At 40.3% G+C, this 1109540-nt stretch overlaps 4 protein-coding genes, 1 long non-coding RNA gene, 1 other non-coding gene and 3 pseudogenes across 13 annotated transcripts; 5 read left to right on the top strand and 4 right to left on the bottom strand.

Moving 5' to 3' along the window:
- Positions 1 to 22541: 22541 nt before the first annotated feature.
- Positions 22542 to 41847, bottom strand: LOC115895163. Its single transcript, XR_004055327.1, has 3 exons — positions 41753 to 41847; positions 30415 to 30540; positions 22542 to 22761 (listed from the first exon to the last, which is right to left on the bottom strand). It is a non-coding gene; the product is annotated as an uncharacterized LOC115895163 (long non-coding RNA).
- Positions 41848 to 143665: 101818 nt separating this feature from the next.
- On the bottom strand, positions 143666 to 144701 carry LOC104655454 (annotated as a pseudogene).
- A 182064-nt stretch (positions 144702 to 326765) lies between these two features.
- Positions 326766 to 582562, bottom strand: PHKB (phosphorylase kinase regulatory subunit beta). 5 transcript variants are annotated; one of them, XM_010354865.2, is made up of 32 exons: positions 582437 to 582561; positions 579835 to 579946; positions 546037 to 546126; positions 543134 to 543272; positions 539643 to 539742; positions 530378 to 530485; positions 526255 to 526335; positions 486455 to 486570; positions 452249 to 452312; positions 445131 to 445226; positions 437606 to 437803; positions 433331 to 433388; positions 432708 to 432785; positions 430309 to 430467; positions 415465 to 415559; positions 387057 to 387112; positions 386459 to 386552; positions 381045 to 381128; positions 380461 to 380565; positions 379037 to 379119; positions 378742 to 378832; positions 363682 to 363743; positions 363431 to 363593; positions 362193 to 362274; positions 359952 to 360009; positions 357639 to 357729; positions 354221 to 354423; positions 339544 to 339678; positions 334776 to 334905; positions 331793 to 331900; positions 329694 to 329834; positions 327927 to 329050 (listed from the first exon to the last, which is right to left on the bottom strand). In XM_010354865.2, the coding sequence occupies exons 2-32, from the start codon at positions 579887 to 579889 to the stop codon at positions 328913 to 328915; spliced, it is 3261 nt and encodes a 1086-aa protein (XP_010353167.2). In that variant the 5' UTR covers positions 579890 to 579946; positions 582437 to 582561; the 3' UTR covers positions 327927 to 328912. The 5 variants fall into 5 exon arrangements, with proteins under 5 accessions (XP_030781556.1, XP_010353167.2, XP_010353166.2 ...); XM_010354866.2 differs by having other exon boundaries at positions 328913 to 329050; positions 579835 to 579929; positions 582437 to 582550; XM_030925696.1 differs by lacking the exon at positions 579835 to 579946 and having other exon boundaries at positions 326766 to 329050; positions 329694 to 329850; positions 582437 to 582544.
- On the top strand, positions 466636 to 468485 carry LOC104655449 (annotated as a pseudogene).
- An 84-nt stretch (positions 582563 to 582646) lies between the features above and the next one.
- ITFG1 (integrin alpha FG-GAP repeat containing 1) lies at positions 582647 to 883772 on the top strand. Of its 2 annotated transcripts, none has more exons than XM_030925697.1 (18): positions 582647 to 582762; positions 584695 to 584767; positions 589870 to 590015; positions 591211 to 591268; positions 592512 to 592586; positions 609286 to 609380; positions 668647 to 668711; positions 678612 to 678693; positions 726117 to 726211; positions 728513 to 728685; positions 783826 to 783976; positions 785482 to 785590; positions 806911 to 806954; positions 825374 to 825452; positions 874854 to 874978; positions 875689 to 875771; positions 879174 to 879291; positions 882378 to 883772. In XM_030925697.1, exons 3-18 carry the CDS (start codon positions 589928 to 589930, stop codon positions 882435 to 882437), a joined length of 1500 nt encoding a protein of 499 aa, XP_030781557.1. In that variant the 5' UTR covers positions 582647 to 582762; positions 584695 to 584767; positions 589870 to 589927; the 3' UTR covers positions 882438 to 883772. The 2 variants fall into 2 exon arrangements, with proteins under 2 accessions (XP_030781557.1, XP_010353164.1); XM_010354862.2 differs by having other exon boundaries at positions 582670 to 583031.
- LOC104655436 lies at positions 780707 to 781516 on the bottom strand (annotated as a pseudogene).
- Positions 883773 to 895290: 11518 nt separating the features above from the next.
- Positions 895291 to 957456, top strand: NETO2 (neuropilin and tolloid like 2). Of its 3 annotated transcripts, XM_030925698.1 has the most exons (10): positions 895446 to 895705; positions 907055 to 907111; positions 909728 to 909868; positions 910521 to 910769; positions 916194 to 916217; positions 916323 to 916450; positions 929615 to 929843; positions 952814 to 952903; positions 953401 to 953514; positions 955443 to 957456. In XM_030925698.1, exons 1-10 carry the CDS (start codon positions 895672 to 895674, stop codon positions 956021 to 956023), a joined length of 1647 nt encoding a protein of 548 aa, XP_030781558.1. In that variant the 5' UTR covers positions 895446 to 895671; the 3' UTR covers positions 956024 to 957456. The 3 variants fall into 3 exon arrangements, with proteins under 3 accessions (XP_030781559.1, XP_030781560.1, XP_030781558.1); XM_030925699.1 differs by lacking the exon at positions 952814 to 952903 and having other exon boundaries at positions 895291 to 895705; positions 916194 to 916238; positions 955443 to 957455; XM_030925700.1 differs by lacking the exon at positions 952814 to 952903 and having other exon boundaries at positions 895356 to 895705.
- On the top strand, positions 918089 to 918195 carry LOC115895372. Its single transcript, XR_004055574.1, has one exon. It is a non-coding gene; the product is annotated as a small nucleolar RNA U13 (small nucleolar RNA).
- Positions 957457 to 1064169: 106713 nt separating the features above from the next.
- On the top strand, positions 1064170 to 1082927 carry DNAJA2 (DnaJ heat shock protein family (Hsp40) member A2). The gene is made up of 9 exons (XM_010354860.2): positions 1064170 to 1064446; positions 1065994 to 1066053; positions 1066372 to 1066595; positions 1069791 to 1069871; positions 1070328 to 1070461; positions 1073165 to 1073361; positions 1078458 to 1078602; positions 1078733 to 1078860; positions 1081101 to 1082927. Exons 1-9 carry the CDS (start codon positions 1064369 to 1064371, stop codon positions 1081290 to 1081292), a joined length of 1239 nt encoding a protein of 412 aa, XP_010353162.1. The 5' UTR covers positions 1064170 to 1064368; the 3' UTR covers positions 1081293 to 1082927.
- Positions 1082928 to 1109540: the final 26613 nt, after the last annotated feature.

The following is a 1109540-nucleotide window of genomic DNA, read 5'->3' on the forward strand; positions in this document are numbered from 1 at the left end:
GTGGTACAATCGACTGAGCACTGGATAAAGTGCCGAGAACATGGTTCTGGTGCTGACTCTGCCACCATCCCTCTGAAATGTCGGCTAAGTTACTTCAACTCTCTGAGCTTCCTTTTTCTCATCAGTAAAACAGAGTTGATAATAACCTGCCCCACAGAGGCAGGAAGGGATTTATGAAAGAACAGTCCTCCAGTGCTCATGACAGTGTCTGGCTCAAGCGTTGCCTCTGGGGAGAGGCAGATATCTCTTCCTTTCACAGCCTCCTGTAGCAGAAAAGGTTACATATTCTCCCCCTTTGCAAGATAAAAATGTGCAGAGCCAGCAGATCCTAGCATCTTCCTGTCAAGAAAACTGGCATGTAGCCACCTTCCTGGCTGAGCAAAACAGGTCACCAGGGTCCTGCACTTCTTCTCTGAGTCCTGTGTTCTTCTAAAGACTCTTGAGCAGGTTATTGGTATTAGAAAAGTAGCACCATTTATTTTCCAAGTCTGGCACTTTGACTTCCCTACCTGTATCCCACATCAGGCCCTGCTAGGTTTTATTTCTGGAGCCTCAGTGAGGCTTCAGCCTCCCAAATGACTTTCTTTCAGCAAAAGTGTACCCTACACAACTCTCACTCTATGCTTAGCCTGTGGAAGAGACAGAAGGGTCTCTGCCTTGTCCTCCAAGAACTCATGATCTTCCTGGGGAAAAGACTCCCAGTAGGAAATGCTCCTTTATTCAACAGGTATTTATGGAGCATCTACTACATGCCAGGCTCAGTGCCAGTTCTGGGGCTTCTATAGCAAATGAAATGGATGGTTTTGGAGACATTTTGTCTGCAGCAGAGCTGTCCAATAGAAATACAATGTGAGTCGCATATGTCATTTTAAGTTTTCGAGTAGCTATCTTTAAAAAGTAAAATCAAACAGGGCAAATTAATTTTAATGATATATTTTGTCTAACCCAATACATCCCAAATGTTATCATTTAATACTAAAATTATAATCAAGTGATCAAGATTTTTATATTCCTTTTTCCTACTAACTCTTTGAAATTAGGTGTGTACTTTGCACTCACAGCACATCTCAATTCGACTGGCCACAGTGCAAGTGCTTAGCAGCCACATGTAGCCAGTGGCTACTACATTGGACAGTATAGGTCTAGAGAAATAGGTAAGCCCTGGGAGTCAAGGGGCACCTGCCTGCAGAGAGGAATGACAAGAGTAGGAAGGGCGGCTGACGCCAGAGAGGCACCAGGGACAGCAGGTGGGGCCGGATACTGAAGATGGGAGCCTGAGAAAGATGGCAGAAGCACCAGCAGGTGAACCCCATGCAGTTCCAGGAGTCAGCTCAGCCAGGCTGATGGGGAGCATGAGGAGGAGTGGTGCTGGGTGAACCAGAGGTGCTGACCAGAGGCTGACATGAGGAATTCTCACTCTAGAATGGCACAAATTATCCCAGCCACAGAAGTGTTCTGAAGGGAGAAAAAACAGCTGTGGGTTTCATGAGCTCAACACTGGGTTTGGCCTCTAAATATTGATTGATTCATTTTTTATTCATGTACAAATATTTATTGAACAGCTACTATGTCTACTGTGTGAACAGGGACTATGAATACAGTGGTGAATGGGATGGTCCAGGTCTCTTTGCCACGGAAATCCCATTATACTAGGGGAAGGTAAACAATAAACGAGCAACAAATAAACAAGACCATATCAGATCATGGTAAATGTATGATGTGGCAGAGGAGAAAAGGCAAAATGACAGGCTTGGGAGGGCAGTGCACACAGTTTAGTTTGGACGGTAAGCCAGGCTATATCCACTTACCCCTGCGAACTGACTCCTTGTTTTTTTCTGCCCTGCCCTGCGTCCTAAAAGGTTGGCCTATGTGAAGTGCACATTAGAGATTAAGGAGCCATGAGGACTGCGTGCTGAATGGTATCCTACACTGGATCCTGGAATAGGAAAAGAAAATCCAAAAAAAGTCTGTAATTTAGTTACTAATATTGCATCAATGTTGATTTCTTAGATTTGATCATTGCAATGTGGTTATGCAAGATGTTAATGTTAGGGGAGGTTGGAAGAAGGGTAGGTAGAAACTCTGCTATCTTTGTAACTCATTAAGTCTAAAATTATTTCAAAATAAAAAGTTTTTAAAAGTGCATAAAATACATGTAAATTCATGTAACAGCAAGAAATTTTCATTTAAGCACATCCACAGGACAGTATTACTAAATCACAGGAAAATTTTAATAGCATCATTATTACACTACAGGATATGGTGTTTAAAATCCATCTGTCCCAGCAAGATTGCTTTGGTGTAGAAATCAAACTAAGTACATGCTCAGAGCTCCCCTTTCTACCAACACACCTTTCAACGCAGACGCAGAGGGATGAGTTCACCCACATACACCTTCACCACTATATTCACAGTGAGTTTCAGGAGCTCAAGTTTGGCCTCTCTGGGCCTCAGTGGTTGCATCTGTAAAGTGGGAGATTGGACTGTGGGATCTCTAAGGCCCTCTGGATCTGAGATGCCCAATGCAGAGGGCAGATTTACTGGATGCTAACGATATCCCAAAGCCACTGGGGCCCAGTGGAAACAGCTAGAAACCTTGTTCTACTTATGGCATTGGAGGATAGTTCTGGTGGGAGGCAATACTAACAGCAGCTCTGAGGATGCCAAACACTTCTTGAACTTTTGCTGTGTGCTGGGCACTCCTCTAAGGCCTTACCATGTTTTAACTCACTGAATCTTCACCACAACTATCATCATCAGCCTCTTCATTTTATAGATGAGAATGCTGAGTCCCAGAGAGGTGAAGGGAGTTGCCTGGGGTTCCATTGCTAGCTCTTGACCTCTGTGTCTTGCAAGGGGCACGGGTTGTTCTGTGCCTGGAAGGAGCAGGGATGGGGCCAGGACAAGATGATGGAGTCCAGGTGAGGGTTTCCCTCTCAGATTTGGGCAGAACCTGCCTCCTATTGCAAAATGGGCACAGGGTATGCCAGCTGGTGTCTGCCTCCTCTGTATGCAGGGCCCCAGGGGCTTGAGTCCCAGCACTTAGAGGAAGGAGCACTTCAGCAACTTGCTCCCTCCAGGAGCAATTCCCTTCCAGCTGCCGGTCGTGGGGAATCGGTCTCTCACGTGGGTGCTCTCCTGCCCTTTCCTGGTCTTCTCCCAGTCTGGCTCTTTATGGATGGTGTGTGCTCACATATGTACACAGTTCATTTATTTTGTTTCCTCTATTGGTTTTATAAAAATTACAAACTGACAAATGCACATTGTAAAAATAATTCAAACAGCATAGAAATGTATCATGGACGAAGTGAAAACTCCACGCTCCTCCTTCTCCCGTGCTTCTATGCTCTTCCTTGAATCTCTCTCTGCGGTAGTCACTGCAAGCAGGCATTTTCTGAGAACGTGGCACCAAGAGTTTTTTACACCAAATATAGGCCCCTTGAGAACAAGGACTGTGTCTATGTTGTTCGCTGTTGCATTCTTGGGAGAGGGCTTGGCATTAGTAGGTGGACAACCACGTTTATTGATGTTGAATGAATAAATGAATGGTTTCTTATGAAACCTATTTTTTCCATGAAACAAAATAACGTTGTATGGCCCTGCTGCATACCAGATCTTAGAACTAAGCTTCATTCTTTTTTGGGGACTGCCAAGCATTTCATAATTCAGACGTACCTTAACATATTTAACCCTCTCCTTCTTAATAAATGCTTAATGTATTTAACACTCTCCTACATTATAAATGCTTAATAAATGCATTGTGTGGTGTTTTTATTACATATGTGATGCAATGAGCCCTTTTACTTGTGTCTCAGAATGCACAAATGAGTACTTTAGTAAGGGGGATTTTCTGAGTCGGAGGGTACATACAGTTTAAATTTTGTCCTGGATGTGTTAAAGGGCCTTGTAGGAGCTGGACAGAGGCTATGGGGAGTGACAGGATTTTTGAGGCCACAACCCTCCCCCCACCCTGACCCCGACAGAGTTAAATGAACATCTTTCTGCTCAAGTTTGGGTTGGGGCTTATAAGGAGAGCAAGTTTCTCCTTCAGCAAGTTTCTCTTCAGGGCCATAGCCAACAAAACCCACCTTGGCAGCCTGCAGGGGGCTAAGGTTCAAGATGAGGGTCTTTCTGTCTGTACATTTGGAATTCCTTCTTGTAACTCTTACTCCAAGGACTTGTGATTTTCAAAATATCTTCACTTGCATTAGCTTCTCTGGATCTTACGATCCCATGAGGCAGGCTGGAAAGATAAAGTCTTCCCCTTTTTAGAGAAATTAATGACAGCCTGAGGTCACACACTTGTCACACTCATCAGGAGTAGTGAAAGCAACTATACCCAGTGAGCAGGGGGAAGACAATCAGAATTGAACCTAGAGAGACTTTTTAAGGGTGAAAATATCTTTAGGGTATGCAATATGTATCTTGTCTTAGGAGGAAAAGAGAGTAAAACTTATCTGGTGTCAAAACTGCAATAAGTTATTTTGGCCCCCAAATGAGGGTCTCCAAACAACTGAAGGTAGTGCATGACTGGAGAAGAGACATCGGGACAGAGAAACGAGGCAGCAGAGACACCAATAAGAAACGAGTGTCCTTTGAGTCTTAGCTTGGAGCTTAGGACAGTTCAAGTATTGCCTCACCTAAAAAGACCACTGATGATTTGAAATTTATTCAATTTTGTTCGGGTTCGTTCTCAATTACAGTTCAATCCATTCATTTACTTGTACTGGTTGGAGGGTTTGATAACAAGATCGGCAGCCACAACAATAAAAATACCTCCTGAAACGACACCATTTTTGACTGATGGCTCTTTAGAAAACCCTTCTCTCGTTCTCCATCCAAGAGGACTCATCAATCAACCCTAGAGTTTTACAAAAGCACCCTGCAAAGAGGCCCCCACTCTTGTGCTGACCTGCTGGTTGGTAAGTCCACAGCCACAATAGCCCTCTGGCCACTATGCTGAGGAAAGCTCCCCGAGGATGAGGACAATGTGACGGAAAGCAGGTTGGGAGATGGAGGGAGCCTCTGAATCCAGTTGTTCCTGAAGCCAAACTATCCCTGGACTTTCCAACTAAGAGAGTCAATGCATACCTCTTGATGTTTAATCTAGCTTGGTGTCCATGACTGAAGGATTCCTCATTAGGAAATTGGATTTTCTTTAACAGCAAAATAGATAAGAAGAGGATTTTTGAAACTAATTGAGGATGCCTTTAAAAAGGAACGACTGAGACAGGAGGATCATTTGAGGCCAGGAGTTTGGGACCAGCCTGGACAACATAGTGAGACCCTGTCTCTAAAAAAAAAAAAATTTTTTTTAATTAACCGGGTGTGGTGGCACACTTCTCTAGTCCCAGTTACTTGTGAGCAAAGAATGAATGAGCTCATTTATTCATGTATTAGATATGAGCTTTGGACTGATTTCCGCCTCAGGGAAATGTGGGGTTAGGAGATGCTCTCCAATATTCCACCAGAAATAAAACATATACCTATTCTGGGGGAATTTAAGTAGAATTTGTGTACATGTGTAGAGTAGGTTCCCACTAAAGGCTAGACACTATTGGTCTTTTTGGGATCAGGCAGTTCTGTGCATAGACCCAGACTTGGTCTGTAACATACCTCTAGGCCACCTTACTCTTCAGATGTGTCTCTTATCTATGCTTCCTGGTGCATGTGTGCATGACATACATTCACTCACCCATTCACTGGTTCATGCTCATTCAACAACACATTTGTGAGTATGGGCCATGCTTCAGGTCTCCCTTTTAGGATCTGGGAGTCCAGTGTAGGAAGTCTGAGAATTCAAGCTGCACTCTGTTCTGGTCATGTGAGTGTGAGTTAGATTAAATAGGTGCCAGGGATGTGCCCAGGTGATCAGAGGGGGTCTGTGTTGGCCGCATGGGAAGTGAGGAAAACACTCTGTCCAGGCCATCACCATCTTTTCCCTGGACTGTTACACACCCCAGTCTTTCCCTTTCCAATCAATCCTCTGTGCTCCTACATTAGTTTTCTGAGATGCAACTCTGAGCATTATTTATCCACATACCTTGTAAAGTGCCACATTGCCTCCAGGACAACACAGTCCTGCTAGCCTCTCCCTCCATGTTCTCTACTCTCTGAGCACACTGTTTACTATGGCTTGAATGTGTCCCCTCCAAAAACTGAATTGCCATGTAAAGATATGAAGAAGTAGAGCCCTTAAGAGGTGATTAGGTCACGATGGTCTCCTCATGAATGAGATTAAGCCCCCTACAAAAGAGGCTTCATACAGCCCTGGCTCTCTTGCCCTTCTGCCTTCTGCCACAAGAGAGCATAGCACTCCTTCCCTCTGGATCACACAGCAAGAAGGCCCTCACCAGAAGCCAAATGCTGGTACCCTGATCTTGGACTTCCCAACCTCTAGAACCGTGAGAAATAAATTTGTTTTCTTTATTTCTTTTTTTTTCTCTGTTGTTTATTTAAAGCAAAAAAAGGATGTTATACTGGGACACAAAATGTTAAGCATAAATAGAATAATAATTGTGGTTTTTTTCTGATAATTTTTAATGGGAGTATAATTTATGTATAGTAACATTTACAGATCTTAAGCATGCAGTTCAATGCATGCACACCTCTATCAAGACAGAACAGTACCATCACCCCAGGGAGATCCTTTGTACCCCTTCCTAGTCAACCCCTCCCCATCTCCCACCTCGGTGATAACCACTGTTGTGATTTCTTTTACCATAGACTAGTTTTGCCTCTTCTAGAACTTGAAACCAATGCCCTGCTTTGTGTCTGGCTTCTTTCACTCAGCATGATGTTCTGAATCTCATCCACATATGTGCAAATAACACCTAACATTTTTTAATACTCCTGGTGGACCAGGCACCATGTTCAAGTTACATATCTTTGTAATAATCTCATGGTGTGTTTTTAATATCCGCATTTTGTAGCTGAGAGAATGGAGACCTAGAGAAGCTAAGTCACTTGCTCAGAGTAGCATGGCTAGTAAGTTAATCATCATGATTTTAGCTCAATTGTCTGTCTCCAGAGCTTGAGGCCCGAAGGAACGTTTTGCTTCTGTCTCCTGCACTGGGCAAGTCAAACACTGAGGTAGGTGAGACATCATTAAACACCTCTTTCAGGTCCATCTTCAGCCTCCACACACTACTTCTTGTTCTGTTTTTGCTCTCCTTGTACCTGGGCCAAAATCTCATCTCCTATTCCCCTCTTGAAGGTGTCACCTTCACCTACCCTCCACTCCATGAGCTCTGGGGAGAAAAAATTGAGCCCACGGGGGTGCCATGCCCACTCCATGAGTTACTGCTCTGTCTCTGCCTTCTGAGCGATGACTGTGTGCAAAGCCTGACTCATAAATGCGGTTACATTTCTGGGCCTATCTACAGAAAGAAAGATTATCTACAGCTATAAAAAAGGGTAGGGTGAAGTTAAAAAAATACGACTGCCACCCAGATAACCCAAGTTAAACAAAAGCCTTTTCCATCTCAGGTGACACCAGATTCAAAATGGAACACTGGGTGGTCAGCATTACACAGCGTGATGAGGAATGGGGACAACTGCTTCTGTTTAGAGTCTTCTGGGCTTCCTTCTACACCCAGTCCACACCTTCAACCCAAACTTCTTGAGATCAGGCCAGGAGAGAACCATGTGGTTTCTCCAGGAAGCAGGTAGGGGTAGGGAGAGACCAGGCAGCTGTGGACAAACGAGATGGGAGGGTAACAGGGTAGGACAACAGCTCCTATTTTGGCCTTGAAGGACATAGCACATTTCCTGGCTGTGCCATCTCGAGAAAGTTGCTTAACCTCTCTGTGCTATCGTTTCCCCCTCTGTAAAATAGGGATCATAATAGGACACATCAGATTGTTTTGAGAAATAACTGAGTTAATACCACATACTTAGCACAGCTTCTTGTGGATAATATGTACTTAATCCATGTTTGTTATGCTGCCGGGAACATTCTAGGCTGGGAGTCTAGAATGACTGGGAGTCTAGAATGACTGGGAGTCAACGTAGATTCTCATCTTGGCTCAGCCACTTCCTTGCTGTGTGCCCCTGAACAAGTGACTTTTCCTTTCTGGGTCTCAATTTTGTCCCTGTCTGAGAAGCCAAAGAGCCATTCCTGATTCAAAATGGAACACTGTTATTGGAACACAATAACAGCTCAGTTATTGTCCTGTTTGTGTGTATTGGAAGAACAGCATTCTAGCAAGCTCTGTTGGCTCTCCTCCCTGCCTGCCCCACCGCTGGAACCTGCCTGAAGGTGTCAACAACCTCTTTGCATCTCAAGATGGAACCGGGGGCCGGGCACGGTGGCTCAAGCCTGTAATCCCAGCACTTTGGGAGGCCGAGACGGGCAGATTACGAGGTCAGGAGATCGAGACCATCCTGGCTAACGCGGTGAAACCCCGTCTCTACTAAAATACAAAAAAAAAAAAAAAAAAAAAAACTAGCCAGGTGAGATGGCAGGCGCCTGTAGTCCCAGCTACTCGGGAGGCTGAGGCAGGAGAATGGCGTGAACCCGGGAGGCAGAGCTTGCAGTGAGCTGAGATACGGCCACTGCACTCCAGCCTGGGTGACAGAGCGAGACACCGTCTCGGAAAAAAAAAAAAAAAAAAAAAAAAAAAAAAAAAAATGGAACCGGGAACAGCTCTGAGCCCAGTTCAGAAAAACCAACTTCTCCCAGATGGAAAATGCATCTGTTGGCTGTCTCCCTGAAGACAATGCTTTCAGTCAAATTGTCCAAATCCTTGCTTGGCCACTGACCAGGTGCTTGACCTTGGGCTGGTTGCTCAACTTCTCTGAGCCCCAGATTCCTCTTCTGTAAAGTGGGAGTGATAGTAGCAGCTGTCTCATACAGTTGTTGGAAAGAGTAAATGCGTTTTTCAATTAAAGAGTTTAGCACCGTGCCTGGCTCCAAATAATTACTCAACAAATGCTGGTCCTTTTTATATTAGTATGATGACGATGATCATTGGGATTTTCGGTTCTTCCTTCCCAGTCCTGTGCCTCAGGTACAAGCAGCAAACACGTCACTCAGTGAAAAACAACCTCCTCCTTCACTGCTCCTGGGAGCCATTTGTTTTTGCTGTTCTTTTCTCGTGGGCGTGTGAGAGCACATGTACACACATGCATTCACACATGCACACCCATGCATGCACACTCGCACTCTCTGTCCCTGACAGCCTGGCTCCTAGGAGCACCTGGGCTGTCTGTCCTGTGGGGTGAGGGCAGAGGCAAGGGCCTGGCATGCAGCTTCTGGCCTGAATGCAGTGATTTGCAGGTCAAACTGGGCTATTTTTGCGGGTTTACCAACAATTTCGGCTGCTCAGTAAACACAGCCTGTGAGTCAGGGGTCAGGCAAGCTGTGTGCCCAGAACCGTATTTAAGATCATCTTTGGACAGGAGTTGGCGGTCAGAAAACGAAGTGTATAATTTTTGATTAGTGCATTACGAGCGTCCAGCTTTGCCTGGGCCATAGCAGTCTCTTCTGGAATTTGTTTTGCAACTTGCTGCCATCTACAAACAAACAGGCCCGGGACTCCTGCAACAAAAGAAAAATATTTTGTATGTGAGGGATTTCTGAGGCCAAATATTTCCCTCAGTCACACACTCACCTGTCTCTCTGCTCTCTCTCCTCTCTCTTTCTCTGTCTTTCTTACACACACACACACACACACACACACACACACACGCACACACACAGCCTTGTGGTGGGGATAACAACCCCTTCCATTCATCCACCCTGGGGCTCCTCATCATGTCTCTCTTCATCTAGATGCTTTCCTTGTTCTTGCTTTTTACTGGGGCACACCTTCCTCTCTCTTTGGGCTTGGCTTTATTTCTACCTCCACTTTATCCAGGCTTGAGCTCCCAAATGACCACAATTTGGTGCACATGCCACCTTTTATATTCTTTAAAGGCAACACAACCACAATAGCAGCAGTAATAGTGATGACAATAACCATGCAGTGGCTGCTTTCTGTATGTCAAGCATGTGCTAAGTGCCTCATAGGCATTATTTCACTGCACGTTCAAAGCAGTCTTTGGGGGCTGGGCCCTACACATATTATTCTCATCTAGCTAGTAAGGAACATCTGGATTGGAGAAGTGAAGAGCTTGGCTGAAATCTCCATAGCAGTGACTGTTAATGTTGGAGCTTGGACCACGGAGGTCTGACCACAGAATGCAGATTCTTTCCTCCTGGGTCTCACTGTCTTAGGGAGTAACTGGTGTTCTTTGACAGTGTGGTTTGAATCTAGACTTGTGACCCATGAAATCATTTTAGTGGATCATGAGCACCTTAAAAATAGTCTACCCTCAACTATCATAGAAAACATCGAAGCGCATGGTTCACATGAAGGACAAGTATTATTTCAGAATACTTTTATTTGGTTTGACATATACACATGTGCGTGTACCTGTTTACAACATAAAATGTATCTTCAAGTTTAGTCGCAACCAAAAACAGTTTGAAAGTCTCTATTCTACAGGGTCCCTCTGGAGAAAAACCCCTAGCTGTTTTGAGCTGAGGTTCTGCCGTCCCTCTTCCCTGACTTTTCTAATTATAATAATATTGATGGCAATGATGTCTCACGGCTATGATGGATATAAAATGGCTGAGCATATTGTAAAATGTTGCCTGTGAGTAAGTTCCTGGTTGATTTTTACTTTTGCTGGATGGTTTTGTTCACATATATGGGGGTGGGGTGGCAGGAGTTAGTCATTCTGGGATCATCATTGCAGCTCCAGTGGAGTTTCCCATTTTATGGCTGCAGCCTGCCAGCCCTCAGAGTACCCCTTCCTCCAATTAGAAGCTCAATGCCCAGAGGTTAGCAGCTAAGGGGACAGGGATGGAAAAGCTTTCAGTCCTTTGGAAAGTGTTTCCAGGAGGATTTAGCCCTGTCAGCCTTTCCCCAGACATCTGAAGGCTAACCAAAACCTCAACTTGCCTGTGCCGTTAGCAGTCTCTCAGCTTCTCACAGAGAGCAGGGTAGGCATCTATAGGCTCTGTCCCCCAGGTCTGTGCTCCCCTGTTCTTTCACAGGCCAAAGAAGAGCTTGGGACTTGATTCCCAGGACAATCTGGGACTGCACCATCGGTGTCAAGAATAACAACCACCCTCTGGGTCTGCATGGAGCCTTTCTTCTAAGTTCAAAGTAATTTCCTAGATGTTGGGCTCATTTCTTCCAAGGTCACCATGGAAGGTATGGTTCTCCCTGCCAGTTCTTGATCTTGGGGTGGGGTGAAAGGATGCTAGTTTAGAAGTTCTAGCCTTGATTACCTGCATGGGGTATGGGCTGGGGATGGATCTGCCTGCAATTTGGCTTCCCAAACCTTCCATCTGATTTCCAATTTCTCAACTGTGTTTTCATCATCACCTTCCTAAAGAGGCTTTGCAGACATTTTTCCCCTATTGCCTTCCACCTCCCCCTGCTCATGAGATATTAATAGCGCAACTCCACTGTACAGTCATTTATGGACTATATGTCTCTCTGTGCTTTATCCATAAAAAGAGTGATTTTCTTGCATTTACCACCCCCCAACCAGGAGCCAATTTTTGCTCCCTTAGGGGTGCTTTTACCCAGTTCCTCATCTGCACACTAGTGCAGAACAACGGCACCTCCTCTTGGGGGTGACTGCAAGAACTAAAGCCCACACTTCAAGTGAAGTGCTTAGCACAGTGCTTGGCATAAATTAGCACTCATTCGTTCTCACTATTGTTAGTGATCGTCATAACAGTTAGCATCTACTGGGCGGGGGGTAACTGTAGGATGGATTTAGAGCTTTTCATTAATTTGGTGACTTGGTTCTCACAATAACCCTGTAAGGCAGGGATGATTATGATTATCATCATTTTACAGATAAGAAAAGTGAGGCACAAAGTTGACTTATCCAAAGTGACTGATGTGGTTTGGATCTGCGTCCCTGCCCAAATGTCATGTCAAATTGTAATCCCCAGTGTTGGAGGTTGGCCCTGATGGGAGGTGATTGGCTCATGGGGGTGGAATTCTCATGAATGGGTTAGCACCTTCCCCTCACTGCTGTTCTCATGATAGTGAGAGAGTGAGTTATCACAAGATCTGGTTGTTTTAAAAGTGAGTGGCACCCTCCTCCCGCCCCTTGCTCCTGCTCCACCAAGTAAAACGCCTGGATCCCCATTGCCTGCTGCCATGATTGTAAGTTTCCTGAGGGCTCCCCAGAAGATGCTGCCATGCTTCCTGTACAACCTGTGGAACTGTGAGCCAACTTATAAAGAAACCTCACTTCTTTGTAAATCACCCAGTCTCAGGTATGTCTTTATAGCAATGTGAAGATGGACTCATACAGTGACACAGCCAGTTAGTGGCAAAGCCAGAATTCCAATCCAGGGAGTCAGGTTTCTGGGCTTATGCTCTTAACTGCAATGCTGTGTGTATTAGTCACGTGAGCACAATGTTAGCATAAACATCAGTATGAACACCTGAACCCTTTCAACAATGACAGGCAGCCTTGCTGGTCTTATGGCTTCCAATGCATTCTGGCCTATATGGTCATCTTAACATTTGAAAATGAACTTTCTGATTATTCCATCCCAGACAGAGCTGCCAGAATTACTGGCAAGGGTCAAGTTATTGAGCTGTCTCTTCCCAGACTGGGGAAAGTATTCGGGTATCCCCAAGAACCATTCCTCTTCTTTGGAGACACAATGGCACGTAGCGTGGGCTGCTGCTGTGGAGGTGCATGTTGCTATGACGGCGGCTCATGCCTCCTTCCTACCCTCTCTGAGGTGCTGACACAGGTAGTAGTTTCTATGGTAACAGGGTGAGTGGAGGGTCCATAAAGAAAGGACTCATGCGTGTTCAGACATGAGGGGAATTGAAATGAATCCAGGGCATTTGGAGGGCTACTCTGCCATATGTCAAAGAGAAATGGTCTCATCACTGCAGGAATAGTCCCAGCAAATAGAGTATTTGAGACGACAGAGTTTCTTACCTTATCCTCCCCAAAAGTTTGCCTTTTCTCTTTTTTTTTTTTTTTGGAATAGGGCCTTGCTCTATCACCCAGGTTGGAGTGCATTGGCATGATCTTGGCTCACTGTAGCCTCGACCTCCTAGGCTCAGGTGATCCTCTCGCCTCAGCCTCATGAGTAACTGGGACTACAGGAGTGCATCACCATGCCCAGCTAGTTGTTTTCATATTTTTAGTAGAGATGGGGTTTCACCATGTTGCCCAAGCTGGTCTTGAACTCCTGGGCTCAAGCAATCTACTCACCTTGGCCTCCCAAGTGCTGGGATTACAGCCATGAGCCACCATGCCCAGGCTGTCTTTTTTTTTTTTTTTTTTTTTTTTTATTTTTTATTTTTTTTTAATAAGGACAATTTAAGACTTCAAAAGTTAAGATAAAGAGGTGGAAAACCATAGTGAGACTGAATTCTCAGGGGTGCATAAGTCAATTACTATGCAAGCAATAGACCCACAAATAACTTTCAAATATGGCTCCAGGCATCTCAGAGAAGTTTCAGAGAATAAAGGGCTTGATGTTCTGCCCTCTTTGAAGCTTCTCAATGCCCAGCCTCGGAAAACTCTTCCCACTGACTGACAGCCTCTGCCCTGCAGGCTGTGGTGCCCATTCAGAGCCCACGCCTTTCCTGCTGCCAGAAAGGCAAGGTGGATCCCCCTACTTCCCTGGGGCCATGGCTGGTTGCACCCCGGGATCCTGGCCCACATGTCAACACTCACTCACTTTGCACTTTGCATGCTTTAAAAGTAGCAGGAGGTGTGGGAGGAAAGCCAAGTTTGTATCAGCCCAGCATTCTAAGTGCAGGCTCAGTGGGAGAGACCGTTTGGCAGTGGCAACTGTTTTGCATCTCCTCCTGGGTCAGCATACAGGATAAGACATGGCACCAGCTAGCTAACGGTTATTGAGTGCTTACTATGTGCTAGACACATTTCTAAGCAATTGACATCAATGGACTCACTTAGTTTTCCCCACAACCTGATGAGATAATGTTGTCCCCATTTTACAGACAAGGAATCAGACACAGAGAGTTTGAGTAACTTACTCAAAGCCTTACATTTAGGAAATAGAAGAGCTAGAATTCAACCACACATCAGGACCCTGGATTTGGGCTGTGGCCACCGGAAGAAATCAAACTAGTATTCTCAAAGAAAGCTGGGTAGAGAGTGAGCTTGCCACCGGAAGAGGTGGAAACCATTAAGATGCTTTCAGTGACAGAAATGCAGCTCAGGCGTTCTTCAGGAACAACAGGAATGTGGGGACCCATAATTCGGAGATGCCCAAGGATATGTCCAGCCTCCAGCACAGCTAATCCAGGCCCTCAACCCCCCAAGCTAAGCCCAGCCCAGGTTCCTCCTGTTGCATTCTCACACTCTCCCCAAGCAGTAGGAGCTTCAGAATGACATCCTATTTAGCTTAGCCCCAGGAGAAAAAGAGGACCTGTTTCCCGTCATTCTAGCCAAATCTTGGAGCTGATAATGTTGGCATGATTGGTCCCGTTTGGGTCCCATGTCAACTCCCAAACCAACCATTTAGTTGATCCTGTATCTCATGGACAAAACCTGGGTCATGTGCCCATCTTTGGAGTAATGGTGGGAGGAAGCAAAGCATTGGTAAGAGGGGCTCCCAGATGGAAATCAGGGTGCTGTGAGCAGAGGAGGAAGAAATGGATCCTGTGTAGGCAAAATAAAGCAGCTCCCCTTAACTCTTGCTCTCCAGAATATACAGAGAAATGGTGAAGACCAGACAGTCATTAGCCAAATCCTGCACCTATCCCTTCTGCCCACTCGGAGGCCTGAGCCATACAAGACACAGAGATGAGCCAATCTCTCCTCTCTCGAAGGAGGGAGCAGCCAGCCAGTGGGAGCCATGCCTAGCTGGTCTCTGGCACGTACTTCCCCACCTTTGCATTTCACAGGACACTCTCCTCTTTTGATGCCTGCTGTCTTCCCCACCTGCAATGGCACTGCCTCATTACCTTCACTTTCTGTGTCTCTCATCCACCTCTTTTCACATGCACCTCACTCAGGCTCTTTCATTAGAGATGCTTAAAATCTTTCATCTTTCCTTTTCTGCTTTTCCTTCTCTTGGCGTTTTCCCACCGTCATTAAAAATCAAAGTCCTGATTTCTCGATTGCCTTCTGAGGGTTTTTTGTGTCCCCAGTCTGGGTACACAGGAGCCTGGAAGATTTTCTTGATAGGTCTCTGAGCATTTTCAGGCATGTGCTTTGGGGAACTGAGATTCGGGGAGATTAAGCATCTCTCTTTTGTGGTTTTATTGCTGAGGGAGCACAGCAGCTGCGTGATCTGGAATACTAAGTTTGTCTCTCTCCGCTCATCCTCCCAATGCTTCCTCCAGGCTCAGGACAAGCCATCCCTCAGTGTGAATTTACTTCATCCCTCATTGATCCTTTGTTTCTTTGAACTTCCAGACAATTTTGTGGTTACTTTGGCTCCCGGGACCTGTCTCCTGCTGTGGCTCCTACGGTCCTAAAGTAATGGAAATTAAGGCACATTTATTTGGTTGGCAGAATCTTTGGAGATCTTATTGTCTATAGTTCTTTTACTGCAGGGTGATTAGAGAGTGTTCAGAAATAAAACTGGCTCTGAAAGGCCACATGATAGGAAGGACTATTAGAGACTGAATGTTTGTGCCTCACCCCTAAATTCATAAGTTGGAGCAGAAACCCCAGGGTAATGGTGTTTGGAGGTAGGGCCTTTGGGAGGTTATTAGGTATTGGTAAGTCCGTGAGGGTGGTGCCCTCATAATGAGATTAGTTTATCTTGTAAGAAGAGGAAGACACAAGAGCTCTCACTTCACAAGCACACAGCAAGAAGGCTGTCATCTACAAGCCAGGAAGCAGGCCCTTGCCAAGCATGGGATGTGCCAGAACCTTGATCTTGGACTTCCCAGCCTCCAGAACTGTAAGAAATAAATTCCTGTCCTTCCAGCCACTGTCTATGCTATTTTGTTATAGAAGCCTGATATGGTTTGGCTCTGTATCCCCACCCAAACCTCGTGTTGAATTATAATCCCCACGTGTTGGGGAAGTGGCCTGGTGGGAGGTGATTGAGTTATGGAGGAGGATTTCCCCCTTGCTGCTCTCCTGATAGAGTTCTCATGAGATCTGGTTGTTGGATAAGTGTGCAACGCAGCCCCCCTTCTCTCTCCATCTCTCCTACCTCCATGCAAGACTTGCCTTGCTTCCCCTTTGACTTCTGCCATGATTGTAAGTTTCCTGAGACCTCCCAGCCATGCAGAACTGTGAGTCCATTAAATCTCTTTTGCTTATAAGTTACTCAGTTGCAGGTAGTTCTTTATAGCAATGTGAAAACAAACTAATACAAAGCCCCAACAGACCAAGACACATACATTATCAACAGGAGCCAACTTTCTTCATTTGTGTAGAGAGCTCAGGCTGTGACCAAACTTCGAAATCTGAAATTCTTGATTTCATGTACCAGCTAAGTGAGAATCAAATTCTTTACCTTTCCCATGTGAGCTAGTCATTAGTGCTGCTCACTAAAATTTTCCATTCTACTGGTACGATGCAGGATTGTACTCCACTCTCCCCTTTCAGTTAGGAGTGCACAGGTAGCGCTCGTCAGCCAAGGGAATGTGTATGATCTCTTCTAGATGGAAGTTGTAAGAGCTGGTGTGTGTGGCTGATCATGTTTTCTCTTCCTTTTTTTCCCTCTGCCACAAGATCCAGCTGCTCCATCCGCCTGGGTTCTGGGGTGAGAACACCTGAAGCAGAGCCCACCCCCACACGCACCTCACCTCTGCTCTTCCATGAGCCATGAATGCAATGCAAACCCCCCTCATTAATAAACCACTGAGATTTGGAGTTGCTATTATTGTATCATAACCCGGCCTGTCCAGACCAATGGTCAAATCCTTTTAACAAACGGGCCATAAGTGGATTGAGGCCTGGAGGAACATTTGTTCAATGGAGACTTCTCAACTCCATCAGCCTAGAAGATTCTCTTCTCCTCTACCCACCAACTCATCATATGGCTCAGTCTTTATCTTTTAGGTCTCTACCCAGATGTCACCTTTTCCAGGGGAGTCCCCTGATCAGAATGTGTTAAGAAGCTCCTCCCAATCACTTTATGCCTTCACCAGGTATACATTTTAGGAATCTGGTATAATCTTATTTATTTGCTTCCGTACCGTAATGAAAGCTCCTTGAGGCCAGGTGCAGTGGCTCTCCCCTGTAATCCTAACACTTTGGGAGGCCAAGGCAGGAGGATCACTTGAGTTTGAAACCAGCCTGGGCAACATAATGATACCCTGCCCCTGGTAAAAAATAAATAAATAAATAAATAAATAAATAAATAAATAAATAATTAGCTGAGTGTGATGGCACATGCCCATAATCACAGCTATTCAGGAGGCTAAGGTGGGAGGATGGCTTGAGCCCAGGAGTTCAAGGCTGCAGTGAGCTATGATTATGCTACTGCACTCCAGTTTGGGTGACAGAACAACACCTTGTCTCAACAAATAAAATAAAATAAAATTTTAATTAATCTCCTTGAAAGCAGTGATGCCATCTTGTGCACCTCTATTTCCTCAGTATTTAGAATCCTGCCTGGAAATTAGGACTTCAAAACACTTTGTTGAATGAATAAGTGAATAGGAAAGAAGACAACAAAGAAAATCCTTTATGTTGCTATGTTTCCATTCAGAGCCATTTTGGTTTGAGATGTATCATAGAAATGAATGGGAGTGGTAAAGCTTCACACTCCTCCCTCTTTCCAACTTGCTATTAATTCTATTTATTTTGATGTCAGACTTCAATTAGACTGTTATGTGTCAAAAGCAGTTAATTGCCCCAGTTCCTCCCATCATCCCTTCCGAAAGGCTGCCCTGTCCTCCAGTGGGCTCAGGATTTGTTTTACTGGGCAACCCCTAAACGCCATGGCCACAACCTATTGCACTCTTTGGTGGTGAGTTATGTGTATATGGCCCTTAGAACTTGAGCCCTTTGAGGACAGGGACTGAACCTTTTAATCTACATTTTCAGGGGCTCCCCCAGCCCCGATCCTATAGAGGGAGTTTTGGAGATGCTTGAGAGGGAATGAGCTGTCTTCTATTGTTTGTACCTATCTCCCTCTAGTCAGGGTAGAGTCAGGTTGCTGGAGGACAATATTCTGCTTTCTTCTCGTCATCCTTGTATCAAGTATGTAACAAACACTCAGTAACTGTTGCCTGCTTCCTTTTTCTTTGTCAGAGCCCACCACATTTTTCCTTTCTCACTGCATGGAGAGGACAGAGCTTGCAGCTTGCTGGTCACTCCATGAGTGGAGTCCCAGGGCTTCTTGGAGGAAAAATTAAGCTGGGAGCAAGGGTTACCACATATGGTTAATATAGTGACCTTATTTCCAAAATTTCTAAATCCCACATTGCAACACGTCTGATTAAAGATTTTGGTGTCATGTTCAGGTGCATGAAATAATTTAGGAGCTGAAGTTCAGATGCCCAATAAACATTAGCCAGACGAGTAAATTGAGGTATAGCAAGAACCAAGATGAGCTGCAAAATTAAAATTTTCTGTCTCATAAGCAAATAGCATCAAGAAAATCAATCATACCTGGACTGGGATCTTTCATTTTCAAAAAAAACCTTCTGAAACATCAGTGTATCCTTCAAATGAAACTGGATTCTCTCCCTTGTTTTGAGATTTTGCTGTGAAGCCCTCAGAAATTCTCCTAAGAAGGCCAGAAACATCGTGGTTATATTACAGTCAAATGCTCAATGCACACAAACGGCATTCCATAGATGGGTGCCTGGGGGGCAGGAGCCATCCTGCATTAATGTTTTCCCCACAGCTGAGTGCCTTCATGCCCCACACAGTGCAGGCTTATGGCCACAGGAGACTCTTGTCTGGCATACTCTCTGCTCTCACTGACCCAGCAAAAGAGAGAAAACAATAAATAAATACTGGTTACAAAGGTTGACATTCTATCAGAGAAGGATACAAGGTACAGTGAACGCCGAGAAGGACATGGTTAACTGCCTGATACAGTCAGGGACAGCTTGAAAGGGATGCCTGAGCTGAGCCTTGAATGATGAACAGGAGAGGACATTCCAGGTAGTGCAGACATGCATGGTGCCTTTTGGAGAACGATCGGTGACTCAGCATTGCCGGGGAAGAGGACATCTCCATGCTGCCGTCAATCTGCTTTGCATCAGGTTTTTTGTTGTTGTTGCTGGTTGTTACTATTATTACTATTATTATTATTATTATTTTGACAGGATCTTGCTCTGTTGCCCAAGCTGGAGTGCAGTGGCACAAATATGACTCATTACAGCCTTGACCTCTTGGGCTCAAGTGGTCCTTCGGCCTCAGCTTCATGTGTAGCTGAGACCACAGGCATGTGCCACTATGACCAGTTAATTTTAGTTTTTTGTAGAGATGGGGTCTCACTTTGTTGTCAAAGCTTGTTTCGAACTTCTGGGCTCAAGCAATCTTCCCACCTCTGCCTCCCAAACTGCTGGGATTATAGGCGTGAGCCACTGTGCCTGGTCTTCATCAGTTTTTATAGTCTTCCCAACATATAACCACACATATACACACACAAACACACTTGATGGCATTGACCTAAAATGCACTTTATGTGCTTCTAGTAGCCCATGAAGTCTGTTCAGAAGGCTTAGGACTATGTATAATGCACACACACAAGCCCGGCATGTGACCCTTGCTCAGGGCCTAAGTTAGCACATCCATTCTGCCTGTTTAAACAAAGGAAGTAGACCTGGATTTTGATTCAGAGAAATACTGGGAAAGTATCTTATATACAGATATGTAATTCCTGAATAACTTCTTTGGTTGGTTTTTGTTTGTTTGTTAAATTTAACAATCTGCTCTCTCCAAATCTTTTTGTTATACCAAATACTGTAGCAATAGCAGCTGCCAATTGCGTCGATCCCTTTGCATCGATCCCATTCAAGTGTGTTTGTGTGTCCATGCTTATGTGTGTGCATATGTGGGTGAGTATGTGTCCTTGGTGTAATCCTGGATCTTCCTAGCTACCTGAAAACCAAACAAGAGCTGACTCCTTCTTGGGACTAGTGATTGAAAGAACCACCACTGCACATGCTTAACCTGACCAATGAATGAATGATCAGGGCTCATTCTGGATGACAGCTTTACAGTTTGTCATATAAAACCAAACTCCCTAAAAAGGTTAGAATTGTCAGGGCTTGTGATACAGATCTGTATGTCTCTTTGGAATCAAAATGACAGGGCCAGAATGCCTTTTCCCCAGCTGTGTTCCAGTAGGCTGGCTCCACACAAACATGAGCCACACGGGTAACATTAGGAAATGTAAAGTGGGAAGACGGCAGTGAGACCCCCACAAGCTGGGCACCATCTTGGTTGGTGGGCACACTATTTTTGTTGCAGTACTGTCATTTTGGTTAAAGTTAGTTGACTTGGTTTGGAACTGTGTCCCCACCAAATCTCATGTCAATTTGTAATCTCCAATGTTTGGAGGTGAGGCCTAACGGGAAGTGATTGGATCATGGGGGTGGATTTCTCATGAATGGTTTAGCACCTTGACTTTGATGTTGTTCTCATGATAGCGTGTGAGCTCTCCTGAGATCTGGTTGTTTAAAAGTGTGTGGCACCTCCTCCTTCTCTTCTTGCTCCTGCTCCTGCCATGTAACATGTACTTGCTCCCCCTTTGCCTTCCATCATGACTGTAAGCTTCCTGAGGTCTCCTCAGAAGCCGAGCAGATGCCAGCATCATGCTTCTTGTACAGCCTATAGAACTGTAAGTCAATCAAACCATTTTTCTATACATTACCCAGTTTTAGGTATTTCTTTATAGCAATGCAGTAACAGACTAACATAGTAATAATGATTGCCTTATTTAAATATCAAGTGGTAACTTTTGTTTTCAGCAAACCCATGAGCAAAAAAGTACACTGGTATATTCTGGAGAAAAAGAAGTTAGTCAAATACCAAGATTGAAACCAGCAGCAGCCCACAGACAGAAACGGTGCCATGACACCCAACTGCCTCCAACTCCCTCTCTCACAGGATTCCTCTGTGTTTTAAATACTTACCAATATGGCCAACTGGACTGCAAGAACTTTCAAAAAATGTGTGTTCTAACTAAATTAGAGATTTCTTCCTTAGAAAGGCAACCAAGTGAGGTTTGTTATCTGGTGACTAAACCATTATCTCCTCTTATTCCTTAGAAAGGAGAGGGATCTGCAGAATGAAAAAGAGGTTTAAGAAGTCCATAGCTCACAGGGTGCCAGAGTGAGCTACAGGAAAGTACACCAAAGTGATCATGGCAGGGTGATGCCAACGGGATTTGACCTTGTCTATTCCATAACTTTGTCCAAGTCCATTTCTAAAGAGTTTGTAAATATAGAATATATATTTCTGTCCATTTTTCTGAGCCTTAAACAACTTCTTTCAGAGCTATTGGCCATCTTGCAAAGGTGAATCACATTTTCTTGGAGTTAGTTACAGATAAACTCCAGTGCCTGTGTGTGTCTTCTGAAATAGAAGAAATAGATACAAAAAGCAAGAGTAGAGTAGGGGCTCATCTAGACCCAAGCAGCACCAAGTGGCAAGCACAGTTGACACCCAGCAGATAGTTGACTCCAGCAGAGAGAGATGGTGGTTTTACCACAGCCTCCCAATCAGGATGTTCAGAAAGGAACTATTGTAATTTTTTTTTTTTTTTTTTTGAGACAGAATTCTGCTCTATCACCCAGGCTAGAGTGCAGTGGCGTGATCTCAGCTCACTGCAACCTCCACCTCCCGGGTTCAAGCAATTGTTCTGTCTCAGCCTCCTGAGTAGCTGGGATTACAGGCTCATGCTGCCACACCCAGATAATATTTTGTATTTTAGTAGAGATGGGGTTGCACCGTGTTGCCCAGGCTGGTCTCAAACTCCTGAGCTCAGGCAAGCCACCTGCCTCGACCTCCCAAAGTACTAAGATTACAGGCGTGAGCAACCGCGCCCGGCGTGTAATTTTTTTTTTTTTTTTTTCATGCTGCACAGTTTCATGAATCTTGCCTTCCCTCAAAGTCCAGCAGCCAGCGTTCTCATGCTGGTGATTTATTTCAATTCTGTTTTTATTAGTAGCTTCTCGTATTGGGTATAATCAAGTCATTTTGCTGCTGCCCAGAATGCGAATGTGAGGCACAGGCAGAGGAGCTGGCTTGTCAGGGCATTCTCACAGATACCCACATGCATATATTTAAAGCCAAAGGACTTTTAAAAATTTACACTTTGCACTTTAAAACGCCTTCTACATTTAGCTTAGAAAAAGAAATATGTTTCCGCAGGCTGGTCTCATGCCCTCCTCCCCATTGCTTCTTCCATGTCTTTTAAAACTCAAACTCCCTTCCCCACAATATGTTATAAAAATCTCTTTCTATTCACTTCTTTTGGGGGATTTTCACCTCTACAAGTCAATGCCCTTTGAATGAATTTTGAAGATTGGTATATTTTTAATAGCATATTTGGAAAAGCAAAGGATTTGTCAGTTTGTGGATAAGAATATTACACACACAAATTCAAAATATTTTGAGGTCTGGAGGACAAAGCTAGGCATTTGGTTTTGCGAGGTCTTTTCAACATAATTCAGCTCTTGAGTTTTCCTTATTGAAATCCTGTCTTTGTTCATTGCTTTGCCTCTGGCTCGGCTCATGGTGAAAAGCTCCCCAAAGCAGGAAGATGTGCTGTCCTATCGCCCTCATCGTCTTCATGCAGCCAACTTGCTGAGGAGTCTGCTGCTGGGAGAGAATGCATTGTATGGATCAGGACCAGACTGTGTCCATTAGAAGCCACTCCCCTCAATTTCAGCTACACAAAAGGATGTTAAAATTGAGCTGTGATCAAAGCCTTTCTCTTGCTCTAAGTGGGACTCATATCCAGACCGAAGACCTCCCTCCCACACATGTGCATCTGCTCAGGCACCTGCTAGTTATCTGAGCTGGCTGGCAGCAGAGCTGAGGACCCCACATTATTTATACATGACTTTGGAGGGAACTGAATGAGTCTGATTCTGATGGAGCCAATTTATTTTCTGGGTTACTTGTTACAGCTTGGCCTAAGAGACTCTACGTTATTAAAATGAGGTCACACAAGGCAGGGACAACTAACAACGGAATCTACAAGGGCAGGGGAGAGTCAGACTGGGGTTAGACAAAAAGCTGATGTCAGGCTCAGACACAGAGCTGATGTCAAGAAAATTATTGGCGGTGAACTCTCAGCAAAGCTGACCCTTGATTCAGAGATTTGGGAGAGAGGTGTTTTTGTTTTGTTCTTCTCAGGAGCATTTTTAAAGTATTGGGGTAAAATACACACAACATAAAATGTACCATCTTAACCATTTGTAAGTGTCCAGTTCTGTGGTGTTAGGTGCATTCACACTGATGTGCAACCAATCTCCAGAGCTCTTCTTGCAAAACTGAAATTCTGTCCCCATTAAACAGCAATTCCCCATTCCCCCTTCTACAACCCCTGGCAACCACCCTCTACTTTCTGTCTTAGGATCATCATGTTAAGTGCCTGTGCTGTTAGGGCTCTTTGAGTCATAAGTAACAGAAGCACTGGAAACTGCAAAAGCAATAAAGGTTTAAGAGAATCCAAGGAGGGGTTCAGTGGTCAGCCACAAGAAAGGCAGTGACACGCCTCAGGAACTAATGGAGCACAGGCCTTAAATGCCGTCAAACTCCTGCCCCATCCTGTGCCCCTGCTTCTTTCCACACATCAGCTCCACCTCCCTCCTTCTGCAGACAGACTTTCTCTACAAGGCAGAGAATATGGCTGCCAGCAGTTTCATATTAACTTCATCCACCAGAGAGACACTGGGTTGACAAGCTCTTTGGTTCCAACATAAATTCCTAGGGAAGGGGCTTACTGAATCAAGTAGATCAGACGTGCATGCCTGGACCAATTAGCCATGACCAGGATGGTAGGGATGCTATCACTGGCCCAGCTTAAGTCAGGTGCCCACCTCTGACCAATCAACTATGGCTAGGAGAGGGGCATGGAAGATAATGACAGATCCCATGGGAACAATCTAGGTAAAGGGAGGAGCTGAAGAAGTTTCCAGCAGAAACATCAATGGTGCTGGGAGGATGTAACAGAAGGCATTCATTATCATGCTGCTGGGACTCAAAAAACAATATCCCAAAATGAAGGCCTCAGAAGCAAAAGTTTTTCTCATTCTCCTGCCTTCCTTTCTCCCAGTCTCATTCTCCTCCATGGCTACCCATAGAAACTAGAATTCCTCTTCCCCAAGGCAAGTCATAGAAACCAGAGCCCCCTTTCCCCAAAGCCAGCCAAAAAATATTAAAATAATGTTAAAATATTACTCTAACTTTCCTTTGGCCTTTTCTGTGGGGGGAAAAAAAAAGCTGGCTGGCACGGTGGCTCATGCCTGTAATCCCAGCACTTTGAGAGGCTGAGGTGGGCAGATCATCTGAGGTCAGGAGTTAGAGACCAGCCTGGCCAACATGGAGAAACCCCATCTCTACTAAAAATACAAAAGCTAGCTGGGTGTGGTGGTGCACATCTGTACTCCCAACTACTTTGGAGGCTGAAGTAGGAGAATCACTTGAACCTGGGAGGCAGAGGTTGCAGTGAGCCGAGATTGCGCCACTACATTCCAGCCTGGGCAACAGAGCGAGAATCTGTCTCAAAAAAAAAAAAAAAAAAAAAAAAAAAAAAACTGGCCATAATGAAATGATTTGACCTCCAGTCAAAACAAAGTAGGACCATGCCCAGAAGGATGGAATGCTGCTCAGAGAGGCCAAGAAGAATCCAAACAGACAGGCCTTGCTGGGCCGCCCTACTCAGTCTATCAGTGTTAGATCAGACCATCTTTGTCCAATTGTATTTTTACATGGCTCTTAGAACTTTGTAGAACCTAATCATAAAAATGGACAGTTTCCCCTGTATCTTTGGGTCATCATTCTGAAGGCTTCTCTGTATCACATAAAAGTATGATCAAGTAAATTCGTGTGCCTTTTCTCCTATTGACCTGCCTCTTATCAGTGATTTTTCACCAAAACTTTAGAGGATGAAGGGGAAGTTTTTCCTTGGCCCTAACAGTTTCCTTCACTTCCTCTTCCTCCACCAGCTGTCCCTGTATTTCAAAGCCATTTATGCACTTATTAGCTCCCACTCCCTCATGGTGACAAGACTTCTCCAGGAAGTACCGCCTTCCCAGATCTTCCTTTCTTACTAGCAACAGGAGATGATGAGGTTGTCATCTGTATAGTGCCAGGCACAGTACACATATTTTCTCTGTCTCTCTCTCTTTCTCCCTCTCTCCTTTCCCTTTTCCTTCCCTTCCTCTCTCTCTCTCTCTTTATTCCGACAAAAGAAGAACTGCTAGGATTTTAAAATGTGATTATTTTTCCCCAATGGTATTCTTGTACTTTACAAAAGAGACCAAAACCTTCTAAAGGGTGGTTACCCCAAATTCACTGCTCACAGTGGGATGGGAGTCATCTGGTCGCCTAATCCTCCTTCTTGAGCCTGCCCAGCAGCACTTCCCCGTTGGAACGGCCTCTGAGCTGCTGGCAAGAATACAAAGGGAGGTTTTCTCCTCTTTCTTGTTATTATCCTAATTCCCTTGTTTTGTGACATTTAACAAGGCAGGCTCCATCTGCGTTTTTATATTGGTCAGATTATCCTTCCCTTTAAAGAACTGTCTCAGCATTTGGGCTGAGCAGATTTACAGGCCGGCAAACATTTTATCCCCCAGCATATTAGCTGAGGAGAAACACCAATTGCATCCTGGGAGGCCTCCATCCAAGACCAGCCAAGGCCATAAATCTGCTGCAGCAGGGTCCCCACAAACATCCCCAGAGATACTTAGCACTCACCAGACTCCAGAGGCAGGTCAGAGGTCTCCATGGTGTCCATGTGAGAGTGCATTTAAAATAACACCACTGGGCCTGGATGGTCCCTCATATGTTTTAAAGACCCTTATCCCCAACTGAGAGTTTCCAAAGACATTTTTGAGGTCTGCTGCACCGTCTGAGGCTATTGAAATGCCATTTGCAACTTTGAGCAAAGTCAGAAAAGGGATGTTTAAAGTCTGTATATTTCTGGCCACAAGTATTGCTCCAGACTTTTCTGCCTAAAATGTAAGTTGGAATCATAGCATTTATAGTCAAGAAGTTTTCAATATGAGCTAGGTTTGGGACCAGCCAGGGTGAAGCAAAAGTCATTTACTGAGTGCTTACTGCAGACTCACAAAGCCTAAGGCTGTGCTCAGAAAAGCTGAAGATGTGGTCTCCACCCTCAGGAGGCTCACAGTCCACCACAGCAGAGCCATTAGTAAATAACCACTGTTTGTGTCTGCCCAATGTCCATTTTCCTTGATGCTGCTCACAGATGCCTGATTTCCTTTGGAGAACAATTCCTGCTACATTTTCAAATTATGCAGCTTATAATGAGAGGGCTACAAATGCCATAGATGATCACATGACTCAGAGCTAACCAATCAGACTGCCCCATCCATCTGATTGGCTCATAAATGGGCACATGACCCACGACTGGCCAATCAAACTAATTTGTGGGTCTTTTACTGGACTATTGGGAAAGAGCCTTGGTCTTTCTGTCTGCTGTTTAGCTGGCAAGAGGGCAATCTGGGATATCTGATGGTTCCATACGTCCCTATTTTGCAGATGGGAGAACTAAAGCACAGAGAAGTTAAGTAACTCATCTAAGATTACAAAGTAAGCTGGGGGAAGAGCTGGGATTCAAATCCAAACAGCCTAGTTCCAGAATCCATGCTCTAGTGATTCCCAGTGTTCCCAGAAGACCTTAAAAATTGACTTTCCAGTCATAATGGGACTGGAGGTCAGATGTGTCTTGTTGTACCCCCTCTCTTTTGCAGACAGAACAACTGACCAGCACTAATATTAACACAGAGATCATAATACTGGCAGAACAGACTATTTGTGGTAATGAGAACCTTTCATACAATCCATCCACCCTCATTGCCAGCCAACAGGGACCTCTTCACACTCCTCAAAGCTCATTTTTCCAGGAAAAGACCCATTCCAGACCAGTCTCTAAGATCCACCAGAGATGATGATCTCTGGATTTGGTGCATACCATAGGTTAGTAGTGTTAATTAAAAAAAAAAAAGAAGGCCGGGCGCGGTGGCTCAAGCCTGTAATCCCAGCACTTTGGGAGGCCGAGACGGGCGGATCACGAGGTCAGGAGATCGAGACCATCCTGGCTAACACGGTGAAACCCCGTCTCTACTAAAAAAAATACAAAAAGCTAGCCGGGCGAGGTGGCGGGCGCCTGTAGTCCCAGCTACTCGGGAGGCTGAGGCAGGAGAATGGCGTGAACCCGGAAGGCGGAGCGTGCAGTGAGCTGAGATCCGGCCACTGCACTCCAGCCCGGGCGACAGAGCGAGACTCCGTCTCAAAAAAAAAAAAAAAAAAAAAAAAAAAAAAAAAAAAAAAAAAGAAGAAGAAGGAGAAAGAAGGAAAAAGAAAACATGCACACACCACAATTCGGTGTATCATGCCTGTAATTCCAGCATTTTGGGAGGCCGAGGCAGGTAGATCACCTGAGGTCAGAAGTTGGAGACCAGACTGGCCAATATGGCGAAACCCTGTCTCTCCTAAAAATACAAAAAGTTAGCCAGGCGTGGTGACGAGCGCCTGTAATTCCCGCTACTCAGTAGGCTGAGGCAGGAGAATAGCTTGAACTCGAGAGGCAGAGGTTGCAGTGAGCCGAGATCGCGCCATTGCACTCCAGCCTGGGCAATAAGAATGAAATTCCGGTAGAAAAGGAGAGAAATAGACTTTATTTCTTATAAAGGGTTACAGCCTACAAGGTGGCCATCCCACAGGCTGGGAAGCGAGCCTTTGGCAATGAGCCCCCAATCTGGCACTTCCAAGGAGGAGGGATTGGGGTGGGATCTTTGTGCTGAAAAGGTTGGTTAAACATACATAGTCAACAGATTATGGGAGGAGCTATGAGTATTCATGAATATTCATAGCCCTGACACATGCATATTGAACAAGCACGCATGTAACATAGGGCCCATGTTTGCTTTAGAGCGGAGACTTAACATTTAAATGTATTACAATTAGGCCCTGTATGTCAAAAGGTCTTTTCAGGACATGAAGGCACGCAAGTGCGCAATCTCTGTAAACCGGCCAGAACCAGTCAATGGTCAGTGGTCTTCTCATCTGGAGAAAGTGATGGAAATCAGCCTCTTGTCCAATGAAAGCTATAGTTATGGCTGGTGGAGCAGGGGCTGGGGGTCAATCAGCATCTGATGGAGCTGCAAATTGTTTCAATATGGCTTATCTCAGGGCCAGCACTTATTTAGCTTTTAGAGAAAAAGGAAAACCTTGTGTCAGTTAGAAAATAGTTTATTCTTTAAGTTTAGGGGTGCATGACTTAACCGTTGCTTGCCGTGGCCTTAGGTCACATTTGTAATTTGCTACCTCATTACCATAGAGAGTCTGTTCTGTCAGTCTTACGATCTCCGCGTTCAAATTAATACTGGTCAGTTGCTCTGTCTGCAAAAGAGAGGGGGTATAACAAGACGCATCTGACCTCCAGTCCCATTATGGGCAGAAAGTTGATTTTTAATGTTCTTCTGGGGTCTCCTTGGCAAAAAGAGGGGTTCGTTCAATCAGTGGGGACTTAGGATTTTATTTTATGTTTACAGTAGGCTGATCTCTGGATGAAGAGCTTAAGGACCACAAAAAAAGCTAACAGCCCACCAGAGTGTCTAGAAGAAAAAATCTTAACTTGCCTTGGGTCCCTGGCCCCCTATGAGAATTTGATGAAAGCTATGGACCCACTATCCCCAAAAGTTTGTATATACTTACAGGGTTATATATGACAAGGTTCTTATGATTTCAAGTGACAGAAGCCCAATTCAAATCATCTTGCTCAAAAAGGGGAAAGTATTGGTTTACGTAACTGTGGTAAGAGCAGAGATGCAGCCAGGTCTTACCGACAACTGGAACCAGGGACAAGGCCTTTCGTTTTTGTTTTTTCCTCTGCCTCTTTTAACACGTGAGTTTCATTCTCACTGATTCATGGTAAACAACATGGGTGAAATTGAGTCTCATTTCACACAGAGAAACCACATCTTCACCCCAGCTCCAGCTCAAAAATATCTGAGGAAGGGACTGTAATTGCTGTGGGTGTGGGCTCACATATGTGGCCATAGGAGCAGAGAACTGAGACCACAAACAGTTATCACCCAAGAAAGAAGGTGGGATCCTCAAAAGAAGACAGTGTGTGAGGCAGACAAAACAAAGATGACCTCAGTAAAGAAACCCGGGTAGGACCCTGGGTCTGGAAGCCAGAACTGTTTCTTACAAAATAAAGTGAAAAGTTGAAGATATTTTATGACTAATTCAGAAAAACACTGACCTCACACTAAATTATTGGAATAGTTCAAGGGAATGTTTTGACCATGATTATCCAGAATGTAGCCTCCCAACTTTTTTTTTCTTTGCTATGAATTAGTAGCACAGCCCATATTCCTGTGACCTATCAAAGAAAAATTACTTTAGAAAAATAAAAAGAAAATATGGATTTCTTTTTGGGAAATATAATGCTCTGTGAGCATGAAGTTTCTTCTGCTTCCAAATTTTAAAAGAGAAATAAAACACATTAGATCAGATTGATTTTGTTCAGGCTTTCTATATCCAATATTAATTGGGTACAATTGTTCGGAAGTGCTCAATTGTTAGGAAGTGCGTTTCTAAAGACATCCCCAACTCCAATTTTAGTCCCTTTCAACCTGTCCTCTGCACAGATGCCTGGCTAGTTAGCCTAAAACACTACTACTTCACTATGATTTTCCATAAATTCGTGGTTTTCAAAACCACACTCGATGCAGATCCCCCTTCCTAAACCAATCTCATCTCCAACTACTCCATCTGGGATTGCTTCCTCAACCCTTAAAGCTTCATGCTTCTCTTCATTTCTGGCATCCTCGTCTCCCTTTAACTTACTCTAAACATCCTCCGCTTTTATATATATTTGGGTTTTGTTGTTGTTTTTTGGTTTTTGTTTTTTTCTTTTTAAGATGGAGCCTCACTCTGTTGCCCAGCCTGGAGTGCGGTGGCACGATCTCGGCTCACTACAATCTCCGCCTCCTAGCTTCAAGCAGTTCTCTGCCTCAGTCTCCCAAGTAGCTGAGGTTACAGGCGTGTGCCACCATGCTTGGCTAATTTTTGTACTTTTAGTAGAGATGGGGTTTTACCATCTTGGCCAGGCTGATCTTGAATTCCTAACCTCAAGATCCACCTGCCTCGGCCTCCCAAAGTGCTGGGATTACAGGCATGAGCCACAGCACCTGGCCTACATCCTCCACTGTTGAAAGCTCCCTTCCATTTTCACCTTTGTAGACGACTACCAAGTGTCACAGAACATACCAGTCATTTACGTTTTGCTCTCGATTCATTGCCATCTTTCTTCTGTTCCGCTCCATATGCAGGGAGCTCGTGCCTGGAAACTCCATTCCCAGGCACTCTTGTTAACTGGCTTCCAGATAGGTTCATCTGTTAAGAGGTGAGATCCAGAAGACATCTCTGAAGAGTAGCATCTCTGAGGAGTGACTTCCCTCCTTCGTGGTCAACTCTAGCTTCTGGGCTCTGGTAATAGCTTTTGCTGTCACTGATCTCTGGGCTGCTTCACTAACCCTGTTTGGTTTCCCAGGCCTTCCAACATGGCTATATCTTTGTAATGAGTCCCCCAAAATAAATTATCTTTATTTGGCTACCTGGTATGGCTTTATTTTCCCTTCATGGACTCTGTTTGAAACTCTAATCACTCTTTTCTCTGATCTCCCATAATAGACATTGTATAAATTCCCTTGTTTCAATAATATTTATTTGCTTTAAAAAAGAAGTACAGTTTCTACTACTTCAAATAATATAAAATAATGAACAATGGAAAGAGTTTTCTTCTCATTCTAAATACCCAGTTCTGTTTAGAGTAAACTAGAGTTAATAATATCTTATATATTCTTCTAGAGATTTTTATATGCATGTCCATTTGTACACGTTTTAACAATGGAAGCATACCATACCCATAGTTCTGCAACTTTCTATTTTCATTTAATAATATATTTTGCAGAGCATTTCTTAACTGTACATATAGATCTATTTCAGCCTTTTTAATGGCCACTTGAAATCTCCTTGTATTGGGTACCATAGTTTATCTAACCAGTCCCCTATGCATGTCATTATAAACCATCCCTGTACATGATTTTGTATACACCAACAAGTTCAGTAAATTTCTAGAATTGTTAAGAAAAAGATATGTACATTTTTATTTGCCAGACATGGCCAAATTGTCTTTAAAATAAATTGTACTTTTTACATTCCACCAAGATTATTTGTAAGCACTGTTTACCTACAACCTTTACAAAAATGGGTATTATCAAAAGGTTTTATATTTGCCAGTCTTGTAGGTGAAAAATTCTACCTCATCTCCAACCACTCAACTGGTGTTATCTGCTCAGTCCTCCGAAACTTTATGCTTATTTTAATATGCATTTTCACTATCTACTATTGTGGCTATACTAATAAATTAACTTGTAGCTCTTATTAGTACAACCACAATAGTAGATAGTGTATCAGAGCCTGTGCTAAGAGATATGCTTTTCCTCCAAATTCAACAATCCTACAAGGAAGATATTTTCCTTGTTTTGTAGAGAAATAAAGTAGAGGCTTAGAAAGGCCAAACTCCAGAAATTTGTTCAAGGCCTCACAACTGGGAGGTGGAGGAGCTGGAATCTATCACAGCAGTTTATCCCCTGAGGTTATGATCTTTCCACCACACTACATGATCTATTGAATTACAGTTAGAATGTTAATCTTCTATTTTCAATAAGGCTATTAGCTTCTTCAGCTTATCAAAATAGGGACAATGTCTTATATTGTTTGGTAAATGAATAAAGTACCAAATATTCAATTATAATCTGTTAATTGAATAGAATACTTGTCCTAAGATACTACTTACCCACAACAGTGTTTTTGTAAATGGTGAAATACTTTATAAATTACCACTATTCTTCCCATGCCAGCAACTAGCACAGCACCTAGAACAATGCAGGAACTTAAAAAGTATTTGCTGAATGAATGAGTGAGTGACTTTTGGCCTGTGTTTAGAGAAGCTTTCCTGTTCTAAAGATGACCCATGAACTAGAAGAAAATTAAAAGATGCTCAGATCCCATTAAGTTTGAAATAGTTTATCCTGGATTCCCCAAAGCCATCCTTTATGGAAGTTCTTTGATGTTTCCCAATAACCAGGCAGAATTCACATTTAGAGTATAAGCTCAGCTCCTGCTAGGTAGTGTGGACAAGTGAAGGGCTAAAGGACATAGCCATGTCACACAGATGGGAACCACAATCCCCCAGCCCAGAGATCTGGATCCCTTCTGACAGGGCATCTATAGATAGCTGGAGAAGCATGGCCTGTGCCATGATGGTAGGAGAGCCTCACAAGGACCCTAGAAGCCCATGTAAACAAACCAGGAGCAATCCATCCACAGATTGACCTAAGTTAAAACAATATTTTCAGCCTCTGCCTCCACTCAAGATCAAGAATGTCATGAATTTCTACTATTCTACTGTATATTACTATACCACATATATATTAATTGACTACTATGCCACCTGTATATTAATTGACTAATGGTCTTATTGATTCTCTTCTCATTTTTTTTTTTTTTTTTTTTTTTTTGGTGGAGGGAGGGACTTACTTTGTTCTTCTTCCTCTGGTTTCTTAAGTTGAATACTGAGTAGTTTATTCTACTCAAGTTTTCTAATTATAAAAACATTTAAAGTTTGAATTTTTCTATGAATTAACTTTATCCCACGGGTCAATTATTCAGCCAATGCTTAATTATTGAGCATCTATTACTTACCTTTAAAATACAATTATGAGAAAGACAAGTTTCTTACTCTGAAAGAGCTTCCATTCCAGAGGAAATGAGAGGAAGAAAATAAACAGGTCCAATAAGTGCAATGAAAAAAACAAAATAGGTAATGGGATTGAGAGTGACTTGGGAAACTGCTTTAGGCAGGTGATTCAACAAAGCTTTTTAAAGTAGACAACATTTATGTTGAATTATAAATGAAAGGAAACAGCCAGGCAAAGGTTTATAGCTGCACTATCCAAAGAGGTAGCAACTAGATAACCAAATTGAATTGATTAAAATTTATACATTCAAATTAAAATTAAATTTAAAACTTAGTTCCTCAGTTGTCAGAGTCACATTTCAGGAGCTCTGCAGTCTCGTGTGGTGAGGAGCTACTGCATGGGATGTCCTGCGCATGGAACATTTCCATCCTCACAGGAAGTTCTGTTATACAGCACTGATCCGAAGCCATGATGTATAGGCAGAGGAAAGGGTAAGACAGGAAATACCTTGGCATTCTGCCGGATTAAAAAAAGGCGGTGTGGCTGAAGGGGACTGAGTGAGGGGAGAGAGATAAGTGAGGAGGTTGGAGAGCTAGGCGGGAACAGGCCATAGAGGTCCTTGACCACCGTGGCTCTTTATACCGATTGCTGTGGAAATCCACCAAGGTGTTTTACACAGGCTGGCAATGATTCTGATTCTGCCTCCAAAAGATCATTCTGAAGCTGTTGAAACTAAGAGCTGATAAGTCATTAATACCAAACAAGTTTTGATTTGTTATGATTTTCTCTTTGAACAAAAAAAGTTATTTTAAATACAGTATTTAAAAAAAAATTCCAAGTGGGAATTTTTTGGGGGGGGGGGCAGCAGGGGAAGGTTGTAATTTCATTAATTTATGTTTTTACTGCATTGTGGTCTGAAAATGTGGCCTAAAAAGTTTATGATTTGAATAACTAATTAAGGCTTTTGTTTAATTTTTCTTTGTAATTGAGTAAAGGGCCAATTTTTATAAAAAGTTTGTGGGTATAAGCAGAAAAGAAAAGCAAGAATGAGTAGTCCCTGTTTATAGGGTATCAGATATATTTCAAGGTTGTTAATTGTGTTACTCTTTTCATTTATATCTTTTTAATGTTTTGTTTAATTGATCTGTCAAATTTCAAAGGAGATGTATCAAAGTCTTCCAATACTAATATGGTTCTGTCAAATTCTTCAGATATTCCTAAACACTTCTGCTATACATATCTTCTTGATTAGTTGTTTGTTGCATAAAGATTCATATCTATTATTTTCTTCTCTACATATTATATTTTTTGCTAACAAAAATTCTTCTGTTCCTGAAAGAAAACTATTCTTCTAGTCACAACACTTCTGATACCAAAATAGGCACCCACAACACTTTTAACACCAAAGGGGTGGATTTTCTCCACACCAAGCAACTCTTTAACTCTCTGCAGACACCAAGTGGGTGTCCTACAATTTAATTCAATTCTGACACTAACCACCTGGAGTTAGTGTAGACCCCAAAGTTTAAGGGCTCAGTCCCACAAAACTGCCTCCATTCAGATACCAGTCGCAAGTCTGGGCCTCCTGTACTTATGACCAACCAGTTATAAATCAGGAGGGCCCACAACCACTCCTCAGGTTTGATCATTTGCTACAATGGCCCCCAGAACTCACTTTGCTTATGTTTTCCAGTTTATTATAACAGATACGACTCAGGAACAGCCAAATGGAAGAAATGCATGGGCAAGGTGTCGGGGGAGGAGGACGTGGACACCTTCTAGCACCTCCGTGTGTTCACTAACATGGAAGCTCATCCAATTTAATTGTTCAATAACCTTTTTAGAGTTTACTCTCCTGCACTTCTGTCCCCTTCCTGGAGGTGGGGGTGCCCATCCTGAGGCTACATATGGGCCCCATCCTAAGTCATCTCATTAGCGTAAATTCTATGGTAATCAAAAGAGGTTCCGGCCAGGCACAGTGGCTCATGCTTGTAATCCTAGCATTTTGGGAGGTCAAGGTGGGTGGATCTCCTGAGGTCAGGAGTTTGAGACCAGCCTGGCCAATATGGTGAAACTCCGCCTCTACTAAAAATATAAAATATTAGCTGGACGTGGTGGCATGTGCCTGTAATCCCAGTTACTTTGGAGGCTGAGGCAGGAGAATACCTTGCAACTTGGAGGAGGAGGTTTCAGTGAGCTGAGATTGTGCCACTGCACTACAGCACGGGCCAAAGAGTGAGACTCCATCTCAAAAGAAAAAGATGTTCCTTATGAATAACAAAAGACACTGATATCACTTAGGAAGTTCTAAGGGTTTTAGGAGCTCTGTGCCAGGAACTGGCAACAAAGACTACATATATTTCTTATTATATCACTGTATATGTTTCACCTTTCTTCTATAGATAGATATTGGAACTGTTTTTAATTTTTGCTGTCTTCAACAATGCTCTTTATCCTAAACCTCTTTAGGCATATTACTTCCAACTCTGTTGTGTTGACGAAGAAAAAAAGAAAACATGAACCAATGTGTTTTAGGACACTATGAGATGTTTTTATTAGTCAGGACCCTAAGAAATACGTGTGATGCTTTTTTAAGTTAAACTTTCTCCCTTGTTGACTCACCTTTATAGCTCTTGACACTTGGGAATCGATTTTATTACCATACTGTCAAAACTGGAGGTAACAAAATAAATTATGTTGAACAGTCTCCTTTAAGTTAGAAAGTTAATACTAGTGATAAATGTTCAGAATGATTCACTAGATCACTGAGTGCAAAGTAAGAGTATTTGGAATAGAAGAAATCTTGCAGATGGTACAAAGACAACTTTGACATTTAATCCAACAACATTAAACTGAATGAGATCAGAGGGACTTTGAAACTACAGTCCCATATGGCTGCTGTTATAGAAAATCACCAGGGACTGTTATTGAGTTTGTTGAACATTACTTACAATACAAAATTATTATCATCTAAGGAAGGAAGAAAAATCATTGATTGCAAAGGTAGACGCTCCATTGCTGTAATTCAAATGAAATCACTTGCACATTTGTCACGCCACAGAGAATACCATCTCCAGCCTTTTCCCAACGAATTATTAATGGGGGGTTGGAGATTATTTGATGAAAGACTGACAGGGAACTACTTTGAGCAAAACAAGTGTCGCTGACACTCAGAGAAGCAGGTGCTGATGAATAAACATTGTGGCGGTAGAGTACAATGAGGCGTGGAGATGATTTGGACATGCAGTGTGTGTGGACTGATTTGAGTGACACGGCCTATTCTGGGTGAAGAAAAATAAAACAATTAGAGCCTTCAAAGAGGATATTTCCTGCCAGGGAATCTATAAATATGATTTGTTTTTGTGGTGATTCTTCTATTGAGCTACAACTCAGGCCAACAAAATATTCAAGGTGAGGAATTGAACTGACTGTGAAGGTATCTTCCACTCTTACATTCTGGGATGAAATTCAATTAGATTCTCCCCTTGGATCAGAAATCTCCATGAGTCTCCATGCTGAAAGCCTAGCATGCCTGTAGCACACCTATCAGGTAGGGGGAACAGTCCCAAAGAACTAATAGACAAACACGCACTGAAATTTAGAACTACCTTTGCAAAAATTGAGACAAAAATCTGACATAGGAAAATCATGACAGTGAAAGAAATCTGACCTAGCTAACCCCATCTTGTTTCTAACCTCTAAACTGCTTTTGTTCATTCTTGAGTGTAGGTTGAGCTAACTATGGGAAGAATTTAGTTTATAGTTTAACTTTGAAACAAAGATAACAACCTCTTCCCAAAACAAACCCTCTCCTTGCTTGGGATTCAGACCGCCTTTCTAAACCCAACAAATTAGCCACAAGATTAGAAATTATGACTCAGGAGTCAGCCAGAGATCACAAGATTACTAACCTTCCCAGTTGCTCCTGTAGAAAACATCACTATTGTAAAACCTGAGATTGGTGTTTGAGGTGTTTTTCACACACTGCATATGGATGGACCAATTGGTGCCACCCAGGCTGGTAAACTGACTTATCTGGTCCTGTGGTCTCCTCACCCAGGAACTGACTGAGCACAAGAAGATAAGCTTTGACTCCCTGTGACTTCATGCCCAACTCAATCGCTCTCCATTCCCTAACTCCCTGTCCACCAAACTATCTTAAAAGACCTTAGCCCCTGAATCTTCAAGGAGGCTAATTTGAGTCACAATAAACTCCTGTCCTTCCACTTAGTTGGCTCTGTGTTTATTAAATTCTTTGTCTATTGCAAAAACCTGCTGTTCTCAGTGTATCGGCTCTTTTAGGCAGCAGACAAGATGAACCCACCAGGTGATTACAAATCCGGCCAACAACTTGTTCAATGTCCAGTGCCTTAGGTGAGATTTCTCTGACTTAGTGATATCCATGTCATTTCCTCCTTAGCAGATGTAAATTGCCTCTTTTTCTTGCAGAGCTGGGTCACTTACTGGCAAGGCTTATGTGGTCGCGATACACCTTTAAACTGTGAACTATCACAGTGCATGTACAACTCCAGCACTAAGGCAGCCCCATCATCTTCCAGAGCTACAGATCCCCAGGTGTCGAGGATGGACAAGCTGGATAGACTGAAAGTTCTTGTAGCTTTTATACTCAACAATAATAAAAGGCTTCACATTGTATAAATTCATTTCCTCCTGAACTCTGAACATATGAGTAACAAGCTCTTTTTCCTCTATCTACTCTTAATGTTGAAAAAGCTTGAGCTGCTTTGGTCGAAAAGCCTTAGATTTTGTACCAAATGCACAGTTAACTGGTTCTTTTCAGCAATGTTAACGTTGTTACATTTCTAAACAAATAACAAACACAGCGTCAAAAGTAGCTGACCACCCACTTTCTCATATCTCATTTGATCCTTATCAAACTCCCTTTGCCCTCATTTAATAAAGAAACCTATGTTCCAAAATGTATGTAATTTGTCTAAGATCATACAGCCAACAAGTGGAGAAGCCAGAGTTTGAACCTATATTGGACTCCAAAGCCCAGTATTCCAATAATACCTTACTACTTATAAAGGGAGGTGGACTGTTGTAAAAACACTAAAGGCTAACTTTTTAGTTGACAAATCATAGTTGTATACATTTACAGGATACAATGTGATGTTTTGATACATGCACATAATGTGGTATGATTACGTCAAGTAAATTAACATACCCATCACTTTACTTACCTATCTTTTTTATGGTGAGACATTTGAGATGTACTGTCTTAGTTATTTTGAAATACATAATACATTATTCTTGACTATAGTTACCCTGGTGTACAATAAATTTCAAAAGCTATTCCTCCTGTCTGTCTGAAACATTGTACTCTTTGATAAGCAAATCCCCACTCCCTCCCTCCCCTCAGCCTCTGGTAACCATCATTCTACTCTCCACTTCTATGAGTTCAACTTTATCAGATTCCTCATACAATTGAGATCATGCAGTATTTGTCTTTCAGTGCCTTGCTTATTCCACTTAGCATAATGTCCTCCAGATTCACCCATGTTGTTGCAAATGACAAGATTTTCACATTTTTAAAGGCTGAATAGTATTCCATGTGTATATACCACATTTTCTTTATCTAGTTATCCATTGATGGGCACCTATATTGTTTCTATATCTTGGCTCTTGTGTATAATGCTGCAATAAACATAGAAGTGCAGGTAACTCATTGACATACTGACTTCTTTCCTGTGGATATATACTTAGTAGTAGGATTAGTGAATTATATGGTAGTTTTACCTTCAGGCTTTAAGGAACATCCATACCATTTTCTATAATGCTTTACATTTCTACAAACAACATACAAGAATTCCCTTTTCTCTACATCTTTTCCAACACTTATCTTTCATCTTTTTTATAAAAGTCATTCTAATAGGTGTCAGATTATATCTCATTGTGGTTATACTTTGCATATTTCTGATGATTAGTGTTGTGAGCATTTTTTTTCAGGTACCTATTGGTCATTTATATGTCTTCTTTTGAAAAAGATCTGTTCAAGTACTTTGCCCATTTTTTAATCTGTTTGTTTTCTTGCTATTGAGTTATTTGAGTTCCTTACATATTTTGCATATTAATCCCTTGTCAGATGTGTGGCTTTTTTTCATCTCTATGAAAAATGATGAGTTTTTTTAATCTGAGTTTTTTTCAGATGCGTTTTTTTCATCTCTGTGAAAAATGACATTAGTATTTTGATAGGGATTGCATTGAATCTGTAGATCACTTTGGGTAGTTTGGACATTTTCACAATATGAATTCTTCTAATCCATGAACACAGGTATCTTTTTATTTATTTGTGTCTTCTTCCATTTTTTAAGCAGTGTTTTATAGTTTCAGTATCCAGATATTTTACCTCTTTGGTTGTATTTACACCTAAGTATTTAAATATTTTTATTGTTATTATAAAGGGAATTGTGTTCTTAATTTTCTTTTCTGATAGTTCATTATTATATATAATAGAAACACTACTGATTTGTATATGTTGTATCCTGCAACTCTGCTAGATTTATCAGTTTGAGTAGTTTTTTTGGTGGAGTCTTTAGGGTTTTCTATGTATAAGATCATGTCATCAGCAAATATAGATAAGTTCCTTCTTTCCTATGCATATTCCTTTTGCTTCTTTCTCTTGTAATGGCTAACTTTTATTAAGGAGTTTCTGTGTCCCAGAAATTATGCTGAATCATAGTGCATCTATTTCTTGCCAAAAACTAGTTAGAAAAGTATTATTATTTCACAGAGGGAGAAGACACACTTGGAGAGCTAGAATGTCAGAGCTGGGGATGAAATGAGGCACATCAGCTCTGAAAGTCCAATCACTGAGCCACTGAGTCACGCTGCCTCCCTCCCAAGGTGAAGAGAAAGGAGGTAGTGTTACCTACTCTCCAAAGGACCAGAAGGCATAGTGTTTTACATCAAATTATTCCCCAAAGAAAACTGGGTTTGCTCTCTCTCTGACAGTTTCCTAAAGCAATGCTGCTTTGGCACTGATGTTGAGAACAAGGCTTCAGTCTGAGAATCCAAGGATCAACACAAGCCTTGAGAACACAAGGTTCCAGCTTCTCTGACCCTGAAAACACAAGGCTGAAATGTCCCACTTGGAACCACAGCCCTGTGACTTTCTTTTGTATACAACACACAGCTGAGTTCACCATACATCAAGGGAAAAACAGAAAACATGATAGGAGTTTGAGCAGTTCTAGAGAACACTAGAAATGGAAATACAAATTATTAAAGCTTATTGAAGAAGCCTGGTATGTAAGAGACCTATTCAGTCTGGAATAAGGAAGCCTGTGAGGAGAAATGATTGAGCTGGATGGGAAAGTTGCCCTGCTGACCAAATTCTGCTATAAGATTTAGGGGATCCCCCAACACCTTGAAAAGTAGTCTCCTACAGTCTTGCAACTTTGGAGGCATGTGCCCTATGCCTGCAATGCCCTACACATCTCTTTCACTATTTCTCAGTCATTTGCAGCCTCATTCATCAATGACTCAGGTATTTGGCTCAGGTCAGCCGTCCTTTCCCAGGGCCAACCCTATCAGATCAATGGCGCAAAGCACTCTCTATCTGCCTATGAAATTCTATCTTCTGAGCTGGTTTTACTCAACAACCCCCCAGCACACTACTCTCCAACCTCATGGAGACCTCTGGCCATTGACCCCTTTTTTTCCCTCCGTCTCCAACATTCTACCCCCTTCTCATTTTTCTCCCTATTTTAGCTAGACCCAAAGGACCACAACTCGTGCCTACACGTCCCTTCTCTTCTGTCCTTTCAACCACCTACCCTGACTTCAATCCTGAATGACTCTGATTACCTGCCCCCTCCATGGCTGTATGTGGATTGCTAAGCACCACTGGAGAAAATTACACAAGTGGACTCATTGGTATCACTAGAAATTCATGATCACCAGCCTTGACTGTCCAGGAAGCCTACCATTTCCCGGTCAATCCACATTTTTATTATTTTCCAATTTTTCTCATCTCCTTAGTACTTAGGTTCCCTTACCTTCTCATTTATTGTTTATCCTCAAGCCCAAATGTGCAAATGTTCCTGAACTAGCACTATAGCATCTGCTGCTTGGGCCCCACCCAGATCTTCTTTTCAGGTAGGGTCACTCTTTCCCCAGCTGCTGCAGGAGTTGTCACCCTTCTCTGGAGGATTGTCCTTAGGTTATAAAAGCTGCCTTACCCAGAGATTGCAGGGAGGCTGTGCACCCCACTCCACTTCCAGAAGGGCAGTCAATGGCCAATTACAGACTGATGCAGAAAAACAGGAATCAAGCCTGCTAGCTGGAAGGACAAACTCTGTGGAAACAATTCACACTCCAGAACCCCTGAGGGATCAGGCTGAACTTTGGTTTCTGAAGCTACACCTTGGCCTAGCTTTTGCTCTACGACATCCTCCTTCCCCACCCTTTCTTACACATTTTTCTTGAGAACACTTCTCAACAAATCACTTGCACAAAAATCCCCATATCAGGCCTCTGCTTAGGGAATTTAACCTCAGATAACCACCTTTTTTGCTCCTCCTTTCCTCCTGTGTTGGAGCTGAGTGATCTTATTCAAGGCCAGTGCGTCCTCCTGTGCTCTGGGCCCCATGCTGTTCTGTCTTCCCAGGAACCTTGCACAATCAATAATCCTTATGTGTTTCCCCCCTTGGCTCCATCCCATCAGGATTAAAATATGCTCAAGCTTCTTCCATCTTAAAAAAACAAATCTTCCCTTAACCCTCTCCCCTTTCCAGCTACTGCCCTCTCTCTCTTCTCTTCCATAACCAAACTTCAGCATAAGGTTGTTGAAGCTTTAAAATAATTTCTTTTATGCTTACCTTTCCCTGTCATATGCAGAACATAAAGAGTCCACGTTGTGGAAGGATTAGAGATTTTGGAAGCCCTCAAGATGTGGTGAGAAGGGAGCCCTTTGAGGACGTGCCTGCCATTCTTACTGTTATTTTAAGCATTTCTGGCACCTACACTGGTGAATGTTGCCCGACGTGGCACTGTTTACATGCAACTCCTCCACTTCCTCACCCTCTGCTCTTTCCTTAACCCACTCCAATCTGGTCTCCTCTTCTGCCACTTCACCTCTGACCTCCGTGTTGCTAAATCCACTGGACATCTTTCAGTGCACGCCCCACTTGATTTTTTTCCTCCACTCTTTGCTGTGTTTGCTCTTTTTGGCTTCTCTGTCTTTGCACCCCTTGTGCCTGCCTCGCTGCCCCTTTTTGGCTCCCCTTTCAGTTCCTCTACCTTTAACCACCCATTCAATGTTGTGTCTCTCATAGTTCTGTCTGGAAGCTGATTTTTTTTTCACTCTGCACCTGCCCTAAGCAACCTTATGCATTTCCAAGGCTTTAATCACCACGTCGGTGAAATGGATCCCTAAATATCTAGCCCAAGTCTTTCTTCTGAACTCCAGACTCATATATTCAACAGTCTTTGTCACATCTCCATGGGGATACTTCAAATATTCCTTAAACAGAATATGTCTAGAATTAAATGCATATTTTTTCTACCAAAACTGCAGCTTCAATCTTGATAGCCTTAAGAAATTTCATCACCACCCACATAATTTCTCAAGTCAATAATTTATGAGTCAGTTGTTATTTCTCTCCAACCTTGTATTCAATCAATCACCAAGTCCTAATAATTCAATGTCTTAAATAGCTCTCAAATATATCTCCTTCCATTCATTCCCCAATGACAGTATGCTAGTTTAAGCCATCATTATTTCTTGTCTCAGTATTTTAAAAATGTTTGTATCTATTGGGGGTTAGTTGTAGGAAATCGATATCACTTTACCTTTTAAGTGTAAACGGATTTAATATGGGAAATAAGGAGATTGTTTGCACGATCCTTGAAGGACTGGAAGGCTCTGGGCTAAGCTTCCTGGAATAACATCCAGAACAGCATCACAGAAAAGGCCCAGCAGGGGAACTGCTACCCTAGCAGAACAAGGCTTTTAAAAGCACAAGACAGATTATGAAATCCTCCTGAAAAGTCATTGGTGGTTTCCCATTGCTTGTTTTTTTTTTCTTTTTTCCTTTGTTTGTTTGTTTGTTTGAGACAGTATCTTGATCTGTTGCCCAGGCTGGTGTGCAGTGGCATGATTATAACAAACTGTAGCCTCAAACTCCTGACCTCAAGCAATCCTCCTGCCTTGGCCTCCCAAAGCACTGGGATTACAAGAGTGAGCCACTGCCCAGCCTTCTCATTACATTTCAAATATAATCCAAACTCCTCATCATGGCCTGCAAGTAGTGTTTATCATGTGCTTATGATGTGCCAGGCACTGTGCTAAGTGATTTTTGTGGATTCACTCATTCAATCCTCAGAATAACCTATGAGGCAGATAAATTATCCTAGTTTTTAGAGATGAGTCAGTTACGATTTAGGAAGGTTAAGTAACATTCCCAAGGCCACCCACCCAGGAGGCAAGGCCATCAGACTGCCTGACTCATAGCCCATGTGTATTTAGCACACTGCTCTCCCACTGTCTCCATCAAGACAGACCCTGGGAATATCTCCAGCCTCGCTTCTCATCAATGCCTCCCTCACTCCCTATTCTCTGCCAATGCCGGCCACCCTTAGTCATAGATATGCTCTGTCTTACCTCCAAGCTTTTGCACTTGGCTTCTTCTTCTTCTTCTCTGGAACATTCTTCCTCCTTTTTTTTCCCTAGCTCATGTCTGCTCATCCTTCAGGACAACTCAATCAAATTCCCCCTCCTCCAGGAAGCCTTTCTCCTGACCCCTTGGAAGTTGTAGAGTCTCCCAATTACCCCATCTAGGGGTAATTACCCCCACATCTACTCTCCCGCAGCACTTCACACACATGGAATTATCCCCTAAATCATCTAGTAATTCTTTAATGTGTGCCCTCCCCATAAAGCTGCATGGTGGTAGCCACTGTGCCTGCTGGGTCCATCTCTCTCCTGGGGACCCAGAATTCTGCCTGCCACAAAATGGGCATCCAATAAATATTTGCCAAGTAACTCACTGATAAGGGGAGAGAAATTTAAATAACTCATTATCTAAAAGAAGGATAATAAAAATAAAAACATCTTAACAAAAAGTGTGGGCAAACTCCCTTTGAAGAAAGAAAAGAGGAGTGATTAAGGGAAGGAAGGAAGGCCCACAAGACCTCAACCTCCTGAGTCCCTCCTGAGTGGGACTTCAGTGTGACCAGCTCCCTGTGCGTAACTTGGTTCTCACCCCATGCCCAGCCTGAAGCAGGGCTCAGATGTTCCACACACTCAAGAATTAGTCCCAGATCCACAATGGTATGTCATTAGATCCAAATATGCAGTGCTATATTTCCAGGAGGTTGGAAGTTTGTGTTTCATACCGTGTGGCCAAACTTGTGGTAAATACATCTTTAAACCTCACTGCTCTGTCCCCAAAGTCCTCTCTTGATGCCAGCCAACCCATCTCCTCTTCCTCCTCCAGAGTAGCCCTTCCACTCTGCAACCAAGACAGACCCAGCCTCCCTCCCACAGAGGCTGCCCATGTCTGTGTGTCCACCTTTCTCTCTTTGGATAAGGAGTATGGTTCACTCTTTCCTTCTCCAGGGCACATCCTCACACTCAGTCCCTGATCCACAACAAAGGCTCCTCCTTGGGATCCACATCCCTTTGTCGTCCAAAAGACCAAGATGGCTGAACAGAAAGGAGTGCTTTATTGGCAATATTGATTTGCAAGCACAGAAGACAAAGTCTCCAGTGTGGACCAAAGGTGCTCTCTCTTTGAAGAGGGCAATGTTGGGTTAGGTTTTATGCCTCACAGGGCTGGTATCATATATATTCAGCAGGTTTAAAGGAAAAGCTATGCATATTTATGAGGGGAGCTGAGCGCATGTGGATTGGGTAAACATGTATGTAACATACATCTCATGTTCACTTTGGAGCAGGGTTTTAGCATTAAAAGGAGCTGGAATTTGACTCTTTACGTCAAAAGGTGAACTATAGGATGCAAAGACAGTTTGTGTGCAGTCTCTATAAGCTGCCAAAACTGGCCTAAAATCTGCAGTAGCTTCTCAAAAGAGAATGTTTGGAAGGCTGGTCCTCTGTTCAGAGTTGTAATGGCCTGATAGCTCCCATTTGTAAGTTTTGTAAGGCTGTAGTATTTCTTACAGTAGGAATTTAAAAATGTACCATGGCAGGTGGGCCCTGAATTCTCAACCCGTAGGCACCTTTGCTTCCTTAACCTTAGGGCCCATCTTAGTTGACAAAGGGGTGTCTGTTTTGGTCTCTCAGATCACATCCAAGGAGGCATATTAAACCTGTGTAACTTTTGGTTTTAATAATCTTTTGTTCCCAGCCATTGCAGACTCCCACATCAAGAACCATGCCTGACAGACTCAGATCACAGTTTCTTCTAGGATGTAGGCATAATATGCCCCCTTCTGCTCTTCAGTGCTGAGTTATAATTCTCAGTGCCCTGGGAAATAGACTAAGAGGCTTCCAGAGAAAAAGTATGAGATGAAACAGCCTTTCCACCATAGTGAAGCATGGGAAAAAGTCAGGTGACAATGTCAGGCACGCATTGCCACATTCTCCCTCATCTGGTAGACACTTTCCTGAGATTGGCAGAAATATCCCAGCAGGTAAAGGAGAGTCAAGATCATTGTGAATCAGGGGGTTGGGCAGTAGCATGCTTCAGTGGGCATAGCCTGGGTAAAAACTATATTTACCTGGCCATATGCAAGGTGGCCCAGGGTGATGATGTGGCATCTCAGAGCAAAGTCAGATAGGAGACCTCATGGCGCCATTTCCGACTCCGTCAGGCCTGTATGTGGACTCCTAGGGGCCCAGAAGTTCCTACATGCTCCTGTGAAGATGACAGGTACAGAGAGGACAACTGGTGCAGCGGAGGCCTGGGTCAGGAGGAGGGGCCATCAGGGGTAGGACCTTGGCTGGGCATGGTGGCTCATGCCTATAATCCCAACACTTTGGGAGGCCGACATGGGCGAATCACCTGAGGTCAGGAATTCGAGACCAGCTTGGCCAACATGGTGAAACCCCATCTCTACTAAAAATACAAACATTATCTGGGCATGGTGGCGAGCACCTGTAACCCCAGCTATTCAGGAGACTGAGGCAAGAGAATCACTTGAACCCGGGAGGCAGAGGTTGCAGTGAGTCAAGATCTCACCACTGCACTCTAGCCTGGGCAACAAGAGCAAAACTCCGTCTCAAAATAAAAGGTGGGACCTTGACTGACCAGAGGCCAGTGACAGTGGTACCCAAGCAAATGGCAGTTCAGCCATTGGACCAGCTGAGCCAGCCAACAGCAAAGATGGGAGGAGGAGGACAGCATATGGACCAGGTGTCATGAGCCCCATGCCAGGAGGACTCAAAACTTTCCCCATATCCAGAAGTAAGGCAGAAGGAGGAGGAAAGAATCAATGGCTTTGAACTGACCAAATATTTACTCTATAGAGACTTGCTGTTTAAATGCTAGAGTTGGTGAAACTATGATTTGGCAAGTTTAACGTGCATTGCCTGCCCCCTATCTCATGCTCAGCAGAGACAGCTGAAGGCCTGTGAGGGTCTGGCAGACGCAGAGCAACTGGAGATGCTCAGAGAGACCCAGCCCTTCAGGAGCAAGGCACAAGTCATGGGGCTAAATCCCAACATCTACATAGCCTCAACCAGGATTCTGAGGGAGGCCATGATGGAGCACAGCTCCTACCTTGACCTGAATGATCTGGTTGTTAATGAAATGTCATGCCCCTTCAGATCTCCCAAGATTGTGGCTCGCTGTAGCTGGAAGGCTATTAAAAAGAAAAATCCCAACTCTATTTTGAAATCCGTATGATTATTTCTAGCAGTGAGGCCCCTATCCCAGGGGATCATGAGGAGGGAGTCAGCTGCTATTTTTCATGGAGAACAAAGCCCGCCGAAGACACCCAGCGGGCTGGGAGAAGAAGTATTTCACAAGGCCACCAGGCTACAGCCTGTCTGCACACAAATTAGAAGTGGCATTGAGTGAACGCAAAGACAGGATGAAGATCCCAGATATAGGCTTCGTTTCAACATGGTTGCAGTGGTCTCTGGTTGTGGTCTTCAAAAGATTGTGGGTGGTGGTAGGCAAGACAGAGAAAGACAGGAGCACTGTTAGGAAGGGCTGAGTTGTTTAAATGCTATGGTTGGTCTTGCAAAGTGATTGTTATCTCGAGGCCTAAATTCTGCTGATTCAATTGCTCTTATTTGGATTTTCAAATTATTCCTGACAAGATAATAAGTCTCTTTCAAAACATTAAATCGGATAAATCTCCCGGCTGGAGATCTCTTGTTCGATTTAATTTTCTGCAGATATTCTAAGAATCTAATGAGAAATCAAAATGAAAGGGCTTAATTGGAATCCTCTAATTCCCCAACACGAGGTCTCGTGTTAAAGAATGTGGAAGTAGACATGCAGTAAGATGTTGTTTTTTTTTTTTCTCTCTCTCTCTCTCTTTTTCTCTCTCTGGGTTTAGCTGAGTCCCCTCCTGACCTTTAGATGATCTTGTTAAATTTTCCAGTCTATAGAAGGCTGAGCATTAATTATAGAGCTTGATTTCTGCTTGTTTCTGTGGCCAATTTTAATACACTCCTCAGTTTTCTTTAGGTCTATTTAAGGCTGCATGTTGTGTCTTCAGCTGAGCTGTGTGGACATAGCAAATCAGATATCAGTTTTCAGAGCTGCTGTTCTGCAGAATGTGGAGGGTTGATAACTGAGCTTGTAAAGTCCCCTGGGAATTGGTTTGCCAAAATTGACTGCTTCTATTCTTAGGTGCTTTCCCAGATTAGTGACTTGGGCATCGTTTCCATCCATGCTAGGTAATAACCACTACCCTTTATTGAGCACTTACTATGTGCCAGCCACTTTGCCGAGCCTTTTACATGCCTGCTTTATTTAATCCATCTCCATGCAGCATCCCTGAGAGCCAGATGCTGTGATTATCCCCATTGTATAGAAGAGCAAGTGGGCTCACAGAGTCCATGTCATTTGTTCTAGGCTGCACCCTTAGTAAACAGTTATGTACTGGGGGAGGATGGGATTTCACTCTAGATCTATCTCCCTTCAAAACTCTCATTCTCATTACTCCAAGAAAAAAACATCTAAGTTAACATGAAAAGCACTTTTAATGAGGTCCCAGGATTATGATATACCTTTAGTTAACAGAGCACAATCCTTGTCATACATCCACTAACATCCATCCATAGGAACGAACTCTTAATTGCTTTTCAGGACTTTGTAAAAAAGGCAGGAGGAGGGAGGGGTGCTCGTGTTTCCTCACCAAAGAAGCTGCTGTCACCCAGATTGGGAGAGAAATTGATGTGACAGTAAGCAGTTTCATGTGCCCAGTATTGCAAGAGAAGGCAGAAGTATCACATTCGCTGTTCTTGGCAAAGATCCCACCTCATTAAAGAGGATATTGGTCACTTTAAAGGTTCTGAGACAAATATGGAGAGAGTGCCTCACTAGAGAATCAAGTCAACAGAGAAAAGAACACCTACCCCAAGCTTTACTTTCTCTCCTGCTTGTACCTAGACTGACAGCTCCACCTCCCAGAAGACAGATGCTCCTGTCAGCTGCTATTAATGGTCATTCCAGATTAATGGAACCAAGAGGGTAAAGACCAGCCAGCAACTGCTTTGAATGGGGATTTGAAGTGTGGAGTTTGCTCTTGCCCCATCACTTCTTGACTTTTATTACCGGCCATGATGACACTGAAAAAAATAATAAGAAGAAGAAAACAAGAAAAATTCTGGTCAGGAGCCTTTCCTAGACTGGGTTTGCTCACAAAACTTTACTATAAATATAAGATGGTCTGTGCCCTTGCTTCTAAATTCACAAGGAAGAAGTTCAGTGAGGAAGGGTAGAGGAAGCTTATTTGGCTTAATCAGCACAAAAACTTTCCAAATGAGAAATACTGTCATTATTCTAGGAGGCGGTGTCCTCCTTATAAATGGGTAACTATGACCTGACAGGGCTCAGCCCCGGCGTCTGGAGCTGTAAGAACAGAGCTCTCCCCAACACCTGTCTTCTATCTGCAGCTCTTTTCCTCTCCCGGGCCGCCCCACACCCTCATTTTTGTCCTCCACTGGCATGGAAGGCATTTGTGCAGATGAGTTAAGGGAAATCCCCTTTGAAAAGCTTGACTGCAGGGGCTAGAATTTTAACTCTTCAGTGGAGAGAATAGTTTCTTCCAGTTTCCTGTATTATCCAAGAAGCAAACAGAGAGCAAATAATTCAAATAGCCACATTACAGCAAGCAAGGACAGAGCTCAGAGGGAAGGTGCTGACACTCATGCCTGTGCTGTGATGCTGTGGGCTGGGGCTTGCTATCTCTGGGATCTAGACCATGGCTGAGTCAAACTCATTATGAACGATTTACTATTTATACCTCCGACTGATTTCCAAGAGACTTGAGGTGGCTTATACCAAAAACCAAGCCTACACTAAGCCCATAAAAACAAGATTCAAATGAAAAGAAATAGGCATCAAAAAAAAGCAAAACTGAAAATATTATCGCAGAAACCTGGACTACAATTAAGTAACAATTTTATTTTGAGCTTCCTGACATGCAAAGCAAAAAGAGGAACCATGACAAAGTACCTGCTTTCAACATCTGATTTTAAAAACACACCACATTTGTCAAGACATAGGGACTACTTTGCTTTTCACTCTGTTCCACAGCTGCACACTGCACCGCATGCAAAGGTCAGACAAAATGAGACCTTCCGGGATTTGTTAAGTAAACTCTTCAAAGCGCAAGGGAATCACAAATTCTTTCTCAAACAATGACATTCTTTGGTCATTTCTCTTATGGGGAAAGATGGAGTATTTATTTGTTCATTTCTTGATAAACTCACAGTAGAACTCTGAACGGAAGTTAATTTCATCAAAATGCCCCCTACAGGAGCAGACAAACAGTTGTCTGTTAGCACAAGCTGAAGTTCACTTCTTCTGAGCTCCATGAAAAGAAGCTAATTCCTGTTTCCAAAGGGCCGGTTACAGTGGGACAGGACAGTATTCCAGAGAACTGAGCTGGGAGCCAGAATTGCTGGGTTCTTGTTCCAACTGAACAGCTAACACAACTGAGTGATACTGCGCAAGTCCCTTCTCTCTGAGCTGGAGTTTTCATTTGTATCATGACAGGGTTGAAATAGTTCAGTGGTTCTCAACTCTGGCGGCATTTTAGAATCAGTCGGGGGAGGTTTTTTTCTGTTTTTTTGTTTTGTTTTTTTTTGTTTTTTTTAAAACCGGTTACCTAGGCTGGAGTGCAGTGATGAAATCACAGCTCACTGCAGCCTCAGCCTCCTGGCCTCAAGCCATCCTCCTGCTTCAGTCTCCCAAGTAGCGAGAGCTATAGGCACACACCAACGTGCCTGGCTAATTCTTGTATTTTTAGTAGAGACAGAGTCTTACCATGTTCCCCAGGCTGATCTCGAACTCCTGGACTCAAGCAATCCTCCCTTTTCAGCCTCCCAAAGTGCTGGGATTACAGGCATGAGACACTGTGCCCAGCCTAGGGGGAGTTTTTAAACATACACATGCCTTGTCTCTTCTACGGAGAAACTAATAACATGTAATTTCCTAGGGGTAGAGCCCATGCATCGGTATTGTTAAAAACATCTCAAGAAATTGTCAAGCGCAGCCAGCACTGAGACCACCAGATGCAATGATCTCTCAGACGCCTCTCCAGATGCCTGTGTCCACGGAGACATCCTTATTGTGAGGGACACCTGGGTTATGATTCCCATGGGCATGGGGCTCTTTCCCACAGAGTCAGCTAGGTTAAAAAGAGCAAAGCAGAAAGGTCCTATAAATCATGCAAAATGAGCTGTCTGCTTATGCAGCTGCAAGGCAAAAACGCCTCAGTGTACAGCATGTATTTTGCCTTCTTGACGAGAAGCAGCAGCCTTGAAGCCTAATGCAGAGCTCCATTATCAGTGACCTCAACCCACCTCTCTGGCTGCCTCCTCTCCCCACACGGGCACTCTTACCTCACTTCACATGCCAGGTCCTCCCCACGGACATGCTGATGAAGAGCTGATACAGCTTGAGCTAAACCTCAAGGGTTGGCTGGCGAAATGTTGCTGAAACATCAAATGGCTACTTCTGCCTTCATTTCTAGTAGACATAATTTAGCACCTACGTGGCAGAGGCTGGATTAGGCTTGTTGCTTCATTTTTTAATATTTTACTGCATTCGTGGAAAAGAGGGAAGATCTCCCTTCCCCACTGACCACCACCCTGAAAAGAATAGCAGCATCATGGAAGGAAGAGGTTTAGACGTAAACTTGATCCCATGCTGCAGGGGCCCCTGTGGCTAGCCTTGAAGGATGGCCAAGGGGCTTGGTGGAGCAGGTTGAGGACGAAGTCAACAAGGCAGTCCTCTCCAGGATATGTGGTGGCAACGGCTTATCCTAGGACCTGGGGCCCAACTTGCATGGTTGACCAGTAGGCCATTGCTCCAGCCCTTTACCATATCGCTCAAGTAATTTGATTGGACTCCATCTTAACATCTCAGTTAGGATGGAAGTCTTGGCCCAAGACTTTTTTTCCTTTATTCTTTTGCTTTTCTTTTAAAGACATGGCCTCACTCTGTCACCCAGGCTGGAGCGCAGTAGCACAATCACGGCTCACTGCAGCCTCAAACTCCTGGGCTCAAGTGATCCTCCTGCCTCAGCATCCCAAGTAGCTGGGACTGCAGGCGTGTGCCACCATGCCTGGCTAATTATCATTTTATTTTTTGTAGAGATGCATTCTCACTGTGTTGCCAGGCTGGTCTCAAACTCCTGGACTCAAGCAACCCTCCTGCCTTGGCTTCCCAAAGTGCTGGGATTACAGGCGTGAGCCACCGTGCCCAGCCAAGAATTCTACATTAACTTTTAATTCCCTAGACCATTTGAAAAGAAGATAATTGGTGTCCATATCATGATACTCTCACCTACTATACCTACCTCTTCCTGCAAAAAACCGACTTTCTAGAAAACAGAACAAGTGTTATACCCAAAGTATCTGACAAGAGTTCACCAACATAGAATAAACACTAAATTATTGAGAGGCTTCTGGTTCCACTATGGAATATAAAGATGCAACACCTTGACAAACTGAAAATAATATAACCAACAAAATTCAGGAGGCAAGAGGAGGGACACAAAAACAAAAGCAGGATAAAGGACTCATCCACCATAGTAAGAGTCAAAATCCACTTCAGAACCTGAAATAAGGGTTAACAACAGAAACAGAAAATAGAGTTAACGACAGCTTTAGAGTTAACAATTCAAAAGCTTTTCCAATATATTTTCTTGATCATAGAGAAATCCTTCTGGGATTTAATAATATTTGGGGTTTTTGTTTGTTTGTTTGTTTGTTTGTTTTCTGAGACGGAGTCTCACTCTTTCATCCAGGCTGAAGTGCAGTGGCGCGATCTCGGCTCACTTGCTCCCTCCATCTCCCAGGTTCAACGATTCTCCTGACTCAGTCTCCCGGGTAGGTGGGACTACAGGCTGCACCACTATGCTCGGTTAATTTTTGTATTTTTAGTAGAGACAGGGTTTCACCATGTTGGCTATGCTGGGCTTGAACTCCTGACCTCAGGTGATCCTCCAGCCTTGGACTCACAAAGTGCTGGAATTAAGGCGTGAGCCACAGCGCCCAGCCGGAATTTAATAATACTTGTAATAAGAAGTGTTTGATAGACATTTGGAAATTTCTTCAGTTTCTCATCAGTTCTTTCCCATCTGTTGAATTCATACAGTTAAATTTAAATATTTTTACTTTTTTAAAAAGTATATATAGTGCAATTCCTTTTTTTTTTTTTGAGACTGGGTCTCATTCTGTCACCCAGACTGGAGTGCAGTGGCACAATCACAGCTCACTGCAGCCTTGACCACTCTGGCTCAGGCAATCCTCACACCTCAGGCTCCCAAGTAGTTGGGACTACAGGCATGCACCACCACACCTGGATAATTATTTTTATATTTTTTTGTAGAGATGGAGCCTTGCTATGCTGTCCAGGCTGGTCTCAAACTCCTGGACTCAATCGATCCTCCTGCCTCAGCCTCCCAAAGTGCTGGGATTACAGGTGTGAGCCACCGTGCCTGTCCTAATTCAATTCTTAAAAGGGTATTTCTGTCTTTTGCTCCATGTATACATTCATTCCAGATGTCTGGAAACATGTTTACCAAGTGTTAATACTAGACAGTGGAAGTTTAACTTGTTTCAAAATTTGTGTTTTTCTGCCTTGTTTGCATTTTTGCCATGAGCATGTACTGTATTTATATAAAAAAATGAAATTATGACTCAAAACAAGTCCATGACTAGGGGTCCATGGATAGCTTCAAGATGAACTCTAAAGTGATATGCAGTATTTTATATATACACCTATGTGCACATTTTTTTCTGGAAAATGTGTCTTGTTTTCATCAAGTTATCAAAAGTGTTCATGACTCTTGAGTGTAGTTCTCTGTCGTCTACATTTCTTTCTCTTTTTTCTTGAGACGGAGTCTTGCTCTGTCGCCCAGGCTGGAATGCAGTGGCATGATCTTGGCTCACTGCAAGCTCCGCCTCCCGGGTTCAAGCAATTCTCCTGCCTCAGCCTCCCGAGTAGCTGAGACTACAGGCACGTGCCACCACGCCTGGCTAATTTTATTTTGTATTTTTAGTAGAGATGGGGTGTCACCGTGTTAGCCAGGATGGTTTCGATCTCCTGATCTCATGATCCGCCCGCCTCGGCCTCCCAAAGTGCTGGGATTACACGTGTGAGCCACCGTGCCCCACCTCTGCATTTCTTATACCTTCAGATTTTAGGCTTCTGGCTAATAATACAGTTGCTCTTGACTATCACCTAAGTGCCTGGCACTGTACCAGGAACTTTACATGTATTGTCTTTTGGTCCTCAAGCAACCTTATAAGGTAGACATGATCATTCCCATGTTACAGAGAAATGAGGGTCACTAATGCTCAGTCACTTGCCCAAGGTCACACAGAAATCCGAGGTAGGGCTTGTAATCTAAACCCAGCTCTGCTTGCATCTGAAGTGCACATTCACCCTCCTACATTCTGCTTCTGCATCAGACAAGTCACTGGAAGTCATTCATCTGTCATTATTTGAGGACCTGCAGTGTGCTGGCAGGGTCCCAGGAGCTGGGAACACATCCATGAACATCAGACAACAATTTTGCTCTTCTGGAACTGCTATTTGATCATTATAATTTTCTGAGGCAGGCAGGTATCAGTACCCCTACTTCACAGACCATCCACCTAAACCTGAGAGAAGTTAAAGATTTACCCAAGTTATGCAGCTATTGGGTTATGGAGTCAGAATATCACACCTGATAAGACTCATCCTTAAGTTTAAAATATGCATTTATTTTTAAATCATGTTACACCTTAATAAAAACAGTGGAAGCGATAGAATATAAAGTTAAAGTTAAGTTCTGTCCTCCATTGTCCCTAGCCTCACCTGATGAAGGCTGTTGGACATCCTGAAACAGGCTATGTTTTTCCCCACCTCTTTCTCATTTTTCCTTTTGGGGCCCTTCTCTCCATTCAAATTGCCCTATTTTGTCACCCAGGATCCTCAATTTGCTTCCAATTGTTTAAACACAGCTGTCTGTCCTACTCCCTCTTCTCCTACTCCCCAAAATACTACTTGCACATTTTTTCTATGTAGTCATTGATCACTGAATACCTAGAGGATGTTGGACACGGTGGTAAGTGTGGGGAGGCACATTCAGAAAGAATAAGACACAAGCTCTCTCCCTCCAGGGGCCTGTATTTGCACTTTAAATTGGAATTTGTTCAACCCCAAAAAGGCTCTAAGATATAAAAATGCATCTCAAATGGTAGACTTTTCAGATACTTTAAAAGATGTTTCATTAGATCATTTATTAGTTATCCAGAAGCTTGCCAAAAATGCACATTCCCAGTCTCCCTCCTCAGATATTCTATATTCCATATTCTGGAGTGGGGGGCAGGAATATGCACATTGGGCAAATTTCCCAGGGTCCATGTACAACATTTTTTGAAAAGCATTCGTGTACTGGGGGAGATTGTATTGTGCACCTCCTCTAGGAATCCCAGTGTGATGGCCACACCCGTGATACTTCTGTCGAAGAACTTATCACACTCGATTGCAGCTATCTGTGTCTACTACCAGACAGTGGAACCCTCTCCTATTCATCTTTGTAGCTCATGTCTCTGGCACATAGTGCCACACCAGAGACATGAGGTAAACATGTATCAGGTATAGGAAGATGTGCACAACTCCACATTAGTCACACACACACATCATTGTCATCATCACCATCATCATCATCGTCATTGTCATCTACTGTATTCACATGGAAAAAGCTGGTCCTAGCTCTGTCCCACTACATGGTGCCTGGGATGAATATCTGCTTTTGCAATATGCTAAGAAGGAAGGCTTTATAAAGCCATAGTTGACTTGGCAGCTGGAGAAAAGTACAAAGGCATATTGCAAGAAGAGAGTTAAACTCTTGATTTATTCCCATGTCCATCTAGCATAAAACCTGCAATAATAAAATTGAGTGTTTTGGTGAAGATCACAGAGCAAGTTGCTCAGATCTAGGAATAGAACTACAGATTTTTTTACTTTCTATCAAGTCCTTATTGCTCTGATCAAACCTAGGAAATCCAAACCCAAACATCTTTGCTCTCATACCACTATCTTGTAGCACCTGTGGCACTAGTAAAAATAGAATTATGTATTTGTAAAATCTTATTTTTCATATTGTAGACACAATAAATATAACTAGAATTTCTAATTCTTGATAGTAATGGATCATCTTGCAATCACTCCACTTTGGGAAGCCCTACATTATATCAGGGGTTAATAAATGCTCTTCTAGTTTGGGAACCTCAGGGAAGGAAGCCCAGCATCATATGCAGAAATAAAAATGGAAAGATTTAAAAAGGAGAGAGAGATGAGGGAGGAAAAGCAAGAAGGCAGGGAGGGAGAGAGTGGAAGAAGGGGAAAGAAAGAAGGAGCAAGAAGAAAAGAAAAGAAGAAAGGGAGAAGCAAAGAAGCAAAGAAGGAAGAGAGGTCTGAAGCTACAGATTTTTATTTGAAGCTAACTGCATTATATGCACAGGAGATCATTTCACAATAGTAACTCACAAACAACACGGTTGGATTAGTCAAAGGGACATTAAGATCAGATTTGCTGTTGCCCACACTTTCCTCATTGCAATGAACAATTAAGTGAATTTGGTAGGACACAAAGTAAAAATGTCCCTCCTTCATGGCATCCCTGATGCTTCTTGAGAGCCCACGAATGCATTTATGGTCAATATCTCTATAATCCTGGCAGCACTGTTTTTCACATTCAGCTTCCAGGAACTTGATTGAGACTCCAGCACAATGCATCCCTGATAATAGAACAGATAAGGTAGTTACTATGTTTAAATGGAGACAGCCCATTTGTGAATATGCCAGAATTTGCTGTAATAGAATTAAATAAGAACAATACTATTGTGAATCCAGAAAATCTCTACAAGTGCTAAAACTGTTTATAACACATTGCTCTGTACTTCACATATTTTGAAAAGATTTTAAAGGTCAACTAGTTCAATCTCCAAGCTATAAATTAAATATTGAAAAACAAAGCCACATTATCTTCTGAGAGGCCTCAGTTTCTTCATCTGCAAAATGAGAGGACTGAACAAGGTTTATTCCAGTTTCAACATCTCATATGTCAGCAAGAATACCTAGGAGCAGTAATCAGTCATGGTCCCTCTGGTGCATGGTCAAGCATATTGAGTAAGGAATGAAAACTGTGTCTCTCTTATTTGCTTCAAATATTAACTTACAAATGCTAACTTTAACTTGAACTGTGTAATGGCAATCTGATTTAGTCTGGAAATCACACCTAGATACATCTAGAAATAGAAACACTTCCACTTCCTTCAGGATGGTGAAGGGTTAATTATAGGCATTTGTAGATAACCTTTCATTTCTATGATTTTACCTGACCCCTTACCAAATGTGCAAACTCAGTGGAAGTGTCAAAAGGGTAGTAAAGTTTCTAAAGCTAAAAAAAAAAAAAAAAAAAAAAAGAGGCAGGTTTTCTCAGACTTCCACAAATGCTAATTACTCATAATGACAAGTCATTACCCAAATCCATTTCTGGAAAGTCACAAGGACTTGACAGGTCAAAGCAGAAATGTTATCAATGTCATCTTGGCCTCCAGTAAGAGAATCTGCCAAATTAACCTTCAGTATACCCACACACCCTTTTTCCAAAGAGGGTAAGTACAAATAGAAAGGAAATGTCAGCACCTTGGAGAGAGGAAACTGACTCAATCAAGGTACACACATGGGAAGATGAGAGAGGCCACTGAGCACCAGGAGCTAAGTAAGGGCTAGTATAAGGGTGTCCTCCACACGACTTAAGCTATGTGACATAATTATGGCTTTTTGTGGGGACAGGACTCATGCAACAGACACAAATACAACTCTCTTAAATTCAGAAGTGGGGACATGGGAACATCTGAGCCCTTTGGGACAGGAAGAGGTTGAGACGCTTGGCTGCCGATAGCACTGGATCTCATTAAAAAAATGCTGGTTCTATACAGATTCCTATTAACAAATTTATTCATTATTTAATTTATGCATTCAAGCATGTATTTAGTCAACAAATGTTTTCTGAGTATCTGCTTTTTGCCAACTACTATTGTAAGTTCTAGGAGTACAGTGGTGAATGACTTGGGTAGTACTTGACCTCATCAGATTTCCAAAAGGAAAACAAATAGTAACTAAATAATCATTCAAATAAGAAAATATAATTAAGTTACACACTTTATTGAATACACTAAAGAGAATGAATAGGGGAGAATGAGAGATTTGAACAGACTACTTGACCTAGTCAAGAGAGAGGACGTAGATAAGAAGGCAGGATCTCCTAGTAGAGGGGCAGTAACAGGACTGAAAGTAAGGGACAGCAGCATTCCAGGTGGAAGGTACATTTTGTGCAAAATCCTGAGGTGGGAATATAAGAGGAACAAGAAAGCGAGGTCAGTGTGGTCAGAACAGAAAGCAAGTGTAAGGAGTAAGGAGTGCAGAGCCTGGAGTGGCAGGCAGCAGCCTCTGAATTACCAAGGCCAGGTAGGAACAGGAGAGAGGCAGTGGGAGAGGGTGGGAGGCAGGACACTCTGAAATTTACAGGCGGAAGTTGCCACAGAGAACCAGATCCCTTGAATAAAGGAGGCTGCTTGAGGGCTGTAAGTACCTGAATAAATCATGGAGAGCCTTGTAAGTGGAGGTAAGGAGTTTGGAATTTACCCCACATGCAATGGAAGGTGACCAAAGTATTTCAGTTGGAGGGCGATATGATCTGATTATTTTCTAAAGATCACACTGGATATACATGGTAGAAATGGAAGTACAAACCCACACAGCATGAAGCATCTCAGAAAGATGATGAATTTAAAAAGCAGCCCCACAAGTCTACATACTGTGAGATACCATCTTTATACAGCTCAAAAACAAGAAAACTAAGCAATACATTATTTGGGATAATAATGTATTTCATCCCATAGATGGGATGAAAGAGTATTTGTAAAAGGGAACTGTAAAGATGACATTCAGGATAGTGATTACCTCTGGGAAGAGAAAAGAGGGTGGGGTAGGGGATACAGAAGTACTTAAGGTAGTTACTAGGTGCATGCTCTAGTCCTTAAGTTGGATGATGGGTTTTGGAGCATTCATTATATAAATTCAATAGGAGGCAACTGAAGTATTTCACTTGAAGACCAATATGATCTGATTATAAGATCACACTGGGTATAGATGGGAGAAATTTTTAAAAAACCAAGAAATATACAACATTTCTATGTATCAATTATTATATTTAAGAAAAAATGACTCGTTCTGCCTACTATGTGGAGAGTGCATGAGTGGAATCAGTGAGACTAGTTAGGGGGTTGTTTCAGTTTCCTAGATGGAAGCGTCCATTTTACAGACTCCAGAAGGTCTGAGATCAGGCCCATAGCCCACCACCATACTGGCACCATTCTGTGAAAACTAATGGGATCGGTACATTTTTATTCAATAAGATCATGAATTTTCAAGTAGAAAGAGTGACTAGATATATTGAAACTCAATACATAGGCTCATAATGGTTATTGAATTACCAACTCTACAGCAACTGTATGTTTACAAATCACCCTCACATTCATTATCTGTTTTTCTCCAACTATAGGATATTCATTCATCATGCAGGTGAGAAAGTGTCTACTCCAAGTTCACACAGCAAGGTGAGGACTGAGCTGCAACTGGAAAGCTCCAAGTTGATGTAGTCTTTCCAGGATATTTGGATGCCTTTCAGGCACCAAACATAAATGATTACCTTTAGTACTACCCCACCTTACCTTCCAAACCACTCTGTTTCAGCTCTGTCATATTTTGGCAATTATCTTTCAAACTCTGTTGTCTTTATAGGTTGCTACACATGCACACACACATACACAAGCACACACATATATGCACACATATATACATATATATATTTAGCATACATATTCTCTATAAAATTATCTAATTCTATACGCCCAGCCTCAACAATTTCATTCATTCATTGAGGGTGATATTTCACCTTTCTTTTTCTTTTTTTTTTTGCAACCCATAGTGTTGCAACCGTAGTGGACATGTTGAGGTACTACCACCTATCACCCCAGGGGATCCCCAAAATTGATTCAGTTACTCTAGTGGCTAGGTAGGTTCTCCTTTTCCTCATTGCTCCAGACTGCATACTCTGTTACAGATAAAGGCTTTCTCATATATGAGGGGACTGTTATTCAACAAAACTATTCAAAACAAACTTACAATCCTGCTAGAACTTTCTAAATTACAATCCCTACACCAGACACAGTATAGTTGATGAGCAAATCTTCCTCTGCATTCTGGGGCAGCAGTTTCCAATTTGCAGGATCTTAGCAGACATCTGATTTCTTTTTACAAAGGCCCTAGGTTCCTTCCCTACTCTTTTTATGTACAATCCTGGATCCACCATCACACTGAAGTCCACCATCGAGAATATAAGAAATTTATTCCTGAGCAAGGGAGTAACTAAGATCAGGGTCTATCCTAGGTCTAGAAGCAGAGCCACAGAAATCAAGATGTAGGATGCTGAGTAGGTAGATGCAAGGATGAAGCAAGGTAAAAAAACTGGAGACATCAGGGTCTCAATGACCAAATCCAGGTAGGAGCTTAAGAGAGCAGTAGCAGGATGTGTTAGGAAATCCTGTATTCCAAAGTTCACAAACTGAGACAGGAAAAAAGCACAGAAGGCCAGTCTCTAAGAGAGATGAGTCTTTCTGAGGACTTTAAACATCTAGTGGATTTGTTTTTCTAAGAATAAAAATGTTAATATCTATTAAGCATTACATTCCAGGTACCACTATAATCTCTTTCATGCATAGTCTCATTTAATCTGCACAAAAATATGACTTTCCTTTTTTTCCATTTTGCAGATGAGGAGGAAGCTGAGACGTGAAATGACTTACCCCATGTTACACAGCTACTGGGAAAGAGAAGAAACAGAGACAGAGAGAAGTTGGACTGGATTTGAATCTAGACAGTCTCACGTGCAAGCTACCATCTTAGTCAACAATTAATATTACTGTCAGGTGGACTGTGGCCTTCAACTCCCTCTAAGATTTGCTGACAACATACATCTGTATTATAAACATTTTAAACCAATATATATCGATTTGGCATTGACAATTGCATATGTTTGTTCTTGGAGATGACTAGAACAAGCTCAGGATTTAAAACCACGGCTTTGGGCTTGAAAAGACCCTGCAGATAAAGATATCAAGATGCTTCGCCCTCGAGTCCCCTTCGGAGGAGTCACTGTCTCCATCGTAACTCTGCACAGTCCCTCCAGCAGCTGTTGGATGACTTCCATGCCCTGGATTGTTAAATGAGGAGAATGGGGGCAGAATTAGAAGATACAGAAGGACAAGTTGAAGCATCATAATTCTGATTTTAAAAAAATCAAGACACCATAAAAATTCTATTTCTGAAGATTTATACTCCACTTAATGCCATGAGGACTTGAGGTAGCTAAAAAAAAATCTACTTGTAAAGCAAATAGGATTATTGGATTGTGAAATTGAGAGCCATAAAATTTAAAACAATTTCATATGAAACTTCAACTTTTTTTAAATTTCAAAGTAAAAGAGTCAGGCACTATCAAGAAAATTTGAATCTCAAACAAAGAAGAGAGGAGCCAAACTTTCCCTTTGCTGAGCAACTGAAAACCCACCATCAGTCCGGAGTGACTGAGGTTAAACACCTGCTCTGGGGCTGATGCCTGAACTTGCCCCTGATTCTTGCTGTATCAGGTTTGAGACTAAAAATCAGGCATCTCCTATCTCCTAGATTCCTCTCAGTGTCTGCAGGAGGCCTCTTTCTTTTTTCCTGTGGAAAGGCCGTTATAACGTCCTCTGCCCACTTTCGCCTCTTTGTGAACATGGCACCAGAACTTTGCACTTCATATGGTCTATAAGGTATCATCTTCTCATTTTCCCCTTTTGTGTTAAATGTCTTTTTCCAGTAGAAAAGTAAGCTCTTTTAGTGTAAGGACACTCTCTGATGCCACCTTTGCTTGCTCCATTCTCAAGTGAGCAGTAGCCTAGTGCAGTGACTACGATTTGAGCTTGAATTCTGAACCTCTGTGACACTGAACAGGTTCCTTATCCATTTCTTCTGTAAAACAGGGATTAAATAGGCAAAAAGTACTTAACCCAGTATCCAGCATATATTCATTCCTCAATAAGCCTTACTTAGCATTACCTTTTATTGACTGGAAGAAATGGCTTTAGGGCCTCATACACAGCTGAAGCACTCTAATGGATGATTTCCTCATTTTTGCCTCTCGAAGTTCCCAGTCCTCCCTTTTCAAGATTAGAAGCTGAACCCTTCTTGTACCCCCTTCCGCCCCCAACAGTACAGCTCCTCTCCATCTGATTCAAGTATCTATTACCATCTCATTGAGATGCCACTTAGACAAGGCCTTCAAATGTGGAGCTGCAGAAGGGGCTGGGTGTAGGCTGGGGGAGAGGACTGCCCATTCACATTCAATCCATAACAGAGACCATTAGCTAGGCAGAAAATACCCCAGCAGTAGTGATGTGAGGAAATGGGGGTGGGTTACCAAAGCAACAGGGAAACTGGAGCTGCACTGTTTCTATGGCAACAGAGAGCAAGTGCGAGCATTCTCCTAGTTGGAATGACGATTACTTAGGTTCTTGCCAACAGCATCAGTGACTCATCAGGTGGATTGTATTGCAAAGGGTGGATTAGTAAAGGATTTCTCTTCAAATCCTGGCAAGAATGAAGCCCACAATAGAGATCCTGACTCTTCAGGCTGGAGCCTGGACTCCTTTATTAGGAATGAAGGGTCTCTCTTTGGCTACTGGCCAATTAATTACCTCCCTAATATCAGCAATTCTTATTTATGATCTGCAATCTCCACGAGTAGCCTGCTTGGACAAAACCCATTTACGAAAATCCAATTCATAAGGTACATAAATTAAGTAATAGAGAAGCGCCCACGCAATTTTCCCTTTTCCCTCAACTTTAATTTTATCAAAGAAACACACTCGCATCATTAAAAAGTCAATTAGTGCTTAAAAGCTTTAACAAGAAACATCAATCCCCACACATATAACAACCCTCCCTCTCCCTGGTTCCTAGAGGCAACCACTTTCAGCAGCTTTCGCTTTATATCTTCTGTTTACCTTCATATTTTCAAATATCTCCACATTGCCTACAATTTTCTATTAAAGTGGGTAGATAAAGCTCTTCACACCTTGCCTCTCTTAAACTCAACCTCCTAATATGATTATGCAACATTTAGTCATGCACCACTAAATGACAAGGATACATTCTGAGAAATATGTTGTTAGGTGATTTTGTCCTTGTGCAAACATCACAGAGTGCACTTACATAAACCCAGATGGTAGAGCCTACTACACACCTAGGCTGTTTGGCATGGCCTATGGCTCTGAGGCTACAGACATGTATAGTATGTGACTATACTGAATACTGTGTGTAGGCAATTGTAACACAATGGTGTTTGTGTATCTAAGCATAACCATAGAAAAGTTACAGTAAAATGGTACAGCTCGGTAGAATATGTAGTATGAATGGAGCTTACAGGACTGGAAGTTGCTCTGGATGAGTCACGAGCTAGTGGTGAGTGAATGGGAAGGTCTAGAACATTACACTACTGTAGATTTCATAAACACTGTACACTCGGGCTACACTAAATTTATAAAAACCATTTCTCTTTCTTCAACAATAAGTTAACCTTGACTTGACTATAACTTTTACACTTTATAAACATTAAAACCATTTAAAACTTTTTGAGTCTTGCAATAACACTTAGCTTAAGACAAACACATCATACAGCTGTACAAAAATTTCTTTTCTTTATATCCTTATTCTATAATGTTTTTCCTATTTAAATATTTTTTAACTTTTTGTTAAAAACTAAGACATAGACACACACGCTAGCCTAGGCCTTCACAGGGTCAGAATCACCAAGACATCACTAGGCTATAGGAATTTTTCAGCTTCAATATAACCATATGGGACCACTGTCATGTATGCGCGTGGCCCATTGTTGAGCAAGACGTCATTATGTGACACATGACTGTGTATCACAACTTTTGAATGAATCCTATTTATGGATTATGATGTTTTCATCATTAAGGACATGGAAATATTGGCTCACTGCTGAACCAATTAGGGAAACTCAATAACATGATTTTACACAGGCTGGGGCTGGAGGCTTCCCCATTCAAGAGGCAGACCTGCACCCAGTCCCCTGGGTCTGGTTTGGTACACAGGCCTCCTCTGCACCTGGCGTCTGCATATCCGGAGGCTTTCTGTTCAGTTTCTCTAAAGAATTCCCTCCCACTTCTTGGCAATCAGATGGGGGAACTCTGCCCCTTACGCAGACCCACAACCCTCCCTTGCTTGCAGCCTGCATTTCTGGCTCACCTTCAGCCGTCGTTGGGGCCGTGGGTTCCTGAGCCTTTAATCGGGCACTTGGTTTGACCTTTCCTGCCACTGCCCTCTCATACAAGCAGATTCTGAGTTACAGGTATCTTCTGGTGTTGTCCAAAAGGGAGTTGTGGTTCTGGTTCTCATGCTCTTGTTGTTTGGGGGTGACTTCCATAGAAGAGGGCAGAAACTTCTTTGCCTTCATAGAAACCTGGAAACCTTCTTGAAGAACTTGGCTGCCTGGAAGGTAATTTCCACTGGAGTGATTTTTGCAATGGAACTAAATTATATAAAAATACCATCATAATTTTTAAATTACAGTACCTTACTTTCAATGTGTGACTATCTAAACCTATCCAGAGAATGATTTGGTTTGGGAAAAAGTGGATGAAATTTTTTTTTAAGCTTTTTGTTCTAGTATGTTATAAATCAAAGCTAGGCAATTTCACCTTTTGACTGAGGAAGATCACTTTTGAGACTCTATTCTAAGAAAAATAATTCAAGACAAGCACTAAATGAAATTGATCATTGCTCTGTTAAATATGATTGTGGAAAATGGAAATGATCTAAATATCTAATGAGAAGAAAACTGATATGTGAATACAATGAAATGGTCTATTCAACATGGAAAATATGTCATTGTACTAAGTGAAAGAAGTTGAATGCAACGTGGACTTTATGCTCTGGTTACAAGTGTGTAAAATAGCCATTATAATCTTTGTGTTACAAATTCTCCATCAGTAAAATGGGATAGTAAATTAATTACCTCATAGAGTTGCTGTGAGAATTAAAGGAAAGAATGCCCCTAAAGTTTTCAGCTTGAGCCTGAAACAAACGTACCATAAATGCTAGCTACTGTTACTACTGTGATTACACAGTGCAACGGTATATATGTAAAGGCTGTGGGCTTATGTGTGTTCCAGTCCCATTGTTCTTTTTTTAGTATTACTTGTTCAATAAATAAAAATCAAGACACACACACACAAAAACTCCATAATAATAAAGAAACATGTATATTATAATGGCATGTTTGCAAGCATTTACGTTCCGTGGTCCACTTGTTGGTTTAGAGCAATGGCTGTCAACACGGAGCTCCAGGACTGGCAGCAACAGTGTCACCTGCAAAGTTGTTAGAAATGCAGATTCTCAGGCCGCACCCAAACGTCTGGATCAGAAACTCTGGGGTGGGATCCAGCAATCTGTGGTTTAACAAGCTCTCCAGGGAATTCTGTTTAGCCTGGGCTGCACTTTGGAATCATTTTAGGACCCTAAAAATTAATAATGCCTAGCCCCATTCATATCAGTTAAATCAGACTCACCATGGATAGGGCTCAGGCATTGGTTATTTTATTTTATTTTATTTATTTTTTCTTGAGATGGGGGTCTTGCTGTGTTGCCCAGGCTGGAGTGCAGCAATGCAATCTCAGCTCACCATGGCCTCGACCTGCTGAGCACAAGGGATCCTCCCCCTCAGCCTCCTGAGTAGCTGGGACTGTAGATATGTTCCACTATACCTGCTAATATTCACATTTTTTGCAGAGACAGGGTTTCACCATGGTGCCCAGGTCGGTCGCAAACCCCTGGGCTCAAGTGATCCACCAACTTAGCCTCCCAAAGCACTGGGATTACAGGTGCGAGCCACCGTGCCAGGCCCAGGCATTGGTAATTTTAAAAAGCTACTGGGTGGTTCTAATGCATAGCCAGAACTGAGAACCATTGATATAGAGATCACTATATAGAGAGGCCAAGTCAGATGGGAGGGGCAGATAGCCTTACACACAACCTTTTAACCCTGTTCCACCATCCTTGGTTTCTGCAGGACTCTCTTGTTCCTATTCTTAATTGATACCAAGTCCAGGAGAGAAGACGGGTGATTAGTAAGGCTCTTCCAAGCCTCCCAGACATGTGTTGATAGATCTTAAAGATCAAGTAGAAATAAAAATGAGGGAGGTTTGATGTGGTAATATGAGCCTGTAGAACATGATTCTCTCTATATTTGAGAAAACTATCTTTTTCTCGAAAAAGATATTGGTGCATTGGCCTGGGTGCAGAGGTCTGGGTGCATTGGCCCCCAAAAAACATGGTATTTTCTCAGCAGCCAGACCAGAGACACTATCCAATTCCCTCCATTTTCTGCTCATGACTCCCTTTCCCTTTGAGATTTGAGCTGTGTCCCATCAAAGAGTTTAAGGAACACCCTACAGGAGTAAGTTTTAGTTCTTGGCAAATTTTGTGCTTTCATCTTGGAGATTTGCCGACAAATTTCTATCAAGAAATGACAAAGAAATAAACATCCTGGTTTTATTTTCCCTTCACTCCAATTTTCTCACTTGTTTGCTTTTATCCTGTTGAATCTTACATGTTTGTATAATCCTCCTCAAATCCTGTTTTAGAATTCAGTGAGGTAAAATAAATAAGAAGCTATAAAAGCCAATCAGTCATATTCTACATTCGCTTCTTTTACGGAATCCTTCATTTATTCAATCAGTAAGCATTTATTCAGTTCATTTTAAGACATTTCTATTAAGAACTTCTAGGTGCACTGGGAACGCTACAAAAGAAATCAAGCTATAATGCCTTTCCTTTCTTTAAGCAATTTATTTACCATTGTTGGTAGATAAGAGAGAAACACCTGAAACAAACAAAGAACAGTATGTAATAAATTACTGAGCTAAATACTATCAACTGTGACAGGAAACTGAGGTCTATGGAGTGCTTACTACAAATCAGGCAGTGGGCTAGATGTTGTCCATACCTGGTCCCTCACGTTTTGGGTGCAACCCTATAAGGTGGTAATTAGGGCAATCCAGTTTTACAAGCTGAGCTCTGGATTCCGCCTGGGCAATTTACTTAACCTCTCTGTGCCTCAAGAGTAAAATGAGGATAATAACCATCCTATTTCAATGAGCAGCCTGAGTCGCAAGTTCCCATAAAGCACATAGCACAGTGTTCAGTTTATCTCAATTACTTAACACGCTTTGGTGCCTGGCACATACAGGCTATTTATCATTGTCAGATGGCATTTTAATTCCACTTTAAAGATGAGAAAACTGAGATTGAAAGAGAATGTTATCATGCTCTCATGGAGCAGTTACACTCCAAAACCTGTGTGTCTTCTTTTCTTCGTTTCTAAAATCAAGTGCTGAAACATTCAGCAGAGGTCCCAAGTGATTCACTATTTTGTTTGCATTATACAAACACTTAACAAACCCAAGGTTGAGCTCCACAAGGTCAGTTTGACTTGTCTCTTGATGTTTAATAAAGAGATACGTTGTAAGAAATAAGTTCCTCCCAGGCTAACAACCCTACCCAAGGCTCACACAAGGCATGAAAGCTAAGCCTCTGCAGGTCTCTTCACTGGGTCTTTGATGTTTTTCTCCTCTGGCTCAAGGCAAGCTCTCTTTCTGCCTTTGTGCCTTTTTCTCACTGAAACCTACCTGCCTCTCTCCTCTTCCTCCCATTTCTCCTCTTCCCCATCCTATACTCCCCCATATTCCAAGGCCTAGCCCAAGCTCTCCTGTGGCTCCATCTCCTCCCTGCTGTCTCCTTTCTGCCTTCTCAGAGCCCACGCAGCCATGCTAAGTGCCTGGAACAAGAACCAGCCTTTGCTTACTGTGCATAGCACCTACTGGTATTATCTATTGAAGCCTCAAAACCACCTTGATAATTGTGGTTTTAGCATCCTTACTTCACAGCTGAAGAAACTTAGGCTCAAAGGGGTTAAGGAATGTGTTAAAAGTTCCACATCTTTTACAGAAGCTGGAAGAACTGACTATAAACCTAGTTCTCTAGCCTCATGCTACAATCCATGCTGTTCATGCCCGGTAGTCTTGGCCCTCCCACTAGACTACAAGTTCCTTGAATTCGGTGAGCAGAGGAATGGGACTGTGTATAGAACTAAGCATTTAAAAAGTAACAGAGCAGTCCTCAGACAGAACTCTATGCCCTGGTAGAACTTTCCTTCCTATCACAGACCCAGATTGTGCAATTGAAGGAACCCCATTGGGCAGCAGACTGACAGAGTAGGTGTTGCAAAGACACTCATGATAAAGAGCACAGACCTCAGTGACCCTCTTCAAATCAGACTTTCTGAGTAACTCGTCCCTTTTTCATCTGTTTCTATCCAAAATCCGAGGTCTTGTGGAGGCTTATCGTGTTCAATACTTGAATGGCATCAGTTCGTTCTGGACTTCTATCTATTATTTATGCATTTAAAATACCTATTGAGCACCTACTATGTGTATGGTCACTCTGCTAGGTGCTGCAACATGAGGAGAAAAAGAGATGCAGTCCCCACTGTCATGAAATACAGCCACGTAATCAAAGAATCCCACAATTCTACCACGAGAAGTACTGTGGTCGAGAGGTACACAATGCCAAGAGCACTTACAAGAGGACGTGACCTGTCCAGGAGGTAAGGGAAAGCCTGCCTTGAGGAAGTGATCATTGAGCAGAGACGTGAATGAAAGTAAACACTATCTTAGAAAGGGAAATGGTGGGCTGCACACCACAACTCGCACCTGTAATCTCAAGACTTCAGGAGGCTGAGGTGGGAGGAACCCTTGAGCCTAGGGTCTTGAGACCACCTTGGGCAACACGGGGAGGCTCTGTCTCTACAAAAATAATAATAATTAACCAGGCACGGTGGCACACGCCTGTGGTTCCAGCTACTTGAGAGACTGAAGTAAGAGGGTTGCTTGGGCTCAGGAGGTGGAGGCTGCAGTGAGCTGTGACTGAGCCATTGCACTCTATCCTGGACGACAGAGTGAGGTCCTGTCTGGAAAAAAAAATGGAAGTAGAGGAGAGAGCAGAGCAAAAGTCTTTCCATGAAGGCCACAGAAACAGACACAGACCAAGGGAAAGTGATGGGAGGTGTGGCCGGAGAGGCAGGAGGGGTCATACCGTGAATGGCCTTGTGGACATGTGAAGGATTTGGGTTCTTATCTTAAAATCAATTGGAAAACCTTCAAGCATTTTAGGCAGAAGGTAACATCATAAGTTATAAGTTTCAGAAAGCTTACATCACGGGAAACAGATGGGAGCCATGAACAAAGTAGACCAGGAGACTCAGCAAGAAAGGTGATGTGGGCCAGGGTGCTGATGGGAGAGTTCAAACAAGTAGGCCAATGGGAGACATTCAAGACATACAGTTGCCGCGATTCGTGATGAAGTGGATGGAAGAGGATGGGAGAAAGACATGTCAGGGGAGATACCTCACTGTGTCATTTGCACCTTGGTGGAAAGGGCTTCCATTCACAGAGATGAGAATATCCTGAAAGAGGATGGCTTCTGAGGGAAACTCTTGAGTTCAGCTTTAAACAGGCTGAGTTTGAGGAAACTTTGATACATCCTTAAAGAAATGTCAGGAAGGCAGATGGGTGTATGGGTTTGGGATTCAAAGGACAAGCTTGGGCTTTTCTAACTTGAGGCTTATGAGGCATCTGCCTTTAGGGGGTAATTAAAGGAATGCTAATAGGGACTAGGACTAAGTCTTGAGCTTCCTCAATTTTTTTTTTTTTTTTTTTTTGAGATGGAGTTTCGCTCTTGTTGCCCAGGCTAGAGTGCAATGGTGCAATCTCCGGCTCACTGCAATCTCCTTCTCCTGGGTTCAAGCGATTATCCTGCCTCAGCCTCCCAAGTAGCTGGGATTACAGGCATGTGCCACTACACCTGGCTAATTTTGTATTTTTAGTAGAGACAGGGTTTCTCCATGTTGGTCAGGCTGATCTCAAACTCCCACCCTCAGCTGATCCGCCTGCCTCGTCCTCCCAAAGTTCTGGGATTACAGGCGTGAGCCGCCATGCCCTGCCACAGCTTCCTCAATATTTAATGGCCAGGATGAGCCTATAAATAGACAGACATCATGGTCAGAGTGGTAAGAGGAAAGTCAGGACAGGACAGGGAGTGTTTTAAGCAGGATTTACAACATGGGGTCATCTGGGCCCTAAGCTGAGCTTTGCCATGTAGTAATGCTAATAAAGCAATAGAAACATAATCTGTTGTCATCAGTGAATTTCATGGACATAAATGCCAGAAACCTCACATTGCAGCCCTCACCACTCAAAACCTTGGTCTTGTTATTTGAGTTCAAGTCAAGTTGTTTGAAAAAAAAAGCTGGTCACTCATCCAACCTATTCCAGCATTCCAATTCAGCAGAAGAAAAAAGACAAAAGAATCTGAATTTGTTGATAATCTTTGATCTATGAATCAAGATAAGAAAGACACTAATTATCTGCAGCAAAATCAAATCTCTGTCTCATCCAAAGGTGGTGAATTCCCAGGTGGGTGCAATGTGCACCTAATGAAGAGTCCATCTGTTACAAGATGAATTGTGGCAAAGCTCCGAGAACATCGCAGCAGCCTCTGACAAGACCACTTTGTCCTTTCAAGCATGTTATAAAGACTTGGGAAAGGCTTCGTTTTGCACCTGACATTAAAGCACCATTAAAGGATTCTGAATACACACTCAAAGCCAGGCAATTCTGAGGATGGCAGGAGTCATGAACTCATCCCATTACTCTTAGTGAGACAGAAAACATTAAAAAAAATGAAGAAGAACAAAGGTCTGTTTCAAGAACAGAAAAACCCAGGAATGAAAGAGGAGGATTGTAACTGCATGTGGAATCTCAGCTTAAAATAGCACACAGTGTGCCTGGCATCCTGTGAAGTAGCAATAGCTATGAGAGCATCTGTGCTCAAACACATTGTCACATGGATGTGAGGCTTGAGCCCTTTCTTCCAAAACTCTGGGTGCAGGCAATTACCACCATGCTGGGGTGGGCAGGGGCCTCTCTGTCGGCCACGTTTCCTTTCTGGTATGTGCTGGGGATCTGTAATGCACACCAAATTCACACAATGATTGGACCTAAGCATGCCTCTCACCTTTGGATAGCTAGTAAGTTCAACACCCATTGGAGAGGAAAAAGACAGAGGTTCCATGGTGGTGGAAGGGAGGGGTAGGGAGGAGCAGGTCTGTTGTTTCTCCATCATAAAGAATGATGCAATGGCTGCCACTTACTAAAGGTCTACTGTGGGCCACAGACTGCAAAACTCTTTATATAGGTTATCTCAAATCCTCACAAGAACTCTGAAAATTGGGTATTATTATCTCCATTTTACAGATAAGGAAACTGAGTCTGGGAGAAATTGTGAGTGCCCATGTCACCCAACAGATAACTGACCCAGCTAGGTATGTCTGGCTCCGAAGTGCATCCTTCTTGGACCTTACCCTGGGTTCATACTTGGTTGTGGATGCAGAGTGTGAGATAGGGAGGAGGTGTTAGAAACTCAGTGGAGGAGGCCCGACACAGTGGCTCACACCTGTAATCCCAGCACTTTGGGAGGCCAAAGTGGGTGGATCATGAGGTCAAGAGATCGAGACCATTCTGGCCAACATGGTGAAGCCCCATCTCTACTAAAAATACAAAAATTAGGCCAGGCATGGTGACTCACGCCTGTAATCCCAGCTACTCGGGAGGCTGAGGCAGGAGAATCACTTGAACCCGGGTGGCAGAGGTTGCAGTGGGCCGACATTGTGCCACTGCACTCCAGCCTGGGAGACAGAGCAAGACTCTTTCTCAAAAGTAATAATAATAATAATAATAGTACAAAAATTAGCTGGGCGTGGTGGTGCACACCTGTAGTCCCAGCTACTCGGGAGGCTGAGACAGGAGAATCGCTTGAACCCAGGAGGCAGAAGTTGCAGTGAGCCGAGATCACGCCACTGCACTTCAGCTTGGTGACAGAGAGAGACTCAGTCTCCAAAAACAAAAACAAAAACAAAAAAACTCAGTGGAGGGGACATCCAGCGTCCATTGTCCCTTTCAGGAGATTGCCCCTCACCCACGGGGTTAAATCGTGCTGGGATGGAAATCTGGGCACCTGCTCTCCCACTGGGGAAACTATCAGAGTCCCCAGAAACTCCTTCTGCCAGATCTTTCCTCTGCTCCTTACAGAGAGGGCTTTGGCTCCTAATCTAAGCTCAACCAACCAGGATCTCTCTCCTGAGATACTGACCCCTGAGCAGAGAAACAAGGACAAAATAAATCACCGAGTTCATTCATTCCCACAGCAGAACCCACAAGACAGTGCTGAGCACTTCCTGCCTTTTCCAAGCTCCATTCCTCAACCACTCCCCATCCAGTGAATTCTGCACCGCTTGTGACCAGTTTCTCTTGCCTACAGTTGAAGAACCCTAACTAAAATAACTCAGTATATAAAAGAGTTCTGATACTTAATAAAACAAGGAGAAGGAATTTGGGGAAACATTTCAAAGATCATATAATGGGAGTAGGGGCCTTGGTGGAACCCACTGATGGCTGTGACCAACAGAATGGGGCAGACGGGACAATTGACCGGTTCTGGGAATTGCCCTTAGCTGATCTGGAATCTTCTTCCAGTTTTTGCTTTTTGGAACACTTATTGAGGAGACACCGCCCCTAGGAACCCAGCCACCAAGCTATGAAAACTCTAAGTCCCATGAAGAGGCCATGGAAGGGTGACCCAGCCAGTAGCCCCCACTGAGCCCAGCTGCCAGCCAGCACCCACTGCCAGCCTCGGAAGTGAGCCACCTTGGATGGCCGGTCCAGCCGAGGCTTCATCTGGCTATGACCATGTAAGACCCTAAGCAAGAATCTCCGGTTCTACATGCAGAATTGTGAGCCATAATAATAAATTGCTATTTTAAGATACTAAGTTTTGAAGTGGTTTGTTATGCAGTCATAGATAACCAGAATAGACTGCCTCGAATGAGGATTGCTGGATAGCAGGAAAGGTGCTCCTACAATCTGACAGATACTGACAAATTCTCCTCCTTGAAGGCTATACCAATTCACATATCCACCAAGGGTAGATGACAATAAAGATGGGATTTTTTAAAGCCAAGCTCCTTATATTTTTCATAGCTATAAGAAATCAAAGGCACTCATATATCACCTACTTGCACTCATGATTTCAAAACTCTTGTCAAGGAAAAAGAATAGAAGAAAAGGTATTTGAAAAGAAGGGCAGGCCATTCAGAATTCTTTTTAACACCTTACAATATATCTTTGGCCTGTCACTCAATTTACTGGGCATCCTGGTGATAAATCATGCTAACATTTGTGATAAAGGTAACTAAGCAGTGGTTTCTAATTAAATTTCACTTCTACAACAAATATTTTCTGAGACACAACTCTGTGCAAAGCACGGAGGGGCCATGGAGAAGGCTGTGGCACAAATGGAGTAGAGTTTACATTGTCTCATAAATAAGTCAAGCCTGCTCCCTCTTTTCTGCAAAATTGGAGCAGCCAGCATTGCCTCTGCACCTTGATCCTGATGCCGAGCTACCACCTTGACCCTTGCTCTTGCTGCAGGTGGGTTTCTTTATTCACCAGCCTTTGTCTGTCTGAGAGGACTGACTGCCTCCAGTCCTGCCCACTTTGGTTCCTAACTCCCTAATAATATGACTTTACATAAAGTAGGTATTTTTGCTTTATTTGTTTTGGTTTTGTCTTTTTAGGGACAAGGTCTTACTCTGTCACTCAGGCTGCAGTGCAGTGGCACAATCACGGCTCACTTCAGCCTTGAATTCCTGGACTCAAGCAATCCCCCCACCTCAACCTCCTGAGTAGCTGGGACTACAGGTATATACCATCACACCTAGCTTTTTCTTTTTTAAATTTTTTTCCTTTTCTTTTCTTTTCTCTTTCTTTTTTTTTTTTTTTTGGAAATGGGATGACACTATGTTCCTTACCATTTTAACAAGCTGGTCTTGAACTTCTGGCTTCAAGCAAGGCTCCCACCTCAACCTTCAAAGCGCTGTGATTACAGATGTGAGCCACTGCAGCCGACTGGGAAGTGGGGTTTTTACCCCTTCCTTCTTTACATCTGAATAGACTTCCAGGATGGTCTCATTATCATTGTGTGTGTGTGTGTGTGTGTGTGTGTGTGTGAGTGTGTGTGTGTGTGTGTGTGTGTGTGAGAGAGAGAGAGAGAGAGAGAGATTTCCAGATGCTGAGACTTCTAGATCTCTGGAAATTAAAGTAGTTGGGGAAAGAAAGAGGGTGAAGTCAGGGAGAGAAGAAAGTGAGTGAAGAGAAGAGAGATGCCTCCTGGATTAGAGAGTGGACAGTTCTTTCACTCCAGGCCAGGGACAGTGAAGGAGAGAAGTCCTTTTTGCACATAATAATAAGAATCTGGACTACAACAAAGATTCTCTCCTTAAGCAAACACTAATCAGGCTCTTCTGAGCTCTTTTTTCAACCAGTCCTCAACCCCAAGGTCTTGTCTTGTACCTGCCCCACCTAGTCTTAGCAAAGAGTCCTGCTACTGATCCTCTACTGATCACCCTTGATATCTGATCAAGTTCTTCATCCCTCACCTTCGGTGTCTAAATCCTTGGCCTGCCTTCAACGAGAATCCTATCAGGCCAGTGTTAGAGATCAAATGTGTGTGTCCTCTTGCCCCAAGTCATATGTGTCAGTCCTCACCCCCAGTGTGAAGATATTTGGAGAAGAGCCTTTTGGGAGGTAATTAAGGTTAGATTAGGTAGTGAGGATATAGCCATCATGATGTAATTAATGGCCTTAAAAAAGAGAAAGAACTGACAAGATCTCTCTCTCACTCACTCTCTCTCTTCATATGGACAAGAAAGGCCATATGAGGACACAGAAAGACAGCCACAAGCCAGGAGAGGAGCCCTCACCAGAACCTGCCCTTGCTGGCTTCCTGATGTCAGACTTCCAGCCTCCATAACTGTGAGAAAATCAATGTCTGTTGTTTCAGCCACCCAGTCTATGGCATTTGTTATGGCAGTCCAAGCTAAGGCAGTCAGTTTAGCAAGAAATTCTTTGCCTTTGATGTCTCTCCTCAGTAATTTTCTATTCCCTGACCCCCTCACCCTGCTCCTTGGCTGTAAATCCCCACTTATCCTTGCTGTACTTGGAGCTGAGCTCAATCTGTCTCTCCTATTACAATACTTCTATTGCAACAATCTTAAATAAAGTCTTCCTTACTGTTTTAACAAGCATCTGAATATATTTTTCTTTAGCAAGCAAACATGAAAAGTGGAAGGGCCTTTGTCTCTTTGCACCTGGCAAAGTTTCATCCATCCTTAAATTCCAACTTTACCTTGTTTTCCATCTTTCCTTGAGGACCCTGGCCTCCCCCAACAGTAGGAAAGGGTCTCATTTAACACCTGTCTCACTTCATTGTTGTTGGGGTTTTTACATGGCTGTCTCCTCTGTGGCAAGCCCCTGGAGGCCGGACTGTGTCTGTCTTTGTGTCTCCAGCATGCAGTCCAGACCTGGCATAAGCAGCTCACTTCAGCCTGTTTAATTACACTGCCTTACTGTAGAGTCAAGGCCTGTGCTCAAAGTGTAGGCAGAACTTTCTGGGCTGGGGAAGTCAATGAGGGTTTCATGGTGGATGGGAAGGGCTCAAGAAAGCAAAGAACAAGAGGGAGAGCACCACTGGCTTGGGAGGAGCATAGTAAACAAATGGAGGACTGTTGCACAGTCATCACGTGAGGAAGTGGCTCATCAGGCATCATCTGGTGTCCAGAAACAGCTCAAGATTGGAGCAATTTATTGTATACAAATCATACCTCAATTAAAAATTAGGCTTCTTATAAATTTATCTCCCACAATGTAAGACATATGAAACTTGGCAGGTTGTCAAGACAGACAGGACGAAGTACCTGGAATGTTAGCAATATCCTGGACGGATGGCCTCTTAACTCTTGCTCTCTCCAAGCTAAACTTCTCTCAGACCAGCTGCATTTGTTCCACACACACAAAGCCCAGTTCGGATACCCCCAACTCATCCCCACAGCCACGCAGTTCATAATACCTTCCAGCCTAACTGCAGAGTGGACTCTGCCGCATCTCACAGAGACACTAGTTAGTAGCAGAGTTAGTCTGGAAGGTATTATGGTGCCATCAGCTATGCTATGGCAAGGGAGATGCTAAGAGGCTGTGGGGATCGACTTCCATGGTGGTGAAGAGGAGGTCGCCTAGGCTGACACATTCATGGATGTATCAACGACAGCACATGCTGTGGAATTGGTGATTGAGACCCTACATTGGATCAGGACTGCAAATTTGAGCGCCAACTAGGCTAGGCAGGTAATTTAAATGAGTTAAGAGCATAACAAACTGGCGAGTTCATGCTCTGCCCCAAAGGGGAAGCACCAGCACCAGAATAGAGGGTTTGCATTAAAAAGAATTAAAAAGTAAGAGTGAAATCGTGTCCAGAACTGGTTCCTTCAGGAACGAAGCCGCGTACCCTCGCGGTGAGCGTTTACAGGTCTTAAAGATGGTGTGTCCGGAGTTTGTTCCTTCAGCTGTTCATATGCGTCCGGAGTTTCCTCCTTCTGGTGGATTCGTGGTCCCGTTTGACCTAAGGAGTGAAGCCCCAGACCTTTGCAGTGAGTGTTACAGCTCTTGAAGGTGAGGGAGTCTGGAGTTGTTTCTCCTGGTGGGTTTGCGGTCTCGCTGACATCAGGAGTAAAACTGCAGACCTTCCCGGTGAGCGTTACAGCTTATAAAGGTAGTGCAAATCCAAAGAATGAGCAGCAGCAAGATTCATTGTAACCGCTTCCATGCGGAAGTGGACCCAATCCCGTTGTCACTTCTGGGTCAAGTGGACAGCTTTTATTCCCTTATTTGGCCCCGCCCACATCCGGCTGATTGGTCCATTTTACAGGGGGTGAGTGGTCCATTTTACAGAGCCCTGATTGGTCCATTTTTACAGAGTGCTGATTGGTGCGTTTACAAACTTTTAGCTAGACACAGAGCACTGATTGGTGTGTTTACAATCCTTTAGCTAGACAGAAAAATTCTCCAAGTCCCCACGTGACCCAGAAGCCCAGCCTGCTTCACCTCGCAAAATCATGTCCTTTGCAGCAACATGGATGGAGTTAGAGGTCATTATGCTAAGCAAATTAATGCAGGAACAGAAAACCAAATACTGTATGTTCTCACTTGTAAGTGGGAACTAAACATTGAGCACATATGGACCCAAAGAGGGGAACAATAGACACTGGGACCGACTTGAGGGTGGAGGGTGGAGGAGGGTGAGGGTCGAAAAACGACCTCTTAGGTACTATGCTCATTACTTGGATGATGAAATAATCTACACCCCAAACCCCCATGACACACAATTTACCCATGTAACAAACCTGCACGTGTACCCCTGAACCTAAAAGTTTGCAAAAAATGAAATTAAATAAAAACTAAAAATAAAATTAATTTGATTCCGAAAAAAGGAATTGGACCAACTGAAAGCCCCGCAGGGTCATGCACAGTATCTTTTAGGCAAAAAAGAGCCTCTGCTCTAGAAATATTTTAATATTGGGCTCCACGTTCCCCAGGGCGGGTATCCTGTATCCTTCTTAGAAATGCCTTTCCAAGCATGAGGACCACAGAGAGCAAACACAAAGCAATCCAGGGCTCAGCTGCAGAACGGCTCTCCATGCACAGAAATGCAGTTGTGAGCAGCGTAATAGCCTGCCTCCTCTCATTACAGAGGCTACCCTTCCTCACAACCCACAGGGGCAGAGGCCTTCACATCTCCTGACAGCACTGGCAGGTACATGTTGAGATTTCCGGGCCTCCAGATGGGGCTGCATCAACCGGTCCTAATTGCCATTTTGAAAAGCGGAGCAAACCTGTCTCATCTGGAAGGGCCCATGCTGGAAGCGGGAGCTTCTGTGTGTGCCCCAGCTGTCTCTCCTGGTGATTGAGCATTACAACAGCACCCAGGAGAGGGCAGGAAGGTGCCGGGGTGAGCTGGCAAGGGCGAGCGTTCAGCAGTGAAGCTCATCCAGGTTGCCTTTATGTAGGTTACACTCCGAACAGATCTTCTCTGGAGTTGGCTCTGGCAAGAAGCCAAGGAGTGAAGCGCCGTAGGGAGCTCAGGGCCCTGTTTGTCTGCACTTCATCTCTGAGTCCTCAGCACGCCTACTTCATTCTTTTTCCACCCAACAGAGCAGCCAGCACTACTTTCCTATCTACAAGGTAGCAGGACGGGCCACCAGCTCCCGGTTCCTGTGGCGCCTCTCTTCCATCTCTTAGCTCTGTCTGTCTCTAACAGGATGTGACTAATCAACCAAGCTGGCATTGGCCACCATGGACTGGCAACCAACTGGTCTATGGGGCATGGCCGCACCAGACGAACATGGCCCTTCTCACTGCACAGAAGAAGCTGGGGGCGGGGAGGGGCAGTTCTCAGAGAGGAGGTAATGACACAGTGACTGGGAGACAACCACCAGGCTGCCCTGCACGCCGCCCTGGTGTGGGTACTGAGTACATGAAATCCTGCTCTCTAATGTCATCGGTGACTCCTCCATGCTCCGTGCTCCCCAAGGTTAGTCATCACAAACCATCTTATTTATTTATTTATTTATTTATTTATTGAGATGGAGGCTCACTCTATTGCCCAGGCTGGAGTGCAGTGGCGTGATCTTGGCTCGCTGCAACCTCCACCATCAGGGTTTAAGCGATTCCCCTGCCTCAGCCTCCTGAGTAGCAGGGATTACAGGTGCGTGCCACCACACCTGGCTAATTTTTTTGTGTTTTCAGTAGAGATGGGGTTTCACCGTGCTAGCCAGGCTGGTCTCAAATTCCTGACCTCAAATGAGCACCTGCCTTGGCATCCCAAAGTGCTGGGACTACAGATGTAAGCCACCATGCCCGGCCCCACAAACCATCGTGACAATTCTTGCCATCTTTGAGTCCTCTCCAGTTATCTACATAACTTTAAAAAATCAACACACGTTTTATTTTAGTAAAATTTGGCCTTGGCCTAAGCAATAATAGTCATAAAGTATTTTTTTCTACCCAAGATTATAATAAGGGCATGCCATTACATGAGAAAAGAGTTTGTCCATGATTTCCTGAAATGATTTCACATCCCCCAGTGATGTGAGGCCTGCACTTTGGGACCATTGCCCTCAGGAGGCCTCAGTAAAGAGGATATCAAAGGACAGTGGTCCTTGGAGTCAGAGAGGACTCAGTTACAATTTCCTTTCTGGGCTATTCAATCTTTGGGAAGTCACAAAACTCTGTGAGCCTCAGTTTTTGCATCTGTAAAGTGGGGATAAACAACGTTTACTTCAAAGGAGTGTTATGAGGACTAAATGGAATGGAGTTTGCAAAGTGCTGGGCACAGTGTAAAGGTTGCAGGGACGCAAAACCACAGATGCTTTCAAGGGTATGTAGAGTCTTCAAAGGATTGCCATTGCTACACACACATCTCAGAAATCATCCTGTATTCTTCAACGTGAACCAGGCTTCTGGATGAAATCCACCCCCGCCCGCAACAACAACAACAACAAAAAAAACCACACAGGGATGGCAGCCCAGTGTGGTGGTTAAAGTGTTGGGAACTGGCAGAGCCAAGTTTAAGTACTAGTTCTTCCATTTACTGGCTGGGTGACCTTGGGAAAGTGGCTCAGCTTCTCTGTGCTTCTGCTTCTTCATCTGTAAAAATAATGACCATAATGCCTGCTTCCAAGAGGTTGTTGTGAGGATGAATGGAGGGGAGCTGGCCTTCCACGGCCTTTCATCCACCTTTGTTCTATGCCAGCAGAGTCACGACAGCAGTCACCTGCCATTAGCCACCTGCGACACTCTCGTGCATACCTTGACAAGAGCTGCTATTTCAGGGACGTGACGAGCTGAGCCTGCTGCTGGAGAGGGGCTCCGTGGGAAAATGGGCTGGGCCATCAGCTTCATGAGCTCTGACAGTAATGTGTCTAGCAATGAAAACAGTCATCATTTTCCACAGCGAGAAGGGAAGGGGGGAAAAAGCATCTCCCAAACCTTTGTAATGAGAAATAATTCATGCATGCAGAAAGTCATTCTAGAGAGATACTATTAAAATTCTGCCCTTTCCTGCTATTAGAAGAACAAAATAGATAGAAGGAACAGGGGAGGAGGAGGGGGATTCTACAGCTTCAAAACAAATAGGAAATGGCTTCTCTTTAAATGTTGACCCTAAGTTCCATCTCACTCAGGAGCAGACAGGAAGGAAAATAGGAGGGGGAAGCAGTCACTGGGGAGCAGATGGGGAGAGCTGAATGGGAGCCCCTTTAAAGAACTTGTGATTGGGACCCTGCATTGAATCAGGACTGCAAATTTGAGTGCCAACTGGTCGAGGCAGGTAATTTAAATGAGTGAAGAACATAACAAACTGGCGAGTTCATGGTCTGCCCAAAAGGGGGCAACTACTTCTCAATGCAGACAATGCCTCATGTTGGAACACCGGCCCCGAATTGCCAGATCCTCCAATCTTTCCAGAAAAGGCAAATATCTGGATTTTTATTTTCAGTTTCTTTTGAGCACACAATTTAAATATTTTCTTTTTCTTTCGTAGACAGGGTCTTGGTCTATCACCCAGGCTGGAGTGCAATGGTGCAATCATAGTTCACTGCAGCCTCAACTTCCCAGGCTCAAGTGATCCTCCTGTCTGAGCCTCGTGAGTAACTGGGACTACAGACATGGGCCACCATACCTGGATAATAATAATAATAATTTTTTTTTTTTTTTTGAGACGGATCTTCACTCTGAGGCCCAGGCTGGAGTGCAGTGGTGTGATCTCAGCTCACTGCAACCTCCACCTCCTGGTTTCAAGTGATTCTTCTGCCTCAGCCTCCCAAGTATCTGGGAGCACAGGCACACACTACCACCCCTGGCTAATTTTTGTATTTTTAGTAAAGGCAGGGTTTCACCATATTGGCCAGACTGGTCTCAAACTCCTGATTTTGTGATTGGCCTCCCAAAGTGCTGCGATTATAGGTGTGAGCCACTGTGCCTGGCTATAAATATTTTTTGAACACTAAGCCCGCCAAACATCCAAACAAGCCCCCATACACCTGTGGGCCCCATTTGATCCAGCAGAAACCATTTACCACCTCTGTTTTAACCTTTCTGTCCTTGACCCACTGTCCACTCACTGAGATGGTTCCAGGCTGTCCTGCTGGTGTGGAGTCACAGCGGGTGTCCCTATCTTGGGGCCAACACACCCAGTACTGAAGGACACCTGCCCCTGTGTCATTAACAGAGGGAAAATTTACATCCACACCTGCCTACCAACCCTCTGGAACATTTTTTTCCCTCAAAACCACTCAATGTTTTGAGGAGGAACATTTTTCAGCCTCAGATGTGTTTTCAGCCAGAATGTTCTCTTCGACACCAGGATAATCTGCTGTGACATAGCCTGTTTGCTTGACAAACGACGACACAGGGACTTGACAATTGGGACAGATTCCTGCCGCAGGCTCGGCCCACTGCTCCTGGAAGGGTCCTCCCGGGAGCGTGGGGAGCACTGGCCGCCTCTCCCACCCCTGGCTGGTTGCCTGACACACAGCTCTCCCCAAGATGAAACCTTCAGCTTTTGGTTGTAAATCCAAGAGCTGTGTTTTTTGCTTGAGTCATTTACACATGCGATCCTGAGACGGGAGCAGTCTCCCTGGAGGGTGATGTGTTTTGATGTCCGTATTTAGGGCTGGCATTAGAAGGCTTCTGGAGACACAAGCCTTGATATGAAATCCCTTCTGAGTAGATGACACACAGTACACAAACTGCTGGCTGGCTCAGCCGTTTTTTAATTGATAAAAATGGTATATATTTATGATCTACAACATGATGTTTTGAGAGAGAGAGATATATATATAGTGGAAAGGCTAAATAAAGCTAATAACATATGTATTACCTCACATACTTCTTTCTGTGGTGAGAACACTTAAATCTACTCTCTTGGTAATTTTGAAGTACGTAACACATTACCATTAACTGTGGTCACTATGTTGTATGAACAATCTCCTGCACTTATTCCTCCTGTTTAACTGAGATTTCGGCTCACCTTTTATGACTGAGTGGAGACTCAGGCATCTTATAGAATATAAATCATTCTTACCATTATCATTTTAGAGATGGAAGTCTCACTATGTTGCCCAGGCTGGTCTTGAATTCTTGGCCTCAAACAATCCTCCCACTTCAGTCTCCCAAGCAGCTGGGATTAGAGACATGAGACACTGCACCTGGCTTGTTATAGAATATAAACTATCTGAGGGCCAAAATTGCCTCAGTAACTTAGCTGTAAAATAGGGATAATAACATGTATTCTTGGGTCCTTCCTGGGATTAACTGAGAAAAGGTGCATATCACATGTAGTCTTACAGGAGGAGATGAAACACTAGTTTCATTCTGTTTTTTGTTGTTGTTTGTTTGTTTTGTTTTTGTTTTGTTTTTGTTTTTGGTTTTTTTTTTTTTTTTTTTTTTTTTTTGAGACAGAGTCTCACTCTGTTTCCCAGGCTGGAGTGCAGTGGCACAATCTTGGCTCACTGCAACCTCTACCTCCCTGGTTCAAGCCATTATCCTGCCTCAGTCTCCCAAGTAGCTGGGATCACAGGCGTGTGCCACCACACCCAGCTAATTTTTGTATTTTTTAGTAGAGATGGGTTTCACCATGTTGACCAGAGGCTGGTCTTGAACTCCTGACCTCCTGACCTTTGGTAGCCTAGGCCTACCAAAGTGCTGGGATTACAGGCGTGAGCCACCACGGCCAGCCCTGTTTCTTATCTAGAAAATTTTAGCCCCAAATCAAGAGATCACTGGGGAGATAAGAATTATATTGATTTAAACATTTTAAACTTTATTACTAGATTTTACAAAAATCTTTTCCTACCATCAGAAAATCTTGGATTTCTCTAACACCTGTTCTCACTAGGGTCCCAAAGTGTGCATGTTGTTATTTCACTCACCTTCATGAGTAACATAGCAATGAGTAACGACTGAGCATCTGCTTTTGAACGTGTGGTTTATCTCGTGGTTTCAGTTTGCTTTTCTGGGAAGGAGATAACTTATGCTCTGTCTAATGCATGGGGCTGGTGTAGAGAGAAGAGTGTGGTAACCTATGTGGGAGCCCCTTGAAGAACAGGAAAACCAATAAACAAACCCAAGATATCAGTCTGCTTGACTCTCCCAGCACATTCGAGAGTGCCTGGGAGCCTCCTGTCCTGATGTGACTTAGGCCATGCTCCTCAGAAGTGGAAGCAATGAAGCCCTATGAGCCTGCTCAGTAAGGAAGCAGACAGGGTGCTGAGCGGAGGGAGCACTGGCTCTAGAATGACACAGGCTGACAGGGCAAGCACTTTCACTCTCTTATCCCTTCACCCACCCCTCAGCCCCTCTCCCTCACCAATGTCTCCACCTGGTCTCTCACAGACCCTGTTGGCTTCCCCTTCAAAATGGACCCCGCCTTGACTATCCTCCCCCGCACTAGTCCAAGCCACCACCATGATCACAACAGCCTCTTCCCTGGCCCCACTTTCCCCTTGCCCCGCTGCAGTTCACCGTCCACAAAACAACCAGAGTCATTTTTCACAGTCTATGTCAGCTCAGGGCCCCCTGTCACTCCACAAGCCCCCAGTGGCCTCCTTCTCCTTGAGGGTAACAGCCAAGACCTGCCATGGACCTGAAGGACCTGCCCACGCTGACCCCTGACCCCCAGCTGCCACCCCATACCCACTCACCCCAGCCACATAGGCCACCCAAGAACTTTATATTCAGCCCTTAGCAGCCCTATGGGGAGGAGACTCCTCATCCCACAGGCAGGAAACATGGCTTAGAGAAGTCATTTATATGAAGCCACACAATGAGGAGGTGATGGAGTCAGGATCTGAATCCAAGCATCCCTGCACACACTGATCATATTTACTTTTATCCTACTATCCATATTTTAATAAGCCATTTCAAATCCACTTTGGAGTACGTGAGGAAAAGAGGAAGAAAGGCAGGGGGCAGGCACACTTTTGGGCTCGGGACCAGCTACATCTCTAGACCAAGATTCACTGGAGGCCAAACTATTAAGTTGGTAAAAACCAGTCCAAATATTGTAGGCTGGGTTTGTCTGATGCTGCAAGATTTTGCAGACACAAAGGAAGAAGGCATATTTCTACCAGCAGAGAAATCCCGCCTAACCAGGCTAGCATTTGAGTTAACGGCACAGAAAATTTAGCTGAACCATCAGAAAATTGTTCTAATGTCCAGAGTTTGTGCTATTGTGCTGCTATTAACATGATGCTAATGAAATGTAATAAAATGTGACTTGAAAAGGAAACCCATCTGCTCTGAAACTTCAATTAATATGATTAAGATATAGCTTTTACACAATCAACTTGCAACTGATACACATTCCGTGCTTTATGGATTATTACAGCAGAGATAATCTAGTCGAACAGAGTTAAGTTGTGCCCAATTAACATTTGCAGCCAGCTCTATAGCCCAGAGCTCTGCTGAGGAAGACGAGCACAAGGGCCTGGGACCTGACTCCATCCCTTAGGGGCACATCATCTCTGCTCTGCCTTCCACAGGACAGAGCAGCACCCAGCCTCCTCTGTCCTCTGCTTCTCTCCACTCCACAGCACCCAGCAACATGGGTCAGGTGGGGAAGGGGCCGTGACAATGGTCTTGTCCAAGAAAATGCAGTGTTCCAGGACTGAAAGAGGAGTGTCCACTCTGCTTTGAATAGAAGAGGCTGTAAGTCAGTTGGCAGACACTGCCTTCTTTTCCTTTCTTCCCTCAATATTCTATCATCAAATTCAACAGCTCTTGCTGAGCATCTACTATGTGCAAGTCACCAGGGAAGAGGGCAAGAGATACAAAGAGAAAAAAAAGACAGCTCTCAGAAAACACGGGGAGGCTTCAAGAGCACAGATGAGGCCGGGTGTGGTGGCTCATGTCTGTAGTCTCAACATTGTCGGAGGCCAAGGCAGGAGGATCACTCGAGACCAGGAGTTTGAGGTCACCCTGAGCAACACAACAAGACCCCCACCTCTACAAAAAAATAAATAAATAAATTGGCGAGCGTGGTGACATGTGCCTGTAGTCCCAGCTACCTGGGAGACTGAGGCAGGAGGTTCTCCTGAGCCCAGGAGTCAGAGCTTGCAGTGAGTAAGGATTGTGCCACTGTACTCCAGCCTGGGTGACAGAGTGACACCCTGTTTCAGAAGAAGAAGGAAGAAGGAAGAAGGGAGAAGGAAGAGGAAGAGGGAGGAGGAGGAGGAGGAGGAGGAGGAGAAGAGAAGAGAAGAGAAGAGAAGAGAAGAGAAGAGAAGAGAAGAGAAGAGAAGAGAGAGAAGAGAAGAGAAGAGAAGAGAAGAGAAGAGAAGAGAAGAGAAGAGAAGAGAAGAGAAGAGAGAAGAGAAGAGAAGAGAAGAGAAGAGAAGAAGAAACAATAATGGGCCACTATGCAAAAATCTAATGTTGGTCTTCTGCCCTCAGAACAAAGCCCCTTCTGCCTTTCTCTGAATTGGACCAGAGTTCAGCTGGGCATGGGCAAGGTAGCTGATGGAAGAAGCAGAGTGGGAAGGCCAGTCTTCTCTTCCTTCAGTGGTACAGAAATCCAGAAGACTGTTGGATTCTGCTCCAGGCTTAGTCCTCACGGTGTGAGTTGACCTCATCCCACCCTCTCCCTTTCACAGGCATGGCCAACAGGGCAGTTTATACCTCTGACCACAGCAACTGGCTCAGAGACATGCACACAATCAGGTTGGACCAATAAGAATCAGGCCTTGGACTTGCTGTGGGAACTACTAGAAAAGAGGTGCTCTCTTTTTCCTCTGATTGCTCTGCTGGAGGGAGTTGGCCAGGAGCTGCTGGGGGCGTTTTCCATCATGAGGGATCCTGCTGAGAAAGAAGCCCACAGAGGAAAGCCAGACCAAGCCTTGGGAAAAGAGTGTTCTGAAGGCACGATCTGAGCACCTGGATCCAGTTGTGCCTGAAGGCGGTCCATCCCTCAGTTGCCCGCTGGCTAGGCTTATAAATTCTCCTTTTGAAAGCTGGTTGTAAGTCGGCTCATTGCAGTTCTGGCTGATACCAAGGCAGATGCCACAAGTACCAGAATTTTGAGGGCCCTGGAGCTGCTGGAGGGGTTTCTGCAGACTCCAGGGATGTTGCAGAACTGAGCTGAGGACTCTTGGTGGCCAGTTTTCTGTTCTGGTCAGTGGAAACTGAGTAGAGGCTGCAAACTCACACAGCCCACCCTCCTCCTCCTCACTCCCCCTCCCCCTACTCCTTCTTCTTCCCCAACTCTGTCCCACGGAAATTTCCCAAAAATCTTCAAAACCATTGCAGGGATCTTTCTCTAGTTGCCCCACACTTTGTGTTTCCATTTGTGCCTAGCCTCCACCCAAGTCACATTTTCAGGAAGCTCATAGCCTGTGAGCCCCAAAGCAACATTGGCTGCCCTCCTTGGCTGAGTTTTGTCCCAGCTCATGGCCTCATGTTCAGGAGACATCTCAGGGTAGCAGAATGAGGCAAACAAGCTCCTACTCTACATATCAGAGGTGTTACCATCAGAGTTACTAGAGGTGGTGCCTAAGGACCTTACCAGAGGCTGCATTCTGGGTTTCTAGCCCCTACCACTGTTTTTGATTTCACTTCCAAATCTGCATTGATAGTTCTCAAAGCTGAGTTGAGCAGGAAGACACAGAAATGAAGAAGGAGGAGAGTTGATCAAGATTTTTAATATTGGGTAGGCCTGGAAACAAAGCCCAATCCTGTCTTACAACAGAATGGCCTTCACCAGTTACCTAACTTCCCCATGCGTCAGTTTCCATCTTGGCAAAATGGTAATACTTTCTCTATAGGTTCATTGTGAGGACTCCATGAGCTAAGGTTATGTATTGCTTATCTCAGGGCCTGACACATCCTAAGCTTTCTATAAATCAGTTTGCATATTCCAGGCACCAAACTAGGAGTGTTGGCATGCTCTCATGCTTTCTCATTTAATAATCACAAAATCCCTGTGAGGTAGATATGATTATTCTTGTCTTACAGGCAAAGGCTATGTCAATCAGACTCTTGGTTGCAAAAAAAAAAAAGCAGAAATATTTGGTCTCTTTGGAAAAAAGGGAATGTAATGAAAGTATATTGGATGTTCAAAGAATCACCGAGAGGTCAGAGAAACGGGCTTGGGGGGGTCAGGCCACAGGACCTCTCTGGCCTATGCTTCCTTTCGCCACGGGCAGGGAGCCAACTGCCAGATGGTCTCTCAGCTTTTCCCAATCACCAAGGTCATAGAAGACAGAAACTGATGGACTGAACTTACAGCATATTTTTGTTCCCTGACTGGGATAGAGGATGGAGGGAAAGTGGAGGAAGGATTTGAGAGCCTCTGCTTCCATGGTAGAGGGTGGACATAAACACTGTCCTTCTTCAGAAGTGTACAATGAGGTGTTTCCTGAATGGATATCAAAGTGATAATAGGATAAAGGACATTTGATTCAGGACAGCCTAGAAGTCTAGAGGATCTCACTCAAAGGAATTAGATTTGGGGATGTTTAGTGACTTGCTCATTTAACAACAGCTCCCACTGACACACACCCATACACATTTGTAGCAGTCAAGGACAACTTGAAGTCTTGATTTCTGATCATCTTTTTTCCTACCCTTCTAGGACAAACTCATGCAAAGTGAGGGGAGGTGTGGTGAAAAGAGGCACCAAAAGGGAAGTGAATAGTGTGCCCAGGTAAGCCTCACGGTTGTGCAGAGGGAAACCTGAGGCCTGTCAAATTGGCCTGGCCTGAAAATGGAGACTATCTGGGATGGGATGGGAGCAGAGGGCGTCTCCTCCAAACTGAGGAGGAGAAAGGAGAGAAATGCTGGGGGTGAAATGGGCATGTAGTGAGAAGCAAAGCACTCCTGAGGTTCCAGGTCTGGACAGGGAGTACATAGACATGCGTTTCCCAGGAGGGGCTAGAACGTTAGAAAAGGCTGCCCTCAGGTGCTGAGTCAGTGTGGCCTGCAGCAGTGGCTCCTCCAAACACAAGAGCTCATAAATCAAAGCTGACAAGGGGCTCTCTGCTGTGTACACCTTTTGTTTCATGCACAGATGGTCACTGGAATATGCACGTGGACTTGGTGTGGTTAGCGAACTACATATGCACAGTGGAGTGGTTACTGGGCCAGAGAGCTGAAGTTAACAAAGGAAGAGATCGTTTCTGCCCCAATCCCCCTTGGGCAGCAGCACAGTTTCCCAAACTTAAACTATTAGAGTATGAATTGTACTATTGTTTCATAAAATTGTTCTTTTATTGAGATTCACTTTTTAATTCAAATACATATATATTTTTAAATTTTAGATTCAGGAGTCCATGTGCAGATGTGTTGCATGGGTGTATGGTATAATGCTAAGTCTTGGGCGTTTATTGAACCCATCCCCCAAATAGTGAACACAGTACCCAATGGATAGTTTTTCAGCCCTTGCCCCACTTCCTCTCTCCCACCTTTTGGAATTTCCAGTGTCTATTGTCATCTTTATGTCCACATGTATTCAATGTTTAGCTCCCACTTATTAGTGAGAACATGCATTATTTGATTTTCTGTTTTCACATTAATTCACTTAGGATAATGGCCTCCAGATGCATCCATGTTGCTGCAAAGAACATGATTTTGTTCTTTTTTCATAATTCCGTACTATTCCATGGTGATTAGGTACCATATTTCCTTCATCCAATCTACGATTGATGGGTTCCTGGGTTGATTCCATGACTTTGCTACTGCAAATAGTGCTGCAATAAACATATAAGTGCAGCAGTCTTTTGGGTAGAAATATTTCTTTTCATTTGGGTATATAGACAGTAATGGGACTGCTGGGTTTAATGGTAGTTCTATCTTTAGCTCTTTGAGGAATCTCCAAACTGCTTTCTACAAGGGCTACACTAATTTACAATCCCAAAAATATATGAGTTCCCTTTTCTCAGTATCCTCACCAGCATCTGTTGTTTTTCGACTTTTTAATAATGGTCATTCTGACTGGTGTGAGATGGTTTCTCACTGTGGTTTGGTTTTGCATTTCTCTAATGATTACTGATGTTAAGCATTTTTCATATGCTTATTGGTTGTATAAATGTCTTCTTTTGAGAAGTGTCTGTTCATGTCCTTTGCCCACTTTGTAATGGGGTTATTTATTTTTTTCTTGTTGATTTAAGTTCCTTGTGGATTCTGGATATTAGTCCTTTGTCAGATGCATAGCTTGCAAGCATTTTTTCTCATTCTGTAGCTTGTCTGTTTACTCTAATAGTTTCTTCTGCTGTGCAGAAGATTTAGAAAATTTAGTTTAATTAGGTCCCAATTGTCAGTTTTTGTTTTTGTTGCATTTGCTTTCGAGGTCTTCCTCACAAGTTATTTGCCTAGGCCTATGTCCACAAGAGTTTTTCCTACACTTTCTTCCAGGACTTTTAGAGTATGAAGTCTTACATTTAAGTATTTAATCCATCTTGAGTTAATTTTTGTATATGGTGAGAGGTAGTGGTCTAGTTTCACTCTTCTGCACATGTCTAGACAGTTTTCTCCTTTACTCATTGTTTATTTTTGTCGACTTTGTCAAAGATCTGTTGGTTGTAGGTGTGTTGCTTAAATTCTGGGTTCTCTATTCTGTTCTGTTGGTCTATGTGTCTATTTTTGTACTAGTACCTTGCTGTTTTGCATACTGCAGCTTTGTAGTATAGTTTGAACTCAGGTAATGTGATGCCTCCAGCTTTGTTCTTTTTACTGAAGATTGCTTTGGCTATTCAGGCTCTTTTGGATTCCATATGAATTTTAGAATTGTTGGCCAGGTGCAGTGACTCACACCTGTAATCCCAGTACCTTGGGAAGCCAAGGTAGGAGGATCACTTGAGTTCAGAAGTTCAAGACCAGCCTGGCCAACATGGTGAAACCTCGTATCTACCAAAAAATACCAAAAATTAGCTGGGCATGGTGGCGCATGCCTGTAATCTCAGCTACTCGGGAAGCTGAGATGGGAGAATGGCTTGAACCCAGGAGGCAGGGGCTGCGGTGAGCCAAGATTGCACCACTGCACTCCAGCCTGGGCAACAGAGCAAGACTCCGTCTCAAAAAACCAGAATTTTAGAATTGCTTTTTCTAATTCTGTGAAAAGTGACATTGGTAATTTGATAGGAATTGCTTTGAATCTGTAGATTGCTTTTGACAGTATGGACATTTTAATGGTACTGATTCAAAACATGAACATGGAATTTCTGTTGTCTGTGATTTCTTTCATCAGTGTTTTGTAGTTATCCTTGTAGAGGTCATTCATCTCTTTGATTAGATGAATTCCTAGGTACTTTTTGTATGTGGCTACTGTAAATGGGATCACATTTTTGACTTGACTCTCAGCTCGAATGTTATTAGTGAATAGAGATGCTACTGATTTTTGTACATTGATTTTGTATCCTGAAATGTAGCTGAAGTTGTTTTTCAGGTCTAGGAGTCTTTTGGAGGAATCTTTAGAGTTTCTAGGTAAAAAATAATATCATCAGCAAACAGATAATTTGACTTCCTCTTTTCTTGTTTGGATGCCCTTTATTCCTTTCTCTTGCTTGATTGCTCTGGTGAGGACTTCCAGGGCTATGTGGAATATGAGTGGGGAGAGTGGGCATCCTTGTTTTGTTCTGGTTCTGAAGGAGAATAGCTTCAGCTTTTGCTTGTTCAGTATGATGTTGGCTGTGGGTTTGTCATAGATGGTTCTTATTATTTTGAAGTATGTTCCTTTGATGCCTAGTTTATTGAGACTTTTTATAATGAATGGATGTTGAATTCTATTGAATACTTTTTCTGCATCTATGAGATGATCATACTCTTTTTGTTTTTAATTCTGTTAATGTGGGAATCCCATTTATTGATTTGCATATGTTGAACCATGCAAATAAATACATTTAAAAAAATATTTTAGACTTTCCACTACTGATCTGGCATGTAAGAAATTTGGAAATTGACACTCTGTCCCAACAAGTCAAAATCTGAGCAAGCTGAAAAATCAACAGCTCTTCTTAGATCCGTAAAAGAAGTAAGGCCAGAGGGCAGACTGTTGCCCTCCACATTTGGAGAGACAGACAGGTGAATACAAACAATCAAAACTTCCCGGAGCAGAAACCCATGACCCGAAACCTATGCAGAATCCAGTACTTGGATAGAAAAACCTGAACTGTAACTGAAAAATTGCTAGAGGCTCCTTGCGGACAAGTCTGAAAGTTAAACCTCCAGGTGGACCTAGTCGTGTGGGACCCCACACTTGTATGTTTTATACATCCAGCAGCAGTATCAGTTTCTCACAGTGAATATTGGAGAAAAAATCCTCTTGTGCTTCCAACAGAGGAAGGAGAAAACGAATCATTCTGAAATATGCCAGAGCATTCTTCTTAACAAGACCTGTCCTTAGGAGAAACTAGTTTATCAGAATTCACACTTCTGGAGTTTTATCTGAGCCTAACTGACCTGGGGAAAGAAAAATATCCAACTCCAGCCTACTCTGGCCAGTGTGTCCTACCTAAGGGTGGAGTTAAGGGGGCCTGAGAAGCACTTGTGAAGCTTACCACCCAGGGGTACGAGCTCACCAACAGACTAATCATAGGACTCAACAGTCCTAATCATAAGAGTAGAGCATGCTTCCTATCCCCTACACCTTAACCATTACATTACTAAAGGCTTAATTACTACAGTTCCTTTTACCCAGTACATCATGTCTGGCTCTCAAAAAAAAAAAAAAAAAAAAAAAAAAAAATTACAGGCTGAGTGCAGTGGCTCATGCCTGTAATCCCAGCACTTTGGGAGGTTGAGGCAGGAGGGTCACTTGAGCTCAGGAGTTCAATACCAGCCTAAGCAACACAGTGAGACCCTGTCCCTACAAAAATTTAAAAGATTAGCCAGTCATTTTGGCACATGCCTATAGTCACAGCCACTCAGGAGGCTAAAGTAGGAGGATTGCTTGAACCAGTGATCATACCACTGCATTCCAGCCTGGGCAACAGAGCAAGAGCCTATTTCTAAAAACAAATTACATAGCATACAAAAGGGCAAACAACGTAGTTTAAAGAGACAGAGCAAGCATCAGAACCAGATTCACATATGGCAGAAATGTTAGAATGAGCAGAATGGGAATTTAAAACAATTATGATTAATATGCTAAAGGCTCTAATGGACAAAGTAGACAGCATGCAAGAACAGATGGGCAATGTAAGCAGAGAGATGGAAATCCTAGGAAAGAATGAAAAAGTAATGCTAGAGATCAATCAACTGGATATAATAGACACCTATAGACTACTTAATCCAACAACAGCAGAATAGACAGTCTTCTGGAAAGAAAGCTCTCATGGAAAATGTACCAAGTTAGACCACATTTTGAACCATAAAACACACCTGTGCACATTTAAAATAATAGAAATCATACAATGTCTACTTTCAAACCACAATGGAATTAAGCTAGTAATCAACAGAAAGATAGCTGGAAAATCCCAAAATATTTGGAAATGAAAAAATGCATTTCTAACACATTTGTAAAAGAAGAAATCTCAAGAGATATTTTTAAACATTTTGAATAAGATAAAAACAAAAATACAACTTATCAAAATGTGTAGGATGCAGCAAAAGCAGTGCTTCAAGGGAAATTCATAGCACTAAATGCATATATTATTAGAAAAGAAGAAAGATCCAAAAGTAATAATCTAAGCTTCCATGTGAGAAAATTAGAAAAAGAAGAGCAAATTAATTTCAAGTAAGCAGAATAAAAGAATTAATAAAAATTGTCTTTTGCAGCAACATGGATAGAACTGGAGTCCATTATCCTAAGTGAACTAACTCAGAAGCAGAAAATCAAATAGCACATGCTCTCACTTATAAATGGGAGCTAAACAACGGGTACACATGGATATAAGAATGAAAATAATAGACACTGGGGACTACAGGAGGGGATAAGGTGAGGGAGAGTGAGGGCTGAGAAACTGCTTATTGAAGACAGTGTTCAATATTTGGGTGATGGGTATGCTGGAGGCCCAATCCCCACCATTGTGCAATATACCCATGTAAGGCATATGCACGTGTCTCCCCTTAATCTAAATTTTTTTAATTGATAACGCATTTTTTTAAAAAAAGACCAAAATATAATCTACCATTAATTCCATCAACTTCTAACACATGCCATAATAAACTGCCATTGAATTTCTACTGCTAAGTTACATTTTTAAAGATCTTGCTCATAAATCAGATTTTCCTTACTCAAATTCTATTCAGTCTCCACGTTACAATATATGAATACCTCTTCTTTTCTTCTAAAAAAATTAAAAAATATAGTCATACTTAAAAAAAAGTAATGGATATGTTCACTCACTTCCATGATATATTTATTTCAATTTAATAATGTAAAATATAATTTATAATGAAAAACTAGTTCTGTAACAGTCTCAGATAACTGACAACGTGCTATTGAATTGAGACTCTCACACTCTGGAAAATGGACTGAATTAGAGCATTGATACCTCACATTAGGATCAGAATGGAAGAAATCCACTTTTCTGTGTCACAATATTTCAAAATTCAGATTTATATAAAATAAATGCACACAGATAGATTTCTGCTTTAAGTTATGTCAGCACAGTCACTGAGGAGCAGTATCTAGAATTCTACCACCAAAGAGGTTTGTGGGATGTGGTTAGGTTTGAAAACTCCTGATGCAGCCTATGTTGATAAGTGTGACTTCTTGCTGCAAGATCCAATTATATGTGGTATATAGTGAAAGTGTCTCTGATCCATTCTTCCAAATTTCTTTCTTTTTTCCTATCCCCACTTTTTTGGATGGCCTTTACTATTCATTACTTTATTGCCCATTTAGCAGTTGTCATCACATGTAAATAAACAATCTTCAAATAATTCACAGTACTCCTGGTCAACTCCCTCAACTTAAACCTCAACTTCATTTTCATGCCAATAATCTTGTGGGTGCAAAGAACTGTTGTGTCAAATATTCAGTCTTTTCGGTGTCACAGAAAAATCATCTGAGGAATTTTCCAATGATTAGATAAACAAGCAATATATTCTTTCCAAGTTTTAAGCCATGTTTGTATATCAGCAATATAATTTGACCAATAATATAAATATGAATTGACATATAATATTAACAATAATATTGAAGAAGATTCAAGTGTTTTTTATCTTTTAAAGTTTGTTTGTTATTGCATTGCTTCTAGCAAAGATGTCTCTATTGTAAAAACAAAAAATTAATGGTTATTTTCTTTCAAATATGCATGGCGTATTTTTCAACAATAGTGCAACAGTTTCATATATCCACTGTTAACAAAAAAGATACTGGAGTTTAGGATGTTTTGCATCTCAATGACAATAAAACATATTCAAAATAAGAATATAAAAAATTAAAGTAGAAATCAATAAAATTGAGAACAGGAAATCTAATAGAGAAAATTAAGAAAAAACAAAAGTTGGTTCTTTGAAAAGATTAATTAAGTCCATAAGCCTCTAGCTAGGCTAAGAAAAATGGAGATTACATAAATCACTACTATCGGAAGTGAAAGAGGAGACATCACTACAGATCCTGTGACCATTACATGGATAATAAAGAAATATTATGAATTACTCTATGCCCACAAATTTTATATCTTACATGAATGGACAAATTCCTTGAAATATATAATCTTCAAAAACTTACAAAAGAAGAAATAGACATTCGGAATAGGCCTATATCTACTGAAGAAATTAAACCACTAATTAATAACCTGCCAACTCTGAAAGCACCAGGCCCACATGAGTTCACTGGTGAGCTCTACCAAACATTGAAGAAACAAATTATACCAATTCTCCACAATCTGTTGCCACAACTTAGATGCAATAAAGATGTCCTTCAGTAGGTGAATGGATAAACTGTGATACATTCACACAATGGATTATTATTAAGATCTAAAAAGAAATGAACTATCAAGCTATGAAAAGACATGAAGGAGATTTAAATGCATATTACTAAGTGAAAGAAGCCAATCTTATAAAGCTACATACTGTATGATTCTAACTATATGACATTCTGGAAAAGGCGGAACTACAGAAATATAAAAGGATCAGTTGCCAGGGGTTAAGAGTAGGGAGGGATAAATAGACAGAGACAGGGAATTTTGAGAGCAATGAACTGACTCCACAAGAACTATAATGGTGAATACATGTTATTATACACTTTTTCAAACCCATGGAATGTACATGATAAGGAGAAAACCCTAATGTAAACCATGGATTTTGGGTGATAATGATGAATTAATGAAGGTTCATCAATTATAACAAACGTACCACTCTAGTGTAGGATGTTGTTAATGGGGAGACTCTACATGTACGGAGGCAGTGGGTATATTGAATATCTCCATACCTTCCTCTCAATTTTGCTGTGTACCTAAAACTGCTCTTAAAAAATAAAGTATATATTTTTAAAAAGTACAGCATATATTCTGCAAGTGATAAGTGAATGTTAGCTATTCATTTTTAGAACAGAAAGTCGCTATAGCTTTCTTCCTCCCTTCTTTCCTCCCTCCCTCCCTTCCTGCCCTCTTTTCTTCCTCTCTCCTTCCTTTCTTTCTGAAAAATTCAGTCCAAAAGCCATCAGTTGGACCCAAGCAAGGTAGGTCTGTGTGGGTTGTGAGGCAGCCCTATGTGAGGTGTCACAAGTGAAAGAAGAAGGGCATCCCTGCAGCATGGGATGAGATGTCAGAGTCAGTGCATGGGGGTGGCAGGCAGTGGTGGTAATGCCCCAGTGCAAGGTATTGAAGCTTGAGAAGAATGAAACACAGCCATGTATTGAGGAGGGGCAGTAACAACAGGGACCATGGGGTACCCTAAGAGGGCAACCGTGTAATCCAGTGTGGAGTGCTGGAGTCCCAGCTTGGTAAAGAGAACATCCAAGGGAGAGATGGCAGCAGCCAGCACAGGGTGTCAGGTCCAAGATGGGAGGGCAGCTGTGTGTGTTGAGGGGTGAGGGCAGCAGCAGCTGACAAGAAGTGTTGGAGCCTGAGCAGGGTGAGAAGCAAAAACATATGGGAATAGAGGAGTGATGGCCCAGTGTCAGGTGTCAGAGTCCAAGTACAGTGAGAAGGGCATCTGCGATTGAGGCCGCTATGGGGATTGGCCATGTATAATAGATAATGCTCCCAAAAGTAAATGTATTGAAGTTTGTGATACTGTGAAATATATATTTGGTCTTCATTCCCACTTCGTGTCATACAACTCCTAAACTCTCCAAAGTGCTGTTTTTTGTTTTTTGTTTTGTTTTTTGTATGTTGATGTTAACTGATAGCTTCAAGTGGGGCTGGTCACTGGAATGACCAAGGCAGGATCAGAGGGTTGGGACTTTCAGCCCCAGCCACCAATTTCTCAGGAGGGAAGAGGGGAGAGGGGCTGAAGGTCAAGTTGATCACCAATGGCCAACGGTTTAATCAATCATGCCTACGTCATGACGCCTCCATAGAAACCCAAGAGGACAGGGTTGGAGAGCTTCCAGAGAGCTGAACATGGGGAGGTTTCTGGAGGGTGGTGAACCCAGGAGGACATGGAATCTCTACATCTCTTCCTTCATACCCCACTCTATACATCTCTTCATTAAATCCTTTTAATACACCAGTCAACGTAATTTGTTCCCCAGAGTTCTGTGAGCCACTCCAGCAAATTAATGGAACCCACAGAGGGGTTCATGGGAACTTCAACTTGAAGCTGATTGGTCAGAAGTTCTGTAGGCCCAGACTTGTGATTGGTGTCTGAAGGAAGAGGGGCAGTCTTGGGGACTGAGCCCTCAGCCTGTGGTGTCTGACACATTGCCAGGTAGATAGGGTCAAAATTGAATTGGAAGACATCCAGTTGGTGTCTACTGCAGAATTTGCTTTCTTGCTGGTGGTGAGAAATCCCCACATATTCAGGAGTCATAAAAGTTTTCTATGTTGATTGTTGTTATGCTGGTGTGAGAGCAGAGGAGAAATACAGCATGAGAGTTTTTCCAAAACAATGCTCATGGAAGCCAGGTTTCTCGTGGTTGGAGGAGTTAAGAATATGGAAAGAGAGAAATGAGAATGAAACTTGTGGCATTAGGTTGGAATCAGTATGAATTCATGATAGGTAGAGAGATAACTAGAATTAAAAATAAATATAGATGTTTATATTTGTATGTATTTATAAGAGTCTGTGTGTGTGTGCCTGTGTGTGTGTGTGTGGAGAGGGAGAGAGAGAGAGAGCGAGCCAACAACCATGAGCACATTTAACTCCCAGCTCTTACAATTTCTAAATACCATTCTCCACCAAAAGTAACCAGGATTCTTTGGAGAAGTGGCAGGTATCAAGGCTGGAGCTGAAGAGCCTGGAGAACCTCGCGCCAGAAAGCAAGGAGTGCTCAGAGAATGATGGAAACCTGAGAGAAGGAGAAAAGACAGACCAGAAAGGCTCTCATTGGTCAAACCTGGGGCAGTTTGAACATCAAAATAAATAATGACAGTAATAGATTATAATTAGTTGAATGAAATAGGAATCTATGAGTCCATATGGATATAAATAAATAAATGGAAAAAAGAGAAAGCTTTTTCTCCCAGCAGAAGGAATGATAGAATTAGAAATTCACTGCTTGGCAACTATCAGAGTAATGATTAATTCATCAAAAAAAATCAATGGATGCTAAAAGCAGTCCTTAAAATTTGAGGAGAAACAGGATATTTACATAGTATCAAAGTATCTCCCTATAAAATGTTTATAAATTACAAAGAATAAAAGAGTAGCTTTTTTATGGTGTAGAGACTTGACAGACACCACCTTAATCAAGTAATCAAAGTTAACATTAAAGTAATGGGACACATCAATATCATATGCCATTCCATATGATGCAATGGGAGGAACACAGTGTAACTTCTATGACATTTTGCCAAAGATGCATTATCTTGGTCTAATCATGAAGAAATATCAGACAAATGCAAATTGTGGGACATTCTAAAAATAACTGTCCTGTGATCTTGGCAAGTGTCAAGGTCATAAAAGTCAAAGAAAGAGAAACTTCCAAATCGAAGAGGACCAAAGAGATCTAACTAAATCTAGTGGTCCTAGGTTGGATTATTTTGCTATAAAGGACATGTGGTATAACTGGTAAAACTTGAATGGGGTCTGTGGCTTGAATGGTAACTCCCTTATTTTGATGATTGATTGTGGTTATGAAGAGAATGTTCATGTTTGTAGGAATTACACACTCAACCATTCAGGGGTGATGGGCATCATATCAGCAACTTACCCGCCAATGGTCAAGGAAAAATATTTTGTAAATTGCTTAAACTTTTCTGTAAACTTGAAGTTGTTTCAAAATAAAAAATAATTATCTTTAGTATATAAAAACAAATTCACTATAAAATAAATACAATAAAAAATAACGTTATGGCCGGGTGCAGTGGCTCATGCCTGTAATCCCAGCATGTTGGGAGGCCAAGGCTGGCAGATCACCTGAGATCAGGAGTTCAAGACCAGCTTGGCAAACATGGTGAAACCTCGTCTCTATTAAAAATACAACAATTAGCCAGGCATAGTGGTGGGTGCCTGCAATTCCAGCTACTTGGGAGGCTGAGGCAGGAGAATTGCTTGAATCCAGGAGGTGGAGGTTGCAGTGAGCTGAGATCATACCATTGCACTCCAGCTTGGGCAATAGAGCTAGACTCTGTCTCAAAAAATAAAATAAATAAATAAATAAATAAATAAACAACTTTATTTAACTAGCTAGATTCTGTTGCCTACCAAGGGAAGGGCTGGGAGCTTGAGACCTACTTTCCCCTTGTTTGAAATAGAGATTAACAAGTGTTCAGTGTTCAGGACATTGTTTTTTTTTTTTTGAGGCGGAGTCTTGCTGTGTCACCCAGGCTGGAGTGCAGTGGCGCAATCTCGGCTCACTGCAAGCTCCGCCTCCTGGGTTCACGCCATTCTCCTGCCTCAGCCTCCCAAGCAGCTGGGACTACAGGCGCCCGCCACCACGCCCAACTAATTTTGTTTTTGAGAGACGGGGTTTCACCATGTTAGCCAGTATGGTCTTGATCTCCTGACCTCGTGATCTGCCCGCCTCGGCCTCCCAAAGTGCTGGGATTACAGGTGTGAGCCACTGCGCCTGGCCTCCGGACATTCTTACAACAACTTCTGTCATTGGAAGGGGGAAATAAATTTTTTAAAAAGAATAACTTTCTTACGATATGTCTTCATGTTATTTAATACTGTTTGTGTTTACCTAAAATCATTTCCTGTACCACTCATAGTGTTTGGTCCACGCTTTAGAAAACACTGGAAAACAATTACCCAACTATATATTTAATAAACGGTTATGTGTGAGTAGATATGTCAGGATAAACTGTTTCTCTAATATACCATTAATTGCTTGTAAGAAAAATGCAGGCAATGAGAACATTGTTAATTGAAAACCTCAATTTATCTCCATGCTTGACCCCATTTATCTCAAATTCTTTCACACTTGACCAATGTAATGTTCAGCCTCCTTCTCTTGATACTCAGTCTTTGAGGCCTAGAGGGTCCATGAAATGTGTTCTGAGCTCCAGACTCCAACATTCAGCTGCCTAGTGGCACCTCAGTATGTACACCACACCAGCAACAAGGCTAAACATTTCCTCTCTTCCATCCCAACTCTCAGATATGCTCCTTTCCTGCCCATCCTGCCATGGTGAGTGGTGGAACCCTCATCTACCTGTTTCTCAAGCCAAGATCCTGGGCATCATTCCAGACCCCACCTGATCTCCCTTCTCTTCTCCTTTCTTCTAGATTCTCTCCATAACTGAGGCCTGTGGTGCATCCACATTTCCCCACATCCACTACCCCCATTCTAGGCCAAGCTCCTAACTGGTCACTCCACTCCCACCCCTGCCCCTGCCCCCTCCAATTCACTCTCCAAGCTGCAGCCAGAGTGATTTTTTCAAAAATAAAATACAATTTTTTAGCTCTCTTCCATAAAACCTTTCAAAGCTGTGCTGCCTAATGCAGTAGTCATTAGCCACGTGTGACTATTTAGATTTAAATTAATTAAAATGAGATAAAATTAAACATTCACTTCCTCCATTGCACTAGCCACATTTCAAATGTTCAATAGTCATGCAGCTAATATAGGACAGCCTATATGACAGAACACAAAAACTTTTCATTGGATAGTGCTGCCTCAAAAGCTTCCCATTGCATTTGAATAAAGCCAAAATTCTTTCCGAGGTCTACAAGGCCATCTTGTTTAAATCTGAGCTTCTTTTCCAACCTTCTTGCCTGCCTCTTCTTCCACCATCACCAACTCCAGGCACACTGGGCTTCTTCTCATTTCCTCAAACAAACTAAGCTCTTTGCTATCTCAGGGACTGACTTAAGGTGCTCCCTCTGCCTTGAACATTTCCCCCATTCCCTGTCTCACTAACTCCCACTCACCTTTCAGACTTCAACTTAAACATCACTTCCTCCAAAAGGCCTTTCTTACCTCCCCAAACCAAATAATTAGCCTATTATTATACTCTGTTTTTGCATCCTCTTTTTCTTCTTTTGTGTTATTTATCGTACCCAGAATGGTGATATATTTATTTGGTGATGTTTAATATATATCTCTCTAACACTGTTAGGAGACAGTTTTTTGTTCACCACTGTATCTCTGTTACCAAACCAAACTTGGATCCACTCACTCAGCATGCAGAAAAAGGAAAACACCAATACCAGGGTTTGTAATGAGAGAAATTGAGATGTTTATTGCAGGGTGCTAAGCAAGGAGAATTGGGCAACTAACACCATCTGAATTCCTCAATGGATTATAAGGGAGGATTTTTAAAGGCAGTTACATTTTAGGAAAATAGATGTTACAGGCAAAATCATGAATCAATACAGGGAGATTATATATTGCTTTGGCCTAGAAAGGCAGGATATCTTGAAGCAGGGGCTTACAAGTCAGAGTGAGAGGTGAAGCCAGCTGGCCTTCTGGGCCCCATGGAGACTCGAAGAACTTTTCTGTAGAGCTAAAGGATTGTAAACGCACCAATCAGCACTCTGTAAAAACGGACCAGTCAGCACTCTGTAAAATGGACCAATCAGGACTCTGTAAAATGGACCAATCAGCACTCTGTAAAGTGGACCAATCAGCGCTCTGTAAAATGGACCAATCAGCAGGATACAGGCAGGGCGCACTAAGGCAATAAAAGCTGGCCACCCGAGCAAGCAGCCCAATCTGATGGGCTGCGCTTCCACCCTGTGAAAGTCTGGTTCCTTCGCTCTTGCAGTAACTCTGGCTGTTGCTGATTACCTTTCTGACTACCTTTACAAGCTCACCGCTCATATATATAGAATACTCACCGCGAAGGTTTGCGGACCACAAACCCACCCCGAGGAGCGAAGCACACCTCCTTTAAGAGCTGTAACACTCATCTGGGAAGGTCTGAGACTTCGCTCCAGAGGTCAGTGAGACCAGGAACCCACTGGGAGGAATGAATAACTCCGGATACGCCATCTTTGAGAACTGTAACACTCGCTGCAAAGGTCTGCGGCTTCACTCCTGGAGTCGGTGAGACCAAGAACTCACCGGAAGGAACTCGGGACACATCTGAACAGCTCAAGAACTGTTAACACTCGTTGCGAGGATCCTTGGCGTCTTTCTTGAAGTCAGTGAAACCAAGAACCCGCGGAAGGAACCAATTCCGGACACAAAAGGTAGATTTGGAGATGTTTTTTTGCAATTGGTTAAGGAAATAAGGCTTTGTGTAAAACCGTGAGGTAAGCAGAAAGCAATGTTAAGGTTTGGCTTGTGGGCATGACTCTCCAGGCCTCTTATAAAGAAATTAGAACAAGACAGTAGCCAGAATTTAGTCCTCAGTTTTTGCTTTTCTGTGGTCTTTGTGTCAGTGGTCAGAATTTTTCATCTGGTGGGGATGTGGGGGTCCTGGTTTCTGAAAAACAACGCAGGGACATATGTCTAGATGTTATCTTTAGTTTTTATAGGGAACCAAACATCTTGTGAATCTGGCTTTCTTGGGTGGTTATTTACATTATTATTTTTGTTTAGTGGGTTCTTTATTTGCTTTTTAAATTTCTAGTTGGCCGCCTATCCAGGTGCTTAGAATTTGTGTTGAGGGGACCAAAAAAATTTCTTTTATTTCTATGCTTTCAGAAAGGAGCCGGACAGGCCCATAAGAGGGGTCCCTGCTCCATCTCATCTGTAGTGCCTAGCATAGTACCTGGCACATGAAATCCACTCAAACATTATTGAATGAAAAAAAATGACTTTATAGCAATGTAATACTATAATCTACAGGCTTTTGCAGGGATTCGGCTGTGTGTGATGTGAGTAGCAAAAATCAGGAAAGAGTTTTTAATGCATCTTTCTACTTTACCACTTCTTATAGAACTGAGTCCCTGTCTTCAAGGCAAATATTTCTATTGAGGCAGTCCAAGAAAAGGCATTTTCTCTATTCTCTTGACTTCATAATCCAATATCAGTTCCTCATCTGTGAAATGGGAATACATTCTCACTGCCTAATGTTTGGGGCTGTACTAGCAGATCTCCTGAGAGCCATTCCTGTTCCAATATATAATAGTATGACCCTGTCTAGTGGAGACTGGTTCCCTCCACTGGCAAATTTGAAACTAAGTAGCCTATTACAGAGGCCACTTGCACAGGAAATGTAATTCCTAGATCTTCAAATTCCTCCCGTCCCATGTTTCTGCTGTTAGGCTGCCGTTAACACTTAGCTTAAAATGGCCTAAAAGTATCAAGAAAGAAAAGAGAACAAGAAGAAACCGAGTACCTGAAACACCCATAATCTGGATCATGTGCTATGAAAAAGGGAGAGTTGATGTTGCTCACCACAGAGCAGGCATGGAGTCATTGCCACCCAGCCTGATGGGTAAAATTAACCATCTCTCTTGCCACAAATCCCTCTCCACAGGAGAGAGACAGAAGACTCGTAAGTCTCCTACTTAAGACTCATAAAACAGTAGAGCTGGAAGAGGGTATTAGCAATTCTCGTGTCCAAGCATGAATGTTTGCATTTGTAGAAGTGAGCCAGGCTCTCAGGACTCCATTCCCGGTCTGCGCACTTGCAGCTCAGAGCATTGCCACAGCACCAGGTAACAGGTGGTGAGAGCTGAGTTCATATTGTGTTTTTTTATTGCATCTCAGACCCAAGGTTGTCCCATCAAGAGTGACAGGCTATGTGTATGCGATCACAATGCTGTCATCCAGGTGTCAGAAGGAAGCTTCCATCCACATCCACCCTGAGTGCCTGACATTTGAGTCTTGCTTTAGATCAGATCAGAGAGTCACAGGTGCTCCATTTTTAAACCACACACTTACATTAGGCCATGAGTCGGTAAGACCTCTTATACTCTAGGACTGATTCTTTCATTCCAGATGAGTGAGGGCACAGGGTCCCCATTCAGTCACAAATTTCATCCATCTTGACATATTTAATGCAGAGACCAAGTCCTTTCCTCTATACTCTCAAGAGTCTGTCTTGATCAGGTCCCAGGGCAGGAAAGTGGCTCTCTTGTATCACCATATTCAACAGGAACTGGACAATTGCAATTCACCCGATCTCCCATTTGCAGAAAGAATGGCTGACAAAAAGACATTTCCTTATTTTTCTGCCTCTCCTGGGTGAATTGAGTTACGCACTGGGGCTGGAGAAAGGAATAGCTGGAGTATGGGGAAACAAAAATTGGAATAACTTCCCTACTGAGATCTCATTCAGACTGTAAACAATACTGATACAGCACAGAAAGTTATTAAAGTTCCAGAGAGTACACAAAGTGTGATTTGGAAAACATGAAAGAAGGACCACAGGTCAGAGTTTCTAGAGGTGAAAAGTCACCGATGAACCTTCTCTGTCTCCCCACACCCCTTTCTCATACACCTGAAGTTACTTTCACAGTATACTAAAAACCTAGAAAATGGCTGTTCCAATGAAGAAATCTGAGCATTTTCTCAAAAGAAATACATTGGGATTCATTAGTTACTAAGGAGTAAGAAGATTAATGTGGCCAGAACAAATTCTGTTCTACCTGCCAAGGTCATGAGTTATAAACAGACAACTTGCTTCCTTTATTCTGCTACATAAACAGTGGCTTCTCTTCGGATTTCCTACTGCTGGCTTCTGAGAACCATTACCTGGGCCACCAGCAGGGCTGCTGATTGGAGAGCTGAGCAGGTTTTTTCCTAAAAGTCAGGACAACATGGTGAAACTGGGCACATTGCCGCGGCTCCTCTAGCATCCTTTTGGAAAGCTTGCTCTTCTTCACATAAATGAAACTTGCAAGGCACAGCAGACAGAAGGCTGAAGGTCAAATGATAAATTCTGAATGCGAAGACATGCTTTACTAACTCAACTTCCATGTCCTGCTGTGCCTTTGCTTATACAAGGCAAAACTCCGGGGGTAAAGAGCAAAGATTCACAGACAGATGCAGATGGCGGTCAAGATTGAGGGAAAGATGGTCACTGACTGGGGACTAGTTACTGTTGAACGTCTACAATGTGCCAGGTATAGATAGATTAAAGGTAGATGGAAATAGATGGATAAATACAGAGACAGATAGATAGAAGATACATATAGACAGCTAAATATAGCTAGCTAGATACAGATAGATGAGGAATGGTTGGATAGATAATAGGGATAGCTAGCTAGCTAGCTAGAGATAGATAAATGATAGGGGTAATAGATATTGTTTCATGTGTGTATAGATATGCGTGTATAGGCACTTAAGCTTGTATATGCATATGTATCTTAAAGATGTGTTTGTGTATATATATATACACACACATACATTTATATATATGTGTGATGAGAAAATCAAAGCTGAGAAAAGTTGAGTAAGTGTATTGGTTTGTCCCCAAAAGAGAACTTGAGACAAAGACTTGAGTGCAGGTAGTTTAGTTGGAGGTGACCCCAATAAGAGAGAAGGGGTGGGAAGAGTGATACAAAAGAAGGAAGAGTCAACACTAATGCTTATTTCTGTAGTATAACCCCTAGAAATGGAATTGCTGAGTTAGGGAAATAGGTATGCTAAGTTTCAATAGATTTTTTAAATTGTGTTTCAAAAAGGCTGCATAAATCATGTTTTGTGTTCAATGCAGACCAGATGGGGTTTGGAAAGCCCTGGAGTCACTCAGATAGAGTTCATATTCAGTCTCCACCACTTCCTAAGTGATGACGTGGGAAGTTATTCAAGCTATTTATGCCTCAATTTCCCCACTGAAAACATAGGACTAATGCATATCTTTAAAGAGTCTGGAGAATTTTTAATGATAGTTTAAATGGAAGTGCCTGGTCTACGATGGGTTTTCCCAAAAGTAATAATCTAATTTTCAGACATTCATATGAATTAAAATCCCCTCTTTGCAGCACAGATTCTAAGGCACCATCCCCAGAGATGTGACTGGAGTGGTCAGAAATACGGGCCTGAATGTCACACTTTTTAACAAGTTTGCCAGAATATTCTTCAAGAATCATCTCCTTACTAGGTAAGTCCCAATTCCACTGATGACTCCTTCGTCCTGAATGGAATCCTACTTAATTTAGACAAACATACAACGTCCTGCCCTTATTTAGAACTGTCTCTGTCATTTCCGGTATAAGAGTTAGAGTGAATGAGAGAGGAGCAGGGATGGACATAGCTATGTATATAATTTGTTAACCAGCCCTTTGAACTCCATGGACTTTGAGTTATTTTTTGCTTTCAGGCAGGGAAAATTTTACATAATAAGTTTATAACAATCATAACTGCTCTTGGAGAGAAACAGCCCTGTATTCAGCTGGAGGAAATGCCATATGCAATCAAACCTAAAATGCTAAGAAATAAAAATGTTGTCACTTATAATTATAAGATGTCTTTTATTGTAAGTTGCATTCTAATTTCAGAGAAGTTAAAATGTGAGAAAATCTGTCTTAGAATTGATGAAATACCAAAATTTTTTATAAGTTATTCAACATGCAAGGGGAAAACAAAATCATGTCCAACTACAAAAAGATGATCACCAAGCAATCTTCTAAATGAGGGAGTCTTGCTGGCTGGAGGTCATTTGGTTTGCTGAGCTCCCAGATGAGTTTGGGTATACAAGATGGGGTGAAGCGTAGGCAGAATTGCTGTGCTTGATAGAGGATAGAGAATTATGAAGTCCTGGGTGGAATACCAGGAGGTAAGAGAGAAGTGAGGATTCTGAGTACTAGAGGAAAGGAGCAAGAACCTTAAACACATGCACTGTCATGAATGTGCACACACACACAAATTCACCACGTACTTGCTCGAACACAGTCCCTGTGGAATATTCCTTAAATGTGGGAAGTGCAATGAAACCCCTTTCTCCTTTTTCTTACCGGATTTTCAGTAAAGTTGCCATTGCTCATGTAAACCAAAAATAAAATCCTGAGCTCCCCAACTAACTGAAAGGACACCCCTCTTGGCCAAAGGGCTCCCAGAGAAACCTGAAAAACTAAATTCCTGCCCAAGACAGAAAGGGAGGTCAGACACATCTCATTATACTCCTGCCACCTTTTTTGGAGTTTAGGCACAATTGACCAGCATCAGCGTTAAAATAGAGATCATAAGGCTCACAGAACAGACTCTTCGTGGCAGTTAGATACAAAATTCCAATCTGGCTCTGGTATAGCATCACGTGATGGATAGCAGACCATGAAGGGAATCAAAATATTTTGTAACAAAATATATTTAATTGACATGTTTTTAAATGGCTGTGCAAAGCCATCATTTGTGGGGGAGAGATTAACTAGTAGTCTGACACCTTTTAAGGTCCAAAAGGAGACATTTACCATCTATTCTCTCTGAAGCTTGTTACCTGGAGGCTTCATCTACATAACAAGAACCTTGACTTCCACAACCTCCTTTATCTTAATTCAAGCATTTATTTTCCTTGACTTCATCTTTAGACAAAGCTTAACCAATTGCTGATCAGTAAACCCTTGATTTCACCTATGTCCTATAAGTCATGACACCCACCCACCCTATCCACTCCCCTACTTTACCCCCACCCCCACTCCCACTTCAAAATGATCTGCCTTTCCCAGCCAAATCAATCTATACCTTACAAGTATTGTTTTATTGTTTTGCCTGTATGTTTTGTGTCCCTAAAGCATGTAAAACCAAACTGTAACCCAACTGCCTCAGGCACACTTTCTCAAAACCTCTTCAGATTGTTCCCCAGGCCATGGTCACTCATACTGTCTCAGAACAAACCCTTTAAATACTTGACAGAGTTTGGTTTTTTTCCATCAACACTCACTACACTCTATGTGAGTGAGTTCTTTGGGGGTATTTAGGTTTTATTTCCACCTTGGCGGTAAGCAAAGGCAGAAATCTCAAGCTGGGGGAGCTGAAGGATGAGGAAATGGCTGCCAACTGGTTTGCAGTGTCAGATTTTAACCTAATTCATAAGGAAGGAAACTGCATCAGAAGAACTAAGAGGCAGCTCATCTGACATCATTCAATACGTCCAAACCCCAGCTACAGTGCAGATCCCCTTGAGTTATCTCTGTTTCCAGGTCTTGCACTCCTAAAATCAAAGAGTTGACCCTTCAGTAGTCAATATCTAATATTTTGCTCTTTAAACTTAGCTTTGGATGAAAATTTTAGACTCCAAGAGACCCGGCACTCCTAGTGAGTCATTCTGTTGTTCATTTCTCTGCTCAGGCAGTATTATACAACTTCCAGTCACTGACACTGTGACTGCACTCCTCTGTGAGATTTGTCTCCCTTTTCCTGGCATGTCCAAAGAGCTATGCTACCCCTGACCCTGGCAAAAAGGCATGGGTAGCCAGGGAAACAGAGTTTTGTTCACAGTGGAGTATCTGCTACAAAGAGGGGTAGCCATGTTGAGCTCTCTTCTAACCTCTCTTGGAGGAGTTATGACTGGGTATCTTTGAGTGGATGCAGCACTATAATTTGAATGTGCCACAACTCTTGGCACTCTGGATGCCCCCAATTTGAAACTCAAGCTGTCTTTAATAGAAAGGACCAGATCCATAGGCACTATTAAACTTGATTCTCAGCAATCATCCCAAAGGAACAAAGCTATCAAGAAAACCTGTTCTGCCTTTGCAAATTAAATGGAATGCTTAATAGTTCACATGAGGAAAATACAAAACCTGTAAACAGCTCTTTCAGGTTTAACAAGCTAGGACTTAGCTGAATGTTTTCTGCGACTTGACGATCAGAAGTGGCATCCACACAATGGGGGTGTCACTCTTCTTAGTAGATCCATTCTTCCTCTGCTAATAAATGCAGGTGTCTCATGGAATCCACTTATTTAATTTTCTGCAGCGTAATGCAGAACTAAATCACCAGCACCCCAGCAAGTTTCTAACATGCTCCCACGGGATGAATAGAATCTCCAGAAGGACACATGCCTGTGCTGATTCCATTTTCTCACTGGGGAAACAGTAGAAGGAAAGAGAGGAGTTGTGCGTAGACAGTCATCTCTGGTGAGTCCATGCCAGTTTGGGGGTGTTTTGTTCAACTTTATGGAGGCATAATGCACATTCAAAAGATTGCATACATTTTAAGTGCTCAGATCAGTAACTTTGACAAAGGTGTACACCCACATAACCAATGCAATCAAAATATAGAACCTTAAGATCACCGCAGAAATTTTCCTTCTGACTTTTTGCAATTAACTCCTCCCCAACCCACAGCCCTGGAAAATCAGTGATCTGTTTCTGTCAATGTATGTTAGAGTTCCCTTTTTTATAGTTTCATATAAGTGAAACCATGTCACATATTCTTTCATGTCTGCATTTTTCACTAAGCAAATGTCTGTGAGGTTCATCCATGTTGTGTGTATCAGTTTTTGTCCCTTTTTATGGCTCTGTGTGTTCCATAACATGGATGAATTACACTTTGTTTATTCATTCATTGCGTGAGAGAATTTGGATTGTTTCCAGTTTGGTCTATTATAGATAAAGCCGCTATGAACATTTGTATACAATTGTTCGTGAGGAAGTATGTTTTCCTTTCTCTTGGGTGATAGTCTGAGACTGGAATTTCTGGGTCGTATTGTAAGTGCATGTTTAACTTTACAAAATTTGTCCATTTGCCAATGTGGTTGCACTACTTTGTTGTTCTTCAGTTTCACCAACCCTTGGGATTTTTGTTATTTGTAGCATGTTCTGATGGATGTAAGAGGTATCTCACTGGAGTTTTAATTTGCGTTTCCCTGAAGGCTAATGATATTGAGCATCTTTTCATGTGCTTTTTGGTCATTCCTATATAGTGTTTGTTCAAATAATTTGCCCAGTTTTTACACTTTGTATTGTATCTGTATCTCCTTATTGAGTGTGTGTGGGTGTATATATTTCTTACATATTCTGGATGGAACTCCTTTGCCAAATATGCTTTATATGTTTTCCATATGTTTTCTTCCAGTCTGTGACTTCACCTTTTAAATTCTTAATGGTTTTGTTGTTGTTGTTGTTGTTGTTGTTGTTGCTGTTGCTGTTGTTGTTGAGGGGCAGATACTTTTAATTGTATTGAAATCCAATTTGTCAAGTTTTTGAAAACTTATTTTGTGTAAAAGCAGAGCATCTCCAAAAAAACCTTTGTCTACCTCAGTGTCATGAAGCTTTTTCTTATGTTTTCATAAAAAATCTTTATGATTTTATCTCTTCTGTTGAAGTCTCTGATACATTCGTAATTCATTTTTGGTGATAGTGCAAAATACTGTTTTTTCCAGTTGTCCCAAATTTCAGCACAATTTGTTGAAAAGACTATACTTTTCTCATTGAATTTCCTTGACTTCTTTGTCAAAAAACTCAACTGACCATATATGTGTAAGGTTTTTTCTGTTTTTTTCCTAGACTATTCGGTTTCAGACGTGTATGTTTATAATAATGTCACATTATCTTAATCATTGCAACTTTATAGTAAGTATTCAAGTCATGTAGTTGAGTCTTCCAACCTTGTTATTTAAAGAACGGAATTGAAAATTGATATTAATGAAACAACTAACAGTAGCATAGCAAATGTGAAACACCTAGGGATAAATTTGAGAAAATATGCACAAGACCTGTACAATAAAAACTATAAAACGTTTCTTAAAGAAATCTGAGATCTAAAAATGAAGAGATACATAATGTTAATAAGATTTGAAGACTGAATATTTTAAAAATATAAGTTATCCCCAAGGTTGATGAGAGTTTTCTAAATCATAAATTGATGTTGAGTTTTATCAAATGCTTTTTATGCATCTATGAAAATAATCTTGTAGTTGCCTTCCTTTGTTTAATTAACATAGTGAATCACAGTGATGGATTGTGGAATATAAAACCAGCCTTGCATTCTTGGGATAGCCACACCTTGTCATGAGGCATTATGTTTTAAAAATATTGCTGGGTTGGGCTGGGTGCGGTGGCTCATGCCTGTAATCCCAGCACTTTGGGAGGCCGAAGGGGGCAGATCACGAGGTCAGGAGATCTTGGCCATCCTGGCTAACATGGTGAAACCCTGTCTCTACTAAAAATACAAAAAATTAGCCAGGCGTGTGGCAGGCACCTGTGGTCCCAGCTACTCAGGAGGCTGAGGCAGGAGAATGGCGTGAACCTGGGAGGTGGAGCTTGCAGTGAGCCAAGATTGCATCACTGCACTCCAGCCTGGGCAACAGAGTGAGACTCCATCTCAAAAAATATATATATATATAAATTAAATGCAAATTTAAGCCACAATGAAGTAATTTTTTCACATCCATTGGAATGACTAATGAAGAATAAAAATATTAAACATTGGCAAGGACATAGAGCAACTGGAATTTTTAAGTGATGCTAGTAGGAGTATAAAAATGCTGGAAACCTTAAGAAACCCCAACAGTTTAAACATGTACTTTCTGTATAACCTGGCCATTCCATTCCTAAGTATGTTTTCAATAAAAATACAAATATATGGCACAAAAAGACTTGAACCCAAATGTATACAGAAGCTTTATTAACAATTGACAAGAGTTGTAAACACCCGAATGTCCATCAACAGGTAAATTGATAAATTGTGGTACATCCTTATGTACATACTCAGCCATATAAAGGAACAGGTCATGCTACACACAGCAACATGGAGGAATCTCAGAGACATTAGGCTGAGGGAACGAAAACATACACAAAACAATGTATGCTGTATTCCATTTATATGAAATTCTAAAGTAGGCAAAAATAATCAGAGGTGATAAGCGGGGAGTAGGATTTAGATAGGGGGAGACTGACTGGAAAGGTGTATAAGGAAGCTTTTGGAGAGATGGAAATGTACATAAATGGTGGCATTTGTCAAAAGTCATTGACCTATAGATTTCAAATGTGTGAATTTTATTGTATGTAATTATATTTCAATAATGACAAATTTGATATATTAAATTTTGCAATTATTTATTTGGGTGGATGTCTTCCTCATTTGCCCTCAAGCTCCATGAGGTCAAGGACCATGTCTGCTTTGCTCATCATTGAGTTCCCAGTGCCTTCAAAGCATGGTATTTAGCAAATGGAAGGTACTCAACAAATACCTGTTAAAGAAAGGAAAGAGGAAGAACTTACAATCATATTAAAAAATAAAAACATACACACACAGAAGGTGAAGAAACAAAGAAAGGAATTAAATAATGCTCGAACGGTTGAATTCACCAAGTAACAAAGCAACAGTTCCGGGAGAAGAGGAATAAATCTGTGTGTTCCAACGCCGTTGAAGAAGGCACTTGAAAATCAAGTGAGTTTTAAAAACTATACAATTTAGGGAGGAGGAGTATAGGAGAGATGGAATTTCTGGTAGAGAAATCTTCATGAATAAAAGCATAAAGGTATAAATGAGTGGTGAATGAGGTGCGAGGAGCTTTTCATCTTACTCCCAAAGTATGCAAATGAAGAGAGTCATCCTGCAGCCCTAGCCCCATCCCTTAAATCCAGACCACTCTCTTTCTCCACTGCCCTGTGCCTTGCAGCCCCCAGGCAGCTGCCATGATGGAGCATCCCACCCAGGCTGAGAGCCCTATGATTCCGACGTTCTCACCGTTCTCACTGGTGCTTGGCGAGGTCCTGGTACTTAATGGAGGTCCCAGGCCTGGGGCACGCCTCAAATGGACTTCAAAGAGAGCATCACGGGTCTTCTCAGCACCACGCTCACCGGAAATGGCAAATTACAAGCTGAAAATTCACTACATTTGTGAAAACCCTGAATTTATTTAGACAAAAGCAGATAGATAGATAATCTCATTACATTTCAGCATGCCACACTTGATTCAGAAGAAATGAAACAACGCATTACGCGTTCCTGTCTTTCCATCTGCTCTCCCTTCCCTAAGTTCAGGTTTATTATTAATATAATGAACTCATCCTGCTTCCCTCTCCATTCCATTAGCCCGTACTCCTAATTAAGTTTTGTTCACGTTGTCCTTTTCAGTGTCTCAGCAACTCTTTTTTCAGTATAGCTGTTTTCCCCCACACTTCAAATCATTTCTACAGATGAACTGCTGTCACCAGGAATATAAAATGTCTTCATCAAATTATAATTTTTCTCAAATGTTAAGAAACTATGTAGGCCTTTCTGTTCCCCCAAAAGCAGGTCTGACTTGAAGGACAGATTCTGCAGAGGATTAGAATCAACTCTTGACTTGGGTTTTGGGAGGAGGAGGCAGGAGTTATCTTCCTCTGATTCCAAGCAGCTTGACCTTGGTTAGTTCACTATTAGCCAGATTATTCATTTTCCCACTGCCCTCCATCCGTCACTGGTTTATTTCCTTTCCCAAAACAAATGTAATGAATGGGTACAGAAAGTGCCTTGAGAAAAACCCACTCTAAAATTAGCTAGGCGTGGTGGTGGGCGCCTTTAATCCCAGCTACTCGAAGCTGAAGCAGGAAAATCACTTGAACCTGGGAGTTGGAGGTTGCAGTGTGCCAAAATTGTGCCACTGCACTCCAGCCTGGGTGACAGAGCTAGACTCTGAAAAAAAAAAAAAAAAGGAAAAAAAAACCAACTCTAAAATAAAGAAGGCCAGGTGTGGTGGTGGCTCACACCTGTAATCCCAGGTGTCAGGCTGAGGCAGGAAGATCACTTGAGCCTAGGAGTTCAAGGCCAGCCTGGGCAATACAGTGAGACCCCATCTCTAGAAATAAATAAAAGAAATAAACGAAAAGCCCAAGCCTCAGAGACAGTAAAGACAGAAAATACGATTGTCAAAAAGTGCTGAGAGGGATTCAGTGAGTCGAAGACAAGTCACCAGCTCTCCCTAAACTCCACTCGACATTCAAACAGGTTAGGATTTTGTAGCATTTCTGTTCATAACCATGGCAGCTGGGAAAGCAGATTGTGCATGTGGTATTGTTGTCAACTTCTCTAGCCTGAGGAGTCTGAGTGTAGCTACTGCAGTCTCTACCTGAGGCATTTTCCACACCCCTCGGCACTCTGGTCATTTTCCAGACCCCAAGCAGGCATGACTCAATGCTAGTGTTCCTCAGGCAAACATTCCTTTAGGTCATGTATGTGCCTGCCTTGGAGAGGGAATTCTTCCTGGAGTTTGAAAGAGCGTGTTTTGGAATCTTGACTCTTGCAGTCAACTCCCAGCTCTGCCTCCACCTACCAGGGCAGACTCGATCCAGTGAATTTGTGCCTCAGTTTCCTCACCTGTAAAACAGGGCTAAAGATCCAAACCTACTTCATGGAATGACTGCAAAGATTGATGCGAGAAAGTCTGACAAGTGCTCAGCACAAGGCCTGGCACACGAGTGTGCAGAAAATATTGACTGTCGTTACTAATGGCAACTGCCGAGACTCTGTTACTATTCAGGGAAAACTTCAAGTGTCCTGAATTTGACCCCAGCTCATGCTGGCGTGTGTACTTCTGCACTCTAAGATCTAGGAAAGCCACATACAACTCAAGCCACAGTAGTTTACACCAGATATTAAGGAGATCGAAATTTCTCTCTTGGGTCAGTTCCATAGTCCACTCAACTGAGGAACTGTCATGCTGATGGAAGTTTTACGGTAAATTTGAGTGTTACCATGATTCTTCTCCTGGACACCAAACCACAAAGGAAGTTACTCTCGACTACCTTATTTCAGCCCTCCTGGAGGTTATTCATGTTTTCAGTTAGAATTTGCTTCCTGTGGCATTGCATTGCTAATAACGCCAGGTGAGGCTGGTGTTAGCATGGGTCAAGGAAGTCTGCTATTGGTGTTTCGAAAATCGGCGAGTAAAATCTATCCACTTCTCTCCACAATGCTAGGACCCAGATCACAGGGAAGTTGACCTGGCCTCTGGCCTTTCACTCTAATTGACTCTGGTCCTCTCCATGGCTGACCTCTGAAATTACCAAGCCATGGTAAGTCGGACATTGAAGCCCTGATTAACGAGCTGCTTTTCTGGAGTGCTTTACCCATTACCTGTTTTGTACCTTGAGCAAGACACCTCTCTGACCAGGTGCTGTCCTTCCTCAAAGCAGGGGCGCAGAGCAAGCTGCTCAGGTCAGCCCCTGAGGCTGATCCTGCACTGCAAGTGAATAGCAGAGTCACTCCTGCCTTTATCACAGCCTTTGAAAGGGTCTGGAATGAACTCACATAAACCACTACTTGCAGAACGGACGGGCGAGTTCTTTATGACTCTGCTCCTGGGCTCTTAGTAAGCGCACATTTTCCCAAACTTAAATCTTCTAAATTGGAGTTGCCATGTTTAAAGGGTAAGCTGACCCAATGTCCTTGACGGTCAAAGAAATTTCTTCCAAATGCAGAAAAATACTTAACACTTTCCTTTTCAGACACGGGATGAAAGAGGCCACAAATAGGTCAGAATATTGGCTTAAATCAAATCAAATTGTGGGAGCTGTTTGAATTTACTTTTATAGATAGAAAAACTGGAAAACGTCAGTCCGTCCTACTTCCTCCTGTCTATGTCTCTCACTCAGCCATTACGTGGATGTGCTCTGAGGCTTCAGAATCTTCCAGGCTGACTGCCCTCCCCACTAAGCAGGCATGATCTGGACACACTGATGCAAAAAGGGATGCTCCTTCACAAATGTCTGTTCCAGTGCAGTGATTAAGGCAGGACAAAATGTCACCGCAGTGTTCCACCAGCACCTGTGCGTCTCTGTCCCCAGGCTGTGCACCCACCCAGGTCAGCTCCATCACTCAGGTAACAGCAAATGTGAGCGTCACTGGTTGCTGAGGGAGGTAGAAAGACTGTAAAAGAATACCTCTGACCTGGAAGACTGTGCTGTCTTGGAGGGATCCAGGGTATAGTCCTAGAGAAACAACTTCAGGGCACTAAAGACAAATAACTTAAAATCTAGGGCCCTGGAGCCAGAGTCCCTGAGTTAGAATCCTGTCTGCATGATAATTGTATGATCTTAGAGAAACTGCATTCCTTCCCTATCCTTAAAACCTCATAGGGTAGTTATAAGGAAAAATCTGAATATGAAGAGTATTCAGTGCAGTCTTGATTTTTGAAACTCTTATTTAAAAACTCAACCATCTCACATTACTGCCTACTAACCGCTTTCAGTCTCAGAGGGAAGAAGACCCAACCTCCCTTCATAGGACTGCGCAACCTCCCCCTGCCATCTCTGTGGTCGTGGTTCCCCCACTCTCACCCTTGCTCACTCAGCCTCAGTCACGCTGGATGACTTCTGCTCAAACACAGAGTCCTTCCTCCCACCGCGGCACCACCACTCTGTCTGCCTCTCCATCCTGAGTGCTCTCACCGCCTCCCCAGGCCCCTCACCACTACCGCTGTTCTCTCAGCTTATTCCCTAAGTCTATTCAATGTCGTCTTTCCCTTGACCACTTTTTCTAGAATAAAAATGTACCGTGGTTGCAGGTTTGGATGTGGAGAAAGGGAAACCCTTGCCCACTGTTGGTGAGAATGTAAATTAATATAGCCACTACAGGAAACAGTATGGAGATTTCTCAAAAAAACTAAAAATAGAACTACTGTACAATCCTGCAGTCTTACCACTGGGTATCTATCCAAAGGAAAAAGAACTCAGCATATCAAAGGGATACCTGCACTCATATATTTATCTATCTATTTTTTTAAATTTTTATTTATTTTATACTTTAAGTTCTAGGGTACATATGTATAACGTGTGGGTTTGATACATGGGTATACATGTGTCATGTTGGTTTGCTGCACCCATCAACTCATTTACATTAGGTATTTCTCCTAATGCTATCCCTCCTCCAACCGCCACCCCCCAACAGGCCCCAGTGTGTAATGTACCCTGCCCTGTGTCCAAGTGATCTCATTGTTCAATTCCCACCTGTGAGTGAGAACATGTTGTCCTTAAGATAGGTTGCTGTCCTTGTGATAGTTTGCTGAGAAGGATAGTTTCCAGCTTCATCCATGTTCCTGCAAAGGACATGAACTCATCTTTTTATGGCTGCATAGTATTCCATAGGGTATATGTGCCACGTTTTCTGAACCCAGTCTATTATTGATGGACATTTGGGTTGGTTCCAAATCTTTGCTATTGTGAATAGTACCTAGTCTGTTGAGAGTTTTTAACATGAAGGGCTGTTGAATTTTGTTGAAGGCCTTCTCTGCATATATTGAGATAATCACATGGCTTGTGTCATTGGTTCTGTTTATGTGATGCATTACGTTTATTGATTTGAGTATGTTGAACAAACCTTGCATCCCAGGGATGCAGCCAACTTGATGGTGGTGAACAAGATTTTTGATGTGCTGCTGGATTCGGTTTGCCAGTATTCTATTGAGGATTTTTGCTCAATATTCAACAGGGATATTGGTCTAAAATTCTCCTTTTGTTGTGTCTCTGCCAGCTTTGGTATTAGGATGAAGCTGGCCTCATAAAATGAGTTAGGGAGGATTCTCTCTTTCCCTATTAGTCGGAATAATTTCAGAAGGAATGGTACCAGCTCCTCTTTGTACCTCTGGTGGAATTCAGCTGTGAATCCATCTGCTCCCGGACATTTTTTGCTTGGTAGGCTATTAATTTTTGTCTCATTTTCAGAGCTTGTTATTGGTCTATTCAGATATTCAACTTCTTCCTGGTTTAGTCTTGGGAGGGTGTATGTGTCCAGGAATTTATCCATTTCTTCTAGGTTTTCTAGTTGATTTGTGTAGAGGTGTTTATAGTATTCTCTGATGGTAGTTTGTATTTCTGTGGGAACAGTGGTGATATCCACTTTATCATTTTTTATTGTGTCTATTTGATTCTTCCCTCTTTTCTTCTTTATTAGTATTGCTAGCAGTCTATCAATTTTGTTGATCTTTTCAAAAAACCAGCCTCTGGATTCAGTGATTTTTTTGAAGAGTTTTTGTGTCTCTCTTTCATTTCCTCTCTGATCTTAGTTATTTCTTGCCTTCTGCTGGCTTTTGAATGTGTTTGCCCTTGCTTCTCTAGTTTTTAATTGTGATGTTATGGTGTCGATTTTAGATCTTTCCTGCTTTCTTCTGTGGGCATTTATTGCTACAAATTTTCCTCTACACACTGCTTTAAATGTGTCCCAGAGATTCTGGTGCATTGTGTCTTTGTTCTCATCGGCTTCCAAGAACATCTTTATTTCTGCCTTCTTTTCGTTATTTACCTAGTAGTCATTCAGGAGCAGGTTCTTTGGTTTCCATGTAGTTGTGCAGTTTTGAGTGAGTTTCTTAATCCTGAGTTCTAATTTGATTGCACTGTGGTCTGAGAGACAGTTTGTTGTGATTTCTGTTCTTTTACATTTGCTGGGGAGTGATTTACTGCCTACTATGTGGTCAATTTTAGAATAAGTGCGATGCAGTGCTGAGAATAATGTATATACTGTTGATTTGGGGTGGAGAGTTCTGTAGATGTCTATTAGGTCTGCTTGTTGCAGAGGTGAGTTCAGGTCCTGGATATCCTTGGTAACCTTCTGTCTCATTGATCTGTCTGATACTGACATGGGGTGTTAAAGTCTTCCATTATTATTGTGTGGTCATCTAAGTCTCTTTGTAGGTCTCTAAGGACTTGCTTTATGAATCTGGGTGCTCCTGTATTGGTGCATATATATTTAGGATAGTTAATTTTCTTGTTGAATTGATCCCTTTACCATTATGTAATGGCCTTCTTTGTCTCTTTTGATCTTTGTTGGTTTAAAGTGTGTTTGATCAGACACTAGGATTGCAACCCTTGCTTTTTTATGCTTTCCATTTCCTTGGTAGATTTGCCCCCATCCCTTTATTTTGAGCCTATGTGTGTCTTTGCACATGAGATGGGTCTCCTGAACACAGTACACTGATAGGTCTTGACTCTCTATCCAATTTGCCAGTCTGTGTCTTTTAATTGGGGCATTTAGCCCATTTACATTTAAGGTTAATATTGTTATGTTTAAATTTGATCCTGTCATTATGATGTTAGCTGTTTATTTTGCCCCGTTAATTGATGTAGCTTCTTCATAGCGTCGATGTTCTGTACCATTTGGCATGTTTTTGCAGTGGCTGGTGCCAGTTGTTTCCATGTTTAGTGCTTCCTTCAGGAGCTCTTTTGTAAGGCAGGCCCGATGGTGACAAAATCTCTCAGCATTTGCTTGTCTGTAAAGGGATTTTATTTCTCCTTCACTTATGAAGCTTAGTTTGGCTGGATATGAAATTCTGGGTTGAAAATTCTTTTCTTTAAGAATGTTGAATATTGGTCCCCAGTCTCTTCTGACTTGTATCATTTCTGCCGAGAGATCTACTTTTAGTCTGATGGGCTTCCCTTTATGGGTAACTCGACCTTTCTCTCTGGCTGCCCTTAACACTTTTCCTTCATTTCAACCTTGGTGAATCTGACAATTATGTGTCTTGGGGTTGCTCTTCTTGAGGAGTATTTTTGTGGTGTTCTCTATATTTCCTGAATTTGAATGTTGGCCTGACTTACTAGGTTGGGGAAGTTTTCCAGGATAATATCCTGAAGAGTGTTTTCCAACTTGGTTCCATTCTCCCTGTCACTTTCAGGTACACCAATCAAACATATATTTTGTCTTTTCACATAGTCCCATATTTCTTGGAGGCTTTGTTCGTTTCTTTTTACTCTTTTTTCTGCAACCTTGTCTGCTTGCTTTATTTCATTAATTTGATCTTCAGTCACTCATACCCTTTGTTCCACTTGATCAAATTGGCTATTGAAGCTTGTGCATGCATCACAAAGTTCTCGTGCCATGGTTTTCAGCTCCATCAGGTCATTTAAGTTCTTCTCTACACTGTTTATTCTAGTTAGCTATTCATCTAATCTTTGTTCAAGGTTTACAGCTTCCTTGCGATGGGTTCAAACATGCTCCTTTAGCTCGGAGAAATTTGTTATTACCGACCTTCTGAAGCCTACTTCTGTCAACTCGTGAAAGTTGTTGTCCATCCAGCTTTGTTCCATTGCTGGCAAGGAGCTGCGATCCTTTGGAGGAGAAGAGGCACTCTGATTTTTGGAATTTTCAGCTTTTCTGCTCTGGTTTCTCCCCAGCTTTGTGGTTTTATCTACCTTTGGTCTTTGATGTTGGTGATTACAGATGGGGTTTTGGTATAGATGACCTTTTTGTTGATGTTGATGTTACTCATTTCTGTTTGTTAGTTTTCCTTGTAACAGTTAGGTCCCTCAGCTGCAGGTCTGTTGGAGTTTGCTGGAGTTCCACTCCAGACCCTGTTTTCCTAGGTATCACCAGCAGAGGCTGCAGAACAGCAAATATCTCAGAACAGCAAATATTGCTGCCTGATCCTTCCTCTGGAAGCTTTGTCCCAGAGGGGCAGCCACCTATATGAGGTATCTGTTGGCCCCTAATGGGAGGTGTCTCCCATTTAGGCTACACAGGGGTCAGGGACTCACTTGAGGAAGCAGTCTGTCTGTTCTCAGAGCTTAAACGCCATTCTGGGAGAACCACTGCTCTCTTCAGAGCTGTCAGACAGAGATGTTTAAGTCTGCAGAAGTTGTCTGCTGCCTTTTGTTCAGCTGTGCCCTGCCCAGAGAGGTGGGGCCTAGAGGCAGTAGGCCTTGTTGAACTGCAGTGGGCTCCACCCAGTTCGAGTGTCCTAGCCACTTTGTTTACATACTCAAGCCTCTGCAATGGTGGACGCCCCTTCCCCAGCCAGGCTGCCGCCTCACAGATCAATCTCAGACTGCTGCACTAGCAGTGAACAAGGCTCCGTGGGCGTGGGAGCCACCAAGCCAGGCGTGGGAGAGAATCACCTTGTCTGCCAGTTGCTAAGACCTTGGGAGAAGTGCAGTATTTGGGCAGAAGTGCCCCATTTTTTCCAGGTAGTCTGTCACAGCTTCCCTTCGGTAGGAAAGGGAAGTCCCCCGACGTCTTGTGCTTCCCCAGTGAGGCAACGCTCCGCCCTGCTTCAGCTCACCCCTCCATGGGCTGCACCCACTGTCCAACCAGTCTCAATGAGATGAACCAGCTACCTCAGTTGGAAATGCAGAAATCGCCCGTCTTCTGCATCAGTCACACTGGGAGCTGCAGACCGGAGCTGTTCTTATTTGGCCATCTTCCATTTTAGTGTCTGCACTCACATTTTACAGCGCTGTTCACAATAGTGAAGCTGTGGAATCAATCTAAACATCCATCAGCAGAGAAGTGAAAAAGAAAACCTGGCATACCTACACAATTAAATACAATTCATCCATAAAACAGAAGAAAATCGTGTCATTTGCAATAACATGGATGGAACTGGAGGCCATTAGTATATTAAGTAACATAAGCCAGACACAGAATGACAAATTTTTCATGTTCTCACTCACATGTGGGAGCTAAAAATGTTGATCTCATGGAGGTGAAAAGTAGAATAATAGATACCAGAGGCTGGGAAAAATGGGGTGGGGGGGTGGAGGATATGAAGAGAGACTGGCCAATCATTACAAACATGCAGTTAGGCAGAAGTGCTAAGGTTCAATAGCAGAGTAGGGTGACTACAGTTAATAACAATGTGTGGTGTATTTCAAAGTAGCTAGAAGAGAGGACTTCAAAGGTTCCCAACACATACAAATGATAAATATTCAAGGTGATGGATACCAGCCCAAATGCCCTGACTTGATCGTTACACGTTCTGTGCATGCAACAGAATCACATGTGCCCCATAAATATCAATAAAAATGTGTAATCCTTGCTACTCTCCCTCACCTTTTTCTTTTTTTGTAAAATACCCTACCTTAAATTATATGATTTCTTTGTTTTGTAATGAATGATCTCTAATGATAATGAATGATATGTAACATCAACAAATGTTAATTTCCTGTGTTATGTGAAATGTGATATACAAAATGGTGTCCCTCGGGTTCAGAGCTCTAAAGTGAAGTCAGGAAGCCATTCTAAGCATGACCTGCAACCCTATAAGCAACAACAACCAAAAATAAGACCCAGAAACTTGCCTTGAATTTTTGGGCTGGGCCAAACAACCTCGACAGCGGCATTCTGGAAAGCAGCTGAATTTCCCTGGTGCTGCAGCTTCTGAACAGAAACCACCAATGAACTCGTGTACTGAGCCAACTGCCTCTACCAGTGATATCTCTTTAAAAACATTACTTGTGTAATCATCAGCTTCCTTTAAAAAAAACTTTTTTTTAGGCACAGGGTCTTGTTCTGTCAAGTTGGGTGGAGTAAAGTGGCACAGTCCCAGCTCACTGCAGCCTCCACCTCCGGGGCTCCTGTGATTCTCCTGTCTTGGTCTCCCAAAGTGCTGGGATTACAGCACCACCATGCCCAGCCCTCAGCTTCCTTTTAAAAATCCATACACCAGTTGGATGTGGTGTTTCATGCCTGGTAATCCCAGCACTCTGGGAGGCTGAGACGGGTGGATCACCTGAGGTCAGCAGTTCAAGACCAGTCTGGGCATCATGGTGAAACCCTATCTCTACTAAAAATACAAAAATTAGCCAGGAGTGGTGGCACACGCTTGTAATCTCAGCTGCTTGGGAGGCTGAGGCATGAGATTTGCTTGATACAGGGAGGCAGAGGTTGCAGTGAGCTGAGATCACACCTCTGCACTCCAGCCTGGACAACACAGTGAGACTTCGTTAAAACAACAAAAAAAAACTCCCCTCTCTTCAGAACACAAATTGTTGCTGGCCGTATCTATTTTCCAAATTGCAGTTCTTAAGACTCCAATAAACACCTTCTCATATTGGATTGCACTCTGGTCTTCTACCACTTTTGAGTTGACAATTACTATGTGGCAGGTGGCTCAGGTGCCCCTCTTCTTATTGCCCAGCCCACCTCTGGTTTTAGCCACAGCTGGGTGGACAGTCCCATGGCAGCCCCAATTATTCAGCTCTTGCTGGCTGGCTCTCATCTCAAGCACTCATAGACTTTTCTTTCTGTCCTAGGGTCATCTTTAATGTCCTAGGATTCCACTACCTCTCAACCCACGTGCCGCCCTTGAGTGTGAGGTTAATGTTCCCAGAGGAAACGTACAACCAGTGGAGGTATTGCAAAAGCCATTGCTTTTTCCCTCCATGCTTCAGGCAGACAGCCCTTCGAGGCCTTCTGCAGGCTTCCCTGGAGCAGTGGGATCCAGGCCCCAGGGCCCACAGCAGTAGCCTCAGTGTCGCATCCTTACAGTGGCTTCTTATTCCTGCCTCCCTATCCCCAGCCTCTCACATCTGCTCCCTGGGATCACTTCCCAGATGAAGCCCTTCCCCCACCAAGTCTTGCTTTAGGTTCTGCTTCTGGGGAAACACTGGATGTTGAGTTCCAAAGTGGCCTGAGGAAGTGGGCTCACAGAGCTGTGACCAGGGTGGATAAAGCAAGAGGCTTCCTGGAGGAAGTGAGCTCTCAATTGTGTTTCAGAGGAGAGGGATATGATTGGCCACTCAGAAGTCCTTCCGGGCTGTGATTCCTAAAGAGCAAAAAAGCTGAGTCTGCAGTGCCACAGTCTCACTGTGGGAAGGTAGTGACGGGGGCCAGAGGTTTCTGGCTTCTTCATCCTCAGCTCATCAGAGAGACAGGATTTATAAGAATGCTTTTGCCTTCCTAATGAAAATCTAGGCTTTCAAGTCTTATTAACTCTAATGGGGAAAAAATACCTCAATTTTGTTTTTTCTGGAGGTAAGAGCAACGATATTAAATGATCTAATTTAACCATTTTGAATACCACTTTGGTCGCTAATGAAGATGCATCTGCGACATAATGTGTGGTTCACACACAGGGCGATGCTGCTCAGATGAACACTATGCAGATAGTTTCATGCAGTAGGAAAACATTGCACGTAAATTTAACTTTTGTGAATAAAATGCTGCTTTCCTCTGGACTCACAAGATTGTTAGAGAGTCATAGTTTCTGTCTGTCAGGGCCTCAGCAGACAGTTCCCCCATACTCCCCTCCCCACTGCCAGGTGGCTAATGGCCCATAGGTACATAGATGGACAAGGGAGGGCTCCTTGTGCTGGAGCCATGCAGAGCAAGCTCTGGGCAAGCGCAAGTTTTTAGTAGTGTGTGCTAAATTTATTAATAATCACAAATAGGCTACCTGCTTTGATGGTAGTATGTCATCACAACTGTTCTATGAGGTAGGCATATTATTTTCATTTTCATAACTGGGAAACCTAAGGCTGAAAGGCTAAGTGAATTGCCCAGGGTCACACAACTACCACAGCCACCCTCTTTGCCTTAACTCTACACTCCCTTCCAGGAGGAGGAATTAAAATCCAAACCTGAGTCCTATGATTCCAAAACCTGTGTTTTTGCTATTATGTCATAGAGTTACACAAGCTTCACAAATGATACACACTTTTATCTGCTTATACTGATAGACAGTAGTGCCCCTTTATCCGTGGTTTTGCTTTCCACAGTAACCCATGTTCAGCTACAGTCCGAAAATATTAAATGGCAAATTTCAGAGATAACAATTCCTCGGTTTCAAATTGCTCACTGTTCTGAGTAGCATGATAAAATCTAGCACCATGCCACTCAGCCCTGCCTGGGATATGTACCATCCCTTTGTCCAGCATATTCACACCATATAAGCTACCCACCTTATACAATGTGATTGTATGGGAAAAACACAGGATATGTAGGGTTCAGTACTATCCTGTGCCTCAGATAATGATTGAAATTGACAGATGATTACGTTAATTGTAATCTTCAAATTGAGGTTTTCAGGAACAGCATTCAAGAAGACAGTATGTTAAAGATTTATTGTGCTTATGAACTATTTTTGTGAAATTATTATTATTCAAGATGGAGTCTCACTCTGTCACCCAGGCTGGAATGCAGTGGCATGATCTCAGCTCACAGTGACCTCCACCTCCCAGGTTCAAGCTATTCTCCAGCCTCAGCCTTCCGATTAGCTGGGATTACGGGCGTGTGCCACCACACCCAGCTAATTTTTGTATTTAGAGGCAGGGTTTCATCATGTTGGCCAGGCTGGTCTCGAACTCCTGACCTCAGGTGATCCACCCACATAGGCCTCCCAGAGGTCTGGGATTACAGGCGTGAGCCCCCACACCCGGCCTGTGCAATTATTTATCAGCTACCTTGGTAGTTCTAGCTGCAGTTTCAGGCATCCACTACTGAGGGTCTTGGGTCATCCCCAAGAAGAAGAGGGCGCACTAACACAGGTAGTGGTTGTGTTAGTTGATGCTGAGGGCATTTTAAAATGGTAGAAAATGTTCTTCACTGAATTCTATCTGACGTAGTGTCCATCACAAGTGAGATTTATGACCTATGTTCTCTATGCTCCTTCCACTCATCCTGGAGACATGGTAGATTAAGATGGAAATAATGATAGAGGCAGAATTTTGAGAGGAAAAACTCATTCCACAAGAGCCGGGGAGTTATACCAAAAAGTTCACCCACTGGGGACAGTACTTTCTCAGAGAAAATCCATTATTCCAAGAGTAAGGCCCGAGGAATGATGTGGCATCTTGAACTCAGGCCCTGTGCATTTGGCCTTGCTTTGGACAAACTTGTCCTCATGAGCCATCAGCTGCCTTGGTGGTTCCAGCTTCCATGGCAGCTTGTCGCGTATTCCTCTCAAATTCATCATTTATGTAATAAATACCAAATGAACTCTATTTCAAGTGTGAATACATGAAGTGAACAAATTAACGATGAAAAATTCGTCTCTGAATGTATTTATTTGTAATGATACATGAAGTCTGGTGTTTAAGAGAGACAATTCTCTAAGCAGAAAGGTACCGTTTACAATGTGAATTGTCAGAAGGCTAACTCCAAAGCAGAAGCAGCACAGGATTTTCCTGCATATTAAATGCACAATCAAAGAACCATCTGCCCCAGATGATAATGGTTGAAATTGACAGACAATTCCATTAAGCATAATCTTCAAATTGAGACTTTGAAGAACAGCATGCAAAAAGATGGTGTGGAAAGATTGATTATGCTTATGAACTATTTTTGTACAATTATTCAGAACAGACTTGGAGTACATTATTTTGTAAAATGTGCTTGAAAATGAGTGTGTACATTTAGACCTTTAAAGTGTAATCATTTACTGAAGAGCTTCTAACAACCTGGCCTTGTATTTGGCATACAGTTTGTGTTTTAAAATGTCAGCTAAGTATTTCTTTGTTTAGGGATTTTTTTCAAGCATTTCTATAAGAAATAGAAAACAAAATGTGACTGCGAATTCAGTAAAATTACATCCGGAGGGACAGTGAACTCTCTGGGTGTGCTGTCCCCATTTTGTAAATGGTGCTTGATGAAACAATGGAGGAGGTTGGTGTATTTTAAATATGGATGAGAAATAAGTAAGATAGGCACTAATGTCTTTATAGATTATTTATGCTGCCCTACGCTGTCAGAAACTTTTAGCCACAGTCTTACACCATAATTCAAGCTAAACTTCAATCTCTTTCATATCTGTTCTCCTAGCGATCTTTCTTACACCTTTGTTTCTTCAAGCAATTCAGACACTTCCCATTACCTCCTTCACTTTGATCTTGTAGGACTTCAGGGTAATGCAGCGTATTTCTCCTTCCTCTGAGAAGCCAGCCCCAGAATATTTGGATCTTATATGCATAATTATACTCTCAAATCTGGTCCACCTTCCTGTCTTCTCTTTTTGATAGCATGTTATCATGGATTGGATTGGAAGTAACAATCCAAAGATATAGTTAGGCCTTTTCATGGGGGAAAACCAAGGCAAAGGGGAAAGAAGGGCTACATGCAATTTCTGCTGTTATGGCCAAGAAGTATTTCAGAGTCTCTTGTTCTCTCCCCCATCCACCACTCCTGAATTCTCAAGGAAAGGAGGAAGAGTTGTTACAAGTCTAGTTTTTGGCATACCTTTTGGAGGCTTACCACTGGCTACAAAATAAATTCTGCTAGAATGAAATATCAACCTAACTAAGAGAGAATGCAGAGGTAAAGTGAATTAGGAGTTGTACCACCAGAGGCAGACATGAAGAAGGAGCCAGATTATTATTTTTTGTTTAACAAACCAAGGCTCTACCCCTACCAAAATTACTCCCCAAGTGTAAATCTGGCCCAGTTGGAATGGGAGGTTTCTTTTCCCCACTGCACCATCTGATTTTTATTATTCTCTTTGCCACTCTAGAAATTGCAGTGCACTCCAAATTTACTCTCTTCTCTCTCCCAGTATACCAAAACTCAACCTGTCCTTTACTTTGCCCTTGAGTTAAAGATATTTCCAGTCCTTGAATGAATGAGTTCAAAGTATTTCCCACGGAGCTCACAAGTCTTCTGTTTTCTTCTCCTTTGTCTCATGGTAACTTCAGATGCAGGGAAAGAACAGGGGTTTGTGACCAAATCAGAAAGCGCTGATGAAAGCAGTGCAGAGATCAGTTGGGGAAACTGAGGCCCAGAGAAAATGCAGCTGAGCCAAGGTCACATAGTCAGCATGCAGCAGATCTGGGGTCAGCCAATGTGAGGTGGAGATGCATGAACTCTGAGGGCTGGCTACCAGGAATCCCAGCCTGGTTCTGCTACTTGCTAGCTGAGTATCCTCTTAGAGCCTCAGTTTTCCCACCTACAAATATGGGTTATTAATTGATATCTGTTGTGAGAATTCTGTGAGTAATATAGGAATAGTTCAACCAGTTAGGCTCAATAACTCAACCAGTTAGGCTCAGGCTCAATAACTCAGACCATGCACACTAAACTAACAAAAGACAGATTAGCAAGAGAAAAGGTATGTGGATTATATTGATATTAACATTTTTATGTTTATAGGTACCTCTCATAGAAAAGGAAGTGATAATCCAAAGATGTAGTTAGGCCTGAGAGCTTACATACCATTTTAACAAAGAGGGATAAATGTGTGGAGAAGTGACCGGACAAAGGAAAAGAGTTTGGGTTTTTAGGGGTGGTATATTTTGGAAAGGTCAATATACAGGGAAAACTAATGGAAAATAAGGATTATTTCAGTAAGGTTTGTTTGTGCAGATTCAAGTCAGTGCCACCTCCCATGATAAGAATCTTCTATTTTTGGTATGGGAGAAATGAGTGGGACACCTTCACAAATGGAAATTTATGCCCTGCGTGTAGGCAGAAAGGAGGAGGATAGAGAGCTTTGTTTGCACCTGCTGTTTTTGAATTGCCTTCAGCTCAAAATAATCTTCATGCTCAAGTGGCATATATGGGGGTTGCATACTGAACCCCTTTGCAGTGTTAATGATTATACTAACAGACTGATTAATTACAGAATGATTATTCACCCAATAAAAGAATCACTTCTTTACCCAAATGTTGCTACTATAGAAGTCAATTTTCCTTTTTACTACCCTAAGATTTAGTGTGCCCACTTACTATTCTGTGTCTAAAATTTTTATTCTCCCTATTCAAATTTGAGAATAAATGTTAATGAAGCAATCTGCCACTCCTTCTGCCCAAAGTGTTCTCAAATACATGAAATAATATTCCCTGCTGCCCTTGGTGACTGGCCACATAACTAAGAATAAAAGGGAGGGGGCAGAGAAGGGTCAAAGAAGGAAGGAAAGGGAAAATGCACATAGTAGGAGAGGAAGGACACCAGAAGGTAGAGGAAAAGGAAAATAGTGCCCTGTATGATCAAACAGAATTCCCATCTAGATAGAACTTTTCAAAAACCATTTAATCCAGCCCTTCTTACTACATTTGGAGACACTGAGGCATGGAGAGGGATGGGTCTCCACAGTGGCAGAGACAGGTTATGAACCCAGGACCAACTTTCTCAAATTTTCCTCTGCCTAGAATGCCTTTCATTCTGAACCACCATCCCAGTACCACCCTCTGCCGAGTTAATGTCTATTAATTTTGAAATCGCAGCTCAAACATACTTTCTGGCAAGTCTTCCCTGACCTATCCCCTTCCTATCTAATTCAGGTTCCCCTAGCACTCTCAGAGCACCTGCCAGGTGATTCTTCCCCATTTCCCCATTCTCCACCCACCACCCCGGGCACATAATCGGCACTCCATAAACTCATGAGTCAATTAGCGAGGTGCAGACACGAAGCATGTGCTCTATGTGGGATGCCTTTCACTACAGCAAAGAAGCAACTCCATACAATTCATTCATAAAGCAAGGGACAGAAATAGCTTCCATTCGTGGATCTTTCAATAGGGAGGTTCACACAGGATTCATTAAAGGAAACTTTTAATTGTGACATTTACTCTCCTGCAGAGTCAGTGTAGTAGCTGTTTCTCTCTAGTCAGCTCCTCCTTTCAAGGCAAGCCCTGCTAGAGAGGACAAGAACTAATAAGCAAATCCCATGAATTGTTCTAGTGCTTTTTTTTTCTAACTCTTGCTCTTATCACCCCAGACATACTTTATATGGAACAAATTGATTAAAACATAAAATGAGAATTCACTTTCTCTTAGGCTCTGCCGTGTGTCGTTATTAGGATATAAAAAGATCCAAGTGGCTTAACTAAATCCAAAAAAATCCATCTCACACTGTCTTATCTTCAGCTCTAAAGTTTAAGCTTCTTGCTGAGAAAGGCAAAGAAAGAGAACTGACATTGAGTTCCTACTATACTCCAAGCATTGGGCAAGTAGATCTTCATCTTTTATTTACTCAGGAAATACTTGGGTACCAGGCACTGTTCTAGGAACTGGGGAGACAGCAATGGAAAAGTAACTCACTCCTGTTATCATGGAGTTCTGTTGTTGTCGTTGTTGTCATTGGTTTGTTTTTCAGACAGGGTCACGCAGACTGGAGTGCAGTAGAGCAATCATGGCTCACTGCAGCCTCAAACTCCTAGGCTCAAATGATCCTCCTATCTCAGCCTCCCGAGTAGCTGGGACTACAGGTACAACTACATGTCTTGTCTTTTTTTTTTTTTCTTTTTTTTCATAGAGATGAGGTTTCTCTATGGTGTCCAGACTGGTCTCAATACCTGTCCTCAAGTGATCCTCCCTCCTTGACCTCTCAAAGTGCTGGGATTACAGGTATAAGCCACTGTGCCCAGCCTTCATCAGAGTTTTCAGACAGACAGGAAGCAAATAGACATACCACATAATATCAGATTGGAATTACGGCTATGAAGAGAAAGAAAGTAGGTTAAAGAATTCGGAGTGATGGGAGATATTTCAGGCTGGAGGGCAGGAAAGACACTTGCGGAGATGACCTTGGAGCAGAGACTTGATTAATGTGAGCGAAAGGCTTGTGATTATTGGAAGCAAAAGTGTTCCAGCCAGAGGAAACACCCAGCACAAAGGTCCTGAGGCAGGAAGATGCTTGGGAGGCTGGAGACGCAGGGAGAAGGCCAGCACACTGGGAGCACACAGAGCAAGGCAGCAACAAACTGGAGTGGTGAACAGAGGGACAGACAAGGTCAGATCATGTAGCAGCACAAAGAACTTCGAACTCTATTCCCAATTTCATAACAACCCTTTGGAGGGTTTTGAGTGAGGGCATGCGGCAATCTGACTTTCTTTATACATGGTTGTGTCTTACTTAGTCTTCAAAACTATCTAATGAGATAAGCAGCATTAACCTCACTTTACAGATGTAGGAATTGGGAGTGAGGGAGTTCAAACATCTTGTCCAAGTTTATGCTGCTTGTAAATGGTAGATTTGTAATTCCAATTTAGTGTGGTGTGATTCCAAACCCCTGACTCTTTACATCACCCCACGCCATCAGGGTCTTGAGTGACCCTGAAACATGGTCACAGTACCCAGCACGTGGCCACTGCCTGGTAAGTATTTTCTAAATTAATACATAAGACTCAACTCAAACTCTGCCACATTCCTGCAATGCCTGGGCGTTTGGGTCATTGACATGGCAAATACGGAGAGTACAGGGATTTTTATAATCAAAAAGAGAATGACAAAGAATTAAGATGTTTTGATCTGTGCTCTATTTTGGGCAATACCCTTCCATGGAAAAACATGATTTTTTTTTTCAGTGATTCCATTTTTTTACCCCACTTGATACTTTATATCTTCTACATCAAGAGTTCCGTGTACACACACACATCAGTGCTGAAACAATCATCTTGCCCTTTCTAATAGTCCAAGGGTCTGTTGGAAATGACATGCACTGTAATTTAGCTGAGTGTTGAGTTTGCTCCTAAAGGCTATTCACATGCATATGTCAACTCAAGAAGAGTAAACGTGAATGGATCCTATGCCTATTCTCCTTCCTACACTCAAGTAACCCACCACGTAGCAGCTCCTTTTTTTCACTCTTTTCCCAGGGGTGAACTGAAAGACAAAAGACCATTTTCAGATGAGTACCTATTATATACCCCTCTACTGACTCATAGTTCCCCACTGAATACCCCAAGGCTGCTCCCAGGCAGTCATGCATGCAATAAAGATGACTAAAGAAAGGAACTTTCATGTGCCAGCCTCTCCCCCCTGCTGACTGCACTAGTGAGCAGAGCCTCAAGCCTGCCGTGGCTCACAGGAGCCTCTCAGGTTCCTCAGGTGGAAGAGGCCAGGCACATTCTCATGCAAATATGAAACAGAAGAAAGGCACTGAAGGAAGCAAACCAGAGGTTCTAAGAGTTTCCAGCCTGACCTCTTCTGGGGTGGAGGCACAGAAGCTTCTCTTCTGACTAGTGACAGAGGATGGGTGGACACTGAGGAGATGAAGAGGGGGAAAGGAGCACATTCTAGGCTCGGAGCTTTCTCGGGGATCTGAAAAGCGCAGAATCGAAGGGTGCGGAAGGCTAGCATGATGGGTCACAGGGTCAGGAAGGGGGCTGCGGGTGGGAGGCAGGGACTTTTAGGGTATGATCTTAACATCTCCTTTATGCCCCCAATACTCACAATACTGGGTGTTGACTCAGCCTCCATAGGAGATATCACAATGAACGAGTGAAAACAGGCTCAGGAAATCCTCAGAGCTCCCAGGGTGTCTAAACACAGGGATTCTATAATCCTGCCAGGAGAGGGAGTGGGAGAGGAATTTGCAAAGAAAACCATTAACATCACTTCCCCAGGGTGAGCAATTCCAGGTGAGGCTCTAGGGGAACCTGGCTATGCACAGTCCTTTACAGCCTGCGTCTCCTGGAGCCTATGAAATGAGAAGCAGTCATTAGCACAGCAAGCAGCCCTCATCCTTCCTTTTCGATAACAACACTGTCACCAGAGGACGGAAAATTACCCTGACGTCTCTATATCTCCAAATTGCACTTCAGAGACAGACTGCGTAAGGCAAACAGACCCTGAATGAAAACCTCCTGGCTAGACTTCAAGCCAAGGCCTAATAAATAACCCTGAAATATACAAACTGATGGCAGCTTTGCTCTTGTGGCTCGTGGCTTCTGCCCTGGGAAGGACCATGAATTTCAGGGCCTGACAGATGGGGTCAGAAAGTGGAATCTGCCTGGTGGGTTGAGGACCTTTGAATTAACCCCATAGCGGTGGTTTCAGAACAAGTGTGCTTGCTCAGGCAAAGACTAACCTCTTAAGAAAGCGGGCCCGGAGGTGAGGCCTTCTGGGCATGAAAGAATCAACGCCAGTCCACAAAGTCCAGAGATGAGCCATCCTGCCTGGAAGAGGGAGCCCTGTGCATCACAGGATCAAAGAAGCCAAACAGGATGTTTAGTGGTGACTGAAAATGCTCATTAGGAGAAAGGCTGCATGGCATTAAGTGAACCCCATTGAAAGTTGCAAAATTTTCATAGTCTGTATTTTTCTTTCTCTGTCAAAAACACCATGATTTGCTAAAGCACTTTAGCAATCATTTGTAAATTGGTCTGCCAGGGTCTCCATGAGAATGTTAAATGACAAGAAGAAATCAGTTCTCATGGCTGATGCGGGGGTGGGCATTCAAGTCAAAAACAAGATTCAAAGTACTGATAGAAGGATGCAAAGATGTTGATCTCCTGGGATGAAAAATAGTTAAAAGGTGACAAATGCCAAGCTAGAGAGACTCATCTAAATAGCTAATATGAATACAACATAGACAGCTATAGATGTTGAAGCTTTTTTCTTAAAATTAGATTTCTTCAGGAGCTACTGATAAGCAATTACATCAAAAAAGATGATCAAGAATAAGTTGGTTCTCACTTAAGCAATGGCTGCAAAAAAAAAATTGTGATGTGAAAATAAAATATTCCTAATGTGAATAATTAAAAAATATAAACAATTTTGGAAATAGGAAATGTACAGAGTTTACTACAAAATCTGTATCCTAGAAGAGGTATTACATTTAGAGGTAGGAGGCTGCATTTAGGAAACCAATAATTGTTAGCATTTATCAAGTATTAGTTATGTGCCAGGTACATAACTAATGAGTGCCTTTTTGTAAACAGGTGGGGTTTTTTGTGAACAAGTAGTTTTTGTGAACGCTCATTGAGCTCTGCGGAGTATGTAGATTTATAATCCTTATTTTGTAGATGAGGAAATTATGGCAGAGAGGTTAACTATCTTACCCAAGATGACACAGCAAATCAGATCTGGGATTCCTGTCTGAGTTCCAGAGTTGTTGCTGTTTGACTCTACTCTTTATAGGGGTCTATCCATTTGGCTTAGGAGAAAGGGAGTTTAAGGAGGACTAGCTAAAGATTCTCACTAGAACAAGAAGGAGCTTGAGAGCTTTATCCAAATTTTTTTTTCTGGGAGGAGAGAAGGTAGGCATCATTTCAGGTATGGCTGTCACCAAGGCTGAGTTTTGGTTTTTTTGTTTGTTTTGTTTTTTCCCTTGATGCCTTTTCAGAGGCTTTAAGGTTCTGGCTGGAACTTCAAAGAGAATCCTGGGTTTTCTCTAAATACAGTTATATTTAGCAAAATAAATAAGTAAACATGAATTGAGGAACAAGAGTCAGAACAATCATATCTCAAGCTGCTATAGGAAAAGAAAATTTAGCAAAGTAGTCATTTGAAATATTTTAAAATAATTACACAGCAACAAGCCAGAAAGTCAAAACATTTCCTTGTTCTTCAAGATATTCTGACTTTTTTTTTGCATTTCTACCTCTTGGAATAACAAACCATCCTCTCTTTTTATTTCTTTTCTGTTTTGGAAAGCTGCAAAAACACCTCTCAAACTCATGCAAATTATCAGTGTGTCCTGAAATATTTTCCTGAAACATTGCAAAGGCTGGTAATTAGATCTTTCAAGAATAAAACTGGGCTTTTTTTTCTTTTTGGCTTCTGGTCTTAAACCACCAACATCTTCTTTTTCCTCCCAAATAAATATATGAATAGAATTCTCTTCCCAAACAACAAATGGATCATTTTCTTATTTCATTTTAGAAGGAAGATTTGGAGTCATTGTTGATGCAATTCAAGCCAACAGCTTCTACCAGTAGATGCCAATGGTCCTATTTTCTGTGCATTTGATAGCCACATTGCTTATTTATGGCTCTTTTATTATCCAGACCTGCTTGGCCATGGATGAGGGCATTAAGTCAGTTAATTGTGTTTGGATGCTGCAGGACTTGTGTTTTGTGAGGCAGCAGAGGATTGCAAGCTTGATTCCGAGGAAAGAGTCTCAGAGAGGGAGAAAGAGGATTAGATGGTTTTATGGGGAAGGCAGTGAAAGAGAGCCCACCGGCCAAGAGGCCCAGGTGTGAATTGAATGATGATGCAAAGAAGGCAAGGTGGCCAAAAGGAGCTAGCTCAGCTCAGTGAGTTTCTTCCTCCCAGCCAGCAGATCAGGTCTCCCTCCTGAGGTCACAGCACTCTCTCTTCTCCTCAGAGGTTTCTTTCTCTTTGTCTTCTTTTCTGTTTCCTTCACCATTTAGAAAGCCTTCTCCTTCACTCCTTCCCCTTTCTGTCACCTTCCCACCTCCTCTGTCTCTGTCTCCTTCTCTCCCATCTTCCTTTTATCATGAATGCTTTACAGGACTCACTCCGTTTGGCTGGCAGGGAATTGATATGCAAGCTTTTGTTCTTTCACGCTGTTTTTGTTTCCGAGAGACAAAATACTTACCTTGTGTCATGTTCTCTTGTGTGTAACTAATGGTAACAGAACAGTTATGAGCTGTACATTTCTCTTCTTGGAAAGCTGAAAGTAGTACCATTTTTAATATAACAATTAGCACAAATTGTTTGCTTCTCAAACATCACACGTGAAAGCAAATTAAATGGCTTAAATTGTATATGTCCATTGACTACTAAGCCATTAGAAAGTAGAGACTAGTAATTCTTAGTTCCAAAGGCTGCATGATTTCTGTTGCCCGAAAGCTTCTAAGATGACTGTGTTTGGCTTCTAAGAACAAAAGGGCATCTGGGTGGGAGGAAATGGCAGATACCAAGGCCAATCATGTGCATCTGTTTCCATTTCTAACCCTCACTTTCTGTGCTGATTCCCTCTTGACATTTTGGATATAGCAATTAATATCATTCATAAAATAAAAGGATTTAAAAACTAGGTTTTCCCACAATTGAACTTTTACTGGGTGAATGAAGGAACGAATGGATGGTAGAGGGATAGATGAATGGGTGATAGATGGCTGGCTGGATGGTGAACAGAGGGATGAACGGTGGGTGAATGAAGAAATGGATAAGATAAATGGTGGATAGATGGATGAATGGACGGTGGATGTGAATAGTCTCTTGGAGTCAAACCAAATCATCTGAGGAATATCAGCAATAAGTTTGCTCATTTCCAATTAAACTGGCACCTGTTCTATGCAAGAGATCAAGGAAGTAGATGGATTTTTGTTTTTAAAAATTTTTTTATTTCCATAGGTTATTGGGGAACAGGTGGTGTTTGGTTACGTAAGTAAGTTCTTCAGTGGTGATTTGTGAGATTTTGGTGCACCTATCCCCCGAGCAGTATATACTGCACCCTATTTGTAGTCTTTTATCCCTCATCCCCTTCCCACCCTTTCTCCCTGAGTCCCCAAAGTCCATTGTGTCACTCTTATGCCTTTGCATCCTCATGGCTTAGCTCCTACTTATTAGTGAGAACATATGATGTTTGGTTTTCCATTCCTGAGTTACTTCACTTAGAATAATAGTCTCCAATCTCATCCAGGTTGCTGCGAATGCCATTAATTCATTCCTTTTTATGGCTGAGTAGTATTCCATCATATATATATAAATCAGTTTTTTTCTCATTGATTGATGAGCATTTGGGTTGGTTCCACGTTTTTGCAATTGCAAATTTTGCTGCTATAAACATGCATGTGCAAGTATCTTTTTCATGTAATGGATTCTTTTAAACAAGGTAGATGTTTTGAGGCAAAGGAGAAGATGTTGTCCATGTCCTCAGAAAAGTTGCAGTTTTATTTGGAAATAAGACAAAATAGAAATAACAATACACATTTGATTAAAAATGATATGGTACAGATTGTTCAAAGGAAACTCAGTTGGAAAAATATGGGGGTGGGGAATTCCAAGAAATGGAGTATTCAGGGAAGGCCTCATGGAGGAGACCTCAACCAAGCAAGAGTTTAAAGCACAGATTACTTTTGAACAAGTGGGAAAGAGGGGCCATTCCTAGGGAGAAACAAACAAAATTTGGTGGCATCAAGTCATTTCTTTTTAACAGTCTCCCGTTGTTTATTCAAGGGCTTTGAGGAAGAAACATCAAAATTTTGTCTTTTCTTTAATTGTATGCTCTGCTAACACAGTATCTTGCACAAGCGAGGAGCTGAATTAATTCATAGTGAATGAGTGGGTTGAATCAATAAATGGACAGCTATAGCCAAAGTCCCTACCCAGACTATAGTCCCTCCTTGGGATTCTCGGCATGAAATGAAGCTCAACCACACTCTGGCATGGGTTGTATTGGATTATATTTTTCTTGCACAAAGAGCCCTGGTAGCAACTTAAAATATGGATTGGGAGTAAGTTAACGAAATACAACTTGTATTTTGGCAATAATGGAGACAAACTAGTTTCTTCACATTTTTCTAAGAGGAACGCTTTCATAGTTGAAATGAAAAGAAAAGGGCGAAAGGGGAAACCAGAGCCACGCTTTGACACAATCTTAATTAAATAACTTTACTCCCAGCTTTTTAGAAAAATGAAATCTAATAATATTTTGCCCATCAATTGTTCTTCAAGAGGATAATAACAAATCACTCTACTGACTTTAGCCTTGCAACGAGCAACGTGCAGTAATTTAATTAGCTGATGTGCCGTATCAGTAGTTTAGAGACTGCAGTTGTCTACTCTCTGAACTACATGGGAAGCTTGACTGGGAAGTATTATGGCCTCTAAAGGTGAATGTCCTGGCCAACGGGTGGCTTGGGGAGTTTACTAATGAGTTTTCTTTTCTTTTTTTTTTTTTTTGAGACAAGGTCTTGCTGTGTGTCCCAGGGTGGAGTGCAATGGTGCAATCATGGCTCACTTGCAACCTCCACCTCTTGGGCTCAAGCAATTCTCCCACTTCTATCTCCTGAGTAGTTGGGACTACACAAGCACATGTCACCATCCTTGGCTATTTTTTTAAAAAAAAATTTGTAGAGATGGAGGTCTCACTATGTTGCCCAGGCTGGTCTCGAACTTCTAGACTCAAGCAGTCCTCCCATCTCGGCCTCCCAAAGTGTTGGGATTATAAGCATGAGCCACCATGCCCATTCTATCTATTTTAACAATCCCATCTCGTATTCCGACTCTCTTTATTCTCTATTCCCTTGCCATGCTTTATTTTTTCCATTAGTATTTATTATTATACAACATAGCTATAGTAGTTGTCAGTCATCTTCCATAACAGTAAATGGGGTGAGAACCTTGTCACTTGTTAGTTGCATTTACTATGACTACTTTATCTTTGCCTGAGGCTAGAACAGTACCAGGCACACAGAAGGCACTCAATATTTCTTTAAGAGTGAGAAAATAAATTTATTGGGTTTTTGCTTTGCATATTAGCCCTCAAAGAGCTAAGCTGAAAGCAAGAACTTCAACAAGAGTTATTGTTCATTGAATACCCATTATGTGTGAGGGACTGTGTTAATCACCCTACATTTATTAACTTGTCTAATCCTCACGACATTGTGAAGTAAATACTATTATTACCCCTTTTATAGGTGAGCAGACTAATGAAGTCAGCCTGCTGGGCCTTGGGTTGTCAGAAAGAGATTCTATATGAGGGCACTTATATTTAGGGCTATCCCCTTGGCAGCCTGTGTATGTTGAAAGTAAAGAAACCGCTTGCATGATGATGATGACCTTGATGATGATGACCTTGATGATTATGACAACGATGATGAGAATGGTGATGAGGATGATGAGCTGATAAATGAAGTACTAACTGTGTGCTGGGCAGTACAGTGCAGCGTCCAGCACACAGTAGTGCTGTGATATTTATTTAGTCTGTACTGAAGCCTTAAAAAGTAGATGCTGATATTATCTTCAGATTATAGATAAGGAAAATGAACATGAGATAAGTTAAATAACTTATTTAAGGTCACACAGCTACCAAGTGTCACAATCTGACTCCAGGGCCATATAGAAATGCAAATGCCATCAAATCAAAAACAGAAAAAATGAAAAAGGAAGTCCAAACAGAAGATTCCAGAACTAGAGTCCACATCAGCCTCTCAAATCCACAAGCTGGAACTCAGCAGATGCCCCCATCAGAGTGGAGTTATAAAGAATCCAGCGGCGAGGGCATTCTTTTTCCCTGAATAGACTTATGCAATATTTACAGAAAACTGCTCACTGAAGAGACCATTAAAAGTGGAACCTCTTACCAAAAAGGATTTTTATACCTAATAATCACTAGGTAAGTGAAAAAAATTCATGCTCCATGGAGCTAAAAACACTCTCCCTAGGGGATGGAAGAAGCAGTCTCTAAAATAATAAAGGATATGTTGGATCATCAGTATATTAAATAATTTACACACAAAAAAACAAAAGGGCCCAGTTCCTTACACTTAGCTGAAGGATTTTTGTTGTTGTTGAATAAGGTGGTTTTACTTGCTTCTAGGTTATTTCTTTTTCCACTTGAACTGCCTCAAAAAGAGAACTTCAAAAGGAAAAGTTACTGGGAATGAAATTCAGTAATATTTAGGAAGAAATGAAATTAAATATTATTTGATGCCACAATTCCTGGCTGGCCACACAGAATTTCCTGGCAGGGAGCTCACTTAAGCTTCAGGAAGCATTTTCAATGGGTTTGTGAATTCTACAAACACACCATCGTCACTCACTCACTCATTCAGTCTTTCAGTGTGGGTAGGACTCAGGGACAGGAGAGAAATAACCAAAGTCTTAGTTCTCTAGAAGCTCCCCGAGTAAAGGCTGTAGCTTTCCTATCACTTTTCTTCAGCCAACTAGAGTCTTAATAATTTAAACATTAATAGTTATTATTTGTTGAGCACTTTAACGAGCCAAGAACTATACTAAGTGCTTTCTAATTGTTGTATCTTTTAAATTCTCACAATAAGCTCATGAGAGAGAGAAAGGAATTAAGCTAGAAAAGTGAGCGGCATTTACCCCAGCCTCATAGCTAGTATGAGTTGTGGCTGAGATTTGAACTGTAGTATGAAGTATTGCTGAGATTTGAGTTGTGGCAAGTCTCACTCTAGAGCCTGTACTGTCAACCACCCATAGTAGTTAAGAACACTTTTGGAGTAGCTTTGGCTCTAGACAGAGCTGAGTTCAATTCGTACCTCTAAACCTCACAGAATGAAGCCAGTTGAGAAATGTTTCCTCCAAATGAAAAGGTGGGCTCTTTGACCAGAAGAGGAAATGGAGGAGAAGAAACAGATTCAAACCAGCAGCTGTCATTTAAACGTGCATGGATTTGTTTAGGAGGTCACTTTCTTCCTCACAGCCAGCAACAACATGATGGGAGATTGACGGGTAGTCAAGGAACACTGTCCAGATGTGACTGCCTTCTGAGAACCTGGGAATTAAGATAGGTCATTTCAAGGTACAAGGACCCCAAAGACAAGCCACATGTTGTTCAGTGATGCCCAAGGCCACTTTTGCACTGGAAAGAGTGGTTTGTCACCTGTCGTCTCGAGTATTAGCTGAAATGTCATCTCACAGGGCACTGGAATAGAAAATGCTAGGCAGGGCAAGGTCAGATGCAAGGGTTTTTTTTAATTTTCTTTTTTGAAAGGAGTCCAGCGTACTGTCTTAGGTTGGGATCCCCAGAAGCAAACCCTGAGGCAACTATTTAAGTGCAAGTTGCTTACTTGGTAGGTGATCCCAGGAAACCAGGAGGAAAGGGAAGCCAAGACAGCATGTTCGTGGGGAGGCTCTTGCTGGAGGCATTTAGGGTTCAACCCTGCTCAGGACCTCCAGGGGACAATGTAGAGTGTGCCTCAGAGCCCAGGTACTTCTTCACCACCTCCCATCCACCTCTTGAGACCTGCTCCCAGGGGCAGCTCCCTGATGTTTCTGGTCCATCCTGTGGGTAGACTGAGAATACTCAGGTGGCCAAAGAAACCCCCCAGGGAAAGAAGTAGAGGGAACTGCAGTCAGAAGCCACCTGGCTGGTGTGCAAGGGGATTGGAGGTACCAGGGGAGGAGGGCTAGGCACCAACAGTGCCTGCCATGGGTACAGAAAACTGTTTCTCTACTGGGGAAGAGGTGATAGCCTCTGTGTCAGTGAGAAGCTAAAGAAGCTACTAGGCTTCAACCAATTGTTGGCCATGCAAGAATGTGGAGCCATTATTCAAGAGAAACTACGAATCTAAATTGTATTAGAAATCCCTAGATTTTCAGATGTCTTGGTAGCAAATTGAAAAATTTTAAAACACTGGAGGCTATACAAGCTCATGTGCTGGTCCCAGTTTGTAGCTTCTGATATAAGAGATCCTGATGCCTTTGCTCAGTGTTGGTAATGCACCTGTTCCTTTCTTGAAAGCCTTCCAGCTGCCACCTCACAAGCCCTTCATAACATCCCAGGCAAGAACTCATTTTCTGAGCGAGGTTACTGCATAGAACACATCTCAGAGTTGTCCCACCCGAGAGGTAGAATTCAAGGTGAAGGACTTTGTTGAAGGCATCACAGCTAGTTTGTGACACTAGGGTCTCCCAGCTGTCATCTTTTCTGACGATCCACCTGATAGTTTTATGATGGTGCCACCTCTTTCAGGTGAGCCTTACCAGAGGTGGCTGCCTTAGATCAGGGCTTCTAGAGAGACAGTGTTTTCCCCCTCTTTTCCCACCTACCATACAGAGATAGAAATTTCTCAAGGGTAAATAGCAGCCATTTGATCCTATTTCTCTAATAACTTTCACACTAGGAAATTCTGTTCTCAACAGCCTTTCAACAGCATCCTAAAATGTAGTTTAACGGTAGACATGAGAACAATAAAAATGATGGTAGCAATAAAAGTGATTCTCTAAACAGTCACAGACCACCTTGCACCTCTTTAAACTTCCTGAGAGGTCATAACCAGGGAATGAGGACCAGACTCATTCATTCATTCAGAAGGTAATGACTAGTGCTGAATGCCAGGCACAGTTCTAGGTGCTGAGGGTGAACCAACAAGCTCCCTTTTCTCACTCACAAACACCTTCTTCAGGGGAACACCCACCCACATTGGAGAAGTTGAGAATGCAGCTCCAGCTTGACTTGACCAGATGAGGGTAACGCCCCCGACCTGCCCACCTTACAGATGTGTGTTGAAGTTGGATGAGACCACAGGTGTGGAAGGAGTTGGGAAACTGAAGGACTCTTTAAGTAAAGGCATGTTTATTACTTGCCTTGTCTGTCTATTTGGCCTCTTCCATGTGGAGGGGAACAATTGCGTCTTGGGATCACACAGGATGAAGTGGTTAGGTAATGTCTTCAGTGTTTACCCAGAATGAGGAGATGCCTGCTTTATTAATCATTAGACAAAAAGGACTCCCGTTCACAAAGATTCACTGTTTCACAGCAAATTAAGGGGTTTTGCCTTAAACATTAGTGCTGGGAGATCCAAATCAAAGCCTGCAGGCCTGTGTTTGGATGTTTCTTATAAAGGTGCACTCAATAAATATGCTATTCAAAGGCGTGAGAGCCAGAAAGGGTCTCAGCCATTCTTCATTTTACCACTGGGAAAATTGAGGTCCAGAGAGAGAAAGTGACTTGCCAGAGACTGCTCAGCGGATGAGGGCAGAGCAGAAGGGGAAGCCAGGTCTTAGTCCAAAGCACTTTCCACAACAAATTCAAAAGTGACCTTCCATATGAATGGTGTAGTTTATTCAGTACATTTGTGCTGAGCACCTTTGGATGAATGGTCCTTGGGTTAGTGCCTTAGACAAGTGCTTTATTCATATAAAGGTCCCGGGTGCTTCTGGGGTTTTTCTGACTCAGGAGCTCTGAAGTGGAGCCTAGGAATCTATGTATTATGTATTATAGCAAATGCCTCTGGGTTATTCTGGGAGCCAGGCAAGTTTGTGGAATGCCAGCCTGCTTGGCTTGGGGTGTGGTCTTAACCAAAGCTGGGCAGGACCATCTCAGAGCACACACTCCCAGGCTCCGCCACCAGCGACACCTCATCATTATTTCACTGTACAGCAAATCCTAACTTCACTTCGCCAGTATGTTCTTGGATGCTGCAACTTTAAGCAAAACAACGTATAACAAAACCCATTTTACCATAGGCTAATTGATAGAAGTAAGAGTTAAGCTCCTATGTTTCTGGTCACAGAAACATCACCAAAACTCTAGAAAACACACACACACACACACACACACTTCTGATAGTAAGCGCTGAAATAAACGTGAACTGTCCATACATTAAGAAAGATTAATTGAAAACAGGTAAGATAATTATTTACCCAATTATTCCAGTTAAGGATTTTAGGAGCCCATCCCAGCAGCTCAGAGCACAAGGAAGGAACTGACCTGGCTAAGATGCCATCCCATGGCAAAGCACACACACCTACGCTCACTCCAAATGGGACTAGGAGACCCTCTAGTGAGCCTCCCGTGCACAACTGGGATGTGGAAGGAAACCAGAGTATCTGGAAAAAGTCACACAGGTGTTGGAAGAACTTGCAGACTCCACACAAGTGGTGGCCCTTGACGGGAATCAATTTCTTTTCCTCATCAACATTATAACAAAATGGCATTGAACAAAATGACATTATTTAAGGACCTGCTGTATTTCCAAAACCTTTCCTGGGTGAGCCTGATCCACACCATATGCTCAGGAAGTCCTGGCCTCATTGTTAATTAGATCACTGCCATAGAGCGGGGGACACACCTGGGCTCAAGTCCCAGCTCCCCAATCACCAGCTGTGTCACCTGGAGTGAAGTTATTTACCCTCTTGAAAACACGGGAGATAATAGCAATAGAGCCCAGATCAGAGGGATGTTTTGAGGATTAAACAGCGCGATATGTGTTGGGCCTTTAACACAGTGTCTGGCATATGGACACCCAAAGAATGCTAGCTATTATTTTTATTTTATGTAGTCTGGCAAACCTATACTTCTCTGATAGCCGAAAACTCCACATAAAGCTACAGCCTTATGAAGGTAAATAAGTTGAAAGGGAGCATGTAACCAAATGTTTTGTACTAGGCAGAAAAAAAAAATACAAAAACCTTATAAATCTGAGACTGGGCATGGTGGCTCATGCCTGTCATCTCAGCACATTGGGAGGCTAAGGCAGGAGGATCACTTGAACCTAGGAGTTTAACAAGCATGGTCAACACAGTGAGATCCTGTGTCTACAAGAAAGTTTTTTAATGAGCTGGGTATGGTGGCACATCCCTGTAGTCCCAGCTACTTGGGAGGCTGAGGTGGGAGGATCACTTGAGCCCAGAAGATTGAGGCTACAGTGAGCCATGTTCGTGCCACTGCACTCCAACCTGAAAAAATTCTATAGATACGGACTTTCAATATTAAACTTTGACCAAAAAAAGAACCTATTCCACTAGGTGAAAACTTCACTCTTTTCCTCCATATCTGAATTCTATCTTCCTGTATATTTTCCCTAGCTGAGGGACAAATCCTAGCATGAGCATTTCAGTAAAGGAAGAGCTTGGAATGACCTTGGCATTCAAGCCAAAGCACACATTGTGGATTTCTCAGAAAATCTCCAAATCTTCCAAGGTTACCCAAGCACACACTGTTGAACTGATGGAGATGTTCTGAATCAGGCCACTTTTTTTTTAAAGCACCTTCCCTGATGAGGGGTTACCATGAACCATCCATTTTGTTGTTCTGCAAGGAAATTACCCCATTCCAGGGGATAAAACTGTTTCAAAGGAGCTAAGAAAATAAATACATTTTCTCTGCATTAAAGGCTCTGCCTTCTTTGAACTTCTCATTTTTAGAATATCTCCACTTATAAGGACAAATGTAATTTTCACCACCAGTGGATCCAAACAGACAATTACATTAAGGCAAATAAGACAGGGTGAGGCCAGTGATGTGAATCACATTGTATGCATCTCATGTGCAAACAAAACTCTCAGATAACAATGGACACTCTCCAAAGCAGTCAACATTTTTTTTTACAGTAATACCAATATTTATCAAATGACAGTTACAACATCTAATTGAAAAAAAAAAACAGCATGTCTCTTTACAGAGGGGGGAAATTTCTCAAATTTTTGGAAATTAAAATTGTCAACAAGGCATGCCAATTTCAAAATGTTCACAAAATGAAAAATCCCACAATCAAGTGTAATGACCTCTTTGGTAACTTGGCATTCTCTCTCCCCAGGTGACTAGAAAGCATTATGAGGCCCTGTGCCTCCTCACCCTCTGTCCATTCCACCCATGGAGAAACTCAAGAGTTTCCATGCTGCCAGAGGGACAAAGAGCATTACCAATGACCACCAAGTTGAGGAGCTGCTTCCCTCCTTGCCACTTCTCCAGTTCTGCCTTCACATCTAATTGCTGCCTCAGCTTGCCAGAGTTTTTCACCAGTGCTGGGGTTGAACTCTGCTCTTCTGATGCTTGAATCGTGTGGGGTGGATTAGCAGATTTAGAAGCAGTCTCAAGAACATCAGAAGAAGCAATGGCATCTTCAGTGGGCCGTTCTTTTTGAGGTGTGTGGAAACTATGACCATTTTCTTCAGAAGATACTCCAGGCACTTCAAATCCCATAGTTTGCTTCTTTCCAGATACAGTCATTTTAGCAACTTTTGGCACAATTTCAGATTCACTTCGCGATGTCTGGGAATCTACTGGTTTTCCTTTCGCTATCTTTCTTGTAGATACTGTTCCCTTATTCTTGTCCTTCAAATTCTGCACTCTAGTTCCAGAACCCCTGACAAAGCCTTCTGCACATCAAACTTGTTCTTCAGAACTGCTTCAATTAATATTTCATCTGGCACAGCATCTCCAAGTACCTCTCTCATGTGAACAAGGCACGAATAAAGATGAGCTTGATCAAATCCACTGAGCTGATGGTTCGAAACAGAATTGGAAGATTCTTTCAGATCTTCATAATCATATCCTTCTACAGGCTCAACGGAAGGTTTGTCACGCCGTGAATAAATAAACTGAGCAGCTGTTGATGGTGAAATACAATAATCATCCTCTACAGACTGGCCATAGAGATCATCTTCAAAATCTTCATCGTAGTTATAGCCTCGAACATTCCAATGCCGGGCCATGACGGCGGAGAGGGCGTTTGCCACAGCCCCTTAACTCCTTCCAAGACACTCGGCTTAGATACTGATAAAGTGCCAACTGTGCCCTGGAGAACCCCTATGCGCCATCTTGGCTTCCCGCAGGCCTCTGCGCCGAGCGCCTGCGCAAGCGCGACGTCTTATTTGTGCCTTTTTTTTTTTTTTTTTTTTACATCTAATCAGGGCCCAATTTGCATAAACATTTATTTACCTACCACCACCACAAAATCAGTTACTGATTTTGGTCTGGGGAGAGGGGAGAATTCAGTCAACATTTAAGACATTTTTCCCTAAGGGAACTGCTCAACTCCCTCAGAAAGGGCTTACAGGTGCTTAGCGGAAGCCATGCCTTCATTGCTGCAGCAGGGCAGGTTTACAAGGCACTCTCATGCATGTTGCCTGATTGGTCCTCACCACAATACTATGAGCTTGGAGATTCAGATCATTTCTTATCTTTATAACGAAGAGAAACCCAAGATTACAAGTGGTTTCATAGAAAATGGCAGGACTGGGATTGAAGTCTTACTTTCCTCTGGAGAAGCCTAGGTTTGCCTCTGAAATCTCCATCCAGTCAATGAGTATCAGCCAATCCAGTAGATTTTCAATGGTCTGATGCTGCTCTTATGCCCAAGCACAGAGGAAGACACTGGTTTAGAACTCTGCAACAAAACAAAAACTTGGAAAGGGGTAGCAGGAGCTGAGCTCAGCCCCGCTGAGATTTACATTTTTGCAAGTGGCATTTGAGTCAGCCAAGTGCGGGAAGCAAAAGGTTAGGCTCACAGAATGAACTCCGTGTTGAGCTTTTGTGTGCAGGAGAAAGGGAAAGAAATGATATTCAGGAAAGGAGTATGAGGGAGACCATGGGGAAGGTAAGACAGGTCTGAAGGCACATGTAGAGAAAGGCAACGGCCTGCTCTTTAAAGCCTGCCTAGTGCCTTGGTACCAAAGAGAACAGAAGTCCAGGCAGATGTGCCTGGGAAAGGAAGTTGGTGGCTCATGGGGTATTATTTGCAGCCAACAAGCATGGCACTCAACGTTTGTGAGGGCCTTGGGTGCTATCCAATATGGGGGTGCACTGGTGTCACAAAGCTAAGCCAGCTCTCAGCCCACCCTCCACTCCTCGGCCATTGATGTGTTTCTGCCTCCCCCTAGCTGCTGAGGTGGGTGGTGGAGGGCACTGATGCTACTTTTCTGTGTACGGGGGCAAGCGTGGCACAAGAGGGAGGAAGGGATGAAGGTTGAGGTTTGCAGAATGGGTTTCTTTGGGTTTCTCCAGAGAAACAGCCCATGAAAGGGTTCAGTCCTGTGTTTTGCTACTTTATGCATCATTTCCAGGGAAACAAGAGAGAAAGAGAGAGGATGACAAAGGGCATTATTGGTGGGGAAAAACAGCTTGCAATCCATGACCTAGATATTTACTGGGGCTCCATCCAGCTCTGAGGCTCTAAGATTTTCCCCTTTCTACCAAAAATGGGCCTGCTTCATTTCTCTAGCCTAGTGTTTTCTTGCAGTGAGATAAAGTATCAGCAGGTATTTTATATGGTACTTGGAAAGCATTATTTTAACAGTTATGCATTTATTTTAAAGTATTGTCTCGTTTACGGCAACTGATGCTGGATTTACATTTATGATAGTAATATGAAGTGTTTTTTTAAAGTCAATTTATACCTTTAAACAATGAGTTGCTTTCATTATTGAGTAATTATTAAGTAGTATATGTCGAACATGGCAATGGCAAAAAGCAGGGCATTTGATTTCACAACAGTTTGGGACCTGCTGTGCCAACCCAATTGGTAGAGTCAGCCAAGCACTGGCATAGAAGCCAGTGGAGTACCCAGCAGGACACCCAGACCCACCCAGTCTCATAGCAAGTCAATGGGAAACTATGGCTGCTGCACAGTAATTCACAACTGGCCACGCATGGCTCCCATCCCAGGGGGCAAGGACAGGCTAAAGACACGAGATATAAGAGGTAGTGGCAACGCAAAGGCACTGCCCACAAAGGGTAGAGTTGGGGAGGACCCATGGTGGGGGGGAACAGATAGGACCCTTTCTGAGCTTGTATCCAACCTCTGCCCTCTAGCCTAGCTGGTCTATACCATCCTATATCCCCGCTGTTTACTTTCACCTCCTTATTTTTATGTTTCCCATGACTGAAATGGCCTCTGCTCTCCTGTGTATATTTCAGAACTCAAGCCCCACCTTCTCCATAAAACCTTCCCTGAAACTCCAATAGCATAAATGTTCTGGTGCCTCCCTTTGGCAGTTTCCATGCTCTGTCCCATATTGCTGCACCCTGCCTAGCAATGGCAGGAAATGCGCCCCATTGACGTGTGAGATGATTTAAGGGTGAGCTGACGTAGTCTTAAATAACATTCAATCGCAAAGTGAGAAAGTCACTCCCTTCTGCTTCTGCTTCAGTGTGTCTGATTAAATCAAGAAGAAAGTCTCAGCTTGGGAGTAACATGTCTTTAACAACCACACCGTTTGCTAATCTCCCCTTTTAACAAAGAGTTTTGGATGAGAACCCTCGTCATGTAATAATATTCATCCAGAACTTAACATTATTTTGTTTTATATATATATATGTATATATATATATTAAATTAAAGCAAATTATTCTGGTTTTTCATTTGAAATGGTGATTTTTTAAAATCAGTGTCTTTAAATCAAAATCTAGTCAACTGGAAGAAAATATTAGGCAGTAGCGCATAATGCAGCTCCATGTAAGGTGCTGTTGTGTGGACATGGAAAACATTAGGAAGGTGCTACGGGAATGACTAACATTCAGAAGACATGGGTCAAACTTTTCTGTGGGTACAGTTAATCCGTTCCTCTCCACCTGTCACAGATTGACTGGGATACCAGGAATGAGAGTCTGGCATCATCCTGTCCCGGCTTGTTGACCCCATCTTCCATCAGCTAGACTCTCATCCATAAAATAACAAAAAACAAGCAATAAACAAAAACACGACACAGCAACAACAACAACAGAAAAGAGAAACAAAACACACTTACTGGAAGGGGACTGAAGACTCATAGAACCAAGAGGAACTGTGAAACTAGGGCAACGCAGCGACCTCTGGAGACCAAAAAGAGGAAGCATAGGAATTTTCAGTGGGATGCACCCACCACTACCATCAAAGAGCCCTGACTGACTATCCATTGGTGTGTTCAAAGTCTCTTGAGAGTGTTTGGCTGAGCCCAAGTCACAAGCTGGTATGTTGCTGCCAGAGGACAAAAAAGGAAACAGCTCCCACAGCTAGTAGCCAGGCCCTGCCTCCTCACAAGACCAAACTCAGTAGGGATTTCCTCTAACAAGGAGGGTTGGGTGGATGCTTAACAGCCTAAACATGTCAAATGTTCACAAACACACACACACACGCACACAGCACACATGCACATACACCTGCCTATGCTGCATTTCATCCCTGCTGCACTTCCTAATGCATCTCCCTCTCAGTTACCCTTTCTCTCTTGCAGGTATATTCAATGTCTCCCTCTGATATAGTTTGAACGTTTGTCCTCTCCAAATTTCATGTTGAAATGTGACTCCCAGTGTTGGAGATGAGGCCTGGCAGGAGGTGTTGGGGTCATTGGGGTGGATCCCTTATGAATGACTTTGTGCTACCCTTGTGGTAATGAGTGAGTTCTTGCTCTATTAATTTGTGTGAAGGTTGTTTAAAAGAGCCTGGCTTCTCTCTTGCTCCCTCTCTCACCATGTGACACGCCTACTCTCCCTGTGCCTTCCACCATGAGTAAAAGCTTCCTGAAGCATCACCAGAAGCTGAGCAGATACTGGTGTTACGCTTGTACAGGCTGCAGAGCTGTGAGCCACATAAACCTCTTTATAAATTACCCAGTCTCAGGTATTCCTTCATAGCAACACAAAACAGACTAATGTACCCTCTCTACTTGCCTTTTCCGTTGAGCCTGTAAACACTTTGAACCTCTCTTACCTTTAAAATCTCTCCTTTACTATACATTGCTTATAACCTATTCCCTAAGAGTTGGAAAAGTGGTCTTCGCTCACCGCCTGTACTTCCTCACCACTCATTCACTGCCCATCCCACTGTAGTCTGACTTCTAACTCCCCAGCCCTGGCACTTCCCTGAAGCTGTATTTTCCAAGGTTAGCAATGAACGTCAAGTTACTCAATCTAAACAGCACTCTCCAGTCTTGAGGTCCTTCGGAAGTTGATCACTTCCTGTTTTTCTGCGACACTCTTCCACCTTGGCTGAGACCCCTCACATCTAATTTTTCATTCAGTAGATGTGTATGGATCACCATGACTCAGTAGAGCAGACACTGTGGTCATAACTGGAGATACAATAATAAGTAAGATGGCCAGGGTCCTGTCCTGAAGGCACTGAGAACCTAGTGGGAAGACAAGCAACTAGGCCAAGGCCATAAAGCCTGACACTCAGAGGTGGTACTCAGAGGTGGAGTGGGTTGTTGTCCCTAATTCTTCACTTCTTTCCTATGATGAAATTGCATGCCTATGACCTCTGCCTTGTGAATCTGTACTATGGAGTCTGCTTTCCTGCCCCTCTGACTTTGAGCTTGGCCAGGTTCCTTGCTTTGACCAACAGAATGTAAGCAGATGTGACAAAGCAGAGGCTTTTTGTGTGCTTACAGCTAGGCTTGGCCTCTTGCACTTCCACCACCTGCAAAAATAAGAGCATGTCCTAGAATGAAAGCATGTCCTAGAATGAGAGACATGAGGAACAGACATCATGAGCTGCAGCCTGCAGCAGAGCTGCCCCAGCTGGTGCCCCATAATGGGCAAAAAAATGAAGTATTTTTCGTTGTGAGACACTGAGATTTGTCAGTTGTCTGTTATATTAACATAGCAGAACCCTGACTGTTTGTGTGGGACTGCTGACCCTCTGGGAGCACAGAGAGTGGGATCTAGCCTTACAGGGGTTGATCTGAGAAGGAGGTGTTGATAACTAAACTGAGTCATGAAGGATGAATAAGAGTTGGCTGAGAGCGTGGGGGGCAGAGGATTGTGGGGGGCTCCAATGGAAGAAGTAAATGCACTGAGATGAGAGAGGAGCCAGTAGACTTGGAACAGACTCTCTGTTCACTCTAGCTGGAGTGTGGAGTGCAGTACCTTGTTCCTCTGTTTCTCTGGGCCATCTCAGCACCTTCTATGGCTGTCTTTATCATCTTTGTGCTGACTTCTCCTGATTTTACAGCTCCAACTCAGACTTCTCTCAAGTTCCAGGATGCCATCTCAATGGGGCTCTCAAAGTCAATGGGGCTCTCAAAGTGAACATGTCAGCATTTCCATTGTTGACCTTCTTAGACCCCTTAGACCTGTTCTTACTGTGCTCCTGATCTCAGTAACAACGCCTGCTCCTACCCTTGCCAGTGCCAAGGCCAGGAAGCTTGGCCTCCTCCTGGAGTTACTTAGCTCCCCGCTTAGCTCTACATCCAATAGGTTCTATGTAGTCTACCTCCTTACCTCCCACACCTGCTCCTCACTTTCCATGCCTCCTTCCACTGTGACTAGCCACAGTGTTAGTGGACATCTTGACTTTGTTCCTAATTTTATTGGAAATCCTCTGATATCACCAATAGTAGGATGCATGTTAGAGACTTCTAATGTATACACTTCTCAAGCTGAGAATTTCCCTTCTATTCATAGCTAAGAGTTTTTTTTAAATAAGGAACAGGTGTTAATTTTGTAAATCATTGTTTTCCCAAATTGATTGAAATAGTCACATAGTGTTTATTTTTTTATGAGTTACATATCCTGAGTCGTCATAAACCATACTTGGTGGTGATATAATGTTCCTTTAATTCAATTCTTAATTTTGGAGAGGGATGAATTCTATTATCATTCTTGTGTTGATTTCTCCTAGTCAACATCTCCAACTCAGACTTTCTGCATTTACGTTCATGAGGGATATTGACATATCTCTTTCTTTATAATATTATGTAATATTACATGACATACTTTAGTAATATTATTAAAAACTCATACGATAGGTTAGAGCCTTTTAATAATTTTCTGCAATCCAGAAATTGCGTGTGTATCTGTAAGTAGGTAGGGAGATAATGTTTACAATATGGAAATTATCCATTCCTTAATGGTTTTATAGAACTCACTTAGTAAATTACTGGATCTAGGATTAATTTACTGAGTTCTATAAAACCATTAAGGAATGAATAATTTCTAGGATTATATCTTTGATTGCCTCTTCAATTGCTTGCATGATTATTGGTCTTCTCAAGTATTTTCCTAAAGTCTAGTCAATTGGATTTTATCAATCAAATTTAATTAATTTTCTACTTTATTAATATAAATTTTTATTAATTTTATTTAGCCTTTTTACTTTCTTTGGTTTATTTTGTTACCTTTTCCAGTTTTCTGTGTTGAAGATGAGCTCATAATTTTCAATATGTCTTGCTTTCCATTGTATCCACTTAAAGCTATATATTTTCCTCTGAGTACCACTTTGGCCACCTCCCATTGGTTTTGATTTGTGGTGCCTCTATGGCATTTATTTAAAATGGCTTGTAATATCAATTTAGCTATGTTATATGGCAAGACACTTCAGACTGTTTTTTGGCTCCATTTGGACATTTAGTCTTCCACATATACAGGTTGAGTATACCTTGTCCAAAATGCTTGGGACCAGAGTGTTGCAAAATTTTTATTTTTTCAGATTTTGGAATATTTGCATATACATAATGGCATATCTTGGGAATGGGACCCAAGTCTCAACATAAAATTCATTTATGTTTGATACACCTTACACACATAGCCTGAAGGCAATTTTATATAATATTTTTAATAATTTTGTGCATGAAACCAAGTTGTGACTGTGTTTTGACTGTGACTCATCACATGAGGTCAGGTGTGGGATTTTCCACTTCTAGTATCATGTCAGTGCTAAAAATGTTTTAGATTTTGGGGCATTTTGGATTTCAGATTTTTTGATTAGGGATGCTCAACTTGTACAATAAACAAAATAGTTTAAGTTTCCTACTGTGGTTTTAATTGAGATTTTATAACAGTTTATAGTTTAATTGGCAAGAATTAATAAGATTTACTAAGAATAAGGTATATGTCTCTACTTGTTTAGATCTTCTTTTATGTCCATCAGTAAATTTTATGTTGCTTTTACATAGGTCTTTTGCATCTTAATAAGTTTGTTCTTGCTATTGTGAATGGAGCCTTTCCCCTTTATGTCTTCTAATTGGTTATTAATGATGCATAGGATAACTAACAATTTTTACTTGTGACTTTCATATTTCACTACATTATTAAACTCATCAGAATTAATAGTTATTTGGTTTATTCTCTTGGATTTTCTAGGTAAGCAATCAAATCACCTGCAAATTATTACACAAAATAGGTGCTCAGTAAATACTTGTTGAATGTCTGTGCTTACAGGAAGTGGAGACAATCTTGTACAATTTAGAGGATATTTAGATATCCTCTAAGAGCCTTGCCCTACAGAAATCTCTAAACACTCTAAATTTTTTCAACGAAATCTTTGTACTTTGGTGATTTATTTTACATCGTATTAGCTATCTTCTAGCCTTAAGTAATTTAGAAGAATCAGAACACAAACAATTCACACACAGCATTCTCACAAATATTAGGGCCTCAACAGCAGATACTTTCGTATTTCTGAAAGGTCTTCCACATCAAACCTACGCATCAAGAGTGAGAGTGGCCTTCTCCTTCCACTTTGCAAAAGGGCATTGAGGGAAAATGCCCTGTCTTCCTCTCTAAAAGCACAGACTGACTTCTTGGCTCTACCAGCCCTTGCACACCCAGACTCTTCCTACAGAGAATGAGCAGAGAAAAGAAATGCTGAAGCTTTCCTTGGTGGCAACACCCATCCAGAAGGACTTGAAAGATTCGAGAAAGGCAAACTATCTTCCCAGAAACAAATTTGCTTTTTCTATATTTGCTTTAAGCAATCCAAACTTAAAAAAAAAAAATCAATGCTGTCTAGGGAGAAGAAAGGAGGCAGGAAAATGAGGCCTTTGAAAATTCCTCTAGAGAGCCAACTATAGCCTATTAATATTAACACAGGGTACCTCTACCCTTGGATGCTTTTGGAAAGCCATGGCTGACTCTCGGGAGCCCCGCTGTGCGCAGTTCTTTTGAATGTTAGGAATAAAACCCACAGCCTCTGAGTCAGGCAGAAAAATGCCCATTTTCCTTTGTGCTCACACTTTCAGAGGAAGCTGCCTCAGGCAGAGAAAGGAAGAAGGAAAATGATGAGAATTCTTAACAACAGACTGTTCTTGGCAAGGAAAATCCGTATTTAAGAATCTTGCAAAGTGAAGGATGAACAGAAGACAATGAGGTGAAGCTCAAATCCATCTTGAGAAAGTATATCTTTCTGAGATAGACTCAATTACTGATCCTGCGCGGATGGTGACTTGCAACTGTTGGTACCTAAAGCAGCACAGTGAAAACAACAAAGAACCTCGGGTCTAAACAGAAAATGACTAGAGGGAAGGAAGACTTCACAAAATTAGAAGAAAGGGAAATAAGTGCCTCAGCTATTCTCAGGTACATGAGGCTGCTTACTGGAAATTCAGACTTGGCCTTGGACTTGAAACACTCACCAATAGGCATCTCGAATGGGACTGGACTTACCAAGCAATGCCACGCTCGGTCCTACTGCTCCATATTGAATCCCCTGAGCTGTGCTCCTTGTTTGCACATCCTTGTATGCCATGATCTCCCATTCCCCCTTAACTTGCTAACTTCTGCGAGTCTTCACAGTGAGCTGAGATGCCAATTCCTCCAAGGACCCTAATTTCCCCACTCCTGTGTCGGCCTCTAGCGCAGCACCTATTGCAGCAGATTCTAATTGTCCATTCAGTGGTCTATCTTTTCCCGGTAGACTTCATGTCAGCTGGCATTGAATACTGCTCACCTGACACAGTGCCTGGTATGACAAGAACTCAATAAATATTCATTGAATGAATGAATGAGTAAGGTATATAGATCAGCACAGCATTCCCAGGGGCATTAAGTTACCCTCTTGCCCTAGGGCTGCATTTCTGTTTGAAATGAAAACATTTTCAAGGTTAAATATATTCTTGGAGCCACACTTAATTGGCTGGCTTCCCGAACACTAAATCATTTAGTTTCAGGAGGAAGAATTTTTTTCCCTTGGCAAACATTTCCTAAAGAAAAGTGGATGAGGCAACTGTCAGAAGAAAATGAAGCATTGCTGTGAAGCTGCAGAGGTGTCTAAATACTGCCAAAGATATCCCACGGGCTTGCCCACTTAGGGAATATCTATAAATATTTTCTGCAGTTAGCCTATTAAGACAAAATTATCTTGAAAACACTTTCTAAACATTAAGTCACAAGTGTTTGCTAATAATTTGTTGCCCTTCCTTCCTCTCCTTTCCAATACAATTGGATATGAAGGGTGTCCTTCATTTCACGAGTCCATTTGAAATCTTTGCCCTTTTCATCTCTGATAAGGAAAGGCAAAATAGTTAAACTTCAGAGTTTGGTTAAAAGAATTTTTCACTCAAGTCAGGGGCTGCCATAATAAACTACCACAGACTGAGTGACTTAAACAACAGAAACTTATTTTTTCTCAGTTCTGGAGGCTGGAAGCCTGAGATCAAGGTGTGGGCAGTGTTGGCTTCTGAGACCTCTGTCCTTGGCTCTGTAGATAGCCACCTTCTCCCTGGGTCTTCACATAGTCCTGTCTCATGTATGTCTGTGTCCAAATTTCCTTTTCTTATGAGGAACCAGTCGTGTTGGATTAGGAGCCACTTTAATGACTTTATTTTAACTTAACTACCTCTTTAAAGACCCTGTCTTTAAATAACAGTCACATTCTGAGATACCTGGGGTTAGGAATTCAACAGATGAATTTGGGGGGACGGCCCATAACAGCAGGGTACCGTTTATTTCCTTGGACATTTCTGGGTAGGAATGGAAGACACAGGATCACAGACTCATGGACAACTTTTTTCCAGAGTAAAAAGCTATCATTTCTTGAAAACCCAAGAAAAACGAAACCTGTCTATTCAACATTGAATGATCTCTAGTGGGAAGTGCCAAGATGGGAAAAGCAATGATTTGATTCTTCTGTGGCTTAAATGATCTCCTCCCTATCTGTGTAAAAATGAGATCACTACAGACTTTCTTGGACTTCTACTCTAGTTTCCCCACCTATCTTTTCATTTCCAAAGTACCTGGAGACCGAGGACAAGGGTGGGAGTCATCAGGGACTAATGAGGGTGGGTCCTTCCTGCCCTTCCCCAGGACTGGGATGCCCTTGTTATGAATGCATCACCTTCCTTGGGATTCAGGGCGAGGGTAGGAGGTTGATCTTCTCTAAGGAAGAGAGAACAGGATGAAAAATGACTTTTGGATGTTGCAAACCACATCTGCCCTGACTTTGATTAAACATGCTGCTCACTGCTTTTAGTAGATAAGCAGTGTTTAATAAGATAGGCTAAATGTGCTATCACTCTTCACCTAGCCATAGAGATTTTTCTAGGCAGATGGGAATGCAGGCTGTCAGGAACATCACTTACCCTCATTTTGGCAACAGCAGGAAGACCTGGAAAGAAGTGTCAGAAGCGCCCGGGACAGGACCCTGCAGCGGACGCCTCTGGTTATTTCTTGTGCCCTGTCTCATTTCCCCCTTACTTTGCTCAGAACATTCTGATTTTCCTTTGGAGAAAATCCCTGATGATCTTCCTACCGAGAGATTCCCGTGATTCCTGTCCTTTCCAAAATCATTGGGGTTATTTATTTCCTCCTAGTTACCTTGGGTTCTGTGAACTAATCATAGCTCCCACCCAGGCTTCTGTCTCCAACTTGCCTCATATATCCAAAGACCTGTTTGACATCTCCACTTAAATATTTAGCAGGCACCCAAACTCCTAATCTAACCCCTGGTCTCTCTTGAAAACTTGTTCTAGCCACAGCCATCCCCATCAGCAGATGGCAACTCTGTTCTTGCAGTTACTCGGACAGAAACCTTGGAATCACCTGACTCTGGCTTTCACCTTCTACATGCAACCTGCCAGGAAATTCTATAGACTCTCCCTTCAAAATTGATTCAGGACCCAACTTCTCCCACCTCCCAGCCACCATCACCTCCTGCAGGATTTGTCTCCTGGTTCTTCCATCACTTCCCACTGTCTGCTCCCCCTAGAAACCAGAGTGTGTCTTCCAAAATGAAAATGAGAGCATGCTTGCCGGGCGTGGTGGCTCACGCCTGTAATCCCAGCACTTTGGGAGGCCAGGGTAGGTGGATCACTTGAGGTCAGGAGTTGGGGACCAGCATGGGCAATATGGTGAAACCCCATCTCTACTAAAAATACAAAAATTAGCCAGGCATGGTGGCATGCATCTGTAATGCCAGCTACTCAGGAGGCTGAAGCAGGAGAATCACTTGAGCCTGGGAGGCAGAAGGTGCAGTGAGCCGAGATCATGCCACTGAACTCCAGCGAGCCAAGATTGCGCCACTGCACTCCAGTCTAGGTGACAGAGTGAGACTCGGTCTCAAAAAAGGAAATGAGAGTGTGTCAGTCCTCTGTTCAGACCCTGCAGGTGCCTCGTTCGATTCAGAGTAAGACTGAAAGTGCCTGCCACAGCTCTCAGGGGCCCACGTGATATCGGGCCCCTTTCTGCCTCTCTGACCTGTTCTGTTGCCACTCCTCCAGTTCAGTCTGCACCAGCACATTGGCCTTCTTGCTGCTTCTGGAACACCCCAGCGTGTGTCTGCCTTCGGGAGCTCTGGCTGACAGCTCTTCACCCAGAGACCCCACAGCTAACCCCTCACCAACTCAGGTCTCCCCTTCCCTGGGTGGCTGTCCAACCACTCGGGCACTCCTAATACCTTTGCCTTGCTCAGCTTTTGTTTTTCTCACATATCCTATAGCTTACAGTAATTCCCCACTTAACACCTTCCATAGGTTCATGGAAACTGCATCTTTTAGGCGAAGCGACGTATAATGAAACCATTTTTACCATAGGCTAATTGATACAAACAAGAGTGACGTTCCTACAGCATATTTCTGGTCACAAAAACATCACCAGTCTCCTAAATAAGGACCTAAAACTCTTCTGATGTTAAACGTTGAAATAAATGTGATCTATACATCCATTTAAGAATGATTAAGAAAAACAAATAAGATCATTATTTACCCAATTTTTAATTTGTTGATTATGGCTGCTTGTGAGTTGTACATATTTATGGGGTGCATGTGATGCTTTGCTGCAGGCGTACAATGCATACTGGTCGGATCTGAGGGACTGGGGCATCCATCACCTCAGACATTCACCATTTCTTGCTGTTAGGAACATCCCAAGTCCACTCTTTTAGTTATTTTTAAATATACAATTAATTATTATTAACTACTGTTGTCCTTTTGTACTACCAAATACTAGATCCTATTCATTCTGTTTACCCAATTTTTGGTGAATCAGTGAGTCCCAGTGGTGGTAGTTATAATGGATTAAACCAGGGAATAAACGTTTGCAAAGCAAATGTCTCAGGAGCACCTCCAGCCACCACAGAGTTCACAAACAATCACAAATATGGCAGGTTCACCAAACACGTTCATGCCACATCATTTAGTGTCATGTGTTTGTGGGATTATCGTTGACCTTAGACAATTTTTATTTTACAATAATTGGTATTCATTCATTCGTTTCCCATCTCACTTATTCCAGTTCAGAGTTGCAGGTGGCCAGAGCTCATCCCAGCAACTGAGGGCACAAGACAGGCACCCACTGTGGACAGAACACCATCCCATTACAGGGCACACTCACCCACCCACACACTTCGACTGGGGCCATTTAGACACGCCAGTGAACCTCATGTGCACAGCTTTTGAATGTCACAGGAAACAGAGTGCCCAGAGAAAACCCATGCAGACATGGAAAGAATATGGAAGACTCCACAAAGACAGGGGCCCCAGCCTGGAATTGATTTTTTTTTTCTTATCAATGTTATAATAAAACTACATTATTTGAGGACTTGCTGTATTTGCCTTTTCTTTATTGTTTACTGTCTGTCCACCCACACTTTCCCTTCCCCTCCCCCTTGCTGAACAAGAAGCCAATTTCTACATGCACAAGGATCTCTGTTTTGTTCTCCGAAGTATCTCAGCACCTGGAATTGTGCCTGGCATATATTAGGTGCTCAATAAATGATTGTCAAATGAAAAAAATTATAAAGCCCATATCCTTCCAATGAATCCCTCTTACTTGGTTGAGCTCAAGTGTGCTACCATTGCTTGAAAGCAAAGCCCCCGACTGAGAGAGTGCCCTTCTTAGCACACCATGACTCCAAAAGAGCCTGCTATATATACTTTTCTGCGCTAAGAAAAGGATCAAAATCAGACAGAAAAAGAAAAAATACGGACTGCCTGATTGCTCTATATGAATTCGGCTGGTACTTTTGGCCGCCTGTGTAGTCAGGGTTCCTAGAGGGACAGAACTAATAGGATATATATAGAGAGATATATGGATCTATATATAGGAGAGATATATATATATATCTCCTATATATATAAGGGAGTTTGTCAAGTATTAACTTACATGATCGCAAGGTCCCACAATAGGCCATCTGCAGGCTTGAAGAGCAAGGAGAGCCAGTCAAAGTCCCAAAACTGAAGAACTTGGAGTCTGACGTTCGAGGGCAGGAAGCATCCAGCACGGAAGAAAGATATGGGCTGGGAGGCTAAGCCAGTCTCGCCTTTTCACATTCTTCTGCCTGCTTTATATTGGCTGGCAGCTGATTGGATCGTGCCCACCAGATTAACGGTAGGTCTGCATTCCGTAGCCCACTGACTCAAATGTTAATCTCCTTTGGCAACACCCTCACAGACACACCCAGGAACTTCAGTCTGATGAGGTTAATACTCAGTATTAACCATCATGCAGCCCTTGTGAGTAGAAATGAGTAGGAAAGTCACTTGACTCAGGGCCAGGACACCCAGCTGTGCCTGCAGATCCTGCTGCTTCTGGAGGTGTGGCTTTGGCATCACTAAGCCTCCCTGGACCTCAGTTTCTTCATCTGTAAAGCAGATCTAAAAACCCCTATGCCTCAGGGTTGTTGTGAAGATTAAATGAGATCCTGAGTATCTGGGACTCTGAGGAGAGACCCGCCGACTCCTTACAGTCAGAGCAGCTCTGTGTTGCAAGGAAGGATTTGGGCACTGGGACAGGCAAACCAGTTCGAATCCCACCTTCGCCACTTATTGCCAGGCAGCCTCGGGCACATCACCTGGTCCCTCTGCGCCTCCATTGGCTGGTCTTTAAAAGGGGGATAATTAGTGTAGCCTGCATCCAAGGACAGTCATGGGGATTGCTGAGTCCATGCCTGTGTTTTATCCCAGTGCCTGGCACATGCAAAGTGCCCAAGAATAATAATTTGTTGTTGCTATTGCAGGGGCTCAATAAATGTCGTTTCCCTCCTCATGACAAGAGCTTTGGCACCTGAGCCAGATCATTTACTTCTTTTTCTCTTTTGATGCCAATGATGACACATAACTTGCCCCAACAATGTAGCTCCCCGGGAAGATTTTGATGGGATAACAAAAATGTGTTTCTTGGGCTTTCTACAACTACAGCCTTATGACTCCTGGCACGGAACTATCAAAACAAGGCGAAACATGCATGGGCTTCCTTTCTCCCTGCACTGTCCCTACTTCCACCCAACCCAACCCTTCTGCAGAAACACATTGTGTCAGCCATGCTTGAGTGGTTTGGCAAACTAGGGCTCATTTTAGCTCCCGTTGGCAGAACACAGGGTGGTGTGGAGAAGGCCTGAGGGTAGAGGCACGTGAAAAATGGTTCAGAAATGCCTGGGAGATGCCATCAGTTTGCACCAGGCGCTAGACGCTAGGGTTATGGCTGCTGTGCCCTCGTGGCTGACTTTGAGTCATGGCTTGTGAAACTCTGCATGCTAATCAGGAATCAGAGCAACTAAGGGCAGACAAGGACACCCATCTACCTTGAATCAGGTCCTTCAGAGTGATCTGAGATGCCATGGGGCAGCAGGCGGCTGCCAAACCTTATTGCCAAATTATCATAGCTCCTTTGTCATTTCTGGTTTTGATATGAATCTTGTAAAACAGACGCTTCTGCTTCCTAAGGTCTTGGAGTCAGGAATTTGTGAAAAACAATTTCACTTCAAGTTTCCACAAACACACCATTTCCCCTGCCTCTGCTTCCCTGCTGTGGCCAGGAAGGCAGTACTATCATATGGTTAAGCCTCACATGAGATAAATAGGACTCTTGAAAGCCACTGTATTCCATCCATAAATTATCAGCTGTACAGATGCAGACCTCTGGCTGACACAGAAATCACTCCTACAAATCCCCACCATGTATAGGCATTTAGAAACAACTGATTATACTTCACTGGTCCCCTGTTTCCCTTTAGAGAGGTTTATAGTGGTCAAAACTCTTGGGTACAGATGACAGAAACCCACCTGAAATTGACCTAAGCACAAAAGAAGACATACTATTCCCATGATAGAGACACTTGGGGGTAGTTCAGCTTCGGGCACAGCAGGATCCACATGTCAAAAAAATATTTCCAGCCAACTGCAGGGGCTCATGCCTATAATCCTAGCACTTTGGGAGGCCAAGGTGGAAGGACGGCTTGAGCCATGAGTTTGAGACCAGCCTGGGCAAGATGGCCAGACTAAAAAATAGCCAGTCATGGGTGATGTGCGTCTGTAATGCCAGCTACTCAGGAGGCACAGGTGGGAGAATGCCTTGAGCCCAGGCATTCCAGGTTGCAGTGAGCTATGATCGTACCACTATACTCCAGTCTGGGCAACAAAGGGAGACCCCATCTCACTCTGTTGAGCTCATGTTGTCCAGCTATATATATACACACATATATATACACACACACATATATATATACACACATATATACAGACATACCTATACATATATATATAAAACCATTTTACCTACATCTTATATCTTATGTAAATCTTACCAGTTTAGCCTTCCCAGGAGAGTGAGGTTTGCTTTGCCAGTATTTCCAGCAAAAATCTTAGCAAAGGATGGCCATGTCTCTGAGTGGCCCTGCCTGTGTCTCATGCCTACCCAGGACCCAACCTCTGTGGCTAGGGGTATATAATAATACCCTTACATGATCCCCATGTTAATAGCTGTTATTGTCTACTATGTGCCAAGTCTTCAACTATATTATCGCTCATCTCACAACAAAATGAAAGATACCTATTTACTATCCCCATTTTTCAAGTGATAGAGCAGGATTAGAGAGGTTAAATAACTTGCCCAAGTTCATATCCCCCAAATGGAGAAACTAAAATTTTGGCCCAGTTCTCCAGGAGTGCCAAAATGGCCCATCTCCCTGTAGCTGCAGAGTAAGTGAGCTGTCTCATAAAATGTGCATTCATTCCATAGACATATAATTAGGCACTGCTCTGTGCAGTGACAGGTTATGACTGGAAGATTCCTGGGGCATTTCAGCACTCTAGACACTAACTTCCTCAAGCCCCACACGGACCCCTTCTGGAAACTCACCTGGTAATAGTAGGACCCTGGTCTCTTGAGAGACACATGGCTCATCTGGTAATTCTGGGTAGTAGAACCTTTCCAAAGAGGAATAAGTCACCATTTGCAACTTCTGCCCTACCCATTTGACTCACTCTCAAAAAGTCTACCATCTAGGTAAGATAAAAATAAAAAGGGGGTCACAGACCAAGTTTGCTTGGTCCCTGTAATATTTTTTCTGAATTGGATTTGTTGCCAATACTGAAAAGTTTGGACTTTTATTTCACAATCAAAGCCATGTTTCTGGTTTCTTCTAAATACATCAAATGTGGCAGTACAGAGCCCGGATTCTTACATGGCAAAGGTCTCGTAACTGACAAGAGGACAGGCTGCTGCTTTGGGGTGGGGCGTGTGCTCTCCAGTTTGCCTTAGTCCCTTTCATTCCTTATTGCCTTATACCAAGGCTGCCTTACTCATTGACATTACCTGCTGAGTGAGCAGCACAAATGAAGTTTGAAAGAGCACAAAGAAGAGGCAATGAGCACGCAGAGAGAGGAGCAATGAGTTCCCCTGGGTGGAGAAGGGGAAATGAGAAAGAGGCTCCCGCCTTAAAGGAGGAGTAGGGTTTTAAATATCAAAGTCTCTTCACATGTAGAGTGGATTATTATTGGTAGAGTGGAGAAATGTGGGGAAGGGATTTGCCAAGGTGAGCGATGAGCATGGGGAAAGCTACAGGCAGAACATCCACCTGGTGTTTGGGGAGCCCTGCCCGCAGAGGCAGTATGTCAGGAGGTCACATCATGGAGAACGAACAGCAAGATAAAAGACCAGCTGGACTGGATGCTGCAGCAGCCTTACCAGCCCACTGGGGCCTCCGAACACGCACACACATACGCACACACACAACCCCAACACACACAGGAGCTCATGGGTCCAGAGTGCACTAGAGCCCACCGGTCCCTAGGGACCTCCAAGTGGGCCTGGGACTGGGAAGCTGTGCTCCAGACTCAGGCACACCTTGTGCTCCCCATGAATGTGATTGTATCTTCCACCAGCCTGGTGAGTATCTTGACCCATCCTGCAGGGGTCAGGGCCTCTCACTGCTCCTTCCAGCATCTTTAACACCTGCCACCCTGGCTGCTCTGAGCCAGCCTCCTCTCAGAACAGGGGTGTGTCCCCAGCTGATTCTGGGTCCCAGGGTTATGTGTTGCCCTCCTTGGGCTAGGGCCAGTGAGGTGCATGAAGGGAGGTCAGGGAAGAAACAACCATGTGCTCAGCACATCGGGTGCTTCCTCCAGCCCCACTTTGAAGGTTGACATCTTTATCCTGACTTTCCAAGGAAGAGCCTGAAGCTCACCGAGGTTGGTGACTGACTGCAGACAAGGCCTCTCAGCATCCATCTTATCCTCTGTAGAATGAGGATCATGTACAGGTCTCCCCAGTTTTTTGTGAAATTTAGAAACTGAGTAAAGTGCTGGCCTGGTGCCTTGTATGCGTTCATTACTTAAAAATAATTAGTGATCATCTATTATATTCCAGGCATAGTGCTTGGTACTAAGTTAGAACACTCAGCAAGGCAGACTGTAGAGAGTTACAGTCAGGGGTGTGTGTGTGTTGAAATTCTGTGTGTCTGTATATGTTGGGGTTGTGTGTGTGTTGGATGTGTGTGGTTGGGTATGTGTGTGCTGGGTGTGTGTGTGTGTGTTGGAATTCTGTGTGTTGGGTGTGTGTGTGTTGGGGGTGTGCATGTGTGTTTGTGTGCTGGGTGTGTGTGTGTTGGGTGTGTGTGTGTTGAGATTGTGTGTGTTGGGCTTGTTGGGATTCTGTGTGGTGTGTTTGGTTTGTGTTGGGATGTGCATGTGTGTTGGGATTGTGTGGTGTGTGTTGAGTGTATGTTGGGGTTGTGTGTGTTTTTGTGTGTGTGTTGAGATTGTGTGTGGTGGGTTGTGTGTTTTGCGGCTGTGTGTGTTGAGATTGTGTGTGTTGGTGTGTGTGTGCTGGGTGCATGTGTGCTGGAGGTGTCTGTTGTGGTGTGTGTTGAAATTCTGTGTGTATGTTGGGACTGTGCATGTGTGTACATTGGAGGCATGTGTATGTTAAGGTGGTGTGTGTGTGCTGAATGTGTGTTGGGATTCTGTGGGTGTGTTGGGTGCATGTGTGCTTTGGGGTTGTGTGTGTGCATTGGAGGTGTGTGTGTTAGGGTTGTGTATGTGCGTTGGAGGTGTGTGTGTTGGGGTTGTGTGTGCATTGGTGCGTGGGTTGTGTGTGTTGGGGTTGTGTGTGCACGTTGGAAGTGTGTGTGTTGGGGTTGTGTGTGCATTGGAGGTGCGTGGGTTGTGTGTGTGAGTTGGAGGTGTGTGTGTGTTGGGGTTATGTGTGTGCGTTGGAGGTGTGTGTGTGTTGAGGTTTGTGTGCGTTGGAGGTGTGTGTGTGTGTTGGGGTTGTGTGTGTGATGGAAGTGCGTGGGTTGTGTGTTGGGGTTGTGTGTGTGTGTGTTGGAGGTGTGTGTGTTGGGGTTGTGTGTATGTGTGTTGGAGGTGTGTGTGTTTGTGTGCTGGGGTTTGGGAAATAAAGAGAATAAGCGACCACATACCACACAATGGAAAAAAGGTGAACGCTTGTGGGGATGGCAGCACCTCCCAGGGATAATACTGGATTTGGGAGTTCCAGGAGGATGTGCCATCTCCATGTGAAAACAAAGAAATTCCGTGTGGCTGCACCAACAACATGCCTTGGGGAGAGGAGAGAAAAGATAACAAAGAAGAGCATGGGCTTAGATGGGGCCAGGTCAGGCGGGACCTCACCCACCATGTGAAGGGGGTTGCTTTTCATTCTGAGGGCCCTGGGCAACTGTGTGGGGGAGAGGAGATGAAGAGAGATGGGGTTCCATGCGGTAACCTCCCAGCTGGTCCTTTGGCCCGCTACAGTTTGTTTCAACTCTGTAGGCAAAGTAATCCTGTTAAAATGTCCATCGGATCCCACCGCGCCTCTGCTCAGCACCCTTCAGAGGCTCCCTGTTTACCTCTGCGTAAAAGCCGAAGTCCTCACAAAGCCCTGAGTGACCTGGTCGTTACCTCCCTGCTCATTTCAGGCAACCCCACTCACCAGCCCGCTAAATGAGATGACCCCAGCCACAGTGGCCTGGCTGTTCCTGGAATGACAGGCTTCCCGCTTAGGACTGAGATGGAACAGGGACCCCTCTTCCCACCCCCACCCCCACCGCCCAAGTATGAAAATAAAGGAAAACTGTTTAGTTCCTTCACAGGAAAGTCCAGGCACCCAGCCCCTTCCTGAAAAGTAAAAGAGCCACCTGAGAAGTGAGGAGAAATGCAGATAGATCCCCACCAAATGGATCCACTGGCACACAGACCTCAGACCAGGGGAAACCAAGACAAAGCTGTGACCGCCTGTCCTTTGTTCTCAATTTCTTCCTGAGGGGCCTGGAGGAAGTCGTGCCCATGGGCCAGATCTTATCATTCCTTTCTGCTGACCCCAAGATTTTAGACAAAACTTCTCTTCCTTAACCAATCACAAATTAGAGAGTCTGAACCCACCTATGACCTTTTAGCCCCATGACTTCAGATATCCCACCTTTTTAGGCCATACCAATGTGTAACTCCCATGTGCTGATTTATGATTTTACTTGTAACTTCTGCTTTCCTGAAATTTTTCCCTGCCTGAAAAAAAAACCCTTGCATGCAAGCCATCAGGGAGGTGAGGTCTTAAGTGTGAGCTGCCTGATTCTCCTTGCTTGGCGTCCTGCAAATGAATGCCACTCTTTCTCTCACTGCAGACCCTCAGTGTGGATGTTTGGCTTTACTGCACCAGGTAGGAAGCCTCCATTCAGCTCCACCCTGGCTGAGCTTCTAGAGGGAATGCTGTCTCTTCTTCCCTCGTCACCTTTCCGTCTTTGCCCAGATTTTAGCTTCCCAGGGAGACTTACGATGACCACCTACTTTTTACTCAAAATTGCTCCCCATGGTACTCCTAATCCCCCTCTTTTTTGTATCTTGCTTTGCTTTTTCTATAACCCTTATCTCCTAACATATTGTACATGCCCTCTGGCCAAAGCCCACCAGGAACACACACGCAGCTGGACATGTTCAGTTTCTCACTGTTGCAGTGAAGGAGATCACATACCAGGGGACTTGAGGGTGCCTCCCTCATTGCAGTCATTGCAGCATACAATGGCACCTGTGTTCCTGGTGGTCCTTGCTTGGAGAACATTGACGATCCTATGTACGTTACTTGTTTCCTATGTTTTTCTTGTCTTCCCCTTCTAGCTTCAGGGAGGTAAGGATGTTTTGACTGTTCTGTTAACTCATCCAAGTGCCTAGAACTAAAATCACCGTAGAAGCCCAATTTATATCATTTGCTGAGATGGGGAAGCCTGGAAGATGAGCGGGTTTGCAGGCTGGGGCAGAATTAGGGAGGAATTGATAAGCTTGAGCTACTTCCAGTCCCAGAATCATTGGTTCATCTTCCTGTGTCAACCTCACCCACCACTCAGCAGTGATCATAGCCCTGCCTCTGCCACACCAACACACACACAGGCCTGCCTCAGCCCTCAGTGAGCCCCTTAGCAGCAGCATTGGCAGCACCATTAAAACACACCCCAGGTGGTGTTCTAAACACAGATTGTCTTACCAGGTTGGCATTCCTGTGATTTTTAGAGATAAGGAAACTGTGCACTGCATAATGGTTCACTCCTATAATCCTAGCATTTGAGGAGGCCCAGGAGGGAGGATCACTTGAGGCCAGGAGTTTGAGACCAGCCTGGGCAACATAGCAAGACCCTATCACTCCAAAAAAATTTTTTTCATGAAAGAAAAAATGTATTTTCAGAAGTGAGGAAACTGAGCACAAGAAGAATAAATAAGTTTTGAGTAGCCGAGCTGAAATTTGAATATAGATCGTCCACCCCCAGAGCCTAAACCTCTCAGAGCATTTCATGGCCATCAACTTAGATGCCAAGAAAGGAAGGTGGGTGAGGAGGTGCAGCAAGACCAAGGCAAACTTGACTTGAGGTGTAGCAAGAGGAGATAGTTTTCTTTCTGTTAGGAGGAGGCTGTCTGCAGCAAACACTGCTCTGTGTCTTGTGGGAAACCCCACAGGCAGCCCAAAGCCCTCACAGAGGCCCAGTCCCATTCAGGCCTGACTAGTCCCATTGAGTCAGAAGGGTCTGGTGTCTCTGACACGATGCATTAATTGGGGCATTCATAAAAATGAAAAAGGAGCCAAGCCCGGCCCTTTTCCCCCACCAAAGGAGAGCAGTAGAGATCCGAAAAACAGGGTGATTAACTCCACCAGGCACTCAAGTTGCCATGGATACTACTGACCAGCATGACGCCTCTTCTGCCCCTTGGTTCTGAGGCTGCCTGTGCTCTTCAGCCCTGGCAGAGAGGGTTTTCCTCCTCACTTCCCAAAACTGGTTCCAAAAGCACAATAGACATTTGAGGACTCAGAGCTGGGGAGAGCTCACTCCATCCCATGTCTTTTTTTTCAAAACTACATTTTTCCATCTCTGTTGCACATCATGTTAGCTGTATTTGTGTTAATGGGAGCTTGTGTGTGTGAGTACAGCTGTACCTAGAATGTATGTAGCTACACTACTACTTATGATTAAATACCTTGGAGGTCTGAAGAAAGGTAACTAAGAAGCAAATTAAAGAGATTTTTTTGGGGGGGACGGGGCAGGGGGACAGGATCTCACTTTGTCACCCCGGGTGGAGTGCAGTAGCATGGTCATAGCTCCCTGCAGCCTCCAACTCCTGAGCTCAAGTGATTTTCCCACAGGCAGGAACAACTGTGCCCAGGTCCACAAACCCTTGTGTCTGTGAATATGTCTATTATAATGAATGTCACTGGTGATCTTGACAGCTATATTGAAATTACAGTTATCGGTACAGTAAAATGAAACCTAAACTTTGCCACTAAAGTGAAGTATCCATATACCTCCAATCCAAGGACAGTGATTGATCTTTGTGTCCAGACTCAAGCTCTCACAAAAAACTGTGCCAGTCACTAACATTCTCAATAAACACTGATCAGATAATCATATTTGCGAACTGCTTTTAACTTTTCAAATAGTCATCTCATTTGAGCTTTACAACTACATGAAATCAACAGTAACAATTGTCCAACCCAGGCCAAAATCAGTAATATGAATTTTAAGCATTTTTAAATGCTACAGTGGAAACATATATGAAATGCACAATCCAAGGTAGATTAATGGAAGGACAGAGGGATGACAGGTGGAGACGTATGCGAACAAGAAAATACAGTAGAATGTCAATAGTAGAGTGCCTGGGTTGGAAAAATTTCAAAGGTCCTTTCATTCCCCTGAATTCTATGTTTTTATATTGATTTTCTAAGTATGTTTCAGATACTCTAAAATGAAGATAAGTTAACATTGGTCAGCTAAGATCAATTTAAGGTTAAGCTCTGCAGCAACTCAGAACTGAGCTGAAGTATATCAGTCAGGGGCTAGTGTATGCTGTCATAGCAAACATCATTAAAATCTCGGAGCTTAAAACTACAGAGGTTTATCTCTTGCTTACACGATACAGGCACCACAGATGAGCTGGGGGCTTTGTGCCTGCATTGCCATAGACACTGTCCTCTTTGTTCTATTTCAGGGCCCAGTGAACAGAGACCCCCTGGATATTGCCGGAGGGAAAGGAGAGAGCCCAGCAAAGCACACAACATATCAGTCTTTTCACGTGTAGTTGGGTGAAAGGAAGTCACATGGGCCAAGGAGGGGAAGCAGGTGTCGTCAAAGCAGTTCCACAGTCCTCCAGGCATAGTAACAGGCATGCTCTTTTGTCCTTCTCTCCTTTTAGATTGTAAGCTACCCAAAGTCAATCTCCATGGGTTTTTTTTTCCTTATATGCAAACTACCGTATGACAGGTGTGCCGGGCAGCAATAACCCAGGTATACCTAAGAATTACCCTATAGTCCAAGAATGTTGGTTTTGAGCTCCGAACTAAGGAATCCAGGAGCTGCCAACCCGAAATTTACTCCTTATCTGTGGAGCATAGCTGAACCCCTGGCCCATTTCTTGGAACAGGATGTGTGAGGAACCAGGGCCCTTTGTTTTGAGCTAGGTGGAGGTGGCCAGGTGGAGGTGGCCAGGCAGAGGTGGCCAGGCAGAGGTGGCCAGGTGGTGGTTGCTAAGCGAGGACTGCTATACTAACTGGGTGCTTTTTACAAACCATAGTGGCTACCCCATTCATCCAGCCACTCCTGGACTCCCTGCATGTTCAAGTTCCCCAATAAAACTTACGACTTGCTCACGGTCTCTGAGTCTTTTCTTCAGCTTGTCAGACATGGTGCCCTCCCTGGGCTTGGACTCAGTGGGGGTACTACTCCACAACTACAATGCCCAAAAAATGCCCACCTCTTTCTGACACTCAGTAAACATCTGCCATTGGCAATGATTGAGCTTCTAACATCTTTACCCTCTAAGGAAAAGCAACTCTTTTCTATGTGTGATACCCTTACTTTGCTGGTTCAAGGATGGTGTTCAGGGTGGGACTTAGAACCTGTGGCACCAAAGACTGTTGTTGTTTTCTTTGCCTGGTGGATATTTGAGGCTCAGCGGTAGGAGGGTCTCTCTTTCTGGAGGCTGTCAACCTGACGCTTTGTTATTGTGTCTCTGCAGCGGGGAGCAGGGAAATAGGGAATCACTTAAGGACCCTGGGGCTCCTGTGGAAATTCTGCAAGAGAGAGGTGATAATAAAGACTCAATGGAGTGGGACAATTGGGAGGGAGATAGCTATTAGCAGTCTGAATAAAAGGGAAAAGGGGGCTTTAAAGAAACCCTAAGGCTTGTTTTCGAGACAAGGATCTCATCTTCTCATTCCTGTGGCTCCCTAACCCGCTGTGTGCCTCCCCTCCACAGATTTCTTTGAGTCTCTGTCTTGCAGTGATACACGAGGCCAAGCCCCCTCCCCAGAGGCCATCGAGCCAGATGATTCATGCTGAACAATCTAGTACATTCTAACATAGCATTCTGTGAAAGGCAGCTTGGCTCCAAAGCTGCAAAATACAAAGCCTTTCACAGCAACAGCCAAACAGGTACATAAATGAATCAATACTCGAGCACTCAGCACATTCACGCATATTTACTACGGGAACATGCTGGACCAGGCCCAGTACCTGGGCTCCTAACTGTGCTAGTCAATATCACTTGTCAATTAAAACCTAAAGGAGTTTTATCACTCCCCCTGACACCCTAGACTCCTGGCTCATAAAATGGATTTCAAGTCAGTGTAAATAGCTTGCTTTGCCCAGCAGCTGTGTTCCTGAAAAGTTTCTTGTAAATCAAATCCTCTTTTAAAATGCATGAAACTTTCTGTTTAAAAGGAACCCTGTGATTAATCCTTTTGTAAGGCAAAACATCTTCCTGTAATATAAAAAATACCACCTGCCCCCATCTGGCTCTTCCTCCCCTTGCCATCTCCTGGTTGCCACCTGCCCACCTCCACTCCATTCCATAGGTCAGCTTTAGGTATTTTTTAAGAGGATTCACATTTTTGTGACTTGGAAGCAAACCAAAGACCCATCTTTTTATCATGTATCTTACAAATATCCTGGTTGAAAAGCCTGCAGAATATACATCACTCATTTGCAGATACCACAATACACAATCACCAAAAATGCTGATGAGCTTGACTATGAAAGGAATGAGCTGATGCTTTCTGAGAGGATGGCTCATCATCCCTTACTCAAAACAAAATCGAAGGCAGCATCTTGGAAGGCAGGTGGAGACACGATTAAGGACGCCTTTACTTCCCCTCCGCAGCTCACGCCACCGCTTCCTGCTAGTGAAGATTGAAACGTAGAATGAATCATGGAAAATACCATTCTCCAAATGTCATTGGGAACATCAGTCTATATTTTTGCCTAAAAGTGAGACTAAAGACTAGCCCCGTGTTTCTCCTCCTTCCAACATTTCAGATTTTCGCCACGCCTGTGAGCCACCTGTAGCATTACTTACTCGGTTTTAGTTAAATTGACTTCTTTTTACTTAGCCTTATGAGAACTGAGGGCCAAGGAAGAGCTTTCCCCTTGACCCTCTGAAGGTCTACTAAAAAGTCAACTCACAAAAGACAGACAAAAGTGTGTAATGGGTATACACAGGAGCCTTGAGAATGATGATGCAATTCCCTGGTGAGGTTCCAAAGCTTACATACCATCTCGAGGTTACAGAAAGAATGCATGCTCAGAGCATGGCCCAAAACAGGTTAGGTTGGTAGATCAAATTTAGTGCCAAGGCAGGTTATGAGATGGGTAGAGGAAGGGGCCTGGCTACCAAAGGGAGTCTCATTATGTAGAGTAAGCCTCTTGGGTGGCAGCCCTCGAGAATATATGGTAAATGTCCCTTTTCTGACCTTTAAAGGGTCAGACTCTAAATCTCCCCTAGATCCAGGGAAGGCCTAGAAAAGGAAGGCCTGTCTGCATCCATGGCGTTCTCTGCAGATGCAAGTTTCCCCCACAAAAGACAGCTCTGCAAGCCACTTCTGTCTGTTGACTCTGTGGTAGCCATTTCAAAATATGTCAAAGAAATAGATTTGGAGTAAAAAACATCTTTATTTCCTTCAAGAAGCAATGAGATCCATGAAATCGTGGGTTTGAGATGTAGTTATATCTTTTCTAGAACACGTTAATGTAAGCTTACAACTGAAACCACCTTTGGAAAAATTATAATAGTGAGAAAATTACGACAGTGAATGAGATCTGATCTAACTCACTTTCATCTTGCCTTTACCTCCAAACTGCCCTTAATTATTCCTGGGCCTGGTCCAAGGTAACTTTGGGAGACATTTAGTTTATACTTCACATGGTGATAGCCCTTCCCCGAAACTCTACTGCTTTTGTAAAGCTAATGAAAGACCACCAGGTCAGGAGGATGACAGGAGCCTGAGTTCTGCTAACATGTAAAGGATTACCAGCCATTATGCTGGGGTTCACAAGATCTGCCACTTCCCAATTATTCCTGCAGATAACATCACTCTTGTAGAACCTAAGATTGGCCTCTTAAGATGTCTTTTCAGGTTTTTTCATTTCTGATGACAGATGGCTCCAAGGTCCAAGGGGTCCTGTGGTCCCACCCAGAAGCAGACTGAGCCAATACAGGAGGATCACTTTCCATACCCCTATGATGGCATCCCCAACCAATCAACAGCACCCATTCCCTGGTCTGCCAAAGTATCCTTGAAAAACCCTAGTCTCCACATTTTCAGGGAGACTGATTTGAGTAATGAAATTCCAGTCTCCCATTCAGCTGGCTCTTCTTGAATTAAACTCTTACTCTAATGCATTTCCCCCATCTTGATAAGTTAGCTCTACCTGGCCAGCAGGCAAAATTAACCCATTGGGCAGTTACATAACTATTTAAAAATGGATTCTTCCAGGTGCTACCTAAAGTCATTCTGTGGGCCACTGTTGATACACATACCACACTTTGCCACCACACTTTGAATGGACAAGGTAACCAAATATGATTGAGCCACGCTGGTCTTAATTCCCTTACCGTTGTTTGCCTACCTGTGCCTGCATTCGTTCAACAAACATTGTTATCTACTATGCATGGGCATTGTACAAGGCATGAATGAGAAGAGAGGAGAGACTGTGCCTTTGAGAGCTTACAGTTTGGTGGAGGAAGCTGAAAGAGAGAGAGTTGTGATGTAGCATGTGATCTAGCATGTACAAAGAACTGGAGGAGCACAGAAGAGACATGAACTCTACTTCAGGAATAGGAACTTCAAACACAGCACATTGGCTGGGCTTAGAAGGGTGAGCGAGATTCACTCTGAATAGGGGAGCAAAGAGAAGACGTTCCAGGAGAGAAAGCAGCAATGTACAAAGGCTCAGAGGTATGTGACAGGAAGATGCAGGCAGAAGGGGTGGGTGCTCTGGGTGGTAGGAGAGAGGACAGTTTTTAAAAAGCAAATTATGGGGGCGTTTGGTGTAGACTTGGTAATAATATCCTCAAGGTTAATCCATAGTGTTGCATGTAACAGACTTCCTTCCTTCTTAAGGCTGAATGATACTCTATTACAAGCTGTTATAGATTGAATTGTGCCCTCATCCAAGTGTAGAAGCCTTAATTAACCCCCAATATAACTACATTTGGAGACAGGCCCTTTAAAGAGGTAATTAGGTTTACATGAAGTCGTAAGTGTAGAGCCCTAATCTAATCAGACTACTGTCTCTACAGGAAGAGGAAGAGACACCAGGGAGGCACTTACACAGAGAAGGCATGAATGGGAGGACATGACAGGAAGGCAGTCCCCTGCCAGCCATGGAGAGAGGCCTCAGATAACCCAACCCTGCCACACCTTGATCTTGGTCTTGCAGCCTCCGCAGCTGTAAGAGAATAAATTTCTGTTGTTTAAGCTACTCAGTTTGTGATATTGGTTATGGTAGCACTAACAAATTAATAAATATGTCTATATGACATTTTGTGTATCCATTCATCTGTCAATGGACATTGGGGTTGCTTTCACCTTGGGGATATTGGGAATCATGCTGCTGTAAACATGGGTGTGCAAAGATCTCTTCAAGACCCTGCTTTCAATTCTTTTGGATAAATATCCAGAAGTGGAATTGCTGAATCATATGGTAATTCTATTTTTAATTTTCTTGAGGAAGTTTGATACTGTTTTCCATAGCAGCTGTGCCATTTTACATTCCCAGCAGCAGTGCACAAGGGTTCCTATTTCTCCACATCCTCATTAACACTTGTTTTCTGTGTTTTTTTATTTTTATTTTTATTTGTTTTTTTGTTTTTGTTGTTGTTGTTGTTGTTGTTTTTGATAGCAGCCATTCTAATCTGTGTGAGGTGGTATCGCATTGTAGTTTTTCTTTGCGTTTCCCTAATGATCAGTGATAGTGGGCATCTTTTCATGTGCTTATTGGCCATCTGTAAGTCTTCTTTGGAGATTCAGTGTCTATTCAAGTCCTTTGCACATTACTGAATTGTGTTGTTTCCTTTTTTGTTGTTGAGTTTTAGGAGTTTTCTATATATAATGGATATTAATCTATTATCAGGTATATCATTTGGAAATATTTTCTCCCATTCTATTGGTTGATTTTTTACTCTGTTTATATTGTATTTTGATGCACAATTTTTAAAGACTTTCATGAAGCCTAATTTGTCTGTTTCTTTCTTTTGTTACCTGTGCCTTTGAGGTCATTTCCAAGAAATCATGACCAGATCAAATGTCGTAAAGATTTTGCCCTTTGTTTTCTTCTAAGAGTCTTATAGTTCTAGGTCTTATATTTAGATCTTTTATCCATTTTGAGCTAATGTTTGTATATGGTGTTAGGTAAAGGTCCAACTTGATTCTTTCGCATGAAGATACCCAGTTTTCTCAGCAAAATTTGTTGAAAAGACTATTTCCCATTGAATGGTCTTAGCACCCTGACCATCATCTGGCCAGCTTATTTCTGGGCTTTCTGTTTTATTATAGTGGTTTATATATCTGTCTTTATGCCAGTAGCACACTGTTTTGATTATTATTGTTTTTTTGAAACACAGTCTCACTTTGTCACCCAGGCTGGAGTGAGGTGGTACAATCATGGCTCACTGCATCCTCTACATCCCTGGGCTCAGGTGATACTCCTACCTCAGCCACCTGAGTAGCAGGGACAGAGGCACACACCACCATGCCCAGCTAATTCTTGTATTTTTTTCTTGTTTCTTTTTTTCTTTTCTTTTTTTTTTTTCTTTTTTTTTCTTGTAGAGACAGGGTTTCACCATGTTGCCTAGCTAATAATCTGGAACTCTTGAGTTCAAGCGATCCTCACACCTCAGCCTCCCTGCTGGGCTTATAGGCATGAAGCGCCATACCTGGCCAATTACTATAATTTTTTGGTAAGTTTTGAAGCTAGGAAATACGAATCCTGTAACTGTATTCTTTTTTTTTTTTTTTTTAGGATTGTTATGGCTGTCCAGAATCCCTTGAAATTTCATGCAAATTTTAGAATATACTTTTCTATTTCTGAAAAAAAAAATCATTGAGATTTTGATAGGGATTTCATTGAATCTGTAGATCATCTGGAGTAATGTCTTAAAAATATTAAGTCTTCCAATCCTTGAACATATGATATAGTTCCCTTTATTTATGCCTTCTTCCATTTCTTTCAACCATGTTTTGTAGTTTATAATGTGCAAATCTTTCACCTCCCTGGTTAATTCCCAATTGTTTTTATGCTATTGTAAATAGAATTATTCTTGTAATTTCCTTTTCATATTGTTCATTGTTCACACATAGAAATGCAATGATTTTTGTGTATTGACTTTGTATCCTACTACTTTACTGAATTTGTTTATTAGTTCTAACAGGTTCTTTTTTTGTGGAATCTTTAAGGTTTTCTACATGTAAGATATCATCTGTCAACAGAGATAATTTTACTTCTTCTTTTCCAGTTTGGATGGCTTTTGTTTTTTTTTCTTGCCAATTGCTCTGGATAGAACTTCCAGAACTACATTGAACACAAGTGGCAAAAGTGGGTATCCTGGCCTTGATCCTGAACTTAGAGGAAAAGCTTTCACTCTTTTACAAAACATTGAGTATCATATTCACTGTGAATTTTTCATAAATGGCTTTTATTAGGTTGAGGTAGTTTTCTTCTAATCTTAGTTTATTTCATGTATTTTATAGCTATTTTATGCTTTTGTCTTTAAATGCTATACAATAGTTTAATTTCTCTGCAAGAATTTAAGGTAGATTTATGCACCAAAATTACAATGATACAGGTTTCTATGTTTGTCCATATATTTGCCTCTACTAGATAACTTTATGCTTTCACATGTCTTCACATTGCTGTCTAGTGTCCTTTCATTTCACCTTAGAAGACTCATTAGCATTTCTTGAAGGGCAGGTTTAGTGGTAATACACTTCCTCAGCTTTTGTTTATTGGGGAAAATCTTAATTTCTCCTTCATTTTTGAAGGACAGTTTGCAATATTGATTATTCTTAGTCAACAAGTTTTTTCTCCCAGCAGTTTGAATCTCATTGCCTTCTGATCTGTAAGGTTTCTGCTAAGAAATAAATTGATAATACTATAGAGGCTCCTTTGTACATTGTGAGCCACTTTTCTCTTGCTGCTGCTTTCAAGATTCTCTTTGTGATTCACCTGTGGCAATTTGATTAGAATGTGTCTCAGTGTGGGTCTCTCTCAGCTTATCCTAGTTGGAATTTGTTGAGTTCCTGAATTTGTTCTTTTCTTTTTTGAGCTTCTTAGTCCACCATCTTGCTGATGTCACCCTGGGGCTGCTTGAGGGACTGGTTTCTGTTTCTCCTAACTTGGAGTGCTAATGGCAACAGTTTAGATACCAAGGATAGTGTAGATACCAGGTTGGAGGCCACAGTGAAAATAGAGGCAAACACTGCAGCATGTTAGCAGCAGGGAGTCTGCAGTTCCACTGACAGGCATTAGGGAAGCAAGAGATTATGATCACAGGAATATAATAAAGAACAGAGTGAGACCCAGTGAGATAGGGTCTCATTCTGTTACCTAGGGTGGAGTACAGGGATGAAATCGTAGCTCACTGCAGCCTCAACCCCCTGGGCTCAAATGATCTTCCCAACTCAGTTTCCTAAGTAACTGGGACAACAGACATGCACCACCATGCCTGGCTAATTTTTGTATTTTTTTTTTTTTTTTTGAGACGGAGTCTCACTCTGTTGCCCAGGCTGGAGTGCAATGGCGTGATCTCCGCTCACTGCAAGCTCTGTCGCCTCCCGGGTTCATGCCATTCTCCTGCCTTGGCCTCCCTAGAAGCTGGGACTACAGGTGCCCACCACCATGCCCGGCTAATTTTTTTGTATTTTCAGTAGAGACGGGGTTTCACTGTGTTTGCCAGGATAGTCTCGATCTCCTGACCTTATGATCCGCCCACCTCAGCCTCCCAAAGTGCTGGGATTACAGGCGTGAGCCACTGCGCCTGGCCTAATTTTTGTATTTTTTTTTTGTAGAGATAGGAGTCTCACAGTGTTCCCCAGGCTGGTCACAAACTCCTGGGCTCAAGCAATCCACCAACCTCAACCTCCCAAAGTGCTGGGATAACAAGGAATTGCTTCCTATTCATTTATTTCCTCAAATTTGGGAAGTTTTCAGCCATAATTTTTTTCAAATAAGTTTCTCCCCTTTTTCTCTCTTCTCCTTCTGGAACTCTCATAATGCCTGTGTTGGTCCACTTGGTGGCGTCCCATAACTCCCTTAGGCTCTCTTCACTTTTCTCCATTCTGTTTTGTTTTTTTTGTGATTTTTTTTTTTGTTTTTGGTCTTATGACTTGAAAATATCAAATGACCTGTCCTCAAGGTCATTGATTCTTTTTTCTGCTTGACTAAGTCCACTATTGAGCCCTTCTAGTGAACTTTTCAATTCAATTATTGTATTTTTCCACACCAGAATTTGTTTAGTTCTTCTTCATAGTTTCTACCTCTCTGTTGATATTCCTAATCTATTCATGCATCCTTTTCCTGATTTCATCTCTTTGTCTGCCTATGTTCTCTTTTATATGGCTGAGCACCTTTAAAACCACTGACAGTTATTTTAAATGCTTTGTCAGGTGATTCAGGTATCCGAATGTCTTTAGCATTCATTTCCAAATATTTATTTCATTCCTTTGATTGAGTCATATTTCCCTGTTTCTTTATACATCTTGTGATCTTTTGTTGATATTTGGGGATTTGAATAAAAACATACCTCTCCCAGTGTATATAGGCTGGCTTTGTGCAGAAAAAGTCCTTCACCAATGAGTCTGGCTAGAGGCTCTGAGACCTCTCAAACATTTTCTGGTCATATGTCTTCTTTGTACTTGTGAGTGTGTTTTTTATTCCAGTATATATGGCTGCTTTTAACTGTCTTAATTTCCCTAATAAGCTTGACCCTGCTTCTTCTCAGGAGCTTTTGGTTTCCATTTCTATTACATTCCTGTGACCATAATCTCTTGCTTCCCTAATGCCTGTCAGTGGAACTGCAGACTCCCTGCTGCTAATAACATGCTGCAGTGTTTGCCTGTATTTTCACTGTGGCCTCCAACCTGGTATCTAAACTATCCTTGGTATCTAAACTGTTGCCATTAGCACTCCAAGTTAGGAGAAACAGAAACCAGTCGCTCAAGCAGCCCCTGATAAGCCGATAAGCCGGAATGTTGAGTGCAAGTTCCACTCTTTTCTTCCTGTCCCAAGGGAGGAGACAGTAATGGGAGGTTTCCTCCCAGTGGTGCTACACTGCACCGGGTAGGAAGAGAAGCTAGGGTGAGCAAACTGCCTTCAACTTTCCTTCGCTTTTCAGCATTTTTTTTTTCTTGGTTGTGCATTTCCCTGGGTCCTGTAGCTTCCCAAATGGTTTCCAGAATACTCAGAAACATATTTTCATCCATATATTGCTATAGGATCTCTGTAAGGGAATAAGGATGTTGAGCTTCTTAGTCCACCATCTTGCTGACGTCACCCCATCAATTGATTTTTGACAGAGGTTAAAAAGGTAACTCAATGAATAAATCATAGTTATTTGATTGAATTATAGGCCAAACTGTAAAACCTAAAATTATGAAACTTCTAGAAGAAATCCTAGAAGAAAATTTTTGTGACCTTGATTATACAAAGATTTTTTGCATGTGATATACCGAAAGCATGATCCATAAAAATTGTTTTGATAAACTGGGCTTCATCAAATTTAAAACTTCTGCTCTTCAAATGATTCTATTAAAAGGAAAAGATGTCTAAGATAGTAAATTTTATGTTGTATGTATTTTACCTTAAAAGAAAAATTGGGTAACAGAAAAAGTCAAGCCATGTACTGGGAGAGCATAGATTAGATTAAAGTAATGTATCAATTTAAATTTCCTGAATTTTATGGTTGTATTGTGGTTACTGTGGTTACTAAATTATTTGAAGGTAACGGAGCTTAATATTAGCAACCTATTCTCAAATGGTTCAAGAGAAAATAAGTTTTTGTATTGTTTTACAGCTTCATGTAAGTTTCAGGCTCTTTCAAAAATTAAGGCTACTCTAACAATTGTAACACTTGTTTGGATAAGTCTCAATGAAATTACAAATGTGAAATTATCAGAGCCCTTATCAAAGTAAACGCAAGATGATGAGCATGAAATTGGCAAGACTTGGAGACTGTTTGGATGAGGGAGCAGTGATAGCAGGTGGTGTCTAAGATTACACTAAATTTTCAGGCCTGGAAGATTGAGAAGATGTTGGTGCTTTATTAGAAAAAGAAGGGAAATATAAATGCATAAGTCAGGAAGAAGATTAGGGTTGAGGAAGAAAAATAATGAGTTTGTTATTGTGGAAATATTGAGTTGATAGAGTAGTTCACAGTATGTTCAGATTCCAGGTCCCCATTAGCATTTGGATAATAAGAGATGCTAGACACAGTGTGTGTTTGTATGTACATGTGTGTTTGTGTATGTGTGTACATGTGTGTTCGTGTTTGTGTGTACAATGCTTGGTTTGGCTTGCTCTGGGTCCACCCCAATAACTGTCTGAATGTGCCGCATCCCTACCATGAATTAGCCCTCTTACCGGTATTCTGGTTGTCCACACTAGTGAGGGGAATGAGCCTAAATATATAATTGATTATTCTTGGAAGACTGCCAAAAACAAAAGCCAGAAACCTCCCAAGCTGTCTCCGGATCATAATGTATTTTCAGCGCACACAAAACTCCATTGCCAAATGGTCTATCAATGGCCGGGATTGTTAAAGAGACTGAATGCATTTTGGTTGCACAGATGTGTCCTCTGATTACTTTATTATTTAATGCCCTCTATAAAAGTAACTTATGGCCCGAATACCTTATCTTGGCATTTGAGGTGCTCTCCAAACATAATTTTGTAGACCCCTTTCCTCTTGTCTCCCAACTAAGTCCTTACTCCATCCAGCTCGGTCTCCTTCTCATTGTCAAAGCTCGTCTTGCTGTCTGTCACTTTTGAGACCTTACTCACCCTGTTCTGCCACTTGGAATCCCGACTGTGTGCTGAGAGAGCATCATGCTAGGCACTGTGGAGGCACTGAGCTGATTAAGACACAACTTCCATGCTCAAGGAACTTGCATTCACAATAGAAATACGAGGTGTTTATATGAGGGAAAGGAAGATCTTTATGAAGGTAGACGCAGCAGAGGAATGGGCATGTGCACCTCTAGATTGGGTAGATGCTTGCTTTTCCAATTATGACTTGCAGTGAAGCTAACCTGTCCCCAAATCGTCCATTTACCACTGGCTTCTCCCACTTCCTGGAACATACACATCATGTTTTGCCATGCTCACTGTATCTCATTCTTCAGGCCTAAATAAAACATCTTATCTTCAGAGTGGCCTTTCCTGATGCGTTCCTACCACAGTCTACAATACGGTGAGAAAGTCCAAACTCACACTTCCTTTTTTTGTTCTCATCAGGTAAAACACTAGGTGCACTATAAAGAAATGAGGGCAAACATAAAAAAGGATGAGTTCGTGTCCTTTGTAGGGACATGGATGCAGCTGGAAACCATCATTCTCAGCAAACTATCGCAAGAACAGAAAACCAAACACCGCATGTTCTCACTCATAGGTGGGAATTGAACAATGAGATCACTTGGACTCTGGAAGGGGAACATCACACACTGGGGCCTATTATGGGGACGGGGGAGGGGGGAGGAATGGCATTGGGAGTTATACCTGATGTAAATGACGAGTTGATGGGTGCTGACGAGTTAATGGGTGCAGCACACCAACATGGCACATGTATACATATGTAACAAACCTGCACGTTGTGCACATGTACCCTAGAACTTAAAGTATAATAATAAATTTTAAAAAAGAAAAAAAAAAGAAAAAAAGAAAAAAAAGAAATGGGGGCAAAAAAACCCAAAGAGTTTCAGAATCTCAGATCTGGAAAGGACCTTAGCCAGCCCAGCCCCTTGTGCAGCAGGTGAGGAAACTGAGGTTCAGATAAGGAAAGTAGCTTACCATACACCACACAGCTCAGATGCTTTGGATTGCAAGAAATTAAAATCTCAATCCAAAAAGGCTTACACCAAAAGGAATTGGTTAGTTCATATAATTGAACAGTCTAGAGGTATATCTAGCTTTAGATCAGACTTGATCTGGGACCTCAATAATGAGATTTGGATTAAGTCAGTCTCTCTCTCTCCCGCCAACCTCTCTTCTCTTCTTGTCACTTCCTCCTCCTCCTCCTTCTTCCTCTCTCTTTCTCTCTGTCTGTCTCTCTTTCTCCCTCTCTCTGTCTTTCTCTCTCTCTCTCCCTCTGGATCTCCCATTGTAGAACCAAAATGGGCACTAAGGCATCCTACATGCTTCCTTCCTAGGACTCCATTTTCCCCAACAACTCAACTGAAGCTCCAGAAGTTATCCTCATTGGCCTGATTCACCTGCCCTGGGACATAGTACATCTCTGAACCCAACACTGTACCCATTGGAATGGGATGTGAAGATTGGCTTGAGCAAAACAGGGCTTTGCCTTAGAACAGGAGGTAGGATCAGTTCACCAAAATCTCATGGCTGATAAATGTTGGATGCTATTGTGAAGGGGAGAAGATAATCGATGCTAAGGGTATAATACACGGAAGTCCACCCAAGAAAGTTACTGGCAGAGTCAGGGCTGAAGGTCAGGTCTCTTGGCTCTAGGTCAATGGTTTCATCACATTCTTGGAAAGGTTCAGTGCCAGCTAAGGCTCTGTGATAGTAAGATGTAGCCAATAGAGCTTTGCATTAAACCAATTCTGTGATGACTCCAAAGTGGGAATGCTAAATTCATCATTACTCAGGCAGGGAGAGAGAAATAACTCCAGGATCTGTGTCCAGATAGAGACAGGGTACAAGAAGAAAAGGGATGATTACTGGAACAAGCTGTAGATCCAAATCAGGAATTAGAAGTAGAGAACCTGAATAATAATTGTCCTCCATATGCTGTCAATGGAATAGAATCTGCATAATTGATTTAATCTATACAAAGTGAGACAGGCCTTCTGGAATGCTGCCCATGAACAGATCAGCAAGACCCATAATTGGTGTATTAGATGAAAATAAAGTGAAGACTAAAGATGGAATCCTTCCAACCTACAGTACTCAGAGTGAGGCAAACAGAATCTGACTGGTTGGAGTACAGCAGGAAGAAGGATGGCAGCTGTTTGTGATTCTGAAGCAGCCATAGTTCAGAGCTGGCTTCTTCAGGATTCCTTATCTGTGTATTGTGTATAAAATGAAGCTCACACGCAATACACTCTATTCCCAATAATGTGTCATGTAATATGTGCTTGTTTCTTGGTTTAACCACACAAAAATATTTCATCTGCTAATCCTCTTAGAGTCCTCCCAGTCCTATAATGATAACCCCCCTCGGCACATAATACTGTCACCAAATAAGCAGGAATGACTCATGCGTATTTTGACAATTTCACCTCCATCCTTCTTCAGTGTTCTCCTGGAGAGACGGGCTAGAGAGACACAGGACAGTTCTATCCCACAAGAATCCCATTATGGCACATATTCAATAAAAAGAAAATTCACATTTCTTGGCAAGTTGCTCCATAATCTAGTCCTGGCCTGTCTTCTAAATTCAACCGCTCATGTGTCCTGTTCAGTTCCCATCACAATAAACATCTAGCAAAGAGTTTTCCCATATAACCCCCATGCTTGTTTGATGTGTTACCTTACACAAGTGCTATCCTTTGCTTTATCACATATCTATGGGCTAGACTCAGATGGTGGCCTCCAGTTTGACTGCCATATTAAAATACCACCTTCTTGGTTAACCCTTCTTTGATTCTCAACAAGAAAAAATGACTGCTCTCTCCTTTAGACACCACATCATTTTGCTTATTTCCCCCCTAGACCATTCATTGCATGCCTTGTGTTGCCATGATTTGTGCATTCATCTTATCTTTCACATGGATCTCTGGATTTCCAAGGCAGACACAACAGGTGATTTATGTCTTCAGTCCTAGCTTCCATGGATTTATCAAAGAAAATGCATAGGGCAGGAACTGCGTGTATTTTGATAATGGTGGCATCTGGAGCAAGTGTAGTCAGATATCTCATGGAGGTTTTGAGGGTAAGAAAATGGGGAGAGCCCCTGGGTTCATTTGCTGATGAGACTCCCTGAAACTTTCCTTTCATTGCCTCAGCCCTAAGTCCTTTACTGTGGAGCTATTTGTTATCCTCAGCCCAGAGGAACCTTCACTCATTGAGTTACTGTGACCCTGGGCAGGTACTAACCCATGAAGCAACTTCAGGCCAACATTCTTGGTGGTACTGATTATCTGTAAAACCATTTGTGAGATGACATCCAGCTAGTAACATGCCCTGGGGTGGGCTGTTTCCAGCAAAGTTGTCTAGATTACAAAAATAGACTCTTAGGCCACCAGTCACAGAATTGGATTCTGGTACCAAAGAACATTTTATTTTTATTTTGGATTATTTTCCCCCTATGCTGCCACTACCATCTTACGCTTGGACTCCTGGCTACCCAAACTGCCCTATCCCTGTGCAAGATGACAGTGAATATTCCACTAAGAATATGGGTTCTGGAGTTAAGATGCAAGGTTTGGAACTGGCCCATTTCGTTGAGAGAGCTTGAGCAAGTCATTTGACCTCTCTGAGTCTCCATCAATTTATCTACAAAGCAATGAAAGCAATACTGTCTATCAATAGGGTTGTTTTGAAAATTAAGTTAACATGCAAAGAAAGCTCCTAGCATAGTGCCTGGCATATAATAGCACTAAAAAATGTTAGCTACTATTTTATTGACTTCAATATCATTATTAGCAGAATTTCTAGTGATAAAATTCCCAGGTTAACATCTAAAGGGAGCCATAAAACAGACTTTCGACCACCTTCTTTCCTGGAGCTAAAACTCTCAAGATACCAAGATCCCTCTTCTACCTGCAGAAATATCTGTTTTCATAGATCTTTGATAGAATGCACCTCATCCTTTTGTCAATCTGCAAGAACAAGAGCTAGAACCACTAGGTAGAAAATATGAGGATGCTGGTGTCAGCTCAATGCAACAGAACTTTCTCACAGACAGGGCTGTCCAATCATGAGATAGACTGCTCTGGAGGTAGTGAATACCTAAGCACAGGAGATATCCAGGTAAAAGCTGGACAACGGCTTGCTGGAAATATTGTGAAATAACCCAGATATCATATGCAGGGATTGAACTAGAAGAACTTTGAGGACTTGACCAACCACAGAATTCAATACTATAGTTTTCTTTTTTATTCCTAGCATTTCCTTACAGAAAAATAATTTGATAACATCAAAAATTAGCCAAAACAGCCACTACAGCTGGAAGTCTGCTTTGTGGAGCATGATATTTGCAAAGCAAAGATCCTGAAACTATGTTTTTTGAATCATGGAAAAGAATTTCTAGTACACATGCTACCAATCCCTACAAAACTCATACTTAAGAAGTCAAAGAAAGCTCTACTTGGTAAGCTATTATTTTAAAAAGGCATTCACTGAATTGCTTAGCTATGTGCACGTTGAATTAAATTGAGTTCTGGAACAAAATGTATCAAAATATGTCTGCCTTCTAGGTTTTAATCTGTTATACCTCTGGCATTGAACTACGTCCTTCATCTTCTGGGAAGAATAAAATCTCTCATCCTAATCAAAGAGTACTTATTAGATGTCATAAGTTTAATACAGAATTTAGTTTTTGTCATAGGAGATTCTAACACCCTTGGAATTTCTTGAGCCATAGGTGTCGTTGTTATGCTAATAAGGGGACTCATAGTGAGCCCTTAAATAGCTTCAGGATGGGGACTGGTCACCAGAAAGACCAACAAGGTGATTAAAGTGTTGGGATTTTTGGCCAGATAAACCTCCAGGAAGAGAATGGGGGCTGGAAATTGAGTTCAATCACATGGTCAATGATTTAATCAAGTGTGCCTGTGTAATGAGACTCCAATAAAAACTCTGGATAACAAAGCTCAGTGTAGCTTCTTGGTTGGTAAACACACTGATGTGCCAGAAAAGTCACATGCCTTACTTCCTAGAAATAGAGCATGGAAGCTCTGTGTTCAAGACCTTCCCTTCCCTTATGTGTGTCCTTTAAAATAAAGTCATATTTATAAGTATATTGCTTTCCTAAGTTCTGTGAGTCATTCTAGTGAACTATCAAAACTTAGAGGGTCATGGGGACGCCTAAAGTTATAGCCAGTTCATCAGAAGTGCAGCCTGGAAACCCCCAGGGAGTGGTTGGTATCTGAAGTCAGCACAGTCTTGTGGAGGACTGAGCCCTTAAATCTCTAGAGTTGAACATTAATTCTGGGTGGCAAGTTGTGGTTGAAATAGAATGGATACCATAACACAAAGTTATTAAATGGGATAGGTTGTGTCTTGGCTCTCCCTTCTATGAAAGTTTGGACCACAAAATATTGACAAGGATGAGGGGGAACCAGGGTTACAGACTAAGAACATAGTCTTTTTTTTTTTTTTTTTTTTGAGACGGAGTCTCGCTCTGTCGCCCAGGCTGGAGTGCAGTGGCCAGATCTCAGCTCACTGCAAGCTCCACGTCCTGGGTTTACGCCATTCTCCTTCCTCAGCCTCCCGAGTAGCTGGGACTACAGGCGCCCGCCACCTCGCCCGGCTATTTTTTTGTATTCTTTTAGTAGAGATGAGGTTTCACCGTGTTAGCCAGGCTGGTCTCGATCTCCTGACCTCGTGATCCGCCCGTCTCGGCCTCCCAAGTCTTAGGAGGTAACATAAGGAACCAGATGGGAAGGAACTGGGCTAGTGGGAGACATTGGGGAGCATGAAAGTTCTTTACTCCACAGGCAGCACAAGTAGGTCTGGTGTTGGAAATTTAGGAAAGGGTGGGAATATGGGCCAAAAGGAGTGCTTGTTACAAGAGTTTTCATTTAATTGTCCTACAAATTTATGATAGTCATCATCCCTTTCTCTTTACAGATGAGAAAAATGAGACCCAAAGAGGTTGAGTAATAGGAAAAAGCCTATACATGTCAGAGTCAAGATTCCTAATCCACATCTATTTGATTTTAAGCCCCTTGCAATATTCCATGCTGCCCTTCCCTGTAAGGGGGACTGGCAATGTCTCAGCACCATGGTCTGCGATGGGAAGCCTCTGAACAGGAGATGGGAACACAGTCACTCAGCCAAGACTAGGGAACAATCTTTCAGTGGTAGGAGAGGGAAGAGGACAGGGGAGGAGAGGGGAAGGTTTTTGTGAGAAACTGAAGCATATGGCAAAGCTATAATGGCTGAGATTCACATATGAAAGCATAAATACCATAAACGGAGTAGAGGGAGGAACCAGTAACAGAATCAAAGTAGAAAAGAGACAGAGTCACGCCAGCAGCATCTCAGTAGCCTGGGTGTTGAGCAACCTGGATTTCCCCTCTTAGAGGTCAGAATCAATCCCAAAACCCCAGCTCTCTGGCTAGAACTCTGTAGCGACAGGGATTGGTGAAATAATGGAGTCATTGTTCTAAAAGGAGCAGCTAACGTAAGTACAACAGGAAGTAAGTGCTTGCATTGTGATGAAGCCTAAATCCAGCTTGATTTATAAAGAATCAAAACTCTTTTTAAAACTGAGCGTAGGCCCCCCAAAAATGTATTCATCGTGTACTAGCGTGTCAACCCAGGACAAGTGGAAAGTATAATATTCATTTAGGGAAAATAGGAAAAATGGGTGAGCTGGTTTCTTCCATGAGAAGGTGTTGCAAGGCAGATACAGACAAGTTTTTTCCTTAATTCACATAAGAATGAAATGTACTGACATCAAAATAGGAAGAATTGTTTGAGTGTCAAGGAAATTAAGAGGAATAAAAGACGAATGAAAGCTATGTCAAGAAGACATAGATGGGTCTACGTTTCTTTTGATTGTTAACCTTCTAGGAGTTTTATCAAGTTCTAACATCATGTTATCCAGTTTTTCAAGCACTATCATACTGAAAGAGCTATAAATTGACTTTTTATTTATCTAAATTGAAATTAAAGCTAAGTAGCCCCTATCCTTTTAAATGATGTTGCATATTTAGGGTTTGACAAAATTTGAATCCACATATTCATCTGCCTCAAAGCAGTTAATAAAGCAACTGACTTACTAGATGACCCTCCAGCCCTGTGATTCTTAACTTCATTTTCAAACTTGTAAGCTTTTTTAGTGTGACATATATCACATATACAGAACAGTACACTATTCAGATTTTCTATCTCTTCTTGTGTCATTTTTAGTAAGTTGCATTTTAAAGAAAATTTCCTATTTTATCTATTAATGTTTTATGTCTGTAGAATTTGAAGTGATGCCTGCTTTGTTCAATCTGACATTGGTTATTTGGGTATTCCCTTCTTTTTTTAATCAGCCTCATCAGATATATCAAATATTATTAGTCTCCTTAATAATTTAATATTTCATCAATTCTTCTCTTATAGAGTTATTATTTCCTTTCTTCTAATTTCTTCACATTTGACTTCACATTCTTGTTCCAACTTCATAAAATGGATGCTTAGCTCATTGATAACAGCCCTTCTTTTAAATATGCATTTAGAGTTATAATTTTTCCTCTAGGCATAGCTTTAGTTACATTCCACAAGAAAGTTTTGAATGTAGAATTTTTTTCTTTTTTCTGAGACAGTCTCACTCTGTTGCCCAGGCTGGAGTGCAGTGGCACGATCTTGGTTCACTGCAGCCTCCACATCCCAGGTTCAACCAATTCTTGTGCCTCAGTAGCTGGGGTTATAGGCATGTGCCACCGCACCTGGCTAATTTTTCTATTTTTAGTAGAGATGGGGTTTTGCCATGTTGGCCAGGCTTGTCTCAAACTCCTGGCCTCAAACGATCTGCCCACCTCGGCCTCCCAAAGTGCTGGAATAACAGGCATGAGCCACCGCACTTTTTAAAGGGTCATTAATGCAAATGAATAACTGAAAATGGTAAATTATTACAAATGATTTGTGTATGATTGAAAAGAATAAATATTTTGCATTTTTGAGTGTAGTCTTTTAATCTTTAGAAAACACCGGTTATTTAAATATTGTTTATTCTTACTGATTTTTTGCCTGCCTTTTCAAGCAGTTGCAGAAGGAAAGATACTTTTAAATCCCCCATTATGATTATAGATTTTCATTTATTATTCTAGCTTTGTCATAATTTACTTTATACATTTTGAGGCTATGTTTTTAGGAACATACAAATTTGGAACTGTGGTATTTTTCTGGTGATTTGAAAATATTATTGTTTTGAGATATAACTACTGCTTTCACTGTGTCTTATTATATAATTTTAAGTGTCTGCTCTAGGGATTATAATAAACATACATCTGATCCTCATTATTTATGAATTTTGTATTTGTGAATTCCCCTACTAACTAAAATTTGTTAACCACAGAGTCAGTATTTGTGGCAGGCTCTTTTGCAGTCCTTTGCAGACATGCATAGAATGGTGACAAGTTTGAGTCACTCAATGAGGACATTCTCAGCTGAAGTTGAACCAGGTGACAGTCACTTCCTTGTTTCAGCTTTCATAATGTAGCCAACTATCCTTTTCATAGTCTACTTAGTGTCACGTTTTTCACACTTTTATGCTTTCTTTTTTGTAAATTCAATATTTAAAATGGCCTCCAATCCTGAAGTGCTGTCTTGTGTCCTTAAGCACAAGAAGATTGTGCTGTGTCTTACAAAGAAAAGATGTGTGTTAGTTCAGCTTTATTCAGGAACAAGCTGAAGTGCTGCTGGCTGTGAGTTCAATGTCAGTGAATCAACAAAATATATTAAATAAAGCACCTTTAAACAGAAACATACATAAAGCAAGGTTATGTATTAATCAGTTGCTAAAAATTTTGTGACCAAAGGCTTACAGGAACCTAACCCTAGGAGTAATCATTTAATATTTGCTAATTCAATGTTCATGGAGATTTTATAGAACAAAACTACTAAGTAACAAGAATCAACTGAACTTAAATTTTCACAGTCTACTTAGAATTAGTATTTATCACTTCATTTGGAATGTCAAAACTTTACCACCCTACAGATCCCTTTACCCTTCCCTCTTTATCCTGCAATTATATGTAGTGTATCGATGTATATTGAAAATTCTACTGGACAACGTTACAATTTTTTTTTGAGATAGAGTTTCACTCTTGTTGCCCAGGCTGGAGAGCAATGGGCTGGGCCTCGGCTCACTGCAATCTCCACCTCCTGAGTTCAAGCAATTCTCCTGTCTCAGCCTCCCAATTAGCTGAGATTACAGGCACCCACCACCATATCTGGCTAATTTTTGTATTTTTAGTAAGAGACGAGGTTTCACCATATTCGCCAGGCTGGTCTCAAACTCCTGACCTTGGGCGATCTGCCTGCCTCAGCTTCCCAAAGTGCTGGGATTACAGGCATGAGCCACTGTGTCCGGCCTTACAATTTTTACTTTCAACCATCATTCATATCTTGACTTAAAAACTTAAAGGGAGAAAACAGTCTATTACATTTGCCAACAAAGCTTTTCTGTTGTTCTTACTTTAACCTTGAATTTCTTTCTAGTATCATTTTTCTTCCACTTGACAAACATAAACTTATTTTTACATATCTTTTAGAGCAGGTACGCTGGCAATGAATTATCTTAATTTTCCTTCACCCAAGGGTGTCCTTTTTAAATCTTTATTCAAGAAAGATATTTTCACTGGATACAGAATTCTGGATCTTTGAGCACTTAAAAAATATTGTTCCACTGCTTTATGGTCTCCATGGTTTCCAATGAGAAATCTAAAGTTATTCAACTTACTTATGTCTGTCTTTCTCTGGCTGCTTTCACAATTTTTTCATCTTTAGATTTTATCAGTCTAATTATGATGTGTTTGTGTGTATATTTCTTTGAGTTTGTCCTGTCTGAGGTTTGCTGAGGTTCTTGAATCTGTAAAGTTATATCTTTTGCCAAATTTGGGAAGTTGTCAACATAAAATACGTTTCCTCAAACATTTTATTCACATTTCTTCTTCTGCTTTTTAGAAACTCCAATGATGTAAGTGTTAGACCTTTTGATATTATCTCATGGGGAATTTTATTTTTTAATCTTTTTCTCCTCTGTCTTTCAGACTGGGTCTTCCCTATCTATCTTCAAGATCACATACTCTTTCCTTTGTAATCTCCATTCTGCTACCAAGGATATTAAGTTAATGTTTTATTTCAGTATATACGTTTATATTCTAAATAGTTCTAAAACTTCCATTTGGCTCTTTTTTGTTTTATAGCTGTGTTTCTTTGCTGAAACTTTTCATTTGTTTCAAGATCATTCAACCTTACTTCTTGGAGCATGGTTTTAATAGCCACTTTAAAGATTATGTCGGGTATGTTTTGGGGGGTGGAGCAAGATGGCCGAATAGGAACAGCTCCAGTCTCCAACTCCCGGCGCAAGCGACACAGAAGACCAGTGATTTCTGCATTTTCAACTGAGGTACTGGGGTCATCTCACTGGGGAGTGCCGGACAATTGGTGCTGGTCAGCTGCTGCAGCCCGATCAGCGAGAGCTGAAGCAGGGCGAGGCATTGCCTCACCTGGGAAGTGCAAGGGGGAAGGGAATCCCTTTTCCTAGCCAGGCGAACTGAGACACACAACACCTGGAAAATGGGGTAATTCCCACCCCAATACTGCGCTTTAAGCAAACGGGCACACCAAGAGATTATACCCACACCTGGCCGGGAGAGTCCCACGGCCACGGAGCCGCCCTCATTGCTAGCACAGCAGTCTGCGATCTAACCGCAAGGCAGCAGCGAGGCTGGGGGAGGGGCGCCCACCATTGCTGAGGCTTAAGTAGGTAAACAAAGCCACTGGGAGGCTCGAACTGGGTGGAGCTCACAGCAGTTCAAGGAAACCTGCCTGTCTCTATAGACTCCACCTCTGGGGACAGGGCACAGCTAAAAAACAACAGGGGAAGCAGCAGAGGCCTGTACAGACCCGAACGACTCTGTCTGACAGCTTTGAAGAGAGCAGTGGATCTCCCAACACAGAGGTTGAGATCTGAGAACCGACAGACTGCCTGCTCAAGTGGGTCCCTGACCCCTGAGTAGCCTAACTGGGAGACATCCTCCACTAGGGGCAGTCTGACACCCCACACCTCACAGGGTGGAGTACACCCCTGAGAGGAAGCTTCCAAAGTAAGAATCAGACAGGTACACTCGCTGTTCAGCAATATTCCATCTTCTGCAACCTCTGCTGCTGATACCCAGGCAAACAGGGTCTTGAGTGGACCTCAAGCAATCTCCAACAGACCTACAGCTGAGGGTCCTGACTATTAGAAGGAAAACTACCAAACAGGAGGAACACCTATACCAAAACCCCATCAGTACGTCACCATCATCAAAGACCAGAGGCAGATAAAACCACAAAGATGGGGAAGAAGCAGGGCAGAAAAGCTGGAAATTCACAAAATAAGAGCGCATCTCCCCCTGCAAAGGAGCGCAGCTCATCGCCAGCAACAGATCAAAGCTGGTCAGAGAATGACTTTGACGAGATGAGAGAAGAAGGCTTCAGTCCATCAAACTTCTCAGAGCTAAAGGAGGAATTACGTACCCAGCACAAAGAAACTAAAAATCTTGAAAAAAGAGTGGAAGAATTGATAGCTAGAATAATTAATGCAGAGAAGGTCATAAATGAAATGACAGAGATGAAAACCATGACACGAGAAATACACGACAAATCCACAAGCTTCAGTAACTGACTCGATCAACTGGAAGAAAGAGTATCAGCGATTGAGGATCAAATGAATGAAATGAAGCAAGAAGAGAAACCAAAAGAAAAAAGAAGAAAAAGAAATGAACAAAGCCTGCAAGAAGTATGGGATTATGTAAAAAGACCAAATTTACGTCTGATTGGGGTGCCTGAAAGTGAGGGGGAAAATGGAACCAAGTTGGAAAACACTCTTCAAGATATCATCCAGGAGAACTTCCCCAACCTAGTAGGGCAGGCCAACATTCAAAGTCAGGAAATACAGAGAACACCACAAAGATACTCCTCGAGAAGAGCAACTCCAAGACACATAATTGCCAGATTCACCAAAGTTGAAATGAAGGAAAAAATCTTAAGGGCAGCCAGAGAGAAAGGTCGGGTTACCCACAAAGGGAAGCCCATCAGACTAACAGCAGATCTCTCGGCAGAAACTCTACAAGCCAGAAGAGAGTGGGGGCCAATATTCAACATTCTTAAAGAAAAGAATTTTAAACCCAGAGTTTCATATCCAGCCAAACTAAGTTTCATCAGTGAAGGAGAAATAAAATCCTTTACAGATAAGCAAATGCTTAGAGATTTTGTCACCACCAGGCCTGCCTTACAAGAGACCCTGAAGGAAGCCCTAAACATGGAAAGGAACAACCGGTACCAGCCATTGCAAAAACATGCCAAAATGTAAAGACCATCGAGGCTAGGAAGAAACTGCATCAACTAACGAGCAAAATAACCAGTTAATATCATAATGGCAGGATCAAGTTCACACATAACAATATTAACCTTAAATGTTAATGGACTAAATGCTCCAATTAAAAGACACAGACTGGCAAACTGGATAAAGAGTCAAGACCCATCAGTCTGCTGTATTCAGGAGACCCATCTCACATGCAGAGACATACATAGGCTCAAAATAAAGGGATGGAGGAAGATCTACCAAGCAAATGGAGAACAAAAAAAAGCAGGGGTTGCAATCCTAGTCTCTGATAAAACAGACTTTAAACCATCAAAGATCAAAAGAGACAAAGAAGGCCATTACATAATGGTAAAGGGATCAATTCAACAGGAAGAGCGAACTATCCTAAATATATATGCACCCAATACAGGAGCACCCAGATTCATAAAGCAAGTCCTTAGAGACTTACAAAGAGACTTAGACTCCCACACAATAATAATGGGAGACTTCAACACTCCACTGTCAACATTAGACAGATCAACAAGACAGAAAGTTAACAAGGATATCCAGGAATTGAACTCATCTCTGCACCAAGCGGACCTAATAGACATCTATAGAACTCTCCACCCCAAATCAACAGAATATACATTCTTCTCAGCACCACATCGCACTTATTCCAAAATTGACCACATAATTGGAAGTAAAGCACTCCTCAGCAAATGTAAAAGAACAGAAATTATAACAAACTGTCTCTCAGACCACAGTGCAATCAAACTACAACTCAGGACTAAGAAACTCAATCAAAACCGCTCAACTACATGGAAACTGAACAACCTGCTCCTGAATGACTACTGGGTACATAACGAAAAGAAAGCAGAAATAAAGATGCTCTTTGAAACCAATGAGAACAAAGATACAACATACCAGAATCTCTGGGACACATTTAAAGCAGTGTGTAGAGGGAAATTTATAGCACTAAATGCCCACAAGAGAAAGCAGGAAAGATCTAAAATTGACACTCTAACATCACAATTAAAAGAACTGGAGAAGCAAGAGCAAACACATTCAAAAGCTAGCAGAAGGCAAGAAATAACTAAGATCAGAGCAGAACTGAAGGAGATTGAGACACAAGAAACCCTCCAAAAAATCAATGAATCCAGGAGTTGGTTTTTTGAAAAAAATCAACAAAATTGGCAGACCGCTAGCAAGACTAATAAAGAAGAAAAGAGAGAACCAAATAGACGCAATAAAAAATGATAAAGGGGATATCACCACGGACCCCACAGAAATACAAACTACCATCAGAGAATACTATAAACACCTCTACGCAAATCAACTAGAAAATCTAGAAGAAATGGATAATTTCCTGGACACTTACACTCTTCCAAGACTAAACCAGGAAGAAGTTGAATCCCTGAATAGACCAATAGCAGGCTCTGAAATTGAGGCAATAATTAACAGCCTACCAACCAAAAAAAGTCCAGGACCAGATGGATTCACAGCTGAATTCTACCAGGAGTACAAAGAGGAGCTGGTACCATTCCTTCTGAAACTATTCCAATCAATAGAAAAAGAGGGAATCCTCCCTAACTCATTTTATGAGGCCAACATCATCCTGATACCAAAGCCTGGCAGAGACACAACAAAAAAAGAAAATTTTAGACCAATATCCCTGATGAACATCGATGCAAAAATCCTCAATAAAATACTGGCAAACCGGATTCAGCAGCACATCAAAAAGCTTATCCACCATGATCAAGTGGGCTTCATCCCTGGGATGCAAGGCTGGTTCAACATTCGCAAATCAATAAACGTAATCCAGCATATAAACAGAACCAAAGACAAGAACCACATGATTATCTCAATAGATGCAGAAAAGGCTTTTGACAAAATTCAACAGCCCTTCATGCTAAAAACACTCAATAAATTCGGTATTGATGGAACGTACCTCAAAATAATAAGAGCTATTTATTACAAACCCACAGCCAATATCATACTGAATGGGCAAAAACTGGAAAAATTCCCTTTGAAAACTGGCACAAGACAGGGATGCCCTCTCTCACCACTCCTATTCAACATAGTGTTGGAAGTTCTGGCTAGGGCAATCAGGCAAGAGAAAGAAATCAAGGGTATTCAGTTAGGAAAAGAAGAAGTCAAATTGTCCCTATTTGCAGATGACATGATTGTATATTTAGAAAACCCCATTGTCTCAGCCCAAAATCTCCTTAAGCAACTTCAGCAAAGTCTCAGGATACAAAATCAATGTGCAAAAATCACAAGCATTCTTATACACCAGTAACAGACAAACAGAGAGCCAAATCATGAATGAACTTCCATTCACAATTGCTTCAAAGAGAATCAAATACCTAGGAATCCAACTTACAAGGGATGTAAAGGACCTCTTCAAGGAGAACTACAAACCACTGCTCAGTGAAATCAAAGAGGACACAAACAAATGGAAGAACATACCATGCTCATGGATAGGAATCAATGTCGTGAAAATGGCCATACTGCCCAAGGTTATTTATAGATTCAATGCCATCCCCATCAAGCTACCAATGAGTTTCTTCACAGAACTGGAAAAAACGGCTTTAGAGTTCATATGGAACCAAAAAAGAGCCCGCATTGCCAAGACAATCCTAAGTCAAAAGAACAAAGCTGAAGGCATCACGCTACCTGACTTCAAACTATACCACAAGGCTACAGTAACCAAAACAGCATGGTACTGGTACCAAAACAGAGATATAGACCAATGGAACACAACAGAGTCCTCAGAAATAATACCACACATCTACAGCCATCTGATCTTTGACAAACCTGAGAGAAACAAGAAATGGGGAAAGGACTCCCTATTTAATAAATGGTGCTGGGAAAATTGGCTAGCCATAAGTAGAAAGCTGAAACTGGATCCTTTCCTTACTCCTTATACGAAAATTAATTCAAGATGGATTAGAGACTTAAATGTTAGACCTAATACCATAAAAACCCTAGAAGAAAATCTAGGTAGTACCATTCAGGACATAGGCATGGGCAAGGACTTCATGTCTAAAACACCAAAAGCAATGGCAGCAAAAGCCAAAATTGACAAATGGGATATGATTAAACTAAAGAGCTTCTGCACAGCAAAAGAAACTACCATCAGAGTGAACAGGCAACCTACAGAATGGGAGAAAATTTTTGCAATCTACTCATCTGACAAAGGGCTAATATCCAGAATCTGCAAAGAACTCAAACAAATTTACAAGAAAAAAACAAACAACCCCATCAAAAAGTGGGCAACGGATGTGAACAGACATTTCTCAAAAGAAGACATTCATACAGCCAACGGACACATGAAAAAATTCTCATCATCACTGGCCATCAGAGAAATGCAAATCATAACCACAATGAGATACCATCTCACACCAGTTAGAATGGCAATCATTAAAAAGTCAGGAAACAACAGGTGCTGGAGAGGATGTGGAGAAATAGGAACACTTTTTCACTGTTGGTGGGATTGTAAACTAGTTCAACCATTATGGAAAACAGTATGGCGATTCCTCAAGGATCTAGATCTAGATGTACCATATGACCCAGCCATCCCACTACTGGGTATATACCCAAAGGATTATAAATCATGCTGCTATAAAGACACATGCACACGTATGTTTATTGCGGCACTATTCACAATAGCAAAGACTTGGAATCAACCCAAATGTCCATCTGTGACAGACTGGATTAAGAAAATGTGGCACATATACACCATGGAATATTATGCAGCCATAAAAAAGGATGAGTTTGCGTCCTTTGTAGGGACATGGATGCAGCTGGAAACCATCATTCTTAGCAAACTATCACAAGAACAGAAAACCAAACACCGTATGTTCTCACTCATAGGCGGGAACTGAACAATGACATCACTTGGACTCGGGAAGGGGAACATCACACATCGGGGCCTATCATGGGGAGGGGGGAGGGATTGCATTGGGAGTTATACCTGATATAAATGACGAATTGATGGGTGCTGACGAGTTGATGGGTGCAGCACACCAACATGGCACAAGTATACATATGTAACAAACCTGCACATTATGCACATGTACCCTAGAACTTAAAGTATAATAAAAAAAATTTTTTTTTAAATTAAAAAAAAATAAAAAAAATAAAGATTTTGTCTAATAATTCTGACATTGGAATCATCTTGGAGAAGGCATTTGTGGTCTTTCTTGCATAGTGTTTTATTTTTTCTGGTATTTTGTATATTGAATAATTTCAAATTGTATACTGAACATTTTGAATATTGTGTTGAGACTCCCAGTCCTATTTAAATCCTATGGAGGATACTTATTTGTTTGTTTATTTATGTTTAGGAGGCAATAGACCCAATTAGGATCAGCCACAAGCTTTGATCAACTGTAGTTCCAACGTCAGTTCTGTTTTTAAATTATTTGCAATGCTATTCAGACATATGCTGTGTGTGTGTCACCCACACATAGGCCCACTGGAGACTAGGGTGGTGGTCTACCCCTATAGTTCAGTTCTCAAAATCATTAGCATGCTGTTTACAATCAGCATGTGCAGCTTAGGGACTGAACCCATGGGTTCATCCACAACCTCATGGGATCCTTTTCTCAAGCTTTCCCCTCTCCACAATCTGATCTCTACACTCTCTCCTGGGAGCTCCTTTCCTGTCCTCTGGCTAGAAACCCTGGGCTTTAGTCTCCCTAAATTGCTGTGCACTTCCCACCATTGGGTCCACCTCAGAGGTCAAGTGGATTGAGTCTAGAGAGAGAAAAAAACAATGAGGATGTCCCCAATTCTTCAGACAGCAGTTATAGCCAGAGAGAAGGATTTATGTTCCTTAGAATTTTAGGTGCTGGCCTGGCCACTGCTGCCATCATTGCCACTGGGAACTTTCAGGAATAAGGAGAGAAATAAAAAACACACAAAAATTTCCCACATCTTCTCTGCTCTTTCTGTCTGCTAAGGGCTCCTCTGCCTACTTCTCTAACTAGAAAGGGGTTCCCTCGAAGCTAGCTAGCTTGCTTGCTTGCTTGTGTTTGGGATAGGATCCTCCTCTGTCCACCCAGGCTGGAGTGCAGTAGCATGAGCTTGGCTCACTGCAACCTCCACCTTCTGGGCTCAAGAAATCCTCCTACCTCAGCCTCTTGAGTAGCTGGGACAACAGGTGTGTACCACCATGCCTGGCTGTTTTTTAAATTTTATTGGGTAGAGACGGAGTCCCACTATGTTACCTGGGCTGGTCTTGAACTCCTGAACTAAAGTGATCCGCCCACCTCGGCCTCCCAAAGTGCTGGGATTATAGACATGAGCAACTGCGCCCAGCCTGACTTCCCGCCCTGCCCCGCCCCCCCCACCCCGCCCACATTTAGTGAGCTGTTCCAGGATTCTCTTGACTTTGAGTTAACGCCAGAATATATAGAGGGGGAAATGGCAGGGACTTCACAGCTACATCAGCCATATTTCAAGTTCAGATTTTCTCCCCAGTCTGCCTGATCCACATTTACTTTTCAGTACTCAGATAGTTGCCCCACATATTCTTTTCAAGACTTTTAGTTGCATTCCGTGGGAAAAACAGAATAGAATAGAATGTGCTTACTCCACCTTAATAGGAATTGAAAGTGGTTTGTGTATTTCTAAATTTTACAGAAATTGTATCAGACTATATTATTAACAATGTAATATTTCATCTAATTCTATATTATCACATAGCTCTAAATAATACAAATATAGCAACTGCTATATCTAGTCCCCTATTGATGAATATTTAGTTTACTTCTGGATTTTTACTGTTGCAAGTAATGTTGTAATGAACATCCCTGTACATGTTTCCTTGTCCACGTGTGAGAGTTTCTCCAGGACATATACTTAAAGGTGTCATTGTTGAGTAGAAAGATATATCCTGTGTTTTACCAAATTGCTTTCTAAAGTAGTTGTATCAATTAACAGTTGTTCTGGAAATGGTTTAGCATTCCTCACTCCTTTCCTACATCCTTGCAAGCAAATAGTGTCATCAGATTTTTAAAAACAAATTTTTCACTTTGATGGGTGTGAAATGACATCATATGATTGTTTTATTTTTCACTTTTCTTTGAAATTATCTTCTGACCTCATAAATATATATACACTCTAAAAGTAACATATGCTATTATAGAAATATAGAAAAATTGGGGAAAATATAAAAGTATAAAGAAGATTGTTTTAAAAATCCAATAACCAAACAAACACCAGGTGTTATCTTAGAATGGAAGGACAGGTAGGTAGAACTGGGCATGGTTGTTGAAAGGGATTGAGCGTTAGTGTAATATTTTAATTTTTTTAAATAAAAATGTACTCATACATTTTATATAATTAAACATTAACTTTAAAATAAATGAGCCTCTTGTTGGGCTATTTCTTTCCGTTGTATACATTGTATATTTATATGTTATGTCATTACATAGATATGAGTAGACTATATTTGCAACTTAAAATCTTGGTTTTCAAATTAATTATGATGTAAAGATTTATTTATATAAGAAAACTTTATGAACATCTTTAATGATTGCACAAAGTCCCATCTACTATAATTCACTAAATTTTTCGCCCCTTATGGGCATTGGAGTTAGTTTCAGTTTTTCCTCTTTGGATGGAAAAGTAAGACTTCAAGGAACATCCATGCCAACATTCTGGATTGTTTTTTCAGGATAAATTCCTGGAAGAGTAATCAGCGAATTGAAAGGTACAAACGTTGTTGAGACTCTTGATATGTTTTACGTTATTGTTCTTCAGAAATATTGGGTCATTTCCAGCAATCCCATTATTAAGTATATATTCAGAAGAAAATCGTTCGACCAAAAAAGACACACGCACTCATGTGTTCACCGCAACACTGTTCACAATAGCAAAGTCATGGAATCAACCTAGATGCCCATCAATGGTGGACTGGATAAAGAAAATGTGGTACATATACACCATGGAATACTATGCAGCCATAAAAAGAATGAAATCATGTCCTTTGCAGCAACATAGATGGATCTGGGGGCCATTATCCCATGTGATTTAATGTAGCAACAGAAAATCAAATACCACATGTTCTCACTTATCAGTGGAAGCTAAACATTTGGTACTCATGGACATAAAAATGGCAAAAACAGACACTGGAGACTAGTAAAGGGAGGAGAGAGTGGGGGCAAGTGATGAATTGGCTACTAGGCTCAGTACCTGGGTGATAGGATCAATTGCACTTCTAACCCCAATATTAAGCAATTTACCCATGTAACAAACCTGCACATGTATCTCCTGAATCTAAAAGTTGAATGTATATTTTTTTTGTAAAAAAAGAAGTATTAGGTCATTTCAACCAACAATACATGAGAGCACTTTGTCAGTATTTGAAAGTTTTGTATTTTAACAGTTCTCTAATTTCTATTTCACGTTGTTCAGAGAGGAACTCTAAAAAATGTCATTTAATTTGTCTAAAATATAGTACGCTAGAGAGGGAGAGAGAGAGAGTATGGTAGGGGGAAGGGGAAGAAAAAGAGGACGCATTGTACTCCCAACTAAAATATCACAGTGGGCAATCACTGAGTGAATCAGATTTCAGGAAAGACAAAGAGAACAAAATTAATTTCCTCCTTAATAGAAAACATTTTCCAACTACTTTTTGTAGCAGCAGTCATGTCACTTCTCTTACTTTTAGGACCACCTTCTAAGCCCAGCCACAAGTAGGTAAGACAACAAATTCCACTGGTAATACCACTGGGACTTAGTCCACTTGCTGCATCCTGCAGGTGGAGGAAACTGGGAACCCCAGTCTTGCCCAGCAGAATTCATCCCTGCCCAAAACAACACAGAATGCTCATTTCATTTTACTTTAAGGCATTTTAGATCCCGTGGGAAATGCTATTAAGTGATTGAATTCAAAACAGCATTTTATACTGTATATACAAAAAACAGCTTTTTGCTCATAGTAAACACACTTACAGGTTCTCTTTGCAACATTCAAATCATACAAAAATCAACCACTCACAAAATGTAGTCACATAAACCAATTCATAATGCTAGAAGCTAGTATTAAACGTTGAACATAGACTTACTTTGCAAAGATGAAAATAATTTGAGTTTACTAATGAGATTCCCATTTACAGCATTATTTCTAATTTTTCTCTGTGCATATTTTTGTTATTGAGAAAAGAGCATAGGATTATTTTTATCGTTTTTCTTTTGCTTAATATTTTTAAGAGACAGGGTCTTGCTCTGTCACCCAGGCTGGAGTGCAGTGGCATGATCATACTTCACTGCAGCCTCAAACTCCTGGGCTCAGCATCCCTCCCACTTCAGCCTCCAGAGTAACTGGAACTACAGGTGCATACCACCACACTTGGCTAATTTTTTTTTTTTTTTTTTTTTTTTTTGAGATGGAGTTTCGCTTTTGTTGCCCAGGCTGGAGTGCAGTGGCATGATCTCGGCTCACCACAACCTCTGCCTCCCAGGTTCAAGCGATTCTCCTGCCTCAGCCTCCCAAGTAGCTGGGATTACAGGCATGCACCATCATTTGTATTTTTATTTTTATTTATGTACTAATTTTGTATTTTTAGTAGAGACATGGTTTCTCCATGTTGGTCGGGTTGATCTCAAACTCCTGACTTCATGTGATATGCCCACCTCGGCCTCCCAAAGTGCTGGGATTACAGTCATGAGCCACTGCACTTCACCCACACTTGGCTAATTTTTATCTTTTGTGTAGAGATGTGGTCTTGGGTTCGAGGCCCAAGCTGGTTTCTAACTCCTGGCCTCAAGCAATCTTTCTGCCTCAGCCTCCCAAAGGACTAGCATGACAGGCATGAGCCTCTGTGCCTGGCCTGATTTTTCACTTAACTTTTTAATGTAAGAAGTTTACCTGTGGCCGGGTGCGGTGGCTCAAGCCTGTAACCCCAGCACTTTGGGAGGCCGAGATGGGTGGATCACGAGGTCAGGAGATCGAGACCATCCTGGCTAACACGTTGAAACCCCGTCTCTACTAAAAAAAATACAAAAAACTAGCCAGGCCACGTGGCGGGCGCCTGTAGTCCCAGCTACTCTGGAGGCTGAGGCAGGAGAATGGGGTAAGCCCAGGAGGCGGAGCTTGCAGTGAGCTGAGATCCGGCCACTGCACTCCAGCCTGGGCGACAGAGCCAGACTCCGTCTCAATTAAAAAAAAAAAAAGAAGTTTACCTGCTATTCATCACACTCCATAATACTATTTTTAATAGCTATGGAATAAACCATAATTTATCACTTGTCTTTAGTCATCTGGAGAGTTATCAAATGTCAGACCCTGTGCTAACCTCATTTAACCCACGTGATGTTCTTATAAGGCAGGTTCTATTATCATCCCCATTTGACAGACAAAACTGTTGCACGAAGTCTGGTATCTCATCTCGGAGATGAAAAAAGAAATCACGATCTAAACAGTGATCGATTGCTAACTGTGATTTTCATAGAAACTGAGAGTCCAAATAATCTCTGTTTTAAAACTTCAGTTACCTTGTTTTAGCTGAGCTGGTGTCCATTTCTGTGGAAACAGATGTAGCAGCAGAGGAGTGAAAATTGGCTTTGGTGAGCGTCAGAAACAATTGCTGCCCAAAAGCAGGACTGTCGCTTCCTAAATCACACCTGCCCAGCCTGAGACATAAGGTACATGGCTGGAGTTTGTAGATTATTGGCTTTGGAAAGTAAAAAGGAGAGTTCTGCCAAATTTGATGCTTAACTCCTCAGCTAAGTCTCACTAGTCAGTCTAAATAATTCAGGCAAAATTAGGGTGCTTTTTTTTTAACCCAGAGTTTGCAGAAACACTGTCTAGTTGTCTCCAACATTTTTTAGATAATTGCCAAATATTCTATCTCGTTCACAAGGAAAAAGCTTGCTTTTACCAAAAAGTAATTACTGTCGTTGAGTGACTATTCACACTATGCATAGCAATATAGGATAATAATTTTATAATTACAATCTCACTCCTTAAGAAATTGTCACATATAACTTCAAGCACAAATAGTTTAAAGTTTTAGCATGGAAATTTTGAAGCATCTACTAATCTAGACAGAATAAGGCAGAGTCGGAAAATTTTGTCCCATGGGCTACATCTGGCCTGCCACCTGTTTTTGTAAATAAAGTTTTAGTGGAATGCAATCACGTTTATCCATTTACATATTGTCTATGGCTGCTTTCATGCTGCAGTGGCAGAGCTGAATAGTTGTGACAAGAGACCATATGGCCTGCAAAGCCTAAAATATTTACTATCAGGCCCTTTAACAAATAGTATACTGACCACTGATCTAATGAACACCTATAGACCCATCAGTCAGCTTCGGCTCATGAGAAGCATACATTTGCAGGTGAACTTGACTGTTTGAAGTCTTTCTTAGTGCCCCTTGAAAGCCATTCAATTGTTTATACAACATAAATATCAACAGTTAAAAATTGTTGCAAGTACAGGTACAATAACCAAATCAAGAAAATGTTTAGATAACAACATGGGATTGCTGTGATTTCTTCTTCCCTCTCTCGATGTGTGTCACTCTGGAGTTGGGTACTGTAGAAAAAGAGAGGAGAACAAAACCCAAGGCTGAGAAAGTGGAAAAGGTGCTTCAGAGAGGTGGATGGCAGCATAGGAGTGAAAAAAGAGCCGACAAGGAAATCTACAGAATCCTCTCCCCTTTGCCCCAAGCCCTAGGAACCTGCCCAGCACACACCACCAGCACTGATGCCAAGATTTGCTTACACCGTAATTTATTTGGGGCACAACCAGACTGTGTGATATGTACAAAAGGACATGGGCCGATGGGGAGCTCAGCTCAGCCCCTTGCTTGCTCTGCAGTATAGAGCAGTTCATTCACCGGCTCTGGGCAATAAGTCTGCAGAAGATTGAAGTTTGCCCTGAAATAAAAGGGCATCATCCTTGTCTTTTCACAGGGTTCCTCAGATCAAATGCATATATGCGTATGTGTGTTTCTTCAGAACACTGTAGTTCACACTCACAGTAGATCTGTAGTTCACACTGTAGTTCATAGTGTGGTAGATCTGAGAAATCATGTGGTGCGACCACCCAACTAACACTCAAGAATTTGGAGTGATGACATCCCTATCATCACAAAAATGCAAATTAAAACCACAGTGAGGTACCATCTCACACCAGTCAGGGTGGCTATTATTAAAAAGTGAAAAATAACAAATGTTGGCAAGGCCATGGAGAAAAGGGAATGTTTATACACTTTTGGTGGGAATGTAAATTCATTCAACCCCATGAAAAACAGTACGGAGGATTTCTCAAAGAACAAAAAATGGAACTATCATTAAACTCGGCAGTCAAACTACTTGATATCTACCCAAAGGAAAGGAAATCACTCTATTAAAAAGACATCCACATTCATATGTTTATCATCACACTGTTCACAATAGAAAAGTCATGGAATCAACCTATGTACCCATCAACAGTGTATTGAATAAAGAAAAAGTGGTCCAGCTACACCATGGAATAGTATGCAGCCGTGAAAAAGAAGAAAATCATGTCCTCTACAGCAACATGGATGCAGCTGGAGGCCATTATTCTGAGTGAATTAATGTGGAAACAGAAAATCAAAATACCACATGTTCTCACTCGTAAGTGGGAGCTCAACAATGGGTACACATGGACATAAAGATGGAAACAATAGACACTGAGGACTCCGAAATGAGGGAGAGTGGGAAGGAGTCAAGGTTTAAAAAACTGTCTATTGGGTACTATGTTCACTGTCTTTGAGTGGTGGGTTCAATAGAAGCCCAAACCCTAGCATTATACCATACACATCTGCACGTGGACTCCTGGATCTAAAATTAAAAATAGTCCGGGCACAGTGGCTCATGTCTGTGATCCCAGAACTTCAAGAGGCTGAGGTGAGTGGATCATTTGAGGTCAGGAGTTCAAGACCAGCCTGGCCAACATGTCAAAACCCCGTCTCTATTAAAAAAAAAAAAAAATTAGCCAGGCGTGGTGGTGCTTACTTGTAGCGCCAGCTACTTGGGAGGCTGAAGCAGAAGAATCACTTGAACCAGGGAGGCAGAGATTGCAGTGAGCCGAGATCATGCCATAGCACTCCAGCCTGGGCAACAGAGACTCTGTCTAAAAAGAAATAATAAAAATTAAATAAATGACATTGAAAAAAATGAATTTGGAGCAAAACAAATCAACAGCAATAACAACAAAGGGGGGAAGTTCTTCCTTTGTCTTCCTCACATCTTGTAACATTTTTCAATGTGCTTTCAGATTTACAACCATTTATTTTATCCTCAGAGCCCGCCTTTAAGGTATGTAGGCAATTTATCTGAATCTGCCTTTTATAGATGAGGAGTACAAAGCACTGAGAGGGAAACACCATTTCGCAAGGTCATGTGGGGGCAGGATAGTGCTGAAAGCCAGACGGGGAATCCAAGCAATCCGACTTCGACTTCAGATTCTAACGCGTGCCACCTTTGTCTCCTTAAGCAAATTTCTTAACCCCATTTTACGTCTTTTTCCTCCTTTGTAAAAAATGGATAACACCTAACAGGTATTTAACACGTTTTTTCCATAATGTAGTATACTAGGAAGAAAAAAGAAGCTGAATAAGATTTTTTAAAACTTGTCTGGGGCTTTTATAGGCGAGGTATGTAGGGTTAAGAGGAAAGCAGTGTCCTGCCCCGATTCTGGGTAAGCATTAAACATAGACAATCGTTCCAAATGGCAGAGAAGGACAGATGCCTGTCGCCGGAGAGAATGCCCGCCATTTACTGGCTCTCATCTCAGACACACTTTCCAAAGCAGCAGCTCTAAATGATCAAACAGCATAGCCACAGCTTTTAGCCTTGACGTTCAGAAACTTAATCTTCACCAAAAACTTGAGTGAGATGATTTTGGGGCTTAGTGAACAAACTGACATCTCCATCCAAAGTCCACAAGTCACTAAGGCATCAGGAATACAAGGGTGTTCATGCTTACAGGCTGCTGAAAACTGCACCTCCCCAGCTGTAGGGCTGTCCTTTGGGGAAGGGGAGATTCTGCAGGTTCTGTTGTGAAGACACGCAATGCAAGCAGAATCTGTGGCACAAAACTACAGGGCTGGCACAGAAACGGCTAAGTGCGCGAACCATCACATTCTCTTCCTTCCGCCTGCTCAGAGTCACACCTCTACATTCCGTTTGCCAAAGTGAGATTTTCTCCCCTTCAGCCTATTCTCCTAGCATTCATCTGTCCTGTCAACACACCATAAATTGTTTATAATGCATCACTCCAGAACAGCACTGAAGTAATGAGAATAAATAGATCCTGATAGACATATTGCTACCCACTGAGACTGAACCGTTAAACAGCTCATGCATATTTAGGAGGTGTTGACTTGCTTCTCACCTCATCAGGCATTTGGGAAATTTTGCCATAAATGTTCGCAAGTTGGGGGTCTGATGTTGGGGGAGCCATGAAGAAGCAACGAAATGAAAGAGTTGGGAGCGGGGCACTTTCTAAGCTCTATCACTAACTGGAGTGATTGGCTGTGAGTTTCTTAGCAAGTTTCTTACAGTCTCTGGGTTTTAATTTGCTTACCTGAAAAGTATCTCAAAGGTCTCTCTTAGGTTTGAAATTCTGATTCTGAAGGAAACAGGTGTTTTCCACATATCCCTTCTGTCCTCTTGCTCTCACCTGTGTCGGAGCCTTTGTCTTGGGGCCTTGGGTCACTTGTTCCAGCCCCAGCCAGCACTGTGATGAGCAGCTCAGCCCAACTCAACCTCAGCCTCACAGGCACATGACCCGACAGTGGTTTGTCTTGGGCCTGTAGCACCCACCGCTAGCTTCATTATCCTGGGACACCCTCATTTGACACTGAGGCATGAACACCCAGGCTACAAAGTACAAGGCCATTCATGCCCTGTAGGTCAAAGGTTAGGCCAGTGAGAGATGGAATCTGGTAGAAACTCTCTTCCCTTACTCAATCAGATGGACGACGCTAAGGATTATCTTTTTATTTGGTCTTGAAGAAGATGGCCCCATGCAATAGAGCAACCAGTTACCTTTACCAAGTAGTGGCCAACTTACCACAGCTCTCCCTCCTTCTCTGGCTCGCTCCCCTTGTCCCTGTGATTTTACTCCCTAATAAAGAGGTAACACGTGAGCTTTGCCTCAGGCCTTGCTTTCTGCGGATACTAAGCTAAGACACTGGGAATAGCCATGGAACAAATCAGACAATGTGACAATTAATTTATAGTCCAATAGAAACACCCAGAGTCCTCTGTTGGGTTTGTGATGATTGTTGGACATTTATTTGGGGCACTATCATTGAGCATTCACTTTTGCCTGTCTGTCTGTCTAGCTATCTATTTATCTAGAGAAAGAGATAAAATTCCTCTTCACAAATGATCTTAGTGGCCAGGCACAGTGGGTCACACCTGTAATCCCAATCCTTTGGGAGGCCAAGGGAGCAGGATCACTTGAAGCTTGTTCAAGATTAGCCTGGGCAACACAGCAAAACCCCTGTCTCTGCGATGTCTTTTTTATAAATTAGACGAGTACATTTGTGTGCACCTGTAATCCTAACTACTCAGGACACTGAGGTGGGAGGATCACTTGAGCCCAGGAGTTCAAGGCTGCAGTGAGCTTTCATCCTGCCACTGCACTCCGCTCTGGACGGCAGGGCAAGACTCTGTCTCTAAAAACAAAACAAAACAAAACAAACAATCTTCAATCTTTAAGTGAAACGAGAGGAAGATAAGACATGGACCTTCTTATGACTGAGATATCTAAGATAACCAACGTTCTTTCTTCCACAGCTGTCTTGCTTGACTTGAAGCCAAGAAGGCGTCAGCACTCACCCCTGTCCCCCGAGGCTTTGACTATCCTCACCATCACCACTCCCTGCCACATATCTGGGATTTTGATACTGGGTTTCTTCAGAAAATAATTTGACAAGAAATTTTTATGCATTTCCACATAGCCTCACTGGAGAATAAAGGGTCCTGGTCATGAGAGAAAACACAAGTTCCAGGAATGGAAAACAAAAATCTAAGGTTTTATACAGAATAGTCTCGCTTCTGTATACTTTGGGTTATTCTCTCAGGTCCTGGAGATGCTCCTCAAATGTGCATCCCATCATGTATGGATTCTCCGGAGCTACCGCTGCCATCTATGCAGCATGCTTCCCCTGTCCCTACTGTCACCTTCTTCTGGTCACAAACCTTGTTCCCTGCACAGGGCAGAGTATATGATCCAAGATGGACCAGTCGAGTACCTTTCCCTGCTCCTCAAGCCAGCAACAGGTCTGGGGTGATAGGGGTACTTGACCCAATCTAGGTCACTCACAGAATTTCACTGTTGTTTTTCTTAACAGAACTAACATGGAAGACACTCCTTTTCCTTTGACAAAAGCTACAGAAATGAGATCCCAGTAGTGATCACAGCCACACAGAGAAGACGTGCCTGCTCTACAAGAGAATGAAGCCAAGACAGGGAGAAAACCAAGGACGAGAGATGAATAGAGATATACAGATCCTTGGTGTCATCAAGTTGCCAGTTCCAGTCTCTGAGCTTCACACAGTCTTGCAGCTCATTTTTATTCTCTGAGATACCCCAGTAACTTACCAATAAATTCCCATCTTTGCTTAAGCTGCCTGGAATTGGGTTTCTGTCACTTGCAATCAAAAGTATCCTGGTTAATATAGATGTGTATAAAATGCAAAGCTCTCACTCGAGTATGCCTTGCTAGTTTTTTCCTCTGGGCACAAGAATAAATTTGATGTAGAGAAAAAGCAGGACCTTGCAGCTACCTTGTGTACTGGTTAGTTAAGTTGGATTTTAGGATCATCCTTGGACACTGATCCATCCATCACTTCTTTTTTCATGCCATAGAGAGGTTTTATTTAGATGTCTGCACAAACCAGAATTAAAAAACTATAGCTTAAAATGACAAAGAAAAGCCAACAAAGACAGTTTGCTCTGCTTGCTAATGCTGAATTTCATTCATGTGTATCGCAGATGGAGACGGAACCAAGATGTTTAAATTTGGTTTTTGCCTGATTCAGACACACTGTCAGGTAGGTAGAAAGCCTGGGTTTATTCTTTGGATGGAGGCTTTTCAGCATAGACTTTTGTGATCATTTATTTTAATATATTTCAGAGGCACAGATAGTTAATTATGCAAGACGGAATACCTAATTGCAATCAATAATTACATGGGAAGCCACAGTGTGGAAAATAAAGTTACCAAAATAACACATTGTTTCTGACAAAATAAGAGGAAAGTATGGTTCTGGCTCCAGCAGGAACATCTGCCTGCCGTGCCATGCCCACTCACCTGGGCAGCTCTAACCCCTGTGCCCATGAATGTGAAATATCCCAAGACACCCAGAGGAGCTGACTCTTGCAGCTAGGACATGTCTTTCTCTGAAACAAATTATGTAGGCTCCTTTCTTGCTTGAAAAGAGCTGTGTTTTAAAAATCGATTCTCAGGCACCTGTCATTCTAGCTTTTGAAATGTCTTCTTCAAAGGTGTAGGTGCTTCAGGATGGGGCCTTACAGCTCTACACCTGATGTGTCAGTTTTCCAGCTCCAGCAGACCTGCTAACCATGTGCTCTGGATCCCTGTAGGAGCCCATTCACTCCAATATACAGCAGGAAAAAAAGCCCTTTGCATTTGTATAGCATTATCTGCTTTTCAAAGTCCTTCCATGTTAAACTTAACTTTCACCTATTACGTTTATAAGGCAGGAATTATTATCACCGTTTGATGGAGAAAAAAAACCTGTGGATCATGAAGAGCTGCAAGATGAGTCAGCTAACTTATACAGATAGTACGACCTCCCTGTTACTCTGTACACACACACACACACACACGAGAGGTGTCAATTAGTAGTTATTATCTGCCATCTGATTGTTTATCCTGGAGATGTGAGATTGCTCCTAGTCCTTCCTTACCTTGACCATGGTTACTCCATCACTGGATAAAAAAGTTAACTGTATTAATAATCAAAGTATGGATCAGTGACCCCCTTCCTTCCTGCAATCATCAGCCAATTTTGAGTAACTGTGTGTCAATCCTCATGACTTCACAAGAAGAAAAAACTCATAATGTTATCAGTCTACCTCAAGGCTCAGGATTCTTTTTGTTTTAATTTATTTCCAACGTTTAAGTTCAGGGGAACATGTGCAAGATGTGCAGGTTTGTTACATAAGTAAATGTGTGCTGTGGTGGTTTGCTGCACAGATCATCCCATCACCTAGGTATTAAGCCCAGTGTCCACTAGTTATTCTTCCTGATCCTCTCCCTTTTCTTACCCTCCCAAAGCCTCTGACAGGCCCCAATGTGTGTTGTTCCACACCCACCCCCACAATCTGTCCATGTGTTCTCATCATTCAGCTTCCACTTATAAGTGAGAACATGCAGTATTTAGTTTTCTATTCTTGTGTTAGTTTGCTAAGGATAATGGCCTCCAGTTCCATCCGTGTCCCTGCAAAGGACATGATCTCATTCCTTTCTATGGCTGCATAGCATTCCATGGTGTATATGTACCACATTTTCTTTATCCAGCCTATCATTGATGGGCATTTAGGTTGATTCCATATCTTTGCTATTGTGAATAGTCCTGCAATAAATGTACACATGCATATGTCTTTATAATAGAAAGCTTTATATTCCTTTGGGTATATACACAGTAAAAGGATTGCTGGGTCTAGTGGTATTTCTGCCTCTAGGTCTTTGAGGAATTGCCACACTGCCTTCCACAGTGGTTGAACTAATTTACATTGCCACAAACAGTGTAAAAGCATGCCTTTTTCTCCACAACCTCTCCAGCATCTGTTGTTTTTTGACTTTTTAATAGTAGCCATTCTGACTGGTGTGAGATGATATCTCACTGTGGTTTGGATTTGCATTTTTCTAATGATCAGTAACGTTGAACTTTTTTCCATGTTTCTTGGCCACGTAAATGTCTTCTTCTGAGAAGTGTCTGTTCATGTCCTTTGCCCACTTTGTAATGGGGTTTGTTTGTTTCTTGTAAATTTGTTTATGTTTCTTATAGACGCTGGATATTAGACCTTTGTCAGATGCATAGATTGCAGAAATTTTATCCCATTCTGTAGGTTGTCTGTTTATTCTGTTGATAGTTTCTTTTGCTGTCCAGAAGCTCTTTAGTTTAATTAGATCCTATTTGTCTATTTTTGCTCTTGTTGCAATTGCTTTTGGCATCTTTGTCACAAAATCTTTACCTGTGCCTATGTCCTGAATGGCATTGCTTAGTTTTCTTCTAGGGTTTTTATAGTTTTGGGTTTTACATTTAAGTCTTTAATCCATCTTTAGTTGATTTTTGTACAAGGTGTAAGGAAGGAGTCCAGTTTCAATTTTCTGCATATGGCTAGGCAGTTTTCCCAGCACCATTTATTAAATAGGGAATCCTTTCCCACATTGCTTGTTCTTGTAAGGTTTGTCAAAGATCAGATGGCTGTACGTGTGCAATCTTATTTCTGGGTTCTGAATTTTGTTCCATTGGTCTATATGCCTGTTCTTGTAACAGTACCATGTTGTTTTGGTTCCCGTAGCCCTGTAATATAATTTGAAGTTGGGTAGCATGATGCCTCCAGTTTTATTTTGGTTGTGTGCGCGCAGCGTGTGTGTGTGTGTTTCTCTTAGAATTGCCTTTGGCTGGCCAGGTGCGTGGTGGTGCACACCTGTAGTCCCAGCTAACTGGGGAGGCTGAGGCAGGAGAATTGCTTGAACCCAGGAGGTGGAGATTGCAGTGAGCCAAGATCAGGCCACTGCACTCCAGTCTGGGTGACAGAGGGAGACTCCATCTCAAAAACAAATAAATAAATAAAAATAAAGAATTGCCTTTGGCTATTCAGGCGTTTTTGGTCCCATATGAATTTTAAAATAGCTTTTTCTAGTTCTGTGAAGAATGTCAATGGTAGTTTAATGGGAATAGTATGGAATCTATAAAATGCATTGGGCAGTATGGCCATTTTCATGATATTGATTCTTCCTATCCATGAGCATGGAATGTTTTTCCATTTGTTTGTGTCCTCTCTCATTTCCTTGAGCAGTGGTTTGTAGTTCTCCTTGAAGAGGTCCTTCACTTCCCTTGTTAGCTGTATTCCTAGGTATTTTATTCTTTTTATGGCAATTGTGAATGGGAGTTCATTTGTGATTTGGCTTGGGGCTTGCCTGTTGTTGATGTATAGGAATGCTAGCAATTTTTGCACATTGATTTTGTATCCAAGTCTCAGGATTCTTTTTTTTTTTTTTTTTTTTTTTGAGACGGAGTCTCGCTCTGCCGCCCAGGCTGGAGTGCAGTGGCCGGATCTCAGCTCACTGCAAGCTCCGCCTCCCAGGTTCACGCCATTCTCCTGCCTCAGCCTCCCAAGTAGCTGGGACTACAGGCGCCCGCCAGGTCGCCCGGCTAGTTTTTTGTATTTTTAGTAGAGACGGGGTTTCACCATGTTAGCCAGGATGGTCTCGATCTCCTGACCTCGTGATCCGCCCGTCTCGGCCTCCCAAAGTGCTGGGATTACAGGCTTGAGCCACCGCGCCCGGCCAAGTCTCAGGATTCTTAACATGGGTGTGTGTCAATTGACAAAACATTAAAGTACCAACAAAGAGCTTTAGAAAATCCCTCAAAAAAGTGGTACAGAAATAGAGGGAATATGGGCAGGGCACTATATGGTCATTGAAATAAGCAATTATCTTCAATCATTATTAAAAGAACATGAGCACAATATTACAAAAAGATTCTATACAAATATCACCAAAAATTGCAAAGATGTCTCTTTCATAAAACATTTGAAGTCACTGCAGGTGAATTTCCCCAAGGAGAAACCTAAGGCAGTGATGTCAGTGGAAGGCCAGCATCTAAGGTGAGGGAGGAACGTGCGCTGATAATGTCTTGGTGCATCTTTCTGATTTTGTGCAATGTGAAACGTCACCATGCAGAAAGAGCACCAGAGAGGTGGTAATCAGGTCATCCTCACCTGCTGTGGTGAGGAGGCCTGGTGTCCACTGTGAGTCTATAGTAGATCTTCCACATAAGGTCATTGGAGAGCTGCGACAAACTGAAGCCTGAATTCATCAGACAGTGAGTCGGTGAGAGGAGCTATCCCTGCTCAGGGTTCTATGACTTTTAAGCCAGCTGCTTATTGTTCCAGGTGCATAGAGATCATCTCTGAGAGGTGCTTCCTAACTTGCTAACCTCAGAGAAAAGAGAAGAGTGGTTCTGAATAATTTGTGAAGAAAATGAATAAACAGTTTTCTGAACATAGAAGACTGTTTAAAAATGAGAGAGAGAGAGAGAGAAGGAGAGAGAGAGAGAGAAAAAGAGAGGAAGAGAGAGAGGTGCCTCTTATTTTCTTTCTGTTTTTGGCCTTACATTGTGTATATTCAGATCATCAAAGTCAGTGTTTCAAGCAACTCATGTTGAGAAGTGTGAGGGCCAGGCATAGATGAAGTAGGTGGGCACCCACACTGTGATTTAAGGGGTGGGCAGACTTCAGATCCTAATATAGCTCCTCCCCGGCTTGATGGAGCACATTAAATAGAGATTGCCTCAGATTCCTCTATTTAAATGCAAATAACTCTGGAAAAGATAATACATTATGAGAGTCATTAAACAGAAGTGTGATTAGCTTATCAGATAATTTTCCCACTAGACCCCTGAGAGAACCTGGTTCAAGGCTTACCTTGGCTTATGCAATAGTTTGTGATCTTGGCCAAATCCATTAGCCTCAATGTGCCTCTGTTCCCTGTTGTACAGACACCATGGTTTACCCCATCTGCCTCTCAAAACACTTGTAAGAATTGAATGAGGTGATATGTCTGTAACAAAGCGACACAGACATTATGGCAGCGTCTGAGGGAGAAGGGTCCTGAAAGGTGAGAACCACGCTACACCCTACGGACCAGTCTTGGACACCTATTTATTTTCATATCAGATGTCCCTTGGGAGTTCAAGGAAACAGCATTGAATTTAGAGTTAGAAGATCTGGATCTAAAACCTCTCAAACAGGAAAATAGGAGATTATGAGAAGGAAGTTAAAAATATTTAAATGACAAAAAATGCTTGAAAAATTCCAATCTCACTATTAATATAAGAAAGGCAAATTAAAACAGCAAGATGCCTTTTCACCCATAAAATGATGAGAAGTATGTTTTTAAATAATAATACTCAGTGTGTATGAGTGTAGAGAAAAATGGACTGCTGATGGGAGTGCGAATTGGGCTATTTAGCAACTTGGATCAAAAGCCTTACATTGTGTGACCCAGTTGTTCTAATTCTAAGAGTTATCTTGAAGAAATAAAGAAGAACATGCATAAACATTTAGCTACAAGAGTTTTCATTACAGTATGGCTTATTGCAAAGACAATAGAAATGATCTAAATGTCCAACAAAAAAATTGGCCATAAATCATGGTATAAACCCACAATTATATACTCTTCCTATTTTGAAGTGCTGAAGAACTATGTTTATTAATACAGGGAAAAGTACCTAATAACTTTCTCAGTGAGAAACTGGCTGTAAATAATATAAACAAAGAGTGATGTCAGCAAGATGGCCCTTTGCACTCATCCACCTACAAGATATCCAAAGTGATGAATAAACAACTTTATTTTGATGAAAATAACTAAAGGAGAGTGCCAAAGTACAGCAAAGGAGTAGCAGAAATCTTGTAGCACATGCACACCCAGGAAGGCAGTATAGCAAAGGGAAGGTAACACTTACTCTGCCATCCTATTCCCCAGTCAGGATGAGTTGGAACCTGAGGGGAAAAGGTAAGCAAAAGGAACCCAGCATCCCCCATCACCACCCTGGTCACAGTCTTCACCATTGACGACTCCTATAGTCCTCACAGGTGCCAAGCCCAGCTAAAGGAGCTTCCTGGAGTCCACACAGTTGTGCTCCTCCCAGAGATGTAGCCAGTGGTATTCTCCTCCCCTCCTGGCCTGCGTGGCTACTGCGCTGCGCCATCCTGGAACCGGAACCATTGCTGGAGTGTACTCTGCTCCAGGGGCAAGTAGCTATTGCACCTTTCCATTTGAGAGGGTTTGTCACCACTGAACACCCCTGTCTGATGGCTTACCATATACAAACCAAGCCAGACAGCTGTGCCCTTCCCCTCCCAGTCACTGCTGCACCCTGCCCTCTTGACACCTATGCTGAAACAGCACCCACCCCCTAGGGAAACAGTGCCTTTGCCTCCCATGGCAGTCACACCCCTTGGTATCGGAGCTGAAATAGTGCCCTGCTTCATGAGGTTATCAGTGTCTTGGCTGAGCTGAGTAGCTGCACCTCTCAGAGCTGGGCCAGTGTGGCACTCTGTCCCAGGGAAACAGAGCACTAACTGAGCTGGGACACCTCACCTTCCAGGCCAAACAGCGATAGTACCCTGCTTCCCCGGAACTGGACTAGTCCCCAGGGCCTGAGCTGTTGAGGCACCCCACCTCCCTGGGTAGTGGAGTCATTGCTGTACTGTCCCCTGCCCCTCAAGACCCAAGCTACAACCATGCCACACCATTCTTGGATTCTTACTGCCACTGCACTTAGCCTCACAGAGCCTGAGGTACTGCTGTGTCCCACCATCCCAGGGTCCAGAGTCACCACTACGTGGTGCCTCATCCCCCAAGGCCTGAGTTGCCACTGTGCCCTACTGACTCTGATTCTTGAATTGTTGCTGTGCTTTTTTCCCTGGAGCCTGAACCTCTGGAGCACCTCTTCTTCCCCAGAACTGGATTAGAGTCATAGCTACAACCTAGCTCCTTATGCCCAAGTGGCTGGAGTGTGCCTCAGAGTCACAGACTCTAGTTCTGTGGTCAGTCTGCATCTACTCATGCCTGAGACAGTGACCTTACACTTGAAGTGCCAGATACTATAGCAGAGTGGTGAGACCCTGAGTCTAGAACCTCCACTCTATAGCTGATCCGGGCACCTGCACCCTGGACACCAGAACCACTGTGGCTGCCTATGTGCCCTAATTGAACTGACACCATAGGGGATCCCTTCAGCCATAAACTCCTGCAATCTAGGCCACTGAGACACCCACACTCAGCACCAAAATTGATCTCAGCTGAAGAACCTGTACAGAAGCTATGCCATGGCATTCGCTTAGAAACAGATCCACTATGCCCTTCCCAACTGGTACCCTAGACCCATCTGCAGGTGAAATTATTTCCTCATGAGAGTTTTCTTTAGAAGATGTAACAGCTCCACCAGATGTGCAGACATTAATGCAGGGACATAGAAAACATGAAAAAGCAAGGAAATATGATACCACCCAAGGAACACAATTATTATCCAATAATTGACCCACCCTCCAAAAAATGAAAATTTACAAATTGCTTGAAAAGGACCTCGTGACCTTGATCACGAGGTCACGAGATCAAGACCATTCTGGCTAACATGGTGAAACCCTGTATCTACTAAAAATACAAAAAATTAGCCAGGCGTGGTGGCGAGCGCCTGTAGTCCCAGCTACTTGGGAGGCTGAGGCAGGAGAATGTCATGAACCTGGGAGGTGGAGCTTGCAGTGAGCCGAGATTGTGCCACTGAACTCTAGCCTGGGCGACAGAGTGAGACTCCATCTCAAAAAAAAAAAAAAAAAAAAAAAAAAAACTCAACATAATGATCTTAAGGAAATGCACCAAGATACAAAAGAATACAGACAGAGAATTCAATAAAATCAGAAAAACAATTCATGACCTAAGCAAGAAATTCAACAGAGAGATTGACATCATAAAAAAAACCAAGTATAAATCTTGGAGCAGAAGAATTCAATGAGTGAAATAAAAATACAGTTGGCAACTTCAACAACAGGTAGATTAAGAACAAGATACAATCTCTGAACTTGAAGACACATCTTTTGAAATAACCCAGTCAGAGGAAAATAAAAGAATGAAAAAGAGTGAAGAAAACCTACAGGATCTATGCAACAGCATAAAGCAAATAAATATTCATATTATGGAAGAGAGAAGAGATGGAGAAAGGCACAGAAAGCTTATTTAATGAAATAGTTGCTGAAAACTACGAAGTCTTGGGAGAGATATGGACATTCATATGCATAAAGCTCAAATGTTGAGAACAGATTCAACCCAAAGAGGTCCTCACTGAGTTACATTATAATCAAAATGTCAAAAGTCAAAGACAAAGAATTTTAAAAGCAACAAGAGAAAAGTGTCAAGTGGCACAAGGTAATCCCATTTAGACTATCAATGAGAAATTCTTAAGGGAAGGAATTCTTCAACTAGAAATGAAAGAACAGTACTATCATGAAAACATATAAAACTATAAAACTCATTGGTAGAGGTAAATTCATTGTCAAATTCAGAATATTTCATTATTTTAATGGTGGTGTGTAAATCTTTCAAATCTATAGTACAAAAGTTAAAAATCAAAATGGTAAAAGAATAACTATGGCTACAATAAGTTGCTAAGAAATACACAATATAAAAAGATGTGAATTGTGACAATAAAAATATAAATTTTTCGGGCAGAGGTAAAAGTCTAGAGTATTTTTATGTGACTGAATTAAGTTGTTTTCAGTGTAAATAGTCTGTTACAACTATAAGAAGTTGTATGGAGGCCCCATGGTCACCACAAAGCATAAACTACAGCAGATACACAAACAAGAAAGAGAAAGGAATTAAAACTTAGCACTAGAAGAAAATCACCAAATCACAAAAGTAGACAACAAGAGAGGAAGAAAGGAACAAAGGAGCTACAAAACAATCATAAGACAACAAAATAGCAGGTATAAGTTCTTACCTATCAATAATAACCTTAAATGTAAATTGTGTAAACTCTTAAGACGTAAAGGGGCTGCATAGAATTTTTTAAAGCTCCAATCATATGCTGCATACAAGAGACCCATTTTAGCTTTAAAGACAAACATAGGCTAAAAGTGAAGGGATGGAAAAGGATATTCCATGCAAATAATAACTAAAAGACAGCAAGGGTAGCTATATTTAATATCTGATAAAATAGATTGCAAGTCAAAACTACTACTAGAAATAAAGAAGGTCATTATTCAGTGATAGAGGAGTCAATTATTCAGAAGCACAGAAAAACTAGAAATACATATGCACCCAGTATGAAAGCACCCAAATAAATAAAGAAAAATTAATGACATGAAGGAATAAATAGAATGCAATAATAGTAGAAATTTTAATATCCCACTTTCAACAATGAATAGATCAATAAACAGAAAATTAATGAAAAAATACTGGACTTGAACTGCACTTTAGACCAAATGGACCTAACAGAAATATATATCATTTTCTACCTAATACCAGCAAAATATATATTCTGTAGTGCACATGGAATGTTTTCCAGGATAGAACATATATAGGAAACGTAACAAGTCTAAACATGTTCACGAAGATTAACATTATATCTACCATTGTTTCTGATCAAAATGGTATGAAACTAGAAATTAATAACAGGAGAAATCTTGGAAATTTCGCAAATATGTATAAATTAAACAATATCCTTCTGAACAACAAATGAGTCAAAGAATAAATCAAAATGAAAAATAAAAAAATCTTGAGACAAATGAAAATAGAAATACAATACACCAAAAACCTGTAAGATTCAGCAAAATCATTTTTTTCTCTTGGAGGGGGTCTCACTCTGTAACTCGGGCTGGAGTGTGGTGATGTGATCGTGATTCACTGATGGATCACTGTAGCCTCAACTTCTGGGTTCAAGTGATCCTCCTGCCTCAGCCTCCTGAGTAGCTAGGACTACAGGAATGTGTCACCACACCCAGCTAATTTTTCAATTTTTTTAGAGAGGGGATCTTACAATGTTGTCCAGGCTAGTCTCACATTCCTGGCCTTAAGTGAGCTACTACCTTAGGGTCTGAAAGTGTTGGGTTTACAGGCATGAGCCACTGTGCCTGGCCAGCAAAAGTATTTTAATTGGGAAGTTTAGAAAAATAAATACCTCCACTAAAAAGGAAGATTTCAAATGAATAGCCTAACACTGTATCACAAGGAAAAAAAAAAAAAAAGACAAACAAAATAAACTAGCTAATAGATGGAAGGAAATAATAAAGATCAGAAGAGAATAAATCAAAGAGAGTACAGAAAAACCATAGGAAAAAAATAATAAAACCAGGAGTTGATTTTTTGAAAAAATAAACAAAATTGGGCCAGGTGCAGTAGCTCATGCCTGTAATCCCAACATTTTGGAGGCCGAGGTGGGCAGACCATGGGGTCAGGAGATCGAGACCAGCCTGGCTAACACAGTGAACCCCATCTCTACTTAAAATACAAAAAATTAGCCAGGTGTGGTGGCACACGCCTGTAATCCTAGCTACTTCGGAGGCTGAGGAAGGAGAATCGCTTGAACCTGGGAGACAGAGGTTGCGGTGAGCCAAGATTGCACCACTGCACTCCAGCCTGGGTGACAGAGTGAGACTCCATCTCTAAATAAATAAATACATACATAAATGGAAAACTTCTAGAAGCTAGACTAACTAAAAGAAAGAGAAGACTCAAACAAGAAATGAAAGTGGAGACATTACAACACTCACCTAATAAATAAAAAGGATCATAAGTGACTATTATGAACAATTATATGCCAATAAATTGGATAACCTAGAGAAATGGATAAATGCCTGGGAAATTATAATTTACTGAGATTGAGTCAGGAAGAAATAGAAAACCAGAACAGACTAGTAACAATAAAGAAAAGCCCAGGACCAGATAGCTTCTGATATGGTTTGGCTCTGTGTCCTCACCCAAATCTCATGTTGAATTGTAATCCTCAATGTTGGAAGAGAAACCTCGTGGGAGGTGATTTAATCATGGGAGATAACCTCCCCCTTGCTGTTCTTCTGATAGAGTTCTCCCCAGATCTGCTTGTTTAAAAGTGTGTATCATCCCCCCTCCCCCGCCCTCCTTTCATCATGTGAAGATGTGCTTGCTTTCCTTTCACCTTCTGCCTGATTTTATGTTTCCTGAGGCTTTCCCAGAAGTGGAAAACTGTACAGCCCACAGAACCATGAGCCAATTAAACCTCTTTTTTAAAAAAAATAAATTACCCAGTTTCAGGTAGTTCTTTATACTGGTGTGAGTATAAACTAACACACAAAAGAACGGTACCAAGAGTAGGGTATTGCTGTAAAGATACCTAAAAATGTGGAAACAACTTTGGAACTGGGTAATGGGCAGAGGTTGTAACAGTTTGGAGGGCTCAAAAGAAGACAGGAAGATGAGGGAAAGTTTGGAGCTTCCTAGAGAATTGTTAAATAGTTGTGTCCAAAATGCTGATAGTGATGTGGACATGCTGAGGTCTCATATTGAGATGAGAAACTTTTTGGGAACTGGGGTAAAGGTCACTCTTGCTATGCCTTAGTGAAGAGACGAGCAGCTTTAGGCCCCTGCTCTAGAGATCTGTGGAACTTTAAACATGAAAGTGATGATTTAGGGTATCTGGCAGAAGAAATCTCTAAGCAGAAAAGCATTTGAGATGTGACCTGGCTGCTTCTAAAAGCCTACATTCATCTGCATAAACAAAGAAATGACCTGAAATTGGAATTTATATTTAAAAGGGAAGCAGAGCATAAAAGTTTGGAAAATTTGCAGCCTGACCATGTGGTAGAAAAGAAAAACTCATTTTCTAGGGAGGAAATGAAGAAGGTTGCAGAAATTTGCATAACAGGAGCTGAAAGTTAATAGCCAAGATAATGGGAAAAGTGTCTTCAGAGACCTTAGCTGCAGCCCCTCCCACCACAGGCCTGAAGGCCTAGGAGGGAAAAATGATTTTGTGGGTAAGGCCTAGGATCCTGCTGCTCTGTGCAGCCTCAGAACATGACATCCTGAATCCCAGCCACTCCAGCTGCAGCCATGGCTAAGAGGGCCCAGATACACCTCAGGCCACTGCGCCAAAAGGTGCAAGAAGCAAACCTTGGTGGCTTCCACATGGTGTTAAGCCTGTGGGTGCACAGAGGGCAGGAGTTGAGTCTTGGGAGCCTCCACTTACATTTCAGAGGATGTATAGAAATGCTTGGATGTCCAGGCAGAAGTGTGCTGTAGGGGCGGAGCCCTCCTGGAGAACCTCTGCTAGGGCAGTGCAGAGGGGAAATGTGGGGTTGGAGCCCCCACGCAGAGTCCCATTGGAACACTGCCTAGTGGATCTGTTGGAAGAGGGCCACCATCCTCCAGACCCTAGAATGGTAGATCCACTGACAGCTTCTACCGTGTGCCTGAAAAAGCCATGGGCACTCATCACTAACCTGTAAAAGCAGCCACGGGGGCTATACCCTGTAGAGCCATAGAGGCAGAGCTTCCCAAGGCCTTGAGAGCCTATCCCTTGTGTCAGTGGGGCCTGGATGTTTTGACATGGAATCAAAAGAAGATTATTTTGTGGCTTTAAGATGTAATGACTCCTGGGTATTGGACTTGCATGGAGCCTGTAGCCCCTGTGTTTTGGCCAATTTCTCCCTTTTGGAATGGGAGCATTTACCAAATGTCTGTAGCCCCATTGTATCTTGGAAGTAACTAGCTTGTTTTTCTTTTTACAGGCTCATAGGAAGAAGAAATTTGCCTAGTCTCAGATGAGACTTTGGACTTTGGACTTCTGAGTTAATGTTGGAATCAGTCAAGACTTTAGGAAACTGTTCGGGAGGCTTGACTGTGTTTTGACCTGTGAGAAGGACATGAGATTTGGGAAAAGCCAGGAGAGAATGATACAGTTTGCCTCTGTGTCCCCACCCAAATCTCATGTCGAATTGTAATCCTCAATGTTAGAGGAGGGGCCTTGTAGGAGGTGACCGAATCATGGGGGGAGACTTTCCCCTTGCTGCTCTTGTGATAGAATTCTCCTGAAATCTCTTTGTTTAATAGTGTGTCACACCTCCCCTTCTCTCTCCTGGTGCCATATGAAGATGTGCCTGCTTCCCCTTCACCTTCCACCATGATTGTATGTTTCTTGAGGCCTCCCCAGTACCAGAAGCCTGTAGAGCCCACAGAACCATGAGCTAATTAAACCTTCTTTTTAAAAATAAATTACACTAGTTTTAGGTAGTTCTTTATAGCAGTATGAGAATGAACTAGTACAGCTTCACAGCTGAATCTACCAAACATCTAAAGAAAAATTATTACCAATACTAATTAAAGTCTTGCAAAAAAGAAATAGAGCTAGATAGAATACTTCCAAACACATTTTACAAGGCAAGTATCATCTTGATACCTAAGCCAGACAAAGGTATTACAAGAAAATAAAACTATAAGCCAATATATCTGAGATAACTACAGGCCAATATCTGTGATGAATATTGATGCAAAAATCCTCAGTAAAATATTAGCAAACTGAATTCAACAACACATCAATAAGATTTTACATAACAACCAAGTGGGGTAAATCTCTAGCATGCAAGGCTGGTTTAACATATGCAAATCAATCAATGTAATACATCACATTAACAGAATGAAAAATAAAAACTTGATCATCTCAACTGATGCAGAAAAAGCCTTTGACAAAGTCCAGCATCCTTTCTTGACAAAAACTTATAACAGCTTAGGTATAGAAGGAAAGTCCTTCAACAGAATAGAGACATTTTATTAAAGACCTACAGCTAACATCATAATCAACAGGGAACAACTGAAAGTGTTTTCACTAAGATTCATTACAAGGCAGAGATGCCCACTCTCACCATTTCTTTTCAACATAGAACTGGAAGCACTAGCAAGAGCAATCAGACAAGAAAAAAAATAAGACACCCAAATCAGAATGAAAGAAGTAAAATTATCTCTATTTGCAGATGACATGGTCTTATACATAGAAAGCCCCAAATATTTTACAAAACAACTGTTAGAACTAATAAGTTAATTCAGTAAAGTTGCAGCGTACAAAATCAACATGCATACATCAGTAACATTTCTATACACAAATAATAACCTAGCTAAAAAGAAATCAAGAAAATAATCCCATTTATGATAGCATCAAAAAAGGATAAGAATAAATTTAATCGAGGTGAAAGATATGTACACTGAAAACTCTAAAATCTTGATTAAAATGGAGGGTATCCCACGCTCATGGATTGAAAGAATTAATGTTGTTAAAGTGTCCATACTACCCGAAGCAATATACAGTCTTAATGCAAACCTTATTAAAATTCCAATGGCATTCTTTATAGAAATAGACAAAAACATTCTAAAAATCAAAGAATAACAGAAAAACATGAATAGCCAAAGCAATGCTGAGAAAGAAAAACAAAGCTGGAGACATCACACTTCATGAAATAAAATTATATTACAAAGCTATAGCAACTTAAACAGTATGGTACTGGCACCAAAACAGAAACATAGACTAATGGAACAGAATAGAGTACCCAGAAATAAATCCAAACATATATGGTCCACTAATTTTTGACAAGGGCACCAAAAGGACACAGTGGGGTAAGGATAGTCTCTTCAATAAATGGTGCTGGGAGAACTGGATTTCCACATGCAAAATAACAAAATTGGGCCCTTTTCACACACCACTAACAAAAATTAACTCAAAATGGATAAAAGACCTAAATGCAACACCTGAAACCATAAAACTCCTAAAAGAGAACATAAGGAGAAAGCTCTTTGATGTTGTTCTTGGAAATGCTTTTTGGGATATCACACCAAAGCTCAGGCTACAAAAGGAAAAATAAGTGAATGAGACTATATCAAACTAAAAAGATTCTCCACAGTGAAGGAAGCAATCAACAAAATGAAAATGCAACCTATGAACTGGAAATAAAATTGCCAACCACATATCTGATAAGAGGTTAATATCGAAAATTTAGTAAGAATTCTTACAACTCAATAGCAGTAAAAGAAATAACCAAATTAAAAAATAAGTAAAGGACCTAAACAGACATTTCTCCAAAGGAGACATAAAAATGGCCAACAGGTATATGAAAAGGTGCTCGGCATCACTAATCATCAGGTAAATGCAAATTAAAAGCACCATGAGATATCACCTCACACCTATTAGGATGGTTATTCTCAAAAAGGCAAGAAACCAAAAATATTGGTGAGAGTGTGAGGAAAAGGGGACCCTAGTACACTGTTAATAGAACTGTAGATTTGCACTGCCATTACAGAAAAAAGTATAGAAGTTCCTAAGGAAATTAAAATTAGAGCTACCATATGGCTCAGCAATTTATCTTCTGGCCATATACCCAAATGAAATGAAATCACACCTCATTAAGATATCTGCAGTCTCATGTTCATTAAAGTGTTATTCACAGTAGCCACGATATGAAAAAAACCTAAGTGTTCATCAATGAATGAATGGATAAACAAAATGTGAGATATAAGTAAAAATAAACATGCACACATAAACACACACAGTGCATATAGACAAACAATACAATATTATTCAGCCTCATAAAAAGAGATCCTGCCATTCGCCACAACATGAATGGACCTGGAAGATACCATGCTAAGTAAAATAAGCCAGACACAGAGAAAAAATATTGCATGATCTCAGTTATGTGGTGAATCTTTTTAAAAGTCAAATATATAAAGATTGAGAATAAAACTGTGGTTTCCAAGAGCTGGTAGCCAGGAGGAAATGGGAAAATGTAAATTGAAGGATACAAAGTAGCAGACATGTAGGATGAGCAAGACTAGAGAGCTAATGTACAACATGAAGACTATGGTTAATAAAATTGTACTGTATTTAGAAAAAATAAAAGGCTGATATAACAACTGGAAAGAACAATATATGCAGTATTATATCATGTATCGTCTATTTATCTATCTATCTATCTATCTATCTATCTATCTATCTATCTATCTATCTATCTATATCAAGGAATGTTTACCAAAATGTTAGTAGTTCTTTATGGGTATGGAGCCATATTTTCATTTTATTTTTTGTTTATCTGAATTTCTGAAAAATTCTCACAATTAACTTTGTTTACACATATTAAAATATTTGTTTTACAAGACATCCATGGAAATGAGAGACATTCTGATAAGAGTAGAGATTTTTAGATTCAAGCCAAGGATTTTTAATCCGTAATATGAGGGGAAAGGATAATACCTTCCCTACATAGTCTAGAGAGCTCTCAGGAAAAAAGCATAAGAAATGTGTGAAAAGAGTCTGAAACCCATAAATTTCCCTGTAATGTGAAAGAAGTGGAAAACCACAGAAATGTTATTTCCATTCAGGCACTCGTGGAAAGTAAAATTGTTTCAGCACCACGGACAGCAAGACAGCCTCGTTGCTATGACCAGGTAATGGGGGTGGGGAGGGTGGGTTGTCATGGGAGTGGGGAATGGTTAATGGGTAAAAAAAATAGAAAGAATGAATAAGATCTATTATTTGATAGTACAACAATGTGACTATAGTCACTAGAAATTATATAGTTTAAAATATCTAAAATAGTATAATTGTATTGTTTATAACACAAAGGATAAATGCTTAAGGTAGATACCCCACTTACCCTGATATGATTATTATGCATTTTATGCCTGTGTCAAAATAGTTCATGTATCCTGTAAATATATATACCTACTATGTATCCACAAAAATTTTAAAATGTTTTAAAGGAAGAAAGGCAAACGACGTTTTAAACTAGCTTTTAAGTGTGTCAGTTAACTCAAGAACTTATTTTGTTAAAATGGCTACAGAGTGATTAGTCAATCCAATTAATTACTAAAATTCTCCTTTCCCCCCTCCATAAATATCTGCTCCTTTTACCTCTGGTGAAAATAGGGGACAGCCGGTACTGTTCTGCTATTGTCCAGTGCTCTCCATGCACATGGTTCACTGGAAGCTTCACAATCAGAGAGGAGGGGACACATGCAAGGAACTTTATCCTCTCAACAGCAGCAGAACTACCCATCCTGCATCCCCAAACTCTAAATCCTCACCAAAATGTAGTTCCTTGCTTCACATGTACCCTACATAATAAAGGGCTCTAAAGCACAATGCAGCCATTGGCATTGTACAACCTCCCACCCACTGATCCTCCCTCTGTAGTTGCCAAAGTGTTGCCAAGCACTTTGCAGGCAACAGCCACCCACACAGATCAGCTCCCATACTCCAATCACAGCTCTGGGTCAGCAGTAAGGTTCAGAACCAGTGGCAAGAGGGGGCAAGCCCATCTAGAGATGGGGAGAGGGAACTGGCTGCCTCCAGAGATGTTTTCTGACCTCTAAAGCCCCTTTCTCCTCCATTCTGCTCCTACAAAACCCCAAATTTCACCTTCGAAGACATTCTTTCATTTTTCAGAAATATAATAAAGCAAATAGTGCCTGGAACTATTCTGGGCATGCAGGATACAGGCAGTGAACAAGGCAGATGAGGTCCCTGCAATCAGGGAATTTACATCCTGATGGAAGAGACAGACAACGCACAAATAAATGAGAAAGCGATAAGTACCATAAAGAAATTAGAAGAGGACCATAGGAGAAAGAGTGACTGGGAATTGGGTGGAAGCAGGCATCTTTGGATTGAGTGGGAAAGGAAAGCTTATCTAAGGAGACTTGAAAAATTAGAAGAAGGCAGACATGAAAAATATCTGAGGGAGGAGTATTCCAGGCAGAAGGATCAGTGAGTTGTAGAGAGTTTGAGTTGTGAATGAGCTCAGAGTCTTCAGGGAACCAGAAAGTTTAGAAACAAGGTGCAAGTGGGATGATACAGGACCGAGCAGGTGGGCAGAGTCCAGATCATGTGGGGTCTTGCAGGCCATGGTACAGAACTTGGTACACACTTCTGTATACAATGGGAGGCCAACTGGGGGATTTTAAGACGGGAAATGACATGACTTTATGTATATTTCTAAAAGATCCCTCAGGCTGTTGAGTGTACATTTTTTAGTAACTTAAAAGTCTACTTTTCCAGATTCCCATTTAAAATGCAAGCACCCTCATGAAGGTAGCATTTTAATAAAAGTCTATCGATCATACCCTCTTTTCCCATTCTTACTACAGTCCAGGAAGAGTGAAATCACTGGATGTCTGACTAGGGCCTCTGAATACAGGCATATGTGTTTCAAACAGTAAGAATATACATATACCTAAGACCAAACAAAACTGACAAGAGCAGGTCTTGAAAACAGATTCTCCAGCAGGACGAGGAGAGATTGCAAACTGTGGAATCCACTAGTGCTAAATTCAAAATCTGGTCCTCTAGCTCCCCTGCCTTCTAACAGTGGGGCCTTAGGTAAGTTCCATTCTTAGAGAGTTTGTTACAAAGCACATGGCATAAACATTACTTGGAAATGTACTGAAATTCATCTGTTATCCCCGTGAATTCCTGAATTGACTACCACGCTATAGAAGCACATTAGGATTTAATTCAATATCATAACAACTGAATGTTTACAATATGCCCAGAACTATGCTAGGTGCTGGTGTTTCAAAGATGAATCAGTCAGCAATAATACCCATATGCTTTTATGCACACTATTTTTCTCAGAAAGTGATAAAATTTTGGAAACAGACTTTGGCAAAGAAATCTTCTCAAGCTAAAAATAACAGGCAGGATAGATATTCCACCCACCCCAGCTTTCAAGCATTTTTAAATGTCTGTGTGACTCTCCACCAGTATAAAAGAATGTTGCTTTTTGGAATATCTTCTCATTCTGAAATAATTAGCAAGGTGAGTTGGAATCCACATCTAATTCTTAGGCGATTTGGCAAGATGGCAGTAGCTCTGCAATGTAAACAGTTTACCAATGAAGCTAATGCCTGTTCATTTGATTTGATGTGTGGCATGCTATTCAATTGCTCCAAGGGAGGGGAGGAGAGAGGATTTCTCCTAATAGTCAGTCTTACCCATGATTGCAATGTCTGCATGCCAAATGAATTCACAAATACTAAAGAACAATTCTATGAAACAATCAGTTGTGGAACACACAGAAAATCTGCCATGACATGAATAGGATATGTGTGAAGGAGCAGAACTGTAGAGACTGCTGGAGAGAAGGGACCTTGTTGGATTCGGGCTCAAAAATGAGGACCCAGTCCCAGGGAGGACTGGAAAAACATGGACTAAAGTTCATTCTAAAGAGAAAAAGGAGGAAGGAGGGTCCATTTTCTAACAGCTTTCCAAAGTTTCCTCCCACAGATTCTATCTGCTTTCCAATGCAACACCATAGCCATACACATCCTCAAAGCAAGGAAGGAGGTTGTTGAAAGGGGCCATTCAAGGGCACATACCACAGTGTTTGGATGTTTAACCATCTCAGCCTCTGCTGTTCCAAATAAACAATTGGCATTCCAATCCATGAATTAAAAATCTCAAACATACTTTATAGCCAGCTCCCTCAAGCCACAGCCTATCACTGAGCTGATATAGACAGGCCTTCATCCCTCAAAGTCAACTCACTGGTAATAAAAATATGCCTGGTCAAAGTTATTTTTCCTTTAAAATTGGAGTATTCCTAAGAAGTTTTAAAAGGTTTTTTCCTTAACAATTTAGCTAATAGAGAGGGGGACCAAAGTGTCAAAGTTGTCTATACCTTCCGAGTTCAATGCCAATTTGTTTTAATTTCAAACCTCTATATGATGAAATATAATGTAACTCAAGTAAGTAAATAAGTGACACCTTAGCAATCATTGCAAAAGCAAAAACAAGAAAACATTTACTCAGGTCTTAAGATGAGGAGGTGGGATCACTGGTCAGTAACCTTGGCACCAATAACAAAATGACAAAAAAAAAAAAAAATACTTCAAAAACCTGGGGAGCAAATGTTGGTAGCTGTGTATAAGGAAGTATTTTCCAATGTAGTAAAAAGATTGGAGTAGAAACATAAACGCTTGCGACATCATTTGTCTTAGGTCAGTTCTCTGGGAAACAGACTGAGATGCAGATTTGCATGCCAGAAGTTTATTGAAGAGTGACTTAGGAATTAGCACCTGTTTGGGAGTGAAGAAAGTAGAAATGGGTAAGGTGAAAAGGTGAACTTCGTTGCAGAAACAAAAAAGCCTCAGCTGATCCCATGTGGAACTCTGGTGCTAGAGTGACCCTTAGTTGCCATCCCTCATTGGCCAGGACTGTCATTGACCTCAGGAAGGGGAATGAACTTAGATGAGGTGGGTTTCTTGGGCTGAGGGTAAGTCCTACAAAGCTACTCAACCAAGAGCCGTTGGTTGCCACCCTCCCTGCAGCTAAGGGAACAGATGCCTCAAACCTAAAGCATATCTGAGCATCAAGCCACCAGATTTGCTGTATCACTGAAGGCCAGCAGTGTGCCTGGTTGGTCCAGGATGCAGGTCTGCCCTCACGGAATGCCCTCAAACCTTTTACATTTCCATCCTGCCTTCTGCCATTGGAATAGGTTCTCTTCCAACGGTACTCTCTGTTCACTGGCTTGACTTTACCAGTTATCCAAATTGAGTCTACCACACTTTGGTCTGCACTCTCATTTCCACTGAGGAGGGAAAAACCTGTTCTGGTGCACATGGACTCTCTGCTTCTCCTCTTTCCTCCATTCTAATGGCACTCATGGGGCTCCCGATGTTCTTGGCACTGCAGTCAGCCTGGGACTTGCAAGATGAATAGGACACCAGCCCTGTCCTTGCAGAACTCACAATCTGTTATTACAGGAAAGAGTGAAGACAAATTTCAAAGCAATGTGGTAAGAGCAATTATAAATGTCATGAACAAAATATTTTTGAGAAGCTAAAGGAAGGAATGACCAATCTCTGCTTTGAGAACATCAGAGAAAGCTTTCTTCTGGAAGAGATGCTTGATCTTGACTTTGAAAAGCAGGTTGAGAGCTGCAGGTTGGGGAGGTGGAGAGTGGAAGTGCTAGGCAGGGTATGTGCAGAGGTGCAGGGCAGGGGCTAGAGTCGCTTAGGTTAGGGTTTGGGGAACTATAGAGTGTGTCATGGCTTGGATATAGGGTATGAAGAACCCATTGTGTCAAGCTAATGAGTTTGGATTTTATTCTGTAAGAAACAGAAAACTAACCTAATGGAGATTTTCAAGTCAAGGGTGACATAATCAGATTTATTTATTATTAAAATATTTAATGGAATTGTGAAAGAAGAAAGAGAGTGAAGGGGAACTTCCAAATAGGAGGTCAGACAAGAGACATGAAACATTTTGTCATTAAATATTCCAAATTTAGAGAATGTAATGAATATCTGGTTCATATAATAGATTCAATAAATTCTACCCTTTTGGGATATTTGCTTCAGATAGTCTAAAAATAAGAAATAACAGCATACAGACACTGTTGAAGGCCTTATTGTGTCTCTTCCTTGATACCTCCCTTTCCTTCTCACTCGTTACTCCCTGCGACAGGAGACAGGAGATACAGCCTGTGAGAGTAGGCTCTGGAAATAACTGAGGAGTGAAAAAATAAAGGATGGTTTAAAGCAATGGCAATTAGAAAGAAGGTGAGAGAACAGATTCAAAGGGGTTTCTGGGGTATAACTGATAAAATTTGAGGGGAATAGATTAAATGAAGGAAAAGAGGAGGAGAGAAATGGATTGCAATTCAGCCTGTGATACTGTTAAGGAAACATAAGAATGGGTGTGGTCTTCGGAATACTACACAGCCACAAAAAAAAAAAAAGAATAAAATCATGTCCTTTGCAGGAACATGGATGGAGCTGGAAGCCATTATCTGTTTTTTTTTTTTTTTAGACGGAGTCTCGCTTTGTCACCCAGCCTGGAGTGCAGTGACGCGATCTCGGCTCACTGCAAGTTCCGCCTCCCGGGTTCACGCCATTCTCCTGCCTCAGCCTCCCGAGTAGCTGGGACTACAGGCACCCGCCACCTCGCCCGGCTAGTTTTTCGTATTTTTTAGTAGAGACGGGGTTTCACCGTATTAGCCAGGATGATGTCGATCTCCTGACCTCGTGATCCGCCCGTCTAGGCCTCCCAAAGTGCTGGGATTACAGGCTTGAGCCACCGCGCCCGGCCTGGAAGCCATTATCTTAAGTGAATTAATGCAGGAAGAGAAATCCAAATAGCACATGCTCTCACTTAAAAGTGGAGGTAAACACTGAGTATCCATGGACACTAAGAAGGAGCAACAGATTCCAGGGCCTATGTGGGAGTGGAGGATGGGAGGAGGGTGAGGACAGAAAAACTACCTATCAGGTATTATGCTGAGTATCTGGGTAATAAAGTGATTTGTATACCAAATCCCCACTCCATGCAATTTACCCATGTAACAAACCTGCACATCTACCCCTTGAACCCAAACTAAAAGTTGGAAAGAAAGAAAGTATCAGTGTGGCAAAGCAAGTTTGGAGTAAACAATAAAGTTTGACTTGCATAGTTCTGGAGCTCCTTGAGATATCAGGGCTAGAGCGACCCCACTGACGTTCACATGTAGATGATGCTCTGAACTTTGATCTCCTACAACCTCTGCCTTCTTGTTTCTAATTTTTGTCTTTATTGTAAACAGTATATAGATGGAGCTTCTGAGGGAACTGCCAGATCAGAATTACAGAGCTATGAGAAAGGGAGCATTTGGCATCCAGGATTTGAACATACCAAGGATGTGCAGGAATTCCTGTCTTATAGCTCACTTTTGCCAGAATCGACTATTATCATTTTGACAAACATTTGCCAATCTGATAGGCAAAGAATTGCTTCCCTTACTGTTGTTTAAATTTGCATATCTTTGATTATACTGGAAGTTGAACATGTTTCCATATGCTTGTTTACTGCTTTGCATTTCTTATGTTGTGAATCATCTGTTTGTGTCCTTTGCCCATTTATCTAGTTAGGTTTAAATGTTTTCATCATTAGTTTTAAGAGTCCTTTATATAACAAAGCTATTAACCCAATGTCATGTGGCTGCAAATATTTTTTCCCCTGTGTTTCCGTTTTTCATATGAGGCTGGATTTCATTTTTCTTTTACATGCATATATTTTTCATACTTACTCTTTGCTTAAAATCTTTCTGCATTCAATTCCTGAGCATGGTATGCAAGGCCCTTCGAGGAACAGCGCCTTCAACCTCTGTTCTGTCAGTTCATCCCACTAAATGCATGCTCTAGTTATTCTCCTCCCACATAAATGCAAAAAGTCCTCCCATACTTCTAGGATGTAACACTTTCTCCCAGGAGTCCTTCCTGCTCTCATTCACCAAAATAACTTCCAGCCCTTCCGGATGCAGGGCAAGTCAGTGTGATGGAGGAGTTCCGTGCATGGGGTCCGGGTAAGAGCTGCTGACCTGGACTCGCAGCTCTTTGGCTTACTAGCTGCATTTGCCAGTTGACCTAAACCTTCCAAGCCTCCATTTCCTTACATGCTTAATGAGAAAAAAAAAAAAAAAAGCAGTGGTTCCTCAAAACATGAACCACAGAGTTACCATACAACCCAGAAATTCCACTCTTCAGCACAGTCTCAAGGGAACTGAAAACCGACTGCCATGGTCTAATCGTTTGTGCCCCCCACTCAAAATTCATATGTTGAAACCTAACTCCCAAAGTGATTGTATTAGCAGCCTTTAGGAGGTGATCAGGTCATAACTGGGATTAGTGCTCTTTAAAAAGAGACCCTAGAGAGCCTATCTAGCCCCTTCTGTCATGTGAAGACATAGTAAGAAGGAGCCATCTAGGAACCAGCAAACAGACCCTCACCAGGCACTGAATCAGCTTGCACCTTGCTCTTGGACTTCAGCCTCCGGAACCGTAACAAATAAATTTTCCTTCACTGAAGCCCCCAGTCTGTCGTGCTTTGTTATAGCCACTCAGGAGACTCATACAATCACCAAAAGGCTGTCGAATGCCTGCTCAGAATTGAACACTCAGGAGAGAAGCAGCCCTAAGCAATGGATCAAGGAGAAGATTAATGTGGAGAGAGCCCAGCCTATGGGCCTCCCCATCTATTCCTCTCCTCTCACCTCCTGTCCTTCTTTGCCACACCTGCGATCTCTCCAGCTGCAGAAAGAATTATCAGGTATTGTTTAAACAAAAAGGAGAGCTGGTTCTAGGAAGAGCAGGGAAGAATAAGATGGAACCAATCCGAAGGCCAGAACCAGTGTCCTGGCTTATAATTCAGAGCAGCCTCCTCCCTCTCCCACCCCCAGGGTGACCTTATCCTGTAAATTAATCCCATGAATGGTTTAAGACACAGGCAATGAATTAAATGTGACTCATTTTCTATTGCAAATTCTCCTTACTGACTTAGTTACTTTATATGACTGAAATTATTTTATTTTTAGTTAACACATTTTTTAAAAACCAGAATGAAATGCAAATCCTTTCAGAGCTTGTCCGACTCCTGTAAAGCTTAACTACATAAAATTTTCAATGTATTATTTATATCCAGATATGCTACAGCTGAATTTCACATGTAAATGTTCAGAATTCCAAGTTCCTTAACTGAAAACTTAAAAAAAAAATCTCTCTTCATCACCACTGGCTTTCTCCCCTCTTTTATGAAAGAGTCTGTCAATATGTTGCAACATGGCCCTCTTGCACACCTTGGAAGGAGATCCAAGTCTTGTTCCCTTCTTGGTCCAGCCCTGTGACCTTGTGATGTCACATGATTTCAACAACATGAAATGAAAGCAGGTGACTGTTCCATGCTCCGTGGAACTCTGGATTCTAAGAATTTACATGGGGGTTGTAGAACATTCTGGTACCCCTGCACCATCGGGGGTATCCCAGCAGGCCCCAGGAATTCCAGTCTCTGAAGGCAGTTTCCTCCCCAGCGCAGGAAGATGAGATAAGTGAGCTGGGTTCACAAGTGGGCTGCCTCTCTGGGGAGCTTGTCACTGTGCTGGCAATGACTCAGGGAACATTTCCTGGAGGAGGTGGGTTGCAGGAGCAAGAAGCCACCAGAGAACTTGACAGAAGAATGAATGAAGAAAGCCAAGGAGCCCCAAACGCTCAGGTCCTAAGGAGAGGGGACTTTGTCCCTGGAAAATAGAGAGGCCAAGGGGATAGATGCCAGGTGCAGAGGGAGCCCCCGAGGTCACTGTAGCCTCTGACAAGTGCAGGGCACTCCGAGGGGCATGTTCAACTGCATGTGTGTGGCTAGCTGGGCGCACAGGGGGTACCTATGCACTGAGAACCACACCAGGAGACCGTTCCCAACAAAAGGGCGAAGTCCTAGGCATCTCCCCGAGGACTGCAGGGTGGGTGGGAGAGGGCTGGAAAGAGATCTTCCTGATTCCTCAAAGATCATGGGTAAGGAGGGTGTGAAAAGACTCCCTAAGTACAAACACTACTGTAATAATGATAACACTAAGATAACAACTAGTGTTTCTTAAGCACTTAATATGTGAAGCAACAAAGTGAGCAGCTCACGTTTATCTCAGTAATCTTCACCTGATTCCCAGAATGTAGATAAGATTACCCCATATTTCAGATGAGAACCCAGAGGCACAGAAGAATTAAATAATGTACCCAAGACAATACAGCTAGGAAATTTCCCAACAGGGAGCTGTTCCTACTGGATCAGAGAGAACTTGAGTTTTCAGGCTTTTGGAAATCCATGGAGCTTCTTGCTGTTGGTACCTCCTGCCTGAGCCCTCCTAAATAAGTGTTTGGGGGTCTGTCTTGGGAAACCAGAAGGAGGGAGCTAGGGTGGTGCTACCTCCAGGCAGGTGTTGGGGAGAGAGGAACACCGGAAGGCACAGTGAGGGTGGGGAAGTGCTGGAGATAAGCGGCACGCTGACCTGGAGGAAGGGGTCCACTGAGAAGCCTCAGCCACAACACCTCCTACCCTTCCATAAAATACCAGGACACATTGCTTGGGAATTTGGGGATTGGATCAGTCCAGGTTCTTGGTGGCGACCAACAAAAACACAGGGAGTCTGTTGACTGCATCAGGACCCTGGAATCTGGGGAAAAGGTAGGAAACGAGGACATCTTGATGTCGAGCAAGGCCTGGGGAAGCGCTGCCCCTCTGCGTGCTTGAGCAACCACTCAGGACACCTGACCAGGGACTTCCAAGTGTCCCCTCTGTGTGTGCAGCCACCGCTCAGAGCCTAACCTCCAAGAAATCCTGTTCCACCACCGGTTCCCAACAAACCAGAGATGGGGAGAGGAAAGAGGGCTCTGTCTGCCCCAGTTGCTGCAGTGGGAGTAGGACTGGAATAGTCCTCTCTCACCTAAGGTGACAAACACTGGGAGACAGAAAACTGCCTGAAGGAATCTGGGTGCTGCTGGGCAGGGAGATGAATTCTGGGCAGGCAAAGGTGAGAGATGCACACTTTGATGTCAGTGCAAATGAGCCCAAGACAGGAGTCTGAAGAGAAGAAGCCCATCCTCCTTGGCCACCTCTGCAGAGGAAGCCCGCGTCCAAGTGCCCAGAGCATTCAGCTGGTGCCCAGAGCCTCTGGGGTGCAGCAAGTCCCTCTACCCAAGGCACTATTGTCAGTCCAGGCACTAAAGGTTGGAGGGAAGGGGGTAAATGATGAGTGAAACTGTAGTCTGAGGAAGCAACTGGCAGGTCAGAAAGGACCCAAGGGTCTGGAGTGGACTTCCAGCAAACTCCAACAGACCTGCAGCTGAGGGACCTGACTGGTAGAAAGGAAACTAACACAGAGAAAGGAATAACATCAGCATCAACAAAAAGGACATCCAATCCAAAACCCCATCTACAGGTCACCAACATCAAAGACCAAAGGTACATAAAACCACAAAGATAGGGAGAAACCAGAGCAGAAAAGCCAAAAATCAGAGTGCATCTTCTCCTCCAGAGGATCACAACTCCTCACCAGGAATGAAACAAAGCTAGATGGAGAATGACTTTGACAAGTTGACAGAAGTAGGCTTCAGAAGGTTGGTAATAGCAAACTTCTCTGAGCTAAAGGAGCACGTTTGAACCCATTGCAAGGAAGCTAAAAACCTTGAAAAAAGGTTAGATGAATGGCTAGCTAGAATAAACAGTGTAGAGAAGACCTTAAATGACCTGATGGAGCTGAAAACCGTGGCATGAGAACTTCATGATGCGTGCACAACCTACAATAGCTGATTTGATCAAGTGGAACAAAGGGTATCAGTGATTGAAGATCAAATTAATGAAATGAAGGAAGAAGAGAAGTTTAGAGAAAAAAGAGTAAAAACAAACAAACAAAGCCTCCAAGAAATATGGAACTATGTGAAAAGACCAAAACTATGTTTGATTGATGTACCTGAAATTGACGGGGAGAATGGAACCAAGCTGGAAAACACTCTTCAGGATATTATCAAGGAGAACTTCCCCAACCTAGCAAGGCAGGCCAATATTCAAATTCAGGAAATACAGAGAACACCACAAAGATACCCCTCCAGAAGAGCAATCCCAAGACATAATTGTCAGATTCACCAAGGTTGAAATGAAGGAAAAAGTGTTAAGGGCAGCCAGAGAGAAATGTCGGGTTACTCACAAAGGGAAGCCCATCAGAATAAAAGCAGATCTCTCAGCAGAAATGATACAAGCCACAAGAGACTGGGGACCAATATTCAACATTCTTAAAGAAAAGAATTTTAAACCCAGAATTTCATATCCAGCAAAACTAAGCTTCATGAATGAAGGAGAAATAAAATCCTTTAACAGACATGCAAATGCGGAGAGATGTTATCACCACCAGGCCTGCCTTACAAGAGCTCCTGAAGGATGCACTAAACATGGAAAGAAACAACTGGTACCAGCCACTGCAAAAAGATGCCAAGTGGTAAAGAACATCGATGCTATGAAGAAACTGCATCAATTAATGGTCAAAATAACCAGCTAACATCATAATGACAGGATCAAATTCAAATATAACAACAACACCTTAAATGTAAATGGACTAAATGCCCCAATTAAAAGACAGACTGGCAAATTGGATAAAGAGTCAAGACCCATCAGTGTGCTGTGTTCAGGAGACCCATCTCATGTGCAAAGATGCACATAGGCTCAAAATAAAGAGATGGAGGAAGATCTACCAAGCAAATGGCAAGTGAAAAAAAAAAGCGAGAGTTGCAATCCTAGTCTCTGAAAACATAGACTTTAAACAAACACAGATCAAAAGAGATAAAGAAGGCCATTACATAATGGTAAAGGGATCAATTCAACAAGAAGAGCTAACAATCCTACATATATATGCACCAATACTGGAGCATCCAGATTCATAAAGCAAGACCTTAGAGACCTACAAAGAGACTTAGACTCCCACACAATAATAATGGGAGACTTTAACAGCCTGCTGCCAAATTAGACAGATCAACAAGACAGAAGGTTAACAAGGATATCCAGGACGTGAACTCAGCTCTGCACCAAGCAGGCCTAATAGACATCTACAGAGCTCTACATCCCAAATCAACAGAATATACATTCTTCTCAGCACCATATCACACATTCCAAAATTGACTACATAGTTGGAAGTAAAACATTCCTCAGCAAATGTAAAAGAACAGAAACACAACAAACTGTCTCTCAGACCACAGTGCAATCAAATTAGAATTCAGGATTAAGAAACTGACTCAAAACCACAAAACTACATGGAAACTGAACAACCTGCTCCTGAGTGACTACTGGGTAAATAACGAAATGAAGGCAGAAATAAAGATGTTCTTTGAAACCAATGAGAACAAAGACACCATGCACAAGAATCTCCAGGGCACATTTAAAGCGGTGTGTAGAGGGAAATTTATAGCACTAAATGCCCACAAGAGAAAGTGGGAAAGATCTAAAATCAACACTCTAACATCACAATTAAAAGAACTAGAGAAGCAAGAGCAAACACATTCAAAAGCTAGCAGAAGGCAAGAAAATGACTAAGATCAAAGCAGAACTGAAGGAGATAGAGACACAAAAAAAAAACCTTCAAAAAATCACTGAATCCAGGAGCTGGTTTTTTGAAAAGACCAACAAAATTGATAGACTGCTAGCAAGACTAATAAAGAAGAAAAGAGAGAAGAACCAAATAGGCACAACAAAAAATGATAAAGGGGATATCATCACTGATCCCACAGAAATACAAACTACCATCACAGAATACTATAAACACTTGCATGCAAATAAACTAGAAAATCTAGAAGAAATGGGTAAATTCCTGGACACATACACCCTCCCAAGACTAAACCAGGAAGAAGTTAAATCTCTGAATAGACCAAAAACAGGCTCTGAAATTGAGGCAATAATTAATAACCTACCAACCAAAAAAAGTCCAGGACCAGATGGATTCACAGTCAAATTCTACCAGAGGTACAAAGAGGAGCTGGTACCATTCATTCTGAAACTGTTCCAATCAATAGAAAAAGAGGCAATCCTCCCGAACTCATTTTATAAGCCAACATCATCCTGATACCAAAGCCTGGCAGAGACACACACACAAAAAAAAGTATTTCAGACCAATATCCCTGATGAACATCGATGCTAAAATCCTCAATAAAATACTGGCAAATGGACTCCAGCAGCATATCAAAAATCTTATCCGCCATGATCAAGTCACCTTCATCCTTGGGATGCAAGGCTGGTTCCACATATGCAAATCAATAAATGTAATTTATCACATAAACAGAACCAAGGACAAAAACTACATGATTATCTCAATAGATGCAGAAAAGGCCTTTGACAAAATTCAACAACCTTCAAGCTAAAAACTCTCAATAAACTAGGTATTGATGTAATGTATCTCAAAATAATAAGAGCTATTTATGACAAACCCACATCCAATACCATACTAAATGGGCAAAAACTGGAAGCATTCCCTTTGAAAACCAGCACAAGGATGCCCTCTGTTACCACTCCTATTTAACATAGTGTTGGAAGTTCCAGCCAGGGCAATCAAGCAAGAGAAAGAAAGAAAGGGTATTCAATTAGGAAAAGAGGAAGTCAAATTGTCCCTGTTTGCAGATGATGTGATTGTATATTTAGAAAACCCCATCATCTCAGCCCAAAATCTCCTTAAGCTGATAATCAACTTCAGCAAAGTCTCAGGATACAAAATCAATGTGCAAAAATCACAAGCATTCCTATACACCAATAACAGACAAACAGAAAGCCAAATCATGAGTGAGCTCCCATTCACAAATGCTAAAAAGAGAACAAAATACCTGGGAATCCAACTTACAAGGGATGTGAAGGACCTCTTCAAGGAGACCTACAAACCACTGCTCAGTGAAATAAAAGAGGACACAAACAAAGGGAAGAACATTCCATGCTCATGGACATGAAGAACCAATATTGTGAAAATGGCCATACTGCCAAAGATAATTTATTGATTCAACGCCATCCTCATCAAGCTACCAATGACTTTCTTCATAGAGTTGGAAAAAACTACTTTAAAGTTCATATGGAACCAAAAAAGAGCCTGCATTGCCAAGACAATCTTAAGCAAAAAGAACAAAGCTGGAGGCATCACATTACCTGACTTCAACCTATACTACAAGGCTACAGTAACCAAAACAGCATGGTACTGGTACCAAAACAGAGATATAGACCAATGGAACAGAATAGAAGCCTCAGCAATAACACCATACATCTACAGCTATCTAATCTTTGACTAACCTAACAAAAACAAGCAATACGGAAAGGATTCCCTATTTAATAAATGGTGCTGGGAAAACTGGCTAGCCATATGTAGAAAGCTGAAACTGGAACCCTTCCTTACACCTTATACAAAAATTAATTCAAGATGGATTAAAGACTTAAATGTTAGACCTAAAACCATAAAAAGCCTAGAAGAAAACCTAGGCAATATCAGTCAGGACATAGGCATGGGCAAGGACTTCATGACTAAAATGCCAAAAGCAACGGCAACAGAAACCAAAATTGACGAATGGGATCTAATTAAACTAAAGAGCTTCTGCATGGCAAAAGAAACTACCATCAGAGTGAACAGGCAACCTACAGAATGGGAGAAAATTTTTGCAATCTACCCATCTGACAAAGGGCTAATATCCAGAATCTACAAAGAACTCAAAGAAATTTACAAGAAAAAAACAAACAACCCCATCAAAAACCGGGCAAAGGATATGAACAGACACTTCTCAAAAGAAGACATCTATGCAGCCAACAGACACACGAAAAAATACTCATCAGCACTGGTCATCAGAGAAATGCAAATCAAAACCACAATGAGATACCATCTCATACCAGTTAGAATGGTGATCATTAAAAAGTCAGGAAACATCAGATGTTGGAGAGGATGTGGAGAAATAGGAACGCTTTTACACTTTTGGTGGGAGTGCAAATTAATTCAACCGTTGTGGAAGACAGTGTGGTGATTCTTCAAGGATCTAGAACCAGAAATAGCATTTGACCCAGCAATCCCATTACTGGGCATATACTCAAAGGATTATAAATCATGCTACTATAAAGACACATGTACATGTATGTTTATTGTGGCACTACTCACAATAGCAAAGATTTGGAACCAACCCAAATGTCCATCAATGATAGACTGGATTACGAAAATGTGGCATATATACACCATGGAATACTATGCAGCCATAAAAAAATATGAGTTCACGTCCTCTGCAGGGACATGGATGAAGCTGGAAACCATCATTCTCAGCAGACTATCACAAGGACAGAAAACCAAACACTGCAAGTTCTCACTTATAGGTGGGAATTGAACAATGAGATCATTTGGACACAGGTTGGGGAACATCACACACTGGGGCCTGTCAGGGTGTAGGGGACTGGGGGGGGGGGGGTGGGAATAGCATTTGGAGAAATACCTAATGTAAATGACAAGTTGATGGGTGCAGCAAACCAACATGGCACATGTATACCTATGTAACAAACCCGCATGTTGTGTTCATGTACCCTAGAACTTAAAGCATAATAAAAAAAATAATAAAAAATAAAAAAAGAAAGGACCCAAGGAAGGTTCACCATGGTGAAGTGAATGCACCTACTCCCGGGGAACAAGGAGGTAAAAAGAAACCAGCAAACTACTCATTAAACAGAAGCCTTTCAGCTGCACCAGGCAGGGTGCCAGGTGCAGAGAGGCATCAGCAGAGAGGAGAAGCAGCTCTTCCCCAGGAGCCACAGGGAGAGTCCCTCCCCACTTCCTCTATTTGCACATCTTTCTGTTCCACCTGGGGAAGCTGCTGATGGTTTTCTAAAGCTCGTTGCATGGCTGTTTTCACTTCCATTTGACTGCCCTTTGCCTAAGGTTTTCTTTCTCTCTCCAAGGCTGTTGGATTTAGAAGGAGGGGGAGGACAGTTCTAGATGGTCAGACACTGAGGGTGGTTGGAGGTAGACAGAGACAGAGGGAATGGACAGTGTGTGGGACAGAAGGGCTGCCAGAGTCTGGAGACCTGGCCTCTCTTCCCAGTCATACTGCCTCTCCACCTCCCATCCCTGGGCACCCGACTGCCTCTAGCCCTAAAGGTGGCTTTGTGCAAAACAGAAAAAGCCACCCCTTCCTCCAGGCAGATGCAAGCTGTGGACTGCTTGGAAAATCTAGCACTAGCTGTATTTCAGCTCAAGTCATGCTCCTCCTGGGTTCCTCATACAGTGAAAAACCTGTACAACTTCCTGTGGCAATTCTGTTCAAATTACATAACCTCTGTGCCTCTGTTTCCCCATCTGCAAAAATAGGGACTAATACCAGCTGTCCAGCTTGAATTGCATGTTTTCTTTAACTGTTTTATTGTGAAATATATCATACAAACAGAAAAGTGGATGAAACGATGTACAGTGTCCCAGGGATGTTTGAGGGGAATAAAATAATGTCAGAGAAGGGACCGTGGGAGTTAACAGTGCTGAGTTAACCTAACTGGTCATCGAGTTGGAGCCTATGGTCTTCCCACCTTCAGAGGGAGGTCTAGGCTGTCTGCTCCTGTTCTGAATTGAGTCCCTTCTGGGGACTCAAAGTCAGGGGACTCCAGTAGCTACTGGCTAGGCCACAGTAGGGGCTCAAAGCTGAGCTACGGCACTGGTCCAAACAAGTGGGAGTTGGGGAGGAGAGGAGGGGGGTGTCTGGGAGGGTGAGGGCAGCAGTGAGGAGACAGACCCCTTCCTCCTGCCAGCACTGGTTCCTGTTGTATGGTGTTGGGTTAAGAGCAGCAGCAGAGACACTGTAGGGGTTGACTGGCAGCTTACCCTGTCCTCCTCCCTGCTTCACAACCAAGAATGACTCACCTGAGGAGGTGGAGCCTGAATCACTCACCCATTCAAACATCCAGCGTCTCTCAGTACCACAGATGAGAACTTCCTGACAGAGTCGGATTGACCTGACCCACTGCCTTGAAGCTATGTGACCTGGAGCATATCACCTTACCCCTCTGAGCCCCAGTGTCTGTATCTGCAAACAGGAGTAATAGGACCTGTCTCAGGATTGTGTCAGTTTTACCTGAGATAAGCAGCCAAAAGACTCCAGCTATGGTTGTGATTGCAAAGGACTAGAACTCAGATCACCCGGCGACTGGGCTCACTGCTTTCCCTAACCCCACGATGGTTCCTGATGGAAGCTCACCACCCTGCCCCTTTGAGAGGAAGCCACTCAAAGAACTTTTTCCTCCAGGTCACAAGGATGATTTTTAATGAGAATCTTCAACAGCTTGAGAAGTTACGTAGGCATGTGCTGAGCAAAGTCACTTGATCCTGGCCTCTTGGAAGAACCCCTTGCCCTACTGACACTGAATGTGGTTGGGAAGAGCCTTATTTCTTAGGAATTGTTTTTGTTTGTTTGTTCATTTGTTTGTTTGTTTGTTTTTACAGAAGTCAGTCTCTTTCCAGGTCCTTGGGAAAAATGTGTCAAAGACCATAAGGCTGCTGCCCCCAATATTCAACTCAGCTGGCCTCTTGCCTGCTCTGCGTGGGCTGTGTCAGCCCCTCCTTTTAAGCATAGAGGCACAAGGCCTTGGGTATGACATCTACAAGGTGCTATTCATGGACAGCCATGACTGAGTGGGCTCCACTCCAGAGAAGTGGTGCATTGAAAATAATCCCCCACTTCCAGCCTGCTATGTGGGAATAGAGATCATTTAGATGAAGGGGTTCGTATACCTCTTGACAGGGGCACATCTATGGGTGGACCCAGAGCATTTCTAAAATCCCTGAAATTACTCACAAAATTTTACCTATGTGTCATATGTGAGTGACTTTAGGAAGAGAGTAGAGAGTGTGCATTGGTTTTTAAGAGGGTAGAAGTTATGTGGTCACTTGGAATCAACTTTGAAACAACCAACCCACTTTTTGTTATGTTTCTGCTTTCCTCAGCCCTTTTCTGTCTATAAAACCAACCTCCTTTGCTTGGCTCAATGGAACACTCATTGTGTTTTATGAGTTGTTGCCTTATTCTAGAATTGCAGATAAAAACCAATTAAGATCTTTAAACTGAATTTGTTGTAATTTTGTCTTTTGACAATCATGTGTGACCTGCTCACCCAACCCTTAACAATATGTTTCCAGAGGGCTCCAGAGACACTTCCTTCACTGGGGCATTAAGAGTTACATTATATTTCCACATGCCCAATTCCTTGGATCAGACTCAATTCCTCTTTCCCTCCCATCCCAGATGGAACTATAAGCAAATCACAGTGATTTTCCCTTCAAAATATATCCATAATCCAAGTGAGGTAGGAGGAGGGCTCAGACACTGGACCAAATTGAGGACTAGTTAAGACAGGGTCAAGATGAAAGCAGCTTTCTGTAAGACACCTCACCAGTGTTCCATGTCAGTTTACCATTGCCATGGCAACACCTAAGATTTATTGCCCCTTTCCAGGGCAACACCAGAAGTTACTGCCCCTTTTCTAGAAATTTCTGAATAGCCCACCCCTTAATTTGAATATAATTAAAACTGGTTATAAATGTGACTGCAGAACTGCCCTTGAGCTGCGCTGCTCGCTCTGGGCACACTGCATTATGGGGTAGCCCTGCCCTGCAAGGAGCAAGACCTCTGCTGCGGCCATACACTGCCACTTCAATAACAGCTGCTACCACCCCAGCTCACCATTGAATTCTTTCCTGGGTGAAGCTAAGAACTCTCCCTGGCTAAGCCCCAAATTTGGGGCTTGACCACCCTGCATCACAAGTATGTCTTATCAAAACTGCTGCTGTCCTCTCCCGGTTACTTACATTAGGTGGCTGGTTTATCTCCCTGACTCTTCTGCTGTTGGTCCCCTTCCTACTACCCTCCACACAATAGTCAGAGTGATTCTGTGTTGTGTTTCTTTTCCAATAACCAATTCTCTAGTTCTCTGGTACCAACTGAGTTTCCTATAACTCAACTCATTATTGACAATAACTACCCAGAGTTAGGACAGACCTCCACAAGTTAAGGGTTCTACAAGTTCCACAAGACTGCCTCTACTTCAGGACCCAGAAACAAGGGCCCAGCAACATATGGGGTCCCCAGACTACCTGCACTTCTTCCTGGTCAACTACAAATTCAAGAGTTCCCACTACTGCTCTCTCTCTCCTTCAGTTTGATAATTCGCTATAGTGATTCACAGAAGTAAGGAAAACAAAGGCTATTACACAGGAACAGCCAAAGGGAAGAGATGCATAGATGAAGGCATTGGAAGATTAAGGGTGGGGTGTGGAGAACTTCCGTGCCTTCTCCGGGCAGTTGAACTTCCCAGCACATCAATATGTTCATCCACCTGGAAGCTCCCCTACCCTAGTAGTTCCAGAGTTTTAATGGAGCTTTTATTCCATAGGCATGTTTAGTTAATCATTGGCCACTGATGAATGAAGTCCATCTCCAGTCCCACTCCTCTCCCTACAGCTAGGGAGTAAGGCTGGAAATTCTAACCCTCTAAGCATGGGTTGGTTCTTCTGGTGACCAGCCCCATCCTGAAACTCTCTAGGGCTTTTCCACCCCTTGAATCATCTTGTTTACATACAAAAGACACTCCTATCACTCAGCAAATTCCAAAGGTTTTAGGAATTCTGTGCCAGAAACTGGAGATGAAGACCACATGTATTTTTTATATCACCTTCGGCTAAACCACAAACCATAGTATGTCACTACTCTGTACAAAACCACATTTCCTTCAGAGTAAAAGCCAAGATTCCCACAATGGCCCATAAAACAATACATTCTGGTCCCCCTGCCCTTCCCCTAACTAACTCCCTTCCAGCCACAAAGGCCTCAAATAATATAGACAGGTTCCCACTACAGGCTCTGCACAGTTGCTATTTCCTCTAACCAGGCGCTCTGCCCCCAGAAATCAACATGGCTCCATCCCTCTCTCCTTTTCTCAGAGATCATCTGAGTTGTAAGGCCTTATCTGACCTCCCTATTTAAACTGTGACTCTCTTCTAAGACTCCATTGTTTTATTTTCCTCCAAATCACATATCACCACCTTGCATAGTATGTGTTTTGTTTTATTATCTGATTCCCTCTACTAAAATGGATCTTCTTCTTCTTCTTGTAGATTTTTTTAAATATTTTGTTGATATGTTATAGTAGTACATATTTTAGGGGTACGTGTGATTTTTTATACCATTATACAATGTGTAATAATCAAATTCATATCATTGGGATATATATCACCTCAAACATTTATCTTTTCTTTGTGTTGGAAATGTTAGAATTCTTCTCAATGAATTATTGTTAACTATAATTTCCCTACTATACTAGTGAATACTAGAACTTATTTCTTCTATCTAACTGTATATTTTTATGCCTTAATACATTTATGTTCATACCTCCCTTTCCTTTTCCCTTCCCAGCCTTTGGTGACCACCATTCTATCCTTTCCTTCCATGACATCCACCTTCTAACCTCTCCCACATGAGTAAAACACATGATGTTTATCTTTCTGTGCCTGGCTTATTTCACTTAGCATAATGACCTCCAGTTCCATCTATGTTGCTTCAGATGATAAGATTTTTCATGGTCAAATAATATTCCATTCTGCATATGTACATATTCTTTATCCATTTATTCATTAAGGGACACTTAGATTGATTCCTTGTCTTGGGTATTGTGAATAATGAGGCAATAAATATGGGAGTAAAGATACCGCTTTCAGATACTGATTACCTTTCTTTTGGATATATACTCAGCAGTGGAATTGCTGGATCATATAGTAGTTTTATTTTTAGTTTTTGTATGAACTTCCCTGCTTTTCCCATAATTGTGTACTATTTTCCTCCCCAACAGTGTATGCATGTTCCCTTTCTCCACGTCCCCACAAGTATTTGTTAGTTTTTTTCTTTTTGATAATAGCCATTCTAACTGAGATGATATCTCATTGTGGTTTCAATTTGCTTTCCCTGATGATTAGGGATGTTGGCCATTTTTTATGTATCTACTGGCCATTTGTATTTGAAAGAGATAGAGACACAAAAATCCCTTCAAAACAATCACTGAATCTGGGAGCTGGTTTTTTTAAAAGATCAACAAAATTGATAAACTGCTAGCAAGACTAATGAAGAAGAAAAAGAGAGAAGAATCAAGCAGATGCAATAAAATGATAAAGGGGATATCACTACTGATCCTACAGAAATACAAACTACCATCAGAGAATACCCTGAACACCTCTACATAAATAAACTAGAAAATCTAGAAGAAATGGATAAATTCCTGGACACATACACCCTCCCAAGACTAAACCAGGAAGAAGTTGAATCTCTGAATAGACCAAAAACAGATTCTGAAATTGAGGCAATAATTAATAGCCTACCAACCAAAAAAAGTCCAGGACCAGTCAGATTCACAGCCGAATTCTACCAGAGGTACAAAGAGGAGCTGGTAACATTCCTTCTGAAACTATTTCAATCAATAGAAAAAGAGGGAATCCTCCCTAACTCTTTTTATGAGGCCATCATCATCCTGATACCAAAGCCTGGAGGAGATGCAATGAAAAAAAGAGAATTGTAGACCAATATCCCTGATGAATATCAATGCGAAAATCCTCAGTAAAATACTGGCAAACCGAATCCAGCAGCACATCAAAAAGCTTATCCACCACAATCAAGTCACCTTCATCCTTGAGATGCAAGACTGGTTCAACGTACACAAATCAATAAACGTAATCCATCACATAAACAGAACCAATGGTAAAAACCACATGATTATCTCAATAGATGCAGAAAAGGCCTTCAACAAAATTCAGCAGCTCTTCATGCTAAAAAATCTCAATAAACTAGGTATTGATGGGATGTATCTCAAAATAATAAGAGCTATTTATGACAAACCCACAGCCAATATCATACTAAATGGGCAAAAACTGGAAGCATTCCCTTTGAAAACCAGCACAAAACAAGGATACCCTCTGTCACCACTTCTGTTCAACATAGTGTTGGTAGTTTAGGCCAGGGCAATCAAGGAAGAGAAAGAAGTAAAGGATATTCAATTAGGAAACAAGGAAGTCAAATTGTCCCTGTTTGCAAATGACATGATTATATATTTAGAAAACCCCATCGTCTCAACCCAAAATCTCCTTAAGCTGATAAGCAAATTCAGCAAAGTCTCAGGATACAAAATCAATGTGCAAAAATCACAAGCATTCCTATACACCAATAATAGATACACAGAGAGCCAAATCATGAGTGACCTCTCATTCACAATTACTTCAAAGAGAAAAAAAAAACCTAAGAATCCAACTTACAAGGGATGTGAAGGACCCCTTCAAGGAGAACTACAAACCACTGTTCAACAAAATAAAAGAGGGCACAAACAAATGGAAGAACATTCCATGCTCATGGATAGGAAGAGTCAATATTGTGAAAATGGCCATACTGCCCAAAGTAATTTATAGATTCAGTGCTATCCCCATCAAGCTACCACTGACTTTCTTCACAGAATTGGAAAAAACTACTTTAAAGTGCATGTGGAACCAAAAAAGAGCCCTCATAGCCAAGACAATCGTAAGCAAAAAGAACAAAGCTGGAGGCATCACATTACCTGACTTCAAACTATACTACAAGATTACAGTAACCAAAACAGCATGATGCTGGTACAAAAACAGAGATATAGACCAATGGAACTGAACAGAGGCCTCAGAAATAGCACCGCACATTTACAACCATCTGGTCTTTGACAAACCTGACAAAAACAAGAAATGGGGAAAGGATTCCCTATTTATAAATGGTGCTGGGAAAACTGGCTAGCTATATGTAGAAAGCTGAAACTGGATCCCTTCCTTACACCTTATACAAAAATTAACTCAAGCTGTATTAAAAACTTAACTGTAAGTCCTAACACCATAAAAACCCCAGAAAAAACCTAGGCAATACCATTCAGGGCATAGGCATGGGCAAAGACTTCATGACTAAGACACCAAAAGCAATGGCAACAAAAGCCAAAATAGACAAATGGGATCTAATTAAAGTAAAGAGCTTCTGCATGGCAAAAGAAACTACCATCAGAGTGAACAGGCAACCTACAGAATCGGAGAAAATTTTTGCAATCTACCCATCTGACAAAGAGCTAATATCCAGAATCTACAAAGAACTTAAACAAATTTACAAGAAAAAAACAACCCCATAAAAAAGTGGGGAAAGGATATGAACAGACACTTCTCAAAAGAAGACATTTATGCAGCCAATAGACATATGCAAAAATGCTCATCATCACTGGTCATCAGAGAAATGCAAATCAAAACCACAATGAAATACCATCCCACACCAGTGAGAATGGCAATCATTAAAAAGTCAGGAAACAATAGATGTTGGAGAGGATGTGGAAAATAGGAATGCTTTTACTCTGTTGGTGGGAGTGTAAATTAGTTCAACCATTGTGGAAGACAGTGTGGTGATTCCTCAAGGATCTAGAACTAGAAATACCATTTGACCCAGTGATCTCATTACTGGGCATATACCCAAAGGATTATAAATCATTCTATGATAAAGACACATGCACATGTATGTTTATTGTGGCACTATTCACAATAGCAAAGATTTGGAACCAACCCAAATGTCCATCAATGATAGACTGGATTAAGAAAATGTGGCACATATACACCATGAAATACTATGCAGCCATAAAAAGGATGAGTTCCTGTCCTTTGCAGGGACATGGATGAAGCTGGAAACCATCATTCTCAGCAAATTATCACAAGGACAGAAAACCAAACACCACATGTTCTCACCCATAAGTGGGAGTTGAACAATGAGAACACATGGACACAGGTTGGGGAACATCACACACCAGGGGTGCGGGGCTGGGGGAAGGATAGCATTAAGAGAAATACCTAATGTAAATGATGAGTTGATGGGTGCAGCACACCAACATGGCACACGTATACCTATGTTACAAACCTGCACACTGTGGACATGTACCCTAGAACTTAAAGTATAACAAAAAAAATCTGTTGCAATGATCATATGGTTTTTGTCCTTGATTCTGTTGTTGTGATGTATCATGCTTATTAATTTGCATATTTTGAACCATTCTTGCACCCTTGGAATGAATCCCACTTGATTATGGTGAATGATCATTTCATATGTGTTGTTGAATTTGGTTTTCTAGTATTTTGTGGAGGTTTTTTTGTATGTATTCACTGCAGATATTCCTTTTTTGTCGTGTCCTTGTCTGATTTTGGTACTTGCTAATGCCAAGCTCATAAGATGAATTTGTAAAGATTCCCTCTTCTTCAATGTTTTTGAAGAGTTTGAGTAGAATTGGCATTAGTTCCTAAATGTTTGGTAGAATTCAGCAGTAAAGCTATCAGGTCCTTGGCTTTTCTTTGATGGGAAATATTTTATTATAGCTTTGATCTTATTACTCATTATTAGTTTGTTTGGGTTCTCTATCTCTTCGTAGTTCAATATTGGTAGGTTGTATGTGTCCAGGAATTTATCCATTTCTTCTAGGTTTTCCAATTTTGTGGCATATAGTTGTTCAAAATAGTCTCTAATGATTCTTTGTATTTCTGTGGTCTCAGTTGTAATGTCTCCTTTTTCAGTTATGATTTTGTTTATCTGGGTCTTTTTCTTTTTTTCTTAGTCTAGCTAAAGTTTTGTCAATTTTGTTTATCATTTTAATAAAATGGATCTTTCAAGATCCTCTCATTGTCTTGGATCTTTGAGAATTTGTTTATAGTATATCTTACAGTAGTTTATTTGGGCAAACTTGCACTGGTGACCTTTGAAACCCTGATGTATCTGGATATTTATACTTTTCTCAGGTTTGGAAAGTTTTCTTTTATTATTTCTTTGAGTAAGACTTCCACCCTTTTGTCTTTCTCAGTTTCCTCCCTAACTCCAATAATCTGAATGTTTAATGTCCCGTAGCTCCTGTAGGCTTCCTTCATTCCTTTATATTCTTTTTTTTTTTCTCTCCTCTGAGAAAACTATTTTCGAATAGTTTGTCTCCAAGGTCACTGATTCTTTCTTCTGTTTGATCAGTTCTGCTGTTGATGTTCTCTGTTTCTTTTTTTTATTATTATTTCATTCATTTCATTTTTCAGCTCTAGTATTTCCATTCCATTTTTTAAAATTATTTCGATATCTCTGTTCAATGTCTCTAATAAATTTTTAATTGATTCTATGTGTTTTCTTGAAGTTTATTGAGCTTCTTAAAATAGTTATTTTCAATTATTTCTCTGAGAGATCACACATGTCTGTCACTTTAGGGTCAGCCCTTGGTACCTCATTTTGTATGTTTGGTGATGTCATTTTTTGCTGAATGTTCTTGATGCTTATGGATATGGGATAATATCTGCACACTGAGGGATTAATATTTATTTTAGTCTTTGCAGTCTGGCTTAGCTTGTGGCTGTCCTTCTTCAGAGGGTTTTCCAGGGATTCTAAGCAGACTGACTATTGAATTCCCTGAGCTTTCGATTGCTACAGTCATCTTAGCAATGGAGGATTCTCCAAGCCCAAGGCTTGTCATGAGTTCTGCAGGGACTGCAAGTTAATGTGGCTTTCCAGCCTAGATAGGCCTACATTCTGAGTCTTGCAGGAGACTTTTTACTGTGGATGGGCACAGAATCTTTGTTGTTGTGGGGGAATATAAGTGGGTTACCTTCTTTCTGCCATCTTACTTACATCACTCTCTCTTTCCAGTTATATCTTTTTTTTTTTTTTTTTTTTTTTGCCTCAGGTATTATGATACCTTGTTAGGAAAATGTACATTAAGGATTGTTATATCATCATTAAGAAATGTCCCCTTTATCATTCTGTAATACATCTTTTTATCTCTGATATTTTCCCTTACTCTGAAGTCTGTCTGAAATTGATATAGCTACTCCAGCTTTCTTTTGATTGGCATAATATATTTTCCTCCATTCTTTTATTCTCTTTTAATTGTGGTTAAAAAACACAACATAAAATTTACCATCTTAACTATTTTTAACTGTACAGTTCTGAGCGCTAGGTATATTCACAGCCTTGTAAAACAGATCTCCCAAGCTTTTTCATCTCTATGCCACATTAAAAAACAACTCCCATTTCCCCCTCCCTCAAACTCCTAGTAACCACCACTATCTTTTCTACGTCTATGAACTGACTACTTTAGATACCTCATGTAAATGGCATCACACAGTATTTGCCTTTTTGTGACTGGCTTATTTCACTTAGCATAGTGTCTTCAAGGGTCATCCAGGTTGTAGCATGATAGGACTTCCTTCCTTTTTAAAGCTAATATTCTATTGCGTATATATTCCACCTTTTGTTTATTCATTCATCTATCAGTGGACATTTAGATTGCTTCCACTTCCTGGTTACTGTGAATGACACCACTGTAAACAAGGGTGTGCAAATATCTCTTTGAGACACTGCTTGCAATTCTGCTACATATATAACTAGAAGTGGAATAACTGGATCATATAGTGGTTCTATTTTTAATGTTTTTAGGAGCAGTCATACTTCTTTCTATAGTAGCTGCACCATTTTATAGTCCCAACAATGTACAAGAGTTCCAGTTTCTCCACATCCTCAACAACACTTGTTATTTTCTGTTTGGTTTTGTTTGATAATAGCCATCTTAGTAGATGTGATGTCACATTGTGCTTTTGATTTGCATTACCCTAATAATTAGTGGTGTCAAGCATCTTTTCATATGCTTCTTGGTCATTTGCATATCATCTTTGGGGGAATGTCTATTCAAATCCTTTGCCCATTTTTTTTTTTTTTTTTTTTTTGAGATGGAGTCTCGCTCTGTCACCCAGGGTGGAGTGCAGTGGCGCAATCTCAGCTCACTGCACCTCGCCTCTTGGATTCAAACAATTCTCCCTGCCTCAGCCTCCTGAGTAGCTGGGATTACAGGCCCCCACCACCACACCCAGCTAATTTTTGTATTTTTTAGTAGAGACAGGGTTTCGCCATGTGTTGGCCAGGCTGGTTTTGAATGCCTGACCTCAGGTGATCTGCCCAACTCAGCCACCCAAAGTGCTGGGATTACAGGCGTGAGCCACCATGCCTGGCCCTATTTTTTTTTTTTTTTTTTTGCTTTTATTTTTTTTTATTATATGTTAAGTTCTAAGGTACATGTGCACAACGCGCAGGTTTCTTACATATATATACATGTGCCATGTTGGTGTGCTGCACCCATTAATTCCTCATTTACATTAGGTACATCTCCTAAGACTATCCCTCCCCGCTCCCTCCACCCCACGACAGGCCCCAGTGTGTGATGTTCCCCTTCCTGTGTCCAAGTGTTCTCATTGTTCAATTCCCACCTATGAGTGAGAACATGCGATGTTTGGTTTTTTGTCCTTGCAATGGTTTGCTGAGAATGATGGTTTCCAACTTCATCCACGTCCCTACAAAGGACATGAACTCATCCTTTTTTATGGCTGCATGGTATTCCATGGTGTATATATGCCACATTTTCTTAATCCAGTCTATCACTGATGGACATTTGGGTTGGTTCCAAGCCTTTGCTGTTGTGAATAGTACCACAATAAACATACGTGTGCATGTGTCTTTATAGCAGCATGACTTATAATCCTTTGAGTATATACCCAGTAATGGGATGGCTGGGTCAAATGGTGTTTCTAGTTGTAGATCCTTGAAGAATCACCACACTGTCTTCCACAATGGTTGAACTAGTTTACAGTCCCACCAACAGTGTAAAAGTATTCCTATTTCTCCACATCCTCTCCAGCACCTGTTGTTTCCTGACTTTTTAATGATCACCATTCTAACTGGTGTGAGATGGTATTTCATTGTGGTTTTGATTTGCATTTCTCTGATGGCAAGTGATGATGACCATTTATTCATGTGTCTGTTGGCTACATAAATGTCTTCTTTTGAGAAGTGTCTGTTCATATCCTTTGTCCACTTTTTGATGGGGTTGTTTGTTTTTTTTCTTGTAAATCTGTTTGAGTTCTTTGTAGATTCTGGATATTAGCCCTGTGTCAGGCGAGTAGATTACAAAAATTTTCTCCCATTCTGTAGGTTGCCTGTTCACTCTGATGGTAGTTTCTTTTGCTGTACAGAAGCTCTTTAGTTTAATTGATCCCATTTGTCAATTTTGGCTTTCGTTTCCATTGCTTTTGGTGTTTTATACATGAAGTCCTTGCCTGTGCCTATGTCTTGAATGGTATTGCCTAGGTTTTCTTCTAGGGTTTTTATGGTTTTAGGTCTAACATTTCAGTCTTTAATCCATCTTGAATTAATTTTTGTATAAGGTGTAAGGAAGGGATCCAGTTTCAGCTTTCTGAAACATATGGCTAGCCAGTTTTCCCAGCACCATTTATTAAATAGGGAATCCTTTCCCCATTTCTTGATTTTGTCAGGTTTGTCAAAGATCAGATGGTTGTAGATGTGTGGTATTACTGCTGAGGCCTCTGTTCTGTTCCATTGGTCTATATCTCTGTTTTGGAACCAGTACCATGCTGTTTTGGTTACTGTAGCCTTGTAGTATAGTTTGAAGTTACATAGCGTGATGCCTCCAGCTTTGTTCCTTTTTGTTTAGGGCTGTCTTGGCAATGCAGGTTCTTTTTTGGTTTCATAGGAACTTTAAAGTAGTTTTTTCCAATTCTGTGAAGAAAGTCATTGGTAGCTTTATGGGGATGGCATTGAATCTATAAATTACCTCTGGTAGTATGGCCATTTTCACGATATTGATTCTTCCTATCCATGAGCAGGGAATGTTGCTTATCAGTTGCTTCCTATCCATGAGCAGCTGAAGTTGCTTATCAGTTAAGGAGATTTTGGGCTGAGATGATGGGGTTTTCTAAGTATAGAATCATGTCATCTGCAAAGAGGGACAATTTGACCTCCTATTTTCCTAACTGAATGCCTTTATTTATTTTTCCTGCCTAATTGTCCTGGCCAGAACTTCCAACACTATATTGAATAGAAGTGGTGAGAGAGGGCATCTCTGTCTTGTGCCAGTTTTCAAAGGGAATGCTTCCAGTTTTTGGTTGTGGGTTTGCCATAAATAACTTATTATTTTGAGATACGCCCCATCAATACCTAGTTTATTGAGAGTTTTTAACATGAAGGGCTGTTGAATTTTGTCAAAGACCTTTCCTGCATCTATTGAGATAATCATGTGGTTTTTGTCTTTGGTTCTGTTTATATGGTAGATTACACTTATTGATTTGTGTATGTTAAACCAGCCTTGCAACGCCAGGGATGAAGCCCACTTGATCACGGTAGATAAGCTTTTTGATGTGCTGCTGGATTCAGTTTGCCAGTATTTTATTGAGGATTTTTGCATCAATGTTCATTAGGGATATTGGCCTAAAATTCTCTTTTTTTGTGTGTGTCTCTGGCAGGCTTTGGTATCAGGATGATGCTGGCCTCATAAAATGAGAGGGAGGATTCCCTCTTTTTCTATTGATTGAAATAGTTTCAGAAGGAATGGTATCAACTCTTCTTTGTACCTCTGGTAGAACTCAGCTCTGAATCCATCTGGTCCTGGACTTTTTTTGGTTGGTAGGCTATTAGTTATTGCCTCAATTTCAGAGCCTGCTATTGGTCTATTCAGGGATTCAACTTCTTCCTGGTTTAGTCTTGGGAGGGTGTATGTGTCCAGGATTTTATCAATTTCTTCTATATTTTCTACTTTATTTGCCTAGAAGTATTTATAATATTCTCTGAGGGTAGTTTGTATTTCTGTGGGATTGGTGGTGATATCCCCTTTATCATTTTTTATTGCATCTATTTGATTCTTCTCTCTTTTCTTCTTTATTAGTCTTGCTAGCAGTCTATCAATTTTGTTGACCTTTTCGAAAAACCAGCTCCTGGATTCCTTGATTGATTGAAGAGTTTTTTGTGTCTCTATCTCCTTCAGTTCTGCTCTGATCTTAGTTATTTCTTGCCTTATGCTAGCTTTTGAATGTGTTTGCTCTTGCTTCTCTAGTTCTTTTAATTGTGATGTTAGGGTGTTGATTTTAGATCTTTCCCACTTTCTCTTGTGGGCATTTAGTGCTATAAATTTCCCTCTACACACTGCATTAAATGTGCCCTGGAGATTCTTGTGCACGGTGTCTTTGTTCTCATTGGTTTCAAAGAACATCTTTATTTCTGCCTTCATTTCGTTATTTACCCAGTAGTCACTCAGGAGCAGGTTGTTCAGTTTCCATGTAGTTTTGTGGTTTTGAGTCAGTTTCTTAATCCTGAGTTCTAATTTGATGGCACTGTAGTCTGAGAGATGGTTTGTTGTGATTTCTGTTCTTTTACATTTGCTGAGGAGTGCTTTACTTCCAACTCTGTGTTCAGTTTTGGAATAAGTGTGATGTGGTGCTGAGAAGAATGTATATTCTGTTGATTTGGGGTGTAGAGTTCTGTAGATGTCTATTAGGCCTGCTTGGTCCAGAGCAGAGTTGAAGTCCTGGATATCCTTGTTAACTTTCTGTCTCGTTGATCTTTCTAATATTGAAGTGGGGTGTTAAAATCTCCCATTATTATTGTGTGGGAGTCTAAGTCCCTTTATAGACCTCTAAGGACTTTCTTTAGGAATCTGGGTGCTCCTGTATGGGGTGCATATATTTAGAACAGTTCACTCTTCTTGTTGAACTGATCACTTTACCGTCATGTAAATTAAAATTGTCCCTTTTGATCTTTGTTGGTTTAAAGCCTGTTTTTTCAGATACTAGGATTGCAACCCCTGCTTTTTTTTTTTTTTTTTTTTTTTTCTGCTTTCCATTTGCTTGGTAGATCTTCCTCCATCCCTTTATTTTGAGCCTAGGTGTGTCTCTGCACATGAGATGGTTCTCCTGAAACAGCACACTGATGGGTTTTGACTCTTTATCCAATTTGCCAGTCTATGTCTTTTATTTGGGGCATTTAGTCCATTACATTTAAGGTTAATATTGTTATATGTGAATTTGACCCTGTCATTATGATGTTCACTGGTTATTTTGCCCGTTAGTTGATGCAGTTTCTTCATAGCATTGATGTTCTTTACAATTTGGCATGTTTTTGCAGCGGCTGGTAGTGGTTGTTCCTTCCATGTTTAGTGCTTACTTCAGGAGCTCTTGTAAGGCAGGCCTGGTGGTGATAAAATCTCTCAGCATTTGCTTGTCTGTAAAGGATTTTATTTCTCCTTCACTCATGAAGCTTAGTTTAGTTGGATATGAAATTCTGGGTTGAAAATTCTTTTCTTTAAAAATGTTGAATTTTGGTTCCCGCTCTCTTCTGGCTTGTAGGGTTTTTGCTGAGAGGTCTGCTGTTAGTCTGATGGGCTTCCCTTTGTGGGTAACCTGACCTTTCTCTCTGGCTGCCCTTAACATTTTTTCCTTCATTTCAACCTTGGTGAATATGACAATTTATGTGTCTTGGGGTTTCTCTTCTCAAGGAGTATATTTGTGTTGGTCTTTGTATTTCCTGAATTTGAATGTTGGCATGCCTTGCTAGGTTGAGGAAGTTCTCCTGGATAATATTCTCCAGAGTGTTTTCCAACTTGGTTCCATTCTCCCTGTCACTTTCAGGTACACCAATCAAATGCAGATTTGGTCTTTTCACGTAGTCCCATATTTCTTGGAGGCTTTGTTAGTTTCTTTTTACTCTTTTGTCTCTAACCTTGTCTTCTCGCTTTATTTCGTTAATTTGATCTTCAGTCACTGATACCCTTTGTTCCACCTGATCAAATCAGCTATTGAAGGTTGTGCATGCATCACGAAGTTCTCATGCCATGGTTTTCAGCTCCATCTGATCATTTAAGGTCTTCTCTACACTGTTTATTCTAGTTAGCCATTCATCTAACCTTTTTTCAGGGATTTTAGCTTCCTTGCAATGGGTTCAAATATCCGCCCTTAGCGCAGAGAAGTTTGTTATTACCCACCTTCTGAAGCCTACTTCGGTCAATTTCAAAGTCATTCTCTGTCCAGCTTTGTTCCATTACTGATGAGAAGCTGTGATCCTTTGGAGGAGAAGGGGCACTCTGGTTTTTAGAATTTTCAGCTTTTCTGCTCTGGTTTCTCCACATCTTTGTGTTTTTATCTACCTTTGCTCTTTGATATTGGTGACCTACAAATGGGGTTTTGGTGTGGATGTCCTTATTGTTGATGCTGATGCTATTCCTTTCTGTTCGTTAGTTTTGCTTCTAACAGTCAGGTCCCTCAGCTGCAGGTCTGATGGAGTTTGCTGAAGGTCTCCTCCAGACCCTGTTTGCCTGAGTATCACCAGCGGAGGTTCAGTCGGAAATGCAGAAGTCACCGGTCTTCTGTGTGGATCACGCTGGGAGCTGCAGACCGGAGCTGCTTGTATTCGGCCATCTTGGAACGTAACCTGTTTGTTTTTCCAGTTTAAATGTGATATCCCTTCCCACTTTTGATCTGGGCCCTGCCTGAGCTTCCTGAATCTGTGGTTTTACATATCTGTCATTAATTTTTGAAAATTCTCAACCATTATTGCTTCAAATGATTCTGTTGTTTTCTCCTCATTCTAGAATTCACATTACATATATGTTATGCCTTTTGTAATTGCCCTGTGGTTCTTCGATATTCTGCTTCGTTTTTTATTCTTTATTTCCTTTGTATTTCAGTTTGAGGAGTTTTCTAGTGATGTATCCTTTTTTCCCGTACTTCTGCATGTTTTGGATTTATTTTGCTCTTTTTAAAATTTAGGCTACTGAAGTGAGAGCTTAGATTATTTGTGTTAGACTTTTCCTCTTTTCTAATGGCATTTTGTACTATAAATTTAACTTTCAGCACCTTTTTAGCTTTGTTACATATAGTTTTATATGTTATATTTTCTCCATTTAGTTTGGTGTATTTTTTTATTTATCTAAGAACTTCCTCTTTGATGTGTGAGTTATTTAGAAATATATTGTTTAGTTTTCAAACTCCTGGCAATTTTTCTGTTATATTTATCTTATTGATTTCTAGTTTGATTCTATTGTGGTTAGAAAATATGTTCTTTGGCTATTACTTAAAAATCAAAAAATAACAGATGCTGGAAAAGTTGTGGAGAAAAGGGAACCCTTATACACTGTTGGTGGGAGTATAAGTTAGTTCAACCATTGTGGAAAGAAGTATGGCGATTCCTTAAAGAGCTAAAAGCAGAACTACCATTCAACCTAGCAATCCTATTACTGGGCATATACCCAGAGGAATGTAAACCATTCTACCCTAAAGATACATGCACAAATGTTCATTGCAGCACTGCTCACAATAGTAAAGACATGGAATCAATCAAAATGCCTATCAATGACAGACTGGATAAAGAAAATGTGACACCATGAAATATTACGCAGCCATAAAAAGACAAGATCATGTCTTTTGCAGGAACATGGATGGAGCTACAGGCCATTATCCTAAGCAAACTGACAAATCAAATATCACATATTCTCACTTATATGTGGGAGCTAAATGATAAGAACCTATAAACACAAAGAAGGAAACAGTGGACACTGGGGTCTACTTGAGTGGGGATGGAAGGAGGGAGAAGACCAGAAAAGATAACTATTAGGTATTGAGCTTAATACCTGGGTGATGTAATAATATGTACACCAAACCCCTGTGACACATGTTTATCTATGTAACAAGCCTTCACATGTACCCTGAAACATAAAATAAAAAATAAGAAAATACACGTTCTGTATGATTTTAATTTTAAAATTTTGCCGGCATTTGTTTTATGGTTCAGGGCATGAACTGTCTTGGAATATGTTCCACAGGCACTTGAAAAGAATCTGTATTCTGCTGTTATAGGTAGAATATGCTATAAATTTGATCCTGTTGGTTGATGGTTTTGTTCAGTTCTTTTATAACTTGCTGCTTTTCTGTCTAGTTGTTCTATTGTGGATTTGTGTATTTCTCCTCTCAGTTCTATCAGTTTCTGCTACATATCTTTTTCAGCTGTGTTGTTTTATGCATATGGTTTTAGAATTTCTTTCTTTTTTTTTTTTTTTTTGAGACGGAGTCTCGCTCTGTCGCCCAGGCTGGAGTGCTGTGGCCAGATCTCAGCTCACTGCAAGCTCCGCCTCCCGGGTTTACGCCATTCTCCTGCCTCAGCCTCCCGAGTAGCTGGGACTACAGGCGCCGCCACTTCGCCCGGCTAGTTTTTTGTATTTTTTTAGTAGAGACGGGGTTTCACCGTGTTAGCCAGGATGATCTTGATCTCCTGACCTCGTGATCCGCCCGTCTTGGCCTCCCAAAGTGCTGGGATTACAGGCTTGAGCCACCGCGCCCAGCCGAATTCCTATGTTTTGTTGGTGGATTGGCCCTTTTCTCATTGTATAATGCCTCTCTGTCACTGATAATTTTATTTGCTCTGAATTCTACTTTGTATGATATTAATACAGCCACATCAGCTTTCTTTTGATTAATGCTTACATGGTGTATTTTTCCACCATTTTACTTTTAATTTGCCTATTTTGTTACATTTGAAATGAGTTTCTAATAGATTTTGTATACTTAGGTCATGTTTTTTATTCACTCTGCAAATTTATCTTTTACTTGGAGTAGATATACACCATTTACATTCAACATAATTGCTTGTATGTTAGGGCTTAGGTCTGTGTATTTACTTTTCTTTTGGTTTTTGTTTGTTTGTTTGTTTTTTGTTCGTTCTCTCCATTGTTTTCCTTTGCATGTTCTCTTATGGGTTACAGGAACTTTTTTTAGAATTCCATTTTGATTTATCTGTGGTGATCTTCAGTGTATCTCTTACTATAGCTTCTTTAATGATTATTCTAGGTATTATGTGTGTGTGCATATGTGTACACATATATATGTATGTGTGTATATATATACACTAGAGTCATTGTTTTACTAGCTTGTGTGGCATCAAAAATCTTACCTTCCTTTACTTTCTTTTACCCTCCTCTATTTATAATATAATTGTCTTAAGTATTTTCTCTCTATGTATTTAGAATTCAAGAGGATAACAAAGTGTATTGTCTTAGCCATATTTTTCCTTATCATGTCCCTTCTTCTTTCCTGATGTTTCTAGATTTCTGCTTTATCATTTCCTTTCTGTTTAGAGAATTTGCTTTAGCCATTCTTTGAGGATAGGTCTACAGGCAACAAATTTACTTAGGTTTACCTTGTATGAGAATATCATGTTTTCCCCTTAATTTTTGAAAAATATTTTCACTGGGTATAGGATTCTTGGTTAACAGTTTTGTTTTCTCTCAGCACCTGAAAAATATTGTGCCACTTCCTTTTGACATTCATTATTTCTTTCAGAAAAATGCTGTCGTTCTAATTTTTTCCTAATAGTGAAAATGTCATTTTTCCTTTGGATTTCAAGACTTTTTTTCTTTAGTTCTCAGAAGTTTAATCATGGTGCATCTTGGAATGAATTGTAAAGGTCTATCTTATTTGGGATCTGTAGGTTTATATCTCTTGACAAATTTGGGGGCATTTTCAGTCATTATTCTTTAAGGACTTTTTCAGCCATAATCTTCTTTTTCCTCCTTCTGAGACTCCAGTGCCACAAATATTAGATCTTTTGTGATAGTCTTTTATGTCCTGAAATTCTATTCAGTTTTTTAATTCTGTTTTCTCTCTGTTGTTTAGATTAATTTCTATTGTTCCCTTTTCACTTATTTTCTCCTCTATTCTCTTCATCTGATGTTGATCTCATCCACTGGGGGTTTTTCTAGTCATTGTGTTTTTCAGTTCTAAAATTGCATTTGGTTGGTTTTTATGTTTTCTATTTATTTGTTTAGACTTTTTATTTATTTTTTTTATTTATCACAAGCATATTCATAATTGCCCATGGAAGTATTTTTATCATGACTGCTTCAAAATCTTTGTCAGATAATTCTAAAATTTCTATCATCTGTTATTAATATGTATTAATTATCTTGTTTATTCTGTTTGAGCTCTTTCTGGTTTTTCTTATTTTGATAAGTAATTTTCAATTGAAAATTTGACATTTTCACATTATGTAATGAAACTCAAGATATCATTTAAAACTTCTTTAAGCTGTATTTTTCTGACACTACTCTGAAAGGGGAAGTAGGGGTGCTGCCCCGTTACTACTGGATGAGAGTAGAAGTTTGGGTTTCTCACTCAGCCTCCACTGACACCCATGTGTTGAGGGCTCTTTGTTATTGCTCAGCAGGATTGTGATTTTCAGCTCCTCACATGATCTCCACTGACACTAGTGGGGGTGGCCGCATTATCACTAAGCTATAGTAAAGGTCTTGACTCCTCTAGTTTTGATTTAACACCTAACCAATGCGGAGAGGATGACTACCTCATAACTGCTGAATGTGATGTAAGCTCAGGTATTCTACATAATCTTTGCTGATACACAAAGTATACGGTCCCAGCTCCCTGCTTGTCTTCCTCTGACACCACCTTTTTGGGGTGGTATGGGGTTTCTTTCTACAGCCACACAAGGGTGAAAGTCTAAGTTTCCATTTGCCCCGTGATGGCATGGCAGGGCGGGGCAGGGGTGGTGCAGGGAAGGACAGAGACCATAGATGTTTTTCGTGGTGTTTGGCTGAAGTGAAGAGATCATTGCCTGAATATTTTTTTCTTTTGAAAGACTTGCTGGTTCTGATAATTTAATAAACAAATTAAATGTTTTAAATTTCTTTTTCTTTTCAGATTCAAGGATGGGTTTGTTACATAGATATATTGCATAATGCTAAGGTTTGGGCTTCAACTGAACCCATCACTTGAATAGTGGCCACAGTACCAAATAGGTAGTTTTTCAACCCTTGCCCTACTTCCTCCCTCTTTTGGAGTTCCAAGTGTCTATTGTTCCCATCTTTGTGTCTGTGTATACCCAACATTTACCTCCTACTTATAAGTGCAAACATGTGATACCTGGCTTTTTGTTTCTGTGTTTTGTTTTTTGTTCATCCAATCTTGAATAAAGAAAATGTGGCACACGTACACCATGGAATACTATGCAGTCATAAAAAAGACTGAAATCATGCCCTTTGTAGCACATGAATGCAGCTGGAGGCCATTATCTTAAGCGAATTAACACATAAACAAAAAACCAAATACCACATGTTTTGGGGCATCTAAGTTGATTTGACGTCTTTGCCATTGTGAATAGTGCTGTGATGAACATACAAGTTCAGATGTCTTTTTGACTGAACAATGTATTTTCTTTAGGTTATGTGGGGAAAACAAAGAGAGATCAGCCTGTTACTGTGTCTATATAGAAAGAAGTAGACATAAGAGACTCCATTTGGTTCTGTATTTGAGATGCTGTTAAACTGTGACCCTACCCCCAACTTTGTCCTTGCAAGAGACGTGTGCTGTGGTGACTTAAGGTTTAAAGGATTTTGGGCTGTGCAGGATGTGCTTTGTTAAACAAGTGCCTAAAGGCTGCTTGCTGGTTAAAGGTCATCACCATTCTCTTAATCTCAAGTAAGAGAAAAGCATTTGTCTCCTGCCCATCCCTGGGCAATGGAACATCTCCGTGTAAAACCCGATTGTATGCTTTGTTTACTAAGCAAGGAGAAAATCGCCTTTAGGAATAAGGTGGGACTTGCTGGAGCAATGCTGCTAAAAGGTTTATGGAGATGTTTGCATATGCATCTCAAGGCACAGCATTTTCCTTTAAACTTATTCATGTCACAGAGATATTTATCTATATGTCTTACTGCTGATTTTCTCCCTAAAATGATCCTATTGCCCTGCCACTTGCTTATCTTTTTGATGGTAAAGATAATTATCAATAAATACTAAGGGAACTCAGAGACCGGTGCCGGCATGGGTCCTCTGTAAGCTGAGCGCCAGTCCCCTGGGCCCCGCTTTTCTTTCTCTATACTTTGTCTCTGTGTCTTATTTCTTTTCTAAAGTCTCTCGTTCCACCTAACGAGAAACACCCACAAGTGTGGAGGGGCAGGCCACCCCTTCAAGGTTATATACCCGGTAATGAGATTGCTGAGTCTAATGGTAATTCTATTTTTAGTTCTTTGAGAAATCTCCAAATTGCTTCCCACAGGAACTGAACTAATTTATAGTCCTACCAAAAATGTCTGAGTATTCCCTTTTCTCCATAATTTTGCCAACATCTGTTCTTTTTGACTTTTCAATAATAGCCATTCTGACTGGTGTGAGATGGTCTCTCAATGTGGTTTTGATTTGCATTTCTCTGATGATTAGTAATATTGAGCAGTTTTTTTTATATATGTGTTGGTCACTTGTACATCTTCTTTTGAGAAGTGTTTGTTGAGGTCCTTTGCCCTCTTTTAATGGGGTTATTTGTTTTTTCTTATCAATTTGTTTAAATTCCTTATAGATTCTGGACTGTTCCCTTGTCAGATGCATAGTGTGCAAATATTTTCTCCCGTTTTGTAAATTTTGTTTTTTTTTGTTGTTGTTGTTGTTGTTGTTGTTTTTTGAGACAGAGTCTCAGTCTGTCACCAGGCTGGAGTACAGTGGTGCAATCTCAGCTCACTGCAACCACCGCCTCCCAGGTTCAAGCGATTCTCCTGCCTCAGCCTCCCAAGTAGCTGGGGACTACAGGCACACCCCACCATGCTGTGCAGAAGCTCTTTAGTTTAATTAATTCCCAATTGTCAATATTTGTTTTTGTTGCATTTGCTTTTCAGGACTGAGCTATAAATTCTTTGCTTGGTTGTCTAAATATTTTCTATCTTCATAAGCTACTCCTTTCCTAGACCTTCACTGAGGCTTTTGTTTGTTTGTTTGTTTGTTTGTTTGCACTTATTATTATTTATAGGTTGCCAGTTTCTTCAGCTCCAAGTCTAGGATGTATCAGGCCAAAAGAAAGCCCAGAGTGCTCATCATCATATTGTTCATCAGTCCCAGAGTTCCCTAGCAGGCCTCCCTGCTTCTCTTCATGTTTCTTTGTCTTCTTGTACTTATTTTGTATATAATGTCCAGGGATTTTAATTGTACTTAGAAAGAGGAAGAGAGGGCCAGGAGCGGTGGCTCATGCCTGTCATCCCAGCAGTTTGGGAGACTAAGGCAGGTGGATCACCTGAGGTCAGGGATTGGAGACAAGCCTGACCAACATGGAGAAATCCCATCTCTACTAAAAAAATACAAAATTAGCCGGCCATGGTGGCACATGCCTGTAATCCCAGCTACTCAGGAGGCTGAGGCAGGAAAATCACTTGAACCCAGGAGGCAGAGGTTGCGGTTAGACAAGATCATGCCATTGCACTCCAGTTGGGGTAAAAAGAGCGAAACTCTGCCAAAGAAAGAAAGAGAGAGAGAGAGAGAAAGAAGGAAAGAAAGAAAAGAAAGAGGAATAGAGAAAAGTACACTTACTCCATCTTCCCAGACATGGAAGAACCACTTTTACATTTGTCTTATTGAGTTGTATGTATAAAAAGCATTTGACAGAATCTAACATCTAGTTATATTTAACTAGATGTTTTATGACTTTTATGACTACAAGTCCTTTTTTAATATTTTTATTACAGTTTTTTCTTTCAGTCTGGGGTTTTTTTCTAAGAGTGTCTTTTGAAAAGTAAATGAATGGGTTTAATTGTGATGAAGTACAATTTATAATTTGGTGTGCTTTTTGTGTCATATTTAAGAAATCTTCTCAAATCCAAGGTAACTAAAATTTGTGTCAATGTTTTCAAGGTTTTAACATTGTAGGTTTTACATGTAGATCTATGATCTTTCTTGTATTACAATCCGTTGCTGTGTATTTGTATATGCCATGAAGTGAGGGTCAAGGGTCTCCCCCACCCATGAAAGTATTCCATTCTTCAAGAACCATTTGTCAAATATTAAATGGCCATATGTCTGTGGGTCTATTTCTGGACTCTTTTCTGTTCTACTATTCTATACATCTGTCTTTAGACATGTGTCACATTATTTGATTCTTGCAGCTTTATAATAGTTCTGGAAATAGGTAGGAAAGTCTTCTTGCTGTGTTCTTTTTCTTCAAAATAATTTTGGTTATTTTAGGTCCTTTGTATTTTAACATAAATTTAAAATCAGTTTGTCAATTTCAACAAAAAATGCCTGTAGATTTTGATTGCATTGACTATATACATCAATTTGGGAGGAAATAATGTCCAAATAATATTGAGTTTTCCAGTGCATGGGTATGGACCCCATTTCTTTCTGTTGGCAATGTTTTGTAGTTTTCAGAGCACAGGTCTTCATATCCTTTGTCAATTTTGTCCCTAAGTGTTTTCATATATTTTGGAGTTATGGTAAGTGGTATCTTTTTTGTTTGTTTGTTTGTTTGTTTTTGAGATGGAGTCTTGCTCTGTCACCCAGGCTGGAGTGCAGTGGCATGATCTCGGCTCACTGCAACCTCCACCTCCTGGGTTCAAGTGATTCTCCTGCCGCAGCCTCTGGAGTAGCTGAGATTACAGGCATGCACCACCATGCCTGGCTAATTTTTGTATTTTCAGTATAGACGGGGTTTCACCACGTTGATCAGACTGGCCTCAAACTCCTGAACTCAAGTGATCCGCCCACCACAGCCTCCCAAAATGCTGGGATTACCAGCGTGAATCACCACTCCGGGCTGGTATTTGTTTTTAAATTTAAATTGTGATAGTTTATTATAAGCATATAAAAACAAAGTTTTTTTCCATATTGATCTTGTACTCTACAACTTTGCTAAACTCATTTATTTGTTCTAACAGATTTTTGTAAATTTCTGCATATATGGTTATATCATCTGCCAATAAAAACAGTTTACTTATTCCTTTTCAATCTTTTATTTCTTTTTCTTTCTTCTTGTGCTGGTTTAGACCTCCAACAAAATGTTCAACTGAAGTGGTGAGGATGGACATTCTTGCTTTGTTCCATATTGCATGGAGAACGTATTCAGTTTTTCACCATTAAATATGTTATTAGTTGTATGTGGGATTTTTTCGTAGTTGTTCTTTATCAGGTTAAGTTCCTTTTATTGCAAGTTTGCTGAGAGGTTATTATTTTTATTATAACTAGATGTTAGATTTTGTCAAATGCTTTTTATATATTTACTGAAATGATCATGTCATGTGTTTTCTTTTTTCTGTTAATAAGTGTTTATAAGGTGAATTACAGTTCGATTTTCAAATATTTAATGAGCTTTTCATTTCTTACACAAGAATTTTTTTTCTGTATCTATTGAGATATTTTCACTTCTTTTTTTTAATATAGTGAATTGCATTGATTTTGTTTTTTAAAATTGTGTATATTCATGGGGTACTAGTGCCATTTTGTTACATTCATATAGGATTGTGGTGAGGTCAGCGCCTTCAATGTGTCCATCACTGGAGCAATGCACATTGTGCCCACCAAGTAACTCCATCATTGCCTGCCGCCCACTTACTCCCATCCCTCCGAGTCCCCACTGCTCATCATTCCACACTCAATTTCCATGTGTACATGTTACTTAGCCCCTACTTAGGAGTGAGAACATGTGGTATTTGTGTGTCTGAGTTGTTTCACTTAATATAATGGCCTCCAGGCCGAGGGTGGCGGATCACCTGAGGTCGGGAGCTCGAGACCATCCTGACCAACATGGTGAAACCCTGTCTCTACTAAAAGTACAAAAATTAGCTGGGTGTGGTGATGGGCTCCTATAATCCCAGCTACTTGGGAGGCTGAGGCAGGAGAATCCCTTGAACCCAGGAGGCGGAGGTTGCAGTGAGCCAGGATTGTGCCACTACACTCCAGCCTGGGAGACAGAGTGAGACTCCATCTCAAAAAAAAAAAAGTAAAAAGAAAGAAAACAGATAATGGCCTTCAGTTCCATCTTTGTTGCTTCAAAAGATGTTATTTCAGAATGCATTTATTTTTGAAAAGAGACTTAGAAGTTATCCTTTGTGGACAGGGGATTAAGATAACGGCCACTCATAAAATGAGATCTTCCTTTTTCAATTAGAATGATGCCATCCAGGAGTCACAGAAGACAAGTGGCAGCACTTAAAGACCTGAAGCAAGCTGGGCACAGTTTCTGAAATTGGCAGCAGAGCCCAAGTGGTAATTAGAAATATGTGAAATAACATTGGATGGGAGTTATTTAATCATTGGACTCTCTAAGATCAAAACAATGAGTAACTCTATGGTCCCACTTGCTCTGTGTGATTGATCATGCTGTGGATCTAGCGAATAGGACTCTTTTGAGTCATTACTAAAAAAAAAAAATTCACAGTCCCTTACTCAATTCCAAGGCCTGAGTCAATTCATAGACCCAGAACCCTTGGAACAAAGGGAAAACCAGGTAAACGTTGAGTAAGAATAGTAAGATAACACAAATGTATACTGAGAATCTTCTTCCTTGCCATGGCCAAGAGGACTAGAGACCAGAGTAACTGATGATTAAGAAAGTGAAAACGCCAGAACCATTTAGAAATAATTAGACTCTGACTGTGAGTAAGCACTAGTTCTTGAGAAATTCTAGAGGGCACTATGATCCACTTGTCAAAGTGTGGACTTAGAAAATTTTCTTCCCATCTCTGTAACTTTGGAGTTGGTTAATTTAGAGGTTTTAGAATTCAAGAGGAAAATATTTCTAGCAGGGGGTTACAGCAACACTTCCATTAAGCTGAAAATAGAAAATTCCAGCTGATCATTTTGACTTCTTCATGCTGCTGGATAAACAACCAAAAAAATTATTGTGTTGGTCGAGGTAATTGGTTCTAATGCTCAAGAGGAAATAGGGGTGCTGCTACAATAACAAGAACAAGAAGGAATATTTCTGGAACCAGAAGGTCCTTGAGAGAAACTCCTGCCAATATTGCACTGGGAACAGTCTCAATGGGATTGTAAATCCAGATGTAAAGAGAGATTTCATGATCCTTTTCCTACCTCCCCAACAGCTACTAACGAGTGTGTACATGCCCTAAGCCTGATTGGAAAATCTCTTCTTTTTTTCTTTCCTCCCTTCCTTCCTTCCTTCCTTTCTTTCTTTTTTTTCTTCTTTCTTTCTTTCCATTCTCTTTCTCTTTCTTTCTTTCTCCTTCCCTCTTTTCTCTTTCTTTCTTTCCATCCTTCTTTCTTTTGTTCTTTTTCTTTCTCTCTTTCTTCTTTCTTTCTTGTTTTTGTTTCTTTCTTATTTCTCTTTCTCTCTCTGTCTCTCTCATCTTTTAGTCAAAGGTGATAGGATGAAAGAAATGGTTGGAGCTCGGTCACTCTAGCTGGCTATACTGCAGAGAAAACCACTAGCTGCCCACTAATATCCATGCTCCCATCTCCCATAGTAAGCAAGCCTTCATCAACATTGGACAATACATCTCAGATAATTAGGAGAAAAAGAAATAGACTTATTTGTTCTTACAGCCACTAACTTGAAGGGTTTCTCTCACAAGCCTAATACATACCCTAACGGTCAATTAACTTCCATCTTGATCTTAGGCCTGGTGTCCAATCTTTATGCCAATTCAGTGATTTCTATAACCAATATGATAATCACAATTGTAATTACCCTTGGGTAAATGAATACTACAATCAGTCTTCAGCCATTGCATTAGCTGAAAGGAAATCAGTTGACAGTCCTCTGGAAACAATGCTCTGTCATAGGGGATGCAAGTGTGGCAGAGATTACTGGTTGTTGCCAAATCTGTTTTCTCCTTCTCTTGTAATAATAGATCCCCCACATTTACAGAATACATGGCTATTCAGCATTCCTTGAAACAAGGTATATGACTAAGTCCTGGCCAATGGAATGTAAGCAGAAGTGATTTGTGCAGCCGTCCAGTTGTGCTCTTAAAAGAGAGGAGAACATCCTCTCCTTACTCTGTCTGGAAAATAAATACAGTATGTGATGTGCTGTACTAGTGTATCGGGTGGCACAGCAGAGACAGCAAAAAACAAAAAATATATGTATATATATACACACACACACACATACACACACACTGCCTGACACCATTGACTGCTATAAGAGAGAGAAAAACTTCTATCTTATGTAAAACACTTTTTGGGGTGGCGGGCAGGGGGGTCTCATTAGAACCAGTATCCCAATTGATGCACATGTGTTCTAATCATAAAACTGAGATGTTGAAAGGGACACTCAAATATGTGGATTAGGTGTCAGGAGAAGGGCTCTGCCTTCCCCAGGGCCACTTACTTGCTAGGTGAGTTGGGCAAGTCCATTCCCTTCTCTGGATCTCAACTTCTCCATTGGTAAATGCAGCCCCTGACAGCTTGAACAGCCAAGACTAAGATGAGAACGTGCCATACCAAACATGACAATGAAAAAGAAAGTATAGGCCGGGCGCGGTGGCTCAAGCCTGTAATCCCAGCACTTTGGGAGGCCGAGGCGGGTGGATCACGAGGTCAGGAGACCGAGACCCTCCTGGCTAACACGTCTCTATTAAAAATACAAAAAACTAGCCAGGAGCGGTGGCGGGCGCCTGTAGTCCCAGCTACTCGGAAGCTGAGGCGGGAGAATGGCGGGAACCTGGGAGGCGGAGCTTGCAGTGAGCCAAGATCGCGCCACTGCGCTCCAGCCTGGGCGACACAGTGAGACTCCGTCTCAAAAAAAAAAAAAAAAAGAAAGAAAAAGAAAGTATAGGCACAAGCAAGTCCTGCCAAAGGTGAACAAATTCTCGGAAAACATCTTTTGAAATGCATGTAGTAGGGGCAACTCCGTGCCCATTTATTTATTTATTTATTTATTTATTTATTTATTTATTATGCTTGGTGTTATTCTCCAAGACATTTGTGTTTTTGAATAAATCTTGCACATTCAGTGCCAAACTTGCATCTGCCTCCTCCTGCTGAGAAGTCATAATGCCATGTTTATGACACCAGCCTCTGTTTCCATGGGGATGATTGTATCAGTGTAATTCCAGCATTATGACTTCTGGGTACGTTTGAGAAGATGGGTGAAAGCAATGAAAAATATTTAAGTGTACACATTTATTATGATCCCAATAACTCACAGGAATGATACTGCTGAGAATAGAGACTAGGAATCAGACAGATGTCCACTAAAGGCTGAGGTCATTTTTTTCTGATGGCTAAAAAGGATGTTTAACCCCTAAGTCCTTCCTTCTTGAAGTCTTTGATCTGCTTTATTTTAGATGTTTTGTTTTAGTTTTTAATATGACATAATTGCCATTAGGCATCTGTGAGGCTTTTATCTGCTCATTGCCTAAATCTTTCATCTGGATGGGGACTGCATTAAGCTCATCCTGAGTAATGGCCTCTATTATTTAAATCCATTATTCAAATTCAATTTTTCTAAGAAGTTATCACTCCTACTCCATCTGCAAATATGAAAATTTAAATGTAAAGGTTCCTCTTCAAATTTTCCACAGGAAAAAAAAACATGTCATCCATTTAAGTGCATGCTTCATACACTGCATATTCTGTAAGAAGGCGATTTTAACCTATTTCTTTTTAAGATCAAAATTGAGATTTCAAAAAATTTTGCTAATTACAAAAGTAATTCATGTTTACTGTGAAAAAGAAAATCAAACACTGAAGAATTTGAAGTAGAAAGTAGCTACCCAAAATTCTATCCAAAATTGCTATAACCCACAGAAACATTGTTTTATCTCTACATTTTTCTAAGTGTTTAAATGTTAAAAACATGAATATTTACATAAATTGAATCATATGATTCTGTGGCAGACAATTTTCCAAAGATGGTCACAACAATATACCTCATCCTGCATGTTTTTCTGCAAGTTCCTTGCCACTCTCCCATCAAGAAATGTTATTTCGCCACCTCCCTGAATCTCAGCAGGACTTTGGATTGCTTCAATCAATAGAATAGAGCTGATACAATGTTATACTAATTCTGTGTATAGCCTTTAACTGGCCTGCCAACTTCCACTTCCTGCTTTTCGGAAGGTAGACATGTTAAGAAGTAGAATTATCCTGAGACCACCATGCTAAGAAGAACTGAAAGATGAGATTCCTTTTTGAGAAGTAATGAAATCAAAGTGCGCCAAGGCAGTAGACATGCTTTTCAAATGCAGATTTGTCTGTTGTTTGGTTGATTTGTTGCTTGACTCTACTCTTACCTACATACGTATCAACACACATAACATGTAAGACTTGTAAGTGAAGAAGCCATCTTGGAAGTAGATCCTTCTCTCCCACCTGACCCGGCTGACTGTAACACAAACCACCCAACCGAGCCCTTCTTGAGTACTGATCTATTAAACCAGAAGCAGAATAAAAGAGTTACTTTAAGCCCTTAAGTTCTGGCATTGTTTGCACCGTTGACATTTAAATAACCAAAACACATGGTTTGAGCATTTTTTATTTTAAAACAAATCCATCTCACCTATTTAAGTAGCTCTCATAGTATTCTGTCATATGCATTTACCCTATGTTAACTCAGCCTCAATATATGTACTTTTAGACTATTTTCCATTTTATTATGCCATAGCAAATATTTCTTTACATTTATCTATATGTATGTGATTGTTTTCAAAAATAAATTATTCTAAGTCTTATTACTGGGCCAAATGAGAATTCAAATATTACATTTTGAGATCTTCAGCCTGATTATATTTCAGAAATGTACAAATTTATTCTCACACTAGGAGCATGTAAGAGTTTCTCTCTCCCACACTTTCATCATCACTGGATTTTATCAATCTTTATAATTTTAGCCAATCTGCTGACATATACATAGTTTCATTTTTATTGTTCATTTTTTATATTTGGTAAGTTGCTGACTTATCAAGTATAAACCATTTCAAAATCATTTTAAAGCTTAGTTTCTTATATAAATAAATAATTTTATAAATGTATATCCAGCATACAGATAGTATATAGTATATATTGTATATATTATTGCTATTCACCAGTATTTCCATTCCTTCTTCCCTTCTAGAGGAGCACAAGAGGAACAGATTTTCCTGACTCTTTGAACTTATCTATGACCATGTGTTTTGATTTGGGAGTTGGGGTATGGGGAGAACAAGTTAACATGCATCAATTCCAGATGAAAACCTTTAATTGCTGGCACATAATACTTTATGTTCTATCTTCCCCGGCTGCAGCCATCCAAAAAACATGTGTGGACAGAAAGAGTCCATAAGACCTAAATGTCCTGGAAGGTGAAGCCAAACTATTGAGAAAATTACCTTTCTCAATAGTTTGAGAAAGAGTCTTCCAGAGGCTGAGACTTCACATGAGCAAGAAATAAATGCTTCTTACATTAATGCATTGTGATATTGGATTGTTTAAGAATAAGAATAATCTAACCTACCCTGAGTGATATATACATGTATGAGCCTAGACACATCTTTCAAATGCAGACTTGGTTGGTTGGTTTGTAAGTTGCTTGACTCTACCCTTACCTACACAGATATCAACACACATGACATAGGTCATCTTAGTAGAAGGGTTTTAAAATCTGATATGTATCTTTCTATATTTTTCCTTTATACTCATAACACTATAGAAATATTCATAGTGTGTATGTAAAGTGGGATCCTAGTCTTTGTTCTACAAAAAGAAAGTAGACTATTTTACACCTGTCTCTGTATCCCTCTGTGTTTCTTATTCAGTAAGTGGAACCCATCTTACAACTCTAATTCACTCATTTTACTGATTGCCCAGCAGAATGCAGTACGCATGATGCAGGAGAATTTATTCAACCAGTATTCCCCCACTATGGGCTTCCACTTTGATCTAGCTTTGTGGCATTGAAAACAATGCTGCAGTAAACATCTTAGTGCATTAATACATCCATTAATACATCTACTTTTACATCATGGGTTTTGTTTGTTTGTTTGTTTGTTTGTTTGTTGTTTGTTTGTTTTGGGGCAGAGTCTGGCAGTGTCAGCCAGGCTGGAGTGCGGTGGCATGATCATGGCCCTCTGCAGCCTCCACCTCGCATCTCAACCTCCCAAGTAGCTGGGACTACGGGCACGTGCCACCATGCCTGGCTAGTTTTTGTATTTTTTGTAGAGATGGAGTCTCCCTCTGTTGCCCAGGCTGGTCTTGAACTCCTGGGCTCAAGTGATCTACCCTCCTCAACCTCCCAAAGTGGTGGGGTTATAGGCATGAGCCACCATGCCTGGCCATCTACTTTTATTTCTATTGGCATTCTCAGGAGAGGCCTGGTAAGGTTAAAGGATACATGTGTTTTTATTTTTCATACATGCCACAAGATTACTTTAGCCAAAGGCTATGACACTGTGCATTTCCACCAGGAATATGAGAGTATTATATTCTTATATCCCTAAGAGCATTAAGTGTTGCAGCTCTTTTCAATGAATGTAAACTGGAATCTCACTGTTCTTTAAATTTGCATTCTCTTGGCTACCAGTGAATTTAAGCATCTTTTTCTACATCCATGACAATTTAAACTTGCTCTTCTGTGACTTTTTGTTAGCTCATTTTTTAACAATGTTGTGTTTTTCTTGTCAGTTTGGAGAAGCAGTTTGAATAATATAGACAACTTACCACTATCTGTCATTTGCATTACACCATTTTTTCTTGATCTGTGTGTCTATTGATTTTAATTGCTTCTTTAGCCACACAAAGGTCATTATCTACTTTTTCTCTTTTCTTTTCTTTTCTTTTTTTTTAAGAGATTGGAACCTCACTCTGTTGCCCAGGATGGAGTGCAGTGGCACAATCATAGCTCACTGCAGCCTCAAACTCTTGGGCTCAAACAATCCTCCCAAGTAACTGGGATCACAGGCATATGCCACCACACCAGCCATTATCATTTCTCTTATGGCATGTATGTTTCTTGTCCTTGTTAAGAAACTCACTGATGCTTGTGTTACAAGATTTTCTTAAAAGAGTTTTTGCTTGTTTGGTTCGTTTTATTTTTTACACTTGCGCATTTCAATCCTAAGAAACCTATTTTAAAATTAAGATATTATTTATATAAAATAAAATGCACCTATTTTAAGTGTACAGTGCCAGGCCTCTGAACCCAAGCCAAACCATTGCATCCCCTGTGACTTGCACATCCCCCCAGAGTACCTGAAGTAACTGAAGAATCACAAAAGAAGTGAAAATGCCCTGCCCCGCCTTAAACGATGACATTCCACCACAAAAGAAGTGAAAATGGCTGGTCCTTGCCTTAAGTGATGACATTACCTAGTGAAAGTCCTTTTCTGGGCTCATCCTGGCTCAAAAAGTTCCCCCACTGAGCACCTTGTGACTCCCACTCCTGCCTGCCAGAGAACAACCCCCCTTTGACTGTAATTTTCCTTTACCTACCCAAATCCTATAAAACGGCCCCACCCTTATCTCCCTTCTCTGACTCTCTTTTCGGACTCAGCCCGCCTGCACCCAGGTGATTAAAAAGCTTTATTGCTCACACAAAGCCTGTTTGGTGGTCTCTTCACAAGGACGTGCATGACATTTTGGTGCCATGACTTGGATCAGGGGACCTCCCTTGGGAGATCAATCCCCTGTCCTCCTGCTCTTTGCTCCATGAGAAAGATTCACCTACGACCTCGGGTCCTCAGACCCACCAGCCCAAGGAACATCTCACCAATTTTAAATCAGGTAAGCGGCCCCTTTTTACTCTCTTCTCCAACCTCTCTCACTATCCCTCAACGTCTTTCTCCTTTCAATCTTGGCGCCACCCTTCAATCTCTCCCTTCCCTTAATTTCAATTCCTTTCATTTTCTGGTAGAGACAAAGGAGACACATTTTATCCATGGACCCAAAACTCCGGTGCCAGTCATGGACTTGGGAAGGCAGCCTTCCCTTGGTGTTTAATCATTGCAGGGACGCCTCTCTGATTACTCACCCACGTTTCAGAGGTGTCTGACCATGCTGCAGGGACACCTGCCTTGGTCCTTCAACCTTAGCGGCAAGTCCTGCTTTTCTCCGGGAGGGGCAAGAACCCTGACTGCTTCTCTCCTTGTCTCTACCCCTTCTCTGCTTTTCTGGGAAAGGGGCAAGAACCCTGACCCCTTCTCTCCTTGTCTCTACCCCTTCTCTGCTTTCCTGGGGGGCAAGAACCTCCCAACCCCTTATTTCCGTGCCCAGACCTCTTATTTTTGTGCCCCAACCCCTTATTTCCATGCCCTGACCTCTTATTTTTGTACCCCAACCCCTTATTTCTGTGCCCCAACCTCTCATCTTTGCACCCCAACTCCTCATTTCCGTACCCCGACCCCTTTCCCACTTTTCTGGAGGTCAAGAACCCCCAAACTCCTTCTCTCCATGTCTCTACTCTCTCTTTTCTCTGGACTTGCCTCCGTCACTATGGGCAACCTTCTGCCCTCCATTCCTCCTTCTTCTCCTTAGCCTGTGTTTTCTAGAACTTAAAACCTCTTCAACTCACAACTTCAACTGACCTAAACCTAAATGCCTTATTTTCTCCTACAATGCCACTTGACCCCAATACAAACTCGACAGTAGTTCCAAATAGCCAGAAAATGGCACTTTCGATTTTTCCATCCTACAAGATCTAAATAATTCTTGTCATAAAATGGGCAAATGGTCTGAGGTGCCTGACGTCCTGGCATTCTTTTACACATCGGTCCCTCCCTAGTCTCTGTTCCCAATGCAACTCATCCCAAATCTTCTTTCTTTCCCTCCCGCCTGTCCCCTCAGTCCCAACCCCAAGTGTCGCTGAGTCTTTCTAATCTTCCTTTTCTACAGACCCATCTGACCTCTCCCCTCCTCGCCAGGTCAAGCTAGGTCCCAATTTCTCCTCAGCCTCCCCCACCGTATAATCCTTTTATCACCTCCCCTCCTCACACCCAGTCTGGCTTACAGTTTCATTCCTTGACTAGCCCTCATCCAGATGCCCAGAAATTTCCTCTTAGAAAGGTGGCTGGAGCTAAAGGCATAGTCAAGATTAATGTTCCTTTTTCTTTATCCAACCTCTCCCAAATCAGTTAGCATCTAGGCTCTTTTTCATCAAATATGAAAAACTCAGTCCAGTTCATGGCCCGTTTAGCAACAACCCTGAGACGCTTTACAGCCCTAGACCCTAAAAGGTCAAAAGGCTGTCTTATTCTCACACACATTTTATTACCTGATCTGCTCCCGACATTAAATAAAACCCCAAAAATTAAATTCTGGCCCTCAAACCCCACAATAGGACTTAATGAACATCACCTTCAAGGTGTACAATAATAGAATAGAGGTAGCCAAGTAGCAACTTATTTCTGAGTTGCAATTCCTTGCCTCCACTGTGAGACAAACTCCAGCCACATCTCCAGCGCACAAGAACTTCCAAATGCCTGAACCGCAGGGGCCAGGGGTTCCTCCAGAACCTCCTCCCCCAGGAGCTTGCTACAAGTGCTGGAAATCTGGCCACTGGGCCAAGGAATGCCCGCAGCCCAGGATTCCTCCTAAGCCATGTCCCATCTGTGCAGGACCCCACTGGAAATCGGACTGTCCAACCTGGCAGCCACTCCCAGAGCCCCTGGAACTCTGGTCCAAAGCTCTCTGACCGACTCCTTTCCAGACCTTCTCAGCTTAGCGGCTGAAGATTGACGCTGCCCCATTGCCTCGGAAGCCTCCTGGACCATCACAGACGCTTTGGGTAACTCTTACAGTGGAGGGTAAGTCCGTCCCCTTCTTAATCAATGCGGAGGCTACCGACTCCACATTACCTTCTTTTCAAGGGCCTGTTTCCCTTGCCTCCATAACTGTTGTGGGTATTGACAGCCAGGCTTCTAAACCTCTTAAAACTCCCCAACTCTGGTGCCAATTTGGACAACATTCTTTTATACACTCCTTTTTAGTTATCTCCACCTGCCCAGCTCCCTTATTAGGTCAAGACATTTTAACTAAATTACCTGCTTCCCTGACTATTCCTGGGCTACAGCCACATCTTATTGCTGCCCTTCTCCCCAATCCAAAGCCCCCTTTGCGTCTTCCTCTTGTATCCCCCAACCTTAACCCACAAGTATAGCATATCTCTACTCCCTCCTTGGCAACTGATCATGCACCCCTTACCATCCCATTAAAACTAATGACCCTTACCCCACTCAACCCCAATATCCCATCCCACAGCAGGCTTTAAAAGGATTAAAGCCTGTTATCACTCGCTGGCTACAGCATGAGCTCCTAAAACCTATAAACTCTCCTTACAATTCCCCCATTTTACCTGTCAAAAACCCCAATCCCTTCTACAAAGCAACAACTCCTTTCCTTGCTAGGCATGGTTAGTGCAGTCGAAATTCTTACACAAGAGCCAGGACCACGTCCTGTAGCCTTTCTGTCCAAACAACCTGACCTTACTGTTTTAGGCTGGCCATCATGTCTCCGTGCAGTGGCTGCTGTCACCCTAACACTTTTAGAGGTCCTAAAAATCACAAATCATGCTCAACTCTCTACAGTTCTCATAACTTCCAGAATCTATTTTCTTCCCCCAACCATCGCTCAAGACAACGCTTACGCTGATTAGGTAGCTTAAAAAGCAGCCATCAAAAGGCATCAGATCCCATCGCTCAGGACAATGCTTATGCTGATAAGTTAGCTAAAAAATCAGCTAACGTTCCAACTTCTATCCCTCATGGCAGTTTCCTCCTTCACATCAGCCACTCCCATCTACTCCCCCACTGAAACTTCTACCTATCAATCTCTTCCCACACAAGGCAAATGGTTCTTAGACCAAGGAAAATATCTCCTTCCAGCCTCACAGGCCCATTCTATCCTGTCGTCATTTCATAACCTCTTCCATGTGGGTTACAAGCTGCTAGCCCATCTCTTAGAACCTCTCACTTCATTTCCAACATGGAAATCTATCCTAAAGGAGATCACTTCTCAATGTTCCATCTGCTATTCTACTACTCCTCAGGAATTTCTCAGGCCCCCTCCCTTCCCTACACATCAAGCTCAAGGTTTTGCCCCCGCCCAGGATGGGCAAATTGACTTTACTCACATGCCTCCAGTCAGGAAACTAAAATACCTCTTGGTCTAGGCAGACACTTTCACTGGATAAGTAGAGGCCTTTTCCACAGGGTCTGAGAAGGCCACCGCAGTCATTTCTTCCCTTCTCTCAGACGTAATTCCTCGGTTTGGTCTTCCCAACTCTATACAGTCTGATAACGGACCAGCCTTTACTAGTTAATTCACCTAAGCAGTTTCTCAGGCTCTTGGTATTCAGTGAAACCTTTATATCCTTTACCATCCTCAGTCTTCAGGAAAGGTAGAATGGACTAATGGTCTTTTAAAAACACACCTCTCTAAGCTCAGTCACCAACTTAAAAAGGACTGTACAATACTTTTACCACTCTCCCTTCTCAGAATACGGGCCTGTCCTCAGAATGCTACAGGGTTGCAGCCCATTTGAGCTCCTGGGTGGACACTCCTTTTTATTAGGTCCCAGTCTCATTCCAGACACCAGACCAACTTGGACTGCACCCCAAAAAACTTTCATCCCTCCTATCTTCTGTCTAGTCATACTCCTATTCACCATTCTCAACTACTCATAAATGTCCTGCTCATGTTTACACTGCCAGTTTACACTGTTTCTCCAAGCCATCACAGCTGATACCTCCTGTTGCTATCCCAAACCACCACTCAAAATTCCCTCTTAAAGTAAATAAATAATCTTTGCTGGTAGGGCTGTGCTGAGCCTCCTTGGGCACTCTCTAATTAGATGTCCTATGTCCTCCCAATGCTTAGTCCTTTAATACCTGTTTTTTCTCCTTCTTTTACTCGTACCTTGTATCTTCCATTTAGTTTCTCAGTTCATCCAAAATCGTATCCAGGCCATCACCAATCATTCTATAGGACAAATGTTTTTTTAACAATCCCACAATATCACCCCTTACCACAAGATCTCCCTTCAGCTTAATCTCTCCCACTCTAGGTTCCCACGCCGCCCCTAATCCTGCTTGAAGCAGCCCTGAGAAACATTGCCCATTCTCTCTCCGTACCGCCTGCCAACAATTTTCACCGCCCCAACACTTCAACACTATTTTGTTTTATTTTTCTTATTAATATAAGAAGGCAGGAATGTCAGGCCTCTGAGCCCAAGCCAAGCCATCGCATCCCCGGTGACTTGCACATCCGCCCAGATATCCTGAAGTAACTGAAGAGTCACAAAAGAAGTGAAAATGCCCTGCCCTGCCTTAACTGATGACCTTCCACCACAAAAGAAGTGAAAATGGCTGGTCCTTACCTTAAGTGATGACATTACCTAGTGAAAGTCCTTTTCTGGGCTCATCCTGGCTCAAAATCCTCCCCTACTGTGCACCTTGTGACTCCTACTCCTGCCCACCAGATAACAACGCCCTTTGACTGTAATTTTCCTTTACCTACCCAAATCCTTTAAAACGACCCCACCCTTATCTCCCTTTGCTGACTCTCTTTTCAGACTCAGCCCGCCTGCACCCAGGTGATTAAAAAGCTTTATTGCTCACACAAAGCCTGTTTGGTGGTCTCTTCACACAGATGCACATGACATACAGTTTGATGACTGTGGTAATTGTATGAGATCGAGTAATCACAGTCAAGAGTTAAAACAGTTCCCCGACCATGTTTTCCTCTGCCCCCTGCACCTCCATCCCCTTCCAGGAAATCACTGACTTGCTTTCCATTATGACAGCTTTGCCTTTTTCTAGAATTTTGTATAAATGGAATCACTCAATATAGACTTATGTTTGATTTTTCTCACTTAGCATAATGATGTTTTTGAAATTCATCCATGATTTTGAGTACATTAATCTTCTCTTACTTCTTAGTACATACCAACTATACGTAGTGTAGAGAAATCACAATTTGTTTATCTGTTCACCAGTTTTTGTCTATTATAAATTATCAGCTATAAACATATAAAAATACATGTCTCTGTGAACATGTATTTATTTCTCTTGGGCAACTACCTAGGTATGGAACTTCTGGATCATATGGTAATGGTGTGTCATGAAGTTCAAGATACCTTGTTTTCCAAAGTGACTGAACTATTTTGCGTTTTAATCAGCAATGAGTGAAAGTTACAATTGTTCCACATCCTCATCACCACTTGGTATTGTCAGTATTTTTCAGTTGAGCCATTCTAGTAGGCGAATCATGGTAGTTTTTAATAAGCTCCGATGACTAGTGATGTTGAATCTTTTCATATGCTTATCAGCCATTCACATATCTTCATTTGTAAAATGTCTGTTCACAAATTTGGTCCTTGTTTTACAAAACCTTCCTCCCCATCCTTTTTTCTTCCGGAGTGGGGACAAAGTTTTGCTCTATCACCCAGGCTGGAGTGCAGTGGCACAATCTCAGCTCACTGCAACTTCCGCCTTCCAGGTTCAAGCGATTCTTGTGCCTTAGCCTCCTGAGTAGCTGGTACTACAGATGTGCATCACTACACCTGGCTGATTTCTGTATTTTTAGTAGAGACAGGGTTTCACCATGTTGGTCAGGCTGGTCTCGAACTCCTGACCTCAGGTGATGCACCCGCCTCGGCCTCCCAAAGTGCTGGGATTACAGGCATGAGCCATGGTGCCTGGCCTATGAATATCTTTCTGCCAATCTTGATTGCTATAGATTTGTAGTAAGTCATAAAATCAGATAGTTTAGGTCTTTTAAATTGATTCTTCTTTTTCAGATTATATTAGCTATCTAAGTTCTTTTTATGTAAATTTTTAAATCTACTTGTCAATTTCTTCCAAGAGTCTATTGGTTTTTACTGTTCTCAGAGCCAGGAGCATCCCAGATGCAGAGTCCAGAACTGGGGGGATGTGGTACTGAGGGACCCCAGAGCAGATGGAGTAATAAGGAGGGGATTTGCTTTCCTGCTTGAAGCATCTAACGAATCTAACAAAGTATATTAAAGAAAGTGTCTCAAGACACTGGATATCAGGTAAAAATGAACAGGCATACCTGAGAGATGGGATACAAATTAGATGAGCCCAACCTTTGAGATGCTCGCCTAGCTATGACCTGGAGAGCATTTCCAGACACAGCACACGGACAGGCAACCCAGGAGGAGCATAAGAGTCTCCCTCTGCTGAACTAGGATGGGGCATGGGGAGCCCCGGGACTGAGGCTGCTACAATTCACAAGGCAAGATACTGAAGAGAAGAGAGCCGCAAAGAAATAGAACTCCAGAGATCTACAAAAGTTTCAACACTCTTCAGCATGTGCATGTGAGAAAACTATCAAAAGGATTAGAGGGAAAAATCCCTACCCGGGGTGGGAATAGTGCCTGTTCATACCATCTGGAGTGGAAAATCTTCATAATTACAGGGATTGGTAGAATATTCAAGAGTCTTACCTCAAAGTGGAGAACATTTTACCTTAGACTAAATGTTGCTCTGCTCTCTCCTTACAAAGCTCAAAGGAAGACCCAACAGGATGAAATTGTTTCCAAGTCACTTAACTACATCCTAGAATGAACTCAAGTATATTTATAGGAATACAACAATGTACAGCACTCAACAAGAGAAATTTCATGAAGTTGGCACACATTCAAAACTAATGAGGCATGCAAAGAAGTAGGACAAATGCAACCATAATAGAGAGAAAAGTCAATCAAATGGGCCCAGTAATGACACTGATGATAGAGTTAGTAGACAAGGCCATTAAAACAGTCATTATAACTGTGTTCCATATGTTTGAGAAGCTTGAACATGTTAAATAGAGACATGGAAGATAAGAAAACACTCAAATTGAACTATTTTTTCCCATCTTCTTTTGTTCATCTTTGTTGCCATTTTATTTATCATTCTGTCTTCAAATCCATTTCTCTTTCCTCTGTCATAGCCATTTGGATTTTCATTTCATTCAGTGATTTTTTTTTTTAATTTCAGAGGTTGTATTTTTCTAGAATTTTATAATTCTAGAATTTTTATTTCTGTTTGTCTGCTGAGTTCTTTTTCTATGCTGAGATTTTCATTGACAATATGTTTTGTTTTACTTCACTGAGAATACTTAGAAGAGTTACAGTCTCTTGAGAATGTGTTCTATTTTCTTAGTTCTATGTATGTGAATGTTGGATTATATCCTAGATATTATGAATGTTAAGTGAAAACTTTTGGTTCTGTTATTTGTTCTCTTATAAGTGTTTTTTCCTTTGTTTTAGCAGATAATTTTGTTGCCTGGGCTTAACCTTCAAACTCTGCTTCTTGAATAGTGTCAGTGGCTATAACTTCAGTTCAGATCTTTCGTCTTTAACTGAGCTGCTTTGAGTCTTCTGCATAGGTGTGGTTTGAGAGTCTGTCAGACTGGGTACACAGAATGACCCCCACCACCACAATTCTCATAAGTGTTCATGGTAGTCCAGCTTCAATTTTCTGATTCCCCAGGCCAGGAAGAAGGGAGGTTTGTCCACATGCACCCCAACAGCTGCTGTGTGCACTATATGGAGCCACAGGGATGGGACCTTTCCTGGACAACTTCTCATCTCCCCTCTCCAAGTAGGTGGACACTTCACATTGGTGTCTGTCTGCTTCTCTTCCTCTCCCACACTTTCAGGCAATTACGTTTGTATTATGTCCAGGTTTAATATCTGCTGCCCCATAAGAGGAAGGGTGGGTGGGTTACTCAGCTTGGCCTTCGTCCATCAGAACTGGAACCTAGACCGGGGAGAAATGTGTTTTTGGAAAGAGTATTAGATGAGAGTCAGTAAGCTGGATGGCAAAATGTTCTAACACATTTATTACATAACTTATCTTTTCCCCATGGAGTTAACCAGCTTTGTCATATGTTAAATTCTCAAGTACTGGTACTTATTTTAAAGTCTCTTTTCTCTTTTCCTGGTCTGTTTATTCCAACACAGCTATAACATTGATTTTAAAACAGTGACTTCCTGTATAATCTTAAAAGGTGAATTTTCCATCATGGTTATTCTTCGCAGCTTTCTAGCTTATTCCTAGGTACTTATTTTTTTGTACATATCCTAGGATTATTCATCCAGATTTTAAAAGTATTTCTAGCAGTAATTGGAATTACATGAGGTTTACATATTTATTTAGAAAAAACTAATACTTAGACCCCAGTGCGTGATGTTCCCATTGTTCAGTTCCCACCTATGAGTGAGAACATGCGGTGTTTGGTTTTCTCTTCTTGTGATAGTTTGCTAAGAATGATGGTTTCCAGCTGCATCCATGTCCCTACAAAGGACGCAAACTCATCCTTTTTTATGGCTGCATAGTATTCCATGGTGTATATGTGCCACATTTTCTTAATCCAGTCTGTCACAGATGGACATTTGGGTTGATTCCAAGTCTTTGCTATTGTGAATAGTGCCGCAATAAACATACGTGTACATGTGTCTTTGTAGTAGACTAATTTATAATCCTTTGGGTATATACCCAGTAGTGGGATGGCTGGGTCATATGGTACATCTAGTTCTAGATCCTTGAGGAATTGCCATACTGTTTTCCATAATGGTTGAACTAGTTTACAATCCCACCAACAGTGTAAAAGTGTTCCTATTTCTCCACATCCTCTCCAACACCTGTTGTTTCCTGACTTCTTAATGATTGCCATTCTAACTGGTGTGAGATGGTATCTCATTGTGGTTTTGATTTGCATTTCTCTGATGGCCAGTGATGATGAGCATTTTTTCATGTGTCTGTTGGCTGTATGAATATCTTCTTTTGAGAAATGTCTGTTCATATCCTTTCCCCACTTTTTGATGGGGTTGTTTGTTTTTTTCTCGTATATTTGTTTGAGTTCTTTGTAGATTCTGGATATTAGCCCTTTGTCAGATGAGTAGGTTGCAAAAATTTTCTCCCATTCTGTAGGTTGCCTGTTCACTCTGATGGTAGTTTCTTTTGCTGTGCAAAAGCTCTTTAGTTTAATTAGATCCCATTTGTCAATGCGCACTGGGGTCTATCATGGGGAGGGGGGAGGAGGGAGGGATTGCATTGGGGAGTTATACATGATATAAATGATGAATTGATGGGTGCTGACGAGTTGATGGGTGCAGCACACCAACATGGCATAAGTATACATATGTAACAAACCTGCACGTTATGCACATGTACCCTAGAACTTAAAGTATAATAAAAAAAAAAAAAAAAAAAAAAAAAAAAAAAAAAAAAAAAAAAAAAAGAAGATGTGTATCCAGAAACTACTTTTAACCTGTGATTTATATTGTTTTCTACTCATTATTTGCATCAGAACTGTGGGAAATAAAAACTTCTGTTGTTTAAAAAAAAAAAAAAAAAAAAAAAAAAAAATAAGTCATCCCTTTCAAGAACAAGTTTCTTGGGGAGACTTTCCTATTATCGATATGATTTTCTAATTATCTTCAAATGGTCCTGAACCTTTAAAATAATGTAAATTTTATTCTAAACACTATATAACCTGTCTTTTATAAATAATGCTTTCACATTTTTATGTACTGCTTTTTAGGGTAATGTAATTTTTTTATTATTCATATCCAGTCATCTTTCCAAAATTTGATACCTTTTTAAAAAACAATTTAAAAACCCTCATAAACCAACCTTTGAATTTTCTGAGTTTATAGATAACCATTAGCAAAACATAGCTATAACTCTTTTTTTCTGATATTTATACCACTTTTATTTCATGCTTTGCATTGTTGCCATTTTTACAGACTTAATACTAAATAGTGACCACACCATGCACCCCTTATCAATTGGCAAATTAATCAAAATGAGTTTATTTGCTGTTCATTTTTCCTGTTGGAATTTTTAGATTATGATTTATTTTCATAATTCAAGTTTCTTTTTTTTGCTATTTCACTCAGAATTTTAATAGCTACTGAATTTTATTAAATATTTCTGTACCTGTTAATATAATATGACTTTCTCCTTTACTGCATTATTATAATGGATTACACTGATAGATTACAATATTAACCTTGCATTCCTTGAATAAATCATATATAGTTATTATTTTATACACAAATTCTGAAAGTATTAGCAAATAGAGTTTAGCAATACTTCTATATTCATAAGGAATATTGGTTTAAATAAATTTTATATAAGAATTATCACGATTACATTGGTGTTCAAATTATGCTGGTTTCATAACGTGAACGCACGAGGTTTGCATTTTCTGTGGCCTGAAATATCTAAATAACATTGGAATGATCTATTCTTTAAAGAATAAATTCATCTTGATAATAGTACCAATTAGAGAACTTGAATCAACTTTGAGGTTTTCCTATGGCCATTAGTTTATTCAAGTTTTCCAATTTCTGAGTAAAATTTAGTGATTTTTATTTTGCTAGGAACTATCTTTTTCCTTTGGGTGTTAAATCTGGATAACAGAGTTGCACACAGTATTATTTTGTAATTTTTAAAATGGTTATAGTCCCTTGTGCATTCCAAACCTTGCCTATTTTTGTCCTTTTTCTTGCCTTAATTGAGCTTGCAAATGTTTCTGATTTACTGGTTTTTTTCAAAGAAACTATTTTTTGGATTTATCTTTTCCTTTTTCTGTTTCATTATTTCAACTTTGATCTTTATTAATTCCCTCTTCTTCCTTAGTTTATTGCATTCCTTCTTCTAACTTTATGTAATGAATATTTCGTTCCTTTCATATTTTTGTTTTTCTTTTTTAAAAATGAAGGTATTTAAAGCTCTAGATTTTAGAGAGTTCAGCTTTTGATGGGTTCTTTCATTTTGTCTGTGATTTTTTAAAAAATTTCTTCTCTAATTCAAGGGTTTTCTAAAAATATGCTTTATTATTGTTCTATTATTTACTGCTAATTTTATTGCATTATTGGAACTGCCAAGTAAAAAGGGGTCCCTGGAGAATCTCCCACCCAGCTGAGCACTAAAAGGATGGGGTGGAGCCTTGGTAAGTTTGTGCTTTGCGGGAGGGAGGAGCCTGGCCTCTCCTGTTGCTGGGTGGTGACCTGAGATACATTCGCTGAGGTGGAGAGCCTGTTAGGAGGATTCCATCTCACTTTGCTAAGCTGTTTTTCCTTGTTCTTTTTCACCCAATAAATTGCACTCCTCACCCTTCTATGTGTTCACGAGCCTAATCTTTCCTGGTTGTGTGATGAGAACCCACTTCTATCTACAACATTATAATCAGAGAACGGTCAGAAAAATTTAAGGTTTTCTTCATGGTCAAGACCGTTTTTTAAACATGTATTCAGACATAGAAAAAACTCCTTTTGTATTCAAATGATGCAAAGTTCTACATGCAATTATCATATCAAGTTTGAGTGTGACCAAATTCCCTTTCAAATGATTTTTTTTTTTTATAATTTTGCTCAAAGGTACACTGGAACCAACTGGAAGAGCACTAAAATGTTAAAGCTGGAACATTTTGAGCAACAAAATAAATAAAGTAGTATAGAGTGATAGCCTAATGTGTAAAATAAATAACCATGAATTCATTCTGATATAAATAAATGACTAAATAAATAAATGATTGGGGGAAAATAGATAAATCTCCCTGGAGAATTCCAAATAATCTACATGGCAACTCTAGCCTTGAGTATATATGGAAACTAACTACCCACCCCTTCAGTGTGGGCTGTGCCTAGTGACTTCCTTCCACAAAGTATAGAACAGACGGGGGAAGGATGGAGAGCAACCTTACAGTGGAGAAACATGACAGATGCTACTTCATCCAGGTAATCAGGGTTAGCATCCGCATGATAACTCATGCTAATAATATGTCCCCTTGATATAATGTACTGGGAGTGGCACTTGACCTCTGCAGTACTCTCCCAAAAACTCCAGGCTAATCATGAGAAAAAATATCAGACAAATATCACTGGAGGGGCCCTGCAAACTATGATTAGTACTTGAAACTGTCAAGGTTGACACATCAGCAAAAATATCAGAATAAGGACCTGCCAAAGCTCTCTCTCCATAAATGCAATTTTAAAAACTGGCAAACATTGTCAAAAGTCAACTCTTTCAAAACCCTGGAAATTAGTGTCAGGCTCACAGCAACTTTGAAAGCATTTAGCCAAAATTAAGAACAAACAAACAAAAACTCTGAATCTCAATAAGAATAGCAAGCTTTGTGGCATTTTAGCTTCTTATTTCCATTCCCCATTCCACAGCACTGGGGAAGCCTTGAAAAATAACAGCCTGCACTCCTGGTTTAGGAAGGGACAGAATGCACTTATAAGTGGGAGCTGAGTGATGAGGACACATGGACACACTGGGGGCACAACACACACTGGAACCTGTCTGAGGGGAGTGGATGGGGGTAGGGAGAGCGTCAGGAAGAATAGCTAATGGATGCTGGGCTTAATACCTGGGTGACGGGATGATCCATGCAGCAAACCACCATGGCACATATTTATCTATGTAACAAACCTGCATATCCTACACATGTACCCCTGAACTTAAAATAAAAGTTGGAGAAAAAAAGAAAGAAGGAGAAGAATGGGGCTGGAACTCTTTCTCAAAGCCTCAGTACCAAAGAGAAGTCATTATTTGACCATTCTAGTTGTTTCTTGGAAGGCCCCACTCGAAGGTTTGTCTTTATTTGACTTCACTAGAATTATCCCAGTGCTAGAAGTTTCTCTCTGGAAGACATTTGTCAAATGTTTTAAAATCGTGGCTGCTTCAGGCAATGGATAACAGTTGGGGCAAACAATAGACTAATCCATAGCTTAAAAGGAAAGGCTGAGGAATGAGATTTCCATAGATGCCAAAAGACCACGGACTAGACATGGGGCTGTGCATATGCTCAGGAAAGACCTGAGACAAGGCTCTAAGTTCTCAAAGCAGAATGATTTTGAGGCTTTGTGAAAGCAGCAAGTGAAAGCTGAGAAAGAGTTGTAAATTACCTTGCTGAGTTCTGAAGCTGTGCTTCAACATGCACTCAGAGCCCACTGGCAAATACACAGAGACTTATTGACTCCAGGCATTTAAGGTAATGTCTGTCTAATCAGCTGACCACTAAGCTAATCAAGTAGAGACTTCAGTGTTCACATATGAAAAAGACTTTAGAGGATTCATTCAGAAGTCACTAAATAGGTAATATAAACTACCACAAGCAGTGCCAGCAAACCCTGTGTAATGGAGAGAATCTGATTTCCAGAGTTACCATATTTATTATTTGAAATGTCAAATTTTCAACAAAAAATTACGAGATGCACAAAAGAATCTATGATCCATACACAGGAATCAAATGAAAATTGTCTCTGAGGAAATTCAGACATTGGACTTACTACACTAGCTATTTTAAATATGTTCAAAGAGTAAAACAACCAAAACATCATGTCTAAAGAACAAAAGGAATCAGAAGAGCAGTGTGTCAGCAAAGAGAAAATATCAATAAAGGACAGTAATTATAAAAAGGAACCAAGTAAAAAAGCTGGAGTTAAAAGTGTAACTGAAATGAAAAAGTCACTAGATGGGCTCAATATAAGATGTAATGCTGATGTAAGCAGGCAGAAGAAAGAACCAGTAAATGTGAAAACAGCTAAATTAGTATTATTCATTCTGAGGAATAGAAGGAAAAAAGAATGTAGAAAAATGAACAGAGCCTCAAAGACCTATGGAACCCTGTCAAGCACACCAACACAAGCATAATGAGAGTCTCAGATGGAAAGAGGGAGAGAGGAAGAAGAAGAAGAAGGGATGGGCAAGGGCAGAAAAATATTTGAATAAATAACGAGTGAAAACTTCCCAAATTTAATGAAAGACATGAATCTACACATCTAAGAAACTCAGTGACCTCTACATAGTATAAACTCAGAGATCCACATCTAGGCACACCTTAAATGGTCAAAAGACAAAGAGGGAATATTGAAAGCAACAAGAGAAAAGTGACTCTTAACAAATAAGGAATCCTCAATAGGATTAACAGCTGATTTCTCATCAGAAACCTTGGATATTAGCAGGCAATGTGATGACATATTGAAAATGCTAAAGACAAACACTGTTAATCAAAAATTCTATATCCAGAAAAACTCTTTTGAAGAATGAAGGGGAATTCTAGACATTTCCAGTTAAACAAAAACTGGGAGAGTTCATTACTAGTGATCTGCTCTACAAGAAATACTGAAGAAAGTCCTTCAGGCTGGAATGAAAGGACATAGGACAGTAACTCAAATCCACATGAAGAAATAAAGCATATCAGTAAAGTTAACCACATAGTTAAATATAAATGACATTTTAAATGTATTTTTTGTTTGTAACTTCATTTTTTTCCTGTCTGATTTAAAAGACAACTACATAAGGCAATAATTATAAACCTGAGTTGATGGGTACAAAGTGTATTAATTTTGGACAAAAAACATAAAGGAAAGGGGAAAAGAGATACATAGGAACAAAGTCTGTATACATTATTGAAAATAAGTTGGTATTAAGCTGAATTCTCTTGTTATAAATTAAGATTTTAATGATAATTTTCAGGGCAACCACCAAGACAAAACTCAAAAACATCTATAGTAAAAGAAGTGACAATGGAATTTAAAAGATTCACTGAAAATATCTAGCACAAAAGAAGGAGGTAATAAAGGAAATGAGAACCAAAAGATACACGGAATATAGAATACAAGTAGTAAAATGGCAGACATAAATCCTACCTTATCAGTAACTACATTAACTGTACATGGATTAAATGCTCCAATTAAAGATACAGATTGGCTGAATGGATTTTTAAAATATGATTCAACTATATGCTACCCACAAGAGACTCATTTTACATTCAAAGACAAATAGGTTGAAAGTAAAATATAAAGAAAGCTAAACCATGAAAACAGTAACAAAAAGAGAGCTGGAGTTGCTATACCAATATGAGACAAAATATTCTTTAAGACAGTACTATTACTAGAGACAAATTGTAACAACTTATTTAGCAGTGTGTTGTTTACTTTCCAAATATTTGTGAATTTTTCAAATTTCCTTCTGTTATTGATTTCTAATTTCACTCCATTGTTGTCAGAAAACATACTTTGTATGATTTCAATTCTTTTAAATCTACTGAGACTTATTTTATGGCCCAACGTGTATTCTATCCTGGTAAATGCTCTATACACACTTGCAAAGTATATGTATTCTGCTGTCATTGAGTGGACGGCTATATAAATGTATGTTAGGTCTGGTTGGTCTATAATGGCGTTCAGATTTTATATTTCCTTTTTTATCTTTTACTTAGTTGTTCTACCCGTTATTGAAAATGGAGTATTGAAATCTCCAACAATTCTGCCATTGATGGGAGAAATAGCAGAAGGAAGGAAATAATAAACATTAAAGTGAAACTAAATTAAGAGTGGAAAAAAATATAAATCAGTGAAACCAAAGCTAGTTATATGGAAAAATCAACAAAATGGAAAACTTTGATCTAGACTGACCAAGAAAAAGAGAGTAAAATTACTAAAATCATGAATGAAGGAGGGGACATTACTATCAACCTTACAAAACCAAAAGAATTATAAGAAGATACTATCAACAAATGTATATCAGCAAACTATATAACTTAGGGGAAGTTTGTCTCTTTGTAGAAAGAAACAAACTCCAAAACTGACTCAAAAATAAATAGAAAATCAGAATAGACCTATAATAAATAAAGAGACTGAGTTGGTAACCAAAACGCTTACCAGAAAGTAAAGCCCAGAACCAGGTGGCTTCCTTGGTGAATTCTACTAAACATTTAAATAAATGAATTCACACCAATTCTTCACAAAGTCTTTCAAAAAAATAGCAGAGGGAGGCCAGGCACAGTGGCTCACACCTGTAATCCAGTGCTTTGGGAAGCCAAAGCAGGAGAATTGCTTGAGGTCAGGAATTCAAGACCAGCCTGGACAACGTCGTGAGACCCTGTCTTTACAAAAAATTTTAAAATTAGCCAGATGTGGTAGCAAGCACCTGTAGTCCCAGCTAATCAGTTGGCTGAGGCAGGAAGACCACTGAGCCCAGGAGTTTGAGCCTGCAGTGAGCTATGATTGTGCCACTGCACTACAGTCTGCATGACAGAGCAAGACCCTGTCTCTCTTAAAAAAAAAAAAAAAAAAAAAAAGAAGGAAGATTCATTATCCTAATACCAAAACAAGACAAAGACATCACAAGAAAAGGAAATTATGTGGAAATGGATGCAGAGTTCCTCAAAAAATTAGTAGCAAACTAAATCCAGCAGCATATAAAAAGGATTATAAATCCTGACCAACTAGAATTTATCCCAGGAATCCAAGGTTGGCTCAATATCTGAAAATTAATCAACGTAATACATTTCATCAATAGAATAATAAACAAAAACCAAATGATTACCTCAACAAATGCTGAAAAACATTTGACAAAATCCAACATCTTTCACAACAAACTAGTTTTAGGGCTCAGAAAATGATACCCCAAAGTGAAGGCCTCAGAGCCAGCCTCAGAAGGAAGGTTTCTCTCTGACCTTCTGCCCTCTTTCTCTCCAGCAAGCCATGGGTAGAATTCCTCTTTCCCAAGGTGGATCATAGAACCCTTTTTCCTGGAAGCCAGTTATAAAATGTAAAAACATTACTCTAATCTTCCCCCCATCTTTCTGTGTAAAAGCTGGCCATCAACAAGTTATCTAACCTACCTTGTTTGATAGTAGATTATAAGACCCCTATTCCAGAAAGGGATGCCTCATACCTGAGAAGAATTAATTCTGTGTAGACAGAGGCCAAGAAGAATCTGAACAGACAGGCCTTGCTGGGTGTCCCCACCTCAATCTACTAGCATTACATCAGAGCCTTGATGTTTAATCATATTTCTATACTACTGTTCTTTCTTTATCAAATCTAAGTGTAAAAATGGGTAGTTTTCCCTGTATCTTTGGGTCTTTATTCTAAAGCCTCCAGTGTTATATAAAACTATAATTAAATAAGTCTGTTATGCTTTTCTCTTTTTAACCTATCTTTTGTTATAGGAGTGTTGGCTGTGTCCCTTATGATGTTGGGGGAAAGGAATAATCTTTTTGCCCCTAGACTAGGAATACAAGGGCTCTTACTTAACCTGATGAAGGGCATCTGGAAACCCACAGTTTACATAATACTTAAAGACTAAGTGCTTTCCCCCAAATCAGAAATGAGACATGGATGCCCACTCTCACCACTTCTATTCAATATCATACTGGAGGTTCAAACCAGGTGATTGGTCAAGAAAAAGAAACAAAGGGCAACCAGACTGGAAAGGAAGGAGTAAAACGATTTCTATTCATAGATGACATGATCTTAGAGAAAACTCTAAAGCATCCACAAAAAACTATTAGCACTAATAAATGAGTTCAGCAAGGGTGCAGGATACAAGATCAAAATGCAAAAGTAATTGTGTTTCTCTACTCCTTTCTTTCTCTTTTCTTTCGTTCTTTTTTTTTTTTTTTTTTTTTTGAGTCTCATTCTATTGCCCAGGCCAGAGTGCAGTGGTGCAATCTCAGCTCACTGCAACCTCCACCTTCTGGGTTCAAGTGATTCTCCTGCCTCAGCCTCCCAAGCAGCCGAGATTACAGGTGGCCACCACCATGCCCAGCTAATTCTTTTTTTTTTTTTTTTTTTTAAGTAGAGATGAGGTATCACCATGTTGGCCGGGCTGGTCTCGAACTCTTGACCTCAGGTGATGCACCCACCTCAGCCTTCCAAAGTACTGGGATTACAGGTGTGAGCTACCATGCCTGGCCTATACTCTTCCAATGAGAAATCCAAAAATGAAATTAAGAAAAGCAATTCCATTTACAATAACATAAAAAAGAATAAAATACTTAGAAATAAATCAAACAAAAGAAATGCAAGAAAGATATGTGCACTGAAAACTACAAAACATGATGAAAGAAATTAGCCTAATTATTCCTAATAATCAAAAAGTGAAAATCATCCAAATGTCTATCAACTGATGAATGTATAAACAAAATATAGTATATATACATGTACAAATTAGAATGCTATTCAGCCATAAAAAGGATTGAAGTATGATACCTGCTATACTATGAATGTGTCTTTAAACCATTATGCTAAGTGAAAAAAATCGGTTACAAAAGGCTATGTATCATATTATTGTATGTATTTAAAATATCCTGATTAGGCAACTCTATAGAGATGGAAAGTAAATTAGTTGTCGCCTAAGTCTGAGGGGATGAGGTGACTGGAGGGTGATAAAGGGTACAGGGTTTCTTTCTAGGGTGATTTAAATGTTTTTAAATTGATTGTGATGATTATTTCACAACTCTGTGAATAAAAAACTTCAAATGGATTAATTGTATGACATGTGAATTATATCTCAATAAAGATGTTACCAAAAAATAAACAGCTGTCAAGGTCATCAAAAACAAGGAGAAACTGTCACAGCTAAGAGGAGACTCAGGACACTTGATGACTTACTATAATGTAATTCTATCCTGGTAAATGCTCTATACACACTTGCAAAGTATATGTATTCTGCTGTCATTGAGTGGACGGCTATATAAATGTATGTTAGGTCTGGTTGGTCTATAATGGCGTTCAGATTTTATATTTCCTTTTTTATCTTTTACTTAGTTGTTCTACCCGTTATTGAAAATGGAGTATTGAAATCTCCAACAATTCTGCCATTGATGGGAGAAATAGCAGAAGGAAGGAAATAATAAACATTAAAGTGAAACTAAATTAAGAGTGGAAAAAAATATAAATCAATGAAACCAAAGCTGATGGGATCATGCAATAGAAAAATTAAGGAAATGTGAATAAAGTATGTATTTACTTAATAATCTATCAACATTGGCTCATTAATCACAATAAATGTACCATCCGATTGTTAAGACGTTAACAATAGCAGAAACTGCCCATGGGGTACTATCTTTGCAATTTTTCTTTTATCTAAAACTGTGCTAAAATTAGAGTTTATTTATTTATTTATTTATTTATTTATTTATTTAGAGACAGAGTATCATTCTGTCCCCCAGGCTTTATAGTAGTGGCACAATCTCGGCTCATTGCAACCTCCGCCTCCCAGGTTCAAGCGATTCTCCTGCCTCAGCCTCCTGAGTAGCTGGGACTCCAGGCGTGCGCCACCACACTCAGCTAATTTTTGTACTTTTAGTAGCCACCACACCTGGCCAACTTTATTTTTAGAAAGACATCTTTGCAATTTTGAGAGAGGTGCTTGAGAGGTCCATTTAATTACATTTGTATCAATTCTCCCTTGCTTTATATATTTAGTTGCTATTGTTTTTGGTGCACACAGATTTGACTTATTCACATGTCATAGCTTTTATCAGTAGCTTTTTATGTTGTTCAGTGCTCTTTCCCCTAAATCTCATGTTAATTTTAATAAGGCTATTTTAGCAGCCCCATGGCACACATGGTTTCTGCGTGGCCACAGTGAAGTGGCATCTTTGGTACTCATTCACCTTCTCTCCTCATCATAGACTACTTCGGAGTCTCCACCACTTTAAGACTTCGGGAACTTTTTTGCTTAACCGGTGTTCCCACCTCCCAGTTCATAAATTTGCTGAATACTTATTAGAATCCCCCACATCTCTTCTATTGCAAGGATTTTTGCCTTTGCTCACTCGTGTTTCATGACAGCAACCTCTCCACATCCATCCATAGTGCTTTTGTTATTTGCCTTATTTTTCTGGTTTCCCACAACTTGAGTTCTCTGTTCTTTGCGGGGGGCGGTTAGTGATTTCTTAACTATTTTCTTCAGATGGAGCATGTGGGTGATATACACCAACGTTTGCATAAAAAGAATATTTTTAGATTCTTTTTTAACATTTTATATCCACTTTTAAACCCTTAACTACTTCAGAAACCAAAGGAATCCTGACGTTTATGAACAATTGAAGAAGGCGTTAATGAAGAGAGATCGCAATTCAAACTGTCTTTCTATCCCTTGATTTCTGCAGAAGAGTGGGAAGATCTGTTTCCAGTCTGGGAAAGTGGAGGTTTTTCTCTTCCTTGAGAGACTCAGAAATCTCCAGGAGTGGGCCGAGTGCAGTGCCTCATGCCCGTAATCCCAGCACGTTGGGAGGCTGGGGTGGGCGGATCACCTGAGGTCAGGAGTTTGAGACCAGCCTGGCCAACATGACAAAACCCTGTCTCTGCTAAAAATACAAAAATTAGCTGGATGTGATGGCGCACACCTGTCATCCCAGCTACTCAGGAGGCTGAGGTAGGAGAATTGCTTGAATTCGGGAGGTGGAGGTTGCAGTGACCGGAGATTGCACCACTGCACTCCAGCCTGGGCAACAGAGTGAAACTCAGTCTCAAAAATAAAAAAGAAATAAATCTCCAGGAGTGAAGGCAGAAATTGAAGGAGCAGCCAGAAAGTGTTTAATGCAAATGTTAATTAAGTAGAGGCCAGCTCAGCCTGCTGGAAAGGGAGTTGAGGGTAAACAGAACAGAGGTTCTGGGAAAGGAGCCAGCCAAGCCAGCCCAGGTGATCAGAAGTAGACCGTCCTTTTTTTGCTCTCACCTCAGAGCCCTCACCACAAAAGGCCTGGTTTTTTAAATAGCCTTCCTTACAGATAAAAGCCATGCCTCAGTACAAATGAATTCTTGCTCTGATACCACTCAGATGTATTTTAAAGCATTGTTACAATAGACTGATTCCACAGTAAAAGGGAGGAAGGGTGGGGTGAGAGAAAGGAGCCCAGAGGTTTTCTTGTCTGTCTCTATGTGAGTCCACTAGGCCTTTGTAACAATCACACTTAACTTGAGAGTATCTGGAAGAATGGGCCATTTTTTGTTTTCCAGAGAGAATGACCAGCACCTACAGATTTAATAGATACAGAGAAAGACTAAACATAACATTTAGGATCTCTGATAAGTTTAACTGAAGATTGCACCCCAGGACAAGTGGGGTGAGTTACTTTGCCATTTCCTCCTATATAGGATATAATTTTTAGTACAATCACATTTTCTCAGATCTCAAGGAAGAGCCCCAGGGGATATTTTTAATTATAAGGTAGACTTAGCATTTGGCCCTATGTATTATGAAACATCTTTGCGGACGTCAGGTAGTTGAGTCCTAGGACCAGATGGGAGCATTCACATGGGCTTATATGAGGCACTTCAGTTCCTCTTATCTTCAAATTTGCTCTCACCTCATCGTCTAAATGTACAACATCTGTGGCTTTGTTCTCCCTCACACTCTCTGATGGGAAGGTGCATAATTCAATCCATTGTACATTAAAGGTGTTTCGTTAGGATGATCATTCAAAATACACACACAAAAAGGCACACTCCAGGGTGCCACATATTAAACATTTTATCTTTTCTCTTTAAAACAATCAGAGCTACATGTTTTTACAGATAATCCCAGACCTCATTATAGGGGAGTAAGTGCACACTCTTATAAACCATTCTTTCTCAATAACCTGGCTTATGAATATCTTCCTCTGCTCTCTTCCCATTTTCACATTTAACCGAGTTTCCTACCTTTAGAAATTCAGCGGAATCTTCTCTGTCTTGTGTAGCCTTGGCTGTATTCTCCTGACCTCAGATCCAGAGACGATTCCTGTGGGTTATCTACCTAATGGCACCCACAACATGAAAGCTGGCCTGTAGCCGGCTGTCAGGAGCTGCTGCCTTCATGTGATTATCATGCTCTGCATGTCTTTTGGAAAGGAAAAAAAAAAAATCAGTGAAGCACTGCTGGTCTTGCTGCATCTTCAGGCATTATTATTATTATTATTATTATTATTGAGAAATAGTTGACTCTGCAATTGGACAGATTCTCCTTCAAAAGGCAAAGATGCCATAGAAGCAAAGGAGTTGAGACACCTTGTTGTCTATCCCCTGCCTCTGGGATGGGCTGGGGCCATTCTAGAATTTCAGAGCATTCGTTCTCTCCACATAGGATGGCTCAAAGTTTATGCTTAATTGCAATACGTTTCCTTAACATAGCAGAAGCTTCGCCGGGCATTCTCCAGTTCTCCCAGTTAACAGCAGTGCCCCTCCTCCTCCACCAGGCTGAGCCATTATAATCTCTTCCTCAAGAATATGGATTGGGAATGTATAACAAGACCCCTGGTATGTAAACGCAGGTACTGCTGCTGGCTGTGTTTTCTACTGTGTGGACTGGAGAACGAGGAAGCAAAGACACAGGAGGAGGAGGATGTGCAGAGAAGAGTGAGATGAAAGCAAAGAAAGGGTCCCCCTTGCTGACAGCCAGGCCCCTCCCTGGTTCCATTCTTCCCTGAAAGCCTTGCTGCATCATGGGTCCATGAGTACAGTTCTATGCTTACAATTCTCCCTTACTTATTTTGTTTTTGTTTTTGTTTTTTGAGACACGGTCTCACTCTGTTATCTAGGCTGGAGTGCAATGGTGCAATCTCAGCTCACTGCAACCTCCACCTGCCAGATTCAAGTGATTTTCCTGCCTCAGCATCCAGAGTAGCTGGGACTACAGGTGTGCACCACCACACCCAGCTAACTTTTTATAGTTTTAGTAGAGACGGGATTTCACCATGTTGGTCACGCTGGTCTCAAACTTCTGACCTCAAGTGATCCGCCTGCCTTGGTCTCCCAAAGTGCTGGGATTACAGTTGTAAGCCACCACACCCAGCCTCTCCCTCATTTATTGTTTCCCTTAAAACAGCTCAAGTGAGCTTCTGATATAACCAAAAGCTTCCTTACTGATAAACACTGTCATTTTTAAAGAATTGTTATTCTTTCTCTTCTCTGTTTGCATCTTCCACTTTATCATCTGGTGTTTTGCCTTCGTGGTTTTGCTGTGGATGCACATGTACACTTGTGCATTCTAAATCGACTTGCCAGTCCATATAGAAAACATGAAAGACAGATTCATTCTATTCATAAACAAATGCAGGGAAAGGCATTTCAGAGCCTGCCCTGGTGAGTCATCTGCACCCCCTCCTGTGGGGCGGTCACTCTTTAGCACAAGTCTGTGTGGAAAGGCAGAGTTGGGGATTGTAGGTGCTTTCTTTTTTTTTTTTCAAGAGAAACCAGAAATAACCATTTTTGTGACAGATCTCTTAATTTTGAATTGTCGACTCAAATTATGTTTAAATATGCAGTAGACCAGCCCCTTCCCCCCTTGCAAAAAAAGTTTGCAGGCTGCTTGAGCTCTCTACTTTACATCCTGTTAGTCATACTGTGGTCTGAGGACCCGCTGCATCAGCAGCACTCAGGAACTTAACAAAAATGCAGAATCTCAGGCCTACCCCAAACAGGATGAGTCAGAATCTGTATTTTAACAAAGTCCCCGGGTCATTTCTCTGCACATTAAAGATTGAGAAATTCTGGCTTGGTTCACTAGTTCCTAAATTTGGTTGCATATTGAAACTGCCCAAGGAACTTTTAAAAAAAAATACTAATACCTGAATTCCACTCCCAGAGATTTTGTTTTAATCAGTCTGGAATGTAGCCTGCGCATAAAAAACAAAAATAAACAAACAAACAAACAAAAAACAAAAAAGAAACCTCTCTGGGTGATGTCAACAAGTAGCAAATGTAAATGTAAAGAACTGCTGGTCTACCACAGGACCCAGTACCACTTCCTACTGCCTCCCTGGTACTGTCCAACAGTTCACTCAGACCTTAGCTGCCTTGGCTTCTGAATTGGCAGCTCCAGGTCTGGAGTCTCAAGACTTTCACAGGAGGTGCAAGATGTAGCTCCACAAATATTGCCAAAAGATAATTTTGGGAGAGGAGTGGGGAAGAGTGTTTCAATTTTTTTTTAATTTAATGATCCTAAATTAGAAGACAGGACTTTCTCAAATGCCACAAAGAAACAGTGAGTATGAACATCTTAGAAAAATAACTATTACAGTCAAAAGTACTCAAATGCACAGTACAAAGATTCCAAACACACAAGACTTAAACCTGTATCTTAAATGATCTTAGGCTTCTGAAAATCCCAGTTCTTTGAAAATGTGGCCAAATAAGAAGGGAGAGAATAACAACAGCAAAATAGGATGCTTAAAATTAGAGTGCAGGAAAAACATCTTCTTTTATATTCTGACCCCTCGTCTCACCACTCTGATCACTGCTTCTATAATACATTCCAGCAGCTAAAACAAGCTTTTTGTTTGTATCTGAGTGTCTGTATAAAATTCTTCCAGTATGATAAACTGCATACAAAAACCAAACCCCCAATTTTTTATCCCTCCTGCATCAATGTCCTGTGCAATGTGATCTGTGACTCCTCCCCTCAAGAGGTAGAGTCTTTCACCCCGTCCTTTGAATCTGGGCTTCCTGTAGCCAATAAAATGTGTGGAAACTGTGCTCCCAGTCCTGAGCCTAAGCTTCAAGAGACCTGGCATGCTGCTGTTCTCTCTCCTGGAGCATCACTACTGCAAAGTGAGCAAGCTGGATTCACTGGATTTGGAGAAGACCCAAGGCCCTCCTAGACCTCCCAACAGCCAGCCGACCCCCAACAGTTGAGAAAGTTCCGCCAATATCAGCAGCCACCTGCCTAACCCACAGCTGACCAAAAATGCATGAGCAAGCCCAGTCAAGGTCAGAGGAATCACCCAGCTGGCCCACAGCGTAGTGACTTCAGTAAATACTTCACTGGTTACATAGCAATAGCTAACAGACATAACCAGCCTAGAGAATTTCAATTTAAACATTAATGTTCTAAAGAAATGGAGTCCAAAGAAATAACTGGAAAATAGTTAGGCAAAACTAGGGAACACTAAGGAAAGAATAAGCTTCTTTTGTCAATTTTGTTCCTCCATTGAGTCATTTAGGGACTGCTGTGTTACTTTGCTAAGTCAAGGAGCTGAGCAAAATTGAGGCCAGCTGGTTGGAGGAGGTACATATTGAGAGGATGTCCCTGGGCACCAGCATCTGACAATGACATCCTATCCATTTCCTAATTCCACCTCCGCTACTGCTCCTTTTATATTTTCATCTAAATTATTGAGCGTTGTAATTTGAAGACCAAATTTAAATATGAACAATGTTCATGTTCTGAATAACGTCACGTTTATGGATTCCTTAGATAATTCTTATGACTGAGTACAATTTCCAAAAAGATAAAAACATCACATGTCCTAGGGTTTTCTGCAAACTTCCTAAGAAAACTGAACTGTTTCATAAGAAACTGCTTTCAATATTCTTGCTAGAAAATCAGTTTAAAATTTAACCCAAATGGCAAAAGAAAAAAAATGTCAGCATTTATAAGATACCATATGCATCACAGACTCAGTATTCTCTCTCCTCTAAAAAATTAGAAGTAGTGTTCAATCCTTGGGCAGTAGGCAGCTTTGTAGATGAGAGAATTATTCTGCTTGTAGCTCCCTGTGACATAGGATTAAGGCTGGATTTCCGCAAACTTCTCCTCACCTTCATAGCTGACTTGATTTGCCAAGAAGTGAACAGAATCAGCCACATAATCCTATTCTAAGGTCATTCATAGTTTCTGAGGAAGGCCTGTTGCTGCCCCAGATCATGGGATAGCGCAAAGATGAACAATATTTGTATTGAGAAGCCAGATCTACTTTCAGGAGGTAAATAGAAGCCTCACTTCCAGGTAAATACAAGACTAATGAAGGAAATTGCATTTTTCTCTTAATAGTGAGATTGGCAAGCCAAGCACATGGCGTATTTATGGATCTCTGTACTGGACATTATGAGGAATAAAGAAGCCATTGCCCATGCAGTGACTGCTGTCAAGGAGCTCACAATCTGGTTAAGGAGACACCATGGTCATATCTGAGAACAAGGCATGTAGATCAATACTTCCAAGAGGTGTCGTTCAGATGGTGAATGGTACCCGAGTGACCAGAGTTAGAGGACACAAGACTATGCTGTGAGCTGGCTAAGTCATGGAAGGCCATGGGAAAAAAGTCAAGAAATCAATGGCAAGATTGAGCATGCTGTTTACTAACTACTCCTCTAGAAGTATATACTGGCTGGCTGACTCGTTCATACACACACACACACACACACACGCAACGATAATGCTGTATTTGTCCCATCAAACCACCCGTCTACTGAGAGTCTCAGGAGAACAGCTGTGTAGTAGGTCGCTGTTGTCATTTCTTCACAGTATCTTGAGCTAGACACCACCTGGGACAGGTAAGCTCCTAGAGAAGGAAATGGCCCCAATGTTACCAGTGAGATGAGAGCAACTCAGACATGCGAATCAGGAGCACACAACAAAGCATCTTTTGATACGTCCTTATGAATAGCAGTTCTTAGAAAGCTTTCCATCAGGCACCATCTGGATGCATAACTACCGTTATGACAAAATAGCACTTGCTTCCACTCCAGCCATGCTTATATCTTATATCATTGGCTCATAAAACTTGGGAGTTTTATGAGCCTTTATTTATTTTATTTATTTATTTATTTAGACGGAGTCTCGCTGTGTCGCCAGGCTGGAGTGCAGTGGCATAAACTCGGCTCACCGCAACTTCCACCTCCCATGTTCAAGCAATTCCCCTGCCTCAGCTCCTGAGTGGCTGGGACTACAGGTGCATGCCACCACACCTGGCTAATTTTTTGTATTTTAGTAGAGACGGGGTTTCACCATGTTGGCCAGGATGGTCTTGATCTTCTGACCTCATGATCCGCCCGCCTCAGCCTCCCAAAGTGCTGGGATTACAGGTGTGAGCCACTTCACCCAGCCAAGACTTTATTTTTAAAAATTAAGAAAAACTTTATCTTTACACAGTTGGTTTTAATACAATTGTAGCACATTTTCCAAAATGCCAAGTAATCTCAATTTACATCTGAGCTAGGAATATGTCAGGTTTTCAGGATATTTCTCTTCCTACTTCCTAAATTGTGCTCTGACGAATCTAGTAGTAAAATTAGTTAAGTATTCAACTAGGCACAAACTGCATGATTAGAGAGGATAGCTGTGAGGACTGGAAGGAAACCAGGCTGATTCAAAATTTATCAAGAGATGATTTAATTCCACGCAATAAGCATTTCCTGCACTGTGAGGAAACTGGCCATCATTATTCATTAAGACACAACCCACATGCAGTTAGATTAGGGGATGATCATTCAGGGACCTCTCTAGTTTTTCCATACAAATTTGACCCCATAGTCCTAGCAGTGCAGACCAACCTATAGATGGCAATTTTACCTTGTGGGTCATTAAAACGAGCCTCTCCTTCTAGCTTTATCCAGCAGACACTGCCTAGCCATGCTACAATCAACCTGAAATGTGCTGCATGTTGCATCTTGCTGCCTTAATTAAAGTGCACCAATCATCCAATTACACTGCATGATTTCTCAAGCCTCTCTTAAAAGAAGCCCCATGAAAGCCAGGAGGAAAAATCCAACTGAAGAAGGAAGCCCCAGGATTTCAATAGGTTCTAACCACAAAGGCTTCAATTTGCTCCTAGGTGTATAATAAGCAGAAATGAAACAAGATTCTTAATCTCCTGCATGACCTTTAACAGGAAGGAAACACAGCTCAGCTGAAGGAGGTAAACACGAAGCTGCTCACCCAGCTTTATGCTACGCTACATCTGGCCTCTCCAGTTGTTCCTCTTCCTCGAGGCTGACCAGGCTGGATGGCTTCACCTTGACTGCTAGCACATAAATCTTTGCAAGGAAACAGCTCACTTAACTGACTATATCATCTACTAGCAAGGTCATTCTTTACATTTGATAAAGTGACCTACAAAAGGGATCTTTTACTGAATGAGTGCAACCAAATGTCTCTTCACAAATAAAAGCCAAGCGTCCCTGTATAGACTTCTCTTGAGAAATGTAACCAAGACTTTCTGACACAACACAAATCACTCAGTACCCGTGATCTCATTTAATCTCAGTTGCCCTACATGGGGACCTTGACATTCAGAGAGATTAAATAACGTGCTTACAGACAGAGCAGAGGTAAACTGCAGAATAAGACAATGTTGTTGAACAATTAGAGAAAACAAGGCCAGATTCCATCCACTTCCTCTCAGAGGACAGTGAGACATGGTTGGGAGCATGTGACTCCAGAAGCAGATCAACTTAGGTTTGAATTCTGTGTTTATTGCTTTCTAGCTCCATGGCCTTGACAAAGCTATTGAACCTCCCCTGAGCCCCAGTTTCTTCATCTCTAAGATGGAAAAACTCCCCTCTGTCTTAAAAGGTTGCAATGAGGATGAGATGCAGTAAGAATGCATGTGCAGTATCTGACATGACGAGCGTATTCAGTTGATGCTGGCTCTTATTATTTATGGAACAATTATACTTGGTTTAATCTCCTTTCAGTCTCTTACCGAAGTAGCTTGAGAGCTTTAGGTAAAACAACTTCTAACAGATGGACCTAAGAAGCAACTGGAGATCATTTGCCATGATGGTGATGAAGCATTAATTAAGTTGGAATTACCACCCAAACTCAACCAGGCAGGAGAGATCCCGGAGGAAATCCAGCCTATTGGTTTCTCAGCAGAGGAAGAGCTCTGCTTATGGTAAGACTAGAGCTGGAGGCACAGGGATGTGGAATAGTTGAGTGGAAGTGGGGAGCCCTATGGTTTTCACTTTGGTTAAGACTGTGTTCTTTTTTTTTTTGAGATGGAGTTTCACTCCTGTTGCCCAGGCTGGAGTGCAGTGGTGCAATCTAGCCTCACTGCAACCACTGCCTGCCAGCTTCAAGCAATTCTCCTGCCTCAGCCTCCCAAATAGCTGATACTACCTGCAGGCACGTGCCCCAATGCCTGGCTAATTTTTTTGGTGTTTTTAGTAGAGATGGGGTTTTGCTGTGTTGGCCAGGCTGGTCTCAAACTCCTGACCTCAAGTGATCCGCCTGCCTCGGCCTCCCAAAGTGCTAGGATGACAGGCATGAGCCACCGCGCCCGGCCTAAGACTACATTCTTTGCACTACACCCTTGACCAAGATGAATCTTGAACACAGAGTGCTGCAAGAGACACCATTTCAACCCACTGGCTCCCAGGGCCAGCCATCTGCCTTATTCAATTGGGAAGCAGAGATGAAATTAAATTGCTGCAGCATCTCTCCCCCACTCCTAAGAAACCAGTGAAGGATGGCAGACTGGCTGGCTATGGTCATTTAGAGAGCAGACCATTCTGTGTTAATGAGGCAGAAACCAGGCGGACTGCAAAGCTGGGAAAGATGCATCTTTTCTGTGTTCTTGTAGAGGGACCTCAGAGAAAGACAATATCCTACAGCAAAGTGCATGAAAGGAATCAGTATCTTGTTAGTACGATGACATCTCTATCGGTTCAAAGTTTCCCAAACCAGAAAGGGCATGAAAAACTTTTCAAAGAATTAGAAGAGTAACCAAAAATAAGAAAAAAGAATTATATATGAGCCCACTGCCCAAACTTCAGAGCAGCACAAATCACCCACAGCATGGAGATGAAAGGGGTTGGATTGGATTTGAGAGCCATCATGAAAGACATAGGTGGACCAGAAGCAAAGGAAGCATCCAGTCCCATCCAGAGGCACCGTGGGGAGGGAAGGGGAGGGAGAAGGGGCTGAGGATGCTCTCTCCCAAGGTGATGCTGCCCCAGTGTTTCTTGTCGTTGTTCCATATTCTGTGTTCTATGTTGACATAGGTGGAAGACACCAAAGAGCCTGAGCATGAAAGCAAGACTACAAGATATAGCAATCTTTTAGCAAGAAACGCAGAGAAACAGCCCGGAAGTGACCTGTGCTTGCTGCAGGCCATTTGCCAAACAGTTAGCCAGGGACTTCTGTCGTAACGACACTTGCAGCTCAGCGATGTGTTTCATCACTCGGTAGCGGGGCTGCTGCTGATTCCACCTCTATGGAATGTTGCAGAGTAGAGACATTTTACAGGGAAATGTTGTCAGAGTGCTGTTCATCTCCACGGAGGCACAGACAGGAGAATAAATAAACCCAGGCTTGGAAAGTGGGGATTGGTTATGGTCTCACCCTGTTTCTCCATCCCTTTATGAGTGAGACCACCGTGGCTTGGGAGTGTTAACCAATTTCTGTAAGGTTTCACAGCCAAGGTCAGAAATAGAGCTAGGACTAGAATCTATACAGATTTAGAGGAACAAAACTCTTCATCGTTAGGAAGTTAAACCCAGGAGTGTGACGGAATGGATGGGAAATGAAAAACAGGACTGATTTTCTTACCATTGTGACAGCTCACAAGAATCTTTCAAAATCCTTCCCAGGCCTAAGAGGCTACAAACCATGAAAACAACAACAACGAAAGGGAAAAGCCAGGAGTTGGATGGTGCGTGGGCAGGAGATACCGCAGGATGCGAGGCAGGCAGATCATTGAGGAAGACTGCTGGGCTGAAATTTTACCACAGTTTGGCCTCAAGCAGAGAAACGAGAGCTTCCAATACACAAGGCGCCCTTCTGGTTGCTGCTGAGCACACAGAGATGAAGAAGCACCCGCCAGAGGGCAGGGAGAGGAATAATGCCGCAGTGTGGGACCAGATCTGACGGAGTCACTGTCATGTACGTTTCCTCATAGTGAGCCCCTGAGCTAAGTATTGTTTTCCCTATTCTACGGAGAGGAACATGAAACTGTGACAGAAAAAGAGTCAGTGTGATGTGTTTGCGCATTCTCTTCCTGTCCCCCTATGGAATTTAGATGGAAAAGGGTAAATACATAGAGAAACTAGGATGTGTTCATGAAAACTGATGTTTCAACAAATCTAAAGACAGTAACATGGGAAAATGAAAGAAGCTCTCTGGTGTCTGCAGCCTTGCCATCTCACGCACAGGGATGCATCTCCTCGAAAGCGCCCTTGCTCTGCAGCTGAACCAGAGGCTGCCTGACCCTCTCCACCACAGGGAGCGAGGCAGAGCACCACTGTGAGGCTTCCCTGAGGCACAGGTTAGGACATGTGGACATTCTTCTGTAAACAGTGGAGAAGTCACAAAAGGTTTCTGAACAGAAGAAGAATCTGATTGGATATGATGCTTAGAGGGGAGCTGGACTGTGAAGACAAAACTCAGGTTTGAAAAGCTGGTGGGAAGATATGGAGCAGTCAAGACGAGAGGTAGCAAAGAGAGGTGCTGAAAGTGGAAAGAGAAACAGGCCCTACCTTTAGACAGCCTGCAGGGTAAATCCATGTAGATGTGGTCGTGTGGTACAGTCCCATCAGGCCAATGCCTGCATTTAGCAAGACTCTCCTAGAGATGATGGCTTCAAGCCAAAGGGCTATTATGGTGAGAAGTGTACCCCAGTAGGTAGCTGGGAAAGGGCATCTTTCTGGGAAGGAAGGCACTGGAGCCTTTCAAATCCTGGCAAAGCGACTCCTGCTTTCCTTAACTCCCCATCACCAGAGAGCACCTTTCTCAGTCACCTCAACCAGCTGAGAAATGAAAAGACGGATTTTTGTTGTTGTTCTGTTCCATCGTTGGTGTCCTTTTCTCTTCTTCCCCTTGTGCCCACGTTGTAACTCAGAAGTGTTGTTCCACCAAAACCACTTTGCTGGTCCCCTGAAAAGCAGGCAGAATCCAGTCCTGTTCCGGAGAGACTATTAGAAAAGCACTTGGATGATTACCTTTTGTTAATGTGCAGAATAGATTTTTAAATTGTCAGTTCTATTACCCAGCCCTATCCCTGGGCTTCCTGCAGAGCTGACCCTGTGCTCTGCTTTCTTCATCTATTACAAACATAAAAACTCTGTAAAGATCCATTACCTCCTCCTGCACCCCCCATTATTATAACCTTAGTTCTAGCTGTCAAGAGACCTTGCTACAGAAAAGAATGCTATAATTCAGCATTAGCTTACCAGAAAACGCTGGTGGGTGTTGAGGTCTCAAGCGGGCGGAGAATAAAGTAGAATCAAAATTCATCATGAAGCCATTTTCACCTCCCACTCTCCACTCCAACCAAGACAATAACCCTTGTTTGTGAGGAACAGAAAGATTTGCTCCTGTGTATCTTAGGAAGAACATTGTGATGGTTAGCCCCTGTTATTTGTTTTAAGTGTTAGGATTCTCACTCCTCCTCTGGAAAAGAGCCATATATTTTAGAAATGCTCTGATATCTTATCCACAATCAGCAGGAAAAAAATATATAATTTAGCTCATTTTCAGCAGACGATGTTTGGACTGGATTCCAAAAGCAGATGACGTGGGTAATTGGCAATTCTCTGCCACTGAGGACCATGACAAATGGTGCAGAAGTGCTTGGCCAGCGCTTCGGCAAGAAGTCCTTTGGAAGCCCTTAGGTGCCCGCCTGCGCCCTGCTTGGGAGGATGGGGAAAACAGCTTTTGGAGTAGGCTGGCTGGCTTCAGGCACCTAGTGATTGGATGACAGCAGTTTTAAAGGTAGAGAGCTAACTCTACTAATGTGGCCAAGTCATCTTAATTAAAGCCAGAATCACTTTATTAAAAAGAAATGGCGTTTGAGTTCGGAAATCCACTCTAAGTTGCCACCATGAATTGGAAAGGACGGAGGGCATGGGCTGACCATGCAGCAAAAGGCATGTGGGATTTTCCGTTGCTTTTTTTTTTTTTTTTTTCCATTTTTGAGATAGAGTGTCATTCTGTTGCCTAGGATGGAATGCAGTGGCTCGATCTCAGCTCACCGCATTGCTGGGCTGAAGTGATTCTCCTACCTCAGACTCCCAAGCAGCTGGGATTACAGGCTACACCACCACACCTGGCTATTTTTTGTATTTTTAGTAGAGATGGGATTTTTGCCATGTTGGCCAAGCTGGTCTTGAACTCCTGACCTCAAATGATCCATCTGCCTCCGCCTCACAAAGTGCTGGGATTACAGGCATGAGCCACCACCCCTGGCCTAGCTGCCTTTTCTTAAAGCTAGTCATAGATTAAAGGCCAAGTGGTTAACCGGGGCCAGGGGTGGTGGTCTGCTGAGAACTAGTGACTCTGGGACTTGGCTTAGATACTGCACAAAGCCCCATGAGCCTTTTACCAGGAGCTGTCCCTCTTTGTTTCCAACCCTTCAGAGTCCCTTATACTCTTCTTCCCCATACCAAGGCATTCATGTCGACCCTTCCACCCCCTGCACACTAAAAACCTCCAATGTTTTCCCACTGCCTTAGATCAACACCCAAACTTCTAGCCAAGGCCTGCAGGGTTCCCAGCTAGCTCCTGCCCTACCCTTGAAACTCATATCTACCCAGTCCCCTCTGTTCACTCCAGTTCAGCAACTCTGGACTTCTTTCTGTGAACACAACGGACTTGCTCCTTCCTGGGACCCTTGCAATTATAGCTGTCTCTTCCTCGATGGCTCTAAGCTCAGAGCATGGCTGATTCCTTGTTGTAATTCAGCTCAGATGTTACCTGTTCATGAAGCTTTTCTGACCTACCCTGTGTCAGGAGCAATATCCCTTGCTCCTTCCGTAACTTTCTAACCACTACCTTGTTATTTTTCTTTGTCATCCATCTCCAATGTTATTATGTATCTTTACTTGTTTATTATTCTGTTTCTCCACACTAGAATATAAGCTCCTTGAGAACAGAGACCTTGCATGTCTTGGCCACTACTAAATCCCTAACACCGAGAACAAGTACTCAATCAATATTTTTGAATGAATGAATGAATGAATCAGTCAATCTGTTAGGAGAATCACTGTCACAAATAATTGAAAATTCGGAACCAAGTCTTTAAAAATCTTGCAGCAATCAAGCAAGTCCATGTGATGCCAGTCTAGTTATACTGTAGAGAGAATTCCGCATGCGTTTGGATGGGAGCCACCACTGAAACTCCAGCCAGCCCTGTGCTCCTGGCTGGCACTTGACAGAAGTAATTTGTAGGAACTCGCTTTATAGCCAAAATCAGGAGTTCTAGTTTTTGCTCCCCAGAGCCATTGACATGCACTATGGGTATTTTTACCCAGAGATGCATCCCGCAGCCAGCCCATTAATATCTTACATAAACAAGCAGCAAGGAACATCAGTTGAAAGTCTTTAAAATAATGTCTCAAGCAGTCTGTGCACAGGCAGTAATCTCAAAGCCAGAGTGATGCCTCTACTTGGGAAAAGGGGTCTGCCATTAAAAAGATACTGGAATTGAACCCTCCTTCTGAAGTTCACTTACCTACCCTTTCTTCTTACACATCGATTGAAATGTTGTCCCAGGCTGCCACACGCACACCCAGGGAACACAAAAATAAGGCAATTTTTCCAGTTACCATGCTCACTGGAGCATATTTTGCTTCATCTTGAGTCATCGGTCTGGAAAGGAAAGTAGAATGAGATGAAACCAAATGGGGCCAAACACATCGACTGAGTTAGGTTCCCTTTAGGGCCATTCTAAAATAAATAAAGGTCAGTGCTTTATAGAAAGAAGAAAGTATGGACAGGCTGAACTCTCCCCTGTAGAATTTACTTCCCCTAGAAATTGTAGGGAACAACTCTGTGGAGTGAGTTGTGCACAGAGCTTTGAATGTTCCCTCGGTATGAGGACTGTGACACGGGGGATCATTTGGCTGTATCTGCAGGTCTGAAGCTGGCCATGTGCTGCAAGAGGAAGGCTTTGGGAGGGGAAACCAGGTGACAGCTCCAGGGCTCTGATGGGCTTGGAGCCTCTAGATTCAGGTGACTGCTTTCAGCATGACAGAGGTCTCAGGGCATTTCCATAAAAAGCATTAAAATAGTAGGGTGTAATACATTAAAGCCAATCTTTCTCAAATTTAAGAAACCCAAACCATTGACAAAGCTACACCCACTCGGAAGGGCAGCCTTGTCATATACTCACCCTCCCACCACTCAACCAATATTTAAGCACATACCTCATACGCGTCACCATGTTGCACGCTAGGTAATCAATGGTAAGCAAAATAGACAAGTTCCCCGCCTCTTCTAGAGCTTTAGTGCACATGTAAGCCTGTCTTTTTTTTCTTTTTAAGACAGTTTTTTGGGGATATAATTCACACACCACACAACTCACCCACTGAAAGTATACAATTCAAGGCTTTCTGTATTTTCACAGAGTTGTTCAACCATCACGATAATCAATTCTAGAATATTTTCATTATCCTAAAAGGTAACACAAGGTTTTAAGGAGTTAATTGCTTAATGAGTTGCAATCATGATTATTCCTTCTACTTCCCTGAAAGAATAAAGCATGTAACATGAGGGGGCCTTTGGTCTTGGGGTTTCGATAAGGCTCTCAGCAAAGTGACATTTGCACTGAGAGCTGATGGTGGAGTAGGAGAAAGCCAGGCAAAAGGAGTGAAGTGAACAGGAGGAGGTAGCAAAAACACAGGTGTAAATTAGGCTTTTTGGTGGATCTGTGGAACTGAGAAAAGGACATTGAATTTTATTTTAGAACAATGGGTTTTCTATTGTTTTAAGAGTTTTAATTAAGTCTTCCTATCTACTCCCATCTTCCATGTCCAGATTTTCATTTCAAAAAAGTATCTCCTGCTGAGGGTGAGAGAACGAATTGGAGGGAGGCAAGCCTGAAAGCGGGAAGATCAGTCAGGAGTCCATCACAGAAGTCCAGCAAGGAGATGAGAGTGGCCCGGATCAGGACAGTGGAAATGGGGCCAGTGAGTTCATTCAAGATTTATTAGGAGCAGAACTGAAAGACCTTGGTAATTGATTCACTGGGAGGAGTGATGACTTCTAAATTTGATGCCTCCACTGCTGGGTATATGGGTTATACAAGGAAAACTGGAAGAAAATTAAGATTTTTGGAGTTGGTAGAGAGATCATCAGGGTTTGTGACCAAGCAATGGGTTCGCTATCCAATGCACAGAGGCCAATACCATGCACTGGCTTTTGAGAAAAGAAAAGTTTTATTGTGAGTCAACCAGCAAGGAGACAGGAGGAAATGCTCAAATCTGTCTCCCCAAGCTGGGGTTTTGGTTGGGTTTTATAAGTGTAGGTTAATAAGGTGTGATCTGATTAGATCTTGCAATGAGGTAACGTTGGGAAGAATGGTCTGACTGGATTCTGCTGTGGGGTGACTCTAGAGCTCGATCTGATTGGATCCTAGATCCTGTCATGTGGTCTCTGCTTCTTAATCCAGAAAAACAACTCACAGCTTTGTTACAAAAAGCCGAGCCAGATTGGTCTGGTGTGGTTACAGGCTCAACATTGGATATATTGACTGAGCTGTCAGGTAGGCAGTTGAATATGACTCTGATATCAGAGGTGAGATCTGGGCTGAAGAAATAAATGTAAGAGTCATTGTTGCACATTGGCCATTGATGACCTGCGAGTAGGTAAGGCCACCCAGGGAGAGATGACAAAGCAGAGAAGGGGCCTCAGGCTGGGCCAAGGGAAGCTCCAACATGTCAATGGTAAATGGAAGAAAATGTGCTGGTAAAGAGGCTGAGGGAGAGCTGCCAAGGAGGAGGAGGTCAACCAGGAGCATGCGATGACCTGGAGCCAGGGGAAGATGGTATTTTAAATGGGCAGAGGCTATTTGTTTAAAAGCTGCTGAGAGATGAAGGCTAAGAGAATGTCCTTTGAACTTGGTGACATGAAAATTATTGGTGCCCCTAGCAAGAGTCATTTCAGGGACAGAGCAGTTGGTGGAAGAATGGAGAGAACATATGCAGAAAACTCTTCTGAGAAATGTGGCTGCACATGGGAGCAGGAAGATGGCCTGGATGGAAGGCCATTTGCAGTGAGGGAGGAAGCGTTATTTTAAGATGGCAGCAATATAAGCAAACTGTAATGCTAATAGAAAGGAGCCAGTGAAAAAGCAGGTAAGAGAGATGACTGTTGGGTAAGGTGCTTGAGATGGGAGAGTGGCCCTGAGACCCCAGCACATCCAGAGGAACTGGCGTTAGTTGGAAGGGAAACTTGCTTTTGCGTGGTGGGTCCTAGAGCAACAAACCTTGGTTTCACTACAGCCATCACTGAACCAGGGCCACACTGGAGGCAGGGTTGTTCTCCAGAAGCCTCACTGGACATTATCTGCTACTCACCTACTCGCCATGCCACTGGGGGTGGGATGAAAGATCTTCTCTTTGTCCCTCATCAAACACAACTCCCTCTTTCTCTCTTGCATTAAACACATGTTTTGACAACAGGACATCAGAGGCATCCAGGAACCTCACGGATGGAGAATCTATATTTACCTCCTGCCTCCTTGCATAGCTGAGACTTCAGTTTAGGCCTCACACATCAAAATACCCTTTCTCGATGCCTCCTGCTCCTCAGAGTTCATAGCTTCTATCCTTCACCTCCTCGGGATAGAAATAAATGGCCACACTCCATGGTGTGTCAGAAGTATCACATCCCTCCAGAGAGGCAATGTCACCCCGAGACATCATTTCCCCAAGTGCAGCAAGACCGGCCTTGAAAGGGATTGTGGCAACAGAAGAAAGCAGCTGCTGCCTGACTCCCTGCCCCACTTCTGGTTCATGGGGTTCATGAAGCCTCAAGCCTGAGCTGTGAGGGGGGCCACTCCCCATCACTTCCATCTGCACCCGCCACTGGGCACACTTTGGCCCAGCACTGGCCACAGAGGTCAAGTGCATTGGCCTTCAGTGCAGCTGCACCATGGTCAGGCAGGGGCGAGGACTGAGCTGGACATTGGGCCACAGGTTTAGGAGGAAGGGAACCACCTGGGCCCCAGAGCAGGAACCCAGTAGTTGTGAGGACACAGGGAATGATGCCTGTGAAGGATCCTTGAACAGGGAACTAATGTAGTGAATTATCGTAACTGTTATTTTGGAATCTGTTTTCTGCATTTTCCTTTTTTAAAAAAAGTTATTGTGGGTACATAGTAGGCATATATATACTTATGGGGTAAATGAGACAGTGCTGTGTGCCTGTAGACCCAGCTACTTGGGTGGCTGAGGCAGGAGCCCAGTAAGTCAAGGCTGTAGTGAGCCATGATCGTGCCACTGCACTCCAGCCTGGGTGACAGAGTGAGAACTTGTTTCAAAATAATAATACCAATAATACGCCAGGCACAGTGACTCATGCCTGTAATCCCAGCACTTTGGGAGGCCAAGGCAGGCGGATCACCTGAACTCAGGAATTCAAAACAAGCCTGGCCAACATGGTGAAACCCCGTCTCTACTAAAAATATAAAAATTAGCCAGGCGTGGTGATGGGTACCTGTAATCCTAGCTACTTGGGGGATTGAGGCTGAAGAATTGCTTGAACTTGGGAGGCAGAGGTTGCAGTGAGCTGAGATTATACCATTGTACTCGAGCCTGGGTGACCAGAGCATAACTTGGTCTCAAAATAATAATAATAATAATAATAATAATAATAATAATAAGAAGAAGAAGAAGAAGAAGAAGAAGGCTCATTCATTCTCTCTAACTATATTTTTGTACACATCAAGTGCAGTATTAACATTGGGAGGATTTGGCCAAGATTCCTGTGTGGGAGGGTTGAGGTCAGCCCGAAGCCCATGTGGTCACTCTCCTTCATCCCAACATGAACATATTAAAGTCAGGCTCCCACATGTACAACAATGCAATGTCTGTTAAAAGATTCAAAAATGGTCAAGCTTCATTTTTATGCAGTGTGTGACAGGATAACCACCCTGCAGACCTGGTGTCTTATGGCAAGCAACCTTCAATAATTATATACCATATATTAAAGTGTTATAATACTTTTCAGGGTCCTTTCTTATGTATTATCCTAATTTTAGACTCTGATTGGGGTCACTCCTGGTTTTCCTCCGCTTCTGATGAGGACAGGGAGCCGAGAGATCTAAGGAAGAGCACTTTTCCTCCAGTTGATGGGAAAGCACAGAGAGGCCAGGCAGCCATTTGCTTCACCTCACACTCTGCATTGCTCTTCTGGGCCTCTTCTCAGTTAACAGAAAAACCACTCTATACGATGTTTTAAAGAGGTTGATTCTGGCCAATAGGAGTGACCACGGCTCAGGGAAAGAGTCTCAAGGAGTCCTAAGGAAGTGAACCCCACACGATTGGATTACAGTTTGGTTTTATAATGAGGGAGGCGGGAGTTATAGGCAGAGACATACTTCAGCACTGGGAACCAATACATTGGTTTGGCCCAAAAAGGTGGAATATCTTGAAGCAGGGACTTAGCGGTTATAAGTGGATTCAGACATTACTTGATTAAAACAGTGAGGCTCTTTCTAAAACTTAGAGTCAGCAGAAAGGAATGTTTTAAATTAAGATAAGGATGCTATGTAGCAATATTGAGGGCCTGCAGGTATGACTTAACCCTTGCCTTACATGGCCTTAGATCTTGTCTGTAATTTGGTATCTTATTGTCACAAAGAGTCCATTTTGCTAGTCTTATGATCTCTATTTTAACACTAATGCTGGTCAGCTGGATATTAAAAGGGAGAGGGGATAATGAGGTGTGTCCAACCTCCCTTCCCATCATTGCCGGGAACTCCTTTTTCTTTTTCCTTTTCTTTCTTTCTTTCTTTTCTTTTTTTTTTTTTTGTGATGGAGTCTTGCTCTGTCTCCCAGGCTGGAGTGCAGTGGTGCAATCTTGGCTCATTGCAACCTGAGCCTCCCTAGGTTCAAGCGATTCTCCCACCTCAGCCTCTGGAGTAGCTGGGATTACAGATGTGCGCCACCACACCCAGCCAATTTTTGTATTTTTAGTAGAGATGGGGTTTCACCATGTTGGCCAGGCTGGTCTCGAACTCCTGACCTCAGGTGATCTGCCCACCTTGGCCTCCCAAAGCACTGGGATTACAGGCATGAACCACCATGCCTGGCCCAGGAACTCCATTTTTAAGTTTTTTTCTGGGGTTCCCTTGGCCTAGGGAGGGCTTGTTCCATCAGTAAGGGGCTTAGGATTTTAGTTTTAGTTGACAAATCCCAGGAAACTTTCACAGTACAATGTATTTAATCAAAGAGCTGCGACTAAATTCTGTCAAGGACATAAAGGGCCAAGCTAAAGGAAGAAGGAATTGTGTTGGGATCATCCTCCACCTCCACAGCAGAGAAAATTAATGACACAGTCCTTGATGCATCTGAGAGAATCACTTAGCTAACTGCTGATTCTGCTAGTTCAGGTTATTTACTTACCTGTTCAACAGTAGTTGAAAAATCACCTGTATTATTAATTTGCGTAAAACCTTCCAGCTTCAGAATGTGACTCAAGCTGTTTTTACAAAGCAAAGTTGGAATTCTAAGCTTTTTGCTTACAAATTACTAAAGTCATTCATCAGCGGTTCAGATAAATGCCAGGCTTACAATTTTTTTTAACCTTCCATTTTTCAGATGAGAGCAACATGCACAGGTTTACTGAATTGCTCTAATTCTGATTACACACTCATATATAAAACTACCAAAACAGCCTTTAGTCTCTTTCTTATTTTCAGACAATCAGATAATTCTATCTCCCTTTAGGCAAATCCCCATTCATAATAGATATTTATTGTTCAGTCTGTCTCTCTCTGTTTTTTTTTATATCAATTAGCAAGCATTTTTTTTAGCCTCTATGAAATGTTCAGCTCTGTAGTGGGCACTGGGTGAAGACACCCAACTTATTTAGCCTTTATTGGATGCTGGGCCTCGGAAGGCTTCTACCTTTAGCTAAAGAAAGTGCTGACCTTCTGAATCATTAATTCACCAGGGAATCGTCTGTGGTCTATAATTGTATGGAGCTACATGGAATCCCTGAATTCAAAGATAAAATCCAGTAGAACCTCTAGAGTTCTGGAAGACAAGAGGAAACAAGAAAGAAAGGACTGAATAAGACAGAAGGAGAAGTGCATTTCAGACAAGGGGACCCCCCGCCAAAGTGTGTTTGTTTTGAAGGCTGTGAATAGCCAGGACTGACTCATAGAGGCAGACAATAGGGAGCCAATGAAGGTTTATGAGTGAGGTGATTATAGATATTCAATTCTGCTGCAGTGGATAGGTTTTCCTGTCAGAACCCTGACTCAATTGTCAATGAGAGTTGTTTTAGTAGGCAGCTCCCTCATGCAGGGAACAGATAGTGAGACTCGAGTCCTACAAGTGGATGGGCAGAGGGCATGGTATTTATCGGTGGAATAGATCCCCTTAGCAACAGAAAGTCACCTGCTCATCCCCGCCAGTGGAAGAACCCAGGAACAAAGGAATCCGCAAGGATATTCGGGGTATGGGAGAAAAAGGGAAGGGGCACATTCATTCCCGACAGTGTCAGTGTGAGCGGTCCCACCATTTGATCATGTGTTCCTTCAAGGATTCTAGACTCGCCAGGATAGCATCATTCTTTTCCAAGGCAGCAAGAAAAATATCATGACAACCCAGTCTAGGTCACTGTTCTTTTTAGTGGGGTGCAGGGAGGGTGGGGACTGGAAGGTGGACTCTAAGGTGAAAATAAAAGGTACCCTCCCCTACAGAAGATGTACTCCTCCAGCCGCAGGTCTGAGTTGTTAGGGACTAAACCTCTGGGTTCAAAATAACCATCCCGCATGAGTACAACCCTGGAAATGCCAGGGCCTGCCTGCAGTCTCTGCCTCCCACCTCCCCTGACCCCTCTGCAGTGCCCCTAAGGGGTTTCACTCCATGTGGGTCCTCACCAGTATCAGGGCAGGGTACAGCTTGGGAAGAAGCCCCTGTCCCTCCTCCTAATCATGGCATACAAACTGCATGGTTTCAACCAAATCCAGGTTTTTCTTTAGAATCCATGGATCTTAAAAGGTGTTGAGTCCTGGACAGGAAGAGATGTTTATAAGCCCTTCTATCTTCGTCAATCAAAGGTGCCATGTCCATGGGAAGAAATGGCCCGAGAGACGACTCCCACAACCAAATCTCTGGAATTCTAAGGACAGCCATCCTGAACTGGGCTCAAGAACTCCATTAAGGATGGGGAGGGAGGATGCAATGGAGGCAGAGGCAGCAGAAATAGAAGAACGTTTCCATTCTTAGAACAGGGGGGTTCTCAGGCGGGGCGTGGTGGCTCATACCTGTAATCCCAGCACTTTGGGAGGCTGAGGTGGGCGGATCACCTGAACTCAGGAGTTTGGGACCAGCCTGGCCAACATGGTGATCCCATCTCTACTAAAGTACAAAAATTACCCTGGCATGGTGGCGCACGCCTGTACTCCCAGCTACTTGGGAGGCTGAGGCATGAGAATCACTTGAACCTTGGAGGCAGAGGTTACAGTGAGCTGAAATTGTACCACTGCACTCCAGCCTGGGAGACAGAGCAGGAGTCTGTCTTGAAAAAAAAAAAAACAAAAAAGCAAAAAAAATAAAACAGAAGAGTAGGGGGACTCCCCCACCACTTAGCCATTGTTGTTGTCGACTAAAGACAACAATTAAGCTTTTAAAGAATTAAAGTTAGTTTTATTCAGAAGTCTTAATGAGGACAGTAGGCTGAGACCTAGGGCCCAGAGCAGATGGGTCAGATTGCTCCAAAGCAGTTTCAGCCACAGCTTATATGCAAGTGGCGGGGGTTGAGTATGTGCAAAATCACATCAAAGTTTGGATGTGAGAGTACATCTGGTTCTAGATGACTAAAGTACCTCTGGGTAGAGATCGTAACAGCATAATAACTAACCCTTTCAGACATTATTTTATGTGCAGGCAAAGGCAAAGGTTCAGGTCATTTATCTTTTCAAGGATGTAGTGACTCAGGGAGAGATGTGGGTGGCTGCCGGCTCTGTCCTGCTTTGTCCTCAAGGCATTGTTCCAGAGGACTGCATTTCATCACAGTGAGGGGTTCAAGCAGAAATGAGCAAACATGGCTTTTTATGTTTGCTATCTTGTCTCACGATTGTCATTAAAAAAAAAAAAAAAAGAATGTAGAAGTTAAAAAATAAACCAAAAGGAGCTGGTTAAAAAGGTAAGGCAGATGAGTGCAGCTTGTTGACAGCCCAGATCTGGAATCCTGCAGACCTTGGCTCTAACCCCCGTCCTGCCACTGGCCTGGCACAGGCCTGTTTAACCTCTCAGCTACTCAGCTTTGTCATTTCTCAAACAGAAGCAGCAACAGTCCCTTCCTCACAGACACGGTGTCAGGGCTAAATGAAATCAATCACGAAAAGTGTTTAGCAAAGATGGAGCCAAAACTCCTGACGGACACTGGGCCGGGTGTCCCAGGGAGTGGGTGGCCAGGCCCTGCACAGGGTCTGACAGACACTGGGGTGAGTGTCCCGGGCAGTGGGTGGCCAGGCTACGGGCAGGGTCTGACGGTCTCTGGGGTGGGTGTCCTGGGCAGTGGGTGGCCAGGCTATGGGCAGGGTCTGATGGACACTGGGGTGGGTGTCCTGGGCAGTCGGTGGCCAGGCTCTGGGCAGGGTTCCATGGGATGCATCTGGCTCCCTGGCTTTTCAGTTTCTTCCTAGGGCCACAGGCATCCATTCCTCTGAACTGAAGGCTGAGTCCTAAACCACATTATTTCTTTGTCTCATTTGTGGTTTTCAATGACAGACAGCAAGACAGGCAAGTGAGCAGTCTCCACTCCCTGTTGGGGAACTTTTTCCTGGTTCCAGCCAGATATCAAGTGGGTGGTTACTGAGAAACAAGGCCACTGGGTCCTGGGAGTGGGAGCAGAAAGGAGATGCCGAATTCCAAAGACAGAAGACAACAGTAGGACTTGGCAATTGATGAAGAAGGATATTAAGTATGAGTGCAGGTTCTGGGATAATGAGGAGGCCACAGAGAAGAGACCTTAAATCCAGAATGGAGAACTGACTATATTGGGAGGAAATAGCAAGTTCTACAAAATTTGGATAAGAGGTTTGATGAAAGATAGTAGGAGAGATTAAGTGGAAGTTTCCGATGGTTAAACAGCAATATAGGATCCATATCTATTCATATCTATATAGATGTATCTATACATCGAGATGTATGTGTGTAGGAGTTATCAGCATAGAGGGGAAATTTAAGGCAAGGGAACGAGAAGCTCTTCGAAAGACAGACACAAGGGAGTGAAACGCTTAAAGGAAAGGGATGTAGTTACAGAAATGGAAGACAAACTGATAAAAACGTAGAGGTGGAGGGGAACTTTGCAAAAATCCAGCCCAATTCACTCACTTAAAGGATAAGGGGACTGCGGTTCAAAGAGTATCAGTAATTTGCCGAGCGGTTGACCATGTCCAGTAAAAGGGAGATACGGGGCCTGAACCCATATTCTCAGACTCTCAGAGAATTCTCAGACTCTGTCCTTTCCCACTGGAGACCTGGACATGGCTACTTGCAAGTGAAAGTTAATTAATGTTGATCACCAGGATGAAACTGGTGATCGTGCAGGTCTAAATTGGCATAAAATAAACTTATGAATCAAGAAATTGTGAATACTAAAAATGTGAATACACCTTTTCCTTTCACATAAGTTAGTAAACAAACACACACACATAAAAGCAAAACCAGAAAAAAATCTTAAAATTAAACAGCCTTGTTAATTGAGGGCAGATTAATGATTTCAATGGCTGGAGAATCTTTCCGCTATTTTTTTTTTTTTTTTTTTTTTTTTTTTTTGGAAAAGGAAGTTGCAGGAAAAAATCAGATTCAAAGCATCTCCTTTCTGCCTGGATTCATCCTGCTGTTTTCAACCCAGAGTCTTGTAGGAAGTTGTCCAGAAGGGAAACGATTGTGCTGCAAAACTTCTAGGTCATGAGCTGTGCTTTCATAATTTGCAATGTCTCTATCAAAAAACAATTGAATCTGAAGAACCAGAAACACGTGTTGCATGAAAGGTTTCTAATTACAGCCCCCACTTTCAATCTCAGAAAACAAACACTTCTCCAAATGATCCCAACCCTTCTGAACCCATCATCTTTACTGGTGGCTCAGCTGACATTTGAGCCAAAATTGCCACTTAAACCTGCCCCATTTAGTACACTGTACTGATTACATAAGATGGGGCCGTTAATTATCTACCTTGCGTTCTGTTTCTCCTCCACCACGGTAGGGTGGGCACTTGACAGTGGGTGACTGATGTTACTGAGTTTCTTCACTTTCATTTTATGGTGGGATCTCAAAGGGAATAAAATACACTCATGCTGGGAATGTCCGGGCTTATTTAGTAGCTCTTAGTGCTTTCCACAAGATGGAATTGGGGCTCGCTTTTTCTGTCAGATCTGCCTCAGGTAATCTTTTTGCAAGAAAGGATTAAGCTAGGTTTCGGAATAAATACACTTCTCTCAGAGCTGCAAGGTTGCTGGCTTCTTCATTTAGGGAAGCTGCTCCCGGTTGTCCCCATTCTGCTGTCCAAGAGATACCGTACCTGTCACAGAGGAGCCAAGGCTATTGTAAAAGGGGGCACAGACCTGGTGACAGCGGGTCCCTCCAGCCCTACCCCAGGCTTCTCAGCTCTTGGAAAACAGATGAGCCTGTTTCTTCATGAAGCACCTTTGAGGCAGTCATGTTACAAGTTTGAGAATTTTCTAATGTTACTATGTATCATTAAAATTTTAAATGTCTTCTACGTCTATGATAACTTCCTCTTTTGAGCTCTAATTTGGTGACTTGGAATCTGACTGTTGAGTCATTTACTATTTGTGAGACCTTGGGCAAAATGCTTAAACCCCGTGCCTCAGTTTCCCCATATGCAAAATGAGAATAATAGTTCTTAACTCATAAAAGTAGAGCTGATATACATAAGGTACTAAGCCCAGTGTCTAGTATATTAGGTGTTCAAAGCTATTATTAGTCTCCATCATTACTCAATTAGGCTGACTGGGGGTATAGCTATCTAACAGTTTCTTCAAAAAACAGTTTTTGGGGACTAAATAGTTAATAATAATGTCTACTTGAAAATTACTAAAGGAATAGATCTTAAATGTTCTCACCATTAAAAAATGTGAGGTGATAGATATGTTAATCAGCTTGATTCATTTCACATTGTGCATCATAAATAGATATAAATTTTGTCAATTACACCTTAATAAAGCTGGGGGGAACCCAGATCTTGGATTTATTCAGTTTTCCTGTTATTAAATTGATTTCTGTTTCACTTTATCATTTTCATTCTTGTGCTTATGTTTATTTTGTCATAATTTTTAAAAGTTTTTTTGAAATTAACATTTAGTCAATTTTTTTCCGTTCTGTCTTATTTAGTAAGACATTTAAAGCTGTGGATTTTTTTCTCTGAATATGGTTTTAGCCATCTTATATATAGAAATTCAATCATAGTCTAGGTATTCTGAAATTTTAGTTTTGGTTTCAATTTAGAAAGGAATTTCAAAATTTCCAAAAGGTTGGGTTTTATTTTTTTCTATTTTGGTTGTTAAACTGTGGATTTTTTTTTCTTTTGTTTGACATAAGAGAATGCAATCTGTACTATTTCTAATTTTGTGATGCATGGAGGCTTTTTTTGGCACCCAAAATACGATCAGTTTCAAGAAATGTCTTAGGGGCAATAGAAGATACAATCTGTTTGAATATGGAATTAAATGGAATCTTTGTTTGGCTATGGAATTAAATATTTATATATTAATATGTAACAATAATTACATATTATTCCCATCCCCTATATCACTATTTATATTCATGGATTTTATTTGTCATAGGTGTTAAAGTCTCTCTGATTATGTTTTTGTTTCTCTTTGGATTTGCAGGTACTTGTGTGTGTGTATATATTTAATTAACGTATTTATTTATTCAAGAGACAGGGTCTCTCTCTGCCACTCAAGCTAGAGGGCAGTAGTGCGATCATGGCTCGCTGCAGCCTCAAATTCCTGGCCTCAGGTGATCCTCTTGCCTCAACTTCCCTAGTTGCTGAGACTACAAGCTCAAGCCACTGCACCTGCCCACTTTATATATTTTGATACTTACACTGTGTAAACTGCTGGAACAAGTAAACCCTCGCCTCCCTGCCCCCAAATAAATATAATAGTTTATGCTTTCCATTTCCTATTTTAGATCTAATTAAACAATTCTTTGAATTCTTTCCATCCAGATAACTGGGATAAATTTTCTGCCTTCTGATAGAACCCTGGCTCAATTGTCAATGAGAGCTGATCTTGTAGGCAGAGTGGGTGTGGAGAAAACAGAGACAGCCTCACAGTTAGGAAGCTGGGCTGAAGCCATGTGGCCATCTCCAATGCCATCACTTTGGTCATTGTCATTCCAACCTACAGGGAAGGGGACAAGCACAGAGGGCAGGCACGAAGGTTTATGGGCCAGGCCTGGGCTGGCACTCACCTCTATTCACATTCCGTTGAAGTCCCAAGCAAATGCCGGGTGTATCTGAATGGCCATGTGCTTATCTGTAATTTTGGGTCATGTAAGGGGAGAATAGGTTTTGGTGGACAGCTAGCAGTTTCTGCCAGAATGCTGTTTTGTGTTGTATAGAGATTTAGGCCACTTACATTCTTGTTACAGATGCACACTTTTTTTTTTTTAACCTTTATTTCAGCGCCGTCTGATATTAAAGTGGAGAATCCCAGTTGTATTGGATCTGGAGACTGTCATTTCTCTATTTTTTTATCCTGAGCTATATGGTCAATTTTCTGATCCATTCTCACCCCTGCCACCCTTCTGGTAATTGAAAATTACTTAAATTTTTTTATTTTTTTTAGAGGCAGAGTCTTGCTGTGTTGCCCTGGCTGGTCTTGAACTCCTCCTGGGCTCAAGTGATCCTCCCACCTCTGCCTCTCAAGTAGTTAGGACTACAGGTGCATATCACTCCACCTGGCCACTTTTGTATTTTAAAGGATAAACTTTAAAAACTTATAATATTTTGATTAACTTTAAAAAACGAAGTGAATATTGACTTTCTGCTGTGAAAGACAAGGAAATTAGCTCACTTACACTGGCCGCTCAGCCCCTACTGAGTTGTCAACAAGCTCTAGGATTTTTGATCCAGCCCATTAGTTATAATATTTTAAATTGTGAAGCTTGTCTTTCATTCTTACATTCTTTCCTGTAACTGTAAATCTCATTAATTTTAAATTTTGATGGAGTCATAGTTTATGGTTTTTTTTGTTGTTGTTGTTGTTGTTTTTGTTTTTTTTGAGACAGGGTCTCACTCTGCGGCCCAGGCTGGAGTGTAGTGGTGCTATCATGGCCCCCTGCAGCCTTGAACTCCTGGGCTCGGGAAATCCTCCTACCTCAGCCTCCCTGGTAGTTGGGACTACAGGCACGCACCACCACACCTAGCTAATTTTTAAATGTTTATTTTGTAGAGACGGAATTTCGCCATGTTGCCCAGGCTGGTCTTGAACTCCTGGACTCAAGTGGTCCGCCTGCCTCGGACTCCCAAAGCGCTGAGATAACAGGTATGAGCCACTGTGCCCAGCCCATAACTACTTCTTATGTTTTGTGTCTTCTTGGTTACTGTACTCTTCACACTGATTCTCTTGGTTGACTGGATTTCATCAAATATTATTTTCAAGAGAGGTTTGCAGGTGTTATGATTCCTGAGTCCTTGCATATTTTAAGAATTCTTGATTTGCCTTTATAAGTGTTTGGGGAAAAAAATCTCAGGTCACATTGTACAACATTGAACTGATGTGGAGAAATTGAGTGATAGATGACTTTTTTTGGCATAAACTTTTCCAAGTAAATTATCCCAAGATATGTTTCAATGTTGCTCATTCCGTATTAAATTTTTCTGAAATATGATGTGTTCCCCTGATCTGCAGATTTAGTTCTTTATTTAGGGAAAACATCATTTATTTGAACTTTTTCTGTGCCAATCTTGTATGCTTCTCTACCTACCAGTTTTGTTTATGTTGTATCAACCTTGTCTACCCCCCATCTCTTTTTTTTTCCATCTGATCAAATATCCCCTTATCAGAGGCCTTCCCACAACTCCAGGAAACTTAATAACCTATGTCACTCTTTCCTCCTCATCCTGCCTTATTTTCCTCCACAGCATTTATCATCAGTACATGCCACCTGTGTCCTCACCCCAGTGAGAACATAGCTCCACAAGGACAGGGATTTTTTTTTTAACCCTGTGCCAGAACAATGTCAGGTGCATATAGATGATGCTCAATAAGCACTTGACTGAATTATCTCAAGGGTTCTGTGTGTCGGCAACTCAATTTTTAGCTGTGTGTATTTTGTTCTTTGCTATTTCTAACTTATGAAACTCATTTCCTTAGCTCTAAGTTTTCTTTCTATTTTATTGTGGTGTCTTATTTTGTCTTTGACTTCTTTTTTCATTGATCCCTTTTCTCTTCAATTTCTTTTAGACTATCGGGCATTTGATGTGGAGGATGTTCTATTTCCTAAATTTTCTTTCAGAATGGGTTCTATATCTATCCTTTTTTTCCTGTAGTATTATTTACATTGTTTACAGGCATAAGTCTGGGTATGGTGGTTCACACCTAATCCCAGCACTTTAGAAGGCCAAGGTGGGCAGAACGCCTGAGGCCAGGAGTAAGAGAGCAGTCTGGGCAACATAGTGAGACCCTGTCTCTACAAAAAACAAATAAATAGTTGATGGACAGTTTCTTTGCATCTTTCTCATGGCTGCAGAGCAGCCTTGTGGGTCCACAGTTACAGTGTGGGTGGTCTTTGAAACTCTCCCACCCACCCTGAACTCTTTGGTCTTCTCCAAGCTGCTTCCAGCTGAGTCCCTTCCTTTTAGACAATATAGACACAAGTCAGGAATACGCAGTCCTCAGAAGACAGAGAACTCAAAGAGAAAAAGTACCAGCACAAGAACCAACCGAGCAGAGGGGAAAGGGACTGACGGACAGCCCTGCCCTAAGTTCCCTACTCCCATGAGGAGGAAAGCTCCAAAGCCATCTGTTTCTCCCACTTTTCTTCCCTGGCTAGGAGGAGAGGAGAAGAAACTTCCAGAGAGATGTGATCAAAGGAAGTGGGATTTATCCCTGAGGCTAAGCATTTCTGTCACAAGTGAAAAAGTTTACCCTGTTTGGCAGAAACACCCACACTGGAAGATGCTGTCCTGGGAAACAGGATATGCCCCAGACTAGGCAGAGTGAATTCTGTCCAGTTTTAAACATTACAGAAAAAAATAAGAAGAGGGGACAGTCAACTCCAATCACCACTCCTTGTAAGCTCCACCCTCTTAGGTAACAAAAGCCAGGTCAGGACCAGCTTCCAGATCACCTGCCATTGGAGACAGTGAGTTCTGGGGAGCCTTGCTCCTCATCTGCCTCCCTTCCAGACAGAGTCAGAATGCCACTCCCGACAGCTTTCCCTTCCTTGGGGAGCAGGACTGAGACAGTCATGAGGTTGGTGCACTGCATAAGGGAGCCAGTGAGAATGCAGCTGGGGGCTGAAATCCAGTTTACTCTGAGCCATGTGTCCTGGTGTGGGGTTGCATATGCTCAGAGAAAGGACCTTTCTCTGTACAAAGATGCCACTCACTCACACACAGGGCTGAGCGTGGGCTGGCAGTAGCCCTGCTATATGATGCCGGATGATGGTATGTGTGGTGGGGGAGGAGCTTCCCACCTTGGAGAAACACTTTCTGACTTTTCCCCTAGGTGCATTTGATTTTTCACAAATGAACTGATCTTGTCCTTGCCCATGCACAGCTTCTAGGAAGCCAGAGTATAGGAGTCAAATTCTAATTCTAGGAGGTCTTTTGTCCACTGCTGCTTTTCAGAGTTTATGGTGTGAGGCTGTACTACCCACTTCCTTTGTTTGAATGCTGCCGGTATGGTTTTGCTGGTACATTCTGCCTCATTTTTCATTCATGTTTTTAGTTTCTGAGATGAGGGACTTTTATTATATGGCTGCATACTGCTACATGCTACTTCCAACCTGTTCTTGATTTAAATATGGTCTTTCTGTGCTGCTATAACTGTTTCCACATTGTGAAGTGTGAATATGCACTTTCATATGCCATCTATTTAATATACATGCTCACAAAGGCTTAAAGTATCTGAATCACTTTTTTTTTTTTTTTTTTTTTTTTTTTTTTTTTTTAAGAGACAGAGTCTTGCTCTTTCACCAAGGTTAGAGTGCAATGGTGTGACCCTGGCTCACTACAGCCTCCAATTCCTGGACTAAAGCAATCCTCCTGCCTCAGCCTCCTGAGTGGCTGGAACTACAGATGTGAGCCACCACACCTGGCCCTGAATTTACTGTTTAAGAGTTTTGGTGAAAAGCTAAATGTATTCAGCTGTTCAATAAATGTTATTTGGTGTGATTAAGGCACCACAAGCTTATAACATATTGAAAATGACATCAAGCTGATCCCACATTCCGATTTTTAAAATAATTTAAATTCTGGGATACAAGTGCAGGAACTGCAGGCTTGTTACATAGGTAAACATGTGCCACGGTGATTTGCTGCACCTATCAACCCATCACCCAGGTATTAAGCACCACATGCCTTAGCTATTTATCCTGACACTCTCCCTCCTCCCCACCCCCGATAGGCCCCAGTATGTGATGTTTCCCTCCCTGTGTCCATGTGTTCTCATTGTTCAGCTCCTAAGTGAGAACATGCAGTATTTGGTTTCCTGTTCCTGTGTTAGTTTGCTGAGGATGATGGCTTCCAGCTCCATCCATGTCCCTGCAAAGGACATGATCTTGTTCCTTTTTATGGCTGCACAGTATTCCATAGTGTATATGTACCACATTTTCTTTATCCAGTCTATCGTTGATGGGCATTTGGTTGATTCCATGTCTTTGCTATTGTGAATAGTACTGCAATGAATATAGGCGTACATGTATCTTTATAATAGAATGATTTATATTTCTTTGGGTATATACCCAGTAATGGGATTGCTGGGTCAAATGGTATTTCTGGTTCTAGGTCTTTGAGGAATCACATTGTCTTCCACAATGGCTGAACTAATTTACACTCCCACCAACAGTGTATAAGGGTTCCCTTTTCTTGATAATCTCGCCAGCATCTGTTTTTTCTTGACTTTTTAATAATCGTCATTCTGACTTGGTGTGAGATGATCGTTTCTTTTGCTGTGCAGCAGCTCTTTAGTTTAGTGAGATCCCATTTGTCACTTTCTGCTTTTGCTGCAATTGCTTCTCATGTTTTCATCATGAAATCTTTGCCCATGCTTATGTCCTGTATGGCACTGCCTAGATTTTCTTCTAGAATTGTTATAGTTTTGGGTTTTACATTTAAGTCTTTAATCCATCTTGATTTAATTTTTGTGTAAGGTGCAATGAAGAGGTCCAATTTCAATTTTCTGCATATGGCTAGCCAGTTTCCCCAGTACCATTTATTAAACAGGGAATCATTTCCCCATTGCTTGTTTTTGTCAGATTTGTTGAAGATCAGATGGTTGTAGATGTGCAGTCTTATTTCTGAGACCTCTACTCTGTTCCTTTGGTCTATGTGTATCAGGACCATACTGTTTTGCTTACTGTAGCCTTGTAGTATAGTTTGAAGTCAGGTAGTGTGATGCCTCCAGTTTTGTTCTTTTTGCTTAGGATTGTCTTGGCTATATGTGCTCTTTTTTGGTTCCATATGAATTGTAAAGTACATTTTTTTTCTGATTTTATGGAGAATGTCAATGATAGTTTAATGGGAATAGCATTGAATCTATAAATTACTTTGGGCAGTATGGCCATTTTCACATTACTGATTCTTCCTATCCATGAGCATGGAATGTTTTTCCATTTGTTTGTGTCCTCTCTTATTTCCTTGAGCAGTGGTTTGTAGTTCTCCTTGAAGAGGTCCTTCACTCCCCCTTGTTAGCTGTATTCCTAGGTATTTTATTCTCTTTGTAGCAATTGTGAATGGGACTTCATTCATGATTTGGCCCTCTACTTGTCTATTGTTGGCGTATAGGAATGCTTGTGATTTTTGCACATTGATTTTGTATCCTGAGACTTTGTTGAAATTGCTTATCAGCTTAAGAAGCTTTTAGGCTGAGATGACGATGAGGTTTTCTAGATACAGGCTCATGTCATCTGCAAACAGATATAGTCTGACTTCCTCTCCTCCTATCTGAATACCCTTTATTTCTTTCTCTTGCCTGATTGCCCTGGCCAGAACTTCCATTATGTTGAATAGGAGTGGTGAGAGGCGGTATCCTTTTCTAGTGCCAGTTTTCAATGGGAATGCTTCCAGCTTTTGCCCATTCAGTATGATATTGGCTGTGGGTTTGTCATAAATGGCTCTTACTTTTTTGAATATATTCTATCAATATGTAGTTTATCTAGAGTTTTTAGCATGAAGAGGTGTTGAATTTTATCAAAGGCCTTTTCTGTGTCTATTGAGATAATCATGTGGTTTTTGTTATTGGTTGTTTCCCCATTTTGATTTTTAAAAATTGAAATATGATGTTTTCAGGCTTAAATAACATGGCAGAAAATCTGGAAAACACCCTGTTTCTTAAAATGATGCTCTGAAAATGTAGTTGAATTTGATATTCAGTCAAGAGTTTCCAACAGACGCTGCTTGTACAATAAACTTATGCAGTGAATCTGCCATTGTGATAGAGGAGGCTTTAAATCAGATTTAAATCTTGTCATGCCTAAATAAATGTGCTAATATTTTCTGTCGGTCTCTAGTGCAGTTGTTAAAGCATTTGGGCTCTGTAGACCAAATGAAACTTCTAAATTTCATATGAGTTCTGTGTTCTAATTCTTATTATTTTTTTTTTTTTGAGACGGAGTCTCGCTCTGTCGCCCAGGCTGGAGTGCAGTGGCCGGATCTCAGCTCACTGCAAGCTCTGCCTCCCGGGTTTATGCCATTCTCCTGCCTCAGCCTCCCGAGTAGCTGGGACTACAGGCGCCCGCCACCTCGCCCGGCTAGTTTTTTGTATTTTTTAGTAGAGACGGGGTTTCACCGTGTTAGCCAGGATGGTCTCGATCTCCTGACCTCGTGATCCGCCCGTCTCGGCCTCCCAAAGTGCTGGGATTACAGGCTTGAACCACCGCGCCCGGCCTTCTTATTATTTTTTGCTTTTCTAATTAGAAAACAGGCATTGGCTTTTGTAAAGGTGAACATCAAGATTTACTGATTCTAAATATAACTTTCAGAACAATAAATTTTGAGTATCAAAGCACAAAGTCAATACATGTCACAGATTCTGAATGCTTTCAGTAGTAGCACAGGAAAACTTCAGAATTTTGCATATGTAACATTTAAGCAGGAAGCTATCACTCAGAAAACATATTTGCAAATAATGTTTGATTTCAACTAGGGTAACAGTTTTCTGGTAACTTTGCTCAGCTAATCAGATTTTTTAAAAAGATTCTTAAAACTACAACACAGTTTACTTTCCTACAAATTTCGGCAAAGAAAAATTTTAAGTCTCTCCTTTCTTTAATTTCCAGTTTCCCCAGTTATGAAGTGTCAGTTCTCAATTCCCTCTCCATGGGCTTCATGCTTAAGTTTTTTTCAGGTGTAAGTTTTACAAATTAGCTTCACCCTTCATGAGTATCTTTTCATAAACTCCCTCAACACATTGAGTCAGGTAGTTTAATTCTATTCTTTTTCATATTCCCCTCCTTAGTTCGTTAGGGTCCAACTGTGTCTCATTCATCTCAATTTTGCCAACTAACATCCATACAATTTCTTATGCAAAATCTCGGCACTATACCGCAGTGTTGTGAGAAATGTGACTGACAGCAGATTTTTCCATGTGCTCACGCATCCATTCATTTGGTATCAATTGATTCTATACTGAAGCCACTCATTCTTTCTTACATCCTTTCAAAACTCTACAAATAAGCTGCATTTTGTTATGTGGCAAATCTATCTTCTCAGGTGAAACACCAGTTAAGACTGATCAGAAAAACAACTTTGTTTGGGGCAAGGGCTCAAACTCATGGACCTTTTTTTTTTTTTTTTCTATTTAGGAAAGAAAGAAATAAAATTTAAATGTTTAATCTATTTCTACTTTTATTAAAGTTTAAGTAAACTGGGCAACTAAATGTGTATAATGGTAGGTACCATAGATTCTCTTCTATTTTACCTCTAAATCAATTAAATGAAAACACTCAGGAGCTTTAAGCTCAATCTTGTGAACCTAGGAACAAAGAATGTGTCCAGATATGTTCATTGATTCAGAAATAAAATTTAATGACTCTTAATGTTGTTTTTACTAGTACAAAGTAGGTTAACAGTCTTTAAATTTAACATATTTCTTTTTCTTTTTTTTTTGAGATTTAGTCTTGCTCTGTCACCCAGACTGGTGTGCAGTGGCATGATTTCAGCTCACTGCAACCTCCATCTCCTGGTTCAGGCAATTCTCATGCCTCAGCCTCCTCAGTAGCTGGGTTTAAAGGCACGCACCACCATGCCTGGCTAGTTTTTGTGTTTTTAGTAGAGACAGCGTTTTCACCATGTTGGCCAGGCTGGTCTCGAACTCCTGACCTCAAGTGATCCACCTGCCTCAGCCTCTGCTGGGATTTCAGGTGTGAGCTACCGTGCCGAGCCTAAATTTAACATATTTCTGAACAATCATAGACACGTCCTATTTTTAGCAGGAGCTCAAAGAAAATGTTTGATAAGGTATAGATTTATTATATTTTAGTCCAACCCCTATATTTAGCAAATACAAAACCATAGTCATCTTTACAATGTAAAAATTGTAGAATATCTCTGTATACTAAAATATTATTAATAATGCAGTTTTTGAGAACCAAAATATCAGCTGGCTGACTTTGCTTTTATGATGTTTATTAACATCTTTTAGCATGACAATACCACTAAGAGAAGTTCACCATTCTTTCAATATCTTTTGATGTCCAGTATGCACTACTAGTTGGCAAATTTATTTTAATGGCAGTATGGTAATAATTCAGTCCAAAGAGCAAAGATTCATTTTGATGAACTACTTGATCATAAAACATGTAGTGGCAAATTTTCAATTCATAAACTATTTTTATCACTCAGTGAGGATTACTCTTGTAGCTGGCATAATCATAAGAACTTTTTCATATTTGATTAAAAGCATTTACCATTACCATTAAATTGGCTGTGACATGCAAGAGGTCCACAAAGCTGCCAAGGATGTGGCAATCACCTCCCCAGCATGCTCAGTTTGTACATTAATGGCCGCCTTGATTAAGCTTGAACACGAAACACAACATACTTCAGAACATGTGTCTCAACAGAGCTTCCTACACCTCCCCCACTAGCTAATGAGACACGGATCATCATTGTTTGGCTTGACTTCTCCTTCCAGCAGCAGATTCATCACCGCCTTTGTCAAATAGCTGCATGTTCCTCTTTTTCCCAGGGGAGGAGTGTTGTAAAAGGAAGTCATGTCATCCTACAAAGGAAAACAGTAAGCAAGGCATTTGATCTTCTGTTTGTAAAGAGTTGACAGGTAAAATCAGTGTCATCTTAGGGGGAAAAATAAATTCACATAAAGATTTCCCTATGGAAAATATGAGATTCCTGAGCTTTTCTTTCATTTTCCTGAGGTGCATGTAAAACAAAGACATTTTCAGTATTCTCTCCCTCGTTGATAATTTTTATTTACTTAGAGAACCTCTTTACAGTTGAACATAAAATATTAAACAGAGAACCTGGAAGGGCCTATATTAGGCAGTACACAGCAGCAACGTAGCCTGTCACTGCATTCTTATTGTCCTCAAAATTTAATTTTATAGCCTTCTGGAGTCTATGCTTCCTCTCTGATAAAACTTTTTTACGCTAACCATATAAAGGAAATTTATCTCTTTCTAGATTTCTTTTTTGTCAGAACTTCACAACTGAATTGACTAGTAATTAACTAAAAAGTAACATTAATTCCTCAAAAAAGGCAGACTGCCCCTCAAGTATCCTATTTTGCACCTGTGAATCTGTTTTATAAAGTAAATGAAAATACATTAGGGATATTTTAAAGAATTGAGACAATGAAAAAATTCTACAAACAACAACAACAACAACAACAAACGCTGTTTACTTACTTGTTTTTCAATTTCCTTTAGCCGACTCTGATCTTTTTGAAATTCATTAAATGCTTCTTTGACCAGTCTGTCTAGATCTACTTTGTCTTGAAATTCTAGCTCGGGGTTTCTTTCCAGTACAATGGATACAACCATAAGTAACTAGGAGAGACAGACACTGAAAGCCAATTATATGAACCATAATAGTGACATGTTTTCACTCTTTCATCAGAAGGATGGGTGATCCAAAGGATGTTCTGTATGATGAGAGGCTCAAGGATCACCTATGGAAGGAAGCTTCCTAATTTTGCAAGTTATCTGCATAAGTTCTGTTTGAAAAGTGCACCTTTTATTTTTCATTGTGTGTATCCCTAGATATGTTTTTTAGTCAGTTAAATAAAACCATTAACTTAGAAAAATGACTTTCCTAACCCATCGTGTACATAATACGTGATACCCTATTCACCCAAAGTGTCTGAACTCTTTCTGGGCCTTTGGGTGTCAATCCTTGTTGGCAAGACACCAAAACATTGTCTGTGGAGAGAAGGGTCAGAGACCAAAGCCAGAGAAGCCAGGTGTGTTCAATGGAGACTCTGGACCTAAGTTCAGGATCAGATGACCTGGAGCCCAGGGCCAAGTGAGTATAAGTCTGTGATGCCACAGTAGTTTCTCAAGGGATGGCCATGTTTTAAAAAAATACATTTAACTGTGACCCCTGTGACAAGAGTTCTATTTCGTCTGTATAAACTATCTTAGTTTAATGAATCACCCTATTGCTTGGCCATCACATACACCCATCCTAAGTGGTAATGTTTATTTTAGATGCCAAATTCCTATAAACAAAAATAGTATCTGCATACGCAATAATTGGTAAAGGCTCTCTGATGATGTTTATGGCTCCTAATTTGTACACTGAACAGGAAACACGCCTCATAATTCCCAATTTGGGATTTTTACTGACTGTATTTTATCTAGCTGCTTCCAAAACAGAAACTGAAAGAACCAAAGGAAACACAGTAAAGTCCAGGGAAACCTTAGGGCAGGGCTTTAGCCATGAGAATACAAAGTTTTGCTGTAGGTCTAAAGGAAAATGTCTTCTGCAGAGGGAATGACCTCACTGTGGTCAACAAGAAGGATCTCTATGTCCACTGTATGTCCCAGATGCTGGGTACTAGACATGGAAAGCATTCACCCGTCTCATAACCCCATCCTTTCCCAATCCATTCTGCCTCATGCTATGAAAATGATTGGCTGATACTGTTCCACATCCTGGGACATCAAAGAGGAGGCTGAATCTACTCAGCTCTGACTGCAGCTCCAGACATGCTAGATTGTAGGAGGTGCCACGTCCAGGTTGGCGGTCACACAGAGCTTCTGTAGCAATAAGACATATTATCTACCCTTGAGAAACACAAAAGTCGGAGGGATACATTCCTGGGGAAAGAGACAAAGTGCAGATGAGCTAAATATTAACCCATCAACTGGTGGCTTCTCTATGTATTTGGGGTGATGTTTAACATAACAAAAGGGCACACGTGTTCTGTTAATTTTACATGTAACTTTATACAGGGCAGAGATACAGCATGCAATGACATCTCTTCATATAGAGATGTCTAGAAAGATGTCCTCAAAATATTAACAGCAATAATCTCTTGCTAGTGAGTGTGGGGTAAACTTTCATGTTATTTTCTATAATTTTCTAAACTGCTGAAACTTTCTACAACAGTTGTGCATTATTTCTGTGAATAGAAAAAAAAAAAAAAGAAAACAAAGTGGATAGAAAAAGGTCACTTCCTGTACTTTTATGATGTTGCTGATACACTTGATGCTGAGGGGTGAGTGTGTGGCTGAAAAACAGGGGTCAGTTCTCCCTTCCTGGAAGAGCCTGAGGTGTCTGAATTGCTCGTGTGCCTTGCCTTGGGTCAGGGGTGGCCATCTTCTTGAGGACTGGGCTGGGAGAGATCAGGGTTCCGGAAAGAATAGGGTTCTGCGTCTCATAGGAGAGATCAGCGTTCTGGAAAGAATAGGATTCTGGGTCTCATAGGCAGTTTCCCTTATACTAGTTTTCAGGGAGCAGAGAGAAGGCATTTCTTCAGCAATCTTCATTTCTTACTACTCACCTCTACAACGATCTGTCTGTACTGTGGCTGGTCAATATTTCCCAACGTGTCTTCAACAAGGAGAGAGAAATTCATCTCATACATGGTCATATCTGACAGGGTTGGTTGCTGAAAAAAATAACTCCACATTAACATGCTGAACTGTTATGCTCTGGTTCTCATTTAACAGAAGACTTTCATTTTCTAATCATTAATAGTTTTCAGTTTTTATAAAACCTTGGGGAGCATTTTCAGCTACACAACTGGATTTTATATATGTCAAACTACTAAAGCCAACCAGCTGACTACTGTGATGAGATAAACCTTCCATTTTTAGTAGTTACCTTCACTATATTAATGTTTTTGAGAAAAAGGACTATATTAGAAGACCACTTCAATACACAAAAGGAATAGCCAAACACCGAGACAACAAATAGTGTACATATTGCTTTCAGAATTTACACGAGAAGTTACGCTTGCTGTCAGGCTCCCGCACGGAAGTCACCTGCTATTGAATTTACATCATTTCTGTGGTAGTTCCTTTCTGAGCTGGCAGCGTAAAAATGCATACAAACAAGCAAAAACAATATTATGTGCAGAACTGGGAAGGAAACAGGAAAAAAGCGAAGCTAAAAGAGTTTCCTCTACTCTGCCCTTTATCTTTCATTTAAAACAAGAACATTGTGTAGTTTTCCATTCATTTTTAACAATCCAAATGAAAGCAGAAAATAAAATAAAATTCAAATCCAAATCTGGGCATCGGGAATATTCCTCAGAGGATGGAAGGGAAGGCTCTGAACATTAGGCTTGTATGGTGGAAAGCAGATGGGGTCACTAGATCATTACCAGAGAGGCAGAGATGATGAGACATACTTGTTTTCACCTCAATGATAATTTACAGTGAACTCAATCAGGTTCAGAACCATGTTTATCTACTTACCACTCAAAATGGGACCCAATGTTCTCTTTCAATCAAGTCACAGCAAAATTGTTCAGCCTGGTATAATAATGCTTTAGTCCTATATTCAATAGATATTCAATACAACTAACTACTGTATTTCATAGTCAATATAATCCAACATATTATTAATGTTTACAGGTAGTACCTAATTTGGGGAAAACAAAGTCCCATTGCTAAATATAGTTATAACTGGCTAGATCTCTAGCAATGGGCTTAATGGGGTTACAGAAGGAAAGGAAGACCCTTTCTTGGTTTCACATTAATTTCTTCTTAATAGATCTCATTTAAAAAGTCAATCTAGCTACTGTGCAACTAGAGAAGAGATACCAAGCTTGCCTTATTTCCTACTCTTCTGAAAGGACTTAGGGTAAGTAGTGTAGCACAGAAGAGAAAAGGCTCAGCAGCTACACTGCCAGGGGTCACACCCTGGGGCAGCTACTTACTACATGTGTGACCTTAAGAAAATCATTTAGCTGTGTTTCAGTGTCCTCTTCTGTCAAACTGGAATACTAATAACAAAGCATCTGCCTCAAAAGATTGTCTAATGGATTAAATGAGCACTTAGAAAAGTGCTTGGTGCATAAAAATACTTAACATATATTTATTGTCATTATTGTTATTTTTAGCAAAGAGAGGATATTAGCAAAACAAGGATACTACATGTTAAGTGCCCCAGGCTGCCAGGTAATTAAATGAAAATCTGGTAAGTATTAGTGGGGGCTGAGAAAGAAGCTAACAAGCGATTGTGAGCATGCACTGCCCAGGTAGGCAGAGAGAAGGCCTTGCCAGAGGGTTCGCACTCCAGCAACGAGGTGCTGCTCTCTGCTCTCAAGAGATGGTGCTGCTCCTGAACAGTAATCATAAGGCACCCAGGAGAGGGTTGGGCCCTGCACTGACAGTCAAATGAAACTACTTGCAGTCTGTGAACAGTAAGTATAAAGAATACTTTTTAAAAATTTTTATGCATTTTTTTGAAAAAGTAATATATTCACAGCATTCAAACTTTGAAAGGTTTAAAAGGGTTCCAGGGAAGAGCCCACACGGTCCTCCCAGTCACACAGTTCCTTTTACCAAAGACTAAGAAAAGAATACTACCAATTTCCTATGGGTCCTTCCAGAGACACTCTTAGGTAGACACATGCAAAATGTGTGTGGGTCTGTGCCTTTGAGAATACTTTATTTGTATAAAGAGCCACATCAAAATTTATTTGGTTGAGATTTCAACACTAAAAACAATTACAGTACTCTATTTCCAAAAGGCTAATCCTTCTCTTTTGTGTATAAGTAGAATGACTTAGATGCCAGGATTAAATAATCATATCAAAGAAGCAGGCCAGTGTATATCACATGGGAAACCATCAGAAGGAGAGGGCACTAACTCACTTGGACCACAGGTAAGGTATATTTGGAAGAAAACAAGTGATTATCTGTCCAATGACCTAAAAAGTTACTGCATTTTTCACATTCAACACAATTCCTAAGTGGTGATTTCCTCATCCACAACACTACTAGGCCCCACTGTTTCTTAGGTCTGCTCTGGTTCTGTCTTTCCAATGCATGCTTTACTGTTTGTGAGGCCCCCCAGCACTGACCCACCACCACTTGGGGTAGTGAAGGGATACCCACGCTTGAAGTAAAGCCAATATAGGAAACTCTAAGCTGGTAAGTAAACAAAGGAAGGACAGCTTGCTCAGCAAGAGGTTTGGCCACGTGGTTTTTTAAAAGGGAATATCCTCAAAATATCTAAAATATGACAATACCAATAATTTTTTTTATTAAATACAACTTTCAGCAATATATCCATTTGGTAAAGTGAGCCTTTTCTGCCTACAGGGACACTAAATTTGAAAAATAAAAGTAACTCAGATTGGGGAAAACAATTTTCAATCCAATTGATTAGACTTATTTTCTAGTATTTCATCCCTTCTTTGAAAAAACTCTTAGAATGCTGAAAAGGAGAAAAGTTATTTGCAGGGCAGGAGGAAAGGATTCACTATCCTTTGCGAAATCCCCTTTCTTTACGTGAACATGGTGGGGCTTTACCTGAGGCAAATGCTTCCCAGCGACAATGATGCCATTGGGCGTGCGCTCCAGGATCTGCCACACTCGGTCATAGAACCCGGTGGGAGTTCTATTCAAAGACCCATCGATCTGACGCCTGTTCAGCCAACATCTGTAACAAAAGGCAAATGTCTTAGAGTTGAAGAACAAGCTTGTTCTGGTAGAAAGCAGGGCTTTCAATATGAACTAATTGTTCCGATAGGGTAAGCAATAAAAGCCAAAGCCAATCAATGATGCATATCTCCGTGTGTTACAGAGGCTAGTAAATATTTCATAATGAAAACAGGGCTGGCAGGACAGGAGGAAGTCTCTAAGATTCTAAAAAATTTAATAGACAAAATGTTATTCTCTAAGTAAGCTATGAATTGCTCAGTACATGCTCAAATGATTTTCAAATATACAAAGCAGCTCCCTTTAAAAATGCAGCAGCTGTGAATTTCATAATAACTTTATGTTGTTTTCACATATAATAAAATGTAAGCTCCATGAAGGCATGGAAATCATATAATTTGATCACTCCTATACACCTCTCCCCGAAAGGTGCTTGTAAACAATTAAAAAGTGAATGAATAAGTGATGTTCAAAAAAGCATTTTATATAGAATAAAATTACCTTATTTTAAACTTTATAGAAGTTTGCCATTTAAACATAGCTAAAGTTCTCTTGCTGAAAAAAGATATAAAATCTTACATTATAATAACAGAATGTAGTGATACACCAAAATTTTAGAACTTTTATTTTCATGGATTAAGCATTTAAGCATTAAATCTTAAAGATGTAATACATCATTCACAAACTGCTAAAAATGCAGAATTTGAATAATTTGAAAAGAACACACAGTGACAAAGCAACATATTCTTGCAAAAGCTGAAGGACAGGCCGGGCGCGGTGGCTCAAGCCTGTAATCCCAGCACTTTGGGAGGCCGAGACGGGCGGATCACGAGGTCAGGAGATCGAGACCATCCTGGCTAACATGGTGAAACCCCGTCTCTACTAAAAATACAAAAAAACTAGCCGGGCGAGGTGGCGGGCGCCTGTAGTCCCAGCTACTCGGGAGGCTGAGGCAGGAGAATGGCGTAAACCCGGGAGGCGGAGCTTGCAGTGAGCTGAAATCTGGCCACTGCACTCCAGTCCGGGCGACAGAGCGAGACTCCGCCTCAAAAAAAAAAAAAAAAAAAAAAAAAAAAAAAAAAGCTGAAGGACAGATACATTTCTTTCTTCTCTTTCTTTCTTTCTCTTTCTTTCTTTCTCTTTCTCTCTCTCTCTCTCTCTCTCTCTCTCTCTCTCTCTCTCTCTTTCTTTCTTTCTTTCACAAGGTCTTGCTGTGTCACCCAGGCTGAAGTGCAATGGCTCAATCATAGCTCGCTGCAAACTCTAACTCCTGGGCTCAAGCGATCCTCTCACCTCAGCCTTTCCAGTGGCTAAGATTACAGGCATGCGCTACATGTCTGGTTACTTTTTTAATTTTTTTGTTGAGACAGGGCCTGGCTATGTTGTCCAGGATGGTCTTGAGCTCCTGGCCTCAAGTAATCCTCCTGCCTTGGCCTCCCAAAGTGCTAGGATTATAGGCATGAACCACAGCACACAGCCCAGATACACGTTTTTTACACTTAGTATTTTAAAAGACAGCAGAGTGAAATGTATACTCAATTACAAGGGAAATATGTCATGACCAACACTATTTCTAGGTACGACAATAGCTATGCAGGATACAGTAAACAGAAAAAAACATTTTTGCTCTGGAAAAAGAGGACTAATGAAAATTTATCCCTACATAGGTAAGACAGGCATCCATTTTTGGATACATAAAATTTCTTTTAATAGGTACAGCCTGGTATTGCTGGTTTTAGTGTTTCACCAAAGTGACAAAGCTCAAAGGGTTCCTTGGTGATGTTTTACTTTAGATAACTGGATACCCCACTGCCTGCATTTTATTTTCCCCTCGTTCCCTTTGTTTGGCAATTAAAAGATATGTTTTTGGAGTTATATGAAGTTACGATTAATATTTTAAAAAGGAGATACTTAGTAGGACAACAGAAAAAGTAGAAATGTGAGAATACTCACAATGGAGGTAGAAAATTATTTTGAAAGATCCTTTCATTTTTTCTTTTCATTTTGAAAAATTTCAGACTTACAGAAAAGTCAGTGAATATAAATCATAAAGTTCCTGTATACTCTTAACTTCCCTTCTCCTTTTTTTTTTTTTTTTTTTTTTTTTTGAGACAGGGTCTCTATCACTGAGGCTGGAGTGCAGTGGTGTGATCTCGACTCTCTGCAGCCTCAACTTACTGGTTTCAGGTGATCCTCCCACGTCAGCCTCCTGAGTAGCTGGAACTACAGGCGCATGCTGCCACACCTGGCTAATTTTTGTGTTTCTTGTAGAGATGGGGTCTTGCCACGTTGCCCAAGCTGGTCTCAAATTCCTGGGCTCAAGCAATCTGCCTGCCTCAGCCTCCCAAATTGTTGGGATAACAGGTGTGAGCCATCGTGCCTGGCCTTCCCCTACTCTTATTATCTTACATAACCATAGTATAAAACTAGGAAGTAAACAATGATACAATACTATTAATTAATCTATGGATCTAATTCAAATTTTGTCAATTTTACCACTAATATTCTTGTTTTGGTCCAGAATCCAAACCAGGATTGGTGTTTAGTTTCCATGTTTCCTGAGGCTCCTCTAGCAGTTTCTTGGTTGTCCTTTATTCTTTCATAACTTTGACACTTTAGAAATGTCAGTTATTTTGTAAGATGTACCTCAGTTTGGGTTGGTCTGATGTTTCCTGATGAATGGACTGACATGCATTTTTGGCAAGAGTATCTAGAAGTGATGTTGTGCACATTTCTTATTTATTTACTTATTTTTATAGAGATGGGATCTTGGAATATTGCCCAGGCTAGTCTCAAACTTGTGGGCTCAAAGGACCCTCCTGCCCCAGCCTCCAAAAATGCTAGGATCACAAGCTTAAGCCACCACGCCCGGCCCATCATACCCCTTTCAATGCATCATATCAGGGGTTATATGATGTTCATGTGTCTTATTACTGGCGATGTTCACCTTAATCTTTTGGTTAAGGTAGAGTCAGCTGGGTTTCTCCACTGTAAAGTCACTATTTTCTCCTTTACAATTAGTAAGTATCTTGAGTGGAAACACATTGGAATGATGAAACTCTCCATTTTTCATCATACTTTCATGCAATGATGGTTTTTGCCGGCAACAATAACTGTTGTATTTGTCTATTTCTGTCATCCTATCTATACTTATAATTGGAATTCTATTATAAGAAAGGGTCTCTTCACTCCCATTTGTCTGTTTACATCAGCATAGACTCATGGGTATGTAAGAATGTTTCTTCCTATTTTCCACTGGGATTCTGGTTGTCTTTCCCTCAATTTTTAAGAATTCTTGGTTATAAGCTCTTTTGGCATATGTTTTGTTTCAGTTTCTCAGTTGTCTTTTGCCATTGGTTGTCTACTTTTTGCCATACAAAGTGCTGTTTTTAATTTTCACATAGTCTTATTAACTTTTTCTTTTGTTGTCCTTGGGTTGAGCCATTATTAGAAGGTCTTTCCCATACTAAGGGTAAAAAGGAATGTCATCATGTCTTCTTGTTTTGTATTATTTCATTTTTTACATTTAGATTTCTAATCTATTTGGAGTGTATTCTTATGTGTGGTATAAACTACAGGTGTGATTTTATCTTTTTGCAAATGGCTATCCAGTTGTCTCATGACTATTTAAAAAGTCCATCCTTGGCCTCTGTCACACATTAAATTTCCATATATACTTGGGGGTCTATTTCTGGACTTTCTATTCTGTTCAACTCTTTTGTCTGTTGTGTACCAACATCACACTGTTTTAATTACAGAGGCTTTATAGTATGTTTTAATGTCTAGCAGGGCAAGTCGTTCTTTCATGTTTTTCTGATTATTCTTATATGTTTGGTTTTTCCATATGAAGTTTTGTATTAACTTGTCTTAACCTCATAAAAAGAGCTTGTTGAAATGTTATTGGAATTGAATTATATTTACAACTGACATCTTTATAACATGAATGTTCTTATTTAAGAACAAGGATGCCCTTCCATTTATTCAAATCTACTTTTGTGGAAGACAGCTTTCGTAAAAGGCCTAGGCAGATTTTTCTAGGCATATAACTATACCATTTGGTAAATGCCAGGCACAAACGTACTCAATAAATACTTTCCTAAATACTTACATTAAAGCTATTTCTGTAATGAAAAAGTTCTTCAAGTCAACACAATCCATAAGTATTTGTTTTGTTCTTAGTGTAAGCTTAGCACAAGTCTAGGAAAGGGTTTAGCACTAAAGTCTATTTAGGGAGACAAAGCCACAGGCAACATATTTAAATAATGTTACCAAACCCAATCCTATCTGCCAAAATGCTGGGAGGAGACGGTGAGTGCCACAAAGGTTCAGAAAAGGAAATTGACTTCAGAAAGTGGTATGAGGTGTTACATTTTGCACAGAATAATAAAAATGAAGAAATGCTTATACACTACATTGGAAAAAAAGTATAAAATTAAAATCAATGCAAAATAATAATTGAGGAGAGACATTTTGATTGGTCTTTCTATTTATACTTTCTATTTAGTGGGGTGGCCTCTGATACTCTGTTGCATTTTATTTCTTATTAATGTCTTATCAATTTCATAGATATATCAAGCTAAACATTATGAAGTTATTGTAAATCCAGAGTATCATGTAGGTAACAAGGGGCCCTCATTACCTTCCATTCTGTTGAGGCTGCAGAATATCCAGCAGAAGCTGTTTAACTTCACTAGGTGATAGCTGATACAAGTCCAAGGCTGGCTTGTCTCCACCACGGATCTGAAGTTCGTACTCCATGGCATGGATGATCCATCTGAAATAAAACAGGGAAGCATGAATCAATAACTCTTGAAATAAAATCACCTTCTGCTTCTGTCAGTAATGCCTTTACAGCACTGACCCATTCAAAGGAGAATGAAGAAGAGGCCATTTGAATTTCCTGAACCGTTGATACAATTACTTCCATCAAGATTATGTGACATGATCAGACTCTTAAAAATGAGGCCTGCCCTTGCACAGGTGGTGAGGTTGTACAACATTAAAATAGGTAAGTACTTAGGTTCTTAGCAAGTGAGATTTTACCCATCCATTGTGGTGTTATTCTGTATACAAACAGCTGCCACACTATATTTTCTTAACACTAGATACATGAAAAAAAAAAAAAAAAAAAGAAAGAGAGCAAGAGAGAGAAACAATACATTTCAAGAAATAGGCTGAGGCCGGGTGCGGTGGCTCAAGCCTGTAATCCCAGCACTTTGGGAGGCCGAGACAGGTGGATCACGAGGTCAGGAGATCGAGACCATCCTGGCTAACACCGTGAAACCCCGTCTCTACTAAAAAATACAAAAAACTAGCCGGGCGAGGTGGCAGGTGCCTGTAGTCCCAGCTACTCGGGAGGCTGAGGCAGGAGAATGGCGTAAACCCCGGAGGCGGAGCTTGCAGTGAGCTGAGATCCGGCCACTGCACTCCAGCCTGGGTGATAGAGCGAGACTCCGTCTCAAAAAAAAAAAAAAAAAAGAAATAGGCTGAGATATGCTATTATGTAAATGTTCCTTTCTCTGAAATCTCAAGCTTTTTTTAAAAACCAATTTCCTTTACTTTGTAGTCATTCCTTTGGGGTGAGAGGAGCCAGACAAGTACCTGTCTTTGAAATATAAGGATACAATTAGTTATAACTTAGTTACAGTTGTACATTAAAGATGTACTTTAATCAATAGGTTGTAAAAGAGCCAAAATATTTAATTATTTTATGTGTAAATAATTTTTTGAGGAGATTTTAAAAAGCATTTTTGTAGATTAATTTCATTTCTTTCATTTACTATATTCTGAGGACAGAACTCAGATAAACTAGTTATGAAAACCAAAGAAAACTCTGGAAATAATACTGTGCCTTAGGGAATGAGAAATTTATACACGATTAGGAAAAGCCAGGGAATTAGTTTTACACAGCAGATTCCTATGCTTCATCCTTAAATCCTTTAGCGAACACTGCATAACAAACACAGGCAGTGCAACTGAGCATCTGGAAATAATGCATCTTTATTCACCCATGCTGCCTTTCTCCCCCATGCCTTCTCTTTCTTTTGATACACTTCCTTGAAAGACAACCTACAAGGATATTGTAGGTACAGAGATGAAAATGTTAGGGTAGATGTATTCAAAAGATTAAAGTTATTTTTTCTGCCAATGCTGGTTTGTAAAACAACAGTGATGCATCCTCATGGGATGACTAATGTCTCTCGATGTAGAGAACAGTAAGAAAAAATGCTAAACCTTACTGGTTGAGCCAGAGAGGGTGGCAACCAGGCCTGCTGGGCCAGGCCATAAGCCACAGGGTGACATGTATCAAGTTCTATGACAGTTCTAACCTCTACTGCCCTGAGCTCAGACAACTCTCAGCTCTTCCTACCTTCTCCCCTATTGCTTGTTGGTGCCATTTCTGGAAGTTGGGAGTTTAGTCTAGGGTAACACTGAGATGGATTATAAAGGCATGAGAGATACACAAGGATGAAACATACTAATATTTTAGAAATCAATACTATTACTGTTGATACTATGTAATGAATATTTAATAGCTGTTCATTGGTAAGAGCAATAAAGATGAAGTATTTACAAACAACAAATGCCTGAAAGCTTCCTGTTATATACAACAACAGAATATGTAACAGAATTAAGATTTACCATTTATATTTCTCTAGCCAGTCGAAAAGAAAAACTGGACTACACCTATGTTACTGGCAAAGACTAGGCTTTCTTTATATCGTCCTCATTCTTACTTACTGTATTTAGCGAAAATGTTACACAAGCATAAAAGTAAAAAGAACATAGTTCTTTTGGATGCTTTGATGTTTAAGCTACTTAGGAAATTAGCTAGTACAGCAACATTTTAGTTACTATAAACTACTCAGTGGGCCTTTTCTTTAAATTAAAAATTTATATTTTTATTTTATGGACTAGGCATAGAATTGTCTTCTATTTATTTTATTTATTTATTTTATTCATTTCTTTACTTAGATTTAAAACTTACATTTGAGGCAGCTTAGAATAACAGAAGGAATACTGAATTAAAAATCGAAAGACCTGCCTGTTGGTCTCCTCAATAAGTCAATAGAATGAAAAGGAAAGTGGGAGTTTCTGCTGTAGATGAAGTGATTTAAGAGATATAACCACTAATACCATGAGCCTTGTTTTATGTCATGATTCCAAAACAGACCAACTATAAAAAGTCATTTCAGGGATAACCCAGAGAAATTTAAATAAGAATTGAATATCTGGTGATATTAAAAAAATTACTGCTAATTTTGGTGGCTATGATAATGGTATTGGGATTATTGAGATAATGTCCTTTTTTTGAGATATATACTCACTAAAATATTCACAGGTAAAAGTTAAATGTCTGGGATTTGCTTTATAATATACTATAGCAAAATAAAAGATAAAGCAAATATAGCAAATACAAATAGCTAAGCACTACTTATATCCACTAAATAATGAGTATTTGGGAATGCACCAAATAATTCATTATACACTTAAAATTCTTCATAATGAAAAACAAAGACAGACTTAAATACTAATTCTGTCACTTACCAACTGCCCCATTGGCAGGTTACTTTCCAAATGGGAATACTACTATTACTCATTGAACTTACTTTTTGAAATTATTTTGAGGAACAAATAATGTCTATAAAAAGGCTCTGAAATGTTAAAGAGTCATAAAAATGTTAGTAAACTCTTGTTATGTGACTTCTTAAACTCAGGTTAGAGGAAGGTAATGCAAATTTTTAACTGAAGTCTTGGAGTTACTTAAGCCAAGTATCACAGTCAATTAACTTCAGGAGGTATCTTCTAAAATAAGTAACATTTTTATTTTTAAAAGGCTTACTTTTTAAAGTCTTCCACTAACTTGAATTATTAAAACTAAACACAGTTTATCACATTTATCTTTTAAAATCCTTAGTATCACGCACAAAGATAGCTGGAGACCTTAATGTTTTCCCTTAGACTTCCTTCTATTTACAAAATCTCAGCAGTTTTGTGGGCAAATTATTGACAGCATTGTTCTCAAAAATCATCAAAGAAAGAAGGTTGTTCATTCATTCAAGCACAAATAAATACAATCTATCATATTATTAAAATACATTTATTGGCCGGGTGCGGTGGCTCATGCCTGTAATCCCAGCACTCTGGGAGGCCAAGGTGGGCAGATCACGAGGTCAGGACATCGAGACCATCCTGGCTAACATGGTGAAACCCTGTCTCCATTATTCAGGACATAGGCATGGGCAAGGACTTCATGTCTAAAACACCAAAAGCAACGGCAGCAAAAGCAAAAATTGACAAATGGGATCTAATTAAACTAAAGAGCTTCTGCACAGCAAAAGAAACTACCATCAGAGTGAACAGGCAACCTACAGAATGGGAGAAAATTTTTGCAACCTACTCATCTGACAAAGGGCTAATATCCAGAATCTACAAAGAACTCAAACAAATATACGAGAAAAAAACAAACAACCCCATCAAAAAGTGGGGAAAGGATATGAACAGACATTTCTCAAAAGAAGATATTCATACAGCCAACAGACACATGAAAAAATGCTCATCATCACTCGCCATCAGAGAAATGCAAATCAAAACCACAATGAGATACCATCTCACACCAGTTAGAATGGCAATCATTAAGAAGTCAGGAAACAACAGGTGTTGGAGAGGATGTGGAGAAATAGGAACACTTTTACACTGTTGGTGGGATTGTAAACTAGTTCAACCATTATGGAAAACAGTATGGCAATTCCTCAAGGATCTAGAACTAGATGTACCATACGACCCAGCCATCCCACTACTGGGTATATACCCAAAGGATTACAAATTATTCTACTACAAAGACACATGTACACGTATGTTTATTGCAGCACTATTCACAATAGCAAAGACTTGGAATCAACCCAAATGTCCATCTGTGACAGACTGGATTAAGAAAATGTGGCACATATACACCATGGAATACTATGCAGCCATAAAAAAGGATGAGTTTGCGTCCTTTGTAGGGACATGGATGCAGCTGGAAACCATCATCCTTAGCAAACTATCACAAGAACAGAAAACCAAACACCGCATGTTCTCACTCATAGGTGGGAACTGAACAATGAGATCACTTGGACTCGGGAAGGGGAACATCACGCACTGGGGCCTATCATGGGGAGGGGGGAGGGGGGAGGAGGGAGGGCTTGCATTGGGGAGTTATACAAGATATAAATGATGAATTGATGGGTGCTGACGAGTTGATGGGTGCAGCACACCAACATGGCATAAGTATACATATGTAACAAACCTGCACGTTATGCACATGTACCCTAGAACTTAAAGTATAATAAAAAAAAAAAAAAAAAAAAAACAAATACAAAAAATTAGCTGGGCGTGGTGGTGGGTGCCTTTAGTCCCAGCTACTTGGGGCGCTGAGGCAGGATAATGGTGTGAACCGGTGTGAACCCAGGAGGTGGAGCTTGCAATGAGCCCAGATCATGGCACTGCACTCCAGCCTGGGCAACACAGCGAGCTCTGGGAAGGAAGGAAGGAAGGGAGGGAGGGAGGGAGGGAGGGAGGAAGTAGGGAGGAAAGGAGGGAGGGAGGCAGGCATTTATTCATTAAAATTGTTGGTCAAAGTAATCTTTTTATTCTTTGGAATTCTTCAAATAAAAATGGCAAAACAGCCTTAGACATAAACTATACAACTATTAATAGCTGTCAGAAATCTACAGAAAGTAAATTACCAAGTAGTAACACAGTTAAGAATATCAAAGACATTTTATCCATTTGTAGGACTACTAATAAAGGAGGACATAGGAAAATCAGGCTAATTATCCCTCATTCCCAATGACAAGGGCCATAAAATCTGATATTGATCATTTTAGTACAAAAGCTTTTTTTTTTTTTTGAGGAGTCTCACCCCGTCACCCAGGCTGGAATGCAATGGCGCGATCCTGGCTCACCACAACCTCCGGCTCCCAGGTTAAAGTGATTCTCCTGCCTAAGTCTCCTGAGTAGCTGGGATTACAGGCATGCACCACCACGCCCGGCTACTTTTTGTATTTTTAGTAGAGACGGGGTTTCACCATGTTGGATGGGCTGGTCTTGAACTCCTAACCTTGTGATCCGCCCGCCTCGGCCTCCCCAAGTGCTGGAATTACAGGCGTGAGCCACTGTGCCTGGCCAGTACAAAATCATTTAAATACAAAATGGGGAAAGGAAACGATGGATGCGTGGATGGAAGGAAGGAAGGAAGGAAGGAAGGAAGGAAGGAAGGAAGGAAGGAAGGAAGGGAGGAAGGAAGGGCAAAAGAAAGAAAATGTGGAAGGTCAAAATAATGAAGGTTATGGATGGCCCAGATCCTTATACATTCAGTCTGTCTAAGAGCCAGAGGTGCTCTACTTGCCAATAAGCAAATGAGAAAGTGGTAGATTCACACGACTGACCAAATCAGCCTTCATATATATCCAAGTTTGACTTGAGGACAATGAATTCTTTGGGACTGCTGGAAAAGCGGAAAAAGGAATATTAGTATTCCTCAGACAGTTCTGGGAATAAGCTTATCCTTTTAAAAACACTCTTGTTTGGAGGTTAGTAAGGATACAGTGTGTGTATTGGCATGTTTATTTCCGATATGCCCCAATGAAGGAGTACAATATAAAATAAAGTACATGGAAATCTGATAGCAGTGGTAAACCAGAACACCTGAACTTTTCTTTTTTTTCTTTTTTGAGATATGGTCTTACTTGGCGCCCAGGGTAGAGTGCAGCTGTGTGATCTTGGCTCACTGCAACATCCACCTGTTAGGCTTAAGCAATCCTCCCACCTCAGCCTCCCGAGGAGCTGGGACTACAGGCAGGCACCACCACACCCAGCTAATTTTTAATTTTTTTGTAGAGAAGGGGTTTTGCCATGTTGCCCAACTGGTCTCAAACTCCTGGGCTCAAGTGATTTACCCACCTTGGCCCCTCAAAGTTCTGGGATTACAGGTATGAGCCACTGCACCTGACCAGCTGAAATTTTCTGGAAAAAAAAAATGCCATACAGAATAGAACTGATCCTTGGAAAAAAAAATAATTTTTTAAAATAATCATTTTAAGATTTCAATATAATACAAGGATCTGCTAAGTTTGCTGTTAAACAAATGATTAGATGATTTTGTGCAAACATTTAACTAAGCCATATGTTATGGGCTGAATTCTTTCTCCCCCACCAAATTCATATGTTGAAGCCCTAACTCCAATGTGATGGTATCTGGAGATGGGGTCTTTGGGAAGCAATTAGGTTTAGATGAGGTCATGAGGTTGGGGCCCTTATGCTGGGATTAGTACCCTTATAAGATGATATATCAGAGAGCTCTCTCTCTCCAACAGAGGACACAGAAGACACAGAAGGCAGCTGTCTGCAAGCCAGGAGGAAAGCCCTCACCAGAAACCAAATCGGCAGGGACCCTGACCTTGGCCTTTCCAGCCTGCAGATAGTGAGAAAATAAATTTCTGTGTTTAAGCTATTCCATCTATGGCATTTTGTTATGGAAGCCAGAGCTGACACACCAAATGACAGAAGATGAGAAAGTTGCAAGAAGGGACTTTTTTGGCTTGATTCATATTAATATGGAGAGGAGTACAATTTGATGAGGCAAACTGAGCTCTGTGGTGACTGAAGGATGTGGACTCACTCTATCACTGATCCAATCACAATATAATAGGGGTAGGGGAGCTTCATCATCTCACCTCCTTATCTCATATCAAATGTCAAAAGCAAAGACCTCGGAATGAGTATCAGAACTGTGCTAATGAACTTGGTGCCATAATTATTTTCTCTTTCCTTTAGTGCATAAGCAATGTTATAGTCTGCTATCTATGACAACAATGGCTCTCTCTAAGCTTCGAATGTGTGATCCACAGATACAGTTTCGGGCATCAGAGGACAAGGAATGTCTGGATCATAATTGCTTACAGAGGATGTCCTGGCAGTATGAAAAGCAGAGATGAAAAAGGCTTGATAACATATATCCTCTGGGGTTATCTCTAAGTAAAGCTTGACTGACAGACCTGCAGCGGAAAGCAGTTGATTGGAGGTCTTTACAGTAATGGGCCTGTCAGGAACTTGATCTATTTCAACAGGAAAGCTGGAGCACAAATCAATAATGAGACAGCAAATCAAATCATTATCAGACCAGAATACCATTCCTGTGAGCAGGTTAATTTTGTTCACTGGAGTGCCTGATAGCAGTAAAGTTGAAGAAATTGCATTGGCAAGATTAACCTTGGAAAAAAGAGAAAAGGGACATGGTGCTATTGGCTTAAAAGCAGTTGAAGTAGTGGGTAATGTAAATAAATAAAATTTAAAAAGCACTGAGAGAGAGTAGTTAAACCAGAGATGAAAGTATACACAGTGCAAGGGAATTCTGGGTAAGAGGTACCATGATTAAGGCAAATGTTCTTATTTCTTATGTCCATTCAGCCTAGTGAATGCTGGCATTCCAAGAAGAATATGGTATCAAACGTGACCAATCAATCTCTTTAATCATAATTAACATTTAAAAGAGAGAAACAATACCCAAAAGCCAAGTAAGAATGAGTCTGATGTGCTTATTGTACCATAAAGCAGAAAAAAAATAACATATTCTATAAATTCCCTCCCTATCTTTCTTTTAAAATTGTGCCACAACCAGTACAATACACAAAGGACTAACTCAGAAGTAGTTACATGTTCAACAATTCATAGGAAATTTGACATTCAAGGACTCTATAAATGAATAATTTGCTCACCAATTTTAAGCAAATGAAAAACCTTCCAGGGACTAATTCAAGGTAAAATTTGTAAAGAAACATACTGAGTATGTATTTGCTGCTGCTAATAAACAAATATGCAAGGGGCCCATTCACTTAAAAGGGCTCAGGTCTAAGTATAATTTATTAAGGATGAAGTCTAATAAAAACATAGAAGACACAAAAGTATCTTTTTACTCTTCAGAGGGGCACTATCACAAGCCCCACAGACAGGATGACAGTTACCTGAAATTGTCTGATATCCCTAGAGAAGAAACAGCATTCCCAAATCTTTGTTACTGTGGTGGGAAAGTGCTGTGGGCATAGGTCTGAGGGGATTTCAGGGCGTTTGCCACAGGTGTCATGAGTGTCTACCAGGTGACGCAGAGGTGACACCATGTTAGATTGCAAGATACAACCCCAACAGGATTCTGAGATGGAGTTTCCATAAGAGATGCTTTGGGATCATTCCACTGGGCCTACAGGGGACTCAACCATGGCTGAAAGGGCCCCCTCTTCCAGGGTGAACTTCTCTTGTGAGAGTACATGGCCTTTGCAAACTTAGGACCAGAAGACAAGAGTGAGTGAGACACACACACACACACACACACACACACACAAGGAGAGAGAGAGAGAGAGAGAGAGAGAGAGAGAGAGAGAGAGAGAGAGAGAGAGAGAGAGAGAGAGAGAGAGAGACAGAGAGAGTATGTGTGTTAGGACCAGAAGACAAGAGTGACTGAGACAGAGACAGAGAGAGAGAGAGAGAGAGAGAGAGAGAGAGAGAGAGAGAGAGAGAGAGAGAGTGTACGTGTGTGTTGGGAGAAGGGGGAGGTTCCTCCTACGGCACTTTGAGATTTGTGGTGTGTAAAAAGCACTTCCCAGATGGAGCTGTTCTCCAAATGTCATAGGGAGAGGACCTCAAATTATCAAATACCACAGTGATAATGGTGAAGCTTTGCCCTTGCAAAACAGCTTCACATTCTTTACCTAGAATCACCACATCCAACGAGGACACCAAAGCAGGGATAGCCCCACTGTTACCGACCAGGGTAACTTTTTTCCTTTTCTGTTTATTGTCAGGTTGAGCTCCTTTTCATTCCACTAGTTTTACATGTAAATGTGAAGTACTTTTTTAAACATTATTACCCATTTTTCCTTCAAAACCACATGTGAAAAACGCATTGCCTATTTGGCAATATCTGCATACATCGTAATTCATCAGTTCTCATCCAAGGAGTTTACAGTATTCACACAAGTACCATAAAGATATATTTTGTAGCAGTCTTCATTTCAGCATTATTTGAAATAGTGAAAACATTGGGAACATTAGTAGAAAATAGTTGGAATAAATTGGTTTTCAGCCATATAATAAAATGCTGTGCTACCATTACATTGAACAAGATAAAGTCCTATATACTGACATTTATGAATGTCCTAGATAAATTAAATGTAAAAAAAAGATGCAGTGTATTGTTCCACTTTTTATAAAACAACAATACCATACATATATATCTGTGTAATGTACGTGTGCAAAAGTATCTGAGAAATATACATAAAATTGGTGTCAGTTACTTTCTCTCTGAAATTTCTACTTTCTAAGTTACATTTTTCAGTATTATTTTATAAATTAGCTTATTATTTTTAAGTGATTTGCATGATTTCAGCTACAGTATATTTGTCAAATTTCCTTATCTTTCTTTGTCTCTTCTTTCTTTTGATTGAAAGTAAATTACCTGCATAGAATTTGACCTTCACTCTTATCCCTTAAAATAGTTTCTTTCGAAGATTTGGAGCTATTTTGAATCAGTTATAAGAACTTTGAGTTATATCCTGATTTGTTCAGTCTGTTTGCCCTAATGTTTTCAAATCCAACCTCTTGACTTCATATGAGGATAAAGAAATGGTTCTTTCATGTGAGTTAACTCTAAATGAAAAGAAGTGTGATTCTCCATCTCCGTACACGGAGATGGAGTCTATTGTCACAGACTCAGGCATTGATCTGAGATAGACTGAGAAGTATAGGTTATAAGTCTTCCAAAGCACATTCTTTGTAATAAGTGTTCTAGTTCGGGGAGCCTTTTCAAGTGACAGCCATCCTTGCAGAGGTTTAAACAAAGCCTTAGAGTGAAGGCAAACAGTTTCCCAAGATTTTACACGGCTGTGTTTTTCAGTCTATAGTAGTTTTTCCTTTACTGCTTATTCAGCATTTTAAGCTAATTTAGGTCCTCTACAAGTCTCATGTAATTCCCTTCCTTGAATTCAACTCTAACCTGATGCTTCTTTCTATTCATGGGAATGGGTATTTATTCTAAAAATAGCGTTCTTTCCGTTTTGATATCTATTATTCTGTATGTTCAGTGCTTTCCATGAGAAATGACATACAATTTTTCCTTACACTGTGTCATCCAAAGTAAAAATGTCCGGTGGCAACATGTGACTTAGTATTTAACGGTCAACTGACTCATAAAGAAATTTGCTATGAAACCTTAATTATTCACCATCCTGAAACTCATTCTGGGATTGTGGCATTATATTCTCATTGTGAGTATTAATAGTGTCCCTGCCTGACTTATGATGTATATTTCACTCTTATGTGCATCTCACAAGATCAGTTCTAATCACTAGGACAATTTCAGTTGGGGAACAATCTAGTTTTTTTTTTTTTTTTTTTTTTTATTAAGGAGTGATTTATTTAAGAAATTTACTTCTGCTAAGGATAGGAACTAGATCTTGTATTACTTCCTGTCTGTCTTATAGTTTCGTTCATCAGAGATGCTCAATAAACATTGGATTGTTTAACATATGGTATATAAGCAGAGTCAGGTGGTTTGCTTTGAGCTAGTAATGTGGGATTTAGGAAAAGCAAAAGGAAAGCATGTCTCTGTACTCTTAGAGAAGTAAATGGCTCTTAATTTTGATAAACATACTTGATTTTGTGCCACATGATATTGGAATTAAGTATAAAAGAAGATTTAATTAAATCACGTCCTTCAGGAAATGACCAAGTTAAACAGGGCCTTGTTTTTATGAAAGTCCAGTCATATATACAGAAGATATCAGGATGTAGCACTTTTCTCCATGGAGTTATTAATGGAATGGTGTAGTTAATCATATCAGTGTATAGGACAGGTTGCCTTATAATCGTACATCTCTTAGCAGTGTTTCCAGTAATGATCTAAGAGGAGACAAGTTTAAATAACATGTGATCACTACACTCAAAAGATCACTCTAGTAAACCATCCTCTTCCTCTTCCTCCATCACTGTAGCCACAAATACTATTTATTGAATATCTATTATATGCTAAGCAATGAATGACAGAAGAAAAATAAAAATTCTTCACATATATTATCTGACTTAATCCCTACAACAACTTCGAAGTCGGCACGAGAACCACCATTTTACAGCAAAGAAACTGAGATTTGGAGAGTGTACATGGGCTGTTTTTGTCAGTAAGTGGAAGAACTGGGATTTACACCCAGGTCTGCCTAACTCCAGTGTTCTTATTCTTCAGTCTTATGTACTTCTGCCTGTTTTTGCTTCTGTATACCACTGCCATTATCTCACAGAAACAGGCTTTAGTGTTTATTTCTAAAACTTTATGGCTTTTATGACTTCTCATACATGATTTCAATTTATGATCCATATTGTATTCGAGTTCATGTAGTAACTATGATGTGCCAGATGCCAGATTTTTTTTTTTTTTTTTTTGGTCTTTTGTCTGCCAGGCCTCCAATCTAGGATCAGTATTGTTTAGCATTTTACAGTGTAAGGAACTTGAGTAGGTACAAGTTAACAGACCAAATAAATGAGATTTTGCACCTTAATTCATCACAAGACTGAGAAAATGGGATGATTCTAAGTTGGCTGCTTATATACTACAGTAGATATATTGTGTTGGTGCAAAAGTAATCATGGTTTTTGCCATTAAAAGTAGTGGCCGAAACCACAGTTGTTTTTGCACCAACCTAATATTAAGATGCTATGAAAAGTTCAGAAAAGTCTAGAGCAGACTTTTCACTTCCTTGTAATATTCTAGGATACCTCTGTCAAATACAGAGCGCCTCATTATGTTAACCACAGAAAAAAAGCTTTCTGAAATACAAATCTGCCTGCCTGTTGCTGCATCAACATTGGCTTAGGAGGCAAAGCGTAAGAATAATTTGAAATTATATTTTGTCATACTTTCAATGTCAGTATTTGCAGAGGAAATAATATTTTCCTGAAGACTAATCCTTCTTTGTAGGACCAGGGCAGATGTTGTTGTTCGAAGTTAACAGCCAGTCAAATGTGTGAGCTAGTGAATATGCACTGAGCCCTTGGTGCTGTTTACTGGAACCAGCAAAGGTAGAGACAATGGGATAAGGACAAATGGTAGACAGTTGCCACATAACTCCTCTACAGAAAATCTTCTACCTCCCCTAAGGCAAAACCACCCCTGCCACTGAATTCAGCTCTCTGGATACCACTAATTTGAGAGTTACAAGTGGAAAGCCTTGAATTTTATTCCCATTTCTGCAAGTAACTTAAGTGACTATCCCAGGCAAATGAGTTCTCCTTTCTTATGTTCAGAGGAAGAGATCTAATGTTTGCTGAGGGCCCATTTTCTAGGTGCTTGCCCTTTGGGTTATCTCAGATAATCCTCACAAAAACTCTGTAAGTTTACACACAAGCTGCTTGAAATTCTGCAAAATTAGATAACTTTCCCAAGGTCATGGGCCAAGAACCAGGATTTGGAACTAGTCACTAGTGTGAGTGATGCAGAGTTCATGCTCCCCAACCCTTCTAATGACAGATGGAGAAAGGTATGGCAGTAATATTTGACAAACATAATTCAATTGTTTTTTATGCATGGTAGCAGTACTGCGTTTATGTTTTGAAAAAGTTCTTATGTTTTTGAGATGCAAATTTAAGTATTTACAGATTAGAAGATATGGATTTGCCTTTCAAAACTGACAGGGTACTGTGGGGACAGGTGGATAGTAGATGGGGGTATGGGTGAAGTAAGACGGACCAGATGATAGTATTGTTGAGGCTGGGTGATCGTACAGGCACATAAGTCTTTATTATATGAGTCTTTGTATTCTTGTAAATGTTTGAAGTTTAAAAAGAAGTTGAAAAGTAATCAACGACATGAAGATATATTGGTAAAAGTTATGAAGTGACATGGACAAAACCAAAGTTTTAAACTACATAAAGTGGTCAGGTGAGGTGGCTCACGCCTGTAATCCCAGCACTTTGGGAAGCTGAGGTGGGCAGATCACTAAAGGTATGGAGTTCAAGACCAGCCTGGCCAACATGGTGAAACCCTGTCTCTACTAAAAATACAAAATTAGCTGGGTGTGGTGGCACATGCTTGTAATCCCAGCCACTTGGGAGGCTGAGGTGGGAGGACTGCTTGAACCTGGGAGGCAGCAGTTGCAGTGAGCTGAGATCACACCACTGCACTCTAGCCTGTCTGACAGAATGAGACTCCATCTCAAAAAACAAAAAACTACATAAAGCAAAACTGATAAAAATAAAAGTGCAAGGAGAAATTGATACAGCCACAATTGTAATGAGAAATTAAGACTTTTATCAGCAATGATCAAATACAGATAGTAGAGATATTAAAACTCCAATTTTACAGTTAGCACTTATTTCACACTCATACACATACATGTATGTTTGCATCCAACAGAGAATGTATATTCTTTTCAAACACTTGAGAAACACCCTCCAAAGTTGGCCACATGTTAGATTACATTATAAGCTCAGATACCATTGGGCTCTTTTACAATCAGGACATACTCACATGATACCTATACAATCAAAAATGTATTTAAAAAAGAAACATTTATACTTTCTTAGCTTGTCATAGACTTTTAAAACATATCTCATTTCATTTTCATATAAAACAAAGAAACTGGTATTAAAGCGAGGCTAGAGAGGTTCAGTCATTTATCCGAGGTTACTGAGATGACAATGGCAGTCGGAACTTGAACTCAGTTCTGCTGAATTCCAGAGCCTGGTTAATTTTTCCTACACATGCTGCCTCATAAAATTCTTGATTATGAATATTCAAGATCATCAGAGCCTTACTTTTGATTTCTTCTCCAGGAACAACTATATTAAAAATCAATACTTAGATTTTGGTAGAAAATGGGTATAGAATATTCTTAAAAGGACCAAATTTTTATCTGAATGTGTTCTCCTGACAGTTTTACTGAAAATCATTCTTCTCTTAAGGCCTATTCATTTTATTTCTAGGAATTTTTGCAAGTACTGTGCTTAGTGTTTTACACGACACAGCTGTTGAAATTTCTGGGGTTTGATTTTACCAGACAACAGAGTTACTTCACTATATCTAATTCAGGTATAAAATAAATGTTAAGAATTCTTTCAGGCTAGTGGCATTTATTTTGCATACCCCTAGATATTGCCTGCATGGCTTAGAGGACAGGTGCACTTTGCTGAATACTCACCAGACACCAGGAACATTGCTTCACTTGAAGAGGCTGGGTCTGTTAGAGGACAACTTGAACAATTCTCTTTATGCAAATGCAAAGGACTTCACTCACCCGATTCGTATTTTCAGCATGCCACTGAATAACTCAGGGTTATTGGAGATGATCCAGCCAATATGGATGACCAGTTCTTGCTGAATGACCGCTTCCCTCTCATCATGGGTGTTACACTTATAATAGATGATGTTTTTAATCACTCTTGGAGACAAAGGATTAGAGATAACTTCTTCTTCATGCCCAAAGGCACCCAGAGTTACCTACGAGTGACAGAATTTTATTGTAAAATTCTCCTAGCTACTAAAAGATAAAAATAAAAAAAATTCAAGGCTCAGGATGACTGGCAGGCTGAAATTACTCTATATAAGCTAGGGAATTAGGCAGAGTAACTGTTCCTGCTGTTTATTAAAATGGCTTTCAAAGTGTGACTCCCACTGGAAATCATGATGGTTCACAGTCTAGTCTCAAATATAAGGGCAGGTGAGGGTTCCAGTTAGGGGAGTGGAGGTGAGTGGATAAAAGCAGGGAAGGAATATAAATAACTAATAAGTTAAAATTATTCTGAATGACTTTAGTTCTAGAAACTCCCCAGAGAAACCAGAATAGGTTAAAGAGTTTCACTTTACTGCACAGTCTACACAATTTGGTATTTGAGAGATACACTTTTTGATTCTTTTATAGTTTCTCAGGCAGATTCTTTCGCCTCAACAACACTATAACGCTTCAAAGGCAAGTGTGACGCCACCCAGTTCCTGTGTAGCCCTCATTTTTCCGGGCATAATGCAAGGTGCCTGGTGAGGGTTAAAATATGTGGTGACAGATCTCTCACCTGTGGAGGGGAAGGAACAGGCTGTTCATAGCCTGGGACACCAGAGAGCACAGAGCAAAATGACCAAAAAAAAAACTCTGAGCAGAATGCTGCTGAAGCTGGCAAGGGGAATAGGCTGGTCTCTCTCTCTCTCCTCTATCCCTGGCATTCTGCTCCCAGGGGACTCTGCAGGCCACCCTTCTCCCTGAGTACCCCTTCCCATCTCTTTTCCATGTATAGTGTACCATCATAAAAGGCAGGAAAAAAGAATAGCATATCAAAGGCCACAGAGATGAGGGAAGAGAGCAGAACATGGAGTCTATTGCCTCAATTTTATAATAGAGTGAAAACTGCGAACTGCTGGTTTATTATATCACAAGTGGCATGAACCAGTTAGTCTGAGTGTGGATCCTTTCATTAAAATGTCAGTGTGTAAAGAAGAAAACAAACAGAAGGCACATCATTGCTTCTGGAAGCAATGATGACTAAGCCATGATTTCATTCCACAGAGCTTGAGGTGATCTGAATGTGCCTGGTCGAAACAATATTACTTCAGTGCTTAGGGCACTCAGAAAAATTCTGAATGCTATGTTCTTATTTCTTTATTGTAAAGAAATAAGGTGAGGTCAGAGAATGGACTTCATGCCTCTGGTAATGAAGCTGAGCTACTGGCCTCCAAGTCTTGCCTAGCTCTGTAAGTGACTTACCCTAGGAGACATACTAGTGTGACTTACCCTGAGAGAGATACTAGTGTGATGAGCAATGGTCCAGGCACAACCTTAGGGTAGGCTCTGAGGCTTCCAGGATGTGGGAGCAGAATCTCAGGACCACAGGCTGCAAGCTCCCTTTAGATATTGTGTAGTTGGACAGGACCAACCCTAACCCACCCTTTCTCCCAGTGTCAGGTGCTGATGACCTCGAAGATCTCCAAAAGTTTCTGAGTGTTCATATGCAGAGTTAACTCTCTTTTCAGATATGCTACAAGGACCTAAAATCCAAGGAAAAATATCTTCTCAAAGCCTGTTTAACTTTCTTTCAGAGGTGGCTTGGTTCAGGGCAAAAATATGAGACTCTCACTGGAAGCAAGAATTCTGGTGAGAAAAGGCACTAGATAAGTTACTTCCTGTATTTTGGTCTGTTTTAGCCAACAAACAGGGATAAAAATTCTACCTCTCAACAATTTGGAAAAAATAACATATATGAAGTGATTTAACTTTTTCTTAGGAGTTTTTGTATTTTTTCTTTTTAATTTTTTTAAACGACAGGGTATTGCTCTATTGTCCAGGCTGGAGTGCAATGGAATGATCACGGCTCACTACAGCCTCAAACTCTTGGCTCACGCAATCCTCCTACCTCAGCTTCCCAAGGCACTGAGACCAAAGGCATGTGCCATTAGGCCTAGCTATTTTTTTTTTTTTTTTTTTTTTTTTTTTTTTTTTGCAGAGATATGGTCTTGCTATGTGCTCAGGCTGGTCTCGAATTCCTGGCCTCAAGTGATCCTCCAGCCTTGGCCCCCAAAGTGTTTGGATTACAGGTGTCAGCCACCATGCCCAGCAGGAATCTTTTATTAGTACAATTATTTTTAATTATTAAATATTACATGAAACAATAAATAGCTTATTATTCTAACATTTCAAAAGCTAAATATAAGGATGAATAATTTTAATCTTAATGAATTAAGACCCTGAAATATGACCAATGGGTTGATTCCATTGAAGAGCGTTAAAGTACTTCATATTACTAAAGCTTATTATATCCCCAGATTAACTCTCAGGAAAACACAATAAAGCACATATATTCACAGAGAAGAGATGGAGAGTAAGTGAACAGGTTTTCATTCTAATCAAAGGATGATTCAGCCAGGTAAATTAGAGCTTATAGAAAACAAAACAGAAAATGAGCAGCCACACCCCACATGCACAGGCTCAGTTCAACCCACATTCACCAAGTGCTTTTTCCAAGCAAGGCCCCATGCTGGGCACACTAGGATGTGTACTGGACAAGACTCAGACTCTGACCCCTGGGGGCTCACGGCCTACCATGAGGTGAGAGACACACATTCAAATGAACTGGGACCCAGGGCAGATTGTGGGAATTGTCACAGACCTATTTTGGGAATCCAGAGACAGAGACCACTACTAACTGGAGATGGCTCCGTGAGGAGGAGGTGACAGAGCTGGCCCTGGCGAATGGGGAGGAGCTGGGGTTAGAGATGGCCTGGGGCGGGGGATCTGGGGAGCAGCACTGGCATGCAGAGACCCTGGCTGGGCACGAACACCATGCTTTCTAAGGGGGCAGATCTTATGTGGAGCGGAAGGGAATATGTGCCCTTCGCTGTTCACCTACCTCTGCTCTGCCTATCTGAAACCTGTCTGGAGTACTTTAGTAGTTATTGGTCCATTTTCTACATTAGCATCTGCATTGATCTCAACACAGGAGTTGAAGATTACAGCTCTAAGGTGCAGCAGGAAAAGGGGAAGGCCCATTTAATATCTTTCTGACTAGATTTTGCTTGAGGAAGGAGACTTTTGTAGCAATGCCTGAGCCCTTATAAATCTGAAAGTGAGAGGCCTATGACACTGAGGCTTGCCAGACTTAAAAGTAAGGGTCCTAGCCAGAAATCTTTGCCACTGGGACCAAATAAGTGTCTGAAAAGCAAATACTTACCTGTTTGCCCTGCACTAAAACATTAGTAATGGATGGGGCCAGGCTGTCCACTACTTTACTTAAAAGACTTGCTGCACGGCGTACAACCGACCTGGGGGCAAAGAAGAGAGCAGGCCAGATGTTCACAAATCTAAAACATGAGGAATGCATCGGGCCCTGACTGGGTAATCTTTAAAATATACACGGTTGAATCCTCACATCATCATTTGGAGGAAACACTGCCCAGGACATTGAACCTAACAGCTGAAATTTCCCAGACTGCAGGACCATTCAGAATTAGGGAGGGATCCCTCCACCTCATCCCTGCCACCAAGCTGTGACAAAAATATTACTGATGACACTATCGATTTAAAAAGCAAAAAAAGAAAACCTAGTTATTATTTTGATTAGGGAGGGAGGGTGTATAGGAGGAATTAAGAGGGTATTCTGATTTTGCATTAACAAGTTCATTACTAAATCTGTCACTAGTACATGTGACCTATTTCTATAACTATTCTAAGTCATGTTTCTTTTGGTGCCTAGATAACCAAATCTCTGGATTAGAGGATTCACTTAGTACTGAATTTTAGAAAGTGCTACAATGAAATACCAGTATTTCTTTTTCATGATAAAGTCATAATGTTGGGGGAAGAAATTCACACTGCTATTTTTATATTGCTGAAAAAGTCTTAGAACCTAGGGAGAACAGATTTTTTTTTTTAAAGTACAGCACATGCAATACATAAGATAATTTTTTTTCCCTCAAAAGTAAAATTTCACGTGGAACTTTTAGATAGAGAAAGTAAAATAAAAATGTAGTTTTGAAACTGGCTGCAATCTTTAGGTATTTCAGGATATCCACAGAAGCTGACTTATAAAAAACATTCATATTTCTTAATTTCAACATAGATGACTAAAAGAAAATTCAGTCAATAACTAATAAAGTTAGTGAAACAAACACTTCCTACTTCTAGAGAAGCTTTCACCCACACACTCTAAGACCAAAAGACATGTTTAACCTTCAGAGTGCAAATAAGCCCACACATTTCAAGCAGCTTGGGTTTTCAAATTCTGTGCATGTTACCTGTTTCCCATGTACCAGAAAAGTAGTAATGTGTGGGGCTATAGAGGAAGAAAATTTCTGGGTAAATGCAGCCCCGTAGCGCACCGCCAACCTGGGTGTGTCAGTGGAAAGCCATAAAAGGGAAAATAGAGTAAATAAAACTTCCAGAAGTTCTTCCAAACATAACAATCAGCATTCTAAATGTTTGCTAGCTAATGATTTATCTGAAATGCATAAAGTGTAATACATAAAAAGCAAGAACAGATGTGCTTAATCAAAAATAAGACTATAGACCACACTTGAAATTTACTGGCTAAGAAAGTTTACCAGAACTATCACTTATTGGCTTGATGTCTGTCTTACTGTACTAAGAATTTACAGTGAAAATTTGAAAGATTTAACTATAGGATTATTACATTATTTCTTCTGAGGAGGAATGGTATATTTATGATAAAAATATAACTGAAATATCCTAAGAGATTGTTTTGTCTAATCCCCTTATTTTAGGGATTAGAAACCTGAGGCTCACTGAGGTTAAGGGAGTTCTTATGACATTCTTGAGACTTTTTTTTTTTTAAGTGGATAATGTATCATTAAAAAATGTGTGATGTGTATATCTATCTATACATACACTTTGACTTTCAATATTTGTTAGATTCAGCTAGTAAAACATTTCTGTAGAATTACATCAAAATGCAGAGGGCCATGCATTTAGGCATTCCTACTCCATTGTGAATTTAAACAACTTTATTTATTTAAACTTTCCTACTTCTTTTTTTTTCAATCTCTGGGAAGAGACTACCTCTGTAGAACAAATTGGTTATTTTTCATGAAGCAGCTACAATCACTGGGATTCATTCAACTTAAGTGACAAGAGAATAGCCTTCTCAGTATATTATTTTTGCTTATGATTAGATAAATCACTGGTCTCTTTCCATGGCCTTCTATAATAGCAGAACAGGTTTCCTAAATTAAAAAACAGAACTTGCTGGGGCAGAGAAGGTGTAGAGTAGGAAAGAATTCTTAGCATATCATTCCAGTGAATACTCCTCAGGTTCAACCCCTACAGTGTCTTTGTTTTCAGAATTTTGGTGGAGGAGGTGCGGGGAGAGACATGCTACATAGGCACATTCTTAGGAAGTGCTGTAACCTTGGAGGTTAAAAGTAAAAATTAGGATGAATAACCATCTTTAAGACTGGTCCATTTGCTTTAGGCTATCGAATATGACAACACAAAAATAAAACGTAACAACAAGGACACTAATACAAACCAAAGTTTTTTGCTGCCAGCTCTTCTATAGACTCGCTCAATGTGATCAGAAACGGTACCTAGACATTGGATAAGAGTCTTTGTTGAACAAAACTTTTAATTAAATGCATAACATTTATTCCTCTTAAAAGTACTCAAATTTTCACTGTGCTTCACTAGAGTTGATACATCGATCCATTAATGTTCTGAACTGACATATTTAAATATGTAACTTAAATATATAGAGTGTGATTATCTCCAGCACTTGATTCTATTTAGTCTGAGTATATAATTTTGGTACTTTATTTCTTGAAATTCAACTATTTTCCTAATTAATATGCAATCTAAACTTTTAACAATACAAATGCTATTTTAATTTACTGCAGGAAAGAGGAAAAGAGAATATAGTAAAATAATTAGCAATTGAACAAATATTGTAGACTCTAATACATATGACTTTTCGTTTATTTGTTCAATAAAACTTTACTGAGGCCTTGTTATGTACATGGGGCTATGATCATTCCAACATATGCTACTGCTCAAAAGACACCAGTGGGTTTCATTATTTGGCCACGATTTTGTTCATAAAATCACAATGTGACAGGAAAGAGCACCAAAAGAACAAGATCTTTAACATTTTACTCTAAACTTTTTATAGCCTTTTAACAAATTAGATAAAATTATATTCAGATTCTGTAGATGCACATGATTTTCAATGTTTCACATAAGGTTTTATAGATTTAAAACATTTAATGAATATTATTCTCAAGTTTATAAAAATGGTTTAAAAAATCATTCCCTTAGCATTTTCATTATAAACTATTTTATATAAATTTTCTTTTATTTAAAAGCACTAAAACTTTTCAATAAAAAAAACAGCCATTCTGAATTCTAGGTTTCTAATGAAATGCTTGATTTTTAAAAATCCTACTGTTGGCTGGGCGCGGTGGCTCAAGCCTGTAATCCCAGCACTTTGGGAGGCTGAGACGGGCGGATCACGAGGTCAGGAGATCGAGACCATCCTGGCTAACACGGTGAAACCCCGTCTCTACTAAAAAGTACAAAAAATTAGCCGGGCGAGGTGGCGGGCGCCTGTAGTCCCAGCTACTCGGGAGGCTGAGGCAGGAGAATGGCGTGAACCCGGGAGGCGGAGCTTGCAGTGAGCTGAGATCTGGCCACAGCACTCCAGTCTGGGTGACAGAGCGAGACTCCGTCTCAAAAAAAAAAGAAAAAAAAAAAAAAAAAATCCTACTGCTTTAGATAAAGTGCAAATTTCAGTGAATGTCCTAAATACAACTGAGATTCTGCTTATACTTACAGTTTTAAGGCTAATTAGAAATATGCAAGATTCTGTTTGAAATTTGCTAAAAGTTCCTCTGCCTTTAACAAGCTAAGAAATGGAAAACGATTCAATTCACATGTATAATACTCAAGAAGGTTATCTCTTAGCTATAATAAGGCAAAAACTAAGTAGATCTCATTTGAATAAATAACTATGCTCGGTTAATTACCAGAACTATATGTATTATTAATTCCACTGCTGTTTTTCAGTTCTAACCGTATCAACACACACCTCTTAACAGAGTACTTTCAAATAAGCCAAAGATTTTTGAATAGCTAGACATTAAGTACTTGAACTGTATTCTGCATTATTCTGTATTACAAAATGTCAGAAGTGGACCATGGTGGAGAACTTAAAGATTCCTTACAGTGGTGACTCCACATGCAAGTGTGAATCTGGGGGATAACTGGGTTTCATCCTTAATGCAGAGTGGACATAGACATGATTACAAATGATTTATTTTTATTAACCATCTTCAGACCACAATTCTATTAAATGTCATGTTCCATTCCAAATGGCTGCTACAGATCATGAGGGAGCTAATTTTTATAGACATAACAATTCAATGTTATTCTTGAAAAATTAGAGAAGATAAAACTGGAAATAGAAACTGTCAATAAACAACTATGGAATTCATCAGAGGTTAACAGTCACAGGTACAATCCAAGCTCCAATACTTTTCAGACAATCAGAGAAACAATCAAGCATCACTGCATGAAAGCCAGTTAGGGGTTCATACATCAGTCTCTTCCACTCTAGGGGGTATGAATGAACATTTTCCATTCAAAAGTGAAAAAGAAGGTTTAGTGAAGGGGGAAATAACTTGCAACATTTTAGTGGATAGCTTATGCATATTTGATACATGTTCAAGGCTACAGCGGTCCTCTTATTTAAAATGTTCTCTTAGACATGTACTCTTACCTTCCTTTGTGATGAAGTTGGGGCCTTCTCTTTTGAGCAGTATACCCAGCAGGATGGCTTGGCTAGCCAGACAACTGCAATCCTGAAAATATAAATCACGGTGAGGAACTGAAATGAAATGGGTACAGGAGTTACCACAGAGGGTAACTAATCACAAAACCACATGATGCAGAGAAGAAATACTTTACTATGAACTGAGGAAAGATAAACTGTCATTGATATAATATAAAGCATAAGATGACATTATACAGCGATTCATACTTATCTTAGATATCTTAGAGATAGAGGGTAGACAAGTGACAAGCTGGATTCCTGGGGTGGTAGGATTTAATAATCAAATTTGCCAGAAAACAAGATAAGTAATGAACAGAAAATATTTTATCTACAAACAATAATATTGATTTTGCCACTCTCTGAGAGACTTGGCCAGGTTATTTAACCACTCCCTTCTTGATTCTTCTTATTGGTAAATGGGAGACCATGTTGCTAGCAAACTGTTGTGAAGAGATAGATGATAGGAGGGCACTTGTTTAGAGGGTTTATTACATATTAGGGCATTGTGCTATGTGCTTTATGCCATATTATATCTTATTCATGCTTATTTGGATCTATACAATATCCATCAACAAGAATTGGTCACATCTGGAAGGATATCTATTTGGTCTACATGCTCAAATTTGTATGCCCCAAACAAAACGTCACAGTGCTTATTGCTCTACTGGGAGAATTTCGTTTCTCTGAATCAGTACTATACCCTATCCACCCTTACTCTTCTGAAACATAAGTAATCTTAGGAAAGATAAATATTCATTTGCTAAAATATTTGTATGAATGCAGTGAAAGGACTGCTTTACTCAGTGACAGGACTGATCTAAAGCAAGCATTACACCTAAACACTGGGGCAGGAGACAAGATGGGGGCAGAAAGGGAGAAAGAGGGCTCTGAAAGAGAAATCTGGAGAACCCACAGGCAATTATCATTGACTTCTTTAATGGCTCATACCATACTTGTGTATCCAAGACAAACATATTCACCTGCAATTCTTAAGCATTTTTAAAGATATCTATGCAGATGTTAGACCAAGAGAACAACTTCTCATGATTGCCCTGGGTGTAGACAAGTTATCCACCTCCAGATTAATTGCTACCTTCACTGAGAGGACAAAAAGACATATGGTCTGACTCTGGGAGCTTCTGCTCCAGCAACTGAGGGCCATGCGGGAAGTGCATCTGTCTCACATTCAGTTTTTGCAGAATTTCGTGGGTGGGTTTGTCCTTCCATTCACTAATGTTGACATCCGGCTGCTGTCCCAGTTCAGGAGCACTAGGGGTGCTGCTTTGACGTTTGACTTTTGAATGTTTGGGAGGTTCTAGTTCCTCAAAACTCTTAAATTCTGGAAGCCTAGAAAGTAAAAGAAAAGGTTTCATATTTTCTACTTTTCTAATGTAATTTCAAAAAACCCAAAATGAAATGACCCAAAGGGACTTACTCTTCTGTGTCACTGATTCGCAGGAAATCAAGTTGTTCTACTACAGCTCCAGATATTAGTGTCTGAAACGTGATCAAAAAAGGATTAGAAACTCTTAGATACATCAAGCCATACTCTTATGGCCTGTGTGCATACCTTTCTGTAATTAAGTAATACATCAAAAAATTGCTTAAAAATATATACAGTTGTGAGGCGGAGCAAGATGGCCGAATAGGAACGGCTCCAGTCTCCAACTCCCAGCGCGAGCGACACAGAAGACTGGTGATTTCTGCATTTTCAACTGAGGTACTGGGGTCATCTCACTAGGGAGTGCCGGACAATCGGTGCTGGTCAGTTGCTGCAGCCTGACCAGCGAGAGCTGAAGCAGGGCGAGGCATCACCTCACCTGGGAAGCGCAAGGGGGAAGGGAATCCCTTTTCCTAGCCAGGGGAACTGAGACACACAACACCTGGAAAATCCGGTAACTCCCACCCCAATACTGCGCTTTAAGCAAACGGGCACACCAGGAGAATATATCCCACACCTGGCTGGGAGGGTCCCACGCCCACGGAGCCTCCCTCATTGCTAACACAGCAGTCTGCGATCTAACTGCAAGGCAGCAGCGAGGCTGGGGGAGGGGTGCCCGCCATTGCTGAGGCATAAGTAGGTAACAAAGCCTCTGGGAAGCTCCAACTGGGTGGAGCTCACAGCAGCTCAAAGAAACCTGCCTGTCTCTGTAGACTCCACCTCTGGGGACAGGGCACAGTTAACAACAATAACAAAAGTAGCAGAAACCTCTGCAGACCCAAACGACTCTGTCTGACAGCTTTGAAGAGAGCAGTGGATCTCCCAACACAGAGGATGAGATCTGAGAAGGGACAGACTGCCTGCTCAAGTGGGTCCCTGACCCCTGAGTAGCCTAACTGGGAGACATCCCCCACTAGGGGCAGACTGACACCCCACACCTCACAGGGTGGAGTACACCCCTGAGAGGAAGCTTCCAAAGTAAGAATCAGACAGGTACACTCGCTGTTCAGCAATATTCTATCTTCTGCAACCTCTGCTGCTGATACCCAGGCAAACAGGGTCTGGAGTGGACCTCAAGCAATCTCCAACAGACCTACAGCTGAGGATCCTGACTGTTAGATGGAAAACTATCAAACAGGAAGGACACCTATACCAAAACCCCATCAGTACATCACCATCATCAAAGACCAGAGGCAGATAAAACCACAAAGATGGGGAAAAAGCAGGGCAAAAAAGCTGGAAATTCAAAAAATAAGAGCGCATCTCCCCCTGCAAAGGAGCGAAGCCCATTGCCAGCAACGCATCGAAGCTGGTCAGAGAATGACTTTGACGAGATGAGAGAAGAAGGCTTCAGTCCATCAAACTACTCAGAGCTAAAGGAGGAATTACGTACCCAGCGCAAAGAAACTAAAAATCTTGAAAAAAGAGTGGAAGAATTGACAGCTAGACTAATTAATGCAGAGAAGGTCATAAACGAAATGACAGAGATGAAAACCATGACACGAGAAATACGTGACAAATGTACAAGCTTCAGTTACCGACTCGATCAACTGGAAGAAAGAGTATCAGCGATTGAGGATCAAATGAATGAAATGAAGTGAGAAGAGAAACCAAAAGAAAAAAGAAGAACAAGAAATGAACAAAGCCTGCAAGAAGTATGGGATTATGTAAAAAGACCAAATCTACGTCTGATTGGGGTGCCTGAAAGTGAGGGGGAAAATGGAACCAAGTTGGAAAACACTCTTCAGGATATCATCCAGGAGAACTTCCCCAACCTAGTAGGGCAGGCCAACATTCAAATTCAGGAAATACAGAGAACGCCACAAAGATACTCCTCCAGAAGAGCAACTCCAAGACACATAATTGCCAGATTCACCAAAGTTGAAATGAAGGAAAGAATCTTAAGGGCAGCCAGAGAGAAAGGTCGGGTTACCCACAAAGGGAAACCCATCAGACTAACAGCAGTCTCTCGGCAGAAACTCTACAAGCCAGAAGAGAGTAGGGGCCAATATTCAACATTCTTAAAGAAAATAATTTTAAACCCAGAATTTCATATCCAGCCAAACTAAGTTTCATAAGTGAAGGAGAAATAAAATCCTTTACAGATAAGCAAATGCTTAGAGATTTTGTCACCACCAGGCCTGCCTTACAAGAGACCCTGAAGGAAGCCCTAAACATGGAAAGGAACAACCGGTCCCAGCCATTGCAAAAACATGCCAAAATGTAAAGACCATCGAGGCTAGGAAGAAACTGCATCAACTAACGAGCAAAATAACCAGTTAATATCATAATGGCAGGATCAAGTTCACACATAACAATATTAACCTTAAATGTTAATGGACTAAATGCTCCAATGAAAAGACACAGACTGGCAAACTGGATAAAGAGTCAAGACCCATCAGTCTGCTGTATTCAGGAGACCCATCTCACATGCAGAGACATACATAGGCTCAAAATAAAGGGATGGAGGAAGATCTACCAAGCAAATGGAGAACAAAAAAAAGCAGGGGTTGCAATACTGGTCTCTGATAAAACAGACTTTAAACCATCAAAGATCAAAAGAGACAAAGAAGGCCACTACATAATGGTAAAGGGATCAATTCAACAGGAAGAGCTAACTATCCTAAATATATATGCACCCAATACAGGAGCACCCAGATTCATAAAGCAAGTCCTTAGAGACTTACAAAGAGACTTAGACTCCCATACAATAATAATGGGAGACTTCAACACTCCACTGTCAACATTAGACAGATCAACGAGACAGAAAGTTAACAAGGATATCCAGGAATTGAACTCATCTCTGCACCAAGCGGACCTAATAGACATCTATAGAACTCTCCACCCCAAATCAACAGAATATACATTCTTCTCAGCACCACATCGCACTTATTCCAAAATTGACCACATAATTGGAAGTAAAGCACTCCTCAGCAAATGTAAAAGAACAGAAATTATAACAAACTGTCTCTCAGACCACAGTGCAATCAAACTACAACTCAGGACTAAGAAACTCAATCAAAACCGCTCAACTACATGGAAACTAAACAACCTGCTCCTGAATGACTACTGGGTACATAATGAAATGAAGGCAGAAATAAAGATGTTCTTTGAAACCAATGAGAACAAAGATACAACATACCAGAATCCCTGGGACACATTTAAAGCAGTGTGTAGAGGGAAATTTATAGCACTAAATGCCCACAAGAGAAAGCAGGAAAGATCTAAAATTGACACTCTAACATCACAATTAAAAGAACTAGAGAGGCAAGAACAAACACAGTCAAAAGCTAGCAGAAGGCAAGAAATAACTAAGATCAGAGCAGAACTGAAGGGGATAGACACAAAAAACCCTCCAAAAAATCAATGAATCCAGGAGTTGGTTTTTTGAAAAGATCAACAAAATTGACAGACCACTAGCAAGACTAATAAAGAAGAAAAGAGAGAGGAATCATATAAACGCATTAAAAAATGATAAAGGGGATATCACGACCGACCCCACAGAAATACAAACTACCATCAGAGAATACTATAAACACCTCTACGCAAATCAACTAGAAAATCTAGAAGAAATGGATAATTTCCTGGACACTTACACTCTTCCAAGACTAAACCAGGAAGAAGTTGAATCCCTGAATAGACCAATAGCAGGCTCTGAAATTGAGGCAATAATTAATAGCCTACCAACCAAAAAAAGTCCAGGACCAGATGGATTCACAGCTGAATTCTACCAGAGGTACAAGGAGAAGCTGGTACCATTCCTTCTGAAACTATTCCAATTAATAGAAAAAGAGGGAATCCTCCCTAACTCATTTTATGAGGCCAACATCATCCTGATACCAAAGCCTGGCAGAGACACAACAAAAAAAGAGAATTTTAGACCACTATCCCTGATGAACATCGATGCAAAAATCCTCAATAAAATACTGGCAAACCGGATTCAGCAGCACATCAAAAAGCTTATCCACCATGATCAAGTGGGCTTCATCCCTGGGATGCAAGGCTGGTTCAACATTCGCAAATCAATAAACGTAATCCAGCATATAAACAGAACCAAAGTCAAGAACCACATGATTATCTCAATAGATGCAGAAAAGGCTTTTGACAAAATTCAGCAGCCCTTCATGCTAAAAACGCTCAATAAATTCGGTATTGATGGAACGTACCTCAAAATAATAAGAGCTATTTATGACAAACCCACAGCTAATATCATACTGGATGGGCAAAAACTGGAAGAATTCCCTTTGAAAACTGGCACAAGACAGGGATGCCCTCTCTCACCACTCCTATTCAACATAGTGTTGGAAGTTCTGGCTAGGGCAATCAGGCAAGAGAAAGAAATCAAGGGTATTCAGTTAGGAAAAGAAGAAGTCAAATTGTCCCTGTTTGCAGATGACATGATTGTATATTTAGAAAACCCCATTGTCTCAGCCCAAAATCTCCTTAAGCTGATAAGCAACTTCAGCAAAGTCTCAGGATACAAAATCAATGTGCAAAAATCACAAGCATTCTTATACACCAGTAACAGACAAACAGAGAGCCAAATCATGAATGAACTTCCATTCACAATTGCTTCAAAGAGAATCAAATACCTAGGAATCCAACTTCCAAGGGATGTCAAGGACCTCTTCAAGGAGAACTACAAACCACTGCTCAGTGAAATCAAAGAGGACACAAACAAATGGAAGAACATACCATGCTCATGGATAGGAAGAATCAATATCGTGAAAATGGCCATACTGCCCAAGGTTATTTATAGATTCAATGCCATCCCCATCAAGCTACCAATGAGTTTCTTCACAGAATTGGAAAAAACTGCTTTAAAGTTCATATGGAACCAAAAAAGAGCCCGCATTGCCAAGACAATCCTAAGTCAAAAGGACAAAGCTGGAGGCGTCACGCTACCTGACTTCAAACTATACTACAAGGCTACAGTAACCAAAACAGCATGGTACTGGTACCAAAACAGAGATATAGACCAATGGAACACAACAGAGCCCTCAGAAATAATACCACACATCTACAGCCATCTGATCTTTGACAAACCTGAGAGAAACAAGAAATGGGGAAAGGACTCCCTATTTAATAAATGGTGCTGGGAAAATTGGCTAGCCATAAGTAGAAAGCTGAAACTGGATCCTTTCCTTACCCCTTATACGAAGATTAATTCAAGATGGATTAGAGACTTAAATGTTAGACCTAATACCATAAAAACCCTAGAAGAAAATCTAGGTAGTACCATTCAGGACATAGGCATGGGCAAGGACTTCATGTCTAAAACACCAAAAGCAACGGCAGCAAAAGCAAAAATTGACAAATGGGATCTAATTAAACTAAAGAGCTTTTGAACAGCAAAAGAAACTGCCATCAGAGTGAACAGGCAACCTACAGAATGGGAGAAAATTTTTGCAACCTACTCATCTGACAAAGGGCTAATATCCAGAATCTACAAAGAACTCAAACAAATATACAAGAAAAAAACAAACAACCCCATCAAAAAGTGGGCAAAGGATATGAACAGACATTTCTCAAAAGAAGACATTCCTACAGCCAACAGACACATGAAAAAATGCTCATCATCACTCGCCATCAGAGAAATGCAAATCAAAACCACAATGAGATACCATCTCACACCAGTTAGAATGGCAATCATTAAGAAGTCAGGAAACAACAGGTGTTGGAGAGGATGTGGAGAAATAGGAACACTTTTACACTGTTGGTGGGATTGTAAACTAATTCAACCATTATGGAAAACAGTATGGCAATTCCTCAAGGATCTAGAACTAGATGTACCATATGACCCAGCCATCCCACTACTGGGTATATACCCAAAGGATTATAAATTATTCTACTACAAAGACACATGCACACGTATGTTTATTGCGGCACTATTCACAAGAGCAAAGACTTGGAATCAACCCAAATGTCCATCTGTGACAGACTGGATTAAGAAAATGTGGCACATATACACCATGGAATACTATGCAGCCATAAAAAAAGGATGAGTTTGCGTCCTTTGTAGGGACATGGATGCAGCTGGAAACGATCATTCTTAGCAAACTATCACAAGAAGAGAAAACCAAACACCGCATGTTCTCACTCATAGGTGGGACCTGAACAATGAGATCACTTGGACTCGGGAAGGGGAACATCACACACTGGGGCCTATCATGGGGAGGGGGGAGGAGGGAGGGATTGCATTGGGGAGTTATACATGATATAAATGATGAATTGATGGGTGCTGACGAGTTGATGGGTGCAGCACACCAACATGGCATAAGTATACATATGTAACAAACCTGCACGTTATGCACATGTACCCTAGAACTTAAAGTATAATAAAAAAAAAAAAAAAATATATATATATATATATATATATACAGTTCTGAAGTAATTCTTAAATGAACATTTGAAAATCACACAGGTTTCTACACACACACACACACAAACCCCTAAAATAGAATATACACATCAAGTTACAAGTTTATGAGTCATTATAAATAGGTCAACATGAGATGAACTCTCTGTTCTTAGAATTGCAGGCATTTACTTTTAAGCTGGAATTAAAATAATTCAGTAACCATTAAAATGCTAAAAAAAATTACATTTCTGACTGGGGGGCAGTGGCTCATGCCTGTAATCCCAGCACTTTGTGGGGCCAAGGCAGGCGGATCACGAGGTCAAGAGATCAAGGCCATCCTGGCCATCCTGGTGAAACCCCAACTCTCCTAAAAATACAAAAATTAGCTCGGCGTGGTGGCATGTGCCTGTAGTCCCAGCTACTCGGGAGGTTAAGGCAGGAGAATCACTTGAACACGGAAGGTGGAGGTTGTAGTGAGCCGAGATCGCACCACTGTACTCTGGCCTGGCGGAGCGAGACTCCGTCTCAAAAAATAAATAAAGTAAAATAAAATATCCAAATTAGAAAACACATATAACACTAAAATTGTTTTGGGAAAAGATGTGAAATTGCACTTTGGATTCTGCTACTGTAATGTATTTCTGGGTCATCCAATGATAGGATACCGACAAGACTGCATTTTTTTCAGGAACATGAAGGTATTCGTTATCCAGGCCAATGCTTCTCTGCATTCTGGAGTATGGCTACCCATATTTGGTCATTTTATTTTCCATTAGTTTCTGATTATAGGCTGAACAAACTAAATGAGTCTGAACTGAAACACTGTGTTTGTCAGTGGTTCACGGTGAACAGTATGAACAGTATAAATGAATGATAAACCTACAATGATTTTTAACATTATGTGTCACTTCTAATTATCTGATGAATTGTCAGAGAAAATTGAGAAATGTACTCATAAAAAACAAGCCATAAATTATTACTTAAAAGTAAGGCAATATTTATTACATATTTATACAATATTTATAACATATATTATTTTCTCTATTTTCTCACTGTTCATCTCAAATGTGAAGAAACAGGACACTGGGAATGTTGCTTTTGTTGGCTAACTACCCAGAGTAGTAGTGCCTTCTCCTCTAGTGGAAACTCATAAACAAAGTAGATCAACAAATGCCCGTTTACAGATGACAGGATGGACATATTAATAGCAATCATAATAAAGTTTCCTTGAGTTTGAGTGAAAAAGGTCGACTATGCAGTTGATCTGCACATTTTTACTAGCCTGGCTATAGTCAGGTCACTCTGGAACAGTAAGTTCCCTAAGAGCAGGGTCTGTGCCTAGGCAGGTTCATTGAATGATATTTCCTAATATGTAGGCTAGCATGTATACATCTTGCTCTTCAGTTAAATAATTTGTTAGACAAATATTTATTGAAGGCCTACTAGGTACTATGTTAGGTATTGAGGATACAGCATGAACAAAATACATAACATTCTTGCCTTCTTAAAACTGTTCTTAAAGGTATGTGTAGCGGACAGACAATAAAAAAGCCATACACACACACACACACACACACAGTCATGCATCGCTTAATGACCAAGATACATTCTGAGAAATGCATCATTAGGCAATCTTGTTGTGTGAACACGCATAGAGTGTACTTACACAAACTGTGGTATAGCCTACTAAGCACTAAGCTATATGGCACAGCCTATTGCTCTTAGACTACAAACATGTACTGTACATTACAGTACTGTAGGCAACTGTAATATGATGGTAAGTATTTGTGTATCTAAAGATAGAAAAGGTACAGTAAAAATACAGTATTAAAATCTTATGAGACCTCCACTGTATACATGGTCCATCATTGACTAAAATGCTGTTATGTGGCATATGACTCTATGTATATAATAATTATAATATATATTATTACTACATATATGTATTTATTATGTCAGATGGTGATAAGTGCAAAGTAGAAATAAGAAAGGTAGGGGATGGGGAGTACCAGGGCAGGGGAGTAGGATGAGGGTTGTTAGCTATTTCATATAGGTGATCAGAAACGATTTCTCTAATAAAGTAACATGTAATCAGAAACTGAACAAAGGACTATAGTCAATGATATGGATCTGAGGGAAGAGTGTACGGGGCTGGGAGTGGTAAGTGCAAAGGTCCTGAGGCAGGAGCATGCTTAGTGTCTTTGCGAGCAGTAAGGAGGAAAGTGTGGTTGAAATAGAGTAGATGGGGCAGCTGATAGGAAATGAAATAAGAGATGTAGGTCCAGACCATGGAGAGCACATAGACCATTTGAAGAACAGCGGTTTCCAGTTTGTGTGAGAGAGGAAATCATTGGAGGCTTATGATATATGACAGAATCTGCCTATGACCAGGTAGAGCATGAACAGGCTGTCTTATGTCTAGTTGGAATTTAGGAGATCACTGTAAAAACCTAGGCGAGGGATAATGGTAGCTTGGACCATGATAATAGCACTGAAGATGATGGGAAGTGGTTAGATTCTGGATACAATTTGAGGATAGAGACAACAGGATTTAATAATAAATTGTAACACAGGGTATGAGAGACAAGAGAGAGTCAAGAATTACTTAATTCTTAAAGCTTATAGCTAATGCTGAAACAGAAAAAAATTGTATTTAATAATTTCCATTTTATTAGCCCACTCACCCTTATATTCTAATTCAGCCCATAAAATAAATGTTTACTCTGAGTTAATAGACAAATGTTAAATTCCATTAATAATCTATAGGGCTTTTGATTAAAAAAAATTCAGTTGATTGTAGAAGCTCCTATATTAGTATTGGAAAAAGTAAACTTAACAACCAATTTGCTAGGCATTAGTGTTCTATTTCTGATGGTAATTAAATAATACTGTATGTGTGAAATGCAATATAATATTTAAAACACTCAATTATATCCCACCAGGTCCTTTCCAATAGACCATCCTACCCAAGACTGCATTCCTTCCCATCACTCTCCCAACCTACCTTTGTTTTCTGTTGGGCTTTCCCTTTAGAATTTAAGTCCCATGTGGTCAAAAACCTTGTGTATCATATTCATCACTACATCCCTAGTGCCTACAGTCGGAGCACAGTAAATATTTGTTGAATCAATGAGGCAATATTTAAATATTTCCCACAGATAACAGTAGTGAGGAGAGTACTCTGGGGATGCAGAGATGAGTGAACCTTGAGCTGAAAAGGATTACAAACCACAGAGCGAGGCAGGCAGAAGAAACTAGCTAAACATAAAATGAAAGAAGAGCTATAGCAAACATTCAAGCAAAATGTCATAGAAGGACAATGAAAGGAGAAATTAATTCCAGTCCCGGAGGCTTCACTAAAGACAAAACATTCACCTAAGCTGTAAAATTAAAGTATGACATAGAAAGAAAAAAAGAAAAGGCAACTCTAAAATACCATCATAGCATGAGGGCATAAAACTCCAATTACATTTAGAGATTTGGAAACCAAGTATATTTGGGGCATGGAAAGCACGGCTACCAACGAACTGCATGGAGAGATGTCCTGGGTAATGGGGCTGGGAGAAGAGGCTGGGATCCTAGTAATGAGTAAAACTGGATCAGGGGATATGGAAATTTGAAAGGATTTGAAATAAAACCCAAGAGGAGCATATAGATGCCATTTTCATTGATTATATTAGTAAAAATAATGAAGGTTGGAGTGTGGGGAGAATGAGGAACTGTTGTTTATGAGTATAGAGTTTGAGTTTTGCAAGATGAAAATAGTTCTAGAGATTGTTTGCACAACAAGGTGAATGTAGTTAACACCACTAAACTGGACACTTAAAAATGATTAAGATTGCAAATTTTATGTTATGTATGTTTTACCACAATTTTTAGAGATGTTTAAATTCAGAAGATCTTCAAAAATATCATTGACATTTTGGGCTACTGATGACTATAAGTCTAGAACAGTTATATACTTACATTTTGCTTTTGATAAATATTTTTAATTTAAATAAAAGAAGGAAAAAGTGAAAACACAAATGGTGAACTTCCATTTACATTTTTTAAAAAAGGTAAAACTCGGCCAGGCCCAGTGGCTCATGCCTGTAATCCCAGCACTTTGGGAGGCTGAGACGGGTGGATCATGAGGTCAGGAGATCAAGACCATCCTGGCTAACACGGTGAAACCCCATCTCTACTAAAATACAAAAAATTAGCCGGGCGTGGTGGCACATGCCTGTAGTCCCAGCTACTTGGTAGGCTGAAGAAGAAGAATCGCTTGAACCTAGGAGGTGGAGGTTGCAGTGAGCCAAGATCGCGCCACTGTGCTCCAGCCTTGGTGACAAAGTGAGACTCTGTTTCAAAAAAAAAAGTAAAATTATTTGAATCATGACAAAACTACTGACCTCTTTCTCCTATAATTTCTGAAACACAACTAAAAATGGGAAAATGAGATAGGTAGTGAAGTAGACATTAAACTCTGCTGCAGAAAAGAAAGTGATGAAAGTTCAGGTGCTTGAGTATAAAAAGTTGTGAACTAGGAATGGGAAACCATGAATTCTATTCCTATCTGCAGTAACTAGTCTTAGGACTACAGACAGTTACTGTCCTACAAAGAGCTCTAGTTCTGTTTGTAAAAGGAGGGGATTAGATGAAATATCTTAAGGTCTTGACCAACTTGAGTTTTGTGTATAAGGATATATAAGCAAAAAGTTTCCCAATTTCAGATGAGGCAGGATTAAAAAGGATATCATTCTAACTTTAAAACGCTATGCTGTGCTTGACATTAAAAGAAAATAAAAAGAAAAGGAGAAACCTTCAATTTATTGACCTGAGAGAAAATCACCGCATTTTGCACTGTCTTTATAATTTGTCTATGACTCTTCAAATAAAATGAAAACTTTCCACAACATGGTAGAATATTAAACTTCAAAGTAAAGTAAAATTATTTTCAACTCAAAGTCATCACAAAACTAAGAATTTGTCAACATTAGGGGCTAAAACTGATAGCTTATGATATGCCCAAAATAAAAGCTTGAAAGTATTTTGATTTCTTCTTAAAATAAACATCTTTTAAAATTAAGTCATTTAATCCACCTGAAATGTATTTTGGTGTATGATGTGAGGCGATACTCTAACTTCCTTAATTTTCCCCAAACTATATATTAAATAATCTATACATCCACCATTAATTCATTGTTTCCTTGATCACATATTATTTTAAGTACTTGTGTGTATACTGGGGTGTTTTTCTGAGTTACCTATCCTCTGCCATCAATTATAGTGAATAAGTACTACACTGTTTCACTGACCTCAATTTTGGTGACTGAATTTTTCATTTAGAATTTCTATTTGATTCTTTTTTAATATACTATTGAAGTTTCTAATAAAATTCTCCAACTTGTTATCTAATTTCTTAAACATAGTGATCGTAGTTATTTAGACGTCTATGTCTGATAACTCTAATATCTAAACCAATGTAGGTGGCTCTCTGTTGTTGATCACTCCTAGCATGCCTGATAATTTTGAATGAAAGACAGACATTGTACATATTTGTAGAAATACTTTGGGGTTCTGGATGTTATCCACTACCCTTTGTGAGGAGTGAACTATTTCTGATTCCCTTTTACTCAAAGGTATAGCTTTTCAAGAGGGTCATCTGAAAGTCTGAAGTATTTACTGAAATCCCTCTTCCCTGGTGGGCCCTTAACCATGTGAAATTGCCAAAAGCTCTACTCCACTGAAATGACCATGATTATAATAAACTAGTAGACTAATTTAGGAGGTACTCACATTTTTGTAATAGTCTTTTTATCCAAGAATATGGTATAGCCCATCATTTATTCAAATCTTATATTTCTCTTCAAAATTATCTAGGTCTTTTTTCTTTTCCATATAGGCCCACTTATTTCTTAAAAGGAATAGAAAAATGCCTAGCTACATCCTGGAATGGAAGGGACATTTAAGTATAACATCAAAAGTAGATTTCTGGTTAATATGACCAAGATATATATTTAACTCCTGTTTTTCCTAAAATCCCTAAAATAATAGTGGAAAAAAATGTTTAAGGTATAAACCCACTAAGGTATAAATCCATTAGGACAAAGAGAACAGGAAAGAGCCTCAGAACCCTGAGACCCAGACACTGCTGGGATTCACGGACATTCCACGTAGGAAGACTGGGTCTAAAAGTTCCTTTCCATTCCCTGAACACTTAGGGAGTTACTATCTGCTTCCAGCTCCCTGATTTTTGAGAGACAAAAGGCTTTTTCTCTGGTTAAAAACACTGTACTCAAGAGTATAAGGCACGGTGGAGAGCAGGAGATACAAGGATTAAACAGTGGATTTGGTTGGAGACTGCATACTTCACAGTGGGATCCCTGGTTCCCTTCCTTCACCCTGCTCTCAGGATATGGAAACAAAGTGTAAGTCCTTTGGTCATGATGTTAGAGATGTACTTTCTGGGTAGACTGAAAAGCCTTAGAGAAAAGAATTTCAGATATTGGCATCTGAGGCTTTCTACAACAAAAAGGAGCTTTTGCCATCAGGTCACCTTATAAGTGAATTCATCAAGAATCTTTCTCCTAAACACAGGAAGAAACATAAAAAAAGAAAAAAAAAAAAAAAAAAAAGCTCAATATCACTAAGCATCAGAGAAATGCAAATCAAAGCCACAATGAGGTTGGGTGCAGTGGCTTATGCCTGTAATCCTAGCACTTCAGGAGGCAGAGGCAGGAAGATTACTTGAGCCCAGGAGTTTGAGACCAGCCTGGGCAACACAGCAAGACTCTGTCTCTACAAAAAACTAAGCATGGCAGCATGTACCTGTAGTCCCAGCTACTTGGGAGGCTGAGGTGAGAGGGTCCCTTGAGCTTGGGTGGTTGAGGGAACAGTGAGCTGTGCACTCTACTGCACTCCAGCCTGGGTGACAGAGTGAGACCCTGTCTCACAAAGAAAGAAAGAAAGAAAGAAAGAAAGAAAGAAATACACACACACACAAAAAACAACCCACAGTGAGACAGCATCTCACATTAGTCAGAATGGCTAGTATGAAAAAGTCAAAAGACAACAGATGCTGGTGAGGCTGTAGAGAAAAGAGAATGCTTATACACTGTTTGGTGGGAATGTCAATTAGTTTAGCCACTGTGGAAAACAGTTTGGAGATTTCTCAGAGAACTTAAAACAGAACTACCATTCAACCCAGTGAATCCTAATGCTGGGGCAGTATTAAAAAAAAAAAAAAAAAAAAAAAAAAAGACCACTAGAGCAGGGAGGGAGGAAGGAGGGCAAGGAATGAAAAACTATTGGGAACTGTGCTTAGAACCTGGATGATGGGACCACTTACACCCCAAATCTCAGCATCATGCATATACCCAGGTATATGTATCTCCCTGAATCAAAAACAAAAGCTGAAATAGTAACAAAAGAAAAAGAGAATCTTTGTACCCAAGCACACAGCTTCCTATGAACTTTTTACTCCTTCACTTTTAAAAATTAATAAATAGCTAAAGAATACTGGACATCTGACAAATGCCTCCAACATGAAAGACTGAGGGAAAAGCCCCTGAAAGTCATAATGCAGAGGAAAGGAAAATTGAAGAAGAAGAAAAAAACCTCTAGGTGATATTCTCAGAAAAGATAAAATATGACATCCATGAAATATCCATAGGACAGGATACTACGAAAAATGAAAATTTAAAACATGATAGCCAACATGCAAAACTCAATAGAAGAACTGCAAGATAAAAATCAAAGAAATTGCCTCAGGAGGTGTTACAAAAAGACAAAGCGACAGAAAATAAAGGAAAAAAGATAAATGCCTAGGTGAAAATCAACTATGCAAAATACAATCACCAATGAATGAGTATGCAAACATGCCATTTATAACACTATGTAGGTCTTTCTTTATAAACTTTCCTCTTTCTTATTTAATATTGAGCACCTACTATGTGAAAGACCCCATGGAATAATCATTATTATTTTACAGAAAGTATATAAGCCTATATAATAGACCGCAATCTTAGTAGTTAAAGGTCACGAAAGCATGTTGAAGAACAGAAGTATGTTTGTGGTCTGGATGATTTTGTAGAGCTGCCCTTAAAGTCTGGTAAGACCTCAAAGCCCAGTAACCCTGAAAGAAGGAAGGATATTCCAGGCAGAGAAAATAGTGTGAGCAGAGGGACAGAACCCCACAAAATTCAAGACACAGTAATTATTGTATTGGCTGAAGCACAGAGTGTTTAGTAGGAGAGAACTGTGGACAGAGAGGCTGTTATGACCAGCAGTGAACAAAGAATGTTTCTGTAATTTAGGAGCTGTGAAGATAATGCTGTGAAGTTCTGAACGGAACAAGGTTTATTCCCAGGTTGGATGTTAGTATAGAGCAGGAAAAAGAGCACTGGACGAACAGTCAGCCAATCTGCCCCTAAAAGCCCAAGGTTATAAGGCAGGTCACTTCACCACTATGGACCTAGCTTTAGAGATAAGCTACTGAAGTCTAAAATTCTGCACAGGAAATCGCTGCAAGTGTTCAAGCATCTGACTTCGTGGGATCAGATAAACTGGAAAGGTGACAATAGGAATAGGAAGATAGGTAGAGAATAAAACCTTAAGACAAAAACCTTAAATAGAACATATATTAAGAAACATAGCTGTATTGTAGATTAACTGTCCTGAAAATAGAAGCATACTGAGAATCAGAAGGCTACCTGTAGACGATCCACATGAACTTTGACTCCTCCAATTATTCCTTTTTTAAGGGCTGCCAGCATATCTAATATGGGGTTGAACCGGCTACCTCTAAAAAATATAAATAAACAAAATGTACACATTAACAACAGAATGGTGAATTAATAATCTAATACTAAGTGCCCCTTATATATACAAAGTATTCTACCACCTACTAAGAAGTATACAAAAAAATCCAAGGAGGCCTTTCTTCCCAAGAGCTCACTGCGTTCATGGCAGTGAGACACTTGCACCTTACTTCTTGTATCAACCTACCTTATATTGTCTTCCCGGATGAGAACAAGGAAAAGTGGACGTCCGTGCATTTTCCAATATTGTTTAATGAACTGCAGTGCATTCTGTCAAAACAGAATGAGGTAGGATGTAATGACACAGTATCTAAGATGAACAGGATGCTCAACCATGAGTGCCAAAGAGCCAACAAAATTCTTATGTAGCAAGACAGTTCACAATCCAACCCTGAATAACTTAGACTACTTAGGGGTAGAAGTGCTCTAGCAGGTTCTCTGGGTACATGCAAGTTATGCTGAACACCACTTGGAGTTCAATGATTTCAAACTTCATTCTTAAAAGTAATCACACTACATTTGTTTTAATGGTTTTTTCCCCCTCTTTTAAAAAATTTTAATCTATTTATCTGTTTATTTATTTAGAGACTGCCAAGGTTGGTCTAGAACTCCTGGGCTCAAGTTATCCACCTGCCTCAGCCTCTCAAAGTGCTGGGATTACAGGTATGAGCCAATGTGCTTGGCCTCCTTTTTTTAAAAAGCCTAAAATATACAGTTCAAGAATGGCCTCAGGGGGAACAATCACGCCAGCCATTCAGAAGATTAACTCACTTCATATTACTAGGGATTTATATTACAGCAGGTGGAGAAGACTGGACTGAATTTATACAGACCATTAGCAATGTAGAGGGAGTTCTTTATTTGACTAATTATCTATCTATCTATCTGTCAATCAATCAATCATCTCAAAGACTTAAATATAATCATCATCATCACATCAAAAACTTATACAATACTTCACCATATGCCAGGCACTATTTTTAGTACTTTACATATATTAACTCATTTAATCCTCAGAACACCCCTTAATTATTATTCAGTTTTACAGATGGGAAAACGAGGCACAGAGGAGTTAAGTAACTTGCCCAAGAACACACAGCTGGCAAGTGGCATAGCCAAGATTTTAACGAATGCAGTCTGGCTCCAGATTTCATGCTTTAAATCATGATTCTAACCTTCTCTGCTCTGTAAGTAGAAAAGGGAGTGAAGATTTTAACTCATGGAGTTATGAGTTAGTTGAGGTTTTACTGGATATTCTTCATGAATAAAATTATTTTGCTAATTTACCTTTTGTTCAAAAAGAGATAAACTGTCATATGAACATATTTTTCAAAATAGGTCCCCCTGTTTTTCTGAATTGTATCTTTTCATTTCATTTGTAGAAAGGCACAATAAGCAGTCATACAACTGTCTATAAGACAGAGGTCATCTATTATGCCAATGCTGCAAGTAATTTACACTCTCCAAAGCTATGCAGGTGGTTTTAGTGTCATGCTTTACACTGTGTTAACCTAGTATCACAGATATCTGGGAGTACTCAATATAGTAACATATGATAAAATCAGTGGAAACAAAGTCATTCCATTTTTAAGAAAGGTGTTCCGAAGCTACCTTTATGTCATCTATCAGCAGGAAAACATCCTGAGACATGTAGAAATCACTTAGGTCGAAAATAATCGGGTAACAAACCACAGTCTTTCCTAAAATGCGATAAATCTGTAAGGGAAAAAGTTTTAAAACAAATAACTAAAGAACATACCAAAGGCAAAGGTGCAGTACTATAAGTCTCAAAAATAAAAACTGATGTTTAATTCTGAATAAGCACATAAATTAATAGCTTGTGACATCCATATAATAGTTAAAAATTTTAGTTTCTTGATTGAATCAGTATACTAATAAACTTAAAGCAGTCTACCTCTAATATGATGGAAAAAGTCTGTGAGTAAATATTGTTATAATTAGATATTTTACAAAGCTTAGAAAAAATATATTTAGCAGTGAGGTGCTCCTTCATATTTATAAGACTTACACGATATTATGCAAAATAAGTAAGATTTACTAGCAGAAAATAATACTTTAGATAAGTAGTCTGAGTACATAATGAAAATGAAAAAGGATGCATAGCAGGTCAAACACCATTTCAGTATGTGGTATTAGAATCCAAAAACTACTTTTTGAGGACATTTCATGAGTACCTTTGATGTACCGAGGCAGCCAATGGGCCTATCTGGCCTTCCGGAGAGTCCTAACTTTTCGTTGATACCCAGGTGGAAATAAGCCTGTAAGACACAAGTTTGTAAGTTAGAGTCAGGTAAGAATCCATGTCACTTTCTTGCCCCTGAGTATTGCCCTGTTAATTTTTGATCTTTCCAGAGAGAAAGAAGCTAGGGAACCCTAATCCAAAAACTTGTAGGAAGACAAGCTAGCCAAAGATGTCAGCTTAGATTTTGGATTACTGAGAGATTTGAGAGCAAAACTTTTACAGATCTACTTAGCAATATTCTTAAATCTGATATTGTTCTTACACTGCTATAAATGTACAACGTGCATGACTCTGATTCATAAAAGAACACAAAGAGGCTAAGGCTTCCTGTATCATTAAAAAAATCTAGTTGTTTAACATTGTTAAAACTAGGCCCATAATCTCCTACTAAATTTCCACCTTCAAGTATTTCCCACCAAAATGAAAATGTCTTCATTGATTTTTTCTGATTATATACATTTTATGAAATATTCAAACCATATACTCAAAGTGAATGTTCCTGTTTATTTTCACAATCCCTTTTGCAACAACTATTTCTCTGATACATGCTGAAAGGAGTCTAGTTTATTGTATGATCCCTAAGGGGCACCAAGAGTATAGATAGGGTTAAAGACTCTTAAAAGTACATCAATAAATATATACTCATATTACACACATGTCAATATGTGTGTATATTTCCATAAATGGGTTCATATAACATATATTCTGTGTCCCATTTTTTAAACTTAATATTGTGGTATTCCAGTTTCAAGATGTTAAAATGGGCTGGGTGCGGTGTCTAGCGCCTGTAATCCCAGCATTTTGGGAGGCTGAGGTGGGCAGATCACGAGGTCAGGAGATCGAGACCATCCTGGCTAACATGGTGAAACCCCGTCTCTACTAAAAATACAAAAAATTAGCCGGGCATGGCGGCGGGTGCCTAGTAGTCCCAGCTACGAGGGAGGCTGAGGCAGGAGAATGGCGTGAATCCAGGAGGTGGAGCTTGCAGTGAGCCGAGATCATGCCACTGCACTCCAGCCTGGGCGACAGAGCAAGACTCCGTCTCAAACAAACAAACAAACAAACAAACAAACAAAGATGTTAAAATGAGTCTACACTTTTTCTGTACGTTCCTATGTTGAAATGATTGAAGAAATATTAAAATTGAGGGGGAAAGCTGGCCACAGTGGCTCATTCCTGTAATCCTAGCACTTTGGGAGGCCGAGGCAGGTGGATCACCTGAGGTCAGGAGTTCAAGACCTGCCTGGCCGACATGGTGAAACCTAGTCTCTACTAATAATACAAAAATTAGCTGGGCATGGTAGCACACACCTATAATCCTAGCTACTCGGGAGGCTGAGGCAGGAGAATTGCCTGAACCCAGGAGGCAGAGGTTGCAGTGAACCGAGATGGCGCCATTGCACTCCAGTCTGGGCGACAAGAGTGAAACTCCATCTCAAAAATAAATACATAAATAAATAAAAACTGAGGGGGAAAAGTCTGCAGAAGTATTACAAAACAGGGAAGGGTGTCACAGTGGAACAGAAACTTCTAGAATTTCTAGAAGGTTAAAAACAGATAGTCTTGGAATGAATTAGGAGTTAATCAGTGTCAGAGCTGAGCACTTAATCTAATCAAGAAGCCCCTTTACCTTTTTTAACTCCTGTCTCCTGATAAAGGTAGCTCCCATTTTTTTGTTATTTTAAAAATAATTCAATAAACATCTTTGGACAGTGTGTCATTATATCTGCAGGATAATTTCCTAGACTTGCTGGATCAAAGAGAATACATTCTCTTTGAAATATAATGTAAAGTTGGTCACCCTCTAGAAATAATGTACCAATTTATACTGGTATTAACTGTGTACAGGCCTTGCCACCTTCTTGGGTCAAAATAATATTTTGTTTTATCTTTTAAACTACTATATTAAAATATTCTGTGGTTCAGCATTTTCTAATATATTTAATGACTATTTGTATGTTTTGTAACTTTTTTCATTTGTTCCCTTTTCTATGGGGGAATTTGGCATCCTTTTTTGTTTTAAGAAATCTTGGTATATTAAGAGTATTGCCCCTTAAATACTTTGCCCAGTTTGCTCCTCTTCAGTGTTGTTATGAAATGTGAGAATGACTGCACAGTACGTGGAATCTCATTTCAACATGTGGTATTTCAATATAAACATTTTTCTACTAGGAAATTTCACAAGCACCTTTGATATGCCAGGCTGTTTGCTATATTTAGTTATACAGTATTTGTCAATCATTTCCTCAATGGCTTTTTGGCATTGGTATCATTCTAAAAATGGACTTCCCTTCCCAACAGCTAAAACATATTCTCCTATTTTTTATTCTAGTGCTTTTATATTTAAATAATTTTAAAAGTTTTCAATTTTTGATCTGTCTGCAATTTATTTTTACATTTAATGAGAGAAATTAACCTATATTTTCCTAAATGGAAAATCAAACCAACTATCTCTACACAATCTAGTGATTGTGATTTGGACCGATTTCACATAATAACTTCATTGTATACAAAATTAGTGGTGTTGCCAGAGCTCTCTGTTCACTGACATAGTGCACACATCTATGTGAGAGTTGGGTTTGTATCTCTTTCTCCTTTCGAGTTGTACATTCCTGTAGAACAGCAGCCCAAGTTGGCACTGTGCCTAGTATGTAGCTGGTGCTCAGGAAATACTTGATAGATGAATGAGGGAGCAACTGAATATTCTCCTGAGCCACACGTGCTGTGAATATTGATTCTAGAATAGCAGTGATTTTAGACAAAGTCAACTGGCCAGAAACGGTGCTTTATAAGCATTATGTTGCATAGCTGCACTGAAACCACAGCACATAACACTAGATGCAGCCCCCTTTACCTCATTTATTAATAGTTTCAAATTTTCAGAAATAAATGTATAGTAAAATGTGTTGATCTAGGTGGGTTTCCTTTAAATACTACTCTTTGTTACAGTAAAAGGATTCTCCTTAACTTTCTGAACCATGGTATGGCAGGTCTGTGACTATTTAGTGCTCCCCACATTCCAGGGTGCATATAACACTGCCCCCATGTTGTACACATTCATAACATTTAGTGCACCGAAAGACATAGTAGTGACCAAACTACCCAGAAATACAGAAGTACTTCATACTAGGTCTGTACCATAGAGCAGAATTCTGTATTCCGATCCCCATGAAGCAAATCACACTATAGTCATCACATCATGAATATTAACCACATGCTGTGTAAAAGCCCTGCTCTCAGCTGTCTGCCTTCACATCCTCTTCAGTGGGCTGAGGGAGGGAGTGGCTTCTCAGAAGAAAGGGAGCAACTGCTAGCATAAGAATATGTGCATCAGCTAAGATTTGAGGGAACACCTTTACTTTGAACAGGCAGACTTATAAGGAGCAGAATACTAGGTAATATATCTTAGAGGATGAATTCCAAAGAGTAGCTACTTAGGAACACAGATGCTACAGCTACAACCAAAAAACAATCTTCCATCTCAACACATGCATAGGAAGGTCGGCTCTTGCTCACAAGTCTGTCTTTTTAGCCACACGACACCAAAATTGCAAGTCGTTTGTTAACACCGTCTTTAAAACAAGATATAAAATAAGCCAGGAACTGTTTTAAGTCTTCACTTGCTCTGTAACAGAAGGCCTTCTACTGCCTCTGATTCCACAAGCACTTTGTATGAACATCTATTATAACAGTTATCAAAGTGAACTGTAATTCACTGTTTTTTTTCTGTCAAACCAGTACTCAGAGGTCACTGAGAACAGGGACAAAGTCATTTCATCTGAGTGTCCTACACAGTGCTCTGCATATAGCATGTGTTTGTTGCTGAATGAATGAATATCACATTCAAGTCATCTGCTCTCCATGTTAGCCTTTTAAATCTTGATTGCATGTTGTCTGGTAGGATATAAACTCACCTACTATTAAAATAAGTTGCTAATATTAATTAGACTAGAAAAAACAGATTTGGGTTAATTTGTTTTAAGAGTATGTTTATCAAAGAATAAGCTTTGTTGGCATTCTCTAGAGCTTTCAGCAGGAGAGCATAAAAGTGTATTAGCAGCCGACAGCCTGCCGCTAAATACTAAGAGCACAGCGTGGGAGCCTTAGATTTTGGCATCCTTCCCTCTCCTTCCATGTTGCTTCCACTCCTTGCCTTGTAACATTATGTACATCTGGGTATGAGTTTAAATTGTTACCTACTCTAGGGATCCTTGTATTTTCAGCTTTATCTCTTGGCAGGGTGGCGGTGGTTAAATTTATTAGAGAAGGTGTAAGGACTCTCCAAGACCTGGTGCTCTTGGCGACCTGACACCCAGGTTCTGGTTTGTGTTGCCTAATGTCAAGATCCAGCCCTGATACCAGAGTCCTGCATTTTCCCATGTAATATGTACCTTTCTTCTCTAAGCCTTCATTTTTGTGTTATAGCAACAAGACTTTGACTACAACCATTTATGTTAAGCTAACGAACTTAATCATGTCTTCTTGAGATATACTGTTATAAAGACTTCTACTACACACTGAGCAGTTTGTTCTTATGTTGTTTTTAACAATTACTAAATAAAAATGGCAGTTTATAAATAAGTAGTCGGTGGGAGTCAACAATGTCCTGTCTCTAATGAGCAAGAATATTCACAGGCATAGGCAATAACAGATCCATTTACAGAGCAGTGCATGCAAAAGGCCTCAAACATTACCTTTTAATTCCATCCCAAATACGTATGGAACTACATCAATGATAAACATACAGATGTTACTTTTACTTTATAATTGCTTTGAGACCCAGCAAACCAAAGGGGCTAAAATTACTTCAGACACCAAACAGGAAGGCGAGAGAAAAAAGGAAAGTAGTAAATATCAAAAATATTTAGGTATGAGAAGGTTTTCTTTTAAACAAACCTTCTTACATCTAAATATTTTTTGATAATCAAAGACAAAAAAATCAAAGATAAAAAGAGGAAAAAATCAAATCAAAATGTAAGAATACATTTTGATAAAAGAGAAAAAAATCAAATCAAAATATAAGAATAATTTTATTTCTATTAAAATTTAGACTAACTTGTTGTTTAACTGCTCATCCTAGGTTAGTAATAGAGTTAAGAAAGAAGTAGAAATCAACAAGACCTATAAACATAATGTACACACACACACACACACACACAGAGTGCAAAGTTTTTTTTAGTAACAATTTCCACTAAAGTGAACTTCTCCATTTAATTAGAAGCTTTTGGATTACTGGTCCTATACCAGAATCAGATTTTAACTGTGTGACTTGTCTGTAAACTAAGTCCAGCCATCAAGCTCTAGTACCTCTACAAAGTAAGGAAAGTAAAAGGCAGAATCACTTACTTTTACAAGCTCCTGCTGAGGCCATATCTGAATGGGTTCTACTTGTTGAGGAGTTTGAGTTTGAATACCATATGTGTTCAGAAAAACTTGAAGTCTAAAGATCATAGGGAAAAAAAGAGATGTTTTTAGAAAACACATTTACAGTTTAGGAAGCAATGAAGGAGGAGGATAAAAGGGAACATGCTAACTTGGAGGGCATTATTAATTTGTTAGTATTAGCAATTTGCCATCTGCACTAGACTTCAGAGGTCCTTATGGATCCTCCACGAAGCATCAGATGGAAACATGAGGGGCTGGCAGGGAGGGTAAGCACTGATTTTGGTAATCCCATGTGTTTGCATGAATTTCTCAAAACTACAACCCAGGCAACACTGGCACTGGTCACAGTCTTTAATATTCACAACTAAAACAAAATTATTTTTAAACATGAAAAGAATAATATGCTGGCCATTTAAAGTGACATTAATGATAGCCCTGAAAGCCTGTAAAGGAGTTTCTGAAGTTAATATCTTCTACCATACTCGATATTGTAAACATAAAGCAATCATTTCCCCTTCCCTCCCCACAAAAAAACACACCACCCACTTGGATTTCATACCTTTGGCTTTCTGCTATAAGTGCCACATAAACTACCAAATCATTTTCCAGTGGGCCCTGTAATGCAGAATAAGGGAAGGGGAAAACATTTTAAAAGATCTGGTCATCATCAGCTACAGTGAGAATCAAGGACAATATTAACCATCTCTAAGCAGTTCATTAAAATGATGGGCACTAGCTGGCTCTCAGCGGCCACCTTTCTTTCCTTGCTTGCCACTGCCTACTAATCAATTTGATGGTGTAGACAGAGTAATGGAACACCAAGGAATGGAAAGCTGTAAACCTCATCACTACCACAGGGGCTAGCCTGTCAGGGTTATTTTGAATGATGCATAAGAGTAGTTTGGGGACCGAGAGTCATTTTCCATCATTTAACTCTAAAGGGAAGAGGAGGAACTAAAAATAAAAACCCAATTTACGTATTCTCTGTAAAAAAAAAACGACCATGAGTTAAAATTGTTCATCTGACATCTTAACCACATATAAGGTTATTCCCTTTCTTGTTAGCCAATTTTCCTTTGGCACCTTCTACATCTAAATAGCTTTATTCTAATAGATAATTCTTATAATAGAGCATGAACTACCCAGTTGACTATGTAATTAACATTATGTTCATTAAATACAAGCTGTTGGACTTAATAGTTCTAATCAAAGATGGTGTTGGATATTTGCTACTCATTTTTTGTGTGATAAAGATTCACTATAACATGTATTATACATGTTAAATTGAACCCAATTTTGGAACGTGTATATAATTAACAGAGAACATTAAGAAGCACCAATAAATTGTAGTATTAGGGAGCTCTGAAAATACTGATCAAACATAACTCTTTTATAGTAATGAATCCAACAGTCCCAATAATATGCTGTAAAACATTTGATTTATCATCAATCAGTTCCTCTCTATGGTATTCAATATGCCACTGAAATTTATGTATGATGGAAGGCAAGAAACACCGGCATACATATATCAGCAGTAAATACCATACAATCAAAGGGATGGTTCCCAGAATCATCGTGAAAGTGCCATTTCAGGCAGACTTTCATTTGATTTAAATGAATGTGCAAGAGAAAATGTGATTCAACAATCCAACAAAAACAAATACCCATTTAAAATTTTATAAATTCTGTTTTTACTTGATAAAGACCTTATAATTAAATGTTTCTCAAAAGGATGAGAAAAAAGTTAAGTTTTCAAAGCCTCATCAAGATTTCTAACAACAAATGAAAAAATTAAGCTCTATTTCTCTTGGATGAGATCTAGTATTTACTGCTTTAAAAGGAAGAGTAACCTTAGAATAGGCCATTATGTACAATCTTCAGGACAGTTATGGGATTCTTAAATAAAAAGCAAATGAAAACATACTAGAATACAGATGATATTTCAATAATAAATAAGGCAACTTACAGATTGTAATTGGCAAACTGGAATCTTCTTTTTGAATCATAGGTCTGTTTAGGATATTGTTTCCACTTGTGTAACAGAGTACTCAGATCTAAAATGGTCACTATACATGTTGAATCATACTGAGCATCTAGTTAGGGGACTGTTAGAGGGCTGAAGAGCTCTTTGATTGTAAAAACTAAGCATTTCAGATAGTCTGGTTCACAAACCATCTACCACAATGAGCTTGGACTTAGAACTCCAGCCCAAGTGGGACCCTTTGCCCCACTCACCACTGAGAGAAAGAATTCAGCTCGGACAGCCCCACTCCTAAAACTCTCTTCCTTTCACTGCCAAAGTTGAAACCATCTGTTCTGTTTTTACCATTTTCTTCAAACCACCACTATTGGTTTCTTTGTTTGTTTGTTTGTTTGAGACAGGTTTTCACTCTGTTGCCCAGGCTGGATTGTAGTGGTGTGATCCTTGCTCACTGCAGCCTAGACCTCCTGGGCTCAGGTGATCCTCCTGCCTCAGCCTCCCAAGTAGCTGGGACTACAGGTGCGCACCACCACACCTGACTAATTTATATATATATATTTTAGAGACAGATTTCACCATATTGCCAAGGCTGGTCCTGAACTCCTGGGCTCAAGCGATCTGCCCACATTGACCTCCCAAAGTGTTGGGATTAGAGGTGTGAGCCACTGCATCCAGCAAACCACCACCACTGTTGTTCAAAACCCATTAAGTCTCTCTGATAATTTCCTAATAGTAATTAATACCTTCTTTTCTGAATGGCATTTTTCCTAATAATATAATAATACTTTCTGCTCATAGGTCACAAACACACACACACATATATACACATACTCAAGCCCTGTGTGGTACTAGTAATCTTCATTTTACAGACATTTGTTGATTCATTCATCTGACCAAGAGGACACTAATCCACAAGACTCCATGTTAGAATATGAATATGATCCAATGTCTCTCCTTGAGGAGTTCAGTCTACTAGGAGAGATGGATAACAGATAAGATTTCACACACGTGTTTACTATCACATAAAAGTATTTTACTGGTATCTTTCTTTGGCAGATCTACCTCATTAAAAAAAAAAGTGACTGCAGGACATGACATTCTGTGGATATACCATACTTTATTTTTAAAATGTTTGTGTTGATGGACATTTAAATGGTTTCCAATTTTTCATTTCTACAGAGAATATAATAATTGTGGCTGGGCACGGTGGCTCAAGCCTGTAATCCCAGCACTTTGGGAGGCCGAGACGGGCGGATCACGAGGTCAGGAGATCGAGACCATCCTGGCTAACATGGTGAATCCCCGTCTCTACTAAAAAATACAAAAAACTAGCTGGGCGAGGTGGCAGGTGCCTGTAGTCCCAGCTTACTTGGGAGGCTGAGGCAGGAGAATGGCGTAAACCCAGGAGGCGGAGCTTGCAGTGAGCTGAGATCCCGCCACTGCACTCCAGCCTGGGCGACAGAGCGAGACTCCGTCTCCAAAAAAAAAAAAAAAAAAAAAAAAACAAAAAATTGTCCCTATCTCAGAAAACTGCAAACAAAGTGCTAAGCACAGTATTTCCCACAAAAACACTCAATAAAGGGCACTAATTCTTGCTGTAGTTGCACATTTGCTTTATTGTTATCTTCATACCTATCCTTGGACAGCTGCTGCCCTCCTCCTTGTCTAGATTTGCTATAATGCCTATGTTGCCCTAGATCCCATTGGCTTCCACCATTCTAAGACATCCTATTTTTTTATATGGCTAGTTCTTCCCCAAATGATTCTGAACGTCTTTTTAAAGACATCCTCAGGTGACTTAACACCTTCTTTAATGCTATGGTCTGAATGTGTATGTTCCTCCTGAAATTCAGGTTGAAATTTTAATCCCCAAGGTGATGGTATTGGCAAGGGATAAGGGGCTGCAGAATGGAGAGGGGTGCTTTGGGAGGTAATTAGGTCATGAGGGCAGAACCCTCATGAGCACGATTGGTATCCTTATAAAACAGGTCCTGCCCCCTTTCCATCATGTGAGGACACAGGGAGAAGGCACCATTTATGAACCAGAGAGCAGGCCCACACCAGACACTCAATCTACCAGCACCGTGGTCTTGGATCACCCAGCTTTTAGAACTGCAAGAAATAAATTTCTGATGTTGATATGCTACCCAGTTTATGGCATTTTGTTATAGCAACCTGAACAAACTAAGACACTTAGCTACTACCCATTTTTTTTCCTTTCATTTCTCAAACATAAGACTATAATTATGTCCTTACCTTTCTTGCCTCTGAACTTCTGCCCTCTACAATCTATCCTGCCCTGTCTTTAGAGATACATAATCCTAACACAAGTCTATGGTCACATATTCATTCTATTCATTCTCTTTCTCAAATCTCATAAACTCTAGTAGCTTTAAGCTATTATCTCTAAGTGTCATAGGATCCTTGGGGAGTCATTTTGCCAGCCAGAAACCATTGTGGCCAGTGAAGCCTTCTACTTGAATATTGTCCACACCAACTGGGCTCCTTCCACCCACGTGGCCTGGTAGGCTGTGCTCAGCTTGCACTACCAGCCTGGATCCCACACTTGTCAAGGATGAGCCAGGCGTGGGGTAGTGAGGGGTATGTGGGTGAGCAATGTGATGAGCCGGGCAGAGGGGGGCGGTGCATGTTTCAGCCTTGTTTGTGTTACAGCTCTTTCAGTCCTGCCAACTTGGTGAGTCCCAAGTTCTTGTCCCATGTCCAGGAAGAATGAGGCACACAGACAACTAGAGGGTGAGCAAGGCAGAAAGGAGCTTTATTGAGTGACAGAATAGCTCTCAGTAGACCCAAAGTGGGTAGCTCCTTTCTGCATGCAGGTCATCCCAATGAGTCAAGGAGACCTGAAGACCTGAAGTGGGTAGCTCTTTCCTGCAGCTGGTAGTCCCTATGTCTGGCTGAGTCTGGGGGTTTTTATGGGCTCAGAAGGGAGGAAGTGCATGCTGATTGGTCCATGGGTGGGCCTGGAAAAAGCACAGGTTCTCACTCTGGGCTGCAGACTCCACCCAGGGGTGGCAGCGTGGCCCTCAGGCTTCAGGTAATCCCTGGTTTGAAGGTGGAGTTTCACCAGGGACCCGCCACACCTGCTGCCCAGGAGCCTGTTTGCTTCCTGCCATCATTAACATGCTGTCCAGGGTGCCCAGGCTGTTTGTGCCAAGGGGTACCTGTAGGCCCACGACAAGCTGCCCTTAGCCCCACCGGCCTCCCTTCTGTGCTCAAAGCCCAGAGGGGGCTGAGGCAGCAGGGGGTTGGCATGTCAATGCTGCCCTGAGCTGATGCACACCCAGCTGTGTTGCATCAGCACCCAGGCTCAGTCACAACTTTGTTCCGTACTGCAGCAGGTGCTGGGAGTGGGGAGAGGCCAGGGAATGAGAGCAGGCACTTCTGAGCCTGTGGGGGCCGGGGGCTTCCCAGGCCCCCATGAGTACAAGGATGCCTGGGTCTGGATCTGCGGCTGGACAGCTGCAGCTGCACCTGAAAGCATGGGGCTCCTGCCCCACCAACTCAGTAGGGAGTGGGGCTCCTGCCTGCTCCTGGCCCCCTCTGGCTCCATGGAGTGTGCAGCCCTGGCCACACTTCCCCTGCTGCAGCTGGTGTCCCTGCAGTGGCTGCTCTAGTCAGGTTGCCGCCGCTATTATAAGCAGATGTTTCCATGTTTATATTTCTAGTCTTGACCTTTCTCTTAAGTTCTAGTTCCCACATTTTAAACTGTTTTCTGGACATTTTCTCTTGGCTATTTCCAAAGTTAATAGATCTAAAACTCAATCCTCATCATCAACCCCACCTCCATCCCAAACAGGTTCTTATTCTTTAATCCTCATTCAATGGGTCACTCTAGCTCAGAACCTCAGAATCATCTTTGATGCCTCTCTTTTACGTAACCTCCATATGCAATTAGTCACCAGAATCCTGTGAATCCTTCCTTTGCACAGTATCTTGAATGTTGTTTTCTTTGCATTTCCACAGCAATGTTCAGGATTTAAAAGTAGCAACAACAGTGAACACTTTACATAACTATACTCCACATGCCAGGAACTGTTTCAGTGCTTTATCAAACTATTATCCCATTTTACAGGTTTAAAACTGAGGCAATTTAGTTTAAGGAAGTTTATCCAAGAAACTTTAAGCAATTTAAACTTAAACAGAAAGTTTAAGCAATTTATCCAAGGACACAGACCTAGTGGAGCTAGAATTCAGACTCAGGCAGTCTGACTGCAGATTCTGTGTTCATAATCACTCACTTATCCTGCCTTTCAAAGAGCAGAAAGAAGACAGACTTTAGATTCAAAGATCTACATACAAGTTCTATCTTGTCACTTTCTCTAGCAATGATCCTCTCATCTGATGAGTGCCTTAGATTACTGTGGACAAAATTGACCCGATCTCCATCCTTAAATCTACTAACTCCCAAAGCATTTCTTATCTCTATAAGGCCCCATATTATGAGCTCATTTGCTCTGGCCAAAAAAATGTGTAAGTCATCCTAAATTCCTTTTTCCTTCAAACCCCATAACCAATAACAGCAAAAAAACCAAAACAAAACAACGACCAAAACTGAGAACACTTATTGAGAATCAGGTGGCTATATTAAATTATATACTCTTAAACACCCCTATTAAGTAGGTTACTATAATTATTCTCATCTACTGATGAGAAAACTGAGGCAAAGAGTGGTTAAAAAACTTATCCAACATGATAAGCTAATACATACAGCTATTAAGTGGCAACATGGAGATTCAAACATGCGCAATCCAATCTACTTCTTATCCATTATAGTATACTGTCTACCTCTGTGACGTGCTGCTAATTCACCAAGTCGTCACATTGGCTCTACCTCCAAAATATGTCTCAAACATACCACTTCTCTCCTTCTCCACTGCTAATACCACCCTACTTAAAGTAACCATGATCTTTTGCTTGGTCAACTAACTGGTCTACTTACCTCAGTCTTAAACCCCATCCCACCCATTCACAGCAGTCCATCCTGAAAACAGTAATTAAAAAGTGTAAATCAGATCATCTCACTACTACTACACCCCACTCACACATGCATATGAACACTCTGCCTAAAACTCTCCAGTAACTTCCTGTAGAATGAGAACAAAACTGCTTATCAGGCCCAAGAGGCCCTCCATGATCTAGCTCTGGCATGCTTGCCTCTTCTTTCTTATTTGCTCTTCTCTTCTTCACCATGTTTTAGCCACCCTGGGTCCTCTCTGTCCCTTGAACATGCTAACTATGTTCCCATCAAGTGCACTGGTTACAGCTGTCTGGTATGTTTTCTCCTCCAGGTTGCAGAACGAATGCTCTCTGGACATACAGGTCTCAACCATCATCCCTGCCACACAGGGCTCCTCTCTCCACCATGGCCAAAGTTGTTCTCCTCAGGCATCTCCAACCCCAGTCTACCACTTTACCTTATTTTGTCTGCCTCATAGTACCTGTCCGATACAGAAATTATATCATTTATTGTTATTCATTCCCTTCAGAAAGTAACTCCCTGAGAGCAGGGAACTTGATCTAGCTGGTCTACTGCCACCTCCCCACGCATGGAACATAATAGTCATCCTTACTATTTGATGAATGACTGCCAGGGCAAGTTTCTCAATTCTTTGCTTATCTGTAAAATGGGAAAAATATTTACAGTCCCTACCACAAAAGAAGAGGATCAAACAAAAGAGGGCAAGTAAAATATTTGCAAACTTTGATCTGTTGCACAATGATACTTATACTATTATTTGCTGTGTGACTCACTATGTCACTTAACATCAATAAGCCTCAGTTTCCTCATCTATAAATTGGGAATAATAAAAATATCTATTTCCTAGGTTTATGAGAATAATACATAATATATAAGCATTTAACACTGGCATAAAGTAAGTGTCCAAAAAACATTAGCCATCTATCAATGCCAGTAACACAATCACAATCCTGGGTCACTGCAATAGGCTTCCTCAGCTTTCTGCTCCACACCTGCCTTTGCCCGTTGTCTGCACTTTATGGTCAGGTTCATTTTCTTGTATCAATGATTTGCACAAAGGAGGTGGTCAAAAAATATTTCTTGAATGCATGAAGAAAGGGAAGAGAGAAGAGTTAGTAAACAGATATAGCAATATTTAGGATATTACCACTCTACCCCAAAACTAATGTTTCCCAAATAAAGCCCAAACTTCTCGAGGACTTTTACAACTCAGGGATGACCTACTGTTTCCTGTTGGTCTCCCATCTGTTTTAGAGCACTCCATCAAAAAACAGTTCACTCATGTCCATCTCACGTTTCTGTCCACTGTCCCTTTACATTTGGACTGCTCTCTCCGTTCTTTTATCTATCCAGATCCTGACTCACTCTTTTAACCTAGTCTCCTCCCAAACTCCCCCAAACATCAGGGTATCCAAATATCTTTTGTCCCTACTAGAAATAGCTGGCACTGCCTGTATGAGACACTTGGCACGAGTCTTGGACCACCTCATGCCATGCCTTTGAAAGCGTTATTTAGCTTTTAGAATGTGTATGAGTGGTCTGTGAAACTACAGGGGCCCCTCATGCTTACTTTTCTCACTTAGGATGTAGGCAATACCTCGTACTAAAAGAAAAGCAATTGTTATTCATTTGATGGTCTGGAGGAAGAACTTTTTTTTTTTAGTATTGCTGGTTACATTCATTAGCAATACACAAATATTTCCTTGAGAATACCCAACAAATGCTTGCAAATGTAAACAAGGATATTTTTAACAAAAGAAAATAATCAGTAAAATGTACACATTTATATACACTATAAGAGTGTACACGTCAGAGTAACGGTATGACTGAGGACAAAAACCCTGTAGTGAGACACATTCTCATTCAAAATTTTCATTTCTATAAAGTCATATTGTGTTTTTCTAACATTTTTTCATTGTAATAAAACCCCCACATAACCTAAATTTAACGTCTTAATCATTTCTAAGTGTAGAGTGGAAAAGGAACTTTTACAGTATAACCTCTCTATAAGCTGGGCACTAACTATATTAATATTGCAACTCATCATGCTCAAAATTTAAAACTACAGTAATTAAGACACTGCAAGTCTACCTGTCTAGATTCTAGTTTTAAAATTACTCAAATCAGGTCAAAGTAGTAAAGCTAGGAGATCTGCAGCAGGAGGCTATAAATAAAACACTGTAATCTAACTTTCAAAGGGCACACAGAGAAAACTTAATGTGAATGTGCCCTAATAGTGTTCCTTTTCCTTGTTCTTTTTTTCTAATTTAATTTTTTCAATAGATAATTCATTCATAAGGTTCAAAAATTTAACAATTATGAAAAAGTTTTCAGTGACATGTCATTCCCATCTGGGGCCTTCATCCCCACAGTTTCCCTCCATCTAACAACCAGTCACTGCTATGATTATTTATGTCTTGCTCTACAGTTTCCTCATGCCTACAACAGCAAATGCAAATACATATTCTTATTTTCTTACATTTCTACACAAAAGTTACTCTCAGCACCTTTTTCTAGTTAATAATTATATATCATGGAACTCTTTTCATATATTCACACATAGAACACATTCTCATTGTCACTCTGCTTGGTATTCCATTTTGTAGATGTACCATATGTATTAATGTCATCTTTACACCATTTTAATCAATTAAGGCTAGTCAACCTTTTACACTAAAATCTCTGGAAATGGTTATGGTTATATAGTGGCACCATTAAATATCAAGTTTTAATTTTGCTTATGAGAGTAGAATAAGCACTCAAACTAAATCATTCAGAGGCATTGCTACCACTGGATTATGTGGGTAACTAGATGACTGTTATAAGAAAAAATCAGTAGGTTTGGGTTTGGGGAGGGGGCAGTGAGAAGTGTCTGAGTCTTTTCTAGGAGGGTGACACAGAAAGAAGCACAGATGTCCATTTACAACATGTGGAAATACATGACAGCTTGTAGATAAGAGTTATCTCATGGGATTGCTGGGTCAAATGGTATTTCTGGTTCTAGATCCTTGAGGAATTGCCACACTGTCTTCCACGATGGTTGAACTAATTGTGGCATTGTTCACAATAGCAAAGACTTGGAACCAACCCAAATGCCCATCAATGATGGACCAGATAAAGAAAATGTGGCACATATACACCATGGAATACTATGCAGCCATAAAAAAGGATGAGTTCATGTCCCTTGCAGGGACATGGATGAAGCTGGAAACCATCATTCTCAGCAAACTAACAGAAGAACAGAAAACCAAACTGCATGTTTTCGTTCATAAGTGGGAGTTGAACAATGAGAACAAATGGACACAGGGAAGGGAACATCACACACTGGGGCCTGTCGGGGGGTGGGAGGCTAGGGGAGGGATAGCACTGGGAGAAATACCTAATGTAGACAATGGGTTGATGGGTGCAGCAAACCACCATGGCACATGTATACCAATGTAACAAACCTGCACATTCTGCACATGTATCCCAGAACTTAAAGTACAATTAAAAAAAAAGAATTATCTCATTATGTTCTTGGTTACAGTTGTTTTGTAGTCTGGTTTGGAATGTTAAGGAATTAATACATCTTGACAGCTTGCTATGTGCCACATGTTACTCAAGAGCTTTGTTGTGTATTCTCACAAGAACTCCCATTGTAAAGATGAGGAAACTGAGGTGGAGAGCAGTTAAATAATTTGTCAAAGGTCACACATCTAGTCAGTGATAGAGTTTAACCTGACCACACGTATGTCCAGGTCTGAAGTCAATATGGCACATGTCACAGTATGTATTTCACAGATTATGTGCTGCTTGCTGTAGTAGGCAGAGATCTCTAGAGAAACAGGAGAGAGAGGAAGGAAGAAGAAAGAGATTTGTCATATGGATTGGCTCACACAATTACGAAGGCAGGCAAGTCTCAGGATATACAGGTGAGCTGGCAATCTGGAGACCCAGGAGAGTTGATGGTTTAGTTCCAGTCTGAGTCTGAAGGCCTAAACCCAGGAAGGCAGACAGTGTCATTCCAGTCTGAAGACTGGCAGGCTCAGATCCAGGAATAGCTGATGTTTCAGTTCAACTCCAAAGACAGGAAAAAAGCCCATGTCCCAGCCTGAAGGCCATCTCACAGGCAGAATCCTCCTTTTCCTCAGTGGAGGGTCAGCCTTGTTCCTTTCAGACTTTTAGCTGATTGGATGAGGCCCATTCCCATTAAGGAGGGAAATAAGCTTTACTCAGTATACTGATTTAAATGTTAATTTCATCTAGAAACACTATCACAGAAACACTCGGAATAGTGTTTGACCAAATAGCTGGGCAGCCTGTGGTCCAGACAAGTTGATGCATAAATTAACAATAACATGGGTGCAGGAACATGTTACATTCATGGGAAGCAGAGTCTGCAAAATTCCACCAACAGTCTCTTCTTCAGCCACCTGAGATTAGATTTTAAGAAAACTCAATTCCAAGCATTGTTTACAAAACACCTATTTTCTTATTTATTTATTTATTTTTTTGGCGACAGTTTCCCCTCTGTCACCCAGGCTGGAGTGCAGTAGCGAAATCTCAGCTCACTGCAACCTCTGCCTCCCAGATTCAAACGATTCTCATGCCTCAGCCTCCTGAGTAGCTGGGATTACAGGCACGTGCCACCATGCCTGGCTAATTTTTGTATTTTTAGTAGAGACAAGGTTTTACCATGTTGGTCAGGCAGGTCTTGAACTCCTGACCTCAGGTGACCTGCCCAACTCAGCCTCCCAAAGTGCTGCGATTACAGGCCTTATCTGCTTTTTGATAGAATATAGTTCTTTAGTTCTTGACAAGCAAATATAAAAATGACTGCCTTTTCTATTAAATCATATAGCATGTAAAGTTCATAATTCTTATTTTTGCAATTGTATTGAGCCCTGGTCTAAGTAGTTTTATTTTTAATATGCCCTATATTGCATAAAATAATCTACTGTGTCTGGTTTACATAGGTCTTTTATTGAAAGAAAGGCAAGGGAGGAGGGAGAGAAGGAAAGAAAAAGGAGCCAACAAATAAATGGGTCCTCCAAGGCTGGTCTTGCCTCAAGGGCAGTGTATTTGAAACATTCTATGCCTCTGCTTTGGGGCCTTACAGAACACTCATTTATGCTCATTAGACTTCATCAGTAGGTCCTGCCAACATCCAGCATTTTTTCATTACACTCATTTTTCAGCAAAACCTCATTAGCTGAAGATATCAGGCAGATGCTTTATACATCTCAATTCCAACTGGAAACACTGCACCCCCAGTATTTTTCCCATAGGAGCCAAGTAACAGGCTACAGCAGTTTGAGCACAGCCATGTCCTGACTGAGACACACTGGCATCTTGTTCTGACATTTCCAATCAAGCCAAAGCAGCAACATGTGAAAATTAATAGGAAAGCAGAGGAAAGTTAAGTAGAAATATCAGAGGAATAACAACATCAAGCATGGTTAAAAAGCTAAACTTGACTCAAGAGTCAACTTGGCCTGGGAGAAAATGGTCCTTTAGGCCCTGTGTATTTATATATTGGATTAGTGATTACATAAGCTTTCTATTTAAGAGGAAAACAAATGAATTTTTAAAAGTATTCCCAGATCTCAAACACACAGTTTCAAACACCAAAATGAATAAATCAGGCAATGTTTTTTGACAGCAGTTCTTTCAATGACTGTGATTATAGTGGAAGAGAATACCGAACACTTTGTCACAACGAATTGATTTGTAAAACTGTTTTCACACCTTTCTAAGTACTTGCTGTAACTGGTCTTTCTATATTTTTATCTTAAGGAAATGACAGTGCTAACAGTCTTGCTTACTGCCTAGAAACGATGCCAAAATGGCCACATAAACCCAGGTGGAGAAACTCTGACCTATGGTGTTCTCATAGCTTTAATCATGACATAGGGGAAGAAAAAATGATGAGAACCTCATAGAAACACAACAGGAAAGATCAACAGCAGGAAAGATGAGTAAGATGAGGGTGGAACAGAGCAGGAAGAGGCAGAAAGGGAAGAATAGATTCCAAGAATCTAGTCATTTAACTCTCAGGTTTTTTGGCCATTTAGAAACACCTCAGGTGGTAGGTTATAAGCAAAGAAAGGTCCCTAGTTGTAAACCATAAGAAACCAGGTTTTAGAATCATGGGGGAAAAAGAAGCAAGTCCAGTAAACCAATGTGTTTTTAACTTTTCTCCTTTGGGTGCTTGTACCAATGGGATCTGTTCCCTGGGATTTGAGTTGAAAATGTCAGAGATGGGAGGGGGGGCATTTCTATCAATTGGCTGTAGGAGGGGTCTATGAGAGAGACTAGTGGCAGGACTCCATTTCAGCCAGAGCAGCACAACTATTTTATATGCTGAAAATCTACTTAAGATTTTGTCTGAAAATGGGCTTTCCTTGATAAAATCAGTAATCCACTTGATGGATGAGAAGACTGAGGCCCACAGAGGGGAAATAGCCCAGGTCCTTTTGCAAGTAAGTGGCAGACCCAGAAGCAGAATCTGTTTCTGGACTGACTTGGTCTAGAGTTCTCTTCGCTAAGTCAGGCTGCTGCATCTTACCGGTTGTACCATAAACTTTTCAATTCACTAGAGAATTGCCAAGTGCACCATTCCACTTAGGAGAGGAAATGAACACAAAGGCCATATGAGAAGTTACTACAGTGTGAAAGCCACCTAAGAAGAGAAGCCCTGGAGGGGAAGGGCACGAAAACCTGCTCTACTTTCCTTTTGGCACTTGACGATCATCTGAATGACAAAAAGACCTGGCTGGAAAGACAATGCAAGGGCCAACTTGAGGCAAGATTTATCATCACTGGATCAAACCCAACAACTACAGAGGCATCCAACAGGCTCTAGAATCCACCGAGCCTTTAGCATCGCAGAGCCATCTTCACTGAGTTGAGGCCAAACTGTTTCTAGTGAGAATTCACACAGGGGACCCAACTGCAGAGGAGATACTCTACCATCACTCTTTGCAAGTAAACATAAAGGTTTTCTATATCAATGAGATAATCCAAAACTATAATTTGTACACTAGAAAGGTTTCTGCTAGCGAGAAACCTTTGAGAGTTTGCTAATTTTTTCATGCATCCAGACTTAGTAAGCACTAAGATGGCAGAAAGATGAATGAAACATTTTCTCTATTCTTTATGAACTCACCATGTAAGACAGAAGACAACTACATATGGAGTTCAATAGGATATTAAATACGATGCTCTTAATGGGCACTTTGAGGGCAAGAGAGGGAGCATCCAACTTAGCCTCAGGGAATTGACAAGGACTTTATAGAAAAGGTATCTGAGCTGTTCTGGCAGATAAAAACTTGCCATTAATGAATTGATTCAGTTAATAGTTATCGTTTACTATGTGTCATTAAGACAATAAAATCCTTTAATTAAACTTACATTTCAGTGAGAGAGATGATTAAATTTATATAAATAAACATAATAAAAGCAAAGGGTAATATATTAGAGTGACTGAAGACAGAGGCTACTTTAGATTGATGGTCAGAAAATAACTCTCTTAGAGGGTGTCATTAAATCTGAGACTTAGAGACAAAAAGGAGTGTGCTAAGGTCTGGTAACAGGCACTTCGGGCAGAAGCAAAAGTGTGCAAAGGCCCTGAGAAGGAGAGAGCCTGAAGTGCTGGAGAAACTGAGAGGAGACCAGTGTGTCTGGAGCATAACAGGCAAGCAAAAGAGTGACAAGAGATAAGGGTGGAGACAGCTAAGGCCCCACAGGGCCCTACAGGCAACAAGGCATTTGGCTTTCATCTAAGTGGAATGAAAATCTATTAAAAGGGTTTCAAACAAGGAAAAGACTCAATATAATCTACATGTCTACAACAATAGTAATAAACACATATATGGTACTTATATGGGCCAGGCCCTGCCTAAGCACTTTACATACATATTAACTCACATGACGGTGGCTCTCTTGCTGCCATATAGAGATGACTTACACGGGGCAGAGTAGACATATGGAGATTAGTTGGAGCCTGCAGTTGAGAGATGATGGTGACCTGGACTATAGTGAAGTGAAGAGGTGGGAAGAGGGAGCTAGGGAAAACATTTGGGGACTATTTAGAAAACAGAATTCTGACAGGACTGGATTCAGAAGAGAAGAGGTGAGGCAGGCAGAGAGGAATCAAAGATTACTTCTATGCTTTTACAGTGTTTAAAGGAGGAAGGAGTGTTCAATTGTGCTGAATGTCTTTGAAGTCAAATAGACTGGCATCTGAAAAGAGATCACTGGAGTTATCAATTAGGAGGAGATTAACAACCTGTTGCATGTGGTTTTTGTAGAGTGGCAGTGTAAGAAGCCAGACTGTGTATTACAAGAAGTGACTGAGAATTGAGGACATGAAGATGGTGCAAGCATTTTTCTAAGCTGCCTGAAAGGGAAGGAAAGAAGGGAAGTAAAACAGGCCCTTGAGAGAGGTGAATAGCTGTGGAGCACTTAAATACAGTCAGGGAAAGAAGTAAGTAGAGAAAAAGGTACAAAATATAGAGGAAAGAATGAATATCAGTTGGAACAACTGAAGGTAGAGGGAAAAAAGCTGGGTGAGTTAATGCCTGGGGATGGAGGTTTTTCTTAGTCTTCTGGGATTCAGAGGAAGAGATCCAATTGTAATTAGAGGCAATGATCTTAGCATGTATTAGAATCCGTTAGCCTAATTTTAATTTTATTTTTATAAACCTGAGAAATTAAAGCTCCATCTCCCACTTTGCACAATTTTGACAAGGAAGGGCTCATGTTCTGCTCCATAGGGTTATTCATTCTTTGTTGCCATATTAAATTCATATTCTTGGGCTGAATTTATAGTTTCTTCTGATTAATGATATGATTAGGAGCCATAATCAGTGTCCAGATACCTGACCATGTTACAGTGTCCCTCTCAATTCATCTTCATAAATCAGTTGGTTCTACAAACCACAGGCTCCCATACAAGATGTTTTCAAATAAGGTTGGGGAAACAATAAAGATGCTCACAGAAATAAATGAGGAGAACATTAAAATATAAATATTTGCTCAAAACTCATGAAGATTCATAAACTTTATGAAAATTATTCATGAAAATATATAAAAATTATATGAATTATATGAATATGTAGCCTTCATTGAGCTTCTGAAAATCATTTTCAAAAGGCAGGTTTCTTAGGCATTATATTCTGATATTTCTAATACAACACCATTCTTAAGAAGTATAGGATACAATAGAATAATGTAATCTGAGAAGAGGAAATAAGTAATTAAGCTGTGTCTATAACAAATCAAAACTGTCAGGCTGGGCGCAGTGGCTCATGCCTGTAATCCCAGTACTTTGGGAGGCCGAGGTAGGTGGATCACTTGAGATCAAAAGTTCAAGGCCTGCCTGGCCAATATGGTGAAACTTCGTCTCTACTAAAAATACAAAAAAAAAAAAAATCAGCCAGGAGTGGTGGTGGGTGCCTGTAATCCCAGCTACTCAGGAAGCCGAGGCAGGAGAATCTCATGAACCCAGGAGGCAGAGGCTCCAGTGATCCAAGATTGCTCCATTGCACTCCAGCCTGGGCAATAAGAGCAAGACTCCATCTCAAGAAAAACAAAACAAAACAAAACAAAACAAAATCAAAACTGTCAATATATGGAGCTAATTTTTTAATGGAACCAAATAAAAAAAAAAACCCAAAAAACAAAAAACCAAGTTCAAAAGCCATTAAAACAATGGCTTCTGTCTATACAGTGGTAGTCTTAATCAGAGATACACAAAGGGATAAAAGAAATCTAACAGGTTAAATACTAAACATTTAATTTCTAAGTTGAATACAGTCTAAAAAATATATCCAAAACACTGAAAATATAATGTTTTCCTCCAGACTTTTTAGGATTTTTTCTCATCTCTTTAATGAGAAAGAAATATTACTTATATAATAAATTATTGAAATAAAGAACAGCAATATTATTTATTTAGCTTGCATAATGTGTCAGACATTTGGTTAAGAGGTTTACAGATACTATCATTTCATCATAAACACAACCCTGATTTAGGGATCATTATTCCCATTTAAAATATGACAAAAGAGGGGCTTAGAAAGATTAATTCAATTGTCCAAGGTCACAGAGTTAATAAGTGGAAGAGGCAGGTTTTATTGCTAGGCCTATATGAGATGCAAAGCCACTATACTATATTACTTCCTTAAAAACAAAAATTTATTACATATATATGCAGTGTTCTTTGATCTTTAAGAAAGTAATTCATGTAAAACTCTATGCATCTGTATTTTTAGAGGAGAAAGCATGAAACTCCCTCTTTCTCATTAATTTGAAAAATGAGAGACCAAGTGTACTATATGTTTTTAGCTGAGATCTATATAAATATGTACACGATTTAGCAAACAAGTACTGACTTTCATCCGCAATTTGGAAACTTGCAGTACAGAAAATAAGCTTTTATGACTAAAAAGCATTCCTTTCATACTGGTCTTTTCTCCAAAGACTGTCAAAGTAGATCAATCCATTTTAATTGGCATATTAAATGGGCTAGTCTACTTCGCAGAGTCAAAGCTTGGGTGTCACTGAATATGAAACTGAATTCTCTCAAGGGTGTGTCAATACACATGATCTGCTCTATCATGATAATTCTGCCATTAATGTAAAATACTGCCTCAAGTAGCTGACTAAAAATACTTGTATTTTATTCACCTGCATGATGACAAAAATACATGGAACTCTCCAAGGACCTCATGAGAGAAAAATCATTCCTCAAGAAAGTAGGGGCTCCCAAAGCCCAATCCTCTGGCTTAGAAGGGGGCAACTTGTCAGGATATAGATTATTAAATATGGTGGAGCTAGAAGGCATTAATCGATAAGTTTTCTTCAAAGATCACTAGACCTTCAAAAACTGCGAATGTATTCAAAACAGGAAAAAAGTGAAGTAGGTAAATTTCAGGTTAAATTCATAAATTTATTCATATTTATGAAAAACTGAGATTTCTTTCTTCAGAGAAAAATGTCAGAAATACAGATTCATTAAAACAATACTAGATCACAATAATCCTTGTACGTCTTTATTCTGGACCATAAATCTTGCTTTCTCACTTCTATTTTTCCTTCTTTTACATTTTAGCTATGAGTATAAGAAGTTTCCATCCTGTAGATGAAATATTTTATTATATATCATGCCTATTATTGAAGCTTTTAATTTTAATAGGTTAAGTGTGTTAATTAGAATTATGTTATTAAATATGTTTAAGCTCATTTTTTTGACTTCCAATTCAAGTTTTCTCAGTTCTGGATTTTTTTTTTTATCAAGGCATTGAATTTTAATTGGCTCAGGTATTAATACCAATTGATAAGAAACTCTTCACTACCCTTCAAGACGGCAGACAGAATTACCTGAGGAGAAACTCTGTGTGGCTGTGGCATATTCAGGCTAGGCTCTCTCAGAAGCATCTTTGATGCCTTGACTATTTTATTCTGTTTCATTATGATAATCGTAAGAACTTCTATTCAGTACTCAAATTCACTCCCATGCTTGTAGATAAATTTGGGTTTTGGGACCCACATAAACACTTTATTTCTTTGCCAAGCTAGTGAAGTTGTTGTTGTTATCTTTTAATCTTTTAAGTAGAAATTATGTCTCAAATTGGTTAAACTATTTGAGAACATTAGAATAAACTAAGCCAAATAAAACAGAGCCACATGTAAAATTTCCTTAACCACCTTAAATTTCCTGAAATCTTTTTAAAGACTAATAAATCTTTAAAAACTGAATAGATTTGAAACAAAACTTTAAAAAAGGAAATAGCTACAAGTCCATATTGTAGGAGTGCTATATAATGTATCTACTAAATTAGGAGGGGCTTATAACCTTTCTTGGATTGCAGTAAACTCAACTTCCTGAGCAGATGGTCTTCCACTATATAACTGCTCTTTAACTCCTTACAGTCTGGCTTCTGGGCACACTACTCCACTAAAGTCACTCAAAGGTTACCAATAACCTAGATTATGGAAGCCAGCAACAGAAGCGCTAGAAGGCGATTTACGAATTAAACCCAGCCAAATAATTTTACAGATTAGAGAACTACACTCCAGAGATGCTAGGAGTCCTTCCCCAGATTATACTGCGGGTGAATCACACAAGGTCTAAAGAACTAGCACCTGAATTTCTGCCAGTGCTTTGCTGCTCCTCCCAGCCAATGAGGTAGTCAGCCTTCCTGAACCAATACATCAAAATTCTTTACACCTTACACTGTTTCAATTTTCTTGCTAGATTACTCTGTCCTGCCCTTCCCGGAACATCTTTTTTTCTTTGTCTTTTTGAGACAGAGTCTCACTCTGTCGCCCAGGCTGGAGTGCAGTGGCATGATCTTGGCTTACTGCAACCTCTGCCTGCTAGGTTCAAGCAATTCTCCTGCCTCAGCCTCCTGAGTAGCTGGGACTACAGGTGCGCACCACCACACCTGGCAAATTTTTGTATTTTTAGTACAGATGGGGTTTCACCGTGTTGGCCAGGCTGGTCTTGAACTACTGACCTTGTGATCTACCCGCCTTGGCCTCCCAAAGTGCTGGGATTACAGGCGTGAGCCACCATGCCCGGCCAGAATATCTCTTTACTCCACCATCCACATTACCTATACTGTGGCAAAGAATGAAGCCTGGAGCCTGGCCTTCCAAGAATTGTCTGCTCCCACAGGTTAATTTCCACCATGAACCATGTTCAATAGAATACAATCTTACATCTTTTATTTATATTAACTACTGGGCACCTCAATTAATTGTCATGTCTGCATTGGGACTATTAAAATACAAGTAACAACAATAGCTAAGCCCAAGGTTGGATTCAGAAGCATGCAGTGTGCCTCCTGTGTTCTTAACCATTTTGCTAGGCAGAACATCCAAACAATATGAAACCTTTCCTATTTGTACTCTTGAATATTGAAATAGTATTTTCATATCAGATTTTTTTTCTATGATTCTTCCCTTGACACTAGAATGGCTTATTTATGTAAAAATCCTGCTTTATCCAACAACATCAATTTTGATAAACAACATCAATTTTTCTTAAATTGGTTTAAAAACAAAATGAAGGGGGAAAAAAGCAATTCCTGGCTGGCTATTGCCTGTTAAATATAATAGTTTCAGACAATATTCCAAAAACATTTAAAAAGGTATGAGGTGTATTTTCCTACTTAACCAGGAATCTTCTGTATTCTAATTAGTATAATACACATGTAAAAATAAGTCCATTTGCTACAGAACTCCAGAAACCCACCCCTTAGTTACTATAAATAGATGTTCTCTAGGGATCACCTTATCCCTAGTGGACAACTGTAATGCAAAATACAATAAATCAATAAAATGCATATGGCCAGCTGCTTGCAGTTTCTGCTGCAACCAGAGCTCTCCCAAGTTTGAATGAGCTTCAAAGGCTGGAAACAACAGTCTTCAAGAAACCATTATCTCACATTAGCACGGCAGAGGTGCTGCAGTATGAACGACGAAGGTCTCATTCATAGATAATCAGTGGGTACCCGGCACCAGAATTACCTAGGCAACAGAAGATGATGGGTCCTTTAATAGGAACAAGTTAGGGTGAACAGGGAGAGGGAGTAAACACCTCCTGAAAGTGTTTTCCTTTGGATAAGGAAGAAGAAAATCCCTACTAAAATTACTGTTATAGATCTGTGGACTTGGTTTCACCCTAGCATAACAGGGAAGAAGAAAGAAGGAAATAATTAACATGATGATATAATGAATCCCAGCATACATTTTGTACTGATGGGGCATCTTCGTATTTAATTTTTCAGATCACTTCCACAGGCCTCTCAGCATCGTAAGGCACAGGTGCAACTGTATTCCTATGATGTGATATTCAGCCAGGCTGTTCAAGAAACAAGCTATTTCTCCTGTTAACTCCTTCACAACATTACAAAAATCACTGCTTCCAAAAGCTTGACATTCCCTCCTTCCTTTCCTTCTTCAGTTAACACCTTCATATTGGTTTCGTCACTTGACAACTGTGTGACCTTGGAGAGATTACTAAACCTCTCTGAGACTCACGTTGTCTACCGGTAAAATGGATATAATATTTGTCTCAGAAAAAAAATGTTAAAATCAGATATAATGTGTATAAAAGTGGAGTGTACACTGCCAATAAACAAAAGAAACACAATCAATAGTAGTTATCATTGTATCTATCAATTCTATTCTCTGGTCCTGTCAAATACCAAACTAGGCTAACAGAAGACAAGAGTAAGACACATTCTCTACTTTCAGGACCTCTTTGAGGAAGTGAGGCACGTAAACCAACAACTGCAATAGTGACATGTGTTGTACATGAAGTATGCAAAAGAAATCAGTCTTAATGGCACAGCTTCTAAACACATGACTTCTTGCCCGGGAGTAATTTGTAGGATGGGATAATATAGTATTTTGTATAATTTATTTTCCCCAAATCAAATGTGCCATAGAAAAGTGGGGGTAGAGAAGCAGATACTGTTACCCTGTTTATAAGAATAAAGGATGGTCCAATGAACAGTTTGCGGTAAATTTTCCTTTAAATATGACTTTCCCAGACAATTTAGTAAGTCTGGTGTTTAATTTACTTGGTTTGTATCTATTTGGGGCCATCACAACTATTGAGTAAATATCTACCTCTACTCATATATATCACAGTGTTTGGTTTATTCCCTAAGAACTGAAGAAACATTGGGTATAGAAGGAGAAAAAGACACTCAACAGAAACCGAGGAAAGACTCAAGCACAGGAGGTGAGGCCTGGGCTCCTAGTTCCAGAGAGCAGAGTGCATATATGCTCTCAGTTCTCATCTCTCTTCAGATCCCAGAGAAAAGACCAGCTACAGATTTAAAATAAACAAAAAAGACTAAGCCAGAGCAATGACAGAAAGAAGGTCATGAGATAACAAGGCATTTAAACACATTTCTAGTGTAAAAGATGGCAAATAAAAATGCATTAATGAATAAAGCAGAGCAGAGAAAATCTGTATAAAACAAACAATACCACTTAGAGTATCACCAAAGTGCTGCAGTAGGTATGAGAGCTGACCCACCAACTAGAAGAGACCCAGAGGGGCACTTGGTTTGCAAGCACAATGGAGGACAGGTGGGAGAAGCGGAAGTGAACAGAAGGACTGATTAAAGGCCACAGTGGCCAGCCACATGTACCACACAGGGAACCACAGTCAGCAATAAAGCAGGGCTTTTCTCCAAATATACAGAACAAGCTGGCTGGGGTGAGTTAAGGCTTCCACTGCAAACAACAGATTCTTCAGATTCTTCAAGCCTTTTATGTTCTGGCATTTGGCAAGGGTGACAAGAGTCTTGTTTGTTCCCAATCAGATCTCTGATACATCAATAAGGTTAGCCAGGAGACAAAACTCCCATCACCTCTCCCTCACCTCTGGATGGGATGGTGGGGGTAGCAGACTACTACTTAATATATTGAGAATAATCAGCTCACTTATCACACTAATATATAATTGAATGATGAGGTCTACCAGGTATGTGACAAAATAACCAGTAGGAAGAAAGAAAAACACCATACTAATGAAACACACGAACATTAGTATGGAAATTATGCTTAGTGAAATAAGCCACACACAGAAGGACAAATATGGCATGATTCCACTTATATGAGGTAACTAGAATAGGCAAATTCATAGAGACAAAAAGTACAATAGAGATTACCAGGGGCTGGAGGGAGGAGAGAAAGAGGGTTACTGCTTAATGGGTACAGAAGTTTTGTTGAAGACGATAAAAAAGGTTTTGGTATACATAGAGGCAACAGCTACATTACATCGTAACTGTACTTTATGCCACTGACTTGTACACTTATGAATGACTGAAATGATATATATATATCTTTTATATGTACGTATAATATAATATTTATATTACATATAGATACTATATATTATATTATTATATAAATATATTTATATAATATATAGTATATATTTATACATTATATATTGTTGGGAATAGGCCCCCAAATCTGGCCATAAACTGGCCCCAAAACTGGCCACAAACAAAATTTCTGAAGCACTGTGACATGCTTGTGATGGCCTTGACGCCCACACTGGAAGGCTGTTGGTTTACTGAATGAGGGCAAGGAACACCTGGCCCACCCAGGGTGGAAAACCGCTTAAGGTGTTCTTAAACCACAACAATAGCATAAGCAATGTGTGCCTTAAGGACATGTTCATGCTGCAGATAACTAGCCACAGCCCATCCCTTTATTTCGGCCCATCCCTTTATTTTCCATAAGGAATACTTTTAGTAAATCTTATGACTGGCTTGCTGTCAATAAATATGTGGGTAAATCTCTGTTCAAGGCTCTCAGCTCTGAAGGCAGTGAGATCCCTGATTTCGCACTCCACACTCTGTGTTTCTGTGTGTGTGTCTTTAATTCCTCTAGTGCCGCTGGGTTAGGGTCTCCATAGCCAAGCTGGTCTCGGCAATATATAATATTTATATACATCATATATATTTTATTTTATTTTAAAAAAAGAAAAAATGTACTGTGAAGAATCAACAAATGTTGACAACTGTATAACCACATGCAAAGAATGAAGCTGGCTTTATACTTCACACCATATATAAAATTAACTCAGAATAGATCACAGTTCTAAATATAAGAGCTAAAACTATAAAATTCTTAGAAGAAAATACAGATACCAATCTTCATGACTTTGGATTAGGCAATGGTTTCTTAGACATGATACCATAAGCACAAGCAACTAAAGGAAAAAATAGATAAATGAGGCTTCTTCAAACTTCCGTGCTTCAAATGACACCAAGAAGAAACTGGAATGATAATCCACAGAATGGCAGAAAATTTTTACAATCATATAAAGGTCTCAGAATATATAAAGAACTGTTACAATACAATAATAAAATAAACAAATCAATTAAAAAACGACCATAGTATCCGAATAGTTCTGAATGTTCTAAAATTGGTTCTGGTAAATATACTAAAAACCATTTAATTGTATGCTTTAAATTAGTGAATTGTATGGGATGCAATTCTACCTCAATAAAGCTGCCATTAAAAATAAGTGCTCAATAAATGATAGCCATTATTGTTTAAAAAATTACTCTGAAGAAAAAAGATGAGTAAAGGAACAGAAGAAATCTTTTTTACTTGTAGAAAGACTTATGAACATACATTATCCACTATAAAAATTGGAAGTAGGAATAAGATGGCCTAGACAGATAACTATTAAAGGATTCTGAAAGCTGGAAAGAAAGCAGACCGGACTGGCCAGAGGCCTCAGCCCTTGAAGAATGGCAATACAGTGAGATTCTTGAGACTACATATATGCTAGGCTGGGCAGTGCAGGAGTCTGCAGCCTGAAATAACCAATAGGCAAAGAAAAAAGAAAAATCTGTTTCACCAGAGGACTGAGAAATGGAAAGCACAACGGAGACCAAGTGGGGAGCTCTAATCTCAGCTCTTCAACTGAGATACCAGTTGGCCAATCTGTCTTCAGCAGCAACTTCAAAGTCCTGGTGAGCCAACCCAACCCAACCTCTGCTTCACAACCAGAGCACTAATGGGCCAACATATTTGCAGCATCAACAAAGAAGCCCCAGAGAGCTTCCTGACTCCACAGTGCTCTACTACTCAGGTACCCTTGGGCAGTCCAATTCACCTGCAGAGGTTTCAAAGCAATGACAGTCCTACTCAACCCCTGCTCCACACCAGGGGCAACAGCAATTAGGCTGATCCTCCCATGTCAGCTGAGCCTGGTAGCTTCTGGCCCTCCATCCAGTGGCATAAGGAGACTTAGGACAAGAAGAAATGGGGCATTACCTGTAGAGGAACACAAATTTGAACTGACAGGGAATTTCTCATTTGAAACTATGGAAGCCAGAGGAAGTGGCACAGTATTTCTTACTGCTGAAATAAAACAATTGTTAACTAGCAATCCTATATCCAACGTAACTACCCTTCAGGAATGAAAGTGAAATAAAGATATTCTCAGACAAAGAAAAACTAAGAAATTTGTTGCTAGTAGACCTACCCATAGATAATGTCTGAAGGAAAGTCTCCAATCAGAAAGAAAATAACAGAAGAAGGCTGGGACATTCAGATAGGAAAGAACATGAAATGGTAAAAACTGAGGTCAACACAATAGACTATCCTTCATCCCATGAACTTCTTGAATCAAAGTTTATGGCTGAAGCAAAATTTTTCACAAAATTTGATGTGCTGCTCAATGAAGACAGAGGAAATATTTTTAAAAATTATGTTTAAGAAATGAAAAAGGTAAGGGAAACTAATGGAAGAGGTAAGGTTTCTATAATTCACTTAAAGTGGCAAAATTATACCACTACACTTTTGATAACTTATGAATGTATACAGTAATTCCTAGAGCAACCAACTAACACAAATTTAAAAAGTGATATATGAAAAAACATAATAAATGAACATTATGAATAAATTAAAGTGGAATTCTAAAGAATGTTCAAATAACCTGCAGGATTTTCTTCAATGTGTGAATGGTTAAACAAACTAAGGTACCACCATACCATGGCATACAACTCAGCAATAAAAAGAAACAAACTATGTGATATGTTTTGGATCTATGTTCCCACCCAAATTTCATGTCTAGCTGTAATCTCCAGTGTTGAAGGTAGGGACTGGTGGGATGTGGTTGGATCATGGAGGCGGAGTTCTCAAGAATGGTAGCACCATTCCCCCTTGGTACTGCATAGTGAGTTCTCACAAGATCTGGTTGTTTAAAAGTGTGTAGGCCCTCCCCCTCACTCTCCTGCTCCTGCCATATAAGACGCCTATTCCTGCTTTGCCTTCCTCCATGAGTAAAACCTCCCTGAGGCCTCCCCAAAAGTCTGGAAGCATGGAAGTTGCTATGCTTCCTGTACAGCCTGCGGAACCATGAGCCAATTAAACCTCTTTTCTTTATAAATCACCCAGTCTCAGGTATTTGTTTATAGCAGTTGAGAATGGACTAATACACTGTTGATACATGCAACAACTTGGAGGAATCTCATGGAAATTATGTTGAGTGAAAAAAGCCAATCCCAAAAGGTTAGGTACAGTTCAATTTTTATAACACTCCTAAAATGACAAATTTATAAAATAAAGAACATATTAGTAGTTGCAAGGGTTTAAGAACTGGGGTGAAGGAAGTGGGTATGATTATAAAGGAGTAACACAAGGAAGTCTTACAGTGATATGGGATGGTACAATTAAGCATCTTGACCATGACGGTGGTTATACAAAATTTTAACAAAATGCAATTAATGTAAAATATAGTCAAAAATAAAGAAACAGAAAACATTTGAGAAAAACTAAGAGACTCACAAGATGATAAGAGTGTTTTGCATGCCTGAGGCCTTGGGCTACGGTGTACCAGTTTGTCCAGAGAGTTTGCACTAACAATGTGATTTACAGTGAACATCTGGGTTTTCCCTGTGGGGCTGGTGCTTAAACAATTGAGATGCTGCATGCCTACATAACTGACCTTTAGTAAAAACCATACACAACAAAGCTTGAGCAAGCTTCCCTGATTGGCAACACTATGCATGTGTTGACACATCCTCGCTAGTGTAATTAAGTGTATCTCACTTGACTCCACTGGAAGAAGACACTTGGAAGCCTGTGCCCAGGTTCCTCAGGACTTGCCCCATGTGCCTTTTCCCTTTGCTGATTTTATTCTGTATCCTTTCACAGTAATCACCCCTAACTATAAGTGTAACAGCTTCTAAGTTCTGTGAGTCCTCTAGCGAATTACAGTGGCTGAGGGTAGTCATGGGATCCCTGACATACCTTCTTTCGAGGGTAAGCACTTCTACCATTTTCAGAAACTGCTTGGACTTTACTACTTCCTATTTACTTTCCTAACTTGTGGCAGGGTTTAAAGCACCTAGTGAATTCCCACAGATCAGTCAGTTACAAAATCTCACCTGTTCAATCATGACTAAGTGGCTACTGACACCAACATTTCAAACAGAGGGCTGCATATCTGGAGATACCCTCTGTTTCATCAGTCCACTTCACCCAGCCCCGGGAACAGACATGGGCATGCCAGGTCTTGCCTACTGCTTAAAATGGCTGAGAAAGTGGCAAGGCAGCTTCAATATTTTATATATCACCACAACCATGTGGCGACATATCCACTCCCAGTAGTTTTCTGCTGCAAATATCCCCATCACCTCCCTCTCAGAAACTGTATACAACACTGCACAGAGGTATTCTGCCATGTGGCTACAGGAGAAGAGCATTTCTCTTAGCTAGGATGTGGCTCCACTTGGGAGGCATGATACAGATAATTCAGTAGCAGCAGTACAAAGTAATTTTGAAATAAAACCTACCTGCAGAGTGAATTCTCTTTAAAATTCACTCCCAGTCACTCATATCCTGATAAGCTTTCTTGAGCAGGAGAGAAAGAGTTGCAAGCAGTATATTGTACACCAAAATTTACACATAACCCACAGCCATCATTATATGTATCAAGCATGAAACAACTGTTTAAATTGATGATTTTGTTAGCCATATGCCTATGAAATGCTTTGATGTTCTCTGGCTCCTATCCGCACACCACAAATCTGTGACCTATTAATTTATTTTCTAAGAAAAGGCTTTGAGGTTTTGTCATTCTAGAGAAGTGGGTCACACATGTGAAATACTATTTAAGTGATACATATTAGTCTTAAAATGGCTCAGTCCCAGCACTGGTAATATGAAGTTAAATGAATTCCCTATTTTGCCATGTCTTCAAGTAAAATGGTGTATTTCAAATCGGTACAGACTGTACACTTGCACTGCACCTACAAACACTTGTTTTGTTGACATGACACAGTCTGAATCCATAGCTACTAAATGCAAAAATTTAAAAACGATTCCTTCCCCAACACGTCACCAAGTGCTGAGAACAACTCTGCCAATTGTACCAACATGAGCAACACGAGCGCTAACTAAGATAAAGGCCAAATCCCCTCTTACATAAGGAGTTAACAGGCCAGTGGGAAATTTCCATCACATATTAACACAGGAATTTTATGTTCTTGAGAAAACCATAGCATTTATTTACAAGTCTCTCAAATAGCTTCTCATCCATAAATAACTCAGAGTCATTACATGTTTTGTTGAAGACCAGCAAAAGAGTCAGAGAAACAGTGCAATACAATCTAATGGGGCCGTTGGCTCTCCCTTTCTCTTATTAAAACAAGCACTTATTGCTCTGTGTGTATGTGTGTGTGTGTGTGTGTGTGTGTGTGTGTGTATGTAAAATATGTAATTTTTTAAATATAAGGAACATTTCCATTTGTAAGATTATCTTCTGTAAGTGTTGATACCAATCTTATTAAATGTATGTTCACTGCTTAGAATCCAAGGCACACATGCAGGTTCATTCCCTTTCTCCTCAGGCAGTTTCCGCAATCCACAACATTCTCATTTTAACAGTCCTCATTACTGGTATCATTTAATACTTGAGGGTTTGCTCAAGTCAATATCAATCTTGCTGATCCTACAAACACTTATTTTGTTGACACAACACAGTCTGAATCCATAGCTACTAAATGTAAAAATTGTAAAAGTATTCCTTCCCCAACACGTCACCAAGTCGCTGTTGCTGTAACAACTCTGTCAGTCACTCAGCCTTGTCATGGAGCCACAGTGCAGGGGAGACATCAAGCACAGGACTTTCGGGGGATCCCACTCCCTTCGATCACTGGTCCTCCTGCCACCCAGATGCACTGCTTCTTCTCAAAGACACTTGACACCTTAAACTCAACATTCCGAAGATGGAAATGTTTACCTGGAAGGCACTTTTTTGGACCCATCTGAAACCCACTTCCTCATTAACAAATAGCCCTTTACCACAAGAAAATCTTAACTAACCAGAAGAGGGAGAAACCTTTCCTTCAGAAGGAACAACAAAAACCTATTCAGAACAAAAATACACTCTTCAATTGAGCTTAAATGTCTCTGGGCGAGTCTAAATTAAGAAATACAATATCTCTTTACCTGATTGGAAAACCTCATGCTCACGTTACGCTGATCTTTTAGTGGGACATAGCGCTGCACAGGATCAATGTCTTTAGGACTGATTAGTTCATCAACTGAAAAAAAGAAGGGGAATGACATTACCGAAAATGCATTTGCATAACACTATAAACCAACTAGACTTTTAGAAAATACTCCAACAAGAGCAGAATATACATTTTTCTCAGTGTACATGAAACATCCTCCGCTAGGATATACCACATACTAGGCCATAAAATAAGCCTCAATATATAGAAAAGGACTGAAATAATAAAAAGTATATTGTCTGACCACAAGAGAATGAAATTAAGAATCAATAACAGAAAGAAATCTTATAAATTCACACATACGTGGAAATGAAAACATACTACTAAATAACTAATGGGTCAAATAATAAATCAAAAGGGAAATGAGAAAATATATTCTAATATACTTTCTGATGAGATTAATGAAAATAAAGACAAACACCAAAATCAATGGGATGTGGGTAAAACAATGCTCAGAGAAAAAATTATAGCTATAAAGTCCTATATTAAACAGAAGGAAAATCTCAAATAAATAACCTATTTTTCCATCTTAAGACAGTGGATGAGACGGCTGGGCACAGTGGCTCATGCTTGTAATCCCAGCACTTTGGGAGGCCGAGGCGGGCAGATCACAAGGTCAGGAGTTCGAGACCAGCCTGGCCAACATGGTGAAACCCCATCTCTACTAAAAATACAAAAAAAAAAAAAAAAAAAAAATGAGCTGGCCGTGGTGGTGTGCACCTGTAATCCCAGCTACTCAAGAGGCTGAGGCAGGAGAATCACTTGAACCCAGGAGGCGGAAGTTGCAGTGAGCCGAGATTGTGTCACTGTACTACAGCTTGGGCGATAGAGAGAGACTCTGTCTCAAAAAAAAAAAGAAAAAAAAAAAAAAGACAGTGGATGAAAAAGAGCAAACTAAATCAAAAGCAACAGAAGGAAGGAAATAATAAAGATTAGAGAGGAAATTAATGAAACAAAGTATAGAAAAACAATACAGAATCAAGGAAATCAAAAGTAGTTTCTTAAAAAGCTCAATAAAACTTGCAAACCTTTAGCTAGACTGACCAAGAAGAGAGAAGACTCAAATTACTAAATCAAGAATGCAAGAAAGAACAGAGATATAGACCAATGGAACAGAACAGAGCCCTCAGAAATAATACCACACATCTACAGCCATCTGATCTTTGACAAACCTGACAAAAACGAGAAATGGGGAAAGGATTCCCTATTTAATAAATGGTGCTAGGAAAATTGGCTAGCCATAAATAGAAAGCTGAAACTGGATCCTTTCCTTACTCCTTATACAAAAATTAATTCAAGATGGATTAGAGACTTAAATGTTACACCTAAAACCATAAAAACCCTAGAAGAAAACCTAGGGAATACCATTCAGGACATAGGCATGGGCAAGGACTTCATGTCTAAAACACCAAAAGCAACGGCAACAAAAGTCAAAATTGACAAATGGGATCTAATTAAACTAAAGAGCTTCTGCACAGCAAAAGAAACTACCATCAGAGTGAACAGGCAACCTACAGAATGGGAGAAAATTTTTGCAATCTACTCATCTGACAAAGGGCTAATATCCAGAACCTATAAAGAACTCGATCAAATTTACAAGAAAAAAACAACCCATCAAAAAGTGGGCAAAGGATAAGAATAGACACTTCTCAAAAGAAGACATTCATACAGCCAACAGACAGATGAAAAAATGCTCATCATCACTTGCCATCAGAGAAATGCAAATCAAAACCACAATGAGATACCATCTCACACCAGTTAGAATGGCAATCTTTAAAAAATCAGGAAACAACAGGTGCTGGAGAGGATGTGGAGAAATAGGAATACTTTACACTGTTGGTGGTACTGTAAACTAGTTCAACCATTGTGGAAAACAATGTGGCGATTCCTCAAGGATCTAGAACTAGAAATACCATTTGACCCAGCCATCCCATTACTGGGGATATACCCAAAGGATCATGCTGCTATAAAGACACATGCACACGTATGTTTATTGCGGCACTATTCACAATAGCAAAGACTTGGAATCAACCCAAATGTCCATCAGTGACAGACTGGATTAAGAAAATGTGGCACATATACACCATGGAATACTATGCAGCCATAAAAAAGGATGAGTTCGTGTCCTTTGTAGGGACATGGATGCAGCTGGAAACCATCATTCTCAGCAAACTATCACAAGAACAGAAAACCAAATACCACATGTTCTCACTCATAGGTGGGAACTGAACAATGAGATCACTTGGACACAGGAAGGGGAGCATCACACACGGGGTCCTATTGTGGGGAGGGGGTGGGGGAGGGATGGCATTGGGAGTTATACCTGATGTAAATGATGAGTTAATGGGTGCAGCACACAAACATGGCACAGGGATATATATGTAACAAACCTGCACATTGTGCACATGTACCCTAGAACTTAAAGTATAATAAAAAAAAAAAAAAGAAAAAAGAATGCAAGAAAGAAACATTACTACAGAACTAAAGGATTATAAGAGAATAATATCAACAAATATATGCCATCAAATTAGATAACCTAGATGAAATGGATGAATTATTCCCAGAAAGACACAAACGACCAAAACTGACTCAAGAAGGAATAGAAAATCTAAACAGATTTGTAAAAAGTACATAAAGTGATTGAAACTTCACACACACACACACACACACACAGCTCAAGACTAGATGGCATCACTGGTGCATTCTACCAAGCAGTTAAAGAAAAATTAAAACCAACCTTTCACAAACTGTGCTCCCCCTCCCAAAAAAGAGAGAACACCTCCCAACTCATTCTAAGAGGTTCAATATTATTCTAATACCAAAATCAAAGTATCACAAGAAAATTACAAAGCAAAATCTGTTATACAGACACAAAAATCCTCAGCAAAATACTAGCAAACCAAATCCAATAACATAAAGAAGGGATGACACATCATAACCAAGTAGAATCTATCCCACAAATGCAAAGATGGCTTAACATCACAAAGTCAATTACTAACAGACCCTATCAACAAAATAAAGAAGAAAACACTATATGATCACTTCCACAGACTGAGAAAATGCACTGACAAAATTCAACATCCTTGAATAAAAACATTCAACAAAGTAGGAACAGAAGAAAATGTATTCAACCAAATAAAGGGCATCTATGAAAAAGCTACAGCTAATATCACACTCAATGGTAAAAGACTAAATGCTTTTCCCCCAAAGTTCAGGAATAAGACAAGGATGTTCACTCTCACCACTTCTATTCAACATTGAACTGGAGGTTCCAGCCAGGGAAATTGGGAAAGAAAAAGTAATAAAAAGTATCAGATTGGAAAGGAAAAAAGCTATGGTAATTAATAGTGTGGTATTAGCATAAGAATAGACACAGAAATAGAATACAGAGTCCAAAAATAAACCCTTGCATATATAGTCAACTGATTTTTGACACGGGTGTCAAAACAATTCAGTAGGGAGAGAAAGGATTTTTCTTTGTTTTGTTTTGAGACAGAGTCTTGCTCTGTTATCCAGGTGGAGTGCAGTGGCACAATCTCAACTTACTCCAACTTTCGCGTCCCAGGTTCTTCTGGTGCCTCAGTCTCCTGAGTAGCTGGGATTACAGGCATTTACCACCATGCCTGGCTAATTTTGTGTTTTTTGTAGAGACAGGGTTTTGCCATGTTGGCCAGGCTGGTCTTAAACTCTTGGCCTCAAGCCTCAGCCTTCCAAAGGGTTGGGATTACATGCGTAAGACACTATGCCCAGCCAAAAAAAGTTTTTTTTATTGACCAATAGTGCAGAGACAATTGGATATTCAAATGCAAAAGAATGAAGCTGGACCTTTTCCTTACACCATATATAAATATCAACTCAAAATAGATCCAAGAGTTAAATGTAAGAGTTAAAACAATAAAACTGTTAGAAGAAATTATAGGAGTAAGTCTTTGTGACTGATTTAGACAAAACTATGACATCATAACAAAAGCGACAAAAGAAGAGATAAATTGGAGTTCATCAAAATTATAACTTTTATGTGCCGCAAAAGATCCATCAAGAAAGTGAAATAACAGCCCGAAGAATGGTGAGAAAACATTCACAAATCAGGTATCTTGTAAGGGATTTAAACCTAGAAGATATAAAACACTCATAACAACACAATAATAAAAATAAAAAAAACCCAATTAAAAAATAGCCACAGTGTCTACATAGGCATTTCTCCAAAGGAGATATACAAATTACCAATAAACACATGAAAAAATGCTCAACATTAGTCATTTGGGAAATGCTAACCAAAACCACAATGAGGTATCACTTTATATCTATTAGGAAGGCTACAATTGAAAAAGGAAAATAGGTAAGAACAAGTGTTGGCAAAGATGTAGAGAAATAGAAACCCTCACATAATGTTGATGGGAAAGCAAAATGATACAGCAGCTTTGGAAAACAGTCTGTAAGTTGCTCAAAATGTTAAATGAAAGAGTTAGCATAGACCCAGCAATTACATGCCTAGGTATACACCCAAGAGAAATGAAAAATATGTCAAACAATAATTTTATATAAAGTCTATAGCAGCATTATTCATAATAGCTAAGAAGTGAAAACAACCCAAATGTTCATTTGCTGATGATATGGGTAAATAAAATGTAATGTATACATACAATGGAATATTGTTCCGCCATAAAAAGAATGAATTGCTGAAACATGCTACAACATGGATAAACCTTGAAAATATTATGTTAAGTGAAAGAAGCCAGACACAAAAGTCCACATTATCAGTTTCGAGTTATATGAAATGTCCCAAATAGGCAAATCTATAGAATTAGAGAGTAGGCTAGCCATTGCCTAGTGCTGGGTGAAAGGGTGAAGTGATGAGAGGGAAATGAGGAGTGACTGCTACTAGGCCTGAGGTTTTTTGGCAGGGAGATGATGAAAACATTGTAAAACTGATTGCAGTGATGATTGCACAACTCTATAAACATATCAAAAATCACTGAATTGTAAACTTCAAATAGGTAAAATATATGGTATGTAAATCATATCTCAATAAAGCTATTTTAAAAATAATAGGAAAGAAGTCAGATTTCTTTCAGAAAAATCAGAAAAATAAAGGAAGGAAATCAGTTTGTTAAGAAGCAGTGTTTCCTGATACAAAATTCTAAAACAGATTTCTGAGAAGGGGCGTTTTTTTTTTTTTTTTTTTTTTTTTTTTTTATGGGGCACTGACCAACATGAAGGCAACGTCCTCAATTGCTGTTGCACTGTAAAAATGGAAGCCCTTTTAACACGGTAGTTCCTTATGGCAACTTTTGATAAAATCCAAGGATATAACATGGACAGAAATTTAGAGTGAAAGGCCGTGGGGAGGAAGGCACTAAGTCTGTGGTTCTCTGCTGTCTTCTGTTGTAACACACTTGAAGGATACCCATCAGCACCAGAGACTCACTCACTACAGCAGGATTTCTCCATGGGCCTAGAAGAGAATATGTGAGGGAGAGGTGGTGGTGGTAGGAAAAGCCCCTGAAATGCAATTCTGCAAAATCTCCTTGGCATGCAAGTTGTCAGTTATCTACACAAATTTACAGTGAACATATTTTCCAACCCAGCAAGTCTGCATCTATAAAGTTATCTTAGTTATGCTCACACAGTTGCAAATTAATTGATAAAAAACAACAAAAAAATCCAACTTCTAAAGTGAGTCAGCACACTTCTTCATTTTTACTGCATGTAAGCTATAAAACATGTTTATTTCATTCTTGATCTTTGGCTCTATGCTGATCACTTAAAAACAATACTATGCTGAGTTTTGTATAAATGTACCTGTGTATAATATTTACTAAAAAGATAACAGTTCATTTTCCATAGCTTTTTATATATTGCTTTTAGGTAGTGAATATGACAGAGCAGGGAATCAATGGTTATAAATTTATTTGCAGCTTTAGGAATATTTCTACATTAGATTTCTATCCTGGGGTACCTTCCAGGCACATCTGAATTGTTATTTGAGACAAAATCACCAAAGGATTTTAGTGACTCTTGGAAGATCTTTTCAATAATAAAGTAGTATTAATAGTAGAATAACAAGAAGGAGGAGGAAGAGCAGCAGCAGAGTCTGCCAGAGCCACCTCGGCCTCTGCAGCAGCAGCAATACCTACACAGTTATTAAGCTCCAGGCATTGTTTTAAGTATTTCACATATATTCATTCATTAATTCTCACAACAACCTTATCATTTTACAGATGATGAACCAGAGGCATCTGAGTGTTTAGGCAACTTTCTTATGGTTGGTATACAGCAAAGTTGAGACACAGTCAGTTGGCTTCCAGAGTCTGGGCTCTTAATCACATAGTAATCCTGCCCTTTAAGAACACTGACATTCTACACTACATAGGTGAAAATAATACCAGAAGGAGGATGAAATAAAAAAAACTATTTAGACACGTTACATTTTTCCTATCTAAATCAGGTTGCATAATACCAATGTTCTCCTTTCTCTCTGAAAAAAAATATACTTTTTAAAAATTTAAACCAAATCAATAAAAGAAGCAGATATCGACATATAATTTTAATGTATTAATTTCAGTTTAGCTCATGATACAGGGTTAACACACTGATATTCTAAATAGGCAGTAAATTATTTCCCTATCTCAATTATATGATCACCGAGATGTAAAAAAATTTCTAAAACCAACAAGTTTTCACTGTCATGCTATAGAAATTAAATTCTATCTTTATTACAATATTTTGTTATTTATAAATAGTGACAGATAAATTAAGAAACCTTATATCATTGTAAAGCATAAATGCTAACCTATTAAAAGTGGTAAGAATCAAATGGTTAACCAAGTCTTTCAAAAGCTTATTTCTTTGCATTTCCTTCATATTTCTCTCTTTGTGCCACACTTCTATACCTAGATTGATGTTCCCACTTACACCACGTGCTCATCTATAACCTCATAGACTGTATGCTTCTTATACATGACGCCCAGTACCTAGCACAGCCGCCAGCACCTAGTAGGCACTCAATACACTTACTAAGCAGAATAATAAATTAGTGGGTTAGCAAATACAGAAACGCTAATTGCCGTAATCATTACTTTAATTTCCATAATGGTATAAAAGTGACAAATACCATTAAAAGGTCAAGTTTATGGGCATATTTTTTCCCCACTGCATTGATTTTTATTATTCAGGAGGCAAAAATAGAGGTCTTTATTGTTCCAATTCAATGAAACTGGTTTTCTGGTGAAGAGTGACAATCCTGAAAGAACTTATACACAACAAACTACAGAATATTCCAAATGAAAATAAAAGAGCGAGGGTAAGAGATCAATGGCTTTCTACATTTACAATATAGCACCACACCTCCAAGATAATCAAGAATTTCTATAAAATAGAGATATCTGTCTTTAAATCCTTATAAAATAGGAATTAAGTTAATTAATTTTTTTTTTTCACAGAAGGTTTATAAAATATACCCTGGGCTTACCTCAAGCAAAAATTGTCCAGCATAAAAAGAAAATATTAAGAAAAATCTGTTTCTTTAATGAAATAATAATTTAAAGAAAATTTAACAGAGCAAATATTTTTTATCATGACACAAAAATTACATAGGACATACTAAAATAGGTTCAGCAGATATTTATAGGGTAAAATTATGTACTTCAAAGCCTAGCTGATTCTCAGCTATGGTGACACATATTAGTAACACATGAATTATGAAATGAGCTATTTGGAGAAAAAGAAAATGCAGATCCTTAACCTCATATTAGAACAAAAAATTCCAAATATGTATGTGTGTGTGTGTGTGTTTCTGTGTGTGTGTGTGTTTCTGTGTGTGTGTGTGTATGAATTTTACTCAACCGATTAACAACGATGGACTTTCTAAAATTAAATGGTAAATTCCACAGCAAAAATTAAATAGGAAAACACTGGTAGATCTGAGTGTGTAAAGATTTTAAGTTCTGCTCATGAAAATATAGCAAAAGCAAAATTTAAAGACAAACAAACTAGGAAAATATCAGAGAGGTTTTATACACTTAATATATAAAACATTCATGTAGACTGATAAGAAAAACCATAAAACCAAGATTAAATGGGCAAAAAAAAAATTACTAAACAATTCACAGAAGAGTGACTAAGAAATATGTTTCTAACAGTCAGAATGTAAATGAAAACAAGACTCGATTTATTATCTTATTAGATTAGCAATGCTTTTGTTTTTAATAGGAATATTTAATGCCACAGAGGTTACAGGTGACACAAGCACCCTGTAGACTCCTGAATAAATCAACAAACTCTGTTACTCATGAGCTCTGTAACCTTGGGTGAGTTGTTAAACTCTTGTGGGCCTAAGTTTCCTCACCTACGCCACGTAGTACCCATCTCAAAGAGATGTTAGGAAGATTACTTAGGATGATGTTTGTAAAAGGCAGAGCACGGAATGTGACATATTTTAAGGCAGGTATTATATTAGTGTTTCTGAAAATCAGTGTGACAAACATGTAAGAAAAGCCCTCTCACAGTCTATTACTACTCTCATATTCAACTTTACTAATATATGTAAGGATGAGAATAATGTCTACGCAAATTTTCTAGCACTTGTACTAATTCAATAAAAACATTTTAGCTTTAAGAAAGTCACTTATCGGCCGGGCGCAGTGGCTCACGTCTGTAATCCCAGCACTTTGGGAGGCCAAGGCGGGCAGATTGCCTGAGCTCAGGAGTTTGAGACCAGCCTGGGCAACATGGTGAAACCCCGTCTCTACTAAAAATACAAAAAATTAGCCAGGCGTGGTGGCATGCACCTGTAGTCCCAGCTACTCAGGAGGCTGAGGCAGAAGGATTGCTTGAACCCTGGAGGCAGAGATTGCAGTGAGCTGAGATAGCGCCACTGCACTCCAGCCTGGGTGACACAGCGAGACTCCGTTTCCAAAAAAAAAAAAAAGGAAAGTCAGTTATTTATACAGGAAGCTAAAGAAAGAAAGTCTTCCCAGGTGAAGCCTTTAAAGTAATACTACATATGCTTCAAGATGTTTATAATGCCTGCTGCACAGAAATCCCACTTTAGGTCACTAGCCATCAAATGGGTAACATGAGAAAGATAATGAAAATATTCTTGAAGTTTCCTAAAGTGCAACAACTGGGAAATCTCTTAGCAACCAACATGTAAAAATATACCTGTACATTCTTATCTATTCATTTTATCTTGAACTGAGCAGTAACAAAACCACGTGCTATCCTGAAGAGTCAACTGTATTTGAAGACAACAGACCAAAGAAAATCAAGACCTCAGTTTCTTATGTCCTTATATACACTAGGGGACACTTGACCAATGATTTTAAGTTTAAAAAGCATTAGATTTCCAGGTTTAATCTGTAGCTTTAGCTTTTATATTTGAGATCAATTAGGCAAGAAATGTCATGAATAAAATCAAATGCAAAAGGGCTTATTTTTGTGACAAACACTGGAATTAGGAAGTAGTATGTCAGAATAATTAGGTTGCCCTTAGAGAGAGACAGGCAGAAGTATTTCCTATAACTCTTGTTAGTGAGCTACTGGATATCCATAGTCACTATCAAAGAGTAGGCCTCTATAAATAGAAGCAGAGATCAACAAGTAGATGAATGGTAAAGTAGGAACAGAAAGGGGAAGAACCATTTAAACATGTATTTGTCCCACAGTAAATGCTTTATGTGTATTTCCTTACCAGCTAATCCTTATAACATAAAAATAAAGAAATTAATGTTCGGGGAAGTTAAGAAAACTCGAATCACACAGGTAGTAAGTGGCAGATCTTACATTCAAACCCCCCCCCCCAAAAAAAAAGAAAAAAAAAGGGAAGAGAAGCTAGAGAGGGAGAAAGTAGAAGAAAAAGATGATAATGTCAGAGAAATAATTCATAACCCCACGGTTACAAGTTTGCTGGGTGTTAATAATCATTTAAAATATAATTTCTACAGGAAAATAAATTGGCTTCCAAACAATGACTTACCAAAGAACTTTGGGAACCCAAGAAATCAAGTTGTGAACTTTGTATATACATAACACTTTGGAAATTTTAAAGTACTTCTATATCTATTTTATCACTTTAAAAGTAGCTTGTTAGTGTTCCAAAGAAATTAAGTTATACCCATCCCCAAAAGAAAAAGATCCTGCCACGTGTCGTGATCTGTGCCTGTAGTCCCAACTACTCAGGAGGCTGAGGTAGGAGGATCACTTGAGCCCAGGAGTTTGGGGCTCCATTGAGCTATGATCGTACCACTGCACTCCAGCCTAGGTGACAGAGTGAAACCCTCTTGTCTCTTAAAAAAAATTCTGTTGTGAGATTCAAGCAAATTTTCATTAACTTGAGTATTCTGGGAGTTTGTGTATATTGGAGAGAAAGTTGTAGTTAACTAAAATTGCTTAATATTCAAGTTTACCAAGAGAATGTATCTTGTTTTAACCATTAATGTTTATTAATATTTTCAAAATATCCACCCTAAAAATTATTGTATTCACCTGCCTTAAATTATACAGTATGTAAAGTTATAATCTTTAATGAGCCGGGATCATGTAGTAGTACCTGAATGAAGATCATCACTACAAATGTCTGATGTACAGGATAAGAAAAGTTAGTTGCACATATGGAAAAGACAAGCTGAAGTCTAGAAGTCAGATTTTTTTTTTTTTTAATTTTGAGATGGAGTCTTGCTCTGTCACCCAGGCTGGAGTGCAGTGGCACGATCTTGGTTCACTGCAACCTCCGCCTCCCAGGTTCAAGTGATTCTCCTGGACTACAGGTGCGTGCCATCACGTCTGGCTAATATTTTGTATTTTTAGTAGAGATGGGGTTTCACTGTGTTAGCCAGGATGGTCTCGATCTCCTGACCTCATGATCCTGCCTGCCTCGGCCTCCCAAAGTGCTGGGATTACAGGCGTGAGCCACCACACCTGGCCCTAGAATTCAGATTTTTAAAAGCTGATATGTTAGTATCTCTTTTTAGGACATACTGAATAAGCACATATATTAAAGTTATATAATGGCCTTTATAATGGTTTTCTAATGGTTTTAGAGTAATGTTATCATTAACTTTATATTTCTTTAGTTTTCTGTATCTCAAAAAAAAAATTCAATCCAAACATCAAGATTTTCAAGCAATTTTTTAATCCTTTTTTTGAGACAGGGTCTCACTCTATCACCCAGGCTAGAGTGCAGTGGTGCAATCACTGCTCACCACAACCTTAACCTCCAGGGCTCAGGTGATCCCCTGGCCTCAGCCTCCTGAGTAGCTGGGACTACAGCCATGCACCACCATGCCTGGCGGGCAGATTGCCTGAGCTCAGGAGTTCGAGACCAGGCTGGGCAACATGGTGAAACCCTGTATCTACTAAAAATACAAAAAATTAGCCAGGTGTGGCGGCGTGCACCTGTAGTCCCAGTTTCTAGGGAGACTAGTTGTGAACTCCTGGGCTCAAGCAATCTGCGTGCCTCAGCCTCCCCAAATGCTGGGACACAGGCGTGAGCCACTGCACCCAGCCTCAAGTGATTTTTAATGCAATAATTCAGTCATGTGATGATGCATAAAGATGTCCCATGAGATTACAATACTGTATCTTCACTATACCTTTTCTATGTTTAAATATGTTAGGTACACAGATACTTACCATTGTGTTACAATTGTCCACAGTACTCAGTACAGTAACATGTTCTACAAGTTTGTAGTCTAGGAGCAATTGGCTATATCATATAGGCTAGGTATGTCGTAGGCTAAAAATCACCTAATGACACAATTCTCAGAATATAGCCCTACCATTAAGCAATGAATGGCTGTACTTTTAAGGTTATTTATTTTTGCAAAGAGCTCAAAAAGGTACTCGGATTTCTTTAGACTGGTCTTACATGAATGGTTTCTAAACTTTCAAATTTGAATAACAGTTGAAGGTATAACTAATGATCATTTTATTCTAAGATATGTCAATGTATCTTAAGATATGTCTTAGGGGGTTTAAAGTATACATCTTTATAATATATTTACCAGTTATATAGAAAATATTGATTTTCTAAAAGTATAAATTTCATAAGAGAAAAGGAAATACTGTGAATAATGAACTTATTTTTTAAGAGCACAGTGGGGAGTTCAGGCCTTGGTTCAGGATATAGCATACTGTGTCTTTTCTTTAACAATTGAATAGAAGTCACAGTTTTGTTATATAATTATTTAGTTAGGCATACATAAAGCAAAATATTATTAGAATTCATTGAGATACAAACTGGCCTGAATTAGCGAAAGGCACATACTATAGAGTATTTTTAAAGATTCACTATTATATTATTTTCATGTAAAAACAGTAACCACAATTAGCTGCTCACAAAATGTTGTCAAGCAGATATCCAACTGAGGCTCCTTTAATAAATAAAGACGATTTAAGTAAATGTTGTATCTGGAATCTTAACGAAAATCCATAGAAGTCTGATGGTTCTTAGGGGTAGTATACAATAGTTAAGGGCAACTAAATGATTCAGTCTTCTGAGATGTTATTCGTCTTAACCAGTGAGCTGTTAACCAGATGACACAAAGCTAGGCTAGACTACTAATGAATATGCAATATTTCTTTTTTTCAGCTGGAGATAAGTATGTGGTTTCATAGTATGCAACATACCTTCTGCATGTTCTTGCTGCCTTTTCAGAAGATCAGCAGGGAAAAGAGAAACTGACTTTCTTTAATGGTAGCCCTGCAGTATTTCTTATTCTTTTGGGTCAAGAAACAGAAATGGAGGCATGACCTGTACTATTTCTGTTCACTCTGGTCTTAATATAAGAAAATACTATCTTCACTCAAGACCTGTCTACATTCAACACATTTATTTTGGAAACTTCAATGCTTTTTTACTGATACTATTGTCATTCTTTTTCTTTTTTCTTTTCTTTTTTTTTTTTTTTTTGAGACGGAGTCTCGCTCTGTCGCCCAGGCTGGAGTGCAGTGGCTGGATCTCAGCTCACTGCAAGCTCCGCCTCCCGGGTTTACGCCATTCTCCTGCCTCAGCCTCCCGAGTAGCTGGGACTACAGGCGCCCGCCACCTCGCCCGGCTAATTTTTTTTATTTTTTAGTAGAGACGGGGTTTCACCGGGTTAGCCAGGATGGTCTCGATCTCCTGACCCCGTGATCCGCCCGTCTCGGCCTCCCAAAGTGCTGGGATTACAGGCTTGAGCCACCGCGCCCGGCTTCTTTTTCTTTTTTTAAAGCTCAATTTGCTTATGTAGGGTGTGGTCAATTCCACCTTCTCAATTCACTAGCCTTGTCAATTTTATCTAGAGGCTTTGCTCAAACAACATTCTTTCTAGTTGCACTAAACCCAGTCTGGATATACCGCAAAAAGCAGGATGAAGAAGGTTTTAATTTCATATCCCAGATCCCAGGTTCCAGTTTTCAGCCTCAGAATCACAGAAAAAATTCCTCATGCTCATTTGTAGTTTCCAAATGTAGTACATAAAAACTTTAAAAATTTTTAAAAACTTTAAAAAAATTCTAATATTAAAATTCTTATCCTTACATAAGTTAACTAGTCCTCTACTAAAACATGTTTTACTTAACTGTATCAACAAAGCTTCTTTGTAATTATGCTAGTGAGATGGAAATAACAATCTAACCAGAGATAACTTTCCCAACTTGGGTTGATTATAAGAAAACTATTTCATGTGCCTTTCCCCCCACTTTGGAAATTCTAAAAGCAAAGCCTATATAAATAATATCAACGCCTTGTCAAAAAGCTGTCCCTTTAAAGGAGGAAGAAAATGTTTCTTCATGTTCTTAAATTAGCATTAGGTATATATAGAGACCCAGAAAATAGAGTTAGGAAAGGAGCAAACTGAGAACAGCATTAACTTAGTTTTCACTTATTTGGTTAGCTTCTGCCTGCTCTTACATATCATTTACGTAAAGCTCAAATTGGAAATCTGTCCTGTGAAATATTCTTCCCTAATGGAATTTTTTTAAAAACTGAAGATGATTACTCTTATGGCACAAATGTATTAGAACTTATGCAGTAATGGTAGAAACAACAAAAATCATAACAGTATTTTATACAGTAGGCAGTTCTTTTAGTGCAGGTACAGTATTTACAGTTAGCCTATTTCATAATCTTTTTGCCGTAAAGGAATTCTGACTCTAAAGTGATAGCCTTTTTGATGTAAATGCTAATAACATTTAAAATTTGAACAAAGAATGTTGCAGGAAGATGCATAATGCTTTCCCTGTGTTTATCAAATTTGTCTTCATTTCAAAGCGTCCAAGAGTGCTATGATTCAGCTCAAGTTGTAGAAGATGAAAAATAATTCTTCAAAGAATAATGAATAACGGCCCTATTAAGCCTCCAACTAAAATTGCCAATATGTATTTATTGGACAGAAGAGAACTTTGAGATGACCAATACCTTTTGGCAAGTGGTTTACTAAAGGTATAACGAAGCATGACTGTTACTGTCTTCTTAAGTCAGAATTTTTAATATATCATATAAAAGTAACTCAAAGTTTCTATAATCTTCTGCAGGAAACCTATATAGTAAGCCAAATGCAGCCCCCTAAATGATCACAAATGGTACCCATACCTATTGCGCTTTTTTCCCAGAAACTGTCCATCATCATTCAGTGAAATAGATATATTAATATACCACTAGATACTAAGAAACTCCCCAAAGACCTCCTAAGAGCATGAAACACCACCCAAATCCAACATAAACATCAGCAAAGGCATATTTATTTCTAATAGTTTAATAACAAGGAAAAAAATTCCATTTCCAATCTTCTCCACTTACCCAGGAGTTTTGCGATGATATAAAGTGCTTGTCCCCAAAGAAACAGTTTTCCATCACGGCCACAGTTGCTAGGAAATCGTTTTTGACTACCAGGGTTATTTTTTTCATATTCTACAAAGTCAGCTGGCACATAATAGTACTTTGGTACAACAGGATATCCTATGGAATTTAAAAATACATATTTAAAATATAACAAATCTGTATTAGTCCACTCAGATGCTACTAATAAAGATATACCCAAGACTGGGTAATTTATAAAGGAAAGAGTTTTAATGGCCTCAGAGTTCCACATGGCTGGGGAGGCCTCACAGTCACGGTGAAAGGTGAAGGAAGAGCACGGGAATTACTATAATTCAAGGTGAGCTTTGGGTGGGGACACAGCCAAACCACATCAAAATTAGTGTCTTTACACGGTGTTTTACACGGTGACAGGCAAGAGGGCTTATGTATTTATAAAACCATCAAATCTCCTGAGACTTATTCACTACTATGAGAACAGTATGGGGGAAACTGCCCCCATGATTCAATCATCTCCACCTGGCCCCACCCTTGACACATGGGAATTACCATAATTCAAGGTGAGCTTTGGGTGGGGACACAGCCAGCCAAACCATATCAAAATTAGTGTCTTTCCCAAATGTTCCCTTCAAGACACTGTAATGATTAGAAAGCAGGGAGGCAGACTTGTTGCGCAGGAGGCAACAGATTTGATAAGCTATAGCAAGCCGGATATTCTGGTTCCTTTCAGATATTGCCAGTGAAAATTATGGAGGAAAAAAATTGACTTTAAAACACTAATTCAACAGCAGATTGTTAAGCTTTGGCTAACAATGAGTACATAATCTCCCTCAACAACATTTAATTTTAATATCTTTAAATGAATCAACAAATACACAGTATACAAATATTTAGAGCCATAGAGGAAGCTATTTTTAATAGGATTAGTCTACAGAAGCTTCACAAATGAGATACTGTGTAATCTTAAATGAAGAATTATAACTCTGAGCCATTGCTAGAGCAAAGAAATCCCCATTTAAGCATTAGGCCCATTATCTACCATTCAATATCACTGAAGAGAAAAAGCCATCCCCCCTGTGACCATTTAAAAATGGATTGGTAGGAACTAAAATTATTTAAGAGTAGAATATTTGTGGATGATAAAATGGGAAAATAATCAACAACCTATGTAGGATGCTACAGAAGACTTTTTGCAATATTAGCCCACAGTAAACTTAATTTTTCTAATGAAATTGCACAGATTTCCCTAAAATTTTGCTTCCTTACGCATCAATCAACAATATTTGTGTCTAAAATCAGTAAGAAGGTCTATGATATACAGATAATACTTCGAACATCACTCTCTGAACACGATGAAACCTGAAGCGAGGTACATTAAACTGCTACACCTTAATGCATCAATGATCTAACACTAAACATTAAAAGATCTGCTTCAAAGGATTTCAAATATTACATACATTACAAAATTTAATGCATTATTTCTCACACTGGACAAGTGATTATTTGTAGCATAAAGACAAAATTAACTTTTAAAAATTAATATTCACTTTGAAATCAATGTTTATCCATAAACATTTCACAACTTTTAACATTACAAGCATGTTAGTGAGCATATAATATGAAGTATTTACTCTGAGATATCTCTGGAAAACCCCAAAGAATATCACAAATTTCATGTGAGATACGAATGGGGCTCAGTGCTGTGATTGTCAGTACTTTCAAGCCCCAAAGACATCTAGAACATCTCATTTGGAATTCCTTTGAAAATTGGTTTTCCAGTTATACAGAAAATTCAGTTATGTTTTTTGAGGGTCCCTGCTGGTGTTTGACTGAAACCAATATACCCTTACTCCTAAGACTGGGCCTTCTGACCATTTCTAAAATACTAAATCCATCCTCAAAGGATGATGTTTTAGCACCATGGCAGATATTCAAAATACAATGCTAAGGACCCTAGAAAAAACTCTAAAGAGGAGGCCAGAATATTCTCAGCAATTCTAGTGCCTTTAGACAAGGGCAGAACCTCTCCAGGTAGCCCTCCACGGTGGGGCACTCACCTGACTACAGCATTTTTACTGACCTGGATAAAAACTAGTCACTTTCTATTATTGTCACACTATACAGAGTAATGGAGTTACACAGTAAATAACAGATGGACAAACTCAGTCCACCTGACTATTTTGGAATGACTATAGCCATGCCCACCTAGATTCATCTCCATCTTTGTCTTGCTTAATCTTCTTTCTGATTTCATTTCAGGGATCACTCATTTTTTCAATTTAATATAAATTATTGTGTTTTACAAAGGACTCATTTATACATTTTAAATAAACATTAAGGAAATGTTGGTAGGAAGAATTTCTTAAAAAGACAACTATTACCTTCTGTGGTCTGATGAAGTACTGGAGTCAAAAGATCCTGATATTCCTGTACTTGCTTAGGATTGCCTCTAAAAACTCCTAAAATATAAAATCCAATAGCAGCTGAGCTTAATAAGGATCTCAAAAGTTTTACCTTAGAAAAAATATATTAGGCCAGTTACAATTATTTTGGTAATTTTCCATGCAAATGGTAAAATTAAAATTGAAAAAAAGTAATGCAAATCTGTGTGATATTTTTCCAAGAAATTGGTTTTAGAAAGTCACATTAGCATTTAGAATTGAAAACTGAATTTTAATTGAATTTTCCCTATTCCTAAGTATAAATGTTACACACACTCACATTATCAAGGATTACAGTATTAATGATTTCTACTAATAAAAATTTTTCTATGTAAATATGAATAATATATATGGTATCATTTTTTAAATGCTTCCAAGTTTTTTTAAATTCTTTAAATGATTTAGCATTCACTCAGCAAAAGAGTCGCATATATAAATGCAGGGCAATTAACATCACTGAAGTGCAGTCTGTTTTTCTAGCTGAAAAGAGTCATATTTCATTTCTGCTCTTCTTTAAACCACTTAAATCCTATAGCTTAAATTTCAGGAAAAAGCTTACTTACCATCAATCATCATATAAAGGAAAAATATGGGAAATTCACATTCAATGCCATCAAATAGCTAAAACAGAAAATAAAACATTAAATTTTTCACTGACAGTTAAATTATTATTATTATTTTGAGACAAGATCTCACTCTGTGGCCCAGGCTGGAGTGCAGTGGCACAATCATGGCTCTCTGCAGCCTTGTCCTGCTGGGCTCAAGGGATCCTTTTTCCTGCCTCAGCCTCCCAAGTGGCTGGGACTACAGACACACATCACTGTATCTGGCTATCTCTCTCTGTCTCTCTCTCTTTCTTTCTTTTTTCTCAGAGATGTGGTCTCCTCCCTGTGTTGCCCAGGCTGGTCAAACCCCTGGTCTCAAGAGATCCTCTTATCTCGGTCTCCGAAAGCGCTGGGGTTACAGGCATTACAGGCATGAGCCACTGTGCCCAGCCACTAACAATTAAATTAGAAGAAATATAGTTAGGTGATATGTCAAAGATTTGCTTATAGCAATAAATTGAACTGATTTTCAAAGCAGTTTCCTTGTTCTTTTTTTTTTTTTAATTTCCTCAGGTCTTATTATTCAAAAGCTCACTCATTCAGTCCATCAAACTGTGGTCCTTCAATAAATATTTACTGAATACTTACTGATGCCTGGAACCAAAAAGACAGAGAACTTCCCTCAGAGGCTCACAGTCTAATAGGGAGGCCAGCATGTAAATAAACAACTACTATGCAGTAGGAAATATCTACACATGGTATGTCAGGTTCATAGGGAGTGGAACACCTGAGTCTCCCTTGGAGTCAGGGAATGTTTATAGGAAAGGAGATGTTTCAGCTAACGCGGGATGGACTTCACTGGGGAGATGAGCTAAAGTAACTCAAGGCAAAGGAAATAATAGTTACAAACCACAGATGCATAGAAGCACAAAGTATGTTAAAGAATCTACCAGTAATTCAGTATTTCTGGAATAAGCATGGATGAAGTAGTGAAAACTGAAAACCCTACAGATGGGCCAGGCCAGCCAGATCAGGAAGGGCCTTGCAGGTCATGCTAAGTGGCTAAGACTTTGGTCTGGAAATAAAAGAGAACCACAGGTGAATACTCAGCAGGATCAGATTTACTCATTGTATTTACTTGCTAGACTGAGCAGCTGGTAATACTGAAGAGAGTTGGAGGGCAAGAAACAGGACCAGCTGGAATTCTGCTGGAGCAAAATCCAAAGAGAAAAGATGACAACCTAAACTGAGGTTTCTTAACTTCAGCACTACTGACATTGTGGCCAAATAATTCTTTGTTTTTGGGTTGTCCTGTGTGGTGCAGGAATGTTTACTAGCATCCCTAGTATCTGCCTTCCAGATGTCAGTAGTACCTACCATATTGTGACAACCCAAAATGTCTGCAGACATTGTCAGAAGTCTCCTGGGGGGCAAAATCACCCCAGATCCAGTAGCCTAAACCAGGGAGTAATAGAGAGGAAGAAACAGAATTTTAGGATTTTTAGGAGGCTAAATCTGCCAGCCTTGGTGATTGACAAAGGTAGATGGGTGAAAGGAAGTGCCTAGAATGACTTCCTTCTAGGTATAGGGCTTGGGCACAGGAGTGGAAGCTGAATACAGGCAGACTGTAAGACACCTAAGCGAGGATGTCCACAAGGCAGCTGCGTACAGGGGGTGGGCACTTGAGGAGAGGTATGAGTTAGGGATGGAGATCTGTGGTTAACAGCTATAGCTGAAGCTGAGAGTTCACAGCCAGAATGAAGAGAGGCTAGGGCTGTGGATGGACCCTAGGAGAAGTGCAATGTTTAAGAGGGGGCAGAAGAAGAGGAACCTGCAAAGGAGAATAAGAAGTAAGTGAGAGAAGTGGAGAATAAAGAATGGGGTCACAGCCAATGGAGAATGTTCCAACAAAGAAGACTCAGCAAAGACACTCAAATGCCAAGAAGTTCTGTGAAATGAGATCAGAAAAGCATCCACTCCGACTCAGTAATGTAAGCGGATTGAAGCCAGCACAGCTACTGGGGAGTGCTGGGAAGTAAGCCAGTTTGTAGGGGGAAAGAGTAAGCGGGATGTAAACAAGGAGACACCAAGTACAGGCCATGCTTTTCAGATGTGTGGCACAAAGAGAAAGAGGATGGAGGTGGACAGGGAAAGGGTTGAGGAAGGGTTTTGTTTGGTTTCTTAATGATAAACATCAATGTGCTTAATGAGGAAAAAAGCTAATTTAAGTTGGGGAACCAAGACAGAGAAGGTAGAAATGGGGAAGATGAGGAGAAAAAAGAAAGAGAAATAGATATCCTTCTATCACAGAATAAAACAAGTGAGGGTGTCAAGAAAGTAAAAGAGAATAGGATGGGGTATACACAGGACGGGTTAGCCTTAGAAAGAACAGAGAGCTCCTTCTGTGAGGCAAGAGAGACAGAGGGAAGTACGGATGAAGGAAAGACACAGTGGAGGAGGCCATGCAGAAATGAAAGGCTATCAAGTAGAAAATAAAAAGGAAAGTCTGCAAACTTGAGTACAAATAGGAAAAAGCTGGAAAAGCTTTCATGGGGAGTTCCTGGCAGAGTCAGATAGCAGGACTGACAAGAACTGACAGCAATGATGAGGGTGAACCAAGACAGATCTCCTGACTGTGGGGCAGCTCCTACCCACAGTGCTGTGGCTTTCCTTGGTGGTGCTCAGCAGAAGGTGCAGAAAACTTGCTGGACAGATCCAAAGTTGGAAGTGTGCAAGGTGGTAGTTAGTTGTAGGTGGTCCAATTCAAATGTAAGTGCTGTAAATATTGGCACAGAAAATGTATTAAATAGGAAAGAAACATTTGAAGGTGTTTAAGAGATAAATGGATCTTTTGGTCCAACCTAACAGATTGTAACACTGCCAACACTGCTGAAAATTTCAAAAGTGCACACAATAAAATGGTTTCCAAGTGATAGTCAACTGTGAAATTAAATAAAATAAAGCTGGGTGTGGTGGTGTATGCCTGTACTCCCAGCTACTTGGGAGGCTGAGGGAGGAGAATCACTTGAGCCCCGGAGTTCCAGTACAGCCTGGGCAACCTAGTGGGATCTGGTCTCTATTTAAGAAAAAAAAAAAAAAAAAAAAGAAGAAGTTAAATAAAATGATAAATAGCTTGTCTAGTTTTTCTGCAAAAGTGTATGTTAAATTTTAAAACAGTACGTTAATTGCCAAACAACTTAAAAGGTATAATGTTGCCTACACATTTTCTATATACAGATTCCTAGGGACCTTACCTACCTTCAGTGAGTGAGCCAATTATGCCCATGCATACACAGTATCTTTCAGCCGGGCACAGTGGCTCACGCCTGTAATCCCAGCACTTTGGGAGGCCGAGGAGGGCAGATAATTTTAGGTCAGAAGTTTAAGACCAGCCTGGCCAACATGGTGAAACCCCATCTCTATTAAAAATACAAAATAATTAGCTGGGCATTGTGGCATGTGCCTGTAATCCCAGCTACTCAGCAGGCTGAGGCAGGAGAACTGCTTGAACCCGGAAGGTGGAGGTTACAGTGAGCTGAGATCATTCCACTGCTCTCCAGCCTGGGCAACAGAGCAAGACTCCATCTCAAAAGGAAAGAAACAAAAAAAAACAAAATACCTTTCAATACACTATGTTAAAGCAAAGTTCTCAGCAATGTGCATGACTTCTTACTTTTTTGGGGTGCTATTTTCTAGATGGCTTAAAAGCAGCTAGTATAAAACTAGATATAGTGGTATGTGTGTTTTGAAATACAAAACATTTTAAAACTAAATATTTAGAGGACTGTATTTTAAAAGAAAGTGTCTAAATGAAATAGATAAAGGAAGATGGAATGGCCTATCAGTTTTAATAAAAGAATTTGCTTAAAAGATTGAAAGGAATATTGCAAACAGATATTTAATATTATAGAAGACAAATAGTATGGATCAGGCAAGCAGAGGACTGAAAATGCAATAGAAAAATTATTCACCCAATAGATCAACATGGCCCATTATCAGTAAATACCTCACCGGTAATAAGAGCTAGCACTTACTGAGCATTCACTATGTGCCAAGCACTATTCTAAGCACTTTTATGTAAGTTGTTTAGTCGTCATAAGAACCTCATGATATAGGTACTATTATTATTTTATCCCAATGAAAAAAATTAAACACAGAGACAGGTTAATTAACTGGCCCAGGGCCACATAGCTAGTAAGTAGCAGAGCCAGAATTCAAACCCAACGGTCAGTCTCCTGAATCTGTGCTTTTGATTGCTCTGATATGCGATTACCATGGAATATTTTTTAATACCTTAATTTCAGCTGGCTTGTAGTAGCATCTGTTGGGATCTTCCAGTGATGTTCTATACCCATCTCTCAAGAAACGTTTAAATCCATATTTTCCTTTTAATTTTCTAACCACTTTATCAAGTGTCTGGCTAAACAGAACTTCATCATCCAGGGCAAATGCAGGATAACTGATGCAGGGGAGCAGGGCGGCATCTGTGTTCTGGAGGCAATGAGAAAGAGAGACTGTGAGTGTCCACAGCAATGTGATCAACACAGCCCAAGGAGAATGACAGAGATGAAAAGCCAGTGAGGTTATGCAGTCAAAAGTGAGCACGCTCTGCTCCCAGGATCAGACAGCTGTTTCTATGGCATGTTCCAGGAAACCTTACAGAAGAGATAAAACTTCATTTGTTGATAGTATTTTCAAGGTTCAATGGGCTCAAATGTCAAAATATTAATTAAAATGGTGCATAAAAATTTAATAGTTGTCACAACTTAGTCTGTCACAACAATTTGCTTACAATAATGAAAAAGAGGAAACAACCGAAATATCCAACAATTAGCTGAGTAAATTAGCAACTATTAAAATTTATATTGTAGAAATCCGTTTACTGGTATGGGACAATATCCACTCACAGAGCTAGGTTATCAATCAATATAAAAAGTACTCTTATAGCTTTGTAAAATACAAATATTATATATGTCTAAAAATAAGTGAAAACATATATACCAAAATGTTGTCAAGATTGTATCAGAGTGGTGGCATGAGTGGGTATTATTTGCTTATTTGGGGAGCTTTTTTTTAAAATTATAATCTTACATTACTTACACAAAACGGTTTTGAATAACTATTCCATTTTGGGTGTTTTCTAAATAACAGAACCACAAACAGTCCCTAGAAAATTCTGCAATCAGGTAGGATAAGCATACAAAAGTTCATCAGGCAAGGGGAAAAAGTGAATTGAATGAGAGAAAAGAAATAAGGAATGGAAGATTATTTTATCCAAAAGATAAATACATTATGAAAAATATTTTTCTGGCGGAGCAAGATGGCCGAATAGGAACAGCTCCAGTCTCCAACTCCCAACGCGAGCGACACAGAAGACCGGTGATTTCTGCATCTTCAACTGAGGTACTGGGGTCATCTCACTAGGGAGTGCCGGACAATCGGTGCTGGTCAGTTGCTGCAGCCTGACCAGCGAGAGCTGAAGCAGGGCGAGGCATCGCCTCACCTGGGAAGCGCAAGGGGGAAGGGTATCCCTTTTCCGAGCCAGGGGAACTGAGACACACAACACCTGGAAAATCGGGTAACTCCCACCCCAATACCGTGCTCTAAGCAAACGGGCACACCAGAAGAATATATCCCTCACCTGGCCGGGAGGGTCCCATGCCCACGGAGCCTCCCTCATTGCTAACACAGCACTCTGCGGCGATCTAACCGCAAGGCAGCAGCGAGGCTGGGGGAGGGGCGCCCGCCATTGCTGAGGCTTAAATAGGTAAACAAAGCCACTGGGAAGCTGGAACTGGGTGGAGCTCACAGCAACTCAAGGAAACCTGCCTGTCTCTATAGACTGCACCTCTGGGGGCAGGGCTCAGCTAAAAAAACAACAGGGGAAGTAGCAGAGGCCTGAGCAGACGCGAACGACTCTGTCTGACAGCTTTGAAGACAGCAGTGGATCTCCCAACACGGAGGTTGAGATCTGAGAACGGACAGACTGCCTGCTCAAGTGGGTCACTGACCCCTGAGTAGCCTCACTGGGAGACATCCCCCACTAGGGGCAGTCTGACACCCCACACCTCACAGGGTGGAGTACACCCCTGAGAGGAAGCTTCCAAAGTAAGAATCAGACAGGTACACTTGCTGTTCAGCAATATTCTATCTTCTGCAACCTCTGCTGCTGATACCCAGGCAAACAGGGTCTGGAGTGGACCTCAAGCAATCTCCAACAGACCTATAGCTGAGGATCCTGACTGTCAGAAGGAAAACTATATAGGAAGGACACCTATACCAAAACCCCATCAGTACGTCACCATCATCAAAGACCAGAGACAGATAAAACCACAAAGATGGGGAAAAAGCAGGGCAGAAAAGCTGGAAATTCAAAAAATAAGAGCGCATCTCCCCCTGCAAAGGAGCGCAGCCCATCGCCAGCAACGGATCGAAGCTGGTCAGAGAATGACTTTGACGAGATGAGAGAAGAAGGCTTCAGTCCATCAAACTTCTCAGAGCTAAAGGAGGAATTACGTACCCAGCGCAAAGAAACTAAAAATCTTGAAAAAAGAGTGGAAGAATTGACAGCTAGACTAATTAATGCAGAGAAGGTCATAAACGAAATGACAGAGATGAAAACCATGACACGAGAAATACATGACAAATGCACAAGCTTCAGTTACCGACTCGATCAACTGGAAGAAAGAGTATCAGCGATTGAGGATCAAATGAATGAAATGAAGCGAGAAGAGAAACCAAAAGAAAAAAGAAGAAAAAGAAATGAACAAAGCCTGCAAGAAGTATGGGATTATGTAAAAAGACCAAATCTACGTCTGATTGGGGTGCCTGAAAGTGAGGGGGAAAATGGAACCAAGTTGGAAAACACTCTTCAGGATATCATCCAGGAGAACTTCCCCAACCTAGTAGGGCAGGCCAACATTCAAATTCAGGAAATACAGAGAACGCCACAAAGATACTCCTCCAGAAGAGCAACTCCAAGACACATAATTGCCAGATTCACCAAAGTTGAAATGAAGGAAAAAATCTTAAGGGCAGCCAGAGAGAAAGGTCGGGTTACCCACAAAGGGAAGCCCATCAGACTAACAGCAGATCTCTCGGCAGAAACTCTACAAGCCAGAAGAGAGTGGGGGCCAATATTCAACGTTCTTAAAGAAAAGAATTTTAAACCCAGAATTTCATATCCAGCCAAATTAAGTTTCATCAGTGAAGGAGAAATAAAAACCTTTACAGATAAGCAAATGCTTAGAGATTTGTCACCACCAGGCCTGCCTTACAAGAGACCCTGAAGGAAGCCCTAAACATGGAAAGGAACAACCGGTCCCAGCCATTGCAAAAACATGCCAAAATGTAAAGACCATCGAGGCTAGGAAGAAACTGGATCAACTAACGAGCAAAATAACCAGTTAATATCATAATGGCAGGATCAAGTTCACACATAACAATATTAACCTTAAATGTTAATGGACTAAATGCTCCAATTAAAAGACACAGACTGGCAAACTGGATAAAGAGTCAAGACCCATCAGTCTGCTGTATTCAGGAGACCCATCTCACATGCAGAGACATACATAGGCTCAAAATAAAGGGATGGAGGAAGATCTACCAAGCAAATGGAGAACAAAAAAAAGCAGGGGTTGCAATCCTAGTCTCTGATAAAACAGACTTTAAACCATCAAAGATCAAAAGAGACAAAGAAGGCCATTACATAATGGTAAAGGGATCAATTCAACAGGAAGAGCGAACTATCCTAAATATATATGCACCCAATACAGGAGCACCCAGATTCATAAAGCAAGTCCTTAGAGACTTACAAAGAGACTTAGACTCCCATACAATAATAATGGGAGACTTCAACACTCCACTGTCAACATTAGACAGATCAACGAGACAGAAAGTTAACAAGGATATCCAGGAATTGAACTCATCTCTGCACCAAGCGGACCTAATAGACATCTATAGAACTCTCCACCCCAAATCAACAGAATATACATTCTTCTCAGCACCACATCGCACTTATTCCAAAATTGACCACATAATTGGAAGTAAAGCACTCCTCAGCAAATGTAAAAGAACAGAAATTATAACAAACTGTCTCTCAGACCACAGTGCAATCAAACTACAACTCAGGACTAAGAAACTCAATCAAAACCGCTCAACTACATGGAAACTGAACAACCTGCTCCTGAATGACTACTGGGTACATAATGAAATGAAGGCAGAAATAAAGATGTTCTTTGAAACCAATGAGAACAAAGATACAACATACCAGAATCTCTGGGACACATTTAAAGCAGTGTGTAGAGGGAAATTTATAGCACTAAATGCCCACAAGAGAAAGCAGGAAAGATCTAAAATTGACACTCTAACATCACAATTAAAAGAACTAGAGAGGCAAGAGCAAACACATTCAAAAGCTAGCAGAAGGCAAGAAATAACTAAGATCAGAGCAGAACTGAAGGAGATAGAGACTCAAAAAACCCTCCAAAAAATCAATGAATCCAGGAGTTGGGTTTTTGAAAAGATCAACAAAATTGACAGACTGCTAGCAAGACTAATAAAGAAGAAAAGAGAGAGGAATCAAATAGACGCAATAAAAAATGATAAAGGGGATATCACCACCGACCCCACAGAAATACAAACTACCATCAGAGAATACTATAAACACCTCTACGCAAATCAACTAGAAAATCTAGAAGAAATGGATAATTTCCTGGACACTTACACTCTCCCAAGACTAAACCAGGAAGAAGTTGAATCCCTGAATAGACCAATAGAGGCTCTGAAATTGAGGCAACAATTAATAGCCTACCCACCAAAAAAAGTCCAGGACCAGATGGATTCACAGCTGAATTCTACCAGAGGTACAAGGAGGAGCTGGTACCATTCCTTCTGAAACTATTCCAATTAATAGAAAAAGAGGGAATCCTCCCTAACTCATTTTATGAGGCCAACATCATCCTGATACCAAAGCCTGGCAGAGACACAACAAAAAAAGAGAATTTTAGACCACTATCCCTGATGAACATCGATGCAAAAATCCTCAATAAAATACTGGCAAACCGGATTCAGCAGCACATCAAAAAGCTTATCCACCATGATCAAGTGGGCTTCATCCCTGGGATGCAAGGCTGGTTCAACATTCGCAAATCAATAAACATAATCCAGCATATAAACAGAACCAAAGTCAAGAACCACATGATTATCTCAATAGATGCAGAAAAGGCTTTTGACAAAATTCAGCAGCCCTTCATGCTAAAAACGCTCAATAAATTCGGTATTGATGGAATGTACCTCAAAATAATAAGAGCTATTTATGACAAACCCACAGCTAATATCATACTGAATGGGCAAAAACTGGAAGAATTCCCTTTGAAAACTGGTACAAGACAGGGATGCCCTCTCTCACCACTCCTATTCAACATAGTGTTGGAAGTTCTGGCTAGGGCAATCAGGCAAGAGAAAGAAATCAAGGGTATTCAGTTAGGAAAAGAAGAAGTCAAATTGTCCCTGTTTGCAGATGACATGATTGTATATTTAGAAAACCCCATTGTCTCAGCCCAAAATCTCCTTAAGCTGATAAGCAACTTCAGCAAAGTCTCAGGATACAAAATTAATGTGCAAAAATCACAAGCATTCTTATACACCAGTAACAGACAAGCAGAGACCCAAGTCAGGAATGAACTTCCATGCACAATTGCTTCAAAGAGAATCAAATACCTAGGAATCCAACTTACAAGGGATGTAAAGGACCTTTTCAAGGAGAACTACAAACCACTGCTCAGTGAAATCAAAGTGGACACAAACAAATGGAAGAACATACCATGCTCATGGATAGGAAGAATCAATATCGTGAAAATGGCCATACTGCCCAAGGTTATTTATAGATTCAATGCCATCCCCATCAAGCTACCAATGAGTTTCTTCACAGAATTGGAAAAAACTGCTTTAAAGTTCATATGGAACCAAAAAAGAGTCCGCATTGCCAAGACAATCCTAAATCAAAAGGACAAAGCTGGAGGCGTCACGCTACCTGACTTCAAACTATACTACAAGGCTACAGTAACCAAAACAGCATGGTACTGGTACCAAAACAGAGATATAGACCAATGGAACACAACAGAGTCCTCAGAAATAATACCACACATCTACAGCCATCTGATCTTTGACAAACCTGACAAAAACAAGAAATGGGGAAAGGATTCCCTATTTAATAAATGGTGCTGGGAAAATTGGCTAGCCATAAGTAGAAAGCTGAAACTGGATCCTTTCCTTACTCCTTATACGCAGATTAATTCAAGATGGATTAGAGACTTAAATGTTAGACCAAATACCATAAAAACCCTAGAAGAAAACCTAGGTAGTACCATTCAGGACATAGGCATGGGCAAGGAATTCATGTCTAAAACACCAAAAGCAACGGCAACAAAAGCCAAAATTGACAAATGGGATCTAATTAAACTAATGAGCTTCTGCACAGCAAAAGAAACTACCATCAGCATGAACAGGCAACCTACAGAATGGGAGAAAATTTTTGCAATCTACTCATCTGACAAAGGGCTAATATCCAGAATCTACAAAGAACTCAAACAAATATACAAGAAAAAAACAAACAACCCCATCAAAAAGTGGGCAAAGGATATGAACAGACATTTCTCAAAAGAAGACATTCATACAGCCAACAGACACATGAAAAAATGCTCATCATCACTTGCCATCAGAGAAATGCAAATCAAAACCACAATGAGATACCATCTCACACCAGTTAGAATGGAAATCATTAAAAAATCAGGAAACAACAGTTGTTGGAGAGGATGTGGAGAAATAGGAACACTTTTACACTGTTGGTGGGATTGTAAACTAGTTCAACCATTATGGAAAACAGTATGGCAATTCCTCAAGGATCTAGAACTAGATGTACCATATGACCCAGCCATCCCACTACTGAGTATATACCCAAAGGATTATAAATTATTCTACTACAAAGACACATGCACACGTATGTTTATTGCGGCACTATTCACAATAGCAAAGACTTGGAATCAACCCAAATGTCCATCTGTGACAGACTGGATTAAGAAAATGTGGCACATATACACCATGGAATATTATGCAGCCATAAAAAAGGATGAGTTTGCGTCCTTTGTAGGGACATGGATGCAGCTGGAAACCATCATTCTTAGCAAACTATCACAAGAACAGAAAACCAAACACTGCATGTTCTCACTCATAGGTGGGAACTGAACAATGAGATCACTTGGACTCGGGAAGGGGAACATCACACACCGGGGCCTATCATGGGGAGGGGGGAGGAGGGAGGGATTGCACTGGGGAGCTATACATGATATAAATGATGAATTGATGGGTGCTGACGAGTTGATGGGTGCAGCACACCAACATGGCACAAATATACATATGTAACAAACCTGCACGTTATGCACATGTACCCTAGAACTTAAAGTATAAAAAAAAAAAAAATTGTACCATAACTAAAAAAAAAAAAAAAAAAAAAAATGTATTTTTCTAATATACCATGGCAAAAAAATAATTCATCTTGGCCTAATGTTGCTACTCCCCCAAAAGAAAAGTCTATTTTTGTATTCTCCTGCAAGAGATTCAAAGGCTAAAGCAGCCCTGTCCACAATTCTCGTCCATTTCCTAAGACCTCCCCAGGCCAGAGGAGTAAGGGGCAATATCTATCATGTCTTCTTATTCCTTTCAGACGACCACTCACATTTTAGAGTACTTTATTGGAAATTAAGGTAAAACTACATAGAAATCATAAACAATAGTTCATGATCTTTATTCAATGTCTCACATGTGATCTTGATTCTCTGGGTAACAGCGAGCACAAAGTTTGCCTGTTGCGATTGTGAGCATCGAGATCCACAAATATAACTGACCAGGAACAGCCCTGGAAAGGGAAAAAGAAAAACATTTCCTGAATTAAGAAAAAAAGACTTGGAGAACATTTGGCATTTTGACTGTGAAAACTTCACAAAAATTCCTACATTGACTGCATTGAGTGTGGAGTTTCAGAAGATTTAAATTTTGTTTGTACTTTGAATATTTCTCAAACTTCCTGTAATAAACATTAACTTTATAATCATAAAAATGTTATTTTTATGTTTTCCCTAGCTTTCCTTGACTTTCTTATAAATCCAAATGTACTGATTACAAGATAGCCACTATATTAGTGACATTTATTTTAATGAAAATACAATTAGTTTAGCTAACATGACAAAGAATGAGAATGGAGATTCATAAAATCTGAGTTATACATTCCTCATAAAGAATATTGACTATATGATCAAACTAAACAAATTTAGATATAATCTAGATGAATGTAAAAGAATACTGTATTAAAATATGAAGATAGTAGAATCTCAAATAACAATAAAGCAACTAATCTGAACTAATATTCACTGCATCAGGCACTATGCTTTACGTGTCACCTGGATTGTCTCATTTCATATACTGAAAAGGACATTAAACCTTACTTTAACAGAGCAAAGGTTCAAAACCAAGTCTCTGACACAGAGGCCCATTCTTTAAACACTACATCATACAATTCCCCCATATATATACATATATATATGTAAATATTTTATACAATTATCCCATATATATATATGCACACACACATATATATATATTTCAAGTAAGAAAAAAAAGCTTGAATAAAGCAAATAGGTGTAACAAAATGTTAATCTATCTGCTAATCAGGTTAAAACTACTGCATTCCATATTCAACAGCTTTCCTGGGGAGTTAAATATTTGAAATCACATAGAACGGGATGGGAATAAGGAGAATACTCAGAAAAATACATGGGGAAAGGGAGAAGAGAATTATAAATTTCATGTTACTTTAATACTATTTTCTGAATCTCATCCCAATTCTCACCAGCTTCACAGATGCATTCACACTGAAACAAAAATATCTCCAACCAATCACCTAGACTGAAATTCAAAATCTAGCAGCACCAGACCCCATATCCAGATGTCAGATTCACTAGAGGCACTTGTTTCCTAGTAGCCCATGTTTTATGAGCTAATGAAAATTTCATTAGCTATTTCATTAGCTAATTTTCATTAGCTCATAAAATAGAATGATTTCTCATTCAGAATATAATTTTTAAATCTTTTTAAAATCTGACAAGTAAATAAATAAATGAACAGTGATTCGGTGAGGCTGTCTCTCAACCACCATATGAATGGTAAACTGTCCTTTCTATTACTCAGGAGTTCCAACCTCCCATCTCTACTGGTTCATGCAGCAGCTGCCACTGGCAAGGTATTGTGCACTCTGCTTTGAGGAAAACAAACAACACCAAATTTGACCTGTGCTCTTAAGGAGCTGACCCAGGCGACAGTCCTTAACAAGATTATTAAGAAAACAAAAAGGCAGCACATCGCAACACATGACTTACCTTCATCAAAGTTAGTAGTTTAAGGGGGAGAAGAAGATTATAAAACAAGTCCCCAGGGAAGTTGGGACACTTCATAGAGAAGGTGAGGACCATAGCTAGGCTCTGAATTTTGGTGAAATGGGAGCAAGTAGGGTAGTTAGAACAAAAGAGCAGAGAAATAAATGGATATAATATGTTAGGAGCCTATGAATACACAAAAAATAAGAGCTATAATTTATCTTTAGGCCAAGAATTAATAAAGTCAATTGAATACCAAACTATCGGCCTGGAATTAAATTTTCAAAAGATACAATCTAAGTGGGATAATTTATAAACAATGAAGTGAAATGGCAAATTTGGCAATTCTCTACGTTACTTGATTAATGTAAACAGTCAACTTCTACTTTCTGGCCACAAATAAGTGGCTTATTTGTCTAAATTCATCAAAGTATTTATTCAGCTCTCAATTTTTCTCTGCCAACCTAAGCAATATGCCCAAAGGGAAAAATAATCTCATAATGTTGCCATATTTTAACACCGAGATCAAAGGGTGATTAACTATATTGTTTGGCTGTCTTCTCACAAAAATATTCCATGCTTTAGGCATTACGGTCCAGATTTCCAGGAGGGTAAAATCACCCAAGGTCATGGGCAGCTATTCCCAATCCAGAAGCAAGTCTTTTTAAAAGTCGTCAAGGAGAACCCACAAATGGAATTAATTATCACCTACTTTAAATCATCAGACACATTAATTTAAGGCCTGGAAATTTCAAAAGGAGCTAGATGTCTGAACTGCTTTGAACACTTTACATAACATGAGCAATCTCTCTAGTCATTACCTTTTAGATTCTGGCCTCCGCTCATTTGTCAGTATCTTGATTTCCCCAATTAAGGACAGGAATATGAAAGGATGTTTTACATGTATATGTCATTTCAGAGTATCTGATTAACTTTGGATATTTTATTTTCATCTTCCATTTCCTGAAATCATTATAATTCTGCCATAATATCCTGACTCCACCTAAAGAGCTTATTTTAAGACCGACAGCTCAAACTTTACTCCCTAATCAAGTTTCTATAATTGTCTTAGTTCTAGTAAATGCACTGGAACTGGAAGATGATTCTGAAACCTGATCACTGTCATGGGGACTTGAGTTCCAGTGGTGGGGAAGGGCTGCACTGCACTTCCCTTAATCCCATGACCAGAACAACCACTTTTGAGACAGTCTCTAAGGCGAAGGGTACCAACTGTAAACAAGACTTTGCTGATCTAACTGGTCTCAATTCAAAAGAAAACAATTTAAAGACTGTCTGATCTTTCTTTTCTTCATTAATCACTTCTCGGAGCCTGAGCTAAGGGACTTGCTGCCCTTATCTAGAATCAAAAAATAAAACAAGGTACAACTGGTCACTGGATCTACCTACCGTACATGATCTTCACATTCTTATTCTGGAACAAAACCATACCACAAAACTATGGTCAGGAGATTTTCTCCCCTAGTTCAGTTATGAGGCTGTCACTGAGCTCTGTAGCAGATCCTGGAGAAATGTATTCTTCCAGAAGGGGTATTTACTGATGGGAATTTCCCTTCTGCACCAAGGCTATGGTGGCAATAGATGTGTAAATAGCCAGCTTTTGCTTACTGACCCAACAGCTCTTTCCAGCAGCCCCACTCACAACCCAAGCTTCTTTGTCCTCACGCACATACTGTAAAAGGAATTCTCAAACTACAGAGAAAGATAAATTTGAACATTAATTTTCAGGGTCTCAAAAGAGCAGAGCTGAGACTCGAACCCAGGAATCACAAAACTGTTGCTTACTATGACTATGACATTTGATGAAAATAAATTCTGATAGACTAAAATATTATTGTTTAAATATTATCAGACATTATTTAAATAATATTTAAATATATTTGTCATGAAATTTATACAGAATATGTTTGAGATCATGACGAAATATGTGATTCCCATACTGAGGATTATATGTTTCTAAATGTAGCTCTGCCCCAAATTAGCCTTTATTGTAAACAAATCATTAAGGAAACTAGGCCATTTTATCACATTTTATTCTTAGTGTCCCAAAGAAAAATAAATTTGGAAAATAGTTTCAGAATGAAGATTTAAAGCATTTTTTTCCCCTTGAATAATAAGGAAAGTTATTATTGGAAAAAAAGGAGGAAGTATAGGAACGCATAATAACCACAACCAAAGCGAAAAACTTTTCCACCCAACAACTGCCCATAAAAATAAAATTAACATTTATTTTATCTCACATGCTGAAGCCAGGGGCAAAAGGCAAGCCTTTCACACTATTTGTGAAATGGATACCTCTTTCAGAAGCTCAATAATTATTAAGCAAAAAACAGCTTAAGAATTTTCAAAGAAAATGCACAGCTCCCAATTCTAAAAGTAGAAAGTGTCCAACAGCTGAAATTTCCCATACCAACAAGTTGATCTTCTATTAACAGATTCATTATGGAGTGGCATTGGTTTAATTCCTGGTTTTGCCCCTGTGTGGTGTGATCTGAGAAACACGACCTCAATCTTCTGATCATTCATTTTGAGAGAAGGGCTCTACCATCTCCAAAGATCTATGACGCTCGAGTTGCCACCAAGAGGGAATGTACTTTTTGAAAGTTCTAAATTAATTTAGTTAAAGACACACAATCAGGTCTTCCAAAACCTTATACCAATGGCCTTTAGAAATAACTGTGAATATCAGTATGATCTGAAATCCCCTAAGTCTTGAGGTGGTTTCTATGGATTTTCATTTGAATAAAGCATTTTTTTATGTCATTTCTTTTCCCAGCAACTGACTTTTAATTAGATCACAGCTCTTTTAAGTATATACAATGACATTATAAAATGATTAAACACTAAAAAGATCACATGCACTTTTAAATGTGCTACTGTTTAGCAGGCACATTATTAATTTAACTGCTGTAGAGGTGGGAATAGTAACATTTTCAAACTCATATTTCTGCAATTCTCCACATCAGAAAAAGAGATGGAATCTGTAAAACTAGGACACTGACACTATCTTGTAAAAATGGAAGATGAAGGGACTTTACTGGCAACATGTGATATTCTTGTGGCTAAAAAAATAAGACATGGCCCGTCGTGGTGGCTCACGGCTGTAATCTGAGCACTTTGGGAGGCCAAGGCAGGGTGGATCACCTGAGGTAAGGAGTTCAAGACCAGCCTGGCCAACATAGTAAAACCCCACCTCTACTAAAAATCCAAAAATTAGTGTGGTGACACACACCTGTATTCCCAGCTACTCGGGAGGCTGAGGCAGGAGAATCGCTTGAACTCAGGAGGTGGAGGTTGCAGTGAGCCGAGATCGTGCCACTACACTCCAGCCTGGGTGATAGAGCAAGAAGTTGTCTCAGAAAAAAAAAAAAAGAAATAAGACATTATCTGTCCATATTTCTATCTGAAATAACCAAGTAGTAGTCAATTCAGCAAATATTTGGTGCATAGCTCCATTGGAAATAGACATGACCTGAACAAAGCCAAAAATTAGCTCGGCTTAGAGCAGTTGTTCTCATCTTGCTTGTATATTAGAATTCCTGAGGAGTTCCAAAAAATCTCAATGCCAAGGCCTCCCCCTACACCAATTAAATCAGAATCCCTGGAAGTAGAGCTCATATATGAGTATTTTTTTAAATTCCTCAAATGATTCCTATGTGTAGTCAAGACTGAGAAACTGGCTGAGGAACAGTATCAGCAATACAGTTATAACTCAGAATCCAAATGCAGAGTAAAGCAATTTACTGATTTTAGAATTATAGCTGAGCAATCTATGAAAGCTTCCTGGGAAAAGTAGAGCACTGAAAGATGGGTAGAGTTAGGAAATGTAGCTTGTATGTATGTGTGTGAGTATACACATAATTGGAAGGGGTGCATACAGGTATGTAAGCAACATAAACTAAGACTCACGTACTTCAAAGGAGATGACACAATTGCAAAAAAGAGCTGGCTACTACCATGTAACAGCCAACCAAGAGACACTCAGCTCCACTCAGCTCAGTATTTGGTATGCCACAGAAGCCAGGTTAGCAAGACCTGTACCTTTCCAGACTGCTGATAACACCACCTCTAGTTTAATCCATGCCTCCTCTCAGTCTCCTTGATATATGCTCTAGAAAGCTTTCAGTTCTTTCTCTTCATTTCCCTTCCTTTGTATTACCATTACTTCATAAATAATAGTAACAAGAGATGGCATTTATTAAAAGTTTAATCTCTGCCAAGCACTATGCTAATTAACCTTTATTTGCATGAAAACCTCCTGAGTTAGGTCCTATTATCATTATCTTTATTTTTTTAGACGAGGAAGTTGAGGCTTAAATAGCTAAACTCACTGGTGGAATTGAGCACAGAGCATGCAGTGATGCTGTCTCCTGACCCCTAATATAATGCCATTCTTTAAAGTCATTTTATCCTCCTACTTCTGTATGTATGTCTGTCTGTCTGTCCATCCATCCATCCATCCATCCATCCAGGAATATGAAAATGGGTGATCCAGAGTGTGTGGTAATTCCTCATGACCTTCATGTAGACAGAGCCCATCCATCCTCCAGAGGGAGTTGGGGTGAGAAGAGTGCTTGTGTATGTAAGGAGGAGAAGCGAGGTGGCTGCATTAATATACTACAATTAAAAATATTCTTAAATTCAAGACTTGAGTAAACAGTATTATAATTGCCATAACAAAAACCATGTCATTTTTTTTGCACAACTGTGTAACCTCCTAAAATGTTTCTTTACTGACTTAGCATTTCAGTAGCTTAGGATTAATTATAATATCAGTTAGAGACTTCACTTTACCTCACCATCTTAGGAACCTTTATAAAAACTGCTAAAGAAAATTAGCCTACTTCTTGATCCAGAGTAGTAACCTCTATTCCTACATTTTATTCCTTTCCACTGACAACTCAATCTATGGTCACTTGATTAGATTCTTTCAGTACAAAAACTGGCTAAAGATCTAATGAAAATTTAAGACGACCTTCAAGGTTTCTTTTTCATCCCCAGAGAAAATGAGATTTTAGACATTTGACTGTAGCCAGTTGAAGGTGAAGCTGGGATCAAAACTCCCAACTATCTGGCTAAACACATCACACAAATTCTCTTCTACATGATATACATTGAAACACATTAAATTGAAACCAACATGAAAACTGACATAAAAATATAAATATACAACGCTAAATAAATTTAAAATTGTGAAACTCTCTATAAAGTAAGTAATAGACTTGAGGGAAAAGTCACTGAACCAAGGAAATCAGAATTCTTTATCAAAATTTTTTCTTCTTTTTTTTATTAAAGAAATTAAGCAATGGCCTTTAGTTAGAAAACTAAATTTTAACTGGCAAATCATTTTCAAAGGAAAAGTTCAAGTATGAGCTTCTACATAAATTTTGGACATTCTCTGATTATACGGAAATGACTTTGTTAATGAATAGTCAAATTAATTAAATGTGCAATTCAAATAATCAAAGATTCTGGGGCTCTTATTTTTTACCTGGTTGCCAAAAAGGTTGAATCCATTAATTGCTTCTAGAGCTGCTTTTGCTAAACCAACAGAGCTAAAAGAGAAAAGGAAATACTGTAATTACTCTAATGTATATGGCTACAAAACAAGAACCATTATCTGACGAATATTCAAAGCAAATTTCTTTATTAACATTTATAACAAATTCTGTAAGAAGAATAATGTCTAAGAGACCTCATTCTGACATTTCAGTATTTTAATTTTTCTTTTTTATAGTTAGTGATCACCTGGGAAAAATATTTTTAGGTTCACCTTGATCTAAACTAATGGTCATACTATTGATGGGAGTAGTTTTAATTACAGAATCATTTTTATTCACTAACTCAAGAAAAAAAGAGGAACTTTAGAGGAAAGTATATTATGATGATAAGTGCAGTAATTAGCAGGTTGGGCATCATTAGTTCAGATCAATGTAACAGAGCTTTTCTGACATCAAATCTGAGTCTTAAGAAAGATCTTGCATATCATACAACTATCAGAGTGTGGCTTAAGGTATTCTTCAAATACTCTTGCTTAAGATCCAAAAAATAGGCATTATTTTATGCTCACAGAACAACTGATCACCTTATCTCTCATTTTTTGCTATATTCTTCCCTTTATAATAAAATGAATACTATTTCCCTTAGTGTCCTACTCTTTTGGCCTCTCAGATGTCATATACTATAGTGCTGGAAAATGGGAAGACCCATTTCATTAAAAATATTTTTAATTAAATATAAAAAAAGACCCATTTCACTTAAAAATATCACCTTTTAAGTATCTACTTTTAAATATTTTATATCTAATGCCCAGTTTAATTATTATAAATTTTTAGTTGTTTTACTCAAAGCAACTGTATTTGTCATTAATATCATTTAAAGTTAATGATCTGTCATCTATTCAGCATTTCTCTGAAACAGATTATCAAACTATGGTCCTCAGAGCAGCACCTTCAGTATTACCTGGGAACTTGTTAGAAATGCTAGTTCTCATTTCTTCTTGGGAGTAGGACTCCATAATCAGTGTTAAAAAGCCTTCCAGGTGTTTGAATGCACTTTAAGTTTGACAGCTACTATTCTAAGCTATTCATGTCATCATAATCTATATCCTATAAGTTGTTTCATAACCTGTCTTTAAGAAATCATCACTTTTATTGCAGGACAATAACTAGGTCAGAAACTTATTTTAAAGATACATAGATGGGAAGATGGAGTAGACATAATTTTCTACTCACTAGTCTTCTCACTAAGTACAACCAAGAATCTTGGACATTACACATAAAACAAACATGAAAAGACTTAGAAACATGGATAGAAGAAGGCAGTTTAGCTACGAACTTTAGGACTCTACGATCGACACTATGGTAAGTGCCCTAGGTTTCCTTTTTGCCTTAAAGTCAAAGGAGCCAACCACTGAGAAATGCCAGCACATGCGTACAAAAAAATCCTCAGCAAAAGCCTGTCTCTCTAGCCAAAGGACAGAAAAACAGCAGCCAAGCAAAAAGAAAACTTTTAGATAATAACCATTCAGAAAAAACTTTACCCTACCCCCATCCATTCCAGCAAAGGCTGAGTAGAAACCTAGACTTCTACATTCATGAGTCTATCATGAGGCACAATGTTCAACTCCAAACTCTCTCAGTCATGGTGGTGTCAGAAAACTACAAGGAAGAAGTCAACACTTTCATTTCCAATAGGTGATAAGAAACCACTTCATCACCAATCAAGAGGTCACACCTTTTCTCCTGCCCTATAAAAGAAGGCCAAATGAGAACCAGTAATGAAGCACTCCTGTATTTCCCCGCCAAGGAGGTATCAGTGGAGGCCTACTGGGGAGCTGGATGTCAACAAAAATAATGGCCTTATATTCCTACCTGGCAGTAATGAGGTGATGTGCCCTCACCCCTTCTTATACCAGAGTGGTATAAAAAAATACAGCTAAAACAAAGTTAAAATAAGATCTAGGGTCTTACGCTATTATGCCGAAAATACTCATATGTCAGTCAAAAAACATTCCTCATACCTGGAACCAGAAAGATCTGAAACCAAATGAAAAAAATACACTCAACGGATGCTAACGTTGAGAAGAAAGAGTTGTCAGAATTATCTGACCAAGATTTTAAAGCAGCCACGATAAAAATGCTTCAATAAGCAATTACGAACATGCTTGAAACACATCAAAAAACCAGAAATCCTTAAGAAACAGAAAGTATCAGCAAAGTTTTTAAAATTGAAAAATATAATAGTGTAAATAAAAAGATCAGTAGATAGGCTCAACAGCAGAATGATGAGGAGAGAGGAAAGAGTAACAAAACTGGAAGACAGAACAACAGAAATTTAAACAAAACAAAGAAAATAGAATGGAAAAAAAATAGGGCCTCAGGAATTTGTGGGATCATAACAAAGTATCTAATATTCATGTCACTTAGATTCCTAAAGGAGAGAGACAGAGGGCAAAGCAGAAAAATTCCCACTTAGCAGGAGCCATAAACCTACAGATTCAAGAAGCTGAGTGAAACATAAACAGAATAAAATTTAAAATGTCCATTCTAAGACACATCATAACTTCTGAAAATTAAAGACAAAGAATAAAATCTTGACAGTAGCCAGAGATAACACATTACCTATAGGGGAAAAATAATTAGAATGACAATGGATGGTTTATTAGAAACCATGAAGGCTAGGATGTGGCATAAGAGTTTCCAGTGACTGAGGCCGGGCGCGGTGGCTCAAGCCTGTAATCCCAGCACTTTGGGAGGCCGAGACGGGCGGATCACGAGGTCAGGAGATCGAGACCATCCTGGCTAACACGGTGAAACCCCGTCTCTACTAAAAAAAATACAAAAAACTAGCCGGGCGAAGTGGCGGGCGCCTGTAGTCCCAGCTACTCGGGAGGCTGAGGCAGGAGAATGGCGTAAACCCGGGAGGCGGAGCTTGCAGTGAGCTGAGATCCGGCCACTGCACTTCAGCCTGGGCGACAGAGCAAGACTCCGTCTCAAAAAAAAAAAAAAAAAAAAAAAAAAAAAAAAAGAGTTTCCAGTGACTGAAAGAAAAAAACTACCCCATCAGAAAGTTATACCAGTAAATATATCACTTAGCAATCAGGAAGAAACCAAGACCATCTCAGATGAAGGAAAATAAGAGATTCTATCACCAGCAGACCTAACCTGAGAGAATGGCTAAACTCCATTCTCTAAACAGAAAGGTAATTTTTTAAAAAGAGGAAAAAACAAGTATCAGAACACCAAAAAGAAACAAAAAGCATTGTAAGCATAAATATGGGTAAATACAATAGATGTTTCTTCTCCTCTTGAATTTTATGTTGAAAGTTGAAGCAAAAATTATAACACTGTCTGATATGATTCTAAATGTGCACGGAGGAAATATTTAAGATAACTATTATAAATTCAGAATGGTAATAAGACATAAATGAAAGTAAGTTTTCTATACTTGACTTAAACTAATAAAATGATGACATCACTACACTGAAGTGTTACCTACAGCAATCGCTAAAAAGCTATACAAAATGATACAATCAAAACCACTATTGATTAATCAAAAATAAATTTTAAAAAATCTTAAAAGTACCCACAGGAAGGTAGGAAAAATAAAACAGAAAGAAGAAAAATAGAATAAACAAACAAAAAATCAATAAAATGGTATCAGCTAAGTTAGGAAAAGGTGGAAAACAGTCAAAAATAACATTAAAAAGAAATAAATAAGAAAATGGAAGACTTAAGCCCAAACATATGGGAAATTAATTAAACTTAAAAGCATGAAATATACCAATTAAAAGAAAGAGATTTACAGAGTTAAAATATGGCTCACCTATGTACTGTCTATAAAAAAGTCCCCTCAAATATAACAATATAGACATGTTGAAAGTTAAAGAATGGAAAAAGATATATCACACAAACAATCAAAATAATGCAGGAGTGACTATATTAATAATAAAGGAGACTTCAGAGCAAAGAAAATTATCAGAGAGAGAAGGGTATTATAATATGTAATAAAAAAGGTCAATCCACCAAGAAGACATAGCAATCCTAAATGTGTATGCACCAAACAACAGAGTTGCAAAATGTGTGAAGTAAAACTGATAGAACTGAAAGAACAGACAAAACCACAGTTATGGTTGGATACATGCACACTTTTCTCTCAATAATTGGTAGAACAACTAGACAGGAAACCAGCAAGGATACAGAGGAAGTAAATGAGCATTGACATTCAAAATCCTTAAAAACACATTTGTAACAATATTCAGCAATATGTAAGATGAATTATCACCATGACTAAGCAGGGTTTTATGCCAGGAAAACAAGGCCGGTTCAATAATAAAAACCCAATTAATATAATCTACCATGTTAACTGGCTAAAGCAAAACAAAATAATATGGTCCTATCAATTGATGCAGAAAATTCATCGAACAAAATCTAACATCCATTTATGACAAAACTCTCAGAAAACTAGGAATAGAGGGAAATTCCACAATTTTTTTAATGATGTGTCTTTCTTTTAATCTATAAAAATTTAAGAAGCACAAGTGCAGTTTTGCTACATGGAGATAGTGCATAGTGATGAAATCTGGGCTTTTTTTTTTTTTTTTTTTTTTGAGACAGAGTTTCGTTCTTGTTGCCCAGGCTGAGTGCAATGGTACCATCTCGGCTCACCACAGCCTCTGCCTCCTGGGTTCAAGCAATTCTCCTGCCTCAGCCTCCTGAGTAGCTGGGATTACATGCATGCGCCACTGCACCCGGCTAATTTTGTATTTTTAGTAGAGACAGGGATTCTCCATGTTGGTCAAGTTGGTCTTGAACTTCCAACCTCAGGTGATCCACCCGTCTTGGCCTCCCAAAGTGCTGGGATTACAGGCATGAGCCACCACATCAGGCCTGGGCTTTCAGTGTAACCATCGCCTGAATAACGTACATTGTATCTATTAAGTAATTTCTTATCCTTCAAACTCTTCCCACCCTTCCACCCTCTCCAGTCTCCAATGTCTATCATTCCACACTCTATGTCCATGTGTACACATTATTTAGCTCCCACTTTTAAGTGAGAATATGCAATATTTCACTTTCTCTTTCTGAATTAGTTTAGTTTCACTAAAGATAATGGCCTCTAGTGTCATCCATGTTGCTATAAAAGATGTGTTTTCATTCATTTTATGGCTGAACAGTATTTATTTGTGTACATATACACCACATTTTCTTTATCCAATCATCTGTTGATGAATACGTAGGTTGATTCCATATCTTTGCAATTGTGAATTATGCTGCAATAAACATATGAGTATAGGTATCTTTTTGATATAATAATTTCCTTTCCTTTGGGTAGATAGCCAGTAGTGGGATTACTGGATTGAAAGGTAGTGCTATTTTAAGTTATTTGAGAAACCGCCAATATTGTTTTCCATAGAGGTTGTGCTAATTTACATTCCCATCAACAATGTATCAGTGTTCCCTTTTCTCCAAACCCTTCCAATACGTTAGTTTTTGACTTTTTAATAACAGCCATTCTGACTGGTGTAAGACAATATATCATTGTGGTTTTAATTTGCATTTCTCTGATGATTAATGATGTTGAGCATTTTTTCATACGCTTGTTGGCCATTTGTACAAATTCTGCCATTTGATTTACAAAAATTCTACAGCTAACTCTACTTGATGGTGAAAGAAAAATTGAATGCTGTCCCTCAAAACAAAAATATCTGCTCTCACCATGACTAACATAGTACTGGAAGTTCTATGTGGTAAAATAGGGCAAGAAAAGGAAAAAAAAGAATATAGCTTAGAAAGGTACAAATGAAACTGTCTATTTGCAGATGACATATGCTATGATTTGAATACATTTGCAGATGACATATGCTATGATTTGAATATGGTTTGTTTGATCCTGCCAAGTCTCATGTTGAAATCTGATCCCCAATGTTGTAGGTGGGGCAAGGTGGGAGGTGTCAGGATCCTGGAGGCAGATCCCTCATGAATGGCTTGGTGTCATTCCCATTGGATTGAGTGAGGTTTTTTTTTTTTTTTTTTTTTTTTTTTGAGACGGAGTCTCGCTCTGTCGCCCGGGCTGGAGTGCAGTGGCCGGATCTCAGCTCACTGCAAGCTCCGCCTCCCGGGTTCACACCATTCTCCTGCCTCAGCCTCCCGAGTAGCTGGGACTACAGGCACCCGCCACCTTGCCCGGCTAGTTTTTTGTATTTTTTAGTAGAGACGGGGTTTCACGGTGCTAGCCAGGATGGGGATTGAGTGAGTTCTTAGTCTGAGTTCCTTTGAGAAATGGTTGTAGAAAAAGAACCTGGCACCTCGTATTCCCTCTCTTGTCATGTGATTTCTATACTCTGGCTCCACTTAGCCTTCTGTCCTGAGCTTCTTGTATATACAGCCTGCAAAACTGTGAGCCAAATAAACCTCTTTTCTTTATAAACTATCCAGGCTCCAGATTGGAGGCTTTGTTAGAATGCCTCACCCACTTGGAAAGAGCAAAATAACATGCAGAGATTTATGCTGTAAACTTTTATCCAAGAAGAAACACAGAAACTCAACAGAAAAAGTGAAAGAAACTTCAGACACTTTGAAAGCTGTGGGCGGCAACCTGCATGGTGAGTCAGGTGAAAATCTGTCTCCAGGGTGTGATACACATTTACACTGGGGAGCTGGGCAATCCAGGCCACAGGGCAGTGTCTCAACCCTACCAAGCACTGGTGCTGATTTGGTGCCACAAGGAGCATACGAGAAGTGGTGGCTCATGCCTGTAATCCCAGAACTTTGGGAGGCTGAGGCAGGTGGATCACCTGAGGTTAGGAGTTCAAGACCAGCCTGGTCAACATGGCAAAACCCTGTCTCTAATGAAAATACAAAATTAGCTGGGTGTGGTGGTACATGCTTATAATCTCAGCTACTTAGGAGGCTGAGGCAGGAGAATTGCTAGGACCCGGGAGGCGGAGGTTGCAGTGAGCCAAGATCGCGCCACTGCAATCCAGCTTGGGTGACAGAGCAAGACTCCATATATAAAAGAAAAAAAAATTGTTTTGCGTGCACTCCCACACTCTAGCAGGGATGGAGGGAAGCCATTGCTGATCCTACTTCATAAGGGACCTCACAGAATTCTGCCAGCTAACTCAGACAGTGGTCACAGGTTGGAAGAAGCTGCCAACTAAAATAAGCAATCTGATCTACAGTGTGTATAAACCCCATTGATCAGAAATGAGAGGTGAGCAGGAAGCAGGCTCTTGCCAGAGGCAGCAGCTGGGAGCCCCTGCTTTGCAGGCGAACTGGGAGGGGTGTGGCCTGGAAGCCTTGGTCTTTGTCTTGGGCTGGAGGACTTACAATCTGGGGCAGTTTTGCATTCTGAGTGCAGACTGCCTGGGACCCAGCCAGCTGTTGCCAGAAGTCTGTGAGTACGAGACCCAATATGTTAAGAAAGTGAGAGCTGGGTGGGTCTCACTCCTGCCTGTTACCCCTCTCCCCTCCCTGAGGATTATTTTACGCGACAGAGGCAGTTCCACTGCTCCGCGGAACGTTACCCCAGTGGCAGGGGAACTGCCCTTGGATCCCTACTGGGGTTACAGCCTGAGTCCGCACCTGGTGAGCCAGAGTGAGGACTTGCCTGATCCAGGCCCCACAGGCTATGCCCCTATGCCCATCTTGGTAGCCTAACACCACAGACAGGGACTTTAGGGAGTTCCATGACCCTTCCCATTGCCTGGGATATGAGTGTTTCCCCAGGGCAACATAAGCCAAGTATAAATCCCCATGGTCACCACTGCATCTGGCTCTCTCCTGCTAGTGCCACCTCACTGTGAATCCTACTGCTCCTCTGAATTTGCCTATCCTGTGCAGCTGTCTCAAGCCAGTCTGGTGCTGGGGGATATTTAGAAGGGATCTAGTTATAGGAAGACACAAGGGTTGAACGTACTTGAGCAGAACAAACTTCCACAATGGGTACGCATCCAGTATGGCGCCCACTACTACAGCTTAGGACCAGAGGAAAAGGGAAGGGACCTTGTCTGAGCAAGCTAATGGCCTCAACAAGTCCCTAAATTGCAGTTGGAGGTCAACTGATACAGCTCTCTACAACGTCTGCTAACATAATAACACGGTGCTCAGGAAGGAGAAAACTTTTGCACGACCTCAGCTAACACCATTACTCATACCACTCAGGCTGTTCAGGAGGCCTGGGGCCTGTTCATGTGCCCAGTACATTACTACTGCATCTGGCAATTGAGAAAGCCATTGCACTAAGGCTACTTATAACCAAGGAAATCTTACAGAGTTCATGCCACTCCCCTACTGTCACCATCAGAGCTGGTGCCTGCACAGGCCCCTATGAGATGAGAGGACAGGTCAGCCTTATCCAGCTCCACCCAACATCACCCACCTCTGGAGCTAAGAGTGGAGCCCAAACCACTACACATCCCATAGACCTGTCCACAGCCGGAAGCACTAAAGAGTTTCTCCAGATGGTTGACTAGAGATGCTGGTAACCAATTCTCCTCAGAAGGAAGAAACAAAATCACAAATAAATAGTCACATCCCAAATACAGTGTTACAGGGAGAGGGCTGGAGTCCATCGGAGAATTCACTGGAAGGATCCACAACACGCACACAAAAGATAGTAACAAGAAGCTGGCAGAGTATCAAACCCTGAGAGATTTAGTATTCTGTGGAAAGGGTATTCTCTAGTCTTTGACTGCTAGTATCTAAACTCAAGGAGAGCTTTTCTGCCCTCATGAGTCCAAATGCTGGAGTGGGCTGCAATCTGGGGACTTCTTGGGTCCTTGCTCACACAAAGTCCCCTCCCTTTCCCTCTGGTCCTGAGTTGTAGTAGCAGGCACCATACTGGGCGTGCACCCATTGTGATCTTTTGTTTTGCTCAAGGACCTTCAGCCCTTGTGTCTTCCCCATGACTATATCCCTTGTCGAGATTCTCCAGCACAGGCCTGGATTGTGGCAGTCCCTGAGGCAGCTAAACCCAGATAAGCAGCCGGATTTACAGTAGTCTGGCCCACACAGATCACCACTCCCACAGGAACAGGCAGTTCACCACACCAAGGGAACACTCCTTGGGACAAAAGAAACCAAAGTATGAACCTTGAGTACCACGACTTCCCGCCTGTGGGAAGTTTCTTTCAGCAGAGGAACAGGTGCAGTACAGGGCTCAGTGGGGAAAGAAAGACTAAGGATCTACCCTAGCAGCGGAGGAGCCCCGGTGCTTGTGAAGAGGTTTCTCCTCCCTCTTGTCCAACACTGCAGATACAGCTGGGGCTTCTCCCACAGGAGCTCGGTGAAGGTAGACCTATGGAGGACCTTTCTCAAGCACTTTGGGGTGACTGCATCCCCTTGGGAGGAGTGCCCTCTGGGCTCAGGCTTTCATGAGAGATAAGAGTCCCACTGTCTCTGGACATGGAATAGTCAGTGTTCCTGCAGATGGACAGAGGTGCTTGTCTGATCTAAATATCCAGAATATAGGGACAGGGGGCAGGGGAGGCATGACAGGGAGGTTGCTTTCCCGCTGGCCTGGTAGTGAAGCTGAGGTGGCTCCCTCCCCTCCCGCAGTGAAGACCTTAGTGCATTTCACTGGGACCCCACCCTCTCGCCCCGAAAAGCTGCCTCTGTCAAGGCTGAGACTTTTGTCCACCACTGGGGTACTGCATATACCCACCACCTGCTTCAGCTGCAGCTAGTTTTCACCCATGGGCGCCTCCTACTGGTCTGAAGGCTGAACTACTCAACCTAGTGAGAAAAAGACTTGGGAAGTAGAGTAGTGCACATTACTGGGGAACAGGATGTTTCCTGAGACCTCTGCCATTCTGGCCCCACAGGAGACAGTGAACCTTCCCACACACTAAGTACACTGCTACTAAAACCAGTACCCGAGAAAGCCATCGCACACAGATTCTCTATAACCAACAAACTCAATAGAGACTTTGCCACTGAAAACACCCAGAGCTGAAGCTAGGTGATCACATATGATACACATTAAAGTCACATCCTCACGGGAAAAAAAAATAGAACCCAGTCAAATCAAAAGTAAATTCAATAATAATAATAAGAAATAGTTTATCCAGATGGGAAGAAACCAGAAAAATGATTCTGGCAATATGAAAAAACAGTTTTATTTACAATACCAACCCCTCCCCAATACACACTAACTCTCCAGCAATGGATCCAAAACAAAATGAAATCCTTGAAATACCAGATAAAGAAGTCAAAATGTTCATCATGAAGTTACTCAATGAGATTCAAGAGAAAGTTGAAACCAATAAAAAGAAATTAGGCCAGGCGCGGTGGCTCAAGCCTGTAATCCCAGCACTTTGGGAGGCCGAGACGGGCGGATCACGAGGTCAGGAGATCGAGACCATCCTGGCTAACCCGGTGAAACCCCGTCTCTACTAAAAAAATACAAAAAACTAGCTGGGCGAGGTGGCGGGCGCCTGTAGTCCCAGCTACTCGGGAGGCTGAGGCAGGAGAATGGTGTGAACCCGGGAGGCGGAGCTTGCAGTGAGCTGAGATCCGGCCACTGCACTCTAGCCCGGGCGACAGAGCGAGACTCCGTCTCAAAAAAAAAAAAAAAAAAAAAAAAAAAAAAAAAAGAAATTAAAAAAAAATACAGGATATGAATGAAATTTTCTAGAGAGATCAATATTAAAATAAAAAAAAAAAGAACTTCTGGAAATGAAGGACTCACTTAAGGAGTTACAAAATGCAGTGGAAAATTTTAACAACAGACTAGACCAAGTAGAAGAAAGAATTTCAGAGTCTGAAGACAAGGCTTTCAAATTAAACCAGTCAGACAAAAATTAAGAAAAAAGAATACAAAGAAGCAAATAAAATCTCCAGGAAATATGAGACTATGTAAAACATCCAAATCTAAGAATCAAAGTTGTTCCTCAGGGAGAAGAAAAAGCAAAAAGTTTAGAAAACCTACTTCAAGGAATAATTTAGAAAAACTTCCCTAATCTTTCTAGAGATTTAGACATCCAAATACCAGAAGCTCAAAAAACTCCTGGGAGATTCAGTGAAAAAAGGAGATCACCAAGGCATATATGGTCATCAGGCTATCTAAAGTCAATGCAAAGGCAAGAATTCTAAGAGCAGTGAGATAAAAGTATCAAATAAATGATATAGGAAAAACTATCAGACTAACTTCTCAGCTGAAATCTTATAAGCTAGAAGGGATTCAGGTCCTATCTTTAGTCTCCTCAAACAGAGCAACTGTCAGATAAGAATTCTGCATAGAGCAAAACTAAATTTAAGAAATGAAAGCAAAATAAAGATTATCAAAGAAAAGCAAATGCTGAGGGAATCCGTTACCAGTAGGCCAGCCTTAGAAGAAATGCTCAGTGGAGTTCTAAACATCTAAATGAAAGGGCTAGGCTAGGCGTGGTGGCTCATGCCTGTAATGTCAGCACTTTGGGAGGCCGAGGCAGGTGGATCACTTGAGGTCAGAAGTTCAAGACCAGCCTGGCCAACATGGGTGAAACACCGTCTTTACTAAAAATACAAAAATTAGCTGGGCATGGTAGCATGCACCTGTAAGTCCCAGCTACTTGGAAGGCTGAGGTGGGAGGATCGCTTAAGCCTGGGAGGCAGAGGTTGTAGTGAGTCAAGATCATGCCACTGCACTCCAGCCTGGGTGACAGAGTGACTCTGTCCCAACAAATAAATACATACATAGACACATACATAAATGAAAGTGCTTATAACAATAACACAATAAATAAAACAAAGCAACTAGGTAACAATCAATACGATGACTGCAAGAGTAGCTCACATAGCAATACTACTTTCAAATGTAAATGGTGTAATGCCCCACTTAAAAGATACAGATTGGCAGAATGGATTTTAAAAAACACAGACCAAACATCCGCTGCCTTCAAGAGACCCACCTAGCCCATATAAAGACTTTTGTAGACTCAAGGAAAGAGATGAAAAAAAAAAATTACACATAAATGGAAACCAAAAGAGAGCAGGAGTAGCTATTATTATATGAGAAAAAACAGACTTTAAACAAAAAACAATAAAAAGACAAAGAAAGTCATTATATTATAACAAACAGAACAATTCAACAAGAAGATATAACAATTCTAAATACATATGTACCTAACACTGGAGCACCCACAGTCATCAAACAAATTCTACTAGACCTAAGAAGAGAGGTAGACAGCAAGACAATAATAGTAGGAGACTTTAATACTCCATTGACAGCACTACATAGATCACTGAGGTAGAATGTCAACAAAGAAATACTGGACATAAACTAGACTCTAGAACAAATGGACCTAACAGACATTCACAAACATTCAACCTGAAAACTGCAGGGTATACATTCTTATCAGCACATGGAACATTTTCCAAGATAGACCGTATGACAGGACACAACACAAATCTCAATAAATTTAAAAAATCAAAATCATACGAAGTGTCTTCTTAGACTACAGCAGAATAAAACTAGAAATTAATTCGAAGAGGAACTCTCAAAACTATACAAATACATGAAAATTAAACCATATGCTCCCAAATGATTTTTGAGTCAACAATCAAATCAAGATGAAATTTTTAAAATTTTTGAAATGAATAATAACAGTGAAACAAGTTACCCAAATTCCTGGGATACAGCAAAAGTAGTGCTATGAGAAAAGTTTATAATGCTAAATGCCTACATCAAAAAGATAGAAAGATCAAAGATTGGCAACATAATGTCATGCCTCAAGAAACTAGAGAAACAACAAACCAAACCTAAAGTTAGTAGAAGAAAAACAACAGAGATCAGAGCAGAACTAAATGAAAATGAAACCAAAAGACATACAAAGGATCAATGAAACAACAGGTTGATTCTTTGAAAACATAAACAAAAATGAAAGACCACTAGCTAATCAAGAAAAGAAGAGAGAAGATTCAAACCAGTTGAATCAGAAATGAAAATGCAGCAATTATAACTGATACTGCCGAAATACAAAAGATCATGCAAGACTACTATGAACACTTCTATGTGCACAAGCTAGAAAATCTACAGGAAATGGAAGATTCCTAGAAACACACAGCCTCCTAAGCTTGAATCAAGAAGATAAAGAGATCTTGAGCTGATCAGTAATAAGGAGTGACATTAAATCAGTAACAAAACATCTCCCAACAAGATAAAGCTTAGGATCAGACATAGTCACAGCTGAATTCTACCAGAAATTTCAAAGAACTGGTACCAATCCTAGTGAAACTATTCCAAAAGACAGAGCAAGAGGGAATCCTCCCTCATTCTACAAAGTTGGTATCACCCTGATACCAAAGCAAGGAAAGGACATAACAACAAAAAAGAACTACAGACCAACATTCCTAATGAATACAGATGCAAAAAGCCTCAATAAAATACTAGCAAATTGAATCCAACAGCACATTGAAAAGATAATTCACCCTCATCAACTGGGCTTCATCCCAGGGATACAAGGATGGTTCAACAAATGCAAGTCAATAAATTGATTCGTCACATAAACAGAATTAAAAACAGAAACCACATGATTATTTTAAACGATGCAGAAAAAACATTCAATAAAATCCAGCATCCCTTCATGATAAAAACCCTGAGCAAATAGGCATAGAAGAAATATACCTTAAAATTACAAAAGCCCAAATAAGACAAATCCACAGCCAACACTATACTGAACAGGGAGAAGTTGAAAGCATTTCTCCTAAGAACTAGAACAAGACAAGAATGCCTGCTTTCATCACTTCTATTCAACATAGCACTGGAAGTCCTAGCCAGAGCAATCAGGCAAAATAAAGAAATAAAGGGCATGTAAACTGCAAAACAGGAAGTCAAACTATCTCTGTTTACTAATATTATGATTTTTATACCTAGAAAACTCTAAAGACTCCTCCAAAGGACTCCTAGATTTTATAAATTCAGTAATGTCTCAGGTTACAAAATCAAAGTACATAAATCCATAGCACTGCTATGTATCAATAACGAACAGGCTGAGAATCACATCAATAACTCAATCCCATTTACAATAGTTGCGAAGAAAAAAAAGAACTACAAAACAGTGACGAAAGAAATCAAAGATGACACAATGGAAAAACATGCCATGATCAGGGATTGGAAGAATCAATATTGTGAAACTGACAATACTGCCCAAATCAATCTATAGATTCAATGCAACTCCTCTCAAAATACTAATTATTTTTTCACAGGTCATTTTTCACAGAATTAGAAAAAAATAATCCTAAGGTTCATATACAACCAAAAACCATTCTGAGTAGCCAAAGTAATCCAAAGCAAAAAGAAGAAATCTGGAGCCATCACATTACCTGACTTAAACACTACAAGGCTATAGTAACTAAAACAGTACAAAAATAGACACACAAAGCCTCTCCCAACATGGCGGCCTCAACAATACCAGTTTCCAGTGTGATCTATTATTGACCTTCAAGAACTAAGCAAAAAAGAAGAATAAGAAGGGGAAGACTATCTCCCTAACAGACTTTCTGGCTGAGGATGGGGGGACTGGTGGAGGAAGCACCTACATTTCTAAGCCAGTCAGCTGGGCTGATGAAACAGATGACCTGGAAGGAGATAACAGTAATGATGAAGATGTATATAGGGCACCTCCAATTGACCGTTCCATCCTTCTCACTGCTTCACGGGCTGCTTGGGAACCCAGTATCAACTGGAGCCATCTTCCCAAATTGCCACCCTACATTGCTTTTCTAGGGAACATACCCTATGATGTGACAGAAGAGTCCATTAAGGAATTCTTTAGAGGATTAAATATCAGTGCAGTGCGTTTAACACGTGAACCCAGCAATCCAGATAATTTGAAAGGTTTGGTTATGCTGAATTTGAGGACCTAGATTCTCTGTTCAGTGCCCTGAATCTCAATGAAGAGTCTCTAGGTAACAAGATAATTCGAGTGGATGTTGCTAATCAAGCATAGGATAAAGACAGGGGTGATCGTTCTTTTGGCTGTGACAGAAATTGGGATTGTGACAAAACAGATACAGACAGGAGGGCTCGTCCTGCCACAGACAGCTTTGGTGACTACTCACCTAGAAGAGGTGATGACAGCTCTGGAGACAAGTATCGAGACCGTTATGATTCAGACAGGTATCGTAATAAGTATCAGGAAGGCCCACCCAGGGATATGGATCGATATGGTGGCCGGGATCGCTATGATGACCAAGGCAGCAGAGATTATGATAGAGGTTATGATTCCCAGATAGGCAATGGCAGAAAAGCATTTGGCAGTGGGTACTTCAGGGATGATGACTACACAGGAGGTGGGGACCGCTATGAAGACTGATCCAACAGACAGGATGATCGGTCGTGGAGCTCCAGAGATGATTACCCTTGGGATGATTACAAGCGTGATGATAGAGGTCCCCCACAAAGACCCAAACTGAATCTAAAGCCTCGGAGTACTCCTAAGGAAGATGATTCCTCTGCTAGTACCTCCCAGTCCAGTCGAGCTGCTCCTATCTTTAGAGGGACAAAGCCCACTGACATAGCTGCTAGAGAAAGAGAAGTAAAAGAATGGCTACAGAAGGAACAAGAGAAGTTGCAGCGTCAGCTGGATGAGCCAAAACTAGAACAATGGCTTCGGGAGAGACACCCAAGCTGGCGAAGTGAAGAAACTCAGGAACAGGAACGGTTGAGGACAGGAAGTGAGTCATCACAGACTGGGACCTCTGTCACATCCAGCAGAAATGCATGAAGGAGAGTGAGAAGTCTCTAGAAAATGAAACACTCAATAAGGAGGAAGACTGTCACTCTCCAGCTTCTAAACCTTCCAAACCTGATCAGCCCCTAAAGGTAATGCCAGCCCATCCACCAAAGGAGAACACTTGGGTGAAGTGAAGTTCTAACCCTCCTACTCGATTTTAGAGCTCAGACACAGAGCAGCAATCCCTACAAATGTTGGGGGAAAAGTTGCTCCAGCTCAACCATATGAGGAAGGAATGATGAAAATAAAGTAGATGGGATGAATGTCCCAAAAGCCAAACTGGGAACTCTAGCCATGGTCCAGGAGACAGAGGGAACAAAGACCACTGGACAGAGTCAGACACAAAAGATGGCAAAAAGGATCAAGAGTCCAGATCTGTACCTGAGCCAAAGAAACCTGAGGAAAATCCAGCTTCCAAGTTCAGTTCTGCAAGCAAGTATGCTACTGTCTCCACTGATGGTGAAAATGAAAACAAGAGAGAAGATAACGCTGAATAGACCTCAACATCCTGGGCTTTCTCCTACTTTCTTTCCACCCTGGAACATTCGAGAGCAAATCAAACCTCTATCCAGCCAAGACAAAATAAAACTCACTATCTCCTGGGGAAAAAAAAAAAAAAAAAAGACACACAGACCAATGGAACAGAATAAACAGCCCAGAAAAAAGCCAAATACCTAAAACCAACTCATCTTTAGAAAAGCACATAAAAACACACACTGGGGAAAGAACACTCTATTCAATAAATGGTGCTGGGAAAATTGAACAACAACATGCAAAGAATGAAACTGGATCCCTATCTTTCTCTATATACTAAAATTAACTCAAGATGGATTAAAAACATAAGTCTAAAACCTGAAATCATAAAAATTCTAGAAGAACACCTGGGAAAACTCTTCTGGACACTGGCCTAGGCAAAGAACTTATGACTAAGACCCCAAAAGCAAACGTAACAAAAACAAATAAATGACATGTAACTAAACTACCATTGGATCCAGCAATCCCGCTACAGGGTATCTACAGCATCCATAAGGAACTCAAGCAAATCAGCAAGAAAGGAACAATCCCACTAAAAAGTGGCCAAATCACAGGAACAGACATTTCTCAAAAGATAAACAAATGGCCAACCAACATGAAAAAAATGCCACTAATGTCAGTAATCATCAGGGAAATGCATATTAAAACCACAGTGAGATACCTCCTTGCCCCAGCCAGAATGGCCATTATTAAAAAGTCAAAAAACAACAGATGTTGGTGTGGATGCAGTGAAAAGGGAACATTTATATGCTATTGATGGGAATGAAAGTTAGTACAATATTTATGAAAGATAGTATGGAAATTTCTCCAAGAACTAAAAGTAGATCTACCATTCGATCCAGCAATCCTACTACTGGGTATCTCCCAAAGGAAAAAAAGTCATCATATAAAAAAGATACCTGCATGTGTATGTTTATCACAGCACATTTCAAAATTATAAAGATGTGGAATCAACTTAAGTGCCTATCAACCCATAAGTGGATTTAAAAAAATGTGACAGGCCGGGTGCGGTGGCTCAAGCCTGTAATCCCAGCACTTTGGGAGGCCGAGACGGGCGGAACGAGGTCAGGAGATCGAGACCATCCTGGCTAACATGGTGAATCCCCGTCTCTACTAAAAAATACAAAAAACTAGCCGGGCGAGGTGGCGGGCGCCTGTAGTCCCAGCTACTTGGGAGGCTGAGGCAGGAGAATGGCGTAAACCCGGGAGGCGGAGCTTGCAGTGAGCTGAGATCCGGCCACTGCACTCCAGCCCGGGCGACAGAGCGAGACTCCGTCTCAAAAAAAAAAAAAAAAAAAATTGTGACATACACACACACACACACACACACACACACCATGGAGTGCTACTCAGCCAAAAAATAAAGAATGAAATAATGTCTTTTGCAGCACCTTGGATGCAATTGGGGGCCTTATCCTAAGTGAAGTATCTCAGGAATGAAAAACCAAATACCACATGTTCTCCCTTATAAGTGGGAGCTAAAAGAAGGGTACACAAAGACATACAGAGTGGTATCGTGGACACTGGAGGCTCAAAAGGCGGGAGGGTGGGAGGGTGTTGAGGAATAAATAATTACCTACTGAGTACAATGTACATTATTCGGGTGATGGGTACCCTTAACGTCCAGACTTCCCCACTATAAAATTCATCCATGTAACCAAAAGCCATTTCTATCCCTAAATAGAAATACAATTTAAAAAACAAAAAGTAAAAAAGAAAGTAGGGTTTAAATATTTGAAAAGAATGTTAAACCTACTCTGTGCTCCAGAAATGGAAAAACAAAGTCTGAATGACAGCACATCTGTTTACAGCATGGTTTCCTGAATATTTTAAGCCCACTGATAAGACCTAATGCTCAGAAAAAAATGATTCCCTTGAAAATATTACTACTTATTGACAATATACCTGGTCATCCAAGAGCTCTAATGGAGATGCACAAGGAGATTAATGTTTTCATTTCTGCTAACACACATTCATCCTGCAGTCCATGGTTCAAGGAGTAATCTTACTTTCAAGCCTTATTATTTAAGAAATGTCTTGCAAGGCAATAGCTGCCATAGATAGTGATTCCTCCGATGGATTTGAGCAAAGTAAATTGAAAATCTGGGAAGGACTCACCATTCTAGATGCCACTAAGAACATTCAAGATTCATGAGAGGAAGTCAAAATGTCAGTATTAACAGGAGTTTGGAAGAAGCTGATTCCAACTGTCATGGATAAGTGTGAGGAGTTCAAGACTTCAATGGAAGAAGAGCGAGCAGATGTGGTGGAAATACCAAAAGAACCAGAATTAGAAGTGGACCCTGAAATGAGACTGAATTCCTGTAATCTCATGATAAAACTTGAATGGATGAGGAATTGATTCTTATGGATGAGAAAAGAAAGTGGTTCTTGAGATGAAATTTACTCCTGGTAAAGAGCTGTGAATATTACTGAGTTGACAACAAAGGATTTAGAATACTTCATATATTTAGCCGATAAAGCAGTGGCAGGGTTTGAGAGGACTGACTCCGATTTTGAGAGAAGTTCTAATGTGGATAAAATGCTATCAAACAGCATCATATGTTACAGAGAAATCTACTGTGAAAGGAAGAGTCATTCAATGTGGCAAACTTCACTGCTGTCTTATTTTGAGAAATTGTCACAGCCATTCCAATCTTCAGCAACCACCAGCCTGATCAGTCAGCAGCCAACAAGACTGAGGCAAGACCTTCCATAAGCAAAAATTTACAACTCACTGAAGGCTCAGATGACTGTTAGCATTTTTAAGCAATAATGTATTTTTAACTAAGGCAAAGTCCTTTTTCCAAGATGGACACCCACAGTGACAAAACCACATCACTGGAGGGTGCTGATCTCACCCTGCCGATTCTCAACTCAAAATAGGCTGGAGGAGGCAGAAGCTACATCTCTTTTTGTTCAGCAATTTGTTGCTTTTGTCTACCAAGTGCAGGAAATCCTTTAAGATAAAAAATAAAATATTGCTGAATAACCTGTGGACAGCTAGCTATGTGGACAAAGTGGGGAATGGCCACATCTCTACTGGGAGGTCCTTTCTCTTGGGCTGGCCCATGGCGAGCTTCGTGGGCACATTTTGGGCTCTGAAGATTACCAGCTGTGGGTCACTTCTGGCATGAAAAAGGCCTTATGTCCACTCGCTGGGCATGCATTCTCACGGAATTAAAACAAGCCATCCCCAAGCCACTATACTCCCGTCACAGGGACAGGGAACTCCACCTCTCCTTCCACCTTTCAGGACCCCTTCTTTTGGCAGGGTTCTAACACTTGCCAGGACAATCTGTGCACGACTCTACCAGCCTTAAAGCTGGGATGTTTGTGAGAATGACAACATACCCACCCCTCTCTGGATATGCCTTTTTAAAATCAACCAAAAAGGGCCACTCAACAGAGGGTATTTTCAGAAAATCGGCAAATATAATATCATGTTGAGCCCTAAAGGAGAAACTAAATTCTGGAGATAAAGTGAACTTGGACAATGAGTCTATTCTTCTGGAAACATCATTCTTAAATGAAAGAATATCCAAGGAAGTATATTTTAATCCAATCTCTATGATGAATGGCTTGGTGTATTCATTAAGGGAATGAATAGGAGAAAATAATTGCTACCCAGAGGCTTTTAGACCAGCTGCCAAAAGTTCTCTTGAGATACCTTTTTGGAGTGTACACATTGAACATTCCTCATCCAATCAGATAATAGCCTATAATTTATCAGCATGTATAGCCCCAAGCATTCTTCAGCTGTCTACTTCCTGTAGCTCAAAACTAGAAAATGAATTCACAAAAAGTCCAGTGTGATGACTCTGATTTTAAAAAAGAGAATTCAAAAAAAAAGGTTTCTCTTGTACAATTTCTCATTGAAAACTGCCTCATGATATTTGGAAAAGACATCACTTCCCACTTTGGGAAGAACTCAGAGTTGTGATAACAGCCAGAAGGCTTCAGTGAAAACAGAGCAAGCTCTTTAATCCAAGCCAGTAAGAGTCACGGTGGTTTACAAGAAAACCACAACTGTAGAATGATGCCCAGGCCCATCTGGAATGGGTCCACCCAGCTACCCGTCCAGTTACTGAAGATTCAAATCTCCACAGGCACATTTGACTCTTCCTTTTCTTTTATTTCCTTAAGTGTTCCACTGAGAACAATTTTCCCAAAATGTCTGCAGAATTTGGATTAAATCCTCAGGTTCTTTCCAAAAATAAGTAAATTTCTTGGCAAAAGAATGAACATGTGGCACCTTAAACTAAGACATCCACTGTGGATCATGTTTTTAAATCACTTGTTTTCAGTTGAACACTGAACGAGCACCTTCCAACATCCCAGCTCATCCCATTTTCCTTTTCCTTATCCCATATATACATATTTGCAAAAATCTTCCCATCAAATATACCTTCTATCTTTCCATCCCTATCATATTGTATTATTACTTTTCCATTGATATAAAATAAATGTATATATTTTTGGAGTAAAAAAGAATTCTACAGTTTTAACTCTTACATATGGGTCTTTGATCTATTTCATATTAATTGTTGTATATGGTGTGAAATAGGGGTCGGATTCATTCCTCTGCATGTGGACATCCAGTTGTCCTAGCACTATTTGTTGACAACTATCCTTTTCCCCTGAATTGTCTTTGCACATTTGTGAAAATCGATTGACTACAGATGTGTGGGTTTATTTCTGTACTCTTATTTCTGTTTCCCCGATCTCCTTGTCCTTATGCCAGAACCACACTATTTTAATTATTGTAGCTTTGTAGTAAGTTTTGAAATTGAAAAGTGTGAGTCCAATCTTGTTCTTTTTCGATGTTGTTTTGGCTAGTCCGGTTCCCTTACCTTTCCATGTGAAGCTTATCAATTTCTGCAAAAAAGATAGTTGGATTTTTTATATAGATTACGTAAACACAGGACGTCTTTCCATTTATTTAGGTCTCCTTTAATATCTCTTAACATTTCTTTGTAGTTTTCAATGTACAAGTACAAGAACCTATGCAAGTCTTACACTTCTTTTGTTAATCCCCTCTACTTTTAAGATAAGGAAACAAGCTCAGAGCAGCTTTAAAATCCATCCTTACTTCTGCTCTTTGGTGAAAACTTTGTACCCTACTAGAATCTATGCTGACCAATTTACCCTGACTTTCAAGAACAATTGAGCCAATAATCTGGATTTAAGATAGTATCCTAATGAATCTAATCTGCAGCCTAGCATATCACTGCCAGTGAAGGTTCCCTGCCAGTGAAGGAAGTACTTGATGCTTCCACAGCTTAAACAAATTTCATGACAATTCACATGTACTGCTAGCATACTAATGGCAGCAGGCTCTTTGCAGGTCCAAAGTTGTTTTAGAGAGAAATAACAAGGGCTGGAACCTAAAGGAATAAAATCCAAGTTAAGGACCTGTGGTGGTTTAAAGCATGTCTGAAATTCTTTGACACTCCTCCCTATCAAGAGGTGGAGTCTAATATCCCCTGCTAGAATACAGACTGGTCTTAGTGACTCCCACAAATAGGATGTGGTGGAATTTACACTTCATGACTTCTGAGCCTAGGTCACAGATAAGAAAACAGTTCCCACCTAACTCTCTGCCTTGGATTCTGGGCCTTGGAACCCAGCCACCATGCTGTGAGAAAGCCTATATGGAAAAACTTCACATAGGCTTTCCAGTGGACAGGTCCTGCCAAGGTCTTAGTCAACACTCAGATACCCAAGTGACAAAGCCTTCAAGATAAGCCCAGCCCCAGTCACAATGATGACAAACACATTAGAGATCCTGAGCACACAAACTGCCCAGCTTAACTCAGTCTACCATCTTAATAATAAATAATAATGTAAGACAATAATAATAAAAGATTGTTGTTGTTTTATGCCTCTAAGTTTGGGTTTATTTGCAACAATAGGTAACTGGAAAAAAATTCTAAGTCAGATTGCAAACTCTACCAAGTACCCAGAACAATTAGGCCAATCATAATTTTGCATACTGTAAAATAGTAACCAAATTACCATAGTAGCTGAATAAGAATTTTAGAGCCTTAGATCCTAAGGGTTAGAAAAGCCCCTTGGGGTTGTATATTTGGACTGTTTGTGTAAAAACATTCACTGTTTTCTTCCTTAAGAATGTGTTCCTGATGACCCAGGAGCTCCCTTAGGCCCCAATGCACAAAATTTTACATTCAGTTAACCCAGTAATACCAGAAAACTTCCTCCTACAGTATGAGGTACATATTTTATTAAATATTTACAATATTTTGAAATGTAAAGAGAAAATAACTTATTCAAAAGGCAAACACACATGAAATTCAGTACTTAGAAACACAATGTAGCCAGCCCAAGGTTCTGTCTTTAACGGTACAAAAAAACAGTTACGGGATGAATTTGGAAATTGTCACCTAAATGTGGCATTTCAAAAGAAACAAGGCTGGGTATGGTGGCTCATGCCTGTAATCCCAGCACTTTGGGAGGCCGAGGTGGGCGAGATCACTTGAGGTCAGGAGCTCAAGACCAGCCTGGCCAACATGGCAAAACCCTGTCTATACTAAAATCACAAAAATTATCCAGGGTTGGTAGCACATGCCTGTAATCCCCGACTAGAGAAGAGACTTGCTTGAACCTGGGGGCAGAGGTTGCAGTGAGCCAAGATCGCACCACTGCACTCCAGCCAGAGCAACAGAGCGAGACTCTGTTTCAAAAAAACAAAAAACAAAAACAAACAAAAACCAAAAAGAAATAAATACTGTACCTGAACTAGAGTAAAATTCACAAATATGTTAATTTATTATCCACTAGTTATTCAAATATCTGGCAACAGCAAGCTATTTAGAAACCCAACCACAATCATAATATGATCTTACATTTTAATGGCAATTTCTACTGTTGGCAATATATATTGTTGTAAGAATTTAAAAATATTTTAAGGGTACAAGACACTCTCAGGAAACTAAATTATTCTATTATTAGCTATTGAACATATTAATAGTAGATGACTAATATCAACAGAACATTTGCTGATTTGATTATTGCAAGATGGTACCTTAACATCTTTATTCTAATATTCACTGAAGATAGCTAAAATAAAGCAACATTTGTTTGGGAGATAGTGATTTGTTGCATAAATCAAAGCTGTTATAGAAAAGATAGGTCTGACTATTTAATTTCACACCTACCATGTAATTCACAAAAGTAACTGGCAGGCATGAGAACTAAATTCACAATCTTCTGCTCATTAACACTGTTTTAAATCCCTGAACTACCCAATCGTATTTCCTAGAAGAACAAGGACTTCACAGTACTACGGTTTGTTCAGTATGGCAAAGATACATAAAATGAAGCAGAATGGTTGGATGGCAGCTTCTATCACAGTTCCATGATGAAAATATAAAAAATGACTTAAGAAGACTAAGTCGTTACTTTAAGTAATAAGCACCATATGGAATAAAAGGGTCACTGAAAGCTTCTTAAACTGAGTAAAGTGGTGCTATGATTGTTATTTATCTGATATTTTAGTGATGGCTTTCTTTATTAGAAAAGCCAAGAGAATAGAACATAAAACCACTTTAAAAAGCTAAAAAAGTCAGGAGTCTGGCAAGATGGCCAAATAGGAACAGCTCTGGTCTGCAACTCCCAGCAACACCAAAGCAGAAGCCAGGTGATTTCTGCATTTTCAATTGAGGTATCTGGCTTATCTCACTGGGACTGGTTAGTTAGACAGTGGGTGCAGCGCACTGAGAGCAAGCTGAAGCAGGGTGGGGCGTCATCTCTCTCGGGTAATGCAAGGCGTCAGGGACCTCCCTCCCCTAGCCAAAGGAGGCCATGAGGGACTACACCGTGAGGAATGGTACACTCTGGCCCAGATACTACGCTTTTCCACAGTCGTTGCAACGCACAGACCAGGAGATTCTCTTGGGTGCCTACGCCACCAGGGCCCTGGGTTTCAAGCACAAAACTGGCTAGCCATTTGGGAAGACAGCGAGCGAGCTGCAGCAGTTTTTTTCATACCTCAGTGGCACCTGGAATGCCAGGGAAACAGAACCGTTCACTCCCCTGGAAAGGGGACTGAAGCCAGGCCACCAAGTGGTCTAGCTCAGCAGATCCCCACCCCCATGGAGCCCAGCAAGCTAAGATCCACTGGCGTGAAATTCTCATTGCCAGTACAGCAGTCTGAAGTCGACCGGGGACGCTCCAGCTTGGTGGGGAAAGGGGCATCCACCATTAATTACTGAGGCTTCAGTAGGTGGTTTTCCCCTCAACAGTGTAAACAAAGCCATGGGGAAGTTCCAACTGGGCGGAGCCCACCACAGCTCAGCAAAGCCACTGTAGTCAGACTACCCCTCTAGATTCCTCCTCTCTGGGTAGGGCATCTCTGAAAAAAAGGCAGCAGCCGCAGTCAGGGGCTTATAGATAAAACTTCCATCTCCCTGGGACAGAGCACCTGGGGGAAGGGGCAGCTGTGGGCGCAGTTTCAGCAGACTTAAATGTCCCTTCCTGCCAGCTCTGAAGAGACCAGCAGGCCTCCCAGCACAGCACTCGAGCTCTGCTAAGGGTCAGACTGCCTCCTCAAGTGGGTTCCTGACCCTTGTGTCTCCTGACTGGGAGATATCTCCCAGCAGGGGCCAACAGACATCTCATACAGGAGAGCTCCAGCTGGCATCTGGTGGGTGCCCCTCTGGGACAAAGCTTCCAGAGGAAGAAACAGGCGGCAATCTTTGCTGTTCTGCCGCCTCCGCTGGTGATACCCAGGCAAACAGGGTCTGGAGTGAACCTCCAGCAAAGTCCAGCAGATCTATGGTAGAGGGGCCTGACTGTTAGAAGCAAAAATAGCAAACAGAAGGGAATAGCATCAATATCAACAAAAAGGACGTCCACTCAGAAACCCCATCCAAAGGTCACCAACATCAAAGACTAAAGGTAGATAAATCCACGAACATGGGGAGAAACCAGTCCAAAAGGCTGAAAATTCCAAAAACCGTTCGCCTCTTCTCCTCCAAAGGATCACAACTCCTTGCCAGCAAGGGAACAAAACTGCATGGAGAATGAGTCTGATGAACCTACAGAAGTAGGCTTCAGAAGGTAGGTAATAACAAAGTCCTCCGAGCTAAAGGAGCATGTTTTAACCCAATGCAAGGAAGCTAAGAACTTTGAAAAAAGGTTAGACGAATTGCTAACTAGAATAACCAGCCTAGAGAAGAACATAAATTACCTGACGAAACTGAAAAACACAGCACAAGATCTTCATTACACATACACAAGTATCAACAGCTGAATCAATCAAGCAGAAGAAAGGATATCAGAGACTGAAGATCAATTTAATGAAATAAAGTGAGAAGACAAGATTAGAGGAAAAACAATGAAAAGGAAAGAACAAAGCCTCCAAGAAATATGGGACTATGTGAAAAGACCAAACCTATGTTTAGCTGGTGTACCTGAAAGCGATGGGGAGAATGGAACCAGGCTGGAAAACACTCTTCAAGATATTATCCAGGAGAACTTCCCCCACCTAGCAAGACAGACCAACATTCAAATTCAGGAAATACAGAGAACACCACAAAGATACTCCTTGAGAAGAATAACACCAAGACACATAATCGTCAGACTCATCAAGGTTGAAATGAAGGAAAAAATGTTAAGGGCAGCCAGAGAGAAAGGCTGGGTTACCCACAAAGGGAAGCCCATCAGACTAACAGCAGATGTCTACAGAAACCCTACAAGCCAGAAGAGAGTGGGGACCAATATTCAACATTCTTTGTTTTATTTTTGTGTTTTTTTGTTTTGTTTTTGTTTTTGAGACGGGGTCTTGCTCTGTCGCAGTGGCACAATCTCAGCTCACTGAAACCTTCACCTCCTGATTTCAATGGGTTCAAGCAATCCTCTGCCTCAGCCTCCCGAGTGCCTGGGATTACAGGCGCCTGCCACCATGCCCAGCTAATTATTGTATTTTTAGTAGAGACAAGGTATCATCATCTTGGCTAGGCTGGTGTCGAACTCCTGACCTCATGATCCACCTGCCCTGGCCTCCCAAAGTGCTGGGATTATAGGCGTGAGCCACCAGGGCCTCAACATTCTTAAAGAAAAGAATTTTAAACCCAGAATTTCATATCCAGCCAAACTAAGCTTCATAAGCGAACAACAAATAAAATCCTTTATAGACAAGCAAATGCTGAGAGACTTTGTCACCACCAGGCCTGCCTTACAAGAGCTCCTGAAGGAAGCACTAAATATGGAAAGGAAAAACTGGTACCAGCCACTGCAAAAACATGTCAAATGGTAAAGACCATCGACACTATGAAGAAACTGCATCAACTAACGGGCAAAATAACCAGCTAACATCATAATGACAGGATCAAATTCACACATAACAATATTAACCTTAAATGTAAATGGGCTAAATGCCCCAATTAAAAAACACAGACTGGAAAATTGGATAAAGACTCAAGACTCAGCAGTGTGCTGCATTCAGGAGATCCATCTCATGTGCAAAGACACATAGGCTCAAAATAAAGGGATGGAGGAGTATTTACCAAGCAAATGGAAAGAAAAAAAAAAACAGGGTTGCAATCCTAGTGTCTGACAAAACAGATTTTAAATCAACAAAGATAAAAAAATACAAAGAAGGCCATTACATAATGGTAAAGGGACCAATGCAACAAGAACAGCTAACTATCCTAAATACATATGCACCCAATACAGGAGCACCCAGATTCATAAAGCAAGTTGTGAGAGACCTACAAAGAGACTTACACTCCCACACCATAATAGTGGAAGACTCTAACACCCGACTGTCAATATTAGACAGATAACGAGACAGAAAATTAACAAGGATATTCAGGACTTGAACTTAGCTCTGGACCAAGCGGACCTAATAGACAGAACTCTACACCCCAAATCAACAGAATATACATTCTTCTCAGCAACACATCACACTTATTCTAAAATTGACCACAGGAATTGGAAGTAAAATACTCCTCAGCAAATGCAAAAGAACAGAAAGCATAACAAACTATCTCTCAAACCACAGTGCAATCAAATTAGAACCCGGGATGAAGAAACTGACTCAAAACCACACAACTACATGGAAACTGAACAACCTGCTCCTGAATGACTACTGCGTACATAACAAAATGAAGGCAGAAATAAAGACGTTCTTTGAAACCACTGAGAACAAAGACAAATGTACCAGAATCTCTGGGACATAGCTAAAGCAGTGTGTAGAGGGAAATTTATAGCACTAAATGCCCAAAGGAGAAAGTGGGAAAGATCTAAAATCGACACCCTAACATCACAATTAAAAGAAGTAGAGAAGCAAGAGCAAACAAATTCAAAAGCTACCAGAAGACAAGAAATAAACAAGATCAGAGGAGAACTGAAGTAGACACACACACACACACACACACACCCTTCAAAAAAATCAATGAATCCAAGAGCTGGTTTTTTGAAAAGATCAACAAAATAGACCACTAGCCAGACTAATAAAGAAGAAAAGAGAGAAGAATCAAATAGACACAATAAAAAATAATAAAGAGATATCACCACTGAACCCACAGAAATACAAATTACCATCAGAGAATAGTATAAATACCTCTATGCAAATAAAGTAGAAAATCTAGAAAAAAATGGAGAAATTCCTAGACACATACACCCTCCCAAGACTAAACCAGGAAGAAGTTGAATCCCTGAACAGACCAATAACAACTTCTGAAATTGAAGCAGTAATTAATAGCCTACCAACCAAAAAAAGCCCAGGACCAGATGAATCCACAGCTGAATTCTACCAGAGGTACAAAGAGGAGCTGGTACCATTCCTTCTGAAACTATTACAAACAATAGAAAAAGAGGGATTCCTCCCTAACTCATTTTATGAGGCCAGCATCATCCTGATAATAAAACCTGGCAGAGACACAACAAAAAAAGATTTCAGGCCAGTAAGCCTGATGAATATCAATGTGAAAATCCTCAATAAAATAGTGGCAAACTGAATCCAACAGTACATCAAAAAGCTTATCTACCACGGTCAAGGTAGCTTTATCCCTGGGATGCAAGGCTGGTTCAACATACACAAATCAATTACATAAACAGAACCAATGTCAAAAACCACATGATTATCTCAATAGATGCAGAAAAGGCCTTTGATGAAATTCAACACGGCTTTATGATAAAAACTCTCAATAAACTAGGTATTGATTGAATGTATCTCAACATAAGAAGAGCTATTTATGACAAACCCACAGTCAATATCATACTGAATGGGCAAAAACTGGAAACATTCCCTTTGAAAATCGGCACAAGACAAGGATGCCCTCTCTCACCACTCCTATTCAACATAGTATTGGAAGTTCTAGTCAGGGCAATCAGGCAAGAGAAAAAAAAATAAAGCGTATTCAAATAGGAATGGAGGAAGTCAAATTGTCTCTGTTCGGAGATGACATGATTGTGCATTTAGAAAACCCCATAGTCTCAGCTCAAAATCTCCTTAAGCTGATAAGCAACTTCAGCAAAGTCTCAGGATATAAAATCAACATGCAAAAATCACAAACATTCCTATACACCAATAATAGACAAAGAGAGAGCCAAATCATGAGTGAACTACAATTCACAATTTCTGGGGGGGGGGGGGGTGGAAAGCAGGGATTGCAATCCTAGTTGCTGATTAAATACCTAGGAATAGAACTTACAAGGGATGTGAAGGACCTCTTCAAGCAGAACTACAAACCACTGCTCAAGAAATAAGAGAGGACACAACCAAATGGAAAAACATTCCATGCTTATGGATAGGGAGAATCAATATCGTGAAAATGGCCATACCACCCAAAGTAATTTATAGATTCAATACTATCCTCATCAAGCTACCATTGACTTTCTTCAAAGAATTAGAAAAAACTACTTTAAAGTTCATATGGAACCAAAAAAGAGCCTGCATAGCCAAGAAAATCCTAAGCAAAAAGAACAAAGCTAGAGGCATCATGCTACCTGACTTCAAACTATGCTACAAGGCTACAGTAACCCAAACAGCATGGTACTGGTACCAAAACAAAGATATAGTACTGTTCACAATAGCAAGGACTTGCCACTGACCCAAATGCCCATCAATGATAGACTACTGGATAAAGAAAATGTAGCACATATACACCATGGAATACTATGCAGCCATAGAACAGGATGAGTTCATGTCCATTGTAGGGACATGGATGAAGCAGGAAACCATCATTCTCAGCAAACTAACACAAGAACAGAAAACCAAACACCGCATGTTCTCAGTCATAAGGGGGAGTTGAACAATGAGAACACATGGACACAGGGAGGGGAACATCACACACCGGGGCCTGTCAGAGGGTGGTGGGCTAGGGGAGGGATAGCATTAGGAGAAATACCTAATGTAGACGATGGGTTGATGGGTGCAGCAAACCACCATGGCACATGTGTACCTATGTAACAAACCTGCACATTTTGCATATGTACCCCAGAACTTTTAAGTATAATTAAAAAGCTAAAAAAAATCAGACTTCAATTCCTTTTGCTTCTGTAGTCCTCTATATATCACAAACACAAGACTTAACAAAGTGAAACAGGAAATTATGCTGTTAAACACAAAGTTCTACTTAGGAGTTTATTTCTGTACATTTGGACACATACGCACATTAGCAAATTATTAAGTACAGTTTTCCTTTTTGTTTCCCAGTAGCCAAAAAAAATCAAAATTAGGGTTTGGAATTCAATTCACATTTTGTAACAAAGACTCATCTCTTCTTCAAAACACACAGGTACAGGTTGAAAGGTAGCCCAAGGAGTAGAAACAACCTTACATTAATGAGGAGGGAGAAATTTAAAGATTAAAATATTTGCATTAAATTTGTAGAGACTGAGAGGACTTCTTTGACGTACAACTCTGGAGATTCAGAATTACTGCTATAATAAACAGGTACCAAAATGATATATGGAGGAAAGTGGAATTAAATATAATAATATAGAATTTAAGAAAGTATGGGCATGCATTAAAAGACTGAGAGACTTAACAGGAAAAAAGAAGAACATTATCCAATATAGCTCCAGACACCTTAGGAAAAATTGAAAGGGGTGTGTTGTTTGAGGAAAAGCAAACAGAAAACTCAGAAGAACAGGAAATGGTTAATTAGGAAACATTTCAAGAGAATCATAGTGAGATCAGAGCAATAGACCCTTAACTGAAGCCCTGGAAAGGGTGAGGCTGCTGTTAGAATGAGGTTTTGATCAATGTAAGGAGAGCATTCTTAACAAAAAAATTCTGGGGTTTATCTAAGAATACTAAACAATTCAAGAATTTGAATTAAAAGGGTACCAGCCAATCTGGGGTTGAAACGGGAGGGCAAACAGGGTCTCACCAAAGCATTAAGCCGAATCAAGCTATACTGATTACTAAGCTACGACATCATCCTTGAAAATTATCACAATTTTATACAGCATTTACACCATGCAGTACTTTCACACTTTAGAGAAACTTTTTATGACTTTGAAATACAATGTGACATAGTAAAAATGATTTTGGAGTTGTGGGCCAATGACATGGAATCCAGTTCTGGTTCTACCACCCATTGAGTTATATGATGTAAGGTGTGGGGGGACCCCAAAGTCTTCTAAACATTTGTTTCCTCCCATATAAACTGCAGTAATGTTCCTGGCCTGGCCTAAACATATTCCATAACTGTCAGTGTCACAGATTGCAATTATTAAAGGACAGCTGGACATGGATGCTGAAGAGATAGCCTCTGACCTCAGAAGAGTACATGTGCATCTTTTGGAGCCCAGGGGTTGAAATCTTCTTTGATACGAGGTGCAACTTAGAAGGGATGTACTCAATGTGGCAAGGAAAGGAAGAGTCAGTCACTTCAACTGAGGCCCTAGTGAGCACCAAGGCAACACTGAAATTATGCTCTGTTCTCTCTCTGACTCCTGGTACAGATGACTGTATAGCACAGAGAAAGGAGAGTGGTAGAGAAAGTGTCAGGCTACAAAGGGAAGTGTAAGTACTTATGGCAAGTATTACTATGTATTAATTCAAGCTGTCTGAAATTATGAGAACACCTTCAGGATATAACAAGGATACTGCATTAAGCAGTAAAGAATAGATCCAATAAACCCCAAATAGTTCTGGGGTATCCTACAGCAGAGACAGACTAAGAGGTGTGACTTGATTCTATCTAGGCTAGTGGCAGCTCTACATTCCACTACATAGGCCTAAGCGCAGAAAGATACTGGCCGCCCACTACCACAGCCGTCACTGCCTCTGTGAGCACATGGAGCTCAATTTTCTTGCAGTTTCAAAATGTATCCTTTGGACATCAGAGGTGATAGATTCAAAACAGAAGACCTGACTTTGGAAACTTTCAAATAAAAAATTAAGGTTAAAGTTCTTTTTGGGAATTTTAAAGTGTTATACTATGGACAATTACAAGATCAATGTCAAATAAAGTATAAAACCCATCATCCAAACTTAAATGACAAACTTCATCTCTTATCCATTTGAACAAAATCAGCTAACTACAATTAAGATTAATTTTGCATGCAAAAGATGGCAAAGAACATCACATAATGATTTTTCAAGCCTTCAAACAAAAATCTTAATGAATCAATTTAAAGACTGGCACCTCAGTTATAGGACTACAAGTTGGAGCCTGTTTTGTCACCAGGGACCTTCTAACACCCTTACTTTCTAGGGTCAGTAGTAACTTTTATTTAAGGTTCTTTCTGAGTTTACTACAGTTTATTTTTATTTTTATTTTTATTTTTGAGATGGAGTCTCATTCTGTCACCCAGGCTGGAGTGCAATGGTGCGATCTCAGCTCACTACAGACTCCGCCTCCCAGGTTCAAGAGATTCTCCTGCCTCAGCCTCCCAAGTACCTGTGATTACAGGCGCATGCCACAATGCCAGCCGAATTTTTGTATTTTTTTTAAGTAGAGACGGGGTGTCACCATGTTGGTCAGGCTGGTCTCAAACTCCCAACCTCAGGTGATCTGCCTGCCTCAGCCTCCCAAAGTGTTGGGATTACAGATGTGAGCCACTGCTCCTGGCCTACTACAGTTTTTATAAACAGAAAAACTCCTAGTCTAAATATTTCACGCTGAAAATAATGGCAACAGGGTCAGACTGACATATTAAAAGCTTATTTAAAAAGGAAGAGATCTGATAATCATATGTACTGAAAAGGTAAATTTTAAAAATCATCGTATCTAATTAGATCCAATTTCTTATTATTTGAGTGATAATCTGGAATGTTGAGAACTTAATTTGGATGAGGGCTGAATTATAACATCATCTATCTAATTTTAGTATTTGCTAGAATCTGTTTAATGTCTGAAATGAACTTTACCACAAATTATTCCTCTACTTCACTGACTTTTTCATTGATTGATACTATTCTGGTCTATACTGTAAAAATTCCTCACATGAATCATAAAACCTATAGAAAAATGTTTCTATGTTAGTTAAGGATTAATCTTAAAGTCCCTTTAATTTAAATATTTTTTATTTTTTATTAAAATGTTCTTAAATGTGTAAGTACACTAGCATTCTAGTGCTTACTTATGTTAGGCATTCAAATGCTTTATATACACTACTACAACAATGACAACGATTATTACAACAATGAAATAAAGTAGAATTATCATCTTTATTTTACAGATGAGAAAACTGAATCATAAAAAGGTCACATAACTTGCTGAGGGTTATATAGCTAGTGATCTGGAGCCAGTTTTTAGTTTACTAAATATCTTATATCAACTTATTTTTGTGTGTGTGATTAGTCTATCAAAAAATATAGACCACTTTGGATTCCTCTTAACCAGTGTTTTCTAGAGTGTTTCTTTTTTCTTTTTCTTTTCTTTTCTTTTTTTTTTTTTAACGGGATCTTGCTCTGTCATGCAGGCAGGAGTGCAGTGGCACGATCTTGGTTTACTGAAACCTCTGCCTCCTGGGTTCAAGCCATTCTCCTGCCTCAGCCTACCCAGTTGCTGGGAATACAGGCATGCACCATCATGCCCAGCTACTTTTTGTATTTTTAGTAAAGACGGGGTTTCACCATGTTGGCCAGGCTGGTCTCGAACTCCTGACCTTGTGATCCTCCTGCCTCAGCCTCCCAAAGTGCTGGGATTACAGGCGTGAGTCACCGTGCCTGGCCTCTAGACTATTTCTTTACTTCATTTAAGTCTCAATAATCCAAACTAACCTACAGTAATAACTTTTAGCTTAAATTCATATATCTTTTAGTGCAACATGGATAGGACTTATTGAACTATATTATTTTGTTATTAAAATATGATCTCCTTGGCATAAAATTAGGATTTAGGAAAGGTACAATCAGTCACTGAAGTTATTTCCTTAACCCGAAGGATTAAAAGAAATTCATAAACTACTAATATCAGCTATCAGCTATTGTTGCTTATTCAAAAGCACTAACCCACAGCTCAAGATGTTGATCACAGATCTTACAGATGACAACGAATGTTAAGTTTTACGTGAACAGTGTAAGAATCTGTGGTCAAGATAAAAATCAGTTCTATAACATGGAAGGAAATTTTATATTCAGTGCATATACAACTGGTGTTTGAAAATTTTAATGTACTTGACATTTCAAATGAGGTAATTTCAAAGAGGAAAAAGAAAATGACTTGGTTGAGCAGAAAGGCCAAGCTGTGGATTAACGATGAAGGCTGATATGCATGTACTGACACGTTGGCAGGTTGGGGAAGACACCTACTCCTGTCTTGCGTCTGTTTATGGGCACTGAGAATGGGCTGTTTTGTGTAAATTTTAAGTGACTTCCATCTGCATCATAGGTAGAAAAAAAAATTGCCGCAAATTAACATATAAATCACAGTTCCAATCTAATGCATCAGTATTTTTCCATATTCAAATTCCACACATTTAATTTAAAAAAAAAAACCTCAGAAATCAGCAAATTACCTCGAATGTAGCTCTGTGCTGCCATTATTATATTTGCTTCCTCTTTCCCAGACACCAAAGTCAGGCACACGGTAAACTCTTTCCACACAAAATACAAGGTTTTGAATAAAAGAGACCTAAAAGAAAATAAATGAAACATAAGGACACACTCAATAACAGGACATAGGCTGGGTGCAGTGGCTCACGCCTGTAATCCCAGCACTTTGGGAGGCTGAGGCAGACGGATCACATGAGGTTGGGAGTTTGAGACCAGCATGACCAACATGCAGAAATCCATCTCTACTAAAAAATACAAAAATTAGGGGTCCATTCCAAGATGGCTAAATAGAAACAGCTCCAGTCTGCAGCTCCCAGTGTGATGAACGCAGAAGATGGGGCGATTTCTGCATTTCCAACTTAGGTACCTGGTTCATCTCACTGGGACTGGTTGGACAGTGGGTGCAGCCTATGGAGGGCCAGCTGAAGCAGGGTGGGGCATCGGCCAACCCGGGAAGCACAAGCAGTCAGGAGATTTCCCTCTCCTAGCCAAGGGAAGCCGTGACAGACTGTACAGGAAAACTGGGACACTACCACCTAAATACTGCGCTTTTCCAATGGTCTTAGCAAACGGCACACAAAGAGATAATATCCTGTGCCTGGCTCAGTGGGTCCCACGGCCACGGAGCCTTGCTCACTGCTAGCACAGCAGTCCGAGATCAAACTGCGAGGCGGCAAGCCCGACTGGGTAAGGGAGTCTGCCATTGCGGAGGCTTGAGTAGGTAAATAAAGCAGCCAGGAAGCTCCAGGTGGAGCCCACCACAGCTCAAGGAGGGCCCCTGCCTCTGTAGACTCCACCTCTGGGGGCATGGTGTAGCTGAACAAAAGGAAGCAGAAACTTCTTCAGACTTTAATGTCTCTGTCTGACAGCTCTGAAGAGAGCAGTGGTTCTCCCAGCACAGTGTTCGTGCTCTGAGAATGGACAGACTGCCTCCTCAAGTGGGTCTCTGACCCCCCGTAGCCTAACTTGGAGACACCGCCCAGTATGGGCCGACTGACACCTCATACAGCCGGGTGCCCCTGTGACAGGAAGCTTCCAAAGGAAGGATCAGGCGCAATATTTGCTGTTCTGCAATATTTGCTGTTCTGAAGCCTCCACTGGTGATACCAAAGGAAACAGGGTCTGGAATGGACCTCCAGCAAACTCCAACAGACCTGCAGCTGAAAGACCTGACTGACAGAAGGAAAACTAACAAACAGAAATGAATAGCATCAACATCAATGAAAAGGACATCCAATCCAAAACCCCATCTGTAGGTCACCATCATCAAAGACCAAAGGTAGATAAAACCACAAAGATGGGGAGAAACCAGAGCAGAAAAGCTGAAAATTCTAAAAACCAGAGTGCCTCTTCTCCCCAAAAGGATCGCAGCTCCTCACCAGCAATGGAACAAAGCTGGATGGAGAATGACTTTGATGATTTGACAGAAGTAGGCTTCAGAAAGTTGGTATAACAAACTTCTCCGAGCTAAAGGAGGATGTTTGAACCCATTGCAAGGAAGCTAAAAAGATTAGATGAATGGCTCACTAGAATAAACAGTGTAGAGAAGACCTTAAATGACCTGATGGAGCTGAAAACCATGGAACAAGAACTACATGACACATGCACAAGCTTCAGTAGCCAATTCAATCAAGTGGAAGAAAGGGCATAAGTGACTGAAGATCAAATGAATGAAATGAAGTGAGAAGAGAAGTTTAGAGAAAAAAGAGTAAAAAGAAATGAACAAAGCCTCCAAGAAATATGGAACTATGTGAAAATACCAAATCTACGTTTGATTGGTGTATCTGAAAATGATGTGGAGAATGGAACCAAGTGGAAAACACTCTTCAGGAATTTATCCAGAAGCCCCAACCTAGCAAGGCAGGCCAACATTCAAATTCAGGAAATACAGAGAACACCACAAAGATCCTCCTTGAGAAGAGAAATCCTTCCTTATTCCTTATATAAAAATTAATTCAAGATGGATTAAAGACTTAAATGTTAGACCTAAAACCATAAAAACCCTAGAAGAAAACCTAGGCAATACCATTCAGGACATAGGCTTGGGCAAGGACTTCATGACTAAAACACTAAAAGCAATGGCAACAAAAGGCAAAATAGACAAATGGGATCTAATTCAACCAAAGAGCTTCTGCACAGCAAAAGAAACTACCATCAGAGTGAACAGGCAACCTACAGAATGGGAGAAAATTTTTGCAATCTACCCATCTGACAAAGGGCTAATACCCAGAATCTACAAAGAAGTTAAACAAATTTACAAGAAAAAAATCAAACGACCCCATCAAAAAGTGGGTAAAGGATATGAACAGACACTTTTCAAAAGAAGACAATTATGCAGCCAATAGACACATGAAAAAAATGCTCATCATCACTGGTCATTAGAGAAATGCAAATCAAAACCACAATGAGACACCATCTCACACCAGTTAGAATGGGGAGCATTAAAAAGTCAAGAAACAAAAGATGCGGGAGAGGATGTGGAGAAATAGGAATGCTTTTACACTGTTGATGGGAGTGTAAACTAGTTCAATCATTGTGGAAGACAGTGTAGTGATCCTTCAAGGATCTAGAACTAGAAATACTGTTTGACCCAGCAATCCCATTACTGGGTATATACCCAAGGATTATAAATCACGCTACCATAAAGACACATGCACATATATGTTTATTGCAGCACCATTCAATAGCAAAGACTTGGAACCAATCCAGATATCCATCAGTGATGGACTGGATTAAGAAAATGTGGCACATATACATCGTGGAATACTATGTAGCCAAAAAAAAGAGAATGAGTTCATGCCCTTTGTAAGGACATGGATGAAGCTGGAAACCATCATTCTGAGTAAACTATTGCAAGGACAGAAAACCAAACACCGCATGTTCTCACTGATAGGTGGGAATTGAACAATGAGAACACTTGGACACAGGGTGGGGAACATCACACACCGGGGCCTGTTTTGTGGTGGGGGGATGGGGGAGGGATTGCATTAGGAGAAATACCTAATGTAAATGACGAGCTAATGGGTGAAGCAAACCAACATGGCACATGTATACATATGTAACAAACCTGCACATTGTGCACGTGTACCCTAGAACTTAAAGTATAATAAAAAAAAAAATACAAAAAGTAGCCAGGTGTGGTGGTGTATGGCTGTAATTCCAGCTACTCGGGAGGCTGAGGCAGGAGAATCACTTGAACCCGGGAGGCAGAGGTTGCGGTGAGCCAAGATCACCCCATTGTCACTCCAGCCTGGGCAACAAGAGTGAATCTCTATCTCAAAAAAACAAACAAAAAAACCAGACATTTAGATACTGAAAAATTACATACCAAATACATACTTGTCTCCCAACACATTTTCTTTTTTTTTTTTTTTTTTGAGACGGAGTCTCGCTCTGTCACCCAGGCTGGAGTGCAGTGGCCAGATCTCAGCTCACTGCAAGCTCCACCTCCCGGGTTCCCGCCATTCTCCTGCCTCAGCCTCCGGAGTAGCTGGGACTACAGGTGCCCGCCACCTCGCCCGGCTAGTTTTTTGTATTTTTTAGTAGAGACAGGGTTTTTCCGTGTTAGCCAGGATGGTCTCGATCTCCCGACCTCGTGATCTGCCCGTCTTGGCCTCCCAAAGTGCTGAGATTACAGGCTTGAGCCACCGTGCCCGGCCTCACATTTTCAATATGCTGAAATTTGTGTGATTATTACATTACTATGAATACTGTTTTTTTCTAATATTAAGCTCATTTAAGCTTAGAATCCAGTATTATACAGTATAGAAATAAAATTTAAATCCTCTCAATGCTCCAACTATCATTCTTCAACAATGTATCTATTATTGTTTTAAGGACTATACATCTTAAGTACTAAGAAAAGTATAAAGCATGCTTTTATACTAGATACAATATGTGTAATCTGAAATGTCCATATGAAATGTTAGTCTAAAACTTCAGAGATAAAAGAAAAGTACTTATCTGTTCTGTAAAGTGCCAGTTCCATGCTGGGTCTACCTTAAGTTCTGAGTCTGTTCATTAAGCCTGAAATCCAATCTTCCTCCTGCCTTTTGTATAGCTATAGGTACACTGTTATAAACTCAAAGCTCACAGGTGGAAGTGGGCTCCAACCAAAGGGCCAGGAGTCAGAGCTTCCATATAAAGATTTCAGACATGTGATAAAATTTATACTCTCAAAAGAAACTATGGAAGACAAAGATTAGGGTAAATTCTTAGTTAACAAAGTTCCTTTATTTTCATAAGGACAATTTCTTATGTGGGCTATGTCATGTGCGTCCATGTGAAGAGACCACCAAACAGGCTTTGTGTGAGCAACATGGCTGTTTATTTCACCTGGGTGCAGGCGGGCTGAGTCTGAAATGAGAGTCAGTGAAGGGAGATAAGAGAGGGGCTGTTTTATAGGATTTGGGTAGGTAAAGGAAAATTACAGTGAAAGGGGGGTTGTTCTCTGGCGGCCAGGAGTGGGGGTTACAAGGTGCTCAGTGGGGGAGCTTTTTGAGCCAGGATGAGCCAGGAAAAGGAATTTCACAAGATAATATCATCTCTTAAGGCAAGGACTGGCCATTTTCACTTCTTTTGTGGTGGAATGTCATTGGTTAAGGAGACAGGGCATTTGCACTTCTTTTGTGATTCTTCAGTTACTTCAGGCCATCTGGGCATATACATGCAAGTCACAGGGAATGCGATGGCTTGGCTTGGGCTCAGAGGCCTGACAGGCTACAGGTTCTGATTACAGGGTTTTAAATTTAGTCATCGCGTTAGGTTCAATATGGCAAACTGAATACACGCATCTGCCCACCCTTCAACACAAAACCCTTCTAAAGTGGCAATACAAATGTCTCACCTTCACCCCACACACATGTAATTAATATAATGTATATACTCTTAAGAAAGAAACAAGCTCAGAGTCAACAAACACAGAGATAAAGAGTTGATCAGGGATGAGTCTACTCAGGTTATCTCATGAAGGATGAATGGCTGGGGCACCTGAATCCATGATGTTTACACTCTCCTCCCCAACAGAGACATCTGCCCTCAGGGGCAAGAATACCTCCCTCATTTCAGTGAAGGAAAGAGCAACCAGGGTGTTGAGGCCTCACAGAAATAGAAGAGAGTGTGAGTTATTTCTAGATTTCTCCAAAACATGCACCTATTCCAGGACCACTTCACCAAAGAGTAGAACAGTACATCCCATAGTCAACTTTTTAAAATTTTGAATATTGATCAGGGTCCCCTCAGCTTACCAGACGCAGGCTACCTTGCCTATCTACCTTAAGGGAAACCTTCTTGTGTAAAAAACCTGCTCACTTTCATGATGTTAGCTATTTCATGGTCTTAAAAGTTACTTGGATTTTATAACACATACAGAAAATACTTGATAGTTTATCACGTCTCTAAGTTTAAAGCTTCGTGGCTGGGTGCAGTGGCTCATGCCTACAATCCTAGCACTTTGCCTGCTGGGGCAGGCAGATCGCTTGAGCCCAGAAGTTCAGTATCAGCCTAGACAACATAGCAAGACCTGTACAAAAAAAAATAAAAAATTAGCTGAGCATGGTAGCATTTGCTTGTGGTCCCAGCTGCTCAGGAAGCTGAGGTGGGAAGATTGCTTGAGCCTTGGAGGCTGAGGACAGTGAGCTGTGATTGTGCCACTGCACTCCAGCCTGGATGACAGAGAGATCTTGTCTCAACTTAAAAAAAAAAGAGAGAGAGAGAGAGATTTTCCATGTATGTTTACAATGCCTGCTTAAAATTCAGTGATTTTTCCATTCTAATCCTGAATACGTACAACCTGTACCTTTGCTTTTATACTCAATTATGAAATATTTCCACTTGAATTTCCCATTAAACAATATGTTCTAAACCCTTCCACCTGGAAGAACTTTTCAATTCTGCTTTTTTCCCATCAGATCACTCTTTGCCAGGCTCTCAGTCTAGAAATCTTGAGATCAACTTTGACTACTGTTCAATAAAATTTATAAGACGACATTGATCTGTACTGAGCTCCTGCAGTAGGCCCAAGAGACCAGACCAAAGCAGAATGTAGTCACTTATGCTAGGTGACACACAGCCAAACTAAACGTTGAAAGGGGCCAGTTTTCTGAAGAAAAAAAAAAAAAAAAAACAAAAACAGGAGATTCCCAGCAGCCAATCAGAAGGGGCCCAGTTTTCCTGAGCTGGCATGATAAGGAAGTCCTCTATATTTTAACCCTGTAAGGAAAGTAACTTTGAAACAACCAATCAGCTTTTTGTTTCCTGTTTCTGCTTTCTTGAACTCTTTTCTGCCTATGAAGCCAACCTCTTGAGCATAACTCATTGGAGAGCCTTTATCAGATCTTTGGAAGAAACGCTATCGATTCACGAGTCACTAATAAAAGTCAATTAGATCTTTTGAATTGTTGCAATTTTGTCTTTCGACACTACTGTTTCCTTTTAACCCCATATTCATTCCATAGGAAGCCTGCTATTTTTCACATTGCTTCTTTGATCAAAAAAGTTTTGTGAATCCTGACACAGTATTACAATTCTCATATTTGACATTCAAACCCTCTATATAATCTTCCCACTCCGTCCTCACAGAACTCTTTTCATTCCACAATCCTCCAACGGGAACCTGGGTTCTAATTGGGCTGGTTGGCCATTAATCTTGCTCATTTCCAAATGCAACACTTTTCTATGAATCTTCCTTCAGCCCCCGTTCAGAACTTTTCTTGGTGAAGTCTCTAATTTCTCCTAACTCTCACTATACTTACAGCCAAGACCACAGCTCTTAATTTTTGTTCCATGTGTGTTTTTTTTTCTCACCTCTAATTAGTACACAGGTCTACCATCCCTTACTTGCAATTCTAAAATACCCCAAGTTCTGAAATCCAATTGTTTTTTCTTAACTCATCTGTCAGCAATATCCAGAACTGAGATGAGATTAGCTTCCTTATGTTCCTCACTTTGCGTGAGTATGTATATGTCTTACTGCAAAAATATTAATGTGCAGATTCTGTCCTAAGTCATGCTGGGGTTATTATACAATAAAAGGTATCAAAACAGTGTACTTTTAAAAAATCCAGCAAGTTTTAAAATCTAAAACATATTTGGTTCAAAATGTTTCTTCACATAAGAAACTGTGGTCCTGTATAACTTCTCTGAACTCAGAAATGTAAATTTCTTGTAGTTCTCACACAAATAATACTATGATTTAGTAAGAACTGGGCTGCTGAGGAAGTATAACATTGTTAGAACATAAAAATAAAGATCGGCTCACGCCTGTAATCCCAGCACTTTGGGAGGCTGAGGTGGGTGGATCACCTGAGGTCGGGAGTTCGAGAACAGCCTGACCAACATGGAGAAACCCCGTCTCTACTAAAAATACAAAATTAGCTGGGTGTGATGGCACATGACTGTAATCCCAGCTACTTGGGAGGCTGAGGCAGGAGAATCACTTGAACCCGGGAGGCAGAGGTTGCTGTGAGCCGAGATCGCACCGCTGCACTCTAGTCTGGGCAACAAGAGCAAAACTCTGAGGAGTGGAAAAATACTGAATATCAGAGGTCAGAAAAGTCAGGAAACTCCCCTTAATGCTAAAACAACAAGGTTATCTAGAAAGCCCCTAGCAGGGCAAGCGGCCGTTTGTGGTTTGGTCAAAGGGTGGGAACCAATGAACAACTGACTAATGTTTAACTTTAAATGTCAGCCAATTGTAAACCTACAACTGTAAAAATCCCCAGTGACTCTGTAACTTGCTGTAACTTGTTTGTGTCTGACTATAAAAGACGGCTGAACACCGAGCTCGGGGTCTCTCCCTAGGATCTGATACCTAGCTGGAGGGAACCGAGTTCGAACTCGAAATAAAGCGATCCCTGCCACTTGGCTTTGTCTCTGGACTCTGGTGGTTGCTTTCGGGTCATCGTGGGTCTGGGCATTACATCTTGGGGGCTCGTCCGGGATTGCCCCTAAGCCCACCAGACCCCAGGCCAATGGGTCATCGCAAAAGTGAGTAAGCCGTCTCTGTTTATACGTTGTCTGTCTGCCTCTGAATAATCCCGTGGGGTCTGTATATGAGACTGATCTAGTCCTGGCGGATGTGCTATAGGACAGTCAGTGGAGGCCAGTGGGAGACGTCCTCCGGTACTCATCTGGGGCTCTGTATTCTGTGGCCCATCTGCTTCTGGTCGGGTCCTAAGCCCGAGATGCACTAGCGATCAATATATCTTGGTTGTTGGAAGTTATCTGTTGCACGTCCCTTACTAATTTACCTTGATTTACAGGAGCTTCGGAGCCAGTCCTGTACCAGGCACTAATATCCCTTACCACCCATCTTCTATCAACAGGACTTCCTCGGAATGGGCAACTCCCAGACCACACCACTTTCTCTCCTTGTTAATAATTTTAAAGATGTGAAAGCAAGGGGGCATGATCTCAGTATAGAACTTAAAAAGGGAAAATTAATAACCCTCTGCCGCTCTGAGTGGCCCACCTTCAGCGTAGGCTGGCCAGCCGAGGGGACTTTTTGCCTCCCCATTATCCTCCAGGTAAAATCAAGGGTTTTCCTGCCAGGTCGTTTGGGACACCCAGATCAGATCCCCTACATTTTAGTCTGGCAAGATCTGGTGGAAAATCCGCCCCCGTGGCTAGCTCCCTTTCTGCTGACCTCTGAACCCTGTAAAACCCTAGTCGCGCAACCAACTGGGACCACCAAAAGACCAAAAACTCCAACTGCCCCCTTGCCCCCTGTGTTGCCTGACAGCCAGGACCTCGCATTCTTGGAACCCCCGCCTTATCCTCTCCCTCCCGGACCCCATGCCCAAGCCCAACCAGCCACACTCCCAGGAAGCCATGAGGGCCGAGAAGCGGCCGCGGCGCCAGGAGAAACTGAAAGTGAACATGGCTCGGGAGGGCCAGCAGGGTGAACGCGCGGGCGTGTCCAGCGTGAGGCAACTCCGCGAGTTCCCGATTCCACTGTAGCGCTCCCCTTAAGGGAAATAGGACCCCCAATGACACAGGTAACCCTAGACTCCAGTATTGGCCATTCTCTACCAGTGACCTGTACAACTGGAAGACTCAGAATGTCCGGTTCTCTGATAACCCCGAGGACCTAACAGCCCTTCTAGTGTCATGTTCACTCATCAGCCCACCTGGGATGACTTCCAACAGCTCCTCTGCATTCTGTTCACAACAGAGGAACGGGAGAGAATCCAGGTAGAGGCTAGAAAGTTGGTTCCTGGAGATGACGGTCAACCGACTGCAAACCCCGACCTCATTAATGCAGCATTTCCCTTGACCAGGCCAACATGGGACTACAATACAGCAGAAGGTAGGGGAAAGCTACTCGTTTATCGCCAGACTCTAATGGCGGGTCTCCGGGCTGCAGCTCGCAAGCCCACTAATTTGGCTAAGGTATATTCTGTTTTACAGGGAAAGACAGAAAGCCCCGCTGTTTATCTAGAAAGACTAATGGAAGCCTTTAGACAGTATACACCCATAGATCCAGAGGCACCTGAAAATCAGGCAGCAGTCATTATGTCCTTTGTCAACCAGGCGGCCCCAGATATTTAAAAAAAGCTACAAAAATTAGAAGATTTGGAGGGAAAACAGGTCCAGGACCTCCTTCGCATAGCACAGAGAGTTTACAAACAACAGAGATGCTCCAGAGGAAAGACAAATTAGGGCCACTGAGAAAATGACCAAAGTCCTGGCGGCGGTCATCCAAAAAGAACAACCACCGCCAGGAAGCACCCAATCCACGCATGCCCCTAGGCACAATCTGAGTAAAGACCAATGTGCATACTGTAAAGAAATTGGTCACTGGATAAAAGACTGCCCCAAAAAGAAACAGCACCAGCCAGGCCAAGGACAATGGCAGCCCAAATCTATGCTGATACTAGTTACCCAAGATACAGACTAGGGGAGATGGGGTTTGGATCCCCTCCCCGAACCTAGGGTAACTTTACAAGTGGAGGGGTCCCCGGTCCAGTTCCTGGTTGATACCGGGGCACAACATTCGGTCTTAGTCAAGCCCTATGGAAAGTTATCTTCCAACTCCTCCTGGGTTCAAGGGGTCACAGGAACCAAGAAATATCCATGGACAACCCAGAGAGCAGTAAACCTGGGAACCGGGAAAGTGTCCCATAGCTTCCTGGTCATCCCTGACAGCCCTTGTCCCCTGTTGGGGAGAGATCTGTTGACTAAAATGGGGGCACAAATCCATTTTTAACCAGAAGGGCCCAAAGTGACTGACTCCCAAAACAGGCCACTATCTGTTCTTACCGTAACTCTAGAGGATGAGTACCGGCTTCACCAGGAGTTAACGCCTCCTAACCAAAATATAGACTCCTGGCTCCAGAACTTCCTGGAGGCTTGGGCAGAAACAGGAGGGCTAGGGCTAGCAAAGCACCGTCCTGCCATTTTTGTTGAGCTTAAGCCCGGGATGGACCCTGTTCACGTGCACCAATACCCAACGGCCCTGGAAGCCAAAGAGAGAATTATACCACACATCCGCCGACTCCTAGATCATGGAGTCCTACGCCCCTGCCACTCACCATGGAACACTCCGCTGCTACCAATACAAAAACCCAACAGTAAAGAATATAGGCCGGTACAAGACTTAAGAGAAGTCAATAAAAGGGTAATGGACATACACCCGACGGTGCCAAATCCATACACCCTCCTAAGTACCTTGAGTCCTGAAAATCAATGGTATACTGTTTTAGACCTAAAAGATGCTTTTTTAAGCCTGCCTTTAGCCCCTAAAAGCCAGGAAATTTTTGCCTTTGAGTGGACAGACTCTGAGAGAGGCATAAGTGGCCAACTGATGTGGACCAGACTGCCACAAGGGTTCAAAAACTCCCCAACTCTGTTTGATGAAGCCCTCCACGAAGACTTGGGTGAGTACCGACGCCAACACACCAGTATAACTCTCTTGCAGTATGTTGATGATCTCTTAACAGCGGCAACATCCCCAGAGGCCTGCATCCAAGGAACCAAAGACCTCCTGAAAACCTTGGGAAACCTGGGTTATCGAGCCTCAGGTAAAAAGGCCCAGATCTGCAGGCCAGAGGTAACCTACTTGGGGTATCTACTTAGAGGGGGACAGCACTGGCTAACAAATGTTTGAAAAGAAACTGTCCTACAGATCCGCAGACCGCAGTCAACATGACAGGTAAGAGAGTTCCTGGGATCTGCAGGGTTCTGCAGACTCTGGATACCTGGCTTCGCTGAACTGGCAAAACCCCTCTATCAGGCTACCAAAGAGCAGCAGCCCTTCAATTGGACTGAAGAGGCTGAGCAAGCTTTCCAGCAAATCAAAACTGCTCCGCTCTCAGCCCCCACGCTGGGTCTTCCGGATGTCTCTAAGCCTTTCCACTTATACGTGGACGAAAGCCGGGGCATAGTGAAAACAGTATTAACTCAAAATTTAGGTCCCTGGCGCAGACCGGTTGCATACCTCTCAAAGAGACTGGACCCGGTAGCTGCAGGATGGCCTCCTTGCCTCCAGATGATTGCTGCAACACCCCTGATGGTCAAAGACGCTAACAAACTGGCCATGGGCCAAGAATTACAAGTCACCACCCCTCATGCTGTCGAAGGCATCCTCCAACAACCCCCTGACCGATGGCTCAGCAATGCTCGGCTTACCCATTATCAAGGGCTGTTACTAAACTCCCTCAGAATAACATTTAAGCCCCCAACAACCCTAAACCCAGCATCACTGCTGCCAGACCCAGACTTAAGTAAACTGCTCCACAACTGTGCTGAAATACTAGCCCAGGTACATGGAGTCAGAGAAGACCTCCAGGACTGACCGCTACCAGATGCAGACCTCACCTGGTTCACTGACGGAAGCAGCTTCGTTCACCAAGGACAGAGGTATGCGGGGGCGGCGGTAACCTCAGAGACTGAGATAGTTTGGGCTGAGCCTTTACCTCCAGGAACATCGGCTCAAAAGGCTGAGTTAATAGCCTTGGCACAAGCCCTGAAACTAGGCAAAGACCGTAAACTGACAGTATATACTGACAGCCGGTATGCATTTGCCACTGCCCACATACATGGGGCTATATACAAAGAGAAGGGGCTTCTCACAGCTGAAGGAAAAGACATTAAAAATAAAGAAGAAATCTTAAATCTTCTGGCTGCCCTTTGGGAACCCAAAAAGCTGGCTATCGTCCACTGTCCGGGACATCAAAAAGCCACTAACCCAGTCACTCGAGGAAACAACCTGGCTGACCAGACTGCAAAAGACGTGGCTAAAACCACTCCTCAGCTGCTGGCCCTCCAGCTGCCTGATCCCGGGCCCAGAGAGTTGCCCTTTCACCCAGAATACTCAGAAGAGGACTTCCAGTGGATAAGTAAACTCCCTGGAACACAGGTCAGTAATCAGTGGTGGAAAGATTCTAACAACAATACCATTCTCCCGGACAGGTTGGGGCAGCGCGTAATAGCACAAATCCACCGAAGCACTCATCTGGGCCCGCGGCGGATGTTAGATTTGATTCAACACGCTGGACTAAAAATTAAAAACGCCCCTGAAAAAGTAGATGCCACGCTTAAAAACTGTGTAGTATGTCAACTCAATAACGCCAGTCACGGGACCCAGATCACGGGAAAAAGACACAGGGGAGATAGACCTGGTATATATTGGGAAATTGACTTTACTGAAATAAAGCCAGGAAAATATGGATACAAATATTTACTAGTTTTTATAGATACATTCTCAGGATGGGCAGAAGCTTTTCCGACAAAAAAAGAAACTGCACAGATTGTGGCCAAAAAGATCCTAGAAGAAATCCTGCCCAGGTACGGCTTTCCAGTCATGATAGGGTTGGATAACGGGCCGGCCTTCACCGCAAAGGTAAGTCAGGGACTGGCTTCCATCCTTGGGGCTGATTGGAAACTACATTGTGCTTATCGACCCCAAAGCTCAGGTCAGGTAGAAAGAATGAATAGAACATTAAAAGAGACCCTAACTAAATTGACCATGGAGACTGGCGCTAACTGGGTAGTCCTCCTCCCCTACGCTCTGTTCCGGGCACGTAACTCTCCTTATAAACTAGGACTTACCCCTTATGAAATAATGTATGGCAAACCACCCCCTATCCTCCCTAACCTTAAAGACAATCTCCTCAAAGCTGACACAGATAATGGTCTTGAACTTTTGTTCTCCTTACAAGCCCTACAGAGAGTTCATGAGGAAGTCTGGCCCAAGCTAAAAGAACTATATGAAGCTGGGCCTCCACCCATTCCACATCAATACAAACCGGGAGACTGGGTCCTCGTCAAGCGCCACCGACAAGAAACCCTAAACCCCGGTGGAAAGGACCATTCCAGGTGATCCTGACTACGGCCTATGGCCCTCAAAGTGGAAGGCATCGCCGCCTGGATTCATCACACCCATGCCAAGCCTATAGACCCGCTCTCGGACCTTGTTACATCCTTGATGGGAGAGGCAGCAACCTGGACAGTTGACCGGACCAAAGAAAACCCTCTAAAACTTGTTCTACGCCGTCAGCAACCTAAACTGTAACTATGACACCTACCTCCTTTATAACTCTTCTACTCTTATGGATCCCTTGTGGGGAGACCCAGGCGAACCCGGCAACATCCCCTTTCGCTTGGCGTTTCTTCCTGACTGAGAACTGGACCAATTATGCTCAGACAGAACAAAAGGGCTATGTATTAGGCACTGCTGACTGTCCCCCGGGGGGTTGTAGCACTCCCATCCATCTAAATTTCACTGATTTTAAACACCAGCCAGGAAAAGCAGCACCCGCAATTTGTTTCCTCTTTGACCAAACACTCTCTTATTGTAATAACTCATGGGTAGAACAAAGTGTCGGCTGTCCATATAGGTCCTGCAAAATCCACACCGTTAAAATCCTAAAAACTTCTGAGTCCCTATCCAGTCAAACGTGGCAGTCACACAATTTCTTTAAAACCACATCAGGCTATACCTGGGTTATCTGGGACCCCTGGGACTCCCGCTGGACTTCCCAGCAAAAAGGGGCTATGTACTTGACTTCAGGAACTACCTGGCCTAGTAGCCGTCTCTTTCTCTGGCATTCCCTTGTTCAGATCCAGACCACCCTACACGCGGCTATACAGAACCAGGAAAGGGAATTAAATGTCCAGCTTTCAACTTTAACTCCTACCCGCCCCTTTTCCTGGTTATCCCTATTAAGGGTTAGAAATCGCAAGCGCCACTGGCCTAGGCAATCTCTCTGCATGCTTCTTCTGTGCGGCTCTAGGGTGACCGCCGTTAACCGCAGTTCCACTTCCAGGACCGTCTAATGTTTCTCTCAGCCTAAACCCTAACAATAGCCACCTACCACCCCCGATCCCTGACGTCCCCTTGTTCCTAAACCCTGGACAGACACAAGTTTCCTTTTGTTATTCAAATGCCGGCACTACCCTCTGTAATATAACTTCCACTCCCAACTCAGCCCTCTTTGCCCCTCCCAGTTCTTTCTTCTGGTGCAATGGGACCCTATATAAGAACCTTTCCACTCAGGCCACTATAACCCTACTGTGTCTCCCTGTCACGCTAGTCCCCCAACTAACCTTGCGCACCCCTGCAGAATTTTCTAGGTGGGACTCCGCCCTTTCCCTAGACCAAAACGAGCTATATTCCTCCCCCTAGTAGCCAGAGTCTCACTCACCACGTCCTTAGTTGCTGCAGGACTAGCCGGGGGAGCTTTAGGTCACTCCCTTATCAGCACTGCAAAACTCTCTCATCAATTCTCCATAGCTATGGAAGCTTCCGCTGAATCCCTTGCCTCATTACAGAGATAATTGACTTCCCTTGCCCAAGTTACTTTACAAAACCGCCGTGCACTAGAACTGTTAACGGCCGAAAAAGGAGGGACCTGTCTTTTCCTCAGAGAAGATTGTTGTTTCTACATAAATGAATCTGGACTCGTAGAAACGCGAGTTCAACAACTACATAAACTCAGCCTAGAATTGCAGAAACAACAATTCACCTCTGCTGCCAACAGCTGGTGGAATTCCTCCATGTACTCCCTTCTAGTGCCCCTCATAGGACCATTCATAAGTATACTTCTCTTACTCACTATAGGACCATGTATAATAAACAGATTAACAAACTTTGTAAAAGAAAGACTCAACACTGTCCAGCTTATGGTCCTGACAGCCCCGTACCAACCTGTACTCACTGAGACTTCCGAGTCAGACATATAAGACCCAAGATTGGCTCTCAAGATACTAGAGAGAGGGGGGAATGAGGAGTGGAAAAATACTGAATATCAGAGGTCAGAAAAGTCAGGAAACTCCCCTTAATACTAAAACAACAAGGTTATCTAGAAAGCCCCTAGCAGGGCAAGCGGCCCTTTGTGGTTTGGTCAAAGGGCGGGAACCAATGAACAACTGACTAATGTTTAACTTTAAATGTCAGCCAGTTGTAAACCTACAACTGTAAAAATCCCCAGTGACTCTGTAACTTGCTGTAACTTGTTTGTGTCTGACTATAAAAGACGGCTGAACACCGAGCTCGGGGTCTCTCCCTAGGATCTGATACCTAGCTGGAGGGAACCGAGTTCGAACTCGAAATAAAGCGATCCCTGCCGCTTGGCTTTGTCTCTGGACTCTGGTGGTTGCTTTCGGGTCATTGCGGGTCTGGGCATTACAACTCCATCTCTAAATAAATAAATAAATATCATAACCATTTCCAAGATCAGGATATTCTGTGTATTATTTTCAATTCTGACTCTATTATGTACTCAATGTTGTTTGTCCATTGTTCCATCTTCATACCAATTTCTAATTTCTGTTACCTTGCTTTGAAAGCATGTACCTTTGATATTCACTTCTGCAAAAAAGTATGTAGAGAAATATTTCTAATTTTAAAGAGCTAGAACAGTCAGATACAAACGTCGTCTGTGGTATTTTCAGGATATTTTAAGAGTATCATTAAAACAATAATGCCAATATCTGAAATACTTTCAAAACAGAGTTAAATGCAAATACAGTAGTATTTGAGATTGAATTAGAGTAATACTGTACTAAAAATCAAAATCTTAATGGACTTTATAAAATTTAAGGTATGTGTGCTAAGAAACAGGTTAGAGATTGAGAGGGACTTATATTGTATAAAATACAGTTTTAGTTAGTTCACCAAAACTCCAAAAGCAAACAATTATTTAACTCTCTCTCCATATATTGCTAAAAACAATCAGTATAATAAATCAGTATATTAAATCAGTATTAACTAAACTGTATAGTAACTCCTCAATTCTGAGAGATAGGCTCTTATAAACATCTATGGTAACACAATTTGTTAACAAGAAATTTATTACGGAGAAATTAGATAAGGAGATACTGAATTTAAAAATGACCACTGAATGTTCGCTAAAGTAAAACAATTCAGAGCAAGCACAAATGCTAAGTTTAAAGGAAGTTTTTGTTATATATGTTACATTAGTAATACTGGGTACTATACAAATGATTTCCATTTACTGTTCCTTTACCACTAGAAACATTTCAGGATTTCTCTTCCCCAAGTTTCAAAAAGATATTTGTCAGTTAATTTGGCTTAATGAAGGTAAGTGCTGATTGAAATGTCTTCTCCCCTGTGTCTTATACAGCTAAATACTTAAGGTTTTTATGATTTCACACATTCTTTAGTGTAACTGAGCCCTACCTGCAGTCAGTAGCTGCTCAGGAATAACAAAGCTTTGCCTAACCTTAATTTACTTCAAAAACACCCTCCCTGATACCCAAAGTGAAGTAGTTTTAGTCCTCCTTGTATTTCACTGCCATTTCTCCTTAGCTTATTTTTCCCTCACTCATTCATTTCTTATAACCTCAATAAATTTTATGTTATTTTGTCACATGTCCCTCAATTTCAATTTGTCTAATACTTTCCCATGATTGGACAGAAGTAATGCATTTTTTGGCAAGCATATCATAGAAATAATGCTGTGACTTTCTTAAAGCATCATAGCACAGGATTCATGATGTCAATGTATCTTCTCGCTGGTGGTAACAACCACGATCACTTAGTTACAGCAGCTCCTACTTTATAATGTTATCATCTTTCCTTTGGTAGCTAATAAATATCTTGAGGAAAATGCTTTGGAACTATGTATATATCCTGTTTCTCCTCATAATTTTATCCACTAATTTCAGCATTTATCAGTGGATCTTGTTTACAGTAATTATCACTAGTTCTTGCCTAAAGCTTATTTTCTATTTCCCTCTTTATTTCTACATTTATGAATTAAAATCCTATCCTAACAGTTTTTTAATGCAACAGTGCTGCAATGAAATTTTAGTATGTCTCTACGAAAGAGCTTCCCAATCATTTAGACATCATGGTACATACAGAAATAATATTTCTATACATACATTGAAGTAACTAGGCAAGACTCCTGGCAGCCAGAGGTTATCGGCCAGGGAGGTATGGCTAAGTCTAGGCCCCATCAACACCTTTAGGATGAAGACTCATTACCATGGCAAATCTGTAACCCCTTCCGAGTTGGGGTGGGAGCTCTCCAGATGCCACTGAAGCCGCCCAAGCCACAGCTGAAGACCAGGGCATCTCTGTACTCTTGGGGCCCGGGAAGAGTGGGGAGCCCCACCATCCTGGGTGCAGCTGCAGCCGCCCAAGTTGTGGCTGCGGACCCAGGCCTCCTGCTTCAATGAGCAGGCAGAACTCCTACCCTCCCAGGTGCAGCTGCAGCTGCCCAAGTTGTGGCTGTGGACCCAGGTCTCTCTGTGCTTTTGCGGGGCCGAGAGCAGGCAGGAGCCCTGCACCTCTGACACAGCTGAAGCCACCCAAACTGTGGCTGAGACCCAGGCATCTCTATACTCTTGGGGGCCCAAGAAACCCCCTCCCTGCCCTCGCAAGCTTGGAAGTATCTGCTCCTGCTGCTTGGCTTCTCCCTGCTGTCAGTGCCCACTATGATCCTGGAGCAAAGTCAGAGTCAAGCCCAGGATGCTGTAACAGCCCAGCCAGGTGTGCACAAGCTCAGGCTATGCAAACATGCCAGCCTCCTGCAGCCTTGGACCCCTCCAGACTCTGGGCATTGATAAGCACCTAAGGGAAGCCAAGGCAGGGCTGACGGTGGCTTGGCGCTGGCCTGAAGGCCCTCCTTGGCACCTATAGCCTAGGTACCATGAACAGGCAGGAGGCAGACAGGTTCCTGGGCAGGTCCTTGGTGAGGGCCCACTTTCAGGCCAGGGACAGCGGAAGGCTGGGGGCTAGACTGCCAGTCCTGTGGACTGGAGTGGGAACATGTGGTGCCATTTTTGAGCCCAGCTATGGACCAACGGCATGCACTTCCCCCACTCCAGGGTCTTCTCTTTGCTAAGAGCTGGAGAGATGATGGCATGACCTGCTGAAAGGGAGGAGCAATTAACTCCAAAACCTCCTCTCTGTTGAGAGCTGCATCTGCTGAGAGCTGCAGAGATGATGGGATGACCTGCTTGCAGAGGGGAGCTTCCCACTCCATGGTCTCCTGCCTGCTAGGAGCTGAACACTTATCAGGATAACCCGGCTGCAGAAAGAAGCTACCCACTGCAGATCTCCTCTAAGCTGTTCCATTGTTCAATAAAGCTCCTCTTCATTTTGCTCACCCTCCACTTGACTGCATACCTCACTCTTCCCAGTCACAGGATAAGAACTTGGGACCCGAAAAATGGTGGGGCTAAAAGAGCTGTAACACAAATAGGGCTGAAACATGCCCCTTGCCCACCACATTGCGGCCCTTTGGGGAGCCCAGACCTGGGAGCTCCCTGAGCCAGGGCTGTGACTCCCTCTTTGGGGTCCTGTGGTTCCTGGCATCTCCAAGCTTCTGGGTGCCACCGTGTTCCCCAGTGCCAGCGGTGGAAGCTGCTTACAGTGCACCTGGTACAGCTGCAGCCTTGCAGAGAGCTAGCAATCCATGCCAACACCTGGAGCTGCCCACCCCATTGCAGCAGCCAGCATGTCTGACTGTACAGTGTCCAGACCCTACACTTGCTCACACACCCCTCACTGCTCCACATCTGGCTCATCCTTGGCAGGCATGGGATCCAGTCCAGTAGTGTGAGCCAAGTGGAATGAGCCCAGCGGGCTGGAGCAAACCTTGGGCAAAGGTGCCACTGGTCACAGAGGTTTCTGGCCAGAAAAGCAACACCCCAAGGATCCCATAACACTAAGGTATCATCTAAAAGCTGAACTGGTGAATTGTACACCAAGTGCACCTTCAATTTTACTAGATATTGTCAAATTGCTCTCCAAAGTAGTTATAAGAACTGATGCCCACCTCAAGAGGGCAGGGAATTATCAACACTTTGTATCCTTTACTGATAAGTAGGGTTATCTAACTCTTGTTACACAAGTCTGATGCATGTGAAGTGGCATATAATTAGGGTTTAAATTTTAATTTCCCTAATTAGGTATCCTAATTTCCCATAATGAGGGTTTTTTTAATTGGTAAGTAATAGTCCTTTATTCTACATACGTATCTTGTGTCAGATACATGTGTTACAAATGTCTTCTCTCAAGTCTTGGCTTTTCTCTTCAACTCATTTATTGTTGTTTTTTGATGAGCAGATTGTTACTTTAATGAATCAAATTGATTTTAAGTGTGTATGCATTTCACATTTTTTTTTTTTTTTTGAGACGGAGTCTCGCTCTGTTGCCCAGGCTGGAGTGCAGTGGCGCGATCTCGGCTCACTGCAAGCTCCGCCTCCCGGGTTCACGCCATTCTCCTGCCTCAGCCTCCCCAGTAGCTGGGACTACAGGCGCCCGCCACCGCGCCTGGCTAATTTTTTGTAGTTTTAGTAGAGACAGGGTTTCACTGTGGTCTCAATCTCCTGACCTTGTGATCCGCCCGCCTCGGCCTCCCAAAGTGCTGGGATTACAGGCGTGAGCCACCGCGCCTGGCGCATTTCACATTTTTATGTCTTACTGAAGAAAGCCTTCCCTTCCCTGAAATCAGAAACATATACTGTCCTAAAGTTTCTTCTCCAATAGTAGTTCTCAGATTATGATATAGGAAAATTAAGAGACCATGCAGTTAAAACTATTTTGCCTCTCATTGTCTCACACACGTAACATGAGTTTTCTAGTGGCTACATTATATATGTAACATTGCAATAGAGTGATGGCAAAAGCAGGTAGAGAATCCAAGTGTCTTCTATTAAGCCAAAATTTAGATATTTTCAAAAATGTAGAGCAATGCCATTATTTTCACTCAATTATTTTTATTTTGGAAATGTTATTTTTATTAAAATATTTATGTTAGCCTGTAATGGATTATTTAAAAATTAATAAAATAAATATACTTAATGTATCTTTTACTTTCTAATATAATAACTATCAACAGATATAAACACACACAATACAAATATAAGCATATAAGGTCAAACAAAAGCTCTATGGGGTTCTCAAAATTTTAAGAATATAAAGGATCTTCAGATTAAAAAGTCTGAACACCCTTGCTCTAAAAGTATAATCTTTGTGCCTTTCACAATTCACACCTGGGAACTGATTGTCACATAAAAAGAGGCTTCCAATATCTTTTATAAAAATAATGGAAACCCATTTATTGATGAGACCATCCTATGGCTCTGGAAAGCCTACACTTCCATAAATCTAACTCCATATATGTATGTGTGTGCAGGAGGGGTGTATATAAGTCATTTCTGGACCCTCAATTCTGTTCTACTGACAACACGTCTAGCACCATATCAATATCACATTGTTGAACTTCCATGGATGTATGGCTTTTATATCCGGTAAAGTAAGTCTCCCTTCATATTTTTCCTTCTCCAAAATCGCCTTGTGTATTTTACAGTTTATTCTTCTAAATAAACTTTAGGATGAGTTTATCAAATTCCATGAAAATTCTGTTGAGACTTCTATGGAAATTTTGTTGAGTTTAGAGATTAATAACACAGCAAAAATCAGTATCTTTACATTATTAAGCATTCTTGTGTATTGACATTATTTATGCTAATATTTATTTAGATCTTCATTTTATGATCAAAGTTTTATAATTTTGTCCATCTGATATTAGGTTCCTTCTCAGGTACTTTAGAGTGTAATATTTACTTTACATTAGACCAATTTTCTAACTAGTTATTCCTGCTCTATAGACAAATCATTGCTCTCCATATGTTGATCATGTATCTAGCTTTGCAGCTACATTTTTAATGACTTTTAGTAGTTTAAGAATTCATTTCAATTTACTAGACATTTACTAGAAATTCATTTTAATTCACTAGAAATGAAAACTTTTTCATTTCTGCCATCGCCATCCACACCTATTACTTCTTGCTTTATTGCTTTGGCTAGGTCACCTGTACAATGTTAAACAGGAGTTTATTGGCCAGGCGCAGTGGCTTTCCCCTGTAATCCTAGCACTTTGGGAGGCTGCAGCAAGCGGATCACTTGAGGCCAGGAGGTCAAAAACAGTCTGGGCAAAACCCATCTCTACTGGGTTGGCTAAACCCCATCTCTACTAAAAATACAAAAACTAGCCACGCATGGTGGCACACTCCTGTTATCCCAGCTACTAAGGTGGCTGAGACATGAGAACTGCTTGAACTCGGGGGGCAGAGGTTGCAGTAAGCTGAGATCACGCCACTGTAATCTAGCTTGGATGACAGAGCGAGACTCTGTCTCAAAAAAAAAAAAAAAAAAAAGGAGTTTATAAAATCAGTATCTCCTTTTCTTATCCCTCAAACTAAACGGTCTGCTTCTAATGGGATATCTGCTGTAGATTTTTGGTAGATATATTTTACTAGATTAAGAAAATTCCATTTTATTAGAATGCTTTTCATGAATAGGTGATGAATTCTTCACCAAATATGTTTTCTGCACCTATTGAAATGGTTATATGGTTTTTCTTTCTTCCTTAATTTGCTAATGTGATGAGTTACACTAATGGATGTTCTCATTTTAAATCATCGTTGCATTTCTAAGATTAAACATTACTTGGTCCTGGCACACGATGCTAGCTGATCACCAATATCTAGTCTCTCTTCCTTTCTTAATAAAACCCTGATTTTAACTTCATAAGACTCCACAGCAGCAGGAATGGTTATGTGACCAAGTTCTGGTCAATGAGATTATACAGATGTCATGGGACCAAGCTTCCAGAAACTTAAAAAATATATGTTTTTTAGGCTGGGTGGCTGGGTGCAGTGGCTCACGCCTGTAATCCCTGCACTTTGGGAGGCCAAGGTGGGTAGATCACGAGGTCAGGCGATCAAGACCATCCTGGCCAACATGGTGAAACCCTGTCTCTACTAAAACACAAAAAGTTAGCCAGGCATGGTGGTGTGTGCCTGTAGTCCCAGCTACTCAGGAGGGTGAGGCAGGGGAATCCCTTGAACCCAGAAGGCAGAAGTTGCAGTGAGCCAGTATCACGCCATTGCACTCCAGCCTGGCGACAGAGCAAGACTCTGTCTCAAAAAAAAAAAAAAAAAAAAAAAAAAAAATTTTAAAGATTTTTGTAGCGATGAGTTCTTGCTTTATTGCCAAGGCTGGTCTCAAATTTGTGGCTTTAAGTGATCCTCCCACTTCAGCCTCCCAAAGAGCTGGGATTAGAGATGTGAGCCACTGCACCTGGCCTAGAAACTTTTTTAAAGCTTATTCCTCTTTTTTGATTCTTACATACAAGTGTAGACACGATACCTAAAGGAATACCAGCTATATTATGATTATTTGGATAAATGTCTCCTGCCAAATACAGCAGAGGGATAGAAAAGGAATCCATATCCTTGATGACCATTAAAGCCTAGGAAAACACTTCCAATCCCCATAGAGTTTTTGGTATATAAAATAAATCCTGGCCAGGCATGGTAGCTCACGTCTGTAATCCCAGAACTTTGGGAGGCTGAGGCAGGTGGATCATGAGGTCAGGAGTTCAAGACCAGCCTGGCCAAGATGGTGAAACCCAGTCTCTACTAAAAATACAAAAATTATCCAGTGCCGTGGCAGGTGCCTGTAATCCCAGCTCGGGAGGCTGAGGCAGAAGAATCGCTTGAACCTGGGCGGCAGAGGTTGTAGTGAACTGAGATCACGCCGCGGTACTTACGCCTGGGTGAAGAAAGAGATTCTGACAAAAAAAAAAAAAAAAAAAAATCCTTTATTTATTGAAACCACTGTTGGTTGGGTTTTCTTTTATTTGTAGCCAAGTGAAACTTTAAATGATACCTTATCCATGACTCATTTACATTCTCATTCTGCATGTTTCCAAAAGAATACATGAAAAAAAAAATTGAGCCTGGTTTAAAATTTGATTTTTTCATACTAACCTCATCAACTTTTATAAAATTATACCAATCTCATAAAATTTATTGAGGAGCTTTTCCTATTTTATAAGGCAGGAGTTATATCTTCCTTTAAGCTTTGATAAAAATGTGCCTATTAACTAGCTAGAGAGTTATTCTCTTTTTGGAGAAGATGAAGAGAAAAAGGAAGATTTTTGAAAAACGATTTACTTTCTTCAAAGGCTACTGATCATGCATTCCTAGGGAGGTTCAAGAGAGCAAGGAGTAAAAAAAATCTCAGCTATTACAATAAGGTCTGGCCCCTCAAAGCTCAATTCTACCCAACAAAATCTTACTCTTTAGTATTTAATTTCTCACATTAGGGAGAATTTAAATTAAATAGTTTTCCCTTCCTTGGAGGCTACAACAAAAATAACAACAACAATAAAAAGCTTAAGAAACACTGTTATAAGTCTATTTCATTATTCAATTTCTTTCTAAGTCACTTATAGTAACTATTTCTTTGCCAGGGCTGCCATATAAAAAATACCAGTCTGGGTGGCTTAAGTAACAGAAATTTCTCTTTCCACAGTTCTGACCGTGGGAAGTCTAAGAGCAACGTGTTGGCAGGTCTGGTTTCTCCTGAGGCCTTGCTCCTTGGCTATCAGAAGTCCATCCTCCTGCTACTTTGTCCTCATGTGGCCTTTCCTTTGTGCACACACACTCCTGGTATCCCTTTCTACATCCAAATTTACCTCTCTTATGAGGACACCAGTCAGACTGGATTAGGGTTCACCCAAGGGCCTCATTTTAATTTACCTCTTTAAAGACCCTACCTTTAAAACACTATGTTTATATCTCCAAATAGTCACATTCTGAATGTATGAATCTTGAGGGGACCTAATTCAACCCAAAACAGTAAATTATGGTGTTTCTAGAACACATTCCATTTGGATAGTTTAAAATGTATTGCCATGTACTTTCTTATAGCAGATTCCTTTTTTCTCTTTTAATCTCTACTTTTTACAGTTATGTTCTCCTATTCATTGTGAATATTGTTTCTCTGTTTAACTATTCCTTATCTGCTTGGTAAATTTTTTAAGAGGTCAGTTTATACTGTTAATCTTTTTTAAAAAAATAAAGCTGTGGATTTTGAGAGTCTCTATCCTACCTTTATATTTGATACCATTATTCCTATTTTTATCTTTATTACTTTCTTCCTTCTACTTGTGCTTACGAAGGCATACTTTTTCTAACGTTTAAAATCGAATATTTAACTTAACAATTTTCCCATCATAACTCTTTTCTACTATCTGCTTGTGATATAGTTTGGATGTGTGTCCCCTCTAATCTCATGATGAATTGTAATTCCCAGTGTTGGAGGTGGGGCCTGGTTAGAGGCAAATAACTCAGAATAATTCATGGAGGCAGATTTCTTAAAAATGGTTTAGCACCATCCCCTTGGTGCTTTCCTGGAGATAGTGGGTGAGTTCTCACTAGATCTGGTGGTTTAAGTGTGTGGCACCTCCCTCCCCACTCTCTCTTGCTCCTGCTCTGGCCATGCAACTCACCTTCTCCCAGTTTGCCTTCTGCCATGAGTAAAAGCTCCCTGAGGCCTCTCCAGAAGCTGAGCTGATGTCAGTGCTACGCTTACAGAGCCTGCAGACCTGTGAGCCAATTAAACCTTTTTTCTTTATAAATTACCCAGTCTCGGGTATTTCTTTATAGCAATGCAAGAACGGCCTAATACAACATTCAAGGCTAAAAACTGCTCACCAGAAACACTTCAGCTATATACTACAAGTATTGATATGATGTGTTTTCACTTTTGTTCCATAGTATTTCTCAATTTCCATTTTCATTTTTTCTTGAAAACCATAAAATAAAAGCTATTTTTTTTTCTTTTTGCTTTGTTGTTTAAGAGATGGAATCTTGCTCTGTCACTCGGGCTAGAGTTCAGTGGTGTCCTGATAGTTCACTACAGCCTTGAACTCTTGACGATGGGGACTGGTTGAGAGGGGAACCAGCTATATGATTAGAGGATTGAAACTTTCAGTCCCAACTCTCAACCTCCAGGAAGGGAACAGGAACTGAAGGTTGACCTTATCAGCAAAGGTGAATTTTTTTTTTTTTTTTTTTTTAGAAGAATCTCACTCTGTTGCCCAGGCTGGAGTGCAATGGTGCGATCTCGGCTCACTGCAAACTCTGCCTCCCAGGTTCAGGCAGATCTCCCTGCCTCAGTCTCACGAGCAGCTGGGATTACAGGTGTCTGCCACCAGGCCCAGCTAATTTTTGCATTTTTAGAGAGATGGGATTTCACCATGTTGGCCAGGCTGGTCTCCAGCTCCTGACCTCAGATATCCATCCGCCTTGGCCTCCCAAAGTGCTGGGATTACAGGCGTGAGCCACTGCACCCAGATGGCCTAGTCATTTTTTTTTTTTTTTTTTTTTTGAGACGGAGTCTCGCTCTGCCACCCAGGCTGGAGTGCAGTGGCCAGATCTCAGCTCACTGCAAGCTCCGCCTCCCAGGTTTACGCCATTCTCCTGCCTCAGCCTCCCAAGTAGCTGGGACTACAGGCGCCCGCCACCTCGCCCGGCTAGTTTTTTGTATTTTTTAGTAGAAACGGGGTTTCACCATGTTAGCCAGGATGGTCTCGATCTCCTGACCTCGTGATCTGCCCGTCTCGGCCTCCCAAAGTGCTGGGATTACAGGCTTGAGCCACCGCGCCCGGCCTTCATTTTTTTTTTAACCTAATTTTGAGGCCCTGGTTAGAGGCTGGTTAGTTCTTCTTGAGTAGCAGATCTATACCCCAACTACTTCCTGGATTAGTTCTCACACTGGACCATTATGTATCTACCCTAACTGCCCCAGGACCAGCTATCCTGCAAAGTGAGGAAACCCATACACAGGAGCCACAAAAGGTATTCAAATTAGCTAATCCATAGGGCACCCAAGAAACCTAGTTAACCCTCCCCTCCTCATCATGCATAAACTTGTGTGGTCCTACATGGGGGCTTTCTCTCATTCACAGCTATAAATAACAAAGAGAGTGCATTTCATCTAAAGATGAATAATGAAGAGTTGGGCTTTTCACTTAAGATGAACAAAGACTTGTGCTTTTCATCATTGCGTTGTTTTCGGCTACCAAAAAAAAAAACCCTTAAAGCTCATAAAACACAGGTTGGTGGGGCAGATTAATGGATATTAATGCCAAAGGTCATTTAGGGACCCAAGTTCCTTCCATCTCTTGTCCCCTAGGAGTTTTCTTGGACAGGGGAGAAAAGAGTTATTTTTATCTATTTTGTATAAGATGTGTTTTGTTCAATTCAGATTGACAGTCATCATCTCTTCAAATAGTGCTTTTCCCCAATTCCCTCCATTTTGAAATAGATTTACCTTATTTCATACATTTCCCCTATTTATACATCTGTTAACACTGATAGAAAGTAGTTACCTTTTTAATGCTCTGGCATTGTTGAAGAAAAAGTCACGCTCTTCCTAAAACAGTGATCACTTGTGGGCAAAAACTCCAGACATATTAAAATCAAAGAATAAATCTTTTCTTAGCTAAACTGTACCCTGCCTCCTGCTCAAAATATTAAAATAGTTTGTCCTTGGGGAGGAGTTCTCCCTCTCCTGCAGGTGACAAGTGAACCCTATGCAATACTAAAGAACTTTCATCCAAGAATTTCAAGATTTTAGGGAAAAAATGGATAATGTATGTCTTTATAATAAAAATTCTACTGAAAATTCACAAACTTTGCCTGATTCAGGATACTAAAGCCAACTAAAAAGTAATAGCCACTTTTCAATAACACTAGATACCAAATAATATAATTTGATTTAAAATTCCCATAAAAGAATTTTTTTTTTTGTTTTTTTTTTTTTTTTTTTTTTTTTGAGGAGGAGTCTCGCTCTGGTCACCACGGCTGGAGTGCAGTGGCGTGATCTCGGCTCACTGCAAGCTTCGCCTCCCGGGTTCCCGCCATTCTCCCCGCCTCAGCTCCGAGTAGCCTGGGACACTACAGGCGCCCGCCACCTCGCCCGGCTAGTTTTTTGTATTTTATAGAAGAGACGGGGTTTCATTCACCGTGTTAGCCAGGAGTGGTCTCGATCTCCTGACCCTCGGTGATCCACACGCCTCGGCCTCCCAAGTGCTGGGATTACAGGCTTGAGCCACCCGCGCCCGGCCAGAATTTTTTTTTAAAATTTTTAAAAGAGTTGTAAAAATCTAGGCCGGGCGCGGTGGCTCAAGCCTGTAATCCCAGCACTTTGGGAGGCCGAGACTGGGCGGGGGGCGGGGAACGCGAGGTCAGGAGATGGAGACCATCCTGGCTAACACGGTGAAACCCCGTCTCTACTAAAAAAACAAAAAACAAAAAACTAGCCGGGCGAGGTGGCAGGCGCCTGTTGCCCCAGCTACTCGGGAGGCTGAGGCGGGAGAATGGTGTAAACCCGGGATGCGGAGCTTGCAGTGAGCTGAGATCCGGCCACTGCACTCCAGCCTGGGCGACAGAGCGAGACTCCATCTCAAAAAAAAAAAAAAAGAAAAAAGAAAAAAAAAAAATCTTATGGGAGCCAAGTAGAATTTTCATGATATAGTAAAAGAAAAATAGTTGAGTGTTCCCGTTTAAGACTTCCCAGTCAGGCAACATGGGGACACTGAATGAAGGAATTTCAGAACTGGAAAAAATATCCTCAAAGAGTGTTATTAGCAGATCAAACAAATGAATACTAATGTTAGCCCCAATCTTATCATCAGTAGCTTCATTCCCATGGTGGCTGAGAATATGTGGTCAATAGTAACTGATTCAAAATACACAGATACTGCAAAGAAATGACTAAGGAAAAATAAAAAATAGGTAACTTAAGAAATAGATAACTCAGGAAAAATAAAGAAACATCTTGGAAATGCAGAAACATCTCAGTGACTACATCTCACAGTGCTCATCTAGAACAAATACAGGATAAATCAATCTAACATTTCATAATGAAGTATACTTTGAAGGTCCAAAGATAAATTTCCATTATTCATATGACAAGTTTTAATAAACATGAAAACCTTAAATTTATTCAATTAATGGCCATATATCTAACAAAAATTTCCTGATTCCTGTCCATTTGCATTATGAAAATTTACTTCAGTATATTATAAGTGGCAGGCAAAGAAAGCAAACAACCATATGCAATAAATGAGGTAGCCATTAGCTACATGTGGATACTGAGCAGTTGCCACGGAGCTAAGCAAAAATGACATAGGCTTTCAACGTAAAACATATTCCAGATTTTGAAGATTCAGCAAAAGCAAAGAATGCACACTATTTCCTTGACAATCTTTTATACTTATTACATGTTTAATTATTATTATACTGCATTAAATAAAATGTTATTAAAAACAATTTGGGCCAGGCACGGTGGCTCACACCTGTAATCCCAGCACTTTGGGAGGCTGAGGTGGGCGAATCATGAGCTCAGGAGATCGAGACCATCCTGGCTAACACGGTAAAACCCCATCTCTACTAAAAATACAAAAAACTAGCTGGGCCTGGTGGCGGGCGCCTGTAGTCCCAGCTACTTGGGAGGCTGAGGCAGGAGAATGGCATGAACCCGGGAGGTAGAGCTTGCAGTGAGCCGAGATCTCGCAACTGCACGCCAGCCTGGGTGACAGAGTGAGGCTCCGTCTCAAAACAAATAATAATAATAATTTCATCTTCTCTTGGGCCAGGTGTGGTGGCTCATGCGTATAATCCCAGCACTTTGGGAGGCTGAGGTAGGCAGATGGCTTGAGCTCAGGAGTTCGACAAGCCTGGGCAACAGAGTGAAAGCCCATCTCTACCAAAAAAAAAAAAAAACAAATTAGCCAACCCTGGTAGCACGCACTTGTACTGCCAGCTACTTGGGAGGCTGAGGCATGAGAATCGACTTAAGCCCAGGAGGCAGGGGTTGCAGTGAGCTGATATCAAGCCACTGCACTCCCACCTGGGTGACATAGCAAGACACTGTCTCAAAAAAAAAAATTATAATAATGACTTCATATTTTCTTTAATGTGGCTACTAGATATTACACACATAGTCCACATTATATTTCTATTGAACAGCACAACTATAAGAAGCTGGAAAAGGGCCGGGCGCGGTGGCTCAAGCCTGTAATCCCAGCACTTTGGGAGGCCGAGATGGGCGGATCGCGAGGTCAGGAGATCGAGACCATCCTGGCTAACACGGTGAAACCCCGTCTCTACTGAAAAATACAAAAAGCTAGCCGGGCGAGGTGGCTGGCGCCTGTGGTCCCAGCTACTTGGGAGGCTGAGGCAGGAGAATGGCGTAAACCCGGGAGGCGGAGCTTGCAGTGAGCTGGTATCTGGCCACTGCACTCCAGCCTGGGCGACAGAGCAAGACTCTGTCTCAAAAAAAAAAAAAAAAAAAAAAAAAAGCTGGAAAAGAATTACATACTTTCCCAGCTTTCTTGTTCAACTGGAAATGGCCTTATAATAGCACAGTCCAATAAGGAGCAGAGGACTGCTACAGACTTTGGATATGTCTAATAAAAATGTGATTTCTGATGAAAAGGAGCTAACACTCTTCTTTTATTAACTTTTTTGTTAGCATTTTTTAGAGCAGCCATTTTGAGGTCATAAAGAAAAGGAAAACTAACCAACTAACCAGTAAGCTATCTCTAGGCTTCTTATTAGATGAGAAAGATAAGCACCTTTTTATTTAAGCCACTGTAGTCATTCCCAACAGATATGGGATGAGTTAATCTAACATTTCATAACGAAGTATAATTTAGAAGGGCCAGGTTGAAAAATAAATTTCAGTCATTCATATGATAAGCTTTATTAAATATGTTAATTTGAACTTTATTCGGTAAGTCATGTATCCAACAAAAATTACAAAAACATTTCTACATAAATACTTGAGAGTTTAACTTTAATTCAAAAAAATCAAAGACACTAATTCAGATATAAGTATAAATTCACTGCCCAAATGTAAAATCAATGGAGTTACAGAAATCTCAAAGTAATAGCTGAATTCTAAGAACTACATAAAAATACTAAGCAAAAATGGGTACAAATATTCAGCAGCATGACAGCATTACTTTTACAATAGAAATATACTGCAGTTAAGCCTAAATGTACTAGCAAAGGCCTGGTACACAACAGGGGTTCACTAAATATTTTGAGAATAAATGAACCAGAGGCATTTGGATGTGTATTTCTTTTTTCTTTTCTTTTCTTTTTTTTTTTTTTTTTTTTTTTTTGAGACAGAGTCTCACTCTGTCACCTAGGCTGGAGTGCAGTGGCACGATCTCGGCTCACGGCAACCTCCACCTCTGAGCTTCAAGCGATTCTCCTGCCTCTGTCTCCTGAGTAGCTGGGATTACAGGTGCGCACCACCACACCTGGGTAATTTTTGTATTTTTAGTAGATACAGGGTTTCACTATGTTGGCCAGGCTGGTCTTGAACTCCTGATCTCAGGTGATCCATCAGCCTCGGCCTCTCAAAGTGCTGGGATTATAGGCATGGGCCACCCCGCCCAGCCTGACTGTATATTTCTGACACATGTTACAGAATGTCAAGCAGCCATTAAAAGTATTGTATAATAGATGTTTAAATGTAGCAAAATGTATGCAGCATATTAAAGTTTTTTTTTTTGTTTGTTTGTTTGTTTTTAAAGGGAGTTAAAAAACACATTAGGACTCCAGGGTTAATTGATCTTATAAAATGACTGAACTGCAGGATAAAAGGGTTTTCTTTGGCTGTAGGGGAAGGTACAAATGTAAAGTTACATAAAAAATAATTATGAAAAAACAAACAACTAATAGAAATTCAAATCACGGAATAGCAGAGGAAAGGTCTCAGGAAATCCAGTTGTTCACACAAGCAGTAAGAATACTAACAAAAATCATCAAACTTTTTCAAAACTCTGGAAATTAAACAAGAGCATGCAACTATCCAAGCATTAAATCAAGAAAAATGGCTGAAATCTCAGTAAGCAGAGTGAGCTTGGGGTATGTGAAATTGCCCTATTCTCAACCCTTCTCCCCAACTCTGTAGTAGCTTTATATATCAACAGCCACAAAATCATAGTACACATGAAAAACAGCAGACTAGCAACAACAGGAAGGAGGAACAGAACAGCTTTAGAACTCCCCCAAATTACCATCTTAGTAAACTGTTACTATTTGAATGTCTGACAGCTTCTTGAACAAAGGCATTCAGAGCTTTTCTTTAAATGACCTCAGAGCTCACAGATGCAAATGGCCTTTTATCTAGGCATCCAAAGGAAACAATCAGTTGCAACCATTTAACACTGCAGCTGCCTAAAACAAATTTTCTTAAAACTGGAGGATGAAGTGTCCACAGGGGCCACTGAAAATCTCCAACATATTCCTGGAAAGTCAGAAAGCTATGCACACACATAGGCGTGGGCCTGTAGTAAGTAAAGACCTGAGATAATACTCTCACACCTCTGGCTGAACTGGATGCTCTACAAAAGCGGGAAGTGAAAGCTCAAGTAGAATTGGGCACTTGCTATGAGAGCTTTCAAGTTATAACTAACACACACAGTGAGAACCTCTGCAAACGTTAGGAGACTGATTGGTTCAAAGCATTTAAGTAAATTTCTGTTCAATCATTAACTGACCAGTAAGCTAACTCAGCAAAGTTATCAATGGCCACCTATGACAAAAGAATACATAATTCACAGAAAATTTTCAGGAAAGATGCTCAACAAACAGGCAACTCCACAAATATAAACATCAACACCACCACACTTCAAAGCAGGGAGACCTGTTTTCTAGAGTTAATATATTATTCTAAATGTCTAACAAAGAAAGATGAGATGTGCAAAGAAACAAAAATTGTGGTCTACATACCTGAAAAATGAAATTAATAGACACTGTTCCTGATAAAGCCCAAACGCTGGACTTACTAGACAAAGACTAAATGAACTATTCTAAATATGCTCAAAGGGCTGAAGGAAATCATGTACAAAGAACAAAAGGAACCCCTGAGAAAGATGTCACACCAAATAGACAAGATCAATAGAGATAGAAATTACTAAAAAAAAAAAAAAAGAAGAAAAAAATTTTTTGAGTTGAAAAGGGCAAAAATGTGAATAACCATGTTCAATAATGTACAGAGATCATACCAAGTATGTTTTCCAACCATCACGGAATGAAATTATACATCAGTAACAGAAAGAAATTTGAAAAATTCACAAATATGTGAAACTTAAAACACTGTACTACTAAATAAACAATGGGTCAAAGAAAAACTCACAAGAGAAGTCAAAAAACACATTGAGATGAATGAATTAAAAAAACCCACAGAATATCAAAACTAATGGGATGCAGATAAGTAAAGTGTAGATGGAAATTTATAATTGAAAAGGCCTCTATTTTAAAAAGAAGAATGATCTCAAGTCAATAATTTAATCTTTCAGCACAAGAAACTAGAAAAAATAAGAGAAAAATAAACCTAAACCAATCAGAAGGAAAAAAATAATAAAGACTAAAATAAATAAATAAATAAAATGGAGAAGAGAAAAATAATTCTAAAAATAAATAAAACCAAAAGTTGATTTTTTGAAAAGGCTAACAAAAATCAATAAACTTTAGCTAGGCTGACCAAGAAAAAAAGGGATAAGACTCAAACTATTAAAGGAAGGATGAAATAAGGGACATTAACATCAATCTTAGAGAAATAAAGAGGATTGAAATAGGATACTATGAACTAATATGTGCCAACAAATTAGATAATTAGATAATCTAGATTAAATAGACAAATTCCTGGAGAAACACAAACTACTAAAACTGACTGAAGAAGAAATAGAAAATCTGAAGAGAAATAGTAATCAAAAACATTTCCATAAAGAAAATCCCAGACCCAGCAAGCTTTACTGATAAAATCTACCAAACATATAAAGAATTAATACCAATACTTCAAAAAATAGAAGAGGAAACATTTCCTAACCCATCCTAGGAGCCCATTATTGGCCCTGGTACCAACACCAGACAAAGATATCTCATCCACATATATAAACCAACAAAACACAGAATGGATATATACCAATATCCATTATGACCATTAATGTAAAAATACTCAACAAAGTATCAGCAAATGAATGCAGTGACATTTAAAATGGATTATACATCATGACCAAACAGGATTTATTCCAGATATTTTAGGTAGGTTCGAAATAAGAAAATCAATCAATGAAGTAGTACGCATCAATTAAATAAAAAACAAAAATCACATAATCATCTCAACAAATATAGAAAAAATATTAAAAATCTAACAATTTTTCAAGATGAAAGCACTCAAGAAATGAGGAATAGAAGCAAACTTTCTCAGTCTGATGAAGGGCATCTCCAAAAAAAACCCACAGGTAACACTTTTCTTTTTTTTTTTCTTGAGATGTAGTTTCACTCGTTTCCCAGGCTGGAGTGCAATGGCGCCATCTTGGCTCACCACAACCTCTGCCTCCTGGGTTCAAGCAATTCTCCTGTCTCAGCCTCTCCAGTATCTGGGATTACAGGTGTACGCCACCACGCCAGGCTAAGTTTTGTACTTTTAGTAGAGACGGGGTTTCATCATATTGGTCGGGCTGGTCTTGAACTCCTGACCTCATGTGATCCACCCACCTCGGCTTCCCAAAGTGCTGGGATTACAAGGGTGAGGCACCGCACCCAGCCCACAGGTAACATTTAATGGTGAAAGATTAAAAGTTTTTGCCCTAAAATCAGGAACAAGACAAGGATGTCCACTCGCATCCCTTATCTTCAACATTGTATTGGAGCATCTATCCAGGGAAATTAGGCAAGAAAAAGATTTAAAAGCCATCCATATTGGATATGAAGAAGTATACTATTACTATATGCAAATGACATACTACATAGAAAACCTAAAGAATTCATAAAAACGATTAAAGCTTAAACACGAGTTCAAGATTTCAGAACACAAGATCAATTTATAAAAATCAAATGAATTTCTATATAGTAGCAATGAACATTCTGATAATAAAATTAAGAAGCTCCATTTAACCTAGTATACAAAATTAAATATGCAGAAAGAATTTAAAAGAATGAAAGACTAATGTATGAAAAACTCCAAAACCATATTAAAAGAAATTTTAAAAGACCTATGACACCTAAAGCATAAGCAACAACAACAAAAAATTAGACAAATGGGACTTAATCAAAATTAATAAAAAACTTTGAGCTTCAAAGGATATTATCAAGAAAATGAAAACACAACCCATTCTCTGTTTTCCCCACAATAATATGGACTGCATGATGTTACAGACTAATCTCTTTTTTCATTTTTTATATTCTCACTATTTAGCCCATTATGGAAACTCAATAAATGTTTTTCAGATAGTTGTATAATCCATGCAAGGATGCATGAACAAATACAAACAACTATACGTGAATAAACCTGCAAGCCTTAGGTCTCTTTGGCCGCCTTCGAAGCTTGAATATGATGTTGCCACATGACATATATGTCACTCATATCTGTACAGGTTACACAGAGATCTAACACTTTCAGCGTAGAAAATGAACTCTTGAGTCAGACTACTTGGTTTAAATCCCAGCCCTGCCATGTACTACATATGCGACCTGGAATAAGCCACTTAGTGGCTCTCTGCATTATTTTGGTCATTTGTAAAATGAAGACAGTAACTGTACCTACCTGACAGAGTTGCTATAAGGATTAAATGAGTTTTTATATATGCAAAGCACTTTGTACAGTGACAGCACATAAGTTCTATATAATGTTAAGTCATTATTACTATTGCTACATATAATTTTAGAAACAAGGACAGTGTTATATTTCTATTTTGAGAGGAAAAATCATCCATAAATAGTTTTGAGCAACTTACTTATTTCTCTGTAAATTGACGACAAGCAAGAGCTAAGAATACCTTATAATGCCTCTAAGATTACTTATAGAAAAGATTCATTTGTTCCAACTTTTGAGATAGAAACCCCTCAAGTTCAGCCTGATAACCACCTCACAGCAAAAGGTAGAATCTAGGACACAAAGTTTCCATACAATAAATAAAAGCCAGAAAAATTTTTTAACATTTTAAAGAGAAAACATGTACACAACAACTTAGTAAATAGTAATAGAAAATAATAGAATAAAATACCTATCTTTAAAATAAAAATCTTAGTATACAAGGAAAAAAAATCCCACCCTAAAAAATCTCTCTAACAAAGTTGAACTAAAAACTACTGCTAAAAACAGGAGGCTGGCTCCCGATCATACAAAACTCCTAGTATCTAAGCCCTTGTGAAAACCCTGCCTACACTGAATAACACTGACTTGTGTAATAAATAGGATACCGAATAAATGTAACTTCTGAGGCTAGGTCATAAAAAGCACTGTATTTTTTATCTTGGATCACTTGCTCTGGAGAAAGCCACCTGCTATGTCATGAAGACACTCAAAGCAGCTCAGTTGGAGAGGCCTCTTGCTCATAAGAGAAACTGAGGACTCTGGGGAGAAACTGAGACTTCCTGCAAACAGCCATATGAGTAAGCCACCTCAGAAGTGGGTCTTCCAGCCTCAGTAAACCCTTCATATGAGTGCAGAGCCAGCTGACATCTTAAGTGCAGCTTCATAAGAAACCCCAAGTAAGTACCACCCAACTTAGCTGCTCCCATATTCCTGACCTATGGGCTGTGAAATAATAAATGTTTAATCTTTTAAGCCACTAAGTTCTGAGGTAGTTTGTTACATAGCAAAAGATGATTAATACAGTAAGAGAGAAATTCCATGTGTCAATCCAATCTGAAACATGATATACTTGAAAAGAGCTCCTAGGTCATATGGTAGAAAACATCTTTGCAAAAAAAAAAGTAAATGACACATAAGTTCATAAAGGGGACTTCCACAAGTCTTATGTTGAACAAGCACCTACAGTTCTGTGCACAATTTTTATTATAAGGCTTGCAACCTAATAACTTCCATAAGAGACATAAAAAAGTATCTCAAACACAAAACAAAATTTCATTGTTATACAAATTTGAGGGGGTACTTTGACTTTAAATGAAGTAAGTTTCTCTGGACCCACTTGTAAATGATTTCTTTCTTATCTCTATGAATCTACTTTTAGAATATTTATTAATGGAGAATGTCACGAAATGAGACATGGAACACCATGTAGCAGTTCATTACTTTGCCTCCCTCCAAGAGACGTAAATAAGTTATCTCTATTAGAAGGACTGACTTAGGTAAATTTATATTTACGTCTAAGTTTAACATATATGACGAGTTTCTCTCTAGATAAAGAAAGCAAACAGCAGTACAAGGGCAGAACTATGTAACTTTGTCATTTTCAAAGTTTTTATTTTTAATAAAAAATGAGTATGACCAATGTACACAGCAAGCCTTTTATAGACACTAGGAAATACTGATACCAAGGAAACATAGTACACCTGTGTGGGCAACCAAAGATGTTAGAAAATTAGCATACACTACTGCGTCTGCCCTTAGGAAATACATTCTCTAGCAAAGTTCATCACCACAAACATGGCCACTCAGTAGGTTCACTGCCCCTTTGTAAGGGTGCACATGACCCTTAAGAACATGGTCCTCTCCCAAAGGAACTACAGTATAGATACAAAGTTTATAAAAACAACAGAACCGGTAAAGATATGATGACCTGCAAAAGAAAGGCTTATCAAAAACCCCAAAGTCCAGATAATGATGCAATACCATATTCTATTACATACGTACGTATGTGTATGTGTGTGTGTATGTGTGTGTGCACACATATGTTTATCTCCAAACTCTGAATTTTTCAATCCTAAGAAAAATAAGCATTATGGCAAATTTTACATTTTATAGTAAATAGAGAAGGAAATAAATGGTAATCCCACTGACATCCTGGGTCCTTAGATGGCCTTAAAATGTAAATGTAACCAGGAACTGAAGATGTGATAGGGTTATGAACTAGCCAAACCAGAGCCTAAGATACAGTTAAAAAAGAAAAAGCTTCCAAGTCATACCACTTTTCAAAGAATTAAATCGTCTGAGATCTTTAGATAAAAAGAATTTCATTAACTGATTTGATGCAGGTCCATTTACTGCCTCTCCATATGATCCAACACATTATATAGAATCTCAAGGAAAAAGATTGTGAGCAGAAATGACATGTTTTATTACTCTAGGATTTTTAAGTGTACATATTGAAGACTATTGATAATTAGCTACATAAAAACTTCACATATAGTAAATAAAAACCATAAGGCCAAGAAAAACCACAAATAAGAAATTTTTTTAAAAAAAGAGTTTAAGAAGGAAAGTAAATATCTAAAAATTTTAAAGCTTCATAAGCTATATAAAACCAAATGGAATGGCTAAAGCAATATAATATTCATGAAAAATGGCAGTTGACAAATAAAAATATAAAATGAATTATGACATATAGTGAGAAAGCAAAAAGTAAAATTTTTACAATTAAAAATAAATTACTGAACAAGGCCAGGTGCGGTGGCTCCCAGATGCAATCCCAGCACTTTAGGAGACTGAGGTGGGCTGATTGTTTGAGCCCAGGAGTTCGAGATCAGCCTGGGCAACATGGTAAAACCCATCTCTACAAAAAATACAACAGAAATTGGCTGGGCACGGTGGTGTGCATCTGCAGTCACAGCTACTGAGCAGGCTGAGGTGGGAGAATCACCTGAGCCCAGGAAGTTGAGGCTGCAATGAGCTCAGATGGTGTTACTGCACTCCAGCCTGGGCAGACAGAGTGATACACTGTCTCAGAAAAAAAAAAAAAAAAAATTACTGAACAAAACAAAGCCACTGCTAACTAAGGCAATTTCAACACTACCATTTTACCTCCAGTAACATTAGTGGGAAAGCAATTGCAAGCAATATTAGTTGCCACTAATTGTAAATGGTTATCATAAGATGTTCCACAGGGATCTAGGATATTTCTCTCAGTGCTTTGGAGATGTTATGGGTAGAAAAAAATGAGAAGCTAAGTGGGCTGGTTCTGGAACGCCTCCTGTCCTCAGTCAGAGTCATGCCTCTTTTATTTGTTTTATATTTCAGCATGCTCTTTAAGATTGGTCTAAAACAGGAGTTTCCCAGCTCCTCCCCCTTATTTGTTTTATATTTTAGCATGCTCCTTAAAATTGGACTAAAACAGGAGTTTCCCAGCTCCTCCCCGACCCCAAATGCTTGAATAATCCCACTTCACAATATTATAAACACTAACAACTATTTGGATTAAATGAAACCATAGAATTCTTTGACAAATCAAATAGAAGAAACACCATACTGGGTATTATTAATTTCTTACTACCATAATTTCTTCTTCATTATTTATCTTCACTTCTAATAGAATTTACTTACTGTATGAGACTATAAACTCATACACTGTAAGTGTGTATGAGAATATAAACTACTAGAGGGCAGGGCTACATGCACCTATTTTGTAGCAAGTACCCTCAGCACCATCCAACGACAATTTTGGTGTTGAGTGTCTGATGTAACTGTTCTCCCTTGCATGGATCACAGGAGAGGAATAGTAACAAGCATATATAGTATATCTACTCTTTCACAGAGATCTCACTGCATGTACCAAGTAATGAAAGCTTTTTTGCTCCCACTGTGGCACATTTCAAAGTATATCAGCACATGTGCCTATGCGTTTGTTCAAGCATTAATGCCTGTGAAAGAAATGCTTCTCATCTTTGGGATATGAATTCTTTACAATTTTCCCAATAAGAATAAGAACATGGTATTTGTCTTTTGAAAAACATGAAGAACCCTACTGAGGTCCTACAAATAAAAATAATGTAAGAGGATAAAAGTTTCTCTTTACTTTTGAAAGGGTAAGTTACAAAATGCAACTATGTAAAAATAAAAAAAAAGCAGGCTGGGTGCGGTGGCTCACATGCCTGTAATCCCAGCACTTTGGGAGGCTGAGGTGGTCGGATCATGAGGCCAGGAGATCAAGACTGTCTTGGCCAACATGGTGAAACCCCGTCTCTACTAAAATACAAAAAATAAGTTGGGCGTGGTGGCGCGTGCCTGTAATCCCAGCTACTTTGGAGGCTGAGGCAGGGGAATCGCTTGAACCTGGGAGGCAGAGGTTGCAGCAAGCTGAGATCGTGCCACTGAACTCCTGCCTGGTGACAGAGCAAGACTCCATCTCAAAAAACCAAAACAAAACAAAACAAAACAAAACAAAAAGACAATAACTGAGAAAATCTGCAAATGCTATTTTGCTTTCATTGTTACTAAAATTTTGTAAAAGTTACATGATTTTATTTTAGATAACCTGAAATAACAGTCTTCACAGCAGTAAAGTTTTACAACCTGTTACACATTGTGTTCATTTTAAAAGTGCAATGCATTGAAGATATAAAGACTTTTTCATTCAACAACCAACATCTATATCTGATTATATAAATGTAATAGGAATACATTTTTTGTAAACTAAAAATAGCTGTGAAAAATAAAAAAAAGAAAAAAATAGATAGATATTTTCAGAGGTGAAATTTAGTAGTAGAAAATTTGGGGAAATGATACCTCATCAGTGTTGTAGATAATCTGGAGTCCTGAGGAAATCATTTCCACAAGGTAAAGGAGATAGAGTGACACTGCATTTATCTGCAACAAACAGAAACATTAAAAGGTTAAAGGAAACAACCAAAACAAGTTCTAAAATTAATTAATTAAGGCTAAAATTACAAGTCATCTACTCTAATAGTGTCATAAAACTATTTCCTTTCCTACTGTGAAAGAAAGGTGTTGTGAATTTGGTTCATAATAAAATCCCAGCTTTGTATGCAAAATTCTAAATTCTCAAATTCACTGTAATGGAAAACACTGGATCAGGGAAACGGCTTCAAATAAAACTGTTAACAATTGTTTCTACATCATTTGTTTTCTTTACATGGCAAAAAGAACTTTGAAAAAATAGGAATATATCATTTGCTTTTTAAGATTTATTTTCAAGCTTTGGGTCTAAAGTACTTCTACTTTGCCCCACAGGCAGTATGAAATGCCAATCCACCTCCAATGTATGGAAATGAAAAAAGTTATTTGGTAAGCAAGACATTATGATGAGGCCAGTACCCCATAAACAATAGGCGGTGCATCTTGAAAACAGTCTTATATTCAGTGAATACAGAATTTCTGTAAACAACTGCAGGAACATATTAATGTTAATGGTATAACATAATTTAAAACATGTTTATGAATGAATTAGTTTTATGAACAAAGGAGGTATTATTTTAGTGTATTAAAAATAGATATTTTATGATCTAAACAAAAAAATACTAATATCCACTTTAACAAAAAAGGACACTCACAGAATCCTGAATGGGATGTGTGAATTGTCTCAGGTAAAGAAGCAGGAAATGTAAGTGCCACAACAGGCACAACCCTTGTTTGGTTCATTTTAGGTGTCAACTTAACTGGATAAAGGGAAACCTAGACAGCTGGCAAAGCATTATTTCTGGGTGCATCTATGAGGATGTTTCTAGAGGAAGCAGGCATGTGAGTTGGCTGGCTGAGTGGGGATGATTTGCCCTCAAGGTAGGCAGGCACCACCGAAATGACTGGGGGCCACCCAGATGGAACAAAAAGGCAGAGGAAAGGTGAATTCTTGCTCTCATATGCCCTTCTTCTCCTTCCTTTGAACATTAGAACTCCAGGTTAACCAGCTTCCATCAGTGTCCCCCTGAGCTTTCGGGCCTTCATCCTCCAAAAGAGAGTTACACTACTGGCTTGTATGGTTCTGAGGCTTTCAGATGTGGACTAAGCCACATTAGCGGCATCCTTGCTTTTGCAGCTTGCAGATAGCCTCCCACGGGACTTCTCAGCCTCCATAATTGTGTGGGTCAATTCCTCTAACCTCTCCTTTCCTCCCTCCCTCTCTCTCTCTGTCCCTCTCCTCTCTTCATCATTATTAGTTCTGTCCCCCTGAAGAATCCTGACCAATACACCTTGAAAACACAATGCTAAATTTAAAAAGCCAGTCACAAAAAGATCATTTATTGTATACGAAATGCCAAAAGTAGGCAAATCCACAGGGACAGAAAGACTGGCTGCTGCCTAGAGCTGGGGGGCTTTGGAGAATATAGGGAATACAAAGGTTATTTTTGCAGGTAATGGGTATAACATTTCTTCCTGGGGTGATGACAATGTTCTAAAATGTATAGTGATAATGGTTGAGAAACTCTGAATATACTAAAAACCATCAAATTATATACTTTAAATAGGTGAATTACATGTTATGTGAATTATATCTCAATAAAACTGTTATTAAATAAGTAAATAACAAAAAAAGGCAGTGAAAAACTTTCACTCAGCCAGGAAACTGTAAGCCTGAGTTAAAAACAGAGAGAAAGCAAGGTGTAATACTATTCCCATAGAATTCTAACATAGATTATTTTCCTCTGACAGCTTGAGTGGCTATGTCTTCCATGACTCTCCTTCGGCCCAACTGAGTAATAGATGGAAAATTGGGGCAGAAAATTATTGGTGCCCTGGAGGCCTTGGGCAGAGCAGCCCAGGGCCTGGCACTGCTGGTGACCCTCTCAGCAACCAGGCTGATCCCAGGTGTCTCCTGACTTCCCGGCACTCAAGGGTCCACTGGATGTCAGGGTCTTGTCAAGGTCCAAGTGGGCCACACAAGAAGACGCAGTATTCTGGTTTTAGGTTTTTCAGATTTACGCTAACATTTTAGTGACTCTTCTTAAAACATGGTTGTATGGTGAGAAGGGTTTCATCCCACTGCCAGGCTCCCCCAGATGTTCTCTTACAGCACTGACACTAGCCTGTCAAAAATGACTTCCAAGAAATTTCATTCCTATGGGCAGCCTTTTACAGGGAACACCTCTAAGAGCTCTCTGCTCTGACTTGTGGGATGCTTCTGTGAGAAAATGTCAGTACATCATAAGTTGTAAAGGGACTACCATACAACAGGTTGACCAAAATTTATTTAAGGCCAACTATGTACCAAGTGCTGAGCTGAATTCTGGGATAAAAAGATAAATAAGCTGTTATTTTCTGAAAACGCTACTTCTGATAGCAAACATATTTATCAAAGGAAAAGGCACATACAATCTGATTATGCTATAGTTATAAGGTTAAGGTTGAAAAACTATATATTCATACAACACTAACTCTCCAAGGAGCTATTTACAAATAAGCACAAGAGTTTCTGCTGCATAGAAATGAGAGCACCGCACTTTCTGTGTTTAGAGAATATATACTAAAGTAAGACATTTCAGATCTCTATAGAGTAAGAGGGACTATAAAAAGGAGATACTCTTAATTTAGTAAGGAATACAAGAATAGTAAGTATTCTGTCCCAAAGACAGAGAACCAAATGATGAGCAGAAAATCGATTAAACATAAATAGAATATATTTGTATCCCAGAAACAACAGAATGTGTAGCTAAAAAACAATACACAGATGTGAGAGGGGAATAAAATGAAAAAAAATAAAAAACCTCACAGTGTTCTATGCATAGGTATAAAATTTAATATATTATATAAGACAAAATTTATGGACTTCAGAAATACCTTTTGGAATTATATTTCAGTGACATGTTTTTAGTTTTACTGAAGGATGATACATTAAGAAATGAACTGCTGTTAAACAAAACTGATTTGCTATTGCACCACTGTCAACTGTCTTTTGTCCCCTAGTTCCTAAATGCTGAAATTCTTCTAAATTTGATAACATGTAAAAACTTTCGTCACTGAAATAATTGCAGGCTTCCTTCTTTTGCACATTAATAATATTATAATCTAGGCCGGGCGCGGTGGCTCAAGCCTGTAATCCCAGCACTTTGGGAGGCCGAGATGGGCGGATCACGAGGTCAGGAGATCAAGACCATCCTGGCTAACACAGTGAAACCCCATTTCTACTAAAAAAATACAAAAAACTAGTCGGGCGAGGTGGCAGGCACCTGTAGTCCCAGCTACTCAGGAGGCTGAGGCAGGAGAATGGCGTAAACCCGGGAGGCGGAGCTTGCAGTGAGCTGAGATCCAGCCACTGTGCTCCAGCCTGGGCGACAGAGCGAGACTCCGTCTCAAAAAAAAAAACATTATAATCTATCCGTTGACCCTTTTTGCTTGAAGACCAAGAATTTACTCGGATTTCATGTTCAATTGCCGCAATTAACTCAGCCCTGGTGGCTGCCATTTCACTTTCTTCTCCATTTCAGGGTTGATTCTGTACTTCTATTTTGAACAATTTATAAAATCTAATTTAAAAATTATTTTTAAACAGCCTCAAATCCTCTATGACAGGGCTTCCCAGCCTCTGGGCCAAAGACTGCTATGGGTCCATGTCCTGTTTGGAACTAGGCTGCACAGCAGGAGGTGAGCGGCAGTGAGCAAGCATTTACCGCCTGAGCTCTGCCTCCCCTCATATCAGCAGTGGCATTAGATTCTCAGAGTAGCGCAAACCCTATTCTGAGCTGCACATGCAAGGGATTCAGGTTGTGCTCTCCTTATGAGAATCTAATGCCTGATGATCTGAGATGGAACAGTTTCATCCCAAAACCATCCAGCCCCTACGCCATCTGTGGAAAAATTGTTATCCACAAAACTGGGCCCTGGTGCCAAAAAGGTTGGGGATCACTGTTCTATGCTATAGAATATAAGGAGAATAAAATTTATAATATCTTTTTACCTGAAGATGACCATATTCCTCATAGGAGAGCAACTCATCTCCTGTATGCACATTGAAAACAGAGTGAAGACATGTTGTTGGGCGTGGATCCTGCTTAAACTGCTGGACCTAGAACTGAAATATAAAATTTAAACAATGTTAGTAATTCATAAACTTATCCAAGACTATAGATTATATAAGCTATTTTTCATGAAACTTTTTAATGAACAAAGCTAAGGTAGAGGACCGAACAAAGCAGAAATGTTACCTTTTCTCAAGAAACAAACAATACAAAAAGTTCATAACTACTAACTTGATAGAGTTAACATGATTCTCAATTGATATTTCACATGCATAGCAACTCAGGTATCGTACGGAGCAGGTTAATGTAGTAGCAATGGCTTTTTGTTTTGCATCTTATTTTGTTTTAGAGTAAAATTCTGCTTTATGTTGTGAGACAGGATTTCAGTGATTATATTCCACTGCACTGTTATTTGGAAATGCCTACATAACACTCATAATGAAAAAGGACCACAGGCCAATTCTAGTTCAGTAAGTGTTCAAACTTCAAATACAATTTCTTTCTCTAAGGGTCGCAAATTTTAATGTATGCTGCTGTTAACATGCTTTCATTTCCCCTTCCGTATATATTGTACACTCATCACTAAGACATCAACTCTAAGAGAATATAGGCCACACCATTATTTATTAGCTAGACAAAAAATTTTACCATTTTAGAATAAGTAAATACCTAAATAATCCAACAGAAAAACTCTGGGGACCAAAAAATCCACCCATTTCTTTAGGGCCTGTTCAATTCAACATGGCAAACATTTACTGACACCAATTATGTGACAAATACTGTGCTAATTCCTGGAAGTCTGAGATAAATAGGAACAAAAAAATGAATTGCAAGATATATAGCTTTAGGTAAATGCAATAATTCTCTTTTAAAGAGGAGTATGAGAAATAAGTGATGATAATACCTAAGTCATTGCGATCTTGCCTTGTTTCAGTTTACTACGAAACTATATAGAACCATGTTTTCTTCTCCATCTTTAAAAATTTTTCTTCTCCTTAAAATACCATCTTAAAAAATCTTCTTTTATACTTTTTGAACCCTCACCAAAATTCCTTCCTCTGGACTCCCACATCAGTGTAGTTGTCACTCAATTATTTTTCCTGTTTTGTACTTTTACTAGCTGTATGTATCTCCCTGTGAAATTGCATAATACACATTTGGTCTACCTTCGTAGTTCTGGGCACAGGGCTCTAAGAACCCTTTGAATTTCCTGAACAACAGGCGCAAAAAGAATGTCTTTTTTTCATATAAGTCCCTTTCAACCATACTTGAGTTTTTGCTAATAATGTGACTCTTGATAGGTCCCTAGATAGCTTCAAGATGGGGGACTGACTGCCAGAGGAACCAACCAAGTGATCAGAGGGTTGGAACTTTCAGCTCCTCACTCCCACTCCTTACTTCAGGGGACGTGGAGAAAGGAAAAGCTGGTGAATGAGTCAATCACCAATAGCCAGTGATTTAATCAATCATGCCTACATAATGTGATTGCTATAAAAACCCTAGATGATGGTATCTGGAGGGCTTCTGGGTCAGTGAACACATCTGCATGCCAAGAGGGTAGTGCACCCCAGATACCAAGGGGACAGACGCTCTTGTGCTCGGGACCTTTTCTGCACCTTCTACCACTTCATCTGGTGTTTGCTTTATATCCTTTAAAACAAACTGGTAACAGTAAGTAAAGTGTCTCCCAAGTTCTTTTTTTTTTTTTTTTTTTTTTGAGGCGGAGTCTCGCTCTGTCGCCTGGACTGGAGTGCAGTGGCCAGATCTCAGCTCACTGCAAGCTCCGCCTCCCGAGTTTACGCCATTCTCCTGCCTCAGCCTCCCGAGTAGCTGGGACTACAGGCGCCCGCCACTTCGCCCGGCTAGTTTTTGTATTTTTAGTAGAGACGGGGTTTCACCGTATTAGCCAGGATGGTCTCGATCTCCTGACCTCGTGATCCGCCCGTCTCGGCCTCCCAAAGTGCTGGGATTACAGGCTTGAGCCACCGCGCCCGGCCGTGTCTCCCAAGTTCTGTGAGCTGCTATAACAAATTATTGACGCCGGGGAATTATTGTAGCCAAGTCAGAGAGAATTGTGGGTAGCCTGGGGATCTACTACTTACAATTGGTGTCTGAAGTTGGGGGTAGTCTTGTGGAACTGAGACTTAACCTGTAGGATCTGTTTTAACTTCAGGTCGTTACTGGAAGAATTGCAACAAGCTGTATATACCCAATTGGTGTCTCAAATTCGGAAACTGCTTAGTGTGGAAAATCCATACATTTGGTGTCAGAAGTGTTGTGAGTAGAGAAACAGTATTGCTGTAGAGTCCTACTATCTTGTAAACTTCTACAAGCTATGCTGTCCAACACGGTAGCCACTAGCTACATGTGACTAATTAAATTAAATTACAATTAATTATATTAAATTAAAAATTAAGCTCTTCAGTCACAATGGCCACATTTCATGAAATCAATAGCCACATGTCACTAGTGGGTACTGTATTGCTCAAGAGTAACATGGAACATTTGTATGCTCATAAAAAGTTCTATTGGGCAATATTGTTCTAGACAGATGTTACATCTTTACTGTCTCCAAGAGCCCTACGTAAACAAACACAGCCCTCCCTATGATTAAAGAACCTAATCAGCAAAATAAAAGTCTGAACCTATCAGTACATAATCAGGACCCAGAGAATGGGTACAGTTAGGGATGTAAGTTCTCTATTGATAAAGTGACAAAGTCATCTGGTGTTAATTCAGAGAAGATGACTATCCCTTCTCAATATCTGAAACTGCTTGTAGTAATCTGAACCTACACAAATAGAAATCAACGTGGTCACTCTTTTCACACTATTATCTCGAAGTCCTGAATATTATTCTGAACTGCTATACAAAAATAGTAAAACTGAAGCAAAACACATTTTAACCACTTGATACAGATCTAAAAGGATAAGGTTTTATCAGTTTAATAAAGTGACTCCTGCAGTCGACAAGGTGGTGTTTGTCATTTGTCTTCAAGACATGCAAGAACCCAGCAGGACAATTTATATTCAATCACTATGTCAGGGGAAAAGCAAGTACTAAATGATTAAAGATACCCAAATGGGGGATTATATAAGTACATTTTGAGTTTTAAAGTCATTAAAAAGACAAGTAATTTAAAATTTCAGAAAAAAAAAGGTTGAAAGTATAAGCTTTGAAGATTAATGGGGCATGCTGTATGTCAATTACAAACAAAAAGTCATCTTGAAAGCAGACAAAAACAAGAGGATGCTAATTAGTATTTTATACGATTCTGGCATCTGGCAAGTAAAAATAAAGATAATAAATAAAGCAAAATTTTCTAGACTAAAATAAATCTAGAATAATGCCTCTTCCATGTGTATTTTGCTCAGATTTTTCCTGAAAACTTTTATCAATATGAATAAACAGTTTATCATTTGGGAAAAGGTAACTGAGTATTTTGCCATCCATTTTTAACTTATAGCCTTAAAACATACATTTAGAGAAAAAAAATCTTCTCAAAAGGGAATCCTGGAAAAATAAATTTTATAAAATTTTAATGATTTCTCATTAATTAGAAACTAGCATTTCAAACAAAAAAAAATTAAGTAGATAATTAGATACAGCAACATTTATAACCTATTATAAAGCAAATGTCTGCCCTCTAAACTAATTGCAGATTGAATCAACTCTGAAAAACTCTGAATGCCTCTCTGTAAGTAGAATTATAAAAGACAGCAAATAAGAGAATAGGTATCTGCATACTGAGAGGTAAAACACAGCTGACACTAATAAACAGGCATTAAGATAAGTGTCAAGACATAAAACCCAGAAAACAGACTCCTCTAAATTCTGTAAATAAATCAAGAAAAAGTCTACGTATTCACTCAAATTCATAATCAACTTAAAATACCTTTTAGCTAGTATTTTTAGAAAATACATCAGGAAGCGTGTTTTATGATGAGAAATCAATAGAAGTGGAGAAGGGAGACTTTCTAGGTCATGGTTTTACTTCAAAAGACAACATGAGGCTATAGGTCAAACGGTGAATGAACACTACAAATGTGCTTTGCTTTAGTTTCAAGGGAAGACCAACAGAGAAATATTTCACATTTTAAGATACGTTTATATTCCCTCTTGCAACAGTATTGTAAAGGAAATGGCCAAGACTGGAGGAAAAGAACAGTGAGCAGCAATAAGATGTGAAGGTATGGTCAGAGGCTTTGAGCTGGGTGTATACTTCAATCTCCCTGAGTCACAGTCCCTCACACTCATATGCACTAGAATAATATACTCCTTACAATTCATATTTACATTAATGGTCTATATCATAGCTACATAGGAAAGAAATGATAATCCCTTGTAATTTACAGAATTTAAGATAGCTTAACTCAGTCAGGCATGGTGGCTCATGCCTGTAATCCTAGCACTTTCGGAGGTCGAGGTGGGAGGATTGCTTGAGCCTAGGAGTTTGAGACCAGCTTGGGCAACATATTGAGACCCTGTCTCTATTTTTAAAATTAAAAAACAAAAACAACCTTAGGTCACACTCAAACTGTTTTAGAAGAAAACATATTACAATTATGATGCTGGTTAGTAACATTGAGTAAGAAATGCCATTATAAAGTCAAAACGCCTTTGTAAAGTCAAATCTCAGCAGAAAAGCCACTAACAATTGGCTCATGGCCAGGTGCTAATGGTCTACACATCATAGCTACATAGGAAAAAAAATGACAATCCTTTATAATTTAAGGAATTTAAAATAGCTTAAGTTGGCCCAGCATGGTGGCTCACGCCTGTAATCCTTGCACTTTGGGAAGCTTAGGTGAAAGGATTGCTAGAGCCCAGGATTTCAAAACCAGCTTGGGGAAACATGGAGAAACCTTGTCTCTACAAAAAATACAAAAATTAGCTGGGTATGTTGGTGTACGCCTGTAGCCCCAGCTACTTGGGAGGCTGAGGTGGGAGGGTTGATTGAGCCTGGGACGTCAAGGCTGCAGTGAGCTGTGATTACACCACTGCATTCCAGCCTGGGCGACCCAGAGAGACCCTGTCTCAAAAAACCGGCCAACAACAATAAAAAAAGCAACTGGCTAACCATGCCACAAGGAAAAAACCTTAATCCAAGCTTGTCCAACTCACAGACTCACAGCTTTGAATGTAGTCCAGCACAAATTCGTAAACTTTCTTAAAACATTATGAGATTTGTTTTGCAATTTTTTTAAGCTCATCAGCTACAGTTGGTGTTAGTGTATTTTTTGTGTGGCCCAAGACAATTCTTCTCCTTCCCATGTGGCCCAGGGAAGCCAAAAGATTGGAAACCCCTGCCTTAAACTAATACGTTATCAGACTTCCTTCTGATAATTCTACTTTGTCAGCTTGTTTGGCAAACCCATGAAAACCATGATTTTCACAGTGTGTCCTAGAGAGAAAAGTTGAATTAATAAAGACATTATGCATTTATGAAATGATACAAATGAAATAAACAATAACATCTCACACTTAGGAAAAAATTAACTTTAATCACAATTATTTCAACGTAACATATGACATACTAGTTTAATTCCAGTATGTCAATCTGTGACATACTACTTTATTTCAAGCATCTGAAAAACCTTTGCAATATTGATTTGTACAGTCAAATCTCAGTAGACAAATTAAAGGCTTTTCATATGTCTCCATTTACTTTTTCTCTGTAACATTTTCTTGTTGCCATATTCTGGTGGCAGAATATTAATGATTTTTTTTTTTTTTATTTTGACTTGAATTACAGGCCTGAAGAAGAAGATTTGCTATCACTTTTTTTATTACTTTTTTTTTTTTTGAGGTGGAGTCTCACTCTGTTGCCCAGGATAGTCTTGAACTCCTGACCTCGTGACCTGCCTGCCTCAGCCTCCCAAAGTGCTGGGATTACAGGCGTGAGCCACCATGCCCAGCCTATTATTTTCTTTTACTTTTTTTTTTTTTTTTTTTTGAGACAGTTTCCCCTCTGCTGCCCATGCTAGGAAGCAATGGAGTAATCTCAGCTCACTGCAACCTCCCCCTCCAGGGTTCAAGTGATTTTTGTGCCTCAGTCTCCTGAGCAGCTAAGGCTATGGGCACGTGCCACCAAATTTGGCTAATTTTTGTATTTTTGGTAGAGACGGAGTTTCACCATGTTGGCCAGGCTGGTCTCGAACTCCTGGCCTCAAGCGAGCCACCCGTTTCAGCCTCTCAAAGTGCTACAATTTTAAGAGTGACCCACCATGCCTGGCCTATTATTTTCAAGTGTAGATCAAAACAATATGTTCATGTGATTAAAAAAATACAAAATATTGGGGCGCGGTGGCTCAAGCCTCTAATCCCAGCACTTTGGGAGGCCGAGATGGGCGGATCACGAGGTCAGGAGATCGAGACCATCCTGGCTAACACGGTGAAACCCCGTCTCTACTAAAAATACAAAAAAACTAGCCAGGCGAGGTGGCGGGCGCCCGTAGTCCCAGCTACTCGGGAGGCTGAGGCAGGAGAATGGCGTAAACCCGGGAGGCGGAGCTTGCAGTGAGCTGAGATCTGGCCATTGCACTCCAGTCCGGGCGACAGAGCGAGACTCCGCCTCAAAAAAAAAAAAAAAAAAATACAAAATATTAAGTGATCAAAACTGTCTGCAAAGTTCCCTGTGTGCATCTCTGCTAAAAGACAGAAGTTGGAAACGCATCTGAAACACGTGGTTTAGAAGGCAGAGGGAAAACTACTAATGATAACGACACAAGTATTTACTGTATGTTCACCTGATACCAGCCCTTGTGCTATGTGCTCTCTTTCATCCAAGTACTGACCAGCCCTGACCCTGCTTACTTCTGGGATCAGATGAGATAGGGCGTTCAGGTGGTATGGGGCCAGACACCATGTTCTCTCTATACATTATCTGCCCTTCTCCACCCCCACCCATTCTGATTTCCGTGGCCGCCCTCCTCCTGTATCAACCAAAACCTTTCCCGGGATCTGATGAGTATGTGGGCATTGAACACCTTAATCCGGCATTCAGTTCATCCCACAGCACCAGGTATGCTTACCAGAAGTGGCCCACTAGGCACTCGCATTCCATACCCAGCTCCACGCACCAGCAAGCCAGGCTTCTTACCCATTTAAAGTGTGAGAGTAGGTGGAGATCCTTCGGGTCCTAAAACCTTCAATCATTTGCTTTATGGATGAAACCACGTGGGGTGGGTTTTGGAAGAGTGCCAGCCATCCCGAGGGAAACCTCAGAGGGAACTAGCTACTAGATGGTTCCATCAGTCTTTCACCCATATATACCCAGGTCCAATGACCGATTGATTTACATGTTAGGACCGCTAGGGACTTCCACTAGTTTCCTCCAGCTTTGCCCTGACCAGGCACAGTTCACTATCTTTCAGATCCTAACAAGTGCCCTGGTGCTCCAACCTCCAGGGTGCCACCCTGGGTGAGATGGGCCAGTGGTGCCCCCTCAGGGGACCGGAGAGGCCTCAGGATCCCATCTCAGCCAGTGAGTGCCCCGGCCTTCACCTTCACTGCGCCAAGGCAGCTTTCTTGCAAAACACTGACTCGCACACGTGCTTTATTTCTTAATCCTTACAAAACCTAAGAAAGGTGGTATTGTTGGTATCCGTATTTAACAGATGAAAAAAACGGAGGCACATGGAAATTAAATAATTTGTCCAACATCACACAGCTGGAAACAGACTGGAAACCAGTACATTCATTTATGTTGACTGTCCTGAAAAGAGTTAATATAGTAGGCCTGAGACTGCTAACCTCAGAAAGAACTGTTTGTAAGGTTGCCCCGTGGCTGATATGTGGACACTCAGATTATGAAAGGGTTTCCACTATTCCCTCACAAGAGTGGCTCACTATACCTAAAGGGTTTACATCAACAATGTGGTTGATACCACACACCTGGTTTCCTTCTGGATGTCTGAAACTTTGGTGAGTGCTAGACAGAGGATACCTACATGACCAACCACCAATAAAAACCTTGGGCAATAAAAACCTCAAGCTTCTATTGAACTTCCTTGACAGACATTTTACACATGTTACAATTAGTCACAATCCGTTGCTGGGGGAATGAAGTGCATCTGTGTGATCCCACTGGGGATGACTCCTAGGTGCTGGCATCTGGCTTCCTCCAGACTGTGTTCCATGCACCTTCACCCTTTGCTGATTATGCTTTGTCTCCTCTCGTGTAATAAACCATAGCCACAATTACGATCATCTGCTGAGTCATGTGAGTCCTTCTAGTGAAGCATCAAACCTGTGGGTGGTCTTAGGGACCCATGATGCATTGATGTACACCTATGGGCACTTACTATATTAGGACCTGGGATCATGGAGATGTAGATAAGTAAGGGAATAGCCGTTATATTTGTATAGAGCTTTATAGTTTTAAAATGTTATGTATATTATTTTCTTTAATTTCCACATAACCCTCTAATGTTGTTTTCTTTTTGTTTTTTGAGATGGAGACTCGCTCTGTCCCCAGGTTAGAGTGCATTGGCACGATCAAGGCTCACTGCAACCTCCCCCGCTCTCGGATTCAAGTGATTCTCCTGCCTCAGACTCCCGAGTAGCTGAGACAACCAGTGTGCACCACCATGCCTGACTAATTTTTGTATTTTTAGTAGAGATGGGGTTTCACCATGTTGGCCAGGATGGTCTTGATCTCTTGACCTCGTGATCTGCCTGCTTCGGCCTCCCAAAGTGCTGGGATTACAGGCAAGAGCCACCGCACCCGGCCTGTAAAGCTGTTTTCTAAGCCTATAATTCCTTGTCTCTTTGTATGTAAATGAATAAAGTGTTACATTTTTAAACTAAAGTTCACTTAAGCCAGAGCAATTCATATGTCCAAAAGTAATTCTGACAAGGATATTCTTTAACTAATAAAATACTGGTTAGAATTATTGATATTGTGAGGTTCCTGAGAAACTGGGTCTTTATCAAGCAACACCAGATGCAAAACGCAAAGAAATCAAAGTCTAAATAACAATTCTCAATCACCTCTTGCTTAAGGTGTTTGTTCCTTCAATCTCAGGATTTCAAACCCTGGGCTAGAATGGCAAAGGTTGTTTTAACCTATCTAGTCCGCCCTAGGATGTGGCTTTCCCTTTGAAAAGTACACATTCTTCTTTAGAAGAAGCCATTGCTATACTAGTTAAATTAATCCTTCAGAATGATAGGCGAATTCCCGTCCACATCACAGTGTTTTACCTTATCGGCCTGACGCATATAGCAGTAGAGAATTCCTCTCATGCATTTTATAGCTGAGTGCTCCAGCTCATGGGTCCTTCCCTTGTCATCATCAATGCGCCTGGGTGAGAGAGATAACTCATGAAACAAATTGGAAATGCATTTGAAAAGGAAGCAGAACTTCTGATAATTAAGTATTTAACTATCTGGCTAATCCTGTGTTCTGGTGACGTCTACCAATTCTGTCACAGTGAAACTCCATTTTCCCAGCAAAAGTAGAAATGCTGCAATGAAAAAAAAAATCCTATGATGAAACTTAGGTAGATTTTTCCTTCTTTCAAGGAGGTAAGCCAACTCCTTTTAAAAATAGTATACAATATTTCTACAGTGATTTGGCTGAAACTTTAAAGAATATTTCCATTGGAAAAAAATCCAGCAACAGATTGTTTTAAACTCACTGTTATGAAATAAAGCCAGTTTTTATTACCTATCCCTGTAGGTTATGCAATGGCCACTTGGATGTAAGTAGCAGCCACAAGTTAAGGTAGGTGCTGGCTTTCTTTGCTCTGCAGTATGTTCAATACCGTCAGGGCAGGCATTTAGTCACAGTCAAGGATGCCTTCAACTAAGCACACATCCCGGATGACACATGATGTATTTTGGCATAAAGTTTTATATTCTCTGGTTTTAATTTAAAATCAATTGAGAGTATTTTACATCTCTTGCTTTTAAAAATAAAGAACAGCTAAAATCTAACTATTAAACTAGGTTAAGATGTTACCTCTGTCCACAAGTTGCTTTTTATTATAGATCAGTAACTTTTCAAAGCTGGATGAGAGTCACCCACTACTAAAACATAAAAGTGACTTATTCATTGTTTCACTTAATCTTAACTAAAAATATGTGATAATCATTCTCACATCATTAAAACGTATCACTTCTCTCCTTAAAAAGTATACTATAATTACCTCCCAGTTAAATCATAGATCGCATATACCATTCACTATTGGGAAGAATGATTATTATTTTGACACAGTATGGTGAATGTCAGTAAAAAGTAAGTTATTCATCATTAGCACATCATACCTTCTTTTTCATGCTGGCATTGCACAAAAATTAGCACGAATTTGCTCTATACAGTACTTTTCCCATTGAGGTCAGACACAAGTGTTTTAATAGAGGCATATTCTACATAGACTGTGCCTGCAAAGTAAGGACTTTAGAGTCTCTATCTGATGTTAGAAGCATTCTGGGAAAAGGTTAATATCTGACTTTTGTCCATATGCTGCCTGTACTTCTGTATTTGTTAAAGCAATTTTCCTGTAAACATTTTATTAAGAAAAATTTCAAATCTACGGCCGGGCGCGATGGCTCAAGCCTGTAATCCCAGCACTTTGGGAGGCAGAGGCAGGCAGATCATAAGGTCAGGAGATCAAGACCATCCTGGCTAACATGGTGAAACCCCGTCTCTACTAAAAATACAAAAAATTAGCCAGGCATGGTGGCGGGCACCAGTAGTCCCAGCTACTCGGGAGGCTGAGGCAGGAGAATGGCGTGAACCCGGAAGGCAGAGCTTGCAGTGAGCCGAGATCGCACCACTGCACTCCAGCCTGGGTGACGCAGCAAGACTCTGTCTCCAAAACAAAAACAAAAACAAAAACAAAAACAAAATTTCGAATCTACGAAACAGTTAAAAGGATGCTATAACTTAGATTCACCATCTTAACATTAGCTTGCATTCTCTATTACATTTTCTTCATTGTTTGAAAGTAAGCTACAAACATCATGACCCTTGACTCCTACACACTTCAGAAGTATCTCTAGAAAACAAGATTCACCTACATAACCATAATACCATTATTATATCTAAGAAATTTAATACTGATACTATAAGATCTAATACATAGTCTTGGCTCAAATGTTGAAGTGTCCCAAAAATGTACTTTACAGTATTTTTAAATGCATGATCCAATGAAGGATCATGTATTGCATTCGGCTGTTGTATTTATTTAGTCTCTTTTAATCTAGCCATCCTCATACCTATTTCCTAGTCATCTGTAGTACTGACATTTTTAGAGCCCAGGCAAGTTGTCTTATAAATAGCCACAATTCAGCTTTGTCCGATTTTTTGTTCATATGTAGACTCATGTTAGATAACTTGGTAAGATGTTAGCACAAGGTGTATTTCCCATTGTGTCAAACCAGGAACGGCAATTAACATCAGTCTGTCTCATTATTGGCTTCACGACTTGGTGAAGGTGCTACTGATGCTCCGTGTACTCCTAAGATCAGTAGCAGTTTTAAATTTAATAAAGCCATATTGTCCTTACCTAGAATATGTAAGGAAATGCTTTTAGTGATGTCAGCATTCACGTGTGCTAAAGAAGACTATTGCATATTATCTCAGTGTTTTTCATTTTAAAATCCAACACATCAGTAATTTCAAACAGATAAATCATGTTCATGTGGAAGATACAATTTTTAAATCAGAAACATAACCATGGGTCACTTTCAGAAAATGAATATTCAGAAAGTTAATCTTACTAATCTTAATTATGGTTAAAATGTATTACCACTGACTGTGTGTTAGCAACCACATTCAGTGCTTTCTACATATAATGAAATAAATAAAGGAGAAATTTTGTAATGTCAAACTATGTCTTTTTTTACTTTACACAATTTTTTCACTTACGACCAGACCTAATAACAGATACTTCACTGAAGTGCAGTGATAAAACCGGAAACTAGGTAGGGGAAAAGAATTCTGACCCTGGCTCTATCATTAACGAGTTGCATCATTTTGAACAAATTTGTTAAGGACTCAGGGCTCTAATTTTATTACCTGCAAAATTTAGTCATCATCAGTTCTCTCCATGATTGAAACCAATCAACACAACACGAGTGTGTAGGTAGTTCATTCTACCAATGACTAATAATGTTGATTTAGAAACCTAGAGACAAAGAGTTTTGTTCACAAAGTCATAAAATCTTAGAACTGGTCTGATACAAGCTTTTAGAAAAATGAAATGGTTTAGGCTGGGTATGGTGGTTCACACCTGTAATCCCAGCATTTTGGGAGGCCAAGGCTGGCAGATCACTTGAGGTCAGGATTACGAGACCAGCCTGGCCAACATGGAGAAGCCCCATCTCTATCAAAAATACAAAAATTAGCCAGGTGTGGCAGTACATGCCTGTAATCCCAGCTACTTGGAGGCTGAGGCAGGAGAATTGCTTGAACCCAGGGGGCAGAGGTTGCAGTGAGCCAAGGTCATGCCACAGAACTGCAGTCTGGGTGACCTCATCTCAAAAAAAAAAAAAAAAAGAAAGAAAGAAAAAAAAAGAAAAAGAAAAAGAAAATGAAAATGTTTAGAGGCCTAAAAAGGGATGTGAGCAGCCATAGGTCGCACAGTGAGTCAGCAGCAGAGCCAAAAGATAGCTGCTCAATTAGTCTTGGTCCTACAAAACCCTATTATCCATTCTCAAAGTTACTAGGAGAGCACACACCAGCTCACCTGTATGCAAGAGCCAAAGCCCAGGCCCCAGCAGCGCAGTATAGACTGTCCTGGATCTTGGCCTTCTGGTCACCACCACATGTTTTAGTGGGAAAGAGACCGGTAGTTGGACTTTGATACAGCAGCAATGTTGACTTGACTGCAATTGAGGACAAGACAAAGAATGAACTGTACAGCGAGCGACTTCCCTTGGGCTAAGTGTTTTAATCTTCTTTGGCTTCCTCATCCCATTTCTGACAATTCTGTTTCTAAACTTGCTATAGTATAATACTTCTGAAGATGTGGAAACAACTTCATGTCATTCCAGCCTTAGTGGGAATCCACCCTACACAAAGAAATCTTTCCAGTTTTTAGGAAAAGACTCAGCTAACTAGGACTTAAAAAGCCTTTAGCACATCCCCGGTAATGTCAATGTGTGTTAGAAATCTTATTAGGACAACATCAGGTACAGAGGGCAAAAGAGATCAAGCAAAAGACTAAGTATAATCATTTTTAAAAATCAGTTCAATAGGTAAACTTAAAGCAAATGCACACGAAAGAGTAGCATACATTTAGTAAATCACAAAGCCACCTCAACTGCTACAATAAATGATCAACAATGTAGGAAGGGCGAGGGGAAGATCACAGAACAGGCTGGAATCCCGTGTTTCACTGATGGCTAAATTGTGCCTGGTCTTCAGAGGAGTGTACAGTATTCATTTTACTTTATTGTACAGGTTAGGAAAATGTTTAACATTTTAAAACTGAATTCCATCCATATATAACATGAACACAGCAGCAAATAAATAATTTTTTATAACATTTTACTTAAATAAGTCTGAAATTAATGTTTTATTATCTTTTATAAATGGGCTTTAAAATAGGAAAACACACACACTAAAATTACATTTACTAAAAGCTGTTTTATTGCTATCTAACTATAAATGGATGGGTAATGCTTTTCCTAAAATGCATTACATTAACCCTATCTAAATTGGCAACTACCTTTTTGTTTTGAGACAGGGTCTCGCTCTATAACCCAGGTTGGAGTGCAGTTGCATGATCATAAACTCACTGCAGCCTCTAACCCCTGGGCTTCAGAGATCCTCTCAACTTAGACTCCCAAGTAGCTGGGTCTACAAGCAATCACCACCATGCCAGGCTAATCTTTAAAAGTTTTGTAGAGAAGGAGGGCTTGTTATGTTGCCCAAGTTGGTCTCAAACTCTTGGGTTGAAGCAATCTTCCCATCTTGGTCTCCCAAAGTGCTAGGATTATAGGCATGAGAGATCACACCCAGCCATGTTATCTACTTTTTGGGATAGTTTTTCAAAGGTCAAAAACATTATGTTCTGTCACAGAGATTTAAAGAATTAAACTTTCTTTTTGTTTTTCTCAGACTAAATTTATCTTTTTTTTTCAGACAGAGTCTCGCTCTGTCATCCAGGCTAGAGTGCGGTGGCACAATCTTAGCTCACTGCAACCTCTGCCTCCCGGGTGCAGGTGATTCTCCTGCCTCAGCCTCCTGAGCAGCTGCGATTACAGGAGCACACCACCACACACGGCTGATTTTTGTATTTTTAGTAGAGACAGGGTTTCTTCATGTTGGTCAGGCTGGTCTCCAACTCCTGACCTTGTGATCCGCCCGCCTCCGCCATCTCAAAGTGCTGGGATTACAGGCGTGAGCCACTGTGCCCGGCCTCTAAATTGATCTTATCATAATCATTTCTTTCAGAAAACCAGGGTATTTATTATTTTTCCCAGTGTAAAGAATTAGTCCTAAGAATTCAAAGTACATAATTGACATTAAAAAAGTTCTCTTTAGCTAGTTATTGCCAAAAAGATAATAAAATGGGCAACTTAATGCATGTAAGAATCTTGACCAAAATAAGTGAGATTGAAGTTTTTTTTTTTTTTTTTTTTTTTTTTTTTTTTTTTGAGACAGAGTCTCGCTCTGTCGCCCGGGCTGGAGTGCAGTGGCCGGATCTCAGCTCACTGCAAGCTCCGCCTCCCTAGGTTCACGCCATTCTCCTGCCTCAGCCTCCCGAGTAGCTGGGACTACAGGCGCCCGCCATCTCGCCCGGCTAGTTTTTTTGTATTTTTTTTAGTAGAGACGGGGTTTCACAGTGTTAGCCAGGATGGTCTCGATCTCCTGACCTCGTGATCCGCCCGTCTCGGCCTCCCAAAGTGCTGGGATTACAGGCTTGAGCCACCGCGCCCGGCCGATTGAAGTTTTATATGAAGTTGAAATAGATGAAAAATCCATTATCTTAGGGGGAGAGAAATCAAATTTTATGTTTTCTGCCATACTAGTACAAGTAAAATGGCATAAAATGTAAACTGACAAAAAGATTAATATGCATTCTAATATATGGTCTGACAAACAAAGAGGAGGCCCATATACACATATCTGAAAGTTGCTTACTCACATTGAAAAACAAAATTTGTAAGGCTGGTCCTGGAAAAACAAAATAAACAAAACACCAGGACCCTGATATTAATAATCCTAACCTGTGATTATCTCTTGTATCTCAACTAATTAGAAATGGATATAAAAAGTTTAGGACTATCTGGGAACCATGTTTAGGTAAATGAGCAAATTAATACTTATGTGAAATATTTAGTGTATTAATCAAAAAACATCTGCAAGGTCTCAAATCTGGTAACGTTTAGTAAGGTTTAAAAAACACAAAAGATATTGGTGACAGTTTTAAAATTATTCAAGGGCCAGACATGATCTGCCAGATTCCTTTCATAGTCCTGGTATTGACATACAATTGGAATACACAGCTACTTAAGCACTGAAAGTACCCCAACATCCCAATGACAGAACAATATCATCCATATAAAGTACACGATTTAACTAGGGTAAAGGGAATACTAATCACAGATACCTAAGGACATGTTTTCCTCAGGTTTTGCTCACCAATTCTGTAATAATGGTCCAATTTATCCCAGAGAGTTTCATTATCAGGTCTTGGAAGATTAATGCTTTTAAGAGGTTCATAAACTGAGCCTAAAAGAAAAAATAAAAACCCATCAAATTCAGTCATTTTCACAAAGATAGATAAAGAAAAACTCTAAACAAATGAAGAAGCAGTGCTTAATCTAATTTCCATTATTTTATGTGAAGTACCATACTTTACTACTTGTAAATCTTTTTGCTGGGGGAACAAGAGGGAATAAAGTACCTTTGACAATAAATACAGAAGAACTTGAAATGTCATGGGATATTCCCACCCTTACCTCCAGCACTGAGTCCAACTAACTGATGTGTGTATGATCCAAACAACTAAGTGTCACTAATACTCAGGTGGTAGCCATTTGTCAATAGATTCTAGTTATTAAGAAATATGTCTAATTCGGTGACCATAAATCCAAACTTCATTCCTTATGCTAATGTTTCATCACACATTTTTTTCTCAAATGATCATACCCCCCAACTCTCAAGGAAAGAAGATAATGTTCACATACTCCAAAGCCATCCACTCCACGAATATTCAGCTAGGTTCCATGCTGAAATTCCTAATCCTTTACTTTCTCCCAGGTAGATGATATTCTTGCCTTATTATCTGGACTATAAGCAGATCATTTCTACTTTTCAACCTTGGAAACTACTCAAAGGTATTAGCAGAGTCAGCTGCTCAAAAGCTAGAAAATATACAATAATCATAATAATTTACCACGAAATGGATACAGAAAATTGTTCACTTGACTAGTGCACTTTTTCAACTGCTAACTGAAAGAAAGACATCTGAACCTTCAGCCATCAGACTAAGTACTGTCTCTCATTCTTGTTAAAAGCACTCAGAAATTATAAACATCTCAAGGTCACAAATAATCCACCTCTGGATTCAGGTAATGTATACCATGTAGCCTAAGAACATAGCACAAAAATGAACCTATAATTTACCTAGTGAGGGAAATCACATTGGCATGGATTAAGATTCTGTTTTTAAAGAAAATTAAAGCCTTTATGCTCATAAAATTGCTATGTCCAACAGCTAGTTTAAAGCCAAGGTTTTGGGAAGCCTTTATGTTTAGGCAGATAGTAACATTAAGAAAGTAAAGAAAGAGCCTATATATTCAGGCAACAGTCTCATTATCTTCTGTTGAACAGACAGACTAAGTACTGTCTCTCATTCTTGTTAAAAGCACTCAGAAATTATAAACATCTCAAAGTCACAATTAATCCATCTCTGGATTCAGGTAATGTACACCATATAGTCTAAGAACATAGCACAAAAATGAACCTATAATTTACCTAGTGGCAGAAATCACATTGGCACAGATTAAGATTCTGTTTTTAAAGAAAATTAAAGCCTTTATGCTCATAAAATTGCTATGTCCAACATGCTAGTTTAAAGCCAAGGTTTTGGGAAGCATTTATGTTTAAGCAGATAGTAACATTAAGAAAGTAAAGAAAGGGCCTATACATTCAGGCAACAGTCTCATTATCTTCTGTTGAAAAGATAGGTAATTTGTAGATAAGGCTTGCTCTGAGTGAAGATTTTCTTATAAGAGTATTCACAATGGCACCAACAGGAATGGGTCCACAGTGAGGAACAGAAAGACCTATCAACAAATGGAGCATCAGTACTCCTTTCCTGCTTCAAAGGAAAGGACCAAGCCACCCCCCAGCCATGCCCCTTGCCTTCCTGTATTCAACTAGCTCCCGGCAGGTACAAGTATATGGGTAGCCCAGCAATCAGAAAGGAATAATATGCCACTGCTAGATCACAAGGTAATAAGCTCTAGGAGTCTATACACTCCCAGTGAAGCTCATTCACTATGAAAGAAAATAAATTAGGTATAAATAATCATAATTAAAAATTGTGCATATGTATATATAAAAACTAAAGGGGACACCTTTGCTGGGGTGGAAGAACTGTGGGTAACATTTCTGTTTTTAGTCAGATCTCTATTAGTAAAGGTAGTATTTTGCTTTACATACAAAAAATAAATCACCAACAGTTGAGTATATAATTCCATTACAATTAAATGATACATGAGCATATGGATACAGAATATGCAAACTGAAATCAACCTGCATCACAATGGTAGGTAAATTGATTTTGAAAGATTGTTTTAATGATATTTAATCAAGATTTTAGATTTTAAAATATTTATTTTTAAAAGTGGTACGATATTTAAGATCTAAGAGACTATAGTGATTCTGTCATCTAATTTTTCTTAAAAAAAAAAAAAGGAGTTTTATTAGAGGCAACAATAAATAAACAAAAGGAAAATCAGGCCTCTCAAGAAAATAAGAATCTATTCAGTAATAGGAAAAATAGAACAGAAAGGGTAAAAGTAAAATCATCTAAATTATACATTCAAAGAACGCCTATGATAAGAACAGCTTGGTTAGATAAATGTTATTATTTTAGTGATCACCATTGTATTGTTTCTAAAGCAACTACATAAAATTAAACAAGGATGTTCTACACAATTTAAGGTAAACAATACCACAAATCTAAGTCAAAGGAAAAGTAATCAATATTAACATTTTAAACAAAAATACGACACCTGGAAAGCATCAATGCCAGTAAAAATGTGAAGAGAGCAATTAATAGAGCATGAACTCCCAAAGCAAATTAAAGAGCTACAAAATAACATAAAATTCTACTAAATAATTAGTTCCAATTGAAATGAAATGGTAAAATGTTAATTTTTCTTTCCCATGCTTTTCCCATTTGAATTATGTCTATATACAAGCATCATAAAGTAAAATAAAACTTATCAGTGACAGGAGAAAAATAGCTCAGAGCAGACTGAGCTAGGTGAGGTATGCAAAACTTACCAGGCTCAGGAAGACAAGAGTATGGGGCTTTAATCACACTTTCCCTCCTATGCACCCACATGCAAGGGCTATGTTTACAGGCATTTTTGTTCCTGACTAGCTGCCTTATCCATTATCTTCCAGTTCCTGGAATTTGTGATACAAAGAACAATATATAGCTAATCAATAGCTTTTGTTATTTTACTATAAGTTATTGGTAAACAACTTAGAAGTCGCCTCTTCCTTCCTTTAAAATTCACTTGTAACTGATGCTAATCAGAGGATATATTCAGGGCAGCTTCTAACTATGCTTCCACATAGATTTAGGCTTGAATAAACTCTATAATGAATCACATTTTCTGAATCTAGTTATTTAAGGTTAACATTTTGGCACCCTAGATGAGATCGAAAGTGGACCTCCAGAGAGCCCCACCACCACTTTACCAGCAATCGGCACTTTGGTACCAATGCGGTAAGTCCTCCTTCACCCAACCTTGCCAAAGTCAGCAGGAATCTCTGGTAAGGCCCCTGTTGGGATGTGAATCCACCTGTCTTGATTGTGGATTAAGACTTTATTCAATTTGTACATATTCTTAACTAGTTGAGGCTGGAAGTGAAGCTCTATAAAAGGTAAGAGTTTCATTTGTCATTCTCTAGAGATCTGCTGACCTCAGATCTGTGACTTTCATTTTCTCTGATGTTATTTTGAACTACTAGTTGGAGTTTTTCAACTTTTTCTATAGTTTAAACTTTGGTCTTTGAAAAGAGGAAGTGAATCTTTGTGGCTTAAGTGGAAAACTTGTAATTTTAAAAACTGACAAATCTAAAATCTTCTTGAGTGACCAAAATAATAAAAGGCTCTCTATGTGTCCCACTAGGTTTCTGGTCATTTGGGAAGGAAAACAAAAATTATGGACAACTATCTCTAAAACCCAGACTTTGTCCTTAAAGAGTGACCCACCATTAGAAACACCAGCTGGATTTATATTTAACGCTTATGGTGCCTCTTCATGCTACCATTTAGAAAACTGGTCACACAAAACTAAAGATGACCCCAAATTACAATGGTTGAAATAGTGTACTTTTAAAATACCTCAACTAGTTTATCTGTGTTCTCAATTTTAAAAAGCTAGCTCTAAAATAAAGTAACTAGGAGAGCTATTTTCAATGATACTTAGAAGTTTCTAAAAGAGATTCTGACAAAGTTATTTCTTTGCAAAAGGAAAATGTAAAATTGTATAAAGTGACTTTTAAAATGAAAAATGTTGCTGATTATTGTTCCTCCTCCTCTTTCTGTTTATTCTTTATTCTAACTGCTCCTCCCTTCCCTCCTCCTGCTCCTGGTGTACTGGCCTCATTTCAGGAATGAGACAGGAAGTATAAAGAGGTCCGCAGAGAACCTCCAACTGGCCTGCACATTGGGAAGAGTGTGCAATGGGTGGAGCCTCAGGAAGTTCACACTGTTTGCCACAGGGAGGAGCCTGATCTCCCCTGTTCCAGGGTGGTACCTAGGATTCAATCTATGAGGCAGGAAGCCAGCTAGCAGGACTTTGGCTTTGCTGAGACTCTCTGTTTCCCTTTGTTTTCCTTTTCGCCTGATAAATTCCATTTTTCTTGCCCTTTAAAGTGTCTGCGAGCCTAATCTTTCATGGCTGTGTAACAAGGACCCCATTTTTAGGTGAACTAAGGAGAAAGTCCTACAACAGTTTAGCACCCAACACTTAAGAAAGGGTGAGTGAGATGCAAACCAAATTTCCTTTTCTCTCATTTCTAAGCCTTTTCATCCTCAGACTTCTGAGGGTAGGGGAAACCATGCCCCCACCCCCGTCAATCCCAGGTGTTGAGAAGGTCAGCCTCAGTGTCCATGGCATTTTCCTTTCTTTTTTGTGACGGAAGGGTGAGCAGGGGCTCCTGCCACCCTCCCCTCCCTGCCAGGGCTGGGACGCATGAACCAAGGGTGCCCAACAGCGGGCAGCTCTCCCTGCCACGCATCCACAGAGCCTTCCGCTCCCCGAGCCAGGAGGTCCCACTCCCTTGGACAGTAATGAAGTCTTTCTCACTGGCGGAGGAATCTATTTGCATAAAAATAAGAGGTTCCTCTTTAGGCATTTTAAACTGGTTTTTTGTTTCCTTTTCTCCACCAGATCAGGAGTTGACTTTTAAATGAGCTTTTTTTTTTTTTTTCCTTTTAGAAGACATTTTAACTAGGCTAGGAGTGATAAGGATCACTGTTTATATTCTCAGTAGAGTTTTTTTTTTTTTTTTTTTTTTTTTTTGAGGTGGAGTCTCGCTCTGTCGCCCAGGCTGGAGTGCAGTGGCCGGATCTCAGCTCACTGCAAGCTCCGCCTCCCAGGTTTACACCATTCTCCTGCCTCAGCCTCTCGAGTAGCTGGGACTACAGGCGCCCGCCACCTCGCCCGGCTAGTTTTTTGTATTTTTTTTAGTAGAGACGGGGTTTCACCGTGTTAGCCAGGATGGTCTCGATCTCCTGACCTTGTGATCCGCCTGTCTCGGCCTCCCAAAGTGCTGGGATTACAGGCTTGAGCCACCGCGCCCAGCCTCAGTAGAGTTTTAATTATGAAAAAGGATTTGTGAGGCTGGTCTTAACCTGTAGTCAATCTAGTGTACGTTGTGCATCTTTCCATAGCAAACTTTGCAGCAGTCCTCCATCTTGTTTCACATCCTTGGGAGCAAGGCCTGCAACCACATGGCAATGTTTTGTTCTAGCCTCACCATCTTACAATGGTAGCCAGGAGATCAATCCAGCCATAGGGAATGAGTTCTTTCTAGTTTGATATCTGCATGACCTTTGCCATTTTTTGATTCCCTGCCCCTCCACAAACTGCCTTGGATTTTCCTTTCTCTGAGCCTTTAGTAAAGTTTGAAAGCCAGAAATATCAGTCATTTGGCCTGGCTAAAGTTAGGTATTAAGAAGTTTTAAAAGGACCTTATTAAAGAGTGCTATGGCTAAAGTCAGTTTAATTAAAACCAGCTATTCAAGCTCTAACAGCCTGGGACTCCTTGGGAAAAACAGGGGGTGCCAGATATCCCATTTTGCAAAACACCTCTGTTTTCCTCATGAAACCCCAGGAACTGGAAGTGGATAAATCCCTCTCAGAATATAGGGTTCTGTTCTGTTTTACATTGTGTTATCTAGCATTTTTTACTTTGGGGAGGATCAGAAATTACTTCACATTATGAGAGAAATGTAAAAACTGGCAAAAGAAAGGTCTTGCAACTACTGAATCTTCTTCTGTCTACCTGTCTGTGTAGCTATATATGTGTTGAGTGTGATGTCTATAAAAAGAGCTCTAAGTAATTGGCCTAAAGGAAGAAAAGGGCTTGGATTAAATATTTTTTAAAGGGAAGATAAAAGCTATGGTACCTTTTAGTTCATGTGGCTTTAATCTTTGAGAAATAACAACAGCCTTAAAGATTATCAGTAAAATGCAGATATCATCAAAATGTAAATAGGAGGACTAAATTATGCAGGTTAGATACTAGGCTCACTAAATGTTTTAAGGTTACAAACTGCCTTTTGGGTTTTAAGAACCATTTGACTTGCCTGCTCCACAACTGGTAAGGCAACTGATATATAGACATAGTTCTATATGTCTGTAAGGGGACATATGGAACTATATGTCTGTCCCCTTACAGACATATAGAATTAACCACATCCTTAATTATGCTGGAAGGACCTTGGCTGTATCTGGCACACAATTAAAACAACTTGCCAGGGTTTACATTAAAGTTCAAATTGCTAGGAGTTACCATTAAAACACATAATTGAAACTACTGGAAACAGATTTACATGCTAGGTGTATAAGAACAATAAATGTGTTTTCAATGAAAGATTATTATAAGATAGGAAAATGTAAATTATTGGCTAGGGTTAAAGGATTGTTTTGAATTAGATAAGATAAAGCTGAAAGTTCAAACAAGTGGTGGAAGAATCATGGAAATGATTCTTGCAGAAGAGGCTTTCTGTGTGAACATATTGACTAGGTTCCGGGGGTTATTATGTGGTTTCTCTGCAGGTTGGGCATTGGAATGAAAGCACAACAGGGTACTCTTGGGGCACTGATCTGACCTTTGGCAAAATTTGGAAAGGGTTATAAAAGGATTTTGCTTCATTAAAATTTCTGAGTCTTCATTTTGGCAAAATAAATAATTTATGGTAATCTGGAAATCAATTTCATAACATCAAGTGTTTTAATCCTCTAACATATTTAACAGGCTTCCCCAAATCAAACTTGAGCCTCAAAATTGCCTTTCCTGACACCTGGCTTTTGGGAGGCTTTAGAGGGCCCCTGGAACCTCCAGAAAAGAGGTAAACAGGATCATCTGACATGTTTAGTTACATGGGATTGCCAAAATGATGTTCAATCTTCTTAAGGTTATATTTTGGTGAATAATACTAATACTTGTTCCAAAACTTTATGGAATTTCTAAAATTCTAATATCTAAGTATATGTTTGCAATCATAATTAAGGTTAAGTTAGTGTAAACCACAGAGATGACCAAACTTCTTTGACAATTACGTTTCTAACTGTAACTACCCTGGACATTTTGCTGTTCACAGACAATTGTTGTTTTCCTTTAATTCTTTTCAAAGGATGCTTTACAATAAGTGATAGAACTTTGACAGGTGCTCTCAAATACAGGTTTCTGATAACTTTGTAAATTGTAACATTGGAATAAAGAAAAAATGTACAGGACTCAAAAAGAGCTGAAATGTTCATGAACATCAAGAAATCAAGAACTAAATGGACTGAATTCAGAAAGCTGAAGCAATCATTTTTGACTTTTAGTTGAAATATTGCGGATCCTTGTTTTGTTTTTCAGTGTTAAGGAAACTTATTTTAAATTATTTACAGTCTTTAATAATTGAGTAAGGTATATTCCTGTGAATAAAATTTGGAACTGTTTGTTTCTCTCTGCCTGATTCCTCGAGAACTTGGAAACTATCTGTGAGTATTCTTAACTTATGGCAATATAGTTTTCTGCATCAGTGCAATAAGAATCCACTTTTCTTTTGCAGCAGGATGCAGTTGGAGAAACTGGTTGTTTTACCAAGATTTCACTGGAAGGGTATGCTTCCCTTTAAAGAGTCAAGCTCAACTTGCATAGCTAATAAAAGCCCCATGGTAAAATCTGGCCTCATGCCATTGCCTACGCAGTTCTTGTACAGTGCTCCTGACCTGTGGTTGGTAAAGAATGTCACTTTCTAACAGGCCTACGAGCTCCAAGTTTATCTTGGGACCTTAAGAGGAGAGGGTCACCCAACTCACAGGTATTTGAGGATACAAACCCATGGCTGGGCTCAGCTTTAAAAGGTCTTATCTGAGATTCCTTGTGGAACAGAGCTCCATCAAAACCAATCTAAAAAGCCTATGTAGAAATAGTTATTCTTGCTGTACTAATGCAAATAATCAAGACAAGTATAAGACGAAAGTCTATTTTGCAAACAACTCAGTCCTATCATGATTTTTTTTTTTTAACAAAAATGAGTACTAGAGGAAGATAAATTATGTTTCAAAACATATCATACATTTGTCATTAAATTCTAAACTCATCGGAGTTCTCCCGAGGTCAGGAGATTGAGACCATCCTGGCTAACATGGTGAAACCCCATCTCTACTAAAAATACAAAAAATTAGCCAGGTGTGGTGGCACGTGCCGGTAGTCCCAGCTACTTGGGAGGCTGACCAGGAAAATCGCTTGAACCTGGAAGGTGGAGGTTGCAGTGAGCCAAGATTACGCCACTGCACTCCAGCCTGGGTGACAGAGCAAGACTCCATCTCAAAAAAAAAATACAAATACAAATTAAAAAACAGCCATACTACCCAAAGCAATTTACAAATTCAATGATATTCCTATCAAACTACCAATGACATTTTACACAGAATTAGAAAAAAAATTTTTAATTTATATGGAACCAAGGAGAGCCAAAGCAATGCTAAGAAAAGAACAAAGCTGGAGGCATCATACTACCTGACTTCAAAAACACCATAAGGCAGCTACGATAATGAAAACAGCATGGTACTGGTATAAAAACAGACACACAGACCAATGAAACAGGCTAGAGAAACCAGAAATAAAGCTAAACACCTACAACCACCTGATCTTTGACAACATTGAAGAAAACAAGCATTGGGGAAAGGACTCCCTATTTAATAAATGGTACTGGGATAATTGGCTAGCCATATGCAAAAGATTGAAACTGGATCCCTTTCTTTTACTGTGTATAAAAATCAACACATAGTGTATTAAAGACTTAAATGTAAAACCTAAAACCATAAAAACCCTAGAAGAAAAACTAGGAAATGCCATTCTGGACATAGGCCACGGCAAAGATTTATAACAAAGAATCTAAATGCAATTGCCACAAAAACAAAAACAAAAATTGACAATTGGAACCCTAATTAAACTAAAGAGCTTCTGCCCAGCAAAAGAAACTATCAATAGAGCAAACAGACAACGTAGAGAATGGGAAAAAATATTTGCAAACTGTGCATCCAACAAAGGTCTAATATTCAGAATCTATAAGCAATTTAAACAGATAAATAAGCAAAAGCTACACAACCCTATTAAAAAATGGGCAAAGGACATGAACAGACACTTCTCCAAAGAAGACATACATGCAGTTAACAAGCATATGAATAAATGCTCAACCTTACAAATTATTAGAGAAATGCAATTCAGAACCACAATGAGATACCATCTCACACTAGTGAGAGGGGCTATTATTAAAAAGTCAAAAAAGTGACAGATGCTGGCAAAGCTGCAGAAAAAAAGGGAACATTTATACACCGCTGGTGGGCATATAAATTATTTCAGTCACTGTGGAAAACAGTTTGGAGATTTCTCAAAGAACTTAAAACAGAACTATTATTCGATCCAGCAATCCCATCAGTGAGTCTATACTCAAAGGAATATAAATCATTCTACCATAAAGACACATGCATGTGTATGTTCACTGCAGCACTATTCACAATAGCAGGGTCATGGACTCAACCCAGGAGCCCATCAACATTGGATTCATTCAAAAGGTGGTACCTATATACCATGAAATACCATGCAGCCATAAAAAAATGGAATCATGTCCTTTGTAGCAACATGGATGGAGTTGGAGGCTGTTATTCTAAGCAAATTAATGCAAAGACAGAAAACTAAATACCACAAAGCTTGCTTATAAGTGGAAGTTAAATACTGAATACCTGTGGACACAAGGAATAGAACAATAGGCACGGAGGCCTCTTTGAGGGTGGAGGGGTAGGGTAGGGTAAAGATCGAAAAACTACCTATTGGGTACTATGCTCATTACCTGGATGATGAAATAATCTATACACCAAACCCCTGCTGCAACACACAATTTACCCACGTAACAAATCTGCACATGTACTCCCTCAACCTGAAATAAAAGTTGGAAAAAAAAAAAAAAATATATATATATATATATATATATAAATATATATAAAAACTCTAGTATCTAATAATATAACATTTGGCCTATGTATGTTTTCTCATAGACATAATATTTTAAGGCAAGATTTCAAACCTATCACAGGCATATGATGTTTACAAATACCTTAGATAACAGAGCTTTATGGATAGTCGCATTAATGTCTGCAAAATTCCTCATTGCCTGAAGCAATATATTGATTTAAAAAACATTTTATATAGCACTGCCTACTGGATACCAATACTGAAAGTTAAAAATATTACACAAACAACATATTTTCAGATTTCTTTGGGTTTTGGGTTCTAGCAGAAAAATACACCAAATCTGTGAAAACATACTCTTACCCCAGGGAAGGAATCAGTCAGTGTTTACCATTTGTGTTTCATTCATGATTCTCTACTTTTGGGAACTGAGCAACTTGAAATTTACCAGTTCTAATTCCCAACTTCAGATTCTCCTCCTGCCTTAGCTAACTGTAATTAGATAATCTTCCAGTTATGGGACATGTAAAGAGTAGTAATTTTTCAGAATCAGGAATAAATCTCTGAAAGCTGAGGTGTACAATTTTTGAAGACTGCATTGCAGAAGTTAACAAACTAAGAAGAAAGTATGTACAAAGAAGCAGTGTATAATCCAAATCCCTGGGCTAAGATGTTCCCCAAAAAGATAATCAAGAGCTAAGCATAATGTGAAGATCTGTTATCATAGAGGGTCAAAGAGTCGCATAGTTCCAAGAGGTTTGTATATTCCGGGTACTCATACATGCACACAGGAGGATGAGGAAGGCAGGAAAGTTGCAGACGGGGTAGGCATGGGAGAGCAGAGGAAAGAGGCTTGTATATGAACATACAGTCTATCAGCAAAACTACATCTGTGGCTTATTAAGTAAATTATTAATACATTAATATTTGAGCTGCTGAGATAGCAAGCATTCCCATAGAACAATAGTCTATATGTTTGTCCTATGACTCATCTATACAAGATACAATATATTTTCAAGCAGTTTTGAAATTTAAATTACATCATCTTCAGGCAATATTTTCTTCTTTTTAAAATTCCCGTTTACTCCTTCACTGATACAAACTAGTGAAAGGACAAGTCACTCCAATACGTCCTCAACTTTGGATCTCTAATGCTGGCACATAGGAGGTTCTCAGTAAATATTTATGAACTGAACTGAGTGATCCACATTATCAGGGGAGGCCTTCTTTAATTCCCACAGCAGAGTTAATTGTTCTATCTTCTGCAACCTTAATCACAGTGCTTGTTTATCAAAAGTGATCACAATACATTTTATTTTTGGCATTTGATTAATGTGTTATTTTCCATACTACATTGGAAGACGATCAATAACAGGGACAGTATCTAGTACATGGTAGGTGACAGTAAATGTTTAGTAGGAAGGAAGAAAAAGGAGTGAAGTTGAAAAAATATGTTTCAAGAAACTCTTTTTTTCTTTTTACTACTTTTTGTTTTTAATCTTGTGTCAACCACTGACTTTCAACAGAAAGTTGTGAGGCACCAGGCACAGTGGCTCATGCCTGTAATCCCAGCACTTTGGGAGGCCAAGGCAGGAGGATCATTTGAGCCCAGGAGTTCCAGATCAGCCTTGGCAACATGGTGAAACCCCATCCCTACAAAAAAATTTAAAAATCAGCCAGGTGTGCTGGTATACGCCTGTAGTCCCAGCTACTCAGGAAGCTGAGGTGGGAGGATCACTTGAGGCCAGGAGGCAGAGGTTGCAGTGAGCGAAGATCATGCACCTGGACTCCAGCCTGGTGACGGAGTGAGACCTTATGTCTAGATAAATAGATATGAACCAACCAAAGAAAGCAGTGAGGGAGTTGCTCTGCTATGTATGAAACCCTGACCCAGAAGCAGTGTTTCAGGAAACTTTTGATGACTAGTTTACAAATTTATTCTCACAGGCTACCCTATCTCCTGCTACTGTCCCATCCACATTCTCTGATTTAATAATGTAGTTCCACCTCCTGAGCAAGATTTCCATGATTAGACAAGTTGGAAAATTTGTCTTCCTCACTTTAGAATGGATGAATCTTAACTTCCATAGTTAAAAAGATTTGAATATGTTATACATAGATTCAGCATTGTGAGCATCTTCAAGATGACTGATATCTCCTTGAGAACAAAAGAAACAAAACTTAAACCATGATTTATTCTCTGCACAGTTCCACCATACATAGAAATTTAAAACATTATGGAATAAATGTGCCCTCAAAAGAGGAATAAATAAATAAATTATGACACCATGACACCTTCATTCAATGAAGTATCTTAAAACAGTTTAAGGAATAAGGTAGTTCTATAAGTATTATGAAAGACTAAACAGTGTGGAAAAGTAATGTTACAGAAGAAAACATGTTTAGCATGATCCTAGGTGTTGCAAAGCTAAGCAACAATAACTATATATGTATAACGTTTGAAATGTATATGCATATATAGAGAACTAAGTACTTTAAAAAGCCTAGAAGGATACACACCACATTGTTAAAAATGATTACCACTAGGGAAAGGAGTGTCATTTTTATTCTTTATAGTTCTGATTGTAAAAATACTATATGAAAATATTATATGCATTTACTACTTGTGCAATTTTTTAAATGGAAAAAGGAAATCTGAATGCCTAACTACTTATGCATTGCACAAGATAGTTTATATACGTTATTCCATCCCATCACCCTGACAAAGCTGTGAGACTGGTATCACACCTTTATCATACCACATAGAGGCACACAGAAGTTATTAAATGGCAGTCTGATTTGAAAACAGGGCTCTGTGAAGAAAAACTGTACATGTGCACTTTTCCTTATACCATAAAAGCTCACACAAAAAAATGCTTCACTGAGAAGCATTGAGCCTTTAATCCTTGCTTTCACTTTCTGCTTTAAACACGAGATTGCTCCAAAATTATTTGTATATGTATACATACATATATATGTACTTTTACTTCACAACTCCTATTTATTATTATACTTCATTTGAACCCTCAAGATTTCAGTCTACGTTTCTCCATGATGGATAGCAAAGTGGGTAAGAAACATATTTCACATGTAAAATATGAAATGGCAAATATGAAATAACATAACTTCATAAAAAAGAAGTAAAATTTGCCTATTCAACTTATCCAAATAAGATGTGAAAAGGCCATTCCACCATTCCCATTTTATTTTTAATAAAAAGGTATTAAGTTCTTCCAGTGACCTTTAGAGAAGGAGCATGGCCTATAAAATCTATTTCAGGATATTAAACCTGGTTGATGTTTCATGTGTTGACCTTATGAATAGCAATCACTCAATTAGATATTTCATTTTCCTTTCTTATTTATAGTACCTTCCCATAATATACTATGATTTTGTATGACTTCTGTGAGGTTAGAGCTGTATTCCAACAATTCTAATCTTTCTACAAAGTTTTTGGAACTCCATTTTAGGAAACAAATGCATCTAGAAGTGGTTATTTAATGTTATAAATGGCAATTGTTTTATTCACTGAAGTAATCCCAGTGCCAACAGTGCCTGGCACATAGTGAGTGCTTAATAAGTATTTACTGAACAAAATGAAATCACTATACTGATGTCTAAACCTTGCCAAAAGTTACTGTGACTCAGCCACAACAAATAAGGTGATGAATCAGTGCAGATGAAGTGAAGTAAGACTCACTCATCAATAACCTTAACTGTAACTATAAAGTAATTCATTGTTCTCTTATGTTAAGTGTGTTCTATTCTATTCTCTTATGTTTGTTATTCTATTGCTTATAAAGGGAGATGGGAATGAAATAAAGAGATGATTAAAAAACGATTTGAGCAATGGCAGCACCACTGGAATAAACGTATGTAGCCTTACAAGTGGATCGCTTTATAGAGAATAATACTAATCTGAACATATAATAAGATTTCTCAAGAGAAACTCAGCATCATTATTTCATACTTATACTACAAGTAAAAATTTAAAATTCCAAACTTCTAAGGCTTAAATGACAAGAGTCTTAGTTCACTATATTAATTGAATTATATGGAGGGGAAAAGAACTTCACTATATACTACTATAAATCTTTACAGAAAGAAGCAGGTGCGGTGGCTCATACCTGTAATACCAGTACTTTGGGAGGCCGAGGCGGGTGGATCACTTGAGGTCAGGAGTTTGAGATCAGCCTGGCCAATGTGGTGAAACTCCATCTCTGTTAAAAATCCAAAGCTTAGCTGGGTGTGGTGGTGGGTGCCTGTAATCCCAGCTACTCAGGAGGCTGAGGCATGAGAATCACTTGAACCCAGGAGATGGAGGTTGCAATGAGCCAAGATCATGCCACTGCACTCCAGGCAGGGTGACGGAATGAGACTCTGTCCCAAAAATAAAAAAAAAAGAAAAAAGAAAAAAACAACTTATTTAATAGGCCAGGCTTGGTGGTTCACACCTGTAATGCCAGTAATTTGGGAGGCCAAAGTGGGTGGGTCATGCGAACCCAGGAGCTCAAGACCAGCCTGGACAACATGGCAAAACCCCATCTTTCCTAAAAATACAAAATTTAGTCAGGCATGGTGGTGTGGGCCTGCAACCCCAGTTACATGGGAAGCTGAGGTGGGAGAATTGCTTGAGCCCGGGAGGCAGAGGTTGCAGTGAGCGGATATCACTGCCACTGCACTCTAGCCTGGGTGATAAAATCAAACCCTGTCTCAAAAAAAAAAAAAAAAAATTTAATTGTATCATGTCTTGTTATTATAGTGATAAAGATGTGATATTAGGCATTTTATTGTGTCATACATTAGTTATTCCACACAAGTCCTACAGAAATACTTTCAAGTCATTCAGCATTTTGAAAAATAGACCCAAACTATTTCCATTTTTCATTTACACTTTGATGAAGCCTGTTCTATATTCTTGTCTTGGCAAAATTCAGCAGTACATTTAATATGAATGTTATTACTACAATTAGAAATTGTATAGAAATTATAATCTGTATAATTAAAATGAGTATGGGAAGTCTTGAATGTTAGCAGAAAAAAATCACAATAAAGTATAAATTAGCAAAGTAAGCAGACTGTAAATAAAAACCAGAATAAAACTAGACATACTTCTGAAGGACAGTATAGAGTTTGCAGGTAATGAATGCTAGTTAATTTTCTTCCAATCGGAACACAGTGAAGTTTTGTTCATTGGCTAAGTGAAACAGGGAAGAGATGGCATTAGCCTTTCCCACACTATACTTATGTACAACCCTTAGACTTCAGTGATTTGCTCCAATGCTGTCCTGAGAATCCGTATAAGTAAGTGCCTTGCAAAGACCTACGTATAGTATAATTAACTGACCAAACTTTCTCATATGGAAATTCAAGCCACATTTTTCACAAGCCAACTTTCATTCTTTTTTTTTTTTTTTTTAGCTTTCTTAGAAATTGTATTGGTCCTGGAGAAAGGGAGGCAAGCAGCCCCTGCCTCCCGCTCAGAGTGCCCCCAGCCCTCACTGTTTCATTCTTTATTGAGTAAGGTTAAACCCAATGTTAAATCAAGTAAAAGAGAGAAACTGCCTTCCCCTACCCCAGCCCTCAGAGTATCAACAAACTGCTGGAGGGGAGAACGTCTTCATAGCTACAAAGGTCACGGAAATGACAGCGTTTTGAAAACAGGAAGAACTGGACTGCAATCACAGCTGTATCACTTCGTAACTTTCAAGACCTGGGTTCTCTCCGAGCTAGGTCTTCTCATCTGAAAAGTGGAGAAAATTATATAACCTCACAGGGATACTGTGAGGCTTAAGTGAAGTATTTTAAGTAAAGCAACACACAGTGCATATTAAATATGAATTGTCATCTCTTTGCCTTAAATTTTGTCATCTACCTCAGCACTTAGGACAGGACTGGGGCACAAAGTGGGAAAACAATGATTTCTGGATTAATTGGGTTTGTCAGGTTAATGTCAGAATCCTCTTGATCAATGCAAAAATGGATGACCCACATAATGATTTTTAAATCAGCAAATTAAATAATCAGTAATTTTTAAGAAACAGAAAAAGACAACTAAGTGAAATAATGTGAAGTTAAAGCAGCCTTGGGCTGCTACAGGTAGTTCAGTGATTATGAGCAGGAGCTGCAGAAAAACAAGATGACCACTTTTTCTAACCATGCCAGAGGGAAGAACATTAATTACATTAGATGAGGGATAAAAGCTCCAATAAAATATGACCCCGGGCTACACAGGAGTGATGCTAATAAGTCTTCAAGAAAAATTTTATAACCAAAATGAATGATTATTTCTGAAGCTTGACTATTCAGAGCTAACCTTAATTCCACCAAAAGTCACTAACAACCGTCATGCCTAACTAAAGCCAGTTGTCAAACATCCCAGAAGAGCAAGCTGTCTCTGTGGGAGACAAAGCAAACTCAGGACCCTTGGGAGTGGAATCAAATATCTCATAGAGAAGTATAGAATGAGTATGAAGTTTCCACACCCACACTATAATGAAGACATCAAAATGTAAATTAATCTACTTTCTAATAAATACATTTAAAATTACAGAACTGGAAAGCTATAATAGGCATTCTTTTTTTTTTTTTTTGAGACGGAGTCTCGCTCTGTCGCCCAGGCTGGAGTGCAGTGGCCGGATCTCAGCTCACTGCAAGCTCCGCCTCCCTGGTTCACGCTATTCTCTTGCCTCAGCCTCTGGAGTAGCTGGGACTACAGGCGCCCACCACCTCGCCCGGCTAGTTTTTTTGTATTTTTTTAGTAGATACGGGGTTTCACCGTGTTAGCCAGGATGGTCTCGATCTCCTGACCTTGTGATCCGCCCGTCTCGGCCTCCCAAAGTGCTGGGATTACAGGCTTGAGCCACCGCGCCCGGCCAATAGGCATTCTTTAAGTTCTAATTCATCATTCAATATGCTATTCAGACCATCTAGTTTGGCTTAAAATTTTTTCACGTCTATTCTAAGTGTAGCTTAACTTTATAATATTTTTATGGACTATTAGTTTTTTATGTAATACGAAACTGAAAGAACGTGACTATGGGTGAACATTACATCTATTAAAATTTTGCAGTACTTTAATTTGCATTATAATTTAGTTATAAGAATTTCATTGTAGCAAAAAATTGAAATGAAAACTGAAGTTATGACAATGGATATTTAAGGTACTCAGCTCATACTACAGCAAATGAAACTAAACTATTTCTGTAACATGAAACTATAATGGAAATCAGCCTTGAACTTATCAGTTTTTTGTAGTTAGTTTGAAGACTCCTTGCTGTTTCCTCTACTTTTCAAAGAAAATTATATTTCTTGAAGCACCTACCCCTATTTTTATGGTCATTCCATTATACTGTTGAATCTTACAAGGATACGTAGGGAAAAAAGAATTTCTAAAGCCACTGTTTAATAGTATTGTTCTCTTTTAAATGATAAGCTGCATGAAATATGAAAGAGGCTGGAAGGAACCAAATCCCACCAGCACTAGCAAGAGCCTCCACAAAGACCTTTAAGCAATTAGCATATCAGTTTCTCAAAGATACAAACGTGGAAAAATAAATTGGACTCGGTGGAAATCAGCTTAACTTCCAGTGCTAACCAGTTATACCTCTCATTTCCATTCAATTGGTTAGGTAACTGTTTGAAAATGGAGGCAGTCATTACATCCTGAAGCAGAGCTCCCTACTGAAAGGACTGCATGATCCTCAGGACACAGAACGGATCACCAATTACCAATTATGTATGATAAACAGATGAGACAGGAGATACAGATATATATATATATATACTCATTTCCAAGAGCAACAGTTGGAAATTTTAACGTTTATAGCAATGTACAGCAATGGCTTCAACATGGAAGCCCTGAAATGGGCTCAGACAAGTAGAAGGATCTGGGCCAGGTAAATCCAGGCCATAAGTCAGAACCTGGAGTACACCAGAAAATCGACAGAAGCAAAGTGCCATACCAGTGAAAGGAAGCTGCAAAAACAGCCATGGATCACACCCAGGAACTGTGGGTTTATGCCCAGTGGGAATCAGGGACGCAGATAATGACATACTTATTCAAAGACTAAGTTCAAGTTTGGAACAGGAAGATGCTTAATTCAGAGCCCAAGATCTGCAAACTGAATTAGAAGACAGAGAAGAGATGAGGATGGCACAAAGGACTGCTGCTCAACAAATATGGTGCTGTAGATAGACTTCTGCTCTTCAAAGTGCAGGCCATCCACAGGCAGCAAGGGCCTCACCTGGGAGTTTGTTACAATAGCAGTTTCTCAGGCCCTATCCCAGACCTGCTGAATCAGATCTGCATTTAAGTAGATTCAGGGCTCTACAGTGATAGTACCATTATCTTGTAAAAAATAAAAAAAAAGAGAAAGAAAAAAAAATGAGAGAGAAGAGGGGAGAGAACAAGAGAGGGTGTAAGATGTTGAAGATGCCAGAGATCAAAATTAGACAGCAGCTTTGTTGTCTTAGGAAAATCTAGCTCTACAATCCCTAGAAAGTAAGACAATGAACCAACTAAAACAGCTTAAATATCAAAACTAACATCTTGTTCATCAAAGCTTGCTTTAAGATCTTTGCATCACTGTACTGACAAATCCAAAGCTATTATCTCATCAACTCAATTTTCACAATCACAACCAGTTCTCCATCTTGTAAGATCTACCTTGAAATCATCCAGGCTCAGCTCTAAAACCATATAAGTACTTTCCCCTAACTCCCCTGACAGTCAATGATTGAGTGCCATAATATTTTGAAGCAGAAAAAAATATTAACAAGCTTCTGGTCTAAGTCCCTTATTTCATGGAAGAAATTCACAACTTGCTCAAGGATGCAGTGCTTTTTAAGCATAAAACCAACACCAAAAACAAGATCTCCAGACTCTATTCAGGTGTCTGATATTTTTAAAATACATTCATTATTTTAGTCTGTTTGTTCTGGACAAGGACATTGCTTTATGCTACTATAATTCACCAGTGTACCCAGAACACCATGCTTAGTGGGTGCTGTCAATATGCAACATGCCAGAATGAATACAAACACATAAATTTAATTTTAACCAAAGAGCTCTAAAAGGTTAAGAATAATATCATTATAGTATGATTATCAGCATCCTAGTAAGAACTAACAATATCGGCCGGGCGCGGTGGCTCAAGCCTGTAATCCCAGCACTATGGGAGGCCGAGATGGGCGGATCACGAGGTCAGGAGATCAAGACCATCCTGGCTAACATGGTGAAACCCCGTCTCTACTAAAAATACAAAAAACTAGCCGGACGACCTGGCGGGCGCCTGTAATCCCAGCTACTAGGGAGGCTGAGGCAGGAGAATGGCGTGAACCCGGGAGGCGGAGCTTGCAGTGAACTGAGATCCGGCCACTGCACTCCAGCCTGGGTGACAGAGCGAGACTCCGTCTCAAAAAAAAAAAAAAAAAAAAAAAAAAAAAAGAACTAACAATATCAGAGCATTTACCACACACAAAGTACTGTGTTGAGAGCTTTTTATGTATGATTTCATTTAATCCTCACAATAACTCTCCTAATAATAATGGTACTATTATTACCATTCTAAAGATTTTTTTTAATGGGGTTTAGTAACTTAACCAAGGTCACACTGGTAGTAAGTGGAAGACCTAGGATTTAAACACTGAACTATGCATTGTTTCTTTTTCTCAGGTAAAGCAAAAAAAAAAAAAAAAGTTCACAGCAATATATAACCTGCTTCCAAGGTAACATTTAAATCAGAAATACTGCTTTAATGATAATTTTTCCCAAAATATGAAGGGGTTTCTAAGCAATTCTGGTATTGGATCACTGCATTCTGTCCATGTCAGCCATGTAAATGAACCATTTCAGTTGTTACGTTACTTGACCCATCTATCCTTTACCTAGATTTCACTTCTTTCTATTTCCATTTCAATACCATATTAGTTGAAGACAACTGCAGTTCACAAGAATAAAAAGAACTATCATCTTGTAAATTAAATACATGATAATTGCTAGACTCGGCTCTAAAGAAGTAAGGTAAAAACATAGATTTTTTCTCTAGTGCATTATTTAGCATTATGTTCAAGACTTTTCCAGAAATAGATGCTATATCACTTCTTATTCTGAAACTTATCTAGATGGCAAGATTTAGGAAGTTTTTCTCTATTTTATTTAAAAGTATATCATTTTCTTTTTCTTTACCATATTCCTGAAATTTAAACGGTTAAGTTCAAATTCCTCGGTATCTTAGGTAAAGTTTACCCTATGACACACAAGGCCCATTAAATAGCACTGACTCACCTTATGCATGGAGGAGTAAACATGCTACTGATGACTTACATTTGGATTACAATGCAGATGAATAATCTATGTGATTTCTTCCATTTTCTCTTCAGGGAAAGAAAACATCAGTACACAGAGATGGCTCAAAGTCCGTATACAAGGGGCAAAAGCAATCAGAGCCACATACTTTGGCCTTGGAGATGCTGTCCACAGTTTAAGAGAAAAATCAAAAGTGCCCTCATCACGTCATAAAGCTATTATAAACCTAGGTCGCTATTTTATTTTATACATTTATTTTATGAGTCTGAATTTTGAACCTTTCTAGACTTGACCAGTAGATTTTTTTTACTATGAAAATATGTTCTTATTCAAAACCTGCAGGAAAATAAACAAACTGAATTTTATTCACCAAGTAAAAAGGTTAAATTATTAGACAACACATAGTGCTATAAAGTTCATTCTGAACCAAAATTGTACTAATTCTTCTAACATGATTAATTAATTCATTCAACTTGTGTTCTTATTCAACACTGAGTCCCTAGCACCCAGCCTTGCATCAGGGGCTATACAAAGTTGCAACAGATCTTGTTGGTGACCTGAAGGATTTCATAGCCTAGTAAAGAAGAAAGATATATAATTACCTAATAGCAATGTAGTGACATCAGAGCTAAAAGAAGCCTGTATAAAATGTCATGGGAACCAGCAGAGCAATTAATTGAAACCTGAAATGCAGAGAAGGGAGTTGTCAGAAAATATGTAAAAACAAGAGATCACTGGAGCAGAATAAAAGATTATGGAGTGCACCAAGCTTACAGAGGGAACTTCATGATAAAGGTGCAGAAGCCAGAAAGAGAGTGACCCACTTTTGAACTGCCAGGTACATTAATAACATTGCAGCAGAGAATGTGAGGAAGACAGGAGGCTGGACAGGTATCCAGAAGTCTAATAGAGAGGATGCTGAACAGCAGATTCCAGGTGTGCATTTTATCGTTTAGATACTGAAGAGTCACTGGGGCATCATATGATCCAAACTCTAAAAGATATATCTGTTGGCAGAGCAAAGGACTGTTAGACAGGGAGTAAGCCCTAGGCATAAAAGTCTAGTTTGGGTAAAAACAATCATTCTAGGGCCTTCAATTAAGACAGTGACACCAGTAATGCACAAGGAAGGAAATATTCAAGAAATATTTAAATAGTAGAATTTAAAAACCTAAGAAGGACTTAAATTTGGTATAGGTCTTAGGTACAAGTATCAGTATAATAGGAATGAAATAGAGCAGGAGAAAGAGTGCATTGATAAATTCTAACCCTCAAATAGTTTTTTTATTTCTTCAAATTATAATAATTAAAACCTTATATCCTGATAGATCTTTTTATCCTTGAGGTCATTGAGTAAATGATTATTATCAAAGCTACAAGCCTATTAAGAATTGGGATAAAGTGGGTATTAACAAATTAATTGAGCTTTATTGTGTATTTCCACGAAAAACAGATAAACAAGAGGATCTCTGAATGGGTACAGAGAGAAATTCATATAAAAAGATTCCACAACACAAAATAATTTCCCTCAGAAATACATAAGTTAAGAAAACACGCTTTTATTTTAAAACCCTCTATATTAATGATATTTATCATGAAAACTACTTTATCAGTGGACTACATAAAATCAGCTTAACATTAATGAAAGTTAAGGCCTTACATTTTAAAATCAAGGCTCACTCATATAATCTCAGCACTTTGGGAGGCTGAGAAAAAAGGATTGCTTGAGGACAGGAGCTTGAGACCAGCTTGGGCAACACAGCAAGATCCTGTCTCCAAAAAAAGAAAGAAAAAAGATTAGCTGGGCGTGCTGGCACATGCCTGTAGTCCCAGTTACTCAGGAGGCTGAAGCAAGAAGATCACTTGAGCCCAGAAGTTCAAGGCTGCAATGAGCTATGTATGACTGCACGACTGCATTCCAGCCTGGAACACAGAGGAAGATCCTGACTCTAAAAATAAAATCAACATGTTTACATCAGCCACAGTTAAAAGGGGCTCCATTTGAACAGGAAAACTGTCAAAGCAGGAAGAACATCAATAGAAATGATTAACACTCTCTATCAATGCTTACCCCAATACCAAATAAAGCTGTTTAATTAAGATTTTTTTAATAATTATTTTAAAAATAAGATGTATTTTTAAATGTTCTTTGGAAGCATGGGAATCTGATAAGAGAAATGTCACCAAATAAGGCATGGTTCTATTTACTACATTTAGCAAAGTCTTATGATACACAGTATATTTTCTCTAGAGTTCCATCCAGGTTTCTCACTACAAATTTCCAGATGAAGTCCCCTAATCAAATCTATAGCATCAAGTTGGCCAAAGCCTAAGAGTGATGCCTACTTCGGAATCATTTAGCCATAGAAGGTTCTGTTACTCAAAACTTATTAAATATATTGTTTTTGCTTAAGGACAGAGGAAATAATAAGGCTGCCTCTATGAAGACATCGAGATCTGTGGTCAAGTTACCGAGCTAGAAAAAGAAAGAAAAAGCATGCTAGAACTTGAGATGTCCCAACTTCCATCTTCAAAATGTATCAGTAAACACTTAAATCAATATGTTTAAAATCAAAGATCACAGTAAATTTAAAGGTTTAGTCTCTTGTCCTTAATTGTTGAAGAGTTAGACTTGCCTGACTCCCATTTAGTTACAAAGATGGAAATTTATGACAAAACATATTTAGGAGGCAGGGAAAAAAAGATGAGACTGAAATCATCCTAAATCAGAAGCCATTAAAAGTTTAGATGTGAATTATAAAAAGTAAGCAATAAGCTGTCCTGTAAGCAGAAAACCCCACAAACGGTCGCAGTGGCTCACACCTGTAATCCCAGCACTTTGGGAGGCCGAGGCTGGCGGATAACCTGAGGTCAGGAGTTCAAGATCAGCAATGAGGTGAAACCCTGCCTCTACTAAAAATACAAAATTGGCCGGGCGTAGTGGCGCATGCCTGTAATCCCAGCTACTTGGGAGGCTGAGGCAGGAGAATCGCTTGAACCTGGGAGGTGGAGGTTGCAGTGAGCTGAGATTGCGTCATTGCACTCTAGCCTGGGCAACAAGAGCGAAACTCCATCTCAAAAAAAAAAGAAAGAAAGAAAATAGTCCACTGACTGAAGTCACAACAAGCTAATTCTTTTTGACATATTGTTGATTTATAACTAATCAATCATCAGATATTTACAAGCAAGCTGACAAAGTTAATGTAACCCAAGTGAATATACAAAGTAAATGTACCACATTTTTTTTAATATATAGAAAATTCTTCACTGGTTCAACTATTGGAGGATGACAGAAATATAATAAAGAATACAAGTTAAGCACCTGATGAGTATATTTTCAAAACATACCAGGAAGCTAAAGTATGTATGAAGAGGAACTATCCACAGCTCAATAGCCCAATCCCAGACTCTGTGTCTGTCCTTCCTAGTCTCCATCCACAGCTTTAGCAATAAGACTTGATCTATAATTCAAATAACAGCCTAAGTGTTCATCTCTATGTCGGGTGCCTATTTCAGTCCTAAGCTACAAGACTTGAATCGTAAATGGCCAAAAAGGAAGGCCATGTAAACACTGCGAGGCTATTGATAACAAAGGGAGTAAAACAATAAACTAAATTTTAAAGATTTTATATGACAAATGAAAAATCAATGATATATATTTTGAAAAAAGAGCATATATGACATATATCAGAATGTATAAAAATGACAAATTTCAATTATTACACAAGATTCTCAAATGTTGACCAAAGGGTACAAAATTTCAGTTAGATAGGAGGCAAAAGCTTCAGTGACCTACTGCACAGAATGGTGGCTATAATCACAAAGCGTTATATATTTCAAAATTGCTAAAAGAGTAGATTTTAAATGTTTTCATTATGAAAAAATAGTAAGTATGTGAGGGGCCAGATTTGTTAATTAGCATGATTTAATAATCCAACACTGTAAGCATATATGAAAACATTATATTGTACCCTGTAAATATCTACAATTACTACTTGTCAATTAAAAATAACATTAAAAAAATTCTCATTAAGGCTGTTGGAAATCACTTAATGTTTAGGTCACATCCATTCATCTACACAAACCCACATCCTCAAGAAAATTTGTGAAATATGAACTGAAAGAGAAGAAAGCTATAAAACCAAGAAGTTAAATATAAAGAATAAATTTTAATGGACTAATAATCATGTGATTGTTGGTAAAACTAATAAAGTCTATAAGAAAAAGGTAACAAATAACAAAATAAAAAACAGCAACAACTTTTTCATCTTTTAAAAACTATTTCTAATCAAGGCAACCAAGGCCTAATGTGAAAAAAATGAGAACAAGTATGAATGTATTCAAAATACATTATAGAGACCAGGTGCAGTGGCTCACGCTTATAATCCCAGCACTTTGTGAGGCAGAGTCAGGAGGAGTGCTTGAGCCCGGGAGTTCTAGACCAGCCTGGGCAAAATAGTGAGGACTTGTCTCTACAGAAAAAAAAAAAAAAAAAAAAAAAAAAAAATTAGCCAGGTGCACACCCATAGGCCCAGCAGAAGGGAATGCTTGAGCTCAGGAGACGGAGGCTGCAGTGAACTATGATAGTGCCACTGTACTCCACTCCAGCCTGGATGAGAGAGCAAGACCCTGTCTCAAAAAAAAAAAAAAAAAAAAATCCTAGAAGCTACAATGAACCATCAGAAAGCATGTTCAAGACTAAATACATAATATAGGCAGTTACAATTTTCTATTACTTGCTTTCTTTTTATTTTTGAGACAAGGTCTCATTCTGTTACCCAGGCTGGAATGCAGTGGTGCGATCTCAGCTCATTGCAGCCTCAACCTTTCAGGCTCAAGCTATCCCTCCCGCCACAACCTCCAACCAGCCATCCCAGGCACCACAACACCTGGCTAATTTTTGTATTTTTTGTAGAGATGGTTTCGTCATGTAGTCTCAAACTTGGCTCAAGCAGTCCTCCTGCCTTGGCCTTTTTAAGTTCTAGGATTACAGTCATGAGCCACCACACTGGACAGTTGTTTTCTAATCAGGGATTTGAAAATAGATGTGTCCCAAAATCATAAAAGATATGTCCTAACTGCATATATTTTCTACAAGTCTATTATGTTTTAAGAGGTAAATTAATGTCTAAATGCATCCTTCTGCCTGAATCAAGCAAAGAATCAAGGACCTTGTGTAGCTTTGCAGACTATTCCTCGGAATAGAATGGTCAATATGCCATTTTAAAATGTGAAAACAAAATAGCATAATGACATAAAACTAACTGTATCTAAGATTTTACTATATATACACACACATATATTTCACACATATACTTTTTTTTTTTGGAGATGGAGTCTCGCTCTGTCCTCCAGGCTGGAGTGCAGTGACGCAATCTCAGCTCACTGCAAGCTCCGCCTCCTAGATTCATGCCATTCTCCTGTCTCAGCCTCGCAAGTAGCTGGAACTACAGGCGCCCACCAGCACGCCCGGCTAATTTTTTTGCATTTTTAGTAGAGATGGGGTTTCACTGTGTTAGCCAGGATGGTCTTGATCTCCTGACCTCGTCGCACATATACATTTTATATTTGTATATATGCACCTAAATTATGCATTAGAACCTACCTACCATTTATATCTCTGACTCAATAAACTCACTGTCTAAAGTTAGTTTATTCTCCACTTAACAGGAAATGGGCCACAGGAATACAACTCCAAAAGTGAGTTTACTGAGTCAGAGATATGTAGGTTCTAATGCATAATCAAGGTGGCCACATCTTCTGAATCCAGAATGATGATATACTCAATATCTGTGTCTTCACAGCCAATCACTATCAAACATAGATTGAGTCCCTATGCACCCAGCATGGTGCCGTGTGTTAAACATAGAGATACATGACACACAGCTTCTGCCATGAGGTTGCTCCCTGCCTTTTTGTCACCTTCCAGTCTATTTTTACATAACAGACAGAGAATCATCATAAAATACCAATCTAGCCTTACAACTCCACTGCTTCAAATGTTCACGTTCCCTTGCATTTATAATAAAATTCAAACATCTTCAAGGCTCCCAAGGCCCTGCCCAACTCAGCCCCTCCTCTCACCCATTCCTGTCATTCACAATGCTTTATCTATAATGGCCTTTTCAGTCGGCTTTAAATATCCAGTTCTATCTAGCCCCAGGATCCTCAGCCTAGAGCCCTCCTTACCCCAACTTCTTCACTGACTCCTATTTCTAGGAGTTAAAGATCACTTTAAGTTCCCTTTCCTTGAAGTCCCTACCTCAACCCTACAGGAGATAGAGAGCTGATGAGTGGAGATAAGCAACCACTTAAGGGTTAGTTCATTTTAGAAAAATCACCCAGGCAACAATAGTGTGCATTGACTAGAGAGATAGTACAAGGAGAGGTGATGGCTCTAGTAGCAAAGTTCAGTAGGAAACAACTGGAGGAGTCCAGGAGAGAGACATAGTGAATGTATACAAAAGCACTGGTCTCCTTGAGCTCTGTATAAATTCCATCAGGCTATCAGCTCTCTCAACCAGTATTATTTATTACAAACTTCCTACATCAGAGAGGTCCAATAAACATCAGTTAATTAGAAATGAATGAAAGAAGAACAGTAAACATCAAGAAAACATCAATAGTAACCACTGTTGTTTAGTTATGGAGTACTAGGCACTGTAGATGAAAAAGAGAAGGAAGACAGCAGTGGCTAGGAGAATAGGGTCTGCCAGAGTTTGTCTGGGTGACTTTAAGTAAGTTACTTTACTTCCCCGTGCTTTGAGTTTTTCAAAAGGGGACAGTAATAACACCTACAAAAGAGGACTTCGGTGAGATTTAAATGTAAAGCACTACCCGTAACACATTAAGTAATCAATAAAGATTAGCTGCTTAAAAAGTTGTCACTGCTGTCACCATAGCATGAAAAATCATTATTATCATTAGTACTACTACTACCACCACTAGGTACTTCCTAGACATTACTTCATCTTCACAAAATAACTTATGAGGAATATACTATTATCTCCATTCCATAGTACAAAAAATTAACTGCAAAACAGTTGACGCAATTTGTTTGGTTTTAGGGGGAAAAACATTTTGTTTATTTCTTTCTTTTTTTTTTTTTTTTTTGAGACAGAGTCTCACTGTGTCGCCCAGGCTGGAGTGCAGTGGCGGGATCTCGGCTCACTGCAAGCTCCGCCTCCCGGGTTCACACCATTCTCCCACCTCAGCCTCCAAGTAGCTGGGACTACAGGCGCCTGCCACCACGCCCGGCTAGTTTTTTGTATTTTTAGTACAGACGGGGTTTCACCATGTTAGCCAGGATGGTCTTGATCTCCTGACCTCGTGATCCGCCCGTCTCGGCCTCCCAAAGTACTGGGATTACAGGCTTGAGCCACCGCGCCCGGCCTTTGTTTATTTATTTCTAATAATTTCAAATTTGTTTTAGATTTAGGGGTACATGTGCAAGTTTGTTACCTGGGTATCATGTGATGCTGAGGTTTGGGGTATGAATGATCTCATCATTCAGGCAGTGAACAAAGAACTCAACAGTTAGTTTTTCAACCCCTGCCGCTCTCCCTTATTCTCCCCTCTAGCAGTCCCCAGTTTCTACTGTTGCCATGTTTATGTCCATGAGTACCCAATGTTTAGCTCCCGCTTAGGAGAACATGCAGTAGTATTTGGTTTCCTGTTCTTGTGTTAATTCACTTAGGATAATGGCCTCCAGCTGCATTCATGTTGCTGCAAAGGATATGATTTAATTATTTCCACAGCTGCGAATTATTCCCTGGTATATATGTACCACATTTTCTTTGTCCAACCCACTGTTGTTGGGCACCTAGGTTGATTCTATGTCTTTGCTACTGAGCTCATACAATTTGTAAGTATCAATACCAGTAATTGAGCCTAGTTGTATGAGTCTAACATGCATATAATAACCACATTATGACACTGTCTCTCAAAAGAAGGACAGTCTCCAGTGTGATATATACTATATGATTTACTGAACATTTTTTATGTTCCAAGAACTCTTCTGGACTCTAGGGATACAGCTGTGAACAAAACAAGTAAGTCTCTGCTTTTATATAGCTTATATTCTAGTGGATGAAGATGAACAGGAAAACTAAGAAGGGGGAAAAATTACCTAATAATAAGGACACTACAGAGAATTAAAATTAAGAGTGATGTGTCTGGGGGCTACTTAAGATTGGGTGGGCAGAAAAAGCCTTTCTAAGGAGGCTACATTTAAGACGATAACCTAAAACTCAATCAGAAGGAACAAGCTACCTAAACAGCAGTACAGAGAGCTTTCCAGGCAGAGAAAATAGCTATTACAGAGAGCCTAAAGAGCAAATGAGATTGCATCATATGGACCCAAAGATAGCAGTGGAGAAGAGGAACATTATGTGAGGAGGTCAGAGGGGCAGGCAAAAGCCATGTCACCCGGGACTTTGTCATTCAAGGGAAGGGAATGTAGAATTTATTATTTAGTTAGTTAGTTAGTTAGTTAGTTAGTTAGTTATTTTATTTTATTTTATTTTTTGGGACAGAGTTTCGTCTTGTTGCCCAGGCTGGAGTGCAATGGCGCAATCTCAGCTCACTGCAACCTCCACCACCTGGGTTCAAGCGATTCTCCTGCCTCAGCTTCCTGAGTAGCTGAGATTACAGGCACACGCTACCATACCCGGCTAATTTTTTGTATTATTAGTAGAGACAGGGTTTCACCATGTTGGGCCAGGCTGATCTCAAACTTGTGACCTCAGGTAACCCACCCGCCTTGGCCAGTGCTGGGATTATAGGTGTGAGCCTGGGAATGTAGATTTTATGCTAAGATAATGACAGATACAATGGGAGGGCTTTAAGCAGGAAAGTAACATGAGCTGACTTACATTTTTTAAAGACCCATCTCACTGCTGGGCAGAGAACAGACTGTAGTGAGGTAGGAATGAGGAGACAGGAAATCAGGCTATTTCTGTAGGGTAGACCAGAGATAAAAGTGGACTAGGGAGGTAGGAGTACAGCTGGAGAAAAACAGATTTGGTATGTGTTTTAGAGGTAGAGTAGAAAGGTTTTACAGATTAACTGAATAAAAAGGTTGAAGGAAAGAGAGGAATAACCTCTGTATTTTTAGCTTGAGTAACTGGAAGAATAATGGTTTAGTTTAATGAAATAAAGTATACTTAAGGAGGAACATGATTGGGATAAGAATAAGAGTAGAAAATAAGAGTTCTGTTTTATTCCGGTTACATTTGAAATGCCCATCATATACCCATTTGGAAATGTGCATAGGTACCTGGATCAGAATCAGGAATTCTAGGGAGTTCCTCTTACTCTTTCTCTGATTTCATAAGACACTGAAGATAAAACAGCATGAGGAAAATAGCTTTTAGAATGCACAATGTGAGTATTGGTGATAATCTAAAGCAGTGAGACAAGCTGCTGCGCTCTTCGTGAAACCACTTCACTTATGAAATGTGAAGCATCATTTTTGCTGGGCATAATGACACAGAAAGAGAGTAAGTCTGAGGGTCAATGAGATTCATGCCAAGGGGGTTAAGTCATATGATATGGCCTCTATTTCCTAAATCTTATAAGATTACAGGGCAGGTACTAGTAAGAGGTCAGAGTTCCAAGTAGGATACAATCAAGGAGTGCTTCTGAGAATTCCATCCTACATGAAGGGAGCCCAGTGCATACCTGAGACAAAAATATCTTTTAAGTATATATAAAATAACAACTGCTCTACCTGCTATCTAATAGGAGTTTCCATGGAAACTGTCAGAAACAATTTCTTTAGAGTTATAGTGATTACTGACAAAAATAAGATGGACATAGAGTAAAATAAGAGCTAAATTTACAAAATGGAATGGACCATATTAAATAACCCAGCTCTATTAATATTAAATTCTGAGTAATCTGATTCAAGCTAGTTGTATTTAAGCATGACAGATTTTCTTAAAATGGCTATTTTGAGCATACATATCAAAATGAGAGAGAGAGAGATAAGAAACCATATTTGTTGTATATAAGTCATTAGTCTTTAATACACATCAGCAATATTGTAAAAGACACATATTTTTAGGAAAGATAACTAAAATTTATTGAGCAGTTACTAAATATCAGGTGTTTTGCATATAACATCTTGTTTGATCTTCACAATAATCTCTCCAGGTAGGTTTTATTAACATCATTTTTACAAAGCGAGAAGCTGAATCTCAAAAAGATATAGCTTCCTCAGGTATATCTGATCATATAGGTAGTAAACAATAGAGCCTGAATCAGACCCAGGTGTAGGTGAACACCAAATGTACACCCTTTCATTAGGCTTTTAAAGGAGGCCACAACCCACAAGAGTCCAGGAGACTCAGGCCTATGTTCTCCTCCAATCACAAGAATCATCTTTTTGATTAGTTGACGGTTAGATTAGTTAACTGAAAACAAGGCTGCTATATAAATTCCTTAAAAAAACAATGTCAAGCATATACAATTCAAAGTTTTGTTTTGCCCAGAATATATAATAAAATTTTAACAGGTACTGATTTGCCCATCAAATTAAATTAACAAAAGAAAGTTAATCAAAGAACATAAAGAGAAACAAGTAAATGAAAAGACTCGAGTACTATGTTGAAGCTCACTTATCAGCTGCATGATAAACTTAGGGAGCCAAGGTAGATAAGGTCATGAGGCATTATAAAAATGAATAATCTCTTAAATTATCTTTGTCATTTAAGGATAAAAGCAAAAATGCCAAGCCGTTTCTTACCACATCACAATATGCTATAATCATTATTCCAAGTAATTGAACTGTATTGGCAAGGTGATTGCTACAGCTGACCAACTTTGCTAACTTAATATAACCGTAGTGGCAACATGAGAAATGGAGGCAATCTAAGGTATTGAATGTTACATTCCTTCTCTAATAATTATTTAACTTATTTTGGCTGTTGAATTTCTTTATAAATTCATGCTCTTGTACATTTTACTTCAAAGGTCTTTAAAGAAAAACCTGAATATCTAGATCCCTCTTTCAGTTTAAGCAGTCAAAACAAATTTCTTTCAACCGCAGCAAATACTAGTACATTAGCAGTCAGAGCACAGCTCAAGTATGCACACACAGAAATACAGGACTCACGCTAAATTCCATAAAGAGGAGAAACAAAGAAAAAAACCAAAAGCAGAAACATATCCAAAAGGAATATGAAGTGTTAAAATACATAAAACAATGCAGGTACATTGAAAATGAATTTTTCAAAATCAAGATACTACTGGCTTTCACGTTTGGCAATACCGAATAGTTTCTGGCCAAAGTACCAATGAAAAGCTCAGCTGTGAAGCAAGGACATGCTTTAAAATAATTGTCAAATGAAATCGCACAATAAAACATACACCTAAAAGATAATGTCTAAAGAACTACAATAGGGGAAAGCAAATCATTTCCAATATAAATGGAGTATTTCTAAATAAGAAATTATAAATGCAAACCACTCAGAGTACTTAAATGCAAACACGACAGACCACATTCAAAACACAATGCAAAGATAAGCCTAAACACCAGCAGGAATGGTACTTATTATTTTAACAGATGCAAATTTTAAGTGTGTCTTTATAGTTTTAGTAAGTTTTGGTTAGATGAACTCCCAAAAAAGTGTCAACACTGAAAGTAATTTATAAAGAATCATTCTTTAAAACGGATTATAACACTAAAGTTTGATATTTTTCTAGTCTGTTTCTTGGTGCATTCTATTTCAATTTGATGATACAGTACTGGAAAAGCTTCTTGTATATGCCTTCAAACACTCTATGTAATGTTAAAGCACAGTTCTTGGGTTTAGAAATTTTCAGGACTGTTGATGCATAAAAGCTGTCTTTAAACATTCTATTTCCCCATTACTACTGAATGACTCTGCTAGTGCTTAAAACCACTTTCATTCTTAGTAGAAAAGCCAAGATGGAAAACAGAGCTCGGTCCTTATAAGGAAAGAAAGCAGAGTCTAGAGATATATGTCCTCCTGTTCTTTTAGTTCAAAGAATCAGAAATCAATTGGCATTGTTACATATAATATTTTCTCATTTAGCAGATGACACCTAGAGATAGAAATCATTTTAGTTCCTTAAAGAGCTTTTGTTTTATCCTGTTTGATTCTTCCTTAAGCTATTTCTTATTTATTTTCTTCAAGATTTTCCTCCTCTATCTTGCCAGAACAGGACTTGAAATATAAATGAAAATGAATGAGGAGGGAGAAACACTTCTGAAAGGCTATGGTGAAGCCAAGGAGTTTTCACTGTGTTTGGGGGTGCTTATCTCACATTTTGCCTGTTCGTGAGTCCTGAGGCTTGAAATATTCTGCTTAAGAGGCATTATAGAAAAAGTAGCCTCTTACCAGCAGCCTTCTCCGGGTTTTCTAGCACATAATAGGTTTCAAATGGCCCAAGTTAAGCCATTTAAACTTAAGCCATAACTACAGAAAAGGGCTCTAAATGTTTCGGTTTTCATTTCAGCTATGTGGCCACCTAACAAAATGTGTGTCTTCTTCCATAAAGTGAGACTGAATATATCCAAAGACCTAGTTCCTAATGGGAATGCATAGGTAATCATGTCTGAGTCCGTGAATCACCCAGACTGTTTTCAAAATCCTGTGCACATATCTGAGGGGTGCATCAACACAATGGTCAAAGAGCCATTGTGCCAACATCTGTTCCAGCCCTTACACCAGGATGCCACAGGATAAAGGCCAAAGCACATGTCCTTAAAATATTCCCTGGGGTAAGTCACTTCCTGTCTATGAAAACGTATATATTAATAACCTGCTTCACAGTAAGCTGATGAAGAATAGATAAGTGGGATGTTGACCAAAGATTCCTAATTTGTAAAAGTTACTTCCTTTGTGGCAAGAAGACAAAAATCATTTAAGAAATACACTACGTGCACAATTTGACACTGAGGAACTGCCTCTGCTCAAACAGCTTGCAAGTATCAGGGCAGGCACTCCACTTTCTGTCCTTTTCAAACCCCACATGAGAAGAACACAATAGGCCACATTCAAAACACAATGCAAAGTTAAACCTAACACCAGCCTGGTACTCAGGCCTGGGCCCACCAAACAAGAAATAAAGACATAATGATATCTTATAGTGAAATCAACTGTCAGAAACAAAGGTATTTAAAATTACCAAGTGACCCTTTTGGGGTCTACAACACTTACCAGACCTTAAGAAAGTAGAAGACGAAGAGACGACTGCATCAGGCGAGCAGGCCATTTCAAATTGTTGGCTCTAATCATAAGCGTCGCAGGCTAAGCTATAGCAATTTTAAAACTGTTTAGTAAAGGTTAGAAGCAATCAGTGTTAAATTAATTGAAAGCAGTGTGAGCAGTTATTAACATGATGCAGTGCGCAATGAAGGCAGTAACTGAGGATCGTTATAATTTTATTTTCTCTTTTATGACTTGAATATGTGATTTTCTTTGCTTTGATAAATTACACTTGCTCATATGGGTGAGGCAGGAACTATATAATATCCACTTATTAAACATTACATAAAAGTAGTATCCTCAATTGTGCAGTGAAGTAATTATGCTACTATGTAACAATGCTCAGAACTCTGTGGGGAGGACTCTATGTTCCAGGCAGGTTAGTCGGTTTCTAACAAAGCTCCATTTATATATTCTTCTAAAAGTAACAAATAGAATCAAGTTGATTGTTTTTAATGACACAGGAAGTTTTTAACTCGAGTTATTAAGTTTATCATCTGTACTTCATATACTTATAAGAATCTGAAACCTCAAATTTAACTACTAATTTGGAGGAATGAATTCAAGTGGTATCTCCTTTTACTACTAGGATGTAAACATACAGGAACATTCAACATTGATACTATGCACTTTGCACATAAAAGTGGATTTAAATAACTGCAATCAACAACAGTTAACACTAAAATTTTTTTTCTCAGCTAAGAAAAGAGAAGTAAGGTTTTCAAAGCTTACTGTTAACGACATGCATTTCAGAGGAAACAAAGACTAACGAAGAAAATAAACTCTATGTGCTTATGAAAGGAAAAGAGAAATCTTGCAAAAATATATGTTGGAGGCAGTACTCAGCTCCCTGTAAGAAAACTCCGGTTACTCTCTTTGTTCAGACATAACCAATCCAATAACACTTTTCATATCCAGATAGCCACATTGTTAGTAGCCAACTCAGTATTTCTATATGACTCAAAAGCAATTTACGAAAAAGTGTGAACAAATACATCTGACTATTCCAAGTCACTTTATTGATTTTCAGTAGTACTAAGGACTACTTTTTGAAAAAATTACCTCATACTTCATAGTTGGTAATTTTACTATAACCCTAAGTAAATAAAGCTGAACTTTTTGTAAGGTATAAAAAACAGAATGTTGGGTGTATGATTTCTGAAATTAGATTTTCAGAAATTATACTTTCTCCAAATTAAAAAAAAAAAAAAATGTGCACAACAGACAACTAAGAACTTCATAAATGGGAAAAGCCCAAAACATAAGGGGGACATATTAGCTGAGAAAATAATTTCTTTTTTTTCTTTTTTTTTTTTTGAAACGGAGTCTCCCTCTGTCACCCAGGCTGGAGTGCAGTGGTGTGACCTCCACTCACTGCAGCCTCTGCCTCCCGGGTTCAAGCAATTCTCCTGCCTCAGATTCCCCAGTAGCTCAGGTTACAGGTGCCCGCCACCAGGCCCAGCTAAGCTTTGTATTTTTAGTAGAGATGGGGTTTTACCAAGTTGGCCAGGCTGGTCTCGAACTCCTGACCTCAGGTGATCCGCCCACCTCGGCCTCCCAAAGTGCTGGGACTACAGGCGTGAGCCACCGCACCCGGCCGAAAATAATTTCTTAATATCAATGCAAGTGCAAAGTTAATTTTCCTAGCTAAGGCCTTTCACACCACCGCCCCCCCCCAATGATGACACAGTTCATCAGTTCTTTAAAAGGGAAGCTCCTTAGTTGAAAACCTGTATTCCGCCTTCCACCTTTCCTGTTTAAGTACGTGCTTTTTGCTCAAGATTATATCCAGCCAGCCAGGAATACGGGAAGTTTTAATCTCGGCTTTTAGAGGAGTCATCAGCCACAAGTGCTGATAATGCCACAAGTCATGACTTGCAGTTTGAACAAGTCAGTTCAGGACACTTGGAACTGTTAAAACTGCCTGCAAGGCACCTTCTGACCTCTACGCTTTCTGGCTTGGTAACCACACAACCTGGAACCACTTAAGGAGCCCTTTTCCTTCTGAGCCCTAACTATGAACTTCAAGACCTGAGGCCCAGTCTCCTTCCATTTCTGCTAGACAGATGACAGGTCTACTGCTTAGAACCTGTGGGGAATGTAAAAGGGATATAAGACATAAGGCAAGGAGCAGATGCCGGCTTTCTGCAGCCAGATCGTAGTTACATCTGACTTGATCTGATTAAGCTATCTGACGTGTGGGGAGAACATTCACAGCGAGGACACATTCCCTTTCCCAGGAATGTGCCGCCGCCTGATTTTTAAGTTAGAAGACTCTAAGGGAAGTCCGGACCGCTGCCCACTTTCCGAGTGGGGATCACAAGTTGAATAGAGTCGGGGGCACACACAGAATGGAGTAGGCACCGCCACCTAATTTTTAGAGGTGGAGGAAGATATCAGAAGCAAGGCCAGGGCCGCCAACTGTTTCTAAGGGAGAACTAGGGGCACAGGTTCATTCCCAGGGCCCCCACCTGCCTCCCACCAAGGTGCTTGAGGAGAAGCACCACCCCAGGTACTCGGGTGGAGGAGGGGGCGGCGCCCCAGCCAGCCAAACCTGAGCGCTTGGTCCGAGCTCTTCGCTCCAAGACCTTCCAGCTCACTTCGGCCGTGAGTCCCGCCGCCCCCGCCATCGCGCTCCCGCCGCCGCCGCCTTGGCCACCGCCCCCGGGGCCGCCTGTCAGCAATGCCCGCTCGGCCACGCCCCCCCGCACGACACCGTCGGGAGGCGCGCCTGCCGGAAGTGAGCGTGAGGGCGGCTTTCACCCTAGCTCCACTCTTTTTAGCGTCGGAAGGGCAGCCCTAGTGGGAGAGAGAAAAAGGATCCGGCAGCGTCTCTTACGCGTCCCGGGGCTGCGAGCCACTCTCTCGGCCGGTAACGCGGTACTTTACGGCTGCCGTCAAGCGCGGCGCTGGGCCGGCGGGCGGGGGCCGAGGGGCTGCCATGGCGGCGGCGGGCCGGCTTCCGAGCTCCTGGGCGCTCCTGTCGCCGCTCCTCACGGGGCTTGCACTACTGGGAGTCGGGCCGGTCCCAGCGCGGGCGCTGCACAACGTCACGGCCGAGCTCTTTGGGGCCGAGGCCTGGGGCACCCTTGCGGCTTTCGGGGACCTCAACTCCGACAAGCAGACGGACCTCTTCGTGCTGCGGGAAAGTCAGTGCTTGCCGGGCCCTCCCTCTGTTTGCTGTCCGTGTGCCCCTCCCGGTGTTCCCCAAACCCATTGCCCAATGGCCAGTCCTTTAGCATTTACTGGCCTTTCTCTCCCAGCCCTGTGGCCTTCCTTTTAGCATTATTGACAGTTTGTCCTTTTGCACCACCCTTTCCAACCCCAAGTTCTGACCCAGCCACCCTACAGTTTGACCTACCCCCACAAGCCCTGACAGCACCCCAGTTTTTTTCCTAAGAAGTCTGCGGCCTTCGCCCAGTCACCCTTCCCTCTCCTCCCCATGGAATCACCTGCCTTCCAAAGTGCTTCCTGATTCTTAGGAATCTTTGTAGCTTACCTCAACGTTCGTTCCTAAGGCCCTCTCATTCCATTCTATTTTGCTTCAGTCTTCCTTCCCCGTTGATGAACAGGAAAAGGTGCAGCTTGACAATCTCTTCTCATAGGGGGCTTCTCCTTGCCTCCCCACCTACCTAATTCGCCCCCCCCCCCTTGTCAAGGCCACAGCTTTCTTTGAAGCAAATGTACCCTTCCAAGGGCGTAAACACTGAACAGCTCACACAAGCATTTTGCAGGGACCACTGATAAAACCAATGCCTCCTCGGGAAAGCAGCCTCAAACGACAGAAATTTCTCTCTTGAGCTGCCTGTTCTTTCGTGTACACTTTCCTCACGTTGGTCATCACTTTAGTGTTCCAAATCTCTACTTTCTTTGCTAACTTGTTCTTGGAAATTATTTGCTTTGACCATCATTAAACTAACTTTTTCATAAATCTTAATGCTGACAGTGGGCATTAGGGGGTCTTAGCGTTCTTGAGTACCTACAGAAGCAGGTGCTGCTTAAAGATCAATGCCACGAAGGAAGGGAGGAAGAGCTACTCAGAGCTTGTCTGACAGAATCATGAACCAGACTTCTTGGGGCCCTTGCCAGGATGCAGGAGCCTCTTACGGACCCTGAATATTTTTCCAATCTTTTTGACTTCTCATTTTGCAATGTACAGCCAAACTTGTTGCCACTCTGTCCAAACTGGATATAGAGAGTAGCCTTGACTTTAAAGATGGCCTGTGTTTGGTTAAACCATTCCAAAAGTCTGTCTCAATGAATGCTAATTGAGCTCCAAGAATGTGTCAGCCTCTAGAGGATGGCCCAATAGGAGGAGGGTCTTGGAGGATTCAGGGTTTTACGCTCACATGCTTAATTATGCCCTTGTCAGATATCTACAATGGGAGTCCCTGCATCCTTGGTGTGATGCATCTGTGTAATGAACCAAACAGCCTTACAAGGGGCAGCATTGCTAGATTCGGGGAAGACAAGTCTTGACGTGTAGTATAGTTATAAGGCATCTTCTTTATATGGTTCTTTTAAGTCAACCAATCTGACTCCTTGCAGAATCCACTGGCTTCAGTTTCTCTTGATCAGCTGCTTTTTCCCATGTTCATCCTTTCTATTCCTCTGCTACTTTGAACATTGAACTTGTGATATAATGTTAGGCCTCTCCATTGGACGAGTGGAACTATCCTTGAGAGGGCAGATGAACTGGAGTAGAATAAAAGTTTTCTTGTTGAAAACAGTGCCCAGAAACCTTCTTGTAACCACTGATGGGATATCTTACCAAGAAACATTTTTCTAATATCATATATTTGTTTCCTTTAGGAAATGACTTAATCGTCTTTTTGGCAGACCAGAATGCACCCTATTTTAAACCTAAAGTAACGGTATCTTTCAAGTAAGTACAAATATGATTATTTTGATAAAACATTAGTCATTAATGTAGTAATGGATATGCCGTAGCTGATTGGATTGTCTTTAAAGTCAGCCTTACCTGTAGTGTTGGGATGCAAAACCACTAGTTGTGAGATATGAGTAGGAAGTGATTTTTTCGGAAAAATAGCAAAAATACCAAAGTTTAAAAATGACTTTAAAGAAATAAATTTGAGTGGATCCAGGTTTGTTTCTATATAAACACCCTTTATTTCCTTGCAATCTCATACCCCTTCTTGAATGTGTCTCGTTCTGTGCCTCATCTTGAGGGAGCAGTCACTCACAGTAGTCTCATTGTGTTAGCCATGTGTTTTGTGGAAGAGTGGCCTATTTTGCAGTGGGGAAAAAGTCAGTGTTCTAATTTTTTTTGTTTAATTGACTGATAGATGGTGAGTTTTTAAGGTTGACTTGGAAGGAATTCAAGTTTGATTATCTGAATCTTTTAAATGTTCAAGTAATAGTTATTTTTCTTTTCTGTGGTTGGCATTGCATGAAACAGTGACCACTCCCACACCTCTACCTCCATGATAGTGACCCAACACAGTTTTGAAACTACATTCATTTGAAACTACAAACTACATTTGGAGCAAGCATTTGTGACAGTCTGAATTCAAGCAAGAAGAGATGGCTCAGTGCAGGCCAAAGGGGCAGCTTCCAGAGTCGTGGAAGTTGAGCTTGACCTTAGTATAAGTAAAAAGTTAGATGAAGATGTTCAACTTTGGGGAGAGAGCATTTATAAGAGATAAAAGTAAGAACAGCATGTTGTGAATAGGAGGTAGAAAGATCTGCCTGACAAAAGTGGAAGGTACACTTCAGGGAGTTAAGGACTAAGAACATGAGATAAGAAGCTTTCATGAGACTGGTAGCTTTCAGAAATATCAAAAAGACTTTGAACGCAGTCCCATTAGAAGAGGGGAATCATCAGGTCTTTGTGCAAAGGAGAGATGATGAAAACAATATTTTAAATTGATTTCCTTGTAAACTAGGTCCAGAATGAATTGGTTTGTAGAAGATTACAAGACTACTTAGGAAACTTTTTAAAAAGTCCCTGTGTGGACTAATTAGTTCTCAGACTCTACAGTATTTTAAGTAAACTCAAACTCATGTTAAAAAAAAAATGGCCTTGAACAAGAACTTTGAGGGGAGAGTTATAAATGGATAAACAGGAACTTATTTCCCTTGAGAAGTGTTCCTGGGTAGTGAATGTCAGCATGCTTGGAGTGGGGAAGAAACTGAACTTGATGAGTGTATATGAGAAGTGGACTAACTGCATAGAGGTGATTTTTTTTCTGATTAGAAATTAAGGAAATTTAAAGGATGTAAATGGCATTTGTTCTGATAAGTTAAATATTCCAATTAAATTTTTAATGAATGCAATGTACTTTCAAAATTTAGAAACTCTTGTTTGTGTTTTAATTTAGAATATTTTTCAAAGGAAAAATAATCTGTTCTTCACCCTTATACTCCCCCACACCCCTATTTCTCTCTCAGATGCAACCACTTTTAAAACCTGTAGCTGATTCTTCTAGTGTTTATTACCATATTTTAAAATAAAATTTTACACTAATTTCTTGAATTAGCATTGTTATTCATTTCTTGTTTTTTATTAACATAATTTATCTACATTGTCCCAGTGTAGTTAAATTATAATTTTTTGTTGAATCAGTAATCATTGTTTACATTTTAACCATGTAGTGTCTATGTCCTTCAAAACCAAGTAATGTACAGTATTTTTTTTTTTTTTTTGAGATGGAGTCTCACTCTGTTGCCCTGGGTGGAGTGCAGTGGCATCATCTCAGCTCACTGCAACCTTCGCCTCCCAGGTTCAAGTGATTCTCCCTCCTCAGTCTCCCAAGTAGCTGGGATTGCAGGCGCCCGCCACCATTCCTGGCTAATTTTTTGTATTTTTAGTAAAGACTGGATATCACCATGTTGGCCAGGCTGGTCTCAAACTCCTGACCTCAGGTGATCCACCCATCTTGGCCTCCCAGCGTGCTGGGATAGTATTTAATTTTTTGTGCAGCTTGCCCTGCTGGAATAAATGATTGCTTTTTAAAAAATAGATTGCATAGTTTTCTATGTACATATCCTTAATTTATTTGCAGATATTCTGTCATATCTGCCATATACCTATCATGCATTTTTCTTTTTCCCATTGGATCCTCTGCATTGCTGTCCAGTCTGGATTCATTCTTCAGGCCTTTTGCAGACTTACTATATGGGGAATTTCCCCATTTAAAAAAAGAAATTTCCTCGTTTACTTCACGGGGGTGTGTCCTCCCGGAAATTCCTGAGAAAAGATGCATGATAAGTCCTGTTATGTCTAAAACCTTTTTCTACCCACTTTTTTTTTAATTTTTTTTAGAGATGGCGTCTCCCTGTGTCTCCCAGGCTAGAGTGCAGTGGTGCGATCTCAGCTCACTGCAACCTCTGCCTCCCTGGTTCTAGTAATTCTCCTGCCTCAGCCTCCTGAGTAGCTGGGACTACAGGTGCACAGTGCCACGCCTGGCTAACTTTTTTGTATTTTAGTAGAGATGGGGTTTCACCGTGTTGCCCGGGCTGGTCTCAAACTCCTGAGCTCAGGCGATCTACCTGCCACGGCCTCCCAGAGTGCTGGAATTACAGGCTTAAGCCACCACACCCAGCCTCTACCCGCTCTTAACACTGAAGTTAGCTTATTGTGTTCTAGCTTCATGGGTTGCTGTTTTAAAATTCAATCCTATTATTTCTCCTAATCTTTTAAATGTAAATTGTTTTAATTTTGGAAGCTATTGGAGTCTCTTCTTTTTCCATTTTGTTCTGATTTCATGATGATGTGCTTTGGTATAGATTTGTTTTTCTTTTTTGATAAAGACAGGGTCTTTGTCACTCAGGTGACAAAGGAGTGCAGTCACATGATCATAGCTCACTGTAACCACATAATCCTGGGCTGGAGCTGTCCTCCCACCTTTGCCTCCCAAAGTGCTGCAATTACAGGAATGATTATTCTTTACTTATTATGCTAGGCATTATGTGGGCCCTTTCAAGCTAGAGACCTCTATCCTTGGGGGCATTTTGAAACTCTTGCATTATTAAATATTTCTTTGAAAAATTTTTTTGTTTGTCTCTTTTAGGAATGCCTATCAATTGATTATTAGTCTTCCTGGGTTCATCCTTTGTTCCTTTATCTTATCTGTTTCTTATTTTTATCATTTTGTTTTGTTTTGTTTTCCTTTGCAGGAGGTTTTCTCAACTTTCTCTTCTAAATTCTAAGTCCTTTTTTTTTTTTTTTTTTTTTGACATGGCGTCTCATTCTGTTGCCCAGGCTAGATAGAGTGCAGTGGCCCAATCTCACTGCAACCTCCACCTCCTGGGTTCAAGCAATTCTCCTGCCTCAGCCTCCCAAGTAGCTGGGATTAGAGATGCACACCACCATGCCTGCTACTTTTTGTATTTTTAATAGCAATGGGGTTTCACCATGTTGGCCAGGCTGTTCTCAAATTCCTGACCTCAAGTGATCCGTCCACCGCCACCTCCCAAAGTGTTGGAATTATAGGCGTGAACCACCACACCCAGCCAGGTGTCACGTTTTTAATTTCCGAGGTTTTTCGTTTTGTTTTGTTTTGTTTTCTTACTGATGTTTTACAATCATTCTTATGATGTCTTTTAGCACACTGTTTTTCTTTATATATATATACGTTTTTGTCTTTTCTAAAGTGTAATTTTGAAGTTTTCTTTTGTTGTATTAGCTCTGTTTTCTTCAGGTTCCTTATTGCTATTTGTTTTAGCTCTCTTTAATAGTCAAAAGTTTTCTTCAGAAGGCAAAAGGCAGGTGTCTACTCATATTTCCAAGTAAGGTGCTAAAGAAATAATTGGAAATGCATTGCCTAGTGGGACTTGTCTACTATCTTTTGCCCTGCATGTATGTTCTTGATGGACTAACATTCTAGAAATAGGTAGAGCTGTGGGCAGGTGTTAAATTGTTCCTTTTGTAGACTTTTGATTAACTCCTGTGTTTAGCTTAAGGCCAAAACCTTACCTGTTACTGTAACTTAAATCCTTAATTCCTGAGACTTTCCAGAAATGCACCACTTGGTTCTTACTTTGCTGAGTGAGAGGGAGAAAGGACTGCCATTGATGCTTTAAGAAAGTATTTATCTATAGTCTACTTGGAAATTTGTTGTCTTGCTATTTGATCTGAGTAGTATTAAATATAAAATGAATTTAAGGCCTACTTTTTGCTTGTGTCACTCAGACAACAAGACTGCCGGATGTTAAGTTTTCAAGATTCATATAAATAATTTTAGAATTATTTTGTTAATAGAAATATATCAATACCTATGACAAGGGAAAAAATAAAAATATGCATAGAAAATTAGATATATATGTTTGGATGCTGTATTGATTGCCAAGTTTGGAAAAAAAAAATTCCATTCTTAATTTACTAGCTTTCAGAAATAAAATGATTTTTTAATTTTTACTATAAATTTTGAATTTATGTTAAAATCCAAACTAAATATTTTATAAGTAATATCTTTTAATTGAAAAAATCCCAGTGATATTGCTTACTGCTTGAGCAATTATGAGCCTCCAGTTGTTAGAAACACCATCTGAATGTCTTGGTGTCCTTGACAAAGGAACTATATAGAAGGACTATACTAGCCATTGCTTGAACATAATAAACACGTTTTCTCTTGACATATTTCAGATTTCTATTATTTTTTGAGACTATTCTGCATTCATTCTGAACTCTTTTGTAGACCAAAGAGGTCTAAATACATCTGGGGTGGAAAGATAGGAAAGAGAAGGCAATCGGTCAGTTATGTGAAGTTTTAAGTTTTTCATTTTTTTTTTTTTTTCTTTTTCTTTTTGTGGAGAACGGGGTCTCGCTATATTACCCAGGCAGGTCTCGAACTCCTGGGCTCAAGCTATCCTCCCGCCTCTGCCTCCCTGAGAGCTGGGATTACAGGCATGAGCCACCGCGCCCAGCCAAGTTTTTCTTTGAAAATATTTTTTTATGGTAGAAATACAGAGTTGTCCTTTTCCATTACAACTTGTCTGATATTTGTAAATGCTTGTTTCTTTTAGGAATCACAGTGCATTGATAACAAGTGTAGTCCCTGGGGATTATGATGGAGATTCTCAAATGGATGTCCTTCTGACATATCTTCCCAAAAATTATGCCAAGAGTGAATTAGGAGCTGTTATCTTCTGGGGACAAAATCAAACTTTAGGTGAATTTGTTTTAAAATTTTTAATATTTATCATTGAATATGAAGGTAAATGTAACAAAATATTTTTCTGAAATCAGTTCAAAAATACTGTTCTTGGGTGTCAATAATTGTAAAAACCTTTTTCAAAGTTTATTTCCTGATTTTTCTTTTTCAACCCTGAACTGGGCAGGGGTCACTTCTACTAACAAACTTCACTCTTACTAGCTTAAAGAGGACAGAGATTTATTAAAGGGTTTTAATGGCTCACAGAATTATTGGGATGGCTAAAGAATAAGCTTTCAGGAGCAATCCCAGTATCATCAGAAAAGCTTCTGCCTCTTTCCACTATCAGAAGTGGCTAGTTACACAACTGCTGCCAGAATGATGCTTGCTGTGCCTGCAGTGATTCTCCTAGCAAAATGAATGCTGCACCTGGTCTCTTGATACTCCCAAATTCAGTGAGCAGACACAGAGAGAAACAGCAGAGAAACAGTCTCTGCCTCATTCATGCCTTTAAGACTCACAGTGTATCTGATTGGCAAGGCTTAATTTTTATTCAGCATCTCAGATGCAACGATATCTGGAAAATGCTATTTTTGGTTTCTAGTCTCCTCAGCACAGGAAAGCACAAAAAAGTTGAAGTATAGCTTGAGAGTCAGTCTACCTTCCCTAGTCACAAATCATCAAGCCATATCTGAAAAGCCAATTAGTTATACCTACATAGGCAACTTTGTTCGTGGAGTCAAATTTCAGTCGTATTGTCTGCACCATTTGGGAACGTAAACAGTAACCTCAATACATTATATTCATTAAGTCAATAAATATTTACAGAAGGAGTACCATGTACAAAGCTTGTATATAAGCATGTACATTTTAGAGCCAGGAAGTTTTGCATATATGGCCTTCTTTACACAAAATCCTTGTTAATTGTCAGCCTCTCTAGTACTAAATTGTGTAAAGACAAAGACTCAGCTAGCAAATATTTAGATGTGTACCTCAAAAGGAAGTTATTATAATGCTAGTCTTCACTATAGAATGTACTTTCCCAATATTTTGTCTTTGCAAGCTTGTTCATTTGAACTAGATTTATAGTATCTCTTTAATAATAATAGTTGGAATAAATTAGAGATAAATCTTGAAAAGAGAAGAAGAATATTTTTTCGTAAGTGTAGATATCAAAAATAATATAAAATGCCTGCTATATTTCTTTTTGCAGATCCTAACAATATGACCATACTCAATAGGACTTTTCAAGATGAGCCACTAATTATGGAGTAAGTATGTGCTTGCTTTGAAATGATTTTAAACTTAAACATAAAATAAAATCTTCACATAGGAAGCTACTTTGCTTAGTAATATAAACACTAAATTCACTCAGAGGCCTGTACCTTTGATTATATTGTATTTATTTGCTATCAGATAGGACAAAGGAAAATGAAATTTATTATTTTGGAAAGAAGAGATTTGTGTTTTTGTTTCAGTAGCTTCAAGTGTGTCCATTATGGATCTATGCTGTCATTACTGAAAGAATTAAGATAGCAGTTTTTGAGTATAACTGTTCTGTTTAGTACGTAGGATACAATTTCCTCTAGAAAGTTAGAAAGATTCTTATATTAAGGAGAAATTTTTGTTCTTTTTATAACTCTTCGTTTGTGTTATTATTTATATTCTTAGTATAGACTCATGTACCAGGATAATTGATTTAAATAACTGATGTAAATTTGGATTTACAAATTTCTGACAGCGTATTTTGGTAGAGGTCGAGATCATTCCTGGGACTAGAGCAAAGTTTGGCCACATTCTTGTTTCCAGTACTGCCTTTCTTACAGTTATTGAAATTGTACCCATACAACAGTGTGTCAGTGGCCATTAGAAGTCTGAACTGTAAATCCATGGATTAATATTCTTAATGGTGCCCCGCTAGATTTCTTTCATAGTTGTGTATTTTTTCATTGTTGTTAAAATATTCAATGGCCAGTATGAAGTTTTATACCAACTAGGATTATTTTTCTGGGTTATTTCTCCTAAGCCCATAAATGAGTTGGCTTATGATTCTGAAGTAAGTTTCTAGGAATTAGTGCTATATCCTTATCATTCAAGGATAGTCTAGATAATGCAAAGATTACAGACATACCCAAAATCCCACAAAAGGAATCTATTTCTTGCTCTTACTATATGGCCAGTGTGGGTCAACAACAGGCTCTGCTCTGTGCTGTTGCTTAGAGTGAGGCCATCTGAGACCCCACTGTCTTTGTAGCTAGTCCATCTGAATCACAATGTCTTCTCATTGCCGTGGCAAGCCTGGAGATGGCTGGAGGGGCTGGTAACAGAAATTATACACTTTGGCCTAAAAGTGACACATGTCACTTGTGCTGACATTTGACTTACTACTTATCACTAGATACTGGCAAGCATTGTAATGTCTACCACACTTCCCAAAAGTTATTGTTTCTTTTAAAGCTAAATTAGAAGTAAGAATTTAATGAAATAGCTGCTTATTGTTTTAATTTTTTTCAGTTTCAATGGTGATCTAATTCCTGATATTTTTGGTATCACAAATGAATCCAACCAGCCACAGATACTATTAGGAGGGTGAGTAAATATGATTATAACTATGTAATTAATCATATATATTGCTGCTACTTTAACCTCTGGAGAAAAAATAGCTCATTGGATATCTTTGTTTTTAAAGATTTTTAAATGAGTATTTGGTCTATATATATAAGCTTTCTCAAATAGTTTGGATTTGGCCTGCAACTGGTTTCCAAGGGCCAGCTTAGTCCTTTTATTTCTTTGCAAATTAGAGATTGAAACTTTGCAGGTCTCCATTTACATATTGGTTCATTAAATGTTTTTGAAATGGATAGATTTCACGTAAATAGGGAGGATACCCGCAGTCTTGAGTGGACCCTCCCTATCTTAGTCATGTTAGCTGCTGGACTTTAATTGATAAGATTTGTTTCTTTCTGTCATTTGTTCAGTGAGCGGTCAATAATGGTCTAATAATGTAAGCACTCCTCTAAGCCCTGGAAACTTGTCAGTGTATACATTATCCTTCACCAGTGTGTGTGCTAGGCCTCTCTTACTGCCTAAGTGTGCAATTCTTAGGGAAAAGTGCCTGGAATCTTGCAATTCCAAGATATCCGTTGTAATTACTCTGGATTTAAATAGAACTGGTCTCGTAACACAAGAATTCATGATAGCAAGATACTTTTCATAAGATACCTTCAACCTGGTTAATTTTTTTCTGTATCTGATAAGATAAAGTTTAGTTCAAGAGTACAGAACACATTTATTTACTTTTTTGTCTTTCTGAAAGTACGAAGGACCACCCTTGTCAATCTGTCTTTCCCAGCTACTTGGAACTCTAGTGACTTTTCTCTTTGTGTTTTATAGAAGTAGTTTGTTTTTATGATTCATTTTTGAAATGTGATTTATAGGTATGCAGAGGAGTAAATTGTCAAAATTTAAGGTATTCTGAAGAGACACGTTCACATTTCCTATTACTTTTTCTGGTCTACTGCCATGCCACCCTGAATGCGCCCAATCTCTTCTGATCTTGGAAGCTAAGCAAGGTCATACCTGGTTAGTGCCTGGTTGGGAGATCCCCCATTACTTTTTCTGTAGATTTTTAATAAAGAATATGGGTGCTTCGATGCTAGTTATAGTGAACTTTGAAATAATTATTGTGAATCCTGAATGAGAAACCTGTTTTTTCTCCAAACTTTGAAAAATACCTTGAAGAGAGTCTTGCTTTAGAGACAAATTGGAAGGAGATCCTGATTTGCTTTTGTGGCCATATCCAATAGGAATTGAGTGCAGGTGGGGTGCAGGGAAAACACAGGCCACTCCCCTCCGCCTCTGCACTCCTTCCACAGCAAATGGGGACTGCTCAGAAAACCCTGTCCTTTATTTTCCTCTCTTCAAAGGCAGACATGTGATTGAGAATGTGATGGTGACTTCTGGCCTGTTTTATTTTATGGTAACTTCACTTTAGTCAGGGGAATAATAGGAATATCTTTAATCTGATGTAGTTTGACCTTTAGAAATTGAAAGTGAAACAGCTATTGTTGATAATTCACAAAGTATTAATGAAACTTCTATTACCTGTACAGATTTTTTACTTAATCTGCGAGAAAACTATTTAGAATATTATGGGATAGTGCCATAGCTTCTTTATTTGTTCTTAATTCTATATTAGATTTTTTTTTTCTCTGCTTCATGAACAAGTTCAGATTTTAAAACATTATGCTTGAAGACATGTCCAACTTTATTTTTTATATGTTATATTCAGTCCAATATACTATAGTAATTATACTCTGGTATTTTAGGATATCTGTCATTCGAACCTCAGTTACAAATTAAACAATAGTAGCTAACCATATCTAAGTGATGAGTTTGCATCTAAGATTTGTCCTGATGCCAGTTTGAAGAATTTCAAATTTCAGCTGACAGAAATTTGCATTGTTTAGAATGATTGTAGTCTAACAATATCATGGTTCAGACAACAGAAAGCTGAATATGCCCCTGTGGGAGCAAACATTAATATGTTACTAAAATATGAAAAATACATTTAAGCCATGTCAGTTTTATAAACAACAGATAAAATACGTGCATAGGTGCATAAGTGAAAAAGTCATCAGCACTGACATTTTGGGCTATTCACCTGATCTTGATTGGCAGCCTAATCTTATTTATCAAGAAATCTACCTTTTACAACTTAAATATTATGCATTATGGGTATGCCAAACCCAAGATTATCTTTAATTGAATTTGACCAGGACTTTGGTTTGAGAAGCACGCAATGATCTTTAAATTGAGTGTGAAATGCTTCTGTAGAATTGTAGCAGAAAGCCCTTGCTATAACCTGGCCTAGTGCAGACATGCAAATCTGAGATAGCAGAACCAGTTTGGCTGGACTAAAGGTGCAGATAATCAGTCTAAATAGCAGTGGTGATGAGCAGAAGAATTCCTTATAATTGGTACAGTGGGGTTATCTAACAGGAACAGGAAGGGCACTCACTGCATCTAATGAGGTTCAGGAGATAATTGAAGTGTGTTAAATGGTCAGAGGTGAGACTTTCGTTTGAGCTTCAACTTCACTTATAATGACTTGAAATAATGTAATAATGTGCCATATTACTTAGAAATAACACCTAGCTATTAAGTGTCACAACTGCTTCGGCAGTGATGTGACATGGTTAATGAGCATTTTCTATGAGGACATTGGAAACTGATGTTGGATACTCATTCAGAATATTATTTTTAATGTTGAAGTGTAAACACTTGTACCTGTAATTTTAGTCAAAACCAAATATAATGTTGGTCTGTCAAAATTTTCTGACTCACGTACTGAGTTCATATACATTCTGGGTCAGGCCCAAGTTGTATAGTTGGAGATATTAATGTAGGTATGTGACAGATATATACTTTGTTGTACACTGTTTACATCACAAGTGATCGCATGAAAATATTGAATGTAGTATAAGTAGCACTGAAAGCAATCATTTTTAACTGTTGTGTGGGTGGATTTTGCCCCTCCATTATAAAAAAAAGCTGTATTCTCTATTTAAATGTAGTCAACTACTATCAATCCAGAAGAAATAAATCTCCATTTTTCCATTTAGCCTTTCATATTTTCTCACGTTATGACCAATGACTGATTTATTAAATCACCCTTCATTTTTACTGTTGATTTTGTTTGTTTGTTGATGCATTACAGAAAATATTATAAATATTTGTTTTAATGAAGTATGATATTGTATCACTTAAATCTATTGTTTCATAAGAATATGAAAATTATGATGAGATTTATAACACAAAATAAAACCAAATAATACTCAAGGCAGCTTTTGACTTTGTAATCAGCGTTAATACCCATAACAAAAAAAGATAACTTTGAGATGATTTATATTTTCTTCAAATTCCCCTGGCAGCACCCTCCCTCCCTCTCATGCCATACAACATTCATATTTTTAATACTGTTGCTAAAAGTAATCTATTAAAATCTGAGTGATGAGGTATTTTTTTCTAATCAGTATTTCCATGGATACATTACATCAGTTTTCTAACTTTTCTCTTTTCCTAAAGGAACTGTGCTATTAGAGATACATTAATTTCTTTTCCCAGTGTTTCTCACCCAGACCTTTTTTCTTTTCAAAGTTAAACTGCAGAAATAGTGAAAAACTTTTAGCAGATGACCTATGTGGTGGTTATTTCAAGTGGCATATTCATATCTTAAGGGTCTATAATTTTATTTCCTGTAGTCTCGCCAGATGTGTTGGAGGGGTCAATTAAATTACCTCAGATTTTGACTTGAACCCAGGAGGCAGAGGTTGCAGTGAGCCGAGATCACACCACTGCACTTCAGCCTGGGTGACAGCAGAGTGAGACTTTGTCTCAAAAACAATAAATAAATACATAAATAATAAATAAATAAAAATTTAAAAATTAATTACCTCAGATTTCCTGGCAACTTATACTGCTTTATTTTGTGTTCTGATTGGTAGTGTTATATTTAAGTGAAATTGTTTGTTTCTAAGTAAATGGTTTTAAGATGTTATCAAAATTTACTCACCTTGCTTTTAGTTAAATCTTAATAATTTTTAGATGTATATTTGTAATTATTCAGAAAGATCAGCTTCTTTTGAGAAAAGTGTAGTGTTACAGTTTCTGTGCAAAAAAAATTGATAGTAACATTTCCTTTTATTGGCATATATTAAAACTTTGTTTCCTTGTTCAGGGAGAAACCATTTTGCTTTATTTCATTACTGTTAATACTTGTACTGGCCGGGCGCGGTGGCTCAAGCCTGTAATCCCAGCACTTTGGGAGGCTGAGACGGGCGGATCACGAGGTCAGGAGATTGAGACCATCCTGGCTAACACTGTGAAACCTCATCTCTACTAAAAAATACAAAAAACTAGCCGGGCAAGGTGGCGGGCGCCTGTAGTCCCAGCTACTCGGGAGGCTGAGACAGGAGAATGGCGTGAACCCGGGAGGCGGAGCTTGCAGTGAGCTGAGATCCAGCCACTGCACTCCAGCCCGGGCGACAGAGTGAGACTCCGTCTCAAAAAAAAAAAAAAAAAAAAAAAAAAAAACTTGTATATGTATTGAAACTAGTATAGGCTGGGGGCAGTGACTCAATGCCTGTAATCCCAACACTTTGGGAGAATGAGGCAAGAGGATCACCTGAGCCCAGGAGTTCAAGACCAGCCTGGGCAACATAGGGAGACCCTGTCTCTACATACAAAAAAGAAAAAGAAAAAATTAATCCGGCATGATGGTGCGCTTCTGTGGTCCCAGCTGCTTGGGAGGCTAAAGTGAGAAGATTGTTGATCCAGGGAAGTTGAGGCTGCAGTGAGCCTTGATTGCACCACTGCACTGTAGCCTGGACCCTATCTCAAAAAAAAAAAAAAAAAGAAAAAACTAGTATAGTTAAAAAAGCCATGTATATAGCAGTTTTTGAGTAAGATTAGTATATATTACCATTTCAATTTAGGGTGAAATGAATCAGAATCATAATTTCTGAAAATACAGATTAAGTCTTCTTTCATGAGATTCCAGTTGCATTTTTTCAAAGTGTATATACACTGTTGAAAATGTTTTGCAAATACTTGATTTTTACCCTGGAGGTCTAAGCTCTGAGTTCCAGTTCCTGAGTGAGTTTCACAGTAGTCCCGAATGTAGGTGTGCGTTCAACTATGGGACACATGCTTCTTTTCAGACTTCCTGTTCTTCCACTGTATTTGCCTGTCTTAGGAGTCAGTGCTGTCTCTTAGGTGTTATGTTACTTTTGCACACCCTAGGAAGGTAGGAGTATTGGGCAAAGTATAATAAAAACATGACTGAAAGAAATCTTCATATTTTCTCTTATGTACCTGAGACATTATTGCTGAAAAGTCCTTAAGATTTATCCAGAACCGCACCTTTTGGTTCTCATTGAGGCCAGAGTGAGTGATTCATGAGGAATTTACCCGGGTGACTTTGTTCTCTAGTGATGCTTTTCCCAGTCTTCTCCTGTATATCTTGCCGAGGAGGCACACCACGGAATTGTACAGCTTTTCTGTCCCTTTGGAGGCTCAGAGTTGGATGGGGAACGAAGAGGACAAAGAGTATCTCAAACAAGCTTGTTGTTGTTTCATTAAATGTTTATTAAGTAACTCTGAGGTTGGCACTTAACATCAGTTGCCTCTTTTTTTTCTTTCTTACAACAGATAGCTTGTGTGGCTAACAGTGACTGAAGAGTCTAATTCAAAGGTTAAGGGACTACCACAAGCTCACAAATGTGTAAATAAATGCTAAATCTGGGAATTGAATCTGGATCATCCAAGTTCTAAAACCTGTGCTTTTGCCTTCATTCTTGTACCATCATTACCATCATTATTATAGTCACTGGGGGCCTTTGGTGGTGCTCCTTCATATGACCTCCCCCTGTCTCTCCATGGCTAGCTTGGACTTCATAATGGATGCTTTTTAGGAAGCATTCCATGAAATGTAGGCAGAAACTGCGTCTCTTAAGACCAATCCTGGAAGTTAAACAAGTGTCATTTCTTTTATATTCTATTAGTCAAAATACTTCATGAGACTAGCTAAGATTCAGTGGAGTTAGTAGATTATAGACTCTACCTCCTGATATAGGCATGGCAAAATTGAATGCGAAAGAGCATGTGAGATGGGAAATAATGTGACCATCTTTGAAAACACAACATAGTAGCCTGTGTTTATTTACTTTACCATAACTAAAGACTTGCAAAGGAATATGGAAATAGAGATCATTTTAAGCATGTTAACTTCTAGAATCTCAGGCTTCATAGGTGTTCTTAGCTAAAATTGATGTGCCCAAGAATGTACCTATTTTCACTGTAACTTTCTCCTTCACATAAGAATGCCATCTTCCTTAAATTTCCTAAATCTTACTAATGGTGATTTGCTGGGTTATAAAAACCCACAGATATAAAACACGGGGGAAATCTTTTTTTTTTTTGAGACGGAGTCTCGCTCTCCCAAAGTCCTGGGATTACAGGCATGAGCCACCGCGCCCGGCCTGGGGAATCTCATGATTAACTAAGGTATCTCAAACTAATAGAACTTGCAGTTTTTCTTCTTTTTTTTTTTTTTTTAATGTACATTTCTCTTAACATGAAGCTTGCATACAAAAGCAGACGTCATGGTCCTCCACGTTGATATATTCTGAATTCGGATGCACTGGAGTGGGGTTGTGGTAGTATGACAGTTTTTGTTTTAATGACTTTGCCATTTCGTTACTTTAGTATTGTCAAAAATTCCATTATTGTTGAGAGAGACCCTTGGGAGAGCAAAGAAAAGAGAGCATCCATAAGAAAACCCAAATTCCAAAAAGCAGATCTTATAGCTGTTCTTAGCACTGTATCCCAGGACACATCATTAATTGGAAAGAAGGTAACTTTCATGCCAAAGTGATTTTGGAAGGTGACAATGATTGTCGCAGATGTGACTGGAATATACTCTAGGACTATCAAACTCATAGATAAAGCTTTTGCATAATTTGTTTTATATTTGGTATGCATTTTTCTATAAATGCATACCAAATCATATCAAGAAATCATATCATATCATATCAAGAAAATTCCATTTAAAGTCGAGCATCTTATTTTATCTTATGAAATTTTATTTTTACTATTTTCTGTATCCTGTTAATGTAATAATGCTATCGCCTAATAAATAAATTTACATGTTGGCTTCTGAGCCAATTTTGCAGTATATACCTTTTTCTTTTTTTTTTTTTTTTTTCCTTTTTGAGACGGAGTCTTGCCTTGTCGCCCAGGCTGGAGTGCAGTGGCGCAATCTCGGCTCACTGTAAGCTCTGCCTCCCGAGTTCACGCCATTCTCCTGCCTCAGCCTCCCCAGTAACTGGGACTACAGGTGCCCACCACCACACCCAGGTAATTTTATTTTCTTTTTTGTATTTTTAGTGGAGACCGGGTTTCACCATGTTAGCCAGGATGGTCTCAATATCCTGACCTCGTGATCCGCCCACGTCAGCCTCCCAAAGTGCTGGGATTGCAGGCGTGAGCCACCGCTCCCGGCCACCTTTTTCTTTTATTAAATTCATAGGAAAAGTTTGTTACATTTGAAGAAATGAGAAAGACATGGTGTTATTTCTTTTTTTAATACACTAAGTACTCCAGAAGCCAGAACCAGAGTAGACTCTGCACATACATTTACTGAAGAACTATTACATCTTTTATCATATTTCTTGTAACATAAATTATTCTAGCTGCATTATATTGCATTGCTGTAAGTTAATTAATGAGAAATAGCATGTTGCTTTACAATCTTATTTTTATAACCTATTTTATAAAAGTGGATAAATCAATTTTATCTGATTTACATTATTGTAATCTTGACTGCTTTTAGCAATGTGTCCTACAATATACATACATTGAGTTATTTCTCAGCAGTTTTTATAATATTCCTTGAAACACATATTAGCACATTTATTTGAATTGAAAATAAAAAACAAGGTCACACTCTTTCTGGCAGAAAATAACTTTGATTTGGAAACAGCTTTTATAGTAAGTACTGGCTTTGCTAATTGGGTTATGTGGCACACATTTTCTGTAAATTGAATAAAATAGATCAGCAGTTCTAAATTTGTTTTTGTTTTTTCCTTACATTTTATTATGGAACATTTCAAACATATAGAAAGGTAGCTGAATGAGATTGTGAATATGCTTCTAATAGAATGTACCTGTCACCCAGCTTCAGCAATTTCCAGCTCATACCCAGTTATTTTTTTCATCCACACCTTTTCTTCCATTTTCCTTTTTTTACACCTTGGACATTATGAATCTATAAATATTTCAACATATATCCTTAAGAGATAAGGCATTTTCTTTTTCTTTTTCTTTTTTTTGGAGGTGGGGTCTGTGTCACCCAGGCTGTAGGTGTAGTGGTAGGATCATAGCTCACTGCAGCTTTGAGCTCCTGGCCTCAAGTAATCCTCCTGCCTCAGCCTCCTGAGTAACCAGGACTACGATGCATGCTGTCATGCCTGACTAATTTTTTTAAATTGTTGTTGGAAATAGGAACTCACTATATTGCTCAGGCTGGTCTTGAACCCCTAGGCTCAGGTTGGGATTACAGGTGCCAGCCACTGCGCCCAGCTAAAGGTTTGTTTTCAAAAATACATAATCACAACATGTTCATCATGCCTAAAAAACTAAGAATATTTTCTTACTATTACATTTCCAGGAATATTTTGATCAAAATGTATTAAAGCATACAATAATGTAGAAATATTTTATTAAGCCATATATTATTGGCAAAGATACAATAAAAAGATTTCTCAAACTCTTTATTAGCATACTTTTACTTGATTAAATGGGGTGCCTCTAAATGAAGAGTAATTGGTATAGTTAATAGTTATTTTTTTAACAGTGCTTATAGTTATTTGATAAACGTATATAATGCTTTTGTTTTACTTCTCAAAAATTGAGAAGGTAAATGGGTCTAATGAATGGATTATGCATCCTTTTACAACTCAAGGGCTTTCCAGCTGCTTGCTTTGAACAGCTTAAAGGAAGAAGACCTAATGGACAGAGCCCTGAAAGTTATTTTTGTTGATAAGTAACTGTGATTTTTTATATTTGACTACAGAGAGGTTCAAAAAACTGGGAATCCTTGCTGTAATAAACCTGCTTTCATTCTAATCTGCCTTTTTATATGAGCAAGATTTCTTAGCATTTACATCTATGAAAACGAAAAGTGAGAATAGGCTGTATGCCTGGAAACTGTCTTATTCTAGCAAGAACGCATATTATTTTAAGGATAAATAAATTAATATATTTTAAAGCTTTATTCGTCACTCTTAAAAATGCGTTTCCAATAAAATTTTACCTTTGGCTTAATTATCACAGTAATAATATGTATTTTCATCAATTGTATGCTAATAGTTTAAATAATTCAACTTCAAAGAGAGTTTTTTTAAACACTGAGATCCATGAACAAAACCAATTAAATGCAAACTTTATTTTGTACAGCAGTTCATAGACATATTTTTTCTTTGGAAAATTATCCCAGAACCATCACTAAAAAGACTTCACATATAAAATCATTTTACATCATGATAAAGTTTTCTGAGAAAAATGGAATGGAAGGACAAGTTTAAGGATACAAGGGAAAGATGTACAATTTCTGAATATTCAAGAAGACCTTCATGTGTTTTTTTTGTTTTGTTTCGGATTCTTTTGTGGATGATGGGGGATGGATGACAATTCAGTTATGTTTATATTCTACTGGATGCATTTTTAAAGTAATTTTATTTTAAAATTTTAGTAATTCTAATAGATTCAAATATTACCTATTTTGCAGCTATTTGTGCTGATGAAAACATTTAGATTGTTTTCTTAGAAATTATTTAATGTGTTAGCTGATATATGGTTTTTCAAAATTATTTTGAAGCATATCTGGGGCAAAGATGTTTGAAGACCACAGGACTAAAAGAACTAGGCAGCCTGTAGAAGTAAATTCTTCTTTATGCCAGAACCATTTTCTAGTAACTGCTTTTACCTGGATATCTTAAATAATGACATTCAATATAAGCTGGTCATTCAAAAGTGGGCAAATTAGCAGTCATACAAAGAACAGTTACTGTAGGCAACCAGAAGCTACAGTTGGCATTAATTACATTTAAATTCATCATTTGACAAATGCTATTCTTTGAGATTAAGGGAGATGATGCCCACAAATTAGAACACTTTGACATAATTTTGTTTCTTGTGGGGCAAAAGCTAGTAATTGGAATTTTCTACAGAGGTCAAGAAATGTCAGTGAATACACTCAACATGGCTTAGAATGGCCCACTTTTTCTTCTGTTTCTCTTTTTTTGTAATCAGAGCAGTTTTTATTTCTGACCTTAGCCTTCAAATGGTGTTGGGCACATATATGAAAAGGTTATACTTTATGTGAATTCAGTTGCTTGAAAAATATGGTATCTGCTTTTTATTGCTGAAAAACTATAATTTGTACAAAGAGTAACTTTTTCTTTAGCTTTTAAGTTCAGGGATACATGTGCAAGATGTGCAGGTTTGTTACACAGGTAAATGTGTGCCATGGTGGTTTGCTGCACAGATCATCTCATCACCTAGGTATTAAGCTCGGCATCCCTTACCTATTCTTTCAGATGCTCTCCCTCCAAACCCCTCCCTCTGAAAGGCCCCAGTTTGTGCTGTTCCCCCCACCCCATGTGTCCATGTGTTCTCATCATTCAGCTCCCACTTATAAGTGAGAACATGCAGTGTTTGGTTTTCTGTTCCTGTGTCAGTTTGCTGAGGATAATGGCTTCCAACTACATTCATGTCCCTGCAAAGGACATGATCTCATTCTTTTCATGGCTGCATCATATTCCATGGTATACATGTACCACATTTTCTTTATCCTGTCTATCTATCATTGACAAGCATTTAGGTTGATCCCATGTCTTTGCTATCATGAATAGTGCTGCAAGGAACATATGTGTGCATGGATCTGTATAATAGAATGATTTATATTCCTTTGGGTGTATACCCAGTAATGGGATTGGTAGATCAAATGGTATTTCTGCCTCTCAGTCTTTAAGGAATCACCACACTGTCTTCTACAATGATTGAACTAACTTACATTCCCACCAACAGTGTAAAAGTGTGTTCCTTTTTCTCCATAACCTTGCCAGAATCTGTTGTTTTTTGACTTTTTATTAATCGTCATTCTGACTGGCATGAGATAGTATCTCATTGTGGTTTTGAGTTGCATTTCTCTAATGATCACTGATGTTGAGCTTTTTTTTCATGTTTTTTGGCCACAGGAATGTCTTTTTTTGAGAAGTATCTGTTCATGTCCTTTACCCACTTTTAAATGGGGTATTTTTTCTTGTATATTTAAGTTCTATAGACTCTGGATATTAGAACTTTGTCACATGGATAGATTGCAAAAATTTTCTCCCATTCTGTAGGCTGTCAGTTCACTCTGATGATAGGTTCTTTTGCTGTGCAGAAACTGTTTAGTTTAATTAGATCCCTTTTGTCAATTTTTACTTTCGTTGTAATGCTGTTGGGGTTTTCATCATGAAATATTTGCCCATGTCTGTGTCCTGAGTGGTATTGCCTAGATTTTCTTCTAGGATTTTTGTAGTTGTGGGTTTTACATTTTAAGTCTTTAATCCATCTCGAGTTAATTTTTGTATATGATGTAAGGAAGGGGTCCAGTTTCCATTTTCTGAATGTGGCTAGCCAGTTCCAAAGAGCAACTTCAAAGGTAGAAGGATTAATGAATATTATTTTCTACTATAAATCTATTAACACTTTAGTTCTTATTGACAACTATATATATATATATATATATATTCAGTTTTTCACTTCAGCTCTTACTGACAGCTATATATGTATGTATGTGTGTGTGTATATATATATATATATATATATTCAGTTTTTATTCATCTTAAAATGCACCACAAAAACGAACAACTGTTCTTTCATTTTCTCTACACCTTTGGTAAACATCAGAACAGTAAATAGACACTGAATAAAATAAACTCTAAGGATCATCTGCTGCCTTTTAAGACGTGTAACTGTAAAATAGCAAAGCATAGGCACTAAGTATAAAGCTTAAAATACTGTGAAGAACTTAAATGTTTATTTTAAATGTTCAAAAAGGCAAGATTGCAATTAATATATTGTTAGGAGTGACAAATTCATATTTGTCAGGAGTCAGGAAGGAAACCAGAGTGAGTGAAGCAATTTGGGAAAATTAACACTTGGGTTGTCTTTAGACACTAGCTCTGTCTCAACAAAGCCAGTTGGTTGCCAGACCATCTGATATTTCTGATATTTCAAGAGAAGCTGGAAATCCAGACTTTATATGAAATCAGATTTTCTTTTTAAGTTAATAGCAATGAATTCAAGATTCTTAAAGTAGTATATGGGCCAAATAAAACACATCTTTATGCTCAATTTGGCTGATGGTCTGTCCCTTTATGACTTTCGATTTATCACTTTTCTAGAGTCTTCCTTTGAAATAAACATTTGGTTAAATAGCTCCTAGGAAAAAATGTCACAAGGTAGTTGAGTTTTTCCAAAATTCTAGCTATACCTTATTTCACAGTAAGCCTACTAAAAATTTTATAGGGAATGAGATCAATAACTGCTCAGGTTAGAGACAGAGCCACATGATCAACCTCATTGAGCTTTACTCTATAAAAGTCTGTTTTTAATCATTCTTGGCCTATAACTGAATTTGATGGCAACATTAGGAAAGTTTTCTGAAATGACTTTGGGTTAAACTTGTCAGATAATCTTTAACCCGAGTTTGATTATTTTGTTAGTAATTTAAAATACTTTAATGCTTAGAAATTATTGAACTGATGAATAAATGGTCTATCTTAAAAATAAGTTAATCAGTCATTATTAAACTGGATATAAATGAAACTATTTTAAAGATTTCTAACCTTATATATGGTGAAAGAATAATCAAATCCATTGCTTGGCATGAATTACCTTACAACATATGCTAAATGCAATTTCTCAATTCATTTTAATATTTTCTTATTACCATGACTTTATATTATAGAGTTCAGTTTAAAATAATGAAATTAGTTTATATGAATACTGCTTGGTTTTGATTTTACTATCTTATTTAGGTTAAAGTGTGTTTAGGCCCTGCTTGTGCTAAAATATGTGTAGAAGGCTGTTGGAAAGAGGTTGCTGTTTGTAGAACACATTTTGTGTAGAGAAAATTTTCTCCTGATGAATGCTTATTCTTTTTCCCAGATTCCACCTGCCAAGAACAAATTACTCCATTGTGTCTTTCTGATTTCCAAAGACATCAAAACCAGATTCACAGTTATAAACCTTGTTTGCTATCCAGTCAGTTGGATACTGCGTTGACAATTAACTTGGACTTAAATAGCCTTAAATTGCTCTATGGAGATGACATATCTGTGGTTTCATATTGGACTGGAACATATTATTATGAAAATGGTAGTGAATTCTAACTGCTGTAGAGAAGAATCGGAAATGCTGCTTGAGACTGAGGTTCAGTCTAGCCGGCATTCGCTGACATTTCATGGGAGCCAGGTCCTGGTTAGGCATTGTGGGTACAGATATTGATGAGTCAGGGTTTCTGGGGGAGCTTTACAGCATCAAAGAGAAAGTTCCTAAAGTAACTTTAATGCAAACCAGAATGCTATTAGGAAGGAATGGTGTAGCAGGAAAACAGTAAGAGAAGAGAAAGATCTTTTGGAGAAAGCTGATTTGAGTAGAGCCTTGGTAAATGGGAGTATTCTTACCTAGTGAGAAATTATAGGGGAATGACTTTATTTAAACTTGCTCTTTCTTCTATAGTTGATAGAGGTACTACCAGTGTTACCTTCTGGTTTTGATATTTATACTGTGGTTATATAAGATGTTAATATTAATGGTAATCAAATGAGAGATAAATGGAAACTTTGTGCTATGGGCTTTTCTTGGTAAGATAAAATTCACATAACATAAAACTTTAAATTTATCATAGAATCCCTAGTTGTATAATTTATAAAGTGTACAATTTAGTATCATTTAGTACGTTTACAATTTTGTACAACCATCTGCTCTATCTGGATCCCATACCATTTATCACTCCAAAGGGAACCCTGTATCCACTAAAACAGCAGTCCCCAACCTTTTTGGCACCAGGGACTGGTGTCGTGGAAGACAGTTTGTCCATGGACAGGGTCAGAGGCCAGGTGGTAGGGGTGGTTTCGGGATAAAATTGTTCCACCTCAGGTCATCAGGCATTAGATTCTCATAAGGAGCGCACAACCTAGATCCCTTGAATGCGCATTTCACAATAGGGTTCACAGTCCTTTGAGAATCCAATGCCACCGCTGATCTGACAGGTGACAGAGCTCATGAGGTGATGCTCACTTGCCTGCCGTTCACCTTCTGCTGTGTGGCCTGGTTCCTAAAAGGCCATGGACCTGTAGTGGTCCACAGCCCAAGGGTTAGGGAACCCTGCATTAAGCAGTCACTCCCTTTTGTCTCTCAGCACCTGACAACCACAAATCTGCTTTCTGTCTCTATAGATTTAACTATTATGAATATTTCACGTAAATGGAATTCTCCGTGCGTGACCTTTTGTTTCTGCCTGTTTTCACATAGTATGTTTTTAAGGATCATCCATTTTGTACTTGTCTGTATTGTATTGGTAATGTATTCCTTTCTGAGGCTTAATAATAGTCCATTGTATAGATATATGACATTTTTGTTTATCCATTTATCCACTGATGCGAATTTGTATTATTTCCACTTGTGGGCTGTTGTGAATAGCACTGCTAAGAGCATTCATTTTTCAAGTATTTGTTTACTTATTTTTAATTATCTTGGATATATAGCTAAGTGTAGAAATGCAGGATCATATAGTAATTCTGTGTTTAACTTTTTGAAGAACTGCCAAACTGTTTTCCAGAGATGCTTTTAGTTCTTTCATCCATTCTGAGTTAAATTTTGTATGTAATGTGAAGTAGGGGCTTAAATTTATTCTTCTGCGTGGTCCAAAACTTTAGAATTAAATTTGTAAAAGAGAATCATTATTATTTTCCACAATATTAGAAAACCTTCTATGACATTAATCATTTATTTTCTGATTCATTTAAAAAAAGATTAAAGATAATAAATATGACTGCTACAACTATAAAACTCTTAGAAGAAAACAGGTAAATTTTCATGGCCTTGCATTGGGAAATGGATTCTTGATATGATACCAAAAGAACAAGCAAAAAGATGAAAAACTGATATATTGGACTTAATCAAAATTAAGAACTTGTACTATCAAGAAAGTAAAAAGATGTCCGGGCATGGTGGCTCATGCCTGTAATCCCAACACTTTGGGAGGCCGAGGCGGGCAAATTGCCTGAGCTCCAGAATTCAAGACCAGTCTGGCCAACATGGTGAAACTCCATCTCTACTAAAAAAAAAAAAAATACAAAAAATTAGCCAGGCATGGTGGTACATGCCTGTAATTCCAGCTACTTGGGTGGCTAAGACAGGAGAATCGCTTGAACCCCGGAGGCGGAAGTTGCAGTGAGCAGAAATCGCACCCCTGCATTACAACCTGGGTGACACAGTGAGACTCTGTCTCAAAAAAAAAAAAAAAAAAAAAAAGTAAAAAGACAACCCACAGCCTAGGAGACAAGTCGTATACTGGCTAAAGGCCTAATGTCCAGATTATATAAAGAACTCTTAAAATGCACCAACAGGGACCGAGGGCAATGGTCTTGTAATCCCAGCCCTTTGAGAGGCCAAGGAGGGAAGATCCCTTTAAGCCAGGAGATCAAGACCAGTCTGGGCAAAAAGGCAAGACCCCGTCTCTAAAAATGGATGGATGGAGGGAGGAGGGAGGGATGGATAGCAGTAAAGCAATACATAACATACACAATTTAAGAATGGAAAAATAATTTGAGTAGACATTTTTCCAGAGAATATATACAGATGGCCAGTAAGCACAGCAAACATGTTCAGCATCATTAGCTAGCAGGAAAATACAAATCAAACCACAGTGAAATACTGTATCACACCCTCTAGGATAGCTATAATAAAATAAATGGACAAGAATAAGACAGGATTTGGAGATACTGGAATTCTACATTGCTGGGTATAAATGTAAGATGGTGAAGTGGAAAAACAGTTCAACAATTCCTCAAAAAGTTAAACATATATTCCTCTATGACCCAATAATTCCACTCCTAGGTATATACCAAAAAGAATTGAAGACATATGTCCACATCAAAACTTGTACATTAATGTTTGTAGCAACCAGAAAGTGGAGACAAGCCAAATCTTCAGATGAATGGATAAGCAAAATGTAAAAACCCAAACAATGGAATATTATTCCACTATAAAAAGAACTGAGGCACTGACACGTTTCAACATGGATGAACTTGAAAACATTATTCTAACTGAATGAAGCCAAACACAAAAGACCACATATTGTATGATTTCATTTATGTGAAATGTCCTGAACAGAGACAGAATGCAGATTTATGGTTACCAGTGAGGGGAAATAGAGTACACAGTTTCTTTTTTGGTGTGATGAAAATGCTTTGGAGTTAAATAGTAGTGACGATTGTACACTGTGATCAAAACCACTCAAGGCACTTTAAGAGAATGACTTGTATGGTATGTTGAATGTATCAATAAAAATAAATAAATTTTTAAGTGTTTTGCATGCAGAAATTTTTATTTTAAAATAATGCTCATTTGATGTTTACCTTAAGAAAAGTATTTTTATTTTATTTTTTAGGAATTTATCATGGCATCCAGCATTGACCACTACAAGTAAAATGCGAATTCCACATTCTCATGCATTTATTGATCTGACTGAAGATTTTACAGCAGGTGAGTTGCACATAAATCTGGAATTGTTTTGAGATGCCAAAGAAGTATGGGGTTTTATTTACTCTATACTTCGTATTTAATTGCTAATGAAGTAAATGTTGAAATTAATGTTAAAAGGACGTTAGAAAGTCAGTGATTTGGAAACATGGAAAAAGTACTGACTGTAATAAATAAGTCTTTAGCTATTGTCATTTTGGTTGTTTGTTAATAACTGCCTCAGAATTTGAATTCTCTACTTTTTATGAATTCATGATAATTTCACCACATTTTGCCTGCTGTTTTTTTACCTTTTTTGTTAAAATTTAAAAAAATAATATGTGCTACAAATTTAACGATAAGAAAAATCTTTAGCTTATATACAAGAAGAATTTCACAGGCATTTAAAACTTGTTATTACAGAAAATTGTAAACAGAAAATTGGACAGAATGTCATAATATATGCCCATTTAACCATCACCTAGCTTCAACAATTATTATATGGCCCAATCTTGTTTCCCCGTAAATGCACCTACAAGTTCCTCCTATCCAAGATAACTTTAAATTAATCCCCAAACATATAATTTCATTTTTAAATATTTCCATCTGTATCTCAAATTGTGAAGACTTTTTTATTTAAAACTGCCAGATCATTTTGAAACCTAAAAAAATTAAACAATAATTTCTTTTTTTGAGAGAGTCTCACTGTCCCCCAGGCTGGAGCACAGTGGTGCATACGATCACAGCTCACTGCAACCTCTGCCTCCCAGGCTCAAACTATCCTCCCACCTCAGGCTCGAGACCATCTAGGACTACAAGCATGTGCCATTATGCCTGGCTAATTTTTGTATTTTTTGTAGAGATGGAGTTTCCCCGTGTTGCCTAGACTGGTCTTGAACTCCTTGGCTCAAGCGATCTGCCCACTTTGGCTTCCCAAAATGGTGGGAGTACCAGCATGAGCCACCACACTCAATCAACAATTTCTTAATGTCATTGAATATCTAGTCGTTATTCAAATGCCCAGATTTTCTCCTACATGTTTTTATCAAATCAGGAAGTTAAACAAGGTTCATGCAGAAGTAGAGAAACCATCTGTGCTATACACATCTGTGCTGTACAGTTGTGTGGATTTTTCAGATTGTATCCCAATGGAGTTAACATGTTACATGTTACTGTGTTCCTAGTATCAGAATTTTTAAAAAAATTTTTTGGAGACAGAGTCTTGCTCTGTTGCTCCGGCTGTAGTGCCATGGCACTGTCTCCACTCACTGCAACCTCCACCTCCCAAGTAGCTGGGACTACAAGTGCATGCTGCCATGCCCAGCTAATTTTTTTGTATTTTGGTAGAGATGGGGTTTCACCATGTTGGCCAGGCTGGTCTCAGAACTCCTGAGCTCAGGCAGTTCGCCCACCTTGACCTCCCAAAGTGCCGGGATTACAGGCATGAGCCGCTGCGCCCAGCCACAGAATCAGAATTATTTTGTGGGTGGTGGGAGTGGGAATATCAAGAATATTTCCTAGGTGTTGCTGTATGTTTCAGCTCATTAGGTGATGTAGTTTAAGTTCTCTCTCTTATGTGATATTAAAATTGATCAGTAGGTTCAGTTTTCCTCAGCATAGATCATCCATTACAGTATTGTCTAATGGTTAGGAGGTATGAATGATTATTGTCAGGCCCATTATTTCAATAGGAGTTGCAAAATTGTGACACACTGAATCTATCACTCTACTGCAGGTATAATTAGCTAAATTTTCTGTTAAAAGAGGGACCTGCCATGCTCACTTCTTTAGTCACCTGCAGTACAGTTGAGACAGGCAAGATAAATTATTGATTTCCCCACCCCCACTCCCACTTCCCACCATTTTATGTCAGCATTCAAACACTTAACAGTCTGATTTTACAGTTACATTTTTATATAATGTACTAATTGCAAGTGAGTAAAGCAGGCCTGGTGGCTGTGAGATGTAATAAAACTTATTTTCTTTAAAAGTATTCCATGATGCAAAACCAAATTTTCATTGAGAAACAGGTAGAAAATAATACTGCATAATATAAAACTCTTAATTCTGGATTGATTATGACTTTTGCTACAATATTTTCATTATTGACATAGTTTTCAAAGTTAAAAATATTTATTGCCCAAATACACTGTGGATTTTACTGACTTAAAACCACAAATTTAACCTTTTATCTAGTAAATTTTTTTTTAATCTAAGATTCTAGGTACTTGAATATGCTTTGTATGTTTTGGTTGGGAAGAGAGGGGAGAATTTAAGAAAACAGATTATTTTTAATGTGGTTTATCTGGTATGCCAAATCACATGGAAACCTCAATAATAAGGTGTTGACTACATTGCAATGGAAGTTGTCTTAGAAGCTTGCTTTTCAAGATGAGAACATTCTATATTTATAGGTTCATTTTTTAATTTTACTTTTGTTATACACACATATCCAAACTTTTGTTTCTTACAACTCCTTTTTAGGAAAAATCTATCTTAATGAAGTTTTAGAAATGTACTTTTAGTTCAATAGCATGAGACTTCCTTAAACAATACTGACTTTGCATTTAAGTAAGTTGCCACCATGGCTGCTGCTACCCATCTGCACCAGCAAAGTGAATGAAGGAGAAATAAGTCTTTCCTAGACATGCAAAAACTGAGGGAATTCATTACCACTAGAATGGCCCTACATGAAATTCTTAAGGGAGTCCTACATTTGGAAGCATAAAGACAATATTTACCATCATGAGATCACACACAAGTAGAAAACTCACCGGTAGCTCAGACACACAAATAAAACAGAGAAAAGACTCAAATGTTACCAGTACAGAAAACCACTATATCTCATTGATAAACAATAAGAGATAAAGAATGAACAAAGGATACGTATGCAAAACAACCAGAAAACAATTCATAAAGTGAGAAGAATAGATCAGGTGCAGTGACTTACTCCTGTAATCCCATCATTTTGGGAGACTGAGGCAAGCAGATTGCTTGAGCTCAGAAGTTTGAGACCAATCTACGTAACATGGTGAAACCTTGTCTCTATCAAAAATAAAAAAAATTAGCCAGGCATGGTGGCACATGCTTGTGGTCCCGGCTACTCAAGAACCTGAGGTAGGAGAATCACTTGATCCTGGGAGACAGAGGTTTCAGTGAGCTGAGATCATGCCTCTGCACTGCAGCCCAGGTAACAGAGTGAAGACCTTGTCTGAAAAAAGAAAAAAGGAGAGTTGCTTCCGAGATGGCTAAATAGGAACACCTCTGGTCTGCAGCTCCCAGCAAGATCGACACGGAAGATGGGTGATTTCTGCATTTCCAACTGAGGTACCTGGTTCATCTCATTGGGACTGGTTGGACAGTGGGTGCAGCCCAAGGAGGGCGAACTGAAGCAGGGTGGGGTGTCACCTTACCCAGGAAGCACAAGGGATCAGGGGATTTCCCTTTTCTAACCAAGGGAAGCCATGACAGACTGTACAGGGAAAATTGGGACACTGCCACCTAAATACTGTGCTTTTCCAATGGTCTTAGCAAACGGCAGACCAGGAGATACCCTCCCGTACCTGGCTTGGCGGGTCCCACGCCCACAGAGTGTTGCTCACTGCTAGCACAGCAGTCTGAGATCAACCTGTGATGCTGCAGCTTGACAGCGGGAGGAGCATGCGCCATTGCTGTGGCTTGAGTAGCTTACAGTGTAAACAAAGCAGCCTGGAAGCTCAAACTGGGAGAAGCCCACTGCAGCTCAGCAAGGACTATTGCCACTACATTCCACCACTGGGGGAAGGGCATAGCAGAACAAAAGGCAGCAGACAGCTTCTGCAAACTTAAACATCCCTGTCTGACAGCTCTGAAGAGAGCAGTGGTTCTCTCAGCATGGCTTTTGAGCTCTGAGAATGGACAGACTGCATCCTCAAGTGGGTCCCTAACCCCCAGGTAGCCTGACTAGGAGACACCTCCCAGCAGAGACCAACAGACACATCAAACAGGCAGGTGTCCCTCTGGGACAAAGCTTCCAGAGAAAGGATTAGGCAGCAATATTTGCTGTTTCGCACCCTCCGCTGTTGATACCCAGGCAAACAGGGTCTAGAGTGGACCTCCAGCAAACTTCAACAGACCTGCAGGTGAGCGACCTGACTGTTAAAAGGAAAACTAACAAACAGAAAGGAATAGCATCAACATCAACAAAAAGGACATCCACACCAAAACCCCATCTGTAGGTCACTAACATCAAAGACCAAAAGTAGATAAAACCACAAAGATGGGGAGAAACCAGAGGGGAAAAGCTGAAAATTCCAAAAACCAGAGCACCTCTTCTCCTCCAAAGGATCGCAGCTTCTCGCCAGCAAGGAACAAAATTGGACAGAGAATTAGTTTGACAAGTAGACAGAAGTAGGCTTCAGAAGGTCGTTAATGACAAACTTCTCCTAAGCTAAAGGAGCGTGTTCTAACCCATCGTAAGGAAGCTAAAAACCTTGAAAAAAGGTTAGACGGATGACTAACTAGAATAAACAGTGTAAAGAGGACCTTAAAAGACCTGATAGAGCTGAAAACCATCGCATGAGAACTTTGTGACGCATGCACAAGCTTCAGTAGCCAATTCAGTCAAGTGGAACAAAGGATATCAGTGATTGAAGATCAGATTAATGAAATAAAGCGAGAAGACAAGGTTAGAGAAAAAAGAGTTAAGAGAAATGAACAAAGCCTCCAAGAAATATGGAACTATGTGAAGGATGAAATCTACGTTTGATTGGTGTACCTGAAAGTGACGGGGAGAATGGAACCAAGTTGGAAAACACTCTTCAGGATATTATCCAGGAGAACTTCCCCCAACCTAGCAAGGCAAGCCAACATTCAAATTCAGGAAATACAGAGAACACCACAAAGATACTCCTCAACAAGAACCACCCCAAGACACATGATTGTCAGATTCACCAAGGTTGAAATGAAGGAAAAAATGTTAAGGGCAGCCAGAGAGAACGGTCAAGTTACCCACAAAGGGAAGCCCATCAGACTAACAGCGGATCTCTTGGCAGAAAACCTACAAGCCAGAAGTGAGTGGGGAGAATATTCAACATTCTTAAAGAATTTTCAACCCAGAATCTCTTATCCAGCCAAACTAAGCTTTATAAGTGGAGGAGAAATAAAATTCTATACAGACAAGCAAATGCTGAGAGATTTTTTTAACCATCAGGCCTGCCTTACAGAAGCTCCTAGAGGAAGCACTAAACATGGAAAGGAACAACCAGTACCTGCCACTGCAAAAACATGCCAAATGGTAAAGACCATTGATGCTACGAAGAAACTGCATCAATTAATGGGCAAAATAACCAGCTAACGTCATAATGACAGGATCAAATGCAAACAACAATATCAATCTTAAATGTAAATCGGCTAAATGTCCCAATTAAAGGACACAGACTGACAAATTGGATAAAGTCAAGACCCATTGATGTGCTGTATTCAGGAGACCCGTCTCACGGGCAAAGATGCACATAGGCTCAAACTAAAGGGATGGAGGAAGATCTGCCTAGCAAATGGAAAGCAAAAAAAAAAAAAAAAAAAAAAAAAAAGCAGGGGTCGCAATCCTAGTCTCTGATAAAACAGACTTTAAACCAACAAAGATCAAAAGAGACAAGGCCACTGCATAATGGAAAAGGGATCAATTCAACAAGAAGAGCTAACTATCCTACATATATATATGCACCAATGCAGAAGCACCCAGATTCATAAAGCAAGTCCTTAGAGACCTACAAAGAGACTTAGACTCCCACGCAATAATAATGGGAGACTTTAACACCCCACTGTCAATATTACACAGATCAACAAGACAGAAGGTTAACAAAGATATCCAGGACTTGAACTGAGCTCTGGACCTAGCAGACCTAATAGAAATCTACGGAACTCTCCACCCCAAATCAAGAGAATATACGTTCTTCTCAGCACCACATCACACTTATTCTAAAACTGACCACATAATTGGAAGTAAAGCACTCCCACAGAAATACAAACTGCTATCCGAGAATACTATAAACACCACTATACAGAAAAACTGGAAAATCCCGGAGCAAGATGGCCAAATAGGAACAGCTCCAGTCTCTAGCTCCTAGCAAAAGCCACACAGAAGACGGGTGATTTCTGCATTTGCATCTGAGGTACCGGGTTCATCTCACTGGGGAGTGCCAGACAATCGGTGCTGGTCAGCTGGTGCAGCCTGACCAGCTAGAGCTGAAGCAGGGCAAGGTATTGCCTCACCTGGGAAGCGCATGAGGGAAGGGAATCCTTTTTCCTAGCCAGGGGAATTGAGACACACAACACCTGGAAAATCGGGTCACTCCCACCCTAACACTGTGCTTTACCAAGGGTCTTAGCAAACGGCACATCAGGAGATTATATCCCACACCTGGCCAGGAGGGTCCCATGCCCACAGAGCTTCCCTCATTGCTAGCACAGCAGTCTGCCATCTAACTGCAAGGCAGCAGCCAGACTGGTGGAGGGCGCCCACCATTGCTGAGGATTAAGTAGGTAAACAAAGCCACCAGGAAGCTCGAACTGGGTGGAACCCACAGCAGCTCAAGGAGGCCTGCCTGTGTCTGTAGACTCCATCTCTGGGGACAGGGCATAGATAAGAAAAAGCAGCAGAAACCTCTTCAGATGCAAATGACCCTGTCTGACAGCTTTGAAGAGAGCAGTGCATCTCCCAACACGGAGGTTGAGATCTGAGAACAGACAGACTGCCTGTTTAAGTGGGTCCCTAACCCCTGAGTAGCTTAATTAGGAGATATCCCCCACTAGGTGCAGACTGACATCCCACAACTCACACGGCAGGGTACACCCCTGAGACAAAACTTCCAGAGCAAGAATCACACAGAGACACTCGCTGTTCAGCAATATTCTGTCTTCTGCAGCCTCTGCTGCTGATACCCAGGCAAACAGGGTCTGGAGTGGACCTCAAGCAATCTCCAACAGACCTGCAGCTGAGGGTCCTGACTGTTAGAAGGAAAACTAACAAACAGAAAGGACACTCACACCAAAACCCCATCAGTACATCACCATCATCAAAGACCAAAGGCAGATAAAACCACAAAGATGGGGAAAAATGCAGGGCAGAAAAGCTGGAAATTCAAACAATCAGAGCACATCTCCCCCTCCAAAGGAACGCAGCTCATTGCCAGCAATGGATCAAAGTTGGATGGAGAATGACTTTGACAAGTTGAGAGAAGATGGCTTCAATCCATCAGACTTCTCAGAGCTAAAGGAGGAATTACATACCCAGCGCAAAGAAACTAAAAATCTTGAAAAAAGAATGGAAGAATGGATAACTAGAATAATCAATGCACAGAAGGCCATAAAACGAACTGAAAGAGAGAAAAACCATGACACGAGAAATACATGACAAATGCACAAGCTTCAGTAACCGACTCTATCAACTGGAAGAAAGAGTATCAACGATTGAGGATCAGATGAATGAAATGAAGCAAGAAGAGAAGTCTAAAGAAAAAAGAGGAAAAAGAAATGAACAAAGCCTTCAAGAAGTATGGGATTATGTGAAAAGACCAAATCTACGTCTGATTGGGGTGCCTGAAAGTGAGGGGGAAAATGGAACCAAGTTGGAAAACACTTCAGGATATCATCCAGGAGAACTTCCCCAACCTAGTAAGGTAGGCCAACATTCAAATTCAGGAAATACAGAGAACGCCACAAAAATACTCCTCGAGAAGAGCAACTCCAAGACACATGATTGTCAGATTCACCAAAGTTGAAATGAAGGAAAAACTGTTAAGGGCAGCCAGAGAGAAAGGTCCAGTTACCCACAAAGGGAAGCCCATCGACTAACAGCAGATCTCTCGGCAGAAACTCTACAAGCCAGAAGAGAGTGGGGACCAGTATTCAACATTCTTAAAGAAAAGAATTTTCAACCCAGAATTTAATATCCAGCCAAACTAAGTTTCATAAGTGAAGGAGAAATAAAATCCTTTACAGACAAGCAAACACTGAGAGATTTTGTCACCACCAGGCCTGCCCTACAAGAGATCCTGAAGGAAGCAGTAAACATGGAAAGCAACAAACGGTACCAGCCATTGCAAAAACATGCCAAAATGTAAAGACCATCAATGCTAGGAAGAAACTGCATCAGCTAATGAGCAAAATAACCAGCTAATATCACAAAAGATCAAGTTCACACATAACAATATTAACCTTAAATGTAAATGGACTAAATGGTCCAATTAAAAGACGCAGACTGGCAAATTGGATAAAGAGGCAAGACCCATCAGTTTGCTGTATTCAGGAGACCCATCTCACATGCAGAGACACCCATGGGCTCAAAATAAAGGGATGGAGGAAGATCTACCAAGCAAATGGAGAACAAAAAAAAGCAGGGGTTGCAATCCTAGTCTCTGATAAAACAGACTTTAAACCATCGAAGATCAAAAGAGACAAAGAAGGCCATTACATAATGGTAAAGGGATCAATTCAACAGGAAGAGCTAACTATCCCAAATATATATGCACCCAATACAGGAGCACCCAGATTCGTAAAGCAAGTCCTTAGAGACTTACAAAGAGACTTAGACTCCCAGACAATAATAATGGGAGACTTCAACACCCCACTGTCAACATTAGACAGATCAATGAGACAGAAAGTTAACGAGGATATCCAGGAATTGAACTCAACTCTGCACCAAGCGGACCTAATAGACATCTACAGAACTCTCCACCCCAAAGCAACAGAATGTGCATTCTTCTCAGCACCACATCGCACTTATTCCAAAATTGACCACATAATTGAAAGTAAAGCACTCTTCAGCAAGTGTACAAGAACAAAAATTATAACACGCTGTCTCTCAGACCACAGTGCAATCAAACTACAACTCAGGACTAAGAAACTCAATCAAAACCGCTCAACTACATGGAAACTGAACAACCTGCTTCTGAATGACTACTGGGTACATAACGAAATGAAGGCAGAAATAAAGACGTTCTTTGAAACCAATAAGAACAAAGATACAACATACCAGAATCTCTGGGACACATTTAAAGCAGTGTGTAGAGGGAAATTTATAGCACTAAATGCCCACAAGAGAAAGCTGGAAAGCTCTGAAGTTGACACTCTAACATCACAATTAAAAGAACTAGAGAAGCAAGAGCAAACACATTCAAAAGCTAGCAGAAGACAAGAAATAACTAAGATCAGAGCAGAACTGAAGGAGATAGAGACTCAAAAAACCCTCCAAAAAATCAATGAATCCAGGAGTTGGTTTTTTGAAAAGATCAACAAAATTGATAGACCGCTAGCAAGACTAATAAAGAAGAAAAGACAGAAGAATCAAATAGACACAATAAAAAATGATAAAGGGGATATCACCACCGACCCCACAGAAATACAAACTACCATCAGAGAATACTATAAACACCTCTACTCAAATAAACCAGAAAATCTAGAAGAAATGGATAATTTCCTGGACACTTACACACTCCCAAGACTAAACCAGGAAGAAGTTGAATCCCTGAATAGACCAATAGCAGGCTCTGAAATTGAGGCAATAATTAATAGCCTACCAACCAAAAAAAGTCCAGGACCAGACAGATTCACAACTGAATTCTGCCAGAGGTACAAGGAAGAGCTGGTACCATTCCTTCTGAAACTATTCCAATCAATAGAAAAAGAGGGAATCCTCCCTAACTCATTTTATGAGGCCAACATCATCCTGATACCAAAGCCTGGCAGAGACACAACAAAAAAAGAGAATTTTAGACCAATATCCCTGGTGAACATTGATGCAAAAATCCTCAATAAAATACTGGCACACCGAATCCAGCAGCACATCAAAAAGCTTATCCACCATGATCAAGTGGGCTTCATCCCTGGGATGCAAGGCTGGTTCAACATATGCAAATCAATAAATGTAATCCAGCATATAAACAGAACGAAAGACAAAAACCACATGATTATCTCAATAGATGCAGAAAAGGCCTTTGACAAAATTCAACAGCCCTTCATGCTAAAAACTCTCAATAAATTCGGTATTGATGGAACATATCTCAATAAGAGCAATTTATGACAGAACCACAGCCAATATACTGAATGGGCAAAAACTGGAAGCATTCCCTTTGAAAACTGGCACAAGACAGGGATGCCCTCTCTCACCACTCCTATTCAACATAGTGTTGGAAGTTCTGGCTAGGGCAATCAGGCAAGAGAAAGAAATCAAGGGTATTCAGTTAGGAAAAGAAGAAGTCAAATTGTCCCTGTTTGCAGATGACATGATTGTATATTTAGAAAACCCCATTGTCTCAGCCCAAAATCTCCTTAAGCTGATAAGCAACTTCAGCAAAGTCTCAGGATACAAAATTCATGTGCAAAAATCACAAGCATTCTTATACACCAGTAACAGACAAACAGAGAGCCAAATCAGGAATGAACTTCCATTCACAATTGCTTCAAAGAGAATAAAACACCTAGGAATCCAACTTCCAAGGGATGTCAAGGACCTCTTCAAGGAGAACTACAAACCACTGCTCAGTGAAATCAAAGAGGACACAAACAAATGGAAGAATATACCATGCTCATGGATAGGAAGAATCAATATCGTGAAAATGGCCATACTGCCGGATCTGGAGGATATTTGTATGGAAATTAATGCAGAAGTTCCTCATTACCTTGAGGATGGCACCAAGACGTTCAGGAGGGATCTGCCCCCATGATCCTCACACTTCCTCTTAGGCCACCTCCAACGTTGTGAATCAAATGTCAACATGCTTTCCAAACTATAGCAGACTCCTCCAGTACATTAATAGTTGAGCACTTCAATCTCACACTCTCACTGTTGCACAGATCATCTAGACTGTCAATAAAGAAACATTGGATATAAACTATACATTAGACCAAATGGGCCTAACAGACATTTACAGAACATTTTATCCCACAGCTACAGAATATGTATTTTTCTCATCAGAATATGGGTACTTTTCCAGGATAGACCAGATGTTAGGCCACATAAAAAAAATCAACCAATTTTTAAAAATTGACATCATATCAAGCATCTTCTCATGCCATAGTGGAATATAACTAGAATTCAGTGCCAAGAGGATCTTTGGAGACTGTACAAGTACATGGAAATAAAACAACATGCTCTTGATCAACCATATACTCAATAGATTAAGGCAGGGCATGGTGGCTCACGCCTATAATCTCAGCACTTTGGGATTTAGCTGCAGTGAGCCATGATTGCACCATTGTACTGCAGCCCGGGCAGCAAAGCAAAAGCTGGTCTCCAAAGGAAAAAAAAAAAAAAAAGAGGGGAGATAAAGAAAAATAGGTGAAAGAATCTGCCCAATAATACCTGAACTAGGGCGGGCGTGGTGGCTCACACCTACAATCCCAGCACTTTGGGAGGCCGATGTGGGCAGATCACTTGCGATCAGGAGTTCGAGACCAACCTGACCAACATAGTGAAACCTCATCTCTACTAAAAATATAAAAATTAGCCAGGTGTGACTGCGGGCACCTGTAATCTCAGGTACTTGGGAGGCGGAGGCAGGAGAATTGCTTGAACCTGGGAGGCGGAGGGAGCAGTGAGCTTTGTGCCACGGCACTTTAGCCTGGGTGACAGAGTGAGATTCCATCTCAAAAAAAAATAAAAACCTAAAGTAAGGCCGTGAAAGTGCAAGGAAACAGTTGCAGTGGCTCACACCTATAATCCCAGCACTGTGAGGGGCCAAATTGGGTGGATCGCTTGAGGTCAGGAGTTCAAGACCAGCCTGGGTAACATGGCAAAACCCTGTCTTTACAAAAAAATTACTAAAAAATTAGCTGGACTTGGTGTCATGCTCCTGCAGTCCCAGCTACTTGGGAAGCTGAGATGGGAGGATTGCTTGAGCTCGGGAGGTTGAGGCTGCAGTAAGCAATGATGATGCCACTGCACTGCAGCCTGGGTGACAGAGTGAGACCCTGTCTCAAAAAAAAAAAAAAAAATTAAGAAAGAAATCCCTTAAGGCCAGGTGGTCAAAGCCACAATACACTATGATTGCAGCTGTGAATAGCCATTGCGCTCCACCTTGGACAACATCGACAGACTCTGTCTCTAAAAACAAACAAAAAAACTTAACAAGCCAAATCCAAGAACATGTCAAAAAGAAAATACAACATGAACTAGTGGGATTTATCTCAGAAATACAACGATGGTTCAACATATGCATATTAGTAGATAAAAATAGATATGCTCATGGATCATAAGAAATATGACCATATTTCCGAAAGCAATCTACAAATTCAATGTAATCTCTATCAAAATAACAATGGCATTCTTCACAGAAATGGGAAAAACAATCCTAAAATTGTTATGAAACAACAAAATACACTGAGTAGTCATAACAATACTGAGCAAAAAGAACAATTCTGGAGGCATCACACTGCCTGAGTTTAACATGTGCTACAGACATATACTACAAACCTATAGTAACCAAAACAACGCAGAACTAGTATAAAAACAAACACAGACACAAAGACCAGTGGAACAGAATAGAGAACCCAGAAATAATTCCACAGCCAACTGAATTTTGAGAAAGGCACCAAGATTATACATCATGGAATAGAAACTTCATTTAATAATTAGTGCTGGGAAAACTGTACATCAGTATGAAAAAGAAAGAAATTAGTCCCCCCACCGTGATATACAAAAAAAATCAACTCAAAATGAATGACCCAAAGCTATAAAATTACCAGAAGAAAACATAAGGGAAACACTGCAGGATGTTGGTCTGGGCAGTGATTTTATGGCTAAGAGTTCAAAAACTCAAAAGCAAACAAAAACCAAAAAAAGTTTCAAAAACAAAAAAATAGACAAACGGGACTACATCATGCTAAAAAGCCTCTGCACCTCAAAGGAAACAATCAGCAGAGTAAGAGACAACTTGTATAATGGGTGAAAATATTTGGAAATTATTCATTAGACAAGGGACAAATATCCATAATATACAATGAACTCAAATAATTCAACAGTAAGAAAGCAAATAATCCTATTGAAAAGACGGCAAAGGATCTGAGTAGACATTTCTCAAGAAAAGACTTACAAATGGCCAGTAGGTTTATGAAAAAATGCCCAACATTTCTAATCATCAGTGAAATTTAAACTACAATGAAATATCTCATTGTTATTCAAATGGCTGTTACCAAAAAGACCAACAAAACAAAATCTCAAATGCTGCTGAGGATGCAGGGAAGTGAGAACACTTATACATTGTTCGAAATGTAAACTAGTACAGCCATTATGGAAAACAGTATGAATGTTTCTCACAAAAGCTAAAAATAGAACTACCATACCATCCAACAATCACACCAGTGGGTATTTATCCCAGGGAAAGGAAATCAGTGTATCGAAGGGATATCTGTACTCCCATGTTTATTGCAATAGTACTCAAAATAGGCAATATATGGAATCAACCTGAGTGTCCTTTTGCTAATGAATGGAAAAAGTATGGCATATATACACAATGGAATCATATTCTGCCATAAAAAAAGCCTGTTATTTGCATCAACATGTGTATTGAGGTCATTATATTAAGTGAATTAAGCCACGTACAGAAAGTCAAATATCACAAGTTCTCATTCATATGTGGGAGCTAAAAGAATTTATCTCATACAGATAGTCAGTAATAGTTACCAGAGGCAAAGTGTAGAGTGGGAGATGAAAAAAGGGTGGTTAATGGGTATAAATATACAGTTAGAAGAAATAAGTTCTAACACGTTAGGGTGACTATAGTCAACAACAGTATACTGTGTATTTTAAAGTAGCTAGAAGAGAAGAATTGAAATGTTCCTGACACACAAAAATAGATATTCAAGATGATAGATGTCCTAAATATCCTAGTTTGATCATTATATATTATACATATGTATCAGAGGCATTTGTTTAATATGTTGTATAAAATGTATAGAAATTATCTTTGATGAATGATCTTTCAGAAATTAAATTATATGAGGAAGTCTTAAAATTTTAATTATTATAGTTGGGTTATATAGAATCCTGTTTCTGCTTTTGAAATCATTTCAGCAAACATTGAGAGTACCTGCCTCATGTAAAGGCCTCTGCTGTTCATTGTATGAGATATAAAGATGACAAGAAGTGCCATCAGCCATCAAAGACAATTTAGTTTACTGGGAGTAGCTGACAAGTCTAGCCATTATACGTGGCAGAATGAAATCAGTGCATATTAGTTAAAAACTGCTATGTAACAATAACAGAGGTAAGAGTAGGCAGTAGTCCCGCTATCTTGGGACTCTCATGTCCTACAAATTTAGCTAAGAATTTGGCCAATTTTTTTTAAATGATGTTACACAGTTCTCATTGTCCAGAATATATTCATTCCTTAGAACACTGTGTTAGTCCTTTTGTGTTAAAGGAAGTACATAAAGAAGTACCTGAGACTGGATAATTTATAAAGAAGGGGTTTATTGTGGCTCATGGTTCTCTATGCTTCTTTTGGGGAAGCCTCAGGAGGCTTCCACCAATGCTGGAAGGCAGAGGGAGAGCAAGCACATCACATGGTGAGACAGGAACCGAGAGAGAGCGGGGAATGCCAGACTCCTTTAAACAATCAGCTCTTGCTTGAACTCAGAACCATGGGAGGGCACCAAACCATTCATGAGGGGTCCACTCCCATGACCCAGATAGATACCTCCCACTAGGGCATACCTCCAACATTGGGGCTCAGATTTTAACATGAGATTTGGAGAGGACAAACATCTAAACTATATCAGACATATACAACTTTTGCAAATAATAAGCTTTAGCTGAAATTCTTAGTATAAGGAGAACTTCCTGTTGAAGAAAAAACAAGTAATTTATATGAATTCTCAGTTTTTTTCTTTTTAAATGTTTTTACTTCTTAATTTTTTAAATAGTCAAACCTATATGGCTTCTAATGACTTATCCACTATATGATTATAACAATTTATTTAACATCTCTTTTTTTTTTTTTTTTTGAACAGTTATGTATGTTGTTTCTGGTTTTTTAAATTTTTATTTTATTTTTATTCCTCTGGTGCCTGATTTTGTGGACATTGCTCATAATCTCGCAGAGTTTCTGCGTATGAAATAAATGGTTAAACAAGTAAAAGTTGTGTGTGTGTGTGTGTGTGTGTGTGTGTGTGTGTGTGTGTGTGTGTGTTTTGAGACATAGTTTCGCTCTTGTTGCCCAGGCTGGAATGCAATGGCGCGATCTTGGCTTATTGCAACCTCTGCCTCCTGGGTCAAGGGATTCTCCTTCCTCAGCCTCCTGAGTAGCTGGGATTACAGGTGCCCACCACCATGCCTAGCTAATTTTTGTACTTTTAGTAGAGACGGGGTTTCCCCATGTTGGCCAAACTGGGCTCGAACTCCCAACCTCAGGTGATCCACCCACCTCAGCCTCTGAAAGTGCTGAGATTATAGGCATGAGCCACTGCGCACAGCAATATTTTTAAAGAGGTGAAACACTTTTCTTGCCCTGAAGAATAGCTCATAAGAGCACTTACTTCTCTCATTTTTGCCAACACTACGTATTACCTTTTTTGAATTATCATTGGATGATTGGATCCAATCATTGATGATTGGAAAAAATGATATTTCATTATGATTTTGATATGCATATCTTACATTATTGAAATGGAATTCCTTTTCCATGTGTGAAAACCATTTCTGTTTTTTCTATTACTGATTGTTGGCTTTTCCTAAATTCTCTGCTTTGCAAATTCTGTTATTCTGACAACCAAGGCATTTATATACAACCACAGGCAATTCTGATTCATCTCTGCTACAGCTTTCCAAATAGTCTTCAAGGACTGAAGTTCTTTAATACCCCATTCTTTATAGTAACCTGATCATGTTATTCTGATCATCTCACTTTCTTTGATAATCCACTTTAAGAAAATAAATTCTGGCTTTTAGTAACTTACCCCACTCTTCCATGCACAGCAGAAATGGCTGTTACCTAAAGTAGACTCTGTTATATTCCTTTATTCTTGCAAAAGAAACTCAACCTTATAATCTTTTCACCTAATTTCATAACTAAAGAATAAGCATCTGCATTGAGGAAACAATGACAAAATATCAGCATCCAGGTTCTTGTCCAAAAATGGAATATATGTATCATAAGGACAGCTGAGAATGAAGATTGTTATGGTTGAAACACTGCAGACACATGGGAACATTAATATCCCTTGATATTTTTGATTTGAAGAATTTGATTTTAGACAACAGTGTATTTGAGGGAATAGATGGGATATTCATGCAGGCAACCAGTTTCAATTTGTCCCGAGAGCCTGAAAAACAGATCAAAGTCAGAGCCTAAAGTCTGGAGTTCTTCCAGATTGTTGAAGCCATGAAAATGGCTGAGCTTCAATGAGGTGAACTTAATAGTGGTAAGGACAGAAGGCTATGAACTCAATATTTGTTTTATTTTATTTTTAATTATTTAAAAGTAGTATAATTAAGGTAAGAAATTAAAACAGTTTAAAAGTGTATAGAGGAGAGGCAACTACTATCTTCATTTTCTTCTTCCTGAAATGTTCTTTGCAGATACATGCACATTTTCCTTTTTTATCCAAATGGAATTGTGTATAGAATTGTGATTCTTTCTTAATTCAGATATATTAGTATATTGACACATATGGATTGACCTGGGTTTTTGTTGTTGTTTTGGGATTTTTTGTTTTTTTGGTTTTTTTAAGACAGAGTCTCACTCAGTCATCCAGGCTTGAGAGCAGTGTCGGGAGCTCAGCTCACTGAAACCTCCGCCTCCCAGGTTCAGGTGATTCTCCTGCCTCAGCCCCCCTAGTAGCTGAAATTACAGGCATGCATCACCTCACCCAGCTAATTTTTTTTGTATTTTTGGTAGATACAGGGTTTCACCATGTTGGCCAGGCTGGTCTTGAACTCCTGACCTCAAGTGATCTGCCCACTTGTGCCCCCCAGAACTGGGTTAAAAAAAAAAATAGATCCATGGTATTATTCCGTTACATACAGGTTGTAAAATTTAAACTTTCATCTCTTGGTGGGCATTTGTGTATTTCTTTTTGTTTGTTTGCAGCATTGCTCCATTAAACCTTTTTATAAGTACGTCTTGGCTGGACGTGGGGTCTCACGCCTGTAATCCCAGGACTTTGGGAGGCCAAGGCGAGTGGATCAACTGAGGTCAGGAGTTCGAGACCAGCCTGGCCAACATGGTGAAACACCGACTCTACTAAAAATACAAAAATTAACTGGGCTTCGGGGCAAGCACCTGTAATCCCAGCTACTCGGGAGGCTGAGGCAGGAGAATCGCTTGAACCTGGGAGGCAGAGGTTGCAGTGAGCCGAGATTGCACCATCACACTCCAGCCTGGGGAACAAGAGTGAGAATAAGTACATCTCTATGTTCTTGTGCAATCCTAGGAGTATTAGACAGTCCCTGCACTTTACAGTTTTATTTTTTTGCAAATCAAATGGTATTTTAGTTGATTTTGGAGTTGCTTTATTGTGTTTGTGGGCCATGTACTACAGTGTTTTTTTTTTTCAGACAAAATATTGCTCTGTTGCCCAGGCTAGAGTGCAGTGGCGCCAACTCAGCTCACTGCAGCTTCCACTTTCTGGGTTCAAGTGATCCTCCCACTTCAGCCTCCCAAGTAGATGGGATTACAGGTGTGTGCCATCAACACCAGGCTAATTTTTAAACGTTTTATAGAGACAGGATTTCTCCATGTTTCCACCTTGGCCTCCCAGAGTGCTAGGATTGCAAGTTTGATCCATTTGACTTGGCCTTAAGTGTTTTTGTGGTTAGCAGGTCTTATTCTTTCATTTCCATATTTAGCACTCCCTTAAAGACTTGTAAGACTGACATAGTGGGAATGAATTACCTTAACATTTGCTTGTCTGAAAAGGATTTTGTTTCTCCTTCACTTAGCAGTTTTGTTTGGCAGAATATCAAATTCTTGGTTGGTTCTGCTCTTTAAGTATACTGAAAATAGGCCCCCAATCTCTTCTTGCTTGTAGGTTTCTGCTGAGAGGTCCACTGCTGGCTTGATGGGGTTTCCTTTGTATGTGACCTGACCCTTCTCTCTAGCTGCTTTTTTCTTTCATGTTGGCCTTGGAGATTCTGATAACTATGTGTCTTGGGGATGGTCGTCTTGTATAGTATCTCACAGGAATTATCTGAATATCTTGAATTTGCCTGTCAACCCCTCTAGCCAGATTGGGGGAAATTTTATGGACTGCATCCTCAAATATGCTTTCCAAGTTGCTTACAATCTCCTACTGGCTCAGGAATGACATTGTGTTGTAGGTTTTGTTTCTTTAGAAAAGCACATGTTTCTCAGAGGTTTTGTTCATTTTTTTAAATTATTTTTTCTTTATTTTTGTCTAGCAGAGTTGATTTGAAGGACCAGTCTTCATGCTCTTAGATTCTTTCCTCAGCTTGTTCTGTTCTGTTTTTAATTCTTCCAACTGTTTCATGACATTTCTGTAGTGAATTTTTCTTTTCTTTTTTTTTTTTTTTTTTTTTGAGACAGAGTCTTGCTCTGTCACCCAGGAGGGAGGGCAGTGCGCAAATCTTGATTCCCTGCAACCTCCACCTCCTTGGGTTCAAGTGATTCTCATGCCTCAGCTACCCGAGTAGCTGGGACCATAGGCACACACCACATCCTGCTATTTTTTTTTCTTTTTTTTTTTTTTTGTCTTCAGTAGAGATGCGGTTTTGCCATGTTGGCCAGGCTGGTCTTGAACTCCTGACCTCAAGCCACTGTATCCAGCCTTTGTAGTGATTTTTTTTTTTTTTTTTTTTTTTTTTTTTTGAGACGGAGTCTCGCTTTGTAGCCCAGGCTAGAGTGCAGTGGCCGAATCTCAGCTCACTGCAGGCTCCGCCTCCCGGGTTTACGCCATTCTCCTGCCTCAGCCTCCTGAGTAGCTGGGACTACAAGCGCCCGCCAATACGCCCGGCTAGTTTTTTGTAGTTTTACTAGAGACGGGGTTTCACCGTGTTAGCCAGGATGGTCTCGATCTTCTGACCTCGTGATCCGCCCGTCTCGGCCTCCCAAAGTGCTGGGATTACAGGCTTGAGCCACCGCGCCCGGCCTTGTAGTGAATTTTTTGACTTGAGAAATTCAGTTTGTTTTTTTCTTTTTTTTTTGTTTCTTTTTCTTTTTTTTTTTTTTATTATTATACTTTAAGTTCTAGGGTACATGTGCATAACGTGCAGGTTTGTTACATATGTATACTTGTGCCATGTTGGTGTGCTGCACCCATCAACTTGTCAGCACCCATCAATTCGTCATTTATATCAGGTATAACTCCCAGTGCAATCCCTCCCCCCTCCCCCCTCCCCATGATAGGCCCCGGTGTGTGATGTTCCCCTTCAGAGTCCAAGTGATCTCATTGTTCAGTTCCCACCTATGAGTGAGAACATGCGGTGTTTGGTTTTCTGTTCTTGTGATAGTTTGCTAAGAATGATGGTTTCCAGCTGCATCCATGTCCCTACAAAGGATGCAAACTCATCCTTTTTTATGGCTGCATAGTATTCCATGGTGTATATGTGCCACATTTTCTTAATCCAGTCTGTCATAGATGGACATTTGGGTTGATTCCAAGTCTTTGCTATTGTGAATAGTGCTGCAATAAACATACGTGTGCATGTGTCTTTATAGCAGCATGATTTATAATCCTTTGGGTATATACCCAGTAGTGGGATGGCTGGGTCATATGGTACATCTAGTTCTAGATCCTTGAGGAATTGCCATACTGTTTTCCATAATGGTGGAACTAGTTTACAATCCCATCAACAGTGTAAAAGTGTTCCTATTTCTCCACATCCTCTCCAGCACCTGTTGTTTCCTGACTTTTTAATGATTGCCATTCTAACTGGTGTGAGATGGTGTCTCATTGTGGTTTTGATTTGCATTTCTCTGATGGCCAGTGATGATGAGTATTTTTTCATGTGTCTGTTGGCTGTATGAATGTCTTCTTTTGAGAAATGTCTGTTCATATCCTTTGCCCACTTTTTGATGGGGTTGTTTGTTTTTTTCTTGTAAATTTGTTTGAGTTATTTGTAGGTTCTGGATATCAGCCCTTTGTCAGATGAGTAGATTGCAAAAATTTTCTCCCATTCTGTAGGTTGCCTGTTCACTCTGATGGTAGTTTCTTTTGCTGTGCAGAAGCTCTTTAGTTTAATTAGATCCCATTTGTCAATTTTGGCTTTTGCTGCCATTGCTTTTGGTGTTTTAGACATGAAGTCCTTGCCCATGCCTGTGTCCTGAATGGTACTACCTAGGTTTTCTTCTAGGGTTCTTATGGTATTAGGTCTAACATTTAAGTCTCTAATCCATCTTGAATTAATTTTTGTATAAGGAGTAAGGAAAGGATCCAGTTTCAGCTTTCTACTTACGGCTAGCCAATTTTCCCAGCACCATTCATTAAATAGGGAATCCTTTCCCCATTTCTTGTTTCTCTCAGGTTTGTCAAAGATCAAATGGCTGTAGATGTGTGGTATTATTTCTGAGGACTCTGTTGTGTTCCATTGGTCTATATCTCTGTTTTGGTACCAGTACCATGCTGTTTTGGTTACTGTAGCCTTGTAGTATAGTTTGAAGTCAGGTAGCGTGATGCCTCCAGCTTTGTTCTTTTGACTTAGGATTATCTTGGCAATACGGGCTCTTTTTTGGTTCCATATGAACTTTAAAGCAGATGACATGATTGTATATTTAGAAAACCCCATTGTCTCAGCCCAAAATCTCCTTAAGCTGATAAGCAACTTCAGCAAAGTCTCAGGATACAAAATTCATGTGCAAAAATCACAAGCATTCTTATACACCAGTAACAGACAGAGAGCCAAATCAGGAATGAACTTCCATTCACGATTGCTTCAAAGAGAATCAGATACCTAGGAATCCAACTTACAAGGGATGTAAAGGACCTCTTCAAGGAGAACTACAAACCACTACTCAGTGAAATCAAAGAGGACACAAACAAATGGAAGAACATACCATGCTCATGGATAGGAAGAATCAATATCGTGAAAATGGCCATACTGCCCAAGGTTATTTATAGATTCAATGCCATCCCCATGAAGCTACCCATGAGTTTCTTCACAGTTTGTTTTTTTCTTAAAGTGACTGTGTCATCTTTCAACTCTTGGATCATTTTCTTGGATTCCTTAGATTGGGTTTCAGTTTTCTCCTGGATCTCATTTAGCTTTTTTGGCCATCCAGATTCTGAATTCTGTGACTGTCATTTCAGCCATTTCAGTCTGGTTAAGAAATGTTGCTGGGGATCTAGTGCAGTTGTTTGGAGGTAAGGAGACACTCTGACTGACTTACTGGAATTCTGTGCTGATTCTTACTCATCTGAGAGAGCTGGTATTCCTTTATCTTCTTGAATTTGCTGTTGTTTCGATGGTGCCTTTTGTTTTTATATTCTATATTTCCCTTGAGGGTTTCACTGTGGTTTAAGCTGAATATTGGCTTTGTTTCTGGGTTATTTCTGAGGTCCAAAGCTCTGTACGGGATCTTTATTTGTGGCTAGATTTCTGCATTGGGTTTCACAGTCAATGTATGCTGGAAGAATTTTTTTTGGTGGTGTAATATAGGTTGCTATGCAGTAGATGGCACTTAAGAGTAATGTGTAGCAGGTAAACTTAATTCAGCAGTGCACCTCTTTTGTATTTGACTACATTTGCAAGAGCACTCTGTGATGGGGGAGACTAGAGTGGCAATGATGACCTCCTTGCCAGACCTGTTCCCAGGCCGTATGGGAGCCACCTCCAGTCATTAGGACTGCACCCATCTTTCCTTGGCTCTAGTGGGGGTCCTGGTGGCCTGTACCTCCCCTTCCCTTAGTGGTTGTCCGAGTCGAAGGTTGGTCGCTATGAGACCAGCATTCAGAGTCCTGCTGGTCATCCGTCTGTGCTTGGCAGAGTCAGAGCAGGTTATGGGGTATGTCTGCAAGTGGTCAAGGGCAGGGGATCTCTGGGCAAGGCGGTATTGCCCTGAGTTGCAGCTGGTATGGCACCCACAGCCCAAGGTTTTGTCACTCAGTAAGACAGCTTTTGGGACCGCCCAGCACACCCTCCCTCCACCAGTCTCCTTCTGGTGGCCTCCCCGGTATCTGCCCCAACCAGCTAGTTTTGTCTTCCAAGCCTCCTGCCCCAAGATCGCTGGTGGTGTGTTCTGGTGGTAGGACTACCGCAGTCACAGGCTGTGGCTGGCATATGGGTCACACCCTTCCTGGCCCATGCCTGTGGAAGGAGGCATGCTCAGTTCCCATGCCAGTCCACAAATCTGTATCTCATTTTTCTCAGTGTTCTGAGAGTGAGAGCTACTCCTCCATTCAAGTGCCAGCCACAAATCGCAGCTTGGCACTTCTGAGCTGTGTGCTCTCAACCTGGAGCCTGATCCTGCAGCTTTTTCCTCTGTCCCCGGATCACCAACAAGCCTGCAGGTAGGGCTGCCAGCAAAGAACTTGGGCTGCTCAGTGGAGGTTGTGCTGTGGGCACGCTCTGGTGGGAGCTGCCAGGCAGGGGCCATGGGAGAGGCTGGCGGATTGGGGGGCAAACAAACATACCCTGGTCCCACAGGAAAGACAGCCCTGCTCTTTCCCTGGCCCTGATTAGAGCTACCCAGAAGAAGATGGAGAGCCTTGGGGAATGGGTCCCCAGTGCTATGTTTTGCTGCAGATGCCCTGCACACAAAACCCCTCAACCTCTGTGCAGGCTCAGTATCTGTCTCTGCCTACTCTCCAGGTAGATTGCCTGCCACTTCCAATGTCTGTGGGGATTGTGGGGTATCTTGTAGCCAAGATCCCAGAGGTTTGTGGTGACAGCGGGCTGCGCCACAGTTCCTTCTCTCACACATTCCTTAGGAGCTGTTTAGGGCCAGGAACTTGTCCTGGTGCTCAGCAAGGCCATGCAAGGGTCCCAGCTTCCTCCCTCTTCAGACCTGTTGTCTGCGTCACCTCTCTGCCAACTCTCAGTGTTTTCTCTCAAAAGATCTGTTCAAAGTATGTTGATTTACTCAATATTTTAGTCTCTCAGTGGGAGAGGCGCTTCCTGACTGTGTCTAGTCAGCCGTCTTGTGCTGAATCACTCTACATCATATTTTGATTAGCATGTCCTGAGTTATATAACTAATATAACTTTTCGTATACTAACTGGCCATTTACAATTATTTTTCTTGGAATTGCTTATTTACTACACACTTTGCCCATTTTTCTGTTAGAGTGTTTTCTTTTTTTAGAGGCAGAGTCTCTGTCACCCAGGCTGGAGTGCAGGGGCACCATCACAGCTCACAGCATCCTCAACCTCCTGGGCTCACGTAATCCTCCCACCTCAGCCTTCTGAGTAGCTGGGACTACAGGCACATGCCACCATGCCTGGCTAATTTTTCTTTTTATTTTGTAGTAGAGACGAGGCCTCACTATGTTGGCCAGGCTTGTCTTGAACTCCTAAGCTCAAACGATCCTCTTGCCTTGGCCTCCCAGAGTGCTGGGATTATAGGCATGAGCCACTGCGTCCACCTAAGTTTTTTTCTTGTCCTTTAGTAATATTTATTTCTAAAAGTTCTTTGTGTCTTAAGGAAATTAATCCTGCTTTTTGATATATGCTCTGCATATCTGCAGCTTATTGTATAACTTTTTACTTTGCATAAGAGGTTTTTTTGGCTATATAGAATTGTTAAATATTTACTAATCAAATTCATCTTTTCTGTCATGGTATCTGTATTTTCTCTCATGCTTGGAAAGTGCCATTTATATGTAAGATTTTTTAAAACAAGTTTTAAAATTTTTTTGGGGGGGTCAGGCGCAGTGGCTCATGCTCATATATATATACACACACATATATATGGTGTATGTGTGTCATTATGCATTTGCATTTAAATCTATGATCCAGTTGGATTTTTTTTTTTGTTGGTATTTTGGTTATATCTTTAGATACTCATCTCTGTTTTGATGACCCTGAGGATTCCTTATTTAGCAGCACAGCTCTGATTTTACCATAGTTTTTCTCTCGAGAGACTCAAAAACTTCAGTGTGGAAGTCAAAAGCTGAATTTTGGCTCTTTTTGCAGTCTTTCTATGATAATCCTAATTTTCCCCTAGGCCACAAGCCCTTTGAGAGGATCCAGGAGGTCAAAATAATTTTTCATAAAACCCATAAAAAATTATTTGCTTCTTTCACTGTTTTTCTTTCACAATTATATATTAGCATTTTCGAGAGACTTCATAACATTTAATGACTTCATTACTCTGACACGTTACATATATGTGTATGTATTCATATGTTTTAAAAATGTCTTTTAATTTTTCATATGGTAAAAATCGACAAGTATAGATTACATAAACAAAAGCTCTCTGAGGTCCTCAATAATTTCTAAAAGTATAAAGAGGTCCTAAAACTAAAATGCTTGCAAACTCCTGCCCTACACAGAGCTACCTTTGGCTGACTGGGATCACTGTCCAAAATAATGAGAAAGAATAATCTAATATCTTCAATATATACATACATCAAGTCAAGATAAGATCTCGGCTATGATAAGTCACATAAATTAGAACTGTCACTCTGAGCACCACTCCTGTTCTTGCTTTCTTTTTTTTTTTTTTTTGAAAATAGTTATCATGGTTCTGATTATGGCCCCGAGATAAAGGAATTAGAGTCTGGTCTATTGATGAGATATTAAATATATAGTCCTTGACTCCAGGGACTCTTTACCTTTTTCTTTATTAGATCATTTGTCTACTTCTTATAAAACTGGAAAGATCTCTCTTTACATGGCCTTTAGCCTCACATTCATTGGTCAAGCCAAGCATATGTTTTACTTTTAGAACTTGTAAGCTCACACTCAGAATGCCTGCCTAGGAACTTCTTTGTGCAGAGTGGATGGGACCTGTTGGGCATTTAAAAGGGCAAGTGTTATGTCATTGGTCGAGGGAAACATAACCTGAAAATTTCTTTAATATCGTACATACTTTTCATTCATTCATTCATCAAATTCAAAATTATTTACTGAGACTTTACTCTTCCAAACATTGTGCTAGGAACCAAAGACGAAAAACAAGATCACCAGACTCAAATAATACTAAAGTGTATGAACCTCAAGGAAGTGGTTATAGCCTGGCATCACTCTATTTATTCTGTATTGAAAATTTTAAACTTGATTTTGAAATACACTGATTTGCATTTTAAAATGTGGTGGAATTTCAGATCCAGATGTACAGTAATACTCCGAGTATCAGTTGTTTGTACTGTATTTAGTGGAGCTATACAGGAGTCTTGTTTTTCTTTCTTTGCTCACTCTTGGTGATCTCATGGCTTTAATAAGCACCATCTACTGGGTCATAAACTGCATACTAATTACATATGTGTATATATGTCCAAGCTAGACATTCCCCTGTGCTCCAGATCCACATATCCAACCACCTACTAGCCATGTCCACTTTTATGTCTATGTCTGATGGACAGTTCAGACTGTTTTTCCGAAACTGAATCCCTGATCTTTCGTCCCAAACCACCTCAACCCTTAAACTTCCCGTCTCACTAAACGGCAGTCCCATCCTTCCAATTCTGTCAAAACATTGAGTTAGCTGGGTGCGGTGGCTCACTCCTGTAATCCCAACACATTGGGAGGCCAAGGCAGGCGGATCACATGAGGCCAGGAGTTTGAGACCAGCCTGGCCAACATGGCAAAACCCCATTTCTACTAAAAATACAAAAAAAAAAAAAAAAAAAAATTAGCCAGGCATGTCTGTAATCCCAGCTATTGGGGAGCTGAGGCACGAGAATCACTTGAACCCAGGAGGCAGAGGTTGCAGTGAGCCAAGATCACGCCACTGCACTCCAGCGTGAGTGACAGAGCAAAACTCTGTCTCAAAACATAAAAAACATTGGAGTCATCCTTGCTGCCTGTTTCTGACACACCCAACGTCAAGTCTGCAGGGAAATCCTGTTCATTCTTCCTTTGAAATATTTCTACAATTTGTTCACTTCTCACCACCTCCACTGTAACCTCCTGGTTCAAATCACCATCATTTCTCACTTGGACTGTTTCAGTTACTGGTTTCCTTGCTTCCACCCTTGTCTCCCATTATTTGTTATAAATGTAAATCACTCTTCCCAAAATCTTCCAGTGGCTTCTTCATTACATTTGGATAAATAGCCAAAGTCCTTAAAATGGCCTACTAGGCCACACATACTCGGCCCGCCATTATCTCCTTGACCTTCCATTCTACTATTTTCCTACTTGATGCCTTGAGCTAGCCACACCAGCCTCCTTCTTCTTTCTTAAATACAAGACAAGGTCCAACCTTAGGACTTGGGTTGAGTAACTATTTTCTCTGCCTAGAATGTTATTCCTCCAGATATCCAGATCACCTCCTTCAAGTTATTTCTCTAAATATACTTTACTTGCCCTTTCACCTGCTAAAATACTATATACTTAATATTTTTATTGCGACTTCCCATACTAGAATGCAAACTCCATGAGGGCATAGATTTTTGTTTCTTCTGTTCACTGTCATTTCTCCAGTGCCCAGAACAGTGCCTGCCACCAAATAGGGACTTGACAGATATCTGTTGAATAGCCACATTTTGGGGGAAGGACAGAACCTTAAGGACAGCTAGCATATTTTTAAGTACTCAAACTGTCCCTAATTGGTAGGCCTTTTTCAGCTAAAGATTTAACAACTAACAAAAGGAGCTCTTGATGAAATTGGTGTTAGTTTGCAGAAGTTCAAACATACACTATTGAATGAGCTTCCTTTTAAAAACTCCGGAAGATTTTCAGAAATATATACAATGCTTAGAAACTTTGGCTGTGGGAATTTTATCTAAGCAGACATAGAAAATCACAGACACATTTTTCAAGAATTTTGTTTCTTTTTCTAAAAGTACAAATTAAACCACTCCAACCTTAAGATATCGTAAGGTTATCGTACAAATCGCTTCTAAATGCATCATTTGAACTGATTCAAATTCTGTTCTAAAAAATAGTTGGATCTTTATCAGCAAAGATGAAGAGACCTGCTTACTAAAAACTGCAGTTGTTTCTAATGTTACATTATGTTCTCTGATAAGGAAGGGGCACCAGAGAGACAAAGTAATGGAAAATGTTTTATTGTAAGTATGCTGTAACTTCTGTGATATGTACACACATATATTCCTGGACTAAACACTTCTGAGAGAAACTTCACAGAGATATTGTGTTGTAGCTATATTACGCCTGCTTATCTCATAGTTATAAGTATCTATTATTAGAACCAGGACTTAATCCAGGAAAGAACCCCCCTTATCCCCCCAAAAAGTCTATCAGAGCATCAAACCTGCAACAAATGTTTAGTCTTTATCTGAAATACAGTCATGAATAAATAATGAGAATAACAACTACTATTTGTTGAGCATTTAGATGAGTCTAGCACTATTCTAAGCACTGTATATGTATTTGCTTTTTCATCCTCACAATCACCTTACAGAGTAAGTTCTGTTATTAACCTCAGTACACATATTGTAAAACTGACATGCAGAGGTTCAGCAACTTCTCCATGGAGCCCAAGGGCCTTTCTGCCTCTAAACTTTCATTCGATATAAAGTAAATGTTAACATAAATTTTTTTTTAGCCATTAAATGCACATGTACATTTTCATTGGCTCTTAAAGAAGAAAAGAAGTTGTGAAAGATATTTTTAAGACAGCTGGGAAAATATGGATATATGTTGCCCATAAAAATAAAATGTTCTATTCATAAACAGCCTAAAACCTGTTTAAACTCCCTAGGTGGTCACCTGGTTAAGAATGAAGTAATACATGCTCACTTTAAATACTCAGACATTACAGACATATGGTGCAGAAAGCAAAAGTTTCATAGTAAATGAAACTTTAGATATTAATATAGCTACTGCTTTGGTCTGTGTATACCAGATTGTTCTTCTACATGTATTCTCTACATACAAGAAATTATATGAGGTTTTGATTTTATGGGGTTTTTTTTAAATGATATAGGGAGTATGTCAAAATATAAAACCACTTTTCATCAGAGGATGTCATTACAATAAAATGACAGGAAAGCCACAAATTGGGAGAAGATATTAGTGACATATATTATATGACCAGCCATGAATTGAGTTCCAAAGTGGAGAACTCCTATAAATCAAGAAAATAAGACAAACTACTAGAAAAAAATGGGAAAAGATATAAATGGGCAAATCAGAAATAGGACAGGCTAATAAACATATGTGTTTAACATCTATAGAAATCAGAGAAATTATGTAAAAACCACAAGATAACATTTTACATTCGTGACATTTGCAGAAAGTATTAATTGGGAAGACTGCTTTGATTACAGGTGGACAAAATTAAAGAACTAAAGCTTAAACACATTAACATGGATGAGTCTCAGAAACAATGTTGAGCAAAAAAAGTTTCAGAAGAGTGATAACATTTAGGTAAAGTTCAAACCCATGCAAAACTAAATAATACGTATATATGCACTTTTGTGTGCATACGTGTACGCATCATAAACTATAGAGAACAGTGGGGAGATAATAAAAAGAAAGTAACCTTTGTAGAGGAAGAAGAAAAAAGATTTATCAGAGACATACTAGATTTGAGTGGCAGAGGGGCCACCTGTTTGTTAAGGGAATAGAGTTAGTATTTATTAGTCTTTATATCTCTAACATGTTGTTTAGCTTGTATGAGTTGTTCCACATTTTTTAAATGATTACCAAAAAAGGGAGCCCTATACTATTTTGTAACTTCATTTTTCACTAAATTTCTTAGAGGTCATTCCATCCCAGTACTTAGATGTGCCTTATTTGATCATAGCTGAATTATACTCTCTTATGTGTTATGTATATTTCTTTTAACTTATTAAGCCTTGCCATTAAAGGCAGATTGGAAAGTCTCCCATTAATAAATGCACTTAACATAATCTGGTCTATAAAGGGACTCTCTGTGTTCTTGAGGATTTTTTATATTGTCTCTAGAGCACTGGCCCCCAACCTTTTTGGCACCAGAGAATTGTTTCTTGGTAGACTGTTTTTCCACAGACGAGGCCTAGGTGATGGTTTCAGAATGATTCAAGGGCATTACATTTATTGTTCACTTTATTTCTATTATTATTGTTACATTGTAATATGTAATGAAATAATTATACAACTTACCATAAGGTGGAATCAGTGGGAACCCTGTGCTTGTTTTCCTGCAACTAGATGTACCAGTTCCTAAGCAATTCTGGTCCGTGGCCTGGGGGTTAGGGACCCCTGACCTAGAGAAACCACCTAGAGTAAGCATTTCTCTATCTCCCTCTCTCTCTCTCTCTCTCTCTCTCTGTGTGTGTGTGTGTGTGTGTGTGTGTGTATGTGTGTGTATGTGTGTGTACCAAGAGAGATCAAAATCAACTTTTTTTTCCCTGAACTGTCTAAAAGTGAGTGTTAAACATCTTAACACTTCACCTAGAAAATACTTGCACATGTATCTCTGAAGAGTAAGGATGTTTTCCTGTACAACTACAGCGCCATTAGCACATCTAAGACAATGGTAATTGCATAATGTCATCTAATAACCAACATATATTCATATTTTCCCAGTTATCTTAAAAATATCTTTCACAACTTTTCTTCTCTGTTTAGGAGCCAATGAAAATATACATGTGCATTTAGTGGTTATTTCTCCATAGTCTCTTTTAATGTAGCTATAGTCTCACCTTCTCCACCTCCTTTTTTTTTTTTTTTTTTTTTAATGAAAATGACTTTTTGAAGAGTCCAGGACACTTGTATTATAGAATTGGCCCATATGGGCCAATTATAATATAATACAATGGACCCTGGAATGGCCCACGTTCTGTCTTTATCTTGTTGTTTCCACACAGTGTTTGAGACCCTACTTACAGTTAAAAAAAAGAAAAGGTAAGTAAGCTTGGAATTGTTGGCTTGGTATAATTAAGTGACTGAACCAACTATTTTGTGTGTTAGGAGGAAAGGGAGGGGAAAATTCTATAAATACTTCAAATATCATCTTTTTAAAAAAATTTATCAAGTACAATGAGTGTGTATTATGTTACTATAATTTTGCAGGCAGCAGTTTGTTGACTGTAAGCATTTATAGACCCTCTTTGTGATCTTTTAAAAAGCAGTAAATTTATATTGTTATTTTTCTTATTATTATAATTGTGCAGTTTATTAGTTATTGCATAGAAATAACACTGGAATGTCTATGGTTCTTTCTTTGGTTCAGATAGTTTGTAGTTGTTGCATGAAGTATGATTCTTTTCCCATGTATTTAAAAGAATTATATTTCAGCATCCAAGATAATAATGTTGTACATTTATTCTTTGGTCCTATGCAAAGATATTTGAAACACATTTATATAATTTTAGAAATAAAAACATAGTCTCCTTATGTGCATGATTAATTTGGTCATTTAAATCACTGACCAGCAAATTGAGTCTATAAAAACTGTTGAGATAGACAGAATCGTTTTAGTCAACTGGGCATTTGATACCAAATGGAAATAGTTCTCAGATATTTGTCATCCCAGAGAGATAAGTGAACATGAACCCCCATGTGCACTGGCTCAGGCAGCAAGAGCCGGGATGCTGTGGGGAGCAATGGCTGTGACATCCAAATGGCACAGTGTAGGTTCTCCCCACAGCCTTGATTTTGGGCAAGTCCCTTTTAAGCCTGTCTAATTTGTAAAAGTGGGGATAATATGTAATTTGATGCAGCAGTTTAAAATGTTTCTGACAACTATAATAAGAATATATTTTATATCACAATCTGTACACACATAGTTACACCATGCACTTTTACAGATGTATATTTATAGACATATAAACATTTTTATATAACAATACTTATTTATACTGTGGTACAAGTGAATTTTTAGATGTTGATAAAATTTATTTCATGACCTTCTGAAGGATAATCATCCTCAGTTTGAAAACACTATATAAAGATTCGGTGAGTTTCAGATTCTGCTACAAAAATGATGCTGCCATTTTGGTCATTCAGTCACCAGACATTTATGCATGGTTATCATGTGCCTGTATGAACAAAACTAGGCATCTCTACCCTATGGAGTTTGCAGCCCCTTGGGGAAGATGAAATAAACGAGAAAATATGCCATCATGAAGAGTATTCTGAGTTGTGAAAAAACACATAAGGGGCTCCATGAAAGAATACCAAGGAGGATCGGCTTTAGAGTGGACACAGGATGGGGGGTAGTGGAAGTCAGCTGATACCAGAATGAAAAAAACCAAAGGAACCTGAGTGAGAATAGGAGAGATTCAGTGGGATGTTTGTGACCAGACAAGCTTGAGAATTGTGCTTTAAGTCATGCCTCCAGAGGTCTCTGATTGTTTTTTTTTTTTTTTTTTTAATGAATGTGTCATAATCAAACTCATAAAGAGTGCTTTGCACAGATAATTTTCCAAATTGTTTTTAATACTTATCTGTTCCATTTAATAGTTACCTGCATTGTCAATCACCTCCACCTTGTTTCAGACACCCAGTCCCATGGACATACCAAGTCCTTACCTCCCAGAACTTTTCACAACCTCCTGCCCTTCTGGCTCTTATTTAACCTCTAGGTAGCATCTGACACTTCCTACTTTTGTGTCCCTTTTTCTTTTCAGTGTCCCATAAGTGTGGGTAAAGCTCAGAATTTTTGTACTCAGTCCTTTTCCTTTTTTATGTAAAACACTCACCTTGAGCACTTCATTGACTTGGCTACTTCCACAGCTTATATCAGTTACATTAGTTATGCCACCAGCTCCCAAATTTGTATATCTTATTCTAGACCTCTCACGGATTTCACCCCATATCCCACAGATATTTCAACACGTGATCTTTCCTTAAAACCTCTTCATTCTCCTGTTTCCTATCCCAGTGGGTGACACCATCTTCACAGTTGTCAGGTCATTTCCAAGAGTCACTCTTGACTCCTCTCTTTCTCACATCCAGTCAGTTCCCAAATCTTTATGATTCTTGCTCCTAAAAACCTTTTGAAACCATCAACTTCTGTGCATTCCATTGCAGCTACTCTAGATTCGACTGCAGGTACCTCCTGCTTACTTTATCATGACAATTGCCAGACTGGTCTTATAGCCACTAGTCTCCTTCCCTTCCTGTTCAGTCTCCAGATGGCCAGCATCTTAACATCTAAATTAAAGATCGGATCTTACCACAACCTTTCTTAAAATCTCTGTGTGGCACCTTATAACCAACAGAAAGACTCACATGCTTTTTGTCATGGTGCACAAGGTCTTTTCTGGTCTGGTCCCTGCCCAGTGCTCCAGCTGTAGTTCTCTTGAACTACTCTTCCTTTGTGCTCCTGCCACATGGAGCTTACATGCTGTTTCCCGTGCCCCAGATCTTCCCCTACCTCTTTGCTTCCCCTACCTGCTTTCACTGAACTGACTTTTACATACCCTTCAGGTCTCAACTGACACCTCTTTTTTCTGGGAAGCCTGCTTTCACCCCCAGTACAATGACCACTATTCTGTGTAGTTGCTTATTTGCTTATCTTTGACCCCTAGTAGAATATCAGCTCTTGGGGAAGGTGACTCTGTCTTCCCTGTTAACTGGTTTTGCTCCAACTCGTGACACAATGCTGGTGTCTAGTGATGCCTTTGTGTGTGTGTGTGTGTGTGTGTGTGTGTGTGTGTGTGTGTGGAAAGTGACTCTGCCTTCCCTGTTAACTGGTTTTGCTCCAAGTCCTGACACAGTGCTGGTGTCTAGTGATGCATGTGTGTGGTGTGTGTGTGTGAGAGAGAGAGAGAGAGAGAGAGAGAGAGAGAGAGAGAGAGAGAGAGAGAGAGAGAGATGGGGCTCACTCTGTCATGCAGGCTGGAGTACAGTGGTATGTTCATAGCTCACTATAGCCTCGAACTTCTGAACTCAAGCAATCTCCCGACCTTGGCCTCCCAAAGCACTGGAATTACAGGCCTGAGCCACTGCACCTGGTCTCTAGTGGTACATATTTCAATGAAGGAAGGAAGTAAAGTACAAGCAAGCCAGTTGCAAAGGAAGACAATGGAGCCACATGGTTAAGAATGCAGGCTCTGGGTTCAGGTGGATCTGGGTGCCAATCCTGGTTCTACCACTGACCAGCTGGGCAAATTTAGCCTCATCTGTAGAAATGGGGCTGTTAGTAGTTCCTGCCTTGCAAGGTGATGAATCGAATGAGAGAACACATGCAAAGTATCCAGTAGAGCATCTGGAGCATAATCAGTATATCATAAAGGTTAGCTGTGATTTCCTTCCATTCTGATCTATGAACAAATAGAACCCAAAAGCCTTCCAATTATCACTGTATTATTTTTTACAATAAAAGCATACATATGTAGAGAAATAAATGACCCCACTGACAGAGATTGCCTAAGATATGAGGCATGTTACTATATATGGCCTTCAACCCCTAAAAATATTTTAAAAAGGTAACTGATTTCCCAGTTGGATAAAAATACAATTATTATATGAGACAAAATCTTTACTCATTATAGAGGACCGTCAGACTCAACTAAATTAAAAATATGCTTTATAAGTGTATACTGCATGAAATGGAAGAGAGAATTTATTGTAACCGATAACAGATGGGAAAGAATGTGAGCTTTCTTAACTTTCCTTTTTTCTTCTTCTTCTTTTTTGTTTGAGACAGAGTCTCACTCTGTCACCCAGGCTGGAGTGCAGTGGCGCAGTTTCGGCTCACTGCAAGCTCTGCCTCCTGGGTTCACGCCATTCTCCTGCCTCAGCCTCCTGTGTAGCTGGGAGTACACGTCCAGCTAAATTTTTGTATTTTTAGTAAAGACGGGGTTTCAGCATGTTAGCCAGGACGGTCTCCATCTCCTGACCTCATGATCCACCCGCCTTGGCTTCCCAAAGTGCTGGGATTACAGTCGTGAGCCCCTGCACCTGGCCACTTTCTTAACTTTCTGTGCAGAAACCACTGTCTACAAAGTTGTATCTCCTAAAGTGTTCTTTCTTAAAGAAGGAAAATAAAAAATTTTTATTTTTATCTCAGTAAAAATTCACTTAATAGAATCCCTCCATTAGTCTTTATCTCGTTTTTGCTGAATTTATTATCTATTAATAGATGATGCCAGTTAATTTATTTACCCTTTGGTAACATTTCTTATACTCTGCAATCTCTCTGAGTGCCTCTAGCCCTCCTTTTGGTCTGTAACGAGAGGGAAGCACTTCTCAGAGCTAATTAAGGGTAAAGGGAGGGATGTACTCTTGTCTCCTTCCTGATAATAGAAGATTCTTCCCATTGTAGGATTTATCTAGCTGGATCCATGCATGCGGTTTGAAGAATTGGGCTTATCTGTAATAAATTTTCCCTGAAATATTGCCTGGTGAATAAGCCTTCCCAAAGTATAAACAAAGTGCCGTTGAAATAGTATTAGCTCTTTAACATCACTAGGGCTTCATTTGGTACACTGGAGAAGGAGTAAGTGACTTTTTGGTATTGTGGTATCATTCTGAACAGAAAACCTGGCAGCAGATTAAATTCTTTACCTGACAGAAAAGATCTGATTCACTTTGGGACATTATTGCCTTGCTGAGCTTGTTTGGTGTCTAATTTATTTTCAGAGAGAAAACAGGAAAGGAAACTTAAATCAAGTTTAATATTTTCTTTTTAGAAACAGATTGCCTTGCTTTTTATAAATTACCATCATCACTGAAAGTAATGCTGACTGAAGTGATCCAAACAAACTTACAGAGCAGCTAAAAACTGGTACAAATCCAGAAGCTTAAGTTGTTAGTAATGATTTCCTTCTTGAAGAGGAGGGTTAAAATAATTGAAGAAATTTAGTGAGCCATGTTTTAGCTTTAGTGAATATTTCCAAAATCTAGCAGTATGGTTTGTGCTCACTTTTTCAGGAAGAATCCAGATACTTCTTGATTCGGGCCTTTTTTTTTTTTCTTTTTCTGCCGCTTCTTTTGTTCATCAGTGCCTTTAAATAGTCACTGGGGATGAAGAGACAGGAAATTAAAGTTTCGTATTTTCTCTGTTTTTAGTAGTTGAAGGAGGTGTGTGACGGGCTGTTAAAAGCCATGCAGCTTAAAGTCTGAATTTCAGGCTAACCTACTGTATGCGCACAGTCAAATGTGGGACATGATGTGTCTCATCCAGGGCTTGACTGTTCTGATAAGGAGATGAGCCATTAATAAAGCATTAAAGAATGATTAAAGGCATACTTGAGAGTGCTTGTAAACTGAAAAGATAAATTATTGATAAGGCTCCAAGCGTACGTAAAGCCTCCCAACTCAGTGATATTGTAACATTGGTTTGCTCAAAGACCTTCAGTGGCTCCTCTTCATCCTCTAAGGTAGACGCTAGTTCCCTTGCCTGCCTACAGTGTGATCCTCTCTTCCTTTCTAGCTTTCTCTCTTGGTCCCCTGCTGGCATCCTGTGCTTCAGCCAAACTCTCCTTTTCCCAGTTTCCTCTAGTTTTCCTCATTGCCTTGCCTTTGCTGCTTCCTCTACCTCAGGGTTTCTTTTTTTTTTTTTTTTTTTTTGAGACGGAGTCTCGCTCTGTCGCCCAGGCTGGAGTGCAGTGGCCGGATCTCAGCTCACTGCAAGCTCCGCCTCCCGGGTTCACGCCATTCTCCCGCCTCAGCCTCCCGGAGTAGCTGGGACTACAGGCGCCCGCCACCTCGCCCGGCTAGTTTTTGTATTTTTAGTAGAGACGGGGTTTCATCATGTTAGCCAGGATGGTCTCGATCTCCTGACCTCGTGATCCGCCCGTCTCGGCCTCCCAAAGTGCTGGGATTACAGGCTTGAGCCACCACGCCCGGCCTACCTCAGGGTTTCTTAATTGTGGCACTGTTGACACTTTGAGCAGGATCCTTGTTTGTGGTGGGGAGCTGCCATATGCATTGAAGGATGTTTAGTTTAGCACCATACCTGGCTTCTACCATCTAAATACCTGTAACAACCAAAAATGTCTTTAGACATTGTCCAGTGTCTCCTAAAAGGCAAAATAGTCCCTGGTTGAGAATCATTGTTCTACCTAGTAAGCTGTCAACCTGTCTACATCATACTTGTCTTTCTTTCAAGCTTTATCTCAAATGCTATTTCCTCTAAGACTTGTTACTCTCTTCTCTTTGCTTACTTATCTTGTTAGCCACTCTGTTTCCCATGCCCAGTAAGAGTGACCATTCCCTTGAGCTCTGTCTCCTAACTTACCCATCCCTGACCTCTGTGCTCCCTCCCCTACACTTCTACTCTGTCTTCTAAAATGCCAGCTCCACCATCAGCTCTCATCTGTAGTCTTGCTTCTTTTCACAGAGTTCCTTTCACACTTGTGGAAGCATCCCCCATAGCTGTCTCTAATGGAATATGCCACATGCCTCATATTTTAGTGTTTAGAGATCAGCAACTTTAATCCCCAGTACCACTTTCAAATTATTTCTCCCCGAAATGTCTGCAGATCTCCTCCTCCTATGAGGTTTCTGCCACCCAGTTACACCAAACGTCATCTTCCTTTTTTTATTACTAGCATCTATCAATTTCTAGTTCACTGGAGAGATAACATCTTCTGGGCAGTTGTCTAACTCTTGCTATCATGTTAGGTGATTTCAGTGTCTGTGGAGAAGAGTCAGCCCAGCACCAGGACCTCCCCACCTCAGCCAGCTCAGTTCCTTTCCTACGTCTTGTAGGTACCAGAAAATATACCATCTCCAAAACCACTAGTCACATAGCCTCTCTCCTACTACCACCCCTTCTCTCTCTAGGTTACATGCTTAAGTGCCCTCCCTGCAACACTTTTTGAATCTCACTGGGGCCTGCAGTCCACTGATCCTGCTACTTTATATCTACTCATCCCCCATCCAGCCTCCACTTCCTTCCTATCCATGGTAAATTATTACTAACCCTCTCTTGCAGATATGCTTGGCTTCTCTCATTCTCTCACATTCAGACACCCTAATTCTAGGTAAACCCTGCCACCTTCATTCTTTCCCTCTCTCTCTCTCTCTCTCTCTCTCTCTCTCTCTCTCTCTCTCACACACACACACACACACACACACACACACACACACACACACACACACACACACAGAGTATATTAGGTTAGGAGACTGTCCTTGATCTCAGTCTGACATTCTAAATTCAAGTCCTCATTGTGTTCTTTCTCATAGTTCCTGAAGTTTTTCTTCATTTCTGTCACAGTTTGAATTCGAAGTCCCCTTTCTTATCTTCATGTATGGCAGGTGGGCTGTCTTGCTCCTTTCCTCTGCTCTCCTCCTCCTCTCCCCTTCTACTTCCTCCCTCCTTTTTGTTCCCATTGGAGAAGCAAGCAATGCATACATTTTAGCAACAGCTAACAGCTGTACCTGCTCCATTTTGGCATTTAACAATGTATTTGCTCTGAGTTGCAGCAGATTAACTTTTCTTCAGAGGCAAATGTAGACTTCTCTCTCCTTCTCCTGACCACCCACCGCAGTATACTTAAGAAAATGGAAAGGGATAGGTGAGTGTTTTCTGCTACTATCATGTAGAATAAAGTAAAGGAATATCCTTTGGATAACAGAGTAGATGTAAATTGGGTCTTCACATATCTAAACATTAGGCAGGCTTTTACCAAGAGACTGATATGACATTTAGTAGCAGATTGTGTTACATGGTTTGGTATTTCTTCACACCTGCTTTCTGAATATAGATGCGTTCTTAATCTGATATCTAGGATTGCATACTGTTGATGATAGACATGAGGCAATAACATTGTATTTTCTGCATAAATGCATGAAAGTTTTTGAAACTTCACTTTTTGGACATTTTGAAATGGAATATTTTCATTATTAAGAGAACTCTAGAAGAGAAACTCCATTTAAAAACAGTATATGGTGCCGGTAAATACTCAGCTCTTACTATAAAGTGAGGACACATTTTTAAAATAACAAAATAGAATTACTGTTTTGCTTTTATTATAGTGTTTCCCATCTATTAATTTACCCCCAACAGTGATTCTTAGTCACCTAAGGGGATTGCTTTCAATCATAATTGATAGATTTGTTCTGACGTTTTAACTTTTACCAGTTACTTTTTTCATGAGTTTAGATTGTAATATAGATTTTTGAATCAAGCTTTTTGCCTGGGCGTGAAACATGATTTAGACAGTGTGACCTGCCAGATCGTTTCATCGGAATGACAATTTACGGCATCCCTAAGCAGCATATATTATGCCAATGAACATAAATGATCATGGTGTCTCATTGATACTTTCATTTTCTATTTTTATTTTTATCTAATTAGACTCTTTAATGAACTGTGTATATTGTGGAGCAAAATGTCATCATAATTTTAATATATAATATAATATATGGTAAATAGCTTTAAATTGAATTCTTATCTAGTCAGGTTGAAGATGAATCAAGTCTATTTCTATCCAATATAGTTAGTTTACTATGAACTAAGGTCTATTAATACTAAATGTTCTAGACCATTGATGTGGTTAAGAAGGAAATAAAATTAGCATTCAACTTCAGTAAGCCATGTAAAAATGTTTTGTCTAAGATGTTCACATTTCTCTTAGTAGAAATTGTCCATAATCATAATGGACTCTTCATATTGTATATTGGCATAAAAAACAAAAAATATCTAAAAAGTATTATTTAGCTGCACACTCCTGTCTATCTCCCAATACCAACAGAAGTAACTTTTTTCATAAATGGTCTTTTGAAAACTAACTGAAATCATGGAGTAACATGAAACTTTAGTTTTTAATTACTGGAGATCTCATTTCACCCTTAGCACTCAGGATCTCAGATATCATTCATAGGAATCAGGTGCTTATTACTTGAGAATTTTTTTAGTACACATTTTTAGAAATACAAGTTAATAAAATATGGGATAAAATGAGCTGAAATTATGTAGGATGACCTATTACAAATTGAGAGATTTGTAGAGAGATGTGTCTTTTTTTTTCCATTTAGATTTTTAGAAGCACCTTAATTATAGTGCTTCTGGCGAGTAATGAAAACTTGGCCTTTCTGCTCTAGGAGAACATAGTCCACATGACACGGTACTTTTGTCGGAATTCTCAAAGACAGTGTTTATTTGTGTTTTTGTGGCCTTTACCTAAAGAGAAATAGAATTTTGTTTCTGAAAAAGCTTTAAAAAGTGGAAATAGGCCAGGCGCGGTGGCTCAAGCCTGTAATCCCAGCACTCTGGGAGGCCGAGACAGGTGGATCACAAAGTCAGGAGATCGAGACCATCCTGGGTAACACGGTGAAATCCCATCTCTACTAAAAATACAAAAAACTAGCCGGGCGAGGTGGCGGGCGCCTGTAGTCCCAGCTACTCCGGAGGCTGAGGCAGGAGAATGGCATAAACCCGGGAGGCGGAGCTTGCAGAGAGCTGAGATCCGGCCACTGCACTCCAGCCTGGGCGACAGAGCGAGACTCCGTCTCAAAAAAAAAAAAAGGGGGGAAATAATGTATGTCGATGAGTCATGAGCGATTATCAAATCTACCAGGAGGGCAAAGCGAGCTAAGGTTGACGGTACTTTTTAACACCTAGAATTGCTCAGCTGACTTAAAAGTATATAATATTTTCTCATCGATTTAGTAATTCTGATCAGTATGCTAAATGTACACACACACACTTTTTCTTCTTAAAAGCAGCACAGACTATATCTTCAAGATGGCTTTGATAAATCTAGGTTTAAATTTGTCTGTCCTCTTAGGCCACAGTGAATCTTTTGTGCACGTTAAAAACATGATACAAGGTGTCTCTTATAAAAACGTGTAGAGTCTGTACTAAATAAGTTCTTAAATCCTGCTGCTGTGGAATATATCTTTCCCATTGTTCACAAGCATTTCTAGCAGTATCCTGAAATTAATGCTAATTCCAGTGTACAGATCAAAGTATTTTAAAAAGTTGAGTTATCCTTTAGGATGAGTCCTAACCTATTCTGTTGACCAAATTTTAATTCACATAAAGAGACTTAAAACATACATTTTAAATAATACTGATACGTTAGTGTGTTATGTTTGCCTATAGGCAACCCCTTAATCTCCAAAACATTTAACAGCCAAATGTTTGATGAAGTCTATTACAATTATGTGGTCTTGTATTTAGTGATTTTGTCGCTGTAGAAAAACCAAAAAAAAAATTTTTTTTTTTGACAGAGTTGCTCTGTTGCCCAGGCCGGAGTGCAATGGTGCAGTCATGGCTCACTGCAACCTCCACCTCCTGAGTTCAAGTGATTCTCGTGCCTCAGCCTCCCTAGTAGCTGGAACCACAAGCCCATGTCACTATGCCCAGCTAATTTTTATATTTTTAGTAGAGATGATGTTTTGCCACATTGGCCAGGCTGGTCTCGAACTCCTGGCCTCAAGTGATTCTCCCACCTCGGCCTCCCAAAGTGCTGGGATTACAGGCATGAGTCACCACACTCAGCTGCCACTGCTCATCCTTGAAGGATCTTTCCAATCTACCAAGGGCCTTCTCCTTAACACCTAGGAGTTCAATGCCAGTATAGCCCCTTGGATAGTGTATGGTGCACGGCCTCACAGCATCACACTGCTAGTTATCTAATTATGCTAAAAGAATACAGGCTCAGGCACCCTAGAGTACAGTGTAGTCAGAAAAGCACACACATTAAGAGGTGTTGCTGTCTCTTGTTAAAGGGCCAGGAAACTCTGGGGACTATGTCACCTTCCCTATCTCTTCCTAAGCATCTAAATTCTAGTTACCCTAAAATGGCAGTGCTACCTCTTTTCTAGCTCTGCATCTCTTGGTATTTGTTTCTCCTCCCTCTACTAGCTAGTCAAATTTGTCTGTCTTTCTTTTTTTTTTTTTTTTTTTGAGATGGAGTCTTGCTCTGTCCCCCAGGCTGGAATGCAGTGGCTCCATCTCTGCTCACTGCAAGCTCCACCTCCCAGGTTCACACCATTCTCCTGCCTCAGCCTCCTGAGTAGCTGGGACTACAGGCGCCTGCTACCACACCTGGCTAATTTTTTTGTATTTTTAGTAGAGACAGGGCTTCACTGTGTTAGCCAGGATGGTCTCGATCTCCTGACCTCGTGATCCGCCCGCCTCAGCCTCCCAGAGTGCTGGGATTACAGGCTTGACCCACCGCGCCTGGCCGTCTGTCTTTCTTCATTTAGAATTCTGGTCCAACAAATAGTTATTATCCGTCTTTGAACACAGCTTTTCACGCTTGCCTCTTCTTTAGGTACCTGCCAGTTGTGGAGGGGTGGCCTTAGATGAAGATACCTGTGAGCTCTGTAAATTTTGTGAGACCAGTGTCAGGTATTGTTCCTTACTATCCGTGTGATAGCACCTCAAAGAAACTAAGATTTATGAAGCCCCTTACAACAGAGCACTGTGTTGGACAGTCTCCCTACATTATTTCATTTCACCCTTTTCCGATTCGTGCGTGAAATCAACTTACTGTAAATGGTGATATTATACCCATTTTATTGATAAATTAATTAAGAAGTCCATAAGTCACACAGCTAATGACTGGCACAACTGATGCTGATTCCCAAATCTGTGTTCTTTGCAGTCTGTACCATAATGTATAAAACTCAAGTCCTTACAATGGATCGCAGGGTTCTGCATGGCCTAACCCCTCACATTTTTTTTGATTTCCTCCTCTCCTGCTGCATTTCCCTGTCCCAGCCACACAGACCTCCATGGCCTGTGTTCCTGAGACACACTGTCACCTCCAGCCTTTACACGGCTGAGGCCCGGCAGAATGCTCTTCACTCAGATATCCACAGGACTCACTTCCTCATCTCCTTCACATCTATTTGTTTTGTGGTTTTTGTGGGCGTTTGTTGTTTTCGGGTTTTTTTGTAGAGACAGAGTCTCTTTATGTTGCCTGGTGCTGGTCTCAAACTCCTGGGCTCAAATGATCCTCCCGCCTCAGCTTCCCAAAGCACTGGGATTACAGGCATTAGCCACCACACCCAGCCTCCTTCAGATCTTTACTCAGTATCACTATGTAAGTTTGCTTTCATTAAATTCCAAACACCCCTCCCAACACCCCTCCCACATGGACACTTCTTATCTTTATTTTTCTCTTTAGCATGACCTATTTTACTTACTTATATGTAAAAATAAAGGAGCAAAAGTTTCTGCCAAGAAATACTCTTGTATTTCCAGTTAGAACAATACTTGGCATATATTAAGCGCCTAATAAATATTCCTTGAAAAATGGACAATATATGGACAATATATGTCTATGCATATATGTCCCAATAATGACATAATTCCTAGGATATTAATGCATCAGAGGTAATATAACTCAGTTCTGATTCCCATATAAGAGTGTCAGAGTGGGCAAAAAATAATTTAATAACCAAATCCTTCAGTAATCTAACAAGGTGCATGCACATATATATTTCTAATGTTTATCCTGACTTCCAAAAAGGGTCTTCAGAACCTTTTCATGTAGGTCACGTAAGTATAACAGAATCATTCTTAGTGTTTTTATTACTGTTTCTGAAAGAATTTGAAACAACTTTAAACACTATACATGCTGCAAAATATGGACAAAAAATTTAAAACATCTCAGAGATGAGCTGAAAGATCTCAAGAGTTGTTAGGCCCAGGGCATTAAATACAACCTACACATTTAAGCAACATTAAAAATTTGTGCACTAGGCTGTGCGTGGTGGCTCACACCTGTAATCCCAGCACTTTGGGAGGCCGAGGCAGGTGGATCACGAGGTCAGGAGATTGAGACCATCCTGCCTAACACGGTGAAACCCCATCTCTACTAAAAATACAAAATATTAGCCGGGCATGGTGGCGGGCGCCTGTAGCCCAGTTACTTGGGAGGCTGAGGCGGGAGAATGGCGTGAACCCAGGAGGCAGAGCTTGCAGTGAGTGGAGATCGTGCCACTGCACTCCAGCCTGGGCGATAGAGCAAGACTCTGTTTCAAAAAAAAGAAAAAAATTTGTGCACTAAATTTTACTGAGTAAATTGGTAGTTAAGACAAAAAAGGAAAGTTATTTGAACGTCTCATAGAAGAAAGTACCCACATTCATCTACAGAGATACGTTTACTTGGAACTTCAATTCTGTGAAAATATAGGTGTCTTTATCTAGTCTTATCTTCAACTGTAGGATTATAAAGCATTCAGAAACTTTGCTCAAATGTATACTATGTATAAGTGCCTTGTATAGTAGTTGAGGACATAATATTAAATTATAACTAAGTCAGCACATTTCCATGAGTAACCTGATCTGAAGTTCTCTACCATATCCCTTTCCCACCTTTGTGCCTCTGCTTGTGGGTTCTCCGTGTACCTATATGTGTCCAGATAGTCCTTGTACTTCAAGGCCTGATGAGACTTTATTAATGCCCCCCAGCTGCTAAGATTCTCTGTGGGCTCGGGATTCCCATGGACTTTGTCTCTTCCTAAATGATATTTTTCATTTCAACTTTATATAAAAATTATATAAAATTGAATTACAAGTATTTGAAATAGTTGTCTAATCACTCATGAACTAGATTTTTCTTTAAGTATAATGTATTATATGCAATTATATTCATTAAATATTTGTTAAGAGAGCAAATGAGCCTATTTCAGTATTGGATTTTTAAAGTAATACCTTGTACAGTTCAGGCAAAATTGTTCTATTAATAAGCATTATTGACCAGGCACAGTCACTCACGCCTGTAATCCTAGTGCTTTGAGAGGCCGAGATGGGTGGATCACCTGAGGTCAGGAGTTCGAGATCAGCCTGGCCAACATGGTGAAACCCTGTCTCTACTAAAAATTAAAAAATTAGCCGGACGTGGTGGCAGGTGCTTGTAATCCCAGCTACTTGGGAGGCTGAGGCAGGAGAATCGCTTGAACCTGGGAGACGGAGGTTGCAGTGAGCCAAGATCGTACCACTGCACTCCAGCCTGGGCGACAGAGTAAGACTCCATCGCAAAAAATAAATAAGAATTATTATATCTGGTTTTATTTCATTCTGAAGTTATGTCAGTTGATGTAAGGTTATTTGCAACATTCATCTGTCTTTTGCCCTTGATTTCACATACAGAACTCATTACCAAATAAAAAGCAAAGACTTAAAACCTCACAACAAACTTTCGGCTAATGATACTTCCTTAGGACTTCTCTGTCACAATGACTGTTAATGTCAGCCCATGCCATGCCTATGTCACATTCAGTCCTGATCCTCAGTGATTGCCACCTTTATCTAAATGTGTATAACTGTCCATCTGGTGAACTGAATGGATGAGCTCCGGTCTTAGCAGATTGAAAAGGAATGCTTCTCCATACACATCTCATGCTGCTTTTTTTTCCACGTGGAAGTTCATGGACCTGAAAATGGCTTATTTTAAGGAGAGCATTAGCTTTGTACCCAAACTAAAATCTTTGCATTTAGTAGACATTTTTTGTCCAGTCTGACAAGCTCTGTCTCTTGGTGGACTTGTTTAATCCACTGACAAGCTATTAATGTTCTTATCTCAACAGGTGAGTTTACATCTGCTTTTTGTTTACTATGTCTCAGTCTTTCTTTGGCCCTCTATTCCTACGTTACTGCTTTCTTTTGCTTTTGGTGAATATTTTCTATGGTAACATCTTAATCCCTTTAATAACTATTTTAACTTTTTATTTTGATTAGTGGTTGCTATAGGGCTTACTACATATATCTTAACTCATCAGAATCTACTTCAGATATGTACTAACTTAATTCCAGCGAGATGTGTCACTCGTTTATAGCTCTATTCTGTTCCCCCTTACTATAATACATATTATATCTATATATGTTACAAACCCATCATACATTGTTATGATTATTACTTTATATAACTTTATGTCTCTTAAAGAAGCTTAGAGAAGACAGTAGAGCAGATATTATTTACAGTGTTTGTTATATTAACCTTCTTAGTTACTGTTTCTGGTTCTCTTCCTTTATTCCTGTGAATTCAAGTTACCATCTGGTGTCATTTTCTTGGTCCATTGCAATTTTGCTCCCACTCATCTTCTTAGTGCTCTTGCTGGCAAATATATTACATTTCTATATATTATGGGCCTAGTGATACAATTATATACATATTGTTTTATTACAGTTGCATTTTTAAATCAATTAAGAAAGGAGAAGGAATATACATTTAAACTGTCTTTTATAACTACATAATTCCTATACTAATTGCACTGTTTTTTCCTGTGGATTTGAATTACTCTTGGGGTCATTTGCTTTCATCCTGAGCAACTTTAGTATTTTTTATAGGGTTGTTACAGGACAATCAAAGACTGGAGAGACTGAAAAAGGTTCTGAAGAGTTTATTAAATTAAGGTGATCGGCGGATCACGAGGTCAGGAGATTGAGACCACGGTGAAACCCCGTCTCTACTAAAAAAAAAAATACAAAAAATTAGCCAGGCGCGGTGGTCCCAGCTACTCTGAAGGCTGAGGCAGGAGAATGGCATGAACCCGGGAGGTGGAGCGTGCAGTGAGCCAAGATCGCGCCACTGCACTCCAGCCTGGGCGACAGAGCGAGACTCCATCTCAAAAAATAAAAATAAAAAATAAAAAAAAATTAAGGTGATCCCCAGCTCAGCCAGACATACGTCCAGAAAGTCTGAGCCCCAAACAAAGGGCTTTTCCTACTTTTAAACATCTTAAGGTGGGAACTATATGAGGCGGGAAGCGAGTTACAGAAGCAAGAAACAAAGGCAGCATTACAACATTCCTTACATCTTCAAGGGAAACATGTCTTGCAGCCTAAACTTACCGGTCTTGTGACCCTGCAGCTGTGCAGGAACTTGCTGGGCCTGTAATAAACTTTGAGGAATGTGGAGTTGGGGAGTATGGATAAGGTCCACTGTCCACAGAGAGAAGACAGGCTGTTAATATTCTCTTTTAACTTGAGTGTAAGGCAGGGTCACACTTCACAGCAACTTTAAGAGGATTTTAAAATTTCTGTTACTACTACTATTAGGTTTTAGTTGATTCATTAATTCCTTCTTCAAGGTGAGTCTGCTAGCAGCGAATTATCTCAGTTTTCATTATCTAGAAATGTCTTTATTTCCTCTTCAATTTTAAAATTAGTTTTCCTGAATGTAGGACTTTTGGTTGACAGGAGCTTTTTTTCTTCCATCACTTGTACTATGTCATGCCACTGCCTTCTGGCCTCCATTGTTTCTGATGAGAAGTCACCTATTAAACTTATTGGGATTCTCTTCTACATAATGAATAGTTTTTCCCTTTCTTCTTTCAAAAATTTTATTTTTCTTTGGTTTTCAGCTTTTTTGCTATGATTTATCTATCTGGGTATTGATCTCTTTGCATTTATTCTGCTTCACATTTATTGAGCTTCTTAGATGTGAATATTAGAGTTTTCCATCAAATTTGGGAAGTGTTTTAGCCATTATTTCTTCAAATTTTTCTTTGTCTTCTCTCTCACCTCTACTGGAGAACTTCCATTACATATACCTTGGTGTACTTAATTCTGCCCCACATTTCTTTGAAGTTCTTTTCATTTTTTCCTTATCCTTTTTTCTCTCTGTTTTTCAGGCTGCATAATCTATCATGAAGTTTGCTAATTCTTCTGGCAGTTCAAAGCTAATGTTGAGCCCTTCAAGTGAATTTTTTATTTCATTATATTTACTTTCAGTTCCATAATTTCCATTTGGTTTTTTATCATTTCTGTCTACTGATATCTTGTATTTGATAAGGCATACTTCCCTTTACTTCTTTAAGTATAATTTCCTTTAGTTTTTTTAACATATTTGTAGTGGCTGCTTTAAAGTTTTTGTCTGTGAAATTTACATCTGGTTCCTCTCACAGCACTGTCTGTTGCCAGGTTTTTGGTTTTCTGTTTTCTTGTATATGGATTATACTTTCTTGTTTCTTTATGGGTCTCATAATTTTTTATTGGACATTTAGGTAATTGTTGTGGTCATTCCACAGAAAAAGTATGCACAGTCTTCCCTCCAAAATTTGGCTCAGAAGCCAAGAAGTATGAGAAGTTTTATTAATCACATAAAGAGGCTTTGTGGGAACTGCAAGGCAGGTCTTCCAAACTGGTCTGAAAATGGTTTGAGAGACCAAGGACAGGAGACTGCCTTGGAAGGTTATTTGTGTGCTGTTTGGAGGTGGGGCCTGGGTGAGGTTCCTATGCATGAGCAGGGCTTGAGGGGCATGAACCTACCACCAGCACCAAAGGAGGCTGGCTTTTTTACCAGCTTGCCCAAATATAGGGTGCAAGAGGAAAAGGGAGGGGTAAGATTTAAAAGCTGTTAACAGACAAATATTAAAAAATGTAGCCAGATTCTTTTCCACAATAATATACTGTAGCAACTTTGGATACTGCCCTCCACTCCCCAAAGCTTGTTATTGTTGTTTGCTTGTTCATTTGTTTAGTGATTGGCTACACTATTTCAGGGAAGAGTATTTTCCCTGTAGTATGAAGCCTTTGATGTTGCTCCTCAGAGGCTACAGCTTTAGAGATGTTCCTTGTCATCCTGGGATGACAGTGGTTTTAGCAGGGCTCTCTTTTTTTCTTTTGGGATCACACTCAGCTGTTAGACTTAAGTAATTGCCAGCTGATTGCTCTATTTTTGACAATTCCTTGGGGACATAAATTGCTCCATGGTCTGATATAATTACATTTGGATTCCTTTTCAGGTTTGTTCTGTAGGTTAGTGTTGTAGGTTTGTCCAGACTTCAGGAAAGTTATTTGTAGTTCTTCATTCCCTAGTTCTCTCTGTTAAGCCCTGGTCAGTGATTTAGTTTGATTCTTTCATGAGGCTGACCGCCTTTTCTGTTGCTTTCCATCAAACCTCCATTTGTTTTGAATACACCCTTAGGATTGAACTTCCCCACACTCTGTTTTAAATATCAGGGGACAGCTTTGTAGCTGCCTGTTACAGCCTGACACTTCTGGGCAAAATTCCTGAGCATGGCTCCAGAGGTGAGAGTGAGGACAGTGACACACTTTCCCCTGAAAGGCATCCCTGCTTTCGGCACAGAGCACTGCATTGGAGTGGTAGCTTCTGATCTTTGCTTCCCTTTCCAGCATTGAACCAAAGGCCTACAAAAGGGCTGGTGTGTGAGTCACTAGGCCCCTGCTATTCTTAGTGTGCTGAATGAGAGATAGATCCTCCACCTTTGTGAGTAGGGGTTGGGTTGAAGAAGGGGTGTCCCCGGCCTCTTGGCCTCACTCTCTTGGAATCTAGCCTCTACAACATATAGCGGGGGTGGGGACGAGAAATGTTGGCCTGCCCCGCAAGAAGTTACCACAGTCTTACTAGTAGCTGGGTGAAGCAGGAGCCCTGTGTTTTTGGCTGCAGCTTCCTGACGAGGAGTTTCCATTGCACTAAGAGGAGAAGAGAAAGAGCAGGTAGTGGTTCAGAAGTCACAGGCTCTCGCTCTTCTTGTCTGATTTTAGTATATTTTCTTGAATAAATGTTTCTTCATTTGTTGTATGCTCTCAGAACAATTTCCAGAGACTGTAAATTTTTTTAAAAATAATTTCCCCCAGTTATGTTTGTTTTACTGGAGAGCAGGTCTGTAGAGCTCCTCACACTGTCATTCCAGAAGGGAATTTTTACAATTGGTAGGCATTTGCTGACCTGAAAGTCATCAGTCCTAATGCCAGATAACAGATGGTTTTTTGTTTAAGTCAATGGCCTTGAATTTTGTTCACTGTTTTGGCTGTGGCTTTTTTAGGATGAAGGTTTTATCATGTATGCTCCAAAGGAATATTCTGCCATGTTACAGATTAGTCTGTAAGTTAAATATGATCAATTTACAAAACAGCATTAGACTTTCCTGTCTAGCTTAACAGTCTTTCCTTGTTTTCAGTGCAGTGTTTTTAAGTCTTCAGTTTTAAAAGCTCAAAGTTTTGGTTCTCATGTAAGGCCCTTTAACATTAAAAAAGAAAGGTTGAAGTCTTCTCATTGAAGTGAGCACTCAGCATGACCTATAAATAGCATTCTGCTATTACAACAGGCAGAGGAAACTGAGGAAAAAGATGGCTCGTTAGAAGTTATTAGTCACTGTAAGGTTTACTCTTTGCTGCATTAGAATGATTGAAAATAGACTTTCAGAGTTAACATTGTTTTTAAAATTATTTCTTGTAGCTTTTGAAAGGAAGCTTTAATATTTTTAATGTACATTTCATTTTCATGTTTAATCACTATTATACTTGTTTCTGCTTCAAGAGAAATTTTTTATAGTATCACATATAAAGTTTAGGGACTACCTTAATCAAATGCCATATGCCAAGGAAATTATTTACTTCTCAGAATTACCAACTTCAGATTGTGTACAACTAGAATGCATATAAGAGCAATTTTTATAATTGTTAAATGTATTTAGTATGTATTTTACATTAATAAACTTTAATTTTTTTTAACAAATTAGAGGCCATGAGCATACCTCATTATTTTAATAAATTACTTTAACCTGAAGTTTCTTAATAATCTGATTGTTTGATTTTAACTTACTTAAAACATACAAACCTTTATAAACACAATGTCACGTATTGGTAATATTAGCATTTCACTAATGTGAATATAATAACTTCTAAAAACGAATTGCCCATTTAGTTTCTGACCAGTGCAAATGTCACTTCCTCAGTGAGCCCTCCTCAAATTCATCCAATAAGAGAGTACCTCTGCCAGCTCTGTTCCAATAGTATGTATTCATAATTCTAGCAGAGCCATTACCACATAGTATTTGTCAACATCTGCCTCCTCAAGGAAGGAGTAGAGAGGAGTGGTAGAGACAGTAACCTCACCATATTGACCAGGCTGGTCTCGAACTGCTGACCTCAGGTGATCCCCCACCTTGACCTCCCAAAGTGCTGAGATTACAGGTGTGAACCACCATGCCCTGCCGTCATTTGTGTTTATCTCTCAAATACCTAGTTGAGTGCCACGCTGTCAGAGGTATTTAAAAGACGTTTGAATCCATTGGTGGATATGACACGGAAAAAAAATTTTAAGATCGTTCTTTCACATCGTTTTATAGGCAAGTAAGTGAAGTCCAGAAAGGTAACATTTTGCTTTACTTTTTCCAAGTTATCGTACTGTATTACTTCAGGCATTTTATTACTACAGTGCTCTAGATTCAGGAAAAATATTCCCTTCCAGTATGTTCCAGAAATAATGTGTGGAAACCTTAGAGAGAGGTTATTTCATTAAGACCAGGGTTATTCTAGCAGAAAATGCCTCTCTGGTGTGTAGAAAGTGAACTAAGAATAGTTAAAAAAAGAAGACAGTACACAAATCAGGTTTCCAGACTGGATGGAGCATAAGTGCCTACTGTTAGAGGTTTGATTTTCAGTTACAATGAGTTTAAATCATTTTAAATAACTAATTTTGTATTTTTAACCATCCTTCCCTTGGATTGAGAAGATAAATAAACTGCTAACTTAGCTGACCACCTGTATTGTGTTTTGCAGTTCAGTCTGAGGTAGCAGTTATTAGAGAGACCAGCAACTTCTACTCATAACTTTTGGAGCATTATCACCTTGATTGAATTGTGACACTTAAGAAATAAATCACTTGCAAGTTGAATTTGATTTTAAGTGTCTGGCCACAATTTTTGTGAATAAAATTAAGAGTTTTTTTCTAACACATACCCCATGACTAGGAGTCCATCATGTAGTGAAAATTTAGAGTTCTGTCAAACATGTTTCTCTCAGGAGACAGAAATGCATTAAAAAATGTAATTTTTGGAAGTCCTTTAACATCAGCATAAACTGACATACAGTCTTTTCTTTTCTTTTCTTTTGAGACGGAGCTTCACTCTCGTTGCCCAGGCTAGAGTGCAGTGGCGCGATGTTGGCTCACTGCAACATCGATGTTGACTCACTCCGCCTCCTGGATTCAAGCAATTCTCCTGCCTCAGCCTCCCAAGTAGCTGGAGTAGCTGGGATTACAGGCATGCGCCACCATGCCCAGCTAATTTTTTGTATTTAGTAGAGACGAGGTTTCACCATGTTGGTCAGCCTGGCCTCCCAAAGTGTTGGGATTACAGGCATGTGCCACCACACCTGGCTAAGTCTTTTCATTTGGAGGAAATAAATACTCAGAAATCCAACATGCCATGTTTCAGCTGCTAAAAAATAAAATAAAATAAAATAAACATTTTTGGATAGTAACGCTTGTATAGGCAGCTATTGAGCAACTAGAAAGTGTAACATATTTATAAATCTGTAATGAGGCACAGGTGGACAAGATAAGAAAGCATCAGGATTTTGGAATGAAAGGGATGAATGGAAGTTAGTAACCTTAGTACATAAACCAAATTATTGTAGACTGACTTCATTGCCCCAAGAAAAACACATCAGGGCAAATATAATTCTAAAATTTATATTTTAAAACCTTCATTTAAGTTAATTTACATAAATGAAAGTTGATGGGAAATGAGAAAATCTTAGCAATTATTGATGCCAAGGTCCTGTTCTCCAGTTCTTTCCATCATTAAGTATTATCTCTGTTGACTTCTTTACCTTCTGGAACATAGAAGACTTTTTGAGAAAGTGGAGAGTCTTATGTTTGAAGTTTGAATTAATGTTTGTTAACCCATATAAACATTCCAATATTGAAAATATTAAAGCTACAAAATCTCCTGAAATTCCTTAAGGTCCTAACCTCACAGGGGTAGAGGAAATATGTGATTTCACTTGATACATACATTTAACACCAGAATTCAAAATATTGCTAAGTCTTTGGGGACCATTAACTTACCATAATTGTCTTGATTACATTTCTCCTAACAATTCAACATACAAGTTACGAAAAATAAATTCCTATGATAAAAATGTGGTAATTAAAAAATATTTACTCCTCATTTGTTAATAATCCTCTTAATAACCCTCATCAAGTGAAAATTATAATCCCCGTAGACATTCCATTTCAGTGCGGTTAACAGGTTCCTATCATTATTTGCTGCCAGCAGCCTGTTACTTGGAATTTATTGGTTTTGCCTAAAATTTTTAGTTTATATACAATCTGAAATAAATAAAGCCAGTGTTTTTTTTTTGTTTGTCTGTTTGTTTGTTTGTTTTCCCCCACTTAGAACAAAAATACTTCTGATCATGATTTGACTGACGAGGGAAGACAGGGTAGGAGTGTGTTCATTGTTATCATTAGTGGCTTTCAGCCTTGTGTGCCTGGATTCCAGAGTGTGGTGTCTGCGTATCTCTGTATCTTGTTGTGTACCTTCTTGAATCAGAGATCATCAGAGCTGTCTGCTAAGTATGGTGAATCTTCATTTTGGTCCCCATATTTCAGGAAATAAAGAGAAAGAAAGTCTAGATAGAAATAATGAACTTAAAAGTTGAAATTTTAGGGCCGGGCGTGGTGGCTCAAGCCTGTAATCCCAGCACTTTGGGAGGCCGAGACGGGCGGATCACGAGGTCAGGAGATGGAGACCATCCTGGCTAACACGGTGAAACCTCGTCTCTACTAAAAATAAAAAAACAAGCCGGGCGAGGTGGCGGGCGCCTGTACTCCCAGCTACTCAGGAAGCTGAGGCAGGAGAATGGCTTAAATCCGGGAGGCGGAGCTTGCAGTGAGCTGATATCCGGCCACTGCACTCCAGCCCAGGTGACAGAGTGAGACTCTGCCTCAAAAAAAAAAAAAAAAAGTTGAAATTTTAAAATTATTCTTAGAAATGTAGACTTGTGAATGGGGAACAATTCAAGCACGTTTCTCATATCATCTTACTAAATTAGTGCGTCTTTATAGAATGTGATCTGGCAGAATTATTTGATATAGGGAAATATAGGAAATAGGGTTGATCTTCTGCAAACAAAAATATGACTAATGCAATCATCTCTATCAGAGGTTTCAAACCAATACTTGTGAGCAAAATCAGCTTGGAGACATGTTTTGAGTTTTTTTGACCCATGCTGTGTTTCAAATATTTTGAATTAAGTTTCAGTATTTTAAAAGTATGATTTTTCATATTAAAAATCATATTTCTATAACAACAACAATTGTCTGGAGCTAATTAATTCTGTCCCCTCTGGTCAGTAATGATCTCTTTTGCTTCATCCAGTTCCCTCACTTACTACTGTCTCTCTTATCCTGAGATGCTTATTCAGTTTGTATGCCCTTGCCTTTTTACTATTTGATCATCTTGTTTGTACCAGGCCCTCTTAACTTATTTAAGTTAAGGCCATTTCAATTGATGACTCTGAGCTACAGAATGCAGTTAAACTGCTGCTGCAAAGAGTGAAAGCTGGCATGAACTGGTTTGTCTTAGTGATTTCAGCAGTCATATGGCCTTCAGTATACTTTTTAATGAGTAAGTGGGGGGAAAGGTGTTTTATTTTAAATATTTTTTATTCTACATTGTTATGCTGCCCTTCCACTAATATAACTGGACCTAAGAGAAACTGGATAGTACTGTAGAACAAATATAAACATGAGGTTGTCATAGCCTCCTAGCTTGAGCATAGAAACAGTATAAGTTATGATACTGCTTTGAGCCATTCTTTGTGGAAATGTCTCCAGACATTTCAGCTTATAGAAAATACTGAGAATGTTTTATTAACTGTGTTTTTCCAAAATAACCTGTAATATTATTCCTTTGTGAATAGTAACTGTTATTACCCAAGGAGAATTTCTTCATGCAGAAACTCAAAATAATATTATGAATAGTTTTTTTAAATTTCCATTGGAATATTTTTCTTAAAACTTGAGACATCACACTGAAGGATATAGTGCCCGAAATCACAATTTTCAACATCTTCTTTTATACCATAGTATATCAAAAGGATATTACATGCTCATGATTAATCATTAAGCTTTGTTTTGAGTTTTTCTAACATGATTTAGTTCATTTAGACTTCTAATTTAAGTTTCTAAAACTCCTGAGGCTTCCTTTTAATGCCAACTGTAATCGGAGAGCTCTTCATTTGAAAGGAAGGCTAAGCTGCAGTTGACAAAGATTAAAATGCAGTAGCTTACTCCTTTCAAGCTACGAATGGAGATAATTGAAGCATAAACCATTTAATGTTTTTGTACACACTTGTCTATGTCTGTGTAATTTCTGAGGAATAAACTACATGTGCATTTAATATTTTCACTATTTTACTTGTTAAATGAATCTAATGGGAAAGAACTTAATTGAGTTTGCAGTTTAAATCCTGAATTTTTCACGAAATCATGATGTGATCTTTTGTTATGGAGTATTTGTTCAAGTGAATATCAGTGATGTCAGCTATCATTATGTTGTTTCTACTAGCATTTTTAAAGTTAGTTTTTAAGACAGGAAAGACAAACCCATATCCAAAATATATATGGTCCCTGTAAATGAATTGCTGCCACGTCCAGGGTGAAAGGGGTCCAATGTAGTCGCCATGCCACCAACTCTTTATACCAAACCGCACCTCACCGCACTCTCCCTATACCAACCCTGTTCTTCCAACCCCCAACCCTGCCTTCATCAAACACATGCAGAACTTAGTCTCATGCACACTCCCCTGGCTCCTGCCAGTACATGTACACTAGGTCCTGGACTTAATTCAGAGTGCAGTCCCTTCCTCCTACCTGTCCATCACATTCCTGGCTAAGTTTACACTGTAATTTAACCTTACTTTTTGGCCTAGTGGCCAGGAGATAAGGTGGGCAGAGCAAAGGAATGGGGGTGTGAATCACATAATGAGGGCAGAAACTGCTCCATCATCATCATCAAACAAGATAGAACACTAGCTGTTAACAGTGAAGAGTGGGCTACTTCTACAGACTGAAGTTTTGCGTGAATCTGAGGACTCAAAAATTTCTGCTTCATCAACCTAGATGTTCCCTTTCCATGGATCATGTATTTTGTTTCCATCCTAGGGCTCTAACGTTAGCATAGCAGAGCTGCTGTGGTTGAAAATTTAACCTTCTTGGGTTCTCTTTTTCTACTCTTACTGGTCAAAGTCCTCCTTGCCCTTTTGGTGCAGGATGTAAGAACCTCTCTTGTATTTGCTACCCAAGAGACCCTCTTCCTTTCACATTTAGGTTTTAATTTCTGATCAATCATGTTCAGCCTTTGTATCTGTCTTGTGCTTCCTCAGTTGAGCTTAGCAATAGCTGTCTAATTGCCCTGTCCTTAGCATTAGTGTTTGCCTCATATTTCTCAAAAAAAAAAAAAAAAAAAAGTACCGCCACTAGTGGATTGCCTCCCACCAGAATACTGTCGCAAGACAGCAACAGTAAAAGATGACTGGGGGAAAAGGTGTTTTATTTGGGGGCTGTCTCTGCCTTATCCCCAGTGAAGGAACCCATATTGCCTGCCCCATGATAGGTGATCCAACTACAGAATCTCATCTTTTTTTTTTTTTTCTTTTTTTTTTGAGACAGTCTCACCCTTGTCACCCAATCTGGAGTACAGTGGTGCCATCTCGGCTCACTGCAACCTCCGCCTCCCGGGTTCAAGCAATTCTTCTGCGTAAGCCTCCTGAATAGCTGGGATTACAGGTGCACACCACCACATCTGCCTGGCTAATTTTTGTCTTTTTAGTAGAGACGGGGTTTCACCATGTTGGCCAAGCTGGTCTTAAACTCCTGACCTCAGGTGATCTGCCCGCCTCGGCCTCCCAAAGTGCAGACATTACAGGTGTGAGCCACCACGCCTGGTCCAGAATCTCATCTTAGTGTCTGTTTTCTCAGATCACTTTTGGTATCAACTGTTGTTGGTTGGGTTTCTTGGGAAGCAGACTTTGAGATTCACGGGCATGAAGTTTCATTTTATAGTCAAAACCAGTGGAAGGCATGAGACAGAAACAGAGTTGGGCTGCGATTCAGTGTCAGTAAAAGCCTCAAGTGACCCCTGGGGAGCTCTGAATGTAGAATTGCCTTGTAGAGTTGTCCTGAGCTGTGGTGAGTGAGTCCAGCCTTTTTACCTCCAGATTGACCATTGATTGGATGCAGGCTAGCCCAGAAAGGGATGCAACCTTCTGCAAGGTAACTCCTTTTCAGCCAAAGTTGTTCCAAACAGGGCTAACCACTTAGGATTGTCTACCAGAAATATTTCTAGGAGCTGAGAGAATAAATCCTTAATTCCCAAAAGGGCATCTGGGTGGCATGTCATATCCATGACAGTTTCTGGAGTACATTTCCTTAATTTTATTTTGTGAATTACTCTTAGCCATGTGAGAGGGTGAGAACTTTATTGTTTCATTGATTAAAAATTTTCTTCTAGGAGTTTCTTCATTCCCATTTCATTCAAAGTCTGAGGCATGATTCTGTATATTTAATTACTAATAGTTTTCTCTATTTTTGTTTCTCCATGTAATGAATCATTTATTTTTTCTATGGCCCCTTTACATAATTGAATAGTAAAACGAGATTTTTTTAAAATCTATTTTACAAGATACTTCCAATCCCTCATCTAGCTTTACTACTTTTCGAAGTTTCAATAAATAGCTAGCGAAGCCATGGCAATACAATCAGCATTGTGTGTTATAGTTCCTAAATTCTTCAAATATGCATGAAAGAACAGGGCATAATTTTCATCTTCTATGCAAATATAGATTGTGACTAATAGAACACCAGTGGGGGAAAAAGTTTTTTTGAATTGTTTTTCAAGGAGTGGCGATAAATTGCTGGTAGTTACACTACTTGCTTTAACTATCCCCCTTAACCATATTCTAACCATATGTGGTCACAGAGTCATTATTCTAATCCCATGATGCAAACTGCCTTATCAAGACACCAAGCCTTTGATTTCTTGTTGAAAACATGTCTCCACATTTATTCTATTTTCAAGTGGGTTAAGAGTTTCAAAAGTTGGATATTTTCAGTTTGAACAAATTCACCTGTAATGTAGTAGCATGCTTGCCCCTTTTGTGGGTTTTACTTCTTTCAAATAGCTCAGAACTTGCACTCATGCCTCCCTTGTGATTCTTAGAACTCTCTTTGGCTGTTAATCCCTAATCACTTTCTTATGCTGATTTTTCACGTTTTCAGATGCTATAAAAATGTAACACCTTTTAAAGATACTTACTACAGTAGTCAGTGTGATTATTTTTAATGAAACACTTTAACGTAGACCCTTCTTTTCCCAAGACTTTCCATTTAAAGACATAATAAAGCAGTTATTTTTAGACGTCCAAGCAAATTTGCAAGAACTACAGTATACATATAGCATGTTGTCCATAATTATCCAACAATCATTTGAACATGTTATATTTCCTAGCTCATAGAAACAGCAGGGATAGAAAAATTTTGTTAGGCATGATTCCTGCCCTCAGGGAGCCGACAGACAGATGTGAAGCCAGAATACCATGGTAGGTTGTAATCACCGCCATGACAGAGGTAACACAGGAGAATAACGGTGGAGGGAAAGCTATTAGTCTAGGGAGAGGAAGGAACTCTGGAAGGAAGAGGACATTTCAGACAGTTTTGAAGAATCCGTTCACCACGTGGCTGTGAGGTGGAAAGGCACTACAGAGACAAGGAATGACATGTACAGAGGCAAACAGATGTCAGAAAACATGATAAAATCTGGCGACTACTTTGCTCTGTCTGAACACAATCTTCTTGTGAGGGAGTAGCACAAAATTGAGGCTGGAAAGGTAGGTAAGGTGGCCTTCACATAACAACTGAGGAATTTGCCCTTCATCTTGAAAGAAAAGGAATGAGGTCAAATGACTTTGGAAGTAACACGTCATTGGGAATGCATGAGTAACAGTAAACAAATCACGTTCATAGAGAACTACATTTGTATATCCACAGGCAAAGCGTTATCCTTGTTGTGGAAATAAATGCAGAGCTATTTGATACATGGACAAAAGAATGGTTCCACTTGGAATGAGGAGTTTTGAGTTCAACTAATTATAAAAATAAATTCCTTAGCTTTTGGGTGATTCCATGAAAATCTTTATTATTACAAGTATTAGATAAATTAGCTTCATCAAATTCATATGACACCCTTAAAGAAAACACATTAAAATGTGATTGATCGTTTTCTGAGCATATCTAATAAAGGAAAAAAAAAAAACCTTTTTTTTTTTTTTTTTTTTTTTTTTTTTTTTTTGTTGAGACGGGGTCTGCCTCTGTCGCCAGGCTGGAGATCAGAATCTCGGCTCACTGCGACCTCTGCCTCCTGGGTTCAAGTGATTCTCCTGCCTCAGCCTCCCAAGTAGCTGAGACTACAGGCGTGCGCCATCATACCCAGCTAATTTTTGTATTTGTAGTAGAGACGGGGTTTCACTCTGTTGGCCAGGTTGGTCTTGATCTCTCGCCTTGGCTTCCCAAAGTGCTGGGATTATAGGCATGAGCCACTGCACCTGGCCAGTAATTTGTGTTTTAAAGCATAAAACAGTACTGTTATTTTAATATTCCTATAAGCCACCTCATCATTTTAATACCTTATATATTCACTAAGTAAAATTGCCATGATGCAAACATAGTAAATGCTGCTGGCCGGGCACGGTGGCTCACGCCTGTAATCCCAGCGTTTTGGGAGGCCGAGACAGGCAGATCACGAGGTTAGGAGATCGAGACCATCCTGGCTAACACGGTGAAACCCTGTCGCTACTAAAAATACAAAAAATTAGCTGGGCGTGGTGATGGGCACCTGTAGTCCCATCTACTCGGGAGGCTGAGGCAGGAGAATGGCGTGAACCCGGAAGGCTGAGCTTGCAGTGAGCCGAGATCGCACCACTGCACTGCAGCCTGGGTGACAGAGCGAGACTCTGTCTCAAATAAAAAATAAAATAAATAAATAAATAAATAAATGCTGCTACTAGAATAGATTTATTTGCAGTAATAGGCCTTTGCAATAACAGGATGTTTGATTTGACTGTGAATCTGGTTTTTTTTTTTTTTCAAAGAAATTTTATTAAAATTATTGTACTTTTCAGTAAAACAACCTTTTGTTAGCTGGAATTTATGAAGACAATTCTATTACTGAAAATTTGAAGCATAATTCATTTAACATGTGTGCAAAAACTTTTGGATGAAATACTGTGATTTAAAATAATGCTGAAAACTATAATATATAGGTAAGTGTTGCTTTCAGGGTGAGAAAGCAAATATGATTGCGATCAGAATATCTGTTTTTAAAAATATAGTACACTTTGGAATAAAAAAGATTGAAAAGCATACGATTTTAAAAAGTGCTACACATAACTATTCTTGAAAATAAGGAATGCTTTTGAAGGACTAATACCAAATATCCTCGTTAAATACATTTTCTTTAATACAGGGTCATCCGCTTTTTTTTTTTTTTGATGGGATGAAACTTGTTAAAATATAATTTAAAATATGTTTAGGATCTTATTATTTTAATGTATTGCAGTTTTTTTCTGTTTTTAAATGTACACATCAGTAAGACTACAATACTTTACGTTTTTATTATTTTTCCTTGTAGATTTATTCCTGACGACATTGAATGCCACCACTAGTACCTTCCAGTTTGAGATATGGGAAAATTTGGTAAGAAATCTTTTCTTTGAAGCATTTTAAAATGATGGCTTTCAGTAAAAGCACACAATTTTAGAAAATAAAATGAAAATAATCACTTGGTTGATTTCAACAATAAATAGAAAACTTTAAGAGCCTTTGGTTGCATTGCTGCATTCAAAACTACTGAATATTGCTGAAGGAAGTGATTCATTCAGCATCAATTCCTCTGCAGGTTTTTAGGCATGACTGCCAGTTAAACCAATCAGGCTGCCCTAATGTGCATGTTAACAGGACCCCTGCTATGCTGTCAGCTGTTGAGAGAGGTTACTGTCACTTAATTTGTCAGCATGATGGTTTATGAAAAAAACTATTTTAGAAAGACTAATTTTTCCCCTTTGCCTTTAGGCTTATGTAAAGAAATAAGACAACAAACACCAAACTTACTGCCAGGTTGACTAGGATCAAGAAATCTTTCCCAAGAGGGTTTTATTTTGTTTCTTTTTAATTGTAAGTAGAAGATTCCCAAACTGATGTCATGATTTTATTTTACCTTTAGCTTGATGTGAGTTATATGATGAGTTAATTACCAGACAAAACTGGCCATCACAGTGATATTCGTGAAGTATTGGCCAAGTATCGAACCCCACTTTCCACACACAGAAAATTGGTGTAAGAGCCTCTGCTTCACAAGATCTTTGTGAAGATCATGCCTGACATGCAGTAGGCATTTATCGAGTTTTAATTTTAGGTCTGTTGATTTCCCATCTGCAACTCCTGATTGTATTTTATTCAATCCAAATTAAACCCATAACTTTTTATAAATTTTATTAAAATGCTGATGAAAAATAAGCAAATTTTTGAAATGTAAAGCACAAACTTATGGAAGGAGACTCATTATTAGCCATGCTTCATAATATGGTAAGTGATGCTGGTCATGACTCAGATCTCTTCATGGAAGGAAACTACGATGGGGGGTTGCTTTGTTTAGATGAGATCAGAGCTTCCGACTACTTCCAAGCTCAGCAATTTGATTCTTTTTTTTTTCTTTTTTAATGGGGCAAGGGAAAGTAAGACATCTAAATCAAAAAAGACTAATGTAGTACTTTTTTTTAAAATGTAGTTATATTTGTTTTTCTGATGATAGAAATATGGTTGCTATATTTTTATGACTGCCATACATTAAGTCCCCACTGCTGGGAGAAGTTTGTTTGCAGGTGGCCTTTCATTGCTACCGCAAATGAATCTTGTAGTATTAGAAAATGAGAGGTGTATTTGATTAACTTGTATCTGGGGGTCAGGGGAAGCCTCATTATAAATAGGTAGGATATCTGTAGAACATAATGAAGCAACCTTAAGTATATGAGGTTCTTTCAGTCTAGGCTGAATTAAACGTAGTGGAGTGAAGCAACTCAATAGGAGAAGATTCTTGATGAAGAAAATAGATTTTGATAGGGTATTTTATTATTGTTTTCTTTAAAGAAAACTAATAAATTCGCTGTTAGGAAATGGGGACTAAGGACTGTTCTTATAAAGTGACTGGGTCAGTAAGCAACTTTTAAAGAAAAAAAGTATTTTTAAACTGCTGTTAAAGATCGTAAGGCAGATTTTCTTTGAGAGGGCTCCTACAGTGGGGTTTTGCAGTAGGGGGAAGAGATTGGACTCACCTCCAAATACAACAAGGAAAATCAGGATGTTTTAACCAATGAGCAGGATGGGGTCAGTGGAAGGGAAATTACTTGGGCAGGGTAGTGGTTGGGATAAGTTAAGCAGAGTTCTCAGAGGAGCCTAACCAAAGTTTGGTCAAGGAGATAATCTGTCTCAGTTTCCACAGTAACAATAGTTAATCATTAGTAGATTCAGAATTAACTAGTATAGGTAAAGTGTGGTTTTCATCAAATGAATGATCATTTTCAATTAAAGATTGGACAGAGACTTTGCAGTCGCATACTAATTGGCCAAAGAAACCTCAAAGCCTATAAAACCACATTAGCTAGTGGAAGAATGAAAGCTACAACAAATCGTTTTACATATCAGTTATCTATACAGCCCCATGGTAGTGCTCTGGCAGATACAGAAGTGAATAGGGCTTGTAGGCTAGGAGCTGGAATGTGAGTATGGATGACCCTGGCTGGTATGATGAGATATACATTATGCTACAGGAATTCAAAGAGCAGCTGCTTCTATTTGGTTGCAGAATTATCAGTGAAGGCCTCAAGAAAGACATGGTATTTAGGCCAGGAGTGGTGGCTCACACCTCTAATCCCATCACTTTGGGAGACTGAAGCGGCCAGATCACCTGAGGTCAAGAGTTCAAGACCAGCTTTGCCAACATGGTGAAAACCCTTCTCTACTGGAAGTACAAAATTAGCCTGGTATAGTGGTGCATGCCTGTAGTCATAGTTATTCAGGAGGCTGAGGCAGCAGAATTACTTGAACCCGGGAAGGGGAAGTTGCCGTGAGCTGAGATCGCACCGCTGCACTCCAGCCTGGGCGACAAGAGCAAAACTCTGTCTCAAAAGGAAAAAAGAAAAAGATGTGGTATTCAACATGGATAGTATGAATTAAAGGATTTTAGTGATTTGGAAGTGAGAAAGAGGAAAAGGCAGGCAAGAAATTGCACAGGAGACACAGGACACATCCAGATGGTGGAAAGTGGCTGGTTTAGGCCAGAACATAAAAGAGATAATGGAATGTAAGACTAGAAAAATTAGTTTATATAAGATCAGCAAGAGCTTTGATCTCTAAACTAAGTAATTTGATCTCTTAAAAATCTACTGAGAAGCTATTGTTTTAGGACTGAGAATGAGATGAATAGAACCTTCATTATTGCAATTAAATTGGCCACTGTATATCAGATAGGTTAGCATGCAACATCTGGAGGTGGGGAGATTAAAGTTTATAATAAATTTAGGAGGAATTTATAATAACGGAAAGAGATGAATGATTAAAGAAGGAAATGTTGAGAATAGACAAGAAGGGTTAGATATGAGAATACAGGATGACCATTAACACAATGCTTACTTAACGTTTTGTTCTGGTGAGCAATAAGAGAAATAGAGGCCAGGCACAGTAGCTCACACCTGTAATCCCAGCACTTAGGGAGGCTGAGGCAGGCAGATCATTGGAGGTTGGGAGTTCAAGACCAGGCTGGCCAGCTGGTGAAGCCCCATCTCTTCTAAAAATAAAAAAATTAGCTAGGTGTGGTGGCACATGCCTGTAATCCCAGCCACTTGGGAGACTGAGCCAGAAGAATTGCCTGAACTTGGGAGGCAGAGGTTGCAGTGAGATCATGCCACTGTATTTCAGCCTGGGCAACAGAGCAAGACTCCATCTCAAAAAAATTTTAAAAAAAGAGAGAGAAATAGAAAAGACAAAAGAAGTAACTAATTTGGGGCAGGAAAATTTATTTTAGAATAGAGACATGTCTCCCAGCTACTCAGGAGGCTGAAGCAGGAGGATTGCTTGAGCCCAAGAGTTTGAGGCTGCAGTGAGCTATGATTGCACCACTGCACCCCAGCCTGAGCGACAGAGCAAGACCTCATCTCTATATTAAAATTATTTTTAAAAAGCAAAAAACAGAGACAAGGAAGTGGTTGGAAATGTAGGAACAGAACTCAAGGAAGAAAGTAGATAAGTGTCATGAAGGAAGAGTTAAGAATGGCAAAACCAGATCCTTGGACACCCTTTATGTCCGAATTTTTCATCCTTGGCACTGTCACCATTTTGAGCCAGATAATTCTTTCTGTGAAGAACTGTCTTGTGCATTATCTGTTGTTTAGCAGTATCGCTGACCTCTTCTCACTAGTTCATAGTAACCACCCCCCAGTTGTGACAATCAAAAATGTCTGCAGACATTGCCAAATGTTCTCAGGGGACTAAAGTTGCCTCAGTTGAGAACCATTACTTTACATGAATAAAGATAGGAACATGCAGTCGTCATTACATACTGCTTCATGGTCAGTTTTTACCTTTATAAATATGGCAGTTTTAACATTAAATATTAAACATGAAAGCCAAAGCATTGGTAGTCATCCGTGAAAGGCTACTTGCTACCACATGACACTTTTGGTTGGAATTCAAGCAGAAAATGGCAGAAAGTCTCCTTGTCAACTGGTGTGGGTTAACTGCTTCAGTGGTTTTGGTAGTTGTGGTAGCAGTAGTTACTACTAGTGTTCCTGCTACTACTACACTATTACTAACGTTAACTAAATACATGCTATGTGCTAGGCACTATACTGAGCATTTTATATGGATTATCTCCTTAATCCTCAAAATCCTTGTAAAATTACATTTTTTAATAAGTCAAGGAATGCTTAGAGAAGGACTAACTTATTCCTGCCTCATGGCTAGCAAACAGTGGAGCTGAGAGTTGAACTAGGAAATCTGTTTCTAAACCTTCTACCCTTAAGTCATTGAAATTAGTACACAATAATTCCAGAAACCAACTTGGAAAAGAAAAGATAAAGAGGTGGCTGCAATAGAGCCCCTAGTGAGTTCGTTGAATTTTCGATTGCAGGGAAACAGTGCAGATCGGTAAGAACACCACAGTAAAAAAATGCTGCAGTCAAAGGATACAAAATTGCAGCTAACTAGGAACAATTTCTAGTCTTCCATAGCACTACAGTTGACAGGATGACTGTGGTTAACAATAATATATAGTTTCAAATAACTGGAATTGACTGGAAATCGACACAGGATTTTTTCAGTGCCACTTCGCCAGCTAGAGACCTCCACCGCTGGTGGGGCCTCTGCTCAAGTTTCACTTACAACCACTGGGCTGGCTCTGCCCATGCGACCTGGCAGGTTGTGCTTGGCTCGCGCTACCAGCCCTAGTCTCACACCCACTGTGGGCAAGCCAGGCACAGCGTGATGAGGGGTGTATGAGCAAGTGAGTGCAGGGCAGCTGCTCCAGGCACCAACTCCATGCAAGGCTGAGGCGCATCCAGGCGTACCACAAGCAGCTTCTGACTTAGGTGCCCGAGTTTGGATGAAGGGAGCACGGTGGTGCCTGAAAAACTTGGAGACACGAGCAACTGCAGGGCCCTAAAGGGGGTGTTACAGTGGGCAACCAGAGATTGAGCAAGGTGAAGAAGAGTTCTGTTTAGCAACAGAATAGCTCTCAGCGGAGAGGGGACCTGAAGTGCGCAGCCCCTACCCAAAGGCAGGGAATCCCCACATGTGGCTGAGTCTGGGGTTTTTATGGGCTCAGAATGGGGGAGTGCATGTTGATTGGTCCATGGCGGCCTGGTAAAAGCACCATTTTATTGTCTAAGAGGCATCAAGGAAGTTCTCACTCTGGTCGGGGACTTTACCCGGAACTGGCTGCTTGGATTCAGTTTAGTTTTTCTTTGGTTTGAAGGTGGGGTTTCACTGGGGACCCATCCCTATCTGCCTAGGAATTTGTCTGTCTCCTGCCACTATTAGATGGAGGATATTTGAAGGGGTGGCCTGCCCCTCCACACCTGTGGGTGCTTCTCGTTAGGTGGAACGAGAGACTTGAGAAAAGAAATAAACACAGAGACGAAGTATAGAGAAAGAAAAGCGGGGCCCAGGGGGCCGGTGCTCAGCTTACAGAGGACCCACACCGGCACCGGTCTCTGAGTTCCCTCAGTATTTATTGCTCAAAAGATAAGGGAGTAAATCAGCAGTAAGACATACAGATACAGGGAGATGTTCCATTGCCCAGGGATGGGCAGGAGACAGATGTTTTTCTTTTACTGAGATTTAAGAGAATGGTAATGACCTTTAACCACAAGCAGCCTTCAGGCATTTGTTTAACAAAGCACATTCGTTACAGCCCAAAATCCTTTAAACCTTAATCACCACAACGATGTCTCTTGCAAGGACAAGATTGGGGGTAGAGTCACAGATTAACAGCATCTCAAATACAGAGCCAAATGGAGTCTCTTAAACTTACTTCTTTCTATAATAACACAGTAACAGGCTGACCTTTCTTTTCCTCACAGATATTGAGGCTGGGCATGGTGGCTCACGTCTGTAATCCCAGCACTTTGGGAGGCCAAGGCAGGCAGATCATGAGGTCAGGAGATCGAGACCATCCTGGCTAACACAGTGAAACCCCATCTCTACTGAAAACACAAAAAAATTAGCTGGGTGTGGTGGCAGGTGCGTGTAGTCCCAGCTATTCAGGAGGCTGAGGCAGGAGAATGGCGTGAACCCGGGAAACGGAGCTTGCAGTGGTCGAGATTGTGCCACTGCACTCCAGCCTGGGCAAAACAGCAAGACTCCATCTCAAAAAAAAAAAAAAAGGAGGATATTGAGTATTCTGAATAGGAGGAAGTGATAAATGTTTGAGATTATGGATATGCTAATAACCCTGATCCAGTCGCTATACATTACAAGTATCACAACATCACTGTGTGCCCCATGAGTATGTATAATTATTATTTATCAGTTTTTAAAAAATAGTACAGTGTAAAAAAAAGTAATGTTGTTTGTTTCATAGCAAAATTACTCTCATACTGAAGAACATAAATATACAAATAGGTGGAGATTCCAATCCAAAAGTAAAAAAGAAAGTCAGACCATGGAGTAAATGAGGACCAAATGGCAGCCTGTGAAAAAAGTACTTGCAGATCATAAGCACAGGACTGCCATTATGACAGTACCATGCAGGTGCCTGATACGTTGCGTTTTGCAGAACACTTTGTTATCTTTCATTCCATTTGACCTCTCCAGAACCCTGCAAGTAGACAGTACATTTAACCCCTTCTAAAAACTGAAGAACTGAAGCCTAGAACAGTGAGTGGCTATCCCAAAGTGACATAACTTTTCAATGAAAGCAGGACTGGAACCCACCTCACCTTCCTCCAAGTCTGGTGTTCTTTGCACCATACTGGTCTCACAGAATATGTACAAAATGGAAAACAGTATTTATCATGTTTCTCTTCCCTCATTAATAGCTACAGAGCAGCTTCATCTTTGAAAATGAGTGTAGTTGTGCTACACTTTAAAATGTGTTATCTATTGAGATAAAATATATTGATGATGCAGTTTATTAAATCATTTTGTTACATATTAAATATGTAAGTAACTAATCTGAATGCAAATGAAGTTATATATGTCTATACTGCTAAGCAAAGAACAAGTAATGATAATAATGGAAAAGTTGTCTAATAAAGTGTTGTCTTTTCCCCCAACTCTGTCATATGTATAATGTGTTCTGCTTACTCTCACTATGGTCAGAATGTATTCTTTTCCTCCAGCAATTAGAAGTGGACATTGCTCTTCTATTGATGTTCAGTGTAAAAGTGGCATCTTAGAAGACATAGAAGGCTGTTACTTCAATGTTTCTTGATGGAGATAAATCATGAGGTTATATCTGTATATTTATAGATATATTTACCCAAATTCATAGACCTTCAGTGGGGTAACTTGTTCACTTCAGTTAGTATATTGAGTTGACATTCAGCTTTATCTCATAGGAGGCTGATATGTTTTAAGAGAGATTTTTCCATTCATTCATGAAACACTGTATACACTCTACAGAATGCTGTGATCTGTCTTTCCTTTTTTTTTTTTTTTTTTTTGAGATGGAGTCTCGCTCTGTCACCCAGGCTGGAGTACAGTGACTCAGTCTTGGCTCACTTGCTCACTCCACCTCCCAGGTTCACATGATTCTCCCGCCTCAGCCTCCCTAGTAGCTGGAATTACAGGTGTGCACTACCATACCCAGCTAATTTTTTTTGTATTTTTAGTAGAGACGGGGTTTCATCATGTTGGTCAGCTGGTCTCGAACTCCTAACCTCAAGTGATCTGCCTACCTCAGCCTCCCAAAGTGCTGGGATTGCAGGTGTGAGCCACCACGCCCAGCCAATGCTGTGATCTTTCTAAACTGCAAAAGCACTTGACAGTTCACCTAGGGATTTGGCAACTTTGACACATCTCTAATGCAGTTTCAGGTTCTAGGTAAGACTGGAGGGAAAGCCTAAGGCTTAATACCCTTACTAAATAAGATGTCTGTAGAAAATCATTTAAAAGTACATCAGATGCTTTAATAATGGGAGGGGAAACATGTTTCTGCACAGGGATAATGGAGTGTAAAAGTAGTTGGAACACTGCTTGTCACAAGAAAAATCTTATTTCCTTACTCATGGTCCTCAAGCATTTGGGTTTTGTGCTTTTGTTATAGCAGTGCATTTCTCTGTAAAGATCAGCAATGATTTCTTAAGAAACCGACTTGCAGATTGTGATATTATGAAATACATATTTGATGTTAGTCCCTATTTCCTAACATACAACTTCTGAAAGACCTGGAATCACCAAAGGGATGTCTTTTTATATGCTAATGAGTTGACTGGTGGATGGCAACCCCAAAATAACTTCAGAATGTGGCTGGTCACCAGAATGACCAATACATAATTAGAGGATTGGGACTTTTAGCCCCTCCCCATTACTTCCAGGGACGGGTGAGAGTCTGAAGGTTAAAGTAATCACCAGTGGCCAGCGGTTTCACCGATCATGCCTACATAATGAAGCCGTCTTAAAAACCTAAAAGAATTAGGTTCTGAGAGCTTCCTGATAGCTGAACAGGTGGGGAAGTTCCTGGAAGGTGGAGTGCCCAGAGAGGGCATGGAAGCTCTGTGACCCTTCCGTACCTCGCCCTACTCTTCTCTTCATCTGTATCCTTTGTAATATCCTCTATAATATCCTCAGTAAACATGTTTCCCAGAGTTCTGCGAGCCACTCCAGCTGTGAATCCAAAGAGTAGGTGGTGTGAGTCCCAACTTGAAGCTGGTCAGGCAGAAATACTGGAGGTCCAAATAACGTGGGGGACTGGTGTCTAGGATAATTTGGGGGACTGAGCCCTCAGCATGTGGAATTAAAGGAAAGCCAGGTGATATCCACTGCAGAAATGATTGCTTGTTTATAGCGGGGGAAAATCCCCCACATGTAGTCACAGAAGTCTTATGTCTGTTGATTCTTGTGTGAGAGCGTAAGGGAGAAAACCAGTGCTCGTTTTTTCACTCAGACAGATCTACAGTATCCTTAGAGAAACAAAGAAGGAAAAACTCATTTTAAAGTATACAGATATCCTGTATACAGTATGTCGGAATCAGAGTCAGTATCTCAAACAGAAAATAGAGAGGTCAGTGATAAGAACTCTGTACAAACTTGAGAGCTCAAAATTTCAAATTCATTGTTTTGATTTCTTTTTCTTGTATAATAATCTAAAATTATAGAAGGGAAGGGCAATAATTTAAAGAAATGCATATTGTTTTTGGTAGTCAGATGTGTGCTGTTTTTGTTTGGAAAGAGTGAGTGAAACAAAGGATCGCTAATAAGCTCTCCTTTTCTGTTTAGCTTAGACACCCCTGCTTCTCAGTCAGCACGTGGCTGCTGTTGTAATCCTTTGCTTCCCTTCTAATTGATAGGTAAACTTGAATTGATGGATTGGCACTTTAAGGATCAATGGAATTCTCCTCTCATTTCAATATCTTTTCTTAATTGTTCCCAACAGAATCTTCTTCCGTTAAAATCTGCAAAACATGTCTTTGTACTTATACTGTTTATGTGTTACCGTCAGAAAAGCTTTCTTTCTGACTTGTATTCTATCTCCCAAATGACTGTAAGTTTTTGAGGGTAGGAACTAGTTTTATAATTCTTTATATTTCCAAAGCCTTCCACAGTACTTGAAATTATTACTCTCTGAAATTATGATGATGAAATGGTAAAATATACCAGAATCGACAGCAAGGAAAGCATACCAGATTCATATTTTCGTCTTCAACGCACAGGAGTTTCCTTTGCTTCAAAATAAAAGTGAAACAGGAGATTGGAATAATTTTTGTGCAACACAACAAAATCCTGAAGTTATTTATTTCCCTAGTTCAGTTAGAATGCTTTGTTTTACACTTAACAAGTGAGTGGACTAAGATGGTCTAATTCAAAGTTTTCTTCATTTAACAGGATGGAAACTTCTCTGTCAGTACTATATTGGAAAAACCTCAAAATATGATGGTGGTTGGACAGTCAGCATTTGCAGACTTTGGTAAGATTTGGTAAAAAAAAAAAAAAAAAAAAAAAGGCTTTTGTCTTTCCAATTCTCTCCCTCTTTTTGATCTATTTATGTTAATTCCCCATAGCAGGAAATAACTATTATAGCTTCAAAAGATCCCTATTCTATAATAGTACTATACATGACATGTCAATTCCTTAATGAAATAAGGAGAAATTTATAATGTATTTAAAAAATAGTGTAATACTGTTTGCAGAAGTAGTATGCAAAACAAGAAAATCTACTGAGACTTTTTCTAAAGAATACCAGGTATTAATTACCATAAATTCTTCATGTATATCCAACATATGGAACAAATAGAAGTGAAGGAGTTAATCTGACCTCTTAAAACCAGTACTAAAAGCCATTTTTATTTACAACTTAATTTTAAAGCAGAGTAATATCTATTATGAATTACCCAAAAGAGGACATATGAATTTCTGTTTTCCATAAGATTCTGCACAATTAAGTTCATATTGGTCAGGAACTTCCAAAGCACGTGTGGCTCTTTTTATCATTTGTCAGAGTAATTATATTAGATGGGAAAGTGGTCTGGGTGACCCCCACCTAAAAGCTGTTCAGTGCTTGTTCCCGTCCCGCCGATCCTTCATTATGCCAGTAAACACCGTAGGCTTTCCTCAACATGTAGATGAGACATCACCATGTTCAGATACCTCAGTTTCCTCATATATAAAGTGGAAATGACAATAATATCCACCTCTAAAGGCTATTATGAACAGCACAATGTAAATACAGCACAGTGACAGGCTTATAGCAAGAGCACAGGAAGTTAGAGTATGAGCTGGATACAGTGGCTCTCACCTGTAGCCCGAGCTACTTGGTAGGACTGTTTGAGCTGAGGAGTTCAAGACTATCCTGGGCAACCTAGTGGAACCTCATCTCAAATTGTAGTTTGAGTCTATTCATTGGACTTACCTGTTTTTTGTTCTTGTTGCCTCTGCTGCTCTTTATGCAGCTAACTAAATCAACTCACAGTTCAGTGTCATATGGATGTGTCCTGACATGGCTACATCAGGAGTTTTGATAATGTCATATCGTGGAAATTTTAACCTGAATCTTTATATTGAATATTATGTTAATTTTGAGTAAATTTCTATTGCCTTTACAGTTTTTAATGCCGATAGTCAAGTGATAGAGCACATGACATTATATTTTGGAATTTGCTGACTAATTTGATTAGCTAGATTAATAACAGCTCTCTCTTCAAGTCTCTCTTTAAGAAAAAAGTATATATGTACTATATAATTCTCAGGGAGTGCAGAGATGTCTCTGACCCCCTTAACTCCTGGTTAAAAAAACTCCAAATTAAAGTTATATCTTTTGTGATCGTGTGTTTTATATCATAACATGCCTTACTTTTAACAAAATTATTAGTAGCTTTACTTTGAGGATTTTTTACAATTTTGCTAAACATAAACATTTACACATTAGTGTTTTAAAGATGTGCAGATTATAAGACACAGATTAAGAAACATAATTATTGCTCCCTGTTTTTAATAGTTTTCGGTAGTTTATCAGTAAACTTTTTTAAATGTATTAGTACACTTTTAATAAATATCACACATTGGCATTTTAGTTGAATATTGGCAAAAAAAGACTGCTGGGTCCAAAAATATGAATATTAACATATCGAAAATATGCATTCTTCCTGTGAAAAGTGTACATTTGAATGCATTTGTGAATTGCATCCAGCCCTCTGTCTTCCTTTCCACCTACTTCCATTGAACCAAAACAAGGGAAGTGACTGACAGCCAGGAAGTCAGCATGATTCCAGAAATTTACCATTCAGTTGCTACAGAGTGCACATGCTTAAATAAATGGTGTATGTGACAAGAAGTCTGTACCAAAGAGAAGTGTTTAAAGGCTCCCAGCTCACTTGTCTAAAAAAAAAGAGAAGACTAGAAAGAAACATAGCCAAAGGGTAATAATGGTTTTGTTAAAGTAGCATAATAGGTTATCTTATTCCCTATTTTCCAAATTTTGTTATGTGGCTAGAATAATATGTTAATTTAATAGTGAAAAAGTAAATTATAGAGAAGTAGTAGTTAACAATGGCAAGAAAGAAACTAAAGTATATACTTACTGCTGAGTAAAAAAAGTGTTAGAATTTTTATCTTAGAACTTTTGAGTTCATGTAAAATTGATACTATTTTTTGAGTGGCATGAACGACTCATTTAGAAAAGGTCATGTATGGCTTGGTGTGGTGGTTTGTACCTGTAGTCTCAGCTTCTCGGACTGAGGCAGGAGAATTGCTTGAGCACAGGAGGTCAAGGCTGCAGTGAGCTGTGGTCGAGCCACTGCACTCTAGCGTGGGCAACACAAGTGAGACCTCATCTCTAAAAATTTTTTTAAAGAATGAAAGAAGAGGTTATGTCGTTTCACAGGGTCTTTAACACCAAATAAAATGCAAAAGTTAGACCTCTGAGAAAAACATTGAATTTCTATTATGCTTTAAATATTGTGCTGAATACTATGTAAGAAAACTGATTTTAAAGGTAAAGTCCTTGCCTTTAGGAATTTTATTAGGCCTGGTGCAGTGGCTCACACCTGTAATCCCAACACTTTGGGAGGCTCAGGCGGGAGGATCACTTGAGCTCAGGAGTTTGAGACCAGCCTGGGCAACGTGATGAAACCCCGTCTCTACCAAAAATACAAAAAAATTAGCTGGGCATGGTGGCACAAGCCTGTAGTCCTAGCTACATCCTCTCCACATCTCTGATGTGAGAGGATCACTTGAGCCTGGGAGGCAGAGGTTGCAGTGAACAGTGATCGTACCACTGCACTCCAACCTAGGAAGGAAGGAAGGGAGGGAGGGAAGGAGGGAGGGTCCGATGGGGAAGACAGAATATGAATATGTTAAAAAAAAAAAAAATACAAGAGTAAAGCAACAAGCTGCCACGATATAAGAGAAACCAAACTGCATTTCATTGATTATGAAATTAATGCCATGGAAAAAGTGCTAAGTCTTGCAGCAACATAGATCATCCTAAGCTGAGAAAGGGTACAAAAGTCTCGTGGAAGTGGTGAGATTTTGTACTGGACTTTGAAACAAATCTAAGGTTTGGCTAAAAATATGTGGAGATATAAAAATGGTTTTGTTAGTGACTAGTGAATAAATCACTTTGGGTTGAATCGACAGTTTCTATAAAAATATAGAAGCATAATAAATGGCCTGGGAACCCATTGGATTACTAAATGAATAACAGATGAACAAATGTTGATTTTATTCTGTAGAAGTGATGGGAAATAGTGGAACAATTTTGAACATCTGTTAATACCTTTTTTATTAACTTCAGAAAGTAAAGTTGAACAAAATCTTCTGGTCTGGTGGGATATGCATAATGTAATGCTTCTTGAGCATGCAGTAGGAGTTCAGAGGAAGATTATTAGAACCTCTGAGGTGCCTGAGATTTTGATGTTAAAAGAGAAGCAGATTTAAACAATCTTAAAATACAGTATTTTCTAAAGGTGGAAACCACTCAGGAGACAGGTCAGGGCATGAGATGGTGGGAGCTGGAGCTGAACTACGTCAGTATGTGGAGGGAATCAGTAAATTTCTAATTGGTTTGACACTAGAGAGAGTAAAAAGTAAAAAACTGACTCTGAATAACCCAAAGAAGGGCAATACCATTCACAAAGATAGGTAAATCAGGAGAGAGAGCTGAATTAGGTACTGAGACACTTTAAATTTATCACATTAATCATGCTGTAAAGACAACAAAACCATCACATTTAAATGCAGACCTAAGCTGAGGGAAAAAGCCAAGGCAGTTGTGAGAGCCCTTTAAGAGGGAAGAGGTCAAGACTGAGATGAGCCTTCCAAAGAAGAAGGTGTAAAATGGAGGTGGACAGAGGGCTAAGGAGGGAGAAAAATGGGTGCTAATAGGTGGTCAGAAGCCATCGGCGTGTATTAAAATATAATGTGAAAGAAGACCAAAAAAAGACCTTTCGATTTTCATTTTAGCAGTGTCTTAGTGGCCCAAAAGTTATCATTTGCAGAATTCTTACAACAGTCCCTGAGTCATAGAAATTACCCAATAAATACTTGCTGCTACTGGTAAGTGTCAGATGAGGTTCTGGGCTCTAGTCTCATATTTGGAACATCTGCAACCCATAAATGTCTCTCATAGCTAAGAAATCATCAAGGAAGGTGTATCTTCTAGAAGACATGTTTTCTGTCTTGCCCTACTATATAATCCTTTTAAACTGTATGTTAATCTTGAGTCTCTTTCTATGTAGGCTCTGAATATCAAAATCTAGAGTTCCTATAAATAAGGTGTTATTTCTTATTAAATTATATAGGACAAAAAGTCAATAGAAATTAGACTTAGAGAAAGTGGGTATCAATTTTGTATGTAATACTAGATGTAGTGGAAATCAATAAAAGCTATAAAACTGAAGGAAAAACAGAAACCTTATACAGAATGTCATCATTTTTTATAGATTGAATTATTGTAAATGTCATATAAATTTATTTATAAATTATACAGATCTCATGCTAACTGCTGTGTATCACATCTTCAGAAGGAGATCACACTTCTTCAAGTAAAGGGAGAATACTGAGCATGATGAATTGGGACTTGGAATTGTCAGTCAGATCTAGATAATCCTATACAAAATAAAGGAGCTAATGAAATTGAAAAACTGTTATTCGTGAAAGTTATAAACATACTGGAAAATCTTGAACAACTTAAAGGTAGTCTCATTGATGGTTAACCCCAAATATGATTCAGTTGAGTACACCCGGTACCTAGCACAGTAATGAGTGAGATTTAGTAAAGGAGAAAGGCAGGGACACCCCACATTAAAGTTGTTTTGTGAAGTCTTATAATATTTGGTAAAGATTCAGATGTTAATTCTAAATTAACCATCGTAGAGCTGATTTCAAAGCATTTATAGCAATTAGGCTCCCTTTGTTTTATGGCTAGGTGTATTCAGTAACCATCTGACAAATTAAAATTGTTTCTTGTTCATGTTTGATCTGGAAAGTAAATCGTATGAGCCGTGTATGGAAATGTAAATTTTATGTTTAGTCTGAATGCTAATTGGTAATTGAATGTTCATATTCTCTCTCACAAAAGAATTTTAAAAGTCAAATGCCTTCAAATAGACAGGTGACGATTATATTACAAAAGAAGCTAGAAAGCAGAAAATTCTGGGTGCTGTGCTTTCTGTACTTGGTCCTATTATGTAAGTCATTTAAGATTGGCTTTTGGTCCACAGTCTTACATTAATGGCACACTTTGTGTGTGTGTTTGTTTGTTTCTTATAGTTGAAAATTGGCTGCTCTTTTGTTAAGTAGCCCCTTTTTCATTAAAAAGGGACATTGAACACTAGTCAAAAATCAATAAAGCAGAAAAGTGTTTGAAGTTGCAGATATTCTTTCTTAAATGTACTACTATTCCATATCACTGTCCTTGCCAGTCAGAAATTATCAAGTAAATGCAAATATAGAGTACTTTAATATGTGTAATATGGGCAAATTAGACATAAGTGCTGCATTATAATACTTTCATTTTCTTTGAATTGTATGATACATACACAGGATTCAATCAAATAGTTCAGTCTGTTTATTCTTTAAAATTGTGGAGCAATTCGTTTTTCTTCCATTTAGTTTCCTTTCTGTTTTATAATGAAATATTTCTATTGTGTACAAGGCGTTGGTTAATGAATTCAAAAAATAGTTTTAGAGTTCTTACTCTTTGGACTGGCTGTGTATTCAGTGCTTGGCATATAGCCAAGCCTCAAGCATACAAAAACCGTGTTCTCGTGAAGTTTAAATTCTATTGAGGGAAGAAACACAAAAACAATTAAATTAATAAGGAATTGCAAGAAAGTGGTAAGAGCTCTGAGGGAAGTAAACAAAGGGCTATCATAGGAAATGAGAAGGGCTATTTTAGGTAGCTCATTGAAGGTTACATCTGATCTGAGACTTGAATGAAGTTGTAGAAGGTTTTTGGGGAAAATGCTCCATGCAGAGGGAACACGTAAGTGAAGATTCTAAGGCAAAAATAAGCTTGATGTTCAAGGAACAAAAAGAGGGCTGGCAAGGCCGGGCATAGTGGCTCACTCCTGTAATCCCGGCACTTGGGAGGCCGAGGCAGGCAGATCACGAAGTCAGGAGATCGAGACCACAGTGAAATCCCATCTCTACTAAAAATACAAAAAATTAGCTGGGCGTGGTGGCACACGCCTGTAGTCCCAGCTGCCAGGGAGGCTGAGGCAGGAGAATGGTGTGAACCTGGGAGGCTGAGCTTGCAGTGAGCTGAGATCGCGCCACTGCACTCCAGCCTGGGTGACAAAGTGAGACTCCGTCTCAAAAAAATAAAAAATAAAAATAAAAAGGCTGGTACTTGGCCAGGTCTTGTAGTGCTTTGTGGACAAAGGTAACAAGGAGTTTGGATTTTATTCTACGTGTAATTGGAAACTTCAAGGAGACTAGTTAAGAGGGAAAAGCTATGGTGACTTGGACCAGGGAAACCACCAGGAAATGGATAGAAGTAGTCTTATTTAGGACATACTGGAAACAAAGTTAACAGGAAATGCTGATGGATTAGATGTTGGAGGGAAGAGAAAAGAAGAATGATTTCTAGATTTTTGGTTTGAACAACTCAGCGCCATTTGATGAGGTAGGAAAGGAGTAGGAAGAGGAACTCTGGAGTTCTGTTAATTGATAGTTCTGTTTGGGACATGTTAAGTTTGAGATTTCTGTTAGAAGAGAAAATGAAATACACATGGGAGATACAAGCTCTGGAGAGACACAGAGTTGGATATTAGCATGTCCTTGTTCAGCTGCCATTTAGAAGACAAATAATGGATAAATGAAGGAGTGCGTGTCCAAAGCATCCTGCCTTTCTTTCTAACATTATAAATGCACCTGTGCTGCAGTCACACTGCCTTCTTGGTGTTCTGCAAATTGTCCCTCCTGAGGCCTTTGCCCTTGCTTATCCCTCTGCATGATATTCCTCATGACTCAACCCCATACCACCTTCTGATTTTGCCACATCACCCTCTCCTGGAGGCCTTCCCTGACCACGCTATGTAAAACTGTAAACCCTACCCCCAGCACTTCTGCCCCACTTTCCTGCTTTGTTTTTCTCCATCGCAGACTGTTGCTTACTTGGTGTTCATTCCACTCATGTGCCCTCACCAGAACTCCATTGGTGTGTCTTGTCCACCATTGTCTCTCTTAAGCCTATAGCAGTGCCAGTCACATTATAAATACTAATGAATAATTTTAAATAAATTAATTAAATGAAAAATACTCTATTCAACTGGATATTAACTATTCAGTATCAACATTGAAAATTGTAAAATATTATAAATGGTTTTTAAGAATTGAGCTCAAGTTTAGGACGTCTTAAGACCTTCAACTATAATCCTAAACCAAAACTTCTGAGAGTCATTCGTATGATAAAAAGTAACATATCATTACTTTTACTTATTTTGATTAAAGTTAAGTGATTAAAAATTGTTCTGAATCTGAAATGCATGGGTGCTGATTTCAGTAGGAGACATCCTGGATCCTTATACGTTGTTAATTCTTAGTCTTCCTATTTACATTTTCTAATTCATAAATTCTGACCAGTAGATAACAACATACATTATCTACAGTATTTACTATTATTTGACATTTAAATAGACAACTGTATTTGCACAGCTTCTTAATATCCTTTTTTTTTTATAGTGCCACTTCTGTTTCCATGTATTTGAAGTCATCGTAACCAGTTTAAGCGGTTCTCCCTCTAACCTGTAGGACCTTTGTCTCCCTCAGCCTGCTCTGCCCCTATCCCATCAAAAAAAAAAAATGCTATTAGAAATTTTTGGTAAAACAAATATTTTATGTGCACTCATTGCCATAAAGCACCCAAAGTGGTAAGGTGTTCTTGGAGTACTCTTCTAATATTTGCAATACTCTTTCAAACAAATAATGAACCCAGTTCATTAGTATTTTCTTTTCATTCCATGTCTGTGATGATTGCAGTGCAATAGTTACCACAGCAAAAGTGATTAGTTCCTGAGTTTCTACTTTGTAGCAGACTTCTCTGAGGCATCTATCTTGGTGAGACATGGATGCCAGATGTGATTCTGATAAATATTTTGAATGCATTTTGATTGGAAATTATAATTTATGTAAAAATTATAAAATGGCTGCTTCATAGTCTTGACTTTATACATATTCAACATCTAAAGCAGACTAGGCTATATTAGTTTCTTTTAAGGTATACAAATACGAGGAAAAACTGGGACTCTATATCCCTGAAGCCATTTTGTACAGGTTTGAATATAATCAATTCTTGCCTTTCTAGGTAAGAGTGTTTTTTTCCTAAATATACCTCTGACATATTGTATTCTCAAGACTGTGCTGTGCATTTAACTGTTTTCTGGGTTTTTTTTTTTTTTTTTTTTTTTTTTTTTTTTTTTTTTTTTTGAGATGGAGTCTTGCTCTGTGGCCCAGGCTGGAGTGCAGTGGCATGATCTCGGCTCACTGAAAGCTCCGTCTCCCGTGTTCATGCCATTCTCCTGCCTCAGCCTCCCAAGTAGCTGAGACTACAGGCGCCTGCCACCACGCTCGGCTAATTTTTTTGTATTTTTAGTAGAGACGGGGTTTCATCGTGTTAGCCAGCATGGTGTCGATCTCCTGATCTCGTGATCCACCCACCTCTGCCTCCCAAAGTGCTGTGATTACAGACGTGAGCCACTGCACCCGGCCGCATTTAATTTTTTTAATGATGCATGGTATTATGAATGTATACTTAGCCTTTTCAATATTAAATTTAACGTACTTAAAAATGCTATGGGATAATGTTGTATTTTACATTATTATATTGATATTTTGTAATTTAATAGATGGTATGTTTAATACTTTCTAATATAACCCACAAATTAATTGGAATATTTGTCACTCTAAGCCTACCCTAGTTAGTATAATTGATCTATGATAAATGGAGCACCCTATGAAACTGTTCTGTTAACTATGCATAGCTCTTCGTTTTTTTATTGCAGCAGTACTATGAAAGTGATTATTGCAGACAACTCGGCTATTGTTAGACCTTACAGATACATATACCTAGGAAGGACCAAAAGATAGTGAGATTTATTTCTCTATAGCACATTACACCTGAGAGGAATTCCCTGCCACGAGTCAGAGTGGCATAGAAGCTCATTATGAAGAGCCTAGTGCCATCCCTAGGCAGAAAATATCCTGCCCTATTTTCAAACACGTCTGACTTCCATTTCAATCCTGTATTTTCCCCTCTGCAACTCCACATTATCACTCTGTGTAAATGCCCCATTCATTGATAAGCAAAGTCACAATTGTGCTTCTTGGATGTAGGCACGCACACAGCTTTTCTGTGCTTAACCTTAACCCATTAAAGAGCTGAATAATGGATTGATGGGTTGAATGGATGGTGGATAATGCTTGGTGGATGATGGATGGATAGTGACTGAATGGGTGAAAGTGCCCTTTACTACTTGTTCACAGCAATCTGTTCCCTTCACCTCTCTCACAAAGCAATCCTGTTTTCCTGTTCTGTTCCCCAGTAGCAAGACAGTTCCCTTTTAGTCCTTGTTACACACAGACAAGTGGGCATTCTCTGTATTTAACTAGCCCCTGCCTGTCATCACATCACCCTCTGTAACTAATGTATGTTGAATTTAATCAAGAGAAAGCTTTCAAGTTTTTGTTAATCAGTGACATTGAAAGGATTTACAAGTTTTGTGTATTGCAGATGTCTCTTTGCTTCTTTTTCATAATGCTTAAAAATAGTTATTTTTGGCAGAAATTATTTTATAGAAAATATTTTACATTTATCTCAAGTAATCTTTCCAAACCTTTCTAAGGTGAACAATATATTATTCAGCCACATTATAGAATGTGGTTATAGGAGTTCAGAGAGGTTAAGAAACAAGAAACTTGACCAAGGGCACATAGCTAGGGAGGAAGTGGCAGAGCCGGGACATGATCCTTGGCTCTGTCTCACAAGCTGCATCCTTAAACACTATCCACTCCTCCTTCATCTGCATTAGTTTACATTTTAAAATATGTTATGTTCAATAATGGTCACCAACAGTGTGACCCACTAGAATATGCTATTTGCTTTTAGAACCATGTATTTTGATAGTGAATCTTCTCCATCTGCTCCCTGTTTTTCACGTATTATTTTTAGAACTTTTATACTCTTTGACCACTCTCCCAAGTCATCCATCTCAAAAATATGATTATAAATATCTGTAATTCTAGAATATATAGTGTTTATGGATTCCAGAAAAAAAACAAACCCAACAGTAGTGATTTTGATATAAAATTCTTTTAAAATTGATTTCTGTTGGAATAAAACAGGCTTTCAGAATATAAATTTTTTGTAGGTTTTTGTGAATTTTTAGTTGACATGTAATAATTATACATATTTGTGGGATACAATGTGATGTTTCAATACATGTATACATTGTATAATGATCAAGTCAGAGTAATTAGCAAATCTGTCACCTCAAACTTCATTTCTTTTTGGTGAGAACTTTCAAAATAATCTCTTTTAGCTATTATGAAATAAAACAATACATCACAGTTAACTATAGTCACCTACTTTGCAATAGAACACCAGAAAGTATTCCGCCAATCTTAACTGTAGCTTTGTGCCCTTTGACCAGACTCTATCCATATCCTCTCCCCAGTCTCTGATAATCACTATTCTCTCTACCTCTATAAGATCTATTTTTAGATTCCACATATGAGTGAATTCATATGGTATTTATTTTCTGTGTCTGGCTTATTTCACTTGACATAATGACCTCCAGGTTCATCCTTGTTGTCATAAATGACAGGACTACATTCCTTTTCATGTCCGAATGATAAATCATTGTATGTATATACGTACCACATTTTTTTTTTAATCCATTCATACATTTGATGGACTCTGGTTGTTTCCTTCTTGGCTGTTGTGAATAGTGCTATAACAAACATAGGGATGTAGATATCTCTTGAAATACTGATTTCATTTCCTTTAGCTATATACCCAGTAGTAGGATTGCTGAATCATATGATAGTTCTATTTGTAATTATTTTTTAGGAAACTCCATACTGTTTTACATAATGGCTGAACTAATTTACATTCCCACCAACAATATGTCAGAGTTCCCTATTCTCCAGTTCTTCACCAACACTTGTTATCGTTTTTCATAATAGCCGTTCTAGCTAGAGTGAGGTGATGGCTCATTGTGATTTTGATTTGCATTTTCTGATGATTCATGATGTCGAGCATTTTTTCATGTACTAATTGTCCATTTCTGTGTTGTCTTTTGAGAAATGTCCATTCAAGTGTTTTGCCCATTTTTTAATCAGAATTTTTTTTGCTATTGAATTGTTTGGGTTCCTTATGAATTCTGATATTAACACTTTGTCAGATGTGTAGATCGCAAATATCTTTTTCCATTTTTTAGGTTGTCTCATCACTCTTACTTGTTTCCTTTGCTGTGCAGAAGCTTTTTAGTTTGCTGTAATCCTGTAATCTCATTTGCCTACTTTTGCTTTTGTTGCCTGTGCTTTTGAGGTCTTATTTTTAAAAATCCTTGGTGAGACCAGTGTCATGAAGTATTTCCCCTATGTATTTTTTTAGTAGTTTCAGAGTTCTGAGTCCTACCTTTAAGACTTTAATCCATTTTGAATTGATTTTTTTAATATGAGAAATGGGGGTTGACTTTCATTCTTCTGCATGTAGAAATCCAATTTTCCCAACACCATTTATTGAAGAAACTGTCCTTTCCCCAGTATGTATTCTTGGTACCTTTGTGAAAGATCATTGGCTGTAGATGCATGGATTTATATTCTGTTCTATTGGTCTGTGTTTCTGTTTTTATGCCAGTATCATGCTGTATTGATTACCATAGCTTTGTAGAATGTTTCAAAGTCAGGTATTCTGGTGCCCCCAGCTTTTTTCTTAAGATTCCTTTGGCTATTCAAAGTCTGTTGTTGTTCCGCACAAACTTTAGGATTTCTTTCTCTACTATTGTGAAGAATGTCATTGGTATTTTGATAGGGATTGCAGTGAATCTGTAGATTGCTTTGGGTAGTGTGGTCATTTTAACCATATTCCTTCGGTTACATTTATGAATTCTTCCAGTTCATGAACACAGGGTATCTTTTCATTATTTGTATCCAATTCAATTTCTTTCATCAATTTTATAGTTTTGTTATAAAGATTTTCACCTCCTTAGGTTTATTCTCAGTATCTTATTTGTAACTATTGTAAGTGGGAATTTTTTTTCTTGATTTCTTTTTCAGATAGTTTATTATTATGTATAGAAATGCTACTGATTTTTGCATATTGGTTTGTATTCTGCACCTTTACTGAATTCATTTATTAGTTCTAAAAGGTTTTTTTTTTGGTGGAGTCTAGGGTTGTATAAGATCATGTCATCTGCAAACAAGAATGGTTTGACTGCCTCCTTTCCAATTTGAATGTCTTTTAATATCTGTCTTTCACCCAGTTGCTCTGGCTAAGATTTCCAGTATTTTCTTTTAATAGAAGTGGTGAAACTGGGCATCCTTGTCTTCTTCCACATCTTAGGGGAAAAGCTTTCTGTCAACTTTTTCCTTTTCAATCATGATGTTAGCTGTAGGTTCGTCATATATGGTTTTTATTGTGTTGTACATACCTGCTATGCCTATTTTGTTGAAAGGTTTTATCACAAAGGGATACTGAATTCTGTCAAATGCTTTTTCTTCATCTATTGAATGACCATATGGTTTCTGTCCTTCGTTCTGTTAATATTATCAGTCTCATTTATTGATTTGTGTATATTGAAACATTCTTATGCCTCTGGGATAAATCCCACTTGATCGTGGTGATTCTTTAATGGGTTGTTGAATTTGGTTTACCAAATTTGGTTTACCAGTGTTTTGTTGAGGAGTTTTTGATCTATGTTTATCAGCGACATTGGCCTGTCGTTTTGTTGTTGTTGTTGTGTCCTTGGCTGGTTTTGGTATCAGAGTAATTTTTTCTTGTAGAATAGGTTTGTAAGAATTCCCTCCTCTCCACTTTTCTGAAATACTCTGAAAAGAATTGGTATTAGTTCTTCTTTACATGGATTGGTAGAATTCAGCAGTGAAGCCATCGAGTCCTGGGCTTTCCTTTGATGGGATACTTTTTATTACTGATTCAGTCTCATTACACATTATTGGCCTGTTCAAATTTTCTGTGATATTTCTTCATGAGTCAATCTTGTTAGGTTGTGTTTATCCAGGAATTTATCAGTGTCTTCTAGATTTTCCAGTTTGTTGGCGTATAGTTGTTCATAATAATCTCTTATGATCCTTTGTATTTCAGTAGTATCAGTTATAATGCCTGCTTCTTCTCTGATTTTAAGTGTTCTCTTTTTTTCTTAGTCTAGCTAACAGTTTGTAGATTTTGCGTATCTTTTCAAAAAACCAACTCTTCCCGTTATTGATCTTTTGTCTTTTCTGATATACGTGTTTATTGCAGTAGACATCCGTCTGACTACTGCTTCTGCTATAACCCATGGGTTTTGGTATGTTGTATTTCCATTTTCATTTGTCTCTAGAAATGTTTTAACTACTTCATTAACCATTGGTTCTTCAGGAGCATTTTGTTTAATTCCCATGTATTTATATGATTTTCCAAGTTCCCCTATATCAATGTGTATTTTTATACAGTTGTAGTTGGAAACAATACCTGATACAATTTCATTTTTTTTTAATTTATTAAGACTGGTTTTGCGGCCTACCATATGGAGGAGGAATTCTTCCAAACCCATTCTGTAAGATCAGAATTACTCTGATACCAAAACCAACTGGTGCACATCTTGGAGAATGTTCCATGTGTACCAGCAAAGTATGTGTATTCTGCTGCTGTTGGACAGAAAGTCCTGTATGTATCTGTTAGGTCTGTTTTGTTCTAAATGAAATTCAATTCTGGTATTTCCTTATTAGTATTGAAAGTGGGGTACCGAAGTCTCCTAGTAGTATTGTATTACTATTTATTTCTCCCTTTGTGTCCATTAATATTTGCTCTATATATTTAGGTGCTCTGATGTTGGGTGCATGTATGGTCATATTCCGCATTGTGCCGTTTTGGTCAACCATGGACCACATATACAACGGCGGTCCCATGAAATTATGGTACCATTTTTTTACTGTACCTTTTCTATGTTTGTGTATCTTTAGACACACAAATACTCATCATGATGTTATAATTGCCTACAACAACCTTGTCCAACCTGCAACCTGCGGGCTGTGTGTGGCCCAGGACAGCTTTAAATGCAGCCCAACACAAATTTATAAACTTTCTTAAAACATGAGTTTTTTGGCTGGGCACAGTGGCTGATGCCTGTAATCCCAGCACTTTGGGAGGCCAAGGTGGGTGGATCTCTTGAGGTCAGGAGTTCAAGACCAGCCTGGCCAACATGGCTACTAAAAATACAAAATAGCCAGGTGTGATGGTGCACACCTGTAATCCAGCTACTCGGGAGGCTGAGGCAGGAGAATTGCTTGAACCCAGGAGGCGGAGGTTGCAGTGAGCTGAGCTGAGATGGTGCCACTGCACTCCAGCCTGGGCGACAGAGTGAAACACTGTCAAAAAAAAAAAGACATTATGAGTGTTTTTGCAATTTTTTTTTCTTTTTTAGCTCATCAGCTATCACTAGTGTTAGTGTATTTCATGTGTGGCCCAAGACCGTTCTTCTTCCAATGTGGCCCAGGGAAACCAAAAGATTGGACACCTCTGAGTTAGATGACTTGTTAGTTCCTTTTTTGTCCTGCCTTACCTACTGTTTTAGCCCTTGCTAAACACTATAGTAATTATTTGTTTACTTCTTTTTTTCTCCACTTACCTGTGAGTTCCTTGAAGACAGAGACCATAAACTTTCATATTTCTATTTCCAGTGTTTGGAATAGTGGCTGGCTAAGTGTCCGTCATCAGATGAATGGATAAAGAAAATGTGGTACTTATACACAATGGAGTACTATTCAGCCATAAAAAAGAATGAGATCCTGTCATTTGCAACAGCATGGACGGCACTGGAAGTCATTATGTTGAGTGAAATAAGCCAGGCACAGAAAGACAAACATCCCATGTTCTCACTTATATGTGGGATCTAAAACTGAAAACAATTGAAATGCACATAGACAGTAGAAGGATGGTTATTAGAGGCTGAGAAGGGTAATGAGGGGTGTCGGGGAGGTGGGGATGGTTAATGGTTAATGCCCGCACCAAGTATCTCAGGTAACCCCTTAATATGTACACCTACTATGTACCCACAAACATTAAAACTTAAATAAAATAAAAGTAGAATAGTGGATAACACATAGTAACCCTTAATAAATGTTTACTGAATAATTCCTTTGGAAAAAACTCTGCGTAAATAAATTATTTTAAGTTTTTAACAGTTTTATTGTAAAATTTGCATATCATAAAAGTCTCCCATTTTAAGTGGAGAGTTCAGTGAGTTTTAATAAACTATGAGACAGTTGTATAACCATAACAACAATCTCAGTTTTAGAATACTTCCATTAACCCAGAAAGTTCCCTCCTGCCCACATGTAGTCAGTATCCACTCCTACCACAGTCCCAGATGACTACTAATCTACTTTTTTAAAAATTTGGTTAAAATAATGTACAACATAAAATTTGCCATTTTAACCATTTTTAAGTGTATTAATTCAGTGGCATTAATTACATTCACACCGTTGTGCAACATTAACCACTATGTATTTTCAGAACTTTTTCTATCCCTCTAAGTAGAAACTCAATAACCATTAAGCAATAATTCCTCATTCTGATAACCTCTAATCTACTTTCTGTCTCAATGAATTTGCCTATTCTAGATATTTCGTATAAGTGGAATCCTGCAATATTTGCCCTTTTGTGTTTGACTAATTTCACCTAGCATAATGTTTTTGCGGTTCATCCATGTTCTACCTGGTATCAGAACTTCATTTCCGTTTTGATTATCTGTTTATGTGTTGATGAACTCATGAGTTGTTTTTGCCTTTTACCTATTGTGAATAATGCTGCAGTCTATGTGAATCCCTGCTTTCACTTATTTTTAGTAGGAGGGAAATTGCTGGGATATAAGATCATTATATGTTTACCTTTCTGAGGAACTAAAAACTATTTCTGTAGCCATTTTACATTCCTACCAGCAATGCATAATGGTTCCAGTTTCTCCACATCATCATTAACATGTCCTATTTTTCTTTTTAAAAAAATTATTAGAGCCTTCCTAGTAGATGTAAAGTGATTTTTCATTGTGGCTTTCATTTGTTTCTCAATGACTAATGTTGATCTTCTGTTTAAGTTCTTATTGGCCATTTTTATATCTTCTTTGGATAATTTTAATTCAAGTTCTTTACCTATTTTTTAACTGGGTGGTTTGTCTTTTTATTGTTGAATTTTTGAGTTATTTATATATTCTACATATTAAGTCCTTTATGTGGATATTTAAACATATCTATGTCAACAGATGTGATAGGAAAATCTTTTCTCTCATTCTGTGAATTGTCTTTTCACTAAGGGTTTTATGATTTTAGCACTTAAATGGAGATTATTAGAATCTATTTTGAGGTAGTTTTTGTACATGGTATGAGTACAAAAGGATGCTTGGGCCGGGCGCGGTGGCTCAAGCCTGTAATCCCAGCACTTTGGGAGGCCGAGACGGGCGGATCACGAGGTCAGGAGATCGAGACCATCCTGGCTAACACAGTGAAACCCCGTCTCTACTAAAAAATACAAAAAATTAGCCAGGCAAGGTGGCAGTCGCCTGTAGTCCCAGCTACTCGGGAGGCTGAGGCAGGAGAATGGCCTGAACCCGGGAGGCAGAGCTTGCAGTGAGCTGAGATCCGGCCACAGCACTCCAGCCTGGGCAGCAGAGCGAGACTCCGTCTCAAAAAAAAAAAAAAAAAAAAAAGGATGCTTGGTCTTTTTTTTGTGGAAATCCAGTTCTCACATCTGTTGAGGAGACTATTCTTTCTCCACTGAGTGGGTTGGGTACCCTTGTCAGGTGGCCATACGTGTGTGTGTTTATTTCTAGACTGTAAATTATATTCCATTGGTCTATGTCTGTTCTTATGCCAATACTATATTGTTTTAATTACTGTAGTTTTTAGTAAGTTTTAAAGTTCAGAAGTGTGTCTTCCAACTGTATTCTTCTACTTCAAAATTGGTTTTATTATTCAAGGCTCCTTGCAATTCCACATGAATTTGAGAATCTTCTTTTCCATTTCTGCTAAAAAGGCTGTTGAAATTTTTAGTGTGATTGGATTGAAAGTGATGGCTTTGAGTAGTATTGACAAATTAACAATATTTAGTTAGTTCCAACCTGTGAAAACAGATTGTCTTTCCATTTATTTAAGGTTTTAATTTGAATTTTCAGCAATGTTGTATAGTTTACAAGCATTTCAACTCTTAGGTTAAATTTACACCTAAGTGTTTTGTTCTTGTAGATATTATTGTAAATGAAATTACTTTCTAAATTTTGGGGGGATTGTTCATTGGTCGTTTATAGAAACACAACTGATTTTTTCTTGTGTGTTGATCAAAAGATGAACCTGTAACTTTGCTGAATACATTGATTTTAATTCCGTTAACTTTCTTTTGGATTCTTTAGGATTTTCTAAATGTAGCATCATGTCATCTCTAAATAGAAATAGTTTATTTCTTTCTTTGCAATTTTTATACCATTTATCTCTTTCCCTGTCTAATTACTCTGGCTAGAATTTCCAGTATGTTGAATAGCAGCAGTTAAAGTGGGCATCCTTAACTTCCTGAACTTAGGGGGAATGTTTCTAGTTTTTCATCACTGAGTGTATTAGTTGTGGGTTCTTTATAAATTCATGTTCAGAAAATTTCACTCTACTTCCATTTTTCTGAGGGATATTCTGAAAGTGTGTTGAATTTGTCATGTGCCTTTTATGTGTCACTTGAGATGATCACATGGGTCTTTTTCCTTCGTTCCATTACTGTGATGTGTTACATTGATCAATTTTATGTTGAATCACCCTTGTATTTCTGAGATAAATCCCACTTGGTTGTGGTGTATAACCATTTTAATATGCTGAGGGTTTCTTTGCATCTATTACTGGAAAATTCCAGTAATTTTCCTTTGATGTCATTATCTCACTTTGATACCAGAGTAATACTGCCTTCATAAAATGAGTTAGGAAGTATTTCTTCCTCTTCTTTTTCTGGAAGAGTTTGAGAAGGTTTGCTGCTAATTCTTTTTTTTTTTTTTTTTTTTTTTTTTTTGAGACGGAGTCTCGCTCTGTCGCCCGGGCTGGAGTGCAGTGGCCGGATCTCAGCTCACTGCAAGCTCCGCCTCCCGGGTTCATGCCATTCTTCTGCCTCAGCCTCCCGAGTAGCTGGGACTACAGGCGCCCGCCACCTCGCCCGGCTAGTTTTTTGTATTTTTTAGTAGAGACGGGGTTTCACCGTGTTAGCCAGGATGGTCTCGATCTCCTGACCTCGCGATTCGCCCGTCTCGGCCTCCCAAAGTGCTGGGATTACAGGCTTGAGCCACCGCGCCCGGCCGCTAATTCTTCTTTAAATGATTGGTGGTATTCAAAAGAGAAGCCATCTGGTTGGACTTTTCTTAGATGGGAAATTTTTGATTCATGGTTCAATCTCTACTTGTTATAGGTCTGCTGAGAATCTTAATTTCTTCTTGAGTCAGTTTAGGTAATTTATTTTTCGGAATTTGTTCATTTCATCTGAGTTACTAATTTGTTGTCACAGAATTGTTAATATTTTATAATGCATTTTATTTCTCTAAAGTCAACAGTAATGTACCCACTTTCATTTTTTACTTTAGTTATATACATCTCTCTTTTTATCAATCTAGATAAAAGTTCATCTGTTTTTTAAATCTTTTCTAATGGTCTGTCTATCCCATTTTCTTTATCTTTCTCTAGTTGTATTATTTTCTTTCCTCATCTTTGGTGTTTGGACTTTGTTCTTTTTCTGGTTTCTCAAGGTGTTCTTGATTTGAGATCTTTTTTCTTCGAAAGCTGTGAATTCGCCAAAGTACTGTCTTTGTGGATCCTGTAAATCTGCATATGTTATATTTTTATTTTCATTTGTCTCACATATTTTCTTTTATTTTTACTTTTTTTTTGCTATTTTTTATTTATTTTTATGATACTTTATGTTCTAGGGTACATGTGCACAACGTACAGGTTTGTTACATATGTATACATGTGCCATGTTGGTGTGCTGCACCCATTAACTTGTCATTTACGTTAGGTATATCTCCTAATGCTATCCCTCCCCCCCACCCCCACCCCACGGCAGGCCTCAGTGTGTGAGGTTCCCCACCCTGTGTCCAAGTGTTCTCTTTGTTCAGGTCCCGCCTGTGAGTGAGAACATGTGCTGTTTGGTTTCCTGTCCTTGCGATAGTTTGCTGAGAATGATGGTTTCCAGCTTCATCCATGTCCCTACAAAGGACATGAACTCATCCTTTTTCTTGGCTGCATAGTATTCCATGATGTATATGTGCCACATTTTCTTAATCCAGTCTCTCATTGATGGACATTTGGGTTGGTTCCAAGTCTTTGCTATTGTGAATAGTGTCGCAGTAAACATATGTGTGCATGTCTTTATAGCAGCATGATTTATAATCCTTTGGGTATATACCCAGTAATGGGATGGCTAGGTCAAAAGGTATTTCTCATTCTAGAACCTTGAAGAATCGCCAGCACTGTCTTCCACAATGGTTGAACTAGTTTACAGTCCCACCAACATTGTAAAAGTGCTCATATTTCTTCACATCCTCTCCAGCACCTATTGTTTCCTGACTTTTTAATGATCGCCATTCTAACTGGCGTGAGATGGTATCTCATTGTGGTTTTGATTTGCATTTCTCTGATGGCCAGTGATGATGAGCATTTTTTCATGTGTCTGTTGGCTGCATAAATGTCTTCTTTTGAGAAGTGTCTGTTTGTACCCTTTGCCCACTTTTTGATGGGATTGTTTGATTTTTTTTCTTGTAAATTTATTTAAGTTATTTGTAGATTCTGGATATTAGTCCTTTGTCAGATAGGTAGATTATAAAAATTTTCTCCCATTCTGTAGGTTGCCAGTTCACTCTGATGGTAGTGTCTTTTGCTGTGCAGAAGCTCTTTAGGTTAATTAGATCCCATTTGTCAATTTTGGCTTTTGTTGCCATTGCTTTTGGTATTTTAGTCATGAAGTCCCTACCCGTGCTTATGTCCTGAATGGCATTGCCTAGGTTTTCTTCTGGAGTTTTTATGATTTTAGGTCTAACGTTTAAGTCTTTAATCCATCTTAAATTAATTTTTGTATAAGATGTAAAGAAGGGATCCAATTTCAGCTTTCTATATATGGCTAGCCAGTTTTTCCAGCACCATTTATTAAATAGGGAATCCTTTCCCCATTTCTTGTTTTTGTCAGGTTTGTCATAGATCAGATGGTTGTACATGTGTGGTCTTACTTCTGAGGGCTCTGTTCTGTTCCATTGGTCTGTATCTCTGTTTTGGTACCAGTACCATGCTGTTTTGGTTACAGTAACCTTGTAGTATAGTTTGAAGTCAGGTAGTGTGATGCCTCCAGCTTTGTTCTTTTAGCTTAGGATTGTCTTGGCAATGCAGGCTCTTTTTTGGTTCCATATGAAGTTTAAAGTCATTTTTTCCAATTCTGTGAAGAAAGTCATGGGTAGCTTGATGGGGATGGCATTGAATCTATAAATTACCTTGGGCAGTATGGCCATTTTCATGATATTTATTCTTCCTATCCATGAGCATGTGATGCTCTTCCATTTGTTTCTGTCCTCTTTTATTTCGTTGAGCAGTGGTTTGTAGTTCTCCTTGAAGAGGTCCTTCACATCCCTTGTAAGTTGGATTCCTAGGTATTTTATTCTCTTTGAAGCAATTGTGAATGGTAGTTCACTTATGATTTGGCTGTTGGTCTGTTACTGGTGTATAGGAATGCTTGTGATTTTTGCACATTGATTTTGTATCCTGAGACTGCTGAAGTTGCTTGTCAGCTTAAGGAGATTTTGGACTGAGACAATGGGGTTTTCTAAATATGTAATCATGTCATCTTCTAACAGGGACAATTTGGCTTCCTCTTTTCCTAATTGAATATCCTTTATTTCTTTCTGCTGCCTGATTGCCCTGGCCACAACTTCCAACACTATGTTGAATAGGAGTGGTGAGAGACGGCATCCCTGTCTTGTGCCAGTTTTCAAAGGGAATACTTCTAGTTTTTGCACATTCAGTATGATATTGGCTGTGGGTTTGTCATAAATAGCTCTTATTATTTTGAGATATGTCCCTTCGATACCTAGTTTATTGAGAGATTTTAGCATGAAGGGTTGTTGAGTTTTATAGAAGGCCTTTTCTGCATCTATTGATGTGGTTTTTGTCATTGGTTCTGTTTATGTGATGGATTACGTTTATTGATTTGCGTATGTTGAACCAGCCTTGCATCCCAGGGATGAAGCCGACTTGATCGTGGTGGACAAGATTTTTGATGTGCTGCTGGATTCAGTTTGCCAGTACTTTACCGAGGATTTTTGCATCAGTGTTCATCAGGGATATTGGTCTAAAATTCTCTTTTTTTGTTGTGTCTCTGCCAAGCTTTGGTATCAGGATGATGCTAGCTTCATAAAATGAGTTAGGGATGATTCCCTCTTTTTATATTGATTGGAATAGTTTCAGAAGGAATGGTACCACCTCCTGTTTGTACCTCTGGTAGAATTCGGCTGTGAATCCATCTGGTCCTGGACTTTCTTTTGTTGGTAGGCTCTTAATTATTGCCTCAATTTCAGAGCCTGTAATTGGTCTATTCAGGGATTCAACTTCTTCCTGGTTTAGTCTTGGGAGAGTATATGTGTCCAGGAATTTATCAGTTTCTTCTAGATTTTCTAGTTTGTTTGCATAAAGATGTTTATAGTGTTCTCTGATGGTAGTTTGTATTTCTTTGGGATTAGTGGTAATATCCCCTTTATCATTTTTTATTGCATCTATTTGATTCTTCTCTCTTTTCTTCTTTATTAGTCTTGCTAGTGGTCTATCAATTTTGTTGATCTTTTCAAAAAAACAGCTCGATTCATTGATTTTTTTGAAGAGTTTTTTTTTTTTTTGTCTCTATCTCCTTCAGTACTGCTCTGATCTTAGTTATTTCTTGCCTTCTGCTAGCTTTTGAATGTGTTTGTTCTTGCTTCTCTAGTTCTTTTAATTGTGATGTTAGAATGTCAATTTTAGATCTTTCCTGCTTTCTCTTGTGGGCATTTAGTGCTATAAATTTCCCTCCACACACTGCTTTAAATGTGTCCCAGAGATTCTGGTAGGTTGTGTCTTTGTTCTCATTGGTTTCAAAGAACATCTTTATTTCTGCCTTCATTTCGTTATGTACCCAGTAGTCATTCAGGAGCAAGTTGTTCAGTTTCCATGTAGTTGATTTTTTGAGTGAGTTTCTTAATCCCAAGTTCTAGTTTGATTACACTGTGGTCTGAGAGACAGTGTGTTATAATTTCTGTTCTTTTTCATCTGCTGAGGAGTGCTTTACTTCCAACTATGTGGTCAATTTTGGAGTAAGTGTGATATGGTGCTGAGAAGAATGTATATTCTGTTGATTAGGGATGGAGACTTCTATAGATGTCTATTAGGTCTGCTTGGTGCAGAGCTGAGTTCAAGTCCTGGATATCCGTGTTAACCTTCTGTCTCATTGATCTGTCTAATGTTAACAGTGGGGTGTTAAAGTCTCCCATTATTATTGTGTGGGAGTCTGAGTCTCTTTGTAGGTCTCTAAGGACTTGCTTTATGAATCTGGGTGCTCCTGTATTGGGTGTATATATATTTAGGATAGTTAGCTCTTCTTGTTGAATTGATCCCTTTACCATTATGTAATGGCCTTCTTTGTGTCTTGTGATCTTTGTTGGTTTAAAGTCTGTTTTTTCAGAGAATAGGATTGCAACCCCTGCTTTTTCTGTTTTCCATTTGCTTGGTAGATCTTCCTCCATCCCTTTATTTTGAGCCTATGTGTGTCTCTGCACATGAGATGGGTCTCCTGAATACAGCACACTGATGGGTCTTGACTTTATCCAATTTGCCAGTCTGTGTCTTTTAATTGGAGCATTTAGCCCATTTACATTTAAGGTTAATAGTGTTATGTGTAAATCTGATCCTGTCATTATGATGTTAGCTGGTTATTTTGCTTGTTAGTTGATGCAGTTTCTTCCTAGCATCGATGGTCTTTACAATTTGGCATGTTTTTGCAGTGACTGGTACCGGTTGTTCCTTTCCATGTTTAGTGCTTCCTTCAGGAGCTCTTGTAAGGCAGGCCTGGTGGTGACAAAATCTCTCAGTGTTTGCTTGTCTGTAAAGGATTTTATTTCTCCTCCACTTATGAAGCTTAGTTTGGCTGGATATGAAATTCTGGGTTGAAAAATCTTTTCTTTACGAATGTTGAATATTGGCCCCCACTCTTCTGGCTTGTAGACTTTCTGCCAAGAGATCTGCTGTTGGTCTGAGGGGTTTCCCTTTGTATTTTTTTGTTTGTTTTTTTTTTGTTTTGTTTTTTGTTTTTGGCAACACAGTCCTAGCTCACTGCACCTCCAACTCCTGGGCTAAAGCGATCATCCCACCTCAGCCTCCCGAGTACCTAGGGTTACAAGTGCACACCACACCTGGCTAATTTTTTTTTTTTTTTTTTACAGTTGGGGTGTTGCTTTGTTTGTTGCCCAGTCTGGTCTCAAACTCCTGGCCCCAAGCAATCCTCTTGCCTCAACCTCTCGAAGTACTGGGTTTATGGGCCTAAGCTACCATGCCTGGCTTTTAAGTACTTTTTCATTTCCCTAGTGATTCTTCTTTGACCCATTGGTTGTTTAGAGTGTGTTAATTTTCATGTATTTGTGAATTTTCTTGTTTCTCTTCTGCTATTGCTTTTTTGCTTAATTCCATTGTGATTAGAGAATGTGCTTCTTATATTTTGAGGCTATGTTTTTAGGTGTATATATGATTACAGTTGTTATATCTTCTTGGTGAATTGTCCTTTTAGTCATTATGTAATGTTCTTATTTGTCTCTCATAACAATTTTTGACTTAAACTCTATTTTGTCTATATGAATATAACCTCTCCAGCATTGTTGCCCATTCTTTCACTTTCAACCTATTTGTGTTTTTCAATGTAGAGTCTCTTATAGACAACATATAGATGGACCATGTTTTTTTAAAATTCATTCTGCCAATCTCCTTTTTGATTTGAGTATTTATGTACACTTACGGTGATTAACTGATAAGGAAAGTTTTGCTTCTGCCATGTTCCTATTTGTTTTCTTTTATTTTTTTCATTTTTATTTTTTGAAAACCAGATGAGAATTTTAATTTTTCAAGTAGCTACATCACAAAAATAAAGTACAGGTAAAAATAATTTAAACAGTTAATTTTAACTCAATATATCAAAAATATTATTTTTCAACATATAACAAATACAAAAATATTAATAAAATATTTTACTTTTTTCATTTGGAATATTTGTGGGGTTTTTTTGTTTTTTTTTTTTTTATTATTATACTTCATGTTCTAGGGTACATGTCCACACCGTGCAGCTTTGTTACATATGTATACATGTGCCATGTTGGTGTGCTGCACCCATTATCTCGTCATTTACATTAGGTATATCTCCTAATGCTATCCCTCCCCCTCCCCCCACCCCACAACAGGCCCTGGTGTGTGATGTTCCCCTTCCTGTGTCCAAGTGTTCTCATTGTTCAGTTCCCACGTATCAGTGAGAACATGCGGTGTTTGGTTTACTGTCTTGTGATAGTTTGCTGAGAATGATGGTTTCCAGCTGCATCCATGTCCCTACAAAGGACATGAACTCATCCTCTTTTATGACAGCATTCCATGGTGTATATGTGCCACATTTTCTTAATCCAGTCTGTCATTGATGGATATTTGGGTTGGTTCCAAGTCTTTGCTATTGTGAACAGTGCCGCAGTAAACATACGTGTGCGTGTGTCTTTATAGCAGCACGATTTATAATCCTTTGGGTATATACCCAGTAATGGGATGACTGGGTCAAGTGGTATTTCTAGTTCTAGATCCTTGAGGAATCGCCACACTGTCTTCTACAATCGTTGATTCCTATTTGTTTTCTATATGTCTTTTCACTTTTTTTGTCCTTCATTTCCTCCTCATTTTTCGTTTAGTTGATTTGTAGTGAGTGGTTTTGATTCTTTTCACATTTCTTTTTGCATATATTCTATATTTTCATGTTGTAGTTACCATAGGTATTACATTTAACAACTAAAGTTGTAGCCTTCTAAGTTGAATTGAAACCAGTTTAATGTAATACCATACAAAACCTCTGCTACTGTATAGCCGTGTTCTTCCTCTTTATGTTGTTGATGTCTCAGAATATATCTTTATATAATTTGTGTTCAATGCATAATTTTTATGCATTTATCTTTTAAATTTTAAATCGTATAGCAAATAAAAAATTGTGTTACTTACAATAATACTGGCTTTTATACTTGCCCAGGTATATACCTTTACCAATAATCTTTTTTCTTTATATGGCTTCTTAGTATTTATCATATAGCAGGTCTGATAGTGGAGGAAAAAAAAAAAACCTCCCTCAGCTTTTGTTTATCTGGGAATGTCTTAAATTTCTTCTATGTTTTTGAAGGAAATTTTTACATTGCATGAAATGTTGGGTTGACTGTTTTTCTCTGAGTGCTTTAAATACATCATCCCCACTGCCTGCTGGCCTCTATCATTTCTGATGGACTATTAATTTGAGTATCCCTTTTTCATGATGAATTGGTTTTTTGTTTGTTTTTTCTCTTCTCAAAATTTTCTCTTCGGCTTTAACAGTTTGGCTGTGTCTTGGTGTGTGTCTCTTTGAGAGTATCCTATGTGGACTTCTTTTGAGCTTCTTGGATTTGTAGATTCATGTTTTTTCTCAAATTTCTGAAGGTTTTTGGCCATTATTTATTGAAGTGTTCTCTTTGTTCTCTTTTCTTTTCTGGTACTTTTGTAATGCGTGTGGTGATCTGCTTGATGGTGTCCGTTGGGTCCCTTCTGCTCTATTTATTTTTCTTCATCGTTTTTTCTTTGTGCTCCTCGCACTTGATGTCATTTGTCCTGTTTTCAAGTTCACTGTTTCTTGTGCCTGTTCAAATCTGCTATTGAGGCCCCCCATTTCTAGGGAACTTTATGTTTCAGTTATACTTTTCAGCTCCAGAATATGTTTGGTTCATTTATAATCTCTTTATTGATATTCTCATTTTGTTCATAAATCATTTTCCTGATTTCTATTAGTTATTTGCCTATATTTTCTTTAGCCCTTTGAACATACTTAAGATAGTTGTTTTAAAGTATTTGTCTAGGAATATACATTAGTACAATCATTATGGAGAACAGTTTGGAGGTTCCCCAGGAAACTAAATGTAGAGCTACCATGTGGATCCTGCAATCCCACTGCTAAGTATATGCCCAAAAGAAAGGAAATCAGTATATCAAAAGAGGTATCCGCATTCCCATGTTTATTTTATCACTCTTCACAATAGCCAAGATATGGAAGTCCATCAACAGATAAATGGATAAAGAAAATGTGGTACATGTATATAAGTGAGTACTATTCAGCCATAAGAAAGAATGAGATTCCATCATTTGCAACAACATGGAGGGAACTGAAGGTAATTCTGTTAAGTGAAATAAGCCAGGCACAGAAAGACAAACTTGGCATGTTCTCACTTATTTATGTGATATAAAAATTAAAACAGTGGAATTCATGGAAATCATAGAAGGATGGTTACCAGAGGCTGGGCAGAATAGTAGTAGGGAAGTGGCAATGGTTAATGGGTACAAAAACAAATAGAAAGAATGAATAAGACCTAGTATTTGTTAGCACAGCATTGTGACTATAGTCCATAATAATTTAATTCTACATTTTAAACTAGAAGAGTAGAATTGGATTGTTTGTACACAAAGGACAAATGCTTGAGGTGATTACACATTGTATGTCTGTATCAAAATATGTCATGTAACCCATGAATGTATACACCTTCTATGTACCCACAAAAATTAAAAATTAAAAAAAAAACATAAAAAAGTAAACTTTTTATCTGGTAAGTCTGATGCCTAGGCTTCTTCCAGGATTTTTTCTGTCGGTTAATTTTGTTTCTTTGAATAGGATATAATTTTTTTTGTTCTTTTTATGCCTTGTGATTTTTCTGCTATAAACTGAACATTTAGATATTATAATGTAACTCTGGAAATCAGATTCTCACCCACTCCCACCATTTGCTAGGGGTTTTTCTTCATTGTTTATAGTGCCATTTGTTTTTTTGTTTGTTTGGTTTTGAGAAGGAGTTTTGCTCTTGTTGCCCAGGCTGGAGTGCAATGACGCGATCTCAACTATAACCTCCCTCTTGGGTTCAAGCAATTCTCCTGCCTCAGCCTCCCAAGTAGCTGGGATTATGTACGCCTGCCACCACGCCTGGCTAATTTTCTTATTTTTAGTAGAGACAGGGTTTCACCATGTTGGCCAGGCAGTTCTCGAACTCCTGACCTCAGGTGATCCACCCACCTCAGCCTCCCAAAATGCTGGGATTACAGGCGTGGGCCACTGTGCCTGGCCTATAGTGCCATTTGTTTAGTAATTTTCCAAACTATTTTTTAAAAACACTGTATTCCTTGTCATGTATGTCACTGAAATTTCTGTTCCTTCAGTTCGTGTTCATCTAATATTTTGACAGAGATTTCCTTGAATAGCAAGAAGTAAAAACAAACAAACAAACATGAAACCAAGAAATAAATAAACAGCAATCGTATTTCCCAGTCTTTGCAGACTGGCTCTGTGCTAGGGCACTTCTTCAGCACTTGCACTGGGGCTCGCACGGAGTCTAGGGAGCAGCCCAGGTGAAAACTCAGGGTCTTCTCTGGTACCTTTCTAAGCACACATCTTGCCCTGGCAATGCACGTGGTTTTCTAAACTCCACCGTACCTCTCTCCCCAGCCCTCCCCCACCACATCTCACCATACACAAGTGTTTTTTTTCCTTCTGTCGCAATCGCGATTTTATTGGTTGTGTTGAGGATCACTACACAGACATTTCAGTTTGCTCACAATCCTTAACATATGTACCAAAAATCTAAAAAGCCATGCATTGTAATTCTTTTTTTATTTTTATTTTATGAGACAGAGTCTCGCTCCATCACCCAGGCTGGAGTGCAGTGGTGTGACCTTGGCTCACTGCAACCTCCACCTCCCAGGTTCAGGTGATTCTCCTGCCTCAGCCTCTCCAGTAGCTGGGATTGTAGGCTCCCGCCACCACACCTAGCTAAATTTTGTATTTTTAGTAGAGACAGGGTTTTGCCACATTGGCCAGGCTGATCCTCAACTCCTGACCTCATGATCTGCCTGCCTTGGCCTCCCAAAGTGCCGGGATTACAGGCATGAGCCACCATGCCCAGCTGTGATTCTTTTTTTAAAGTTATTCCACTGACCTTCCAGCTGAAAGTTTGGCATCAAAATTTCCACAAGAGGGTATCAAGTATCTATATCTTCAGCATTCATCAGCTGTCCTAATTTATTTATTTATTTATTTATTTATTTATTTATTTATTTATTTATTTATTTCTTCCCTTTCTTTCTTTTTTTCTTTCTTCTTTCTTTTTTTGAGACAGAGTTCGCTCTTGTCGCCCAGGTTGGAGTGCAATGGCATGATCTCAGCTCACTGCAGCCCCCACCTCCCAGGTTCAAGTGATTCTCCTCCCTCAGCCTCCCGAGTAGCTGGGATTACACATGCCTACCACCACACCCTGCTAATTTTTATATTTTTAGTAGAGACGAGGTTTCACCATGTTGGCTACTTTGGTCTCGAACTCCTGACCTCAGGTGATCCGCCCACCTCGGCCTCCCAAAGTGCTGGGATTACAGGCATGAGCCACTGCACCCGGCTTCTTTTTTTATTTTTCTGTTTTCTGAGATGGAGTCTCGCTCTGTCCCACAAGCTGAAGTGCAGTGATGTGATCTTGGCTCACTGCAACCTCTGCCTCACGGGTTCTAGCAATTCTCCTCCCTCAGCCTCCCAAGTAGCTGGGATTACAGGCATGTGCCACCATGCCTGGGTAATTTTTGTATTTTTAGTAGAGACAGAGTTTCACCATGTTGGCCAGGCAGGTCTAGAACTCCTGACCTCAGGTGACCCGCCCCCTTGGCCTCCCAAAGTGCTAGGATTACAGGCATGAGCCACCATGCCCAGCCCCTAATTTCTTAATGAATTTCCCTTAGCTTTTCCTTCAGTGCCTTATAAGCCAGTTGTATAACTTGATCCATCATCTTTTGCCTCAGGTATCTGTGGGCTTTGGAGTGTTTTGAGTAATGTCTGCTGCTTTTCTGTCTTTAGTTTCAAGTTAGCCAAAAGAGAATCAAGCACCTTCTGTCCATCTTCCAGATAGTACCTAGACATGTTAGAACAGAAATACACAATGATTTATAAGTAAGATCTGCTGTATTTCCTCAGAATCCAGGGACCAGTGCTGTCACTGCTTCAGTACTGCTACCACAGCCGAGAGCAGCAGGACAAGGTCAAGGGAAAATGCTGTCAAATTTTCCTACCATTTTCAAGTTGCCTTTTTCTTGATTCAGCATTTGCTTGGTTGCTGTCAACCTTTGACCATTTTCCAGTGTTCTGACAGTTACTTCTGATAGTTATTTCTGATAGTTTCAGCTTGTTTTTTCTGTGTGTCTGTGAGGGATCCAGGAGCTGCCTACTCTGCCGTTTTGCTGACATCATTTGATCTACTTTTTGTCTCTATACTTTGGCCTATTCTAGACTTTTTATGTAAATAGAATCATACTATATTTCTGACTTATTAGCATCTAAGGTTCACTCATATTGTAATATGTATTCATAATTTGTTCCTTTTCATTGCTGAGTGGTATTCCATTGTATGAGTATATGACATTTTATTTATCTGTAAACTGTTGATGGAGACTTTAGATTATTTCCAGTTTGGGGTTACTACGAATAATACTGCTGTGAACATTTGCTTAAAAGACTTTGTGTAGATATATGGTTTCCTTTTTCTTAGTAATACCTAGGAGTGGAAATACCAGATCAATAAGATAAGTGTATGCTTAACATTTTATGTTCCAAAGTGGCTATCCGTATTGTCACTACCAGGAATATGAGATTTCTATTCTCTCTACATTCTTGTCAACAGTTAGTATTGTCATTCTTCTTTATTATAACCATTTTATTTGGTGTGTAGTGGTGTCTTATTTTGTCGTTTATTTGCATTTCCCTTATGACTAATGATGCTGAACATCTTTTTTATATGTTTATTTGCCATTTGTAGGTTTTTTTGTTATGAAATGTCTATTCCAATTCTTTGTCCATGTTTTAGAAACTCATTGTGTGTCATCTTAAGTTACAGGACTTCTTCGTATATTCTTCAAACAAATCCTTTATAAGGTACATGATTGGCAGTTCTTTTACTCTCTACTCTGCAGCTTGTCTTTTTATATTCTTAATAGGGTTTTTTGTTGTTTTGGGGGTTTGTCTTTTTTTTTTTTTTTTCCTTAGAGTCTCGCTCTTGTCACCCAGACTGGAGTGCAATGGACATGATCTGGGCTCACGGCAACCTCCGCCTCCCAGGTTCAAGTGATTCTCCTGCCTCAGCCTTCCGAGTAGCTGGGCTTGCAAGCGCCCGCCGCCATGCCCGACTAATTTTTGTATTTTTAGTAGAGACAGGGTTTCACCATGTTGGCCAGGTTGGTCTTGAACTCCTGACCTCAGATGATTCACCCGCCTCGGCCTCCCAAAGTGCTAGGTTTACTGGCGTGAGCCACTGTGCCCAGCCATCTTAATAGGTTTTATAAAAGCGTGTATGTTTAATTTTTATGAGGTCAAGTTTATCCAATTTTGCTTTTAGTATCATGTTTCTCATGTCATATCTAAGAATTCTTTGCTTAATAACCTAAGGACAGAAACATTTTTTCCAGTTTTCTTATATAAGTTTTCTGATTTTAGCTCTGTAAGTCTATGAGTCATTTTGCATTAATTTTAAATAAATTCTTGATAGTTATAAAAAAAAATTTTTCTCATCTCAGGACACTATTAGAATATTTTCTAATTGGCCGGGCGCGGTGGCTCAAGCCTGTAATCCCAGCACTTTGGGAGGCCGAGGCGGGTGGATCACGAGGTCAGGAGATCGAGACCATCCTGGCTAACATGGTGAAACCCTGTCTCTACTACAAATACAAAAAACTAGCCGGGCATGGTGGCAGGCGCCTGTAGTCCCAGCTACTCGGAGGCTGAGGCGGGAGAATGGCGTGAACCCGGGAGGCAGAGCTTGCAGTGAGCCGAGATCGCGCCACTGCACTCCAGCCTGGGCGACAGAGCGAGACTCCGTCTCAAAAAAAAAAAAAAAAGAATATTTTCTAATTGTAGTATTTGCATGTATAGAGAGTGTATAGAGAGTAATATTATAAAATGGGACCTATCTGAAAAATTAGACTAATGTTGACTGATGATTATTCGCTATACCTCAGGGTGGGAAAGGAGCTGCAGGAATTTCTTGTTTGTCAGAGTTGAGATTATATAGACCCAAAAGTCAGCGTTATAATCCAGCTGACAGTTCTCCATCTATATAAAACTGTGTAATTTGCCTTGACACAGGACTTCAAGCAATGAATCATTGACCCAAAACAAAAGGAAACAAAATCTCAGAAATCACTTGCTCTAGGAATTTTTTGAGGTTCACTGCTCCTACATTTAAGTGTTTGTTTAATATAGAATAAAATGTATTTTATTTTCTTTTTTGTTCTTTTTTTTTTTTTTTTTTTTTTTCTTTTTTGAGACAGGGCTCACTCTGTCACCCAGTTTGGAGTGCAGTAGTGAGATCACAGCTCACTGCAGTCTCAACCTCCCCAGGTCAAGCAATCCTCTCACCTCAGCCTCTCAAGCATTTGGGACTACAGGCACACACCGCCTCACCCAGCTAACTTTGTTTGGCCATGTTGCCCAGGCTGGTCTTGAACTCCTGGGCTCAAGCCATCCACCTACTTCAGCCTCCCAAAGTGCTGGGATTACAGGTGTGAACCACTGCACCCAGCCTGAAATATATTCGTGTATTGAGAGGTTCTTTGAATGGGAGTAACATTCATGGATTTCATTGTACTTAGCAAAATCAATGATTAATAAAATAGAACATGATTAAAAGCCTTTACACATACTAACACTATTATTTCACGACTTTCTTACTGGTGAGCCAAAATACCAATATGGTAAATGGTGTGCCAAATGCTGTTGTGGGTTTTTAAATTGATAAGGCACTATTTCATATAAAATGAAGTCATGTAAATGTTCATTGAATTTTAAAATCTCAATTCAAACCATTATATTTTTCAACATTTAATATTGCTTAGTAAAGACCTAGCCTATGATGAAGACTGTTTTCCTGCTTGAAGACCAAAGTAAAAAGAACCAGTTCCTTAAAGCACAAAGCAGGTCTTATGTCCACTCTGCTTCTTTTGTGGATTAGAAAACTGACCATAGGGAAGTACAGTAACATACCTGTAGTCTTAAAGCCAAGCAGTTCTTGATATGAATCCCAGCTCTACCCCTTACTATCTTCATGAAATTATAAAAGTTATGTGGCCATTTTATATTATGTTTAATACAATGCTAATATACTTCATTAAAAGAAAAATTTTATAACGAATGTTTGCTTTTCTTATTTCTAAACTGATCAACTCAAGGTACAAAGTCATATTTAAGGGTATATTCTCCAGTATTGGCCATTTTCCTTCAATCCAGAGAAAAAACGTATTTTTCAGCTGCTTGCTAGGTCTCTAATTCTGGGTGAACCTTTGACAAACACTTTTCAGTTTCAGGAAGAGAAGAGACATCTTTGGATAATGAACTTAGACAGACTTGAGTTAAAATTCCACTTTTGCCTGCCACTTACTGGCTTTTTCGCTGGGTGATTAATATTACCAAGCATCAATGTCCTCATCTGTAAATTAAGCATAATATTATGTGCTTCATAGTTTTTGTCAGAATTAAATAGTAATGTAGTACATATAAAATAACCTCTACTAGGACTTAGTAGATATTTGGGAATTATCAGTTTCCTTCTTCCATCCCAGGACATCCCCTTCATGTGTATAGGAATAGGAAAAAAAAAAAAAAAATGAGAACAACAGCTTTGGGCATTGTATATTTATTAAAATTGAGACAACTGCATGTGTAGGTGTTTTTCTCCCCTTCAGTGATTAATTCAGTGCTTATGAACACAATTAAAGTATGTTTATAAATATGATAGTAAATGATGTTTCAATTATTTCATATATGAATAACCTCTTAAATTCCTGTAGTACCTTTGAATAAACTGCTGCTATAATGCAGAAGTTAGTTGGAAAGCCTGACATGAAAATCCTGATGTTGTTCAGTGACTTATGCCCAACAAATTGAATAATTACCTGGTTCTGGGCCATTCCTAGATAGAGCTTGCATGGTTCAAGGACCCCGTGACTGGAGTCAAGTCTTGCCTCTCCCTGTCTATCTGATCCCAGACAAATGGCTTAACCTTTCTAGGTCTCCGTTTTCTCATCTATAAAATGATGGAGATAAAGGACATAATTTCTATGGCCCTTTATAGTTCTAACATATATAATTTGAAATCAGTGAGAAATAAGTCAAAGCTGATTGTTATATTCTGTTGACTGATTATTTAAATTAAAAGAATTGATCATTAGGAAAATATGAACAAAATATGTAAATGAAACACCGGGTTACAGGGATCTTTATACTTGTCATTAGTTAGAACATTTTACTTTTAGTGGCCATGAAGTGCTTGTAGAGGTAAAAGCTTAGAATTCCTTGTGCACCTTGCTTTTGAACTTAGCAGCTTCATAATATTTGATTCCCTATTTTTCCCTTGAAAGGATGGATAATAAAGATTTTAACATTGAAAACGAATATTCTGTGAAATCCGTGGAATATCATTGTTAGCAGCTGTTGATTTCATCCACCCCTACCCTTCTGGCAAAAAGTTCACAGCTACTTGTGAAACAAGGATTTAGTCAGAGTGAGAAAACTGCCACACTGGTTCAGACATTTCATACATAAGAGTCTTATTGAAAAGACAAAATGAGCTCTTAAAGGTGCTTTGACCTAAGAATTTGATGTCCTAATAACATTTGGGGTATTTGAGAAAATTATGTATTTGGTTGTTTCATAGGTGATCAAAAATACCTGCAAGTGGAAATTATAATTACAGTTTTGAAGGGAATTAAAGATGTTTATCTTCTGAGTAAAAGTACTAATTAGCTCAATGATCATACAAAAAATTTACTAACAACATCTAAAATACTTTTCTCATGAAAATTTCAAAATTAGCATGACGAGACTGTTCTTTCATTTTTCAAAAGACTATTTCGAATTAGTCTACTTGTTTCTGAAACTTGTCACTTCTTTTACTTTTGAACTAACCCATGTTTATTTAGAATATTGTGGGTTATAAAAGGATCTGAAAGGTAAATCTCCCAAAGATAGATATTTCAATGAAAGAAGAGTATAAGCAGAAGTTAGGATAACCTTTATTCGCAGTTTTTATCAACGTTCACTTTAATGGAGCCGTTTCCTTTGGGTTTTTGTTTTGTTTCATTTAATTGTTAATTTTAGTTTAGATTCAGAGGGTCCATGTGCAGATTTGTTAAATGGGTATATTTGCATGATGCTGAGATCTGGGCTTCTATTGATCGTATTACCCAGATAGTGAACACAGTACCCAGTAGGACATTTTTCAGCCCTTGCCCTCTTCCCTCTGTCCCTCCCTTCCTCCTTCCTTTTGGAGTCCCCAGTGTCTGTTTCTATCTTTATGTCCATGGGTATCCAGGGTTTAGCTCCCACTTGTAAATGAGAACATGCAATATTTGGCTTTTTGTTTCTGTGTTAATTCACTTAGGATAATGGCCTGCAGCTGCATTTATGCTGCTGCAAAGGACATGATTTTGTTCGTTTTTATGGCTACATAGTATTCCATGGGTACCACATTTTCTTTATCCAGTCCACCGTTGATGAGCACCTAGGTTGTTTCCATGTCTTTGCTATTGTGATTAGTGCTGTGATGTACATACAAGTGCAGATGTCTTTTTGGTAGAAGAATTTATTTTCCTTTGAGTATATACCCATTAATGGAATTACTGGGTCGAATGGTAGTTCTATTTTAAGTTCTTTGAGAAATCTCCAAGCTACTTTCCACAGTGGCTGAACTAATTTACATTTCCACCAACAATGTGTGCTAAGCCTTCCCTTTTCTCTGCAGCCTTGCCAGCATCTGTTATTTTTCGACTTCTTAATAGCCATTCTGACTGGTGTGAGATGGTATCTCATTGTGGTTTTGATTTGCATTTCTCTGATGATTAGTGATATTGGGCATTTTTTCATGTTTGTTGGCTGCTCGTACGTCTTCTTTTGGGAAGTATATGTTCATGTTCTTTGCCCAGTTTTTAATGGTGTTATTTTTGTTTTTCTTTTTGATTTGCTTAAGTTCCTTATAGATTCTGGATATTAGTCCCTTTTAGAATGCATAGTTTGCAAATATTTTCTCCCATTCTATAGGTTGTCTTTTTACTCTGTTGATAGTTTGGGTTTTTTGTTTTTTGGGTTGGTTGGTTTGTTTGCTATGCAGAAGCTCTTTAATTTATTTAGATTCAACTTGTCAATTTTTATTTTTGTTTCACTTGCTTTTGAGGACTTAGTCATAAATTCTTTTCATAGGCACATGTCCCAAATAGTATTTCCTAGGTTTTTTTCTAGAATTTTTTAAGTTGAGGTCTTACATTTATGTCTTTAATCCATCTTCACTTATTTTTTATATATGGTAAGAGGTAGGGGTCCAGTTTCATTCTTCTGCGTATGGTTAGCCAGTTTTCCTAGCACCATTTATTGAATAGAGAGTCCTATTCAAACTATGCAAAGGGCCGTGGATGAGAATATGGGCTCTGGACACAGGCTGCCTGAGTTTGTATTCTGATTCTGCCTCTTACTAAATCTGTGTTCATGGGTAAGGTACTTACCTCTTGGTACTTCCATTTCTTCTTCTGTTAAATGAAGGTCATAATATAGGATAATAACACAATTGGAGTTATTATGAAGATTAAAGGAGGTAATACATGTATAAAACTCATAACTGTTTTGCACATAGTAAACACTCAGTGATTATTAGTGTCATCATTGTCATCATCATCATCATTTAATCTTTACAAGAAAACATTGGGATAGTATGCATTTTACAGATAAAGAAACTGAGGCTAAGAAATCATAAATGACTTTCCCAAGGCCACACTGCTAGCAAGTGATGGCTGAGATTTGACCTTAAGTCCTTATGGTGGACTTGAGCCCACGCTCCTAAACTGGACTGTGGCCTTAGTGGAAGTGGACTGCTGGTAGCATTTTGGAATGTCATACATGGAATCTAACCTTCTCATTTTGTAGATAGAAAAAATACTGAATTGACTAAGCACCACAGTAACAGACCATCCTGAAAGCAATATCTTTCCCATTGTCCTTTCTTCTGCCCCCAAGCATGGCTTCTTTTCTTAGGAATTCTTTAGAATAGCTTTAATCATTTGCATTTTGATTCTCATCTTCTGCCCAAATATAAAATCCTAGATTGTTAGGATTAAATGAAAGCTTTTGTGTGTAAAGATTTCATTTTAAAATAATATTACTTTACCATCATTTTATGCTTATTTATTCTAATCAAAATAAGAATGAACCATTTTTCGGTCCTTGCTGTCTTAAGTGTGGATTTTTATATTTAAATACATTTCTTTTCTTTTGATCTTAGGCTTTATTTTGGATGCAGGATTGTACTGACGAAGAGACTAGCAGCCACCTTTCCCTACCTTGTATGGTGGGTGTGAATAAATATATAAAGCAAAAAATAGGATTTTATTTCAGTTTCTTGCTTATCTTTAGAATTCAGATTATGGGTTTGAGTTAGCTAGTAGTTTGTCATAATAGGTTAGTTTATTAGTAAAATGAGAGACTATTGACAGAAAAAAGTTTAATCTCTTTCATTTAAATGTGCTAATCTTAAAATGATTCCCCAATGGAATTTATTTTCTGTTATATTGAGAACACTCAGAAGTAAACAGACAAAAGAAGTATTAGCCTTTAAGTATCACTCTGCTTGGTAGAAAATAAGAATGTTTAAGCTAATTAGTTATACAACAAGGATATACTAAGTGTTTTTCTTCTATTTTAACACCGTATGTAGGAAATGTGTATAAATTTCCTTCTTCTCAGCTATCACATTTACTCCAAATTTTAAATAATATATGGTTTGATTTTTAAAGATATACCCCAAAATTTTAAAGCACTATTGATAGAAATATTTCTCTTCGTTTTATCTGACATATGAACATTATAGAAAAATTATACTGTATCTATGCATAGTTAAATATACACATATTTATGTTTGGTAAGGAAAGCTAAAATGATTATAATTTCATAGCACATTTAATACTTCATATAAAACAATAGCCATAGGGTTTTAGGTTTAGTCATAAGAATTTTAAGAATAATCTAGTCCCATCTTCCTCTCCCTGTTCTCTTCCAGACTTCAGAAAGTAAAATAAACAAGGCTGTTGCCATGTAGAATGTTTAGAAAACATTTCCATCATCATCAGGTGACTGGGCTGGAATTGGGTATACTGAGACCCAATCTCAGTCCACCCCATTACTACTCCAACTGACCGAGATAGTCAGCTTTTACCTTGATTCACATATTGGAGAGAACAGAGGAATCTCAGAACAGGAAAAAGAATAGGTCATGACTTTGCTTGATAAAATTCTGAGTTAGGAAAAAAAATCATCAAGGTATAGTAGTTGTCTTATTCCGTTGTTGCTTATTGGTAATAGCTTTCCTCCTGGTGGGGACTCTGCAGAGTCCCAAGGCAGCACAGAGAATCAAATTACTAGGGGGCTGAGCCTGCTAATGTGCTAGCTCAGGCCTCTCTTCATTTTCTTTTCTTTTTTTTTTTTTTTTTTTTTTTTTTTTTGAGACAGAGTCTCGCTCAGTCGCCCAGGCTGGAGTGCAGTGGCGCGATCTTGGCTCACTGCAAGCTCCGCCTCCCGGGTTCACGCCATTCTCCTGCCTCAGCCTCCCTAGTAGCTGGGACTACAGGCGCCCGCCACCACGCCTGGCTAATTGTTTGTATTTTTAGTAGAGGTGGGGTTTCACCATGTTAGCCAGGATGGTCTTGATCTCCTGACCTCGTGATCTGCCCACCTTGGCCTCCCAGAGTGCTGGGATTACAGCCTCTCTTCCTTTTCTTATGGCATTTTAATTTTGATTATCATCTTCTTCCCAAATATAAAATTCTATGGTTCTCCTCCCATGATAACCCATGTTCTTTGCCATGATTACCCATGAATTCATTCACATATTAACTAATTAATTCATGAATAAGTTAATCCATTCATGTGAGGAGAACCCTCATGACCCAATCACCTCTTGAAAACCACACTTCTCAATAGTGCCTCATTAGGGATTAAATTTCAACATGAGTTTTGGAGGGGACAAATATTCAAATCATAACAGTAGTGAAAGAATCGGTATACTCAGCAAAATAGAATAGCATCACTAGATAAGTATCCATGAGATATTATTGAAGCCTGGCAATTATTTGGGAATTTAAATAACAAAAATGTTCATATCAATCAGAAAAATAAATAGAATGGTTTATCTCAGACCTTGGCAAGAGAAAAGCAATCATCCTGAATGTCCTTTCTGATGGCCAAGTATTCACAAAGCTTAAGTTTATATTAAATACAATGTGATAACTATAGTTAATAGCTATATACTTGAAAATTGATGAGATTTTAAGTTCTCTGAACACGCAGAAAAAATGTTAAATATGTAAGTAAATGCATGTGCTAATTAGCTAGATTTAGCCAGTCCACAGTGTATTCATATTTCTTTTATGTGTGTGTGTGAGACAGAGTCTCACTCTATTGCCCAGGCTGTAGTGCAGTGGCGTGATCTCGGCTCACTGCAACCTCTACCTCCTGGGTTCGAGCAATTCTCCTGCCTCCATCTCCCAAGTAGCTGGTATTACAGGTGTTTGCCACCATGCCTGGCTAACTTTTTGTATTTTTAGTAGAGATTGGGTTTTGCCATGTTGGCCAGGCTGGTCTCGAACTCCTGACCTCAGGTGATCCACCGCCCCCCCCTTGGCGTCCCAAAGTGCTGGGATTACAGGTTTGAGCCACCATACCTGGCCTATATTCATATTTCAAAACATCACGTTGTAGATCATAAATGTATTAAGTTTTTGTCAATTAAAAATTAATAATTTTTTTTTACAAAAACTTAAAGCTAATTTAGTTAACTTTGTGTATCCTTGGTACCATGTCACACTTTCCAGCGTTACTATGTCTGACAGTGACTGGCAGCATCTTACAGAAGTATAGCTTTTCTTTTCTGATCATGCTCAGGTTATTTAATAGTATATATTTCTTATTTTTAAAGTTCCACTAAGGCTCTAGTACTTTGTAGACTTGTCTTCAATAATGTAGGTACATTAATTCTATATTTATATGTGCAGAACTTTAAAATCAACCTATATGCCATTTAACATCTGAAGTAGAGTAAGTAAACCCATGTACATATTCATAATTCTTTCATTTATGCCATTTACAAATTAATATTTTGAAGAAATTGTTTATTCCTTCCACATAGTAATGTAGATGATATGATCTTTTTTTTCTTTTTTTCAATTTGTATTAGCACTTGTTTCACATTGTCATAATTTGGTTTATGAGCATTTTAAAAATAAAGAATTGTAAATATGTTCATGCATGCCATCTATTTTTGTACTATTCAATTATTTTAAAATTCTTAATTTTATTCTCTAAAAGTGTCTAACCTGGTTTATATAATAATTGTTATATTCTATGATATAAAAAATGTAGCATTGTGTGTGTTTGTAAAAGATAGAGTCTTGCTGTGTTGCCCAGACTGGAGTGCAGTGCCTGTCTACAGACACAGTCATAGTGCTCTACAGCCTCCAACTCCTGGGGTCAACTAGTCCTCCTGCTTTGGCCTCTCAAGTAGCTGGGACTAACGTTTACCACCATGCCCCACTCTGTATATTTGTGAGAATAATTTCTGTTATGTTAATGATGTGTTCTTCTGAAAAATACAAAGTTATATTCTTCACTGTTTCAAAAGTAAAAAGGAAATGGATTTGTAAAAAGTTCAGCCTGTATTTCCAACTTTATATTAATAATGAATCACAAAAGAAAATGTCATTTTATATGTAAATACATTATCTGTCATATATCTCCTATCTCTTGACAAGTGTAATGAGAAAGCCATTATTTCTGTCTATATTCAGAGTCCATTTTAGCAAGAAAAGCAGTTTCAAAGATCCTGTATAGAAATCTTTCAGCCCTGGGTCTCACATATTAAAAGCCTTGAATTCTATTTAAAACCTTCTACCATTAATTAGTCATGTGATTTGTAGTATTTATAGCTCATCTATGCTACAGTCATCCATGAGTAGATTTTCCAGATGGTGGAAGGAGGCATTTTGACTTGTTCCCTGTGTGAGCTGTCGTGCCATGTTCTACTCTGTAATCAGAAATCACTGATTTATTTTTGTTTTTGAACTCAGAGTTCCAGAATGTATATAGAAATATTTAGCCATTCCACTTACAATTTTTTTCTCCATCCATGGAGCAACATTTGTCAAATTCTAAATTGTTAGTTTCATTTTTCATGACCAAGTGTTTTAGTATTTCCACTGACAACTTTGCAGTGGGTTCTTGAAGTAAGAACCCTGTAGAAAAAGTACTTCTGTCCTTCCAGGAGTTAATGCATTTTTTTACTCTTTTGCCTATGTCCTAGGCAGAGCACACCACTGTATTAAATACACAGAATACCACAGTGATAGGGCTAGGTAGGGATAATGGACTCCTTTATGTTTGTTTACTGCTTTAGGTTTTTTTTTCCAAATTGTTTCTTCCACATTTAATCCTTAAAGTGATCACATGGTAGCTAACTTATGTCCTTTTAATCATTTTACAGATAAAAGACAAAAGAGATTTAGTTTCTTTTCTGAAAAGTATATATCATTCAGTAATTGGTGTGAAACAACTAATGAGACATCCGTGTGTAAAAAGTGCAGTACAACTCACAATTGTACATCAAAATAAATTTTAGGTTTATCTAAGACTTAAAAGTAAAACTAATGCTCAAAAGTACTAGAACAAAACAGGGTGTGGGTGGGGGAAACAGAGTTATATGTGTGTATTGGAAAAGCCTTTATAAAATATAAACAAAATATGGAAGCCATAAAGCAAAATATTAATAAATCACAATGAAGAATAGTTTTCTTAATTTTGAAAGGGCTGCTACACACTGGCAGGTAAAAGACCAAGAACATTATTCATTAGAAAACAAAAATGAAAACGACAGTGTTATACCATTTTCACTTATCAGATTGGCAAAAAGTTAAAACACTTGATAATTGAGGTATTGGTGCAACCTCTCTGTGTGATCCAAACTATGGGCCTCTGCCGGGTGTGGTGGCACACACCCATAATCCCGGGTACTTGGGAAGCTAAGGCAGGAGAATGGCTTGAATCCAGGAGGCAGAAGTTGCACTGAGCCAAGCTAGCGCCACTGCATTCCAGCCTGGGTGACAGAGCGAAACTCCGTCTCACAAAAAAAAAAAAAAGATGAGCCTGTGGAGGGGCGGCTCCCTGAAACTCAAGGATTACACAAGGTGAAAATTATTTTTACACTAATACTAAAATATTATTTGACTTTTTCACGTGTTGACATTTACAATGACAAAGCAAAACAATGGTGGATAAAGCTGCTTCCAGTGTAGCACAAATCAAAGTAGTAGCACTAAACCTCACTAGTATTCATTGTGGTCTTCATCACCATACATTCACAATTTTAAACTGAAGGAGGAGGAGGAGGAAGGGAACAAGAAACATGGTCAGTTTCACTTAGTAATTCTTTTGATAAATCTACAAAAAACAATAATTTTAATAAGTCTCAACCCTTGAGTATACATCTTTATCATAGTCTGTGTTGGAAAATATGCGTGAAACACATCTGCGTACCAAGTATGTTGGTTGTGTTGACGAAAAGCAGTGGTGAGATTAAGTTGCAAGCTAAACTAGCTACTTCTTAAAATACCATTTCTTACTTGAAAGAACAACTGACAAACTACTGTTATTCCAGCTTCGGTAGTTGATGGACATTTTCTCTAAAATGAATGAAGTGAGCTTGTCACATCAGGAAAAGTGTCAGTGATAAAATTTGAGCTTTCAAGCAAAAATTTGAATTTTGGAAAACTTCTATTTGCAATGAACTGACAGCTTCCCAACATCTAAAGACTTGTGATGAGATTGCAGTGATATCAACAAATGTGCATTTTTGATACAGTATAATGAAGTTTATCAACATTTAAAAGGTTCACATAACCAATATTTTTCAAAGGATCAATGTGTGATTTTACAAAGTCATGCATTTTACGTGAATGCATAGATGGATATGAAGCATTCATTCAATGTGCAAGATGGACCAATGGTTTTAATTAACAGAGTAGGGAAAATTCATTGATATGGCTTTAGATTCCTCATTGCAAATAACCGTTAAAAAAAATTACTTATTGAGTTTGGCGATAGATGGGATAATACCCAGGGTTGTCTGAAAAGGCTGTTTTAATACTTCTACCAACTAACTGCATTTTTTCTTACTTGTCAACCAAAACAACATGTTACAACAGATTGCATATAAAATCAGTGTTAAAATGTAATTTTATTTTAAAGCCAGGCAATCTACTCTTTTTTCAAAAGCTTTTTGTTTTGTAAAATGGTTATTTTTCATGAAATTGTTATTTGTGTTTACATGTAATATATTTATGGTTATTTTAACTTAATAAATATTGAACTCTTTCTGTCTTAATTTTTAATACAGTAAGTAAGCATAGATATAAGTCACATAAACAAAGCTCTTTGGGGTCTTCAGTTTTTCAGTGTTTAAAAGTTTGAGAACTATTCTGCTATGGAGCGTAAAATATAAATTTTAATTTAATGTAACAATTGAAACCATGATTTTCATTTTAGGAATTTATACTACAGATGTAATCTCACAAAGGTGATATTATTCAAAATTATTCACTGTTGGATTGTTTGGATTATCAAAAGATTGGAAACAACCCAGCATTTGCATATCAATAGAAAATCAGTTACTGAGATACCTTCATACAATATAATACTATATTATCTATATGACACAGATACAGATTTACCATTATGAAACCATCTCAAAGATTATTAAGTCAGAAATTTAGGATGCCAAAAAGTGTGTAGAGTATACTACTATTTGTGCAAAATTATATGTAGTATATGTATTTGCATAGACTGTCTTGGAATGATAGACAAGAAACTGCTATAGTGGTTGCCACTGGAGGGGAGCACAGGATGGAGTAAAATGGTTTTTTTTTTAGTTTCTTCCCGAGATTCTGATTCATTAGATCTGGGCAGGAGCCTAGGAATTCTCATTTCTTACAAGTTCCCAGTTGATTCAAAGGCTGCAGAAGCACTGCATTAGAGAAATTGTGGTTAACAAAGTTGGGAAGGTAATCTGGGGGCAGAGCAATGAGTTCTAATTTGCTTAAACAATTCCACAGGTCAGTTAACTTCATTAGACTGAAAATATTAAGAATGCTTAAGAGAATAAGTGATATATGTGAACCTTTTGTATGTGTATCTTTTTTGTTCTCTGCTTAATTAAAAACAAAATTATATATAAAAATTCATTGTAATCCATGTTTATAAGAACAGTAACACTTTAGTTTTGCTTTTAAAATTTAAAATTTTCTCTAAATCAGTTTCAGTTTCTCTAAATCAGTTTTAAACCCTTAATTATATTTCAATAAAGTATTTATATGTTTTAGAGAAGAATTTCATTTGTAATTTGGCTAAAGTTACCATCAAAGGGAAGTTAGCATATGTGTGTTAGTTTAGGATGATCAGTCTGAAAAAGGCTGATTTTTACACTGGTTTTTGTAAATATAAGTAAATCAAAATGCTGTTCCTTCTGTTGCAGTTTCTCTTGAGTTTTTGAGAAAGAATTTTGACCTTAAAGAAAACTTGAGATACGTATTTGCTGAAGTCCCAAAGAAAAGACAATCCGAAGTTATAAATTCCTGGTTCTTTAAGTACTGTGCCAAGTTCACAGGCCAGCACCTCCATCAGCATGCCCTTCTTTATAATCTACTCACAAAGAGACATTATTTCTCTGAGAATTTGCTTAAAGTAATTCTAGCTCCTAGCCTTGCGCCTCTGATTTTTCCCATATTAAAAATACTTTCTTCCCCAGGCATAATGATATATTAAAACATAAAATATTCCTGTAGTGTGAGATTAAAAAGATATGCAAATTATAAAAGACAAAGAAAGGCTGTGGAAACATTCCAAATGAAAGGAGGCTATTAAGTAACAGCTTTATGCAATTTCTAGTCCTGCACTGTATCCTGTGCTGCAGGGACAAAAATGCTCTACGGGACAGCAGGTCAGTGGACAAAATTGAGATATAGATAGCACATTAGATAAATGCATTGTTTGTGTGTAAATTGTGAATTGTTAACTGTATTGTGGTCATATAAGAGAATATCCCTACTCCTAGGGAATGCACACTGATACATTTAGGGGCAAAGGACCTTAATGTATGTACTTATATACATGGTTCAGAAAAAAATTTATTTCAAAGAGGGAAAGAACACAAATGATTTTGTAAAAGGAGTAAAATGTTAACAATAGGCAAATGTGGTTAAAGGCTTAATAGATGTTTCTTTTACTATTTCTGTTATTGCAACTTTTTACTACCAAATAAAAAAAGCTTTTAAAAAAGTACAGAAAACTGAAATATGTAAATTTTAAAGTTTCTCTGCTTTAAAAGAGCAAATTTCCTTTGAAATTGTATTCTTGAAATTGTACTCTCAAAAAGCGTTTCTGTCATTTCACCTAAATATTTTTTAAAAATAAGGCCAGAGGCAGTGGCTCATGCCTGTAATCCTGGCACTTTAGGAGGCCGAGGCAGGCGGATCTCTTGAGGCCAGGAGTTCGAGACCAGCCTGGCCAGCATGGCGAAACCTGCACTCTACTGAATACACAAAAATTAGCTGGGCGTGGTGGCACACGCCTGTAATCCCAGCTACTTAGTAGACAGAGGCATGAGAATTGCTTGAACCCAGGAGCGGGAGGTTGCAGTGAGTTGAGATCGTGCCACTGCCCTCCAGCCTGAGCGACAGAGCAAGACTCTGTCTCAATAAATGAATAAATTATATATATATGTGTGTATGTGTGTGTGTGTGTGTATGTGTGTGTGTAGCATTTAGAATAGCACAAGAAACACATTTTGTGATTAAGTTTAGTTTTCTGTGACCATATCTATAAAATATTACTGATAATTTATACTAAAATGCATGCTTATGCTGTTAACACATGACTTAGATATATGTTTACTAGATATTTGTTAGAGCACTTGAAAAAATACCAGCCAATTGATTGTCAAAAGATTCATGAGATATATGAAGCTACTTGGAAGAAAGAGAAACTAGGGGAAAAGTAAAGTATGAATAAGATTCTAATATGAGCATTTTGTCATTGGGGTAAAAATGAAGGGAAAAACTGTGGTAATGCTCTTCAAATTGTTCTCCCATTGATTTACAGTAGAGTGATTTGGTTTTGATGAAGTCTATGTTATCACTCGAGCCAGTTTGTAAATCACATTTTTGTATTAGTTCTTTTTTCACTTGGCTAGATCTTTTTTTTTTTTTTTTTTTTTTTTTAAGCCATGTTATATGTTTATGTCCTTGGAAAACCTTCTCCTTTTCAAGTGTTCCTGCCTAGAATTGCATCTTTATCTGTCAACCTACGTAATTCTCAGTAGTCCAAATCTATATGTTGCCAAATTACAGATGTTCTCTATGTGTTTTATTATTAATTCAACTATTGTATTTAATGTTGCACTCCTCTAAGGCAGGGTTTATCATCATAAATGGTATTAATCATGAGGATCCTAAGTAATCAAATCATGAAATTAAATGAAAAATCATTTTTTACTTTGTTGTGCATTTTTACTTTTCCATGCCGAAGTCAGTTTCCATTGCCTAGATTTTAGTTCCACTCAGCCTGAAATTCTTTTTTTTCCTTTTGAATACATTATTGGAGACTCGATAGGCTTTCAGTAATTACATAGCTCTCAATACGTAAGTATGCTTCACTAAATACGCAATGAAACATATTTCTGTATTAATAATCCTTTTATTTTCTTCCAAGTGTATATACTACCTCAGGCACAAGTTAAATAATATAGTAAACAATAGCAAATAAGTCAGTGATTAAAACAATACAAAATCAGTCCCCAAATTAAAAAGCTAAGTGACTGTGCATTGTGAATGTCCACATGAAGAGACTTAACTCTGCAACATCAAAATCTGTAAACCCCATCAGGTAGTGAGGCCATTAGATGGGAGCAAGCACTAGAGGAGCTGACTCCTCAGTAACCCCAGTAACTTACTAACTTCCTCCGTAACCTCACCTCTATAGGCCTTAGCCGAATACTGTGCAGCTTTGTATAAAACGGTCACTTGGAAAGGATCTCTATATTCCCTTCATTTACTTTTTCATTGATAAAAATTTATTGGTGCTTTTAAGAAGCCAGAGTGCTGAGAACTTTATAACTATTGGATCGAAGTTCATCCAGAATAAAGGCTCTTACGTGTGTATAAAGACAAGAGTCTCACATTTAAAATACTCCGTATAATAATGGACTATTGTTGTTAATGCTTGTTTTTCTCTTCGATAGCAGCAGTGATAATTACTTAAATAAGTCAAAGCTACATTTTAAAAAATTGATGATTTTTAACATTACAGGCCGAAATGGGGGCTCTTACTAACACTATACATTTTACTTTTTATAATTTCAACTTTTATTTTAAATTCAAGGAGTCCATATGTAGGTTTGTTACATGGGTATATAACATAATGCTGAAGATTGGGGTATGACTGATCCCATCACCCAGATAGCATAGGACCCAATAGTTTTTCAGCCCTTGCCCCCCTCCCTCCTATAGAAATACTTAACCACACAGAAGTGTGCAATTTAGAACAAGACACAGTCCAGATAATCCGTTGCAAGGGCCAGAATATGAATAAAATCATATTCATTTTGAAGCCACGTGTCAAATTCTTCTGTTTTATCCAGATTGATGTAGACTTTGAACAAATAATAAATTTAATATACCATACAAGAACACTTTATTTTGTGACTATTAATGGACTCTTGAAGTTTCTTTTGGCAGATGGAGATGGACACATGGATCATTTACTGCCAGGCTGTGAAGATAAAAATTGCCACAAGAGTACCATCTACTTAGTGAGATCTGGGACAAAGCAGGTATATCAAGTTGCTTTTTAATGTAAACTTTTTTTATGTGCTTGGAAAAAAATCTTCAAAGGTTAGAAAAGTTACCTGTAGAATCGGAACAGAGGGAACCCCAAAATTAAGTTACCAACTTCCTCGTTTTAACTTAATGAAATGCATTTAAATCTATTATTTTTTAATTTGTTGAGGGAGAAGCATTGTTATAATTATTTCTGGTGAAGAAAACCCATTCTGGATACTATAATTAAATGATCTTTTAGCTTTTTATATGCCAGGAATATGGCAGAACACACTATAATAAAAGGTTACGTAGAAGAACATTATATCTATTTTCGCAACTGATGTTTTTATTTGTGTTATCTAAACCTATTTTATTATCTCATGCTGACTTACCTGTAACTTGTAGGTAAGCAATTTCGAATCTGACAGTCACAGTGGAGGATTAATATGGGAATGATAGGTTATAACAATTTTATTAGAATTAATGTTTTATTTTCTTTTGGAGGGTAATAAATGATAGAATAACATATTGACTTTTATAGCCCTTGTGGAAAGGGAGCATCATATTTTATGTGAAAACAAATCTTCAAACAGTCAGCATTCTAAAAGCGTTTAACTGGCCAGTCTGAATATAGTGGTGTTAAGTGTACACAGCCAGTTACAGATGTCCTTGTTTCTTCTCCACCCCCACTGCTTCACTTTACTAGCCTTAAAAATAAAATAAATGAAAGCATTTAACTGTTATACCTGTAAGAACTTTTTTTAAGGTTTTGAATCACTTAAAACTTTAGATCAAGTAACACTTAATCATTGGTTCATAATTATTAGTAATCCTAGTAATTATTGCCTATTGACAGACTACTGTAAGAATATTTTCAAATTATACAGTCATCTCTCTCTCTGGGAAGATAAATGTCACGGTTCTTTGGTGACTATTATCAGTGTCATATTGATACTGAAAAATCTTTTTACGTTTTAGGACTTAATACATTTACTTTAACAGGAATACTTTATTCAATGTGGTTTATCCTCATTAATAACCTGTCAGCCTCTTCAGAAATTTGTGATAACGTGGCATTGAAATATCTCATCTGCTAAAATAAAACCCAACGGTTTTTAAAAAATCAAGTGAAACCATTGAAACATTTTAATGATATATAAAATAATACTGTTTTGCTTAAAGATTGAAAAATTATTAAAGATGCATACCAATTTTTTTAAAACACTCATTTTCTGTAAATATGTCTTTTCCAAGTTTCCTTTTTCTCTGGTAAATTATACTTTCTTTGGAAAATATATAAATTATTACAGATACCCTATTTATTAACCCCTTTTCAAGAAACCATCTTTAATATAATTTGACTTGCAGCCATATAAATGAGTCACCTGCTTAGAAGGAAAGGAAAGGAATCTCTAGGCATATTTGGCCTCCTGCCATCTCAAGTCAGCTGTGCCTGCTTCTGCTCAGGCATCTTCAGGTTATGTGCCAGCATTCATACTCAGCAAATTGTGGGCACATCTATAACTGTAATGGCATGATTTCTACTCTTCAGATTTCTAGTTATTAAAAAGTGAAGATTTATGTTATCTGAAGAGAAAGGGATTTATAAAAGCTTATTTTGAAATCAGCCTGTTCTTTCTGTTCTCTTCATGGCCATTAATATAGAAATAAAGGAATGTACTAAAAATGTAGCTTCCGGCCATTTTAGTGACAGAGCTCATTCTTCTTGGCTGAGAATTGCCTGTCAGTTACTGATGAAGTCTGTCAGGCCTGGTGTTGTTTGCAAAGCCTCAGGAGCTGCTCGGCTGGAAGGTAATGACTGAAGTCATCTGCATGTGTAAGAGGCACAGCAGCAGAATGAACAATGGGGTCTCTGTCATTTTCTAACTTTCCTCCTAAGTTGGTCCTCCCAAAAGGACATCAGTATTAGATGATATTACAGTTTGATCTAGTTTTTTTCAAATATTCATTTGAGTGTTTCTATGTGACACAGTTTTAAATTATGTAATCTGACTAGATGTGTATTAATATCAGTTCAAGCCTAAGATTCGTGCAATATTGTGAAAAACTTTCTAAGGTTTTCTGTGCCAGTTAGACAAAAATGACTAGGATAAATTCTAACGGAGACTACTTTTTTTCTTTCCCCAGAGTGTCACCTATTCACCAGAGTAAATTATGACACCCTACCATATTGTAGAGATAAAGATGTTAAGTAAAATAATGCTTATCTTGAAAATTTAATGGACATTTGTTTTGCAAATTGTAAATTTTTTTATAACTATAAAGTCTGATCTTTTTCTCTTAATCCATAGTGGGTTCCAGTCCTACAAGATTTCAGTAATAAGGGCACACTCTGGGGCTTTGTGCCGTTTGTGGATGAACAGCAACCAACTGAAATACCAATTCCAATTACCCTTCATATTGGAGACTACAATATGGATGGCTATCCAGATGCTCTGGTCGTACTAAAGAACACATCTGGAAGGTAAGGAAATTAAATCAAGTGAGAAATATTTGTAAACTGTGTGAGAAATATTTGCAAACCGTGGTACTTTGCAACTGAATAGTACCTAAATATGTTATAATCTCTTAAATAAGGAACATGATGAGCTCAGTTCCGTGTTTTAATTTGGTCCCTGCACTTCTCACAACTGCTTAGAATACCTATTTTTTTCCCACAGATTCATTATCTGTAAAACAAAAATGAACATCCAGTCTGAAGTAAAAAGTTGTATTTCACTCAGTAAAACTTAATCTTTAAGAGGTCAAAAGTTTTTATAGGCAAATGACCCAATTACGTTTTGAGACCGAAGACACTGGTGGTTAAGAACTGACTCTGGGCTTTGATCTCAGTCCAACCACTTACCCTCTGTGTGACCTTGGTCATATTACTCAAATTCTTCATGTGTAAAATAAGTGTAATAACTGTACCTCTGTCGTGGAGTTATAGTAAAGATTAAATAAGGTAAAAGTAAATGAATGACTTAGAAAGATACTTTTGGCGTATTGATTTTACATTTGGTAAATGTTGTTACATTATTGTTGCTTGTTTTGTAATGACATTGGAAATTCCACCATGACTATTGATACTTTCTGTATGTGTAAACTGTGAGTACATTTATTGCATTAGCAGTGACTTTTAATGTTGCAATTACTTTAATTTTTGAAATAGAAGTACCAATAGATAAACCAATATAGTTAAACTCATAATTAGCTTGAATCCTGACAGATGCCATAAGTACGACTGTTCCTAAATTTTAATACCTTATCGTTTTATTCATCTCACAATTAATGATATTCCTTGGCCCTTATTCTTTCTTTCCTTTTACATTATTTTTCTGAACATTAATTTATTTGTTGACGCTGGAATTACTAGTGATTCAGCTCCATATTCAGAACCAGGCTCATGATACAAAACAGCTTCTTCAGAAAAAGTCAGACCTATTATTGCTTTTAACACCAGTGTTGTCTGGAAATCTGATATTTAGAGAAATATTTATCATTAATGAGTGTTCCTAAACTATTTATAGAAAAGCGTGGAGAGTCTGTATGTTAACTTTCCTAAGCACGTTGGTTTGAAATTATAATGTCTCTGTGTCATGTTTGTAGAGTTTTCCAAGGACATGACGATGGTGCTGTGTTATGCAGAGTTTAATATGTACTTATAACCTACGTGTGTGAAACAGATCTGATATAGCCAAAACAAACTTCTGAATGGAACATGAGTGTTACTCCTTTTGAAAGCATAGTGATACATAAAAACAAAGAACTGCAGAATTACTTTATTTTAGACATTGGGTCTATTCAGAAGAATAAGAAATTACATTTTAAATTCATTTAATCCTGTGATTACTCATCCTTAGAATATTTAAATAATTTATATTTTACTATAAAAGTTTTTTATCAACAGTGTTTTTTGTTAACAATTCCTTTGCCATTCAGCAATACAGATGGTATCAACTGCTAACTCAACAGTGAACACTTTAGTTCTGCAGGAAAAATAAGTACTAAAGGCAGTTGTACTTTTTTGTGAAAGTCTTAATACCATTATAAAAGAGGTTGTGTAAAACTCAGTTATTTCTTTTCTGTTCTTGTAAGGTAGATGAAAATTGAAGGATAGAGTTCAGTTCATCTCAGTGTTCATTCCATCACAGATGAGAAGTAGCCCTAACTTTAAATTAAATCTGAATATTATTTAGAATTGCTGTTACATTTCTGTAGGAAAATTTGACAAATCATATTAAAATTAATGCTCTAGACCTTGTTAGGTCATTTTCTAAAATTCAAGGACAGATTGTAATTTCCTAGTAATAAATAAATATTTGTTTAACACTGGTACTCTAGAAGTTATATTAGTAATGTATCATTATGTCAAGCACATAGAGTGATATTCCTTCTTTTGAGAATTTTATCTAGTGACCACATTTAAGAGTGTGACTCCTAGTCTTCATTCTGACTATTCCTATCACCTTTGTATGATACAGTCAAAATGTTGACATATTTAAGAAGAGTTTTATTGTTACTAATATATTGCAAGTCACTGGATGAAACTGGATAGCAAAACCTGAGCTTCCATTGGGCCTTTATAGGAGTTCCAAGCCTAGAAGTAGCTAAAAATAAAAACGTTTTTGGCAGCAAGGAAGCACACTTAGAAGTCTTGAGTATCAGCTATGAGAACATCCCAAACCTATTAAATGGCAAGTACATCTGTAAATGGCCAAATGTAATATATTGCTTGTTAGTTAATGCTGGGGAAAAAATGGTTTTTGTTTATGAAAAAATTTTACTTTGTATTACTCTAGCCTCATTTTTCATAGGTTATTTATTTTACAAATATGAAAATAGTCTGAGATAAATCAGACAACTTACCCAATATCATACAGCTAGTAAGTTGGAATTCCTAATTCAGTTATAATCTGCATATTCATCTGCATCCTCAGCTTTATACAATAATTTACCTTTACATTAATGACCCTGACTTATCAATGAAAGGTTACATTATGTTGCAGATGTTCTACTTTTTAAAAAAGGCATGGAGATTGATAGTACAAGGGCCTACATCTGTGGGAGCATTTCTAGCCACTATTCTTTTTAATTTTCTCTATGAAGTAGAGATGCCGGTGAGGCTGCAGAGAAAAGGGAACACTTATACACTGTCGGTGCGAATCTAGAGTAGTTGAACCACTGTGGAAAGCAGTTTGGAGATTTTTCCAAGAACTTAGAACTGTCATTCAACCTGGCAATCCCATTACTGGGTATATACCCACAGGAAAATAAACTGTTTTACCGAAAAGACACATGCACATGTATGTTCATTGCAGCACTATTTACAAGAGCAGAGACGTGGAATCAATGTAGGTGCCCATCAATAGTGGATTGGATTTTTAAAAATATGGTATCAATACATTATGGAATACCATGCAGCCATGAAAAATAACAAAATCTTGTACTTTACAGCAACATGGATGCAGCTAGAGGCCATTTTCCTAAGCAAATTAACACAGGCACAGAAAATCAAATACTGCATGTTCTCACTAATAAGTGGGAGCTAAACAGTGTGTACTCATGGACATAAAAATTCCAACAGTAGACACTGGGAACTACTAGAGAGGGAAGAGAGGAAGGCGATCAAGAGTTGAAAAACTAACTATTGGGTACTGTGCTTAGTACCTGGGTGATGGGATCAGTCATACCCCAAAACTCAGTACCATGCAGTATACCCATGTAATAAATTTGCTCATGTACCCTGTGAATCTAAAATAAAAGTTGAAATTATAAATGTTAAGAAAGAAAGAAATATTGTCCTGGATGTAAACTCATTGTGTCTCATTATTGAAGAAGACCTCATATTGCTATGTTGGCTAGCCTTCACTTAACCAACTCCAACTTCATAACTTGGAATTTGTAAAGATCAAAAAATTTTCTTTCAATAATATTGCCTATTCATCTGCTATAATGAATCCCATACTAAAATTCTTAGTCCCATAATAAAATGGAAAAAGAACTCCACTAATTAGTTCTGAGGGAAGAAACCTTTGTAGACAGTGAGAGTTAATTCTACTGTTAATCCCAACGGAGATACATTAAAAGATATATTACACATTATTTATTTTGTCAGCAATCAATTTTAATTAAAGTATTAAATACCCTTACACACTTAATTTATAGTTGTAAAGTTGCATTCCTTTATACTTAAATTTTCTTTAAGTCTTTAGATACGACTCCTTCACATTTTTAGTATTATTTGCCTTTTTAATTTCTTTCATCAGACTTGATAAAGGCTTCTTTCTCTGTCTTATTATTTCAGTCATGTCTGTGTTTTTGTTGGTATTGTAGAGTTTCAAAGAATCACCTTTATTTTCAGTAAGATGAATTTCTTCTACGAATATTTTCTTTATGTTTGTTTTTACTTTTTCCTGTTTTGCTTTCTTCAAGTTTATTTTTATTTTTTATTTTTTACGTTATTTCATTGAATACTAAACTAATAGATGTTTACTCTTGTTTTCTATTAAGTGCTTTTAAGACTAAATATTGTGAGCTTGGCTTCAGGTCATGTATTTTGATACTATGTGGTTTCTTTGTTCTTTCTTATTTAAAATTTTGCATATATACAGAATTATTTAGAAAGGTATTTTAAAGAGTTCACATAAATATGTTTGGGAAGTTGCTCTTATGGTTGTTTTTTGGATTTGAGTCTATCTCTTCATTTTTTATTCTTTTAGTATGGCGTTGCAAATATAAATGTGGCTTGTGCAATACTTTTAGAAACTTGCTGAAATGTTTCTGGTAGTTTAATAGCTCAGTGAATGGTTATCTGAAATATCATTCCTGTTAATTATATTATTTAAATTTTTATTTTTATTTTCTTTTCTACCTTTCATTGGATTATTCAACATTTTCTTCCTTTTATAGTTCCTAAGGGGATTAACATATTAAAATTTTTGTTTTTGTTATAGTGGTTACATTTAAATATTAATACCTATACTTAAATTTTACCTTTAATGAACTACTGGAGTTAATATGTAAGGCAAGAATTTTAGGACACTTCTAGTTCTCTCTCTCCCCACCCCAATTACTTCTCATTCAGTGGTATTATCAATTGATGGAATGATTTTCACATTTTGTTGCTACAGTTATTTACACTTAGCTACAGGGTTTACTGGTTTCTCTGATCACCCTTGAATATTATATCTTTCATTCTTTCTTCAGTTTCCATTTTTCTGGACACATTATCAAGTAATTCTATCTGGGAGAGTCTGCAGCCTCTTTCTGAAACTTTACATGTCTGAAATTTTCTTTATTTTCCTCCAGCCTGAATTGCTAACTTGGCTGAGTATAGGATTCTAGATTCAAAATTATTTTACTTCATATCCTTCCTTAAAAACACTTCGCCATTAAATTCCAATATTCACTTTTGCTAGTCAAGTCTGGTGATAATCTGATTGTTCATTGCAGGTAACCTCTTATGTTCTAAGATACTGGATTTGTACTTTATCCATAGTAGTTTGAAATGTTACCATGTGGAGTTGAATTGTGACTCCTGTAAATTTCTGTTATTTTTGTCTTCTTCATTCTCTTAGTTTTATTATTATTATTATTTACTTGTTAATTTGTTTCTAAAGCTCGTATTAGAACACATGAGGGAAGTTGTAGGTCTGCCCTCCTTGTCTTTCTCCTGATACCCGCACATTTTTTAACTTGTATCTTTTGTGCTGTATTCTGGAAAAATGTCTTTGTTCAGCTCATTGACTACCTTGATTATAGAAGTGAACAAGACAGAAATGAAATTTACTCACTACAAGGTACTAGTCATCACTGTGAAAGCAACCCAGAAAATATGACTTACAGACACTGGGTAAGAAGTATCATTTTCCAAGCAGTTTATGTGTCTAAGACAGCACATCATTAATTACAGAGAGAAAGTAGCAAATGATATATGAGTGTATATACTTGTCTTTCCATACAAATTATGTTGGTAAATTTCATTACTTATACACTAGTGGTACCAAGATAAATTTCATCATTTTCCATGATGTCCATGAAGTCCACTGATGAGTGTACTTCTAAATTTGTTTTTACATAAAATTATACTATGATAAAGTAAAGTAAGCTTTTTAGCTGTTGAATCATCAACATATACAGTTAACTTTTGTATTTTGTAGGGCAATGCTGGGAAAGGAGAATGCCATTCTGAGATAATATACTTAAATCCATTTTATTTAATATCAGTCAGCTTTTTTACAAGAATAGTGGCCACAAAGTTTTATGACTCCTAAGGAATAGTTAACAGTCCTCTTCAAAAGAATAGTGATGTGGAAGATTTTGCACTCTTTTTTGGTATATCTTAACTATCTGTATGCATCAGACTAGTGGTTATTGTGTATGGAATCACCAGGATGGCAAGATGGAAAATCCTTCTCCTAATAGTCTGTGAATAGGGCAAGACTTAGATTCAGGCCTCTCTTGTTATATATGTACTTTCAGTCACATATATTAATAAGAGGAGAAATAAAACACAAATGGAGATTGTTTTTACAAATGTACAGACAACATTTATGCTCAAATTGTGAAACACATGCACTGCATCATCTCTCACATACAGTTAAAAGTTTACTGTTAAATGCACCTTTGGATAAGAGAATTAAATAAAGATCATGTACTTTGGATCTCAGTTGAAATGCCAGTGCTGCCACTTGTACTTCTGTTTTCTTTTGTCACTTACTTGACCTATCTATGTATCTGTAAATTTATAAAGTGAAGGTGGTTATACCTACCCTGAAAGTTCCTTGTGAAGATTGAAATACCATTCATTTCCCTTTCGCTCTTAAGTTTAACTAAGAAACCTATAATTAAGCTAGACTGGCACAACATAAGCAATGACTTTAATTCCGAGAGATCTGTGACAGCTCGGTCACCTCCTACCAACTGTAGACTACACAGATTATTGATACAGAAAGAACTGATGGCTATTTCATTTCTCTTCTTTTTCTACAACTATATATCCCAAAGGGTTGTTTGTTTATGTTTCAGAACATTTAAAACATGTAAGTTAAAATGTATCAATCTAAGAATATTTTTTTTCCAAATCCCAGTGACTTAGTCAAATCAGACTAATTTAAGTAAAGGTAGAATCAGTTGAAAACTTGCAACAGAAAATTATTAACAGGCCAGGTGTGGTGACTCAAGTCTGTAATCCTAGCACTTTCAGAGGCCAAGGTGAGAGGATCAGTAGAGCCCAGAAGTTCAACACCAGCCTGGGCAACATAGTGGGACCCCATCTCTACAAAAAATGAAATAAATTAGCCAGGCATTGTGGCAGGTACCTAGGCACTCAGGAGGCCTGAGTAGGAGGATCACCTGAGCCTAGGAATTGGAGGCTGCAGTGAGCTGTAATTACACCACTGCACTCCCGCCTGGGTGACAGAGCCAGACCTTGTCTCTAAGGAAATAAAAGGAAAAAGAAGCCGGGCGCAGTGGCTCACACTGTAATCCCAGCACTTTGGGAGGCGGAGGCGGGCGATCACGAGGTCAGGAGATCGAGACCATCATGGCTAATATGGTGAAACCCCATCTCTCCTAAAAATACAAAAAATTAGCTGGGTTTGGTGGTGGGCGCCTGTGGTCTCAGCTACTCGGGAGGCGGAGCTTGCAGTGAGCTGAGATTGCGCCACTGCACTCTAGCCTGGGCGACAGAGCGAGACTCCATCTCAAAAAAAAAAAAAAAAAGGAAAAAGAAAATGACTAACACTAAAAGGGAGAATTAAAAGGTATCAGCAGGCAATGTATTTCTGTAGATTTCAGGAAGTAGCTTAAGATGTCAAAATCTTTACAGATCCTCACTTTGTAACCTTTTCCCCCTAAGACTGGTAGATTAAGTGCTATATTAGATAATTGTTTTCAATGTTGTGTATGTGAATTTTTAAAACACATAATAAGTCTTTGGTAGCAAGATACATCTGTTTACATAAGCCCATCACCTTTTCTCACTTTCTTCATAAGCAAAGACAGAAATAAAGAATACATACTATACAGAAAGAATGTATAAGGAAAATATAAATCAGCATTATTGCCTTTTTTTTTTTTTTTTTTTTTTTTTTGAGACAGAGTCTTACTCTGTCGCCCAGGCTGGAGTGCAGTGGTGCGATCTTGGTTCACTGCAAGCTCCGCCTCCTGGGTTCACGCCATTCTCCTGCCTCAGCCTTGCGAGTAGCTGGGACTACAGGCGTCCGCCACCAGGTCTGGCCAATTGTTTTGTATTTGTAGTAGAGATGGGGTTTCACTGTGTTAGCCAGGATAGTCTCGATCTCCTGACCTTGTGATTCGGCCTCCCAAGCTGTGATTACAGACGTGAGCCACCACGCCCAGCCTATTGCGTATTTTTCTTCATATATTTGTCACTGAATCTAAATAGAATATCAAGACCTCGTCTCTGTTTTTGCAGAGAAGAAGCTTGGTTCAGACTGATCTAAGTGTTTTCTTCATACCAATGTGCAAACATAACAAATGTAAGTCAGGTAGCAAGGCGACGTGGCACAGTGGCATGAGAATTAGATTTGATATAAAAAGATTTGCTTTAAAAGCCTGACTTAGCGTCATAATTTCTTCATCTGTGAAATGAAAGCATATACTTCTGGTGCATTACGGAGAAGTTGTCAAAATAAGAGTGTAAATGCAAGAGGAAAGTACAGGGTGTCCCATTAAATTAGGCTTTATATGTCTTTAATTTATTGGTAACAGCTTTTTACTCCCACAAAGTAAGTTTTTACAGTGTTTAAATTGCCTGCATCTAGTGATTGCAGCATTAAGATCTTGGACATAGTATAATAATTTAAATATACTATGTATTAGTTGTTAACATTGCTAAAAAAAAGAATACCAAAAATGTCATACGTAAAGAAGAGGTCTTTTCCTCAGCAGGCCTTCTTTTAACTGAAGTATTTTGGAACAGTGCTTATGACTTATTTTAAAAGACAGTTTTCTGTAGTCTTTTAAATATGAATACAAATTTTGACTCTTAAAAGTAACTGGTAACCCTTCCGTTAATAGAAAAAAAACAAATACAAGTTCCTCGAGAGCAGGAGTCTTAAAGAACAGAATAATTCCCTGTCTGTTTTAGTAGCAGGTACTTATTCTTTCTTGTGGTGCTTTTTACATTTACTACACCATAGCATTGCTTTTATAATCAGAAACCTCAGAAACATAAAGACTTTTTTTTTTTAACAGTGGGGAAACTAGACAAGGTCACATCTATATGGCTGGCTGCCTCTTCAGCATCTGGCATCCTTGAGAAAATACCTAATGAAGTGAGTTAGTGGGCCAAGTCTTGAGTTTATCCAGTGCTATAGTCTAGTAATAAAAAACCTGCTTGATTTTGATCAGCCAATAAAATGAGTCCTGTTAAACAAAATTTTAACGAGGATTTTTGAATAGATTGTTGGAAATAAGCACCAGATATAGATGAAATCATTTTATAATTGATCCTCTGTCAAATCAGGCATTCCCTATATCATTATCGTTTGTCGGTCATGAAATATTTAGCTAGAACAAAATAGGAAATAGCTGGGCACGATGGCTCATGCCTGTAATCCCAGGACTTTGGGAGGTTGAGGTGGGCAGATCACTTGAGGTCAGGAGTTCAAGACCAGCCTGGCCAATATGGTGAGCCCTTGTCTCTACTAAAAATGCAAAAATTAGCCAGCATGGTGGCGGGCGCCTGTAGTCCCAGCTACTCGGGAGGCTGGGGCAGGAGAATTGCTGGAACCTGGAAGACGGAGGTTGCAGTGAGCTGAATCGTGCCGTTGCACTCCGGCCTGGGCAACAGAGCGAGACTCCACCTCAAAAAAAAAGAAAAAGAAACATTGGAAATACTGCCAGTTTGAAATAGAATTCATTTTTACTCTAAATCAACACAGACTCGATAAGGCACTTACAGGTTTGACCTTTTTATATTATAATACATTAATTTACATTTTCTCCAGTTTTTAGTCCGTTGTCTCTCAGTGAAAATCTGCACCAAGAATCATCTTGAACACTGTTCCTATGGGAAAGAGGATTGTCTAATGGTGGTTGTTTTGTTCACTGATCTGTGTTTTATTCTCATTTGTCTTTTAGTAAATCTCTCTAGTCATGAATGTTATTTACTTTTATTAAGGCACATAGATTTCTGTGTTTCAATACTTTTCAAAAATTATACTCCTGGGCTTTTAGGGCTGAAAGGAAATATAAAATCACATAGTCTACTTATTTATGAATTAATTAGGGCACAGAGAACTTAAGTGATTTATCTAAGATCACTCACTTAGTAGTAGAATTGAGTGGATCACTCAATTAGAAGTAGATCCAGTTCATTGCACAATCTTTTTCACTGTATTTATTGAATAATTCAATATTCAATACGTATTTATTGAATAATTTGTCTGTAATTACGAAGGAGCATTATGCTAGAATCTGAAAATAAGTGACTGAAATTCGGCACTCTGTACCAGCACTAGCATTCTGTATTCAGAAATTCCATCGAGTGTTTCAAGATGTCTTTTTTATACTAAACTCTTTTTAAGCCATCTGCCTTCTATTTTAATGTATATTATAAGAATCATTAAAGCCAAATTTATTGTTAAAATCTTGGAGACGCATAGGCAGCGGCCCTTCAGCTGTGAGTTTTTGCCTCCATGGCTATCCAAACGTATCATTTCACCACCAAGTAACAGTCGTTGGAATTCAGAACTGTCACTCTAGGAAAGGTGGAATAGTCTCTAGTTCCTCCAGGTCTTTCTTTACTCAGGGACCTTATCCTTCTTCCCTTACCTGTTGCCCCCAGGGGTGTGAAGAACTGGACCTTCTCTCAGCCATTCATGTCAGAGCTCTCCAACACACCCTTGTGACCAAGTGGTAGGGATGGCTGACTAGAAGCATTTCAAGCACACCTCATACTTCGAAGAGCAAAATAGCATGTAGACTATTACACTTAGAATACATTTTCCAAGAAGGAACATGAAGAAGTCAACAGAAAAGAAACAAGAAAAAAATAGGAAGAAGAAGGAAAACAGGAAGCCTATTTGACCAGAGTGGGCCAGGAACTGGGAGTGATTCCCCAATACAGGAAAAGGTGAATGAGACTCTTTCTGCAGTCCACTTTCCCACTGGGGAATCATACAATCCAGACCATAGGAGAGTACCATGTCCCTCTCAAGTCCTGAATCTAACTTACGGAGTAGCCAGGAGACTATGAGAAGGAACTGTTCCAGGGAAAGAACATCCTGTCCCCTTTCTGAAACATAAGTGGCCACCGTAAGACACCACTCTTGATCCTACCTTTTAGCAGGACTATGCACAGTCCTGGGAACCAGGCCAGAACTGATAAGCAAGTGTGTCATTGGCTCCAGCCAAAGGTATGGGATTCAGGAACCTCCCCATCATGGAATTGGGCTGGGAGAGGTTTCACCTGGGAGCCACAGTTTTATGGCCTGGGGCTGTATTGCAGTCCAAAGACAAACTGCTTGTGATTTGGCTGGCTACCTCAGCGTGATGCCAGTGGCAGGCCGTAGGATGGTGTCCCACTAGGTTGAGAGCATGAGAGCAAGGCAGGTCTCACTACCACCTGCTAGGCTATGGAAACTGAGCCACTCCACTTTCCCCATGCTGGTTAGTTGGAACAGAAAGAGTTGCTCCACTTCTCCCTGAACTACTGTTCCAGTGGCCTGAGAACTGTCCTCCAGCCCCCATCAGGACTGGCATTTGTGCTGGCCATTAGGAGAACCAGGTATAGACCTGCCCGTCTCAGCCCCACCCTGCTTTCTCCTCTACCCAACACCACCAGCTTTTCCCCCTATTTCCCCCCTTGGAAGCAAAGTGCAGGACTGAGGCCACTGAGAATTTCAGGGCCCAACCCATTGCCTGGGAAACCCAACTACATCTCCAGGTTAACAAAGGTCAAGCCTTGACTCTAATACGACCACTGCAGCTGGCTCTCACCTGCATGCACTACCTACTGGCCAGGAGATCAGCCTGCACAACCACTACAAAGTCTGATACAGTTTCATCCTAGAAGTAAATAGCTTTGCAGCCTAAAAGGGAACAGCATTGTCTAACCTAACAGAATATTCTGAACATCGGACAAAGACAAGTAAAGGTAGCAGATCCCATTCCTGCCTGTCAGAGCCATGGTGTTGATACCACCCTTCACTCCCCAAGTGGAGACCTCAGCAGATTTCACCAGGGGCCTGAGGACTCCCCCACCACCCCTCTCAGGGCTGGTGTGTACATCTGCCATGGGGGGCCTGAGTGCAGGGTTTCCCAATCTGGCTTTACCCAGCTTTACCACCCCATCTTAGAGTGAAGGTGACTCAAGCCCTTGAGCACTCCAGGGCCCAACCCACCACCTGGGACACTGAAGCACTTCTCCAGGTGTTAACAAAGATCATACATAAACCCTACTGCTATCATGGCCGCCTGTTGTAACTGGCACGTACCACCTACTGACCAGCTCAGCCTCCAAAACACAAGGCAAATCTGCTGAAAAACATGCACAACACTCAGGAAGGAGACAGGCTTCGTGTGACCTCTGCATCCACCATTACCCATGCCACCCTGGCTTCTCAGTATTCTGAAGTGGCTTCTTCATCTACCCAGTACACCACTACTCCAACTGCCATTTTAGAAAGCCACCAAATTAAAGCTATTTATAACCAATATTGTACAGAGTCTTTGCTACTGAACATACCCAGAAGCAAAGCCAAAACAGCCCTACTCAACAACATCATAGTCACATCCTGAAGAGAGAAAAAAAAAATCCCCCCAAAGAAAGTAAATTCAAAAGCAAGAAGCAGCAACTGGTTTGCTGGTAAAGACACATACAGACTGTGGGTTAAAGGAGTTGGAAAAATATTTTCCTCACATGAATGGAAACCAAAAGCAAGCAGGAGTAACTATATTAATATCAGATAGAACATACTTTAAATAGAAAACAGTAAAAAAGAAAACAAAGAACGTCATTTTATAATGAGAAAGGAATCAAGTCAACAAGAGAATATAACAATCCTAATATATATACACCCAGCACCAGAGCACCCAGATTCATAAAACTAGTATTACTACACCTAAAGACAAAGATAGACAATAATACAATAATAGTGGGGAACTTCAACATGCCACTCAGCAACAGACAGAACATTGAGACAGAAAAACCACAAACACTAGACTTAAATTGGACTCTAGACCAAATGGATTTAATGGACACGTGTAAAACATTCTAACCATAGAATTCTTCTCATCAGAACATAGAACATTCTCCAAAATGATCATATGTTATACCATAAAGTCTCAAAAATTTTTTAAAAATCAAACTTGTGTCAAGTATCTTTTCAGATCACAGCAGAATAAAACTAGACAGCAATACCAACCGAAATTCCCAAAACTATTTAGCCAGGCACGGTGGCTCACACCTGTAATCCCAGCACTTTGGGAGATCGAGGCTGGCAGATCACCTGAGGTTAGGAGTTCAAGACCAGCCTGACCAACATGGCGAAACCCCATCTCTACTAAAAATACAAAAACTAGCTGGGCGTGGTGGCGTGTACCTGTAATCCCAGCCACTCAGGAGACTGAGGCAGGAGAATCTTTTGAACCCAGGAGGCGTAAGTTTCAGTGAGCCGAGATTGTGCCACTGCTCTCCACTGGCAACAGAGCCAGACTCCATCTCAAAAAAACAAAACAAACTATATAAATACACAGAAATTGACAACACACTCCTGAACAGTCTTTGGATCAATGGTGAAATTAAAAAGGAAATTAAAACTTTTTTGAACAGAATGAAAATGAAAACAACATATTAAAACCTCTGGGATATAGCAAAAGCAGTGCTAAAAGGGAAGTTTATAGTGTTAAATACCTACATTAAAAAAAAAAAAAGGAGGCTGTACTTGGTGGTTCATGTCTGTAGTCTCAGCACTTTGGGCAGCTGAGGCAGGAGGATCCCTTGAGCCCAGGAGTTCAGGACCAGCCTGGCTGACGTAGTGAAGCCTACCTCTACAAACAATTAAAAAAAGCTTCACCAGGACGTGGTGATGCATGCCTGTAGACTCAGCTACCTGGGAGGCTAAGGTGGGACGATCGCCTGAGCTCAGAAGGTCTAGGCTGCAGTAAGTTATGATTGTGCCACTTGCACTTCAGCCTGGGCAACAGAGTGAGACCCCGCCTCCAAAAACAAAGGTAATTAACAAACTAACATCACACCTGAAGGAACTAGAAACACATGAACAAACCAAACCCAAAACTAGCAGAAGAAAAGAAATAATAAAAATTAAAGCAGCGCTAAATAAAATTGAGACCAAAGAAATACAAAGAATCAACACAACAAAAAGTTGATTGTTTGAAAAGGTGAACAGAATTGATAAACCACTCTCTCAAATAACCAAGAAACAGAAGATTCAGGTAAATACAATCAGAAATGATAAAGAAGACATTACAACTGATACAACATGAATATGAAAGATCATCAGAGAATATTATGAACAATTCTGTGCTCACAAACTAAAAAACCTAGGGGAAATGGGTAGATTCCTGGAAACATAACTTCTCAAGATGGGAAGAAATATAAATGCTGAACAGATCAATAATGAATGGTGAGATGAAATCAATATAAAAACATCTCCCCAAAACAACAACAAAAGACCTGCATGACCATGGGGATTGACAATCAAATTCTCCCAAATATACAAAGAAGTACTGGTACCAATTTTACTGAAACTATTCCAAAAAATCAAGGAGAAGGGAATCTTCCCTAACTCATTGTTTGAAACTGTTATCACCCTGATACCAAAGTTACACAAGTACACAACAAAAAGAGAAAATCTGGTGAACATACATGCAAAAATCCTCAACATAATACTTGAAAATCAAATCCAATAGCACAGCAAGATTTATTCCAGAGATACAAAGATGGTTCAACATATGCAAATTAATAAATGTGAGTCATCACATAAACAGTATTAAAAACCATATGATCATCTCCATAAATGCAGAAAAAGCATTTGATAAAATTCATCTCTTCATGATAAAAATCCTCAAAACCTAGGCATGGTGAGCATGCCGCAAAATAATAAAATGCGTATACAACAAACCCACAGTCAACATCATACTAAATGTGGAAACATTGAAAGCACTTCCCCTAAGAACTGGAACAAGACACGTATACCCACTTTCACCACTCCTATTCTACATAATACTGGAAGTCCTAATGAGAGAAATCAGACAATAGAAAAGTATGAAAACCATCGAAATTGGAAAAGAGAAAGTCAGACTATCTGTATTCACTAAAGATATGGTCTAATACCTGGAAAAATCCTCAAGACTTCTCCAGAAAACTCATAGATTTGATAAACACATCTAGTAAAGTTGCAAGATGCAAAATCAACATACAAAACTCTGTTGCATTTCTATACACCAATACAAATCAAGCTGAAAAACAAATCAAGAAGACAATTTCATTTACACTGACTACAAAGACAAAATAAAATACTTAGGAATATATTTCACTAATAAGTTGAAAGATCTCTACAAGGAAAACTACAAAACTTTGATGGAAGAAGTTGTAGATGACACAAAAAGATTGAAAAACATCCCATGGTCCTGGAGCAGGAGAATCGATGTCATTAAAATGACCATAATGCCCAAAGCAATATACAGATTCAGTGCAATTCCTATGAAAATGCCAGTGTCAGTTTTCACAGAATTAGAAAAAAATCCTAAAATTTATGTAGAACAAAAGAGCCCAAATGACCAAAGCACTCCTGAGCAAAAACAAACCTGGAGTCATCATATTATCAGACCTCAAATTATAATACAAAGCTACAGTAACCAAAACATAATACTGGTATTAAGTAAAATAGACACATAGATAGATGAAACGGAATATGAAACAGAATATGGAAACTAGAAATAAAGCCAAAAGTCTACACTTAACTGATCTTTGTCAAGACAAAAACAATCACTAAGGACAATCTTTTCAGTAAATGCTGCTGGGAAAATGGGACAGCCATATACAGAAGAATGAAACTAGACCCCTATCTCTCACCATATATAAAAATTTCCTCAACATGGATCAAGAACTAAAACGTAAGTTCTGAAATAAAAATAGTAGAAGAAATCCTTGAGAGAAAACTCTTCTGGCCACAAGGCAGCTAATTCATGACTAAGGCCTTGAAAGCACAACCAACAATGACAAAAGTAGACGTATGGGACTTAATTGAACTAAAAAGCTTCTGCACAGCAAAAGAAATAATCAACAGGGTGAACAGACCAGCTGGCCAAATGGGAGAAAATATTTTTAAACTACACATCTGATTAATGATTAAGGACATATCAGAATTTATAAATAACTCAAACAATCCAACAACAACAACCAAAAAAAAAAAAAAAATACAGGTAACCCCATTTAAAAGTGGGCAAAGGACTCAAATAGACATTTTTCAAAAGAAGACATATAGATGGCCAAGAAGCACATTAAAAAATGTACATTACTAACCCTCAGAGATACGCAAATCTAAACCACAATGAGACATCGTCCTACACCAGTCAGAATGGCTATTACCAAAAACCCTATAATAATAGATGTTGGCAAGGATACAGAATTAAGGGAACTCTTATATGCTGTTGGTATGAATGTTTATTAGTACACTTGTATGGAAATCAGTTTGGAGACTTCACAAAACTAAAAATAGAACTACCATTCGATACAACAATCCCACCGCTGGATATCTACTCAATAGAAAATAAATCATTAAACCAAAACGATACTTGCATTTGTATATTTATTGCAGCAGTATTCACACTAGCAAAGATATGTAATCGACCTAAGTTCATAAACAGATGGCTGAATACAGAAAATATGAGATATATCATATTTATATGATATTTAATATATATCATTTGTATATGATATATTTATATATCATGTTTGTATATATTATATATCATTTGTATGTTATATATTTATATATCATATTTGTATATGATATATATCATGTATATATGTGTATTTGTATATGATATATATCATATATATAGAGCATGGAATACTACTAAACCATAAAAAAGAATGAAGTCTTGTCTTTTGCGCCAATAGGGATGGAATCAGAGGCCATTATCTTAATTTAAACAACTCAGAAACAAAGGGAAGTTTCTAATATGCAGAATGGACATAGATTGTAAAATAATAGTCACTGAAGACTTGGAAGGGAAGGAGGGTGAGGGGGTTTGAGGGATAAGAAGTTACTTAATAGGTTCAGTGTACACTATTCAAGTGATCATTACACTAATGTCCTAGACTTTACCACTGTGCAACATACCCAAGTAAAACAACTACACTTGTAGCCTTGAGTATTCATGAGTAAATAAAAGGGAGAAAAGTCTGCATAGAACCTATACTACTACACTCATCCATAAGCAAAATCACTACACTATTCCCAACTGGCACAATAAAATGAAACTCTAAAGTCTTTTTCTAGAATAGGCACACTAGGAAATTTGGAATCGCTAATTATTTCATCAAATGCAGAGACATCAGTATAGGGGCACAGAAAAAAACATTGAAAAACAAGGAAAGGCCGCGCGTGGTGGCTCACACCTGTAATCCAACACTTTGGAAGGCCGAGGCAGGCAGATCACAATGTCAGGAGTTCTAGACCAGCCTGGTCAACATGGTGAAACCCTGTCTCTACCAAAAATACAAAACTTAGCTGAACGTGGTGGCAGGTGCCTGTAATCCCAGCAACTTGGGAGGCTGAGGCAGGAGAATCTCTTGATACCAGAAGATGGAGGTTGCAGTGAGCCAACATCACGCCACTGCACTCCAACCTGGAAGAAAGAGCGAAACTCCATCTCAAAAAAAAAAAAAATGCGAGGAAAAATGGCATCATGAATGCCATATCATAACTCTAATAATGCATCCCAATGTAAAAGAAATCAACAGTTACCAGAAAAGGAATTCAAAATAATGATATTACAGAAACTCAGTGTGACAAAAGAAAATACATGTGGACAATTCAACAATCTCATAAAAACAAGACTTAAATGAGAAATTCAACAAAGGGGTAGAAATCATAAAAAAAAATAAAAATAAAAACCACACAGAAATCCTGCAGCTTAATTACTCAATGAATGAAATAAATAATAAAATAGCTGCAGTAGCAGACTTCATCAAACTTAAGAAAGAACCTCTAAATATGTAGATATATCATTTCAAATTACCCAGTCACAGATAAAAAGAAATGAGAATGCAAAAGAGTGAAAGAAAGCTTACAAAACTTAAGTCACATCAGTAGGCACACAAATAGTAATCTTATGGGAATTCCAGAAGGTGAAGAGAAGGCAAATTACATAGAAAATCTGGTTAGTGAAATAGTAGATGAACACTTTCCATGTTGGTGGAGAGAGATGGACGTTTCAATTCAGGAATCTCAAAGGTCTCCAAAGAGAATCAGCTGCAAATGGTCCTCCCCAAGGCACATTGTAATTAAATGGTAAAATGTCAGAGACAGAAAAAAATATTAAAAACAGCAAGAGAATGAGGAGAAAAAGAAAAAAAGAACAGCAAGAGAAAATTGTCAAGTCACATACAAAGGAATCCCAATTAGAATAACAGATTTCTTGCAGAAACCTTTCAGGCTATGAGTGAATGGGATGATGTATTCAAAGTACTGAAAGAAAAAATTGTTTTACATGATATGACCGAGAATACTGTAACTGTAGTAACCAAAGAATACTATAACCACCAAAGCTGTAGTTCAGCAGAGAGAGAGAGAAATAATGTCTTTCCCAGAAAAAAATCTGAGGGAATTTATTACTATTAGATCAGCCTTACAAGAAATAGTCAAGGTAGTTCTAGATCTAACAGCCAGAAGACAATATTCACCATCATGAAAACATGAGAAAAATAATAGAACAGATATTAAAAGAAAACAGAGACAAGAATTAAACCTTGTCGCTGCAGAAAACTACGAAACCACATTAATAAACAAGATTGGAATAAAGAAACAAAGGATATACAGAAAAAACAGAAAACATTCAGCAAAGTGACAGGAGTAAGTCTTCACCTATCAGTAATAACCTTGAATGTATATGCATTAAATTTCCCACTTAAAAGACACTGACTGACTGAATGAATTTAAAAACAAACATGGTCCATCTATACCTATCTACAAGATACTCACTTTACCTGTAAATACATATATAGACTGCAAGTGAAGAGATGGTAAAAGATGTTCCACACAAACAGAAGCCAGATTGAGCTGGTATGCTACATTTATTTATTAAAAAACAGACTTTTTTAAAACTCTAAAAAGAGACAAAGTAATTGTTATATAATTATTGAGGAGCTGATCCAGCAACAGGATATAACAATTCTAAATGTAAATACACTCAATACCAGAGCACTCCGATATATAAAGCAAATATTCTTAGATCTAAAGGGAAAGATAGACTTCAATACAATAATAGATGGAGACGTCAGTAACCACACTCAGCATTAGATAGATCATCTGGACATAAAACCAACAAAAACATTGCTTTCAGATTATCCTTTAGACCACATGGACTTAACAGACATTTACAGAACATTTTATCCAGATTCTTTCCATCAGCACTCTCCCGGGTGAGAGCACATGGTAGGCCACAAAACAAGTCTCAACACATTTTTTAAAATTGAAATTATATTAAATATCTCTTCTGACCACAATGCAATAAAACTAGAAATCTGTAACCAAAGGAACTTTTGAAATTGTACAAATATATGGAAATTAAACAGTATGCTCCTGAATGACCAATGGGTCAGTGAAGAGATTAAGAAGGTATCTTAAATGGGTTTTGAAGCAAATGAAAATAGGAAAATAGCATACCGAAACCTATGGAATATAGCAAAAGCTGATAGAAACACCAACATCAAAAAACTAGAAAGATTTTAAATAAACCACCTAACAATGCATGTCAAAAATAGAAAATCATGAAGAAACCATACCTCGAATTAGTTGGAGGAATGAAACAATAAGATCAGAGCAGAAATTTTACAAATTGAGACTACAAAACAACAGGATGAATGAAGCAAAAAAGTTGGTTTTTGTAAAGATTAACATAAATTTACCAATAGCTAGACTCATCAAGATAAAAAAAAAAAAAGAGGAAAGGCCCAAATAAATAAAATCAAAACTGAAAGGGAGACATTAAAATTAGTATCACAGAAATACAAGGACCATTAGGGACTATTATAAACAACTATATGCCAACAAATTAGAAAATCTGGTGTAAATGGATGAATTCCTGTACACATACAATCCACCAAGATTGAACCAAGAAGAAACAGAATACCTCAAAAGACCGATTAGAAGTAATGAGATTTAATCATGAATAAAATGTCTCCCATAAAAGAAAAGCCCAGGACCCAGTAGCTTCAGTACTGAATTCTATAAAACATTAAATGAAGAGCTAATATCAATTCTTAAGGTATTTTAGAAAATTTAAGAGGTGGAAATTCTTGCATACTCGTTATACAAGGTCACCATTACCCTAATACCAAAACAGGACAAGGATGCAACAGCAAAAGAATAGTATAGTTTACTATGTCAGGTTAGTTGAGATGCAGAAGTCCTCAGCTAAATACTTACAAACTGAATTCAGCAGCACATTAGAAAGATCATTTACCATGTTCAAAGTGAATTTATCCCAGGAATATAGGGATGGTTAAACTATACAAATCAATAAATGTGATACACCACATTAACAAAAGGAAAGACAAAAACTATTTGATCATCTCAATAAATGTCAAAAGAGGATGTGATAACATTCAGCATCCTTCATCATAAAAACTTTCAATAATTTAGGTACAGAAGGAATATACCTCAACATAGTAAAGGATATATATGACAAACCCACAGCCAACATTATACTACACGAGGAAAAGTTGAAAGCTTTTCCTGTAAGATTTGGAACGAAACAAGGATACCCATTTTACTTCACCTTTTTTAAGAGTCTCACTCTGTCACTCAAGCTGGAGTGCAGTGGTGCGATCTTGACTCGCTGCAGCCTCCACTTCTTGGGTTCAAGCGATTCTCGTGCCTCAGCCTCCCAAGTAGCTGGGACTACAGGTGTGCACCACCACACTGGCTAGTTTTTGTGTTTCTGGTAGAGACGGGGTTTCACCATGTTAACCAGTCTGGTCTCAAACTCCTGAGCTCAATTAATCTTCCTATCTTGGCCTTCAGTCTAGGTGACAGAGCAAGACTTTGTCTCAAAAAAAAAAAAGAAAACAAAGAAAACCAAAAGCAAATGCTGTTGAGGATGCAGAAAATTGGAAACTCTTATACATTGATGGTGGGAAAGTAAATTAATACAACCATTTTGGAAAACAGTGTGGCGGTTGCTCAAAAAATACAAAAAATAGAACTATCATACCTGCCATATGTTCCAGCAGCCCCGCTACTGAGTATTTATCCCAAGGAAAATCAAAAGGATATCTGTACCCCTATGTTTATTGCAGCTCTGTTCACAATAACCAAGATATTAAATGAACCTAACTGTTCATCAAGAGATGAATTGATTTTTGCAATGTGGTATGTAAACACAATGGAAAATATTTAGCCATTGAAAGTGGAAATGTTGTCATTCATAACAGCATCATGAGCTTGGAGGACTTTATATTAAGTGAAATAATCCAAGTATGGAAAGGTGAATAACCACATTCTCATTCATGTGGAAGCTAAAATAGTTTATCTCAGAAGTAGGGAGTAGAATAGTTGTTACTTCAGATAGAGGTTATGGTGGAATAGGTGAATGCCAAGCATTGGTTAATAGACTCTTTCTCAAAAAATAAAAATAAAAATGTACAGCAGGACCATTTCTCCTAGTTTACAGGGATGCAAATAGGAAGACTTCCTGGAGGAAGTAATGTCAGCAGTTGAAGTTCTTTTGTGTGGATGACACTGTATAAGGCAGAAGATAGTTGAGTAAATTGAGACATTTATTCTTGACATGCATTCTAACAGAAGAGGTTAATGTTCATTTTTCACCTTAGTGAATAGACGTTTTTCCAAAGAAGATATGCATAGGACTAAAAGGCACATAAAAATTTGCTTAACATCATTAGTCATTCATGAAATTCAAAACAAAACCATAATTAAATACCACTTCATACTCACTAGGATGGCCAAAATCAAAAACTGAGACAACCCAGGTATGGTGGCACACACCTGTAGTCACAGCACTTTGGGAGGCTGAGGTAAGAGGATCGCTTGAGCCCAGGAGTTCAAGACCAGCAAGGATAACATAGTGAGGCCCTGTCTCTACAAAAAAATTTTTATGATACCCAGACATAGTGGCGGGTGCCTGTGGTCCCAGCTACTCAGGAGGTTAAAGCAGGAGGATCGCTTGAGCCCAGGAGGTCAAGGCTGCAGTGAGCTGTGTTTGTGCCGCTACACTCCTGCCTGGGTGACAGAACAAGCCCCTGCCTCAGAAAGAAAGAAAAAAAAAATAGAGCAGCTAGGCTTGGTGGCTCATGCCTGTAATCCCCCTTTGGGAGGCCAGGACATGAGAATCACTTACAGCCAAGAGTTCAAGATCAATCCGGGCAATAGAGCAAGATCCCCACCTCTAATTTAAGAAAAAATTATATGTAAATATATATAATATGTGTATTATATATATAAATTTTATATCTATTTATATAATTTTTATATATATATATAATATGTATATTGATACAGGTCTTGCTTGCCTCAAAAAGCCAAACTTTTGAACAAATGTATTATCTTAACATTCCTTGAATGTGAACTACTAGAAAGGAAGGTGTGATTAAGAGAAAGAATATAGATTTTGTAAGTTTACCATATATTAAATGTGAGATGTTCAATGAGTTTTTTAACCTCTCTCAGCCTTGCTTATCTCATGAATACAATAGGGATAGTAATCCATACCTCACAAGACTGGAGGAATTAAATTGTATAATGTACTAAAGCTCAGTACCTAGCACATAGTATATAAGCAGTGTGGTACTACCCCCAGATCTCTCTTTAGGACTTAAGGATCTATTTCCTGGGCTGCTGAGAAGGCTGCCATCTGACAGCCATTTGCTATTAACACTCTCTAGCAATTATCTTTTTTTATTTTGATTTGGGGTTTCACTCTTGTCGCCCAGGCTGGAATGCAATGGCATGATCTCAGCTAACCACAATGCATGCAATGGCATGATCCGCCTCCCGGGTTCAAGTGATTCTCCTGCCTCAGCCTCCTGAGTAGCTGGGATTACAGGCGCCTGCCACCACACACAGCTAATTTTTGTTTTTTTAGTAGAGACGGGGTTTCACCGTGTTGGCCATGCTGGTCTAGAATTCCTGACCTCAGGTGATCCACCCACCTTGGCCTCCCAAAGTGTTGGGATTACAGATGTGAGCCACCGCGCCCAGCCTCTGGCAATTATCTTTAACAAAGAAGGCCACTTTTTCCAGTGGTATGCTTCCTTTATCGTATCATATAATTGACTGGGCAGTTTAAGTCCTAGCCCCTGGACCCATAATGGACGACAATTTGGAATGGCCATCCCAACTTCAGAGCTTCCTGTGGGGTAGATTAATGCCTTTGTTAAGGCTGCATCACAGTCCAAATTCTCCCTCTACCTATGTAGAGTTCAATGTAATAAATTTATTGCTGTCCTGTCTCCATCTCAGATCTTCCCAGGGAACCCAGCTTGCCCCAAGCAATGATGTTACTTCCAATCTCCCTATACTGAGCCCCTTCCCTCTGTAGTCTGCCATGTGGAGGAGTGTCAGGAAAGGCTTTTGAGAGAAGGTGGTACTTACACTGAGTGTTAAAGGAATTACAAATAATTTAGCAGTGAGTAAGTTGGGGGGTGCGTTTCAGGGAGAGCAACGTTTGCTAAGGCATACATGATCGGAGGCAGAGGGTACATGAAAGAATTATAAGCAATATTATAACGCATGTTTACAAAATTCTATGAATTGACTACCACTGTTTTCTACAGCTCTTATGTAATATAATTGTGTAGGAAAAACTCTCTCTGCCTATGTTTTTCCTCTACTCTCACACCACAATAGTCACTAACGCAGAAGACTTGGGTGACCATATGTGTGGGGTTTTTATCCCCACACACAAAGCAGCAGACACCAGCTGGGTGTCCTCTAATTCAGTTCCAACACTCCCGGAGATAGTGTCAGGTCCAACAGGTTAAGGGCTCAGTCCTCAAGACCACTCCCACACACACACTAGTTGTAAGTCCAGGCCTCTGAAATTTCTGTTCAACCAGCGTCAGGCTGGTTCCCATGACCCCCTCCTTTGGCAAGAGTTAATTTGCTGGAGTGACTCACAGAACTCAGAGAAACACTTACTTATATTGATTGACAGGTTTATTATAAAAGATATAGATGAAGAGATGCATAGGGTGAGGTACAGGGGAGGGGCTCAGAGCTTCTATGCCCTCCCTGGACACAACCCCCTCCAGGAATCTCCACTTGTTCAGCTCGGATGCTTACTGAACCCTTTATTCTTGGGTTTTTATAGAAGCTTCATGGCATCATTATTCTTCCCCCAGGGTATAGGGTGGGACTGTCTCATGGGAGGGTCTTAAGACCCAGGATCAGAAAGGAACATTAGAGTGAATGGAGGGCAGGAGAAGGTCAGAGGCCTGCCTCTGAGGCCTAACACACCCAACATTATAACAAGACTGTAACGAGGGCTATGGGAGTTTTGAGCCAGGAACGGAGGAAGAAAACTAATATATAAAACACCACAATAATAACAATAACACTTGACATGTGTAGATTAATTTTGATGTTATTCTATATAAGTTTCTATAACATGATAGTTTCAATAGTTTTAAATGTTTTTATTCCTTCAGAATAAATATTGCACCATAAATTCTAATTAAATATATGTGTGATTCAAGAGAATTATACAAGCTTTAGGTTTTCATCTACAAGCTTAAGAATACTTATTTGAGGACATTTTGTTTTTTGAAGATTCATAGTTACTCTTCCATGAATTATGCCAAGCACGTGAATTTTTTTAAAGATACATATCAAAAATAGCACATTCATTCTTCCTTTGACTCTCTAAGGAGCACAGAAAACAATTTTAATGGGGGTGGTTGTGGGGAAGGTGAGCATTAGTTGACTTGCCCCATTAAGCATTAATCTGACAGGTAACTAAAGAACGTAATGAAATAGCTGTTTGGATTGTGTTTGTTTTTTTAAAAAGTTGTTAAAACATGTATCATCTGTTTAGATGATGGCTACACTGTATATTATAACTGCAAAACAGGATAAATTAAAATGAGTTTCATCAATCAACATGAAAACACTTGTGAGTGTGAGGAACGCATTTCGTAAGACCACTATATAATGAACACAATATCTATTTAAATAAGTTGCATATATTCTTGACTAGAGAAATATGTTATATCTTATTGGTACTCTTTTTTTCCTAGAATTTTTGTGTACTTTTATTCTGCTTCATTAATGTTTTTATAAATGTATAATTGTTTAACACCTTTGTGGAGATAGACACACATACCATAAACATCACACGTTGAAAGTGTACAATGTAATGGCTTTTGGTATATCCACAGAGCTGTGCATCCATTGCCACAGTCAGTTCTAAAACATTTTTATTACCCCAAAAAGAAAACCTCACACTTCTAAGCCGTCACCTCCCAAGCCATAGACGGCCACAAATCCATTTTCTGTCTCTACAGATTTGCCTATTGTAGTCATTTGATTAAAAGTGAATCATTATAATACATGACCCTTCATGATTGGCTTCTTTCACTTAGCATAGTGTTTTCAAGATTTATCCCTAATATCAGATATATCAGTTCTTCATGTCTTTTTATTGCCAAGTAATTTTCCACAGCATGGATATACCACATTTTATTTATCCGTTTGTGAGCTTCAAATGTTGACTGACACAATATTGTAGAAAGGTACCAAGAGTGAACCTGGTTTGTGTTTTAGTTTCCTATTGCCATAGTAACAAATTGCCACAAATATAGTGTCTTTTAAGAAAACACGGATTTATTATATTCTGAAGTCAGAAGTCTGAAATAAGTTTCACTAAAGTCAAAGTGTTAGCACCACTTGCTCTTCTGGAGGGTTAGGGGAGAACTTGTTTCCCTGCCTTTTCCAGCTTCTCAAGAATACCAGCGTTTCTTGACTCATGGCCCCATCCTCTGTCTTCAAATTTCACAGTGTAGCATATTGGTTTTAGTCAGGGTTCTGCAGAGAAACAAAACCAATAGAATGGATAGAGACAGGATTTATTATAAAGAGTTGGCATGGTATTGCTATAAAAATAGACACACAGATCAATGGAACAGAATAGAGAACCCAGAAACAAACCCACATACCTTCAACCAACCAATATTCAACAGCGTTGACAAAAATACACAATGGGGAGAGGACAGTCTCTTCAAAGAATGATGCTGGGAAAGTTGGCTAGCCATATGCAGAAAAATTAAACTGGACCCCTGTCTCTCACCATGTACAAAAGTAACTCAAGATGGATTAATATCTTAAATGTAAGACCTGAAACTATAAAAATCCTGGAAGAAAACCTAGGAAAAACTCTTCTAGACATTGGCCTAGGGAGACTTTATGAATAAGTCCTCAAAAGCAAACACAATAAAAACAAAAATAGATACATGGAACTCAGTTAAACTAAAAGGCTTCTGCATAGCAGAATAAATAATGAACAGAATAACAGACAGCCTACAGAATGGAAGAAAATATTTGCAAACTGAACATCTGACAAAGGGTTAACATCCAGAATCTACAAGGAATTCAACTCAGCAAGAAAAAAGCAACCCCATTAAAAACTGGGCAAAGGACATGAACAGACATTTTTCAGATGAAGACATACAAGTGACCAATAAACATGAAAAAATATTCAACATTACTAGTCATCAGAGAAATAAGAATTAAAACCACAGTGAAACATACCATCTTTCACCTGTCAGAATGGCTGTTATTAAGAAGTCAGAAAACAACATCTTGGCAAGGATGTGGAGAAAAGGGGCCACTTAATGCTGTCATTTGGAATGAAAATGAATACAACATCTGTGGAAAACAGTATGGAGATTCCTCAAAGAACTGAAAATAGAATTACCATTAGACGTAGCAGTCGTACTACTGAGTACTTAACCAAAGGCAAAGAAATCATTATACCAGAAGGATACCTGTACTCATGTTTTTTGCAGCACTATTCACAGTAGTAAAGCTATGGAATCAACCTGAGTTCCCCATCAACAGATGATTGGAAAAAAAAAATGTTGTATACATATACGCCATGGAATACAACTCATGTATAAAAAGGAATGAAATCATGTCTTTTGCCGCAACATGGCTGGCACTGTCTTAAGTGAAATAACTCAGAAACAAAGTCAAATACTGCATGTTCTCACTTACGAATACAAGCTAAATAATATGTACACTTGGACATAGAGGACGGAATACTAGAGAAGACCCACAAGGCTGACAGGATGTAAGGGATGAGAAATTACTTAATGGGTACAACTCATGGGTACAGTAGTATATATTGTACCAATGAAGTAATTTCTCATCCCTCACACCCGCTCAGCCTCATGGGTACAATGTATACTGTTGTACCTATGAGGCTGAGGGGATGTGAAGGATGAGAAATTATTACATTGTATAACTATTAACTATGTATACAAATAGTATATATTGTACCCATGAAGCTGAGGGGATGTAAGGGATGAGAAATTACTTAATGGGTACAGTATATACTATTGTATACTGAAAGCCCAGACTTCATCACTACATAATAAATCCATGTAACAAAACTACACTTGTAGCCCTTAAATCTATAAAAATAAATAAATAGTAAAAACAGAAAAATAACAAAGGCAGATCACAAGCTGGTTTTTGGAAAATATCAACAAAATCATTAAACTTCTAACAAGACTGACGAAAAAAGAGAAGACTGTTATTTTTTAAACAATAACAAAAAGGAAACAGAAGATTTTACTACAGATGTTCAGATGCTTAAAGGATCAGTGTTGTTGCTATGAACAACCCTCCATGCATAAATTGACAACTTAGACTTAATTTAACAATTCCTTGAAAACCACAAACTATCAAAATTCATTCAAAGTGAAATAGATCATAGGAACCATTGTATAACTATTAAAGAGATTAAAACTTTTCCCACAGCCCTTCTGAAAAAGAAATCTCCAGGCCCAGACAGTTTCACTAACAAATTCTACCAAACCTTTAAAGAATAAATAATTCTAATTCTACATAAGCTCTTCCAGAAAATAGAAGACTAAGGGACACTTCTCAATTCAACTAATTTTAAGAGGCTGACGTTAACCTTAATGCCAAACCAGGCAAAAACAGTACAAAAAAAGAACACTACAGACTAATACTTCATGAACAGAAATGAAAAATTACCCAACAACAAATTAGCAAATTGAGTCTCTGATTCTCTGATCCAAGCCTCTGACACCAAATTCCCAGAGTTAGCCTGCAACTCCACATTTGTTAAGGATTCTGTTCCACAAGACTGCCTTGACTTCACATCCCGATCTCAAGCTCCAGTCCCCAGGATACCCAAATTTCTCTCCAACTTGGCTACAAATTCAGGAGTCCTCATTCCTCCCCATGTTCAATAATTTGCTAGTAAGACTCACCAAACTCGGGAAAATGCTATACATCTATTGTAGTTTATTCTAAAAGAAGCAAGTGAACAGCGAAATGAAGAGGTACATTAAGGCAGGGTCACAAGGGTCACAAGCATGGCCTTTTTGTCCCCGTGGAGTTACAGTGTGCCACCCTCACAACTGCATGTATTCACCAAATCCTGTCATTTAGGGGTTTTTAGGGAGACTTCATTACGTAGGCATGATTGATTCAGTCATTGGCCATTGGTCATTGGACTCAAGCTGCTCATCCTCTCTTTTCTGAGAAGATTAGGGGGTGAGACTGAAAGTTCCAACCCTCTGATCAAAGATTGCTCTTTCTGGTGAAAGGCCTCATCCTGAAGCTATCTAAGGGCCTTCTAGGAGTCATCTCATTAGCATAAACTCAGATAATTGGAAGGGCCTGTTATGAGTAACAAAAGATGCTCCTATTGCTCAGGGAATTCCATTTAGGAGCTCCATGCCAGGAACTGGGGACCAAGACCAAATACATATTTCCCATTATACCAAAGAATCCCAGCAATATATCAAAAATAATACACCACAACCAAGTGGGTTTTATTCCAGGGATGTACGGTTATTTAATATTTAAAAATCATTTGATTCCTCCATTTAGTATTTTAAATAAAGGAAAAAGCATATCAATTAATGTAGAAAAATCATTTAACAAAATTCAATGCATTCATGCTAAAACCTCTCAGAAATATGGGAATACAAAGGAACTTCGTCAGCTTGATAAAGAGCTACAAAAAGTCTACAGCCAACCTTATAATTAATGGTGAAAGTAAAAGTAATGCTCTTCTCTTAGTACTGAGAATAAGGCAAGTTTGTGTTCTCTTTCTCCTCCCATTGAACCTAGCACTGGAAGTCTTACCCAGTGCAGTAAAGCAAGAAAATGAAATAAAAGACATATAAATTGGAAAGGAAGAAGTCAAACTTCCGCTATCGCAGGTGACATGATTGTTGGTGTAGAACATTTCAAAGAATTAGGGGGAAAAAGACTCATGTGGCTATTAAGTGAATTTAAGATAGTTGCAAGATACAAGATCGATACACAAGAATCACTCTTATTTCTATACATTAGCAGTGAACAACTAGAAATATAAAGCAATACAATCCAATTTAAAGCAGCATTAAGAAACAAAATACTTAAGTATCAATGAAACATGTGAAGTATCTATGTGTCATTAACTCCAAAATGCTGATGAAAGAAATCAAAGAAGACCATTGGTGAGACATACCATATTCAGGCACTGGAAGACTCAACATCCAAAAATACCATTTCTCTCAATATATGGAGTTATTGTCATTCCTATAAAAATCCCAGTAGAGTTTTTCTGTAGATACAGACAAATTGATTCTATAATTTTTATGAAAAGACAAAGGAACCAAAATAGCTGAATTAGTTTTGAAAAAGAAGATAAAATTGGAGAAATCACACTCCCTGTGTTAAGGATTTTACTATATAGCTACAGTAATCAAGACAGTGTAGTATTGACAAAGCAGTAGACACACAGATCAGTGGAATAACTTAGACTGCCTAACAAGTACAGCTTACTGGTACAGCTAACTGGTGTTTGAGAGAAGTGTAGTCATGGTTCCATGGAGAAAAGATAGTCTTTATAACAGATGGTATTGGAAAAACTGGGCATCCCTAGCAGGGAAAGAAAACCTTGACGAGGTTTATCGTATCTTACACAAAAACTAACTCAAAATAGATTACAAGCTTAAATGTAAAACATAAAACTATGAAGACATAGAAAGTCTTTAGAAGACATAGAAAGTCTTTGTAACCTAGATTGAGTTAGTTGAAGAGCTCTGAGACGTGACACTACAAACACAGTCAACAAAAGAAAAAGGCTGATAAGTTGACCTTTATCAAAATTTAGACCTTTACTTCTGCAAAAGACATTGCAAAGAGGATGAAAAAACAAGCCACAGACTAGGAGAAATAATAATTGCAAATCTCATTCACAAAGAATTTGTATTCACAATATATAAAAAACTCAACTCAAAAAATAAAAATAAAAAAACAGGAAGATTCTGAATGTAACTTGGTTCGTAATTTTTTATGAAGGTTAAACTTTAAATGCAGAGGAAATGTAAGAATTTCAAGTCTTTCGTAAGTATTCACCATTGCTTAAGTTATTCCCTTATCATAAATTGTACATAGCTATGCTGTCAGTAATATTTAGGTTGACATAATTCCTATTAGCTGATAATAATCGTCATTTCCACTCCAGTTGCTGAGTTACTTTCCCTTCACATATGGTAAGTCTCTCCCTTCCTCCCCATTGCCACTACTGGCTTTTCCCTAGAGTAACAGCATTAGGAATTCAAAAATATCACTTTCACAACTTTTTTTTCTATACAGAAATATTTTTTATTTAAATCTGTATGTGACAGATCTGTCACAGAATCACAGTGAAATTGCTGGTCCAGGCAGGAATAGAAAGAGCAGAAATAAATCAGCCTGGTTCGCATGCGTTCTCATCTCTCGCATGCTGCCTGGGCCATGGACACTTGGGCATAATGCTCTGCCATCTGAAATGTGGAGCAAGGTAGCACAGCTGCCCCTTCTGTTCTGCCCCAGACTGACTCAGCCCCAGTCCCAATGCCTGGAAAGAAACTCCGTTTGTAAGTGACCTCTTCCAATCACCTTTCAAATCACTACCACTCTGAGAAATCTTAACTTTTGGTCACATTTGTTCAGATTATTCCAATACAACTGAGACCCCTGTGACTTGTGTTCTCCCCCGCCACCACTATTCTTTATGTCTCTTCTGTTTACATGAAAACATGTTAAACACTGACACTTTTATACACAGAATCTCCATTTGTAATCTCTGTTAAGTAAGACTGCTTTAAATAAAGACTGGAAGCGGACCTCACGACCTATGAACAGATATAAATTTAATGTCCCCTTTAGACAATAGAAGTATGAGGGAACACAGAGAGGTAGATATTTGAATAAATAATTGGTTTAATGTTGAAACAAATTTCTTCTGCCTTATATTTTATATATAATTTTGTGATATACTTTAAAGGTTATCTGTTTGCCCAAGATATTTGTTCTGATTATGGGCAATTCTGAGCTTGAACTGGAACATAAGCTTGTCTCTCCCAAATATAACAGCTGAAGTAAGTTTATGTGCTAGCATATCACACACAGCCATCTCCTTACAGAATAAGGAATTTAGTAGCATATTCTTCAAAGCACAGTTGTTTTGTTGTAGTGTGTATTTTTTGTGTGTACATACTAATTCTTCAAAATCCACTCTGTAGTTTAAAACACATCTGAATTCAGAATAGCCACATTTCAATTCCTTAGTAGCCGAACGTAAATAGTTCCTCCTATATTGCATATTAAAATGGTCATATCTAATTTTCTTTTGCCAAGTTTCAAGGTACTGTGTTCACTGCCGTATTGTAAATATATTCTTAAACAGTTGACCACTGGAAAGTACCAGTTTGAACTGTGCTGATGCATTTATGTGGAATTTTTTCAATAAATACAGTCAGCTCTCCTTACCTGCCGATTCCACATCCACTGCCAAACGCCGATGGAAAATACAGTATTCGTGGGATGCCAACCCTTGTACTTATTTCCTATGGCATTGGACCCCAAAGGGCTGACTATGGACTTCACTATGTGTGGATTTGGGTATGGGGACTGGGGGCTGGTCCTGGAACCAATCTCCTGTGTATACCTAGGGACGATTGTATTTGATTTTTACAATTTGGGAAATTAAAATGCGTGGATTATATTTCCAATAAAAGAAGCAAACTGATTTTAAGATAATATAATGTGTTTAATGATCTATATAGCTCAATTGAAATTATAATCTAGTACATTTTTACATGTAATTGTGTGTAAACTACCACAATATTAATGATAAGCAATGGTATTCAGTAGGCTCTTCTCATGTGACAAAACAAAATGGGAGAGAATAGGCATAATTATAGCTAGCTTAATGTTACAGATGTGCACAGAATGAATGCAGGTTGTTTTGCATGCAGTTTTTCTTGATCTTATTAGGTAATAATCATTTATCTTGTGGTCATAAAGATATTTTCCTGTATTTTGTCATAAAAGTTTTAGAATTTTACTTTTCATATGCAGGCTTTTAATGTACCTAAACTTTATTTTTGTGTATTGCATCAAAAGAACCTAGTTTCATTCATTTATCTTGGATAACCAGTTGTCCCCATGTTTAATGAGTAGTGTATTTTTCCCCACTGACTTGTAATGCCATGTTTGTGTGTATCCAGTTTCTCTGTGTGTATGGTCCTATTTCTGTGCCTTCTATTTGGTGCCTTACCTTGTTTATCAGTCTCTGCACTGATTTCACATAGTATTAATCATTCTAGCTCTAAAATAATGTTGGATATCTGATAGGGAAATACCTTCCCATGTAATTTTGTCTTCAGAATTGTCTCAACTTTTCTTGTCCCTTTGTCCTTCACATGAATTTAGAATTAATTATTTGACCAAAAAAATTCTGTTGGCTTCTTGATTGATTTGATTACATTTTAGTTAAAGATTAATTTTTGAGGAACTGTCATATTTGTGATGCTGAATCTTCCATTCAGTAATATTTATTTACATTGTCTTTACCTTTCCCCTGGTAATGTTTTGCCATTATCTTCATAAAACTCCTACACAGCTTTTGCTAGATTATTTTTTATAACTTAGAGATTTCATTGTTATTGAATGAGATTTTTTTCCTATTACTTTTCTAATGATTATTATTGAAATTTAAGGAGGATATTGATTTTGGTATGTGGATCTTATATCTGACTTTATTCTCTTATTCTAATAGTTGGCATATTCTCTTGGATTTCCTGTAAAGATAATTATTTCATTTGAAAATAAAAATAATTAGATCTCTTGCTATATAAGTATTATATCTCTTCTTTCTTTTTTGGTCTTACTGCATTGGCCAGGACCTTCACTACAATGTTGAATAGTCATGGTGTTATTTGGTTTCATTGACTTGTTCATGACCCTACATTCTTTTCATTGAGAAGAGTTTATTTTGTATTGTGTAACAGAACCACGTATGACTTAATAGAATGTAAATGTAGTACAGCATTTTTATTTTATTTATTCTTCTGATAAGCACAGATTATAGCAATTTAGGAAGTACAAATTTCAAAAGCTTAAAAATCACCCAGAGATGATCACTGTTTGCATTTTGATATGTGGTAGAATCATAAATTAGGTTTTAAAGTCAGTCTAAAAATGGCAAAATTACTCTTTAAAATCCATTAAATCACTCACAAGTTAAAATATACATATATGAATTTGTGTCATCTTCCCTATACAGATACAGTAATATATATTGTAAGATAAAATGGAGAAGATTACATACGAAAACACAATTCTCTAGCCTTTTTATTATACCTCTACAGTTGGTGAAAAACAGATTATATATTGATCTCATACGGCATGCCAAGCATACAACTGGATTCAGAACATTAAATCTATGTGGATTAACTCCAGTATTTACGTGATTTTTATCTTACTACCTTGAGAAGCTATGCTTGTGTGATGCAACTCTCTTGTATAAAATGTACTGTATTTTGTATATTTTATAAATACCTATTATTATGTATTTAATTAATAGGATTATTATTTAGCCCCATAAGTGACATTTCACAAACAATGTCCTGTATAATACAAAAACAGCAGTTGAAGAAATATAATAACAAGGGAGAGGACTGGGATTCTCAAATCCAAAGAAAATATATTATTCCAGGTCCTTTCAGGAAGTAGACATTCAGTGTCAACTAAACAGAGTAGAATAACAGATTCATACATGTCAGGTACATGTAGAAATTTAGCAAAAGATTTACGAACATGAACCCAAGCAGAGAAAATTGTTAAAAATAACAGACATGGGATATGTAATAGTCACCAGATAAAATCACTGGTTGTGTTAGCTACACTTTCAAAATTCTATTGTTCGTAAGTCTTGGAAACTCCTTCCCTACCCTTCTTCCCATAGTGAACACAGTTTGAATTACATTTCAATTTTTTACATACCACAGAGTTTGAAATAGAATTCTAAAGAGTGAAGGAGCAATCGTGGACTTTCTGAAAGCCTTTTTCATTATGGCTAGGGTATTTAAGCAGACTTACTCAAACTTTGTTCCACAAAACGTATATTGGACTCGTGGCCTTTCCCACTGTAGTTCCATCTCTCTGTGTCTTCAACAGCTTGTTAGCAGAGTATCCTTATATAGAAGTGTAAGTTTATTAGTGATATTTTCTATAAATTTTCATTATCATAGGTATTCTATTGTTTGACAGTTTTAAAGCTACCATTATAATAAGAAGAGAGAATTTCGTCTCATAGCATGTGAAGCTCAAATCTTAAATTGGGTCACTTGGGGTGACCCAAGGCCAACAGTGACCTGAAAAGGAAAAAAGTTTTCAGTTTTTTATACTAGAATGCCTAATTGTGTTATATCTGTTCTTTCTTTCAGCCCAAGTTTTAGTTAATTGTCTAAATGTTCTGTTCTTTTCTTAACAAAGGATTTAATAGCTGATTTTATATACATTCCTGGTTTAATCTTACTTTAATACACTTCCATTGATAGGGTAAATGTCCCTTTTTAAGATGTGCAATTCTGTTAACTCAGCATGTTGTCAAACTTTTCTTTTTCTTTTTTTTTTTTTTTTTTTTTTTTTTTTGAGACGGAGTCTAGCTCTGTCGCCCAGGCTGGAGTGCAGTGGCGCAATCTCGGCTCACTGCAAGCTCCGCCTCCCGGGTTTACGCCATTCTCCTGCCTCAGCCTCCCGAGTAGCTGGGACTACAGGCGCCCGCCGTCTCGCCCGGCTAGTTTTTTGTATTTTTTTAGTAGAGACGGGGTTTCACCGTGTAGACCAGGATGGTCTTGATCTCCTGACCTCGTGATCCACCCGTCTCAGCCTCCCAAAGTGCTGGGATTACAGGCTTGAGCCACGGCGCCCGGCCAAACTTTTCTTAAGATGGTAAGATTGAATATTAAATTTGGTGAGTTCTTTTGTTTTTGTTTTTGTTTTGTTTTGTTTTTTTGAGATGGAGTCTCCCTCTGTCCCCCAGGCTGGAGTGCAATGGTGTGATCTTGGCTGACCGCAACCTCCACCTCCCAGGTTCAAGCAGTTATCCTGCCTCAGCCTCCCGAGTAGTTGGGATTACAGGCACCCACCACCACACCCGTCTAATTTTTGTATTTTTAGTAGAGGTGGAGTTTCACCATGTTGGTCAGGCTGGTGTTGAACTCCTGACCTCAAGCAATCCACCCACCTCAGCCTCCCAAAGTGCTGGGATTACAGGCGTGAGCCACCACGCCCAGCCGATTAATTCTTATGTCTCGTAGTTATTAAAGTACATGGATTTCTTACCTTTTATGAGCTAATGAATATTTCATAGAAACCCTGGAGGAGGAGGTTGCGGTGACCCAAGATCTAACCACTGCATTCCCGCCTGGGCAACAGAGCAAGATTTCATCTCTAAATAAATAAATAAATAAATAATCTAATAGATTCTTTTGAATATAGGTAAATTAAAACATGACAAAATATTTTCTACTCACCTATTTGACAGAAACTTTTCAACAGTCACAGTGTTATATTCCATTAGGTTTCCCTTTCCGTTGGCCTTCCTCTACAAAAAATGCTCACTTCCTTTTTTCATTCAGGTAACATGTACTATCACTCCCACTGAATCACATATCCTAGACACTGACTGGGGATAAATGGATTGCATTTGCCCAGAGATAAAGTGAACTTTATTATAAATATCAATTAATTGCCTTTGACTATTTCTTGTTGTCAGTAGCATGTGTTGCAAAACACTTCAATAATATTTAGTATTTCAAAGTGAAAGTTTTCTATCAGCTAAGCATTCTGCACATACCATAGCAGCATGGGTTTCAGAGCATCATTGTTTTTAATGTTTCATGTTTAGAGGATTCCTAATGGCCTTATTTGTGTTTCTTCTTAATTTGTTTTTCTTCTCCATGTAAAACTGGCTTTCCCAAGGTTTATATAGTAAGTCAGACATATCCCCACATTGAAGCTCTTTTCATTTGAATCTAGGCCGATAATGAAATTGGGGAATTAAGGAAGAAAGTTAAAGACAGTCTAGAAGAGGAGAACTCACTGAATATAGAAATGACTAAAATGGACATGAGCTCTAAGGGCAGCCAAGGAGAAAATCAAACTTTAAGTTAAATGATCCATCAGCTACCTCTGTTAATGAGAAATAAGACAGTTGCTCACAGCACATTAACAACCTAGAATAACCCAGACCTTGTCAAGTGGTAGTGCATTGAGTAACACTACCAATGTTATAGCCTTTAAAGATAAATTAAAACTAGCCTCAAAAAAGTACATACTAGATATACAAATATTGGGGTATTGAGAGAAGCAACATTTAATATGTACATTTTACACATTATGTCACTTAAACATGTACCATGGGTTTTTAAAATATGTTGAAATGTTCTGCAGTTAACTTTTGTATTAACTGCTTTGTTGAGATATAATTCACACACCATACAATTCACCCATTTACTGTATACAATTTAGTGGCTCTTATAAGTGTATTCAGGCTGGGCGCAGTGGCTCACGCCTGTAATCCCAGCACTTTGGGAGGCTGAGGCAGGCAGATCACTTGAGGTCAGGAATTCGAGACCAGCCTGGCCAACATGGTGAAACCCTGTCTCTACTAAAAATGCAAAATTTAGCTAGGCTTGGTGGCTACTCAGAAGGCTAAGGCAGGAGAATCGCTTGAACCTGGGAGGCAGAGATTGCAGTGAACCGAGATCTCACCACTGTACTCCAGCCTGGGCGACAGAGCTGGACTTCACTCGGAAAAAAAAAAAAAAAAAAGTATTCATATTGTTGTGCATCCATCATCACAAGCAATTTTAGAACATTTTGTTACCCTAAAAAGAAGTCCCACTCACCTTAGCTGTTACTCTCCAATTCCCCTATGACTTCGTCCACTGCCACCCGGCCTAGGAAACCACTAATCTCTGTCTCTATAGCTTTCTGTCTCTATAACTGGACCTGTTCTGAACATTTTATATATGCAGTTATACAATATGTGGTACTTTATGACTGGTTTCTTTGAGTTGGTATAATGTTTTCAAGATTTTTCCATGTGGTAGTGTGTAGCAGTATTCCTTTCTTTCTGTTGTCAATTAACAGACCATTATATGAATATACTACATTTCATTATTCATCCTTCAGTTGATGGACACATGGGTTTTTTGCACTTTTTGGCTATTACGAATACTGCTGTGAACATTCATATGCAAGTTTTTATGTAGACATGTTTTCATTTCTCTTGAGATATACCTAGGAGTAGAATATTCATTAGAGGTGGAACTCTGGGGGGGGGGGGGGTTTGTTTGATTGTTTGTTTGTTTGTTTGTCTGTTTTTGAGATGGAGTCTCGCTCTGTCGCCCAGGCTGGAGTGCAGTGGTGTGATCTCAGCTCACTGCAAACTCCGCCTCCCGGGTTCACGCCATTCTCCTGCCTCAGCCTCCGGAGTAGCTGGGAATACAGGCGCCCACCACCACGCCTGGCTTATTTTTTGTATTTTTAGTAGAGACGTGGTTTCACCGTGTTAGCCAGGATGGTCTCTATCTCCTGACCTCGTGATCCGCCCGTGATCCACCCGCCTTGGCCTCCCAAAGTGCTGGGATTACAGGCGTGAGCCACCGCCCTGGCCAGAACTCTGTTTTTAACTGAGGAACCACCAGACTGTATTTCAAAGCAGGTTTGCCATTTTACATTCCCATCTAAATTAAACAAGTATTCTCTTTTTTCTATATCCTCACCAACATGTGTTACCTGTCTTTTTTATTTTAGCCATCCTGGTGGGTGTGAAGTGTTATTTAATTGTGTTTTTGATTTGCAGTTGTCTAATGGCTAATATGTTGAGCTTTCTTAGTGTACTTGTTGGCCATTTGTATCTCTTCCTTGGAAAACTATTCAGATTCTTTGCTTTTTTAATAATTGGGTTATATGTCTTTTTGCTATTGAGTTGTAAAATTTCTTTAATATACTCTAGATACAAGTCCTTTATTAAATATATGATTTCAAAAATTTTCTCCCTTTCTGGGGGTTGTCATCTTACTTTCTTGATAGTATTCGAAGCACAAACTTGGTGGTGATGTCAAGTTTATTTTTGTTGTTGTTATTTGTGCTTTTATCAAGAGAGTTTCATGTATTTTTAATAGCTTAATTGGGGTTTAATTGACATAGTAAATTACTTATCTTTAAAGGTTGTAAGTTGTTATGTTTTGTTATACAAATACATCTATAAAAATATCACCATAATCAAGATGATGAACATATCCATCACTCACAAAAGTTTCCTCTTAACCCTGTGTAATCAACACTTTCCCTATCCCACAGGAAACTGCTGATCTGCTTTCTGTCACTGTAGATTAGATTGCATTTTCTAATATTTTATATTAATGGAATCACACAATATCTGTTCCTTTATGTCTGGATTTTCTTACGCAGCATAATAATACTGAGATTTACCGATGTTTTTACATGTATCTTTAGTTCTTTGCTTATTATTCCTGAGGAATATTCCATTGTATGGATGCATCACAGTTTGCTTATATCCATTTACATGTTGATGAGCAATTAGATCAATATCAGGTCTGACTGCTACAAATAGTCAGCTGTGAACATTCATGTGCAAGTTGTTGTCTGAACATATGCTTTCCTTTGTAAATACCAAGGAATGGAGTAGCTATGTCTTTTGAAAGATGCATGTTTACCTTTTTAAGAAAATGCCAAACATGCCAGTTTCTCCACATTTTCTCCAAAATTGTATGGTTGATCTTTTTAATTTTATCTGTTCTGTTTGTAGTAGATCTCCTTGTAGTTTTAATTTTAGTTTCTTTAATAAATTGGGATATTTGTTTTCTTATGATTGAATGTTGAAAGTTTTTTATTTATTCTGGATACAAGTACTTTATTATTGGATATGTTATTTGCAAATATTTTCTCGCAGATCTCTAGTTTATCTTTTCATTCTCTGAACAATGTCTTTCAAAGGGCAGAAGTACCTAGTTTTGGGAAAGTACCATATTTCAATTTTTTTATAGTTATAGTTTTAGTTTCATAACTAAGAAATCATTACCTAACATAATGTTTTGCCCTAGAAATTGAAGAGTTCTCAATTTTACATTTAGGTCTGTGATCCATTATATCCGAGTTCCTTTTTTGTAAATTGTTCCAGCACCGTTTATTGAAAATGCTTTTATTTTCCATTCAATTGCCTTTGATCCATGATGAAAATCAGTTGACAATATATGTTTGGGTATATTTCTTCATTCTCTTTTCTGTTCCCACGATCTATTGTCCATCTTTGTGGCAGTACCACACTTGATTACTATTGTTTAAAATGAGTAGTCAGTTCAGATAGTATATGCTCTCCTTCTTCTCTAGAGTTATTGTGGCTGTTCTAGTTTCTTTGTGTTTCCTATAAATTTTAGGGTCAGTTTGTCAGTTTCCGCAAAATAAAAATAAAAATAAAAAGTCTGATGAGAATTTTACTGGGATTACAATGAAACGATAGGTCAATTTGGGGATAAATAACATCTTAACAATATTGCGTCCTCTGACTATGAATGTAGTGCATATATAGCTCTTTTATTTTAGATGTTTAATTTCTTAACAGTGTTTCTGGTTTTCTACGTACAGGTCTTATGCATCTTTTGTCAGATTTATACCTAAGTAGTTTATATTTTTGATGCTATTATGCCTGGTACTTTATATTTAAAAAAAAAAAAATTTGTTGTTGTTTTTTTTAATAGAGACAGGGTCTTTCTAGGTTGCCCAGGCTGGTCTCAAATTCCTGGGCTCAAGCAATCCTCTTGTCTTGGCCTCCCAAAGTGCTAGAATTACAGGTCAGACGCAGTACACCTGGCCAGTATTTTTTATTTCAGTTTACATTGTTCTTGACTATTCTATTTGTATTTCCCACCTAGCCAAACTTACTAGTTCTAGTAATTTTTTTGTAGATTTCATATGATTTTTCTAAGTATGTGGCCATATAACTTGCAAATAAAGACAGTTTTACCTCTTTCTTTCCAATCCGGATGTCTTTTGTTTTTCTTTCCTTTTACAATGGCTAGAACCTGTGTATACATTGCTGAGTGGTGAGAGCAGGCATTCTTGCCTAGTAAGAACAGGGACCTTAGGAGGACAGCATTCAGTCTTCCACTGTGATGTTCACTATAGGTCTTCTGTAGATGCCCTTTACAGTGTTGAGAATTTTTCTTCTACTCCTAGTTTGCTGAGAGTTTAGAACCGAAATGGGTTTTGGATTTTCTCAGATTCTTTTTCTGCCTTTTTTTTAGATGATTGTACTATTTTCCTTTTTTCGTTTGTTAAACTAATGAATTACACTGTTTTTTTTTTTTTTTTTTTTAATACTTCAAGTTCTAGGGTACATGTGCATAACGTGCAGGTTTGTTACATATGTATACTTGTGCCATGTTGGTGTGCTGCACCCATCAACTCGTCAGCACCCATCAATTCATCACTTATATCATGTATAACTCCCCAGTGCAATCCCTCCTTCCTCCCCCCTCCCCATGATAGGCCCCAGTGTGTGATGTTCCCCTTCCCGAGTCCAAGTGATGTCATTGTTCAGTTCCCACCTATAAGTGAGAACATGCGGTGTTTGGTTTTCTCTTCTTGTGATAGTTTGCTAAGAATGATGGTTTCCAGCTGCATCCATGTCCCTACAAAGGACGCAAACTCATCCTTTTTTATGGCTGCATAGTATTCCATGGTGTATATGTGCCACATTTTCTTAATCCAGTCTGTCACAGATGGACATTTGGGTTGATTCCAAGTCTTTGCTATTGTGAATAGTGCCGCAATAAACATACGTGTGCATGTGTCTTTGTAGTAGAATAATTTATAATCCTTTGGGTATATACCCAGTAGTGGGATGGCTGGGTCATATGGTACATCTAGTTCTAGATCCTTGAGGAATTACCATACTGTTTTCCATAATGGTTGAACTAGTTTACAATCCCACCAACAGTGTAAAAGTGTTCCTATTTCTCCACATCCTCTCCAACAACTGTTGTTTCCTGATTTTTTAATGATTTCCATTCTAACTGGTGTGAGATGGTATCTCATTGTGGTTTTGATTAGCATTTCTCTGATGGCGAGTGATGATGAGCATTTTTTCATGTGTCTGTTGGCTGTATGAATGTCTTCTTTTGAGAAATGTCTGTTCATATCCTTTGCCCACTTTTTGATGGGGTTGTTTGTTTTTTTCTTATATATTTGTTTGAGTTCTTTGTAGGTTCTGGATATTAGCCCTTTGTCAGATGAGTAGATTGCAAAAATTTTCTCCCATTCTGTAGGTTGCCTGTTCACTCTGATGGTAGTTTCTTTTGCTGTGCAGAAGCTCTTTAGTTTAATTAGATCCCATTTGTCAATTTTTGCTTTTGCTGCCATTGCTTTTGGTGTTTTAGACATGAAGTCCCTGCCCATGCCTATGTCCTGAATGGTAATACCTAGGTTTTCTTGTAGGGTTCTTATGGTATTAGGTCTAACATTTAAGTCTCTAATCAATCTTGAATTAATCTTCGTATAAGGAGTAAGGAAAGGATCCAGTTTCAGCTTTCTACTTATGGCTAGCCAATTTTCCCAGCACCATTTATTAAATAGGGAATCCTTTCCCCATCACTTGTTTCTCTCAGGTTTGTCAAAGATCAGATGGCTGTAGATGTGTGGTATTATTTCTGAGGACTCTGTTCTGTTCCATTGGTCTATATCTCTGTTTTGGTACCAGTACCATGCTGTTTTGGTTACTGTAGCCTTGTAGTATAGTTTAAAGTCAGGTAGCGTGACGCCTCCAGCTTTGTCCTTTTGACTTAGGATTGTCTTGGCAATGCGGGCTCTTTTTTGGTTCCATATGAACTTTAAAGCAGTTTTTTCCAATTCTGTGAAGAAATTCATTGGTAGCTTGATGGGGATGGCATTGAATCTATAAATAACCTTGGGCAGTATGGCCATTTTCAGGATATTGATTCTTCCTATCCATGAGCATGGTATGTTCTTCCATTTGTTTGTGTCCTCTTTGATTTCACTGAGCAGTGGTTTGTAGTTCTCCTTGAAGAGGTCCTTTACATCCCTTGTAAGTTGGATTCCTAGGTATTTGATTCTCTTTGAAGCAATTGTGAATGGAAGTTCATTCCTGATTTGGCTCTCTCTTTGTCTGTTACTGGTGTATAAGAATGCTTGTGATTTTTGCACATTAATTTTGTATCCTGAGACTTTGCTGAAGTTGCTTATAAGCTTAAGGAGATTCTGGGCTGAGACAATGGGGTTTTCTAAATATACAATCATGTCATCTGCAAACAGGGACAATTTGACTTCTTCTTTTCCTAACTGAATACCCTTGATTTCTTTCTCTTGCCTGATTGCCCTAGCCAGAACTTCCAACACTATGCTGAATAGGAGTGGTGAGAGAGGGCATCCCTGTCTTGTGCCAGTTTTCAAAGGGAATTTTTCCAGTTTTTGCCCATTCAGTATGATATTGGCTGTGGGTTTGTCATAAATAGCTCTTATTATTTTGAGGTACGTTCCATCAATACCGAATTTATTGAGCGTTTTTAGCATGAAGGGCTGTTGAATTTTATCAAAAGCCTTTTCTGCATCTATTGAGATAATCATGTGGTTCTTGACTTTGGTTCTGTTTATATGCTGGATTACGTTTATTGATTTGCGAATGTTGAACCAGCCTTGCATCCCGGGGATGAAGCCCACTTGATCATGGTGGATAAGCTTTTTGATGTGCTGCTGAATCCGGTGTGCCAGTATTTTATTGAGGATTTTTGCATCGATGTTCATCAGGGATATTGGTCTAAAATTCTCTTTTTTTTGTTGTGTCTCTGCCAGGCTTTGGTATCAGGATGATGTTGGCCTCATAAAATGAGTTCGGGAGGATTCCCTCTTTTTCTATTGATTGGAATAGTTTCAGAAGGAATGGTACCAGCTCCTCCTTGTACCTCTGGTAGAATTCAGCTGTGAATCCATCTGGTCCTGGACTTTTTTTGGTGGGTAGGCTATTGATTGTTGCCTCAATTTCATAGCCTGCTATTGGTCTATTCAGGGATTCAACTTCTTCCTGGTTTAGTCTTGGGAGAGTGTAAGTGTCCAGGAAATTATCCATTTCTTCTAGATTTTCTAGTTGATTTGCGTAGAGGTGTTTATAGTATTCTCTGATGGTAGTTTGTATTTCTATGGGTCGGTGGTGATATCCCCTTTATCATTTTTTATTGCGTCTATTTCATTCCTCTCTCTTTTCTTCTTTATTAGTCTTGCTAGCGGTCTGTCAATTTTGTTGATCTTTTCAAAAAACCAACTCCTGGATTCATTGATTTTTTGGAGGGTTTTTTGTGTCTCTATCTCCTTCAGTTCTGCTCTGATCTTAGTCATTTCTTGCCTTCTGCTAGCTTTTGAATGTGTTTGCTCTTGCCTCTCTAGTTCTTTTAATTGTGATGTTAGAGTGTCAATTTTAGATCTTTCCTGCTTTCTCTTGTGGGCATTTAGTGCTATAAATTTCCCTCTACACACTGCTTTAAATGTGTCCCAGAGATTCTGGTATGTTGTATCTTTGTTCTCATTGGTTTCAAAGAACATCTTTATTTCTGCTTTCATTTCGTTATGTACCCAGTAGTCATTCAGGAGCAGGTTGTTCAGTTTCCATGTAGTTGAGCGGTTTTGATTGAGTTTCTTAGTCCTGAGTTCTAGTTTGATTGCACTGTGGTCTGAGAGACAGTTTGTTATAATTTCTGTTCTTTTACATTTGCTGAGGAGTGCTTTACTTCCAATTATGTGGTCAATTTTGAAATAAGTAAGATGTGGTGCTGAGAAGAATGTGTATTCTGTTGATTTGGGGTGGAGAGTTCTATAGATGTCTATTAGGTCTGCTTGGTGCAGAGATGAGTTCAATTCCTGGATATCCTTGTTAACTTTCTGTCTCGTTGATCTGTCTAATGTTGACAGTGGAGTGTTGAAGTCTCCCATTATTATTGTATGGGAGTCTAAGTCTCTTTGTAAGTCTCTAAGGACTTGCTTTATGAATCTGGGTGCTCCTGTATTGGGTGCATATATATTTAGGATAGTTAGCTCTTCCTGTTGAATTGATCCCTTTACCATTATGTAATGGCCTTCTTTGTCTCTGTTGATCTTTGATGGTTTAAAGTCTGTTTTATCAGAGACTAGGATTGCAACCCCTGCTTTTTTTTGTTCTCCATTTGCTTGGTAGATCTTCCTCCATCCCTTTATTTTGAGCCTATGTATGTCTCTGCATGTGAGATGGGTCTCTTGAATACAGCAGACTGATGGGTCTTGACTCTTTATCCAGTTTGCCAGTCTGTGTCTTTTCATTGGAGCATTTAGTCCATTAACATTTAAGGTTAATATTGTTATGTGTGAACTTGATCCTGCCATTATGATATTAACTGGTTATTTTGCTCGTTAGTTGATGCAGTTTCTTCCTAGCCTCGATGGTCTTTACATTTTGGCATGTTTTTGCAATGGCTGGGACCGGTCGTTCCTTTCCATGTTTAGGGCTTCCTTCAGGGTCTCTTGTAAGGCAGGCCTGGTGGTGACAAAATCTCTGAGCATTTGCTTATCTGTAAAGGATTTTATTTCTCCTTCACTGATGAAACTTAGTTTGGCTGGATATGAAATTCTGGGTTTAAAATTCTTTTCTTTAAGAACATTGAATATTGGCCCCCACTCTCTTCTGGCTTGTAGAGTTTCTGCCGAGAAATCTGCTGTTAGTCTGATGGGCTTCCCTTTGCGGGTAACCCGACCTTTCTCTCTGGCTGCCCTTAAGATTTTTTCCTTCATTTCAACTTTGGTGAATCTGGCAATTATGTGTCTTGGAGTTGCTCTTCTGGAGGAGTATCTTTGTGGCGTTCTCTGTATTTCCTGAATTTGAATGTTGGCCTGCCCTACTAGGTTGGGGAAGTTCTCCTGGATGACATCCTGAAGAGTGTTTTCCAACTTGGTTCCATTTTCCCCCTCACTTTCAGGCACCCCAATCAGACGTAGATTTGGTCTTTTTACATAATCCCATACTTCTTGCAGGCTTTGTTCATTTCATTTTCTTCTTTTTTCTTTTGGTTTCTCTTCTCGCTTCATTTCATTCATTTGATCCTCAATCGCTGATACTCTTTCTTCCAGTTGATCGAGTCGGTTACTGAAGCTTATGTATTTGTCACATATTTCTCATATGATGGTTTTCATCTCTGTCATTTCGTTTATGACCTTCTCTGCATTAATTAGTCTAGCTGTCAATTCTTCCACTCTTTTTTCAAGATTTTTAGTTTCTTTGCGCTCGGTACGTAATTCCTCCTTTAGCTCTGAGAAGTTTGATGGACTGAAGCCTTCTTCTCTCATCTCGTCAAAGTCATTCTCTGACCAGCTTTGATCCGTTGCTGGCGATGGGCTGCGCTCCTTTGCAGGGGGAGATGCGCTCTTATTTTTTGAATTTCCAGCTTTTCTGCCCTGCTTTTTCCCCATCTTTGTGGTTTTATCTGTCTCTGGTCTTTGATGATGGTGATGTACTGATGGAGTTTGGTATAGGTGTCCTTCCTGTTTGATAGTTTTCCTTCTGACAGTCAGGACCCTCAGCTGTAGGTCTGTTGGAGATTGCTTGAGGTCCACTCCAGACCCTGTTTGCCTGGGTATCAGCAGCAGAGGTTGCAGAAGATAGAATATTGCTGAACAGCAAGTGTACCTGTCTGATTCTTACTTTGGAAGCTTCTTCTCAGGGGTGTACTCCACCCTGTGAGGTGTGGGGTGTCAGACTGCCCCTAGTGGGGGATGTCTCCCAGTTAGGCTACTCAGGGGTCAGGGACCCACTTGAGCAGGCAGTCTGTCCGTTCTCAGATCTCAACCTCCGTGTTGGGAGATCCACTGCTCTCTTCAAAGCTGTCAGAGTCATTCGCGTCTGCACAGGCCTCTGCTGCTTCCCCTGTTGTTTTTTAGCTGTGCCCTCCTGTCCCCAGAGGTGGAGTCTACAGAGACAGGCAGGTTTCCTTGAGCTGCTGTGAGCTCCACCCAGTTCGAGCTTCCCAGCGGCTTTGTTTACCTACTTAAGCCTCAGCAATGGCGGGCGCCCCTCCCCCAGCCTCCCTGCTGCCTTGCGGTTAGATTGCCGCAGACTGCTGTGTTAGCAATGAGGGAGGCTCCATGGGTGTGGGACCCTCCCGGCCAGGTGTGGGATATATTCTCCTGGTGTGCCAATTTGCTTAAAGCGCAGTATTGGGGTGGGAGTTACCCAATTTTCCAGGTGTTGTGTGTCTCAGTTCCCCTGGCTAGGAAAAGGGATTCCCTTCCCCCTTGCGCTTCTCAGGTGAGGCGATGCCTCGCCCTGCTTCAGCTCTCGCTGGTCCGGCTGCAGCAGCTGACCAGCACCGATTGTCCGGCACTCCCTAGTGAGATGACCCCAGTACCTCAGTTGAAAATGCAGAAATCACTGGTCTTCTGTGTCGCTCTCGCTGGGAGTTGGAGACTGGAGCTGTTCCTATTCGGCCATCTTGCTCCACCCCCTATTTTTTAATATTAAAGCAACTTTGCATTCCTGCAATAAATTCAACTTGGTCGTGATTTTAGTATTTCTAATATTCCTACAGTGTTCACTGAAACACACTCGTATCAGAAATACGTCCTCTCTGTGTGATTGGCTGGTAATCACAGAGCAGAGACATGGTTCAAAAAATGCACACGTTTCAATGAACACTGAACTGTATCAAGATAATGATATCACTCAAGATACAGTCAAATCAAGATATGACTGTATTGTTGAATTTGATTGACTAGAATTTTGTTTTAAAATGTTGCTTCTATCCTCATGAAGAATATTGGTCTGTAGTTTTCTTATGATGTCTTTCATTTGGGTGTTTAATGCTGGTTTCACAGGATGAGTTGGGAACTATGTCTTTCTCATCTATTTTTTAAAGAGTTTGTGTAGTACGTGTAGTATTTCTTCTCTCAATATTTGGTAGAATTCATCAGTGAAGCCGTTTCAGTCTGGAGTTTTCTTTTTTGGAGACTGTTACACTGCAATTTCAATTTATCTATTCTTGAGTAAGCTTTGGTATTTTGTGACTTCCAGGGAATTCGTCCATTTAATCTAACTTATCAATTGTATTCGCACAAAGTTTTTTATAGCATTCCCTTATCCTTTTGAAATCTCTAAAATTTGTAGTGATGTTAATTGTCTCATTTCTGATATTGGTACTTTTTACCTTTCCTTCTTTTTATTTTTTTAATGGCCATTCTGACTGAAGGCTTATCAATTTTATTGTTTTTTGCAAGAAACCAGCTTTTGTTTTCATTTATTTTTCTCTATTTCTTTCCTGTTTTCTATTTCATTGATTTTCTCCATTATTATTTACTTTTTTCTCCTTAATTTACATGTTATTTGCTCTTCTATTTTTGGTTTTTAAGAAAGTAACTGAGGTCATTTGAGACTTTTCTTCTTTTCTACTATAGGTGTTTAATGATATAAATAACCCTTTAAATACTACTATAGTGACATACAACAAATCTTGATGGCTTCATTTTTATGCAGCTCAGAGTACTTTTGAATTTTTCTTTGTACTCATGGTTTATTTAGTAGTGTTTTATTTTTAATTTAAAACTATTTGGAAATTTTTGAAATAACTGTTATTCTTTCCCATTTAATTCCATTATGATCAGAGAAAATACTTTGTATGACTTAAATTATTTTATATTTATTGAGGCTTGTTTCAGGATCTAGAATATGCTCTATCTTGATAAATATTTGATGTTACTTCAAAAGATTATATATTCTGGTGTTGCTTGTTGTGGTCAATAAATGTCAATCAGGTGAAATTGGTTATTATTGTTTGAGTCTTCTTTATTCTCGTTGATTTTATGTCTTTTTAGTTTATCAATTATTAAAAGAGACATGACTCTCTTTGTTCTGGTGGTATTCTTTGTTCTGAAGTCTACCTTCTCTCTTATTGTCACTCCAGCTTTCTTTTTATTTGCCTTAATTTGCTATATCTTTTTTTAACCTATGTAATAGTTTTGTTGAGATATAATTACTTGCCATACAGTTCACCCATTTAAAGTATACAGTTCAATGGTTTTTAGAATATGCATAGAGTTATATAACTATCACCTTCAAGTTTAGAACATTTTCATTTACCCCGAATGAAACCCTTACCCATTAGCAGTCATTCCCCCTTTCCTCCAGTTCTCTCAGCCTCAGCTAACTACTCGTCTGCTTTCCATCACTATAGATTTTCCAATTCTGAACATTCCAGGTAAGTGGAATATATGTTGTCCTTTGTGACTGGCTTCTTTCACTTAGCATGTTTTTAAGGTTCAGCCATGTCTTTGTATAATAGATTCCTTTTTTGGCTAGATAGAATTTTATTATATAAATATACCACATTTTGTTTATCCATTCATCAGTTGATAGATATTTGGATAGTTTCTGCCTTTTGACCCCTAAAAATAATACTACTATGAACATTTTTCCCTATAAGTTTTTGTGTAGCCATGTTTGCATTTTCCTTGGAATATATCTAGGAATAAAATCCTGGGTCAAATTTTAACTCTATGTTTAATCTTTTGAGTAACTGCTAGACTGTTTTTCAAAGCTGCTGTACCATTTTACATGTCTCCCAACAATGTATGAGCTTCCAATTACTCCACATTCTCTTGAACACTAGTTATTATCTATCTTTTTCTAAAAATTATAGCTGTCCGGCCGCGCGCGGTGACGCATGCCTGTAATCCTAGTTCTTTGGGAGGTCAAGGTGAGCAGATCACTTGAAGTCAGGAGTTCGAGACCAGCCTGGCCAACATGGTGAAACCCCGTCTCTACTAAAAATACAAAAATTAGCTGGGCATGGTGGCAGGCGCCTGTAATTACAGCTACTCCAGAGGCTGAGGCGGGAGAATGACTTGAACCCATGAGGCAGAGGTTGCAGTGAGCCAAGATCGCACCACTATACTCCAGACTGGGCAATAGAGTGAGGCTCCGTCACAAAAAAAAACAAAAACAAACAAACAAAAAAATTATACCGGTTGTACTGGATATGAAGTGTTGTCTCACTGTGATTTTGATTTGGAGTTCTCTGATGGCTAATTTTGTTGAACATCTTTTCATGTGCATATTGGCCATTCGTATATCTTCCTTGAAAAAATGTTTATTCAGATACTTAATGCATTTTTAAAATTAGGTTGTCTTTTATGATTGTGAGAGTTTCTTGTATATTCCAGATACAAGTCTTTGTCAGATATAATTTGCAAAAATGTTCTCCCATTTTGTGGGTTGTCTTTCTGCCTTCATTGGGGTGATCTATCTTTTATCGTTTGCTTTTGCATCTTACCTATTTGTATCTTTATATTGAAGGTAGTTTTTTTGTAGGCAATATATAGTTGAGTCTTCATTTTTTAATCCAGTCTCACAACATACAGCTTGTAGTTTGTGTGTTTAGACCCTTTATCTTCAATGTCAGTACTGTTATGGTTAAAATATACTTTCTTGTTTTTGTCCTCTTTCTGTTTTCATTTAAATTAATTGAGTATTTTTATGATTCTATTTTATCTTTTTTGTTGACTTATTCATTATAAATTTTATTTTAGTGAATACTGTAGAGTTTATACATCTTTAACTTATCCTAGTCTATCTTCAAACAGTAGTATAGTACTTCACGTGTAGTTTCAGAACCTTATGATAGTATATTTCTATTTCTCCCCTTCGGTTTTAGTGGTGTTTTTATCACACATTTTACCTCTACTACCTTATTAACACCATACTCTGTTGGTTTTTGTTTAGACAGTTGATTCTCCTTCAATAAATTTAAGTAATAAGAAAAAAACTTTTCTGTTTGCCTACATGTTTGCCATTTTCAGTGTTGCTTGTTTTGTGTACATCTGGAGTGTCATCTGGTGTCATTTTCCATCTGCCTGATAAACTTCCTTTAACATTTCTTATAGTGCTATAAAGAAAAATATAGACATAAATGACTACATAAATATTAAAAACTTTTTAGTGAAGGGTACCATAAACAAAATTTTTAAAAAATAAAAGGCTGGGAAGAAGTATTTACAACATATCAGGTAATAATAACAGCAGTAGATAATAATAATAATAATAACCACAGTTATTAAATGTGGACTGTGCTATACCAGGCACTATACTGAACACTTTATGATGTATTTTCTCATTCAATCCTTACAACAGCCATTTGAAGGTAATGTACTATTATGACTCCCATCTTACAAACAAGGATATGAGACTAACAGATAAGTGGCTAAAGTCTCTAACAATAAGAGATCTAAAAATCAATGAGAACATAATTTTAATTGGCAGTTCTTCGGAAAAATGCGAATGGCTTATAAACATAAATGTAATACTTAACTGCTGTCATCATCAGAAGAATGAAGTCATTTTTAAGCTCTTCAACTGTCAAGACTAAGAAGCAATGGTACTAATACTGGCAAGATATGAAAAGACACTCATACATTATTGGAAATATAAATTGGTATAGCTTTTCAGAGGTCCATTTATCTTTAACTGTTGACATTTAAAGTATCTATATCCTTTGACCAGATGACCGTCATCTGGAATTTCTTGTACAAGTTCCCAAAGAAAAACTTTCTCTCTCTCTCTCTCTCTCTGTGTGTGTGTGTGTGTGTGTGTGTGTGTGTGTGTGTGTGTGTAATACAGAACAGTTGGCGATAACCTGACCATCAATAGCCTAGTGTTAAAATGAATAATGGCTTAGCCATATAATGGAATAACCATTGGAAAAACATGAGACTGTGGAGACACAGGCAATTTGATAGGCTACTAATGGGTGACTTAAATTGGTACACCTTCTTGTGGGGGGAGTTTTCCATATAGGGATCAAAAGTCTTCAATCAGACTATATCCCATTCCCCCTTGTGTATGCTATATAGTGTGGTGGAAAGAAAAATATTATAGAAAAATATATGTATCAGAACCCAATTAGGTTTTTTTTTAAGGATATATGTATTTACATATTTATATGTGCCTAGAAGAAGGCTTACAAAGATGAACACCAAATTATTGACATTGATTATTCCTGGAAAGGAAGGATTTTGACTTTTTAAATCTCCCTATTGAATGTTATGATAGCTGTTGTAATCATTTTGAATAAAAAAATTTTAAGATATATTAATTATAATTGCCAAGAACACATAGAGAAATTGACTAAAAAGAAGCAAGACTCTTTGTCCCCAAGGGTTTCAAATGGATCAAGGTTTTTTCCCCCTTGGCTTACATCAAATTTTATTTTTAAAGGCAAGATGCTGGGTTCTACTTGTAGAGCTCAGTAGAATTTTAAAGAACTGAACTATTACAAACCTCATGTTTCACAGTACAGGACCAACTAGTGAGCTCTAAGACATTTATAATCTTTACAAACTGATATCAGAAATTAAAAGTGACATTTTATTTATTCATTTATTTACATATTTATTTATTCATTCATTCATTCAAGTAAAGTAGTGAGTAGAGTATGTTAACATCCAAGAAAGTAAAATAGCAACCTCTGCAGCAGCTCATTAATGACTGGTAACACATGGAGGTCAGTGTTCTAGAGTTTTTAAAAAAAGTATTGATACAGTTGAAGACCCCTCCACTAGAGATAAGATGGAGCACTGTATCCATATTACCAATGACAGTCACCCAAGAAATGCAAACAGCCACATCACCGTCCCTCATGGGGTAGATCCGTCATACTTGTCATGAAGACCAACTGCATTGTCACTGGAGACTTGGATCCAGCCATCCTCCTGCACATGGTAGAGGTTAGCAGCACCTCCTAAGTAGGCATCTATGCAGGTAGGTGGCTTAATAGATGGCTTGGTAGCTCACTTCATGAGCCAGATCATAGACCTGCTCCATTTCCAGGTGATAGGAATAGCCCTGATTCATAACCCCATAAGCATACACAGAGCCAGAACCTACAGAGAAGGTGGCCCCCGAGATCTGATTCCCTTCAGTGTCTGTGTAGCAGAGGCCAGGGCCTCTCCTATCCCAGCCACAGATCATGTTGCCCATGGATAGCCCCCCCGCCTTTGTACTGATGCAATATGTTGGCAAGCAGCTGGAAGGCAGCTGCTACAAAGATGCATTCCTTATTTCAAAGCTCATACATTTGACATTTCCGAGCCAACAGCCATTCTCAGAAGCTACAATTTGCTGTGCCACTAGCCATGATGGCTTCAGGTAGGGGTTGATCTGTGCCACCTTCTTTACCATCTGGAGACAATGTAAGCACCCACTGTGGTCCTATAGTCTGCTGCAACTATGACTCCATGCCAGAGCTTGAAGATCAGGGTGGTGATTCCATGAAGCATTTTGATTCCCTGCTCCTCTGAGACTCCCCAGCTGGGCATGGCCAGGATCAGCCCATCACTGGGACTCCCTGGACCCAGATCCAGCACATCTGCATAAACTTTGAGTCCAGAAAACCTGCACTGGTTCACAAGTAGCAGCCTCTCCAACAAGCTGACCAGTGCCATGTCTAGTGTGGGCAAAAGAAGGAATAACATTTTAAATTGCATGACTGCAAAAGGGTTTTTGTTGTAGGTTGTTGTATATTTGAAATTGTGGCCAGACTTACAATAATGAGATATGTGCAGTAGTTTTGCAAAGGGAAGTAAGGATGCATGCTCACTCAAATGCTGACCATATGATGCATTGATTATAGAGTGTTGTAGAAAGTCTGCTTTTATCACATGTTCTCATGTTTTAATACAATCTAAATAACAGAGTGTGCTGCCTCTCTGTGAATTATCTAGAAAATTTCTTTAGCTAAAAGGATAGGATAGGTAAGTTACCAGGAAAAATTTTTATAAATTAGAATTTTAAAATTCATTGTTAGACAGGAGACAAAGAAGAAATCATTTATTCTTTCTAGTAGATGAATATTGTTCTATAATAGGTCATGAACAAAGTCATCTGAGAGTTTTCCAAGTAAACATTATGGTCTGAAAGATTTTTTCATTTGTTAAAGAATTGTTCTGGTAAACTATTTGTTTTGGAATTTTTCACCTGGAAAAATAGTTCGAAGCCAATTATGTGTTTACTAGACATCATCCAAGTTGAATATTTGGAAAATTGGTTTTTATTCTGTGTTAAACACTTATAAATTTTGCTTTTTTATAATCAAACTCACCCAGAGCCATAGTAATATTTTTATATGAACAAAAGAAATCTCTATTTACAGATTTATTTAAAATAATTATTAGAAGGCAGACATGGTGTCTCACACCTATTATCCCAGCACTTTGGGAAGCCTAGACAGGAAGATCACGAGACTAGCCTGGGCAATATGGCAAAACCCCGTCTCTACAAAAAATACAAAAATTGGCCGGGCACAGTGGCTCAAACCTGTAATCCCAGCACTTTGGGAGGCCGAGACAGGCGGATCACAGGGTCAGGAGATCGAGACCATCCTGGCTAACACGGTGAAACCCCGTCTCTACTAAAAAATACAAAAAAACTAGCCGGGCGTGGTGGCGGGCGCCTGTAGTCCCAGCTACTCGGGAGGCTGAGGCAGGAGACTGGCGTGAACCCGGGAGGCGGAGCTTGCAGTGAGCTGAGATCCGGCCATTGCACTCCAGCCTGGGTGACAGAGCGAGACTCCATCTCAAAAAAAAAAAAAAGTACAAAAATTAACTGGGCATGATGGCACGCAGCTGTAGTCCAACTACTCTGGAGCCTAAGGTGGCAGGATCACTTGAGCCCAGGAGGCAGAGAGGTTGCAGTGAGCCGAGATTGCACCACTGCACTCCAGCCTGGGTGACAGAGTGAGATTGTCTCAAGAAAAATAAAATGAAAAATAATTACTATTAGAGAAAAATTAAACAATAATAAAATTTAAGCCCTATCATCTGTTATTTTCTATATGCATAGAGAAAAGTGAAAGAATATACATATTTTGGGAAAATACCTATAAATAGGAGCTATTACATAAAATCACACTTTACAAAGTTACTTCTGTATCTAAAGAAAATATTTTTACATGGCATTGTATTGCACTCTATAGTAAAAATGAAGATAATATAAACACTTTCATTGAGTACTAACTGGATGCCAGGAGTTGTTCTAAGTAACTTTCCTTGCAGTGTTTCATTTCATCTTAACAACCTATGCTGTAAGTGCTCTTACTACACAGCTTACAAATGAGGATCTGAGTCTTAGAGGTTAAATAACTGACTCAAGGCCACAGAGCTGCCAAATAACAGAGCCAGGATTTGAATCTAGGTAATCTAGCTCCAGAATCTAAGCTCATAAATACTTTGCCTCTAGAGTAGGATTCAAGAGGGAAGACTTCATGGCCATGCAACATATGATGCTTCCTTTATCTGAGAGATGCTTGGCAATATCTGCCCTACTGCCTGTGAGAGCAGCTGAAATTCTGTTGTTATAGATTCATTGCTTTGAGTTTATGAGACTTTCTAGTTAAAATGCAGATATTCATTGAAAAGTAATACACATCTAAACAGATAATGACAGTGTCCAGGAACTCAGGGTCCATGACTATAGAGTAGTAAATGAGGAAGAAGGGATAGACTTGGAAACTCCATAGAAAAGGAAAGAAGCCAGCAATCAACTCGCCTATAAAATCAGAGTATTTTTGCCAAAGGTTGAAAAGGGATAGCCAACAATTTTTTAATGACAGTACTGTAAACAAAAAATGTGGAGATTTTTTCATGTAATTTCACTGTGTACCATTTACCATCTCCTTTGAATCTAGGAAATACTACAGAGCCGATGCTACAGAGTGTTGATGCTTATATTAACAAAATGCCTTTCCTTTGGCGCACAGCAACCAGCAGGCCTTTTTACTGGAGAACGTCCCTTGTAATAATGCAAGCTGTGAAGAGGCGCGTCGAATGTTCAAAGTCTACTGGGAGCTGACAGACCTAAATCAAATTAAGGATGCCATGGTTGCCACCTTTTTTGACATTTACGAAGATGTGAGTTCAGACCTGCACTGTGTGTTTTGAAGTTTAATTGCCATTCACCTTGTCACACTTTAGCTTCATTCCATTTGACCAGAAAATGTGGACAACATAACAAAAGCAAATGAGTTAATTAAGGAAAGCCCCTTTTAATGTTAAATGGCAGATGAAACAAATCTATTGACAACATTGGCTGATCAGTACAGTCAAATATGAAAACTCTCTTATCTCATTTTGTGCATATTTGGATTAAACCACTAAAGCATCATGCTCTAAGACTGACAGATCTGAATGTTCAACAGTGGAAAAAATTACAGCCAACAGATAACAGACCCTTGAATCTGCACAAAATCACAGAAGAATGAATTTAGTGCTGACTTTCATCTTTGTGAACCAGAGTAGCATCTATTTCCACAGATTCTTGTGACTCTGACTTTGGTTGCCAGGTGACCTTGTGAAAGGCTTTCAAGGTTCTGGTTTTCCCCTTTCTAAAGTGAAATGCCAGTTTACCACTCTGAAAAATAATAAATTCTGAAAAAAGCAATGTTAAATTCCAGAATTAATGTATCACAGTGTATCCTAGTAAGATAATTTATTTTTAAAAGTTAAATGCCCAATAGGACATTTATGTCCCCATTTACCCCATTTTTTATTTTATTTTGTTTTGTTTTTTCTAAGAGGCTTATTCTCAATTATATGAATTATTCAGGTCCTTGTTTTCCCCCGTTTCTCCTGCAATCAGATCTTGTGTTATTTCACTTTTCATTAGCAGATTCCAACCATAAAAGTAATTGACAGAAATATCACGAGGGGACAAAGCAAGAGAATTGACTACAAATCCATTTTTAATTTCTGTACATCAAAAACATAATGAATAAAATTTAAAATTGTTTTAAATCTGGGAAAAAAATTTTCCATGAAAGAGTCAAATAGTTAATATTCATAATTTAAAAGGGCTTATACAAACTGATATCATCAAAAATACTCTGCAAAAATAGAACATAGTTTACTACAAAAACCCAAGTTGCTGACATATTTAAAAATATGATAAATGATCAACTTCATAAAAAGAATCAGAGGAATATCAGTTTAAATGAGCATACATTTTTTCCCTTCGACAAAATTAGCAAAGCTTCCTTGTTTTTGAAAGCAAATGGTAAAATGCTGTGTTGGCAAGAGGAGATAAAAAGGTACTCCCCCTGATGGTTGGAAAGGGTCTGGCAAGTCCACATCATGGGCCTTTGAAACTTCATGCAAATTTGACTGGAAGGAAACATACCAAAATGCTAATAATTATCTCCAGAGACTAAAATTACAGATTTTTTTATTTTCTTTATATTTTACTATTGAAACTTGTGTGCATATACTACATATTTTAATAGCGATTTTATTTTAAACATGAGGATGAATAAATAAGACTACATTTACTTTATAAACAATATGACATGGATTTTAATGCTCATTTTTTTAGTTGGTCTAATAGTTTGTTCTTACCATTTTTGCTTTTTTTCCCCCTCCAGGGAATCTTGGACATTGTAGTGCTAAGTAAAGGATATACAAAGAATGATTTTGCCATCCATACGCTAAAAAATAACTTTGAAGCAGATGCTTATTTTGTTAAAGTTATTGGTGAGTAAAGTACTAACATTTAATTTTGTTCTCTTTCTCTTCCCCTGTCTCCACGTATTCCAAAGATCAAGGACATGCTCCAATGTACAACCCTCTAGATCAGATCAACCGGTACAGCACCATACTGTCTATATACATAGATCCCATTCAGATTTCACCAGCTGTCCCAAAAATATTTTTTCTTTCTGGCCCAGGATTCTGTCCAGAAATATCTATTACATTTAATTGTCCCATCTTTTCAGACTTCTTCAATCTGGACCAGTTCCTCAGTCTTCTCCTATTTTTCATGTCCGTATCAGTTTTAAAGAATCCATGCTTTGCATTCTGTGAGATAGTACTGTTTCCTCTTTACCCAACTTAGGTCATGAATTATTTGCAGAAATTCCGCTGCAAGGAGTTACAGAATTGATGCTGTGCATTTCTCAGTGCATCATGTCAGGAAGCACATGATGTTGACCTGTCCTACCACCATGACCTTAACCTTGCTCACCTGGTCATATTGATGATCACCAAGTTTCTCTACCCTAAACTCACTGTTTTCCCCTTTGTAATTCATTAGTGTTTTGGGGGGCAATATTCAGATATTACATTAATAGTATTTTCTTTATGAAACTTTTGCCTAGCACCCTTAGAGTACATTGACAACTGCCTGAATCAACCTTCTACATTTGTCAAATAGTGATTCTGTATTTCCATCAATTGACATTCTACTGTTCATCTTGTACCCCCCTTGTCCCAAGCCTGGAATCAGACATTTCTCCAAGAAATCAGACATTTCTCTCTTTTAGTGGAGAACAGCATTTCAAAACCACATTCTGAAATGGTTGCCCAGTGTGCTCGTTGCTACTGGGTTGTCATTTCTTCTAGGTTCTCTCAGTGGACACAGCTAGGAAAATACAGGTATGGATTCACATATGCACACACAAATGTACACATTTGTAACTATGTTTACATCTATTTATATTTGTATATGCTAACTATATAACCATGAATTCATTGCAATAATTTCATTTTTAATCCAAATGGAGCACTTCAGGGTTCCTTCTAATCTTGTGTATTTTTGTAGATATCTCTTCCAGCAGTGAGAAATGTGACTTCAGTTTTCCTCATTGTGTTACTTATTTGTTCATTGTAACCAGTTCCACCCATGCTAGTAGTATCCTCCACCTGAAGCCCATGTTTGTCATAAAGACCCTGTACATGTTTTGTTAAGTGCATGCCTAAGGATTTTATTTTCTTTAAGATGACTGTAGAGGATATTGTGTTTTTAAGTTTTGCTTCCACATATTTTAGTATATAGAAATGAAGTTTATTTTTGTGTGTTGATCTTGTATACAGTGACCTTGCTCAACTCACTAACTGGTTCTAGGAGGGTTTTTTGAAGATTCCTTGGGAGTTTCTACGTAGACAACTTTGTCTTCTTCAAAGAGAGATAATTTTCTTTCTAATCCCTGTGACTTTTGTTTTTCTTGTGCTGGCTATAATTTTCATTTACTATATAGAATAAGTGGTGAGAGTGGACATACTTGTTTTGTTTCCAGTCTTAAGGGGAAAACATTTTGTCTTTCACCATTAAGTGTTATATTAACTATAGAGTTTTTTGGTAGATGCTCTGTTGTATCATATTAAAGAGGTTCTCCCTATTCCTAGTTTGCTGAGAGTTCTGTGCTGAACTGGTGTTTGAGAGGTGACTGTTTTTGCATTACTATTGTGATGCAAGAGAGCCATATTGATTTGTTTGTCAAAAAAATGGCACATGTACTTTGTAGAAATATTTATTACAGTTGTGAAATAAGCATAAATAGCTGAACACAGAAAAGCAACAGAATAATGTATTAGTGTTGAGATTTATTTTGAGAGATGAAACTGATATAACATGCATCCTTCCTTTCTAAACAGCAGATTCAGCCTTAATTGAACTAAGAGTTTCACCCATCTTCATTATTACTGTAGCCACAAAATATGGATACATGAGTCTAATCATTTCTATACTTTTTATTATCCATTTCCTCTCTTTTGCCATTTTCAAGAAAGTTTTATTTGGCTATTTTAAAGCTAAAAAAATTAAATACGCTGTTTATTTGGTATACTGTTAATTTTGGAGTTTGAAGTACATTTTCTTATCTCTTTCCTTCTTCAACTGGACACCTCTAGATAAGAAGGCAAGAAATTCTTGAAACTTTTGCTAACACTAATTGTGTATGTAATTAGAATAACCAAGTTCAGTTAGTTGAAACAAGGAGATATTGGAGTAAGAGTTTGGAATTTGATTCCTTAGGGATAAACTGCTAAATCCAATACAGTCATTTGACTGAGGCAGATTTTGGTTCCCAGGGGAACCAAACAGAAGTCACATAATTTCTAGGATGAAAACATCTCAAAAAAAATCAGGCCTCCCAGCACTTTGGGAGGCTGAGGCAGGCGGATCACTTGAAGTCAGGAGTTGAAGAACAGACCAGCCAACGTGGTAAAATCACTATCTCTACAAAAAATACGAAATTTAGTTGTGCGTGGTGACACGTGACTGTAGTCCTAGCTACTCAGGAATCTGAGGCTGTAACCTCGGAGGCAGAGGTTGCAGTAAGCCAAGATCGCACCACTGCACTCCAGCCTGGGATATAGAACAAGGCTCTGTCTCAAAACAAAAAAAAAAAAAAAAAAAAAAAAAAAAAAAAAAAAAAAAAAGGACCAGGCGCGGTGGTTCACGCCTGTAATCCCAGCACTTTGGGAGGCCGAGGCGGGCAGATCATGAGGTCAGGAGATCGAGACCATCCTGGCTAATGTGGTGAAACCCCATCTCTACTAAAAGAAAAAATACAAAATTAGCCGGGCATGGTGGCAGGCTCCTGTAGTCCCAGCTACTCAGGAGGCTGAGGCAGGAGAATGGTGTGAACCCAGAAGGCGGAACTTGCAGTGAGCCAAGATGGCACAACTGCACTCCACCCTGAGCGACAGAGTGAGACTCCGTCTCAAAAAAAAAAAAAAAAGCTAAAATCAGTTATTTTACCTTTGCTCATGAGCATCATCCTTTTTGGTGAAAAGCAACACACTTTTAGTCTTCATTTATTTTAATATCACATTTAATCTCTCCTTCCTCCATCCATTTAAGAATAGTTGGCAAGCACTCTGAAATCTAGGGTTATTTATTTGTGTCATTCACATTAGCATCTCTCTTACTCCTAATATACTGTAATGTTCTAAGCAACTTAAGAGCATCATCTGTCTTATTTGTCTTTGATTGCTGGGTGCCTAACACAGGGTTTGGTACACAGAAGGCATTCGGGAAATTTATGTCAAATAAATGTCCAGCTATATTTTGAGTCATGGATTGGCTATCTTGATTAACAATGTTCCCTTCTTTTCTAGTACCTAAACAACACTTGATGCCTCTGACTCATCTGTGTCTCTAAAAAGCATTCTATCAAAATAGGTGAAACTCCAATTCAAAGTCAGATTTCCACCTTGACCTGTTTGCTGATTATTAGGGACACAACTAGTCAGTCATTCATTTCTTAAAAAGATTGAAATGCCTTTCCTAGTTTAACTTCTCAGGTCTACCCATCTTTTGCAGATTCTCTGTGACTAGAAACTCTAATTTACACAATTTCTCAGGCTTACACCAAAAATGCACAGAAAGAGTAACACACGATGAGTAACAGTGAGTTTTTCCTCTCATTATTTTAATGGGATCCTGTAAAACTAACCGTTTTGCTCCAACCTAGAATAAGTGTGATTTGCTTCAAAAATATGCATAAAATTTAAATTAATATTTCTCTTTCAAAATATTTTCTTTTTGTTTAATGAGATAACTGTGGGATTTTTCCTTCTTTCATCTGAATTTTGCCAGTGTACTTCAGTAAACTTTTTTGAGACAGAGTCTCGCTCTGTTGCCCAGGCTGCAGTGCAGTGGCGCAATCTCGGCTCACTGCACCCTCCGCCTCCCAGGTTGAAGCGATTCTCATGCCTCAGCTTCCCCAGTAGCTGGGATTACAGACATGTCTTGCTATTTTTTTGTATTTTTAGTAGAGATGAGGTTTTGCCATGATGGCCAGGCTGGAGCCAGTGTACTTTAAAGGAACTATATGCTCAAGTCTGAAGCTTAAAAACAAAACAACAACAACAAAAATAACATATTTTTACTACTTAGTTCATCTGAATGTGGTATGTGCATGTGCATACCTGGACAGATTAAAGATTAATTCTTTCTAGAACAGATGTTAGGCATTAAGTACTAAGGAAAATTTTAAGTGCAAGAGGTATTAATCTGTATATTGTTAAATGAAGTTCTCCCTGTGCTCAGCAAGTTCTTTTATTCAAGCCTTGAAACTACTTTTATACTAAAAGTTCTGTTTTATACTCTTACAATAGAATGTGATTGAACTGTCTATGCTTGTGACAGTTTTGCTGACTAGCATGAGGGCCTGTGACTCCACTGCTTTCCATGCTCAAGTCTGCAAGTTCTTCCTCGCACAGAGGTCCCCAGCCAGGTAGAATGGATGGGAATCAGAGCATAGGGTTTTTGTAATATTGATAAGATATTCCAGTTCCCAGTTGTAATACTAATATGCTAAAGAGAGTAGGCAGTTCTCAGGGTGAAGCAAAAGAAGGTCTGACTTTTTTTATATTGATCATTTAGAAATTATCCATGTGGAAAAATGTATGCATATAATTTAGGGTCCCAAGTTCTTCCTTGGCATTTATTCATTTACATTTTTTTAAATTACAAAAACAAGATCTTAGAGATGGGGAAAATCTCAAAAGGCATCTTGCCCAAGTCTAACCTAATGCAACATCTTAGTCATCTTCTGCTTGAATGCTTTGTTCTAAAGGAGACCTCACCGCCTCATAATGCAACACAGACTTCTTTTATGAATCAGTTTAGTTTTAGAAAATTCAAGTCAAAATGTGCATATTTAGTTAGTTCTGTCCATTGATACTCATGTCTGGTATATAGTAGGCCCTTTATAGGTATCTGTTGAATTTTTTTAAAATTGTTCCAATAAAATTACTCGTTTTTATTGCTAAAGCGGACCCTAACGTAGGGATCCCCAAACCAGTCTGAGGCCTATTAGGAACCAAGCCGCACAACAGGAGGTAAACGGCCGGAGAGTGAGCAAAGCTTCCCCTGTATTTACAGCTGCATCCCATCACTGGCATTACTTCCTGAGCTCTGTCTCCTGTCAGATCAGCGGCAGCATTAGATTCTCATAGGAGCGCGACCCTTATTGTGAACTGCACATGTGAGGGATCTAGGTTGTGTACTCCTTATGAGAATCTAACTAATGCCTGATGATCTGAGGTGGAACAATCCTGAAACCATCTCCCATCTGACCCCCATCCATGAAAAAATTGTCTTTCTTCTGCATAACCCATCCCTGGTGCCAGAAAGGTTGGGGACCACTGCCCTAACTTATAATCTTAGTAACAAAATACTCAGAACAAATCATGGTCCTGCTCAGGAAAACGTAACCTTCTTTACATCATTAAATAGTGAGACAGCAAACCACCTGACAGCGAAATGACATGTCTGAGCCCTTCTTTAAAGTAATCCAGGGATGTGGAAGCTGGACATAGATGAAACAAGGTTGGCCATGTGTTGTTGACAGTTTTTGAAATTGTGAGAAATGTGTGTGAGGTTCATTCTGCTATTATTTTTAGTTTTATATATGTTTGTACTTTTGTTTGAGATGTTCCATGGTAAAAAGTTAAAACAAAAAACCTAAGAGAGTCTTGAGAATCTCTAATCTGGAGAGTTTAATAATCTCTGGCCTTCAGCTTCCCAACCTAAATCAGGACAAGTCACCCTGCAGTCTCAGTAACATTATCCTGAGGAGAGGATTCTCACCCTTGGATAGCCAATTTGGTGCAGGAGGTTTTAGTTTTAGAAAACAGGATAACTTTGAATTAAAGATATTAATATAAATATTAATAATGTAATTTACAGAAAGGTCACAGGAAATGAGATCCCAATTTAAAGCAATCATTTGGAAGAAAAATAACCTTCTAGTTGTTTTGAGATGCTCTTCCACTCTTTCCTTTGATTATCAGTTGTTTGCCTTAAGTCAGTTAATAGTACGTAATTACCCTTCACAGCCGTTGGCAATGTCCACAGCATATTTTGCTCTTAAATTATTCTGTTACTCTAATTTCAAACCAGCCTATACCAAATGCCACTGTTTTTCAGTTAAGGAAATTGGGGCTACTTAAGCTTTTATATGTGGCCACGGCAATGTAAACTGCCTTTCTGCCTCTCTTACACACAGCACAGCAGATCCACAGCACTTGCATGAAGACAGAGACCTTGCGTATTACAGAATTGTGGGATCCCCTCTCCCCTGAATCAAGACTAGTTACCGGCTCTCATCTTTTATTGTTATTCCTGTCAGATACACTTGGAGGTTCTGAATCTTCATTCTAGCCTAGAACTTGACTCGTTTCTAACACACCTGGATGAACCCTGTTTCCCCTAGCACTTTTAAAATTGTAACAGTATCTTCACCTTTGCTTACCAAACAAGACGAGACCTTTCCTTTGGGAAAGCTTTCTTTTTTCTTTTTTCACCAAAAGCAGATACGTAATGGGAAAGCTTTTATTCCCCTTGCCTGCCTCCGGGTTTTGTTGAAATAATATGGAAGTTTAATTTCTGGATGATTACTTTTGTTTTACTTTTTGTGCCTTCTATTTTATAAATCCTTTCTTAATAATTCACAACCATATTATCAGTAATTAAACAAATTTTATTGCCACCTTTTTTCTTATGTACCACATTTTCCCCTTTCTTCATTCCAGCTCCTGTTTCTTCTGGTGAAGTATTTTCTCAAGTTATTTTCAGAAAGGTTGTACTTAGGTTAATATATTTTCTGAGTACTGGTATGTCTTAAATATCTTTCTCTTGCTCTTACTGTTAACACTAAGTTTGCTATTGTAGAGTTTTATAAACATTGCTCTATTATCTTGCATATGGCGTAGTCCCCACTTATCCACAGTTTCACTTTCTGTGGTTTTAGTTACCCATAGTCAACTGTATTCTGAAAAGATGTGAGTACAGTGTAAGAAAATATTTTCAGAGTGAAAAACCACATTCACATAACTTTTAGTATAGTTTGTTATAATTGTTCTATTACTAGTTTATTGTTGTTAGTCTCTTACTATGCCCAATTTGTAAATTAAACTTTATCATAGGTATGTATAGATAGGAAGAAAACAGCATATTTAGGATTCAGTGCTCTGCATGGTTTCAGGCACCCACTGGTGCTCTTGGAACATGTCCCCTTGGATAAGTGGGGGCTACTGTAATATGCTCATCTTTGAAATTCCCTCCTGTTCCTGTGCATGTTCTGTTTAGGTGGGGGCCATTTATATGGTTGTTCCTGTTAGTCTTCCTTCTCTTAAGCTGTTGCTTTTCTTCTTGTGCATGAGGATTTTTCTCTGCTTACATTTCTTAAAAGAATCAGTGTTGGTGGGTAGTGCGGATAGGGTGGGTCACTATACACTTCTATCCATCAGACAATTGCCACTGCTTCCTTTTTCCTTTCCCCTTTGGGGCTCACAAGCTGGGAGCCCACCTGGGGTAGAAGCTATATTTGAGCAAAGTGGTGGCTTGGGGGCTCTCAGACAGGAGAGTTGAAGTGATGCCTTAGAGTTGAACTCCAACTGCCTTCTTTGTGAAAGTCACTAGCAAGAGACCCAAGAGCCCCGACTTACTCCTGTGGCCTCAACTGAGGGCGTCGACAGGCTCTCTGAGTCTGAACACATTTGTGCTCTCCAGTGGGAAATAATGAGAGGATGTTACAGGGAGGAACTCACTGCTTTGCTGAGCCTTTTTGTGTTGTTTCATCCTGTATGCTAAAAAGTTTGTATTTTGGACAACACTGAAGTTATATAGGGCACTGACTAGAAGCACCAGCAAATCCCCCACTTTACTTTGCTAGCAAGAACTAGCAAGTAACAAATGCAGCTTTTCCTGTCACAAGCCTCAGGCCTGCTTTCCAGAGACCCTCCGTTCAGCCCTGGCATGCTTCCCCTCTCGGCTGCCGCAGCTCTGAGCTGAAAGGTTTCCCATTGGGCTGCTGGGGGGGTCCACCCCTGTTGCCCCAGTAGCTCTCTGACCTGCTCAACACTAATTAGCCCTTTCTCAATCTTACTCACCTGTTCAGTATCCTTTAAGAATGTCTTAAGATATCTGTCATTTATTATTTTTGAACATTGCAGTGACATTTAGGGAATTAAGGAAGGTAAATAATTTGTTTCTGAAATTGTCTACTAGAAGTTATTTCAAACATACTGACCTGGAACCAATACGTTTTCTGTTTTTAATTCCTTTTTTAACATTTTTTAATTTAAGGGATGCAATGTGATATTTTAGTATATGTATACCTTATGAAATTATTAAATCAGGCAAATTAATATATCCATCATGTCACATACTTACCATTTTTTTATTCGATATGTTCTTAAAGGTCAAACTGCTCCTGACTTTAGCAAAAATTGTAACAAATTTATATGTGTATGAAATATATGTATATATATTTGTATAGGTATAAGTTATATAACTACCATATTTGATACTTAATATATTTGTACACATAAAGAACAAGACTAAAATTACTTCAAAGCACATTATATGTTTCTGTATTTTTTGTACAAAGAGCATATGATTTTACAGTTTAATAAAATAATGAATGAAAGGTAATCAACAACAGACCAAAAAATCTTCCATAGAATATCTAAAATAATGTTGTCTAAATGACAAGAATGTCTGGAGGCAGGTACTTAATTTTACACATGTGCTCAAAGCTTGAGTAATTTTTAGAGAGGTGATAATGTTTTTGTGTTCATGTGTCTTAAAGAAACAAACTTAAAGACATTTTCAGAGAAGGAATATGAATAGTCACTCAGAATCCAGGCAGGAATGTTTTACTTTAAACAAAACTAAAACCATTATACAGTATTGACCTTTACAGCTTTGGCTATTTAACTCATCCTTCTCCCAACCTGCACGTTGGCTTAGCATTACAGTATTTATGCACGATTATTGCCATATTTGGGTTTTGGTTTTGATATTTGTGTGAAATAGCTAATATAAACTGAATCACAATGCTAGAAGCCAAATTTTTATACTTTAAATATATTTAAAAATACATGGACTATAACATACAGTATGGTTTAACATGAAATGATAAAATCCTAAGCATTATCATGTTAAAAGAAACTTGTGAATTGCACATCCTATTGTGCATGTTTTAAACTACAAATTAAATCTCCTAATAACCATTATTTCACATAGCTCATCAAGTATTTTAATTACTGCTTTTTATTTAATTGTGAATAGGCTGTTTTCATATTTTTTTAATCTTTAAAAACAAATTTGGTTTTAAAAGCCCCTAGGAGTATTAGAAACTACTTTTTGGAACAGCTCATTTAAAAGGGTATTTATAATAATCCTGTGTACAATTTTTGTAATTTTTTTTGTTTTTTGAGACACAGTCTTGCTTTGTCACCCAGGCTAGAGTGCAGTGGCATGATCTCGGTTCACTGCAACCTCCGCCTCCTGGGTCCAAGCAGTTCTCCTGCCTCAGCCTCCCGAGTAGCTGGGATTACAGGAATACACCACCACACTCAGCTAATTGTTGTATTTTTAGTAGAAATGGGGTTTCACTATGTTGGCTAGGCTGGTCTCAAACTTGACTTCAAGTGATCTGCCCACTTTGGCCTCCCAAAGTGGTGGGATTACAGGCATGAGCCACTGCACCCAGCCTGTAATGATTACAAATCATATATAATTACAAAAGCTTATGAAATGGTTAAAAATTCTTAAACTTCTAGAGTTAGCCAAAATTAGCTAGTTAAAAAACATTCAGTAACACTTGAACTAAGCAACACAGAGAGACACTTAAAAATCAAACAAAAACAGCTCTTGCCTTCACAAAGCTCACAGGGGCAAAGAACACAAATAGTAGAAGGCTGGAATTGCATACAGGTGTCTGTCTGTCCTGTTAAATTTCCCTTTTCCATAATGGGCCCTTTATATATTTTAGCATACCTTCCCAGTTACTATACTTAAAAAAATAAGTTTTACTTCACCCATAAACCTATATTTTTATACCAGTAATATAACTGTCCCACTTTTAAAAAATGGGCTTTTGCTGTAATCACAGTAAATTCAGCCTTGGAGCATTTAATAGTGCTTTTTTTTTTTTTTTTTTAACCTAACTGAAGCACAGATGATGAAATTCTGATATCACTGGGGAAATTACATATTTGCACTCATTTAATAGACTACTTAAAATAATTTTTACTTGTTCATAAGCTTGACATTATGGAGTTTTTAAATTATAATTCAGGGTGACATTTGTAGAAACACCATCAGTCTATCCGTTTACTTTTTTGATTATGCAAGAGAACTTTAACACATTATTTCTTTTTTTTATTGGTAAGGTTTTGGTTTAGTATTATTTAGTTTTGTTTTCTGATTACAAAAATAAGAGAGCCTATTGTAAAACATTTGGAAAGTCTGGAAAAGTATTTTAGAAAAGCTATGCTCTTTGCCACTTAGTAGACATAACCACCATGAGCACTGAGTATTCTCTGCCTGCTTCTACTGGTTCCTGAAGTTTCAGGCACACCAAAAGAAGCTGCAGCAATGAAAGCTGATGCCTCTAAATACTGAAATCCAGAATGATAGACTCTATAGTTTGTTTTAAAAACAAAACAGTAATAGCTAACGTTTATTGTTTATCATGTGCCTTCTGCTTTACACGATTGCTTCCTATAATCATATCATATATATATAAGATTTAGATGAAAATATGTGAGTATGTATGTAATGTTACATATGCTATAAGGACAAAGAGAATGTAGAAAATTAGCTTACATAATAGCAAGTTCCATTTCTGGTTCTGCTCTGCATTTCTGACATTGAGAGGATGCATCCTCCATGATCCAGCCTCATTCATTCAGACCCAGACTATTCAAGGCTCTCTGTTCTCTAGATAATTTTGTTACATGTGAGCAAACTTACACAAAGAGCCCTTTAAACCCAGGCTACTTCCCTCTGAGCTAGGGTATTAAGCACCTGAAACTACCAGATAACAATGTAGATCCCAGTTTGGAATCAAATAATTATGAAATAATTTATAAGGTTTATAAAAACTCCAGTTTAGAGGTTTTTATAAACCTTATAAATTATTTCATCCAACTCTCTTACTTTAAATGTTTTTGTAAAACCATGAAAGAGAGAGAGGTGAAGTGATTTGTCCATGATCACATCTTTCATTAGCCAATACAGCAAGACGTGGCCCTGCTTGATGAGATTTTCTGTGCTGAATGAATAGGAAGCTTGAAAGGAGTGGTGCTTATGACTTTGAGCCAACGTTGGTGTCAGATAGTTGCCTTGACGTTTACCCTTTTCAACACTCATGACCTAAAGACTTAGTTTCTGTTAGTAGCAGATTATTAATAACAGAAGATGAGCTACTAACATACATATAAAACTTATACTCTGTTGTGTTTTCCAGCAGTATTTAATTCAGTTCTGCCTTTTATGAAGAATTTATATCTAATTGTAATAAACTGTGATTGAAACCATATTCCTGATGAGTCTGTCCCTTTAATATGCTGAGCAATAAGAGGGGAAAAAATGAGAATAAAAATTTTCTTTACATGGTCTGTAAATTTCAAGAAACCTAATGTTTTTCAGACATTTTCAAATTTCATTAACTCAGGAGGCGAAGAAGATAATAAGTATGAGAGTAGGTGTCCTCTTTTTTTCTTATAAGAAAACTAGGCCAGGCATGGTGGGTCACACCTGGAATCCCAGCAGTTTGGGAAGTCAAAGCAGGCGAATCACTTGAGTCCCCAAGTTCGAGACCAGCCTGGCCAACATGGTGAAACCCCATGACTACTAAAAATACAAAAATTAGCCAGGTGTGGTGGCAGGTGCCTGTAATCCCAGCTACTTGGGAGGCTGAGGCACGAAAATCACTTGAACCCAGAAGGTAGAGGTTGCAGTGCACCAAGATGGTGCCACTGCCTTTCAGCCTGAACAACAGAGTGAGACTCTGTCTCAAAAAAGAAAGAAAACTAAAGGGTGGGTCACAGAGGATTTGAGTGGTAAAGCCAAAGCTAAAAGTAAAATTTCATCCTTACTTCTGTAGCACTCCTTAACAAAAGCAGTATCATTACTGAATATAGCTAAAGACATATTTTCCTACCTTACATCAAACATATGTAGCTAGTAGAGCCCAGAAGCCACACAGTCTGAGACAGCCTCACCTGCTGCATAGTCATATAGATGTCACTGGGAAAAGGACAAGTCGTTCTGTAGGTAAAATAATTTCTGAATGGACACATTAACCTTTATAATACTATGTTGAGAGTTCAGAATTCCTAATTAAGCAATTTTATGAATCAGCATGATAATTAATCAAGGGTTAGTATTGTTTCTCCTTGAATCTGTGGTTGCAAAAAACAAGGAAATGCATACTCTATTTGTATTATGTAGATACCCCTTTTTATAACACATATCTATGGCAAATATGTATATTTTTTTCATGTTTAATACCTAGTTTGACTTTATTGTATAAAATTTCTTAGTGGAGAAAAGATGTGGCAAAGTTAAGGTTACATTTAAGTCTTATCATGTGATCCTAATGTTGTAATGCGAAACTTCAAATTTGACAGGAGGTCTTGTGAAAAAACAAAAACAGATGCAAGAACCGAGTTTTTAACTTATTATATACAAAATGAAAGAAACTGTTACATGATTTTTGAATTAGCATTATGTGGTTGATACTAATGTGATTATGTAATAGCATAGATTATGTAATACTCTATGCTAACCAAGACACAGACATTTTATCTTATACAGAAAATAACCCAATGATTCATCGATTTCTCATCTTCTATCATAGTAGGATAATGTGTTGTTTAAATGAGTTAGTTTCTTGTTGCTTGTTGAAAGCAGTGGCCACATAGTCTTGCAAAAGAGTTCCATTCACCTTGTGACTGTGAATATGGGCCGAAGCTTCAGTTCTTCAGTTTCCTCTTCAAAAAAAAAAAAGAGGAGGCAGGAGGCGAGGAACAATTAGAATTATTTCACGGTCTTGATATGAAGATTAAGGAAGAGCATTTGTAAAAGAAAATTCATGTGTTCACAGCTTGGCACTTACCAGAAGATCAATAAGTGGTCTTTTTAGATGTTTGATAGTCTTTTCTGGAGAATGGTTTCATTGTGTACATCAAAAGCTTTAAGATTGAACCCAGAAATTCTGTTTTATGCATTTATCCCAAGGAAATTGTCAGAGATGTGCCAAAGATCTATGTATAAATGTACCAGGTCCATAAAGCTGATCTTGCCAATAGTGTTTTTAGGAGGAAAAAACATTGGGGTATGAGGAGGGGAAGAACCTAAAGATCCTAATAAAAAGAAGGGGTAAATACACACACAAACAATGGAATACCATGCAATTATGTGGTTGAAGTAATATTGTAATTACACAATAATATGTAGTATGATTTCATCTACATAATTTTTTTTTTTTTTTTTTTTTTTGAGACGGAGTTTGGCTCTTGTTGTCCAGGCTGGAATGCAATGGCACGAGCTCAGCTCACTGCAACCTCCACCTCCTGGGTTCAAGCAATTCTCCTGCGTCAGCGACCCTAGTAGCTGAGATTACAGGCACGCACCACCATGCCCTACTAATTTTTTTGTATTTTTAGTAGAGACAGGGTTTCACCTTGTTGGCAAGGCTGGTCTTGAACTCCTGACCTTAGGTGATTCATCCACCTTGACCTCCCAAAGTGCTGGGATTACAGGCGTGAGCCACCACACCCAGCCTAAAAAAATTTTTTTTTTTTTTTTGAGACGGAGTCTCGCTCTGTCGCCCGGCTGGACTGCAGTGGCCGGATCTCAGCTCACTGCAAGCTCTGCCTCCCGGGTTTACGCCATTCTCCTGCCTCAGCCTCCCGAGTAGCTGGGACTACAGGCGCCAGCCACCTCGCCCGGCTAGCTTTTTGTATTTTTTAGTAGAGACGGGGTTTCACCGTGTTAGCCAGGATAGTCTCGAACTCCTGACCTCGTGATCCGCCCGTCTCGGCCTCCCAAAGTGCTGGGATTACAGGCTTGAGCCACCGCGCCCAGCCAAATTTTTTTAAAAGTATGTATGTGAAGTATGTATGTGTATTAGTCTGCTCAGGCTTCCATAACAAAATACCACAGGCTGAGTGTCTTCAACAACAGAAATTTATTTCTCACAGTTTTAGAAGCTAGGAAGTTAAAGATCAAAGTGCTGGGAAGGTAGATTCACTCCGAGCAGCCTCGCCTCCTGGCTTCTAGGTGGCTGCCATCTCAGTGTGTGCTCACATGTTCTCTTCGTGTGCATTTAGGTAGAAACAGCAAGCTCACTTATTAGGAGACACTGATCCTCTCCCTGTGACCTCATTTAACCTTAATTGCTTCCTTAGAGGCCCTGTCTCCAAGAACAGCCACATTGGGGGTTAGGGCTTCAACATATGAATTTGAGGGAGGGGGTACTCATTCAATCCATAACATAAAGAGGAGTAAATACACACACACGATGGAATACCATGCAATTATGCATAATTATGCATAATGTAAGAGACAGGACAAAACCAAACTTTGTTCTGTCTACTCTCACACAATCACTAGCACACAGAATACTTCATCTCTGGTCACCAAAATATGTAGGGATTCTGCCTTCCCCCTCCATACACCAACCAATCAATTCTGACACTGTCTACCAAGAGGTAGTCTGTCAGATCCCACAGGTTGAGGGCTCAACCCCACAAGATTGCCCCACATTGCAGATGCCAATCACAAGTCCCAGGTCAGGACCTGCACTTCTAACTAACTGGCTATGAATCAGGCTTCCCATGACCGCCTCCTTGGGTTTGATTTGCTAGAGCAGTTCATAGAACTCAAGGAAACAACTTACTTACATTTACCTGCTTATTATGAAAGGTATTACAAAGGATACAGGCAAACGTCCAGATGGAAGAGATGCACGGGGCTGGGTATGCATAAGGCCATTTTTGAACATGATGTAAATGAAATCATACAAGATGTGCTCTTGGCACCTGGCTTCGTTTGCTCAACACTATGTCTGAGATTCATTGAACACATTTATTATTTATTTAGAGACAGAGTCTCCCTCTGTCGCCCAGGCTTGAGTCCAGTGGTGCAATCTCGGCTCACTGCAACCTCCGCCTCCCAGGTTCAAGCGATTCTTCTGCCTCAGCCTCCCGAGTAGCTAGGATTACAGGTGCCTGCCATCACTCCTGGCTAATTTTTGTATTTTTAGTAGAAACAGACTTTCACCATGTTGGCCAGGCTGGTCTCGAACTCCTAATCGCACACCTCGGCCTCCCATAGTGCTGGGATTACAGGAGTGAGCCGCCATGCCCAGCCCAACACATACTTTTAAATGGAACTTTATGAAACATATTTGCATGCGTCTTGGGTTTTTTACCTTAATAAAGTATAAGCCCCCTTACAAGTCAGCGCGTACAGGCCTCCCTCATTCTTCTGATACCTCCGTATCATTCCATAATGTTATATATGTTCCACAATTTATTTCGCTTTTTATCTCTTAGATTTCATAGACATGAGTTGAGGAGACTGTGTTTTTAATGTTAATCAATAATAACAAATTATATTCCCTGAAAGTTGTAGGGATTTATATTTTCACCAGCATATAACACTATCTAATTTACCACACACTCATCTGAGAGTCCTAAATTTTTATTTCACTAATGAATTTGTTTTTAAAATAAGTAATGCAGATGGTCTATTAAAAATTTCACAGGTGTGTGATAAAAGTAAGTCTCCCTTTTACTCATCTCCCAGTGATACAGTTCTCTTCCCAGAGACAACCTCTTTGTATCTAAGATATTGTATGCATATACAAATATATATATATGTATAATATAGAATACATTCAGTAGTTAAAGAAGCAATTGAAACTTCTTTAACTACTGAATAGTATCATATAGTATGGTTACAACATAATTTAATGAGTTCCTTACTCACATATATCATGTGGTTTTCAATCTCTTATTATGAATACCACTGTAATGAATATCCTGTAGAATAAATTATTAAAAATGGAATTGTTAAAACATATATATTTTTAAATAAACATTTTATTGAAATATAACATACGGAAAAGTATACGTAAGTGCACAGGTCTATAACTTTTAACAGAGTAAACATACCCATACAATTACACCCAGATCAAGAAACAAATACTACCAACATCCAAAATGTGCCCTCCAGCCCCTTTATTAGTTACTAACCCAGTTCACCTAAAGTAATTGCTACTATAATTTCCAGTACCACAGATTAATTCTGCCTTGTTTTGAATGTTATATTATATTTTTTAATAGTTGTCCCTTCACAGAAATTGTATAATTTCCTACTTCCACCTAACTATATATATGAAAATGCTCTTTTCCTAACACCTTCAACAACCCAAGGGGTTATTAAACTTTTTTATCTTTGCCAGTTAGGTGAAAAATATGTCCTATTTTTATTTCATATTTTTCTTATAATGAAGTTCAGCATCTTTTCATATATTTAAGAGCCATTTTTATCTTTATTTCGATTTATAGTCCCTGTCCTTTCTTATTTTCTAATGGATTTGTAAATGTACTGTAGTATATATTAAAAAACCCTTTGTGAATATATTTATTATTTTCCCTACAGACAATTTTATCATGCTTTTCTTTTTCACCTATCTCTTGGAAATAATATTGGTTTTTTCCTAACTAGTGCAGTTGAGTGTCTTTCTCAGTGTTTTTTGATTATTTACATTTTCTCTTCTAGATATTGCTTCTTGAAATCCTTTGTTTTCTATTGGATTATCTTCTGATATCTAGAAATTCTTTTTATATTAGCAATAGTATCTCTTTATACTGTTACATCACAAAAAGTTCACCCCCTTTGTCAGTAGTCTTTTAAAATTTTATGGTATCTTTCTTATTTTGTAACAGCTTTATTGAGATGTAATTCACATACCATATCATGACCCATTTGAAGTATACAATTTAATGGCTTTAACATATTCTCAGAGTTGTGCAACCATCATTGCAATCATTTGAGAATATAGTCATCACGACAGAAAGAAACCCTGTACCCATTGTCTGTCACGCCCCCATCATCCCCCAGCTCCAGGCAACCACTCATTTACTTTATGTATCCATCAATTTGCCTGTTCTGGACATTTCATATAAACGGGGTCATATTGTGTGACTGGCTTCTTTCACTTGTAGCAGGATGAGCCGCAGACAAAACTCCTCAGACACCGAGTTAAAGAAGGAAGGGGTTTATTCGGCTGGGGGCATCGGCAAGACTCCTGTCTCAAGAGCCGAGCTCCCTGAGTGAGCAATTCCTGTCCCTTTTAAGGGCTCACAACTCTAAGGGGGTGCGTGTGAGAGGGTCGTGATTGATGGAGCAAGCAGGGGTTACGTGACTGGGGGCTGCATGCACCCGTAATTAGATTGGAACAAAACAAGATAGGGATTTTCACAGTGCATTTCTATACAATGTCTGTAATCTATAGATAACATAACCGATTAGGTCGGGGTTGATCTTTAACTACCAGGCCCAGGGTGCGGCGCCGGGCTGTCTACCTGTGAATTTCATTTCTGCCTTTTAGTTTTTACTTCTTCTTTCTTTGAAGGCAGAAATTGGGCATAAGACAATATGAGGGATGGTCTCCTCCCTTACACTTAGCATAATGTTTTCAAGATTCATCCATGTTGTAATATGCATTCAGTACTTTATTCCTTTTAATTGCAAAATAATATTCTGTTGCATATATATTCCAGATTTTGTTTATCCAGAGATCATTTGATGGACATTTGGATGGTTTCCACCTTTTGGCTATTATAAATAATACTGCTATGAACACTGATGTACAAGTTTCTGTTTGGATTTTTGCTTGTTTGTTTTTCTTGGACTATGGCTAGAAATGAATTACTGGGTCAAAGGAGAACTTTATGTTCAGCCTTTTAAGGAATTGCCACATTGTTTTCCAAAGCAGCTGCACCATTCCACATTTCCATCAGAAATGTATGAGAGTTCCAGTTTCTTCACATCTTCAACAACATTTGTTATTCTTGGACTGTTTTATTATAACCATCTTAATGTGTATAAAATGTTAACTCATTGTGGGTGTTTTTTTCTACCATCTTAACCATTTTTTAAATTGTGGTTAAAAAAGTGTCACACAAAATTTGCCATCTTAACCATTTTTAAGGTATAGTTCAGTAGAGTTATGTATATTTGCATTGTGGTGAAACACATTTCCAGACCTTTTTCTTCTTGCAAAACTGAAACTCTATACTCATTAAACAGCTCCCTTTTTCCCCTTCCCCCTAGCCCTGACTAAGCACCATTCTACTTTGTCTCTGAATTTGACACTTTAGATAACTCATTAAATGAAATTATATAATAATAAGTGGTTAGATAACTCATTAAATGAAATTATACAGTAAGTGGAAATTATACAATAACTGCTTATTTCTCCTAACATAATGTCTTCAGGGTTCATCCATATTGTAATATGTGACAAGAGTTCCTTCCTTTTTAAGGCTGAATAATATTCCATTGTATGTATTTACCATATTTTTTTCATTCATCTGTCAGTGGACATTTGGCTTGCTTCCGCCTCTTGGCTATTGTGACTAATGCTGCCATGAACATGGGCATGCATCTCATAATGATTCTGCTGTATATTTTTCTGATAGCTAATGATGTTGCGCATCTTTTCATGAGCTTATTGGCCACCTGTATATCTTCTTTGGAGAAATACCTATTCAGATCCTTTTCCTATTTGTCAACTGGGTTGTCTTTTTATTGTTCAAGTTTAAGAGTTCTTTTATTATTTTGTCTTTGTCAAATATGCATTTTATATAGGGAGGTAAACTCTAACTTTATTTTTTTCCAAGTAACCAATTATCCAGCACCATTTATTGAATAATCTACCTTTTTTTTTTAGACAGGATCTCCCTCTGTCACCCAGGCTGGAGTGCAGTAGCATGATCTCAGATCACTGCAACCTCTGCTTCCCGGCTCAAGTGATCCTTCTGCCTCAGCCTTCTGAGTAGCTGAGACCACAGACGCGTGTCACCACATCTGGCTAATTTTTTTTTTTTTTTTTTTTTTTTTTTTTTCTGGTAGAGAGAGGGTTTCTCCATGTTGTCCAGGCTGGTCTCAAACTCCTGAGCTCAAGTGATCTACCCACCTCAGCCTCCCAAAGTGCTGGGATTACAGGCGTGAGCCACTGTGCCTAGCCTGAATAAACCATCTTTTTTCCTCCTTTAACAAGTATTTATTGAGCAAATATGTTGGGTGAGACCCTGAGAAAATAAGGATAAAATGATGCAGAGGTAATATCTGTGTGCAAAGACATATGTGTGCGTAAATAACTGGGTCAGCAAGATAATGGTTTAAATGAAGGCTTGTGCAAACCATTTTGGAACAATTGGAAAAGAGCTACCAATGTCTACCTAAACTTTAGGGAAGAAGATAAAAGGAGAGTGAGAAGTGAGGGTTTTCATAATAAAAGAGTGAGAACCAGGCACTGTGCTGGGGAAGGACATTTAAACATTGAAAACTGCTTGCTAGTGTAAAATACTTATTTCACTGTTTCCTCAAGTTGAACTTAATGCAAATATTCTATAGTAAATGAACAGGTATTCTCTTTTGTGATGAAATATGTCATGCTTATTTCTTGGTGCCTTTTACCTTACATAGTCTATGTCTTAGTCCATTTAGGCTGCTATTAACATAAAAAAAAAACCTGGCCGGGCCCGGTGGCTCACACCTGTAATCCCAGCACTTTGGGAGGCCGAGGCAGGTAGATCACAAGGTCAAGAGATTGAGACCATCCTGGCCAACATGGTGAAACCACGTCTCTACTAAAAATACAAAAATTAACTGGGCGTGGTGGCATGTGCCTATAGTCCCAGCTACTAGGGAGGCTGAGACAGGAGAATCGCTTGAACCCGGGAGGCAGAGGTTGCAGTGAGCCAAGATCATGCCACTGCACTCCAGCCTGGTGACAGAGCGAGACTCTGTCTCAAAAAGAAAAAAAAAAAAAAAAACCTTAGGGTAATTTATAAACAACAGAAATATATTGCTCACAGTACTTGAGGTTGGGAAGTCCAAGGTCAAGGCACTGGCAAATTCAATGTCTGGTAAGGTCTCACCTCTACTTCAAAAATGGCACCTTGTTGCCATGTCCTCACATGGCAGAAGGGGTCAAGAGAAATTACTGGAGCCTCTTTTGTCAAGGCATTAATCCCATCATGAGGATGGAACCATTGTGACTTAATCTCTTCAGAAAGGCCCCACCTCTTAACATTGTCACATTGGGTATTAGGTTCCAAGATAGGAATTTGGGGGGATACCAACATTCAAATCATCGCACCCTGCCTAAGACAAACATTTCTATTAGAATGATTGTCATTCCATAGTCTTGTAATGTAAACAAACAGAATAAACCATTTTCTTCTGGATATATGTAATATGTAATATACAGACAAATATTCATAATTATGAAAATAATTTGTGCTTACCGAGAACTATCAGCTCTTTATCTTATAACATGTAGCATTTTTAAATAATAGCATATAGTGTCTGCTTTCTTATCAAAGGTATCACTTCACCAAAAGTGGTAGAAATATGGTTTTATTTCAGAACTCATATTATTTAGAGATTGTTCAGATATTTTAACCTATTTTTGCTGATTATAGAATAAATGTATCACAAAGTTATTTTTGTTTGTTTGTTGTAGACTCATCAATTATTTTATAGTTATGCTCTCTATATTAGTTATCAAGGGTACCCAAAATCTTTGACTCAGAATTACATAATGGGAAAAGTCTAGTTTGAGATATAAAGTGCTGAATGCTCTATTTGTTTTTCTTAGTATACATTTTAGTTGGTTCTCATTTGGCACCCCTCTGTCAGAATCTAAGTTATCCTTGGAATTTAGCTAACTAATTGGAAAACAGAACCAACAGGTTCTGTTTTAGGTATGGTATGATATAATCATAATTTATCTCACCTATATAGTTCACAAAATAGTAGCATCTCGACACTTCAGGTTTTTGAAATATTGGTATAAAGTGAACAACAGAACTTTAATTTGCTCAGATCTAAAGAAATGGAATTGGTTTCTGCTTGTGATTATGAATCAATAGAGTATATTAATGGATCTTAGGGAGAAAATTAGAGCTCACTTTAAATATAAACTTATAATAGTAATAATTGCCTGTTGTTTATTTTTCCACAGTTCTTAGTGGTCTGTGTTCTAATGACTGTCCTCGTAAGATAACAGTAAGTAAACTTAACTCTGTTATAAATATGTCTATGAAAATTCTCTGTATAAGTAGAATCACGCAAAATAGTTGTTACAGATTATAATCAAATATCATTATTATTTGGCAGTAAAGAATCCTTCATTACTCAAGAAAACTGTGCTGAAAGTAAAGTACCTTTCCTAAAAAAAGTCTTACCTGAAGGGTCGTCTTTATGAAGCCTTTTCTGATATCCTTAAAGGAGTGACTACCCCTCCAATTATTTTAAGACATTTTGGCATTTATAATGTTTCATTACACTTGTTTAGATTAGATGCCTCTCCACACAGGACTGTAACCCCCTGAGGTCAAGAACCATGTCATCTTGTGTACCTGTATAGGTCACAGAGCCAAGTATATAGTAGGCAATTAGTGACTTTTTTGTGTGTAGTCTTAATATTGACTTGCTGTCTAATAGAATGTTTCAGTGAAATAACAAATGTGAAAATAATTAGTTTTTGTCAGAACCAATTCATGTAAACTGTAATAAGAATATTATATTTGAAAGTATGCATGTGTTTTTGTGTGTGTACAGGGAACTGTTTGGGGTCTTTGTAGTAATCCTTGTTTCAAAAGAAATTAGCCAGTGTTTAAAGATAAGGAAACTGAGACACAGAGAAGTTAAATTATCCAAAGTCATGGAGCTATTAAATAGTGGAACTGCAATACAAACTAGATGTTCTCATTATTGTCTCATATTCTTACAGTGTCATTAAACATTACATTGACAATATTTTATGTATAGTTGGGAAACTTCCCATATTTAAGAAGTGTGGAAACAGACCTTGACACAGGGATATAATCTAGATTCAAATTGGGGGCAACACCTCTGAAGTAGTGAAGAAAGCAGCAGTGGCAGAAGGAGAAGATGCATGGGGAGCTCTGGAGCTAAGATGATCCTTCAAATGTGGCCCGAACTGAGCCAGAGGGGCCCGGCCTTTGAACTCTTGCATCAATCACACATCACATCCAGACAGGCCTCCAGGAAAGTGTTAACATTTATATGAGGCAGCTCCCTTTGGCTAAGAACAATCTCCAGGTAGGAACCCTGCTGTGAGCTATTAGCAGCCAACACATGCCAGCTCACGAATAAGTGTGTAGGTCCTGAAGAGAAGATCTGGATGAGGCATCACCACAGTTGCTGCCGCGTGCATGTGAATGTTTGGTCCAACCCATATACTTTTATATCACTGTAAAACTGTGGATGGGATTCATCAGCCTAAAGATTAACTTGGTCATTCAGGTATTATCTACCTACTTTGTGAAACATCCAGACCTACATTTCTCCCTCTAACTAACCATATCTCCATTCTGTGACTCTTTGATTATTGCATGGTCATGCAGAGAACTTTAAAAAGTTATAGTTGAAACCACTGATTTTACTTACAAGTTCTAGATGAAAGTTTGATAGTGAGTGCTGTATAGCCAAGGTAGGTGACACTTGTTTTTTTTTTTTTTTTTTTTTTTTTGAGACAGAGTCTCACTCTGTCCCCTAGGCTGGAGTGCAGTGGCGCAATCTCGGCTCACTGCAAGCTCCACCTCCTGGGTCCACCCCATTCTCCTGCCTCAGCCTCCCTATTAGCTGGGACTACTAGGCATCCTCCACCATGCCCGGCTAATTTTTTATATTTTTAGTAGAGACGGGGTTTCACCATGTTAGCCAGGATGGTCTCGGTCTCCTGACCTCGTGATCCGCCCACCTCAGCCTCCCAAAATGCTGGGATTACAGGTGCAAGCCACTGCACCCGGCCAGGCAGGTGACACTTCTAAGATCCATAAGGCTTCCTGTCTCCTTATCTTAAAATATTAAGCCACTTCTATCTTACAGTGAACAGAACCATTTGGAAAGTCACATAAGTAAAGTCCAACATGCAGAGCTGCCTTTGTAATGACTACCCTTACCGCCCAGCACCTTTGGGCTTTTCTGCAGATAATGTATCTGCCTCCCATTAATTCATTTATGACTTTCTTTGAAATTAAGATCGTGTTGAGCTGCCCTTCACATATATCATTTTCCTTCTCTCTGATATTTTACTGATACCATAGATCACAATTTTATCAGCATGTAAACAAATGCACAGTGTACTTACCCAGTATCACAAATGTCAAATGTATGCCCACTTGTGAAATTATTTACTTCTTGAAAAAGTGGTTCTTCTTCATATTCCTTTGACATCAGATCATAGTAAAAAGTGTTATAATGGATGTGACCCAGTGTGAAACAGAGAGAAAATGTACATCCCATATAGTATTCTCTACCACTTGAGTTAATTCATGAGTTGAATAGCTCTTCTGCTGGTTATGTGTTCTATCACACCTGATAAGGCAGACTATCAGGTGTATAGAAAGAGGAAAAAATTACTCTGCTCATGAACCGATCCCACCCATATTCCTTCATCTCCATTTTGAAAAAACTTCAGAGTGTTTTATTCATATTCAGTTTTAGCTATTCACTCCCATGGCCATAGCCCGGACCTAATCTACCAGAATGGTTTCACTTCTGAAACCCTAATTTCATTTATCCAACTCTAACCACAGCCTATTTTCCAGCCCTCCCACTCTGTTACTCTAATTATACCTGTTCCACTTTAAAACCATTAGTCTCTCCACCTGTGTCAGCCCACTATTGTCTTTACCTACCTCCTTATTTAGTTACCACACACCAACATTACTTCTGCCAGTACCTTGAACTCCTATAAAGCACTGACTTCCCACTGTACCTGCCTGGGAGAATTTCAACCCTGGGTTAGTCCAGCTATCTCTTATTCCCTCCTATGCCTAGGATACTGGGCATTTCTGAAGAAAAACCTGTAGCTCTGCGTATTGGCACGGCCCCCTCTGTATTAGTCCATTCTCACACTGCTATGAAGACATACCCATGACTGGGTAATTTACAAAGAAAAGAGGTTTAATTGACTCACAGTTCTGCATGGCTGGGGAGGATTCAGGAAACTTACAATCATAGTGGAAGGCACCTCTTCACAGGGCAGCAGGGGAGAGAATGAGTGCCAGCAGGGAAAATGCCAGATGCATATAAAACCATCGGATCTCCTGAGAACTCACTATCACTAGAACACCATGGGGGAAACCACTCCCGTGATTCATTTACCTCCCACCAGGTCCCTCCCATGACATGTGGGGATTATGGGGATTACAATTCAAGGTGAGATTTGGGTGGGGACACAGCCAAACCATATCACCCTAATTCATGGTTTTCAACCTCACATGAGCACTTTTTGTATTATATCACAGTTTTATATGGAATCCCAGTCATATTTTCTTCCATTTCTTTTTTCTGGCTTCTTTCAAGATTTTCTCTTTGTTTTTGACTTTTTGCAGTTCAAATATGATATGCTTGAGTATAGATTTTTTCTATCCTGCTTGGTGTTCTCTGAGCTTCCTGGTTTTGTAGCTTGAGGTCTGTCATGAATTTTGGAAATTGCTTAATCATTATTACTTCAAATATTCCTTCTTTTGCCTTTCTCTCTTTCTTCTTCTTATATTCCTACTATGTATATTTACACCTTTGGCATCTTCAACCTTAACTGATTCTTTCTTAGGTCATGTCCAATCTACCAATGAGTCCAATAAGGCATTCTTCATTTATTACAGTATTTTTTATTTATATTTCCTTTTGATTCTTAGTTTCCATCTCTCTGCTTACATCAACCATCTGTTCTTGTATGTTGTCTAATTGTTTCCATTAGCAACCTTAGCATATTAATCATAGTTATTTTAAATTCCTCATCTGATAATTCCAAAACGTCTGCTATATATGAGTCTTGTTTTGATACTTGCTTTGTCTCCTCGGACTTTTTGTTTTGTTTTGTCTTTTGCCTTTCAGCTTGCCCTGTAATTTTTTATTGAAAGCTGGATATGATGTGTTAAGTGAAGGGAACTAAGGTAGACAGACCTTTACTGTGGAAGTTTTAAGGTTGATCTGACTAGGAATTAGGCTGTATTTACTGTTTGCAGTAGCTGTTGTGTTAGAGATAAATATTTCCTCTAGTGTCCTTGTTTTTGTCTCCTCTGGTGTGTCGGTTTCCTTCTTAAATGAAAGATAGCCAGTGATGACGAGCATTTTTTCATGTATCTGTTGGCTGTATGCATGTCTTCTTCTGAGAAATGTCTGTTCATATCCTTTGTCCACTTTTTGATGGGGTTGTTTTTTTCCTCGTAAATTTGTTTGAGTTCTTTGTAGGTTCATCACTGGCCATCAGAGAAGTGCAAATCAAAACCACAATGAGATACCATCTCACACCAGTTAGAATGGCGATCATTAAAAAGTCAGGAAACAACAGGTGCTGGAGAGGATGTGAAGAAGTATGAGCACTTTTACACTGTTGGTGGGACTGTAAACTAGTTCAACCATTGTGGAAGACAGTATGGCGATTCTTCAAGGTTCTAAAACTAGAAGTACCATATGACCCAGCCATCCCATTACTGGGTATATACCCAAAGGATTATAAGTCATGCTGCTATAAAGACACATGCACACATATGTTTACTGCGACACTATTCACAATAGCAAAGACTTGGAACCAACCCAAATGTCCATCAGTGACAGACTGGATTAAGAAAATGTGGCACATATACACTATGGAATACTATGCAGCCATAAAAAAGGATGAGTTTGTGTCCTTTGTAGGGACATGGATGCAGCTGGAAACCATCATTCTCAGCAAACTATCACAAGAAGAGAAAACCAAACACCGCATGTTCTCACTCATAGGTGGGAATTGAACAATGAGATCACTTGGACTCTGGAAGGGGAATGTCACACACCGGGACCTATTATGGGGAGGGGGGACGGGGGAGGGATGGCATTGAGAGTTATACCTGATGTAAATGATGAGTTGATGGGTGCTGACGAGTTGATGGGTGCAGCACACCAACATGGCACAGGTATACATATGTAACAAGCCTGCACATTGTGCACATGTACCCTAGAACTTAAAGTATAATTAAAAAAAAGAAAAAGAAAAGTATTACGAGGAGACTTGGTCTCTTTTCTCTAGTAATACAGCTTAAAAATCTCATAATTAACATAATTAGTTTTTTTATACTTATACTTTCAAAAAAAAAAATGAAAGATAATGTTTGCAGTGCTTTGGGCTGTAATTCCCTGTTATACAGGAGCCCAGTTGATGAAGTACTGGGATAGAAAAAGTGTTCTGTCATCTTATCATTAGGTCTCACTATTTTAGTGAACCTGTGTCCCTGGGCTGTGACCTTCACAAGTGCTTCTCAGCTTCCCTGTCTTCTTAGGTGACACAGGAAGATGAGACGGAGCTGAAGTTGAGTATTTCCCTTTCCCCAGGTCAGTTAGGCTTTTATTAAACCCAAGTCAGTTAAGCTCTAGTAAAAGTTTTCTTTGAAGGCAGGCTGTTAGGGAGAACAGAGAGCATGTTTCAGAATGGTTACCTTCTCATGCTGCTGCTGGAAACATGAAGGTATTTTTCTCCAGTCTTCACAGTGAGAATCTGGTTGAATTCCTGGAGGTAAAACTCACAAAAGTGTAAGTGTGAGGGTTCCCCCCTGCCCTGAACCCTTGGAGTTTTGAATACTCAAGCTAGTCTACACGGAGCCTCCAGCAGTTTTTCAGTTAGGTCTTCTTACCTGTATTGACTCCATCTTTGATCTCCTGCTCTTGGGCTTCTGCTTCTTGTAAGCTGTGACTCTGTTTCCACTTGTCTATCTCTCCAGTTTGCAGAGTAGCAGTTTGTCCTGTGACCTTAGTTCTCTGAAAGATCTAAGAAAAGTTGTTGATTTTCTATTTCTTTGCTTTTTTCTTATTAGAACTAGAGTGACAACATTAAAGAACTTTACATGTCGGACCAGAAACTGGAAGCTCTCCTTGCATTGTTACTGGTTTTGCTTTATTTGAAGTTTGTTTTTGTCCGTTTTACTTCATGGCTTTTATCAGTGTATCTTCCTGTGTGTCATTTATTGCTCTCTATCTTGATTTTTTTAACTTTTTAAAAATTTGTAAACATCTATGAAAGTATAAATTAGTATAATAAAACTCCTTGGCTGGGCACAGTGGTTTGTGCTTGTAATCCTAGCACTTTGGAGGCCGAGGCAGGAGGATCACTTGAGCCCAGGAGTTTGAGACCAGCCTGGGCAACGTGCTGAAACCCCATCTCTACAAAAAATACACAAATTACCTGGGTGGTGGTGTGCACCTGTACCTGAGCTACCCGGGAGGCTGAGGTGGAGAATCACCTGAGCCTGGGGAGGTAGAGGCTACAGTGAGCCATGATCATGCCACTGCCCTGCAGCCTAGGCAACAGAGTAAGACTGTCAAAAAAGAAAAAAGAAAAAAAAAAAAAAAAAACAGAACAAATACATAAAATTCTTGTGCCCATACCCAATTTCAACAATATCATTATATGCCCAATTTTATTTCACCCATACCACCACCTACTACCCATCCCACCCACTCCTCCCTCTAGAGTACTTTAAGGCTAATCCATCATCTCTAAATACTTCCATGTGTTGTAAATACACATTTTACTTGTCATACCAGAAGTTCTCTTTCTTCATAAGAACTATTTAATACCCTTTCTATTTCCCAGTTTCCAGTTCTCAGTAATTAACCTTCCCTCCTACTTCAAAAAAGAAAATAATCCATGAAATGCAAATCTCTTCAACTATCTACAGTAATTTTGGAGACGTTATTTCACTTCTGTTAAGTCTCATTCTCCATGTCTGTAAAACTAACCTGTGTAAGTTTCCTATCACTGCTGTAACAAATTAACATAAACTTAGTGGCTTAACACAACACAGATTTATTCTCTTACAATTCTAGAGGTTGGAAGCCTGAACCATGTTTCACTGAACTAAAATCAAGTTGTCAGCAAGCCTGCATTCCTTTTTGGAGGTTTTGGGGAGAATACATCCCCTTACCTTTTCCAGGTTCTTGAGGCTGCATATCGTCCTTGGCTCATGGCCCTTTCCACCATACCCAAAGCCAGCAGTGTTGCATCTTCAAATCACTGACACTAACCCATACTGCCTTCCTCTTTCTCCTATGGGAAGCCTTGTGATTACGTTAGCCCCACCTGGATATTGCAAGATACTCTCCCCATCTTGAGATCTTTAATTACATCTGCTAAGTCCTTTTTGGCAGTATATTCAGCAGGCTCTGGATATCTTTGGAGTACCATTATTCTGCCTATCACACTACCTTAAGGTTATTGTTAAAATTAGAGGAATTAATGTAGATAGACCATAGGAGGCCCTAATACACAATCAACACTCAAAAAGTTTAGCTGCTATTATTTGTCAATGTTATTGTTTATACCCCTGCCTCTATAACATCCCTGTATTGGTAGGGATAGTAAGTTCCAAATGTTTTGAGAAATGTTGGTATTCCGTTTGTGTTTCAGGTATGACTAGAGGTATACTAGACTTCTTGACTTTTTATTACTGTGTAAATCTTTTTAAACATCACACATTTGTGAAATATGGATATGGTAAATATCAGTATTATTAGTGAGTGCTACTATAAATATCTGGGAGTCAAAAGAGTATTTATATTCCTGTTTTCTGAATTTTTTTCCTTCAAATATCCAACTAATTTTTGAAATCTTTTATTCTCAGTGTAAGGCGTATTCTGACTTTTCACTATGTCAGTGGAGATAATGGCGTTTTTCTCTGTAACTTGGTAATTCTTTTCACCAAAGCCTAGTGACTTTTTCCACTTTGTGGATTATGAATCTAGAAGCAGGCAGATAAGTACTTTTCCCCTTGGAGAGCAGATGGTTTAAAAGTAGTCTTTGACTTCCCCATATTCAAAAAGACTCTGTGCACATTCCTTTGACAGAGCTCCATGGGGGCAGAAAACAGTATCTCTTTTTCTTGCCAGTATATCCTAGAAACTAACAGAGGGCCTGGTGTTTAATAATTTGTCACTTGGGCCGGGCACGGTGGCTCACGCCTATAATCCCAACACTTTGGGAGGCTGAGGCGGGCAGATCATGAGGTCAGGAGATCAAGACCATCCTGGCTAACATGGTGAAACCTCGTCTCTACTAAAAATACAAAAAATTATCCGGGTGTGGTAGCGCGCACCTGTAGTCCCAGCTACTCGGGAGGCTGAAGCAAGAGAATGGCGTGAACCCAGGAGACGGAGCTTGCAATGAGCCCAGATTGCGCCACTGCGCTCCAGCCTGGTCTACAGAGTGAGACTCCATCCCAAAAATGATAGTAATAATAATAACAATTTGTCGGTTGACCTCTGCAGCACTAAATATAATCCCTTCCTCCACACCCATTCTCATTGCTTTTCCTCTTGACTGAAAACCAGTGCACCAGCTGTGCTGTGGGGTCACACCTGCCTCCTCTCTGGGAACCTTATGGGCCTTGTTCCACTGTTTATTTGGCCTATGTATCCGGCCTCCACTTGTCTGCTGGTGTGTTTCCTTCAGCAATTAAGGATGTCTAAGTCTCTTATCTGTACCTACATACATATGTACCTTCTGAAACCCACATCCCTTCCAGCTACTACCCATCTCTGTTTTCTTTTCTCAGCCAAACTCCTTGAGTGGCCTGCATTTGGATCTCTCAAATTCCTCACCTCAATATCCTTAACCCACTGTTATCGTCTAGCCTTTGAGCTTATGCCACTGCAGCTGCATGTGATACTGCCAACACTTATAGGAACACTCGCTTTTCTCAGCTGCCTTCATGCTGTTTCTTCCCAGCTCTCCTCCTACCTGTCTGGCCATTCTTCCAGGTTTCTTTATGGACTTCTCTTCTGCCTATCTTTTAAATGTTGGTGATTTTCAGGTTCCATCCTAGATTCTCTTCTCACTGTATATACAATAGTCCCCTGTTATCCACAAAGATGCATTCCAAGATCCCCAGTGGATGTCTGCAACCTTGGATAGTACTGAACCCTATGCACCTTGTTTTTCCTACACATACGTACCTATGATAAAGCTTAGTTCAGAAATTAGGCACAGTACGAGATTAACAACAATAATAACTGATAATAAAACAGAACAGTTATAACAATATACTGTAATAAAAGTTATGTGAATATTTCTCTCTCAAAATACATTATGGTATTATACAACGAGTAACTGAAACCACAGGACACGAAACCGCACATTAGCAGGGACTACTCTGAACTCTTTGAATGATCTCAACCACTCTCCTGAACATCAGACCTTTGTATCTGAGTCCCTTACAAGGAAGGACCCTGAAATCTAACATTCCCCACCCCCAAAACCCAGTCCTCTTCCCATGTTCCCTGGCTCACTTTTTCCTTTCCCTTGTCCCCCAAATCTACTAGATTATCATTCTTTCCTCACAACTGTCCCTTCTCTCTGTCCTGTTACTGTATTTCAGGCCTTTTTTTTTTTTTTTCCCCTGACTGCTGCAGTTATCTAAGCTATCCTTCAAAAACATACTACAATAGTGATCTTTCTAAAACACAAATCTTCAGTGGCTCCCCTATACCCTTGAGAGATTGTCTAAATCTAGCTTCCTGAGATAGAGCCCTGGTTTACCCCTTCAGCCTTATCTCTTGCAGTTTTTCCTCATGCCCCCCCACAACTCTATAATCAACTCCCTGAACCGCTATGTTCTGTCACCTCTGTCACCTCCTGCTCCTACACCTGCCTCTGTACCGAAGCCTTGTCTTCTTCACCTTCTCCTAGTTTGCTCTGTGTGACCTTCGGGTTGGCACTCAGACAACATTTCCTCTGAGAAAGAATTCCCTGGCTTCCCTTTGACACAGAATTGGATGCACCTTCTGTTGTTTCTTAGCACCCTATGCCTAGTCCTGCTACTGTCACTTATTATAGTTTAAAGTTTCAGGATTGTGTCTTATTGATTATTCAGTCTTTACTCCCCAGCACAGTGCCTGACACATAGTTACATAATAAATATTTGAGGTATGAATAAATGAGCTTTATCTAGAATTTGGTTTGCTTTTTAATGGGCCCTCATTGATAAGTTTACCATCGCATCTCTCACCTCAATAGCATATTCACTGTTGAGTATGAAAACTTGAAAGATAAATTACAAGCTATTTACAGGAGAAATGCATTCTGGAAAAGCTCTGATGCAAAGGAAAAATATTCCCTATTAATGCTCACAGAAATATCTCCTAATGAAACACAATTCTTTCCATTGTTACAATTAATTTTTAATATATGCAACAGAACAAGGTGACTTTAACTTTTTCATCTTTTCAATCAGAAGGGGTCTCAGGCTTTTACCTATTCTATTTAGGAACATTCTGACAAAGCACAGGCCAAGTACATTTATCTTTGGGTCAGACGCCGTGGCTTACACCTGTAATCCCAGCACTTTGGGAGGCTGAGGCAAAAGACTGCCTGAGCCCAGGAGTTCGAGACTAGTCTGACTAGCCTGGGCAACATAGTGAGATCCTGTCTCTACAGAATAAAAATGTTTTACATTAGCTGCATGTGGTGGCACACGCCTGTAATCCCAGGTACTCAGGAGGCTGAGGTGGGAGGATCGCCTGAGCACAGGTCAAGGCTGTAGTGAACTGTGATCGCACCACTGGGCTCCAGCCTGGGCAACAGAGTGAGAGCTTGTCTTTAAAAAAAAAAAAACTCTCTTATCTTTATTTTAGTGAAGTGAATGATCTGACTTGGTACAGTTTTACCATGCTTTAAAGTATAGCAGGCATTACTTCAGCCACTATTTATTGATTATAACTGATTTATTTGACATTCCTTAAAATATTACTCACTCCTTAATTCTGTTTGCCGCCTTTTGTCACTCCTGACATTGGTAATATCATGCTTCCTGTACCAAAGATAGAAAAACGATGATACAGATATTTTCTGCATATAATATGCCTTTTTACAGTCCTTTACTTACCTTAGTCAGAGGGAAAATATCTTGTAGTTTTCATAGGAAAATAACCAGAATTAAAGGAAATGATATTTGATTTAATGTCTTAAAGAAATGAGCAAGAAACAATATAAAATTTTCAATATTAAACTAAATTGAGCATTGCAGCTAATGTTAATGAAGATAAAGACAAATGCCAGTGAATGGTCACTTAAAAAATAAACAGGATTTTTAAAAATTACCCTTGAGAAAAGTTAAGTCCATTCTATAAGTCAGCTATTTTTCTAATATTTTAGAATCATGAATTTATATCATAATACCTAATTATTGATTATACCTAATATAATATCTTTTATATGTTTTTCCATTTTTATTTCATCATCCAGAGCCAATGATTTAAAGTATTATTTGCACTCCATTGTAGGAGCCCAAGACCTTGAAACAAACCCTTAGGTAATCAGATAACTGACACTAACATAGAAACCACCAAGATTTGGCTTACTTAAAAAGTCTCTAAAGAAAACAGAGGTATTCCAACCCCAATTTTGTATGACAATAGGCACACAAGAGATGAGGTTAGAAAGAATCTATATGATACAACACCTAAACTGCATTACATCAGTGTGACATATCCTAGAACGAGAAAAAGGGTGCCAATGATAGTCTTTTTTTACTGATAGTATGAAAAATTGAACCATCACTAATATGTCTAAATTTAACTTCCCTGAATTCTTTCAAACAAGCATCAGATGTGACATTTAAAAGGACGCCCTAATATAACCCAACTATGTAAAACGTATGAAAGATACAGCAATACTCCTTGTACCTTTATTGTATAGAAGAAACAAAGTAAAAATTATTCCAGATCTCTTGGCATTTTCTATGATCATAGCTATTTTTAGTATATTTTGTATTAAACATTCATACGGAGGTAAATCGCACTATTTTAGAAGAAAAAAATGAAGCTTAATGCTATGACATATGGGATAAGAAACCAAAAGACTTATAGGTCCGGGTATCAGTTGCATCATTTCAGTTGGGAAAGGAAATTGGGAATTAAATTGTTCATTTTACAGATGGTGTAGAAGAGCAATTCTCAAACTTCTTGGTCTATGGACCCCAAAGAGCTTTTCTTTATGTGAGATACATCTACTGACATTACTTTATTTGAAATTAAAACTGAAATAATTTTAAATGATACTGTTTTTAAAAGATAACCCATTATATTAACATAACCTATTTTATTTTTTAAAACAGTATATTTTTCATATTAAAATATTAGGGAAAAGAGAGGCATTGCTTTATGTTATTACAAATCTCTTTAATGCTTAGTGTAATAGAAGATAGCATGTTCCCTTATCTCCTTTTACATTCAGATTTTTGTGGTATGTTGCCTTGGTTGAAATAGAGGAAAAAAATTCAGCCTCACATAACTATGTAATAGAAAAGGGAGTGTTGGGCCGGGTGTGGGGGCTTACACCTGTAATCCCAGCACTTTGGGAGGCCAAGGTGGGTGGATCACGAGGTCAGGAGATCGAGACCATCCTGGCTAACATGGTGAAACCAAGGCTCTACTAAAAATGCAAAAAATTAGCCAGGTGTGGTGGTGGGCACCTGTAGTCTCAACTACTCGGGAGGCTGAGGCAGCAGAATGGCCTGAACACGGGAGGCGGAGCTTCCAGTGAGCCGAGGTTGCACCACTGCACTCCAGCCTGGGTGACAGAGTGAGACTCCACCTCAAAAATAAAAAAATAAAAGGGAGTGTTTTAATATCCTATTCAGATAATCGATATATACCAAAAAGTCATCAAGTGACAAGTTTCTTAAGGTTGATTGCAATGTGGATTTTGAAACTTTATCAATGAGTTGTTCCTACTTTGTTATGGTACTCATTGGTATTTGTTTATTAAAATGTTGTTTAATTTCCACATATTTCCTTCTGTTGTTGATTTCTAATTCTGTTGTAATCAGAGAATATCATTTGTACAATTTTAATGCTTTTATATCTACTAAAGCTTGTTTTATGGTCTAGCATACCATAAAACATAAAGCTTGTTTTATGTTCTCCAGGTCCCTCCTGGAGAACACTCCATGTGTGTTTTAGAAGAATATGTACTCTGCTAGAGTTGGATGCTGTGTTCTCTACATGTCTGTTAGGTCTAGTTGGTTTACAGCGTTGTTCACATCTTCTTTTTTCCTGTTGATCCTCTATCTGGTTTTTCTATCCATTATTAAAACGAGTATACTGAAGTTTTCAACTATTATTGTTGAATTATCTGTTTCTCCCTCAAATTCTTTGGGGCTCTGCTGGTTAGGTGCATACATGCTTATAATTGTTATGTCTTCTTGATGGATTGACCCTTTTATCATTATACAATGTATTTTATTGTGTCTAGAAACAATTTGTATTTAGTTAAGGTGTATTTGGTCTGATATCAGTATAGTCATTCCGTTTCTCATTGGGTTTCTTTTCCATGGTATATACCTTTCCATGCTTTTACTTTCAGCCTATCTGTTGTCTATGAATCTAACGTGTGTATAACGTAGGTGGAATATAGTTCATTATATTGTTCTATCCATTTGGTTAATCTTTGCCTTTTTGATAGGAGCATTTAACTCATTTATATTAAATGAAATTAGTGATAAGGCAGATTATGGCTGTCATTTTTTTGTTTTCTATATGTCATATTTTCTTGGTTCCTCAATACCACCATTACTGCATCCTTTTATACTATGCATTTTCTAGGATATGATTTTAATTCTTTTGTTGTTTCTTTCACTCTATTTTTATATTTTATTTTATTTATTTATTGTTTATTTATTTTGAGATGGAGTCTCACTCTGTTGCCCAGGCTGGAGTACAGTGGCGTGACCTAGGCTTGCTGCAACCTCCACCTCCTGGGCTCAAGTGATTCTCTTGCTTCAGCCTCCTTAGTAGCTGGGACTACAGGCATGCGCCACTGTGCCCGGCTAATTTTTGTATTTTTGGTAGAGACCACACCCAGCCTTGCTCTCTTTTTAAAAAGTTATTTTGGGCCGGGCGCAGTGGCTCATGCGTGTAATCCCAGCACTTTGGTTGGGAGGCTGAGGCAGGCAGATCACGAGGTCTGGAGTACGAGACCAGCCTGGCCAATATGGTGAAATCCCATCTCTACCAAAAATGCAAAAAAAAATTAGCTGGGCATGGTCTCACACACCTGTAGTCTCAGTTACTCCGGAGGCTGAGGCAGAAGAATTGCTTGAATCCAGGAGACGGAGGTTGCAGTGAGCCGAGGTCAAGCTGCTGCACTCTAGCCTGGGTAACAGAATGAGACTCGGTCTCACACACACACAAAAAAAGTTATTTTGTTAGTAGTTGCTCTCAGGATTACAATTAACATCGTAACTTAGAAACAATCTAGTTCATATTAATTCCAGCTTAATTTTAGTAGCTTATAAAAACTTTGCTCTAACATATCTCAATTTGTACTATTATTGTCATACAAATTACATCTTCAAGCATTATGAGACCAACAAGATGGTTTTAGAATTACTGTTTCAAGCAATAGTCTTTTTATATCAGGTAGGAGAAAAGAGCTGCAGACAAAAATGTATTTATACCATATTTACCTACAGTTCCTTTTTTTTTTTCCCCAACTTTGTCTTCACAGAATATTTACAGTTAACAGTACTCTTTATTTATTTGTGTGGATTCAAGTTACTGTCTAGTGTCCTTTCAGATCAGCCAGAATTCCCTTTAGTATTTCCTACAAGTCAGGTGTGCTAATAACAAGTTCTTTCTGGTTTTATCTGGCAATATGTTAATTTCCTGTTCATTTTTGAAGGATATTTTTGCTGGATTTTAGACTTCTTGGCTGACAGTCTTTTTCTTTTAACACTTTGAATTTGTCATCCTATTACTTTCCAGCCTCCTGGGTTTCTGATGAGAATTGAGCTGTTAATCCTTCTGAGGATACCTTGTCCATGATGAATTGCTTGTCTCTTGCTGCTTTCAACATTCACTCTTTGGCTTTCAAAATGTTAACTATGATATGATAGGTAGGGTTTGACTGTGATGTATCTTGGCGTGGATCTCTTTGAGTTTACCCGACTTGGCGTTCATTGAGCTTTTTGGGTGTACAGGTTAATGTTGCATTAAATTTAGGTGGTTTTAGCCATTATTGCTTCACATTATTTCTACTTCTTTCCTCTCTTCTGGGACTCCCATTATTGTTGGTATTCTTAATGGTGCTCCATATGTCTCAGAGGCTCTGTTCATTTTTTTATTCCCTTTTTTTCTGTCCTTCAGACTAGATAATATGAATTGACATGTCTTCAATTTTGCTGATTATTTCTTCTGCCAGTTTAAATCTATTGAGCCTCACTAGTTAATTTTTCATTTCAGTTATTGTACTGTAGAATTTCAGTTTTGTTCTACTTTGTGATTTCTCTTTATTGATACTGTGGTGAGACAGTGTTCTCATAATTTTCTTCAGTTATTTAGACACAATTTCCTTTCCTTTAATTCTTTGAACAATCTTTTCTTTTTTGACAGGGTCTCACTGTGTTGCCCAGGCTAGAGTGCAGTGGTGCAGTCATGGCTCACTACAGCCTCAGCCTCCCAGGCTCAAGCAGTCCTCCCACCTCAGCCTCCTGAGTAGCTGGGACCACAGACACTTGCTACCATGCCCAGCTAATTTTTTTAACTTTTCATGGAGACAAGGCCTCCCCATATTGCCCAGACTGGTGAACATGTTTATTATAGCAGATTTAAAGTCTTTGCCTAATAAATCTAACATCTATGCTTCCTTGGAGGCAGTTATTTTGACTGTTTTTTTTCCCCGATGTATGAGCCATACTGTGTCTTTGCATGTCATAATTTTTTTTTATTGAAAACTGGACATTTTTAACTATATGTCAACTCCAGACATCTTCCCAGATTTCTCCCATTGCCTGGTTTGTGGTTTTTGCTCTTATTGCTGTTTGTTCAGTAACTTTCCCAGACTAATACTGTAGTCTTCATTCTTTGTTGTGTGTGGCCACTGAAGTTGCCACTCAGCTTAATGGCCAGCCGTGATGGCCAGATATTTCCTTAAATAAGAGGTCAGGCCCTTCTCCAGTCTTTCTGGGGCACGAACATAGTGCTGCATATGTTCATGAACTTCTAGATTCCCAGAAATAAGTCAGAGCTTTTTAGAGTCCCCTGTGAATATCTCATTTCCATTTTTCCTTTTAAGATTTGGTCAACCTCTCATTAACCCCAGCTGATAATCACTGCCTCAGGCAACTGCAGTGTTAAACAATTGCTGATGATTCTTTTCAAGAAACTTTACAGTGATGGAGCTTGTTCACACAGAGCAAGCTCTCAGTCCATTAAAAAAAGACACACCCTGAGAATAGAGCTTTTCAGGGAGCTTCCGGAAAGGTCGTATAGTGACATTTCTCGGGGAATGGATATCTGGGGAGCTCTAAACCTGTTCTGCCCCCTCCAGTACCTGGTAGGTTCTTCATTTTCATAGCTACCTTAGTTGCAAAGCTGTTGGTTTTCAAGGCTATTTCAGCGCTGGGGAGAGAGGCATGGAAATAAGGCAATTTAAAACACAACAGAGGTAATTATTCTTACCAAAATTCAGCATTTTTCTTAAATCAGTGCTCCTTGGATTTTTGCAAAGTTCTAAAAAAGTGGATTTCAACAACTTTCTGCCAGTATTCTCATTGCTTTTATTGAGGAGCAGATTTTTTTGAGGTCCTTACTAACCATTCCAGAAGTGATTCTACACTACTCTGTTACACTAAGATGTATTTGTCTACCTTGCACTTTAGATGGATCTTTCACCCATGAATGGTTTTGTACTGTCATGCATTGGTAATTTTGGAAATTTTGGTTTACTGTGTTATGCAGATATTCCTCATGTTAACACATTTTATTGTACAATATTTTTAAATAATATTTGTTAATATTACCACTGATTGCATCATAAGTTTCTTAAGTATTGGGAAGATATCAGGCTCACAGTGGCAGATGCAAGTTTTTCAAAATTGCAATATTCACTTAGAAGCTCAAATTTTATCATTTTATTTGGTTTTCTGAAAGTGGTAGACTCACTTTGTCCGTTTTCAAGAAAATGTTAGCTAAATACCCAAGTCTGAATATCCGTTGTTTGGTGCCACTGCTAATTACCCACATCTTTGCTTTTGCTCTATTAGTACAAATGGTAACACTGTGTAAAATGCAAATGATGTCTTAGTATTATTATGAAAATAGTTTTTACCTAATGTGACCTTCTGAAAGTGTTCTGGGACCCCCAGGGTTTCCCTGTAACATGCTTTGAGAACCACTGTGTAGAGGAACTAGATCAGGATCTCTAGACCTTGTCTTCAAATATCAGAATGACTGGCTCATGATGATAGGTGAACTTCAGCTTTAGGACTCTATCAGACACATGCTGACCTGATTTTTTTTAACTGAATACACATAGGAGAGAGAACAATGCTTTTCCTTGCCCATCTGCAAAATAAGAATGTAGATACATTTTGCTAATTCTCTCATGAAAGTAGTGTGTAGTACAAAGTGTAATATTCATCTTTCCACATAAAAATGTTTCTTAATAAGTTTATTTTGCATATTTGTGTGATTTATTCATGAATCATCTAATCAATTAGTAATGTCTTATGAGTAATTCCATCCGTATAGCAACCTATTTTCTCATAGCCATTGGAAGCATATGGACTTCTAAAGATCTTAAAATATCAGTCAGGCAATTGTGATGTTGATGAAATCATATTACTTCTTATCATCCTGGAGAAAAATCATTTTTAAAGCATCAGTAGCCTATCTAAATGTCATTATTGACTTTTCTGTACTTTTCTGGGAAGATCAGTAGAATTTTGATGCTGTGAAAAATATTCAAAAGAACTTAAAGCATTTCTTAAACATTCTGTCATCTTAGGATGTCCATTGCAATCCTTGGTTTCTTTATGTTCTATTTAATTAGCCTTGGTTTCTAAAGAGAAGGAGTATGTCATTTTATTCAAGGTTTGAGGAATGTTCCAGAAATAGGAAATAGAGATAAATCTCACCATTATCATCGAGGCACTGTCAATCCATCATATTTTTCTTAAATGAAAAATAATGTATTCTCTAAATGTGCAGGAGTTTAAATGTGGTAGAACTAATCATCAGTATTTTTTATTCTATTGTAATTATTGTGGATGGATTTTATTTATGTTGATATTTTAGTGGGAAAATGTAAACCATGTCCAATCCCTCCCGCAATGCTATATTCAACAGAATATTTGATCTTAGAAATACCCAGTTAAATAATGAACTAAATAAATGCAACTATTAAATCATTTAAAGTCTTAAGAATTTTCTACTAATCAGTTTTTCTTTTTGTTTGTGTATTATTTTTTAACACTAAGATCCTAGGAAACAACAGGATTTCTTTTGATGTGCTGTTTATGGAAGGGGTCTTTAGGAAACTGTCATCTGTTTAAGAATTTTTTGCTTTGAAAGAGATTTACCTGAAACTTCCAATAATTCACTTACTTTCCAAGCCTTAACTATTTTTTTTTCTATTGCAGCCCTTTGGAGTGAATCAGCCTGGACCTTATATCATGTATACAACTGTTGATGCAAATGGGTATCTGAAAAATGGATCAGGTAAGACCAGATACAATAATGTATGTCCATAATGTATAAAAACTTCTGCAGTCAATATATTGGCAAGGTAAACTGGTGGAAAAAATTATGTTTTCACACTCCTTAAAAAAAATCTTCACTTTCATTATACTTAGTCTTTCCATAGACTTACATTGGTAGATTATAAAAGGTTCTTATGACAAAAAATGTTCACTTTCAATTCTTCATAGATCCCTATTACAATGGAGCCAACTCATTATCCTTATTTTTTAGTTGAAGTAGCAGAGAGATTGGGTGAAATTACTTGTGTTTTATTGGTCAGAGAGTGAAGTGCAAATTAGTTAATTAAGTTCATCTTAGAAGAAGTAAAAATTAAGAATACAATTAATACTATAATATAAACTATTACTGGTTTTTTTATATGTAGAATAGAAGCTAGAATATAGAGAGAGGGGTTTTTTTTGATAAATTGTTATAAAGAAAAAATCTGGTTATACATTTAAATAAATAATAAAGGCAAATGCAGTTAAGACAAAAAAGAAATAAGATTGAGCAAAGGATGTCTGCTTTTAACAGATGGCTGACTGACTGAGGTTAGATCCAAATTACAGTAAATACAACGGTGATAATTTTAGTTATCTAAATAAGAAAAGGAATCTGAATATGCTTCTTTTAAGATGCCTAGAGTTTTAACCAGCAGAGTTGCTGTCACCCCTCTATTTTTTTGGCCAAAAAAAAAAAAGGAAGAACTCATTATATGAACATTGCCATGTTATATAATGGCCTTACTAAATCAAATATACCCCAGAGTGAGTTTACTTTTTTAGCTAATTGCACACATTTAAGAGTCTCAGTTGTACTGCTTGCTTCAGCACAGAAACATTCCATATAACAATTTTTTTTTTCAATATTCAAGGAGAAATTGACAAACACAATTTCACTTTTTTTTTTTTTTTTTTGAGACGCAGTCTCGCTCTGTCGTCCAGGCTGGATTGCAGTGGCGCGATCTCGGCTCACTGCAAGCTCCACCTCCCGGGTTCATGCCATTCTCCTGCGTCAGCCTCCCGAGCAGCTGGTACCACAGGCGCCCACCACTACGCCTGGCTAATTTTTTGTATTTTTAGTAGGGATGAGGTTTCACCTGTGTTAGCCAGGATGATCTCGATCTCCTGACCTCGTGATCCACCCACCTCGGCCTCCCAAAATGCTGGGATTTCAGGTGTGAGCCACCGCGCCCGGCCACAATTATACTTTAATATACCACTATCAGTCACTGTAGTTCAAGATAAATAAGGATATTGATAATTTGAACAAATTACTTCTTTATGTTTTTAATTCATGTACATATTAAACCTTTACAAAAAAGGCTCTGGGACCAGCTGGTTTTATCAGTTAATTCTTTTAGACTTTGAAGATGCAGATGATTTCAGTGCTAGGTAGATGTTCCAGAATACAGGACAACAAGATGAAGTTATTTATTACATTTCATGAAGCTAGTATAACTCAGGCAGAGCGAGAATACTCAAAACCAAAAACTAAGTTCACTGGTGGGATATCAGTGAAAATCCTATCTAAAAACTAACAACTTAAATTTGTCTGTATTTTTAAAGAATTGCCTACTTAACATAATCAAGTAGATGATTATCTAAGGAATGCACTGATGATTTAAAATGGGAAAATCTCTTAATTGTTATAGCAGTGCATCAATTTTTAAAATACTTTCTTTTTCTTTTTTTTCGTATAATAATATATTGTGTACATCTCTCCATGTCTGTTCCTACAGATAATCCTGATTTCTTTGGGGGCTATTTTGTATAAAGATACAATAGGTACTCTAGCCAATCCTCTATTTTTTGTTTTACTATATAATACAACAATACAACAGTAAACATCTATTTGCATATATTTGTGTGCAGTTAAATGAATAATTCAGGCCAAGTGCTCATGCCTGTAATCCTACCACTTTGGGAGGCCAAGGCAGGTGGTTCACTTGAGGTCAGGAGTTCAAGACCAGCCTGGCCAACATGGCAAAGCCCCATTTCCACTAAAAACACAAAAGCTGTGTGTGGTGGCGGTCGCCTGTAATTCCAGCTACTCAGGAGACTGAGGCATGAGAATCGCTTGGACCCAGGAGGTAGAGGTTGCAGTAAACCGAGATCACACCACTGCACTCCAGCCTTGGTGAAGGAGTAAGACTGTCTCAAAAAAAGTAAATAAATAAATAATAAAATAAAAAAATAATTCTCACTTCATAGAAAAAAATCTGGAAGGATAAACACTAAATTAACATTTATCTTGAGGAACATAATTTCAAGAGATTCACTTTCCACTTTGTACATTTCTATAACTGTTGACTAGTTTTCAGTTCTTTTTCATTGTTTTAAAAAGATGGGCTGAGTTCAGTGGCCCATGCCTGTAATTCCATTACTTTGGGAGGCCAAGGTGGGCAGATCACCTGAGGTCAGGAGTTTGAGACCAGCCTGGCCAAAATGGTGAAACCCCGTCTCTACTAAAAATACAAAAAAAATTAGCCAGGGGTGGTGGCGCATGCCTGTAGTCCCAGCTACTTCGGGAGGCTGAGGGTTCACTTGAACCAGAAGGCGGAGGTTGCAGTAAGCCGAGATCACGCCATTGCACTCCAGGTGGGTGACAAGAGCAAAACTCCATCTCAAAAACAAACAAAAAAAATATGATTGTTGATTCAGTCAACAAAATTTTCACCAAACTTATACTGCAAACTAGGCATTGGCACCTGGTATTGAACTCCATTCAGTAATATTCACTACCCATTACTATTTTTTTAAGTGAATGGAACAATATTTACTTAGCATGATTTTTAAAAATCTACCCCAAAACAGTAATGGAACATTGGGTTTATTCCTACTATATCTAATATTTACCTGTCTCTAGATTGGAGTAGAAATTAGGAGGGAATTTGTAGGCATAAAAGGAAATGAAAAAATATCTAAGGTAAAAATAAATGCAGTTGAGTGCATAAATCAAATGAATGCATAAATTTTCATGGCAGAACACCGTAAACAAAAATAAAAAGCACTCACAAACTTGAACAAAATCTAAATGTGTATAAATAGAGATATAATAAATTATCTCATTTTATAATATTCTCTAGCCTACAAAATATTTTAAGATAACTTTTGATGTTTATAATAGTTGGAAGAAGACATATCTGCATGTAAAATCCAAATTGTATGTGTATTATTTTAAGTTTGTCTGTGTATAGGAAAAATATCTAAACAAAATGACGCATAAAATGTTACCACAATTATCTCTTGGTCATGGGAATGCAAATTGTATGTGTGTGATTTTTAAGTGTGTCTGTGTGTAGGACAAATATATAAACAAAATAACATATATGTTACCATGATTATCTCTTGGGTTTTGGATTTTATATATTTGTTCGCATTTTTGTTTACTAAATATATATTGCTTTTTAAGAAAAAGCTTTTAAAATATTTCAAACATGCTGTATTTCATGCATAAAAATGTATTCTAAGCAAGGAAGTAGCACCTAATTTAATTGACTAAGGGGGTGCCATCATGAAACCCTGCCCCAAATTTTAAAGGATGAGAATTCCCAGTTTAAATATTAAGCATGTTGAACTCCAAAGAAACATTACTTGGTTAAACCATACCTTCCATCCCATCCTACCCCATCAGCAGAGAATGTTCCACTGTAGGAAGACGATGACTACATTTATGTATTTCGGAAACTGCAGCCTTGGTTTTCTCCTAGAGCAGCTGAGAGTCACTCACTACCCATTAGCGGGTCATAAAATTAATGTAGTAGCTTTTAGGGTATTTTACTTAATAGAATAAAAGAGAACAATAGAAAACAATATATTGATCAGAGTACATCGCAAATAGTAAAGTATTGTTTCATGAAATTTTTATTTAGTTGTGTGTGTGTGTGTCTGTGTGTATGTGTGTGTTTTCACACTGGGTAATAACATATGATGTAGTTTTTATTGTGGGCTGTGATCAGAAAAGTTGGAAAACCACCACCAGAGAGAGACAACAACAACATCATAAATTAATATTATTTAGTAAAGGCCTGGCCCAACTATCCTATTGCTTACAGATAGATTATCATTCTTACCCATTACTCTGTGGTCTTACTCCATTTCCTAGCAAAACCTGAATGGCCAAACATTATTAGAGAGTTACATTACAGAGGAGTCGTTAATTTTCTAAATAATAGTTCCTGTAACAGATTTAAAAAATAAAAATGAAGTATTTTTATTATGAACTTTTTAGGAGCTTAAACTCCTCTGGTTTTGAATCTAGGATTTTGTTTACTACACTTGTAAATTAGCCAGGGATCCACAATGGGGATCCAAATGGCCTAAACAATATTGATAAGAACTTAGTAGAATGGAGTACATTGGCAAAATTTTGTAGACTAGTGAGTTGTTGGTCATTTATGAAAAATAACATTATTAGACCAAGAATTGCTTTTCTATCCCATAAATTACTTATTTGGCCCTACTGTTTAAATCCAGAGCAAAATCATTTTCCTTTTTCCTCTGTGGTTACTATTTGTTAATATATCTGAGAAAAACATAAGTAACCTTTGTCTTCTGTGTGCCCTTAGTCTATGCAAGAAGTGATGTTAAGCAATCACATGCTGTGATCTAGGGGAAAAAATATGTGTTCTACGACATGCATTCATTCAACACAGAACACATCTCTGACCAGATGTGTAGCGTTTTGCCTCACATCAACCTGTTCTCCAAAACAAGCTAGGTATCTCATAATTTAATTCAATTCTGACAGTATCCGGAGGCAGACTCATATCCCACAGTTAAAGGCTCAGTCTCACAAGATTTTCCCCACTTCGGATGCCAATCACAAGTCCAGGCATCCCGTATTTCTGATGGAGAGTCTATAAATTGGCATTTCCCATGACTCACTCCCTCATCAAGTTCAGTCATTTGCTGGAATGTCTCACAGAACTCAGGGAAATACTTACATATACTGGCTTATTATAAAGGATATTATGAAGGGTACAGATGAACAGCCACATGAAGAAATACATAAGGCAAGGTTCAGAAGGGTCCTGAGCACAAGTCTTGTGGAACTTGGGGTGCACCACACTACCAGCCCATGTATGTATTCAGTAACCCAGAAGCTCTCCCAACCCTGTCCTTTTGGGATTTATAGAAGCGTCATTTTGAAGGCATTATTGATTAAATTACTGGCCATTAGTAATCAGCTCAACCTTCAGCCCCTCTCCCCTCCCGTGACATAACAATTCTAATTGCATCAAAAAACGGAGCTGCAAAATGTGTGAAGCAAAAATTGAACTGAAAGGCGAATAGACAAATCTACATTTATAGTTGTAGACCTCAATATCTGTCTCTCAAGATTTGGCAAACAAAATCAGCAAGGATACAGAACTCAGCAATATCATCAACCAACAGGATCTGGTAGACATTTTAGGATAATCTGCCCAACAACAGCAATACATTCTTTTCAAATGCCCATGGAACATATACTAAAATAGACTGAGTTCTGGGCAATTAAAAAAATTTTAATTCAAAAACCTCAAAAAATTTAAACAAGTGAAACGAAACCATAGAGAGTATTCTCCAACCACAATGAAATTAAAATAGAAATCAACAGCAGAAATATAGTAAAATCTCTAAACACTTGAAACTTAAACATCATATTTCTAAATAATCCAGGGGTCAAAGAGAAATTTTCAAGGGAAATTTTTAAAATACACTGAACTGAATGAAAAGAAAAATACAACGTATCAAAAACTTGGGGACACAGCTGAAGCAGTGCTGAGAGGAAAATTATAACAACGCATGTGTATAATAGAAAAGAGTAAGTCTCAAATTTATAATGTAAGCACCCACCTCAACAACCTATAAACAAAAGCAAACCTAAAGTAAACAAGAGGAAGGAAATAAATAAGAGCAGAAGTTATTGAAATTTAAAACAGAAAAACAAAAGATAAAATCAGTTAAAAAGGAAATAAATAAAATTGACAAATCTGTACCAGGACTGACAAAAAAAAGAGAGGAGACATAAATTGTCAGTGTCAGGAATGAATCAGATGAATCACTGTGGACCCTGAAGATATCAAAAGGATAATAAGGGAATAATATGCACATACATTGGACATCTTAGAAGAAATGGACAAACTGCTTAAAAAACACAAACTATCACAAATTATCCAATGTAAAATATATCATTTGAATAATCTTAAAATTACTAAGGAAATTGGGTTCATAATTTTAAAACTTTCAAGAAAGAAATAGGTAGACCCAAGTGGTGAGAATTATACCACACATTTAAAATACAGTTAACTGGTAGAATGCGATGGCTCATGCCAGTAATCCCAGCACTTTGGGAGGCCAAGGCAGGAGGATCACTTGAGTTCAGGAGTTTGGGACCAACCCAGGCAAGATAGTGAAATCCTGTGTCTAGAAAAAAAATGTTTTAAATAAGCCGGATGTAGTGGCATGTGCCCGTAGTCCCAGCGATTCAGGAGGCTGAAGTGGGAGGATCACTTGAGCCCTGGAGGTCAAGGTTACAGTGAGCCATGATTGCACCACTGCACTCTAACCTGGCTGACACAGCAAGATCCCGTCTCAAAAAAATAAAAGAGTTAACTTCAAATTCTGTACAGTCTCTTTCAGAAAAAAAGGAACATTTTCTAGTTTGTAGGTTTATGCTGATACCAAAACCAGACAGACAGTACAAAATCCCTGTAGACAGATACTCCTCACGAATATAAATACAGAAATCATGAAAAACATATTAGTGGGACAGACATGGTAGCTCATGCCTGCAATCCCAGCACTCTGGGAGGCTGACGCGGGAGGATCACTTGAGCCTGGGAATTTGAGACCAGCCTGGGATACACAGTAAGACCCCTCCTCTACCAAAAAAAAAAGAAAAAAAATTAGTGAGTAGAACACATACAGCATTATATAAGAAGAATTATATACCATGACCAAGTGGGGGTTATGCGAGGGACACAATGCCAGTTCAAGATTCAAAAATCTATCATTGTAGTACACCACATTGACAGAGTAAAGAAGAAAACAAATCACCTCGTCATATCAACTGATGCCGAAAAAGCACTGAAGTTTAAACTATTCATGATAAAAACTGTCATAAAAATAGGAATATATAATAATTTCCTGAATTTGATACAGAATGTTTACAAGAAACCTACAGCTGAATTTATGCTTAATGATAAAAGACTGAATGGTCTGCATCGAAGATTAGGAACTAAGCAAGGATATCTCCTCTAACCACTCTAATTGTAAATTCACTGGAAGAAGGCAAGAAAAGGAAACAAAAGGCAACCAAGTTGAAAGGAAAAAAGTAAAACCATCACTATTTCCAGATGACATAATTGTATACATAGACGACCTCCAGGAATAAAAAACACACACTCAGCAAAAACTACTGCAACCAAGAAGTACATTCAGCAAGGTTGCAGGATACAAGAACACAAAAATCAGTTGTATGTCTGTACATTATCAATGGATACATGGACACCAAAATTAAAAATACATTTCTATTCATAATCACTCAAAAAATGTGAAATACCTAAGTATAAATTTAACAAAACATATAGAGGACTTATATGTTGAAAACTACACAATGCCAGTGAGAAAAATCAGTGATCTAAATTAATGAAGAGATACGCAAGTTTCATAGATTGGGAGATTTAACAGAGAGAGATATCAGTTTTCCATAAATTGCCTTGCAGGTTTAACACAATTCCTTTCCACATCCCCAGAAGGATATTTTGTAGATACAGACAATTTCATTAGAAAATACACATGGAAAGGCCAAGGAGCTACTAAGTTGCTGCAAAAGTAATTGTGCTTTTTGTCATTTTTTAATGGCAAAACCACAATCACTTTTGCACCAACCTAATAGAACTGAAACAATTGGAAAAAGAATAAAATAGATGAAATTTGTCTGTGTAATTTCAAGACTTATTTTATAGCTGCAGTAATCAAGACTGTATAGTATTGGCAGAAGTATAGATACATTGATTATGAAATGGAAGACAGAACCCAGAAATAAGCCCATATAAATAAACATGCCTACCTCATTTTTGACAAAGGTGCAAAAAGCAATAAGGGAAAGATAGATTTTTTCACAACATTACAAAAATTAATTCAGAATGGATCATGGACATAAATGTAAAATATGAAACTATAGATCTTCTAACAAGAATCATGAGGATATTTTCTGGATCTAAGGCTTGGCAAAGAGTCCTTAGACTTTACACCAAAAGCGAGATCCATTAAAGGAAATATTTATAAGATTTCATCAAAACTTAAATACTTTTGCTCTGTGAAAGACCCTCATAAGAGGATGAAAAGACAGCCTACAGCCTGAAAGAAAAATATTTGCAAATTGCATATCTGACGAAAGTTCATTATCTATAACATACAAATAACTCCTCCAAACTGTCAAATTAAAACATGGACAAGAGACATGAAGAAACATTTCACTGAATAAGATACATAGGTAGCAATTAGCACATGAAAAGATGTTAACAGTATTGAATTAGGGAAATGCACGTTAAAACCACAATGAGATATACTACACACCTATCAGAATGGCTAAAAATATAAAGTGACAACACCAAATGCTAATGAGGATGCAGAGACAGTGGATCACTTATATATTGCTTGTGTGAATGTGAAATGTTTTAGTCACTCTGGAAAATGTTGGTAGTTCTTAAAAAAGTAGACATGAAACTACTGTATGACCCAGCAATTGCAGTCCCAAGGCATTGATCCCAGAGAGATGAAAAGTTAAATGTTCACTCAAAAATCTACACACGAGTGTTTATACCAGCTGTACTCATAATAGCCCTAAACTAGAAGCAACCCAGGCATCCTCCTGTGGCTTATTAAAATCTTTGGTACATCCATGCCATGAAACACTACTCAGCGATGAAAAGGAACAAACTGTTTTTCACAGAACAACCCAGATGAATCTCCAGAGGATTACACTGAGAAAAAGTCCATCCCAGAAGTTTATATAGTATATTATTCTATTTGTATAACATTTCTGAAGTGAAAAAATATATATAGAAGTGAAGAACAAATTAGAGTTAGACAGGGATTTAGGAGTAGGTGTGGGTGACAGGAAAGTGGTTGTGGCTATGAAAAGACAGTATGAGGGATCCTTGTGATGGAAATGTTCGGGACTTCACTGCCTCAGAATCAGTATTTTACTGGCTTTGATAATATGCTGTCATTTTGTAAGATGTTACCATGGGTGAAAACTGAATAAAGGGTACATGGGATTTTGCGTTATTTCTATGTCTGCATGTAAATCTAAAATTATCTCAAAAAGTTTAATTTAAAAATCACTGTAAGATCTGTGGTGGTAAAAATAGTATCTGTAACTATTTGCAGCCTAAATACCATTGTATATTTTGTATAAGGTTCCATAGAGTAACAATATATTATGCTTCTTTGCTTTTATTGAAATTATATCAATACTAAGATAATATTGGTTATATAGTGATCAATAGTTCTGATCAGATAGATAATATTAAATGAATACTTGGGATATGATTTATTTCACAGTTACAACTGAATTAAAATAGAAAACATTTTAGAAATCAAATATAGTTTGATAGACAAAATGTATTCCAATTTCAAGTCTATAAAAGAAACATGCAAAAGAGTTTTAGTGATAAAGTAGGTGGGAACCACTTCATTAGATTTCACTGAACTTTGGCTATCTTGATTTTTAATACTTTTCTCATGGCTCAATTTTTAATTCTCAGTTTTTTCAATCTTCCTTATATTTTCCCCCTTCTTATTCTAAGTTGGATGACCATGATACACATTTAAAGTATTTGAATAATTGTGAGGAAGGATATTTTTTAAATCTGTTTTGTCTCTCAATTCCCATACACCCTCACTTCCCTCCGCTCCCCTCCTTGCATTGCACTCATGGAAGGAAGATAGATTGATCATCTGACTTCCTCAGTCAAAAGGTTTTACTCTTACAAATGTGCTAACCCTGATTTTAGAAACCTAATAACAAACACAGAGAAGCTGGTTATCTCAAACGGTATCCCACTTATGTAGGATGAGAAGTGATTCCAGATAAGATGATCAGCTTTTTCTGAAATTACTTTCTCCTGTATTTTTCGAACATGGAGAAACATGGAGCCACATTAGAAGTTTTATTGATTATCGCCAAAACTTTTTCTTATGGTTGCCAACAGAAAATATTAACATTTGACTTCTAAGATAAAAACGATACAATAAAAGTAAGGGACTGGTGCCCACTGATGTTAACCACCTTATGTCAGGTCCTTTCATTTGTCCTAGAAGTACAGCTCCAGGTTGTAGAAGATACAGTGCCTCATACTAGTCTCATAGCTGGAAAGATATATAAGGCTTAAAGACTCTGGGAATAAATAATAGCTTATACTTAATAAGTACTTCTAATGTGCCAAACACCTTAAAGTTCTTATATATGGATTCATTTTTTTAAGTCTCACAATGGCCAGTAATGTAGTTCATTATTGTCATCCTCACTTTAGAGCTGAAGAATCTGATTCACACAGAAGTTAAGGACTTCCCCAGAGTCACACAGCTAGTATGAGGCAGAGCTCAGGCAGCCTGGCTCCAGGTTCTCTAGTCTTAGCCATCTTTTATAATAAGTGATAATATGACCTCATATTTATAAGTGATTTTAAAGGTAGTGGAATAAAGTTTCTGGAGTCAGCACTCCTGATTTCAAGTCTTGGCTTTTCCAGTCTCCTGCTTTGTTACCTTGGGCAATTATTTAACCTCCCCAAACTACAGTTTTCTTACTGTAAAATGGTGAGAATAATTATGAGATAATGCATACTAAGGGCTTATACAATGCCTGGTACATAGTAATTATTCAATAAATGCATCTAGTAAACATTTATTGAATGTTCACTGTCTGGTACAGTTCTTGGCTAAGGAAGTATATACTGTTGAACAAACCAGATAATGTTGTTGCTCTCAACGCATTTACATTCTGTGGAAGGGGCAGGAGGGTGGGGAGAGAGAAAATGGGAAAATACCAGGTAGTGAGTTAACGTCCTGTGGCCCCCAGGGCCCTACAAGTTCTGGATCTCTGTTCTCTCTCTGACGGCATCTGCTTCTACTCTCCCACCTTCTTAACTCTGCATCTGTTATACAAGCCCCTTTGCTGCCCTGCATTCACCAAGCTCATCTCCTCTCCCTGGGACACCCATCTTTGGATATCCTCATGGCTTACCTGCTTCATGTCTTTGTTCAGCTGTCACCTCACTGAGCACTTCTCTGATCACTTTTTTGAAAACCACAACACTCCCCACTCCTCACTATTCCCCTTCTGTACTTCATCTTGTACCAAAGCACTTGCCACCTTCTAATTATTTTATTGTGTTGTACCTCCATTAGAATATAAGAGAGCAAGGATCTTTGTCTTGTTCACTTCTGTATTCCCAGCACCTAGAGAAATACTATCATAATTTGTTGAATAATTGAATGAATGAATGAATAAAAGCAAAAAGAGGTCCATGTAATGGAGAGTGGTTTGAGTGCTACTTTAAGTTGGTTGGTCAGGGAGGGCCTCTCTTGGGTAGAAAACTTAGGAGTTGAGTTGTGACTGTTGGTATGTCAGTCAGGTGAAGTATAGGAAGCATTCAGGCACAAGATGCCCACAGCTCACACTAACATGGTAGCAGTGATAGAGAGAAATGGGCAGGCTAGGGATATGTTAGGGAGATGGCCTCAACTGCACTTCTTCATGGACTAACATGGAATGGGTGAAAAAAGGAAAATCAAAAGTGAATCAGAGGAGGAACCTTGAAAACCTGCTAAATGAAAGAAGCCACAAACAAAAGGTCGTTTTTGTGGCATTATTCCATTTATAGGAAGTGCCTAGAATAAGCAGATCCATAGAGACAGAAAGTAGATTCTGGTTCCCAGGGGCTGGTGAGAGTAATGGGATGACTGCTGATGGGTATGGAGTTTCATATTGAGTCGATGACAATGTTCTGGAATTCGATAGTGGTCAGGTTTGCACAACTCTGTGAACATATTAACAAACTGCTGAATTGTATACATTAAAGGTACATTTTATGGCATGTGAATTATATCTCAATAAGAATAAATCACAGGATATGAAGGCTTGCGCCATAGGTAGTAGGGTAGCTGTCTCTTACTGAGAAAGGTGACTGGTGAGGAGCAGTTTAGATGGGGGTGGGGGAGGTAATCGTGTTCTTTGGATCCAACTGGAGAGATCAAGTTGCTATTATAGCTTAGATAGTAAATATTAACTATTACTATCAAATATTTAATGCCTGGCCAGGCATGGTGGATCACGCCTGTGATCCCAGCACTTTGGGAGACCGAGTTGTGTGGATCACTTGAGGTCAGGAGTTTGAGACCAGCCAGACCAACATGGTGAAACCCAGTCTCTGCTAAAAATACAAAACTTAGCCAGTCATAGTGGTGGGCGCCTGTAGTCCCAGCTACTCAAGGGGCTGAGGCAGGATAGTCGCATGAACCCAGGAGGCAGAGGTTGCAGTAAGCCAAGATCATGCCACTGCATTCCAGCCTGGCCAACAAAGTTAGACTCTGTCTCGATGGATGGATGGATGGATGGATGGATGGATGGATGGATGGATGGATGGATGGATAGATAGATAGATAGATATTTAATTCCAGTTGGTGAAATTAACAAACAACTATGACTCTGATTAATTAAACGGAATTGCACACTGGTTGATGATACGATAGGAGTGGATGTTCAATCTCTGTGTGTGTTCCTAGGATGAAGTCTGTTGAAGTATGGAGTTCTCACTGGTTGCTCCAATCCTGAAAGCCTGGTTACTTCCTGTAGTTAGATAACTTCTTTCACAGAAAATTTCTTCAGAAGGCTAGAAGTTCATACCTTTATTAGAATAATCACATAGCATAGAAAACCTTGATCAATAAAAATGATCCTTTTCTGCTCTCCCAGGCTGATTATGCAGGAAATGAGGGGTTTTTACCCCCTAATTTACTTTTTCTCATCCCAATTCAGAAATGCACTGACTTTCATTGAGTGCAGTAAGAATCTGAGTCTGAAAATTTGTACGAATTGTCTTTGGACCAGTGGTTCTCAATCAGGGGTGATTTTGAGTCACGGGAGACATTTAACAATGTCTGCAGACATTTTTGATTGTCACAACTGGGAGGGTGCTACTGGCATCTAGTGGATAGAGGCCAGGAGGCTGCTAAGCAAACTATAACAGATAGAACAGCTCCCTCAACAAAAAATTATCCATCCCAAAATGTCAACAGTGCTGACTTGAGAAATCCTGATACAGACTATAAAACTCACAAATATCATGAAACTTTATAAACTTATGAATATTCAGCTATGATTCCAAACTTCTATGGATATTTGGAAATCCTTCCCACCTTCCTATGTAAATAGTAGTAGTATTTGCCAGGCATCATATGGCACTGTAAACAGATGAATTGGGAAAATATTTGGAGAGGACAGGAGAGGTACATCTGATGGTCCTGGGACCTATCTTTTGATAGTTTGGCAAAGTGCTAGCTCAGCACATGAGTTTAGAGAATACAACAGCCCAATAATTGAAGCTTAGTTCCTGACACTCCTCCTTTGTAACAAAGACAGTTTTCTCAACCAGGAAGCTCTCATGTCTTCTAGATATTCCCAGTCTTCTTCCAATGTCCATATAAAATTTAAAATGCCACAAAGACTGGGGCGCTTGAGTATTTTTCATGATGTGTCTGCTGCAGTTGATGTGTGCACCTTAATAATACAGGATGGTGAGGGGAAAGGGACCCAGGCATTCAGCTACTGCTCTGCCTGTCAGTGGTTCATTAAACCTTATTTTACTTTTAATACCACCTGGCACAAACGATGTGTGTATGCATACCTCCTTAGCATAACGGTCAGACAAGAAATAGTTAAAAGAGCTATAATAGAAATATAAACAAATGTTTTAAAAACCAAAAGCTAACAGAATACAAAAGCATTTATATTAGCTGAATTGCTGAATTTATTATCTTTAGAAGCAGTTTAGGAAGAAAAGAGCATATGATGTGCATCTTAGAAATACTCTAAGCTTATAAAGTCATCTAGTTTTAAAGTACCTATTGGAGTCACTGAGGGAAGGAATGACTCACAGAAATTCAAACTTTGAAATCATAAAGTAGTTGTTTTGAAATTTTTATTATGGAAGCTGGTTACTAAGGGTGAATCTTCGACAGGGTTGGTATAGGTTTGGTTGATAAGATTTAGCTATAACAGGTGGGCTGTCAGATGCCATGGAAAGATTGTACTGGGGATAAAAATGCTAATAATATATGTATTGGACAAAATTATATTTTTATATGGGGCCATGGACAGTTTTTCTTAGCATCACCCCCATATCTGGCAGGGGTGGGGACTTTTCATTTTTGTTTTAAATTGTGGTGAAATACATACAAACATAAAATATATCATCTTAACCATTTTTAAGTATACAGTTCAGTAGTACTAAGTGTATTCACATTGTGTGCAACCATCACCATCATTAATCTCCAGAGCACTTCACCTTGCAGACTTGAAACTCTGTACCCATTAAACACTAACTCCCCATTTCCCTCCCGCTCCAGCCCATGGCATGTACCATTCTACCTTCGGTCTCTGTGAATCTGAGTACTCTAGGTCAGAGGTCCCCCCAACCCCCAGGCCACAGACCAGTACCGATCCATGGCCTGTTAGGAACCAGGCCAGATAGCAGGAGGTGAGCAGCAGGTGAGCAAGCAAAGCTTCATCTATATTTATAGCTGCTCCCCATCAATCACATTATAGCCTGAGCTCTGCCTCCTGTCAGATCAGCTGCTGCATTAGATTCTCTTAGGACCGTGAACCCTATTGTGAACTGTTGATGTGAGGGATCTGGGCTGCACGCTCCTTATGAGAATCTATGCCTGATGATCTGTCACTGTCTTCCATCACCCCCAGATGGAACTGTCTAGTTGCAGGAAAACAAGCTCAGGGCTCCCACTGATTCTACATTATGGTGAGTTTTATAATTATTTCATTACATATTACAATGTAATAATAATAGAAATAAAGTGCATAATAAATGTAATGTGCTTGAATCATCCCAAAACCATCCCAGCCATCCCCTGGTCCGTGGAAAAATTGTCTTCCACAAAACCAGTTCCTGGTGCCAAAAAGTTTGAGGACTGCTGCTTTAGGTACCAAATGTAATTGGAATCATACAGTATTTGTCTTTTTGTGACTGGTTTATTTCACTTAGCGTAAAGTCCTTGAGGTGCATCAGTGTAGCATGTTTCATCTTCCTTTAATGCTGAATAATATTTCATTTTAGGTGTATTCCACACTTTTTTCTATTCATTCCCCAGTTCATGGACACTTGGGTTGCTTCCTCCTTTCGGCTGTTGTAATCCTGCTATAAACATAGGTGTACAAATACCACCTGGACACCCTGCTTTCAGTTCTTTTGGGTATATACCCAAAAGCAGACTTGCTGCATCATATGATACTTCTGTGTAATTTCTGAAGGAACCACCATACCATTTTCTATGGTGGGTCTACACACCATTTTATATTCCCACCAACAGTACACAGGGTGCGCTTTTCTACATTCTTGTCAACACTTAGTTATTTCTACTTTTTCATAGCCATTCTGTTGGGTGTGAGGTAGGATCCCATTGTAGTTTTGATTTGCATTTTTGTAATATTGAGCATATTGTATTTGCTTATTGGCCATTTATTTGTATATCTGTTTTGGAAAAATATGTATTCAAGACCTAGGCCCATTTTTTTCTGTTTTGTTGTTGTTGGGCACCCCCAAATGTTTTAAGATTTCTGCTTGAAGCAATACCTGTTATCTAAGTGCTTTCCCATTATGTTTCTTTTTTTTTTCTTTTTTTAAGTTACACCTGCACAGCGGCCTTTCAAATAATTACACATTCACGAGGTAGACTATGGAAAGAATTAATGCTAGGAGAACATTAAAGAATATTGATTAGTGTGTATCAGTGAAGGAATAGCAGACATTTTAAAAATAATTATGAGAAGTGGTTTTAACATTTTATCTATGCCATCTGTTTCTAATATTTAGTTTTCTAATCTGAAAACCAATCCTGAGTTTATCAATGTTGTGGCGTAATTTTCTTTCGATGTTAAATTCTTCAGACCACTAGTTTCTCCTTTCCGAAACTACTAGAGTGTATTAAATGGTACCTTGCTAGGTGAAAGAGATAATTTACCTCTTAATAATAAATAGCCACCTCATCTCAACTTTTATTTGGATATCACTAAAAGAACTTATAAACTATTTATTAATTAAAGAATGAATGTCTCCTATTATCTAGTTCAACATAAAAGAAAAACAATAGCCTTATATAAACATGTAACAGGGAGCACTATTTAGTTCTTAGCGTTCAATAAAAGAATGAATGTCTCCTATTTAGTTCAACATAAAAGAAAAACAATAGCCTTATATAAACATGTAACAGGGAGCACTATTTAGTTCTTAGCGTTCAGCCTATGAGTTAGCCCTACATTTCTGACCTGGGACTGTAAGTAACACTGTTATGTCTGCTTTGTATGGTAAGACTGTTAGTACTTTGTATCACTGAAAACCTTTTAAAAGTAGTTCTGCTTATATGGAAAAGTTTTAAACATACTGAATATCAGATACACAGTTAAGTTGATAAATTTAATAGAAAAATCTGTTTATGTATGATATTGTGCCAGACCCCTTGATGAGGATACAAAGATAAACAATACAAGATCAGCCCTTTTGCTAAAGGGCTAGTGAGATTACTGCTAAGATTTGTATAAAACTTTAGACCACTGTCAGAAAAGATTATAACATGATTAACTGTAAGATAACATATATAGAGCACCCATGTGAAATAAATTTCTTGTTTTGCTGACTGAGAACTTGATCAAAGTAGGAATTCATGGTTCCTCAATTCATCCCACCATACTGGTTAGCTCCTTATTCATGTTGTCTTACAATCAAGAAACTGTGAGAATAAGGATTTGATACAAATATAAATTCAGTAAGATATTTTTAGTTCTAAATAAGGGCAAAATAAAAATTTTCTCCTAGCCGGGCGCGGTGGGTCACGCCTGTATTCCCAGCACTTTAGGAGGCTGAGGCAGGTGGATCACGAGGTCAGGAGATCGAGACCATCCTGGCTAACACAGTGAAACCTGTCTCTACTAAAAATACAAAATAATTAGCCCGGTGTGGTGGTGTGCGCCTGTAGTCCCAGCTACTTGGGAGGCTGAGGCAGGAGAATGGCGTGAACCTGGAAGGCAGGAGCTTGGAGCGAGCCAAGATTGCACCAATATACTCCAGCCTGGGTGACAGAGCAAGACTCTGTCTCAAAAAAAAAATTATCCTAAATATAAATTCAAATTCTTTCTTCTCATGAGGTTTCATTAATTTTAGAAAAGATGATACAATTATTCTGAAAATAAGTGTTTGGGTCCCACTATCAGGTATATAGTACAGCTGTCATTAAATCTATAGAGAACAAATATTCTCCTTATTGGCAGTGGTTCTCAAACTCTGTTGTTTATAAAAATCCTGATGTCCGTTGTCATTATCCAGTAGGACTTTTAAAACATATTATTGGTATGTGAGGGGGCGGAGCAAGATGGCTGAATAGGAACAGCTCCAGTCTCCAACTCCCAGCGCGAGCGACACAGAAGACCGGTGATTTCTGCATTTTCAACTGAGGTACTGGGGTCATCTCACTAGGGAGTGCCGGACAATCGGTGCTGGTCAGCTGCTGCAGCCTGACCAGCGAGAGCTGAAGCAGGGCGAGGCATCGCCTCACCTGGAAGTGCAAGGGGGAAGGGAATCCGTTTTCCTAGCAAGGGGAACTGAGACACACAACACCTGGAAAATCGGGTAACTCCCACCCCAATACTCCGCTTTAAGCAGACAAGCACACCAGGAGAATATATCCCACACCTGGCCGGGAGGGTCCCACGCCCACGGAGCCTCCCTCACTGCTAACACAGCAGTCTGCGGAGATCTATCCGCAAGGCAGCAGCGAGGCTGGGGGAGGGGCGCCCGCCATCGCTGAGGCTTAAGTAGGTAAACAAAGCCGCTGGGAAGCTCGAACTGGGTGGAGCTCACAGCAGCTCAAGGAAGCCTGCCTGTCTCTGTAGTCTCCACCTCTGGGGACAGCGCACAGCTGAAGACCAACAGGGGAAGCAGCGGGGGCTGGTGCAGACGCGAACAACTGTCTGACAGCTTTGGGGAGAGCCGTGGATCTCCCAACGCGGAGGTTGAGATCTGAAAACGGACAGACTGCCTGCTCAGGTGGGTCGCTGACCCCTGAGTAGCCTATCTGGGAGACATCCCCCACTAGGGGCAGTCTGACACCCCACACCTCACAGGGTGGAGTACACCCCTGAGAGGAAACTTCCAAAGGAAGAATCAGACAGGTACACTCGCTGTTCAGCAATATTCTATCTTCTGCAACCTCTGCTGCTGATACCCAGGCAAACAGGGTCTGGAGTGGACCTCAAGCAATCTCCAACAGACCAACAGACAGTCCTTCTGACTGTCAGAAGGAAAACTATCAAACAGGAAGGACACCTATACCAAAACCCCATCAGTACGTCACCATCATCAAAGACCGGAGACAGATAAAACCACAAAGATGGGGAAGAAGCAGGGCAGAAAAGCTGGAAATTCAAAAAATAAGAGCGCATCTCCCCCTGCAAAGGAGCGCAGCCCATCGCCAGCAACGGATCAAAGCTGGTCAGAGAATGACTTTGACGAGATGAGAGAAGAAGGCTTCAGTCCATCAAACTTCTCAGAGCTAAAGGAGGAATTACGTACCCAGCGCAAAGAAACTAAAAATCTTGAAAAAAGAGTGGAAGAATTGACAGCTAGACTAATTAATGCAGAGAAGATCATAAACGAAATGGCAGAGATGAAAACCATGACACGAGAAATACATGACAAATGCACAAGCTTCAGTAACCGACTCGATCAACTGGAAGAAAGAGTATCAGCGATTGAGGATCAAATGAATGAAATGAAGCGAGAAGAGAAACCAAAAGAAAAAAGAAGAAAAAGAAATGAACAAAGCCTGCAAGAAGTATGGGATTATGTAAAAAGACCAAATCTACGTCTGATTGGGGTGCCTGAAAGTGAGGGGGAAAATGGAACCAAGTTGGAAAACACTCTTCAGCATATCATCCAGGAGAACTTCCCCAACCTAGTAGGGCAGGCCAACATTCAAATTCAGGAAATACAGAGAACGCCACAAAGATACTCCTCCAGAAGAGCAACTCCAAGACACATAATTGCCAGATTCACCAAAGTTGAAATGAAGGAAAAAATCTTAAGGGCAGCCAGAGAGAAAGGTCGGGTTACCCACAAAGGGAAGCCCATCAGACTAACAGCAGATCTCTCGGCAGAAACTCTACAAGCCAGAAGAGAGTGGGGGCCAATATTCAACGTTCTTAAAGAAAAGAATTTTCAACCCAGAATTTCATATCCAGCCAAACTAAGTTTCATCAGTGAAGGAGAAATAAAATCCTTTACAGATAAGCAAATGCTTAGAGATTTTGTCACCACCAGGCCTGCCTTACAAGAGACCCTGAAGGAAGCCCTAAACATGGAAAGGAACAACCGGTACCAGCCATTGCAAAAACATGCCAAAATGTAAAGACCATCGAGGCTAGGAAGAAACTGGATCAACTAACGAGCAAAATAACCAGTTAATATCATAATGGCAGGATCAAGTTCACACATAACAATATTAACCTTAAATGTTAATGGACTAAATGCTCCAATTAAAAGACACAGACTGGCAAACTGGATAAAGAGTCAAGACCCATCAGTCTGCTGTATTCAGGAGACCCATCTCACATGCAGAGACATACATAGGCTCAAAATAAAGGGATGGAGGAAGATCTACCAAGCAAATGGAGAACAAAAAAAAGCAGGGGTTGCAATCCTAGTCTCTGATAAAACAGACTTTAAACCATCAAAGATCAAAAGAGACAAAGAAGGCCATTACATAATGGCAAAGGGATCAATTCAACAGGAAGAGCTAACTATCCTAAATATATATGCACCCAATACAGGAGCACCCAGATTCATAAAGCAAGTCCTTAGAGACTTACAAAGAGACTTAGACTCCCATACAATAATAATGGGAGACTTCAACACTCCACTGTCAACATTAGACAGATCAACGAGACAGAAAGTTAACAAGGATATCCAGGAATTGAACTCATCTCTGCACCAAGCGGACCTAATAGACATCTATAGAACTCTCCACCCCAAATCAACAGAATATACATTCTTCTCAGCACCACATCTCACTTATTCCAAAATTGACCACATAATTGGAAGTAAAGCACTCCTCAGCAAATGTAAAAGAACAGAAATTATAACAAACTGTCTCTCAGACCACAGTGCAATCAAACTGGAACTCAGGACTAAGAAACTCAATCAAAACCGCTCAACTACATGGAAACTGAACAACCTGCTCCTGAATGACTACTGGGTACATAACGAAATGAAAGCAGAAATAAAGATGTTCTTTGAAACCAATGAGAACAAAGATACAACATACCAGAATCTCTGGGACACATTTAAAGCAGTGTGTAGAGGGAAATTTATAGCACTAAATGCCCACAAGAGAAAGCAGGAAAGATCCAAAATTGACACTCTAACATCACAATTAAAAGAACTAGAGAGGCAAGAGCAAACACATTCAAAAGCTAGCAGAAGGCAAGAAATAACTAAGATCAGAGCAGAACTGAAGGAGATAGAGACACAAAAAACCCTCCAAAAAATCAATGAATCCAGGAGTTGGTTTTTTGAAAAGATCAACAAAATTGACAGACCGCTAGCAAGACTAATAAAGAAGAAAAGAGAGAGGAATCAAATAGACGCAATAAAAAATGATAAAGGGGATATCACCACTGACCCCACAGAAATACAAACAACCATCAGAGAATACTATAAACACCTCTACGCAAATCAACTAGAAAATCTAGAAGAAATGGATAATTTCCTGGACACTTACACTCTCCCAAGGCTAAACCAGGAAGAAGTTGAATCCCTGAATAGACCAAAAGCAGGCTATGAAATTGAGGCAACAATCAATAGCCTACCCACCAAAAAAAGTCCAGGAACAGATGGATTCACAGCTGAATTCTACCAGAGGTACAAGGAGGAGCTGGTACCATTCCTTCTGAAACTATTCCAATTGATAGAAAAAGAGGGAATCCTCCCTAACTCATTTTATGAGGCCAACATCATCCTGATACCAAAGCCTGGCAGAGACACAACAAAAAAAGAGAATTTTAGACCAATATCCCTGATGAACATCGATGCAAAAATTCTCAATAAAATACTGGCAAACCGGATTCAGCAGCACATCAAAAAGCTTATCCACCATGATCAAGTGGGCTTCATCCCCGGGATGCAAGGCTGGTTCAACATTCGCAAATCAATAAATGTAATCCAGCATATAAACAGAACCAAAGACAAGAACCACATGATTATCTCAATAGATGCAGAAAAGGCTTTTGACAAAATTCAACAGCCCTTCATGCTAAAAACGCTCAATAAATTCGGTATTGATGGAACGTACCTCAAAATGATAAGAGCTATTTATGACAAACCCACAGCTAATATCATTCTGAATGGGCAAAAACTGGAAAAATTCCCTTTGAAAACTGGCACAAGACAGGGATGCCCTCTCTCACCACTCCTATTCAACATAGTGTTGGAAGTTCTGGCTAGGGCCATCAGGCAAGAGAAAGAAATCAAGGGTATCCAGTTAGGAAAAGAAGAAGTCAAATTGTCCCTGTTTGCAGATGACATGATTGTATATTTAGAAAACCCCATTGTCTCAGCGCAAAATCTCCTTAAGCTGATAAGCAACTTCAGCAAAGTCTCAGGATACAAAACTAATGTGCAAAAATCACAAGCATTCTTATACACCAGTAACAGACAAGCAGAGAGCCAAATCAGGAATGAACTTCCATTCACAATTGCTTCAAAGAGAATAAAATACCTAGGAATCCAGCTTACAAGCGATGTAAAGGACCTCTTCAAGGAGAACTACAAACCACTGCTCAGTGAAATCAAAGAGGACACAAACAAATGGAAGAACATACCATGCTCATGGATAGGAAGAATCAATATCCTGAAAATGGCCATACTGCCCAAGGTTATTTATAGATTCAATGCCATCCCCATCAAGCTACCAATGAGTTTCTTCACAGAATTGGAAAAAACTGCTTTAAAGTTCATATGGAACCAAAAAAGAGCCCGCATTGCCAAGACAATCCTAAGTCAAAAGGACAAAGCTGGAGGCGTCACGCTACCTGACTTCAAACTATACTACAAGGCCACAGTAACCAAAACAGCATGGTACTGGTACCAAAACAGAGATATAGACCAATGGAACAGAACAGAGTCCTCAGAAATAATACCACACATCTACAGCCATCTGATCTTTGACAAACCTGAGAGAAACAAGAAATGGGGAAAGGATTCCCTATTTAATAAATGGTGCTGGGAAAATTGGCTAGCCATAAGTAGAAAGCTGAAACTGGATCCTTTCCTTACCCCTTATACGAAGATTAATTCAAGATGGATTAGAGACTTAAATGTTAGACCTAATACCATAAAAACCCTAGAAGAAAATCTAGGTAGCACCATGCAGGACATAGGCATGGGCAAGGACTTCATGTCTAAGACACCTAAAGCAACAGCAGCAAAAGCCAAAATTGACAAATGGGATCTAATTAAACTAAAGAGCTTTTGCACAGCAAAAGAAACTACCATCAGAGTGAACAGGCAACCTACAGAATGGGAGAAAATTTTTGCAACCTACTCATCTGACAAAGGGCTAATATCCAGAATCTACAAAGAACTCAAACAAATATACAAGAAAAAAGCAAACAACCCCATCAAAAAGTGGGCAAAGGATATGAACAGACATTTCTCAAAAGAAGACATTCATACAGCCAACAGACACATGAAAAAATGCTCATCATCACTCGCCATCAGAGAAATGCAAATCAAAACCACAATGAGATACCATCTCACACCAGTTAGAATGGCAATCATTAAGAAGTCAGGAAACAAGAGGTGTTGGAGAGGATGTGGAGAAATAGGAACACTTTTACACTGTTGGTGGGATTGTAAACTAGTTCAACCATTATGGAAAACAGTATGGCAATTCCTCAAGGATCTAGAACTAGATGTACCATATGACCCAGCCATCCCACTGCTGGGTATATACCCAAAGGATTATAAATTATTCTACTACAAAGACACATGCACACGTATGTTTATTGCGGCACTATTCACAATAGCAAAGACTTGGAATCAACCCAAATGTCCATCTGTGACAGACTGGATTAAGAAAATGTGGCACATATACACCATGGAATACTATGCAGCCATAAAAAAGGATGAGTTTGCATCCTTTGTAGGGACATGGATGCAGCTGGAAACCATCATTCTTAGCAAACTATCACAAGAACAGAAAACCAAACACCGCATGTTCTCACTCATAGGTGGGAACTGAACAATGAGATCACTTGGACTCGGGAAGGGGATCATCACACACTGGGGCCTATCATGGGGAGGGGGGAGGAGGGAGGGATTGCATTGGGGAGTTATACATGATATAAATGATGAATTGATGGGTGCTGACGAGTTGGTGGGTGCAGCACACCAACATGGCATAAGTGTACATATGTAACAAACCTGCACGTTATGCACATGTACCCTAGAACTTAAAGTATAATAAAAAAAAAAAAAGAAAAAAAAACATATTATTAGGAAAATGACGCAGGAATTTAGTAAATTGGTGATGTATTACAGCTTTCTCTTTGATGCATATATTGTTTGTTTAGTACATTTTTGGCTTTGATTAGAATGATTCTCAAACATCAGCATACATCAGATCACCTAGAGAGTTAATTAAAACACACCTTTCCGGGCCCCACCACCAAAGTTTCAGCTGAGTAGGTCTGCTGTGGGGCCACAGAATTTGTATTTCTAACAACGTGCCAAGGCCTCCTTCAGGAGTTCAAGGAGCCTGAGAAATCTCAGATAAGGACTTTTTACAACTATAATTATACACAAAGTTTGAAGTATACATATTTTCTCTTTTTTCTCTGGTTTAAAGCTTAATAGGTATTTAGGAGCCACTGACCTAAATGACCTATAAGTCATTCAGCTTCTCCATATCCCCATAATTGAAAGTTTTTGTCAAGTGTAATGACATCTAAAAATAATAATGTAGGAAATAAACTTCTGTTGTTGTTACTAATCATTGTCATCATCACTTTTGTTAATATCTGTTCAGGGTATATCATTTTCCTGGGGTAAAGAGAACTATCAAATTATTTCTAATATTTATTCCTATTTTATTCCTACTATTTTATTTTATTCCTACTATTTCTAATTTTTATTTCTAATTTTAATTCCTACTATGAATATGAATGAATAATGAGCAGTGGTCCCTTTGAATCTGAAATGCCATTTTAATTTTTTGTATGGTAGATTTAGTGAAACTTTCAAGTATAGTCATGCATAGCTTAACAGGGAGAGAAGTTTTGCAAAATGCATTGTTAAGCTATTTTATCTGCAAACATCATAGATTGTATGTACACAAACCTAGATGGTATAGCCTACTTCACACCTAGACTAGATGGTATAGCCCAGGGGTCCCCAACCCCCTGGACCATATGGGTCCCTGGCCTGGTGGAAAGGGGCCACACAGCAGGAGGTGAACAGCAGGTGAACAAGCAAAGTTTCATCTGTATTTACAGCTGCACCCCATCACTCACATTATGGCCTGAGCTCCACCTCCTGTCAGATCAGTGGCGGCATAAGGTTCTATAGGAGTGCAAACCCTATTGTGAACTGTGCAGCACTGCCAGGGATCTGGGTTGTGCACTCCTTATGAGAATCTATGCCTGATCATCTGTCACTGTCTCCCTCAGATGGGACCACCTAGTTATAGGAAAACAAGCTCAGGGCTCCCACGATTCTACATTATGATGAGTTGTGTAATCATTTCATTATATGTTACAGGGTAGTAACAATAGAAATAAAGTGCACAATAAATATAATGTGCTTGAATCATCCCAAAACCATCCCCTATCCCCGGTCCATGGAAAAATTGTCTTCCACAAAACCAGTTCCTAGTGCCAAAAAGATTGGGAACTGCTGCTATAGCCTATTATTGCACCTGGGTTACAAACCTGTACAGCATGTTACTGTACTGAATCCTGTAGGCAGTTATAACACAGTGGTCAGTATTTGTGTATGTAAAGATAAAAGGTATACTGAAAATAGGGTATAAAAGATTTTTAAATGTTATCACATTTACCATGAATGTAGCTTGTACAACTAGAAGTTAACTCTGGGGTGAGTCTTGAGTGAATGTGAAGTCCTAGGACATTACTGTACACTATTGTATATTTTATACACACTGCATGCTTAACCTACACTAAATTTGTTTTTTTGTTTTGGTTTGTTTTTGGAGTCTCACTTTGTTGCCCAGGCTGGAGTGCAGTGGCGTGATCACGGCTCACTGCAACCTCTACCTCCCAGGTTCAAGCAGTTCTCCTGCCTCAGCCTCCAAGTAACTGGGATTATAAGCCATGATGCCTGGCTAATTTTTGTATTTTTAGTAGAGATAGGGTTTCACCATGTTTCCCAGGCTGGTCTTGAACTCCTAGCCTCAAGTGATCCACCTGTCTCAGCCTCCCAAAGTGCTGGGATTACAGGTGTGAGTCACTGTGCCCAGCCTACACTAAATTTGTTTTAAAACATATTTTTCTTCAGTAATTTAACCTTAGCTTACTGTAACTTCTTTACCTTGTAAACTTTTAATTTTTTTAGTTTCTGACCCTTTTGTAATAACATTTAGCTTAAAACACAAAGACATTGTACAGTTATGCAAAAATATTTTTTAAATTTTTTATTTTTACTTTTTAAACCTTTTGTTAAAAACTAGGACACAAACACCCACATTAGCTGAGGCCTACACTGAGTCAGGATCACCAACATCACTATCTTCCACCTCCACATCTTGTCCCACTGGAAGGTCTTCAGGGGCAATAACACCCATGGAGCTGTCCATCTCCTATGATGACAATACCTTCTTCTGGAATACCTACTGAGTGGCCTGCCTGAGGCTGTTTTACAGCGAACTTTTTGTTTTTAAAAGTAGATGGAGTACACCCTAAAAGAATGATAAAAAGTACAGTATACTAAATACATAAATCAGTAATATCATTTATCACTATCAAGTATTATGTACTGTACATAATTGTATTGCTACACTTGTATACACCTGGCAACACAGTAGTTTTGTTTACCCCTGCATCACCATAAACACGTGAGTAATGCCTTACACTGTGACATCGTGACAGTTAAGATGGCACTCGGCCATAGGAATTTTTCAGTTCCATTGTAATTTTATGGGACCACCATCTTTTATGTGGTCCATTGTTGACTGAAATGTCATTACAGTGCATGATGGTAATTTGATGTGGCATTCTAATACACTGGCAAAGCTGGGAACTAATATTGAGCTCAAGTTACTCATCCTATAGCTGTTTCAAGTAAACATATAGAAAAGATTAGACAGTTTTGTGGTTGATGGCTGAATAATTTTGCTATTTTCTTTATAAGATTTGATTGCAACAGAACCAATATTTTATTTTCTTAAAGTTCAATCTGTAATAATAGTTTCATTTCACCACCTACCACAATGTAATCTCTGAGCCCTATAAGAAGAAATTATACTACAGAGCTTATCATATCTCAGCATTCCCTAATTTGAAATACAAAATCAGTAGGGCAAACATACTGAAGTAAAGTCAGAGAAATTTATTTTGTCATGTAGTTCTCATGATGAAGAAACAAAAAAGATCCCCTCACGTTTCTGGCAGGGGTGAGAAACAGTAACCATTTTGAAATGTGGCCAAGGCTTTCTCCATCTCCAGGGAACAGACTTTACTTGGGCCAAGACACTTACCTGGCTCCAAGCCCGCAGCCTTCCTATCTCACCCAAGTGGGTGTTGTGCAACTCAGACCAGGGACGTAGAGCTACCAAAAGACTGTTGATGAAAAAGCCAAACTCTGTCAACTCTTTAAAGATGTTTATTGTGAGCCAATTTGAGTGATCATGGGCCGGGGAACATTCTCAGGATGTCCTGAGCAAGTTTGGCAAGGCGGTCAGGTTACAGTTAGATTTTATACATTTTAGGGAGACAGAAGTTATAGGTAAATACATAAAGCAATACATGTAAGATATACATTGATTTGGCCTGGAAAGGCAAGACATCTCGAAGGGTAGGGGCTTACAGGTCACAGTGGATTCAAACATTTTGTGATTGGCAGTTGGTTGAAAGAGTTAAGCTAAAAACTTAGTAGAAAGAAAGGCTTGAGTTAAGAGAAGGGGGATTGTGGAGGCCATGGTTCTTGTTATGTGGATAAACCTATAGGTAGCAAGCTTCAGAGACTAGAAGGTAAATAACTGTTTTCAGACCTTAAAATATGTCAGACTTTTAATTTTTTTTTTTTTTTTTTTTTTTTTTTTGAGACGGAGTCTCGCTCTGTCTCCCAGGCTGGAGTGCAGTGGCTGGATCTCAGCTCACTGCAAGCTCCGCCTCCCGGGTTTACGCCATTCTCTCGCCTCAGCCTCCCGAGTAGCTGGGACTACAGGCGCCCGCCACATCGCCCGGCTAAGTTTTTGTATTTTTTTAGTAGAGACGGGGTTTCACCGTGTTAGCCAGGATGGTCTCAATCTCCTGACCTCGTGATCCACCCGTCTCGGCCTCCCAAAGTGCTGGGATTACAGGCTTGAGCCACCGCGCCCGGCCTTAATCTTTCCTAGATCTGAGAAAAGCCTAGCTGCATAAATGGAGATTCTCTACAGATGTAACATTTCCTCCACAAAAGACAGCTTTGCATGGCCATTTCAAAATGTGTTAAAGAAATATATTAATATTTTGGAGTAAAGTACTTTTATTTCCTTCAGGGCCTGCTATCTGTCATGTGATGCTATACCAGAGTGAGGCTGGAATCTGGTACCTTTTTGGCAGAGAATGTGTTTTGTCAGCCTTAGGATCTCTAAATTTTGTTGTTGTTTTGTTTTGTTTTGTTGTTTTGAGACGGAGTCTCACTCTGTCACCCAGGCTGGAGTGCAGTGGCACTATCTCGGCTCACTGCAACCTCTGCCTCCTGGGTTAAAGCGATTCTCCTGCCTCAGCTTCCCAAGTAGCTGGGATTAATTTTTGTGTTTTTAGTGGAGATGGGGTTTCACCATGTTGGCCAGGCTGCTCTTGAACTCCTAACCTCAAGTGATCCACCTGCCTCAGCCTCCCAAAGGGCTGGGATTACAGGCGTGAGCCATGGCGCCTGGCCAGGATATCTATTTTAATGTTAATGCTGATCAGTTGTGCCTGAACTCCAAAAGGGAGGGAGTACAGCAAAGCGTGGGCAACCTCCCTTCCCATCTTGAATGGGAATTCAGTTTTCAGGTTTCCTGTGGCCAGGAGGGCTCAGTTCAGTTGGTTGCGGGGCTTGGGATTTTATTTTTGGTTTTCAAGACTGATTATTCTAAAATCCTAAAATTTTAGAATGCTTCCCCCCACCCCAGCACTTTACTACCACACCCCCAGGGCACAATATAATACTGGACTATTATAAGTAAACAAACTGCAAGAGCAGATGATAAGGAAAATTAGAGTATCAGAAGGAGAAGAGAGAACAGAGCAAAAGAAATAGGTGAAGTAATTAATAGCCAAGAATTTTCTAAAAGTAATGACACACACCAAACCACAGGTTTGAGACGCCCAGACCACATACCATGCAGGATAAATACCAAAAAAAAAAAAAAAAAAAACCACTTAGGCATATCATTATATCATTGTCAGACTGCAGAAAAGCAAAGACAAAGAAAAATCTTGAAATAAGCCAGAGGAAAAAATACCCATAGCAGAACAAGGTTAGAATTACAGCCACCTTCTTGTCAGAAAGCATGCAAGTAAAAAGAAAATGCAGTGAAATATTTAAAGTGTTGTAATGCCAAAAGAAAAAACCACCAACCTAGAATTCTGTATCCAGCAAAATTATCTTTTTAAAGTGAGTGAGAAATACACTCCTCAGTGGGAGTTGAACATTGAGAACACATAGACACAGAGAGGAGAACAGCACACACCAGGGCCTGTTGGGGGGTGCGGGGTGAGGGGAGGGAACTTAGAAGACAGGTCAATAGGTGCAGCAGACCACCATGGCACACGTATACCTATGTAACAAACCTGCACGTTCTGCACATGTATCCCGTTTTTTGTTTTTTAGAAGAAATAAAAACAAAACAAAAAAAAAAGTGAGGGAGAATTAAAGGCTATCAGACAGACAAAAACTGAGGAAATTAATCACCACTCAAGAAATGTTGGAATAAGTTATTCAAGGAGAAGGAATATGATAAGTCAGAAACTTGTATCTACATAAGGAAGGCAGAACATCAGAGAAGGAATACGTGGATGTAAAATAAGGTCTTTTATTTTTCTTACTCTTAATTGATCTAAAAAAAACTGTGTTTAAAGTAATAATAGTAGCAGTGTACTAGGTGATTGTAGCATATGGATAAATGACATGAGAGACAGGAATGCCATAGAGATGGGAAGGGAAAATTGGGAGTACTCTGTTATTTACTCCAACTGGTTATTTCCTGGAAATGACAATCAAGAGTCTCCTTTCTACCAGTTTTATGTGATGACTCTTCCAGTGAAACAATAATGGGCTATAAAACTTTAATAACCTATGTCTTCCAAAATGAGTGATTTTGTAGCACCACCACCCACCGCCTCAACATACAAACACAACCACACATTTATAAAGAAGAAGAGATGAGGTTAAATAAGAGTAAGAGGTAGTAAAAATGAAATAAAAAGAAACTTATAAGGACAAATCTATAAAATAAGTAGGAGCAAGTGAAAAAAAGATTAAAGCAAGAGAATAAATAGAAATTGTTAAGAGAGTCATAGAAAATGGACAAATGAAAAGTTCAAGAGCATCAGAATCATTTGTAAAGTATGTGTTAGCTGTGGAGGTGTGGGGGATAGTGCACATGTACAGCAAACTCCACAGTGGGTTACTCTATGAAGTTTTTATATTATTTAAAAATTATTGAGGGGGGTGGGGGGCAAGGGGAGGGAGAGCATTAGAACAAATACCTAATGTATGCGGGGCTTGAAATCTAGATGATGGGTTGATGGGTACAGCAAACCACCATGGCACATGTATACCTATGTAACAGACCTGCACGTTCTGCACATGTATCCTGGAACTTAAAATTTTTTATATATATATAAAGTAGAAAAAGTATTCATTGAACATCTACCAAATACAAGCTGTAATCCCAGGCACATTGAGGAGAAGTGTGAAATATATTTATTGTCCTAAAGAGTCTATAATTTATTTGCAGCGAGAAATAAGAAAAAAAAAAGCTAGAGAAGAAGATGAGCCACTAATGAAAGATTTCTCAGAAGGGTGTTTAAAAGATGACTGACTTCACTGTTCATTAGCCCTTTCTTCTGTAAACTTAAGTGTCCAGAGTGGAGTTTTATGAAAGAACTAGGATTCCATATTCTATAAGACTTCCTAGAAATCTGATACCCTTGACCTTGTTTGCTGGATAACTGTGCATGATACTTTGCCAGGTGCTGTGAATATGAAAATATACTTAGATGAGGTTACCATCATCAAGAACTTTATATATTAAGAGCCAGACATATACATTTGAAAATACCCTCGTAAATAGTCATTACAAAGCAGTAAGTGCAATAGAATTCAAAGAAAGACCATTATTGGCTGAATTGATCGGGTAACACTTCGTGAAGGAAGTCTTCATTTGAAGGATTGGTATGCATGGACCAGAAAAAGTGAAGAAGAAGAAATGCAGATGTAGCATTAGCAAAGTCAACATAATGGGAAATGTAACTTTATTAGGAGAACACACAAAAAAAATAATTTAACAATGAAAAAAGAAAAATCATGTTCTGGTTTTATAGGAGACACAAAAGCTATAATATCTTTAAATGTTTTCTCTTTATTTCTTAACTTCATTGAGGAAAAACTCATATTCTAGACAGATGTTCCCACTGGTTTCACTTAGTTGCTCTAGAATTTCTGAATAACTTGGTAAATAGCCTGGAATTTTTTTTTAATTATTCTTTACACAAAACATTTATTTTTCATTACAGTTTAGTGAACAGTTTATTAACCATTATAGTAATACATTTGACTTAATTATGTATATTCACCAAAAGTAGTAATTGAGAAGATTAGTCCTCCTTTATTTCAAGATTTTACTTTATTTGTATTTATTTATTTGAGACAAGGTCTCACTCTGTCACCCAGGCTAGAGTGCAATAGTGTGATTATAACTGACTGCAGCGTCAACCTCCTGGGCTCAAGAGATCCTCCCACCACAGCCTCCCTAGTAGCTGGGACTACAGGTGTGCACCAACACACCCAGATTATTTTTTATTTTTTGTAGAGGTGAGATTTCACCATGTTGCCCAGGCTGGCCTTGAACTCTTGGGCTCAAAATACAGCCTAGGCCTCCCAAAGTGCTATATTTTACATTTTAAAAATCTAAAATAGGCCTTTTGAATTGTAGGTTTTGTTGAAACAGAAGAAACGAAAATTTTTTAATAAAATAGGCCTGGTTGCCCATTTTTTGAAATACACTTAAATGTAAAGGATAGATAAGAAAGAACAAAAGAATGAATGATGAGTGAAAAATATTTTAACCTCTGAAAGCCTAGATCTGAAAAAAAAATTTTTTTTAATAAAATTAAAATTTTACAAAATATTTTAACCACTACAGTTTTGAGATCTTGTGGTTTTCCATCCAACATGTAAAGAGGTTGGAAGCTGTATTCTTATCCTCACCCAAAAAAAAAGAACAAGCTGAAAATCAACAACTCTTCTTAGATCCATCAAAGAACGAAGACACGGGACAGACCACTGCCCCCAAAACTAGAACAGGCCAATACGGAGAATCACAGATTACTGAGTGGAAGCCACAGCTGGAGCTAGCAACTGGTAGGAACACTTCAAGGGTGATTGACTGATTGCTAGAGACTGAGACTAGTTTAAAACATTAAAAACTCCTGGAGGCCCAGTCTTAGAGTACCTATCAAGTTCTCAGAGTCAAAAGCTGAGGGGAAAATGCCCTTGTGTTTCTGTGTGTGTAGAGGGAAGAGAGTAAACATTTTAAAACAAACAAACTTCCAGAGCTACTGCTCTCCTTAACAAAGGCCTGTCCTCAAGGGAAACTATTTTACCAACACCTAACCAAGTTGGGTTTTACCAGAGTGTAACTGACATGAGAGAAGTGAAATACCCAACTCCAGCCCCCTTTAGCCTGTCTCACCTAAGGTGGCAGGTGGGTGGTTGGGGAGACAAGACTAATAGTTAAAGGACCATTAAACACTTACCCTCCCCCGACACCTTGCCACCACATTAATCAGTCTGCTGTATAATAATAGAGATTATAGTTGAACAAAGCTCAGGCCCTGTTTCAGAAGGAATCTCTAGTGTTCCATAATGAGAGGATGAAGAAGTCAGTAATAATAAATAATAAAAAGGAGTCTCTAGGGAAACCCAAATACTACAGGGGAAACAAAAATAAGCATTAGATGATGTTTTCGCCTCTGACATCTACAGCTGCAACTACCAGTAAATGCAGCCTAACTCATAGCTAGATAAACATAAAACCTCACACTAAATGCCTATTTACCTTGTTCCTTTTATGCAATACATCATGTACAGCTTTCAATAACAAATTACAAGCCACACTAAAAGGCAAAACAAACAAAAGCCATACACTCTGAATGGATAAAGCAAGTAGACTTGGTTATGGCAAAGACGAGACTGTCAAATTATAGAGACAGGGAATTTAAAATAACTGTGGGCTAGGTGTGGTGGCTAACACCTGTAAGCCAGCACTTTGGGAGGCCAAGGCAGGTGGATTGCTTGAGCCCAGGGGTTCGAGACTGGGCTGGGCAACATGAGGCAACCCTATTACTACAGAAATACAAAAATTAGCCAGGCATGATGGTACTTGCCTGTATTTTCAGTTACACAGGAGGCTGAGGGCCTTAATCCTAGGATATCGAGGCTGTAGTGAGCCAAGATTGCACTCCAGCCCAGACCAGCAACAGACCAAGCCTGTCTTAAATAAATAAAGGCTAGGCACGGTGGCTCACGCCTGTAATCCCAGCATTTTAGGAGGCCAAAGTGACCTCTGGCCTCACCTGAGTTCAGATGTTTGAGACCATCCTGCCCAACATGGTGAAACCCTGTCTTTACTAAAACCACAAAAAAGTTAGCCGTGTATGGTGGTGTGTGCCTGTAATCCCAGCTACTTGGGAGGCTGAGGCAGGAGAATTGCTTGAACCCAGGAGTTGGAGGTTGCAGTGAGCCAAGATAGTGCCACTGCACGCCAGCCTGGGCGACAGAGTGAGATTCAATCTCTAAATTAATTAACTGTGATTAATATGCTAAGAGCTCTTATGGAAAAAATGCTAGAAATAAAAAACACTGTAATACAGGCCTGTCCAATCTTTTGGCTTCCCTGGGCCAAATTGGAAGAAGAAGAATTGTCTTTGGCCACACATAAAATACACTAACACTAATGATAGCTGATGAACTAAAAATTAAAAAAAAAAAAATCTCATGATGTTTTAAGAAAGTTTATGAATTTGTGTTGGGCCACATTCAAAGCCACCCTGGGCCACATGTGACCTGTGGGCTGTGAGCTGGACAAGTGACTTGCTGTAAATACGAATGAAGAATGCCTTTGATGGACTTAGACATGGCCAAGGAAAGAACTGGTGATCCTTGAAAATATGTCAACTGAAAAGTGAGGAGAAAAAAGAAAAATACAGTTTACCTTAATGAACATTCAGGTATAAAATGCTACACTAATGGCCCCCAATAATTCATGCCTCCCCAGTATTCGTACCATTGTTAGCCCCAACCCACAGCCAAGGAGACATCAGCAAACATGACCCAAGTAGAACTCTGATAGCCCTTATACTGTGGGACTTGCCCTCTTGGAGTGTGGCCCTGAGAAAGCATGTGAAAACAGCCAGGCTAGTCTCCTTCAGGAAGAAAGACCATGAAGAGGCAGGCCAGTGCAGTCAACCCACCAAACCCCAACCCCAGGTAACACAGCAGCTGAGTGCAGCCACATGAATAACTTAGTCAAAACCAGCAGAAACTGCCCAGTCAACCCACTGAATCATGAGAAATAAAATGATTCTAGTTGTAAGCCAGTAAATTTTAGGTTAATTTGTTACACAACAATAATTGCAAGAAAGAATGCAGTATTCTGCTTTGCTTCATGAGCCAAAGATAAACGAATTTACAAAGATGGAAGTACTGACACTGATAAAGACATATGTTTGGGCAGCTCAGGCATGAGTGGATAGGAAAGGGATAGAAATGTAGAGAAGCGGAAGGTGATGATTTAAAAGTTTAAAAGAATATGCATACTGACAGTCACAACTTTAATCATGTCCTCTAGCAAGAAGGTACACATGAGAGAACTGACTTTACTAAAGGAAAAATTCGAAGGTATTTTTGTGTTTTATGTCTATTGATAGCTAGTAATTGCCTCTAGGTCTCTCCAGGTTGAGTCACATGTATGTAATAATAGCTACCTAGTCTAATAAACATTTCTTTTAAAATCACATGTTTCAGTAAAAATAACCTATCTTGCAATTTGGGACTAAAAAAATCTCTTCTCACCTTTGGTTTTAAAGTAGTTAAGCATCTTTTATCCATGTCCCAGAACTAAGCAGTTTTGCTCCCTTGTCTTTTTTTTTTTTCTTCCTACTAAAAAAAGGCCTCTTATAAGTGAAATGACCATTGGTTTCCCTCTCAGAGAGGTACAGATCTCCAACATGGAAAATTGAGTGCACTAAGTCATGTCAGGCTTTCCCATTTAGCTCATTTATACAACATTGTTCACTTTGGAACCTGAGGGATTTTTTTTTTTAATCCAGAGGATGACAGCTGAAACATAATTGCACATAACCTCAGAAAAGTTTACCACCCTAATGCAACTCAAAAGGAACACCTACCATTAAATTGGAACTCCACAAGCAATAACACCTAATGCAGTTTGGTTTTATGGGAGCTGTGTGGATTTCTTTTATTGTTTCCCTTTGCATTATTTTTCACATGCATTTGCAATGGCTTTTTACCATTCCTTCATTAGAGGCTTTTGTGAATTAAGGTTAGAAAAGCAGTTAACAAAATAAAACTACTCAGTTCTTCAAAAAATTAAACACAAAGTTACCATATGACTCAAAATTCCACTCCTAGGTATATTCCCAAGAGAACAGAAAACATGTCCACATAAAAACTTGTACATGAATGTTCATAGCAGCATTATTCATAATTGCCCAAAAAGTGGAAACAGACCAAATGCCCACAAACTGATGAATGGATAAACCACAGATATGGCATATCCATACAGTGGAATATTATTCAGTCACAAAAACGTGAAACATGCAACAATATGATGAACCATGCTAAACTATTCTAAGAGAATACAGTCAGACACAAAAGGCCACATATTGTCCAACTTTATTTATATGAAAGGTCCAGAATATGCAACTTCATAGAGGTAGAAAGGACAGTAGTGGTTACCAGGGACTGGAGGGAGGAAGAAATGGGAAGTAACTGCTCTTGGGTGTGGGGTTTGTTTTTGTGGTAATGAAAATATTCTGGAATTGGTGTCAGTTGCACAGCCTTGTCGGTATACTAAAAACCACTGAACTGTACACTTTAAAATGGTGGGTTTTGTGGTATGTGAATTATATACCAATTTAACACAAAAGAAGAGACACAAAAACTACTCACACTCTAAATTTATAACTAGGAAGTAGGTTGACAGAGCTTGAACCAGCGTTCCAAGTTTCTTCATTTATTCCAAAAAAGAAATTAGAACTTCCATTAAAAACCTTTTATGGGGCTGGGTGTGGTGGCTCACGCCTGTAATCCCAGCACTTTAGGACGCTGAGGCAGGTGGATCACTGAGGTCCGGAGTTCAAGACCAGCTTGGCCAACATGGCAAAACCCTGTCTCTACTAAAAATACAAAAATTAGCTGGGCGTGGTGGCACACACTTGTAATCCCAGCTACTTAGGAGGCTGAGGCAGGAGCATCGCTTGAACCCCAGGAGGCGGAGGTTGCAGTGAGCTAAGATAGCGCCACTGCACTGCTTTGTAGTTTACAAAGCACTTTTATAATACATTAGAAGTTAAGTACTATCATCTGGTAATTTCCTCACCGAATCCATGCAGTAGATGATACTGTTTGGTATAGTTATTCTAATTCTACAAATGAGGAAACATTCCATTATATTTTCATTTTTGTACCGTTAAGCATCTCCAGATCAAGGTTTGTCTCTCATCTGTGTAAAAGGCATACAGTGTACATTCACTAAATGTTTAGATGAATGAATACACAAACTAAGGCTCAAGGGGGTCAAGGGATTACTAAAGATCAAATAAATCAGTGTTGAAGTACATACCTTTGGCATCCAAATCCCATGTGTTTCCCATAATACCATATTTACAAGTCTTCTGTGTTCCCTACACATTTGTTCAAGCCCCATTAGGTAAGCTGGTATCATGTTATTATTCAAAGCCCAAGTGGATGTCTTCCACAGTGATCACTGACATGGCGTATTATAAGACCTCAAGGAAAACTAAAGTTAAACGACTGCACAAATTTATTTACTCCCAAACCTTCAGTTTATTACAGCACACATCTCTACTAAGTGCCTACTGTGTGCCAGCCACTATGCTGTATTCCCCGGGAATAGCGCATGAAAAGGAATAATTACCTAGACTGGAAGTACCTAAGCACCTCTTTTAATGAAACATTTTTCTGTCTACCACATATTTCATCACTTCATCCTATCAGCTATCTATAAACTGAGTTCAGATATAATTTAAAATACGCCAAAGGAGTAACAGTCAGTCAGTGGATTCCTTTATTCACAATCATAATTCAACTTTCAGGAAAAGAGGACAGCCGTCGTTTTAAGAAGTTTTCCATGAACAGTGATGATCCTAACTTCCAAAATGTAAGAACTCAGCATTTCAGCATGCAGCCTCACAAATTCCCCATATACTATTCACTTAGGGTAATTTGAGATCTTTCTGGAGCCACATTCTAGAGATCCTAGTACCACCACATACTTTTAAAAGGTATTATAACTACTTCTCTCATGAATTACGGCTTTCAGTGAAGACAGCTTATTTCTTGTCTTTATGCTGAGCACTAAGTAGGACTGTTTTAAAACCAGGAGCATTTATATAGTGACACTAAAGTAACACAGGTCTTGCATTTGTAATTTTGTCACAAAATCCACTCACATTGGAAACTAGATATTCCCAAAGTCCAAGTAAAATGGTGTGCCTTAGTTGTACAGGCCAGGAGAAGACTTTACCATCAGGCAGGGACCAGCTGCTATGTTCTTTTTTCTATGTGGGTAACCATCCATTTAATTAAAGTCAGTGAATTTTAAAACAGAAAAGTAAAAGGATAAGCTGTATGATTTAACAAGTGTCTTAAATGTCAAGTGACTATAGCCTAAAACATCTCCAAATTTTAAAATTAAATGTTAATATTTTTATTCTCAGTCATAATATCCTTTGGCTTATTTTTACATTCAAAATCTATTTTGTCCTTTTTTTGTTTTCACTTCTGAATTCTGGGGGTCAAATTATAATATGATATTGTACAATTAAGTTTATCCTGTTAACAATAAATAACCTCTTAGCAATTACTGTACTCTATATTATAGGAATTAGTTATCCAAATAGCTAGCTAAATACTTCAGCAATTAATTTAAATGTTAAAAATCATCACTGCTATAATACATTTCATCACTTGCTTTCTTCGGCCAATATTCTAGCCAAGTTGATAATTTTTATTTAAAAGGTGGTCCCTAGGATATTACTAGAAATTAGTATAACAACTATGATCTTCTGTTATCCAGAATATTCAAGGCATTGGGTTCTCAGATCAAAACAAATATTTAAATAAGAAGTCATTAAAAATCACCTTATGTTAATTGATATCTATAGAATTACAATACGTATATGCAGCATCTAACATACATATTCTTTTCTAAAAGTTTACATGTCAGTTGTTTGATACATGGAACACTTTTTTGAAACGTATCAAGGAAATAATCGCATTATCAGAGTAGACCATGAACTCCAATTTAATTGCTAGACTTTTTTCTGGCTAGACTATCTGATTTGATATACATTTATAATGAGGCTCATCACATTAAATAACACAAATTATTACCCCAAGTTGGCATTTAGAAACAAGGGAGTATGATAATTGTATAGCTGAGAAGATTTTAATAGATACATCAACCTGGTGATGTGACTCACACCTGTAATCCCAGCTACTCAGGAGGCTGAAGTGGGGGGATCACTTGTAGCTCAGAGCTCAAAACCAGCCTGGCAAGATAGTGAGACCTCTTCCCTTAAAACATTTAAAAAACAAAAATAAATTAGCCAGATATGATGTCATGTACCTATGCTCCCAGCTACTCTGGAGGATAAGGCGAGAGGATCACTTGAGCCCAGGAGTTCAAGGCTATAGTAAGCTATGATCACACCACTGCACTCCAGCCTGGGTGACAGAGCAAGACCCCCATCTCTGCTTAAAAAAAAAAAAGAAGATGAAGAGACGAAGATGTATGAGAAACCCTATTAGCAATGCAGTTAGACTAGCAGCAAAGGAAAGGAAGTGATAGTGTATATCTCAGCCTCCCAAGTAGCTGGGATTACAGGCGTGTGCCACCATGCCCAGCTAATTTTGTATTTTTAGTAGAAGCGGCATTTCACCATGTTGGTCAGGCTGGTCTTGAACTCCTGACCTCAAGTCATCCACCCGCCTCAGTCTCCCAAAGTGCTGGGATTATAGGCATGAGCCACCATGCCCGTGAAAACTGTTATTTTTTAAAAATTATATAAATAACATGTACTTGAAGTATATTGGAAAATCAGACTATAATGCAAACCTGGACAAAAGCACACAGGCATTTGAATCTGGTGGTTGGAGTGTCTGATATCACAAATGCCTTTAATGTATTATAAAATACTAAAAACGTATCACAGATACTTTACCTTTGGGTAGACAATCATGATGTGCTAATATTTATATGGTATAAATTGATATAGTATTTTTTTGTTGTGTAATACCATATTTCAACTGGAATATGTTACAAGTGTTAAGTCTGACACATTTGGGGGATTAAAATTTATTTCAATTATTCATTAATTTAACAAAAATATATTGAGTGGCTAATATATGCCAGACCTGTTCTCAGCTCTTAGAATGTAAAAGTGAATAAAACAGACTCAAATCTCAGCCCTCATAGAGATTGCATTCTAGTGGGGGAAGACAGACAATCGGCATAGTAAGTAAGTTATTTAATACTTTCTAATGTTAGCCAGTGTTAAGTACTGTGGGTGGGAGGAAGAGGGAATAAAGCAGAGTAAAAGGGATTGGGATTGCTGGGCCAGAGGGTCTTCGATTGTATGTAGGATTATCAGAGCAAGCCTCTCTGAAAACATGCCATTTGAACAAGGATTTGAAGGAGGTAAGGGAGTTAGACATGTAGTTATCTTTGGAAGGCTATTCCAGGCAAAGAAGAAAGCCAGTGCAAAGGCCCTAAGATATAAGCACTCCTAGAATTTCCAAAGAACAGTGAAGAGGCCAGTAAATTACAGCAGAATGAAAGAGGGAGGTTACAGAGTAGAAAATGAAGCCACAGTTAAATGGGAGGTGGAGAGTGTACGCTAAGTAGGACATAGGAAAAGATTGTATTCTGAGTGAAACTGCGGACTACAGGAGGAACAACAGTTAAAGCAAGGAAACTAACTAGAAGCTATTAAAATACTTCAGTTTAGGAACATACCTATTTGGGGTAAATAATAATAATTCAGGCAAAAGTTGGTGGTGGCTTGGACCAAGGTGATAGCAGTGGAAATAGAAATGAGTGTCTAGAGTGTGTATACAGTTTAAATTGTAGATATATATTCAATTTCTTGGCAGATTGAATATAGGATATAAGAAAAAGAGAGGCCTATAACTATAACTATAGGGTTACTGGCATGACCAAGTGGAAAGTTGGAGTGGCCATAACTGAGATGGAGCAGGTAGGGGGAATAAAATCAGGGATTATGGGGGCTTTTTTGTTGTTGTGTTGTTTTGTTTTGTTTTGAAATGGAGTCTCACACTGTTGGCCAGGCTAGAGTGCAGTGGTGCGATTGTGGCTCATTGCAACCTCCGCCTCCCGGGTTCAAGTGATTTTCCTGCCACAGCCTCCTGAGTAGTTGGGACTACAAGCATGCACCACCACGTCTGGCTAATTTTTTTGTACCTTTTAGTAGAGACAGGGTTCCCCCCTGTTGGCCAGGCTGGTCTCAAACCCCTGACTTCAGGTGATGCACCTGCCTCAGCCTCCCAAAGTGCTGGGATTACAGGTGTGAGCCACCACACCCAGCCCCAGAGATTACATTTTGAATATATTAATTTGGTAATATGTGTTATACATGAAAATATTGATGTTTAGCATTTAGTTTGATATGAGAGCCTAGAGTTCAGAGATTGGCAGTCTATACTGGAATTACACATTTGGGAGTGTTGGGGACTAACCTAAGTCAAGTTAGTTACATATAAGTCTTACGTTCTTATAGTTACATATAAGTCTTACGTTACCAAGCATTGGTAACTACAATTTTTTTTTTTACCAAGAAAAGTAACTACTTTTCTTACTATCAGTAAACATAAAAGAAAATCTGTAACCAAATTCTGTGCAAATAAAGACATTAATGAAATAAACATTCACTAGCAAGCAGATACAAAACTATTCATATAATATGTTTTATATGCTGAGTATTTAGGTAATCCAGCCACTACTTTGCATGAATGGTTAACTTAAGGAAGATAAGACATATATCAGCAAAACTAAAAAATATCTTGAGATAACTAAAAACAAAACACAAACAAAACCAAACATACTGGATGAAGCAAAAGCAGTACTCAGAGGGACTTTATGGCTGTAAATGCAATGTTAAAAAAACAAAGATCTCAAATCAGCAACCTAATTTTATACCATAAGGAACTTGAAAAGAAGACCAAACTAAACTCAAAGCCAGCAGGAGGATGGAAATAATAAAGATTTCAGCAGAGATAAATGAAATAGAGAATAATAATCACAGAAATCAAAAGTTGGTTCTTTGAAAAGATCAACAAAATTGACAATCTATTAGCTAGACTGAGTTTTAAACAAAAGGGAAAAGGCAAATAACTAAAATCAGAAATGAACAATGGGACTTTGCTACTGACCTTATAGAAATTAAAAGGATTGATAATACTATGAACAACTGCATATCAACAAATTAGACAATCTAGGCCAGGCACAGTGGCTCATACCTATAATCCCAACACTTTGAGAGGCCAAGGCATGAAGAATGCTTGAGGCCAGGAGTTTGAGATCAGCCTAGGCAACACAGTGAGTCCTTGTCTCTACAAAAAGATTTAAAAATTAGCCAGGTGTGGTGGCATGCACCCATAGTCCCAGCTGCTCGGGAGGCTTTAGCCCAGGAGTTCAAGGCTGCAGTGAGCCATGATTGTGCCACTGCACCCCAGCCTGTGTGGTAGAGCAAGACCCTATCTCAAAAAAAAAAAAAAAAAAAAAAAAAGATAATCTAGATGAATCAAAGATGTGCCTGTAATCCCAGCACTTTGGGAGGCTGAGGCAGGCAGATCACCTGAGGTCAGGAGTTTGAAATCAGCCTGGCAAACATGGTGAAACCCCGTCTCTACTAAAAATACAAAAATCAGCTGAGTGTGGTAATGCATGCCTGTAATCCCAGCTACTCGGGAGACTGAGGCAGTAGAATCACTTGAACACAGGAGGTAGAGGTTGCAGTCAGTCAAGATCACACCATTGTACTCCAGCCTGGACAACAGAGCAAGACTCTGTCTCCAAAAAAAAAAAAAAAAAGTGTTTCCTAGAAACACAGACAATTCAAAACTGACCCAAGAGGAAATAGACAATGTCAACCAACCTGTAACAAGTAAAAGAGATTGAATCAGTAATCGAAAACCTCCTGAAAAAGAAAACTCAAGGACCAGATGGCTGCACTGGTGAAATTCTACCAACAATTTAAAGAAGAATTTCATCACTGTTATTGAAACTCTTACAAAAACTAGAAGAGCAAATACTTCCTAACACATTCTGTGAGGCCAGCATTACTCTCATACCAAACCCAGAAAAAGATACCACCAGAAAGCTGCAGACCAATATCCTGTATGAATATTGATACAAAAATCTTCAACAAAATACTACCAAGCAAATCCAACAGCACATTAAAAGTGTTTATACATTATGACCAAATGGGATTTGTCCCAGGAATACAAGGATTGTTCAACATAAGATAGTCAATCAATGTAATACATGGCATTAATAGAACTAAGGGAAAAATAATACATGATCATTTCAATAAATACTAAAAATAATTTGACAAAACTCAACATCCTTTTATAATGAAAACACTCAGCAAACTAGGAATAGAAGGGAACTTCCTTAACATCATAAAGGGCAGTTATAAGAAAAATCACACCTAATATCATCTTGTATAAGGAAAAGCTGAAAGCATTTCTTCTAAGATCAGGAAGAAGATGAGGATGCCCACTTTCACTCCTCCTCTTCACCTTTTTACTGGAATTCCTACACTTAGCAATTCGGCCAGAAAAAGAAATAAAAACTTCTAAATTGGAAAGGAAGATGCAAAATGATTTCTATTTGCAGATAACATGATTCTGTATACAGAAAAATCTCATATAACTCACTGAAAAAAATACTACTGCAGCTAATAAACAAATTCAGCAAAGTTATAGGGAACAAGATCAACACCCAAAAATCAGTTGTTTCCATACACCAGCAAAGAAATTTTTAAAAAAGAAAAAAAAATAGTTCAATTTGCAACATTTAGAATAGTAAAACACCTAGGAATATATTTAAGCAAGAAATTGAAAGATTTATCCACTGAAAACTAAAAACATTGCTGAGAGAAATTAAAGAAAATCTAATAAATGGAAAGGCATCCCATATTCATGGATTGGAAAACTTTAAGATAGCAATATTCCCCAAAACAATCTACAAATTCAAGTGGTCTCTTTGCAGAAATAAAAAGCCAACCTTCAAATTGATATGGAACTGTAAAGGGCCTCAAAAAGCCAAAACAATACTGGAAAACAAAAACAAAGCTGAGAGGACTTATACTTTCCAAATTCAAAACTTACTACAAAGCTACAGTAATCAACAAGCATAGTGCTGGCATAAAGATAGACATATAAGCCAATGGAATAGAACTGAGAGACCATAAATAAATCCAAACATCTATGGCAAATTAATTTTTGACAGGAGTACCAAGACCATTCAGTGGAGAAAGAAGAGTGCCTTCAACAAATCATACGAGAACATTTGTATAATGACATGCAAAAAAAAAAAAAAAAAAATGAAGCGGGACTCCATGTAAAATAATTAACTCATATATAATAATTAACTCATGGATCAAAGACCTCAATATAAGGGATACAAAATTCTTAGAAGCAAACATAGAAATAGATCTGCATTTCCTCAGATTTGACAATGGATTGTTAGATTTGACACCAAAAGCACTAGTAACAAAATTTAAAAATAGATTAGATTCTGCAAAAATGTAAAGCTTTTTTGCATTAAAAAACATTTTTGGCCAGGTGCAGTGGCTTATGCTTGTGATCCCAGAACTTTGGGAGGCCACAGCATAAGGATCGCTTGAGCCCAGGAATTTGAGACCAGCATGGGCAATGTAGTGAGAGCTTGTCTCTTAAAAAAAAAAAAAAAAAAAAAAAAAAAAAGTTTTAATTAGCCAGAAGCAGTGGCACAGGCCTGTGCTCCCAGCTACTCAGGAAGCTGAGCTGGGATCACTGGAACCCAGGAGATCAAGGCTCCAGTGAGCCAGGATTGTGCTGCTGCACTCCAGCCTGGGTGACAGAGCAAGAGCCTGTCTCAAAAGAAAAGAAATTTGTTTTTCTTTTCAACAAACTGAAAAGGGAGAAAATACCTGCAAATCTTGTCTCTGATAAGGTTCTAGTATCCAGACTATAAAAAGAATGTTTACAATTCAACAACAAAAACACATAGTCCAATTATAAAATGGACAAAGGACTAGACATTTCTCCAAAGAATCCCAAAGTGAAAGATGTCCTACATAATTGGTCATGAAGGAAATGCAAATCAAAACCAGACTTCAAAACCACTAAGATGGTTTTAATTAAAAAGACTGAAAATGACATGTCAGCAAGGCTGTGAAAAATAGGAACCCTCATACATTCCTGGTGGGAATGTAAAATGGTGCAGCTGCTGTGAAAAACAATGTGGCAATTCCTCAAAAAATTAAACTTAGAATCACCATATGATCCAGGATTTCTACTTCTTAATATATACTCAAAAGAACTGAAAGCAGGGTCTCAAAGAGGTATTTGTACATCCATGTTCATAGCAGCACTACTAATAATAGCCAAAAGGTAGAAATGACCCAAACATCCATCAATAGCTGGATGGATAAACAAACCAAAGTATATACATAAAATGGAATATTATTTTTCCATAAAAAACAGATGAAGTAATGATACTTACTATAACTTATATGACCCTTGAAAACATTATGCTAAGTGAAAGAAGCCAGACACAGTTGGTCACGTGTGGTACCTTTTATATGAGGTATCTAGAGTAGACAAATCCATAGAGAATGAAAGCAGATTAGAGGTTATTGGGGGAAAAGAAAAGGGGGAGTAATTACTTAACTGGTACAGGGTGTTGGTATAGGATGATGAAAAAGTTTGCAAATGAGAGAGAATTGATAGTTGCACAACATTGCAAATACACTAAAGGCCATTTGATTTTACACTTTATTAAAATAGTAAATTGTTAAAATAGTTAATTGAATTACAGCTCTATTAGAAAATAAGAATGGATTGAAATGGATGCTTTCATTGAAAGCTAATGGAAATGTAAAGTGATGCACCCTCTCTTTAGGAAACAGGGTTTCTATATTTAACAATAAGTTTTAAACTTACTACTCTTTGATCCAGTGTTCTGTATATAGGAATCAAACAAACTAATCTGGGTGCAAGTACTGATTTGCAGAGTTGTTCACTGAAGCTTTTTTTTTTAATAGTGAAGGATTAGGAAAATTCCTTTGTTTCCAACAATAAGGAATTAATTTTTAAATAAGATTATATAGGCAGGAAAATTATATTTTTGTCATGTCTGGGTAGATATCACTTTAGAAAAACAATTTTAGACGTATACATAATAATACATGTCTTTGCACTGTGGCTTTGGCTTTCTCTTAATGGGATTTTGGTGTTTCCATCATTTTTCTCTCTGCTTATTCATTTTCCAAGAATTTTCATGATGACTAAATACTCATAAAACTGAGTGAAAATAGTACTAAACTATGCTAAAATGTATTTGTGCATGCACTTGCCTTGGAGAAAAAAAGTATGTGACCAAAAGTATGCTAAAATGTAATAATGATTATCTCTTCATTTTAAGTTGCTGGGTAATTTTACTTTGATTATTCTCCTTAATACTTTTAAGCTTGCTTATTGCATAGGCAATTTTAATAGTGTAAACAGGAAAACAGAAGCCTAGTTTGATGTCATGTAGACAAAAAGAGTCGAACTTTAAGTCTTTTAACATAAGGGGTTGTGGAGACCAAGGTTTTATCATGAAGATGAAGGCTCCAGGTAGCAGGCTTCAGAGAGAGTAGATTGTAAATGCTTCTTATCAGACTTAAACAGTCTTTTCTGTCAGTCTTAAGGGCTTTGTATTGATGTTAATGCTGGTCAGCTGTGCCTGAATTCCAAAAGAAAGGAGAGTATAATGAGGCATATCTGACCCTCACTTCCCATCATGGCCTGAACTAGTTTTTCAGGTTAACTTTTGAGTGCCTGAGGGGAGGGTCCAACAGTTAGAATTTTATTTTTGGTTTACTTCTGTTAAGTCAGTCTTTGCTAGTAGTGTCATGAAATTAGCTTGTGCTTAATTTTGAGTTTGTTTGTTTTTGAGACAGGGTCTCACTCTGTCTCCCAGGCTGGAGTGCAGTGGCACAATCACAGCTCACTACAGCCTCAACCTCCCCAGGCTCAGGTGATTCTCCCACGTCAGCTCCCAAGTAACTGGGACTACAGGCACGCACCACCGTGCCTGACTAATTTTTGTATTTTTCGTAGAGACGGGGTTTCACCACATTGCCCAGGCTGGTCTCAAAAGTCCTGAGCTCAAGCAATCCACCTGCCTTGGCCTCCCAAAGTGCTGGGATTACAGGCATAAACGGCCTGTGTTTAATTTTTAATTCTACTCTGTAAGAATAAATTTTATCTTAGTAAAGATAGCTAACATGATTATTTACTGTGTGAGATACTCTAATTTTAAACATTATCTTTCAATCAGGTGAACTAATTCTGCAGCCCATGCTGTTCACTATACTGCTTTTCATTCATACACATTGTTAATGCCTATCCTTAAATTCATGTTCCTTTTCATTATACCTTACTGTTTCTAACTTAAGAACTATATAAATAATCAGGTAAATATACTTTCCAGTGATTGCATATTTTTGGATGACATTAGTGATGTTTAGCAGAGTCCCCTTGAATATTAAAATATTTATATATTAATTTTGTCATTTAAATGTTAAGTTTAAGCATGTAGAAAAATACCTAGAAAATACATATATTCTATAAAAGTGAATTACAATAGGAAAAGACTGACTATTGGAATGGCAGTGTAAGGACCACACAAACTTGCTCTCCCAGAGCCCCCAAAAAGAACAACAACAAAAATACTGGCCAACCATATAGTATCCACCATTTCAGAACTCTGGAAATTAACCAAAGCCACACAATGGACTGAATATTGTCTATTCCAAGGAAAACTACTGATCCTTGATAAGACACTGAATCTATGGCATTTTTAACTTGGAGCTATTCCCATCCTGCCTCCCGTCTCAACTGAGTAGTGCAGTAGCCATGGAAAGCCAGCGGCTTCACAGCCAATGGATATGACTGACCTCCTTGGAGCTGCATGAAAATCTCCATCCCTATTACTATCAACATTTTGTCTGAACTAGCAGCTCCCTAGAAAATCTTCATTCTCAGCATCTTGGCTATTTCATTTGACTAGGGCATTACCAAAAACAACAGTAATCTGCTGGCAACATCTCAGCTACCTAAGCCTGTGATTAAATGTGGAGGAAACAAGAACTGGTCAAAATATAAGAGGAATTCTTAGAAAACTGGAAAACATAGGCAGCTTTAAAAAGCTACAACATATTCTTGGGGATCTAGAAGACTGCAAATTCCTAGAAAGGAAAACACCTCATTCAAATACTCAGCTCCCTTCTGCTTCACCATGAAGCCCTGCGTAAGCAGGAAATGAAAACTAAGGTTGTCCTTTAAACCATCTGAACTTTGAAGGCATGCCTTCACACACAAATCACTTTGACAAGGGGTGGAAGATGTACAGGCAAGAGATTTAAGGAAATCTTACAACATATCACTGGCTGACCACTAAATAATACTGACCCAGATATGCCAAGTAGGAAGCCAGATGTAGAATAAAAACTTTAAAAATTAAAAAGACCTTGGGGACAACCACTGCAAGGAATACAGAATCCACAGAATTCACTAAATGAAAAAAAAAAAAGTCACTAAACAAACAGTAACAAAAACAACAAACCCTTGGGTGGGGTTAAGCGATACCAGAGTTATCAATATTATCTTAAAAGTCCAGTTTTCAACAAAAATTATAAGACATACAAACAGGAAAGTAGGCTAATACACATTTCTTTAAAAAAAAAAAAAAAAAGACAACAGAAAATGTGCCTACAGGGCCAGATGCTTTACTTAATTGGTGTGTGTGTGTGTGTGTGTGTGTGTGTAGTAAGCTTCTTTCATGTGTTTATTGACCATTTTCAAGGCTAATGACTATTAGTCATTTGGGAAATGCAAGTAAAAACCATAATGAGATACCACTTCACAACCACGAGCATGGCTGTAATACAAAAGACACAATAAAAAGTGTCACTGAGGATGTGGAAAAATTTGAACCATTATCCATGGCTGGTGGGAACATAAAATGGTGCAGGTACTTTGGAAACAGTTTGTTAGTTCCCAATGATGTTAAACACTCTTAGCTACATAATCAAGAGAAAGGAAAACAAGAGTAAATACAAAAATAAACCCTGTATATGATGTTCACAGCAGTATTATTCTTAGTAACCAAAAATGGAAATGACTGAAATGTCCATCAATTAATGAAATTAATGAAACAAAATGTATATATAACAAAGTGGAGTATTTGGCAAGTAACAATAATAAAGTACGGAAACATGCTAGCAAATAGATGAACCTTGAAAACGTGCTAAGCGAAAGAAGCCAGTCACAAAAGACCACATTGTATGATTGCAATTTATATGAAATCTTCAGAATAGACAAATCTATAGAGTCAGAAAGCAGATTAGTGATTACATATAGTTGGAAGTGTGCAGGCTGGAAATAGACGTGACTACTAATGTGTATGGAGTTTACTTCTCAAGTGATAAAAATGTTCTAAGATTAGATTGTGGTGATGGCTGAACAATTCTTTGAATATACTCAAAACCACTTAACTGTACACTTTAAATGGGTGATGTGTATGGTATGTGAATTATATCTCAGTAAAGCTGTTTCTTTAAAAAGTGAATCATTGGCTGAGCATGGTGGCTCACGCCTGTAATCCCAGCATTTTGAGAGGCCAAGGCAAGGGGATCACTTGAGCTCAGGAGTTGGAGGCCGGGCAACATAGTAAGACCCCATCTCCACAAATATTTAAAAATTAGCCGAGCCTGGTAGCACATGCCTGTGGTCTCAGCTACTTGGGAGGCTGGGAAGGAGGATAGCTCGGGCCTGAAGGTCAAGGCTCAGTGCAGTGCTACTGCACTGCAGCCTGGGTGGCAGAGTGAGACCATGTCTCAAAAAAAGAAAAAAGTGAATCATTAATATTAATGTCCTATATGTTTCACTTCACATTTTGAAACATGATACATTTCAGTACCTAAATTTTTAACATTTTATCATTTTAATATTTGATGGGAGCAATGTTTCCAGAGATGTTTTTAATGTTTTTTTTAATTGAATAATTCTAGCTGGCCAACTCAGCCAATCCGCACATTTAGCTCTCCAACTACCATACAACGTGCTTGGTTTAGGTCGGAGCGCAAATTTTCTTGATCATCTGTATGTTGGTATTCCCCGTCCATCTGGAGAAAAAGTGAGTGAAAATTCATTTTGTTTACAATTAATCTGTGTTTTAATATTCACTATTTAAGTATTTAAATTAAATAATTTGAACGTAATTGAATTTTAATTCAAATAAATCAAATATTTTTATTCCCTTTGAAGAATAAAGAAAAATGTATTGGTAGTGACCTAAGTTTATCTTACATAGAGCACATTATGATTTTAAGATACCGTGTAGTTTTTCCCTCTCCTCGCCCATAAACCTCACCTATCCATCTATCCTACTTTTTCATCCTAACATTTTTCACCACCTAACATGCACATAAATATTTTACTAACATAAATACTATTATACATATGTGTATTATTTATATAATATGTATAATCATATTACTTTACTTGCTTTGCTTATTGTCAGTTTCCCCTTAACTTGAATTTTAGCTCCAAGCAGCATTTGTACATAGCCCTTTGAACAGTGCCTGCTACATAAGTGTCTGATAAATATTTGTTGAATGAATGAATTCATAAAACACAAATATAATCTTTCCTTGAAAAGATGAGAAAATTTTCCAACAGATGGCACAAAAGCCTTATTTTTGGCTTAATAGTGGTAAACATAGCTTCATCCATACCTAGAATTTGAATTTCTCAAAGAAGCTACATTTTTCCTTATTTATTTAGAATACTAATTGTGTTTTTTAAATGTGCTAAATGTTAAATGTTCTTAAATTCTTCTTCCAGTCTATACGAAAACAAGAGTGGACTGCAATCATTCCAAATTCCCAGCTAATTGTCATTCCATACCCTCACAATGTCCCTCGAAGGTAATGTCCTTGCTTGAACTGATTTGGTAAAGACACTGCTAACTCTGAATTATAGATACAGTGATGTCTTTTAAACTCTCTCATATTCCTGCTGTGTTCCCATGAGTGCCCATCCTTAATTTGCTTATGGCAAACTTTAAATGACTAAACATACTTACATAAATGGTCCCAGACATTTTTCATGAAGAACAAATTCAATCCTATGAGAAAAACAGCAGGTTAACTAATTAGGGATTTATACATATATTCTGCTTTAATAAACTGCTCTTCCATTTACTAGTTATAAATTCAAAATTTCAGGATACTAAATCTTTGTATAAAGCACTGATCTTTTAAATAAATTACTTGAGAAGTACTATATATCCCACAGTGGTTGGGCACAAATTTTGGAGTTAAATAGATGTAGGCTAAAAAACTCAGCTCCATTGCTGGCTGACTGCAAGACTAGGAGCCAGTCCTTTGTCCTCTCCAAGACTCAATTTCTGCATCTGAGGGTGAAATATACTTAACACAGTGCCAAGCATATGGTAAACGAACAGTAGGTATTTTTATCCTTATTAACAGAATACATTTATTTCATAATACAGCGTTTAATTCTAAATCCTTAAATAATCTTTGTTCATTTTTATTTAAATTTCTAGATTGATTCTATTCTTTTTAAATTAGGCGATAAAAGTATTCACTAACATTTCAATTTCATAGGGAAAAATATGCTAGACAAATATCAACATGAGAAAATAACCAAAGAGAAATGGTGAATTTGTCTATGAATATGTAACCAGTGGGGTCCCCTGCTTGTTACATTCCCTCTGAAAATACCAGCTTCATCATTCTTTATTAAACATCTCGATCGAATGTATTGAGTGCCGAAACCAGCTTATGCCACCTCATGAGCTGACTCTGTGTGCATCTCTATTCAGTGAAGTCACACTGAAATCAGTTATGGTGGGAGAATCTACTCCATGAAAATTGGCAAGTATCATAAATAGGGCTTCCCCAACCCCTGTCTACCTCAGAGCCAGTTTACCAGCATACCAGCAGATGCACTTTATGGTAGATTAATGGGCTTTAGAACCAAACTACTTAAGAAAATAAACTTTATCGCAGCCTTATGCTTGGAATAAGATGACATCATTGAAACAGTTATAGTCCTAGTTCAGATTTTTTTAATGAGCCTATATTGTATGTGTTAGTTTTCTATAGATGAAATTTACAGTAAAACTAGAAAATCTGGACCATGAGTAGGAAACTATATAAAGTAGGGTACTTCTATACAGCTCAGTAGCATGACTTTTTTTCACTGCCACGGACATAGAACAGTCTCTTAAGATGGAGTGGTAAGCAAAACAACAAACAAAAGCAGCAACAGCAAAATGTAGAAGAGTATGTGTAATAAGCAGGCACTGTGATTAAAAAAGAAGCTATCTACACATACATGTTCATACATGTATAAAATATCTCTGAAAGGATATGCAGGAAACTGGTAAGAGTGACTGCCTCTGAGTAGAAAACTGAGGATTGACTTTTGTCTTTTTTTTTTTTTTTTTACCAAAACACATATTCCTGATTTGTTAAAAATCTATTTTAAAAGTATAACTAGCCGGGCGCGGTGGCTCAAGCCTGTAATCCCAGCACTTTGGGAGGCCGAGACGGGTGGATCACAAGGTCAGGAGATCGAGACCATCCTGGCTAACACGGTGAAACCCTGTCTCTACTAAAAATACAAAAAAAAAAAAAAAACTAGCCGGGCGAGGTGGTGGGCACCTGTAGTCCCAGCTGCTCGGGAGGCTGAGGCAGGAGAATGGCGTGAGCCCAGGAGGCGGAGATTGCAGTGAGCTGAGATCTGGCCTAGGTGCCAGAGCGAGACTCCGTCTCAAAAAAATAAAAATAAAAATAAATAAATAAATAAAAGTATAACTAGCAAAAACATTTCATAAAAGAACTGTTTTCTTTTTTTTTTTTTTTTTTTTTTTTTTTTTTTTTTTTTTGAGGCGGAGTCTCGCTCTGTCGCCCAGGCTGGAGTACAGTGGCCAGATCTCAGCTCACTGCAAGCTCCGCCTCCCGGGTTTACGCCATTCTCCTGCCTCAGCCTCCCGAGTAGCTGGGACTACAGGCGCCTGCCACCTCGCCCGGCTAGTTTTTTGTATTTTTTAGTAGAGACGGGGTTTCACCGTGTTAGCCAGGATGGTCTCGATCTCCTGACCTCGTGATCCGCCCGTCTCGGCCTCCCAAAGTGCTGGGATTACAGGCTTGAGCCACCGCGCCCGGCCAAGAACTGTTTTCTTAAGTATGAGTACAACACTAAGAGTAGCTTTCAACTAATTAACAGTATTTGGTTTTTTAAGGTTTACTTACTCTTCTGAATTTCCAGAAAATGATACCATAGCTTTTTTCCATAATCTCAACATTTTTCATGTTTCTCTTACTCTTTCCAAAGAAATGTTCTTTTCAAATTTATGTTCATAATAAAAACCAAATTGATTTTAGATTTTGAGGTATATTTTGAGGTTTATTGACTAGAGGCTAACTTATGGATCAATAAATTTTAATTATCCCAGAATAAGTCAATAGCTACTTGCTATTTACCAGAACAGTCTTACCTTTATTAAACTTTTAAAATAAAAATATAGCCATTACCTATTTCTAGGGAGAACAAAAAGTTATGTGTATATAACAACCTGCAGAGTTGGTGATACAGTCCTTAGTTTTAGGCTTTCAGGGTGTGCAAATGCTATCTTACACAGACTGTTTTAAAAGGAAAGAGCTAGTTCTGTTTACTGAAGACCTCTAGTCTGTATATTGCCATTAATAGTGAGGGACTAAAGATGATTTTGTAAGTGATCTGAACCTAAAAGTCATTGTAGTAATTGCTCCAACATGATACAAAAATTATAGAAGTTCTGCACAAGCCATCAACATTCAAAATATTTATGTTTTAGTTGGTCATATTACATATGTGACACAGGTCAAAAATGAGATGATACAGAAGGCTTCTAGGATCATGTGACTCCCTTGCTTTACAAAAGTTCAGGATTTCAAATTAAGCAGGTAAATCAAGATGTAAAAAAAATGTCCATGATTGTCCAAAGTACCCTTGGATATGTTTATTAAGAATAATTCTCACAGGATCAAACTTGGAAGATGAAAAACATTGAAATATCTCATCAAAAATTCTATTTCAGTTGTCTAGGTGAAATATAAACCACAGCATCATCAATATTCTCAGCACTATCTGATTTATAATTGCTTTTGTTTTATTTATAATGAATGGACAGATGAACGAATGGTTTAATGAATACATTGTTTCATTAATTAATAAGCTGTTTTGCTTTGGGGTCGCAATATAACTTTGTTATTTTTAAGTAAAATTTGTAATTTTAATTTGTTCTGTTTTTTCTACAGTTGGAGTGCCAAACTATATCTTACACCAAGTAACATTGTTCTGCTTACTGCTATAGCTCTCATCGGTGTCTGTGTTTTCATCTTGGCAATAATTGGCATTTTACATTGGCAGGAAAAGGTTTGTTCATTTAAATGAAACATTAACTTTGGTTAATTTATTCTAGTAATACATACATTGCTCTTTAAAAACACTATGTTTATTTTAAACTGTTTTCATATGACTAGAATTTCATCATTTTTCAAGTTCTGTCCAAAGCATCATTTTATTGATGATTATTTTATCCCTGGAAGTGACTAATGTCTCCTGTCAATTCATACAAATCACAGGAGATGTCTACTTTAAAAGTTTGATGGTGTACAATAGTAATAAAGTGATCATTCAGAAATCAAAAGGCATTTAGAAACAATTTCATAATGACCTGAAAAATAATAATGATTTTAAAAAATGAACTTGTGTTCAGTATCTACTGATAAAGTCATGGACATTCTTTGGCTAGGATTAACAGCTATCTCTTTGAAAAGAATTAGAGTAAAAAGAGGTTAAATTATTTTCTCAGGGTTTACGTGGAAGGTAACAACTAAAGCAATAAACAGCCAGGCACGGTGGCTCATGCCTGTAATCCCAGCACTTTGGGAGGCCAAGGTGGACAGATTGCTAGAGCTCAGGAGTTCGAGACCATCCTGGGCAACATGGTGAAACCCCATCTCTACAAAATATAAAAAAATTAGCCAGGCACCATGATGCAAGCTGTAATCCCAGCTACTCAGGAGGCTGAGGTGGGAGAATCACCTGAGCCCAGAAAGTTGAGGCTGCAGTGAGCTGCAATTGCGCCACTTCACTCTAGCCTGGGCAAAAGGAGTGAGGCCCTGTCTCAAAAAAGAAAAAAGCCATAAACATCTTTTTCATCTATAAGTATTCTTTGCATTAAACTGATTTCTGTTCTTTAGTATAATACTCTAAATAATAATTGAAAACAAAACTCCCAAATATGTAAAAGATTTTTATGCAATGTTTATGTGAAGAAAAAAGAGGCTATCACTGTAAATTTATTAGCAGTTTAGATATATGTGAAAAAGCTAGTTTCTATTTGTATATGGGTTCCAATCAGTGCCCTCAAAATAGGGCTTCTTTGTGGCCCCAAAGAAAGGTGTTTTTCTTTTTTTGCACCTACACTCTGGATTGTCATGCCATCATAATCATTTTTTGCTAACTAAAATTACCGTCTTTGTTCTTTTAACGTATGAAAAAGAGAACATATTAGTTGTTCCATAAATGTTCTTTTTCATACTTTCGTCGCTTTTAAAAAAATCACTCCTTTCATATCAAAAACAGCAACATGCAGTTACATATTCAGTTAACCTTAAGATTGCAACTTAAGAGTAAGATCAAGGACAACCATACATACTTTGTCCAGAAGTATCAGAATATCATCTGAAAGATTCCATAGTTCTTGACCTATGAAGCAAAGGAAATTAATTTCATTAATTCCTCAGTAGATCTGATTACAGCATAAACATTGTGTGCTTATAACAATAATTATGCAGTAGCCAAAAATTAAAGTTTTAAGTACAAGTATACATTTGACCATGTATATACTGTGTCTCCTGTGGCACTGTGGTATCTCAAAGAGGTAGAACCTCTCTAACCACTTTTTTACTTAAGCAGGCTGGCTCCTTCTACCATTTTCTCACTGCAAGCTTTCCCCAGTGTCTGTCCCTGCCCCTCTTCTTTCAACACTTTACCTGCCAATTTCATCTAAAATCATGGCTTCAGATATCCCCAGCTCTCATCTCTAAAGGTCCTTCCCTATTTCCAACTATCACCATGATAGCTCAACCTAGATGACTTACAACACCTCAAAACCAGCATTCTAAAGCTTCATCTGTCTTACTTGCCTACAAGATTTCATCAATTGCCTATGGACTCTTCCTCTGTAAGAAGTTCTACAGCTGACTTCACCTCTACATTCCTACTGCACTGCTTAACCCAGCCCCTTCTTACGTCCTACTTGGTCTCTTTCTTTCCGTTCTCTCCCCTTTCCATTCCATTTAGCACACTCATCATTCAGTTTAGCCTTCATCATGTCACTCCCCTGCTCAAAAAGCTCTGGTGAATATCCATTGCCTTTTATGTGTAAAATCCTTGGCCTGGCCTGCATATGACTTCCATGTGACTCCACAGTCTTATTTTTTACCAGCTCCTTTCACATATCCGTGCTCCTTCCAGCCTTCTCATAACTGCTCATGTTGTAACCCCAGTGTGGAATGAATACCACTCTCCCCATTTCCATGCTTTCAAATACTTTCCATGTCTTTTCAAAGCTTTCCCTTTCCTCACCTGGATCTAGAAGTAGTCTCTTAGACTTGGTAACATTTTTCACTTTTTATCTTGAATTACAATTATACAATATGTTTTGTGTTTGTCTTTTTGGAGAACAAGATACAAAACTTCTAAAGTTTTTTTAATATTAAAATATCAAACACAGTATTGGTATTGGGAGTATTGGAAGCAAAGGGCCAATGAATATCTGCTAAATAAACAATTTAATGAAAAAATAGACAGAGTCTCACTCTGTCACCCAGGCTGGAGTGCAAGTGGTGCAATCTTGGCTCACTGCAACTTCTGCCTCCCAGGTTCAAATGATTCGCCTGCCTTAGCCTCCCAAGAAGCTGGGATTACAGGTGCCCACTACCACACCCATCTAATTTTTGTATTTTTTTGGTAGAGACAGGGTTTCACCATGTTGGCCAGGCTGGTCTCGAATTCCTCCCCTCAAGTGATCCGCCCTCCTTGGCCTCCCAAAATGCTGAGATTACAGGCATGAGCCACCACCACACCCAGCCATTAGATTTGTTTATTAACATCAGTGTTAAGAATGAGAGAAAAATGCAATCATTGATTTATCCTTATAGAATCTAATGCTTATTCCTATGTTCAAGTAGATAGTAAGTGATAAGAAGCTAAGTGTTTAAGGACCGTAAGTATTTAATGTGCCCTAAGTATTCAAGTATTTCTTGTTTTTTATTCAATTAGTCATTAATTATAAAACAGCTACTATAAACTACAAAAATACTAGAATTAGGGAATCATATCTATTGTCTACTAATTGCTGGAGACTTTTAAAAATGAATCAGTATTTCAGAAATGAATCTTTTTGTAACATTTCTCTACCATTTATAAACGAGTCTAAAATTCTTTTTCAGAAAGCAGATGATAGAGAAAAACGACAAGAAGCCCACCGGTTTCATTTTGATGCTATGTGACTTGCCTTTAATGTTACATAATGGAATGGCTGTTCACTTGATTAGTTGAAACGCAAATTCTGGCTTAAAAAATAGGGGAGATTAAATATTATTTATAAATGATGTATCCTATGGTAATTATTGGAAAGTGTTCAAATAAATATGGTTTGAATATGTCACAAGGTCTTTTTTTGTTAAAGCACTTTGTATATAAAAAATTTGGGTTCTTTATTCCGTAGTGCTGTACATTTCTGTTCCTTTGTGGAATGTGTTGCATGTACTCCCGTGTTTGTGTATTTATAATCTTATTAGTGTCATGATGATGGAAAAAGATGTGTGTAAATAAAAATAATTAAATGAGCAGGAATTTTTGTGTCCACTTGAGTTGGTCTTGCTTCTTATTCTAATGATGCAAATTATACTTTTGTGACTATATCACAGAGTCATTATGCATTCAGCTTCATCACAGCAGGTCAGGGGTCTCTCACTGATGACATACAATATAGTGATCAGACTCTGACTTGGTAGCACAGTAAGACAGACTTGCCTTAAACTCCTAATTCCACCACTTACAAAGTCATTGTTTGAACTTGACTCTTGTTTAACCTGTGTAGCCTCAGTTTTCTTGTTTATTCAGTGGGGCTAATGATACTTGCTTGAGTTATTGTAAACATGAAATGGGATGATGTATGTGAAGTGCTTAGCTTGGTGCCTAGCACAGAGTAAGTGCTCAATATGTGGTAGTTGTCATTATCACTATTTTAGATGATCTTATTAGACTTATACATCTAATTATAGAAATATATAGAGTTGACAGAATTTTATTTTCAGGCATGAAGAAATATTCTTTGGAAAAGCTAAATTTTTGGCGACTGACATATAAAGATTTACTTGCTCATATTAACTAAAAATTATAGTACTCTCCAAGAATTAATGTGCCCTAAAAATTTTCCTCTGAAAACTGATCCTTATCATGTGATAATGAAGAACATTTGATTTCTTGAAAGGAAACTGCTGTAGGCATCTGGGAATGCAAATCTTCAATCACATTTCTATTCTCAAAGGCTTGGAGAAGTCTATAATTTACATTCAGACTTCAATGCAAATTTTATACTGTGAATTTCACATTTCCAAAAAGTTACTTTAAAAAGACTTTAAGACTGAGAAAAAAAGTTTATCAATGCTAATAATTTTCTAATATGCAAATGGACATGTGATGCCTATAAAACACAAAAATTTCTCTGAAAACAATTTTGTTCTTATTTTTTTCTTCACAGTTTACTGAGAATGGCATGTGTTTTTACTTTGTATCTAAGCATGTTAACATGTCTTCTTAATAAATATTCCTTATTGAAACAAAGTATTTCAGTGAGTTTTTAAATAATTATTTCAGAGCATGAATAGACCTTAGAGCTTACGAAAGCATTTATCTGGACTGGGAGACGGGTAAGGTGACTTGCCCACTGCCTCTCTGTGGGTCAGGGGCAAGATAGGACTCTCCTGACTGTAATATTCAGTTAAATTCACTAGTTATCAACCCACAGCACTCTCCTAGGCACTATGTGACACTTTCCCAAAGACAATTGGGCTCATTATTGATATAGCCTGAGTCTTAAAACTCATGTGGTGTCAGGGTTTACAAGACAAATAAAATGTTAATGACAATTAAAACTACAATCAGTGACATTAATACTGTTTCTGTATTTCCAAACGCAACTTCAATATCATTTATTAAGGGACAGCAGGTAAAAAAAAAAAAATGTGTCACAACATTGAGAATCACTAACAAGACCTTTATTTTGATTTTGAATATTGCAGTGGAAAGAGAACAAGGCTTTGAAGTCAGACCAATCTGGATTCAGGGCCCAACTCCCCGATTTCATGACTCTGAATCAGTCACTTCTTTGAACTTTGGTTTCTTCATCTGTAAAACAAAGTTAGTGAGTGATACCTACCTTCAAGGACTGCTCTGAGTCTGAAATGGCAGTTTGTACATAGAAGATGCTTGATAAGTGCTGTTTTTCTTCCTTCCCATTTCCCATTACAGTGACAAACGAACATTTTCTGAGATTTCTTTCCCACTGACTATATGTTAGTGTTATCCATCTTTGGGGAGCTAGGAAGAGTAATTAAGAATTAATAATCATTTTGAAGATACTGTAAATACGTTAATACACCATTTATTTGAACTAGCCCTTTACATTTCCCCATCCTTGCAAGTAGCTAGAATACCTCATAAAAGGTATTCTAGCTACTTGCAAGGATGGGGAAATGTAAAGGGCTAGTTCAAATAAATGGTGTATTAACGTATTTACAGTTAAATCGTGTCCAGCAGACCTCAATGGTATACCTGAGATTGATCTAGGATATTTAAGGGCTTACTCCTCAGGATAAACGTGAATTAAAACCAGCCCTTGTGATTACCTGCACCTGACCAGTTATTTTAAAAGGCTAATACATAGTAGATTAGGGAGTGCTTTTGATCCACAACTGTACAAGGGAAAGGAAGGAAACAAGGTTAGGCAGAAAAGTCAAATTGTGATGCATTCTCAATGGAATGCCTCATAACAACCCTACATCGAGTTCTGAGATAGGATGACCTTTCCTATCTCCTAACCTGTCCCAAGTTAGAATATGAAGGCTGGGCCTTTACATTCCCACATTCATCAGTTACAGGGCACAGGATACCCCAAAGGCCTCTAACAAAACGAAAACAGGTACAAATAACCAGTATCAAAAATGAAAAGGGTATAACTACAGATAATCTATTTATTAAAAGTAGGAAGACTTGGAGAATAACTTTATACCTATGTATCTGAAAGTTTATACAAAATGGAACAATTCCTAGGAAAATATCACTAAAACATAAAAAGAAACAAAACCCTAAATATTCATTCTGGTGGATGCTGTGGTGTAGTGTCCAGATCCAGCATCAAGAATAAAGGACTTACTATCCTAATTTTTGGGAGTGTCATCACTGTTCATCTGCCAACCTCATCTGGAGATCAGACTCACTCAAGATCAGTCCCCTCTTCTTAACATAAAAATCCTAAGTGTTCATAAACTAAAAAGTAAAAGCCAACAGACCTGTAAGGAGAAACATAAACTCGCGATTTGTGTTTGTGGGAGACATCTACACTTTTCTACGGTAACTGAAGGAAAAAGTAGGCAGGAAATCAGAAAGCTTAGAGCTGACCTGAAAAGCACTCAGTCAATCTAACCTAGTGGATATTTATATAACACTCTCACCAACAGCAGCAAAATACACTTTTTCAGTGCACATGGAACACTTACCAAGATAGACCATATTCTGGGCCATAAAACAAGTCCTACCAAATCTAAAAGAATAGAAATCATACAAAGTAGATTATCAGACTATAATAGAATTGAACTAGGGAGATCCATGGAAAATACCCAGATATTTTAAATAACCATAGGGTCAAACAGGAAGTCTCAAAGGAAATTTTAAAATATTTTGAGCCAAATGAAAAATACAACATAACAAAATTTGCAGGAGGCAGTGCTGGGGGGTGGTATTTATAACATTAGATGCACATATTAAAGAAGAAACGTGATGAAAGAAACCAAGGAAGACTTCAATAGAAAGTCAGTGTGTTCATGGATTAGGAGATGCCAATACTCCCCAAAGTGATCTGTACATTTCACGCCACCCCTATCAAAATCCCAGCAGTATCTTTTTGTGGACATGGACAAGATTTTGTGCAACTTATATGAAAGAGAAAATAGACTAGTTTAAAACAATGTTGAAAAAGAAGACAAAGTTGAAGAAATCAAACTATGTGACTTTAAAACTTGTTATAAAGCTAGAGTAATAAAGACAGTGTGGTATTGGCAAAGAGAGACACATAGACCAATGGAATAAAACAGAGTCCAGGAATAAACTCACACAAATACAGACATTTGATGTTTGACAAAGATGTAGAAGTTACTAAGTGGAAGTCAGTCTTTTCAACAAACAGTGTCAGAAAAATTGATCATCTGTATTTGCCATAAATACAAAGGGCAAAGGAGAAAAAAAGAACCTTGATCTAAACCTCACACCTTACACAAAAATTAACTCAAAGTGGGTCATAAATTTAAATATAAAATTAAAACTATAAAACTTTAAAAGAACACATAGAATATCTTCATAGGCTAGGGTTAAGCAGAGTTCTTAGAAATGACACCAAAGTTATGATTCCTTTTAAAAACTAATAAATGTGACTTCATCTAAATTAAAAATGTTAGCTTTGACAAAGACACTTCTGAGAGAATGGACAAGCTATATGTGCAAAGAAAAAAAATTTTTTTTTTGAGATGGAGTCGTGCTCTGTCACCCAGGCTGGAGTACAGTGGTATGATCTCGGCTCACTGCAGCCTCCGCCTCCCAGGTTCAAGCAATTCTCCTGCCTCAGCCTCCCAAGTAGTTGGGACTACAGGTGTGTGACACCATGCCTGGCTAATTTTTGTATTTTTAGTAGAAACGGGGTTTCACCATGTTGGTCAGGCTGGTCTCAAACTGCTAACCTCAAGTGATCCACCTGCTTCAGCCTCCCAAAGTGCTGGGATTATAGCCATAAGGCACCATGCCCGGCCAAGAAAATATTTTCAAATCACATATCCAACAACAGACTTGTATCTGAATCTATAAAGAATTCTCAAAACTCAACAATACAAAAACTCGGACAAGATGACACCTAAGGAAGCTTCTGCCTCTCCCAAAGCTGAAACCAAAGCAAAAGCTTTGAAGGCCAAGAAGGCAGTGCTGGAAAGCATCCACAGCCACACACAAAAAGGGGTGTCTGCACTTCACCCACCTTCCAGCACCTCAAAACACTACAGCTCTAGAGACAACCCAGATATCCTCAGAAGAGTGCCCCCAGGAGAAACAAGCTTGACCACTCTGCCTGATTCCCCCTGACCGTTGAGTGTGCCATGAAGAAGACAGAAGATAACGACACACTTGAGGTCATTGTGGATGGCAAAGCCAACAAGCAGCAGAGCAAACAGGATGTGGAGCAGATCTGTGACACTGATGTGGCCTGTCAATCAGGCCCAGTGGAGAGAAGGCGTGTGTTTGACTGGCTCCTGTTTATGATGCTTTGGATGTTGCCAACAAAATTGGAATCATCTAAACTGAGTCCAGCTGGCTAATTCTAAATAGACAAATTTTCACCAGTAAAAATAAAAAACAATTTGAGTAGGCAATAATTTGAGGATACTTCAATAAAGAGGATATATGGGTAGCAAATAAGCATATGAAAAGATGTTCAACAGGATAAGCCATTAGGGAAATGAATACTAAAACTATGAAGAGATACCACTACATATCTATCATGAATAAAGAATGCTTTCACGGATAAAACAAAGAATGCTGACAATTCAAAGTGCTAATGTGGATGTGGCACACATCTCTTTCTGGTAAATTATAAAACTTTTCTGAGAAACACTACGGAAATTTTCAATAAATGCCCATCTGTACCATGTTAATGGACAGGAAGACTCAAAATTGTAAAGATGTCAAAGCCCTCCCAACTCCACTCATCCCAATGGGGTGTTGTGTTGCTGAGCTTGCTAAGAGGTTTCTAAAATGTATACGGAAATATAAAAGAACAAGAACAGCCAAGACAATCTTGAAAAAGAACAAGGACCTGCTCTACCAGTTAACAAAATAATAAAGTTAGGGTGATTAGGCCAGGCATGGTGGCTCACACCTGTAATCCCAGCACTTTGAGAGGCCGAGACGGTTGGATCACCTGAAGTCAGGAGTTCGAGATCAGACTGGCCAACATGATGAAACCCTGTCTTCACTAATAATACAAAAATTAGCTGGGCGTCATGGCACACGCCTGTAATCCCAGCTACTCGGGAGTCTTGAGGCAGGAGAACTGCTTGAACCTAGGAGGCAGACATTGCAGTGAGCCAAATTATGCCATTGCCCTCCAGCCTGGACAACAAGAGTGAAACTCTGTCTCTGAAAAAAAAAAGCGGGGGGAGGGTTAAGGTGATTAACAGTGTGGTATTGGTGAAGAGACAGACCAATGGAACATATTAGAGAGTGCAGAGAAAGACTCATATACATGGACGTTTGATTCAGGAAGGAGGTAACACCACAGAGCAGAGGAATATGAACAGCCTTTTAACAATAAAAAAGTTGAGACAATTCATTAACTAAAAGATAACTGCACTCCCATCACACAGAAAAATCAATTCCAGGTGGATTGAAGGTGAAATACGAATGCTTCTAGTACTTAATTTAATAACTTCATGATACTAGAGGGTGGGTTTCCTATTCATTAAAAAAACACTATAAAGGAAATTTCTGATATATTGAAGTATATTAAAATTAGTAACTCTATCCACAAGAACTATAAGAAGTCTGAAAGTGTGAAGACAAGTCACCAAATGAAAGAAGACACTTTCAACAAATAAAAATGACTGTATTCAAAATCTAGAAATCCTACAAAATTATTTAGAAAGAAAAAGACAGTTCAATAAAAAATTGAGCAAAAGGATTGACAAAAAGTATTAACTGCTGACAATAACCAAATGTTGGTATGGATGTGGCACAACAGAAGTCTGATACACTCTTAGCGGGACAAAGTTTAAAAAAAAAAAAGTAAAAGCAGTGGTTGGTTTTATTTAGAGTAGAAGATATGCATACTCTAAATCTACATATCACTTCTACTCTTAAGAAATTTTCACACATTTGCACCAGGTTATAGGTATAAAAATATTCATAGCAACTATGTTCAGAATGGCCAAAATCTAGAAACTGCCTAAATATCCATCTACATGGATTTTTACACAATGAAATACTATACAGCCATGACATTTCATGAACTATACTTGCACACACCACATGGATTAATCTCACAAAGTTAAGCCAAAAAGCAAAACACAAAAGCATACACACATCATGATCCACTCATACATATAAAGTTCAAAAACAAGAAAAATTAAACTATATTGTTTAAGGATATATTTATTTTAAAAACTACAAAGAAAAGGTAGGAAACAACAAAAGTCAGAACAGTAATAAACTCTAGGGAACTGGGAGAAGATTACGACCAAGCAGAGGCACATGGAGGACTTTAGTACATAAGCGATGTTTCATTTCTTGATTTGGGTAGTATTTTCATGGCCCTTCACTTTATTAAATTGTACATACATATTTGTTTAAGGTGCTTTTCTAAATATAGATTATATTTCACAATTTTTTAAAAAATCTTATAAAACTTTCCCAAAGATCCCTTTGCAGATCATATATCCAGAAACAGAAGTTTCATTACAAGTCTTAGATTACATATTTTATAGCACAAAATAGTTTGAGATTTGTTAACAGTACAATAATTTAATATACCTTTCTCAAAAATATAACAGTTAAATAACAGTGACATATAGTTGAATAGATGCATTCCAGTCATGTTTGTTTTAAATAGCGTAAGCATATAAGCCAGCACAGATATTCATAGTTCATTAAGCCCTTAAGTTGAATTTATAAGAAATTTTTATTATTTAACAAACATTACCAAATAACTGTATCAAGAATTTACACTTTATGGTTTCATATTGTGCCAGTAAAGTAGCATTTGTTTCAGCTTTTAGTAAATAGGTTTTTTTTTTTTAGAGGGGAGTGTTGTTTTTTAATAAAAGAACACCAGGTTAGAAAGTAAATAGGTTTAAACAAACACATCTCTTTTCAACATGGGATTCTGGTTTTAAAGAAAAAAAAAGATACCACATATGTTAGTAACTTTATTCTTAGAAAAAAACAGTCATATGTCACTTAACGACAGACATACATTCTAAGAAATGCATCATTGTGCAAACTTCATGGAGTGTCCTTACACACATCTAGATGGTGTAGCCTATTACACACCTAGGCTCTACAGTTTAGCGTATTATTCCTATGCTACAAACCTGTACACCATGTGACTGTACTGAATAGTGTAGGCAATTACAACACAATGGTAAGTATTTGTGTATCTAATTATATCTAAACATAGAAAAGGTACAGTAAAAATATGGTATTATAATCTTATGGGACCACAGTTGTGTATGTGGTCCATCATTCACCAAGAGGTCATTATGCAGCACATGACTAAAATTCGGGCATTTCTTAGTTTTTCACAATCAAATGAAAGCTGGTTTCTGCTGAGGCCTCTCTCCTAATGACCAGAATTTTTTTTTTTTTTTTTTTTTTTTTTTTTTTTTTTTTTTTTTTTTGTTTTTGAGACAGAGTCTTTGCTCTTCCCCCCAGGCTGGAGTGCAGTGGCCGGATCTCAGCTCACTGCAAGCTCCGTCCTCCCGGGTTTACGCCATCCTCCTGCCTCAGCCTCCCGAGTAGCTGGGACTCGACAGTGCGCCCTCTCGCCTCGTCGGCAACCGCGCTGCGAGTTTTTTGGATTTTTTAAGTACATAGACAGGGACAGGTTGAGTGAATCAGTGGTATAAACAAGCCAGGCTGTCTTATCCGATCTCCTGGACCTCGTGATCCGCCCGTCTCCGGCCTCCCTCACAAAGTGCTGGGATTTACAGGATGAGCCACCGCGCCTGGCCGAAAGCAATATTTCTTAAAAGCATTCTTGGTTTAAAATTATGCTAACCAGAAATTTAGAAGTTTAGGGGACAGTGTTACTGAAAGAAGTCTTTGACTCCCTGACAGCTCTTCTTCAATATCAATAACACAGGAATGATTGTGGTTCATGCATTTTATGGGCTGAATTGTGTTTCCCACAAATTCACATGTCAAAGCCCTATCCCTCTATATAACTTTTTGGAGACAGGACCTTTAAGGAAATAATTAAGGTTAAATGAGGTCAGAAGGGTTGGACCCTAATCCAATAGAACTGGTGTCCTTATGAGAAGAGGAAGAGACCAGGGGTGCGCATAGAAAGAGTAAAAGGCCGCTGAAGACACAGTGAGAAGGTGACAGTCCGCAAGCCAGGAGAGAGGCCTCAGCAGAAACCAGCCTTCATAACTGTGAGAAAATACATTTCTACACTGTAAGTCACCCAGTATAGCTACACTGTAATTCTGCCACGGCAGCCTGAGCAGACTAATAGAATGCACTTTTTAAAAACTATAATTTTCCTCCCCTAAAAAACCTACAGTTGTGTAATAAACACTGAAATCTTCATATACTGAGAACCCACCTGATTGTTTTTCACTAAACGTCACCATTGCTGTAGCCATATTTGCACCCTGTAAAGTTCAAGATCCATATTATAATTTACTACAAATAGTTTCTACACATAAAAGTTTGGTTCTTTTAAAATTCCTCTACTTTCCTTAGTTCTAATCTCTGTATTAGCTGGTTCAGCCTGCCACAACAAAATACCATAGACTGGGTAGCTGAAACAACAGACATACTTCCTCAAAGTTCTGGAGGCTGAAGTCCCAGATCAAGGCAGGAGCCAATTCAGTTTCTGATGAGGATGCTCTTCCTGGCTTGCAGATGACTGCCTTCTTGTTGTGTCCTCACATGGCCTTTCCTGGTGCCTGTGCATGAAGAGACAGCAGGCTCTCTGATGTCTCTTCCCAACAGGACACTATTTCTTTCAGATCAGGGACCCACCCATACGGCCTCATTTAACCTTAATTACTTCCCTCAAGGCCCTCCTCTTCAAATACAGCCTCACTGCGGGTTAGGGCTTCAACATATGAACTAGGAGGGGACACAGACAGTAAGTAACAATCTCCAAATGCAACAACCTGCTTTATTCCTGTAATGTAATAAAATGTTAACACTCCCAAACAACAGCAAAACAGAGACACGACAAATATCTGTTAAGTGTATAAACAATGACAATACAATGCTTCCTTTTAAAAAATGGTTCATTCGGCTGGGTGTGGTGGCTCACACCTGTAATCCCAGCACTTTGGGAGGCCCAGGCGGGCAGATCACCTGAGGTTGGGAGTTCAAGACCAGCCTGACCAACATGGTGAATACTCATTTCTACTAAAAATACAAAGAAAAAAATTAGCCAGGTGTAGTGGCAGGCGCCTGTAATCCCAGCCACTTGAGAGGCTGAGGCAGGAGAATCGCTTGAACCCGGGAGGCAGAGGTTGCAGTGAGCAGAGATGGAGCCATTGCACTCCAGCCTTGGTGACAGAGACTCCATCTCAAAAAAAAAATAAATAAATAAAGATTCATTCTAGTAACAAGTAAATGCCATGCAATACCATTCAAGTACTACATGAGACTTAGAGAAAACCCAATTCAACCTATAGGAATGACTGTGAGGAGCTGGAGAGCCCGAATGGATGCCTGGGAGACCGGCAGGACCCAAGGAAAGCTGAGTCCTCAGTCACCCGGAAACTGCCAGGTAATCTGAGAACAGACTGGGTGCCACTGGGTGATCTTCCAGGAAAATAATAATTCAAATAGAGAACGCCCAAGTGAGAGATATGAAAACCGCTTCGCTTTTGATTTGGCTAACATATGGCCACACAGTAGTCTCAGCTATGATCTGTGCTTTCCTACATTCCTCGAAAAATCGACTGCAGACAATTCCACCAGCACATCTAAAAGGTAGGTGTCTTAAAAGGGAGCCACAAAATGAACATTCCCAGTTGGAATCTACTTCCAAGCCAACATTCTAAAGGCAAAAAGACTTTTTAGGTTTAATCAAAATAATACAAGTAAGAGCTTCTAAAGTAAATGTAAATGTAGAAGTATTATAGATCTGCTTTTGGTATTCTTGTGGTTGCTCTAATCTCTCCCCTTTTATTACAACCTCAACTGCCAAAAGAATCTTCCCAGAACTCCATTACTCCACTATTAAAAGTAATCATTCACCTAACTAGCATTTGAGCACCTATCTCCATAATCAAAGCCCACCATGTCCAACCTCATCTTGAATACCAAACACAACACTCACCCCACGTTCCAGGCTCACCCTGCTCCCTGCCTGCTGAGCTCTTCTGCCTCCTCTCCTCTTGCCACCCCAAGCATTTCCACGGTTTGTGTGTCACCTCCTTCAGGAAGCCTTCTCTGATGACATCACACACAGATTTTTCCTTCAGTCAACAACTTCGCATTAAGAACCTACTGTGTTCTTAAGAGCCCCTTATTTGAGAGCCCCTTCCTCTCAAATTTTTTCGGTTCACTGTTCTTTGTGACTTATACTTAATATTGTCTTCTTACTGTCCTATTCTACTAATATGCTACCTTATTATTATTATTATTTGAGATGGAGTCTCACTGTTGCCCAGGCTGGAGTGCATGACGTGATCTCAACTCACTGCAACCTCCACCTCCTGGGTTCAAGTGATTCTCCTGCCTCAGCCTCTCTAGTAGCTGGGACTACAGGCACATGCCACCACGCCCAGCTAATTTTTGTATTTTTAGTAAAGATGGGGTTTCGCCATGTTGGCCAGGCTGGTCTCGAACCCCTGACCTCAGGTGACCCACCTGCCTCGGTCTCCCAAAGTGCTGGGATTACACGTGTGAGCCACCTTTTTATATCCATGGCAAAAAGTTCTTAAATGTTTAATTTCCTAATTGATTCTTGCATGCGATCTTAACTGTAGTAGGTGGTTACCTTTAGGAACCCAAACTTACCCATCTTTTATACCCCCATCCATAGCACACGGCAAAGGGTGAAACACCTGGGTATTAATTGGTGTTAAATATGTTTTTCCTTTGTAAATCTCGTGATTTATGCTTTTGTGTCTTTCTTGGAGGTATAAAAAGTAAGAGAAAAGAGCTTAACACTTGAAAAATGTTTCAGTTGCCTGACATTGTCTTTCCCTACAATTGGTTGAACAAACATTTATTGAGTTCCTACTACACACAGAGACAGGCATAAACAGTCTATTATGGTAAGGCCTTGATCACGCTTGTATCTCCAGCACCAATCATTGTCTTTTGCACATAAACCCAATACATAGGTGTGGAATGAAAAAAATGAATGCAGTCTCCCTGACTGCAAGCAGCTGATATCTTAATGGTGTGGGGGTGAAGGAGATATAAAGGATGAACAAATAAATAAGGAATGTCATATCAGTGCGATAACCGCTATGGAGAAAATAAAGCAGGATCAAGAATACCACCAAGAGCCAGGCAGTTGTTGGCAGACCTGGAGACTCCCATCAGCGGGCGAAGCTGCCCAGCGTAGTGGCTAGCTGCTAAGAGGGCAGCCCGTGGGGAGGGTGCACAGCCCCGCCGCTCATTCGCTGTGTGGCTCTGGACGAATGGCTTCACCTCTCTGGCCTCGACTTTCCCATTCCCTAAAACCTACTTCATGAGGGGGGAGTCTGAGGAGTTGGTACTAAACTGTCCGTCAACCTGGCGGGCGCTGGGGAAACGCCGGCAGCGCCGCGGGTCGGGAACTCACCGGCGCGAAGAGCACGGAGAGCCTCGGGCTCCCTCTGCCGAGGTCCGCGCCTCCCTGCCCCAGGTCGAGCAAGGCTGAGCTGGGCAAAGTTTTGACCTTCAATGGAGGTCTAGGGGACCAGGGGCCGGCGCCCCTCTGTCTGCGAGGGCTGGCGGATACCTCGCAGGCCGGCGAGGGCTGGCGGATACCTCGCAGGCCGGCAAGGGCGCGGGGCCGAGGTGGGCGGCGCTTCCCGGGCGCCTCCGTCAGGCGGGAGGCCTCGAGGGCTCGGCCAGTTGCCCCGAGCGCCCTGCGCGGCGGCTGGGCACAGGCCGGGCACTGCCCCGGCGCCAGCCTCTCGGAGGAGGCCGCTGCGCAGCCACGGCAAGAGGCGCCCCCGCGAGCCCCCCGCGGACCCCGCGGCCCGCCGGCCTCCAGCCCTAACTGCAGCCGGCGGGGAGCAACGCCGTCCCAGGGCGCGAGGCCGCGGCGGGCGCGCGGGGCGCGGGGCGGGGCAGGGCGGGCACATGCGCACAGGCAGCGCGGCCGGCACGCGGCGCTCGCGCTCCCTGCTTAAATGAGACTGGGCGCCTCGCGCCCGCCACTTCAGTGGATCCCGCACCTGGGCCGCGGGCGGAGCTGCCAGCCACTCCCGCGCCGCGCGCCCGCACTCCTCGGCCCTCGGGCGGTCGATGGGACGGGGCGCCGCGGAGCAGGAGGCGGCGCCCGTCGGGGGGCTCGGGCCGCGCGGGAGCCCACCGGGGGGCTCGGGCATGGCGGGCCGCAGGACCTGAGCCCTACCCCGCGGGGAGGCAGCTGCCGGTCGGCGATGGGGACAGAGCGGGGCCACCGCCGCCGCGCCGGGCCGTGAGCGCCACCGCCGCCGCCACCACCACCTCAGCCCCTCGCGAAGCGCCGGGCAGCTTGGGAACATGGCCCTGGAGCGGCTCTGCTCGGTCCTTAAAGGTAAGGACTGGCGCTGGGGCCGCGGACGGCGCCCCCTGCGGGCCGAGGCTAGCGCGCCGCCCTGCCTGCGCCTCTGCGTCCCTTACCCGCGCCCGGGACCCGACGCGCCTCTTTGTCTGGCGGGGCTCGCGGCTACTCTGAGCGGACCGCGGGGCGCGCGCCGTGCCCGGCTCCACCGGCTCTCCGGGCGCGCCGCTTCCGACCCTTGCGAGTCTGGCCGACGTTCGCGGGGCGCGAGTGGGAAGGGGGATCGGGTCGGGAGGGTGGCCAGGAGGCCCGTGGGCCCAGGGGGCCCTCCGAGCGGCGCCCTGGCGCCGCTTCGGTAGAATTCCGCGTATCCCTTTGCAAAGTTGTGAGATTTCTGTCGTGGAGCGAAGGCCGCTGTTTCTCCAGATGTGATGGCAAGAAGTAATTCCACGCGAACAATAAAAGCCGCGGCCGTGACGTCGTGCAGCCGTTTTCGAAGAGCCCCGCGGCGCCCGCACCTCGCGGCGGGGAACGGGGCCGGCCGGGTCCCACCTGCTGCGGCCGCGGAGGCTGCGGCACCACTGCGGGCTCCGGGTGCGGCGCGCGGGCGCCGCGGATCCGGCTCGGCCAGGCCCCCGGGGAGCGCTGCTGCTCGGGCTGAGCCCGGGCGCTTCCCGGGACGCGGCGCTCCCCGGAACCGCGCTCCTCGCGCTCCCCAGTGGTCTCAGAATTCCCCGCCGCTGGTGTTCGGTTCTTACTAATTTGTTGTACCGGGAATTAAAACAGTTGGCTTGCCAAGAGCACAGAGCTCTAAAACACACTCCACCCGCTTTGCATTTCCCAGGAGGCGGTAATTTAGATGAAAATTTATATACATAGATAATTAGGGATGGGATACAAAGTTGCTCCTGAAACTCGGACTGAATAAATCGCCTTTTCAATTTTCAGAGGGAAAACAGCACCACCACTCAGTAAAGGACTTCCCTTTCCCCCCCTGCTGATTTAAATTGAAAGTTGACATGTTTGTAATGTCATGACATGTTCTTTTTTAAAAATATGAAGAGTACAGCTGAGGCGTTATTGACGGTGTCATGTATAACTCAGCATTGTATCTTAATATTTGTAGAGTGACAGATCATGGTGTTTTTCCTGCTCCCTAACAACACTTTCTTCAAATTTGTTTTATTAGAAAGTGCAGTATAATTTTGCTTTTGATTTTAATCGGACACATTATCTACTCTCCACTTATTCCTAAATTCGTAATTGAGATTCAGTAATTTAATTCCTGGAAAAGGAATGTTTTGTTTTACTCTTTCGTGATAAATCGTATGCACGCTAGGATTTCTGATCGTGCTGCTTATCTGAATTTTCTGCCGTTGTCAGATTGCCCCCTCACTACGGTAAGGTTGTCAGCATGTTACCGTGCATCCGAGAGCAGCCCCCGGATGAAATCGCGTAGATCTGTCACACCACTTTACCTGCAGAACTTGCTAAAATCGAGCTGGATAGGGTAGAGAGGCTGGTAGAGCCTCCTCCAATGGTGAAGAGATTTGCAGCGTTTCTGCCTTCGCCCTCGCCTTTGCCGTGGGTGCACACTGCCCTCTGTGGCCGTCGTGGTGAAGCGTTGGGTGTTGCACCTTTCAGGAAAGGATTGTGATGATGGCAGAGCTACGGTGAAAACAATATAGTGTCTGGCTTTTCTTTTTTCGGTGTTAGTCAGCCTACACTATTTTTACATGCTAGAGGATTTTTAAAGCTCAAGCTGAATTATTGGTTTTTTTGTTGCTGCTGTTGGTGGCGGCTTCCTAGAGAGAAAGCAAGCTATTTTTAATGTCTTCTGTGGTATTAACTTATAAATGCCAAGAACTGGTCTGGAAAGATTCAAGAAATTGTTAACAGTAGTTGATTCTAATACAGAAATCTAGGGGATTGAAAGACAAGAATGAAGGGAAGACTGGTTTCACTGCACACTCATTTGTATCACTTGATTTTTTTTTTAACCAAACGCATGTATAACCTATTTAAAAATCAATATTTTAATTTTTAAAAATTGCCTTTTAAAAAGGTACCGGGCTTTCCCATTACTAACTACTCATTGTGTGTCCCAAGGCATGAAGAAGTTTTCCTTTTATCCTATCAAGTGTATTGCTTCAACATCAAAGAGGTTCTTATCTGAAGCAGCTATTTAACATTTACATAATAGTAGATATTACCCACAGACGCCTTGTTTGGAATATTACGGTCAGTTTCTACTAAAATAAATCAGCCATAATGAGTGTGTGAGATTTTAAGTAGAAAGTAATTTGAGTTCTTTAAGATGCCCCTGATTATTCTTGTTTTACTTTCAGCCATTAAGACAAAAGAATAACCTTACTAAGCTTTTAAACGTTTCCTGTGTTGTGGAAACTAAATAATTCACTTTTAACTGTTTGTGATCACTCTAGCCCTCACAGAATTTGAGTTAACCTTCTGTCAAGGTTAACTAAGCATTATAGTCCCATGAAAATATTACATGAGGATTATAAATCCATTTTTGTTCTTATTCTGCACACTTGCTTCAGGAGAATCTATTCAACTCAGCGATCTTTAAAGCTGTAGAAACTGGTTAAATTTGTGTTGTAACAGAGCAAAAATATTCCTTGGCACTGTATTTAAAAATCTTGTCTGAGATGGTACAAGTATTAACTCCTGTTATTCATTCTTACATCTCACCCAAGAACGTAAACTAGTTATACAGAAATAAGTGTGGTACTGAAAAACTTGTCCTTTAATACTAAAGCCTTGTTAAAAATCAACTTTTTGGCTTTTTCTTCCAGGCTTTGGGAAGAACTGTTTCAACACTGTTAATTGAAAACTCTTATTAAGTAATGGTTTTGTTGTAGTAAATCCTCAACCGCAATCTGGTTTATCTTTCATTTTGAAATTAAAATCACTGTTTAGGAAAGACCCTGCATGACAAAACAAGTTGAAATCAAAGCCACTTTCAGTCCTTTTTAGAAAAGATAGAAAAATGATAGACTATAAATAAAGTTCATATCTGAAATTTTAAAACAATAGACTACCTCCTTCTCTTGGAGTACCACCCATCCAGCATGATCTCCTATCATTTTTCAACTTACGCTCCTATAGAATAATTATTGATACTTAGAAATACGTCTCCTTGAGGCACTGGAGATTCAAATTACTATGATCTTTGAGTTGGAAAGGAGCATCTTAAGAGGAGGTCTAATCCAGTGGTTTCCAAACTTCAAAGGAACTCTTGTGAGGAAGCACTTTAAAAAAAGGGACAACAGAAAAGAACAGAGTTGCTGTGATTGGTGGGAGGCCTTGCCCTCTCAATCACCTCCAACACCAGGGTGGCTCCAAGAACTGACACTTCAACGTGTTTGTTATATTGCTTCCAAAATTGCAGGGTATAGTAATCTGAAAGTTCAATCCTTTCTAATGAAAATGACATTAAGACATGTTGGTTTAAATGTGCCTGGAGTAACACTGGAAATTACAGTACTAGAAGATACCAAGTAGTCTTTCAAATATGACCTGATCATGTTAGAAGGTGATGGTAGTCACTGTGCAGTCAGGAGGACTGATGTGTAATTAAAATAGAGCTTACAAAAGTGCCATCTCAGATCAGCTCCACTAAGGAGGAGTTTGTCACATTCTGCAGGAAAGAGAAAGCACTTCTGCTACAGTTACTCTTTCTTGCTAAAGTGATTGGCATGTGATTAGCATATGTAGGCTGGAGTGATCCCAAAGTTCACCATCCATCTTTGTTCTTAACTAGTAAAGTATGATTGAGTTTGATTAAATTTGGGTACTTTTTTGTTCTTTGGAACATAGTTTATCAAAAACAAGTGACTGCCATGTCAAATAGTATGTGGACTCTAATTGAACTCTGTTCTGCTGTCATTATAGGAAATGGCAATGAGCAGAGGTGGTTCTAGCATCTTGTGTTGGATTTTAAAAGCCTTATGTTTACCACTGAGTTGCTTAACACAGGAAGATGTAGAAAGAGACTCATTTAATTACTAGCAAAGGTAAATTGAGCCACCTTGAGGAAAATAACAGTGGTGGCAGGGTATCTCAGGAGGATAGGGGGGAATCTCATTTCTTTTCCCATTCCCACATTTTAAATTTTTTTGTGCTGACATTTTAAAAAGCGAGGTCACATGTGTGGCTACTGTTTGTTCATCCAAAATGTGTGCCTGTCAGTTACTGTGCTATGTGTTGCGGATACAAAGAAGATACACTGGAGTCACGCTGAGTCACCCCCATGTGTTCATCGTGTCTGTATTGAGTACTGTTGAGGCCAGATAGCCTTTTAGGCCGTGGAGATGCATCAGTGAATCAGACAGACAAGGCCCTTCTTTCTAGTAAGAAGAGACAGACAACAAACAAGCCTCAAAATACCAGGTAATATAATAGTGAAATAAAGCAAAGCGAAGGAGAAAATGTAGCGCTTATTTAGAAATTGGAAAAGCCTCACAAGACCTGAACAACAGGAAGGAATCAGCCAAGGAGATTCTAGGCTGAAGGCACAGCTGGTCCCTAAGGCAAGAATTAGCTTGATGTGTTTTCAGTGATGGGAAGAAGGCCTGTGTTCTGGTAGAGAGCACTCGGAAGGCCAGAGAGACACACAGGCTCCAGGTCACACAGGACCTCCGAAGTCAGAGTAAGGGGCATGGATTTGTTCTAACTATAATGGGACTCTACTGGAAGATTTTAAGCAAGGCTGTGAGGTGATCTGATTTGTATTTTGAAAAGATCACTGCCTGCTGTGTACATAGTACACTATAGGGACTGTGGCAGAACCTTCCACTTGTCTGCAAATATCCGTTTAACTCTTTGTCAGTAATTCTCTGAATTTAACTGAGTGCATAGTTCCCCAAAATGAAGACTATTTCCCAGTTTCCTGTTGGTTTAGGTGACCATGGGACTAAGTCTAGCCAGTTAGATATAAGTAAAAAATGATGTGTGCAACTTAGGGGAATTGTTGGTTTTGTTGTTTAAACTTTTATTTTGAAATCATTGTAGATTATGGGCAAGTGTTTTTGTTTTGTTTTGTTTGAGATGGAGTCTTGCCCTGTCACCCAGGCTGGAGTGCAGTGGCACGATCTCGGCTCACCACAACCTCTGCCTCTCAGGTTGAAGCGGTTCTCCTGCCTCAGCCTCCCAAGTAGCTGGAACTACAGGTGCATGCCACCATGCCTGGCTAATATTTGTATTTTTAGTAGAAACAGGGTTTCACCATATTGGTCAGGCTAGTCTTGAACTCCTGACCTCGTGATCCGCCCACCTCAGCCTCACAAAGTGCTGGAATTACAGGCGTGAGCCACCGCGCCTGGCCCTGCGCAAGTGTTTTTAAAGAAAGTGTTTTTAAAGAAAGTTTTTAAAAAACCCCTTTATCAAGTCGTCATTCTTGCTGACTAAAATGCAAACATGGGAGCTATAGTGAAGATAGAATAGCTGGCACTCCAGCCTCATACTGGACCATAGGGTGACCTTGGAAATGTGCCTCTCACAGCTGGGTAATGAGACAGAAGGAACCCAGGTCCTGGTATTGATAGAGCCTTCATTCTGACGCCTGACTCCCTATGTCCAGCTTGTTCGCATGACAGAGCGATGTGTTTCTATCCTGTTTTAAACTGTTAGTTTAGGTATTTCTGTTACTCATGCCAAACCTAATGCTAACATAGAAGTGTGTGTAATCAGTATAAGAACAAAAAAAATAAAAAACAGAGATGAAGAGCTGTTGAATGATCAGAAGTGAAAAGTCTGAATGGTGTCAAGTGAAATTAATCTGGAAAGGGTTCCTGGAGAAAGCAGGTTTTAGACGGTGTACTTTCATGGAAGCAAAGAGGTTCAAGGTCCCTGGCAAGTGCAGATGTTCAGAAACAAGAAGTATTTGTTAGAGCCCTCATAAGAATAGCTAGTAGAGCATTCACCTCAAGTTCAACGTTTCCAAAATCGACTCAACTCCTTTTTGCCCACCCCTGCCCTGCCCAATCCATATTGGTCCAAACATGTCTCCTGCCACCACCAAAGGAGGGAAAAGGCCACCTCTGGCTGTTGCTTTCAGTAATCTGCCACGCTCCTGTTGCAGTGGTTCTCACAGTGTGGTCCCGGCTCCAGTAGCTTCTGTATCACTAGAGAATTTGTTAAAAAAGCCGATTATCAAGCTCTGCCGCAGACCCACTGGATCAGAGTCTCTGAAAGTACTCCCATCTGTGAGTTAATAAACCCAAGGTGATTATGATGCACATTAAATTTTGAGGACCACGATCACAGTGATTCAGTTCCCATACCTGGAAGCAGAAATACTGGTGGGATTTGCACATTTTTGAGCCTTAATATATACTACCAGATTAACCTCCAAAAAGTTGTGTCAATTTACAATCCAATGGCATTATATGAGTATGTCAGTTTCCTATAGCCTGACCAACACTAGAATCTGTACATACATATATATATGTATGTATGTTTGTAAGGCTGAATTTTTTGGGTTTTGGCACGTTTTTATGATGGTCTAGTCTTTTTTCCCCCAGTTATTATTAGTTTTTATTTATGTTGTCTGTTGTTAGTAAATGAAGGTGCTCTTCACCCCAAAGTATATACATAATTCACCTTTTTTTTTTCCAATTTAGTATTTATTTTTTGTTTTTAGCTTGAAGGTGAGGTCTATTTTTATTTCAAGGAATTAATATGTTATCCCAGAACCACTTATTAAATCCATCCTTTCACCAAGGATTTCAAATACCGTGTATATCATAATAAATTCTTGGGCCTGGGTGTGGTGACTCACGCCTGTAATCTCAGCACTTTGGGAGGCTGAGGTGAGCAGATCACTTGAGGCCAGTAGTTTGAGACCAGCCTGGCCAACACAGTGAATCCCCGTCTCTACTAAAATAGAAAGAATGAGCTGGCTGTGGTGGTGCATGCCTGTAGTCCCAGCTACTCAAGAAGCTGAGGCACAAAAATTGCTTGAACCCAGAGGCGGAGGTTGAGTGAGCCAAAATCACGCTACTGCACTCCAGCCTAGGTGACAGAGTAAGACTCTGTGTCGATCAATCAATAAATAAAAATTAATTCTTGGAGATATATATATCTATTTCTGAGCTTTTGATTTTTTTCCATTTTCTTATCTATAAGGTGCTGGAGAATAAGGACCTTGTCTATTTGGTTCATTGCCAACAGGAAGTGAATCACTACCTGTTAGACAGTAGGTCGCTGCATGTGTTTAACAGATCATCTGTTTCTTCCTATGTCATTACTACATTTTTAAAGTACTGTAGCTTTACAATAACTATATCATGTATTGTTTTTATTTATTTTATGTGATTTCTAAATTTTCTTTGGCCAATATAACAAAGTCTTCAAAATGAGCATCAGAAACATTTTGTTAAGTCCAAAAACAGGACCCACTATTAAATGTGTGGCCTATTGGAAAGACTCATTATCTTTGCAGCATTCTTTTACTACCCAGAAACATGTTACTGCTCTGTTTTATTCAGTGTATTTGTTGTTTATTTATTTTAGTTTTACTTTCTTCCCTTAATAGCTGTAATAATTTTTCAAGTAATTCTCTTGAGGTTTTTAGGTTTTCAATAACATTGAAATCTATAAATAATAATCTTGTCTTCTTTCCAGTATTTATTGCATTCATTAGAATTGCCACTATTAAGTAATAGTGAAAAGAATAAATGTGACTTTGATTTTTTTTTTTTTTTTTCAGTGGAAAGTAGGCCTTAAAACTGAAAGGCCTAGGAACAGGATTCTCTGCTTAGAGCTAAAATGACAGTGATTCAGGGTAAAAAGAGGAGGAATAAAGGGAGTGGCTTTGGGGATTGTTTAACAGCCTGAATAGCACCTATCTTTATCATCTGAGTGGCTTCATTTTAGGTCAGATCTGTACACAGGTTATTATAAGAGTAAATTCAACTCTCGAACCAGGAGTAATGTCATAAATGGTGGGCACTACCTTTCTCAAGCATCAAATCACAAGCAGTTCTCTGTACAATCAAATTGCAGGTTAAAGAGTTTAGAATTTTTTTGTGTGTGTAGATTTCTACCCTATAGGATTAGTGCCTTCCTATATACATTATCATTGAATTCAAAGTCTGAAGTATTCCTGTATTTGAGATATTATTGATCCTTTTGGTAAGAGGGAACAGTGGCACCTAGATTGGGGATAAAGACAGAACAAAGAACCACAGAACTGCTTCATGTGCTAAATAATGGCAGGGTTTAGCATTAATGGAATTTGTTTTAATATCTCAGCCTGATTATAACTCAAGCAGTATACAAAGACCTTGTTATACAACTCAGGAAACTGTGTTTATAATGATACAGAATTTAGAATGGATTAATAGTCACAACTGTATTACCAAAAACTGTATCAGTAAATCTTTCTAGCCCTAATTGCTGTGCAGATTCGCCCTATTCTTTATATGTCGTTTTTATATTTAGTGGCTCAGCTCATTTGGTCGATTGAGTTGTGAATAGCTAGTAATTACTCGAGAAAAAAGAAAACTGCGCAGCCCTCTAAATAAAGTGGAAAAGAATATAATAGGCTATTTGGCCTTGCAACTTTATTTTCAGTATGATTGTTCTATCTTACTTGTGTATTCTGTGCAAATTTCATAAAGCAGTTATTTTATACAGGCACATTTTTATTGGTCATTGTATACCATAATTGTGCAGGCACAGTTCATCCCTTTGCCATAGTTGCCATTGCTGTCTTGCCTTCAGTTTTTTGGCCTGTCTGCTGGCTTTGTGTGGTTATTTGCTTATAGATAGATTTGTAAATGTCAAACTGGTAAATAGTTACACCTGTGATTAAGGAGGAACGGTATACTGAGCACAAAATATTGACCAATGGCATATGATCTGAATGATATGGGGAGATAGTGTCTTCTACTGAGATAAATTGATACAAATGGTTGGGTTATTTGCTGAATTATCAAATACCATTACCTGACTTTTCTTTTTGATCATAAATCTTCTGTTTTAAAAAAATGTTTCACAACTCCATTCTTCTAATCAGATCTAGTGTACAGATGTGAAGAGTTAAAGATCTCAGCATAATGTGAGATCTTCAACTCTACCGTCAAAGAAAGGGAAGGGGGAAATTAATGTTATTGAGAAAAGACAGAGGAGACACAGAGGTCAGCAAAGATGTCAGAAACCAAGGATGAAGAGGTCAAATAATTAGATTTGAAGATGTGAACTGAATAACAAGAGCTACCTCTTAACCATTTCTACGTTGGTGACTTTGGTAGTAGACACCCAGTACATGCTATTCAGTGAACAGTGGTAACTGTCTACTAGCCACTTGCATTAGCAGACTCCTGCCTCCACTTCCCTCACCCCTCTCGTCCTGTAAGTTGCACTTGACTGTACATCTGAACCATGTCATTAGTTTCTCCTCCTTTCCCTTTCTACTGCCACCACTCTGCTTCAAAGATGGTAATGCAAACATGATCACCTTTCCTTCCCAATGGTCTTCTCTCTTCTCATTAAAAGTGTAGACTCCACACAACCATTAGGATTATTGGTCTAAAACACAGAAGTGATAACGCCATACACTTGTTTAAAAACCTACAAGGGCTTCTCATTATAGTTAGAAGTCCAAACTTTTTAGCATGCCATTCAAAACTTGTTACAATCAGATCTCACCCAACTTTTCTCTAACCTACTATACCGCTGTAGCCTTCCACTTGCCAACCACACTGTATTACTCAGAGTTCCCCAAAACCTGCTGTAGGTTAGAGCTCATGCCTCCATGTTTTTATTTTATTTTATTTTATTTTATTTTATTTTATTTTATTTATTTTAGTTTAGTTTTATTCTAGAGGCATGGTCTCACACGTTCACCCAGGCAGTAGTACGGTGGCACAATCATGGCTCACTGCAGCCTCTAACTTCTGGACACTAGTGATCCTCCTGCCTCAGCCTCCCAAGTGGCTGGGAGTATAGGCACGTGCCACCGTGCCTGGCTGATTTTTTTTTTTTTTTTTTTTTTTTTTTTTTTCATAGCGACAGGGCCTCTGGAACTCCTGGGCTGGAGCAGTCCTCTTGCTTCAGCCTCCTAAGGTGTTGGGATTTGCAGGCATGAGCCACCGCACCCTGCCCCCCATGTTCTTATTTAAGCTGTTTCTTTATCCTTCTCCTGGGCTCAAGTATTATAAGGTCCAACCACAGTATGCCTTCTTTTTTGGGAGTTTTCCTCATTCTATTTCCCTTAACCCCCAGCAGAATGGACCCTCTGCTTCCGTTATGCCTTCTGCATATCTCCTGTTAAACTCCGTTTCACCTTGTATTGTAGATTCAACAATACATTGATTCCTTGTGGATGCTGGTTTGTCCTAATCTCCATCATTTATTTAGCAGAATGCCTGGCACATGAAAGTACTATACACATTCTCTCATTTAATCTTCACAGCCACCAATGAGGTTGACCTGTTTATACGTCATCTGCATTTTACAAATAAGTAAACTGAGCTGAAAAGGCCTCACAGTTGGTAGAAGGCAAAACTTGAACCCTAGCCTAGATTCATGAAACTCCTTAAATCCACACTCTTAACCATTTTGCTCTATTTGTCTCTCCACACCTGTGCATCTTTGGTGCCCACTCTTCAGTGGATACTCTGTAAGTGCCTATTCACTGAATGAATAACTCCAGCAGTAGTTCAGGACAGACTGCCAGTGTGGTTTCCATTGAAAGGGAGAGTGTACCACCCATAAAAATGTGTCTTTAAATCTTCAAACCACATACACAAAACAATTCAATATGTTGTTGATTGGGTCTCAGAAATGTTCAACATGGAAAAAAGCTTCAGTGTTAAATACGGCTAGCCTTTGTAGCACAGAGCACAGCATAGTACTGCAAGATGATAAGACAGTTTGAATTGATTTCTAGGAGACTGCTGCCCCCTTACTTCTGTCTTGATTATGAATGTTCTCAGAAAGCAGATACAATCTAATTGAACTTTCACTGCCATAGCACATTGCAGAGCCAGCTATACTGCATGTAAACTTTGAAATGGACTACAGTAAATAGAGGAATAGTTAGGATGAGCAAGGTCTGTTGCAAAAACTAACTTTTTTTTTTTTAAAGCTGTTAAGTTGAAATGCTTTAAATGCCATGTATTATTAAATGCTTGTATAAATGAGTACAAAACCACTTGTCTTTTCTTGGGTTATCTTAAGGGTTAGGTAGCAAATCAGAGCATAACATTTAATGCTTAAAGATCTTGATAGTGAATTTTACTAATAAATAGTGATTTTAGTTAATCTTTTTTTGTCATCTGATTTTCTTTATTGATTTAGTAAAATGTAGTATAGATTCAATTTCATAACTTTTCTTCTCTGTTATTTCTCTAGTGTTGTTAATAACAGTACTGGTAGTGGAAGGGATTGCTGTGGCCCAAAAAACCCAAGGTAAAGTACTTACATTGGTGACTTACTGCATGTTTAACACAATGGAATGGCTTATTTGAAAGGATTGCAACTTTTGGGTACTATTTCCATCATCCCTTTGGGGTGTTCCAGTGACCTAAGGCTTTCTGTCAACCCATCAGCCTCAATTTAACTGGGTTTAGCTGCAGTTAACTAGAGTAAATTGTCAGCATAAAGTCTTGCCCTGATAAATTTTAAAAATTGACATCACTAGTAGCTCCTAGCATACTGTGTATTGTGTCCAAAAATTGAATGAGATTTATATTTTATCACTAAGCAAAAATAAAAGTCCCTTTTTCTAATTTAAACAAATGAAACACTTCAATTAATATCTTATTCAAAGTCCTTTGGTCCTGTTCTTTTGTCTGGATTTATGATTGATGATTAGCTAGTGTGACTGTTTTTTTTTGAGCCAGGTTTTTATGTCTGAATTTAGTACATTTCCAGTGTAACCTTGTTTTTTATTTTCATCTAAGTAATACATACACATGATGAAAATCACAGCATTCCTAAAAAGTTAATTAGCAAAAATCAGTTTCCCATCTTGCCCTACTTAACTTCCTGCTCCATGGAAATAATCACTCTTAGCTGATTCTTTTGGTCCAATTTCCCTTCCTTTCTCTAAATAACATGCTGTATTGCTACTTCTTGGTTATTTCAGTTTTAGAAATTAGATAATGATTTTTCACCGTGGAAGATAAGAATTTAGCGCTTTCACGCACCTACTGTCCACTCCATCCATATATGAGTGTTCTTGTACCTTGCATTTGTACCACCCTTCTCAACACAGTTCTGTCATAATTCCGGTTAACTCAGTATTCAGGATTTGCATTAAGTCACTCATTCAGCTGAATTTTGTCTTTAGGAAGTTTTCTTTTCTTTTTTTTTTTTCTGTTTTACTTTTTTAAATTCCCTTTCCTCCATTTTCTCTCTTCTGCCTTTTCAGGAATTCTATTATTTTACTTGGTTATGGCCCTCTTGGTTTTTGTTTCTAGCTCTTCTGCTTTCCATCTTTTTGCTCCACATTCTCTGAGACTTCCTCAACTTTACCTCTAAACCATGAGTTAGAACACTTTTTCTGTAAAGGATCAGATCGTAAGTATTTAAGGCACTGTAGGCCCTACAGTCTCTGAAGCAACTCTTCGAATTCCTTGACTCTTCTGTCCTGGAACAAAAGCACACAAATGATGGGCATGGGTATATTCCAGTAAAACTTTATTTACAGCAGGCTCCAGGTCATGTTTGGAACAGGGTCATAGTTTGCTGAACTCTGCTCTAAACATTCTGCTGATTTTTTCATTTCTTCTGTCTTTGGAAGCTTTTTTTGGTTCTGTTTTCTGAATATAATATTCTGTTTGTACACTTTGTTTTTGTCTTGTGGATTTACTTGCTTTTCTTTCTCAGGATATTAAATGATTATTTTGTGGTGGTGGCGGTTTTTAAATATTTTTCTTGCAAGTCTTTATCTCTTCAGAGTTGCTTTTCTCCAGTTTTTTTTTTTTATTAATTAATTATTTATTTATATTAGTGATTTTCCTCCAATGTCTGGTGATCCTTGAGGGCTCATATTTTATGAGGGACACTAGAAACTGATCGTTAACTGTCTGCAGGTGTGGGCAAGAATTAGTTACTGGCTCTTACTGTTGACAGATCTGACATTGGGGAACTCCTGCATCTGCATCAAGCCTTTCCTAGGGGCTGTTTCGATTCACAGAGAAGAATCTTTTCTTTTCCTGCTTAAAGGCTCAATATCTAATCAGGAGGCCTTTGTGGGAGTTCAGCAGGAAATGAAGGCTGGGACATATGCTAACATTCACTCGTCTCCCTATTTTCCTCCTCAGCTGTGCCTGGTGTCCTCTAGTCCAGTAACCCTGTTTTACCTTCTCCAAAGAAATCACCTTTAGTGTTCTGATGTGGTTGTAGAGCTGCTAGATTTGTGCAGGAGGAAAGGGTACTGAAAATCCAACTCACTCTAAACGAACTTTTAACTAGCCTTGTGTTTCTAAAAAGCCCAGTTTCACTCAGCACCCCCCCACCCAACTTCCTGGTACAGCCAGTTGTTACTGCTATATCTACCCCTCTGTATTTAAGTGTTTATATCCTTTTAAAAATCCTTTTATTGTTGTTTAAGTGGAGTTGGAGGAAGGAGCAGAGCTAAGTGCATGTGTTTAGTCTTCAATCTTCAACTAAAATCCCTCTGTAACCTTTGAATCTTCTTTCACTGTTGTGTTAAAGTAAGTATGAGGGCCCCATATCAGAGATCAGTTCCTGGGATACCTCGATTTTTAGGTTAGAACTGAATTGTATTGCATCTTACTGACTTAGCAGGTTCCCCCATACGGTTTTGCCCTTTGTTAAGTGCATATAAGCCCTTTATTTCCCTGTTATTTTACATGGCAAACTTGTCCTCTCCCAGCAAGTTTTCCCTCCCTCTCTTTCACTTCTATACTCAATTTATTGTGCTAAATTTGACAGTGGTTCTTACAAAATTTTATATATGTAGCATAGAGTCAGCAGTTGTTTGGAAAGTGGTGGGGGAAAGAGAAAAATGATTCTCTTTTGCTGTAACGAGTGTTTTTAATGCCGTTTTTCCCTAAGATGGACAAAATATTGGAATCAAGCACATTCCTGCAACCCAGTGTGGCATTTGGGTTCGAACCAGCAATGGAGGTCATTTCGCTTCACCAAATTATCCTGACTCATATCCACCAAACAAGGAGTGTATCTACATTTTGGAAGGTATTTGACCAATTTATTTTATTGGATTAATTTTTACTTTATTGTAAAACTAAATATGTTGGTAAAATGACCTATGTAAACCAGTTTGAATGAGATTTAAACATGTATTTGAATTAAACTATGTAATGATAAGTATTTCTACATATCGAATACATTTACAAGATACTAGCAGAAATGTTCGGGAAAGTTTGAATCTCCCAAAGTATAATTCAACTAGGTACATTAGTATATATGAAAAACTTCTTTGATAAGAAACTTAAACTTACTGGCATCCCTTATAAGACTTAATTCAAATTTATGTCCACATAAGTGAGTTCCTTTCATTTCTTCTGTTTATTTTTCTGTGTATTGTGCTACATTGTATCTTGAACTAAGTAAGTATTAGCTTCTTGACTCTTCAGTTTGAATCACTCAAAAATATTTAATTTAATAGATAGCATATGCCAAAGGAAAAGATTACTATACTTCTACAGAGTAGCATTATTTTTATTGTAAGATACAACAGTTATCATGACTTGTATAGCAATTCTCACTAAGACCTTTGTCTATGAAGCAGTTAGCAGAACAGTTGTTCTGCTTTTCTCATTTGTGTCAATACATTTATATTTTTTCTTGTTTGTGTTGCCCTGATCTGCTTACTCTTATTTTCTAGCTGCTCCACGTCAAAGAATAGAGTTGACCTTTGATGAACATTATTATATAGAACCATCATTTGAGTGTCGGTTTGATCACTTGGAAGTTCGAGATGGGCCATTTGGTTTCTCTCCTCTTATAGATCGTTACTGTGGTGTGAAAAGCCCTCCATTAATTAGATCAACAGGGAGATTCATGTGGATTAAGTTTAGTTCTGATGAAGAGCTTGAAGGACTGGGATTTCGAGCAAAATACTCATTTATTCCAGGTAAAGAATAAGTTATCTTTTAAGTGGTTGGGCATCTCACTCTAACTCTGATTTTAGAATCTTAAGGTTAGAAAAGTGATTAATTTGGTCAAGTTAATCAAGTCAAGATTTTAAATAAATTAGCAAAGTCAAAGGGAAATTAGTCCATGAACAAATAAGAAGTTAATAGAAATTGGACATAGAAACGTATCACTTGAAATTTGAAGCATATCAGAGATGGTGCCACATTTTCTTAGATATTTTTGTGTCTTATAGCACATGCTCAGGCTAACATTTAAAATATATTTTAAAATAAATACAGTTTAAAAATAATTCAACAAATTGTCTTGTTTTCAGAATTTCCACAAAAATTGTTTTGTATTATTTTTCTCATTTAGCTGTTATAATTAACCACTCAACTGAATAAATACTCTAGAATATATTGAGCAATAGAAAGAACACTGCTCTGCACTTGGATGTCAAAAATCTGGGTTTGAATTCTTTCTCTGCCTCCTAATAGCTATGAGACTATTAAGCACAGAATTATGCCTGAGATTTGCCATTAGTAAAATGGGAATGCCTGCTGTATTAGTTTACTGATGCTGCCATAACTAATTACCTCAAATTTGGCCACTTAAAACAGCAGAAACTGATTTTCTCGCATTTGGGGAGACCAGAAGTCCAAAATTGAACAGGGCCTCATTCCCTTTAGGAACCTGGGGGAGAATCTGGTCTTTGCTTCTTCCAGCCTCCAGTGGGTGCCCCAGTCTTCCTGGGCTGTGGCTACATCACTTCAGTCTCAGCCTCTTTCTACTCTTTTCAAGATCCTTAACCTAATGGCATCTTTTACCTTGTAATATTTACTCTTTTTAAAAACTGCATATATATATATATATATATGCACCCTACTACTCACAGGTTATGGGGATTCCAGTGTGTGTATACTGGGGGGCTACTGTGCCATCAGCCTCCTCCACCTTGTTACCTGCCTCACAGTAGGTGAGAACACTCTGAGAACTGTAAAGCCCTGTCCATTATGGCACGTACATATCCCTAATGCAGAAACACAGAGATGTGCAAGTTATTGTTCCTGTCTTCACCAAGCTTACACACTAACGAGATGAAAAAATAACAGTAAAACAACTGTATGATCTTTTTGCTTTTATTTATTTTTCATGCAAGAAATTTAATTGGAAAAAATTAAAACATTGAAATCAAAAGAAAATATCCATAATTCTTCCTTCCACCCTGTATATGAAATCAGTGTTAACAATTTAGTGTATATCCCTTCCAGTGTTTTTCTATATCTGTTTTTTTTTGTTTGTTATACAAGATTGGGATTATGGTACACATGTAACTTTATTATCTGCTTTTTTGCCTGAAAAACATAAACAACCTTTTTTTCCCCGTCAGTACTCATGTAGGAAATTTTAAGCTTTGCTTCAGTATATATCTGCTCTTTTTAAATTTTTTTCTATAATCCCCATAGCCAAACAAGTATTTATTTGCTCAATGCCAAAAGGATATTTCCAAAAAGTAAAATTTGTCTAATAGACTTTATTTTTTAGAACAGTTTTAGGTTCCCAGCAAAATTACACAGGAAATAGAGTTACCATAAGCCTCCTGCCTCCCTTTCCATCAGCATCTTGCATGAGAGTGGTGCATTTGTTACCAATGATGAGCCAACATCCATACATCATTATCACCCAAAGCCTATAGTTGACATTAGGGTTCACTCGTGGTAGGGTGTGCTCTGTGGGTTTTGACAAATGCATGATGACATATATCCGCCCTTATAGAACCATACAGAACAGTCCCATTGCCCTAACAGTCCCCCGTACTCTGCCTGTTCATCCTTTCCTTTCCCCAAACCATTGGCAATTGCTGTTCTCTTCAGTATCTCCCTAGTCTTGTTATTTCCAGAATGTCATGTAACTGGAATCATACAGTATGGAGCCTTTTCCAGTTAGCAGTATGCATATAAGGTTCCTCCATGTCTTTTTGTGGCTTGATAGCTCATTTTTCACACCAAATAATACTTCATTGTCTAGATGTACCATGGTTTGTGTATCCATTCTACTGAAGGACATCTTGGTTGCTTCCACATTTTAGCAATTATGAATAAAACTGCTATTCATGTGCAGGTTTTTGTGTGGACATGAGTTAATTCATTTGAGTAAATTCTAATACATGCCACAACACGGATGAACCTTGAAACATTATGCTAAATGAGATAAGCCAGAAGCAAAAACACAAATATGACTCCATTTATATAAGGTATCTAAAGTAGTAACATTCATAGAAACAGAAAGTGGAATGGTTATCAGAGTATGTAGGGGAACGGGGAAGGGGAGTTAATGTTTAATGGGTGTAGACTTTCAGCTTGGGATGATTAAAAATTCTGAAAATAAAAAAATGGTGATGGTTGTACAACATTGTAAATATGCTTAATGCCACTGAATTGTAAACTTAAAAATGGTGGAGCCAGGCATGTGGTGCAAACCTGTCATCCCAGCTACTCGGGAGGCTGAGGCTGGAGGATTGCTTGAGCCCAGAAGTTCAAAGTTATAGTGAGCTATGATCGCACCACTGCACTCCAGCCTGGGTGACAGAGCAATACCCTATCTCTTAAAAAAGAGCAACATTATGAATTTTATGTTATGTATAATTTACCACAATTAAAAAGTAATAGTGGCCGGGTGCAGTGGCTTACACCTGTAATCCCAGCACTTTGAGAGGCTGAGGTGGGTGGATCACATGAGGTCAGGAGTTTGAGACCAGCCTGGCCAACATGGCAAAACCCCATCTCTACTAAAAATACAATTAGCTGAGTGTGGTGGTGCATGTCTGTAATCCCACCCACTTGGGAGGCTGAGGCAGGAGAATCGCTTGAACCTGGGAGGTGGAGGTTGCAGAGAGCCAAGATTACACCACTGTACTCCAGCCTGGGCAACAGAGCAAGAATCTGTCTCAAAAAAAGACTAGTAGCTAGTAAGCTGTTTTTTCACAGTGGCAGGGAAAAGAAAGATACACAGGATGCCCTGCCTTGTGAAATAGTCCACAGGAGTTTGAGAACCAATAGTTTATATCAAAATGACTGATTGGATTAAATTGGTTAGGTGTTTTGTTTTTATTAACTAAATCAACTGACTAAAGTAGTTGAAACATTAGTGTCATGAAGACATTTACAATAGGTGATGGCTGTACATAAGTTTAGACTACTTGACAGAAAAAGACATCCAAAGAATACACTTATTTGAATAGTGTTTTTAAATATTTAAAAACAAAATCAGCCAACTTCGTATGTAAAGATACTTACTTTGGAGTCAAGTAGCTCTTTTTCCTCTATTCATGTTATAGATCATGAGAGCAACTTTAAATGGCCTATAGTTAAAATATAGACAAAGTATAACAAAATGCTTAGGATTTCTAGAGTTTATCACCTTTCATTTGCATTTTATAGTGCTTCACAGTTTTGATAGACATTATATTTAATTTTGTGCTAATGACAGTAATGTCAGGAGGATTATATAATATTTTACAGATGAGGAAACTGAGTCAGAGATTAAGTGATTTTCTTAGTTCATAGAGTGGCATATCCAGGACTAGATTGCAATTCACTAGGCAATACTTCCTACTCTTATCATGTCACCTTTATAATGTGGATGAGGTCACATTGAAGAAAAGCCTTATTAAAAAAAAATGTGGATGAGAAGTCCACAGTTTTATCACTAAAAGAGAAAGCCAACACATGTCAAAATAAATAGGCAATGCATAATTAGCTAAATATATCTCTGTCTGATGTTATTTCAAATCATGTTAATAAAATAAGTTTTGTCTAGGAGTTGGTAATTCTGGAAGAAACCTATTAACAATGGTGAGAAATTCGTATTTTTTTAATGAAATTCTCTAAGCTATTGGTGATATTTACTGAGGCAGAGGCTCTTAATGGGTTGTTAGTTCCTGGACGTAATTGGGATAATTATGGACATTTTAATACAATAATGACAATATCCTAGATTTCTGGAATACATGTGAACTAGTTCTGATTAATTTGCCAGACAGTTCCAGTGATTCCCCTCCACCATGCTGTTTAAGATTTAAATTTCTCTTTGACATTTCTCTGCAAAAGAGCCAAAGCGTCTGTTGTCCTCTTTTAGCAAGGACGAGTTTTGTTTATAAAGTTAAAAAAGAACAGTTGCTGAAATATATTCTACATAAGCTAATAATTTTTTTCCACTTTTCAAAATATGTAATTTGATGACTTCCTGAAGTGTCTGGAATTAAAGACAACAGTTTTAACAGAAATTGAGCCTCTAGTTGTACACAATTAATTGTGAATTGAAATAGATTTTCCAGGCCAAGTGTGGTGACTCACACCTGTAATCCCAGCACTTTGGGAGGCCAAGGCAGGCGGATCACGAGGTCAGGAGTTTGAGACCAGCCTGACCAACATAGTGAAACCCTGTCTCTACTAAAAATATAAAAAATTAGCTGGGCGTGGTGGTGGGCGCCTGTAATCCCAGCTACTTGGGAGGCTGAGACAGGAGAATTGCTTGAACCCAGGAGGCAGAGGTTGCAGTAAGCAGAGATTGAGCCATTGCACTCCAGCCTGGGCAACAGTGTGAAACTCCATCTCAAAAAAATAAAAATAAACAAATAGATTTTCCAGAAATCTGAGACATTTTAGACTATCCAGCAATTTTTTTTTATTCTGGCAGTTGGGTATATACACAGGTTCTATCTGAACTTTAAAATAATTGTTTAAAGATACCTGTGTTTGTAATTTCTAAAAATTTATTTTTATTGTGATAAAATATCCATAATAAAATTTACCCTTTAACCTTTTTTTTTTTTTTTTAAAGACTCATTTTGTCACCTAGGCTGGAGGGCAATGGTGCTATCTCTGCTTACTGCAGCCTCAATCTCCTGGGCTCAAAAGTTCCTCCCAGGTCAGCTTCCCAAGTTGCTGGGACTACAGGCATGAGCCACCATGCCCAGCTCTGTTTAACCATTTTTAAGTGTGTAATTCAGTGGCATTAAGTACATTCACAGTATTACGCAAGCATCACCACCATCCTTGCCAAAGTTTAGAAGACAAATTTTAACATTCTTCAGGAGAAGGGAACTTCATTCCTTTTTAAGGCCGAATAATATTCTATTATATTGTATGGGTGATGTTCTGTTTACTTGTTGAGCTCTGATAGCTAATGTGGGTTTTCAAGTAGCATAAATAAATTATTCACTATGGAATCAAAAATATAAATGTGATAAAATAAATGTCGATCCTGTAAGTGAGCTCATAAATGAGCAATGATGTGTCGTTTTCACCAATGAAAGCTTCTCTTACCTTGCTATGAAATGGAGTGTTAGATGTAATGTAAGACATCAAAGCTTAAAGTAACTATCTCAGTACTAATGACTTTCTTCTTTTTTCTGTTACAGATCCAGATTTTACTTACCTAGGAGGTATTTTAAATCCCATTCCAGGTTTAGTATATTACCACTTGTTCCTCTTGGCATTTTTTATCAGTCTTATGGTTCCTTTGAACACCTTTCATGTATTCCTTCTAGATTGTCAGTTCGAGCTCTCGGGAGCTGATGGAATAGTGCGCTCTAGTCAGGTAGAACAAGAGGAGAAAACAAAACCAGGCCAAGCCGTTGATTGCATCTGGACCATTAAAGCCACTCCAAAAGCTAAGGTATTATTATGTATTGAGTCTCTTCAGAGAAGAACATCATGATATGGCATGATTTGCAAAATATGTTATTTTGGTTTGTGAAAATATTTATTGACTACATAAACTGATACTGCAACTTTTTAAAAATGTATTTTATTTCGCTTACTTTATTGGCACCTACTAAGATCCCAGCATTATTATAGTTAAATAAACTGGAATTCCTGAAATTATTCAGGAATATTACATGTATATTAAGATTCTCAGTTATAAAAGATTAAGATTCTTAAGACCTGTCAGTTCCCAATTGGTGGGTGTGCATATTGATCAGCATGATTATAGATTCATTAACATCTTTATGAGGAGGAAAATAGGCCACAAGAGGTGAAAGTGTGTTCTCAAAAGTTACAGAGTTGGTCGTAGCAATCTAAAAACGAAACCCAAATGTGTCAAGTCTGTTCTTACCCTGCTGTCCTGTGCTACTCAGGGGGCGCTTTTATTGGAAAGAACTGCAGGGAAGGATGTTTTTAAATAACTCCGACAGATTGAGTCTGGATACTGACTACTTCTGCATTTAATTTATACTTCTAGGAATATCAACAGAGTTAAAATTATATTTAATGCGTATTATGTAAAAAGAGGGAAAAGAGGAGAGAGGGTGGGAAAACATACCTCTCAAGAATCATGAAAATCAGATTTAAAGATTGGGTAATATGATAGATAAAGTAACCTGAAAACCCATCTGCTAGAAGACACGTGGAAACATTGGGTAAAATATGACAAATAATTCTTTTAAAAGCATATGTGTAAGCTCCAGGAAGGAGAAAAAGAGGGTAATGCTTATGGGTGAGAAATGAAGAGACAGAACTATAAATTAATAAATTGAAATTGATGTTACAGATGCCCCTGGCTGATTTTCATAACCTGTTACGGCACAGGGGTAGACATACTGAGAGCTTCCTTTTAATTCCCATACTGAGAAAAGAAGAGTCCTGGGGTTCACATGGCCTTTATGAGACTCACATGAAGCTGGAGCCCTCAAAGGGTGGCAACTCACATGAAAGCATAGATTAGAAAAAATGTTTCACTGCCACATGCTGATGACAAAGAAACTTGTTTTTCTGGGTTTAGTCTCAGGGTGAGGTTGGGGGTGAGGCTGGGGTCCCCCCTAGCTTTATACTTAGAAACCCTGCCTTTATTAGGGTTTGAGAAATGGATTTACATTCCCTGCTCAACCCAGGAGTCACTAAGTCCAAAAACTAACAAAATGGTCCTGGGTGCATTAAACCTTTGAGTCACCTGGCAAAAATAAATCTAAAAGTCACCAAGAAAGCTGCAGGGTTGGCATGGATGAAACACTGCTGCAGGTCAGCTCACAGCCCCCAGATTCTGAAACCCCTATGCTCACAGCCCACCATGGGTACGAGTTCACCAACATAACAAACAGGAAGGAGTTCCTTATATCTCCAAGAACTTGAGTGTTTCACGTATCCTCCAAGAAGGAAACAGAGATGAGAAAGAAAAATGACCACGTCCATTTTTAAAATAACCAAATAGGAGGTTTATAAGTTAAAAGTGTGGCTATTAAAAGATGTATCTGAGGAAATTACCCAGAGCATATAGCTGGAAGAGGTGGCAGTTTATTAGGATTTTCCATAACTGATACTCTGTAGTGTGTAAGTAAGCCTGATGCCCAGGTGTTCACGCACACACGTGATGTGCGCCTCCCTGCAGCCTTGTTACCATGTCGGCACATTGCCTATCTGATGTGAAAAGGAAAAAAAAGAAAATTTCAAGAACTGATGAAAAGCATGACACAGGGTGACTCCCAAGCAGGAAAAAAAATTTTAAGTGACACTGACATTGTACCCCACAGACAAGGAGAAAAGTTTTTAAACAACAGAGAAAATAGTCTACAAAAGGATGCTATTAAGATTGACACCAGAATTATCAATAGCAAAATAGAAGCCCGAGACAATAGAATAATGTCTTCATAGTGTTAAAAGTGTTCATTGTTATTTAAGAATGAAGGCAGTGGCGGGGATGCAGGGATGGTTAATGAGTACAAAAGTATAATTAGATAGAATTAATATCTGGTATTTGATAGCACAACAGAGTGACTACAGTCAACAATTTATTGTACAGTTTAAGAGCGTAATTGGGTCATTTGTAACACATGATAAATACTTGAGATGATGGATCCCCCATTTATCCTGATGTAATTATTATGTACTGTATACCTATATCATGATATCTCAGGCACCCCATAAATACATACATCTATTATATACCCATAAAAATAAAAAATAATGAGGGCAAAATTAAGGTGTTTCTCTGCAAAATAATACATGAATTAAATGCTACAATTAAAATCCAAATATATCTTGTTTACAGGATAATTACAGGAAAATTTGAAAATACAGAACTAGGAAAGAACAGACAAATGTCAAAAAAGAGCTGATGTAACTATTAAAACAGAAATCAATAATGTCACTCTCTCACTAGATAAATCTCAGATATTAATGTAGCCTTAAAATGCACAAAACATAGATTGCTGATTGTCAAGGAAAACTGACAAATCCACAACACAGTCGGTAATTTTTTTTTTTACTTCTTAGTAATTCACAGGTCAAGCATACAAAAAGTTAATATGGCTCAAAAGATTTAAATAACACAGTATGTGCTTAATGGACATGCTATCTTGCTCCCAACATCCAGAGAATAGGCATTCTCTACTAGCATTCATAAAACATTTATCAAAATAGATACACGTGCTCAGCTAACAAAGGAAGTCTGAACGTATATGCAGAGCATCCTGTGACAAAAATGCAATTAAACCAGGAATCAGCAACCAAAGATTACTTTAAAACTCCATATGTTTGGAAATATAATAATATACCACTTAGTAATAAAGGCACAGAAGAAATCAGTGTGAAAATTTGAATACATTTAAAATGCATTAATGAAAATACTACATATAAAAAAACTGGGGTACAGCTAAAACCGTACTTTGAGAAAAAAGACTGAAATTTAGTTAAGACTCCAGAAGTTAAAAGAAAAATCCAAAGAAAGGGCAATCATAAAACAGAAATTTTTTTAAAAAATGAAGATACAAAAAGAATAAATCAATGAGGCCTGACATGGGCTCTTTGTAAAAGGTAACAACAGGCAGACTTCTGCCAAGATTGATCTAGGAAAAAAAGACATAAATAGTCCAGGCACAGTGGCTGATGCCTGTAATCCCAGCACTTTGGGAGGCAGTGGCGGACGGATCACGAGGTCAGGAGATTAAGACCATCCCAGCTAACACGGTGAACCCCATCTCTACTAAAAGTACAAAAAATTATCTGGGCATGGTGGTGGGTGCCTGTAGTCCCAGCTACTCGGGAGGCTGAGGCAGGAGAATGGCGTGAACCCAGGAGGCGGAGCTTGCAGTGAGCCGAGTTCATGCCACTGCACTCCAGCCTGGGCAATAGTGCAACACTCTGTCTCAAAAAAAAAAAAGGAAAAAAAAGACATAAATAATATTAGAAATGGAAAAGTTATAAATCAACTACAGCAAGGCTTTAAAACTATTATGAGACAAACCAACTAGAAAGTAGACCTGCCGAACAAGAGAGGAGAGAAACTGTGTTTCTTTAATTAATAAATGGCAGTGGGGGGAAAAGGAAAAACAAGAACCTATAGATTAAAAGAGATATAAAAGTCAAGTGAACTTACTGATTCAAACAAAATGTAAATGGAGGGAACTGATGACATTAAGAGGCGTGTAGAAGTTTGAACACTGGTATTTAATATTAAGTTATTCATTTGTTTGGTTTGATAATAGGATAAAGGTTATTTTTTAAGTGGCTTTAGTGATACAGAAATGTTTACAGATGCAATGATTTAATGTCTTGAGATTTGTCTCTAGTATGTAAGAGTTAGAAGTGAGGAAAGACAGATAAAATAAGATTGGCTAGGTTATAATTACTGAAGTTGGAAGCTGGATGATACACAGATATATTTTGTCTGTTTTTGCATATTTTGAAATTTTAATAAATGTTTTAGACTATCATAAGAGAATATTATAAATAATGATTTGTCAGTAGATTTGTAAAGGGTATAAATGGTGATGTTTGGAGAGTATAGAGGGAATCCCTGTTTTTTTCTTTCTTAATCAGAACTCACAACAGGTTAGGAGACTAAAATTCTAAGGAAAACTTGTCTTTCTGGCCGGAGGAACTAGGTACAAGAGACCATGTTGTCATCTGGAGAATATGAAGGAAGTCTTGGAGAGGAGAGAGCTAGAGCAGGGAAGCACTAATGCAGACTTTCCTTCTGAGGTGCATGTAGAACAGATCCAGGGAAACGTGGCAGCAGTGTTAGGAACCACGTTACAGTATAAACCACCTCTAAGTCCCTGAGTGGGTCACACGCTGGGCAAGCCTACCCAGCACAGCAAAGTCTTTGAACATTGGGACCACCATCCAAACAAATAGAGACAGAATTTGCGGTCTGAATGCAACTTAGTTGTCTGCAGAACCAAAAGAAATAACAAAAAACGACATCCTCCAGGGATTTTTAACAGGATCCAAGTCACACAGCATAATATTTAAAATGTCCAAGATACAATGAAAAATTACAGAGAACTAGGAAAATCTGGTTAATTTTTAATGAAAGGCAATCAATAGATCCCAACCCTAACCCACATATTAAGAACTATCCAAAGATCTTTTTTTAATTAAAAAAAATATTTTTAGTAGAAATGGGGTCTCACAATGTTGCCTAGGCTGGTCTCAAACTCCTGAGCTCAAGTGATCCTCCTGCCTCAGCCTTCCAAAGTGCTAGGATTATAGGTGTTAGCCACCATGCCCAGCCAGAATTATCAAAAATTCTAAAGCAATGATAGAACCATGCTTCATGAGATAGCAGTAAACACTCTCAGAGTAGGAAAATAGGACTCAGCAGAGAAATAAAATAATTTTTTAAGTGAAAAATTTAGAAGTAAAAGAAAAATCTGAATTTTTAACAAATAATCACTGTATGGGCTCAGTAGAAAAATGGAGAAAATAGAAAGTCACTGAACTTGAAGATGAGTCAGTAGAAATTATCCAATCTGAAGTACAGAGGAAAAAAGATTGAAAACGAAGTGATTGAAAACTGTCCATGGGACAGTTTCAAAGGGCCTAACATTTGTGTTGTTTAAGTCCTATCGGGAGAAGAGATTGTCACAGAATAAATATTTGAAGAAAAAATTGCTAAAAGCCCCAAACTTGATGAAGGACATATATCTAGAGATTTAAGGAACTCAGTGAACACCAAATAGGATAAACAAAAAAAGCAATACCTGCACACATCAAAATCAAATTACTTGAAATCAAAGATTGAGATCTTGAGGTCTACCAGAGAAAAATGATGCATCTTGTATAAGGGAGCAGTGATTTGAATGACTATTTTTTCTCTTTAGAAATGATGGAAGCCAAAGGTAGTGGATCAGAATCTTCACATGCTGGGATGGGCAGTAAGGGGATCTGTGAAGTCCAAATTTTATACCCTGCAAAACTTCTTTCAAGAATGATAAAACGAAGAGGATTTATCACCTATGCACTTGCTATAAAGGAAGTTATTTAGATAAAATACATGATACTAGAAAAAAATCTTGAAACTTCATGACTAAAGGGAAACGAATGGTAAATATCTGGGTAAATTTCAACTATTTTACCAGTATCAGGAATGAAAGAGAGGATATAACTACAGACCCCACCAATGTTAAAAGGAGTAAGAAAATACCTGGAACAGCTCTATGCCAGAAAATCAGATGACTTTGATGAGATGGATAAATCCCTTGAGCTACACAACTGCCCAAACATATCCCAGTAGAAATACACAACCCAAATCATCCTATGCTTATTCAAAAATGAATTAATAAACATCTTCTAACAAAGAAAACTCTAGGCCTAGATGGGTTCACTGGCAAATTGTACCAAACATTCAAGGAAGATATAATGCCAATTCTTTAGTATCGTCCAGGAAATGAAAGAGCAGAGAACATTTCTAAACTTACTTTGTAAGACAAGCATTACCCTGATACCAACAGAGAAAGAGATATTATAAGGAAACTATTGATCAGTATTCATCAAGAAAATAGATGCAAAAATTTCAATAAAATATTAGCAAATCTAATTCAGCAATATAAAAAAATACATAATAGTAAAGTGTGGTTTATCTCAGGAATGCAAGTCTGGTTCAACATTTGAAAAATCAATGTATGGCCGGGCGCAGGTGGCTCAAGCCTGTAATCCCAGCACTTTGGGAGGCCAAGACGGGCGGATCACGAGGTCAGGAGATCGAGACCATCCTGGCTAACCCGGTGAAACCCCGTCTCTACTAAAAAATACAAAAAACTAGCCGGGCGAGGTGGCGGGCGCCTGTAGTCCCAGCTACTCTGGAGGCTGAGGCAGGAGAATGGCGTAAACCCGGGAGGCGGAGCTTGCAGTGAGCTGAGATCCGGCCACTGCACTCCAGCCTGGGCGACAGAGCGAGACTCCGTCTCAAAAAAAAAAAAAAAAAAAAAAAAAAAATCAATGTAATTCACTATAAAGACTAAAGAAAACTATGATTGTCTCCATTCATTAAAATTCAACACCCATTCATGATAAAAAGCCTCAGAAACAGGAACAGATGGGACTTCCATAACCTGATGAAAGGTATCTACAAAAACCTACCAGCTAAAGCAGGCACAATGGCAAGCACCCATAGTTCCAGTTATTAAGGAGGCTGATACAAGAGATTGAGAATTGCTTGAGCTCAGGAGTTCAAGGCCAGCCTGGACATCATAGTAAGACCCTGTCTCTTAGAAAAAAAAAAAAAAAAGAAGCAGAAAACCCTACGACTGATACCATACTTAATGGTGAAAACCTGAATTCTTTCCCCTTCAAAATCAGTAGCAAGCTAAGTCCTATTCAATGTTATACTAGAAGTTGTAGCCAGTACAAAAAGGCATACAGACTGAAAAAGAAGAAATCAATCTTTTTGAAGATATCATTGTCTATATAAAAATTTCCATAGCATCTAAAAAGCTCCTGGAACAAATATATCAGATTCGCAAGATTGCAAGATGGAAGACCAGTACACAAAAATCAATTGCAGGTCAGGCACTGTGACTCCCGCCTGTAATCCCAGCACTTTGGGAGGCCAAGGCAGGCGGATCACTTGGTTCAAGACCAGCCCGGGCAGCCTGACGAAACCCAGCCTCTGTAAAAAAAACAAAATATATATAAATAAAAATATATAAATTAGCCGGGCATGGTGGCTGCACCTGTAGTCCCAGCTACCCAGGAGGCTGAGGCGGGAGGATCACTTCAGCCAAGGAGGTGGAGGCTGCAGTGAGCCAAGAGCACACCACTGCACTCCAGCCTGGACAACAAACTGAGACTCTGTCTCAAGAAAAAAAAAATCAATTGAATTTGTATATACTAGCAATGAAAATTGGAATTCAAAATTAAGAAAACAGTACCATTTAAAATATTACTCCACCAAAAAAAAATGTGTAATATCTGTAAACTGAAAACTTAGAAGACCATAATGAAAGTATTCAGAGATGACCTAAATAAATAGATATACTGTGTCAATGTATTAATAGGCCCAGTAGTGCTAAAATGTCAGTTCTTATGAAAATGATCTACACAGATGAATACAATTTCAATCAAAATCACAGCTATATTTTTTGTAAAGACTGACAAACTGATTCTAGAACATAATGGAAACGCAAGGGATTACAAAAGCCAAAATTATTCTGAAAAACAACAAACATGAAAGACTCATTACCTGATTTCAAGACTTACTGTGAAGCTTCAATAACCAAGACTGTAGTACTGACAAATGACACACAGATCAATGGAACAGGATAGTCCAGAGATTAGATTGATGCAAATATGGTTCATTGATTTTTTGACATTGAAAGGAAATTGAGTGGAGAAAGGATAGTCTTTAACAGATGGTGCTGGAACAATTGGACCTCCATATTCAAAGAAAAAAAAAATGAACCCTCACCTACACCCAACACTGTATTTAAAAATTAACTCAAAATAAATCATGGACATAGATGTAAAATTATAAAACATTTAGAGGAGAATATATGAAAAGAATCTTACTGGGTTAGACAAAGAGTTCTTAGATGCAACACTGAAAGAGTATCCATAAAAGAAAAATTTAGGCTGGGCGTGGTGGCTCACACCTGTAGTCTTAGAACTTTGGGAGGTTGAGGCGGGCGGATCTCAAGGTCAGGAGATTGAGACCATCCTGGCTAACATGGTAAAACCCTGTCTCTACTAAAAATAAAAAAAATTAGCTGGGCGTGGTGGCGGGCACCTGTAGTTCCAGCTCCTCGGGAGGCTGAGGCAGTAGAGTGGTGTGAACCCGGGAGGTGGAGCTTGCAGTAAGCCAAGATCACGCCACTGCACTCCAGCCTGGGCAACAGAGCAAGACTCCATCTCAGAAAAGAAAAAAAAAAGAAAAATTATAAGTTGGACTAATGAAAAGGCTTTTCTGTGTGAAAGACACTGTTGAGTGGGGGGGAAAAAAAGCCACTGACTGGGAGAAAAAAAAATCACCTATGAAAAGATTTCTTTCATCCAGAACTCAAAACTCAACAATAAGAACAAAACCCAATTATAAAACAGATTTTAACAGATACTTCACCACAGAAGATTTAATCATTACAAAAATGCAAATTCAAACCACAATGAGATGGCACTATTCTCTGTTAGAATAACTGTAATTTAGAAAAATCACTCAGTGCTGGGAACTCTGTAGAGCAGCTGAAACTCTGATACATTCCTGGTAGGAGTTCAAAATGATAGAGCCACTCTGGGAAACAGGTTGGTGGTTTCCTATAAAGTTACTATGTGACTCAGCAGTCTCTTCTGGATGGGTACCCGGGAGAAATGAAAGCTTATGTTCATGGAAAAAACCTGTATGTAAATATTCATAACAACTTTATCTGTAATAACCAAAAACTAGAAATGTTTCAAGTGTTCTTTAGCTTTTGAAAGAATAGGTCAGGTGCGGTGGTTCACGCCTATAGTTCCAGCACTTTGGGAGGCGGAGGCGGGGGGATCACTTGAGGTCAGGAGTTCAAGACCATCCTGGCTAACATGGTAAAACCCCGTCTCTACTAAAAATACAAAAAATTAGCCGGGCCTGGTGGCAGGTGCCTGTAATCCCAGCTGCTTGGGAGGCTGAGGCAGGAGAATTGCTTGAACCCTGGAGGCGGAGGTTGCAGTGAGCCCAGATCACACTATCGCACTCCAGCCTGTATGATGAGCGAAAATTCCATCTCAAAAAATAAATAAACTGTGGTACATCCATATAGTAAAATCTAGTCAACAATAAAAAGGGACAAACTATAGCTACGTGCATTAACCCCAGATGCATCATGCTAAGTGAAATGATCTAGACTCAAAGGATATATGCTGTGTGATTTCATTTATACGAAATTCTGGAAAAAGTGAACTACAGGACAAAGAACAGATCATTGCTTACCAGGGATGAAGACTGGAGATAGGTTTTGACTGCACAGTAACAGCACAGGAGAATTTGAGTGAGTTGTGGAACTGTTCTTGAAGTGTCAGCAAGGACTGAGTAGTGGATTGAGTAAAGCAAGCAGACTCAAATAATTTGCTTTAGAAGTATAAAATGTCTCGTTAGAATTCAACTATAAAGAGAAAATATATATATAAATTGGTACAACCACTTTGGAGAGCTATTTTGCATGTGCTCTGGTAAAGCTGAAAATGGTCACATGCTACCACACAAGTATACTTCTAGATTTATACCCAAATGAAATTGTCATACCTGTGCATAATGAGAAGACAACAATGTTTACAGCAATATTAGCTAATTATAAAAGTAGAAGCAAGCTAAATGCCCAATAGGAGAATGGATACACAGCGATTTATTTCTATTATTGGTATGAGGTTTTAAAATATATGGAACAATACAACATATTTTTATAGATATGTAAGTATGAAAATATTAAATGTGCATTAAATAAGTGAAATTAAACAATATTTATTAGATCTCCTTACTCTAAATTGAAATATTCCATGAAAAGATAATTCCATATTCACAAATTTTTTAGGAGTATTACCTGGAATATTGACTATAGAAGAATGTTGTATTGCTTTTAATAAAAGTAAATCAGTTATTTAAAGTTTAAAAAATTATACAGTTGACATGGGAATTGGATCAAATTTTAAATGTTTAAGTGTGTAAATAGGCCAGGCACAGTGGCTCATGCTTATAAACCCAGCACTTTGGGAGGCTGAGACAGGTGGATCACTTGAGATCAAGAGTTCGAAACCAGCCTAGGCAACATAGCAAAACCCCGTCTCTACTAAAAATACAAAAAATTAGCCAGGCGTGGTGGTGCACACCTATAGTCCCAACTACTCAGGAGTCTGAAGCACAAGAATCTCTTGAATCTGGGGGGTGGAGGCTGCACTGAGAGCCGCGATCATGCCACTGAACTCCAGCCTGGGAGACAGAGTGAGACTCTGGCTAAAAAAAAGGAAACAAAAAAAAGTGTAAATAGATGGTTTTATTTAAGAAATCTAAATTAAATGTTAAAGGTCACCATAACCCTTGTATACTAAATATGAGAAACTAGTTAATGGGTGATGTTTAAGAAAAATATCCATTTATAAATATAAAAAGGAAGCCAGTCATGGTGGCCCATGCCTGCAGTGCCAGCACTTTGGGAGACCAAAGCAGGAGGATCACTTGAGCCCGGGAGTTCAAGACCAGCCTAGACAATATGGCAAGACCCTGTCTCTATTTTTTAAATTAAAAATATATTTAAAAATAAATATACAAAAGAAGGCATCGGTGTTTAAGAGTATACAATTAGTGTTTTAGTCCACTTTTATCAGTGGCCTTTTCATGATAGTAACTTTCTGGGGATTTCATTTCTGTTGGGGTCTTCAGGGGCTCCAATAAATAGCATCCCTTTTCTCTGCTGGAGTGCTGAACTAATTGAGAAATAAAAATGTCAGCATGTAGGGAGTCGGAAAAGCCTCTTTACCATAGTGAAAGCTAGGATAGAGAGAGCAACGCAGAGAGATGATCTAGTTAGTGTTGCCAACTCCTTACCCACCAGTTCTACCTCTCACCGAAGTCTAGAACAGCCCATTCCACTCCAGGGAAAGTTCACATCTGCAGAGCAGACCGGCCTACCCAGTCCCACTTCCTGTGGGGGGCGGGAGAAAGAAACCAAAATCCCACCATCCAGGTAACTTGCCCTGCTTCTCTGGGTAGGATACAGGGATAGGGTAAGAGGTCACTTACTTGATAAAAGATGTAAGTAAAAGATCCTTTCTCATGCAATCTGGAGTAAAAGAAAGTAGTTTATGCCCTTCTCCCAACATTTTAATTTGTCAGATTCACGTTATGAATATTTCCCAAAAATTTGTTGAATTAAACAATTCAATATTTAGCTGTATTTACAGTAGAAAAGTGCTATGATTTGTTATCATTTATCTTTAACTTCATGTTTTTTAAAAAATATGTCTTTGAAGAGCATTTACTATAGCCTTGTATAATACCGTATTTATTTGGATTAAAAGAAAAGCAGAGAATAAATATAAATACTTGAGACAGCTTGATTATTTTACTGATACTTCTATCAAGTCATAGTTTTACAAGCCTAGTCACTTTCTTATTGCCTGCCATGAGCAAGAATTATGCTGGATGAAACTGAGCCAGTGACCTTCCATTGGAAGACATCACAGTCTAGTGGAAAAGGGAAGTTATTACAGCATTAGTGCTCCCTACCACAGAGTGTGAGCAGAGGGTTTGGGTTATCTAAGTGATGGAAAACTAATGAGAACTGATGATGTATTTAAGAAAACATATTGCTTCTATGTTAAAATACATGCATGAAGACTTTGTAAAGTTTTGAACTGGAAATCCCATTTCATTACCAATTTTCCACCACTCTTACGGAAGTGGTGAACCAGTCATTTCAAATAAACCAAAATCATTTAGTCAAAATTTAATTATTTAAGCTATATTTTGTAAGTTGTTCTCTCTTAGTGTTATGCCATCAAGGTATTAGGTGGAGTAGGGGGGAATATATGACATAACATTTTTGTTTTATTAATCCCTTTGAATTAAAGGGTAGGGGTGGCACCCTCAGAGTAATAGCTAGGAAGTGAATACTCATTAGATGTCTTGAATGGCAATTCAAAGGTAATCTTTATTTACTCACTCAAATTTTATTTTAATCGTAGAGTCACATATGAGCAACTAGAGCCCAAACAGGGAACACTGTGTGAGTATGTAAAGCACCTCATGGAATGGGAAGGACGCACATTTAGAGTCAGACCAACCTGGGTTTAATCCTTGCCACCGAATGACAGATTGATCTCTGCCCACAAAAAAGCGTGATACTTACTTCATTAGGCTCTTCTGGAGATTAATGTTTAAAATCCAAGTTTACAATGTAAGAGAAATTGTCAAACAACAATGGATCGAGAGTGTTTAGGAAATAACTCAGTACCATTTAGCTATAAAATTTGAATGGGGGGATGCTAACAGAGCTTCCTTTGATAGTACAGTTGATGTCTGCCTGTCTGAAAATGCAGATGTTGTTAAGAGGTGAAATGATAAAGCAACCATGTAGAACAGTAGGATATTGTGTAAATAAATAATAGGACATCCAGGAATAGGTATGGCTAAGAGTATAGATAAAAACATTTTTATATGATACAGCTAAAGTAGGATGTGTATATCTTACAGGTTTTTTAAATGTGCAGAAAAACTGAAAAGAAACTCACCAATCACATGCATTGTTGGAATAATAGAATTATGAGTGATTATTTTATTTCTCCCCTGTCCAGTACCATGAGATTGCTTTTATAATGAGAAAAATGTGAGATAGTTATGCCTTGTGAACAAAAAGTTTCTTCTCTTTATAGACAAAACACAAAGTAAGTTCCTTAGTGCTTGGTTCCATTATTAAGACAACCAAAGAAACAGATCATTAATCTTAGTTCCTCTAACTATTTAGGCATCAGTCATTTATCTATTATGGTTTTCTGTCAGCTGTTATTATTTGGTGTACCATGTTGTCTGTGGAAAATAGAAATAGAAAAATTCAAATTAATGCATCTTTTTAAAAGCAGTGTTTTTGTGTTAATACTACAGATTTATTTGAGGTTCCTAGATTATCAAATGGAGCACTCAAATGAATGCAAGAGAAACTTCGTTGCAGTCTATGATGGAAGCAGTTCTATTGAAAACCTGAAGGCCAAGTTTTGCAGCACTGTGGCCAATGATGTAATGCTTAAAACAGGAATTGGAGTGATTCGAATGTGGGCAGATGAAGGTAGTCGGCTTAGCAGGTTTCGAATGCTCTTTACTTCCTTTGTGGAGCGTAAGTAAATAATTCCTATAGTATTGAGATCTTTTACATATTTTTCAGTCATTCACAATGCACTCAGCATTTACTTTTTAAAAATATTTATTTTAGGATGTATTTTTTTTGTTTGTTTTACTACAGCTCTTTTTAATGCAAGAATATTAAATTTAAAATGTTTTAAATTTTATTTAATTTTTGGAGGTGGGGTCTTGATTTGTTGCCCAGGCTGGCCTTAAACTCCTGGGCTCAAGCGATCCTCTGCTTCACCCTCCCAAGTAGCTGGGACTACAGGCACATGGCACTATACCAGACAGCATTTACTTTTGACAAAAATATGCAAGTCACAAGGTAGAAGCAACTGTATCTTGGTCCCTGTTCTCTTGGAATGGACTGTCATGGGTAAAAAAACCATGTTAACATATCAATTGGAACACTCATTATAAAGGTATAAACAAGTGGTAGAGATTGCAGACAGGGAAGACTTATACTTTCTCTCAAGATTTTCTAACTTATTAGTAGTATTAATTTAGCTTGGTGAATAGTTATGAATCCACGAAACTATGGTCATCAAAGATTTAGATATGCCATAGATCTTTTTCTTTTTAAATAACTTTAAACTTACAGAACATTGTAAAAATGATAGAGTTCCCTATGTGCCATTCACTCAGATTCCCCTAATGCCAACATCTCTCAAAGCCGGAATAAAACTGAAAATTAACACAGATAACACTATTATTAACTAAGCTATAGACCTGATTCCAGTATCTCTAGTTTTGCCATGAAGGTCCTTTTATGATCCAGTTTCCCACATTGCTTTTAGTTGTCAAGTATCCTTAGCCTTCTCCATCTGTGACAGTTACTCTGTCTGTGTCTTTCCTTGGCACATTGTCAGGAGTACTAGCCAGTGTAGTAGAATGTCCATCAGTTTGAGTTTGTCTAATGTTTCCTAGGGATTCCACCGAGGCTGTGTATTTCTGTCAGGAATACCACAGAAACTGTGGTGCTCTTCTAACTACATCATGTCAGTGAAGCAGGGGTACATGGTATCATTTTGTCTTACTGCTGGTAATGTTAACTTTGATCACTTCCTTAAGGTGCTGCCAGTTTTCTTCACTAAAAAGTTGCTATTTTTTTTCCTTTCTAATTAATAAGTCCCTTTGAGTCTATGCCGACATCTCCTCACCCACTAATTTTAGCATCCATTGTTGGCTTCTGCCTGTAACAGTTACTACTGTAGGGTTTACCTGATCATGATTTTCTATTTCCATCATTCCTTCTGTATACATTAATTAACATTCTGCTGTGAGAAAAACTATCCCTTTTTCCTTACTTATTCAGTTATTAATAATTACATCAGTATGGGCTTATGGATATTTTATTTTGTTCTGTTGTTATAATATTAATATTATTATTATGACCAGGCATCATGGCTCACGCCTGTAATCCCAGCACTTTGGGAAGCCGAGGCAGCAGATCACTTGAGGTCAGGAGTTCAAGACCAGCCTCGGCAATGTGGTGAAACCCCCATCTCTACTAAAAATACAAAAATTAGCTGGGCGTAGTGGCAGGTGCCTATAGTCCCAGCTACTCGGGAGGCTGAGGTGGGAAAATCACCTGAGCCCAGGAGGTCAAGGCTCCAGTGAGCTAAGGTCACACCACTGCACTCCAGCCTGGGTGACCAGAGTGAGAATGTCTCAAAAAAAGTTATTTTTCTATGATACTAACATTATTTTGTTGCTCAAAGCCCAAGCTTCAGCCATTGGAAGCTCCTTCAGTTTGCCTCCTGTGTCCTCTCAGTATATCCAATTAATAGTTTTTTAATTATTTTCTTACTTTATGGCAATTCTGGATGAACCAGGCTCAACTTGTGTTTTCTCTGACCCAACCCTAGATCAACCGTATTTCCAAGGAGCCCTTTCTTCATCTTACAGAGAGAAACCTAATTTATCTAAAATGGATTAATTTGTTTAATCCTAATATACACAAAAAGTAACTTCACAATTGCTAATCCATATCCCTTTGAGAAACTTCCTAACAAAGTACCTTATGTACAGTTCTTTTTGTGTTTAGTTTTACTGTCAAGATACTGTTTTCCAGTTACTCAGGCTAGTGGTTTATATTTCATTTTGTGCTCCCCCCACATCATGGTTTCTATACATTATTTTTATGTGAGGGTTCTGGGAACATAACTGTTGTTCCTAGAGAGCCCACATCCCAAGAGGGACACTTGGAAGTGTCCTTGCCTCCTTCCTTCTCTGCCTTGCATTTCTACCCTCTATCTGGGTTTCTTTTTGCACAAATGAGCAGATACATGTGTATTTTCTTATGTGACATTTTTTCTTACTTGAAGGACAGCATTATTCTTTTACACTTTATTTTTTCAACTTAAAAGTATATCCTGGTCAGGTGCAGTGGCTCACACCTGTTATCCCAGCACTTTGGGAAGCCGAGGCAGCAGATCACTTGAGGTCAGGAGTTTGAGACCAGCCTGGGCAACATGGCGAAACTCCGTCTCTACTAAAAATACAAAAATTAGTGGGGCATGGTAGCATGCGCCTATAATTCCAGCTACTGGGGAGGGTGAGGCATGAAAATCGCTTGAAACCAGAAGGTGGAGGTTGCAATGAGCTGAGATCAGGCCACTGCACTCTCCAATCTGTGTGACAGAGTAAGACCCTGTCTCAAAAAAATATATATATATATCCTGGAAACCATTCCATGTCAATTCATAGAGCACATTTTTATTTTATAGCTGCATAGTAGAGCATTGTATATACCAACTTTATTTTATCTTCTACTTATGTTGGGCATATAGGTTATTCCCAATATTTGCAGTTATAAACAAGCTGCAGTGAATAATGTTATGCGTATGTCTTTCTGTATTGTTGGAGACGTGTCATCAGGATAAATTCCTACAAGTGGGATTGTTTGGTTAAAAAACGTTGTGTAGTTTGGTTAGATATTGCCAAATACCCTTCCAGGAGGGTTGTAGCTTTTTTTTTTCAACTGTGGCAAAATATACATGGTATAAAATTTACCCTCAGTCACTTTTAAATGTGTAAATCAGTGGCATTAAGTACATGCTCATTGTTGTGCAACCATCACCACTTTGTCTGGAGCATTTTTATCATCCCAAACTGAAACGCTATACCCATGAAACAGTTCCTTCCCATTTTTTTCTCTCTCCCTACACTGGTAACCTCTGTTCTACTTTCTGTCTCTATGAATTTCCGTATTCTAGGTAACTCATAGTAGAATCATATAATATTTGTGCTTTTATGTCGGGCTTACTTTGCTTAGCATAAGGATTTCAAGGTTCATCCATGATACCTTTTCATGGTTCATCCATATGGTCATATGTATCAGAATTTTATTCTTTTTTAAGGCTAAATATTCCATAAGTAAATGCCACATTTTCTTTATACATTCATTCATCAGTTGATGGATGCTTGATTGTTTCTACCTTTGGGTTGTGATGAGTAATGCTGCTGTGTAGAATTGTTGGATCATATGGCAAATCTGTGTTTAAGTTTTTGAGGAACCAGCAAACTTTTCCACAGTGGCTGCACCATTTTACACACCGACCAGCAGCACACAGAGGGTTCCGGTTTATCCACATCTTCACCAATACCTGTTATTTTTCGTACTTTTGGATAATAGCCATCCTAATACATGTAAAGTAGCATCTCATTGTGGTTTTGATTTGCCTAACGATTAGTAATGTTGAGCATTTTTCCACGGGCTTCTTGGCTATTCATGTATCTTCTTTGCAGAAAGGTCTTTTCACATCCTTTGCCCGCTTTTGATTTTTTTTTTAAGTTGTAGACGTTCTCTGCATATTCTGGATATTAGTCCCTTATTGTGTATGTGATTAGCAGACTTTTTTGCATTCTGTTTGTTGCCTTTTCACTCCCTTTATATAGTGTCCTTTCAGGTACAAAAGTTTTTAATTTTGATGAAGCCCAATTTAATGTGGTTTTTGTTGTTGTTTTTGGTGTGATATCCAAGAAATCACTGTCAAGACCAATGTCATGAAGCTTTTCTCATACGTTTTCTTCTGAGAGTTTTATAGTTTTAGCTTTTGTAATACGTTTAGGTCTTTGATCTATCTGGAGTTAATTTTTGTATATAGTGTAAGTTAAGGCTCCAACTTCATTCTTTTTCATGTGGATATCCAGCTTTCCCAGGATCATTTTTTGAAAACGCTGTCCTTTCCCATTGAATGGTCTTGACACCCCTGTCAAAAATCAATTAGACCTGGGCACAGTGGCATGAAATGTGAATGAACCATGAATAGCCAATCTGTAGTCCCAGTTATACAGGAGGCTGAGGCAGGAGGATTGCTTGAGTCTAGGAATTTGAGACCAGCCTGGGCAGGAGTTCAAGACCAGCCTGATCAACATAGCAAAACCCCATCTCTATTTTTCTTTAAAAAAAAGAAAGACCGGACACAGTGGCTCATGCCTGTAATCCCAGCATTTTGGGAGGCCAAGGTGGGTGGAACACCTGAGATCAGGAGTTTGATACCATCCTAGCCAACATGACGAAACCCCATCTCAACTAAAAATACAAAATTTAGCCAGGCGTGGTGGCACATGCCTGTAATCCTAGCTTCTCGGGAGCCTGAAGCAGGACAATCACTTGAACCTGGGAGGCAGAGGTCACAGTGAACCGAGATTGCGCCACTGCACTCCAACCTGGGCAACAGAGCTAGACTCCAACAAAAAAAAAAAATTTATGTGAAGATTTATTTCTGGCCTCTCAATTCTGTTGGTCTATATGCCTGTTGTTATGCCAGTAGTAATTGTTTTGATTACTGTAAATTTGTAATAAGTTTTGAAATCAGGACGTGTGAGTCTTCCAACTTTTTTCTTGTTTTTCAAAATTGGATTGGCTATTCATGGTTCATTCACATTTCATGAATTTTAGGATGACTTTTTCTATTTCTGCAGAAACACTGTTGGGATTTTCAAAGGGATCATTTTAAATCTGTGGGTCACTTTGAGTAATATTGTCATCTTAACTGTATGAAGTCTTCCCATTCATGAACACAGGATGTATATTCCCATTGATTTTTCATCTTTAATTCATTCAGCAATGTTTTGTAGTTTTCAGCATATGAATGTTTTGCCTCCTTGGTTAAATTTATTCCTAATATTTTATTCTTTTTAATGCTATTATACTGGAATTATTTTCTTAACTTCCTTTTCTAATTGTTAATTGGCAGTGTTTAGAAGTGCAATGGATTTGTGTATGTGGGTTTTGCATCCAGCAACTTTGTTGACTTAGTTTATTAGCTCTAACAGGGGGTGGGTGGGTGTGATCTTTAGGGTTTTCTGCATGTAAGATTGTGTTATTTGTGAACAGAGAAAATCTTATATCTTCCTTTCTAATTTGGATACGTTTCATTTCATTTTCTTGCCTAATTGCTCCAACCAGAACTTCTAGTATATATTCAATAGAAGTGAAATTGGGTATCTGTCTTATTCTTGATCTTAGTGGAGCTCTGTCCTTCACTACTGATTATGATGGTAGCTCTGGGTTTTTCCTATATGGCCTTTGTCATGTGAAGGAATTTTTTTTTTCTATGCATAGTTAATTGAATGTTCTTATCATGAAAGGCTGTTGAATTTTGTCAAATGCTGTTTTAAAAATTCATTGAGCTGATCATGTAGTTGTTTTCCCTTACTGTAAATGTGATGTATTAAATTGGTAGGCTTTTGTATATTGAACCACTCATGCATTCTGGGAATAAATCCCACTTGTTCTTGGTGTATAATCATTTTATATGTTGCTGAATTCTGAAGTAGTAATTTTCTTGAGGATTTGTATGTTAATATTCGTAAGGGATATTGGTCTTTAGTTTTTTGTATCTTTTTCTAGCTTTGGTATCAGAATAATTCTGGCCTCATAGAATGAGTAACTAGTGTTCTGGCCTCATAGAATGAGTAACTAGTGTTTGTTCTTCAACTTTTTCAAAGAGTTTGGGGATTCGTGTTAACTTTTTTTATTATTATGATACTTGAAGTTCTGGGCTACATGTGCAGAGCATGCAGGTTTGTTACTTAAGTATACACCTGCCATGCTGGTTTGCTGCATCCATCAACCCATCATCTACATTTCTCCTAATACTGTCCCTACCCTAGGCCCCCACCCCCCAACAGGCCCTGGTGTGTGATGTTCCTTCCCCTCCCTGTGTCCGTGTGTTCTTATACTTCCAACTCCCACTTAAGAGTGAGAGCATGCAGTGTTTGATTTTGTTCCTGTGTTAGTTTGCTGAGAATGATGGTTTCCCGCTTCATCCATGTCCCTGCAAAGGACATGAACTCATCCTTTTTTATGGCTGCATAGTATTCCATGGTATATATGTGCCACATTTTCTTTATCCAGTCTATCATTGATGGGCATTTGGGTTGATTCCAAGTCTTTGCTATTATGAATAGTGCTGCAATAAACATACGTGTGCATGTGTCTTTATAGTAGAATGATTTATAATCCTTTGGGTATATATCCAGTAATGAGATTGCTGAGTCAAATAGTATTTCTAGTTCTAGATCCTTGAGGAGTCTCCACACTCTTCCACAATGGTTGAACTAATTTACACTCCCACCAACAGTGTAAAAGCACTGTTTCTCCACATCCTCTCCAGCACCTGTTGTTTCCTGACTTTTTAGTGGTAGCCATTCTAACTGGCGTGAGATGGTATCTCATTGTGGTTTTGATTTGCATTTCTCTAATGACCAGTGATGATGAGCTTTTTTTCATATCTTTGTTGGCTGCATAAATGTCTTCTTTTGAGAAGTGTCTGTTCATATCCTTCACCTGCTTTTGGATGGGGTTGATTTTTTTTCCTTGTAAATTTGTTTAAGTTCCTTGTAGATTCTGGATATTAGCCCTTTGTCAGATGGATAGATTCCAAAAATTTTCCCCCATTCTGTAGGTTGCCTGTTCACTGTGATAATAGTTTCTTTTGCTGTGCAGAAGCTCTTTAGTTTAGTTACATCCATTTGCCAATTTTGGCTTTTGTTGCCATTGCTTTTGGTGTTTTAGTTTTGAAGCCTTTGCCCATGCCTATCTCCTGAATGGTATTGCCTAGGTTTTCTTCTAGGGTTTTTATGGTTTTAGGTCTTAGGTTTAAGTCTTTAGTCCATCTTGAGTTAATTTTTGTATAAGGTCCAGTTTCTGGAAGGGGTCCAGTTTGAGTTTTCTGCATATGGCTAGCCAGATTTCCCAATACCATTAAATAGGGAATCCTTTCCCCATTGCTTGTTTTTGTCAGATTTGTCAAAGATCAGATGGTTGTAGATATGTGGCGTTATTTCTGAGGCCTCTATTCTGTTCCATTGGTCTATATATCTATTTTGGTACCAATACCTTGCTGTTGTGGTTACTGTAGCCTTGTGGTATAGTTTGAAGTCAGGAAGCATGATGCCTCCAGCTTTGTTCTTTTTGCTTAGGATTATCTTGACTATACAGGCTCCATTTTGGTTCCATACGAAATTTAAACTAGTTTTTTCTAATTCTGTGAAGAAAGTCAAATGGTAAGTTGATGGGGATAGCATTGAATCTATAAATTACTTTGGGCAGTATGGCTATTTTCACGATATTGATTCTTCATGAGCATGGAGTGTTTTTCCATTTGTGTCCTCTCTTATTTCTTTGAGCAGTGGTTTGTAGTTCCCCTTGAAGAGGTCTTTCACATCCCTTGTAAGTTGTATTCCTAGGTATTTTATTCTCTTTTTAGCAATTGTGAATGGGAGTTCATTCATGATTTAGCTCTCTGTTTGTCTATACACCTATTGGTGTATAGGAATGCTTGTGATTTTTGCACATTGATTTGTATCCTGAAACTTTGCTGAAGTTGCTTATCAGCTTAAGGAGATTTTGGGCTGAGACCATGGGGTTTTCTAAATATACAATCATGTCATTTGCAAACAGACAATTTAACTTCCTGTCTCCCTGTTTGAATATCCTTTATTTCTTTATCTTGCCTAATTGCCCTGGCCAGAACCTCCAATACCATGTTGAATAGGAGTGGTGAGAAAGGGTATCCTTGTCTTGTTCCGGTTTTCAAAGGAAATGCTTCCAGCTTTTGCCCATTCCGTGTGATATTGGCTGTGGGTTTGTCATAAATCGCTCTAATGATTTTGAGATACGTTTCATCAATACCTGGTTTATTGAGAGTTTTTAGCATGAAGGAGTGTTGAATTTTATAGAAGGCCTTTTCTACATCTATTGAGATAATAATGTGATTTTTCTCATTGGGTCTGTTTATGTGATTGATTTGCGTATGTTGAACCAGCCTTGCATCCGAGGGTTGAAACTGACTTGATTGTGGTAGATAAGGTTTTTGATGTGCTGCTGGATTTAATTTGCCAGAATTTTACTGAGGATTTTCACATCGACGTTCATCAGGGATATTGGCCTGAAATTTTCTTTTTTGTTGTGTCTCTACCAGGTTTTGTTACCAGGAAGATGCTGGCCTCATAAAGTGAGTTAGGGAGAAGTCCCTCTTTTCTATTGTTTGGAATACTTTCAGAAGGAGTGATACCAGCTCCACTTTGTACCTCTGGTAGAATTCGGGTGTGAATCCATGTGATCCTGGGCTTTTGTTGGTTGGTAGGCTGTTAATTACTGCCTCAATTTCAGAACTTGTTATTGATCTATTCAGGGATTTGACTTCTTCCTGGTTTAGTCTTGGGAGGGTGTATGTGTCCAGGAATTTATCCATTTCTTCTAGATTTTCTAGTTTATTTGCATAGAGGTGTTCATGGTATTCTCTGATAGTAATTTCTATTTCTGTGGGATCAGTGGTGATATCTCCTTTATCATTTTTTATTGTGTCTATTTGATTCTTCTCTTTTCTTCTTTATTAGTCTGGCTAGCGGTCTATCTATTTTGTTAATCTTTTCAAAAAACCAGCTCCTGGGTTCATTGATTTTTTGAAGGATTTTTTTTGTGTCTCTATCTCTTTCAGTTCTGCTCTGATCTTAGTTATTTTGTCTTCTAGCTTTTGAATGTGTTTGCTCTTGCTTCTCTAGTTCTTTCAATTGTGAGATGTTAGGGTGTCAATTTTATATCTTTCCCACTTTCTCCTGTGGGCATTTAGTGCTATAAATTTCCCTCTAAACACTGTGTTAGCTGTGTCCCAGAGATTCTGGTACGTTGTGTCTGTTCTCATTGGTTTCAAAGAACTTATTTATTTCTGCCTTAATTTTGTTATGTACCCAGTAGTCATTCAGGAGCAGGTTGTTCAGTTTCCATGTAGTTGTGTGGTTTTGAGTGAGTTTCTTAATCCTGAGTTCTAATTTGATTGCACTGTGGTCCGAGAGACTATTTGTTATGATTTCTGTTCTTTTGCATTTGCTAAGGAGTGTTTTACTTCCAATTATGTGGTCAATTTTAGAATAAGCCTGATGTGCTGCTGAGAAGAGTGTATACTGTTGATTTGGATTGAAGAGTTCTGTAGATATCTATTAGGTCCGCTTGGTCCAGAGCTGAGTTCAAGTCCTGAATATCCTTGTTAATTTTCTGTCTCGTTATCTGTCTAATATTGACAATGGGTTGTTAAAGTCTTTCACAATTATTGTGTGGAAGTCTAAGTCTCTTTGTAGGTCTCTAAGAACTTGCTTTATGAATCTGGGTGCTCCTGTATTGGGTGCATATATATATTTAGGATAGTTAGCTCTTGTTGCATTGATCCCTTTACCCTTCAGCATTGATCCCTGTAATGCCCTTCTTTGTCTTTTTTTTTAATCTTTGTTGGTTTAAAGTCTGTTTTATCAGAGACTAGGATTGCAACCTCTGATTTTTTTTTTCTTGCCATTTGCTTGGTAAATATTCCTCCATCTGTTTATTTTGAGCCTATGTGTGTCTTTGCACATGAGTTGGATCTCCTAAATACATCACACTGATGGGTCTTGACTCTTCATCCAATTTGCCAGTCTGTGTCTTTTAATTGGGGGCATTTAGCCCATTTACATTTAAGGTTAATACTGTCATGTGTGAATTTGATCCTGTCATTTTGATGGTAGCTGGTTACTTTGCCCATTAGTTGATGCACTTTCTTCATAGTGTTGATAGTCTTTATAATTTGGTATGTTTTGCAGTGGCTGGTACCAGTTTTTCCTTTCCATATTTAGTGCTGCCTTCAGGAGCTCTTGTAAGGCGGGCCTGGTGGTGACAAAGTCTCTCAGCATTTGCTTGTCTGTAAAGGATTTTATTTCTCCTTTGCTTATGAAGCTTAGTTTGGCTGGATATGAAATTCTGGGTTGAACATTATTTAAGAATGTTGAGGCTGGGTGCGGTGGCTCACACCTGAATCCCAGCACTTTGGAAAGCCAAGGCTGGTGGATCACGAGGTCAGGAGTTCAAGACCAGCTGGCCAAGATGGTGAAACCCCATCTCTACTAAAAATACAAAAATTAGCTGGGCGTGCTGGCGGGCCCCTGTAATCCCAGCTACTCGTAAGGCTGAGAGAATTGCTTGAACCCATTGAACCCAGGAGACAGAGGTTGCAGTGAGCCAAGATCACACCACCGTGACAGAGCGAGACTCCATCACACACACACAAAAAATAATGTTGAATATTGGCCCCCACTCTCTTCTGACTTGTAGGGTTTCTGCAGAGAGATCCACTGTTAGTCTGATGGACTTCCCTTTGTGGGTAACCAGACCTTTCTGTCTGGCTGCCCTTAACATTTTTTCCTTCATTTCAACCTTGGTGAATCTGACAATTATGTGTCTTGGGGTTGCTCTTCTCGAGGAGTATCTTTGTGGTGGTCTCTGTATTTCCTGAATTTGAATGTTGGCCTGCCTCGCCAGTTTGGGGAAGGTTTGCTTGGATAATATCCTGAAATGTGTTTTCCAACTTGGTTCCATTCTCCCTGTCACTTTCAGGTACACCAGTCAAACATAGGTTTGGTCTTTTCATATAGTCCCATATTTCTTGGAGACTTTGTTCCTTTTCTTTCTTTTTTCTCTAATTTTGTCTTCCTGCTTTATTTCATTAAACTGATCTTCAATCTCTGATATCCGTTCTTCCACTTGATCCATTCAGCTGTTGTATACTTATGTATGCTTCACGAAGTTCTCATGCTGTGTTTTTCAGCTCCATCAGGTCATTTATGTTCTTCTCTAAACTGGTGGTTCTAGTTAGCAATTCCTCTAACCTTTTTTCAAGGTTCTTAGCTTCCTTGCATTGGGTTAGAACATGCTCCCTTAGCTCGGAGAAGTTTGTTACTACCCACCTTGTGAAGCCTACTTCTGTCAATTCGTCAAACTCATTCTCCATCCAGTTTTGTTCCCTGGTTGGCGAGGGGTGGTGATCCTTTGGAGGAGAAGAGGTGTTGTGGTTTTTGGAATTTTCAACCTTTTTGCACTGTTTTTCCTTATCTTCATGGATTTATCTACCTTTGTTCTTTGATGTTGGTGACCTTTGGATATGGTTTATGCATGGATGCCCATTTTGTTGATATTGATGCTATTCTTTTCTGTTAGTTTTCCTTCTAATAGTCAGTCTGGCTACAGCAGCTTTGCTGAGCTGCAGTGGGTTCTGCCCAGTTCAAATTTCCCGGTGGCTTTGTTTACACTATGAGAGGGAAAACCACCTACTGAAGCCTCAGTAATGGCGGATGCCCATCCCCCTACCAAGCTCCCAGTTCGACTTCAGATTGCTGTGCTGGCAGTGAGAATTTGAAGCCAGTGGATCTTAGTCTGAAGGGCTCCATGGGGGTGGCGGGGAGGGTGGGATCTGCTGAACTAGACAACTTGGCTCCCTCGCTTCACCCCCCTTTCCAGGGGAGTGAGTGGTTCTGTCTTGCTGGCGTTTCAGGCACCAGTGGGGTATGAAAAAAAACTCCTGCAGCTAGCTCAGTGTCTGCCCAAATGGCCGTCAGTTTTATGCTTGAAACCCAGGTCCCTGGTGGTGTAGGCACCTAAGGGAATCTTCTGGTCTGTGGGTTGTGAAGACCATGGGAAAAGTTTAGTATCTGGGCCGGAATGCACCATCCCTCATGGCTTCCCTTGGCTAAGGGAGGGAGTGCCCCAACCTCTTGCGCTTCCCAGGTGAGGTGACCCTCCACCCTGCTCCTTCTTGCCCTCCGTGGACTGTACCCATTGTCTCACCAGTGCCAATGAGATGAGCCAGGTACCTCAGTTGGAAATGCAGAAATCACCTGCCTTCTGCCTTGATCTCATGGGAAGCTGCAGACTGGTGCTGTTCCTATTCAGCCATCTTGCCCAGGAATCAACCGATTGGTGTTCATTCTTTACCTGTTTAGTAGAATTCACCAGTGAAGCCATGTGATCCAGAGCCTTTCTTTGTTGAGAAGTTCTGGGTTCTTTTTTTAATCTCCTTGCTAGTTTTAGGCCTATTCAGATTTTCTTTGGCTTCATTTTGCAGTTTTGTTTGATTGTGTGTTTCTAGGAATTTGTCCATTTCCTCTAGGTTGTCAGTTTGTTAGCATACAGTTGTTCTTAGTATTCACTTAGGATTCTTTCTATGTATGTAAGATCTGTAGTAGTGTCTCCAGTTGCATTTCTGATTTTAATAATTTGAGTCTTTTTGTTCTTAATTCTAGCCAAAGGTTTGTCAGTTTTGTTGATCTTTTCAAAGAACCAAGTTTTGGGTTTTTGCTCTTTTTCTGTTTTCTGTTTTATTTATTGTCACTCTAGTCTTTATTATTTTGTTACTTCTGCTAGCTTTGAATTTAGTTAGTCTTCTTTCTCTAGTTCCTTAAGGTATAAAGTTAAGCTGTTTATCTAAGTTGTTTCTTCTTTTTTAACGTAGGCGTTTACAGTTGTAAATTTCCCTTTTACTACTCCCCATAAGTTTGGCATGTTTTGGGTTTCATTTGTCTCAAGGTGTCTTATAATTTCCCTTGGATTTCTTTTTCGAAATCACAAGTTTAAAAGTTTTGTAAGAGTGTGTAGTTTAATTTACACAGACTTGTGAATTTTTTCATTTCCCTTCAGTTTTTGATATCTAGTTTCATTCCATTTTGATTTGAAAATAAATTTTATATTATTTCAGTCATTTAAAATATATTAAGACTTGTTTTGTGGCTGAACATATGTAGTCTATTCTAGAGACTGTCTGATGTATACTTGAGAAAAATGTGTATTATGTTATTGGGTAGAATTTTCTGTATATGTTAGGTCCATTTGGTCTATAGTGGTGTTGAGGTCCTTTATTTTCTTATTGATATTCTGCCTGGTCATTCTATCCTTTATTGAAAGTGGGGTGTTGAAGTCTCCAATTACTATTGTACAAGTGTCTACTTCTCCCATCAGTTCTATCAATGTTTGTTTTGTATATTTTAGGGCTCCTTTGTTTTTAGTCCATATATGTTTATAATTGTTATATCTTCTGGGTGAATTGACCCTTTTATCAATATACCATGTCCTTTTTTATCCAAGACTAGTATTGCCACCCCCCAGCTGTCTTTTAGCAACTATTTGCATGGAATATCTTTGTCCATCCTTTTACTTTCAACTTTTTTGTATCTTTAAAGTGAGTGTCCTACAAGCAGCATATAGTTGGGTCTTGTTATTTTCCATCAATTCTGCAATCTCTTCTTTTGATTGGAGAGTTTATTTATGTTTAATTGCTGATGAGGAAGGACTTCTGTCACTTTGCTACTTGTTTTCTGTGTGTCTATAGCTTTGTTGTCTCTCATTTCCTCCACTACTGCCTTCTTTTCTTTAATTGATTTTTTTGTAGTGATAAGTTTTGATTCCCTTCACATTTCCTTTTGTGTATATTTTATAAATACGTTCTTGTGGTTACCGTGGATATTGTGTTTTTATGAACTGCTTAAGTTTTTAAAAATTATCTTCACTATTTGGTAAGCATGTGGAAAGTTTTTCTTATTAAAGGTTGTAGCTCATGTACAGACAACCACCACAACTTAAAAGTGGAGAAATGTTGAGGACAGATTTTAGGATTCTTCTTTGGGTTCCTACGCCAGGCACAGTGGCTCATACATGTAATTCCAGCATTTGTGGGGCCGAGGCGGGTGGATCGCTTAAGCTCAGGAGTTTGAGACCAGCCTGCCTAGCCAACATGGTGAAACCCCATCTCTACTGAAAATACAAAAATTAGCTGGGTGTGGTGGTATGCACCTCTGAGGGGACTGAGATGGGAGGATTGCTTGAGCCCAGGAGGCAGACGTTGCAGTGAGCTAAGATTGCACCACTGCACTCCAGCTTGAGTGACAAAGCAAGACCCCGTCTCAAAAAAATAAATAAACAAAACCTTTCTTTAGGTTCCTGAAAAATCAAGTGAATAAAATGCCACCAGGAAAAACTGTTTCTGCTATATTTCTTTGCTTTTCTATCTCCTTAAACTCCTCAGCCAATTAGCTAAGGATAAAAAAAAAAAAAATCCAAGGGATACATCAGTATTTACTAATTTTTTTAAATTTTGCTTATCATAAGTACAGATCATATTATAGTAGCTTTGGCAAAATCTGCTTTCCAATATAACATCATTTTTTTACTTGAATTCGAATGGCCCTTAACTTTAATCTACATTTGGGCAGGGCTGGTTAGCCTCTCCCAACTGTCTGTTTCCTCAGATTCATCTCCTGTATGAAGAAAAATACCATTTTAAGACCCATCTGAACTGCCCAGATATAGTTGAGTTTGTATGTTCACATTTATTTTAAAATTATAAGTGGTGTATCTTATCTGTTGTCATGAAAAGAAACAAATATTTTAGCTTTTATATCCTGACTGATGAATGTGGTCTAATGGTAAGCTGTACGATTTGTGCAAATACGGAGTTTGTAAATACTAAAGTGTAACAGTAAGATATCAGATATTTTTGACAAATTTGAAAATTAATAGTTTTTCTGAATCTTATAATTTCAAGGCATTATATTATTCCATGGATTCTGTATTAAAATCAAGACTGTTTATGACCATATACAGGTTTTCTTATAGCTGAACTCTTCTATCCAGAAATTTAAAGGTCTTCATGAGATGCCAAATGGTCAATTGGGTTATGAAGCCAGTTTAGTCAACTAGCCTTCCTACCTGCTTTCCATTCATTTCTTTGGCATTTGTCATGTGACGTACTGTGTTTGATGCTAGGAAGATACAAACATGCATGGAACAGGACCTGCCCTATGCCCTAAAGGGTTTTCCAATCAGGTAAGGTGACATAGGTAAATAGTGACAGTGCAGGATTGACCATAATGAAGACCCTTTGAGACATAAAACAAAGTGTTCTCCTGTTAAATATCCAAGTTCCTTTGAACAGACAGCATCAGTTATGGAGGAGGTGGTGTTTGAGTGCAGGTCCTTTGAGTGTGTCCTTGAGAGTAGGTATATTTTGAAGGTAGAAATGTTCATTGAGGCTGTTGTTTTAGACAGAAGCAATAAAATGGGAAAAGCATTGAAGCAGAGCTAAGGTGGGCCACAAGAAGTGTGTAGTAGAGGGAGTGGCAGAGAAAGGAGGCAGGAAAAGTAGATTAAAACTGGAATATGGGCCGGGCGCAGTGGCTCACGCCTGTAATCCCAGCACTTTGGGAGGCTGAGGCAGGCGGATCACGAGGTCAGGAGTTCGAGGCCATCCTGGCTAACACGGTGAAACCCTGTCTCTACTAAAAACACAAAAAGTTAGCCGGGCGTGGTGGCGTGGCGCCTGTAGTCCCAGCTACTCAGGAGGCTGAGGCAGGAGAATGGCGTGAACCCAGGAGGCGGAGCTTGCAGTGAGCCGAGATTGCACCACTGCACTCCAGCCTGGGCGACAGAGCGAGACTCCGTCTCAAAAAAAAAAAAAAACTGGAATATGAAGCCCTTTGAAAAAAATCAAAGGGAAAATGTAGACTCATCTTACAGGCATCAGGGAGTTGGCACTATATAGTAACATCTTTAGTGCTGTGCCTTAGCTGGGGCATGGAGATGAGTTAAGAGTTTACTTCCATAGTCACAGCGGGAAGCCCTGGAGGTCTGAACCTAAGCAGGGGCAGTGAGGACAAAGAAGAGTGGGGAAACGGAATCCACAGGATTCAATGACCCATTCAATGAAGGCTAAAAGAATGAGTCAGACACCTATAATTTTGAGTCTGACTGACTTAGAAAATGAAAACCGAACAGACAAGATGGGGAAAGTGTCATGTTTTGGACATGGTGAGCTCCTTGGGCAGCTGGAAATGTCAGGAGCTCATGGTGGCATTTGCTGAGAGTGAACTTTGCTGCTGCCACTTCCTTCACCAGGGAGAGAACCTGAGCATGTTCCTAAACCTTTTTAAATTTGAGAACTTTTCAGACTTAAAAAACTATGCAGAGGCTGTTTCACTATGTCAAATAAACTACAAATCAGTGCTTTATACAAAGATGTAGCTAACAAGAAAGCCTTTTAGCCTTCTTATTTTTCCCTCGGTTTCTGTGTGCCCAGCCTCTGCACCTGTGCTGCCCGGTCCAGCGTCCGCCAGCCACCTGCAGCCTCTGAGCACTTGTAACGTGGCCCATCTAAACTGATGTGTGCTATCATTATAAAAACGACTCCCAGATGTCAGAGGCTTAGTATGAAATAAAGAATATAAAGTATTTCACTAACAGTATTTTATGCTATATGTTAAAATGAGAATATTTAGGAAATTGTTTCAGAGCTTCCAACAGCACCTCCATGTTAGGTGCCTTGCTGGAAGGACTCTAGGACCCAGCATTTATTTGTACTACACTCCCAGCTGGGATGGATGACAACAAAAGGGAGCCACCAGGTAGAAGCTGCCAGGGTTTGGACCTATCCTTGCACAGGTCCGCGTACCGCGTCCTTTCCATGAGGGGCATTCTGAGTATGCCTGTTTCTCCAACAATGGCAAATGTGCATGGGCTGGACATAGTGGCTCACACCTGTAATCCCAGCTCTTTGGGAGGCCAAGGTGGAAGGATTGCTTGAGACCAGCCTGGGCGATATAATGGGACAACATCTCTACAAAAAAAAAAAACCAAAAACACAGTTTTTTTTTTTTTTTTTTTTTTTTTTTTGAGACGGAGTCTCGCTCTGTCGCCCAGGCTGGAGTGCAGTGGCCGGATCTCAGCTCACTGCAAGCTCCGCCTCCCGGGTTCACGCCATTCTCCTGCCTCAGCCTCCCGAGTAGCTGGGACTACAGGCGCCCGCCAGGTCGCCCGGCTAGTTTTTTGTATTTTTAGTAGAGACGGGGTTTCACCATGTTAGCCAGGATGGTCTCGATCTCCTGACCTCGTGATCCGCCCGTCTCGGCCTCCCAAAGTGCTGGGATTACAGGCTTGAGCCACCGCGCCCGGCCAAAAACACAGTTTTAAATGAGTTGAGCATGGTGGTGCACGCCTGTGGTTCCAACTACTCTGGAGGCTGAGACAGGAGGATCACTTGAGCCCCAGAGGTTGAGGCTGCAGTGAGCTATGAATCATGCCACTGCATTCCAGCCTGAGCAACAGAGCGAGACTCTGTCTCCAAAAAAAAAATAAAAATGCAGTAGCACACATGCAGTGTTTCTGCCCAGAGAAGCCCATTAGAGACTCAGCACCCAAGGTTCTTATCAGGGTCTGGTCACATAGGCACCCTCTGCTTTGCATGTATCAAAATTTCAAACTCTTAGCAGGAAAGCAAGTATTTGGCATAAATGACATGTTTTATACAAAGTCTAGGTAGAATGAAGTACCCTTATCTGTTAGGAAATGGATGGCACCCAAGGGCCAGTCTTGCAAGCAGCACCTTTCAAAGGTAGCACCCTCAGGCCTGCTATAATGTTAACTATTTCTGTGCAGATATGTTGGGTTAAATAAACTATGTAAGTCAAATTAATTCCACCAATTTCTTTTCTACTTTTTAATGTGGCTACTTGCTCACATTTTTTACTCACATATTTATTTTGGACAGCACCGGTCTATATCCATGATGAGAAATTCTTCTTTAATGTGTTTTAGTTAAGGTATTTTCTCTGTATACACTAATTTTTTTTTTGTTAATACAAATCTTGATAATTAAACAGGTGAAAAGCCTCCCTCAAGTGATATCTTTATATTAACTAATCACCAAATGTAAGACTTAAGTTTAAATTGTAAGGCTGCAATAGATTTAACTTCGTATCCCAAATTTACCTTTATTACCCAAGAACAAGAAGAAAGCCGCCCCTGCAGAAAAAGTGTGTGTGATTAAAATAAGGGATTTAACAGAGTTTTTTAAAAACAAGAGCCAGCTGGAAAAACCTCCATTTGGAAAGCAAATTTCAGAGCTCCAATTAAATTTTTTCATGCTTATCACTAATTCAAATTATTGAACTGTTTCTTTTGTTCTCCTCTAAGCTGTGATTTGTAATTGTTACAATTTCACTCATGGAAACAATTAGTATTTCAGAAGAGATTTATATAAATGGGCTAATTCTGCATGAGAGATTCAGTTCATGCCTACCCATTGTAGATTACAGATATAACTGAAATAGAATAATTTTGCTAAAATGGATGATACAGAATAGCAATCAGGATATATTTGGCTTCTTCCCAGGCACTGAATACTAATATATACCTCACTCTTTAAGAAAGATACGATTTTAGGAAAATAATTTCTAGGACTAGAACTGTGAAAGCAGCAGCAGATATTTTTATTAGAATAAACCCGTAATATGATTTTCGGTGACATACTGCCCGTGGACCCCCTGCAGCCTTTGCTGAAGGACAGCCATCCTTCAGCATCATTGCCACATCTCTTTGAAATTGGGGGAGACACAAAATCCCAGCCCTCCCCTTCCTTTCCACACTGTGACCCAGCAGTGAGGAATGGCAGAAGGTAGAGAGTCCTCAGGCTATAAGTGGAGTTAATAACTGGCACTATTTTTGCTTTTATTTATATAAAGACTTGTAGTTCAATCATTTTATTATTTGAATTGAAGCATACCATTAAAATCCCATATCAATAACTGATGCTTGATTGTCATTTCCACCAGCCATGCTCACCCAGTGAAAAGCCATAAAGGTTAATGTAGGTATAATTATTAATATAACTCACATTTCTATGAAACAAAATCTGACAATATCAGTGCTGTTTTCTAATCGCTTTAAATAATATGGAGAGCAGTTGTAAAGAATTTATAATAAAAACTGAAGACATTTTCCTCTCACTGCTCAATCAGTGATGAACACGGAGTGGTAAACCTGTCTTTAAGGCCACCTTTGAAGTTATCAAGAGCCGTCAAAGAGGGGGTCACATAATGTTCTGTAGATAAACCTTGAAAACCAGTGATAGTTTTATTCATGAAATCCGAATGCCAAGGACCCACAGTGCTGTTTATTACCTCATTCAGCCTGTGTTGAAAATGGCTCATCTTTCCTACATCCCCTTTTTGTGAACTAGATAAAATAGGTAGTAGAATAGAACATAATATACAATTATATTGTATGTAATAGAATTACAGTGTGGTATATAAATTTAAAAAAAGAAACTCCAGGCCGGGCGCGGTGGCTCAAGCCTGTAATCCCAGCACTTTGGGAGGCCGAGACGGGCGGATCACGAGGTCAGGAGATCGAGACCATCCTGGCTAACACGGTGAAACCCCGTCTCTACTAAAAATACAAAAACTAGCCGGGCGAGGTGGCGGGCGCCTGTAGTCCCAGCTACTCGGGAGGCTGAGGCAGGAGAATGGCGTAAACCCGGGAGGCGGAGCTTGCAGTGAGCTGAGATCGGGCCACTGCACTCCAGCCCGGGCGACAGAGCGAGACTCCGCCTCAAAAAAAAAAAAAAAAAAAGAAACTCCAGTTTGTAGAAATGAGGAAATCAAAAATGGTGCATGTTTCTCTTGGCCATTTTTTAATATTTTTCAGTGCCCCCATCAGTATAATACAGTTTCATGATATCTATGACAAACCCAAGTAGATGCACTAGCTAATTTTGTAGCGTGAATAAAACACCACCATACACTCCCCAGCCCTCAATATGATGGCATGTTTGTGTAACTGACACCTGTTGTCTTTCCGATGAGCTGGAACCATCAATGTTACCTAAGAATCATGAAGTAATTATTTCAGTGGTTTTAGTGATACCATTTTGACAGGTTAGCCATTTCTGGATAAATTACTTATTAGATATATACATCATTTGAACTTAAATCTAAAACAGAAGTATCATGATTGAGACCACTACTTCCATAATCTCATCAAATTTTAGAACCAGAAGTCTGAGATACACTGTATTCCATCCCCTTCATTTTAAAAGAGGAAGCCGAGGCCCAAGGAGGTTAAATACCTTAAAATGTGGATTAACTGATGATAGAAACCATTTTTATTGATTACTAGCCCATTGTTTTTTTCTGCTTTCTGTTCCATGGTGCTGTTTCCCAAGTTCCTTCACAGTTCATAGCTATTGTGGACTCCTTCAGTCATGTCAGCCACCAAGGGGTTCTCATACTTTTGAACTGCAGCAGATGAGTACTCTGCAGGTAAACAAGCTTAACAGTTTAGTGTGAAGACTGTTAAACTGTATATAGAAAAAGAAGTCTGAGGCCGGGCGCGGTGGCTCAAGCCTGTAATCCCAGCACTTTGGGAGGCCGAGACGGGCGGATCACGAGGTCAGGAGATCGAGACCATCCTGGCTAACATGGTGAAACCCCGTCTCTACTAAAAATACAAAAAAACTAGCCGGGCGACCTGGCGGGCGCCTGTAGTCCCAGCTACTCGGGAGGCTGAGGCAGGAGAATGGCGTGAACCCGGGAGGCGGAGCTTGCAGTGAGCTGAGATCCGGCCACTGCACTCCAGCCTGGGCGACAGAGCGAGACTCCGTCTCAAAAAAAAAAAAAAAAAAAAGAAAAAGAAGTCTGAACTCAACTGCAGATTGGCTTACAGTGAGGATGGGGAGGGGATAAACGAACCCTAGTTCATAATGACTATAAATTTTTAACCTGTTGTACTGGAACGTGGGTGAATAATACCATTTAGGGCATTCTGCTTAAAGAGAGATTATAGTCATACTCTTAATACCAAAGCAATTTTGGATATTCACTATGGACCTATATTTGTCAGATTATGTTTTGGAGTTATCTAGTACCTAATAAATGCCTGTTTTTCCAGCCCATGTTCACAGCCCATTTTGAAATAGACAAAGTGGGTAAGACAGATGAATGAAAAACTGTCAGTTTTATTATTAATAATGTACTGCAATTGGAGAATGTGGTCAGATATTCCAAACTTCCTATGACTGCACTCTAAAGAAAGAGTCTTCTCTTTGGAGGGAAAAAAAAATAATGCTCATGGCTGTTTTTAAAATTACATTTATTATATATTTATTAAAAGAAAGGTAATATTTAGAAAAAAATCTCATTAGTCAAGTAAAATTTTAGATACTAACTGTATCTTGAAAAACCTTCTGAAAACTAAAAAATATTTGAGATATGTCAGTATAACAGAGCAATTTTCGATTCTCCCTCCTTGGTGCAGCAGATATTTTCTGAAAATCACAAGTACAGAATCTTTTAGGCAGGAAATACATTTTGTCCAATTCTAATTTTAGAAGTCAAAATTATTAAGGTTTTTGGACTAGGCACAGTGGCTTATGCCTGTAATCCCAACACTTTGGGAGGCTGAGGCAGGCAGATCACATAAGGTTAGGAGTTCAAGACCAGCCTGGCCAACATGGTTAAACCCCATCTCCACTAAAAATACACAGATTAGCTGGGAGTGGTGACATGTGCCTGTAGTCCCAGCTACTCAGGGAGGCTGAGGCAGGAGAATTGCTTGAACCTGGGAGGCTGCAGTGAGCTGCAATCACGCCACTGCACTTCAGCCTGGGCAACAGAGCGAGACTCCATCTCAAAAAGAAAAAAAAATGGCTAAGGTTTTTGGGCTTCTGTCGTACTGAATGGGAAAATAATAAGCTGCCTCACTTCTTGACTTTCATATGTTTTGTTTGTTTCTTTACACTGAAATACTTAATACTACTCTGTTGGACTTCTGCCTCCAAGCTAGGAGTTTCTTTCCTAATAGAAGTAAGCACACTGACTAATAATAATCCATTCTAACAAAGGTTTACATACACAAGGGGAGGTGCCAAGTAGAGGAGTATGTGGAGTGTGACAGGAACACACAGGAGCGACTGGCTACCCCAGAGAAGCAAGGGGATTTTCACAGACGGTAACATTTGAGATGATATTGAAAGATGAGTAGGTGGCCGCCACAAAGAGAAAGAAGGAGCCATTCCAGGCTGAAGGAACAACTTACACAAGTAGGAAATTATATGATATATATTCCATATACCTTTAGTGTCCTTAAAACAATTTTTTTGAATCCAGAAGATTGGATTTTTTTATTATGGGTAAAATATACATAACAAATTGTATTATTTTAGCCATTTTAAGTGTATGGTTCAGTAGCATTAAGTGCATTCACATTATTGTGCAACCGTTACCACTTTCCATATTCAGAAAGTTTTTGTCTTCCCAAACTGAAACTGTACCCATTAAACATCACCTCCCCATTCCTGCCTCTTTCTGGACCCTGGTAACCTCTATTCTACTTTCTGTCTCTATGAATTTGCCTCTTCTAGGCTCCTCAATAAGTAGAATCATACCATATTTCTCATACAATAGTTAATATGTAATTATAGGGCCGGGCACGGTGGCTCACGCCTGTAATCCCAGCACTTTGGGAGGCTGAGGCGGGCAGATCACGAGGTCAGGAGTTCAAGACCAGCCTGGCCAACACAGTGAAAACCCGTCTCTACTAAAAATACAAAAATTAGCCGGGCGTGCCGCGTGCCTATAGTCCCAGCTACTCGGGAGGCTGACACAGGAGCATCACTTGAACCTGGGAGGTGGAGGTTGCAGTGAGCCAAGATCACACCACTGCACTCCAGCCTGGCGACAAGCGAGACTCCATCTCAAAAAAAAAAAAAAAAAAAAAAGTAATTAGAAATAATTATGCTAAGTGAAATATGTGGCTTTGTCCGTGGTGTATGTATCATAATTTCATTTATTTTTATGACCGAATCACATGCCATTGTCTTGTAGATGCCACATTGTTTATCCATCCACCTATCAATGGGCATTTTGTTTGTTCCCACCTTCTGGCTGTTGTGCATAATGCTGCTGTGAACATTGGTATGCAAGTAACTGAGTTCCTGGTTTCAGTTCTTTGGAGTAGGTAGCTAAAAGTAAAATTGCTGGATCATAAGGTAATTCTATGTTTAACTTTTTGAGGAGCCTCCAGATAATTTTCCACAACGACTGCACCATTTTACATTCTCACCCTCAGTACAGAAGGGTTCCAGTGTCTCCACATCCTTGCCAACATTGTCTTTCAAAATTTTGAAAAAAAATTTAACAGACTGTATACTGGTTCCATAAGAACCATTGAAAATACATTCATTATCATTACATTAAAAGTGACCTTTTGGGGCCTAACCTAAGAAAAAGTTTGAATGAGCCAGCATCAGAGAATATTGACGTTTGTCTTACTGTTTGAATAGTACAGAGTTTATTCAAAGAAAGACCTTTGCAGTAAGAAAGTACTCATAAAGTCAGATTTGTTATGTATGAAATAAATCAAAATTGGGTGGTATGCCTGCTCTTTGCAACACTGTTTTCTCTTCCTGCAGCTCCCTGCACAAGCAGCACTTTCTTTTGCCATAGCAACATGTGCATCAATAATTCTTTAGTCTGTAATGGTGTCCAAAATTGTGCATACCCTTGGGATGAAAATCATTGTAAAGGTGAGTTTGATGTAAAGGCCAACCTTTTTGAGAAAAGAGTGGCTATTACCCTTCATTAAGAACTTAAAATGTTATTTTCTACAACAGTGCTTAGCATAGCTGCTTTGACAGAAATGGAAACATTTAAATGGATCATACACCTGGGATGTGGTGAAAACAAAGAAAAATACTCTAAACGAAAGCATTTTTTGTCTACAAACTGTTAAGTTCTAAAGTGTATTGTGGCCGGGTGCAGTGGCTTATGCCTGTAATCCAAGCACTTTGGGAGGCTGAGGCAGGCGGATCACCTGAGGTCAGTAGTTTGAGACCAACCTGACTAACACAATGAAACCCCGTTTCTACTACAAATACAAAAAATTAGCTAGGCGTGGTGGCTCATGCCTGTAATCCCAGCTGCTCGGGAGGCTGAGGCAGGAGAATCGCTTGAAGCCGGCAGGCGGAGGTTGCAGTAAGCTGAGATCGCACCATTGCACTCCAGCTTGGGCAACAAAAGCGAAAATTCCGTCTCAAAAAAAAAAAAAAGATAGAGTGGTATGCCTTGCCCTATTTTTGTTACTGTTGTTGAGGTTTGTCATTTGTATTGTAAACATACCTTATTTAGTTGTCAAAATAATTTAGAGGTTAGCCTGAAGTATGTGGAAACACTATTTAATAAAAATCAACTTGCAGATTCTGTCTTACAACATAAAAACAGAAACATTCTATGAACTGCTTTTTTTATTTCATAACATTTCCTATACTCTATTCCCAGTGTGTACTCACTGAAAGATAAATGCAGCTTGTGGTAATGGTTGAATGTCTGCAAGCTGGTTGTCAGGTCACTGTGTCAGAACTAAAGATGATCCACCTCTTATCCTCTAAGACAGCAGTCCCCAACCTTTTTGGCATCAAGGACTGGTGTCGTGGAAGACAATTTTTTCACGGGACAGGGGTGGGCTAGGGGTGTTGGTTTCAGGATGATTTAAGCACATTACATTTATTGGGCACTTTATTATTATTACATTGTAATATATAATGAAATAATCATACAACTCACCATAATGTAGAATCAGTGAGAGCCCTGAGCTTGTTTTCCTTCAACTAGACAGTCTCATCTGGGGGTGATGGGAGACAGTGACAGATCATCAGGCATTAGATTCTCCTAAGGAATGCATAGCCTATATCCCTCACACGCACGGTTCACAATAGGGCTTCTGCTCCTGTGAGAATCTAATGCCACTGCTGATCTGACAAGAGGCAGCGCTCCGGGTCATGTGAGTGATGGGGAGCAGCAGCAAATACAGATGCAGCTTCACTCGCTCCCTCGCACCTCACCTCCTGCAGTGAGACCGAGTTCCTGTCTGTGGCCCAGGGGTTGAGGACCCCTGCTATAAGAGTTCAATAAATATCTTACTGTGAAAAGGTGATGCAATCTGATATTGCTGTTATAAATACTTGACATGAAGTGTTTTCAGTTAATCATTCAAAAACAGTAGGTCATGATAATATACTGGATGGGTTAGTCTGACGATGTTAGTTTGCTCTCCCTGTGGTCATCAGTAGATGTGGGTATACCTGAACATGGCAGTTGGTCAAACCTGCCATAAAGCAGAGAGCTAAAATTGATAGAACAAAAGTATTTATTTGGCATAGTCTGTATTTATGTATTTGATTTGATTTGCAGAATGTATGCATCTGTATGACTTCTGAATAAACGGACCAAGAACTTTATCATTTCTGTAATCTATCCATCTATACTGTGATTGGTAACTTTAGACAGAATTTTAATAGGGTTGTTTTATTTACTTAAAAACCTAATTGTAAACTGCATTGTCTGTAGTATATTTGGTCCAAGTATTCTGCTTTACCTAAAAATACCTTACTAATTTGTACCAGGATTCATATTAATGGATTTTGAACACTTAACATTTCTCATTTTCTTTCTACAGAAAAGAAGAAAGCAGGAGTATTTGAACAAATCACTAAGACTCATGGGACAATTATTGGCATTACTTCAGGGATTGTCTTGGTCCTTCTCATTATTTCTATTTTGGTACAAGTGAAACAGCCTCGAAAAAAGGTCATGGCTTGCAAAACTGCTTTTAATAAAACCGGGTTCCAAGAAGTCTTTGATCCTCCTCATTATGAACTGTTTTCACTAAGGGACAAAGAGATTTCTGCAGACCTGGCAGACTTGTCGGAAGAACTGGACAACTACCAGAAGATGCGGCGCTCCTCCACCGCCTCCCGCTGCATCCATGACCACCACTGTGGGTCGCAGGCCTCCAGCGTCAAACAAAGCAGGACCAACCTCAGTTCCATGGAACTTCCTTTCCGAAATGACTTTGCACAACCACAGCCAATGAAAACATTTAACAGCACCTTCAAGAAAAGTAGTTACACTTTCAAACAGGGACATGAGTGCCCTGAGCAGGCCCTGGAAGACCGAGTAATGGAGGAGATTCCCTGTGAAATTTATGTCAGGGGGCGAGAAGATTCTGCACAAGCATCCATATCCATTGACTTCTAATCTTCTGCTAAAGGTGACGTGAATTCTTAAGTGTGTATGTACGCAGCCTCCAGGGCACCATACTGTTTCCAGCAGCCAACCCTTTTCTCCCATCACAACTATGAAGACCTTGATTTACCATTAACCTATTGTATGGTGATGTTTTTATTCTCTCAGGCAGTCTGTATATGTTAAACCAATCAAGGAACTTACTCTATTCAGTGGAAACAATAATCATCTCTATTGCTTGGTGTCATTTATAGGAAGCACCGCCAGTTAAAGAGCATTGGAAGAGGTGGTTAGAAGGAGCCAGACTCAGGCTGCCTATTCGTTTTAGCAACGGGAAGACTGCTCTTGACTGATACAGCTCTGTCAATATTTTGATGCCACAATAAACTTTGAGATTTTTCTTTACATTTTATTTTTCCTTTCTCTAAATTTAATTTGTTTTATAAGCCTATAGTTTTACCATTTCAGTTTCTTACATAAATACAAGTGGTTAATGTACCACATACTTCAATATAGGCATTTGTTCTTGAATGTGTCAAAATACAGCTAGTTACTGTGCCAATTAAGACCCAGTTGTATTTCATCCATCTGTTTCTTCTTGGCTAATCTCTGTACTTCTGTCTTTTAATTACTGGGCCTTTATTCCTTATTTTCTGTGAGAAATAATAGATGATATTTATCACCTTTCAATTACATTTTTTCTCAATTATACTGGAAAATTTTATAATCCTGGGATATAGGTACCATTGCCCACTATGACTAACAATTTGAAAAAGATAAAAATTTCTAGCAAGCCTTTGAAGTTTCCCAAGTATAGTCACATTCAGTGACAGCCCATTCATTCCAGTAAACAAAGTCATTTCATTCATTTTGGGAGAGGCCTATAATTACATATATTTGCAATGTTTCTCTTTGCTCGATTGTTACATCGCTCCTGTTCTACTGATAGTGCGTACCGCATGTGGTAACCAAGGCTAGATGCGAGTTAAAATTCCTTAGAAACTGGATGAGCCTTGAGATTGCTTCTTACCTGGGACAGGACATTTTTCTAGCTCTTATCAAGAATAACAACTTCCACTTTTTTTTAAACTGCACTTTTGACTTTTTTTATGGTATATAAACAATAATTTATAAACATAATATAAATGCTCATTGTGTTTTTTTAGACTTTTGATATTATTTGATACTGTACAAACTTTATTAAATCAAGATGAAAGACCTACAGGACAGATTCCTTTCAGTGTTCACATTAGCGGCTTTGTATGCAAATATGCTGTGTTGGACCTGGACGCTGTAACTTATTCTAAAGACCTTGGTAATGTGGACATAAGCTCTTTCTTTCCTTTTGTTACTGTATTTAGTTTGTGATAAATTTTTCACTGTGTGATATTTATTGCTCTAAATCACTACACAAATCCTATATTAAAATATACATTGTACCTGACCCTTTAATCATGTTATTTATGCTACTGAGGTTGTGGATCTTAAGGTATGTATGGAAAGGAACTCATTTATCAAATTGTAAGTAATACAGACATGCCATTTAAAAGAGGTAAATTCTTGTTTTCTATATTTTGGTAGTAAATTCTCAATGAAATAAGTTGAAGTTTCACTGGATTTCATTAACTTTTAAATATTACATATATGTGTTTTCTCAGATTAGTGAAAATTGTGACCTTAAATATGATACACATATACACTGCCTCAGAATGCTTTCTTATATCAAAGTTTATGTGTTTTAAAAAAGTAGATAATATTTAGGAGATGGAAAAACCTATACGTAATGTATTCATGATTTAAACTTTTTTTTTAAGTCACCATAGTTCCTTGTTTTAAAAATACAACTTGGAAACATGAAAAGACTTGATGCATATAATATTCAATGAGCTAATACCAGAGACAGCTAAGTTTTTTCAATAGTTATGCTGAATAAGCATTTTAGTAGGTAACTTATGCCAGCCAGCATTTGAACAGCATAATAAATACTTAATATAACAACAACTATGATCTCATTCATGATGATAAAAGGGAAGTTAGCGTATTTTCTACGTAAAATTATATTCATTTTTTAAAATAGCTGTTAAACCTATATTTAATCTTTATAGTAACAAATAATACAGTATGCTAAACTGTATTATCTGTAGTCACTTGTAACTTTTTATTTTTGAAATTTGATTTCTATTTTATAAGGTCTTGAAGATGCCTGCAAAATACAGAGCCTTTAAAGAAGACATGTAACAGTAAAACAGAACAGAAGTACACAGTTTTATATGAGTCAACATAGCAAGTAAAGTTGAGATAATAAGTTTCGTTCTGAATTCTCTGGCTGCTAAAACAAACAGTTTTTGCTTTTCACAGTAGAAAACAAACTTATGTGCAGAGGGTAATTTCCTCTTGAACTACAGCATGAGGGTCTGTATATAGGAACATTTCTTCAGAATGTAAAAAAGATGCAAAATGCAGAGAGAGATTATAATGGTGCATCTTAACACCCAGTGAAGGCACAACTTAATGTCACCTGGGAACACTGGTTTGGGGTCAGTCTGTATTTTCGGGGATAGAGCTAAAGAACCAGATGATCAATAGCTAAGCCAGCCTTAGCCTGTCACGTGTTATACGCCTTCATTGAATCATAGATGGGCATTAGATCTCATTTATTTCTTAAACTTGTCTATGCTTTTGGAAGAGGTGAGAATGGAACTAATACATCTTAGGCATTATTGCCAGAATAATGCTAATTGTTGTATATATAGTCTTTAATCTTTGAGACCAGTGAGAAAACTTTACAAATTGCTTACTAAAATGAAAGCCATAAAATTTAACAAGAAGACATGAAATGTAGCCATCTTGTGGAAGTCATTACACAGTATTAACTGTCCGCAGGGCACCCCACATAGTACCCCAGTGTTAAACACATCTAACACAAGATGCAAATCTGGAGGGCGTAAATATCTTCAATTCAGAAACAGTATTATCTGTAGAATATTGTCACCATCACCTTTCATCCACAATTCACTGTTTCATCCCTCAAATGCCCACAGATCTATTGCAGGAAAGCTACTAATCCCAACATCTAAAGCATGTAGGAATAAGGTGTGATATTCCTTTTGTGTGTGGGGAGAGTTTCAATCTAAAGGTTTAACAAAAAGCAGAGAATGTTCACATTTTCACATCACAAAAGATTTCAAAGACTCCTTTAACCCGACAGCGCTTATGTCAGTGTCTTTGCTATGTTTCATAGAATTGTTAGACTTTAAAAGAACCTCCTGAAAGTCTGCCTCTGAACATTTGTATGGTTCTGCCAATGTCTGATGAGAAGAATGCTTCTCTGTTTCAGGAGTGTGTTCACTGATGAGAGGGGATGGGAGAAGCCTGGTTGTGATTTCAGGAATAATTCTCAAAGGAGATTATGCTCTTATTGCAAAATGGGGTCTGCTGTATATTGTTCATGTCACTTTATTGCAAGTATTAAAAATAATATGCCTTGAACCACACTGATTAGACCCAGAAGGATCATTGAGTTTTTGGTGGTTTTAAAGATCCAAGAAAGACTATCTGGCCCAAGTGTATTAATGAGAAGACTGAAGCCCACAGAAGTGAAGTCAGCCCCAGTGTCCCAAGAATCCCAGTACTCTTTCTTTTTTTGCTGCCTCTTGCTTTTGTCAGCTGTAGGTTTTAAAAGTCAAGCACTTCTAAACAGCAGCCCAGATGTTCCCTGTAAGCTTGTCAGGCATTCTGAATTGAAATGTAATTCTATAATTTTTTCAATGCATTATGTTTCCCCTTTAAATGTATGTAACACTGTGTTCTACAGTTTTGTTGCCATGATTCCTTGGCACCTGTGAATTCTTACTGAGCAATGTTTGTTAACAGTATACAGGCTTGATACTAGGCAGGAAGAGCTCCTGTGTTCTTGCTTTTCTGATCTTTTTTAAATCTAAAGGAGACGTGTATTCTAGAAATTAAATATTTGTGTGCCATATCTCTTGAGTTTTGGAGAACGATTGGAGTTCGAGCTACTATAAATGACAAGATTATCTTGGATATCTTTTTTTAGCTTTCTGCAAAATCACTTATGTTTTATGTACCTCTGCTAATAATTCAAAACTCTGAATTTGCTTTACTTTATTAACTTTTTAAAAATGTATTTTTGCAATTGGTTTAATTACTACAAAAGCCTAAAAAGCTAATGACTAGTGTGCATGTTTAGTATGCACTGTCTAGTGTAAATTTTTTTAAAGCAGTAGATTTTTATTAGAGATTAACTTCCAGGCCATATGAGAATATGCTTAATCCTAGATTTGGCATTTTACAGAAAAGAATTTTGACTCTTGAACTAGAATTAAAAACTTGTTCTGATTTCCTTGCTTGCCTCAATTTCTAAAGTCTAGAAGTGGCAAAGAATTTAGATCACTTATGCCCACAGAATCTGTATTTCCTTCCAGGGCAAAGTTGGCATTTCCTATCTACTAGCTTCCAAAATAAAGTAATCCTAGTTATGATAATAAGAGCAACCATATTTTATTACACTTAGAACCGTTTTATGTTTTCAAATTAATCTTCAAGTGAAGATGAACTAAAAAAAAAAATGCGTTTTGTCCCGGGTTGCCTGCAGGTTCCAGTCTGCTGCATCCGGTCACTGAAGAGGCAGTGAGGACTGGCACGGGGTGGGCTGGAAAGCCAAGCTGTCCTTTCAGGGTGCACAGTGCCCCAGCCATAGCACAGCTTAGAAACATGGATGAGTAGACCTCAAGACAGGTGAACACGGAGTGGGGAGCAAAAGAAGGCAGAAACTCCTCTGAATTTCACAAGCATCAGGCACAGATCAGGGCACAAAGGAAGAAGAAAGAAGGTAGTTACCACTGGTCTGTCTCTGTAAATAGTTACAGAGCAATTTTACTTTGTGTTATTTAGGATTGAGAAACAAGTGTTATTTAAAAGTCCTCTTACCCTCCAACCTTTGTCATACTCCACAATATCTGATGCCATTTAGGCCTCTGAGCCAGTACATATTTTATTGAAACTTTTTTTCATTTGAGGCAGAGTCTTGCTCTGTAACCCAGGCTGGAGTGCAGTGGCGCAATCTCAGCTCACCACAACCTCAACCTCTAGGGCTCAGGAGATCTTCCTGCCTTAGCCTGCCTAGTAGCTGAGACTACAGGCACGCACCACCACACCTGGCTAACTTTTTAAAATTATTTTCGTAGAGACAGGGTTTGGCCATGTTGCCAGGCTGGTCTGGAACTCCTGAGCTCAAGCAGTCTGCCCGCCTAGGCCTCCCAAAATGCTGGGATTACAGGAGTGAGCCACTGCTCCTGGCCCAGCTGATTTTTTTGTTTTTTGTTGTTTTGTTTTAAGAAATGGAGTCTCACTACGTTACCCAGGCTGGTTTCAAACTCCTGGGCTCAAGCAATCCTGCCTTGGCCTCCCAAAGAGCTGGGATTACAAGTATGTTGAAACATTTTGAGTAGTTGTTGATTGCTAAAGGAATTTTCATCAGAAATCTAGGTATTCAGCCATGCTTTCCAAATCTTGTTTTATTCTTCCACTGATAATATTGGTCCTATTAAGTTGTGGTGTAGTGAAGTATTCACAAATTTCAATCCAAAAAATTATGTGAATAGTCAGGGAGTTCTTTCTGTACCCTTGAGCTATTTTATCACTGTCATGTGTACACCTCATAAGAAAGTTCCGCTCTGAGAATGAGCACAAGGAACAGATAGGAAATGTGCAGCTGGTGCCAATGTGTAGTCCTGCACCCTGCAAATCCATGTGTGTAGGAAGAGGCAGTCACTTCCTCAGTCATTAGCTTTTCATCTGAAACAACAAAACTAGTGGTAGGCAGCTTCTGAGATGGTTCCCAGTGAAACCTGCCCGCTGGTGTGCACTCTTGTGTAACCTCCTGTCCTTGGGTGTGAGCTGGACTTAGTGACTTGCTTCTGAGGAGTAGAACACGGCGGAAGGGAGAGAGCACTCATGAGGTTTGGTGGCAGAAAGTCTCTGGCTTCTGTCTCCTTGCCCACTCTTACTTTTGTGTTTTCCTGCTCGGAAGGTGAGGTGTTCTTTGGAAAGGCCCGTGTGACAAGAAGAACTTTCCAGCCAACAGCTAACATGGAACTGAGACCCTCATTCCAATAACCTCCAACTGAATCCTGCCATCGAGACATGAGTTTGGAAGGGGATCCACCCCAGTGGAACTCTTGAGATGACTGCAGCCAACACCTTGATTGCAGCCTTGTGAGAGACAAACCAAGATGTTTGTTTAAGTGCTAAATTTGGAGGTAATTTTTATGCAGTTACAGATAACTAGTACAAAGCTAGAAAAAGAAAAAGGCATAATACAAATTTCATGATCTTAATGAGGCTACCAGCATCTGAAGAACTGAAATAAGGAGAACTGATCTTCCTCCCGCATGAGCACCTGTCAGCTACCTTAGTCTTACCTTAAATAAAAACACTTAACCAAATACATTATTTCTCTCAAGGACAGCAAAAGATATTGAAATTTGATGATTCTGTATTTGAAATGTAAATCAGATTACAATTAAACTCTAACTCTTGAATACTGTCCCTTTTAAGTCACCAAATCTCCTTTAAGTAAGATGAAATTATCTAAATATGAATAAAGGATAAAATTCTTATTCTGATTCTATGTTCTTTCATATTTCCAATCATATAATACTAACGTTGGGTTTCCTAGAAGGCATGGCTAATTTACAACTCAATCATTGAGAAGATTCTTGAGACAAGTGATTTTTTTAAAAACAACAAAAAGGTGTGTCACTGAGAAAAGAAAGAAAAGCCTTTTGTGTCCAGAACACGTTCTACCCTCAAGATGAGAAGTGTAGTGAAAGCTGTTCTATACAGAGATTTTTCTATTATGATAAAAAATATATACATAAATAAGATTTCCTGGAAGAGAATGCTCTTTTTTGCTTTGGCCAAAATGATTAAAAGACCAAATCAGGAAAGTTTTCCTTTCTGAATTGTTTTTGATAGCTGACTGACAGCCGCAGCTACCTGCTATAAAAGATAAAATTGTATCTTTAACTGTATCAGTGCATAAATTTTTCCTTTGAATTTGAAGTAAGCTGCTATTGCTGACATTGTTTTGCCCTGTGGATATAGTTATGGCCTAAGTCCTTTTCTGTTTTGTTTTGTTTTGTTTTGTTTTTGGTTTTTGAGGGGAGTCTTCGCTCTGTGGCCCAGGCTAGAGTGCATGGGCACGATCTCTGCTCACGGCAAGCTCCGCCTCCCGGGTTCATGCCATTCTCCTGCCTCAGCCTTCCGAGTAACTGGGACTACAGGCGCCTGCCACCACGGGGCCGGCCAATATTTTTGTATTTTTTAGTAGAGACGGGGCTTCACCGTGTTAGCCAGGATGGTCTCCAGTTCCTGACCTCGTGATCCGCCCTCCTTAGCCTCCCAAAGTGCTGGGATTACAGGCGTGAACCACCATGCCCGGCCTAGCCTAAGTCCTTTTCTAATATGAATCTGTCAGCTCTTTGCCACTAGAAATAGTATGGTGCCTGTTACTTTGGAAGCACCTCCTTGTACTCCAATCTCCGCAAGAGAGGCACCACATGAGTCTCTGGTGTTCCCCCATCCTGCCATTTTTAATTGCTAGATGGCAGTCTCTACTTCTGGAAGGACCTCACTGAGCTGCTCTTCTGCAGGGGTGGGAGAAAGGCCTGCCTTTCCACAGGAGCCCTGTGGGTGTTCTCTCCATCATTTAAAAATAAGCATACCCCCACACTCCATTCGCTGTTCCTGTCCTGCTGCTACTGCCTCCTTTTTTTTTTTTTTTTTTTTTTTTTTGAGGCAGAGTCTATCACCCAGCACGGAGTGCAGTGGCGTGATCTCGCTCACTGCAACCTCCACCTCCCGGTTCAAGCAATTCTCCTGCCTCAGCCTCTGAGTAGCTGGAATATTTAGGTGCCCACCACCACGCCTGGCTACTTTTTATTAGAGACAGGTTTTTGCCATGTTGTCCAGGCTGGTCTCGAACTCCTGACTTCAGGTGATCCACCCGGCTTGGCCTCCCAAAGTGCTGGGATCACAGGTGTGAGCCATCACGCCCGGCCACTGCCTCCTTTCTTGGCTTTTCCCGGTTACCCACAAATAACTCACAGATTTTTTTTTTTTTTTTAACGGAGTCTCCTTTTGTCACCCAGGCTGGAGTGCAGTGGTGCACTGTCAGCTCACTATAACCTTCACCTCCCAGGTTCAAGCTATTCTTGTGCTTCAGCCTTCCCAAGTAGCTGGGATTACAGGTGTGCACCACCACACCCAGCTAATTTTTGCATTTTTAGTAGAGACAGGGTTTTGCCATGTTGCCCAGGCTGGTCTCCAACTCCTGACCTCAGGTGATCTACCCGCCTCAGCCTCCCAAAGTGCTGGGATTACAGGCGTGAGCCGCTACGCCCAGCCAGAAACTGCCTTTATCCAAAGCCACGTCTTAAAGCATGTGCCGGGGAATGCTTCTATTTTAAGCTGGCATTCTCACCTCTTTGCCCTGAAAAAAAACAGCTTGCTTCTCTTTCCCTCATCAGGTAGGCAAAGAAAGTGATTGCACACTGTTTTTAATTGCAGGTTTACATAAACCCACAATTCAAGAGCATTGATTTGTTGGACTGTAATCTACACTTTAACACACTGAGCTGCATTTAGGCAGCATGCCAGATGTGTAAAGTTGGAATTTAATGACATTTCAGTAGCAGCCCCAGAATTTAGTACAGTACTACTGTCGAATACTAATGTTCCACTAGCAAGAAAACAGAAACAGCTTCTTTATCAGTTACCTTTTTGTCCCTTTCTTGAAGATGGAGAAACTGAAAGCAATTAACTGTTTCTTGGAAACTTCATCTTATAAAGAACCTCCAATCAAGAGCATCCCACTATAGTTGTGCCTATGTTCATGCCACTTTAGCAATCAACCAAAGATTAATTTTTAACACTTTAAAATATTATGCTGTCCATTTATGAAGTTGAGGATTTTCCTGATGACTTTATCGAGCATTTTTTGCTTTCTGAAAGTGATTATGTGCATGAAAAGTACTGCAAACAAAGTCACCATGTGTTATTTCTGCTTTTCCATTTATTTTTAAATAGCAGAGGAGAAAATCTAACTTTTGAAAAAACGCATATTCTTGTCCTAAAGGATAGGGTTTCTCAAGCTCAGCACTGCAGATGTTCTGGACTGGGTAAGTCCTCGCGGTGGGAGGGACAGCCTGTGCACTGCAAGGTGCAGCAGCACCACCCCCAGCCGTGATGAGCAAAACTGTCCCCAGACATGGCCAGTGTCTCCTCCAAGGAGGTGATACAGGGATGGAGAGGGGCAAAGTCAAGTCCAGTTGAGAACCACTGCTATAGAAAACAAAACTAAACTAAAAACTGTTGAATTCTACTTTAAAGAAATATTTCAAACTTATGAAAGGATATGGAGAACAATGAGCACCAACATACCTGGACCCTGCTAAAGAAATTATGTCTGTAAACACAATTACACCCCACTGCCGTCCTCTCCTGGCTTCACTATCCCCCAGAGATCCTGACCGTGGTGGTGATTGTTCCCATGCGGGTATTAGAAGTAAGTTAACCGCTGTTTCTCTAACACTTGTGGCTGATCTTCAGAGTTTCTCTTGCATACATCAAATCTACAATTGCTATTTCTACCCTCTTTCTGAACAAAACAAGAACCATACAATGCCTGAGCCATATTCACCCCTCTTCCATCTTATGTTATTTTCATTCCGTATTTTAGTTACTTGTTTTTTATATTTCCCCAAAATGGCCAATTTTTTTTCATCTTTATGTTCCTTTATTGGAGCAAGATTCCTGATAGATATACAGTGATGTATTTACTAAACAGAGACCTGTGCAGAAATTTCATAGTATCCATCTAGATAGGTTGTTACACTTTTGCCTATTGATGGAATTGTTCCATTTATCAAGTTTTATACATCAAAAAGCTTGCGAATTTCACCAGACTGTCCGTTAATTCACCTCTGAAAAAGTGGCATTTAATTTCAGCTACTATATTTTACAGCATTAAAAAGCTTATGCATTAGGGTACTTCTCATGGCATTGAGCAGACAGAGCTGAGTCCACTATCCCATCCCAATGTTTTTGTTTTTACAGTAAATGGATTTTTCTCTATGCATACCTGTTCATTTTCCCTTCATACATTATTGCATTCCAGATCTTACATCTGGCATCACTTTCCTTCTGCCTTCTTTTAAAAATTATTTATTGACACTGCTGGGTGATCTGTTCAGTTTTTGCTTTTTGGAAAATCCCTGTTTCCTCCTTCTTGCATGACAGTTTATCGGGGTATGAAAGCCTGCATTGACAGTTCCTTTCCCACAGTGCTTATTTCATGATTATCTGACTTCTTTTATAAACCTAAGTTCCTGTATCTTTAATCTGTCTTTTCCCACTTAACTGATTCCACAATATTGTTTTGCCATTTCACTACAATATGTCTACATATATATTTATTTTTATATATTTTGTATGATTCCATATGCTTCTTCAATCTAAAGATAAGTATCATTCTGGAGAATTATTTCATGTTTCTTAACTTTCAATATTTCCATGTCTTCATATTTTCATCGTGATACACATTTTCTCTAGCCACGTCTCATCTTCTGTATAACTGCCCAACTAGTACTTAATGTGAATGATTATACTGTTTATTTCCAGAAATCCTATTTAGTTCCTTTCATTTTTTCTTTTTAAAGAGATGGGGTTGTGCCATGTTGCCCAGGCTGGTCTCGAACTCCTGAACTCAAATGATCCACCCGCCTTGGCCTCCCAAACTAGGATTACAGGCGTCAGCCACTGCACCTGGCCTACTTCTTTAAAAAATATGCCTGCTCTTTTTCAGTGGTTTCTTTTCCTGTGTTTTGTTTTTCTTTCTCTTTTTTTTTTCCTCTTTAACCAATTTAACTGTTTTTTTTTTTTTTTTTGAGACAGGATCTTGCTCTGTTCCTCAGGCTACAGTGCAATGGCACCATCACAGTTCACCGCAGCCTTGATCTCCTGGGCTCAAGTGATCCTCCCACCGTAGCCTCCCAAGTAGCTGGGATTACAGGCACATGCCACCATGCCCAGCTCATTTTTGCATGATGAGACAGGGTTTCATCATGTTGCCCAGGCTGGTCTTGAACTCCTGACATCAGGTGACTTGCCCGCCCCAGCCTCCCAAAGTGCTGGGATTATAGGCATGAGTCACTGTGGTGCCCAACCGATTTCCTTCTTTTTTTTTTTTTTTTTTTTTTTTTTTTGAGACAGAGTCTTGCTCTGTCACCAGGCTGGAATGCAGTAATGCGATCTCAGCTCACTGCAACCTCTGCCTCCCAGGTTCAAGCAATTCTCCTGCCTCAGCCTCCTGAGTAGCTGGGACTACAGGCACACACAACCACACCCAGCTAATTTTTGTATTTTTAGTAGAGACGAGTTTTCACCACGTTGGCCAGGTTGGTCTCAATCTCTTGACCTCATGATTCACCAACCCCAGCATCCCAAAGTGCTGGGATTTCAGGCATGAGCCACTGCACTCAGCCCGATTTCCTTCTTTTTTAATGCTCGGTAGTATCCTAATATATGTAATGGGATACTATTATCCCATGGGGGTATGCATATATACACACACACACCACATTTTCTTTATCCTTCCTTCCACGGATGGTCACGTAGGTAAATTCCATATCTTGGCTACTGTGAATAGTGCTGTGCAGTAAACATGGGTGTGCAGATATCTCTTCAACATATTGATTTCATTTCCTCTGGATAATACCCAGGGTAGGATTGCTGAATCATATAGTAGATCCACTTTTAATTTTTGGAGAAACCTCCATGCTGTTTTCCATAATTGTTGTACTAATTTACATTCCCACCTACAATGTACAGGTTTTCCTTTAATGGCCGTTCTAACAGGTGTGAAGTGGTATCTCATTGTGCTTTTAATTTGCATTTATCTGATGATTCATTATTTTGGGCAATTTTTCATATACCTGTTGCATTTGTATGTCTTCTTTTGAGGGATGTCTGTTTAAATTATTTGTCCTGAAATCTTTTCTAAATGGTTTATTTTTGTTGAATCAAGAAGCAATCGAGTCTCTTGTCCTTCCAGAAGGTCATTTCAACAGTAGGAGAGAGATACCATCAAGAGCTTCAGTTTGATCTCACATCCTCCTGGGGCCCACAACTCCTGCCAACCCCCTGGAGCTCTAGAAAGACCCCCCAGAGCATTGGCTGCAAGTCGCCATTGGCTGCAAGTCGCCATTGACTTTGTGTTTAGATGTGACAGGTTGACTAGTTTGTGGTGAAGTTACCATTTTTATCTGCAAATGCTAACAGATAAGCCCAAAAAGAGCCTGTGTGGGCACTGGCACATTTATGTGAATATTCAAAACCATCCTCTTCCGAATTTTAAAAAAAACCTTGCCTGACAGTAGTTAAAGCAGTAAAGACAGATTTTATTCAGGAACTGTTGCAATTGGGGAAAGAGCTCTCCGTGTGGAACTGGGCTCACTTCCAAATACAGCATGGACAAGTAGGGACGGTGGCCAGGAGCAGGGTGGGGGCAGCGAGTGGAAAATTATGGAGATTATGCAAGGGGTGCGGAGGGATTCTGGTTCATCTGATGTAACAGGATTTTCCCCAAAGGCAGGTTAGAGTGGGCTGGTATTACCTGGGGTGGGGGATGGGTGAAGAATTTGAGCCAATATCAAGGGTGATTAGATACTGAGGTTGGGGATGGGGGTCCTCCACATTGACTTATGAAGATTTCTGCTACAGTTGGGTGACGGAGGCCTGAAAAAGGACAGACTCCAAGGTTGAGGCCTAGAAGGCTGGAGGAATCTGATGCTTAGTTAAGGAGTCTTTGTCACCACCAACAGCAGGATACACGTTCCTCTCAAGGGCACACAGGATGTGCTCCAGGCTGGAATACACATTAGGACCCACAACAAGTATTCACAAGTTTAACAAGTTTAAAATCATACAAAGTATCTTTTCTAAACCACAATGGAATGAAACTAGAAATCAAGAGCAGAAGGAAAACCTGAAAATACACAGATATGTGGAAATGAACACTCTTAACCAGTGGGTCGAAGAAGAAATCACAAGGGACATTGGAAATTATCCTGAAACAGAAACTGAAAATGAAAACACAACATCCCAAAACGTATGTGAAGTAGTGAAAGCAGTGCTCAGAGGGAGGTTTACAGTAGTAAACACATTTTAAAAATAAAGATCTCTAGGCCGGGCGCAAGTGTCTCACACCTGTAATCCCAGCACTTTGGGAGGCCAAGGCAGTTGGATCACTTGAGACCAGGAGTTTAAGACCAGCCTGGCCAACATGGTGAAACTGTCTCTACTAAAAATAGAAACATTAGCCAGGTGTGGTGGTGCATGCCTGTGATCCCAGCTACTCAGGAGGCTGAGGCACATGAATTGCTTGAACAAAGAAGGCAGAAGTTACAGTGAGCCAAGATCATACCGCTGTACTCCAGCCTAGACAACAAAGTGAGATCCTCTCCAAAAATTAAAAAAAAATTTAAAAAAGAACCAGCTACCTAACTTCACCTTCATACCTAAACAAACTGGGAAGAGAAGAACAAGTTAACCCCAAAGTTAGTGGAAGGAAGGAAATATAAATATTATCAAATAATATTATATTATAAATAATAAAAATTAGAGCAAAGATAAACTAAGTAGAGACTAGAGAAACATCATCTTTTATTTCTTCTTATGCATTGTGTGAAGAGAAAACCCAGAGTGGGTCACAGCTCTAAGTCTTTGTAACCTAGAAGTACATACTACAGCATAAGTTTCTTCCAGCCCAGTTTTCTTACATTGATGATAAAACTCTTGACATGCCCCAGCATCCATGAAACTGCCCTGAGCCCCTCATTCCCTATTTTCCTATACTTGTTTTTAAGAGACAGGGCCCCACCCTGTCGCGCAGGCTGGAGTGCAGTGGCACGACCACAGCTTACCGCAACCTCCACCTCTTGGGCTTCAGAGATCCTCCCACCTCAGCCTCCAGAGCAGCTGGGATTAAAACCCTGAATCACTGCCTGGCCTTCGTGATGTCCCTAAAGGAAACCTAGGGATACACTGTTCTTGCCCCCAACTAATGTATCATCCACTGGGGACCCAAAGAAATAAAAGAGCAGGTGAGAAACAACAAATGCTGGATTGACTGACCGGGAAGCAATCAAGCATGGAGGCCCTGCAGTGCTTTCAGCGCTTTTCTGAAGGAGGAGAGGGGCCAGCTGAGGAGGAGGTAAGCACACTTCCTAATAACTGTAAGACTCAGATTGCAGGGGGATTCCTCAGGTGCACAACAAATTGGGAACTGTGGGCTAAAATGAAGGTTTTGCTGAAAGAAAGGAAGAAGGAGGAACCCACTGTGCCTCTGACTAAATGTAGACAGCCCCTTTCCTGCACCTCTAGCAGACCGTATGGGCTGGGTGTCCCACTCACCCAGGTATATTAAAAGAAAAAAAAAAGGAGAAGCAGCCTGTGATGCTGAAGGAAGTAGAACACAGATGACTATTGAGGTTGCTCAGAATCGCCTGTGTACGTTTCATGCACATCCAGACTCCAGGATCTCACGCCATTACACCTTTCCATCTTAACGAGTTGGAGATGAAAGGGAATAGAACAAGCTCCAAGGAAACCAGAAGAGATGAAGGGACCACAGTTTCTTCAAATAACTCCAAAGACTTGAGAGACTCAGATTCCACTTGATGGAAAGAATGCCACAGCTCATGTCAGCAGCGGGAAGGCAGCTGCAGAGAGCCCTGAGAAGAGATCAATGAGCCCGAGCCCCACGGTACTGGGGCTCCCTTGATCTTGGTCAGTCTGCCCTTGGGGATAATGTTCCTTCTCATTCAAGACAGAACGGACAAAACTACAATCACCTTCCCTCCTTTAAAACAAAGCATTTGCGTTAGTCAAGACTCACTGACTTGAAGATAATAACAATAACAGCCTAACACAACTCAGTTTTTTGGGTTTTTTATTTCTATTTCTCATCTTTATTTTTATTTTTTAGAGGCAGGTCTCACTCTGCCATCCAGGCTGGAGTGCCATGGCATGATTATAGCTGCAGCCTCAGTCTCCTGGACTCAGCCACACCTGGCTGGTGATCAGTGGGAGTGTGTCTCTAGGCCCCCAGCTCACCGTGAAGTATGTTCTCTGTGTGACTACATCCCAGCGCTCTCCCCTGCCCATAGTTTATGGCCCAAACCATGCCTGGTGTCACCTCCCAGCCCACACCTGACCGTGGCTCGCTGTCCCTCATTTTCTCTCTGGCTATGGCCATGGGCCTGTATGTGAGGCGGTTTCCCTTCTGAACAGATTTCTAGCTTCCCTCTTCAACTGTGGCTTGAACTTTTATTCTGTTACTCATTCCACAAATATTGCCGGGGCAATACCAACCACCAGGTATGAAGGGTCCATGTTGAACAAGGTAGACCTGGTCCCTGTCCATGTGAACTTAGGTGCCCTTAGAGAAGGTTGATGTTAAGCAATTAGAATACTACGCGATCAGGCGCCGTGGCTCACAGCTGTAATCCCAGCACTTTGGGAGGCTGAGGTGGGACAGTTGCTTGAGCCCTGGTGTTTGAGACCAGCCTAGGCAACATAGGGAGACCTCTATCTCTACTAAAATTTTAAAAAGTTAGCCATGCATGGTGGTGCATGCCTGCAGTCCCAGCTACTCGGGAAGCTGAGGTAGAAGGATCACTTGAGCCCAGGAGTTTGAGATTGCTGTGAGCCATGATTGCAGCACTGCACTCCAACCTGGGCAACGGAATGAGACTCCATCTCTAAAAATAAGTAAATAAAGAATAATAAATAAAATAAGATAAAAATCTGATGACTAATAGGAATTAGAAGGGCCTTCAAGAGCATGTGGCAAGACCCTAAACCAGTCTAGTGCTCAGAGAAGGGCTCTGTGAACAGCAGATAGTTTGAAGAACGAATGATGAGTGCAAAGTGGGCCGTGTTGCATGTGCAGGGCCTGGAGACATCCAGATGAGTGCCTCGCACTTCGGATTGTGTGGCCTGCTGCTGCTCTGGGCAAGCACTCTCCCACCCAGACCCGACCCAGTGCCCAGGGACGCAGCCAGCACAGGCCTGAAGGGACCCATGCTCTCCAAGTTCACCTTGAACGTGATGCTGACACATCCAGGTGTGTCATCAGAATGTTCCAGGCCAGCAAAAGAGATGAAAAGGGAGCTAAAAAGATGCTCTGTGTGAAACAGGAGCTGCTCACGGGAAGCCCATAATTACACGCTGTGCTTATCATGCTGAGTTGTCAAAAAAGCTTCCTTCTAAGCACCAAGCAATTAAGAAGGGGGCAGCAAATATTTGCTGATTGATTGATGATGGTTCCCAGGGATGGGCCACAAAAACAAGAGTTCTAACTGAGGCAGGCGTAACAAGCAGCATGGGGCCAAAGAAAGAGGTGAGAAGCAGAGACGAGGGGGGCGGCGCTGGCGGTGGGCCTGGCACATGAGCTCAGCATAGCGAAGTTCCCACCTCTGTCCCCTCTCCTGGCTGGCTTTTACCTCTCCTTGCCACCAGTCTCACTCCTCCTCCTTTCTCCCTTTCCTCCTCCAGCCTTTGCTCCTCTTAATGACAGTTTTGATTATCTGGGCTCTCTGTAAGAACCCCTCTCAGACCCAGTTCTGGGCCCCCCTGAGCCCTTCCCTTAAGGGTGGTGCCACCCACAGGCTCACCAGAGCCCTCCAGATGGGCCTCAGCCATGGGTGGGGGACTGAGAAACTGCTGAAGGTTCCCACAGTTCTGGAGTTCACACTGGGAGTATTTGAATGTAATCGCCCCTGTAAACCAAGGATTGCAGAGAAAGCTTTCTCAGACTGAAATACATGTGATAAGAGAGAAATGATTTTTTTTCAAGTTTACAGAAAGATCAGAACTGATTATGGCTAATAACACACAAGAGGAATGGAAAAAGCCAGGCATGGGGGGTGCACGCCTGTATCCCAGCTACTTGGGAGGCTGAGGCGGGAGGATCGCTTAAGCCAGGAGGTCAAAGCCAGCCTAGGCAACATAAACCATGACTCTTAAAAAAAATAAAAAAATAAAAAATGATTTTTTAAAAAATCTTCCTTCTAGAGGCAATAAAAAAAGAGTTTTAAAAATTTCAACTATAGGCTGGGTGCAGTGACTCACGCCTGTAATCCCAGCAATTTGGGAGGCCAAGGTGGGTGGATCGCTTGAGGTCAGGAGTTCAAGACCAGCCTAGCCAACATGGTGAAACCCTATCTCTACTAAAAATACAAAAATTAGCCAGGCATGGTGGTACACGCCTATAATCCCAGCTACTCAGGAGACTGAGGCAAGAGAATTGCTTGAACCCAGGAGGCGGAGGTGGCAGTGAGCCAAGATCGCGCCACTGCACTTCAACCTGGGCAACAGAGCAAGACTCTGTCTCAAAAAAGAAAACAAAAAATTCAACTGTAGTTATAACTCAAAGCAATACTCATACACTTTCCCCACACCAGCAGAACTGGAAATTGAAAATTGCATGTGACTGTGGCCATAGACAAGCTCTGGGCTGCCCTGAGCCCTGGACTAACCCAGCACCTTCCACCACGAGGCCAACCTCAGCTGTTCCCTGCTGTGGATTCAAGCCAGTGCCAATTCGGTCTGAGGCTGGAACAGCCAATGGAGAAAGTGACTCTATTGGGATTTTAAACTCACTCGTTGGGAGGAGCAGAGACGTCGGCCCCTGCTCCAGGACACTGCCCTCCTGGATCAAAAGGAGGCCAGCTTTTTCTGCACCATAGGCCTTTATTAATTATTTTAATAATCTCTCACTACCAAAGCAATATATGTGAATTTTAGAAAACAAGAAAATACTGATGATCCCCAAATAAAAATAACACATTTCCAACCACTCAGAGATTACCACTATAGCTCCTTCATCTACATCCTTCCAGATTTTTCTGTGTATTAATATATATGTGTATTGTTTTTACTAAAATGAGGTCACACCACATTGATTTTTTCCTTTCAACTTTTATTGTGAAAATGTCAAACCTAGGCCGGGCACTGTGGCTCAAGCCTGTAATCCTAGCACTTTGGGAGGCCGAGACGGGCGGATCATGAGGTCAGGAGATCGAGACCATCCTGGCTAACACGGTGAAACCCCGTCTCTACTAAAAAAGTACAAAAAACTAGCCGGGCGAGGTGGCGGGCGCCTGTAGTCCCAGCTACTCCGGAGGCTGAGGCAGGAGAATGGCGTAAACCTGGGAGGCGGAATAAATTGAAAAAATGGCTCCCATTCATGAATTGGTACCATTTTGCCACGTTCATCTTGTCTGTCTCCCCAATGTCTACAAAGATTTCTCTGTATCTATATCCAGACATAGTGAGGCCCATATAGAGTAACAGAGAGAGATTAACCATTTGAGACTAAGTTGCATATATCATGACCCTTCCCCCTAAATACCTCAACATGTGTCTCCTGAGAACAAGGATGTTCACCTACACCTACACCACACACAATTATCACATCCAAGAAATTTAGGCCAGGCATGTGGCCCACGCCTGTAATCCCAGCACTTCAGGAGGCCAAGGCAGGATGAATTGCTTGAGCCCAAGAGTTCGAGACCAAATTCAGCAACATAATGAGACTTCATCTCTATGAAAAGGTTTTTAATTAGCTGGGCATGGTGGTGCACACCTACAGTCCCAGCTACTTGGGAGGCTGAGGCAGGAGAATCCCTTGAGCCCAGAAGTTTGAGGCAAGAGTGAGCTATGATCACGCCACTGCACTCCAGCCTAGGTGACAGAGCGAGACTCTGTCTTAAAAAAACAAAAAAATTTCACACTGATACAATATTATTAACTAATACACAGTCGATATTCAATGTCCCTTAATTGCCTAATCCTTACCTCCTAATCCTGTCCCTTCCAGTTGGCACTAAAGGTTGGGTTATAAGGAGTTCACACCAAGATGGACTAGGGGTGCAAAATGTTTGTAAGGCATCTGTGCCTGGGAAAGGAAGCAGGACTAAGCAGAGGAAGAACTGCCACACGGGCCTGACACAGCTCAGTCCACTTGATGGGGAAACTCTGGAGTGAGAATTGCCCATCACATTGTCCTGTATGGAGCCAGAAGGGCCTTGATGGCCCCTCCTGAATCAGTATGCATGGGGCTGACCTTGGGCAAGGCAGCTCTCCAGCCGAAGCAGATCCCGAAGAGCGAACAGCAGAGGCCAGATATCTGCTGGCCACATTCTCTGCAGGAGGCAGCCCATTGTGGGGGTATCTGGGTGCACACCTCCATATCTTCTGGATCCAATCAAGGGTCACATATTACAGTGTCATCACATCTCTTCAGTCTCCTTTAAATTATAACATTTCTTAGTCCATTTGGATTGCTATAACAAAAATACCATAAACTGAGTGGCTCATAAACAACAGAACTGTATGTCTCCCAGGTCTAGAGGCTGAGAAGTCCAAGATCAAGGCACCAGCAGATTTGGTACTAGTGATGGCCTCTTCCTGGTTCATAGATGGCTGTCTTTTCACTATGTCTTCACATGGTGTAAGGGGTGGAGGATCTCTCTGGGGCCTCTTGTTTAAGGGCACTGATATGGTTTGGCTCTGTGTCCCCACCCAAATCTCATCTCAAATTGTAATTCCATGTGTCAAGGGAGAGACCTGGTTGGGGGTGATTGGATCATGGGGGCGGTTTCCTCCATGCCGTGCAGGTGAGTTCTCATGAGGGCTGATGGTTTTAAAGTGTGACACTTCCCCATTGCTTGCTCTCTCTCCCCTGCTGCCATGTAAGACATGCCCTGATTCCCCTTCGCCTTCTCCCATGATTGTAAGTTTCCTGAGGCCCTCTCAGCCATGTGGAACTATGAGTCAAACCTCTTTTCTTTATAAATTACCCAGTCTCAGGTATTATCTTTATAGCAGTGTAAAAACGGACTAATACAGACACTAATCCCATTCATAAAGACATCACTCTTGTGACCTAATTACCTCCCAAAGTCCCCACCTCCAAATACCCTACGATGGGGATTAGGTTTCAAAATATTAATTTGGGGTACAGGAACACTCTGTCTATGGTGATTTCCCCTGCCTTTTTATCCTTTATGAGATTAACATGTTTGAATGGCCCAGGCAGTTGTTTTGCAGAGTGTCCTCCTTTTGGATTTGTCTGATAACATGGAGCTTCCTAACTCTGTTCAGTCCACAGTCTCCCTTCCATTTTAATACACGTTCCTGCCATGTAATACCTAGATGACAGTCAGACTTTCCTGATTACAGCTACTTCATCCACACCACTGTCCAATCCAGTACCACAGACTGCACCTGGTGGCTATCTTCCTTCGCTGTCTTTTAGTCCAGCACGGTGTTCCTTTTATGAGATGAAACATGGAGAGGCTGGGCCACTTGTCTTGCAGAGCACCCCATCTTCTGGTTGCTTCCATGTGGCATCATTTAGTTGGATCCCCTACTTGATGAATTCAAGTTACACATTTTTGGGTAGGCTGCATCACAGGTGGTGTACTTTGAGCATCACACACGATGTGCTCTGTGAGTCTTGAAATATGAGTCTTTTACTGGGCTTCAAATGCTCACTGTTCCCTCTTCTAGCTCCACCGCTCACCAGTTTCACAGGGAGGAGTGCACCTATTCCTATCCCCGCATTCTCCAGCAGAGAGGCGTCAGAGGTGAGCTGGAGGCTTAGGTGGGATGAGGGGTGGAAGGCAGTGAGGAAAGCCAGGGAGCCAGGAGATTTGCATCCTCATCCTGACTCTGTCCTCGCCTTTCTGTGTGACTTTAAGTAAGCCCCTTGACCACTTGTCCCTAAAACGCAAATAGAACATTTCTTGCCCTGCCTACATTGGAGGCAGTGAACAAGATCCCGTAGAGTGTAGACGTGGAAGCACTTTCCAAACCAGAGCACATCAGGGGTAAGGGACGCTTCCCAGCAGGAGATCAGGGCAGGGGCCAGATCATCCTCGTGGCATGATTAGAGCTGGGCGGATCATGAGGCTTTACAAGCCGCACATGATTCCCTTTCCGACATTCGGGACTTGCACTGTGCCAAGGAGATCCGCGTCTCCTTCAGTCCTACCAGTGACCCTGGGTGTAGGAGGCCAAGTCTCAGACAAGGTCGCACCTAGCCTGCTTCTGCCACACCTGCTAAACCCAACCTCCCCTCAGGAATGGGCATGAGCTTGAGAGGCAGGAAGTAAAAGGATCCAGATCCCTTGATAGAGCTCCAGGAACCAGGACTGGAAGCTGCCTTTGGCAGGGTAGCTGGTTTGAGGTCAGCCCAGGCCAGCTTGGGTTGGATGCAGCTTCCCAGGGGTGAAGGGAGCAGCTCATACGTGCCAAGGATCCCACACAGCCTGGAAGCAGTCACTTCCCAGCTCCTGGACCTCGGGGAAGGGGGCCCAGAGAGTAGCCCAGGGAGGGTGCAACAGGTGCTGACTGTTTATGGACTGGGCGTAAAATGGCTGCAGAACGTGGCAGCTTCAGGCCTCAGGGCCCAGGGAAAAGTTCGTTCCTGCCTCTACCCAGAGTTTTAGGTGGTGGAGAGGCTCGAAATGGGGAGCTACTGGTGTCTCTTAACCAGGCCTTCTGGGGGGTAAATATTGTGAATATTACTCCTGCCTGGAATAGCCCTTCTAGGGTTTCCAACTACAGGCACCTGGCCTGGTCAGACTTCATCATTCAGCCATTGTAATGGTGGTGTTGCTTTCAGATGGGCTTGAATGTGTTAGGCACTCTCCAGTTTGCCACAAGCACCACCACTCCCTACTGTCTCAGTTCAGTCCTGTGATCAGTTTTATTGCTGCCGGATTGTAGTACCCACCCTGCCCCTGGAAGAATTGTGGTTGCGAGCTCACAAGCAGGCGGTGCCCATTGCAACTCCTGCCTCTTTGGCCAGCAGCAGCCATGATCAGCCATTGTGAGAACCGAGACTCTGGTCCCAATAGGGGCCACCTGCCAAGCCTAAGTGCCTCTCCACCATAGTGCTGATTCCTGCTATCCCAGAACTACAGATTGATCCTTGAGGCCAAATGTAGATTCCTTTGGGAAAGGAGATGGCCGTATTACCTCACTAACAGCTTAGCACCAATTGGTTAATAAAATACTAGGAGAGAGAAAGAGAGGAAATTGGCATCTATTAAGAGTTCGCTCCATGCTAAGTCCTGGATACACCATCCCACTTAGCCTCCCAACACTACTGTAAGACAGATGGTATCCCCATTGTACAGTCTGGAAAACCAAGGTTAGATTCCCTTAAATTGCACAGACAGTAGAGCACAGCCAGTTTTTGAACCTGGATCTGAATGTGAGGCTGTGCTTCTTCCTCTACACACACCGTGTCACCACAAGCACCTTCTGTGTGCCAGGCACAGGACTGGGCACAGTCTGTCCTTGCCCAGCTCCCAGTCTGGCAAAGAGGACTTTGTATGTGCACTCAGCCCTCATCCTTCTCCCAAAGCTCAAGCTAAGTTTCCAAAGAATGGCAGCTGCCACTGGGGGGATGGGAGGTTATAGGTGAAATGCAACATGAATTATTTTGTTTCAATAGTTATATATTTAATATAAAAGTGGGAGGCGAGGTGGGTAGACCACAAGGTCAGGAGATCAAGACCATCCTGGCCAACATGGTGAAAGCCCGTCTTTACTAAAATACAGAAATTAGCTGAGTGTGGTGGCGTGTGCCTGGCATAATAGCTGGCATAATTAGCTGGCATAATCCCAGCTATTCGGGAGGCTGAGGCAGGAGGATATCTTGAAACAGGGAATCGGAGGTTGCAGTGAGCCAGGATCACGCCATTGCACTCTAGCCTGGGTGACAAGAGCAAAACTCCATGTCAATAAAAAAATACAGTGAGTTCATCAAATACATGATTTCACAGACTGTGATAATTGTGATATAATAATAAGTATGTATTTTGGGTTTTGTCTCCAGCACCTAGCCAGAACTCCTAAAACCCGTGTAATTTCTGAGTGGTAGGGATGCTAGATATATCTTTTGTGGTCTTAAACAGTTAGCCCTCCATGTCCATGGGTCCCACATCCATGGATTTAACCAATCTCTGATTGAAAATATTCAGAATAAAAAATGGGCTAGGTGTGAGTGTGGTGGCCCACACCTGTAATGTCAGCACTTTGGGAGGCCAAGGTGGGAGGACTCCTTAAGTCCAGGAGTTTGAGACCAGCCTGGGCAACATAGGGAGACCTCATCTCCATAAGAACTAAAGAAATTGGCTAGGCGTGTTGGCACATGCCTGTAGTCCCAGCTACCTGGGAGGATGAGGTGGGAGGATCCACTGAGCCCAGGAGGTCGAGGCTGTACTAAGCTGAGATCACACCACTGCACTCCAGCCTGGGTGACAGAGCAAGACCCTGCCTCAAAAACAAACAAACAACAAAAAAAGGATGGTTGCATCTGTACTGAACACTGTATAGACCTTTGTAACTATTTCCTAAATAACACAGTATAACAACTATTTACTTGTATTAGGTATAACTAATCTAAAGATTATTTAAAGTATATGGGAGAATGTACATAGGTTATATGCAAATTCTACACCATTTTATATCAGGGAATTTAGCATCCATAGATTTTGGTTATTGGGGAGGGGGTGGTCTGGAACCAATTCCCCATGAACACAGAAGGACAACTGTATTTGTTTTTGACTCGGGTTCCTGACATGGAGCTTTTAATCTCTTGGAAATTCCTGGGTGGTAGGAACGTCTTTTGTTCTAACAAGATGACTCTGGGTTGGTGCCAGGATGGGGCTGATCACCAGAAAGACCAAGCCATGATTACAGACTTGGAACCTTGAACCTCACCCTCATCCTCTGAGTAGGGGAGAGGCTGGAGAGTAAGTTAAAAATCAATCACACCAATGTGATGAAGTCTCCATAAAAACCTCTGAGCTGCGGGTTTGGAGAGCTTCCAGGGTGGTGAACACATCCACATGCTGGGAGGGCGGCACACCCCAACTCCACGGAGACAGACATTCCCGAGCGCAGGACTCTTCCAAACCTCACCCTATGTGCCTCTTCATCCAGATGTTCATCTGTATCTGTTGTAATATCTTTTTTTTTTTTTTTTTTTGAGACAGGGTCTCATTATTTCACCCAGGCTGCAGTGCAGTGGCATGATCATGGCTCACTGCAGCCTCAGCCTCCCCAGGTTCAGGTGATCCTCCCACCTAAGCCTCCCAAGTAGCTGAGACTACAGGCGCAAGCCAACACGTCTGGCTAATTTTTGTATTTTTTGTAGAGACGGGGTTCGCCATGTTGCCCAGGCTGGTCTCCAACTCTTGGGCTCAAGCAATCCACCCACCTCAGCATCCCAAAGTGCTGGGATTACAAGCGTGAGCCATCATGCCCAGCCAGTTGTAATATCCTTTATAATAAGCCAATAATCATGCTTCTCTGAGTTCTGTGAACCATTCTGGCAAATGATTGAATCTAAGGAGGGGGTTCTGGGAACCTCTTATTTATAGCCAAGTGGGACAGAAGCGTGGGTAACCTGGGGACTGACCACCTGCAGTTGGTGTCTGACATGGGAAATGGTCTTATGGAATAATGCAGCAGCCCTCCACCTGTGGGAGTTGGATTGAGTTACAGGATGCCCAGTTGGTATCTGCAGAGAATTGGAGAATTGCTTAGTGTGGAAAACCCCACATATTTGGTGCCAGAAGTTCTGTGTGAGCTGTGGAAGAGAATTGGAATTTTCCCTGCACACAGACATTGCTTCAGATGAGGCTACAGTAGTTGGCCATATGAGGCCTGAGTAAAGGCAGGATACAGGAGAGGAAATTGTTCTGTGGGACCTACTGGGCCACGGTGGTCCTACTGGGCATGAGCTCATGCCATCTCCTCTGCCAACCTTTCTGCCCTCTGAAGGGACTGCTGAAAACAAGACCTCCAGCTGGCCTTCTTCAAGTCCACAACATTTCTGACTCCTTCCTGGTCAAACCTGGTGGCCTCATCCTCACCCCCAGGCCTGTTTCCCAGCCACTGTCTCAGGTCAGTGGATGAGGCTCGGGAAGGAGGCCAGAGTCTTTGGGACACCTTCAGTATCCAGGAAAATGCAGGCTTTAAAAGTAAGTCACGAAGAGATCCCCATTCCCTGTGCTGGGAACCCCATTCGGCAAATACACACAGACACACACACGCACACACACAGACACACACAAAATACACAGACACACAGAAACACACACACTCTCACACAGAGACACACACACACACGGATACACACACAGACACACACATTCACACACACACACACACCCTTACACAGAGACACAGAGACACAGAGACACACACACAAACACACCCTCACACACACACAGACACACACAGATACACACGTAGACACACACACAGATACACACATAGCCACACACTCCCTCTCAGACACACAGACACGGCCGGGCGCGGTGGCTCAAGCCTGTAATCCCAGCACTTTGGGAGGCCGAGACGGGCGGATCACGAGGTCAGGAGATCGAGACCATCCTGGCTAATACGGTGAAACCCCGTCTCTACTGAAAAAAAAAAAATACAAAAAAACTAGCCGGGCGTCGAGGCGGGCGCCTGTAGTCCCAGCTACTCGGGAGGCTGAGGCAGGAGAATGGCGTAAAACCCGGGAGGCGGAGCTTGCAGTGAGCTGAGATCCGGCCACTGCACTCCAGCCTGGGCGGCAGAGCAAGACTCCGTCTCAGAAAAAAAAAAAAAAGACACACAGACACACACCCTCACACAGAGACACATAGACACACACAAACGGATACACAGACACACACACCCTCTCACACACACACATCCTTACACATAGAGAGACACACACAGACACACCCTCACACATACAGACACACACAGATACACACATATACACCCAGCCCCTACCATGGTCACCTTCTCAGAAACTACAATACAATTAGGGCAGCATTCAGGGAATTAGGGGAATTAGACACTTGGAAAGGAAAATAGCTGTAAGTGATTGAGAGCAATTTTCCTGACAAGAACTCATGGGAGGCAGAGATTTCAGTGAATTCAAAGAAGAAAGCAGGGTCTTCTCTGGGCTGGGGCATCACTGCCCAAGCACCCCCAGTGGCCCCCAAGCAATGGGATTTCCAAACCCCATTGCAGATGCTTCCTTTTCTGAAGAAAGTGAGTTGGGTTCCCAAGGAGTGTGGCAGAGGCCAAGGAGGGAGAAGAATGAAAGAAAGACAGTTACTCCTCCAACTTGAATGAGTGAAAATAAAAACCAAAAAAAGAAAGAGGCAGAGAAAGCTGCTCCCTTAAAAAGTCAGCTTCCAGGAGAGGCCAAGTAATAAGAAGAGCTGATATTTAGGGGGCACTTGCCCCCAAGCACCAGCCCCTGTTCTTTTTTTTTTTTTAGACGGAATCTTGCTCTGTTGTCAGGCTGTAGTGAGTGGCCTGATCTCGGCTCACTGCAACCTCCGCCTCCTGGGTTCAAGCGATTCCCCTGCCTCAGCCACCCGAGTAGCTGGGATTACAGGCACGTGCCACCACGCCTGGCTAATTTTTTGTATTTTAGTAGAGACAGGCTTTCACCATATTGGCCAGGATGGTCTCGATCTCCTGACCTGGTGATCCGCCTGCCTCTGGCTCCCAAAGTTCTGGAATTGAAGGTGTGAGCCACCGCGCCCGGCTGCCAACGCCAGCCCCTGTTCTAAGCCCCGTACAATGACCCTGTAGGATAAGTTCTGGCATTTTCCATCCCCGTTTTACAGACAAAGGAACTGAGGCTCAGACGGGGCTCAATTACTTGCCCTAGGTCCCCCAGTGAGAGAGAGACTTCTACTGTACTGAATTTTGGAAGCTCTAACAAAGACTTAAGCATGCCCACTTCGCTGGAAGTGCACCATTAGGAACTTAGCCAAAAATTTCACTAAAAGGCAAATTATTGACTCCATTTTCAGCCCTTAAGACCTCTAGGCTGAGTATAGGATGGACGAAGGGCACAAAAGCCAGTGCGACCCGCCTTACCTGGAGATACTGATGGCAGCAGGGAGGCGCAGCGGGGGGTTGCACACTCCAAGGAACCGGTGGGAGCCCCACCCCTTCAGAGCTGGGGCATTAGCTCCATGGGTGCCTCTGCAGCTGCCCAAACCACGGCTGCAGACCCAGACCTCCTGGTCTACGAAGCAGGCAAAAGCCCCGCCCTCCTGGGCAGGATTACAGCCGCCCAAACTGCGGCTGTGGATCCGAGACTCGCTGTGCTCTTGAGGGGGACCCGGGAGCAGGCAGGATCTGCCCTTGCGGGTGCAGCCGCAGTCCCCCAAACTGTGGCTGCAGACCTGGGCCTTCCGCTTCACAGAGCAGGCTGGAGCCGGAGACAAGCGGGAGTCCTGCCCCTTCCGGGTTGGTGGGACTGGAGTTCCCAGATGTAGCTGCGGCCACCCTACCAGGCGCAGGCCCCAGGCATCTCTGCAGCCGGCATCCTCAAGGCGGCTGGGGAAGACCGCCCAGCCTCCTGTCCCTGCTCCTGCTACCTGGCCTCTCTCCTCTCCCAGCGCCCACTCCGATATTGGAGCAGGCGTTGGGGCCAAGCCTCAGGGGTCATGAATGGCAGCGGGAGACAGATTCCTGGGTGGAAGCGAGGGACCCCAGTAAGGCCCCACCTTCAGGCCAGGGAGGGCCTGAAGGCTGGGGGCTGGGCTGCCAGTACTGCCGACCTGAGTGGGGACTCATGGTGCCTCTTCCAGGCCCACCCATGGCCACCCACCGACCAATCGCCATGCACTTCCTCCCCTCTGAGCACCATAAAAGCCCTGGGCTCAGCAAGAGCAAGAGAGAGGATGGTCAGAGCAAGGCAGAGAAGGTGGAGGACGGAGACAGGACAGGAAGACCAGCTGCAGAGAGAAGCTATCCTTTCTGCTCAGAGCTTCAGAGACCTGCAGAGATGTGGGAACAACCTGCCTCCTGGAGAGGAGCCACTGTTTCCAGGGCCTGCTGAGAGCTGAACTGGATGGGCGAGCTGCCTACAGAGATGAGCTACCCACTGCAGACCTCCCAAGCTGTTCTAACACTGTAAAAAGCTTCTCTTTGTCTTCTTCATCCTTCACTTGTCTGAGTACCTCATTTAGAACTCAGGTGAAGGCCCACAGGCCACAGAGTTTTCCAGGAAGAATATCAACATCCTCCTCAAAGATCCCGTAACAGTATCAGTAATCGTGGGACCTCCCTTTCCCCAGAAGGGACAGCCTGAGAATGAAAGACACCCAAAGGAAAGGAGAGCCAAAGCCCTCGCACCCCAGAATACCACAGCGGTGGCCCCAGCAACATCCCCAGCATCTGCTCCCCACCAGGCCCAGCCATGGCTTCCTTGGCAGCCTGCATCCTTGATCTGCCTGCAGTGCACAGAAAGGAAGCCCTGATGAGGGAGGGCATGGCTTTCCTTCCCTCCCAACCAGTAAGGAAGGCCAGGAGAGACGTGTACTGTTCACTTCTGTGTTCCCTGGGCCAAGAGAGAGTGCGTTTTGAAGTGAATTAAGTGCCCTTGAAGACTAGCAAACAGGGAGGGATGGGCACAGTGGCTCGCACCTGTAATCCCAGCACTTTGGGAGGCCAAGGCAGGTGGATCATCTGAGGTGAAGAGTTTGAAACCAACCTGTCCAACATGGTGAAACCCTGTCACTGATAAAAATAAAACAAAGTTACTGGTGCCTGGTGGTATACAGCTGTAATCCAAGCTACTTGGGAGGCTGAGGCAGGAGAATCGCTTGAACCCAGGAGGTGGAGGTTGCAGCGAGCCGAGATTGTGGCCACTGCACTCCAGCCTGGGCGACACATCGAGACTCTGTCTCAAAAAAATAAATAAATAAAAATAAAGGCAGCATGTGTCTGTGAGAAGGGGGTGGCCAGCTCTGCAAGCAGAGGAGAGGGGAACCAGCGCCAGAGACAGACCAGAACAGTGTCCAGCAGAGCGAGTGGCCCTGCCTCGGTTCATTAAAAGAAGAAATGCTTGATCTGATGGGCTCCGGAGGAAGGCAGGGCCACAGTGGGAGAAGACCACCACTTCCCAGTGCACAAGTCACTGGAATCCCTAACCGACTCCCGTCACATGTGCCCACCATGAAGCCAGGCCTGCCACGTCATTGGCCAGCAAGGAAAGAGGGCTGGTCAGGCCACAGAGATCTCTGGTCTACCCAGCAGTGTTCATTTTCGTGGGTGATCTCTCGGTGAGAACATATTCTGCCTCTGTCTCTGAGGGCTTTGGAGGTGTGCATTGACCTTCCTGAGTCTGAGATGCTGACCAGGTACAGACTGTGAGCCTGGGGCTGAGGGTTGGACCAGGAACTGTGGTGAACTCATCAGGGAAAAACTGCTACCTGGATTCAGCCTCTCTCCTCACTGTCTGCGAGCACTTTCCACCAGAAACTTCTACACAAAGCAGGTGCTGGGTATTGGATGGATGAGTGGACAGATGGACACACAGGCAAACAGAAGTGTTGCTGCAAGTTGAAGCCTCCTGTCTGGCCCCTAAAGCTGAGCCTTTTCCACCGTGTGTGCCATCTCTTCAGCCTTTTCCCCTCTCCCTGCTAGGACTGGCTCGAGGCCAGGACCTGGGGCTGCTTACAAAGTTCTTGCTGGCTGTTTTATTTGTTTTTTACTAGAGACAGTGTCTTGCTCTGTCGCCCAGAGTGCAATGGCGCAATCACAGCTCATAACAGCCTCCAACTCCTGGGCTCAAGCGATCTTCCCACCTCACCCTCCAGAGTAGCTGGGATGACAGGCATGCGCTGTCCCACAACTGGCTACATTTTTATTTTATTTATTTATTTATTTATTTATTTATTTATTTATTTATTTATTTATTATTGAGATGGAGTCTCGCTCTGTTGCCCAGGCTGGAGTGCAGTGGTGCGATCTCCACTCACTGCAAGCTCCATCTCCCAGGTTTACACCATTCTCCTGCCTCAGCCTCCTGAGTAGCTGGGACTACAGGTGCCCGCCACCACGGCTGGCTAATTTTTTGTATTTTTAGTACAGATAGGGTTTCACCTGCATTACCCAGGATGGTCTCAATCTCCTGACCTCGTGATCTGCCCGCCTAGGCCTCCCAAAGTGCTCAGATTACAGGCGTGAGCCACTGCACCCGGCCAACATTTTTATTTTTTGTGGAGGTGGGTTCTTGCTACGTTGCCCAGACTGGCCTCAGACTCCTGGGTTCAAGCGATTCTCCCACCTCAGCCTCCCAAAATGTTGGGATTCCAGGCGTAAGCCACCGTACTCGGCCTCTTGCTGACCATTTGAGCTGGGGTCCAGCAGCAGGGACAGATGCAGTAAGCTTCATACAGTAGGGAAAGAATGCCTGTCCTCGCTGGGGAGGGTCCTGGCCTTACCCCTTTCCAGCTGTAGTACTTAACCACTTAGAAGAGAATAGAAGGCGGGGAGCGGTGGCTCACACATGTAATCCCAGCACTTTGGGAGGCCGAGACGGGCAAATCACGAGGTCAGGAGATCGAGACCATCCTGGCTAACGCGGTGAAACCCCATCTCTACGAAAAATACAAAAAATTAGCCAGCCGTGGTGGCGGGTGCCTGTAGTCCCAGCTATCGGGAGGGTGAGGCAGGAGAATGGCGTGAACCCGGGAGGTGGAGGTTGCAGTGAGCCGAGATTGCACCACTGCACTCCAGCCTGGGCAACAGAGTGAGACTCCATCTCAAAAAAAAAAAAGGATAGTGGCCGGGCACGGTGGCTCAAGCCTGTAATCCCAGCACTTTGGGAGGCTGAGACGGGTGGATCACGAGATCAGGAGATCGAGACCATCCTGGCTAACGTGGTGAAACCCCATCTCTACGAAAAATACCAAAAATTAGCCAGCCATGGTGGCGGGTGCCTGTAGTCCCAGCTATCGGGAGGGTGAGGCAGGAGAATGGCGTGAACCCGGGAGGTGGAGGTTGCAGTGAGCCGAGATTGCACCACTGCACTCCAGCCTGGGCAACAGAGTGAGACTCCATCTCAAAAAAAAAAAGGATAGTGGCCGGGCACGGTGGCTCAAGCCTGTAATCCCAGCACTTTGGGAGGCCGAGACGGGTGGATCACGAGGTCAGGAGATCGAGACCATCCTGGCTAACACAGTGAAACCCCGTCTCTACTAAAAAATACAAAAAACTAGCCGGGCGAGGTGGCGGGCGCCTATAGTCCCAGCTACTCGGGAGGCTGAGGCAGGAGAATGGCACAAACCCGGGAGGCGGAGCTTGCGGTGAGCCGAGATCCGGCCGCTGCACTCCAGCCTGGGCGACAGAGCGAGACTCCGTCTCAAAAGAAAAAAAAAAGGATAGCGTTAAGGACAAATTTCCCAGGGCAGTGCCTGACTGAAGGCCACATTCCACAGGCCACCCTTTTCTGGTGCTGTCTGTGGCTTCATGACACCAGGAGATAGATGTTTTATAGAAGATGCTTTGTTGTTTGTTTTAGAAACAGTGTGAAGTCTCTACCAAGTTCTGGGCATCAGCTGGTCACATGTTGAGGAGAGGCACACAGTGCAGACTGCTCCTACCCATGGCAGTTCTCAGCGTGTGCCTCGATGACCTCCACCCAGAGAAAAGCCTGGCCCAGGACCAGACAGCAGAAAACCAAACGGTTCAGTGCGTGCTCCAGGGGCCTGCCCATCATGGAGTTCCGGGCCCTTCTTCATCCTCCTTCACTGTTCCTGGGACTGCTCTTGCAGGGCAGAAGGAGCTGGGCCTTCAGAGTTCAGAGATCTCGCTTCGAGCCCAGGCCAGGGATGTTGGGTGCAGTTGTGTGCCTTGTGCCCCATGTCACAGAGTTCAGCTGCCAGCTGTGCACCTGCAGGGCTGGGTTTCCCTGAAGGTGCCAAATGGGCTACTAGGGGCCCATCAAGGCCCTGCCGTGACTCGCCTGTGTGAGTTTGGGAAAGTCATGGCATCTTCAAGCCTTGGTTTTCTCACCTGTGACATGGGAGTATGGGGACATTTGTTCCACCCTCCTTGCAGGTGTGTATGTGGTTCAGCCACATGTAAGACTGTGAATCACAGAGACCTTGGCCTGCGTACAGAAGGCACAACTCCCAAGCTGTCCTTGTGGTCGTGGCCTAAGCCCTCCCACATGCCAGAGCCACTCCTGGCCTTCTCCTGGGACCTGGCCGTGCTCTAGGACTCTACCCCTTTGTCATCTGCTCCTCCTTCATCCAGCTATTTTGCCTTCAAGACCTCTTCTCAGTTGCTGCTAAATTTTCTTTATTGATTTTTAAAACCGTTATTATAAAGATAACCAACGGTCCTGATTTGAACAAAAATTGAAGAGGTCTTGGAGGCAGAAGAGGAAAAGGAGAGGTTTCCCTTGCCTCTCCACCCTACATTTTCAGCCCCACATCTGAGAAGCCAGCTCCTTGTTCTCCCGAACAGCCCAGGACTCAACACACAGTGCTCCCCAAGTGCCCACCTGCCCCACTCACGGAAATGAGCTTGCACGCACACCCTTGAGCGAGCAACATCAACCTCACCGAAATGTTCATAGGGAAGGAAAGAGTTCACAGCGCACACCCCTCAGTAAATAACATCCAACCTGTCCCTTGGTCATCTGTGGACAGCAACGTCAATCCCCCTGCTGGGGGAGGGAGGGAGGCTGCCACCCACTCCCACTTCCAAAGGATTGGTTTAGGGGTGGAGTGAGGGTGGAGGCTCCCGGCTGGTGGTGCCTTCCAGAGAAGGAGCTGACTGGGGTGACACAACTTTTTCTGATGTGTCAATAAATCACAAATCACTGCCTGAATCACCAGAACCAACTGCCACTTTATAAATTCCAATCCACAGAAACCCATTGCCCCTTCCCCAGTGCATTCCCTTCCCAAGGCAGCAAACATAAAGCCCTGATTCTGGGCATCCCACGTGCCTCTGCGAGTCTTTGGCAGCTCGGGTGGGTGGTAGGGTGGGCATGGGGGAGAGAATGCGGTGCTTTCTGGGTCTTTAGAGATCAACCAGTGGCCAGGAGGTCTGGCTTCTGGTCCCAGCTAAGTCCTGACTTACAGTGGGACCTTTGGCGAATCCCTCTCCCTCTGTTGGCCTGCTACCTCTAACCAGCATTTACTGAGTTCACCGAGCACTGCAATTGACTTGTAATATGTCTTTGAGTCCTAACAATCATTCCATAAGGTTATTACTTGTTATTACTGTCGTCTTTTTTCGTGATGGATTTAGAAGGCTGAGACATGCAGAGGTTGAAGAACGCATCTAAAGGTCCTAAGGCTGGCAGTGGGCAGGGCCGTGGTGTGAGCCCAGGCGGTCCAACCACAGCCCTGCATGCGCGGGCTGCCCATGCGCTGAGCTGGAGGATTCTTTGGCGCAGTGGGAGCCTGTTACATTTCTGCAAGGGATTGGGGGATGGAGAGGAGACACAAATCATGGAAAGCACTCTTTGGATTCCTCATCACTCAGGGAGGCCCTCAGGGTGAGTGGGGAGAAGGCAGGGGATGTCTCCACCCTGATTTCTGGAGTGAGAGCCTCCGGGGATTCCAAGTCCTGTCCAGGGCAAAAGGCCAAGGGCCACTTCATGAACACCGTTGCCTCCCGAACCCCTCCAATTCCAAGGTAGCCATGGCCTCCTCTCCCTCAAAAAATCAATGCCCCACATTGCTGCTCATCCAGTCCTGCACAGAACACAGGGGCGGCATGAATAAGCCCTGTGCCACACTGGCGCTGTGACTCGGGGGTTCGAAGAGGACGTAGTCTCAGTACTACTTGCCCTTCACTGGGGCTCTCTGCAGTGGGCATCGAGAACCGGGGCCTTCCCTGGCTGCCGCAGTCCCCGCAGAGACCCACAGGGAGGAAAGCCCCCAGGAGGCCCTGGAAGCCTTGGTGGACAGCGGACAAGACTCCAGTCCCTGCCACGTCATGCTTCCCGGGGGACCCCAGCCAAGGTCCTGGGTTACAACTCATGGTTTCAAGAGACAGAAACCTGAATCTAACCAACTCAAGTAAAAGGGGCTTATTCAGAGGATACCAGGGCTGGTCAGCACTGGGGTGCCTCAGGGACAACTGGAATAAAGGACTCAAACACCACAGGATGCTGCCTGTCACTGCGCTCCCCATCTCTGAAGGCGCCTTCCTGCTGCTGCCTGGTCTCCTGCACAGGGGAAGAGCAGGGCTGCCATGGCGCCAGCCATCGCCAGAAGGGTATTGCCTCCCTTGCCTTAGCACCAGCCTAACGCGTCCCAGACAGAGGCTATGGTTGGCTGAACAGAGATCAGTAGCCCATTCCTGGCCCAATCAGCTTTGGCAAGGGGACAAGGCCATGTGTCAGAAGCAGAGCCACCGGGCTTACTTGTGTCCAGATCAATCCCAGAGAAGGAGACACTCTGGGGACCAGGAAGCCACTCCAACTGGGGTCTGTTGGAGCCTCTCTGAGCCTTCATTTCCTCACCAGTGAATTGAAGTGATATTTGGCCAGCTCAGTGGCTCACAACTGAAATCCTAGCGCTCTGGGGAGTAGAGGAAGGAGGATTGCTTGAGGCCAAGACTTTGAGATAAGCCTGGCAACATAGTGAGATTCCATCTCCACAAAAAAATAAGAAAAATAATTAGCTGGGTATGTGGTGCCACCTGTAGTCCCAGCTACTCAGGAGGTTGTGGTGCGAGAATCGCTTGAACCCAGGAGTTTGAGGCTGCAGTGAGCCTTGATTGCGCCACTGTGCTCCAGCCTGGGTGACCGAGCAAGACACTGTCTCAAAACAAAACAAAAAGGTGACAGGTACCTTCTTCATGGGTGACTGTGAGTTACTGATGAGATGGTGCATGCATAAAGAGTGTTTGGTGGCTGAAAGGACTTGACAAAGATTAGCTTTGATTATTGCGGCTGTTGATGGTGTTGCTAATAGAAGGATTTGCTCTGCCAAGGACTCCAGCAAGGACTGAGGTTCCTGCTGTGCAGACTGTGGGTAGAGCCTTAATGCTCCCGAGCCCTGCTTCTCCCATGGTCCCCCAATGGCCTCCTGAGTGGGCCACGGCCCTGAGCTCAGTGGGCACCAGGACCCTCCCCAGGCCGGCTGAAGAGGCGGCTTCCAGAACAGCCTCCTCCCCAACTGGGCACACCTCCCCAGATCTCAGTTCCCTTACCTATCAGATGGAGGACATCACACCTGCTTTCCTCTTCTACAGTGGTGAGGAATGAGCAAGAAGACATGAGTGGAAGGAAAAACTAATGTGTCTTATTAGCAGTTTACTGTTGTTATTAATTATCATCTCCAGAAAACTGCTGGGATTACGAGCCTGTGTTTCCTCACTTCTCTCTAAAGGCCGTTACCACGAGGGGAGCCAGCAGACTTAATTTGTGAATGCTAGCTACTAAATTATGCAAAACCAGATCTGCTAATGAATTTCTCCCGTGGCAGCTGCTGGTGCTGAGGAGTTTGCAGGTATAATTCTTGGAGGGAGGGGTGGAAAGGGGCCTGGGTATTCGCTGTTCCACCTTGACACTCAGAACCCACCTGCCTTCACCCACCCCTGGGACAAAGGCTGCTTAAAATGTGAATTCCCAGCTGGGAGAGGCATCAAGATGGCTGAATAGATTATTTGGTCATTCAAAGTGGTTTTTGTTTTTTCCAATTTGAATAGACTCAAATAGCTTGTCTCAGAAGGAAGAAAAAGGCTGCTGTTGAATTGAATGTAAGCCTGCAAATGACTTCTCTTTCTCTCTCTCTGCTCTATTTCCGATAGCTATTTATAGATTAGAGGCCTGTCATTGCAAATTAGGGACGTTTTCTTCCTCCCCCATCCTCCACTACTACAGCCCCAGCTCCTTGAGGGCGGTGGTCACTGGCCAAGCCCAGGATTAGGCACCGTGCAGCGGGCAGCCTGTGCACATCCCCTTCTGAAGACAGCTGCCCCCTGCTTCCACTCCTGACTGTGAGCTCCTCTAGGAGAGGGGCTGGGTCCGCATGTCCAGGACAAGGCAGAGGCTGGGCACAGGGCAGGCCTCATCACATCTGTGAGATGGGTGCTTCAAGGACAAGCTCAGAAACCTCCCCCGACTTATCAACGCCAGAGAAGGTGATTCATCAGAAGGCTCCAGGCAGCTCACAGATGAAAAAATGGGCTGCATGGACTTTCCCACCCTGGAGGAGGGCAAGAGTCAGGCCAGCCTGGAAATCTGACAGCAGGAGCAGGACTTTCAAGGCCCAAATCCTCTCCAGGTGTTCTATGCCCAGTGGTTCAAATCCCGCAGGGCCACACTCACTGTGTAACCTTGGACACGTTTCTTAACCTCTCTGGGGTTGATTTATCCTGTGTAATCAGGATCACAAGGCCTTTCTCCCCACCTCCCCATACCCAAGTGTGAGCCTGCTGCAGTCATGCTGTTCTTTGGGAAAAAAAAAAATTTTTTTGAGACAGAGTCTCGCTCTGTCACCCAGGCTGGAGTGCAGTGGCACACTCTCGGCTCACTGCAACCTCTGCCTCCCAGGTTCAAGTGAGACTCGTGCCTCAGCCTTCCAACTAGCTGAGATCACAGGCATGTGCCACCATACCCCGCTAATTTTTGTATTTTTATTAGAGACAGGGTTTCACCATGCTGGCCAGGCTGGCCTCGAAGCACCTGACCTCAAGTGATCCACGATCCACCCGCCTTGGCCTCCCAAAGTGCTGGGATTACATGCGTGAGACACGGCTCCCGGCCTGTTCTTGAAATTTAAATGAAACTGGCAGGGACCTCAGATCCCTTGTTAATGGAAATCCGATATCCCTGTACCCCAAGATTTCTGTGAATCCTTGGAGATTACACCCCGCTTCACTCAATTTTTTTTTTTTTTTCATTTCTGTTGAGCAACTGGACGATCCAGGCCAACCATAGTGGTTCATGCCTGTAATCCCAGCACTTTGGGATGCCAAGACAGGTGAATCATTTGAGCCTAGGAGCTCAAGACTAGCCTGAGCAACATGGTGAAACACCTTCTCTACAAAAAATGCAAAACTTGGCTGGGCATGGTGGCATGCACCTGCGGTCACAGCTACTAGGGAGGCTGAGGTAGGAGGATCACCAGAACCTGGGGAGGTCGAGGCTGCAGTGAGCTGTGATCATGCCACTGCACTCCAGCAGACAGAGTGGGTGTCAGAGTGAAGCCCTGAGGTAAAAAAAAGAGAGAGAGAGAGAGAAAGAGGTGGGGGGAGACAGAGAGAGAGATAAAAGAGGTGGGGGGAGAGAGAGAGAGCCTGAGAGAGAGAGAAAGAAGAGAAGGAGAGGAGAGGAGAGGAGAGGAGAGGGAAATTTACTTCCTAAATTGGCGGCCTTCTTTAAAAGTGCCAACCACTAAAATAACAATTTTTCCACGCTCAGTAAATGCAGATCAGATAAGTGGGGAAGCGCTTTGAAAACCACAAAGTACGGCCAGCACAGGAAGGTTATTAAACCCTTTCCTCTTAGTCCCATTATGGACAGCACTTCCTGGAAGGCATCTAAATGCTCTCTGCTCCAGCACTGTTAGCTTGTAAGAGAACAGGAGCCTGTGGAATTTTCTGAAACAATCCTTTCAGGTTCCAAAGAACCCACTCCCATTATCTTGAGTTAAATCCATTCCAACCATCGCCTTCCACCTTTTAAATTTTTGTTGGAAAATAATTTACATACAGAAAAGTACATCATTAACATTCACACCTGGTTCAAGACACAGACCACACCCAGCTCCCAGAAACTTCCCTTCCAGCCACTGTCTCCAAAGCAGACCTCTAACGGCCGACATGCGTGCTTGCTTCTGTGTCTGTGAATGGAGTCCTACCATAGGTGCTTTGCGCTTAGCTTCTCCCACCCCACATGACGTCTGCAGGATTTAATCACGTGGTTGTATGTAGCTTAGATAATCATTCTCATTGTTTCATCATAGTCTTTCCTGTGGAGTAACTGTTTTTCATCTACTGTTGATGAGCATTTGGGTAGTTTCCAGTCTGGCTATCATGACTACACTGCCTTGGACATTCTAGTCCATGTTTTTTGGCACACATAGGGCTGTGTTTCTGTTGGGTATCTGCCTAGGAGTACAATTTTTGGTTCATAGGGTAGTCATGTGTTCCTTTTTTTAGACAGAATGTTGCTCCATCACGCAGGCTCTCTGCAGCCTTGAAATCATGGGGGTCAGTGATCCTCTCCTCTTAGCCTCCTAAGTAGCTGGAGCCACAGGTGTGTGCTAACATGTCTGGCTAATTTTTTATTTTTATTTTTTTGTAGAGATGAGGTCTCACTATGTTGTCCAGGCTGGTCTCAAACTCCTGAGCTAAAGCAATCCTTCTGTGTTGGCCTCCCATAGTGCTGGGATTACAGATGCGAGCCACTGAGCCTGGCCATGTTCATCTTTAACAGAACAAGTGCCAAACGGTTTTCATCCCATCTTTTCTTTCTTTCTTTTATGTTTTATTTATTTATTTTTGAGACAAGGTCTTGTTCTGTTGCCCAGCCTGAAATGCAGTGGTGCAACCATGACTCACTGCAGCCTCAACCTCCTGGGATCAACTGATCCTCCCATCTCAGTCTCCCGAGTAGCCGAGACTGTAAGTGCACATCAGCATGCCTGGCTAATTTTTGTAATTTTTTGTAGAGACAGGGTTTCACTATGTTGCCCAGACTAGTCTTGAACTCCTGGCGTCAATCCTTCCTGGCCTCAGCCTCCCAAAGTGCTGGGATTATAGGTGTGAGCCACTGCGCCTGGCTTTACCCTTTCTTTTGAGTGTCTACTCTCAGATCACCTTCTGCAGGGAAGCGATGTTAAGTGACTTATTCCAGGCCACATGCCCAGCAGTGGTAGAGCTGAGATTTGAGCTTACACAGGCTCCCTCTCAGAGTCTGCACTCTTAACCACCAGGCTACACTGCCTCTCTGCTTCTGAGAAGAGTCTAATATACCACATAAAGTTGTATGCAGTGTAAACCTCCTGAAAAGGAGCCCTGAGCTTAGGGCTCCTTAGGGGCTGTGTGGAATATTTTATTTTATTTTATTTTTATTTATTTATTTGTTTGTTTATTTATTTATTTTTGAGACGGTGTCTCGCTCTGTTGCCCAGGCTGGAGTGCAGTGGCATCATCTCGGCTCACTGCAAGCTCTGCCTCCCAGGTTCAAGTGATTCTCATGCTTCAGCCTCCTGAGTAGCTGGGATTACAGGCATGTACCGCCATGCCCAGCTAATTTTAGTATTTTTAGTAGAGACAGGGTTTGGTCATGTTGCCCAGGCTGGTCTCAACTCCTGGGCTCAAGCAATCTATCTGCCTTGGCCTCCCAAAGTGCTGGGATTACAGGCCTGAGCCACTGTGCCCAGCCGGGGAGCAGAATATTTTATAATGGGCAGTGGGCACGTCTGCTTTTTGCTCCAGGAGGAAATGCTGACACTCGCCTCTAAGGTTGTTTGTTGTACAAACATCCTAGAAAGATCACCTGGAACCAAGGCAGCCTCTGCTCACGAGATGTGCAGACATGTGAGGCCCATTTTGGATTGTCTCCTAACAGCTGCCCCAGCCTGGACTTCGGGCTGTGGCCACATCCAACATCTGCTGCCTCCATCACCAGCAGAGATGCCGCAGCTGCCTATAGAGCCAGAGGGCTGGAGGGAGGGCTGGGAAGGGAGACTGTCGTGCCATCTGGAGGCAGCCCATGAGCAGCTGTGGGGCCAGTCGCCACCAGGCCTGCTGGCCCTGGAAAGACTATGGGCTTTGGCAGGGCGCGGTGGCTCATGCCTGTAATCCCAGCACTTTAGGAGGCCAAGGGCGGATCACCTGAGGTCAGGAGTTCAAGACCAGTTTGGCCAACATGGTGAAACTCCGTCTCTACTAAAACTACAAAAATTAGCTGGGTGTGGTGGCACATCCCTGTAATCCTAGCTACTTGGGAGGCTGAGGCAGAAGAATTGCTTGAACCCAGGAGGTGGAGGTAGATTGTGCCACTGCACTCCAGCCTGGGCAACAGAGAGATACTCTGTCTCAAAAAAAAATAAAAAATAAAAAGACTGTGGGTTCTGAGGGCACCAGCTGCTCCTGTCCAGGGCCACACCCAGGCCTCCGGGAAACAGCCATTGTCCCCTCTGCCCTCTGCCTCCCCCTTAGGTATCGTCTGCTCCTCCTAGACCTCCTCTTTCTCACTTGACTCTCTCTTCATCGCTTCACTTTCCTGCTGGCTTTTTGCAGATCTCTCTCTGTCTTCCTGTCTCGATGATTTTATCTCTGGGGCTGTATGCAAACTTTAGAAAACAAACTAAACACATGCATACCACGCATGTGAGAAAAGAAGAAAGCGAGGATCACCCACAATCCCCCCACCCAGAAATAACCACAGTGAACATTTTGGTCAGCATCTCCCCAAAGTTTTCTCTATAGACATAGCCACATATGTCACATATCCACACATATCAACATGCTCACCACAAAACTGGGATCCCACGTAGATGGAGCTCACGCTTCCTGAGCTACTCTGGAGAAGAGGAGGCCTGTGGAGGCCACAAAGCGGGGGAAGACTTTCTTCTCCTTGAGAAAGAAAATGAGAGAGAACCTGGGACCACTGCTAGCTGCATGGAGCAATGATCTTCCAGGACACCAAACCAGCCTGTGTCCCCTCTCCCAGCCCATCCCTGCCAGCAGGGTCAGGGGTAGGAGCGAGTCAGGAAGAAGGCTTAGCTGTGAGGGTCCTTGGGATGGTGACGGAGGCAGGACCACATCTGCTCCCCTCAGCCTTGAGCAGGCTTCTAGGAGGAGGTGAGACCTCCGTGCACATGGCGGGGTCTCCGTGGATTGTGGAGCAGAGGCCTGACTAGATTGTGTGTGGGGGGTGGAGGGTTATACGTCTATATGAGTGTGACCGCACAGTCACACAGACCTCCATCTTCAGTCGGCAACTGCTGGGGGAGGGAGTGGTCCTGCCACAGCTGCACAGCCACTTTTCTTTTTTCTTTCTTTTTTTTTTTTTTGAGATGGAGTCTTGCTCTGTCACCCAGGCTAGAGTGCAGTGGTGCCGTCTCAGCTCATTGCAACCTCCCCCTCCCGAGTTCAAGCAATTCTCATGCCTCATCCTCCCAAGTAGCCGGGACTACAGGTGTGCACCACACCAGCTAATTTTTGTATTTTTTGGTAGAGATGGGGTTTCACTATGTTGGCCAGGTTAGTCTCAAACTCCTGACCTCAAGTGATCCACCCGCCTCGGCCTCCCAAAGTGCTGGGATTACAGACGTGTGCCAGAGCACCCAGACTTAATTTTTGTATTTTTAGTAGAGATGGGGTTTTACCATGCTGGCCAAGCTGGTCTCGAACTCTTGGCCTCAAGTGATCTGCCTGTCTCAGCCTCCCAAAGTGCTGGGATTGCAGGCGTGAGCCCCCACGCCCAGCCCCCTTTCCTTGGACTCAAACCTAACCCAACTCCCATTCTTGGATGTGCCTTAATCCTCAATCCCACCCCAGGTTGAGCTGGGAGGGCAGCCTTAGGCTGGAGGGGCTGGGAAGGATTCACAGGTTTGGTGGGAAACATTTAGGTGGTTTATAAATTTTTGCTATTACAAATAATGTGCTTCCAAGGTTTTTATTGTTTTATTTTATTTTATTTTACTTTATTTTTAGAGACAGGGTCTTGCTCTGTCACCCAGGCTGGAATGCAGTGGTGTGATCATAGCTCACTGCAGCCTTGAACTATCTGGCTCAAGCCAACCTCCCACCTAAGCCTCTTGAACAGCTAGGACTATAGGTGCACACTACCATGCCGGCCTAATACTTTTTTAAATTTTTTGTAGAGACTGGGGTCTAACTATGTTGCCCAGGCTGGTCTCAAACTTCTGGGCTCAAGTGATCCCTCTGCCTCAGCCTCTCAAAGTGCTAGGATTACAGGCGTGAGCCACTGCACCTGGCCTCCAAGATTTTTAAAGCACCATACTTGTTACAAGAAATTCAGACAATAACGAAGTTCATAGAACTATATCAGAAATTCTCCCTCAACCCACCCCGACTTCAGTTCCACTCTCCACAGAAGTGACCACTGAAAATAGGTTAGCATCCTCTTAGAGTTATTCTTGGACATAGACAAAAATATGAGCCCATATGAAATTGTGTTTTCTTTAATCACATACAGGTACTTCTTTTTCTCACTCACTCAACAAGCCCTCAAGGGCCTTTCCCAAGCCAGTGCACAGAGAGCGGCCTCATCAATACGAAGGTTTGCTCAGAGAGGAGAACCAAGTCAGCCTAAGACGTTTTGGCCTTTCCACAAACATTTGCAAACACCTGCAGTGCTGGGCAGGCTCTGGAGGCAGAGAGACCGGGGCTCAGAGCTCACCTCCACGCTCCACAGCCATGTGACCTTGAGGAGGTCACCCTCCTGCCTGAGTACCTACCTCGGGTGCTATTGTAAAGGTTAAGTAATCATCTGTATGGGATGCTTGGCAGAGCACCCGGCTCAGAGAGGGCCCTAAATGATGTCAACTGTGACTGTTACCTCCAAAATGAGCCAGCCACAAGGACAACTGCATAGCCTTCTGCGGGCCACCGCGTTTTCACCCTGCTGAAGAACACGGAGCTTATTTCCAGTTTTCACCATTCGCTCTTTTATTCAACAACAAGGTCACTTCCTCCTGCTATGTTTTTCAACTCTTTACATTTGAAGCATTTGTTGGGAAAGAAGCCGTATTGACCCCCACACTACTAAGCACCTTGGGCAGTGCTTGGTGTCTCTGAACCTTGCTTCCTGTCTGTAAAATGGAAGACAATTAAATTAATCCTATCTCTGCACCTGGCCAAGGTTGCCTGGAGGACAAATTAGAAAGTGGCTGTAAAAATGCTTTGCAAAATCTGAAGCAGTGTAGACACATGAGGGAATGTTATGTGGACAGGACTATGGCCCCGCTAGATTCTGTTCTCTTGGGAGGGCAGACACTGTGGGTTCAGTAATACTTGCCAAATAATGAATGAATCTTCTCATCTGAAAAATAAGAAAATTAAAGGACCGGTGTCTCTCGACTGTTTAACAAGGGAAGAGGAGGAGGAAAGGCAGAGCCCACCCTGACTGTGTTCCTCTTGTCTTTTCTCCTCCCACCCTTCTCCCTTCGTTCCTTTCTTTTATTCAACACATATTCTCTCCCCTGGTTTTTTGTTTTGTTTTGTTTGAAACAGGGTCTCACTCTGTTGCCCAGGCTGGAGTGCAGTGGAGCCATATCGGCTTAGTGACACCTCTGCCTTCTGGATCTGTGACAAGCGATCCTCCCACCTCAGCCTCAAGAGTAGTTGGGACCATGAGCAGGCACCACCACACCCAGCTAATTGTTTTGATTTTTAGTAGAGAAGGGGGCTCTCACTATGTTGCCCAGGCTGTTCTCAAACTCCTGAGCCCAAGCAATCCCTCCACCTTGGCCTCCCAAAGTGCTGGGATTACAGGAGTGAGCCACCTCCCATGTTTTTTAAGGGGAGGAAAGAGAGTGGTGAAAGGGGAGGAAAAAGAGGGCAACAGCTCCTCATTTTGCACACCTCACGGTTTACCAACACAGTCACGTGATGAGTGGATTTTCTCATTTGACCACTGAGGTACACTCGCCTGTAGTTCCAGCACTTTGGAGGCTGAAGCCGGAGAATGGTTTTAGCCCAGGAGTTCAGGACCATCCTGAGCAACATAGTGAGACCTCGTCCCTATATAAATTTAATTTTATATATGTATATATTTTTAAATAGTAATGAAGTATGTCCCAAATACTTCATGGTACATACTTATACCAAAAATTTTTTTGGCTGGGCGCAGTGGCTCACGCCTGTAATCTCTACACTTTGGGAGGCTGAGGCGGATGGATCACTTGAGTTCAGGAGTTTAAGACCAGCCTGGCCAACATGGCGAAACCTTGTCTCTACTAAAAATACAAAAATTAACTGGATGTGGTGGTGCAGGCCTGTAATCCCAGCTACTCAGGAGGCTGAGGCAGGACTTGAACCCGGGAGGCCGAGTTTGCAGTCAACCAAGATTGAGCCACTGCACTCCAGCCTGGGGGGCAGAACAAGACTCCGTTTCAAAAATAAAATAAATTCGTTGTCTATTTGAAATTTGAATTTAACTTTGACATCCTCTTTTTTGGCAGGGGGTACAGTCTCACTCTGTTGTCAAGCTGTCGTGCGGTGGCACAATCTGGGCTCACAGCAGCCTCAAACTCCTGGACTCAAACGATCCTCCCGCTGAAGGAAAATGTACTCCCATTTGACAGATGTCGAAACTGAGGCCTGGAAGAAGTTATGCAATCTCTCCAAGTCACGCAGTACATCTGAAATCCTGCACGTCCTTCGCCAGCTTTCTCTGTCTCTCTGCCATCCTGTCCCCTCTAGACCAACCATCAGTCAATACTCTGAATGTCTGGAAGGACAGGGCTCTGAGTGCCTCCCTTCCTTGGGGCCGTGCACTCTCTCTCTGACCAGCGATTTGTCACGGGTCTCCTGAGAGGAGCCGGGTGGCAATGGCCGTGTCCCCGCTCCCCGCCCACCCTCCCTCGCTTCCTGGACGCCGCTGGGCGTCGGGCCTCGCGGTGGGTGTCACGATGGAGACCCCTCTCACCAGAAACAGGCGGACCGTGCTCGCGTGGGGCTTTGGTGGAGACCCTCCGCACCAAAGCCGGGACTTGTCCGCGGCTTTCCCTCCTCCTCCCTCCCAGCGGGGAGCTCGGCCCTCCTCCTCCGGCGGGAAAGCCATTTCCCGAACCCGCGCGCCCTCTGGCGGCCTGAGCCGGGGCCGAGGCTGGGCTATGTTGACACCGCCCGCGAACGCTCTGCCTGGGGACCGCGCGCCGCAGGGTAGCTTCCTGTCTTCGCCTCGGAGGGACGCAGCTCGCCTGGGCGCAGGCCCCCCGGCGCGGTCCTCCCGGCTTCCCCGGAGCCCTCCCGCGGGGTCCTCCCTGCCGCCACCTCCGGAGCCTCCCGCCTGCCTGTGTCCCCGGCCGCGTGGCACCTCCCACCGTGGAATGGGGCAGCTGCGGGACGTGTTCCTCTCCCCACTGGACTCAGATTCTTCTAGGGGAGATCCCGCCAGAGGCACATCCCCGGAGTCTCATCCCCAGAGAAGAGTCTGGCACCGGGCAGTCTTCGTGGTGGGCTCTGGGCCACTTCTGAAGAAGGTGCAAGTGAACCACAGATAAACCAGCGAAGGCGCCACCCGAGGTCCTGGCACGCGGAGGGAGTCCCCCCTCCGAAGGCCGCTGAGAGGTTGCCTCGAGAAATACAGGGCGACCCACCCAAATCTGAATTTCAGATAGACAGCAAGTACTTTTTTTTGTGTAAGTATGTCCCGGCCGGACGCGGCGGTGCACGCCTGTAGTCCCAGTACTTTGGAGGCCAAGGCGGGAGGATTGCTTGATCCCAGGAGTCTCAGGACCAGCCCGGGCAACATGGTGAGACCTCATCTCCATAGAAATTTAATTTTACATATGTATATATTTCTAAATAGTAATGAAGTGTGTCCCGAATACTGCATGGTACATACTTACACTAAAATTTTTCCATTGTTTATCTGAAATTTGAATTTAACTGACAGCCTCCTTTTTTTTTCATACAGGATCTCACTCTGTCACCAGGCTGTGGTGCAGTGGCACGATCGTGGCTCACTGCAGACTCAAACTCCTGAGCTCAAACGATCCTCCCACCTCAGCCTCCTGAGTAGCTGGGACTACAGGCATGCACCACCACGAAACTGGCTATTTTTATTTCTTGTAGAAACAAGGTCTTGTTATGTTGCCCAGGCTGGCTTCAAACTCCTGGGCTCAAGTGATCCTCCCACCTCGGCCTCCCACGGTGCTGGGATTACAGGGATGAGCCACCGCTCCCGGACCTCTATTTTTATTTGCTAAATTTGACAACTCTAGCTGGGTGGAGTCATGGCCATGAAAAACCCATCTGAGCAAAATGGGGCTAGGGGAATGAGGGAATGGGTAGAGGTCCTCAGAGAGGCTGGGGCAGGGCAGGAGGGCTGAGTCTAAATCCAATTTAGGCCAGGGAGAAGAGAACAGTAATGCAAACTTCACGTTTTTGCATGGTACTTAACAGCCACGTCATCTAAGGGTGGTGAAAACAAGGAAAACTTTGCCTGTTCCTCAAGCTTCTGCTAAAATGTTGTTTTCTCCAGCCTTTCCAACCACAGGGGGCGCTCTCTCTAGTATCTTCACAATTGTGTCTGCAGAACACACCCAGCACTTAGAAGATTTCCTCCAAATTAATCACCCCAACCCCACCCTTAAGCACAGAAATTGGGAAACTTTCCCCCATGACACCTAGAGGGCATCAGTACTTGGTGTGAAATGAATTGATTCGAGAGAAAAAGCTGTGACCCAGGTGGAGCCTGCTTGTGCTGCTTTCCAGCCACATAACTTGAGGCAGGTTCTGCAACCTCTCCATGCTTCAGTTTCCTCATCACTAAAGTGGGAATAATAACTAAGCATACCTTATAAGGTGGTTAATAGATGTATCTGAAACAATGGCTGGCTCACAGTAAATGCTGCATAAATGTGAGCCCTTAACCTTTATTATTATTGCTCAAACAGCACTTACTGCAATAGATAGCTCCACTAATTTTTCTCCGGAATTCCAGCATTCTAGTTCTTTCCCACATTTGGTGGCGCCTGTAACAATTATAGGACATCTTGGGGGGATTTCTTTCCCTTCCTTGAGCAAAGGCGCGGGCTCTGAAAGTGATGTGATAATGGCATTTCCTCGGTGAAACAATCTCTTGGTCTCACCTCCCCGTGACCACTGCTGTGCATCTATGTCCCTAGCAGTATTCGAACTCATTTATAATGATTTCTGGTCATTGCACTGGACAAGAGTTTGATGGCTACTAGGCCTCTTAATTTGACTGCAAAACATTTGAAGCATGAAGCCAGGTGAGACAATCAGCGCCAGCACCACCACGAAATGTCCTTGTACTTGAAACCGATTTGGAGTGTCATTTTTAATATCATGAATGATCCATCTTCAGATTCCAAGTTCTCTTGGCATCTGTATTCTCCTGCGCCAGGACCGAGAGAACAGCAACAGGCCTGCCCCAGGCCCCGGCAGCCAGGGAGGCGTAAGCCCCAGGAATCAGATTCTCAGGACATGCCAGGCACACCTGACACTTGGCTTCTTCACCAGCATCATTTCGCCTCCTGTTGACAGCAAGGCATTAGCACAAAAGGAAATTCCCGCTGAAAGGCCCGGGGTTGCCATCAGCCAGTACACCCAAACCCCATAGATAGTATAGGCTGCTTTTGGCTGGTGTTCATGCCAAATCTGATGTTCAAATTGAAAATGACTCCTGAGCAAAACAGCCATGAAATTATAATAAATAAGAATCTCTCAGTCTGTGCCTTGCCATGCCAAAAGAGCTGGATTTGAAAGTTGGTTTTGTTTTTGTTTTCGAGATAGAGTCTTGCTCTGTTGCCCAAGCTGGAGTGCAGTGGTGTGATCTCAGCTCACTGCAGCTTCGACCTCCCGGGTTCAGGAGCTCCTCCCACTTCAGCCTCTTGAGTAGCCGGGACCACAGGTGCATGCCATCATGCTCGGCTAATTTTTGTATATTTTCATAGAGACGGGGTTTCACTATGTTGCACAGGCTGGTCTCGAACTCCTGGGCTCATAGGATCTACCTGCGTCAGCCTCCTAAAGTGCAGGGATTATAGGCATGAGTCTATAAAACCACTCAGCCAAAAAGTTTTTTAAAAGGCTGGGTGCAGGCCGGGCGCGGTGGCTCAAGCCTGTAATCCCAGCACTTTGGGAGGCCGAGACGGGCGGATCACGAGGTCAGGAGATCGAGACCATCCTGGCTAACACGGTGAAACCCCGTCTCTACTAAAAATACAAAAAACTAGCCGGGCGAGGTGGCGGGCGCCTGTAGTCCCAGCTACTCGGGAGGCTGAGGCAGGAGAATGGCGTAAACCCGGGAGGCGGAGCTTGCAGTGAGCTGAGATCCGGCCACTGCACTCCAGCCCGGGCGAAAGAGCGAGACTCCGTCTCAAAAAAAAAAAAAAAAAAAAAAAAAGGTTTCTATCTAAATGCTTTAAGGTAATATAGATACACAATCCATTTTTTTTTTTTTCAGATTACTTCAACCTGCCCACACCAAAGCTTAGGAGATAACTGATGTGTATACATTCTTTATAAGCGCAGAAGAAAGTAGAAAGACTGTGTGCCGTGGCTCACATCTATAATCTCAACATTTTGGGAGGCTGAGGTGGGAGGATTCCTTGAGGCCAGGAATTCAAGACCAGCCTGGGCAACATAGCAAGACCCCATCTCTACAAAACTTTTAAAAAGTCAGGCCTGGTGGCATGTGGCTGTAGTCCCGGCTACTCAGGAGGCTGAGAGAGGAGGATTGCTTGAGCCCAGGTATTGGAGGCTACAATGAGCCATGATCACACCACTGTACTACAGCCTGGGCAGCAAAGCAAGACTGTTTCAAAAAAGAAAAGAAGAAGAAGAAAATAAAGAACAAGAGAGAGAGAAAGAAAAGAAAGTAGAAAGATTCTGCCCAATAAGACCTGAAGTAAGGCCATGAAGTGCAAGAGGCCAGGCATGTTAGCTCATGCCCGAAATCCCAGCACTTTGGGAGGCTGAGGTGACCAGATAGCTTGAGCTCAGGAGTTCGAGACCAGCCTGGACAACATGGCAAAACCCCATCTCTACAAAAAATACAAAAAAATTACCTGGGCCTGGTAGTGAGTACCTACAGTCCCAGCTACTCAGGAGGCTGAGGCAGGAGGATCACTTGAACCCAGGAGGTGAAGGCTGCAGTGAGCCGAGATCACACCACTGTACTCCAGCCTGGGCGACAGAGCAAGACCTTGTCTCAAAAAAAAAAAAGAAGAAGAAGAAAAAAAGAAGAAGGAGAAGGAGGAGGAGGAGGAGGAGGAGGAGAAGGAGAAGGAGGAGAAGGAGAAGGAGAAGGAGAAGGAGGAGAAGGAGAAGGAGAAGGAGAGAAGAAGGAAGAAGAAAAAGAAAGTGCAAGATTGACTCACAGCCTGAGTCTGTCCTGTTCTCCTGTGGTGGGCTCACATTTCCCTTCACTGTCTCAGGAGTCCCTGGGAAGATTTCTTTTTCTCAAAGCCAGAGGACACATGATTCCTTTGACCTTCATTGTAATGAGAAAGAACAACACTGGGAGCCCTTGCTGGGCTGAGGAGCCCAGGGCTGCCTGGGCCTGGCAGGTCCAATTCATTTATCCTGCTCTTTGTTTAGAAACTCAGATTGACCTTAATGATGGGAAATAGGGTGGCTTCTAGGAGCATCTCTGGATGTTAATGGAGGCTGGGCACCCTTTCTTTAAATAGATATTGAAATATGCAAGAACACCTATGTCATCTGGACACCTACTTACTAAGCTACTCTAACTGCTCCTGGTAATTAGACTGTGAAACTCCAGCCATTGCACTTGTCTCCATTGGAGAGGGAAATTCATTGTTTTAATCACACCAGTAAACTGTTTTATTTCCATAGAAAGACCCATGAAACAGAAACTGGAGATAAGGATGGAAAAATAATTTCAATGTTTGTACACATATTTTGGAACATCTCTTTCCCACTCCTTCTGCCTCTACCCCAGCTGGGGGCCATGTGTGTGGAGGGAGGCGGTGGAGGTCAGCCTGACCCTGATGGATTTTAGACCATCTGCTCTCTGCTCCTACCAAGGCCAGGACAGGACTGGGGGCTGCACTGAACCAGAGGTCATTTATAGGAGAAGCCTGGGAATGGATGGCTCCAGCCGCCCTGCTGCTTGATGGTTCAAACCCAGAGGCCTGAAGGGGCAAAGTGCCCACCTCACCTGCCAGGCTGCTGGGAGCCACTTTCTGCTTTAATTATTATTGGTTTATTTATTTATTTATTTATTTATTTATTTATTTATTTATTTATTAATTTATTTTTGAGACGGAGTTTCATCCGTGTTGCCCAGGCTGGAGTGCAATGTCACGATCTCGGCTCACTGCAACCTCTGCCTCCCAGGTTCAAGCCATTCTCCTGCCTCAGCCTCATGAGTAGCTGGGATTACAGGCATGCACCACTATGCCCGGCTAAGTTTTGTATTTTTAACAGAGGCAGGGTTTCATCATGTTGGTCAGGCTGGTCTCAAACTCCTAACTTCAGGTGATCCGCCTGCCTCGGCCTCCCAAAGTGCTGGGATTACAGGCGTGAGCCACAGCACCCGGCCCGACCTCTGGATTTATGATTGTCCATGGATCAAGATCCTTGGACATTACGGATTCCTCACCTTCCAGATGGGCCTCACTGCTGTTATGATGGGCATGCTTTTATTCACTGGATTCACAAGATGTCTTAGATGTAAGTATGTACTGATCAATGTTAGTAGAATGTTAATGAACCACTATATACTCATGCTTTAGAATGTCTTGGTCAGATAAAAACTTTGCCAAAATAGCACTGGCAAAGGAATTCTAAAGATTTTATGCTGACCAAATATTAAATAGTTTGAGGCATCTTGTGTTGAGCAAGTGTAGTCAGTGGTCCTCTGTGAGTCAATATAAGGAAGATAAGGAAATTCTGTGGATGAAGTCTTTGAGATCTAAGCCACCCTAAAGGTGGGGAGTCAGAGGGTTTCTTTTTTTATTTTCTTTTCCTTTTTTTTAGATGGAGTCTCACACTGTTGCCCAGGCTGGAGTACAGTGGTGTGATCTTGGCTCACTGCAACCTCTGACTCCCTGGTTCAAGTGATTCTCCTGCCTCAGCCTCCCAAGTAGCTGGGACTACAGGCGCACAACACCACGCCCGGCTAATTTTTGTATTTTTAGTAGAGACAGGGTTTTGCTATTTGGCCAGGCTGGTCTCGAACTCCTGACCTTTTCCCTGAGCCTGAGACCCAAAACTCCATCTGCCATCTTGATTATCTCCATGTGGACAAGCCCAGCTCAACATGTTCAAACTAAACTCAGGCACTTTCCCCATCTGCCCCTCCCGATTACCCCTCCAGTGCTCCGTGTCTCAAGGAAGGATTCCCCAACCTTCCAGTGCAAAACCCAGAAACCTACAGACACCTACCTGTGTCTGCTTTGAGACGCCTCCCTCATCCTCAGCCTCTATAGCAGATGCTGCTGGTGCCTGGCCCACATGCCACAGGACTGACCTTGTCCATGGCATTGGCACATGCCCAACCACCAGGATCTGTACAAGGAAGCCAGGGAAAGCCATTCTTCCTAGGCAAGGCAGACTGGAGGTGTCAGGAAGTTAGAACTCTCCAGGAACAGCCTTTGGCCGGTGAATGATGCTCCCTCATCCTTCTGAAGTGTGTGTTTCATTCCTTTCACTGAGTTTCCCTGTGTGTGTATTTTTTAAATTCCATTTAAAAACTCAAACTAGGCTGGGTGCGGTGGCTCATGCTTGTAATCCTAGCACTTTGGAAGGCCAAGGCAGGTGGATCACTTGAGTTTAGGAGTTCGAGACCAGCCTAGCTAACATGGTGAAACCCTATCTCTACTAAAAATACAAAAAATTAGCGGGCATAGTGGCGCGTGCCTGTAATCCCAGCTACTTGGAAGGCTGAGGCAGCAGAATCACTTGAACCCAGGAGGTGGAGGTTGCAGGGAGCCTAGATAGCACGACTGCACTCCAGCCTGGGCGACAAAGTGAGACTCTGTCTCAAAAGAAAATTAAAAATAAATAAAAGTAAAATAAAAAGTTAAATTAAAAATGGGGCTGGGCGCTGTGGTTCACGCCTGTAATCCCAGCACGTTGGGAGGCTGAGGTAGGCAGATCACAAGGTCAAGAGATCAAGACCATCCTGGCCAACATGGTGAAACCCCGTCTCTACTAAAACTACAAAAATTAGCTGGGCGTGGTGGCACACACCTGTAGTCCCAGCTACTCAGGAGGCTGAGGCAGGAGAACTGCTTGAGCCCGGGAGGTGGAGGTTGCAGTGAGCCGAGATCGTACCACTGCACTCCAGCCTGGCAACAGAGCGAGACTCTGTCTAAAAAAAATTAAAATTAAAATTAAAATTAAAAGTTAAATTAAAAACAAAATTTCAGGGCCGGGTGTGATGGCTCAAGCCATTTGGGAGGCCAAGACAGGCGGATCACAAGGTCAGAAGATCGAGACCATCCTGGCTAACCCGGTGAAACCCCATCTCTACTAAAAAATACAAAAAACTAGTCGGGCGAGGTGGCGGGCACCTGTAGTCCCAGCTACTCGGGAGGCTGAGGCAGAAGAATGGCATAAACCCAGGAGGCGGAGCTTGCAGTGAGCTGAGATCCGGCCACTGCACTCCAGGCTGGGCGACAGAGCAAGACTCCGTCTCAAAAAAAAAAAAAAAAAAAAAATTTCAACTGCTTCCCTTTGCTTTTATGATAATAGCCAAAATCACCGTGGCCCACAAGCCCCTGCATGATGTAACAGCCTTGCTTGCTTTCTCTTTGTGGGTCAACTACACTGGCCTTTCTTTTCCTCAAACTCACTGTGTTTCTTTCTGCCCCAGGGCCTTTGCACATGCTGTGCCTTCTGCCAGGAATGCTTTTCTCAAATTCCTCACTCCCTTCCACTTCCTCTTTGCCTAGCTACTTAACTTCTCTGTTTCTTGTTTTTTGCTCATCTGTAAAACAAGAATAATAATAGTATCTACCTCACAGGGCTTCCTCATCACACCGTTACTTGGATAAAAGTGCCTGGCACAGGCCGGGTGCAGTGGGTGGCTCATACCTGTAATCCCAGCACTTTGGGAGCCGGACGTAGGAGGATTATTTGAGCCCAGGAGTACAAGACTAGCCTGGGCAACATAGTGAGACCCCACCTCTATCAAAAACAAATTTTAAAAATAAATAAATAAATTAGCTAAGTGTCGTGGATGGCACCTGTGGTCCCAGCTACTTGGGAGGCTCAGATGGGAGGATTGCTTGAGCCCAGGAGTTTGAGATCAGCCTGGGTCACATAGTGAAACCCCATCTCTATAAAAACATATAGAAATCAGTTGGGCATGGTGGCACATGCCTTCGTCCCAGCTACTTGGGAGGCTGAGGTGGGAAAATCACCTGGGCCCAGGAGGCGAAGGTTGCAGTGAGCTGAGATGGCACCACTGCACTCCAGCGTAGGTGACAGAGTGAGATGACTCTGTCTCAAAAAAAAAAAAAAAAAAAAAAAAAGTGCCTGGCACAAAGCAAACACTAAATAAATAATTTAGCTGTTCCTTCCAAGCTTCCAGTACAATTGTCAATCCATGAAGCTCAACCATTTTAACCTGTGCCTCCAAATGCCCCTAATTTCCCTTAGTTTCTGATCACTGAAGAAGATCCTAGGCCAGCCAGGAGCTGTCTGGGGGACATTGCCTACAGGCAATCCCCTCACCCAATTATAGTGAGAAGCCAGTGAGCCTTGGAGATATTGAGGCCTACAAGCACAAAGCATGATTATCACATGTTGGGGGGACAAGTGATGTCCCTCAAGTGAACTGGAAGCCCCAAGGCCTATACCAGCCTGCCCAACCTGTTCCATCCTGCTGTTGGCCTTTTTTTTTTTTTTTTTTTTTGAGACGAAGTCTTGCTCTGTTGCCCAGGTTGGAGTGCAGTGACATGATCTGCACATGCTCACTGCAACCTCTGCCTCCTGGGTTCAGGCGATTCTCCTACCTCAGCCTCCTGAGTAGCTGGGATTATAGGCGCCCACCACCTCACCCAGCTAGCTTTTATATTTTTAGTAGAGACAGGGTTTCGCCATGCTGGCCAGGCTGGTCTTGAACTCCTGACCTCCAGTGATCTGCCCACCTCGGCCTCCCAAAGTGCTGGGATTACAGGTGTGAGTCACCATGCATGGCCTGCTGTTGGCTTTTGTGTGGGCAGACGCACATTTAATTAGGTTCAATTGTAGGTTATTAGAACCAGGATGTCAAACACTTCCTCTCTGAGATTCAGCCAGAGGCTTGACCTGCTCTGTGGCAATCTGATTATGGTTTACTTGGGCATCACATCCACAGAAATCCCAAAGGGCGGTGGCGTCAGTGGCCTAGACTACCGATGGCCAATGGAAGCATTGTGAGAGACTGGGGAACAGGAGAGAGAGATCATGATATCTATGGGGAGATGTCAGAATATTTATTCCTACCTGCTGTGAAAAAGGTTTGCCGGTAGCTGCGTTGATTAAGTTTATAGTTCCTGTGAGGCAGCCTCACTCCTGGTACTGCTGCAACTCTGTGTGCTGACAGTGTCTTCCTCCCTGACCTGTAGATCCACGAGATGATAATGACTTCTTCTGTTTCCTAATGACTGAGTGCTTTATCTTCCCTTGTTAGTTCATTTGCTGGAGCAAAGCATCCTTGGTGCCAACCCTTTGAGACACTTGGCATGTGCTGTCTCATCAACTTACTCCAAAGTTACTCTTCTTAAAGGTTCTGAATCTCAGAACAGTCAAGAAAGTTGCTCAAGATCACACAGGCAAGATTGAAAACCAGATCTGCCTGGCCTAAACTCTTTCTCCAAGGTTCCATCCAGTGACCTGAATCCCAAACTCAGGGTTCCTGGACCCCATCCTCCCACTCCTCATTCAGTACATCTGGGAACGGGTCTGAGAATTTGTGTTTTAAAAGTTTCCTGGGCAACCCTGAAGATCAGCTACATTTAAGAACCATTTATAGGAAGCCATTGTTTCGCTAAATCCAAACAAAATGGCCCCATGAGGCTGTTTGTGGCCTTGGCCCAATTTAACCACTGGCTTTACACAATAGGCTAACAAGTCAGTGTCTAACTCATAAATCATGCCTGATGTTATTTCAAATCAAGGTTTTTGGCACCTCAATGTATAAAGTCCTTTATTTATTGACGAAATCTCTCTATTCTAAGAGAGCACTTATTCCATGACTACAAACACTGCAGACCCCTCCAGCCCTGTGCTCTTCTCACACTATAACCTTCTAGAGACAGAAATTGAGCCCCTATCATCTCAACCTGCACAGAAAGACATTGAAAACGTTTCTTACCCCAGCACATGTGACTTGATAGGAAAAGGCATTTTCCTAGTCAACCTTTACAGCAGCAATTTTGGTTCCTGGAGTTCTGCAGGTTCCTTTCTGGCAGGAAGATTAGACTAAGAGCTGCATTAAAGGTACAGTTCTGTGCACTCCAAGGCACTAATAGACTGGAATCATGTCAGAGCTTTCTAGAGCAGAACTATCTCTACAGTCAGAACTGTGAGTCCGAACCAATTCAGGAGACAAGTTGCTACTTATGAAAAGAAGACTCATTGAGCTTAGAAATGGATTTTTTATGGACTTCTTGCCCAGCTTCTGTTTCCAGCACTGAAGCGTGCTAGATGACGCTTCTAACAAATGCCTTTCCCGATTCAGAAACTGAGCTTTAGATAAGAACCACTTTTACTAAGCCAAAGAGTCTATCTAAATAGTAGCTTATTTCATAAGGACTGTATTTCTCTCTATAAAACACTATAACCCTATTGTGTTCAACTATCATGCGCAGAAAGCCTTAAGAAGCAATAACTTAGTGGCAAAAGTAAGTGTTTAAATACTCTGTAAAATATATATATATATATATATATATATATATATATATATATAGAGAGAGAGAGAGAGAGAGAGAGAGAGAGAGAGAGAGAGAGAGAGAGAGTCATATAGCCATACTTAAACATTTAAAAATAAATGGCTGGCTCTCCCGTTGAGCCTCTTTTCTACAGAGTTGGCCAGAAAAGATTTTTTTTTAAGACTTGCAGGGGTTTTTTTGTTTGTTTTGTTTTTTGAGACAGAGTCACACTCTGTCACCCAGGCTGGCGTGCAGTGGCATGATCTCGGCTCATTGCAATCTCTGCCTCCTGGATTCAAGCGACTCTTGTGCCTCAGCCTCCCAAGTAGCTGGAATTACAGGCACCTGCCACCATGCCTGGGTAATTTTTGTATTTTTAGTAGAGATGGGTTTCACCATGTTGGCCAGGCTGGCCTCGAACTCCTGACCTGAGGTAATCCACCCACCTTGGCCTCCCTAAGTGCTAGGATTACAGGTGTGAGACACTATGCCCAGTCAGAATTTATTTTTAAATCTGGAAAAGGCAGATAAAATATCAGCAGTATAAATGATGCCAAAACAGTTGAATAAAGAGTAGAACTTTCCATGAATTAACTCATCTATGCCATGTTAAGAAACCTGTCTGGGTTGGGCATGATGGCTGATTCCTATAGTCCCAGCACTTTAGGAGGCTGAGCTGGGAGAATCGCTCGAGACAAGGAGTTCAAGACCACCCTGGGCAATATAGCGAGACTCTCTACAAAAATTGGAAAACAGCCAGGCATGGCTGAGGTGGGAGGATCCCTTTAGCCCAAGAGTTCCAGGCTGCGGCAAGCTGGAATTGTACCACGGCACTCCAGCCTGAGTGACAGAGCAAGACCTTAACTTAAAAAAAGAAAGAGGCTGGTTGGGTGCAGTGGCTCACACCTGTAATCCCAGCACTTTGGGAGGCCAAGGCGGGTAGATCACCTGAGGTCAAGAGTTCAAGACCAGCCTGGCAAACATGGTGAAACCCTGTCTCTACTAAAAATAAAAATAAATAAATAAATAAATAAATTAGCTGGATGTGGTGGCATGCTTGTAGTTCCAGCTACTTGGGATGCCGAGGCAGGAGAATCACTTGAACCCAAGAGGTGGAGGTTGCAGTGAGCCAAGATTGTGCCACTGTCCTCCAGCCTGGACAACAAAGCGAGATGCTGTCTCAAAAAAAAAAAAAAAAAAAAATTTAAAGAAAGAAGCTGGCCACGGTGACTCATGCCTGTAATCCCAGCACTTTGGGAGGCCAAGGCAGGCAGATCACTTAAGATCAGGAGTTCAAGACCCTCCTGGCCAACATGGTGAAACCCCGTCTCTACTAAAAATACCAAAATTAGCCGGGGGTGGTGGCAGGCACCTGTAATCCCAGCTACTTGGGAGGCTGAGGCAGGAGAATTGCTTGAACATGGGAGGCAGAGGTTGCCTTGAGCCCAGATGGCACCACTGCACTCCGGGCAACAGAGAGAGAAGAAAGAGAGAGAGGAAGAGAAAGAGAGAGAGAAAGAAAGAAAAGAAAGAAAAGGAGGGAAGGGAGGGAGGAGCGAGGGAAGGAAGGGAGCTTGTTCAACCCTTTTCCACTGAATTGTGATTTGCCTGATTGGTATCAAGATGATGCGTGTATCAACTTTGGTTAGTGCAATTGACTTAATCCTTGCCCATCTGGCCCTGGTTGAGTAACGTGGGGTGTGGCCTTGCTCATCTCCACACCCTTTCCTGAGCCCCTACTCCAGGCCCAGGCCTCTGCTGGCCCCAGGGGCCAAAGATGCTCAGGGTCACTTTCGGAGCATTTAGACACTGTGGCCTTTTAGTCCATACAGATACTATATGGATATAAACCAATGACACACTGAGGAAGAGGCACAACTGAGTTTGGGGTAGGAACAGGCAGAGAGGTTTCACAGGAGGGGACTTTGCAGCCATGTGTTGTAGGATGAACAGGAGAACAAGTGGCAGGTCACACTGTCTGCAGGGATTGAGTCAACCAGCTAATTGCTGCACAGCCCTCCACTACATGCTGTGTGACCTGTATGATGGGGCGTCCTCTCTGCTTGCAAAAGTCATCTCCTCTTGAGGAAAGTGTTTCTGGCAGAAGAGTTCCCCGGCACACATCCTCAACTTTCCTTTTCTCAGTTTCTGTGTTTGCTTTTGTTAACCCGGTGGACCGGTCCGTGAAGCCTGTTGGTGGCGGTGGTGACTGGGAGCGCCCGTCTCCCTCCTCATTAGGATGATCCGCCTGTTGTCAGCCACAGCTCCTTGCAGGAAGCTGTCATGTGAGCTCGTATATGTCACTCCACTGAGTACTCATTTTCAATTCCTTTACTCCTTCCTCCCATGTGAACCCACCACCTTTCAATCCAGCGTCCTGTGCAGATCAGGGGGAGAACACGTGCAATGGGCCACCAAGCCCTTGGGGACAGGGACTGTGGGGAATTCTCCAGGGTAGAAGGAGCTTCAGCGGCCTGAGTCCTCATCCAGGCCTGTGGAGAGCAGTGACCTGTTTTGTCAAGGCTGCTGGAAGATATTCCCAGAGCCTCCCAGATGGCACCATTTGTGTACCGTGGGCCCCACTTGAACACTCCATTTATTAAAATCTGAATTGACAAAACAAATACCTCAAGGGTGCACCAAGTTTTATGCCTTCTACTCAGCATTCAGAGTGCTTCCTCAATCAGAGATTCCTGTGTTGCAGCAAACCTGACTGTTCTTTTTCCATAGGGTCATTCTTCACAGTGTTCAATTATCTCAAATTCTCAAGGACACTCGTCCTTTTGCTGCTGTGTCTGCTGCTCCCCTCTGATGGTGGGTCCATTTCTCGTATGAGTGCATCTTTCTCACGTGTGCGTGTGTATGGACGTGTGTGCGTGTGCATGTGTGTGCATATGTGTACACGAGCACGTGTGTGTGCATGTGTGTGTGCGTGTATGCACTTGTGCTCGTGTACATGCGTGTGCGAGTGTGTGTGTGCGTGCGCATGTGTGTGTGTGCACAAGCATGTGTCCCGTGAGCTCTGGCATGTGGAAATGGCCCCATAGAGCAGCTCTAGGTTTGCCTCTGCTGAGGACCCCAGTATTTCACCACACTATTTCATTTATTTATTCATGTTCATTTATTGGCTCCTTATGGCCACAGCAAGCAGGAAGAGTCCATTTGGATTCCACATCCTTGTGTGGTACAGGTTTGGGGGTTCAGAGTCTCAAGGAAGCTTTTTTTATTTTCTCACCCAGAGCCATGGCAAAATTAACTTCCATGCTTGGGTAGGAAGGCAATGTTTTTCAGTCCCCTCGACACAGTGGTCCCGCCATTCCGGGCCCCAGATTTTAGCAGGGGCCAGTTACAGCTCCCCATCATTTGCATGCTGGAGACTGGGTCTCCTATCCCATGGGCCGATATCTAGGTCCACTATCTTCCTAAGCCATCATGGCACCAGCTTTCATGGGTACCACTCTGGTGCGAGCTGCCTTCATGGCTGGTACCTGGGAAATTATTTTGTTTATGGCTTGGCCATGGATTTGAACTTTTAAATATATATATAATTGTTTTTTTAAGACAAAGTCTTGCTTTGTCTCCCAAGCTAGAGTGCAGTGGCCCAATCTCGGCTCACTGCAACCTCTGCCTCAGCCTCCCAAGTAGCCGGGATTACAGGTGCATGCCACCACACCTGGCTAATTTTTGTATTTTTAGTTGAGACAGGGTTTCACCATATTAGCCAGGCTAGTCTTGAACTTCTGACCTCAAGTGATCTGCCTACCTCAGCCACCCAAAGTGCTGGGATTACAGGTGCGAGCCACCATGCCTGGCCTAAAAAATATATTTTTTAATTTATTATTGGCAGGAAGAGGGTGATCCACATTAGTTCATTGCATCACCTTCTGAAACTCATAGAGTCATTATTTTTTTTTAAGTAGTATAAGACCAAAAAAATTTAGAGTAGGCCATAAAAACCTGTGTAATTGGCTGGGCACAGTGGCTCACACCTGTAATCTCAGCACTTTGGGATGCTGAGGTGGGTGGATCAAGAGGTCAGAAGTTCGAGACCAGCCTGGCCAACATGGTGAAACCCCATGTCTATTAAACATACAAAAATTAGCTAAGTGTGGTGGTGCGTGCCTGTAATCCCAGCTACTCAGGAGGCTCAGGCAGGAGAATTGCTTGAACCTGGGAAGTGGAGGTTGCCATGAGCTGAGATTGCACCACTGCACTCCAGTCTGGACAACAGAGCAAGACTCTGTCCAAAAAAAGAAAAAAACATGTAATTGTTACATGGAGCTTCCTGACAGCCAAAGGGAAATGAGATATATACAAGGTTCTTTCTCTCTCTCTCTGTCTCTCACACACACGTGCGCGCGCGCGCGCACACACACACACACACACACACACACACACACAGAAGAAAACATTGTCAAGTGTAAGAAAAACTTACTTTTTACCTTAGTACAATTTTTTTTTTTTTTTGAGACAGGGTCTCACTCTGTCGCCCAGGAGTTCAGTGGTACGATCACAACTCAGTGCAGCCTTGACCTCCCGGCTCCAGCAATCCTCCCGCCTCAGCATCCCAAGTAGCTGGGACCACAGGCACCTGCTACCATACCCAGCTAATTGTTTACTAATTGTTTACATTTTTTGTAGAGCTAGAATCTCCCTATGTTGTTCAGGCTGGTCTTGAACTGCTGGGCTCATGCAATCCTCCTGCTTCAGCCTCCCAAAGTGCTGGAGTTACAGGAGTGAACCTCCCATGCCCTGCCCTACCTTAATAAAATTAAACCCTGATCTTCCAGTGTTGGAAATAGAGGGAGAATCTCTAGGTGGGGAGGAGTAGACAGCTCCTGTTATTCTAAATGTGTGTATAATGTTTGCATTTTTTCTTAGTATAAAATTAATAGGTGCTAGTTTTAGAAAATATGACAACTCCATATAACCAAAAAGAAAGTAAAACTCTTGGTTACTTGATGTTCAATAAACCATAACCTTGGTCACGCATCTACGGAGTACTTAGAATCGATACACAGAATCATGACTCTGAGGTGTCCCCTGAATCCTCAAAGAAAGACGAAGCTTGCCAAGGAGGTGGAGTGAATGGACTCCGACATCGAATTGCTCTGCCACTTGCTGCATAACACCAGACACATTAACCTCTCTGTATCTGTTTCCTCATCTGTAAAACTGGAATAATAACAGTACCTACTTGAAAGATTGCAAAGATTATATGAGTGAATAAATATGAATCCTGGGCATATAGCTATATAAAGTTTTGCTATTTTCATAAAAATCATTTTAGGCCAAGTGTGGTGGTTCACACCTGTAATCCCAGCACTTTGGGAGGCCAAGGCTGGCAGATCACCTGAGGTCAGGAGTTTGAGACCAGCCTGGCCAACATGGTGAAACCCCATTTCTACTAAAAATACAAAAATTGACCGGATGTGGTAGTGGGTGCCTGTAATCCCAGCTACTCAGGAGGCTGAGGCAGAAGAATCACTTGAATCCAGGAGGCAGAGGTTGCAGTAAACCAAGATCGAGCAACCACACTCCAGCCTGGGCAACAGAGTGAGACTCTGTCTCAAAAAAATAAACAAAATAAATTATTTTAATGTTATAGTTTAATTATTGGCAGATTGATCATACACAAAAGTCACATCTGGTAACTCATTTGTCTAGACGAGTTGATGAACCAGAACACTGCCTTCCTTGACTATGTTGGATAACAGGAAGCTCACTGTCCTTGTTGTAGAGGAACATAGTAAACAGGATGGTTAACATGATTCTGAGCTCATATTTAGCTTAATATAGACACAAACACCTAGATACAGAAATAATCACAGATTTATGTGCATGCTTGGGTTGGTATGTGTGTATATTTTTCCCAACTCTGCCCACTGAGTGGGCCTCAGTAGCAATGACCACAGCCAATATCCAGGTCTTGTTTGCTAAACCGTGTTCTCCAATGTAAGGAACCAGGGCTCCTTGGAGAAATAGTTGATGCTAGAAGTAAAGCAAGACAAATACAAGATAAGCCTGGAGCATCTTGCAATGCCAGAAAGTTTAAAAGAGCTTAGAAAACAAAAAAGATGGGGGCATGTGGGCAGATCACAGGGAGCCCAGGGCCAGCCCGAAAGAACCCCAATAGCCAAAGCTGGAATAATCTGAGCAACAAAAAAATGATAATATTTGGACTATAACCTAAAATATAACATAAACACACTTGAGTCCATACTGATATAAATACGTTTTTTATTTATAATTGAAGATCATAATTTATTTATGATGGAAAAGATTAATAAATAGAAGAGGCAAATCTTCCTCGAAGAAGAATTTATGTTGATGCTACCCACCAGGAAGTGGAGCTTAACCTCCATCCCACCCTATATGGGCCGCACCTAGTATTTTCCTTCTTTTTAAAAAAAATAATTTTAAAATAGGCCAGGCACTGCAGCTCATACCTGTAATCCCAGCACTTTGGGAGGACAAAGCAAGCAGATCACTTGAGGTCAGGAGTTCAAGACCAGCCTGACCAACCTAGGAAAACCCCATCTCTACAAAAATACAAACATTAGTCAGGTGTGGTGGTGTGTGCCTGTAATCCCAGCTACTTAGGAGGCTGAGGCACAAGAATCGCTTGAACCAGGAGGTGGAGGTTGCAGTGAGCCATGATTACACCACTGCACTCTAGCCTGGACAACAAACTGAGACCTTGTCTCAAAAAAAAAAAAAAAAATTGGCTGGACACGGTGGCTCACGCCTGTAATCCCAGCACTTTGGGAGGCTGAGGTCAGGAGTTCGAGACCAGCCTGGCCAACATAGTGAAACCCTGTCCCTACCAAAAAAGTACAAAAATTAGCTGGGTATGGTGGCACGCACCTGTAGTCCCAGCTACTCAGGAAGCTGAGGCAAGAGAATCTCTCGAACCCGGGAGGCAGAGGTTGCAGTGAGCTGACGACACCATTGCATTCCAACCTGGGTGACAGAGCAAGATTCTGTCTCAAAAAAAAAAAACAAAAACAAAAAACGTAAAACAATAATTTTTTTTTTTTTTACATGAATAGAGAGCTGGGCAGGGTAGTTCACGCCTGTAATCCCAGCACTTTGGGAGGCCAAGGCAAGTGGATCTCCTGAGGTCAGGAGTTCAAGATCAGCCTGGCCACCATGGTAAAACCCTGTCTCTACTAAAAATACAAAAATCAGCCAGGCATGGTGGCAGGCGCCCGTACTCCCAACTACTTAGGAGGCTGAGGCAGGAGAATTGCTTGAACCCAGGAAGCGGAGATTGCAGTGAGCCAAGATCATGCCTTTGCACTCCAGCCTGGGTGACAACAGCAAAACTCCATCTCAAATAAATAAATAGAGATGGCGTTTAACCATTTTGCCCAGGCTGGTCTTGAACTCCTGGGCTCAAGTGATCCACCCACCTTGGCCTCCCAAAGCGTGGGATTACAGGCATGAGCCACCATGTCCAGACTTCTAAATTTCATTATTGTTAATTTTTGTAAAGAGAGAGTCTTGCTATATTGCCCAGACTGATCTCAAACTCCTGGCCTCAAGTGATTCTCCTGCCTTGGCCTCCCAAACTGCCAGGATGACAGGTGTGAGCTACTGCACCCAGCCTATTTTGTAATTTTAATGAGAAGGGCTATGTTATTCCTCTCAAATGGTTCTAGGTCATATGGTCCTAATGTTTGTTATTTACAATCCCATTGTCTTCTAGGCTTTGGCGCTTTATTCATTATTTTATTTTTAAAAAGCAGAATGTGGAATCTAGAATCCCTTATTTTTATCATTTCTTGAAGCACAACAAAAACGATTGTGAAGCAGCTACAAGTTTAAGGTATGCTAAAAAGACTAATAATAATCCCAGCACTTTGGGAGGCCAAAGCGGTGGATCACGAGGTCAGGAGTTCGAGACCAGCCTGGCCAATATGGTGAAACCATGTCTCTACTAAAAATACAAAAATTAGCCGGGCGCAGTGGCAGGCGCCTGTAATCCCGACTACTTGGGAGGCTGAGGCAGGAGAATTGCTTGAACCCAGGAGGCAGAGGTTGCCATGAGCCAAGATCGCACCACTGCCCTCTAGCCTAAGCAACAGAGGAGCAAGACTACTGTCTTAAAAAAAAAAAAAAAAAAAGACTAATAATAAAAGGCCAGGCATGGTGGCTCACACCTGTAATCCCAGCACTTTGGGAGGCCAAGGAGGGTGGATTGCTTGAGGTCAAGAGTTCAAGACTAGCCTGACCAACGTTATGAAACCCCATCTCTACTGAAAAGACAAAATTAGCCAGGTGTGGTGGCACATGCCTGTAATCCCACTACTCGGGAGGCTGAGGCAGGAGAATCGCTTGAACCCGGGAGGCAGAGGGGTCGCAGTGAGCAGAAATTGTGCCACTGCACTCCAGCCTGGGTGACAGAGCAAGATTTCATCTCAAAAACAAACAAACAAACAAAAGACTAATAATAAATCAATAGAACATTTGCTAATTTGCCAAGGCCTGTTTTAAATTAAGTGTAAATTATAAAGAAAAAATATCCTGGCCGGGTGCAGTTGCCCAAGACTGTAATCCCAGCACTTTGGGAGGCCAAGGCGAGCAGATCATGAGGTCAGGAGATTGAGACCATCCTGGCTAAAACAGTGAAAACCCGTCTCCACTACAACAAAATTAGCAGGGCGTGGTGGTGGGCGCCTGTAGTCCCAGCTACTTGGGAGGCTGAGGCAGGAGAATGGCGTGAACTCAGGAGGCAGAGCTTGCCACTGAACTCCAACCTGGGCTACAGAAAAAGAAAAAAAGAAAAGGAAAGGAAAAGAAAAAATATCATATCCCATCAATACCCTTGGAGGCATTTCCTCTGCATTTAGTGCCTGGAACACATTCCAGTTTTCCAAGGCTCCTTCCGCAGCTGTTGTCATTCATGTCCCATTCTAAAAGGCATTTTCTCCACGTGCAAAATTTTTTTAGTGCAAATTTGTGCTCTATGCTTGTTCTCTGAAGAAAGATGCCAACAGTGCCACCATTTGGAAGGAGTTTTAATTTCTCACTGGATTAAAAATAATCTCTCTACTGTCTGTATTTATTTGGTATAAGCTGCCAAAACTTACCTATGTAGTCTCATGCTTTCATTTTTAGAACAGAAGAAGTATAAACCAGAGTCTAAAATAAGTCACAACCTGGCAACCCACAGGCCAAATTCGGCACACAGGTTTATTTTAGTGAGTCCCATGTAACTTAAAAAAAAACAAAAACAACTTTACATGAAAATCTGGATTTCTATATTCTCTTGAAACAGCAGTTCTGGCAACCCGGGGCTCACATTTCCATATGGCTACAACTAGCTGGACCTGAAAAGAGGGTTCCTCCTCGAGTCGGCATATGGGCCTCCAGAACACCACGGTCCTCTTCGACCCAAATTGTACAACATCCAGTTTGCCCCACACGTGCCTCTCTGCAGTGCATCGAATTTCCCAGTCCTGATCTAGAATATCAAATACCTTCTTGGTTTAAATGATTTCCTTTAAAATGTCATAAAGAGAAAAAGAAAATCACTAAAGACGCGAAGCAAAATGAACTTTGTACAAATCTTATATAAAACAAGCTTAAAGCCATTACTTTACACATTTCTACAATAAAATAATAATTTTAAAAGTTTTTTTGTAGCGATGGGAGTCTCACCATGTTGCCCAGGCTACTCTAGAACTCCTGGCCTCAAGCGATCCACCCCCCTTGGCCTCCCAAAGTGTTGGGATTACAGGCGTGAGCCACCACGCCTGGCCCAACACCATTTTATTATAAGTGTTCTGCTTTTGAAATGATACTTTCGAAGCTCTCAGCCAAAATTGGGGTTCTTGATACAACACTACTCAGGGCAAGAAACAAAGTCACTTTCCAGCCAGTCCCCGTGGTCCCAGTCTTATGAAGTCTTAGCAACTTTTTTTTTTTTTTTAACAGTCTCGCTCTGTCACCCAGCCTGGAGTGCAGTGATGCAATCTCGGCTCACTGCAACCTCTGCCTCCCATGCTCAAGCAATTCTCCTGTCTCAGCCTCCCAAGTAGCTGGGACTACAGGCGTGTGCCAAGACGCCCAGCTAATTTTTGTATTTTAAATAGAAATGGGGTCTTGCCATGTCGGTCAGGCTGGTCTCGAACTCTTGGCCTCAAGTGATCTGCCTGCCCGGCCTCTTAGCAACTTTAAATTACATGCTTGGTGTATTCCTAAATTTGAGGTGTAATGATGGCTTAGAAAACATCAGTTCTCAGATGATGAAGCATGATCAATGGTGTTGAAAGAGGGAAACAGATGAGTGCCTTTACTGCCTCCTTCACCATAGTGACAGCACCGCTAGAGAGATGTGAAACTTTGCTGTGAAAATGACAGAGCCTGCTCCAGGCAGAGTGGCGCAAACACAACTGAGAGCGCACTCCGGCATTCCGACCACAGGCGGCACCTGAGCGTGTCGTAGTCATCCACATCCCAACTGCTCAGGCTATGTTAGACACTGACTTTCTAACGTCTGTGCCTTAAGCAAAACTGCACGTTGTCACTTCTTTCCTAAAAACTTCATCTGTAATAACACTAGACAGCAAAAAAAGGACTGACTTTTTTCAGCCTAATAGAACGTATTTCCCACTTTAGTCTGTATTTATTATAATAAATTTTTTCTTTGTTTTAAGTGTTTCTAAATTATCTCCTATCCCCTACATTTTACAGCCCTAAATCAAGAGCAATACACACTATGTCTTGGACTCACAATCTTTTATATCTATCTGTCCACGGTCAGTGGGAATTGGTAGAGAAGTATCTGGAAAGTGGAGTCCAAGGTGGGAAATCACAAAGGCCAATTGTCCAGCAGGGAGAGAGGACCAGTGTGAGCCCGGGAGACAGAGGGACCTCAAACACCCCACCTGGAACTACTCCATCTCCTGAGACCAAAGGCTTGATCCAGGCCAACTTCTGGACCATCTGAGCTGCCCTCCTTAGGGCTTCTCTTCTCCGGGCAGACAAAGAACAGAATCTATGCCCTCTGCTTCAGGCTTGCCAGAACCCTGCACCTTCTAACCCTATGACATGGGATAGAAAGAAGATCAAACTTTAGGACATAGAGCCCTCAGGAAAATTAAATGCACACCAGGTAGCATATTTCTACTAGATTATTCTTTACTGTTTTATTTTTATTTGTTTGTTTTTGAAAACAGACTCTCACTCTGTCACCCAGGCTGGAGTGCAGTGGTGTGATCTCGGCTCACTGCAACCTCTGCCTCCCAGGTTCAAGTGATTCTTGTGCCTCAGCCTCCTGAGTAGCTGGAACTACAGGTCATGCCTCCACACCCAACAAACTTTTTCGTATTTTTAGTAGAGACGGGATTTCACCATGTTGGCCAGGCTGGTCTCCAACTCCTGACCTCAGGTGATCCACTGCCTCAGCCTCCCAAAGTGCTGGGACAACAGCTGTGAGCCACTATGCCCAGCCTGGATTATTCTTTACATGATGTCACAGGAAGGGCTTATTGCTGGAACCAGATGGGACCAGATACAGGTGAAGGAGAAGACCAGCCAGCCAGTTCCCAGAACTAAGACCTAAAGAAATGCGAAGAGAAGAATAACACTGTAGCAGAAGAAGGTCCACCTTTGCCCTTCCCTACCCCCTGCCTGCATTTATCCCACACAAAAGAAAAGGAGGCCTTGGTTGAGGGGCTGGCAGACTGGGTGGGGCAAGAAAAGAGAAGAGAGGGAAAGTGATGAGTGTGGATAACGGGAACCAGTGCTTTTCCATAGACAGTGTGGAAGAAAACACATTGCAAGCAAAGGATCTGAGAGCATAGGAGGCCTGTGTTCCCCTGTGTGGGAAAGTTGCAAAACCCCAGAGAGGAAATGACCACATAGGCGTCTAGGGGGATGTGGTCACAGGGGGTGACAGTTACTTCCTAAACCTGTGCACAGCAATGGAGGCCACAGAAGAATAGCCCTGACCCTATTCACAACAGCATGGACCAGTCCACTGGACCTGACCAGACAGACGTGGACGGATGGCTGTGTGGACACCTGGTAGGCAACGTGGAGGACAAAGCCCGACTTTCTGGTATTACAGAAGCCCTGGGGCTTAGACAATATCCCAGGAAAGGGAAGAATGCCACATTTCCACAACCTTAGTCAATTGGCGGTTCTAAGTAGAAGTTAAATTGGGTTACAGGCTGGGTATGGTGGCTCATGCCTGTAATCCTAGCACTTTGGGAAGCAGAGGCTGGCCGACCACCTGAGGTCAGGAGTTTGAGACCAACTTGGCAAACATGGTTGGTAAAAAAATACAAAACTTAGCTGGACATGGTGGTCCATGCCTGTAATCCTAGCGACTCAGGATGCTGAGGCCGGAGAACTAATGGAACTCAGGAGGCGGAGGCTGCAGTGAGCTGAGATTGCACCACTGCACTCCAGCCTGGGCAACAGAGCGAGACTCCATCCCAATAAATAAATAAATAAATAAATAAATAAATAAATAAATAAATTATAGAACAATAGAAAATGCTGTATTTCTTGAACATCTCAGCTGTATATCCACCACTAAGTAGAAACTGGTCTAGTTTTGGCCAAGAATGACAGCACTGTGAATTTGAAGTCATAAAACATTCCCTGCCACACACACCATGGTCAGTGTGTCTGAATAATGCATGGTATTATATTACTTATTGGGAATGAGTGGTTTATTTTATGATCTAAAATTTAAACCCTTTAATATGCATCCCAAGGGATCATCTGATTTGGAAAAAGAAAAAGAAAAACTAAAGAATGAATAAGACTACAGAAAAAGTACAAGCTGTTTTATTGGATTTTTTTCTAATATGAACTCTGCATTGGCCACGGAAGGTAAAATAATAAACCTGTCTGTTTTGGGGTACAATTTTTATTAAAATTTGGTGAAAATGGAAAGATGTACATTGCATGCCCTTATTTGTAAGTAGAATGGGGATATATATGCATAGGAAATATCTGAGATGATGTCTAAGAGATAATTATTAACAGAAATTGCTTCCTGGAAGAGGGAACTGGGGATCCAGAGTGGGGAAGAAACTATTTTCTACTTATGCATGTATTACTTTAATTTTAAAAGCAACATCAGCAATTAGCCAAAGAAAAAGCCAAGGTCATCTGTAGATCAAAACTATTAGGGAAGTAGGCTGAGGAAGCATATGAGCAAAGAGTAGGACAGAGGAGGACGCCAGAACTGCGGGCACGCAGCTCCTACAGTTTTGGTTCCAGGTTCCCGGTGGTGTGTCTTACTCCATTTTGGCTGCTACAAAATACCATAAACTGATGTCTTCTAAACCACAGAAATGTATTGCTTATATTTCTGGAGTCTGGGAAGTCCAAGATCAAGGCATGAGCAGATCTGGTGTTTGGCAAGCGCCTGTTTCTGATTCATCGATGATGACTTTTTGCTGTGTTTGAATGAGCTCCCTCAGGCCAATTGTATGAGAGTACTGATCACCTCCCAAGAGGCCCATCTCCCAACATCACCTTGGGTGTTAGAGCTTCAACCTGTGAATTTGGGGAGGACACAAAGTTTCCAACCATAGTATGATGGTTTCTAGTCTTGGATCCCAGAGTTCAAACCTTGTACATCCTATAACAAAACATTATTTTTCCCATTTTTATCAAAAATAGAGATTTATTAGGTCAGTGTGACATAATGGCATAAAGCACTAAACCATTTGACAGGGCATCCTTTCAAAAGTGAAAAGCAGTGTGTGATTATATAGCTTCCCCACTAATCCTTGTTACCAACAGCTACTTAGTCTAATCCTGAAGATAGAGTACAATATTCTTTCTACAACACACTGAATACTCACTTCAATTTATTGTACTTTTTTCTAAATGTACTCTCTTCCTTCTGGCAGCAGGGACATTTCATTAGCAAATAAATGGGGTCTTGTGCCCATCTGACAGTCTCACACCTGTCCAACAATCCCAGACCCTGGGTCTGGCCAGGGACAGGCCAACTCCAGGGTTCTCTGCCAAGGGAAGTCCTGGAAAGACAAGCCCCTAGGCCACCCCGAGGGAGGGGGATCGTTCCAGGATAAGGGAAAAGCAAAAAGAAATTGAACCTGGCTGGGGTCGGTGGTTCACACCTGTATGCCCAGCACTCTGGGAAGTCAAGGTGGGCAAATCGCTTGAGCCCTGGAGTTCAAGACCAGCCTGGGCAACATGGTGAAACCCCATCTCTATTAAAAATACAAAAATTAGCCTGGCATGGTGTCAGACCCCTGTAATCCCAGCTACTCAGGGGGCTGAGGTGGGGGAATCGCTTGGACCCGGGTGGTGAAGGCTGCAGTGAGACCAGATGGCGCCACTGCACTCCAGCCTGGGAGACCCTGTCTCTTCTGGGGCAGGAAGTTCCTTTGCTGCCAGGGTTCGGATGCCGCAATAGCCAGCTCTCCCTGTTTCAGGATGCGCTTCTGCACCACCTGTTCCATGCACTCGGCCAGTTTCTGGGCCAGCGGCGGCGCGTGGGCCTCAGCGCTTGGGAGACCCTTCTCTGGGGAGGGTTTCTCTGGGGCCTTCTGGCCTCCTTTAGCCACAGAGGCCCTGTTCAAGTTTTCTCCTTATTCTTCTGGCTCCCGCCCAGGGGGTGAGCTCTGGAGGCCGCGTCGCTGCACGTGGGCTGCTCTGAGCAGAGACGGACCCTAGAAGGATCCAGGAGCGGAGAGCCAGCGTCTGCAGGACCCGCGGGCGGGACCTAGGCCTGAGGCCGCGGGTGCCAACCAGGGAGGATGTCCTGGGGCCTGGAGAAAGGGAGGTAGCGAGAGGGCCACGCTTCTTCTCCATGCCATTCACCGCGATGCACCGCAGTCCAACGAAACCTTTACACGAGTAGGCTCCAGGGGATCTCTGCTCCTTACCATCCAAAGAGCCCTTACTGAAGTCATCGATCTTTTGGGAAGGAAGGCTGATTTGAAAACGAGATGTCTCAACCAGCACTTCCAGCTCACCAGCTTTCCGCATTAGCAACAAGAACAATTGGATTCATTTTTTACTCTGTGTTTTTCGCCGTTTATGGCTGGGCTTCAAAGATGCCTCTCGCCTGCCTTCCCTTGGCCACGATTCTAACAGACGGGCTGAATTCTGTATCATGTGGCTTATACGCTCTATTCTGGCAGATCTGTATAGTTGCTAATATGATGGCGCATTTTACTTATTAATATATTTCAGGGTCTAGTAATTTGTTTTCTGTAAAGGGCCAGTTAGTAAATATTTTAGGCTTTGCAATCCTTTGGGCTGTGTCACAACTACTCAACTCTGCTGTTGTGCTGTGTAACCACAGACAATACTAAATGAATAGGCATGGCTGTATTCCAATAAAACTTTATTTACAAAAACAGGCAGAGAGTTGGATTTGGCCCACAGATCAAAGAGAGTATATATCAGAGAGTTTGCTGATCTCTGATATATTTTATTGCAAACAAAATAAAAAGCACCCACAGGGAGAGCAAGAATCGAATTCCCAAGAGGACAGTGTATACTGTCAATGGCTAAATGTAGGCTTTGGAAGATTAAGTTTTCTCAAACCTATGTCCCAGCTGGGCATGATGGCTCACATCTGTAATCCCAGCACTTTGGGAGCCCAAGGCAGGAGAATCACTTGAGCCCAGGAGTTTGAGACCAGCCTGGGCAACATAGGGAAACCCCGTGTCTACAAAAAACACAAAAAAGTTGACTGGCCTGGTGGCATTTGCCGGTAGTCCCAGCTACTCAGGAGGCTGAGATGGGAGGACCACCTGAGCCTGGGAAATAGAGGTTGCCATGAACCATGATTGTGCCACTGCACTCCAGCCTGAGCAATAGAGTGAGACCCTGTCTCAACAACAACAATAAATAAATAAATAAGAAATAAGAAAACTCTCCCAGTCATTACTATGGTTTAAATATTTGTTCCCTCCAAAACTCATGTTGAAATATAATCTCCAGGCCAGGTGCAGTGGCTCACGCCTGTAATCCCAGCACTTTGGGAGGCTGAGGCGGGCAGATCACAAGGTCAGGAGATCGAGACCATCCTGGCTAACTCGGTGAAACCCCGTCTCTACTAAAAATACAAAAAATTAGCCGGGCGTGGTGGGGGGCGCCTGTAGTCCCAGCTACTCAGGAGGCTGAGGCAGGAGAATGGTGTGAATAGGGGAGGCGGAGCTTGCAGTGAGCCGAGATTGCACCACCTGCACTCCAGCCTGGGCGACAGAGCAAGACTCAGTCTCAAAAAAAAAAAAAAAGAAATATAATCTCCAATAATTTGGCAGTACTGAGAGGTGGGGCCTTTAAGAAGTGACTGGGTCATGAGGGCCCTGCCTGCATGAGTGGATTAACCCATTACTGGATTAATGGATGAGTGGGTTATTATGGGAACTGGTAGCATTATAAGAAGAGGAAGATGGAACTGAGCATGCACACTCAGTCTCACACCATGTGATGCCCTGCACCACCCTGGGACTCTGCAGAGAGTCCTCACTAGCAAGAAGGCCCTCACCAGATGCAGCCCCTTGGCCTTGGAATTCTCAGCCTCCATAACTATAAGAAATACATTCCTTTTCTTTCTAGATTTCCCAGTTTTGGGTATTGTGTTGTAAGCCACAGAAAATAGACTAAGACAGTCATTGAAACACTTAAATATACAGAAAGATTTCTTTTTTGAACAAGAAGAACATATTTATACAGACAATTTGGGATGTATGTATCTTGTTTCTAGGTCAGCAATGGTGGGTGGATTGTTTGCATCTGATTAGTCCTAGAACATTTTACTCTCTCCTTTTCTAGTCATTCTTCTCCTTCAGTGTTCTCACTCTATGTCATTTTGGTGTTTCACTTGAGTCTCATAGACTATTTGATATTTCCTCTAATTAGCATTTCTTTTATGGCTTCTCAGAGTTGTTACATGTCATTCTGCTATTTTTTAAAATAATAATTTTTTTTAAAGAGATTAGGTCTCACTGTATTGCCCAGGCTGGTCTTGAACTCCTGGGCTCAAGCTATCCTCCTGCCTCGGCCTCCCAGAATGCTGGGATTACAGGCGTAAGCCAATGTGTCCAGCTTTATTCTACTATGTTTGTGTTTCTTACTTTTAAGTCTTTGATAAAGTAATAACATCTCAGAATATATAACTCTTACAAATGCTTAGGTAAACTGTATTAATAAGTCAACACTTATTAAGCATCAGAAATTGTTTCAAGGGATTTACCTGCATTGACTTACTCTTAGTAATTCTACAAGGTAGGTACCTATCACTCCTTCATTTCACAAATGGAGGAACCAAGACATGAAGAGGTTAGGTCACATGGCTCATAAATCATGCTCAGCCTTGAAGTCCTGCAGCCTCCCCCAGGGCCCTTCCTATTAGCCACTCCACTGTGCCATGCTATATTGCAGAAGGCAGATGCTAAGATGGTCCCCAAATTCCCACCCACTGTTGTACACAGCCTGATTGCAAGTGGGCTTATGAATATAATGAAATATCACAATAATGATTATGTTTCTTTATACAGAAAGAGGGGTTTTGCAGATATGATTAGGATGCCTGAGCAGTTGACTTTGAGTTAATTTAAAAAACTTATCTTAGTTGGCTCTGACCTAATCAGTTGAGACCTTAAAAGGCCTGAGTCCTTTTGGAAGTCAGAGATTTAAAGTGTGAGAAGAGGCCACATTGCAGATATAACAGAATAATCTCTGGGAGATGGGAGTGGTCCCTAGTCAACAGCTATCAAGACCATGGGGGCCTTAGTCCTACAATTGCAAGGATACGAGTTCTGCCAATCAACCTGAGGGAAACCAGGAGTGGATCTTTCCCTAGTGGAGCCTCCAGATGAAGGCTGCTGGCTGACACCTTGATGGCAAGGTGAGACCCTGAGCAAACACCCCAGCTACCCTGTGCCCAAACCTCAGACCTATAATAATTAGCTGATGGCCGGGCACGGTGGCTCTTGCCTGTAATCACAGCACTTTGGGAGGCCAAGGTGGGTGGATCACCTGAGATCAGGAGTTTGAGACAGCCTGACCAATACGGTGAAACTCCGTCTGTACTAAAAAGACAAAAATTAACTGGGCATGGTGGTGGGTGCCTGTAATTCCAGTTACTCGGGAGGCTGAGGCAGGAGAATTGCTTGAATTGGGGAGGTGGAGGTTGCAGTGAGCCAAGGTTGTGCCACTGCACTCCACCCTGAGTGACAGAGTGAGACTCAGTCTCAAAACAATAAAAATAGGCCAGGCGCACTCATGCCTGTAATCCCAGCACTTTGGGAGGCCAAGGTGGATGGTTCACCTGAGGTTAGGAGTTCGAGACCAGCCTGACAAACATGGTGAAACACCGTCTCTATTAAAAATACAAAAATTAGCCAGGCATGGTGGCAGGCACCTGTAATCACAGCTGCTCGGAAGGCTGAGGCAGGAGAATTGCTTGAACCTGGGAGGCGGAAGTTGCAGTGAGCCGCGATCATGCCATTGCCCTCCATTCTGGGTGATAAGAGCAAAACTCCATCTCAAAAATAAATAAATAAAATAAAAATAAATAAATGTTAAATAAAAATTTTAAAAAGGATATTCTGAAATATGCATACTTCTTTTTTTAGAAAGTCACTAGGGGATGGGCATAGAAAGCCATATGTTAGTTGAAGGTCTTAGTGGGTACTAACGCCTGTGAAGTGGAGGAAGCAGGAAAGAGAAGGGGACCAGGCACCGTGGCTCATGCCTGTAATCCCAACACTTCAAGATGCTGAGATAAGTGGATCACTTGAGGTTAGGAGTTCGAGACCAGCCTGGCCAACATGGTGAAACTCTGTCTCTACAAAAAATACAAAAATTAGCTGGGTATGGTGGCGGGCACCTGTAGTCCCAGCTACTTGAGAGGCTGAGGCAGGAGAATTGCTTGAACCCAGGAAGTAGAGGCTGCAGTGAGCCGAGATCATGCCACTGCACTCCAGCCTAGGTGACAGAGCAAGGCTCTGTCTCAAAAAAAAGAAGAAGAAGAAGGAGGAGGAGGAGGAGGAGGAGGAGAAGAGGATAACTAAGAAATGCAGAGGTGCAGAGTGCAGAGTTCCAGGATCAACAGTTGCAAAACAACCTGGATGGGTTTTATGGACTCACTGCATGCTTGAAATTATCCTAGGTGGGCCTGGTCTAATCAGATGAGCCCTTAAAAGGGACTAGACATGCCCAGCTGAACTTGGAGAAATCCACACATGCCTTTCTACACAGGGATGTTGTTGACTCTGATTTCACAGTTGAGCACCCATTGTAGGTCCAGAAAATCCTGCTGAATTCACTCCCTCAGCACACAACTGGGTTCTTCTCTGCATCTGTTTGTTATCATTTGATCCCTTGGAACTGTCCCTGTCGCCTCCCTGCTTTTGTTCCTTTACTCTGTTTTATCCATCAAACACACAGGAGATATTTATCAATTAATTATAAGAAAGTGAAACTGAACCAGAAACATTAGAAAAGCCTCAGGGAAATGCCTTTGTGTAAAGTCAGACAGAAGTTCCCTGCCGATTGCCTTATCACTTTATGTTTCTGGACATTCTTTATTTTTATTTTTATTTTTATTATTTTATTATTTTGTGTATTTTATTTTTTATTTTATTTTTATTTTTGAGACAGGGTCTTGCTCTGTCGCCCAGGCTGGAATGCAGTGGTGTGATCTCAGTTCACTGCAACCTCTGCCTCCTGGGTTCAAGCGATTCTCTTGCCTCAGCCTCCCCAGTAGCTGGGAATATTACAGGTGCATGCCACCAGGCCTGGCTAATTTTTTGTATTTTTAGTAGATAGGGGGTTTCACCATGTTGGCCAGGCTGGTCTTGAACTCTTGACCTCAAGTGATTTCCCCACGTCAGCCTCCCAAAGTGCTGGAATTTTGCTAAGATTCCTTCAAATGAAAACATATACCAAGGTAGCACAAATGAAAGCAAAACTCATGTATTGACAGCTTCTCTACCTTTTTTTTTTTTTTTTAAGTGAGAGGGGGTCTCACTCTGTTGCCCAGGCTGGTCTGGAACCCCTGGGCTTAAGCAATTCTCCCACCTTGGCCTCCCAAAGTGCTGGGATTACAGGTGCAAGTCACTGCACCCAGCCCAGTTTCTCTACTTTGGCCAATTAAATCAACTTTCATGGGCTTGTAATGCACTATGAGATCTCAGGTTCACTCTACCAGCATCCCTGAAATTCACAATCGTATAAGCAAGACACCAAAGTCAAAAACCATTAAAGGGAAAGATAAAAAGATCTGACTGCATAAAATTTCTGAATATGAAAAAAAAACCTAAAAGGACAGCAATAAACTGAGAAAAGAATTGAATATATAAGACAAAGCATTAATATATTTAATTATATATAAACACTCATAAATCTGTATGAAAACTTAACCAAATAGAAAAGTGGGACATGGGTAAGCAATAAAAAAATAGCTAATAGACTTGATACACTTTTTTTTTAAAGAGAGGATCTCACTCTGTCACCCAGGCTAGAGTACAGTAGCTCAATCACAGCTCACTGCAGCCTCAGCCCCCTGGGCTCAAGAGATCTTCCTGCCTCAACCTCATGAGAAGCTGGGACTACAAACATGTGCCACCATATCTGGCTAATTTTTTCTTATTTTTTGTAGAGACAGGATCTCACTATGTTGTCCAGGCTGGTCTCAATCTCATGGGCTCAGGCAACCTGCCTGCTCAGCCTCCCAAAGTGCTGGGATTACAGGTGTGAGCCACCATGCCTCTCTTGTTTCCTCAATTTTAAAAACTAGTGGGGTTATATTCCATTGTATGGGTACTCCATTATTTATTTAACAAATCCCTATTGCATCTGTATCTATTTTGCTAGTATAATTAGTGCTGCTGTATACATGATTTTACTTAAATATTTGTGCACATACATGGTTATTTTCTCATGATACATTTCTAGTTATGTCTCTAAGCATTGGGATATGTTTTTTGTTTTTTGTTTTTTTGAGACAGAGTCTCAGTCTGTCACCTAGGCTGGAGTACAGTGGTTCAATCTTGGCTCACCGCAACCTCCACCTCCTGGGATCAAGAGATTCTCCTGCCTCAGCCTCCTGAGTAGCTGTGATCACAGGCGTGCACCACCACACCCCACTAATTTTTTGTATTTTTAGTAGAGACGGGGTTTCACCATGTTGGCCAGGCTGGTTTTGAACTCATGACCTCAAGTGATCTGCCTGTCGTGGCCTCCCAAAGTACTAGGATTACAGGTGTGAGTCACCACGCCTGATGGCTTATGTTTTTTATTTTATTTATTTATTTATTTATTTATGAGACATGGCCTCACTCTGTCACCCAGACTGGAGTTCAGTGGCATGATCTCCGCTTACTGCAACCTCCGCCTCCCAGGTTCAAGCAATTCTCCTGCCTCAGCCTCCTGAGTAGCTGATACTACAGGCGTGTGCCAGTATGCTCGGCTAATTTTGGTATTTTTAGTAGAGATGGGGTTTCCTAGGGGTATGTTTCAACTTAAAAAAACAAAAAAATAGGTGTCGGCCAGACACGGTGGCTCACGCCTGTAATCCCAGCACTTTGGGAGGCTGAGGCGGGTGGATCACATGAGCCCAGGATTTTGAGATCAGCCTGGGCAACTTGGCAAGACCCCGTCTCGACAAAAATACAAAAATTAGCTGGGCTTGGTGGTGCACACCTGTGTTTCCAGCTACTCAGGTGGCTGAGGTGGGAGGATCACTTGAGCCTGGGAGGTGAAGAGTGGAGGTTGCAGTAAGTTGTGATGTGCACTCCAGCCTGGGTGAAAGAGCCAGACCTTGTCTCAAAAAAAAAAAAAAAGAAAAAAGAAGAAACACATTATGTGTGATACAAGGAGCACTTCAAAATATATTGTTAAGTGCAGAACAAGACATGTGGTATTTACCTTTCATTCATAAAAAGAAAAAAAATCAGAATACATATGTTTATATTTTCCGGTATATCCATAAAGAAACTCAGAAGGAATGCAGTGTATTGAAAGTGGGGTGGAGCAGGGAGCTAGAGTGAGAAAGTGATGCCTCACTGTGTACCTTTACAAACATTTTACATTCTGAAGAATGTAAATGCGTTAATTATTCAAAATAATAGAAGTACATTTATTAATACCAAAAAATATACATAAAGTAAAAATTCAGGTTATGAAATACAAATGCAAGAGTGTGACAATGTAATTTATTTTTGTTTTTAAAAAACCTATCTGGGCCAGGTGTGGTGGCTCACACCTGTTAGCCAGGCACTTTAGGAGGCTGAGGTGGGCAGATCACCCGAGGTCAGAAGTTCGAGACCAGCCTGGCCAACATGGCAAAACCCTGTCTCTACTAAAAATAGAAAAATTAGCTGTGCATGGTGGTGGCAGGTGACTGTCATCCCAGCTACTTTAGAGGCTGAGGCAGGAGAATCACTTGAATCTGGGAGGCAGAGGTTACAGTGAGCCAAGATCATGCCATTGCACTCCAGTATGAGGACAAGAGCAAGACTTTGTCTCAACAACAACAAAAAAAAGCCTATCTGTACTTTCCAATTTTTCTATAATGAATCAGTATGGCTTACATAAAACAATAACTTTCTGCCTGTAGTCCCAGCTATTTTGGGAGCTGAGTTGGGAGGATCACTAGAGCCCAGGAGTTTGAGGCTGCCGTGAGCCATGATTGTGTCACTGCACTCCAGCCAGGGCAACAGAGTGAGACCCTGTCTCAAAAAATAAAATAAAATAAATAATAAAACAATAACTTTAAAAATACTTGTGTGCGTATATGTATATAGAGCTAAATATAGATAGATATTAGGTTGGTACAAAAGTAATTGTGATTTTTGCCAATTACTTTTGTCCGCCAGAATTCATGTGTTGGGACTTAATGGCCAATGTGATGGTATTGAGAGGTGGAGCCTCAAGAGGTGACTAAGTCATGAGGATGAAGCCCTCAGGGGTGGATTAGGGTTCCTATAAAACCCTATAGGGCAGGTGTTCACTCTCTTCTACCCTGAAACCATGTAAGAACACAGCATTTGTGCCCTTTTCTTTGCCCTCCAATCTCTTGTGCCACGTGAGGGAAGATGCAGCAAGAAGGCCCTCAACAGACACCACATGCCAGTGCCTTGGACTTCCCAGCCTCCAGAACTGTAAGAAATAAACTTCTGCTCTTTATACATTACCTGGCCTGTGGTGTTTGTTATAGCTGCCCAAACAGGTTCAGACACTGACTTTCCTTCTCCTTGCAGGAGGCCTCACTATCAGGCCAAAAGATTCCTTGAGAATGAACTCTAAAGGAAGCAAGATAAGGGTGATAGAGAACGCAGAGGGGGACCCAGTAGGGGCGTAAGCAAAGGTTGTCAGCACCAGTGACTTCCCCAGAGCTGCTTTTTCCTGTTGCAGAGGCCGACAATTCTATGGAAGCACAAAGTGTGCCTACAAAGCAGTGCAAGACAAACACACTTCAACAAACAAGAACTTCAACATACTAATTACTGATTATCTTCCTCTCTAACTTAACCACAGCAATGTTTTAGGACAATCACTAATGCTAACAACGTTCTACTTGAATAAAACAATCTGAAAGTGCCAATTTTAGATTTCTTGAGAGCGTATCACTTTATTTAAATTTTATTTTAAATATCTTTAGCAGTGATAAGTCTTTTTTTTTTTTTTTTTTGATGGAGTCTCATTCTGTCGCCAAAGATAGAGTGCAATGGTGTTATTTCAGCTCACTGCAACCTCTGCCTGCTGGGTTCAAGTGATTCTCCCACCTTAGCCTCCCCAGTAGCTGAGGTTGCAGGCGCCCACCACCACGCCTGGCTAATTTTTGTATTTTTGTAGAGATGGGTTGTCACCATGTTGGCCAGGCTGGTCTTGAACTCCTGACCTCAGGTGATCCCGCCCATCTCAGCCTCCCAAAGTTCTGGGATTACAGGCTTGAGCAACCGTACCCGGCCAAGTCTTTCTTTTTTTGAGACAGGGTCTCTCTCTGTCACCCAGGCTGAAGTACACTGGCACAATCATGGTTCACTGCAGCCTTAACCTTCTAGGCTCAAGTTATTTTCCTGCCTTAGCCTCCCAAGTAGCTAGGACTATAGGCGTGTGCCAACACTGCACATAATTTTTTTTCTTTTTTGGCAGAGTCTCACTCTGTTGCCCAGGCCAGAGTGCAGTGATGCAATCGTGGCTCACTGCAACTTCCATCTCCCAGGTCAAGCGATTCTCATGCCTCAGCTTCCCAAGTAGCTGAGACTATAGGCAGGCACAATCAAGCCTAAGTTTTGTATTTTTAGTAAAGAAGGAGTTTCACCTTTTGAGCCAGGCTGGTGTTGAACTCCTGACCTCAGGTGATCCACCTCCCTTGGCCTCCCAAAGTTCTGGGCTTACAGGCATGAGCCACCATGCCCAGGCGAATTTTTTTTTTTTTTTTTTTGGGACAAAGTCTCATTCTGTTGCCCAGGCTGGAGTGCAGTGGTGCAATCTCAGCTCACTGAAGCTTTGACCTCCTGGCTCAAGTGATCCTCCCACCTCAGCCTCCCAAGGATCTGGGACTACAGGTATGTGCCACCACATCTGGCTAATTTTTTTCTTTCTTTTTTTTTTTTTTTTGTATTTTTTGTAGAGACAGGATTTCCCCATATTGCCCAGGCTGGTCTCAAATTACTAGGCTTAAGCGATCTACCTGCCTTGGCCTCCCAAAGTGCTGGGATTACAGACACGAGCCACCATGTCCAGGCCTGGCTAATTTTTTTTTTTTTTTTTTTTTTGTAGAGATGTGTTCTCATTGTGCTGCCCAAGATAGTCTTGAACTCCTGGACACAAGCCATTTTCCCAACTTGGCCTCCCAAGGTGCTGAGATGACAGACATTAGCCATCTCATCCAGCTGATAAATCTTTTTTTTTTTTTTTTTGAGATGGAGTCTTGCTCTGTCACTCAGGCCGGAGTACAGTGGCACTATCTCAGCTCACTGCAAGCTCCGCCTCCTGGGTTCAAGCCATTCTCCTGCCTCAGCCTGCCGAATAGCTGGGACTACAGGCACCCACCACCACACCCGGCTAATTTTTTGTATTTTTCTTTTTTTTTTTTTTAGTAGGGACGGAGTTTCACTGTGTTAGCCAGGATGGTCTGAGGATCCTGACCTTGTGATCCACCCACCTCGGCCTCCCAAAGTGCTGGGATTATAGGTATGAGCCACCGCGCCCAGTCCAACTGATAAATCTTTTTCGTTGGATGAGAGTTGATTGAAAGGTTCCTTCCTTCCTTCCTTCCTTCCTTCCTTCCTTCCTTCCTTCCTTCCTTCCTTCCTTCCTTCCTTCCTCTCTCTCTCTCTCTTTCTTTCTTTCTTTCTTCTTTCTGAGATGGGGTCTTGCTATATTGCCCAGGCTGGTCTTGAACTCCTAGGCTCGAGAGATCCCACTAACTTGGCCTCCTAAAGTGCAAGGATTACAGGCATGAGCCACCATGTCCAGCCAAGAGTTAATTTTTTTCAAAACAACAAAATGTATTACAGGACAAGATTGGGGTATACAGTGGTGTACCAGTTATCTATTGTGGCTACCCCAAACAGCAGTCATAGCTAGTGCACGATTGTGTGGGTTGGCAATTCAGGCTGGGCTGAGCTGAGTGGTCCTTCTGTTCTTGCCCAGGGATGCCCATAAATATGCAGCTAATAATCATGGCAGTTAGTCTGAAGGCAGGCCTGACTGATACGCCTAACAATTGACTTAACTTTTGATTGAGATGACACGGGTGACAAGGCCATGTGTCTCTCATTATTTAATAGGCTAGCCTGGCCTTGTTCATATGGCAGCTCAGCAGGTTCCAAATAAGAAAGTAGACTGGGTGCGGTGGCTCACGACTTTAATCCCAGCACTTTGGGAGGCCGAGCTGAGCAGATCACCTGAGGTGAGGAGTTCGAGACCAGCCTGGCCAATATAGTGAAACCCTGTCTCTACTAAAAATAAAAAAATTAGCTGGGCATACTGGCACATGCCTCTCATCCCAGCTACTGGAGAGACTGAGGCAGGAGAATTGCTTAAACCTGCGAGGCAAAGGTTGCAGTGAGCCAAGATCGCGCCACTGCACTCCAGCCTGGGCAACAGAGTGAGACTCCATCTCAAAATAAAAATATAAAAAAAAAAGAAAAGAAAGAAAGAAAAAGAAAGTAGAAGCATGCCAGGGCTTCTTAAGGGCTACACATGGAACTGGAACATCACTCTGCCACATCTTATTGGCCAAAGCAACACAGAAGACCAGCCCAGATTCAAGGGATGAAAAAACAGAATCCACATTTTGATGGGAGGAACTGCAAAGTCACATTGCAAAGGGGGATGAAGGCAGGAAGGGATGGAGAATTGTGGTTATGTTTACAATCTGAAATAAATATAACTGAGTCAATCAATACTATTTTGGACTTTTTTTAAACCTGAGTCTAAAGTCTGGTTTTCATGGATAACTGCCTCTTGAGGACATTTTGAAACAGTACACAAATATCTTTTTAAGTAGAAACAGCCTCAGCACCACTGAAACAAATGCACATTCACCCACCCACCATACCCCTATACCACCCAGATGACCGGTCTGGAAGCCAGCACTCATCCAGGGTCTATGTTCTGGTGTGCTTGCTTAAAAACATGTTTTCAGCACCATAAGACAGGGCAAAATTTTTTAAAGAGAAAAAACAAAACATTTATTTTTTATTTTTCTGAGACAGAGTCTCACTCCGTCACCCAGTCTGGAGTGCAGTGGCACGATCTTGGCTTATTACAACCTCTGGCTCCTGGGTTCAAGCCATTCTCCTGCCTCAACCTCCTGCATAGCTGGGACTATAGGCTCACACCACCATGCCCAGCAGCTAATATTTGTATTTTTAGTAGAGATGAGGTTTCACCATGTTGATCAGGCTGGTCTTGAACTCCTGTCCTCAAGTGCTTGCCCTGCCTTGGCCTCCTAAAGTGCTGGGATTACAGGTGTGAGTCACTGCACCTGGCCTACTTTTATAATTTTATATACACAGCTTTTTGTTGTTGTTTCAGACAAGATCTGACTCTGTCATCCAGGTTAGACCTCCTGGGCTCAAGTGATCCTCCTTCTTCAGCCTCCCAAGTAGCTGGGACTACAAGTGTGTACCACCACACCTGCTAATTTTTCTGAATTTTTTTTTTTTTTTTGAGACAGAGTCTCGTTCTGTTGCCCAGGCTGGAGTGCAGTGGCGCCATCTCAGCTCACTGCAAGCTCCACCTCCTGGGTTCACGCCATTCACCTGCCTCAGCCTCCTGAGTAGCTGGAACTACAGGTGCCCACCACCACGCCCAGCTATTTTTTGTATTTTCGGTAGAGACGGGGTTTCACCGTGTTAGCCAGGATGGTCTCGATCTCCTGACCTCATGATCCGCCAGCCTCGACCTCCCAAAGTGCTGGGATTACAGGTGTGAGCCACCACGCCCAGCCAATTTTTCTGATTTTTAGTAAAGAGGAGGTCTCACTATGTTGCCAGGCTGGCCTTGAACTCCTGAGCTCAAACTTGGCCTACCAAAATGCTAGGATTACAGGCATAAGCTACTGTACCCAGGCCATAGTGTGTGTGTCTGTGTGTGTGTATATATATATATAATATATAAATATATTTTTTAAGGCAGAGTCTTGCTCTGTCATCCAGGCTGGAATGCAGTACAATGATCATAGCTCACTTCAGTCTCCTGGGCTCAAGCGATCCTCCCACCTCAGCCTCTCAAGTAGACAGGATTACAGGCATGAGCCACCACACTTTAACTGATACATTCTTATAGACCGACTTTCATTTTGACAAACATTGCTAAACCATTTTTTTTTAAAAACGGAATCTTGCTCTGCCTCCCAGGCTGGAGTGCAATAGCACGATCTTGGCTCACCGAAACCTCCGTCTCCCGCGTTCACGTGATTCTTATGCCTCAGCCTCCGGAGTAGCTGAGATTACAGGCACCCACCACTACGGCCGACTAAGATTTTAGTAGAGACAGATTTTCACCATGTTGGCCAGGCTGGTTTTGAACTCCTGACCTCAAGTGATCTGCCTGCCTCAACCTCCCAAAGTGCTAGGATTACATGCTAAGCCTATTTTTAAATAATCTCTTTAGTGTCTCTGAGTTGGCTATATTGCCACAATAATTCAACTTCAGACTTGCAACCAACATCCAGAATCATCAGACTCACGTGGGTCACATTCTGGAGCTTCCGGAATCCAGAGGATGTTTCATGCAAATAACATGCATCAAACCCAGCTAGTGAACTTTTAAAAGGCTTTCAAAATACCTTAATAGTGGAGGTGCATATGGCAAAACACACGCAATTGCCTGAAGGTCTGTGCCCCACCCAAACTCCTATGTTGAAACCTAATCACCAGTGCAATAGTATTAGGAGGTGGGGCCTTTGGGAGGTGATGAGGTCATAAAGGTTCTGCTCTCATTAATGGGAATCATGCCCTTTTTTTTTTTTTTTTTTTTTTGAGACGGAGTCTCGCTCTGTCACCCAGGCTGGAGTGCAGGGGCCGGATCTCAGCTCACTGCAAGCTCCGCGTCCCGGGTTCACGCCATTCTCCTGCCTCAGCCTCCCAAGTAGCTGGGACTACAGGCGCCCGCCATCTCGCCCGGTTAGTTTTTTGTGTTTTTTAGTAGAGAGGGGGTTTCACTGTGTTAGCCAGGATGGTCTCGATCTCCTGACCTTGTGATCCACCCGTCTCGGCCTCCCAAAGTGCTGGGAGCCACCGCGCCCGGCCAATCATGCCCTTTTATAAAAGAGGTTTGAGAACTGTTTGTTCCTTCCATTATGGGAGAACACATAAAAGGCACCATCTAGGAGAAACTAGCCCTCACCAGACACCAAATCTGCCAGCACCTTGACCTTGGACTTTCCAGCCTCTAGGGCTGACAGCACATTTCTATTGTTTATAAATTATCCAGACTATGACTGGGCGTGGTGGCTCATGACTGTAATCCCAGCTTTTTGGGAGGCCAAGGCAGGTGGATTGTCGGAAGTCAGGAATTCGAGACCAGCCTGGCCAACCTGGCGAAACCCCATCTCTACTAAAAAAACACACACACAAAATTAGCCAGGCATGGTAGCGCACACTTGTAGTCCCAGCTATTTGGGAGGCTGAGGCAGGAGAATCGCTTGAACCTGGGAGGTGGAGGTTGCAGTGAGCTGAGATCAGGTCACTGCACTCCAGGCTGAGTGGCAGAGGAAAAAAATAAAAATAAATTACCCAGTCTAAAGTATCTTGTTATAGCAACCCAAACAGACTAAGACAATATAGATATAATATAAAGAATATAATGCCTTTAACAGACAAAATTATATTTGTGGAGAATGGTCAGAAGGATACACACCAAACTGCTGAAAATAGTTATCTCAGGAATTAGTCACAGTGTGATAAGAAGCTGGAGGCAGAGGCCAGGGAGTGGGGAAAAGGGAATTTCCACTGTTAGGATTATTCATTTATTTATTTATTTGAGACAAGTTCTCACTCTGTCATTCAGGTTGGAGTACAGTTATGCAATCTCAGCTCACCACATCCTTGGCTTCCCAGGCTCAGGTGATTCTCCCCTCCCAAATAGCTGGGACTACAGGTGTGCACCACCACACCCAGCTAAATTTTTGTATTTCTTATAGAGACAAGATCTCACCATGTTGCCCAGGCTGGTCTCGAACTCCTAGACTCAAGTGATCCTCCTGCCTCAGCCTCCCAAAGTGCTGGGATTACAGGTGTGAGCCATTGCACCCAGCCAGGGCTCTAAACATTTTGTACTATTTGAATTATTTACAACAATATTATAATTTATAATACTTGTGTATTATTTATTAAAAGGCAAAAATATAAATAATGTTCATCGCTTACAATCCTTTGAATCCAAACAGTCTTCTAATGTCTACTCTAATTTCCTAGTCTAGAAATGCATCCATTTCTTCCACATAGGTCCTGATATATAGGCCATTTCTTCCACATAGGTCCTGAATTGAAGCCAGGGTCATGCAGATTTGTGATGTTTTTATGTTGCTTGTTTTATTTTGTAAGAAAGAGTCTGACTTCACTTTTTGTGTTTGGCTGCTGCTATCTTTTGCTCCTACCCCACATCTGAGCAAGCTAAGAAAGCAGGTGCTCCCTTCCTTGGTTCAAACACCACAGGGAGACACCCTGGCCCCACTCCATAACCATTAAAAAATCCCCAAGCCACCCTCCTGCCACTGATTTCTCAGGTCATTTTCAGACCATCTTGGGAAGCCTGCCCTGCTCTCTTCAGAAACACTATGTGAGCAATAAAATGTTCATACCCTCTTGTGGGGTGTGTGTGTGTGTGTGTGTGTGTGTTTGTGTGTGTGTGTGATGTCATCAGTTATGATATCCAAAACAAATTTAGGGTAGGGGGCCGTTCTGCCTTTTTGAAATTGCCACAACATGTTTTAAGGCCAATTTTCCTATACATTTAAAAGAAAAAGCAAACTCGTGCTTCCTCTCTATTCTACTACATTCTCAACACTTTCGGAATTTCCATTCTGACACCAGTTGTGTGCTGGTTTTCCCATCCCAACCAGTTCCCCAACTCTCTGGACACAGGTGACCAAGGATACAATTATGATACTAACTACCTGCAGTTAGCAGATCCCATGGGGCAAGGGCTCAGTCCCACAAGACTGCCCTCACTTACATCAGTTCCCAGTTACCCACACTTCTGTCCAATTTGGCTACAAATCAGAGATTCCCAACAGCCCCCCCTTGGGTTTTATCATTTGCTACTGTAGCCTCCTGGGCTCAAGCGATCTTCCCAACTCAGCCTCCCGAGTAACTGGGACTACAGGTGCCCGCTACCATACCCAGCTAATTTTTTGTAGACATGGCATCTCACTTTGTTGCCCAGGCTGGTCTCAAACTCCTGGCCTCAAGCGATGCACCCACCTCTGCCTCCCAAATACTGGGATTACAGGTGTGAGCCAGTAACCCTAGCTGACACACTTATGTAATGTTTACTAGTTTATTATAAAGGATATGATAAAGGACACAGAGGACCAGCCAGCTGAAGAGGTGCAGGGGACAAGGTCCAGAAGGGTCCAGGGTGCAGGAGCTTCTGTCCCCGTGGAGCTGCTGTGCACCACCTTCCCATAACTTGAATGTGTTCACTGACTAGGAACTCTCTAAACCCTGTTTTACCCTTTGAGACTGGCTTCTTTCCATATACAAAACCAGCATGTTTTTACTTTCATAATGCGTTTGGATTCACTCATGCTGTGTGTGTCCGTAGTTGTTGTTGTTTTATTGTTGAGCAGTATTCTATAGTATGGTTGTGCCATATAGTCAGTTTAACCATTCATCTGTTAAAGTCCTTTGGGGTATGTATGGAGGCTTCATTGCACAGGCATGATTGATTAAATCATTGGCCCCTGGTGGTCAACTCAACTTTCATCCCCCTCCCCTCTACAGAGATGGGAATGCTGAAAGTTCCCACACTCTAATCACATGGTTGGTTCCCTGAACACCAGTCCCAATATTGAGGATCTCCAGGAACTTCAGGCCACCAGTCATCTCACTAGCATACAAAGGCCCTTCTCACTTTAGAGATTCCAAGGGTTTTAAGGAACAGTGTGCCAGGAAAGGTGGGCAGAGACCATATATTTATTTCTTATTATGTCACACACAAATTGCAGGTTTTTTAAAAAAAAAAGGCATATAGGCCAGATGCGGTGGCTCATGTCTGTAATCCCAACACTTTGGGAGGCCAAGGTGGGAGGTTCACCTGAGGTCAGGAGTTCAAGACTAGCCTGGCCAACATGGTGCAACCCCATCTCTACTAAAAAATACAAAATTAGCTAGGCATGGTAGAGGGTGCCTTAATCCCAGCTACTCAGGAGGCTGAGGCAGGAGAATCACTTGAACCCAGAGGCAGAGGTTGCAGTGAGCCAAGATCGCACCATTGCACTCCAGCGTGGGAGACAGAGTGAGACTTTGTCTCAAAAAAAAAAATTTTTTTTAATTCATGTGTACTATAGTTGACTCCTTTGGTGTACAGTTCTATACATTCCAAAGCAGGTGAAGATTCATGTCAGCACAGTAGCAATTGAGATGTAGAAAGGTCCATCACCCCCCAAATTCCCTCAGGCTGCCCCTTTGTAGCCAAACCCTCCTTGCCACCTTAACCACTGGCAAACACTGATTCACCCTTCATCCCTATGCTGTTGCCTTTTCCAGAATAACATATGGAATTATGCAGTATTTAACCCTTTGCGACTCGCTTTCAGTAAAGAAAAACAGCATGTTTTTATTTTCATAATGCATTTCCGATTCACTCATGCTGTGTGTGTCAGGAGGTTGTTTTTATTGTTGAGCAGTATTCTATTGCATGGTTGTGCCACAGTTAGCTTATTCATTCATCTGTTAAAGGATATGTGGATTATTTCCAGTTTTGAGCAGTTATGTTAGAAACACTTGTATTTGCTGTTTAAACAATAAACTTCTTTTTAAGAGATCGGAGTCTCATGATGTTGCCCAGGCTAGTCTCAAACTCCTAGCCTTGAGCAATCCTCTTGCCTTGACCTCCCGAAGTGCTTTGGGATTCCAGGTGTGAGCCACAGCACCCAGCCATAAGATATCAACTTCTATAAGCACCTGTGTTACCAGCTGAGGGTGTCCAGGTTCTTGGCGTTTTGAAGAAAGAATTGGACAAAACATACAAACAAAGCAAGGAAAGAATGAAGCCACAAAAGCAGAGATTTATTGAAAATGAAAGCACACTCCACAGGGTGGGAGCGGCCCGAGCAAGCGGCTCAAGGGCCTGGTTACAGAATTTTCTGGGGTTTAAATACCCTCTAGAGGTTTCCATTGGTTACCATGTAAATGAAGACAAGTTACAAAGTTATTTACTCTGTGCCCGCCCTATTTAAATGAAGAGAATATTTCCTGTCACAGCTGAAGTGTTTCCATTTGATCTAGTTCTAGGAAGTCCTTAGGTTTGCTGACTCAAGACCCTATTCTCCTGCCTTACTTGTATACAGGTTTTTATGGTCAATATGAGCTTTTATTTCTGTAGGGTTGAAGTTGCTGGGTCATATGATTAAGCATGTATTTAACTTAATAAAAGCTATCAAGCCATTATGCAAAGAGTTTATACCATTTTGTACTTTCACCAGCAATGTTTGAGAGTCTAGTTGGACCATATCCTTGCCAGCACTTGGTGTTGTCACTCTTTTTATTTTATTTCATTTCATTTCATTTTTGAGACTGGGTCTTACTCTGTCACCCAGGATGGAGTACAGTGACATGACCACAGCTCACTGCAGCCTCAACCTCCTAGGTTCAAGTGATCTTCCTACCTCAGCTTCCGGAGCAGCTGGGACTACAGGTACACCCACACCATGCCTGGCTAATTTTTGCATTTTTAGTAGAGACTGGGTCTCACTATGTTGCCCAGCCTGATCTCGAACTCCCGGACTCAAGCAATCCTCTTGCCTCAGCCTCTCAAAGTGCTAGGATTACAGGCGTGAGCTACTGTGCCTGGCCAAGGTGTTGTCACTCTTTTACCTTTTTTGCTTTGGGGATTTTCTTGGGAGACGGTTTTGGTTTTGGTGTGTACTAGTATCTCATTGTGGTTTTACCTTGTATTTTTCTACTTTTTTCTTTTTTTCTTTTTTTAAGACAGGATATCACTCTGTTGCCCAGGCTGGAGTGCAGTGGTGTGATCAAGGCATATTGTAGCCTTGACTTCAGCCTCAGGTGATCCTCCCACCTCAGTCTCTCAAGTAGCTGGGATTACAGGTGTACACCACCACACTTAGCTTTTTTTTTCGTACAGACAGGGTTTCACCATTTTGCCCAGGCTGGTCTCCAACTCCTGGGCTCAAGTGATCCCCTTGCTTTGGCCTCCCAAAGTGCTGGTGATGGCAGTGGCTTCTGCCATCACGCTGGCTGCAGCAGGAAGGCATAGCTGGGGCTGCACACTCCCTGGAGCCGGTGGGAGCCCCACCCCTTCTAAGGTGTAATGGGAGCTCCCTGGGTGCGGCTGCAGCCACCCAAATGGAGGCTGCAGACCCAGGCCTCCTGCTCTACTCCCACACTCCTGGGTGGGGCTACAGCCAACCAAACTGTGGCTGTGGATCCGAGCCTCCTTGTATTCTTGGAGGGGGCCAGGAGCATGCAGGGTCTACCCTCCTCTGTGCAGCTGCAATACCTGACCCTCGGCTGCAGACCTGTGCCTTCCACTCCACGGAGCAGGCAGGAGCTGAGGAAAAGCAGGAATCCCCCCCACTTCCAAGTTGGCAGGCGGGAGCTCCCAGGTGCAGGACCGGGGAGTCTCTGCAGCCTGCGCCCTTGGGCTGGGAAGGTCCCCCACCCCGTTCTCTGCAGGTTCTGGCTGTCTGCTTCCACTGCCTGGCCCCTTTCCTTTTTGGCACCTGCTCTGATCAGGGAGTGGGGTTGGGGTGGAGCCCTGAATAGCAAAGGTAGGCCTGGGCGGAAGGGGTGGATCCAAGGTAAGGCCCAATCTTCAGACCAGGGAGGGCCTGAAGGCTGGGAATGGGGCTGCCAGTCTCTTTGACCAGAGTGGGGACTTGGTGTGCCTCTTCTGGGCCCGCCCATGGCCGCCTATGGACCACTCAGCATGCACTTCCTCCCTTCTGAGGTCCATAAAAGCCCTGGGCTCAGCCAAAAGCAGGGCAGAGGAGAGCCAGCAGAGGAAAAGGAAGGGGAAGGGGTACCTATCTGCTGAGAGCTGTAGAGCAGACCTGCTGTCAGAGGAGAGTCACTCTCGCCAGGGCCTGCTGCAGAGAGGAGCAGAGATGACCTGCCAGCAGAGAGGAGCCACTCTTTCCAGGGCCTTCTCTCCCCAAGGGCGGCATTGAGACAACCACTTGCAGAGAGGAGCTGCCCTCTCCAGATCCTCCTCCCTGCTGAGAACTGAACACTCCACAGATGATCTACCTACAGAGAGGAGCTATATACACTGCAGGTCTCCTCTGAGCTGTTATAACACTTAATAAAGTTCATCTTCGTCTTGTTCACTCTTCACTTCTCTGTGTACCTCATTCTTTCTGGAAACCTGACTACCAAGTCCAAAATCAACACCCTAAATTGACACCCCAAAGATCTTGAAACACTGGATATGAGGCATGAGCCATCAAGCCCAGTCTTGTATCTGTCTAATGACAAAGGATGAAAGCATCTTTTTATGCACTTATTTGGACATTCGTATACTCTCTCTGGTTAAGGATCTGTTCAAATTTCTTACCCATTTTTAATTGGGTTATTTGTGTTCTGATTTGTTAATTAGAGGTCTTTATATATTTGGATGCAAGTTCTCCAGAGATTTTGCCTTTTGAAATGGGAAGAAATCTAAAGTCAAGAGCTTTGGGAAAGGGATGGTAGTTCCAAATAAATCTACATTATTTCTGATGAGGCTTAAAAAAATTGTGACTCCATAATCATAGATCAAAAGAACTATTATAACGCAGGTATTAAAAAGCAATGATTGAATCTGAACTGTAAGCTTCCAGCATTACCGTATACAGTATAGATTACCATATACAGTAGATTACAGTATAATTACCAGTATACAGTATCTACTGTATACAGTAAAGTATAATCTATACTGAGAACAGAAAGATCCATTATGACCTTTTTACCTATAACTTAAGTGATCAAATTTGCATTCTATTTTGACATACATGCTTGAAGACTTTCAAATAAAGGACTACATTTTTTAAAAAGAAAATAAATACAAGCCGGGTGTGGTGGCTCACGCCTGTAATCCCAACACTTTGGGAGGCCAAGGTGGGCGGACCACCTGAGGTCAGGAGTTCAAAATTAGCCTGGCCAACATGGTGGATCCCCATCTTTACCAAAAATACAGAATTTGCCAGGTGTGGTGGTGTTTGCCTGTAGTCCCGGCTACTCAGGAGGCTGAGACAGGAGAATTGTTGAACCCAGGAGGCAGAGGTCACAGTGAGCCGAGACTGCACCACCACACTCCAGCCTGGGTGACACAGAAAGACTCTGTCTCAAATAAATAAATAAATAGAAATCATTATTGAATTATAATATGTATTTTAAAGGCACAAGAAAAAAATAAAAAGCACAGAAGCAGATGTTTCTGAGTAGAACCCTATTATCACTTGCAGTGTGTGTGTGTGTGTGTGTGTGTGTGTGTGTGTGTGTGTTTAAACATTAAAAACCTTCCTGTTTTGCAAACAAGGATTTTTAAATAAACTGATACGGAAAATGCTTGGGAACATAATATATTCAGAAAACTTCATTTATTCAGCAAACATGTATTCAGTGTCTACTCTCTGTCAGGTTCTTTGGTAGGAAATAGACAAATAAAGACGAAAGCCACAAACCCTACTCATAAGGAGCCTGAAGTTGCACATATTCCAGTGTGGGAAGTGCCTAAACTGCACAAGTACAAAAGTCAAGACATTGAACAGGGCATGCTAGTTTGCACTTTTTCCAGGAAGTCTTATATTTTTGCTTTGCATATATGAACACTGTTTCAATACAACATACTGAGTATGTTTGCAGATACAACTCAATATCAACCAGTACATGCATTTGCCCACACTGGTCCTCACCCTTCAACTCCTGTGTTTCTTTCACATCAGATCTATAAGCTGTTATGTTCTGTGTTGCATTCAGAATACATACAGAATCCAGCCACTGCTAAATATGTAGTACCACTACCACCTTGGACATCTCTTGCCTGGATGATTGTAGTAGCTTCCTAACTTCTGCACTTACTGCTCATCAATCTATTCTCAAAGCAGCAGTCAGAGAAACCTTTGAAAATGTCTATCCTGTCACATTACTTCACTGCTCAAAATTCTAGAAATGTCTTCCCATCTCACCCTGGGTAAAAGACAAAGTCTGTACAATGCACAGAAAGCTCTACATGGCCAGGCGTGGTGGCTCACACCTTCTAGCACTTTGGGAGGCTGAGGCGGGCAGATCACTTGAGGTCAGGGGTTCAAGACCAACCTGGCCAACATAACAAAACCTCATTTCCACTAAAAATACAAAAAATTAGCTGGGTGTGGTGGCACGCACCTGTAGTCCTAGCTACTGGAGAGGCTGAGGCAGGAGAATCGCTTGAGCCACGGAGGCGGAGGTTGCAGGGAGCCCAGATCATGCCACTGACCTCCAGCCAGAGTGACAGAGCGAGACTCTCAGATAAAAGAAAAAGAAAGCTCTACATGACCTGCCTTAACTTACCTTTCTGTCCTCGTCTCCTGCTCTACTTACAAGAGGCCTGCTTCTGCCTCAGTGTCTGTTCACCTGTTGTTCCTTCTGCTCAGACTGGCATGCTCTTTCCCCAGATATGTTATAGCTCCCTCCTTCACTTCCTCCACGACTTTACTCAAACGTCACCATCTTAGAGAGATCTCTGGCCACCATATCTAAAATTTTAATAGCATGGATAAACTTGTATATCCCTCCCCCAATGTTTCCTATTCTTTCCTGATATTTTTCCCCTTAGCATTGATCACTATCTCATTATATACTTATTGTTTACCAATAAACTCCATGAGGGCAGAGATCAAATATAGATGTGTTTCACTGATATGTCCACCAAGTGCCTAAAACTATATATTTAACTTAACAAATTTCATAGGCCAGGCAAGGTGGCTCACACTTGTAATCCCAGCACTCTGGGAAACCGGGCAGGCGGATTGCCTGAGCTCAGGAGTTCGAGACCATCCCGGGCAACATGGTGAAACTCTGTCTCTACTAAAATACAAGAAATTAGCCGGGCATGGTGGCAGGTGACTGTAATCCCAGCTATTCGGGAGGCTGAGGCAGGAGAATCACTTGAACCCAGGAGACGGAGGTTGCAGTGAGCCGAGATCGTGCCACTGTACTCCAGGTTGGGCAACAGAGTGAGACTCCATCTCAAAATTAATTAATTAATTAATTAATTTTGTGGAATGAACAAATGGAGGAATACAAAAATACTTTATACAAGGAATTTGTTTATTCAATCCATAGATATTTACTGACTGCTTATTATGTACAAAGCACTTTTTAAAGGAGAGGAAATAAGAAATAGTTTGCACTTCCATGAAACTTACAGAAAAGTGAGAATGAATCTTTAAACAATTTTCACACTCAGAAAATTTACTGCACAACAGGACATAAAAACCTAAGTTCTTTAGCCAGGCATGGTGGTACATGCCTGTAGTCCTAGCTACTTGGGGGGCTGAGGCAGGAGGAACACGTGAATCCAGGTGTTTGAGATTGCAGTGAGTTATGACTGTGCTACTGCATGTCAGCCTGGGTGACAGAGCTAAGACTGCCTCTTAAAAAAAAACCTAAATTCTGCACACATCTATATACCCTTACAGACTGTCTTGAAACCTAACAATTATAGTATTGTTTATCACCTATCTCTAAAGAGCAATGAAATCTTATCAGTGGTAAACCACACTCACTTCTCAATGTCTATCCAAATCTGGAATCCAATCGCTGTAAAACACTGGCAGTGTTGAAAGTTGCCTTCACTGTGCATGGGGCTTGGAGGAAAGAGACCATGCCTATTCTACAGTGCCTGGCAAATAGGGAATTTATTATTGTATAATTAATGTGAGTTGTTGACTTGCTCAGCAAAGGAGAAGAGCCACAACATGTGGCCTTCCCCAGAGTGGCATTTAAAAGAGTAGTCACAACTAATACTTAGAACTTCATTAGCCCTGCTGAGAAGAGAGATACAAAAACTCATAAAGAGTTCTTGCAGAAGTTGAGGCATGCTGCTTCACTTAAGGCCACCATTAAACGATGGTTTTCTAGATAAGGAGGGCTATTCATTCCTCTTAGTCAGTCCACCAATCTGGCAGGAAAAGAGTATGTAAATGGTTTAGCTTTAGTTTGCTGAAAGAAAATTTCAGAATGCGATCTTTTTCCCAAGGAGAGACAGACTTACACTACAATCATTTCACTGTGCTTCATTCCTCATGGATATCTTTTTTTTTTTTTTAAGACAGGGTCTCACTTTGTCAACCAGGCTGGAGTGCAGTGGCATGATTACATCTCACTGCAGCCTTGACCTCCCGGGCTCATGTGATCCTCTCACCTCAGCCTCCCAAATAACTGGGACTACAGGTGTGCACCATCATGCCTGGCTAATTTTTTGTATTTTTTGAAGAGACAGGGTTTCACTGTGTTGCCCAGGTCGGTCTTGAACTCCTGGACTCAAGTGAAGCGATCCGCGCACTTTAGCATCCCAAAGTGCTGGGATTACAGGTGTGAATTACCACGCCCAGCCGAGATCTGTCTAAAGACTATTTTACTGTTCTTTCTTTCAGAAGAAAATAGGGCTTCCATTGCCAAGGCCAACAGTCTGGATTTCTGTGTATTTTTCCAGCTGGACCTGAGTAGCTTGTTTCTTTAGTAGGAAAATCTGCCAGCCAAGTTCACAGCTAACCACAGCTAAAGTAATGTCTCCATTACTTTGACCTAGAAACTGTAATTCAATGCTACTGTTCTTACGATTTCGAGGTATCTTTCCCTGAATCATAGGAGAAAGCTAATGACTTTGAGCTCAAATGGCAAGTACTGATGCTGATGGCTGCTGACTAGATAGCCCACCGGGAGCTCTTTAGTTCTGCAATAATTTGAAATTAATTCCTTCTGTTCTAAAGAAAATTCAAAATTTTTTGATTAAAGCAACTTTCTTTAAAAATTAAATTATTAAAAATAAATTCAGAATTTGATTCAGCTTTGCAGAAGGCCCCAATGAATTAGATCCTGTTTCTAAAAGCTGGGAGATAAAGAATAACTTCTAAGGGATTTTCATCTCTGGCACAGATACATATCTTAATTACCAGATAGCAAGCTTTGGATTAAATAGACCATGGTACATCTTCACAATGCATGTTGCTATTTTTTCTTTTTTTTTTTTGAGACGGAGTCTCTCTCTGTCGCCCAGGCTGGAGTGCAATGGCGCAATCGCCGCTCACTGCAACCTCCGCCTCCTGGGTTCATGCCATTCTCCTGCCTCAGCCTCCCGAGTAGTTAGGACTACAGGCGCTCGCCACTACACCCGGCTAATTTTTTGTATTCTTTAGTAGAGACAGGGTTTCACTGTGTTAGCCAGGATGGTCTTGATCTCCTGACCTCATAATCCGCCTGCCTCAGCCTCCCAAAGTGCTGGGATTACAGGCGTGAGCCACCGCGCCCGGCTTGCTATTTTTTTTTTTTTTTTTGAGTGAATAACAACAAAAAAGAATGAGAAAAACTTCTATGTACTAATATGAAAAGATTTTCAAGATTCATTAAGTGAACGAAGCCAGAACAGAACAGTATATATGCTACTTTTGTACTGGGGATAAGAATATAAATGTTAAGGCTGGGCACTGTGGCTCACGCTGGTAATCCCAGCACTCTGGGAGGCCAAGGCAGACAGATCACCTGAGGTCGGGAGTTAGAAACTAGCCTGGCCAACATGGTGAAACCCCATCTCTACTAAAAATACAAAAATTAGCTGGTCGTGGTAGCAGGCACCTGTAATCCCAGCTACTCAGGAGTCCGAGGCAGGAAAATCGCTTGAACCCGGGAGGCGAAGGTTACAGTGAGCTGAGATCACGCCACTGCACTCCAGCCTAGGCAATAGAGGGAGACTCCATCCCCACCCCCCCCCCCCAAAAAAGAAGCAATGGAAGAATAAATAAGAACTATACAAAAACTATAAGGGTTAGGGTGAGGTCAACAGGGGTGGAGAAGACAGGTGTGGGATCAAGATTTCTCTTTGTATAATTTTTATATAGTTTAGACTTTTGAATCATATAAATGTGTTAAATAATTTTTAAAATCTTAATTTCCTTTGAAAGCAAGATGTCTGGATTCTTATGCTCATAGGTCTAGGAAATATTCAACATGAGATAAAACTATGAAAAATAAGTTGATCTTGAAAGTCATGTAGTGTCATTTTTCTGATGTAGATTAAATCAAGATATTTTGTTTGCTTTCCTTTTCCATTTATCTGATAAATCCTTCAGATCCAGAAATTTAGAGAGAAAGTATTGGGACAAGACTAGATTAGAACTGGAAAAATATCTGATATATTTTAATATAATTAAAGTTTTGTAATAAATCATCCCTAGGGTTTGTGCAGCCAGATCACACTAGATTTGAAACTGTTTCAGAGCAATATTGGCTGGTACTAGCACAAGTTATAGTCCTTATGGACTGGGTCCAAAATTATCACAAGCCTGAAAATCTTGCTCCATGTCCTCTGGAATTCACTGTCTATCAAAATCCTAATAGCTTTAATTTCTCTGTTCAAATGGAAACCTACAGCCTTCTCAAATTGTGACTGTTTTCCCTTCAGAGAATTAGGGTGACTTCAACCAGTCCCCAGGCCTTGAATGCCACCCTGCAAAACTTATCTCCCGGCCCTGACCTCTTCCCTGAGCTCCAAGTGATTAGGTCCAATTCCTTAATCTACATCTCTACTTAGACATCTAAATTTCAAATTTAACTCAGCCAACATAGACATTTTTTTTTTTTTTTTTTTTGAGACAGGGTCTTGCTGTTACCCAGGCTGAAGTGCAGTGGTGCCATCATGGCTCACTGCAGCCTCAACCTCCTGGGCTCAAGCGATCCTCCCATCTCAGCCTCCCCAGTAGCTGGGACTATAGGCATGTACCACTACACCCACTAATTTTTTATTTTTTGTTGATATGGGGTCTCCCTATGTTGGCCAGGCTGTTCTCAAACTCCTGGTCTCAAGTGATCCTCCCACCTTGGCTTCCCAAAGTGTTGGTATTACAGGCATCAACCACCACACCCGGCCCCAAAATAGAATTCTTGATTCACACAACCACCAAATCTGCTCCTCCTCCAATCTTTTTCACCTCTATAAATGACTCTACCACTGGCCTGCTACCTCAAGTGAAAAATCTGGAAGTCATCATGATTTTTCTCCTTTCCAACACCCACATCAAATCCATCAGCAAGTCCTATAGGATCAAGACCCATAATCTATTGATAGTACCACATTCTCACTAAAATCCCACTGTCAAACATTATCATCTCTTCCTTTCGCACTCTCAAAAGTACTTGCTCTCATTCTCACCAATGGCCTCCACTTTGCTAAGTCCAATCCTGATGTAGTTGAAGGATTGCTGGAGTCACAATATTAGAGGGAGTGGAAAGGTAAGAGGTAGAAGTCAGATAATGAGATTAAGGAGGGTTTGACAATGACAAAGTTATATGATCACAGAAGTGAATAGCTGAGGAGGGTAGGACAAGATCACTGGATATGAGTTGAAGGAACAGAGAGGTAAGAGTGTTGGAAGGACCATTTACATATACACTGAAAAAGCCAAGAATTAAAACAGGAATGGAGTTGGACAGACAGTGAGGCAGAAACTAGTATTTTTGAGAAAGCAGGAGTGACTTTGGGGGAGGTGATAAATTGACAATGCAACAAGAGATAGTCGGTGGTATATTCTAGTGACCTGAGAGTAAAAGCTATACATTTTTAGAAATGTGAGAGGGTGAAATATCTGGAAACAGCAATAAGGATCAGATATCTCATCTCCAGGCTTTAATAGACTTCTAAAATACAGTCCAAATCCATCTATTCCTCCTCATTTTCATGTTTGCTATCCTAGTCTAAGCTGTCTATCTTCATCTGTCTCTCTTGTCTTCATCTGGACCCCTGCAATTGAGCTTCCTAATTGTTTCCCTGATAGTTGATTTACCAACATTTTATTTTGTGTCTCTTTGATACTGTGATTTGTTTTAACCCAATAAAATTCACTAAGGAAAAAGTGCCTGACACAAAGAAACTAAACTCCAGATTGTGACTACCTTCACGACTAATTCAGAAGTGAAGGAGCTTTATGTATTCCATTCATTTTTTTCTCTTTCTCAGCTATGATTTCTTTCCTTTTTTTCTGATTAAGCGATATTGAGACCTCTTAGTGTTATAGCTAGGAGAAAGATTTGGCACTGAAAATGTCACTGCAGAGTTAGATGATTGTTCTAATGCTTAAGGCATGGAAATTTTATTAAGCAAGTTTATTCTGACTTTTTTTTTTTTTTTTTTTTTGAGACAGGGTCTCACTCTGTCGCCCAGACTGGAATACAGTGGCACGATCTCGGCTCAATGTAACCTCCACCTCTCAGGTTCAAGTGATTCTTATACCTCAGTCTCCTGAGTAGCTGGGATTACAGGTACGCACCACCACGCCCGGCTAATTTTTGTATTTTTAGTAGAGACAGGGTTTCTCCATGTTGACTACATTGGTCTTGAACTCGTGGCCTCAAGTGATCTGCCTGCCTCAGCCTCCCAAAGTGCTCAGATTACAGGCGTGTGTCACCATGCCCAGTCTATTCTGACTTTAAAACAAATATTTTAGGCAGGGCACGGTGGCTCATGCCTGTAATCCCAGCTCTTTGGGAGGCCAAGGCAGGTGGATCACCTGAGGTCAGGAGTTTGAGACCAGCCTGACCAAGTGGAGAAACCCCGTCTCTACTAAAAATACAAAATTAGCAGGGTGTGGTGGCACATGCCTGTGAATGTGGCGGCACATTCAATAGATGAATGGAAAAGAAAACGTGATACACACACGCACACACACACACACACACACACACACACAGGAATACTATTCAGTTATTAATAAGAGGGAAATTCTGCCTTGTTTTTGAGATGGAGTCTTGCTCTGTTGCCCAAGCTGGAGTGCAGTGATGCAATCTTGGGTCGCTGCAACCTCTGCCTCCCAGATTCAAGCAATTCTCCTGCCTCAGCCTACCAAGTAGCTGGATTTACAGGCACGTGCCACCACAACCAGATAATTTTTTTGTTTTGTTTTTCCTAAGATAGAGTCTTGCTCTGTCACCCAGGCTGGAGTGCAGTGGCGTGATCTCAGCTCACTGCAACCTCCGCCTCCCGGGTTCAAGCGATTCTCCTGCCTCAGCCTCCCGAGTAGCTGGGATTACAGATGTGTGCCACCATGCCCAGCTAATTTTTGTATTTTTAGTAGAGACAGGGTTTCACCATGTTGGCCAGGCTGGTCACGAACTCCTGACTTCAGGTGATCCACATGCCTTAGCCACCCAAAGTGCTGGGATTACAGGCCTGAGCCACTACACCCGGCCTAATTTTTTTATTTTTAGTAGATATGGGGTTTCACTGTGTTGGCCAGGCTAGTCTTAAACTCCTGACCTCAGGTGATCGGCCTCCTTGGCCTCCCAAAGTGCTGGGATTATAGGTGTGAGCCACCACACCCGGCCAAAAAGGGAAATTCAGTCATTTGTAACAAAAGAATTGAACCTGGAGAACATTATGCCAAGTGAAATAAGCCAGGCACAGAAAGACAAATACCACATGATCTTGCTTACATACGGGATCTAAAAATCTTACGGAAGTAGAGTATAGTTGTGGTTATCAGAGGCTGTGAGGAGAGGAGGAATGAGGAGATGTTGACCAAAGTGTACAGTTTCAGTTTGACAGGAAGATATGTTTTAAGATCTGTTGTACAACATGGTACCGTAGTCAACAATAATATATTGTATATTTCAAAATTGCTAAAAGAACAGATTTTAAATGTTCTCACTACAAAAAAAATAAGTATGTAAGGTGATGGATATGTTTGGCATAATCATTCCGCAATGTATATTATACATATATTAAAACATTGGACTGGGCACAGTGGCTCACACCTGTATCCTAGCACTTTGGGAGGCCGAAGTGAGCAAATCACCTGAGGTCAGGAGTTCAAGACCAGCCTGGCCAACATGGTGAAACCCTGTCTCTACTAAAAAATTACAAAAATTAGCCAGGCATGGTGGCAGGTGCCTGTAATCCCCATTACTTGGGAGGCTGAGGCAGGAGAATCCCTTGAGCCCAGGAAGTGGAGGTTGCAGTGAGCCGAGACCACACCATTGCATTCCAGCCTGGGCGACAAGAGTGAAACTCTGTCTCAAAAAATATATATATTGTATGAGTTTGAGACCAGCCTGGGCAACACAGCAAGACCCTGTCTCTACAAAACACAAAAATATTAGCCAAGTGTGTGTTGGCACACACCTGTAGTCCCAGCTACTCAGGAGGTTGAGGTGGGAGAATTGCTTGAGCTCAGGAGTTTCAGGCTGCAGTGAGCTATGATCTTGCCACTGTACTCCAGCCTGAGTGATAGTGAGACCTTGTCTCAAAAATAAATTTAATTTAAAAAATTTCTTGGCCGGGCGCAGTGGCTCATGCCTGTAATCCCAGCACTTTGGGAGGCCGAGACGGGCGAATCACGAGGTCAGGAGATCGGGAGCATCCCGGCTAACACGGTGAAACCCCGTCTCTACTAAAAATATTAAAAAATTAGCCAGGCATGGTGGTGGGCACCTGTAATCCAAGCTACTCGGGAGGCTGAGGCAGGAGAACGGCGTGAACTCGGGAGGCGGGATCAAGCCACTGCATTTCAGCCTGGGCGACAGAGCGAGACTCCATCTCAAAAAAAAAAAAAAAAAAAAAAAAGTATCCTTGAATGTTAATAAATTAACATGAACTTTTATTTTCATCCTGCCCTCATTCCTGCCCAACATCTAATTCTATCAGTTCAAAGATGAAAATATATTCAGAAGCCGATTCCTCGCCAACTGAACCTCTTCTATCTTGGCCCAAGTCACCTCTCACCTAGGTTTTATTACAATAGGTTCCCAACAAAGCTAACAGATTGATGTGTTTAAAATGCATGTATGTCTCTCCTATAATCAAAATCCTCTAATAGCACAGCCAGGAGCGGTGGTTAACACATGTAATCCCAGCATTTTGCGGGACTGAAGCAGGCGGATCGCTTTGAGCTTAGGAGTTCTGAGACCAGCCTGGGCAACATGGCAAAACCCTGTCTCTACAAAAAATACAAAAATTAGCCAGGCGTTGGTGGCACATGCCTGTAGTCCCAGCTACTCAGGAGGTTGAGGCTGGAGAATCACTTGAGTCCAGGAAGTGGAGGCTGCAACGAGTGGAGATGGCGCCACTGCACTCCAATCTGGGTGACAGAGCAAGACTCTGTCTCAAAAAAAAAAAAAAAAAAAAAAAAAAATCTAAATCCTTTAACAGTTTCCCAGCTCACTCAGATTAAACATCATAGTCTTTATAGTGGACCTGATTGAGTCCCTGACAACCTCTCTGATGCGAGCTCTTTCCAAGATCTCCCCACCTTGCTGCTATCCAGCCATACTGGCCTCATTCCTCTAACAAACCAGGCATGCTCTGCCTTAGGGCCTTTGCAGGCCCCTACTGCCTGAGAAATTCTTTTCTCACATATCCTCATGGCCCTGCTTCCTCTAGATCACTGTTTGAATCTCACCTTCCTCAAACACCTTAAATAAAAATGGTTCCCAACCCCAATACTCTCTTTTTCTCCACAGCACACACTACCATTGATACACTATGTATTTACTTGTTTACTGCCTGCCTTCCCCACTAGATGTACATTCTGTAAGGGTAGCAATTTTGTTTTGTTTATGGCTGTCCCCTATCCTACTAAACAGTGCCTACCACAAAAGAGGATCCACAACACATATTTGTTGAATGAATGAATCTATAGATAAGTGGAAAAAACTCAGATTCTCGCACTCGACAAGTAACACAGACGACTTTTGTGACCAAATAAGTGGGGATTTCTCCCCACCAACAAGCAAGCAATCAGTTATACAGTAGACCCCAAGTAGGTGACCTCCAACTCAATTCTGACACTACCTACTTGGTAGCATCAGATCCCACATGTTGAGGGCTCAGTCCCCCAACTTCTGATACCAATAGCAAGCCCCAGGTTGTTTCACCTGTGTCTCTGACCAGCTGGCTAGAAATTAGGGTTCCCAATAACCCTTTCTTGGGTTTGATTAATTTTGCTAGAGTGGTTCTGGGAAACACATTTACCAATTTATTATAAGGAATGTTACAAGGGATACAGATGAAGGGATGCACAGAGCAAGGTATGATGGAAGGGGCTCAGAGCTTTTATGCCCAGGTGCCCCACCCTCCAGGAACCTCCATGTGTTCAGCTATCCAGGAACTCCAACTCTGTCTTCTTGGGCCTTTTATGGAGACTTTAATGGACAGGCATAATTGACAACCATGTAAAAATGTGACTGGACAAAAAGGTATGATCTAATATTAACAGACTGAGTGGGGAAACCCAGCAAGGCCTGTCTGCTGAGATTCCTCATGGCCTCTCTGTACAGCACTCCCTTCTTGAGGATATGAGGCAGGACCCCTTCAGAAATGGAAGTCTCATGACCTACAATCAGACAAGATAGGTCAGAGAATTTCTTCTCTTCTCATAATTAAAAGTATTTTTTTAAAGATAGGGTCTCACTCTGTCACCCAGGATGGAGGGCAGTGGCACAATCATAGCTCACTGTAACTTTGAACTCTTGGGCTCAAGTGATCCTCCCACCTGAGCCTCTCGAATAGCTAGGATGACAGGTGCACAACATCTAGCTAATTTTTTCTTTCTTCTTTTTTTTTAGAGATAAGATCTTGCGGGCCGAGCACGGGGGCTCACACCTGTAATCTCAGCACTTTGGGAGGCCAAGGCAGGCAGATCAGTACGAGACCAGCCTGGCCAACATGGTGAAACCCCATCTCTACTAGAAATACAAAAATTTGCCGAGCATGGTGGCGAACACCTGTAGTTCCAGCTACTCGGGAGGTTGAGGCAGGAGAATCACTTGAACCTGGGAGGCAGAGATTGCAGTGAGCCAAGATCGTGCCACTGCACTCAAGCCTAGGTGACAGAGTGAGACTGTGTACCACCCCCCAAAAAAGAAAAAAAACTCGCTATGTTGCCCAGGCTGGTCTCAAACTATCCTACCACCTTGGCCTCTTGAAGTGCTGGGATTACAGGTGTGAGCCACCACTCCCCAGCCCAGCTTATTTTAAAAAAAATTTGTAGAGATGGGTCTTGCTATGTTGTCCAGGGTAATTGATTTTTTTTTTGGTTTGAGAGGGAGTCTCACTCTGTTGCCCAAGCTAGAGTGCAGTGGCATGATCTCTGCTCACGGCAAGCTCCGCCTCCTGGGTTCTCGCCATTCTCCTGCCCCAGCCTCCCAAGTAGCTGGGCAGGTGCCCGCCATCACACCCAGCTAATTTTTTGTATTTCTTTTTTTTTTTTTTTTTGAGACGGAGTCTCGCTTTGTCGCCCACGCTGGAGTGCAGTGGCTGGATCACAGCTCACTGCAAGCTCCGCCTCTGGGGTTTATGCCATTCTCCTGGCTCAGCCTCCCGAGTAGCTGGGACTCCAGGCGCCCGCCACCTCGCCCAGCTAGTTTTTTTTTTTTTTTGCATTTTTAGTAGAGATGGGGTTTCACTGTGTTAGCCAGGATGGTCTCGATCTCCTGACCTCGTGATCCGCCCGTCTCGGCCTCCCAAAGTGCTGGGATTACAGGCTTGAGCCACCGTGCCCAGCCTAATTTTTTGTATTTCTAATAGAGACGGGATTTCATCGTATTAGCCAGGATGGTCTCAATCTCCCGACCTCGTGGTCCACCCGCCTTGGCCTCCCAAAGTTCTGGGATTACAAGCGTGAGCCACCATGCCTGGACTTTATGTATATTATGTATATATTATAGTGGTAATATGAGGTGTGTGTGTGTGTATATATATATATACACATATATGTGAATATATATAATTCATATTCATATCCCATCACAATAGACATATCTTCTCCACTATTTTTCCCACACTAATTGTTAGATGGCCAAATTTATTGGGTCAATTTCTCTGCTTACTATACCATTGCAATTATATAAGCAAACTGAACCTTTGGAAAACGCTAATTAATGAGGCAGGGTTTGACACGACTGAGTTTGAAAGGCCAGCAGCAGGGTTAGAAATACCACATACAACTGTGGTGCCCCATCACTGAATAATCTACTTTAAGCACTGAAAGAAATTCAGAGATTATTCAGTGATCCAAGTCCCACAATTTTTTCTTTTTCTTTTTTTTTTTTTTGAGATGGAGTCTCGCTCTGTCGCCCAGGCTACAGTGCAGTGGCCGGATCTCGGCTCACTGCAAGCTCCACCTCCCGGGTTTACGCCATTCTCCTGCCTCAGCCTCCCAAGTAGCTGGGACTACAGGCGCCTGCCACCTCGCCCGGCTAGTTTTTTTTTGTGGTTTTTTTGTCTTTTTTAGTAGAGACGGGATTTCACCGTGTTAGCCAGGATGGTCTCGGCTTCTGACCTCGTGATCCGCCCGTCTAGGCCTCCCAAAGTGCTGGGATTACAGGCTTGAGCCACCGCGCCTGGCCCACAATTTTTTCTTTCCAGAGGGCTAACAATCATCAAATGACGTGGTCCTGACACCCTCATAACAAGAACCATTATTACCTTCTTCTGTATTCCCCCAAAATATTTTAACCTGCATCACTTACTCTATACATTCAAACCTAGTTAAAGGCAGAAAGCAAAACCACTTTCTGAACTGCCTGAATGATATATCTAGAGTTGTCTAAGTAATGGATTACACAGTTCCCAATTACTTGTGAACAGTATGAATGGTCTTCAAAAATACTACAGTTCCTATACCCCCTGCCCCAGTCCACATCCACCTCCTCTCCACCCCAACCCCTCACAGTTACACAAGCATACTAAATCAAAGTAAAGGAATTGAACACCAATATAAGCCTGGCAGAAATCTGAAATCACTGCCGCCTCAAACTTTAGATCATTGCAGCGCTCAGGTGCACTGTGACTCAGCATTTTACAGTGCCTGAGACATGAAATGAGATAAAGGTCCTTTTCCCTTCACAGCATTGGCTAAATATGAAGCCAAAATAAATATGCTACCTCAAAAGAGTTAGTGGCTGAAACATTACAGTGACACAGGTTTACCTCAGTCTCTGATTCTTGGGAGAAGAGCCTGTGTCAGTTTAAGCACACAAGTTCTTCTGAAATAACTCAAGCCATAAAATTAGCAAATTATGCTGATTACAATTAATACTCAGAAGTGGAGAAAATATTGCAAAGAAATGAAAATGAATTTCAAAAATAGTTACTATGGTTACTGGTCTAGTCAGGTAAAAAAATAATAACAATAATAACAAGAACAAAAGAGGGAATTTACCCAGCTACTCTTCATTACAATATCAGAAGCTAAAATGGCATCAAGAGAGAATTTTTTCCCCTTGGAAAAAAAAAAAAAACAAAAACAGTAAAACTGAAACAAATAGGAAACTCCAGCCCTTTTAAACTATTCACGGGCAGAAGGAAAATAAGATAAAACAATATGAAACAAATAAGATAAATTAATATGAAGGTTGCAATAAAGACAGATTTTCAGTTCATATTCTCACGTGGAGCAGGAACTAACAGAGAAATGAGACTGACAAGCAAGGAGATCTGGGAAGATGAAGTCATGAAAAGAACAGACAGGCATTTCCCATAGGTAATGGAGGAAGTCAGGGAATCCCAGTAGAAAAGCCAGAAATTTAAATGAGTAAAGACAATGTAAGCAAATAGGCCAAAAACAATAGTTAATACTTAATTTGTTTTAGCTTCTAAGTAATTTTTTAAATTTTAATTATTTATTATTTTGAGACAGGGTCGCACTCTGTCACCCAGGCTGGAGTGCAGTGGTGTGATCTTGGCTCACTGCAAACCTCCACCTCCTGGGCTCAGGGAATTCTCCCACCTCAGCCTCCCGAGTAGCTGGGACTACAGGGGTGCGCAACCACCCCCAGCTAATTTTTGTATTTTTAGTAGAGCGGTGGTCTTGCCACGTTGGCCAGGCTGGTCTCAAACTCCTGACCTCAAGTGATCCATTCACCTCAGCCTCCCAAAGTTCTGGGATTACAGACCACGGCGCCCAGCCCTAAGTAACAGAAATGTATTAACTCTTTTAAACCAACGATATAAAAAATAATAAGCCCCATCTTACACCTGAGGAAACCACCTCAGAAAAGTTAACTTGTTGAAGGTCACATTGTTCCTAAATGGCAGAGTCAGACTACCAACCCACACAATCTAACTTCGCCACAACTTTACACCTTCTCTTATGAACATCTCAAAATGTGAAAAGTAGAGAATGGATTTCACAGCCATGCATGAGGATGATGTCAGCATTTACACGGCAATCGTGGTCCGCAGAGGCAGTGGCTCAGGCCTGCAATTCCAGCACTTTGGGAGGCCAAGATGGGTGGTTCATTTGAGATCAGGGGTTCGAGACCAGCCTGGTCAACATGGTGAAACTCCACCTCTACTAAAAATACAAAAATTAGCCGGGCATGGTGATGGGCGCCTGTAATCCCAGCTACTTGAGATGCTGAGGTGGGAGAATCATTTGAACCCGGGTGGTGGAGGTTGCAGTGAGCTGAGATCGCGCCACTGCACTCCAGCCTGAGCGACAGAACGACAGTCTCAAAAAAAAAAAAAAGAGTTCGGGATCCTAACACATTGTTGCACATTTTTTGTACCACAAAAGGTATAAACGAAGGGTGGTGGGAACTCGAATGAGATAGCAGTGTTCACCAGTGTCCAGTCAAGGAAGACTTCACAGAGGGAGCAGGATTTCAGATGGGATTTGAGGAAAAGGGTTTAAGGACTATCAATGACTTATCACTGATTACTCTTAGGGTTTTCGGGCTAAATTTCAGAGTCCTTGTCATGGCATTCAGGCCCTCCACAACTAGGTCAAGGGGAACGCCAAGGAAGAAACATTATCCTGAGTGAGATGCTTATGCTGAAGTCTTTGCTATCAGTTCAGGTTCCAAGGGATCAGAAAAATCTTACTTTTCTGTCTCCATAAACCGTAAATGGGTTGAACGCAGGCACTTTTGTAACACTCCTCTCTCTGGACCAGGCCTCTGTACATCATAGCACGTGGTAGATGCACAGCATTCACTTTCTGAGCGAAACTAAAACGAATGTAAATCAAGTCACCTGGTGGCCAGAGTTGCCTTACACCATCTAAACCTCTGGTATTAGCTAATTTTAAAGCTATCAAGAGGCTTAAACACGTGGTCCAGATGCAACATGTGGACCCTGGTTTGGACTGGAATGCCACAAACCAATTGTAAAAGGCCATGCGATCATTTGAAAAACCTAAATATAGACTGGGAATTAGATTAAGGAATTGCTAATTTCATTAGATGAGATTACGTCGTCATGCTTTTAAAAGTTGTCTTAAATATATACACTCAGGGTATTTATGAATGAAACGGTTTCCCTGAAAACACTAGAGATGTATGGGGGAGCGAATGAAACAAAATTGGTAAAATGTAGCTAACTGCACTACGGGGAGTAATAGACTGCTTTTGCTGAATGTTTCATTATTCCCATAACATAAAACATAACATACACACACACGCTCCCCAGTTTTTTTCATCGTAAGCCTCGAGGGAGCCAGACCCAGAGGGTCCACCGCCGTCCTGGATTCTGAGAACGATTTCTGCGCGCCAGGCGGGCCTCCTGCAGGAGCCGGGGCCCACTTTCTTTCCCGACTGACTCGAAGCTAACGAAGCTGCCGCGCAGGCCTGTTAATCTCCTCAGTACCCAGTGCGAGGTTAAACACGCGACTTCGCAACCATGGCCTTTGAGAGGAAGCTGAATTCCTGGGGTGCGCCGTGTAGAGTTCATTTCCTACGTCGGCCCTGCACAACAGCCTGCACCCAGAGATCAGAGAACCGGCCACACGCTCCACTACCCTTACCCAGTGGCCGCGCCTCGGGCGCTCGGGGGCGGGCTCCGCACTGCGACGTCACGGCGCACCGTGCGCCCGGTCAAAGTTCAGCCCCGCCCCCGCTTCCCCCTCGCTGTCTCCCTCGGCCTGTGCCGCTGCCGACGCTGCTTGTGGGCCCGGCTCCTCTCCGTCTGCTCCGCCACCTTCTTCCTGAGCACTGCCCGGCCGGACGCCATGGCTAACGTGGCTGACACGAAGCTGTACGACATCCTGGGCGTCCCGCCCGGCGCCAGCGAGAACGAGCTGAAGAAGGTATCCGGGAGCGGGCCGGGCGGGCGGGTGTGAGGGGCGCGGGGCCTGCGCGGCCGGGGATGTCTTATTCAGCCAGGCCGCGCTATTGGGCGGCCCGCGAGCCGGCGCCGGCAGTGAAGGGCCCGGGCTGGGGATCGGCGGCGGCGGCGGCGGGACCGGCCTCTCCGCGAGCCGCGCACTCCGGCCTCGGCTGACCTTGGGCCGCCGGCCCCGCCCGCCCGCAGATGCAGCAAATAAAACTCACTCCTGCGCAAACAAGACGGTAGCCCTTCCTCCCTCCTCGGGCTAGCGCCGGGTGCCGGTCTCCCCCAGGAGGCAGCAGCTCGCCCGGCTCTCCGCGTCGAGGTCACCACCCCGGAAAAACAGGTTGGACCGAGGTGCTCAGCGCATCCCGGCCCCGGGAGAGAAGCTGTCCGCCCCGCGGCCGTCGGCCCCGGGTCTGGTGCTCCGCGGGGAAAAACGGCGGGGAGGTCCGGCGGGGAGGTCGAGGCCGCCCCCACAGAGCGCCTCGGGCAGATGGGGTTGTTTCCTGGGATCCCCAGCTGCAGGCTGCGGGAGCTCCTCCCTCACTTCCTCCCTCGCCCATTGACCCGGAGGTAGCGTGGGTCTGTGTTTGGATGCATTGTTCTGTGGTCAGGTAATGCTAATGTCCTGTACCTGCTTAGGAATAAGCCGTGGTCCCAGCCAAACGCCTGAGTGTTCAATAAACATGAATAGAAGGCCTTTTATCGCTGTTTGCAATGCTGCGATATCTTTGAAATCTCAGGATTTCAAAGCACACGAGGCGTTTAAGCCCCACAGCATCCTCACCGGGCTAAGAGCATCCGGATTTGTAAGCCGAGAAAAATGAGAATGCTCCTTAGGCAGTGAGAAGAGTGCAGTGGACTTCCTGTTACCTTACCGGAAATGCTAGTCTGTATTATATAATTCACGAGCCTCCGTGAATGAAGATTTAAGTGCTGTAGGATCCAAACACCTCGTTGAGAGTGTGCAACTTTACTACCACCAAAGTTGCCACCACGACCCCAGTTAACCACCACGTGCAAATAAAACACCTAAAAACACTACCTAGGACCACCTTGACTTTTTCATGTTGTTACAGTTAGAAGGAAGGCATGAGCCATTGGGAGCAGGAATTGTGACTTTAGCTTGATTTATAGTAATGTTTTGCAGTCCGTAAAGCTTAACAGTCATTTATCTCGAATTTATTAGGGTGGTCTTGGTCTGGTTACTTGGCCATCAGACACTTGACGATAGGGAAAATATGGATAATTGTTGAACGTTTTGTTTTTCCCTATGGCATTGCTTCATTGTTTTATCTGGTTTTTACGTCACTGTAACTATTTTGAAGTATAACTACAGTCTACTTGGTTATATTACATTAGTAAACAGTATCGCGAGAAAATGCCAAAGAATACAAATAGAAAATATTTTTGGAAGGTTATAACTCTAGAACATTACTTTTCAGAAAAGTGGATATTAAGTTATTACAAAACTTTAAACTGGTGTTTAGTTATAACCTTCTTTGTTTTTATCCATTTTCAAAGGCATACAGAAAGTTAGCCAAGGAATATCATCCTGATAAGAATCCAAATGCAGGAGACAAAGTAAGTTATTTGTCATTTTTTTTATTCCGGGGGTTTTAGTTTTAACTTAAATTGCCCTCCTTGAAAAAAAAGGAATATTGCAGGAAAAAAATCCAACTATGCCCACACAGCCACATTTTCATAATGTCAAAGAGTATTTTAGTTTTAGAATAAGAGTACTACCATTCTGAGGAGTGGTGGGTGGTAAATAGAAGCAGAATCAAGTCAAAGGTAACTTGTCCCTTTTATTAGAATTAAATGGATTCTGGATTCCCATAGCCTCTCCCCACTCTTCTACTTGAAAATGCAATTATTTTTATTTTCACCTTTTCTTTATAGTTTAAAGAAATAAGTTTTGCATATGAAGTACTATCAAATCCTGAGAAGCGCGAGTTATATGACAGATACGGAGAGCAAGGTCTTCGGGAAGGCAGCGGCGGAGGTGGTGGCATGGATGATATTTTCTCTCACATTTTTGGTGGGGGATTGTTCGGCTTCATGGGCAATCAGAGTAGAAGTCGAAATGGCAGAAGAAGAGGAGAGGACATGATGCATCCACTCAAGTGAATATCTTGTTTTGTTGTTTTAAAAAATTAGGTACTTTTTGTCAAGTGGAATATTGACTCAGTAGAAGAAAAAAACTCATAGAATGTTCTGTCCTTCATTAGAAAAACTTCCATGTGCCTCGTCTTCTTTCGGTGACTAAATAGAATTTGATTATCTGACTGTTTCTGTTTTGCTGTAGCTCTTAAAAGGATGGTAGATATTTTTTAACAAGAGGAAGGTGGTTTTATATGGTTCTGAGGCTGCATGTTATTATAGGACTTAAAATTTCAAGTGTGAAGATCATTTTGTTTTTTCTTTTCTTTCTTTTTTTGAGATGGAGTTTCGCTTTTGTTGCCCATGCTGGAGTGCAATGGCACAATCTCAGCTCACTGCAACCTCCGCCTCCTGGGTTCAAGTGATTCTCCTGTCTTCAGCCTCCCGAGTAGCTGGAATTACAGACGTGGCACCACACCCGGCTAATTTTGTATTTTTAGTAGAGGTTGGGGGGGGGGGTTCCTCCATGTTGGTCATGCTGGTCTCGAACTCCCAACCTCAGGTAATCTGCCTGCCTCGGCCTCCCAAAGTGCTGGGATTACAGGCGTGAGCCACCGTGCCTGATCTTTTTTTTTTGAAATGGAGTCTCACTCTGTCGCCCAGGTTGGAGTGTAGTGGCACCATCTAGGCTCACTGCAACTTCCGCCTCTCAAGTTCAAGCAATTCTCCTGCCTCAGCCTCCCAAGTAGTTGGGATTACAGGCACCTGCCACCATGCCGGGCTAATTTTTGTATTTTTTTAGTAGAGACAGGGTTTCGCCATGTTGGCCAGGCTGGTCTTGAATTCCTGAGCTCAGGTGATCTGCCCGCCTCAGCCTCCCGAAGTGCTGGGATTACAGGCATAAGACACTGCACCCAGCCAATTTTCTTTGAAGTGTATGAATCTTCCAAGTTACCTTTTATTTAAAAACTAAAAATGAGTGACTGTCTGCCTACTTTGTGTACATGTTAGAGTCACTCATTACTTGATCCTCAGTGTGAACTCTCCTAAGTTGGTTTCCATGGAGCTTGCTGGCTTCCAGCCTGACATTAACCTGCCAACACATGAATGGTGCCTGACCTTGATCTTAGACTGTGAATCCACAAGCCCTCTCCAGTATGAAATTAGCTATTTCACTTTGCAAAATCTGGGAGGTCTTTTTTCCCATTCTTTTTTTCGTGGACCGATAAATTATTTTATTAGCAAATATCAGTGGCTGAAGTTCAGGTACTTAAAATATTTCATAATATCCTAGTTTATACACTTGAGTAAATTAGAGGAAGTCATGTTATCTGTTAACTTGAGTCTCATTAAATCCTTAAATTTGTTTTTTAAAAGAATTTACCCTCAGAAATTAACATTTGGATACCATTCCAATGGTAATATTTGTGCAGTGCAGGTTAATTCGTTTATATTTTTCTTTAATATAGAAATGGTCTAAAAGGAAAATAGGATCAAAAGAGTGCTGTCTGTACTTTATAGTTCTTCATGTTTAAATAAATGTTATGCTATATAGTAAAACAGTTTTCTGCTGTTTTAACATTTCAAATTTTCCTGTTATTACAAATACTGTGTTTATAATACTGCATTCCATGATTTAATCATTTACCTTTTATATAGGGTATTGCCAGGTTTTTTTTTTCTGTAATAGATAGTGCTGCTATGAGTATCTTTATGTAGAGCTTTGTTTCTCCTTGGCAGAGATTTCCAGGCAGGCATGAGTGTTTTGAGGCTGTTAAATACAACTAAATTGCCTTGCAGAGGGATTGTGCCAGTTTAGGCCCCACTAGTGGAGAGTGCCAGCCCTGCCAAACCATTACCTGCATTTTTCCTTCCTTGGCCTTCTTTGTTGAAATGTATATTTTTTTCTGGCTTAGGGTACTGGTTGTGCATATCAATTGTAATTTAATATGTAGGGGGAAAAAGCCGATTTTTAAGAAATGATTTGTTACAGAGAGTATACAAGATGCAACAAGCTTTTTTGTCTAAGACTCAGCTGTAGATAGGTCATTATTTGACAGTGTTGTTGGTAATGTTTTGTCCTTACATGTGGTATTCTTATCCTGTCTACAACAGTTTTAAGTTTCTGAGAATAACAATTTTGAGAAAGTCTGAATATCACAAAATAGTGTAGGTGCTTTGTAAAATACTTTTAACTATTTTTTTGTTCCTGTAACTCCCAGGATTTTAAAGCAAATCATTACAGGATGACCATTCCTAATCTGAAATCTGAAATGCTCCAAAATATGAAACTTTTTGAGCACCATCATGATGCCACAAGTAGAAAACTCCACACATAAGTACTTGTCTCACTCTGTCCTCCAGGCTGGAGTGCAGTGGTGCGATCTCAGCTCACTGCAGCCTCAATCTCCAGGGCTTAAGCAATTCCGCTGCCTCAGCCTCCTGGGTAGCTGGGACTTCAGACATGCCACTATTCCTGGCTAATTATTTTTTATTTTTTGGTAAAGATGAGGTCTCTCTAAGTTGCTCAGGCTGGTCTTGAACTCCTGGGCTCAAGCAATCCTCCCTCCTCGTTCTCCTGAAGTGCTGGGATTATAGGCATGAGCCACTGCACCTGGCATGAAAAACGATTCTTTCCCTCATTTCTGTCATACTATTGGTAGGGCCACTTTTATTTTTTTTTAAGACATATGCCATCTAAGTGACTCCCTTAAGCTGAAATAAAACTTTGTAGCCTTTCTAAATTGTCCATGGAGGAAACAGGGACTCTGGAGCCAGACATCTATGTGATCTTAGGCAAGTTACTTGACTGTTCTGTGCCTCAGTTTTATCACATAAAATGGGAATAATCGTACCTCTTCTGAAGGGTTTTTCTCAGGAGTTAGGTGGAGGGCTTATGCCCCAGAACAGAAGGTTGTGATGTTTGAGTTTGTGAAGTCATCAGCTTTATCAGAAATTCCACCACAGCAAATTGTTGGCCTGATGCTATAGGCTCTTACTTTGAGTATGGTATGTATACTGTCTGTAGTCATAAAGTATTTCTGTTAATTTCAGCCATAAAATAAACCTCAGTTGAATTGATTTAATGTGAGATTATGAGGTATTTTTGAATTCTGTTTTAAAAGTTGATAATGAATTTGCTGTATCAGCTGTTATTTATATCTTGTATTTGAGAAAATGTGGCAAAATTTGATTGAAGCTGATTATTTTCTTTCCAGAGTATCATTAGAAGATCTGTATAATGGCAAGACAACCAAACTCCAACTTAGCAAGAATGTACTCTGTAGTGCATGCAGTGGGTAAGTGTGTCCTCTGGTTTATTGGGTACATTTTGTCTGTTCTTTAAGTGTCACACGGAATGTCTGTACCAGGTAAAAATTGTTATGAGTTAAAACTTAACGGCCGGGTGCAGTGGCTCACACCTGTAATCCCAGCACTTTGGGAGGCTGAGGTGGGTGGATCACCTAAGGCAGGAGAATCACCTGAACCTGGGAGGTGGAGGTTGCAGTGAACCAAGATTGCGCCACTGTGCTCCAGCCTGGGTGACAAAGTGAGACTCCATCTCAAGAAATAAATAAATAAATCTTAGCAGAACATTTTCTGATACTTCTGAAAGTCAATTTAAACACAAGTTATTGTGTTTAAATACAAGTTATTGGGGTTGAAGATAAGGTAAAAGCACAATTTCTGTGTGTCATAGCTTATTGGAGTGGTCTGTGGACAAAAACCTAATGCATAACTTGTGTTTGCTTTAGCCAAGGCGGAAAGTCTGGAGCTGTCCAGAAGTGTAGTGCTTGTCGAGGTCGGGGTGTGCGCATCATGATCAGACAGCTGGCTCCAGGAATGGTACAACAGATGCAGTCTGTATGCTCTGATTGTAATGGAGAAGGTATGTGTGCCAGTACTTCTCTGCTTTTATGTTGAAATGGATTGAGAATGCAGATATTGGAGAGGTTTACAATTTTTTATTTCAAAGGGTATTGTTTACATCTTATTAAAGAAAAAGGAGGCCGGATGCGTTAGCTTATTCCTATGATTCCAGCACTTTGGGAGACAGAGGTGGATTGCTTGAGCCCAGGAGTTCGAGGCCAGCTTGGGCAAGATAAGGAGACATCATTACTGTAGGAAAAAAAGTGTAGAAAAATATGTAATCAGGGGCTCAGGGCATGTCTGTGGTCCCAGCTGCCTGGGAGGCTGAGGCGGGAGGATTGTTTGAGCCCAGGAGTTCAAGGGAGCGGTGAGCCGTGATCATACCAGTGCACTCCAGCCAGGGTGACAGAACAAGACCCTGTTGCAAAAAATAAAAGCATGAAAGTAATTACTCCATTATGCTTAAGCCCAGTGAACGTAGAGAAACAGTAGATTTGTATTGTGTTAGTGAAAGGTGACTCCTTAATTCTGAAAAGAGGGGCAAGGTGATTATTTGTTCCTTTGCTATTTTCTTCTTTATCAAATATAATCTTTTATATACTATCTCTGTAGAAATGACCACCATGGGAGGACTATCTCCTTTCTCAAACAGAACCTTTTAAACTACAAAGGGACAAATTAATAATAAATAACTAAACAAGTAACTAAACAATTACTTGTTTAGTTACTCTGATAAGTGGAAGATTTTACTGTAACCTTTAGTTAGCTTTAAAGAATTGATCTTGAGATTGAAACTGTCCTCACAGAAGTAAATAATTTAGTCTTTGTGGGCCAAATAGTTTTTGTCACAACTACTCACCTCTGACTTTTTAGTGCTTTTATAGCCACAGACAAACGGGTATGGCTGTGTTCTGATTAAAATTTTAATTACAAAAACAAGTAGCTCCTCCCACCCCTGCCATTCTAGAGCAGTGCTATCCAATAGAATTTTTTTCTGTGCTGATGGAAGTGTTCTGTATCTGCAGTGTTCAGTACAGTAGCCATTAATCACCTATGACTACTGCATACTTCATATGTGGCTACTGTGACTGGGGAACTATTTTAAATTTGAATTAATTTAAACATAAACTTAAGTAGCTACAGGTAGATAGTGGCTACCACATTAGACAGTATAGTTCAAGAGCATCCTTTTCTACATTGCTATTGGAAGTGATGAGATAATTATGAGAAGCTACATATGATGTTTCCTTCCTGGAGAATCTTGGCATTTTACTTTATTTTTTAAAATTATTATATTTGGAGATAGGGTTTTGCTGGAGTGCCGTGGCGCATTCTCAGCTCACTGTAGCTTCCACCACCCACGCTCAAGCAATCCTCCCACTCAGCCCCTCACCCCACAATTAACTGAGACCACAGGTGCTTGCCACCACGCCCAGCTAATTTTTGTATTTCTTGTAGAGACGGGGTTTTGCCATGTTGCCCAGGCTGGTCTCGAACTCCTGGATTCAAGCAATCCTCCTGCCCCAGCCTCCCAAAGGGCTGGGATTACAGGTGTTAGCCACCACTCTTGGCCTCCTTTTATTTTATTAAAATTGCTAACTCCCACTATCAAGAAACCAAAGTTAACTGAAATCTTTTCTCATGTACCATTACCTTTTTTTTTTTTTTAATGTGAGACAGAGTCTTGCTCTGTTGCCCAGGCTAGAGTGCAGTTGCATGATCTCAGCTCACCGCAACCTCTGCCTCCCTGACTCAAATGATTCTGCTGCCTCAGCCGCCTGAGTAGCTGGGATTACAGGCGCCCACCATGACACCCGGCTGATTTTTGTATTTTCAGTGGAGACAGGGTTTTGCCCTGTTGGCCAGGCTGGTCTCAAACTCCTGACCTCAGGTGATCCTCCCACCTTGGCCTCCCAAAGGGCTGGGAGTACAGGTGTGAGCCACCATGCCCCGCCACCATTACCATTTTGAAGAACTGGTGTTTTGCAGAACATACTTTGCAAAAGTACTGTTAACAGAAACAGCCCCTAAATAGTTACACACATCTTTCTAAGCCTTCAAATGTGCCAGTAATTAGCTATTAGAAAGTGACGCAATTTTTTCGCACTATACTATGTATAATCACAGTTTTGCTTTTTTATACCATAATTAAATATTTCAGAAGAATATATAGAAGAGAAAAGCTGTGTTGCCCTAAACATGGTATGGATACATTACATTCTGAAATAGTGGGAAGCTGAGTCCTTCAGGCAATCTGCAGTAGTAAGATGTAAGTTTTTGTTATTCAGAATAATGCTTTTTTTTGTTTTGTTTTGAGACGTGGCCTTACACTGTCACTCAGACTGGGGTGCAGTGGCATGAGTATAACTCACTGCAGCTTCGACCTCCAGCAGTCCTCCCTCCTCAGCCTCCCGAGTAGCCAGGATTACAAGTGTGCACTACCATGCCGGCTAACTTTTTTTATTTGTAGTAGAAGCAAGGTCTCACTGTGTTGCTAGGCTGGTCTCAGATCCTGAGCTCAAGTGATCCTACCACCCTGACCTCACAAAATATTGGGATTGGGATTGCAGGCTTGAGCCACTATGCTTGGCCTCAGAATGCTGCTTTGAATAAAAATTTAGGTAGCGATTAAAAGAAGTTCAGAAAGTATATTTAAAGGATAAGAATATTAAGAGTACAGTATAGTACTCTTGCTGAAAGTTTCAATGACTTCTTTTTCCAGGAGAGGTAATTAATGAAAAAGACCGCTGTAAAAAATGTGAAGGGAAGAAGGTGATTAAAGAAGTGAAGATTCTTGAAGTCCACGTAGACAAAGGCATGAAACATGGACAGAGAATTACATTCACTGGGGAAGCAGACCAGGCCCCAGGAGTGGAACCTGGAGACATTGTTCTTTTGCTACAGGAGAAAGAACATGAGGTGATTTTCCTTTTTTTAGTTTTTTGTGTTTTGTTTTATTCAGAAGTACTTCTTGCTTGTGAGAAATAGGTTAGATCTGTTTGGAGTCCCTGGAGCAACACTGCACACTGGAGAAGTTAAGGGAATCATGGCAAATTCCTGAGGCAGGCTTGTGTAAGAAACACTAACAAGGCAGGTGCAGTTAGAAGCACTGTAAGAGTCAGTTTTAGTCCTGGCTTGGTTTTTTCTTCCCCCCCGAGATGGAGTTTCACTGTTGTTGGAGTGCAGTGGCGTGATCTCGGCTCGCTGCAACCTCTGCCTCCCGGGTTCAAGTGATTCTCCTGCCTCAGGCTCCCGAGTAGCTGGGAATACAGGCGCGCACCACCACTCCTGGCTGATTTTTATTTTTAGTAGAGACAGGCTTTCTCCATGTTGGTCAGGTTGGTCTTGAGCTCCCGACCTCAGGTGGTGCACCTGCCTCAGCCTCCCAAAGTGCTGGGATTAAAAGTGGGAGCCACTGCACCCAGCGTTGGTCTTTTTTTTTTTTTTTTTGACAGTTTTTTTGACTGCACCCAGGTTGGAGTGCAGTGGCGCAATCTTGGCTCACTGCAACTTCCGCCTCCCAAGTTCAAGCGATTCTCCCCTAGCTTGGTCGTTGACTAGCACTTTAACCGTAGGTAATCTTACTGTCTCAGTTTCTTTGTTTATGAAAATAAGGGCATTGGGCGTTGGACCAGTTGGTCTAAGGCAGCCTGTTTTTTCACTGTTAAACTGCTGCTCTGTTGATTTGGTTTTTACTTATTGGGTAGCCAAGTGAGCTATCCTTGAAAGAGTTCTGGGATTTAAAAAAAAAAAAAAAACATTTTTTTAGAAGTTTCTGAAGAATGTGGTCACTAGTGTATGTTTTGGGGGGTTTTTGTTTTTGAGATGGTCTTGCTCTGTTGCCCAAGCTGGAGTACAGTGGCGTGATCTGGGATCACTGCAACCTTTGCCCCTGGGCCCAAGCAATCCTCCTATCTCAGCCTCCCAAGTAGTTGGGACAACTGACGCACCATCATGCCCATCTGTTTTTTGGGGTTTTTTGTTTTGTTTTGTTTTGTTTTTGTATTTTTAGTAGAGACAGGGTCTTGCCATATTGCCCAGGCTGGTCTTGAACTCCTGAGCTCAAGCAATCCGCCTGTCTCGACCTCCCAAAGTGCTGGGATTACAGGTGTGAGCCACCGTGCCCAGCCTAGTGTATGTTATTTTGATTTTAGCATTGCACTTGTGTATTTTTAATGTCCATATTGTATACTGTAGACCTTACTCATAAAGAGTATATCTGGAGCTATTCATGAAAAACCCCTCCAGTAATCACCTAAATTCTTGAATGTTAGAAGCACTTAATAGGACTCTAGCTTTGTACTTGATCACATTTACTCATGCTTTCCTCTGAAAGTCATTACATCACAGGTTAACCTCCTTTTTAGTTTGCCCTAAAATTTTCTCCTATGCATAAGCCCAGTCAACACAGAGAAATGGTAAATTTGTATTATGTTCAGTGAAAGGTTATTCTTTTTAATTCTAAAAAGGTGGGTAAGCTGATTATCCATTTGAAATTTAAAGGTTATATATTTGATAAAGAAGGAGATCATCCTTCTGTGGTGGTCATTTCTTCAAATAGAGTAAATGTTAAAAATCACTTTAAGAATCCAATAGAGAACAACAAAGCCATATTGAGATCCGGGTTTTAGAAATTTGGTTGTAATCCCTCACAAGGTCAGACTTGATCTCCTGGACAATCAGGGCGTGCTATTCAGCTTTCATGACTCAGCAAAGCTACAAATTATGTATTTTGGCTTTTTGTGGAAGTTGCCAACCCTACAAATAGCAAACAGTCTCCTAGGTTGTCAAAAAATAAGAGTAGTTTTTAGAATTCTGCCTTTGGGTCTTATAGGATGAAATATTTACAAGATTTGCTATTTGTTAACATTTTAGCTACTTCCTTGTTCATTCAGTCTTGCTGCTGTGCACAGCACCATACCAGGAATATGAAGGAGAAAACTAGCAAGACAGCTAAATAATTGGGAATTCTGCTTGGATGTAGGTTAGACTGTGTTGTAAAATGGTACAGACAATGCCTAGGCATTTTCATTGATAGAATCCTTGGAGTAGTTTGGGGTTCATTGTCAAATGATGTCTGGCAGTGCAGCAGCACGGTAGTGAGGAAGTGAAGAAGGAATGCTTATTTGCAGAAGAAAGATGATTTTTTTGGTTTGAGGCATGTCAGACTGATGGTAAAACCTGTTTTTATTCCTAAGTTTAGTTTTTAATGTTGCTGCATAATAAATTGGGTTTTTAAAAGTAGATCATTGGATTTCGAGGCAAAGGACTTAAGGTCTGGGCCCCATTTACTAGCTTTGGCTTCCCTGGACTTTTCAGATATTAAAGAGTCAAATGAGATTATGAATAAGCTTCTTTCTTGGGGCCTGTGGGGAGGTGTTGGGAAGTAAGTAATCTCTGAAAGTTGTTGGCAGCAGTGGAATTGGCATGGAATTTTCAACAGAAGGCAGATGTAACTAGTTGTCTAAGGTAGAAAATAGAAGGTGGTAAAGGTTAGAATGGAAGTTTGTCTAGTTCCTTCTTGGGAGTGCTGTATCGTCTATAGTCATCTTGCCATGTCACTTGTCAGTGTGCCCGTTTGTGTGTCTTGGTGGTCTGATTACCATAGTGCAGTTATACAGCATCAAACTACAGAACCTGGTGATGTTAGTCACGCCTCTATAACCTGTGCTTTGTTATTCAGAAATTATGACTTTTAAGTGTTTTCTGGCCTAGTGCTTTGGTAGTCCCTCCTCATTAATTTTGTTTTTCAGAAACTCTCCGGCATTCTTGCTTGTTTATTCTGTTTAAACTTTTAGCATCCAGTTGTTTAGCTTCTCCCCCTCCACTGCAACAACTATCCTGATAATCATTTTTTATTGAAATCACTTTCAGTTGAACTCTCCTGTACAAGAACATAATACATATCTCTTCCTGTTCCCTATTCTTTTTCTTAAGAGACAGAGTCTCACCCTGTCCTCCAGACTGGAGTGCAGTGGTGCAGTTGGATTTTTAGTAGAGACAGGGTTTCACCATATTGGCCAGGCTGGTCTCAAACTCCTGACCTCAAGTGATCTGCCCACCTTGGCCTCCCAAAGTGCTGGGATTATAGGTGTGAGCCACCATGCCCTGCCCCTCCTTTTTATTTTTATTTTATTTTTTTTGAGACGGAGTCTCACTCTGTCACCCAGGCTGGAGTGCAGTGGCGCAATCTCTGTTCACTGCAACCTCCACCCCCCAGGTTCAAGCAATTCTCCTGCCTCAGCCTGGGACTACAGGCCTGTACCACCACACCCGGCTAGTTTTTGTATTTTTAGTAGAGACAGAATTTCGCCTTGTTGACCAGGACCTCAGGTGATCCACCTGCCTCAGCCTCCCAAAGTGCTGGGATTATAGGCATGAGCTACTGCTTCCGTCCTAAAATAATATGACTTTAAGAAAGGATATTTGGTAAGATGGTTCTTAGAACACTTGCATTTTACAGTATACTTAGCATTTTATTTTAAATTTATTATTATTATTTTTAAGAGACAGGATGTCCTGTCATCCAGGCTGGAGTGCAGTAGCTGGATCATTGAGGAGGGACTACTACCACAGGCTCCAACTCCTGGGCTCAAGGGATCATCCTGCCTCAACTAGCCTATTTTATGTTGTAATTTTTTGTCTCCCTATGTTGCTCTTTTGAACTGGCCTCCCAAAGCTCTGACCCTATATTTAGCTTTTTAAATTTTTTTTTTTTTAATTGAGACAGAGTCTCGCTCTGTCACCCAGGCTGGAGTGCAGTGGTGCGATCTTGGTTCATTGCAGTCTCCGCCTCCCAGGTTCAAGTGATTTTCCTGCCGCAGCCTCCTAAGTAGCTGGGACTACAGGCGCCCACCACCACGCTTGGCTAATTTTTGTATTTTTAGTAGAGATGGGGTTTCACCATATTGGCCAGGCTGGTCTCGAACTCCTGACCTTGTGATCCGCCTGCCTTGGCCTCCCAAAGTGCTGGGATTACTGGCATGAGCCACTGCGCCTGGCCTACTTAGCATTTTTAATGCGTTGAAAAATCCTGTATTAAAGAAACTATTGGTCCCGTTGTGAGGAACACTTGCATAAATGTGCATAGATAATATACCTTTTTGGATCTCAAACTAGCACACGCAAGAATGCCTGGAGGGCTTGTTAGGACTACAGATGCTGGGTCCTGCCTGCCTTGTTTCTGGTAGGAATGGAAGTGGGGCCCAAGAATATGTGTTCCTAACAAGTTTCCTGAAGCTGCTGGTCCAGAACCACACTTAGAGAATCATTGGTTAAGGTAATGGTTTAACTTTGTTTAATGGGTAAATTTAGGAGAGTAACATAGGAAAAGAACCTGTCTACTAGATTTTCTATAAGTGAACCAGCCAGGATTGTTCTTTACAAGAAGAGTGACCATTGTAAAATCTAAGCAAAAATTGCAGATTGGGCATGTGAAATTGGATATATTTTTCCTACACATTGAAGGCCCAGAAACGTTCTTTGTGCTTTTTCTCAATACCTTTTGCATTACCTAGTCCATAGGCTTATAGTGTAATATTGAATGAGCCAGTTTTACATTTTAGTGAGATATGAAACTTGTTGGTACGTGTGTGGAGCGTGGAATTGAGCCACTTGACTTTGCTGGCTGGGTGTTACTGGTTGAGGTTTTTTTACGTTAACCTTGGACCCTCCCCCCTTCCCTGTTATGATCATGTCTGGGGAGCACTCCAGGATGAGCTTGTTCTGTAGAAGACCTCTGGGCTTTTTATACCTTTTTCACCAGAGGCAGAGTCTGAAAGTGGGCCATAATTGCAGAATATACCTGGCCCTGTTTTGGGGGCCTCAGTTCTGTTGCTCTTATATATGCCATTGTTTACCAGTTCCAGTACACCTTCCTCATGAAAGTTTCTCACATACTACTTTGCAGTGAGTGGTAGAAATAAGGTTTGGAATTTAAGTCAACGAACATAATGCCGCAGGGTGTAGCTCCATAATTTTTAAGAAAATGTATTTCTTTTGTGCTTTATTTATAGGTATTTCAGAGAGATGGGAATGATTTGCACATGACATATAAAATAGGACTTGTTGAAGCTCTATGTGGATTTCAGTTCACGTTTAAGCACCTTGATGGACGTCAGATTGTGGTGAAATACCCCCCTGGCAAAGTAATTGAACCAGGTAAATCTTGATTTTGTCCGATTCTGGTTTTCAGGTATTCTTACAATTTGTAATTTTTTTATACTGCATAACTCTAAAAACAAATGAACACCTCTTTTGGGTAAAATTATTAATCATTTCCTCTTAATAGGATGTGTTCGTGTAGTTCGAGGTGAAGGGATGCCGCAGTATCGTAATCCCTTTGAAAAAGGTGATCTTTACATAAAGTTTGATGTGCAGTTTCCTGAAAACAACTGGATCAACCCAGACAAGCTTTCCGTAAGTGTTCTTTAAACAACAGTTGACTTCCAAGTTTGGGGTTTGGTTTTTGGTTTTTTAGACAGGGTCTCTGTCGCCCAGGCTGGGGTGGCGTAGTGTGATCATGGCTTACTATATAGCCTCGACTTCCTGGGCTCAAGCGATCCTCTCACCTCAGCCCCCCGAGGAGCTGGGACTACAGGTGTGTGATGCCACGCCTGGCTAATTAAAAAAAATTTTTTTGGAAACACCAGTCTCACTGTGTCACCCAAGCTGGAGTGCAGTGGTGCAGTCTCAGCTCACTGTACCCCCCGCCTCCCAGGTTCAAGTCATTCTCATGCCTTAGCCAACCAAGTAGCTGGGATTACAGGCATGAGCCACAATGCCTGGTAAGTTTCTGTTTCTTTTTCTTTTTTTTCTTTTTTTTTTGAGATGGAGTCTCGCTCTGTTGCCCAGGCTGGAGTGCAGTGGCCAGATCTCAGCTCACTGCAAGCTCCGCCTCCCGGTTTACGCCATTCTCCTGCCTCAGCCTCCTGAGTAGCTGGGACTACAGGCGCCCGCCACCTCGCCCGGCTAGTTTTTATTTTGTATTTTTTATTTTTTTATTTTATTTTATTTTTTTTTTTTTGAGGCGGAGTCTCGCTCTGTCGCCCGGACTGGAGTGCAGTGGCTGGATCTCAGCTCACTGCAAGCTCCGCCTCCCGGGTTTACGCCATTCTCCTGCCTCAGCCTCCCGAGTAGCTGGGACTACAGGCGCCCGCCACCTCGCCCGGCTAGTTTTTGTATTTTTAGTAGAGACGGGGTTTCACCGGGTTAGCCAGGATGGTCTCGATCTCCTGACCTCGTGATCCACCCGTCTCGGCCTCCCAAAGTGCTGGGATTACAGGCTTGAGCCACCGCGCCTGGCCTTTTCCTTTTTCTTTTTTTTGAGACGGAGTCTCTCTCTGTCGCCCAGGCTGGGGTGCAGTGGCATGATCTCAGATCTCAGCTCACTGCAAGCTCCGCCTCCTGGGTTCATGCCATTCTCCTGCATCAGCCTCCCAAGTAGCTGGGACTACAGGCACCCACCACCGCGCCCTGCTAATTTTGTTTTTGTATTTTTAGTAGAGATGGGGTTTCACCATGTTAGCTAGGATGGTCTCGATCTCCTGAACTCGTGATCCGCCCGCCTCGGCCTCCCAAAGTCCTGGGATTACAGGCGTGAGCCACTGCACCCGGCCAAGTTTCTTTATTTTTAAGAGAGTCTCGCTCTGTTGCCCAGGCTAGTGTGCCGTGGCATGATCATGGCTCGCTACAGGTGTGCTCCACCACACCCTGCTAATGCTTTTCAAAACTTTTCGTAGAGGTGGAGTCTTGCTATGTTGTCCAGGCTGGTCTCAAGCAATCCTCCTGCCTCCTGAAATTCTGGGATGGCAGTTGTGAGCCACCAGTGCCCAGCTGACTTCAAGTTTCTTAATAGTCATGTTACATTCAATTTTAAAGTATATTTGTGTGATTAGTAGGCTTTCCTAGTTGTTAGGAAATGGAGTATTGCTGGTGTAAATGTTGATGGGGCCAAGCAGGGAATTGTAGAGAAGTAAAGTATACCTGGTATGGGTGGTGGTGAGGACTAGCACTCCCTGAAGAGAGTAGATTCCTCACTTGCAGAGGGCGGGACCACTACCCCCTTCTCATCAGCTGCTGTCCATGCCGGATGCAGGAAGGCATGTCTCCTCTAGAAGTTTTCTAATGTTTAAGTATTGGCAGCTAATGACCTTTTTTTTGGTTCTTAAAGCAATAGGTTGCACAAAAGATGTCTAGATTTGGCCTGTGAGTGATGAGTTTGTGATCTCTTACTTAGAGTTCAAAGTCCAGTCCACATTCCTTTTTTTAAATTTTTTTTTGAGATGGAGTCTTGCTCTATTCAGGCTGGAGTGCAGTGTCACAGTCTCAGCTTACTGCAACCTCCACCTCCTGGGTTCAAGCGATTCTCCTGCCTCAGCCTTCCAACTAGCTGGGATTACAGGTACCCACCACCGTGCCCGGCTAATTTTTTGTATTTTAGTAGAGACAAGGTTTCACCATGTTGTCCAGGCTGGTCTCAATCTCCTGACCTCCTCATCCACCCGCCTCAGCCTCCCAAAGTGCTGGGTGGGATTATAAGCATGAACCACCACGCCCAGCCCCTTTTTTAACTCTTAAACGACACTGGATTGTATACATCAAAAGGAAAGTTGATGAAACTGTTAGAACCAACCTGGTTTTTGTTTGTTTTAATAAAGGAACTAGAAGATCTTCTGCCATCTAGACCGGAAGTTCCTAACATAATTGGAGAAACAGAGGAGGTAGAGCTTCAGGAATTTGATAGCACTCGAGGCTCAGGAGGTGGTCAGAGGCGTGAAGCCTATAATGATAGCTCTGATGAAGAAAGCAGCAGCCATCATGGACCTGGAGTGCAGTGTGCCCATCAGTAAACTCTGCAAACAAATTGCACAGGTGGATTTTCTTTCCACATTTGCCTGATTTGTTCTCAGCAATCCAGCTGGAGTGTCTTATCAATCCAGATGAACTGAGGGACATCTGTTGGTCTATGTATAACTTTTAAAATTGGTATAGTATCTACAGAGTGTATAATTTAAACTAACCACAAAGCTTTACATCTTCATTTCGACTGTTCCATAGCAGAATAAAGCACTTGAAAGGAAACAAGACTCCCTTTCACATGTGGATATTATAAGTTTCAATCCTGGTATCTGTGCTTGATTTTTATCAGTTTTGTGTAGATTTTTATGTTTCATATTTTAAATTTAAATCCCACATTGTAAAGTTTGTATAATTTGTCCTGAAGCTTTGTGTTTGGCTGCACTTGCATAAGCTGCTACAAATAGAATAAAGAATTTCATAGCCTGTATCTATCATTTAGATGCATGGAAAAAAATGGGCTTTGCACACGATGGGTTTGGAGCTGACTGGGAACAATGGAAAAAATTACATTAGCTGTGGTTGTAAAGTTTTTTTGTTTTGGGATTTTTTTTTGTTTCTTTTTTTTTTTTTTTTTTTTTTTTTTTTTTACCATCTTGTGAAAGGTTTCTGAAACTCGATAATAAAAAGCAGTTGGTGTAAATTATTCTTTTGTGTCACATTTTTAGAAGGGAAAACATAAAGAATGTATCCTTAGTACTGGTTCTTAAACAGCCCATAAAAACCCATTGGCCTGAAGCTTATATCTCAGGCCTGTGCCCATCTTACAGTCTTGGTAGACAAAAGGCTGGTAGAGACAGTCTTCAGTGGCTTCAGTGATGCTCTCTAGAGGCCAGGGTGTCTTGAGTGCTGTAACTCCTGAGCACTGGGCTAGCCTAACTTCTGTATCTCCCCACCACCACCCCCTTAAAAAAATAAGGTAACAGCAAATCTATTTGACAGTAAAACCATGTCTGCATAGAACGTCTTCAAATCCTGTTTTCATTAAATGTAGAAGACGCTCTGTCTCCATTAAGTTGAATATTTAGAATTGGAGAAGCCATTGATTATTATTTTGATTTTCTTTAATGTTTTATAGAAAATACTCAGAATTTAAGAATGAAGGCAACTGAAATATGCATTGTTGTAGTTATTTATATTTCAAACTAAAGAAAATGAGAAAAATCAGGTAAAATTGATGAAAAGGATGTTGTGTTTCTCTTTCCATCATCTGGTTTTTATCATTTCACTCTCAGTAGGTATTTGTAGAACACATTTATTTGAGGGAAGATGCACATTTTACATTTATAAAGGAACAAATGGGGAAAACTGAAAACGAAAAATTTTTAATGTATTAAATGCCATCCCTGAGCCTAAATCTAGTATTTGTAGTTTATTTCTAGGTCTGCTAGAAGCTGAAAACCTGAATGAAAAAGGTGTGCTGACACTAATCAAGGCCTGTGAGGTTTAAATTACTGACCTATCCACTCTACCTCCATTGTACAAAAAATATTTTACAAGCCTGGGCAAGATTCAACAGCATAATAGTTTTGTATCCAAGGTTACTTCCCCACAACCACTTTAAACATAAGAAATGCGGTGGCAATATAAAGTTTGTAGCCTTTCCAATAAAGGTTTATAAAACAGTTGTTCAGTGTAGTCTGTCTTTCATTTCTACCCAGGTGTTTTGACTGTAGGCAAGAAAATTATTTGGAAGAGAGTTGCTGTTAAGGTGTGTTATTTCACTTGGTCTCCTTGCTCTAGTTTGTAGAGCACCTGCCTAGAGAACCAACCATACAGTGTCACCAGCACAGATAATTTTGTGTAACAGCTTTATTCAAGATATGATTTGCATACCATAAAATTTACCATTTTAAAAAATTTGCCACAATTCAGTTGATTTCAGTATATTCAGCCATCTCCACTAATTTCAGAACATTTTCATCAAAGAAGAAACCCCCAATCCATTAAGTCACTTTCTGTTCCATTCTCTCCTCAACTCCTGGTGTAATCACTAATAGCTAATTCTGCTTCTAAATATTTGCCTATTTTGGACATTTTGTATAAATTAGATCAAAATACATGACCTTTAGTGATGCATTCACTTAGCGTAATGTTTTCATGGTTTATCCTTGTTGGCAGCATGGATCTCAGTAACAGCAGGGATACATTCTGAGAAGTGCATGGTTAGGCAGTTTCATCATGTGAACAGGGTGTACTTGCACGAACCTAGGTGGTGTAGCCGACTGTACACCTATGTGGTGTAGTGTATCGTTCCTAGACTACAAACCTGTACAGCTTGTTACCGTAGGCAGTTGTAACACAATGGTAAGTAGTTTTCTGTTTACCTTTTGGTACAGTAAAAGTACCTTATATGAGAAAAGGGCCTGGCGTGGTGGCTCACGCCTGTAATCCCAACACTTTGGGAGGCCGAGGTGGGCGGATCACCTGAGGTCAGGAGTTCAAGACCAGCCTGGCCAACATGGCTAAGCCCTGTCTCTACTAAAAATATAAAAATTTGCTGGATGTGGTGGCATGAGCCTGTAATCCCAGCTACTCGGAGGCTTAGGCTGGAGAATCATCCCAGAGGCAGAGGTTGCAGTGAGCCAAGATTGTGCCACTGCACTCCAGCCTGGGTAACAGAGTGAGACTCCATCTCAAAAAAAAAAAAAAAAAAAAAATGGTACACTTGGGTAGGGCTCTTACCATGAATAGAATTGGCAGGGCTGGAAGTCCTGATTCGGTTGAGTCAGTGAGTGAATGATGTGAAGGCTTAGGCCATTACTATAGAGATTGTAAGCACTGTACACTTAGGATACACTACATTTGTAAAACCTTTTACTAAAATAATAATTGAGGCTGGGCATGGTGGCTCATCCCTGTAATCCTAGCACTTTGGGAGGCCCAGGCAGAAGGACTGCTTGAGCCCAAGAGTTCAAAAACAGCCTGGGAAACATACAGATCCCATCTCATAATTTATTTTATTTTATTTTTATTTTTTTTGAGACGGAGTCTTGCTCTGTTGCCCAGGCTGGAGTGCAGTGGCGCAATCTCAGCTCACTGCAACTTCCGCCTCCTGGGTTCAAGTGATTCTCCTGCCTCAGCCTCCCAAGTAGCTGGGACTACAGGCATGTGCCACCATGCTCAGCTAATTTTTGTATTTTTTAGTAGAGACAGGGTTTCACCGTGTTAGCTAGCATGGTCTCGATCTACTGACCTCAGATTATCTGCCCACCTTGGTCTCTCAAAATGCTGGGATTATAGACATGAGCCACTGTGCTCGGCCATCAAAAGTCTTGTAATTAATCTCCAGTTGCAAAAGATTTGGTAAAATTAGGAAGCCTACATCACCTGGCACAGACTTCTAGGGAACATTTTAAGTAATGGTTGGTTGGTTTTGATTTCCAAAAGTTCAGTTAAATCTCTGGTCAAAGTGAACCAGTAGCCAGTGCCACTATGAGTCAAGCTAAACACGTTAGAAAACCTGACTTCTGCCAGGCACGGTGGCTCACGCCTGTAATCCCAGCACTTTGGGAGGCCAAGGCAGGCAGATCACGAGGACAGGAGATCAAGACCATCCTGGCTAACGGTGAAACCCCATCTCTACTAAAATTAAAAAAAATTAGCCAGGTATGGTGGCACATGCCTGTAGTCCCAGCTACTTGGGAGGCTGAGGCAGGAGAATCACTTGAACCCAGGAGGCGGAGGTTGCAGTGAGCCGAGATTGCACCCCTGCACTCCAGCCTGGGCAACAGTGAGACTTTGTCCCAAAAAAAGAAAGAAAAAAGAAAACCTGACTTCCTAGCTATAGGAAGAAAAGAACCTGAGAAAGCTTATACCAGCAGTGGGTTGAGAATCTTCAGTGATAAAGCTTGACATTCTATGCGTGAATAGGTATCCCCTTCCATAATCTACAAATAGTGTACAAATTATTTTTTTCTATTAGGAAGGCAATACATGATCATTAAAAAACAGAACTATCGACTTTAAAAAATTAATCTCCCCCCATCCAAATCACTTGCTCATGAGACTATCAACGCAAAGTTGTTTTTTTGTTTTTGTTTTGTTTCATTTTGTCTTTTTCTTGAGACAGAGTCTCCCTGTCTCCCAGGCTGGAGTGCAGTGGTACAATCTTGGCTCACTGCAACCTCTGACTTCTGGGTCCAAGCAATTCTCCTACCTCAGCCTCCTGAGTCACTGGGACTACAGGCATGCACCATCACGGCTGGCTCGATTTTTGTGTTTTTGTAGAGACGGGTTTTCACTATGTTGGCCAGGCTGGTCTTGAATTCCTGACCTCGAGTGATCTACCCGCCTTGACCTCCCAAAGTGCTGGATTACAGGTGTGAGCCACCACACCCGGCCTTGGTCTTTTTTTTTTTTTTAATACATATAGAAGTAAATTTGCCAACCTATTCACACATGCAATCACTTTTACCAATTTCTCACGTGTGTGTATGCAAAAATGGGATAAAATAACTTATTTTTACAACTTTTGGTCTTATTATTCCTTTGACATATTTGCATACTAATACATAAAGATCTATTTTTAATGATTTTAAAGTTCTGTTGTTTGAATGAACCATTTCCTACCTATTGATAGATGTTCGAATTGTTTCCAGTTACACAAACAATTCTGTGGATAACAGCTTCATACATATCTTTGTGAATTTGTACACAATGCATCAAACCAGGTTACAAAGTTAAGCTTCTAGTGCATAGAATGCTGGCATATAATAGAACCTAAATAAATATTTATGAATGAAGGAAGTGCTTCTTGACCTCTTGAACCAAATCTAAGATCTGGAAGATCTGAAATAATGATCTAAATCCCTGCAAAAAACTCTAGAAAAAACAATACATCCCTGTTAGCATATGAGGATTAGGGGACAAAACCAAAATATATTTTACAAGAATATAGTGCAACACGGGTGGGCACTAGTGATTTCTTCTTCACCACCAAGGACCTCATGCAGAAATATTTTGCTTGGGAAACATGTAATGATTACTTACATTTTTACTTTTTTTTTTTTTTAAGAAGACAGAGTCTCATGCTCACCAGACTGGAGTGCAGTGACACAAACAAATCTTACTGCAGCCTCGACCTCCTGGGTTCCAGTGATCCCCCTGCCTCAGCCTCCTGTGTCACTGGGACCACAGGTGCGTGCCGCCATGCCCGACTAATGTTTTTACCTATTTAGGCACAATTTTAAGTCCTGAAAGCTATGATGTGACTCACAGCAAAATCAAGCCTATAAAATGGGGGTCTGTATTTAAAGGGGATCTACTTAATTCTAGAGAACACAAGATTCAGTGAAGGAGAATGCCTGTATAGACACCTCCTGAAAACATACAGGTATTCTTGTAGGGAAACATCCACCCGAAGACAACCCAGTACCAAGCTTTATGTGCTAATTCTGATGTCATTGGGAAGCTGGGTTCCCCTGTTGGCAACTGATTCCAACATCTACAATGTTCTGGCCTTGCCCAGGCATCTAAAGCTCGATTCCAGAGAGCTCATCAGGAGAGTTGAGCTAATCCCTCTGAAGGTGTACAGCCTGTCCCTAGCCCCAAGCCCTCCTGATTTCCAGGCTTTCCAAACAAGCCTGTTAATGTGAGTAGCAGTGGCATAACAGAACAACATGGTGAAACTCCATTCAATTCTTTTCTCACCTCATTGGCTCAGGGACATGTCTCATGACTGAAACTCACTAGGTTCTAGGTCCTAAGATCTGATCTTAGGACCAGAGACCTCTGAGCTAGAGAGGTCTGGCATGATCCTGGACATCAGTCAGTAGCTGGATACCCAGAATCATCCTCCCATGAATAACAGAGAAACAGTGTTGGATCTTCCATGTGTATCCTGACAGTTTAGAGATGTTCATGACAATGGCTTCACTACAGAAGTTTAGGCTTTGAATGCTTCATTACTCGCTATCCAAGAAAAGAGATTCAATATTTTTAAAATTTTTTATTGACTGATTGAGATGGAGTTCTGCTCTTGTAATCCAAGCTGGAGTGCAATGGCGCGATGTCTGGTCACTGCAACCTCCTCCTCCTGTGTTCAAATGATTTTCCAGCCTCAGCCTCCCAAATTCCTGGGATTACAGGCACCTGCCACCATGCCCAGCTAATCTTTGTATTTTTAGTAGAGACAAGGTTTCACCATGCTGGCCAGGCTGGTCTCAAACTCCTGACCTCAGGAGATCTGCCCGCCTTGGCCTCTCAAAATGTTTGGATTACAGGTGTAAACTACCACTCTTGCTCTGTTGCCCAGAGAGTACAGAGGCTCGATCCCCTGGGCTCACTGCAGCCTCCGCTGTGGAGTGCAGAGGCTTGATCTTGGTTCACTGCAGCCTCTGCTTCCCAGGCTTAAGCAATCCTACCACCTCAGCCTCCTGAGTAGCTGGGACCACAGATGCACACCACCACACCTGGCTAATTTTTTTATTTTTAGATAAAGATGGGGTTTCAGTATGTCACCCAGGCTGGTCTCAACTTCTGGACTCAAGCGATCCTCCTACCTCAGCCTCCCAAAGTGCTAGGATTCCAGGCATAAGCCACCACCCCTGGCCTCCTTTAGAAACCCTCTGACGGCCGGGCGCGGTGGCTCACGCCTGTAATCCCAGCACTTTGGGAGGCCGAGGCGGGCAGATCACGAGGTCGGGAGATCGAGACCAGCCTGGCTAACACGGTGAAACCCCGTCTCTACTAAAAATGCAAAAAATTAGCCGGGCGTGGCGGCAGGCACCTGTGGTCCCAGCTACTTGGGAGGCTGAGCCAGGAGAATGGCGTGAACCCGGGAGGCGGAGCTTGCAGTGAGCCGAGATCGTGCCACTGTACTCCAGCTTGGGCGATTCAGCAAGGCTCCGTCTCAAAAAAAAAAAAAAAAGAAACCCTCTGACTCAGGCTGGGCGTGGTGGCTCACGCCTGGAATGCTAGTACCTTGGAAGGCCAAGGCAGGTGGATCACGAGGTCAGGAGTTCAAAACCAGCCTGGCCAACATAGTGAAACCCCGTCTCTACTAACAATACAAAAATCAACCGGACATGGTGGCACGGGCCTGTAATCCCAGCTATTCGGGAGGCTGAGGCAGGAGAATTGCTTGAACCCAGGAGGTGAAGGTTGCAGTGAGCCGAGATCGCGTCATTGCACTCCAGCTTGGGCAACAGAGTGAAACTTTGTCAAAAAAAAAAAAAAAGGTCGGGCATGGTGGCTCATGCCTGTAACCCCAGCACTTTGGGAGGCCAAGGCAGGTGGATCACCTGAGGTCAGGAGTTCGAGACCAGCCTGACCAACATGGAGACACCCTGTCTCTAATAAAAATACAAAATTAGCCAGGCGTGGTGGCACACGCCTGTAATCCCAGCTACTAGGGAGGCTGAGGCAGGAGATTCACTTGAACCTGGGAGGTGGAGGTTGTGGTGAGCCGAGATCGTTCCATTGTACTCCAGCCTGGGCAACAAGAGCAAAACTTCATCTCAAAAAAAAAAGGAAGGCGGCTGGGCATGGTGGCTCATGCCTGTAATCTCAGCACTTTGGGAGGCTGAGGCATGCGGATCATGAGGTCAGGAGACCGAGACCATCCTGGCCAAAATGGTGAAACCCTGTCTCTACTAAAAAAAAAAAAAAAAAAAAAAAAAATTAGCCGGGCGTGGTGTTGTGTGCCTATAGTCCCAGCTACTTGGGAGCCTGAGGCAGGAGAATCACTTGAACTAGGGAGTCAGAGGTTGCAGTGAGCTGCGATCACGCCACTGTACTCCAGCCTGGGCAATAGAGAGAGATTTTGTCTAAAAAAAAAAAAGGTAAAAAGAAACGCTCTGACTCCTCACCTTTAGGGTGGCTTAGATCTCAAAGACTTTATCCACAATTTCCTTATCTTCCTTATATTGACTTACAGAGGACCACTGACTACATTTGCCCAACACAAGATCCCTCAAACTATTTAATATTTGGTCAGCATAAAATCTTTAGCATTCCTTTGCCAACGCTATATTGGCAAAGTTTTTATCTGACCAAGACATTCTAAAGCATGAGTATACAGCAGTTCATTAACATTCTACTAACATTGATCAGTACACACTTACACCTAAGACATCTTGTGAATCCAGTGAATAAAAGCACGCCCATCATAACAGCAGTGAGGCACATCTGGAAGGTGAGGAATCCGTAATGCATTATCTTGTATCATTGAAAGTCCAATGATCTTGAATCATGGACAATCATAAATCCAGAGTTAGAGCCGGGCACAGGGGCTCACGCCTGTAATCCCAGCACTTTGGGAGGCCAAGGCAGTTGGATCACGAGGACAGGAGATCGAGACCAGCTTGACCAACACGGTAAAACCCCATCTCTACTAAAAATACAAAAAATTAGCTGGGCATGGTGGTGCACACCTGTTATCCCAGCTACTCAGGAGCTACTGAGGCAAGGAAAATCGCTTGAACTCGGGAGGCAGAACTTGCGGTGAGCCAAGATCACACCATCATACTGCAGTCTGGGTGATAAGAGCAAGATCCCATCGCAAAAAAAAAAAAAAAAAAAAATCCAGAAGTTGGCCTAAGAAATTAGAATTAGAGTGGGCACAGAAGAAGTAAAACCTCGGCACATGAGCTCCCCAGCATGTACCATACTTATCTTTAAAGTCCTGGGCTTAAACCCCTGATATACTAAATAGATCCACAGAGAGAAACAACTTTGTTTCACCCAAATAAACTGGATCCCCAGACCAGACTGGTCACCTCATTTCCCTTTGTTTGCTTTAAGAGGACAAAAAAGATTATGCCAGGAGAATTTGGAGCTTAACATGGGCGTGCTTTTTGTATTTTTGCCACCTGTATTCAATTCCCTTTCTTTCGGTAATTGCATTCTGATTTTCCTCTAAAGTCAGGGGTCAGCAAACCACAGCCCATGGGCCAAGTGCAGCCTACCCTCTGCTTCTGTAAATAAATTGTATTGGAATACAGCCATGCTCATTCTTTTACATATTTACTATGATACTTGCATGCTATGATAGCAGGGTTGAGCGGCTGCAACAAAACCGTATGTTCTGCAAAGCCTAAAATATTTACTATCTGGCTCTTTATAAGGAAAGGTTTAACACTTCTGCTCTAGAGGACCACAACCTCACTGACTCTCAATCCTTGTGAATTAGAACTAACCTATAATTTATCCATTAATACATTTCCTCTTCTGTTTGAATTAGGTTTTCTGTCACTTGGCAAACACTTGAGTCCTACCTGATACAAGGTTGACTGAGCAGAAAGCACTCTTTCTCCTGGCCTGGCTTAAAAAAACACCCACCCCGGCTGAGTGCAGTGGCTCACGCCTGTGATCTCAGCACTTTGGGAGGCCGAGGCAGGCGGATCATGAGGTCAGGAGATCGAAACCATCCTGGCTGACACAGTGAAACCCTGTCTGTACTAAAAATACAAAAAATTAGCTGGGCGTGGTGGCGGGCGCCTGTAGTCCCAGCTACTCAGGAGGCTGAGGCAGGAGAATGGCGTGAACCCGGGAGGCAGAGCTTGCAGTGAGCGGAGATCGCACCACTGCACTCCAGCCTGGGTGACAAAGCGAGACTCCGTCTCAAGAAAAACAAACAAACAAACAAAAACAACAACATCCGCCCAGAGCAATGGCATCATAGATGGGCAGGAATTATGTTCCTTTCCCCAGAAGCTGCAGCTTGTTTCCTGCTAACGCAATCAAATATTTGAAATAGGAAGTTTCCCAGAAAATGCCAGGTTATGGTCACCCTCTGGTGATGCCTCATTTATGTACTGATAGCAGAAAAGGACAAGTGTGTGTGTTTGGTGAGGGGGCAGTAGCGCTATGGACCAGGAGGTGGAGCAAGAGATGGATACTGGCTGCCTCCACATCTCGGGGTGTGGACTGTGTCACAACAGCCAGCCAGCATCATGGAATAATTTGTCTGTAGCAGGCTCAGCACTTAGTGTTTTACACATGTTATGTCACACAAAACCTACAACAACCCTGTAAGGCAGAAATTATTACTGCCCCAGTTTACAGATGAGGAAGCCAAATATCTGAGATATTGGCCGGGCAGTGGCCCACGCCTGTAATCCCAGCAATTTGGGAGGCTGAGGTGGGAGGATCACCTGAGGTCAGGTGTTTGAGACCAGCCTGGCCAACATGGTGAAACCCCATCTCTACTAAAAATACAAACTTAGCCGGGTGTGGTGGCACATACCTGTAGTTTCAGCTACTTGGGAGGCTGAGGCAGGAGAATCACTTGAATCCAGGAAGTGGAGGCTGCATTGAGATCATGCCACTGTACTCCAGCCTGGGCGAGACAGAGCGAGATTCTATCTCAAAACAAACAAACAAACAAACAAACAAATATCTGAGATACTGAGGAATTTCAGAAAGGTCACATGGCCAGGAGGTGATCAAGAGGGGATTCCAATTCAAGTCCAAACTCCAAAGCTCATGTGCTTCAACACAATACTTTACAACCAAGTCAACAAACCCTGAAGAAGTAGCAACTCTTTTCTCTCCACTTCAGCAAAGGTCCTGGGTAGGGTTTTATTGGTCTGGTATGGGTTTTGTGCCATCCTTGCACCAATCACTGTGGTTAAGGTGCACAGCGTGCATTGAATGGCAGGGCCTGGGTCACATGCCCAACCATGAGGCTGAGGTGGGCCTATTCTCTTCTAAATGATCTGACAGTGGCGGTGCCAGCCTTTCCATGTAAAAGGGGCTTGGGACTTGAAGGACACAGCAATTTATGCATTGGAGAAACAACTATTGTCCACAGTAAAGAATGCAGCAAGGAGGGGTAGGGTTTCAAAGACGAAAGGCTCTGTTGAGCATTTCTGGATGCCAGGTACTGTTCACGAGCTGTGTGCCCAAGCTGAAACTGCTAAGGTAGAGGACGGGTGCAGTGATGCACGCCTATAATCTCAGCACTTTAGGAGGCCAAAGCAGGCGGATCACTTGAGGCCAGGCGTTCCAGACCAGCCTGGCCAACATGGTGAAACTCTGTCTCTACTAAAAATACAAAAATTAGCCAGATGTGGTGGCACACACCTATAGTTTCAGCTACTTGGGACGCTGCGGTGGGAGGATCGCTTGAACCTGGGAAGGAGAGGTTGCAGTGAGCAGAGACCGTGCCACTGCACTCCAGCCTGGGCAGAGTGAGACCCTGTCTCAAAAAAAAATTTTTTTTTAACCCCCACAGCACTGCAGGTGGGGATCACATGGGTGACCAGCTCCCCCTGGTGCTTAAACAGTTTTTCATCCAGAAGTTTCCTTTTTAGACTTTTATCATGGGGAAGTATGGCTATGCAACAAGATTGAACACAAGAATGGTTATTGAAAGATTGTCAATAATGGTGAGAAGTTGGAAATAACCTGAACATCTCCCGCTTAATTTTGTTATGTCCATTCAACGCATATTATGTAGTTATTAAAAAGCAACGTTGAGACTCTGTGTGAAAAAAACACAAAAAAGCACAGAGTGGCTGAATGGATAAAGACGTAAGCGAAGAGACAACTCAGAGTGGAAGAAAATATTGCAGACTGTCCATCTGACAAAGAATTAATACCCAGAGTGTATAAAGAACTCAAATAACTCAATCGAAAAAAAATTATTTAAGAAGGGCAAAAGATCTGAACAGACATTTCTCAAAAGAAACCTACAAATGGCCTACAGGTGGATGAAAAAATGCTAATTACCAGTCATCAAGGAAATGCAAATCAAAACCACAAGGAGGGCCAGGTGCAGTGGCTCAGGCCTGTAATCCCAGCACTTCAGGAGGCCAAGGCGGGTAGTTCATTTGAGGTCAGGAGTTCAAGCCCAGCCTGGCCAACATGGTGAAACCCTGTCTCAACTAAAGATACAAAAAATTAGCTGGACATAGTGGCACACGCCTGTAATCCCAGCTACTCAGGAGGCTGAGGCAGAAGAATCACTTGCACCTGGGAGATATATTTCAAGACAGCTAAAAGAAAATAATTCAAAATTCAAACTTTTCTTTTTGAGACAGAGTCTTGCTCTTGTTGTCCAGGCTGGAGAGCAATGGCATGATCCCAGCTCACTGCAACCTCCACCTCCCAGGTTCAAGTGATTCTCCTGCCTCAGTCTTCCGCGTAGCTGGGATTACAGGCGCCTGCCACCATGCCCTGGTAATTTTTCTATTTTTAGTAGAGATGAGGTTTTGCCATGTTGGCCAGGCTGGTCTTGAACTTCTGACCTCATAATCCACCTGCCTCAGCCTCCCAAAGCGCCAGGATTACAGGCGTGAGCCATCACACCCAGCCTATTAATTCAAACTTTTCTAGTGTAAAGAAGAGATCAGTGGCCTAGAATGGTGGCTCATGCCTGTAATCCCAGCACTTTGTGAGGCTGAGGCAGGAGGATTACTTGAGGTCAGGAGTTTGAGACCAGCCTGGGCAACATGGCAAGATCCTGTCTCTATAAAAAATAAAAAAACTTAACTGGGTGTGGTGGTGCACACCTGTAGTCCCAACTACTTGGGTGGCTGAGGCACGAGAATTGCTTGAACCTAGGAGATGGAAGTTGCAGTGAACCGAGATCATGCCACTGCACTCCAGCCTGGGTGACAGAGCAAGACTATGTCAAAAAAAAAAAAAGATAAAAAAAAAGACAAATATTGAAGGTGATGGATATCCCAGTTCCACTGGTTTGATCTTTACAAATGTAAATTATCACAGAGATCCTGAAGACATGAACACCTATTATGTATCAATAAAAAATATGCCCGAGGCTGGGTGCGGTGGCTCATGCCTGTAATCCCAGCACTTTGGGAGGCTGAGGTGGGCGGATCATGAGGTCAGGAGATCGAGACCATGCTGGCTAACATGGTGAAACCCTGTCTCTACTAAAAATACAAAAAAAATTAGCTCGGCATGGTGGCAGGCGCCTGTAGTTCCAGCTACTCTAGAGGCTGAGGCAGGACAATGGCGTGAACCTGGGAGGTGGAGCTTGCAGTGAGCAGAGATTGTGCCACTTGCACTCCAGCCTGGGCGATAGAGCGAGACTCCATCTCAAAAAAAAAAAAAAATTATAAAATTATACACAGATTGGGCACGGTGGCTCATGCCTGCAGTTCCAGTATTCTGGGAGGCTGAGGCAGGCGGATCACTTGAAGTCAGGAGTTTGAGACCAGCCTGGCCAACATGTTGAAACCCTGTCTCTACTAAAAATAGAAAAATTAGCCGGGTATGGTGGAGGGTGCCTGAGGTCCCAGCCACTCGAGAGGCTGAGGTGGGAGAATCACTTGAACTGGGAGGTGGTTGCGGTGAGCTGAGATCATGCCACTGTACTCTAGTTCGGGTGACAGAGTGAGACTCAGTCTCAAACACTAAAAAAAAAAAAAAAATTATACACAAATGTAGAGAGAATAATGTAATGAACCTCTATACGCCCATTGCCCCAACTGATTCATTAATTATTTCTTATTTTGCCACACTTGTTTTATTTATTATTATTATTATTATTATTATTATTATTTTTGCAAACTGTCCCCTCTCTCTCTTGAAGTATGTTATTCATTTAGAGACAGGATCTCACCTGTCGACCAGGCTAAAGTACAGTGGCACAATCTTGGCTCACTGCAGCCTCGAACTCCTGGGCTCAAGCGATCCTCCCACCTCAGCCTCCCAAGTAGTTGACATTACAGGTGTGGGCCACCACACCGGCTAATTTTTGTATTTTTTTTTGTAGAGATGGGGTTTTACCATGTTGCCCAGGATGGTCTCAAACTCCTGGGGTTCAAGTGATCCTCCATGTCGGCCTCCAAAAGCACTGGGATTATAGGAGTGAGCCACTACCCTGGCTTGCAAGTATTTTTTTTTTTTTGAGACAGAGTCTCACTCTGTCACCCAGGCTGGAGTGCAGTGGTGCTATCTCTGCTCACTGCAAGCTCCACCGCCTCCTGGGTTCACGCCATTCTCCTGCCTCAGCCTCCCGAGACGCTGGGACTACAGGCACCCGCCACCATGCCCGGCTAACTTTTTTTTTTTTTTTTTGTATTTTTAGTAGAGATGGGGTTTCACCGTGTTTTCCAGGATGGTCTCGATCTCCTGACCTCGTGATCCGCCCGCCTTGGGCTCCCAAAGTGCTGGGATTACAGGCATGAGCCACCGTGCCCGGCCGCTTGCAAGTATTTTAAAGCAAATCCTACACCTCACTGATTTTTTTTTTTTTTTTTTTTGAGACGGAGTCTCGCTCTGTCGCCCAGGCTGGAATGCAGTGGCCGAATCTCAGCTCACTGCAAGCTCCGCCTCCCAGGGTTTACGCCATTCTCCTGCCTCAGCCTCCTAAGTAGCTGGGACTACAGGCGCCCGCCAACTCGCCTGGCTATTTTTTTGTATTTTTAGTAGAGACGGGGTTTCGCCGTGTTAGCTAGGTTGGTCTCGATCTCCTGACCTCGCGATCCACCCGTCTCGGCCTCCCAAAGTGCTGGGATTACAGGCTTGAGCCACCGCGCCCGGCCACCTCACTGATTTTTATCCCTACATAATGTCAACATGCATCTTTTTGAAGGACATTTCTTATGTGTTTCTGATGTTGTTATAATACAACAAAATAAACAATAAATGCTTCGTATTCCGCACTACTGAGATTATTTCACATTTTCATGAGTGATTTTCCCTTCTTTTTCTTATCTGCATTTTCTAATTTTTTACAATAAACATAACATACATTATTAAAAAGCAACAACTATTCAAAAATTAGCCCAGCGTGGTGGTGAGCACCTGTCGTTACAGCTATTAGCCCAGCGTGGTGGTGAGCACCTGTCGTTACAGCTATTAGCCCAGCGTGGTGGTGAGCACCTGTCGTTACAGCTATTAGCCCAGCGTGGTGGTGAGCACCTGTCGTTACAGCTATTAGCCCAGCGTGGTGGTGAGCACCTGTCGTTACAGCTATTAGGAGGCTGAGGGGGGAGGCTCCCTTGAGCCTGGGACTTCAAGGCTGCAGTGAGTTGAGATTGTGCCACTGTACCTGGGTGACAGAGCAAGAGCCTATCCCAAAAAATAAATAAATTAATTAATTAAAAGCAACAATTAAAATTCTTTGATGTACTTTTTTTTTTTTTTTTTTTTTTGAGACAAGGTCTCACTCTGTCACCCAGGCTGGAGTGCAGTGGCATGACCTCAGCTCACAGCAACCTCCCCGTCTCCACTTCAAGCAATTCTGCCTCAACCTCCCGAGTAGCTGGGATTACAGGCGCCTGCCACCACACCTGGCTAATTTTTGTATTTTTAGTAGAGACAGGGTTTCACCATGTTGGCCAGGCTGGTCATGAACTCCTGACCCAAGTGATCCACCCATCTTGGCCCCCAAAGTGCTGGGATTACAGGCATGAGCCACCCTGCCCAGCCATTTAACAATCCTTCTCTTTTCTTTTCTTTCCTTCTTTCCTTCCTTCCTTCCTTCCTCCCACCCTCCCTCCCTTCCCTTCCCTTTCTCTCTCTCTTTCCTCCTCCTCCTCCTCTTCTTCCTCTTCTTCTTCTTCCTCCTCTTCCTCCTCCTCCTCTTCCTCCTCCTCTCCTCCTCCTCCTCTTCATCATCCTCCTCTTCTTCCTCTTCCTCCTCCTCTTCTTTTTTTTTTTTCTTTTCTGAGACAGGATCTCACTCTTTTGCCCAGGCTGGAGTGCAGAGGCACAATCTTGACTTGCTGCAAACTCTGCCTCCTGGGTTCAAGCGATTCTCCTGCCTCAGCCTCCGAAGTAGCTGGGACTACAGGCGTGTGCCACCATGCCCAGCTAATTTTTGTATTTTTTTGTACAGATGGGGTTTCACCATGTTGGCCAGGCTTGTCTCAAGCTCCTGATCTCAAGAGATACGCCCGTCTCGGACTCCTAAAGTGCTGGGATTACAGGTGTGGGCCACCACACCCTGCCAATTTATCATTTTTTCATTCCCACCACCAGTAAGTATTTCGATTGCTCCACATTCTTGTGGACAAAAAACGTTGTCAAGCTTTCTCATTTCAGTCATTTTGGCTGGTCCCTAGTGCTCTGAATTTGCATTCCTTTTCAGTTCTACTGATGTTGAGCATCTTTCCATGCTTCTATTTAATTTTTTTACATGTCCCTGACTTGAAGCTCAGATATTTCCACAGTCTTACTGGTCCTGTGTACATATTCTCTTATAAAGTGTCTATTCAAGTCTTTCCCCTATTCTTTTTTAAACTGTTTTGTTTTGCTTATTAAGAGACAGGGTTTCACTCTGTTGCCCAGGCTGGAGTTTAGTAGCGTGATCACAGCTCACTGTAGCCTCAAACTCTTGGACTCAAGTGATTCTCCTGCCTCAGCCTCCCGAGTAGCTGGGACTGTAGGTGCACAGCACTGTCAGGGGCGTTCAAACTAGGGGGACTCCATCTTGAATGGGGGCTGGGTAACATGAGGCTGAGACTTGCTGGCTGCATTCCCAGGAGGTTAGGCATTCTTAGTCGCAGGATGAGACAGGAGGTCGGCAAGACTGGTATCACAAGACACAGGTCATAAAGACTCTGCTGATAAAACAGGATGTGGGGAAGAAGCGGGCCAAAACCCACCAAAACCAAGATGGTGACAGAAGTGGCCTCTGGTCATCCTCACTGCTCATTATACCCTAATTATAATACATTAGCATGCAAGAGACACTTCCACCAGTGCCTTGACAGTTTACAAAAGCCATAGCAACATCAGGAAGTTACCCTATATGGTCTAAAAAGGGGAGGAACCCCCAGTTCGGGAAATCCTCACCCCTTTCCTGGAAAACTCATGAATAATCCACCCTTTGTCTAGCATGTAATCAAGAAATCGGCCAGGCGCGGTGGTTCATGCCTGTAATCCCAGCAGTTTGGGAGGTCGAAGCAAGTGGATCACTTGAGGACAGAAGTTCAAGATCATACTGGGCAACATGGTGAAACCCTATCTCTACTAAAAATACAAAAATTAGCCTGGCATGGTGGTGTGCACCTGTAATCCCAGCTACTCAGGAGGCTGAGGCAGGAGAATCATTTTAACCTGAGAGGTGAAGGCTACCAGTGAGTTGATATTGCACCACTGCACTCGAGCCTAGGAGATGGAATGAGACACCAACTCAAAAAAAAAAAAAAAAGAAAGAAAAAGAAAAAGAAAAAAGAAAGAACCAAAAAATAGCCAACCAGCAGCTCTCTGGGCTGCACTATTTATGGAGTAGCCATTCATTTGTTTCCTTACTTCTCTAATAACCTTGCTTTCACTTTACTCTGTGGATTTGCCCTGAATTCTTTCTTGCATGAGATCTAAGAATCCTCTCTCGGGGTCTGGATTGGACCCATTTCTGGTAACATCACCACCACACCTGGCTAAGCTTTAAATTTTTCTGTAGAGATGAGGTTTTGCTATATTGCTCAGGCTGGTCTTGAACTCTTGGGTTCAAGCAATCCTCCTGCTTTGGCCTCTGAAAGTGCTGGGATTACAGGTTTGCAACACTGCACCTGGCTCTACAGTTGTTTTTCTTATTGTTATGGAGTTGTTGAAGTTCTTTATGTATTCTGGATACAAGTTCTTTATCAGATTGATGTTCTAAATATGTTTTCTCCCAGTCTGTGGCTTGTCTTTTCATTTTCTTGGTGTCTTTTAAAGATCAGAAATTCCTTTTCTTTTTTTTTTAAGATGGAGTTTCACTCTCATCACCCAGGCTGGAGTGCAGTGTTGTGATCTCAGCTCACTGCAACCTCCGCCTCCCAGGCTCAAGTGATTCTCCTGCCTCAGCCTCCCGAGTGGCTGGGATTACAGGCATCTGCCACCACACCCGGCTAATTTTTATATTTTTAGTAGAGATGGGGTTTCACCACATTGGCCAAGCTAGTCTCTTGAATGGCTGACCTCAAGTGATCTGTCCTCCTTTACTTCCCAAAGTGCTGGGATTACAGGCGTGAGCCACTGTGCCTGGCCAGAAATTCTTAATTTTGATAAACTTGTTAATGCTGTCAGAATCAAAATGGAGTCACTAATGTTTGGGGGGGGGGGGAATCCCTGAGAAACAGGGCATGGTGGCTCATGCCTATTACCCCAGCTACTCAGGAGACTGAGGTGGGAGGATTGTTTGAGGCTAGTAATTCAAGAGCAGCCTGGGCAGGATAGCAAGACCCTCATTTCTGAAAAAAATGTTTAAAATATTTTTAAGTAAAAAAGAAAAACCCTGACAAATGGAGCCAGGGAAAGTCACGAAGAGAGGGCTTCATGTTGGTATGCCTGATAACAAAAACTATCACAGAAGACAGCAAAAACCACAACCTTGCACAAAAGCCATCATGTTTTACACAACAAATACTTCTGCAAGGATGTCTACCTAGCAGCTGCCTGTCCAACCTCAGACTGGTATCAACCTTGTTATCGATATTTGTAGCCAGGGATAATTATTTCAAAACAAGTAATCATCCTCATTTTTTCCTTTAAAAGCTTTTGAATTTCATTTTTTTTTTTTTTTTTTTTTTTTTTTTTTTTTTTTGAGACGGAGTCTCGCTCTGTCGCCCAGGCTGGAGTGCAGTGGCCGGATCTCAGCTCACTGCAAGCACCGCTTCCCGGGTTTATGCCATTCTCCTGCCTCAGCCTCCCGAGTAGCTGGGAGTACAGGCGCCCGTCACCTCGCCCGGCTAGATTTTTGTATTTTTTAGTAGAGACGGGGTTTCACCGTGTTAGCCAGGATGGTCTTGATCTCCTGACCTCGTGATCCGCCTGTCTCGGCCTCCCAAAGTGCTGGGATTACAGGCTTGAGCCACCGCGCCCGGCTGAATTTCTTTACTTCCCTGTATATGTACATAGTTTACTGTGGCCTGTGTATTCCTATGGCAATGCTTTATTCCCAAATAAGTATCTTTTCTTTCAGAGAGCCTCTCTTTGGTTAAGTCCAATTTATCAATGTTTTATGATTTGTGCCTTTTTTTTTTTTTTTTTTTTTTTGAGACAGAGTCTCACTCTGTCACCCAGGCTGGAGTGTGGTGGCGCAGTCTCAGCACACTGCCACCTCCACCTCCCAGGTTCAAGCAATTCTCCTTCCTCAGTCTCCCGAGTAGCTGAGATTACAGGTGCGCACCACCATGCCTGGCTAATTTTTGTATTTTTAGTAGAGACAGGATTTCACCATATTGGTCAGGCTGGTTTCGAACTCCTGACCTTGCAATCTGCCCACCTCAGCCTCCCAAAGTGCTAGCATTACAGGCGTGAGCCACCGAGCCCGGCCAATTTGTGCCTTTTTGTCCTAAAAAAATATTTGCATGTCTCTTGGCTGGGCGTGGTGGTTCACACCTGTAATCCCAGCACTTCGGGAGGCAGAGGCGGGTGGATTACCTGAATTCAGGAGTTCGAGACTATCCTGGTTAACACGGTGAAACCCCGTCTCTACTAAAAATACAAAAAATTAGCCAGGTGTGGTAGTGGGCACCTGTAGTCCCAGCTACTCGGGAGGCCGAGGCAGTAGAATGGTGTGAACCTGGGAGGTGGAGCTTGCAGTGGGCCAAGATCACACCACTGCACTCTGACCTGGGCAACAGAGTGAGACTCGTCTCAAAAGAAAAAGAGACTTTCCTTCCCCGTTGTGTTACTTTGGCATACTTGTCAATATAAGTGTGTGAAAGATATGTGCGTGTGTGTAATTGCATGCACACACATGTGTGGTCTATTTTACCCCAAAGTGATAAACGCATGGGAGTCTATTTCTGGACTCTGTTCTATTATTTGTCTACCCTTTCAGCAATACCAGACTGTCCTGAGTACTATGGTTTTATTTATTTTATTTTTGAGACAGGGTCTCATTCTGTCGCCCAGGCTGGAGTGCTGTAGCATGATCTCAGCTCATTGCAGCCTCTGCCTCCCAGATTAAAGTGATCCTCTCACCTCAGTCTCCCAAGTAACTGGGGCTACAGGCGCATGCTACCACACCTAGCTAATTTTTGTATCTTTTGTAGAGACACGGTTTCCCCATGTTGCCCAGGCTGGTCTCAAACTCCTGGGCTCAAAGGATCCACCAGCCTTGGCGTCCCAAAGTGCCACTGCACACGGCCTGGAACAGGCATATGTATATTGAATGTTGACGATACCAAAATGCTCTCTCAAAAAGTTGTATAAATTCTGCCGGACATGGTGGCTCACACCTGTAATCCCAGCACTTTGGGAGGCTGAGGTGGGTGGATCATCTGAGGTCAGAAGTTTGAGACCAGCCTTGCCAACATGGTGAAACTTTGTAAATTAGCCAGGTGTGGTGGCGGGCACCTGTAATCCCAGCTATTTGGGAGGCTGGGGCAGGAGAACTGCTTGAACCCGGGAGGTGGAGGCTGCAGTACCTAGGAGGTGGAGGTTGCAGTGAGCTGAGACTGTGACTGCGCCATCTCACTCCAGCCTGGCCAACAAGAGTGAAATTCTGTCTCAAAAAAAAAAAAAGTTGTATAAAGTCACACCGCTACTAACAGTGTATCAGTGTTGGCTTCCCCTCTCTTACCAGCATGGGGTATTATCAACCTTATAAATTGTGGGACCATGTCTTATTCACTGCTGTGTCCCCATCACTTAACCCTGTGCCTGGTGCACAGCTGCTAAGCCAGTGTTTGATGAATGAATAACATGAGGCTTTAGCATATCTGTAAATGTGCCAATATTCATTCAGATGCCCTGGTAGGTAACAAAGATGAGACCATTAAACTCCAGGCAGTCAGGTGCAGTGGCTCATGTGCCCAGCCGCTCACACTTATACACCATATTTCCTTGAGTGTGTGGGGTTTTGACACCCAATGTGTGTCATGATGCTGGCCCAAAAGACTGGGGGCATTTTGCTTTAAAGCTTTAGTTTAGAAATGGCAAACAGCAGCTTACCTTAACCATAAAAGGACAAAGCCCCACAAAGGTCTTTTGGGGGAGGACTGTACCTTGTGTAAATGCCAAGAAGTCCAAATGGTCCTAGTTCCTAACTGGAGCCAACATGTCAATATAGATCTGCACCAAAAACAAATGTCCATGGCACCAGTCTTCATTAGACAGGCCCAATTAATTTATTTTTGGGTTTCTTTGTTCATTTGGTTTAAAGATGTGGTCTTGCTCTGTTACCCAGGCTGGAGTTCAGTGGTGCAATCATAGCTTACTGCAGCCTCCAACTCTTGGGCTCAAACCATCTTCCTGCCTCAGGAAGTAGTCTCAAGTAGCTAGGACTACAAGTATGCACCACCATGCCCAGTAATTATTTTATTTTTGTAGAGACCGGGTCTCACTATGTTGCCCAGTCTGGTCTCAAACTCCTGGCCTCAAGTGATCCTTCTACCTCAGTCACCCAAAGCATTGAGATTACAGGCATGAGCCACTATGTATGGCCAGTAGGTTCAATTTAAGAACATGTTTTTTGCAACTACAGTGTAACTGGATCAAAAAAAAAAAAAAAAAAAAAAAGGCAGACCAGGCAAGATGGCTCATGCTTGAATCCTAGCACTTTGGAAGACCCAGGTGGGAGGACTGCTTGAGCCCAGGAATTCAAGACTAGCCTGGGCAACATGGTGACACCCTGTCTCTACAAAAAATTTAAAACTTAGCCAAGCATGGTGACATGAGCCTGTAGTCCCAGATACTCAGAAGTCTGAGGTGGGTGAGTCATTTGAGCCCAGGAGGTCAAGGCTGCAGTGAGCTATGACTGCAGCCTGGGGGACACAGCAAGACCCTGTCTCCAAAAAAATAAAAAGGAACTAAATAACTAAATAAAAAAATAACTAACCTGTGTACTTGTCTTACCAGAAAGGGGTCCCGATCCAGGCCTCAAGAGAGGGTTCTTGAATCTCCTGCAAGAAAGAATTCGAGGTGAATCCATAGAGTAATGTGAAAGCAAGTTTATTAGGAAAGTAAAAAATAAAAGAATGGCTGCTCCACAGTCAGAGCAGCCCAGGGCTGCTGGTTGGCTATTTTTATGAATATTTCTTGATTATATGCTAGACAAGGGGTGGATTATTCAAGAGTTTTCTGGGAAAGGGGTGGCAATTCCCAGAACTGAGGGTTGCTCCCCCTTTTCGACTGTATAGGGTCACTTCATGATGTTGCCATGGCATTTGTAACTGTCATGGCACTGGTGGGAGTGTTAGCAAGCTAATACATTATAACTAGCATATTATAATGAGCAGCGAGGACCACCAGAAGTCATTTTCACGGCCATGTTGGTTTTGGTGGGTTTTAGCCACTTCTTTTCTTTTTCTTTTTTTCTTTTTTCTTTTAGACGGAGTCTTGCTCCATCACCCAGACTAGAGTGAAGTGGTGCGACCTTGGCTCACTGCAAGCTCTGCCTCCCCGGTTCAAGTGATTCTCCTGCCTCAGCCTCCTGAGTAGCTGGGATTACAGGCGCCTGCCACCACGCCAGGCTAATTTTTTTTTTTTTTTTTTTTTTTTGTATTTTTAGTAGAGATGGGGTTTCACCATGTTGCCCAGGATGGTTTCGAACTCTTGACCTCAAGCGATCTGCCTGCCTCGGCCTCCCAAAGTGCTAGAATTGCAGGTGTAAGTCACCGCACTTGGCCCTTAGCCACTTCTTTACTGCATCCTGTTTTATCAGCAGGGTCTTTGTGTCCTGTACCGTGTGCCAACCTCCTATTTCATCCTGTGACTTAGAATGCCTCACCTCCTGGGAATGCAGCCCACTAGGTCTCAGCCTTCTTCTACCCAGTCCCTATTCAAGATAGAGTCACTGCTTCAAATGCCTCTGACACTCCGGCTAGCAGAATACGTTCATGTGTTGGAAATGTTGGGAAATGGCCCTAGCTGCCCCTAAATATCATTTTCACAATGTATTTGGCATACTAAGGGCATATTTTTTCCTTCAATTTGAACATATATTGAACACTTATATCAGCACTGCTCTAAACCAAAGATAATCAGCTAAGTGCTCAACAAATATATCTGCTTGCTAGGAACTACGCTAAGTTACGTCACACCCACATCCACACACACACACACACACACATTTTTTTCTCCCATTTAATTCTCATATTTATTCTATTTGTGTTTCTTTATGCTGAGACAGATTCTTGCTCTGTTCCCCAGACTGGAGTGCATGCAGTGGCGCCATCTTGTCTCACTGCAACCTCTGCTTCCCCGGCGTGCAGGATCCTCCCACCTCAGCCTCCCAAGCAGCTGGGACTATAGGCATGTGCCACCATGCCTGGATAATTTTTGTATATTTTGGAAATAATACACTATGGGTCTCACTATGTTAACCCAGGTTGGCCTCAAACTCCTGGACTCAAACTATCCTCCCACCTTAGCTGCTTAAAGTGCTGGGATTACAGACATGAGCCACATGCCCAGTCACTCACACTTACTCTATTACTCAATGAGTGGGTGTTAGCCCCGTTTTACAGTGTTAACACTGAGTGATCCTACAGCTAGTAAGGGTTAGAGCCAAGGTGCACGCCATGGCCCACCTACCCTGGACGCTGCTCTTGGGACAGTCCCTTTGGTGTTCTGCCTCCCAGACCATAGTGAAGAAGAGGTGTCATGCCCTGGTAGGGAACACTGGCCTGGAAGAGTTCATGGTATTACAGATAGTTAGGGCTGAGTGGGGGCAGCAGAGGGCTCTCTCCCACCCACTAGGAATGTCAGGTAATAACACTGCCTCTCTAAAAGGGATAAACTGGGAGCCCACGCCAGAGAGAGGCCATTTCCTGATGATCCACACCTGTTGCACTAAAGTGTTAATTGAACGCAGGCACCAACGAGAAGCAACTTCCCGGGCACGTGCATTAAGAGATAAAATGGCGGGCTGGGCGCAGTGGCTCACGCCTGTAATCCCAGCACTTTGGGAGGCCAAGGTGGACGGATCACGAGGTCAAGAGATCGAGACCATCCTGGTCAACATAGTAAAACCCCATCTCTACTAAAAATACAAAAATTAGCTGGGCGTGGTGGCACCTTCTACCACTAACAATGGAACTGCTAAGAATGGCCTGCAGTGATCCTAAATACAAGGGTGGGAAAGAGAAATATCCTCTTTATGTAAGAACGTTCCTTATACGGCATTATTTTATTATTATTTTCTGAGACGGAGTCTCACTCTGTCTCCCAGGCTGGAGTGCAATGGCGCGATCTTGCTCTGGCAACCTCCGCTTCCTGGGTTCAGGCGATTCTCCTGCCTCAGTGTCCTGAGTAGCTGGGACTACAGGCGTGTGTCACCATGGCCAGCTGATTTTTTTTTTTTTTTGGACGGAGTCTTGCTCTGTCACCCGGGCTGGAGTGCAGTGGCCGGATCTCAGCTCACTGCAAGCTCCGCCTCCCGGGTTTACGCCATTCTCCTGCCTCGGCCTCCGGAGTAGCAGGGACTACAGGCGCCCGCCACTTCGCCCGGCTAGTTTTTTGTATTTTTAGTAGAGACGGGGTTTCACTGTGTTAGTCAGGATGGTCTCGATCTCCTGAACTCATGATCCACCTGCCTCGGCCTCCCAAGGTGCTGGGATTGCAAGCACGAGCCACCACACCTGGCCGGTATTATTTTAGAAACCAAGAACTATACACAACTGAAATGCTGGAGGTGCCATTAACTAAATGACAGTCGTCCATGGAATGGCTGAGGCAGCCATAGAAACTGCCCACCAGGCTTTTTTTTTTTTTTTTTTTTTTTTTGAGAGACGGAGTTTTGTTCTCTCACCCAGGCTGGAGTGCAATGGCATGATCTCGGCTCATTGCAGCCTCTGCCTCCCAGGGTAAAGCAATTCTTCTGCCTCATCCTCCCTACTAGCTGGTATTACAGGAGCCTGCCACTACACCCAGCTATTTTTTGTTTTTCATCAGGCATTTTTATGAATATGTTGTAACATTCAAGGGGAAACAGGACCCTGAACTATGCACTCCCGTCAACCACACAAAAATATTCTCAGGAAAAGAACAGGAAAGAAATATTCCCAGAATGTTAGACTTGATTAACTCTGGTTAGAAGATCACAGTGGGTTTCACATTTTCTTTGACTTTTTCTGGTTTTTCCATATAAACATGTTCACTTTGATAAAATATCTTTTGAGAATTTCACACTTTTATGTTATGTACCTTTTTATGGTCTGACTTTGTTCTAAACGTTACTGGGACTCTGGGTTGCTTTTTGTTTTTGCTTTTAAGAGGTAGGGTCTCTCTTAAAAGCCGTGGCACGATCTCAACTCACTGCAGCCTCAACCTCTGGGGCTCAAGTGATTCTCCCATCTGAGTCTCTGAGTAGCTGGGGCTACAGACATGTGCCACCATGCCTAATTTTTGTAGAGACACGGTTTTGCCATATTGCCCAGGCTGGTCTTGAACCCTGGGCTCAAGCAATCCACCTGCCTCAGCATCCTGAAGTGCTGGGATTAGAGGTATTAAGTGGATTGGTTTTTATTTTTGTTGTTGTTGAGACGAAGTTTTGCTCTTGTCGTCCAGGCTGGAGTGCAATGGTGCGATCTCGGCTCACTACAACCTCTGCCTCCCGGGTTCAAGCAACTCTCCTGCCTCAGCCTCCTGAGTAGCTGGGATTACAGGCACCTGCCACCACGCCCAGCTGATTTTCTGTATTTTTAGTAGAGACGGGGTTTCACCATGTTGGCCAGGCTGGTCTCGAACTCCTGAGTTTTTTAAAGAGAGATAGTTGATGTTTTTATTAAACTGTGTATGAATCCATTTTAAAAGTTTTGGCCAGGCGTGGTGGCTCACGCCTGTAATCCCAGCACTTTGGGAGGCTGAGACGGGTGGATCACAAAGTTGGGAGAGCAAGACCATCCTGGCTAACACGGTGAAACCCTGTCTCTACTAGAAATATAAAATAATTAGCCTGCCTGGTGGCAGGCACCTGTAGTCCCAGCTACTGGAGAGGCTGAGGCAGGAGAATGCCGTGAACCCAGGAGGCAGATCTTGCAGTGAGCCGAGATCATGCCACTGCACTTCAGCCTGGGCGACAGAGCGAGACTCCATCTCAAAAAAAAAAACAAGTTTTAAAATGTAGTATCTCCAAAAGGAGTTTAAATGATGCCCCCAATATTTGCATTCAGAGCAAACACAGATGAAATTGGAGAGGAGAACCAAAAAGTCAGTATGTCTTTTTTTAAAGTGGAAAATAAAATCTCTATATGACTCTCCAGCTGACCTGTGCCTCCTAAGGAAGAGAGCTGATGGATGGCTGGTAGTAAGGTTCATCTTCCTTCTTCTTGGAGTTCTCCTGGCTTGGGGGCAGAGTGACAGGATATCGGCAGACAGCACTAAGAGGGCAGGCGCCCATCAGTAGAAAACAGCATCATCCCCCCTCCCTTCTATGCATCACCCACATTCCTTTTTCTTTTCTTTTCTTTTTTTTTTTTTGAGACAAGGTTTAGCTCAGTTGTCCAGGTCGGAGCGCAGTGACATAATCTTGGCTCACTGCCACCTCTGCCCCCAACACCCCACATTTTTTTTAAAGAGACTGGGTCCTGCTCTGTGGCTCAGGTTGACGTGCAGTGGTGCCATCATGATTCCCTGCAGACTTAAATGCCTGGGCATCAAGCGATCCTCCGGCCTTGGCCTCCTGAGTAGCTGGGACCACAGACATGTGCAACCATGCCTGGGTAATTTTTTTTTTTTTTTTTTTTTTTTTTTTGAGACGGAGTCTCTCTCTGTCGCCCAGGCTGGAGTGCAGTGGCCGGATCTCAGCTCACTGCAAGCTCCCCCTCCCGGGTTTATGCCATTCTCCTGCCTCAGCCTCCCAAGTAGCTGGGACTACAGGTGCCCGCCACCACGCCCAGCTAGTTTTTTTTGTATTTTTTAGTAGAGACGGGGTTTCACCGTGTTAGCCAGGATGGTCTTGATCTCTTGACCTCGTGATCCGCCTGTCTCGGCCTCCCAAAGTGCTGGGATTACAGGCTTGAGCCACCGCGCCCGGCCCTGGGTAATTTTTTTAAAGAAGTTTTTGTAGAGATGGGTTCTCACTGTTGCCCAGGATGGTTTTGAACTCCCGGCCTCAAACAAAACTCCCACCTCAGCCTCCCAAAGTGCTGGGATTACAGGTGTGAGCCACCACGCCCGGCCCCTCAACCCACCCTGAACTCACCTATCTCTCCTCCATCCCTCTCTGAAAAGGCCCTGTGGTAAATGGGTTTTGCTGGGGCAGCACCACATCCAACTCCCTTTCCTATGGGGAACAGCTTCTCCTCTTCAATGTTATGGCTCCAGTGGGCTCCACCTCCTCCTGCTCTGTGAACAGGGCCACCCAAAGCTCCCTATTCTCATGGGTCAGAGGCGGGCTCAGAGAAAGGCACATAGGCCCAGGCAGCCAATCAGGATCCTCCCTTGGGATTTTTCCATGTGGAGCTGGACAAGACAGACTTTGCATTTAACAGAGTGAACTTGAAAACCGAAACAGGCTTCCTTCCCAGGTGCACGAGGTCATACTTCCTTTTTCTGCTGATGCTACTCTGAGTGGATTTCTATTACTTTCAACTAAAGTAATTTTTTTTCTTTTATATTTTCCATATATTAAGAGACTGGGTCGGCCGGGCACAGTGGCTCACGCCTGCAATCCCAACACTATGGGAGGCCACGGTGGGCGGACTGCTTGAGGTCAGGAGTTCGAGACCAGTCTGACTAACATGGAGAAACCCCATCTCTTCTAAAAATACAAAGTTAGCCAGGCATGTTGGTGCATGCCTGTAAACCCAGCTACTTCGGAGGCTGAGGCAGAAGAATCACTTGAACCCGGGAGGCAGAGATTGTGAGCTGATAATGTGCCATTGCACTCCAGCCTGGGCAACAAGACTCCATCTCAAAAAGAGACTGGGTCTCACTATGTCACTCAGACTAGCATGCAGTGGTGTGATCATGGCTCACTATAGCCTCAACCTCCTGGGCTCAAGTGATCCTCCCACCTCAGCCTCTCAAGGAGCTGGGACTACAGGTGTGTGCCCCATACCTGGCTAATTTTTTCAATTTTTTTTTTGTAGAGATAGGGTCTATGTTGCCCAGGCTGGTCTCGAACTACTGGGCCCAAGTGGTCCTTCTGCCTCAGCCTCCCATGCAGACAGGGCCACAGGTGCACACCACCATGCTCAGCTAATTTTTTGAATTTTTATAGAGATAGCGTCTTTCTTGGTTGCCCAGGCTGGTCTCGAACTCCTGGGCTCCAGCGATCCTCCCACTGTGGCCTCCCAAAGTGCTGGGATTATAGGCATAAGCCACTGTACCTGGCCACCAAATTTTCTTTAGTGGAGACACAGAAATTTTAGTTTTGAGAAAAAGTCCTGAATTCCAAAATCACACATCAAAATCAAACGTCGATATGGGAAATGAATGAA

Source organism: Rhinopithecus roxellana, chromosome 20 (assembly GCF_007565055.1).
Source record: "Rhinopithecus roxellana isolate Shanxi Qingling chromosome 20, ASM756505v1, whole genome shotgun sequence".
In the NCBI taxonomy this organism is placed as follows: domain Eukaryota; kingdom Metazoa; phylum Chordata; class Mammalia; order Primates; family Cercopithecidae; genus Rhinopithecus; species Rhinopithecus roxellana.

Excerpts from the sequence above, each read along its gene's own strand:
- ITFG1 (XM_010354862.2), top strand. The coding sequence starts at position 582,824 with ATGGCGGCGGCGGGCCGGCTTCCGAGCTCCTGGGCGCTCCTGTCGCCG. Across the intron at positions 785,591-806,910 it reads TTATTTTGTTAAAGTTATTG|TTCTTAGTGGTCTGTGTTCT; the intron begins GTGAGTAAAGTA and ends ATTTTTCCACAG. Across the intron at positions 825,453-874,853 it reads GTATCTGAAAAATGGATCAG|CTGGCCAACTCAGCCAATCC; the intron begins GTAAGACCAGAT and ends GAATAATTCTAG.
- NETO2 (XM_030925698.1), top strand. The coding sequence starts at position 895,672 with ATGGCCCTGGAGCGGCTCTGCTCGGTCCTTAAAG. Across the intron at positions 909,869-910,520 it reads GTGTATCTACATTTTGGAAG|CTGCTCCACGTCAAAGAATA; the intron begins GTATTTGACCAA and ends CTTATTTTCTAG. Across the intron at positions 952,904-953,400 it reads TAATGCTGCTGTGAACATTG|CTCCCTGCACAAGCAGCACT; the intron begins GTATGCAAGTAA and ends CTCTTCCTGCAG.
- DNAJA2 (XM_010354860.2), top strand. The coding sequence starts at position 1,064,369 with ATGGCTAACGTGGCTGACACGAAGCTGTACGACATCCTGGGCGTCCCG. Across the intron at positions 1,070,462-1,073,164 it reads CTCTGATTGTAATGGAGAAG|GAGAGGTAATTAATGAAAAA; the intron begins GTATGTGTGCCA and ends TTCTTTTTCCAG. Across the intron at positions 1,078,861-1,081,100 it reads TCAACCCAGACAAGCTTTCC|GAACTAGAAGATCTTCTGCC; the intron begins GTAAGTGTTCTT and ends GTTTTAATAAAG.
- PHKB (XM_010354864.2), bottom strand. The coding sequence starts at position 582,512 with ATGGCGGGGGCGGCGGGACTCACGGCCGAAGTGAGCTGGAAGGTCTTG. Across the intron at positions 432,786-433,330 it reads CCTTTATATGATGATTGATG|GAGTTTTTAGAGGCAATCCT; the intron begins GTAAGTAAGCTT and ends TTTATATTTTAG. Across the intron at positions 386,553-387,056 it reads CTTATAGCAGAAAGCCAAAG|ACTTCAAGTTTTTCTGAACA; the intron begins GTATGAAATCCA and ends TATGATCTTTAG.